At 39.9% G+C, this 1,018,092-nt stretch overlaps 2 protein-coding genes, 2 long non-coding RNA genes and 1 other non-coding gene across 10 annotated transcripts; 3 read left to right on the top strand and 2 right to left on the bottom strand.

Moving 5' to 3' along the window:
• Window positions 1-87,063: 87,063 nt before the first annotated feature.
• On the bottom strand, window positions 87,064-980,623 carry MACROD2 (mono-ADP ribosylhydrolase 2). 5 transcript variants are annotated; one of them, XM_069009015.1, is made up of 18 exons: window positions 980,399-980,623; window positions 976,279-976,395; window positions 957,283-957,390; window positions 790,452-790,481; window positions 713,132-713,248; window positions 471,397-471,518; window positions 391,284-391,314; window positions 364,284-364,357; window positions 189,373-189,454; window positions 174,224-174,265; window positions 165,930-165,998; window positions 141,753-141,818; window positions 130,962-131,039; window positions 130,273-130,347; window positions 129,684-129,776; window positions 97,537-97,620; window positions 92,121-92,189; window positions 87,064-90,278 (listed from the first exon to the last, which is right to left on the bottom strand). In XM_069009015.1, the coding sequence occupies exons 1-17, from the start codon at window positions 980,442-980,444 to the stop codon at window positions 92,128-92,130; spliced, it is 1,296 nt and encodes a 431-aa protein (XP_068865116.1). In that variant the 5' UTR covers window positions 980,445-980,623; the 3' UTR covers window positions 87,064-90,278; window positions 92,121-92,127. The 5 variants fall into 5 exon arrangements, with proteins under 5 accessions (XP_068865116.1, XP_068865117.1, XP_068865119.1 ...); XM_069009016.1 differs by having other exon boundaries at window positions 165,930-165,995; XM_069009018.1 differs by lacking the exon at window positions 97,537-97,620.
• On the top strand, window positions 161,712-167,214 carry LOC138107602 (uncharacterized). Its single transcript, XR_011149633.1, has 4 exons — window positions 161,712-161,796; window positions 161,928-162,347; window positions 165,573-165,664; window positions 166,261-167,214. It is a non-coding gene; the product is annotated as an uncharacterized lncRNA (long non-coding RNA).
• Window positions 585,662-585,852, bottom strand: LOC138108861 (U2 spliceosomal RNA). The gene has a single exon (XR_011150083.1). It is a non-coding gene; the product is annotated as a U2 spliceosomal RNA (small nuclear RNA).
• On the top strand, window positions 863,135-875,829 carry FLRT3 (fibronectin leucine rich transmembrane protein 3). 2 transcript variants are annotated; one of them, XM_069009013.1, is made up of 3 exons: window positions 863,135-863,236; window positions 870,476-871,202; window positions 872,287-875,829. In XM_069009013.1, exon 3 carries the CDS (start codon window positions 872,332-872,334, stop codon window positions 874,279-874,281), a length of 1,950 nt encoding a protein of 649 aa, XP_068865114.1. In that variant the 5' UTR covers window positions 863,135-863,236; window positions 870,476-871,202; window positions 872,287-872,331; the 3' UTR covers window positions 874,282-875,829. The 2 variants fall into 2 exon arrangements, with proteins under 2 accessions (XP_068865114.1, XP_068865115.1); XM_069009014.1 differs by lacking the exon at window positions 863,135-863,236 and having other exon boundaries at window positions 870,451-871,202.
• Window positions 975,435-979,373, top strand: LOC138107603 (uncharacterized). The gene is made up of 2 exons (XR_011149634.1): window positions 975,435-975,840; window positions 977,817-979,373. It is a non-coding gene; the product is annotated as an uncharacterized lncRNA (long non-coding RNA).
• Window positions 980,624-1,018,092: the final 37,469 nt, after the last annotated feature.

Raw genomic sequence — 1,018,092 nt, 5'->3', positions numbered from 1 at the left:
AAAATTGTGTTTAGAAGAATGTAATGCTTCCTCAGAGCATGGGAGTAGCCAAGCCAAGGGCTGAAATACTGAACACCAACCAGGGGAGTGGAGAACAGGCAAACACTTAGAGCCTTTTGGTATTAGAAACATTTTCTTTCTTATTTTGTGTGCATGTAAAGAAGTCAATTACTTAACCAAACTGCTCTGCAATTTGGTACAGTGAGATAATGGCCTTGAAATTCAAAGATGGGGCATGAATTTTTGCTTGCTCTCAGTGTTCACATTCTATTTCTTTGCTGTGTTTTGGTTTCCAAACTAAAAAAAGTAAAGTTTTGTCATGTCCTGTGGCATGGACCAGCCGCAGAAATGCTTGACCTTTGGCCCTTGCCAAGGGCAAAGAAGTCAAAGGCTGTTGTTAACATACAACTTGAACACAAGAAAGTTGCCGAAACAGCAGGCTGGAACGGCAGGCTGGAGCGGCAGGCTGGAGTGGCAGGGACAAGCACAAATCCCGGGTGGCAGACACGATGTATCCAAGCAGGGAACCCCCCGGAGGTCTGGGTAGGCAGGTTGAGCACAGCTACAATGTAGCAAAGGCTCGAAGCAGCGGCAGGGCAGGGTGGCCACAGCCCGGCCTCCAGCAGGGCAGGGAAGGCGGCTTTGGGATCCCGGGGCTTTCCAGCGCAAAGAAAAGCAGCCGAAGCAAGCCTACTCCTCTCTGTCCGAACCCGAGACCCAACTGCCCACACCCTCAGATGAAACAAAAAGAGCAGCCAGGTCCTTTGTCTTTCCTTAAGCACTCAGCAATCAGCTATTTGTTCCCTTAGCAATATGTATGGGGGGGGAAATTCCTTTAACAGAAAAAAAAACAACCTAGGACTAAACTAAAACCCCAACATTATCCACCCTGAATTTTTCCCATAGTAACATGTTACATGACACTTAACCCTTTTAACCACATAAATACATGCATCACCCGAATTATATACATGTATACATGCTGATACTGATACAAGTACAGAGCCATGGGTCGTTCACCCTAAAATAAGGTCCCCTTGAGGTATGCATCGGGTCTCTCCATCCTTTTGCATCACCCACCAGGTGCAACCTGGTCCCTGAGCAAAGACAACCGCACAGATGGGTTTATCTTTGCTCAAGGCAGACTTAACCCAAACAGTTTTCCCAAGCATACCTCTCACGTGCACCACTGGAACCTTATCCCCGTCTGTTGTTTGTAGGGATTCAGATTGGGCAGGGCCTGCTCAGCTGGTGGAACCTCGGGTGTTAACTAACCAGGTGGCTCTTGCTAAATGCACCTCCCAGTTTTTGAAAGTCCCCCCACCCAGTGCCTTCAAGGTGGTTTTAAGCACTCCATTACACCACTCAACCTTCCCAGCTGCTGGTGCATGGTAAGGGATATGGTAAACCCACTCAATGCCATGTTCTCTAGCCCAGGTGTTTATAAGGCTGTTCTTAAAATGAGTCCCATTGTCAGATTCAATTCTCTCAGGGGTACCATGCCTCCAAAGCACTTACTTTTCAAGGCCCAGGATGGTGTTCCGGGCAGTAGCGTGAGGCACAGGGTAGGTCTCCAGCCATCCTGTGGTGGCTTCTACCATCGTGAGCACATAGCACTTGCCTTGGCGGGTTTGAGGCAGTGTGATGTAATCAATCTGCCAGGCCGCCCCATACTTGTATTTGGACCATCGCCGCAGGGGCTTCACCCGCTTGGCCTGCTTGATCACAGCGCATGTCTCACAATCATGGATCACCTGGGAGATACTGTCCATAGTTATATCCACCCCTCGGTCTCGTGCCCACCTATAGGTGGCATCTCTGCCCTGATCGCCTGAGGCATCATGAGCCCATCAAGCTAGGAACAACTCTCCTTTATGTTGCCAATCCAAGTCTATCTGGGACACCTCTATTTTCGCAGCCTGATCTACCTGTTTGTTGTTACGATGTTCTTCGTTAGCCCGGCTCTTGGTGACGTGAGCATCTATGTGACGGACCTTCACGGATAGCTTCTCTACTCGAGTGGCAATGTCTTTCCACTCCTCAGCATCCCAGACTGGTTTTCCTCTGCGCTGCCAGTTTGCCTTCTTCCACCTTTCCAGCCAACCCCACAGAGCATTGGCTACCATCCATGAATCAGTGTAGAGGTAGAGCTTTGGCCACTTCTCTCTTTCAGCAATGTCCAGAGCTAATTGAACAGCTTTGAGTTCAGCAAATTGGCTTGATCCACCTTCTCCTTCAGTAGCCTGTGCAACTTGTCGTGTGGGGCTCCATACAGCGGCTTTCCATTTCTGGCTACTGCCTACAATGCGGCAGGAACCATCAGTGAAGAGGGCATGTTGTCTTTCATTCTCTGGTAGCGTGGAAGGAACCTTTCCTTTGAACTCCACCCCAGCACTGGTAGTGAGGGTGCCAGGAGGAGTTGTGCTTCTGTGCCGATTACTTCTGAGGCAGCTTGGACTCCTTCATAAGCCGCCAAGATTTCTTTCTCTGTGGGAGTGTAGTTGGCTTCAGACCCTCTGTAGCTTCGGCTCCAGAATCCCAGTGGTCGGCCCCAAGTCTCACCAGGCACCTTTTGCCAGAGGCTCCAGGACAGACCGTTGTTCCCAGCTGCAGAGTAGAGCACATTCTTCACCTCTGGTCCTGTCCTGACTGGGCCAAGGGCTACGGTGTGAGCGATTTCCTGCTTAATCTGGGCGAAGGCTCGCTGCTGTTCAGGGCCCCAGTGGAAATCATTCTTCTTGCGGGTAACTAGGTAGAGAGGGCTCTGGCTGTACTTGGGAATGTGCATTCTCCAGAAACCTATGGCACCTAGGAAAGCTTGTGTTTCCTTCTTGTTGGTTGGTGGAGACATTGCTGTGATCTTACTGATGACCTCAGTGGGAATCTGACGTCGTCCATCTTGCCACTTTACTCCTAGGAACTGGATCTGTCGGGCAGGTCCCTTGACTTTGCTCTTCTTGATGGCGAAACCAGCTTCCAGGAGAATTTGGATTATCCTCTCTCCTTTCTCCAACACTTCTGTTGCGGTGTTCCCCCACACAATGATGTCGTCAATGTACTGCAGATGTTCTGGGGCCTCACCCTTTTCCAGTGCAGCCTGGATCAGTCCATGGCAGATGGTGGGACTGTGCTTCCACCCCTGGGGCAGTCGGTTCCAGGTGTACTGCACGCCCCTCCAGGTGAAAGCAAACTGAGGTCTGCACTCTGCTGCCAGAGGAATGGAGAAAAATGCATTAGCAATGTCAATAGTGGTGTACCACTTCGCTGCTTTGGACTCCAGCTTGTACTGGAGCTCCAACATGTCCGGCACTGCAGCGCTCAGTGGTGGAGTCACTTCATTCAAGCCACGATAGTCCACAGTCAATCTCCATTCCCCATCAGACTTGCGCACAGGCCAGATGGGGCTGTTGAAGGGTGAGTGGGTCTTGCTGACCACCCCTTGGCTCTCCAGCTTGCGGATCATCTTGTGGATGGGGATCACAGCATCTCGATTTGTCCGATACTGCCGGCGGTGCACTGTCGAGGTGGCAATTGGCACTCGTTGCTCTTCCACTTTCAGGAGCCCAACTGCAGAAGGATTCTCAGATAGTCCAGGCAGGGTGTTCAATTGCCTAATGCCCTCTGCTTCCACAGCAGCAATCCCAAATGCCCACCTGAGTCCTTTCGGGTGTTTGTAATAGACGTTCCAGGGGAAGTCTATGCCCAGAATACACGGGGCCTCTGGGCCGGTCACAATCGGATGCTTTTGCCACTCCTTCCCGGTCAGGCTCACCTCAGCTTCCAAAAGATTCAACTGCTGTGATCCCCCGGTCACCCCAGCAATGGATACAGATTCTGCCCCCACATGTCCCGATGGTATTAAAGTACACTGTGCCCCAGTATCAACCAATACATCATATTTTTGTGGCTCTGATGTGCCAGGCCATCGAATCCACACCGTCCAGAAAACCCGGTTCTCCCGGGCCTCTTCCTGGCTAGAGGCAGGGCCCCTCTAGCCCTGGTAATCTTTAATTCCCTGGGCGTACATGCTCGAGGTGCCTTCAAGGGGATCTGACATATCATCCTCCCTTCTGTAATACCTGGCAGCTCGGTCATGGGAGGCTGAGGCTACTTTCACCTTAGTGGAACCCCTTCGGTTAGTGCCTCCCTCCTTGAGTTCACGCACCCGCGCTGCCAGGACAGAGGTGGGTTTCCCATCCCACCTTCTCATGTCTTCCCCATGCTCGCACAGAAAAAAATGCAGCTCAGCTTGTGGGGTGTACCCTCTTTGTCTAGCTGGGGGAGAACGGGCTCTGACTTGGGGGCCTGTGACTCGCACTGGTGCCACACTGACCTTCCTCATCTCCTCCCTCATCTCCTCCCTCATCTCCTCCCTCATTTCCTTCCTTGTCTCCTTCGTCTCCTCTTTGAGGTCCTGAACCACAGCAGAGACATGAGCTTTCAGCGGACCATTGACCATACTGTCATAATTCCTGAGCTTGTTGACAAGAGAGCCCACTGTTTCTCGGTTATTGTCAGCATCAATCGTTGCAATGAAGGTGGTGTATTGCGGTGGCCCTAGTTTTGCCAGGTTCCACATCATCTGTCCTGTGCACCTGACCTTATTGGGGTCATTATCATGCTGTCCATCCCTCCCAAAGAGTACCTCTAATACTGCCACCTCTCTTAGCTGTTGGATCCCTTCCTCCAGTGTCTTCCACTGCATTCTATGATGGTACTCCTGCATTCTGTCTTTGTGAACTAACCTTTCTCTCACACTCGTTAAGAGCCGCTCCCAGAGAGAAAGGGGTTCTGGCTCCCTCACAAATATCTGGTCCACACCTGGGTCCTGGGTCAATGATCCCAGATACCTTGCCTCACCACTATCCAGTTGCACACCGGTGCCCATAAGCCCAAACCCAGAGCAGCCAGGTTGTATAAGGCTCACGCCCCCTTTGCACAATGTCTTTTCACATACCACGGAGACTGTCGTACGACAGGGACTCAGTGATGGTTTCTGGCTCTGGCTCTCCTGCTGGTTGTGAGGGCCTTGGTTCCCCATCATCATTAACTGGTCGTACTGATTTGGTCTTATACTTCCTCCTTTGCACAGGGCCGACTGCTGCTGGCTATGATTGTCCTTGTGGTTCAGCTGAAACCTGGATGGTTGTAACATCCATGGGTTCCACTGCTGCACCATCGGACTCACCCTCTTTGGGGAAGGGAGAGGTTTTTTCACTAGCTGAGGAGGTGTGTTCCCTTAGCAATTGGCATATCCCCTGGCGCACCTGGCCCATCTCCTGGCACATCTCCTGCATCCCTTTCACCAGTACCCCCACCCAGTTTGGGTAGTCCATTTCTGAGGTGGGCTGTTGGGTGCTATCAGGCTGTGGGGCAGGGTCTCTAGTGTCTGGGGCTGTGTCAGGTTCTGGGGCAGGATCAGGCTCTGGGGTAGGATCTCTAGTGTCTGGGGCTGGTGTCTGGGTAGTTATCCAAGCCATTCTCAACTTATTTTTGAGTGCTAAACAGAGTAGGCCTACCAGCAGCAGTTAGTACTCAGAGGAAATCTAAACCCTTTGAAAATTGGTGGGGTGGGCCTAAAGAACTGGTTGAGGGGCTAGGAGAAAACTTCCCCTGGTGTCATTTCCTCAAAGAAGGTACCATTTTTAACATAACCCCAAAAACATGCACTTAGTGTGTGATAGCCGTTTATCCAAGTACCCACATTCCAGAGGAAGTTAAAAACCCATGAATTCCTCACCTTCTCGACCCATAGCGCAAGCTGGATAACAGCAATGGTAGCCTTAGTCAGAGGACCCATATTTAGGTAAGGAGCTGCAAAGGGGAAGAATATAGCCACGACCACCTGCCACCCGAACCAGGGTAAAGTAGACCACATAGTGCTGCCTAGCAAGGTTCCTATATCCAGCACACAAAAGTAAGTTATCCAGGAACTGTTATTCCTTTTTCACCTCTCTCTCTGAATGCCCTCACGCCCCGCGGTTGGGCTCCAAGATTTGTCTTGGGTTGAAAGACAAGTGTCTGCTAAGGAAGGCAGAAGCCTCCCTTGGAATGGCAGATACAACCCTCTTCCCTCTGAGATATTATAATTTTGAAATCAAGGGCTTTTTAGGCAAAGATGTGGGAAATAGGAATAACAGTTCTTTACTATTATATATATAACCAGTCAAACAAATAACAATAACTATAACAGTAACAGCAAACAATCACAAACCCAGTCCCCAGCATTCTCAGCTGTCGGGCCCTTTTCCCCTTTGGTGCAGTTCTGCTTGCAGCCAGCAGGGGCGCTGGCGGCTCCTGGTGAGCAGGGCAGGTGCAATGGTTTCCCCACGGCTGCAGGGGGCGCTCCGGAGTGAGCTCGGGGAGCACGCGGCACCGGTGGCCAGGGGTCCTGGGGAAGGATGGAACAAAGGCTTCACAAACCCCTGGGCAGCTGGCCCTAGTGTCCGGCCGGACCCTCAGGAACAGCAGGCTGGAGCGGCAGGCTGGAGTGGCAGGGACGAGCACAAATCCCGGGTGGCAGACATGATGTATCCAAGCAGGGAACCCCCCGGAGGTCTGGGCAGGCAGGTTGAGCACAGCTACAATGTAGCGAAGACTTGAAGCAGCGGCAGGGCAGGGCGGCCACAGCCCGGCCTCCAGCGGGGCAGGGAAGGCAGCTGTGGGATCCCGGGGCTTTCCAGCACAAGGAAAAGCAGCCGAAGCAAGCCTACTCCTCTCTGTCCGAACCTGAGACCCAACTGCCCACACCCTCAGGTGAAACAAAAAGAGCAGCCAGGTCCTTTGTCTTTCCTTAAGCACTCAACGATCAGCGATTTGTTCTCTTAGCAACATATATGGGGGGGGGAAATTCCTTTAACAGAAAAAAAAACAAACCTAGGACTAAACTAAAACCCCAACACCTCCCAAAACTGCTGTGGCATGGGTTACTTTTCCACAGGCTGCAGTCCTCCAAGGACAGGCTGCTCCAGCCTGAAAGCAAGGGCCCTCTCTCTCCACCAGGTCTCTCACTGGATCACAGTCTCCTGCAGGCATCCACCCACTCTGGCATGGGCACCTCCCCCACAGGCTGTGGGTGGATCTCTGTACCTCCTGTGGATCCCCATGGGCTGTGGATGGATCTCTGCCTCCCTCGTGGATCCCCATGGGCTGCAGGGGCACAGCTGCTTCACCATGGTCACCACCACAGCCTGCAGAGGAATCTTGGCTCCAGCGCCTGGAGCACCTCCTCCCTCTCCTTCTCAACGGACCTTGGTGTCTCCATGTTGTTTTCCCTCACATGTTCTCACCTCCTCCTCTTCTCTGGCTAGAAGAAACTGTGTCCCACTTCGGTTTGATTTTCTTCTTAAATACGCTATTGCAGAGGCGTTACCATCACCTCTAATTAGCCCAGGCTTGGCCAGTGACATGTCCATCTTCAGCGACATCAGGGATTGGCTCTGCTGGACATGGTGGAAACTTCTAGCAGCTTCTCACAGAAGCCACCTCTGTGGTCCCCCAGCTACCAAAAACCATGCCATGCAAAACCAACACAAACCTTTGCCTCTTACCTGTTTCATCCCAAAGCGTTGTTAGTAGTCTGGAATTTCTGGACTTACCTTTCTGTACTTAATCATGCAGAACTGTGGAAAACACTTTATATCTTGCTTGCTTTCAACATCAGCAATCTTTTCTCCTTCAGGGCTGCAGCAATGCAGTGTCCCAGGCAGAAACCACGCAAGCACCTTTCCTCTGTCACCAGCCAGTCCTGTCACCTTCCGACCCATGGAGAAGTGCCCGTGCCTCCAGCCCAGCAATGGCACAGAGTGTGCAGTGGCCCCTCTCTTGCAGGAAGATGCTGTGTCAGTCACTGCAATGTGTGGACTGTTCTCCTATCTTTTCCACCCTAGGTTGTTTCTTTATTGTTTGTTGGGCACAGTGAGCTCCTCAGCTTTTTTTGCTGCATGCGGAAGGATATTTATCACTGGGCAGCATATGCTTTTCTTTTGCAGCAAAGGCTTTACATGACCTTCCTGGTTTTCTGATTCTTCAAGCATCTTTCTCAAAATTGTGAAGGGGAGACTGCTTTCCTGACCAATCATGAAACCTTTGTCATGTTACCAAATTTCCTCCACTTCTACAAATGCTTTTTCATTTTGTCTGTTCTTACCCTTGCTCCCTTTTTACCTGAATCTCTTTGGATAATAGCCCTCTTTTTTTTTTTTTTCCCCAAAAACCTTTCTGTTTTGTTTTCTTCATACACTAAGGGTAGCAAGCCTAGTCTCTTCTCAAGTTCATGCACACTAAGCATGTTGGGTTCCTTTTGATTCCAGCTGTAAAAACTCAGCCTTGCCTTTATAGAAAGAGGAAAAACCCGAGCCAATGTGGCAATTAGAGATCAGGAAGCTGATTGATTAACACCTGTCGCAGGTTGGGTTTGTAACCGGGCGGAAACACCAATTTAGTGTAGTGGTTTGGTCCAAAATACTCATTACTGTTTATCTTCTGTGAGATAAGAATTAGGAGAAATGCAAAGCAGGCACCACCTTGAATGAATATAAAGAAGTTTATTAACAGACCTAAAAGAAGAAAAGGAAAAAAAAATTATACCACCTTTAGAACTCTCCTCCTCCCCCCACCTTCCTCCCTTCTCCCACTGACAATGTAAAAAGACAACCCTTAAGATGTTCAGTCTGTTTACCACTTCCATAATAACCTTGTTCAGTCCATTTAGAAAGAGAAGTCTCTTTTTGCTCGTGCTATGAAAACAGTATCACACCGAGACAGCCACCCACTTCCAAATATTGTTCAGTCCATTTAGGAAGAGGTCTCTCTGCTCGCGATGTGAGTCCCTTCCCCCGACTTGCAGCTTTTCCCGCAACTGCTTTCGAGGGTCCACTCTTGAAAGTTTTCTGGGGTACAATTTTAAGGTTGAGCCATTCAGAAACAAAAAAAACAGAGGCCCTTCTCCTTCCCTGGGAGCAAAGGGTCATCTTCATCTTTAAGACTATCTCTGGAAGCATCTCTAGGAATTGAGGTTTTTCTCCTTTCCTCTTTGGAGCAAAAGTCCTCATCTGGTTCATCTGGTTCATCTCTCTCTGTCCAAACTTCTCATGAAATTACAGCTGCGGCAGCATCTGCCTATTGCTTATGACTTGAACACTCCACCCCCCCCATATCTTCATGAAATTACAACAGGATACTCTGATATATCATAGCTTCACAACAGACTTTCAGCTTTAAGCATCTCCTCTCTCTCTTCCCTCAGGTTTTCAGCTCTTCACAGCAATAAAAGGGTTAATCTCACCTCGGCCTTGCAGCTGGAATGTGGCTTATCGCAGTTGGTCACCTGACCTCTGCCGGACAGAGGTGCCGCTTTGCTGAATCTCGGCCGCAGTGGAGGGGGGGTTCCGAGCCGCTCCGGCTGCCCACGGCAAGGCAGTGGGGGGAGGTTCCATGGCTGGAACAGGCCCATGGCTCCAGGCTAGCTGTGGCCCGGCCCGGCCTGGCCCAAGCAGGGCCTGGCCAGGCCTGCTGGCCCCTGCACGGGGCCTGCAGCCACCTGTCCCAGTGCCGGAAACGAGAGAGAGCTTGGGGGGGAGTTTGTCTATTCTTAAGTGTGGATCACAGAGGCGGTCACAACTTTAAGTGGCTTAAAGAATTGTCCATATTCAAACTGGCCAGCTGATAGGTTCTATCAGGTCCCAGAGGAAGCTGTAAGCACCCCTTAGCAAGGATATCCCTTCCGGGACTATGCTTGCTAACCTATGACAACACCCAATACAAGATCTGCACAGAAATGTTTGCATTAAGCACTTACCACTACTTATTTATCCTGGCCAGGCAGACCTTACTTTTGGCTTCACATCCCATGACAGAGGACAAAGTCCCCTGGAAGTGGACAAGTCGGGGAGAGGTGAAAAATGAGGTAGTGCCACATGTTTTACTATACTCTGCTGCTATGGAGGACCTCAAAAAAGTTAATTTACTGGTTTGCTTCTGCACTTGAGGGATTTTTTCAAGGTAAGATTTATTATCTGAGCAAATATTTTGCATCAGCCTCCTCCAAGCAGCAGTAATCACCAGTGGTCTATGCTGGGATGCTGCTTTTCTCCCCTCTGGTTCCTCTAAGGGTACATGTAAATACTGAAACTCACACTGAGGAAAGGCAGCCCTCATATCATTACAGAATGGTTTGGGTTGGAAGGGATCTTAAAGCTCATCTACTTCCAACTTCCCTGCCATGATGTGGCACACATTCCACCAGATCAGGCTGCCCATTTTTGTTGGAGGGGTCAGCAGAAGGAAGCAGGAATGGTGGATGGTGACCTAAATAAAAACAAAATATATTTTATTTTTTCTCTAGTTCTTTAAAACAAATGAAGGAGATAATAATGGTGCCTGCTGTTGGTTTGCCCCTGTGTATTTTGTGTCTTTTCTCCTGTTCACTCTGTTGGTCACTGTCCATGTGACGACCAGAAGTGTTTTAGTGCATAAAAGCCTGCTGCTGACAGCAATATGTCATATATGAGATGTAAAGTCACAGCTTCTCCTGGCCTTCAGGTACTTTCTTATCCAGCTCTGACCTCATGCCAGCTGTGCACATCTGCTCCTAGATCCACAGTTACATGAGACAGGGCTGCACCAGGCTGATGAAAGCTATGGAAGGATGAAGTGTCATCAAGTAGAGTCAACAAACAGAGAGCAAATTTGGGAATGGTGAAGGAGCCCACATCCAACTACCTTCCATGGAGAGCACCTCTCAGCTCTTCGGAAATCTTTATTCTCTGGTACAGATTCCCTCTGTTTGTGCCACAGGCTGGTAGTACCTCACTTTTTTTTAGGTATTACGTTGTTTTAAGCATCTTGTAATATCTTTAACCTTATCTTTTAGTTGGCTCCATCAGAGTTGAAAAAAAGTTTAAAATAATCTAACCCATTTAATGGACGAGATAGAAACTTCATTGACTGATTTACCCAGGACAGATGTGTGAAGCTAACCATACCTAAATTAAACTATAGCTTGACCACATTTCCTTTGAGCACTGTCATTTTCCTACAAGAGGTTGTATAAATTGCTTTTTCATTTTATTTTATGTGGCAAAAAGCCAGGACTAGGATCTATCATGCTCCAAATCCTGAGCAGTGGTGATAGGTCAAAGCAATCTAACATGAAGGTTATTATCACCAAGCATATGGATTAGCATGAGTGAAGAAAAGAAAGTATTTGCCTAAGTGCATTCTCACACAGAAATTCTGTTCTGTTAAGACTTTTTTTTCATACAGGAACTCCCCCTTAACTGATTATTTCAGTCTTTGATTTCCCATGAGTGACACAGAAGGCAAATTAGGTTTATGGCAAAAAATCTAAAGATTGTGTAAATCTTTATAGTAATTCTTTTAATGAAATAGATGGGATAAGCTGAACCAGTATACACTGCTGAAAGTAAGTCAAACCATAAAAGGCAAGGAATGACTTTTGACTCACTTATGAAAACATGAACACTATTATCAGAATTTAGTTTGTTCCCGGCCCACGTATGTGGAAGAAAGATGCTGGTCCATTATTTCCATGGTGACTAAAGCTCTTGCATTGCAGGCATCATGTCAAGTGACTCAGCAGTGCCATGCTCCAGATCTGCCCACTAGCCCTGTGCTCTCCCAGTGCTACAGGTTTGCAGGGCACCTTACTGGAGGCAATGGGTATGGTTATCTTAGTGACCCTTAGTTTTATCTCCCTGAGGGTAGACATCAGACAGGGCACATGGTAAAGATTCCCTTTGCAGAGCCTCTTTGTGCATGGCAACAGCTGCATGCACTGAAGTGACTCAGCAATTATTTGTTGCCCTATCTGTGTTCCCATTGCACCCAAACTCCTCTTCTACATCTTCCTGTCTTGGTTTGAAAGACAGGTGTCTGCTAAGGAAGGCAGGAGCCTCCCTTGGAAAGGAAAATGTAACCCCCTTGCTCCGAATTATTATAATTTTGAAATCAAGGGGCTTTCAGGCAAAGATATGAGAAATAGGAATAACAGTTCTTTACTAGTATGTATAACAAGGTAAACAAACAACAATATGTTGTTTGCAGTAACAACAAACAGAACTAGAAACCCAGCACCAGCCTCTCTTGGCCGCAGGCACTTTCCCCTTTGGTGCAGTTACTGTCACATCTGGCAGGGGCGCTGGTGACTCCCGGTGAGCAGGGCAGGTGCAATGGTTTCCCCGCAGCTGCAGGGGGTGCTCTGGAGTAAGCTTGGGGAGCACGCGGTAATGGTGGCTTGGCTGAGGGACGGAAGAAAGGCTTCACAAACCCACAGGGGCAGCTGATCCCAGTGCCCCAGCAGGACCCTTGGAAGCAGCAAGCTGGAACGGCAGGAATGAGCCATTTTTAATCCTGAGTGGTAGAAGAGATGTATCAAACTCCACAGCTGTAGTGGGAACCATGAGACATCTCGGCAGGCAGGGAGTGAGGAGCTGCAGTGTAGTGAAGACTCAGAGCAGTGGCAAAGGAATGGCGGGGGCGGGGCAGTGGCAGCCTGGCTCCCAGCAGGGCAGAGAAAGGCAGGCTTGGGATCCCAGGGTTTTCCCCTGAGGCACCCCCGCAGATGGTGAGAAGTCCCTCTTTTAATAAGGTAGGGTGTTAACAAGCTCCCAGCGCAATGGCCAGTCCCACGAGCAGAGCTCCACTCATGGTAGAAGAAGGGCAGCAGAAGGCAGAACCCCGCAGTGGTGACAGCAACTGCAGCCTCTCTTCCCTCTGAATGCCAAATGGTGAGAGAACAAAGAGCTGGGGGCTGCACCCAACCCCATTTTCCCAGTCCAAATCTTGCAGCATCTCTGCCTGCCATGAGGGACCCCAGGTAAAGAGAGAGAAGCCAGCTGGGCCCCACCCTGAGCTCTGGCAACTTCTTTTGTCTCTTTTAAGTATCCAGTTGTTATTGTCTCCTAGCAACACGTAGAGAGGGATAATTCTTTTAGAGGGAAAAAAACCCAAAAGGAGAACTCCTAAAACCCCGACACTTCCCAAGCCCACAGAAAGCAGAGCTGAGTGGCTGTGTGGCAGTGCCAATGTTGTGAGAGAAGAAAAAGAGGCAGGATATTATATCATTGCTTATTGTTACTCTTATCTGAATTGCACTGAAACCGGGCCAGGAGAGTCTTCAGAGACAGAGTCAGAGAAGTGGGTATTTGCTTTATTCGGCACGCTGGGTGTGTGGGGATCGCTCCTCCAAACACACACACCGGAGCTCCCTACAACACAGTATTATGGGTTAAATATTCATCACATTCCTTGGGACAGGCGTGGTTATACAAATTATTTCTCGGAAGTCATTAAAATCATTAGCATACGGATCACGCATGTGCTGTGCGTCCTGGTGGTCGTGCTGAGGAAGGCCTCTCCTCTTCCTTGGGGGTCTTTCTGATGAAGACCAGTAGTCTTCCTCACAGTGCACTTTTCACCTTTCTCCCTGGTCATGCGTAGTCCTTTGAGGAATGATTCAGAAGTCTCTGAGATAATCCTTGTCCCCTCTATTTTGACAAGATTAGGGTGAATTCTCTTTCTTAGGTTTTGTAATTAACATCTGCTGTCTGAACTAACATTTGCTGTCTCCCAATAGTTAACTTGTGCTTACATGAGTTAGTTACTGACTGCCCCTTCCTCATATCTGGATGCCTTCCTGCTCCCGGGAAGGACACACCTAAATTTGTGAGCCATGGGTATCCCAGGGAAGGGAACAAGATAAACTCAGGGCTCACTCGATGAATGGGTGATTAGTAATTGCATTTCCCTTAATGCAAGTTGAGAAGAAAATCAAGCCATATATTTTTAATAAAATGGAACCTTGACTAGTTGGTTAGGATTTTAGTTTCTTTTGTTCTTTTATACATACTTATCCATATATATGACTCCCATAGGAATCTGACATACTAAGAAGCTGGGCATACCTTATCTTTTGAGCAGAAAGAGGTGAGTTATACAAAGCAAATTATTTCTGAGAGCTAGCCATTTTTCCTGATACTACTTTGTGGTTAACACAGGACTGACATCTTTTAAAGCACTGAACCTCGTACTAGTCCCCACAACAGCTGTGAAGAGAGTGAGCATTATTGCCCTGTTGTTCTTTAAAATTAACGGATTTCTCTTGGCTTTTTTATAGCTTTCTGTGTGGACAAAAAATGGACAAGCTATGTTATACATATCTGAACAGACCTAAAGGCTGCTAAGAACAGTGAGATGACAACTGACTCCAGAGCCTTGGATCAGACATTAACATTTTCTTGGAAACAATTTGTGTGGCAGTTCAATACCATTTATGTTATCTTGCTTCCTGGTTTGTGGTTCTTTTTCAGTTTGATTCAGTAAAGAAACATGATGAGAGTTGAGCTAAGGCTGCTCATTCCAATCTGAATCCCTGCTCCTGGCCAAGTGTTTGCTTCTTGCAGGACAAAGATTTTGCTGAAGTTGGAAAGCTGCACTGGCTCTGTGAAACTGCTCCCTCATGTTCTTGATCTCAACATAGGTCCCATGTGGCTCTAGCTCTTGGCCCTTCAAAGATGTTGTCTATCCTCTCTCTGCATCACCTTACAGACATCGGCAGTGAATAAATCCATATAAATTGATTACAACATTAACAGCCTGAATGTACAATTCATTTTCACACCTATGCTCGCCACCTGCCGTGGGGTTTTATGGTGTGCATGGAATTGGTGGACAAGCTGTGACTTTTCTGGTCAGTTTTGAAGCACCACTGTGAATTTTGCGACTTCTCTTTCATATTTTCCTGCCCCTCTCCTAGTAAGCTTTTCCACGGCTGGCTGCAGAGTGTAAGTACTGTGGGGAGATGTTCTTCTGGGTTTACCTTAATTTTTAGCTAATCAGTGATATTCCTTTCTGGCCTGGGTTCTTTCTAGCATCAGTGCTGCCATCTCATTAATTGCAGCCAATTAGCATCATGGCCATGCAGCCAAATGTCAGCTGGTGTGTGCTTTTAGTCTCTTTTTTCAGCATAAATAGAGAATATTCACTGACTATCATGTTGCTCATATGCCTTTGTGGTGTTTCCTCTGTTGTCCAGCTGTGTCTTATGGCTCTCTTGCCGAACTTTGGCTTCTGCATGGGGAAATGTCTCGGTTTGAGACAAATTAGGAGGAAACATCTTGAGATGAATGTATCCTCTAATGGAAGAAGGTTTCGGCAGCGCCTTCCCCACAGGTTCAAAAGGAATTTCTTGGAGGAAAGTGAAAAAAAATATTTATTTAACAAGCAGGGTGCACACAGGCACAAAGGAAAAAAATGAAGCATGTTAGATAATAAACCATCCTGTTGTGGAGAAAGATGGTGGATTTTTTAGAGTCCTGCTTGGCTTCTCCCAGGGTCCTCTGGAGCCCGGATGTGGCGCCCCAGGACCTCCCCTCCAGGCTGCGGCGTGGGGCTCCTGGCAACGTTCTGGTGTTTCAGACTGGAGCAAAGCTGAACAGTTCCAGAAGAAGAAGAAGAAGCCACAGTCCTGGGAAAAATTTCTTGCCTCAGCTAACAGGCTAGCTAAAAGTAGGAAGCTGCTCCCTCAGCTATGCAGTGGTGAGAACGCAGGGGAGTGTGTGTGCAGTGTCCTTGAACACAAACTGTGATGAAGAATTCGCCTGGCTTCTCTCTCCCCTCGCCTGGACCCAGCTTGAAGCTATGGGAGCCATTTCTGGGCAATAAGCAGATGATAGGGTGTAGCGGGTCCAGTTTGTAACCGGGCAGAAACACCAATTTAGTGTAGTGGTTTGGTCCAAAATACTCATTACTGTTTATCTTCTGTGAGATAAGAATTAGGAGAAATGCAAAGCAGGCACCAACTTGAATGAATATAAAGTTTATTAACAGACCTAAAAGAGGGGAAAAAAAAAAAAATTATACCATACCTTCAGAACTCTCCTCCTCCCCCCACCTTCCTCCCTTCTCCCACTGACAATGTAAAAAGATAACCTTAAGATCAGTCTGTTTACCACTTCCATAATAACCTTGTTCAGTCCATTTAGAAAGAGAAGTCTCTTCTTGCTCATGCTATGAAAACATTATCACGACGAGACAGCCGCCCACTTCCAAATATTGTTCAGTCCATTTAGGAAGAGGTCTTTCTGCTTGCATGTGAGTCCCTTCCCCCGACTTGCAACTTTTACCACAACTGCTTTCGAGGGTCCACTCTTGAAGTTTTTGGGGTACAATTTTAAGGTTGAGCCGTTCAGAAAGCAAAAGTTCTCTTCAGCCATCTCTGGGAGCATCTTCATCTCTAAGAACAGGGGCCCTTCTCCTTCCCTGGGAGCAAAGGGTCTTCCTCATCTTCATCTTTAGGACTATCTCTGGGAGCATCTCTAGGAACTGAGGTTTCTCCTTTCCCATTTGGAGCAAAAGTCCTCATCGCTTCCATCTCTCCCTGTTCAAACTTCTCATGAAATTACAGCTGCTTCAGCATCTGCCTATCTCAGCACAGGTGCTTTTGCTCACAAGTATGAGTTTAACACTCCACCCCCCACATCTTCATGAAATTACAACGGGTACTCTGATATATCATAGCTTCACAACAGAATTTCAGCTTTAAGCATCTCCTCTTTCTCTTCCCTCAGGTTTTCAGCTCTTCACAGCAATAAAAGGGTTAATCTCACCTCAGCCTTGCAGCTGGAATGTGGCTTATCACTGTTGGTCACCTGACCTCTGCCGGTTTTGCTGAAATCTTGGCCGCAGTGGAGGGAGGGGGGGGAACTGAGCCGCTCTGGCTGCCTACAGCCCTGCTGGGGAGGGGTCATCCTGGAGCCATGGCCTGGCCCGAGCAGGGCCTGGGCTGGGCCCACTGGCCCCTGCTCGGGCCCCGCAGCCACTTGTCCCAGCACCGGAAACGAGAGAGAGCTTGGGGAGGGAGTTTGTCTATTCTTAAGTGTGTATCACAGCGGCGGTCACAATTTTAAGTGGCTTAAAGAATTGTCCATATTCAAACTGATAGGTTTGATAGGTTGATAGGTTCTATCAGGTCATGGAGGAAACTGTAAGAAGAACATCACTTCCGAGACTCAGCTTGCTAAACTGTGACATAGGGGAATACATTATTATCATAAAATCACCCCAAGACCGGAAAAGCAGCTGGGAGCAGAGTTTGTTTTTGGTCTTGAAATGTAAAAAGGAAGGATTGCATATATGAGATTGTTGCTGGAGAAGATTTGCAGGCAGGTGACTGGTGTCCAGGAAATGCACATCACCCAGTTTCATGATCAGAGCAAACACATTGTCCTGATGCAGTGAGTGGGGCTGGGGCATTTGGGTGTTGCTGCCTAGCCAAAGGGGCTGCCCTCCATCACCCCCGGGACTTGCTGGGGCAGGTCCAGACCTGCCCCTGCCATTTGCTCTGAGACCTCCTTTGTTCTAAGTGCGGGTAAAACTGAAAGTAACTCAGACTCCACTGAAACAGAGTCCAATTGGCTGGTTACCCGGGGTCCACTCCTTGGTCCCCCCTTTCCCTTCCCCCAAATAAAAGATGAGCCGAGCGGGCTCTGCCCCCTCTTGCTCTGGCTACCCTCCTGCAAACAGCTGCTCCCGTCTCTGTCCCAGGACGGGAGAAAAAAACCAAGAGGGTTGAAGCAAGGCTGGAGCTGTATTTCTACCTCTCTGCTTCTGCTCTTGATATTAGCTTTGCAGCTATCACTTGCTGCTTTTTGGAGCTACTGAAGTGCTAGATCGCCCAGTGCTGGATCTAGGCAGCTCGGGGCTTTCTAAAGCACTGAACTATGAGCCTAGCCGGCTAAGTGTGCTCTGAGTATATCTACATTTGGGTATATTATTAGTGCCCAGGGTGGGTTTCTCTGGCCACTGTGAGGGATGTTAGGGACCAGCTGAGTGTTGGGAGGTGTAGAAAGAGCCTCCATGGGGCTGAGAAATTGCATCACAGGAGAAACCCAAATCCTAGTTGTGACTCAGCAGTGTCTTCTCTTTTTGCCTTTTTTGAGAAATGACCTGGGAATGGCCAGCCAGGAGGGATTGGCCAGGAGCCTTTGCACTGAAGTATCATGTGTTGGAGAATGGATTTATTGGGATCAATAAAGGAGCTGTGCAAGCTATTGAGCTGGAGGGTTTTTGGGCCTGTGTGTATGAGACACTTTCCGTGGGAAAGTCTCTGTGAAAAGCAAAACAGTTCCAGCCTGAGAAATTTCAGGGAGTAACGTACTTGCAGGTGTGATATCTAGGAGTATAAGGGAGGCAAGGGCAAGATTCCTTTGAACATAACAAGATTGTGGAAGACTGCCAATGTAGTCTGATTGTGTAGAAATAGAAATATGTCCTGATAAGTAAGCCACTTAGGAGCTAACAAGCTGGTATACTATATAAGTGCCTTTAGACTGCTAATAAATCGGAGTGTAGTTTTCAACCATATTGGCTGGTGTCTGTTCTTCTCCCCCCGCCGGGGATCCGAGCTCCCCGTCCCACCGCGGCTTCCGACCTCTGGCTTCTTACAATCATGATCCTAGAGATAGTGAATAATTTTCATGATTTTTCCAAAGTCTCAAAGGCAAATGACTTATTTCTCATTGCATGAAATGTCTGATTCGAATTATTTATGCAGCAAAATTAAACAAAAGAGAGGTTTCTTAGGCAGCCTGTGGCTTGCCAAAATGCTGATACCTTAAGCACAGATTCAGTCCCATTGCCTCTCGTAATCTGCTACATACGGCAAGAGCAACCTCTACCTGCTATAAACCAAAAGTGAGACAAAGGAAAATGCAAACCACTGAAGCTCTTCCCTCTTCCAGCACCAAATCATCAAGCTCATGCGTTGCCCACATCCACCTGCCCTGCCAGGCATCTGCTTGCCACTGCAAACTCTACTTTTAATAAGCACTCCTATATTTTCCCTCTGTTTTTCCCTTAATTTGGAAGTGAAGTCTCATGCAGGGTGTGACAGTTCACTTCCACTATGTACTTCCCTCTATTCTCTCTGTGATCAAAGGTAGCAGATGGAAAACTTTACAAAGAGAACAGACATCTCTCGTCCCAGGCTGCAAGGCAGGAGAGGCCTCATATGTTATCCCTCATATTCTTACTGCAATTAACTGAATTTGTCCAGGGGATATTGGAAGAAAAGCTGCCATTGTCAAGCATCTGCATATGGGGAATTTGTCTTGATATGTTTTCACTGTTACTGATGAGAGGGGGAGAAAATGCTTAATTAGGGATGTACTAGTTTGAAAGCAAACCAGGGAGCAACTTGAAATCAGAACTACAATTTAATAGGAAAATTTAAAAAATAAATGCAGTAGTACAGAAACACTGGCAGAGTCAGAATACAACCTGACACCCTGTCGGTCAGGGTGATGGTAGCAGTCCAATTAGATGGTGGCTGCAGTCGTCCTGAAGCGACAGGTGTGGTTCTGTTGAAACTGTGATCCTGTAAAGGGTTTGGTCTTCCTCTCAAGGTCCAGCAGTGGTTATGTAGCTCTTGTCCTCTGGGAATCCAGTAGGTAAGGGCTGACTGTGGTATTCCAAACCTCAGATTATATCCAGGATGGAATGCTTGGTTCCTCCCCCTGGGCAGAGCATCTCACAATGGGATGATGTAATTTTATGAGTCATGCAGTGAGGCTGGATGGCCCAGTAACAGAAAAATATCTCCCCAGTGGGAGTTATCAGGGATGTGTCATGGAAGAGACAAAGAACACTGCCCCACCTGGTTTTAACAGATGGTGATAGAACACATGCTTTTGGTTACATCTTACATTGTAACATAAAACAAGGGAATTAACTGTCTTTTAAAGGATTAAGTTTCCTGTAAACACATTTATCAAAAAGAGAAAAAAAGTGTGGCAAAGTCTGACAAAAATTTCTTTTCTCAGTGTGAATGAAAAGATGAACAATTAGACTAAAAGATGAGCATAACTGCTTGATAGACCTAGGACTAGTTTTGCTCTAGGGAAATACTGCTTTCCCTCACTATGCCAGTCTCCTCTGCTGATCCTGTTTTCTTCTCAGGCAGCTTGGGAAAGGGAGGCCTGTGCTGTAATTCTGATTTTGCCCAGTAAGATCACGCAGTGTTTGGCTTTGCTCCAAAAGCCTTTCTCTCTTACCCAGTACCTGTTCACTGGAGTGATGCAGATTATAAAGATGGGAAATCCATGTACTTTGGGGCGAAAATGGGAGCTTGAGCATATGCAGCTACAAGATATGTTGCACGTATCTCAGGGTGACATGGAAACCATTTGTCTGATCCAGTGTAATGAAAAGTTAATTCATAATGCTGGTATTAAAGATGATGAATCCAGTTTGGTATGTGAGAAAGGAATGACCATTTTTGCTGAGATGAGCACCAGGATCTGATACTCCTCTATGCATTCCTGTGCTTGAGCTTTAGTTTTGAAGGTTAGAAATGTTTACCTTTTATGATTGGAAAATAGCACTGTATGAAGTGTGGCAATTTTTTTCCCCTTTATGAGCTAAATTGCTAAATTCCTGCCGAGCACTTTGTGGAGAGTCTCTAATTCAAATTGACAGGTGCTTGTACAGCAGGCTGCAATGCCAAGTAATAAGGTACATTGTACATATTTATGCATGTTTGCATGGAACAGGAATTATTTCAGGTTAATTGAGAGAATGGCAGGGAGTTAGACATTGTGGACTAGTATTTTTTTTGTTTCTGATATGCTTCATCTACCCTTCCTGAACCTCAAAGATGCACAGATATTAGTGGTTTCCATTTGCAGCGAAGCGACAACTCTGATGTGTCTCTAATATCTGCCAGAATTTGGCTGGAAAGAGGGAATGATTTTTGCCTCTGAAATGCTGCACTCAAACTCTGCTCCAGGCCTTGCTTCAAGGTTACATGTGAGAGAGTAATGGCATACAGCTGCCTGCCTGCAGAGGCTCACTGGCTCTGGGGTGATCCCACAGGCTCATCTCCTGTGTGTCTCAAGCAATGATTTCATTTTGCTCTTGGCAGTGAAGACTCTTGTTGTTCTCCTGCAGGAACAGCAGCTTCTGCAAACCCATCCCACGAGGGTGCTCTCCCTGTGTTCACATGCAGGTTGGTTGAGGTGGCTTGTGGCCAGCTCAGCATGACATGGGGCCACTCTGAGGTTGTGCATCTTTTGGGTGCACAGGCAGGACAGGAAAAACCCTGGGCATCGGGCTTCCAAAGCAATTGTGTTTGGAAGGGTGAGAGTACTAGCAGATGCTCATCAGAAAAGGAGTAATCTCACCATCGGGATTTCCTTTGCGAAAGCCCCATTCAAGCCTCCTAATCCAAGGACTCTGTATGCCCCCATTATGGAACATCCAGGTGGAGTCCAGCAAAGATTTGCAAGCACTTCTGTGCTTGAGATAATTTTTCTTGTGTAAGCTTTTTTTCAGGCAAAACGCCATTCCTTGCACCAGAATGACAACCAGGAGGTATTTGCAGGACATAACCCAAATATCTGCAAGTGTGTCGGCAGATGTCTTTGGAGCCTTTGCCAATTGTCTGCTGAGAAAAAAAACCCCAAACCAAACCAACAAAGATGCTATTTTTGTCTGAAAATTTGCAGCAATCACTGGCACCTCCTTCGCTGTATAAAGATACAAGAACAGCTTTTTAACCTGATTCAGTGCTCAGTAACAGCTTTTAAAATTATGGTTATGGCCAAGAATTTACTTATATGTGGCACTGCATCTACTTCTTAAGCTAACAGATCATCTTCTGTAATCTTTGGTGTTACTAAGGGGGTTGAAAGCAGGATTGTCCCCCAAAATGGGGTGGTACTCATTTCCATTATCTGGGCCTCATCTCTCAGACAGCATTCCTGAAGGCCATACACTTTGTGGGACATGATTGTTTAGTGCTGACTTTCGGCGGGGGAAGACATGCAGACAATCAATGTGGTTGATAATGCAAGCTTCGTTTATTAGCAATACAGAGGCACTTGTATAGTATCACTATATATGCTTGTCAGTTCTTGATTGGTTTAAGCTTACAAAAGCGCATTCTTACTTCTACATAATTGGGTTAGGTAAAAGACTACATTTGGCAAGCTTCTATTATTTATGTTTTGTCTTGAGGGATCAAAGATCTTCCTCCCTTCTCATGGTCAGCACATCTTTATCAGAACAGCACTGTACCTCCTAAAAACTCCCTTTTGGTTCTCAGGCCTGTTTCTCACGCAGGCATTTTCGCATGGAGGCTTTTTCTCATGCAGACCTTTGCTTGCAGGCTTTTGCTTGTACAGTTCTGTTATTAATTTGTACCCTTTATCAATAATCTATGTCCCTGATCCTCTAACCATTCTCCAACAGTTTAGGATTGTTGCAGTCATACGTGTTCTTTCCCATGAATAAATCAGACCATTTTCAATCTGTATCCATCACCATGGGAACACTGAAGGGAGCCACAGCTGGGATTTCTCTTTAGTGAAAGCTGTTAACAAGGTGTACCTGTTGAATGAAGGCTGCTTTGTTACTGGAAATCGCTCACTTCAGAGGGAATTACACCTTTATCTTTCCTTCCCCTCAAAGTTACAGCCACAAATCTGTTTCCCGTGCAATAGTAGTGTGAAATCACTTAAATGAGCCATGGAAGAGCTGAGTGGGAGATGCAATAAGCAGGCTATTGTGTTGACAGTGTTGCTGTACTATAGAAAACGGCTGGTTCTGCTAGTAAAGTGGAGCTAAGGCAAGTCAGACCATCTGTCCCGACACATAGACCAGAGTAGGCTGAAACTAAAGGTGTTTGAGTGATAGCTCATCTGTCCCTTTGAGTGAGCCCTCCACACCGGCTGCAAGCTCATTCTCACTCTAGCCCCTGCAGAAGGCTAATCCAATTTTTTTTGCCCATAAAGGAAAACAAAAATGAACGAGACAGATTTATCAGACAGCTAATCTGCAGTGGTGATCGCTTCTCCAAGACTTGTGTTCTCTCTGGACAATACAATAATGAGTAATTAAACACCTGAACCTTTCATTTAAAGTTTCCAAAGTGCTTGCTAAGCATGAATTACAGTAAGGCTATGAGAGACAGACAGCAAACTATGTGCCTCAATTTGCAGGCAAGAAAGACCCAGTTTGTCAAAGAAGTTTGGTTTAAAAAACAGAGTGAAAATCATCATCCCCTGCAAATTAATATTCAACACACTGTAAGTTCAGCAGGACCAAGTTTGCACTTCAGGGATCTCCTGTGCCCTGTAACCATCACAAACAAGAATCTAGCCCCAAATGTGAAGTAGAAGAAAATTTATTACTTGCTTAAACATTTTGAATAATTTTCCAATAAATCTTGATGAGGCACTGTAATTACTGTGTGAGTTTAATTTAGAGTAGGTATTTACCAATCAAATTATATCTGACAGAGGTCTTGAAGGGATGGAAGTTATCTTAAAAAAGAATTCAGTATGTGCATCAGTAATATTCCAAAAATCAATGTTGCCATCAAGCCATATTGACCTTCTTAGAAGCTGTGATTTTAATTACATCTCTGAAATAAGATTAAAACTTATAATTATGCCTGTAGAGTTTCCTTAAAATAAATAAAAAGCACCAAAGCATTTCTTATTGATCTATAAGTATCTTGAGTCTCATAATAACAGTCTTTAAATCTGAACAAATCCAAATGAAAAAATCCAAACCTGACAATCCCAACAATCCTCCTCCATTATCTTGCCCATCAGGGAAAGTTAAAATTTAATACATCTTTTGTAAATGTTTAATTAATGGTGGGATATTTCTTGTTTCTCCTTTTGGTGTGCCAGCCTTAAAATCTACCTTTGAGCTCTTGAGGCCTCAGCAGAGATGGTTAATAAATGCTACTTTGGCACCTGATACAGCAAGTAATGCTGCTCTATTAGCACAGTCCCAGACACGTCTTCCTCATGAATCATTGTTCTTCATTAGCGTGCATAGCTGAGGATTTGTTTAAATAAAAGAAAAAATATATTGGCAGTGGGAGAAAGGGATATAGAAGGAAGGTTTCAGATCTACAAGGAAGAAGGGGCATCCATGTGCTGAACTCAGCCCCGAGCTCTTACAGAAGTCTACCCTTACATAATGCCCAAGGCATTTATGACAGTGTTCTGAGAAAGCAGGAAAAGAGAAAATAAATGATCCAAGAAAATTTACCTGCTTTGCAGGTTTTCTTTGAGGATCTTAGCTACTCTGGACAAATCTGGCTGTTAAGGTTTGTCTGTACACAGCTGAGATGTCTCCAGGTTGCCCAGGGGCAGACCACAGGTGTAATGTTCTCCTTTGTGCTGTGCACTGTAGTTGGTAAAGCTATAAACATAAAAGATGTGGTGTTAAAATAAATTATACAAAACAGATATATTTGTCTGTTTTTTCTCTCCAGGGTGATATATTCAGGAACACTGAAAATGTTCACTTCCAGTAGGCAATAGACAGATGGGGAAGAAGAAAAGTTTAATTTTTTCCTTAAAACATTTTGCTTTTCTTCAAAATAGCTTTTTTCCCTGCTTAAATATTAACTCTAAAGCTGTTCACTGATACTAACTTTAAAAGACTGTAAACAGGTCAAAAAAAGGAAAAAACATGGGGAAAATATTCTGGAGGTAATTAAAAATGTGTATGTGTGGCAGCTGGGGGAAAGGCCTAGTGTGGACTTGGCAGGGCTGGGATAATGGTTGTATTTTATGATCTTAAAGGTCTTTCCATCCCAAATGATTCTATGATTCTAAAAGCAAAACAGGAAAAAAACAAGAGCATGTGAGAGATGATGCTGTCATTCAGGGTAGCAGATTAATCGGAGAACCAGGAGGCATCATCAGGTGGGCTTCAAAAACATGTAGGTTTTGATGTTTCTCGTTTTTGCTTGCAGCGCCAAATGCTCCTCAGTTCTGCTGCGTCCTGGCTGAGAATTCCTTTGCCCAGTGCATGTGGCAAGGCATGGCCTTGTCACAAAAGCACCCCAGTGGTCTTCCTAACAAGCCAAGGAAAGATACATACCTCTGGAAAACAATTCTCAGCTATCAGGTAAGTTTTCTTTAAATTCCTCTGTGCTTGGAGGACTTCATATCCAGACATATCCCTTGGTGGCTCCAGTGCATCCTCAAATGTGCAATCACCACTGTGGGACCAGTGCAGAGTGAACTACTTCTTGTTCAACAGACCGTTGCCATCCTGGGCTTCATTTGGATTTTTTGCTTTTCCTCAATACAACTGAACGAACAAGATGGAGCACAGACACTGCTCATGGTGTATCAGCCTTAGGGACAAAGGATGATATGCTCAGGGCCACAGCAGGAGGAGAAATTTTATGATAGTCACAGACTTGCAGAACTGATGTGGTTGGAAGCGTCTTGTGTTGTATTTTGAATTAGGTTTTCACATATTGCTATATGAATACTTTATAGTGAAACCAGCCTGTTTTAGACCCAGGTGTTTGGATATTGTTTTGTATCTGTGACTGCTCTCCACTCCTTCAGCCTGTCCAACCTTAGCTCAGTGTCATCTCAGGTGAGTCAGAAGTGCTCCAGCTTTTCTCAGATCTCTCTCCATCATCCCTGTCCTTTTGTTTGACAAGGTGTCACCAAAAAAGAGTGTGCATGCTGGTATATTGTCTGCTGCTGGTGTCACAGGTGGTGAAGACACCCTGCTCATCCAACTTGGCAGCATGGATGCTCATACTTCCATTTAGATGAAATCTTGTCCTCTGGGGGAACCACATGAGGGAAGGAGGAAGAGTTTTTCTCCCTACCACACACAAAAGCAAGATTAGATTAAAAAGCTGAAGAGCGACTTTAAGGATTCTTTTTTGTTGCTTCATAGCCGTTTTCAAGAGCAAGGACAGTTAATTTCATCACCTTCTGAGCTTTGCCTACATTTTCTGCATCTCATTATAGTGGAAAACATCTTTAAAATGCTTTTTCACATGTATTTGTGTGCATGGTTTTGCGATAAATGGTTGTTCTGGGTTTGTTTTTTCACTGAATTTTCTCTCACCTGCTTTCTAGAAGGACAATGTGTTGCCTGAGAGACAAATGGGGGCAATCAGAAAACAAAATATGTAGTTGGGTGTCACAACATTCCACTGAAATAGCCCTGGCTGGGGGTGGGTTGCGGGTGATATGGAGAGAAAAAGGTGAGGGGGCTACCCTGCAGGTTTAGCTGTGTTTTTGGGCAGTCCGGTTTCCAGGTTTGGGGGAGGAAGGATCTGTTTTCCATTTTCCCTACTGCCTGACCACTTGGAGCTCAGCTTGTGTGGGTGCCGGAACATGGGGACTGGCTCCCGCCAGATCCTCTGCCCTCAGCGTGTTGCTGCAGGCACTCCTTTGTGTTGGACTCGGAGATCCCGGTCAGCTGGTATTCCTGCACTGCAAATCTACTTAATTCTTTTTGTTTGTTTGTTTCTCAGCTGGTTGGGGGCAGTCCAGAGCCAACATGTGAGGTGTCCGGGCCACCTCTGTGTGGTAGCCCAGCGTTTGCCATCACCTGCCGCCTGTGACTTCCCGTCTTGGCCAAGCTGCCATTAGCGTGTACTCCCTGAGCTTGCACCACAGCACCCCCTGCAGCCGCGAGGGGATCATTGCACCCACCCTGCCTGGCTGGGAGCCACCAGCGCCCCTGCTGGCTGTGAGCGGAACTGCACTGAGGGGGAAATGGCGTAAAGAGCGGCAAGAGACTGTTTATTGGGTTTTCTGTTCTTGTTTGTTGTTGCTGCCATTGTTGTCGTTTGTTTGCCTTGTTATACATACTAGTAAAGAACTGTTATCCCTTTTCCCATATCTTTGCCTGAAAGCCCCTTAATTTCAAAGTTATTATAATTCGGAGGGAAGGGGGTCATATTCTCCATACCAAGGGAAGTTCCCTCCTTCCTTGGCAGATACCTGTCTTTCAAACCAAGACAGATTCTAGCAGTCAGGTGGCAGGGAAAATGGCAAACAGCTCCTTCCTCCCCTGAACCCGGAAACCAGACTGCCAAAAAAGATAGCAAAATCTCTGGGGTAGCCCCCTCACCTCTTTTCTCAAGGTGTAATATAACCTGCAACCCACCCCCAGCCAGGGCTATTTCAGTGGAATGTTGTGACACCCAACTACATATTTTGTTTTCTGATTGCCCCTGTTTGTCTCTTAGGCAACATATTGTCCTTCTTCCAGAAAGCAGGTGAGAGAATATTCACTGAAAAACCAAACCCAGAACAATGGTGCAGCTGTAAAAATGAACTTGAAGTCTTGAACCAGGATTATTTTCACAATCACTGTTGGCACCAATGTCACTGTGCTGGGACAGGTCTTAGCCAGGGTGGCATAAGAGTAACACCAAGATTTTGTGGTGGCAACTGGGAAGCACGAGGAGTGAAAATGAAAACCTCCAGTTAAAAAAAATGCGTATCTGATAGAGAAGGATGCTTTGAGACCTCTCACCAGAAAGCTGTGTAGAAATTGCTGCTTGTATTGTATACTTACTTACCTGGATCATCAGGGCCACATTGATGCCTGTAGAAGAAAGGAGATAGTATGATGTTTTATTCTTTGTACTATTCACCATGGCACATCAGCCAGAGAGACCCCTGCCACTGCTGCACAGAGCTTTCCCTCTGGATCTCCTGCAGTATGCTGAGCTTAGTAGTCTCTTTACATTCCTGTTGGGCATTTGCTGATCAAAGCATTGTTTTGTACTTCAGAAAAAGCACACTTGATAGCAAAACTCATCCTTGCTCCAAGGTGTTGAAGCATTTGGGTGGCGTTTCATCCCACAGACTGTAAACTCCTTGCAGCTGGGATAATATTATAAGGATTAGGATACTATCAGTAGGAGAGTGTCACGTAGCAAAATCCCGCTTCTCGGGGCTTAAAAATACCGAAACAACAAAAATACAATTAATAAGGAATAACTAGTGAGCCCTGTGAGAAAAACCACTTGCACTTTATGGTCTCATCTTCAGGAAATGAGATGTGAAATGAATTATAGAAAGTATGGAGTGTGTAGTCTCTGCCCAGCAGCCTTGACCCACTCCATGGCCCCATCACATCTGGCATTGCATTTGCAACACTGACACTCATCTCCAACCACAGAATTTCCTGGTGTGGGTCTCAGATCTTTTGCACCTGGCTTTTACTTGTGCTTTCTAGGGTGCTGCAGCAGCCCCATCACATAGCTCTTGACTGGTTTGCTCCCTCACCTTGGCAGTACAGCCAATACCAGGTAGCTTTCCGGCAAGCAGCAGCGGGTAAAGTCAGGCAACTTTGTTTCCCCTCCTCAGAAAAACACACACACTGTGTTTAAGCACTCTGCAGTGAACCCAATGTGACATTCATATCCTAGTTGGTGTATGCACGAGGATAAGCAGACACTGTCTTCGTAAGGAGGGTTGTCAGAGGTGTTGGGGACACTGCAAGGCCGAGCAGAGTGGCTGAGAGGTACAGATTCAATGGCCAACACTGCAGGGACAAAACCCATCTGCAGAGAAGTCAACACTGACTTCTCTGGGCTCATCCTTCTCAAAATCACAGAGGCACATATGCACAGAAAGGACACAAATCTGCTGAAAATGAATCCCAAGGTGAACAGGCAAGTGCCAAATGTTCCTGACAAATGTTGTTGATGTCATGACATTATGTAAGCTAGCAACTGATTCTTATCCCACGATTTTGTTTTGCCAATATTCAAATTTGTATAGCAGCTTTTAATCACATAGACAATTTAATAATTTTAGCTTTGCAGGCAGATTGTAAAGTTTATCAGGAGGCACTTTAACCCCTTCTCTCTACAAAGGCTGCCTTTCTCCTTAGACATTCCAGCAGTGGTCCCAGTAGTCATCCCTATGTTTTTATTCTTGCAAATACATATCCCCTCATAATTTCTCTCCTTTGCCCAATTAGTCACAAATACCTCTGTCCTCAGACCTGTACATCCATCCTGTTTCTCTGCAGCTGCTTTAGCAGTTTGTTTTCTTCCTCCTTTTGGTCATATGAATGTAATTCCACGAATTGCTGGAGGACATCATTAGTGTCTTCTGCTTTACAGCAGCATAAAATTAGACAAGAACTTGAAACGTAGTGAACACAGCTTAAAAGCCTATACACTGTCTGTGTTCTTTTCTTACCTCTGCCCCTCATGTCTACTTTGGTGTTTGATGTTTTCAAATGGGCCAGATTTGCACCAGAAAAATTTTTGTGTTCCTGGAGAAGGCAAATGGTTCAGGAAAGTCAACATTTTTCTGAGAAAACATTCTGCATCTTAAAGATATTATATAATCAATGGAGACATAAAAAAGCATGCAAAATTTGCAAAGAGCTATAGCAATTTTAAGGACATCAAAATATGTTGGTTTTGATTCACAAGAGGAGCCCTTATTTGTGTGAAAGAGGATCCTGTAATTTGATTATCTCCTAGTAATTTTCCTGTCTTCCATTTCATACCATTGAAAAGGTAGAAGGATATGAACAAATTTGCACATTTGCAGTTATGTTTTGTTTTAGTAGTTTAAGTGGCACCGAAACAACAATTGAAATTTGTGTGAAAATGCTGTAGCATGGTAGAGAGAGTTTTGAAGAGGGAAAAGTCCTTTCCATGTTGCTAACTTTACGAGGGAATTTCCCCTTTTGTTCTGAGATAATCTTCTTTACATTATGACTCCATTGTTAAATGTTTAAGGACCCAGGTTGCAAAGAATTGATTAAAAAATTTGGCAATTTATGTATGCCATTAAACTTCATTTTTTGCTGTAACATAGTTTGCTAATTTGTTATGATGTCTTTGATTTAGTAGCCATTGCCAGAATCATTAGAGGAAAAGATAAACTTTAAGCTTGTTTATTGTTTATTAAGTTGATTTATTCCTTCTTTTGACAAGTTTCCACCAATAATTAAAGCAAGAGCTATAACTGCTACTCAGTCAACACTTCAGTTTCCCTTGCAGTAGGAAATACTTTAGGTGAGGCATTTTTGTGACCAAAGCTTTCTGAACAAATGCTGCAGCACTATAACAATTCCTTCATTTTTTTTTTTATAATTAATTCAGTACTTGTGAGCTACTTTACAGAAACAATCCCACACATTAGATCCATATTAATAATTTATTCTTCTTATTAGACACAAGCAGAGCCTTAGAGAGAATTGTAGATATGAGGGTTTAAAATCTACCATTCCCTCAGAGAGACCATGGGGCAGGCACACTTACTGTGAACAAGGCTTGGGGGAAAAGGACCTATTTTTATAGACATATAGTTAGGTATATACAGCTGGAAATTGCCTCTCTGCCTAAAGTCAAAATAGATTTTTTTCCAGTTTTTTGGAGTTCACATATGTAAGAGCAATTGAGTCTGGAAAAGAAAATTTCAAAACTCAGTATCTATGAATTTTAATTCTGCATCTAGAAGTGCTCCTAATAGCCATGGTGGGTTTTTTCTCCAGCAAAAATTGTTACAAATTACTGGATGTTTGCTTTTATAAATATTTTACAGAAAGCTAATTGTTCCTAAGGTTTTTTTTATGCCACAGTTGCTACAAGCAACCTAGCCAAATGAAAAGCCAATGTGGGGCAAAAAAACCCAAACGCCTCTGGATTTAAGGACAGGTCACTGATGACTGTGGATTCACTGTATCTTGCAGATCTGCAAAGGAAAAACAGCATCATTTTGGTTTTTGCCCAGGATGTTAGTGCCTATATAAGACTGTAGTTCTTTAATATAATACCTGTTTTTTGTGGTTTTTATATGTATGTTTAACCTATCATATATCTATTTGTTTCATTATTTAGTAGTAATAACTGCATGAGCAATAGAAAAGTGGAAATTGATAAATGTGCTGGAGTTGGTGAGAGGGGAAAACTGTGAACTGGATTTAATGCAGGCATCCAACTTGCAATTTGAAGTGCCTGTGAGAAAGACACTTAGATGTTTCCACACAGAAAGATATGCAAGTCATTCTGGCTTGCTGATCTGGGTCTGTAAAAGCTGGACCCTCTTGCAGCAACTTTGGAGACCTCACTTAGGAGTGGACACACTGCTAGGACCTCCCAGTTCCTGGGAAAATTCTCCAAATCATTGCTGCAACAGGGGCTCCCCAGCAACTGTGGATCTGGATGATGGTGACATAGTTGAGCAATTGGGGATGTATCTTTCTCAATCACTATTCTCTTTCTCATATAGTAATGATTTGGTATCTTCCTTATTTTGTTTGTTGCTAAAATCCTAGTATTTTGAAGGTGTGAAAAGCCTAATTTAAGCATTTAACCTGCAAATGACAGGCTGGCTCTTTGATGTCCACACTTAACTCTGTGGTGTAGCTAAGGCCCTAGCTCTCTATGTCAAAGGAGATTTTTCTCCCCTGACCTGACATGGTATTTCTCATCACTGGCCCTTTCACTTGTTGCTATAGTTGCATGGGAGGTATATAATCCATTTCAAAAAATGAAGAAACCAGACTCTACTACAAATCTGCTTTAGCCACTTGCTCTAGGGGTGTCCCAGTCCTGATTGAGGGCAGATGGTCCCAAAGAGGCCAGGGTATATCATATCCCTCTGCAAGAAGCCCTTTTAATTATAGAAGATTCATTAAGATAATTTTCTTTAAGAAAAGTTTTGGGCAAATGATTACAGAGTCAGAATACCTGTACTGAAGAAAATCAGAAAAATAACCCAAGCTTGTACAGATATTTGAAATTTCCCCCGTGGCCCGCAGGTCCTGAAACACCAATTTCACTTCATGCCCCCAAGAGTGCTGGAGAGAGTAACCCTCTCTGTGGGCTCCTCACTTCCATTTATACTCTGGAATTCCATTGATTTTCAGAGCTGCCATGTTTCAAATGCACCTGATTCAGATGTTCTTGTCCTGGTGAACATTTTCTTTTCCCTGTGTCAGCCTCCAGAAGATGTTGAAGATATTTCTGGCTGTATGTGAGTACTCCTTTCATTATTGATTGGGGATCCCAAGGACCACAGGGCCAGAGGCATAAACTGGAGAGTTTTAGACTGGATATTAGGGAACTGAGAAATAAGAAACATTGGAAAAGGCTTCCTAGAGAGGTGATCTATGCCTCAAGCCTGTCATACTAGGAAGCATTTTAAGAATGCGATAACATGCTTGAACTTGTAATCAGACCTGAAGTGGTCAGCTGGACTAGATCATTGTAGGTCACTTCCAACTGAAAACACTCTGTTCCATTCCATTCCATTCCATTCCATTCCATTCCATTCCATTCCATTCCATTCCATTCCATTCCATTCCATTCCATGCATGGCCTGCCGTGGACAATGTTAGGAAAAGCATTATTTGCACCTTTTCTGTCTCTCACTTCTGAAGTAGCATTTCCAAAGAGCAGGCATATTATATTCCTATCAATAACTGACCAGTGCCTCAGGTTTCCCATTGGTAGGATTTAGGGTATTCTGCCAACAACCCATTGAAAAGCTCTTGGATGCAGAGTCCTTTCCAGAGCCATTCTCTCAGGCTTTCAGAGAGAATTACAAAATTATTATTGCATTGATGACTCCTTGGCCATGTTTTCAAGTATTTTTTTGTTTAACTCAGTAAAGACTGAAAAACCATTGCCGTTAACACTTTGTTGAGTCTCCCTGACATTTTCTTTAGTGCATCTTTGTTCTTACAGATGCAAATATTTGTCTGATATTCATCTTTTCTCATTCATACACCTTGATGTTCTGCTCACCATCACTGTTGTCTGGTGATGACTGGGTACCTTTTGCTGGCTCTAAGAGCTTGATGCATTCAGTGGTGAACAGAAGGTAAAGCCTGAAGGCATTTCAGACACACCTTAAAAGCTAAACGCAGTCCTCTATTTCTAACCTCAGGAGGGAGGCAGGGGAGTCTTTAAATCCTTGTGAATAAGATGGAAACAAGCAATTAACAAAACCACAGAGTGTGAGATTGTGGTGCTGAGCAGGCTGTGCTAGTGGCAAGGAAGGCTCTGGAGGAATCACTCTGCTCCCTCAGGAGTGCAGGCTCCTGCCAGCAGCCTTAGCTAGAGCTAAATTTGAGAGAAATCAGTCAGAGCAGTCATCATGAAAGAGTGGAAGGACTTGATGTTGCTGTCCTCACTAATGTGAAAAAGCAGCCTGGAAAACAACCCAGATTTTTGACTTCTTCTAACAGAGGAGAGAGAGGAGTAAGGGTGGCTGAGAAATATCTTAAAACCTCTAGAAAGCAATGGCTAGGTCACCCCTCTGAAGCCTATCATTATCTTCCAGATGCCAAAAAATAAGTGTCCCCCTCTCCTGCTCCTTCCAGGTTTATACCCTTCATGTTTACAGAGAAAGACTGGGAAAAATACTAAAATAAATCCTAAAAATTAGAAACTATATGGCAAATATAATCACTATTGTATTTTTTATTTATTTTAACCTTTTTAGACAGTCTTTTGGTGGTTTGGATATCTAGCTCATGGGTATTTATGTGTGCTTGGAATTAGCAATATGCCATTAGACACAGTGTAAAAGCAACCCATAGAGAACTACTCAGAGTTTTCTTAAGCACAAAGTATTTGTGAGAAACACACAGTAGAAATACAATTTGTTTTCAAAAAGAATTTTTAGTGGAGAATGCTGATTTTTTAATCCAAAGTCAAGGTACAGTTTTCCCTCACAAAGTTTTTTTGTAAGTTGAAAACATCCTTCATAAAACTAGATAAACCCATATTGTGTTCTAGTATATTTGTATTTAAAAGAAAAAACCCAGGTCCTCTCATGCTGACCTTGGGACATATGTCAAGTTCTCTAGGGAATCTGGAAACTTTCATTCCAATTAGTTTTTTAAATGGGGTTTTGAAGTGCTAGGGTCTGGACAACAAGTCCGAGCCAGAGTTGACTTACAGATGAATCTTGCACATTATTGTCTCGGTTTGAAAGACAGGTGTCTGCTAAGGAAGGCAGAAGCCCCCCTTGAAGTGGCAGATATAACCCCTTTCCCCCTGAGTTATTATGATTTTGAAATCAAGGGTCTTTAGGCAAAGATGTGGGAAATAGGAATAACAGTTCTTTACGATAGATAGATAGATAGATAGATAGATAGATAGATAGATAACCAGTCGAACAAAACAACAACAACTATGACAATAACAGCAAACACAAACCCAGTCCCAGCCTTCTCGGCTGTCAGGCTACTCCCCCTCAGGTGCAGTTCCGCTCGCAGCCGGCAGGGATCGCTGGCGGCTCCCGGTGAGCAGGGCAGGTGCGATGGTTCCCCCGCGGCTGCAGGGGGCGCTCCGGAGCGAGCTCGGGGAACACGCGGCACTGGCAGCCTGGGATCCCGGGGAAGGGTGGAACAAAGGCTTCACAAACCCTGGGTAGCCGGTCCTGGACTCCCGGAACAGCAGGCTGGAAATGGCAAGGCCAGAGCGGCAGGCACAAACACAAATCCTGGGTGGCAGATGATATGTATCCAAAAGGGGAACCCCCCGGGGCTCCAGGCAGGCAGGGTGAGCACGGCTACAGCGTAGCGAAGGCTCGAAACAGCAGCGGTGCAGGGCGGCCACAGCCCCAGCCTCCAGCAGGGCAGGGAAAACAGCCTTGGGATCCCGGTGTTGTTTCCAGCAGAAAGGAAAGACGCCGAAAACGGGAACCAGCAGCTCTTCTCTCCGCGGCTTCTCTCTCCAGACGCTGAGAGCGAACTCCCAACACGCCCAGGTGAAACAAAGAGTAGCCAGGCCCACCCCACCCCCCAAAACGGGCTGCTTTGTCTTTCTTAAGTATAGTCATTTGTCCCCTAGCAACATGCATATGGGAGAAAATTCCTCTAACAGAAAAAAACTAGGACAAAACTAAAACCCCAACAATTATGTAACTAATACCACCTATGCTAGTTATCTAAAAAGAGGTGAACCTTGTTTACAGACTCACCAAGCCTCTTATGCTAGCTGTTCCAATGCCAAACCGGACGCTTTAGAGGTCTTTGCATGATCTTGTGTAATTGTCTGCAAGATATGTTAAGAAATCCTCCCAGCCGGTATCACCAAATGTTAGTCTGCAAGATATTTTAAGAAACCCTCCCAACCATGGCCTGGACTCTGGCCAAGCCCTGGTCTGGGTGGTTCAGGAAGTATACCACCAGATGTTTCTGCACAAAAAGATTTGCAAGTCATTCTGACTTGCTGATTTGGGTCTGTAAAATCTGGACCCTCTTGCAGCAACTTAGGAGTGGACACACTGCTAGGACCTCCCAGTTCCTGGGAAAATTCTCCAAATCGTCACTGCAACAGGGGCTCCCCAGCAACTGTGGATCTGGATGATGGTAACATATTTGAGCAATTGGGGATGTATCTTTCTCAATCACTATTCTCTTTCTCATATAGTAATGATTTGGTATCTTCCTTATTTTGTTTGTTACTGAAACTGAGTGCATAGTAAGCTTATTGTTTTATTAAATGTATCATTTTATTTCTGTGTTGCCTTGATATTAATAGTAAAAAAAGAGCATTCTTTCCATTGGTGTCTGTGTCCTTTCTGTTGCCCCCGTCAATTGGCAAAACAAGTATGTGTTATGGAAGGTTTTTGCTTAAATTCACTGTCCTATTCACCTTTTTTTGGCAGACTAGTGCTAAAAAAGCTTTGAGGGACATATAATAGGATACAGGGAGAGTGATAGATCTCTCTAAGGAGATCAAGGTAAGAAAACCTGGGAGGACAAGAGGCAGCATCCACTGCCCCAAACACTGCTGTAAAATCTTACTGACACCTTTTGTTGTGGGCTGTTTGTGTTCATGGCCTGGCTGGATCATCACTCCAGTCCTACCAACCTACTACACTGCTGCAGCCCCCTCTGCACAGCTAGGACTGTATTTCAATTCTAGTTTACTCAATGAGCTTCCACTGTTGCTGTGACAATTATTCTGTAGCTTATTATAAAGGGAAGAGTCACAGTTAATTAAAGGAAAATGAAAATATGAAATATTTACATCTGACTTTTGTTATTGCTAATTTTCTTTTTTTTGCTTTTCCTTTATGAGCAGCAAAAAGAATGCTCTGTTTGTGAAAGGACAGATTGGATTTCTGTGTCAGGGCTGCTTTATGTAATTAATTAATAGTCATAGAGAAAAAAAAAATTATAAATCCAACCTCCACAAAAGAACACCACAGAGGATCAGCTGAAGCCAAACATATTTGGGATTTTGCATTATGTAATCATAAAATGCTCCTACTGAAATTTTTTATTGATCGCTCAATAATGAAGGAACAGGTTAAGCTTCCAAAAACGCAGCACCAAATCTATATGGACTGATATATAATAATTGATTCCTTTTGTTGTGGAGTGTTAACATAGAAAAGGATTAGGTTATCTGAGAGGAGCAGTCTGAATGTTTAGATTGGTATTCAATAAAGGCTTTGTATGGTACCAGCACTTCAAGGTGGCTGTTTTATATTTTTAGTCTTATCTGTCAACAGCTCTGCATAATCCTCAAAGGGTGAATCAATAAGAGCCAAAGGTATTGTGTTACAGTGTGATAATTCCCCAGAAAAGGGAGTATATGTTTAGGCTCCTTTGATAGCATTGATGTCAGTGGGCAAACTAAGAGCTAGTAATTATCCTTCCCTCAAACTATGATTATTCAAAAGTTCTCATGGATTGGCAATATGCAAATGTAGCGGGTTCAGCTTGAAACCGGGCAGAAACACCAATTAGAGTGTAGTGGTTTGGTCCAAAATACTCACCACTCACCCATTTACCCTCTGTGAGAAAGCAAAGCAGGCCCAAAACTTAAAAGAATATAAAGAAGTTTATTAACAGACCTAAAAGATAGAAAAAAATCAGACCACACCTTCAGAACACTTCTCCTCCCCCCACCTTTCTCCCTTCTCCCACTGACAATGTAGAAGGACAATCCTTGAGATTTTCAGTCTGTTTAACACTTCCATAATAACCTTTTTCAGTTCACTTAGGGAGAGGAATCTCCCCTGCTCATGCTATGGAGACATCGCCACAAGAAATTCGCTCATGGCTTCAGTATCACAATGAGACAGCCATCTATGTTGGTTCTCTGCTCACATGTGAGAGTCCCTTCCCCCGACTTACAGCTGTTCCCACAACTGCTTTCGAGGGTCCAATCTTGAGCTACTGGGGTACCATTTTAAGGCTGAGCTGTTCAAAAACAAAGGTTCTCTTCACCCATCTCTGGGAGCATCTTCATCTCTAGGAATAGAGGCCCTCTCCCTTCCCTGGGAGCAAAAAGGGTCCTCATCATCTTCATCTCTAGGACTATCTCTGGGAGCATCTCTAGGAACAGAGGTCTTTCTCTTTCCAATTTGGATCAAGAATCCTCATCACTTCCATCTCTCCCTGTTCAAACTTCTCATCAAATTACAGCTGCTTCAGCATTTGCTTATTTCAGCACAGGTGCTTTTGCTCACAAGTACGGTTTGAACGCTCCACCCCCCATGCTTTCATGAAATTACAACAGGTACTTTGATATATCACAGTCCATCACCACCATAGCTTTATAACAGAGTTTCAGCTTCTAAGCATCTCCTCTTTCTCCTCCCTCAGGATTTTTTTCAGCTCTTCTTTCTTTACTTAATGTCTGCAGGCTTCATCTGGTCTGGAGGAAACTTGCAGCACTAAAAGGGTTAATCTCACCTGGGCCCTTCAGCTGGAGTTTGCTTATTGCTGTTGGTCACATGATCTTTGCTGGACAGAGAGCAGCTTCAGCTGAATCTTCAGCTGCACTGGAGGGGGCTTGTGGATCCGGGCTGCGCCGTCTGCATGTAACAGGGGTGTGGAGGGGCCGTGGATGGAACCGGGCTTCACGGCTCCATGATGGCTGTGTCCCAGCCTGGCCCCGGGCTGAGCAGGGCCCGGCCCGGGCCCACTGGGCTGCATACAGGGGCCCAGCCCAGTTACCTGTCCCAGGGCCGGAAGTGAGAGAGAGCTTTCCTGGGGTTTGTCCATTCTTAAATGTGGACCACAGAGGCAGTCAAAAATTTTTAAGTGGCTTAAAAAATTGTCAATATTCAAACTAGCCAGTTGATAGGTTCTGTTAGGTCATAGAGGAAGCTGTAAGCACCTCTTTGCAAGAAAATCACTTCTGGATCTATGCTTGCTAACCCATGACAGCGAAGTACAGACCCCTTGCGAAGGTGAGTGGCTGAGGAGCAGGTCCTCTTGGCTCCAACATGCCCCATCATGGCCAGAGTGACTTCTGGTGTGCATTGTCACAATTCCATGTGGTGGGGGAAGAAACCTCACTCCCCACTGACTTTTGATGTGCATCACATCACAGGTTCATGTGCTGCTTCAAGGACCGTCACCAAGCACGTTGCAATGCTCAGCACCAAGGGTTGTGATCTGCATCTTCTGGGCTCTTGGTCTTCAGAGCTGGCATGGCAGTACATAATAGAGGAAGTGAGTTCATGCTTGGCCTCCTTTACATGAGTGTTTTTGTGGGCCAGGAAACACTGCTGCCAGTGATTCATCATCTGCCTATTGTTTTCCAAACCCAGAAAGGGTGCCTCTGAACCAACTGTGACTGAACTCACCCCCCCATAACCATGCAGATCAGCAAAACAACCCTGAAATTAATTTTGAACCTTTTCCTCTAAAAATCCTTATTCCATATACTTCTGTCAGTATCCTAGATAACCCTCCCCAGCAGTCAGGCACTGTGAGCTGGGGCGGATGATGCTTTGTGCCCTGAGGTAAAATATCACTTGCATTTATCCACCCATTGATTTTTTTCAGCTTGTCTCAAATATTCATGTGACAAACCCCTCTCATGAGGAATCATGAAATCCTCAGGTTCACTTAGGAGCTGCAGTGCACTGTAGTGTAAATCATAGAGTTTGCTGCTGAATTAAAGATACTGTGAAATAAAGAGGACTCACATTTGAATGTGTCGACTTATTTTATGATATGAGGCTTTATTTTTAAGAATTTTGAAGTTCCCCCACTCTCATTAAAGCAAAGGAGTCAGCTTTCCAGATAAAAATATCTTTATTCCGTGCTGACCATAAAAAATAATGAATTTAACAGCAAGGCCAGTGCCTCAACTTTTCAGATTGGGGTTGCAAACAAGAGCAGAGCAAAAGGGTCCAACTTCAGATAGTCAGCATGGAAAGCTCAGCAAAATCCTGATGCCAAGCAAAATATCACAACACTGTCCAGACAACCCTGGAGAAAAATGACACAATCTGGAGAGAGTTGAGCAGCACTGTCTGAAAGGAGACAGTTTAAAGAAAAACACATTTCTGTACTCTCCAAAGTACAAGACAGAGTGATTCTGACACCTTGCTCCCAGCCAAGGGGATGCAGCACTGGAAGACCTGGCCATCAGCCAGTGCTGGTGCAATGAGAGGGAAGCTGTCTTCCTAGACGTATAATTTCTCCCTCTTCCAAAAAGAGCATGAATCCCTTCTGGCATGCTGCTTCCCCATCCTTCAGGGTGAGATCTTTACAGCCTAAATCAGCTGACAGGGAGGATGAGGAGCTGGGCTTTCTGCAACAGCAGGGAAGGACTTCAGCCCTGGTGGGATTTCAGGTGAGCGTTTATATTAATAACTCATTGGCACTGCACGTTTTTTATCCATTTTTTGCTACCCTTTTTTGCAAGCTGCTTAGTTTAATTAAAGCTCCCCAGCATGGATTTCTCTCTGCAAGTATTCAGTGATGCCTTGAGGTCTCTTGGTGAGCTAAGTATTAATTTCTCTAAATTAATCTGTGTGCCTGCTTGCTCTTTTGCTTCAGGGAATAGGGGGTTTCTGCACTCCCCCTGTGCCATCATTCACTCCTTATCCCTCTGTGGACAGACATGGCAACATAGAACCTTCGTCTGTTCCTTGGTGCCCAAGGCTACACCCAGAGGTGCCAAGGGAGAAGCTACAAGTTTTCCAGCAGAGAGAAGACATTTTAATATGCAAATGTCTTCCTAAGAAGCTGTGATGTGGCCAAACACCCAAAGGATAATCTGGATTTTCTACCCATTTTTTTTAGAAAGCAAACACACAAAGGAAAAGCCTTGCCCTGGATATATACATCTATTTACAGATTTAATACCACCAAAGCTAATGTGCAAGCGAGCACCCATCCCAAGGTCAGAGCCAGCCTGTTTACGTCTCCCTGCCTCTTGTTTCTGAAGTTTTCCTTATTTCCATATTTATAAGTTCCACTGAAGAAGAACAGAGCTGTCTCCTTCTGTGATCGAAATGCCAGAAAAAGCCTTTGGTTCCTAAAAATCTAATAACCAATATGCTGGTATTGATTCCCTCCCTATCCTTCCTTGACAGTACATTAAAGAGAGGTCACAGCACACCAGCAGGATACACAAAGATACGGGGTGACTATTTGGAGTTTAGCAAAACCAAGGGCGAAGGAAAAAGAAATGAGTGGAGGAGCTAGTCAAGATCGGATACCAGGATCTGTTGGGGACACCTGCCCTCTCAACAGCAAAATGAACCAAAGCCTCAGAGATACTTGAGTTAAGGGTCTTGAAATCAATCTTTGATGGAGGCTGGACCTGGAATGCCAGAGGAATCTACCCTCTCTAGACCCAAATCACAGATGGCAGGGTGTCTTGGTTTAAAAGACAAATGTCTCCAGAGGAAGGCGGGAACCTTCCTGGAATAGGAAGAAGACCCCTTCCTCCAAACTGTTATAACTTTGAAAATTATGGGGATTCCAAGCAAAAATGTAGGAAAAGGCATAACAGTTCTTTAATATATATATAGAACAGAGCAGAACAGAACAAAAAACAACATAACAGAAGCTTCCCAAATGCTAAATACTATGTTTCTCCTTTGGTATAGCTATGACCACAACAGGCAGGGAGCACTGGCAGCTCCAGTGAGGTGAGGGGTCCAGCAGGGGACAGGGCGGGCTCAGGCTTGGGCGTGGGTGTGGGCATGGCAGAGAGACCACAGTGGCTCACTCACGGCCAGCAGGGGGAGATCCAATGTGAGTCCTCATGAGGAACATTGGACGAACTCCAGGGGATAATTGCCCTGAAACTCATGCAGGCAGCAGGTGTCTCTCAGCCCTGCCTGTGGCTGAAGCCTCAGTCAACGGGGGCTGGTTGGGACCCTCTCTCTCTCGTAAGCAGCAGTCACAGGCAAGAAAGTCCAGGAAAAAAACTGCAAGACGACTGTTTTCGCTCCCAGCATGGACAGACTGCACACACCCTGCTAAAACCTGCCGAACCTCCACTTGCTTCCTTTCCCCTCCCCAAAACCATTCTGGTGGTATGCCAGAGTGATCAGCTACACTTTTGTTAACTCATTTACCTTGTCATACATCCCTGGGGCATCATCTCCTCCTCCCAGTGTCTTTTCAGGTGACAAATGGGAAAACATTCACTGAGAAACCTAACACACAACAGGGGGACCAGCTGTAGAACTGCAGAAAAGAAACTTTGAGAGCAGAGTTGTTGGAAACAACTTCTGGGAAATAGTCTGTAGGCATCATCTTCAAAACTCGACACAGACCTCCTCTCCTCCTGCCCCAAGGATTTAAAAGCAACAGGTCTAAAAAAAGGAGATGATTATGATATGCGGAAAAGACTCCACTACTGGAATAAGTAGTAAAGTAGGTATGCTTATTCCAGTGCTGTGACGCATGGGGGATAGTTCCTCCAAAGTCATGCATGCCCACAGCTGCATTCAGCTTGGTACATACCGGGTTACAAGTTCCATATTCATTAAGTTTCCCAATATTCGTTACCTAGCCCCGCCTAGCCTCGCCTCATATTACAATGAGCCCAAAAGTCATTTACATCTGCGTTGCGCTTGCGCAGTGCCGTCTGGTGGTTGTGGGCAGGGGTCGCTGGGATGATGTAAGGGTCTTTCTCAGATGAAGTAAAGGGTCTTCCTCATTCTGAACTTTTCACCTTGCTTCCCTGCACATGCTCTTTATGTCTCTGGCTCAAGTCCAAACTTCAAGTTTAAGTTAGTTTTAGGTTCGAAAAAATGATCTTTGGTCAAGATTCCTTTCTTTTATCAATAGTCTTATATCTTCTCATCCTGCTTTGGTAGGCACAATAAGTGTTGAGCAAGCTGTATGCATTGCTTTTAACAAACAGCTTCTTAGCAAATCATTTAAACTCTGCTTTCCCCCCCTTCCCTGATTCAGTCCCCCCTTTTCTATAGAGTTAGTAAATTCTTTTACTAATATGTAAATTCTTTTTCTAATAATCTTTTATGATAAGCATCCCTTAATGCTTTCCCATGTGCATTTGACAAAGCAGTTAAAACTGATAACTTCTTTAGCACTCTATAGATCTAAACAAGCAACATAATAGACAACACAAGGCAAGCACTCACCAAAATTAATAAAACAATTATGGGGTGACATAACGTATTTAGAATGCCAGTTGTGGTAGGTGACCATCCGAAAATTGCATCCCACCAGTTATGACTTGCATCTTGTTTTACTCTTTGCAAGATTCTGCTGATTTCTTGTGTGTCATGATGGATGGTGACTAAGGTTTTTTTCTCGTTCTTTTGGATTTCTTCTAAAATCTCAATTAGGTCCTGATGTTTCACTAATTGCTTTACTAATGTGAGGTCCATCCCAATAGGTGTGGGTACCAATTTATGGTATATGGTGTAGTTAGACTTTATCACCTGATGAGACACAACTGGTACTAAATACAAAAAGTCGCACCCAACAATCTTGGTAAAATTACAAATACAAAAATTAGAGTGATTCCTGGCAGCTACATTTATACTACTGTCATCTATCTTCATAGAAGTGCAGATAGTTCTTAAGCACACACAGCCTTGGCCAATATATACAAGTACAGTTTTCGGTGTAGTGTCTGGGTGGACCTCGAAATGACAAATGCCTTGTTCTATGTCAAGACATATGTTTTTGGCATCAAGTGTATTACTTTCACAGATAAACCCTTGTTTTTCCCGTGTGATGCAAGATTCTAAATTTACTGTTTGCCATTTTTCTTCTACTATCTGAGCCCATACTCTGTGTTCAGAGGGGTAAAAGACTGTTCCTTTATAGTTTAGTCCCAATGCAACAATTGGATGAATTACATAAACTGTAGCATTACGCGTAGTAAGCACAAAGGCAGTAGCTATGTTAGTCATTGGGTCATAAGAGAAATTTACCAAGGTCCACCAGGATGGGAGCTTTCTTTCTTACTTAGAAGCATTATTCCAAACAGCTTCTTGGATTTCGATAGGGAAAACACCTTCATTTCCTTCTCTTATAATTAAGGAAGCTGTTGACTGCATCCATAATTGGGCTTGTGTGCAGCAAAGGGCTAATGATACATTGTCTTGAGCTACACCAAGTGTGTTTAATATCAGTTTGTGGTCCAGGTCGCTGGTCTTTGTGAAGTCTGGGAGTATTTTTGAGACTTGCCACTGACTGTTTCCTAATGCTAACAGGGAGAATTGTAGGGGCTGTTTTAATTTGGTCAGGTCACTGGTTGCCACGGCCAATTTATTCATTGGTATCTCTGAATCAATTCCATTTATGACTCCCAGTCCTGTTCCCAGCATGCCAGTCAGGTCTCTCCGCATTTTGCCTTTGAAGGGGGTTTGCTTCTGCAGCCAGGCTGTCCACCTTTCCAAGGACGTTTGTTATAAAGGGGAGCAGGCTGGTTGGATCTCAGAAATACCAGAAATATTAATTTGCATTAGTAGTTCTACACGCTTAAGAGACCACTCTGGATTAAACAGCAATAATTGCTGCTCTGTGTTCCTCACTACATAGAGGCCAATCTCATAAATCTTTGGTTCAGGCTTAAGTGGCGTGACCTGGGTTTGAATTCGATTGCTGGCGTAGGTCGTAGTAGGCCGAGCCACGGTCTTTATCTGGAATTTGAATGAGAGCCCATTACTGTCCTGGGCCCAAAGACAAACTACTTCAGTGGTCTGCACTAATGTAAAATTATACCAACAATCTACTTCACTTGAATGACTACAGATTTCATTATGTTTGTTTGTAGGAGTAGTTGAAACGCTAATTTGGGTTGCTTTTTTATGAGTAGTTCTGTTAATCATTTGGCATCCTATTTTGATTTCTTCTCCTACAGTTCCCTGAAGTAGCTTTTTGTTTTTTCCATTCTTGCTTTGTATACACTTGGTTTCTGTGCATGACTACAGTCAGTGGGTTTAAATCTTTTAAATCAGAATATTTCCAGTCCAGTAAACCGCAAAAAAGCTGGGGACCATATGTCTTTTCTCTCATGAATAACTTCCCAACTTAAGGCTACAATTATGACTGTGAAAAAAACAATTTTCTGGGTTATACTTGTGTGCCACTGTAACATTTTCATTTTGTTCAGGTAAACTTCAATTTCAGTTCATCATCACCAGGGGTCACTTTCCAAGGGGCTTCTGGAGCCTTCTTTACTTGAGTATGGTGAATCCAGGCACTCTGTTCTCTGATCTTAATCGCGCTGTAAGTGGTGAGAAGTACCTGGAATGCTCCTTCCCACTGTGGTTCCAGAATTTTTTCTGTATGAGACTTAACATATACATAATCTCCAGGCTGAATGTCATGTACAGGACCGTCCAAGCCTCGACTCCGGGTTCCAGCCACGTTTTTCAATTTCTCTAAGCTGTTTACCTAAAGCAATCATATAGGTGGTTAACGTCTCCTCTCTAATTTGGGTACATATTCTTTTCTGTATCCCATATGGTCTCTCATAAAGTATTTCGAAGGGACTTAGCTTTTCTTTAATTCTGGGCTTGGTCCAAATTCATAACAATGCAAGTGGAAGAGATTGGGGCCAGGGTAAGTTAGCTTCTTGCCCTAATCTCACAATTTGCTGTTTAATCAAATGATTCATTTTCTCTACTTGACCACTCAACTGGGGGTGGTATGGAGTGTGGAGTTCCCAATCTATGCCTAAATGACGGCTAGTTTGTTGTACCACCCTTGAAATAAAATGTGGTCCTCTGTCTGAAGATACTGTGGCTGGAACTCCAAAGCACGGTATTATTTCTTGTAGTAATGCTTTCGTTACTTCTCAAGCCTTAGAGGTTCATGTAGGAGAATCTTCTGGCCATCCTGAAAAAGTATCTGTCAGCAGTAGTAAATATTGATACCCCCCTTTTCTTGGAAGTTCCATAAAATCAATCTGCCACTGCTGTCCAGGCCCATGGCGCCTTCTAATTTGACCCATTTTTGGTTTGGGGATCTTTTTGGGATTAGTCTGGAGGCAAAGGTTGCGCTGTCGAGTTACCTGCACAACGGTTTCATATAAATTTCTAGTGATAATTTTCCCAATTAAGTAGTTATACAGGGCATTTGTTCCCCAATGTGTTTTCTGGTGCTCCTCTCTTACTAGTGACCATAGCAAATGGGAGGGAATAACCAATTTTCCTTCTGTGGTGATAGCCCATCTCTCTTGGTTAAATGTTCCCTCTTCACCTTTAATCAATTTCTTGTCCTTTTTATTATATGTTGGCTTACCCTCTAGGGAAAGTTGTCCATCTGGGATCAAGGCTCCAGTTGTCGTTACCTCAATTTTTGCTGCTTCTTTTGCCTCTGTGTCCACGATGTCATTTCTTTCTTCCAATTCTGAGCTCACCTTTTGATGTGCCTTAATGTGCATGATTGCTACCTTCTCAGGTAGCTGGACTGCTTCCAACAGCCGCATTATTTCCTGTGCATGTTTGATGCCCTTTCCCTGCGAATTTAACAGTCCTCTTTCTTTCCAGATGGCCCCGTGTGCGTGTACAACTCCAAAGGCATACTTTGAGTCTGTATAGATGTTTATTTTCTTTCCTTTTGTTATCTCTAAGGCACGGGTTAGAGGGATTATTTCAGCTTTTTGTGCAGAGGTGTTTGTTGGCAGGGGTCCGGATTCTACAACCTCCCGGCAGGTGGTAACTGCATACCCAGCATGCTGCTTTCCACTGATGACATAGCTGCTCCCATCAGTGAACCAGGTCTCTGCATCATCTAAAGGGGTATCCTTCAGGTTCGGGCAGCTGGAGTAGGTGGCTTCAATAGTCTCCAGGCATACTCGTTCCTTTTGATTTCCACTGAGAAAGGAAGCTGGGTTGACAATGTTAGTTACCACTATTTCTGCATCATCTTGTTCCACCATGATGGCTTGATATTTCAGGAACCTTTGTGGGGAGAGCCAGTGCCCGCCTTTCACTTCCAGCACCGCGGACACCGTGTGGGATACCAGCACAGTCATTTTCTGACCCAAGGTGAATTTGCGTGCTTCTTGGATGTTTAGCACAACTGCTGCAACGGCTCTGAGGCACCCAGGCCATCCTTTGGCTGCTGCATCTAGCTGCTTAGAGAAATAGGCAACTGCCCGTTGGTATGGGCCCAAGTCCTGTGCTAGTATTCCCAAGGCAATCCCTTGTTTCTCATGGGAAAATAGAAAGAATGGCTTACTCACATCTGGAAGTCCTAGAGCTGGAGCTGACATGAGGGCATTCTTAGCTGGCTGAAGGCCCGCGTGGCCTCCTTTGTCCACTGGAGATCTCTGCTTTTTTTTGTAATGAGCTCATATAGTGGTTTCATGAGCAGTCCGTAATTGTAAATCCATAATCTGCACTACCCTGTCATCCCCAGAAAAGTCTGTAACTCTTTCACTGTCTGGGGTTTCAGGGTTTGGCGTATCACTTCTTTGTGATCTTCCCCCAAAGTTTGTTGTCCGGCGCTAACTTCATAGCCCAGATAGATCACTTCTGTTTCACCACCTGAGCCTTTTTCTTAGATACCCTGTACTCTTGGAGTCCCAGAAAGTTTAAGAGGCTTACCGTCCAAGCTACGCAAGCTTCTTCTCTTTGGGTAGCTATTAAAAGGTCATCTACATACTGCAATAGCTTCCCTTCTCTTGGTGGGGCTTCTCAGGACTCTAGATCTTTTGCAAGTTGTTCTCCAAACAGAGTGATACTGTTCTTAAATCCTTGAGGCAACACTGTCCATGTGAGCTGAGTTTTGAACCCACTCTTAGGGCTTTCCCATTCGAATGCAAAAGTTTTCTGGCTGACTTCATGGAGAGGGAGGCAAAAGAAAGCATCCTTTAAATCTAAAATAGTAAACCAAGTTAGCTCTGGTGTTAAGCATGTTAACAGAGTGTAAGGATTTGCTAGCACAGGATAGAGATCTTCAGTTATCTTGTTAACAGCCCTTAAATCCTGTACCACCTGGTACGACCCATCAGGTTTACGGACAGGCACGATAGGAGTGTTGAAATCAGACTGGCACTCTTTTAACAGTCCCAACTGTAAGAATTTTTCAATTATTGGGCTAATTCCTTCTCTGTCTTCCTTTTTGAGGGGGTATTGTTTAATTCTAACTGGTTGTTTTCCCTCTTTGAGTTTGATCTGTATTGGGGTTGTATTTTTGGCTCTCCCAGGTACATCTGTAGCCCAGACTCCTGGGAACACTTGACTCGCTATCTCTTCTCTAATTTCCTCTGCAGAGCCTTTAGTTGTTAATATTAAGCTCAGTATTTCCACGTACTGTTGGTCATCTACCTCCAGAATAATTTCCCCATTCTTAAATGCAATGGTTGCTTGTAATTGTTCTAGTAGATCTCTTTGGAATTTCAACATCTCATACTAATGTGATCACTTGATCTGTTATTTTATGTTGGGGTGGCTCAGCCTGCTCTCAGGCTGAAACCATCAAATGTCAGTCAAACCAGGGCCATCCACTGGGTGGGTTTCCCCACCCAGGACAGTGGATCGGAAGGTGGACCAGAAGAGATCTAGGTTACCTCCCCGTGGGTGGCTCCCAATCCTAAAGTACCTCCCCCTGTTCCAGAAAGTTCTCCCTTTTTTAGTTATTAATTGGTTCCCTGTTATGACTCCTGCCTCCCTGTTTTCCCCATTTGTTCTGAAAAATTGTATCCTCCCCTCTGCTTGTACCCCATTGGTTGTTTTCTCTTTCCCCGCCTTGCTCCACCCCCCCATAAAGGGGTGAGCCCGCTTTTCCTTGACGCTTTTCTCTGGTTCCTGGACCCTCCTGCAAATAAACCTGTTGGAACCCACACCAGAAGCCCCTCCCACCTTCTTTGCCTCCGGGCTAACGCAAGCCTAATCCATCAGCCACCTGATGTGCTTCCTCTGAGGAGGAGCCAGTGCACGCACCCATCCCACGCCGATTCCACTGAGCCGTCCAGCGAGGACGTTGTGGAGGCTAACGCTGCGTCCCCTCTGCCCAAGGGCATGCCGAGGCTTGTGGTTACAAGCCCCCGGTTGCGTTAGGTTGGTGCCCCGAACAGGGACAACAGACATGTGCGTTCCTGCATCGTCCTTGCTGCCAGGGGGCTGCGAGTGTTAGCAATTCAGAGCCACCGCCGCGCCGCCTCTGGCGGCAGCGCGCTCTGTTTTAAAAGTTGTGCTCTGAGAGGAGGTTGCCAACTCCTGCCAGGAGAGCAGCCTGATCCGGAGGACCCCACCGTGCCTTTTTGTTTCCAGGACCGGACGCCTGTGTCTTCTTCTCGTGTGTGTGAGTATTCTTGTGATTCCCGGCCCCTGGGAAATTACGTTTAATTTCTCCTTTTTGCTGGTGGTGGGTGAAGTTGAGGCTGAGGTTTAAGATGGGAGCTACGCTTTCCCAGCCTCAGCGGGAGGTTTATCTCCAAGTTGGGGAGTCCCTGAAGAATTGTGGGTTAAAGTTATCAAAGGGGTTTTTGAAAAGGTTTGTTAAGTGGCTCTTCTTTTATTTTTCCCAGATGTCCCCTGTTAATTTGAAGTCGGCCACGTTTTGGCAATTTGTGGGGGACAAAATATTAGAATTAAACCAAAGGGGAGATCCGTCCGGAGTGAGGTTTCTCTACATGGTCTGGGCTTTGAGAGATATACACAAAGCTAATCGGAAAATAAAAGAAAAGCCCTGAGTTCTCCCCAGTTCTTCCCAAGTCCCTCCTTCCCCCCCTCATGTTCCTCATCCCCACTACCCCTTCGCTGAGAAGACTGGAAGTTGTAAAATGCCCAGAGGCACAGGGCTGCCACCATCTCCCTGACCCTCCTCGATCCTCTCAGCCACCCCGCCGAAGTAGCCCTGGCCAGGCTGTTTCATCTTCTACCCAAACCTGCTCTCCTATGCTGTCTTCCCCGGTTGTTTGCCCAAAAAGCGGTTCCCAGTTTTATTGCCCTGAAAATGACGGTGAAGGCTTTTCTTCTTCCACTGTTTTGTCCCCTTTCCCTGCTGTTCCTGCACTCCCCCAAAATGGAGGAGACTGCATGGCACAGCCCGCCTTTTTTCCTTCTTCTTCCCAAAATCCTCTTCTCCCCCCTCCCCACCCTTTCCTGGCCCCGCCCCCTCCTAACATGACATCTGTGAGCTCCTCCTTCGCATCGGGTCCCGCCTCCTGCGTCGGGAGTCCCTGCCCTTCCTGTGGTCACTCCTCTTTGTCCTCAGGCCCTGCCTACTGGGAGGAGCCTTCTGGTTCCCACGCCTCATCTTCCGGTTCCTACGCTGTGGAAACTGGAACTGATGCCATCTTGAACCCAGAAACGGGAGCCTCCTCCGGTCCCTTCGCCGCTCCGGTTACTTATAACCGAGCTGGCGACAACCCCACCCGGAAACCCTTTGACCCTGCTGGGCTCAAAGAACTTTGTAAAGCCCAGAAGGAGTTTGGGAGGGAGAGTCCGTATTTCCGCAATCTCCTGCAGGCCACCCTCACTAATACAGTGTTGGTCCCGACAGACCTCCCAAGCATTTTTTCTTGCTTTCTTTCTCCAGCCAAATTCGAGCTGTGGGATGATGGGTGGAGAAAGCAACTAAGAGAGGTCCTCCCAATCCTATTGCAAGACCCTAATAACGCAGGGGTTTCCATGGACCACCTTACTGGTGAGGGGTTGCTTGCCAAGCCACAAGACCAGGCCGGAAACACCCCAGAGCTTAAATGCTGTAAAGCATGCGTCGGAGCAAGCATTTTTAATGATGCCCCCTAAATCGGTGCCCCTACTAAATTTTACTGAAATTTGGCAACTTCCAAATGAGCCATTTATTGACTTTATTGACAAATTAAAATTAGTGGTGGAGAAGCAAGTGGAAGATACAAGAATTAGAGAAAGCATAATCACTCAAATAGCAAAAGCTAATGCAAATGAACCTTGTAAGAGAGTGATTATGACCCTTCCACTTGATCCTCCACCAATGTTAAAGCAAATTATTCGACACTGCACAACCTTAGTTCCAATTGGCCAACCAAATTTAAAAACGAGGGGGAATGTGGTAGAAGCTGCGGGTGCTGCTGAGGCAACAGCACCTCAGGACAAGAGGATGACAAACAGAACCTGGACTTGTCATAGATGTGCCAAGCCAGGACATGTGGCCCAAAACTGCAGAGCTCCAGCCCCGATTAATCAAAGTTCCTGAGCTGTTTCCCCAGGGGAAGTAGCATCGCCCACTCCCGTGGAGGTACAGCCGGGAAACTGAGGACCCAGCGTGGATCTGCGGCCCTGTGTGATGACATAAATAAAGAAGCCTCAACCAGAAAAACTGTGACTACCACTACTGCAACCACGATGGACTCCATCACACCTTGACGGGTCCTCGTGAGCTACGAAGGACTGAAAGACAGCTGCTTGTTTATTCTAGGAGACACCAGGCGTACACCACCAGAGATCTCAATAACACCAGAGATCGTCCAAGTAGGGTCACAAGGACTCTTTACAATTAACATCCAATGTATTCATCCACCTTTCTTTCTTGCAGCTGGCCAGGTTCTCGCCCAGGCCATCATCATGCCCAGAAGTTCACCAGAAAACTACAACTCATCTGTCTTCTGGGGTGAAGTGGTAGGGGAAGATAAGCCAATGCTAAGCTGTAAGATTTCATGCCAGGGCTCGGACATCAGCCTAGCAGGGATGATGGACACAGGGGCAGACGTGACAGTCATCGCCTCCAGCAACTGGCTGTCACATTGGGGGTTGCAGCTGGTGGAAGGTATTGTTATGGGTGTGGGAGGATCTGTGGCTGCCCAGAGAAGCAGGACGGATGTCCAGATTGAGGGTCCAGAGGGGCGGATTGCAACAATCCGTCCATTTGTTATTGACTCTGGGTTTACATTGCGGGGCAGGGATCTCATGTCCCAGTGGGGAGCCCGGGTTGAGATCCCATCTCAACCCCGGGATTTTTAGTAGGGGCCACTGTGGAGCGCCCCACCCAGAAATTGAATTGGCTCACCGATGAAAAGGTCTGGGTGGATCAGTGGCCTTTAAAAACACACCAATTGAGAGCGCTCACTGCACTCGTGGAGGAGCAGCTGGGGAAGGGGAACATTGAGCCTTCCAAGAGTGCTTGGAACTCCCCGGTCTTTGTGATCTGGAAGCTGGGGACAGACAAGTGGACACTCCTTCACGACCTGCGGTCATTGAGGACATGGGACCCCTGCAGCCCGGAATGCCATCACCCTCTATGCTCCCTAGGCAGTGGAAGCTAGCAGTCATAGACATCAAAGACTGCTTCTTCCATATCCCCCTGCATCTGGATGATGCACCCCAGTCTGCCTTCTCGGTGCCTTCCCTCAACCAAGAGGCTCCCATGCAGCGCTACCACTGGCGAGTTCTGCTGCAAGGCATGAAAAACTCGCCCACCATCTGCCAGTGGTATGTCGCTCGCATTCTGTCCCCTGTCCGGAAAAAGGCAGTTAGAGCTGTGATCCTACACTACATGGACTATGTTTTGGTGTGTGCACCCACGCAGCAGTACCTGGACTGGACTCTGGGGGAGGTAATCAGGGCTTTAGAGGCTGATGGATTCGAAATCCATCCCGAGAAGGTCCAGAAGACCTCACCCTTTAAATATCTAGGACTAAAAATAGAGGAGCAGATGGTGGTGCCCCAACCATTGAAAATCAACGATAACCCCAAGACTCTGCAGGAACTCCATCAACTCTGCGAGTCCATCAACTGGGTGAGGCATCTCCTGGGACTGACGACTGAGGACCTTGCCCCTCTGTTCAACCTGCTTTGTGGGAACGAGGATCTCAAATCCCCGAGGCAGTTGACAGAAGAGGCAAGAAACTCCCTCATCATGGTCCAAGAGGCGCTGTCATCTCGCCAAGCCCATTGTTATGCCCCAGGTTGCAGAGCTTGCTGCAGTGGTCAGAGCATTTGAGTGGTTCAATGAACCTTTTAATTTGGTAACAGATCCCACATATGTAGCAGGAGTGGTGTCCAGAGCAGAAAGAACATTGCTCAGAGAGGTGGCGAATCCAAAAATCTATAACTTGCTTTCGAAGCTAATCCAAATTGTCTCCCACCGAAAGCAACCCTTTTACATAATGCATGTGACGTCACACACTGACCTGCCAGGATTTATTGCCGAAGGGAACAGGAGAGCAGATGCCCTAGCTATGCCCATCGAGTTAGCGAATCTGCCTAACCGATTCCAGCAAGCCCAGCTGAGCCATGCAATGTTCCATCAAAATGCTCCAGCTCTCATCCGAATTTTCCACCTCACTAGAGACCAGGCGAAAGCCATTGTGGCAACATGCCCCAACTGCCAGAAACATCAGCTTCCCACCTGCTGCTGCTGCTCCTCCTGTGCCACCACCAACGAGGCGAGGCATGGATCATACTGCAGCCACAAAACAACGTGTGGGTATCGCTGGCCCAAGCCCTCAACCAGACAGAGATATGCTTGGACACGGGCAAGGTGAAGGACCCAATGTCTTCCTGCCTTGTTGGTATTCCCTTGCATGCTGAGGAGCTTGTTGCCTACACCCACAACACCCACATCCTCCCTCCGCTGGGACCGGTGGATGTGGGAACTTCCAGTAGCCATACAGGAGCCCCGAGAATTGTATCTTAAGGGGTCTGCTGGGGCAGCCTTTTGTTTTAACTCACACTATAGCAAGCCAGAACACCAATTCCCAATCTATAAAACCCAGAATTGGTGTCACAATATGGCTCTGTCAGTTTCCAACTCCATCAGTCACAGCAAAGTGCTGCCAGAGGGTTTATTCTTAATCTGTGGGGACCAGGCGTGGAACGGAATCCCACCATTTCTCACAGGTGGCCCCTGCACTCTGGGGTATTTGACCACTCTCACCCCAGATAGGGCTCAACTTCTCAAGTGGCAAAATTTGGCTAACCAGGCTGGGTCAATTTACAAAATCCCTGATGATTGTGAGAATTCGGTCACTAATTGGCCTCATTCTAAAAGAGTTATCCTGTCAATTTTCCTGCTGTGGGTGGCGGCAGCTAAGGCCCTTGGAGAACTTGAGCAGATTTCTTGTTGGCTAGGAAAAAACGCCCAAGCCACGTCCACTGCCCTCAGCCAGCTTTTAGCTGAGGTAGAAAAAACAAAACAGGCGACATTAAAAAATTGAGCTGCCACTGATTTCCTTCTCCACGCCCACGGCTGCAATGAGTTTGAAGGACTCTGCTGTATAGACTTTTTGTCAAAGAGCAAGTCCATCCATGCCGAAATTAAGGAAATTCGTGCCCAAGTTGACAACCTGCATGCAGAGGGCAGCGACTGGTTTAAAAACATCGTTTCTGGCTCCGGTCTCTCTTCATCCACCGGGAGCTTCAGCAGCCAGATTCCATCCATTATCAAGGACATTGTCTGGGTTTTGTTTATAGTGTTGTTAATTTTATTAGCCTTTCCCATTTTTAAGTGTTTGGTTTTGAAATCCCTTAAGCCTTTCCCCTCATTTCAATGTAATAAAGAAGGGGGAGATGTTGGGGTGGCTCAGCCTGCTCTCAGGCTGAAACCATCAAATGTCAGTCAAACCAGGGCCATCCACTGGGTGGATTTCCCCACCCAGGACAGTGGATCAGAAGGCGGACCAGAAGAGATCTAGGTTACCTCCCCGTGGGTGGCTCCCAATCCTAAAGTACCTCCCCCTGTTCCAGAAGGTTCTCCCTATTTTAGTTATTAATTGGTTCCCTGTTATGACTCCTGCCTCCCTGTTTTCCCCATTTGTTCTGAAAAATTGTATCCTCCCCTCTGCTTGTACCCCATTGGTTGTTTTCTCTTTCCCCGCCTTGCTCCACCCCCCCATAAAGGGGTGAGCCCGCTTTTCCTTGACGCTTTTTTCTGGTTCCTGGACCCTCCTGCAAATAAACCTGTTGGAACCCACACCAGAAGCCCCTCCCACCTTCTTTGCCTCCGGGCTAACGCAAGCCTAATCCATCGGCCACCTGACGTGCTTCCTCTGAGGAGGAGCCAGCGCACGCACCCATCCCACGCTGATTCCACTGAGCCGTCCAGCGAGGACGTTGTGGAGGCCAACGCTGCATCCCCTCTGCCCAAGGTGGTTACAAGCCCCCGGTTGCGTTAATTTCACTGTCTATGGGTATTTCTCTTCTTTTAGTCTTGTTTGTCTGTTTTAAGTAGTAAATTGCCTTCATCACATTCTGCACCTACAACTGAGATTGCAGAATGTGCTATAAATAGGAGGCATGAGGCAAAGTTAAAATACTCTTTAAGACATATGGCATGAGATTCAAGAGCACATAAGTTTGAGAGTTGGTAGAAGCCTTTTCTGTATTTTATTCACATCTTATCTGCAGTCCATGGCTGCATTTCTTGGTTTAGGAAGGGGGATTCAATCATTTTTCATGTAGCATTTGCTTGTGTTTTGTCAAGATTCTTTCATTCACTAATTAGAAAATCTAAAAAATTTAGCCATATTGTAATAATTTTGAAGCCTTCTGAGGCAGAACTGGGAAGGTTAGTACATATTTGTAGGGTTTCAAATATGTATAAATTCTTATACCAACTTTCAGGATACTACTGGTTGAAACAAATTATAGATCTGTAAGACCTTAGCTACAACATTTTTCAGAAAAAGACAAAAGAAGTTAGACAAAAATTAAACTCAATAATATGTAGAATGCTTTAACTTCTATTTGATCTCTCACCAAGTCACTTGCAATGAAAACACAAACAAATTACAAACATTAACTAACTGACAATGCAAGCAATTATGGTGACTTGAAATTTCATTGGTTTTTATGCAGCTCCATCTCATGTGTTGGTAGGTTCCTATAAAAGAAAAGTGAAAATTTGGCCCACTAGACTGATGATTAAAAAAAGAAGTCAAATTTTTTGGGACTAACACAAACTGACAGTGAAGCAATGGTTGTCACATTTAGGTGTGATTTTGCTGCTTGCAGTTTCCTTGCTCTCAAACTGCTTTATCTTTGATGCTGGAATGTTTGACATTCTTAGAAAAGAGAAAAGAAACAAACTTCCTAGAAAAAATATGAAAAATATGCCTGAGTGAAACTAGTTGTTAATTGCATTAACTTATTCAAGTGGAGTTTTAGTTTTTATTCTATGAAGTGCTTGTTGCACCACTTTTGTTGTTTCCCACAGGTTTTCAGGGGGGCTTCCTCCAGTTGATTCTCCAGTGGAGGGAGTGAGCCTGCTTTTAAAAGTTTTGCAAGAGTTGCCGTCTGTGAATCAAGCATTTGAACGGCTTTTTATTTTTCTTTCTTATTTTATTTTATTTTATTTTATTTTATTTTATTTTATTTTATTTTATTTTATTTTATTTTATTTTATTTTATTTTATTTTATTTTATTTTATTTTATTTTATTTTATTTTATTTTATTTTTTTATTTTCTTCACTGGCCACTCAGGACAGGCATTTTCTCTTAAAGGTTTCCTATAGCCCCCACAGATGAGGCTGCATGATAAATACCTAAGCCTGCATAGGGACAACACCATCTCCACAAGGCAGCAGCTGCAGAATTGGCTTCAGGATTAGAATTTGCCAATTCTAGTTCTCTACAATAAACTACAGACTGGTGGGGGGTTCCCCACAAGATAGGAGCTCCGGATTGGCCTCAGGACTGAAACCTGCCAATTTTGGCTTTTCACAACAAAACACAAAAGGCACAGGGGCATGGGTCCCCTCCAAACAGGAGCCTTTCAATGCCTCACAAGCACCACATAACAGGAGCCGTACAGCTCTACACGAAACACTAAGCAGAAAAGGGAACCAAACACCCAAATCTATTAACCACAATGCCCACAATTCTTACAACTTCTGCCATCACCTTTGCCTTTGCTTTTGCCTTTTCTTCATCCCTTCTTACATACACTTGCCATACTTTTCTAACTAGTTCTTCTCAAATTTCTCACTATTCTCTTCCACTCTCCCCTCACTCTAACATTATCTACACCTTCATTTTCTGCCAAGTTCTTTATTCCTGCTCTTTCTACTCTGATTCTAAGCTCTCTCCTCTGGCAGCTTGGATGCTACCCACTCTTTCTAGTAGAAGTACAATACCACTTTCTCTCACAATTAATACATGCACACAAATACAAGCTTCACAACTGTTTTCACATACTAAACATGGGATTTCAAAAGGGAAATCAGATGGAGCTGTATTAGAAAGGCGTTGGGGGTCCCAAGAATTAAGACCAAACCACTGAGGGGGAGGGATTCTTCTAACCTCTCACCTAGCCACAATTCTAATTCTATTAGCACAAAAATCAATAATCTAGCACCGCTCCAAACAAATGCTTCAATACAACATACTCAAACAACACACGACAACATACACATCTCCAATCTACAAACAAATGGGCGAGCTAATCCACAGCTACATACACATAAAAGTCTAACAACCAATATCCACACAGACATATAAGCAACCCAACAACACTCAAAACAGCTACTAGTAGCCAAAATATTCATAACACTCACTTTTAACAACTTCAGGGTCCCACTTATTTATTTTCTCCAATACAATCATCAACAAGTTCTGGCGGAAATCCCCCCAGAATCACCCAATCCACTCTCAGGATCGCTAGCAGCCGCTCTATTGGTCAGCAATTCCCCCTTCCCAGCTTCTGTAGCCAGCTGCTTGCAAGCTCCAACTTTACTCACACAGGGACTACACTGTGTGTGAGACATCTCAGCGCAGCTTACCAGCAGCCCTGGCCATGCGTATGACTTACAGGCACCCTAAATCCAGAACATACCATTTATCCGCAGTCCCAGCAGGCTTCTGTCTGCCCCTGCAGTGAGTGAGCTGAGAGGCAAAGTTCCTCCAGGAAAACCCTGGGGTGCACCTAGGATGTCCGCTCTTCAGCCGATCCTGCAGCTGATCTTGCAGAGTTCCTTCTGCCTGGCTCGCCAAAATGATATGCAGAAAAGACTCCACTACTGGAATAAGTAGTAAAGTAGGTATGTTTATTCCAGTGCTGGGACGCATGGGGGATAGTTCCTCCAAAGTCATGCATGCTGACAGCTGCTTTCAGCTTGGTATGTATCGGGTTACAAACTCTATATTCATTAAGTTTCCCAATACGCTTATACATGTTCATTACCTAGCCCCACCTAGCCTTGCCTCGTATTACAATGAGCCCAAAAGTCATTTATATTTGCATTGCACTTGTGCAGTGTCGTCTGGTGGTCATGGGCAGGGGTCTCCGGGATGAAGTAAGGGTCTTCCTCATTCTGAACTTTTCACCTTGCTTCCCTGCACATGCTCTTTATGTCTCTGGCCCAAGTCCAAACTTCAAGGCTGGTTTAAGTTAGTCTTAGGTTTGAAAACATGATCTTTGGTCAAGATTCCTTTCCTTTGTCAATAGTCTTATATCTTCTCATCCTGCTTTGGTAGGCACAATAAGTGTTGAGCAAGCTGTATGCATTGCTTTTAACAAACAGCTTCTTAGCAAATAATTTAACCTCTGCTTCCTGCCCCTCCCCCTGATTCAATTAAGGAATGAATGAATGAATGAATGAATGAATGAATGAATGACTGTATAATCAGGTTGCACCCTTGGCTAGAAGGTACATAGAGGTGTTGATTAACTGTTGATTAGAAATGCTCTGATTGTGATCTAATTGAGAGTTGGGAGGAAGACGTATTTTTGGCCACAAGAAGAAGGATTTTCTTAAATGGCAGTCATTCTGCCTGTGTCCATGAAAGGATATGGATTTGCTATAATGGAACTATAATATAGAAGGTCTGATCTACTCTACATGTGCATTTAGGACTTAGGATTTCTGAGACCTCTCTTCATGAACTCTAGCTCATCTCCAGAAAGCCAGAGATGGGAGCAGCTGCATCACAAACTAATAGTGATGATTGTCCTAATGAGATATTTGGTCAAAATCTTCTGAGATGCTTCAGTTGACCAGGCCATTGCACTGTCCCAGGGGCAAAAATAATTTACTGCTGGGGTTGCATATGTGGCAAGGGAAGGCTGTTCTGGGAGTGGTGAACTCCTGGTGCCTCACTTGACTGCTTGGACTCCTGTGTTTAAGGACCTTCGCATCCACATAGGGTTACACGGAAAGGTTCCACTGTGAAAGCAAGGGTTTGCTGGAAACTGTCTCTACCTTCAGCTATAGCATTTTACTCTTCTGTCCACATAGTGCAAGTTCATTAACTGTCCCATATATGCCTTTTCCTGAAGCTGTGACATCATGTTGACAGGCCATTAGCATTTTGTAGGATTTTGTTGGGGTACTGGCATTCAAAGTAAGGCTTATAGTTATGCCTATGAAACTCAAGGGTGTTTTGCCCAGCACACAGGCACCTGCTGGCTGGTGCAATCTGTGTACAAGCTTTACTCACTCTTAAATTTCTTTTTTGGCTTAATTTAGACTGATGGTTCAAGTAATGGCCTTTTTCAGGAAGCCTTGAAAAACTCCGTGAGCAATGTCAGCACAAGGGAGAGAGAGCCCAAAAGAAAGGTACATAGTACAGAAAACCTCAGAGCAAAAAGTGACACAGCTCTACCTTTTTATAATGAAGAAAAGGTTAATTAAAATCCTTGTAAGCCTAGAAAGAGCAGTTTCATAATTAATGACCTATTTTGCCATAAAATGAGGAACATGAAGCAATATTTTGGAAAGGCCGAAGAGCTGTGTAGGCATCTGCTTAGTGGGTATGTGGCAATCTTTTTTGAAAATAGAAAAATTTCTATGTGAAAGAAATTTTCTTTCTTATGTGAGAGAGCTTTCTGCCTGTTTTTAATTGCTGCTGCTGTTGAGCTGCCATTATTTTAAGGTGTCCTGAGGTGCAGGAGAAAAAAGGCTCAGATTTGTCAAGGTGGCAATGGCAAAGCCTAATGTGGCCATGCTGGAGCCTATTTGTGTTCCTTAATGCTTCGGAGGCTTCCACATGAAGTGAAACATGCCAGAATAATAATACTGCATCTTGCAATTCATTCTCATCAGTTTTAATGAAGTTAAAGGGGCTCACTTTTTGAATCTATTTGTGCTTAACAAATTAAACATGCTGCTGAACGGTACATGTGTACAGAATATTTGTCCATATAATGTTCATTTAAATTTTGAAGTTAACTAACCTTATTCCATATATTTTTATTTTATTCTTTCTTCCTTAAGAAGGCCTCACAGCTACACGGTTGGTTCTTATCTTGTTCCCTGTTTATTTAAAGTTATTGTTAATCATATTAATCCTATTCTTGATGTTGCAGCATCACTTTGCTTTGAGAAAGTATTTTTGGAGTCCAGCAGCCAGGGGAAATGAGCGAGAGGGAGCAGAGGATAGGGGAAAGCCTCATAGGAAAATCTCCCTTATTTGCTGCAGCAGCAAAATCCACCACCAATCAACAGGTCCCATCTACAGGCAGTTCTCCATCTCCTTCACAAAGCTTCATTTCATGGCTCTGTATCTACTGATTGCTACCAGAGTGCCGCAGCCACTTGGGAGAGTGTAAACTTCCCACCATGCTGGGGAAGTTGGCAGGTTGCTCAGGTTTGTTATGAGGAGATGCTATGGAGAAACTTAGGGATGACACCAACTTTGCCTCAAGAAATACAAAGAAAAGCAAGCAGTATCTGTTACATTAAACATCTTCATTTTGCAAACCACTGAAAAGAATAAATTAATAAATACAAGAAAGGAAGTCAATTAACACCCTGACAAGATTTGTTTTGATCAACAAACAGTCTCCAGCAAATAGCCAGGGAAGGGTTCCAAATACTCGGTTGTCTGGACCTGTGACTTTGGATAAAATATAAAGCAGAAGTGGAGAAACCAATGGCCAACAACTTTGAGTTGTGCTGAGAAGTTGTATTTATTACTGTGATCGGGGCACCAAGGCAGGCTGTGTACAGGCAGTACCAAGAGAACCATCAGGATGTGTCCCCACAGAAGCTGTGTATTAGAACATGTACAGTTGCCATGGTGGCATTTCCCACTTGCTTTTTTCTGCTGCAGTGACTAAATGGCTATATGAAGTGCAGGGTGATAACTTGGTTTTGGCACTAAGCAATGCTACATAACTCAACATGGATCTCTCCATGATAACTTTTGACTCATAGACACTCGATGGCGTCAAAAATGCTATTTTTTTTTTCTTTAAAGAAAAGGAGAAGCCCCTGACTGAGCTATCTGTTGACTTGAAGGGTGACCCAAATACCTCCTGGAAGACAGGAGAGAAAGATAGAATCATAGAATATCCTGGGTTGGAAGGGGTCCACAAGGGTGATCAAGACCAGCTCCTGACTCTGTGCAAGGAACAAGCCCAAAACCCCACCATGGGCCTGAGAGTATTGTCCAAAACTTCTGGAAATCTGTCAGACTTGGTGCTGTGAACGGTTCCCTGGGGAGCCTCTTCCGGTGCTCAAACACCCTCTGAGTGAAACCTTTTCCTGATTTTTAAGCCAAACATCCCCTGACTCATCTTCAGGCCATTCCCTTGAGTCTTTTCACTGGTCCCCAGAAAGAAGAGTTCAGTGCCCCTCCTCTTCCCCTTGTGAGAAAGCTGTAGACTGCAATGACGTCTCCTGTCAGTCTCCTCCAGGCTGAAGAAGCTAAGTGACCTCAGCTGCTTCTCATACAGCTTCTCCTCCAGACCTTTCATCATCCTCATGCACCTCCTTTGGATGCTGAAAAGACCTGAATAGCTCAACTTTCAGTTTCTTCTGTTACGAAGGGCATATCCTATATTCTTGAGGACAAAACAGTACATGCACATGTCAAAAAGAAGAGATTAGAACACTGACTCCAGAAAGTACAGTTTTTCCCTCTGCTTCTGTCTTTGTCTTGTAGCTTTGTTGCTGAAGAAAGGTAAGCACAGTACATGGCAGTAACAGTCACTCAAAACCTTGGACCAGGTGTATCATCATTTGTTCAAAATATTTCAAGGTTTGTTTTGGCCATGGACTCACAGTAGCTGATAAAAAAAAAAGCCCTGATTGGGCTGGCAGAGATAGGCTGCTACTGACAAGAGACAGAAAAGGAGCAATAAGAGGAGAAGGGACAGGTAAGTGAGCAACAGGACCACAAGTGTCCCACAAATTGACTTCAAATATTGAAACGTATTCAAGAGCGCTGACTTACAGCAATTTACACTTATTCATAGGGGATACCTTGAAACACCGTCAATTAGCAGCACAGGCAGCATCTGCAGTTAGGATACAGATGTGGGTGCTCTGGCACCACAGGGTGAATTCCAAAAATAAAATCAACACCCTATTGAGCAAGGAGAGATTTGTGTTGCCACAAGGAACCTTTAGCCTACTCTTTTTTTTTTTTCCCTAATTACTCCACAAAAATAGTGAACATCTTATTTCATTCACAGATGTATCTTTGTATTCCCACTGTGATCCTTTCCAACACATTCGATATGTCTACAGCGCAACATTTCAGGATGCAGATACCACTTCTAAGACATCCTTCCTTTCCTCTATTCTTTCTTTTACCAATCAGATTGTCTCAATGAGATATCTGCCTCTCTTTTCTCTCCCATATATATTAAGCTCTAGATCATAAGGATTTTTTGCTCATTCCATCTGTTATTATTGATTGTGGCATAAACAACTTGGTAAATCTCACAGGAAGTATTTGGGAGAGTTGGACCTCAGTTGAATTGATTGTGGAGAGCTCCATGAGCAAACAAGATAATCCATAAAATGGGAAATCTGGCCCAAATACTGTCCCTTACTCATACTGTCCTTGCCCATTGACACAAACCCAATTCTCACAGATATACTTCTATGTGAGAGGCCAACTTGTCAGTAAAATAAAGAAGCACATTTTAACTGTGTTGAAACCTCAAATCAGGTTTTAGTGGGTTTTTTTACAACTTTCCCATGTTCTTTCGTCTGGCTAATTTATTCTGAAGCACTAGAGCAACGCTTGGTGGTATGTGAGAGCAGCTGCCTGCAGAAGGCAATTTGTGCACAACATCCACCAGCGTGATAGTTTTCCAAAGCAGAGATATTACTGAAGATATTTTACTAAAATGCAGTTGTTTTCAATGGGTTTATAAAAATAACTACTTTTTTCGAAAACACAGGACTTTCCAGGAAATAAGACAGGTGACTGTCTTGGAAATTGCTTACTCACATTTAGCATGAAAAAATTGCACAGGAGTCTCTTCAGTAGCACATAAGACAGTGCTTCTGGCAGGCAGCATTGGGAAATCAGAAAAACTGAAAGAGAACGCTCTCAGGGACTGCAATAAGCCTGTTTTCCTGCAGATACAGTTAACAAAAATGACATAAAAGGTAAACCTCCCAGTGTTATCAATTGTTGTGATTACTGCAGATTGGGACAAAAGGACAACCACCAGAGGGAAACTTCCAAAGGTAGAAATTAGGCAAATAAAGTTGCTTCACATTCTTGACAGATATCTCAAGTCTTGGAGGTGTAGGAATGTGTTTTTCTTCACTTTTCTTCATTTAAACATTCGTATCATCTTTATGAAGTCAATTTTAACAGTGTCACATTTAGTCAGGCATGCCAACCCAAGTCTGAAAGAAAACAGAAATGCCCACGGAATGTACGGATGCCCAAAAAAATGCGACCACAGTTCAATACTGGAAAAGATGGTTATTAAATTAAATGATTTCCATGAGATTAATTTGAAAGTTTGCAATATCTGCAGAAATTTTAAGGTCTGTTTAATTATGGGGGAAGATATTACCCTTTCAGAAAAATTCCTCTAATGGAAGGACTGTGGTCAGAAAAAAAACCTGTGAGTGCCTGTGACATAAAGCCGGATTTTCAATTAAAGAGCTTTTTAAATGCATTTGAATCCTCAATTTCAGTTAAATTGCAACATGTAAAACTCTAATGTACCAATATCCTGGTTCTACAAGGAACCATATGAACAGGGCAAATCTGGAGTGTATGTGATAGGAAATGGATCTTTGTGAAAAGAGTCAAGAGATTTTTTTTTTCTATGTAAGCAAGAAGTTTTTAGCTAAAATGGAGGGGAGGGCCCAGATTCATGAATCCCAGCAGCCTTTTTTGTCGTTGTGCAGCTTTGTGTTGTCATTACAATACCACTGCCGATTTACTCTTTTAAATCCCAAAGCTATATGCTTTGGAAAAAACTGTCATAATTTTGTCTGGGAGGAGGCACAAGTCAGAGTCATCTAAGAAAAGTTTGTTAATCCCTTCTTTCTCCAGAGATAAAATCCACAGCAATTGAACTGCATTGCCACCTGCACATCTCCCTCTGTTTTGATGCAGAGTTTACAGAAATACTGTCAACAATTGCACAATTAGAACAGTCATTTGCTGCCAGATCCTCAGCTCTCCTGACAATTTGCCAGTGTGGGCACCGAAGGGCATCTGTAGAATCAGCTTTAACACATTCATTGTGGCATATCCTGGAAGCTCTGGGACAGCTCAGGACAACTTTTCTAGGATGTTCTATAGACACTTCCAACTCAATAGAGATGTCTCCATGAAGAGGAGCCACAGAAGAGTATTTGATAAGAATTTTGGAGTAAAAATACTCTCCCACATTTTCACTTTAAAAGAAAATCTTAAAACAGTATAAAATGTAGTTGTTGTAAATGTTAGAGACGGAAGTTAGGAAAGAGAGAGCAAAGACATCTACTACAGGTAACAAAACAGTGCACTGCCTGTATCTTGTGAAGAAGAAGAGAGTTTAAAAAAACCCCATTTCTGTATTTTGTCTAATACAGAGCAGGTGTTTGCACTGCATTTGGGCTAAAGAAAAAAGGGGAAATTTACATAAATTTGCCGATGGGAACAGCAGACATTTTTGGGGGCAAGGGTTGCTATTCAAAGGCAGTGATAAATAACTCCTGTCTGGAAGATAACAGAGAACATGCAGGACTGGAGATAAAATTCAATTTTGGACAGAAGGTGGCCCATCAAAACCATATGGGTATTACAAAATGATGGTAAGAACAAGGACTATGTTTGTCCATCATCCCTGGGGAGAAAAAGATAGGAGAAAAAAATATCAGAGCCGAGATGTCTCTTTGTACTGGAAGAGCCCCCATTTTAGATCCTCTGCCATTCAGAGGATATTCTTCGTTTTGGCAGAAGAGGACCAGGACTCACCATGGAAAAAATGTTTCTGTTTGATTAAACTGTCCAGGGAGTCAGTTGTTCACCTACTGAATATATGAGAGCCTGAAGGGGCAGGAAGGTCTTCACGATGAGAGGAAGATTTATCACTTAAAGGTGAGCATTGCCCTGAAGATGGTGTAAGGACATGAGACATTACTACAAGAAAAGAAAAGGAGAAAGTTGAAATATATGTGAAAACAAAGGTTTTAGAAGGATTGGGAAGAAAAGAAGACAAAGTGAAAAATGCAGTTGTGGAGGAGATGATGAAGCATAAATGGCTGTCAGAGAATAGGAAGTTCCAGTGGGTGGATCAGACACTCATGACAGAAAAGAAAAAACAGCCAAAACAAGTGATGAAGGGGCAGCTTAGATCTTCAAAGAACACCAGGTTATTCACTGGAGGATTGAGATGCTTTGAACAAAGGATACAGTCAGAAAGGCATTGAAAAGGGCCAGAAAGGAGGTAGAGATGAAGTCAAAGGCTGAAGAAAAATGACACACAGTACGGTGCTGGTGGAGACCAAAGGGAGATGTGTTTCATGTGGAGGGAATTGCCACCAAAGCAAAGGAGTGGCAAATTTAAATGTACCAATGTACATCTTGAATGGGGGAAAGGGCAACACCACAAGTCTTGGATTTACTCTCTTCTGGTCCCGTTTTCCCAAGTGGCCATGACAGGTTATCTAGGAGGCTTGACATCACTGCACTCTATGGCCATTGCAATGAAAAACTGCTGGAGTTTTCAGGAAGCTGTCCTGCCATCATCCTGCAATGAGACATCTTTAACAGTGTTGATTTTCTGTCTGCTAGTTTTATCCAGGCTTAATTAAAAGCAACCAGAGAGAGCACGACACTCAGAGAGAAGATGAGAGGGAGGAAAAAGTTAAATTATTTGGCTTTACATTCCAGGGACCCAAGCACAATTTGGCAACTGAGGCTCATGAGAGTTTTTAAATATTTTTCTTTCTAAATGATATGTACTGAGTTTATAGAGATCCAGCTCCTCGGCATTGTCATTTCCAGCAAGTCTCATTGCATATCTTGCAGTAAGTAGATGGCTGTTAATACTAATTCCATAATGACAGTGGAGCAGTGAAGTCAAATTTAATAGTTCCTTAGTTAGTCATTAAAATTAGCCTATCTCTGTGGATACTGCATCTTCTAATATTTCTGTGCAATGCCACTTTGGGAAATAAATGAGATGGCAAAAGGGGCTTTTTAATGTGTTATCACCCCATGGAACTACGTTGGTCCTGGCTGAGAAATGTTGGAGGGGGCTGTGCAAGCCAATTCCTTTTGTGATAGTTTGCTGGGCAAAATGTTTTCTGACATAACCACAAGATATTGAAAGGTCAAATACGGTGATGCAAATACAAAATAGCCAGAACATATGGCATGCTAATAACCATGCAATAGGGAGAAGGAAAAGAAAGGCGTCACAATGGTCAGATTGAGCTGCACTGTGGTGAACTCCACCAGGCACAGATTCTTGCAAATTCTTTCTGACTTCAGTCATTTTTTTTTTTTTTTAGTATTATTATTCAATATTTTTTATTTTCTTATTCCTAAATTTGATGGTTTTACCTACAAGATTAAATGCTTTAGCATGACCTAGAGATTGAAGCCACCTCAGAACCTGGGGAGGGACTTCTGGAATGGTTTAGTAAAGTGAAACTGTCTTATCAGCTTAATGAAGGAATTCTTGCTCATGAAGGCTTTTACCAGAAGAAAGCTGAAAAGAAGTATTTTATCACTGGAGAAACTGGATGGGCAACAATAAAAATGAAAATGTTGCTCTTCTTTACGTGTAGATGACTGGAAAAAGATTACAGATTTTTAAAAATAATCACCATCATCTCTTCTCAAATGTTGACTCTTAAAAGCTGCAGACAGGTTTTCTTAAATAATGGGCTCAAAATCTTTGCTGCTTTCTAGAAGAAAACCACTGAGCTAAATTACTGCTGAGTTAATAAGTACTCTGCCTTTTAGTTTGGTTGCTCCTTTATGAGCTCCTGACTTTAATACCATTGCCTTGATAAGGAATGCTGAAGGACAGAGAAAAGACAGAGGGATCTTAAAGCACACAATAAACAGGAACCCAGGCACTGTGTCACCAGGACTGCTGTACAGCCAAGCAGAGGAAGGCAGTGTCGAGAAACAACCAGGCAAACTGGCAGCTTTCAAATATGAGAGGGTCCTGGAAATGAAGAATAGAGTGGTTGTATATCCCATGACTCCAAAAATACAGGGATCTCCTACAGGATATCTACCCCCAGATGTCTAATATCAAGGTTGCGCTGCCTTCAGTGTCAACAGCGCCAAGATTTCTCCTCTGGACTTTGGGTGCCTGAAGCAGATAATCTCCTGACTAAATTGCATATCCTCAGAGACCTTGACTCCATAACAAAATTGGGAGGAAAACATCTGTCATTTTTCTGTGTATATTGGATTGTACACTTGCTGTCTCTGAAGGATCCGTATCAATTCAGGCCATCTAGATGGTCTGTGTTGTTGATGTCCTTTGCACAGAAGATAGCAGTAGAGATAAGATTCAATTAATATAATTGATCCAAACTTGAACTCCAAATAATTTTTAATCCTTTGACAGAACTTTCTGTAGGACCAGATTAGCTCGTTTCTAGTCTGAGCATGAATATCTTTGTAATGAGATATGTAGTGATGACCTTGGGGTTGAGAGAAAACCCCCCTATATAGGAGAAAGTTTCATGAAGGATGTCTGGACTTCAGGCAGCTCTCTTGAAAGCTGTTTCTTGCATAGGCGAAGTTACAGCATTTCAGGGAGTGGGTATCCAGAGCCAGCACTACAACTGCCAGCTCCAGCTGTAGGCATACCTGAAGCCACTTTCTGTTCAAGTTACATAGCATTATATACTTTTCTTTGCAGAGTATCTTAACACATAACAACCAATAAGCACCATAAACAATACCTTTACATTTGCCTATAGCCTATCATAACTACTACCATCACCATATTATAGTCATTATTATCCAATCACAAGAGTAAGTAAGTTACAATTTAAGCTTACAATGGAAAATTCTCAGACCTTTCTTCTTCCTCCTACATCAACATTTCTTGTTTGCCTGTGATATCTCTCTTTTTGGTAGATGTATTTTCTATTTACTCATGCTCTTCTTGAGACTAATTTACTTGGTGAAAAACATGTCTTTGTTTGTAGTCACATACCTTTGTCCTCATCATAAAAATCTCCTTCCAACTCATCTCCAATCTTTGCCTTCTCAGTTACTCATTGATCAGTGTTTCAGCAAAATATCTTCTACTCTATATCAAAACTTGCTTTCATTTCTATCTCATCCCCAGTTTCTACATTCAGAGATCTTTCTGCCAAGCCTACATACCTGTGAAACTTTCTTACCAAACTTTCATCCTCCCCAACACCCTTACTCAAAGCTCCCATTGGGTAAGGCTGCACAAGACTTTGACCTCAAACAGCAATTAAAGGTGCTTTCTTTTCTGTCAAGCTATTATATCTTGTCCAAAATCAGGCTGTTAAGGGAGGGAATAGAAATGACGTGTGAATCTCTTTTGTAAATACTACAAAATACAGACAATACTTTAAATATGAACTTTTCTTTTTGCTCATTCATATTTTTATTTGAAGATTTACTTTTTCAACATTCAATCATTCTTTAAATCATTTCAGGGTGTCTTGTTTCAGCACACCAATAGCTATTCATTTTCTTAAATGAAAATCTAGAAGAGCTTTTTAGGAACTTAAAAGTTTTCTGGAACTTGACGTTTTCAAGATGTTTTCTCAGGAACTTTATCCAGAAGAGGTGAAGTCCAGATAAGTCTGTCAGTTGCTTTAAGATGCTCTGAATTAGTTCTGTCTTGCAGAAGCACGACAGCTTCCAGCACATCTCAAGCTTGGTGATAATTTCTGGTGTGTGTAGTCAATGCATCCAAAAGCTTTCTTCCAAAATAAACAAATGTATCCAATTTTTTTCCCCCTGTAGGTTTCTTGAATGCATGTTGCTTGGATCTTGCTCTTTGTTAGCATCAAAGGCCTATGGAGCCTTCAGTCCACACTCCTCCAGCCCACTGCCCCCTGCTATAGAGAAGAGCCTCTTTGGGGAGTGCCATTTCATCATTTGGCCTCCTCCCTTCCTAGTTCTGCTACAGGCTCACACACCAAGTTTGAGGACAAGCTTTGCCTGAAAACAAAGCTGAAAATTTAAGGGAAGCTGAGAAAGCATCCAATTCACACCAGAGGGAAACTGCGCAATTAGTTTTGTTGGAAGAGGCATCCAATCAGCTGTACATATATGGCATAAGTGTTCGGGAAGCTGGTAGCCTGACAAGCAGAACAACTCTGCTCTCGTCCAAGCTAGTGGGAAAGAGAATGGCTCATCTGTGAACAAATGCCATGGTCTGGGGGCTGTTCTCTTCCTGTCTCTTTTCTTTGGCTGGTTTTTTTCTTTCTGTCTTTCATTGTCATTTTTTAAAATTACCAACAGCCTTTCTGTAATAGAGTGCAGAAAGCATGACTGGATTTAAAGCATTTCCACTATCTGCTTCTGATTGATTCTTTTTATATTTCATAACTGACTGGAAACATGACTCTTAACAAAAAAACCCAGTCCACTCTTCAGTTCCCAGCTTTTAATGAATGGGAGATTGTTGTAGTGGGGATTCCTACAACACGTATATACAGTGAGGCCCGTGGAAAAGAAATATAAGGACTGATTCTTGGTAGATGTTTTCAGAGATGTTTATTTTCCAGCCGCATGGCTGGCGACTTGCCAAAGAACTGTTGCAATCACGGGACCAGAGGGTCCTTGCCGGGCAGGGGAACACAAAACAACCAATGGGGAACGAGGTTGACCAGGGAGTAGGGAAACCCCATGCCTCCCCACCAGGGCCCCTCTCCCAGGACCCCATGCCAGGGGGGAGGAACCCCAACAGGAGACAACATGCCATGCTCATTTCAAGCAAAATATTTACTTCTTCTCCCTATGGTTAATTACAGTTTTTCTCTTTATTGTCCAGGGCTCCTAAACAACTGCTGCAAGCTTCTCACCAAAGCCTGCAACTGCGAAAATAATTTTCATGTTTACTAAGTTAAATCATAACATGCTGCTCATCTTTCTAGACTTCAGGTCTTATGTAATGTTGGTGCATTATAACATGCACTTGTGATTTATAAGACTGAGGAGCCTTGGGAAATTAGCTAAAGAAGTTGTGGATGCTACATTTCTGGAAATGTTGACTGGAGAGAGCTTTGAGCATGTTGACTGAAGGAGCTTCCACCTCTAGGGGAAGGTGTGGCAGGGGCCTTGGAAATGGATGATCTTTAAGATCCCTTCCAACCCAAACCATTCTATGACTCTCTGAAAAATGTTCCAAATGGTAAATTATTTCTTCCCAGAAATGTCAGAAAGTGACAGGGCACTTTTTTGCTATTACCACTCCCACATTTTCAGAACAAGAAGTTAATACCCTTCCCCACCAAATTAGGGCAACTGGCCTAAAATTGTAAACACAGAAAGTGTTTCACTTTTTATTGTCTTTCCTGTCTGATGAGTGCTGTGCTGAGACAGCTTGAAAGGAAGCACTTTTTCTCCAACAGCATGGGTACCTGTTGGGGTTTTAGTTTAGTCCTAGTTTTTTTTTCCTGTTAAAGGAATTTTTTCCCATATGCATGTTGCTAGGGAACAAATGGCTGTACTTAGGTAAGACAAAAGAGCTGCCCATTGGGGGTGGGGTGGGTGTGGCTACTCCTTTCTTTCACTGGGTGTGGGGTCAGTTCACTCTCGTCGTTCTCGGAGGGAGAAGCTGCTGGTTCTTTTTGGCCGTTTTTCTTTCTGCAGAGAAAGATCCCAGGACCCCCGGCCCACCTTCCCTGCCCTGCTGGAGGCTGGGCTGTGGCCGCCCTGCCCCGCCGCTGATTCAAGCCTTCACTAGTTGTGGCTGTGCTCCCCCTGCCTGCCTAGACCTCCGGGGGGTTCCCTGCTTGGATACATCGTGTCTGCCACCCGGGATTTGTGCTCATCCCTGCCACTCCAGCCTGCTGTTCCAGCCTGCTGTTCCTGAAGCTCCAGACGGACACCGGGGCCAGCCGTCTGGGGTTTGTGAAGCCTTTGTTCCATCCTTCCCTGGGGTCCCGGGCCACCGGTGCCGCGTGCTCCCCGAGCTCGCTCCGGAGCGCCCCCTACAGCCACGGGGAAACCATCGCATCTGCCCTGCTCACCAGGAGCTGCCAGCGCCCCTGCTGGCCGTGAGCAGAACTGCACCCGAGGAGAAAGGGCCTGACAGACAAGAAGGCTGGGACTGGGTTTGTGATTGTTTGCTGTTACTGCCATAGTTATTGTTGTTTTGTTTGACTGGTTTTTTATATATATATATATATAAAATAGTAAAGAACTGTTATTCCTAATTCCCACATCTTTGCCTAAAGGCCCTTGATTTCAAAATTATAATAACTTGGAAGGAAAGGGGTTACATCTGCCACTTCAAGGGAGGCTTCTGCCTTCCTTAGCAGACACCTGTCTTTCAAAACCAAGACAGTACCAAATGACTCCTCAGAGGTGATAGCTGCTGCTTCTGTCTTTCAGACCACAGACTCAGATGATACAAGGATTGTGACCATGCATTGGTTCTTTGGCCACCATGCAAGGTAAAAGGGACTTTCTCATCACATGCAGTATGACCTCCCCTAGTCTATGCCCAAGGCATGCTGCGACCTACCTTCCCATTTAAACTTGAGCTAGAAGAGAAAGGGTGTATGTGTGCCAGTTCTTAATGCCCAGTAGATATTTTTAAAATAATGGATATTTGGAGAGGAAGGGGGAAATCTATTAGATGGGAAACCCTGGGCTTATGACCCTGTTTTTTCCCCACTCCAGGGCAGACATATGTGTGTCTGGAGAAATATTATGAGTGTGTATTTTAAGCTCTCCACGAAATAGGGCCCAATGGATTGAAATAGAAATCCACTTGATTAAGGGCTGATTTAAAAATTTTGTAAATAGCAGATTAAAAATGAAATAAATCCCTTTTTGGGAGCTGATCCGCTGCTTACAGATTCCCTTCCAATATTTAAAAATGCATTTAAGTGCCATTCAAGCATCCACAGAGACCAGCAGTCATACTTTGATTTTGTCACCACATTTCTGGCTGATATGGCAGAGTGCATTGCAGATTCCCCCAAATAAGAGTACACTGCACATCCCCCAAAATAAGGTGAGTGAGGAGGATGGGAAGAGAGATGTGGTGTTAAAAGACTAGAATGATGGGATTGAAACCTTTTTGGTCTCTGGGTGTTTGAACAGGGTGTGAAATTATTGACAACAATCAGGAAGTGTTGGCTATATTTGATGCTTCACTTACGGCTCAATACCTAAAATGGAGAGACTGGTTTCAGAGCATGTTGTAATCAATACGGCATATTTGATGAATATTGCAGCCTTAATTAGCCGTGACTTGGTTGTTTAGTGTTTACAATGAGGAAAATGATCATGTCAACGCTCTAATTCCTAAGAAGAGAATTATTGCCTTGTTTTGTTTTGTTGGTTTTTTTTTTTGTTTATGCATATGCATCTTTATTTCTGTTTGTGTATGCTCTTTGCTTTAGTGAATATGTGCTTTTGTAAGCTAAGCTTGAGAAGGATTTGTCTTTCAACTGAGATTGACAGAAAAAGCTTAATCTGCAGCAAAAACTCTTACATGTGTTTTTTTCCTTGCAAGGTTGTAAAAGGAGAACAGAATACTCGCACAGAGCATGGTCATCATACTCCAGTGGCAGGAAATAGTGCTGTTAGCTTGCTTTCAGCACTGTCTTTGCAAGAGTCTGTGCAGCCTCCAGCACCCACACCATCTGTGCCATCCACAGCTGTACACAGACAATGTCTCAAAGCCCAAACTAACCATTACTTAGGACTTTGTATGTGTTACAGTATTTTAATGCCACTATAAAATGCCACTATAAAGTGCCCTACAGCAACGTGACTGATGAGCACATGCCTCATGCGCTGAGCGTTCCTGTCACTCCTGAGGCTGTTAGATGAGCAGGGGGTGTCTTGTGGCCTCTCTAATTAGCTCACCCTCCAGCACACACAAAGGGTGCCCCAAGGAGATCTGTGCCCAGTAAAGATGTCCCTGCAGGGAGGTATGATAATGAAATAGCATGCCGGACTGAAGTACACCTTATCATCATGGGTGCTATCAGGGTTAGGGGCAGAGTTAGATGCCCCAAATCGGAACTTCCACAGATTTCAACTGCTAAACCCCAAATAATCCTGATCAGGACAATGTGATCCAGAATCAGAAGAACACAGTATCTCCGACCCTCCCAATTGGTCACCAACAATGCTGGTCCTTCTTAAGTATCATCCACTTTTAGAGATGCCTCTGTCAGGGAAAGTGGTAGACCTGCCTCTCTGTTTTAGAGTTCACAGAGAGGAGAGTGAGTTCCAGTTCAGAGGATTAACCAAGGCAGTGTGCCATATCACCTAATCAGGTTATCATCTATGGTGTGGGAGTATGATGCCTGTCTTGCAGAGCTGAAACTGGAGAGGGTGTAGATATCTGAGGGGAGCATTGCTGCCACTGTGAGATGAAGGTGCTTCAGGACTCATCCTGGATGCACTCACATATCTATGTGGATGACCCTCTGGGTCCTACTCCACCGCAGTTACTGGGATCCAGAGGGTCCTGGAGTGGCCAATGGATCACCTCACCCAGGTTCAAAGATGGATATGGCTTTGCCTTGCATGAATGCCAGTAGCATTTGTAGGGACACTGTAAGAGAGCAACTGAAGAATGGACCCAGGGAGATGTACAAAGATAAATGAGCTCCTTAATCATTGGCCTTGTCCATTCTTCTGGTCTTTGTGGACTATACCAGCACAGGAGGTTAATCTGTCTCAAACACCTCCAGCAGCAACCTGACCATGCTGAGATGCCCTGTCTTGTAGCATACCTTGTCCCAGTGTTTTTTTCTGTCACAAAGTTATATATGTTTGGTGCCTGACAACTAGTTGCCAATCAGTTAAAATATATAAAAACCTTACCCCCTCCCTGCAGCTGTGTTTGTCTAGCTGTCCCCTGCAATGAGTGCTGGCAGGGCCTCCCCTAATGTTCCCAAACCCTCAGAAAGGCATATTTCTCCCAAAGAGAATAAAAAAATGGCAATAATCCCTGGATAACATGTAACATGAGCCTGCCTGGGGTCACTCAGCAGCAGCCAGCATAAAATGCCTAAAACAAGCATCCTGAGCTTCCTGCTGGTGTCTTCTTGTCTTTGTTTTCACAGCTGAAGCTGCTAGTCCTCCACAAATTGTACCCTGCAAGAAGACCCAGAAAAGGCAAATGTAAAGTAGGAAAGAAAATGACAAAAAATGCGCTGTGGTACTGAGAACAGCAAGAAGACGACAGGAGTCCAAGTCCAGGAATAAAATGGCACAATTTAATTAATTATAAATCCATTTATATAACTTGGTTCACAAGAGTGGCATGATACTGTTGGTCCCTTGATCAAACACCTCTTAGAGTGATTGGTGAAATATTCAAAATATTTTCTTCAATGTACCATAATAATACTTGGAAAATAAGTTTGCAGCTGTGAGATGAAGTCTTGGTTTACAAAAACCTCAAATTGTTTCTCTGCTAGCTGCATGAGAAAGGAAAACTTCACAGGATGCTGCAGCAGCTGGAAAATTCCTCTGCTCCTAGCTTTTTAGTATCCACAAAAAAGGTTTCTAGTAATTTAAATGTCAAAATTTGGGATATTCCAATTATTTCTCAGCAGAACATCAGAGCTTTTGAGTGGATCCTGTTGTTATTCAAATGCCCATCAGGCTAGTGGGGGATCTAATTAGGGGCTTTCTAATTGTGATAATGTTGCCCTGAGAAGCAGTGGTCTCTCAGAGACCACAACAATCTCTGAGGTATGTGAAGAGAGGAACTTGACCAAAGAAAGGGGTTGTCATTCCTCCCTGAGAAACAGATGAAATTAGACTTTCCTTCCTTTCAAAATGTGATTCCTTCACCCACTGGTTACCAGGATGGAGCTTGAAAGTGGTGAACAGTGGAGATGGGCCATGATGAAATGATGGCCACTTCCAAATATTGCTTTCATTGTAATGGCTTGAAAATCCTGTGAAGTTGTGGAAGCGCTTTTTTCCCCCTCTGACAGATTCAGACTTCAAACCAGACTTTTCAAAGAGTATTTTTTAATAAAATTGGCCATTTTCTCTTGCCTTGCCTTCCCTTCCCTTCCCATCTCCCCTCCCCAAGTTCCAACCCATTTTCCATGGGCAGGTACACCTTCCACCAGTGTAGGTTGTTCAAAAACCCATCCAAACTTTCTTCTTGAGATCTTTCTGATTTCTGCAGTTTGATAAGAATTAAACCATCTAAATTGCCTAGTAGTTTTCTTTGCATGTATCGATTCCTGGAGAGGCAGGAAGTTTATATTTGAATGATGGATTGGCACACCATTAGCTCTGGTTGATATAGCATCTTTAAATGAATACTGTCATCTTGCACTTAATTAGAGATGACTTAGTTATTTTGCTGAGCATTTCAAATCAGCATGTGTCCCTGATGAGCTATTGAGCTTCTTGCAAGGAAGAACATGGAGAAGGTGGTTGTGTTTTGTCTGTAGATATATAAAAACAACAGAAATTTGGAAGGGAGGATGCTACTGAGGCAAAAGAGCAGAGAAGGATTGAGAAGGGTATGAGACCACAGCCTCCATAGTACTGTTGGTTAGCAGGGTAACCACAAAACAGACCTCTGTCTGATTTGTCAGGGCACACAGCTCTAAAAGAAGAAGGGGTGTTTTTTCAAGGAAACAAAAATCTATTTGACTCACTTTCTTAAGTGGGAAAAAAAATAAAATAAAGGTAAGATGCCCATATGGTTAATAATTTCCTCTTCATCTATTTGATAGCATTTGTGAATGTTCTGTTTCCTCATCCTTGTGATTTGAGGGTTATTTATTTTGGGGGAATAAGTCTATGAGTCTAGGAGCTGCATCCCAACATAGAGCTGGGCACCAGGATAGATACTCCCAGTGCTCTTAAGCACTGTGGTCCCTGGGCTAGAGGACCAGGGGACCTTGGGCCTACCATTCACTCTGCAAGCAAGAGACTGAGTTCCCCATACACCCCCAGCCCAGCACAGGCACCAGTTGGCTCCCACCTACAGTGACCTTCCCAGGCACTGGAATTCCCTATTTTGAAAGTTTGCCCAATGTGACAAGAGGAAAGGCTGGGTCTGAGCCCAGTGCCCAGGTTCAAGCCCAGGCCACGTCCAAGGTGGCACTCAGTCCTGCTGGGGTCAATTTAATTCCTGTACCACTTAACAGTGCGTGTTTAGTCACAGATCCCCCAGTTGTGCAAAGACAAAGCACAGCTGAGCACTAATGAAGCATCATTTAAAAAATTTTATTGTGTAAATTAATTTCACACATAAACACTGGCACAGTACACTGGAGTGCAGCCCTTGTAAGCTCAGTAAATGCCGGCAAATTCTCTGGCTTTCTTCAGTTTGAAAATGTTTCCTTTCTCTTCCAGAAACACCAAAGCACACAAATGTGTTTTTTGCCTGAGGCAAAGAGATAAATCATCCAACACAGAAAAAGCGCATTCAGCATAAGGATGCAGCATGGAGTCTGTGGAGCACACAGCTCCTGGGTGCAGTGGTGAGAAGTGCTATTACACCATAGCATTGCTAGCGTACTTTCTGAGGCATATTTCCCGTTTTCATTGCAGATAGCTAAAGGTCTCCCTAGATACCCATTCATTATATCCAAATGAATGTTCTCTGCAGCATGGCCATATTTATTGTTAAAATTTGTTTGTGCCATTAGTCTTCACTTATTGTCTTCCTCATGGTGATCGGGAGATGTTTCTCTGCTGGGGTTGTGTAGGCAGTTTTTCTCCTTCCTGGACCACATGTCACAGGGAAAGATTCAATCTTGATATATATTGGACTAAAAACTTCTCAGAAATTAGCTCCAGAACACATTTTTTTCTTCTGCAGATCTAATGTCATGCCAGGGGGAAAAACACACTTCAAATGCACCATGGTTTCTCCTGTATAGTGTCAGTTTGACATTTGACTCCCTGGGGGCTGTTTCCTGAATGCAGGGACATGTGATGATACAGACCCTCCAGTGGAGTTACTCTGACCCCTCTACATCCTTCTCGTGCTCTGTGTCAAAAATAATATTGTGGTAGGAGGGTTCCTCATTACTTCATGGAGCTAGAGGATTGGCTAAGGTAATTTATGTAAGTAAAAGAAAATAAAATGGAGTAAAATAAAATGGAGTAAAATAAAATGGAGCAAAACAAAATGGAGTAAAACAAAATAAAATAAAATAAAATAAAATAAAATAAAATAAAATAAAATAAAATAAAATAAAATAAATTGTGGATGCAGAGGGTGGGCCTGGGTAAGGGGATGAGCGTTGAACTGAAGACATGCAGGTTCACAGGTCAGGCATTAGCCCCTGTGCAGCCATCACTGCAAAGAGAGGTAGGAAATGAGGGACCAATGCATGTTGAGGAACAAGTTGTTTGATAAATTACTAGGTGAATTAAAACAATTATTCTACCCTTCCTATCACCTGCTTTTCAATAATGAAGTTTGATGCTAATGAAATCAGCCATCCAGATTTTCCCCAACCCATCCTGGAGGAGAAGATGTGGCAAGGCAGAACGAGGGCATCAGGGTAAAAACTAACTCCATGCATGGCTTCATCTCGTGATGCCAAATTCTCCTCTTCAGGGTTGGAGTGGGATTTTTTAACTTCTTTTTCAGAGACATGTTTTTCACAGTGCCACCCATCTCACCCTTGTGCAACACAGACCCAAGAAGAAAAGGAGCTCTCTGTATGTTCGTAATTTTGGATAAATAAATTTAGGCTTTGGGAAAACTGGGATAAATGTAGTCATGTGTCCAGTGTTAAGAGGTTGGGGGATGCCTTGCAAAGCCATATAGTTCTTGCTGGTGATTTTGTGGTGCCGTAGAGGTTTGCAGGTAGTGAACTGGCCCAAGACATATTTGCTATGTGACATATCCCTTCTTAATCCTGTCCAGGTCCCTCTGCATTCATGGAAAAAATGAAAAGCTTAACTGAAAAGAATGAGATTAAATAAATAAATAAAAAGCATGTAAAAAGCAAAGCAATAAATAAACCACCAACTCTTGCCTTTCTCCCAAGTGTTACCAATGTGCATGCAGGGACATGAAACTTGCCTTGCACCACTTCTTGCACACCCTCACCCTTCAAGGTCAAGTATTCTCTCTTGAATATATGAAATATTCAGACATACACACAAACCAGAAGTATACAGAGGCTGTCAGTTTTCCTAAGTGATACAAACTTTGCCCTAATAGCAGCAGTAAGAGGGACTCCATTATTTTGATTCTCAAGATTAAGAGTTTCTCGTTGATCCGGGCCAGTAATTTCAGGTTCACTTCCTAAAGAACCCAAGTTTCCTGAGTTGAAGTCCTCCCCCCTTGGCAGCAAAACCTGATTCAAAGGACGATTTTCATGCATGCTTGTCTTCTCTGATGTACTTGGCTGCTGCAGCTCATGTCCTGGAGGGAAAGCTGCGGATATTTAGCTGCAGGTGGAAGCTGGTGTTAATCAAGGGGATGCTTCTGGGCTGGAGGCAATGTGTTTATTGTGAGACTAGGAAATCATGAAGGAGAAGGAGGCAGAAGCAGGAGACACAGTCAGGAATGCTGTGGGAATGTGATGTCTATCCTTGGAAAGAAAATGCCTTCCTGTCACCCTGCCAGCCATTGCTCCCCTGCCCATTACAGGGTGGGTTAAGTAAGCAGCAGAAGGGCTCTGACAGAGATCAGAATACAGAGAGGTTTTTTCATTATGTCTTTCGTTAAAAAATCTCCCTTTATGCTCGGTCACTCAAAGAAAGCCAAAATTGTTTTAATATCTCTTTCCCCTTTCCTACTGTGGAAATGCACTTGGCTTTACAAGTCTCAGGAGTTGAGAGGAGACAGAGATGGGAGAGCTGACCACACAGACCCAAGGGATATTCTGGAGCATATGCTCAGCATATAAAATGGGTTGAAAAAGGGGACAGTTTGGAGTTATGGTATTGACCTTCTTAAGTATTTTTACATGTAATGGACCCCTTCTTTCCTGTGGATTGCTGACCACCTGCCTGCCCATGGAAAGTGGTGAATGAATTCCTTATTTTTCTTTGCCTGTGTGCATAGTTTTTGCTTCCCTTATTAAAATGTTCTTATCTCAATCCACAAGTTTTCTGACTTTCACCCTTACAATTTTCTCCCCTATCCTGCTGGTGGGGGAGTGAGTGATTGACTGCAGGTTGCCGGGTTACTAGCATTAATACCTTGTAAAAGTGCCTGCCCACCACCTAGTGGAGTTTACCCAAGAGAACTGCATGGTGTGACCTTCACCAGTAGGGAATATATTAAAGCCAGGACATGAGTGTTTCCACCTAATTTATGCTCTGCTGCTTGTCTAGATGAGGGGCAGCAGCAGTGACCAGAGGAGAATACATGGCACCCTAGGAGAAAAGGAGACTGACTACCAATTTCACTTTTCTTGTTAACTATTTATATATTTTTTTTCATTTATTCCTGCCTGTCCCGTTCCACTACAAAAGGGGGAGCCAGGAAGGATTCTTTTGATATATTTTTCTGACGAAAAATCAAGCGCAAACATGGCAATATTATATCTGAAAACGGTTTATTGAAATAAAATTTAAAAAAAACCCAACTAAGTGTTCTTATTAAAAAAAAAGGCCGGGGGTGGGGGAGTGGAACAGGGGAAAGGCGCAGAGAGAGAGAAAAGAGAGAAAGAGGGAACGAACTAGAAGACAGGGGGCAGCGTTACCACAGAACCCCAGCTATTTGACAGCAGTGGTTTGGCAGACGGAGGCGCGTTTGCGAAGCTTCCGTGGCAGGCTGGGCGCGATTTTTAAAGAGCATCAGGCTGCGTGTCCCTTCCGTCGGCAGGGAACAGGCTATTGAGGGGGCTCCTGGAGCAGCTGCGGTCTTTCAGCGTCGGGGCACGGTGGCTGCGGGCGGCAGTGGCTCCAGGTTGGGTGCTGCAGGGTTGTGCTTCGGGGAACACGGCGGCGGCGACGGTCACGGCTGACTGGAGCTGGTGCTATAGCAAGTTGGTGCGGCGGGCAGCACAGAAAACACAGCGGCGGCAGCGATCACGGCGGGCGAAAAACAAAACGGCGACGGCAGTCGCAGTGAAATGCCGAACGCCGGCGGCGGCGACCGCGGAGCACGAGATCCTCACGGCAACAAGCCAGTTCCCGGAAGTGGCACCGCAGGCCGAAGCAGGCACGGGCAGGGAAACAGGACCACAGGGAAGAGAGCGCGAAGGCGGGAGCAGAAGGGGCCAAGCTGACCCTCCAAGCGACCCAAAGAACAGAAGAAAAAGACCTCGTGGTGTTGCGGCTATCTGCTTTTTAAATGCCCCCAAACTCCTCCCCCAACTCGGCTTCGCGGGGATCTGGGTACTTGCCTTCCAGAGCAAGCGTGTGTGTGTGTGTGTGTGTGTGTTTGTGTGGGTGTGGGGGGGGGTGGGGAGCTGCTCGCAGTCTAATCATGGAAGTTTTCTCTGCCCTGACTGGCTGCTGGGTGAAGCCTCTCTAGGCACAGGGCAACAGTTTGGGGTTTTTTTTTAATAAGAATTTTCTTCACCTCATTTGTGACGTATGTTGAGGCATATATATTGATCCCTCTCACTGCTATTTATTTATTTATTTATTTATTTATTTGTCAAGGACATTTGGTAGATCTTCTTGACAGACAACAGCTCTATTTTGTACCCAGCATAACCTGTGCTGATTTAAAAGGTTGACTGTAATTTCCAGCCACTCTCTTTGTTTCTATGATCTGTATTTGTTTGCCCTTCTCTTCTCATGCTTGCAGACTGTAAGATGCCTTACCCCAAAGGAGCAACAAGAAATTTTTAAGTCATGCTCCCTTACCAACAATGATGAATATGGCCCAAGGTGCAGATGCCCAACAAGTGGGAAGGTGCTAAATGCAACAACAAGGAAAAATGCATCCTCTTGACAGGCAACTGAGCCTGTGGCACTGACTGCTCTGCAGAAGCAGTGAGGAAAACAATTTAACAGGATTTAGCATAAAGGCCTTCAAATTTTGGTTATTTATGTGGAGATAAGGCGTATAAAGGGATACAGTCATATACTACATGCTTATTTGGCCTTTTCTGTGTAAGAAGTGTGGGAGAGAAGAAACATCTTCTGACTTTCTGAGATCCTGCCCTTGTCTCTCTTGGGTTCTTCCATCCTATCACTGCCTCTGCTGGATGCAGGCATCTCAGTCTTCTCCCTTACCAGGCCCAGAGTTGAGGTGTGCAATGATGTAATTTTATCCAGGTTTTGGGACTGTTCTTTCTCCTGCTCCTCTCTTAGCTCTGCTGTGTTGAGGCTCATGTGAGGGAGTGATGCTGGCCTGAGTCACTAGAACTGGTGCTCACTGATGTCCTGTGTTGTGTGTGTTGCTTTCCCTACTCTGTCCCCCTTTGTTTATATTAGGGCTGCAGATCCCTGCATCTCTTTGCTTTCTATAGTTTTGTATGAAGATGTACCTTTCCACAGCTGCCAAGGACACATCCTGCTTCTGCTTGGCCTGTTCATAGCAAGGGTGTCTTTGGGTGGTTTGTTTGATGATTGACAGTACTTCAGCCATCTTTGTTTATGGTTTACCAGAACCAAGGGTTGCTCCTGACCCCTCTTAAGTTTCCTGGATTTTTCATGCTCTACATTACAGACAGGTTGTAAAAGCAGAACAAGGTAAATCAAATAATACAGTTGGGTCTTTTTTTGGTATGAGGTGCTGTCAGAGACTGAAAATAGTTCATGCCTCAAGCATTGATATAAAGTTTTACTCATTATAAAAAAGCTACAACCAAAGAAGCCTCCCTGAAGAGTGGGACTTGGAACTGAAAGTCAAATTGTTGGTTAGATAAAGGGAAACACGTTGTTTAATCATTTCAGGCTGAGGGAAAGGTGTGCATCCACAAAAGGCCAAAGCCACCAGCTGCAACTGTCCTCGGCTGAGTTTGGGGTGGGGGAAGAGCACAGCTCACATAAGCCAGGTTTACACAGAATCCCCCCAAACGAGGGGGGAGGAGGAGGTTTTGGGTGCATGGTGCAACCTCTGGTGAGAGGCAGTGAGCACACATCCTCCGTTACACAAACCGGCCCAGCTGTGGAACCCCCAACCCCACAGGCCACATCCACGGGACTTCCACATGAGAGGCTTGGCCCCACAGGACTGCACGTGATGCAACAGACCCAGAGTCTGCTGGGAGAGACTCCCCCCACCCCAGGGGGACATGGCCGGACATGCCTACCTAGTCTGAGCATATACACCCATTGGACTCTGTGCCTTTTGGGGGGACCTTCACCACCAAGAGACCAGCTGGAGAGCGAACATCGTTGGGATCCATGGAGTGGTGATATTTTCCTTATTCTGTCCCTGTCACTCTTTCTGTCCCCCCACCTATTTTCTACTCCTTCCTTCCTTCCTTCCTTCCTTCCTTCCTTCCTTCCTTCCTTCCTTCCTTCCTTCCTTCCTTCCTTCCTTCCTTCCTTCCTTCCTTCCTTCCTTCCTTCCTTCCTTCCTTCCTTCCTTCCTTCCTTCCTTCCTTCCTTCCTTCCTTCCTTCCTTCCTTCCTTCCTTCCTTCCTTCCTTCCTGCCTTCCTTCCTGCCTTCCTTCCTTCCTTCCTGCCTTCCTTCCTGCCTTCCTTCCTGCCTTCCTGCCTGCCTTCCTGCCTGCCTGCCTGCCTTCCTGCCTGCCTGCCTGCCTGCCTGCCTGCCTTCCTGCCTTCCTTCCTTCCTTCCTTCCTTCCTTCCTTCCTTCCTTCCTTCCTTCCTTCCTTCCTTCCTTCCTCTTTCTCTCTCTCTTTCTTTCTTTCTCTCTTTCTCTCTCTCTCTCTCTTTCTCTCTCTCTTTCTCTCTTTCTCTCTTTCTCTCTCTCTCTCTTTCTCTCTCTCTTTCTCTCTCTCTCTCTCTCTCTTTCTCTCTCTCTTTCTCTCTTTCTCTCTCTCTCTCTCTCTCATATTTACCATCAAATAAAACCCTTACTATTGTCACTGGCATATGGTCTCGTTTGCACCTTAATTTGGGCAGAGGCATTTCTAAGAACCTTAAAACTGGATCATAACAGGTGCTGCACCTTAACTGAAACAAGTGGTTTGTTTAAGGTTGGTTTTAGTTTAAGCTGACTGTAGACAGTGAGTATTGGGTTGTGTTGACTGAGTGTCTGTGAGATAGGCTTTTCTTTTCATATTGGCTTGAATAAGGTGCCAGCTACCAGAAGCTCAGGCTCACGATGAGGACCAGAGGATCGTGGCAGCCCAGCATCACAGAGGCAGCCCAGGATTTGCAGATGTCTTTGGGACATCATCTCTTCTGAGTAGGTCCCTAGGGATAGGGGGCTTAAGAGGGGTGTGCTCTGTAGCAGTGGTAGACCAAAACAGGCATTTGCTGCCTACAACCCCTTCCGAACTCCCCATGGGAGCTTCTGCTTTCCTATGGCACTATTATTCTTTTAGGCATTTTTGGGAAGGCACCAACCCCAAAAGCATAACCCATCTTTAAGTCTTTTCCTCGAGGTTCAGCAATGCAAGTCAGAGTTTTAGCAGAAGTAGTTTCCATTGCTTGACATACAAGGCCAGTCATTGCAGGGAAGGTCTAGCAGGTTGTCTCTGTCAGTAGAAAAAAAAAAGGCTCATGAATTGGGTAATTCTGCTGAAGCAAAGGCGGCAATGCTTTATCTCAGTCCTATTCTCTCCATCCACAGCAAGGCTAAAACAGCAGGAGGCATTTTCATTGCTCACAGCTCCATATCTCTTTTTGGCTAAATAAAAGTAGTTTTGTGTTGTGGTTTTGGTTGGGTTTTTTTTTTTAAATGTTTGGGTTTTGTTTATTTGTTTTTGTTTATTTTTGGTTTTGTTTGTTTGGGTTTTAAAATTGTGTTTTCTCTTTGGGGTCACACTGCTGGGGCTGCCACGTGCTCTCCACAGCTGGATCAAAGTCTCTGTCTGCCACTGTCTATCATTGCCTCCTCTTCCCAAGCACACAGCTATATCCCCATCTTCCTCCCCCTCCAATTCTCCAGCATCCTGATGAAAAGTTGGCCTGAACTTTGGACAATGGCTGTTCTTTCAGAGCCTTTGGCTCTGACATAGGATTAGTGGGTGGCTAGCTCAAGCTCCAGAGCTGCTTCAGTGCTCACTGGGCTAAAAAACGTTAGTTTTCCCCACATCCAATTGTGTATTAATATAGTCAAGTGGAAAAAACGAACCAAAACATCATCCAGGGCCCCCTTTGCATCAGGAAAAGAAACAAGTTTGTAGGTCTGTCAGAATGTTTTATCTTTATCACAAGTTTTGTCAGCCTTCCACTGTATGGCAGGGTAAAAGCAGAGGGGACTGCAGCCTTTATTATTTTTTCTGAAATTAAACTCTACTTTTTCTATTTTACAGTTTTTACTAGGCTTGTCTAGAAACAGCAACTAAACAGCACTCAGAAGTGCTTCTTGTTATCATGGTTTTTAAAAATTCAGTTTCTGTTTTTAGCTCATGATAGAAATCAACTTCACCACAGAGTCCTGTTCTCTGACTCCTGCCCCCACATCATAATATTGTTCTGATATAAAGTTCCTCAATAACATCCAGTGTACATTATTACGTATTCTATGTTATACATGTGGATTGCATATATAGCTATTCTTGGAGTTGTCTTTGGGACATGATAGATCCTACATAATAGGAGCAAAAATGAATTTTGTTCAATTTCACTAAATGGATTTACTGCCAAAAAACCACTACAATGACATAATGTCCAATAGATATATACAAGATATAAAATACAGTCTATACTAAAACTTAATTACTGTATAATGCATCATGTAATATAAACATGTGTTGTGTTTACAGTAAGTACCATGTGTAGTGTAAGATTTATTATATTATGTTTCATTGTGTAATGTATTGTATCTTGCTAGTGACATTTACTAGACAAACTGTAGTATGACATAATTTCTATATGGTATGACACAAATACAATATATGATATAAAGGAGTAGTATACAATGGAATATTATAGCATAGGGATTATATACTACATAATATAGAGTGTTCAGTTGTGTGCAGCTATATCCCAAGTTACATTTATCCTATATAAAGTACCACTATTGTGTTAGTGTATATGTAGCTACATTTACATTGAATATTAAATATTATATAGTTTATATGTTATCTATAATATGTGGTCTAAACCACAGTATTTGTAGTAGACTGCTGGTATGTATTATCTCCATGTTAGATGATATCTAGATGGTTTAGTTTATGTAATACAAAATACTTTGTATGCATATATTGACTTTGTTACAGCTTTTACATGTGTTTAGGGATTATATAAACCCAAGTTTGATCTAATGCATTTTCTAAAGAGCACACATTTTATCTAATTAAATTAGGTATAGTACACATACAGTATATAATAATATACACTATATGGTCTGAAACACATTAACTACCCATCATCTGCTATATATAGTTTCTAGTAAATACAGAATATATACTGCATAAAAATTGTTTTGGCTGAGGGAAAGAGGTAAGCAGTGTCTCCTCAGCACCTGGACGCTCATTTTCCTTTTCTGTGGAAAAAAAATAAACACACCCTGCTCTGGTGTGGAGGTGCTCTGAGTCACTGCACAGAGAAGGGATTTTTAATTTCATGGTGCCCATTTGTGTGCTTCTGGATTTGTGGGTCTCTGCTGCTTGTTTCAACTGTCTTGTGATTTGATCTTTCCTTCTCTGTTTCTGCTTTTATTTCAAAACTAATTTCCTGACTTGCTGTTGGGATATAGTTTAAAAATATATTAAAATCTTATAATTTAGGCTTACATTTCCCATCCAGAAGGACACTTCTACCAAGCAGGTGCTTGGAAACTGCTGTGAAATAAGTAGGACTGGGAAGTACAGAGCACAGACCAAAGAGGCTCCCTGGCATCTGCAACAGCCAGTGGCAGCACTGTTACAGACTTGCACTGGAAATTGTTTATAAAAGCTTGTTCCATTTCTTCCTGGGGAAAACCAGGAAGATCTTGGTGACTATTTTTAATAGGTGAAGTGTGTCTAGTGCCAAATGCCAACCATGTTTTCCAACATCAACCAAGCGCATGGACTTACGTACTTCTACCAAGGAGCGGATGATGCTCAACAAGGTTCAACTGGAGGAAAATGTCACCTGTGTAATGCAAATAGAGGTACACTCCCAAACCACGAGCCCTGAGCTGCCACCAGATGGAGCAGCCTCCCCGAGTACCTCCTCCACCATCTGTGGTGTCATCAGTAATCTTTTTGGTTTTCTTTTTTTTTTTTTTTTTTTCTGAAAGAATTCATTATGATAAATATTTTATCAGTGAATTTTGAAACAATTAATAGTGATTTGACATTTACTTTAAGGAGCTGCTGATAATTCTAGTGGAATGAGAAATTAGGGTATTTAAATGTCTCTGGACATTTTACTTCAGTAAAAAAAGAGAAAAAAAGCCCAACCCCAGGACTAATTAAAATCCCAAAGCAGAGTTTTTACCTTACAAATAGACCAAGGTCATAATGACCCCTTCAGAAGCTGCTGTGTGAGAGGGCTAGGAAGAGGAATTAAAGCCAATTTAAAGCATACATGTAACCCTCTGAGGAGATTCACATGGAAATCCTGAAAGGTAACCCAATTTCTCTTGGAGACTGAGAAACGGATTAGGGAAATTGGTAATTGGGCCTCTGTTTCTGTAGATGTAGATTGACATCTAATGTAATCATCTCCACAAAACACTTTCCCAGGCACAAATCCACCACTTTAACACCTTCCCTTTCAGTGCTTGTTTAGAAATCTGTCAAGATGACTCTCCTAATCCACATCATTTGGAAAAATATCCATCTCTATGAGGATCTGTGCCACTTCAAACACATGCTCTTCTTCATACTCCAAAGGCATGGAGGACTGGAAGTTGTGCCAGTCAAGAAGAGTGGGATGGACAGTACTTTCTCCTAGCTAAGAAGGCAATTTGTTCTCCCTTTAAACACACACACTGTTGCAGCAGAAAAAGGCTACAGCGTGGGTAAAGTAGGTACCTCCACTGCTGTACAGTTCTGGAAATAAAGTGAAAACAGCTGAAGCCAGTGAGAATCACAGCTATTGCTGGTATTTATCTCTCTTAGGTTAGCTCAGACCATATATACATTTGGGGCCTGCATCCAGCAAAAAGGCAGACATTCCCTACTGCCATGCATCTCCTATACCTTGTCCTCTTCCACTTGGCAGTCCAAGGGTTGCATGCAAGGAAAGGTGAAATTTCAGAGAAGGAAGCCATTTCTTGCAGAGTGTTGAACCCACACAGCCAACTCCCTCACTTAAAGCCTTGGTTGAGAAGAGTAAGGCTGGGTCAGTACACACAGTTCAGCTATGTTGGTCCCATGGGAAGAAAAAAAGCCACTTTTGCGATTTTTGAAGTATTCTCTACCTATCCATTTTTTAAATAAGTGATGGTAGAAAGGACTGATAACATCTAGCATACATAATTCTCTATTATACCTGTGGAGTATTATACTCCATATATATGGAATATTCTTTGACAGATAACAGATGCTGGGATTTAGTGCAACAGGACACTTTTTGTAACATCTCTTGTGCAGCAATGGGACCAGCCAAGACACTTTTTCCCCTTTGAGCTTCAAAATCTTCTAAAAATCCCCCTGCCAGGAGGCATCTGGTTCTTACAAGAATCCGCCAAATTACAAATTTTAGTGAGGATCTAGCTGCAGGTGTTGCGGATGGCACATCCAAACTTAAATGTCCTTCATGGACAACCAAAATGACCTCTGCACCATTGGCATGGTGAGGAGGTAATAAACACGGGAGTGGCATTGCCTTGTCTTCAGGACAAGCTTTATTAACACTTTGCTTTAACAAGGTAGTATGAAGGCATCGGTTCTTTAAGTTACAAGGAAAGTAATGAGACTCGGGTTCATCATGTAAATGACAAAGTAACAAAAAAGGCCTATGTTAACCCATAGAACTGCTAGACCATCTATTAGAAGACATTTTGCAAGCAACATTCTACATTTCTTTGCATTTAAGTAAAAACATATTTTTTGGTCAAGAAAATTACCTTTTTAGATTTTTACACTTTTTTAAAACTTATATCACAAATGTCTGGGTAAGGCAAATCCTGGATGAATAAAATGATAAAAATCCCTATTCCCCGAGAAAATAGATCCACATACTCTGTTAAATTTTGTAATTTTAAAAGCAAAGCCAGCATGCACTGCATATAGAGAAAACTCTTATTTTTTTTTAAATACAATTTCATTCAAGTCCTAAAGCAGAACAGTGTTAATTCAGAGAGGCTTTCTCAGTGCTTTATAGAAAGAGTGACAAGTAGCTGCTGTGACCCATTATTACAGACTACGTCTAAGTATTACCTTTGGATGTCATCATGGGAGCAGTCACCAGCCTGAGGAATATCATGCCTAATGGTAGGGGTGAGCACTTTCAGACACAGGAGAAACAACAATCAAGCAGAGCCTCTTACGTTGAATGCAAACATCAGCACCCAAAGGCTGCTACTTCCTTTATGCCACCTACTGTGAATACATTTTGAGTTTAAACCAAAATCCTTGACATAAATACCAGTGATTCTCCATCTAACGCTTGCTCTTCTACAAAACCAGCTTGTTACTTTTCTGCATCTCCGGAAGAACATCAGAGACTGACTGCATGGACTATTATTAACACAGCTGAGAACTCATGCTGCCAAAGTATACTCACTTTATGAGTAGTGAAAAATGCCAACAACTCAAACCAAAACCAAGCCAAAGGAAGACAGATATAAACAAGGCTGCAAATAGTACAGTAAGGACTTAATCTAGTCATAGGTTTCCTTGCTTTACACTTTCTGGAATTCATGCCTTGCTGACACATCATTGGGCAAATGGTTGTTTCGAGGACTCACTATTGTCTACCAAGGTTAAATAAAAAGCAAAATGAAATTACTGTCAGGGGCTAGAGGGTGCCTAATATGATGCATCTTTGCAGCTAATTTTTTTCTTTAACTGCTAGTCAGTCTTCACAAGACATTTAAGGAATCTTTATCTCCTTCTGAATGATCACACTTCAGCATCCAGCCTCCATCCATCCTCTCCAAAGTGGGGCTGTCCCTTTGGCTCCCTTGCTAAAACCAAAGTTGCTGAAAAAAGAGGGACATCTGATTCATGGCTAATGTTAATGTTGCCCATGGGGAAGCACGATCAAAACAGGTACAGCAGTACATTCAGGGGACTGGATAGTCTGTTGAAGTTATCACAGTTATACCATCCTCCTGATGTATTTATCTACTCCTGACCTACCTATTATGACAGCCTGTTTCAATCATAATAACCCAGTATGGAAAATACACAGAAACACAAGGGACCATGCAGAAAAGTCCACATCCCAAAAGACATGTTCTGTCAAGCATGACCCCATGGATGGGAAAGGAAAGCATCAGAGGCACCTCAAAGGGAACAAGGAGTCCTTTCAAGGGTATTTGGAGAGAAAAAGAGCCAGAGGAACTGTAGTTATCAACTATAGGTAATGTTAGCAAAATTCTCAAACTAATTCATAGGCTTACATTAACTCATTTACTCCTACAATCAATCCAATTTGGAGTTGTGCATCCACTCCAGGTGATGAAGAAGCTCCTTAAGAGCCTCTCTGGCACTAGTCACACCTGGGTGAATATACCACTGGAGGCAGCACACAGAAATACGTTTCTGATCCCACCTCAAGCAAACATGCTGGAATCCCACAGAGAAGGGGAGGTGTGTGTGGGGGGGCTGCCTTTCTAGGGGCTGTACTCTATGTGTGTAATCTGATGCTTTTCCTGTTTTCCTTTCTAATCATTGTTTCTCCTTGACACCCTTTCGAATTAACAAGCACTGACTGTTGTAGCCCATGTAAGGTACGCTTGGGTCCCCCTTGACTTCCTTTTACTCCAGCACAGGATTTATCATCGAAACTACTCTAGCTGGGATGAACCCAGATTACAGAAGGATAGAGATATGTCTACCTTTTTTTAAACTTTCTTTTTCTGGCCAAATATTAAATATCTATTCTATGATTCAGGAGTATTTGGGGAGAAAGAAAAAACCATAATCAATTATTTTTCCTAAAATGATCAAATTAGAATCAATTACTTTGCTTAAAACAATCAAATTATTCTTAGCAGCTCTTTAGAATACAATTTGTAGCACATCCCACTATGGACACAGGTTGTGTGCTCTTCCATCCAGTGTATTTTCTGTCTGTTTTGGTTACAGCACCTTTGGGAAATGTACATGGAAACCTTTTGCTCCTTTTCTACAAATTTCAGTGCAGCATTTGCTGGCAGAACAAGTGACATATGGAGAGACATTCAAATAACTGTTAATAGCTTTTTTAAAAAAAATTAAAATTCATGCATATGCAGTGGAAAATGTAATGAGGGTTCACAAAAGCTGCTGTGTGAAGCTATTAAAGCCAGGAGCTGTATTTAAAGATGCCTCGAATGCACAGTCTTTCCAGCATAGAGGAAATGTCTGTTGCCTACCTGTACCCAAAGGTCGTACTTACAGCACTGGTTTTGAGATGTGCAGAACTAACTGGAAAAAGGAGGTTGGATTTGGGGTGCTGGCTGTTTGAGGCCACATGTGTTATTCACATGTGAGGACATGGCACAGCATAGGCTGATCACGGGAAAGAAGATGAAGATGCTAGAAAAGGGGTGGGCCCAGAAAGAGGCTACTGATGGTATGATGCAGGAGGAAAAGAGACCCTGTATAAGCGAAGGACTCACATTTCAGAAGAAACTGTTGTAAATGTTAATTGCAAAACATCATTAGACCTGGGAAGTTATGATTCTTTCCAACAGGCTTACAGAATGAAATGGAACGAAGAACAAAGAGAAATTAAAGCAAAGACTCATTCCCTCAAAAGCTGCCCCGCCCCCCCCAACCCACTGATCTTCTCTGTGTGCTCTTTTCGGCCAAGAATGATGCTGTAGGATGTCAGTGCCTTCCCGCAGGGTTTCCTTGGGTCTCTCCTCTCCTGCATCCTTCCTTCACTACAGCAGTGGAGAGAAAAGTGGAAAAAAACAGTAAAATTTTCAAATGTCTGAACAGAACCCAGGTCTCATGTTTCCAGCAACAGATGCCTACAGTTTCTTTTTTTTTGTCCAATGTGTGTGTGTGACACAGCTTATATATAACAGCTAATATTGGGTGAGCAAATTATCTATGCTTATCAGGGTGTCTTGGTTTTCCAGAGCACCATCAAGCACCAGCTTGATACCAGAGACCCCCAGCTCTGGCAGGTACTTTGGTGACACAAACAACACATTAAAGTACAAAAAATAGCAAGTGCATGGACCTCCTTGACTCCAAAAAGACCCATGTGAGATTCTCTGAAGCTTAACAGGCTGATCAATCCACCCTGGGGATTGCTCTTAGTAATTAAAACAGTAGCAATGGAGTTAGGATGACTTTGACAGAGAGTTGCAATGAATTTGATGACTGCTTCTAATCCTGTGCATGCCATTGAACTGCTGAGCAAGACATGGTGTGCCCAGGATCTGCCCCCTTTGCATCAGAAAGGTGCCTGCAAAGCCACATATTGCAGTGGAACTGAAGAGATTTATTAATTGATTGCTAATTCTTGAGCAAAAATTACTCCAGCCGTAAACATTCACAGATAATAATTTCTATGGGAAAATGAAGCATGAGACACAGACTTCTTAAGGGCTACATGAAAAGTGTAGTATTCAAATAAATTTCTTTAAACAGAGGAAGGATATTAACATATTGATGTATTTTTAACTTAAGGATTTCATTATTTCCTCTTTTTCTGATTGAACAAGAAGCTATGGGAGGGGGAGGAAGAGTTATGGACACTGTACTTTAATTAGTATTTTGAGGGTGCATCCTATTTTTACTTCAGTACTTTTTAAACGGGACACCATCAGGGCTACTTCTCACTCCAGCAGTATAGTAGCACATCACCTGTATGCTGATAAGGACCAAGAGTCACTAATTCAGTAATAAGACCTTGTGTTTTAAACCCCTGTGTTACAGCTGCCTCCACTGTATAGCTTGCTCTTGTGGTACATAAAACCCCATTACAAGGATAAATACAGCATGTTGCTGTTGATGATACTGGTATTTCTCAAAAACCCTACACCAAAGGAAGCAGTGTGCACTGAAAACTACTTCTGAGGGAGAAATGGCTACTGCTTCTTTTTGTTACTGAAGAGCCTTGGACTTCTGTCTTCCCACTACATTATTCATTTTAGTCTAGAGGAAATGCTGTTTGTGCTTATGAAAAACACTGCCTCGACAACTACCACTGCTCCAGCCACAGCACTATCATGTAGTGTGTAAAGCAAAAAAAAACCTCCAAAAGGCAGCAGAGCTCCAGAAGGTAGCTCTCTGACTTTGGCTTGTTTTTCAGTGGTATTGCTGAAGAGACTTTAGGTACTGGAGAGCCAAGGGCAACAAACCCCTTATGATGTGACCCTTTTGTTCCCAGAACACAGCTCATACAGAATTGAGCTTGGTTCCAACCAATATAAATTGCTTGTCATTTTCCAAAGCAATGCCAAAAATTGTTTGGTCAGTTATTCTTCTGTTCCTTATCTCAGTGCTGTTTTGCCCTCTGATGATCTAAGACCATGCACTACCTAAACCCATTACAGCTGCAGATTGCAGCTATAATATTTGCTTGACAAATCAAGTCTTTCTTTTTATGATGAAATATGGGCCATATTAGACATCCTTTGTATTCTGACTTCCTATTTTTTATTTTTTAAGTTTAGTAAATTTTAACTTTAATTCAGGTGCTTTTAAAGCAAGTTTTCATACAGAAATTGTATGGAAAAATAGGGGAGAAAAAATAGTTGTAAAGATCTTACCTGTTACTTAAGCTTTCCACTCTGTTTCCATTTGATCGTTTATGCTTTCAACTTGACTATTCACTTCAGCTGAAAAAGAAATGAGATGATCATTAGACTCTATTAATGATACTCGTTAAGTTTATCATGTGGAGTAATAACTGCCTCTAAACCAAAAGGGACATTGCATTAAGAAATCTCTTAAGTCATTGAGTAGGTCTCTTAGGGGACCCATCCTAACCTGGAGTTCCCTGGACAACATGACAAACAGTCCTGCAAGGATGCAGGCTTTAGCATCACTAGAAATGCAAGCCTCTGACTCTAGATTTTCTCTTTGGTCCACATCCATCCAGTCTGACTTTGGCACCCAACCAAGGAGTCCAGCTCAAGGTCATAATGACCTTCATCTCTCTCTGTAGGCCACAGGCAGAGATATGGGTATTGCCAAAGAGTGATACAGAATTTTGCTGGACTAAGTGGTCTTGATCCTCAGACTCAAATCTCAGGGTTGAGCCATAGGATGAACACAGATCCACTTCCATAGAAAAATAGAATAATTTAGGTTGGAAAAAGACCCTTAAGATCTCTGAGTCCAGCCAAAAACCTAACACTACCAAGTGCCACTAAAACCATGTCCCTAAATTGCAGGAGTCAAGCTGTGACACTTTTGATGCTGTCTCAGTTACAGAGATGCTGCTTCCTGAAGTTCTTGAACTGCAAATTGCTGGAACCTAGGGGAGGATTTAGAGGCAATGTTGCTATACTCCTACAATAATGGTTTGTTAGTGTAGGATCCATTTACAAAGCCAACCTTATTTTCACTTAAAATTACAAAAAAAAAAAACCAAAAAAAAACCAAACCAAAAAAACAAACCAAAAAAACAAAAAAAAACCCCGAAAAAAATTAAATAGAAGGCTTAAACTCACTTCACCATGACATTTGTCAAAACTATCATCTAAACTATGGCAGGTATGATTGGTTGCGAGGCTAAACATAAATACCTGCAGTTTTAAGACTATTACCTAGTATTCTGCACTGAATTTGAACGAAGCCATTTTTATTAAAACCATTTTTTTCTTTCTTTAGCCTTGCTTTGTGTTGTGGTATCACCTGCAGATTACAAGTCATTTGACTTGGGTGACAGGAAAAAACCTCAAACATGAGTAGAAGATTTGGAAATTAAGGTAAGATGGGAGAGAGGAAGGAAAAAAAACCCAAATCAATAACGATGCTACTTCCAGTCAGGCAGTATGATCTCTTTTCTGAATCAATATCATGTCAATGTACCTGTTAGGGTTTTGATGAATTATTTGTAAATTATTCATATAAATCATCCATATGCAGAGCAAATACTGTAATGGCTTCCAGGATGTATGTGATGAATAATAAGAAAAGTATCTTCTCCTGATTACAGAGCTCTGATGTGTATCACATTTAGCAAGCATGTGTTCTTTACCATATTTGCATAGCAAAGACAGGATGCTTAATAAAAAAATCACTGAAGGAAGGCTGCTGCATACTGACAACAGCATCCTCTCCCAGCCTCATTATGCTGGACAGCTTCACTGGCAGTTATTTGTTGAAAATACTGTCCGCCTTCACTCATGTTCTACAGAAGCCTCCTGCAAAATAAATCTGGACTTGGAACCTGTGATTAGGCTCTGTCAGCATCCCAGCTGAACTTCTTCCTGTGTGTGACTGAACTTGGCTCTTTGCATGAGCTCTAGTAGGGACAGGAAGGTCTGACTGAAGGATAGGCTTCTGCAGACCACTGAGTGAACCCCACCATTTGCCACTATGGGGCCACCCACAAAATTCTCTCTGTTTAGCCAGAAAACAACACAGCAGTGAAGCACATAGCACAAGAACACATGGAAGAACTGCCACCAGGTATGGTGGGGATGTGACGCACAGTCCTTGGTGCCTCTCAGCATGAGATGGTGTCAGAATGGCATCATTAGCCCTGGGTGTTCTACATCTACAATCGCCTCACAAGCCGAAATGGGACTTCTCCCCAGTAAACAAGGTTTTTAGAGGTATTAAACTGCTAATTCACTTTAGCAGTCTTGTGGCACCTCCCCATCATATGCTACATCATCCAACAACTCAGAGAAGCACCTGGAGTGCAAAGAGGTGCATGTCTCCTAAATTCAGTTTTACCTGCACCTCCTTCTGCACCTTCATGGATGGCTTTTTACGCCAGAAATAGACATCTCTGTGTGATGGATGTGGACATTCTCTGTCTGGTATTTCTTAAATTTTGAGCTGTTGGGGGCCAAAACTATCAGCTCTCAAATGATGACCAGGCAGGGATTTCTCCCCCAAAAGCAAGAAAGTTCCTTCCAAGAGGAGAAGAAATAACCCAGCAAATAATTCCCATCCCTCACAGCACTGCCGTTGCTGCTGACCTGGGGGATGTGCTTTGGCAGTGCAGCATTATTCCTCATCCCTGCAAGACAGCTATGTGCTGAAAGGTCAGCTAGCCAGGAGTGACAGCACAGCATCTATGTGGAGAAGATAGTCAAATGGGAGACTTGGAGAGCCAAGTAACAGTCTTCTGTAAGAGAGTGAGTGCATTTCTTTAGCCCAGGATATTATGCCATAGGCCTGGACAGCAGATGACACCAAAATACTAGTGTGTTGATTTAAATCAGGATGCAGCTTTCCACGGGCTTGAAATAAAAAAGGTGATTCACCCCATTGTGAAACGTTTGATCTGACTAATACCAGCTGGAAACTAAAAACTGCCTTAGTAGTCTCTACAGCTTTGGTGGTATAAAGAAAAAAAAGAAAAAAAGAAAGAAAGAAAAAGAAAGGGACAAAGAAAAAATAATGAAAAAAAAAAAAGAAAGAAAAAGAAGGCTGCTGTCAGGGAAATGCCATCTAAGAACCCAATCACCAAAGGTGGGGTTTGCCATCATTAAAAAAAAAAAAAGAATCAGCAAATCTCTCCTGGGTACAAGAAATTTAATATCCAGGGGTCTTTGCTCTGGGGGCTGATGGAAACAGGCAGGACTATGTGTCTGTGCACACGGCCCTGTCCAGGCTACAGATGCACCTTCTGACAGTTTTCCTGATGGAGAATCAAGCTCAGGTTTCAAATAATAGTAATTTCTCAAATATTTATCACTTTCATTGACCTGCCCACTGCATGAACCAATATCGAAATCCACCTAAGCTGTCTAAACTCTGCATCTCTAATGCACTTTTCACTGTGCCATTGTACATGAAATTAAACCACAAGAGCTAGGCTGCCAAGGGGGATGCAGTGATATATGCTTGTGCTTTCAGCTGTGAAGCAATAAGATCTTCTGGGGTGGAAAGAAGACCAGAGAAAGAAATAGGCAATTTACATAAAAATTACTGTCAAAAGGAATGAGTTTGATCCTTCCTCTCTCTTTTTTTTTTTTTTTTAAACATGCAGTATATGTCCACAAGGAAAAACATCCTGTAATATAATCCTAATAGCAACTCAAGCTGTCTAGAAACAAAGATTTGCCTGACAAGCGAAGCACTTTTTGGCAGCCTAAGCAAACACCCTTTTCCTGTCCTTTCATATACCTTAGAAAGTTCAAAGAAAAGGAAGGTACAAAATGAGTCATATGCAGAAGACCCTACAAGACAAGCAAGATTTGAAACAGAGAAACCTATCAAGATCCTCATTTCGGAAACCACTAGCTGATCCTGCTGTCCTGTCCTGTGGCACATGTTAAAACAGCTATGCAATTGCTTTCCTTTCCAGCCCAGAAATCCCTTAAGATATTCCTTTAGTAAATTTGGATTTGTTTTCACTAAGCAGCCCAAACTATCCCATGGATTCACAATTCAAATGTTTTAATGCGCTATGACTTTTGGGTTTGTTTGTTCAAAGGATGAGTCAAGAAGGCTGCTTTGGCTTTATTCTGCACTTCTACTAGTAATAGCATAATCTCTAGTATTTTTTTAAAAAAGAAAATTCATTATGCACACTTTCTTTTCCTGTGCTTGGAAACTTTGTTACAGGCCAGGATATAATCAGTCACTAATTCAAATGCTGCAGCACAATCTGACATCAGAGAAAGGAAATCAACACCAGATTCTTCATGTAATAGCAAAAAGAATATAATTGGTTTGTCTTTGAGATGTTAAAAAGTGTGCCTTCAATTTATATTATGGCAATGTTGAGGAGGTTAAAGAAAGAGTTAAAAAATAGCCTTCACTACAGAGAGGAGTCTATGGGTTTAAAATGAGGATTGGACCCCCAGTCCCAAACCCACTGCTGTTTGGGGCACTAAAAAAGCCCCTTTGCGTAAAACCCAAAAAAACCCTGTATGTAGCTCTGTTACGCTCCAAGAACTGACCAAGACAAGTGATAAAGGGTCTGCCTTGCCAAAACCTAAGCACCAGTATGCTGATTCCTGCCACTATTTCTTTACACACAGGATAAATCAAGAAGGTCAATTATTTTTTTGTTTACAAGGATGTTACACACTGAAGATTTTGAGTAGCTTCCTAGTTCTCAGCCCTTGCCGGAATTTGCCACAGAGATAGGTCATCAGCTCACTGAGGTCAATGTTGGAGGAATGTAATTTCCAAGTCAGGAATTTTGGGTTGATTATGTCCACAAACCTGACTGGAACTGCTGTTGGGTCAATAAAATTGTGGCTGTTTTATTAACAGTAAAAGTCCTAGTGAGAGAACGGTTACCAGACTGACCTATACATGGACACTGAAGGAGGAGGAAAGGAAATCAGAGCTGACCTAGAATGAGACTAACTATCAAGTTCAGAGTGGTTATACTGCCAAACACTTCCCCCTTGATGAACCTGGACCCTAGCACAGAAATTTTCAGAAATATCTTCTGACTGCAGTATTAAACCCCCAACCTCTTGGCCAATTCGATATCAAGACCAAAACTACACTGGGTCTAAAATATTACTTAGTTAAAAGGCAGGCAGTGTGGAACATACCAACTGAACACATTAACCCAATTAACTGAAAAAGCAGGGCTACAGCGCTGAAATTTACTTCCGCCAGACTCACAAGACAGTAGAAACTCTCAAAATTACTCAGTTGAAGAGATTATAAATATAACTCAATTTTTTTAGGAGGAAACATATAAACAAACTCCAGAAAGGCAATGCTAGGTATCAACTTCAGGACAATACACAGAATCATAGAATGGTTCTGCTTGGAAAGGACTTTAAAGACCATCTAGTTACACTCCCCTCCCATGGGCAAGGAGACTTCCACCAGAGCAAGTTGTTCCAAGCCCTCGCAAGCCTGGCCTTGAACACTTCCAGGAATGGGGCATCCACAGCTCTCTGGGCAACCTGTTCTACTGCCTTGCTATCCTCACAGTGAACAATTCCTTACTAATATCGAATCTAAACATGCCCTTTCTCAGTTTAAAGCCATTACCCTAAAAAATTAATTAAAAACAATAGAACAACATACCATCCTTATTTGAAACGTCTGCTGCTTGACTTGCAAGGTCAATTTTCATAGGCTCCACAGAAGTTTCCTCTTGCTCTTGTATCCCTATAATATAAGCCAAAGAAGGAGAAAAATCAATACTCACAGTACCTGATTAATGTCTAATTCTCAGACTCCTCATGCCTGGTTTTTTGTTATCCTTCTGGCATGCTCTTACCTTTGTAGACTTCACTGCTGTATAGTGGCACCCACTAGAGAAGAGGACAGAGGATATAGGGGGAGGAACATGGTTTGAAAATAATTGCCTGAATATTTTTAGCAATTCATGCTCTTTTTAACTGGGATTGTTAAAACTGCATCGTGGTGTGTGCTTCTGCCTCCCCACCATTCTTTTCTCATCACTTTTAGAGAATTCCTTCTGCTCATAAAATGAAATATATGATGGGGACTTACTCACTGTTATAAAGTTTCTCTAGCTAGCAGAAAGAAAATAAATACAGTGAAGAATTCAAATATACTAGGTACTCAGAGAAAAACTAGAATATGAATGTAGGAAAATGCATTTTATCACTATAACTCAACATTTTTTATCTCTTCTGCCTCAGGTTTGTCTGGAAGCTTGCATTCAAACTCTAACAATATTTGAAAATGAAAAAAAAATGGATTTGCTGTTTTAGACAGAGTTCTACTATTCTGCCATTGGCTAAGAAGCCAATTTTTATTTACATTCCATCATGCTACTTCTCTACTTTTGTGGCTGCTGTAAAGCCTTTGCACCCATCCTGTGACTGAACTACAGGATAGCAGGTGACTGGTCACTAAGTGATCCGGGCATTTGGGTGGTTATAATGAGACAGCAGAGTGTAGTAAGGACTCAGATATTTCAAAAACATTTTATTCTTAAACTGAAATAATGTACCCCTTCAGCAACACAGATTAAACCTTCACCACCTCTCAAAAACCTCCTTCTTTTTCCTGTGGAATTCTAAAGTGGGTTTTTTAAGTCCACTGGAGTGTACTACATTTATTTTGTCCATAAAAATGTATCTACCACTGAAAATTTCAGCCACTTTTCCTTCTAATTTTATCTGCAAACCCATGGTGTCATGGGGAATTTAGTTTCCTCTCTTCTTGCTCTGAAGGCAATGCTATTTTCATTGGCAACTTCTGGCACACTACCTATAGAGACACAGAATCATGGAATTGTTAAGGTAGGAAAAGACCCCTATGATCAAGTCCAACTGTTAACCCCACACTGCTACATACACCACAAAACCATGTCCTCAAGTGCCACATCCACTCATCTTCTGAACACTTTCAGGGTTGGGGATTCCACCACTTCCCTGGGCACCCTATTCCAATGCCTGACCTATGGTTCTACCAAGCTTGGGGGATGGATGACTTTACAGTGATGGAAATGTTACTCATAATTTTAGCAGACCTTACTTCTCATGCAGAAACTTTTCCATGGATCATTGTATCACAAGCTTCACCTCTTCCTCACTGGTTTAAAATCATCTCAACACAGACACAAACAAAATGCCTGTAAACATCTGTGACTGAGAATGCTGCATATCTGCGAGTGCCTTAAATGGCCCCTTTGTGGGTGCCTCAAACCCCAGATCCTTCTCCAGGGAATTCATGAGAGTGAGTGTGGTTATCTCCTGAAGTTTTTTATGCACCAACATCCCCAAGATTTCCCAGTGCTCTCCCACCTGTCTTTTTGGCTCATGCAAAGGATAAACCCAGGTGACCCCACACAAATCATGTATATGGCAGGAATTTGTCAAGTACAAGACTGAGCAGGTGTTTCAAAATCCCTGCCTGACTTCTCCTGGCAAAATCAATATGAAATTTGAGGGACCATGAAAACACTGATTAATCAAGGAAGATACACAGACATTCAGATTGTGATACATTTTGATTATCTGAGGGAAGCAGCTCTATGAAAAATAAAATTTTGAAAAATCACTGAATAATTGTGTGGGCTGGGAGGAAGCTTAAAAACCATTTAGTTCCAATCCCCCTGCCATGGGCAGAGACACCTTCCACTAGACCAGGCTGTTCCAAGCCTCATCCAGCCTGGCCTTGAAACACCTTGAGGGATGGGGCAATGACAGCTTCACAAGACAGTATGTGCCAGGGCCTCACCACCCTCTGAGTAAAGAACTTCCTCCTAATATCCAGTCTTAAACCTACTCTTTCAGGTTAAAACCATTCCCTCTTGTCCTATTGACTGTCTCTACGTGAGTACAGCCTGCAGCCCTTCTCACCAAGACACCCTGATGTCTGATTTAGTATTTGGGATGTCTGCTAAACACCAATGTGCTCTGACTGGCAGCTGCTGCCTGTGACTCTGACTTTGACTCCTCTAAACCACCATCTGTTAACAAAATAAAGGAGATATGATATGACAGGTTATGTCTTGCCTCCCAGTTTCTCCTGTTGTCACTGCCTGAAGATGACCTGAAGTTCCCAGCCCTTACTGCAAGATCGTTAACAGCTTGCATGCCTGGCTTCACCAAATTGCTGAAAGGTTTCCCGCTTTCCATTTCAGAAATCTCTTATGCAGCTGACAGGTGCAAAGGTTTATTGGCATAGCAGGAAGTGATGATGATGGAGGCTAATGAAAGGGAAGGCATTCTGTGGACACATGTTCCTGTGTAAATTTCTGCATGTGTGTTTTGTCCCAATCCTCTCCCATTTGCAGGTATAAAATCAGGCATGGGATGGGGGATGGCAAGTCTAGAAAGGGGCTAGGAGGAGTAACAACAATATCAACAGATCTGCAAAATTACTTTTTTCAGAGGTTTAGGATCATAAATACTGTCAGAAGAGTTGCTTTTGTTCTGCTTTTTCACCTTCTTTCCATGTTTGAAATGCTGATTCCCCATCCTTTCTAGAAGGGGATTGCTGCAGTATCAGTGTTTTTTTACACTGGGGGTTTACTGTTGGATATTGTCAGCAAGAAAATGATAGTGGGAAACAATGTTCAGGGTCAAACTAGGCAGAAGATATTTTAAACTTTTACAAAGCTGAGCACCACTGCAAATCTTGGGAAGAGGCTTGCACAGTACACTGTCCCCTTTTTGTGAAGATTTACAGATTCAGTTAATATAAATTTAATTTCTTCCTTCATTATTACTGTGGGATGGGCACAGGAACATTCACTATACTGCCATGCATGTGGAAAGGGTACTATCCAAAATAGCTCCTCTGCTGTGCAGTCAATTCAAGTGCCACTCTGAGATCAGCTCAATTCACATAAACAGCAGAATTTGATCAATACCAGAAACTGCCTTGACAACGAATTTATTCATGAGGCCTCTCCCTTGATTTGATTGCTTCAGGTTAAAGCACAAACAAGCAAAGGATTTCAGGTCTCTACGCAGGAGCTGAGGGTTCCTGAAGGGGAGGGAGCCCGGGAGATACTGCTTTCAATATCAATTCCCATTTCCAATTGCGCTCCTGCCAGAGCTCATTACCTGAGCCCTTTGCTGACTAGTTACACAACTAGCTCAGCACTAAGAAACAATGGGCTCCTGGCATGGGCAAGCAAGGCTCCCAGCCTTTTCCAATGAATAAGACAAGTATATACCAGGAAGATAGAAATCTCTGTACTCTTATTTCATCTCTTCTTTTTCCCCTTAATAGTCACAATGTTACATGTTCCATGTGCTTACAGTTAATACATAATTCTCTCTAGAGAAATATGACTTTTTTCCCCCTCTAGATTCATGTACTGTTTACAAGACTCACATGAAGTTGTCGTAGCTCTTCATACCTTAGCATCAATTTAAAAATTGCCCAAGCATAGAGGTTAGACATCTGTTTTCCAAACTCCCAATAAATTCTAACAAGTAAAAAGTGTAACTCTTGTCCTCCTCATCACCCTCCTTCTCCCTTTGGACAAGGTTTACATTTATTTCAAGCAATAAAAGCAGGCAACAGTGTAGGCTTAGAAGCTGTAACAACCCAAGAACTGAGTTTCTGCTCTGAGCTGCCTACCTTAAGGATGTTTATTCCTCTTTGATGAGTCTCAAGGGGGGTTCTCTTGGCAGAGCCCAGCCTTCAAGACCAGCCTTGGCATTGGGTGTGGGTAAAGGATGTCAAGTGGGCTCTGAAACAGGAACCTGGGTTCCTGCTCTTAGTTCCTAGCTGGTTAATAATGTCAGGGACTCCCTTTAAGACAAACAGAAGAACAAGTTTCATGTGTAAATTAGTTCTGTCACTGTAATCACATACTCCATGATAACTTAAATCTTAAAAAATTCCCCAATTTTAGAAGTCTTGTAATAAGTGGGAAATCCTGGCCCTAAGATCATTCTGAATATTTGAGGGACAAAAGAGTTATCAATATTACTACAGTCCAGAAAACTACGATTTTTACAGGCAAAATGGCAATGCCATTATTCCCACAGCTGGTCTGCTCAGCAATTTTGGGTGTTGCCACAGGGATTCAAATTAAATACTATCCTGCTCCTGGACAATTTGCAACCTGAAGAAATTAATTAGCTTTAAATTATTTGTAGAGCAGTTGCTTCTACTTGTGTTACGTACTTTGAAAAAATTACCTCTGTCATTATGCAATATGAAAACTATGTTACAGCTATTCTGAACAACCCAAATTTTCCCAATTCATACCCACTGAATAAAATTTATTGTTTTGAGTTTAGCTGTAAACATGTTTCCCCTAATCATGAGACTCTGAGAGTCAGGTGTGTTAAAAAAAAAAAAAAAAAAAAAAAAAATCCAAATTTCTCTGTTTAAAATTGGAAGGCGCCATTTTTCATATGCAGTAACAACAAAAAAGAGAGACAAAACGTTTCTGACCAACAGCTGTATTGTCTTATCTGTCAAAACCAGTTCCCATTTTCTTGCTCTGCAAATAGCCAGTTGTTTTTTTCCTTCTTTCCAGTAATTTCATTGTAGCGCTTTGCTAATGTGACTATCAAGCCTTCATGCACTTTGTTTATGGCTGTATTTTAGTACCATTATAAATGCTGCCTCATTTAGAAACTGAAGCTGTCTGTGATACAAGGATTCTCTTTGACTCCTGTTCAATATCTATCTGGGATGACTGACTCTTTTAATCAGACTGGATTCTACCACATCAAATATTTATGCTGTCTCCTTGTATGGCTCTACAGGTATAACCACCCAACCTGCTGCTCTCAGGGCTCTTAAGAAAAAAACCAGCAATCATTTTCCATCTGTACTTCATTATGTTCAAGCTGGAGGGCAGTTTTCTCCCTTGCTGTCCTTCTGAAATGCACAGGTCAAGCTCAACAGCTCCGAATCTGCAGGAATGGCACTGCCACCACCATGCCTCTCGCTATTCAGCGTGGCTCAGTAAATAACAAACAACTCCATCTGTTATATCATGGAATGTTACACCTTGATCAACTACCATCCCATCCCCAGCAATTATTCACCACAGATGAAAGAAAACTCAAGGATGCAGATTTCAGAGGAGGGTGTGCTGGCTACTGTACCAGCTTTGCTGGGCTTTTCAGGGCACTGAGCGACCATCATTCCGGATTCTTTCTGCAGCCCCTTCATTGTTAAAGGAGTGTTTACCCTCTTTTTTGGCATTTTGGCTTTGTTTTCCAAAGTAACAAAGAGCAATGAATCTCCCTGTCCCTCCAGTGCAATATGTGTCAGTTCAGCTCTCTGGGTTTGTGCACATGACTGTACCTAAAGGCATTGTGCTCCCAGCCACTGTTATTTCCAGCTCAAGCTGAATGGCAATTTTTCAAAAATGCATTTTAAAAGTGTCTAAAATTTGCTTATCCCTATCCCCTTCCAGCCTTTTATTAAACATACTGTTAGTAAATCTTATTGTGCCTACCGTTCTCCAAAGGTGGGAATGGGAGGCTAGTGAGGATTGTTGCTCAGCAATATGGTCCATAAGAGCCATACAAATTTGGCATATCTAAAATAATAATAAGGTACATTGGTATATATACATAAGGTATATAATAATATAAGGTACATTGTTTTAAGAAAAGCCTTTTTGATTTTTTGTTTTATTCTGGAAAAGGCCTAGCTATGTAAAAGGCTGAGTCATTGTTTTCCAGGTGCTCTTTTTCTGAAACATTTCATCAGAGAAGAAGCCTGGAGCATAGAATGTCTGAAATGGAGCACACAGAAAATTTCATCTGATCCCTCAACTGCTGGCTGTTAACACAACTAAAATGTTGCCTGGTTGTGATCAAACTAGTAGATCACCTGTCCTGAATGGCTTCTAAAGCACTTGTGTTCCATCCCTGCCTACAAATAAGGCAGATAGCATGCTCAGTAACATTATGACAAGGGAAGGGAACAGAAATGGTATGATTATTTACCTCTCTTTCCCATTCAGTCATATTTTCCTGCCATTTATGAAACTCACTAATGATTTGGTTCAGTTCCTCATCACTACCTGCCTCATCCTAAAAAAAACTGTGTAGGTGTGAGGAATGAGAGCACTATGGGACCCTTTTGTGTAAGCCTCAGGACATCTCCATATTTCCTAAGGCATGCCTTTCACCAAAAGGAATGATGCTGGGCATTCAGAAATATCTTCTGGATTCTGTGGCCACGTGAGTCAGCCACCTGCTGAATGATACTTGCACCTCTACTCCCATCACAACATCAGTGTTCAACACACACTCACCATGCTCATCACCACATACTTGGTAGCACAACAGTTCTCTCCAGCAGCTTTAATTCCTCTTTGCACCATTAATCTTTGGTGCAGACTCCTGGCCTTAATTTTGATGAACCAATGAGGGAGCCCAAAGGCTTTAATAGGCCCTTCTTTCCCTTCAGTCCACCCACTAAAAACCAGAACAACTTAATAGCCTGTGCTGTCATCAGCAGCACATACTCTGCCCCTACTCCTTTCCAATCTTGCAATTCACTGTATTTTCTGAGCACTTCAAATGATCTTGAGGAAACTGCAGAAAAGCAGACTGTGATAGCAAAGAGATCCTGGATCTCCTAAGCAGGATGGATTGGTCAGAATGTGATAATTTATTTCAAAAAAAGGGAAAGAAACTTTCCATTTTTCTCCAAAGGAATCACTCCAAACATAAAGGAGACTCAGACAGTTCTCAGATTTGAGCAGCAGGGCAAGAACCAGATGGGTACCTGTAGTGAACAGAAACAATATTTATAATTGAAAGTATAAGGAAAAGATGAGGAAGAAGAGGGGAAGAACCTCAGAGAACCTCAAACTGCTGAAGATCTGGAAGTTAGAAGAGTTCCTCTCAGGCATGCACCCTCACCTTTCATGGAGTCCCCACTTCATCCACACAGGGCAAAAGGAGGCTTTGCCCAAGCTTATAAAAATGTACAGAGGAGGCTTCTCATCCTTCTGGCTTGCAACCACTTATTTCTGAGGCCACTGCTTCTGAAAGAGGTTACTGCTAAGCGAAAAAGGAGCTTTAGAAAATACTCTGTTCAATTCCTTTTCAAGGAGACTATTACCGAAATTATGACGAATGAGCTTCAAAGTGGACAACAGCTGAGAGTGTATGGACTTAAATGAAATGCAGTAAAAATATATAATGTGGAAGAAAGATTCTTCCCTGATATTTATCCAGAGACCCCAACCTAAATTTTGCAGCTTAAAATAAAACAGAATATTTATATCAAGGAGAGGCACATGAAGTTGAACAAAGTTTTGCTAATAGATGGAACAGGTAGGAATAGGTACGCTGTAATTCTCAAACCTTTTGTGATATAAGTATACCACAGCCAGCATGCAAAATAAAAAATATTTTTAAAACCCCAAAACAAATAAAACCCACCACAAACCTCAAAATTTGGATAACCAGAGATAGAGCATTCTTGACTGAAATGTCTTGCTATTTGGAAAGAGCACTTGCCTTTCTGAAGGTTCATCAGCTCCTGCCCAAGTACTCTGTTTTAATTTTAGAAAACTGTTAGCTTCCTAAAACCAAGGTGATCATCATATCATAGAATCACAGAATCACAAAGTTGGAAGAGACCTTCAAGATCATGTAGTCCAACCCTCAACCCAGCACCACGAAATCAGGCCTAAACTGTATCCCTAAGTGCCACATCCAGATGGCTCTTGAGCACTTTTAGAGATAGTGACTCCACCAGATCCCTGGGCAACTTATTTCAATACCAAAGCACTCTTTCAGTGATTTTGTTTTTCCTGATATCTAATCTGACCCTCCTCTGGCACAGCTTAGGCCATTTCCTCTCATCCTTTCACTTGAGACATGGCAGAAGAGACCAACACCCACCTCACTACAGCCTCCTTTCAGGGAGTTGTAAAGAGCAGTGAGGTCCCTCCCTGAGCCTCCTTTTCTCCAGCCTAAATATCCCCAGTTTCCTTGGCTGCTCCTTTTAGGACTTGTGCTCCAGACCCTTCACCAAGCTCTGTTGCCATTCTCTGGATTCGCTCCAGCACCTTTCTTTTAAAAGTAAAACACATTTGCTCGTAAAGAAGCAGTAATTAGCAGGACTCAATAACAAAGACCTTACAGATGATCCTTATCACATCTTTTTCTCCTGCCAAGACACAATAATTGTGTCAATAATTAAATAATTATAATTTTTCAAAAAGCAATTAAATCAAAGTGTCTTGGGATGTTTTTTTATCCCATTCAATTTTTGATTTTTTGTTTTGTGTCGGGGTGGTCACTGGCCCTCGCCCCCCCCCCCCCGCAATGGCTCTGGGAGTATCTCGATGGGTGAGAGCCAGTCTGGGGGTTCCTGCAAAAGTTGGTGGCGGAGGGTGCGCAAGGGGCAGCTCTTTCCCTCTGGGAGGGTGAATCAGCTGGCAATGCAGCATGGTGTCTCTGACCAGGGATACTGTTGCTTTGTGGTTTTTGCCTGTTTCTTTTTCATTTCTTTCCCTTTGGCACTGTGACTGGGCTTGCTGGCTTGCTTCTTTGCTTCTCTGCTGTTGGAGAGCCCAGAGCCAGTGCGCGCCGCTCTGGGACCCAGCAGCACTCTGTTCCTCTCCAGGGGCCGCCCCCTCTGCACAGCCTGCACCCAGGGACCAGCCATCACAGGTGAGCTACCCACGGGAGCAATTCCCCACTTGTCCCTGCTGTTCCACCTTGCTGCTTCCGAGGTTCCTGCTACAGCTCATTTCGCTATCCAGAGGGGCACCGGGATCAGCTGTCCCTGGGGGTTTGCAAAGGAAACCCTTTTTCCATCCCTTCCATCGTCTCACCCGCCATTACCCCGTGAGGGAGATGCGGCCGAGCTCGCGCCACAGCGCCCCCTGCAGGCGCGGGGAACCATCGCAGCCGCCCTGCCCGGCCGGGAGCCCCCGGCGCCCCTGCCAGCTGTGAGCGGAACTGCACCCGAGGGGAAACCGCCTGCGGCCCAGAGAGGCTGGGGCTGGGCTTCTGCTCTGTTTGCTGCTGCTGCCGGTGTTGTTGTTTGTTTGCCTTGTTATCCATATATATGCTAGTAAAGAACTGTTATTCTCTTTCCCAGATCTTTGCCTGAAAGCTCCTTAATTTCAAATTTATTATAATTCAGAGGGAATGAGGTCATATTCTCCATTCCAAGGGAGGATCCCACCTTCCTTGGCAGACACTTGTCTTTCAAACTGAGACAGAAAGGTACTATTCTTTCTTTTTCTTAGTAGAACCCTGTTCCAATTTCTTCAAAGCCAAAATTTTACAGTCAGCTTTAACTATATGGTGACAAATACAAATCTGCTCTAAAGGACTCATTTTGTTACTGAGCTCCTCACCTATTCAAGTTTTCAGGACTGTTTTTTTCAGATCTTGATGGTGACTCATCAAAACAGAACAGGTGTTTAAATAAAACACGCACACAGGGACACATTTGTGTATATCTGTGTTCAAGGGCAGTAAACAATTCTTCATAAATAAATTGCTGGGAGTTGTTTTCTCTCTGTAAAGAAGGGAATATGCAGAGAGATGGATATGTTACCCAAGGTGATACTTCCCACCCTGCTCTGAAAGCGCCTGTGGAGAGAAGCCAAGGCTATAATCTGGCTTTTGGAGATCCATGTAGCTGTTGCTGTCAGAGGATGTCATTAATGCTGATGGCTGCCCCGCTTTCTCCTCTGAAAGCCTGGCATCCTTTTTCACAGCAGTGAGCCAGCCTCAAAGGAATGGGAGGAAAAGCAAACATACTGAAAATGTGTATTACCTCCTAAGCATGGATGCCATTTTTAATTTCTGCTGATAACTGGATGAATATAAGAGCAAAAAATTTTATAGCAGTGACATGGAGTAAGATGTTTCCCCAGCAAATAACAGGACTAAATCAGAGGAAGGGTTGCTCTAACCTTCAGCTGTTCTATGCCAGCAGGGAACGACCACATCCTCTTCTGAACAGAGACTGTATATAACTAAGGCATGTGAGGACCTAAATCATGAGTGGTGATTTGAACCCTAAATCAAGTGTGGTGAGGCACTGGCACAGGTTGCTCAGAGAAGCTGTGGAAGACTCACCCATGGAAGTATTCAAGATCAGGTTGTATGGGGCTCTTAGCAACCTGGTCTGCTGGAAGGTGTCCTTGCCAATGGCAGGAGGATAGGAACTAAAGAGTTTTTAAGGTCCCTTCCAATCCAAAACACTGTATGATAACAGCAGTGCCAGACGTAATCACATGCAACATATTGCCAAACTGAGACAAGACTAAAAGAACAACCTCCATACTACAGCAAGCAATTCAGCTGCATGGTGGCAATCATGCTCTTCTACCAATTTCAGTGGCAGCTCTTAAGAATCAGATTTCTTGGGGACAAAGGAAAGTGCACAGCCAGACACTGAGACACTGACAGCATAGTTGGTATTTAACACTTGAAACACCCACCTGTCCTCCTGACACTCATCTCCTAGCATGAAGCCAAGAGTATTTCCAGAACACTGAAAAGCACGGTGGAGAAGATCACTCCTGTAGGTTGCTTTAGAATAAAGTAATCCACCAGCCTGGGTGCTAACATCTGCACCACAGGAGAGTATTTCCACATGATGATAGACTTGGCCAATATTTCCTGGCAAGACTAAAGACTGGAATTAGATTGTCAAATTACTGAGTTTTATTTGCTCTGTTTCTTGAAGAAAACTTTAGGACCGAATTCGAAATTACCAGTGTGAAACAGAAAAATTTTGCCCACAACAGAGCTTCCAGAACAGCAATTTGGCAGACAAGGAAAAACCAAGTGTCAGTGCTGGCAGTTGCACACTTGCTTCTTTTCCTTGCAGAGAGCCATCATGCAGTGTTTTCTAAAATTGTAAATGCTCTTTCTGGCTCTATGGGAAACAACACTGATAGGCATCACAGGATGTGAGATAAAACATGCAGTGACACTGCTGCCTTTGATTTTTCTTCTATTTATATCAGCTTAAATTACACAAAGACAGCTGCAGATTTTTTCCTCTAAACTTTTTCACATTTCATTCTTTGTTTGGTTTATAAATTCTAGGGTCTAGCTAGGACCTTATATCAGAGACAGGAATTTACATTTAGATAACACAATGCAAAGAATACTAACAACCATCATCCTCCCTCCCTATAAACAGCTCCAGAGCACTTCCCAACTGACCTCAGATTTGTAAAACAGGGATCTGATTTGTTTGCTTGAAACTGAACAGCTCTTTCTCTTTCTCCAGTTAGGAGAAATATAACATAGTTAGGGGGTTTTTTTGTGAGTATTTGTTTGTGTCCTGTCCCTTCCTGCTTTTTCTTGGTTTTAGAGGGTCTCACTCCCAGTGCTTGTGCTGAATTAGTCTCTAGCCATGGAGGTGGCTTCAGTTTGTTGTTTGGGAAAAAGCCTGGGAAAAGAACCTCAGCACTGTAGTAACTGCAAGAGAAAGGCCACTGTGTTTTTCAGTCACCTAAAAAAGTAGTTCGCAGACACCACCAAGAACAGCCTTCTGATTTCAGGACACTTAAGAGAGGCAGCTTTTCTTCTTCTCAACCCCTATGCAAGGACTCAGTAGTAGTAGGCAGGCAAAGAGCTAGCAACATGCATCAGAACTACAATAAATTGCTATGGAGAAGTCCTCAGTCAGGTTCATCATCTCTGCCATCTATCAGCACTAACACCCAGGTCCTGTGATTTATGAGATTTTCTCCTCAGTTTAGGTGGAGGGGGCATGTGCTGTGGGCTTTTTCATCTCCCAAACCACTTTATTCCAAACAACACTTCCCCGTACACAACCTCATTCCCACTGTTTGAAGAAGTCACCCTGCTGTTAGCAGTCACTCTGGCAACTTTACAAGCAGGAGAACAAGGGGTCAGAAATTTACACAGGGTTTCACATACATCACACACTTATTTGTACCAAAAGATAGCAAATTTAAACAGCAAGTTAGACCAAGACTGGCTTATGGCTAGATTGTTACTGCGACATTGGGTAAAAACTGGAGCAACTTTTTTGGAAAGCTGAGGCATGTTTTTCCTCAACCATCCTGCCTTCACTCCCTATTATTGAAAATTTCTCAAAGTTCTGTTGTACCTCCCGGAACCAAATAGAAACTGGAGGACTGAACAAAAATCTTTAAGAAAAAAAAGAGGGGGAAAAAAAGGGGGATGAAACTGTCTCAGTATGTTTCTTATCAGAGAACACACATTCAAAAAAATGAAGGATTTTTCTCTTTAGCACTGGAGATCATATCCCTTCTTTCCAGCAGTCTTTTACCACAGAGGTTGTTCCAGATGCCAGCGCACATAGGTCAGCATTTTCAGCAATAGGTGACTAACATTAGGAGAACTTTAAAAGGGAGTTTAGATCCATTTTTTTCAAAAGCTCCAAGCTCCCAGCAGCTCCAGCTGGCTTCAAAGGGGGCTCTCTTCACAAAGTGTTCTGGATGTGCTCAGCATTTTTGAAATTCAGGGCACCTATTTTGAATCCTGAACATGGACTTAAAAAATCCATGCCAATTTTCACTGCACTAAGTGACACCACCTCTTTAATCTGTGCTTAAAAAGCTCAGTGACATTATAACCAACAATCTGGCTTTTCCCTTCTTTTTGCTTCAAGAGAATTTGCAGAACTCCTAATAAAACTGGTGTCTATCATGAAAACTGGCAGACTTGAGTCTAACACGGTAACTATAATTTTCCTTGAAACTAGTCAGGAACACCTCCTTAAATCGTCTTAGTATGGATAACATGGGTTCCTTACAAAACGTTGTCCTGAATGTCAGCCAGAATAGCAGCCAGGGCTGTGGGATATTCAGAAATACCACAGGCCATAGAAAAGTACTGAATCCCAGGCTGGCATGCTGGAGTACTTAGCCCTTCCCGTAATGCCAGCTCCCTGCTACAGGGTGCCAGACAAAATAAGGGCTTATATTTGCAATCTTAGCACCAAAGTCAAGACCTCTACCAATTAAGCCAGAAGAGAATAACTTCTGTCCTGCTAAAGCAGGATGACATGCACACATTAAAAATACTTCCTCAAGCTAAACTTCTTCAGACTGCTTGATCTGGACCATACTTTTCAATTTATTCATATTAAGACCTTCTTAGCTTAGGAACTTGAAGATGCCTAGAGCCTTTCCATTATCTTTCAAGTATTTTGAGCTTAGGAAAAAAAAAAAACCTGACATAGTGGTTCCAGCCTTGGGTCAACAAGCAGCAACATCTCTCTTCTTCTTCTTCCCTTGAATACCCACAGCTGGAAGGTAATAGAGAGCTTTTGCCAGCACACAGCACAAGGGTAAGAATTAGAGGCTACAGGCGTGCTCTCTACAGATGTGCACATGGCCCAGGTCTGCAAGGACTGGTACACTGGTGTAAGGATTTTCACTGCCCACAGTCTCCAAATACCTTGGCATCTCTTACTTTCACTTTTCTCTTACTTCATACTGAAGCTTTCAAAAGAATGCAGAAGTGCTAATCCCCTGACTTCAGCCCTGACAGACATTTCCTCAGAGTCACAGATAAAACTGAAGGACTAAGCCATAAAGTATTAGGAGATGTGTCACCTAGAATTAAGTCACTGGCCTTGAGTCATGGTTTTGTTGGGCACCGAAAATAGCAAATTTCACCATCTTAAAAACAAGTTTATTATGTTTCTTTAAGTATATATAAATGTATTTTAGATATATATTTTGATTTCCTGAGTAGGCTTAAAAGTCTAGATGACTCACATGGTATAGTTTCCATTTTTTACTACACTTCAGTGCACTAAAACCCATCAGTCTGACTATCCGAACAAATTCCTTTCACAACGGTGCACTGGATGTTTATATATCTAAGAAAATACAGGAAATAAAATAAACACCTTCATGGCTCTCTTCATGTAGAACCTATTTTAAATGATACAGACCCTAAAAGGGGAGAGGCTGTTAGACAGAAAATTGGTCTTTGCCTAGAAAATGTATAGCTCACGGCAAATCCAAATCTTCCCTACTTAGCTGTCTGGTTACTTTGATGTAAGCACCAAAAAGAAGTATGTATGTGAGACATGCTTTAAGGCCAAAGTCTATGGCATTTCAGTTAGCAGGTGTAGAGATTATTTGGGGTGGTAGGGCCTTAAAGGGCTGTTCCAATTCACCCTGGATATCTGTGACAATGTTGAAAATAGATTGAAAATCTTATGAGGGACCCAAACACTGATCCTCAGCCTGATAAAACCTGCCATAATTTGGAAATGTTGTGCCAGGCTGGAGACTGGCAGAAGCCCTGACACTGCGACAAAGCCATTGCAGCTACTGCCTCCTTCAGGCAGGGTGTGGTCCTGCTGTACAGGGAACCCACTGCAACAGCACATGTGGAGTCCATAAAAATATTTCTAAGAAAACCTTCTGTCTTGGGGTGACTTTATGATGTGTATCCCCTATCGCTGCTCTATGCCCAGACATGATTCCTGTGCTTTTCTGTGTCTTTTAAAACTGGGTGCAAGAGAAAGAAAAAAAGCCAGACAAACTTTTCAAAGCAGTTTGGGCTCCAAGGACACAGAGGTAGCTGCTGCTGCTGCTGCAGAGCAGTGGCAAGCACCTTCCTGCTTTTCCTGGCTCTTGGCTCCTTTTCTCAGAAGAAAGAGATGGAGAGTTAAACTCCTTTTTTTCCTGGGACTTTGCTTTCTTCTTCTTCTCTTCTGGATTGTTCAACAATACCAGAACACACTGGGAGACCTTACACCTGAGCCTGGAGGGGCCCAAGCTGATCCAGGTCTGAAGAGGAGAAAGCCACACCCACAGAAAGGACTCTGAAATTTACCAGGTTCTCTCCACCGCGAGAGGTTTTATTATTTAGCATTATTCTTTTCCCATTGTGCATTGTTTCTGTCAAATAAATAGGTGTTTTTCTTTCACTTTCCTCCGAGGAATTTTTCCCACACCTGGTGGGGAAGGGGTGGATGAAACCTGCCTTCTATCAGAGGATGTTCATTTTGGATGTTCCTCCGAATTTGTCTCAAACCAGGACACCTTCTCCTGAATCAAATTATGTTTTGCTTTTCCTGGTTTAAAAGAACAGATAGTTTAATGGGAAGTGTCATGTTTTCAGGGAGTCATACAAGTGTATCCTCTGAAGCTCAAGATTTCCAGAGAAATGTTGCTGGCTCTTGCCAAAACTATAAACTGAAGGTACCAGATTGCTGTTAAAAAAATTAAAAGAAAAGTGAACCTCCCCCCCAATTTAAAAGGACATGAGATTTTTCAATTTCGTCAGACATTTTCATGGAGGGAGGAACAAGAAGGAACTGCTTCTGATTAGCCAGCAGGAAGCATTTAAGAATGTGTTTATTGGTCATTCATGACACGAGTACTTCTGGTAGAGGCAAGCAAGCTATTTTTTAAGCAGCAGGAGCTGGAGGAAGCCTGTTGGTCACAAAGGATCCATGTATAAGACAGTGGTGCCACTGTGTTGGCAGCCCATGAAAGGGATGCTCCAGCTAGGCTGATGAGCATGCAAAGTCTTGGAATTTAGGCTGTGCACTCCTTGGGTAAAGAAAACTGTGAAGGGCACTTTCAGTTTAAGTTTAGAGACTGAACTGTATAGCAGTAATCATTAATGACGATAGTAAAAATACTAATAGGTAAAAAGATCCTGCTTATCCTTCTGTATGTTTCCTATCAGCAAAATTCTTTACTTAAGTTTCATTTCCTTAACAGAGAGCAATTAATACCCTAAGCGACAACTTAATAGTGTATCCATTAACATACAATAGAAAGTATAATGAAAATAGACCCAAATTAAAGTTCTTGAAATTCAGTTAACCTACTCTTCATCTCATGGTGTATTTACTATAGCAAGCTTAAAAGTTTAGACCCATTTTATTTCTGCCTGTCCTCTGATTTACAAACCCTGAATTAATGCAGCTCTTTCCACAGCCCAAACATGAAAGAACTGTACAAATAGCTGAAGGAAATGATAAGAACTCTAGATGCTATAGATCACATTCTGTGCACAGAATGACTTCCCCAGAGTAAGCCTATGTAGCAGTGCTTTTTCGCATTCATCATTACAGTCCAATCCTTGGATCACTGCCGTCATGGCCATATGCAGCTAAGTTTCCACTGATGGAGCAATGCTTATAACAAAAGGCCATCCCTCCCAAGGGGAGCACAGCAATGATTTGAATATCAGGCCTCAAAAAGATGGCTTTATTTCAAAAATTTTAGCAAGGGCTGCTAGTGGGCCAATCAGTCTAAGTAGGCGATGGTTTATAGCAACAAAACTGTGAAGTCTCTCCAGAAACTAGAAACCTGTGAAATGTGGGGAAAAAGAGCTGCCTTCTTGCCAAAACAAAATTCCTGGTTATATTCAGTATTGGATCAAAGACAAAGTATTTTGCAGAAACACAGTACTTGCACAAACCTCATCATGAAGGCTTTAGGGATGCTGGGTGACAGCCCCCCTAGTATCCTCAGCCACACTGGCTGAGCATAGCCAAGGCTGAACCATCCCCTTGCCCTTCCTCCAGCTTCCCTCTGGACATACCCTCCAAATTCTGATTTATTCCATGGTATCAGCAGTAGGGGTGCTCCGTGAGCAACTGGGGAGCCCCTGCAGCTCTGGGCAATGCCTCCTCAGAAACTCCCAGCAGCAGGGCAGAAGAAAATCGAGGTGTCAATTCCTAAGTGTGCCCAGAAATTGTAGCTGCTCTCAAAGCTTTAGAGCTCACCTCTTCTTTCCCAAAGCCTGCAGCAGACCTAACTACTTGAAGCTCTTGGATACAGCACAGGGATACAAAAAGCACGGAGCAGCTTCAAGCTTTCTGCATACGTGTCCTTTGGGTCCTGGGGTCACAGAATCATAGGATGGTTTGGGAAGGGATCTCAAAGATCATCTAGTTCCAACACCCCTGCCATAAGTCTTTGCCCAAAGATTTTTGTACCTCCCAGTCAATTAAGAGAAGGTGCAAAATACCAGAGAAATGACATTTCCTAGTGATTCTGACAAACAGAGTATATAACCAGGTACTTCAAAAGCAAGCTTTGAAATGCCACTGGCTTGCTTTGTTCTGAGCACAGTCCCAGGGAGATTGTCAGGTTGCATAACTCATTTGTTATCCTTACACAGAGGAGCTCTGCTAAGCGCCAGCCATCATAAAAATACTAACATTCCTTTCAGTAAAAAAAAAGAAATAGAAAAGAAAAATAAACAACTCTTCTATAAGAAAGCCAATTAGCACTTCAAATATTGCCACATGGTCTATAAACAGGGATGTTAATACACCAGGGAGCTGTGCTCCTCTTCAGCCACAGCCTGAGTTATGCAAATGGAGAGAGCACCATTACAGAGATAACACTCCCCCATGACACAAACCTACACTGTACATTCATTTAGACACATTCTTTGCATTTTATTTCCCTCAGTGGCTTAAAAAAATGCCAAGAATCAGATTAGTATATGCAGAGCATTTTAACCTAACCTTAGATAAGGCACTGTCCTCCTCTGGGCAGCGAGCACCCAGAAGCAACATGAACAACATGAAGGAAAGAGTCAGGGAGAAAACTGCAGTAATTGAGGTCACATCCTCTGTAATTGCAAGGAAACCCCCTCACACATTTTCCCCCATCATCCATGGACATTTCCATGTATATACAGCTAGCCCTTTTAATGATATCGAAATATTTATCTCCCAAGCAGCTAAATTAGTAAGCATTTAATTCTAGTGATGCAAACACCTGATGGCTGGATGCTCTCATTTACCTGTAAATGCAAAACACCAGCCACTGAATTCAATTATGTGGCGAATGTCCACAGTTATCTCTGGGGTATTTGGAATCCCACACAAAATCTGTGCTTCACATGGTTAAGCAGCTACCTCTCATATTTTATTCAGAGAGGGAAGAAGGGAAAAAGTTGTGCTTTGTGGTTTTTTTAAAATCGCATTTGCAGCTGTACAGTTAAAGCTTACAGATAAATAATAAAAGAGTGTATGTGTCAATGCAGAAACAAATGATGTTCAATGTCAAACACAAAGCAAGATGCAAATATATTTTTCTGTTAATTAACCTTTCATTTCAACTCCTCTGATCTTGTAAATAAAGCTTACAAGCTAGTTTCAAACAAGTGTGGGAATTAAGCAAACAAAAAAAGGATCCCAAACCCTAAACCAAAACACCTTAACTCAATGGTCTCCTAGTACTGGTTAGCTAATTATATTTGCCATTTTTTATTCAGGGGATCTAAACAGATTAAAACAGGTTAAAAACAACAGTACTCAGGAACTGGCCCAAGGGTAAGAGCTCTCTGAATAGTACCAGACATCAGTTGCTGTCAACCACTGCCAAAAAACAAGGGGCATTCCTCAATGTTCCAAGAGACAAGAAGAGGTTGGGCAGAAGGATGGATGAATGAGAGGACAGACAGACGGAAAAGAGAGAAGAAAGAACAAACAACTAAATAACACTAAATAACATTCTCCTGCACTTACACGTGCTTCTAAGGATTTGCTTTCCAAGCACTTTATTGAAAATGTTCAAGTCCTTAACTGATCTTCTGGAGGGCAGATAAAGGGGCCTGAAATGCATTAAGCTAATTAAGCAGGCCTGAGACATGCTTGATGAGATGGGAAAATACAAAGCTTTTGAAAGGGTGAAAAATCTCCAACCATCTGGTAGTGGTATTGAGAAGAAGGGGGAAGGACAAAGAGGCAGTGTGCAGCAGGGAAGTACAGAACTCCTTAATTACTGGATTACCAAGACCATTACTGCCCCAAATGCCTGTGAAAGCTCACAAAATTAGCTATGAAAGCTCAGCAAAAACAACATCTCTTAGTAAGAATAGCATCTTCAGGAAAGCAAATGGGAGTAGCTTTCCCCAAGATACATCTGCTAATTAGAAACGATGGGTAATAGATGTGGATGGTGAGGCTCCCAGATGAGAACAAGACTATTCCTGGTGACCTCTCTACCTGTCTCTTCTGACTGCTGCTTTCCAAGGCCCCACAGATGGTGTTCTCCTTAAATTAATACCACCCTGCCAGACAGAAGGAAGCTTCTGTTGTACTTGGCAATACAGGTGAACAGCCTCCATTTAGATTTCAAAGCAAATGCCCCAGGTGTTCCAGCAATATGGCAAGCAGCTGATGTGCTCCAGCCTCTTCAGGCCTGGATAAGACTCAGCTGTGTTTTCTTATCTCTAAGACTAGCTAGAGAAAAATCACAACATTCAAAGGGCAAACTTTACACACTGGAGCAAAATCTGAACTATCTTTACTTTAAATGGCCTTGTCAGCTCTGAGCTGTGAAAGTGCCAGTGCCATCCTGCCTTCTCCTCTTGGAGGAGATGGATATGTATCCAGCTGATTACAGGTGCAGGTTAGGAAGGAGAAAGCTGGCTTCAGCGCCCAAAGCTGTGACCAAACCTTTGCCAAAAAGCATTGCTGTGCTCATTCTCACTTTCGGGATGTGAATATATGAGACTGATTTCCTTCCCTCCTACGTGCAGATCCTTCTCCAATTTTTTCAGCTGTGTGCTGTTATCCAGTCAGATTTACAAGATGGGCAAGAGAAAGCTATATCCATCCTTGAATGGCAGTCATTACAAGAAGGAAATGGTTCTGGCAATCTAATACATTGAATGGCACTGCTTCTTCCAGGATCAGATATAACCCTCAGGTCATGGCTACCTCTGGTGGTTAAATATCCCATAGCAGTTGTGATAAGAACAAATGGTATTAACCATATTTTACAGCCAACTCTTGACATCAATATCTCTCCTCCAGGCTCCCCTTGAAAGTTCTTTTCCCTTTGGAAAGATTTCCTGTGTCTTAAACATCATTCCTTTAACTTAGTACCATTAAACACTGGCTGAGTGGAACAGTTTCATGAGCAGATTCTGTGATCTCTGTATGCATCAATTTCTAAGATAACTTGGGTTACTTTAGATAGGTACAAGATATATGTGTATTTCTTATCATCTGCTTTTCATGCTCACACACTTCAAGAGCCAGCTGGAACTGCAAGTGGAACTGCATCCAGGAAATTTATTCCCCTTTGTAATGCAGGAAGCAGGCAATATTAGAAATACTGTTTAAAGACTTTTTCCTTTAACTTTCTTTTCTTTTAAAGCAAAATTGCCCATATTGCAGTGCTAGAAGATTCAAAACCAAGCTACAAAAGCTTGGTTGGACATTTACCTGAAAACCAGCTGTGTTCCAGCTGCAGGAGCCTGCAGTACCACTGTGTGGTTACTGAGACAGGTCAGTAACCTCCCAGTTAACCTCAGTCATCTGCAATTCAAGACTCAGGTTTCTATGTGCAAGCAGATTTATGATGATACAGGTACTAAAACCATTGAAAACAGTTTAAAAAGACCACAATAGCTGTACCTACCACACACTGGACAGTTACTGCTTTGGAAGACAGAGAGATAAACCAAAATCACAGAGGATGCCAGTTTTACCAGACCAAGATGAGTGTGGAAGCTGTTAGCTACACTCATGTGAGGGTAATTGTAAAATATCTGCTGTCCCAAGGAGGAAGTCACAAAAAATGAGAGCACAGCTCTTGTCTCTTTTGGTGACCCAGCTTTGTAGATCAATGTGACCATCAGACAGGAGCTCCTGATATCTAAAGGAAGGACTGGGTGTACTGGTAAGGGTCACAGCAAAATGCCATGAATCTGTGAGGTGAGATGACAAGAAGTGCCAAGGGCTTAAATGAGATGTGATGGTGGCAGCCACACAAAATGTGAAGCAATAAGCATCTGAACCCAAGTGAGGGAGAGGGACCATGCCAGTGCTTACAAGTGGCCTCATACCCTGTTCATCAGAGCATGCTGGAAATAAATCTGAATTAATGCTGGAAGCATTCCACCCATGATCCTTGTGTCTTTGAGATTCCTGCAAAACAGCAGGAAGCCCCTTTCATTGCTGGAACAGCACTAATGAGAATGTGTCACCTGCAAAGACCTTTCAGTGCTCAGAAAGGAGCAAAACAAAAAGCAATGAAGCAGCTGAAGACTCATAACAGCAAGTCCTACTCAGTTTTCTGACCTCTCAAGACCAGCTGGGTTGATGCAGGCACCAAGCTAAGGTACTAGCACCCCAGAGAGGGGGTGATGCTCAGACCCAGCTGTGCTGACTACCTTCCTGCTCAGTCTGTGAGCTTCCTGCTAATCTTCCTTCTAGCTGGAATAGCAGGAAGAATCAGGCAAAGTAATTTCCTTGACTTAAGTAGCTGGAGTTAGGCACTGATTTTTCAGCACATTGACATCTTATTTTGAAGCACCTGAGGTATCTCCATTTGTTCTCATTTGACACCTTTGTGCTACATTTCAGGCTGACAGACCATAAAAACACATCCAGCAGATGTACTTTAACTGATGAAACACCTTGTAACTGTGATAGCATTTGGCCACAAATTGGGAATCTCAATGTTTTCTAGGCCCTGATAGAGTGAATTTGCCATCTTGACCCCCTGACTATACACCATTGTTAGCTGTAACCAGGGGGCGATGGAGAGGAGACTATTGACTTTTTCTGCTCAAAATCCAGAACAGAGTTTAACCAATTTTTCTGTCCAGGTAAGAATGGTATAGCCTGTAAGTGACTGCTTATTTCCTCCACAGAGAAAATGCTGAATGTGTAGACATGCCGTTTTTCAAGGGCTGTCAATTAATGAAAATATTGAGAGATTTTAGGATGATGTAAATGGAATAAAGGTGGGTTTGGCCTCTGTGGTAGCTATCATTACTTGCACAGTGACTGCAGAACAAACAAACAAACAATAAAGGCACATCCACATCCACAAAGCAGAATAATGAGTCAAAGGGCTTATATACCCCAAAATTTCAGTGTAAAGACCCTGCAACAGAGAAACAGTAATGAAGGTCATCTTTTGGTTTAAATTTGCTGGTAGAAAGCAATGGATTTTAGAACTCAGGATAGAAGTCACAAGTCTGAACCTGGGAGGAAAATCATTAGCACCTGTTTCAGCAAAGTACAGTGTTAATCAAGTAAGTATGTTATAAGCATTGAAGCATGTGTACAGGTAAGTAAAAAACCCCCACCATTTCATACTCATGTTTCTCTTGGATCTCTCAAACAAAACCAAGTGTTTTTGCAGTTGCCCATAGACTGTCTGCAGCTGCAACTCACAGTTCATCATTCAAAGCACTGGTTTAATTGCAGCTATGAGCATGTGCACAGCACACAGGAGTACTCCGGGAAAGGCCCCTCAGAGAGCATGCAAGACCCCAAAAAGGAGATGCTGAATTATTTGTGAAATAACAGAAAGTCCCAAAGAGATGCATTTCTGCACCAATATGTTGAGATGACTCTACTGCCTGATTCAGATGCAGTCCCAGAGGTGTAGGAGGGAAGAGTTTTCTCCCTGGTAGATCATTCTGAGGGGCTAGAGACAGGGTCAGTTTGGGCTGTTGGGTTGATACTATGGGCAGGTATGCTGGTGATGACCTTGCATGCTGATCTGGAGGCAAAATGTGATAAAAGCCAACCAAGCAGAGAAAAAGTGTTCTAGATGGCAAGATCTCCTCAAAAGAACACTCACCTGTCAACCACATTAGGAAAAGGTGAGGGGACAGAAAATCTGCTGCCAAAAAGTTATGAGTAAAGTGCAGAAAAAAAGAAGAGAAAATCCAGAGGAAAGAATTATGCTTCAAAGATCTGAGTGAGATTGGGTGGGATTTTTCCTTCTTTGGAGCAGTGAGAAAGGTTTAATCTCATTGGGGAAGGTTTAATCTCAGTTGGGGTGTGCAGCAGTGGGAAAGGTTTAATCTCAGTTGGGGTCATGCCCTAGCAAAGCAAGCTCTACTTTACAAGGCAGTACATACATTTCCCCTCACTGTGTAGCAGTCCCTTCTTGTACAGCTCTGGCCTCCCTCTCCAAGCACAAGGAGCAAGGACACCTATGAAGCCATGGTATACCTTGTTACAGTGGGGATACTGTAACACGATGTATCTAACAATGAGGCCTGTGGAAAAGAAATATATGGACTGATTCTTGATAGATGTTTCAGAGATGTTTATTTCTCCAGCCTCATGGCCAGGGTTCTGCCGAGGAACTGTTACAGTCATGGGACCAGAGGGTCCTTCCCGCACAGGGGAACACAAAACAACCAATGGGGAATGAGGCTGACCAGGGGCTAGGGAAACCCCATGCCTCCCCACCAGGGCCCCTCTCCCAGGGCTACATGGCAGGGGGGAGGGACCCCGACAATACCTCACTAGTAGAGCCAGAAATGGGAATGCACAGAAGAGAAAATAGAACAGAGCTGAATCAAAAAGCGTGTATCTTGATCTGTGTGACAGTATACAGAGTGAGTAAATGCCACCCCTCTCATATGAGAACAAGATTTACTCCTCACCGTAGCACTAGGCAAAACTAGAGAAATAAACAGTGAAGTTGTCTTGGTATGATTTTATGGTAATACTGTATTCCCCTATAGTCTGCTTCATGCCTAGAAATGGGTCTGAGGAAAGGAGGGGGGAAGTCAGGTGAATTCCTCAGCAAGGTTTGTGTTCAAGGACACTGCACAGACACTCCCCCGCGTTCTCACCACTGCAGAGCTGAGGCAGCAGCTTCCTGCTTTTAGCTAGCCTGTTAGCTGAGGCAAGAAATTTTCCTATACCAGGACACTGAAATCCTCCAGTAATTTCTTTGTCTTCTTCTGGAACTGTTCAGCCTAGCTGTGATCTGAGAACCAGATCATTGGACCCCATGGACTGGCAGGCAGGCTGCAGGTCTATCGTATCCTGGCCTCAGACCTCGGAAGGGGCAGAGCCAGCTACAGAGGGAAGTCTAAATCCACCAGCTTTCTACGCATTGAGAAAGTTTAATATTTTAATAGTTATTAATTTTTTCTCCCTGTGCCATGTGGGCACTTTGTCTGTTAAATAAATAGTTTTTTTCACTTTCATCCAAGAAATTCCTTTTGTGTCAGTGGGAGAGGGGTGCTGAAACCTGTCTTCGGGGGAGGAGACGTTCCTTCCAGAGCATTTCCCCCTAAACTTGTCTCAAACTGAGACAGAAGTGAACATGTTCTTGCACTCCCCAAAGAACAAGCCAGATTATCTTTCAATCCTAGGACATACCATGTTTTCTTTTAATTCCTTCCTGTTCTATACTTGAAAAAAAGAGACAGCTCTCCAAATCATCCCTTCTCCACTCCCAATGGCTGTGGTTTCCACACAGTTATGACTGGATTCCACTCTATTTTATGAAAATCCTTGGTGAAATGCAGTTTGTCTCCCTACCGCCCTAAGTGTGTGGCCATTTGAGTTTTTGAAATAGCTATAATATAGTGCCATAACCCTGGCAATGCAGTACATCCATCCAAAACCTAAGCAAGTGGGAGCACAGAATTTCCAGTTCCAGAGCCAGCTCAGTCGGATCTGTGTGTATTCCATCATAAACAAAGTTTATTAAAAGAGGTAAGAATCTAAAATTTATCAGCGCTTAACAAATTGAAATTCCTTTTGTAGAAGATGGCACAAAAATGTAACAAATGTAAATTTGTCTGTGAGGGCTCAAATTGTTTCCTGGTGAAACTGCCTGCACTCCTCTGGTCTTTTGGACCTATTCTAATTTAAGACTGAATTTCTTACTGTGGCACACAGGAACTAAGCTGACTGTTCAAACAGATGCCTCTGTAGATGTACAGTATATGTTAAAGTGGTGCCATATCTCTGGAGGTGCTAAAGCTTATTTCCAGAAATACTGTTGGCTATGATGCCATCTGTAACAGAGTGGTCCTTGGCCAGGGAGCCCTACTTTTTCAATATGTTACAGGAAAATGTTTCTAAGATGTCAGACTCTCTCCCATATTCCTTTCCCTCATTTCTTGGGTGCTATCTGAGATACTTTAAAAGAGATACATGTTTTGTTTGCTTAAGTCACTGCTGTCTCTCTGGAGAGGTGAGCTAAAACCAAAGTCTGGTAGACTTGGACCCCACCATTTGGAATATGGATTCTATTATCTCCACAATTTTCATATGTGAAAAGGACATCATCAGTATCTTAAAGCTCTTTGAGAGTTGTAGCTTACAAGTAAAAAACATGTAGCATCATGTATATATAAACATGTGAGGACTCAGAATGACATCATAGCATCTGCTTTTCACTGGGATTTCATGATTTTATATTTTTTGGCATTCCCACCTGTCTTGGTTTGAAAGACAGGTGTCTGCCTAAGGAAGGCAGTAGCCTCCCTTGGAATGGAAGATGCAACCCCCCTTCCCTCCAAATGATTATAATTTTGAAATCAAGGGGCTTTCAGGCAAAGATATGGGAAATAGGAATAACAGTTCTTTACTAAGAATATATATATAAGTTTTATATATATATATATATATACATATATATATATATATATATATATATAAATCAAGGCAGGGAAAAAAAAACTGATTTAAATTGGCAGAGTCAGATACGACCTGACCCTGTACCCTGTAGCAGTCCGATAAGGTGGTGGCTGCAGTCCTCCTGAAGTGAATGGATGTGGTTCTGTTGAAGCGGTGATCCTGTGTAGAAAAATCTGGTCTTCCTCAGAAGGTCCAGTGGTAGGTATGTAGCTCTTGTCCTCTGGAAATCCAGTGGGAAAGGCTGCCTGTGGTCTTCAAAAATCACAGTTTATATCCAGGATGGGATGCTTGGTTTCTCCCTCTGGGTGGAGCATCTCACAGTGGAATGATGAGTCATAAGGCACTGATGGGCCATTAACAGGACATTGTCTTGAGTGAGGAGGCACAGGGAGCACTGCGCCACCTGGTTTTAACAGCTCACAAAGATGGTGATAGAATACATGCTTGTGGGCACATCTTACATTGCAACCTAGGACACCACCATGGAAAATTAAAGTGAAAATCGCACTTCAATATATTCCGTTAAAAATTTCCAGTTTCTCCTCCAGCTCCTCAGACAATTTAATTTCTTCTCTTTCTTTTAATTTTCTGTGTATGGTAAAGCATTCTAAAGCTTCTTTTACTTGATTTAATGCTGCATATGATTCAATTCAGTGTTGTAACATGAGTTAATTAAAATAAACAAAGGCAGCATTGTCAACACTTTCAGCAGGAACAAAGATGATATTTTAAAATGCAATAAAAATTGCCAATTTATAATACTATTTCTATTCTGCTTACTGTAAATGAAATGAAGAAAGCAATCAAATAGAGATAATAAACCTTAAAGGCTATCATTCTTACAGTATTCCCTATTGTTGTTTTCCTGTTTTCTTTCCTTTTGGCTTTTTGTGTTTTACCCTTATCATCACGTCTGATAACACAAAGTAACTGTGACAGCAAGCAAAGCATTTAAGCTGAAAAATTCCTTACATTTTCTACTTTTTTATTAGAAAAGCACACAGAAAAAAATCTATTTTTTTTCTTGCAAGGGATGAAAAATAATTATAACTTCAAATTAATCTTGCACCACCTATTCTTTATGTACATTCAGGCTAGAACCTGATGTATGGAGAATAATGAAAAGAAACAGATTCCTTCTGTGGCAGGAAAAAAAATATGACTTTTTTCCCCTCAAGAGACTGAAATCAATATCTAGAGCAGACTTTTGACAGTGTAATAACGACCCTGACTGCCAATGCACAGTGCTGCACAGTATCCTCAGGGAAGAACCCTCAGGAAAGCCCTGCAGGAGGTCTGCATCCCATTTGCTGCCCCATCCTGCACCATCAGTAAAGCCTCTTTGCTTATGTAAGAGCCTGGATACCTCCCACTTCACAACTGCCAAAGCCCCCGCACCACAAACATAAACCCACAGACAATGGAGCCAAACCCCCACTCCTCTTCTGCAGTCTGCAATGTTTAAGTGGAGCAGAGAAGATGCAGGCGAGCCTCACCTGGCTACTTCCATGAGGCATAGAAATTGGATATCCTCCTCTGCCACAGCTATAATGCCTTCAGGAGGGCAGAGTGCTTGATATAGACCAAACAGCCCTTGGACCACAACAAACACAGCAGAGCAGGCTGGTGAACATAATCTGGTCACAAAATCTCCTCAACTGGCTGATACTTCAGCTGAAAAGTTCACTGGAGTTTCGCAAGGTTCTCAAGAAAATAAAGGCATGCAAAGTGAGGCTTCACAGGCGAGGCACCTTTTAGGATTTCCACTTGTAATTTCTCAGCGCACCTCCCACAAGTCCCATCTACTGCTTCCCAACAATCCATATCTCTGCATAGCTTAGAGCTTTAAATACCCATTTGCAACCTTCTGGTTCCACAGCCTTTCCGGCATTTCTGAAAAGGTCCAATGGTGAACTTTTTTTCTTTGCTAAACATCAGTATCTGTCAGAACAAGATTTTAAAGATATATTACATATTTAGTGTCTGAATATGCTGTAACAGCCCAAAAAATGGCATCTGATCTATTCAGGATGGGCTCTTATCAAACACCAAACACACTATATCTGGTTCAGGATATTTATTCCTCTCCTCTTTGAGCAACTGAATAAAAGAAGTTTATACTAGAGCTTCAGAAGTCACTTTCCAAAAAAAGTGAAATTACCTATTTAAAGATTCTAGGGAAGACTTTTATCCCACTTCCCCCCCCCCCCCCCCCCCCAATGTCTCATCTCTCTCCACTTGAAGAATTAAAGGAGTTTGGTTAAGCAATAAAATTGCCATGAATCAATATTAAAAATGTCAGATTTTTCCAAAATGATCTTTCTCAAGACATTTTTTGTTTCTCTACAGCCAAAATGTCATTTTGACATTTTTGACTTTGATAACAGAGCTATTATTTTGACATTATTTATGACTCTACCAATGCATATAAAATCCCATAAATGCCTGAGACTGAAGGTATAAAACATGAGAGCTTTTCCCCAGGTTTTAAAATATTTAGTTCTCTCCAAGATTATGCCATAAAATTATCTACTCCTGCTAAAGTAAAATGAATAAATGAAGAATGGACAAAATGTTGCCTACAGAGTTACAGGTTACAGCTATTCACGTTACAAAGACTGTTGAGCAAAGCACTGGTCTTCGCTAGAAGAGAACTTGGCAGACTTCAAATTTGAAATTAGGCAGACTTCAAATTTAGAGTAAACAAGCACTGACCAGAAGATTGACAAATGTACTGCAAATGATGGAAACCTCCCCCAGCCTGCCCCCAAGCCAGCCCTAACCTCACGGTTAAGGTGAGGATGCTACCCAACCACTCTAATGTTTTTCATGTGGAGAAACATCGCAGGTCAAGATCAAACTATGTTCCAAATGGCACAAGATGACAAAATATTTCAGCCCAAATAGAGAAGAGAGAAAACAGAGAAATAACAGCAATAACTGTTCACTTTCTAGTGCTCTGACAGAAATCCTACCCCTTCAAAGTGTTAAACAACTTCTAAGGGTGATTAGTGAGTGAAATCATCATACTGAATGTCTTGCTGAAGGGAGATAGAAAGAGATGGGAAATAAGATGACAGAGGTGAAAGTGGGCTCAGAGGAGAAATTGGCTGCATATTCATGCAAATAAATATGGGATTTACTTCCACGTGCTCCAAATTGTGTTGTGGAATAAATGTGCTGATTAAACCTACAAATAAGTGCTGAGTGCATGGTCATAACAACACAACAGGAGTATTTCCAAGTGTACATATATAAAGGGACTGCCAAAAGGTCTGTTAAAACTGTGTACACTTATCTAGTCAGCAAATAGGTCAGTGATCACCACTTACTCTGGTTTTTAATAAAGGGATTTGAGAATATTCCCTAATCTTATAAGAAACATAGATTTTCATTTCTCTTTTGTGAACCAGAATGAGTGCATTATAGTAGCCGGAAAAAAATTAAAAAGCATCTTAGTTTGCCTTTTCTCTTCAGCTGCTCCCTCATAGTATATAACTTCAAGTTACAGTAGGAAAAAAGGGAATAAATTGGCACACGTGATATTTTATTACTGATTTATGAAAAAGCAACAGCAGGTTTTTATGAAACACACAATGCCTCACATTGTTATATTTTTCAGAGTAATATGGCTTGGTTCTTACTATTGGCAACGCAGTATAGTAGTGCGACTGCCAAGTTTTTGATTCTTCATTCCTGCAGGCTCCCAGTGTCCCAGAGCCTTGAAAGCACCAGGATCTGGGACTCCGTGGGAATACGCACTATGGTGTGACTCTGGAGCTGTGAAGTGAAATGAGCTATACAGAAAGGACCCTGCAAGCTCTAAAAACCCACAAAAGACAGAGGTGAGCTGGCAGTAAAATTTGTGCAATTAAACCAGAAGATAACCTATGGTTTGTCAGAAGTTCATGTACACTGAGACACATCTCTAAAACAGCAAGAAAGAGACATTTTTTCCACGGAAAACCACATCATTGAAAAAATTCCTAGCACGTGTCAAAGCCGCAATCAGTAACTGAGCAGAAATCCAGCTTTAGGTTGGAAAAGGGATTTTGTTTTTTGTTGGTCCTTTAGTGGCTTACACAGCTCCAGTGCTGAGGACTGAAGGGATTGCAGATGACTCCCAAGAATCTAATGGTCCCAGTGAGACAGAGAGAAGAGAGAGGCAGGTATGTGCTACCCATTGCTCTGGGATGCGTTTGAAAACACACACAAAAAATATCACATAGAACAGAAAGACCAGGTAGTTTGCATTTTAGTAGTTGATACATTTGGCTATGCACATAGATCTAGAATGGGTCAAACTAACTTAAGATCCATGAATTTCTGTTTAACAGGACTATCAGTCCCACGTTAGCTTTTTTCCCACAATCTTAGACAAAAATACAGTATTTCATTCTATGTCAAACGTACTGTGTGTGCTGCTGGAAAACTGTTCAGGTGAATTACTTCAGGAGGTAGCACTTGGGTTACATAAAATAATGTCACACATTAAATCTCTTTTTTATGCCAGGTAATCTCTTTCCATTAAGAGAAGCCTCTCATTGGGAAATATATCTTATCAGTTTTAATTTCAGCTGATCTTTTTTACCTCTTTTTGTTGAGACCCACTTCACTTTATGGTAAACCTTCAAAACCCATGTGGCAGAATTTGTGCCCACCAGAACAAGAAGCGTCTAGCAAGATGAGCTACGAGGGTGGTTATACCCACAAGAGTGAAACAATGTAAGGGAAAGTCTTTGTGTCCCTCTCTGCTCCTGCTCTGCAAGAGCACCCATTTATTTTCCCTGTGCCGAAGACAGTATATTTGCAAGAAGCTGAACAGAATATTTATGCTGTTATCCTGCACACAGACTCAACACATTTCCTCTTATCATGGAACTTACCAAAAGATCACTTAAACTGATGGCACTCCTTCTATGGACTTCAACAAGCTTTGGATCAGATGAATCCTGCACAGTATCAACACCTGAGATCTCAGGTAGGAACAAGTTCCAAAATACTTAGCAAGAACTCTTTACTTAGTATTTGAAACTTTTAAATCAAGGTCTGGAAAAGGAAAGGTGCCAAGAATAACCCTTTTCTGACATTACCTGCTCTTCCTTAATGTTGCATATTTTAATAGTAAGTAGAACAGATGTGGAAATATAATTTCTCTGCTGGCAACTAAATGACAGTCCTGTAGGGGACTTTACAGTAGTAAAGAGGAGAAAATGTGCAAATAATGAAGGTAAATTTTGTCCAATTTACTTGTGATGATGCGTAAAATAAAATGTAAATAATTTCTATTTGGAGGAGATTAACATAACAACATCGGTATTTGCAATCAGAGCGAGCCTGTATTGTATGACCTGGGTTTGCAACTGAGGTAGTGTGGTACCATTTACCTGAATTTGAACATAAGAATTATATCAATTCTACCTTCATCATCATTAACACCGCACAAAACCAATACTATTAGCACAAATGATAACAAGGAGATGTGATTAGTCTCAACTCAGATAGGCAATTGAAATAAAAAAAAAAAGGGAAGGAAATATTGTTTAGCTGTATATGAACAAAGAGGTTCTATTAACCTGGCTTTGCAGTGAAGTAAACTGTCAATATTGCTAATGCAGGTTTGCAATTAAGTTGGTGTCAATGTTGCTGAGAAAAGGACTTCATAATTAGGACAACACGGTTAGTATTGACCAGAATTTTCAATAAAAATCATGTTGGCATTTTAATTTGGAACTGTAAAACTCAACCTTGGGCTCTACAAATGACCATATAATTAACTTGTAGTTACTTTAAAATTAGATAATTATTTGCATAATACATTATTTTTATATAACCGTGTGCCTTTACAAATGGTGAGATGACTGCAGGGTTCTCAGAAGCATCCAACACTTAAAACTTCTACATTTCCTTGCAAAAGCATTCCCAAGGTCTTCAATACTTTACTCCCAGAAAAAAATTACTGCTTCAGAAGACTCTGCATTTTCGCTCCAAATACTGGTTTCTTCATGAGAACTACTAGTTTTAGTTAATCTTTAGTTAAATCTCTACTAATGACCTCACAAATAACTATCAAACCTATTTATTTTAAATACTCCGTATGCTTTTAGCAAACATGATCAAAAGGATACTTACATGGACATAAATTGGTTGTTTAATCAGTATTATGTGCTTAAATGCAAAAGCTGAAAACGAGAAGTGTATTTAAACATCACTTTTGAACTTGAGTGTGCACTTTTTTGCACTTAGCTTCCTATTCAAGTCCAATATATCAAAATAATACTCAAAAATAAGACAAAAAAAGGATTTTTCTTAGGGGGGAAAAAAAAGCTTTAATGTGCTCTTTCCATGTTTCCTCATAATAGAAAAGGATAACATGAGTCCTGCAGCATTCTCTGTCTCCATCTGTTTTACAATAGGCTCACCTCCTTCTTCTTTTCCTTCTTCTTCCTTTTCCTCTGCACCAAGAATCAAAGGTATCTCAGCTTCTGTTTTGTCTTCTTGGTTCAACAGTGGATCTGAATAAATTTGATAAAAAATGAAGAATAAGGCTTTTCAAAACGGACATAAAAGGATTAACGCCCACTAGAGATCTTGCCACTAAAAACACTGACAGGGGAAAAGGATACTTTCCTCCAGGAGTAAAAATGAAAAAGCTGTCCAAGGAAATTCAAGGGGCTCTAGTTCAGAGCAAAGTCTTGAAGATACTGAACTTTCTGGGATTTAGCACAAAATCCCATGTGCCTACTCCAAGCATGGGTCTTCACCGGGACTCATTGCAATCCCAGAGACACACATACTCCATGCCCCATTCCTTGAAGTGTTGAAGGCCAGGTTGGATGGGGCTTTGAGCAACCTGGTCTAGTGGAAGGTGTACCTTCCCATGGCAGGGGGGTTGGAACTAGATGATCTTTAAGGTCCCTTCAATCCCAGACATTCTATGATTCCATGATTCTATGTAAGTGTTTTTGCTTGTTAATCTTGCTTTTTGATTTCAAGACACATATAGAGTACCTTCTATTTCCATGCAGGAGCCTTGGGAATCTTCCCCGGTTTTTATGTCCTCATTTGCAGAAACATCCTGTTGTCCTGTTAATACAACAAACAGAAAATGGTATCGGGATGATGTTGCATGCAGGCAATGCTGAATTCATCAAAACAGAACATGAATCTCACACACAGCATGGTATTTCTCAGCCAAGCACTGTTTTTCTTCTATTAAGTGAACAATGTCAGACACATTTTATGTATGAAAATGTCACTAAACAATACAAAACATTAAGTTTGTCAAATAGCTGGTCAAAACTGACCCTGCAGCACTTACAGGTTTTTCTTCTTTTTCAGCTCAGCCTTGACACTGTTTCTCATAGGAGCTGTTGTAAAGCACTTGCACTTGACAGTCAGGAGAAGGAACAGAAACACTCCACAGGCTTTCAGAACCACAGTGACAACATAGGAGGACAATGATAATGCTATGCACCCAGGATCAGTATGGCTAAACCTATTTAGAGACATGGCTTTCCCAGTAGCACCAGGGATTACTGCCCCATGACTGGCTGACACACAATCTCTACTAGCCAACAGTGTTTCCTTAAGGTGGCAGAGGTCAGGCTGAAACCCACTGGATGCTGACACTGGAAGAACTAAAGTTTCACACTGGTTCATTATATCTGTCTTAAAAAACTTTGATACAAAACTTTTACCTTTGGCTTGATCTTGTTCACACACCACAGGATGCACTGAATCACCCCCCTGCGTGCCTTTGGAGTCTTTCAGAGGATCTGAGGAAAACGCAAACAAACAAATAAATCCTTATGGGGGGAAATATTGAGGAAGATTGTGGGAAAGGGAATATTGTGGAAGATTGGCTACGTGCGAAAGGGCACATAAAACCCCTGCGGTTTGATCGCACACATCTTGTGTAACAAATGAAGTTGCAAAAAGCTACGGTTGTCCTGCTTAACAACTGGGCTTCCATTGAGTTCTTATTGCTAAGCTAAGTGTTTTATTGCAGAGTTAGCAAGGTTAGTCTTTGGCAGTAAAACAATAAAATACTGTTGGTTAGAAAAGACAAAGAAGAAAGAGAATTGCTGACCGCAGAAGAGGAGCTAGGAGGGGTTAAGAAGTCAGCTAAGACTACGTGAACCACTTAGAATGCGCCTTTACGAATATTCATAAGCCTATTATCGATAGTATATAAGAAACTTTAGTATGATTAATAAATGGAATCCTGCTGATCCCTCATATTGAGTGTCCGGGTTTTCCCTCCGTCGTGACAAATCCTGAAGCAGTTTTCATGCTGGAAAAGTAACTTAAGTTAGAGGTAGCCCACAGGTGCCAGCTTCATATTTGGCATTTTGATACACCGACTGATTTTCTATCTGTTTAACTACAGTCTTATAAACTACAGAAGTATACTAGTGGGTTTCAATTATTCAAACTGATTTTGGAATCCCTACCCTTACTGAACAGTTTTTTGCCTGCAGTACAAACCTTAAACCAGGAGCTGACAAGGAAGGATGCATAAGAATAATCAGCAGCGCTACCAAGAATTTTATTCCTAATGAGTGGAGCGGCACAAATCTATGAGAAATAGTATGAACCACCTACTTGATAAATAAAGTGATTTATTGTTTATTTAGAATAACAGTTTTTCACGGTTGGATTTCTAAAAACTTTAAATCTTTCCAGAAACATTAGATCCCATAAATCCCTGTGCAAATCCTAGCCTCATGTCACTTGATGACAGAACTCCCAAGGTCATTATTGTGGCCAAGAGTGCTTTCCTTTTTTGGGGCAGACTATCAAAACAAACTGCCCGAAGCGATACTTGGAACCAGTGGCACAGTGAGACTTAAATTACATGTCAGAAAGTCCAATTGCTGTGCTATCTAGGGTCTTCATAAACACAGGGAATTATTTTTTTGTGTCAAACAGCATTTTCTGACAACAGTCAGTTTTTCCATGGGGATCAAGAAATGCATAATGCATAATTCCACTGCATTCAGGTAATACAGCAACACAGACACTTGATTTAGTTTTGCTCATCCTCATCACACACAGATTTCACTGGACAAAGAGCTCTCTTTGAGCCTAGTTAAAAACCAGTGCTGATCTAACCAGACATTGTGCAGACGACAGGTGTAAGTCCACTCCAGGTCGTAACAACAGCAACAGATAATTAGTATTTGAGTTCCCGTGTGAGATGCTTTTTAGAATCCTGCTTGATGGAAAAAGAAAATGACGGTGCTAAAAGATCTACAGCATGTGATAATAAATTACGTTATGACAGTGTTTCTATGGCTTAAATTCTGGAAGGTCCCTCTCTACAATATAGCTGAGCAAATCTTACAATATACCCAAGAATGTCCCTGTAAAACTCAGTTCCTGAAAGTGTCCAAAAATAATCTCTGATGGATAAGTGAGAAAGCTGGGTTGTTAAAATCTGATCCAAATGTAATAATCTGTAGGAAAGGTATGTGCTGAAAGTGTGTGGCTTTAATTAACTGCAAATAATCCCCCAAGGCAAATATTTAATTACCTGCACAGTTTCTTACTTCTTTTCTGGCATGAGAGTAAGTTTAAAAAACCCAAGTTTGAAAGTAGAATAACTCACTGATGTACAATTTGCTAAACTTTATACTTGCTGCACTTTTATTTACCCTACCATGAACTTAAATGTCTACCCACTCTTATGGGTAGACCAGTGCACCAGTCTTTCATACCATACATACTGTACAATGAGGTTCAAAGGATTACCCTTATCAGCCTAAACTGGAGCAAAACTAAATTAGGATTTTATCAAATTCCAAATTTAATCAAAAATCCAGTTGATGGACCTTTTGGTATAAATGGGAATAGCACAAAAATTCTACAGGGAATTTTTCAAGCAGACTTTAAACACATTTAAAGGGAAATTCTGGGTTTGCTGAAGTTTTTGGCAAAGCTTTCAGGATTTCAGACAAGACAAGATTTGTACTACCTGTAACTACATACCCTAAATTGATATAATATATTTTTCTGTATGATACAGTTGCATGCTAGTAAAAGGAACTGTACTGGCAAAGCTGGAATAAGAAGCTCTGCCTTGAGTGCCATGATGCCAGGGCCCAAACACAGCCCTTCAAGCAGTCAAAAGTGATGATAAGTATGATATCAAAGTCTTTGAGAGGGGGACATGCAAGCAGCTCTGCCCCATCACTCCCTTAGAGCTCTCTTATCCCACACCTATTGCACAATACTTCATACTTCCAGACTGGTGCCCTTAATCCCAATTCACAGGTGCCACCTTTTTTCCCAGAATGAGGAATGACTCCAATTCAATGCAAAAATCAATCCACAGCATCAGAGGCACAATTACGTGCTGTGGTCAATGATAACAAATGGATTTTAAGAAGCCTAGAGCTTGGCTGACATATGTGCCCTATCATGCTGCCCTTTGTTGTGGAGCATCAGAGGGAGGGGTGTCTTCGCTATTCCCACCTATTGGCACAGCTGGCAGTCTGTCCCCTGGGCATTATTCTTAAGGAATTATAGTTTTGTGTTAAACTTTCATTTTTGTCATAAACAGTTGTCCTATTGCCCCAGTATTTGAGAAAGCAATTTAACTGCACTGAATTCCAAATTATAGCAGGCAATATACACTGACAGTTTTTCACAAGTTGTTTTTTGCAAAGCATGTCTCTGAAAGTAACAGACAATGGACAGAAGTTACTGCCTAGTTGTAACATCTTGATTGATGTTATCAAGCAGATTCTGAGTTCCAATATCCTTAAGGTCAAGACCATATCAAAGGTTCCTTCTTTTCAAATGCAAATATTGCACTAAATATTCAAGCCAAAAGGTTCAAAGACAGATTTGCTTTCAGGATTAACAAGAATAAAATAAAGCAAAGGAATAAACCCAGATTTATGAAGCAAATCTGTGCCAAGAAAAAGTGGAAGTGTAAAACCAAAGGCAGTGATAAATAAAAATGCTGATGTTACACTACTTTCTGTGTGCAAGTTTTCAGTAGGGCAGTTGCTATTCCTCAGACTCAGCTGATCCTCTGTGCTCACTTAACCCTTTGGAGCCTTGTGCAACTGTGCATAAGCCCAGTATTATAGTCCTACATGATTCCAGGGTCTACATGGCCTCTGGCCATCCCTAAGGCCTTTGTTCACCTCTCATGCACCTGATTTTTTAAAATGGCATAAAGCAATGTTAGTCTTCTCCTAACACAGTTAATTATCTGTTAAGTCATACCAGAGAATCCAAGCCAGGATATTCTTTCACAGCACAGTATTGCTTAGCTTTTTGATAACATACATACCGATCACTACTTACTTTGGGTAAGTACAAATTGGGACTGTAAAGGTTAACACTGCTCCAGTCAGGACTGAAAAAAAAAAAATCTGTGTTTCTGATACCACACTGGAGCACAGTTCCTAACATCACACATAAATGAACCAAACAGGACATTCAATTGCATAAATAAGCCAAAGATAGGCCACATTTATCTACTGCACATCAGGAGCTTAAGTACTCATTGAAGTCTGAGCATCGCTTAGTTCCCTCGAAACTCCTCCTTGCTGGCTGGAGTGGCAGTGTCCATGTGTCTCGGTTTTGAAAGACAGATGTCTGCTAAGGAAGGCAGAAGCCTCCCTTGAAGTGGCAGATATATCCCCTTTCCCTCTGAGTTATTATAATCTTTGAAATCAAGGGTCTTTAGGCAAAGATGTGGGAAATAGGAATAACAGTTCTTTACTATATATATATATAGATATATAACCAGTCAAACAAAACAGCAACAACTATGGCAGTAACAGCAAACACAAACCCAGTCCCAGCCTTCTCGGCTGTCAGGCTATTTCCCCTCGGGTGCAGTTCCGCACGCAGCCGGCAGGGATCGCTGGCAGCTCCCGGTGAGCAGGGCAGGTGCGATGGTTCCCCACAGCTGCAGGGGGCGCTCCGGAGCAAGCTCGGGGAGCACGCGGCACTGGTGCCCTGGGATCCCAGGAAGGATGCAACAAAGGCTTCACAAACCCCTGGGCAGCCGATCCCGGACTCTCGGAAACAGCAGGCTGGAACGGCAGGCTGGAGCGGCAGGCACAAGCACAAATCCTGAGCGGCAGACGAGATGTATCCAAAAGGGGAACCCCCCAGAGGTCCAGGCAGGCAGGGCAAGCACGGCTACAACGCAGCGAAGGCTCGAAGCAGCAGCGGGGCAGGGTGGCCACAGCCCAGCCTCCAGCAGGGCAGGGAAAGCAGCTTTGGGATCCCGGCGTTGTTTCCAGCAGAAAGAAAGACGCCGAAAACGGGAACCAGCAGCCTTCTCTGCAGCTTCTCTCTCCAGATGCTGAGAGCGAACTGCCTCCACACCCAGGTGAAAACAAAGGAGTAGCCAGGCCCACCCCACCTCCAATGGGCAGCTGTTTTTGTCTTTCTTAAGTATGGCCATTTGTCCCCTAGCAACATGCATATGGGAAAAAATTCCTTTAACAGGAAAAAAACTAGGACTAAACTAAAACCCCAACACCATGTCGGGAGTGCTTGCCTCAGCACCCCTCCATTTTATTGGAACAAATGTCTTGTGGGACTGCATGCTTGAATCCACCAGGAAATTAGCCCCAGTCTTTAACAACCTGTGAACAAAACATTTAGGCTTTAAATATACTGATCAGAATACTTCCCAAGTATATTCACTGCTTCTATCAACCGTATGTTGAATTCATATCCAAGAAAAGCAGGTAGCTTGCAGTAAACTATCAATCCTATCCTTCCTACCAATAATCATGCACTATTTGTCTAAATCCTGCATAAATCCCCATGCTTTTCCATACCATTTATTTTTTCTTTTGGCTGTACAAGGCAACATTGCTCTAACACAATTTTGCAAAAGCTAAGGAAGAAGGGAGATGGTAAGAACTGGATGTTAAGTGGTTTTAATGATCTTTTAAAATTCACATTCCCCAGCTACTCTCTGTATGGCTTATTTACTGAGTAGTTTCTAGTGTGCAAAACACCTGGGTCCTGTACACAGCATAGATAAATCCCCATGTTTTATGGAGCTGTAAGAAGATTAAAGAGGGAAAAAGCTGGTCATTAGGAAAGAAACAGGTTCAGTGCATTTTATTTTTTTAAGCATGATACTGTGATAAATGAGTGGAATATTTCGAGAGAAAGAAATCAAGCAGACATCTAAAATTACAGGTAATGGTGTGCATGGAGGCTGCCACATGATTAGGGTATTCACCTCGTAAAACAAGGAAAATATGTTAAAATGAAGTACTATAAAATGGTGATTTATGAGAAGTTAGGAGGAGATTCTTGAGCTTTGACTTTAAAATGTAACTTTTATATCCACCAAGATTTCATTTTAATCTGTCTTTATAACAAATTAGATTTATTGGAGCCCAAGTTTAAATGGCTTGGTAAACCAGATCTTTTTAGGTGCAACACCTCGTAGAGATATTTTAGCAAGTTTTCAGGTAATAGACCAAGCAGCTCATCTCTGCAGGCGGTATCCACTGAATACTTCTCCCACCCATTTGTGCTTCAAGCTGACAGAAGGGCATCTCACCTTCTGTCCACCCAAGAAATTCCAGGTGCAGCAGGTATAAAAACTATGGGCACCCTTCTCCTGCCATAAGGGGCAGGACCTGCTGTACAGGGCTCTGGGAAAGGAAAAAGCTGAGAAAAACCTGACTGTCTTGGTTAGAGCCTGTCCAGGAGAAAGGATTGGAGGGATGACACGAAAGAGCAGGATCTCACACTGAACTGATGGGAGCGCAGCTGGATGGCTCCAGGTCAGCTAATATTAAAAAATAAGGAGGCTTTAAATAAACCAGCTAAGTAGATTAGTGTTCCCTGTTGCAGATGCCAGTACTGGTGAAGGGTAGAGCAGAAATACCTCTTGAGTGGTTCAGGGGCTGGACCCCATCTGGATGCACAACTCAGGTCAGATTAAATGTGAAGAAGTGAAAAACCCACGTTACAAACAGCTCAAAGTGAACCTTGTGGAAGTTGTTAAGTGGCTGGTTGGATCATGGTGCTGATGTCCCTGGTTAAAAAACCCCAAAGCCCACAAATTAGCTTGTGTTAGCCGCTTCGCTTTCCCAGAAATCCTTCTAACTAAGGGACAGAAGAATGTTTTCACTGCAGTAGGCATGTAAAGCCACAGCTATGGCTGAGGATGTTGAAATTCTTTCATTAAAAAAGTTTATTTTTCAGTTACCTAAAATTGAAATTTTTCAGGTTGAAATTTAGGTCTAATCATAGCCCAAGGGTGAAGTAAAAACATTTCATTGGCAGCTGCTGAGTGCTCAGCACTTCTGAAAATCAGGTCAGTCATTTAGATGTCTTAATATATACCTAGGAGCTGACTTTAAACACCTCTTTCTGCACATATTGGCCTTTCAGTCAATCTTTTTCATGCACTTACCAATGACTAATTTATGTCGATTTGCACAGCTGCCCTGCATTTAAAATGCTCTATCTTTCAGTTTATCCCTTCTCAATCATTTATGTCTTTAGGACATCAATGTTTTTCCATACAGAGAGCTACAGCTGGCGAAAGAGGAATTTATACCCATTACATTTTACAAGCAGGATACTAACTGGCTTCTGGGCTGCCCAAAGAGAATTTTTAGGGGTAACCTCTAGCCAAGTCATATACCTAATTCTGTTTCTGAAAACACAAGCCCTCCAGCCAACTGAACCTGACTCCATTTCAGAGAATGCAGAAAAACAGTGACTTGCTTTCAGTGGCACTCCCACAGAAGCCCAGACTTTGGTGAACACCTGGAAATAATTAATCACTACTTTATTTTTAAAATTAATTAGTATGTGATTTAATTTAGTTGACCTTCAAATGAAAATTCAGTTCTTATTAAGTGCTAATGAATTATAATCAAGGTGTTGTGCACAGAAACTTTGCATAGTAGGGAGTTATGCTTCACCTGTACTAAATCCAGCTCCTTTTTACATTTTCCTGCCAGAAAGTCTAATCATTAAATTGGGTTAAATAGTAATTGGTAGACTGAGATGAAGATGCAGAACACTCTCCGTCACACACACACACACACACACACACACACGTGCATGCACACATACTCTCTTTAACAAAAGATAACCACAGGTTCAATCCAATCTACATACTACATGGTCAATTTAAAATGAGTTTGTAGCGCCAGCACAATCTTGTACAGACAGACATACCAGACTGAGTGCAGCCTGCCTGATACGTCCTTTATCTGCTGCATAAACATTAATGACTTTAATCACTTTGTTCTGCCCTTACATTTCATAGAAAGAAGCATCGCTCATGTGAAATATGCTGTGTAAAAAGGATCTACTTCCATATATGCAGTAATGGAGCACTTGCGAAGGTGTTGCCTGGAGATGTCAGCTCTCCCCCCAAAAGATCCTAGCCAAGCATGTAAGTTTTTAAGGGTAAAATTGCAACAGTTCTTAGCAGACAGTGGAAAGAGAAACTTGACACAGACTGGAATAAGAGGATACCTCTACAGTGTTGCATGAAAAATCCTTGAAATATGACTGTTCTACCCCCTGCCCCCTCCCCCCCCCCCCTTTTTTTTTTCTGTAGACAGATGAAGACTCAAAAAATTCCATTTGCTCAAAGGCCATGTGCAAACTGGGTTTGTGTGGACTTTCTTCCTGGACACTATATCCTCTATAGTAACAGAAGACATACACTTTTACATGAATTGAGATTTGCAGTCTCACAGGAGGTTTTCATTTTAATCGAAGCCCCTCAAAATGTAATTCCTGCACTGTCCCCGACTCTTATAATGAAAATCCCTTTCATGTTCCCATCCTCCCCCTTTTCCTTTAAAAAAATGATAGAGGACTCACAACAAAAATATTAGATCTTCACAGTAGCAGAGATGGATGTACTCTGTTTTGAATATCATCACATTTTAGATCAATAAATAGCTATTCAATGTGTTTGCTATATTCTAATCCCAGAAATATTATGGGGGAAAAAAAAAGCAGAAAAACTGCTAGTCAATTCTAATGGGACTCAAAATACTTGTTTTGATACACTCACAAGTGAGCTGACATTTGAAAGACATACTTTTATAGCAGGAAACTTCCCATTCTGAGTTTGGCAATATGCAGCTGGACTTATTTGCCATAAATCTTTCACAGAAATTAGGTGGAAGGACTGGAAAAACATAATTTCTCTAAATGCTTTATGCCCTGTTCATTTAGTTGAAGATAAACTAGAGAAATGAGTATGTTCCAGAACCTGGAGATTTTAGCCATGTTAACTCAGTGGGCAAATAATTTGAAACCTGGAATTTATTTTGGGAGCATCACGTGTTTTCACAAATGCCAGGATTTTGTAAAAGTGCCATTTCCCAAGAAGTAGCACTTTTTTGGTAACACTGGTATTCATTAAAAAACCCTCAAAATCTAAAATTATAGAATCATTGAAGAATCACAGAGTTGTTTGGGTTGGAAGGGATCTTGAAGATCATTTCATTCCAATCCCCCAGCAGTGACACCTTCCACTAGACCAGGTTGCTCAAAGCCCTGTCCAATCTGGCCTTAAACACTTCCAGGGATGGGGCATTCACAGCTTCTCTGGGCAACCTCTGCCAATGCTTCAGCACCTTCACAGTAAAAATCTGCAAAGCTGAAAATCTACCAATGGAAATAAGGATTAAAACCATGGCCTGGTCCATGGTGGCCTTGCTGTTCAAAATTCTGGTGTCCATTAAAGAAACTAGCAATCAAATCCAAAAACATGGTCTTCTCTTCTCTCTCTTTTTTTTTTTTTTAACTTGTACAGTTTTACAAACAAAATCTATGTCTTGTTCCTTTTTCCCTACCAGACGCTTTCCATCTTACTTATGAGGAGAGGTAGGACATCAAAGAGATAATGCACTTTGGATCTCTCAGGGCACTGTCTCTTCCATCAGCCTCTCAAAAGAAGGGAAAACACTCTATATACTCTTAGTATATTATATGAAAAGTGAGACTTTAACACACAAAGATGATTTCTTTCCTGAGAAGAGGAATACAATTCTAATACAATGGTGTAAAACCCCAGAGGGGTTACACACTGAGAAGCATATCAGAAGACAGTCATCTTAGTTAGGAACAAGCACTCAAAACAATAGCAATTTGTTGGGATCTTCCATTGACTGCAGACAGAAAAAAAAATCCAAACCCAAAGCCTCACTGTGACCCTCACATTGTGAAACACACAAAAATATCTAATGGGGAGTCTTCAAGATACAGAATACATAAACAGGCTGAATACCATCAAAACAAGAAAAGTTAATGACAGGCAATCACCAACCATGCTGGGACTGAATCCATCACTATTTCTGCTCCACTACCCTTACCACGATTTCAATTTGTGGCGTATCAAAAGCAAACGCCAGTGCTCCAGCAAAGGTTTGTGGTTCTTTTTTTTCTTTGCAGGATCAATCAATCAGTTAAAAGAGCACTTAAATCAACCTGCACAAGGCTTTGAACTCATAATCAGGTAAGTATGTGGGCTGTCCAGCACGTGGCTTTGGAACAAAAGGGCAGGATCTCATACCCTGTCACACTTATCTAGAAAAATGAATTAAACATTAAATCTTTAAAAATAAATAAGTTAATGGATGTTAGTAATTATGTTATCTCAGTAAAATGCATGAAAATTTTCTATTAGTCTTGAAGGCTGTACTGATGGATTGTATTTGTTATAGATAGCATAACTCCTGTTTGGGATTATCGGTAGCAAACACTTTGTATATCACCCAGACTTTTTCCTGACGTACCCCCACAAAAATGCTAAAAAATGTAGACCAGCACAAGCAATTAACAGCATGATTATCACAGGAATATCAAAAACAATACAGCTGTCCACTGGTTCCTATCTGTTGGTAAACGAACAGCTCCCCAGGAAAAATCTCAGCTTGAAACTTTTAAATTAGATCATCTCTCTTGTTTCCTAAACTCCCTGTCATTTGGCCCTGTGACACTTTTAAATATTTATCACAAACTAAATGATCTGAGTGCCCAGCACAGTCTCCACAAGATAAACATACTTTCTGCCTCTCTATTATGACTTCATCTCCTCCTGTCTCCTCCTGATGCGTTTATAGCTATTGTGTTTTTCTTTTCCTGCATCAGGAGAGCACTGAACAGGGAGATGATACTGCTGAGATAGATATGCATGCTTACCTATATGCCTGTGAGTCACCCCAGGGAGCCCAAGCTTTGGGCTTATTTCAGATACGTCATATATGATATTTTAGTATTAACTCCGTAACAAGGGGACTTAGGAATTTGTGGCATTTCTCCTACCAGCACAACAGCTGGTGCCAAGTGCTTCATTACAAAGACTTTTGTAAATGAAAATCCAGGTGTTTACCTATTTCTGTATTGTTTAACTGAGACTTTGGCAATTTCCAGACAAAGGAAGGAAAAAACAGTTTCATGAAATGTCCTCTTGGGATGGGATATTTCAAAACACAATTTCCAATCTGTACCTTTATTCTCACTCAGCTCAGTGTCTTCTGATGACAGGCTGGCTACAGCTGAAGGTTTTGTTTCATCTATAAGAAGAAAGGTAATGGAAGAGAAGTTATTCATTAAACAGAAAACTGATGAACCACTTCACTGAAAAAAGAAGTGTTATGCCTTATTGAGACAAGGTATTAGACCTGAATTTCATTTACTGGGCTTCCATCCATTTACTGGCTATTACTGGTCTGATTGTCTTCCCTAAGAAAGATGTAAACTAACATTCCAATACAGCCAGATCAAATCTGTATTTCAATATCTCATCATACAGAGAGAGGAACAGCTATTGGTTTCATGTGTAGACTGGTGGCCTATTTGCTCTGAGATTTCTTTCTTTCATTTAATCCATATATTTTGAGAAAAAACAAGTAAGTCATTCTTAACTTGAATCATGTCCATGAATCCCACTGGAACACAAATTACTAGATGCAAATGCTTTCCTGAAAATAGAAGCTTTCATGAATCAGGCCTGAAATTAGAAAGTTCTTAGAAATCTGCAGCTTGGAGTTTTTTAATGGTAGAGCACATAGGTAAACCTATTGTGGTTAATAGATACAACTGGTACATGAACTTAATAAAATGTTTTCACTTTCACTGTTGCTATTTCTTGCTGATTTTTATTAATTGTAAAATTTTTATAAGCTTTTGTTTTCATTTATAGACTTTCTTTCAAAAGACTTGTTGTTGATGATTCTGACAAAATTTTTTCCTTACATAGACAACTAGTACTTTTAGCTAGATTGAAACAAAAGCTCAGAACCATCTGCCATGTTGTTTTTCCATGTGTTAACTGTGAAGCACATTGACGACAGACTGTAGGCCAGACTTTAAAAAAACCCCCACACAGTTGAAAACTTCAGTCTTTTCAGACTACTGGTGCTTTTACCACTACTATAGTTTTCTTTATAATATATACTTTTCTCTATGATATCATGATATTTTTCACTATAACGAGAGTATGTAAATCTTAATATAACGGATCGAGTAAGAATAAAGCATGAATTTTTTGTCCTATATTTTCTTTCACAATGTCGAAGTATATGATTTGTCACACTCAGAGGAAGTTTATTCCTTTTGGTTTAGATAATACAAATAAGAACTTTAACATTTGACGGGATTGTTCCTAACAGTGGTCACTTGTAGTGTTTAGCAATCTTCTAGGCATACAACTGTGTACCTTGGAAAATCAGGTAATTTTCTACTGCTATGAAAGGAAGAAAAAGCAGCAATCTCAAAGTTTCTGGTGATGCTCTGTCTCTTCAATGCATAGAGCGGAAAGCAGCAGAGACTCACTAGGTAGATGTAACTAACTGGAGGTAATTGTGGCCCTCTCTGTTCCTGTCACTATGTAAACTAGGAGGGAAAATTGCTAAGCCAGATCATTTTCTCCCGTAACACCATCTGCCTGTGGCCAAGGAGGTGACTAATGAGTGGCACGACATTATATTTAGGCATGTACCTAAACCGTGTTCCTAAAGTATGACATTTTCTGGATCTGGGATCTCAGATGTCTGGATCTTTTCTTTGACACTCTTCATGAGAAAAATGAAACATGAGTACCAATTCAAGATAGCAAAAGAATGTACATCACGGCTCTGATGAACCAGCTCTGACAGCTCGTATTGCAACAAGTCATAACAAGCAGTTTTGGGAAAAGCACAGTGCATGTCAAACACATACAGTAGCAAAGTGGTAGTTTCAAGAGGTAAACATTCCTTAATTCTCTTGGGAAAAAGGGAATTTTATTCAATCAAACTGAAATACTTACCCCATCAGAGTGACTTTCAGTGACAAGCACAGCAGGCTGTATTGGGCATCTCCAGATGCAGGTTTAACAGGAACCTCTACAACTGGAGCCAGGAGCTCCAGGCAGTATTAGCTCTTAAGTGAGCTAGCAGTCAAGCAGTACTCAGTATAGTTAAAAGCTGAAAACTGCTTGGAAAAAGATATGCCCCAGTCTAGTCAGAGATTCAAAACAGAATCTCAATTCACATGGAATAACTCATTCTTCTCCCTGGTCCCCTTTGTCTGTTTGAAACACAACTAGCATGAAAGTGAAAAACCCAGGGAAGGACATGTGGTTGCCCTCCAGCATTTACAAAACACCACCATGCACTTATCTTGGGGAGGATAAAGTTTGCTGAAGTCCATGGGAATCTATTTTATTCTGTAATACTGTGTGCCTCTGGCTTTGTCTCCCACTGCCTGCCCTGCATGAGGACATACAGAAGAGGTGATAAAAAGAACATGAAACACAGAAGGACTTCAAGCTCGGACAGACAGCATCAGATGTTAACACTCAGTTGCAGAAGAGTGACCTGTGGAGGGCAGGGAGAAAAGCTGCCCTTCCACCTACACAGTGGCCAATGCACAGGACAAAAAGAAGACACTCATCCAATGGATTTCTCATTACCACAATGCAGGAAGCAAATCAAGTAAGTCAGGAATCCAGGCCTTCTAAATTTAGCTACTGTGTTTGCTGACTGGCCATCTTCAGCTCAAGAAATTCCAAAGAAAACCCTTTCATTCTCTCTGGTTTAAATATGCTTAGGGAACATTCTGCACTACAATGGGAAAAAAATCCTGATGGAATGAGAAAAGCGAAGTGCTACATGCAATACTACACTAAAAGAAATACTTAAGAAATAAGGAGATAGATAGACATTTTGATTGCCACTTCAGGTCTTTTGGTAGCTAATTCATTCTAGCTGTCTCTTGCAAGGAACAGAGTTGTGTAGCATGAAAAATTAAACAGAAAAAAAATCACTTGTGAGCACAGAGTGACACTGTATTCCAACATACTGAACTCACTATAATTTATAAGCATGTCACCTGCAAAACCCACTGCTTGTGAACTCTGACATTCACTCACAGCATATGCAATATTTTTCTCTACGGATTTAAATCTTCATAACCACTGTGATTTATGTAGACAATTTTTTAAAATTTGAAAATACCCTTAAAAATCATCAGGAGATATGTTTTCATCAGAAGGAGCCTGCTGCTTGTTTCCCCCTTCCCCACATTTCTTTTACCTCATTTCTATTCTATGCAGAGGAGAAAAAATTATTTATTCCTTGTGAGAGGATTAGCTAGATTAGGCACCTTAAAGGGAGAATGTAGAGCTGATAAGCTGGAGAGGGGTCTGCATTCCTGCACTGCAACACATTCATTCACAATGAATGAAGATTTGGTCTCTAATGGGAGAATTGCTCAAGACCTGAGCTAATCTGGTGGAAATGTACGAACATTCCTTTTCAAAAGCACTGACTAAGGTTATTGTTCACCAACGTGGATAAAACCTAAGACAGGCCTTTAAGGAGTTTGGCACAAACCTGCTTCTTGGCTCTGGGTCTTACTTTCATTGGTGTTTTTCTTATCCACTGTGCCATTACCACCTTGTGGGAGACAGAGGAGTAGAGACTCCTGCAATTGAAGGAGGCTTTGATTTACAACCTTGGAAGAGACTAGGTCTGGCTTAATTGACAAAGATTTGTGGACTTTAAGCAAAAGGATTACAAACTTGTGTTCCTATCATTATAAGTAAAATTGTACACTGGGTGTTTTGGTGAAGGGTTTTAAAATATAATAGTGTGATTTTATATAGTTTAAGTTAAGAATTTAGATGGTATAAGAGAGACATCTGTGTGTACGTGACATGAGAAGTTATTGGTCAAAACATAAGCTGCATTGCAGTGAGAAGTGCCACAGGTGATAGGTCATTAATCTAAAACAAAGTGTCGTTTTAAGTATCTATTGGATTAGGAAGTTATAAATTACGATGTAACCCTAAATCTTGTGACTAGTCGCCATTACTCGGAGGTGTTGTAAAAGCTCACGCCTCGACTGATGCGTTTGTTATTTTAAACAATAAATTCGTGTAGTTGCACAGTCCCATCCCTGAAAAGTTATTTTCCTCCGACACGTGAAGCGCGAGAAACGGACGGGGGGTGACCCGGCAAGGGCCCCGACAAGTGGTGCCCGGTGTGTGGCGGATTTACGGCGCAGAGGTCGGAGTAGGATGAAGAGGATTCCCTCGGTCAACGTGAGTTATCCGTACCCTGAAAGGAAGGGTGATCCGGCGAGAGCTTAAGCTGAAAGGAAGCTTGACGGAGAGTCGCAGGTCGATTTCTCCCCAGCACGCTGGTAGGAAATCTGTCTTCAACGATTGAGTGAAGGCAGGGGCCGTGTAGGTAGAGAGATGGGTGAAAATATTTCAAAAGAACAGAGGGATGTTTATAATAAGTTAGATGCCTTGCTGAAGTTGCATTCTGAGCCTCTTCCCAGCAAAGAAGTGAAAGATTTATTGCTTTGGGTTTTCCGTAATTGCCCTGATGTTGACTTTGAACTTCTTCTTACTAAATCGGTTTGGGATGATATTGCGACTAGACTTTACGATCTCGCTTCAAAACGCGATAAGACGGCAGCTATGTTAATCCCTGCTTGCTGAGTGGTGATAGAATTGTTGAACAGCTCAGTGATTAATGGCGGCTCCGGAATTTTAACTGCGCCACGGGCTCCCTCGCAGTCGCCCCCTCCGGCCGCTTCTAAAATTGCACCCGAAGGGGGGGGTGGTGGAGAGAAGAGGGGGGAGCCCTCGGAAGTGATGTATGGTGCCGGAGGGCGGGAGGCCCCGGAAATTACATCTCCGGAAATGACATCTTCGGAAGTGATGAAAGCAAAGATGGATGCCCCCATGACAGCTCGGAGGGTTGCCGGTAGCACAGCAGATGTGCAAACTCAGGATGAGTGTTTACCATCGGTGAATGAATCTAATTTAAGCCTTCAAGATATGAATAGGCTCTCCTCTGCCGATAAGCAGAGAGAAATAAATCTAAGGGAAAAGCCTGTTTTAACAAATTGGGATGTTATACATCGGGAGGTATCTAAAGAGGATGATCTTGTCCCAGCTCGTAAATCACTGTTAGCATTGCCGGTGAGGTATGGGAGAGGAGGAGCAAACCCGAGATGGGAAGCCCTGGCACATGACGACATTAAGGATTTAAGGAGAGCTATAAAGGAGAGTGGTTTGGGATCTCCCTACTTTAAGCAGCTATTAAAAGCAACTTTAGATCATGTGGACTTAACACCTTTTGACTGTAAGAACATTGCCTCCATGCTTTTGACTGACTCGCAGTATTTGTTGTGGGATTTAAAGTGGCGTAGACTTCTTGGAAAACTGATAGAGAATTATGCAGGAGGTCCTAATGCAGCTTTGACACTTGCACAACTGGCAGGAGATCCACCTCATGACAGGCCAGAAGATCAAGCAGATCTGGCAAGGGCAGTCCTTGCTGACCTCAAAGAAACAGCTAAAAGGGCACTTTTGCAAATCGAGCCTGTGGGTTCTCCACAAGGTGCCTATACACAAATTAAGCAGGGTCCGACCGAGACCTTTTCTTCCTTCATTGATCGGCTGACCCAGGCTTTGGAGAGACAGTGTGAGGATGATGTTGCTCGTCCGATTTTATTACGAAATCTTGCTTATGTTAATGCTAATGAAGAGTGTCAGCGAACTATTAGAGCTTTACCAGGGGTACAACCAAGTATTTCAGATATGCTTGAAGCATGTAGTAAAGTTGGTAATGCACAGCATACGGCTGTTATTCAAACTGATTCATTAGGAGAAAAACTGGAAAGAGCTATTACCAGTCAAGCTGAGATGATGGATAAGAGGCTTTCTGCTCAAGCTGAGATGTTGGATAAAAGACTTGTAACAGCGCTTAATGCTCTTGCTGTAAGCAATTCTCGAGCAATGCCACGAGCTAATATAGATGAAAGAGTGTGCTTTCGATGTGGTGAGCCTGGACATTTAATGAAAAATTGTCCAGGGCTTGGAGAGATTTCAACAAAACCATTACGTTGTCCGAGATGTAGAAAGGGAAGACATTATGCTAACAGATGTCACTCTAGATATGATGTAGATGGGAATCTCTTGCCGGGAAACGAATTTTTGAGCGCGATGCCTCGCCGCGTGACGAAACAAATAGCAGCAGTTCATTACCCAGAGCTTCAATCCTATGGAAACCAAAGTCGCACACAGTTAGCAGAATGGTCAAACATCTCCCAAGCGACTCAAACCTCTTGCCCCCTGGAGCATTCTGTACCTTGGCAGCCTCCAAATTGATATGTTTTATGAATAGTTCCCACTACCTGATACCCACAGGAGTTACTGGGACATCTGAAGAAAAGCAGGACTTTTTAATTATGGGAAAAGATGCGTGTCGTATTATAGGTCTCGTGGTTTATCCAACAATTGTTTCAGCAAACTATCATGAAGAGCTTACAATTTTGGCTCAAGCATTACAACCTCCTTTAGTTGTTCCTGCGGGAACGCAATTAGCCACTGCTGTTGCAGTGCCTACTACAGCTGTACGCAGAGCGATAGAGATGGAAGGGCGGCCACCTATAACAGAAAATTCAAACTTAGGACCAGAGATTTTCTGGACAAAGCATATTGGACGTGACAGGCCTTTACTGACTTGCAGTTTAATGCATAACAATAAAACAATCATGGTTCAAGGCCTACTAGATACAGGAACAGATGTTACTATTATTTCTTACTTGTTTTGGCCAAAAGACTGGAAGTTGGTAACTCCCCTGGATACCCTCACAGGAATAGGGGGTGCCACTTTATGCTTACAAAGTGAATCTGCGATTACAGTCAGAGGACCTGAAGGAAAAACAGCAATTGTTCGTCCTTTTATTGTGAAAAAGCCTATTACAGTCTGGGGAAGAGATTTGTTATCTCAGTGGGGAGTCAAGTTGGAAGTGGATTTTTAGTAGGGGCCATGCAGGCACTCATCACCCCTAAGCTTTCATGGAAAACCGATGAAGCCATCTGGGTTAATCAATGGCCCCTAGAAGAGAAAAGATTGAGTGCCCTTAAGAAATTAGTGCAGGAACAATTGCAAGAAGGACATATCATAGAAACAACTAGTCCTTGGAATTCACCAGTGTTTGTTATACACAAGAAGACCTCTAATACCTGGAGACTGCTTCAAGACCTTAGAAGGATCAACGAAGTAATAGAAGATATGGGACCCCTCCAACCTGGACTTCCTTCGCTCTCTATGATTCCCCGAGACTGGCCTTTAGTTATCATTGATTTAAAGGACTGTTTTTTCAATATTCCACTTCATCCAGAAGATGCCCCGCGTTTCGCATTCTCCGTTCCAAGTGTTAATCGACAAGAACCATTGATGAGGTACCACTGGGTTGTGCTTCCCCAAGGGATGAAAAATTCACCTACTATATGTCAATGGTTTGTGGCAAAAGCCTTGTCTCCAGCTAGGCGAAAACACCCTAAAGCAAAGATTCTACATTACATGGATGATCTGTTAATTTCAGCACCCACTCAGAAGGAGATGGAGGAAGCTCGTGACAGCGTTGTAACAGAGATTAAAAGGGCTGGACTTGAGATTTCTACGTCAAAAATACAAGAAACTCCACCATGGCAATATTTGGGATGGAAAATGACAGAACAGTCAATAAGGCCACAGAAAATACAGCTTCGAATTAAAGTTCATACTTTACAAGATTTGCAGCAGCTTTTGGGAGAGATAAATTGGATTAGAGTTACTTTAGGGATTACTAATGACGAACTTGCTCCAGTTTTTGATTTGTTAAAGGGAGATTGTGACATTACTTCCCCAAGAATCCTCACACCTGAAGCTCTAAAGGCACTTGACAGAGTAACAGAGGCTTTACAGAAAAGACAAGCACATCGTTGTGTAGATTCACAACCATTTTTCCTTGCAGTACTGGGGGAAAAAATGCAATTGTATGGTCTTATATTTCAATGGGATGCTTCTGCCAAAAATCCCTTATTGATAATAGAATGGGTTTTTTTGCCTTATAGATCTCCAAAAACAATCTTCACAACGATGGAAATGTTAGCTGAGATTGTAATCAGAGGCAGGTCAAGGTTGTTAACTATGGCAGGCAAGGAGTTTGCGATAATTTACTTGCCTCTGAAGAAACGATATTTTGATTGGGCATTACTAAACTCAGAAGAACTTCAGATTGCGTTATTGAATTATCCAGGTACTTGTTCTATTCATTTCCCTAGTCATAAACTATTTCAGGCAAAATTAAGCTTTAGAGAAAGACCACTGTTAAGTGAAGTGCCTTTGGATGCTGTGACAATTTTTAGTGATGGGTCAGGGAAGACCCATCGCTCGGTCGTTACGTGGCAAGACTCAGAAACTAAAACATGGAAACAGAATATTCAAATAGTAGAAGGTTCAACCCAGGTAGTAGAACTTGCCGCAGTAGTTAGGGCATTTCAGCTTTTCCCAGAGCCTTTTAATTTGATTACAGATTCTGCTTATGTTGCTAATATAGTTAAGAGAATAGAAGGATCAGTTCTGAAGGATGTTAGCAATGATGCTCTGTATCGTCATCTTAAATGTCTTTATACCCTTGTGCAAAATAGAACTAATCAATATTTTGTCTCCCATATTAGAGCTCATTCTTCACTCCCAGGATTCCTGGCGGAGGGCAACTCCAGGGCTGATAAGTTAACCGTTGCTATAGTGAACACCTTGCCAAATACTTTTGAACAAGCAAAGTTGAGTCATGCCTTTTTTCATCAGAATGCACAAGCTCTTATGAGAATGTTTCATCTTTCCAGAGACCAGGCTAGAGCAATTGTAAATACCTGCCCAGATTGCCAACTGGTGCAGCCTCCTGTCTCCATGGGAGCAGTAAATCCTCGAGGGCTACAGAGTTTGCAATTGTGGCAAACGGATATCACTAAATATCTGTCCTTTGGAAAATATAAAAATATCCATCTATCAGTGGATACATTTTCCAATGCAGTTTTTGCTTCTGTACACACAGGAGAGACAGCAAATCATGTGTGTCAGCATTTTTTGCAAGCTTTCGCTTCCTTGGGGGTGCCTCAAGAAATAAAAACAGATAATGGTCCTGCTTATACAGCTCAGAAAGTAGCCACATTTTTGATGAATTGGGGTGTTCGCCATACTTTCGGCATTCCTTATTCGCCCACGAGTCAGGCAATTGTAGAAAGGACACATCATTCCTTGAAACGTATTTTAGATCAGCAAAAGGGAGATCTAGCACAAGCAACACCACAGATGCGATTAAGTAAAGCTTTGTATGTTTACAACTTTTTGAATAGTTCTTCTACAGAGCCTGATCCTCCAATATTTAGGCATTTCTCTAATAGCACACATGCAAAGTTAAGAGAAAATCCTTTGGTTCTGATTAGAAATCCAGAAACAGGACAAATAGAAGGTCCGTTCCCATTAATAACCTGGGGCAAAGGGTTTGCTTGTGTTTCTACAGGTACGGGACCTAGGTGGCTTCCTGCGAAGAATGTGAAACCATATCACACGCAGAAAGAAGCTGACAACTCTACGAGTACAGAAGAGAGTACGCAGACGTGAACTTCGCAGAGACTACAGCCCATACCTGCAATCTTTTGTTTTATTGTTAAAGCTGTAAATTTTAGGTTTTAGATTGATGTAAGCGTGTATAAGCAAATGTGTTGTAAAGATCTTTTGGCAAATAATCCTCATCATTAAATGAAGTGAAATTAAATTGGGAAATACAAAAATATTCTTACAAATTAGTTTAGAGATTGAGATTTGAGAAGGAGTCTTTTGCCAAGAGAACTTTCAAGAAACATGAAATCTAATCAAATGTTAAGTTTGTTTTTTGCTTTGTTTGTCTTGTTTACTTTCGGTGGGGTAGCTTTGCCGGTCAATCAACCTAAGACCAATGTTTGGGTGACTTTAGCTAATGCTTCAGGATTGGATACTCTATGTCTGTCTACCACAACTCCAGAAAATCCATTTTCAACTTGTCTAGTCAATGTTCCAATAGAGAATTGGCCAATCCCAGAGAAAATTGACAGGGCCTTACGAGGTACCTTTGCAGGATCAGAAGTTTGGGAACACTATACTCCAGTAAATACATGGGAATGGTGGACTCCCTATCTTCCTAAAATCTCTGATGAACCTGAAGAATTGGAAATCCTTGGTTCTGTAAAAGTGAAATTCTGTGTTGAGTTCTATTCTACAAACATGAATCAATCACTGATGAGAGATGTTTCTCCATATCACCCTGTGTATAAGAACCACTCCTTTTGGTGTAATAATACTTTTGTAGTTTCATCTGCACCTAGCTCTATTCCTCTGCAATTACCAAGAGGAATGTTTTTTGTATGTGGAGACAGAGCATGGCCAGCTATCCCTTCAAACATTAAGGGTGGTCCGTGTACTTTGGGAGAGCTTACGTTATTTACTCCTAATATGAAGACAATTGCCAATGTGTGACACAGACAAAAAAGATCCGCTCGGCATCAATATGGACCAGAGTGCAAAGATGATTTTACCCCATGGGGCTATGGAAAAAGGGCTTGTAACATCTCTTCTTATGCCACCAGTTGCCTCAGTAGTTGCGTTAAAGCGGTTGGATCGGTTGGGATGTTGGCTGAGCAAACAATCTAACGCTACATCCCTTGCATTAAGTGGCCTTTTAGCAGATGTCAAAAATGTGAGGCATGCCACTTTGCAAAATAGAGCAGACATTGATTTTCTTTTACTAGCCCATGGACATGGATGCAAAGACTTTGAGGGGATGTGCTGTATGAATCTGTCTGACCACTCAGAGTCTGTTTACAAGAGCATACGACAACTTAAAGAGGGTGTGTCGAAAATAAGAATCGATGATGGAACGTGGCTGGATAATTTGTTTAGTGGATGGGGTTTAGCGTCATGGGTAAAAAAGTGTCTTACAACAGGCCTATATATTTTGGCAGTCATAGTTACAGTTCTCATAATGGTGCCGTGTCTGTTTCAATGTGTACAGCGAATGATTGATAAATCCATCAAAGGAATTTTTTTGGTGCAGAAAGGAGGGGGAGATGTGGGAGACAGAGGAGTAGAGACTCCTGCAATTGAAGGAGGCTTTGATTTACAACCTTGGAAGAGACTAGGTCTGGCTTAATTGACAAAGATTTGTGGACTTTAAGCAAAAGGATTACAAACTTGTGTTCCTATCATTATAAGTAAAATTGTACACTGGGTGTTTTGGTGAAGGGTTTTAAAATATAATAGTGTGATTTTATATAGTTTAAGTTAAGAATTTAGATGGTATAAGAGAGACATCTGTGTGTACGTGACATGAGAAGTTATTGGTCAAAACATAAGCTGCATTGCAGTGAGAAGTGCCACAGGTGATAGGTCATTAATCTAAAACAAAGTGTCGTTTTAAGTATCTATTGGATTAGGAAGTTATAAATTACGATGTAACCCTAAATCTTGTGACTAGTCGCCATTACTCGGAGGTGTTGTAAAAGCTCACGCCTCGACTGATGCGTTTGTTATTTTAAACAATAAATTCGTGTAGTTGCACAGTCCCATCCCTGAAAAGTTATTTTCCTCCGACACGTGAAGCGCGAGAAACGGACGGGGGGTGACCCGGCAAGGGCCCCGACACCACCTATTGAGAAAAACACATAAAAATTATTTATGATACATCTTTTTATTGGTAACTGGAGCAGTGCAATATTAATTTAAACCAATTTAGCACAAACTGCTAATTTACAGCAAAGTGCTGTGATAAAAAAGGAGAGGTGTAAAGGTAAGCTGAAAAAAACTGTCAACAGGACCAGTTCCATTTAAACCAGTCATATTTTTATATCTCAAGATGAGGATTATAGATTTTATCTCAATAGGCTCACTGGAAATAACAATACCAAATAAAGTGATGTTTCCCTAAACACAGTCTGCAAGACATGAAATTGCACTTGAACTTTATAAAGTTGCTTGAACCTCTACGTATTCTATAAAGAGTTTTTTTCCCAAGATTATTTTCCTCCTGTAACATTTCAACAGGATCCTTGAAGTGGCTGTGTTTCTGACCTGCAGAACATACTTCAATGCCTATGGAAAGTAAGAATCAGCTGAATTGAATTTTATAGCAGAAACCACAATGCCACTTAATGTAAAGTATAAAAACGCATCACAAATAGTTATAATGAAGAGAGCACATTAAACCAAAGTAAGATTGTTTGGACTGAATGAAGTTTTCCCCTTTCTACATTCACAGTCATTCCCAATTTTCTCCACTACTTCACATTCATTATCCATTTTCTACCCTCCATCTCTCTTTTGGAAGGCAAGTACCAAACAGCAAATAACCACTGAGAACGGGTAATACCCTAAAAAATATCTATGGGTCTCTTAAACTTTGCTTGCCCTCATTAGAAATGTATCAGGAATTCTCTATTTTCAGGGATGGAAAAGGCTCTTTTAGCTTCATAATAACATGAGAGGCTGCAGTGCTGCATGCAGGATCAGATGCCATGGCCATGCTCCCTTCTTTGCAGCACCACAAGCTGAGTACCAGCCTTAATGAGGTATTTGAAAATCTGACTGCTGAGCATACACATTGCGAGAAAAGAAATTCATTCCCAGGCCTGAAAATGTCTTGATGATGATACACATTTTTTTGCTGTGATCTTTGCTGGCTGCTGGGTTTTCTGATTACAGCTTCTCTAAAGCAACACAGCTAAAGTTCCTTGCGTCGGCCACCTTGCTTTGACTTAACACATGGAACCTGGTGAAGGGAATAGCAGTGGTCCAAATGTGATTAGGTGGATGGAAGGAAAACAGACAGAGCAGATGTTTTCCACAGACAGATGTACATCTGGTGGCACACTGCACCCAGCTGATATTTAAAGGCTGAGGTATGATGCTGTCCCTCTTTCCAGCAGGCAGTTCTTCCTGGCATCCAGCAGATGGGACTAGTGGAGAATTATTTCCAAGGCTGGCCCTGCACAGAGCTGCTCTCAGGAGGAGAGGAGATGGAGCAGGAACTTGATACCCCTCACCTGAGAGAAGAGATGTAGGCAGGTTGCAGCTGATGGCCATCAGTGGGAACTTGGGCTTCCTGCCCTCCTGGTAACTCTTTGTACGAATTCTAACCTTAATGGATGACTTGTGAATTAGCACATTTTTGAGCTCTAACCTGTAAAAAATTGCATTATGTGGATGACCAAAATGGCGTGACAAAACCTGTGGAGTTTTTCTTTCCCTGACTTGAAATCAAAAGGTACTGTTTTCAAAGTCACCATTCTGCCTGTCAACACACAATAGGAGGACCACGTGCACAATAGAAAGTTAGCTATACTAGAGGATAAACTTTTCTCTCCCCTATCCCTTTTCTCTTAAAACACAGGCTTGGTGTCATCAAGCTATGCAGCAAGCAATTAATAAATAAAGACAATCCTGTAACACCACAGTGCGGCGGCAGTGGAAAAATCTTTACTGATAGGTCAGACCCAAAGAGATTATTGCATCATTGTGAAATGAGCAGTGCCAAAGCTTCAAGGATTTAATTATGGTCAAGTGTAACATGTTTCACTCTGTGCAGAAAGACTACAACCAGAAAAAGCCCGTTAGGCATAAATGGTAACTACTGATATATCAATGAAATTAATTTCAGCCATTATCTTACCGCATTCACAATTAAAACTCTATTTCCAGATGATACTTTTTTCTACATCCATTATTATGACTATAGCCACAACTTACTTGACTAAAACCAGGTATTTCAAGGGTTCATTCATATTTATTGCAAAGAAACTATATCTCTTGCTTAAGTCACTCAGAGAAAACTTAAACTATGAGAGAAAGTTTAAATGATCATCTGGTTCGGCAGATTATCAGATAAACCACATTTTCTCAATCCTAAATGTATTATTTCACTGGACATTCACTGTTTAGAACTGGTCTGATAGAACATAAATTACAGGATTCTCAACATCTTTTCACTTCATTTTGTTCCTTTAGAAAGAAAAATGTGAAAGACTTTAAACAGAAACTTCACCTCTTGTACTCTGACCCAGCCCAATTGACTGACTGGATCATGACATGAAAAGTCATCTTGATCAGTGTACAGTAAGTAAGCATTGTGCCTGGCAAGAGACTTTTAAAGAAATAGAGAAAAGGAAATGCTAAAAATTAGGACTGGACAAGTGATGCTCCAGTAAATGACTTGCAGAAGGAACAGTTAAACTCTGCTTAGCCTAGAATATCTATTTATCTCGTTAGAAAGGGAGGAAGCAGAGCATGAATACACTGATAAGAAAGCAAACTATAGAGTGGAGAAGTGACTAATCCCAAAGTCTTTGACAAACAGGTTATTCCACTTTAAAAAACCCCTTCTAATGAGTCTCTCACTGAGTGTGTTTGACTGAAGAGTCTTTCTGCAGTTATTGCTCTTCACTGGAACTGGGTGCAGAGCAAATGGAAAGGCTTTAAGGAGTATGTCCTCAAGGCAGAGAGCTGGAAGTATATTTTACGAGAGAAGTGAGACGTTTTTCCACCATATTTTTATTCACCCCTGGATCTCCTTTTCTCCAGGCAGAAAAGCCAGAGCCAGTGCATTTTCCTTGAGTCTTCCCCATGACATTATTTATAATAAAAATGTATTTTCCACTGGATGGCTTCTACAGTATCAACCATCCTTCTCTTCCCACTACTGCAGCAATCAGTGATTGCATTTCTTTAGGTGAAAGCTGTCCTCACAATATTTACTTTTCTATTACACTGGTAATTGAACAACAATTTGTCACTCACTCCAAAGGAGATAAAAAAAAGTAGCAAATGAAGTGTCATGTCATTTTAGGCCAGAAAATGTAAATTATTTTGAGCCACATCACAAAACAAATTGGAACATCTGTTTCTTTCCCCCTGGCATAACAGCTGAAAAAACCAGAAGTTTGAGGATCACAGTAGCACCGTACAAAAAAAAAATAAGCACATCAGATGCCAGAAGACCTACTTCTGTCCATATATTCTGCTTTCTCTTGCCAAGCTGACTACTGCCTGATAGGTTCTTGCTGTCTCCCCTTAGCATTTTCTTTGAGGTAATAAAAAAACCCCATGCCCCTTCCCCACATGATATATTTGGTAGAAAAGAGGCTAAACAAGGATCAATCAGCATGCTCAGCAAGCTGGTAGAGCAAGTGGAACTTCTAACTCCACCAGCAAAGAGGATTCTCCAGGAGTGCCTGCCCACTTTCTCTTACAGAGAGGCATTTAGCATGCACAGTGAGGTGCCAGCTGCAGTGGCAGCCCCCAAATGAAGCAGATAATATGATAAATAATAAGCCAGCCATCAGACGGGAGAAGGCTGGGACAAGATCATGGTGAAAGATCAGGGGACAAACCCTTGCAGTTTTAGTATTCTTCACATTTTCTCTGCAAGATCCTGGAAGGATGTGGCTTCTTACATCTTCCACTGTTCTTGTGACAAACATGGCAAGTCAAAAATATTAATAGCCTGCTGGCCTCTTGGCTCTTCCCATTTCAGAGCTGAGGAAGAGCTGAAGTCTGCTCACACACCTACTCCTCTTCAGCAGCATCTTTCTTCACAAGCAGCTGGCGACATACTTAGAGATGAGGCTAAAGTCAGTGCCCCAAAAAGTGGTACAAAAAGACATTTTTCAGAAGAAAACAGAATTGCAGATACTGTATTCTTCTATTTAAAGGAAGAAATTCTGTGGAAGAAACAGTCCATTTTTACCCCTCCAACACAGAACCACAGAATACTCTGATCTGGAAAGGATCCAAAAGGATTATCAAGTCCAACTCATGAACACATAAGCTATTAATAATAAAATTGTTTTTGCTACTGAGAAAGCTGTATTTATATCATCCGTAGGGTGTCAACACCCAGAATAAGGTTTCCTCAAACCTCCTCCTCCTTCCTGGGGTAGAAGTAAAAGTGACAAAGGGCCAACAACTGAGGCTTTCATCTTAATTTGTGCAGGTACCACATCCTGGAACAGCAGGTGTGATCCTGCTGCATCTCTGCATGGCTCTGCCATGCAAATCCAGGAGCATCATTTGCTTCTCTGCATGGCCAGTGACTGTGGCATCTCTCCATTGGTCTGACCTGTGCTTCTTTCTAGTATAACAAATGCAAGTGCAATCAAGATCTGGCAGACAAGGGACACCAGTTTTCAACTATCTTTTTTACAGCACAAAAATACTGCCATGGTAATCATGGCACTAATGATGTGAAGGTCCTTATAGTATAGCAGAGAAACTAATTAATGAGAAAATTTAAAATATAGGCCTCGATCTGCACTCTGCACACAAGTAGATACGCTGGCATCAGTGAAACCCCTAAAATGTGAGAAGAAAGCACATATACATCCATATAGACACTTGAGATCATACAGCCTGCAACTATTTTCAAACTATTCCAGTGGCAAAATAATATTAGACATAAACCAAGAAGCACATACACACAAAGGCCATTATTGCAGAAATACAAACACATTAAAGTGAATCATTAGGGTGGTGGCCTGAGGTTGCTGAACATTTTCAGTTTGCACTTTATTTTAATTAAATTATGATTTAGGTCACTTTTAATCACTACTTGTATTTAACCCCTTTGGGGTAAATTTTAAAAAGGGTTAGTTATGAGTTATCTGCAGTAATTGTTTAATAGAGTTATGAGACATCTTCCCTCTGTGCTGCTTCAACAAACTACTGCGCTGCAGGTGCAGCCCTGAACATGCTACTGCGAATGCACCCAGCCCAGTGAAGCTTGTCAGCCCAATAAATAACAGGGTTTCATTTCCACGCAGCATTTTGTCCAGGATTGTGGGAGAAAAATGAGAAACCTGTAGCTTGAGTGGCTTATCTCAGAGGTTAAAAATAAAATGATTGTATTGCACCTATTTAACATCCTGAGAAATACAAGAGTCTCAGCTAAAGCCTGCTGAAGTCACCATGCATGTTCCCCTCGCTTCACTCTTCTGTGGGTCATAACACAACTAACTCAGCTTCATCATACCTCTCCTGACTAGGGAAGAACCAGGGAACAACAGCTACAGCATCAAATTAAGTCCTGGGAAGACAGGAGCATGCCTGTTTGTCTCAACTCACTGCTGGGAACATTGTGTTCACCTGGCTTTTCACTGGATATAACTCCATTGACTCAGATTGTGCAATACAGGTGCTGGGCAAGGGGTGTGGAACATTTCATTGCCAATGATGCTGAGCATCACTATTCCTGTGACGGTTCAAAACAAATGAAGGGAGACATCTCCTGGAAGCTTGAGCTGACCAATACAACCAGAATATGGATGGATATCACACCCTAGATGTCACAGGCAGTCTGTGCAGAGGACAAAGACAGAATTGGCATTTTGATGCAAAAAAATACACACACTGTGGTGCACAGTATTACTACTGTTCTCGTAGTGTATAAAAGTGGACAGAAATTGCTCCTGTGAGTTGATGCAGAGTTCACAGCAGTATAGAGAAGGCCTAACTCCTGGCCCTACAATTAGCCCTATCCAAGAGACAGAGAAACAAAACGACCCCATGAGGGCAAGTGCAAAATAAACTCACAAATTTTATCGTTACTATATAAATTTACTTTGTTCATACTTTTACAGTTTGCCTAAGGTCTGAGTAACTATGTACCATGACAGACAGCCACATGGCTTCTTTTCCAAGCCATAGTCAAAATAAAACTTGAGACCTATTTTGATTTTTCACAAATTGAAGAAACAGACAGAGAAGCCACAGAGAAGACTACACAAGACTACACTACACAAGAACCCACACAAAAAGCAAACAAAACCATGGACTATTTGGCATCAGTATTTCGGAATGAAGGGACCAGCCCCATCTTCTGCACTGGACCCAAACAATTGTGATGGTTTACTGTTATTCACATCATGCCTAGAAATAAGCAATGAATTCCTTGACAGATGAGTCCCCTGCAGGTGCCTCAGGGTGTGTAACTGTGTAGAATTCTCCTCTGACAACACTGCATTAGTCACCCCAGTAACTTAGTCTTTTGCACCCTTGCTCATCTCAGAAGGAAGACAATCTACTCTGAAGCACTCAGGGCGAAAACAGGAATTGCAAGTGTCTTCCTGGTTCTGTTACACAGATGTACATTCAGTTGCTAAAAGAAACCCAAATGGGTAAATGGCCAACACAATAGGACTGCACATCACCTGTGGAGGCCAAAATGAGCTGCGTTTTCCAAGCTCTGCACAGCCACTGCAAGGCAATTCAATGAAACAGCAGAAGCCACTTCACTGATGAAAAGAATCTTCTAAGAAATGTTTGCTCAGAGAGAAAATACAACTGGAAATACAGATAACAACCTATTTTACTCCTGGCTAAGTGCAAGGTGATCACCTAATATTCTGAAAGCTGCAATCAGTCAAGACAGATGGTGGACTTCAAAACAGAAGCAAAAAGAGAAGCTATCAACCACAGTGGATGGAGGTTAATTGCCACTTTTTAAATATAACCCATCTACATTAAGGTGAAATGTGGCAGTGCAGGTGGCTCCAGCCACTCTGTCTCCTGAGGAGAATGCAGACAATCAGCTGTGGTGGTCAGCAGTCCAAGCTTAGTATATCGCTTTGCAGTTACAGTGAGAATCCATGATTCCTTTATTCTGATATTTGCATGTTTTCCCCTCCCAGTTTTATGTATGGAGTTATGTATATTCATTTCCCTTGATTAATATGCATATGTTCTAGAAAGTTCTTTGTTCCTCGAGGCCCCATTGGATCCTTCACTAAGTCCCTCCTATGTGTTGTTCCCATTGGTTCCTTTACTGTCAACCCCGCCTACTTGTCCCTATTCCATTGGATGTAATCCCTTTCCCTGCCTGTCTTGTACCGAGTATAAAATCCCTGGATCCTCCTATCAATTTGGCTCTTCGTCCCTGTCAGTTCACCTGAATAAATGTCTGTGTGGAACACATACGAAGAGTCCCCTCTCTTTTACTTCTTCACCTCTGCTACTGCGTGTGCTCACAACAGTCCAAGGGTGAGGAGCATACCCTGTCTGCCTGCATATATTTGTGAGTGTGTGCCTGCCGTAGTGTGGACGGGTCCGTGGCTAGACCTCTGGGCTCTCTTTTGGACTAGCACACAGCACACCGTTAGTGGAACATTTCACAGACATGTTTGATACACATCTTTCCCAGGGAATTTCTTCTGTAGTACTTTTATCTTCATTTAACATTTTACTAAAGGATTAGGTTTGGTGGCAAAAAGAAGACACTCAGTTCTAAGCTATCGTAATAAAAAGCAGCACTCTTAAGGCTGAATAAGTGACTGTGTGTTTTTTGAAGTATAATTATGTGTCTCAATGTTCATTTTTAGTACATTATGATTGGAGCAGAAATTTACTGAAGAATATGACTGCCCCATGGGATGCAAAATAGGAATGTAGCTACAATTTATCAAGGGATAAAAGAATTGCTTGCTATAAACTGCAGAACATATTAAAACTAATCATAAGTCAAATCTAGATAATATTAATTCATACGTTAAAGAGAGAGACAATCAGGCCTGCACAGTTAGAAGAGCCTTAGAAGAGATGCTTAGAACATCTGTGTAATGGCAAGAAAGAGCAGCTACTCTGTGCATCCCACCAGCTCCAGAGACGATTGAGCCCACCTTGGAGGGATGTAGCACAAGCCAAGTACCATGGACTATGGTGGGTGCATACACTAGATCCCTCTCCATGAAGCTAGGGAGTGAGCAGCACAGCTGCAAAATTCATGGCACATAAAGGAGAAGCAGGAACAGGAAGCCTTATGTTAATCTCACAGTTAGAGGATTAAGCCATAAACAGAGGTTTATTTTCTAGTCCCAAGACTATGTGCTTTTTACCATTTCACAAAAACTTTTTGTATGTCTCCCTCTTGATGGAAATCCTACTAAATGGCCATGACCTGCTGGACCAATGAGTTGTCAAAATAAGATATAGTTTTATTTTTGCCTTATTTCTGCTATGTATTTCAATCACCAGACTGACATCTCTCATGGACAGAGCATCCACCAAGTCAGGCAGGTGCCAGCTGGTGAGCCTCTATTTCTGACACAACATTCAGACATGTGATGTTAGCTTAGAAAGCCAAGAGGCCAGATTGTGATGACCCCATCAGGCAAAGGAACCAACACCATCAACTCTGTTAAAGGTGATTTGTGTTCATTTTGACCTTTGTGGTTTGGCTTATTCATCAACCTGTTCTCCTTCCCACCAAGTGAATGGGAAGCAGACAGAGTTCATCCTGGACAAATAACTCCAACAGACCTGCTCCTTGCACAGGTGATCCTGGGAGACCGACAGCCTATCCAGTCTATCAGGATGAATCAGATCACCTGGGGAGCAGCTTTTGAGAGAAGCTGGAGTAAAACAACTTCCAGAGCTCCAGTTCTGTCTCCGCATCCCTTGAAGGAGGGCAAGGAAATGGCTTTTGCAGCACGGATTGATTATTTTTCTGCTGGAGGAAGAGAAAAAGCAGGCACTTGTGCTGCTGTTACTGGATGTGTTACTCATCTTTGATACAATATTGATCTCACACAGACCATGAAGGGAATGGATGGGGGAGCTCTTGGGCAGGCTCTGCTTTATATCTGAGAAATCCCATAAAGAAGGAAAGGGCAAACAGTTTTGCTTCTCCCACTATCGGAAAAATTTATTGCACACACCATGCTGTTCACTAGATATGGGAGGACATGTGGGGAGGTAGGTAAGAGAAACAAGGAACATTTAAAATTTTTGGTTTTTTAGGCTTTTGTATAAATGATTTGCCTTAGCTTGGTGACAATAAGTAGGATGAGAACAGGTGACTGTGGCATTTGTGCCAACTCATGGCTGCTATGCTGTGACAAGTACTGCCATTTTATTTATGTAACCACTTTAAGATTGCATTATGAAGCTACTGAAGTAAGACGTGTGTATGTTTTGTTTAGTGCCAAATATATTTTGTTCACCTGACACTTTACAATCAGTCAATCAATGAATGTACCTGACTGAGGGAAAGACAAAATTATCCCTGCCTGCTTTTACTCTCCCAGGATGTGGGAAAGTGGTGGGAGAAAAAAAAAAAGAACAAAAAAGCAGAAAATTATATGGCAAGTTTGCACATGTCAAACCTGAAATACTGCAGGGAACCTGTGAGTAAAAGATGTTTCCCAGTCTATCCATTTTCACAGACAATACCTCTGCAGTGAAAATCTATGGAATACAGCCACTGACATAAGAATCTGCTGTGCAGCTCACACTTTTCTCTACCAACAGTCTGGAGTTGGAGAATAATATATCTAATAGCATAATAACAGACACCATTAATACTTTAGTGGTTCGATGTAAGATTGCTTTCATTAGCATGTCAAATGTTTATTTTAGCTTACTGCAAAACAAGCTCTTTACTCGCCTTTCCGTGATTGCAAAGAGGGTAATAATAAAGGAACTTACTGTACCCAATCTTCTGTGGAGGTTTTTACATGCACTGAAAAGATATTGCTCCATTGCCTCTAGCCAATGAACCAGCCTGGTGAGCTGGAGAAAAATATTTCAGCAGAAATATTGCTGAACTCAGTGGAATAGGTTTCAGAGACTGTCACGAGGGCAGACATGAGGCTGATATCATTGAAAGTTGTACTCCCATCTTCAATCTAAAATGACACTCACAACCAAGCAGAGTAAAATACGTTGAGTTCTTCCCATGTCTCAGTGTACATTCGTTAAATATTTTATAGCTGGTCATGTTACCGAGGGGAAAATAATATCCTATGTTAAATTTGGACTTGCTTTTATTGTTAAAAGGTAGGAGTTGGGCTTTTGGGGGTTTTTGTTTGTGTTGGGTTTTTTTTTAATATTTGTTTACTTTTTTGTGTGTGTGATTTTGGGTGGTTTTTTCTTGCTTTTTAAAAAAAAAAAAAAAAAAAACAACAAAAAAAACCTAACAAAACAACCTGGGATACCTAAAGTGAACTATCCCAAATTTTAAACACACCACAAAGCACTTCAGTTTTACCCTAAGGGAAATTCAACCAAGTTGACCTCAGGCAGAGTTTGGCTTTGTAGTGTTTTATTCAAGACTGTTTATATGCATAAGCTACTCAGTTTTTCCATTAAAAAGAAAAAAAGGTAGCTTTTTGGAAGTGAAGAGAGACCCCTGCCTAAATAAAATTACTCAGACATGTAGTTGTGGTTCATGTCACATATTCAGAACTTTCATAATCTTCAAGGTGCTCCATCAAAAGTTCTTTTTATTAGTCAAAACCAACAGCTAATAATTGGACCAAGAGAAACTAAATCCTCTTCTCAGACAAATACGTGCAAATCCCATTTACTTCAATGGAAATGGCTCACAGGTACAATACATTAGACTCCAGCCGCCTGGCAACTTGACAGGAATTCAGGGTCTGGAGCCCAACTTCTCTTCTCTTCCAGAGGCACAGGTAATGCCAAAGAAACCCAATCCAGGTTTCTCCACAGGCCCCTCAGCAAACACTTTAATCACCTATTCTTTCCTCCATCACAACAACTCTCAAGGCCAAATTTAGACTTACAATCCTAAACATTACAGGTTTGGTTCCTGCCTAGGAGATGGGGGAACTGCCATAGGCTATATTAAATCTTGCAGCAGTGATTACGTTTTACAGACTTCAATTCTGCACCAGCAAAATCTTCTGTATGGCATCAAATTCAAGGAGTTCAGGCATTTTACAGCTCAGGAGTAATGCAATAATTCTATTGCCATACTGTTTACTTTGCCCTTCCAACACATTTATTTGTGCTTCACAAAGTGAACTGTAGGTCACCAGGAAACATGGATAGGCACAGAGAAATAGGAAACAGTATCCAGGGAGCCACAGAAAGAATGAAACAACATAATCAGTTAATTTTTGAATGGAAGGAAATGCTTACACTTTGACAACACTTTTTCTCTTCCTTTTGTTTTGCTTTGTTTTTTTTCAAGACACAGATACAAGGAAAACTCTTAGCCACACTCCATGTAAGAATATATTGTAAAACAGCTATTGCTCTGCCTGTTTAGGAACACTGGAAGTGTCACCACAATCCCACCTGTGGGTTAGCCCCCATACAAATGGACATGTGGTTTGTCATCGCCAAATTCTCTAATCCAAACATAAAATTGGTATTTTAATTTAATTTGGGTTCAGTGCAGCATGACAGGAAAGACACACAGGAGTGATGAAATTTCTTGGGTCCCTCCACACCTTCCAGGTGATGACAGCTATTGCTTTAACTACTTGCCATTAACAACCAGCCACAACATTAGTGACAGGATGTTACTAGCAGTTACTTAAAATGATAGATGTTAACCCTTTTCTGCTCTTTGTGACTCACACTATACCCTAGTCAGAATATTTTAGGAGCTGAATGCACAGTGCTATATCAAAATGCTGAAGATTGTAGAGCCACTGGTTGAGGCGCAAAATGAGGTGTGTCATTTGAGGAATATTAGGTCAAAAAGAATCCATGATAAGGAACTGTCATGGATTAAAGATTAAGATTCCTCCTTTTAACTATTTCACAGAAGGGGAATTTCTTCAGCATTGGGGTGTTTTGCTCTTCCACATCTCTGAAAGCAGTGTGAAACTGTGCACTCTGAAAATAAGCCTTTGATGTTAACATCTTTAATCAACTCTCCCAAAGAGATAGAGATTAGGAAAATACACTTTGATACAGTTTGACAACAGCATAGACCACATTTATGTCCATACACATGGACAAGCTTCCCTGAGAAGACTCAAGCAGAGGAAAGTATCCTTAGAGGAGCAACACTATAGGCATAATGTTAATCACCTGTGACTTCTAACTAGGGATAGATGCACTACACTGTGTAAGGTCTAGAAACATAAACACTGTAAAAAGGAAAACAGCAAAAGTTTCTTGTAGAAAAGGAAAGTGATGATTATATTGCTCCATGTTTATCAGCAGGTACCTAGCCAACTTAACCAATCAGACTATGACCCAAGCCCTGTACAACGTGGATTGCACTTCGGCGTTTAATTACATCGTCAGAACAGGTTAGAGATAAAACAGCAGCAATTTATTAAGATGTATCAGCAATAATCAGTAGACCATCATACAAAAATAGGATTTGTAATTGTGAATCTACCTTAGGATGAAATATACTACATAAGACTTATCCAGGCCAAAAAGAACTTCCCAAGTGTGTGCAAATGGCATTCTTAACTGAAAGCTTTCCAGTTCTTTCCCAAGAATTCAAAATAAACTTTTCCTCCAAATGTGAATTGATTAATAGCCCTGAGAAGCTGTTAGACCACGTACCTTCAGCATCATCCTGCAGGTCCTCAGGCTGCTCTTCTTTGCTCTTTGTGGGAGATGGAGGCTGGCCTTCTTTAAACATAAAAAATTATAAATTACATATGTTATTTGGAAATGGTTTCATTTTATCAGATATTACCATGTGTGATAACACAACTCTATGTTTTATGTCAGCACTCCATTCAGTACTCAATGCCTATCTTTCTGTTATTAAAGTTAATTATTGCATCATCTCTTATGAAATTTATAACGTATATGTCTTTAATCTTTCTGTTATTAAAGTTAATTATTGCATCATCTCTTATGAAATTTATAACATGTATGTGTCTTTCAGTTTGGACTGCACTTTCTCTGACTTTCACGGAACAGAAGTGAAGAAAGCTCTTACTGAAATAACATACTGCTTCACAAGCTCTTTATCTCTACAGAAAAAATAATTAAAAACCCAAAGCAAATAATGTTTTAATTTGTACTTCTAAACATAATATTTATTATACTGCATTATGAAACTGTGGAGAAATAATCTGAACGAAATGATTTTTTTCTCTCAGCTCAATTCTCCAGTCACTGTTTTAACATAACAAATGAATATAGACTGAAATGAATAATCAAATGAAAGGTAAAGAAATAAATTTGATAGTGAAGTTAAGGAAATGAAAGCTTTACAAGATAGAAATGTTAGGGTTGAAAAAAATCCATTCCAGCCTTTCAGACAGTAGGCAATATCAAGCTGGAGGAATGGGAGTAAAAAAGTAATTGAGGTTCATTAAATGTGAAATCTCCCTTACTTATAGGGACTGAAGTACACAGTGTTTAATCTCAGTTGGTCAAACTTTAAAAATTATGATTTTTTTCTACATATTTTCAAAATATCCTGTCATCATAACATAAATTATGACATTACTGTTTGTTTGCTATGACACACCTCAAGGTACAAACTGGTAGCAGAGAATGCCTATTAGTAAAAAGGGAGGCCAAGCTAGAAATTAAGCATAAAAGGTATTCATAAATTAAGACATTTCATGCAAGCGGGTTCTCTAATTAAAACATTCTTTGAACATCATTGCTTAACCATGAAAGCAGCGACTGGTAGACAATTAAAATTCAATTCATTGCACCTACTGAATGTATTCAGCTGTGATGGGAAAACTACTTTCTGTCATTTGACTTTCTGTCAAACCTCCTCATTCCTTGTGGCTAACTGAGGGCTTGGGTGCAGGAGAAGCCTAAAGAAAGCATATTTTTGTGTGTGCTGGAAATAAACTTTGACCACTTGTAACTAGGAAACTCGATTTGCCCTTATTGCTGTTGCCATTAGAAAATAGGAATCATGGTATTACTTCAAACTGATTAGCTAATTAACAACTGGGAAAGAACTATCTACACATGTTTTATAAATTGCTTAAGTGTTTCAAAAATTCCCACGGTCTCTTCTGCTGTCACATATATGCCACACAATCATCTACTCTTTATGTTGCTGGAGTTTTAAATGGCTCTTGACAATTAAATTCCCAGCTCTCATAAAGGACTTGGCTCTGTTAAGAACCGTAGATCCTCCCCTTTTATGTCTAGCCTTCCACAATGACATATATTTAGAAGCAAAATGCTGAAAATTTCAAAACAGGAGGTATGAAAGTAGTTAGGATGTGAAAAGGGAACTTGCAGATTCAAGGACTGTTGGACTAGTTGGACTCAATGATCCTTGTGGGTCCCTTCAATTCAGGATATTCTATAACTCTAAGAATATTGTGTTCATTCAAAAGATAAAAAGGGAGTGAATGATTGGCTTTGCATGGAGCCCAGGGAACACAGAAACATCCTCTGCCCCTCCTCTTGGAAAACTGGTTATTCTACCCTACTTATGCCCAAAAAACCCAGAAGAGCCATGGATTGGGAAGATGCAAGAGAGCTCAAAATATCAACAAAAATTCCAAAATGGAGATCTGTATGTGAGTAATTAAATTCTATCTCACTTTCTTAATTTTAATGAAAGACCACTATGGAAAAAAAAAGGCTGAACTGATCATTGCTCTTATTTATTTCTACTAGAAGGCAATTTCCATTTCTTTCTAGAACTACATACAGCTCAGAGCATGAAGGGTCCTTAGCAATCAGTAAGTAAAGCCAGTTACTGCAAAGCAGAACAAGCCTTTAGGTTTGACTTCATACCATGTGGTAGACTTCCTGAGTGCACTTAATACAGGACATGTCATGTGTCATCATGTTTGCTCATCTGAATTAGAAATTCAGACACTGTATTTTTAGGAAAACCGGAGTTTTCAAGTGCTAAGATGAATTCTTTTCTGGAGTGAAGAAGGCAGGAGTAACCACAAGAAAATCTGTAGGGAAAAATAAAGGCAAAACCTGCCAAATAAAGACATGCTTTGTCAACCCTTTAAAGGGCTCAGGAGCAATGCTGATAGACTTCAACAAGAACTTTGATACAAAAGAGAAATCCTGAAAATAACCAGACTTGTGATGACTTATTCATGCCAATGCTTTCAATTTCTTTTAAAAAATAACTTGAATATTTATGGTGGACCGTATCAATGGCTTCTTTGGTTCAAATGCCACTCTGAACTACCTACTATGTTCTCTTTTTTGGCTGAGAAGAAGTCACATTAGGGGACTGAATCGATAGGAATGCTTCAATCAACACTTGTCTCTCTACTGATGAATGGTATCATCTAACCAATCTGTGAAGTTTCCTCCAGTCCCACACGTCTAATGTCAATCAAGTTAAAGTGCAAATGTCCAGCCAGGTCTTTCAGGACTATTAGAATACATTAGATAATACAACCAACATCTTAATTGACAGGCCAAAGACTGAGAGGGAGGAGGTGAACATTCAGAGAAGTCAGAACTGTTACTATCTTAGTAGATAAAAGAAGAAACGGTCTTTTTGCACTCTATAAAGAGCTTTCAAAATGCTCACAAAAGGATGTAAAGGCAGTGTCCCAGGAGAACAAGAGTTCAATCGCAATTTCACTATTTTTTAGCAGACAACCCTTATTCCAGAGACAGAAAAGGATCTATGTTTACCATGATCAAAATACAACTCTTAACCCTTTCTGCTCTCCAGCAGTGTGTATGTCCTTCCAAACAGTTAGCTAAATATTGCAGAAATTTTGTCTGCAAATTTCTTTTTAAAAAGAGCACACCTGGACAGGTGTCTGAACTGATAATATTAAAAGCTTTTCCAGTTGTGATCATTTGTGCAAAAAGGTTTCTGGGCTCTACTACTGGGAGAAATATTTCTTCTTTATAGGCTAATTCAGGGGGTCAACAAGTCATTTAAATCTCAGTGTCTGTCTCCAAGTAACCTATTTCCAAAATCCTTCACAACTTCCAAATTTGCCTTGCTGCAAGGGATTGCTACTTTCCTCTCAGGAAAAAAGATACTCCCTCCAAAAAACAATCTCCAAGTGTAAGGGTGTGCATACAGTGGGACATGCAAAAAAATTCTGTATTTATGTATCTTGATTGTAATAGGGTGTTATTAGGTATTAGGCCTTGTTAATGTGAATGAGATCCTTCATCTTTCCCTGTGGCTTCTAAGTAATGAATAGGTAATTAATTAGAATGCTCAGAATAGAAACAGGATAACCAGCAGGGCTTTTATTAGGAACAACTACTTGATGGGAAATGACAGTAGTGTGGCAACAGACTAAGAGATGAGGTCAAAAGGCTTTGGTACCTGGCAGAGACTGAAGGTGAACAAGGTTGAGGGAGAATACAGATTCAGAATTGAAAGTTTTTCCTGAGTGTTTTTTTCTTTTTTTTAAATGGTAATTGTAAGAGAATTGACTTGTGTCAGCACATAATAACATTAATATGTGGTGACATAAGTCAATTCTCCTACCATTAGAAAAAAAAAGGAAAAAGAAAAAAGGAAATTAGAACACCCAGGAAACACTGACTGTTGGGTCATCCGATCCTTGTCTTATGTAAGAAATCATTCACAAAGCAAAGCTGAGATGTAGACCTGCACAGGCCCGGACCTGCTATTACTGTATCTGCCCTTTTGACTCAAACCCTTCTAACACCTACTGCACAACGAATGACAGCCTCAAAGCACTTCAAATTAAATGGTGCCATTAAGCCAGCAACTGTTACAAGACTCAGCATTCAGAATAACAGACTGATGGGTTAAAATCCTGTTAGTCAAATGACATTACAATAGTGGATTTGAGTGTGGATATTTAGTAAGAGTGGATTATTTTTATTTTTAAATGTCTTTCTTATTCTAGTATGTCCAGTATATGCAGTGATGTTATGTGATAAACTTGCCAAAATGGTCATTCCTGCTGGGTGATTTTACAGTATCAATTGATGGATATTATCTGGCAGACTGGCTTGGGGATGGTTTTTTATCCCATACTAATTTTTATTTCTTTTTCTGTTTTGTGTCCGGGGTGGTCGCTGCTCCCCCCCCATCCCCCCTAGCTCCAGGAGTATTGCAGTGGGTGAGAACTAACCTGTGGGAGTTGGGGAGAAGCATGGTTGCTTCCTTCTGGTGGGGCAATTTTGTCTCCACGGCCAAGCAGCGCGATCCCTCTGAAGAGAGATTCTTGTTGCCGTGTATTTTTGCCTGTTTTTTTTCTTTTCCTTTGGCACTGTGACTGGAGCTTACTGGTTTGCTTCTCTGCTTTTCTGCTGCTTGGGAGCCCAGAGCCAGTGCGCGTATCGCTGGCACCCGGGAGCACCTGTCCCCTGCTGGAGCCGCCCCCTCTGTGCAGCCTGACCCCGGGACCAGCCATCACAGGTGAGCTGCCCAGGGGAGCGATTCTTCACCCAGACCAGCTGTTCTCTGTCACTGCTTCAGGGCTGCTTGCTACACTGTAACCTGACACCCAAACACCCTGGGGCTTCTGGCAGGGCCCGGGAATTCCTGCTACATTTTGTTTGCCATCCCTGGGTGTGCCTGCCTCTGCTGTTCCAGCTTGCTCTTTCTGAGGTTTCCTGCTGCAGTCCATTCAGTTTCCCAAGTGGCACTGAGACTGGCTGCTTCCCGTCAGTTTGCAAAGGAAAGCCCGTTCTCTCTCTCTTCTGCTGGCACACCCGCCATTACCCCGTGAGGGAGATGCGGCCGAGCTCACCCCACAGCGCCCCCTGCAGGCGCGGGGGAATCATCGCACCCGCCCTGCCCGGTCGGGAGCCACCAGCGCCCCTGCCGGCTGTGAGCGGAACTGCACCGGAGGGGAAAGGGCCTGTGGCTGAGAGAGGCTGGGGCTGGGTTTCTGTTCTGTTTGTTGTTGCTGCCGGTGTTGTTGTTTGTTTGCTGTGTTATACATATATGTACCAATAAAGAACTGTTATTCCTTTTCCCATATCTTTGCCTGAAAGCCCCTTAATTTCAAAATTATAATCATTTGGAGGGGAGGGGGGTCGTATTTTCCATTCCAAGGGTGGTTCCTGCCTTCCTTGGCAGACACCTATCCTTTAAACCAGGACACAGATGTAATTAGGATATTCTCTTATTTATTTTGAAGATTAATCAAATAAAAAAGGCCTTTCTGCATGTAATGAGGTATTTGCACTTCAGGGTGGTAGAAACACAAGATAGATTACTTTTGTAATGTATCCATCACTCAGTAATACACTCATTTGGTAATCTCTTATTTCTTACTCCCAGTTAATTTTCTATCTATTCCTAAAGCCTAATCTGGTGTGCACTGAAGCCAATGGACATATTCCCACTGCCTTCAGCAGACACCAAACCAGGATCAGGGTTTTTTTTCCCTTTAATTTTTGCCACCAGATTTAAACTAGGACTGAATCTGTAACCTCCATCTTATCATCCAACCACGTTCTTCAAAACTTGATTGGTACAGACACAATGAGCCTACAGCTCATTTGTGTCCTTGCATTTACTCTGTATTTTCTCTTGGTCTGATATTGGCCCTCTGAAACACCCAGCCAACAGGAAGCTGAGGCACAGGAATTTAGGTAAAATTCAGATTTCAATCTCCGCCAAAGGTCCTATACATGTCAGTAGTCTGCAACATGTGCTCTCTAGGAATCCAACATTTCTTTTTCACTTTAGGCAAAAGAATTGGAGGAAACACCCCAAAGCAGGTTGGATATGGACAGCTCAAGGACAAAGAGTTATCAATACTGGTGCCAACTGTTGACTCCATCTGCTGCAGTCATGACCCATGAAGTCAAATGTAATGAGGAATGATTATTCAATTAGTATGTTGAAGTGGTGACTAGAAGTTACTTCTCTATTTTCCCCTTTGAAGAGTAAAAAGCAGATATCCTCCAAACTGATAAAAATCTGAGTATAAAAATGAAAACTCCCCTCAAGGCAAAAATTGTGTTTGTATTTATAATTCCAGTAAACGCATCTTACAATCATTAAAAACTCCATACAGAAATAGGTCAAAAAGGAATAACTTTTGTATATGTGTTACACTACTGGGGTGGATATACAAAAGATATTTATTTTTAGCCCTGTAGGTATTGATTGCTGACAGCCAATGCACTGATTCCCAAAATGTCTCCAACTGATAAAGAAATAACCAAGGATGTGCTGTTGAAGCTCATAGCATCCAAGACCTGTGAGGGCAGCTCTGATGTGATCTATCTCATATGCACAAAAGAAAGAGACAGGTAAGGAAATATTTTCCTCAGATTAATTCAGTGATAATTTCCCAGAGTAACTATGTAGTTTTACCTAAAGTAATGAAGCTGTGAGGGATACAAGACAAAAAATAAGAGATTGACTATTAAGTAGAATTGTACTTCTTTTAAATTCTAATTTAAAATGCTTTTTAAAAATCCCACACCAATTTAATTTGCATAATCTCCATAAAAACAGCAAGAAAAAAAATGCAAAATAATTTGACTTACAAAAATACACGTCATGATAAATATAAAAAAATAAAATTGGAAATGTTAGATGAATACTGCAAATTTAACTGTAGGATTATCTTTGGCAAATGTTTGTTACAGAATGATGGGCTCTTTTTTTCTACTTTTATGTATGTTCATACAACTATATCAATCACACTAACTGTATTAAAATTACTGAAAGTTCCTATCCAGTAATCTTGACACCAAAATGTAATTACAATTATATGTAATAAAATCAACAGGCCAGAACAGCCATAAAATAATGTACTGATCTATAACACCTATCTATCTGTGTATATCCGTGTTTTCACACCTATGCATATGCACCATTCTTCAAGTATTTCTAATTTCTAAGGTAATTAGGTGGTTGCATAAATGATCATAATCCATTTGTCTTTAGGACAATCTTGCCAATTTAAGTAGCCAACATACTGCTTCAAAAGCTTTTACCTCTATTTTCTGGCTAGTATATCCCTGCCTTTCTCCACATGGCTCTTTCTGATCCTGTATGTTTTCATAAAGAGAGCTGGATGTTCCAGTCACTGGACCATGATGTGATCAGGGTCACAGAGACCTAGGGGTATTAGCTGTTTTGGAAGGAGAGGCAGAAGAGTATATACACATAAAAGGAGGTCCGTCACTGCACAGAGATCCATATGGAACAGGAGATGTTCACTGAGGGCCTCCAGGTGAAGTCAGCAGGGAAAGTATCAGAAGGTCCTGTGGTGGAAGCCTGTTACAAAAAACCTGGTCAAGATTAAGTGGATGAAGCTTTCTAGAAAAAACTAGTGGAAGTCTCCTGAATGGAAGCTTTTGTCCTTATGGGAGTTATCTGATCCTCTGTCCTCTCCTTTTCTTGTTCCTCTGGCCTTTCTTCCCCTTGTACCTATCCATCATTTCCATTTCATGTCATCCACAAACCCTAAACAGTGACACTTGTTTTAAACAGCAAATTATGAGGACCAGGAAAAAATCATCTGAACCATTGTCTGATCAAGCTCAGTGTATTTAAGAGTTTGTGGAAGAGTTTTGCTACTGTTTTCATTGAGAACAAATCACTACCACAATTCAGAATGGCAAATGACTCAAGAACTGGTCTATTCACACTTTTTTACAGACGAAGACACTGAAGAATTGTTATTATTTCCCCTCCATGTTAAAACTAGCTGTTGATAAAAAGCAATGAAGTATCACCCAAAAGCTCATAACAGATGATGACGTTAAAAAAGTAGTCTCAGCCAGTCTTACCCTGCACTATTTATTATCAGGGATGGTTCACCCTAATTTTGTGTTAAAAACCAGAGATGACTGTTATAACATTGGCAATAATGATTAGCACTGCTTATCTTGACTAAGGCAATTAATTTCTAGAATTTTTTCAGTTTGGTTTATGCTTCAGAAAAGTGATATATTTTAGCATAAAAATATTCTTTACTCACCTCTCTCTTCACTCAGCTGAGCCCCTTCTTCATTAGCATCATCTGTCAAAAAAAAATTAGAGGAAAAAGGTTAATAGCAATACCAGCAAACATCTAAAATGAAATATTCCATGTTTCAAATTGCCCATAACTTATCTTCTGTTTGACATTTTGCAGTGAAATCTGGAGCTGGATGGGGAAAGGAGGTTTTGATACTGGTTACTACCAGATACAGGAAATGTAGGGAATAAGGATAGGGAATAAAATTCTGCATCATTTACACAATTCTACAAATTAAGACAGCTATAATACAAAATTCCATTCTCTTTCCTGCAGAGCTTTTGGTTTACTTGACACGTTTCAGTTTGCTTTGTTTCCTTGGAACAGCTGGCTATGCTAAGAAGAGAACTAGCTACCCTACTAGAAAACCACACAAGGATGTTACTAAATATTTGCCAGCCAGACAAATTGATTTAAGAACAAAATGATTCTGTGAAGACTGAACTTGGGCTAGCTAGGAACAAAACATTTTTAAGCTTAAGATTAGAGACAAGGAAAGCAGATTCCTTTTGCAAAACGTTCCATTTTGGTAACAAAGGAATTTCTTACAAGTTGTTTTGCTGAGTTAAAAAAGGAGAAATTATTAGCCTTAGTTAACATCTTGGTAATTAATGTTCCAGAGCCTTAATTATCTAATGGAGAGCTCACGGATCACAGAAGTTTATGTCAATTATATTCCTGATTCATACAAACTCTGTTTATATCCTTTTAAATGGAGTTGCTGAGGGACTTTTTACCAGAGCCTGTAGTGAGAGGACAAGAGGGAATGGCTTTAAACTAAAAAAAGGCTGGTTTAATTGAGATATTGGGAAGAAATTCTTCATTCTGAGTGTGTTGAGGCAGTAGAACAAATTGACAGAGAAGCTGTGGATGCCCCATCCCTGGAAGTGCTCAAGGCCAGTCTGGACAGGGATTGGAGAACCTGGTCTAGTGCAAGGTGTCCCAGCCCATGGCAGGGTGGGTTGGAATCAGATGATCTTTAAGGTTCCTTCCAACCAATCATTCTATGATTCTATGATATGGGCATGTGCAAATTCTGTAGCAAGCCCACAACTTCTGTCTGAGGCTTAGTATCTTTCAAACAGGAACATATGCATATTATGACGGCCAAAGGAGCTTTGCAATATAATAGCAGTGCCAATGGAAACTAACAGCAGTATTTAGGTCCAAATTTACAGGGTTAGAATGTTACACCAGCAACTCTGCTGAGATCCAAATGATGTGACTGGCTATGAGGATTAGGCACTGCTCTCATCAAGATTTGGAGCCTGAAACTTTATTCCAAGTATCATGAGAGCAGAAAAATTGGTTAATAATACAGACCTCCACTGGGAATTATAATTCATTATAAGCATTAAAGTCAGGAGTGTGAGAATTTTCTGAATCTTCAGTACATGGATCTGCATCCACCCTTCTCCCCTTTCCCTCTCATTCAGACATGATCTGGAGGGCAGAACTTTCAGAAGGCACTAAACAGCAGCACATTACATTTCTCTTGAGTACATTTTAGTACTGGCCCAAAGGACTGAAAAAAGTCACTGTACATTTTACTTCCTTTTTCCTTATTCTTCAAACAATTGCTTTGGAGGTGAAAAAGGCATATAAGCGTATACTGTTCAAATGTAAATTTGTATACTGTCTCAATTTGAAAGACAGGTGTCTGCCAAGGAAGGCAGGAACCTCCCTTAGAGTGGACAATATGACCACCTTCCCTCTGAATTATAATAAATTTGAAATTAAGGGGCTTTCAGGCAAAGATATGGGAAAAGGAATAACAGTTCTTTACTAGCATGTGTATGTATAATAAGGCAAACAAACAACAACACCGGCAGCAGCAGCAAACAGAGCAGAACCCCAGCCCCAGCCTCTCTGGGCCGCAGGCGGTTTCCCCTCCGGTGCAGTTCCGCTCACAGCCGGCAGAGGCGCCGGGGGCTCCCGGCCGGGCAGGGCGGCTGCGATGGTTCCCCGCGCCTGCAGGGGGCGCTGTGGCGCGAGCTCGGCCGCATCTCCCTCACGGGGTAATGGTGGGTGAGACGGTGGAAGGGATGGAAAAAGGGTTTCCTTTGCAAACCCCCAGGGACAGCTGATCCCGGTGCCCCTCTGGATAGCGAAATGAGCTGTAGCAGGAACCTTGGAAGCAGCAAGGTGGAACAGCAGGGACGAGCAGATCCCAGAGTAGCAAACAAAATGTATCAGAAACTCTGGAGCTGTAGCAGGAGCCATGGGGTGTCTGGGCAGGCACTGGGTGTTGGGTTACAGTGTAGCAAAAACCCCAGGGCAGTGGCAGCGGGGCTGGGCAGTGGCATCCCTGTCTCCCGAACAGGGCTGGGAGAGGCTCCCTCAGAGGGGCTCATGGCTCGGAGTGCCAGGGTTTCCTCTGAGGCACCCGAGCAGATGGTGAAGGGTCCTTTGGTGAGGTCAGGTGTTAATAAGGTCCCAGTGCAATCAATGGCCACTCTTACGAGCAGAGCTTCACTCATGGTAGGAGAAGCCGGCAGGAGATGAAACCCCTCAGTGGTGGTGAAGTCCCTCCACAATGACTACAGCCTGTGTCCCCTCCAATGTCGAGAGTGAGAGCGAGCTAGAGGCTGTGCCCAGCCCCTTCCCCCAGCCCAAATTCCCGCTTTAACTCTGCCCTTCCCAAGAGAAAATCCCTCAGGTAAGATAGTAGCAACCAGCTGCACTCATGCCCATCCTCCGTGGCTACATTCTTTGTCTCCCTTAAGTACTGGTCGTTATGTTTTCTCAGCAACAAATGGGAGAGAATTCCCTAAGAGAAAGAAAACAAAAGGAAAAATCCTAACCCCCAACATACATATAACCTTAAGGGGCTTTGACAAGTAATTTTTAAGATAAGAAAATGAAAAATATTGTTAAAGCCCATGTGGAATTCTGTAGTTGGCTTCAACAGAGCCAGGATTTTCAACTGGAGCTCTGCGATTCTTCAACAAACTGCTCAGAAAACATTTGGTAACACAGAGATTATTAATTATTCAGTTTCCAATAACATGTTCTTTCCATGGAAGCATTTGTAATGAAACCAGCATGATAAAGTTTCAAATTAATCTAAGATATGACACTAAATCAGCAGAATATAACATCTTAACATACATGTATCACCTGCTCTTCTGTGGAAGTTCTTAATTATAGTTCTGTAAGTGACTTGGATAATAAAATTCCCAAAGCAACAGAATAGTTTCTAAGCTGGTGATAATGGACACAGACAAGAAATCTGGTGTTATTAAAAAGTAGGGAAGTCATTATGCAATATAATTATGAAGAGGCAAAGACTGCTTTTGTGAACTAATTGTGAATTAAAGGCTGTTTTTTTTTTCTGGGAAGAGCTACCTAAGGCTTGCTGAAAGGCAGCGAAGTCTCCACATCATTTCTGAAAATGGAAGTTTGGCTCCAAATAACTTGGTGACATGATCTCTGAGTCATTGTGGTGCTTTTGAAAAATTTACCCCAATCTAGATACGAATCTGAGTTTCACTTTGGCACACAGCAATCCCCAGCCACTTCGTATGTCTGTAATTATTACTCTCACACTATTAATCCATCTGGTGGAAGCATTTCCCTGTTAAATATAAAACATTGTCTTTCACTGACCTTGGGGTGGCTGGCTGAAGTGATAAACACCATGTTTAGCTGACAGAGCTCTATGCCAAAACCAATTATTTGACATAAAAATCAGTGGTGTAGAAGTCTATGTCCAAAATGCATTCACTTACCCCCTGAAAAAAATGATATTAAGGGCAGTTTCTTGGCAACTGGTTCTGAAGAAGTAAAAATATTTTTTACTGAAGCTCTACATGCCTAATATAAAGCAAAATCAGTGCCAAGATTACCATAAGATTTGTTATACCTAGTTTTGTTTGATGGGTTTTTGGTTTTGTTTCTGTTTTTTAAATTTTTTTAAATTTTCCTTATACATTTTCTTACCCCATCTAGAGGAAGCCTTTGAAAAGTTTCTTTTTGTTTGAAATACGCACCACAGACATTCAATCCCAAAGCAAAACTGGACAAAATGACAGAAGAACCTAAGAGTGAATCTTTGTCAGCTGGAAACATTTCCTTAAATACATATTGTCAATATTTCTTGTCCAAACTCCCCCACTGGAAAGACCAGAGGTGAGATCCTCTGTACCTCTCACCCTCACTTTAGAGCTGTTGAAAGATAATTGACTAGCAAAACATGCTCTAGTGTGTGCGCACATCTACCCACACTTGGTTATTCCTCTGGCTGGAGAAGTAGAACAATGACCTTTCACATCGCTTCCCCATTAAAGCCCTGGATTTTGGGAAGTTCTACCAAGATGACCTTGCTAGAAAAGGAATGACTGATCTTGCAGTCTGGGTGAGAGGAAAACTGACACTGACTACCAGAAAGGGTCAGCCCATCCCCAGGAGAAGTCACACCAGTATTTAGAAGGCTTAGGAGACAAGAAAACCTTCTAAACCAAAATGTGTCATATGGTTTCAGAGTGCAAAATTTTCCAGTGTATAAGCTGAGGTATACTACATAGAATTAAGGTATTAGATCAGTGATGTGTGGGAGAACAGTTTCCACTCAAGTACAAAATAATTTACAGTTGAAAGTCAACCTACGATTGAAAGTCTCCCTCTAACTCCCAGGCCACCTGGGGTAACTAGATCTCTAAAAGATCAGAGAGCTTTACATTTGGGAGCAAGTTGCTCAGAGCATAAGCTTTTGTGCAAGCCACAGGTTCCCTGGTGGGGTCATGTGCTAAGTGATGCCTGTGGCTCTTTCACTGCCCTCTCCCTTGTTATCTGCCGAGCTTTGGGAAATGGAATAATTACACCATATCTGCTCTTATCGACACTGGAGAAGAGGATGCCTTCTTCTGTCAGTTCATTTTGTTTTGCCTTTGCCTTGCTGGTCAGGTTGTTTCCCTGTCTCCCTAGTCGTGGCATACAAGCAGACACAAGCCAGATGGCTACAACCATCAATCTGAGTTAAGATTTATGTTAGGAACAGAGAGGTGAAAAGCTCTAAATACTGCTGCTAATCCCCAAAGCCATTAAACCACCTCCTCCTTGTTGCTCATGCTTTCATTTGCATTCTCCTTCATGTTAGCATGTGGAGAGCCAGCACTGTACAAACACTTTTAATTTTTAACTGTGTGTGCATTGAGAAGCCCTTACATGAGAGCCAGCTCCATGCTGCAGGCAGCTGCTGCTTCATCTGCATTCAGGTCCTGCATCCCGGGCTGCTGGCACTCCCCAACAGCACTGCATGCTGCTGGCTCCTCCCTGCCTCCCTCTAACCTTTCCTCAGCTGCCTAATTGCATCTTTCAGGATTTTTTCCTTTTCCCAGCATTTTCTGTAGTTTCCTGATTTCCAGATGTTTCCCTATTGTCACTCAACCTACATGTTTCAGTCTGCTCCTCCTTGCAAGCGTGGCTCCATGTACTGACCAAAACCAGGGGAGAACAGGGAGGGTACTGTGGGAATGGACCAAAAATCCCCTCTGCAGCTTGTATGACCATGCTCTGGCAAAGAGAGAAATAAGATGGGCAGAGCTGTACAGGAGGCTGAAATGACAAGTTGGTGATCATACTGTTGATGTCTTAAAATAAAAACTCAAACCAAAAGAAACCCCTGAAAATTTCAGCACTGAGATCTGCAGCCATCCTCTTGAGCTTATTTGCAGTGCAAAAATATGGGTCTGGCTTGAAAAGTTCCTACTGCCAAGAATTTCCCTAGCATGTATTCCATGATCTGCCTGTACCGTTTCCACTGGGATAACAGAGGAGGAGCAGTGCAGCAGTGGAAAATGGATCCCATTTTACCTTTGAGGAAAACTGATCCCATTTTGGGTCAGTCTTGAACAACTTTTTGTGTCCAGTCTTGGAGCAGCCAGCAGTGTGGGCGAGGGTACCCACTTGAGGCAAACCATCTAAACCATGATAATATCATGTTTCCAGCAGCTGAAAAGACCAAGCAGGCTCTCACTCTCCATATTTCTCTCTCCCACACCTGTCTTTCCAAAATTTTATCCCAAAGCATCAACCACCTGACTGCATGATCACCTTCACAGCCTTAGGGAGATTTATAATCGTATCTCATATCTTATTACAATCCCTAGTAAATGAAAAATCACTTCTTTTGGTGGCTTATTACCACTGTTGATACCCAAAAAGAGCTTCACGACAGTGTACAGGCTTTATGTCCACCTCAGCATGAGAGTCAATGTTGCTGTAGCACAGTGAGCCACACAGGAAGGTTTCTCGAAGCCCAAACGTACATATGAGGCTTGTAATAACCCAGGATCTCCCCAGCTCTTTTGGTTGTTTTGATTCCTCCAACTTAGTTCTCCACTAAGGAAATGTCACAGAAAATAGCACAAAAAAGGGCAATATTTTCTTTGAGGAGAAGCAGGTTTGGAAATCTCTGGCAGATGAGATCAACTAAAACAGTCCTGATTCTTTTCTTCTCTCCTAGTAAAAAGTTGTATTTTCTATAAAACTTTCCCTCATCCTCAGTGCTCCTAAGATGAAGGAAAAAAACCAAGAAAAAGGCAAAACAAAAAGATCCTTAACAAAAAAAGTGCATTCTTCTGCTTTGGAAGTAAAAATAGGACTCCTTTTTGTTCTGAACATTTCTATCCTTTAAACATGCAATCCTGCATACAGAGCAGCAGGCACTATATAAACCTCCACCTGATACTAAGCAAGTTTCACTGAATTTTTTTGTCTGATTATAAAGAAACTTTCACTGATACACTCTGTACATCCTGGCCATACTGCAGCAGTAGCACCAGTTTCCTTCCTGTGTTGTTTAGTTAAACCAGTCCCACAACACTGGAGCCTCACAGAAGGTAGAATGTGTTTGTAGTTTCTGAAGCCACATCACATGGAAATCCTTAGTACCAATCTCTTAAGAAGTTAGGCACCGGGGCTTTTTTGTCATCACATCGATGACCTCTTTTATGAACTATATCACTTGATCTGCTGTAAAATACATACCATACAAACCATATGAACCTTAGCTGCATACAAAGACTATGCAGTAACTGCTGTTCTCACAGTGAGGGAACTGGACAACCTTATTCCAGTGAAGGAAATGGTACTCACATCAGGATCACATTTGGATTTCTGTTTTCCAGACGCTTCTACCTTATGTAAAAGGACCAAGGCACTCCTTGGGGAAACAGGTTTCAGGTTTTAAAAAATAACCTATTCCTTATTTCCTCTCTGCCCTAAAATACTGAAAATAACAAAGTTTTGTTCACACAAGTGCTAAATTGGATGTTAATCTAGTAGACACACACAAAATGGCATGTTTTGCATATGGTCATACATTTGCAAATACAAGCTTCTAACAATATCTCATCAGTAACCTATGGCAGAGGCAATCAAATGAGACAAACCCGAATTTAACTGCATCCTTGGAAATAAGAAGCAGTGGAGCACATGAAGTCATTTGGAGACTGTGGCAAGAAAGGACAGGATATTTGGAATGCTTTAATGAGATGCCACAATACCCAACAGAGTAGGAAGAAAAGATCCCTGATCAAAGATGTATTCACATAACATATTAAACAGAAAAAGCTGCTTGTTCATTTTCTGGTGCCAGGGATCCATGTGTGAAGGGCTGAGTACAGAAGAGAACAGCAACACACTTCCCTATGCCAGTCACTCCCTGAGCCTAAGGTTACACGTAGGCCATGAAGATGAATAGCTGTCATTGCACCAGTCCTCTGTTGGTTGAGCTAATCCTTTTTTAAACTGTATTTAAAACCTACAGGCTTTGCAGCACCTCATACCAAGTACTCTTAGATCCTAGCTCTGTGCTGGGTGAAAAACTACTTCCTTTTGCTTGTTTTCATCCTGATTCATCATTTTCTGGGACACCTTGCACTCCTTGTGTTACAAGAGATGGTAAATATCTGCTCTGTATTCACCTAATTACCAAGCTCATCATCTTCCTGTGCTCCCCCATGCTGTTATCATGCATAGCAACCTGATCCTTGCATCTAAATGACCCCTGTGCCTTCAACGGCATCCTCATCCACCTGCCACTTTGCTGTTTCAATGCAGTTCCTATACAGGTGTCTCCCAGGAACTGGAAAGCTCAGGGATTTGGAGTGAGTGGACAAATACATAGAAATAGCCATTTCCCCCGACTTCTGGATTGATTGCAGGCTCTGTTGTCAGTTTCACAAAAGGAGACATGAAAAATCTCTACAAGATGCCAAGAAGCAAAGAAGATGAGGCTCCATTTAGCAAAGCAAAAGCAAAAACTCCTGACAACAGCACTTTTATAGGTTATGGTCCCATTGCTGATCCATGCCCTGCTCCAAGCTGTGACACTGCTGCCATCAGGATTGAGGAAGCAAACGGTTTTCCAGACCATAGTGCAGACAGTATCACAAGCCTCTATCAAACCATGTTTTTGGGTGACCAATAATTGCAACACACAAAGTCTGGAGCAATTCAGCAGTTGGCCATAAAATAATTTCAGGAAGTTTTACTATGATTCAAAAGGAAGGGGGAAGCTACCCATTACCTTTTTTTTAGGTACTGGAAACCTACTGCCATGTTAGAAGGTGCTGGGAACCCTTTCTTGATCTGTTTATCTTCTAAGATGCTGAAAACAGTATCTGAACCATCAGCTATATGTTCTGTCCCCCAAGCACCACTCCAGAGCTGCTGCTTGATCACCCTCCTGCACTACACTGAGTCATTGGCAAAATGGGCAAAACAGACAACCCCAATGAGTGGTAGGACTGGCACAATCTTTACCGTGGCAAATAAAGACAGAAAGTCATAGAAGAATTTTGGTTTACAGTTTTATGAACACATTTAGCTTTAAGTGACCTTGCGATTTTCCGAGGTAAGTTGTTTTCAGACATGTTTCAAAATGGACAGGTATTTTAAACATTTAAACTTTTGGATTGAGAACAATTTCTACAGCAACCTATTTACACTGGAGGGTACTTTATCAGGATCCGTAGGTGCTGTGGGAGAGAACTGGAGCAAAGCCAACATCCTATTTTAGTGCATAGGCTCCTCCAGCTCCCCCAGATGGGCAGTGCTTCCTTGGAAGCCTCCACTGCTGAGGACCGAAGAACCATCAGGGGAAACACTGGGGCTGTGCTTCTCTCCAGCTGTTTTGAATAAATTCTTCAACAAGGGGCCTTGCAGGAGCCATCTGAGTATGATGTCTTCCAATATACAGTTCAAAGGGATGCAGAGAGCATTTTGTACCCTCATAAAAACATCAGTGTGCCACAACTTCTCCAAACCCACTGCTGCCTTCCACCTTCCACCCACCAAAAATTCCTCACTCATCCCTGCCTCAACACAAGACTCACACAAGACTGGAAATCTGAGGGAAATGTTCAATGCTGGCATGGAATCCAGAGCATGCTGGATGGTTATGACAGCATAAATACTGAGGGGTACCCTGGTATGCTCTCAGTGGCTTCATACACAGCACTAGAAAGGAAAGGTATGCATGGTCATGGCACAGTCACCATCTGAAAAGCCAAGCAGGATCTCCAAGGGACAAGACAAAAGTTTCAAGAGGCAGAGAAACCAGAGTCCCCTAAGCAACCCAATACAACAGTTCTATTGGAACTATGGGGTTGAGGAAGCAAGACAGCAAACAGTACCTTGCAAGCTTTGTGAGGGAAAGCAGTGAAGAGAGTAATACAATGGTCTGACTGCTTCCAGTTTCACCCTGTGAGATCACAGGCATTCATCAGCTGTGAAGACAGCAACTTGCATAGTCTGCATGGAGGCAGGAAAAGCAGCTGCAACCAAAACCTTCAGGATGGCCCTTATTCATCAGGAGAAGAAAGCTAAAGATATATCAAACTGCCCCAAATCTTACTCCCTAAGGGACATTTCTGCAGGACCCCAAGCCCCGGTGGCCTTTATACTCCAGCCGTAACCACTCAGAAAAACAGAGCCTTGTGACTTATAAGGCAAATCACTGCCCAGGTGAAACCTCCCATAAAGGATATTGGGCACTTCCAGTAAACTGCTTGGCACCTTTCCACAGAGTAAAATAAAGTCCATGAAAAATACTTTGCGGAATACATTCAGGTGATGAATTACAGAAACAAATTGGCTCATGAACACTGCAAATGCAAATAGAGAGGCTAAATTTATCAGATGAATTACCCATTTGATACTGGATTACTTGCTAAGGGCTAACTTATGACTCCTTTGCTCATGCAGAGGACTGTTCCAGCCCCAGTGCAGTCTGCCATAGTAAGCAGAGAGAGCGATGCCTCTCAATACCAGTACAGAAATTACAGTCCCTGCTTAGGAGTTCGCTCACGTATTAGCACAGGGATTGGCCTTTTTAATACAAAGCCCTTCATTCAGCCATGTAGACAGTTTCCAATTTGATTCCAAGCTTGGGAGATCTCTTAACAATGAATTTCCTCTGCAATTTTAATATATTCACACATTTTATGCACAAGCAGGATGCTGTGCATCCTCCTGAAGTAATAGGAGAATTATTGTAAGGCAGTAGCTCTTATCCATATGGTTTGAAATAGTGTTTTCATCAACCAGGATGAAAGCAGAAAACGCATTAAATATCATAACCTGTAATAACCTGTAATAGAGGGAAGGGAAAGTTTTCTCAAGATGAAGCAATATTGCTCTCTTTTTACTAACACAACTGATCATGACTAAAAAAAAAAAAAAAATCTCTTAGGCTCAGCATCCTTTCATTAGCTCTAAAAGGACACAAGTCTAAAAGCATGCACCTTCCATCTGTCAGCTGGCCTAATGAAAGTGCAAATGTCCTTTCCCCAAAAATTTTTGCAATGTATTAGTGAAGTAATTTTGTTACTCTGTTTAAAGTAGCAAGAAGTAATATAACCTTGGATGGTGCAGCTTCAGAGGACATCCCTTTTATAGCATTATTTTTGTCTAAAAACCATTTTCAGAAAAAAAAGTTTCTTCTCTCCAATCCACTGATAACAGGTGGTAGATTTAGTAATACTTTAAGCATTACAATTGAAGATAAACCGTTTATAATATATGACAGCCACCATGAAAAATAAGCATTTGCCAAAGGTCCTTACAAGATTATCTGTCTGACGTATTAAGTAGCTTTGTGTACACAGAATATAGGCGGAAAAGAAAAAAGGTATCATTGCCTCCAGCTGGCAACTATTTACAAATACTCCTAATTTTCCTCCTATGTATAGAATCCTAGAAGTATGCATTACTTCAAAGTAAATGTTGGCAAATCTAGATTTTCAAGGGGGATTCCATTTTCTGGTAAGTCTTATAAATATGTATACTTAGCAATAAAAGTAATGCCTAATGTCTGGACTCCATATAGAGTTCTATTAGAAGAAGCAATGCATTCCAAAAGAAAAAATGGTCTAAGTAGCAGTTCCTTTCCCAGAGAAAACTCACTCATACTACTAACAGCAATGAATCCAGCAATGTAAGAACTACACATATGAGCCAGAACTGCAGGCAAAGACATTTTATTTGCTTGAAAGACATTCTCTCAGTTTACGTAGGAAAAATGTTACAACACAGGTCAAGAGAGAACAGCTGGGCTATTTCATTGCACAAGGAGATAGGACTCAATTCATATAAAGAAAAAAACCATCACTGTGGCACTGTTTGATATATTAAAACAGTGATCCATCTTAAGCCAACAAAGTTGTTCTTTTTACTGCTCTTTTCCTACTAGAACATACAAAATCTTCTCAGCAAAACCCCAGAGGATCAACAGAAAAGTCTGCCTGGACTAGGACCTTTTACTTAAACAAACCAGGACTTTTCTGGTCAACACTGGCATGAGAACCTATGTCTGAGTTAAAGATAAGTGGTGCTCTGCTCCCCCTTGGAGCATGCTGGCTCTGGCTTGGTTTTTGTAAAGTGTTATTACTGAGATTGAATCAGAAATGCTGAGACAGTTACAACTGCTCTGTTACTGCACAACTTCGCTACACTGCTAAGACATGACATTACTTTGAAGTCTGTCTCTTTCCCCTATATATTTAAAGTTTGAAAATGACAAGGCTCTTGGCAGTTGTCTTAATATCAATATTATTATTTGACTAATTTCTTTGGCATTCCACTAGCAAAATAGGCTTAATGATATGTTCAACTAATGGAACAATTTCCCTGTATCTATATTCCACTTACTCTAATGCACTGAGGTGTAATTCTAGCTTCATTTCATTATCACTTGACTAGCTCAAGCATTTGCATGTCTTTTTGGATTTATTAATGCAGTGGGTTTAAAGTAATAACTATTTATATATATAACTCCATGAATATATTCTTCTTTCTAAGCAGTTTTGTCCACATCTATTAAAGTAGATATATTTCACAATGCTTCTGAATGCAAGGTGCACTTTTAAAATGCCTTGATGTTTTTTCTCTAAGCTTAAAGTAATACCTCAGTGTTATTCTCTCCTGTGTTTAGATAGTGTCCTATCAATTTAAATTTAGGGCAAGTCTATCCTTAAAGACTTTAATTTCACTAAATTAATAGATTTCCTTTAAACCAAAACAAAACCACCAGTTTCATTAATTTCTTCCACAGTAGAAATATCAGGAATTTACTGCCAAAGGCAGTTGCTAACTCCTTGACACAGAATCATGTTAGCTAAGTCTTCTGTGCAGGAAAACAGTCCTGCAGAGAGACGGGATATCTCTACAGTAGGAGAGTCTGCTGATAACTTGTCCAAGTCTGCTATGTTAAATATAGATGGCAATTCATGACACACCTGATAAAAGGAACAAACAGCAGACATGATGGTCATCTGGTGATCTCCATCCAGACCTTTAGCTGATGTTCTCACCAGGAGGCAGTTTAGCATGGGGCTAATTTCAGCTGACATCTGTTGAAGTGTTGGTACTTTGTGGAAAAGTGTCAATTCAAGTTGACAAAGAAAGCCTGAGACTGTACATTAATGGTTAGGGCTCTCCAGAAGAGAGACCCAGATACTGACCATTTCTCCAGTAACACCACAGGAGAGTCATTTGGGAAGCATGTATTTGTCCTGCCTCTCCCTGTCTCCTCACAAGTTGAAGATCTAAAGACACTAAAAAAACCCCACTAAAATAAAAACCTCCTGAATCCCTGGCTACTGGATCCACCCACAGGAAATCCTTCACTGAGTCAGAAAAAAAACTTTAGATGCTAAACTGGTTCCTTTTATGGCTCTGGCTCACCAGACAGTAAATGCCTTGTAACATTAAGGCATATCAAAATCCAAATCATTAGTTATGAGAAAATTGCAATGAGGAATCTATGATGATGGATCCTAAGGTATTTTAATAATCTATACCTAGTACCATAATAATCTACCTAAATTATGGATACTGAGAAATAAACTTTCTCTGGACAGTTGTGAACTTTGGATGAACCTTTTGTATAGCCACATATGCAAAACACTGGATTTAGAGGGTTCCTACCATGACTACCTCTCTATGGTGACATATCAGAACCCAAATTTTAGTTTGAGCAAAAAAAATCATAAAACTGTTACATACATGAGAATAAATATACTTTTAAAACTACGGTATGGCAGATCATCTACATAATGTGGTGTAAGGCAATTATATGTTTTTCTGTAACATGAGACCCAGCCACACAGGTTCTTTGTAGACAGGAGTTCAACAATGTCAGGTTTTGAAAAACAAACAAGCAAAATAAATCTTCCTCTTTGCTCTCTTTCTGCTTTTGGGCTTGTCATGATACAGCTCTGAAGCATCTTCTTGTCTCTCAGACTTTCAAACACAAGTGGGGATTACATTTATAGAAACAATACCAGGCTTTACACCACAATTTCAAAGCCATGGCGATGAAAGTGAGCATTAATACCCTTGATTTGTTGACAAATTGATGCTATGTTCTTCTCTCACTTAAACCTAAGGGCAGAAACAGAGCCAGCAACAGTAGGCAGGGTACTGCCACTTTATCCTTTGGGTTGGGTACGCTGACAAAAAAATAAAACCATACAATGAATGGATTAGACATGAATGCCGCTTTTTGAAATGCATGTTCTGTGTGCTCCAGACAAAAATATTATGAAGCGGTTAGACATCATTCGATGCTACCTGAATAATTCAATAGGTCTTTAAGTTTCAGCTGCCAATCACTCCAAACTGGTGATTACAAAGTCATCTACAAAAAAGCTTTGTTCTAGTGAGATGAGACAAAAATATCACAATTTCCATGCTACCAGGCAAAGCAAAAGGAAAAAACCACTGTAGCTACAGTGAAAACACAGTCCTGTGAAATTAATGGGACTCTGAACACACCAAAGCTCTGCTTCCTATTACTCCAGGGCTGTTTCCACTAGACAGACAGGATGGGGGATATTGGGAGATAAAACAAAATACTAAAATATGGATCTTTTCACATGTAGTCAGACTGATGTCAGCACAAAGCAAAATAAAATAGGAGGCATTTTAGGGTTGATAAAATTATGGAGAGCAGATTTCTATTGATGTATGATCAAAATAAATCACAGGCTTATAGGAGGAGGGGGATTAGCAAATTTACTATCCACCAGGTTTCCTTAAATCTAGAAAGCAACCTCCTGTGTGAAATCCAAGATGAATGGCTAACATTTCCCAAGTGCTCCAGTGAGAGCCATCTTTCTCCCATTCATTCTTGCACAGGGACAGCTCAAGTTTAAAGTCCTCATTCAGACACAGTTGGGTTCTCATCCCAGTATCTTTTCAGACCCAGAGAAACCCTACCAGCATTGTTAATGAAAAACCAAAGTGTGTACAAAGTGTGTGGAAAACGAATATACACTAGGAGCTACATTAGTGCAAATCGTTTCCTTCTCAAGAGTCAAGAGAGCCACTGCCATACACCAAGTTTTGGAAAAGATACAGATACAGCAAGGAATAAAGGGATTAGCCGTACTGAGCATACAAAAGCAGTATTACAAGTAGTTTAATGGTTCACACATTTTAGATGTCTGCATTTGTCCAGGATCAGAGCCTCTATGTGCAGCTGATCTTTAAAGAAAGTTCACATTTCAATATTTGGCTTTGGAAAGAAGAAAAGATGCCATCTGCTGCATTTTTGCTGCATCCTTTTTTAAAGTCAAATGGTACTTGATTACTATACCTACCTAGAGGGAAAAACTCGCCCATTTTCTTCTTGAAAATTTTGTAGTCAACCTCCAAAAAGACGCAGAAGATGATACGATCCACCTGTAAGAAAAAATGATTCACAGTGAAAGCATCAAAATCATCCTTATTGGCAACAATAGTCAATAAAGGCAAAGAAACTTTTAAGCTAACACGCTTTTATGCTCCAGGCAAACAAGAAAACAGGGCTACATTTCTTGACTTTATTGTACATCTGTGTTGTAATTTATAAAATAACCTTTGAAATTGCAGCTCACAACTGTATTCTTTGTTAATTACCTCCTGTTTATGCAAACTGCTCTTGAGCACAGTATAAATGACTTCAGCATTCCAGATGAGAACTGGGATGCAAAGTTTGATGAAAAAGTCACATAGGGACTTCTAATAAGCATATAGAAGAGTAAATGGGTAAGCAAAGAGCTCTTTTTCCAACCCTTGTCTGACAAACCTATTTGCAAACCCATTTAGTATTTTAAAATGGCTTTAAAAGGTTTCATGTGGTTTTAATTTACATGAAACCATTTATTCTCGCTATAATACAAACAGAATGCAGCAGAACACAAAAGCTGATTAGATGACAGGTAGCACACAGGGTAAATAAAACATTTAATATGTCATCTACTTAGCGAGGCTGAGCATATCAGTGAAACCACAGCCCATAATGTATGCACCACCCACCAATGAGTTCAAATAAATTCTTTGGGAGATCACTGTATGTGAACAACTTTTCTGAAACAGACCAAAAATAAAAAAAAGCAAAACAAAGCAAAGCCCAGAAATCAAAAGCCTTTAAGGCTGAAAAACACCCACACTGGACTTCAGCCTTGTGATTCCTTTATGTTATTTGTTTACACTGCCCAGCACAAAATGCCTCTAACCAAAACCCAGCTTGGAGGGGTCTGTGGAAAGCAAAAAGACCCTCTCACTGCTGAGCTGAGGGACCTGCAACCCAGTTATCATCTTCTTCTCTGAAGTGCATAAGAACTTAACCACATAGGGATGAAGCACAAGCAATAGGAAATTTGGCATCTTATGCTGTCCTGGTGTTTCCATGGGCAATAAGACAATCTGTCATAGCAGAACTCCTCAAGAGTGCCTTTGCATGTGCTAGAAAAATCATAAGCCTCCCTCTGCAGGGAAACGGTGAGAGGAAAGCTCTCAAGACGTGAATTCTTTCCCTTATCTTCAGTAGAAAATGCTGTCTTTTTGCTGCAGCTGGTCTCAGAAGTGAAGTCCAGGTCTTGGCTTCAAAGACACTGTTATGCTGAACAGCTCAGGACATAATTTTTGAGCAGCCCAGTAGAATAAAGAAGGGGATTAAAGCCGGCAAGCACTGGTTATGCTGGAAAATACCAGCATCTTCTAACAAGGACATCTCGGAACCAAAGGTGATGACAAAACCTCAATGATCAGCCTAGGTAGGTAATATCACAACTAGCAATAGTACAAGGGGTAATGGCCTCAAGTTGCACCAGGGGAGGTTCATGCTTGATATCTGGAAAAATTTCTTCATTGAAAGAGTGGTTAAGCACTAGAACATGTTCCCCAGGGATGTGATAGAGTTCCCATCCCTGGAAATGATCAAAAAATGAGTAGATGTGGCACTTTGCAATATGGTTTAGAGGGAGAGTTGGAATTCACTCAAAGGTTGAACTTGAAGACCTTGGAGATCTCCAATGTTACTGATTCTATGACACTCTATGAGACTGAAGGTGCAAGCTACATCGGTGTTAAGGAAGAAGGAGGCTTGTGAGCAGGACAGAAGGCAGCACAGCAGAGCAGGGAAGCCTATTGGCAGATTTGTCAGCAAGAAAACTGCCTGCTGCTTTCTGCTCATATGATGCTTACAGAGCCAAGTTGTTCTGTGCATCCCTCATAAACAAACCAGGCTGGACCTTAAAAATATGCTGGACCATGGCATCAGCTGCTCTTCAAAAGGGCTATAATAAAAAACTCAAATACTAGTTATGGGCTCAAGCCAAAAAGCCATACTCATCTCCATACTCACAAATTAATAATGTAAGACCTCATTGCCAAGAAGTGTTACATTTTACCTAACACGATTGTTAAGGTCCCTACCTGTTGGAAAATAGAATTATTGGGATCAATAAAAGAACTATGCAGGCAATAGGCCTGGAAGCTAAAGGCTCGTGTGTGAGAAAACTTTCCATGGGAAAGTCCCTGTGTGAAGAATAACAAGCAGGGCTGAGAACAAAGAGGGAGTTTTGAAACAGTGCAGCTGTACTATCCGGGAGTGAATGAGGGAGATGGACACCGAATTCTTTTAATCATAACAAGACTATGGAAGCTTGCCAATGTAAGTCCAATTATGTAGAAATAGAAATGTGTTTTGATAAGCTTTAAGCCACTTAGGAGTTAACAAGCTGGTATACTATATAAGTGCCTTTGGGCTGCTAATAAACGGAGTTTGCTCTTATCAACCATAATGGTTGGACTGCTTCTCTCTCCCCCTGCCAGGGGCCCGGGCTTCTCGTCTTGTTAAGCTTCTAACACCTACCAATCCAAACCATTCTACGATTCTATGATTCTGCCTAAGTTGGGTGTTTTCAGGAGGGAAGCTTTAATCAGCCACTGCTTAAATTACATTTCTTGTGAAAATTGGATTAAGATATTGCTGGGGTGTTGCTAGATTGTCATCGTCCATCTCTGTCTTGCAGACTTTCAAGCATTAAAAGTGATAAGCCCAATGAACCAGAACAGACAAAGAGCAGGGACGGAAATGTATAAAGCAGAGGAGGAAGAATATTCCCACACAGAGAAGTTTCTGAGTCTCTACATAGATTCATATTCTCTGCTGAAAATCCTATAGACATTTGGCTCATTCTGTATAGTCCAACTTCTCAAGGTGTTCCCTTCACTTTTATTTATTCAGTGCAGCTGAAAATGATAAAACTTCTCCATGAGAATTTCTACTACTTCTAATATAATTCCCTAATTTAAAAATAGGGAATCTCTCTAGAAATGGTAGACTATTTCAAAATGTATAGCTTCCTGACTGTACACATCTTATATATAAACCTGTTCCCTTTCTTCTTGGTGTGAGAAAACCTGCTCTAAGTATGCATAAGATATTGTGATGACAGCTGAAATCCTGTGTTTATCTGATTGAATGGCATGTACTGGCAGATAGTAAATCTGAAATTAAACCCTATTCTATCATTCTTCCAGTCACTGACTATTTTATCTAACATCCCCAGCTAAAATAACTTGAGATTAGGTAGGGAAAGTAACCTTTGTCCTCACTATGACCATTTCAGCTACAATAAGGAAAGGTTTAAACCACGTAACTATCAACCTACTTTGCCTGCTGGCCCACAAAAGCTCAGCAGGATTTTTGGGATGTGCAGTTAGGAAAGCTGCTCCTTATTCAACAAGGAAATATCTCCTCTCATGTGGTGTGAAAATGCCAGCTTCATTAGAGTGCCATACCACCCCTTTAGAGAGGGTGAGGAATAGCCCCCATGGACTCCCCCGATAGTGCCCAGATAACCCCCAGTGCCTTCTGCAGATGCCCAGCTCCTCCACTGCTGAACAAGCACCACTCAACTGCAGCAGAAGTGTAAAGGAGCTCCATGTTGAAGGTATTAAAGCTCGCCCCTGACTGACAGCTCTTTTTTGAAGGCTGGTATTAAAATCAACCATGCCCTGTCAGAGCCTGATTAAATTCTGCTCACTTCGCAACTATGAATAGGTGGATCAAAGAACTCCAAAATCAAGAGCACTGCAGCACAGGAAGACGGGAGTTAAAATGCATGAGCTGTTCACTTAGTAGGCACCTTCACAGCCCACGGCTGTGAGTACATTTGATTGTTTTTTTTACCTTGGGCCCTGCTCTCCTTGCCAGGCTTTATTTAGTTTTGATGGGGATAGCTTCCAGGTGGTTTTGTTAGCAGCACTTGATAAGAATTAGTAAACTTCTGCAAAGCTTACAGGACTCAGGCTATTTTTTAAGAATCACAGAATGGCTGGGGTTGGAAGGGCCCTTAAAGATTATGCGGTTCCAATCCCCCCATCATGGACAAGAACACATGCCACTAGATCTGATTCAGACTGGTCTTGAACACACTTTTTGCAGTAGAATGGACCCTAACACCAGAATTTTAGAAGGGTACAGCCATATTTCATGAACTGAAAACCCCTCCTTTGGGTATAAAAGCATAGTTGGTCTAATAGCAGCAGCACTGACCTTAGTGCAAAGAAAGTGGCAAAAATATTTCCTCCTGGTTTTTGATCTTTGGGGTTTTGTTAGTTGGTGACTTTGAGAGCACTTTACATGCTATGAGTTTTCAATTTACTGGTGTGTTGCTGCACCTTGGGTGAGTTCACTCACAGACCACTGATGGTCTATGAGAGCTCCATGGAAGGCTGGGTGGGTGGGTGCTCAGTGACACACACTGAAATGATGGAAAGCTTGCTGAGGGTCGCCTGAAGTCCTACTAAAGGACCCTGCCCTCTACTGCAGTGTGTGGGAGGACACTGCATGTTTAAATGTACATCTCTGCATGCAGCTGCTGCTATAGTAGGAATTTGTAATCTATACAAATATATAGCTGTATCTATACAAAAAAGACAGAGTGACTTCTTACATGGGCTTATAGAGATAGGGCAAGGGGGAATGGTTTTAAACTGAAAGAGAAGAGATTAAGATTAGATGTTAGGAAGAAATTCCTTACTGTAGAATATGGAAGGTGGTGAGGCTTTGGCACAGGTTGCCCAGAAAGCTGGGGATGTCCCATCCATGGAAGTGTTTAAGGCCAGGTTGGATGGGGCTCTGAGCAACTTGGTCTAGTGGAAGGTGTCCATTGCCATGGCAGGGTGGTTGGAATGAGATGAATTTTAATGTCCTTTCCAACCCAAGCCTGTCTGTGATTCTCTATATATTTTAGCATCAAAAATATCTATGTTTTTATCTCAGCTCTTTTGCTGTGGCCTCGGGCAGGTTGTGTGATTCCCCTGGCTTCATTTCCCTGTCTGTCTAGGGGACAGGAATACCTAGCTGTGCACTTATGCATTGCTTCAAAGAGTTATTGCCAAGCACAATCCACACGACATGTCAAATGCTGTCATAGGTATAGCTGTACGTATACCCAAGTGCCAAGCTGGATATATCAAACACAGATCTGAAGTAGAACACTGATCAAAAGGCATTCTAGACTATTTCATATAGGGAGTGTTTCCATGTCTGTGTCCTAATGAAATAACAGCTTGCAATGAAAACAAACCCAACTGTGTTTCAGCACTCCCAAGTATTTAATGTATGTCTCCAGTACCAGGACATTTATGTAGCAGGAAGTGACTGCTTTTTATATGTGACAAAAAGTTTCATCATCACTTAAATCTTACCAGAAAATACACAATAGAAAAACAATGTGAACTTGCAAAATTTTTTTTCCCAATCCCAAATCAAATGAATGATAATAAACAACAAAGAGAAGGGAGCAGCTTTTTGCTCTTTGTAGGCGTAGCAAATCCCTTTCATGAAACACTCCTGCCTGATCACATCAGGATCTACTGTCATAAAACAACAGTGAACACCAGAAGCTTGCTGAAACATTTTTAGTTTATCAAAATTCCATGGATTTAATTCAAAACTCAGTGAAGCAAACCAGAGATTTTTTTATTGACTTCAGCATGCTTGGATCGGCACCTATACTCTGTAGCATGAGACAGAGCATTTACCTCCTCAAGAATTCAAGTTCTTCGGATAGAGACATTTCATTACCCTGAATGTTACATACTTTCTCAAAGATGTCCTTAACAGTTACAGTTCAGAGCTGCCAGAACCCATCAATATGTCTCAACTACATTGCCTGTAAGAAAGGAGCCCTGAACCTTCAAAGTTGTATGGGGCTTTGAGCAACCTGGTCAAGATGTCCTTGCCCATGGCAGGGGGTTTGGAACGAGATGGTCTGTAAGGCCCCTCCCAGCCCAAACCTTTCTATAATTCATCAATGCTGAACATTTTCCTTTGTTTGGACCATGACTGCATGGGCAGCCCAGTTAGCTTTCACTGCCTGGCAAAACTTACCTTGTAGAGACCAGTGAGAACAAAGCAACCTAAATCAGGTTTCCATGGCATGCTCTCACAGAATCAAAATCTCAGCTGTGAGAAGCACAGAATAAGGAGCAAGAGATTTTTAATGCACTCTAGGACCAGAGTAGGAGTGTTCTAGCTGGTCCCTGCATATGATGTAAAATCTCTTCTATTTCTGTGACAAGGGCTCAGTTTTCTGTTCTGAAGTCTGTATCTCTCTCTTGTTTATCTCCAGAGACTGTATTTTCCATCTCTTCTGTTTTTCTGACAGAGCTCCTCTCTACCTGTAACTGAGCTGATGCACTGAACTGACTACATACAGAAGTACAGAGACCAACATCTCTTTCTGCCCCGCTAAAGAACTGATAGATGATGCTCTCTCTTGATGCTGACAGTCTCCCCTTCAGCCTACCCTCTGCCTGATCTGATCCTCTGGTAATCCTATTGCAACCAACAGATGGAAATACCAACAGATGGAAATATTGTAGAATAACACAGGCATCTGCCATATACCACCCAGCAGCTGTGATCCACTTTGCCAGAGATGCTACCTTTCCTGAGCACCATGAACATCTGGCTGGCTGTCCAGACAGCAGCCTGTCTAACCAAACAGAGCAAAGAGGACTGCATCTCCCCTTGGAAACCAGGGGGGTTGAGGTCAGAAGTTTTCACACACTTTCTGAAGTTGAATGCTTCAGGCCCTATAAAAACTATTCATTTCATAGCACTGTAAATTAAAATTCAGCCTCCTGGTATTATTACTGATTTCACAGAAACCATTAGAGCATAAAGCCTAGCTGACTGTTGGCTCCTTTTGTCATGACATCATGATCTATGATTGCAGAATTACTCTCAAAAAGAACTTCAGTCACGTATTTATGGCAACTAGAAAGCTTTGGTGCTGCCTCCATCCTCAGAACAAGATTTAAGCAGGGCAGAGGTGTCAGACTGGTGATACGGTGAATTTGACAATCAACGAACTGTGTGATGATGTTCACAAAGCTATTCACCTAGCCTTAAGAGCTTTTCTCTTGGCACAGCTTCAAATCCACTTAAGACCTGAGCCAAAACACTCTGTGTTTATTTGACCTTACAATCATCCAAATGAGCCCAGCTTCAGGCAAATAGGACATCTCTGGATTACCCTTCCATCCAGGGAGAAATGTACTCTCTCAGGACACTGCTCTCTGGTTTTCATGGATTTGAATTTTGAGATTCTTTGGAATCCAAAGCAAAAGCCTACATAAAAATCCACATTCCTGCAAACCTCCTACAAGTAAGGGTATTAACGGAGCGTTATGGTGTCACATCAAGAGCAAATACTTGTGAAGGACTAGCTGTGAAGAAGCAACTCTTATTTAAACCATCCCATTACTTAATTAGCCATGGAAGAAAAGAATAATACAAACCATATAAATTATAAGATTATTTATGCTCATCACAGAGCGGAGTGGTTACTATGGTGGTCCTACTGTAGTTAAAAAACAGAAACGGAAAGTTATTATTAGTACTTTAATATCCTACTTCATGATGGAACACATACTTAGCTTGGAGTGAAAGATAATTAAAAGTCCAATGGCAATTTAACAATCCCACGAAACAAAACAAAAACAAACGCCCCCCTAGATATTTATTACCAGTTTAAAATATTAATACAAACAACATCCTAGTACATAAGGCTTTGCAGCAATCTCTGCCTCTAAACCAAAATGAAGTAGCAACATACTTAACAGTGAAACTCAATAAAAATTCAAAATATGGCCAGAATGTCTCTCCCTGTCCTTTCTGCCTGTTCCTACAGGTCTGCTCATCTTCAACAGCTGAGGGCTGTTGATACTCCCAGTATCACACAGGTACCAGACACATCAGTGCAGTTAGCACTATGGCCCAAGCCTTTCTCCACATAACTGAATCATATTAAAACCTGTAAACTTCCCAGTGGAGAAGTTTTACCCACAGTCAAGCACAGGTCAGCATTCCATTTTTGTTATATTTCTGATAGATTCCTGCCACCAAGTAAAGATTTGATGCGCCCAAGGTCACAGGGAAACAAAAACAGCAGAAGTAGACTAGGACCCTGGGTTTTTTTTCTCCTGTTCTCTTTTGACCAAAGATGCTACAGATTTAAAAAAAAAAAAAAAAAAATCCCATCAATGGTCACATGCAAAGTTCACAAGCTTCACTGCATATCACTGCTTTTCCTCTGGTGGAAATATCTTTTCAATGCATCCATATATTGTGTGAATCAATACTGATAACTCTTTTTCCCTTATACATTGATTGTTTTTTAAAAGTTACTTATTCTTTGTGAGAGAATTCACTCTGTGAATACCTTCAATACTTTGTAAATTCAGTGTATTATTCAAGGGCAGGTAGAGCTTTCCATTTTGGCCTTCTTTGTGCTGAGCTGTTACTTTTTTTTGCGTGAACAAAGCATCTCCCTGACAAGCAGAATAGTTATCCTAAGGAATGAACCTGGATCTCAAACAGAAAAATATAACAGCATTTTCAGAGGAATTAAAATTTTTTTTGTTGGCCATTTGTGTATGTTCCAGTTACTTATATACTACACGATGATATGACAAATAAGATGTGACAGTCCTGTTGTGCTAATATAAACACAGACAGACTATAAAATAACCACTCCTTAATAGTCCACATGTGGTTTTGTTCTCAACTACAAGAAGTTTTTAGTTTTCCTAAAGGTGAAAAAACCTGTAAAACCAGCCTAGGATTTAAGGGAACGTCTCAGTATATTTCTTTTGATGGTCACTAAAACTTGTCAGGCTAGGGCCAGGAGAGTAGTTTAAGAATGCATTTGTTTTTACCAAGACACACATCAATCTTCACAATTCACTTTTATGCCACACAAACATGATGACATAAAGCCCATTAATCTTTTCCAACTTAATACCTACTGTCCTTTGAAGATACATGTTTGGAATATCTGAAGGCGACCTCCATTTTTCACAGTTCCCAGTCATAGGGCAGCTGACACAGCCAAGATAATCCTGTATTCAGCGAAACTGGGGGAATGAATGGATTCTGATGAATGTAATTTGCTATCTCAGTGACAAATGGCAAATGGGAAGAGAGGGTGTGCATGCAAATATAACTGTGTTAAATAAGGGCTTGTGAAGGGTAGTACTCTGAAAATATCTGATAGTCAGTTTTACAACAACCATGCTTTTTGGAGGAGATAAATCATGAGCTTACTTAGAGTTATCATTATATCCTCATTGTGGAGCTCCGCTGAATAAGATGGAATTGTGGCATACAATCAAGCAGGGTGTTGTGATCCCATAAGCCAAGTTTTTGCATCACATTTTACCTTACAACATCAGTTTTCACTATCTTTTTAGTACAACTTGGACTTAAAGACCCCAAAGTTCCCTATGATTATGAGCATCCTAAACCTGTCTGTGCATTGAACCTGTGGTAGAATAATTCCCAAGAGTATCGTGCTCCAGTTCTTTGCTGGATTAAGGCGTCACTTTGGAAAATTCTCATGTTTTTGATGTTTTTTACCAGTTCTGTTGTAGTACCTCATAATATCTACTGATAAAAGTCCCACTCCTTCCCAGGGCCAGCAGAAGAATCAGCACTACTTGCTCAGACTCCACCACTCAAAAACCAAACTATGCTTGAACACAGAAATGTGATCACCTCCTTGCCATTATCCTAGTGGCTGCTGGAAGATTCTGAATACAAAACAGCCCCAGGACTTAAAACCACACAGAGAGATCAAGTAATGGTACCTCCTACCCTTCAGACAGGTATGAGGATCAAAAAATCATGGGTTTGGGTCAGAAGGGACCTTAAAGATCATCTAGTTCAAATCCCCCTGCCATGGACAGGGATGTCTACCACTAGATCAGGTTGTTGAGGGCCCCATCCAGCCTTTCCTGGAATGCTTCCAGGAATGGGACATTCACAGTTTCTCTGGGCAAACTGTTCCAGCACCTAAATTATGAATAATTTAAATTTGGATGCTAGAGGCAGTGCCAGGAGGAGGCAGAACCGCATGACGCTGGGAACCAGCAGGAAGAGCAATGGGGATCCATTGTCCTGGAAAGCAAACTGCCTACTGCTGTTGCTGAGGCTCCTGAAGTGTGCACGATAGTTGAACTGCACAGAAAGGGCAGGAGAAACAATTCCTGGAAGATGATGATGGCTTAAACAACTTTTTAAGTGCACTGTTACAGGCAGGGTAAAATGGCAGTCATGCTAAACTCAGCAGCAATTTTCTCACTGAGGTTGAGCAAAGGTTTCCCCTCACCTTGAGGGCTGGGATACTTCCCAGCTGTTTTCATGTTATTTTCTCAATTATTGACAAAGAAAAAAAGTCTGGCTGGATCTTACAAAGTTGTCTTAAAATTCAACTTTTTAAAGTATTTTCATCAACAGAGGACAGATGACTCCCACATACAAAATTATATAAGCATCTAAAACCCAGAAAGTTTTACCTCAGAAAGCTTTTCAAAATACATGACTTGGTGAAGTCCCTCAAACCTAATGTAAATGAGGGCAGTCCAGAACAAAACTCCCACTGAGTATTTCCCTTGTTTGCTATCACTTCTTTTATCTTTCTTGCCTTCATCCTCCGTTAATGTTCACATTTGTCATTCTTTATCCAAAGGCTGATGATTTCACAGGGGTTTAGGATCAGTGCAAGCAAATGTTTCCCACCCTGCTGGGAAGATGACAGCAGCACTTGGACACCAATTTTGTCTGACTACATCTAGGCTTCCAAAAATTCAACAGATGTCATAAAAGCTGCACTTTTAAGGGATGAAAAGTGCTCACCTAACCTGTATTAGCGGCAATGTACTGCAAATTCTCCTCCCAGCATCTCAATATAGCCTCTGTTTGAGGAAGAGCATGGGTAGAGATAACACTAGTATAGAAAGTTATTAATTCTTACGCAATGAGGTGATTAAAACTCCTGTCGTGGAAGCAAAGTGAAGGGGTAACAGACCTGCTTTCCCAAGAATAAAGGCCACATGGCGTAACTTGAAACAGCTCTGAAACCATTGCTCTTACTAAAACCTTTACTGAATCTCATTATGTAAACATTACCTTATCTCTCTCCTTGAAGAAAATGTTTTATGATTAAATTGTCATTTAGAGATCAAATTAAACTAATTAATGCAAGCTATTAAAGACCATTTTCCAAGGACAAAGGCTGGTTTTCTTAAATACTGTATGTGTCTCATTCTAATGCTGGAGATAATCTTTTTGCCACCAGAAAACGACAGAACCAGACAAAATTTACAGTACTGCTAGAAAAAACACTTCCATTCCCAGGATGCTCACTCCAGTGTCTCTTCCTAAAATGAGATCAACTCAGGATCATTTGCTTACTGCATGTCTGGAGGTACACCCTATGTGGGTACACCCATCAACAAAATAATGGCGTTTTTGTTAAATAGTGACTGTAGAATGATGAGCTATTCTCATAAGATTTTGCAATGCTTGATTCCTAGCATCCTGAAAGAATCCATGCCAGGAGTCGGCATGACCTAAATGCAACCTCTGCATGTTTCTTGCTGATCAGAAGGGAGTTCAGGAGGAACAATGAGCAGAAAGTCAGGCAAATTGGATGTAAAATACTTATTCCCAAAAACTTTAGAACTTGGGCTAGTGACTGGGTCAACTTGTGGAATGGCTGCACTTCAGAGCCTGCTTTTGGGATGTTTGTAGCTGTGAGAGGCTAGGACCAATAAGGAAGATCTGTGCTTGAGAGCAGATATGATTATAGATTTGGCATTGTGAGCTGGGATAGCAATGCAGCCAAAATGTCCTCATGTAAAAGGTCATTAAGCCAGCCTGATATGATTGACAGATGCCTTCCACGGAGGATACTGCAAGTCTAATATAGGTTGTTTAGGAAAAAAAAAACAACCAATAGGATATAAATGTCAACACTGCCAACACTTTTCATAAGGATTGGAAAGTGAAAAACAAGATTCATCTTTATGGGATCACTTTAAAATTAATTTTAATAGGTGGTAATAGGCTGACAGTCCTCTGAAAATAGCCAGCAGATGTTCCAGCACTTTACCAAGTCCCTATGCCTAACATTGGGTATACCAATTCCACAAAATCTGTCTTCTGGATGGAGTTCTGTTTCTGCAGCTAGAATACTAATGATGGCTCTTAGTGGGTTTTGACTTCCACCAGTGCGTTTAGTTCTGCCGTGGATTGCAGAGCACGAGCAAGTGAGCAGATTTATGATTTATTAGAAAGGACAAGAAGTTGCCTTATTTATGGAACACTGCTATCTAAAGATAACCTTTGCTCTACCTATCTGCTCATCATAAGGTAAAATGCATCTAAATTACTAAGATGCTGCTCAAATACAATTGAGAACATCAGCACAATTTATACAAGCTGCACTGATGCATATAAAGTCTCCAAAACCATTTATTGTCAAAATGTCAACACTAAATGCACAAAAATGTAACTTATTTTATTCCAGTAATTAACTAATGTGTGCACAGGACTTTTAAAATGTAAAAGCACTTTGAGCTCTGAGAGCTAAGCAGTATTATTTTCACTTGTGGACGCACTGTATGAATCATACCTAATAATCACTTCTTGTGGAATGTATTTTTGGTCTACTGCCAAAACCTAACCTAGAGATTTGGCACTTCTGTTTCAGTAAAACATCTTTAAATGGTCCTGTTTGGAATTCAGCTGGAAACCCATTCATTACCGAGTCCTTCACAATATATACCAGGTATACAGTGCCTTCAAAACTCTGTAATTAACACTGTATAGAGAGATTGCAAACACTTTATTGCATTCTCCTCATTTGTACAAAATATTTTTGAAGAGTGGCTCACTAGTGTTAGCTATGATTTAACTCCTTCTCTTTAACCTGTACAAGATGCAACAGGTACAATGGATATAACACAGGACTGGGATTCCCATTCATCTTTGTAAGAGCTGTGGATCTCAGATTATTTTCTGATCTCCTGGTGAAAAGCATTATGTAAGAACTTGATGGTATCATCATTATCTATCCCTATTATCACTGTGATTTGCTTCCCTCTAATCCCCCTCTGACTGGGCTTGTTTTCCCACCCTCTATCCTTTGTGACCTAGGAGATGCTATGACCATGAGTTGTCCTTCCCAAATGAGAGCTCAGGGAGCTTTCACAAGGGTCATGTTTTGTCTCTACAAGCACATCTGTTGCATCTGTCTTGAAAAAAATAAGCCTGGCTATCCCTGCCTTGCACAAAATTGCTTCTCCATGATCACATTCACAGGGGAACGTCTAAAATAACCAGAAACCAATAAAACTACATCATTCTCCTGATTAGTCAACAGGAACAGTGATGACTTACAGCTGGCCTGAGTACCACCTGTGAACAGATAAGCCCCATGTTTCCAGCTGACGTGGTGGTAATACCCTCCATCCTTGTTATAGCTCTCAAATCAGGAGATATTTTATGCATGCCTTGTATTTGTTTAAACGCATGCCTATCCATAAAATAAATTAGGTTGTGGGATTAACCAAGCCAAGATATTTCTCTGGTAAAAGTCTTTCTGGATGTTCAAATTTAAAGAGTTTTAAAGAACCTTGTCTGTAACATACTGCACCCATCTCTATTAACAACTCCCCTACTATACCTTTGATAACTGATAGGTATATTTATTCAGCATCATTTTTTATTCTCCAATTAATGAAGAAAGGAAAACAAGAGTGGGGACTATCTGATGTGGTCAACATTGCTCTATAAAGTTTGGACTGATTTGCTCCATTTGAAACAGAGAAATGAATTCAGAGATTTTTAAAAAGAAAGAAAAGAAAGGAAGGATATTTGAACTGACTGGCTTTGAACAGACGAAACCTTTTACAGGGTTTACAGTGTCAGCTTACAAACCTTTCTGGGGGCAGCTACACTGCATATCTTATCCATAAGGTAAACACAGTGAGATCCCACACTAGCTCTCAGCATCATGTGGCTGCGCAAGACCTCCACGGCCAAGCTGAGCTTTGGGGGCCCCATGGTCAAAGTGAAGGGTGCCCAAAGCCTGTCAAAACATTTCTCAGCTCCTGCTCTAACTCTGCCTGGCTCCGTGGTGAGCTCTCAGTCTTTCCCACTCACATAGCAACATCTTTATCTCATTTTATCTAGACAGAAATAGGGAAAGAGCAGGGAAGGCAAAAGAGAGTCAGCTGCTGCGACAGAGTAGGCTGGGCACGTCAGTGTGGCTCCTGGAGGGCTACAGCAATTTCCAGCAGCAAAGCCTCTCGCCTGACACCTTGCTTTCATGCAGTTGCTCCAAAGGTTCAGTAATACTTGTGTAAATCTGCTGCAGATGGAGGGGGAACAAAAGAAAGAATAAAAACATATCTCATGCAAATGCGGTAGATAAACCATTTCAATTCCAACAACCAACTCCCAGAACAGATGTGAGTCTACCTGGCACCTCTTTACAATAATTCCAGCCTATTCCCAGTTCTCTGCAACCTCGAGTGCTGAGAGGACAGGGAGTTCTTGATCTCACAGAAAGGGTAATTTGTGGCCCTTTTCCACATCACCCAGTGAGGACATGACTGTAACACCTATGCAGTCAAGCAGCTCCTTCCAGATTTGTTACTTCTGATTTCACCTGCAAGTATGCATGGAGCATTCACAAAGCTGATCTTGGAGACAACTCCAACTGATTTAGCTTTTGACTCCAATGTTCAGTAGTCCCATGTTAAAACCCACAGAGCATGTCCCTGCATTTACATTATTCATCATTATCAAAATCAAATGTGGATCATGCTGTGGATCATGTTACACCCACCCAAAGCTCCACATTCTTGTGTCTGGTAGCTCACTCAAATTTCACTTCTGTACGTCTAATGTGCTGAGAGATAACTTGAACATGTCTAAATCTCTGAAAAGTCAAATCAATTTTCTCAAATATCTTCTCTTATAAAGACATCTGCTCCAGGGCTGTGATTTTTATGCCAAGTTCAAAGCACAGTGACTGTATATGGTTAAATTACAACTCTCTAAAATGTGGATTTATAATACATATAATGGAAGTCCTATAACTGTAACATTTCAAATGTGGCATCTCTAAAAATGCCAGTTTTCAAAGGATGTCATCTGATGGTTTGAACTGCCTCTTGATCAATGGCAAGATGATGCTATCCTGGGGGAGGAAGACTTTCATTATTTTTCAATTACTGTGCAGGATGAAGATGACATCTTCCTCCTTAGTAGGCAACTCTACCTACTAAGAAATTCTGTTGGAGTAATTGAACTTCTGTGGGACTAACACAGCATTCTGTTCATACTGCCTCATGCTGTCTGCAGAACTAAAAACATACTGTGGCTGTAAACACCATATTTACAGCCTAAATGATGACAGCTTAAAAAATCACAGCATTTCACAAACTAATAAATGTGGGCATCTCTTCTGCCTTGTCATTTCTGAGCTTTTAGGAACTCAGGTCAGCTTTCACCTGTGTTTTCCAACTATAAAAGACTTGAACATATTAAAAGCACACATAAAATAGCTTAAAAAAAAAAATCTTTGTCTTGTAAGCCTTCAAACCTCAAGCTTTCAGAGAAACATCAACTATCACAAGAGCTGGCAACAGTAAGACTGCACTGTCCCTTCTTCAGAAGTTGAGGAACACCAGAAAAACACCAAACCAGAGGCAGGCAACCTGGTTGAAACTCCCCGATATGATTTGCAAGGTTTCTCTGGTTCTGACCTGTTCACACTGAACTCAGTCGGGTTTCTTTAATTGTGAGAGGACTTGGGCCAGGCTCACCTGTGATGACTATTGCACACTTCTGCCTCCATGGAAGAGGGGTCACATCTCTCCTGCCATTAGCTGTATATAAATGTCTCTGGATGGATATTTTGTCTTTACTGTGCTGAAAAGGGAGGCGGCATCTTTTTTTGTAGAATGGGTCATTTTCTCCTGGAACATCAAAGAAGCGGCTCTGATGATTTGAAGGAGCAGCAGAAGGAACAGCTCTGGAAACAAGCTTTTTTCTGCTGCACTTTTCTTGCCATGTGCCGCAGGATGTACTGTCACTTGGATCTGTGTTTCTAGGCTTCATTTCCCTGCAAGAGCTCTTTCATAGGAGCCTGGAATGCTGCACTGGGGAATAATCCCAGTGAAATGAAGGATCTGCTGCTGCAATGCTGCCAGGCATGGAGCAAGCCAAGGAGCTGCAGTTGGCTGGAGCTCCCAGTCACAAAGCTATCACTATCCTAACCTTTCCTTCACTAAGAAAAAAGGCTCCAGAAAACTCAAAAATAATCTTGAGAGGATCTTGCCTGTAGCCTTGGAAACCTTTGTGGGGCTTTCTATATATAAGGTTTCAACGTGACCTGTTATCCGCGTTTATCTGGAAAGTTAATTACTTAAATCCTATTGCCTGTTGCCAACTCCTGTGAGTGTGAGTTGGTTGATCTGAGGGTCCACAATGCGAGCTAGTGAGTCGGGAGGTGTTGCAGACAGGATTCCTTCAGTGAACATCAGTACAACTTGAAAAGGTGGTTTTCAATAAAAAGTACAGCCACAGACAGGTTTTGAAGCCTGAAAGCTGCAGAAAGTAGCCATTGAAAATGTTTTCAATCAGAAGAACCAAAACATGATCTCTGTTGAAATAAGACAAATACACAAATGACAATTTTTAGGAGTTTTTATGGTTTTTTTACCCCATCATAACTTTCAGAACCATCTACTTCCTTCATGTTCTCACTGTGTTTATTTAAAAGGTTCAATCTCCCTTAATTCAGAGCTATTTTGATTGAACTTTTAAAATCCTTCTGCTTCTCCTTCTCCTTCTCCTTCTCCTTCTCCTTCTCCTTCTCCTTCTCCTTCTCCTTCCCCTCCTCTCCCCCCCTCTCCCCTCCTCTCCCCTCCCCTCCTCTCCCCCCCTCTCCTCTCCCCTCCCCTCCTCTCCCCTCCCCTCCTCTCCCCCCCTCTCCTCTCCCCTCCCCTCCTCTCCCCCCCTCTCCTCTCCCCCCCTCCTCTCTCCCCCCCTCCTCTCCCCCCCCCCTCTCCCCCCCCTCCTCTCCCCTCCTCTCCCCTCCTCTCCCCTCCCCTCCTCTCCCCCCCTCTCCCCTCCCCTCCCCTCCTCTCCTCTCCTCTCCTCTCCTCTCCTCTCCTCTCCTCTCCTCCTCTCCTCTCCTCTCCTCTCCTCCTCTCCTCTCCTCTCCTCTCCTCTCCTCTCCTCTCCTCTCCTCTCCTCTCCTCTCCTCTCCTCTCCTCTCCTCTCCTCTCCTCTCCTCTCCTCTCCTCTCCTCTCCTCTCCTCTCCTCTCCTCTCCTCTCCTCTCCTCTCCTCTCCTCTCCTCTCCTCTCCTCTCCTCTCCTCTCCTCTCCTCTCCTCTCCTCTCCTCTCCTCTCCTCTCCTCTCCTCTCCTCTCCTCTCCTCTCCTCTCCTCTCCTCTCCTCTCCTCTCCTCTCCTCTCCTCTCCTCTCCTCTCCTCTCCTCTCCTCTCCTCTCCTCTCCTCTCCTCTCCTCTCCTCTCCTCTCTCCTCTCTCCCCTTTCCCCTTTCCCCTTTCCCCTTTCCCCTTTCCCCTTTCCCCTTTCCCCTTTCCCCTTTCTTCTTCCCTTTCTCCTTCCTTTTCCCCTTTCCCTTTTCCCCTTTCCCCTTTCCCCTCTCCCCTCTCCCCTCTTCCCTCTCCCCTTCCCTTTCCCCTTCCCTTTCTTCTCCTTTCCTTTCTCCTTTCCTTTCTCCTTTCCTTTCCCCTTTCCTTTCTCCTTTCCTTTCCCCTTTCCTTTCCTTTCCTTTCCTTTCCTTTCCTTGCCTTGCCTTGCCTTGCCTTGCCTTGCCTTGCCTTGCCTTTATCCTTGCCTTGCCTTTATCCTTGCCTTGCCTTGCCTTGCCTTGCCTTGCCTTTCCTTGCCTTTATCCTTGCCTTGCCTTGCCTTGCCTTGCCTTGCCTTTGCCCTTGCCTTGCCTTTGCCTTTGCCTTTGCCTTGCCTTGCCTTTTTCTTTTTTCTCTCCTGTGAAGCCAGGATACAGCAGCTCATCAAAAGGAAGCAAGGTGGCCTGAATTTTCTCTTAGTTGTTACGGTGATGTATCTACAGTGGGCAATCTGATCTCATCATGAAACAATTGCAGTAAAGATATCTAAATGGATGTCACAGCTCTGCTGAAATATTATAAAGTGAAATGAACCAAAAAAAAAAAAAATCTTTCCAATACAAATCACAGAGTTAACTTATAGTGATTTGCAAACAGAATATGAGTACTGGAGGAAGGAGATAAACCCAGAAATGCCTAACACTTTTATATTATTTTTAATGCACTTGGGGAGTGCATAATTAAGGGATTTACAGCATTAAAACCCGGAGCTGTTGTGCAGCGCTGCACTAAATGAGATGATCAGTAACAAGGGAAACGGTGAATTACAGCACTTTCCACTGCGGTTTGAACTACCGTCTTGTAAGATAAACACTATTGATTGCTTTTAAGCCTCCTCTCTTAGAAGAAAGAAACTTCCAATTTTGGGAAATCAATAATAAAAGGTAGCAGAACACACACCCCACACTCCCCCTCCTCCCCAATGATGTCATGAAGATTTTTTGCCTTTTCTTTTATACCCCTGTTATACCTTTTTACAACTTCTGTATTCTTAGTGCTTTTTCTCTACATTCTTGGACTTGTTTGTTCAGCTAGAAGACTAAACATTTTGGAAGCTTCGTAGGTAGAGGACGGTGTGCCCCAGACCCCAAGGTCCTCTCCAGAACACATTCTGTAAACTAAGATAGAACCATCCAGGGGAAGGTTCCTTAGGGAGGGGGGCTCATTCAAGCCTACATAGTAAGACTTATAATGTTATACCAGATCTTTTGGGGGTGTGCATTGTGGAGTGCATTTTGGTGCATTCGACTTGGATGTAGTGCACCTAAGGATCCTTGAAATAAATACCAAGGTAAAATCCCTTTTTCCCCTTCTAATAGTGTTTGACTCTTAATTTTAAGACGAGGAAAAGGCATCACCACCCCCCCAGCCCCCGGCCCGATTCTCTTCACATAAGCCTGGAAACAAGAAAGGGCAGAACCACACATTAAATTGGAAGATCATCCCTGATGTGCAGGGTGAAGGATTTGCCCTTGGGCCACATTCTTCTTCAGCACTGAATCTGGATCAGAATCAGCATCTACAAACTACTCTTTTAATTTCCTGACAGAAAAAAAATGTCTTGCCATGCTTGTTTTAACTTTTTTTTTCCCCCATTTTTTTGTATCTCAACTGCCTTCAGTGTCTGAAAATTAACTCCTTAAGTAGTTTAACAAATATATTTTTTTTTCAAAGCAAAGGCTTTTGTTAGAGGCCAAAATAGCTTCAGAATTTAAACTGTGGGGTCCTTGCTACTTCTTTTGTCTGGCTCATGATTTTATGGGCCAAAAGGTATCAATTTAACAGCAAAGAAATGGGTGGTGGTTTTGAATTACCAAAGCTGGTGTGTTGGGAGGCTGTTTGGGTCTCTGCTTTCTGGTGGTTTTTTTTGGAAGAGGGCTGTTTTTCAAGGCCTATACTATAAGAGCCCAACAGACAATGCCAAATCTCTAAGAACAGATATACACAAAACACTTCTTAAAGCATATTTAGGCAGGCATTGTGCATTATATACCATATAAGATGCCCAGCAAGCTGTCCAAGAAAAACAGCAACACCGACGGAACCCAGGCCAAGGATTTTCTTATTAGCACGAGCAGAGGTTAGGCAGGCATACAGCATTTTCCCCATCTGTTTCCATTTACAGAGGTGACCACTCCTAGGAATATTATACCTAATACACAGCTGGATGTTCTACAAAGAAATAGTTGTGATTTTTTCCTATCTTCTGCTGCTAAACTCCCATCTGCTTGGTATTTACATGATTTCCCCTGAAAGTGGTGAGGTTTACCCTAATATGACACTGCTTTTTGTACAGTCTGACAGGGAATGGTCATCCCAGTCTGGTAATAAAACAGCAGTTTCTCTCGTGAGTCTCTTGTTAAAGCAATTATCTGTGGCCATTATCTGAATGCATCACTTAAGTCTTTGATGGCAAAATATTTAAATAAATAAGAAGGAACAAAAATAGCTAGCAAATATAAAGAGATGATTATGTGGTTAAACCTATAAATGACAATGCTATGGGAACAGCCAGAAGTAATTTTAATAAGTAATCACAAACAGATTAATAACTTGGAAAGCAACAGGGGATTTTTCTCTTCCAAAGCAATGAGATTTTCAGCAGACTCTAACCAGTCCTCATCTAAGTAGGAATGTGCTTACCTATATCCATCTCCCCTGATCGCCTCACTTCTCAACATAAAGGGAAATCAGTAAGAGGACTTGTTATTGAGAGGAGTCTCAAGAATCAGGCACTGTGATCACACCTCTAATCCTGCAGGAATATATTTCCAACAACTACATAATCTCCAATGCAACTGGCACATCGTTTAGAGCTGCTCTGCAAAGCCTATGATATAGGGAAGGAAATAAAACCAGATATGGGTTATACAGGCTGACCTCCTGCTGCTGTATCTGACTCAGCACCAAAGGTTATTGCACTAAAATAATGCTTTTGATTGCTCACATTTTGCATTGGAGACATCTGTTATTAGAGAAAACTCTCTGATTCTCTGCACAGTGCCTATGGATGAATTTCTGTCACGCTCATTTCAATGACCACTTAAGTAAACAAGGGCAGTGGAAGGGTTAAGCATCGATTTCTGGGTTCCTCTGGCATGCCAGGGATCTGCTGTTAATAACACTGGTGGCAGTTTCCTGAGCTGTAACTCCCAGTGTGATAACTTCTGATCTGATGCAAATTCCTCCCTTGCTGCAGCAAAACACCCCATCGTTTAAAAGTTTTGAATGTGCTAACAGCTAATTTATTAAAGGAACTCCTGCTGAGTCCATGTTTACAGGGCTCAGGCTGCATACAAAAGAAAAGACTATTCCAGGCGCATAAGGGGAGCAGAAGAGAGCTGTATTTTTGGAAAGGCAGCACAATGTGCCAGAAGAAGGGCTGGACTGATGAAAAGAACAGCTATGATGTTGTGCTGAGACTTCTTTCAGCCCTGACTAAAACAAGCACAATTACAGATTGGAAAAGATGAGAATTATATTAAATGAGAATATGATGTATTGTAAAAATGGTGAAATAAAGTGAAACAAGTTCAGGCTACAAGTCCTGAAAAACATGAAAGTTTCCAAGATGCTTACATATGGTAGCAAAGGCAAATGTACATTGTGGGCAGACAGACATTTAACCAGTGTCTTCTTGTAAGGTGTTGTCTCTTTTTAGAAAGGTTCATACTACAAAACACTGTAAATCTCAAGCTAAAATTTCTCTGCTCAAAAACTAGTCTCTGCCCCCAAACCAGGGGCATAAAAAGACTTCATCTTTTATGGAGGCTGCATCTTCCAAAGAATTCTGCTTTTAACTAAGAAAATAAGATACCTTCCACAATTTTGAACAGATCCCCCATCTTCTGCACAAAAAGTGCTGTAACAGACATTTTCAGCCATCTCCAATAACAATCACATTCCAGATGTCTCTCTCTGACAAGCTGTTAGATTGCCAAAGCCTGAAAATGGAAGAAGTCCAAGAAAGAAGTAGGTGTCCTCCACATCTAACAAGATTACCTCATTATCTGCAGGAAAATACTAGGCACAACCTGAGTTTAGAAAATAAGGTTAAGTGCAAGGAGCCCCTGGTTAACAAACTAATAGACTAAATAATTCTGTACAGTTTCCAGACACTAACACTTATGTGTTAAGATTTCCACCTCCTAGCTGTGTTCTCCTTTCACTGAGAAGTATTCATAAAATAATCTTAACAACTTTGCAGTATTCATTTAATGTAAAGATATACTTTAGCTTCCATTGCTGTAAGCCAACCACTTGATATGTCGTCAAGTGATACTCTAATGAGGACAATTTCTAGTGGGCTATAAGTAGCTGAGGGTAAAGAAGTAAAAGCATGGATCAAACACCATGCCGAAGGTATGTTTATCCTTTTAAGGTACTGCCTTCTCCCTGGGCCTCTGATGTATGCTTTATGAAAATACATGTTTCTATAACAAGCCCGCATAAATATGATGACATTACCTCTTCCTTACTTCATTCTGCCTATATTTGAAGTATCAACTTAAAATATATTCACAACATTTTTGGTTCTGTGAATAAATTTACATGTTAAGTAGCATTAATTATAAGTAGCAATGTTCTGCTCCTTGCTATGCACAGGCGATATCATCCACATATGTCTAGATTAACAACTCCTTGCCTTGCTGCGAGCCCAAAACAAATGGCATGTGGTCCTTCCAGCACAGCACAGTAATGTGTGTGAGGGGGCTACCCTGTGCACAAGGTCTTCCTCATTCAACTTTACCTTTTACCTATCCCTTACTCTTTGTAGCCCCCCAAATCTCCTTGGAAGAAGAAATACTGTTCCTAAATCCTTGACTGTGTACAATGATTAATCCTTTCTCTCTTCCAAGGAAGCTGCTCACAGCACTACTCCATCCCTTCAAGTCTGGTTCCATCCCCATTTGTCCAAGCTGTAATCCTGCCACTGCCTTGTGACTCCCCTGACTTTTGAAGCAGTTAGACCTCAGTGTGTTGGCTACTTTCATCATCTGAAGTACTCTTAATATATCAATTCACCTCAAAATGCTTAACGGTCATCTTCCATCTGTAACTTTCCTCCAAACTTGCCTTATAAACAAGGTTTATATGCAACTTCTCCACCAAGGACTCATCTCCTGAAGTTGGTTCTCTGTCTTTCTAGTGCTTTAGCTCCCTGCACCCAGAGAGATGCCTAAACAACATTTTCCACCACCATTCTTCTCAAGGAGGCACAATAGTAGAGTTTTAAGATTAGCTTAATGCCCCACTTTGGATGTTCTGCTTGCTAAGCTTCGTTAGTGCCTGGTATGATCGACCACAAGCAGATGTGGCTCCATATCACTACCAGGAAAGCCAAGTGGTGGTGTTCACGGTGGGGACATTGGAAAAAAAAAAAAAAAATCAAGCACAAGATAAGGGAACAAGAAAAAAATTTTCTGGAGGAACACACAGAAGAGGATTAAACCTTGGAGTTTAATCAGTAGGACACCGGTACACTCCTTACAGCAGTGCCAGGGCTGTGAAGTCACTTGAGGGGTTATTTTGATGCTCAGCCTATGGATCAGTTGTGCTTTTGCAGCTTTGTATGTATGTATCTCTCTCATCTTGTCTGCAGCTCATTCACTTATTGGCTGGTAGCACTACTGGGCTCATCATCTCTTTAGTCACCACATTATTGTCTCTGTTAAAAAGTATCCTACATCTCTCTTCTGAGGTTTCTCAGATTGCTCTATTTCACTTACAAAAAAGTCTGTGAATAAGGTACAGAAAATACATCAAAAATAACCTGACATATTTTTTGTGTCTGTAGTCTTGCAATGCTGGTAACATGGATGCAGTAGGCTGAGAGGCCAAAATATTTTAATATCCATTTGCAAGGGGCCAGAAAACATACCTCCCGAAGGCTTGGTATTATATTAAATGAAGACCGATTCCTTATTTATGGATCATACTCTGGTAGAAGTCACCACAAGGTCAAAGAAAGAGGGAACAAATTTTTATACATCACCCTTCTAGAGCATAACAAGGGAAAAAGTCACGATGTGTTGTGAAAAAAAGTAATTCTGCTGTCTCCTCTTTCTGCAGCACTTCTGAGGACTATGATGATTTCACCTGATATTCAAAAGAGTCTGAATTATTTTGAAGCACCTTTCTGATGTGCTTTCAGAAATTCTACCACTAACAAGCTGCTTCCTTTGGTGCTTTTGATTAGTTTTCCTAAGCTGCTGGAGGTTTGGATGGCAGTCATGAACCAGTTTCCACAACCAATTTCAATCCATAAAAGCAAATTAGGCAGAGAAGAATTCTCACCATTTCTTGGTACTGCATTTCCCTGTTTGTCCAACATATTCCAGGAAATTCTGGTCATCATATGGATCATAAAGGCTAAGCTTGTCACTATGTGAGGATGTAGAAATCTGCCTTCAGTGTTGATAAGAAGCCATAATACCTTAAAGAATGTCGGTTTGTGTTTGTGGTTGGTTTTTGGATTTTGGTAACCAAAAAATAAAAAAGAGGAAAGCTCCAGTACTGATCAGTTATCTCCAAAAGTATATTGAGTCAAAGCACCAACTTTTGACAGTCTCAAAAAATGTTACTGAAACAGAAATGGCAGAAGCAATATCCAGGGCAGCGTCACTGAAGAGACATGTCAGATTTGTTCACTGGCTAAGTCCAACAAATTCTGACATCATTTGATACCACAGAAGTGTCTATCTGCCTTTTCCCAACAGCTAAAGAACATTTTAAGATGCATTTCTTATGCTCTCTCTAATTGCCTGCTCTGGGCCTGTGGCTGGGGACTAATTACAGTAACTGCTAAAACCCCAAAACATACATTATGCTGTGTATTTTACTGAAAATATACTATAATGAATTTCAATTGGTGAAGAAAAATTTGGTACTTAAATCTCCTATCAAAAATGTGGATTTATGAAAATAAGCCCCTAGGATGAGAAGAAAGTATTGGTACCTATATGCTAACAAGATTTCTGACATGTATACCTCTCTGGGTCAAATAACTGACCCCAAACTCCTCAGTCTTGGGACCGAACTTGCACTTTAGCATTCAACGAATTGTAGACTAGTTCCAACCTGACAAGTGGTGTTCAAGGCCAGGCTCGATGGTGCTCTGAGCAATCTGATCTAGTGGGAAATGTCCCTGCCCAGGGCAGGATGGCTGGAACTAGATGAGCTTTAAGGTCCCTTCCAACCCAAACCATTCTCTGATTTTTACAAGTAGAAGCTGGATGGAACAATTATTCTCAGAGAACAAATAGTAATTATGAAGTTTCACACTGCTTTGAAGGAACCTTGTGAGCACGGACAGGCTTTTAAAATGTTTTCCTTAATTCTTTTCCATTCAATTTTTCCCCTTAAACAAAAGCAGGATGCATTCCTCCAGTTCCCCTAGTTTTAGCTAACTATAGTGTTCTCTTGGATGTGACGGAAAGAAGAGAACTTGTAATTCGTAACATATTGATGTCAAAATCTTCATGTCATACCTGGCAGATGGCTTGATAAACAAACTAAGAACATCAATAAACATAGAAAAGAGCTGTTCTTTAAAGAGGGAAGTATGGTCCCATTCTTTGCTAGTGTATAGAGTGCAGATCTGGCATATGCTGAGGACAACTGTGAAATGTTCTTGCTCTCTCCAGTGAGGAGCTTGGCTTGCTCATGGCTTCCTTCCCTTAGATCAGCTAAGCTGTTACCTGTGTAGGCAAGAAGAAAACTATCATGAGACTGGGAGTCCTGGGGCACTTTCAACCCCTCTCTTTCCCCACAGGGATGTGTTCATGAAGGACTGGGTTGCATGTGGTTCCTGAAAGAGCTGGCAGCCAGGGACTCACTGATGTGACTTGCACTGTCCTTATTTCCCTTTTTCATAGGGCAGCTTCTTTGCATAACAATAGTTTCTGTGCTTCTCTTTGAGCACCAAAATGGCCCCAGCTTGTAAGGAACTTTTACCGTGTACAGTGGGGAAAACCTCTTCCTCAGCCTCTATGCCAAGCTGCACAGAAAGGAAGGAAAATCTGCACCAGCGTTAGCCAGATGCAAAAGCAAAAAGACCAGGCAACTCTGAATTGTGGATTTACAATGAGAAAATTCCCTCCTTTTACCTCACACATTTGAGAAAAAAAAAAAAATCTGGGAATAAAGAAGGAATCATTTTGGCTTTCCTGGATGGAAGGGCAAAAAGCAGCTTCAGCTACCAACATTGTTATTTTTGCATCCTTCCAAATTACGGCTCAAACAAACTGTTCTCAGTTCTAACATTTGTTTCTGGTTTCAGACTAGTAGAAATCTAATTTCCTTCTCCCCAAGAGCAAATGTCAGCACAAGTGGGATCTGAAATTTGTTGCTTGACACCTGCAGCAAAGAGCTAAATTGAGAGTAATATTTCAAAGAGGTACTTGGGAGGTACGCAGTTAAATTTGCTTAAAAGGCAAGCAGTCTTGCATATGGTCCTCCTGCACACTGCCTTTAAAACATATGCCCTGCCCCCTTGGTCTGATCCAAGGCAAAGGAAAGGGAACTGCTAGAACCACTTTGATTGGAACCATGTGGGTGAAATGTGGTGTTTTAGGAAACTTTGTAAGTCTGGCTTAGAAATAAGTATTATGATTTTACACTTCTAAACACATAGGCCAAAAGAGCCTGCCTAGCTTTTACACAGAATCAAATGGTTTGGGCTGGAAGGGATGTTAAAGAACATCTCGTTCCAACTCCCCTGCCTCAGGCAGGGACACCTTCGACTAGGCCAGGTTGATCAGAGCCCCATCCAACAGAAAAAACAGTTGACAATTAAAATGAATTTCTGATATTTTGATTCAGAATCCTTCCAAAATAAATTCCTGATAATGACACACAAACAGCACCCTCAATCTTCCTAGCCTTGCTTTGGTGTCCAGATTCCAATGCCACTGCAGGCAATCTGCCTCTGAGTTTTCCAAGAAGAAATCAGCATCCAGGCTGTGAGCTACTAAACACAACCCAGGGATTTCTGGAAATTTTATGACATTCAGCATCCTGTAAATTAGCATTCAGAAATTCAGTATTTAAATGTGGGAAAACAGAACATTTCTGTAATGATATTTATTGATACTTACTCTAGCTCATCTGTATAATGCACTATTTTAACCCAACAGTTGGGCAGTGGAACATGTGAGCTACCTGCAGTTTGGTATTTCCAGGCTGAGAAATCAGGCTAAATCCTAGCCAGTTCTGACTCCATGTAACAAAGTGCACAAATTAAGTCTATTTTATCACTTAACTGATATGGCTTGTATAATCCTTGTGGTACAACTGCTTGGCACAATTCCAAAATTTGCAGTGCAGTTTTCTCATTTTGAGAACAGGTCCCTGAACTTTCAACCACACTGGAAACTTCTGTTTGAAGATGTCAAAGTGCATTTTCAATTGACACATCAACCTAAATAGACACGTATCTTATTAATATATAAACAAACACACAGTGAGGACAACTGAGTTACAGAAATGTAAGCAGAGAACCACATATGATTAAAAGTCAAATAAAAATGAGATTGCCTTCCTTTTTGTCTCCTGCTACAAACTCAGAGGTATAAGAATGTATACGGCATTTCAACTTACTAGAGCGGAAAATATGCAAATTATCATTGCTTCCACAATGCAAAAGGACAAAGCAAAACTAAAAGGATGTGACAGATTTTAAATGGATCTAAATTGGCATAGTTCCATTAAAGTCATAGGGATGAAGGCTGGAATCCATTCATCTTCCACACAAAACCAGCAACATTTGGATAGGCTAACAGCTATTAGAAATTCCACTGGCATGGAGTTATTTAATCTTCAAGCCATGTCTCAGAGGTGCTAACTGGAAGATTGCCATTACTTTCAGCACCCTCTTCTAAAGCCACTACAGAACCAATAATGAATGCAAAGGGCAGATTATGCACATGCAGTAGTACGAACATATTAAAAGTTCTGAGTTCAGTAAGAAAAAAAAGATCGCCTGTAGCCTGCCACCCACAGAGGCCATTCTACTATTTTAAACTCAATTAATTTAACTTCTCTCAAAAGTCATCCCTCTCTATCCTCGTTAGTGGTGACGAATAGTTTACTGCACTTATTCTTTTAATAGCTCATTAGAACTGGAATTCATCAGTGCCAAAAAATCTAAAGGTCATTTATCATCAATTTATTGAAATACAAAACAGAAGACAAAAGCCATCTAAAATAGCCAGAAGGATTGCAATTACTGTAAATAGGATATCTTAGAAAACTGAAACAGAAGCCCAGCAGCATCTGTATTTGTGGAACATTATTCGAGAAAAAGTGGGAATCACTGTTTCCTAGCTCCTACAGGAGAAAACACAAATTATATTTCCTTAACTTTTAAAAGTGGAAACACATTCAAAATCCATTAGGATGATTCTCAGACACTGTATTGATGAAGAGCACTGATGTGCCAAGAGCAGGAAGCATCTGACCCACATATACTATGTGATGCAGTATCCTCTTACAAAAGCAGCATTTAGAAAGTGCCATATTCATTATTAAATGTGGTTGTTTTCCAGGCAATGACTGCACAGATATAGTAAATATACAGGGAAACCATATATTTCATTATTACTCACTTGTATTGGTCTTTTCCAGAAATGTTGGATTATGATAAAAATTATCAAATGCATTTTAGGAAAAAAAGTTAAGCATTCTGCATGAAAAATTAATAATTATGTATAATTACAACATAGGAATTACTGGATAAATAATCTCATCAATTCCTATAAGGAAGATGCCTCTAGATGCCTTTAGCTGAAACTAATTGAGTTGAATAGGAAAATAGTCTGAAAAGATGAATAATTTATCAGAGAATGACAAGCTTTTTATACAGTTTTGAACCATCTTATAATTTCTATGTCATGGACATAACACTTTTTCCTTCATTTTTTAAAAATACCTCTGCAGAAGTATTACCATTACTTCTCTCAAACTAGGACATTTATATTTTACAGTGAGTTTTCATGAGGGAAATAGTTTCACATTTGGGGATATATAGAGTACATAAAAAATACTTAAATGCATATGCATTAGTCTGAGAAAAAGAAATGAAATGGGTATTTTAAAAACACAAGAATCAAAACAAATGGAAGTTCTTAAAGACAACAAAATTCCTAACCAAAATGGATCAAGGAACATTGTCTATAGCCCACACTTGAGAGGCTATTAAAAATACAGCTTATAAAGACTGGATAAAGACCCTTTTTAGACATATATGCAGACTAGCTCTAGCCTGCTTTTTGCATCATGGATCCTGCCAAGGTCAGAAGGGAGAGCTAAGGGAGGAATCCCAAATGCCAGCCCTAAGAACATGGAGTGCTCTCTCCCCTCAGTTAGCAGAGCAGTGATAGCTCAAGGTTCACAGCCACCATGTGAAAAGCTGGCAGAGGGCTGAAGTGAAGCAGAAAGGTGTCCTCTGAGAATCTGGAGACCTTGGAGAGCATCACCATGTCCTGCTGAAGGCATCCTCTGCAGGTGAGAGGTGATTTACTACTGAGTTCATTCCTTTCAGTCATAAAACACGATGCTTTTTGCTGAGTCTGTGAATTTACATTTTAAAATTGAGGTTAGAAGCAAAGAAAGGTGATCAAGTTAATGCAAGTTAACAACTTCCAGCTCCTTACCTGAGCACAGTAATTCATCCCTCCCAGCATCAGACATTTGTAAGTGAAACAGTAACTGGCAGCACAAGAACCCCATAACTTTTATTCAGGCCCACTTATTACACAGCATCACAAGCTATTTAAAATGGAGCATTACAGAAACACCTGCATTTTTTTCTATGTGGACAGGTCCGAACCAGTGACAGGAGCTTTTAATCCCAGCTGAACCTAGGCAGGTCAAAAAGTTTTATAAAAGCATTAATGCTTTAATGCTCAGAATTAGTGTGGAGAAGCTGCAATTAGTCAACTTCTTTCCTTGGGGAAATCTCTCCTCTCTATGTTTATTTTAATTAAGTACCAAACAATGTCACTAAAACACATCCCTGACACTGTGCGGGAAGCAAGGTAGTTAAAACAATTTTTTTTCTCTTTGAGGATATAAAAACAAATGCACAGAGAAGGAGATAGCTGCTTTTAAAATGCAGCACTGATATTCCCTACCTAACATAATAAATTGAAAAACACAAACACGTGTAATACATATTTATGAAAGGCAGCACTTAACTGCTCTGTAATATTGTGAATAAAACACCATGGAAGGTCTGTGCAGCTTATTCTGGTGGTGATTCTGCATGTACAGAAGTGCAAAGGTGCAGACAGGTTTAGTCAGGTGTTGGGCGCAAACTAACAAACCTCGTTGCTTGTTATGGAGTAATGATGAAAGATGGCAAAGGTCCCTGAGTGGCCACCTGCCCCTGCACCCACGTGCACCCAGCTCTCCATGCTCAGCACCACACACAGATGAGACCATAGGTTTATACACCAACAGGTACCTTATATTTTACTGTCCTTTAGTATTCCCTTTAACTTCATAAAAAAAGGAGCTTTTTGTTCTCAAAAACGGTTTGAAAAATCCAATTTTCAAGATAAGTAGCCTGAGACACTTCACAGGGCCCAAGTGTTCAGCATTATTAATGTTCTATAAGCTTTTTCATCATGTTATTACTAAATAAAACATCAGCTGAACCCATCTAAAGCTCTGCAGATATACGAGGCAGTTGTTAACTATATTTATATAGGACATTTCTGCCTTGCTGCTATACACTATTCTGACTGTAGTAGATTCTGATTCAGCACTTTCAGGTGTAAAACTCATGCAAAAAGGAGAAAATATTTTGTTAACTTCCTGTGGAAACAGTAAGGAAAGTCATCCTTAATTAATTTGGGTGCAAACACATTAATCTGATAAGAGCACACAGCCATACCTGAGAAATAGCTGTGCAGTGATACCAGCCAGTGTAATGGAAAAAGAGTTAAACCCCTCTTTCCATAAAGAGTATAATTAGTAATAGGGGTCCCCGTGGTTAAACCAAAATTACGGCAAGAGTTGCAAAGACAGCTACTATTCCCTATATATAAATATATATATTTATAGGTTTAAGTTTGTTTTAAATATAAAATATTATGTATCTACATTTAATATCTTATATAATATTTTGTATTTGATATTATTTATATTTTATATAAGAGTATTTATATTTATTATATATATAAAATTTCTCTCTCTCTTCTTCTCTCTCCCTAACTGCAAATGCTCCAGGCAATGAAGATTATGGTTCTGTGCTGAATAATCTCCAGTGGAGCTTTGGCTGGATGAGAAAGACATACACAGACTTAATGCACAGAGCTGGTGGCTGGGATGGGGTGCAGTTCCAGTCTGGCCTGTGCCTTCTGTGCATGGGCATCTGGGAAGGATTTCCTTCCCTTCTGCTTCTCTTCTCTAGGCTTTGAGCAATCTGGTCTAGGGGAAGGTGTCCCTGTCCATGGCAGCAGGGGTTGAAACAAGGTGATATTTAAGGTCCCCTCCAACCCAAAACATCCTGTGATTCTAAGAAATCCCAAACTCTGAATTATTTTCCCTGAGTTTAGTTCAAACCAGTTTTTGAACTAAGGCAGCTTTGCATTAAGCAGCAATCTTGCTAATAGATGGCCACTGACTGTGGGCTCACATCCAAAGTATGTGAATTTCAGCTCAGAAACACAGGAACTGGTACATCAAAACAGACTGAAGGGTCCAGCATCCTTGTCAGTGCCAGATGCTTCAAAACAAGTTAGATTCAATTTTGCTGCTAGCAAGATTAATTCACCTACTAATCAACTCAGCTGAAACCATGACAATGGTGAGCCCCAGACCAGATTTTGACCCTTACTGTACAATTTTCAGCATGAGAAATAAGAAAGATTTCTTCTGACCACAACAGATGATGCCCCAGAGCAAAAGTGACTTGAGACAAGATTGGTATGCAGTGGTAATTTCATTTAAGCTGGTGTAACCAATTTGGGGTTTTGATCTTTAAGAATAACATTACAGGATAACACTTTCAGAAGAGCCCAAGCAACCTTTGCCCTTCGGCTCTGCTGGCTTTCAGCAGGTTAATACACTGAATCACCCAGGGATGTTTGAAAACTTTGCCAATACACTTGAAGCTTTAGATGTAAACCAAGAGAGGCTGCCTGGCTTTGCACTGTGAACTCCATGGGACTTGTTTTGAAGGAGCAGAAGCAACTTTTTGTTCCACCTGTGTCCCGTAGCAATTTTTCACAGCCAGCAGAGTAGAAGTTGCCACACCTCCATAGCTTCACCCCACTGCATCAGGAAAAACATCAGAAACAGGAGTCTGCTGGAGGAAGAATGGACAAGTCCCCAGTTTGAGATTATCTGGCCAGCTGAAGCAAAGACATTCCCCCTTCCCAAACGTTAATGAGAACTTTCCCTGGGGCAGTCTGGTTTTTGCTTTCCCAGCTCCTCTCCTCGCACAAAGAGCTTTCACCAGGCACATTGGAGAGGCAGAGTATATCTTGCTTACTGTGAGGGTAAGAAATGCATCAGAAATGCAAGGTGACTCATTTTGAACACTGTTTTTAATTAATGATACCTCATTATTTATTTTTCACCCTGAACAGCTTATTATCAGGATGATCAATTCCTTGAACCATTAATTAAATTCTGTTGGTGTAATGTAATATTTCAGACTTCTCTTTCTGCTCATTGTGTAGCCTCATCTCTTTGAATCTTCATTTCCTTGGAATTATAGGCCATTTTCTTTAATTCTCCCAGATTCCGTTCTCTGAGTTTTCTTTTTACACTGAATGTTGAAATGACATACCCAGAACAACACCATCTATCACTCCTAGTTTGGAAACTGTATTCCAAGGTTTGATGGATGGGATAAAGCTCTCTTTCAGGTGGGAATGTACAGCTAAGTCTATGCAGATGGACTATTTTTCCTGTGGTAAAGCAATATGAATATGGATATCCAGCTGTAGTGCTTAGGTGTAATCAGGGAGGGAGATGCAAAAACACAGTGACAAGAAGGTCAATATGTTTGGCTTAATAACAAATTCTACTGTTGGTGCAGCTGAAGGGAAAGGCAAGCATTGAGAGAAATATATTTCAATAATTACTTCATTTTGAAAAATGTGATAATTGCATATGTACAGAGTAGCCACTGGAGACCAACAGCAGAAGATATGTCGGTTGGAAATGCATTAAAAAACCAGACAAATACACAGCAAATAGTGAAAAGATGTATTAAATGATGCAACAATTAAAGGAAATATTTAATTTATGTGCATCTAAGTATTCCTAAAATCGGGAAAAGCCTGGCATGTTCACACCCCTGGTTGCAAGTATACTCATAGCCAGCCTGTGTATGCTGACATGTTAAATATTAAATCAGACTCTAAAGCAAGCTCAGCACAGGAAGACTCAGCTGTAAACGGCCAAGTCTTGGGATTGTGTAGCGAATGCCATGGTGTACCCATTGCTGTGACTGCCAGTGCTCCTGGAATCAGCCCCATATTCCCTCTGGTACCTCTGAGGTGCTGCCAGACAACTCTATGGCCTGTGGTGGACACTGGGAGCTCAGTCCTACATCCTTCTCGCTGGAGCATCATATCCAGCTCTGCAGGTTTCTACACAACAGAACTGGGTGGATGGGGCAGGAATTCCAATCCTGAATGCCCATCACACACAGCGGTATAGGGAGCCTGTGCCACTGCCTTTGCATCAGGGCTGAACAGCACAGTGGCCACAGGGGAAGAAGGGGAGGCTTAAAAGCAAGGAAATACCTTATTTGCCTTTGCCCATGGCTATTGCAACAACAACAGTAAAAACTGAGGCATTCCGAAGTACAGAAGAGCCACATAAAGTCTCTTCTCCAAGCCTGCAGAGCCAATGAGAATGATACCACAGGAGCAAGCATAAGACACCACATTCCACATGTTACCAATTTCTATGGTGTATCTGAAACCTGACAGCCAAAAAGTATGAAAAGATACCATCAAAAGCTCAATCTCTTCTAAAACACTGAAAGAATTAGCACCATGACTGGCCTGTGTAAATCTCCATGCCCATTCATGCCCCACTACACACAAAGCCTGCCTGCTAAGTGCAGCAAAAGGTAAAATTTGTGACAGTGGTTTACAATAAATGAATTGATCTTTCCACTGTTTAACCAACATATATCTCCACACAACTTCAATTAGCCCCATGAACAAAGTGACACCTGGCAAACAGAATGATAAATGACCCTTTGATGTTATCACATCCTAAGTCAAAGAACACAGGAGGTGTTTATTTTACTAGCAGGTCCACATTCCTGGGTGTACTTTACAAGGAAAAAAGGCACTATTAACACCTTTGTCTAAGGGCTAATCCTATAGCTGTTAGAAAGTCCCTAGTCCTTTCTTCCATAGAAAGAGAGAGAGCCATAAGGAGGTGTCACCTGAAAAGCCTGCCACTGGAAGAGGTCTGGCAAATATTCTAACATCATAAAATAACAGAAAATAAGACAATGCTGAGATGTTTTAGTCAGCAAATACATAATGGAATGCAAAATTAAAATGTCCAAAACAGACAAACAAACAAAACCACAACAACCCCCCCCAAACAACAACAACAACAAAAAACAATTGCTGAATGAGGAGCATTTGAATTTATGAAAGGCAATGAAGCATGATAGCCAGAAGAGTCCTGGATTCTGCCACTAAATTCTTGGGGAAAACAGTACTTAAGTGTCCATCTCTTTTTTCTGCAAACTCTCATAATAGTAATTTGATTGAGTTTGAAGTAAATCACTTAATATTCAAGAGATATAAAGTTCCCTAATAGTGTGAAGTAATCCTACAAAATATCACAGTTGCACAAACCAATCAATCACTTGAGTAAGGCAGAACAGCCAAGGACTGAATTGAGGAGATGAGAGATGGCAGTCCAACACAATGAAATAAAATGCTCTATTGCTGTTTCGGAAGTTCTTATGCTCTGATAAACTGGCCCAGAAGGTCTAAAAGTGGGGAGTTGACTTTTGAGGCTTTCACACTGAATGGTAATTAGGCAAGCAAAGTGATAAAGCCATGACTCAGCTTTTACAGTGTTTTATCTACGTTGAGCATTCTCAAACAAAATTCCTAAATCATCCATGGGATTGCTCCCTAGCCAACATTTCATAACATAAAGTCATTTGCAGCAATGTTTAAAAAAAGCATTTAACTGTTAGAAATTCCTGACCTACATCCAGTCTTTTGTCCTCTTTCTGCTTTGCTTGGTCAAGTTCACTCCCAAGGAGCCTGAGACATCAGGGATCCCCATCAGAATCTGAGATGTCCTTGGCTAGGTTTTGAGGTTTTTCCCTCTCGATCAAAACATACTCTGGCATAGTTTAGCATTAGGTTAAGTGTATCTTGCAAGATAAACATAAAGCACTCAATAATTGATAGTGTGTTATGCTAAATTTGTTAAAAGAAAAACAAGCAACTAAGGCATTAAACCCCACAATATCCATTGAAGATGAATAAACAGAGAGAATAATTAACATCATACTCTGCTAGATATAGTCCAAGTTTAATCAACCCAGGGGACAAAGTAACAGACACAGTATTTCACCCACACTTCAGAACTATAATTTCTCCTCCAGTGCAGCATATTCTGCAAAACTCAGCACCAGTGAAAAGTATAACCTTTCTGGCTTAAAAGACTTGAGCTTGTTTTTTGAAAGCCAAACTCTCTTTTAGCTTCCAGCTGAAACGGGGCAGACCAGTCTCTCAGCTGCAGTTAATCAGTGTGGCTCCATCAAAATCAACAAATCTGTGCTATTTAACACTAGTCTAGGAACTGACCCTATGTTATTTCTCAGCATACTGTCCTCGGTTGGGACTGCAGATATAATTATTTTGGTTCTGGCATCTGAAATATTTCATAAACAGTGAGTTAATTATGTTACCGCCAGTAGAGTGTTGTACACTCCCATCATTTTTGATGTTTGCTAAAACAATACATATTCTGCAGCAGAGTAAATATTTCTTTGGGGAACATAATGTAGGAATTGGTTCTCACTCCAGACGTAGATTGCATTTATATAAATTTGCACTGTGGCTTTGATTTGAATTCTCTCATCCTCTGGTCTGTGACAACTGAACACCTGTAGACTCACAGCTGTATCAGTAGTGATATTCCAAACTTCTACAGTGCTTTTCTCTATTTAGTTCTTTACTCCCATTAATGAACTAAGCCACAAGGATCCCCCTGGGGTAAGAATTATTCTATTCATTTTACATGTAGGAAATTTATTATGAGAAAGCTAAAGCCACTTGCCAAGGTTGTGTGAGAAACCTGGAGTAAAGCTAGAGAGAAATGCAATCAATATATAGGAAAAGTTCCAGTCTTATTGAACAGGAATAAATGTTTGCAGAATTCAAGCCACATTTTTAAAATACTGTTAGGTAGATAAGTATCATCCAGTTAAATAGAAAAAAAAGAAAAAAATAGGATGTAATTTTACTGAATGTTAACTAAATGCTGTGCATATTTATTTGAGAAGTTTTGGAGGTTTTTTTCCAGGAAATCATTTTCCTAAAACTTTTCAACTTATATATATTGGGATTTCCTTTGTGGGGGAAAAGGTATTCCTTACTGCATTCAGCAATAAAATAGCACAAGAAATAATGATTCTGGGTGGAACTTGGTGACATTCATTAACAGTATTGGCTCAGTTGTGTGACATTTCTGGAAGTGCTGCAAAAAAAAAGCGCGTTTCAATCCTGACTCCCCTGACAGCAAAGGGAGACAAGTTCTGAACTATTCTTATAATTCTGTTATCTGTTTTGACATGTTGAGGAACAACAAAAACCAATTGCCCCATAAGAAATCATATTTTGATGCTCAGATTGCATTTTCAAGTTAAATAATGCAAAAGAATTGTATACAGATCTTTAAGAGAATACCACAGGTCATACAGCTCAAGTCAGACAATGTTTTCAAATAACAATAGTTAAGTTGACAGTGAGACAAATAACTGCCCATGGCACTAATGGCTGCAGCAGCAGAATGAAATGCTGGGGGACCAAACAACCCTTGTTTCTAGCATGGCCCTGACTTCAAAGATGAGTATTAGAGTGTTTGAAAATTGCTTCAGAAAGGACTACCCTATCACTAGCCACACAGGTTTAGGCTCAGTCATTATAAGGATGGCAATGAAGATGACAATCAGGAAAATTTCCTCCTTCAGGAGAGGGAAAAAAACCAAGTCCAACCTGTTTAAATCAGTGGACTGCATCTTGTACCTTTAAGGAGCTTTTGGTGGGAATGCAGTAGGTGCCTATGTCCATGTTCTAACAATACAGAAGAAAATGACAACATCGTTTATTCAAGGAGCAATGAGATAAAGCAAAACAGGCTTTCTAACAACTATCTTGCTCTACTATACATAAAAAACCCCCTCTCTGTAGATCAGGTTGAAATAAAAAATCATGTAACATTTTAATTACTAGATAATATTCTCTCTTTAGTATGGAACTGTCTCTTTACCTAGGTAATGTTCTCTATTTCCAATGGAAATATGAAAATTTATTGAAAATTATATTCTGGTCTTGTACACTTTCATTTTTCAGAGGTCAATTGGCATACTAACCATGCTCCTCTTCTCTTCCATATTCCACAATAGGAACAAGTTCATTCACAAAATGTGGTACAAATTGACAGGGCATAACAGTTTCTATTGAAAATACAAATACATGAGCACTGTCAAGTTACAGCTTAAAGCAGATCTTTCTTTCTGGCAATGTCAATTTGCAAATATGGTAATCACAGGACTTCTGGAATTCACAGAGCAGATAGGATCCAGAAGAGGAAAAATCTGTAAAGTGGAGAAATAAAGATGCTAGATAACACTAGAAAACAGGGAATGGCACAGTGAAAAAAAAGATGGCGAGAAACCAGAAGTGGAAGGATGCATGTTCTATGGAGAGATGAAATGAAAGGGAATGGGATCAGAAACAAGGCTGATGCTAAGCACAGAAGAAAGTATCTCAGAAATAAAAGCTATTTTTTGGCTGCTAAATTTTACTGTTAGGCAGAACCAAATAATTCGCTAATACTGTCTGCTCCATAAATAACTACTTGCAAATGTGTCCTTTCCTTTTATGTATTTACTTTTACTAGCTCTTCCACTGGTGACAAACACTGGATAATCACTGACTTTTCTAATGCTCTTTTCTGACACAAAAAAAAAACCCAACAAATTTTTTTCCTTACTCATTCTTCAGGGAGGAACAAAAAGACTAACTGCTCATAAAACACTAAAAAGAAAGCATTGCAGGAGAATTCCTACATGGCTGGAAATAAAACCTAAAATCACATCAGAAGTGTTGGCCCAAAGTCATTTTCAGTGAACCACAACTGTTATTTCTCATGCCAGCTGGGAACATAAAGAGACTTTATTAATGCATGATTTCTGCATTTACCTCATATTTCTAACTTGGAATAAATTAGAAACAGACTTAAAGGCCCCATTGCACAGGATGAAGTAAACAAATGTGTTTTACCATTTATGTTTTTCAGAATGAATTAAATTCATGCAGCATTTGTTCAACTTGCTCCCAGCAGACAGCTTTCATTCTGTACAACAGGCTGTAAGAAGAACAGATAATACAGGGAAGGCTGCACTTAGCCTTCAAACAACAGCAGTCCCATCCACTTCTGCCTACTCCCCACCACTGCTGTGTCACCACACTGAACAGCAAAGGACCTAAGTAGATTTTTAAACAGTAAATACATGTGTCTGTGATTGCAACCTGAAAATATAACTTCTATTCAGCATTGTGTTGCCAGGCAACAACACTGATATCCCCAAATTTAATGATAATTTGATGCAGGAAGAAAGATGGGAACTTATTCTCATCCCTACCAAAAGTGATGCTGTAAACAGAAGAAGCCTGAGATCTGGGATGCAGTGACTCTGGAAAGCTTCTAGTTCCATCTCATCCTTAAATTTCCTCTCACGGCTTGCTCTCAGAAGGGCCAACCCAGGGATCAATAGACCATGTATGATGTATTAACATCACCTAACCAGAAGAGCTTCCACTTCCACTTGACTTTTTTTTTTTTTTTTGGTGTTTTTTAAGAAAAAGACTTAAAAAGAACACTGCTGTTCCCAAACCCAAACATGTCAGATTATTTTTTAATAAGGGGACACAAGGGAACACCAAATTCTGCTCCAAATTCAACCCCATGGTTCTGAGGTTAAACAGACAGGAAGGAAAGTTTGGTCAAGATCAGGCTGAAGCTTCAGCCTTTGCTTTGTAGAGAACCCAAAGAAGCCCTGCATGTGCTCCTCAAGCCACTTTTAGCAGCCTCTAGATCCAATATGAGACAAATGCTGCATGAAAGCATAGCTCAGAAAGGCAACAACTACTTTATAATAACATCTGAATTGCTTCTGTGAATGAAAGCAGCAGGTTATGCTACATCAACTACACTTTTCCCAACTCAGACTTTCAAAACATATTTCCATCAGAGACTAAATGATGATGCCAACCTCTCACTGCAATCAAAAGCAACCACTGCAATTCATATGCACAGAATATCTAGCTATCAATCAGGTAAATAATGTGAAAAAAAATTCACCATCAGAATGAATCACAAGTTTGGATGAAACCTTTAGAAGTGAACTAGCAAATCATTACTATACACACCATTTTGGTATTTTTGCTGAGCAGAACTTCACTATTCCAAAAGACCCCAAAAAGTCAATAAAGTTGAACTAAACAATTTAAAAAAATAAACTCATAACCTTACAGCTGGGCCAGCACCACTAAGGCTAAGTAATGTCTCAGGAACATTGTTTACTTGAAAAGAGAGGCTAAAAGCACCATCGATGCTCAATTCTTTTCCTATTTGGTGTGGTGGATAACTAAAATGTCTTGGTCTCTATCAACCATAAATAAGAGTACTGTATAAGAATTAGTTTAAACTCATAATTTCCCCACTAATTTATAGTTTACCACGGGACCTTAAGAATACATGTGATGCCATGAAGATTTTTGCCTTGTCTTTTATACCCCTGTTGTACCTTTTTACAACTTCTGTATTCTTAGTGCTTTTTCCCGACATTCTTGGACTTGTTTGTCAAGCTAAGAGACTAAACATTTTAGAAGCTTCGTAGCTAGGGATCAGTGTGCCCCAGACCCGAAGGTCCTCTCCAGAACATATTCTGTAAACCAAGATAGAACCATCCAGGGGAAGGTTCCTTGGGGAGGGGGGGCTCACTTGAGCCTCTCATTGGGGAATCTTTGATAGATATGCTAATTAGTAAAACCTATAATGTTATACCCAATGTTGGGGAGGGGGAACAGAGACAAAGAGAGACATAGACAGATGCGGCGGGGTGCATCTTGATGCATATGACCTGGATGTGTACACCTAAGGATCCTTAAAATAAATACCAAGGTAAAATCCCTTTTCCCCTTCTAACCGTGTGTGACTCTTGATTTTAAGACCAGGAAAAGGCATCACATGCAATGAACAATATGTTGGTTATGTGGAGTTACCATTAAGGAAAAAATGTATAGAAGAATGAATAATTCTGAGAAACAGCAGTGTTTGAAGTTAAATGTATAAGCAGTCCTTACAAAATATATTTTCCAAGCTATTTTTATGACAATTTTTACAGTCATATGAGTGTTTTAGTGGCACAAACACAGATTTCCATAAAGAAATTTTTTATCAGATTTACTATGTCTTCATTTCTGTTTCATATCAGCTTAATATCAATGAAATTAATCTCGCTGTACTGGTGAAAGACTGCGTTCATAATCTGGGGTGTCTCAATGAGAGTTTTTAATTTATTGACAATAATTTATGTTCCAAAGGAGACACACAACATATAATAAACATAATGAAATAAAATAAGACAAAACATTAAATCTTGGGTTAGTTCCTCTGTGATAAATATATTCAGACATTCTGAATGATTAATGAATTGGATCATCCATATAAATCTCTCATTTCTTAAGTGGAGTGTCTGTTTAGGTCCCATGTATGCTGCATTTATCAATAAGGGAAAGGGCTGTACATCTTGTCCCTCCACACTGTGTCCGACCTGGTGTTTTCATTGACAGGGTTTCTAGCCATAATAAGAAACATCCCAAACACGAAAGCAAACACAGAATAAAACTCCATCTATAAGCACAAATTGGAAGGAACAATAATCACCTATTTAGTAGGTACATCTTAAGGTCACTGAATTCATGTGGTAAGCAAATATTTTGAACAACCTTTCATTGTCCGGCTGCACGTATCCTTCCTAGTCATCACTGGCACTGGCAGCCTCCTAAGAGGGTTTAACTCATCTGCCCATCACCATTCAAAGTATTGTGAAAGTCTAATGCTGCTCATTCTACAATTCATTCCAATCAATACCAGTTCCTTTACATTTTGCAGGCAGCACTATTAGTCACGGAGGAAAGGAGATGGCATCCTGCAGGTGTACATAACCTTTTGACAGCTATGTACATTAAAACAACCTGCTCAGCAATGCAATTATATTAGTGAAGTGCTGTCAATCAGAGAACATTTCTATATATGACCTGGGGGCATGAGGAACAAGGGGTTTTGGGTACAAATTTTGGCTCCTGTTCAGGACAGCACTTTAGCAAACCCCTGAGCTAAGCACTGAGGGTCTTTAAAGCCAGTGGACCATAAGCAAATGCTTAATTACAGAATTAACTATGTTTGGAATTAAGTCCAAACAGCTTAATCTTGCAGTAGATAAACACCATCAGCTGCCATTATATTGAGAGTTGCTAATGCTCGGTGCTGAGGTGATTGAAAAGTTTGGGTGTGCACACAACAGCTAGAATCCATGTCTCCAGCAATAAGGAAGAGAGGCAGACCTGTGCTAAGGCTGAAGATCAGTTGTTCTTCCTCCTTTAAAACAAATTCAACACTTTGGAATACAGCACATCCCCATTTTTATCCCATGAAGAAAGAAAAATGAATAACCTTGAGGTTATATTTATTTAATACATATATAGTATATAACTTAAACCTACGGAAGGATGAAAAACTCAGACAGAAATCCAAAAAAAGAGGAAAAAAATGTTTAGTATGGCAAAGTACATTTGAAAACATTATTCTTTATGGCCAGGGTATTTTGTCTAGGGTGACTTCTGCAAGCAAAGTGGATTTTAAGTGTTTTAAGTGAATTGTAATGAAAGACTCCTTTTCAGCCCTACTTTGCTTTTAGCAGCAATATTTCTTCCTTATTAGCATTCAAGTTTATTAATTACTCATTGCATACCTAGAAGTATTTTTGGGAAGTGATAATAGCAGCACATTCTGTGATGGAGGGAAGACTTTGTTGGCACTTAGGCACTTGAAATGTGTGGTTTGAGGCTGAAGGAACTTGAGCCTGGGTGAAAGTGTAAGTAGATTTCAGAATATCTGACAAGTGGGATTTAGAGCCACAAGTGCAACAAGTGTACGCTAATGCAGCTGAATGTCAAAACAAAAGGAAGATTTGTCACTCTCAAAATGGCTTTTTTTTTTTTACTGCTTGATCCTTTAAGAATGCACATTTGATTGCTCATTAAAGCAATTATCATAGTTTCTTAAGCACATTTCACTACATCTTTATGAGATTTTCTACCCAAACCATTCAGCATTCTTTGTTTTCTGTTGAAAAATAACATTTAAATTATTTAATACACAACTGGAGCAGTCTGGTGACCAAAAGTTAAAAAAACCAAGCAGAAATTCTAATGAATAAATTGTGAAAGCAATTTGAAAATTACAGGGCTTAAAGAACATCACAAGTCTCATCTGAGGAGAAAACATCTCCTCAAAGAATACTGTTTATCATTTTGAACACATTTCCTTGCCTGTTGTGGAAGGCAGGCAGGCAGGCAGGCAGGAAGGCAGGCAGGAAGGCAGGCAGGAAGGAAGGAAAGGGACTCTGATTATCTGTAAGACTGAGCAAGTGGATGAGATTCTGTTATAAGAATAGACTGCACAATTGCAGAAGCCCCAGCCTCAACCTTCAAAGCTCAAATGTTTCTTGTTGGCAATTTTTGTACATTAGAGAGGCCAAAAAATTAGTGCACAAGAAATAGGCCCAGAAATTCACTTTTTTTATCAGTATGTAAATGTCTTTCCCTCCTTCTTCTGCTTATGCCATAAATGCATTAACCTGTAAGAAGATGCACTCTCTACCCTAGTTTTAAAAAATAATCAAGAATTTTGCCTATAAAAATAATGACACTAATGAATTACATACCCAGTTCTTCATGCCTGACACATAGACAAGTCAAAGAAAAGGTAAGGAACAACTGAAAGCTATCTGAGGATATTAATTTACAGAAGACAGTTTATATCTATTTTCTCTCATGGATTTCTTGTTAATAATTTACAGAAGCTACAGGTGAAGTTCAGTGTGCAGTATATTACAAGCAGGTCCACAGCATTAAAAAATCTGCTTTATTATATGAAATACCAATGAGGCCAGCAAGGGTCCCTCATTTTACATCCAAAAATTAGCTCTCAAATTACTGAAAAGTTTCAAAATAGAAGAAACTTCTGCAATATGTTTACATTTTCCTCCCCAAAATGCAGAATTACTTTTCCACAGATTTACACTATCTTGAGTACTCCTCTGAAATTCAGTCATGGTGTTGAAATAGCTTTCCTAGTCAATGAAAGGTTACAATTTCTCAGAAAACAGCATTCACACAGATGGCAAGAAATAAGACATTTGCTTTTAGACTCCTAGATTTTCAGCAATCTTAAGTACTGCAAACTTGGGTTCACAAAGAATAAGATACTCAGCTTTTACTAATATTTCCCAAGGATATATAAAACAGGCAGTAGTATTGTTATTCTACTTGTCAAGTCCTTTGAAGTGAAAAGGTTTAGTGTTTCCTCTGTTGTACAAACTAAGATTAAAACAAAAATGTTTGTTCACATTTATCTTCTTCATGAATATGCTTTTTTTTATTTTTTGTGATTTTACAGATTTTTTAAGTTGCACAGAAATTAGAGGAAATTTAATTTTACCTCCAGTCCTGTAAGCTGACATACAGCCACATGCTGAGCATGAATCCAGTGGTCTGTAATACCTTCCTTAGCCCTTATTTTAAACAGGCCTGTATGGATACAGCTGTAGGCAGATTTGTAGCAGCTATGGATTTCTTGCTCACAAATTAATATTTACATTGTTTCTTCAGTTTTTACTACATTATGACTTTTACATTGGAAAACAAATTACCATCCAATTAAGTTTAGAGACTGTAGTCACCCATTCTAGCACTGTCACTACTACACCCAGAATGACATCATCACATTATTAGTAAAAGTATTATGTGAAATCTTCAGTGTAATTGTTTGAAACTATTCACGTGAATAAGGCTTTTCTATGTGCATGTGGTATCCAGGTCTGTTCATCCCTTTGCTGTTGACAAGCTGAGACATGGACATGACAGGCCCCCAGTTTGCACCATAATGGCACTGAGTCCTTGTCCTCCTTGTTTCTGTGTTTCTGCTTTGATGCCTGTGAAACAGCCATGCCATGAGCATCAGCCTTTCGTGAGTCTCCCAACTATTCGATTTTGTGTCTACCAGGAGTTGTTTATTATTGCTGATCTATTCATTGTTGGTAGCAGTGTTCCCTCAAGTCTCCCCATCTGCGTCCCAGACCTGCCCCACACCACTCTCCACAGCCAGCCCAGACACTGAGCACGCAAACGGCAGCGAGGAACTGATCCATCATGAGGCAGACATGGCAAAAAAACTGTGCTTTCTCAGCTGTCGGGCATGCAAAGAATCTGTCACAAGAGGCTGTGCTGGCCAAACGGGTTTTCCCTTTGGTTGTAAAGGTGAGCTTTCCATCAAAAGCACAGACCTTCTGTGAGGTATTCCCTGCAGAGCACTGGCTCCAACCCCAGCTGCAAACAGCACAGCTATGCTCAGCTGGCTCTCTCACTTGGTAATATGTGCAATCTGGGCAGCTGGCTTCGAAGGGATAAAGACAACTTGCCTAGCTGCAATCTGGCCTTTTCTTTCTTTATGTCATGCACTGTACAACAATAGCAGTTTTCACTATCAGCTGCCCTCAGTCAGGGCTTAAACCTTTGCAGATATCAGCAAATCTTCCATTTCACTTCCACGGGAACTGCAGCAGCCAGCAAAGCTACTGAAGCTTTTTATACTTTTCCTGACATTAACTTATGAACAACACCAGACACTGCATGTGTGTATTTGAAAGGATGCTGCATCCCACTGCCCACTCTCCATCCCATTGCCCACAGCATGGCCAGTTCCCACAGGGAGCTCCCATACTGACCCCACACAGTGTGAGACCAATTTGTTGTCTCCTTTGCCTCTGTGCACTCATTTTCTTTCCAAAGCTCTTAAATTCAAGCAAGGAATTGAAATTTCAGGTGACTCTGTCAAAAAAAAACATTTAAAGACTTGTTACTGTATGGCAGTATATTGATTCAGTAATGCTCCTCCAGCTCCTGCTTTGGGTAAATGAGACAGACTACCCACAGCTTCCCAACACAAAACCCAAACTCTTTCAAAGCCTAGTCTTGCAATGACTATAAAACACACTACATGTAAGTGCTGTTCGTCCATGGGAAAGCCCTATAACCCCTCTTGCTTGGAGGAACTTGTATTTTAGAACCAGGAAATATTCAAAAGTGGTGCCTTGTTATCACCCTTTGCTTTTTTTTTTTTTTTGCTAGTACCTGGGTTTGCCTTTTATATGATAGTATCAGCTGTAGAGAAAGTTCACAGCACTTACAGGCATATTTACTCTCCCTGGACATGAATACACACTAATAGCTTAAAACCTCTCAGATCCTAGATAAACCTGTGCCCTTGGAACATCCTTCTCTGCTTTTATCTATGGTCTATAATGTGGCTAAAATCAGGTACAACACTTCTCCCTAACAACACATTCATGCTGCTTTTAGAAGTGTACTATGTGAATTTGTGAACAGGCTGATGATGATGGGATGGTGGGCATAGCAGCTAGCTCCTTCCCAGGGACGAGAGCTGTCCCAGGCTGTGCTTCTAGGGAAGGTAGCTGTCCTATAACTGCACATCAAGAAATGGAAAGTAACAAAAGCATATTAAAAAAATGAGGAAAAGGTGGCATCTGCACCAATTCAAGTTCTCCATAACGATGGCCTCAGTTAGCAGTCCCAGGATGGTCACATACAGAGATACAGGACTTGTCACCCCACAAAGCAGGTTTAAAATGGCTGGGGATGCCCAAAATCAGACATTTGAACCCCAGCAGGTCTGCCTCCTGCCTTCAGCTCTCTTCAGCAAATTACAGAGGGTGTGCTTTAGGGCATGGGGTGTCATCTGATTCCTTTGGCCCTGCACACTACAACTAGGAGCAATGCTGATTTCTTTTCTCCTGGGTAATTCAAATGAAGATGGAGAAATTGTTAAAAGATGAGAAGGATGGGGGAATACATACATGTAATTACCAAACTCTATTTAGCTGTAAAGAAAAGAGATGAGTAAATCTGAAGGTTTTACGCATCTTTGAAGCCAACCTTGGTGTCCTCCATAAGCCAACAGTGGTCTTTTAAACAGTTATAATATACCTATACATCACCTGTTTGTTGCTTCATCTGAATCGTTATGTCACAATGAAGAAAACAGTCTTACTTTCTAGGTAATTACTGTATATCTATTAAAATGAATTATGTCTCTATTGAAAAGGCTTGTTTGTTCTATATCCATCCTGCTAATGTGTATCTTTTCCTTCATTATATCTGGTAAGTTGTCAAGCTCGCTATGTTGGGGAAATCAATAATTAAAGAGCTTTACAGTAATTACTCCAATAACACACATTCTTGCCACTTAAAATACAAATTAAATTCACTAAATTAAAATTTACACTGTCAACAGACAAATATAGGTCTGTCAAGCACTAGCCATCAATGAGTATCGACACTGCTCAGAAAGTCATTATGCTGAGCAACAAGTATCCTGCAGAATATTTTACAGAGTATTTTATTTGCTCATTGGTGTTTCTTGTCAGTGTGTTTCAAGATATGAGATGTGAGTCAATAACAGAACCACAGCAAGCAAGGAAAAGACTGTGCTTTTCTCATACTGCACAAACAAATTAGTGTCATTTGCAAACAAATTCAGTACAACTGACCTCCCTGCATCTGATCCAGTATTTACAGCAAATGCCTACATGGACACATATACAATATGAATACAATTTAAAATATATACATACAAATAAATATTTTCATGTATTTATTTATAAGTATATATTCACTAATTTGATAACATGCATGTTCAGATGCATAAGATACCAGGCATTTTTCTTATTTCAGGAGGGTTCTTTTAAAATGAACGGAATACAGGTCATTTCATTATTTTATAATCTGAAAATTAGTATTTTGGCATATTCTAATAAAAAACCCCCAGCATGTACAAACAAGTGTAGATGGGGACATGTAGGCATGTTCACCTCAAATTACACTAAATGCTTAATTGCAATAGCTAACTTCACGTTATTAATCCCCTAATTATAGGGGAGACTGATGACAAATTTTTAGTAACATGGGTTCATGGATATTAGAGTTGCACAGCTAAAATAAGAGAGCCTGTCCTCTCACACCCACCCCAACTGCTTCCCTACTCCTCAGCCACTTTCACCCTGACACAACCTCATGGTAAAACTGATTTGGGGTGAGAAGGTCTAATTTTCCTCTTCATCATTGTCATTCACCATTTCCCCAGGTAAGGATGGAATCACCATCCCTGGAAGTGATCAAAAGGCATGTGGATGTGGAATTTGGGGATATGGTTTAATGGTGAGCACTATGGTGCTGGGTTAATGACTGCACCCAATGATCTTAGAGGACTTTTCTAACCTTAAGGATTCTATGAAGGTGGGGCAGGAGCCAGGAATAAGTGTCAAACTGCTGCTTTGCTGGTGGCAGAGAAAGAAATCATGACCTGGAAATCATAAAACAGGTATCTGGAAGTCTTGCTGAAGGACCAGATCCAGCATTGTGTTTTTGTTTAGGCCAAATTCTCTATTGAGGCAGTAATTTTAATGGTTTAGGCATATCTGTTGAGATATGAACATTTTTTATTTTAGGTTCTTATTTTAGAACAACAAATAATTTCATCTTACCTACCTCAGGCAAAACAGGCTGGTTTTTTTCTAGAAGGGGAATAAAAAGAAGCAATTCTAAACCCCATCTGAAGTCATGACATAGGCAAAAATCCTGAAATTACTTAGAAAAAGAAATAATCTGACATGAATATGCTATATTAAAACCTAGTCTCATTTAAAGTATCACTCTTTCATAGTTTGTAATAGGCGTCTGTGCCCCACATGTGGAATTAACCAGCAAATCCCAATTTCCCAATTGCCTTGCAGTATATATCAACATGATCTTGTTTTCCTATTATCATATATATAGAGCAATTTTCTTTATTGGGCATCACTAGAAGGCTTGAAGGATGTAGCAGTGACTTCAAGGTCCCTGTTTGAAGCCATGTTCCTCTCTGGGAAGCTTTGTGATGTGCTTATACAATGAACTGGAGATCAGGGCCCACAGAATTATTTAGGCTTTTCTCTCATTTATGGAAAAGATGAGATTCTCTCTTATTTTTTTGTTCAGGTAAGCCACTGATATTCAATTTTTGCTGAGATAATCACTTGACATTTCACAAAATATCACAATATTCTTCCTTACAAAATAAGCCTTCCTCATGCCTTAAAGGAAATGAATGTACTAGACCAGCAACACTGAAAGACTAAAACCTTCGGCCCATGCACCTTTTTGGGAGGCAACCACAACTCCTTCTAGTCTTATTGAAATGACTCCTGATCTTATTGGCTGAACTTTCACCACCGATGACTGAGTTAATTTCAAGGCCACTGGTTACACAGGCACATATAGGATTATTTTAGATGTTGACATGAAAAAGCTTTAGGTGAGATTGGGTGGGACACAGAGGGAGCAGGCAGAGCTGCTGTCTTATCGAAGAACCGTAAAACAGTTTGGGTTGAAAAGGATCTTCAAGACCATCTCACTCCAATCCCCCTCCATGGGCAAGGACACCAGACCAGGTTGCTCAGAGCTCCATCCAGCTTGGCCTCAAACACTTCCAGGGATGGGGGAACCCATGACTTCTCTGTGCCAGTGCCTCACCACCCTCCCAATAAGGAATTTCTTTCTAATACCCAAACCAAAACTACTCCCTTTCAGTTTGAAGCCATCTTGTCTCTACCCCTACCTTGGCTATCCTTTGTATTTCTGTTTTCACTCTGTGTTGGGCTGCTGCTCATACTTAAAAAGTGTGTTTTGACAGCGGGGAAGTGATTTGATGGCAGAGCCTGAGCATGATCTCTGCTGTCATTGAACCTAGAAGGCAGTGCTCTGCATTAGAGTGAGTGAACTTGAGATGGGGGCATTCCACAAGCTCAATGTCGTTTCAGTATCACACAGGTCAGGAAAGGCTAAGAGGTGTGGAAGAGACCAGGGAGGGAGTAAAGTGTAATCACAGGGAGAAAGGGGAGAAAAAGATGTCAGCAAAAAGATCAGCTGTGAAAAAAGCTGCATCCACTGATGCTTAACACTGCTATCACACAGAGCACTGCTTCTCTATTTTTTATAATACATATATTTTTTTGCTTCATATGCTCCTATTTGTATTTAACAAGGCCTTTTATTCACCCTTTCTGCACCCAAATAATAAAAATAAAACATCAGAAAGCAAGCCCCACTGGGACTCTAAGCTAACAGCTTCATCATGGTCTCTTGACCTATGTGGGAAGCACGGCTATTGCGCTGAGGCAGCATAGAAAAAGAGATAAAATGCTTTCCCTTGAACCACCTATGAAGTGATCCAGACTCTGCTGTGTGCTAAGTGTATGGCTACTGCTGCTGTGGCAAACTCTGGAGTGCTTTTTCCCCACGCCTTGCTTCAGGAAATAAAAACTAAAAAAATCCAAGAAAACACTTGAAATAGAGCTGAAGTTGATTTTTTTCTGCCTTTTCAGTTTTGATGCTAGATAGGTGTTTGACATCTTGACTACATCTGTGTTACTCTAATTCATTATTCTCACCCTGATTTTTAACTGGGTGAATATTATTAATTAAGAGGATATGGCAGCAGCTTCTGAACTGATGCCCTGCTTGTATTATATCTGGGAAATGGGATTGTATCAGCCTTCAAAAACTATAAATAGTGTGTGAGATTTGTAAGTTATGAATTATCCATGGCTACTAAATTAACAACAGATAAATGAAGTGTGTACCCATTTCATCATATTCATCCAAAACTCTAAAAAAAAAAAAAAAAAAAGACTGCCAAGCTGCCATTAGTGGCACAATTTTCAAAAGAAAGCCGTACTTTCTGGATGTCTGATATTTCTGCCACATCATGCTATTTGTAAGCTATCTGTCATTTTGGGTCATGCTCTCCCCAGATTGGAATCTCCTCTGCCCTCTGCTTATTCTCTACAGAAGGGTCATTACTTTAGGAGGGTGAGATATCCGTTTTAATAATTTTAAGTTAATATTTCTAGCAGAATGGGTAAAGAAAACAATTGTATCTCATTAGCTCATTAGCTAATTATTTCAGAGCTGAGAATAAACATATGGTTGTCAGCCCATTTTCCTGCTTTGTACTGAAACCTCAACCACTATCATTGCGTGCTAGAAACTACAGTGCACCTCCTCTTTTTGGCTAAAAAGAACTTTTTCTAGCATTTTCTAAAAATACAATGAAAGCTGTACCACAAATGAATATGCCTTGAAATATCCAGCATAGTAGTTAATGTGAAACTTCTTATAAAAATATGTATCTCCAGATTTTCTGTGAACTTATTTAGGGTATGGTTTTTCCAGGTGCCAAATCAAACACTAAATACAAATCTTTATTAAACATTGTGATGATCCTGAAAGACATAACAAATACAAATACCTGACATGACATGCTCCTAGTTTTTATACTGGTAAAGAAAACACTCATTTTTTAATTATACAATGTTGCTTATTTCAGTTGCAAAAAAAAGTAAAGAATAGTGAGTGCTCACAGAGGCACACCAAATTTATACATTTTCAGATCCTGAGCTGCTGGTTATGGCAGGTTCCCAATAAAGAGGATTTGTGGGGTGATAGCCTCCCCAGCCACAACGTACATCTTATAAAGACCAATGAAAGAAATTCTTTGTTCAAGCCAGTTTTTAAAAGTAATGATTATAAAAAGTGCAACCTTGCTTTTTTACATTATTAAGCGGTCCCTTCAAGCAGTGAGATGCAGTCGTAATTTTTACTAAATAAGATATCATTATTACCATGTACATACTGCTCAAAGGAGCTTGAGAATGTTAAAGTCTCTGAAGAGAATCCCTTACTCTTTCTGCCTACTGACTTTTTATATCTGCCTACATACCTTTTATATCACTAGTAAACACCCAGGATTCGTTCAGTCCTAGTGAACAGCAGGCTTATACTGACTGTCCAATTTTGTCCAATGATGACATGCAATCATTTTCAGTGTCTGATAGCTTAATAGTAAGGACCCATTTTAATGCTATGCCAACTCCATAATCCCACAAAATCGAATACATTGAAATGCATACCTCCTCTATTATATTTAGTTAGTAACTTGCTAATATTATTCATCTGTTCCAGTATTTTCCTAAAATCCTCCGCTTGGAATAGGACATTATTTTATGATTGAAAAATCAGCAAAAATAAAATGAGCAGCTGTTAACCTTAGCAATCACAGACCACATGCATAAATGCATAAAGCACTCATTTTTCAAAACCTTTTTTTTTCTCTCTCTCCATTTGTTGAAATCCAAGTTTGGATACACCAAGATGTTGCCAATTAATCTAACACACACAGCAGAATGATCGCTTAGCTCTATGCAAACTGTTCATATTGCACATTACAGCCCTGTTCATATTTACTTTACAGCTTACATTTGGACATAGCCAATAAACTTGGTAGCGTTAACTGCTCCGATATTTATAAATCCAGATCAAGCAGGATGGACTGCGGTGAGAGCCCATGGAACCATTGAAACACCACCAGGCTTCACACTTCTACTATCAAATCTCTGACAAGAATGTTACTTCCAAATGTTGATTATTGAAGGATTATCCAGTGTCAGAGTCACTGCCATAGAAGTCATTCTAAAATAACTACTTGTCTCTAATTTTCAAGAGTGATAAAAAAAAAAATTGCTGATGAGAAACTAAAATAGAATGTAAAAAATGGGTCCATAAAAGACGAGTGGGGTAGCAGATCTGTCAGGATAGCAGCTGTGAGATGGGGACTGGCCTTGCTCTGCATAAAAGGGTAAGCCCTCCACGAGTAAATGTAAACTAGGAGAGGAGAAAACCGGGTTAGACAGACTGGTATCATTAAAACTGGATGAAAAACATGAGGCTGGAGAACAAGACTAGGATTCTGTCTGGATACAAAGACCATGAAGAGATTTGGGAGCCTCACTAGGAAAGACTTGGCTTCATTAGGCATCAGGAAAAACAATGGGACAGGAATAATTAGGGGACACCACAAATGACCAGGTTAGGGAACTGGGCAGTTTCTCCTACAGGGTGCCTGGACGAGGAGTCATTGTGGCATCTTGCCATGCTGTCTTCCAGCAAACATTCCCGAGAGGCTCTGTGGTGCCTCTCAGGGACAGCAACTTCTGCCACCAGCTCATCTCTCAGCCAAGGACAGAGGGCCCTGATGAGTAACAAAAGACATCAAGTGGATGCCTCATTACAATTTCTTCCTTTAAAATCATAGGCAGCTGCAATTCAAGACCTACACAAAAGAACATCAGGAAGGCTGTCATCACTAAGAAATTAAGAAATGCATGAAATGAATGGCTCATAAAACCTCCCTCCTCCATACACAGATGTTGAGGCAACCCAGAACACAAGCCACACAAGGCAGCAGGACTCATATGGAAAAACACTTTCAAAATTACCATTTCTTAACTTTCGACTGTTTTGCAACCAGAAAAAAATTGCTTCTTTAAACACTTGATGCCATTTTTATGTTCTTTACTAGGGGACTTCTGAATGCCATAATTACAGTGGGGCACATGCAACATCACATTCTTTGTACCTGCTCTCAGAGGCTCAGTATTGAAATTGAATCTCCTTAAGATTATCAACCTTTTTGTTCAATGTGAGTAATCTTTTCTAATATGAACATATATGTAGGTTTTGGAGCATAAAATTCCTTCAGGCACACACTAATGCTTTTTCCTCCAGGACTAAACAGTTGGAATGAGCTGCTTTGAAAGCTGTCATCATGACATAAAACACTATCTGCCTCTTCCTTCACTGCCAGTGGACCATATTTCATAAACAATCTAGTTCTGGGCTGATGTTGCCCACAGTTAAAAAAAAAATGCCACAAAGCCAGAAGGTAATCTTTTCAAACTTACATCTTAAGCATCCCATAAGGTCTAACCATATGTACAGTGTCACATAAAAATAAATGGGAATATTTCCACACTACAAATTAAGTTGCTTGTGGAAGCAGAGGAGAAACAGTGGCAGAACAGTTGTGGTATCTTGCTAGAGATGCAGAGGGTTTTTCCAGACTTTTCGCAAAAATTCCCCCTACTGACACAGCTGTAATGGGCACACATGTCCATGGCCTCACAGAAATTGTAGCTTAACCCTGTCAGATGATCTAATGGCACCTCAGAGACTTTGACTTTGATCATCAATGCATTCAGGGACCATTTATATTTCAGGTGGCACTCATCCTCAAATAAGAAAAATAGTTTTATGCCAATTCAATGCTTCTCCAAAGGTAACCGCTTTGTATATTTGCTCCACTTTTTTGTGACAAACATTCTCCTGAGAGCAGAGTCAACCCAAACCAGCCATGGAGCACCGACCACCCCAGCACCTTAGGGGAGGAACTGCGCATCATCTCTCGATCTCATTCTTTGTTCTCTGGACTCCCAAACCAGAATAGAGCACCCCTGACACTTCAGGGTATTCCCTTTTTTTCCCAGCACACTATTAAAATTATGAGGACATGGCATACAGAGGCATCTGAAGGAAAGTTATGAAAAGCATTAGTGAATTTTCAAACACAAAGCCTTTTTCCCCAAAGGTGCTGCCTTTTTCCCCAGAGAAAAGGAACAAAGGAAGAACATAAACACAACCAAATAATATATATTACCATTCATTTTTCCAACCTTAATGACTCTATGACTCTGTACTTTCTCAGTAACTTCTACAGATGGATCTTTAACCAGAGCATCTGAAATGGCAAATCACAACTGAACTTCGAGAGTACTCTTCCTTTATGATATCTATCTTTGACCTCTTTCTTATCAATGTAATATCTGCCTGCCTGCAACTGCATAGAAACAACTTAAAAAGCCTTTACTCAAATGACTGCAGCAACTGAAAGTTAGAAGTAGATGAAAACCTATTTTCACTAATGCAATAACAATAATTCCATAAACATATTAACAATTTCCTGCCTCACTCCTAATTTTATTTTCTCTCCATTATATTCATTTAGAAAGATAACGATACCATTTGTTATTCTGTCTAATCTTTGTTAAGCATCCAGGCTAGGAGCAAGACAAATGAGATTGTTGGCATTTAGACAAAAAGGCAGATACCATGGGATATAATTTGGGTATAACAAATTACTGGGCAGGTATGTACCTGTAATTGGTACTTAGTTCTGCAGGTTTATTACAAATATGGTACATTTTTAATAGGTCCACAATGTGCTTCCAGCTATTACTTGAGAGAGTAAATATTACTCAGGCAAGTTCAACAGGATTCAGGGCAAATCCTCAATGATGAAAGCTTGCAGAAACCAGTGCTGCATGAGTTGGGATTGATCAATATGTTCAGTGCAATTTATGGCATTTTTTTGTTTGTTTGTTCTATTTTTGATTGGTGTTTGTTTTGTTGGGTTTTGTTTGTTTGTTTGTTTTAACGTTACTACTTCAAATTAAATTTATCTCTAATTTAATCTGTAGAAAGTGGAGACAAACCATTAAACCAGCATGCTTTCAAATAAATCCTAATTATGTACAAATGCAAATGCATCAACAGGGCTTGGACATGCAATTAGATAGCTAATTATTATTAAAAAAGAGACTATTCCAGATTGTAATACACACTGTCAGGTCCTACATTCACAAAATACAGTACCATCTTAAGTGGCAAGAGGAGGAGCTTCTGCTATTTTTCTTGGGAGAAAAGTGATGGATGGAGTCACCAGGTGGATTGATAAGAGCCTGCCACAGTAGGAGGTGTTGATGTGTCATCTCCTGCTTTCCTGGCAGGAGCTTACAAGAGAAATGGCAGGACTGTGAGGTTGGTTAGAAACATTCCTAAATTGTGGCTTTCTCCTGGGTGCTGACAGGTACACCTGGGCTCCCATGGGAGCAACAGAGAGATCATAAGAACTGGGCAAGAAGCGTATTTACCTATTCCACCATTTCAGTATTCTCTTACCTGAGGGATTTTGAACGAGGATTTCCACTAAAATGAATGTATTTTTACAGTTCTGCTTGTCTGCAAAGAAACTTCTTCTTGAAATCTTGCCTGTATAAGTTTTATTCAGGTCTGTCCATAATCCTTTGAAAACCTGGTGTCTCTTACAAACACATAGTCTGACGCAGAGGCATCACTCCAACAACCACCCACCAGGAGCAAAGCTGGGAGAAAGGGAATCCAAAGTGCTCCAGAAAAAATTTCCATCCCTAGGCTGCTAAAGGAGTCTAGAACTCACACAAAGAAAATAAAGAAGAAACCTCCTCTGCACAAGCCACCAATCAGTAGAATATAATCAGACCAAGATCATGATAAAAACAGATTTGCCCAAGAAAAGATCTGGAAGAAGCAGCAACTTGCTAATGATACACCTCATGAGCTTCTCCCTTGCTGATGTGAAGGAGATCTTAATCCTCCTAGAAAAAATCACCAGAGTTTAATAAAAAGCCGTGTTTATATATTTTTAAAGCATTTTCCTGTTGATAATGTCTCCACATTTCCAGATGTTTTGGAGACTTTATATATCATGGCTCTGGTAGCAATTAAGAGAATGCAACATGAATCCACCTGACATAAGTAATCTTTTTGTACCATGATTTTGCCATGTAATATTTCCAACTGCATTCTTTCTGAAATGCTATTACTGCTTACAGAAATGCAAAACAATTCTGTCATTTACCTTTTTTCCCACTGTACCAAACACACAAAAAGAATAAAATGACTGAAAGTATTTTACAGCATTCCTAATTCCCTTTGCCTACAAGGAGCAAAAACAGTTTTCCAGAACAGCCCATGAATCAAGCATCATATGAAATGCAGATGGCAGCACCGCTCAGCATGCATTCATCTACACCAGCCAACTTCCCCACTGGACCACTCCATTCAATGGTGTGAGATTGATTCAACTGAAGAATTCAGCTCATTCCTAGAGTTACACATTACAAATGGCAATAACAGCAAAAAGCATGAGCAGAGATGGGGGTAGGAGAAGACAGGAGCCAGATGAGCCTTGGTTTAAGAGTAAATTTAGCCTAGTAATCTTGGGCAGCTGTGGCACAATAGGATTTGTCATAAGTACTTTTAGATCCCATATGACCAGTGTGAGTGCACTCGGGAGAGAATGGCTAACACTGTCACATGCCCTAGGTGGCACTCCATGTACCTAACTCTGCTTCTGCCCTTTGGGATTTTTTTAAAAAGCACTCTCTAGAATTTCTCTGCATATATAAACCCCTCACAACTCACTTGCCATTTTAAAGGCTGTGCTTTGAAGCAGCTACTCAAAATAAATAATATCCTACTATGTGAGGAGCCCTATTGTAAGCAGGGACACAACACCTAAGGTGAAATTGACCACAGGGATTAAAGGACTGCAGCACTTTCTTTTTAATCCAGGTATACAGTACCACAGTTACTCTAACTACAGTCTGAGATAATTTTCCTCTCAAAAGCTCCTTCTGTTTCCCCTTTTTTCTCACTCAAATACTTCCACATTATTTCTGTTTTCACAAAGCTTACTCAGCTATAAAACTAACCTCTGTTCTTATTCCAATATTCTGGGGACTCGTATGATTTTTTGTTTTTCAACAAAGGAACAAAGTCAAGCCATACCAATTGCAGACACCAGAAACATAGAGTAGGAAAATGCTTATAGTCAGGAGCCACAAGGAAAAAAGCCCTCAAGTTGCTTAAGCACTATACAGACTGGATATATACATTGTATATCTACTGTTCTATTCCTGCTGATATCTTTGATTGTTTAGGCAACAGTCTATGTCAAAATCTATTTCAATAATACTCTAACTGGCACAGCAGCCTTTTCTCATTTATTAGATTCAATCACTATTTGCTGATGGAAGGCAGAAATCACAGCTAAAAGATGCCATTTACAATACATTTCTCCCCTGACTCTAATGTTTTTATCGCTTACAATCTTTTGGACAGGATTCCATATCTTGCTCAATGTATCATGAAAAGGGAAAACAAACGTGAGGCAGCAGCAACAGCTTTGTCACATCTTTACTGAACTCATCAATCAATATTTGTACTGTTAGTGAACCAAAAAGTAGGCTGCACAGCAAAACCCCCAGAACAGTGCCTGCAGCCTTGGGCCTTTTCTCCCTCCAACACAAATAATTTCCCTGTATTTCGTATTGCTAGAAGTCACATCCATTATTCAATTATTCAAAATACTTTGACATAATTCATATTTTATGAGCCCAGAGTAAACCCAGGTTAATTGGTTTGTGTCAGATTATAAATCTAATCTGGGTACTCAAAGTACTCAGGTCAGATTAGCAGTATTTCATTCTTTTCTCATAAAAATTCATTACATTGAAAAGTTCTCATCATGTACAGTTGAAAAGTATGGGAAAACTGTCATTAAATGAATTGTGTTGGTTTTTGGTAGCGGGGGGCCACAGAGGTGGCGTCTGTGAGAAGCTGCTGGAAGCTTCCCACTGTGTCCAGCAGAGCCAATCCCTGATGTCTCTGAAGATGGACATGCTGCTGGCCAAGGCTGGGCCAATGGGAGAGGTTGGTAACACCTCTGTGCTAGCATATTTAAGAAGAAAATCAAAACAAAGGGCACACGGTTTTTTTCTATTCAGAGAAGAGGAGGAGGTGAGAACATGTGAGGAAAACAACATGGAGACACCAAGGTCAGTGGAGAAGGAGGGGCAGGAGGTGCTCCAGGCACTGGAGCTGAGATTCCTCTGCAGGCCATGGTGGTGACCATGGTGAAGCAGCTGTGCCCCTGCAGCCCATGGGGATCCATGGGGGATGCAGAGATCCACCCGCAGCTGGTGGGGATCCAGGGGGGATGCAGAGATCCATCCACAGCCTGTGGGGATCCACGGGGGATGCAGAGATCCACCTGCAGCCCGTGGGGATCCACGGAGGATGCAGAGATCCACCTGCAGCCCGTGGGGTTCCACGGAGGATGAAGAGATCCCCCTGCAGCCCGTGGGGGAGGTGTTCACACTGGAGTGGATGGATGCCTGGAGGAGGCTGTGTTCCAGTGGAAGACCTGATGGAGAAAGAGGGCCCTTGCTCCCAGGCTGGAGCAGCCTGTCCTCGGAGGACTGCACCCTGTGGAAGAGTGACCCATGGCACAGCAGTTTTGGGAGGGCTGTGTGCCCGTGGGAGGGACTCACGTTGCAGCAGGTGCGGTGTGACTGCTGCTCGTGAGAGTGGGCCCACGCCGGGGAAGTTCACAGAGAACTGTCTCCTGTGGGAGGGACCCCAGGTCTCAGAGGGGAAGGACTCCTCTCCCTGACCAGCAGAAGAAAACCTCAGGTGATGAACTGACCAAACCCCCACGTGCTGTCTCCCTGCGCTGTTGGTGGGAAGGAGGGAAGGGCTGGAGGGAAAAAGGTGTTTTTAAGGGCTTATTTTACTTCTCATTATTCTTCTCTGTCTCTGTTAGTAATAAATTCACTTCACAACTTAAGTTGAGCCTGTTTTGCCCTTGAAGTGTTTCTCTCCCAGTCCTTATCTCAACTCATGAACCCCTTGTTAATTTTTTTTTCTCTCCTCTGCCCAGCTGTGGTGGGGGGAGGGTGAGCGAGTGACTCTCCTGGGTGCCTGGCGTTGGGCCAGTGTCAAACCCTGACATGAATGAAAACACTTTCAAATAATAAGACCCATCCAATCTTTGTTGCATAAGGAAAGAAATGTATATAATCAAAAGTAATGGGTTTCACGTATCTCTTTTCCTACAAAACAAAAAAAAAACAATCTAAAAATATCTGGGAAACACTCATTTCTAACAGAAAACATTAATTTTCAGAGTTCTTTGGGGTTATATATATTTCTGGCTGGGTAAGTAGATTATCTGAACTAATTTTCTTTCCCTGCACATTTAGTACACTGAATTGAGGAGGAAGGAGATGTGGTAGGTTTTTGCAGTAAGAAACATTCGCTTGAGGAATTCCCTCTGATGTGTTTATCTGATGTGTTATTGACAACATTAACTAATGAGTGTTCATTATATCAAGTGAACATCTTTACAGCTTGCTCCCCGGTCTGCCAAAAAGAGCAGCAACAAAGCCACTAGGAAGCATCTGAAAATCCTGCAAGGATACCTTTTCTGGGAAGCCCCAAATAATCTTGTCTTCCCGGATGGTCTCCTCATTTCACATGGGGAAAGGCCCTGATTCTAAGAGGTGTTGAACATTATATCAGTCAATAAAATTTCATCTGTAGGCTCAAAACTGAGAACTCGTTTTGCAAAACTATTAAAACTCTGTAATATTCAGTCTGCAAAGATTGCTTTTCTTGTTACCATGTTATATCTTCAATTTCCATGACAAAAATGCAAACAGTACATAAAGGGTGCAATGGATTTAGGTAATATCTTCCAAGGATGCTACCTGGCAGTAAAATGCAGAGCTGGATACTGCCTATTTGTTGAGTGTGCACAGTGGCTGTGGTTTGTTTCCTTCAACCTCCCCTTTCCAACTTCATCTCAGCTCTGCTTTGCCCTTTTTGCAGCTGATTTCTTGCTTACCTATTACATTGCCTGTGCCCTCTGCACTAAGGTTGTAGAAGCCAGAAAAGAGATGTTTTAAAAAAATTGTCTTCAACTTTTTCTTGCAAGGATGAGAACTCCCTATTCACTCTACATAAAGACTGTGAGTGCTTAGCCTGTCTTTGAGGAACTAGAAAGACTTCGAAATTTCACAAGAAAATATCAGATGCTCATTACTGCTGTGAACTTTATTCAAGCTCACATTTAGATAAGCAATTAAACTAGAAATAACAATTATTGTCATCAACTTTTCTACTCACTGAAGGCAAAACTCATTGAATCACTGATGATCCTCAGTATCCTCATCTCTTAACCTGACTTTCAATGACTAAACTTATTTGTTCATATTATCAGAAGTCTCAGGGAACATTATTTATTACTGTTTCATCAACTGTACCTGACTTTCTATCATCTTAATAGACAGGTAAACCAAATAATAAGTTCGCCTCAAAGGCTGATGGTCATGAAGGAACAAACATTCCAAACAGAATCTTCCATCATCACTTATGTTTTTAATTGGCATAAATGAAAACAAGACCAAATGCTTGAGATAGAGCCACTCTTTCAGAAAGGAAACAGAAGAAGGATCTTGTCATCCTTACATTTTGGTGATGCCAGATGAAGGTGGATAAGCACCCAGTAATAGCCAACTACACACCCTGTGCTTGCTATAAGTAAATAATTGGCCTGCAGACATGACATGCCAAAATCAGTAGGTGCACCTGTAGGGATTCTCTAATTTACCCTGCTGCAAGCCTGAGAGTACAGGGCAACTGGTTATCCACAAAGGGTATGATTACTCAATATGGAAAGGAATTTAACGCCCTTGCAATGCCCCCTCTTTGATAACCACTTGCTGTGTGTGATCAACAGTATGAGGCTGCCTACCACACTGTGGAGTTAATAAACAGTTTCTCTAGGAAATCTGTTCCAAAATACCAAGTGACTACACACTTCTACGCATACAGATGACCTCTACCTAACAGTAAATTCTCAGGTGGTATCTGAAAATGACAGACCTATCTGTAAAATCATTCTTTCATCAATTTAAATGTATGACAGCGTCCAGCAGACTTAACTTTTAAGTAGAGATTTAGTAACTTTCCTTATTTTCAGCAGTCTGAAATTTGAAGGTGAACACAGATTAATTATCTCTTTTCTTAAGCCATTGCCATTTTTAAGATAGAGCTTGAGCTATCTAATAGAGAATATGCTATAAAGTAAGGATTAAACAAACTCAGAATTGAGTAGATGCTTTATTTGAGATCAAAAGATAGGCAGGTGTCAAAATTCATCTTTGATAACACACCATCCACCAGCTTTGATTCTCCTCCTAAAGTTTACATTTTTCTTTCCAGTGCTACAGGGATGACATTTCACACAACACATCATGCTACACTTTATATTCTCCTATAAAGGTGATTTTCGTTCTTGTTTCTAAGCTTGTATCCAAGCTTAACAAGATTCGCATTTTTGATAAAGTAAATAATATAAAAATATATCTAGCAAAAATGCATTATTTCCTATTTTAGACTCCCCAGTGATTGCTAGCAAAACTCTCTGTCTACCCCATTAAGAAGCACTATCCTTCTGTATACAAACTTTCCTCCTAATGGCTTGTTCTTTCTTTACCTCATTAGCATGGTGGAATGAGTTTGGGTAAATGAATGGTACCTATATTGTCAGTAAAGCTGAAATGCTGTTACATACATACTTCTCTAGGGAGATTCAAGTCATTTAAATCAATTCACCGCACATTTTTTATTATATAGGAAGGGGAAGAAAACTGGTACATCTGGTGTGAGCTGACCTTCCGTCGGGACACAAAACTATTGATCCCATTTTGTCCAGCATCTGCTAGATGTCATGGTTAATGCAATTAAATATGTGGTATGCTGTAATTCTCATTTGTCATGCTTTCCTGCAGGTAGAAAGAACCTTTCCAAATTTTAATATTTTATCCTTATAATATGTGAGCCCACTGTCAAGTAACAACAGCTGGACCTTACTAATCATGAGGAAAGTTCACATTACATTCCCTTCTGAACTCAGACCTGTGATGTTTCTCTAATGAACAGGTTACAAATTCCTCTCTTCTTCATCATCTGATTTCTTTATTGTGTATAGGGTACCACCTACTACATATATAACATCACAACAGAGCAATTTAAATAAACAAAGCACTTTAACACAGAGAAATGGATGTTATTAGTATGTTGGAAGAATACCTGCATTCACTAATATTTCATATGATGCCTTTCTGGATTTAAAATAGACTTGGTATCACAGATCCAAATGATTTTAAATGCAAACTTTGCTTCACTAACCAATTCTATGATGTGTGCATTATACAGATAACAGCTGGTCTTTTATCTGTGTTCCAAACAGAGATCATGCACCAGATAACTTCTTCATTCTTAGCCAACAATATCACACAGAGCTTTCTGTCTTTTTTACACAGATGAAAGATTGAGACCCGTGCTATATATCCATGGCATTCAGAGACTCCATTCATTCATGTATCTCACTCACTTCTTAATATTTGGCAGCCATACAGTCCTGAATGGACCGAAAATCAACCTATACCCTTCCTGTACCAGTCACTTCATCACAAATTAATAAGATTTTTTTTTTTTTTTTGGGGGGGTGCAATTTTGAAGTAATTCACATAACAGTAGAAGATCAAGTCAGTAGGAGCAAGCTTTAGGAGAATCAGAGTCTGGTCAGTGTTTGAAAGAGTTGTTAGTCATTGTTAAGAACTAGAGCTCAAAAAAAAGTTTCAAATAAAAAAAAATAAGGTTTTTTTACTGTGTAACACACGTATCACTTGCATGAGGGTTTTAACAATATCTTCATTGAATTCTGACTGCAGCAATTACAAAGTAGTTACTTTTACAGGTGACTTGCTTAAGATTTTGACTAAAAACATGCCATACAACTCCTCCTGCAAGTCCTCAGCCTCAGAAACTTCTTTACAGAAAGTCTATTCTTTGGTACCACCATGCACCACAGTGTTACAACCCAAAAACCAAACTCCACACCACTAAACCAAAGCAACCCCCCTCTGAAATTTCATCAGTAGCCTCAATCTGCATTTCTATGAGCACTGGAATAAAGGTGGAAAAGCCTGGCCATATAGACGGCATAAGAAATCTTCAGAAACACACTGACTTGCTCTAGGGAAACACCATAAGTCTTTTGAAGCAGGAGCTGTTCTTCACAACAGCTTTGCTCAACTTCAGGATGAACTTTCAGAGAGATTTACCTATGGAGAAAAATTTATAGATTTACCCATAGAGAAAAAAGCCAGACTTCAACGTAAAAATTGCAATTCCCAGACATGCTGGATTTTAAGATGCACCTTTCCTTCATATTTTAATGGCACCTCAGACAGATTTAATAAATCTCAGACAGACTGCTGAATGACTGCACGTGAAGTACAGCACGACACAGTAGGAATAAAGCTCTGACACTGAGCGATCTGTAATGGAAAATTTCTCAGACTTTGCAGGTTTTTACTAAATCTTCAGCCTAAATTCCTTTGTTCATTAGAGCTACAGGGAAATTAATATGGCCTTACAGCCCTGGAGCCAACTGAATTGGGTACTACAATCTGTGCTGGCTAGTTGAATGGTTTTCGGTAGATCGCTTTTTTTCCCATCCCTTGCAGATCCTCAGACCACTATGGGAACCTGAGCAGGAAGACTACTTCTGCCAATTCGAACTGCATAAAGCCATTGCATTTCTTTTGGTGGACATGCAAATCAGAATTCATCATAATTAGGAAGAAATTCTTCAGTATGAGGGTGGTGAGACACTGGCACTGGTTGCCCAGAGAAGCTATGGATGCCTCATCCCTGGAAGTTTTCAAGGCCAGGTTGGATGGGGCACCTGGTCTAGTGGAAGGTGTCCTACATATGGCAGAGGGATTGGAACCAACTGAGCTTTAAGGTGCCTTCCAACCCAAACCATTCTATGATTCTATTTGAGAAAATTTCTCCATCAACGGAATTAAGACTTATCCCATTTTCCATTATTTTTAGGACAAAGACAAAAAAGAAGTTGGGTGAAATTACTCCTTTTGGAGAAGGGTTGAAAATAAATACTTCTGGTGCAGGGGCAGCTGATTTTATCCATCCAGTCAGACCAATGCAATGACCATATGTGCTAGAATTAATTTTCTCATATGAAGTGCCATCCTTCCATCCTCTCTCCTTTTGCAGCAAAAATGTTTGAGAATTTGGCACACTTGGAGCACACATTGGAGCAACTTCTTGCTAGTCACACAGGTTCTGAAATGCAAATTGAACATGATGAAGGAGTAGCCCCTAATCCAAGAAAGCCCTTAAATGTGTGCTTTACTCCACAGTAGCAATCTGAGTAGTTCAGTTTCAGTGAGCTAACACTTCACTATTAAACCACATCTATTTCAGAGTATGCAAAAATACTGAAAGTGCCTTCGTGAATCTGTATTTCGCTTTGCAAGGGGTTGGGGAATTTTTTCCTTTGCTGATTTCACAGCTCAGAAGAAGAAGGAAAACCTCTTGACTGAAGATGATGGCCGGCAACTTTGCATGTAAAAAAACACAACATGCTCTTTGCTGCTCAAAATGAGTTTTCAAAAAAAGTAAAAAGACTGGAAAAACATGCTTTGGTATGAAACATTAAGGTTTTATTCTCAATGACCAAGTTGAGTTTTTGACAGGAGAGGGAAAGGGTAGATTTTTGAAAAACAAGTAAAAACTCCTCAGGACAGCTGACGTTCTGTTTAAGTAGAAAAACAGGCTTGACTGTAATCTCTGGGGATCTCGATCAAAGCAGGTCACCTGCCTTTGCCAAACAGACCATCTGATCTCCATTTTATATCAACAACAGATGAACTGGTGAACTAGCCACAAGTCTGACATAAAAAAGGCACAAAGCTGTCAGCCTACAAGAAACTTACCTTGAGGCTACAAGAATATAATCTTTGAATGTTTTCTGGCATTACTTGATCTGTCTCACCCAATTAATACTAATACACTACCCAGCTAATACAAGGACTTCAAGGATTTGTTGCCCGTCATCATGATGGTGATGAAGCATTCAGCACAAGATAAGAGTTGTAAGGTGGTTTTGTTCTGGTTTTAAAAATATATTCAGTGAAGTGAAATTCCAGTATTATGTTGCAATACACTTTTAGTAGGTGGAGGTTTATTAATTCTTCTCCAGCATCCTGTGGCTCAAAGCTTCTTAAAATCTTAAAAACTCACCTGCCATTCAACATCTTTTTTAGGAAACTCAGTTTCAGATACACACACAGATATACACACACACATATAAACAAAAGAATATACCTATAATTATGTATTCAGTATGTATTCAAATGGTTTGTAATTGCCAATATTTCTATGAGCACTAATGCAAGCAAGACATTCTAAACAGATTCTTTCTAGAAAGAAAGATATTTTTTTCTTCTGTGTGACATAATGTGAGATTTTCAAACTTCTTCAGAAATGTGCATGCTACATTGGCATAAAGGCTCATTTACATTGATGAAAACCAGGATAGGGAAATTTAAGCAGAGCCTTCATACACTTCTAGAGCTAAATAGCTCCTCTAAAGCTTTTATCTAGACTGAACTCCAACTGGGAGTGTCAACATACCTTGATCTCTTTGTACTTTGATACCTTGTACTCTATTCCCCCTCTATAAAATGACTATTAGTCTATGCCAAAAATGAGCTCTGCAATATATTAGTGTCATGTTCTTCAATCACATGAACCACAAATTCCTAAGTACTACTGCAAATAAGCTCACTTGAGTCCAATGTAAAAAAGGTTTGAGCTTTAATTCAGTATTGTATTTAAACATCTCTCTTTAAAACACAAAATCTATTTCCTTTGCAGAATCTGAACAAAAATAATCTCCTGAACTAGCTGCAATCTCAGCATAGTAATTACTGTATCTTTTAATATGCTGATTTTAAAAAGCACACTTACTGAGAAAGGAAATATGTCATTCCCTGCATTTGGCAGAACCATGAACTAAAAAATAGTGATAAGAAGTCTACAAATGCATTTTAGGGCTGGAAAGCAACATATTCCAGAGAAGTTTATCTGTCATAAATGCTCTCAGCTGCCAGTTAACCTTTGATTTTAACAGGCAGCCAATGCCTGACATTTAATTAGTAACCCAATTAAATATTTTGCTGTTCTCAGCTTATTTTATCATTTAGAAGCAACAAAACCAAATCAAGACAGACTTCCATGAGGAAAAATTTACAAGTGTCTTTATTAGCTGTTAGAACAATCATTCTGGCAGTGTAATGAGATAAAGAACTTGGACCATTTCCTTAATATTGAGATGTTTGCCTTAGATCCTTAAAACTATTCCCAGGGATTTTTTCAGTAGTTTTATGGGAATTACACAATTGTGAAAAAGAGAAGTATCAACGTTTTATGTACTGGGTGTAATACTACTACAATATTAACACATGGTTCTCCTGCCAAAGTACAATAGAAAGATGTACATGGGGACAATGGGCTGTAGTGAATGGATAGTGAGAACCTAAGCAATGATCTGTAGAATTTTGTGTCCTCTCTGCAGTTAAATTTTACCCACCCTACAATGATTTCACCATTAGCTACTTCTATGTTATGAAGTTGTTAAGGCACCTGCTCAGGGTGGTTTCATTATGTTTATTTTACAGTTAACCAGTGATCCTGCATATCTGAAAAATTATTAAGCTATTTTCCCTCTTCCCAGACCAGAAGAGGATGGTTTTTTTGTCCAGCTGTTTTTTTTTTTAGATAACTTTTCCACGGTGCTTTGTTTCTGGAAAGATGGTCCCACAGAAAAAAAGGTTTCTGGAAGTTAGAACTTTTATGGAGAAGTCATTAAGAAGGTGCCGATGCAATCCCTAGCTCTCTGCCTGCCACCTGCTGGCCGACTGCTCTTCGGACAGTCTTGAGAATCACCCCATGCAAATGAGCAAAATGAAGCCTAATTCCATTAAATCTCTCCAGTTGTTACTGTTTTTACTATGCTTGTATGTCATCCTTTATATGGATCTCATCACGGTTGCCCAAAAATTTAGCGAACATCAGAGACCTCCAGGAATTGCAACCCTTCTGCATTTTGAGGCTAAAGGGGGCAAACTTAAGTTCCCCAAGTCAAAATTCAGCAGACCACATCACCCAGTTTTACTCTTAGTGTGCATCAAGTACGTTCATATGACAGTTAAAGCAGAGTAGGTAATGTCCTGTGATAAATCCCACCTTGAGTTACTGCACACAACCATCCTGTGCTGACCAGCCTGATTACGGGCAACTAAAATCAATAATCCTGCCTTGCTAGCACAGATCTGGAATCTCAGACTGATGTGTATCTTAAGCAGGAAGGAAATCCAGGCAGGAAAACTTTGTACCCAACATTACTAGATTCAGGTTTTATTTATGCCATATTTAGAAATGAAAAAGAATTTTCGATTTTTTTAAATAGCTGATTATGGAATTGTTGAGGCAACAGTCAGAAATATCATCAGTAAAAGTCTCTGCTAAGGATGTCTTATTAGAAGATCTGTTTATAGAGTTTTGAAAATTATTTATTGTTCTTTAAATTAATTTGAAAGTGACTAGCACCACATAATTTTCTATTTGTGCTAATTACAACTAAAGAGCAATATTAGAATGAGGGGGTTATAAATAAAGCTTGTTGAGCAGTATATTGACATTATTTTATCAAGCTTAAGTTGTGCCAAGTTAATAATGGAACTTGGAGTATATGTATAAAGAAATAGGTTTGGTTAACCTTTGTTATGCTAATAGCTGAAGACCATTTCATTAAAAAGTACTGTGCTACATCAGTATTTATATCATTCTTTTGCTGGTGGTCAAGGAGTTAACAAACATCTGGAATGTGCCTTTTAAAGGATCATGAACACATTCAAACTACTTTTATCTTGGAAGTGATTTGATGTATCTGATCTACTGTGGTATAAAACTGGAGGGGTTGTCACATACAGTAACCAAGCAGTTTGAAGGGAAAAACATTTCCAGCTGTACCATACAAGTTTCCAAATAACTCAGAATACATTTAGTAAATGATCTTTTCACAAAAAAGGGGCTAAGCTGTATCACAGAATTGAAGGAGAGCCAATGAATATACACTCAAACTAGGATTTAAAATTTATTATTGAGTATTTGACAACTGGATTTTCTGAATTACGAGCTCTGTCCTCCAATTACTGAACTAACTCCTTTTCCTTTTTGTATCTCGAGCAGTAATAAAGTTTTGAGTTTGAGTGGAAGAGTTTTGTTTGATTCGTTTTTCTGTTGCCAACATCAACTACACTTACTATGCTTTGGGCAGATTCCAACAGGCAACTGGCTAGATGATGGTGAATTCACCTACACAAGGTAACAAAATCTGAGAAAAGCACAAGGGGTCCAGCACTGAAATGAGTTGAATGGTGCAGAAATACATCAGTAGATTCACAGCACTGCAGCACTTCAATCATAGTCCAGTGAAGTTCTGGCTATGAGATTTGTGGGTTAAACACTGCAGTCTTTGACAAAATGTCAGTGAATTTTGACTTCATATTGCTGGTCCATGCACACGCCCCCTTTGCCTACCAGGCATATTTACAATCTACAATTGAGTTGCAAAACAGTAAATGACTTTCTTCTCATCATTTAGTTTCTCACATTTGCACGGTGACACACATCTGCTTGTCCCAGTCCTGCCCCTTGCTCCAGTGCTGTTGTCCAAACTTTCCTCCCTTTCTCAGATACTTCCTGCAGACCAACAGAGCTCAATTATAACTCCTACTCTCAGAAGAAAAATATCTTCAATTCAAAACTAAAATATCTATTACATGAGTTAAATAAATCCTCCTTAGCTATCATTACCTATTAAGCCTTGAGTTACATTATTCCAAACTTCTATTTCCAGAAACTGGAAAATATACCCACTGATTTTGTAGAAGTTTACTCCATCTTCCTCCTGCTTACTTAGGACTTCATCTTACCCTTTCTTTTTCCTTTAAGGAGGGAGTGAAAGAGGGGAGGCAATCTGTCAGCCCCTCCATGCTGGGAAATCATCTGCCACATGTGTTTTTGTTTTCTGAAGCTTTGCTCTGTTAACCAGGCACTGAGTGAACTATGAAACCCCAGGGTAGCAGCTGCCATATCTAGAGAACATCCTTCTCTGGCAGACAGTACAACAAGCATCCAAGTCCACTGGAGTAATGAAAAAACTCTTGAGCAGGTTTTGGCCCATGTCGTCTAATAATTAAAGTCACAGTACACTTTACCATTTGCCCTCTGTGATTATTAAGAAAGAAGCAGTACATGCACTGGTTCACAAGGTGAAAAGATGCACAGGGAGGAAATACTAACTCCATCTTATCTGCTGTAAAACCAGCATTTTTTACCCTTAATTCCTCACTAAAGGTGAGGAATATTCTTTTAAACAGAAGCTCACTGTACTCTGTACACACAGAATTGACATGTGTTTCCAACACAATCAAGGCTGGCAGAGCAAAGAGGTCTCTGTCCTCACCAGTCTGCCAACATCAAAAAGAACCTTCCATGTTTTAATTTTAAATGAAAACTTTGAACAGTCCACAAGCTTATTCCAAAACTCTTCTAAAGAACAACAAAATTTATCTTTCAAAGTTTATTTGTTTTCAAAACACTCCATAATAACAAAAATTAACTTAAATCTATGCATGAAATTAAATTTCCCTGACAAAGGAAATAAAAATAAATAGTTAATTTTTCAAAGGGCTCCAATTTCTAGCTGGCCTGATTCCTAACTGGTGCTTGTACCACAGATGCATTTTGCTATCTAAATTTGGGCACAAAAAGATCTCCGATTCGTCCCAGGAACCAGCTGACTCATGGGGCCCCTGGTGCTCCATTGTTTGACTTTGTTTTACAGCCTTGAGAAACATTTCTCAGTGGTCAGATTTCTCCCTTTTCTTCTTAATTATCACAGAGATACCAAAGCTAAGTCAAGGTCCTTAGTGTTAAGGATACTTGAAGTTATAATGTTCCACGATAACAAAATATTTTTTGAGAAATTAGCAATGCTGTCACAAACAGACATCTTTAACTACATTTGGAACATCTTAGAGGTACTGAGGAAATTAAAATTAAATTGAGGCAGTATAAAATAAGGATAAAAAGAAAGTAAATTATTATCCAACAGTAAATGCAATGGACAAGAGATTTACCCAGTATATGCTTACACTGCAGTTCTTTAGGTCAATTTTCCACCTATATATTATTGACACCATTAACTTTAGGAACATGCAAGATAAAAATGAGGAAATTCAATACATATTTTAAAAACAACCCAAAAAACAAAAATGAAGGACTTGGATTAATTAAGCATTTTCTAAGCACCTGCTTTTAAGGGATTGACCAAAAATCATTTTAAGGCAGACAGTGCCAAGAAATACTAGTCTCTTTTGGGATATACTTGATAAAAAACTTGTCAGATGTCACAATAAATAAGATACCTTATAAAAATATGTTACACACTAGTGTTTACAAATGTAATCTTTTATTGCCTCTTTGGAAAGAGACTTGACAGAGGTACCATTACACCATAATGCAGAAACCAGAATAAACTCGGTCTTCAGATCCAGCTGAAACAAAAACACTGGCAAAAATATCCTTAAAAACAAAAAGCAATGTGCAAGTCCACCCACAAGAAAAAATACTCAAATGTCTTATTGTCATTGAGAGGAACAGCAAGTCTGCCTACATAAAGTTAATGAAAGGATTGCTCAATTTATCCAAGCAGAAGTGCTTTTAAAACCTTGATAGAACGTGCAGATACTCATTAAACACTGCGAGCTGCTCACAGGCAAATGGGCATAACTTTCTCCCATGGGAACGTGCAGTAGATGATCAAAGACAAGCAATGAAGAATAAAACTGGCTAATATGACAGTCAAGGCTGGAAGGATTTGCTGAGATAAGAAATGGTTCTCAGTGTTCTGGCAAGGATATTGTTGTCAGACGTTCCGCAATTTCCATTTACAGAGAGTTTCATTGCTCTTTTTTATTTGCTCTTTTTTATTTCCAGAATTAGCATATCAGAAGATGAAGCCTGGAGCTTTATGGGTTTTTTTGCTTATTAACTACTCAAAAGCATGTGTTTCTATACCTTTTGATTAGAGTACAAAGGAAAAATGAAGAATAGAATTCTATCCATCTTTCAAATTTCTTGATTCCCTGAAAAATACTTACAGGCTATCTTAGCTGATGAAATGACATAAACCCTGCTCAGATCATCAGAGATGATCCAATGGTGAGCACCAAGTAAGTTTAATTTCACAACTAATATTACACAGTGGATTTCTGATAATTTTTTCAATGCAGCCATAAATTGTAGGAACAATTTCCTCAGAATTTCAAAACTTTGAAAAATTCCAAAAGCCTATACAAAGATAAATTCAGCATTAGATATGAACAGGATAAATAAAAACAGATTGATCACATTTAAAAACCTTGAGTGCCTTCATGGAAATGACACAGACATGGTTATTTTCATTGTACAAAGAAAATAATCTGTAACAGTCTGAGGCTTCTTAAGAAAAGCAATTTCATCAAAATCAAAAATGTTTATGTACCAAGAAACAAAGAATAAGAAGACTGAATAAGAACTATGTCAGATAATTAAAAACTGTTTAAATACAGAACCAACTGCCTCATAACTATCAATCAAGAAAGATGGCTGTCTATATACAGGAAAAAAATTGGCACAAGAAAGAGGGAAAACAGCTTTCCATGAATAGACAGGCACATATACACAGTGAATGACTTCAACAGTGAAAAAAGAGATGTCCATTAAAAACATGAAGGAAAAATAAAGATTCGGTCTATGGATATGCATCACCTTGTGATGTAAATGTGTGAAGATCAGCATAGAAATACATTCCTTTTGCTACATACTGTATCAGTAAGGCACTTAACAGAGGTGGTCCTACTGCAAGTAGGAATAAAAGGGAAGAGGAGAAAGAAGAAATTGGCAATCATTGGAGACATGAGTAATAAAAAGGTGTTTTTTTAAAACTGTGTTAGGAACAAAACAAGTCACAGCAATTCCTCTTGTTGATTAGCAAACAAAAATGATTAGTTGTTAATAATGCTGTAAAAGGTAGAAGCAGTCAATAAATCTCTCTTCTGTGTCTGGAAAATAAGGCAGTAGATATAGTCATACCACTTAATGATGATAACATTTATCTTTCATTCAAAAAGTAACCAAAGCTCATGTTTAAATGAAGCTTCTGAAGTCAGACCTTTTTAAAGCAGCCGGCCTGCATAAGCTTCAGGGCAACACCTTCAAAGAGTAGTTTTCAAGGAGCAATTTTTACCTTCAACATCAATTTTGAATAACTCCTTGAACAGAAAAAAAATTCAAGAGGTTTGGAAAAAAGCAAATATGCTAATATAGCAAAAAGTAAGTAGGTAGAGACCTGTCACCTGAAATCAGTCCTGGGCAAAATTATGAAACACAACTGTTTTTTAAGCAATTACAGAAGGACTATATAAATCAAAAGTATTTATGGTCTTGTCAATCTAACTCAAGATCTGTGGCAATGACATTACACACTATAAGGTTAATAAAGTTAAAGGTGCTGAGATGATAAATTTCCCCGAGGTATGCAATTCAGTGCCATACAGTATTTTGTTTAAGAAATAGGGAAACTACAAATTTAATGCAATACATTAAATATATCAAAGATCAGCTAACTGACAGGTTTTAAAATTGAATTGGATGTTTTCCAAGCAGAGGCCAGAAAGGACCAAACATCTACCCAACTGTTACTGAACATAAATCCAGAAACAAAGAAAAAAGACCATATTTAAGGAGTGAGGACTTTATCCTAGAAAGCAGCAAGTGAAAAGGACACGCTGCTCACGATGACTAAGGGTGTTGGGTAGCCACTTGATGCTACTGCATCTTCAAAAACTTCTGACAACTGTCCCCTTGTACAAGACTGGAGAAGAGAAGGTTGCAAGAAACAACAGGCCAGTCAACCTCACCTCATTTCCTAGGGAAATTATGGAGCAAATTCTCCCAAAGCCATCTCCATGCACATAAAGGACAAGAAGGGGACAGGAAAAAACATCCAGGAAGCACCAAGGTCAAATCCTGCCTGACAAACCTGGTTGTCTTCCACAATTTGGAGGATAAAGGAGGACTAGAAAGAGGACTGGGGACCTCCACTCTGGTAAAGCTATACTCACTATAGTACCCTGTATAATTGGATAAATGATTTATAATGTGGGATCTTGAACCTTGGAGAGATTCAAAACCCAGCTGGACACAGCCCATAGAAGAGCTTTGAGCATGGAAATTGGAGAACACATCTCCAGAGCTTCTTGCCAATCTGAATTACTCTGATTCAGCTCTACAATCAACCAAGCATGAGCTCCTAATACATTATAGAGTCTTTAACCTTGCAGATTAAAGAAAATGGGTAAAAAAAAAAAAAGAGAAGTTCACTAAATTCAGGCTAGAAATAAGGGGCAAAAGTTAACAGCAATGTAACTAGAACTTTAGTGACCTTACGAGTGATGGATTTTCTAAGATGCATTCAAAAATTAAGACATTTAAGTCAGAGTACTTCCACATCTTGCATGTTCCAGAAAGCCTGTGAGTTCATCACCATCCTCTTCTCCAGCCTTATAATCTGTGCATCTCTAACAGGAAAGTGATGTGGTTTTTTTCCCCATTCTAATTCTTAGGAGAGCAATACTGTATTATCCCATAGATGGAAGGAAGAAATAATAAGGGAAGGTGAAACAACGGCAGCGCAACTAAACCAAGAGTAATGTTCCAGCATTCAAGAATTCACACACTGAAATTAGTCCCGGCAGAACATTAAATCACTGCTCCAGGATGCCATCAGAAGTATAAAGCCGGGTAAACTATTAGGAACTCTACAATTACAAGTATCACTTGGGGAGAAATTGTGACAAAAAGAAGTGATAGACACATCATGTTGTGAATATAGAGCATTACTTCTTAAATGTTTATATGCCCATAGTGTTTAGAAAACAAATGCTTTGTGCATAAAGCTACATAATAAAAATTCTTACTACTTCACGAGACCTCATTTTTAGTAAAAATATTTTTCCCTATAAATGCTTGATGTACACATCTGCTAGAGTTAAAAAAGTTAGAGACTTAAAAAAAAATATAGTCACTAGTAGAAAAACCTGCAAAACACACAGAATGTAGTCAGAGCGTAAAACTTTGCCCGTAATGTTTATATGGACCCAAAATGACAAGATTTACAAGAGTCCTTTTGCAACCTTCTCCACTTAAAACAGTATTTTGAAAATTTTACTTTTGATTACTATGTTATTCAATGCACTGAATTGCATGGATGCAATTTCAAAATAAAATTAATTATGATTGGTCATAGCATCACAGGCAATTTGAAGAAGTTAATTACACATTCAAAGTGCTTCTGTCTTCAAATTAAAAACAGAACTGAAACTAGCATTGCTTAACATAATTACATCCTTTTAATAATGAATTTTGACCAGTGTGTAAGTTAGTTCCTGCCATCACGATAGTTCCATTGTAAGATTCTATTGTTTTTTTTCCCCAAATAACAAATGCTAAGCTAAATGAATTTGAGGTATAAAAATCCAAGATATTTCCAGATTTTGAGAAAAGAGTGCCACGAAAACTGATGCAGCTTCAGCAGTTCATCCCTATTTGGATCTGCCCTCTCCTACACTTGACACTTCGGGACACACATTTTCCACTTTAAGTATAGGTAAAGACTCAAGTGCCACTTACACTTATCCTCTCTCTGCTATCAGCTCCTGCTTTCATCTCTGACCACCCACACAGCCTCATGGTTTGAATTTCAGTGGAACAGACATTCTGTGATGCCCACAATATATACAGTTCTTGCCATATGCACTTCTGTTACCACTTTCTCAGGACTTCTCTAACACCACTTCATGACAATAGGGCCAAATGTTTCCCCATCCACTGAGAAAAACAAAGAGGAGATGGGAGGAAAAAAAGAGGAAAAATCCCTGTCCTTTATAAAATAGAAATGATTTCCCTGTAGCAAGTTGTGAACTGGCAAACACAAGAGGTGATAAAGCCAAAGCAAAGGTGGAAAGCATGGGCTAGAGCTGTAAACATCTGGAATGCCAAAGAAAAAAACACACTTGCCATTATGCTCTAGGTCCTCATGGGAGGATGTGTGAGTACTGCTGATGACCACCCACAAAACAAGCCAAGTCTTCCACAGAGTAACACACTGAGTAAGGCTGCCAAATTCCAACTTTAGAAATATATTTCCAAGACCCTTTTTCTGGTTAGCTGCTTGGGGGTTTTTTTGTTTGTTTAGGTTTGTTTGTTTGCTTGTTGTTTGGTTGGTTTTTTGGGTGGGGGTTTTTTGGTGTTTTGGGTTTTTTCTTGTTTTATTTTTGAGGGTTTTGTTTTGTTTTCAGTTTTTTATTTTCCTAGTTTTTGTCTTCTGCCCCACTTGTAGAAAAAATGCTAAGCCAACAAATAGTGAGCATCTTCTACATAACTACTATTGGATTTTCCTAACTACCATGCAGAATGAACAACAGTTACTATGTGGTTAAAATTCCTGAGCTAATCGGTTATGAGCCTGACAGTGATCCTACATTCTGGTGTGAGGATATAAAATGCTGTAAAGAAATATGAAGTAAAAAAGGAGCTTGTAAATATAGAAGGGAAGGGAAGGGAAGGGAAGGGAAGGGAAGGGAAGGGAAGGGAAGGGAAGGGAAGGGAAGGGAAGGGAAGGGAAGGGAAGGGAAGGGAAGGGAAGGGAAGGGAAGGGAAGGGAAGGGAAGGGAAGGGAAGGGAAGGGAAGGGAAGGGAAGGGAAGGGAAGGGAAGGGAAGGGAAGGGAAGGGAAGGGAAGGGAAGGGAAGGGAAGGGAAGATCCTTTACTTATAAATGGTAAATGGAGAAATGGAGACAACTGGTGCATTCAATGCCTTTTTGCTTCACTCTTCACAAAAATGTTCCATTGTGAGCAAACCCTTAAGCATAATCAATTTCAACAAAGAAAAGGGATGAACAAAACTGAGAAAGAGTGCATTTGGACATATGTAGGTAAAAAATTCACACTGAAGCCTGTTGAAATCACTCCAGAGACTCCAGGGGAATTTGACCATTCTCCTGAAAAATTCATGGTTGATGGGAGAAATCCCAAAGGACAGGTAGGAAATAAGTAGGGGAAAACTCAAGAGAATGACAATTCAGGAAATTACAGTGCAATACATTACACTAGAAAGGCTCTAGTCTAGAAAATACATTTAACCATCCCCAAGTAAACATCTAGAATGCTTGAGTATGCCAGCACAGAGCTGCTAAAGACAAATGCTGTCAAACCAATCTAATTTCCTCAAGTGGACTAGAGTGAAAGCATTGAATGGGATCTATCTTGGCTTCACTCCTATTCCTGACATGCTCTGAAGCAAACCACATATTCCACATGACACGCTCCAAAAAAATGTAGGTTAACATGAAACCACAACAGAACAGATACAGGTCCATCTGAAAACATGCTCCCAGGGACAATTACCAGTGATTTCCTGGCAAAACTAGACAATGTATCAAAACAGGCATCAATGGCTCTGTTCTGGGCTCCAATGCTTGACTATTGAAACCATTAATGATGGAATGAATACACATACAAGACTTGCCAGTGAAAAAACAGACTAGAAGAGCCATTTATTTTGAGTAGGACATTAAAAATCAAGTCTTGCTGAAATGGAGAAGCAGTCTGAGATCAAAGATAAGAAGCCCTTCTCCTACAACACATAAGTCACAAATAAAAATGGTTAGTGCCAGACTATGAAAACAGGATTTGAGGAATTTGACATGCACCACAGGATAAGTGACTAAACACTGTGATGCAAAATTTGCCACAAAGGATTAAAAACATTATTCTAGGAATGCACTAAAAAGAGTGTCATTTGTAATGGGCAGAGCAACTGGTCCATTGCTATCACTGGTTCAAAAACAATGAGGTCTCATGTAGAGTATGAAAAAGGTAAACTGGTAAAAGTCCAGAGAAAACCACAAAGGAAATGTTTAGAAAAGTGCTTTAAGAAAGGCTTGGAGAAATACTTATGTGTGTTCAGACGATAAAAGATGACTGAAGAACACACTGTGACATGGCTGAGTGGACAGGGACCATCAAATGCATCTGGCTGGGGAAACAAGAGCTCACGCCCTGAACTTGGAGCAATATAAATTTAAGGTACTAGAGCAAATTACCTCACTGTACATGCAGTTAAGCACTGGAACAGAGCAACCTAAAGAGACAGCAGAATCCACGTAAGTGGGGGGCTGTTTCAAGATACGGTTAGATCTCAGTCTCAGGCTTAAGCGCCATTTTTCAAGACAAGCTAGGACTCAGTATTTACTAATATGGTGCTTTCTGCTTAAACTGACACAGATAGAGTGGCTGGGATGTTCCAGCTTAGTCCCTGCTTCAATGGGGCAAACACATCAATCACAACACACACCTGGCAAGAGCTCAACATCAACAAGGCTGATCAAAAGAAAAAACTCTGTGAGAAAGATGCAGGGCTGTCAATGTGAATATGTGTCAGTAACTACTAGATGTTTGATCACAAATTGATCCAGCAAAATCAGTGTACAGATAGCCTGTCTCCTAAGGGTGAGAGCTTGTAAACTCTGCCTGCTTGGACTAAAGGCAACAATACAGAGTAATGTTTTTTCTGCTCAAAACTTTCTAGGGCTTCTCATTTTTCAGCTTTTTTTTTTTTAAGATTCCAGAACTGCAAAGCTAAAATGAGCATGTGCCTTAAGCAAATACAGAAATAGGATCTTTCAACTAGTAATTTATATTATACCAATCCTCTGCAAGGGATGTAAACAAAATATAAAGTGCTATTTTAGCATAGATGCAGCCTCTAGGGTTTGTTTGTAAAATGTTCTGGACCAGATTTTCAGTATCAGATGCATAATTTATGCCAGGAGAAAAACCCTGAATGCAAAGCAGACTTCATTGCATGTAGCTGTCCCTTCCACTGCGGATCCTGACACATGCAGTGACCTGTCTTCAGCATGTCATTCTCTGTTTCTTACAATTAGCAGGGCATAAGGCCAGAAAACCAGAAAAATGTGAGCTTCATCCCACTGCCTTTGTATTTTCATGTATTGGGCTGGTGAATTTGAAAATCTTCATGCTTAATTCTAAGTACATGCTGCCATAGATAAATTGGCCAAAGAATAAAATGCAAAGTGAAACCCTCCTTGAATCCCAGAATGACAGAGAAGGTACACACTAACTTTAGGTTTCAAAAAGAAGAGCAGTTCTAATTAATTTCCCTTCCTCCATGAAAAATTATGTTTGAACAGATCCTAAACACCAAACACCTGATCTTCACAATCATTTGTGATACAGGCAAATATCCCATTTCTTTTTATGGAAGCAAGTGGAGACTGATCAAGGTCCAGGTTGGAAGCATTTCAGCCCCCTAAAATCATTGCATTGTTTCAGTACTAATTCTGTGAAATAACTGCTCTGATATGGAAGGAAAGGTAAGTGGGGTTTAAATGAATTCTCTTAAGTTCACAGTACAAATCATTATCAGAAATTCAGTTTTATTACAGGTGTTTTATATGCTCAAACCATTACAGTAAGCTACTGTGAAGAATAATGATAAGGTAATAAAGGGGCACCTGAAAAACTTATTTAATGTGCTTTTTACGTTAAAGATACCCACGGAGATGACCTGAGTTTTTCAAAATCATGACATTCTACAGATTGCTTTACACAGACAAAGTCACAAATCCACTTCAGCCCTTTAGCTTTGTATCTATAAACAATCTGAAGTGAAAGGTTTCATTCTGGTATTATGGTCATCAGGGACAGGGCTATACAAAAGGACTATCAGGCCTGCAGAAAGCAAACAATAAAGGAAATGCCACATGTGAGGGGCAAAAGCTGAAAATATACAGGGAAAGGGCTGGCTCATAGAGACCACATTATGCGCATACCCCATATGGGGTCCATTTGGAAAATAGAGCAGGCTAGAATAAGGCCAAATTGCAGCAGATGGGGAAAGAGACACAGGAAGACTCATGTCTCAAAGAAAATTTAGACATAATTCTTGTGCTAGCATTTAGATGAGATGTAATGGTTCCTCCTGAGCCAGAAAACCCTGAAGAAGTGCAAAGTAGAAAGATCTGTTATATATACAAACAATTGTTCCATATTTTCATAGCCGTCAGAGCACATACCTAACAACATCCCCAGCCTTCAGTGCTTGTACTGGGGAGGGCAACTTTTGGCCTCATTTTTAATACCATCCTCATAGTAATTTCAGCTTATTACACCCTGGCATGTGTTCAAAACCAAGAGCATCGGTAACCAGCCAAGGTAATAGTTCCTGAGAGCCACTCGAGTAGCCAGGTGTGTATATATGTATCTTTTTCTGCTAGGAAACCTGCTATTTCTTTGGATGTAGCTCTTGACAACATTACTGCACCTGAGAAAGGGGTTTTTATCAGGCTGTGTGACACTAACCAAATGGAAAAAGTTGCCAACAATTTACCCAGTTTTTCTCAAAATAATTAGCTACAAAGTTATTAAATAATTATCACTACAACTCATGTAGAAAATGGACAGTAGTTTAGAAATTTTAGAAATAGAAAATGTGCTATTTCATGCCCTCTCAGGGTAGCTGTTTTCTATCTGTGTCACAGGTGTAGGTTAATGTGTTTGAGAAGCATTAGAAGTACCTGAATTTACACATGCAGTAGGATTTCAGGAGCTGAGTATCCGTAGTAGCAGATTTAGTCTTTTTCAGCAGCTAGGATATTCTCTCACAGAGAAGAAATCTGCAGAAGTGCTCAGAGCAGGTCCTTGCTCTGAACCACCATTAAAACCTCGCTACCTTCTAAAAAAAAGTGCCTGGGCAAGCAGGTCCATGCCACAGGGCAGTAGAGAGCTGTTAAGAATCTATATGTTCACATTTCCAGTCCGATCCTCTTTACACCCTTAAGCAGAAAAGTCTATTAGAACAATAAAGCTTTTAGGAAAATAAAAGTCCCTCACAGAGGGAGGATTTGTAGAAAGAATTTTTTTCCTGTGGCCCGATGTTCTTACTTATGTCATGCTGTCTTGTCTGTGCTGCATATACCTCTCTAAAGGCACCCACAATATGTAAGTCTTGTAAAAAAGCTGTGAAACAGGGATTCCAGATGTTATTATTTCTTAAATCCTCGGCAGCACAACCCCCCCAGCCTTTTGAACATTTAATTCCCAAGTTATGTATGCACTAAAACAACTTCTTAAATCTGTAGCCAACCATTACAATACAAAATTACTCTCAGAGAAGCTCTGCACTTTATGATAAATGCTGAGAGGAGATTAAGTGCTGCTGCAGCATCACTCCTGCCTGAAAAATCATGGAGAAAGCCATTAATTTATTCTTGTCATTCTAACTAATGCTTATCCATGGTGTTCAATAAATTCAATGCTAGTTTTCAAGGCAAGCAAAGCCAGTGACTTCTAAATATTATACAAGCTATCAATTAAAATACTGTGGATAATCTGTTCATTAATTGTGAGTTTTATTATTACTCTTCAAAATCAACTTTTGTCAACACTGGTCACTTTTAGAAGGAAAGATACAATAGGTAAGCAATAGGGCATCAAGATACATAAATCAGAAAGCACTGATTTATGGGGTTTAAATAAGAGGAATAATGTGGATTAGCACCAGGACTTAAAACAGTTGGCAATGACAGAGCATGCAAAATTTAATACCTTTCAATTTAGATGTGCTTATTACAAAATAATGATCTCTTCTGATAATGTCACTAGATATGAGGGCCAACACACCCTCTGCTACACAAACTCCACTGACACAACCAGGGAAGGCTACAGAAGAAAGATTCCTGACAGTAAAATATGACAAGCAAATTTTTCAGCTTATCGTTTACAGTAGCTCAAAACTATCATGGACACTGAAGTCCCAGACAGAATTAATGAGACATTAGTCCTTGGACTACAGATAGTAAATGTCAGATAGGCACTTGCAGTTTCTTACAAATATGTTGCAGGTGAAGCAGACATCTTACAGAGTTTAGACAAGTCCTTTTGCTGTGTTGCTACTGGCAACACTGGACCTGTATCTATATGTTCTTGAATTTCATCCCATATGAATACGAAAGATTTAGTCAATACAATTTTATGAATCTGGAAGTGTTATGCTAGACGTTATGCCACTGAATTTTATTGCTTCCTAAACCAGACTATGAGATACTGTTTTAAGTTTTGGGAATGCCAAGATGAAAAAGTAACATACTTTCTGTTGTTAAAATGTCAAAACCCCAAAGCAGACAACATTTCCCTCTGTCATTTATATAACTGGTCTGCACAAATCACACAGAATGAGATTTTACTAGTTTTCCGTACTTCTTTTCCTCCCCCCAATAAAACTAGTGCATTTACATGCCTATAAAAAATTAATAGTTTGCATCAATTCCAGATAATTTTCTGACTATTTTGTACTTTTCTGTATTTACCCATCTTTATTTAAAACAAAGTAAAGATATAATTTCCAGTCATTATATTCTGGAAACCTCCGGGTGTGAGATATTGGTTGGAAACATTATTTTTGTGATACAAATCATTGCTGCAAACTATTGTCAGTTATTTTCCCTCTCCTCTCTTTCTTTAAACTTCAGTTAATCCTCCAAATCATTTCCTACATCCATCCATTCCCTCTTCCTGCCCTGGGGATACTCCTTCTAATCATTCATCATTAAACTCCTTCACTTGGTTATTTTGTACCAAACCATCCCCTACACAAAATGATTTTATCCAATTTTTCACTCTTACTCAAGACTTCATAGACATTGACTGTTATTTCTCTATCTATATTTTACAGGCTCAAGTAAAGTGATGAAGAGTGAAAAATTAAATTCTGTTTTGTCCTATCAATTTACTACCCAAAATGGGACCAGAATTTTGAAGTAAGCAAATTTGATGGGTTGGGGTTTTTCTCCCCCCTCCATCTCTAACACCTCTGTCAGTTTCAGAAATGGTGGCAGACACCCATGTATGTGGAAAATCAGGGAAAAATACAAGCAGTGCAGGTTTAGAAAGAATGATAAGCGATGGAGAGATGAGATGTAAAGGGCTTGCACTAAGATCTGAAAATTATACTGAGGTCCCACTGACCTTTCATGCTCTGACGTTAACAGCAGATTACTGGGTGTAAGGGATGAAATCTGAGCCCATTTCAGTGGTGCCTCCTGTCAGGTGCATGGCAGTGGTGGCAAAGCTGCGCCGCTTCTCTCAATCTGCCACATCTATCAACCAGTACTTTAGCAAATTCAACTCATTACCTTTTATTTTCTCTCTTTCAGATACTCAAAAATTATGAAGCAACTGTAGACAGAAGAGTGTTTTCCATATAAACCATGTCCATGACCACTTCATGGAATTAATACTGATTTACCAAAATATGAATATCGACCTAATATCGATATCCAACTGAGACTGACAAAATCTCTCTAAGAGTTTCGAGTTAGAAAATTAATGTTTTATTTGGCGCCAAGCACTGTGGGATGGTTCCCTAAGATGCAGGGCCCCGATCCAAGCACATACGACACTTTTTATTTCCACATATTATGAATATCCAAAATACAAATGCATATTCATAACATTAACACCTCCCATTCTCCGCTTCATATGGAAATGAGCTTAAATGTCATTAAGCATGCATAGTGTGTGTCCTGAATGGAGTCGGTGGTCTTGAACTGGGTCAGTGGTCCCAAGAAAGATGAAGTAACTCATCTTCCTCATTTTGACCTTTTTGCCTTTTTGAACTTTAACAATCCTAATTACTTTAGTGACCTCTAAGTTTCCTCTTGCGTGACTTTTGAACAGGTTCCTAGCAAGGGACGAAATTGGTAATTGTCCTTGTTCCCTACATCAACTTATCAAAGTTTCTATTCCTCGTTCTAAGCACAGCTAAGCAAACATGCAAATGACAGATCATCAGTTATTTGGTAATCAGTTACTAATATCTTAAAACCCATTTTAGGTCCAGCTCTCTCAACTATTTTAATTAACTCTAGCTGGGCCCGAATTCCTTCTTACTCTAACTTATTTCAATACAGCTAGCCTCTAGCTAAAATTTTTATGTTTCTTCTAAATCTATGTTTCAATACAAACCAATGACCAAATCCCAGCCATACACAAATTGCAGAGAACAATACAGAGACACATGGCCGTATCATGCCACTGATTTTTAAAATAAACTCCCAACTGGAGTCAGTAATGAAATATGCTTAAAAATCAATGACATGCCCACTACGTGGTGATTAAATCTGTAAAATGATGAAAATCCATTAAAACTTTGATATTTAAACACTCCCAAGTCACTCACATCTCTGTTTCTGAAATTTGATTGCATGCCAAGACAATATATTTGCAATATATACTCAAATGCAGCAGTAAGAATTCATATTACAGCTCTCAAAAATCCCCCAAAGCAATTTTTACCAAAATTTGCAACAGAGAAAGCCAGTGTATAAATGGCCTCAAAGTGCCTCATGGCTACCATTCATACTTCAAAAGAAAATTCTTGTTGTGATGTTAAAATGCAAGGGCAGATGATGTCTGTGATGATTTCTCAGGCTGAAACTGTTGACTGATTAATATTAGTTGCATCTCTCTGTCTAATTATCCATTTTTGATTTCATCATAACAAAAATTCACAGCAACCTTCAGCCTTCCCCCAGGAGGCTGTTAGTACAAATTGTTGAGGTTAGACTGAAACAGCACACAAAAACCTTGTCACTGAGAAAAAAACCCAGGTCCTGGCTACACCACCTGCAGGAGGGCAGCACTGAGAAATGCTGGATATTAGCCAAGGTTAGGCATGAAGTGATTAGTTTATGCTGATGTCCTAATGCTTAAAAAGAGAAACAATCCTTAGTTTCAGGTTCTGCAAGCAGTCAGGGATGAAAGTGAGATAAGATGGACTATTGGTTTGGTCCAGATGGCAATCTCTGTTCCTGTGGTCTTCAGAACATCACTGAAAATGATACTGCATTGTTCTCAGTAAAAATGCAGGTAAAAAGCACAGAACAACAGTGATGTACTGTACACAAGTGTACAGTAACCCTCAAATTACCGTTATCACTGGTTCTTCCAAGTGCAGTCAGTAGCAAAAAGAACCATTTTCAATTATCCAGGGATTCCTCTTTAAAAGTTAAATACCACCACCCAGGTCCCCACCCAGGAATGTGAGAAATCTTGGTAACTTCCCTTGAGCAAACTCTGTAGGAAACAGTTTTTTCCTGAGTTGTATGGTTGCTTTATTGAATTGCAGGGTTTAAAACACTGAGAATTCTGCTGGTAAGTGGGAAAGGAAGAAACATGAGGAAAAAAGAAGAAAATTAGTAAGCAGTAAATCAGTGTAAGTCTTTCAAGTGAGATTCCAATCCCCAAGGGCATCTGGCAATTGCCTTTAGCTTCAGCTCTCCTCCCATGACTTTGGGTGATTGATTATGCAAAACTTACCAATATTAGCCACTTGCCACCACTTTTTACATGCCCAGGTGCACACACAGGTTGGAAGAAGCTGAGACTGTTAGAGAAGCCCAGAATTTCAGCAGATAACTCTGGCCCTAAGGGATGTGCAGCTTGGGCAGCTCCTTTACCACCTCACCTAGGGAGTCAACTACAGGACTGAACATCCCATGTCAGAACAGCTCAGATATACCTCTGTTTGTAGATCTGACCTTATACTTCAGAGAATACTTGAGTATTTTACGAGACTTTACCCTGAACGCCAAGCTACCTCAACACTTTGCCCTCTCCTGCCAGGACTGAAAACATAGCAGTTTCTGGGAAAAAAAGGCCGCAGCTGAAAAGCACTCACAGTGGGAGCCTTTGCCACAAACATGCACGCTTTTAGTCAGTTGTTTTCTTGCCATCTTCTTGACTTACAGTGGTTACAGTCATGGGCATCTAGCCTTGGATCTTCACCTACCAATGCTGCATACTCTCTACTTTGATACTTCCCTTTGATCTTGAATCTGCTCCATCAACACCAGAAACTGATTCTGCACTTACAAAGCCAACAGACACATTGAATCCTTTCCAGGTCATACACAGTTGAAGATAGACAGAAAATTAAGCCCTGGGTTAAGTTTCATTCAAACACAGCAGATTTGTGTATTGTTGTAAGCATCACATTCTTAACCAACAGACATCAGACACCAAAATATTGCCATCATAGAGCACAATTTGACTTGGCTATAATGGTTTCTGTGTATGTTGCTTGAAAAGATATCCTGTATTCTACAGTACTAGCGTACTTCTATGTCTTCACAGTGACTGGCTGATTGGGGATTGGAACTAGATGATCTTAAAGATCCCTTCCAACCCAAACTATTCTATGTTTTTATCATCTTTTTTTCAACAACTTTTATGTAGTAGAATGGGATTAGAATTCCTCAAGTTTGCCACAATGCAACGCATCAGGAAAGGGATGTTTACCTCTTTAACTCATTTTATCCCCACGCTTACCTGCTTGCATCATAACCATCTAAAAGCATGCATAGAAACTGCAGTAACTGAGATGTTGTTTCAAGAAAAACAGAAAATCTGCTTAAATCCAAGCTGTGACTAATGGCATGCATAAAGCTGAGTAGTGTTGAAGTGTTTGTGTAAAAGTGCCATGTACAGGTACAAGCAGTAGATTCACATCCTCCTCTTCCAGTCATCCTACTTACCACTGGCCCTGAAAAGAAAGAGGCCTTTGTAAAGTGCCCCCAAGGTCAGTGTATAGATAACTGAATTATAATGGCATGCTCTACAATGAGCTGTTAAAGCACCTCCTCACCATTTACTCTCCTGACTTAGTTTAAGTGACTTATGAGGTCTCTAGTGTTAAAACATATATAGATGTTAAAGCATTCAAAACTCAGTTAGCATCAAACTTTGGGGTTGGCAGTGATACTGTGTTTTCACCTGGACCACTTTAAAAGTATGGCACAAATTAATAATTCAATTATGCAAATACTGCATAGAGGTATTTTTATATTTATATATTTTAAATTTAAGGTACTTTACCCCTCCTCTTTGTAAGACAGACATATATTTGTGATTCATCAGCTGACTAGGAAAACATCCAAAATTAGGCAGTTTTGTTGGCATTAACCAGAAATATTGGATAAATTATGGAACCAATAAAACTTCCAAGATTTGTACTTTTCTCAACTAGTTGCTGCATTCCCAATTTATTAGTGAGAATTTCAAAGGTTTGTCATAAAAATAAATAAAAGTACATGGACAGGAGCATAATACACAGACTTGACAGCTCTAAAATACACTGTTTACAGTGAACTGGGAGAGAGCAACATTTCAGGTCATACTTTATATCTAGCAGAGCAAAACATCAGAACTGATATGACTGATAACCACTGTAAAGAGTGCAAACCCATGTTCCTAAAGATGGAAAACCTTTAGATACAGCTGACCAGTGTCCAGCTTTAAAAAACTAATGTTCCCTGTGATTCCAGACCTTTCTCAACAAAAATCAACAGCCCTTTGGGAAGGGGAAGAAAGCAAGATCTCTCTCTTGCAATATGACAAACAGAATGTAAAAATGTAAAAAGTAGGAGAGTAAACTGATTAGGAAGGTTTGTGCATCATTAAAATAATGCCCCTGGGCCATCACCTCAATAAATCCAGGACAACAAAGATGATGATACTTTATCCTTCAAAACTGTCTGTGACTCATAAGCTGCAATAGATAGTACTTAGAGCTGTGAGAGCATGGAACAGACACGCAACAAGAGAAGCAGTTCAGCCAATTTTACTCCATGAAGAGCAGAATGAGCACAGACAATAGCTTACAAATGACATTCTGGCAGCCTGGTAAGGTCAGTGCCAACTCTGCTATTCAATTTGCTGTGGTCAGTCTTTCGCCATGTCCCATCACATAATTTCTTGGCCATACATGCCAAGTACTTTTTCACTTTGAGGACTGAGCTGTCATTTTTCACTTTGTTACCCTGTTCTTTAACTGCCACTAAAGTGACACTGATGTATATCCCAGAAAAAGGAAGGACAATTCTTTAAATTATCTCATGCCAGGAACTCGTTCCCTTTAAAATATTACAGTTGCTGAGTTGCTATTGCCCTATTAAGGCTAACACTGACAGTGTTGGTGGCTACACACTGCACTCATTAACTGGTTTTGCAGTTAGAGCATCTAAAGTTAGTATCTAATTGCCTGGGAACACTGTTTTAAATTCAAGTTCTTCTCTCTTCATTCTACACATACTTAAAGTGCGTTCAGTACCTATAAGCCGTTTCACAAGCATGAGGGTTTTTTTTGGTTTTGTTTTTTTTAATCACTATAAGCAATTAACTGGGGATATATAAATGAATACTGAATTTTAAAATTAATGAATGAAAGTGAAATTTCCCCAAACTTAAAACAACCCCAAAACCACATCTTTGATGTAACAGAAAAATTATCGTTAAGTACAGTGAAGCCTTGGCATGCCAGAGTTGATTTCTGCATAGAAATAATGAACAATACTCCTGAAATAATAAAAATCATTGGCAGAAAAACATATATTAATTAATTTAGTGTAGGTTTACTCTTCAAGGGATCAGATTCCAAGCAGGGATAGCCTTGTCTTGGAAGCAGAGAGTAGCAGAAGGCTCTTGCAGTCAGCTGGGATGGGTGGGGATGGTGAGGACAGCAGATGGTGGTGACTGCAGGTAGCACCTGCACAGAGCTTTCCATTTGCATCCACACAACTCTTTAAGATCACATTCTCCAACTCTTTAAGATCAATTTCCAGTTAGCCATCCCCTGCCAGGTGTGTAACACTGTTAACGATGATGTTAATAAGGCAGGAAAGGTCATATCCCAGAATTCATGCTCCAGGGGATCCAACCTCTAAGCTCCTCGGCACCACACTAAGTATTTTCTTGGACAACAGTGCTCCCTACCTGTTTTTAGGCATCAGTAAAGCCTCCTATACCTTTCACAGAAGGATGAACATCTGCCAACAACTTGGCGGTATTTCTAAAAACATTTTCATTCTCTTTAAAGTCTTTCTGTGCCCCTGGTTTCCAAATTGCTACTTGTCCTTAATCTTATTACAGGATTCTTCAGGATGAGAGGAAAGGGCCTTGAGTTGAAACAGGGGATGTTTAGATTGGATATTAGGAAAAATTTCCTCACTGAAAGGGTGGTCAGGCATTGAAACAGGCTGCACAGGAAAGTGGTGGAATCACCATCCCTAGAAGTGTTCAAAAGGTGTGTATATGTGGCACTTTGGGACATGGTTTGGTGGTGGACTTGGCAGGGCTGGGTTAACAGGTGGATCTGATGATCTTAGAGGTCTTTTCCAGCCTTAACAATTCTATGAGTCCATGACATAATCTCAATGAAGGAAGAATTTTCACACCTGTTATTGCTGTACATTGGTAAAAAATCTGGTACAGTGAGTTCTCCCAGTGGTGGTCAGAGAGCTCCTGCGGCATGGACATGGCCCATGTGGCACAGCACAGGGAAAAACAGGTTCCAACCGTGATCCTGGGAGGGCTTCCTTCAGCTCCTCCAAACAGAGCTACATAATTAGGAAGTGCCCACAGGAGTTAAGAACATTCCTGGGGAAATTCAGTCCCTCCCCATACTGCAGGCACCAAGGACTCACTGTAGAGTGATGCTCCCTCCTTAAATTTCCCCTTATATCAAGTGCATTTTGGGCTCTAGAAAGGAAAACCAACTTCCTGGCTCCAACCTGTGTTCTAACAGTTCATTTCAACATCAATTTTGACAATTCACAAGGACATTTGGAATTCACTTCTGCACACTTCCTATATTCTCCATATTTTAGTTTAATGGGGAATTAAAATTATTAAAAAAAAACAACAACAACAACAAAAAAACCCCAAAAAACCAAAAAAAACCCCAAAAACCAAAAAAACCACCAAACCCCGAAAACCTTTCAGCGGATCTTTTATTTGAATAACAATGGAAATGGCATGTTATCATTCTGGGTAATATTTGGAATGAATAATGTGCATTTACTTGGCCAGAACCTCACCATAACTGGAAGATCTGATGTTTTCAAACTTCAGAGTCCATAAATACGTGCAGGTGTTCTCAAAGGCTGCTAGAATAGCCACGCTGAGCCCATGGTGCAAACAAAAGCCAAAGCTCAAAAAGTTTTATGTAACTGCTCAGATACTAAAAACTGTATAAACTCCCACAAACTTCTTTTAGAACAATCCCTCGATTTGAAAGGTTTTCCCCATGACAAATTCAGTGAAAACTAAAAAAAATCTCTTCTAGCTCTTAGTCTTGCTTTTATCGCCCGGCTTTTCCTACATTTAAAATGTCCCTGCTCAGAAAAGCCAAGTTAATGGTCCCAGATCCTGAAATCTGCCCAAACCTTCTAGAAAGGCCACCACCTTTCAGACCGAAGAGAGCTATCATATTTTCTGCCCATTTCACCCCTGACCTCTGTCAAATCCATGCATTAGGGAAACAGAAAAGCAGGAAAAAAGTGTGCTCACTCCCCAACAGACTGTTCACTTCATAAAATTGGCCATCCAACAACATAACAATTTTCTCTAATTTCCTGCCCACACTCAAGTTCAAGTGGTTGAGCCTAAAATCTCTAAACTTCTAGTATTTCCCCTGCATGTCTAAGACTAAACATACCATATAAAACAAACTTTTAGAATTCAAAGATAATCTTTGGCTGTGATTGATAAAACAAAACAAGTATTTTCTGAGCAACCTTATAGAGTTACAGTCCCAAGTGAGTGAAGCTTTATTTAAAAATGCTGAAGTATCTCTTTGCAATTTTCTTCATAGAGGAGTAAATACTCAATGACTGGTTCTTTACTACAATAAAATTAACAGCAAGTTTTCTTCTAAGCAGTCTGAGGTGTTCCGTAACACAGAACAATGTGTTGCTCCAACCTGAATGTTCTACTGAGAACCACAGGTATTTTAGAAAAAGAAAAGGAACTGAATTAAACAAAAGGACAGTACTTAAACAAAGTAGGCAGTGAGGAAATCCATTGCTGGGAAATCAGCAATACCAAATTATTGGATACACAATACCGAAACTGTAGTCACATCTAAACTTCTAATAGAATTCTAATGCTTTATTTCTTGATATGTATTACAATATACTGTAGCTTATTCCACTCAGAAAAGCCAGAAACAGAAGAAACAGAAGAAACAAACCCTTGAAAATTGCATAGAAGCCCTATATAATTTTCTCCTGTAGCTTTGTCCTCAGGTAATGAAGTGGGATGACACCATGATGGTTTCCTGCCTGTCAGTATTGCTGAGCAATGCGTTGTTCTTCTAATGGCTAATGTGCCTGTGTCCCTAAAGAAAGTGAATACACTGACACTCATTGCAGAAATGTATATTTTCTTGAAATTGAGCCAGTTTGCTGTCTCTCAATCTTACAAGCTATATCATTAGTTATTTTCAAAGACACAGGATGAAAAGATTTAGGTAACGTGGAGAAACTTGAACTAGAAATGATGCATTTCAGGGAATTGCCTGCTGTGCTCTTCTCCTCTTGGTAAGCAATACTCATAAAAGTTCCATTCCATGACATGTCAAGGACATTCCCTCTAGTAAAGTTGGAGGATTGACATCTACCTAAATATCCAATTCTCAGCCAAAAAATTCTGCCCCAAAGTTAAACATAGTGAAAATATGATATGAATATGTTGCAAAAATTTATGAACATATCATCAGCTACAGATGCCAAAAGCACTTTTGGTCAGCAGACTTTGGAATCCACTGAACCCAAAGATTTACTTGTTGCCTCCTCCCACAGCAATTCTACTGCAGTCTGTTAGGATGCCACACAATCAAGTTGCCTATGCAAATTAGCACATCCTAATTGGCAGCAGTTGAGCTTAACTTCTAATGAGCCCTTCCAATTGTATAAGTAATTGTCTGCTGGGATTGAACATTGGAACTAATAGCATTTGAAGTTTGGGTGGCCTGTTTGCCTTTCCCTGCCCAGAGAGATTTAACATAGCCTCGAAGTAAGCAACATCAGCTCAATTTGGCTACAAGCTGTTTCAACATTAACCTTGTATTAGAAATATGTTATTTGTACAGTTCTGCATTCTGATTTACGTATGTATCAAAGAGAACGACCATTTAGGAGCACTTTATAATTATATTTGTAAAATTTACTAATGCCAATCTCAAGAATCATTCATTCTTACAACCAAATTGACTATCCGCCCTTGTTCACAATCCATCTCATTTTTTATGGAAAAGGTTAAAAAAGGATCAGAATTTCTGTACTCTTATGTAATAGCCCACAAGCTAGCCCGGCCTAGAGACGTGGCTTCTGTACCCGATGGCACTGCTGTGAATGAAGTGATTACTATCCTTTGTGTCAACTTCTGCCTCTTAACCTGTATTGACCAGGCAGTTATTAATATCTAGCTCAGAGTGGAAACAGTCTTCAGCATGAAGTGAGAACGGCTTTTTCAAAATGTCCTAAAATCCTTCCCACTTGTAGGGAAGCACATGGGAACAGGTTCATTTTTGGTTCAGGACAGGCAGTAAAAAAAAACAATAAAAAAAAGTTTTAATATGTGTATTTATATTTGTACTTAGGATGTTTTTACACATATAAAATTAAGTCTAGTAGATAAAATGCAGAATTTTGAACTTTGATTTTACCCATTTTGGCATAACCCTGCACCGAAGCTTTTGCAAATAAACCCATAACTCCAACATAACAGCAATTACACTGGACCAAGACACAAGTCTACCAGGGGCCAAATCAATTGCCTGATGAGGGGATGAACTGGGCATGCACATAATGATACTTCCCCTGAACACCATTTCATTAGTAGGAAGGAAGCGTTTCTAAAGGCCAAGGACTTTCAGGTGATGTGGCAGCAGCTGCAGCTGAATTTCCTGATGGTCAAAGTGGGGATGACTCACCCATGGAAGTGATCATCTGTAGCCACATCTTGAGGCCACCAAACCCTTACTTCTTCTTTCTAGAGTACACTGCAAGCTGCACACAAATCTTTCCACTAAACAGTGATTTTACTGCCTCTCCAGGACCTCTCAAAAATGAACCTGTTCCCATGTGCTTCCCCACAAGTGGGAAGGATTTTGCAATCTGCTGGGTGGCATTAAATCAATCCAAATAATGTGCCTAGACAGCACTTATAAGCTGAACAGTGAAATGAGTCATTCATTCTTTCAGGAAGGAATTTCACAGTCTCTAAGTCAAAAGCTCTGTTTGTTATGAACATTTGCTTTCTGATGCTAAGACTTTAGAATCATAGAAAATTCAGATTGACTGGCCTCTGGAGGAGAAAAATGTCTAATGCAGCACCGGTAAATGGACTGGGGTATGGGTAGAAACATCTGTTACTTGAGCAACTTGGGCTTTATTTTTCTTTCAACACGGTAACATGAAGCACCAAAGAGAAACGACACCTTGCACAGAACTTCATTGTCAGCAAGACCTTTTGTGCCTTGCAAATGCACTTAAAAACTGGGAATGCAGAAAACAAAACTAACATATTTTCCAGAGTGAAAGCACTGAGTGGAAAACAGATCAAGATATAGATACTATTATTTTATTTTCCTCTTTTTCCCCTTTAAAAAGAAAAATGTCTTTCTCCTTTCATACTCCAAATGCAAACTTAAAAGTATTCTGAAAATAAAACAAAGCTGATGAATTTTTTTTTGGATGTGGAGTAGACAAACATCAAGTGACAGCTGGCACCTGAAATTTTGTAGAAAATACCAATACTATCAGTCTCTTGTATTGTTACTGACCAGATGGTTATTTATGGACCTTTTGACCTCAATTTCTTTTAAACTGGGATAGTAGAGTTGAACAGAATAGAAGATTAGGGTAATTATTTTTAAAGAACTGCAATGCAAAACTAGTGCATTATTTTCTTCCAGACTGACATCAACTTCAATACAAACAAAAAGCAAATGGTCTGGCAAGAAATAGGACCATTTTAGCTGCTGATTCCAACTTGTACTTCACACTTTTTATTTCCCTAGGTAGAATATATCAACTATATAAATCATCACTAGAATCTTCTAGAAATTACCCCAGAGAGTATCCAGTCTGTATAGAGAAGTAAAAGATTCATCTTGATATTATTTTGAAACCACCTGTAAATGTATCATTAAAATGCAACTTCTGCCGAAGTTGTGTTTCAAATCACCTCCATGCAATAGACATTCTAATAACAGAATGAGAGTATTTTCTTATTTAACAAAAGCAGAGTGGAGGTTACAATCTTTCTAAAACTACCTTTTTGGAGACACTACAAGCCTGGTGCTTCTAAAAAGGAGAAAAAATAGCTCAAACCAGATTGAAATTAAGCTAGATAGTAAAGTCTGCCTGGATATCTTATCTTTTTTAAGGAAGAAAGGAAAAAATTGGTCCTGAACACATACTGCCACTACAATTGCAAATATGAAAACCTACACAGCTACAGATAAGACCATGTGTATTGTTACTAGAAGTTGATCTTACGATATTTCATAATTTCTTTTGAAGAATTCCAGACTTCACTGTATCCTGTACAGCCTTATCCTAGTCTTTTCAGTTCTGTCTGCAGTAGTATTTTGCTATTTGTTCTGTAAATCTAGCACAGAAAACCTGTCAGGTTCCAGCTCCCTGAAGATGTTACTCTGCATGATCATATTCCTAAAGAAAGTGATGTTCTGATCACGCTCATTCCAAAGGAGTCCAAAACTGTCATTTCTGTTTGATTCTGAAAAAGGAGTGGCTGAAGCTATTTTAATGGTTTCTTATATCATAGCATGGTTTGGGTTAGAAAGGACCTTAAAACTCATGTAGGTCCAAGACCCCTGTCATGGGCAGGGACACCTTCCACTAGATCAAGTTGCTCAGAGCCCCATGTAACCTGGCCTTGAACACTTCCAGGGATGGGGCATCCACAGCTTCTCTGGGCAACCAGAGAACAAAGCTGTTCTAGTGCCTCACCACCCTCACAGTAAAGAATTTCTTCCTGACACCTAAGCTAAACCTTCCCTTGTTCAGCCATTCCCTCTCGCCCTATCACTGCATGCTCCTGTAAAAAGTCCCTCTCAAGACTTTTTGTTTAGTTAAAAGAATGTAAAGATGTATAGAAATGAAAACTTGATAGATGAAGGTATCAGTTCTGTGCTACCTGGGCTCTGCAGAAGTCAGGGATGCAGCATATGCTCTGATGTATTTTTATATGTCACACACATCCATGTTTTCTGTTTGAAAGTGTCAGTGTACAACACTATCCAAAGACCATGAATAATTGGTATGGCACTCCTCTCCTACAACCTGCTGGATGAGCAGGAAGAGACAGATGTGGGAAAATTTACCTTTCTACTGAAGTAGCAAGTGAAAGAGCTAAGGAAAGGGTAACACACAGTGCCCATGTCCATGGAACAGTTTGTTGCAGGAATGGGTGCACTGTAGCTGGAATGGCAATTACAGCAAACACACATCCACTGAAACAATCTGAGACTGCTATTCTGCTTTTGGTGGCTCCATTCCCTATGTTGTTAATGAGGAAAGGAGCACTCCATCTGACATACCATAAAAAAGAGGACGCAATATGAGCAAATAATAATGCCCTATGTGGCTTATAATTAGGTGCCCCTCAAAATGTTGTCAGTATTGCAAAAAACCTATTGAAAGAAAACATATAATTAGTGGAGGACATGAAATCACACAGAGGTATGGATGAAACATGGGAAACTTGTATAACAATTAATGAAACCAGCCTCCAAAGATAGAAAGGATAGTTGTGAAAGAAACACAGCAAAGAAGAAAAAAAACACAATGTAAGACCACAAATTCTTGCTCCCCTATAAAACTGCTGTAGCTAACTTTATCATATTTACATGGGATGTTGGCTTGAGTTTAAAGGAAACATTCACTATACTATATTTAGTTGGCAAGAAAAAAGGTTCTCACCAAAGCTTCTGGGAGCATACGTTCTATGAATACATGGAATAAAAGTAGTTATTTGTACCATTAGAATATATATTCTTCTAAAATGTGTCTGCATGGCTCAATCAGATTTCTTCATTTAAAAATATAATGCAATGTAATTTTATTCAACTTTTTGAAGTGAAATACAACCCATGAATAACCTCTTTCAAATCTCTGCCACGAGAGCAAATTCTCTAAATGTTATTCTGAAGCACTAGATAATGACTCCCAGCATCTAAACCCCAAACCACTTGTGAAAATTCAGCTTTTCAAAGTGCTCTAACTCTATTGCTTCCAGCTGCTTACATCTGCCTAAATGTACTGAATCTTACACACAAAGTCCGTAAATCAAAGAAGGAAAGTGGTGGAAAGTGAGAGTAACAGAACTCTAAAAAACACAAACTGAAAAATAATTTGCTGCTATTAGGATCTACTGAATTTGACATATTTTCAAGAACACCACCAGCACTCAAGTTCCTAAACAGCTCTTTCCACAAAAGGAGCCATTTCAATCTTAGATACCTGATACTTGAAAGTAATTTTTCCTCTAAAACCTGTCTAATTCCACAGTCAAGAATGATTCTCAGAGAAATCTCATAGTAAACATATATCCTTGTGTGCGATGTTTAAAATATCTTTATATACAGAGCAAGTAGCATGACATCTGAAACTATCATTCTTTTACTGTACAAAGACCATACTTCTTACAAACGAATTTAAAATACTTATATAGCCAGTTCCAGTAACCTGCACACTCCCCATGAGATGTAAAGGGCTCAGAAAAAATTAATGTCAGTTTTTGGTAACTTTGAATAAAAATAGCTTAACAATGGGTAAAAGTTCTGATACTTCATGATTTTAAGTATCACAAAACAGACTGGCAAAAGCTCATGAATCTGGTAAAACATTTAACAAAGGTTTTAAAAAATGTTACAGCACTCTTGATTTTTTTTCTTTAAAGCACTTTTCTAGCCTTCCAGCTTATTAGGAATGCTACAAATGGTGATGGCAGTATTTCTGTTTGAAGAAATACGTAACTGAGACAAAGCTCATATGCAAATGCAATCACTAATGTAGTCACCAGAACTGGACTCTTTATCTTTTATCTCCAAAACATTTGTCTGTTCATCAACAGAGCTAAAGGACATTTGCTCCATGTGGTGATAATAGCAGTACCCCATCCTTGGCCACTGAAGAACAACACATTCACACATACATTAGAGTTCAACATGCCTCTTCCTACCACAAAACTGTACAGTCCTTTTTGTACCCCTTTTCAGTTTTTCAATGGAACTTCATCTTGGACTTCAGTTGAAGGAAAACCTCAATTATAGCAAAATGCAACACTGGAAACAGCTTTTTAAGATAAGCATCATCATAGGTCTAATTTAAAAAATCTTAAATTCGTAATTTTAAATGTATTACTGTATTCAGGTGGGAAGCGTGTATGTCCGTCATCTAGATAAATCATATACATGGCCTAGTTTTTACTTTATGTTTAATTTTCCTATATTTTGCCAAATTTGGCACCATGCTTTAAAGTACAGCTAAACACAGGAAATAAAACCAGTTTCACTGAAACTAGCAGATTTGCTATGAAATTCAATAGGAATAAGATTTCAGTTTAAGGGCAGGCCTTGAACTGAGAGCAAATTAAAACCACAGAAAGATTTAAGACTAAACCAAGCTGAGAACAAAACGGAATATGCTTAAAATGACCAACTTCCTTTGAAAATACAGCACCAGACTTTGCCAGACTTCACTGCTAGCTCCTGTGTCTCTATCTACATTGTGTACACATGAGCACAGTGTCCCTTTCAGATGCTTATCCCAGTTAGAAGTTAGATCATTTCATGCACAAAAGGTGATTGGTGAGGTGAGGAGCTTTTATGGTGGGATTTGTAATAAAGGATGAAGTGTCTTGCCTAGTCTTACACCACAGTCACTCAAACCTAGACCTAAACCACGGTTCTTTTGCTCTGGGTAGGCACAAAGGAGAAAATTCCAACTAAATATTCTCAAGAGGTGAAAATACACAAAAGGCAAACTACAAACTTAAGGAACATTGGAAAAAGAGTAAATACTGCATAACATCACTTACCACAGCACAGACTTAGCCCATTGAACATAGAAAATCTTTTAACCCATTTGATGTTATGTTCCATGAGAAGAGAGAAGAAGAAGAAGGGGAGAAAAACAGAAAGACAGGAAAGATACAGAAAGACTGACATATAGCTCCTGGTTTCCAGTGATGTAAGGCTCCAAGATGAAAGTAGGGTTAAAGAACAATGTACTTGCCTCATGGCCAGGCTTCTTAAAGGCTTGGCCCATGCTGGGCCTTCTTCTCGGGTGGGACTTCTGGTCTCTCAGCCACTCAGGGGTGGCTTAGGTGACACTGGGGGGCTGCCTCCAGTGAGCCATGATTGACAGACACTATACAGCTGGGGGGTGTCAGGGGCAGGGCACCACCTCACCAGAGCAAGGTCTGACACACCCTCTACCACACATTCTAAGCTCCCCAGATGTCTTGAAACAGACCACCTTTTCCAGTCTGACACCTAGGTAAACTAGACAGTAAAGCCTAAGTAAACTAGACTAAGAGGTGCAAAGAAAGTTCCAAAGACACAGAAAAATGGTATAGCCAATATGATAGAAGAAGGCTTTCACTGGAAATTCTGAGAGTAATGCTGGTGCAAAAATTGACTTTCAGAGTTATTCCATTGAAATGGATGCTGTCCGTGACACCGTGCTAATAGATGGAAGGATAAATATTTTCAGGGATCACTGACTGACAGAAAATGGATAAATTGTTTTTAATGCTGGTAGAAGTATTGAGAAAGGAAGTATCTGGAAAGGTGAAATGGATGAGGGATGCAGTGTGCGCTAAAATTGTTGGAAAAGAGAGACCTTCTCCAGGACTTGGCTGAGAAAGCATGTGTTAGGATGAGAGTTCCTGGGAGTATGCCAACAAAGAAATGGTTTCCTCAAAGATATAATAGTTTAAACTACTGTTCGAGTGTTCAAGACCAGGTTGGATGGGGCTTGATGAGCAACCTGGTTGATGAGCAACCTGCTTGGATGAGCAACCTGGTCTCATGGAAGGTGTCCCTAAGCATGGCAGAGGAGTTGGAATGAGATGACCTTTAAGGTCCTTCCAATCCAAACCATCCTGTGATTCCGTGATTAAACATTTTACCTAATACTGAACTTGAAGCATTAGTACTGTGTGCAACAAACACTGACTTAAATAACTAAATCAGCACTCAGTTGGTTTTGAAAAAAGTTGACATACTTGAGCTTAAATATTTTTTCCTCTTCCCATGCTCTCTGACCCTCATATTACTCACAGTGTTGTTACTTAGTAGATAGGGCATCCTTTTCTTCTCTCTCTCTGTTATTTTTTAAATGCCAAGTGAGATACATAAAAGGTGCACTTCATCGAGTCAGGTTGTGTCTTACCCTTGGCTAACATTCAAAAAATAGAGAACTTCTGTCTAAAATAAAAAAGACAAATGGCATCAAGAGAAGCCTAAAATGTCATCGTGAAGCATTGAATCAACTCCTTTTTAACACACCTTTAACCATATCAATATCTGCAAAACTTGCTATTTCAAATGAAAAAGTGAGGTATTAGAGCCACATGGTAGCCAACTAAATACTTCACTTGCAATCTGCTTCTCTGCTTGGGATCTCAGGCTTCAAGTGTCTGTGTGGGCAACATAAACAAGTTCCTACAGAGCAGGAAAAGCCCACATTGCACTGCAGAGCGTGCTAAGAACCTGTTCTTTATTTTGCTTCAAATGTAAGGCAGGTAAATATTTACAAGATTAACTTGGCACAGTTAGCACAGGACTTGTGGAAATTTTTTAAATTTAAAGGTGCAGTTGTTACTTTGGACAAAGAATTCCTGAAGTGCAAGTGTGTTGCTATGACCCAGCTCTCTGCGGGGCTGGGGTAGCGAGATGCCAATCAATCCCAAGCTGCCTCCCTGTGTTCGGGAAATTTCTCAGTTACTCGGTTGTTCATGGGCTCTTTGTTGTAACTCCCGCCTCTTGGTTTCCCCCACTGGTTCTTGTTGAATTGTATCCTCCCCCTGCCTTGTAACTCACTGGTTGTTTTCCCCTTTCCCTGCGGTTTTCAAACCCCCTATAAAACTGAGGGAAAAGCCTCTCAGGGGATCCCAGATTAAGATCATTGCCATGTTCTGGTTGCGAAACTTCTGACAATAAACCTGTTGGAAGCCAGACCAGAACCACTTCTCTCTTCCTTTATCTCTGAACTAACGTGAGCCAATATCATCAGCTCCTGCCATGTCTCCTCTGCAAAGAAGCCAGCAAACTCACCCAGCCAGCAGCACCATTCCTGATGCCGAAGTCGCTTCTGTGACGCAGAGAAGTAACGCAGCTGGACTCTCTCTGATTGAGGGCACGCCAGAGCTCGTGCCACAAGCACAGAACTGTGTTACAAGTGAATTAAGAGAGTCTTCTCATTCTCTATTAGCAGATTGCATGGTGTGCTCATGGCATACTTGCTCTAAGTTTCAGATTCACTCTGAGTTAAACTAGTGCTTTATTCAGACAATTCAGTCTCTAAAATCCTTTTCAACCATATACATATCTAGCCAAACATCTAATTATATTTTGCCATACAAAGATGTATGAAATAAACATTTGCATTAAATGTCGTTATCTTAATTATGGTAATGGCTTCAAGAGAAACCCATGGAATTATGGCTGATGATATTAGTCTTCTCAGCCTTAGAAAATAATACACACCCAACAGCTACATAAATCTGATAATGACGAGAAACAGAAGAGCAAAAAGGTATTGCTGATACCATGCTAACAGTGTATGCTGCTAAAATCAGTGGAAAAAGATGGATAAAGATGTCTTGTTTTCAAAGGAATCAGAGTCCAGCCTAGCTTTTCAAATTTAGCCAAGAGAAGAATTCTCCCTTTTATCCTGATAATACAGGTATTGGTTTCCCAGCTAGTAACACACCCTCTACTTGAGTGGATGGCTCTTTATGGAATGAGGCAGATTCCCAGAGACTAGAAATTCAGAAATACTTCCCAAGAGCTCTTCAGCCTGTATGCAATGGGCTGCCACCATGAAAGATGATGGAAGATGAAACAACAGGAGAAGGAGAAGACGGAAAAATTTGGCACAGTGATACACATAAAGGATCTATTACTAGAGAAAAGTGAGGGAAAAAGATAATTAGCAATGCCTTTACTCTGTGTCAATGCTGTTGCTTTGCCCCTAACTGGCCATTGTGTTGTGCCTGTGGGAAATGTCACCTTGAGATAACAAAGCATGAACACCATAAATGATGCAACCACACCTCATTTATTTTATGAGTCCAAGACTTGATTTTTTTTTCTTGTGAGAACTATGCCAGAATAAGCTTCAGAAATAGGTCTTAACGAATTAGTTTCAGTTCACTTAAAATTCATAATGATTTCTTTGCAGCAGTGCTACAGGAACCACTGTCTGCATACTGTGCACCACTGAGGGACATGATCTGGACACCAGGGCACGTCCATCCTAGTTGTCCCACACCTACTGAGTAAATCTGATTTCCTCAGGATGCCTCAGAGAAGTGTACTGTTCATGCAGAATTCCCTTGAACATGTGCTGTTATAAGGGAACTAATGAAAAGATGCAGACATAGCTCTTGCTAGTAAAAGGCCCTTGATCACACTGTACAAATGGATGGCACTGTTGTCACATTTTAGAGAAAGATGTCAGCAGTTCTTGTGCCATACGGTTTTCTGAATCTGAGAGGATCACCACCGCTCTGTAAGCACCTTGATTTCAGCGTCACCTGCAACTGCTAAATGCCTGCTTAGCATTAAAAGGGCACAATTGCTGCTAAATGTAGGTAAATTTTTTTTTGTTTGTTTACACAATGATGAATCTCCACCAAATCCACTCTACTTCCTTCTCTTCCTTCTGAGGACTTACACTTAAATGCAGAAAGCAGACAAGACTGTGCCTCATACAGTTAATGATGAGATTCGATACTTCCAGCAGCAGAACCTGTTCTCAGAATGAAGAACAGCTGGTTATCTACGAGGTGTGTTTTCTGGATTGCCAGGGCTGTTACGTATAGTACACTTCAGCAAAGCATAAGGAAATACACTCTTCTCACCATCTGGGAACATCCCCCTGATGTCACTTAAAAATAGGTTACACAAAGGGGATGCTAAGGGCAAAGACTGTGATATTAATGCACAGGGAGAAACCCCTTCAGTTACCCACAGCCTGTCTGGCCCTGACAACAGTTACTGCTGCAGTTCGTCAGAGGTCACTGGAACGGCAAGGCTCACTTAAGAAATACTGTGTGAACAAGAGAAAAATAGCCCTGAATTTTACTGCCTCATTATAAGAGACAACAGATGGATGCAGAGAGATGTCAACTACTTTGCGATTATTATGCCAAAGGATATTTTAAGGAAGGACTTCAAGGATTTAGCAAATTTTAACAAATGTTTTCAGGGAGAACAAGGGGAATAATTTGCAGGGTGTACAAAAGGTCTTATCTCAGAATATAACTGAGAAGCTGGCCTAGCTGAAGAGGTGACTTCACAGTGTGGAATCAAAAGGAAAAAAAGTCACAGAAGAGAACACATCCATCTGTTGTGCTAGAAAAAGGCACTGAAAAAACAAAAATTAAAAAAAAAGGAGTAAAATGGCCAAGGCAAGAGAGAAGGATATGGCCCTTACAGCAACATCCCAAACAGGTAAGAAGAGGCCACAATTGAAGTCGGGAAATCAAAAGAAAAAAATAGATCACTGGAACCAAAAAGTGAGATGATGTTTGGACCAGAGTTTCAGTTCTGTGGTTAGCTAATTAAAAAAACCAAAATATTTATTTAAAAAATCTTCCAGCCTCAGACACGTGAATGTGAGGCCCTAGTGAAGGTCTAGTGAAGCAGCAGCAGCTACTCATTACAGGCTAAGGGGTAGCAATTTAGGTTGCAGTGACAAGTGAAGGAGACAGAGGGAATTTTGGGAAATGTGACTGCTTAAGAGTTGAGACAAGGATTGAAAACCCTCATGCTTGGGTAAGAGAGTTCACCCTCACTTCTGTACGTGCTTTAAACAGGTTTCTGAATAACAGACAAAAACCCCACAACAGTAGAAAACCACTTCTCCCTCTCTCTCCCAGACTGCCCTAAAGAACTTATTGGGCTGACAGCACTGGTGTAGCTTCCCAAATATCCAGAACTGTAATACTTTATATATTGTTAGGAGAAACGGCTTTCTGAAAGAAACTCCCTTAATGCATTAAGCCTTATGTGTTTCAGTCATAAAGACAAACAAAGACCGTGAGGGGAGAGCAATGTATTTCAGGCAATTGGACATGAGATGACATAGCTGTCATTGCTCACTGACTGCCTTTGACAGTATCTACTGCAAATGGCACAGATCCCTATGGAAGTCTTTCAAAAGCTCACAGTATTTAATTTGCACGCATTTAAATTTGAAATAAAAGTGATATTTTCTTCAAACAGAATGAGAACAGGGTGAACAACAATGATCCAGACAATCTTAAAGCACTCCAGGGTAAGCCTGTCAACAGGTGATACACCTTGTGCATGCCCACAAGCCGTGTACCTAGCTTGCTTTTAAGAAGACTGAGTGGCAAATTCACAAATATGTTTTTAATGGCACGAGAAGAAGGTGTTGTTTGATTCATTCGCCAAAGAATCTGAATATCTTGTTTAGTTCGGGAACGGGGGGGGGGGGGGGAGGGGGGAGAATATAATATAAAAAAACCCCAAACCAACAAAAACCCTTTTGCAGGATGTGTTTAGAACAAAAAAAAATCCCGTCTGACATATGTTATAGTGGAACAGAAACACGCTGTGCCTACATGTGGTACAGAGATGACCCCTCCACTCATTTTGAGTAGTTTTGCCATCCTGTGGAAGAGCTCTGAGAAATCAGCTTTAAGCAAACAGCTAACAGGAGGGGAGGGTAGAACCAACTGAGAAAGCTCTACTCTACAGCACTTGATACTCAGTAAGTAGATTCTCTAGGCTGAGGATAAAACAAGCCCTCATCTTCCTCCCACACCAGTAGCCACAGTCCAGCACTGTGCTGCTTACAACACCAAGCACTGCATTGGGTGTTCAGCCATAGTCCCACTTCCTGCTCAGTCAGCCTCATGCCTGCAGAAATCACCTGCCACTATTTTAAAAAGGGATGTACTAATGGCGATGTACTGTGTTCCACTTCCATGTTGATCCAGGTTCCACTTCATCCAGGCTACCCCATCCTGCTACCCTCTGAGAGCACAGTGTTGATTGCCTCAGGTAGATTCTCCCCACAACTCACAGCTTCACCAGCAAAGAGGACACGGCTCTGCCATAGTGAGACATTACTCCTTCATCATTAGTTGCCATTTGCCCCCCTTTTTGTAACAAATTCCAGATGAATTCCAAATTGCATATAAAGCAAAGACACAATTTATGCAAATCACTATTTTTATTCCAGCTGTGTCTCCTCTAGGAAAGGAAATTCCTCACTTCTGAACAAGGGATCAAGTGAATCCTGACAGTATTAGTGTTATGAAAGTAAACATGCATAAACATACATGAAAACATGTATTGTAGTATTGTAAGGAAGGTATTGTAGTATTGACTGGCATCAAATTTTCATCTGTAATCAGCTATGCACTGCAAGATGAACCAAGGGAACCATGTAGTTTTCATAAATAGGGGAATTTTTTGTGGTAGACTAGAAGTTAAATTGAAGGATTAAATTACAGGACCAGGTTGCTCCTGTAACAGACCAGGAGTGAAATTTTTGCAGACTCCACTTCCAGCCCAGCCGAATAGTCATTTCAAACAGAAAAACACTGCAGAAAGGGATGCAGGCTGAACAGCAGAATTGCAGGCACAGCAGAACTCTTTGGGATTGTTTTTTGTCTTAAGTAAAGGTTCTGCTTTTTCAACAATTTTCAGTTCACCACTCAATGCTGTGTTTCTCAGCAGCACAAGCCTCAAGTTTTTTCCTCTGGAGAAATCTTGCACAGATTGCTCGTACCAGTCCAGCCACAGGCTGAGCAATCTGTTCTGGGGTTTTGTTTTGTTTTTTTTTCTTTCTTGGCTTTACCACAATGAGCTCTTTAAAGGTACCACAAGCTGTTCCTTTTTCTACCAGAAAACAGAAAATTATCTTGAATTTTAATGTTTTCTACCAAAAAGTACATGCTCTAAGTGGATGACTAGCTGAGCAGAAATTCAGTAGCAAACATAAATTGCTACCAGCATTTTGACCATTTATCATTTTTGACACAAGACCTTGTACAGGAGTATAATTTTGATAATAAATTGCAAAGGGAATTTCTGTAAACATCTTTTCCTCTGTTATAGACCCCAGACATTTTAGCCGTTTTAGGCACTTGTACCAGGTATCTTCATGCAGCCCAATGACAAGTATGCTTAGGTCATGTATTTTCTTAGGTTTACCAACCAACACAATTCTTGGTACTTTAAAGAGATCAACAGAGAGGTTTGCCCTCCTGTAGCACTCAAAACCACCAAACCATTGTATTACATGGGATGCAGAGAACTTTCCATTCACTTGCATAAGAGAGACATAAAAGACAAAAACTGCCTCAGAGGCTTCTAGAAAAGAAGACTTGAAAGTCAATGCATCCCAACTTGCTAATGGATGTGTGACTCAATACTGTCGAAAGAGAAGAGAATTTTGACTGCCTTTGGTTTGACCAAGTCCAAACGATTTCCCCATTTTAAAGGCAAGAATGATTACCTCATTTAGAAACCCCAAGAAATTTGAGAGTCAGAAAGGATCTGAACCTGCTGGTGTCACTGCCTCTCATATTGATCAGAAGCCTTTTCTTGTCATCATCTGCTGCCTCTCAGAACTGAGCTCCTAACACATGGTCACGGAATCTTGTTTCATGCCACTAAAAAGTATATTGTTGTTTTCAGGGGCTAACACTCTTAAAAAATTTAAGGATGAAAAATTAGGCAGCAAGAGATCAAACAACATTTCTAAGTATAGATGGCTTGTTCCTAATCCCAAGTAGAACAATCTATTGTTTATCTGTGCCAAAAGTAGGGAGGGAGCTGCTCCAATTTTGCTGATAATTAGCATAAGTTCATTTTCTAGAAAATCATAGAATGGTTTGGGTTTGAAGTGACTTTAGAGATGATCTTGTTCCAGCCCCCCTGCCAAGGGCAGGGACACCTTCCAACAGACCTGGTTGCTTCCAACAGACTCGTATCCCTGGCCTGCAGTTCTAAATGTAGAATCACAGAGAAAAAAGAATTGTCTTGACTAAATGACATTAACTTCAGAAAACAACGTGCTCATCAGGCAATTACCAAAGCCACAAGTAACAGTCTTTTAAAATTATTCATATATTTATTGATATGTCTCTGAGCATGCGCTTTCCATGCTGTATGTTGGAAATGGGACATTACTTCATAAGACAAAATTTATTTCTTTCCCTCCTGTAAGAGGGAACGGCCAGTGACTGACCATCCCTCCAGAACAGAAGGATAAATTAGAAAGCTTACTTGTACAAAAGGGTTTTCTTGGTGGGGTTTTTTTTGTGGCTTATTTTTTTTAGTGGTTTTTTTTTGGTTGTGGGGTTTTCGGGGTTTGAGATTTTTTTTTGTGTGTGCTTTTTGCTTGTTTGTTTTTGTTTGGTTGGTTGATTGGTTTGGGCTTTTTTCGTATGTGTGTGTTGATTTTTTCTTTGTTTGTTTTCTTGTTGAGGCAGAAAAAGGATATGCTCTTAATGGAAATGAAATGAAAGTGAACATGGATTTTAATAATGAGAAAGAGCAGAGGGAGAAACTCACATAATTCAAAACTCATTTTGTGATATCCAAAATGTTTGGAAAATGTTTTATCTACTTTACAGAACTTCAAGTTGTACTAAGTTCCCCTATCCCTAACTTCAATTGTTAGCTCACTAAATATTTTCCCTGAAGGAATATGAATTAAACATTATAGGAAAAATTCCACTAAATACAGCCTAGAGAAAGCAGGTGCAGCTCTTAGAGAAGTGCCTGGCTCCAGTTCAACTCAATGGTGTAAATTACATCTCCAACATCCATATTGTTAGCATTAGAGTAAATTACGAGTGGATTCTACGAAATCCAAAATGTTATGCTGATGTAAAAATATGATAAGAGAAGGGAGAGCTGGGAGTGGAGAAAGAATGATGAGAAAAACTGAGTAAGCGTGGCAGAGTAATGTGATGCATATGAACAAACAACACCCATATGAGTTATAGGCTCCATTAATTCTTTTCCTCCTTGTATTTACTTTTTTTGCCTAGAGGGAATGTAACATTAAGGAGAATTCCTTGTTTCAGATTATGCTTCTAAGATAAAAAAAAAATTCCAGAACCAACATGAGTGTGAAGACTTCAGTAATTGGACCCATACATCACAACAGGTTGTCAAAACAAACTTTTATTCTGCTTTGCAGAGGCGGTTGTTTCAGAAATAAAGACTTAGGAAGACACTGATGCTAAACAGTGCTGAATGCCCCCTGCAAGGTGCTAAGTGCCTCGAATGTCCATTTAATAAGTGTGAATTGAGGGCATCCAGCAATTCCCAAGAGATGCTAAAATGCTCTGCAACACAGAGCTACAGATACGTCAGATCCTTTTTTTATGGTGGCTTTTTTTTTTGTCCTTTTTAACAAGGTCTGCGTGATGCCACTTTCATCCATGTTCTTTAGAGGTGAAGACAGCACTGGAAATGTGCTTGTATGCAGCACTTTCCCATCTTGCAATCTCTCATGGTTTTGTTTTAACTGGCACATAGTGGTGTGCAGGAGCAGGGCTCCCATCTTCACCACCGATTCACTCCATAGGAAGCCATTGAGCTGCAATGGCAGCAAGAGCAGGGTTGGGAACCCTCCACACTGCAAATGGCACCTGTGACACACACTCCCCTTCTCCCTGCACAAGCAGCGAGTGGTGATGACCTGCTGCATCCATCCATCAGGCTGAGAGGCACTTCAGTTGAACACATCTGGGACATATCCATCCTGTTTACATCATGGCAAATAGCATGGGAAGGATAATCTGCATTAAAACTCAGATATTCAGGCACATCATACGTGTGAGCAAGTTCTTGTTGTGACATAGGACAACTTAAATTGCTGGGTGGTGGTTCCTTACCAGTCCAAACATACAAATCAGCAAACAAATAAATTTACTGTCATCTGACGGAAATGCCTGGCTCTGATGGAGTGGGGGATTTTTCCAAGGAAATGCAGAAACAGGCATTGGTTGTGGTAGATGGCATAACATAAGTAACTTCCATCTTGTATTATCACATCTTGTCAACATTAACAGAAGTACTTATTTCAATTTCCACGGTTTGGAGCAGCCAAAGCAGAACTTGCAGCTGATCTAAAACCATGAAGCAGTCTGAGTAGCTTTAGAGCAGGCACAGTAGTTTCACAAAGCAAGTACAAGTGCTTTCTGTGAATAGAAAAAATACTGTTGAGACATGACTGACCAGATGTTTAATTGCTCTGTTCAGTACAAGAGTATTTTTCTGACATAGCAAACATCAGGCATAAAGCAAAGAGGAGATCCTGTGAAACAAGAGATAGACACAAAAACTACTTCAACATGAATAAATGGACTTTGAACAATTTCTTGCCCACTGCTATTACAACAATCAATTAGACATTTCCTGTAGCATGCTGCAGTACACAAAACAAACACAGAAGCAGTCAGGTTCACTAAAAGAAACAGACCTTGAAAAAAGAGAAGTGACACAATCTGTTCCCTGAAAACCCAGGAGGAGGAGGGAGAAGGAACAGAAAGGAAAGAGGGAGAAGGAATAGAAAGGAAAGGGGGAGAAGCGAATGATCTCCCTTTAATTTGACAATATTTTATTTACATAAAGTTAGATCTAAGGGAAATGTAGGATGGTATGACTTCAGCCTGTGATTCCAAATCATGCCTGATGTAAAGCGATGGGGCATTGAAAACATCCCTTTCTAAAGCATTGATTCTAATTAATTTAGTTCTTGCTGATACAAAGCTTTGTTAAATCTCTTCCCCCTTCAAACATCTGTCAAGGAACAAAAATCTGCTCTTACACTTTTGTTTCTCCAGAAACATCTGACTTAGAGTAGAAAATGGGAACTAGTGAGACAAGTGCAAAAATAATTGGGACCTGTGTGATCTCTGTTGGCATGAACAGTCCAGACCACAACCCAACCATTAATAACGTAAACTTCAAGGCTTTGGGAGGCCAAGAGCACCTCCTAGGAAATGCCTGGGTGTGCAGTCATGGCCATTTTGGTGACAAGTACCATCGGGAATGTCTGCATTTAGGAGGGGTACAAGCACCAAGGCTGCCTGAGTCTGCTTGAGTTTGCAAGTGACATTAGGCAAGTGCAAACTTGCAAAGAGGAAAGATGGTGCAGTGAGAAGTTGAACATGATCTGATGGGAATAGGTTTATAATGCTTGACTGTCATATTAAAACAACATGCCAGGAAAAGGATTTGCTAAAACAAAAACTATGAACATTCATTGGGGAACTGGAACTAGATGATCTTCTATTGCAGAATTAGATTCTGTGATAACCAGATTTTAAGTAGCCAGAATGCAATTGCCTACAACGCATCAACCCAAACAGTTTACCTACCATAATAATGATAAAATTAGAAGTCCTAAGGTGCTTTTAAAAATTTTTACCTACTAAAATCTGATTCTCTTTAAGTCAGAATTTTGTACCTGACATCACACCTGTAAAGGTGATTACACCTGTAACAAATACACCTTGGATTTTGGAAAGGGTCCCTGAACCCTTGGAAAGGCACGTGCAGCTCTGCAGCACCAGACCATGACTTGGCTGTGTTCCTCCTTTCTCCCCCACAGCTAAGAGAGGAGAGGCACAGGTCTCCAAACCTACATTATCAAAATACATTAAAGCTCTAGAGCCAGATTCAACAGCCAGATTCTGGCCAAACAGCTGGAGACAGACAGACAATGGAAAAATAAGGCTCCGAGCTTACTGCCTGATTTTCTCCACTAACCCAAAGTAGTATGGGGAGAGTTCTGATAAATAAAAAAAAAGAAGGAGAGAGAAACAATCTAGCTGCATGGGCTTAAAAATTGTTACACTGGCCTTGAACACTGGGAGCTGAAGAAAGAGGAAGGATTTTTAGGAGTAAACACAGTGCAGTGCTGTGGAAGATAAGGAGGTGTTCTGCAAACCTGATGGCATTACCTACGGTTTTGAGGATAATTATTAAACAGCTACCTGAACAGTGGTATCCCATCTCAATCACAATGCAGCACAAGAAAGAAAATCTCTCTCAGGCTCCAGAGATGAACTAATAAAAAAGAAAGCAAAAATCCCATTTTTTTCCTCTGTGATTTATTTTTAATTACCATGAAGGCAGGCAATCTCCAGATGTGTGAAAATAAAATCCAGGTATAAGATACACTGAATGCAGGATGAATGTCAGGAACCCTTCACATGCTACGTCTGTTTATGATATGCAGCATAAGAAAAAAGCATTTCAAGCAATTTCTGCCATACCCAAGTCAATCAGAGACTGCATTTACTATTACGGGGTAGGTGTCCTCATATCAGTGTGGCAGACATGACTATACATGTACACCAGAAGCATAGAAAATTCTACATATTGGTATAGTGTTATTGACATCACACTGTTAATCAGTGATTCAAGAGCACAGCAAAGGTTAGGAAGTAAATCCTGACCTACGGAAGCTACTGACAACACTCCCATTGGAGTTAAAAGAGCTGGAGTTGGCCTACAATCCCTGCTGCAAAGAGCTTTTGAATTTAAATTCTAGCAAAAGCTGAGATAGAGCAGCATACCAATAGTTGGACAGTCAGGTAAGTTGAATGCAACTGCATAAACCATGGGAATTTGAAGAGACTGAAGCAGCAATTTTCAGAGTACTAATATTCTATAAATCTTCCAGGTGAGTCAAGCTCAATGGGTATTTTACCTCCTAAGCGAGGAAAGATAAGTAAAGTCTTACGATGATATTAGAGATTTTCAATTCACTTAAGTTTGATGTGTGATAAGGTTAAAGAAAGAGTTCAATTATGGTGCGACATTCAAGTTAACATGGAGATAACAATGGGCGGGTACTTGTTACCTGATTAGCTGAACAAAAGAAAAATGAATATTTTCAAGGCAAAAATAAAAAGATTTAGTAAAAAATAATTAATCTAGAATACCTATGCAAGTGTAGGTGACATTTGATAAGCTCAGTCATTAGAATTGCAGAAGCGTTCTTCTTAAATGAATTTACTTCTCTGGGATTTCTAGACTAACACATTCCTTATTCTCCCTTTCCCTTAAAGGAATGTGAGGTTTTTCACAAATTTCAATCTCCTCAGTAATGAGAATTTAATGATTTAATTTTATTAGTTGTTTGAAACCGCTCTAATAAAACAAAGGATAGCAGCAAATCTAATGTAGAAAATAACACGATAAATTCCTTTGCATTGTTACCTGTCAGTCTTTTCACTCTGATTGGTAGGAAGTAAGAAACTGTAACTAATTCTCACAATATACAGATAAATATGCATATAGTATACATATAAATGACATATTTATTGATGGTGTTCATATTGCTCTGATAATGCAAAAGGCAAATGTCTCTTTTCAGAATAGCCGTACAGCAGTGAAACCGTAGTCATTATTGTTTAGCCCAGAAAATAGAAAAACTTCTTACATTGAATTACATTGTTCCCAACGAATAGTAGTTTCACTCCTCGAATAAGTGTAGGAGTGTGTCACATTCTTCTGGGTATTTAAAGAAATGTATGTCATGTGCAAACAAACCCACTGTTGATAAATATGGTTCTACAGGAAAGGGTGCTTCTAGGAAAATATTTTACTCAAACTACTGTCTGTGCCACTGTAAACCTGAATGAGGGAGATAATACTGATCACTCAGTACAATCTAAGCTTTTTAGCAGAGGGGAATGCTACAAAACCAGCATAATAATCTACAATCTCCCAATAAAGCTCTATCACTTGGGTTCTTGCAAATTTCAATGTATTTCCACAGTTGCAAAGAGCTGGATTTAAAATTGGATGCTCTTGTCAGGTGACTTAAAGCTCAATCAGGTGGAGCTGGAGAACAGGAAACCATGCCAAGTATTGGGTCATTATCAGAGAGAAAACCTTGTGTGTCCTGTTTACAGTGACTAATATTCATAACTACCTGCACAGACTTTTGTTACAAATTTCCAGCATTCACTTACAACAGTCTTACTCCTCTTCTTAAAAAGCAGACAATAAAATTCTAGTGTCAGAGTCATCACCCAACACATTTGTTAAAATGGCAATTTCAGGAGCTGCTGTCCAAATCCAATTCCTGAAATATGTCAGGATTTTCTATACTCTATACTTTGGGTGTCGGAGTACTGCCTTGCAAAAAAACCAGTGTCCCAAGAGTCTCTGGCCACTTACCAACCATTAAAACCTCCACTTCTCTGTGCTTCACCTCTATTTGCTCAATTTTGGAGTAGAGCAGTAAGAATAGAATATCAAGCACATTTAGCATTGCTTCCCTTCATCAACAATGGAAAACAAGGTAATAAAAGAAGGTGACTGGACTTGGAAAGATTTCCTCACGGGCAGTGGCCCGATACTGATGTAAAATATCTTCGATACTAAAGATCACTCCTGAATAAATACCTGGAAAACTATTCCAGCTCAGGTGATATCATATTCAGCTGAAATTTATTTGATATTAGCTTCTCAGTTCTTGGTGCTGCTGAGCGTGCCCATGACAGGAGCTGCTGAGCTAACCCTGCACACAAAGTTAACTGATAATTCCAAACATGAGTAGGATAGAGACCTAATTGGAAAGTCCCCTAGGATTAAATAATTCCCATCTGTCTTCAAGAACACAGTATCAATCATAGCGACTGCAGCACTGGCCTTACTTTTCTGGCATTCTCTGAAGAGGAAATAGGAAAGGTACAGAAAGTATAAATCATTTTGATATAAAAAGAAAGTACTTAGGCAGCCATGTAATGAATCCCCAGCACTGTCATCTATGTTAAAGGCCATGAAAAGTTTTGTAAGGTCCTGAGTATGAACAGCATAGAATAATGGAAAAGTGGTTTACAGCTTCAGAGAGCAGTATGAAACTCTATCTTAAACAAGCACACAAGCTAAAATCTAAATGAACCCTTAAACTAGCTGCCAAAGCAAGGTAGGGACTAAGCTGTGTGTCTTATTCTGAAACTTTGGGTCTTACATTTTAGCAGCAAATATTGGATTACCACTTAGATTAGCCATTTGCGATTATTTCCATATTTTGAAAAATGCCTGGGTTATATTCAAACAATGCTTCTTGCTTCCCCAGTTATTAGAAAGCAGAAACTCAAGCATTCAATGGGACTCAGAATCTGAAGGTGATGCTATCTCACACAGTACAGGATTGCTGGTTAGCATTAATCATGGAAACCATACAGAACAATTATCAGATAAAGAACAAAATGGCTTGTGCCTGGTTCAGAACAGAAGCATGCTCTCCAATGCCAATGAAATGAAGTAAAAGAAAATAAAAACAAGGTACAGCTGGTTTTAAAAATGAATGGGTTTTCTCAACATATGCCATCCTGGACAACTTCTGTGTCATGCCAGCAAATGTTTGCTGTGGACTCTGCAATGCACAGTCTGTGTCTGCCATTGCATCCTGAATATTTGTGTGTTTGTGGTTTCTATACTTATGCTTCAATAGAACCAGCACCTCTTAATGTGAACTTAGAGATGACAGATACATTAAAATACACATGCCCTTGAAGAAAAAAAAATTAGGTTTTGTTTGAGGCTTTTTTTTAAGAACTGATGTCAAATGAGATTCTGAAGAGATGTGCAAACTTGGGGTGGGTCCCATCCCTCCATCTGCAGCTCACGTGCTATGCCTGTCCCCAGGAATTGAAGGAATGGGCATCTTCAAACTGCCCAGACTGGTGGTTTACTCCTGTATGCATCAAGATGGGTGTATGGAGGCAGGGTGGAACTAGATGATCTCTAAAGTCCCTTCCAACCAAAACCATTCTATGATAATGACATATATTAATGTATTGGCAACTATGATGTCCTCAGTATATTTGTTCTCAGTTTGGTATTTACCAATAAAATTAAAATACAAGTTTGCATATTAGTAATAAAGTAATGTAAAATAATGTTTGGATGCTGGCTTGTAGAACCCTTGGAAAACTCCTTGGCCAAAATATGATGCAGAACAATAAACAATTTCAATAAGCATGAGCATATGAAGAAGAACATTTTAAAAGATGATATCATTTGACTTTACATAAAATTATCATGATACTAAGCACTGATTAGTTTTTTTCATTTAATATAACAATCCTGATTTCTAATATACTTTCCATCAACCTGATAAATATTTATGTTACTTTAGTGCTGCCACACAGAGATGAGAAAACAAGACATACAGCTCACCAAGATGCAAAGTCTAAGCATTAAATGTATGCATTAGAGAAAGGGCATTCAACTATGACTGTATAACTCTGAGCTTTGTTTAGTGTGGTTTAAGAAGAGATAGGCAAAGTGCCAAGGATACTTAATAATGGCATTAACAAGGGCAACAAATTTTATTTCTGTTTTCTGCAACTTAGCAGCCAATTCTGTATTTTAAAGTATCAAAGGGTCCTCTGTTTAAGATGTGGACATCAGTGAAGTGCTTACAAACATGCAGATTATTCACATTAGCTTGTAAAACTTACATTTTCATCCGTCCTTCTGAAATTATAGATATTTTTAGCTACCTACTATTCCCTCCTGATTCCTCTGTGTAGGATTTTCAGTGACTGACTTTAGCATATTCATGTATACTTTCATAGTGTACTAAGTGGATTTCCCTAGATTTTCAGGGACTGCTTTTCTCCTTTGTCAGACAAATGAAGACAAATTTAAAGCATTTCTGCTACTGACCCAATGTTGGCATTCTAGTGAGACAATCTGATTCAGTTGACACAAATAATACCAGTAATGAGGGATTAAAAATTAAACTTTGACTACTAGAATATCCTGAGTTGGAAAGGATTTATAAGGATCACCACATCCAACTCTTAGCCCTGCATGGGACCATCCCAAAATCACACCATGCCTGAGAGTGCCTGAGAGTGCTGTCCAAATGCTTCTTGAACTCTGTCAGGCTTGGTTCTGTGACCACTTTCCTGGGGAACCTGTTCCAGTGCTCAACCACCTTCTCAGTGAAGAACCTTTTTCAAATATCCAACATAAACCTCCCATGACACAACTTCATGCTGTTCCCTGGGGCCTTGTCACTAGTGACTAGAAGAAAGAGATAGGTGCTGGCCCTTCCTCTTCCCCTTTTGTGGAAGCTGTAGACCAAGACAGGCAACCCTGTAACAGGGCCCACATGGCAGTAAGTTTGGGTAGACAGATCCCTAAGATCTGTGGGATAAATGACACAGGAAGTCCCGCTTTTGAATACCCAGCATTAAGTTATGAAAGTCTCCAACTCCATGATGCAAAGATTGACTGAAATAAATTTAATCTACAGAATCACACTAGTCAAAAATTGTTTTGGTGGATTAACAGTGCCACAGAGGGATTAAGCCATATATTAGGAATTGTCTGTGTCTTTTCACCTTCATTCCTAATAACTGAAGCTATCATAAGCTCCATATCACATGCTTCAGGTAATTCGATCATACATCTACACCAGATGAGATAAAATCTGTACTTCCATTTGATATGGTAATGCACAGATCTAATATTTACAAGCAGAAATTTGTGGTCTATACTGAGTTGCAATTGCTATTTACCGCTTAAGTCTAGTTACAATTGTTATTTACCCAGGCAGTAATTTCTCTTGCTCTTCCCTATTTCTTTAAAACCTCATTGATAATTCCTATCCACATGACCAGTAACGATCCTGAGCTCCATCAAATGCTCATGTAATGTGGGGTGTGCATGGTCAGTCTCAGGAAGGCTCAGGTAGTCCTTCAATATGAGCCACCAAGATGCTCAGAGGGCTGGAGCACCTCTGTGAAGACAGGCTGAGAAAGCTGGGGTTGTTCAGCATGGAAAAGAGAAAGCTCCAGGGAGATCTTATTAACAGCCTTCCAGTACTAAAGGAGCTTATAAAAAGGAGGGAGAGTGACTTTTTACAGGAGCAGATACCAATAGGACAAGGGGGAACAGTTTTAACCTAAAAGATGAGAGATTTTGATTAGATGTTAGCAAGAAATACTTACTGTGAGAGTGATGAGGCACTGGAACAGTTGCCCAGAGAAGCTGTGGATGCCCCATCTCTGGAAGTGTTCAAGGCCAGGTTGGATGGCCAGCACCCTTGTCTAATGGAAGGTGTCCCTGCCCATGTCAGTGGGTTAAGGTTCCTTCCAATCCAAACCGTTCTATGATCCTATGATTCTGCGACTATGGAGAGACAGGTCTGAATAGAATTCCTGTTCTAAACTCTCAAGCTGAGGGTGACTGAACTAAATTCATGTAAGTACAAAGGGGAAATAGGCATTTATGACAATTTTTAGTCAGTTGACACACAGCATGTCTTTCAAAGGCATAGAACAAAAATATCGTATCTCACTTGAGGGAGACTTCCTTAAGAATTAGGAAGAGCTTTCATTATTAAATAAAACTCTAGTCTATATAGCTTTTGTTATACCTTTCAAGTGTAAATTTTCCGTGAGTGCACTGCATCAGTAGTTACTCATTGTTGTGGTTCCTTTTATTTAGTTGAAAATGGCACTGGCCTCCTTTGCCATAATTAAAGGCAGCACAGTAATTCCTGTAGTTATCTAAGATAAACATAAGAATTGTCCTCAATTTTCATTGCCTCTTACTCAGATTCACTTTTACATTTGGCTTTTGATCACAACATTGCTAACTACCCTTTCCAGTACTGCTGGAATCCTTTACTATGGTTTTTTTTTATTTTCATTCTAATTTCCCCTATGAAATTTAAAATTTGAGACTTATGAGTCTTAAAAAGAAGCAGGCCCAATCCTGGAATTGCCAGATAGAGATGAACAGAAGTGTTAATACACTTGTAGACACATTTCAGTGTGTACATGGCTATGGGCTGTGATGATTTCACTAACTGGGGCATGTGACTGGTCAGGAAAGAAATACAGACTTTGAACTGTCACAAGGCAAGTTGTTTATTCTTCCTCTGATACTCAGGATCCCAGAAAGGAGACCAGGTGAAAGGAGACAAGCTGAGAAATCATCAGTCTTTTCCTGCTCTTGACAAGGCTGAGGGAAAATTGGAGATTGGAACCAGCTGGCTGTAGCTGTAGGGCCCATGAACATACCTGTCTTGGCCTGAAGCAAGGAAGGTATCTCACGTTCTTCTTATGACAAAGACAATAAATACCAATCAGGGGAAGCAAGCTTCATGTGCACTCATATCTCAGGGGGAAAGGGGAAGAGGGCTTAAGGCAGCCAGAAGTCAAATGTCAGAGGTGAAACAGGGCAGTAGTAACTGTCTAGATCTTTCCTCAAGAAAAGTACCAGAGAACTCTATTTTTTTTTTTTTCTGGAGGACATAGTAAGCCCTTCCCAGCCCTGCAGTACAGAAAGCTTGTGCCAAGTTATGGACGTGTAATGTACAAGGTAGCTTGACATTTAATCCCATATGAGAGACTTATATAAGCCTTCACCTGAGCACCTGAACCAATGGTCTCCTAACAGCTGGCTGCAGTCTGGCTTACATTATCACAATCCACAGAAACAAGAGCAAAGCTCATTTCATTTGTATATTGGGGTTACTGGCATCTGGCAGATGTTAGACTAAGCATTATTGATCAAACACAAGGAAAGTGGCAGAACACAAGGATGATGAAACATTTTTTGGCAATTGGACAAATGCACTGCTTCTTTGAGTTGGGTTGTTTATCCATACATGACATCTACACGCACCAATACCTGAAGGCAGGATGGCAATGTATGGAATAACACCAAAATTTTTGCCTGATCTTTTCTTCTTCAAAAACCATATCAAACATACAAGACAGCCTGACTGCATTAGAAGTCTACAAATTTCTACTATATAGATAGAGCCTTTTGCATCATTTGTCATTGTTTATCCATTACTTTAACTCATTCAAAACCCATGTTTAAAATACTCTGAAAGAGACAATCAGCACTCTGCATTTCAGTTGTACAACTGGATGTGCTGTTACTTGAAGAATGTTCACCTACTTACATTGTTCATATTTATACCAGTTGTGAGAAACAACCAGCATTGACAGTTTATTTTAAGATTTAAATGTCTGGTGTTAAATGATGCTGGGTTTAGAAAGCAGGAAAGTTATGGAAGAAGTTTAGAAAATATGTGTTAGCAATTATTATTATTATTAGGCAAACAATTTCTGTTTACTGTAGTACCTCTGATAATAATCAGGAATAGGGAAAAACCCCCTGAAACCATGAAAAGTCATGAAATTGTCGTTGTGCCATAAATCTCTATTCTTAAGTTTTTCAATTGCCAGCTTTGCTAAGTGGAAGATATATTATTTTTTTCCCACAGCAGGACTAGAGAGCAATATGAAAACAATTATTATCTGTGGGTTTCTTATCCCTATTCTTTTACTGTACCTTAAAACATCAGCTTATACCAAGTGGTTGTTGCTTAAAACTAAATTACTGTGTGTCACAACAATTTCAGGTTTCTTGTTGCAGGCTGGAAAGTCAGACCCTGCTTCTGTAAACATACAAATGTACTGAAAACATTTAGATAAATCAGAATCATTAAAAATAAAGTTTGAAAAAATAAGGGGCATTCACCATTTCATGAATATTCATTGGTTTGGGATCTACAAGGGAAGAATGACCTAAGATTGCATGTATAATGCTTTAATGACCATGGGGTTTACACAAGTCTGAGAACTTTATATACTTCAAGGCACTGCTCAATGCTTATGTAGTCATGGAATCTGAACTATCTTACATTTGCACTAATGGGCAGAGAGATTTTTAAATCTTGTCATACAAAGCTTCATACAAGCTTTTATTGCAAAGAACACGATTACAGGGATATTTTTAACTCAAAATTTCACTACCATGCCAAAAGTTTTCACAGCACTACATTAGCTCTGTGATCCTCAGGAGATGCACAAATTTCTATACTACTGTTGCCCAGGTCTAGCTTTAAGTCACTTTATCTCCCAGAGAGTTACAGTCATGCAGGTGACTTCGTGAAGCCTTGGTAGGTACAGCAAGGCTTCAGCACTTGAGGGCAGCCTGCCCCTCTGTTCCCCTTGCCACTCAGATATTTTGGCCAGAAATGAAATCCTCTGGCCTTCAGTGAGGTCTGAGCATGATCCCTGCACTGCCCTCCCAGGCTGGGAGCAGTAGACAGTGCTCCTGAGCCATAGTCCTTAATAGCAAAGAGATAATGATGCTGCCACCAGCAGCAATGCAGTATCACAGAATCCCAGAACCATTAACGTTGGAAAAGATGTCTAAAATCCCTGGGTCTAAACATCAACAAACAGCTGAAGAGCCACAACTATTTCTGTAAACCTGACTGGAGAAGAGTGGGAAGGTTTCCTTCTCTACTTCATTGAGAGCAAGTTGCACTTTTGTTCCTCCACTTGACTGTTGACATGACAGAGAAAGTGTTATGAGAGGAACAGCACATGCAAAGCACTTTCTATCAATAAAGGAGAAGCAGCAGACAGTTTCTGAAGAAAAATGCTTTTCTTCTCAATAATGAAGATGATGACAGAACTAGCGCAGCTTAGCTCGGTGGCTTATCTAGAGTAGCTTCAGGAGTCCTGCTGCCACAGAAATCTTGTGAATGACAGGACAAAAGTCCTATCAGGACATGTTTTTAGGAGCAGCTGTAAATATTAGATATGTTCTTTCTAACACAGTGAAGATTAAAACAAGCCTATGTTATCAATCTGCCTGAAGAGGCCCAATATGAGAGAACTGGGTGGTATTGTCTCACTGCATGAGATGATCATAATGTGCAAAGTCAGCCTGGACAGCAGTATTTTAAAATAAAAGGCCAATTTCTTCCCCTTATTAAATAGATAGGGAGATGAGGAACACCGGGCTAATCCCACAGGGAACTCAAGCTCCTCTGTGCTGCCCTTGTACCTTTTCCTACAGGAGAAACTGGTGGAACCACATGCCCTGGCACTGGGACACAGGACGTTCCACTGCAGCTCCCATATCCCCTCCTTGAGCTTATTGAAGCTCCAAACTGTCACAGATGCAGCAGGACAAAAAGAACAAGTTGTGCCCTTTCCTCACCCTATTTTTAAACTTTCTTAGGAATAGAAACTTCCAGGACAGAGTTTATGCTATCAAGGGTGTCTATGCAGCAGCCAATGCTTTTGGTACTACTGTAAACTAAATAATTAGAAACTCCATATATGTGCCCTCCAAATCCTATAGCCTGGCTTGCTGATTTGGCCCTGAAGATCCAAATCCATTGTAAAACTTCCTCTTCTTTTACCTTCCAATAACGCATTTAATATTAGTTACAATCTATCTTTTACTGTAAAGAAAACCAGAAAAATGTGCCATGGATTCAACTGAAACCCACATTTTAATATGAATCATAAATTTTCCAAACCTCCTTCCCTTCCCCCCATTAAATTATTCTCTGGATAATGAATCAGATATTCTTTTATTAGAATATTTCAGTTCCAAGCCTTTCAATACATAGAAATAATATTTTCTAGCAAAGACAGCTCTTAGACAATGAAAAGACATTAAATTGTAGATTTAAAAATTCCCTTTCTACTGAAAGTCCATATTGAGAGGCTAACAGAACAATTGTGCTGCCTCAAGATTCATTAACTGCTGATCTCATGCACAGACAGGCAAAAGACAAAACAACGAAGGGAATCTTTTGAATATTTCATTAACTCTGATATTCAATTATTATAACAATGCCACTCAGGAGGGCTTGCACTGAATTTTGTTAGAGATGAGGATTTTAAGAAAATGATAACTGACCAATTTGAAGACTCACAAAATTGTTTTTTGGTTTCAACAATAACATGTATTACTCATTGTCCCTTCAGAAACAGGAAAAAACTGTTTATATTGCATTAAAATTCTTACAACTTGAAGCAAGATCACTTAAAAACAAAAACTGAAACTTCCCCTATTTTTACATGAATAATGACAAATATATATATATAATTTCTGTATTTTTCCATAATGGAACATATACCCAAAAGGACTAATTTATTTTTCTTTATTTAACCTTACCAGAGCCTACTTAGAGTAGCTTTGTTCAAATAGTGCATATTTTTCACATTATTATATTTCTTCTCAAAAATTTTGAAATTTGCAACTATTATCCTGTAGATTTTGGTAGCTTGCAGCAAGACTCTTCCTTTTAATTATTAATAGGCTCATTTTTATTTTTCATTAACTAGATGTCTACAATACAAACAGGTCATATGCCATGTCATTTAAAGCCCTTGGCAGAAGTCATCTTTAAATGGCTCTTGCATAAAGTGATGTTTCCTGCACTTTACTTCCCACCCTCTTAAGCTATCTAGAACTTTAAAGGAAGAAATGGTAAGGCTTAATGCCTTACCATTAAGCTAATTAGAAGAAGAACTGCTAATGAGCATGAATTAGTAATAACAGCTACAACATACACCAAAGGAACGAAACTGTGTATCTCAGCTGATGGAAAACCACTTATCAGTCAGAGGCACGGCAACTGTTGGAAAAAATTTACACTTTTATTTTCACAAGTATGTAACAACATCAATAAGGGGTTTCCAAAGCACATACATAGCTAGTATTCAGTGGAATCCACAACTGTTTGACACAGGACTTCGAGCAACCTGGTCTAGTAGAAGGCGTCCCTGACCATGTCAGGGGTGTTGGAATGAGATGATCTTTAAGGCTCCTCTCAACCCAAAGCATTCTGTAATGCTCTATAGCTTGTTACATTTACATTTCCACAATCATGCTCAGAGTTCAGTACACATGTGAGAAAAGACAGGAGGTTGCTGTTGTCCACACCAATCTTTACTTTTCAAACACTAATTATTTAGCAGTCTCATCTTTGATAAAAAGATCAGATGTCTCAGTCACAAGTGCTGGTTATCCAATTACACACAAAGCACAACTGTATTTTGAAAATCACAGTTAAGGCACACACTTCACTTGCTGAAAGCAAATTTCCCTCAATTTCACTGACTTCAGAAATAGTGGGTGAGCAAAACTGTCCCTAAACCACAAGCAGAGCAAAACCAGCCCAACACAATCCTTTTATCTGCCGCTAACAATTATGCCCCATTAATGTCCTCTGAAAAAAAATTCACCCAAATCTCATACTGAAGCTCAGGTACGACAAAATTATGTTCAGCAGAAGTGAGTCCACATATGAAAAATGTGTTTCTCCTGCACTTAGCCCTAACTTCAGCCCAAGCTTATGCAGTGTGGTCACACATAGCCACTTGTGAAATTCCTGCTAATGTTTAAAGGGTCTTACAACAAACTTTATTCCAAGATTCAGGAATTCTGATAATACTTTTGAAATCTGTCCAAAAAACCCCATCCTGAACAAAAAAACCAACCCAAGTGCACCTGATGATCAGAAAGCTTTAACCGAAGTCTTAGTCTCTCCATTTGTAAAACTAAGATGAAAATGCCCATGTTACCTACCAGGGCTGTCAGAAATTCCTTGGCTAACTTTTGTGTAGAGCCAAGTGCCAAAGTTGCCCTTTGATGATGATTTTGTCAAAATTCTTACTATCCAACGTCACAGTCCAATAAGGCTTGAAAATAAATTGCCCGCTACCAAATAGGACACAACATGATAGACTGAACCTGACAAATAGCTTTGAAGAAACATTTGTGTTTGCAGGTAACAGGACCTCTCGATATAAAATGATTGTGTCTATTCCTGTCAAATATAATAGACACAATAGAATTAAATGAATAGATATAATTTCATCTGATTTTTCCACAAAAAAGGACTTTGTTCACATAACATTGAGAAAGACTCTTTTATTATTCCTGTTTTTGTCAACATGGTTATTGGAAAAGATATTTAGTGGAAAAACTAGGTATGCATTCAATTTTTTTCTCTTAATAGAAAAAACTGATACAAACCTAAAAATTCCCTTTATTTTCAATATAACCATTTCACTTCAGCTAAAAGCATGTTTATTAAGGGTTCAGTGATTGAAGATAAACCAATTGTTAACTACTATGGACAAATGATTACTAGGGGACTCCTGCTCATCTAATAAAGCGAATCTGCTCTCCTCACATTTCTCCTTGCTATCACACCATAAACTACTTTTATAGCATTTTCTATGCAATGCATCACCAGGCACTTTACAGTATAAAACTAATCAGCAGATAAAACACCACTGGATCTTATAACCCTGACATAAAATTCAACATCAAGTAAAGCCTAAATCAAAAAGGTAAGTATTCTGCATCAATTTGCAGACTAAGAGAAACATGCACTGCTTATACTTGAGGATGGAAGAGAAGTCCAGTGATATGGAGCAGGGCAATTCAAAGGTTAGATTTGATACAGCCTGCACACAAGCCTTAGAAGTTACTTTGAGAGATTTCAAAGAGCCCAGCTCACACAGAATGAAAATGTCAGATGCCAAGCCCATGTAATGTACATGCAGTTTTCTAAGAACACAGGTTTTAAATGTGCACTAGTGCCTTGGCCAAAAGTAATTACAATTCTTTCAAAACTGATGATTGCTTGCATTATCTCTGTTTTGGACAGTAATAAGCAGCTGTTTCTCTCACTACAGAAGTGGTAAAATTGTTTTACTGAACCACCGAGAAGGCAGAGAGGTAAAAAATGGTTTGGAAGGTAAATTTAACTCAGCTAAAACCTGATGAGAAAGAAAATTACCCTACATTTCAGATATCTTGAAAATAATAATCTAATCCAATGGTTTATTTCAGAAATTTTTATCAGGTACTCCCACCAACAGTACTCCCACCCTCATTTATCAGGATTTGCTTATAATTACACAAAGTCAAACCAATCAAAGATATCAGAGAAAAAAATTACCTGTATACACTTACAGTTGAAAGAGATTGCAATACTTAGTGTTAATAAAAATCCTCATCTATAGGAACAGCACTTGTGCAGTAGTGATTATAAACCATGTTTTATGTGCAGAATTCAAAATTCATATAAATCAGCCTCCAGTGTTATTTCAGGGAAGAAGGACCTTTAAAAGCTCATCAACAATGAAATAAAAGTCAGAACTTGTTGAAGTCCAAGATGTAAACAACACTATTCCATAGTTGGAGAAAAGATGGGACTTTTAGCTAAAATATCTTTAAAATATTTCAAAATACACCCTACAAAAGACACACTTCATGTTGAAAAACAACAGTGCAGCAAGTTCTCCAATGTGGAATGAGGATACAGCACAGGCATCATGACAGGACTTTATATAGTGCAAACACCACTAGGTGGGCTGTATGTGTTTATAAAACCAGCCTGGAGAGTTTCCATACAAAGTGTCACATGGAAATATTTTTAACTTGCAAAATTGAATTAAAAGACTTCCATTAGAGGAACAAGTAATAAAGGATCAGAGAGGGAAAAGGGGTTTGAGACAGCATCACCAAAGGATGGCCACGTCTATTAGAAATGATAGAGCCTTTAATAATGAAACAAGAACTTCTGAGGTCTACATTCAAGACTAATTTATTGAACCACTGAGAAGGCAGAGAGGTAAAAATAGTTTTGAAAGTAAATTGACTCAGCCAAAATCTGATGAGAAACATAATTATTCAATAAATATTTTTTTTTTATAATAAATATTGAATTTTTCAATAACCCAGTATTTATTACTAAATAAAGTTATTTTATTATTAAAGTATTATAACTGAATTTACAACTCAACAGTCAACATCTATTCAGTCAAACACTGCAAAATTATAATTTTATACTGTACAATTAATTCTTTATAATTTTGTAATTATAATATAATTTTATTCTTCTAAATCCAACTAACAATTTAGGAGGTATCAAATAGTCCCAGTGCAATAAGGGTTAATATTGCTGCAGACATTGTAGTTCTTGGCTTTTAACAAAAGTCCAGGTTATACATCCTCCTACTTGTGAAACAAACCTGAAATGCATTAGCCCATCTAATGTATATCACTTGGACTTAAAAAGCAGAAATTTTTGCACTCAGAAAAAGAAGATACACATTAGGGCTCCTAAGCCCTAATCCCATCTGGAGAACTTGTGTCCTGGCAGAGGCAGAGTTAACACTCTTCCACCTGGGATAACAGGACATTGCTGCACTGGTGGGTGCAGCAACACGAGGTATTGTACCTCTGCATCAACACAACCAGGCATAGACAACAGTCTGCCTTGACTGTGCTTCCCATTCCTCTGGTGGAAAGAGACAATACAGGGACAAACAGGATTCTGCAAAGAGCAAGGGAGGATGACAATCAAGATTAATGTTTGAGCATTTGATTGGAAGAAGGAGACTCTGACCCTGTTCTTGGCAGCTGCTCCATACGTACACTTTGAAATGAGAAACAAGACAGTACTAAAAAGCCCCCAAGTTATACCTTGATATGTGATTGATTTTAAATCACATACTTGCAAAATAATCGCCAATTCTGTTATATTTCCTAGATCTACTCCATACCAATTGTGAAGACAACAACATCACGGGAATAACGTTGATGTGGCCAAATGGTCTTACAAGGTACAGCAATGATATTCCCATTGTTGCTTATGGCCTTGAAAGGTTGAAAATAAATGAAGCAAAAAAATGCTTCAGGGTGCTTGTATGGCTCTGCACCGATCTTAAACCATGGAGACAGAAGACACAGCAACTGCAGCATCATCTGCAACAGATGCGGTGTACCAGATGCTGGGACAAGTTTCCTCATAAAGAGTCAAAATAGGGCTGTGAATAATTATAGGGGAAGAGTCACTAATAAGAGGGAGTACGGCCTGGAAGTTGAACACCATCAACAAAGAGCTAGATTGCGAAGCTTTGTGCTGAAGAGTGACTGAAAACCCCTGCTTGCTCAGTGGAACATGGTTTGAAAAGCTCTGCCTGAATTGGCCAGAAATTTGCATGATGATCAAAGGCAAAATAACTTGAGTGGAAGAATAGCAGAAACCTGCTTCCATTTTTTTAGGCAGGATGGAAAATGGAGATACACCACAGGAAAAATGATGGAAAGCAGCCTGGTTGTTGCAAATCAAGTTTAAGACTTTTGTCATTAGATCAAAACTCATCTGCCCTTAAGTTTTTTACTGATATGCAGCTTTTTGGTCACTGTCATGTGAAGGCTTAGGATGTCATTATGCACCCACAATGTCTGACAGGACAGGACTGTCAGGATCATGATCCTTGTTTACAGAGGACACAGGGTGGAGAGACAGTAGAAGCAATGAACTGGAGACCCTGCTTACAGAAGTGGAGGACAAAGGGTCCTGAAGGTACTTCTGCTTCATAACTTTCTGTATTATTGGCACAAAAATCAACTTAATTGATGCCTAAACAGCACAAATACAGATAGCTGTACATGCATATACACGAGACTGTGAAGTGTCTAAAACAGCTGCTCAAACATCAGCCACTCCTGCCTGTTGGGGCCCTCCCCCTGCCATGTGGTCCTGGGAGAGGGGCCCTGGGAGGGAGACACGGGGTTTCCCTAGTCCCTGGCCAGTCTCGTTCCCCATTGCTTGTTTTGTGTTCCCCTGCATGGGCAGACCCTCAGGTCCTGTGATTGCCACAGCTCCTCAGCAGAGCCCCGGCCATGCGGCTGGAGAAATAAACATCTCTGAAACATCTATCAAGAATCAGTCCATATATATTTCTTTTCCACGGGCCTCGTTGTCTGATACGCGTGTTGCAGTTTTCCCACTGTAACAAATGGTGGGGGAATGCGAGCAGAACGATCCCCAATCCCTAAGGACAGCGACTGATTTGTGAGTAAACTCTGGATTTCTCTTCTTGTTTTTGTTTTGCTGTTCCATCTCTAAACCATGGAGGAACCATGGAAAGACTCTTGGCCCTCAGAGACGCATATGGACATTTATCTTAAACTTGAAAAGATTCTTGAATGATTTGTAAATTTTAGCTTAATTCAAGCTCAAAAGGAACTGAGACACTTCCTGGCATGGTTGTTTAAAAACTTTTTCTACATTTCTTGGGACTTGATTCTTACCAAAGACTTTTGGAAGACTGTTTAGACACAGTTAATTTCTGAGTCAAAATATATGCCGATGGAAGAATATTTTCGTGAATATTATTTAATTACTGAGACTGTTGAGCAATGTCAGCTGTGTGTTGGCGAAGGGAAGCGTGCCTCAGAGTCCGTGCGATCCAGACCACTCGGACCAAGTGCTCTCCGAGCAGCACCGAGGCAGTTCCCACATGCGGGCAGAGCGGCGTGAGCTGCAGTGTTGGCAGCAGAGCGAGGCGCAGTGGGAACCCCCTCAGCCCCGCGCAGCGCGTGGTGGAGCGAGCCCCATGAACGCCCAGCCGAGAGCGGTGGCATGCGAGCAGCGGCTGGCGGCGGTGGCTGTGGTGCGGAGCCGTGCCTAGCCAAGACGCGTGCTGGAGGAGGGCACGGGGGGTCGTCGCTCAGAGGCCCAGCCGACACATGGGCGTGGCCCCAGGCAGTGGCAGCAGAGCTGAGAGCAAAGGCGGCAGTGCGCAGGGAGCTGAGCGGCGCAGCCCAGCCCGTGCGGCCCCGAATGTGACCCTGGGAAGAGCGCGCAGGCACGAGCAGCCCTGACAGCCCTGGCAGCACTAGCAGCCCTGGCAATTCCAACACGGGAGTGAGCAAAAGCGAAAGCAAAAATGCAGCGAGACAGAAAACAGCAGCCACTCGGAAAAAGGAAAAAATCATTGTAGCCAAGGTTTTAGGAATAGTAAAATGTTATAATGTTAAACAAAATTATGGTTTTATAACAAGATGTGACAACCAGCAAGACATATTCGTTCATAGAACTGCTATTAAAAAGAATAACCCTGAAAAAATGCATCCCAAGAGATAGAGAGGTGGTGGAGTTCAAAATTGTGCAAGGTAGAAAAGGGTTACAAGTAGCAGAGGTCACTGGACCTGATGGTGTTTCCGTAAAAGGCAGTATATATGCTAAAAATTGTAGTCATGTTAGACAATATCCCCATTATAAGCCCCCCCTACAGTCTCAATTTCCTAATCCTACCTTTCCCTTTTACCCAATATCCTATTACCACCAGTGTATTCCCAATCCGTTTTACACCCCATGGTTTCCCTCATAAAACCATGCCTTTTCCAATTGTTTCCCCAAAAATCCCTTTCCAATGCTGAGTGAGGGATGAAGAGGGGGAGGGAAGAAATTAACTACTGTTTAAAGTTCCAACAGGTACAAATGGAAGAAACCCTCTCTGCCTCAGTTTCCCCACAAAGCATGCCCGGAGAGTCCTGTCTCCCTTCTGTCAGCCTTAAGATGTTCCAGAGAATCTGTTCGGACATTTAAAGACTCACGAGGGTGGCTTGTTTTGTTTTGAAACTGTTCTTGTTATGTTTATCCAGTTGTTTTCAATGTTAAGTTTTAAATCTCTTTTGTTAAAAATAAATGGGTGAAATGTCACGTTCCCTTCCCCCCTGCCATGTGGTCCTGGGAGAGGGGCCCTGGGAGGGAGACACGGGGTTTCCCTAGCTCCTGGCCAGCCTCGTTCCCCATTGCTTGTTTTGTGTTCCCCTGAGCGGGCAAGGACCCTCGGGTCCCATGACTGCCTCAGTTCCTCGGCAAACCTCCAGCCATGAGGCTGGAGAAATAAACATCTCTGAAACACCTATCAAGAATCAGTCCATATATATATATTTCTTTTCCACGGGCCTCATTGTCTGATACGCATGTTGCAGTTTCCCCACTGTAACACCTGCCCCATTCCACTCACCTTGCTGTGTCAGTAGGACATTTCTATTAATAGGCAGAGACAACACATTCAAGAATCCACTGTGCCTTTCGTCAAAAAAATAGACAGGAATTTTAATACCTCAGAGACACCTTCAAACTTTAAGTACCTCTTTGGTAACAACAAATGAATATAAGAATCTATTGCTGCCATAGACCTGGTTGTCTTTTACATATTCCAGATCCTTTATTCACTAATTAACTAAACACTGAACTTTCTTTAAAGCTGGTGTTCAATTGTGCTAGCTTAACTAGAAATAGGTGGTCACCTAGTCAGCCCTGCTCCATAAACTGAGTATCAACAGAATGAAGGACAGATATATGCAACCACGGTAAGAATAAACTGGAAGGCATACGTGATACTACGAGAGGCATGGAGGATGCCAAGAGATTAACAGGTTGTCCTAAACTTGGTGTCCTTAAAGAGCTTTCCATTAGAAGACCTTAAAATAGTTTACGAGTGCAAATAGTAAATCATTACATATCTAAACAGCGTAAGTGACAAACATACTTGCTTCCTGGCTTAATTACGATCTAGTGAGAGAAGTACATTTTTGTGTATCAAAAAAGTCTATAATCAGGAGAATCATTATCTGGAAGTACATTGGGAAATGGAAGGTGGCAGCCAATAGCTACATGCATAATTCAAATTGCGACTCGGGATTACTCACTGGTTCACATCCTCCTGGGACCAAAACATTAGCTCCAACAGTTATCAAAACGGCAATGCAACAATACAAGTTGATGAACTCACAAAGGAAAATCATCTCACAACTGTGAATAGCCATTTACTAATAATAAAACATAAAGAAATGTAAACTCAGGACAGTATTAACTCTAAAATTTCTAGGGAACATAGATGTGGGAGACAAAGCATCTCCAACAATTGTATTTCTCACAGAAGAAAAGTTTTCTGACAAAGGTTGTTTCTAATTTCAGTTGCTACCTTGTTCCAGTATTTGGCACACTTTGAGCAGACGATGAGGAGCAGACACTCAGCCCTAGGTCAGTACTGAAGAATTCAAGTTATAAAAGACCAACATTATCTTCACAACAGTTATTCCTGCCTGCAAACCTGCAATATTTTTGACTGAGAAAATGAAAAATGTCTTTCTAATGTGGATGGATGAGCTCTGACCTATGACTATCAAACATAACACTACTCTGACAGACAGCAGAGAGGAAAAAAGTGAAATTAGATTCTGATTTCAGTCACAGAAATAAAACCAGAACAAATCCACTAAGGTACACTCCTTACAGACAGTGTTTGGTCCTTTGAGTTCAGAGATAAAACCTGACAACAGAGTAGTATCTTTCTGAAAATCTCAGTCTTAATCTTTTAAAATGAGCCAATGCTGACTGAAGCCAAAGAGGGCCACGACTGGTTTGGCAGGGGTTACATCAGCTTTTCTGATGGAATCTGATGGAAATGTTAAGCACCTAATCGAAAGTCCTTTACTCATGTGCAACACACCATCTCTCTCTGTTAATGTTTCTGTTACTGTTCTTTATCAGATAATGGCTTTAAATTGAAAGAGAGTAGGTTTAGATCAGGTATTACGAAAAAATACTTAGAGAATGGTGAGGAACTGGAACAAGTTGCTCAGAGAGCTGAGGATGCCCTATCCTGAGAAGTATTCAAAGCCAAGCTGGATAGGGCTCTGAGCAACCTGGTCCGGTGGGAGGTTCTTCCAACTGAAGCAATTCTATGATTCTTTGCTTAGGGAGGCCCTTGGGTTCTCAAAATTACTCAGGAAAATGAGGAAGAATGCTAGAAAGCTGTAAAAAACCAAGTGTACTCCTATTGAAGGAACGGAAGTAATTTTAAAGCAATTGACAGTGACCAGTTAGAAGAAACAAGTGCCGGAGAGAAATACAAACTAAAGCCTTCATTGCAACATGAGCTGCCTTTCATCTGGACTGGCAGACTATATACAGGAGAGGCATCAAATTCCAAATTGCAATGCAAATATTTCACCAGGTTCTTTCTCTCAGATAAGGTAATTATCCTCTTGCAAATACTGAAGGAACATACATAAAAAAAGATTGATAGTGGTGTTTCAAGAGACATTTCATAGTCTGGAAAATCAGGCAAGGTCTCCTTCATCTGAGATCAGAAAAATGTTCACAGGCAAGGAAATTAGGGTGGAAAAAAAAAAAAGGCATCTCATTATCATATTATCACAACCCTAATTCAACTAATATTTCATTTTATGAGCATGGCTGAAAAAAGTTTAAAGTAAGTTACTATATGAACTTAATGAAGAAAACAATCCTGGTCCAGTCATGAGCTGGAAATCTGGAAGATTAGCTAACTGTTGCATCATGAACAACTACATTCTTCCACTTCCTTTAGCTCCCTTTGCCAGCGATAAAAATAATCTTGTTCCAGATTTTAAACATAACATACTGGAGACTTTGATCTGTCCCTCACAAGATGTTAGATTCTACTAACTGCATCATGTATGCAAAATTAGGCAAAACACAGAAGGAAAAAAGTGTAGACTTAGGGTAGCTCAGAACTCCTTTAGTTTCAGATGCTTCCAAGCAGAAATGATGCAAATAATTAAAAAAAAAAAAAAAAGTCTCCTGTTGATTTAGAGGATCATGTTTTTAAAGTCATACCTTTCACTCCTTCCATGAGGCATATGTTGACATGTTCCTGTAAAATCCACTTAAAAATACATGCTCTGTACCCAAAACCTGCTAGAGGTTAGAGAAAGTATTCTTCAGAAAATGGGTAATAATTTAAAAAATAGGCTTCATCTGTAGAACTCTTTATAAATGAAAACAGATTGAAAAATGAATTTCTGAGATCTCCTTTAAAAAGTAGTAAAATTATGGTCTTTCATTACTTCAGGCTTTGCTACTTCACAGACTTTCCACACTGTTAGTCTTTGCTGCCTCGGGGAACGGTAACTATGATTATACAGTGCAAAATAAGTAGCATTAGCCCTAAGGCTGGATGGAACACCTAAAAATTTCTGACTCCTTTCAGGATTATGAAAATGTACACTGACACTCCCAATCCACCCTTAATAAAATGAGCAAGTTGTGCTTGAGGCCAGTCAAGTGCCAAAGAGCTTAACTACAGAGCCTCAGTGCGAGTGTGATTATCCATTGGCTTCTCCTGGATGACCACTTTGAGCTTCTCGGTACATATCGAATATGCCCTAAAAATGTACATGTATTGTTTTTTCTTTCAATAAACCTGCCTTTAAGGTAACACTGCAACAGTTCAGGTACTAGTTTGTCAGCCCATATCATATTCTTCAGAAAAAAAATGACCTTTTGTATTTTCCCAAATTTCTCCAATATGAAAAAAAAAAAAGAGAGAAACAAAAACCACCCCCCCCACCAAATAACAAAAACAACAACAAAAACCAGTACAACCCCTCTAAATGAATAAACACCCCCCTCTCTACCCCCAACCAATCCCCACCATCTTTCCTTCCCCAACTAGCTGTCTAGATCAATGGAGTAATGAATGTTGACTACCATTTTTGAAAATGAAATATGGAAAAGCAAAAGCCTCAATTAAATGTTTGCACAGGTTGGCAAAAGATAAATATTAGAAAGAAACAATACTATTAATTTGGTCTAAATGCTTAAGATTTATAACTGTGTGTGTATTGATCTATAGAAGTGGTTTTGGCAAGCACTCATACTGCTTTAACAAAAAAAAAATAGTGTTACTGTCTCTTCCCACAACTTAATATCACACTGCAAGGAGCATTTCTATGGTGGAAGCCCACATCCCAATCTGTTTTACTGCCAGAAAAGACAGTTTTAGCTGAAGAGTTGTTGAGGATGTTATCTTGTCCACCCCTATTCTAAGCCTAGGGATGCACACTGCAACAAGGAAAACAGGTATTTGCAAGTCCCATCATAGATTTGTCATATGCAAGGCTACGTAATACTATTGCTCAGCTTCTTTGGATATTGTACATAATCATCCAAAATAAATACATGAAGACAGTCCACAGCATTCACTCAACACCAAAAATAATGCACAAATCATTTTACAGATCCGCTACTTCTGCTTTAAATTAAGCATCAGTTTCAATGATACTTCTCTCTCCCCTAGGGAGGAAACTTGCAGCATTTTAGGAGGTTTTCAGAATAAGTAAAAATTAAATATTTGACAGACAATTAGTACAAACACCTTTTCCAATAAAACTAAAAATGCCTTTTAAGTAAAGAAGAAAACATACTTCATTATGTTAATTCTTACAGCTTCACAAGATAATGATCAAATCAATGCAGCAAGAGTGTAAATTTTGGCTAATACTGATAAAGCAAGGAAGGGACAGCTGGTTTCGGCAAACCTGAGAAAGCTAGCGAGGCTTGCAGATCCTAAAAACTTTGAACAGAATCCATCAGACATGCACAAAGTGAGGTTTGATGAGGCAACACTGGGAAACAATCAGCAGCTTGTGGCAGCCTTTCTAGGCTGGATGAATTCAAACAGAAAACAGCACATAAGATTCTATCTAGGTACGTATTGTTCACTTCAAGGTCCTACCAAACCCTCTCTAACAAACTGTGAATTGTAAGTTATGGCTCTCTCTGTGGAACAAGGCTCCTAGGTAAAAGCCAAGCTTGCCTTTTACTAAATTCAAAGTTCTGTAATGAAAAGCTCAATCCACTTAATCACCTTTAAGTCACACTTGCTGGAACCAAATCCAGATAAATCACAGAATATCTCCAGCTCAATGGTTTGGCCACACCGTGCTCCTAAAATACAAGAAAAAGATGAGTAACATAACATTTAGACTAGCAGCCATGTGCAGCATTGCTCCCTTGAAGGTTTTGGATTTGTGCAGACACCCAAAACACGTGCCAGGCTCATCCCTTGAAACTCCTTCCTCTCCTGACCCCTGTGGTGCAAAGCTTTCCCACCTGGCTCATGTAGTTAAAATGGTGCTACAGTTTGAGGACAATTTAATATAAACTAATATAAAAGAATTTTATTTAGACTATCCAAAATAAGCAACACAGTTACACAACTTTATAAAAGACATAGGTGAAGAAATGAAAGGAAAGCAATATTCTAATAATACTTTTTCCTTTATCCATCTCTTTGCTCATTGCACAGTTCCACTCTCTGTGCAGAGTTTATGCCTGAGGGTGTATCTGCTAGACAGTGCCTCCAGCTGAGTTTTATCAGAAAATTTCCCTGTAAGGGAGAGGTTCCCCATGGACAGCTTCCAATAAAAGGAAACCCTCAGAAATACCTATCAGAGCTCACCCTCAGTGTCTCCATCCTCCCTTCAAACTTTTATAGCAAATCTCTCATTTGAAGTTTCCCAGGTGTCCAGACAGACATTATCTTTCATTCCAAAATGCACTCTAATTGCATCTTAACCAGAGGGTGGTCTTACTATTTTTTCTAATAAAATAATCACTGCTTTCCTCCCTTAGAGATGCAAATGTATCTATTATACACAGTGCCAGCACGGAGCAGTTACTGAGCAGCTCTGTCTCCTTTGATAAAGAAAGGAAACCTCCCCCTGCTTTCCTGACTTACTGCAGTGCTCCTGTATTGACCACTACAACTACATCAGATATCAACACCTAACAGGTACATAAGCACATGAACTTCTGGTTTGACTCTGGACAAACATGATTGTTGTGGTGACCCAGCCCACTGCGGGGCTGGGGCACTGTTAGGCCAATCAATCCCAGCCTGGAGAGAGTTTCCCAAAGAGGCAGATGCAGAGAGTGGGTCGAGGGGCGGCTCAGAAGCCTAAGCCGCACCCCCTGGGCGGTGCCCGGGTACAAGCCGCCTCTCCCAGTTCCGGAAAATTCTCGGTTACTCGGTTGTTCACTGGTTCTCTGTTATAACTCCCGCCTCTCGGTTTCCCCCCCAGTGGCTCTTGTTAAATTGTATCCTCCCCCGGCTTGTAACTCATTGGTCGTTTTCCCCTTTCACCGCGGTTTTCAAATTGCCTATAAAACTGAGGATGAGCCTCAGGGAGGCATCCCATCGCATTCTATCCCTTCCGAGCCCATTCTGGTTGCAAAACTTCTAACAATAAACCTGTTAGAAGCCTGACCAGAACAGCCTCTCTCTTCCTTTGTCTCCGAGCTAATGTGAGCCGATATCATCGGCTCCTGCTGTGTTCCCTCTGCAAAGAAGCCAGCCAGCTAGCTAGCTCAGCCAGCACCTCTTTTCCTGATGCCGAAGTCACTTCAGCAACACACAGAAGTAACGCAGCTGGACTCTCTCTGACCTGGGGCATGCCAGAGCTCATGCCTTGAGCCCAAGAACTGCGTTGCACAATGTTAATACATTTTTCTTGGGAGTTAGGTTTTCTTTCATTCTACAGTATATCTTTGTTCTCATATTTAGATTCATGCTGGTGTAATGCCCACATGGTCAGAAATATGTCCTCCCACATCCTATCTTGCATCCCCCATCACCTTTCTCAGATTTTGGGAACAGTAGTTAAAATATATCCCACCTCTCTCAGGAGTCATCCACTTGATCCTTCTGAATAAAACACACTTCTGAAATAAACACTCGGTCAATTCATCACATCTTCAGACACTTCTCCAAGTGTTTCCAAGGACTGAAAGAAGTTTCAGCACAGATACCTGGTGGGTGCAGATGTTTAACTATCTGTATGGACAATGATCTGATGGGCAGTAAGGTGCATAAAAGATGATACTTGCTCTGTTCTACTTCCTTTCGATCAGATCAGTCTGTTCTCTGTAGCTTGGAAAATAGGACTTAATGCTCATTCAGTATCCAGGAAAAAATTTCTGTAGTTGAATGGTAATGGAGCCATTCCAAACTCCGATCAGGAAAAGTGACAAGAGGTACTAAATGCACAAATCCCTTTCTATTGTCCTCGTGTGTAATCACAAACTTTGCCGTGCTGTTAACGAACTCCGCCATGTCATATGCACTCTCCCCAAGGTAAATGAGTGAATGACTCATTCTTGCAGCAAATCAATTCCATAGCCTGGAAGTTTTAATGCAATCACACTGTTCTTGTGTGTGTCCTGTCCTTTGGTAAGATGATCTGCCCCTTATCTGCAAGAATGCACCTATACAAACTTTTGTTAAGTTGTGTTTGACATTGCCCTCCCTATGCTATGAAAAGTCTCCCATTTGCTCTGTTTACTGCCTTAAACACACACAAAGCCTCCTGAAGTAAGATGGAAAGAGATAAGTTGAATTATGTAAGTATATGATCGTATAGTATATTTCTGCACATTCTTTATCCTTCAACTAGTACTCACAATACTAATGTTCACAAAACAAGCATGGGTTTAATATTCTGTACCTCTGAACAAAGTGAAGAGCTAAAGAGGTAAAGTACACTTTCTTCTCATCCCCATCTTGTTATACCCACATGCTATTGAAAGCATTCTTAAAAAATGCTAGCTTTTCCCTAGGATCCAAGTACAGCGTGTCTCCAAATTTTAGAGACATTCGTGTATTTATGTTAGCAGGGCGAACAAGCACTACTGCAATACAACATACAGGCAGAGAAGTGGGGACAGCAAGAAGCATGAGCTAAAGAAATGTCCCCTATTTTTAAGCATCCTAATTGAGGAACCTACATTCTCACTAGTGCTGACTCTAGTCATTTAGCCATCAAAAGCCAGACCTTAATACTTCTTCTTAGACACGTCAAGAAGTTCTATTAAAGTCATGCAGGATGATTCATTCACATGCCCAGACGGGCACTAGTTCTCAAGGCAGCTTTCTTGGCCACCATATGATCCTTTCTCTCCTTTACAAGCATCCATAATTTTTTTCCATCTTCTTGATTCTGCCACATATGCTGTGACACAACATCCTTATGAAGCTCCTTGAAACAACAGCATCTTTTTCTTAGCTGTGATTTGTCCAAAGCACATACCATCTGTGCATCCTGGAAAGAAAAAACCCTGCAGCTAGTGAATGCATGGCACACTCTTAAGCAATGGAAAGCAGGTCATAAAATGGGACATAATGGGCTACAGATCTTGAAATCAGCCCTCCCTAAATTATCCATCTAGGGCATTATATGTTGTTGCATATTGATACAACACACAAATCTAAACCACAGATTTACATGACAAGCCACGACCATCACTACTGGGTTTTGCTCTGTTGGGGATTTGGGGAGACATAAAAATAAAGTCCAATGCATTTCACAACACTCAAAACAATCACCACAGATCTAGAAGATCTGTCCCTTCTTCCTCAATGGGTACAGAGGGACTTCCATGTAAAAGCTTAAGTAATTCCACTCCCTGAGATTAGAGAAGGGGGAAAAAAAGAATCCCCCAGCACCAAAAGTTAGAGACAGCACTTCAGGATGCAAATGTACCCCAGTTAACATTAATGCTTCCTCAAGGTTTTTATTTTCTTTGCCTTTTAAAAAATTAAAATAGCTAAAAATAAATGGCAAAAGCCTGGTAAAGAAATACAATTCATTGACTTTTATGACACAGAGCTTAATGCTCTGCCAAGATGCCTCTCCACAGAGACCTCAAAGGGTGACCACTACCCCCCCTTGACCATTCAATCCTTCACATCCCCTGCGAGGCTGCCGACACACAGGCTAATTGCTGCCAACGACGATAATGCTTTCTGTGTTGTGAAATGGATACCTGGCACGGGATTATTCAGCTCATTTCACAGAGGCCAGCCGTTGTCAAATGATCATGATTTCTGGCCACTACGGAAAAAGCCTCTACGGAAAACTCTGGGGGGGTGGGGGAAAGTATATGACAGCGAAACAGAGGGAAAGTGAATAAAAGAAGTGGCATCTTCTTGTCACAATGTTCTGCCTCTTTTCTCCTTTCCTATTAAATATGTAGCATCACCAAAAACCCAGTCATTCTAACCATTTTACTCTGCTGCTGCCTGGGGCTCAAAAGCACATTTCTGGTTGTGCTGCTACCTTTCAGCAGAGGTCTTGGAAGGACCAGCCTTGGGATCCTCCCAGTCTCTACTTGTTTTCCTCATGCTAGATCTGAAAGGGAAACTGGAAGGGATGGGAGAACATAGAAAATGATCTATAAGACTTGTGAGGATTTTAGAAACAGCTGTGGTTCACTCTGTGGGGTTTTTTTTCTTGATTATATGGAAGCATTTGATTTAGGATGGGTTGGTAAGAACCAAGGAACAGAATGAAGCATATGTCTTTAAGGTGAAGAGTGCTGTATTTTTACCACCAGACTGCAGAAATTCGGTCCTTTTCCAACTTTCCTCATTTTAAGTGGAAATGGTTTAAATACAATGACTTTTCAAATTTTTACTTTATCAAAAACCCTGCATATGAGCAAAGTTCACCCTCATTAATGCTGCTTAAGTGTACATATGTCTTTGACATTTTGCCATGTCAGTGGAATAACATTTATTTTTTATTAAAGTCTCGATGCCATTTTTCAAATACTTGAGCCAGTTCTGTTCAGATTCACAGAAAAATCCTTTTCAGCATTATCATGCAAGATGATTCATTTACAACACTGTCTTCTGTCAAAATTATTCAATTCTTCCCAAACAAAACAGGCAAATAAAATCCCCCTAGAACACCACCCAAGCTATTAGCTGCCATAATAGAAATTTTTTAATGAGGACATATCCATTTTTCTTCTGAAATAGTTGATTATAGAATCCCTCATACAGTTACTAGAGCATTTAGCAGATTTAAAAGTTGACCTTGGAAGCATCTTTTATCATTGTTTCAGTTTTCACCTACAGGCAATCTCCCTTAAGAATTCTGAAAGGAAATTTGCATCTGTTAAGCCTTCTGCTCAGAACCCTTTATTGAGGATAAAGATAACCTGTATTGAGGTTACAGGTTAACTGACAGGCTAAGTGGAGCTGCTCACAAATGGAAAACATTGAATCATTTATAAAAAGAACCATAAAAATACAATGTGTATATAAAAGTTTTATTACAGTAGACCACAGAGTGATCTACTCTGTGTTCCTGTGATCTGTAGCTTTGCTAACCAAGGATTATGGTACCATCCACCAGCCTTTTACCAGCTATATCAACATCCTCCACAGCACTTGGAGTGCAACATCCTCCACAGCACCTGGAGTGGTTTAGAGCTGTTTTCTGTGAGGTACTACAGTGTGATGTGTGCAGGCAGCTGCTGCAGGAGTAGAAGGATGTCTAAAATAAAATTACCGTTTGATATGTGCTTGGAGAAATGGTACGGGGGAAAAGAAAGCAGGTTCATTCATATCAGCTCTTCTGGGATAAGATACATCTTTTTCACATTTTCTAATTGTTTTACATATTCTACAGCCTGTAAGAAAAGATGACCTACAGGCACTTTCTTTCAATGCCTGTCACACTTTGGTTGTGTGTAACAACCTAGAAGGAGAGCAACTCAAATGTGCTAACACTTCTTCATGCGTTATTTCAAACTGTTACTGCTTTGGGGCTGTATTGTAATATACTTACTGAATATCTTAATTTCTATGATTTAAAGTGATGGCAAAGGACAGAGCAACTGGCTTCACAAGTACTCTTTCAGTATCACTGGCTGAGCTAGGAGAATCTGGAATAAATGTATGTACAAAGAAGTTTGGGGGATCTATTTAAAGCACAAGTTTTGGCTGATTTAAACAAACTTATTCAAATCTCTTTAATATCAAGAAACAATGTAGAAACAAAAAGGAAGAGAAAAAAATGCTGTCCCTTTTTTCAACACTGATCAAACCAGATTAGTGGAAGACTGCGTAAACTTCTCTTGCCACATTCAGCCCAGGATATACAGCACACCATTTTCCTTTTCCTTTTCCTACCTAACTAACCCTTTAAATAGTTGATTGACATTCTGCTCCAGTCCAGTCCAGTGCTCATTTTTAAACTCTGGAGAATGATAAAGTAATATTATCTTATCTGCACAATCACTTCTTATTTCTTCTGCTCAGTGAAGAAAAATTCTATGTTGCTGGGTTTGGGTTTTATGTGGGGGGAGAGGTGCATGCTGACTTTTTTATGGAAAAGGGTGGGGGAGTGATGAAAAATACTTTGATTTATCATTTGGATATTATTTTAATGTCAGAAGCATTAATATTGCTAAGATTTGACAGTTGCGTTTTGTAATATTTCTAAACCATGTAAGCCTCACCCATTACATGCATTACAAAAAAAAAAAAAGTTGTAATATGACCATTCATAAATGCCAGTGTCTAACTGCCAACTGTCCCTCTAAAAATTACAACCCTGTCCCAATACCCTTTTTAGACAGAAATAACATAGGGAAGCTGTCATATCCATTTTAGTAACTGTACAGATCCTAATAATGTACATACTAACTGTACACATTAATGATGCACTTATTTATAAATATTAACTAAAGAAAACTAGATAGAATGTTTTTATTTCTAGTAAAAAAATGAGGTCAGATTCTGAAACCCCACATTTGGCTCCTCTGGAATTATGATGTTTAACTATTTTGCTGCAGCAGTAGCTCTTCTTGGTGTTAACCCCCTCTATGTGTTTATATACCAAAGTAACTGTGAAAAATTGAGTTCTATACATATCTCTCTAAACCCAAGTAGTACTTCCTAGGGAAACCAAAACCTAAAAACTCTATACTGTTTTAGTTTGTCTGCTTAAATATAGAATTAACAGTGCAACATTAGGTGGTCCTCTTTGAAAACTTGGACTCTCTCACTCCTCCTCTCTTGAGTTCTGACTCCTTTGGTCACTGATAACCAAGTCATGAACTCCCTCCCATAAAGGGATTAAGCTCTGTCTTACAACTAGTTAAGCTGTTTTGTTTGCTGCTGGACAGGCTGCTCACAATTTCCCACTTGGATAGTTGAGCACTTTCTCAGCAGCTTAAGATCATTTGTGGCCAGTTTATCTCCATCTGCTCCTGTGCCAGGGCTACCCTCCTGCTTCAGCAGCTGCTCTGCCGTTGCCTGCCAGATGTATCTATAGACAGCAACGATATCCCCTCTCTCAGCTAACTTTTCCTGGGTTTAACAAGCCAAACTTTATATCCCCCTCTCAATAAATAAGTTCTTGCCATTGTTTTCCAGATCCCGTCTGTGTTTCTTCAAATCTGGTTGCCCAGAGAAGTGATGGACACCCCATTCCTGGAACTGTTTAAGGACAGGCTGGATAGGGCTTGGAGCAACCTGGTGTAGGGGAAGGTGAACTGCTCACGTTGGAGGGTTGAAATGAGATGAACTTTAGGGTACCTTCCAACCAAAAATTTTATGATTCTTAAACACAAGTGATCACAATGGTACGATGATTTCAGACTAGGTTCCTCAAGTGTTTTTCAGATCATGAATATGTGCCTATTTTCACTGAAATATTTCATACCATCCCTCCCCAGACTGCATTTGCCTTGGCCATGGCTTCATCACATTACTCATTCCAGCCATTATGTGATTTAATAATTCTGAGTCCTTTTCCTCTGTCATTTCCAATTGATGAATTTACTTAATATAGCAGAAAATTTTATTAACCCCAACGTCTATTACCTTACAACTCCCCTGCAAATTCAATCATGTTTTTGTTACTCAGTCCTCAACATTATCTATTATTGTTATGGACAGAAAAAGCCCCACAACTTTCATCCCGAAATTCCACTGGTTTCATCTACCTCTTACAGAGAAGCCACTGCTAGAAATAACACAGAAAATCAAAACCATGGCCACAGTTCAAGAACCGTGGCCTTTCCCTAGCTCACAACTGCACCTCATCACCTCTTCATCTCCAGCTGGTCATTGTACAATTTTCTACAGATCTTCACTTTCTTTAGCTCAGGAAAATTTCTTATTGAATATTGCAACTTGTGCTTTATCAAAATGCAGGTAAGATCTAATGTTTTGCCTTCAAATAGAAAGTCAAGCGCCTTATCAAAGAAAGGTGTTCAGTAATATCGGAAACAATGTCTTTGCATTTTATCTGAGTTCCCCATTAACCTTTGTGACTTTAACTACTCTTCATTTTCTTTTTTGTATTCAAAAGACCTGCATATTGCTCAGAATAGACTAACTGTTTTGTAGTAGGCCAGATCACTTTATCGTACTCGGTTGATTTGGCATCCCTGATTTGAAAGATTTATTACCAATCCTTGCTCTTAGAGAAGCCATTTCATATTATCATGTCTTTCTGAATCCTGGAAAGGAGATTATGTTGATTCCTATGACTGCAGGGCATTTATGTAAGGCCTTTAGAGCCTGGCTTCCACCTTTATTATTATAATGTTAATTTCCATATACGAATTCCTTTGAGGCACCCTACCTCTGCCCTACCTTTTAAGTGAATGTCTTTATTCGAACTGTATCTGTGCAAGCTTTAATTTTGCAGACAAGTGTATTTCTATGATGTAGTCAATATTAATGAATGCACGTGCATGCTGAGGAAGGTGAATTCCTAAGTTATGGGGACATTGGTGGGGTTTCTCACAGAAGAGAAATTATTTGGTGTGAGCAGAGATGGCATAAGGCTTTTAAGATTTACTCTGAGAAACAGACCAACTGAAACACATCTGTAGGATTAACCTGGAAGGAAAAAAAAGATCAGTCTCTGTGAGAAAAAAAAAAAAAAAAGCAGAAATGTAACTGCCTCCACACTTCTGAGACAAGCATGAGAAGAAATGGAGATCCTTTGGCCAGTTTCTTTGAAGGAAGAAGAGACACTTTTCTAAATGAAAGCCTGCATCTCTCAGAGATAGGAAGTAGCACAGGGCAATCGTCAGATCGTATCATGTAAGGAAGAAAAGCAGCACCTGCAGTGCCTTCCCTTGGTCACCCATTTTTATACCAGGAGAGAGAAGAGAGATTGACAGCAACTGGGGACAGGCAGCGTCTTGCTGGGTCACAAATATGAAACTAATCTATACTTTAGCTGAGAACGTGAAACTAATCTATATGAGGAGGAGAGGTGTCAGCTTGGGCAGCTAAAATTGACAGTTTAAGAGAGCTTTTGAATGTGTGAACTAAGAGGGATGAGCAGCACTTCTATAGCAAAAGGCGTGATCAGGCATTGCTGGGAAAGGAAGGCTAGAATAAGGAGCAGGAAATGCCAAGCCTTTATGGCAAGCAAAAGTTGTTTAAGATGTAGGAGGGCTCAGAGCTTCTGCTATCCAAGGAATGCAAAGTGTGATGGTGGCAGCAAGGGTACAGAGTGAAAAGAAAGAGTGAAGAAACAAAGGCAGAAAGTCAGGTAGCTGCTCCTTCTAAATAGGGCAATGTAGCCACAGTGGTTGGAGATGGAGTCTTTCTGAAGCAGAGCAGAGCGTGTTAAATAGAACAAATTCTCAAAGTGGTTTTATTATCCTGGCCTTTGTCATGAAGTAGCCCTTCCCAGGGACAATCATGTCCATACCATAGGAAATCCAAGGTATTTTTCCCAATTTCCTGTCACAGTTTCATAAGTAAGAAACACACACAAAAAAAGGACAATTGCATCTGTATTCCTACCTACGATCTCAGCACACAACAGAGTAATGCCATTGTCCAGCACAGATCTCTTTAGGCCGGCTTAGAGTGGATATTACAAAAAATTTCTTCACTGAAATGGTGGCCAGACATTGGAATAGGCTGCTCAGGGAAGCGTAAGTGTTCAGAAAACGTGTATATGTGGTGCTTAGGGACATGGTTCAGTAGTGGGTTGGCCGTGCTGAGCTTATGGTTGGATTCAATGATCTAAGAGGTCTTTTCAACCTTTGAGATTCTATGATTCCTTCCAAAGCATGACTGGCCACAGGACAAAATTGCCTCGACTCTGAACTAAGCTGCACTATCTCTCTCCCACTACAAATCCACCCTCTACTTTGAAGCCAGAAAAAACCACCCCCAAACGAACCCAGCTAACCAATTATAGTTAAGTAGTACTGGGGATAGCTGATTAAAAAAATATGCTTTTTGAAAACAATCATGCTACAAATAGCCAGTGTAAGAGTCCTATTTTAGCTCATACTACTTGCTGTTTTCCCTTTTCATTTGTCACATTTGTACTTCAAATTAGGTTGTTACTTCTTTAGAATAAGGCTTATAGCTGTATGGCACAATGATCTAAATGGTGAACATTCTAAAATAATACCTAATAGTATGTACTCAGGGCACTAAACAGGTACTTGTTCAACATAAAGATGTCAGGAAAAGATTCTGCAATATCTCTTACTACATCATGTCTTGATCTACATCATTTCTTTTAATCCCCTCAGCATCACCCTGGGTTTATATTGTTACAAAGCAAAAAGCACCTCAAAGCCCCTGTATGTGCCAGTTTAATGATAACTGTTGCTAAATAATTTACTGCAAAACAACAAAGGCTAAAGAGTTATCTGAAGATGCCACAGGAGCATTCTGTGCACCTTCACCATCTCAATTTCAGTGCCAAAAGATCTTGTCTGATTTTTATCCAAAAGCCAAAGGCAAAACCCTGTCACTGACAAGTGCAAAAAAAATGCTGATTTCAGAAAACAAAGCCATTGGAATGATGACAGCATTTAGCTTTGGTCTACTGGTGGCAGACATGTCACTTTTATACAACTTCTTATGGAATACACTAATAAAACATGATAAAAGTCTGCTCTAGTTATGCTGGCACGCAGCTGATGATAACCTGTAGCGGAAAGTTTATTTTTAAAAGTCAGCACTTTTATTTTCTTAGGAATTTTAAATCTCCATTTTAAGTACATCTTCATAAAAATATGTTTGATTAGTAATACTATGTGTTCGATGATGTCATTAGGGTTGAGGTTCTAAAATATATTGTTATTTCCAGTCAAATTAAAACTTCCTGAACATTATCAAATATATTATAGTCTATTTTTAGAAGCAGTAGCTTGTGAAAAATCAGTTTACACTGAAATAACACTATTAAGGGGAAAGTTTGTGTTTGAATACAGTTTAGTGTGCCCTGCTTGACACAGTATATGAGCACCAATACAATCCAAACTTCTTCGAAGAAAAAAACCAGAAGTTGTAACTTACACCATTTTCTGCAGGGAATGGAACAGGGCTGACAGTCTGACAAGAAAAGCTCTTCCTACGGAGTTTGGAGCTCTAGCTAAATCCCAAAAATAAAGATATTCAAGACATGTAGGATAATGGCATACTTTGATAGTGAGACTGACTGCATGCATTTCTGTTCCCCTGATGTTCCTTTTTATTTCAGAGATTACATTTAAAGGCTATTCTTATTCCATGTGAATTACACCTCTCACATTTGCCTATCCACAGGAGGGGGATAAAAAAAAGGTAGTAAGATCTAGTAGTTTGGGGACCACTAACTGGCAGATTTCTCTAGCTAGCAGAATACTGGCAACCAAAAGTAGATCAAGCACACTACATCTTACGTAAAAGAGCCCACATGCCTCCTCACGCTAAAATAACAGCTCTGCTATACCAAGAATAGTGTTCATCATTGTCTTTTCAGCAAAGCCATGACTGCATAAGCAAGCTGAGCATGGGGTGCTCAAATTGATTTATAGGGACTAAACTTTATTTTTGGTCTTGGTCACAGCAATAGAGAAAACTTTCTTCTAGTGCATCTAGGCAATGCTTTAAACAAATAAATAGCTCACCAAAGCCTTTAGATCACCTCAAATACCAACTCTGTCCTGACAACAGTAATGGAACAAGCTGCTGATTTCTCAAAGGCAAGCAGGTATTTCTGATCTTTATAAATACAGCACTTAATATTCTTCATTCACTTGTGTGTTGTTGGTTCTTTTCCCAGATCTTATCCAATTTCCCAGAAAAGTTGTGCTTTTTCTGTCCCATTCACATCCACACTCCAGCATTCAGAAGGCAGGAAGATACACAGCATATGCTGATACTTGCAAATACCAGCACTGAAAGCAGTGTACAGCAGTGCATATCTCTGAAAAGAGGCTGCAATGAATCACTCCAGCATGCTGATTAGCATTTTTACTACTTTAAAATTTCAACTTTTCATTTTTTTACTGCATCTTAATGCACTGCTCTTTCCCTTTTTGGCTGACTGCAACTCACTGTAAGTAAAGAATTCTTCTTCTGCCTTATCTCTCTCGGACTGTAAAGTAGCTTACAATGTTCTGCATGGTGAGCAGCATATATAAAAATAAATGGTATGCTAAATATGTTTAGAAGGTAATGTGATAGCAAATCAAGAAACAGGAAGATTTAAACCTCCCTTGCAGCTCAAAAGACAAACAGCTTAGCAGAGATGAGGGATATCAGCTTTGCTTCAATATTCTACTTCTCCTGTAGAATAAATATTTATATTACATGTACAGATATTATGTATTATAACAATAAATAGTGTTTCATGCCACTCCAAAATACCAAAAAAGATAAAAGGCTGGACAGGCAGCTGAATCTGGATCTTCCATACAAAGCTACTTCATTTGATTTCAGCTCTTACTGCCATCAAACATCTAAAGGAACAATGCAAGTCTGAAATTACATTGAGCAATGTGCTCTATCACATGTTCAAAAGGGTTAGCAAGGGATTCAAGCACATCCTAGAAATTTTTCACATGCTTTAGTACTTTGCTGGGTGGAGGACATACCTGTGGAGCAATGCCACTGAAAACACTGACTTTCCAATAGTTATTCCCAGAGCCTGAGGAGTGTTCACTGGAGCGAAGTGCTCTCCCCACACTGCTCCATTCTTTCCCAAAGTCAAACAATGAAGGAAAAACTCTCCATCTCTCAGAAGAAAACCTTCTAGAGTTCATAATATATATTGCATAAGGCTAGAAAGTGTTTGTGTATCTGTACACAAACTATTTAGTATACTAATTAAAGTAAGGAAAAAGAGCATTAACTTTAAACCAGGTCTTCTAAAGTTAAAAATAGTTATTGCACTGTGCTACACAGTTCACTACTCAAGATCACTGAGGAGGAAGCATATAACTGTAAATAACATCCTGTGTTTAATAGGGAAACTGTAAGACAGCAGTATATCAAAACCCTGCTATTTACTTGACACAACTCACACAGTAAGCTCATTTTTGTTGCAAGTAAATCACCTCAATATAAACAAGGACTTCAGAAAAACAAGCAAGAATTCGTAGTCTAACTCAGGAGAATCATAAATCTAAATGTTTCCATATGAAAAAAATGACACCAATCCACTGCTTGCATCCAATTTTCAGCATCCCAGGAATTCACCTTGTTCACATGCATCATGTCATTACAGCACTATTCCGGGAGATGCCAGAACTGAAGACTCCCCAAATGGTCCAAACTGGACAGATGGGTAAAGCTCCTATCAGGTTCCCAGAATGGCTGTTCTCATGACAAGCTTGAAAGAAAACAAAGCTTTATATGAACCTTTTTCATTTTCCTCCTCTGAGTTTATATGCTTGGCTGAATGAGACAGAGTTCAGCAGCAGGTCTCAGAGAGTGGTGAAAGTGAGCACTCTGTTTGTGACTCCTGGGAAAGAAGGATCAGGGCACTGGATCCCGGGTAAAGAACCTTCACTCGGGCACTTGTTCTCCATTTGAACATCCCGCAGAGCTGGAAATATCACCAAACTAATTTGCAAAATTGCTGTGGGTGAAGAATACGAGATAAGCATAGGCCATAAACCTGAAATGTCATCAGTTCTCAATAGCATCTCACTGGACCTTGCAATGCTCACAGTAAATTATTTTTAGCTAACTAAGAGAAAATCCTCCTGGTTATGATACCATCTTCATGACACCATCCAGTAGGCTACTTTACTGCAATGGCTTTTAGATTAAATTGTATTGATAGGACATGGAATTGTTAACAGAATCACAAAATGAATTTATATTCTGAATAGCTGAAACTACAGAAGCAGAAAACTCGAAGTCTACATTATATAGTTTTACTTATCTTTCTACAGTTGGAAATGTTATTCACAGCAACCCAACCAACATTCTTACAGAGTAGGAAATCAGTAATGATGGAAAACATACTCTGCAAATACTCATTTCACAATGCATTTCTGAATATCTATTTTGTGCTCATTACCCACAAAAATCCAAAGCACATGGATTTACTTACTGTGCTGCTCATCAACAGCACATTTTGATGGTAGTTAAAGAAACATTCAGAAGAATATTATCTACAGTATGTTCACGTGCTGACTTTCTGATTCATGCTGAGATGGCTGTTCATTCAACCCTGTCTAATTAGCACTCCACAAATTATGAATGGCAAATATTTCCAGTGAACCATTTCATGTACTCTGAAGACTGAGAAATAAACACAGAAGAAGTCTTTTATGACTTTTCATGTTTAAGAAATTCATCACTTTATTATCAGGAAAAAAATGATTCTCTGCTATTTATCAGCTGAGCAATAAGTTCTGGCTATGTTAACAAGTACAGAAATAAAGAATAAGCAACAAGAGGAAGAGAATTCTATTTATCTGTCTAGGTTTGTGACTATACCTCACTTTGCCTTACCATCAGTTGTTGGGCACCAAAGGAAAGCACAAAGTAAGACTTAGAGCTGAAGGTTTTGCATTGTCTAAGGAATTAGCAAACTACAGAAGAGCATCTACTTCCCATGCAGAACAACTCCATACATAACCACTGCTCCCCAGACTAGCTGGCTGATAGGATTAGCATTTGTTTTCTCCTTAAATTGTATCAGCACTTGCTGTCTCCTCTTGCCATCAGTGCTCCTTAAGCAGAATTTTAAAGATAGAAACTTGAAGATTAGGAAACTTGTGCGAGGACTGTTCTTTCAATACTGAGTTAACTGATACGTAACTAAATGTCCAATTCAGGACTGAAGCATGAGCAGCTTCAGGGAGGCATTTGATCATTTAGTAAACAAACAAACCCCAACATATTGACTAAACCAGAATAAAATTCCATTTACTTATGTAAGTGCACATATCTCCTATGCAGTTCCTGTTGAGATTGGAGGACCTATTACTGTGAAGGGCTGCTTGTGAGAATAAACAAACATTCATAGCCAGATGCTCTTGCCACTACTTGGTATTCCCTGAGTAAAATCCCCTACAAACTAAGTAAGATATAGCAGAAGACCCTCAGTCACACTACATGTGAAGTGTGTATTTCCTGATGCTTCCATAAACTCACATCTAGCTTCTCTATACCAAAACTCCATGATTGCTCTGGCACATACACAAGTAAATACTTAATATTCAGTTTACATCAAAGAAGCTTCATTAGTGGCACCAATCAGCAACAAATAAATTTCATGCTGCCAACACAATACAAATATATATCAATCTCTTGAGTTTTGGAGGCAGGATTGGGCCACGACAAAAGAATCAAGGACAATCTTAAATCTAGTACAGCACATCTAGTACTTTCATGAAAGTTAATTGTCTTATTATATCAGTCCAACAAAAACAAATCAGAGAAATTACCAAAAGAAATGACTAGTAGACTGGCAGAAAAGAACAGGGAGGTGGGGGAGGACACTTTGCATTTACCCTATTATTTCCTCTTCTGTCTTTTTTTCCTTTTTTATTTTCTCCTTGTCTAAGCGCCTAGCATTGGTCACTCAGAGAAACAGAATGGGGCCAGCCTGACATTTCTACATGGTTAGATCACGTTTTTACAAGAATGGTGTTCCTGTTCTCTGCTTCTGGGTTCCTTTTACACTGAGTCTTCAGTTTCCTTTAGAACCACCAGAAGAGGAAAAAACTCTTTCCTTTTCAACATAAGCTACAAGATTCCTATGTGATTCTTACAGCATACCAAGATCTGAAGCTTTAAGGCGAGCAAACAATGCAAAATTAAAAATAAAATCACGTCAGCAAAACCCCAAAATTATCAGAAGAAATAATTGTAGTATTTTTCATGAGAAATCAAAGTAATTTGACACATATCTGCTCTGTGTGCATACTGGGTAACACTCATTCCTGTCAAGAGGGACAGCATAAAACCTGTGAACTACTTCCATCTCATTTAAGACTTTAAATTAGGACATAATGCATGTGATGCATATGCCTTCAACTGGCCACTAGCACGGAGCTGAATTTTATCCACAATGGGTATCGATCTCATCACAACTGGTGCTGCTCTTACATTAGGTGTAAATTCATGCATAGTTCATTTTAGATAAACAAAAGTGATTCTACAGCTACCAGGCATTAACAAGACAAAGGAAAATTCCATAAAAATATGAAGTCAATTTTTCAAACTCTTTTGCATATAGTGAAAACAAATTACTCTGAACTACATTAGCTTAATCATATGATTCTTTAAAAATACTTGTCTATTAGCACATGCCAAGGCAATAAATCCAGAATTACACATTTCCCATTGACAAGCCTACAAAAACTAAGCAAGTATTTCATAACAGAAAGCCTTTGTTGCCACAACTAACATTGATGAGTGATAGTGGTTTCAAACAGAATAGCTTGAGAGCCTTTGCACATATTAGAGATCTGTTCTGGGTTTTTGGTGGAAAAAAAGGTTTGGTTTTTATCAGGAATTAATACCATGTGAAAGCAATGCAGGCATTCTGATGGTGTTCCCGTGGTCTTGAATAGATCTTTGAATCTACTTTGCACAAGAATGTGTGACCTGAACTCCTGCACTGTGCAACGTGACAGATGAAGAGAGGATCTTCCTTTGAAGCTGGACTTTCAAAAACTCACGGGGACAACAATTTACTCAAAATTTAAAGGTTGCCTTTGGAAACTGCCAACCAAGTGCACAGCAGTCGGGAAGGCTAATGGAAGACAGTGACATGTTAACAGTGTGATAGATACAGAGGCAAGTTCAAAGCTGCAAATATAGTACCAGAGAAGAGCGCCGAAGAGCCAGATGCAGCTTCTGGCAGAATGTCTTGGAATCATTGCACCAACATCCATCAGAAGAGGACATCATGTCAGGAGACAGGGATGCGAGCTGCACTTCCTCACATCAAACACCTGAAGCTGATTCTGCTTTCAGAAAGATTAATTAAGGAAAGGCCAAGATTTGGACAAAGAAAAAGATAGGCAGAGAAAATAGTGATATCAAATTCAACAGAAAGACATTGTAAACAATGCTGCAGGGACTGCTCATGTCAATGAATACCAGGTTGGATGGGGCTTGGATGGGCCCCATCCAACACTGGACAGGCTTGGACATGGCCCTGAGCAACCTGGTCTCATGGAAGGTGTTCCTGCCCATGGCAGAGGGGTTGGAACAAGATGATGTTTAACCTCCCTTCCAACCCAAACCATTCAACAATTCTAGGATGCTCTCACCAGTACACCTTGTGGTAGCCAACCCCACCTGAGCATGAAGACTGGCTTCATAAAACCAGGTAACCAGAGATCCTGAAGCAACTCAGTTGTTTGCCACTGAATTTGGATTCAGCAAAGGAACAGCCATGAGGGGCATGGAGGAGACTCACATGTTATGGTGACACAGAGAGAAGTGTCCTTCTATTACTCAGAAACATTTCTGTAAATAGATACACCCTAATAAGGCTCCTGATTAGAAACAGCTGATAATTTTCTTTGTGGGGCCAGGGTGATGTTTCCATTGACACTTCCATTTTCTTCTTTGTGATGGGTAAGAGGGGGGCCAAATTCCCTTCAGTAACAGTGGGTGGGCAGGAAAAGGTATTGTGGTGCTATTGCTTTCTGGTGCAGCTCTGCCTGTTGACTCTGCAGGGGACTGAGGATGGCAAGGTGTTGAAATATAATCTGCAATTATTCTGGAAAGAATGGGGCATTTTAGAAGGGGTTTTTTTCTGGATAAAGCTAAGAATTTCTGGGGTTTTCCATGCAAGAATCTGACTAATTTTGCAGTCTGGGGAAAGGCACAAGTAGGAACATTCGTAGCTCCTCTTTCTCTGTGACACAAGTTGTAGTTGACTCTTCTTAGTGGCAAGAAACATTTGGCTGGAAGTCTACCTGGGAGGAAAGAAGTGAACATTATCAGTCAGAGCTTTCTGTACCATCCCTTAAAAACAACATTTTGGTAGAAGAAGAAGAAGAAAAAACCCAAACCAAACCACCACATCCAGGGTGTGTTTCAAGCCTCTAGCATCCAATTTAGTGGTGTGCATTTTTTCGTAATGCTATACCTTAAATTCTGTTCAAGATCTGTAATGGCTTAGAGGTAGAAAAGGAAAAGGAACTTGATAGCAAAGTAAAAGATCTTCTCTGAAAATGTCCAGATAAAAGCAAAACAGAGTGAAACAACCTTTGATGAAGGCAGGAATGCAGCTATCCTAACACAAAGCAAATTCAGTATCAAAATAAACATCTACTGAAGAGGATAGAATAGGGTAGGATACCTTCAAAAAACAATTCCCAGATGTGGAAGGGAGAAGAAAACTAGAAAACAAAGCCTAATATGAAAATCTATCGTCTCATGGGTATTCAGGTCCACAATAACATAGAGCTTTGCTATAAAACCTCAGGGAAAAAAGGGAACACTTTCTGACAGATTTTTTACAGCAAAACACTGTCACTGGTGTCACACTTTGACACAGGAACTCTTAGTGCAGCTATTAAACTTAGAGAGTGCTAAGACGAGCTATAGGTTATATAGCTCCCAAGGTAGATTCCATAATTTCACTTCTACTGGTACTGTTTAAGACTGTGAACATTTATTTAACAAAGCATTCATTAAAAAAGGGATAACTTTGTATTCTATTTTGTATGTTTACATTTTTGAGCTGTGTTAAATCCTAGAGAATCAATTGCTCTGTGCAAATCTTTATGACAGTGACATCACAAATCAATCAAATCCTTCCTTCTATGCCAAACTCATAGAAACTACCAGTTTCGAAGCACTGATAGTATACAAAGGCATAATCCAAATATTTGACAAACACACGTCTCAAAGTTAGGAGCACATTTACAAAGATTTGCAAAGCATTTTTTTTACTTTAGTGCAGCCAGTGGGGCACAGATAGCTCAATCATTAATTTCCATCATTCCCTCTGACAGTAACTCCTAAAAGAGAGTCAATCCACATCTAATTTAAAATATTATGAAAACTGTAGAAACTTTATAAAATGTTTATCCATCTATGCACACACTTTTCTCTCCCATTCAGCAGATGGCTTCCTCTAAGCTTTAAGAAGCAATGAAGAATGATGGATTTCAGTACAAAATTAGAGAAGAAAGAGTTAAACAGATGTAAAAGGCTGTCTGCTTTTTCCTGCCTAAAGGGCTTGATCCTGCTGAGAAAAAAAGGCAAGTGCTCCATGGATTCATAAAGGCAAGAGATTTATTCTCCCAAGCTGCTGTGCATGTGCCTGGCAGTCCTCAGGGGTCAATTCTCTGAGCAACAAAACTTAGGAAAAATACCTTTTTCTTTTCTTTCTTCTTAAAGCTCAGGAAGAAGAGGAGCTTGGATGACAGTCTAGGAGCTTACAACAGAGAACTAAACAGTTTATCAGGACTGCCTTAGATGATCAACAGGAGTCTCATGCAGCTAATTTGCAGCTTAATATTTACCTTGTACTACTGATTTACAGGCACATAGATATTAAGTGGACTGTGAGCATCCCATGAAATTCTTTCAACTTTCAATGTGCTTCTGGTACACTTGCCAAAAGTTATCATTTTCCAGCATCCTGGACAGCTGCAGCACCAAATGATAAATGCTTTCTCATTGAAGAGAACATAATTTGATTGGATTTCTCCTTAAGCTCAAGCCTCCCTAATAATAAATTCATTGATTAAAATTCCTGCATTGGAAACAAAGGACAAATTAAATAAGTACTTCACTGTGAGAATGTATGTATGTGGGAATCTCCGCTTCTATACACAGCTCAAGTGGATTTGGTGAGACTTGGTTACAAAAATGGACCACATCCATAGATTAATGCCTTGCAATTCAGGAAACCATAAATCAAGAAACATGGAAGAGACAGAGCATGATGGCAGTACACTGTAGTTGGTTAAAAGGCATATCAGCTGTCAAATATTTAGCATGTATTCTGCTGAAGAGACACTGTGTAAAATAAGAAGGTTTTTAGATACAGCTCAGTGAGCTGTTCTGCTCTGTAAGTCACATAATTTGTTTTGTTTGCATCAAATCTCCAGTTGCATTTCGCTGTTATGCACAAGAAGATATGATATGCTGCTTCAGAGGGTCTTTAGTCTTAAAACAGAACGTATTTGAATGTGTTGCTTCCTATAAACAATCTTGATTGTTCCAGTAGTGGAAATGGGCTGTAGGTAATCTCACACAAAGCTGACATAACAGATCTACATCAAGATTCCTCTGAGACCATCCATGATCCAGTCACATCCATTAGTCCAGACCTATCTGCTAGTGGAAGCAGGTAAAAACAGGGCAATAATACCAGCTCTGTGCTGCCCCACAGCAGCACTCAACCATCAGCTATGGACAAAAACCACGACAACCAAATAGCCCCAACTGGGCAATGTGTACCGGGCAGCACAAATCCTGCTCTGTAAGATAAAACCATTTTAGAAAAACACTTATTGACATCAGTTCAAAGATTTGGAGAAATATACCTTTAGAGTGCCACGAAATAACAGCTTCCAACTTGTCCTTAATAGAAGGCCTGAACTTCTGACTGATGGCTTTCTAATATCAGGTCTTAAATGTCACTGATCCCACAGCAAAGCACTGATGTGCTTTGGCATCAGTTCAGATCTGTATGGCTATGTACCAGGCCTCACACTGGTTTAGTTTTCATTACCTGAAATGTCATTTTGAAGGGTTCCCCAATTAATATATAAATGCCAGGTGCCAAAGAGATGATCAGTGACCTTCTAAAATCATAGTGCTATCATTTTGCTTGAGGGCACGTTGATTTTTCTCCTGGGCATGGTGCCCACAAACCAGCCAACAACATCATAGCACCATCATAGGATGATATTGGTGGAAGCAACCTTAGAGTGAAAGTGACAGAGGCCATACGGCAAGAGTTACTCTGAGGCACAGTCTTGTCAGCTCAGGAGTGTTTGTGTTTCCATGAGGGGGTATCCGAGTCCAACTGAAGTAAAAAAACTGTCAGAAGTACTTCACTGTCTAGGAGCTTCAGTTACCTTTCCAGAGATTACTTAGTCAGCCAGAACACCAGCTCTCATGGAAAGCTTTTGAGATTTCTCACTGAAAGTTAATGATACTTTGGCTCCTAGGTGTGTGAGTTATGCTTGGCATAAGATTTAAAAATCTGAGTAACATTAGCATATGTAAAATACTTACCTGTATGCCCCACATACATTCTGAACTTAGAGACTTAATTGCAAAGTTTCAAAACATCTGGTAATAAATCCAAATTTTAGCCAGTTTTATTGGGCCTCTGAATCACTCTATTTTTATAGATGTTACTCCTTGCATCCTGGAAGATGATGACAGTATTATAAAAGCATCTGAAACTGATAAAAGAATGAACATAGAGTAAAATCAATATAAGCATACTCAGAGCAGTGTTGATGCTGGATACTATCTGAACCTCTACCTAAGAGACTTCTCTCTAACTGAAATTCTTCTAGAGTTCATGTTTGTCTCATCATGGGAATGATAAAAGTCTGAAAAAAACCTGGCAAGGGATGGAATCACTATTTTAAAGTAAATAATCCCATGATGAGACAACCTAACACACTGCTTCTAAACAAATGAAAGAAGGTACTGTGGGAACGCTTTTATTTCATTATCCTCCAGCTGCTTGCACACCCAACCTATATAGCTCAATTCAGGAAAAAATTCTACAGTGGCCACAGTCTTCAGGAAAAAGGGAATTTTTCCTGCACAAGACCGTACAATCCTTCACAGCAAGAGGGAATGCTCTGAGACATAGAGCATACCCTTTTCCATTCTACCCGTGCAAAAAGTGTCTTTAGTTGTAGGAAAAGGGAGATGTAAATCTGGCCAATTGTAATAAAAAGGCCACCTAATCAGTGTTTTGGGGAAGAACTAGTGTGAAGAAAACAGCACTGAAACAGCTACTTATTTCAACTAAACTATGTCTAGCAAAACCACCCTCCATTTTTGCAGCATCATGCCTATACACACATGTTCTACGAAGAATAGACAACTTCCAGTGTTATCAAAACATGTATGATGCACTCGGATCCACGGAGACTTTAAGCACAGAAAAATAAACTGTTTTTAAACAAATAACTGAAACTACAACATCTTCCATCCTATACAATCCAGTTGCAAGTTTCATCTTTGTTTTTTCAGATAAAGTTACAAGCTGTATCTGCCTAAAATGATGCAGAAAAAAAGGATAGAGAACTATCCCAAAACTTCAGCAGTTTCCTCTAGGTCTCAAGGGATGTTTTAATAATCCTTCGGGAAATTATAAAAATAGTGTGGCATACTTGTAGTTAAAAGAGAATAATTCACTCATGACTCCACTCTATTGTTCATTTATGACCTTTTGCTACACTGATGGGATGCAAGTACCAAGAGGAAGAAAATACTTGTAAACAACATCTTCCCCAGCATTAGCGTAACAGTGAAAAAGATCATGCATGCCTTGTCTGGAAGCATGGAGAAATTCCTACAACAGAGCAGAAATAGCTACAGTATAAGTTGGCAGATTTGTCAGTGTTGTATCCAGATTTGAATGGCTCTTGCTCAAAACCGTGCTCTCAATGTTCACCACCATCACCAAAAGCAGAGAAAACGTGCTAAGCTCTATAAATTCACATTTTAAAATTTACTCAGTTGTTCATTAGCTTAAAGTAGGACCTATGTTGCTTTTGAACTCTGATTCTGCTTTTGATTAGGAAAACTCATTAAGGAAGATAATCAGATGAAATTCGTAAACCCTATTCAAGAATAGCCCTGAACACCTAAATATGTCCCTTGTAAGAATTAAAAGGAAAAATCTTACAAGATTACAAAAAGAAAAAGTGATTGGATTCTTCATTCAAATTGTACCATCTGAGAGATGAAATGCTAAATTAGCTGCCCTGAGTAGGGCCAGGTCTTCATGTGTGATAAAGCTTCCAAACTTCACTGACAGGAGTTGGGAAGCAGCACTGATACTGGAATCATGTTTCAGTGGTGAGAAACTATCTTAATTTTTGTTTTGTCTCCATATATTTTTCAAAACTATTTTTTAATATATTTTATCGACCATATATTCATACACTTTTATTCTATTTCTTTCATCATTTTTATTCCACAGTTCAAGTCAATTTCTTCCACTATTTGGTAAACCTACTTTTCTATTACAAGAAGTAGATTGGGTACATTTAAATTTAAATAGCCTCCCTGTCATTATCTCTCAGAGATCTCTGATGATCCTCAAAAACACATATCCAATATAATGTTTTTTTCATGGTAAGGCTTGGTTTCAAAGTATGATTTTAAACTGGCATCTCCTGGAAATATTTTCTGTGTCACTTCTAAAAGAATCAGTATGTGAATTAAATGATGAATTTTCCTGGACAAATAATTATCCTTTTGTTGCAGCATCCTTCCATAATAATGACAGTACAGGAGGACTTAATTTAGGATTTCATCAAAAGGGAGATTTCATTTAGGTTATTTACTACCAAGATATTTGTTAAAACTTTTATAATGCACATGTTACTGCTGAGAAATGTTGAAGGTATCATTTCCTACAGCAAAAAATAATTAGAATTATACAGAATCAATACACTAATTCATAATTTTGCACTAAACAATTCAGTTTGTTCCCCAGAATTAACTTTAATTCAAGAAAGATTTTGCATTGCTTAGACCAGAAGACAAAGTTTTGAGATAAACAAGTAGCTAATACACACTCCCCAGATATGTTTACCCATAAGTAATTAAGGAGCGCTTTATGAAATAAAATTTCGATTCCAAAATCAAGAGAACACTCTTGATGGACTCACTTCCCCTCACTTGCTGACCCTGTACTCCTACTTAATTATATTAATAATGTACCACTTTCAAAAAGCCTAAATTGTTAATACATTTCTCATAATATCCTAGTCCTGGAAGCCAGAGATAGTATAATTAATGTCCATGATAAATGTCAGAAAGCTGCTGCTTTGTTTCTTTACTTCTGTGAAGGGAAATGAGAGGAGAGGAAGGTATAGAAAAACACAGAAGAAAAGCCATTGAGCCCTTTAATATGTACTTGTTTTCTTCCTTTTTAAATGTTTGTACAGAAGACCAGCCTCTGAAGCACTGGAAATAATTGGATCTCTTCACTGTTTCACAAAACAAGAAATGAGCGCCCAGTCTTGCAGTGCTGTCGCCATATGGCAAAGACAACCCTTGTGGAAGAGATAGAGAGCCTAAAACTCCCAGTTAACCTCCGTGTTGATGAGGAAGAACAGAACCAGAGGGTGATGCATCTTTATCAACAGATGCCACATGCAAATGCATCAGCGTTCATTTGTTGAATTTGTTCCACAATGCAAAATGCTTCTGCATTCTGCAACTGCTGGCCACTACAAGGAGCTGTTGCGTGGAACACGTTGGCAGAGCTGCCTTAAACTGGCTGCCTATTGTCATTTCTATTGTGCTTATAATTGCAATTATAAACAATACCTTGTGTTCTTCCATTCCCATTCTAAAGATACAAATTGCTATTAACATTCTGAATTCCAGACAATTGCTTTTGATCTAATTTTCTAGTGCTGCCTTCTCTTAAACATTATGTTTTTGCCATATGGTGCACATAGTGAATTGCAATTTTTTATTTTTTCTCTCTAAGCTGCAAAATTTGTAGGTGTTTTGGCAAAAATCAGACCTAAAAATCTCAAAAACATCATCTAGAGGCTTAGCACAACAAAAAACACGTGTATCTGTGTGTTCATCCAAATTCATCAAAATTGTAGGCTTCTGACCCCCCTCCCCAAAAGTCTTTATCCAATGTGAATATCAGTGTTCCTTTGTGAACAAGCCTATGACCTCTCTATTGACATATTCTCACTGAAAGTACAGCTGAAATTCAGCTAATCTATATCTGCTGTATTCTAGCTGGGTATCACAGATCTCAGAAAACACAAATGAAGTCGTTCACAGGGTAAAAAAAGCAATAGAAATAACGATATTTTAGTATTACTTATAGGATTTTGTTTGCCACTGTCATTTCTCTAGTAATTCAAACATACATGTAGAATTGGTAGTTGCAGACTAATCAGCTAGCAAAAATATTAGCAGAGTCATAAGACATAAACAAAAGACTTGGGTCAAGAATAAATTTCCACTTGGACCTTGAACTGCATTTTATATGTATGTTCAGCCACCTTCTGAACTTAAGGAGGTGGAACAAAATGTCCTATTTTAAGCCTGACTTGAATTCAAGCAAAATGAGAAGAAATAGAACCAGCCAAAGCACAGAGCTAAACACCCATCTTTTTATGTCACTTTCTGCATTGCTTTTGTTTTTAGCTGCGTGACTTGCCAGTAAATGAACAGCCAAGCATTTATTGTCACCAGATCTCTGAAGTGACAAGTCTTTAATAAGGTTGCCTTCTGCAATAAACCATTTTTGCAAGAAGAGATGAAAACTGTACCTCAAAACATATTCACTAGATTAGATTGATGTATATAACAGCACAATAAAATGGTGAGTCACAAAGGATCAAATAATTATCTTAATAATGTCCACTGCAATGATGAACTGAAACAGTTTGTACATTAGTATGTACCCTGTGATTGCATTAAGTTTCGCTGCCTAGAGGCACCTCAGGAGTGCACCAACAGCTCTGTAATCCACATCACTTTGTGGTTTGCAACCAAGAGTGCAGCAACTAGTATTTCACTTTCTTCCCAATTTTTAATACAAACGTAATTTTTTTGTTTTAGTAATTACCAGTGAAAGTATGACAGAAGGAAGCACGTAATCTATACCTTTTCTTGTGTAATATTTTTATAATCATTACAAAATAATTTTTGCTGTTTTGTTTCCCAGCCTTTCCCAAATGGGAACCTAGACAACTACATCACATCTTTTTTTCTGTTGTCAGAAAAAAAAAAAATATTCAAAAGTAATTCCTGGCAAATACAGACTACATCTGGACTCAGCATTACTGAAACATGGAAATGCCATGTTGACCACTTTCTAAACTGCTGCTGACATCCAATCGAAGCCAAGTGTTGGGGTGGCCAAGAATCTGAAATAAGGAGAATACTGTGAAAATCCCACAGCAAAGGGCATTTCCCAGTTGAATGATTCTTCTAGCTCTGATAACAGCTGAATACAGGCAGCACAAAGATGATTGGAGCTTCCCATCCAAAATCACCCTTTAGCAAGTACAATAATATCAGAAAGTATTGTTTCCTCTCTTGGGTATCTGTAGCACTAGAAGTGCATTAGAGCACCTCTCTTACAAGGAAAGGCTGAGAGAATTGGGATTGCTCAGCCTGGAAAAGAAAAGGATTTGGGGTGACCTAACTGTGGCCTTCCAGTACCTGAAGGGAGCCTATAAGAAAGATGGAGAGGTATTATTTACAAGGCCTGGGGTGACAGGACAAGGGGGGATGGCTTCAAACTGAAAGAGAGTAGGTTTAGATTAGATATTAGGAAGAAATTCTTCCCTGTGAGGATGGTGAGACACTGGAAAGGTTGCCTGGAGAAGCTGTGAATGCTCCATCTCTGGACGTGTTCGAGGGCAGGTTGGATGGAGCTCTGAGCAACCTGGCCTAGTGGAAGGTGTGGCAGGGAAGCTGGAACAAGATGAGCTTTAACCTAAACCATTCCATGATTAACAGAGATATACACTGAGGTCCCCAGGACGAGGAATGAGGAAAGATATGCAAGAGGAACTGTTGGATTCACAGAGGCTCTTGGTGGGGTTTTCTGTTTGGCTGTTTTTTCGGGGTTGATGTTTCGTGAGTTTCTGTGCTGTGGCGTTCTTTTAGTCTTTGTTGTTACTGGGTTTTTTTTAAGGAAGAAAAGCACTGCCGTCCAAAACTGTAAACTGGAAACAGTCCTTCATACAGGTGCAGATGATAGTTATGGAGCACTCTGAAGAAATGGAGCTATCATAAATGTATAAAGGTTACACTGAAACCATTGACTATACTCTTCAGTGGTCATTCAAGAGTGCCTGGTACAATTTTAGGTTTCCCAGTGTATCTCACTCTCCATCCAAAATGAACTGCTTTTTTTTACAGTCCTCAAATCAACCTCAATGTGTGAAAGACTCTGGTATCCACCAAGTCATTTAAGGTAGATTTAGCAATATTTTTATATATTTATCATGGCATCTTGTATTCCATTGACACTGCAGAAAAATGAATTGGTGTTTTGTTTAAAATAGACATATTTTCTTTGTCATGGTTTTATGAAAATTTCCATCTTTGTTTTCATTTAAATGCTATTAAATGTGTTTGGTTTTGAACAGCCTTTGAGAAATGATTAGTGATAAAAACATTTGGATAATGGTTCATCTATTTCTGTTTGCATTGACATAGCAGATATGCCATTCTAGGATGGATTCTGAAAGGACAAGAGTCAGTGTTACACAATATCCATGACCCTCTAGTTTTTTTGTTAATCATCCCTAATCAGCTGTTGCTTTACAAATCAAATTTCTTAGTCCTTTCAGGCATGCAGGGTGATGCTAATGTGTGGCAACAAAATGTTGATTATAGACCACTGAGTAGCACTAGCTGCCCCATTAGTGGCACCCAGCTGTCCAGATTCATGCATGAGCAAGAAGGATTTAATAAGTTAAGATGAAGAACAGCAAAATGCCTGTGATGTGAAATGCCTGTGATGCAAATAAGGACGATACAGAAATAATTAGTGTGAGGCAAAGCATTTTTTCAAAGCAGCAGTTGAGGTAAATGACTGTAACTTTATTAATCACTAGATTAGACATTGGCATTTTCTACAGTATTTTTAATGCATCTGTTAAGCCTGTTTCTGGCAATTATGAACATAAAAGCAGAGTGCAAGAAACTGGGCATTCTAAGGCCCACAGAGCTAAAAATATCCATGAACAGCTTGAGCACAATTTGAAAGATTAACTGTATTAAAATAATTTAATTGATACACAGAGTGCTACTCTTGGGATTCCTGTGTTTTCAGCTGTAGGAAGCATCAGGGTAACACTGGCCTTACACTTAAAAAGCGGTTAGCAGGGCAAAGTTGGTATTTTTAGCGTCACCTTTTAAAACAGAATCTGGACGCTTGAATACGGAGAGTTTCTATATTTTTCAGTTGTAGAACTTTTCCATACCTGCACAGATTAAAGACCAAAATCCCCCACCACAAGTTTTCCTCTGAATTTCAAGTCCATCCACAAAACACCGTGGCAATTTTTTACTTCTGTATCCAATTGCTGTAAGTTCTAAAAAGTGCCAGATAAGAGTGCTGAAGATTGAGATTAGCCCATCATTACTTAAAAGTGAACACAGTACCATTTTTCTGACTTTATACATCTTGGCCTAAATTTTCTTAGGGTACAGAACTTGGCTGTGTGTTACTCTGGTATAATAATCAGTCAATGGTTCCATAAATACCGGGGTCCAGCTTCTGAGCTGATGCAAACTGACTTAAATAGAGCTAAGCAGCCTGACACCAGCTGAGGAAACAGCTCTGTAGATCTAATTATACCCACAGCAAAAAAGCCAGTAAGAACTCTATCTCAGTTCAGCCTATTTGACGTAATTAACTGTACAATAAAATGTTCTGTGATCAAATAGCTCAGTTCTTTTGAAGTACTCACTTTCCATTTCCTGCAATATGCGCACCTCAGAAGAAATTCCTGCTTACATCCCTGAACATTTGCAATTATCCACACCAAAGGCTGCTGTTTTGTGCTTAATCCCAGCTACTCTGGAGAGAAAAGCAAAATCTCCAACTGGGTGCTGTGACTGCAGATTAAGACTCTTTCAATGCATAATCTCCATCAGTACAACTAGAGTCTTGTCATTCATGATCAGGACCAAAGCCATGTTCTCCATTTCATTCTACAGGGGCCAGACTAGTACAAAGGCTGGGAACCTCTCAAACGTGGGAAAAATAGTCTGGATTGGAATTGGTGACCTGAAGGTGAAGGACTTGCTAAATCGTCTCCAGGGCTTTATTCTGCCTCTCTTCTCTAGTTCTCACTCTGAAAACAAAGATGCATTTATTTGAAGCTCTGTTAATTCTGGGAGGGGGGAAGGCAGTAATTAGTATGCCTCAGTTACATAAAGGGTTCATTCCTTAAACTCCTTGTCAATTGATTACTCCAATTTTTGACAAAGATGCCTGGATTAAATCCATAAATAAATGGATTTATGTCGTTCAGTCACTCAGATTTTAAAACTCTTCGGAGCCTCACTGCATTACCCTACAAGAGCTGATGTGCTATTCCCACAGACAACATTTATTAAATTCATTATATCATTATTGTCTAAATCAAAATTCTCTACATATTTGCCTCCTTGAATCACGGTACACAGAGCCTGAGAACTATTAAGTTAAACAACTTCTTCGTGGTTATCTTAGTTTTATTTCTCCCTAGAAGCCTTTAAGCCATTCACAGCAGTCCCTGACAGAATGTGCTGGAATACAATAATGTATCAATTAACTACAGTCAACCAGCTGCTAATACTATTTCTCCAAAATGTCTTCATTATTAATGGAAAGCATTGTGGTGTGGCAACATGCTCAAAAACTAACTGAAAAAGAAATTATGACCCAGTTATGTGAATAATTATATTGCGTTTCCTAACATGTTAATTAGTACAGTTATGGTTTTAAGTTCACAGAACCAATCTGACCTCTTTTAGCAAAAGCCTGCAGAGGCTACCCAGTCAGCAAAACCTTATACTTGTCATATATTTTTGTTTGACAAAGCTTTATAGAATATATACCATCTATGGCTTCACATGCATAGATACTTCTTTTAACTACTGAATATTTCTTCCAAACCACTTTCTAGAACATTAAGAATAAAATAATCTGGAAGAAAATTAACAGCTCAAAATGACTGCGTATGGAATTACTCACATGGGTGCTAATTAATCTAGCTGAAAACTGGGACATGACAGCTCTGGAGACAATTATAAAATATAGAGCCTTTATTGCTTGTACATCACAAGGTCAAACACAGCGCAGGTGACACGTGTCTGAGGGGGTAGAGCAGCTGAACTGGGGTTGCTTTGTGGCCCTGAATGTCTCAATCAGGTCCAAAGTGACAATGTGTCACCATCACAAAAAGCGCTCCAGGCAGTGGCACAAATTGACGCCCGTGCTGGAGCCTCAGCGGTGCTGCCACAGGCCAAAGGGAGGTTGTGACTGCTCTGTTCTTTTGCTCCCAGACGTTGTCATTTCAGATTGTGCTGACATCTCAACCTATGCACAGCCCAACACCCTTCAACCTCTTCCTCCTTTCATCCTGCTGGGCAATGTCACTACCCTGGGCAGCAAGGAAATTAACAAAATACCTTAGACATAGATTGTTTCCAGATACACACTCCATTTACCTTCAAATCTCATTATTTTTCTAAACTGATTTAAGTTTGAACACCAATGCAGTGCATAATAAAAAACAATACATCATTAAAACACAGAACTGCTGCATTATAGTTCAGAGACAGTAAACGGTTTGATAGCATTTCATGTTCAATTTTGTTTTAAATAACAGCTGTCTGTGCTTCTTGCTGTCCCTGCAGGAAGAAAAATCAAAGCTAATGCAGGAAAAAATACTAGTCCCATCCTCCTTTCCAAAAGCAATTCTTTAACTATTCAGTCAATTCAAATCTAAAAATAGCTGGGAAAAAAAAAAAAAAAAACCTTGGAAAGAAAAAAGAATGCCTTCTTAATTGCGTATTAATTGCTATATAAAATTGTAACTTTCTTTTTTCACTAGCAAGTATCATAATTTGTGCCATTATAAGGCTCTGGAGAATTGTGCCAACAGAGAATGTGCATGCCAAATAATTGATTCAACCTGCCACTCCCCCACAGGGTCAATAAGGAGCAGCTGGACTTGAAATCCCTACCTAAAAACAACAGCTGCAGCACACAAGATAGACCCAGAGTCGAGGTACAGCCTTTGTTTTCCACCTCCTGGTCCAAAGCACTCAGCTTAATGCCCAGGCAATAGAGCAGAATATAAATAGACAAGTTCACCACTCACACAGGGGGCAGAAAAGGGATGGTTGAAAGGAAGAAACTGCAAAGGGAAAGAAAGTACAAAGGAGGGGAGAGCAAAGCATACTGGAAACTGCCAGATACCCTGTTAACAGTACTCCATTTTTACTCCATGGGACTGCTTTGGATATGTTGGACATCCAAGATCAACTTTTTCCACCTCCATGCTTCAGAAGACCCACTAGCTAAAAGTAGACTTATAAAATCTATTGCAAGATATCTGGGAACTAAAAATCTGGATCAAACAGCTTCTCAGCACATCATTTCTAAAGTTCAGGTAATACTCTGTGTAAGAGACAATGTCAGCCTTCCTTGCCCCTGCTTAATCCCAGTCCAGGCCAGAGGGAAAAACCATACAGGGTCTCCATGGCTATCCACAGGTAGATATCTGCCCCAGATCTTAGCTCATTTGACAGCAGCAGGATCCCTTTTTCCGACATACACAACATAGAAGGTGACCATAAATCACCAATAAAGACAAGCCACTCATCATTTAGGTGGAAATCCCAGTTCACTGGGCAATCTCATATTGAAGTAGTATTTATACGTGGTATTATATACCTACAAAGAATTCTTTATTCTCTTAATATCTCAGAAAAAATGTACACTTGCTTATTTCCCTCTCAGCTTCTGCTATTTGGAGGAATCATACAAGCTAGATTTCTTTTTGTAGTACTAAGGTATAAATTGCATGTCATGGGATTGTCCCTCAAAGGCGTCTCTGTCTCAAAGAGAGTATTGCAGAAACTGAAGCACTACTCCCACACTACCACAAGTGCTAATAAATAAACCACTGTATTTTCTCCAAATGCTTGTGCTTTCAACATGGGAGCTATTTCAGGCTTTTCCTCTATCTCCTGTAACAAACACTAACACTGCCACCCTAGTTGGACTTGACAATTCCTGTGGGTCCCTTCCAGCTCAGAGCATTCTGTGATTCCATGATTAGGGATCCTTATGCCCACCCTTCCTCAATAGCAACTGTGATGCAAAAATTCCTTCACTGCAAAAATTCCATCTCTGGTAAAATTTAGGAAGGCTTTGAGGACTAGTGTTAGTCTATAGAAGCTTACCGTTTGGATTTACACTAAGAGCATTGAATTACAAGTATCTTTGATAACTTGCAGTACAGCAATTTCTTATATACACAACTCCACCTTGCTAATAAGCGATTCAGTACTAACAGCATGGCAGGCATTTCCCAAACTCCCATGAAGACTCACACCCCATCTGATGAGCATACACACATAAGTAACCTGTAGTTATAATGAGATTTTATTCTCAAATGATATACCCCATAAAAATCACACTAGATAAAAACCGTCTAGGATATTCTACAAATCTAAGTATGCATATTAATGAGATATTGCAGTTACGCTATGTAACACTGTATCAAAGTTCATAGAATACAACAAAAATCAAGGGCAGTGGCACCTCAACTGTCTGAAGGGAAACATGTTTGCTTTGTAAATATTAATGAACTTTATATGAGGTCTGTGGGGAGAGATTTTAGCAGGGAACACAGTCAGCAGGACTTAAGCACTTCATTTCTATTGTCCCTTCTGAAACACTCCCCATCAGGAGGTTATCATCATACAGAGCGTATATTATTATATGCCACCCCAAAGGGAAATGTTTGTTTAAATGTCCACAGGGACGAGGTTTTCATCCAACAGGCATCAGGATTGAATTCAGGGGAGTCAAAGGGCTGTGCGATAAGTTTGTTTCGTATTAGGTTTGAGCACTCACTCCAGAACAATAAGCAACAGTGCAAGTTCAAAGACTTGTTTCCATACATGGAGAAGACATGTGACGTGCACTTTTTAAAAAATGTGAAAGCAAAACGAATAAATGAAATTAATCATATAAACTGCATTTTGTCTATAAAACAGGCCATCACTCTCAACTAAAGGATAAGACTATTGATATGCAAACAGAAGACTAAGGTTTTCTAACCTTTTGGATCACAAAGGCCAAAGGGGCTTTAAATGAAAGGTGAAATTTCCAGCAGAAGAGGCTGAAAATCACATATAAAACCCTTTCCCCAACCTGAAATTATGTAGCTGGATTGAGGTTTAAATACACAGTGCCTTTTAAGTGTGTGGAAAAGCTGTATAGAAGAAACCAGAAAAGAATGCAGAACCTGAAAAATCCCTTCCTCACACATCATCAAATCTAGGAAATTTAGAGATCGGTTCCTGAAAGACCTTAGGTTTTGCAAGGGGGAGAAATCAGAAAGACACCTATTCCCCTGGATTTATTGTGCATTGATCATGCGGACGAAGATATAGCAGCTGGTTCTTAGTATTTCTTTTCAGCCTGAAGTACTAAAGAGCAGGGAAGCATCCTACCAAGGGGTATCTTAGGTCTAATAGCAAAGATGAGACAGCTATACTAGCTCAGAGAAGTTCAATACTCCTGGTTCAGAAAAGCATCCCAAGTTCACTTCTGGTAAATGCAAGTTTACTCCTGAATGAAAATGTGCTCCTGAATCAGGATGAAGACAGAAAATAAGAGAGACATGGCAATGCCACCTTGTTATTTACAAGGCATAACCGCAAGTCAGAGCTGTGCTCTGTGCTACGGAAACTTCCATCTCAACTGTAAAATTATATTGCTTTTAAAGCTACTTAATTCTGCTTTCACCCTCACCTGTATTTATCATCTAACCACTGGTTGTTTTCCACATATTTTACTAGTCCCAAAGTATATTTATCCTTTTTTTATTTTTAGGTAAAAAGAAAATAAGGCTTCAAGAAATTAATTCTATTTAGATTTAGTAGCTGTAAACAGTCTGTGGTGGTAGAAGTTAATCTTCATTTTTTTATCTCACGAGAGATCAGGTTAGAAGTAAGGAGAAACCCTGAGTAAGTCTCTGTGTGGTGTTTGTTCAAAACCTCTTCCCACAAAGCATTGTTTACAATTCCTATGGAAGTGAAGAATTTCCTAGTTCACCTAATTTATTTTCCATTTTTTCATTAATCCCAGATAAATGAAAGAATCCCATAATCTGTCCTGAAGTCTAAGTCGGAAGGTGATATGCACCCTTAAACTGTGCTCACATTTGAATTCAAGCAATTTTTTCTGTATTAATTTTCAGATATTTTATCTTGGAAGGCTGCCATCATTCTCATGTTTCCACTGGTCCTCATTGTCAATGCTCTCCACATCCACAGTGCTCTTCTCATCTGCTCTGTCATTTCATATTTAATAGACAGACCTCTTTTTCACCTTCCCAGGAATACAGCAGGATATAGAACCCGTGAAGTATGTGGCCAATATCATCTAACCTATTAAATGTCAGAATCATGTATCTCAAGCTATATGTCAAGATGCTGAAGTCTAGCAGCAATAAACTCATTCTTTTCCTCACAGGGAATGCACTCTGACTATAAGGATCCATGTGGGTTTCCTTCTGTATACATTTGATTGTGACCTACTGGTGATGGCTAATGTGGTCGGAAATGATGGTAGGAGTTGGCCAGATCTTAGATGGGAAAATGGAATAAAACCTAACAAAATATTCTGGTTTTTTACAGTTATCTCTTTCATACCAGTTTGGTTCTTCATGGGGTGATCCAATGTTTGCTTCAGTATGAGACTCACCTAATGTATTTCTTTGTATTTTAGTAAGATTTCACCCTCACATTCCACACTGGACATTCTGTTTTGGGAAAAACTGTAGGCAAGAGAACTGAATTTAAATCAAACCAAAGTGGCAGCTTTCCAGAAGCAAAACAGCCATGTGAGTTTATTGGAAACCGAACACCCAAAGAAGCCATCAAACACTCAGCAGGATGCCAGGGAAGTGCCAACAAAACCAAGCACATGCTCTTGGCTTGTGCGGAAGGGCTGCTGCCTGTGCCAGCAGAGTGCCATCTCTCTCCCTGGGGACCGTGGCTGGGCAGGCAGCCTGGCCAGCAGCTGGTACCCACCCATCCCACCTGGTTTATATCTGCTGGTGACTGCCAGCCAAACCCATCCCTGGCAGGCAGCTTCTCCTATGAGTCTCCCAAAGCACTGTCTCCACAATAGTAGCCTCCTTGCAAACCTCCACAGAGCAGACAGAAAACCTTCTCCATCGTCTCCTTCCTCTTACCCCATCTCAGTGCAGCTCCTGCTAAGACCCAGCTGTAATCCACTGATTCAGTTCAGTCAGACACCAAAGTAGAGCAAAACATAAATCACAACAGATTTACTAATGTGAAGAGCTCAGAAGCAAAACAAAGATTGTAACGGCAATTTCTCCATTACTCATGAAGTATTTTATCCATGAATCTCACTTGAGCTACATGGATCGTTATTCCTCAGTTATTTATTCCTACATACACACAGGGTGAGGAACATGAACCAATTTAAAGTCTCCAGAAGGGCAACAACAATAGCTGAATCTTTCCAAAATGAAGGCTGGACCTCTTTTGCACTGTGTTGATTTGAGGAGCCAGTTGAAATTGTCAGATTTCTGGCTGATCTCATCCTGATCTTTTTTGCCATGCAAGAAGTTACAAGAAAAAAAGTAAAGCCACTGTTTCTACTTACTTTTAAGTATTTTTTCACACAGATCACTACAGTTGTAAGGCCCCTCCAAACATCCAGAAATCACAAGGAAAAATATAAATCAAAGAAACAAGACAAAATCTCAGCCCTGAAGTAGAGACAATTTTGTTAATTTAGCTACACACCTGTAGAATTTTCAAGCTACCCAGGCTCCTGCTATCGTAACTGCTATTAAACTGTAAGGATAAAAAGAATAAATTCTTTGACAAATTTCAATTATTAGATAGTTAACTGCTGTAAACAGAAAAGTACCCATGCAGAGCTCTGTCTTGTATTAGTGACACGAATTAGCTGTAGCAGAGTTACTGAAGGTGTTTTTGATGCAGTACATGAAGGTTAGATAAACCTTTACAAAGAGGTATTCAGCAAAAACATCTACACTATGCATGGATTTCCTTGCTCCTCCACAAATTTTAGAGGGAACGGCTGACAGAAAGCCACGTCCCCAACTCTTTTCTCCCCATTTAATTTTGGTCACAAACAAGTATCTTAGAAACCATCCCACAGGACATCGGCCTGGGACATTCCCAGCCATCCTGAGCTCTAAGAGTTCTTTCCAGGAGGGATCCTTCCTGCCTGTTTCTCAGTAGCTGTAGCAAAAGTCCTAAAACTTTTTCAAGTTAATAAATAAAGCATTATGTGTAACAAAGACAGGCTTTGTCCACTTGGCTTTATCAGCCCTCTAACTAAACAGCAGCCTGAAGAACATATAAGAAAAGCATTGCTGCCTTGGCAGCTGCCTTATCATTTCAGAAAATGACTTGTCTGTTGGGATGATAGTTAGATTTGGGCTTTGGGGACAGCACTGAATCTCTCTGAGCCTGGTGAGAGAGCAGCTACACAGAGCAAGTAAATCATTTTAATTTTGTACCAGTTGAAAAGCATTTTTTTCCTCGACTGCAGCGAGACGACAGTGGCATGATGGCTGATTTTCATTTCAATCAGAGCAGCATATGATTACCACCTAATTAGAATGTAGAAATAGAAAGGAGATCATTTTTTAACCTACCCAAGAGAACAGTTCTGGGGGAGGGGAGGAGATGATGTTAATCAAGTGATACTGGCATATCAGAGCGACCAAAATAGCCAGATGAATTTTTATCGGCATGCTTACTGTCCTTGAGGATCTGTCAGTGGCTTCAATAGAAACCTGTATTTTTCAGAGCTTTATTTCTGAGTAATAAACATTCTTTAAAATAAATACATGTTACCGCAGGCCCAAACTTGCTGTAAAAGATACCACCTTAGGCATAAATACATATATATTTGCCAAAATTTCACATGGTTTTGTTGACAACTGTAAAACTATAAACATGGAACCTAACAAATCAAAACTAAAAGTCATGCTGTCTTAAGGGGAGTTGTTTGCATTAATACACGTTTGGGGTTTTTTTAAACTTGCTTTCATTAATTAAATATTGTCAGCTAGCTAGCTACTCTCCTCCTTTCTGGAATACATTTTGCAAGTTAGTTGCTCTGCCTTAGAGAAATTTAACTGAGGTTACGTTAAATGGAACTGCATCAGGAAACATCTTCTGAGACATGCTGTCTCCATCTGCGTCCTTCTGCAGAGATAAAGAGTAGACCTCATCTCAAGATGCCACTTTGTTTGTCTCTGAAGAACGAAGAGCCAGAATTAGATTGCTGAGACCACCAAAAGGAGGGGGTTAAAGAAATTAAAAACAAAATAAAATTAATAGTGAAATGATCCTTCAGGCAAGCCCGCCTTGTGCAATAGAGAGCGGTGGCAGCACTCCCTTTGCTCTGCCCTTCCAGGCAGTAGCTGGTCATCACAACATCTCTCTCCAAACTGGTCACCACTACCCAGCACCATTTTAGGTGTGTGAGATATCCTGCCTTTAGCTACCTCAGTAGTGGAAAATACCCCCATACATCATATTTGGATGGAGCACAGTACAAAAAGAAGCACAGGCACAGGGCACCCATGTTGGAGTGTGCCTAAGTAGACAAACTGGGGTTTCCTCACAAACATTTTTGTCAGGAGGAGTATAGCAAGTGTGATCCTGACCACCTCCCCACCCCCATTAAAACAGAGTTTCACTAATTTCAGCTGGACTGGGATTTGGCCCACCCTGCTTTGCTGGAAATGCTCACAGGTTTTTTTTGGCTATGGGATGATACATTACTACCTGCTAAAACAGTAGGACCTCATGTATTTCAGGCAAAATAAGAAAAAAGTCTCTCTTCAGCAATGAGTCTAATGAAAAGGAATCAAGAACGTGTTGATTTATTTCCCATTTATGTGCTTTTAATTTGTATCAGTTATTTCAACAGCACATACATTGCCATCACAATTTCCTAGTTGTTGTTCTACCAGGGTGTATAATAAATGTTGTGAGATACTGTGCAAGAGAAAGAACAATACTTTGAACTAAATGTGCTGTTAAATTAAAGTATTTTCTTGAGCAGTGAAAAAGTCCTGAGGCTTTTCATGTCAGTGTATTGTATGGTGAGGCATACACTGAGACCTTTTTAGTTTTCAACCGTTTGAGAAACATAGCAAAGCAAAAGTAGATAGTTTCTATTATTGCACACATTCCTAGGTACCTGCCACAAAAACCCAAAGATAAGCCTCTCCCCATCACCCCCAATAATGTAGGGGAGGCAGTATTTAAAGTTGTCACAATGTTTTTGGGATACCATTATGGGAAATCAGGTGGCAGCACTTCAGACCTTGCCAAATTATCCCAGAAGGAAATATTCTGACCTGTTCAAAGAACTTAATATGCATTTTAAAATGAATCCCAGGGTATAATTTCCCAAAGAGTGGACTCAAATTCTATTTTGTGCTCTGAAGAATTCTATTAAACCACTAGAGCACTTTGTGAAATGTGAAAACACAGTTTGCTACAGAGATAGCCTAGGTGGTCTGCAGTAAATTTACCACTACTGCTGACTGAGGCCATACCAGGAAGCTTGCTCCAAGGGATTTCTACACTTACAGCATAACACCATTTACCAGCTTCTAAACTAGATTTGCCCTCTGGCTGCAAGTCAGCAGACCTTGGTGTAAAGCATGGCCAGAGATTAGTTTGACTAAGGGCTTCATTTCAAGAGCGGAACGGTGCTGCCGCTACACACAACTTAGTTCAAACCACTACTTACAGTAGGGTTGTTTTCCCCAGCCAAGTCTATGTAGTTGAGTTTTAGGCTGCTGGACTATGGTGGCTGTATGTTGAGTAAATTACAATAGAAATATATCTCTGTTGCTTTGGAACAATTAACCTCAGAAAGGCGCTAACTCCATTTGCATGGTAATGAGACATTCATCTGAGTGACATCAGAGTTAAGCATGCTAATAAGTTTTTATACAAACACCTGAGGGGTCAAGCACAACCATGGGCTTGGATAAGAAAACCTTTTATTAAATGCAAATCACTTGTCTTTTAAATACTATGACAGAGAAATTTGCAGGACTCCAACACAACTTGCAGGAGTAATTCAAGTTACATTTTCAGGCCCCTGGGCTGACTAAGAAATATAGCAACTGATTTATTTATATTTGGAATTAGTATCAATATGTAAAAAATCTTCATTATAGCATCAAAGGAAAGAAGTACTACAGGAAGGTAGAGAGGTGGAAACAAGAATATTGCCTTATCTTTCCCAAATTTGTCACAGATTCCTGGGTTGCTGGAAGGAAGAGGAGACTTGGCTGCTGTAGAGCACAACAAAAGACTTGGAATATTTTCAGCTTTCCGTCTTATACACCTGGTTTTGCCAGGTGTCTTTCTATGGAGGCAGATTCCCTAGTGAGCATGCTATCTATCTTGCACTAAAACTACTTGAATTCACTCAGTCAATTCACATTCTACAACCAAAGAGTTTGAGACCTTAGTGAGTGGTTAGGTCCAAGGGCATAACTGGCTGCCAGACACCTTTGGGACTAAAGGAGCAGAACCTTCTCGAACAGGTAAGGCTGATTGCAGAACAAAGGTTGAGGGATAGTAGTTGACTTTGATTAATTTAACTCTGGCACAGCCAAGTGCAGGAGGCCTCTCGTGTTCAGGAGAGGCTGTTAGCAGGACACACCAACCCATCCTGACAGTGCAGGCAGTACCAGGGGAGCAGGTTTGGTCAGTGATAACAGGAACAAGATGTGGACAGCACTCTGAAAAGCTGCCCTCGTGCCAGATTGTTAGAGGTTTTGCTCCCAGACTAGAAAATGTGAACTTAAATATCCAGTGGGTGTAGTGGGAATTGCTCTGTCTTTAAGAAAGAACTTTGTAGAAAGGACTATATCATATGGCTGTGTGCAATAAGAGGAGACTCTATTAAAGAACAGAAAGTCCTCTTCAGTCCATCGCTGTATGATGAGCTACTTCAGGGAAAAGCTTGGGTAATGTATAATATTACTACCCAAAGCACAAAATCTAATCCAAGGGAGTAAGTGTACACATCCCTGGAAGTGTTCAAGGCCAGGATGGATGGGGCCCTTGAGCAGACTGGTCTAGTGGGTAGCATCCCTGCCTAGAGCAGGGGCTGGAACTAGATGTACTTAAAGGTCCCTTGCAATGCAAACCATTCTGTGATACCATAACAATATAAAATTGGTCAGATTGACACCTGGCACAGAGATACATCAATTCCTTCAAACCAGATAACTATGCTCACCTTGCTATACCCATTAAATAACAGCAGCCCAGTAATGGTACGCTTCCCAAAGATCCCTTTTACTGCATAAGTTACTGCTGTCTTCAATAAAATTAAGTATCTTTATTTTGCTGCTGTCCTATTCATGATATGTAAAACATGCTAGTGTGCCATAGTCTAAAACTCAAGCCAGTGGATTGTGGAAAAACCTTAGGAAGAAGGTAAGCTTTATGTGAGAAAGTACAAAGCTGTGGACAACCACACCCTCAAAATGTATCTTGACGGAGACCTAATACTCCACTTCCTTCGAAAATCAACAAAAACTCTGGGGGACCAGCTCTGAATCACCATAATCAATATGGCAATATGATTTCCACTAATTGCACCCCCCATATGTCTTCAAGTGCATCAAACAGCGTGAGACCACAGCTTGGTGAGGCTAGGATTCAGGATGTCGGGAAGACAACATTTAAGACAACTATGAGCTGTAATCGTCCAAATTGAAAAAAACAGCTGTGGTGTGAGATCAGTGGGATAACTTTAAGCAATTGCTTTAGGACAGCCTGGGCTACTTTCACCGTCCAACATTATAAACTACAGCTACTTAAAAGTAATTCTGGTTAAACTGGAGTTTGTGAGGACCAAGGCAGGAGGTGTCTATCCAATACAGACTCAGCTTTTGAGGAAGAAAAGCTTATTTCTGGAGGAGAAACCAAAACCAAACCTTTTAGCCCATCTTTTAAATTATGTGATAAAAATGAAGCTAGGAGAAATTATAAGACGGTAAGCAGCACATATTGGTTTTAGCCTTACACACCAAGGTTAAAATTAGAAACAGACAAGATCCCAAAAATAAAAGTTTAGGGCTAAGCTCATGAGATTTCGGCACTAACAGTGTTAATGAAGCCTGTCCATCCAAAACTCCTGCTTCACTGCTCAGATTTCTAGCTGTGGGAAGCAACTCTGACAGCAGTGAAAGCCAAAGCAACCAGTGCTACAAAAAATCAGTGTCCAAACAGGTATGCACTCCTTAGTGCACTTCCAGGTTTGAAAACCTCAATGTATCACTCAAATCTCAACATATTACTTCCTTTCAATTCAAATTTGGCAAAAACCCCAAACCAAACCACATAAACCCACTAAATTCATACCCTGATCAGATATCAGATTCTTGGGAAAAAATAGGCTCCCTGAATATACTGCTAGAGGAAAAATACTACTAATTATGTCCCTGTATGCAGTGCTTCTCCACTGGATGCTTTGTTCAATGTTTTCAGGCAAAATGCTAAACAACTTTAACTGTCTGAAATCTGCTGGCTGTCGTCATAAGGAAACAGGCAGACTGTTAGTTTAAGACATGATTATTTTATTTGATTTGCCACTTCTTTACTGCACTTCTCCAATCCAACACTAGGAACACAGAAAGACAAAAACTAGAAAGGAGAGAGATGCAGATCATTCTGTTAAAAGCACTTTTTGTCGTGTACAAATAACCACTGCTGCCACTGGAAGATGACCAGTACTACTGAAAATTCACATATTTAGTGTTTCTGGCAAAATGAACACTTAACATTAAGCAAACAAAAAAAATAATAAAAATAGAAAATAGAATCCTACAGCTCTTTACTGAAAAGTGACCTCTGGAACACCACTGACCTTTGTGGCCATTTCCACTGACAACTGGTATACATATTTCCTTTCCAGGAATCTCTTCATTATTATCCAAAAACTCTGACACTCAGAAACAGCTTAGGAAAAGAATAGTCTTCTGCTTTGCCAGGAAAGATTACAATGCACAGGAAATGCACAGTATGGTTTCAAACAAAGGTATTTCTTTTGAACTCTAGTATAGCTTTTAGACATAAAAATCTTCCCTTGGCTATATTGTCCTGACCTGACTTCACTGGTCTTAAGAATAAATAATAAAAGACTTCAAGGCTCAAGCCTATATTTACTCTTTTCATGGTTTTGGAGTCAAAGACCATAACCTTAAACAGAAATTTGAAAAAAAAATTATTTTATTCCATACCTCATTGTGATTCTTGCTTAACCATTCCTTAATAGTGTTAAGGGCAATGATGGCAGCAGGCTCATTTGGAAAACCTAAAAAGAGAAGAAATGAGAGATAAATAAAAGGCATATATTTCTTTTATACTTAAGAAGACAAAAATCTGGGCTTTTTTTCTCCCTATTCTTTAAAATATTTTGGAACTGCATTTGGTCAACTCCCTTCTTCACAGATTTGTATACAGATTTTAGGTAACATCAGTTACATTTTTCCCCAGCTAAATAAATTGAAAATAGGCCTAACAATGCTTTATTGGATTTTTTTTTTTACTTGACTCTAGTTAAGAAAGGTCCACTGCTCAAGAAAAGAAGAAACAATAGAGAGCTATACATGTGTCATTCTAGGCAGGCAACTATTCAATACATGTATCACAGTAACAAATACTAGGCTTACATTTCATGGCAGCAAGAAAAATTCAGACATTTCCTAAGGCATAAGGGCTTTCTTAAGGCTTTCTTTCTTTAATCCATCTGTCAGCAAAACTATACCACACTATGACCCCAGTGCCATAGGCCCTATAAAGAGAGAAATATTTGAGTTGGAAATCTCTCAATTTATGACCTAAATCATAACAAACAACTTTGGAAATTAAAGACTTCATGAAGCATAAGCATATGAACTTAAGGCCTTATGTTGCATGATATATTAGCAATAGTAACTCCCCCCAGCAGTAAACAATATCAAAAATCTTTCCACAGATACAGACTTTTTGCTTTGATGGTTTCTACCTATTAAATCCAAGGATGCTTTCATTACTTAGGCACCTTAATTTAATTTTCCTTTAAATTCCTAACTTCGGGGCAGCAAATCATTTCTGTGAGGATTTAAAAATAAAACCTCATAAGCTGTATGAATTGCTCTCAGTAGGTTAGATTAATAAAACAGGCTTTGAAAAGGTGGAGCTGCAGGCACAGTGGACAAGCAAGCAAGAGGGTTAGAAAGAGTCATGAAATTTGGCATACAGCTGTGTAGATACAGCCTTTCTTACATCATACATCACCCTTGCACCATAAACTGAAACACAGATACTGCAAAAAATTACAAATTTTTAGCTTTTTAACTTATATCTTCTTTAACCCTTTTTCAGAACTTGTGCAATGCAAGATTACAAAAAAAATCCCAAACCAAACCAAAATACCTCCACTGAATTACATTCCCAAAACATCCCTCCCTGTAAATTGACTCTGCAAAGATTTTCTCCAGCAGCATGTATACTGTTTTGAAATGACAGATGACAACCATTCATCAAGAAAAGCAAGTTAAATAGTCAATTTTGGATAATACCAACATTTAGCATGTGCTTCCTTTGAATACATTTCTCAATAAAGCATATTTTAACATTTTTAAAAACATACTTACCAAGTCCAAGATAAAAATTAGGTTAGACCCTACAAATGTTACTGTGGATACTTCTATTGCTGCTCGGAAAATATATTCTTATAACATTTAATAATGCTGCTGATATCATCAAGGCATATGTCTCATGACACCAACTAATGACCACTACCAAAACCCAAAGCGAGGACTTCCAATAGCCTCATTTTCATAATATAAAATAACAGAGCTCTAAGCAGACCATCTGCTCAAATTAGTAATATTCTAGCTAACAAACTGGGACTTTTTCACATAGAAATTCCATACCCTGAGTATGGTAGCTCTGCCTGGACATAAAATGAACACCATGCAGGAAGACAAATGCGTATTTCAGACAACTGATAGACTATTGTTTATGCACTGAATGGTTTATTTTCAGAACAATTCTCCCTCCAGCAAGATTAACTTTTCAGGCTTGTTTTTCACTTCCTTGCAGCAGAGTAGCTGGCCAAAACAGTGATAAAGCACTGGGGATTGTATAGAATCTCTCCATAAATTGTACACTACTTAGAAACTGCTGCCATACTAACCAGTCTTAAATAGAACTTGATCTAGAAAACTGGTGTTCGATTACTCCTCAGTCACCACAATGTAAAGGAAACAGTTCAGCAACCTAAATAAACAGCCTTGAATTCCGTGTATGATTTCAGAAAATCTGTTGAAATCCATCAGAGACTTTTATGATTACCTATCCCCCAAACAGAATCATCTAATTAGCATTTTACACACATTTCTGGTAATTTTAAGGAAAGGATTATCTTACTGACTTTATGCAGAAGCAGGATGGAATTAGCCTCCTGTTGCAAACTCTACACCAGCACAAAAGCCCCTGTGTCTCTGATTCTCAAACAGAAAAATAGTTTTGTTTATAGGACTGGGTTAAAGGAAGATAAAGCGAGATGGGATCTTTCAAAACATGTTTTTGCATTGTTTTTATCTCTAACCTACATTTGCCTGCCATAACAGTTCTGGTCTGCTCCCATCTGCACCCCCATCCCCCCTTTCCCACTTTCAGCGAGAAAGCAATCTCAGGAAGCACGTGGGAATCAAATTACTTGAGAGAAATGAGCTCGAGAAGCCTCACAGTTAAATGACTGCTGGAGCAGCAGCTCAGGCAATTCTGGCTAAAGGCTCAATTTCACAAAAGATAAAACAGGTAAAGTAATGAGTGACACTGGGCCATGTTACTGCAGTGAGTGCTCCTCCAGCATACTGAAAAGAACAAGGGCACATAAAAGCACACATTGGCCATGACGTACAGCACTTCACTGGGTTTATCTGCCTGGAGAAAAAGGGAGGGTTGGCAGGTGGTATGTCATGGACAGGTGCGTGGTGAAGTGTACCTACCCACACACAGGTATCTAACTTGGACTGAGCTTTCTACATCCTCCACTGCCACAGTGAACACCTTGGCAACATACCCAGCTGTATCACAAAAACAGCGCAGGCTGTGTCTGGTTCCTGAAGAGCTGCTTCAGCAAATGAGAATTTTACTGCCACCATCTGCATTTTGCAGTGCCAGGTGATCACATCTCACCATCCATTACCAGGATCCCAACTTCTCAAGTACAGCAAAATACTGGATGCGAGCAGCCACTCCTCTGGTGCCCCTCTGAGTTCAGGAGCTGTCCTTTACAGCACAGCTTTCATTATTACAGCTGATGGCACAGAGGGTGCAAGCCTGCTAAGTCAGTAGGAACAAGGGTGTGCATGCTGCTGCCATCACATAAAGTACACCTCATCTGAACTCTACTGCTTTTGTTATGTCTTTGCACAGACACTACCCACAGTGACAGCCTAGGGAAGCTTTGAGAGGTCTTCAAACTTACGAGCTTCTGCAACTCTTTCTAGGGCTTTACCAACTTATTCCTGGAAATTGTAACCCTGACCTGCGAAATGGCTGGCAAAGTAAGCTCTAGGCTGAGTCCTTGCAGTCATCACGGCAATAATTTTCCTGCAAAGGCATGATAAGATATGGCAGAATTATTCTGAAGTATCTGATATGAAATAAATGTGCTGTTTTAGGGAGAAGAGTGTGGAGGAGAACTAAGATAGTAACTAGAGATACACACTGACATTCCCATTACATTTTGTATTTATTCCCTGGAACATAACTGGTAAGAACATAAGTCCCCCTGTTTCATCAATGTAGAGAAAATGTGCAATGAATTCCCTATTGTTAGACACCCTTTTGTAAATGCTCAGGATTTTGTGCTTGGAGGATTCAGCGGAGAAACATTTACTCAGTTGTGAATGTCTGTTACTCTTTGCCTAATTTATCTGTGCGGTATCAGAAAAACGTACACCAGTAGTTTATAGAAACATAGACTATTCTGAGTTGAAACATACCCACAAGGATCATAAGAGTCCAGCTCCTGGCCCTGCACAATGTTCTTCAAAGCATAACAGTGCAACAAGGATTTTGTGACACAAAACTAACAGAAATCTATTTCAGGGACTCCCAAACTATGAGGAGATTCTGGTAGGTTTATCTGCCTCTTTTACTGTGCTTGATCCAATCTCACTAAAAATGTCTAACTTACAATCAGGTAATGCCACCTCTCCATGAAAAGCCCATTAACAAAACACAGGTATTAAGTAATCAAACTTTAATATGATCTATCTAAGGATTAAGATAACATTATAATGGGAGGGCAATAATATTAACAAGCAAATGTCAATCCAGAAAATCACTTCAGTAGCTATAGGGATAAGTGTTAAAATTTGTCAGTTTAACTGAGATGCCTAATGTTTTCTGTAAATCAACTCATCCTGATAAAAAAAAGGTCTGTATCTTTTTTTTTTGTTAGCACAGCCTAAGTGCTAGGCAGGTTTTTATTCATTTTAAACATGTTCCCTTCTCTATGGATTCTAAAAGGCTTGCCACAGGCTTAATATTCTTATTTGCCAGTTTTAATGGTTTCATTTTGAAGCAAATCATGAAAGGAACCAAATGCACATAAACACAAATAATCATTATGTGTTTTCATATTTTCTCAGAAAAATATCTACACTGGCATATTTGTGCATATATCAAGATGTAACAGTTTGCAGACTGTTCCTGTGTGCTAAAATCAACCCTGAGTCCCACGGCTTGATCAACAAGACTGTTAAAATGAAAAAACTTCCATGTTTTAAGTTTATAAATTTATCAACATGTTTATAAATATATAAATGATGCTCTTCAAATAGTAGCTTGTCACATTTTTAAACTGTGGGACTGTATTGAAGGCCGTCTCTGCAGCCAGTATGACAGGGTGTCTCCACCATGCATCAAGTACTTGCTGTGTGGGAATCATCAGCACCAGATGGCATGGAATATAAAGATGTTTTAAAGGAAAGAAGAATGGGAAAGAAGAGGGGGGGAAAGAAGAGAAAAAAGGTTCCAAGCATTTATTCCATACATGTTCTGAAATCCAGTATTGGTACTATAAATACCTTCTGAATCACAACAGACACATAAATAACTGCGCTTCATTAGGGCCATGTGGGCTAACGCCAGCTATTGACAACACAGGTGATAGTGCTTATGACAGTAAAAGAGAACAAATGAGATGCACAGCCCAGCATGCCTGAGGTAGGGTTAACTCAATACATCCACTTGTCCTTCAGCTGTGAAATAAGCAGCATAATCTTGCAACTGATCCCATATAATCATCTTGTCAAAGATGTATTTTAGTAGTCAAAATGAATTCACTCATGCTAGGTTGATTCCCATTACTATGGTAAATCCGTTCTGTTTGGATGCAGAGATGATAGTATTCTACCAAAAAGCTTATTGTGTCACTATTCTTGAACTTTTTTCTTTTTTCTCTCACTCTTCTTTTTTTTTTTTTTTTTTTTTTTTTTAATAACCATTGTCACATAGTGATTGGACAAACAAGCTAAGTTCCTACCTTGATCATTTTTGTGGACACTGATAACCTGGAAAGAAAATACCCTCATTTGGATCAGCTATGTTGAAGACTAAACAGATGAGCCATGAATCTTCTGCTAAATAACCTACCTTGCCTTATTGAGCTCATTCAGCCAGAGAAAACCTTATTTGCTGTCCACTCAAAAAGTAACTCTAAGAAAGACAGTGAAATTAAGTACTGTGAAAAGCCAGTAACCTTTCTGTTACCCCGAGAAACAAAGTTGCTCCAATTCACTCTATTCTTTGTGGACTGTGCTACAGTAATTAATTATCATTCATGTAAAAAAAAAAGGGGAAATAAGAAATTTTAAAAATGCATAAACAAAACATTATTCTGAAGAAATTGTTATATGCTACTCGATTCCTCCCAAGAAAGGTACAGACCTTTACATTTTCCTTGAGTGAAAAAATTCAGCAGCAACAGAAAACAATGTGCAGCTCCTGAAGAATGATTTCCACTTGCATTCAACTGACATGGCAGATGCAGCTGGTAGAAGGTGGTTAATAAAGAATCTCGAAAGAACTTCTCTCCTCTGATACAGTGACACAGAGCTGTTAGAGAACTGAAAAAAGGGAGAGCCTTTCTTCAGCCATCAAAGTGCATTGGGTAGCACAGGGATCCTTGGTTAAGTCAGGGTCAATGTTGGCACCAGGGAACATGATGAAATTCAAGCAAGCCAGTGAAGTCAAGACAAGTTGCAGGTTAAGATACATGGACTCTCTGGTAACAGGGCTCGCTCAGCCTTGTCTTGTCAGAAAAGGTGCCCAGTGTGTGCTGTCTGACAGGGGCCTCTTGTCTGATCAGCACAACTCACCTGCACCATCTACAACTCAGGTGCTTTTCTATTGTATGCCTGGGCTCAGCCTGGGGCTGTGGCTGAAAGAAGTCAGTTGCCAAAAGGTGGCTAAGATGCAAGACAAACAAGGTCACAGCTGTTTTCTCTGAAACACACAGTATCACACCATGCTTCACTTCACACTCTGCCATGTTGATATCATTGGAAAAATACCTGCCATATAATTGTGTTAAAAGTGTCAGCTGAACAGAGACATACACTGTAATTATGTAGGTCATGGGAGCATAGGCTTGCACCAATAAGCCTAAAGACTCCACTGAAGAAAAACTAGATTTCAAGTTTACTGAGTTGATATTTATTAGCATTGGAGGGGGGAAGAAGTTTTAGTGAAAATGCATTTACACTTGGACTACTGAGGAGGAACAGAGCTCGCCTATGAGGACCTTGCTGCAGGAAGTATCATAATGCCGTTCTGAAGGAGAGCTGCATGAGTGTAAGAATTTCACTTTTCTGCAGTAATCAGTATACTTTTTTTATTAGAAGTCAAGGTTTTGGCTTCATTTTTCCAGCATTTGTAAAGGACTATGCTTGCAGGGGGATCACATCATGGAGAAATGGATTCTCTAGAAGTCTTGTAAAAAAACCATAGAAAGCAATACTTGGAGACTCTGGGAAGCAAAACTGCTTTGTAGCTGTGCTGTTTACTGTGCTGTGTGATGGAGCTTTTCTGTCTGTCAGGGAATTCCTAATGCCCAAGCAGAACATTAAGGCTTCAAGCTGAGCATAGTAGGGAAAAGATCAGAAAGACACCAGCGCAACACTGAAAGAAAAAAGATCTCACTGCTCTGGCCATTAGCATACTCCTATGGCAAGAGAAAGCACACACAATGCAAATGCAAGTGGAAGATATACTCAAGCAGGCAGTTTTGCAATTATAAAATCTACCTATGAGAGTGTATATGCAATGTCTGTGTAAATTACAGAGCTGTTTAAACACATGTATGCAGCTGTTCCTGAGCTCAAGCACATCATTCTCCTTTAAACACACTTTACACCATATCCAGAATTGCTATTCCAGAAACAAGCATTGTACAAAGAAATGTTAATTGAAAGAGATTTCAAAGTGTACATGAGCTTCCTAATACAGAGTATTTAATCTTCTATTTAGCCATATATAGCAAGCAAGTTGAGTTTGAGGGTGGCAACATAATACAGCCAAAGTAATTTGAAACAAAGTGTAAAGCACTAGTCAGCTGTGAAATCTCCCATCATACACTGAATTGCACAGCAATGGGATATTGGCTTCAGTGTAGCTACAATTCCAACAAGGTTAAATATTTATTCTACCCACTGATTTAAATAAAAATGCCTTGTTGTTCTCAAGTGAAGCGAAGTGTAAGGAATCAATCCTACCTTCCTAAACTGTCTTGCTAATGCCACAGGAGATAAAACCCAACCCAACCAACCCCCACGCACCTACACACTCTGAATTCCACTTGAAACTGTTACTTTCTCTTGAAAAGTGTGGTCCGGGGCAGTGATAACCTCAACCTCCACTGACACTATCCCAGGCCCTCCTTGACACACACTCTCTCTAAGCACCAAAGGATGATCTGTTTTGCAGTGGGAATAAAGTAATGATTCTGTACCTTGCCAAGCCCTGTTCCTCATGGCATTTTGCTATTGATTGCAGGCTCTAATTGAAGGCTCATCTGAAGTAGAGATATTCTTGATGTGCCACTCCTTACTGAGTCTCTGATGTCTACTGATACATCTGCCACTACAGGCTGGGCAGCGGGAGAAGGGGTAGGAATTGCTATGAGAGGCTCACTCTTCTTGCTGACAGGATCTTTGTGCCCACAGTGGGAACCAGGAGAATGCACAGAAGAGCAGCAGATTGAGGTGGAAGAAGAGGATGAGAGGGAGGGAGCATGCAGCCTTTCACTACAAGACAGGGAGTAGGATTTTGGGGGGAAGGGCTGAATGTGAGAGACAATATCAGGGCTGCTGGCTTTGCTGGAGTTCTCAGTACTTTGACTCAAATAGGCAGCACACTTTGATAGGAGTTACAAGAACTTGGGGAAACACATGTATGAAATGGACATGAGCCACCACTGCAAAATGAAGGGAGATGGCAGCATAGAAAGTCTGAAAAACTTCAGAGGAATCAAACATACATAAGCAATAGTGAAAAAAATACAAAGTCGCATAAAGAACACAGACAGTGTTGCCAGCCCAGCTCTAGCCTGTAAATCACTTCCACCATGTTCAATTGGTCTAACAGATGCAACCCAAAGACCTACCTCGGTTATCTAAAACCAAGAGTATTTGCGGAAGGCCATCCATGCACAGGAACAAACAAAGAACAAACAAAACTATCTGACATTATTTCTACTGAAGTACTGTTCGTATCTCCTGTCCAAGTGAAATCAAAGATTTCCTAAGAGCACATAATCAGCTGAAACAATATATACTTACTCCTTGTGAAAGGAAAAAAAAATAGGAAATAAAGATGTTCTATTATCTTTTTTCCCAAAAGATATATCGGAAGAAAGTTATAGGGCAGGTTGGGTGAAAAAGCAAGATACCGTGTCTGGAACATTTAATCTACTTAGTTTAGTCTTTTTAACAAATACACTATTGATTCTTGGTTTGTCTTTATTATTCACATTGTGGATTTTTTTCCATTCTTGCCTCAGGCAGCAATAAACCATACTAAAGGGTCACACCAGCAGCTATTGTATTCAGGAAATCTACAACAGCTCAAAACTAAAATATTTCCATCCAATCTGGACTTCAAAAAAGCCAGTACACTTGGGAGGAACAGAGAGGGTGTGGACTCTAAATTTGATACTTAATGTCTTGTTCTTCACTGTACAGAAAGGGACTTCATGCTACCTGAACACACACTACATGTACGCTGCTTAAACAAGTGCTTGTGCAGGTTGTTGGACTTGAAGCATCATTGCACTACCTCAACAATTTTCTGAATTAATTTTTCAGGAGGAAGCATTTTTTCCCCTTGCCCAGATGCTGCTTAATTTCTTTAGTAATTTGCCTGGCAAGAGGTCAGCACCATATATCCTTCTCTTTGTCCTGCAAGGGTCACAATGTGCCTTATTTGATTTTATGCTCCTGTATGTATCAGCAACCAGCCAATCTACTCTATTTATCATCATTTCAGGAGGTATTGCAACAACAACTTTGTCAAGAAAAACTACATGGAAGCCACCAGCACCTCTTCAACCTTCCTCCCAATGCTGCACCAAAAAACCTTTTTGCATGTTCTGAGATTACAGCAGTATACACAACAGATGAAATGTTATTAGAAAGATTTTTAAGGATTGGAAAAAAGGGAAAAACTGGACTAAAGCAAAAGTAAGGAAAAATTGAAATTTAAAACTCTGATTTCAGCAAACCTGCCTTAGGTTACAAAACTGGTTACAAGAGTGCATTACACACTTCTGCTGCTCTTTGCAAAACCTCAAATGCTAAAGGGTATAAAAAAAAACATTAATGGGTAAAATATAAAAATTTCCTTATCTCTTGGAACACCCTCACCACCGCACTTTTGACTAACAATCTCCCCAAGGAGCAGTTGCTTTTTAAGCCCACTACCAGTAGTTGATCAACAAAATAACCCAGATCTCATCAGATTCTTCAGTGTTTCAAAAGATCACAGCATAGTCAAACAAGTATTTGTTAAAAAAACCAATTTCTCCAATCTCTAATTTGCATTTCACTCAAAATCATGCATTTATTGAGCCTTGCATTCTTCAATCAAAAAGAAAATTAAATAGCCACTTAATGGCACTTCCAATTCCAGAAATGCAAATCCAATTTAGTCTTGATATGAACTTTAGGTCTTATTGACACTTGTTTTAAATAGCATATTCAACATGCATTCTGGTAAGCTGTCAGTGTATTGTTTGGGTTTTTAAAATTTATTTTTAAATCATTATATGAGCAATCATGTTCTCCTTTAGTAAGGAATGGGATTTCCTAGAGTTCAGAAAGGTTTAACAAACGTCAACATTTCTGGTTAGACCAACAGTAGTAAATCCAGCCTTAAAGTAAAATGATTTAATTTTGTAAGATGCCACTCTTCAGAGGGAAACCAAAAGCCCAAACACACATGTTTTTCAAATAATTTTGAACAATATTCAAACTGAAACAGGGGAAAAAGCAATGACAGAACAAATGACAATTACTGTAGTTCGAAGAAATGTCCAGATTTGAAACGAAGGAACTGATGCTATGATTGGTCAGATCAAGCAACAAAATATTTGAAAGACTAAGAAATCTCTTTTGTCCAACAATGCAGTACAAATAAGAAGTTGATCTGGACAATTTAAATGTAAATTTCTTACCACCTGTCAGACAACTGAGATTTAAAGACCTTCACTTTAAAACCCAGGCACCTCCAAACCTAGTCTTAAAGTGAAAATTGACCTCCCACCTCAATTTCCTTGTAAATGGGGCCATGTGGCAGTAAAGAGGTTGTTTGTTCCAGTGTTTTATTAAATTTAGATTATGTGTATGGCTGGCATGAGATGACCCACACTGCGCCTGGGGAAAACCACCCTTTCAAGGCAGGTCCATGCCACAGTTAAACACAACTAATCCTCTCGGAAACATGACATCCCAGGAAGATTAGCAGATGGGATATGGAAAAGCATTAAATGCATTGCATAGAGAAACCTCATTGATTGTTAAGCAATGAGGCAAAGGAGGGAAAATAGAAGATTTTTAATTGGGGGATACATAAAAAGAAATTGTGTTAATTCAATAGAGTTTGTTACATAATCAAAAATAATGTAAGCCTTAGAATCAAGCTTAGGGAACAGCTTTAGCCAAAGTGATTTCGATTAAATTTATCAGAACACCCTTGCTATATGGACAATTACACTCAATATAGTTCACTTTATCATGACAGCTGCACATCTCCAGATTGTGAAAAATACCACTGCAATATTGAGTTGGGTTGGGATTATTTCAGTGAATTATTGATACGCAGACACCAGCCTCCACAGCTCAGTCTTCCTCACATCTCTGGGAACAGAAATCAGTAAAAAAACTCCCAAAACTGCACAAAGGAGGGAAAGTTGTATGTATTTATCAACGTATGGGTCAAAATCAAGAAAGGGCAAAACAGTACCTGGGAGTGAGGGGAAAAAAAAAGTGAGAAACAGCTCTGCAAGCTCCCCTTGCAGGAGGTGGGAGAAGATCTGGGAGTGAGGGGGTGATGTTGAGCGTGGGAAAGATGGGGTTCAGGGGAGACCTTTGCCTCTCACTAGGTAAATCTATTTTAAGTGACAACACATTAAATTAATTTTCCCCAAGTCAGGAACGTTTTGCCCATTATGGTACTTGGCAAGTCACCTCCCTGTCTTCATCTTGGTGCACAAATTTTTTCATCTTGTTTTTGCCCTTGTCCTGCGGAGGAGGAGTAAAAGTAAGCAAGTGGCCAGGTGGGGCATCTGGCAGCCAACATCAAGCCACCATACAGATTCCAACCACAGATTCCTTTTCCATAAAATATTCTACCTATTCTACTTTTTTTTTCACCAAAACACACAACTTGAAAGCCTGCAAAAAAAAAGTCGCAATCACATGCAGAAAAACCATAAGAAAGGAAGGGAATGGAAAATTAAGGCATGATAGTACTTGTGCTGGTGAGATCAACATAAGGTACTTGGGGATGCACACACCAATTCTAGTTAGACATTTCCAGTTAGATTTACAAAACTAAGAGATTATCATTCTACAAAAAAAACATGGTTGTGTTTTATAGATTAATTGCTAAAGAAAGGACCCCCACAGCAAAGCAGGAAAACTCACAGTTCTGATGAGTCAAACCCAATGAGATCAATACCTATGTTTATGTGAATTATACATATTTATATATGAACTTTGCAAAATAATCTCATGCAGGTTGGTGCTGATACAAATAAAACCTGCTGAACTTACAGTAACTACCAGGAGACAGAAAAATAATAGCATACTCAAAGTTTGTAGTGTTATGCCACTGAAAGTCTGAAGATTATTATTTTAAAATATTACAGAAAGGAAAGGTGCACTTGCTATAAAACCATTTAAGAATAAGTAAAAATAAATTATACTATCACTGTAATAGATACTAATCAATCTATGTTGAAACCACCATATAACCAGCACCCAGTATTTAACTTAAAAGTATTCTAGGAACACAGGAATAAAGTGGTGGGCATCCAAATGAAAGAAGGACCTCTAAAATTCAGAAAGGTTAAAGAAGAAGGATTTGTATTCCTTTGAAAATAGGAGATTACAATTAAACCTCTATGAAACAAATTAATTTGAAGAAACCAGAAGACTAATTGCTGCAGGTTATCTGAGTTCATGCAAACACCAATAGAAGGGAAATGAAGTCAAATTAAGACATCCCCTCTCCAGCAGGAATTTGGAAAAAAATCCTCTAAACAGCTTGAAAGAGCAGGAAGGAGGAAAAAAATGTTAGCAGTCAGACAAACTTTTGCAAACAGTTTAAAAACTGCTTAGAACACATTTGAAAGAGCTAGTGTGCAATAACAGAGCCAAGGGAGAAAACAATGAATGTGTGAGCTTCTGGGACATTCCTTGTGCTAAAATTTTAACATCAATCTTGTTTCTTATGACTTCCCATCAGATTCTACATCTTTCTCATGTGCTGCATGGGATAATACCACCAGAAACACACCAAAAAGAATTGATGCTTCTAAAGGATTGAAGTACTTTTGAAAATCCAGTAAACAAATAAAAAAGCCCACAAATCAGTCTGAACAAAGCAAGTTCAGAGCATGGAGAAACATTACCTTCTAAACCCAGTTTTAACAAATGAAGGTGCTACTGCCATATCCTTGTCCCCCAGGAGTTACTCCATGCTCAGACCTGCTAGATGCAACATTTGTGTGGACATCCTTTGCTTTGGGCCAAATCAGTGGGTTGGATTCAACATCTTCAGTCTAGGTGGTTTTTCACCAAGCAATGCTTTTTGGAATTGAAATGGTTTGGCTAGGAGGTGGACTGAGAGACCTGAGGAGACCATGAGTCTTGGGGCAGCTGTGGGCTGAGCATCCTCAAAGCAGGTGGTACTGGAGTAGTCAAAGAGTGCTTAGATAGGGTTGTCTGGGAGTTTGATGGTGGTGGTTTTGGCAGTTTTTGATAAAACAAAGTGTCTTTTAAATAACTCCATCTAACGTGTGCTAATGTGATGACACTGTCTTAAGTGTTGAACATTATAGACAGATAATTCAGGATTGGATTGAAGCCCACAATTATCTTCTAGTGTTTACTCTGTGGATATTTAGATTTGTTGTGAAGGAAGAGAAAGAGAGTTTCATCAGTCCTGACATTTTTGAGGAAGAGAGGAGCCTTACAATTTAGAGATCCACAGACATTAATGTATTTAGTAGGCAGTGACAAAAACAAGCAATAAATATAGAGTAACCTAAATAGCATGGATCATACATTAAAAGTTACAAAATTAAGGCTACACATGAAATTCAGGCAGAACCATTTTGTTTAGTAAGTAGAAAATCAATGAAATATGTTGACAGTAAGTCATAAAAACAAATAATAAAAATAAGTAGATTAAAAAAAACTGTGGAGGTAAGGGAAAATTTAAGGCATCAAGAATGATAAAACATGGAGCCAAGGCTGAAATGCATTCAGTACAAATATCAAGGTGACCTCTTCCTAGCTTTGATACCATGGAACTTCAATAGTTTGTGAAATTTGGTCTTGGTTAGCAAACGCAATTTGTTATCAAATGCAATTTTTTAAAAGCAGATAATTTCTTGAAATCATATGTAATTTAAACTTAATATATGTTTATGAACTTCAAACCTATGTTTTATTGGCATTAGTGCTGATGGAGAAATGTTTCTATTTATTCCTTTTCAGAAAATGCTCAGCTTAGTTAAGGTCAGCATAAATGCCATGTAATCAACATGGGAAACACAGAAGAAGGTCAACGACTAGGAAAGAGAATCTTGAAAACATGAAACAAGTTAAGAAAGTATTTGGAAGCTAATTCTTTACTATCAAATGCCTCAAATTCGACAGCCAGAACATCACTGACTGCCCTTAGTAAGACAATTTTGAACATGCTGGCATTATAAAAGAAATACAAGGGCAGAGTAGTTACACATTCCCATATCATTTGTGCACACTCTTGGCCACCCAAGAGGGTACCCAGTGAGGGTAACTACAGTCACTGCTTCTGATTACCTATAGCCAATAAAATGGTGTCAACGACACCAAGCTACACAATTGAGAGATGGGTATAAGGTTCCATAACATGAAATCCTCATTATAAATAACACAGAAGCATTGCCAATATGCATTCTCATTACCTGAATCATGGCTAGCAGCTTTGATTAGAAGGGAGCTTTGAATCTTACATCTTTTTTTGGGAAGGGCCTACTATATATCAGTAGTTCATTACTTTACTGAAAACTAGTAAATTGTAACTCATAATGTTGGTAGCAAAATACAACAGAAGATTTCTAGAGCACTGACTGGCATGGCCAGCATGTAAATAACATCACTTGTTTCTTCTATATTGTTTTTAGTACTGTGAAAAATGTATCAGCTTTTCCTTCCTTTCTCACTTTGTAAACTAGGCCAAAAGGGAAAGAACCATCATCTCTTAATTAAGCAGTGCCAGCTTAGCAACAGAATTGTTCTCTACTCTTATTCCTAAAGACAGGAAAAAAGCCACCCTGAAAACCAAACCAAACCCAGAAGGCTACAACCAACAAGCAAATACAGCTCAAAATGTCATTGGACATGTTCCTAATGGCACTAGGCTAAAAAATATGTTCTGGCCTCCTAACAGTCAGCTATAGCATGTTTACTGCTACAACAAAAATAATGGTTAAAAACCTATCAGTGGCAGAATGTTTAGCACCTATTACAGACACGAGTGTAACTACCTAATGGTAATTAAGGGCATAAGAGAATGATTAATGTTCTGAATCCATAAAACTGCATCGATGTGGAAGCTATTATGATTGCACTGTCTGCAGCTCACAGCCTACACTGGGCAATTTACGGTGAAAAGCATTCTGCATAAAACTGATACTCCATTTTTCCAACACTGGATAATGAGCTGGCACATAAAGCTGAAACTATGCACCTCACACTGGTCACTGCTTGAACAGTCGATTTACTCTCATCCTGAGGATGCACTTGTTTTTCTTAATTGTAAGTTCTATATATTCCTATTCTGTATTTTTCTCATCAAAACGCCAAACACTTCACGTGGCATCTTTTGTAATTTAGAAATATGTTTTTCTTCATCAAAACTAAGAAGCAAGAAAATGGATACAGAAAATACAGTACTGGCTGGTAGCTAGAACAATGTGCTGACATTTATATTGGCTCTTATTTAGCTCAGGGGTTTTTGAACCAGGTCTTCCCCATGCAGAAGGGGCACAATTATTCACATTGAATAGCACCTTCCTCAGTGAGTGACCTGGAAGTGCTACTAAATTGGACTAAGCAACCCAAAATTTGGTTTGTAACAGAAACAAGTCACAATGTGTGATGAATGATTATATTTTCTATATGGGATACTCCCTGAAAATGAAGGTTTAGTGTTTGTATTCCAGAGAGAAATGAAACAGAAGGGGGCAAAAAGTCTTCCACTGCTACAGCATCACACACAATAAATTATTACCCTTTAAATAATACTACACAGTATTTCTGTAAAAGGGTTCTTTCAAACATCACAGAGAGAAGGGAAAAAAAATGATATGCTGCATTGTCCAAAACTAAATTGGAAAAGAATACATACAGATTATATCATCTCATAATATATAGGAAAGCAAGTACTTTCATTCTCTTACATATAAGTAATATACTGAAAGGAATAAAAGAGATACACAAATCATTTACAAATCAGACTTTAAAGTAATGTCCTTTTCAAGGGGCTAGATACTCTTTCAAGAAAAAGTAAGATAAAGTCTTCCCTGCCCAAATCAAATATTTTAAAAAAGGTACCATACTTTGGACAAGATTTCTCCTCTGCTGAGCTCAATGCAGTTATTCAAAGTGAATAGGGTCAATTAAAAAAAAACACATTTATGTCTCTCAGTGCAATGTAATATTTCACAGCTCGCGCAAATCACCGTAGCTTCTCTGAAACCAATATGCTCTAGCATGAACTCAGCTGCTTCCATTTCAGTTACCAGATGAAAACCTAAAACCATAGCCATAGATAGAATAAAGAACATTATTACATAAAGAACATTACTATGAGTAGGCCAGTTAAAAGAGTCCCATATTCCTAATATAACCCTAGAAGCCACACAGCTGCCGTGCAATTCCAAAAACTAGATAAGAAGAAAGAAGAAAATAAGCAAACATCTACCGAAAGTTCCCAAGTTCTCTACATAACTGTCAGAGTAAATAATTTTCTTTAGGCTGCCATTGCTTTCCTTTCCACCTGGAACCAGCTTACTTCCTGTCCCCTGGAACAAAATCAGAGTCTATGTGAAGCTACAGCTGCTCAGACTTGCCAGCAATAACAACAGAATCATAGAATGGCTTGTGTTAGAAGGCACCCTAATATAATCTAAACTTCAACCCCAAATTTTTGCTGGTTTTTTCAGTAGCCATAATACATCCAGCCAAACCAAGGAGTCATTTTGCTTCCCATGGGATCAGACACAAAATCACTCCACAAACACAATTTAGGCTGTTCTCTCTTTAAGGCAGGATCTTGTAAGCCACTGTGACTTTTCCTCCTCAGAATTAAACCAGGAGCTCCCTGTCCCACATCAGTGATGGATGAGGTGTTGGGATGCTCTCGGTAACCTCTATCACACCCACCAAACCCTCTGACTGAGAGCGAACAGTTTGTTTATGGGCAGTGCTGGTGACAAGCACACCAACAAGTCCCCTCATTCAGTCAAATGGGAGAATTGAAGGATTAGTCTGTCATGCCAGTACAGGGCCTCATTTTTCTTCTGTGCTACGTGGGTCACCCCCTTCCCGCAGCCTGTATTTGATTGTGATTAATTCATCAAGGCTGGCTATAGCATGGAAATGAAGAAATGGATTGCTAATTACAGTTATCTTCTCACAGAACACCCCTTGAACTGGTCCTTTTCTGCAGTAGTGACAGCTCAGAAATAAACCAAATGCAGCTCTATTGAGCAGAAGCCTGACTCAAAGTGTATTTTAAAGCAGAAGGTGACTTCCCCCTGCCCAAACCAGCTCATCAGTGTAAATGACTGACTTCTATCCTGTCTGCCTGGCAGGTACACAAAGAGCCCATCCACATTTGTTTTCATAGTTACTTTGTTAATATGCACCAAATTTCTGACTTAACACTCTTCAACAAGAAGGTGCACATTTGTTTCTGCATGCCTCACCCTGAATAAACCTGAAGGGGAATTTAATATGTATACAATTACTGCCAAGTAAACAAACCTAGCAATGATTCTGCTCTGCACAGAAGCACTGGAAAGGATTCGAACTTCTTCCCCAACAGTACTCACAGAAAGGTAAATTCTGACTCTTGCTGCATTTCCTCTGCAATAAGCCTCATGTGTTCTTACAGGCTGTGTAATATTTCATTGATATAGGCAACTAGCTTAAATTGAATAATCAGATTCTGATAGATTAGTCAAACAGGAAACAATTCCATAACAACCTGATATTTTATTATCAATTATAAATATGGAATTTGAGAAATAACACTTCATTGCATGCATGCAATTTGTTTTATTCACTGATACAACCACCAGCAAGTTACTTGAGTTGCATAAATTCAAAGTATGTGTACAAATCTAACTTTTTATTACGTCAGAAATTACCAGTTAAAAAAAAAGAAATCCTTTTTTCTGAAAAAAAGAAAAAAAAAATCAGACCATTGTAATAGATGCTTCCTTCCATTGCTGTATTTCACGGTATTTTATACTATTTTCTGGTGCATCACACCTTGAGACAAAAGACAGGTTAACATTTTCCCAACATGTGCGGCACACAACAGCTCTAAATGCATTCCCAAGACAAAAAGGCATAACTAAGCCTCTTCCAGGCCCAAGGTGGCCTTCCATTAACCCAGCTGCCAACACAATCTGTGATGTGCAGAGCTGCAGAATACATCTTATAAACAGGATTTTGGCTTAGAAACAGGATTAGTCATTCACTACACAGAATCATCCAGCTCTGCTATTCTGCCTCAGTGGCAGTTGCCCTTTCCAGTGATATATGGCAGCATTCCTATTTAACAAAGACGCAGGACAAAGGACAATACAGTGAACGACCCTCAGAGCCAGAGACACCTTCAGCTTGACTTTCAGGTACTTTGATGACAGCAAGTCTATTCTGTCGATCTTTTCTTTCATTTCAGGAGAAACATATTTGCCCTAACAGCAACACATTTTTACCTTTCACAAGCCACCTAAAAGCCTCCATATTCTCACCCACATTTCTTCCGAACTTCTTGAAGTGACCAAAGTTAAGAATGAGAGATGACCTTGGTAATGTAAATTTATGTATATGGCGTCTTTCAGTGTTTGTACTGGAGTAGTATTAAGGGTCTCCAACACTGACTAGGACCATTACAATAGATATTGCATAAATAAACAATAAGACACAAAGTCTGCTATGGAGAATAAAAAGTAGGACAAATAAGGCCCAGCGCCACAATATTTTGTGGCCAGACCAAGACAGAACTATCCCTCCACACTAAAAAATAAGGTAATAATGAGAAAGAGAAGCTGTTTCCTGAGGCATTTACTATCTAATGCAGTTGCAGAAGTTCAAAAAGATACCAAAGGTCGACACCGTTTTGGTAAAACTATTTGATGTACATGACGCCACAAATACTATTCCTACTCAACTTTAGTGTGTCAGGGCTTTTAAAAGCTCTGCAAGGACACATAGATAAAGGCTTGTACTACTATTCTGTTCTCACAGAATGAGTTTTAAGCTCTGAGTGGGACTCAACTGAATACACAAAGAGTCACAGGATACCTCAGGCTGAAAGGGAACCATGAGGATTATTGAGTCAGACTCTCCGCTCCTTGCAGGACTACCTAAAATTAAATCATGGGACTAAGTGCATCATGTTCATCAGGCTTCATGGCAGCTTCCTTCGGTTTACTTTTGTAAACTCCAGATAAAACAATTGCATGGTATTAAAATGATTGTGGGTTATCATCTAGGAATAGAAATCTTGCCCTTGGCAAGCTTTCCTAGCTACTAAAGTATACAGGACGTGTGTGGTATAACTAGGATTACATATAAGACTAGTTATGGCACAGTGCACAGGTAAATGAAATCTGCTAAGATGTGGGAAGGCATGAAAAAGATATTCTTATAATGACTATGTTTTCACACTACATCTAATCATGAATATGGTTAAAAGACAGCCACGACAACACGGTAGAATTCACTAATGGATTGGGCTCCAAGTTAAGTTTTAGACACATGCTCTCTCCTGGGGCAAGGGGCAAGATTACATCAAAGAAAAAATTAGGCTAGCAATAACTGGGCCTTTTACCAAGAAATATTTTATACTTCATGTATCATCTTAATGTAATGTCTCTAGGATGAGGTCCTTATAGCTTTATTTTCTTACTTCAATTCATTTCTTAATAAATTAGCTTCAAAGAGTTTTAGCTTTTCTGGAGTGCAAAAGCCACAGAACAAACACATCAGATTATCTTGTTGACATCAGCCAGGAAAATTTAGAAAAGAGAATTAAGTGATTCTGTTGGTATACAACAAAACAGAGTTTTAACTTTCATCATGGTAATTGAGACATTCCTAATTCTTTGAATAGAAAACCATAAATATGAAAGCAAATAATATATCTGACCAGCTGAAGCCCTGTTTATGATTTCTGCAATATGCTTTCTGAATACCAGAGAACTTTTCCAACTTATTTATGCTTTAAAGGATAGTTACCCAATAAAAAAATTAATACAAAAAGTGAAAGGAAAAAGGGGAAAAGTGCCCAAAGCTCAACATGTCTTTGATGCCTTTGGAGATGTTCCTGGCTTTTCCTCAGCAGTCTGGAGATACCTATAGAGCTCATTGCAAAAGGAACTCCATGCTAGGAGCTTCAAGATGGAAAACACTATGAAATAAGAGCAAGAGAGTGCACAATTGTTTCTTGCGGAGTAGAACCCAGACAGTGAGGTTAAAGAGGGTGGGCAGCTGCAAGATCAAAGGGAGCAATTAATATAATAATACATATCTAATATAAATATGGATGAAATATAAATATATATAAATATAATTTTAAAACAAAAAAGTAACTACACAGACTTTTATTTCTTCCTAAAGAGAACATAGAAAAGACTAAAAGAGAGGCCATGAGGCAACTGATTATTAAGTGATCAACAGTCTAAGTTTTTAAAGGGAAATTTTTAAGGACAGTCAGTAAATGCCATTTGAATGCAGGACAGGATTTGTCCTCTAGTGTTCAGGGGAAATGCTGCAAACTGGACCAGTCAGCAAGACCTTCAGAACAGATAAAATTCTAGATAGTCAAACTACATTATCCATAAAAAGCCAATTTCCACTGAAAAAGAGAGATTATTAAGTCTCTCGTCTGGAGTCAAGTTACAGTTTCTTCTTGCTAAATACATCATATGAATGTTAATTTTAGACTGCTGAGAGCTCATTGATTTACACTTCCCTGTAATAATTTTTTTAGTATTTAAATTATGGGAAGACACCAATTAGTATCATGGACACCTCACTGTCTGAAATAAGAACATTGTTAAATAATGCATGTAACAAATTTTTATACAAGTAGTAATTAGATTTCTAGGATTACGTGAATATTATAATAGCAATTTCATAGCTGTTACCATTATTAATTTTAATAATAATCTATTTAACCAGTGATCAGTCCCAAAAGAAGCATCAAAGAATGAATTCTCATATATCTTCATTTTCTCTAACATATTACATTATGCCAATTATGGAGCAAATAACAAAATGCAATTAACTCCCAATGAGTTACAAAAAAGGTCTTTTAAAACCACACAGTGTCAAAAAAGTTGATGTGGTCTGCGTTGAGGAATGAGGAGTTACTGATCAAGTTAAAAAATTAGCTTAGTTATGAAAATCTTATTAATAGGAACTTTCCTTATGTGACCTACTGGATTGGGAATTTTTATCACAAAGAATTTATATGATAATATTCATTTTCCGGGATAGCCTCAACTGACATCACAATATCCAAATCCTGATGATCACATAAGCATCAGGCCTTTTTAATGGTGACAGGAACTCAAAGCACCAGACTGGAGATAAATACAAAACTACTTCATAGTTACTTATTACACATTTGTGTATAGTGGCTCTGAAAAATTTACAGCTAACTCCTTCCTTGGAAAGATGACAGTGCAACCCTTATTAGAATTGCTCATTAAAGGAACATCTATCCCAGAAATGAAATGCCAACAGGAAAATGAGAAAAAACAGATGAGAAAGATAGAAATAGACAGCCTCAACCTTTAACCCTGTGTCAGGAATTTATTCTGCCTTTGAAAATGTTTGGTTTAGTCTTCTGACTCAGATTTTCAGAGGGCTTTTATAATCCTTTAGTAGAACACCTGCCAGTTAATCCCTTGTTATAGTCTACCTTGGATCACCTCATAGAGAAGAGCTGATGGATATGCTCCCAGCCCTCTGTGGCAGGATCAATCACCCTGAGCAGGATACACTGGGGGCCAGGACAGCGGTGACACCAGCTGGCACAAGACCAAAGGACCTCTTCCCCCAAATCTAAAGCAGACCAGAGGATCTGTGCTCCCTCCCTGCATCCACCCTTGAGAACGGATTATATGCTTCTATTTCCTATACAGCCTAGTTTACTCTGTTTATTTTTTCTTTCCAGACTCCCCTTTCACAACATGCAACAAATAAAACCGTGCAATGTTCTGCTCATGACCAGGCCAGAAGCTACAAGTAAGCCACGGTGGCCTGATTCTACAAGCAGCAAGACTTCAATGTAAGAATGATGTTTAAAATGTGGTGAAACTTCATTTCCACCACCTAAATCACCACAGACATTCTGCACTTCCATGGCATTTGGTCTTTTTCTCTCTGTGTTTTTAAAAGAAATGCAAGTACAAATTCATAACAAAACTAAGAGCTGCCACTATCTTTCTTCTCAGAAAGGGTAGAGAACATAATTTTCATGAAATCAAGCTAAGGTACAACATACAGCTATATTGATGTAGAGATAGAAATACACACCAGTTAGAGAATTCAGTTTCATCTTTCTTCCCCCACTTTCTTTCTTCTTTTTTCCCCCTATCTTAAGTTTAAAATAACATTTAAATACTAGTTTCTGTTTCCAGAGAGCAGTTTATTTTGCCAACATAAGTATCTCGGAATGAAGCCAAACCCTATATTACTGTAAAGTAACAGTAAGGAGGGAACACATAGGTGTGCATAGACCATAACATCTTCAATATCTTCCATATGCAGCCTATCCTACAATTACCTCTCAACATATTTGTGACAAACAGGAAAATTCCTGTCTCCTTACATCCATCTGTAGAGCCCTGTTTTAATTTTGCGGCTCGGAAGCTTTGTAGCACCATATCCAACATCCTTGTTCACTTTGCAGGTGGCAAATGCCCCAATTTGTGGAGAGGTTCTTAAAGACACAGTAACTCTTTCAGAAAATCTACTAAATAAAGTGGCATTTCCGTCCAAATCCCCCCTTCTGAAGGTACCTCAGACATAATAAGACAGTAATTATGGGGAAACTGGACATGTAAATGGTGATCCACTGCTATAACATTGTCTTGGGGTGACTTTATGATGTGTATCTCATATCGCTGCTCTATGCCAGAAATTAATTTTGTGCCTTTCTGTGCCTTTAAACTGAGCCTTAGAGGGGGGAGAAAAAAAAAAACTGAGCAGAACTTTCAAAGCAGTGTTTCAAGGACACACAGAGATAGAGACGGCTCTGCGTTCTGCTGCAGCGAGAGAGAGGAGCAGAAGGAAGCACCCTGCTTGCTTTCCAGCCAGCTTTCAGGTTTTTTTTCTCCGGAGGGAGAGGGAGAGTTGAACTTCTGTTTTCCTGGGACTTCATTTTTTTCCCTTCTTCTTTTTTGGACTGTTTCAACATCAGAACACACTGGGACTTTTTCCACCAAGGTGGAGGCCCTGGAGGAGGGCCCACTCCATCCCAGCTCTGAGGAGGAGGAGAGAGGCTACCTACGGAAGGACTCTGAAATCTTCCCAGGTTTCTCTCCACAGCGAGAGGTTTTATTATTTAGCATTATTATCCTCTTCCCATGTGTTTGTTAAATAAATAGTTTTTATCTCTTTCACTTTCCTTCGAAGAAAATTTATTTTTTCCCCGAACCTGGTGGGGGAGGGTGGTTGTAACCTGCCTTCTATCAGGGGATATTTCCAAACTTGCCCAAAACAGCACAAACATGAAAATCTGACACACTACAGCCTAAAATAGCACTTTCTACCCTCTGAACTATAGATTTGTCTACAGATTTTTTTCCAAACAGATAGTAAAATTGCTTTAAAAAGGAAAAAGAGACAAAATGTAAGGAAATTCCTAAAAATCTAACTGGTCTGGCTTAAAAAAAAAAAAAAGAAAAAATAAGAAGACAATGTTAAGATTGCACTTAGGCTTATGTTTGTGTGTTACTTAACAGCTGCTGAGGATGTGTAGCTTGATACTCCAATACCCCCTAATGCCGCGGGAGTGATGTAAATCCCTCAGACCTTCTCGCAAAACAGCTTTATTTAGGAAACTTCATGCTCTTGGTATAAACGAAAGCATTTATTGCAACCGAAGAGAGTAACCCAGGCATCCATGGGGATATAAACCTTCACAGCCTCTGCTTTCTTAGACTGATTAGCAGCTCATAAGCTTATTAAAGGTGATGGGGATCTCTTAGTAAAATATATTAGCGATTGAGGATCTCTTAGGGAATTTTTTTTTCCCAGAGTGCCTGTGGGCAGACTCTCCCATGTTGTGTAGTCCTTACAAACATTTAGCACTGGTTGCTTTCTATGTCATTTTTCAAAGATGAAATCCTTCATTTGAATCTATCAAACTTCTCAATCAAAGATCCTTTGTGAGGGTATTTGTTGCCAGCACTCTTTAAACTGGAGTATATGAAAATTCAAGTTTTAACTGCTGGCACAGTGCAGCAGTCAAATGGCCTTCCCAAGGCTGTAACTTGTTCAAGCTGAAGCATCCACAGCGTGATGGGTGGAGATGGAGGATCAGGAAAGTGTGGAAGAAAGGTAGACTTTTCCTCTATCCAACACCCCGCCCATGGAAAGGAATCTGCCCTTTGCCAAGACCTCAGAAAGAGCCTTGATTGCTTGTTTCTTCCCAGCTTCCTTTTTATGGGAGTAAAGGCGTGCTCTGCAATGATGAAAACAAGAATGGACTGCTCCCCAGAGAAGTGTGAACACTGTCCTAATGACAAGAGTGAAGGTGAGCAATCTGTACATCTACATGAGTCTGGAGAAGAACTCAATCCAGATTCTGAAACTTGATATACTCAGTTGATCTCTTGCAAATTTCTCTGCTTCAATTTGTAGGAGAAATTGAGTCCTCAGCCAGGGATTTCTGAAGGGAAAGCATTTGCTTATATGGATCCAAGATGAGGAAACAAGAAGTGTGTTCGTTCTATAACACTCTACTGGGACAATCCAGTGTTATGTGCACAGCACAAGGATATCCTAATCAGCTTGGCCACCAGGAATGAGGCTGATCCACTTTTTCATCTACACACTGCCTTTATCTAAAGGAATATGCATAGATAAAGGGAAAACCCCAACAAAACCAAAAAGATGAAAGCATAGTTTTGTGGGGTTTGTGTGTATTTTACATTGCAAACATGTCACCACCCACAGTATAATTTTAGCAATGCAACAGCTATCAAATATTCTTGAAAATACTGACACCTGAAGCCAGATGCAGGGCTGCCTGTTTAATTATTACTCTCAGGCAGTACATCTGAAAGTCTGTAAAGAAGGAAAATATTTTTTTAAGTGAGGAATAGAAAGTATTTATTAAAATGCAAACAGTACCATCGATTAGAGGTTGTATTCCCCCCCAAAAAAAGCCACAAAAGCAGCCTAAGAAAAACAGAGCATTTTAGCACAAATACATTTTATTTCCAACAGTGAAAACAGCAAACAATTACAGAAAAAGCATCTGTCACAGTGTAAAATGTTTCAGTAATGCCACAGCTACCTTCAAGAAAAGCATCATAAACCTCACATAAACTCAAGATTCCTGTCAGAAATCCTTTCCAACTTTCTCTGCTGGCTTTGGGGAACCATATTTCTCACCTGCTGAGACTTTTCTATTAACTAGGCCAATTCTAAAAAAAAGTGAACTATTATTATTTGTACATCCCACTTACTAGTAATTTCCATATATTTATAGCACGACTTGCTTTGATTTTGTAAAATAGTAACAAAAATGTATCTATGTAAAAGATCAAGATTTAAGCCAATAAGTCAAGGCCTAAAATGCAAACCTTGCCTCCAAGTTCAAAAGGAGGATCAAAACTGAGAACTGAGGCAGAGCTTTATCTGAAACCAGATTTATATTCAGCCAATTCTAGCGCTCTGCATCACATTCTGCAACAATGCAAATGCAGTTCAAGTAAAAGGGAATACAGCACCCACATTGAATTAGATTTTACCTTCTAAAGCCTATTTCATATTTACAATCATAAATAAAATTAAATGAGGTCCTTGCAAAAGAAGGAACAAGCCTAATATTCCTGCCTTCCTTTCTCCCCTCTTGAATCTGAATTACCTAATTAATCAAAGCTCAAATTATCTTATCTAACAATTACTGTATGTTATGACTTATGTCATACTACATTGTTACATGATGATTTTTTTTTTTTTTAATTTATTGCTGTTTAGCATAAAATCATTGAATAGTTTGGGTTGGAAGGGACTTTAAAGATCATCTGTTTCCAACCCTGCTTTGGACACCTTCCACTAGACCAAGCTGCTCAGACTCCCATCCAACCTGACCTTCAACAGTTACAGGGATGGAGCAACCACGTGTTTCTCTAAAACATCCTTAATTAAAAAACTTGAAATTGTGTAAGTAATCAAATGTACAATCATTTCTATGCATTTATTGAACCTAAGTGGAAGAAAACTCAACGTAGGTTATTGTTTAATGAAAAAAAATTCCCTTTGTAAATTGCATGTTTTCTCAAATTTCTCAGTTTTTTGCTAAATATTGAACTGTTTATTTTCTTCTGCCTTCAAATATCATGCTCACTTCTTTTGGCCAACTAAAAGCAAGTTGACTATTAGTGATGGATTACCTTATGATTACAACAAAGCAAGAGACTTACAATAACCCTTTCCTTCCAGTTCCTTCAGGCCATGTTAATTTGCATATAAATTAATAAACTAAAATTGTGGAAGCAAAACTCAAGGGAACTAAGATAATTTCCTGTTACTCGAGCATGTTGGCTTAGCTATTTTTTTTTTCCTGCCAGTCTTGAACATTGTGACATCTTTCTTGCTTTCCTTCTGGGTGGAAAGCTTTGCCAGACCCCTATTTTTTCCTGTTGAAGCCACAGCAGCATGTTTAAGAGTTACTGCAGAAGTGTAATCAGAGTTTCAAGTCTTCACTCACAAGCTCTAAGGGTTATGCTAAGGGTATATCCCACTTACCAGCACACCAGCATCCAGTCACAGCTGAAGGCTTTGGGCCTCTGTTTTTTAACACAGTATAAATATATTGGCGAGACAAAATGACTGATGAGACATCTGATACAAAATATCACTGTTTGAAATACCAATAATAGGGAAAAATGAGTAAGAATAAGTGACATTGAAGGTCTGTCTTACCATAAATTCCGGTTGAAATACAGGGAAAGGCCTGTAAAACAAATGAAACAAAAAAAAATCAGCAGGATTTCTGTTTACCATACTTTTTATCAAAACCAAGAGTGTTTTTAAATGCCTGTTTCTCAACACCCAGAGATTATATGTTGTAGCATTCACTGTTACAGCAGTCAAATCACAGGCATACTCATGTATGTGAATGTATGTCTGAAATATTCCATATGTGTTCTTTGCTGCCACATTAATAAAGCTGCATTCTTTTTCTCATCTTGAGTTCCAAGCAACATTTGAACACAGAATTATTCTTAAAACTGTCTTTTTGAGCTAAAATTTAATGCTATGAGCTAAAAATTAATGCCATAAGCTACTACAGTAGAAAAAAAAAAAAGTCATATCATGTGGGTAGAGTTAGATAATGTTTCTTCATCAGTAAAACAAGCTTGGCCAGCTTAGACCTTGTTATGCCTCTTTGCCATGCCCTCATTCACTATAATCTCCTTTTTTGATTCAGTTCTTAACCTCAGTTCTTTCAGACGTGGTTCATGGTGTGACCCAACAGAGCTGTACTGTTACAAGCCAAAGGTTTGCAAACTGGTGCAGGGGTAGGAACTGGAAGACGCTGATGAAAAGAAAGAGTACAGCTTTGGGGCAGCTTGGACACCAAAGAATATACAACATGCAACAAGAAATATTACAGACACTGTGCCAGCAAGAACAATAATTTACATTTCGGCTAGCTGTATGTGTTGTCTCGAGATTTGCATTTCTGTGAGCCAGAGTCAGTTTTCCACCAGGAAAAAACAAAGCTGTCATTTCACAAGAGAGGCAATTTTCTTCATGTTCAACTGATATGTGATATCACCTTTGCCTCCCACCTCTGGACTGACAGCAGACACAGCTCAAAGGTATGAGAGCACCTGGGACCAAAATCTCAAATATCCACCCTGAGGCTCCCTCCAGATCCCCCAGCAATGAGTCATCATACAAAAGAAGGAAATTCTCCTTTACTTAATCACACAGGAAAACATTATTCAAAGCTAATGCTTGCTTTATATTTAACCAGGGAATTAATTAGGGAATGGTGATTAAGAAAGGAGAGGTCTAATGGAAAGAATACATCCTCCCCTTCCCTCTGAAAATGCTTAACTAAAATAAAATGGAGGAGAATTATAGTCTCATTCCTTCTCATAGCCACTACAACTTACATCCTGAAAAGTACTTAGCTTTGTAGTTTGTACCCAATAAATCACAAGAATCAGCTCTTTAAAGAAATAAAGAATAGAGTAGAAAAAAGAAAAATCAACCACCACATGGTTACAGAGCTCAGGCTGAGGTGGCAACAGATATTTCAGCAATCAGAGAGAAGCATAGAGGAAGATTTTGTCCATTTTAGAAAAAGATCTTAAAATTCACCACCATTGCAGTTTCCACATGTTAAGAGACCTTTGCTCCAAACAAGTGTTTTGTTTTCTATTCTTTGCAAAATTTGAATAACAGCACAGGACTTGGATACTCATTTGCCTCAGGAAGTGAGTAACTGGGTATTCATGGTTTTCTCTTACTGGCCTGCAACAACTGTGGATGAGGGGAAACAGTGCTGCAGCACCTCCAAAAGTCCACCTGTCCCATAGCTCCTTGGGTAACACCCCACATGGTGCCTAGGGGACACAGCTCCACTACTAACTTCAGATCCCCACATGTGTGACAAAGCCAGCCAACTGGTGGGCCTTGGGCTGGAGTGGCTCTGCAGCCCTCCAGCAGCAAAGAGCACCAGCTCCCCCCAGGTCACTGCAGATTCATGACTGCTACAAAGCAAAGGGCATCAGACTGACACAGCGTCTAAGCTGTGTCACAGCTTAGATCCTTAAGGTTGTAAAAGATCTCTAAGACCACCGAGTCCAGTCATTAAATGAACCTACTTAAAGCCATGACAGGGACCTTGAAGGGATTTACAAGGCTGGCTGATGCACTATGGGACAGGCTCAGCACACACTGCCAGCATCTGGCACCACAGCTGTGTATTGGGGTGCTGGATCCAAGCACCTGCGGGCTCCAGGGGAACAAGCTTCCTTCTCATCACTGCTCAGAGAGAGAAGATGAGAACTGCATTTTCAGCACTGCATGGCAGCCACTTGTCAAACTTGTTCATCTCCATTCACAGAATAACATGCTCTTAGGCCACTCAGCAAGCTCTAGCTGGCAATTTGTGTGTTGTGCATGTTTCCTAGCACTTTAAAAATTATTGTGCAGGCACAATCATTACCTTGCTTTCAGTTTCTGTCATGTAGCTGAAACATATCTGGAATGCAGCTACAAGACTGCATAAAATCCCATCAAGTTCCTCTGGAATATAGGTCTGAGCTGTAACTCAGATGAGCTCTGCCCTCTCCCTCATTCAGAGATGATCACAGCACATAACCAGCAGATGTAATTTCGTAAAATGTGACAGTGCTTTTATTCATTCAAGAAAGACCCATGCCTGAGATCACATATCAACTGTGTTTCTTCTTGGCTCCTAGGGAGACAATTTAGTCTAGATGCCAGGTTGAAATTACTGGCAGAGCAGTAATGGGGAATTCACAGCATGGATATCAGCATACTATAATATTTGGCTTATGGACAAAAGATGTTAAGGCTTCTAACCTTTTCTGTGCATAATAATAACTTAATTATATATCTGATTTCAATTTAAAAAATCTGTTTCACAATAGGTAACATTCATTCCTATGTCCACAATAAAAATGTTTCTCATCTTAATTTGTTGCTGTAACTGCTATTTATTGATGAACCTTTAATTTCTTTGGTACCAAAATAGCATGTTTGCTTTATTTGGGGATTAATAAGAAATGCTACCCTGATAGCACTCAAAACAGACACAACTCTGGAGTTAAACATAATTAATAAAGGCAGGAGCTTCCTACTACTACTGTGCTTTTGCAATTGTCTAGAGAAAGACGCCAAATTAAATCAGGTCTGTGAATACTATAAGACTGAAATTTACTTAATTCCTGTAGGACAGGATGTGGGCACTCAGCCTCTGGTTCTTTTTAATCCAATGTGTCTTTACTAAGGCTACAGCAGCAGTGCTAATTAGGATGAAATGTAATGCAGCTTTATGAGGAACATTTACAATAGTCACCATGTGGAGGCCAAGCTGGACTCTACAACATTTCAGTAAGAAGGACCTGGGTATTTAAATACTTAAGGGCTTATCTACATCAAGGGGTTCTAGTTCACACTGAGCTGCAATGTATTAACTGTTATATATTAGATGAATACAATTGCTAAGTCTACATGACCAGATGCCTCCTACTGCAGCCACAGCTCCTAATTGCTTCCACAGAGCAAGGACTTTCTTCAAATTAAGTGCTCAGCATTCCGAACTGGTCTCCCAGCGTCATTTCTGCCACAACCAAGCCGTATGCAAGGTAAGCACTTTTCTTCCAGCACATGACACAGCAGACAAAAATAATATCAAACACAAATCCTTCTCTGATTTCACTGCACCATCTTATGAAGAGGACTAACTCTCCCGTTTAAAAGCCATTCCTTCCTGCCCCTTGCATAATTGATATTCCTGTTCATCAGCCAAAGCTCCTAAAATGCTTGCGCACCTGAGATGCTTTCCAAAATAACATGCTCTACAAAAATGCTTAATTTCAAAAAGCACAATAAAACAATAAACTTCAGGGACTATTCTATGTCTTTTGCTGCATGAACTATTCACAAGGTACCTATACACATATTTAAGATCAGTAACATCAAACACTCAGAGTCAAGCTTTGCTGCTTTGACTAGATCAAACTTATAAAGCAAATTATTTTATAAACCAGTAACTATAATAAAGGCTCTTTTGCCTTTTAAAAATCCTCATACTACTATCTGGAAAAAAAAAAATTAAAATCTTATGCTATTTTCTAGCCTCTCTCCTGAAATTAATTCTCTTTTTGTCATCATTCTGAACCATAATTTAGCAAACAACAGATTTTGGAAGTAACTATCATTCAAAGAAAACATATGTGAATTGAAAATTCCAACATAATTCCCCATCCTGAAAGTGAAGAAAAAAAAAAGGAACAATTGAATATGACAATGTTTAAGCTCAGTTTTCACTACAGACAATACTAGTATGTTTGTTATGTCTTTAAAGAATAAAAAAAAACCAATTATCACCTCAAAAATAATCAGTGTCTTGAACACAGCATGTCACACACAAGCCTTTAGGCATTTGTTCAAGCTCCCTCATCCACACACTGGAAGGTTCTCTTCACCAGAGTCAAACATTGGGCATGCAAGTGCCGAAAGAGTTGGAGGGAATTCCTTGGTAGAAACATAAACATTCAGCTACTTCACAAGCCTAAAAGTTTACATACCGGCTGTGGGGAGGTTCTCAAAGGATGCTGACAGCTAACAAAGTGCTGCTCAAGCAGCTACAGCTGAAGCTCGGATTCAGACCCAATGTGAAACATCCTTTCTGTATTGTGGCTTAAGACTCTTCTAAAGGACAAAAGGTTTAGAAAATTGTATGCAGCAATAATCAAATTGCAAATAAAAATCCAACAGCTGTGTGGCAAAACAGTGTGTGGCGAACCTGTCAGAAAGCCACTGACAACTGATTGAAGGACTACTATTTAGTTAAAACAACTTGCAACAAGTGCATAGAGAAATTCAACACAACTCAGAAAATAAAAGGTCTGTCAAGTTTCCACAGGACCTCCACAAGTTTCCCCTCCATGCTGGTCCCACTACTTCAGGTAAGTATTTATCACAGAGGTTGAGGTTTTCTTTAAGTCTGTTTATTTACACAAGAGAGCACTTACTGAGAGAGGACACCTAAGAGGTTAAGATGGCAAAAAGAGTATCTTTAAAATTTCCTGTTAACCAAACTAAACAGATCAGTTGGCTGCAGGGGAGGATCTTCCTTTGATGATCTGTTTGCTGCGTGGCAATATTCTCATTGTTCAATTATGTGTCTCAGTTTACACAGCGAATGAAAACTATTTTTTTTATTGAAGTAATCAAAAACTTCAACCAAATGACATTCGTTCAAGAATGAGTGTGGCAAAAAAATATCAAGGAATGACTGCTAAGAATTACAAATTCTTTCTAGCATCTTTGTGTTCTAACTTTACATGAATTTAAGATAGACTTTTGAAGACACAGAAACCAGATGCTACAATGACCTTCACAAGATAATAGCTATATGGAATATGGAATACTGTAATATGGAATTAACTTAAGATGGTTCAATACTTGAGGAATCACAGCAAATTTTTATTTTAAATTTTTCAAATTTAGAATCTTTCAGTAATAGCTCAATTAACTGCCTGGATAAAGGTTTGGACTTTAACTGGATCAAATAATTTGATTTCTCCACACACAAACTTGGTTTTGGGGTGGGGGTTGCCTGTTTTTTTCCCTAAATTATTTGAATATTTGTAGTTAGAGTGAAAAACTTACGGGGGAGCTACAAACTAACAGTTTGGCACATATTTTAAAAATCATCATCCATTTATATTTAGAAATACTGAGATATGAAACTCAACTGCTCAAAGCAGGGCCACCTAAAGCCGGTCACCCAGGACCATGGCCAGGAAAGGTTGGAATATCTCCAAAGATGGAGACCCCACAATGTTTGTGGGCGACCTCCTCTGCAGTTTGACCAACCAGAGAATAAATAAGTCATTTCTTGTGTTTAAATACTGGCCCTCCCAGCTCTCTGCTGTCTGAAGACTCCCCAGAGTGAGTCACTAAAGAAGATCTTTAATAGCACTGGCCCCACAGTCAGCCCCTAGGGTACATGACGAGTGACTAGCTTCCAGCTGGACCTTGTGCCACTGACCATCACCTCGTAAATCCCAGCAGCTGAGCCAGTTTTTAGTCCACCTCTTGCACAGTAAAAAAAATAGACAGAAATACAATAATTGGGCTTATAACACAGCATCTGCCTAGGATGTTTAGAAGCCATTGCAGTTGAAATACCAATTAAAGCAGCAAAAACGCAGATGATAAGGAAAGAATAAAATATCAAAGGCAAATTTAGAACAGATTTATTTATTTTTCCTTTCTATACCATCCTGTGCCAAAGCAGGCTTGAAATGAATGACAAATTGATTTTGAACCACATCTGTGATGTGCTTTTAGCCCCAGTAGAGAACAGTTATGAGTTTCCTTCATGCTGAAGAACAAGAAATTAAAAATCCCCTTTCCTTTTTCAAGAAAAGAAAGGAACATTCACCTACGTGCCCCATATTGCATCAGCCTCATGGTGCTACAGAGCACAGAGCAGTTTCTAGGTTTGCCTCTAGAGTCCTTGAGCTCTCAGTGGCTAATTACTTTGAGAGGAAAAGTTTGAAGATGCAAATTCTTTTACAAGAACAATGCAGATACAGTCCTTATTACTTTTTTTTTTTTAAATGAAGGTTACAGACTATTTTCAGAAGACTAATAATACTATTTAATCATCTTAACTTAAAAATCCCTAATGTATTAAGGAATTCCATTCTTTGAGCCTGACAGGCCATCTGCACAGCAGGCTCTGGGCACTTCTTCCCCACTGCTATATTTCTACTCACAAGATCCTGTGATATCCACCGATCACAGACCTCATCTGATGTGTGCACTGCTAAGAGGAAATCTGGGATCCAGTTTCATCTCTGCTTGCCCATTTCCAGGCTGGAGTTCTGGCCTGAGGTTCTCTCTACAGTTAATGAAGAGGGTAATTAATCTGTTTCAGGTCAAATGAATGGCTCTTGTGGGAAACTGTTGACCACAGAGCAAAGCTCTGTGGTAAATTTCACCTAAATTTACCCAAGCTAAATTTAGGTGAAACAAATCTTTCCCTCAGAACAGGAAATCATATGTACTTGCCAGAAAGATTCAGGAACTCTCTCTATTTTCTAAGTCCTCACCACAGGAATATTATTCCACTGATTCAATATAAAATTACTTTTAATGAAAAATGTTGACCCAGACTTCTCCAGCTTCATGAGATGAGCAGGGACTTCCAAGGCCAGAAAAATCCACTCTGTTTCTCCAAAGAGTCAATTAAGAACTACACAGAACCCTCAGTTTTGTGCATTGGTTTCATGTCCAGGAGCACAGCTGTGAGAATCAGATCTGCTATACTCAGTGCAGGCTGCTGGTAGCCCAGGGAGATTTCCACCCCAGAAAATGCCAATGCTGAGCCACACATGGTACCCAGAAGACACAGGCATTGCAAGCCTGGCCCAAGTCCACATGGGCTGGTAGGAGAGGACACACCTAATGCAGGATCAACATTTCCAACATCCAGGTCATTACTTACTAGCAACTTCTTAATGAGCTCGTGTCTAGGTCCCTCATTCAAATCAATATTGTGCCACATCTATTACATTTATAATATTTTCAAATGAAAAGAAAAAGGAATAAGAACCCACAAGACTATATATTGATATAAAAACTTTAGAAAGGAGATATTTAGCAACAGAGGTGTTTACTGACCACAGTGACAATTACTTCATCCTTAACACTAGGTTAGCCTGTTCTTACTGCTTCATCTAAACCAACATACCCAAGGAAATACCACTGCACCTTTACTGTGGTTTGATTCAGCTCTAAGCCAACCTTGCAAGAAAGTTATTAAGTGACATTAACATAGTAGTGAGATCACACTCTGACAAACAAGAATGAGGTAAGTTAAGGGCAGATGGATATTGAGGCTTTCCTCTAAATGTCCTTAATTTGGAAGGTTTTAGACATACTGTCTCCTGAACCTCAGTGCAATTTTAGTTTTTTACAATTTGTGATATTTATAGCTCCCATTTCTATAAGTAAGATGTAATTTTAATGCAGGTCTAATAGTTCCAACTGCCATTGACACAGATTGTAAAATGAAAAAGGGAGAATACCTTGTTGAGTGAGATACTATTTTATATCGCTCCTGCCACCCTAACCACTGCAATACAGTGGGTTAATGTCTTATTTGGATTCCAACCTTGTCAACACATCAAAGACCCTCCCAGGTGAAGAGGAGCAGGGCTATGCAATTGATCTCCCATAACCTGTAACGTCTCTGTCACTCTGGTCCTGGGTGAGCGACTGCAATGCATGTTTCTTTCTGAGAGAGGTAAGAGAGATGCCTTGAAGAAGTACACAATGATGAAAGGTATGAGACAGGCACAGACCTTGGGAAATGTCAAGGGAGATCACAGTCAAAATTGCCTTCTTTATCCAAAATAAGTAACAGCAGTTGTGGATTATGCGACTATAATTCTGTGGAGGAGGTCTGGTAACATAAATTACAGTAAGGACAACTTGAGACTCTTTTTAAAGACCAAGCAGGTTATTCGTAATTTTAGCTTATATTCTACTGTTCCCAGGCACAGTTCCTACAGATATTTCTGTGGCTATCATGAGTCCCCTCAGTGCAGTGCTTTTCCCCTCCCTATTTATTATCGGCTGTCACCCCACTCTATCATTTTTTCCTTTCCATCCTTCTGCACACTCCTCCCCGATCACAGATTGCTGCCATATGCCCTGTTCCAAATTCACTGCTTCCATTATCACTTCCCTTACAGCTGGGGCACATCTGCTCTCAGATCCACTTTACAATTTTTCCTAAGGCCCTGCCTTGCTTTCAGCATTGCTGGAATGCCTGTGCAAGGAAGGCAACAGCTACAGGAAACTAGCCACCATCTGTGGCTTGATTCAGAACCATTGCAGGCAGCAAGAAACCCTCAGCTTCAACTACAATCCAAACACTATTTCCACTGGTTTTTCTCTTTCAAACTGCTATTGAATGACACAAATAAACAAGGTAAACTGCCCCAATATTACCAAAACCAGGTCAGCAACTCTGGATACCTCATTTATGGCACACTGGGTTTGGTTCAGAAAACACAAAACAACAGACTTGCTGCCTGAAAGAAGGTTCTGGAAAAATCAGTGGCAATGTGCTCAACAGGGGCCTCAGAAAATGAGGAGTCCTAAAGAGAGGCCAATCCAGGTTTGCAGGTTCTGACACATTTCCTCATTCTGAGTAACCCTGACACTGTTTCTACCAAGTTGAATGAATCTGCATAACGCTTTCCTTGGCATCAGTAAATGTGTCAGGATTTGTCTCAATAAAACTTCAATGTCAATGCAAGAAAGGCTCTCATACATATGGGAAAAGTAGAAAGAAAAAAAACCCCAAAATCTGAAAAAATACATCTATTTTCTCTAAGTTCCTTCAGCTTTCATTCTCTTATAGACATTTATTCCTCGTCTCAGGAGGTGTTGCTGCAAAAATACAAGGTTAACAATTTTAAATAGAATTGTGACTTTAATTTTCCATGTCCTCCTATTTAATGTAATGATCCAGACAGGTTTTTTTATTGAATTCAAGTAACATAATGACTTGTCAAATTCTTCCTACTTTCAAATGTTCTGTATGGAAATAACTGGTATGTATATTTTTAAAATGGCAAAAACAGCTGAAGCGAATAAAAGGCATAAAGATTTCTCTCTCTTTTTAAATACATTTTTCCCAAATGAAGAAAACTGCACAGAGCAGTCAAAATGAAACACAAAAATATAACTGTAACTTTGATTTCCCTGTCTTTTCTGGTTGAGTTATCCCCAGACGCCTTTTACATTAAAAAAAAAAAAAAAAAAAAAAAAAAAAAAGGCATATTGAAATCTCTGTGCTGTTGCTTTCCTTTTTTTTAAGGAAAGACAGACATGAAAAGATCTGAACCAAAGACACATAATTATTCAAGAAACATTATAAGAAATAACCACTTGCATTACTAATACTTTATCATTCATGCAAACTATTTAGCATGAGAGACAAAAGCAGCTTAAATATATACATACAGCTATGTGTATGTCAAAGAGATACCATCTCTGGAGAACAAACACAGAGAAGGGGAAAAACCAACAAAAACCCAGCCAATACCAAAAAATCCCAAAGGAGGGACGAAAATGAATGAAATTAAGAACTTGTACCTGAGGATGCTAAAGGTTTGGCATAGTTAAATGGTTTTACAGTTTCTTGTTTTCAAATACCTTGATGAGAATTAAGAGTTAACTGCAAGGTTCCGTACCATGTGCTGTGGTAATGACTGTATAAAGCAAAGGGGGAAATACTGATATAGTATTAGAGCCCCAGTTCTTTTTTGTGTCTTTTCTCCAAGCACCCATTGATTTCAGCAAGTGTTCTTCACATGTAGTGACTCCACAATGGGGCTCTAATTGCTTCTTTTCAGACTGATGTGAAGGCATAAACACGCATAAATTTCCATTTGTGCTCATAGGATTTATATGGCAAACACTACTTGTTTTTCTTCCTGAGTCTGTTCCCCTGGCTCTTGTACTTTTAAGGTCTACTCCAACAGAATGCTTCTGTCTTGCATTAAAATACAGTTATGAAATTCATAACTAAACAGTACTTTAAACCATATTGTTTAATCTATGACTTTTCCTCTGACAAGTGTGAAAACGTGTGCAGTATGACAGAAGGTTTGCTATAGTAATTGCATGTTGTGATTGAATGAGAGAGTAACAACGACGGAAATAACTGTCTTGCTGAAATTGCTGCAGAAGGTAAGTTGCTCCTGTATAGTTTTAACTCATGCACCATCTGTTTCCACAGTCCTTTAAATGTTTCTTCAACTAGTTAAGGGATTTTATTGTTGTTCCTATAGGCATTGCCACATTTTTTCTGACCTTTTGCACATTGTACTTTGGAAAGTGTGTCTCTCCATCCCTTTCAGTCCTTCCTCCCCTCAAACCCTACTCATTGGGACTCATTCATCCACTGCCCACATCTGACAAACCTCCCACTCATGTTTTCTAAATTCTTGCCACATTAGCTAGCAAAAAGGAGATTATATATGGGCAAAATGTGTAGGTCCCTTTGTGTATTTTTCCAGTAGATGGAGACACAGTGTTTATTTCCCTAAAGTTGACATTATTAAACATCAGTTCAAGAATCAAGTAATATTCAAAAATTATTACAGTCAAGACTTACCTAGCTGTGAAAAAAGAAATATATCTGAATAATAACCACACTGCAGAGTTGAATTACAATGCTAAATCCTTTCCAATACAGCACTAAGTAACGCTGCATTAAACTTAATAGATTATCAAGACTAACTCTTAATTTAAAAAACCCAAACAGCTCAAGTTAAAGTGAAAATGAACAACAAACAAAATCTCTTCATCTAAAGCATTGTCCCCTTTACACATCAGCAAAGCTCTACAACGAAATTACCAGCACAACAAAACTGTTATTATAACATGGCACACAGTGCCATTACGTTACCACAGTAAGGTTGTAGTTACAACAACCTTGTAGTTACAACAACTAAGGTCCCTTCAATTCAAACCTCCAGGTGAACAAAAAAAAATAGGGGCTATCAGGTGAAACCAACGTGTTGCAAGTTAAAAATGAACAAAAGGAGATTCTTTTTCACATTAAACAGTGGATGCCACAGAAATGAGAAAAGCTTATGGGAGCTGAAAATCAATAATATGAATTCACCTAAGAAAAAAGCCAAAGAGCTATTTAAAGCATGAAGATAAAACCTGTGGATCAGAAAGTGCCTAAGTGATGAAAAGCCAGGGCTAGGAAAGTGTTCTGACAACTGCCATTCAATGCTTACCCCATCCTTACACTCCCCACTCAGCATCACCTTTCAGCCAAAGCAAAGGCAGGGCACTGACTAAGACACACATTTGGTCTGACCCAGCATGGCCCTTCATACACTCCTCAGCAAACTTTCTGCATAACTATTGAGAAAATTATGAACAAACTGGCAAGAGGTGAAGGTTTTGGGGGTTTTTGTAAGCTAAAATCTGTGAAAACAACGAATTGCATCAGAGTAGCAATTGCCAAAATGGCAAATGACCACAAGCCTCCTCTGCCCTGACCAAGACAGGCTTTTAGAGAGCAAGTCTTCCATCCCATTTGCTTCTGCGGATGTCCTTTTGAGAAATCCTTCCCTGTAAAGATAATCAGGACCATCAGGCAGGGGAGTTTATTGCATGCCATGCTCTTGCTTCTCCGTGGCATGAACAAGGAACATGTAACACACATGCCAGTGCTAATCATAAAAGGGACTACAGACCCTCCTTATCCTTAATGGATTTGCTCCAGCCACCAGGCAGCGTTCTCACTTCCCTTGTGAAGCCTCTCTCCCTCTGGCCTCCTTTGTTTGTTCCCAATGTGCTGCTGTAGGACGCTTTAGGAAAGACTTTATCACTGCACAATGAACACCTCTGAATCCAAAACATAAAATACTACATCGCCTTATCTTTATGACAAAAGAAGACATGTTTTATGCTCACCTTTCATAAACATACTGAATACACTGATGTTCATAATATTTTAAATATTTGACAAATCTCTACTTCTGCTATATCTTTTTTTTTTGGTAACTCACTGTTCCATCTGAGAGCAGCATTCTCATTATAAAGCCCCCTAAGAAACATACCATCCCCAGCAACATCTTAAGAGTTGAGCATGTGATTTACCTTTCCAGACAGAACTGTTTTCAAGAAGTCATCCAAAATCACTTTCAGAAAATTTCTCCCCAAGGAGTGACAACTAATTAAGAATCCATTCATGGGTTAGTAATTTACATGATTCCATTGTGGATTCTGCAATTTTTATCTAAAGTCTTTGAAGTTTATATATAATGTCAGTCATTCTGAGTCATCAGTAAATTACAACCCTCTTTACTGCGCTGCTGGAAATGCCGTTAAATATATGGAGCAAATCTGGTCCTGACACCACTCCCCCTAATACTGCTGTTAACCTCTTTCATTGAGAGAACAGCTTGTTTATTCTTTGTATTAATTTCTCATTTGCTAATTGATTTTTAATCCATAACTTTTGAAGGCTATTGATTTCTCCATCCTATGAATCTTTTTCGGTCTATTGTTTGGTCAATAAACAATGCTGCTTATTTTCTCAAAAATACCCAGCAAGGAGGGAGGCTGCCGCTGCAGCACAAGCTTTTGTGGTTTAGTTGGTGACAGAAATAAAGTAGGAGACTCTCTCTAGAGTGTCCAGACTAGACAGTTAAGACTTTCATCCTTAGTTCAGTTAAGGGGGCACACACTGCCCAGGACAGATGGGTAGAGCTGGGCAAAAACAGCAATTCTAAGTGAAAGTAGAAGCAAACAGAAAACAGGGAGACCAATACATGTGACTCTCCAGACAAGTTTTGAGCTGTTCTAATAATAAACCAGAGAAATAGATTAAACATTACATATTACTGAGCAGTGGACCCTGACCTTTCTCAGTCCATACACCGAAAGCAACGTCAGCCCTTGTCTTCCCTGGCACATGGAGCACTGTGACAGCAACCCTGGCTTCAGCTCGCTCAAGCGAGCTGTAGCCACAGGACAAAGAGCACTGCTAAAGGTTTTGGTTTTTCTTCTTCTGAAGAAATTATTTTATTTTACAGATGTTATGACAGTAAGCACTCCTCATAAAAATAGTGGCACAATGACTAATGATACATCAAAATTCTGTGGTTTGAGCTGTATATGGAATATATTTGGGATGATCTGGCTGATTACCAACATAGTATTACAAGTGTAACACAAAGCTGTCTCATTTCTCTCTTTCAAAATATTCCTTCAAACCCAGTGTCTAAAAAAATTGACAAATTGTAAGCTGGTGTGTCACTTTGTCAAATCCTAACAGCTAACACTACCTCTTCAGTGGGCTCCTGGTCCTTAAACAGCCATCTTTAATATACCAGCAATAAAGAAGCATAAGCTAAGACTGATTTTCTCTCTTCAGCTGCTGGGATCAGTCCAGACAACCCATAAATTCTTTATGAACTAAAAAGCAGAAACTTAAAATACACAGATTAAGCTAAACCACTTTAATACACTTCAGGATTTTGGCTACCACTTCACCTGTAATTAACATCAACACTAGTCTGTTTTACCATATTAGAACCAGTATGGCCGTAAGTCTAGCATTATGGTAGGAATATAAAGTGGCCAATCCCATAATGTGACTTGTGGAAAATCCATATGTGATGTGGCAAAAATTGTAGTCCTTTCTCCTCAAGCCCTGAGAGTTTCCAGGACATGGTTATGCCATCATTCAGGATAGTGAAGGACACCTGTAATGGATTTCCATCTACAGAAAAGCCTCGTCTGAGAACTGAAAGGAAAATTGTGTGATGATGTAGGATAGAAGGGGAAAGAGGATGAGGATACGAGTTTTGCTCTAAGAGCACCTGTAAGATCAAAGAGTTTCAGAGAGCATTTGGCTGTAACTGCAGACACTGTAAATCACAAATTTATCAGTATTAGAATTTTAATGCAGAAACTCCAAGGACAAACAAGTAGCAAACCTACTTCATAAAATACTAAACGCTTCCTTCTCACAAAACACTTTCCTCACTAGAATCACACAATCACAGAAGCAGAATCACAGAATGAACTAGGTTGGAAAAGACCTTTGAGATCATCAAGTCCAACCTATGACCTAACCTAACACCTCCTCATCAACTAAACCACGGTACTGAGTGCCACATCCAGTCTTTTTTTTAAACACATTCAGGGACAGTGACTCCACCACCTCCCTGGGCAGACGATACCATTGCCCAATCACTCTTTCAGTGAAGAATTTTTTCTGACATCTAACCTAAACTTCCCCTGCCACAGCTTAAGACTGTGTCCTCTCGTTTTGTCAGTGGTTGCCTGGGAGAAGAGACTGACCCCCACCTGGCTACATCCTCCTTTCAGCCAGTTGTAGTGAGTGATAAGGTCTCCCCTGAGCCTCCTTTTCTTCTGGCTAAACAACCCCAGCTCCCTCAGCCGTTCCTCATAGGGCTTGTGTTCCAAGCCCTTCACCAGCCTTGTTGCCCTCCTTTGGAGGTGTTCAAGCTTCCTCAATGTCCTTCCTGAACTGAGGAGCCCAGAACTCGACACAGTACTCAAGGTGTGGCCTCACCAGTGCTGAGTACAGGGGAAGAATGACTTCCCTAGTCCTGCTGGCCACTATTCCTGATACAGGCCTGGTGCCACCGGCCTTCTTGGCCACCTGGGCACACTACTGGCTCATGTTCAGTCGGCTGTCGACCAGCACCCCCAGGTTCCTTTCTGCCTGGCCACTGTCTAGCCACTCTGTCTCTGACCTGTAGTGCTGCAGAGGTTTGTTGTGGCCAAAGTGCAGGACCCAGCACTTGGACTTTTTAAACTTCATGTTGTTGGACTTGGCCCATCTATCCAACCTGTCCAGGTCCATTTGCAGAGCCCTCCTACCCTCCAACAGGTAGGACACATACTCCCAGCTAAGTGTCATCTGCAAATTTACTGATGGTGGACTCAACCCCCTCATCCAGATCATCAGTGAAGATATGAAACAGGACTGGCCCCAGCACTGATCCCTGGGGGACACCACTAGTGACTGGCCACCAACTGGATGCAGCACCATTCACCACCACTCTCTGGGCCTGGCCATCCAGCCAGTTCTTAAACCAAGAGTTTGCACCTGTCCAAGCTGTGGGCTGCCACCTTTTCCAGGAGTGTGCCATGGGAGATGGTGTCAAAGGCTTTGCTGAAATCCAGGTAGACAACATCCACAGCATTGCCCTCATCCACCAGGAGGGTCAACTGATCATAAAAGGAGATCAGGCTGGTCAGGCAGGACCTGCCCCTCCTAAATCCATGCTGTCTGGGTCTGATACCCTGGCCATCCTCTAGCTGCCGTGTGATGGCACTCAAGATGATCTGTTCCATAACCTTGCTGGGCACTGAGGTCAGGCTGACTGGTGTGCGGTTTCCCGGATCCTCCTTCTGGCCCTTCTTGTGGATGGGCATCACACTGGCCAGCTGCCAGTCATCCAGGACCTCCCCAGTGAGCCAGGACTGATGGTAAATGATGGAGAGTAGCTTCACAAGCTCATTTGCCAGCTCCCTCATCACCCTAGGATGGATCCCCTCTGGTCCCATACACTTGTGAGCATCTAAGTGGCTCAGCAGGCCTCTGACTACTTCCTCCTGGATAACAGGGGGCTATTCTGCTCCCTGTCCCCATCTACCAGCTCAGGAGGACAGCTGTCCTGTGGATGAGCTGTCTTATTGCTGAAAACTGAGGCAAAGAAGGTGTTAAGTACCTCTGCCTTTTCCTCATCTTCAGTTACAAAATTCCCTCCTGCATCTAATAGAGAATGGAGGGTGTCCTTCTCCTTCCTTTTGCCATTAATGTATTTATAAAAATATTTTTATTGTCCTTCACAGAAGTTGACAGATTGAGTTCTACCTGGGCTTTTGCCTCTGTAATTTTTTTCCTACATGACCTAGCAACTCTCTTAAGCATTTCCTGAGATACCTGACCCTCCTTTCAAAGGTGATACAACCTCTTTTTTTTCCTTAGTTCTTTCAAAAGCTCCTTGCCTATCCAGGCTGGTCATTTTCCTCGTCAACTCATCTTTTGGCACATAGGGACAGTCTGTTCCTGTGCCTTCAAGACTTCTGTTTTGAAGCATGCCCATCCTTCCTGGACTCCTTTGTTTTTAAGGGCTGCTTCCCAAGGAACTCTCTGAATAAGTCTTTTGAATAGGCTGAGGACTGCCCTCCAGAAGTCCAGTGTGGAAGTTTTGTTGATGCCCCTCCTTGTTTCACAGAACATTAAGAACTGTTATGTCATGGTCACTGTTCCCCAGACAGACTCAGAGCACCACATCTCCCACCAGCCCTTCTCTGTCTGTAAACAGCAGGTCTAGCAGAGCCCCACCCCTGGCAGGCTAACTCACCAGCCGTGACAAGAAGCTCTTCTCCATTCACTCTAAGAACCTCCTAGATTTCCTCTTCTCTGCTGGTTGAGTTCCCAGCAGATATCTGGCACGTTAAAGTCTCCTACAAGAACAAGTGCTGGCAATCTTGAAATATGATCCAGCTGCTTATAGAATAATTCATCCACCTCTTCGTCCTGGTTGGGTGGTCCGTAACAGACTCCCACCAGGATATTGGCCTTGTTGGCCTTCCCTGTGATTTTTATCTATGGGCACTCGACTTCATTGTCATTAGTCTCAATTTCCATGGTGTTGAGAGCCTCCCTTATATACAGAGCCACCCCTCCACCTCTTCTCCCTCACCTGTCTCTTCTGAAGAGCTTGTAGCCATCCATTGCAGCACTCCAGTTATGTGAGTCATCCCACCACCTTTCTGTGATGGTGACTATGCCATACCTTTCCTGCTGTACCATGGCTTCCAGCTCCTCTTGTTTGTTACCCATGCTGTGTGCATTAGTGTACATGCACTTCAGGAGGGCTGCAGATTTCACCCAAATCTGGCTTAGCACCCTTAGGGTCCTCTCTGGAGAGCCTGGTTTCATCCCCCTCCCCCTTCAAACCTGGTTTAAAGCCCTCTCAATGAGTCCCGCCAACTCATAGGCTGGAATCCTTTTGCCCTTAACAGATAGATGGAGCTCATCTGGCTCCAGCAGGCCACATGCCATGAAAGTTGCCCTGTGATCAAAGAACCCAAAATTCTGCCGATGGCACCAGCCCTTCAGCCATTCATTGATAAAGTGGGTTCTCCTGTTACTTTTACCATTTGTCCCTGCCACTGAAGGGACTGAGCAGAATCCCTGCCTGTGCTCCTGCCCTGTCAACCACTCAACCCAGAGCCCTGAAGTCCCTTTTAATTGTTCTGGTGCTCTTCTTTTCCATCTCATCACTGCCAGCCTGGAGTATGAGCAGTGGGTAATAATCACAGGGCTGAATCAGCCCAGGGAGTCCCCTGGTGCTATCCTGTACCCAGGCCCCAGTAAGGCAGCAGACCTCCCTGTGGGATGTGTCCAGCCGACATACAGGGCCCTCTGCTCCCCTCAGAAGGGAGTCACCTACTATGACTACCCTTCTTTTCTTTTTAATGCTAGAGGTAGTGATCTGTCTGACAGGGGAAGTGTAACTGGGAGGCTCTATGGGCAGATTATTTTCTTCCGTGTCATCTGGCTAACCCTCTGGATCCAGGGCCTCACACCTATTCTGAAGTGGCACCTGGGTAGGTGATGGGGGTTGGGAGGAATTTTTATTACCTCCCCAAGTTGGGACCCATTTCCACTCCCCTTCATCTACTGGGTCTCCTCCTTCTGCCTGATGGTAGGAGGCATGGAAGTCCTCTGACTCCTGTGGGCTTCTCTCAGGGATGGAAGGGTGAAACTCCACCAGTCTATCTCCCTTTCACTTTCCCTAATACTCCTTAGTTTTTCTACTTCCTCCTTAAGCTCAGCCATCACAGAGGAGATCATTCACCTGTTTGTACTGCAGGCAGGCGTCTTTCGCATTGTCCCTTGGTACTACTGACAGGCTCAGACACTCTGTACAGCAGGGGGTCTAGATAGATGCGTCCCTCTTGAGGGGTTCTGTTTGGATTGGTACACTTCTACAAGCTATAGCTTTTGACTGTTTGGAGACCATTGCTGAAAAAAAGCCCAAAACCAAGCAAAATAAAATAAAAACCCCACTAGCAGGAGGATGACTTCAACCTTGCCTGCTTGCCCTGCCTGCGCGAACTGCCGTGCCACACCCTCAGAGATGACGCCCCTGTTTGTCCACTCCCGTTTGCTGCGCTCCGGGTTGCCGCGCTCCCTAAAGCCTTCTTTTAGTCACACCTCCGATGGCCGGAGGAAGCCACTCCCTGTGCCTGAATAGCTAGCAAGAGGAGCTACATGTAGCTGTGTGGATACATAAGAGCAGGAGGGAGAAAAGTGTCCATCCCCAACTTAAATGTGAGAGTGGTGAAGCCCTGGCAAAGGTTTCCCAGAGAAGCTGTAGATGCCCCATCCCTTGAAGTGTTCAAGGCCAGGTTGGATGGGGTTTGGAGCAACCTGGTCTAGTGTAAGGTGTCCTTGCCCACAGCAGAGGTCTTGGAACAAGATGATCTTTGAGGTCCCTTCCGACCCAAATCATTCTGTAATTCTATTATTTTCCTTATTGTTTTACTTTTATTCTGAAGAAGTGAATTAAATACAAGTAGCAATGGCCCAAACCAATAGTTTCACTATGTTTCCTTACTATCATGAATTGAATACCCCCAAAAGAGATAGATGATGTAGAGAGTTAGTAGATGGCTGTATACAAATGTGAATTTAATTTTTTTTCTCTGTATTATCTCTAATTTCCAAATGCACTTCAACAATGGAATAATTCAAGTTATAGTGCAGTATCAATGTTTTTCTGTTGCATAATTCACTTCATGAAGGGCAGGAAGGTTCATATTTTTGTATTTCATGCAAAAAAAATTACATTTAGCTATGCTGTTCTTAATTATTAGATACAAAAGGAAACTAGCAAATAAATAAACTTTACTCCACAAGAAAAAAGCTGTTAGGCAGTACTCTTCACCGCAACCCAGATCCTGTGTTTCACAATGAAATTCACACTGTCTTAATCCTGAGTCTAGGCTATTAATTATTATGAGAAACAGCATAAATTGATCAAGCTTTGTCATCATAAATTAGAATAAGGCAACTCTTTCCCTTAAAAAAAAATGAAAACAACAAAAACAATCTCTCATTTCACTAGTCAGAGAAGGAAAGTATCCATATGTGATAGAGACTGGAAGTACATTTTACACAGTCTGTGCTCGGAGTCTAGCGCTGAAAGGCAATACAGCACTCAGAGGGGGACCCCACATCCTTGCTAAAATGGAATAGGCTGTAGGATCAGCAACAAAATGCCTGAGGATGCAGTAGGATGCCACTCCCAATATCTGCCTCTGCTGACATTGAGTTTGCTCTGTTGAAGCCTTAATTGTTCAAGTTTTGCAATATTGGCTTTTGGGTAGTGGAAAGAGAGATCTCCTCAAATAAAAATAACAGGACCGCACATTGTTCTCTGTAATTGACCCTGTTGTGGGGGTGAAGCCAATCCTGTCACATGATGGACTGTCAATGGCTGCATCTAATATGGTCTACTCACTTTCTGATACCACTGAAACCTTTTACTGGAGCTGCCTTTTTGTCAATACCTTTCTTTCACATAAATTGAACACAGAGGTAGTTTAGCCACAGAAAATATGATATCTCACCAATATGTTCAGGTCTCTCCCAAGAGAGAAAAATTGAGAAGGAAACAAAGTTAAAGGTGGATTATACATGTAAGCTTTGTTCTATATTCAATCAAATTTTAAGGACAAACGGCTAATATTAAACATCACAATAAAAAGGCCAAACTGGTAAATTGGAAACCCTACAGAAAGAGCGCATAGAAGCCATCACCTGAAATGCTTCCAGCAGAAGTGTCTCAGACATCACGTATCCTGTTTCAACTCAGGTACATAAAAATCTGAATCTGACCCACGGTGTAGTCTTTGGATAGGTCATTATCTCTCTCATATCAAGAAAACCGTATTCCTGATGTTACCAGAACTGCAGCAATAGGCTTAGTTGAGCATACCCAAATCAAGGAGCCATTTTTCTGGTGAGCTACTTATCCATGTTGAAAGAGTAGGGGGAAACGCCAACATTTCTCTGCTGGTTTGCCTGGGATAGAGTTAATTTTCTTCTCAGTAGCTGTGGGACTGTGCTTTGGATTTGTGCTGGAAACTGTGTTGATGACACAGGGATGTTTTAATTATTGCTGGGCACTGCTGACACAGAGCCAAGGCCTTTTGTACTCCTCACCCCACCACACCCACGAGAAGGCTGGGGGGTGCACAAGGAGTTGGGAGGGGACACAACCAGGACAGCTGAACCCAAATGGCCAAAGGGATATTTCAGACCGCACGGCATCATGCTTGGTCTATAAAGCTGTGGGAAGAAGGAGGATGGAAGGAACATCGTGAGTGAAGACGTTTAGCTTTCCAAGTGACCATTATGTGTGATGGGGCCTTGCTTTCCTGGGGATGGCTGAACACCCGCCTGCCCATGGGAAGCTGTGAATGAATTACTTGTTTTCCTTTCCTTGTGTGAACAGCTTTTGATTTCCCTATTAAACTGTGCTTATCTGAACCCACGAATTTTCTCACTGTACTCTTCTGATTCTTTCCCCCAGACCACTGGTGAGGGAGCAAGCGAGTGGCTCTGCGGGTCTTAGTTGCTGGGTGACAATGTTTAAGGACTGAAATATTACAAACATGCCACTCAAATGAACCTATCTGCAGAACACCATGATAAGAGATTTTATTGCCCCTGTAAAACCTGTGAGACCTAGGAAGGCTGCTGCATATTGACTAAGCCAATTTCTCCACCAAGGAATTATCTACATATAAACAGGTTTTGCTATAAGAGCATGCCATGACATTGAAGATGAGGGGCTAGTGGGAGAAACAAGTGTTGTCAAGACCACTTCCAAACAAAAGTGTTTTTGAACCTCACGAGGTATTTCTTTTGGCAAACAAAACAATTTTTATTCAGCCATCTCTATCTCCTGTACATTTCTAGAAAGATATGCTCCCTGAGCTACCTATTACATAATTTAGTTCCTGGAATCTACTGTAATAATAATACTCTGTATATAAAAATAGGTCTAAAAGGGTTTTTTAGGGATGCCAATGCATTCAAAAGTCACAAAACTCTAGAATTGAGATTGTTCCACAGTTCTTCACGTATTTACACTGCCTTGAATATATTTTTTACATCTCCATGCATTTCTTTCTGCTGAGCCCGAACTTGTTCCATTTATAAAAGCACAACTCATGTTATTAGCATGAGCTGGGTAATTTTAAGCATCTTCTGAAGGGAGGGCCTCATGCTTCCTGGGTATTTCCAACTCTCCAAAGCATTCCTACAGCCATACAACACACTCCAGAAAAGGATTTGTGAATATCTGGATACATCAGCAGCATAAAACATACTGTGATTCTGATGGGTTTATGACTGTGTTTCTGCTGAAGCAAACAGAACCCCATACACAAAGTTACTGTTGGCTTTTAGTTGGCTGTACTATAACAGACAAATTTTAATCCAGCAAAAAATTAGTGAGGTGCAGATATGTAACACCTAATATGACAAGGTTTTAGAAATTGAACCAGTGTAATGATTTTATGCCATACCAGTATTGCTCAGCACATGGCCATGGCAGCCTTTCTGCAGCATTGAGAGCCCCAGAACAGATTTACTGTATCATCAAACCACAGCTGAAAATGAAACAACTTCATTTCTTAGTGTATTCACAAAAAAAAGTGAAATGAAAAATAATGCGAAATGAAAACAAGTCAGTATCAGAGTTCAAAATGTAGCTGCCTGATGCATCTTCCTTGTGGTTTTTCTGTTTGTTTTGGGTTTTTTTACTAGAAATTTGCAGCTGGGGTGCAAATCTGGGCATTTCTTTTGATTGCTGATGAACTCTCCTTAACTTTTTTGAGTTAGATCAGCAGAAGAAATTCTGGAAACACACCCATCCCTGAGTTTGTCTGATCTAGAACGCAAGCCTGCAGCACATCATGCAACTGCACTGCTCCATCCCCAGTCCATCCAAGTCCTCTACTCCCAGCAGTGATTAAATGGAATCTGAGCTTGTGCATCATCAGCAGCAATGCAGAGGAAACATACTTCTTGCCAAACCCCAGGTTTTATTTTCAGACTCACAGTGAGAGCACTGACCCAGTACTATGCGGGGTTATGAAAGCTGGCTGTATCCCACAGTCCAAGGTGCTCAGGCAGCCTTCAAACCACAGAAACACCACTCCCAGCCCTGCTCAGCATCCCTCATACAGCTGCCTCCCAACAGCAGTTTTCCCATTTTCAACTACTGAAATAAATTATTTCTTTACAATTTCAAAACATTGACTTCAAAACTGTAGTCAAAAGAACCTAATGTTCAGAGCAAACATGAATTCATGAGGCGCAAGGAGTTGAGAAACAAAAACTGTCGCAGACTGCGCAGCTTGTCAGCGCCGGAGCAGGAGGTGCCGCGACCTTCCTAAAAGCGTCTCCTTAGCAAAGCCACTCAGCAGGACCACCACACACTCACACATGCATACACGCACACATGCATGGATAGCTCCAGTAAACGGATTGATGACAAAGAGCCGGGAAGGATCCTCGTATGGGGTTCCATGGGAGGAGGTTTATTTCAGCCACACTGTGAAGGGTTCCAGGGACAAAGAACAATGGAGGGTCCAGATTTAAGTACGGGAGCAGATCGAGCATCAGGGACCACTGATCTGAGGGCACAGGGGCAGTACACAGGTGGGACTAGGATAAGGGAACCAACAGGGAAACTCTGGGGGAGTGGCGATGGGGCAAGGGCCAATGAGGGGAACCTGGAGTGCAGAATCTTCTAAGGCAGGAACATATAAGGTAACAAGGGGCAGGGAGGCCAACGGGCCAACCAGGCAAGCAGAACTGGGGTATGTTAACATAGCAGAGCAAAGCAGCCTGGGGGAAGCTTCTTCTGTTCACCGTAACCTGGGGAGGATCTTTCGTTACTAGGGACTGTCTCACCAGGGGACTCTCTTTGTCCTTTTCACCACCGGCTCACCAGCCACCACAAAAAAGCACAGGAAACAAGCCACTCCTGGACTTCTGCTAAAAGCAGTAGTTTTTCTCTGACAATTGAACAAGAATTTCATCTCAGTACACATATTTGCTTCAATCACATTACCACCTCAAGGATTTGCTTCTCCAGAGGCATGAAGTCCCACTTTGAGATGTCCTGCTGCATCTTAAGCATCAGCTTGCACAGCATGGGCTGGACTTCTGCTATTTCTGGTGACTTCAAACATCAGTAAACTAGTTGATCAGACACATCTTCCACAGTGTCTGCAAGGCTCTATAATTTTCCTGGGTTTTTTTAGTAGTAAAATGATGTCCATCAGCTGCTCATTAATAAACACTGGCCACATTATCTGCCTTCCTATATTAACAGTGTAATTCAAGCAACTCTCACAGTGAGAAGACCTTTTGGACTGATAATGTCTGGTTACAGAGCATCAAAGAAAACATTCAGCCACTTAAAAAACCAAACCAACTGAACATACTTAAACAATCAAAAGGCAAAAATCTTTTCACCTTAGCAGAATACAGAGGTGAGAAACTTTAGAATTAATTTTCATTTTGGTACACTCCTAAATTAAAAATTAAATTGCTTTTGTTTTTGTTACCCTGATCTTTATTTAATATTCCATTTTCCTTCTCGAAGTGATGACATCTTACTGTAAATCAACCTTCGGTTGGAGACAAATAAAACCAGAATTCGTCCTGCTGGGATCTAATTACCACAGCTGGATTATATTTTATCAAACAGATGCTTGCAGATTTTCTCCTTTGCTGTTTCTTTCTGGAAAAGACCTCGAATATCTTTTTGGAAGTTTCCCACGCTAGCTGCACTTTGCTAATCAAACTTCATGCAGAAATAGCCTTGTGTACGCTACCTGTAAGAATTTTCTGAATTTATATATTTTGAAAATATATAAAAGCTCTCTGAGCAGCTTTTCCAGTCAGTGTTTGCTCTCCACAGTCTGCCCTCATAGCACAGCCCAAGGCTGGGGCTTCATAGAGTCATTTTCGTAATGTAATAAATTACCAACATGAATCAGGTACATCATTAAATAATCATGTTAGCTTACAAAAAACCCCACACATTAAAAACTTGTTTCCCTAACAAAGCAGAAACACAGAGCTTCAGGCAGCTCCTCAGCTCAGCAACCCTTTGCCTGTGGAGTCATCCAAGGCTGGAAGCTTGAGCTGATAACTACTTCTTACCCCAGAGCTCCTGCTCCAGGGAAATAGCCAGAGTCACAGGCCAAGGACTAAAAGGTGACATGGCAATGGAGCACGATGACTTCTACTGGAGAGATGACTACTAGAAGTTCTAATAGTCAACCCCAATGCCCCTCTGAGAAACCCTATGGCCAAAACGTCCCACCTGCTCATTTCTGGTTTTGGTCACATCCACAAGTTACTTTTCTTCCTGTTCTCCTCACTAAGTACATCCAACTTAGCACCAGTACATCACCTCTTGCCTTTGCCAATGTCATTTTGTTCTTTCTAACAACACGGAGTAAATACCAGGTTTCAGGAAAATGTCTCTGCAGGTTGAAGCTCACCTGCAAAATCTCTTTTGCCTCTCTGGTTCTGAAGCCTCAAGCTGTAAAGCTTTCCCTCTCTACCCTGGGAGGCATTAAGCAATTCTCCCAGGCTTTTCTGGATCCTGAACTACAACACTGAATATCATCAGTGCTACAGAGACACAAAACTCCAGTTATTCCTTCTCCTCCTCCTTACAGAGGTTGTGGCCAGGTAGAAGACCAATAAGAGAGCTTTCTTCCAATAGCTGTGTTCTTCAGTTTGAGATGTGGGATCAATATATAGTCACATCATGGCCAGCGTTCCCCTTGCAAGGTAGGTACACCACAGCTAGCCGATACACCAAAGCTGAAGCTGATGTGCTCCTGACTGGTCCACAGCAAAAAACAAAAGATCCCAGTAAAAACGAGCTGAGAAAAAGTCAGAAAAATGATTATTTATCTTACACTATTCTCTTGTCTTTGAGTTCGGCCAGGTTGGGCTGCCTAAGGTTTGACAGTACTGCATTTTCCTCATCTGATCTATTATTCATGAGTTCAACCATAAAGACAGGCATAAAGATCACTAATCTTATATCAGCAGCTGAAGTTTACAGCTTCCATATACATCAACACCCTTCAGCTTCAACCATTAAAACAAAATACTTCAGAAAAACGAAAAATGAACAGGGTAAAGTGGGAATAGCTCCAAAATGTTGACATACCTCCCAAAATATTTTCCCACTGTCTTGAGCTACAGACACAGTAGGTTTCACCAGACCCATCTTTATAATCTGACCATTGTGTGGCAAAACTTCATATAATATATCCATTCTAAAATTACGATAGTAATCAGAAAACCCTGCAGTTTCAATTGTGCAATGTACTACTATTATCACTAACTATATAGAGTTACCATCCCAAAAGGGATGTGCTTTGTGCTGCGGAGTGGAAGGTGACGGGAATTGACGTCAGCGGCCCTACAACTCTCTGCACTCCTGAATTATCATTTTTAACCTTGGGGAAAAATTGAATTCCGCTACTGAATAAATTTAGCACAGAGTCAACTTAATGATCACATTAGTCCCTGTCTGTTCTCCCAATGCCCATTCACTATTTAATTAACCTATTTTTGTAGGTTACTTCTTGGAGCTATTTTTAGGTAGGTTAATCTAAGTTGTCCCTTCTCTGAAGATGGTTACATGAGTTACCTTTCTTCTACCAACTGTGTCAGTGCCATTTGGGTGTTAGCAGGAACATGGTTATGGCCAAAGCTTGCTCTGACTTAATCTGTCAGTATATCACTGCCCAAAATCAATGATATTTTTTTTTCTGGTTAATTCCTGGGACAACAGAAATCATTCCTGCTACTTTAGCAACTTGCTAGAAGATGGATTTTCTTCAGTCAGACCAATAATTCAATCATCATCGCGGGCTGATTTAATTACAGGGGGTGGAAAAAGACCCTATACATCATTTTCCTGGAAGCAAGACCCACACACCAGAGATCTTATGACAAAGCCTTTGCGTGCCAGCCCACACAGACTGCAGCTGTGGCAGTCAGAGGGGCGTCTGGTAGTGAATGCGCTGACAGAAAAACCTCATTATCCAAACTGGGGAAGTGACGTGTATACTTCTTTTGTCTGCAAAGGGTGCAGGATGGACATGACTAACAACCAGAGAGTTGTTATTGTGGTTTGTTTGCCTCAGTGCACAGTTAACTGCAAAGCTAAAAAACAGGCAGCTAAAAAATGTACCAAAATAACTACTAGGGTAGGAGCCCAGCCAAAGCTTAAAAATTTATAGAATTGCCATTTGGAGACTGGGATTTGCCTAAACTGTTTGGAAAGGGAACCTGAAAAAAGAGATTCTACTTCCCCAGCTGATCCATAGAGAGACTGGGCATCTTTTGGAAGGAATTTATAACTACCAGGGTAACATTTTGAGCAATTGTGATACTGGCTGTCAAGATCTCACATGTCTTTAGCTGTAGCAGATTGCTGTAGACTAGTCTTTCCCTTTGCTGAACATATGTCTGAGATTTTATCTGGTAGAAAAACCCCTGGTTTGTTCTCTATGCTTATTGCAGTTTTGAGCAATCTGCTGGCAAATCAGCCTTTCCAGCCTCATTCTCTGCCTATTGAAAACACATCAAACAATTCCTTATACCTCTAATGGGTAAGAGATGATGGCTAAGGCTTTCAAGTTCCTTTTGCAAAATATTCCATCTATGTTTTAATGAAAAAGCAAGCTCTTGGGACTTGGAGGAACGGGGAGGGGCTGGCAGGAGATCTTAGCTGTCTCTATTATTTTAATAAAATCAGCTGAAGTCTTTTAGAAGTTAAGAGGGAAATACAATGTACTCTGTAGTGGTGAATCCAACAATATAACCTCTGTGCTCTTCCAGCACGTAGTTTGAAGTAAGCAGAAAATAAAGAATTGTCTTTAAAGAGTTAAGAGGATTAAAAAAGTTTACAGGTAAGAGTCAGAAGCATGACTGACAAATGTGAAAAAAATAGCAGAGAAGGACAACAATAATAAAAAGACTAAGTAATGGAAGAGATTATTAATGATCACAAAGCCTGACCTGTAACTAGATACCTTCAAATTAACTCAGCACACACATCAAACATTGCCTTTCCTAGCCTTCATCTTGTGAAAACATAGTTCTAGTCTTCTCTTCTGAAATGTTCCTATATCATATATGATTGTTAATAGAATAACTGGGTTTTTCATATTATGTGTTGATTATATATCATTAATAATAATATAATATCTAATTTTTCTTTCGCATAAATATTACATATCATGTAAGCAAAAATCCAGGTTCAGTAAACTTTGCTGTGACTAAATTTATCACTATACCACTGCCAATTACTAAGGAAATATTAAAAATTGCTAAAATGACAATTATTTATTATATTAAAATAATAGATAATAGGCATTTTCTAATATAGTGTCTATAAAACTGTGCTTCTAATATAGCACTATTTTCACCTTATGTGTATTTTCAACAACACTGGAGATCTGTAAGATACAGAATTTCACAACAAACATCAAGTAAGGATATCAGCTTTAGGTTTTCTTTAAATATGTGCCATGTTTTGGTCAATAATAATACAAAAATTAAACATGAGATAAATGTAGTATAAATAATTAAAATGTTCAGCTTACTCAGGCTGGGCTGTTTAGAGGAGAAAAACAAGAGTGTGCATACCATAAGCAACCTTTTTTTTTTTTACCAATTTTAACTTCCAGTATCCTGCCAGGACCTTTTTAGATGCCACTCTAATTCATCTTAGGAGACAACATATTAATTAATATCTACAATGGATAAAGGATTTGTTATGCTATTAATATACTTAGCAACTGCAGAAAGCAAGAAATGGTGCACTATCTGGAGAGCTTTTGCTGGATAACTACTTTTTTTCAAGTGTGTAGTGGAATGTGGCTGGCTGTGACTTTTCGGGTGTCTGACTGCACCAGGAATGCTCTGCAGCAGAAAATGCCCTTATTAATGCAAGATCTGCTAAAAGATATGATCCCAGTTGCTTTATTGCTGCATCTAGGAATAAAATTAGGTGTTCAAAAGGATGCCTGTAAGTCGGAAGGAAAGTGGATGCAAAGCAAAAGCCAAAACCAATACTGAAAAATGAAAGGAAAATCTGAACTTTGAGGTCTTAAATTTGATGTTACCTTACCAAGAGTACTGTCTCTAAGTATTACCACCTCCCCTCTCCAAAAAATTTCATACCAAATTAGATAAAGACAATATTCTGGTTTCTCTTCAGATCATACAAATCTGTGAGACTAGTTACAGAAAATTACATAGCACCTAGTTTAGGAGCACAGTTGTTTTTTACTTTTTCCAATTTTTGTTCTGAATACCTTTCTCTCTTAAACATATATTTCTTCCTGATAACAGCCTTAAAATACTGTAAATATCTTGTAAAATCCCTGTTGAGCTGTAAGATTACCTTTCAGCTCTGCTGCAAGTTGATATGCTAACAACCAGCAAGCAGTAAGCTTTCTTGACCTTGAAGGGACAAGCTGCAGCAATGAAGTGAATGACCATATTGCACTGGAACTGCAAAAACAACTCCAAATCTTAATTTTTCCTGTTCTCAGCCCAGATCTGAGGTGTTGTCTCAATGAAATTTGGAAATTACATGTCAAAAGAACTTTGCTAAGTCCAACATAAAGAAAATGTCTCTTTTGGAGGAGCTGACAGAGAAAAGATACAGTGTCTGCAGTGTCCACATAGGTACTGCATTCAGCATCCCAAAAATTAGTTCACAACTACTTGCTGCTCATATGTTCTAATCTCTTCCAGAGGGACTTCTTGGAAGCAGATCTTCAGAAAGGGGGAGGGGGAATCCTGAAAACCAGTGCTTGGAGGTCCAGCTGAGAACTGCAGCAAACAAAGAAATCTGTCATTGCATATTAATGCTGATCAAAATCCTTTAAATTCAGGGTCAGACTAATGACTGTGACTACTTGTCATCCAGCCATCAATCCAGCCTGTGTAGGTAAATGAGATTAGTGGTAAATTTGTCATGCCAAAGTCTACTCCTGGAGGTATTGGGAGCGCTGTGGCCTTGGTAGGTGCTAGCTATTAGGGGCTAGGAGGCAGTTTAGGGGGATTACTGGGACTATTGCTGGTTGATTGAAAATATTGATTTTTGTCTATGGGGCACAAGTTGTCAGACGTATCACCATCTGGTCCTTACTCAAAATGTAGTAAGTTCTTACTGTATTCCTACTGCTGCCATCTCCTTTTTTGTTCAGACTATGGAGAAAGGGTACAACGAGAAGGGCAAGCCTGCACATCCTCACCTGACACCATGTGACTCTCTGCCATGCACATCTCTGCAATGCTGGATTTCCTTCCTCTTGGCAACATCCTGGGGTCTGTTTTATTTTGTTTATTGCTCACTGCAAAATGGCTGCATGTACCTGACCTGATTATTATTCTTTGTTAAAGATAAAAACATTAAAGATAAAAACATGCTACCATGTTGAACAGCTGGATTAGTATCATGATTCTGCACACTACCCTGACAAAACAGGACCAGGCTACCCTACAATCCCTGAGGCTCCTCCTTGCAGAGCTCCACAGAGCTGCTCCATCACACCACAGTTCAGCATGCACATGGAATGACAAAATACTTAGATACTTTGGGCACTGATCCACATAGCATCCACATAAACTGTGAAGTTTTATGGAGAAACCCATAGCTGCTGAAGTAACCACACATTTGAATTTCTTCCTTTTTCCATGCCCTCAAGGCAAATTACATTTATAATGTTTACTGCTTTCCAAACCCAAAAATAACCACTGTAATAATGTATTCTGACCATACTGCAACACATCCATAGTCTTTTGCTGAGGAATATTTATTACGTAGTATATAACTGAAGTTTACCAGAAGATATTTATGGAAAGATATTGCATTTTACTTTAAAAACTTCACTGGACAGAGCTTAGAGAAACCAAAAACTTAATTTCAAAACAAAACCCATCTTTGGCAGGAAATCATCCAAGTTTTCATTTTATACTGCTTCTCCCTCTGCTTCCCTACCTCCATGACCCAGACTTCTCTCCCTACCCACCAGCCTGTAGCTTCCAGTTATTTTAACTATTAAAGTGGCAGAGGTCTGGCATAAAAGCCCACAACTGGACAGTTGAACAGTCATCAATTTTGTTTCACAGGTTTTCTTGGTTTCAGGTTTGTTTTTAAAGAAGAGTTGAGGACAACATCCAGTTTTTTCCACCCTGCTGCCTCCAGTGATTCAGCCTCTTGTGATGAACGCAGGCTTAGTCTACAAAATTTATCAAAACAATTTTCAATCTCTATGTTAACCAATTTTCCCTATAATCTAAAAGAATCAGCACAGACTAAAAGGATACTGCACTTTTACAACAAGAGTTTTGCTGCTAACTTTAAGATAGACAGATTGTACCTCTTGTTCTCATTTTTCCCCAGCTGCCCCAGGGGAAAACTCAAAGCCATGTAAAATTTCAGACAACTGGCTTATGTAGACAGCTAAAAGAGAGACAGAGGGAACACAGATGTTATACAGAAAACCAAATTCAGCCTTAGCAATGCAGAAGCAAACATAGCCCTTAAATTTAAAAACAGGTGGGTGAAATGTAAGGATTTTCAGAACTCTCTGTTGAGCTGAACATTTTGAAAACTTTAAAAACTACTCTAGTTACGTAAAAATCATGAAAAACAAAGTCTGTCCACAGAATTCAAGCATGACCCATGCACTGAATCATAAGCATCATTCATTACAGGACAAAACAAAATTACGGTGCCTTTTATTCTGTTTGAGTAAGACTTTACTCCAGTAGTCCTTCCAATGTCCAAAAGAGGAAGAGTGATGAAATCAGCACCCCAAATGGCATGTAAAGCATTGAATTTCCAGCCTGAATGGCTCACTACATACATTGTCTATTCTTTAGGATAATTGCCACAGGATTTCTCTGTATGATCACTGCAAGAAGCCTTTAGAAAGCTTACCAACTCTGACCAATACATTAGCTACAGTTTCAATTACCCTGTTAATGTGAAACGTTTTTCAGCATGCAGCTTCACAGAAACCAGTTAGCAATACTATTACCTTCACACTTAGTGGGTGAGGAATTGACAAAGATTAACGTTCAAGCAAAGAAGTGCTTAGCTGACTTATGCAGGTAATAATCATGAGGACATAATTATGCCAAATGGAAAAGAAAGGGAAAAACACACTCACAAAAGTAATGAAAAAGCTGAATCTTAAAAACAATCCTATAATGACTAGTAAGGCACAAGATATACTATTTGTAAGCAATGCTGGCGTGCAAATGAAACACACAGAAAGAAAACTACCCATTAGAGAGTGCAACTGGGAATGTTGGTAAAGTGCACTCCATAAATTCATGCAAACAAAAGAAATCATTAAACACAACTTTGTTTGCCAAAATCAACATACAACAATACATCTTTGTTTAGACGAATTCTCCTTTGCTATAACAAATAGCTGTGTTAGCCAACAATGCAGTGAGGAAAAGAATATGGTAATCACTGCAACCCAAGTCCCTCTGTTCTCCCAAAAGTGAATGTTCCTTTAGAATATATCTAATTTGCTCTCCACATTTGAAATGTAAATGCTTTTTATCAACTACAGTAGTCTCGTAATAAGTCTTTTGAAATGGCTATATTTACTGTAGCAACTGAATAACTGTGAATTAACAGAAGTTCCTGTTGCTATTTTTCTTCCTTTGTTGAGAAACAACATGAGCTCTGATTGTGAAAATGACTTAAACTCCTGTACTATGGCCCACCCCTGAACAAAACATTAAGGTTCTTACCTGTTTTGCTACACTGTAATGAAGTTAAGCACATATTTGAATACTTTGCAGAGTCTGAATACAGCATTTTGCTAAGCCAAACTGCACAAGATTGTATGTGCTGCCAAGCTTGTACAAGCTGGCCTATAAAACTTTGTTCACATGCCAGAAGGTTTGCCACAGCGTGAGCCTTAGACATTTATTTAGAAAACTTCATGTACCAAAGACTAGGTCTTGCTGGCTGCAGAAGGCCTTTGCTCTGTCCAAAGTAAACAAGAAAAGAAGTTTGAAAAGTAGCCTGCAGCTCGCTCATACTGAATCACACCGGCACAAGACCCTCTTCAACAGAGATGTTACACCAGAAACCCAGAGCACCATGCAGTTCAGGAGACCTTGATTCCATTCACCATTCTGCATGGACACATCACCTGTCTTGGCTGCCATCATTCAGTCTCTAGGTAGGACATGTCCCTTGAGCTACTGTTTTAATGTAAAGGGATGAACAACCAAATATAAGACATCACTAGGGTTTCTTACTGCAAAGAATCAACTGCTAAAATCTGCTACAAAACACCTCCTTCTCTAAAGAATGTTTTAGACTCATGACACTACCAGAAGAAAACATCTGACATTTAAAGATGATAGAATAGCATTATGACAGATAAGGGAGGACCGAACTTCCTTCACCACTAAAGAAAAAGCATTCCAGTCTTTGGCCTTCTGGGATGTCTCAGTTTCCAGAGTGACCCACCTTCTACAGAACACGCTGTCTGGATGATGCCACGTATCTGCCATCTCCCGTTGTTACTCATCTCTACATCCATATCCTTTTTATGCCAGTTTCTTAGCTCGTCTGTCTGGCAAAAATGAACAGTTCACCTAGAATTCAATCTGCTCTCTTGTTAATTAATACAACTCTTGAGCTGCACCATTTCAGTAAACCCAAGCTTCGCATGCTGTGGAAACCCACTGACCAGTCAGCTGGGGGACAGAAAAACTTCACAGGAAAGAGGGCCACCTGCCGAACCATCCAACCCACTCTTCATGTGCCTTCAAGTGCACAGATTTTTTTTCTTGGAGAGCTTCCATCAGGGTCTCCACAGCTCAGATCTCTTAAATCACTGCTTTGCACCCCACTGCAGGCCATACACTTTGTAGGGAAGTAGTGTTCATTCCAGGAGGCAGAAATCAAGCATAATTGTATTCCTTTGCAAAAAAAAAAGGGTCTTTTCCTGTCAGGGAAACAGTTTCAAAATGTCTTCAATGCTCTTCTTCTCCTGTCTGCAGCTCTTTTTTTTAAATTGGACTTTCCAGATAATATGGATGCCAGCACAAATTATTTGGCAAAGGCTGGACTGCTGGCAGGTGGGCTGCTACTCTGGCAATTTCGAGTTGGACAAAAAAAAAATTAAATCAATCTACAAAACACAAAACGGCCAAACAGATTACTCATTGGCTGGTAAGCCATATCCCCTTGAGGCTGTTGATCAGGCTCTATCCCTGGCTGTCAGCCTGCTGGAGTACAGATGGAAGAACTGGCTGCTGAAACACTTCTCTCGCCCACAGCTCAGCAGGAGAAGGGATCCCAAGCGCTGTTGGAGAATATTTCCTTGGTAACTTATCTTCTACTTATCAGAGCCTTTCCACTGCAGAAGCAGTATTTCTTTTCCTTAAGCAAGATCTAAAGGAAATTATTAGTGATTTTCAGTATTTCTTTCAAATCAGTTATTCCTTGCAGAACACTGAGCAAAGTTAATGGAAAACTGTTTTCTTGCTCAAAGATTTCATTTTCACTGCAACACAACTGGAGACATTAAAGATAAAATCTCTGCAGTTATTGTCTTGTGGGCTCAACTTCTTCATTTCCAAACATCATGTAATTCTCTTTAGGTAGTTTTGACAAGGTTCTACCTGTGTTTACACTGAATTTGCGGTGTTTATATCTTACCCACTACCTGTATATTTCTGCAATAAACAATATACATTAAATCAGGTATATATTACATCATAATGAATCAATGGATTCAAATGTAACTTTATTCCTTAATTCCATGGGTGTGTTTATAATATGAGGTAGGGTTGTTTCCATCACAAAGCTTTGTATACAAAAGTATTGGCATTGTATCATGTACACCCTGCAGATGCCTGGGAATGGAGCAAATCCAGTCCCTTGCTATGATACGCCCCTGATGTTATGACTTGCATATGACTATGATGTGTCAACACAGAGATTAATTAGTATTTTTCCAATTTTAAGAAAGCCTGAAAATTTAAGCAATAAATGAAAAAGAAAGTTTGGAGTGGTCACAATTAACGCAAATAAAACAACATTCAAATGAAATACATGGTGATACATGAATACCCCAAGCACTAGAAGCAAAATCTCTCAGATTTCAAGAATTACATGTGCTGATGTTTTTCCCTTAATTTGTACTCACAGAATTACAAAATGGTTTGGGTTGGAAGGGACCTCAAAGATTATGTTGTTTCAAGACCCCTGCTGTGGGCAAGGACACCTTAAACTAGACCAGGGTGCTCCAAGCCCCATCCAGCCTGGCCTTGAACACTTCAAGTGATGGGGCATCCCACAGCTTCTCTGGGAAACCTGTTCCAGGGCCTCACCGCCCTCACAGTAAAGAATTTCTTCCTAATATCTCATCTAACTGTGTCCTCTGTCAGTTTAAAACCATTTCCTCTTGTTCTTCACTACATGCTCTTGTCAAAAGTCCTCCAGCTCTCTTTGAGCCCCTTTAGGTACTGGAAGGTGCTAACATTTCCCTGTAGCCTTCTCTTCTCCAGGTTGAACAAGGTTGTATTGTTCCATTCCTTTCTTAGCACATAGTACACAAAGAAGCATTTGTTTTTAATTTTCCAGTTTAGTGAGTTCTCCTAACAACCTCCTGCTCTCTTTCACATCCACCAGCTTGTCTCTCATCTGCTCTCTGACAGTGTCCCATGGATCGAGCGATCAGCACAGAGGGAGTGTTATGCAGGTCAAAATCCCTTCTCCCAGCCCCTTTTGTTCCAGCTAACTGTCATGGCCTAATCTCTGTGCAGAGCCAAGGGTGCTATATTAATCAGCTGTCGGTGTATCTCTTGCTTCTTAAATTCTACTCTGCTTTACCCGGACTTGCTCTGAGCTGGCAGTTTGATTACATGGCAGCTGGAGGTCCCTCACAAGCAATGAGACTCCACAAGCAGCTCACCTTGTGGTCTGACAGTGGGACATGGCAGGATACAGCCAGCAAAGCAGCAGGACACACTCCAGACCCTGGGAGGGAATTGCCAGTTATTGGGCTGGCAGCAACACAAGGGTAAGGTTGCCTTGCAACTTTATTTCCAATCTCCTACCAGCTATTTAACTCTTACTGTAATCAAATCCACACATTTGGTTTTCATTCACAAATCCTGGGTGGCAGAGATGTCTAGGAGAGGGGACAGGTGGGGAGACCTTGGATCCCTCAGGAGCTGTCACAACTCTTCTTACTAATAGACAAAGGGGCAGAACCCATGGTGCCGCCACTCCACACATGTTGTGTGACTCTCCAGAGCCCCAGGCACAGCCTTCCTGGGAGCTGCCAGGTTCAGACTGGGGACTGATGGGACCAAAGGCCAAGTGAGTGAAGAGCAGTATCCCTATGCAGATATCAGGCTGGTCTCCTCTGGCAAACAGCCCAGGAAAGGATGTTTGGAGGTCTAGAAATAGTCACATTTGGAAGGAGTTTGTCCCTCCCAAAAGTTAGAAAGTAGAAGGACAGCCACTAGCAAAAGGGAAAGCACTTTGATTTCTTGGTTAGCATTAGAATGGCAGAAGAAAGAAAGCAAACCTACCAGAAATTGCTGGTATTGATATTGGCACATATAACAGTCCATATTTTCAAAGGGCAAGTAGAAGGGGGAGGAAACAGGGGACTGTCATAACCACAAAGGTGAGGGAGAACATAAAACTCCCAAGAAAGCTGTTTCTGTCCTACAGCCAAAACTAAACCCAGGCTGTAAAAAAACTTTGGGGAAGGTGCCCAGAAAAAAAAAAAAAATTAAAAGCACTGTTTCAATCATTTTCATTAGGAAAGGCAACATCAGGACTGGATATGGGTATTTCTAATATTATTTTTAGCCAAACAGAATCAATTGTAAGTTGTAGGGAGAAGGCAATATAAGAAGGGAAAAAATAAAATTCCTTAAAAATGTTAAGGACGTGACAACAAGAGACCAAATGATCAGCATGAGAAGATTTGGAGTTCATGCTGAAGCAGAAGGTCAGTAGACAAAACCATGAATCCCCTGTTTGATATTTTTAAAGGCTCAAACCCACCATAGAGGGTCCATGAATATAATTTGATGCCTTTTTAAGTGGCAGCTTCACACTGAACTCCCAAACTGGTTTCCTTACTCCTTGCTATTTTCCTCCAGCACTCACATTTGACACAAGTCATTACAGCAAATACATGGCAAGATGTGGAAAGTATTTTTGGCACATAATGCAAGTCGTAGGTACTTGGCAGGCACAGCAGACAGTTGCACTGATTGCCTCAGTGTTGCCTCTGTCACTTAGTAAAGTCAGTGATAGATTTGGCCGAGCTGCTACACCCTCCCAGTGCCGCATTCGGATTGCACACCATCCATTCATTCTTAAAAACAGCAAATTCAAAACCAATGTGTGAGACAAAATACATCACCTTTGATCTACACATAATGTACTTTCTCTACTGAGCATGAACATATTCCACCATAAACCAGCAGTGAATGGCAATTCTCGGGTGTGCCACGCAATTGAAATGCTGGGGCTGAAAATAAAGTGGTGGAGGAAAAGCAGTTAGAGAAAAGACAGGAATGAAATGGGATTGTTATTATGAAGCTCTTTTAAAATAACTTGTATACCATAAATAATAAAGAACCAAGCTGGTCTAGCAGCAGCATGCTGTTACTGCTGATTAGGAAGCTGGAAATCTGTCTGTTAAGTCTGCTCTTTTCTGCTCCAGATGCCAAAAATTTTTCCTCTCCAACTATTTTTAAAGCTTTCAAGTTTTCCAGGTTACCCTTCACCTTTACTGCAACACTGCTCAAATGCAGCATAGGCAGGACAAATAGCTGTAAAAAAATGAACCCCAAACTGATGTCTTGAGGTGGCCGCCTAAAAACAGAAACTAGACAATGAGAGAATAACAGTAGGTATTTATTTGAAGTGCCTTCAAAAGTACACCCTGGGCAGTCAAAAGGCTACACCCAAGGTGGACCCTGGGTCACAGGTTCCTGACACTTTTATGAGTTTGGTCCATTTGGATATCAGGGTTAATTCTCCAGTTATAACCTCAGTTAATGATGTAATTACCCCAATTTTGCTCCTCCCCCAGGCTTTAGTTTACACATTTTGGAGCCTGGTGTCCTTGAAGAGAAAACCTGGAGAGGCTTGTTATGTCTAACCAGCATGAGAGAACAGTAGTTAACACGCCACACGAAACTTCAGAGCTACACACTAGGCCGTACAGGATTTGAAAAACTACAAAATTTAAAACCTAAGGCATCAAAATCTCACCAAACTGTTCCATATATTGTCATTTCCTCTCCATTTTTATAGGGAGAAAAAGGCCCAGAGAAGCATTATGCAGTCAAGTGCTGAGATGCACCCAGGGCAGGGGAGCTCAAGAATAGGGTCTTTCATCATTTTAACCCCTATAAAGAGAACAAAACACAGCTGGCCACCATGGGCTTGACTCTTGGAAAATACATGCCAAGAATATTGTAGAATTTAATAGTGGCAAGTTGGGGTAAGCAAAAATGTTGAATTCAAAAAGAAAATAAAAGATTTATGCTCATACTAATGCATAGCAGCATTCCAAGAGGGCTCAATATGTACCATAAATCAAACTGAGCTATAAGAAAATCACAGTGAAGCTAGACAGGATAGGTGCTTTATAGTATAAAGTAATTATAGCAAGTGACCAACTGTACGTCTGTAACAGTAACAGAAATTCTGTACACTCTTCAACCTTCTTTTATTTTCTCTTGCCAATAGTAATAATTTTGTAATACACTGTTCACAAGGAAGATACCACTTAAAAGAAAAATCTACATATCAGGCCCACCATCTGTTCTACAATCTATTCTACAACTAGAAAATACATGTGATATTGTTCAATGTCAGACCATGAGAAGTGGTACTCTGTAGGAAGAGGTTGTATGTTTTGCACCTCAAAAGCAGCAAACAAAACGCAATGCAGGGAACAGGCAGAATGGTCTGTTTTAATTGAACTGAATAGAGAACAAGCATTCTCTTGCCTTAGAGATCTGCCTGCAAGTGACTCCTGCTGTTGTTTTTGACTCGCATGCATGACGCAAGCTGCATGCCAGACCAGGAATGGCTTTCCCTGCTCCAACCTGGCATGACCCCTCTCTGATCGCTATCCTGCTGGACAGCACAGGAGGCACCGAGAAAGAGGAAGGCACGCAAACCACAAGATGATGCAAGAATAAATCACACAAGAAATATGTACTACGAATTTCTAGTCCCTCTCAGAGATCAAAGTGGCAGAGAATGAAATAGAAAAATAGTTGAAAATGCAGAAGCATTTTCGATTTGGTGCTTGTTTGTTTGGTTTCTACACAGCAAATAAATGGTATATGAAAATATTAACTAATAAATTTGAATACATTCTAAGCATTCCGGAAGAAATGCAATGTCTTCTTGCATGACAGCTGAAGCTAGACCCTGCTAAAAAGGGATTAACAGCAGCTCAGGGGCAGGATATCCCTTAACTCTGTGCCACAGGCTTCTTAACTTGCTCTTCTGAAGCAGCTGTTGGACAGCAAACCTGGAATTGGATGGACTCTACCTCTGATCTGTGAGGGCAATTCCTACCCAGCCCCAGGCAGAGTGCCAGCAGCTATGAGCAACCTCTTTGCAGAGCCTTGCTTGCTTCATCTTAAGTACACCCATTATTTCAGTTCTAAATTGCTCTGAAATCAGGCAAGCAAAAGTGTCAAACTAGGTGGTGATTCTGCAACATTGACAAATGCAGCTTAAGGCTGACATTGCCAAATTAATCTTCTCTTTTGATCTAAAGATTTACCTTCTTGTTGTGAAAGACTAACTAACCTAAAGTTTCTGGAAAACCTGGCAGCAGTATGTATCATTTGGCAGCTTGATCCCCTCTCTCCCCCCTGAGGATTGGAATTAGGCTAAATTGCTAATGGGAGTAAACTAACAAAATCATTACATGCAACAATTTTAAACGTAAAGCAGAAACCTGAACTAGGTTATTTCTGTGTATTGCACAAGTCTCACTGCGATTCTACAAAAATATATAACACAAACCTATCAATACATAAAAATCCATACATATATGTGGATTTATAGCTCTACAGTAATTGGAAAGCCTTGGATTGATGCAAAAGAGGAATGCAGGAGTTATTTTAATTATGTGCACTTCTCTGTCTGGTTTCAAGAGATTAAGCCTTATAAAAAAAAAAAAAAGAAATTCTTTAACCAGCACATTAAAAAAAAGTCTCTTTTGCCTACAAAAAAAAAGCCATTAAAACTCTTCTTCTAATTCAATCAAAAATTTCAGCTCTGACAATGCTAAGAACAGCACACTTTAGATCTTTTCCAATTTCCTAAGCTATCACAATCAATTTTTTAAAGACCTGAAACTTATCCTAATTAAGATCTTTGCTTTGATATCCTGAGAATGACCTCAAGGATTCATTCTAATAAACAGAAATGATTCCTGGTAGTCTTCAGTTCTCATAAGCTTTGCAGCAAAAATCAGTTAACTCATTCCATGACAAAATAACTTGTCGTTGATCATTCCATCCAAAACAGTATCTGTAACACACTGACACAGACTTGAAAAGGAAGATGTGGGTTGCTCAAATGAAATGGAAGCTTCTCAGGGAGAATTCATTTGATGTTTTCTTCTTTCAATGTAACTTTGACAAATAAAATGAATCTGCCTCCTCAGTTGAGAGGAAAAAACCCACATTTGAAATTAAATGACACCTTGCTGAAGTAGGTGTCCTGATTCATGTCCTCAAAACACTACAGTGACACAGTTATCTTCACAAGCTCAAGTCTTCTCATCTTACCCGAGCGCCCACCAAAACTGACAGTGGGATTTTTACTGATTTCAGCTGGAGGTACCTTTGAGTAAATTACTACAGTGGAGATGTTACTCAGCTCTCAAGAGTTATTTATAAACTCCTTTCTTTTTGTTTAATAAATCTGCGTCATCTGTTAAATTAACATTTCCCAAAAATGTAAACTTTGCATAAAAAATTCTCTGGTTACCTGCTATAACAACACTTACTGAGAGGCTGGTCAAACACCAAACAATTTGGCCAGCAAAGTCATGGGGTTCCCATTTTTCAAGATATTCATACCCCAAAGGAACATTGTGCTGAGCAACCTGCTCCCGGTGGCTATGCTTTGAGTAGAGAAAGTAGAAAAAATCTCCAGATCTCCAGAGGCCCTGTTCAATCTTCTGTGATTATGTGAAAAATATTCATGAATTACAGAGAACGCTGCACTGCAGTCTACAAAAGATCACATTAATTTTAGTCTGCATGTGGTTCATTAATAACTAATTATAATTCAAAATACAGGAAGATTCCATAGAGAAAAAATCCGTGGTCACAGAAACATCTTCACGCTCCCCACCAAACAATTCTTTATATCAAGAAGTTACGCCATGCATTTAAAACTCCAGTTTGCTTTTTATGCATGCAGGAAAAAAGTCAACACTGAGCAAGGGTTTGTCAAATATCTTTTATATGCCACTGGAAAGGATAAGGACATATTATTAAATAATAAATCTTATCTGCTTTTACAGATCCCCATATATTACTGAGAACTGATATGAAAATGGGAGTGCTTTGAGCCTCTGTTAATGAACCACGCTGCTGTGCTGGATCAGCACCACTCTCTGCTTTAGTGAGGTGATTTTTCCCCCTTCACTTTAAAAAATAAAACTCAGCCTTATTTTAGAAAAGAAAGACAGTACAGCACTAAGGAAATCAGGTTTTTATGTAATCCCCAACTCCCAGATTACCACCAGAGAGCACACAATGTGCTAATGTGAAAAATCACCTCCATTTTCTGCTGCCCCATAGAGAAAAGCGATTTTATTCTGAATACTAACTCAACTTTTGGACATGTTCAGGTGTACAAAGGGACAGTAGTATATTCATCGATTGAGCAGAAGTGCCAGAACTGCTTCTAGATGATACCATGAATCTTACAGTTATAATATATTGGGGAACGAGGGGAATCCAAGGCTTTTACTCGCTATTGCTTATTTCTTATGTCTATCTCAACAACAAACATAGTCCTTTCTCCAGCTTTGTGTTCAGTCACTGAATTCGCTTTTATAATCATCCAATTTCATTAGTGACAGTTACATAAATATTTTAAAAGTAACTAACTTAATTGTCCCTTAGAGAAATAGATCTTTCAAATAACCCTGCAGATACTTTTTCAAACATTCAAGCCATTGACCTCAATAATAATCTGTAGAAAATTTGTTATAAAGTAGAAAAATAATTCCATTTTTGTAATGGCTCATAGCATAAGCCTCTAGTGAACACAGAAACCCACCAATTCTATGCAAATGTTTGAGGCAGTTTATCCACTGGTCAGAGTTGGGATCTTCAAGCTCATTTAGCATGGCAGTATACAATAAGACACAAACCACAAATTTATCATTGAGATATAGTGCTACACCAGCCCATTCATATCTGTGTCTCTCTCCACGGCAGTTCAGTTACTACAGGTTTACCATGTTCATGTAGGTGAGCCTGACAACAGGAATGGAAGAAACCAGCACCCACTTAGATAATAAAAAGCTCAAACCACCAACCAAGTCTAAAATGAAGTATAGATTTCCTTCCCACACTCCAGCAGATTAAAACTCAGATTGGTTGAAGTCCATTTTGAGATTTCAGCAAATCCATTTATCTCTGTTATGCACCCTGCTGTCTTCCCATCATGATTCCTTTATGGCGTAAAGTTAGGGTGAGGAAAGGGAAGACTTCTTTAGATCTCCATGGAGCACACAAGAGAGCATATAGAGCCCTACAAGAAACACTGCAGAACTGGGTGTCCAGCTGCAGCATGGAAGGGGGCATTACTTCAGCCACATGGAAATTTCTGAAAAACACCACATTCCCCATTGACCATAAAAACATTAAAAGAAGGCTGTTTCAGTAACTTCTGAGCACCACTCAATCCATTTTTTATGAAGTCAGGGTAGAATTGCTCTTGACTTTAGTGAATCTAATATACTTGGAAACCTTCAACCAGATCCTTGACTAAAATTATTCCTGATATAAATTAATACTGATCTAAGGTAAATTAACTTCCACTAACAGCAGATATTCATGCATGTGCATACAATAATGTTCATGTATGTTTTTCCCCCATTCCAGTTATATTATTTTGTGGTTTTAAGCTGTTTTCTCTGTATCTGTAGTGTCTACAACAGTTTGACTAAAACAATTATACAAAAGTTAACTAATTGTGCTTACATCAAGCATAGTTAAAGTATTCGGGGATGGATACATGCTGAGCACAAAGTATAAATGCAATTTATTCTCACTATTATAGCCACAGCTAAACCTAATGGAAAACAAGGACATGGTGCTATGACATCTCTAAGGTGAAACTTCCCCAGCACCTTTTATTCTCCTATTTCCATAAACACTTCTCTCACACACAGATGTACATATACCTACTAATCTCATTTCAAAGGAAAGGGCACTGTTCATAAAAATATCTGTATCTTTACTTTCACCACCACCACAACCACAGTCAAACAAACAGTCCTGGACTAAATACAGTACAGCACATGCAACTCTTCAAGGTAAGTGCTTCATGTCTGTAAGACATTGCTTAGATATTAATGGGAGTTTGACATTTCTAAAACTCTGGAAGAAAGTCTTTACTGAGAAAGCTACTGCCAAAATTAGAGAGGAAGTGTGCTGGCTGTGGCTGGAACTGCCACAACTGCGCAGAAATTATGTGTGTGTATCCACACCAGCCACTCCAAAAGAAGTTTTGTAACACAAATGGACTGGTATTTCTCTACCCCTAGAAGCATTCAAAGCCAGCTTGCTTTGAGCAACCTGATCTACTGGCAGGTGTCCCTGCCCACAGCAGGGGGGTTGGAACTAGATGATCTTTAAGGTCCCTCCCCACCCAAACCATTCTGTGATTCTTTTTCTGACCCAGTTCATCCTATCATAACATAGTGATGAGATAGCTTAAAATCCTTATCTTATGTAGCATTGTGTTAAAGGATATTCTTTTTTAAGTAATAGTATTTTAATACTTCAGCAGTTACCTTTCATTTTTCAGAATGGCACATTAGTAAAACACTGTTTTAAAAAAAAACCAATCCGTCAGGCACAATCTCTTTCATGTTATATATAACATTCATATTCATATATCACACATAATGTTGGAGGGATACATAGACATCCTGAAAAGGCTAAAGGAAGAGAGAAAATGCAGCCTTTGTTAATTCTGGGATAACACTAAGCTTCATAAGAGAAAAGGAACAGAAGAAAAGTTACAGCACCCTTTGGCAGAGAATTTCTCAAAATGGATAAGGAAGATCTGCAACCAGTTTTACCTCTGCAATGTTCTGTTTTAAATAGCGTCCACCCACAGTATTAACACAGCTGAATTTATGGGTACTCCTTAGGCAAATTTTAGCTCGCCTCTTTTTCAGGTTATTTGGTCAAGATTTGTCTTATAAGAAAATGGCTAATCATAAAAGGCCTTGTCATGGCAAAAAAAAAAAAAGTGCCCAGCCTTTGTAGCTAACAGAGATTGGTGACTTAAGTAATGAGATACAATTATGCATCTGATTCATGGTGTTAAGTTCAGAACCAAGATACAGAGTAAGTAAAGACAAAGAAAATGATGCTTGGCCTTATAAATGTGTGCAGGAGCATCAGCAAAGTTGTTTCTGTACATGGAATCACATGAAATGAAACAGCCAGCCCAAGACCAACTATGTGAGAGGGAAAAGTAAAATTACATATCGTTTGTGAAAGGCTAACTGCAATGGTTAGCCTTTCACAAAGGCGTGCAATGGTTAAACAGTTCTCAGCTATTATAAGCATCATTTCTTAGGGCATCAAATAAGAGAGAACTAAAAATACGTAAAATTACGAATTCCATCTCCCAGATATAATAAGTAATTTCACAAATGAAGTGGATCAAAGAAACCCAGTGAAACTGAGGCTATGAGGTGACAAACGCACTGGCAGAGAGCAGCAGGTGAATGCACACTACATCAGCTACATCTTCATTTTTAAAGGACACCACGTAAGAACTCTCTCCAACCCCAGAGCTCCCCATGTGCTGTGGCAGTCCTGGCTGAACCACCAAATCAGTTTAACTGATGACATGGCCATGTCTCAGCTCTAAAACATTCCACTATGAAGAATGATGATGTTCTGCCCCAAATGCTGAGACCCTGAAAGTGGTCATTTCCTCCAAAAGGTTTGTGAATTGCCATCTTGGGTGTCATTACATGAGTTACATCAAAAGGAAAGGGTATTCATGTACTTGCTTTAGCTTATTCTCAACTTCAGCATGATCATCATTCTAAATCTGAACTATAACACTTCAGCCTAACAAAATCTTGGTTCCAAAACAAAGGTTTAATGCCTCAAATGAAGGTCATAACTATTTGCCTGACTCTAACCTAGATTCAATATTTTCTCCATGTGATTTGAAAGGATCAGAACAAAGGTTCTAGGGTATATCATAAAAAAAGCATCAGATATCTCTAAGACATCTGCCCTTTACCCAAGCTTATCTAATCTTCACTGTGTACAATAATAATTTAGGGAATTAATATTCTGTGAAAACCAAAACAGAATCCTACCTTAATTTTTTGACAATAATCTGAAAATATTTGCCCGGAACTAAAAGCAAATGAAAGAATAAACCAAAATTGGATTCACTCTTTCCCTGAAGAAAAGGGTTTTTTAAATGTCATCAAAACTGCTTACTGCAGTCAAGATAAAACACCAGCTCCTCCCAAATTATTAAAACAATTAAGCATCACATAATTTTTAGTAATTAGACTCATTAACCTTCCTTAGAGACTGATTTGATTCATTTTCTGGAACACACTCTTTCTTCTTACAAACCTTCCTTTTTCAGCCCAAAGGAAAACTCTAAATAAGTACCAGCGATAGTGAATACTGCTTTCTAGCATCTTGAATCTAACTTCCAGTGAGAGAGCAAAACAGTTCCATTAATATGCAATAGTCTTCAATTAAACCCAGATTAAGGAGCGACTCAATATCTAACAAAAAAACCTTACACATACTTGATTGACACTGTATTGCACTCAGCAGACAAAAGAAAGAGAAGCTGTTGTGGAGCAGGCAATCATATTATATCAACTTTTGCTAAAGAAATAGACTTTTTTCCAGCCACCGGCTGGAAAGGACTGCTCTGCTTTAAGGGCAGAACACAGCAGATCAATAAGGTCATTTACTGAAACAGACCGATTTCAGAGGTGACCTATTTGACATCTCTTTCCAACTCATACGTGTTTCTTCCTCTTCTGTCAAGCAGAAAAGAAAGCTTTCTGCTGTGACTGACTAGAAGCTTCAGATACACAAATCAAATAACACAAGAGAAGGGTTCTCTAAAACCCGATGAGAACCCACAGCTATTTCTCACACAGTCCCTTAGTAAATGTTCCCTCAGTATGAAAGAAGAGCACATATGGTATAAGGTGATGAAAACAGGTAAACTCCTTTTTCCTCATATATCAAGAGCACTTCCCTCCCTAACAGACTGAGGAGTTGGTGTCTCTCACGCAGTCTGTCCTGTTGAAGCTGCTCCAGTTTATACACTCAACTCGGAGACAACTGGACAGATTGTTACAGGGAACCTGGGTCTCCAAAATGCTGAAAAAAAATCATCAGTCTCTTCACATCAAGTATTCAGCCAAAAGAATATTTAATTATCTGAAAGAAGTAAAACAGGGACATCAGGAGAAGCTGACAAAAGGAGGGAGAGGCTGACAAAACCACCTGAGGTTTAGAGGAAACCTGTGTCACCAGGGAAGCATCCATTTCCTACAGCTCAGGAGATGACCCTGTCTTATGAGGCTCCTGCTGGCCTAAAGCAGGTTACTACATCTTGCTTTGTTTGGGGAAAAACATTTCTTTGGTCACAAAAAGACTTTTGTTCAACTCCAGACCTAAAAATTATTTGCAAAACTGGTCCCCCAAGCAGTTCAATTATTACCATTTCATTACTGGAGCGTTTTAATTAATCAACCTTCAGAATTAGAGGAAAAAGAAGTAATATCCCAAACTTAGAGATAGAAATTGTTGCCAGTGAGGTTTGGCAAACTGTTAGTAGATTGCTTAGGAATTTGTCAGAGATCAGCTGCTCAGTTGTCCATACACTGCCCCATCTCCTTTATTTAAGAAAAAAAAAGTAAGGAAGCATAAGTATTTTCAACATGATCTCCCAAATCACTAGGAATGGCTTTTGCCTGTTTTTCATAGCTCAGTACTAGAACTGCCTCTCTGAAGCAGCCAGACACACCACTGCTAGGGCTGAGGATGGAATGACATCAAGTCTGATGCAGTTAAGCAAGTCTTATCTCAGGACTGAATCTAGAGCAAGGGACAACAGCAGAGATGTGACTGCCTGGTTGTACTTAAGTAATAAAAATTGTATTTAATATCTTTCAGGCATTAAGAGGTTGAAGGTTGTTGAAAAGAGAAATAAGATTAGGAAGAAGCTGAAGTATGACGGAGGAGATGCTGAACAGTAGAGGCTGGAAGACTGCCTGAAATACCAACCCCAAGACATCTGCAAGTTACACTGAGATAGATTTAGTGAAGTATCAGCAAGGTAAGGCTGCTCTGAAGAGCTGCAATGCATTTTCGTTACTGCCAGACCATAATATTCGTATTTTCTGTTGAGACTCTGGAAAGGTGCTCTTGTGAAGACAAACCTACAAATACAAACAACAGGCAGGTTGACTAAATGAGCTCTCATTCATTTCAAATGGATGTTACAGTAATATCTGTACTGAGGTGCTGATTCAGTACTGAAACCACATTTCATAAATGCACTGATAGCATAATCCATCAGGTAACAGAGCTAGAGTCTGCAGTTCTCATCCTTGGAAGCATCTGCCTACACCAGAACATAACCCTCCCTTTTATTCCTAAAGAAACACTTCTTGCTGTTCTGCAGAGAAATGGTCCGACTGAGAGTGAGCAAGAAATGACCTGCCTGTGCTTGCAGACTTCTCCTAAAGAGGATCTCTAAAGGTTGGGATAAGTGTTGTAGGTTCCTGGTCCTAAACATAAACACCCTAGAGTGGAAACCTCTCCTGCACATTGGAGGAAACCAACCAAAAAAAAAGCAAACCCCAAACCAAAAAACCCCAACAACAGCAGCAACAACCAAACATACAAAACCAAAGCCAACCAAACAAAAAGGAGTCTTTTGTTTCTCTAGTGATTAAAGAGATGTACAGTGTAAAATCTACCTGCAACAATGGAATTCCAACTTTAGAGATGAAGGATCCCTTAATACTGCCAAAGTCACTACAGGATAGATACATATGGCACATTAGTGACAGAAAAATTCCCATAGCTACAAAAATGGGTGTAACATTCAGAAAATTTGAACAAGTAGAATCTGTATGACCCACAGAACCACTGTGCCAAAAAGATACTGGCAGTTCCATACCAGGCTGCAACTGGCAGAATGGGGAAAGGGAAAAAAAACATTAAAATTGTGAGTTTAAAGGTTTACCCTGTATCACCTACTTCCCTTGTTCATTTTTAACCGTTTAAGTTAAAAGAGTTCATTTTATTTCATGTTTGAGTCCCTGATTCACCAAGTTACTCAGGTCAATACAATGTCTTCACCAACCTATGCTCTTGCTAAATTGAACTTTATGAATTAATATTACACAAATTCTCTCAGATTTTTATTGTGGATGGAGCATGCATTTCCATCTCAGGCTACGTCCTAAGCTGAATTTTTTTTGGTACTTGGAAGAAATTGATTTAGCCACCTTTGCATGAACAGTCAAAACACACTTTTCCTAAAAAAATAAAATAAAAAAAATCTTTGTGTTCAACTTCTTCAGTACTGAAACAGCTGGGAGTTAAAAAATGACATTTTTCTGCAAAGTATCCTTCAGTGATAAGTAATTAAGTTTTCCACTGAACAGTATTTTGATTCAGTAAGCTTTTTGAAACTATTCACGGAAGATGTACAAAACTCTTAAGAACAAAAGTGACAAATTAAATCAAGTGATTTTTCTCAGGGGAACAATGGCATACTGCACAGGCAGGTATGATGTGATAACCAAAGTTAGCTCATGCTACCTTGTACCTTCAAGCCTCATTTTCTTATTCCTTATATGCAGGGAAGAAGTCACTGACTGAAAATCATGCACTGCCTGACTTAAGACAGGAAAAACCAGGAACATGGGGGGGGGGGGGAAATGAAAATATGCATTTTGCCTTGATCCCACACGTGTTTTGGTAGTTTCACATTCAATTCAGAAATGTGGTTGTGAGGTAGATTTTTTGGTTGTTTCTCTGTTTGTTTGGAGTTCCTTCTGGAAGGATTTTTATTATTTTTAACCCTTAGAGAGAAGGAACTTCCACAGTGCAGACATTCATGTTTTCTAGATTGGTAGTGAGTAATATTTTATTTTATGCCTCTAATCGCCTAATTTTGCTTACTATGTTTGTATTTATATGCATCAGATAGGAAGATGCTTCCTCTTTTCCTTCCCTCCATCCAAAAGACAAAGGAGAAAAGAACATATCTGCCCACTAAGAATTTATCCATAGCATGTCCAGATGCATTGAATGTGCTGGAAAGCAGACACACAACCATGACATGGCTTGGTTCATGTCCAAACATGTCCCCGTGGAACAGTTACCAGTTAAACCTACAGCAAACCACTATGAGTCTAAGCTGTTATTTATGAATTAACAGATATAAAATGTTAGAGGGAGCTTCCCCAACAGTCTAAGTCATTCCTCACTTCCCAAAAGTACTGCAAACTTTTAGGCACTTAATTTGGTTCAAGCAAGACTTTAAGCAAAGGTTTGGGGCACAAGAGACATACAAGTACCTCACCCTCAGGGGTTCCTGATATTCTTGCCCCATTTATTTCTGACACCAGAGCAGAAGACATGACCTAGATCATGCAGTATCTATAAAGAAGGTTTTTCTCAGGTCCCATTGCTTTTCTCCTGCAGATTACCTAGGTCATTTGCCACCATGAAAATCTGAAATAGAACTGGGAGATAACAAAGGCTTTCTCCTGGCTTACAGCCCTTCAGAATCAATAACCTCCACAGTAAACTTAACAGGAATCAGCTGTTCAGAGGTGAAGCAGCAAGGAAAGGGTACAGTAGAGGAGAGAAATTGAAGCAGGCTTAAAAAATGGCTGGAGAAAGAAAGGAGAAAAGATGTAACACATATGGAAACTTTGGTGGTTTGGCCCACTCCCAGGAAGCCTCTCCTCTGCAATTCCTCTAAATTGCCTCGGCTTCTTCAGAAGTCCTCCTGTGTCACAGCAACCAGTCATTCTGTCCTACTCTGTCATTTCAGCTGTGTGGTGCTGGTGTAACTAATGGAGCAAATGACCTATCCCTTCTAATGTGCATCATCAATAACATCATGCCAATGCAACTCTGTTGTTTATCATATTGTTAAGTGGCCACAAATCATCATTAGAAGGGTAATTCTTCCAAACTATCTCTTCATACTGAACGCTTCATAACTTCAAAGAAACAATGCTTCAAACCCATGTATTGACATCTTACACTGTTCGTTTGCATTTTTAATAGCAATGAATAGGAAAATCCATAAAATATGTTTGTTCATGGAATATGCCTTGCAGCATTTAAAATAACCTTATTTGCCTCACTTACAAAGTATTTAGAATACTGAAACAACTCTGACACAAATATTCTCTGTGTTGCCATAAAAAAGGCTGTCTGATAGTTTAACTGTAGTATCACAACTCTAAAACAACATGGTATTTTCTGAGTAACAGTCAACATATTGTAATACCTACATGCAAAAGATGTAAATATGTGAAACATCTACTTGGTTACTCGTGCTGTATCTTTTCCTGAGTCAAAAACATGACCATTACATTTTAAGTACATTTAAATATAGAACTAAAGAGAAAGTTAATGTGTGCTACGATTTTTAAAGGACAAGGGAGCTCAACAACATATGCAACCACTATAAAAACCAAGTGGGATGGTATTTTTGAACAGTTTTGCTCTGGCAGTTCTGTGTTCACTTAAATCATGGTTTCACCTCTTCCTCATTGGGAAGCTTCCATTCTAGAAATACAGCAAACTGTGACAAAGGCTTCCTCTGTACTTCAGATTTCTCTAATCATATAAAAAAAATCTAGTTTGAAAAAAGATCTTTCCTTTGTTTCCAGTCCTCCCTTTCAGATTTTCATGTGAGTGCATACTGACCTCCCAACATAGGAGAGTATTAGCTTTTTCAAACAACTTTTTGTACACGGCAGAATAGGAAAGCAAGAACATTTAGCCTTAAGGAAGGGGGAGAAAGTACAGGAACAAACCATCTAAGAATGTTAGACCACATAAAGCATTCCCTTAAATTTTATGGACTGACATTAATAAAATCAAGTTACCCCGAGTTAAAGATAACAAATATTTCATAACAGTTTCTATGTATTTTGGTATTGCAAAACTGTTAAGTGGAATTGCTGCCATCAGAAAGCCCTGGAAACAGTGGGGCATGCAGTAGACAGGTGTCAGCATGGATAATTTGAGAGGTTATGAGCACACCAAGTACCACCAAAAGTATTTTGTAGAATTAGAGAGGGTTCAAAGACTCCTGAACTGCCCAGAAAACCCCTCATGAAAAGGGAGTGAAAACACTGGGATCATTTACTTTAGGCTGCATCTACATCACACACGGTTACGTGCAATGAGGCAGAGCAAATCCAGCTGTGCCAATGCCTTTACGGTACTGCTGCTCTGCTTTTGGTGTCCCAGCTGGCTCATTTTACACTGATTTAAACCATTGGTGCATTCATTTGTTGGAAAGGAAGATGCATAACAAGGAAGAAGATTGAACTACAGAACAGATGATTAATATAGAGAAAAACAAATTATCACTTATTTTCCCTTTTTTCATTTTGCCACCGACACTCTTACCAATAACATAAGATTGAACTGTGGAACTCCCTGTCACAGGACAGCTCAAAAATAAATTTACATGACTTAGCCTTCTTGCCAGAGGTTTCAGTAAAGCTTGAATTTTCTTAATATTGAATAAGAGATAATATTTACATCAATTCAAAGTTTAGATTGGAGTTCTGAGAATGAATCAGGGGTAGGGTGGGGGGTCTCCTGTGGAGGCTAAGGAATTGAAAATTTTTGATGATGTAATTGCAGTGTTTGCCTGAATACAGCAAGGTATAATAAGCCTGATTACACTTCTGAAGAGGAATGGGACAGAGTGCTGACTATTTCTCTTGAACATTTGAACAAGACAAGCACATCCATATGGGCTTTCTCATTATTACTAAAGATTATTTTTTCTCTGATATTTATTCATGAAATTGCACCCTATAGCATTTTCCCTACGTCTTTCTTACTCTGCTTGACAATCACTTTCATTCTCTATATTTTTTCACTAAGACATCTCAATGGGCTTGCGTGACATTTTCAGTCATCATTTTTTTTCCTTCCAAAACTGCATTAGAACTCAAATTTGTTGATTTAAAAAAATAATGAGGCTCGCATAAACCTACTCCCTCCAAAATCTTTCAAAACAGAATTCTAAATCTATCCATTACTGGAATCACCATGCAGTTAAAACTACCAAAGCTTTCAGCTGGATCAAAATATTAACTGTTAACACCCAATTCCAGTGAAATGGGAACCTGTAATGCTGAAACAGCAAGACACTTCTGGCTACCCTACTTCCAGTGGGTAAAGCACTGTGATTAATAAGGCAGTTAAACTGCTGCATCTTCCTGTGGTCCTTCAGTTAATCATTCAGAAATAAAGAAAATCACTCTTCCCTGCCTGTGAGATCAGACTTTGAGATTTTAATGAATCTTCAAAAATCCCATATTCTTGCCAACTGCTTTGTCACAACCTGTTTCTACTTCAAAACCTTCTGTTTATCACTTCCCGACAGTAAGCATGGATTTATATGCATTTTAGAAAGCTGCCCAAACACTGGTTTTGCAAGATTTCTAACATTCAGATTTAGAACAGTGTGTCCTCAACTATGAGCATTACACCAACCTCCCAATTGTCTTGCATCATTCGGAGACAAATTAAAAGTGGTAAGATTATGAAACTTGCATTTAATTATCAAGAAATGGAACTGCTACTGATTTAAAAAATCTTTATTAAAAGTTCCCAGTAACATGAATAAAGCCAGTGAAATTATTAAAACTATTATTTAAAAGCCGACATTTTAATTGTGTTCTGTGGCAAAAGATGAATCATCAAAAAATATTAAGTGTAATAATTATTAAGAAAATAAGCTGTCCCATGGTAGTCTCTTAAATGACTAAAGCATTCATTAAGTTTTTTTTCTTTCAAATAAATCCCCTGTTAAACTTTTCTTTGTATTTCTTTATCAACTTATGAACATATAAAATCTCACCCAACACCTTGACAGCGTTCTAAAGCAACACTTAGCCAGGGAATAATGAGGACAGGACTTTGGTTTTTTATTTAAAATAGTTGCTTAAGAGCAAGATATCATCAGTCAGACACAGTCCCATGACTCAGTCACATCCTTTCTTACTGGTTTGTGTTTTATATCCTGTCACTATTAATGAGCTTTTCTAACTCCCCCTGTACAATACTCCTTTAGGAGAAAGTTTATTTGGAAGGCACATAATAAAATAATTAAAAACAGAAACAGTCCTCACAGTCCTCATCACACTAACAGAATTTTCTCTAAGGAGGTAGGAAAGTGCTGCTTCTTCCCAGGCACACATTGATCAAAAAAAGAGACATATCTGGGCAGAAGATTTACACATCTACACCATCTAATGCGACATATTTAAAATTAATAAAAAAACAAACCCAACAAAACAAAAAACCACAATAATAAGCAGCGAAAACCAACTCTTCCCCCACAAAATGCACCCAATCCAAATTAATGATGCTGCGTAAGATGGGTAGTTCCATTTTCTTTCCCCAAGAATACACCACCACAAATGTATGGCATTTCTGCTGAGGAGACAAATAATCTTTTGACAGTAACATTCTTAAGACACAAAAAAGACAAAGAAGTAAATGTTAAGCAAAACTCCCTTATTGTTTCACACCAGCACTCATTTGTTGACTTGCACTCCCCACTGGGAGCCAAGCATCCCAATGTCTCTCATCAATATCTATCTAAAAAAGCTGGCAGCAGTTTAGTTCAGTTTCCTACTATCAAAATTCACAGCCTGGTTGCTATAAGCAGCTCACCAAAGATGCCTTAGCCAGTGCCATGGAAAAAGGATGTGCTGAGGAACTTCTTTGGAAGTCCAGTGAGAAAGGATCAATTCTGAAAAAAGCACGGACAACAATAACAGCACAAGCAATGATATGAGCAGAAAAGGCTGTCTGGTCATTCAGAGCCAGCAGCAGTATGACTGGGGGCATAATATCCAGAAGAAGTGGTAAATTGTAAATTATAAAATCTGTCAGATTTGGACTATCACCTAGCAAAAGGGGTATCTTGTGTAAGAAGCCTTATCTGTACCAAAGCACCCCCACCATCTTGCAGGTGTATTTTTTCTGATTGTAAACATGTTTCCTATAGAAGTGAAATGAGACTAAGTGAGGTGCCATTTCAGATGGGCATGTCAAATGACAAAGACTTTGAAGAGCCAGTGAGCCATCTCTAACGCCGTAAGAAAGCTCCAGTGATCTACTTCAAAAACTTAAGCCAAGAAATTAAGGCAAGGAAAGGAAGCTCGACGAAAGCTGAAAACCATTTCTAACACTGACACATGCAGCTAAGCCCCCACAGAAACATTCTGAAGAGCCACAAGCCTTAAAATTAATGTCTTGGGACAGTCACACCACGGTCACCTCACCCCTAAGGCCCCACAGAGACTGCCATGGAGAGAGCATCTATACACCCACCACCAACCCTGCCCTGTGGTGGGGACTTGTGCCTGGGCAAAGCTATTTGAGACAGTTCACAAATAAATCCTACTGCAAACAGCTGTGAAAGGATGCCACAATAATTGACCGCTTAGGTGATGAAATGGCACATGAAATGCTATGTTGACAAATGCGAATTAACATGCATTGAAAAAACATTCCTGACTTTACTTACACAATTATAAGCTGTAATTTAGCCATTAGAATTCAGAAACAAGAGCTTGGAGTTATGTGTAATTGTGAAAAAAAAACATAAGCTTAGTTCTTAGTGGAGATTAAGAAAAGCAAATGGAGAAAAACGAAAAATACTGCTGCATGCTTCTCCTTTGCTCATTCTTTTCCCCAAGTATTTGTTCTTTGCCGCTCCTCGAGAGCAGACACAGGAGTTAGTGAGATCCTGTCAAACCGTGACAGATCTGTGGTCTGACTCAGTGAAACCTTTCTAGTTCTCCTGCGACAAGAACAGCACCATTTGATAAAGGGACTGGAATTAAAACATTATTAAGTTTACAAGAATTTCAAATTAATAGTAACAGCACTAGATAATCTAGAAATGCTTTCCTGATTGTTATATATTTTATTTACAGGATGAGCCAGATGGCTCAACAAAAACAGATACAAATTTGGAAAGGTTTATTATTGTATATTGCCAGTGCAGGCCTAAAGGAAACAAATTAGGTTTCAAGGTGCCTCAACACCATCTATAACACTATGCTTATTAATGTTGACCAAAATAAGGAATATATAATGAGGTCAGTTATAGAGCTCTTCAGAAGAACTTTTAGCTCAATATGGACTGAAATCAAATCCCACTGAGATCAATAGGGTGTGGGAACTCTTTTACCTGTATAAAAAAAACCTCAAAGCATCCAAAATTGTTATAGAGGACAAGCAATTAAAACTGCAGTAATATTGTAGTAAATGATGCAGCAGTTGGGGACAAGGCTGAACAGTGGACTTGGCAGTGCTGGGTTAATGGTTGGACTCAATAATCTTAAAGGGCTTTTCTAATCTAAATGATTCTATGATTCTAAAATAACTCACTCCTCAGTGTGCAAGTGACAATGATGTGTCACCACCAGCTTAATGGCTTCAATCCTGACGAGCTATTCAAGACAACTGCAACAAGAATATGCATGCTTCCTTATAAATGCTCCTGCTACCAACTCTCAATAGAAGACAGTTATATAAAATATACAGTAAAACTAATTTTTTTCCTACTGAAGCCACTCTACTGTAAAACCTTTGAGTCACGTCTGTGAATTCTAGACCTCAGATACATTGTGTTGCCTTTCTCTGGTCTTGAAATTAAGAGCCAAACACGGTTTAAGGGAAAAGGGGTTTTTACCTTGGTATTTATTTAAGGATCCTTAAGGTACACCCCTTTGTCTCGGTGGAATGTGTGGAAATGCACACACACACAATAGATTGCATATACAATTTATAGACCTTGCAAATTAGCATATCTATCAAAGATTCCCCAGTGACAGGCTTGAATGAATAGCATGATATCCCCCCATCCTGAGGAATTCCCCCCTGGATGGGCCTATCTTAGTTTACAGGATATGTTCTAGAAAGGACCTTGATTTCTCAGGATAGTGTAGGGCTTTCTGGCCTCCAACTGCAAGGCCTCCAAGATGTTTGGTCTCCCGGAATATTAGGACTATTCTAAATTATCGGGCTTAAGGAGTTACACGTATCCATGCTAAAATCACTGAGAATACGTAAAAGCTATGTAAAAGGGTATATAAAAGAAAAGGCAAAAAATCATCATGGCATCAACTGTGGGGCCAAAAGAGAAATAAAGTAAAATTATTAGAATATATATGGGACATTAAATAAAATTAAAAGATATCCAAGAAAAGTACATATAAACAATTGAGAACTCCATTTAAATTCCTTAGTGTTCAAGAAAAGAGCAAGAAGTCCAAGTCCTCTGAAAATGTTTTTGATTGTCACCTTTTACTAGAAATAATGATGCAAGGGAATTCTAGAAAGGACCACTATCTTCACAAGAAAATTTGATCAAAGCTTTCTTTTCAGAAAACATCTGCTCAGAATATGTAATATTATTTTGACTTTGAAAAAAAAAAAGAACAATTCTTTAATTTAATTGTATTATTAAATGAATTTTACTTACATTTACCAGTCCCCCAAATATTTTCCATCAGGTTATACAAGAAAATGCACACAAATCAAAGAAGTCCTCTTAGAAACCTTCCCAAATGATCTGATAAAAATAATCTCTTAGGAGCAGAGGTTTTGATGGATCTCTAAAAAAATCAGCATTTTAAAGATAACATGGGAAACAGACTGAAGTCATGTTGCTACAGGTGCTACATTACTTGCTTGCTCAAGAAATTATTTTCTGACTTCCAATTTTATGGCACACAAATTTCAAATTACAAATCTGATATTCAACTTTCTAATGTAACATGAGCAAAGACTCTGCAGCTTCACCATGAGTGTTTTGACTGTCTGTAATTATTTTCCTTCACCGCCTCAAAACTATTGAAGAGAATGATAACTAAAGCATATTAGGAGCTACAACTGTCAAGACTGAACGAAGTAATGAAAGACAAGTTTAGTCCTGCGATATTGTCCAGGGGAAAAACAAGTGAAAAAAAAATCAAGGAAATCATTCTTCCAACAGCAGAGTTGTTCTGAAAAGCTATTAGTTTAGATAATCTTCCATGAAACCATAAAACTGCAATTTTTGTAGCATATGTAAAATCAAGCAACTTGCTAGGCAGAAGTTAGTCATTGAGAGAGTGTGACTAAGCTTGATTAGCTTTTTGCTGAAGTCATTTCAAAATGTACACAATTTTTTTGGTGAGCAGTGCTGCCAATGGATTACTAAAACTGATCGCTAGCTTTGTTGCTATTTATAAGCTTAGGAATGCTAACGTTACAGCCTCCGCTAAACATGGAGCTGGTCTAAACACTAAAGTTAATGTAAAATAAAATTATACAAATCTATGGGTTCAAACAATTTTTAAAACTTAAAACTTTTAAAACTTTTTAACTTAAAAAAAATCCAAATTCTTGCTTAAAAAAAAAAAAAAATTACATACCAGTTGCCCAGTGACAGGTAGATTTAGATATTTTGATGTTGAGGCAGTCACAGTCACTTGGAGTGTCTTTATTCAAATTTCATACACCACAAAACAGGAAGGAGCCCAGAAGGTTCCCTAGTAAGTCTCACAAAGACAAAACGCGAATTTGTAGATACAGCACTTGGTGGCGCGGCGGTTTTAGGTTAATGGTTGAACTCAATAATCTTAGAGGTCTTTTCCATTCGAAATCATTCTATGATTCTGTGATGCCAGAATTTCCTTTCATGGGCGCTGATGCTCTAATATCCATCTGGGGTGGTCCATTTTGTATTGGAAAGGCCTCTCTTTGCAGCCCTCCTCAGTTTCATTGCCTTGCCCAGAGACATCTGCAAAGCTAATTGCCCTTCCATGATTCAGAACTAAGTCAGCCAGCCAGCCGAGGCTGCAGTCATCAAAAACGGTTTTCTAGCAGGGTTTTCAGATTTGCTCTAGACAAAAGAATCAGAGATGGGGTAACATAATATGCTGGCAGCCTGAACAGACACCCCGTCTCCCAGATTCAGATTTACAAGTAGACTTGACTGGAACCATCCCTTGCTGAGTGCAGAAAACAGAGTTCCTGAAATAGCTGATCTGGCAAGCACTTCTCATTCAGGCTCATCTGGCAGAAACAGCATCTGCAAAATCACTGGGAGTTAATAACGCATTCATCGACACTGAAAATGACTGAAAATTCCCTTTTCACTTATTATCCTACCTCTGTAACACGTTATAAAAGGAACTGTAATTACCATTGTGCACTGTTGTTAGGAAAGAGAAGATCAAAGCTGCTCTAAAGCAGCCACAATGTCCCATCCCTCTTTGGCTCTTTGCTAAACAACAAACGTGTGCCTTGAAGTGATTGCTCCACATCGAGAAGCAACTCCCGGGAATGAATTGCAATGACCTTGTGATGTTTACTGGGGAACTTACCAGAGCTATCACTTAGGAGAGTGCAAGAGAGATTTGATGTAAGCAAACTCAGAGAGTTATATCTAGAACAAATAACACTGTACCTTCTAAAATGCCTATGGCAGCCTAGCAAATGCAATCCCTACTTCCAAATTTTATCATGTTCAGAGTGATGCTTTTCTGTTAGGGTTCACCTCCGATCAGAGAACAGGCAAAATCTTTCCCAAGAGAAATGTTAATGTTAAGCCTACTTCAAATTTTCAAATAAAATAAAATAAATGTAATAAAAATACCCAAATCATCCCCCTCCAGGTTTTTGCCACCAAGACTTCAAATAAACTTTAAATAAAGTGGGTAAAACATGAAAATGAAAACACACCAACAAAAGGTTCTGCCACTGGAAGGGTTTAAGAAACACTGAGTGTATCACCTATTTGCAAAAAATTTAACAAAGCTGTTGTGGGTAAATGGCTATAAATATAAAAAAGTAATGGGACATGAAGAGCTCTAAACAAAACCAGAAACATTGCCTTACTGGATTAGTAACTACAGATAAATGTGGTTTTGATTCACTGGTAATTTATGGGTCTTTTATCTTTATGAATATAATAACTAAAAGGAGCCCCAAAAAAAGGATGACAAATGCTAAATATATACTATTATATAATGATGGTAAATTTTCAGTATGGCAAAAATACTTAAAAAGTCTTGGAGCATTTAGGAACAACACCACCACCAATTTTGCCTTTTCTTGAAACCATATTTAACCTTCAGAGTGAATTAGGATAAGACTAAATCACAGTTTCCTTTCTGAGACAATATAAGAAAAACAAACTTCTAATTGATTAATGCTTGATGTAATTTAGGTATTAAAAATTGAATATGGTATTATTATAAAGTCAATAGCAGGGAAAGTATCAATAAGGAAATTATATATGTAGCAATTTTTTAATTACCTCTCATGTCAGAGGGTAAAGGGGCAAAATGAATCCCATTTCAACTACTTAATAATAAACTAGCAAAGCACAGATCAAACAAGCTTCACTAAGGTGAGTAACTTATGCGCTGGTTTTTATCCTTTAGTAGTCTGTTTGGTGTCTTGCTTAATCAATTACCTGACATGTGAAATATAGTCTGTTATACATATACACTGTTATATATGATTATACCAAAGTTGGCCCCACTATGGACAATAAGAGCAGTAACTCACAGGCCAGAAGTGAAAGGACAGTGATTTGGGAGTTAGTTAGTAATTAATAGCTTTTAATCAGCCAGCTGGATCACTTATTTGATGATCTCTAACTAGCCTTTTCCCAAAGACGAAATGGCTAAGAAAATTACTACATACTACATTTCCTATACAACACATCTGTGTAACAACCCAATCGATTGCCTATGAGATAGAGTATTAGTCCCTTAACCTCAATTCTGTTCACCTAGGAAACATTCAGAAGTGTGGTTTCACCAAAAAGCACACGGCTTAGAAGCTGTGTTTTCCTGGAGGAATAAATTGGTACTAGCATCTCCACATGTGATTCATAATTCTCCTCCATCTAGCTCTGGCTGGCTTACTGAGAATTACAAACAAATGATACTCAGCGTATCATTTGTATTCAGCTGTCAAAGATACGGATCTAGAACATGCATAGTTATTTAACCTTTTAAAACTTTCTACAGTTGTCCTTCCCCCTGAAAACAAGGTTTTCTTTTTCAATATGAGCCTTCCAACACTAAGCATGTAACCAGGCTTTGTATTTTGAGTGGCAGCTGCTCTGGAGTGGCATGGGGACAGGAGGCAATCTGAACCCCCAGCAGAAGGAAAAATCCACCCTGCAGCGAGGGCAGCAACCACCATCCACACAAGAACCCAAATGTTCAGGCTGATGCTTCTCACATGCCATAAGCCATTTCCACAGCTTGCCCCACTTTGTACCTTCAAACTTGGGGTCATTCAATAGCACCTCATAAAATAATGTTCTGTAAATGCTTCTGTCAGCCATCCCTGTTGAAAACACAACCTCCAGTATTTAAAGACAGATGGACTAAAACCACATTTCATACCCAAATGGTCAGCAGTTAGACAGCTTTGCATCATCATTCAATACAGTAAAGCTTTTTGCATCCTAAGAAACCTGAGAAATGCTAAACAAACCCATGGGTGGGTTCATTTCAGCCCCACCTGTGAGAGCGTAAGAAAGTTCACAATTAGGTTTTGTTCTCTACGAAATGACAATAAAAAAAATATGAAGACTTTATTACATTTCTATCTATCTATCTATCTATCTATCTATCTATCTATCTATCTATCTATCTATCTATCTATCTACATCTCCCCTATATAAAGTACCTATTCTAATTGCTTAAAGGCTTGTGGAAGAGAGAAGACAAAGAATTAATCCAAAAATAGAAAACTTTCAACAGTATATTCAAAAGCACTAACAACAAGTGGCATTTTCTAAATTTCCTCCCCTGCTATATAGATCTTCTGTGGAAACTTTTAAATTCTTTTACACAAAAACTGCTTTTACAAAACAAAAAAAACATTAAAGAGCAGCAACAGAAAGCCCTAATGGTTAGTGCTTGCATTGAGAGAGAAATTAAAACCATTTCAGAGGCTAGGAATTACAAGCTTTTTCTCTTTCCCTTATATCGCTTTTGTTATCTTCTACTAAAATCAGAATGTGAAAGGAAATATCCAACACCATCATATATGAGGAGACATCAGCTAATTTTGTGAGGAAACTCATCAGTCAATTGTCATTGTAAGCTCTAATATTCAGATGTCAAGCAACTAAATTCTGTATTGCAACCATGCAACTGCTCTTAGAACAACTCAGTTTTTTAAAAAAATATTGGCAATATAAGCCTTAAAGGAAATTGTCTCATATATTCTCACACCATCCTGCAGAAAATAGCAGCTACACAAATTTGTAAGGATTTCAGTCTTTGCAGTGACTGGAACCAATGAAATGGATGGCATACAAAATGAAATGGTTTTGCTTGACGAAGGCTGCACATTCTTTGAATAGTGAACCAACTGGGATTAAATATTTTAATTCTCAATCATATAAAACACTGTGATGGACAGCTTTGTCAAGCTCATTAGTACTAAAGCAACTGCTGATAATTGCTCCAGGTTTCAACCTCTAATTAAAGCTAAGTGGCTCAATTTGCATATAGTAAACAATAGAAGTTTCTTGCAATCGCACTCCCAGAGGCCTTATCAGCTTCACAAATACAGTATCATTAAAACTTGAATGCTAATTACAGTTAATTTCTCAATGCAAATAGGAGTCATTCAGCAGATATTTAGGTCTTTCTTGCTTAGACTCAGCACTGTAGTTTATCTAAATGCACCCCAGACACTTACCAAAAATAACACACCAGGAAGAACAAAACATTCCACAACTCTCCCTTCTCCATCATGTTTAATAAAATGATGTCAAATGTTATCAAAAGCATTACCATAAATTGAGCAAGGTAAATCAATTAGCCTTTCTCTGTTCCATTTGTCTGGGTAACAATGTAGAAAAAACAAAGCACTGCTAATTAAAAATAGTTCAGGCTAAGCTATGGTGCTCACGTTACAAACTCTGGCAGTATTATAAAAAGACTTTCCAAAACAATCCTTATTTTAAACACCGTCTATGTAATGAAAAAATAACAACAATGTAGAAATCTGCATCTGTTGGGAAAACATGTAAGATGCAGTAGAGTGTCTAACAGTAACATACTTCTAATGTATTTGTAATCTCTCCTTCAGGCTCTTGTGTCAACTAAAAGTAAAGAGGGAGCATGGGAATTAGAAGCAGAAACTATTTTCCCCACATGAAACAGCAGCTAGCACTCTAACAGCCTCAAGCCCAGGCTAAGGAAGGAGATTGGTGTGCCAGGCTGCACATCCCTGTGTCTGCAGCAGATGGGGATGCACACACAGCACCATAAGCAGCACCAAGAGCTGAGGTGAATCACTCTGATTACTCAAAGATCCAGCCCCTCTGCTCAGCAGCACACGTAGAAGTTGGTGTTTCGGATGTGCGAGCCCTGTACCTCAGGGCTTTTCTTATTAATCTGCTTCAGAAAAGTCTTGGATCCTCTCCCATCTGCTGTGTTTCAAAATTCCAAGTGGACTGGAGCCCAAGTTTCTACAATGGAATGACAAATCACCGAAGAACAGCTCATCCATTGGTACTATAAAAATACTAGTGCAATGCTGACAATGTCACTGGCTAATTACTGACTCCATATGTACCAGGGAAAAGTTACAGTCTTCATCCCACTGCTATGAAGGCTGCATTAATGAGTCAGGTTATGATTTCTATTGACAGTCCCTAGTATTTTTACACACTTCCACACTCCTTCAGTTAAGTAACAGGTGGAAAGTGAGTCATTAGGATTCAGAAATACCTGTTTCGCAACAGCTGCACCATGCAGAGAGAAGTAAACTTCCCTTGCTGTGTAAATATTTACGTATGAATAGGGCCTCCATGCGGTGGCCAAGGCAATACTCCATTGCTTTGAATGGAACCATCTTCTGCTCCAGCCTGCCCCTGTCCATACCTGCCTATATGCTTTTCCAAGGAAAAAAAACAGACTTCCAAACTGTACCATGAAAATATTTACCTGGTAAATGCCTTATTGTCTTTTCTTCCTTCCCTTTCAGAGACCCTCCATTTTAATTCTTTCTTCACTAGCCTCTCATCCTGCCCTTTTTCATAGAGGATGCAACCTTCAAGTCACCTCCGAAAACATCCAAGATTTTGTTGTACCTTGACCCAGAATTAATTAAAAAACCAAAAATAATAAAAATCCAACACTTGCTATGTATTCTGCCTCCTTCCAGTTCCAAGGTACTGGACCTCAAACTATGTGCTGCACCAGATAATTTTTAAAATTGTATTATTCTTCACTCTTTCTGTCAGTGATTCTATAATCAGTCCCCCTCTAGATTTAATTTCCTAATGACTTAAGCATGTCTTTTTCCATGCTGGACATTACTACAGGAATGCCTCCAAGATCAGAGTGTGCCAAGGTTTTTAACCCCGTCTCAGTCAATCCAAACAGAACACAATCCTTCCCCCATGCAGCTCTCACACTCAAGCCTGTCACCCAAACACAAGCTTTCACCTTACCTCGCTAGGAAAAAACGTTAAAACACAGAAAACAAATCAAACACTAAGACCAGCCTTGGTTCTCCATGCACAGTTTGTATTCACGAACTGGCTACAGTTTATGAATCCAAAGTCTACCCATATGAATCATCTCCCTGCAGCCAGGGCATGTCCTCGGAGGCAGTCTTACTCCTGCACTTAGCTCCCAGTGGATGTCCAGCTATTTGCAACTACTCCACAGCTGGGGCTTTGTCCATCACTACTCCTTATGGATGTCACCTCTTAGCTTTCAAGGTATACCAGCATTTTGGTCCTTTAAATTATGACTTTCCATAAGCCTTTAATAACTTTTGTTCAATTTAAGTGATTAGAAATCAGGTACCATAATCTGTGATAAGCACACTTAAATGGCTTGCAGCAAAAGCTGAGGCACATCTGAAGTGAAACCCCAAGTATATGATGATTAAGGTCATAATAAAAATGAAAATTTATAGGAAATTGTGTGAGCCTTTTTGCAAAAATTTTAATTTTTTGACACTGTTCTGCTCTAGAATATTACCCCACTTTGATAATTTTCACTGGTGCTGTTTTCTGACATCAACATGGTAATCCAGTCTGAGATTTGATTATTACTTCTTGTTGGCAGTTATGCCAGCTGAAGCTATTTTAAGTGCTGAGAATTCATGAGATTTGCTTCAGATACACAACACGGGAGTTTGACACCAGTAGCTTCAGCTGAGTCCAAACTTTTCATCCTCAGTGGCTGGGAGAAAGCACTTACTATCATTCAATTTAAAGTCAAAGGTTTTCATTTCTTTTGGGGGTGGGGAGGGGGTGTGTGTTTGGTGTCGGTGGGTTGGTTGGGTTTTTTCCTAAAACCAAGCATTTCCCAATGTGTGCATGCAACTAATACCATTGTGTTCAAGAGCCCTTGAAAGGTTTAATGTCTCCTGATAGTAACTCAGATGAGGACAGTGGTGTAGCTGCAAGCTTATTCTTCACCATTAAGAGACCCTACTGCATTAAAGGTTTCGATTTATTTATTCTTCAGTCTAAGACATCACAATGTATTCTGAAGGAGCTTAATAAATATACTAAAAAAACCTTGGGCAAAGTAGGAAAGTGAACCACTGTACACATAGCCTTTATTTACAGATTTCATGCCTCCCAAAATTTTACATAATTACATTTTTATTCTAAGTGAGCTATCATTTGACATAAACTTAGCTCATTGACTCTAAGTCTTTCGGGATGGTGCCTCCCCTGATGTCCACAGAACCCACAGGATTAAAAAAAAAAAAAGGATCTCCTGAGCCATATTCAAAGAAAGAAAAAGAAAAAAAACTCCCAACTTATACTCTAAGTGCACAGAGGTTTCCTGAGACTTTTATAAGGCAAAAGTGTCCACATGCATTCGTAAGTTTTTTATTAATATGAACCAGTTCTTCCTATTGAATGAGAAATCTTTGGACTATTACCAGTGCCACTGCTGCTTACTAATTTTTAGAGGAGCACTTAACTTTGATTAGCAGCCATTTCATTAAAAATCCAAGCTCTTTTGCATACCAGAAGATACACAGATGAAACATACAAATATCTCAGTAAAAACTTTCCTGCAGATGCTGGTGCTGTCACACTCTCAGCACACACCAAGGTGAAAAATGGATGCACAACCAGGAAGCACCAAGTCTCTCTCTCTAGGAATAATTTAATTAAACAACATCACTTGTACGTTTGTAACTTCACAAGAACTGGAAAGGTTATATGTCTGTTATATATATATATACACACACATATATATATAAACACACACACACACACACACACACACACACACACACACACACACACACACACACACACACACACACATATATATATATGTGCTTTTAGGAAGACTTTGACTTCAAACTCCTGACCTTCCCAACACCTGCCCCCAGTCCTGCTGGAACTCCAAAGGACTAAGCATCTGCTTCTCATTAGCCTCTCCACACGTGTTCATCCAATTTGCAAGTTTGCCTTGTGTAGGATTTTTCAAGCACTCCTGACCCATACTTACACTGCATTCATGCCTGAGTATTCCTGCCTATTTGCTCTTCTCCCATTTAAATTTAACTGCTGAAATTCTGCTCAGAAGCCAGAATTACAAGGGAATTGTTTTCTTTAACTAACAAAACCTTTCACAGTTCAGTCCAAACTACATAACATTTTATTTGGCTGAAAATGCTTCTATTAAGTCCAGACTATAATTTAGGTACTAGTGAGAATTTAACTTCGCATTTTCTACTCCAAGGCATTTTCTGGAGCCTGTCATTTAACCAGAATCTCCCTGGCTCTTTTGTTGCACTCCATTTTTTTTCCCCAAACTACCTCATAAAGACTTGCAAGGTGCATACATTTGTTTTATAAACCATCTCAGCTCTCCCTTCTCTGCTGGGACTAAGTACAAAAGGATTCAGGAGAAAGTCATCTTGTGAAATGATACCTTGCATATTTATTCAGAGAAGCCCTTCACTTGGGGAGAACGCAAGGGCTGGTTTTCTTAACAAGAAGATAATAAAGAAAAATTATTTCATTTATTCAAAGTACATCTGCACTGCAAAAGAAAGGTATGATGATAAATTGTACTAACACGTCCAAGCCACCCAGTTCAGAGACTACGGATGGTGTGACTATGATGAAACTCTTTATGGTCAAGATTAGTGAGTATTTAGTCAGAATAGGGTAAGTTATTTCAATCATCTCTGGTTCCTGCAGAAACCCTTCAGACAATGTTGGTAACACTGGATTAGGCCTTCCAAAAAATAAACTCAACTAAGGTCAAATACATGACAACAGCAAAATATCTCCCTCCCCAACTATAAATGAGGGAAACAGATGTACCACTGAAATGATGCACAATAAATGGTGATTAACAACATCAGCAGCTCCTGCTTTTAAAAACATCGATCATGAGCAATTTTAATTAAAGTGAACTGTGAAGTAGGTGATTTGGCTCAGCATCCATGAATTTATCAAGTGGGATGTTTCTAACACCTGATTACAAGCTGTAGTCACCACTACCATCAGGCCTAAGCAGAATTAGCTGTCATTAATGTCATTAGCTTCTGGGGGTGAAGTATGATGAATATACATCAGCTCGGATGGCAGCTTACTCAACTGAACCAGTGTCCAGCAGCATTGCCACCTCACAGTTTTCTAGCAATGTGGTTCTTGGAGCACCAAATGGTTGGTGGTCTAATGAGACTGTAGTTTTCTTTTAAGAATACCAACTATTTTAGCAGAGTTTCTCTATTTTATTTTTAATATACCTGGATATGGTGCAGTGGGCTTGCTTGCTTTCCTGAGAAAACAGAGAACTGAACTGGTGAATTTTGAGCATTCAGATATTAATACTGCAGCAAAAATTTAGCTTGTATGTAATATTCCTCATCTCTCTGCCAGGGCAATGGAGAAGAGATGTGTTAGGGAGAGATAACCAAATGACAGTCTTTACGTATCTGCTGTTTTAGCTGGGCCTGGATACAACTTTGCTTCTACTTAATGCAACTCAGCAGCTTTGATAGTCACAGACCCTTAAAAATTCAACGTATTATTCAAAAGGGGTGAAATAATGAAGACACATGAGAACAAAGAACAAAAGGGTGATGAGGAAAGATTAGAAAAATGGATAAATAAATGTCCTTTGGAATTCAAACATTATGAAGCACACTTTGAGGGATCAAAGAAGGAACGTATATAAACACTTAAAAAAAACAAAGCTACAGACAACAACATAACAATTCAAGATTGCAGTAAGTAATAATATCATGTTTGGAACAATGTGTTTCTCTGTTAAAGAAAGAAAATATGGCACCATGGTACATAAACAGGGAAATTAGAATTCAAGGGAGACATGAATTCAGCAGAAAAAAAGAAAATGTGACAGTTTAATGACCTACATTTGTCTTGAGCTCATCCTCGTCACCAAACTTACTCTTGGTGTATTTGAAAATGGAAGAATACATAAAGAATGGTCAAACAGGAATGCTAGCATGTCACAGAATTGTGAGAAATGCTTTGTATCATTATGTTTTTTGCTTTAAAACCAAAATTCTAATCTGCAATGATCCAGCTGGAAAAACGCTCACACAAGGACTTGAGACATAAATGAGAACTGAGTAGGAGATGGAGATTTAAGACCAGTATTAGACACATTTTAGTGATCCAGAATCATTAATGGCAGCACTTCCTCCTTCTGCAGGAGTGTAAGAGACTGTCTGAAGATCCCTCATCTGCCTCACGATCATCGCCGAGGACAGAGACTGAACACAGGACTCCTGGCCTAGCTGAGGTGGGATGTCTGCCAAGTGTTGCCTACGGGTGTGCCCGCTGGGAACTGGTACGCATTCCTGAGGAAAATTAGTGCAGGTAACAATGGACTGCGCCGTTCTTGCTGCCCAGGCGGGAAGGACTGCGCTGAAGCGGAAAGGAATGACCTGTCCTGTACACCTGTCCTGCACACCGGTCTTGTGCGTCTGTCCTGTACCTGTTTCCCAAAGCAAAGGACCCCATAACAATGGCTGTAGATTTCCCAACCTCTTGGCCAGTTGCCCCTCGCTTCTGAAAAGGACTATAAAGGGACTTTCTGAAATAACCAAGTCTGAGATCTCCCCACGGAAGGAAGACGAATCTATTGGCGGAAGACCACGAGGACTTCGTCTCATCTGTTGGTAGCTATGGCCCCCCCCTCTTTTTCTTCCTCTCTACTTTGTGTTTCTTTCTCTCTCTCTCTCTTTCCCTCTTCTATTGCATTACTGTGTTGTGTGCACTTAATAAAGGTGCACTGTTTTGATTAAAACTGAAATCTCTTGTGTCCTTTTGCACTCTGAGATCGATAAACGAACCATCACGACCCCCGCTTGCATTAGCGGATCGTGACAAGGAGGCAGCCAGGTACAAAGTTTTTTGTACTGCACAAATGCTCAGATGCTCAGATGTTGAGCTTCAGGGACGTGACAATGGTGGCGGGGGGAGGGGCACGCTGCCGTTCCAGCATGCCAAAACACAAAGAAGCACATTCACAAAGGCAGGCACAGACAAATCCAGGGCATGCCAAAGTAATGAACACAGAGAAGTCGCACTGAAACAACATCATCTGCTTACAAACTAGGGGGATCAATCCCGTCACTACCATGCCAGAAGAATCCCTGCCACAAAGCCTGACTCTCTCTGCTTGACTAAGGGAGGGATGCATTCCACAATGAGGAATACCAAAAGGTAATGAATATAAAAATTTGGTGGGCATATTCTCTCTAACCTTTCTTGTGGGTTCTGACATGCTTTCAGTCTTGCTCTTTCACACAAGCAGGGGAAAAACTGCCCTCTGGTTACGGAAGCGTGGACTCAGCTGTTCAAAGAGGACATGTCAGTGGATAATTCTGCCCAAACACTAAGCCTGGCTTCTGTCCAAACTACATCAAGTATTATGAACAAAAATCACTGTCTCATGTGAGTTCAACCTCTCCAGAAGTGCATGGTTCTGAGGCTAAGATTTAATTCATAAAGGTTTAATACAGCCAGTATATGTCAAAGAAAGTTCAGAAAGGTATGGCAACTCATAAAACCCAGCAATACACTGATTTTTCTATTTAGAAAAAGATTTATAATGTGATATTTCAATGAGAATAGAATAAATAATAATTTTTAGTAAGACCACTAGTAAACTAAATGTGCTAAAGCTAATTACAGTCTGCAGAAATGTGTGTCCTTGGCTTTACAGCTTTTACTCATGCAGTCATCTTTTAGGAAAGGCTTAACAAGAGCAAATGAAAAATTTATTTACGTATAATTGCCCCAATTTAAAATTATTATTTCCCCTAGCACTGATGCCCTTCCATGACAAGCCACAGGAAGTCATACTACAAAAACGCTACAATAACATCTTTTATATCATATTTTCTGTTACCAAAGCAACTGACTCTATTTGTTATATTTGTTATCATCTCTGCTATGAACAAAACTCTAAATCCTAACTGACAGGCATCACTAGGAGTTGATATGGGAGCCAGCTTTGAAAAATCAGGCTGCTAAACTGTTTATTTGAATATGGACTGCATGTAGTTTTATACTTGGTGAGAACAGTTTTTCAGATGAAAGAAATTAATATTTCATCAGGATAAATACCAGTCATATTACTTAAATTATATTACTCCAATTACAGTGGTTTAATGCTTTAGAGACCTTAAAAGATAACTTGACATCATCCCACAGTAATAATATTAAAAAACCTCTCAGGTAAGGGTATAAATTCTGTAGCTGACTACTGAACATGGCTGTTTCTTTATATGTAACCATGATTCAATATATAATTTCTGCATAATGTAAATTGCTCCAAGCAATTACTAGCAATTCGGGAAAATAATATTTAATGAGTTGTCAAATAAGGTGACAAAAGCATGCCCCTTCTGATCATTCTACAGAATTACTTTCCAATATATCTACTCTGATCCTAAATAGATATTATGCTGTCATGATTTTTTTTTAACCTAGCTAAGTATTATGATGACCATCTAATACACAGAATAATTTATTCTTTTAATTGCTCATTTCTTTGCTTCATATTAGCTACGTACATATGAAAACAATGTTCAAAATGCTTTTTTAATTTGCTATTTGAAAAATTGACTGATTGCAAGTAAAAAAACATAAAAAATTCATGCTATTGTTTGTTCTTTGCAAAGATAAGTTAATGTTTAAAAAATGCAAATGGGATGTACAGAAGTGTTTCAAAATTAACAGATGAAAAAACACCAAGTGACAGGGACCTTGGGAGAACCAGGCAGTGCTAAAATGCAGTATCACACGTTCTCTTCCTCAACATCAAATTTCAAGGGAAAAAAAAAATCTGGTACTGATAAGTCACTATCTGCCAGAAAGCCCTTCATTCATTTTTATGCATCACAGAAGGTACCTCCAAGAGAAAAACCCGTGAATAAGCAATTTCTAATTTCAGCAGAATTTGACTCCACTTCTGGTGATGGCACTGCAGTCAGTGCCAAAAACGCCCCCCAAAAAAACAACCCTGTTGCAACTTTTATTTTGCATTACTGCTGTTGCTGAGAATCCCATGAGTCTTAACAGGGATTGCACTGATTGACCTTACAGAGCAAATACAAGCCCTCCTGAAGAGCCTACAAATTGCCAACAAGGTGACAGGGAATAGGTCAATGAAAGGAAGCAAGATACAAGGACAACAATGACTGGCACAGAGCCTGATGGCCACAGCTCACCAGTTCTCTGGGATTTGATAGGAATTTGTATATGCCATCAACTTTTACTATTAATTTCCATTACAAGAATGTGCTATTCAAATATGACAAGCTTCTTAAATGCTTGACTCTGCACAGCTGAGATGTGCATGCAAATAAGAATACCTCTAGTCTACTTTTATTATTTTTTTAAATTCTTTTTTAATCCAAATGAAACATGATATCCTCTTCACAGAAACATCAAAAATTCTCTTCCTTCACATTTTATGATGTAGACTTTCCAGCAATCCCTGGCTTTTATGAGCTGTCTCATATAACCAACATTGTGGTCCACTGTCTGACAGATCTGTACTTTATCGTTTCCTAATGAGACCATTGCCCAATTATTGAGCCAACAGGCAGTGTTTCTAGAAAGTTTCACCCTTTTAAGCACAGAATTCCCGCAGGGTGATTGGGAAATTATCACACATTAAACCCATCACATATACAAACTTGCAGAATTTATTCCCAAACAAGTAATTTTGGTTTTTTTCCCCACCAGTTCAGGGTGGTTTTTTTCCAAAGTGTTTAGTCAGTGTTTCATTAAACCTTCCCCAAAAATAACTCACCTTTCTCCCTCTTCTCATCACAAAGATCACCATGTTACAGAACAGCTACAACAGTAACATCACAGAACAACAAAACTGAGAACTGAGACTGCCTAGTAATGCAGCTTATTAAAGCACCACAGTTATTTCTTTATACCATCTAGACAGTTCGTGGTCCAAGATGAACGAGGTGTGTGAAAGGGCTGTATTAGCTTTTGTCCTCTGTTAATGCCCCTTGGCGCAGTATCTGAGCCCCAGCATGCTGAGATCCATCTGCTGGCAGAGTTTCAAGCACTTGCTTAGTTTTGGGCTGTTCCTGTCCCTGTCTGTACTCAAAACACTTCTGAGCACCTAAGCTAAGCTGTTCATCACTAAGGGGAGGGGTGGATATTCCTATTCAGGAGGCATCACATACATACTCCACTACATACTTTAGAAAAAGGGAGAATCACATCAGGTCACACCATCATCACTGTTACAACAAGTAATTTCTGTGTGGTGCCTTGCTGTAAAACATATTCACAATGGATCATTGTATCCCTCTGAGCTGCTTCTGCCACTCTTAGCCATAGTAAGCAAACACTGTAATACATTTCAAGCATCAAATCAAACAAATCCACTTCCTCCTAGGAAATATATACTGCATATATAACCACACAGCAGCAGAATCAAAATTTAAATGCTAGTGATGGCCCACCTACACATACTGGTGAAGCCACAACTTTCCTAAGCAATTTTCCTAATGTTTTACCAACCTTCCAGTTAGGAAATTACTCATAATCTCTAACCTAAATGTCCAGTCCTATAACTTCAGTCTGTTTCTTCTTGTCCTGTCTCCAGCCCAGACAAAAATTTACTTTTACTCCTCAGTAGTTTTTTATGTATTAGGGTTTTTTTATCTTCCTCTCCTCATCTTTAGTCTTCTTTACTCTGGGCTTAAAATCCTTTCACTGTCACTCTACTTCTAGCATATTTCTACCTCCATTTCTGGCTAAGACACTGTCTTGCCCACAACAGGTATCTTCACAATTTTTCCTGTTTAGTTGTCATAACTGCTCCTTTCTTGGTTTTCCCATACCAGTGTGAGGTTCTCACCCCACCTCCAGTGCATGATCCACTGCAAACTTCAGCTTATTCTCTGAGGAATCTCTGACCAGTGCTTCAATCATTCCTCAGCCTTTCTCAATTGAATGAGCATCTCTATTTAGGTGAAGCAATTTACACTTGATCTCACTGAATACATCTCATTTAATGATACCCTTACTGAAGAAACAGGATTGCAAGTCAATCTACCAGGATCATTTTGGAAGAAATGGTTGGAAGCACATCCAAAACAAAGCAGCAGGTTCACCTTTGATTAAGAAAAGTATGGCAAACTATAATAATTTCTGGAACCACAGGGAAAGATCACAAACCCCTCATTTGATGCCAACGTGATGATTAAGCAAACTGAAAAACTTAAAAGTAGTAAGTAGATTAATTTTTAAGGATCTTATCTGGAAAATATCTAAGAAAAGAAAGCTAAAAAGGGGGAAAAAAAGAAGAAGGCTAAGCTGGAGAGAAAACTGAGTGTAAAAACATAACATCAGTTGTATCATAGCTTAGAAGTTAAACAAGTGTTTCGAAGAAACAAATTAAGTGGATTTATGATACTGTGAAAATTTCCCTCCAAAGCAACTCTTCTGATTGATGGATATGAATCTATATCAGAAAACAAGATGATAAAGTCAACCTGTAGGAATTTCAGACTTAGAACTCATTGCTATGGCAACATTCTCAGCAAGAAATAAGTTTCCTTGGAAATAATAAAAAAATCACTTTACTTTTCCCTAAAACATAACTCTACAGCATAAGAGAACAAGACAGGTAAAGGCAAGGGTGCAAACCAAATTGTTAGACCAATACACAATAGTGCACCTTTTTAAGCATTTTCCTACAATTCAGACAAAATTCCTCTTTCATGAATTTTATAATTTACAACAGGAGGAGCTGAGAACACACTGGGTTTGAAATAGATATTGAAAACTTCAGTCTATGAGTTATAATTGAAGATTCAGGCATCACAGAGGCTGAACGTGTCTCCACTCAAATGAAGCTCAATGAAACTGGGCATCCTAGCAGAAGTACAGCTTCCTCTTGAAAGTGGATACAAATACCAAGAATATTGGTGCATAGCTATTTTTAAAATCCCTAATTACAGGTGGAGACAAATATTTTAGACAATGAAAAAATTTGTTTGTTTCTTAAGTGCTAGAAACAGGTAAGTGGCAGGTACCTTTCCTGATGTATTTTCATATGCTGCTCTGAATAATTGTGTTTCTGTACAAATTATTAAGTTGTGTTTCTGTACAAGTTATACTAGTATTTGTATTTGCTAATCAGACAAAATATAATTAAATGACTCTTGTTTACGAAAAACACCTACAAAAAGGATACATGTTGAAATTCCCTGTAGATTAACTTAATTATAAATGAAAGAAGTATTTATCTAACAAAGCCTAAAATAATACTCTAATTGTAAAGCCCCTGCAAATGCACAGCTAGTATCATGCATTGTACACAGTGACGGAAGACCCCAGAAATGGAGGCAAAACATGGATTTCAAAAAGCACGTCCTGATCCTATTCAACATGCTTTTGTAAAAAAGCTCCCAAAAATGCAGTATAAGCTGTGTGCACAGGAGGGACACACTTTATTCAGAGCCCAATGAGACAACCTACTCTCCCAGAAATATCCCATCATTACAGGTCACTGGCCATCCCACCACCAAGCAATGGCTTTTCCACTCGACCTGATGATGAGCAAGTCAGCCCTTGAATAGGCCCTCACTGCTGAGATATTTTGAGATGGCCTTTTGCCTTTTCATGTACTTCAGACAGGAGGAGCAGTCTGGTTGTTCTGAGAAGTCCAGCTAACAGGTTTTCCCTGGAGCAGGACAACTTTCTGCATTCACAGCACAAACACCCAGGCAGAAAGAGACTGATCTTTTTGGTGTGGTGTTTTTTTAATGCCACAGCAAAGCTAATCTACTAAGACTCTAGAACTGCATGAGCTCTTCCCTACCTAACTTTGGGGACCAATAGGAAAAAATCTGTGTTTTGTATATAATGTTGTTAATACATTTGTTGGTGATAAGCAGAGCTCCTTCTGGAACTCAAAAAGCCACATTCTTAGAGGATTTCCTCCTGCCCCTTTTGGTCCCCCATAATTCTCCCTTGAAGTGGAGGTCAGAGGTTGTGGGCTAAAGAAATGCTTCTTGTTAAAGCTTTACAATTCACCCCCTGCCAACATGAAGTGTTCCTGAAGACTGCAATTCCGAACACAGTCCTGAACAACAGCAGAGTTGTAGTCCCAAACAGAACTCCTCCATTTCCTTAACCATTGTGGAGGAAGCCTGCCCTGCCTTCTGAGTGAGGGACCAGCACCAGCTTTTCTTCTCTGCAAACACACTGCAGCTCTTTTGGCTTGGATCCCACCCACAGCAACACACACCATCTTTACATATTTTCTGTGCAGTTCATAAAGTCCCTGTCTAACTGCAATCCTGGCTCTGACTGACAGCAATTGATTGAAATTTTTTTAACCACAAGCTAAGTCTGAATGAAATAGGTGGCAGGGAAGTGTTTAATGTTCAGAAAGCTTCCAGGGTATCAGATGGCTTCAAAGCAGTGCATGCAAAGAAAAGCAGGATGAGAGGTCCCATGAAATCTTAGGAGCATACAGAGTAAATAATTTCAAAGACTGTGTAAAGAGGGGACCAATTTAAAATCTGAAAACAGTGATTACAACTCCCCGAGTCTGCCTGATAACCCAACAATTAATTGGCCTGTAAAGCTCTTACTTAGAAAACCAGTACAGAAAAACAGGGGGAAAAAGCATCTATTAGACTATTTTTTACTATATCTTCTTTCAGTAAAGATTTGGTACCTGTAATGTATTTCCAGTGTTTCAGGCAGCAGAGATTTAGTTGATGCATGATAGCAATCCCTAGTACTGTGCAAAAGAGACCAACATCAAAATAGAAAGTTTTTATTATTAAGAGATAACTCCCAACATTTAAGAAAATTAATTTGCTCAAATGCTAACTTTACTCTCTTTGAATTGCCCTAAGTATTTTTTCTCTCATTCAGCTTAAGTGGAGATAAACAGAAACCCGTCTCAAGTATCCTCTTTCACCAGACAGAGGATTGTATAAATAAGACTTATCCAATACAAAAGGTTCACCCTGCCTGACCACACAAATAGTCAGACAGCAGCTCAAGTGTCCTAGAGGGAGCACAGCTACATGGACAAGTGAGGAAAAAGCAACGCGTGGATTTGGGAATGCAAGATAACAAGGACAAACACTAACACAAACTTCAGCAACCTAGAAGGCAGATGGAGCAGATGACCTGAGAGAGACTAACTCTGTACAAAATAGCTGATACAGCATTTGAAACCTCATATTGAATATAAAACGTTTGAGAAAACAGGCTCAGGAGACAAATGTCAGGGGCTGTGTGATTTCTCTGAGCAATCATGTGGATGATCAAATTTGTTCCTGAGGCTTTTCTTCCTGCCTTAATGGCTATGCAGATCCTCACCCACAGCTGGGCTTGCTGGTGGATTATGAGCCTTAGCAATCACTCTGACTGGCATTTCATTACATTCCCTCATCTCATTTTCAGTTGTACCCACCTTTTTTTTTTTTTGATACCAAGATGATAACATGATCAGATGAGATATCATGCTCCCTCAGGAGTTAGCCAGAGTTGCTCTCATCCACACCTGGACACCTTGGATGTGAACGCAACCTAAATTACTATCAGCTGCACCACACAATTGCCCTGTTGTCATACACACAATGATATTGTTCTCTTCTCCCTCCATAATGCTGCACCTCAGAATTCACACAGTATTTCAAGGCTATTGTTTCCCTTCCTCAGTGTGTAAAACTACTACATACACATACGTGTAAGAGAGTTTAGGTCTATTTTGAATCCTATTCCTGTCCTCCCCAGTCCACTTTGAACTGAAATACAATCTCTATGGCATCCATCATTTCTCATCATAGGCAGATCAACAATATGTAATAGTGAAACAAGTAACTGCTTTAAGTACATCCAATTTGAGACTGATTATTCAAGACCATTTCCTCATTGTGCAGGTTTTTTGACACACTTTGACTATTTGTGAACTGGGTTATTTTTCCCTACCAGATGCTACTCCATCTATTTCTGTGCTGAGTTCCTCTGTAGCTGTCAGCTCCATTTCTGACCTCTCTTCCATTGCAACAAAGGCAGAAACTCCCTTCTGGTACTGGAGTGGATGATGATGAGGTTATATTCACAGACTCCAATCAATTGTTATCATATATCTCTGTCCTTTTCTAGTGTTTGCAACACTGCCTATTGTAGTATCATTTGTAAATGTAATTAATGAGCTGTTCATGTACTCTTCAAAAATCATTAAGATGTTAAATTAAACTGCATTTAGTGGTGCACCCAGAGTCACCCTGCATGCTTTGGTCCAGCTCAATATATTGCCATTCATCATCACTCTCTATTCATAATGCCTCCAGCAATTCTAACTCCTTTGACACAATTCACGTTCAAAATAATTTCAGTTGTGGTCGGGCGTTTTCCTGTTTTTACATGAATTTCTAGACTTACTGTCCTTTGTTTTGAAGGTAACACATCTGTGCAGTTACAATCCTTTAATGTCTTCCTGCTTCCTTCTCAGTTATTACAATTGCTAGTGCACCAATGCTCTCTGGTTTAGTTAATTCCTTTAGCATACTGCAACTTGCTATCACCAATACCTATTTATTTATGAGTCATAAATATAGGGCTTTTCCTGCTTTAACTCATTATCTATTTTTAAATTCCTTGTTTTTCTCTTTCACACACTTATTTAAACTTCTTGTTAAAGAGGAAGCCAAAATAGGCCATCCAGCAGCACAGCTGATTTTCTCTGCTCATTTTACATGGGTAACCTTTCCCCCCCCTCAATTTCTGTCTGTCTTCTTTGTACTGCAAATACTTCTGTTGCCATAATCCAGTCTACACTCAAATGTTGTCTGTTTGAGTCAATTTGAATCCTTTGCTCCCTCTATCGGGTCTCTGCAAGCCTCAGAAATCTACAGATATTTTTATTCACTTTCTTTCCTTTCCCTCTATGCCTACTATACTGGATCTTGTGAAACCCACTTACACTTTGCATTCTGTGCCTTCAGACTCACAGAAATCTACTGCTCCCTAATTGAATGAATTATACATTTTACTTTTCTCCAGGCTTGATTTGTTCATTAGGACAGACACTCAAGTAGCCTTCACTTCCCAAGGCATCATTGAATTCACTGGACTTAGGGCTTTTCAGAACAGTCTATGATCTGTCATGTGGACTTTAAAATCCATATTGCTTGCGAAGCTACTAAATGCTATGGTATGAATGAATGGCTCTTGGCTCCTGTTCAGCTTGTGCAGCTGTGTTCTGCAAGTCTGGGTGCTGAGTATTTTTTATCTCAAACAGGTGCACAGTCAACAACTCTTAACCAGCAAGGAAATAACCTGTGGATGATTTCTCCTGTGGTTATCTTTTCTTATTAAAATATCAGGCTAGTTTCCATGAGTACAATTCCTTTTAATTATTCCATGTTAAACACCATGCTACCACCTAGAATGTCCTAAAAATTACAGACTCCTTACAGATACAAGCATTACCTGCATTGACCAATGCCTACTAAAGTTTTTCCTTTGTTATTTCAATATTCTTTTTTACACCATTTCATAATTATTATTCTATTTTCTTGTTCCCACATCATATTAGGAACTTTATTCACACTAACCTGAGTGTCCCAAAAGCCTGTATTTGTGCAGGCAGAAACAAGGATGGATGTAGGAGCAACTGCACAAAGCTGTTACAGGCTCCAATGAGAATCACAGCAGGACATGAACATCCTTGGGTGTTTAAATGGCAACAGAAAAGGGTTCAAAACATGCCCACCAACCTAAGGTTGTTTTCAGTTCTTATTTTTATGCCTAGAATTAAAAAAAACCCCAAACCCACCAAAGAAACAAACCCCACAATGGTTTGTATAATGGCAAAAAGAGGGATTGCTGGACATCATTTTGAGAAGCAGAGAGTGGATGTCATGAGCACAAAAAGTGTTGAAGAGCACAGCTCTCACCAAAAAGAAAGAAATAAGTGATATTCATCAGGTTTGGCTCTGAAGGGTATATCTAACTTGGATTCAAAGCCCTACAAACTGTCCTTCCCCTCTCCTCAAAAAGCTTTATTTTCCATCTGTGATATTTCAGTGTTAATAGCTTTCCCTTACTATATATTACACCCTCCTATAACACCATTGGTGCAGTTTATGTTTTTTTAAGATTGTATGTTTTCATTCATGTTGCCAAACATATGTGCTATCATATAACGAGCCAAAGTGACCCCAAAAGTGTGAAGTCAGGCTCAGAATGCTACAAGGAACTAACCTATGCATATCTGAAGACTTAAGCTGCAGTGGTGTGAGCTACAGAATTAAATCTCTGGAGCGGGAAAGGGAAAAGCTCCTTTTCTCTGTGGCCTTTGAAAATTTGGCACTTTGAGGTACAAAACCATACCATGGATTTCAAGTTCAAGAATTATATAGTTGTCCTGGGGTGATGTTATGAGGCCACTTTATTCCTTAACCGTCCGCTCAATGTCCAAAGACGCTGAGCCTTTACGATGGCCCTGGGGGCCGGGGCCACAGGACCGAGTGTGGGTCGGTTCAAAGGGCTGGGCCCAACGGCTCGGGGGCTCTGTGGGGCTCGGCAGGGCTCGGGAGGGATGTGCCAGGAGCACTGTGCTGCTCTTTGGGTTTCTTTTGTGTTCTGGCTAGCGGGAAAAACGTTCTGTTGGTTTTTCTTGTTCTTTTTGCCCTTCCCTTCCCCTTGCCTCACTGCCTCCCTTCCCTCCTCGCTGGTCTGGGGACCCTGCTGGTCCAAGCCCGTGTGTCTGTTCCCTCTCTGGGAATTTGTTGTATTTTGAGTTTTTTTTTCCCCCTGTTATACCTGGTTTTGTTTGTGTGTTAATAAACAGTTTGCTTTTTTTCCACTTTTACTTGCTGTGACCCACTTGTCTTGTTGGTGGAGGAAAAGGGGAGGCCTGTTTCCCTTCGGAGGAGACACTCACTCCAGAGCATTTCCTCCTGAAGTTTTGCTGCCAAAACCAAGAAAATAGTTCAATGAAATATCATAGAATAGGCTATTTTATGATCGATTTTTGTGAGAGGGTGCTAGAACCAGCGGCAATTGACCAATACCCTTATTTTTAGGAAGAAATATTAATGGGTAGAATAAGCAACAAATTAGTCACTTCTGAGCTATTTAGGTGGGTATACTGCATGCAGTTATCCTCCTGACTAGTGGCTTCTTAGGGTTTTCAATACAGTATAAGAATAAGCTATGGGACCAGCTTCCTTCCTTCTTTAATGAGACAGCTGTTTGTACTCCTACTACCAGGCACACTTTTCCTGACTCCTAAAATAAGCTTAGCCATAGCAATTGTTTTGGCCAAATAATGTTTAAATTTTTTGGTTTTCGCATCATAAAGAACAAGAAATATACCTGGAAGCTTACAATCATAATTATTCCACATCAAGGAAACTAAGATCCAAATTAGAAAAAACAGTGTGTTCTCTCACGATACTTACGATTGATCTGATGTTATTTTCTTTTGCCAGTTTCAGAGAGGATTTATAGCAACTTGCTAAGTTTTCTTTATGAGTGTCGGTGAGATGGCCTCTTGCAATCGGCCCAACAGTATGGATCACATCTGCAGTGAATAAAAAAAGAAGATAAACATTAAAGATGCTACTGTATCACACATCAATTCAATCTGGTATGGTAGCTATACACAATGGTATGAATAACAATGCAAGCAAATGTATTTAACTGGAAAACACATCATAATCCCCATGTGCGATAATTAAACATACATCAGTAAAGGTTAAACTTTGAAGAGTTTGGACTAAAGGAGAAAATGAGAAAAATACAATGAATGCTTGTTACATGTCTACTGCAATGCACATGCAGGAGAGATGAAAGGTTTGAAGAAATCCTCTAAATCTTCAGCCTCTACAACTGTAAATACTGTAGAACTTTGAAACACTTGTTCTCACTCGAAGTCCACTCACTGGGAAAGTTCACTACACAGACCCTCAGCACATCGTTGGCGATACACAGGTCATCTTTATTTTTCCTCAGCAAACATGTGAAAAGAAGAAAAGCTGTGACTTAGGAATGTGTTGGTTATTCAAAAAATGTGCTTTCCTCTCACATCAGGCCAGATGGAGATGCCATTCAACAAAACAAAGTAGTCTGTTTGAAGAAATTTATAACAAGCAAATAGACTAAGCACAGTCATCTTAGGTATATGCCTTTGGAGTAATCAAAATCAGATGCTGCAGTCAATCAAAGTCTCTAAAATGCTATAAGAAAAATGAATTTAAGAGCCTGGAGTAAAAAAATCTTGAAAAGAAATCTACAAATTTAAAGGTACTATGATTGTTTTTTATCTCCCCCCTTCCTATCCCCCCATTATTATGAAGCACAATTACTTTTTAAACATCATTCTTCTATAGTACATACATGTACATACATGTGAACATAATAAAATGAGTTATGGTGGCAGACTTTTTTTTTTTTAATTTCATTTTAATTTCCTATAATATATAGCAGAAATAAACAGTGGCACTATTTATTTATTTCTTTTCAATGTTGCACAAACAGGGACTAGGCCAACACTTTCGACTGCAGTACTGCTTGTCCCCTTTTAAGTTGTGTTTCTGTCTCATCTGGGTCAGGTTTCCAAGCAACATCTGCTATTGCTACACTCCAGAATATTTTAATTTACTCACAAATCCTTCAGAATTAACACCGTTATTCTTTGCCCAAGCTGGTTTTGATGATTTCCATCCAACATATGCCAAAACATAAGGGAAAATGGACAAACTAACATTAAAATGTACATTGTCTTTTTTTCTAACTCAGACATCATCTGTCAAGTCCTGCTCTCTGCTACATTAAAGGTGGTTTTAATGCTGAGCCGTAATGTTCTGAAAAATGCAAAAATTTTTCTATACATTAGCCACTGAGTATTGATATATCAGGAAATAAAAAAAACTGATTTCCAGTGCCCAGAAATGCTGAGGAATTCACTGTGATGGAAACTGAAACCTCTAAGAGCTTGTCTTGGGGTGACTTCCTGATGTTATATCCCCTATCACCACTCTATGCCCAGAAATGAATCTTGCACCTTTCTGTGCCTTTAAACTGAGCCCAAGAGGAGGGAGAGAGAAAAAAAATGAGCGGACTTTTCAAAGCAGGTGTTCAAGGACACACATACACACTCCTCTGCTTCTGCAGCAGCAAGAGCAGAGGAAGCAGCCTTCTCTTTTTTTCAGCCAGCTTTCAGCTCCTTTTCTCCGGAGGGAGACAGAGAGTTGAATTTCATTTTCCTGGGACTTCAGTTTTTCCCTTCTTCTCTTCTGGACTGGTTCAACATCAGAACACATCGGAAGAATTTTCCACTGAGGCCCCAGAAGTGGGCCCACGACCCAGCTCCGAGGAGGAGGAGAGAGACCACATCTACAGAAGGACTCTGAAATCTTCCCAGGTTTCTCTCCACAGCGAGAGGTTTTATTATTTAACATTATTATTCTGTTCCCATGTGTTTGTTAAATAAATAGGGGTTTTTCCTTCACTTTCCTCCAAAGAAATTTTTTTCCCCCAAACCTGCTGGGGGAGGGGTGGCTCTAACCTGCCTTCTATCAGAGGATATTTTCCTCCAAATTTGTCTCAAACCAGCATACAGCTGAACTTCCCAACTGCTACAGAAAACCTGCCTCCTGGGAAGTAAATAAAAGGTTGGGTACTCTTCTTTCCATTTTGATCACAGTAATTTTCTCCAGTTGCAGGAACAAGATGGACAGATTGGATAATTTCTGTTGAATGTCACAGCTGCCAGAGAGCGACTCCAGAGAACCCTCCCTACAACTGAACCATCAAGTAGGTGTTGAGCCTTTATCCACTGATGAGCAAGATGACAGCAGGACACTAAAACAACCTCTGAGTTCAGAAAAGAGTTATACTCTTAGATGTGTTTTAAGTACTATCATAAACTGAGAACTATTAAGAAAGGACTTGAAAAAAGGAAAGAGCTAGTTTAAAATTTGCTTCTGTGTGCAGAGATAAGGTTGTGTGAGTACTTTCATTAGCAAAGACTGTAATTTCTGTTCATGACTATAGCAGTTTCCTGGAGGTTAAAACATTCCAAGGAGCATTTCTATTTGGAAGTGCTGGCAACTTCAGAGAAAGGAAAAAAAAGCCCCTTTTCTTGACTTTTTTTCTCTTGTTTTTTTTTTATTTTACGACAGGTGAACTTTAATTACTGAGCCAGAGACATGATTCAACATTAGACTTGGCAGTCTGGGTTACAGGATGGACTTAATGACCTTAGAGGTCTTTTCCAGCCTAAAGGAATGTACTCCTGAGTCTCATCTCAGTCAAGTTCACTCTACATTTACAGACACCAAGATCAGAGCTATCATGATGAATTTCAAATTCACAATGCCCAGCAGCCAACAAGCAAATAAAGGAACAACTATAAAACTAACTTGAAAAGAATGTGTAAAGGATGAATAACAAAAGAAAAGAATCATAAACATTTCATTCTTTTGGCTAAGGCTGAGTTTCTTGCACTTCAAGGTGCAGCTCCTTGAAAGCGGAAGTATAATGGCTTAAATTATTCACTGATTACTTAAAGGCAAGAAGGAATTTTGGGGAACAGATCAAGTACCAAATTCTTGCTGGGGTCTTTCTATATAAAACTCCCACAGTATAATTTCTAGATGCATTTCACTCACTAAATCTTTAACTACATTCATTTAGTCTTTCATAATTAAACACTAGTTTTAAGCCGCAGCTCAATAAATTCAGAATGTTTTTGTCATCTTTATTTCAGAATTTCCCAATTTAGCATTTTCATAGCACCTTGTCAGCCATCCTATATTACTGCACCAGACCCTTCATGTAAATAGGCAACCTTTCATGCAGTTATTAGCTTTTATGTTTTAATTTTTCCATCATAGGTGGCTCTTTAGACAGGACACAGAAGACGGTTATGAACTGAATAGGCCCTGACCAACCCAATCTAGTGGGAAGCATCCTATGGCAGGGGCTTTGGAACTAGATAATCTTTAAGGCTGCTTCCAATCCAAAGCATTCTATGATTCTATGAACTGTTTTATAAAATATCACAAATATTGTAATTGTTTGCAGCATATTATTGGCAAAGAAATGCTTTTCTTAGGCACATTATTTTTCTGAAACACGTGATAAAGATTTTATTAGCAGAGTACCATTACTAATATGCCAGTGCTTTATGGTTGGCAGACAAACAGGGAAGTAATAATTTTATTGTTGTACATTGTCAATAAAATCAGTAAAACATATATTTCCTAAACTACATATTATTCTGCTCAAGCTATTCCAAAATACCTTAAGGTTTGCAGGCGGGAAAAACCCTTTGAGATTACACAGGCATAAAGGAAACAAACCAGAAACAAACCAGATCTTCCCTCTCCTTCAGCCCATGCAGTTACTACCTGAGAATCAGACTTCACAGGCTGAAGCAGCACCATTTATTTTTAATATATCAACAAAGACTGTCAAACCTCAAGCTTGGCTGTAACAATAAAGTTCCTTTCCACTCACACATTATCCCCCACAGAGAGCTGGAGGATGGAGGAGCATGTGCCATAGGGGAGATCTAAGACAGTTGTCCACAAGAAAATTCAGGGCAGAACTGCTGCCCTGCTCTTCTGCCTACCCGTTACAGCAGCCAGCCTCAAATGTAAACTTCCAGCACTGCTGGCAAGGACAACCATGGATGTGCAAGCCCTAGGTGGCACCTTCCACACCTGGCCAGAACAAGGATCCACCCTGGGGAAGAGCACGGCCTTTCTGAAGGAAAACAGAACAGTAAAGGATTGTCACAGGACACATACACAGGACTGAGTTTCACCAGAGAAGGCAAACTGACTGCAGCAGCAAGTCAGGTGGGAGCACCAGCCGTGGGGATGAGCATGACCATGGTCTGAAGGTACACTGTGGCCACAATGGCATGAAACCAAAGTGGACTCATCACCTAAAGGCTTTTAAATTGAGGGAAATGTAGAGAAACTCCAAAAAGATTTAGTTTGGCTGGAAAAGCTGGCTCCTGTTTGTTCTTGTGGCGTCTGCACCCTTTCAGGTCCAACAACTTCTCAGTGAGGTCAAACAGGCATAAGGGATGCAAACATTTCCCAAAAACCAAAACATGTTTTTTTGATCTTCAAAACCAAGTAAACAGATCAAAACAGGAAACAGTCATCACTCAGAGAATGCCATACTAACCACACACACACCACACATTTGTAGTATTTTAACTTTTATGTCAACTGAAGCTGCCAGCACTGCTGTGAAGCTGCTGATTTACTGTGGTCAGTCTTCCAGCCAAGCTCACTGATAGGAAACTTCATTAAAAAGAAAGCTGCAGTCCATGGGTTCATAAATCACTTTGTGTACACAGAGCTGAGATTTTTGCTTACATTTTTAACAGTACACTGAGGTGGAGAGCCCACAAGAAAGGTATATCCTCATCTGGGATTCAGGCCACAGCAGTGGATCATACTGCTTCTAATGCTAATGAAGCTGTTGGTTTAAAACAGTGTTTATAAGGAAAGGAGAAATGAAACTACAACTACAACTGCTGTAAAGTACAAATTTTATATATAAAAGGCCAATGAGGCTTGTTTTCTCAGGTCTTTTTTTTTAAAAAGTCAATCCATACACCTTAACTTGCTGTTTCTCACATGAGTTTTTAACTGCACTGCTATGGAGAAATGGCAGAGCAGCATGGCGTCAAGGATGAAACACAACTACTGCCAGTTGAAAAAGGTGGAGAGAAGTGACTGTGCTTCAAAAACCAACCTGGAGGACTGACGTAAATTACTTTCAATGTAATTTACTCTTGCCTTGTTCTTTGAAAATGTGACACTAGATGGCGAAAATATTATCACAGTGAGCTTTTCCAAACAACTGAAAAAGTACAAATAAGTTTCTCTGATTCTTTCCCTTACAGATGTGAGTGTGGTGCATTCACACTATTAATGAACCACAGCCAGAATCAATTACACATTTCTCTCATTCACCCCTTTTACACATTCATAGCTGTAATCGGCCCATCCAGCCAACTGCATAATGAAGCTGTACCCTGTCAGTCACAGCGGGAACCATATGAATTTCAAGAAGGAAGGTACCGCACTGTGTGCTCCACTGAATTTTAAAAAAAATCTGATAAAAAGTCAGAGTGTTAAGGGCTCCATTTGTAAATATTATCGGTTGATTTACACAATAGGCACCCACCATATTGGTGCTGAAAAGGAATAGCTGAGGTTCAGTTGGTGGCAAATGGAATTACCTCCAGATATTCATACCTACGGGCTATCCCTATTCTTCGGGAATGTGCACAGCCTATTGCTTTGGTATACAAATTGCTCAGCTTGTTCATTTTCTATTTCTAGCTACATGCACTTGCACATAAAAAGTGCATTTTCAGTGTGCAAGAAACAACTGTTAATTTTAAATTCAGCTGAAATGAATCCCACAGGACCACAGTCTAATTTTGTGTCTCTAAAAGTAGATTAGCAGAGCTGAATATTATAAATGTAAGACATCTTTTATAAATCATGGAATGCTGTGTGTGACTACATACAATACAAACCCTAAGTTCAAAAGCATTTCTCTGCTTCATATAGGTATATATTGTGTTTATGAGCAGTTTAAGAGCCAGTCTCAGGTTTTTAGGCTTGAGGCAATAAGCACTGCTCAATCTGAACTTTGTACCTTTTATAGCTGCCTTCAGTAATTAATTAGCTGGTTTGGGTGAACACAAAAAAAATTTTCATTAGCTGCAAAAGCTACAATATCTAGAAGTCATTTGTGTAAAATATTTAACCCGTTTTTCATGTAAATGGCATTGTCTGCCAAGGAAAGGTAAAGAATATATTTATCGTAAATTATTAACCAGCATCCCCCATCGTGGGTTAGACGTATATCCTGACTACAAGACAGCACAGAGAGTCAGAAAACAATATTCCCAAAGGGAGAGGCGAAGGATTTGCCGAGCCTGAGAGATCCTTTGGGGAGCCACAGAAGTTTACACTCAATAGCCTGCATTTAGCAGAGAGCGACCGCTCAGCATCCGTAGGAAGCTGAAAAACACAGAGAGCTTGTTTGCAATGGTTACACCACTGCCTCAACAGCCGGCCAGAGAATTAAGTCACACAAGTCAAAGCCCAGGCCTTTTTGGCACTCATGCTTGTCATAAAATACAAGGCCCAAGTATGTCTGTGTAATCCCAGAGCAGTTCCCCTCCAATCAATGAACTTACAGCATCGCTCTGCCATCAGGGCCTCACCATTAACGACGGAAACAAAAGTAGGCTCTGTTCAGACAGGAGAAGCAAGTGGTGCAATTAAGAGACACTATACTATATCCCAAAGTAATAGGTTTTACAAAGCAATTTAGTGCCACGATGACAGATGTCAAAGCAGCGGCTAGACAGACGGCCCCACAACTTCCATGGAAATAATTACCTACATGTAGAGCTAAGAGGCAATGGCTCCACTTGGGATATCCATTGTGTGATATGAATGAACATGAAATGAACATGACAAGACTGAACATGAAATTATGACATTCACAACTTGTTATTTCTGGTTTCTTTTTTAATCTCTACTGGAAGAATTTGCAGCAGAAATGCTCAAATGTTATCCTTGTTCCCTCCTTCCCACCCAAATAAAGACCTTAATATACCAGAAGAGATGAAATTATGCTGCCCCAAGCAGATTTTGTCCTCCACACACTAGAGCAAACCTCATTTTCTGTAGCAGCAAAATAGCTCAGCCAAGCACCCTCCTCATTGAGTGGCTCATGAAACACATACCAAGCGACCCCCTTGACCCAAGTGATGCTCTCCACCTTTCACTGACTATTATTCTTTGCAAGTGGACAAGGCTATGGACAAAAATGTCCTAATCTGTCTTTTGGTTTATGTTTGCTTCACATAGGAAAGAATGAGCCACAACGATTCTCTATTTTCACTATATTGAATAGCAAAAGATGTTCGTGAGCAAGTCTGGGTTTAATTCATTTGATAAGGCTGTTCAACACTCAAAAATAAACTTGATTGCCCTAAATAGAGTATTTATTCTTCAGACACTAAGACAGAGTTTTAGTCTACCGTTCCACAAAAACTTTACACCAAAATCCACAGCCTGGTAAAGGATGTAACACCAGCCATGTAAATTCAAGGGATATTTAATCCCACTTGATTCTTGATTCAGTAGAGACTCTTGCAAATATTACCCCGAAAAATGTGCAACATAAATCAAGTAATAAAAATTAAGCTAACTTCAGTTCTAGTTTTAGAATTGGATTCATTACAGAGGCACAAAAATCAGAAATGAGCTAATGTATGGTCTCAGCTTCTCAAAGCATAGACCCCTTGTCACACTTCATCTGTTCTCAGTGACCAACCCAGTTCTGTTGAAGTGAATTTAGATACCTCTGCTGGTGTATTGCACAGTTAAAGCATAAATACCCTTTAGGATAGGAGGAAAATAAAAAACAATGAAACAAAATAAAACAAAAATCCCAACCAAACCAAACCAAAAACAAACAAAAAACCCAACCATTCACAAAAAATCAACAAAAACCTCACTCAGCCTCACTACAAAACATAGTACCAGACTACTTTTCTCCAGAAAAGATTAATACTCAGAACTAAATTTCTTACACTTTCCTCTGAGTGCTGAACAGTGCTAGAGAGTGCTCTGATAATTTACCAACAAGCCATAGCAAAAGCTCTTTATTTCCTATTGTAAGGATTTTTCCTGTGCAAATTCTGTTTTGATAACTTCCAGCATTTCTTATTAAAATGTTCTTTATTATTCGGTCAAGTTCATTGTAGGGATGTTGAAACAAAGGAAGACATCCCAAGAAACAAAGAAAACAATCCAACATGTTATGTTTACCATGGCCATGGGACATCTTAAATACAAACAGATCCCCAGATACCATGCCAATACTTCAAGGCTTTCTTTCCCTCATGAAAATATTGAATCACTCAAATTATATGTCCTTCATGTAAGATTTAAGAATATTAGCATAAAAGCTTACAAAACACTGATCTTCACTTGAAAGGACTGGTGATTATAGCAGAAAGTTTTCAGAAGACCAAACTAAACAACCCTTAATCACACATTAGCAGCAGAATAACCTCAGGTGAAACGAGGGGAAACTGCCAGCACTGGTTTTATCTGCCCATTGAAGTGATACAAATTTTTTAATCAGATCACTTCAGGTAAAAGGGTTTTTAAAAACACTGGAAAAATTGTTTCCTTAATAGCAAGTTTTATAGGCTTCTTCAAGAGGCAAAGTATGACTTAGAGTTTCAAAAACAAATTTATTATATTCATAGCTTCACTGGTGCATCTGTTCCTTAAGGGCAGCACATTACAAAAAGTTACCCACATTTGTTTGTTTCATTTACTATTTCTATAAGTGTTCTTGGGGATAAACAAACTTCTTTCACTTCAGAAATTGGAGCACATCTTTTTTGTTTGACACTTCTCTAACCTACATATCCCTCACAGCAGAAATTAGATGCTTTGCTAAGGATTTTGCATGTCTTCTCTAAGAACAGAAAAAGGTGATAAAATTACAGGTTCTCCGTGTATCTTTGAAAGAAACCAGTGGCAGCTAAATCAGCCTAATTAACTTGCAAGTTTGAACACCGGAAACCATGCAAGGAAAGTTCAGTACTTCCCTTGCCACAAACAATAAAATACAGCTCTTGCAATACAGATAGGAGAGCCTTGTGCAGCCTCTCAGATCCAAGTGGATGCAAACAGGGGAGAAGGTTAGAAATTAAAAGACTGAAACCATTAAATATTTTTAAAAATACAATAAATCCCAGTTTAAAAGACAGAGCTGAAGATTCATTTGAACTGTGCTACAGGACTCCATTCTATATAGAGAATACTGTATTTTCCTCATAGCAATAAACACAGTGATTATAGCTTCACACTGGCAATCTGCTTCCAAGCTTGGGAGCAATCGCGCAGAAATCGGTGAGACTACTGCTTAAAGGTAACAAGGATCCAAACAACAGCAAAGGAAATGAGAGCATACCTCCAGGATGAAGGAATGCACATTTATAATTTCACCTTTTAAAGGGCATCACTGGAAAATCTCACTCTTACTACCTTTTTACTTTCACAAGAAAAAGTCTTTAATTTACTTGACCTTAAGTATTTCTCTTCTGTACTTTTAGCAACCTGAATTTAACAGATCTTTGTCTACAGTCAGTTCCTTTTGAGATGATTTTCCTTGCTACACCTATGAGTCCATCACAAAACAACAAAAAGAGGAAAAAATTAAATTTACTATTGCCACCTCTATCCCCAACTCAGTCAAACACAGTCAATGGAAACAGGGACATATGATGCAGCACCTGAAAGTAAGCTCAACTCATTTTTAAAAGCTGGCTAAATTTCCACTTGCCAGTGCCACTTTAATTGCCTTACATAGGTGTTACAAGTGAAGTAACGGGACAGCTCTTTGAACCATTGGATAAGACTTCTTGCCTAGGACAGGAATCTTACTTTCTATCATCACCTGTATTTTCATTTTAGGTGGCTGAAACCACAGTAAAGCACCCTCCTGATATCAGCATATTCCAGACACCAAGTTGTGAGAATGCTGTACATGCCAAGATAAATTCCTTTGACCGTTCTCCCCCTGCCTCTTCCCCAGACGTGCTCTCTAGTTTGAAAGATAGTTTAGTTTCATCAGCTGGCAATGAGACAAGTATTAGCACTTGGAATCTAGTGCTCTGCAATCCATCCTAAAAGCAAACCCAGCAGATGATGGAGGCAGAGCACACGCAAGCCTGATCCTAGAGGGAGGAGGGGAATAGAAAGACATGTGTTTGCACAGACTATAGACAGACTATCTATGCTATAGATACGGAACAGAGAAAAAAAATAACAGATTTAGAGAAGAACTTCAGTGCTTCAACCCTGCTACCTGCATGCTTTGTAATAAACAGCTACCGCTTCTCTGAATACTTCCAACGGAAAGAGAAAAGAGGCTAATTTATATTGTTAATAAATCCAACTACTGTTTTAGCAGAACTAAGTAAATATAAGTGTTGAATCAAGACTGAGAGCAGCCATTTTGCTTGAGAGAGCAGGGGTACAATGGAGGTAGAACTGCGGTAACACCACTTCATTCCACACACACGCAGCTGACCAGAGCCTTTGCCCAGTGCCAACAGGGCACAGCCCACGACTTGTTACATCTTGTTTGTTCCCAGGACTCCTTAAATATGGGCTCAAGTTTACAATTTTCCCTTCAGTTCATACCTCCGCTGACAGGGCAGCAGGATGTGACTCACGGCAGGCGAGGGGACAAAGAAACCAATATGGCTGCGCCTGGCCATGGTGCTCTACCCTTAGTACTTTTACCAGTTTTCTTTCAGAACTGAGCTTTCACAGATACCACAAGCATCACACTGAAATCATCTAATCTCTTCAGCCTTCCAGCTCAGAAAGACACCAAAAGGAGAGAATAGAAAATGACAAGAAAATGCCACTCCATCTTTACTCCATTTACTCTCTGGATTGTGTTCATATCACAACATCTAACTGAGCAATACTGGTTATTAAGGCATATACACCCTCCCATGGATTGTGACCAGCTCAGCCAGGCTACTCGCTGGCTGGGTTACAGAAGCTGCCTGCTTACAACACAGATCAGCTCACCAACAACACTGGTAAGCACCACCGAGGTGGAAAGGAGCTAAAAGTCTCCAACAAATGTTCAGAATCACTGGCAGACAAAAAAGTTAAGTAGAAACATGAAATGCATCCAACAAGGGTATTTAGCAAAAATTGTGGTATGATATTTCACACAATATGTAATGCTCCTGTGGTTCCAAGTGAAAAACAAGCTTTGACAAACATCTTGAGAGTGTTTTGCATCAGTGTAAGATGTAAACAGCTGAATTTCCAGCGTGAACAAACATACCAAAATAAGAAACAGGGAAACTATTTTCTTTTCAAGATAAAAATGTATTGCAAAGTGAACTGTTAGCAACTTGCTGAGGCTTATTGCACTGCTAATGTTCTCCATGTCAATGTCACTAGGAAGAGCCCTTGGAGAAAAACTGGTGTCACCTCTTGTTCAGCTCAATTGAGAAAAATGTACTTAAACAACTTTCTGGAAAGTCATGTAATGAGCTAAAAGAGCTGCTGAAGGACATTCTTGATCTTCAACTTTCTGTAAAGGAAACACAGATGTAAATAAAGTCTACTTATGCTCTCAGTAATACTGTAGCATGCCACTAGCCTGCCACAAGCATTTCACAATAATCACCAGTGGAGAATTTCTAACTCAAGTTGCTCAGAAAGGATATTGGGTTTTAAGAACTGGGAACCAGAAAGAGTAGGGCTAGAAATGGCAGCAATACCTTTAAAAAAAAACCTAACAGGAGATGGCAAAACTTGCGAGGGTAACCAGTGTCAGAACCACGCCATTTCCAATGTCCTTTGCTGAAGGGAACTGCTTCATTTCTGGGAAACCATATTGACAAAAATATTTGTCAATTTTATTGGACTTGCTATTGAGGTCAAATGGTTATTTTGCCACCTGCAGTGCCCACAAGTTCAATGCATTGTTTCTCCAGGAAAAGAAATGTCTGCAAAATCACATTATTCACTTGAACACCAGCCTGAGGATTAGAGGGACTTTTTAGAAGTCCGTGTGCAAAGTTGTACTTCACAGTGCCATTTTCCCCTTGCATGAGTTGTTGGAAAGACAAACTGGTATTTTCACAGTGAAAGTGATTGCTTCAAGAATAATGTCAGCTCTTATTGTTCACAAAGTGCTAGAAATCGGAGCACGTGAAGCAGCAAACCATTTGGCTGACCTTGCCAGCTGAGCAACATACAGTCAAGCAAGCAAAAACATGTTGGGCAAGACAGCAGAAAAGAAAATCAAACACAACACATGTACTTTCATGTGTTCCTGTCATACCACTGCACTTTTTTTTCCAAAGCAAGCCAAATGCTTGATACTAATTGTGCAAACCACCCAACCTTACATACGGGAGTATTTTCAACGTGGATCCTGGGCCACACAGTGTGTAGAAAGCAACACACTGAAAAAGGTAAATCCAGTTGCTTCATCAGTCAAGTGCTAAAACCCACCTGGGCTGCTGTATGGCTTGGAAAATCACTTTGCAGCACTGGCTGTTGGTGGCTGTTGTTTGAGAAGTCTGTAAATAGTACCAGATGGAAGAGGCCAAGTATGAGGAATCTTGGATGATGATTTCACTATACTTTAAAGCTTTAGAAAAAGGCAAAGCTTTAGCATAAGCAAAAAGGTATCTTTTCATTCTCAAAAAAACTCAAAAGGAAGCTTTTACCCCATGTTAGTACTGATAGTGTTCATGGTTTATAATTTAAATATTTGGCTTGGTAGAAACTTCATCTTTCACAGAAGCTAGGATTTTTCTGCATATTTGCGGTAAATCCTATTAAAAATTACTGATCCAGAAAGTCATAACCTTTAGCTAAAATATTGTGCGTTCCTCTCTAGGTATGTTCAGCCATCTTCAAGATTTTCTAAACTGATACCCTTGGGCTTTAGGGACAAAAAAAAGAAAAAAAAAAGGACACCCCGCAAAACCAATCCTCCTTCCCAGACTCCCACAGAATGAAATTCTAATACAACCAAGTGCTCCTTTTCCCTGCTTCTCAGCCAATAGAAGCTTTGTTAGGAACTTCACCTCATTAGAGTCCTCATCATTTAAACAATGTTCAGCAATAACAAAGAACCCTGTCATAAAGCTTTTGATAGATGTTTCGTAGCCAACACATTATGGTCAGGATTTATGGGAACGATTTAGAGAAGTAAAAAATAGGACTGACTATCATTTAGCAGAGAAATTATAAATGCAAATTCAGAGGAAGACAGTATCCTTTTCTTCATGGAGACAAATTTTGAAGTAGTTTCTGCAAAGGGGGACCATATAATAAACATCTAATTTCAATAGTAACATTAGGAAAGGAAGGAAAATTACAATAGGCCAGGTACCATGTCATCCTTGATACACTACTACACTTCTTTATGAGCACAGTACAATTCAGAGAGCTAATAATAAAAAGTGATGCTGAGATGATGAATTGATGCTATGCAATTAGACCTATTAGAATTCACAAGAGTCGACAGGCAATAATCAAACCACTTTCATGCTGCCCATTGCAATTATCTTTGCACTTAAGAATCAACAAAGCACATAATGACTTGCTCTCAATTAAGGAATTCATGAGAAATGGAATTTTAATTAGTGTGTAGAAAATTTGGGCCATTTATTACTTTACAGGACAACAGATTGTAAAAACTAGTTGAGTACTTCTTAGTGTTCAGCAAGGGTTCAGGTCCAAGAACAACACACTGATGCTTCCGAAAAAGAGTTCCTAATAACATCCCCTGAAATGGGATTTCCAGAGTAAATGCACATTCACTTCCGCTAAATTCTGGAGAAAAAAAAAAACACAACAAAAAACCCAATCCACAAACAAAACTGTTGGAGCTTGCAACTAAAATGGAAACCATTGCTGATGTTCTCAATTACCAGCTGATGAACAAGTCAGGTAGAGTTACATTTATTTGTGGTACAAACCACAGATACCAGAAGGTCTAATTCTACATTCCCATCACGAGTAGGACAAGACAACGAAAATGCACCATCACTTAAAAAAAGGAGTCTGAATAGTAATTTGAATGCTGATTTAAGTTTTCTTTCAACAGTCGTTGAATAGGAAGACTACTTAGATTCAAATAAAATTGTTCTCACTGTTTTCTGATCTTAGTACAAAACAAGTTACCAGTAATTTGAACAAAAGCATCAGTTAAATTTTGGAAGTAGAGATCCTTGATAATATGAAATAGAATTTGATGGTGAAGTCGAAAGATTATGCTGAACTCCAATGTTATGAAATGCACATTTTTTAAAAATGCAAACAGAAGACCACACTTCAAGTGTGAATGCTGGCAGTATAGAGATGGGTATAGTGTTATGTGCTCACATAGCATTAGTAAATCAGTAAGATATTAAGTAACATATCCATTTGCTAAAAATATATTTCCAGCACACGGGTCAGCATAATCCCAAGCACAAGTATAGGCTGGGTGGAGAATGGAATGAGAACCCTGAAGAGAAGGAACTGGGGGTATTGGTGGGGCAGAAACTTAATATGACCCAGCAATGTGCATTGGCAGACCAGAAACCACCTGTGTAGCATCCAAAGCACCAATGGGCAGCAGGTGAGGGAGGGCATTCTGCCCCTCTCCTCTGCTCTGGTGAGACCCCACCTGCAGTGCTATGTTCAGAACTGGAGTCCCAACATAAGAATGTGGACAAGGTGAGTGCAGAGGAGAACCATGAAGATGCTCAGAGGGCTGGAGCGCCTCTTCTTTGAAGACAGGCTGAGAGGGGCTCTTCAGCCTGGGGAGAAGAAGGCTCCAGGGAGACCTTAGAGCCTCTTCCAGTGCCTAAAGGGTGCTACAAGAAGGCACAGACTGATAGGAGAGGGGGAATGGCTACAAACTGAAGGGATAGGTTTAGATTAGAAATCAGGAAGAAATTCTTCACTAAGAGGGTGGTGAGGCACTGGCACAGGTTGCCCAGAAAAGATGTGGATGCCTCATCCCTGGAAGTGTTCAAAGCCAGGCTGGATGGGGCTTTGAGCGACCTGGTTTAAGGGAAGGTGTCCCTGACCATGCAAAGGGGGTTGGAACTAGATGGTCTTAAAGGTCTTTTCCAACCCAAAACTTTTTTGATTCTACTCAGTCTTTTTAAAAAATACCACTAAAGGTCCAAAAGAGTATAAAAACTCCAGTTAAATACTGGGCCATTTGGATTATGAAATAAAAAAAATTTAGTTTAATGCATGATTATTACCTGTAAAAGTGTATCCCATGCTTTGAGGTTTTTTGCTATGGATAAACAGCCGTATATCTGTCATATGCTTAAAATCTGTCAGAACGGTGCTCTATTTCCATTGTCAGGGAACTACTTCAACATTTCTGATTCTTGGTTCCATGGGGGAGCCCTGTCTTTGCAATGTCTCCATTAAAAAAACATTCACAACAACCTGAATGGCTTCTTGTAAGTGATCATACTTCAAAAGAGGGGGAAAAAAACCCTTTCAGACAGGGATTCATTCTTAAATTCCCCTACGTGCCCTGCTTAGCGAGGGCTCTGGGAAACAGCAGGGAAAGCAGCAGGCACTGCTGCCCCAGGGCCATCCCTCCCACAAAGGGAACATTTTCACACTGCTGCAGAGCCACCATCTTCGCCCCACGTAGCATTTACAGAGAAAGAGATCTTGTAGATACGTCTTTCTGTCTTCAGCATGCTGGAATTACCCCTCGGGAGCGGGGAGAGCTTGTTACAGGTTAAAGCAGCTCAGCGTGCTGCTGTCACTTTGGATCAGTCGTGGACCGGCGATGGGCCAGCTCAGATGTGAGGATACAGAAATGCGAGGATGCCTCACTTCCCACCTTCTGGTTTTGTGTCAAGTGCAGCACATTTAAATTAGCGCATCTCAGCCGGGGCATCAACCATGCCACTGAAACTGCCCTTTCCTCCTGCACAACACATTCCTGAAGTCACAGGAGGAGAAGATAAGGGAAATGGCATAATGTGTTTACTTTGCTGCAGTTGTTAATGTGAGTGGTTTATGCAAAAATAATACCTACCCTGGCCTAGGTACTGCAGCAAAGATGCTTTTGGAAAGGATTTGAGAGCAGTGAATCCCCTTGAAGACCCAGGGTGAATAGTTCAGGCATACCAGACATTTTGATTAGAAGGCAAGTAACAGTTATGCTTTAAAAACTTGACACAATTAATTCAAAATATGCTTACAAGGTAAAGAACACGGTTGCTCCAGAAAGGGTTCCTAGATTAAAATCAAAATCTGTTAAAGAGTCATAAAACACACCGTGATGCTAAGGATTGTTATGAGTGAACCTGAACTAAGCAATTCTCTGTGCTGCAGAATTTACAAGATCATGCCTCAGTACCTCATTAAAATTAGGGTTCTGTTAATTAAAGCCTTCTTTCAAGTGATAGATGGCTACTGTGAATGTAAGCTGCACATACTGTTGAAACTTCTTATTAAGAATAGATAGCACACATAAAACATACAGCCCTGAGTAGAAACAAAGTTGCTTCCTATGGAAGCAAATATTTCTTACAATGCAATTCAGACACAGAGAGACAGGTAAAAGGTTCTTTAAAATTCATGAAAGTCTTGTTGGCACCCACCTTTATTTCAAAGTCTCTGAACAGCATCCTTTCTACTAGTTTTCCAGTCTTGCTAAAGGCCACAGAAAGCTTTTTCAAAAAGATTCAATAGCCTTCGGAGTGAACTTGCTTGCACCCCCGCCCAAATCCTTTCATCAGAGATTTTAAACCCCACATATTTCACTAAAAGACACAATGATAAAGAAAAACAATGCATAGAAGTGTGCTCAATGTAGTTAGCAAGACAGAACACAATGTATTTAATCCTGAAAACTTCTTACCCCAAAACTCCTTGACTTCTAGGAAAACCTAACACTATGTTTTAGTGCTGAAAAGGACTTCTGAGAGAGGAGGAATATCTACATCAGAGAATGAACCTAAAAACCCTTAAAAAGAGAAAGTCTTAGGATTTTTGAAGGTCATCTGGGATGACATGGAAAGTCCACTGACTGCAAGAAAGTCAATGAGGCATCTCTAAGGTCATGTAAAGGGGATGTTTATGATAAGAAAACAGGCACCACACTTGAAAAATGTATATTTTAACCAGTAAGTTATAAAATTGCCAAATATATCTTCTCATAAAAAGAGGCACTTTTTTCCAATTCGATAACTTCTTAAAAAGAGAGCATTTAAGAAGAGCATTCTCTGCTATTTGGATATTCAAGTCTAGTTTTTATCCAGCTGATCCTTCCAAACGCTGTATTTGATTCTTTAATGGTTTCATGGTTCAGTGAATTCAAATTCTTTCCTTATTTCCATGACTAAAAGGAAAATTCAAAACCAGAAGATTTGGACTACTTAGAAATTAAGCGTGTGTAGAGTTTAGGGTGTGCTGCAACAAAAGAGAGAAATTACAGAGGTCAGAACGCACGTTTTTTCCTCTCCCATATCAGAAAGAGAAAAGAATGAGCTATTAACCATACTGATAGTCATTAATAGCTCTGAATCAAGATAAACCTGTGCGCCTTCCACAAATGCTGTAAGCTGAATAGAGTTTCTAGAATTACCTACAACTGATGAGACAAAATCATGGGTCTTACTCCAAGTTTTGACCCAGTAAATGCAAAAGGAGGAAAATGCTGCAGACCTATACCCAGCGTGGGCTAAAGTTTAAGCATAAGCATTCCTTTATTTTCTGAACTGAAACTTATCTTTAGAATTTACTTGCTTTTCACCCCTAAAAGTGTCAGGACTGGCCTGTGGAGACACTAACACAGCCATCAAAATAATTAGCACAGCAAAAGTACAGCAAACAGGCAGATGAATTGGTATTATATGAATCTCTGCCGGTACAGAGAGAGCTGGACTTCCCAGATGGGACTTAGAAGTTTCTGTACCTTCACCTGGTATCATCTTGATGAGAAGCGGTTCCTCCCCTGCTTTCCCTCAAAGGAAAGCATCCTGGCTCTGGGGAGCTAATTGCCTTCCATAGCCCAGGGCTGTGCAGAGTCTCAGCGATTATGCACAGCTGTATGAGCCTTTTCAAAGGGCTGATGCTTTCAAGAAAGTAAAGAGGCAATTGGGCCATGTTGACCAGAATCCAGGACAGTAAAACCCTGGAGAGTTTGTACTGATTGGCTTTTTATTTTTGTGTTTTATTGCAAGGAAACAAAATGAATGAAATGCAGCCAAACATGTTCTGATCACAAAATAAATTAATTTAATAATGAAATTTCTACCTTGTATTTATCTCTCTTCTCCCTTTTTTACTCTTCCCCTACCCTTCTTCACTAAAATATTTATGTATGATAATGATTTCCTGAAATACAGAATGGAATCAAACCATATTGTAATAAAACTAAATGGAGCAGAAGATAAATAAATCAATATCAAGAAGCATTTTTTACAGCTTTCCCAGAAATAAAACAATTAGCACATTAGCAGTGAATGCAATAATAAAATTAGCCAATTAGGATATTTAAGTGATTACCACATTGAATTGAAAGAGTAACTGCCATACATATGGATAAGTTCTGTTGAGATAGAGAAGACTCTGCACTGTCCTCTTCTATGGCAAATGGAGTGCTTATGCAACACAGTGGATTTATTGCCATACACAAAACCTGATCTGATGTTACCCTTGCTGCTCTAGTGTCTGAAGAAGACACCTTAAAAACAAATGAGAAGATAGTTGTGCTCATGTTAATTGTTGCTATAATACTATTCGCAGCATCCTTTGGCACCAGAATTGACTACAGAATTCTAATCAGTTCTTTAGGAATGTTACCAATTCTAAAAACAACAACAAAAAAATCTAAAAGGTTTACATATTAATAGCACTTCAGTGTTTCTCTCCCAGATGGTAACACAGCTGACTGCCGTCTCCTCTTATAACACAGAACTGTTTATCCTCTGAATGTCCCCAATATAAAACTGTTTTAATCCTTTGTTGCCGTTGTAAAACTTGATCTACTGTTGGACAACATAATTAAGTGCCAACTTTTGGATATATGGTACAAAGAGTAGATAGGAAATCCAGCCTGTACATCACCAACAATGCAGTTCATGGCTCAGAGATAATGGGATTGCAGATTATTAGCTGAAAGGTGCAGTATTTTACCCCTCACAGCTCTGGACTAAAGTGCAGTTCTGCTGCACATGGTGCATTTTCGGCACGTTTTCTTGCTGCTCCCTTTTCCATGAGCCAGTTCAAAGCTTTTTGATACTCAGGCTGTATGACTGTGCTGTGTAGTCAACTGGAATGAAACAGCACTTTTATTGCAAGTGTCTGACGATCTGTTAGTTCTTGTAGAAATTATGGACCAGTTATGGAATCTAATATATGATGTGGAGAGAGATTAGCAGAGGAATGGGATTTTGATTCAGCATCTTAAGGAAGATGAATGAAGGAGAGTGAGCAATTAAAGCAGCTGATCTTGTGCAGAGTAAGAACACCCACACAAATCTGCACATCCACCTATTCCTCCCTGCAAACATGCACATAGTATGCCTAAGGAGTGCCATCAACAAGGCTTTATTTGCTCTCTATTTGCTATCCCTACAACGAAGAGTGGGAAATAATCATGTACTGTCTTAGGAAATAGTCAAGAGTATCTACTGCATGTCTATTACTAGATTATTATAGTTGCATACTTTTATAACTAAGCTACATTGAAGTGAGAGAATAAGGGGTGTGGAAGATTTAGGAGAAGTAAAAAAATTGAAAACAAACATCAGTAGAGAATAACGCATTTGTTGAAGCAAGCTATTACATACTTAAGGCAAATAATTCAGAAACGAGGCAGCATGCTGTAAAGGTAATTGCCATCAGAATAGACGTCACCTATCATCATAGAATGGTTTAGATTGGAAGGCACCTGAAAGATCATCCAGTTCCAGCTCCCCTACCATGGGCAGGGACTCCTTCCATTAGACCAGCTTGTTCCAAGCCCCATCCAACATGGCCTTGAACACTTCCAGGGATGGGGCACCCACAGCTTCTCTAGGAAACCTGTGCTAGTGCCTCATCACCCTCACAGTGAAGCAATTTTTCTTATTATCTAATTTAAACCTGCGCTCTGTGACTTGGAAGACATTCTCCCTTGTTCTATCACATCATGCCCTTGTAAAAAGATCTCTTGCAGCCCCTTTAGGTACTGAAGGCTGCTATAAAGGTCTCCCTGGAAACCTCTCCAGCCCCAACTCTCCCAGCCTGTGTCCATAGCAGAGGAAGGCTTCCACCACTACAGCTCTGCTGCAATCACCGTGTGCCCTGCAAGAGGGATGATGCATGTGCAGAGGCATTTTCTTCCCTTTAAACCGCACAGATGAACCTCTGCTCCCAAGGGCACAATAGTGTCGTGTGAAGTGATGCAGCAGGATTGCATCCGTCAGGCTCTGCCATGTAAATAAGTTACAGGAAGGACAGAAGGGTTTGCTTCATTGGCATATAACCTCCACCTACAGCAGTTAACCTAGAATGTTTACTTTATTACACACAATATGCACCCACCGAAAGATGCTGCACTGTGTTATTTAAACTCAGACATTATGAATATTTTTATAGCGCTGCTATTCCCTCTTAGTGTATATTTATTTCCATTTTAGCTTGGCAGTTTTCTCAGCCAAGTCTCCTGGATGTAGGTCCACATGAGAACACCAAATGAAAAGACTTTAAATCAACCTCCTTGTTAGTGGAAGCATACAACACTATTAACCAGTGACTTGATATTCCTTCTAAAGAGCAGGAGGTCAATTCTCTGGGCTCAATTAATACCTCCACAGGATAATTTCCTGGCTGGTAAGGCAAGAGAAAAATCACTTCACTTTGTGTCTCAGACAGGGCCACTAGGACCCAGAGTGACCCTGGACATGACCAACTTTGGCAGCCACCAACATATTCAGATCTGGGTCCGATGTCCCATCACATTTCACATGCTCTTTACCCACCTTAGCCCAAAAATCTGTTGCAGAGAAAACAGAGCTATGCTAGGCTAAAAGCAGGGCAGTGTACTAAGTAACCAGGCAGGATACTGTTTTCTTTAATGCTTTGAAGTCAGCATGGTTATGCATCTTAAAGCATTGTTTCTTCACACAGATGTGATATTCAAACATAAAGCCAATTACTTTAAACAGTATCTGTATACCAGACCAACCAAAGGGAAAAGTATTTTACTTTTTTCTTTTGTTTATGTGGAAGAAAAAAAAATCAGACACAGAATAAGATGGAAACCAGTCAGTTCCATAGATTTCATCCCCATCCTGAAATGGACGCTCAACTGTAAATACTCCGTATATCCAGCAGAGCACATAACCATGTCTTTATATTTCAATTCTATCAGAATCAAACAGATGCAAGTACAAGAATTTGAAAGTGACATTGTTCAGTATTGAGCTGAATTTTAAACTTAATACTGAATTTAATTTTACCATCGCTTTCACACTATTTTAAAATAAAACAAACTGTACCACACACCCTTCTGAAGAAGCATTGTACCAAATTTTGAGTAGCACAACAGCAGCAAAATAAGAGTGAGTCATTCAAACCCATCTAGTAATTTTATACCCATCCTTGGACCACTGTATTTTGAAACAGATCATCAGCCTTACATCAAAAAAGTGTTACACTACACATAAATCAGAGAAGCTTGACATGATTAACAACACTGGGCCAGTCCCCCTGATAGAATGTAAACTGCCATTAATTAACTCCGTGATGAAGGATAGTATTCCTCTTCTTGGGCACTAGCTAGCATAAGAGCATTCCCATCGCTTACAAAGAATCAAATTTTCAACTGAATAAACCAAAATCAATGCATTGTCCACCATCTGATTTATTAGACTAGATAAACTGATTTATAAAAAACTCTTTAGCAACTTCAAAACAATATTGTATTGCTATGCATAATTACATTGCAAATCATCGAGAAACAACACTATACAGCTAGAAGAATGAGATTTAAAGCTAAAAAATTTGGAGCACATGAAAAAGAATGCCAGCCTAGACATGATGACATGTCATGGTTACAGTGTTGACAGATGCTTAATTATAGGGTTCAGACACCAGGGACTGACCATGTAACACACATGAAAGGTTGCCAGTATGGTAAACACATTAAAAAATGTGTTTGCAAAAAGAGACTGTTGACCTTCAGTAGAAACAAGTATTTGTGCTATCATGTCTCTGAAGATGTAATTTTTTCCCCATCATTTGACCATCCCTTTGAAAAAACCTGATTAGTATTTTGGGAAAAGAAATCATAATTCCTACTACAAAAATAATCCAAAACAGATAGTCCTTCAGTTCAAGACAAGTAGTTATTGACTGGGATTATATAATTTTTATTATCTGCACTAGAAGCACCAATTTTAGCAGAATCATTTAGAACCATCCACATGCCCCATTCAGTTACATCTATAGAGTCCAGGACTTTCCAAGCCATCACAAAGAATACCCTCACCAGCTGTCAGGGAGCAGACTTTGTATTTTCATTTCAAAACTCAAAGCACTGAATGAAAGGCAAATTTTGAGGACCAGCTGCCTTGATGCAAATGCAAAGCTTGTTGTTCTGTCCATGTTGGAGGAAGTTTTGTGGACATTTCCAACACAGATGGATTGAAACTAAGATAATTTATTTTGTGAATAATGGGAACAAAAAGCAAGTATAGCAAGTCTGTGACAGCACTGCCATGAGTCAGATGCAAGGGTCTATGGATGGCTCACAAATACAGATTATTTGTGTCTTGCACTATGCTTCTTCTCACCACAGAGCCCTGCTCAGTGCCAAAATTACTGGGAAGAGTTAGACAACAGATGTTAAGATCCCCAAAACCCTGTCAGTGGAGTTAGAGGGATGATTGTGATCTTTGACTATAACGCTGCTTTACTCTGAAAGATCTCAACACAAAGAGGGTTATCCCATACTTCAAAATGGCAAAAGCCTTTTGAGAAAGCTGGCCAGTTACTCTCTGTCCTGAAGCACTGAATCAACTGAAACCCCAAGAAGAGTTTGTATACCAGTGTCCTGGGGTGACCAAATTGTTGCCTTCACACAGAAAAAAATGCTAGATCACTAAAGTCTGAGAGATCCATTGCAGTCCAGACATCATGTAAAAGCCTTTGTAAGTTCACTGCCTGATGGCATTCTGGCAGCAGTATAAATTTAGTGAAAATTCCATAAGTTCCAATGCAATTAAAAACCAAATCATGTTGCTGTATTTATGAGCTCTGCACTAGTCCCAACCCCATCCCTAGGCTTCTCCTACAAACTCCTGGCCACATGACAGCAGGCGGGAAAACATTGTGTTATGAACAATCTAGATCCAAAATCAGTATTTAACAGTCAAAGTGCATGTAACCAAATTTACGCCCAATGTAAATTGCTGTGCTATCATAATCTGCAATTATTTGACTTCTAGTTTTTATTTTTAAATTGAATACTAAAGTGTTGCATGGGACTGTTGCCTGCAAATATGTCTCTTACTGGCAGATTTCATGAATTTCATCTTTATTATCAGCAAAAAGCATAATTTGCAGGCATAAAGTCAATACATTAGACAAATAAAATCTTTTCAACAGAAAAGAATGTGAATGACAATTACAGTGTTAAGGGCAAACTATGGTTAACATTTTTGAAAACCTAATGACATGTTTATTCTCTTTCTCAGCAGCTAGTATTTTCGTAACAAGTTGTTTTAACCTTTTTTTTGAGAGTCAATCTTCTGAATGTTGAATAAAAGATTTTATTTTTATTTCAAGCATAAGGAGCCATGTGCTCAAGACCTTTTCTGTTACATTACCAAATGCAAGGCAGAGAATTGAAATACTAAGTTCACTTGCTACATCTTGCAACAGACACTTTATTAGCACTTACAGTATATTAGGATGTGCTAATTTGATAACACAGAGACAAAAAAGTTAATCATCACACAAATTTCAAATTTTGCATACAATAACTGCTTTTTAATGAAAGAAAACAACCCTGAAGTATTTTGCATGTCCTAGTACAATAAGGCACAAAATGTTTTGCAAGTGTGTCTTGCACGGAATGGCAGCCCTTCTTCCTCCACACAAATTGCATTCAGAGTTAAAATAGGGATGCAAAAAAGAAAAAATCATTAGGGATCACTGCAGAACACGATCCACATCAAACTTATTAACATGCAATTTTCACTCTGGCAGACCCTAGAGTAATTCCTCACAATGAAGAATTTGCTATTTCTGTAATGATGAAGGATTTTAGTCTTAGTGCAGAATCAGAGACTGAGCTGCAGGGCAAGGGGAAGCCACATGCAAGAGAAAAGTCTATAATTAAAAAAAAAAAAAATCACCAAGGAAATAAACTGGTCATTCCTGTCTCCCTACAGATTAGGCTTTGAGGAGTCCCAACAAGTCTTTGCCAAGTGAAACCTGATGAAAGTAGGAGTAGTGCAAAGCAAAATATGAGGCTCAAAATGTCTAGAACAATTCAGACAGGCGCTCACACAGTTGGAGGGGGAATGAGGGAGCAGAAGCTACGCTCCACCAACCTACCCCATGCCACCATGTTATTTCTTTAATTCGTTCTACCTGTCTGCTCAGATTACCTAATATGAATCTCAAACTGTACTTACACTGCTGGCCAAGCCATTGGATAAATTACTTTTGACGGAATTAGGAAAATTGTCCTGTAATTGGATGTTCCTCAGTGATCAACATGAGACTTTGCCTGATCACCATGAGACTTTGCCTGATCACCATGCTGAGCTGGAAAGGAGATTTCAGGCCTACTGGGTTTTCTGTGCTGTGGCATTCTGGCAGCTCCTGGGAGCTAGAAGCAAAATTCCTTCCTCACACCATTAACTAAGGTACTTAAAACACTTCCTAGAAAATAGACCTAGCACTGCCTACAGATGTTAGGGATCTTTGCCAAAGGCTTCAGTGGGGAAAAAGAGTGAAGAGTAAAGCTTGTTCCAACTTAAAACTACGTACCCATAGAGACCACAGAAGGCAAATACATTTCCCAGCCCACGGGTACCCAGGAGACAAAAGGAGAAAGGGTTGCAAGGCCCCAGGCATTGTAAGTTATTCGTATCCCGACACTGCTTTTCCTACTAAGAATCACAGAATATGCTGAGATAGAAGGAACGCACAAGGACCATCAAGTCCAACTCCTGGTCCTGAACAGGACAACCCCAAGAATCACACCACGTGCCTGAGGGTGTTGTCCAAATGCTTCTGGCAATCCAGCAGGCTCGGTGCAGTGACCACTCTCCTGGGGAGCCTGTTCAGTGCCCAAGCACCCTCTGCAGGAAGAACCTCTTCCTAACATCCCGCCCACTCTCCTTCGACTTGACACAAATTCAGGCCATTCACCCCAGGTCCTATCACTGGTTCCCCCCAGGGAGATCAGTGCCTGCTCCTCTGCTGCCCCTCATGAGAGGAAGCTGGAGACTGCTGTGATGTCTCCCCTCAGTCTCCTCTTCGCCAGGCTGCTGAACAGACCAAGTGACCTCAGCCACTCTTCATATGGCTTCCCCCAAGGCCCTTCACCATATCTTTGTAGCCTTCCTTTGGATGCTAACAGCTTTATGTCCTTCTTATCTTGTGCTGCCTAAAACAGCCCATGGAAGCTGAGTCCACCCATGAAATTGCCATCAGTGAGTATTTTCCTAGGTATCTACTACTCAAATTTCAGAGCAACATACTGCCCCAGATAGTCTACCCAGAGCCCTGGCCCTAGTGAGCCAGGGCAGAGTTTGGGCCATGTTTTCCTTACAAAACAATACTGGAAGACAGCTAAAAAGGTAGATCTGCACACTTTTTGTAGCACTCTATATGACCCATCAGCATGCATGAAGCAGTCATACTTTTTCTATCCAATTAATTTAGTTTTCGAGGGAGAAGTGAGGGCAAAACTCAACACAGTTTCAAGTGCACAGAGCCTGCAAGTGGACTCTTGAGCTTTTCAGGTGATTTGTAGCTGATCTCCTGAAGGAACAGAAACTAATGAGTAAAACAAAGTCCCTTTAATCTGCCTTTGCTTGCAAATTCTTTCCTATAATCCCCATCTTTGTTGCCTTCTGGTACACTGTTCACCAAATTTACATTTCAGAGTCTTCCCAAATATTCCTTTCAGGCTGCTAGTGACACAACATATAATCACCCTACCTGAGCCTACTACTAATAAACAAACAAGAGGATTGCCAGCTTTTTTGTGTGCCTTTGAAAATGCTAATTGATTAAATATTGAGAACATTCAAATATTTAACTACTCAGTCAGCACACAGAAAACCTAGAAATTTACTTTTCCAACAGGGAATGTCACCCATTTAAAGTGACTAGGATGGCAAAGTGCTACAGGTGGATTTTCATAGCTTAAATACATTTACAGAGTAAAGAGCAAGAAGTAGGAAGTGACAAAAACACATTAACTACCATATAAGCATTAAAAAGTAGAGGGAATAACCAGATCTGCCCTGAGCAGACACAGTAAGATTGGTTTAAAAAGAAAGGTGAACCAAAGGTGAACATAAAACTCAACTACTTATAACCTTGCATCAGTTCTAAAATTCCACGTTTGTTACATGGCAAAATCAAATAAGACAATACAACAACCATGTGGTAGGCACTGAGGACCAAAGGAAGTGAGATGTTTTGATATTAAAGCATTGTAGCTGTCATCACTTGTGCTAAATATTGCTACTAATTTCTATCACCTTACCTCATAAAGAGCTGAGAGATTACAACAGTACAGAGAAGAGCTATGAATCACTTAAGGACCAGATTTACTTTCATGACCATAGATACATGAAGAAAAATTAACCCATTTAGTCCAATCCCTTTAAAAAAGGGGCAAAGCGTTCAGTGTGCTGGGCTCCTCACTGGGACAGGTCATGGAACACATCTATCCCCCAAGCCCCTCAGGGGCTGTCTGAAAATACACAGACCAGAAAAAATTTCCTCAAAATAGCGACACTCAGCAAACAGCTTACATCCTTTTGTCTTGCCTTTGCTTCAGCATCAACCTTTAAAAACCTTTTAAAAAAAGTCATATTTCCCTGAATAGCAATGGTATTGCAGAACTGTATTTGAAATTCTTCCCGAGATATCTGTAAGACTGAAGAGGCTGGAAGAGGTCACCAAGATAAACCTCAGATAACCATTTCAAATGCAAGGCCAAGCAAAAGCTGTAGATGGATTTCAAAATCTGACCCTTGGTGGAAAAGGAAACTTTCCTCTCTCTATGAATGCATTAATTTTCTAAATTCACTGTTTAGGACTTTCACCCTCCTCCTGGGAGTCAGGTACCATTTAGGGTCAGAAGGATGAATTTTCCAAACACAAACTTTATAGACACAGTATGAGTTATTTCACTTTTTGTGACTTATAATTCAACTACGCTGACACCTTTTTTCAGCATCTAACTCTCTGTACAAGAGCCACTGACAGAAAGAACTACTGATTAAAAGAATCTCTTTATAAAAGAGATGCCTTATTAATGGGAACTGTTAATTTTAAGGAGGAAGAAAACCAGACTTTCAAGGAATACTTGCTATTTTAAAAATGTTGTTTTGAAGGGTGTGTTTAACATACACTAGAGGCTCACTTCTTTTTGTTGGGCAGCAGAGGAAATCATCACTATGGAATAAACATCAGGCGTATTTGCCAAGATGAATATTTAGATTCAGTAAGAGCACTGAAGGCTGCTGGGGTTGTGCCATAGCCCCATGTTAAACCTATAAAATCTTTATAACAATTGGCATTAGCAGAAGCATTTCATTAACAGGCTAATGAATACACGGTTACTCTCTGGTACTCTGGTTTTAATCATGGGAAGGTAGTTCTTATCCCAATTCCCAAACTTGGAGGATATGTCTATGTTTGAATATAAGTGCTGGTGACCACAGCAATATCAAAGTCAGACAGCACCATAACCTTACAGGGGAAAGCCAGAATAATAATGAGGATTTACATCAGTATTTCTCACAACAGTTTCAATTAAAAATATGCAACAGTGATACCATCAAACTAGAAATTGGTTCTGCATGACTGAAACAAAGGCCTACTGCACTGACTGTATTTACACTCAGTTATTGAGCAGAGGCCCTTGATTTTCTAAGGAGGCAGGCAGCCAAAAAGTTGCATTAAAACATTGCTTGAAATCCAGCCAGTTTCTAAAATTCTCCTGAAAGAGAATGAACTCTGTGTTGTGCAGAATTAGATTAATTTAACAATGGTCTTTTCACCCATACTCAGTAAATGTAGCCCTTTTTCTACTGGAAAATAATTTTCTGAGTTGCCAGGTCTAACAAGGTACTGCCTTTCACGTAATAAATAGAGAAAATATGAAAAAAATTAATCAGAAATCACCCCATCCCACATCTTGACAACATTTTGCCTCCTTCTCCCTCCTCAGACTTGTGGGATTTTTCCATCTGACTCTCAGTGTACTTTCCATTGTGCAGGTTACTCATGGGTTTAAAGACGCCACATGTACAGAATCAATTTTTATCACTACACAGGTGTAATTCAGGAATTAATATCCAGGTTCCCAGAACAGCCAGAGTCCAAAAAAAATTTAACACAAAAACCATAAGCTCTACTTGTGATTGTCATCCTGGTAATTCCTACCAAAACTGGGGCTTGATCTGAGACATAATTAATGTGAATTGTGTCCTAGGTTTATAATTTAGCTGTTACAATATAAATGAAATTAGTACTGACCACTAAAAATGTCTTTGACTAAGGAAATGCACACAAGTTGCATATCCTATCAAAGCAGAATAATAGCATTTATTCTTATTCTTATTTTTATTCGCATTTTACACCATCAAGTTTGCAAAGACTAACAAGAAATTTGGTTGCTTTTTCCAAAGCTTCCCATAGTTTTGAAATGTTTCATCTTGAAACATTTCAGTTTGTGTAACTGCCAGAAAAAAAACCAGTATTTCCATAGTAGCAAACACATCTGCTAATATTTTAACATAAAAACCACCAAAAATCTATGCTTGCACAAAAAAAAGTTACAAAGCACTGGACACCAGTGGAAATGTTCTATTTCTATTGGTATTAGAGAAAAGATGAGCTTAAACAATACCAGAATTAAACACTTTTGTGTCATATTTATATTTAATTCTCACAATGAACATGGAGACTGAACGTTTGCATTTCATTAGAAATTGTCGACTGAAGTCTGTGGGAGTACTGGAGAAAAATCAATACATTTCTAACACCAGAAGATTCTTAAATTTATTTTTTAACTCCTTAATTTTCTTAAATTAAGAAGTTAAATAGTGAATAGTGAAGAAATAGCTATGCACATGTATTTGGAAAACTGTCATTAAAATAGTCTAAGCACATAAAATGTTAGCGGACACACAAATAACTACTTAGATGTCATCTGAAAACATACTTCAGTGGCTACATTTATAAATATTATTAGAACATTAGCAAAAAGACAGTATTTAGTCCAGAACTATGCAAGTATCTCTACAAAATATATCATGATGATACCAGAACATAAAAAAAGTATATGTGTGCATATATACACGTGCAGGGCGCGCATGTACGCGTGTGTGCCTGATTGCTTGCCTCAACATGTGCTTCCATTCTTCATCACACACACAGATATGCAGTTATTATGAAGATACAAAAAAAATTTCTTACCCAAAGCCTTGTTGCATATGACTGAGCAAACATAATGCAAGAAGTTGACACTAAATGTTTCCCATTATAGTTCTGTAGAAACACTAATGCCAAAATGTCTGAGTGACTTGAGCAGCGCAGGGTGCTGGAAGGGTTTAACCACTGCAGGTAAAACCTGTACTGGGCTTGGCAGAGAGATGACAGTGTTGCATGGGGCTGGAGGTGGCTAAGTCTCACCTGAGCCCCCCCCTCTGATGCAAGCCTGTGTTTGAGGCCATAAACTTGTGGTTTTTATGGGATAAATAGCCCAGAAAGTTTGTGATGAAGGGTACAAGCATCTCATGATGGAGAGCGAGACCAGGTTGCTCAAAGTCCCATCCCGCCTGACCTTGGCCACTTCCAAGAATGGCAACATTATATATCACCTACCCAGAAAAAAACCCCAGTATTTATTTACAGAAACTACCTGACATTGGTTATTTCACTGTTTGTGAAACCCTAATGTTCTGAGCTCCTTTCCTTCAAATTGTATTTAAAGCTGCAAGAACACCCAGGGCTTTACAGCTGAGATCCAAAGGATCCTTCTCAAATGAACGTGCAAATTATTCAAACCTGAATTATGAGCAGACTGGCAATTTATTGCTTTGAGTCACTCCAATGCTGTACTTAGCCTGGCATCAGATGAGAGCATGACTGTAGCTGCTTTCTTCTCAATTAACTCGTGTAGTTAAAGATGCAGCTAAACAGCAACCTGGTCTTGTGATACAGAAAGGGTTAGAAATACTTTTCTCTCTCTCTTTCCCAAATCAGAGGACATTCTTGCTGAAATAAGGTCAGCAAAGCTTTCACCAGCAGCCCCTATAGTTCACCCAGACGGTTCACTTCACCGTTTTGATGCGGCTGGCACGGGGCACTCAGGCAAAGCAATTCCAGTTACAAGTCTCGCAGGGGATGGGTTAAGTCTACTCAAGCTTCTGTTGGCAGAAGCAACTCTCCCCCAGTCAGCTTTAAAATGGAAACACCCACTTAAATGATGCTACTGGCAGTGTTATAATATTTTTCGTGTATTTCAAAACAGATCCGTTTATCCTATTACTGCTGATCCAGCTTTTTTTTTTTTTCAGTGTACGTCAGCAAACATAAATCTTTTTCTGCTAATGTGGTACGAAGGCAATGATAGAACAATTAGAACTGCTAATGAATACACATCTTGTTACACCTCTTTTTTTGATCATTTATTATGTTATTCAAAGAAATATGCAGGTATCCCAACAGCAGACACAGCTATTCCTGTTAACCTTGCACCTTAACTGTTCTCTGGTTTATATCCTCTTCCCCATCTGCTTTTTGTTTCTGTGAAATAAAGCAGATGACTTCCACAAAGTTTAAATTGTCTTAGCCAAAACACAGAAACCAATCAAGTCTAGTCCTTTCTCCCTCCTTCCCTCTCCACCCCAATCCCCTGATGGTAATAGCTGCAGATGAAGCCCACACATATAAAACACCAGATGCTAGTCCAAATTACTTGTGATTACCCGACTGCAACTGAGTGCATATTCTTCTTCTTCAACGTGAAGAACATGCCCCCTTCCCCTTGGCACACTTTACTTGGACAATTTATTCTAATATTTGTTTGTGAAAGGGGGATGGAAAAACTGCAGACCTCTTTGGGGACTTCCAGTCCAAGCTTTGAAGGCACTTGTTTTGATCTTCTGTTATTGCTATACCTTGTTACACTTGTCACATCTTATTCAAAAAGGTCAGACTGCATTCAACAAGGAGCCAAAGCAGTGTGCTGCTAAGCAATATGGCTGTTCTCAAAACAAAACAAAAAAGCCAGATTTGGCAAAATTTAGTTCAAACTGGACATAGAGACCACAATAGAGTTTTCCTGTGATGCATGGACATCTGTCACTCCTCTCTGAATATCACAGGACAAATCTTGCATCAAAAGTTATTGTCCAAAATCATCCAGCTATCGAGGGCTATACTTTCCTTCCACATCAAGTTTCTAAATTGTTTTGTAAAGTTTACAAATTATTTCAGACATGCTTAAAATATGCAGGAAAAAAGATCGCATACCAAACAATTCAAAAGACTAAATCCAAACATTTCACTTCTAAACTGCCTGTGCAAAATCAAAACCCATGTAATACCTCAGAGACAAATTAAGGAACCAAAAATATTGTAACCACTGCACATTTTACCAGGCGTGTCAGCTAAAACTGCTCTCCGATTTGCCCTGTCATGTAAATTACCATGTAACATCCTTTTGACCACTGATATACTGTAATTTCATCAAGCAAGCATACAAATCGAATAGCCTCCAGACCTTCTCAGTATTAATGAAAAAGCGTTTGTTTCCAGGCATATAAAGTATTAACTTATTAGTATTAACAGTGAAACATACAAGTGACAGTAGATTCAAGAGAAAGCTTACATCTCTAAAACCTCTTGATTTTCTTTAGAAGCAAACCCCTGTGCTCTGTGGCAACATTGATAAAGAAAAGCTTTTCCTGTGGAGCTAAGCCCTCCATGGGCAGCAAACAGCAGAGACTGACAAAAACGAAATGCTGAGGAGCCCAGACTACGCTTTTTCCCTTCAGCCTGTCTTGGAATTGAGTTTTAACTTCTCTCCCCATCCTTGTATCACTTTTTGGGGATGTGGGAGTGTCTTATGTGTCTGATGTATTACTAAAGCCTGGGCAATGCTGACCCACCAAGTGTATTTGATTGAAGTGCCAGTCATGTGAACCAAGATTTCAGATACAGGGACAAACACAGTGGTTCACCAACAGAAAAAGAGTGTATCTGTAGGGTGACTACTGTCATCACAGGAGAGCTAACAAATATCATGCTGCAAGCAGAAACCATCCTTCCTGCTATGGGTTCAGAGTTCAGACTTCGGATGTTTTGTCAGCATCAGGAAAGCAACCCAAAACCCATCAAATAAACCAAAACCAACATCTAGGCAACCACCTTGTAAAAACACCCCACAGAACAACACACACAAGCACTTACATGGAGTCCAACAATCACATATCATCAGTAATTTAGTGTAGAGCTGCCCATAAACTAGGGAGCAAGAAGGTACGATCTCGGCCTTTCTTTCTGTTCTCAACTTCTGGCTCTGTTTTCTGGATGGACAAGAGTGCTGCACATACAGATCTGATCCCATCTGTGGCACAGCCTGATAAGCCATGTCCAGTGATCCCAGCTGGGGAGCTTGCCCAGGCAGCAAGCATAACACTTGCCCTTCCTCCTCAACTGCCTCTCTCCCATGATTTCAGCATCTTAATTCACAGTGCACTCTGCAACTGAAAGACCTTTCACTACCTGCCCCAGCTGGCCTCTCTCTTTTGAAACCACAAGAAAATGTCTCCTCCTGCCCCTCAAGTAGATTGTCATGGTTAATTCTTCACTTGCAGGGTGGCATTATATCTTCAATGCAACAGCGAAATTTCTTCCAGCCCAAACCATGATGGAATTGTTTCATTTCCTGTTTGCTCAAAGCTGATTTTCACAGGTCCTGAGCACACGATCTAACAGAAAATTTTAATAAAAATATCACATTTAATTGGAGCTGAATAATTTCATAGAAACACACTTTTTCAAACTAGCTTTCAGGGATATAGATCTAAAGTGTTTGAGTCAACAGGTGAGCTGCTAAGAAGATGGGGTGGACTGGACTCAATCCTATACATTGTCTAATTCTGCAGCTTTCGATAAAAAAGCTTGTCCTGCTTGACTCAGATCAGGGACTTAAATTTTTACCCCCAGCTCGGTAATGTAACTGTCAGTCCATAGGGCTTACACATCTTCTGCACACATAGAGGCTTTTGTGGCTCACCAGGGAATGAAAACCAATTGTGAAAGTTGGAGAGGTGCTGTAAGGAATCCTCCTCTCATGCTGGGTTCTGTGAAGCATCCTGGACTCCAGGTGGATTGCTTTACAGACAGAAGGGTTACATTACCATCTCGGATGACCTCCTGCATGACACAGGTCACAGTGTTCCTCCCCGCCAAGCCATTCTGTCTAGCCCAACTACTTGTGATGACAATAGAGCACAAGATGCAATTTAAATGCTTACAGTGATAGACAGCTTCACCACATCCACCAGCAAGTTGTTCCAAGGACTAATTACCCTCTCTTAAAAATACGCCTTGCATTTCCCATTTGATCTTTGCTGACTTCAACTCTCAGCCACTGGATCCTCTGGCTTTGCCTGCTAGCTAAAGAGTCCTTTGCTCCAGACATCTTATCCCTCAGTGGGTACTTACAGACCATGATTAAATAGCCACTTAACCTTCTCTTCAATAAGGTGAGTCCTATGAGAGCAAATGGTGCTGAGCACCTCTAAAAATTAGCACTGCAGCTATTTCTGTTGGTAAATTGCCAGCTGATTGTTTTGCTAAGGACAGTTATGGAGAGTTGCAGGCACCACTGACAGATATAGCAGGTGCTCAGCATGGTCCAGCATTTGTTTTTCAAACCCCAGTTCCTAAGGCCAAGGACATTGTCTCCTATGTCCACCAGCCCTAATGCAGCAAGAGCCAACCTCTGCCACAGGAGATGCACATTGAAGAGGACTCAAATCCTCAGGACTGAGACAGCTTTACCTCAATGGTCTCTGCAGCGCTGGTACCAAATAAATACCAAACTCAACCACATTGCTCATTTTTGGCACTCCGAGGAAAAAGGTAAGATCTCATATCGCTAAAGCAGGGAACTGAAGCTGCTCTGCATTGAGAGAAAAAACAGATCCTGCCACAGCACAGGCAGGAGCCCTTTAGCGACTGGCTGGATGAGAGCACAGCAACAGCACCAGCTCTTCCCTCTCCTCACCAGTAACATCCCCAGGAGCAGCGGCCTGGGAAGGTGTCACTGTCAGGAATTGCTCTACAGCTTTCAAACATTTTGCGCCTTTTGGGTCTCTCCTGCTCAAGCAGCTGTCCTTTGGAGAGCAACCTAGAGAAGCTCCCTCCCCTGAAGAGGCCATTTGTCACAGGGGCATTCCCATTGCCATTTAGATTCCCAGAAAGGACCGTTGTACCACAGCAAGTACATAATTTGCTCGGTACACTAAACAGTGAGACAATTACCTGCATCTTCTACTCAGGCACTTTAGAAGCAAGATTCAACTGTTGTAATTCCTCCATAAATAGGCTGGCAGTATTGGTGTTAAATATATAAAATTATCTCCAATTCTTTTGCTGTTGGTACTGGCCCAAACACATCTTGCAGCTGCAAGACCTCAAAACCTCCAATAGAGGAATATATAGATGGCTCTGGAAAAAAAACCCTTTTCATTCACACAATGCTACAAAAATGTCCTTCGTACAAGGTAATGGCATGAATTCCCAGGCACATGGGGATAGGACATGGGAAGGTTCTTGAGGTATCAGAGCCTCTAGCTTTGGACCAGATGGAACATGCAACTTCCCAGTCATGGCAAACTTCAGCCTTAAAATACTTTAATCAATAAATAAACCCAAACCCATCACACCGAGCCCCCAGTCATTCCTTCCTCTGCTGTTTTTAGCTCCTTGTGGGAAATAAGCCCAGTGCTTGCAGTTTTCTGAGAAGTACCTTAAAAACACTCAGGCATTTGAGAGGAGAGGACCCCAACATTTCATAATTTAAACAGAGAACTGTCCCCCTGACCCTGACACAGGAAACCAAAGGCACAGAAAGTACATGAAATGTAAGAATAGGGCCCATATTGTTTTTATAATTAATAATGAATTCCAGTGAACTGAATTCAGTTGTAATTGGAATGAAAAAATCTTTTACATCCAGTGAAAGGAGAAAGAGGGTCGCATCTTTTTAAACCCACCCCTCCCAAATGAATACCCCTCACAAGTGTGCATAGATGAAAGGGACAAATAGGACCAGAGGGCAGAGAAGAGACAGAAAATGTAAATAAGGAGGAGGCAGGCCACAGGCCTCTGAAATACTTTCCAGATTTCCTGCCAGTAAACATCAATTGAATACAAAGCTACTGAAGTATAATTACCTCCTTGTCAATCCTAACATTAACATTTTCCTAACTCTTCAATGACAATCACTTCTTTCAACACTCCTTAATGACAATTCATTTAGTTATCCTTTCACAGATGTGTAGGACTGTCAATAACTTCACAGCCTTAAAGCAAAACTGGAAAGCTGTGGATCAGAGACGGCTACTGAAATTGAACTGGATTTCTGAACAGCCAGAATTTTTCAGAGTGGACTTTCCACTTCTTTCAAAACCTGGAAAATTATTTTTACAAGGTTACTTTATTCATTATTTTCTCTTTCATTTATGAAAACTTGAAAAATTAGTATTCAAAAGGCAAATATTATTATGGATAAACAAGCCTGGAAGACCCATCCTCCGTGCATTTCCTTTCAAGCAGCTTAGGAAGTACTTCTCACAAATACATGCAATAAAGAACACAAGACAATCCAGTTATTGTTCAAGCCTGTAGCACAGACAGGTTGCATGTCTTGGGCAAGTCACTTAGCATACACCTGCTGACTTTCTCCAATAAATGAAAAACTAGAATGGTATTTACCTTCTTCAAAAAACCAGGAAGAGTAAGGAAAGGAAAAATAGAGCATCAACTCCTACTGACGAGGAGCAGCATTAGGATATAATACTTGTTCATGTTTTACTCAGTCCTTCTGATAACTGCAAATGTGATTAAAGCAAACTATTTTGAATATGAAATATTAGCATTGCATTATTTGGCACAGCACAGTCCTGGGACCTGCCTTCCCCCCTTCCATTTATTCTTTGTAAAAATCAAGTTCTAATCCTTCTGACAAGCTATTTTCAAAGTACAAACCAAACTAATAGACTGCGTGGGGCAAGGCAGCTGGCTTTTATCTAGTTTTTCTCCAGAGTTATCCTTAAAAACTGCAGAAGCGCCTGAATCCAAGCTCCACAAAAGGATATTTAATCACAAAAGATGGTTGCTCATTGAGAAGCTGCCCCAACTGGATGTGAAGGCAATAGATGGAATGAACTAAGTAACCAAATGATACAAAAGTGAAGCAAGATACAGAGGAGACTGTGTATTCAACCTTTTGTTGTGATCACCATAAAATCAGAAAGGAAGTCTGTATGCAGCCAAATAAAGACAGACTATGAAAGTATGAATTCCATCTAAAAACACCCATATAGTGTGATATGAACAATATTTGCAACTGTGGACCATATTCAATGAAGTAGTCATACATGGCCCCAGACTCTTACCAACAGGGTAAGGACCTCAGTTTCATTTTGATCTCATTGTAACCATCCTGCTCTCAATTCTATCAGTTCTCAGGTGGCATATTTAGACCCTTCATGTATAAGTGCCAGTATAGCTAGAGAAATATTAAAACACCTAATCAGCTCTCAGCTCCTCCCTCAATAGATCATATCTCTGCCAGGGGTTTATTTTTGGTTCTTGCAGATAAACAGGTGTCCGTGTGGTCATATGGGAGAATTCCTGTGTTAACTGGCAAAGAAGTTTCCCCAGGATTATAGGGACAAATCTCTGGGAGTCAGCCTGTCTTCATAAAGCAAAAAAAAATCATTAAAACCCTCTTCAGAAAACGATTTCTGGTCTTGATGCACTTCTCCAGCGTCTTACCTCTGATTCATCGGGATGCTTAACTTGTTTGCCAGAGCAATGGGCCCGATTATCAGGAACACAACCATCAGTGTTCATCATCTTTAAAAGCATAACTAATACTATGCTGTTGGGACAAAAGTTTTCACTAAATCTCACAATTTCTCTTCATCCTTCATTCATTACACCTAAAATAATACTGCCAATTAATAAAATCCTTACAAGAGAACCTGAGTAACGTTGTGCAGCAGTATAAAACTTCAACACTAAGTCCTGCAATGAACTCCTCCAGGGAAGAACGTTCTTTTCTGTGTAGATGTCAGAGAGAGAAACCTACATAGTTAAATATTATCCCAAAGAAATAAAACTTGTTAGGCATTTTCTATTAAAGATCTACAGCAGGCTCTCACCTCAGACTTGTGCTCTTGTTGAAGTCAACAGCAAAACCCCCATTGACTTCAGCAAGAACAAGGTCATGGTCCTTCTGTACTGCTGACTGTGTGATGGCATGGTCATAGGTCCTGAATTTAAAGAAGAGAGAAATCAATACACAGCCTACAGCCGTCTGGTTACATCTCCCCAGCTGCCTATAGAATCACACTGGGGACTTCAATTACTTTTTACTTTCTGAGCTTTCTTGACAAAAGGTTCATATTACAGTGTATGACACATTAGGCTTTATCTGGACTCTCAGAGGAGTTGTAGTCAAAAGACCACTGAGATAAACACGATTACCAGCGTCTGGGTGTCCTGCTGAGGAGGCTGTTCCTTGTATATTATATGCTACCCGCTGGGAACACACCGACAAATATAAAGCTCTGTTTTAGGGAGCAGCTAATGTCAACAGAGATGCCTGCACCACATGACTTGATACATCAGGGGAATCCAGCCAAAACACTTCCTATGTTGCACAGAAGAGGCGTAAAAAGTCAGATGACTGCAATGATTTTGGTATCTGCTTCCATTCATGCAAAACTAAGCACAAAGCTTGCCCTCTATAAATAAAGAAAACTACCTTGTGTTTAAAATAAAAAAAAAAAGACAGTAAGAAGGAAAGAAATGCTCATCTGTATGAGCATTCGTAGAAAAAATGCAGGTCCTCTACTGATAAATATACATTCACACATATACAGACATGCATATATATAAGGGGATCTTCATCTTTTGCTTTACAGAAAACTGATTTTAATTTACACGAATTTCTGTTGCTTTTAAACACTTTTAAAAATGCCTCATTAAATTTAGTGTTTCCTTTGCTTGGCATCAGAATATTATAAAACCAATAAAACCAACAGCATAAGAATGGTGCTAACTGCAATCCAGAGATACAGCTGAATCTTCTATATTGCCAGCATCAACTATTCTTTGCCTAAAAAAACCCAACTGCTTAACAAATGAGCACTTAAAAATGCTTTTACTAAAATTTAGCATAAACTGTTAAGCATGCATTTGGTAAACTTTGCACTGGAATTTTAATTAAAGCCACCAGCTGTATAAACTGCATTGTTTCTGCTTCTTTTTTCCCCTCTATATATTAGCTTTCTCTCTCCCCAGCTTTAAGTGAAGAGGCAGATTTGTCTGAAGCTCTGGCCAAAGCCAAAAATCAAAGCCAGTTCCATTTCCTGGGATGGCTGTGAACACAGTTTACAGCAAGGAAATACACCCACGCACATTAAGGATGACCTTGGGAGCATCAGTTCATTGGCTACACTTCTGGCAGCTGAGAGCTGGATCATCAAAAATCCTCCTGAACATGGAAACACATGCAGTGTTGGCAGAGAGACAGTGATCCAATACACTCAGCAAAGGCAGGTTCAGGGAAGGAATAAATAGAAAAGCTCATGCTTACAGTCAAAAGCAGCCAATTCTCTCTCATTCAGCCTTGGAAATTGGCAAAAACAATACAGTATTTCCCTGCTTCATTTTTCCTTTCTGATGAAACTTTCCCCATCAATCCTGCAGGTATAAATACAGCTACATAATCCATGACAGCTGGTGGAGGGCAGTTTCACTGAAACATACTGGCTTATCTGGAGGACTTTTGCCAAAAAATGTGTCTTTTTTTATCTAACCATAACAATGACATTCTTATAGTGTTCAAATATGACAATACTACATCAATGCTTACAAAACATTATTCACCAGATAATTCATGGCAGAATAACAGAGAAGAAAAACTTAAGTGAACTTGGAATATACTGACTGCAAAAGCTATCCACATTAAGGCAACATCCAGAATTTTAAGTAAGCAGCTACAGAGGTGACTTGGGAAAAATCTATCATGTTGGGATGCACCAAGTATACAATCCTTTAACTAATTAAAACCAAGACATTTGATTCTTTGCAAATGTTAATCATCTCTTTTTGAAATGTTAATCATCCAAGTAGCAAACTGTTTGCATTTTCGTCAAAAATTGAAATATATTGCCCCAAACTTTAAAAATTCTGTATTAGCTATACCCATCAAAAGACTTGAACTTTCAAACACTGTATACAGAGGAGCAATGAGGTAAATTACACAACAGTAGTATAATGATCAATCCTTGTCATTTCAGAATGACAGCACTATTTAGAAAAAAGTGAAAGGAAAATAGATTAAAGTGCTAAAATAAAGACACTTTGTTCCTCTGAATAAAACATTTGTAACTCTGGTCTGAGAGGTTATCTTCATTTGCAGCCAGTTTGATTTGCCACTCATCTTCCTTTGGGAATCATTCTGTTTTAAGTGCAGTAAGAGATGATTTATTTGCAAAAGCCAACAGAGGGTTATTCTTTCCTCAAAAAACAGAGAATGACATTACTGTACAAATGAAAGAAAATGTTAACAATTCCTGAAAATTCTCATAGGTGATTAAAGGCATCATGCCACATAGCACAAAGTGATTAGCACTGATGTGGCATATATTACATTTTAGGCATAGTTGAGCTTTTGCACTGTTTCTCCAGCTACTAATAAACTTCTTTTTCAAGATATTTTTCAAATATTAGAAATAACTGATCTTCAGAAGAATGTTTTAGGCTAAGAGAAGAAATTACTATCCTTCATTGAAATAACTTTTATAAATGATCAGGAAATAAGTAGGATCCCTACACATTTATTTTGAAATTAGTCTTGAAGGACAAGAAAGTGAAATTGAAGCTAGTCTTTGGTATTATCATGTTGTTCCCTATTTCTGGGGCAGAGCTGAATACCAGCACTGAGGTAGCTGTCACCCATCTACTGTTGTCAGGCCTCCTGTCTGTGGCTGTCCTACTGCACTTTGTAATTACAAGTATTAAGGGTTTCTCCTTCAGAGGAGGTTACTCTCACAGAGTGTCTCTGAAGTCTCCAGAGAAATCTAGCTTACTGGAGCAGACCAGGACACTCATAACCAACCCCTGCTGCAGCAGCAGTGCGAGCCCATAAGAGAAACATTGGGTACTCACTACACTCCAAACAGGCTTTAAAAGCCAATCTAACAAAAAATGTCAACCCAAAGCCTTCTACTCCTCTTCTTCTGACCTCCCTGTAACATTGCTTCTTAGAAACCTTTTCATGAGCTTCAGTTAAAGGTATTTTATACTTTCAGTTTACAATCACACTGGTAACTGCACAGCTGGAGCCAAATTTGACCATTAGCTTTACCACTATGACATCCATGCCCTTACTCCTATCCCATACACCTCAAAAAACCTCACCTTACCAAACAAACCCTCCCCAGCCTCAGAGGAAGGCAGCTTTTCAAGCACATCCAGAAGGACCACACAGGGAATTAGCTTCAAAGCCAAAAGTCTTGGCAGAACCCTGCATTACAGAACCCTCATGCTCAGAACAAAACCCAGAAAAAAAATCCAAACCTCTTCCAGCTGACAGGCTTCTGCTAAATAACAAATTATAAAGGTAATAATTTTCTGATGGATTACAAAAAAGTTGCAGCAGTACTTATTTGTTTGAAGCTGAGACCAACTCCTTGACTTCCACTGGGAAGTTTGTGCATGGCAGAACACAACATTGCAGGACAGTACTACTGAGGGTAATATTCCAGGGACAACTAAACATCTTTAATTTCTAAAGGTGCTGGCAAGTCTTTCTCATTTTTTCCATATCATGTGGACTATTGTTCCTCTCCTGGTAAGTCCTAGGAACTGAGCTCCTCCTATCAAGTAAGGATTTTTTCATACAGTAAACCTCTGAGTAATACTTCTCTACTTTTAGATCCCTGGCTGAAGATGCAACTATGCTGTTCTTTGGGCTTCAGAATAAAAGACTATGTCTGTCACTCACTAATTTCTCTAGGGATGTTTTCCCTACCAGAGAAAATAAAACTTAGATTTTATATTGTTTCCTCTCTCTCACCAGGTCACATTACAATCAAAAAAAAATGGAAGACAGTAGGGTACAAGTATGAGCCTACCTTAAAAATTTTTAAAAGCTCAATTTCTTTGAAACTAATAAGAAGAAAGAATAAGGAAAGAAAAAGAGGCAGGGGGGTGAGAACACTAAAAGTCACGGTTGCCACCTCCTAACTCACCCAGGGCATAAGCCAAAACAATGATGGAGAGACATATGTCGATGGCAATAAAACAATTACTTGCATTCTGTGCCTATTTTAAATATTAAGTGTTAGCAGCATGTTGCTTAGAAAATTAAAAGCCTCCAAATTTTAGTTTCAGAATGTATGAATAAAGCACTGCATATGGAGGAAAGTCAAGCCCAAACATTTCTTTGTTTGTATATTGAATACCTATAGTATCATGTAATAAAAAACTTACAGTTTAGAATGAGTCTAATACTGTAATCGATGAGTAAAATTTGGCGTTGAGGATGCCCATTTACTTGCTAAGTCTGATTGTACACTAAAATATGCAGATGCATAACAGCTTATCTTTTAAATATCATATACTACACACATAAATGCAAGTGCTGGATCTAATTTAACAAGATTTGTGGTTAGGAACACATGGACACCAAAAATCCAGCATGAATGATAAGTTACAGTCCAATGCAGTTCCAGCTGGCTAAAATATAAACACTTCTTTCCCAAACTGCAGTTGTTAGTAAAATCAGTACAGAAAATTTCATTTTACCTACAGCAAATGCACATTTGACATTTTACTCCTTCCTAAAGCAATGCAGCTCTCCCCCAGAAACAGGGAAGAAGATAATAATACTCAGGACCAGCTTCAGCTTCACTTCCTCCTCTTTCAGGATGGATGAAAAATATGTGCTACTTATTTCCTAATCTTACATAAAAGAAGATTTAAATGAGGGATAGGATTTTCTGGTTTTAGTCTGGAATGTGCTTCTGAAGCTCAAATATTTCTATTGTGTCTTCAAAAAAAAACCACTGGGCTGACCTAGAAGATGGTGCGTCTGGAGACCAGGCCTGTGACTGAATATGATCTCACTTTTATTCTTTAGCACAGCAAATATGCATGCAAAACACAGAGATGGAAAAGTGGTAACTCAGGTAAGAGAAAGATGTGTTATTGCAGTGGTCAAAGTGCATTCAGGCAGTAACAAAAGCAGCACCAATTACTCCTGTTTGTAACAGGCATAACATTGTCTCAACCGTCTTAATGTAATGAATAATAATCAATTTTCACATTGGGATCCATGTTGAAGCTAAATTCAAAGCATTACAAAAGACATGTTGCCCAGCTAAACTGATGCCATGTTAATTTTCTGTTGAGCATCTTTTTAGGAAAAGCAATAACTTTCCAGTTTACAGTGAATGTTTCTTACTTTGTTGATATCACTATACCTATAAACTGCAGCACACTGAACATTAATCACATCAGCACAGACCAAGCGACAATGACTGATCTTTGGTATTAACTTCTGGCTGTTTCAATATGTATTCAAAAAAACGCCAACATCTTATTTTAGAAGGATTATGGTACTACTGCAAGCCACCCATATTGGCAAAACCACCAATAACTCAAGGATTTGGTACATATAAAACAAATTAATTTGTGTTTCATACTTCCAAAAGAGACCCTTGTGAAATATTGCCTAACCCAAATTCAAGAAACAAAAGATAAATATTTATAAACAAGATACATTGGAAGGACAGGAAATCCTTATGGAAGACATACTCCAATGTGATTGACTGTTCATATACAGAGTATGACATACGACAGAAACGAATAAAAAATAAACAACATACTCCGTTACTCCCAACATCTGCAAAGCCTATATTAAACTTCCTAAATTATACAGATGTAACAGCATGGAGCTCTTAAGCCTCGAGTGCATAGTGATGAGATCATGTTTGTGTTTCTGTGATCCTGAAGTGAACAGTTAAAGAACATACATTTCTGTACTGCAACTGAACAAATCCAGAAGGTTTGTGTTTCTATTTGTGAGGACGTCTGACGTGTATATCTGCAAGACAAATTAGCCACTTGCCAGCAGTTTACCAGGATGTCTTTAATATCTCTATTAAAAAAAAAATTAATTATTTTTAAACAAAATGAAGCAGATTGTGGATGAGATGTTACAAAAAATGCTGAAATTCTTAAAATACACATGAACATGGGGGTAAGAGAAATTCAGATAAACAACAAGGAATAGCAAAATCAAAACAAATTGTGCTAACTTCAGAGATGACTTATTTCTGGAAAAAAATACCAGGTTTTACCACCTCATTTTAATCCCCAGGTTTCTCCCCCACCAGAGCATGTTCTGTACCACCCTGTCCACACTCCTCACCAAATGTGACATTCCTGCCCAAACACTGCAGCATGAAAGAAGAAGAGGAATGGATGAGCTATGTAAACTCTTAAAGTATCATTCTTGCACACATAAAAAAGTGAACCCAGAGGCTAAAACCAAAGCAGACCTTAATCAAAAGTCATCAATCAAGCAAGAGCACACAAACATACTGACCCCTATATCCATCTCCCAACTGAGGTTATTAAAATCCCAGGACTCCAGAAAAACATTGTTATTACAAAGACACTACTGCAGAGAAGTAATGATTTTATTACTATTTTAAAAAAGCTTTTGGCCCTCACAATGTACAAATAAGAGGTTTTCTTCATTCCCTCCTCCTCTTTTGCAAGTCCCCTGATGTGAAGTCCAAAAACCAAAAAAGTACTGAGATGATGAAATGAATGCGTATCAATAAGAAAAGAAAGAAACACTGCCAACTTAAGTGTTCCTTCATAACAGAGTCCAGGGTCAAGCACTGCACATGCTATCTTGCTAGGAATAGAGTTGATGGAAAGCACTATTTCGAAGGAGGAGAGAAAATTCTCTGTGGAAACAAGTTTTTTGAAACCCCAGGGTTCAAGACCATGCAGTTCAAGACCATCACTGAAGTCAGATCTTCCTGGAGGTCTTAATGAAACAAAGTCCTACAGAACAGGCAAAAATTCCCCATCTGTCCAATTCCACCAACTCAAGCGGCTACATGAATGTTATCACAATATGCATTACAGAAAAAGCAGTACAACAGTTTTGTAATAGTTTTAGAACTAAGCTCCAATGACGCCTTTGCTTGGCAACACAACGGAATCTTCATTTTTTTAATCTAAATAATCCCTTTACCATTACAGTCATTGATCCAGCTCAATGTAGCTCCAAAAACAGATCATAACAAAAAGATGGCACTTTCACTTATTAAATACTTACATCCTTAAGTCTTTCCACTTACAAGGAAACAACTCCCCCCCAGGATAATCCTCTTTTTCTGTAAACATCCATCTAAAACTGTCTACATTCTGTAAGAAAATTCAGTATTTTCATCATCTTAAAGAAGAAAGACTGGAAATTAAAGTTATTTATCAAAAATCACTAAAATTCTTTATTGCAAAGTACATTGGGGAATTGAAACCAGATGACCCTTAAAGTCCCTTCCAACCCAACCCATTCTATGATTCTAAGATATTTTAGCATCACAGAGGATTCAGTGCCCACAGAACACTACAGGACTCTGCAATCAAAGTCCAGGTCAGTAAAAACATCAAACATCCTTTTAAACCAAAGAAAATCGAAAACCCTTTCAGTGCAGCATTTTTGTTCTGTGTGCCATTTCTCTCCAAAATGTAATGCTACTATGATGTCATTGTAAGCATGAGAGCTGTAAAAGCATGATAGAAATACTGGTTTCAATTTCATTCTGCATTATTATTTGGAAAATATTTAGGAAAATATAATGAGCCCAACAGGAGGCTCAAAATCTAAGAGATCCTGTTGTCTGCCTTTGTGAGAAACCACAAAATCTTTAGCTCAAAGCTACTTGGGTTAGACTTTCTACTCTTTTTTTGGAATGGTTTCTCATTTTCCATACCCCATTTCTATTGGTAGACTTTTCCATTCAGTAAAAAAGGAAGCTGCTGCTTATTTAGAAAGTAACCTTCAAGGCTAACAAGAAAATCTACAGCTAATAGACACAAAAAACCAACAATCCAAGAACAAGAGTACGCACAAGAATTTTTTTTCCAAAGAGACATCTCAATACTGTAAATACCAGCCACAGTTGTGACAAGGCTTAAAAGAAGCCAATGCGTGGGTTGCCAAACCATTCAAGAAAATCCAGTACTGTATTATTCCTGCTCTAGAAATCTCATGTCCATTAGGAAGGACTACAGAAGAGACAGCCCTCTGGGAAGAGGCACACCTCAATCATCATCAGGTTCATATTTTACCCTTAAAGCAGTTTTGAAGTGTTCAGGGCCAGGTTGGATGGAATTTGGAGCAGCCTGCTCTACTGGAGGGCATTTCTGTCTAAGAGTAGGGGGTTAAACAAGAAGATCTTTAGGGTTCTTTCTAAACCCAACCATTCTATGATTCCATGAATTAGAGGGAAAGCGACTGTGTTGCAAGCAGGTGAAGGTCAGAAACCAAGGACAACGTGAAAAGAAGGCATCTCCAAAGTGAAAAACATGATCAGGGAATGCAACAGCTCTTTAGTGTTTTGTTCTCACAACTATTTCATGCAAATTTATCTAAGCGTTTTCTGGGTGACTTGATAGCAAGTTCATTGTTTTAATGCACACGTGAAGGCAGCATGACCTTTCTGCTTCTGTGTTCCTGAAAAGCAATGTGCTCTGACATACATGAGAACAGGTCTGGTCATATTTCCATGGTCTGTCCTAAGCTGATGAACAGCAAGTCCACTTGTAAGAACAGGGAAATGAAAATGCAAGAGGAATGATTCAACACACAGAACTCATAGTGCTCAGAAAGCGTTGTTAGTCCCATAACATTACTGTAATAGGAAATGACAAAATCAAAACATACAAGTGGACTTGCTAATTTAAAAGAAATCAAAATTCCTGGCCGGAGTGCAGGGAGAGGTGACATTTTACTTGTTTTCTTTCTATTTATTTTACAAATTTGATTACAAGAGTGGAAGCCTATAATTGAAATAGTTTCTGTGAGCAAATTAAACAGTAAAATTCTGTTCTATAAATCAAGCATCACACATTAATGTGGAAATTACTTTTATATTTTAAAACAATCTGTACTACAAAACAAATATCACCTTGCAAGAAATTCCAGGGCCACACAGCCAGTGCTGCTGACATAGTAAGGTCTGTTAGTCTTCAGCAATTAATTACATCTGTATATATTGCTTTGAAAATCCCAAACCTGTAACTTTTAACAGAAAATGTCCACTGGAAATATCTGCCAGGAACAGCAAAAAAAATTAGTTTAAAAGGCATAGCTGAGGCTGGGAGTTAGAATACCTTAAAATACAAATGAGGATGATAATGTCCTGCAATGTGATGACATGAGGTGCCAGAGACTTTTCTTTTTTTTTTTTTTTTTAATGGAAGGGAATATATTAGTATGGATTCTCAGAGGGACACACGTAAGACCAGACATCTAAGTACACTTTCAGAGATGTAATCACAGGATTTTCCCACATAACAAGACAAGCAGTATCCCTTCCAAAAATCAGCTTTGACACACCGTAGCCAACTTTTTAAAAAAGCAAAACCCCCACAGCAGTTCCATGCTTTGTTACAGACTGATTTCTACTCCCTTGTAAACATCAAGCTACTGGAACTAAAACCAAATGAAGACACCTCCAAAACGTCAGTCTTGAAGTGCCACCAACGTGTTGGTTTTTGGGGAGCTCCAGGGGCTTGCTAGGCTGGTGAGAAACTCATCCCAGGGTTGATCCACCCTGGGGAGGCAGGGACTACCCACATCCATCACCATGGATGCTCTCACCTCAGATCTTTCCCCTTCCTGCTGCGCTGTGGCACAAGTACAACACCACTCGTTCATTTACAGTGCGTCTGTCATGAAACCAAACCCAAAATGCAAGCAACAGCAACTTTATTAGCACTTACTGATCCCAGGGGTGATAAATATGTTTGTTTACTTCTGCATGAGCAGGGCTGGTGGTAAAAGGGAAACTGATCAGACTCTTAAGTGGCTGAAATTCACATTAAAAATCAAATGATAACATAATCCCAGGAAGTTGCCAGGATATAGAGACTGAAAGTGCTACAGTACCCAGGGCCATGCTGGCATCTTGCCAACAGCCTGAGGGTCAAAGCTATTATTCTGCATGTATATCTACATAAATTTACATCTATTTTGCATAACAAGCATAGCATTAAATACACTTTAGTGAGGGACTGTCCTGGACTAGTTTATCCACTCTTGCAAGAGCACACTGCTATTATTCCTATGTAATAACTAATTAGGTTTTACAATGCAATCTTCTGGGAAGACTCAGGATCACACCACAGGAAAGTTACTCCTCAGCTTACAAAGATGTGTGCAAGAGGATCAATGCAACCAGCTGGGATAGACTACTTATTTATTTTACCTAGAGTGCAGATCCCTTTTTCCTATGTGTGGCATTATGGAAAGTCTTAACTGTTTTTCTGCTTTATTCCTATGGCTCGTCCCAAATTCAAGTTTGGATTTGGATTTTAAGTCTTTTTGTACAGATAATCTTCCTATCAATATTCAGAAAAAAATTAAGCAAAACTTTTTATCTATCCCCCTATGGACAGAAACATAATCATAACTATGGTATATATGGTTATATACAATCATACCATCACATATAGATGTGCTGGAGAGCCAGAAAGCATTCCCACAGTAAGAGGTGAAAAAAGTAATCACATAGTTTCCTGGAATAAATATATGGATGTACCCTCACATTATGACACATTAGCACAATCAGTTCCTCTGCAGCTACAATCTGAGTAATTGCTTTTAACTGGTTTTGTGGGATGTTTTACTTTTTGAAACTATCAGAGTCCAGATATGTCAAACTGTAAACTATGAAAAAATGTGAGTTCTATCGTGTTTGCAGAATGTTGTACAAATTCAGAAAGATACTAAACCTGAGCTATGCATAATATTTTCTTTTAAAAAATATTACCTTGTGCCAAATTTCTCAACTTCCCTCTCAATTATTCTCTTATACTCTTCAGTCAGAGATTCAGGATTGGATGTTTTGTAAAGCTGTCCAACTCACTCAGAAATTTCCAATAGACAAAAATAATCCAATGGTTTCTGATATTATTGCAAAATAGGAACTAATTATCTGGAATGAAAGAGCAAAGACTTGCACAAACAGCAGAAAACAGCAAGGGAGCTACAGTCAATGTGCTTCAGACTATACATATGAAAAATCTGAATTTAAACTATTATCCCTTCCTAGTTTACATGTTTGAGGAACATCTCCAAATTCTAGGATATCAAACTTCTAATTAGGATTAAAAAATGCAATCCTGAAGAAAGATTAGATTGTCTTTACAGTCCACATCTACCTGCCCCAGGTCTGTCCTCTCTGAACCCATCCTGCCTTCTATCCTGCAAAAACACACCAAATGCCAAACATACATTATGCCCCTCAGGGCATTAAGGCCAGGCTATCATTTTCTCCTGGTTTTTTATGCTATCTGATTTTATTTAGAGATTCTTTTGAAAAGCTCGTGTTTTCACACTGCCTTTTGCTTTGCAAAACAGCCAACTGACAAAGTCAAATCTCTTCAGAAATCCTACAATAATAAACTATGGATACAGAAAAGAGGTCGGGAAACTTTATAGAGTAACAGATGTCACATTTAAGCTTCCAGGTAATTAGACAAAGGCAATCAGAATTTTTTTTCTTAATTTTTAAAGACAGTTTCAGACACTATCTGTAATAAGGTAATTGAAACACTTCTCTAAACAGATTGCTGCTGGGAAATGAAACCGATACATCTTTGTACAAAACCACACACTTTGCCACACTGCCATACATTCCCTTCATCCCTCCAGTCATTTTCTTCTCATCTGTCCAGCTATATGTCTCATAAGCATCCACTACCAATGTGTACTATCACAAACTCAAGCTCTGTTACCTCAGCAAAGTTTATAAATTCCTTATGCTTCCTTATGCTCTCTGCAAAGAATTAAAATGACATTTGTTTGGACAACCATCACATTTACCATGTTAGCACAGTTCTGCTCAAGCAGACAGTTCCATCTTTTCACTTCCAGTCCTGTATTTTAAACCAGAGGAGATGTCTTAATGTGCTGCAGTCTCACAAATGCAGCAGCAGCAACAGCAAAGGTTTTATTTTTCTTTATGTCAACCTATGTAAATAATATATAATCTGGGTACTTAGTTTTCTCCTGATTGCCGCCACTGAATGCAAAGCAAGGAAGGGAAAAGTGGGGTGGGGGGAGATAAACCCTTGAAGGCTGATGGTTTGTAATTTCTTCTGCTACTTGTACATACATGGCAAGAGACACAAAATGCAAGCTCACTGGAATTTAATCTTATTATGATCCATTTCCACCCAAACTTCATAAGCCTGGATGCAAAACCGACACTTATCCGAGCCGTGTCAGCCCCCTGCAGCCCATCTGCACTTACAGAAGCTGCAAATTCGGCAGCAGGCATCGACAGCGGAGGCAACGCTGCCTGAACTCCACCGACACAACGGGGACTCTTTATCCTTCCCTAACCCAGGCTGAGAAGCACTCGAAATCTTCCTGAAGTACTTCTATCACTATCTGGGGGAATTATCAGAGAATTAGAGACAATATTCGAGAATGGAACACGGTGCAGTCTGATTGGCATAAAAGCCCAAGAGACTGTTTGAGGAATAGTTTGTTCTTCTAATGTTGACACTGTATCATTTGATTTTGGAAACTCAACACCACCACCAAGTAGCATCTTCTTCAAATTGTCTTGAAAGGTCTAATAACTCTCTTTATTTGGAATACCTTTTAGAAGGAGAAGAAAATAGATACATTATTTGTAAAGCAGTATATATCTGATGACTTTGATCTGTGCTGATGCAATACCCTTCATGGATAAAAGCAGAGCTGTTAAAGAGGAGGAGTCATCAGATGCTTATACACTATATAGCAGCTTTTTGAAAACACATTTCTACTCAATTACACTTACAGTGATAGCTAATTTTAGATATTAAAGCACTGAACTTTCTGTTGTCATGCTTTCATGCTATGAAATCCTCTCCAATTAAAGCAGAATCTATCCAAAATGTTTCCCTAACACATTTTATATATTTTTCTCTGCTTAAAGCTGTCAGCTTGCTTGCATTAATACACAAGGCAGAGGCTGAAACACAGATTAATTATTCTATTAATTATAGATACCTGTTAAATTCCTACAGAAAAATGAAATTACAGAATGGCAGGGGTCAATGTATACTGTAGAGCTATAACACAATAGGGGACACATTATTGCTCTTGATTTGGTTGCCCTGATCCAGGAACTAGCTGTGTGATTCAGTCTTAGGCATTAGGATACCTCTTTCAGGATTTCTGACAGTATTTTATTTGATGTCAACTTTGAATTGTTCATTATGCACACATATCTATACTTTTTAAAAAGGAGATGTACAGGGTTCATTTTGGAGGGGGCTGGTTTTGGGGGGTTTTTAAGTGCTGTAAAACCACATGATAAATAACACATACTCCTGCACAGGATACAACCCAGCCACACATGTGCTTAGCATACAAGTTTGCACAGATGCTGACCCTTCATCTGGGTTATGCTTTGTCTTTCATTTTGATCATCACAGACTGTTTATATGAAAACTGAAAAGTATTTTTAAAAATAAATCCTGACACATTTCTCCACTATTTGTGGCTGTGCAGTTTATGTGCAGTACAGACAGAACTCATTATGAATACATACAAGATCAAGAAGTGCTTATGAAAAACATAAGCAGATCAGCCCTTAAAAAGAAACAGCCTGGGGTATCGGGGGCTTTTATGATGGTCAGAAGACTGGAAAACTGAAACCCTTCAGAACAATTATTTCTGTCCCAACTGCAATGAAGGTTGCCCCTCAAAATTAGAACTTCAGTCATAAACCAACTTAAAACCTGTGTAACAGTCTAAATCCAAATCCCAAATACCACAGGCTTTCCTGACAATACTGGCTGGATGTGACCTGAAAACAAGATCCAGACTCTAAACAATTCACAAAAGAATTGATTTATATCACATCCTTTTTCCATGCAGTGTGAATTTATGCAATTTTATGAATCTGTATAACATTGGCCTTTTGGCAACTGCATACAGATACATCAGAGTATTTATTTGGGTTAGGTGTTTTTTTGTTGTTGATAACTCTGGGCATCATCTTCCCTATCTCTTTTTATCTCCCTATTTGTTACCTGTAATATTGAAGTCAGAAAATTCATTAGTCTTATGGGATACCAGCTATGTTGAATGATTGATTTAAGAGAAAATGAATACATCACTTTTTGAATTTTTATATTGACAATAATATGGTCGAAAATAAAACTGCTCCTCCGACTCTTCCTTGTACCTGGCCACATTCTTCTAAAAAGCTCTCTTATTGTGTCCTGCATAGCACCTCTTACAGGATGGACATCTTCCCTGATCAACTTCAATCTATGTTCCTAGAGTCATCCTCTGATTGTTCCTGATTGTTCAGTTAAGCTTGTAGGGAAACGACCCCATCCTTTTGCATATATGGTGAGACTCTAAACTCAGAAGTACATCTCTGAGAAAGAATGTGATTCACTCACCAGTAGGCTTGCCTGAAACTGTGAGATGCCATGTCAGATTTTCCTACATCTCATTCCAGGAAAGTCAATTATATTTTTGAAGGGCATCCTTCCCATAGTTGAATTCTTTACATCATGTAAGCCACATGTTCATGGGTGCATAACAAGGAACAGAAATTTGCATCCTTTCTACAGCTGCCTGTTAGCTATTTTCAAAATGTCTTTGGAGTTGACATTGTTTTACTGTACCCAGTGATAAACTATAATGGACTTTGATTGCATTTCCCTTTCAATACACACTATGTTCAAATAGCATGTTCACAATATTTTCTTAAAAATGCTGTGGAAGTTTTAGAGTTCCAGTCATTAATTACTCAAGAGTGGGGTTTGCAGAGAAACCTTAGGTATTCCACTCCTGCCTCCACAGACATCACAGAACATTTCAGTTTATTTGACTAACCACTAACACTTCTTCTTTCATATGAAACCATGTCTTATGTATGCTCGAGAAGTGACAATACTGGCAGTATTTTTTTTTATCATTTTGGGTTTCTTCTGCACTGTTTGCATTAGCATTTCTTTCACACGAATGTTCACAGCCAGCCAGTTCATTTGAATTAGTTGTGCAGCTTGTCTTTTTGTGCTCTGCTACTTTTTCCATCAGCTTTTCCACTGAACTTTCATTTCAAGATCAATAGACTTAGCTTACTGCAATGCAAGATTTTCCTGCTACTGCCACTGTCATTTTAGTCATCTTTAGTTGCTTACAAATTCAGTCTCATTTGGTGAAACTCAAATGGCTTAACAGGTGAGATATGAATGCAAAGTGTTATTTTCTTTTTAATAATATATTATGAATGCAAGCCTCAAAAGGGGCAAAGTAGCTCTAGTAGCTGTGCCCTACAGTAGAAAAATGGATTTATCTGATACATTCCATTATGCTTCACAGCCCCAACACAGTAGCCTTGAGTTTATTTGACTAAATCTAATCAGGACTGATGCTACTACCAAAAAAGCAGTAAAATTCAAATATAAAATTTGAAACCATTCTTCCTCTTTTTTGCTTTATATGGGTGCTCTCTGCATCACTGTAATGATGCAGCAGAATTTTCCATGAAGCCAACCTGATAATAGCATAAACTTCCCCAGAAACCCAAACCTAATAATGAAAAGCAATGGCACTGGGAAAAATCAAGGTGTTAGAAAAGTTGTCTGTAACAAAGACATAACAGGAAAATGTTGTCTTCATTTGGACCAGAAAAAGATTTTTTGCCTTTCTCTACCCCCATCCCTTGTGTAGAACACAGTCAATACTAAAACATGCCTGGTAAATAACTGACAGTTAAAAGTCTAACACCACCTCCCTCCCAGCAGTAGAGCAGCCAACATACTCAAATACTCGCTAAAAATGAATTGTCTGAAAACTAATAGGGATCCATTTAGTTACTGAAATGGTTTTGCATTGATTTCTTCCATTATCATCTTTTGTATGTTAGCATGTGAGCAAAACTGAAGACAGCACTGCAATTCCAAAAATTGGTATTTCTTCAGTTATCTAGCAAACCTGCTGAGGTTTTTTTGTTTTGTTTTGTTTTTTTGGTTTTATTTGTTTGTTTTTGTTTGGTTTTTTTTTTTTTTTTTTTTTTTTTTGGTAAAGCCACACCAGACTGAATTACAGCCTCTGCAATGGATAAGTTTCGAGGGTTTGGTTTTTTAAGACTGTATTAATGTGAAAAAGCACTCCACACATCAAAGGCAACCCTGCCTTCTCTCACATGAGTTTCCATTAAAGCTGATGTTCGCTGGCCAAAAATCCAAAGCCCTTGTCACTCCTAGGCAGCGTGATTTAATTTGCTGGCTGTAGCACTACAGGTGGACTGGCACACATGATCAGCTGCCACCAGCCCACGTCTGAGTCAGCATAGGGGGGTTCACCTTGCACTTGCAAGGTCAGTGGCCAACAACCCCCTCTCCCTCCTTGCCGCAGCAGCAGTAATTGCACAGGTATGTTGAGCAATTTAACTCACTAGAATGTCAGAACTTCAACCTTTTTTGACATACACCAGATTTGGTCTACATTGCACAAACATGACATTTCTGTGCTTCCCCCAGCAACTCTCTTTCAATAATGATCAAGAAATAGAACAGAGCAAGGAACTAGGGAAAAAAAGACAACCACAAAACAATTTGGTGCTAAGGCTCCCCTTTAACTCATGAGCATAGGACAAGGTGATGTATTTAACTAAAAGGGAAAAAAAAGTTTTCTAAACCATGAAATAATAAATTGTTCAATGAATCACATTTTTTACGAAGACTTTCCTATTTAAAAAAAAATGCAGGGAAAAGCTGGCTCAGCAGAGGTGGCCTAGCCATCTTAAAATCCAAAAGAAAATAGAAACATGAAACAGGAAGAAAGAAGGAGAAGCTATCAGCTTCAAACTATTGTAATCTTAGGATGCAAAATTACTTTATTCCTGTCACCTTAAAAGGGACTCTTGGCTGAAAAACATGATAGGAACCATGACTGAACAAGACATGTTGCGCAGTTAAGCAAGCACAAATCACACTGAATTTTGATTTTAGTGGGATGCCATGAAAATAGAAATTAAACATCTACAGCTCCGGAGAGCTTACAGCCAGATTTCATATCAAATAATGTCTGCATCTAAAGAAAACAATAATGACAAACATCATTTCACAGAAAAATGTATCTCAAAGTTTATAAGTTTTAAGTAACTTCATTTCTCTCAGCATATTTTATAAATCTTCTATGCTTGTTACAAATTTAAAAAAAAAAACACCAAAACCCCTTACACCAAATGAGACAGTGGATTTTCTGTCCACATAGTATTTGAGTTAGAAAGAAACTACATGTCATGTTCCTGATAGTAGGTAATTGTGAAATTAATTGTGTATCTTAATTTGGAATTAAAATAGGAGAACTATTTGTAGTAGGGCTAGGCAGAATAAGGGTAAAGGGAAGCTGAACCTGAAACCCTCCCTGCTAAGCTCCCTTCTGGGGAAGCTGTGTATGGATACTGTGACCCTGAGTGCCCTCTGGCAGCCAGGTGTGACCAGCTGCTATTCCCTTTTTAGGCATCACCCAGGCCTGGCTCTACGTCCAGAGACTGGCATCCACGGATGGCCAGAAACCACCCAGAGCTTCTTCCCAAGCAGCAATCTAAGTTTCCTACCAAGCCCCTGCAAAATAAGGACTGTTCATCTGAAGAACAGACTAGTACAAAAACCCATCCAACTTAAGAGCAATCCAAGCCACTACATTTGAGGATTTACAATTGTTTGAATTTAATGCAAGCTCACAGGTGTAATGGAAAGTCATTTAGCATCTGTTGGCTTCAACCTCCAAACCATTCCATGATTTTCAATTCCCACCGCCCCACCCAACGTACCCAATCATGCTGCATGGCCTCCCTTAGTATTAGACGTTCTCAGAAATCAGTCAACAACACACAATACTTCCCTAAGCTTAGACATGCCAGAGCAGTGAACCATATGAAAAACACAAACAAGTAAAATCTCAGCTCACCCTTAATCCACCACCCACAAAATCCCAGCACCCAGCCTCACTCCCTGCCCCGCCTCAGCCCATATAACCATCTTTCCCTGGCGCCTGTTACAGCTGCAGGCATGGTCTGTTCTTCTGACCACCTCCCACTCTGTGACCTTTGAAGCTCTTTGCATACTTTCTACAGAACTTGGCTTAATCTAGCCAATAATTGATTTAAACTTCAGTACAAAAGTGTGTTCACTGCTTGAAATCCTATTGGAATTTGCACTGCTAGATACAGGGGAGATAAAAGTTGTAGAGCTGCAAAGTTGTATATCTAACCCACCCACTGTGGGCATAATCCCTAAACTGTGGATAAAGAGGCGGCACCTTCAAAATCCCTTTCCCATTCTCCCTTAGTTCTCAGAGCAGATCTATTGCTCAAGGTCATAACTCATGCATACAGAGTAACAAGCAAACGGCAGCTTCTATATCCAGAATGTCCCTTCTGGACTCACAGAGCAGCTGCAAAAACACATGTTGGCCAACCCCACTGGATGTCTTGCACTTGGCAAACAATCACAAAGGGATGAGGGGGAGTAGGGAATAGCCAAGGGAGATGAAACAAAATGGGGGAAAAAATCCCCAGAAGAGAAGGGAACAATGGAGAAGAGCAACAGGGGGAAGATGAGAAGGTCACTGTAAGGCAAAGAAAGGAAACGACAAGAGAGTCTGGGAAAGTGGTGAGGTAAGTGAAGCATATGAGCAAACAGGCTGTGAGGAAGGTGTCCCACCATAAGCACATAATGCAAGGCTCCTGCTGGAAGATAGTTGGGAACAAATGACCAGCGGAAACAAAAAACAAAACCAGTTCTGCAAGATACAAAGAGAGCTCACATCACACATTAGTAACCAGAAAGGCTTTCCAGCCCACAGATACTTCTGTGATCATAACTGAGAAAGCAACACACAGAAAGGTTTGAACATTGTCACTGGCTGAGTAAGTAGGTTAGGCTCGAGAGGAGATTATGCACATCGAATGCGAAATGGATAACATTAAACATTTATTGACAACAGAAACAAAGTTAGGCTAAGCTTCCAAAAATTCTGAGCACTACCAAGTACAGGTCAAGTCCTGAGATGGAGAGAGCACCAATTGAGCCTCCTACAGCTTTTAGCTTCAATGGCTCACAAGCTATTCCTTTGGGTCTTTCTTTGAGCAAAATTAGTGGTTCAGTTCCTGCTGACTGCTTGAACTACTGCAGTGGTGACTCTTTAAATCTGCCACAGCTGGGCTGCCAGCTGCACAATGGATGTCTGCCTCGGGAAGGGCCGCAGAACAGAATGAGCCACATCTCAGGGCTGGGGAGGAGGGAAATACATTGTTTCCCAGTCAGGTAGGACAGCATTTACATCCACATGCTCCTGGTTCAGAAGAGGCAAATAAATGAAAGCTTTGCTCTCTTTCACTAAGAGACACCCATTTGTCTTCTTCAACCCAGCAAGCTTCAAGCTAAACAAGGCAAATAAAGAAATGAGGAGAAGGCAGAGGAGCGAGGCACTGCTTTTCCCTGTTGGAGAGGGAAATGCAGTGGTTTATATAGTGAGGTAAAAAAAAGGTAAGAAAAGACTCTTTTGTAAGTTGTATTCACTCACTGTTCATACTACATTCCCTTCCACATTTACACCAACTTGGAGTCTCAAAGTGTAATCTCAACTGAACATTTCCTAGGCCCTAGAAAACAGAGATCAGCTGTTGCTCAGCCTCCACAGTGCAGCACTAAAGCTGCTCCCAAGATACATAGCACTTACAGGCACACAAATCCCATTCTGGATAGGCGGTAGAACTGCATTTTTAATTGCTGATGATTGTTCGGTTTGGTCTGGAAGATACCTTGTTGCTGGATTTTTTTTTTTTAAGTTTTCCACCCCCAGAAATGGGTTTGTCTTTGTCCCCAGGATAAAAGATATGGTTGCATTACACTAGCACAGCATACACCCTCTCCTGACAGCACTTACCCTCCCAGCACAGGAAAATCCATACTGCACAAGTCTGGAACAGTGACATGGTTATCACTACACTTACTTAGCTAAAATATACACCTTTTTTCTTTTTTCTTTTCTTTTTCTTTTTTTTTCTTTTTTTTTTTTTTGTAACATAGACAAGGCTTCATCTTTAAAGGAAAAGCAACATGCTTGCAACCTCAAATTTATTATTATTTTAATTTGTGAGAAAGGATTTTCTTCTAGGCAATTTTTTAAACTGTGTGATTTAAGCTCACTTACAGTTAATCCATTTTTGTAATTACATTGTTTCTCTCACTATAGATCAACAGTTGATTAATCAGACTCTTCAGCAAAGCAGTGAGGTGTCTGACCTTCTTACTTGCTGTATTTGTAATGAACTTCATCTCATATTCTTCATTGAAATAAAAAAACCCCTACAATCTATTTCAAGCTATTTCGAGCTATCTGACTGACCACAGGGAGCCCATCAGGACCTCACCTATGGGCAAAGCTATCAACTTTATTCTCTGTCAGCTTCCTGACAAGTCTTGCATCATACTACACACTCTTGGTGTTAACGAAGAAATATTTCAAAAGCCAGTTTTTCATAACTCAGTCTGCATTTTCATGTGACAATTTTGTAGCTCCCCTGCTACAAAATTCCTGAAGCACAAGGGCTTCCTACGAAGCTGCAAAAGACCTCTTTTAGTTATGGAAAAAGCTGTCAACACTTACAAGATATGTAAGCATTTGCATTTCTTCTGTGTTAAGTGGTTGGAATCAATGATCTTAGAAGAATTTTTCAACCTGAATGATTCTATGATTCTAACCTGCAAAGCGACTAAATACATAAAACCCCACTAAGTCTAAACCCAGTCATTCTCTTCCACTCAAGCATCTGCTAGTGCAGCAACCCCTTTCATACAAAATAGGGACGTAGTTCCCCATCAGAGAGCAGGGCTGTCAGGCATTTTAGAAGTTATTTCCCAGCTTTAAAATAAATCAACTAAATAAGGTGCTTTTTCTAACTGTCCTAAAAGATTTGCAAAGATGAGTCCTCCATCACCTCCCCATGTTGTTTTATTCCATTGCTATTTTAATAAACACACAGATTTTCCTAGGCTTTAACTTTCTTTTATCCTGTTGCACTCCTCTTATAATTCACAAAGGCAAATCACATTTTTCCATTTTTTAAACTATAAAACTACAAATTAAAAAAACCCTTACATCTCCTTCATTCTTTTCCTCAAGCTAAATCTCTCCTCCCCCTGTTCATACCTCATGGAGTCACATTTTCTATATCTCCAGTCATTCTCCATTGGATTTTTTTATTTTTTTTTTTAATTGTTGTTCTCTTTCCAAGTGGGCACTTGGAAAGAGTGCAATGGGCACACTCCATTGCATCACCCAGGACATTAAGGAAAATACTGATCAGGTTTATGCCTGCTGATACACATTTCTTACAAGGAAATAAAGGATCAGGGGGACAAGCCATGCCCTGACACTTGCCAGCTCATTAAATGCAACCATATTACAGATTTCAACACCTCCGTAGGAAACAGAAATTGGGGTGTCATAAACAACATCTTTTCATGTTTACACTAGCCCCATAAAACAATAAGGAAATAAGATATAGGTTCAATATCGACCCAAAAGATGTACATGGACACATGCGTAATTCAAACCCCTTTTCCCCAATCTTAAAAACATTTCAGAACTGGTAAATATCAACCCTCACAGGGACAAGTTCTTGTAAACTTCCCTAGTTTGAGCTGATAGCTGAGGCTATGAGTAAGTCAAAAATACTGCAGTTGGAGAGAAATCTCTTAATTCTCCTTTTAGAAAAAGCTATATTAAAATAGCTCTTTGGTTTGGCAGACTTATTTCCAAACATACTAAAGGAGTTCTAACTGCATACATTTAACACAGAAGAATTGAGGGGAGGGAAAGGGGGAGTTCTCCCCCAAAGAAGATAATGTATATGTAAGGTACAAGCACACTGAAAAAGAAATAGACTGGGTTAGCCCTAAACTGCAGCTTCGTTTGTAAAAGCTGCTCTGTTTCAAAGCTCTGCTCTTCCCAGGGCTCTGCACTGACACTTGGCTAACTGACTCACTGAATGTTCCCTTTAAACTTACATGGTGTCAATTAATAGATTATAGAAGCCATTGACTTACCTTTAAATTACTTTATGATCTCTGGTCCTCTGAGAAGTGAGTGGGAACCTATGAAGTGACAAGCTCACATCTTTATCATCCTACAGCAAAGGCTTCCTTTGCAGTCACTGAACTGAGACTAAGTAGAGCATGGAAAATGTAACATGAGCCTCAAATATACCTAGGTTTCCAGCAAGGAGTTTGGCTCACCTAGAAAACACCTGTCCACAACCTATTTGTTCAGAAAGGCCACAGACAGTACTGCTGAGGCCTATGTTGAATAAAAAGGAATCTTTATTTCTTTTGACTCAATATTTCAAATTCAAAAGCATGAAAGTTTAAGAATGTACCATGTTCTGCAAATAAACTAAAACACCAGTAAATGGAACAATTAGGGGGCTATTTCTAAATTGGGCTCAAGTTCAAACCAAAGGCTCCCTCAGACATCCAGTCTAATGAATATACTCCAGTATGATCACACTGCTTCCCAGTCACTGTTTGACTGTGGAATGACAACATGTCCTTGGTCTGGACCTTCACAATCCCACAGACACCCATGTTACCTCCAATACTAATAGCAGATACTCTACTACTATACAAAGAACAAAATCTTGGTGCCCTTTGCCAGACTAGTTACCAGGAAAAAGTAATGGCTGAAAATTAGGAATGGCCATTTGGACGTGGGAGCAATTGGAATGCTAAAATGTAAAATAATTAAGTGGGTATTCCAAAGGATGTTCTTTATTGCTCTTCTTCACTTACTAAGCACCTGTGCAATCTGCATATGGGCCTTCATCCAGCCTTACAATTTCAGCTTCTTGAGCCAGGCTTGGCAATGGCAAACTGAAAGCACAAGTTTGCACCAACTCCAACCAAGGCACAAAGCAATGCATCTTAATATTTAGTCACTAATTATACTGCTTAAATCATTGTTCCAGTCCACATGCCACAGTTTCTTCCATAACGGTGAGCATTCCCTAATTGGAGACTCCTGATAAACTTAAAAAATACCATGTGTATTAATAGGAAGATTAATATTTTCAAAAGCTTTCTTCTTTAACAAACTGTGAGTTAGAAAACTCAGTGAAGCACCTAAAGGGATGCTATATAGAAGGGAAAGGCACCACTACACCATTAGCACACCAGCTGAAGGAACCTACTGGCCTGAGTGTCATTAAAATCACTAAATTATTTTTAAAACTCTTGAAAGATACAGAAGGGGTGATTATCCTTTCCTTCAAAATCCCATCTGCTTTGAATTCTTACAGCTTCAAAATAAGCTCACAGTTCTAATTAATTTTAATGATCCATGGTGAATTACTTAGCATCTAAACAAAACTATTCAATTTCTTAGTGGGTTTGAATGTTCTTGTTTCATCTTTACTAATTTCTAAATGCTTTTCATAAAGAGAAGCTACAGTTCACGTTGGAGGAGGTACCTTCAAGTGTGATGTATGGCTGCATAGACCTGCTGTGTTTAGGTCTCCTGGCAGGGATATACTGAATCCAAATTAATACATAGAACTTAACCACAGATCACTTGGTGTTCCCTTTTGGGGGATGTTCCCAAATGAATGCAGATCTCCAAGTCAGAGCAGGGATAGCATGGTAAAAAGAACCAACCCACATTCAAGTGAACTGAGGGCAAGGAAGGAGAATATCACCATTTAGCAAACTTGTATCTATGTCTCAGTAAATTTAATTATACATAACTAAGGAAAGCTTGCAAGTAACATGTTACATAAGGGTTTTGTTTTAAGATACACTGTATTCAACAGACCAGTTTTCTATGTCTGTAGAGAGATACAAGCAAAAAAAAATTCTGACTTCAGACTCCATATTAATTTTGCCATTTAACTCAATGGGACCAAGGGTTACTCCCTGGAATATGCCTGAGAAAAGAAGGAAGTAGCAGTTCCAGTTATATTTCCAAACTTAAATAATATATATACTGCTAAACTCAATTGTTTCTCCCTGCTTAAGCAAATATTCTGAATATTATAAGCAGAATATTGGCAGCATTATCATTAACAAACCACCATCTAATCAGCCTGGGCAAACTTTTAATTTTTACCTAAACTTCCCCCCACCATGAACAGTTCTTTAGAGACCTGTCAAACCTGTGTTGAGAAAAGGTATATAAGGAGCTCACAAATCAACATTTTATTTTCCCCTACCTTGTATTACTCCTTTGCTTCTTCTCAATACCCTCTTTTGCATTTGCACTAAAAATTCATCACAGTGCATAACGCAATTCCATGAGTTGAAATCTATGTCAAAATACTATCAAATGATGCCTTTATTCCCCCCTACTCCCTTTCAACTCCTTTTTAACTCTGAAACATCTGTCATATTCTGCTTTGTGTTTTATATTAAAATCTTGTTTCTCTTACAGTCTTACAAGTTTGCAGCAATGACAACTGGCATTTAATAATTAGGTTCCCAATTTCCACAAAAGCACTCTGATTTCAGAGAATATGACCTGTGGGTAGTTTGCACACAGACACTTTGCCCTCACTGATGTTTTCTGGAAAAGAAAAGGCTCACTACAATACAAATTACAATGCAAATTAAGCTAACCCATGTCATGGACTAGTATAAATTATTTAAAAAAAAATCCCAAACAAACCTCAAAATATTCTTCTCATGAGTCCCTATGTTTTACTGCAATGGATATATTACAATGAAGCCTTATGGATTACAAACCCATCATGATTTTTCTTGCTCTGAAATCTAAATGACTGCAAGCATTACTGGAAGATAATCACCTCCCCTCTTCCCCCAAGTGAAACCATTTAGCTCTCACAAATATTTCTTCTCCCAAAATCACCTTCAGTGTTCGGTCCATCCATACAAGAAAATGGAGACATGCCTTCACTGAAAACCACAGTTACATAACATACTTCTCATTCCACCATATTTAATTGTATGCTGCAAAGGGAGACGCAAAAATCATCTACATACTAAATTAAGAACATCAGGATACTGAGGGATTCCTATGCTTTCAAAATATTCTATATTAATAATACATTATTATCTTAATAATATATTAATGACCCTCCTCGTCCCTCTCATGGAAGCTTCAGTCACTGAAGAAAACAGTAGGAATGTGGCAGGAGTCAGCAATGTGTTTTCCATAATTTCAGTTGACTATGCTGAGAACAGTGTAAATGTGGGTGATCTTTTATTCATAAGAGTTATTCTTCACACATTACAGGGGAAAAGAGATTTGTTACAATTTGTTTGTTTTCTGGACAACATCCTCTCAGCTATGGGATTTATCCTACCTCAAATCAGCTAAAACACTCAACATTCGTAGGCAGCTGATTTAAGCTGTTAGTAGAAGAAAAATAGATTATTTCTCTGCAACCCCTTTGATAAGACCATCATTATTCATCTTCTCCTTTGCAGGTGCAAAGCTACATGGACTTGATGAGAAAGACTTTGGACTTGACACTCCAGCATTAGAGATTACAGAGTAAGTCCATGAAGGGCCTCCATTTTCTATTTTCCAGACAACTATGAAGTAGCTCTGAAAACAGATTCAAATAAAAAAACAAAAATCTGTAAAGAACTTCATGCTGTATTCAATGAACCTAAATCACAAAGTGTGTGCCCATTCCAGCATTGAATGTATTGTATATCACTGTCCCAGTTCCTTCCTTATGTTGCTTTTTTTTGGTAGAGGGTTTTATGTTATTTTTTAGGTGGCTTTTTTTTCCTGTTTTATTTTTTAAAAGGCTTCCCAGACTGGAACCTTGATCAATTGACTATTATTACTCTGGTGACTTGTGCTGCTCAATTATGACATTTCATTTCAACCTTCCTCTCCCAACACCTTGCATTAATCCACCCAAATAACTACTGGCAACGTTTTTGAGATGATTGATTTTTCACATCTGAAAGACATTTGTTCTGGTATGCTAACAGTAATAAATGAGAGAGGGGCCTTCAAGAGTACAGAATGAAACTGAATGCCAAGATAAATGGTACATTTCAAAGTATAATGACTGAAAAAATTTCAGATAAACATCCTGCTTTTTTGGAAAAGACTTCTTATTTTCTTCCACAATGTATGCATCTGTTTGTTTATCATCAAGGATTTGAATACGACATTATCAGCATGATTAGAAACAGAAATTGATCTATTTGTCGTATCAACAGAAGCTCTAGCTGGAGGATCAAATATCCAAATTTGCCCCTGCTCATCAGAGAAACCTCAAAAAAGCAAACTAATATTTCAAGGACTTCACGGGGAATACATGACAAATTAAGTCTCCAAAATAATTACAACATCCCCAAGGGAAAAAGTGCTTCTCTTGCAAATTACTCCTACACGTTTACATATCTTTTAAAACACATTTTAAAAGAGTGATACTATCATAATTTATAAGATATCATGTTTCCAGGATCTAAGGGTTCATGTTTTGAAGACCTGAAATAAATCCCCAGCCCAGGACATACCTGAAAGTAAGATCAGGACTTTTTACCCTGAAAGGTCATTTACCTTCCCAAAAAGGACATGCATAATGGGTTCTTCTATAGGTTTTATTTTAAAACTCATAGTTTTGATATTTATAGTTCTTTATACTTGTGTTTATACTGATAATTAATAATTCTGAGAACATAAAGTATAGGGTTCAGAAACACACATATCTGTGGGGACCTGAAATACGGGGTCCAGGAACAATTCCCACAACTGGGTACAGAGCTGCATGAGCAGTTCCCACAGATTAATTGTGCAGAGTGGGAAAACAGTTGGTGGTCAGGAAGATAAAGGTATAGAAAATACTGAAAGAATGGGTGCAATTCCTAGAAACTACTCTTACTTCAGAGGGTGGCAGAGTCACACAGAATGATGATAAGCTCTATCTCTTCCCAGCCCTCCAGTGAACTGTGGCATATATCTGATGCTTAGTATATACCTGTGGGAATTGTATACGTTTTTCAAAAGAGAACTATTAATTTCTCTGCAAGACAAGGCAAGCACCATTCTCACTTCTTTAAAATAAATCCAGAATAAAGAATAGAAGAATTCAAAATAAAACATTTTGTTTTGTTTTTATAACAATCCAATAGGTTTAATATCTCTACATATACATGGAACTACAAACTGTTTTCTCTTATTCAAGATAGAAAACCTGTTGTCTGAACTCAAATAGGAAATACAAAACATGAACAAATTTTCAGTCAATCACTTCCCTAGCTTTATACTACTTTTTACTTCAATATAGAAAATTAAAAAAAAAATCTTTTGGCAATGCCAGAGGCATCTTTGAATCCCAAAATAGTTAGATTTGAAAACATATTTTTCTGCAAATCAAGGAAGAAAACCTAAAGAAAATCCTCTGTAAATCCCACTGGCAAAATTCTAAAAGCAAGGAGTAGGCACAAGTCCATTAGGTAGTAGAAATGCGCCAGAAGACAAAAGGTTGCGGTAGCTCTTGTATGTTCTTCTCTTAAGAGACTTTAAACATGTGTTGTGGTGCCAGCTTATGAAGTGCAGTGAAACTGAATTTTTGGAAGCCATAAAAACAAAGTAGGTAAAGCAAGGAAAACATCATCACATCTGTCAAGCTTTTTAATACAAAGGGATCCAATGACTGCCAGGGGAAAAAAAAGGAATATAAGTAACTAAAAAAGCTGTACCACTTTTTCCATATACTCTATGGCTGTTATGTTCACCTCTCTCCCCATTCCCTTTAATGACTTAGTGTTTTCAAAGAAAACACTTTTCACAGAAGGATCAAGTATTAACACAATACTCACCCAAAATAGCAGTTTTATGAATGCATTGTTTAGGTATCATGACTATATATATATGTTTTATGAAGGCCTGAGAAGCTTCTGCACTGCTTGAGTACAATAACAAAATCTTTAAGGAAATTAGAATTGATATCAACATATCCCAGGATGCAAACTCAGCATCACAGTATTCAATTAAGATTTCGTCTTGTTTTCAGAAAGGACGACTCTTGGAATGTCCACACAACTCAGACCACAGCACTGCCAGCAAAGCAAAAAAAAACCCTACTAAGCCCAAGCAGCTTAAGTAGGAATTTAGGAAAGCCTCCTATTGAACCATGGGTCATTTTCCCAAAGGAGAAGATGTAGGCATTACAATGTGAATGAGAATAAATTTCAGAATGCATTTTAGTATTTTTAAATTAAAGAAAAAACAAACAAAAAACCAAACACAAACACAAAAAAACAAACCACTATGATGAAATTCATAGTAAATATTCACATTTTCTGACATCTACTTCCATTCTACCCCTTAAAATTCTGAAACTAAACTTCAGCAGACTTCCCATGCTCTCAGCACAGAAGTATTTCCTAACCGCTCTTGAGCTATAGATATCCATTCTTCAGTTTATATTGTCTTAAAAACCCTACAGACCTATTTAATTTACATTATAAAGTCATCCAAGTGAAGTTTGTGTGTAAGGCTGAAAAAGTCAAGTATGTCAACTCCAGCACTGTTCCATCTGCTATTCACAGCTCAAAGCAAGGTTCTTGTATTTCTTTTATATAGGCCTAATTTCATTCACTCAAGCACATTTGGAAAAACAGTATCCGATATCATTCATGCAAGAAAAGGCTGGTCACATATTTAAATTGCCTTTTTTTACAAGTTCAAGGCAGCTTCTACACACAGCCATCACTTCATTTAAGCAGATTTAAGTATTTGAGAATGGCAGGACTGAATTGGATTGGCACAGCAGTACTTTCATATCAGCTTTTTATTTTTTTGGTCATTAAATACACAGACCATCAGCAGCAAAGCACTGCCTGATGGAGACACCAGAGAAGCACTGAGAGTCGTGACTGTATTTCACAGTTCTCACCATAACTGCATCAGGCCCTTGGCAGGTCAGTTATCCTCTACCTTAACTTTGGCTGTATTAACAAGTGATGTAAGAAATTAAACTTCGACATTTCCCAGCCCTTCTTCAAGACTGGATTTCATAACTTTTTCTGGATGCCACATGTTCAGGGTCATAAAATTGAGACAAAAGAGCCAGAACTTGTAACAGTGCAAACTGCTGTGCTACTTCTGAGCTTATAAACTTCCTAATGCTACTATAAATACTGCTTTGTTTGTCATGATGTGTATTGCTACCACACAGCTCAGTCAGCCTGGAGGGGAAAAAAAAGTATCAGCAGTGAACATCATCTATTCTGTTTGTGAAAGAGTCTGTTCCTGCCTCCGAGGCCATACACGTGGCTTAATTCCCATCAGCATTAGTGTAGCTTAATGCAGAATTTATAGAGAAAAATGAAGGTTTTGTATTAGCCCGAGTAAATGGGTTGCTCTGTCTTTTGGTGCCTCTTAATGAAAAATAGCAGTTCCTTCTAAGCATGCTTTGTAGTTAGACAAGTCTTTGTTGCTGCAGAGAAATGTAAATTTATGGGAATAACAAAACAAATTGATTAGTGACACAGAAACCACTTAATTCTTGCTTCCCAGATGGGAGACTGTTAAGCAACCATTTAACCTATTTGTATTTTGTAAAGAAAATGCAAGTCTTCTGCTGAGATGCTGAAAATTCAGAATTATCATCTTTAACCTGCCTGCAGAATTCCAACCTTCTTACAGCCCTATGTGGGGTAGGCCGTTCTTAGAGCACAGCTCTGTTCTTAGAGCACAACTGGGCTGTGCTACTAAGCAGGAAAGAGGACCAACATTCTAATTTAAAACAGCTACTAATTGGTATTTTACATTATCCAGCCAACTCAAGGCAGAAAAAAATGATTTTTTTTGAGTATAGCCTATGCAAATCCAAATACCTAAGAGTCCAAAAAGCAGACTGTATGAATGTATGAAACCATGTTACCCTTACCTATGCAATTACACAACTGGCTACAGCAACATACACAATTACCTGGTCTGTATTTTTACATACAAAATCACATACTGGACACACACCCTAAATGCCACATACACATAACTCCAAGTAGTTCCAGGACAAACAATCTGCACTGATCAGAAAGGCTTAATTCACATTCACATCTAAACACTTTTTCCAACACATCCAAATGTGATAAACATGCATCAGCCACTTTGCTTCCTCAATTTTTCAATTTCATATAAGCAAATAGAGCAGACTGAATCCACAGGCATTTTAGAGCAGAATGTAGAATTGCAATTTATAGGTAATTTTATAAAATGCCAATATAAAACTGTCCCTTTCTGACCAAACTGCCATACATTTATCATTCCCCTACAAAAAGCTCAGTATTTCAAAACAGAAATACAATAGCAAAATATTGAATTGACACTTAAGATAAAACGCATTTGATTAAGACTTAATAGTGTAGTCTGTATAATATCAGTGAATAATGCATCATAAGATAAAGGTAGACATAAAGCAAATAACAATGTCAAATCTAATTCTAATGTGCATTTTTCAGCCATATTACTTATTTTATTTCTGGATTTTTAAATGCACACTGATATTCAATAAGGTTTTTTTTTCTTTTCTCACCAAATAACAATAAATTCCTTGAAGAAATTTACCTGATTTAGTCATGTTGCTAAGTTAAAATCAATGTAAAAATTTCCAGAATACTATGTCTGTTCCTTGTCTGAATTCATACTCTGAATAGCATGGCTTAGAAACAGAACATTTCAAGAAAACTTTCAAAAATGAAGGTAGAGTGTTTTCAAGGTTTTTTCTGTCCTGTGCATTGGGAAAACCTGAACTACAAGCATAAGCATCAAAACATGCAACTGATTAAATTTTTTAGCTAGAATAAGTTTTCCAAAATTCTTTCCTTAATATTCAACATGAGCTTTCCCAAAACAACAAGCCATAAGCTAATGATATTGCACACACTGAAAGTCAAAGCTCACATGCAAACACGCAATACATAAATGTATCTTTTTCCATGTTGGTAGCAGTTGCCCTGAACTGAACCACAGCAGCAAAGCCAAAAAATCCCTTCCAGTTAATTAAAGTTTAAAGATATTTGCAAAGGCAAATATTTGCATGCAAAGTCAATTGCATTTTGCTTGGAAAATATATTTTATATTCAAGGTGGAAGTTTCAGAAGTGAGGTGCCCAGAGCATCTCAAATTTCACCAAGTCTCCTATACAATTCCCAACTAAAATTTTCACTAGAACTTTAACATAAAGTTTACAATAGCCTGTAGAAAAAACAATTATTACATTAGAAGATTACTGATACTGCAGATTTCTCCTACAAGCCAAGTATGCTCAGAAACCCCCGCCAGGGCAGCAAAGAAGCTCTGCAGCGCACAAGAGCTGAAAATGGACCTGGTGGGCCCAAACACTGCCCTGCTGCTTTCATGGGTTTCCAAACTCTGCAGGAATAAATCCCACACAAGGAAGGATCTCCACGGCATGTATCAGTCACATTTCACCTTTAGGGCCTCAGGGTCTGGGGATGGGGGCAACATAAACATGCCAAAGAGGGAACTTGCCCTTGGATCAAGTATCAGAGAAAATCAAGACAAAGCACTGACACTCTCAAGCATTAACACTGGTAACAAGGCTTCAATTGCTTCCCAGTATTTTCACTCTGGAGAGGTTTCCCTTGGTTTTCCAGCACAGCAGGCTCCCTCCCTCTTGTTTTCAATCAGTGAAACTCTATCCCTGCCTTTCATCTTCCTTTTCATTTGGAAAGTTAAATTTTTACTCTCCTTCTCCCACACACACAGAAAAATACAGCCAGTAACCGTAAATGACCACTCTGGTGGCATATTAAAGTTCCTTCTTTCACCCTGTGTTTATCTTCCTTACTATGGAGATACTGGCACCACACATACTGTTACCCTTCTGAAGCGACATACAACAAACAGAAGACACGAACAGCAGTTTACATTTCAAAGATGTCACAAAGTTCCAGGATAAGCCACAAGGCCTATCTATACTGCTGCTGAACTCAATTACACTTTTCACTTATTCTAAAACTTTAATGATTGCATTTGATGTCATGTTAGAAGAGGTTCTGACACACAGCAGCATGTCATTTCTAGAAACCTTACTCATAATAACTCAAAGAGCTTTAGAAGTGCAACATTTTAAATGTTGAAGTTTTGTTCAATAGGTTATGTTGCCTCACAAAATATTAACTTCCTTTTTCACTGAATAAATCCTAGAGTATCAAAGGCAGATTATTGGAAAAAAATTAACCGTGTCTCTACTGCCTGCTTGCTTGTTACTTTAAGCATTTTCTAATACAATGTGTTTCTAGTCATTCTTGGTAAAAGGAAACCCTGTCCTGTACCTAGAATAGTACTAAAGAAGAGAACGCTGGAAAATATTTTTGCTGGGAACCTCAGGCTCCGAGAGAACAGGCCTCTTGACCTAAATGAGCACAGGCCACTTCTTATCCCTGAGCCCTCTGCATGCCACATATATCCAGCTTCCATCTGATTTCCATGTACAACTGCAGAGAATCCCCCAGTACAACACTTTCCCCACACTGTGTTGAAATGGAGGCTTTTAGTGATGAGCAAAGATCATTGTATTAATAAAAAAAATTACTATTGCTTCTTTCTAATCTACATAATGGAGGTGTAAGAACAGCCCAAAAGCATTATTTATAACTGTTAGTCCTGTAAAACTCCAAAGGAGCAAAAAAAGCTCCTTTGTTTGGAATTATTAGCCCTGAAACAAGTATAGGGAAGATTTGCTTGTGACTGTTTGCAAGGAGTGGAGCACTACACACAACTCCAGCCATGAGTCATTGAACCACATCCTGAGAAGTCCTGCTGAAGTGAATATTGCCTGATTTTAATGCAAATTTAAATTTATTGGCTGAAAACCAGATCAACCCCCTCCCCCCAGCTGTTTTTCAGCAAGCTCCTATAAAAGTGAGACTTACTTGGAAGAAAGAATAGGGTATCAAAGAACTGCATGAGAACCTGCTTATGTAAACTAAGCTTAATTAATCACAGAATGGTTTGGGTTGGAAAGGACCTTAAAGACCATTTAGTTCCAACTGCTCTGTCATGGGCAGGGACACCTCCTACTAGATCAGGAATCCTCCTTCCACTTTTTTCCCCAAGCACATGAACATGTTTTAAAACACGGTCAGGTCATGTGTTACATTTTGATCACGAAGCCCAGCCTTTAAACCCGTAAACACAGTTTACATAAGCAGCTTTCTTCCCATCACATCAAGAGAGCAGTACCAGTCCAGGAGAGCAGTAGGGTGGAGCCTGAGGCTTCTCTTCCATTTCCATGCACAGCCCTGTGTACTACTTCAATCTCCAAGGCAAAAAAAATTACAACAGACTTACAGATTGTAGTGCCTGCAGCTTAAAATGAATTTCAGTGCATTTTCTCAAGGACCCATCACAAGAAGTAACTACTAATGCACATTTCAAATAACTCTCTTGGCAAAAGCAAGAAAAGAAATCACCAGAAGGTCACAGAAATTTGGAGCTGGAAGACATTATGTAGTCTCAAGCTTTCTATGCAATTACATTTCCATATATCTTCTACAAAAATAGATTTGCATATCTACAAGGCTGCTTTAGATCAACAGATAAGTATATATGAATTTTCTTCTATAAAGGAAATTCCATTAAAATTATTTTCAGTCTATGACTTAAAAAAAGGATATTGGACATCCATGGAAAACCATCTTTGCTTCAAATAGAACCAATCGCTTCTTGAGCTCTCCCCAAAAGACACAGAAAATTAATGACTACTATCTTTTTAAACAGAAACCTTATAATATGAAAGACCTATACTCTGTACTTATCTTTTTTTTTTTTTTTTTTTTTTTTTTTTTTTTTTTTTTGTAAATTGAAATGATTCCTACCCTTTTTCCTCTTAATTCATCATTTCTAGATCTCCACAAAGTCTCTTTTCTTCTTTGGAATAGGCAGTTTAGCTGTGAGTGAGTAGCCTCAGCACTGATACAAAACTGTTGCTCCACACCCCAAACTCAGGCATGCAATTCCTAGCTCCATGCTCACTTGGGCACTTTTTCCATCTTTATCATACTGAGGACACTGTGGTCAGCAAAACATAACTTCAAAAATATTAATTTTAGAAGCCTTTACACACTCTCTCCCTGATGATGAGCAGGCCGTGATAGCCTTCATGCCACAGTAACCAGCTGAGAGTTCACTGGACATTTCTACGCTTTGTATCCCTGTTGCTTTTGGCCTCACAGCAGCTGCTATGCAGTTCTACAGCTCAGTCAAAATTGCTTCTTAATAAATTTTACTTTATATTTACAACAAATTCATAAGGAGATCACAGTTTTTTTTTCCAAGCCTGTCTTCAGACACATTATTTGGAATCTCAAAGGCTGCACTTTTTTATGTCCTCTGAGTTTTAAGTTATTTATGTGTAGCTCTTTATCTTAAATGGTCCAAACATAGCATATTACTTGCTGGACAAGACATATGCTAACCCATTGGTAATTCCTTCAACTGAGGAATTTTATTCCCAAAAGCAAACTTCCCTTTACCATTCAAGATGACAAATACCCATCGGTACTTATCTGGCTCACTCACTTTGGAAAGCCAATGAAGAAAGTTATCCTAGTAAAAATATATATGCATTTTAACTCTAGAAAAAAGAGACAGTACTAGTTGGTTCACTTACAACTAAAGTACTTTCCAATAGGCCAATTAATTTGCTTAGCAGAAACCTAACGGAAAATTATATAGCATTTTTCCTCCAATCTGACACATAAATATGAAAAAAATAATCCTGGCACTTCTAGCCTAACCCACTTTCATTAAAAAAAAGAGTAATTTTTTAGATAAAGGTCATTAACCCCTTTAAGCAAAAAAAACCAGTACTATTCCAGGAGCTTGTGCTGAGAGCTGCTTCAACTCCCAGTAGTTAAAATGGAGCTGGACCTGGCAGGGTGTGTGGAGACCCCCAGGTTCTTACTCTTCTTGAAGGGCAGTAAAGCTGGCCATTGATTTAAAACCTTGTAGTACAACTTACAGTCAATATTTCAAACATTCACTAACAAGATCAGATAAACAGAATATTTAATTAATCCCGTTCCTAACATAATTTCTTCTGAATTTTCAGCAACAACAGCAAATGACAAGTTCTACATCATTAGTCTTTCTTGTGATTATTTTCAAAACAACTAAATTGTGATCACCAGAGGTCTAAAATACTGCTAGTCTTATTGATTATTGCTGTGCAAAGACATTTTTCTTTCCTGTGTTCTCTTTCCAGCTTTGCAGACAAAGATAACTAACCAGCAAGACAGAGTAGTGCTGATGATACACATCCCCAGTGGGCAGCAAGGTGCCTGGGTGAAGAAGCTGAGCACCTTTGGTACCTACAAGTGTGAACTCTCCAAATGCAACACCTCATTCTGAATCAAAACGACACAAATCCAAAAAAACCCAAACAGATTAAATGACTTCTACTGGAAACAGCACTCTGTACCTCCAAAGTGTTTTATGAGCATCAATCTGTCAGCTTCTCAGTAAGATTTTTTAAATTTAATTTTTTTTTCCAAACAAACCTTGTTTAAATTGGTAATTAATGAATTGAGCCTGAATATTCTGTGAACTTGCAGTTTTGCTTCATGAAATGCAACTTCTGGCTAGGCACAGCCATGTTCTTACTCCTTTGACTGGTAGTTAAAAAAAAATGTTGATTAACTACACAGAAACATCATTGAGATGTTCCTTATGCATAACAAATAAAAGAATTACAGTGCAATAAACCAAGCAACAAAACAAGAGGTCCCAAGATAAAAGAATGGCTTTTTGTACAAAACATTCTGGTGGTTTGTTTGGTTTTTTTCTAATGAGCTGGGGCTACATTCATCCAACTTATCTTCTGTTTCCCATTGCAAATTCATGTGGGAAGTGCTTAATGCTGCTCCAGCCCACAGAGCGGAAATGGAGATTCCACCTCAGCAATATTCCCACATGTAGGAGTGGCACCAGGCTCACCCACAGCATTCCTTCTGAAAGTCCAACAGCTGCTTTTCTCCATAATCAGAAAGATAATTAGAAGGAACCCCAGCAAGATGACCAAGAAGTGTTCTGGTTTCAAACATGGCATTATAGAAAACACTAATACGTTTTGTGCACTGTGTGAACTGCACAAAAATAAAAAGCTTTAAACAATTCCCCCCATCTTTGCATCTTTGCAAACACAGACCCAAAACAGATGAGAAATCTCCCCTCCAATTCAACTCACCCTGGATCAGGAAATCTTAACAGTTCACAGATCTGCTATGGGGGACGTATCTATAGTACACATACAAAATCTGCCTGACCTCTGCATCTAGACATTTTAACTAGCAGGTAATCTAAAATGTATTTCTGTTGGCAGAACTAATTCTCCTTGGAATCTGTGTGCATAAGCTATTAAAAGTTTAGATAATTTACAAAAAATATTCTCCTGTGCATTTAACAAGCAAATAATGTGGCTGAACAGGGAATAAATCTGATTAAATGTAAAACTGGAAAAAACCCCTATCTACTTAGCAGACGTGATTTGTAATTTTCTAACCTCCACAACTAAACAAATTTCAGTACAATTTCAACTCCGTTTTATTTAAATTTCACACTAGCTTTAATAAGTTATGAGCATAATTTTATGCACAAATGTTCTTCAGTATGGCACCACCAGAAAAAATTCTGCATCTTTCAGATTGCTGTAAACATCATTAAATTGCAGCTTCCTATAATGTTTTATAAAGTAATATGCAAATTTCATTCATGGTACTCAAAGTTTCATGTGATATACAAAACAGTAAAAGGATTTGTCTTTACCTGTAAAGGATAGCAACTTGTTAGTATGTCATGATACAGCATTAAAAATGAAACAAATGTACGTTTTGAAAGACCTGCTCATCTATAAAATAAATTCATATACTAAAAATATATGGAAAATCTGGGTATTTCATAACAAATCCTTCAACAGAAATATTACTTGCAATATTTCAACTCATGAAAAAGACATGACACTTCCCACCTAATGCTTTTCTTCAAACATGATCAGCAGTTTCAGAGAACATACCTGAAAACTGACAAATCCAAGAGAAACCCAGAACAAAGCATTATGCAACCACTGAAAAGCAAATGTGTACTAGATCTCTTACATACTTCCACATGCTTTTGTCACTGAACACCAAACCCAAACCAGAACAAAGTATATCCTGTATTACATGGTAACATGCAGTGCAATATAATCGTTCCTGTTGTGCAAAGGACAACCAGGATAAGTCCCATTTTTGCATGCATATTCTGCAACAGGACACATGCAGGAGCCTCCTCCATTTAAATCAGAGGCAACAGTGAAAAATCCCAGCTCGGTGATAGATGCAAAGGGAATACATGCAAGACATAAAATACTTATTAGATAAATCTCTGCTCAAATGGCCAGGAATGTCTGCAACCGGATAATACCCTGTTTAGCAGATGATACAAAGGATTGGGCACATTCTCTGCCTCCTTTTCAGCTATCTATTTTCTTCCTTGGCTCAATACTATCTCCGTATGAAAGGGCTGGAAAATACACAACCAAGACAATAAACATACACATGTTGAGGGAAACTGTGTTTAGTAACGTGCTCCATAGCACACCTCTCCTTGCAGCACAGACCCAGACAATCTTGGTGTTGTTTTTACTGTGTAGAAAAACGTACATGGACACAGCTCATCTTTTCTAAACATGTACCAACATATATGCTTGAAGGTCTTGCAACACTGCTCTTAAAAAAACCCCAACATCAGCAAAGTAAAAGGGTGAAGAAATGTGAAACAATGCCTTGATGTAAAAGAGAAAACAAGATCATCCATTAAAAGGCAGATCTACATATGAAGGCACAAAAAAATGAATGCTGAGAAGGAAAAGTGGAAAACAAGTCAGTGAAGAAAGAAACAGAATTATCTTGGGTAACAACATCCATGGCACCAGCTAAAGGACTACTTTGTAGAACATTGGTGTTACCTTCCACAGGGACTAGTTAACAAAAACCAAAAAACCCAACAAACTTACAGCAAAGCCAAGAAAAACCCTCAGAAGAGAATTCCACCTTGAGTTATGTCTCTGAGTGAGAAACAACTCACAAAGTTGGTTAACATTAGTGACAAAAAGTTACACAGCAATTCTTGTACTATTCTATTTAAAATATTGACAGTATTTTTCAGAGCCTTAAATTAAGTTTGAGTATTTTACTCCTGGAACAGGGTCTTGTAAGGCACCAAAATGTAATCTACCTTTTCTCAGTTATTTTTAAATCTTTCCTGAAGGAAGCTGTGAAACAACTGAGTCCAACTCACATGCAGCGAAGTCAAGAGCCATGTGCAGACTGGATCACATTGCCATGCTGTCAGTCAGTAACAATCATGTGTTGTACACTTCAATTATTATGCCTGCCCAGAAAAGCGCAACTAAGAGGAAAAGGAAGGAAGAAGCAGTGAAGAGAAGAAAAAAGATGAAATTCATTTGTTTTCCGTCAATAAGCCTATAAACCCAGCAGCCTTGTTAGCGTCTCTTTAAAAGTGCAACAGAGCTGATACCACTTGTTTTTAATTTTCATTCCTTATGCAAACAACTGAAATAAGTTTTTTAAACAAAGAATATAAAAGACATTGATACAACTAAAAGTTATTAACTCCATTTCATTTTCCTTTGATAAAAAGCACAAAGAAATGAGAATCAAAACACTTGAGACATGAAAAAACAACCAACAACTTGAAGCTCCTTACTTGAAGGTTAATGTGAATGAAATTTACTCAAGTTGAACATCACACCAATCACAAAAGCAAAAAAAAACCCCACTAAACTCTGATTTCTAACAATAGAGGATAGACACACTGTTTCCAGAATGCTCATTATATACAGATTTAGGTTGCTCCAGGGACTGATTAAGACTAGAGATATTCTATCAATACCATTAAGCCCACTAGGACGCAGTTATCCCCTCAATGCATTTATACCGTCATAAATGAGGACACAACTACAAATGTTGCAAAGTATCACATAATGTCATGATTGCTCTCTGGTCTTAAAACTGTAAGGTAAACCGTTTTAAGCATCAACTACAACAGACACAAAATGATCTCACGTAGAGAACACAGAAGGAAGTCCTTTGCAAGTCCCCAATGAACTGGTCCATTATTTTAAGGGTTTGGACAGAAACCAAGAAAAATGTATAAAATTGTACAGCATCTAAAAATGGCATCTTCAACAAGGCTGTGCTCTTTGAGAATGTTACTCAGCCAAAGCTCTTTTTTTAAGTGTTATTTCCTTCTACACTGATAAGGTGACTTTTATACCAAGATTGACTATTACAAGATTAGCCTATGAAGGGGCACTTCAGATTAAAAAGAAAACTTGTACAAGTATGACCTTATGCAACCTAAGATTAGTTCATCTTCATATGCAATGTTTTCATCACTCCTTTTCTTTCCAAGGGATAACCATAATCCATTTGAAGGCCATGATAATTTTGTTGGTGACAAAAAGTATTTGCCTTTAGAAATACAAATCCGTAACACACAACTTTGACTCCACAGTCACATTTACAAGTCAAGGTATCATCCCTACAACCCTCCCAGACAGATGTATTGAAAAACTGGGTTAAACCTATTTGCCAGAAACTACTGTATTCATTCAAAAGTATGTGCTGTTTTTTAAAAAGATAGAGAAAGTAACTTACATACCTGTGAATAAAGCTTTCTTGATAAAAAAAAACCTAGTCTTTTCTGATTGATAACTCTTCAAAAGAACCTACAGACCTATAGATGAAAGATTCAAATGTCACGAGTTAAAGTTCCTTTCTGTATTTAACAGATCATATTATTAGAATTGCCAAATTTGGACCTACTTCTTTGCATTTCAGAGAAATGATGAGGCTACCAATTTAGGAGTATTTGCATTCATCACCTTTGCGAGATGAGCTCTCTGGAGCATTTGCCTCATTCATCTCCAGATGCCAGCACAGGCAACAGCATAAAATTACATGTTTATTTGCTAATCAACCACAAACTATTATCCACTAACATGAACTAGGTGGATAATAGGCTACTTCACCTACATGAAGTAGCCATCCTAAATTGATACAGCAAGCACTAGGTAAGGATTTTTAATTTGCACAGCTGGAAACATCTGTAGCTCTGAGCTGATGTATGCACTGCCAAAAGCCAACAGCTTCCAATGATGAGTCAACCAACTAGAAACACCCAAAGGAAACCAGACCACAGTGGGAAATTTTTGTCATTTCTAGTCAGACAACACACCACCCCTTTAAGCTGGTCTGTTTAAGCAGTGGTGAGGAGCCACATGTACCTGCTGCCCTGCACGGAGAGGGAAGAGATGAGCTCTTTAATGCGACACAAAAGGAAGGAGATCCTATCTGTTTGCAGGATGCTGCTGGAAAATGCACTACCATCAGTCTTGTAGATCAAGATCATCCCAGCACCAGATGATCTGAGAGCCATGACCCTGCAAGTTACCTCCTACTCAAGAAATACATCTATTTTTCTGCTCATAGCTTTGTCATAAGCAGAAATCAAGCCAAAGCAAACTTCACTCCCCCCAAAACTTGAAGCTCTCTGAACACCAAAACCATGACCCATCCACAATCTGGAAACACACAGTAAGAGTCCAATTGTCCCACTGCATAATAATGACATAACAATTCCACAGAATTATTTTCCACAGATCTGAAAAATACATTCAATGTTCATGCTCATTCTGACCCAAGAAAGTACTGCTGGTAGTTTTAGTAGGGATATTTACCCTTCCTGGGTACAGACAATTGGTTGTTTTTATTTTGAGTGTATATTATTTATTTAGAGTATCATTTCCCTGGTATTCTTCCAAACAACGATGCCATTTTAATCTTTATCAAGCATGTGACAAAAGTAAATAGATACTATAAGGCTAACTGTACCAAAGCAATGCTGCCAAGGGATCCATTCCAAGCCAAAACTTTTGAGTGCACAGGGGAGAAGCAGAAAGAAAATCTCATTAAAGAAAATTAAAATATTTTAGGCCTGGAGAATGGTGCCGTTAAGTCTTCCAGTTTAAGCAAATTGTGCCTCTTCTTAGAGAAAATGGGAGCTATCTCTGATGAGCTGTTTCCCATTATCCTTCAGAAAAATAAAATAGGATCACTCCTGCTATTACTGCTGTCTTCTTGGGAATGTTTAGCTTCTTTAGTGAAATCAGATGTCTTCTTAGATCCCAAATCACTTTAAAGACATACAGATGGTCTAAATACTTGCTTTTCTTTTCATCTTTCTGTCAACTAAGAAATGTCAGCCATGTGATGGCCATACCATTATCAATAGTATCAAGCACTTAATTCCCCTGCATTTAGAGGATCTTTCCTGGCTACCAGTTTTTCTATCCTTTTTTAGAGCCATAGGGTTTAGATGATCATTTGTTAAATTATCTGTTCACAAATCATGGACGGGTGGGCAGTGGGGAGAAAGAGCAGTATTGAAACATCAAATAGGTTTGGACAGCATTGTTACAACCTCTAGGAAAAAAGGTAATTAAAAATCTTCTGCCACCAGTACCTACCTTCCTTCAGACCGTCAGGTTTCCATTACGTAAGGTGGGGTAGTTAGCAAGCAGCAGATGCTAATATATTTAAATAAAAATTATATTAATTTTAATGTGGATACAGTAAATGAACTCATTTTTCTTGAGTTACGCACTTTACAAATTAGCAGATGACCTTCTAGCACATCAGGAGGGGCCATTCCCATTAAGAATAAAAAAATCTAGTCCTTTAACTACTCATGTAAACAACCAACACAGAATTCCTAAAAAGCGTGGAAAATAAACATAAAGGAATATGCGTATTCTGAGCAGTACTCAGTGCTACAGACATTACAAACATATGGGCCAGTAGGATTTCCACTCCCGCACAGAATTTTACCCACCAAAAGAGGAAAGATTATTCTTCTGCAAAGAGATTCTCATTAACTCATATGAAAACTACTGCAAAATGCTGATGCAGTCAAAGAAAATTATACAATAATTATTTTCTTATTAAGAAACAAATACATTCCTTTTGGCCTCTTACCAAAACCACTAATTAATGTAGATGCTACATTACATTATGAAAACTGGAGAGGCAGCTCAGACTTGCAGGAGTTTTAAGAGCTGCTCAGGTGGGATGAACAGATGAATTAACTGTTTCTGGGTGTTTTCTGTTCTTCACCTCTGCATCTGCTGACTAATATGAAGAAATCCATTAGTCATCCACCTGCCAGTCCACACAACATGCTAAATGAATACACACCAGGCATTTACATGAAGATTTAACAAATCAGTGAATATACTCCTGCATTCTTAAACAGTGGAAACATCTCTTTTACATTCTCAATTTGCCAGAATCACTCATCTCTCATGACTTAAATACGATCAAGGCAACCATTCTTTCAGAGCACTAAAAGTGCAAAAGAGCAGCCAATGATGCATACCTAAAAATGCACAACCTACAGTTTCATCCTGCATTTGTTTAAAATCCAAGTCTAAAAACTAGGCACACACATGCACCCTCTGAAATTCTTCTCAATTTCCATGGCCTTGAGGGAAGGGGCAAGGAAAAATATTCTTACAATTTCATCACCAAAAGGCATCCCATTTACCATATGATAATTGCAGTCTTATTCAACAGTCAGATGCAACTGACAAAGATTGTCGCAAAATCAAAAAGCATATTAAGTCCAGTACATTTTATGTAGAATTCAGCATTTTATTACCATATAAAAGTGAAACATCTATTTAAAAAAAAAAAAAAAGTTTTCACATTCTAATACCAATGTATTCCATTAGTCACACACAGATTTTGTTTGAAACTGATAGAGAGTAAGCTTAGATTAGATGTTAGGAAGTTCTTTACTGTGAGGGTGCTGAATGAGTGGAAAAGGTTGCCCAGAGAGGTTGTCAGCACCCCATCCCCGGAAGTGTTCAAGGCCAGACTGGATGGGGCCCTGAACCTTGTGTAGTAAGTGGCATCCCTGCCCATGGCATGGGGATTGGAACTAAATAATCTTTAAGGTCCATTCCAGCCCAAACCATTCTATGATTCCACATTTTGCCAATTTGGGGAGCTTCAACAAAGGTATCCTGAAAATAATCTCTTGCTTGCTAAATATTTCCATATTTCAAAATATTGAGAAGAAGAATGTAGAATGTAATTTGTCTGATAGCTTATGAGATTTGTTACTGTGTATGAACTATAGGTATCACAAACTGAATAAAAAAGTATGGAGGGAAATCAGAAGAAAAAAAGGTAGTCAAAAGCCCCTAATTACAAATACATTCAGATTCAGCTATTTGTCTTAAGCAACTGTGAGTAGACTGGAACCACAGGGCTTGTTTCCATTAGCTTAGAATAGGAAAAAAAGTCTAAGCCTTAAAGAGTTTTTAGTTCTCCTTTCTATCTTGCTATTTTTATTAAGGCAAACACACTACCGCAGAATAAGCACATACATTCTAAGGTTATTCACAAACATAACTGTTTCATCTTCTACTAACTTGGAAATAGAATTTCAAGCTCAAAAAAAGAGTGGGAATACTCTGACTCAAGTACTTAATCCTACCTTCTGGCACATATTCACAAGAAGAGAACCAGGTACCACAGTACCAAGTCTCTACCATTACTGTCATCACAAATATCTAGAAGATTTAATATATTACAGGGCATGGAAAATTAAGTAATTCAAACATGTCCTCATCTTAACTGGGGAACAATTGTGACTGTGGAAATGTTCCAAAGCCCTATAAACTCAATGCAATGAAGAAGAAAAAAGCTGGAAATTATCAGCAGCTTCCAATGGACTTCCTATTACACCATTACTAGAATCATTAGTACAGGATATTATCAAGTCAGATCTTGTTTATAGATTAAATGCTACTTAGTTTTCCATGAACTTCAGAATATTTAAAAAAGAAACACTGGCTAAAAATACAGCCAAAGACAGAGATTCCCTTTTAAACTGAACTGACAATGCAAAAAACTGAGTTGTCAAATGATGCAAAATGCTTTGTCCCAATAATTTTTTAAGCCACGTGGCTTCTTAAAACAGAAAACCAGCTTATATTCAGCTTCAGGAGAACATTTTTTCCATAGATCTTCCTGAGAATTCCCATTCCACTTTTAATTTAACTTATTGTAAAGAGCAGAATGTCAAACAGCAGCAGCATCCTATGGACAATACCCCTGGTGTTCTGAAAACACACTCTTTAAAATCAGGAATTGGGAAATTTAGATTTATACAGAAATTTTCCCAAGAACAGCATAGGAAAGTAGTACTAGGGTACAGTTTGTTCACAAATAACACTCACTGATAACATGAGACACAAAGTTTCCAGAGAGAAATGAGGAGTGTAATGGAGAAGGGTTTTCTTGATCCTATACACTTGAAAGCCACTACAGTTACGTGAAATAATTAAAGATATAATAACCTCTGGCAGCTGTGCTGCTGTGTAGAAGAAAAGAGACAGAACAATACCTGGATTTTGTCCCTGCTTTCCCCCCATCCCCCCTCACTTGATATATAAGCTCACAGAATCACTTAATGGTTTGGGTTGAAAAAGACCATGAAGATCATCCAGTTCCAACCCCTCTGCCATGGGCAGGGACACCTTCCACTAGACCAGGTTGCTCAGAGCTCCATCTTACCGGGCCTTGGTCACTTCTGGGGATGGGGCATCCCACAGCTTCTCTGGGCAGCCTGTGCCAGGACCTCATCACCCTCACAGGGAAGAACTTCCTCCCGATATCTAATCAAAACCTACTCTTTGTCAATTTGGATCCATTCTCCCTTGTTTTGTCACTACCTGCTCATGTAAGAAGTCCCTCTTCAACTTTCTTTTAGGCTCCTGTTAAGGAAATTTCCCATTCTGACCATCCACAAGACTCTCTGGCAGTCACACTCCCAATGCCAGAGGCTGTCACAGCTGGCACCAAAGTCCCTTCATGGTGGCTCCAGTGACCCGATGGGTCCCCACTTGACTCCCTGCACAGCCCACACTCACACAGTCAGACGAGGTTTCCTCACCGGTTCGATCCCGGGTTTCCCATGGCAGTCTCATATGTCTCATTCCATAAAGCAATTTATTTACAGCACAGCAACAGAGCAACAACTCGAGATGGTGCCTCTGAGGATAGACCCCAACAAAGGAACCCCTTTTACAGTCTACCCCCACTCAAGTCGCACTCTTCCTCCTGAGTCCTCGGTTCCTGCTGTGTCTCTCCATGTTCATTCACCTGGCTGGCACTACCCATCTTCCTGTCCTTCATTATCCAATGTGTTCAAAATTCATGGCCTCTTGTGTCAGGCTCCCACCCAGAACTCAACCTGCATGCCCAGCTACCTGCACCAGATGTATTCCTCAACACTCCCTTCAGATACTGGAAGGCTGCACTAAGGTCACCCCAAAGCCATCTCTTTTCCAGGCTGAACAAACCCAATTCTCTCAGCCTCTCAAACCCATTTCTCTCAGGACTTAGAGAAGAAATAGGTTTGTAATGTCTTCTGGCATTGTTTCACTGTAGAGAAGCACCTTACAGAGCAGCAGACTCACGGTACCCTTTGGGTGGATGACACGGGCCAGCCCAGGCTCGGAGCAGTGCCAGGGATGCACACTTGTGCTGAAGAGCTGCTGCACACAAGTGTCACCAGGCACAGCCAACACTTACCTTGTGCTGACCCACCTGTAATAAGTATTCACTTAAAAATCATCACTCAAGTAGAATTTCAAACAGTTCCTCTTCCCTTTCCCCATGGGAAGTTCAGAAAACCAAGTCTGGCAAAAACCTCACAGCAGGGCAGAGATGTCGTTCAGCCACTGTGCTGCAATCAACAGAGCAGGGGTGGCACTGGCACAGCTCTGTCTGCCAAGCAACAGCCAAAGGAACCGATCTGACATTTTTGTTAGCACGAACTTTTCAAAACAGAAGCTAAATACTATATTTTCCTTTTTCTTTAACAAATGTGAGTTAGCCTGATTATTCCCAGCTGTTATCACAAGAAAAAGGCTACTTTTTCATGGGAGCCCCCCTCTCCATTGCAGGAACAAAGCTGAAGTATTTTGGTTTAGATCCTAACAGATCACGAGAGCTGTATGTCCTTATCTCTCTCTCATCTCTTTACCCTTCATCTCTTCCCATATACCGAAGAAGACCCTTGTTAGCCTAACTAACTGAATCACTTACACTGACACTCCCCTTATCCTTGCTACACATATCAAATGAAGATGGTGAAAATTAAGAGGCAAAAATAAAAAGATCTGGAAAAAGAAAGACCCAAGTCAATATTATGGTATCCCGCAGTGGTAGGGAGGAGAGGAGAGATCCAACAGGCAGGAATTGTGCAGCAAGATTGATTTATTTAATTATATTACAAACTCTTTTAAATAGACTTTTTTCTTCATAGTCTAATTGGTCAAAGGATCAGCCACCCCTTGGGGTGATTGGCTAAAATCCTAAAACATCCATTGTCAGAATATTTTTCTACTGTACCATAAACAAAGCTCTGCAAGGTCGCAGGTGTTCATAGTTTATAGCACTCTGCTAACATCTTCCGTGAGAGAGAAAAGTATCTCACAGCACTGGAAAGAAGCAAGAAAAATTCTTGCTAGCAGCAATATTGCATCCACAAGTCAACATGCCACCTTTCCTCCACCTTCTCAGGCAAGCCAAGTCATTCAGACTGCAGAGAGCCTCCCTGTCAGTACTAAGGTGTGATGGACTTGCCCTAAAGTGGCCAAAAAAGTAACAACATTGGAAATAAGCTTAAAATCTTTAAACTTTAAAAATAAAATAATTATGTTTTGATTTTCAAATACCAGTATAGCTCAGGTATTACTCTGAATTCACTCTACTGGTATGAGGACAGCCATAATTAGTGAGCAATCATTTACTGTCAGGAACTAATATCTCCAACAAAGTATACTAAATTTAATATATTTTCATTAGTTATAATAAACAGAGATTTGGTTTCTAAGTGACATTTCTTATTTATTTTATATTATTGTTATTACCATCACTGTACAAGGTAATACAAAAGTGGGTGGGGAGAAATGGAAGATTTAAAAAACACTGTGAAAGGTAGATCTCAGTTTTTCTATGTAGAAATTGGCCCAAAAGCTCTGTAAAGCTCCTCTCACAGTCTGACAAGCCCTTTGCATTTTTAATCAGCCTCCTATTAGCCATTAGAAGGCATATAAGGAACTTGAATATACTGTAAGCCAGAAGACTTGTGTTTTAATGAAAAAATGTGATATTCAGAAGCTTACATACATAAATTTACTTCAAAGAATTCTCATGTACTGTGATTTCAAAAGTGAGGTAAAAATAATAAAAAGCCAAATTCATTTGTGACTTGAACCCAGTAAGCTCCAAAACCATAAATAAAAAAGTATACCCTGACCCAAAGCATGAGTTCTTTGGCACTCCTAATACAGACCTGGAAAAAGCCTGATGCTGCTTCCTCACAGAGGAAGCAACACTTCATCTGCCTTATCCTCCTTGCAAAAAGTCGTTTCTGTATGGATCTATTCTCTTTAAAGAACTAAAGAATTAGCCATTTATAGTTGCCAGCTACCATACAGAGTATCCATCTTCTCATATGATATGATATTACATAGTAATGTAATTACTGGAAATTAATTATATTAAATGGCTTCCATAAGAATGACTCCACACATAACACAATTATGAGTATTTTTGTATTGCCACTAAATATGGAAGACACTCTGTGTATGCTGATGTATTTTATATAATAATCCCTTGCCACAACCCATTTCTTTCTAAAAATCTCTTTATAAAAGACAGCTCTGCACTTAGAGTGTTTCAGCTCACTTCTATTGCACCACATAATGATTGCCAAATAATACAAATGATTGCGTGCAGAAAGAAAAATACAGAATTAAGGGCATAACAAAACACTTAACTCTGCTGGAGTGGTGGTTGGGTTTTGGGTTTTCTTTTTTAAACCAAGACTTGTTATATTTAATGTTTTGATGAGAACTTTAGGTACAATATGAAAAAGCAAATGAATCTGAATAACTGCATGAACTAGATTATATATAATTTACTTCCTCCACTATATCAGAAAACAATAATCAGTACCTAACAAAATAAACAAATGACCATTTTTTATTTTTAGTACATATTCATCACCTTATCTTTTGCTCTCTAAACTCAACCCATCCCATCCCACTCCAGCATGCAAAGCAACTCAAGCTCAAGTTTCCGCAGCAAAAGTAACGGCAGAAAAAACACACCTGAAGAACACATCAATGAAATAATTTGCAGTATATAAAAGGCTTCTTACTTCAATTCGTAGAAAACCACTTTTCCCTTAACAGGGTAACTGGTAGTAGTAAGTCCTAATATCCAGTTAGTACATGGGAACATAAAGAGTAGCCACTAAAAACATGCCAGTTCAAGGACAACATGTCATAAATCCTTTCATAACCATTCTAAGTTCCATCTTCACTCTCTCCCCATCACCCCAAGCCAGCACCAGAACCTACATTTTGGTGGCCCCAAACAGGGCCAGCTCGTGCTACCACTAATTAGTATTTCCCTCCCAGCTCCCTACCTGACATCCACCAATCCTGTTCTGAGGTATAACTCTGTCTACTCCAACAATCCAAGAACTCATCAGCTATTCCAGAGAGATCTCTCTTGAGGATCAGAATCATACAGGATTTCAGGAGTTCATCCTCCCTTGCACTCTGCTGGGGCTCTTGGGTGCACTGCATCCCAGGAAACCCACCTTATCAATGAATGGCTAAAGGGCTGGTGCCATCAGTGGAATTTTGGATTTCTTGATCATGGGGCAACTTCTAAGGCATCAGGCCTGCTTGAGTCAGATGGGCTCCGTTTTTCTAACAAGGGCAAAAGGATTCCAGCCCATGAGTTGGCGGGACCCTAAGGGTGCTAAGCCAGATTTGGGTGAAATCTGCAGCCCTCCTGAAGTGCATGTACACTAATGCACACAGCATGGGTAACAAACAAGAGGAGCTGGAAGCCATGGTACAGCAGGAAAGGTATGGCGTAGTCACCATCACGGAAAGGTGGTGGGATGACTCACATAACTGGAGTGCTGCAATGGATGGCTACAAGCTCTTCAGAAGAGACAGGTGAGGGAGAAGAGGTAGAGGGGTGGCTCTGTATATAAGGGAGGCTCTCAACACCATGGAAATTGAGACTAATGACAATGAAGTCGAGTGCCCATAGATAAAAATCACAGGGAAGGCCAACAAGGCCAATATCCTGGTGGGAGTCTGTTACGGACCACCCAACCAGGACGAAGAGGTGGATGAATTATTCTATAAGCAGCTGGATCATATTTCAAGATTGCCAGCACTTGTTCTTGTAGGAGACTTTAACGTGCCAGATATCTGCTGGGAACTCAACCAGCAGAGAAGAGGAAATCTAGGAGGTTCTTAGAGTGAATGGAGAAGAGCTTCTTGTCACGGCTGGTGAGTTAGCCTGCCAGGGGTGGGGCTCTGCTAGACCTGCTGTTTACAGACAGAGAAGGGCTGGTGGGAGATGTGGTGCTCTGAGTCTGTCTGGGGAACAGTGACCATGACATAACAGTTCTTAATGTTCTGTGAAACAAGGAGGGGCATCAACAAAACTTCCACACTGGACTTCTGGAGGGCAGGCTTCAGCCTATTCAACAGACTAATTTGGAGAGTTCCTTGGGAAGCAGCCCTTAAAAACAAAGGGGTCCAGGAAGGATAGACATACTTCAAGAAAGAAATCTTGAAGGCACGGGAGCAGCCTGTCCCTATGTGCCAAAAATGAGCTGAAAGGGAAGATGACTGGCCCAGGAAATGTTTAAGGATGTCACTAGGTCATGTAGGAAGAAAATCAGAGAGGCAAAAGCCCAATTAGAACTTAATCTGGTGACTCCTGTGAAGGATAATAAAAAGTGGTTTTATAAATACATTTATGGCAAAAGGAAGAGCAAGGAAAATCTCCATTCTTTATTGGATGTTGGGGGAAAATATAGTTACCAAAGATGAGGAAACGGCCTCAGTTTTCAACAGTAAGACAGCTCATCCACAGGACAGCTGTCCTCCTGAGCTGGTAGATGGGGACAGGGAGCAGAAAAGCCCCCTGTTATCCAGAAGGAAGCAGTCAGAGGCCTGCTGAGCCACTTAGATGCTCACAAGTGTATGGGACCAGAGGGGATCCATCCTAGGGTGATGAGGGAGCTGGCAAATGAGCTTGCGAAGCTACTCTCCATCATTTACCATCAGTCCTGGCTCACTGGGGAGGTCCTGGATGACTGGCAGCTGGCCAGTGTGATGCCCATCCACAAGAAGGGCCAGAAGGAGGATCCGGGAAACCGCACACCAGTCAGCCTGACCTCAGTGCCCAGCAAGGTTATGGAACAGATCATCTTGAGTGCCATCACATGGCAGCTAGAGGATGGCCAGGGTATCAGACCCAGCCAGCATGGATTTAGGAGGGGCAGGTCCTGCCTGACCAGCCTGATCTCCTTTTATGATCAGTTGACCCTCCTGGTGGATGAGGGCAATGCTGTGGATGTTGTCTACCTGGATTTCAGCAAAGCCTTTGACACCATCTCCCATGGCACACTCCTGGAAAAGGTGGCAGCCCACGGCTTGGACAGGTGCAAACTCTTGGTTTAAGAACTGGCTGGATGGCCAGGCCCAGAGAGTGATGGTGAACAGTGCTGCATCCAGTTGGTGGCCAGTCACTAGTGGTGTCCCCCAGGGATCAGTGCTGGGGCCAGTCCTGTTTCATATCTTCACTGATGATCTGGATGAGGGGATTGAGTCCACCATCAGCAAATTTGAAGACAACACCAAGTTGGGTGCCAGTGTTGGTCTGCTGGAGGGCAGGAAGGTTCTGCAAATGGACCTGGACAGGCTGGATGGATGGGCCAAGTCCAATGATATGAGGTTTAACAAGACCAGGTGCTGGGTCCAACACTTTGGCCACAACAACCCCCTGCAGCACTACAGGTCAGAGACAGAATGGCTGGACAGCGGCCAGGCAGAAAGGAACCTGGGAATGCTGACTGAACATGAGCCAGCAGTGTGCCCAGGTGGCCAAGAAGGCCGGTGGCACCAGGCCTGTGTCAGGAATAGTGGCCAGCAGGACTAGGGAAGTCATTCTTCCCCTGTACTCAGCACTGGTGGGGCCACACCTAGAGTACTGTATCCAGTTCTGGGTGCCCCAATTTGGGAAGGATGTTGAGGTGCTCAAACATGTCCAGAGGAGGGCAACAAGGCCAATGAAGGGTCTGGAACAAATGTCCTACTGAGAAGTGACTGACGGAGCTGGAGGGGCTCACCCTGGAGAAAAGGAGACTCAGGGGAGACCTTATCACTCACTACAACTGGCTGAAAGGAGGATGTAGCCAGGTGGGGGTCGGTCTCTTTTCCCAGGCAACCAGCGACAGGACAAGAGGGCATCATCTCAAACTGAACAAGGGGAAGTTTAGGCTGGATATTAGGAAGAAGTTCTTCACGGAAGGAGTGATTGGTCACTGGAATGGGCTGCCCAGGGAGGTGGTGGCATCACCATCCCTGGAGGTGTTTAAGAAAAGACTGGATGTGGCACTCAGTGCCATGGTCTGGTTGACATGGTGGTGTCAGGCCATAGGTTGGACTCAAAGGTCTTTTCCAACCTAGCTGATTCTGTGACTCTGTGATTCTCTTACCATGCTTCCACAGCTGCTGATTCCCACCTTCTCCTACATGAACCACCTGGGAATCCAGCAGACCTGGGGCCTTTCTCACCATCATCCATTCCAGCAGTCTTGCCCCCACAAAATGAGAGCTGCTTTTATAAAAGCCCCATTTTCCCCCTTACCTCTTCTTACTGGTGCAGCTACAGAACTCTTTAACAGACTTTGCCAAGTCACCCCTGTATTTCATTTGTTGTGCATAACTCATAACATTCCCAGGCTCCTGCACATGCCTTCAGAAATATCTAGGGAGCTGGAAAGGGGTTATAAGAAGTAACGGAACAAAAACATCTTATCCCTGATTTTTTTATATTAATGAAAAAAACTATGATAAATACAAAAAGTCCTCAGTATTCTCTGATTTCACAAGATCCTCTACACCACATTTTAAATCACTGCACATAAGGGGAAAAACTTACTGCTATTTTTTAAGGTCTATTTCTAAGGAAACACTGAAAATGAGCCCATTCAATGACCTTCACTATCAAAGACTTAAAATTCTTCACAGCTGTTCTTCCCTTGTAAGAATGGCAGAGACTGCACTAACTAAACACTCAAGCAATGAAGAAACCAAACTTCTTTACATGCTAGTAGCTAAAGCATTTTCCCTTAATTAGTCAAAGTGAAAAATGCACAAGCTCAAAAAGGAAGGATTTTTATAATCAAAAATGTAATGCGATAAACTACGGTGTATTTCTAGTTTCAGAACAATGCCCCAGTTGGATGCACTCCTGGGACAAACCAAAAGCAGCCACCAAAATAACAAAGCCAGGGCTATAAACGAAACAAAATGAGACCTGGGCCACTACTCAGAAGGGTGCTGATTTGGAAATGGACCAGCCTGTACCTGTGAAGCTCAGAAAAAAGGAAATTCTGCAACAGTAATTCCAAAAAACAGTCCAGCGTTCTGTTCTGAAAAGCAATTCTTCATATTACCTCCTTCTTCTGGATCAGTCAGCTCCTAGATGCATGGGAGGCCCACAGTCAAAATACCCCTACTCAAAAAAACATCTGAGCATGAAGTTAAGCAGAGACATGCTTACATGCTATTGCTGACTGGAAGCCATTGCTCAATTTAGCAAAGCAATTAAGGACATGATTATTCAGATGTTAACTTCTATCCGAACCATCTGAACCTGCCTTATGCTTACCGTTAAGTAGATCCTAAAGAAGTTATGTGAAAGAAGTCATATAGGTTTTCTTTAAATTATTTAAAAGCAAGTGTGTAGGGCTAGCTGTCAAAACAAAGGAAACAAACACGTCTCATGTAAATAAATCTAAAGAGTGACAGTCTTTGCATTTGGAACATAACAAAGTTCAAATCATGAGCCAGGATGATGAAGTTTCACATGAATACTGAGGTCATCTTTTGACAAAATTGTCATCCACATAAGATTTTATTTTCAAGCTACTAAGGATTTTGCTATAGCCTGAGTAGTTTGTGCAATATGCAATACCACCAGGTGTGTGACAATCTGAAGCGCTATTGCTTGAATTGACAGGTGCACATTATCATTGCCCAAACAGATCACACTGAAAATTCCTTGCACCAGGAACAAATCAGCTGCTTACTGCTAGCAGCAGTAACTAATAAAAATCTGTGTTTCTATTTTAGATAACATTTTCCATACAAGAGCTTCTATTGCTGTTGGTAACCTTTTGTAACAGTTTCTCATTAATATAGCGAAATGAGTGCAAAAGATGTTCAGAATCTTCTACATATGGACAGTTTGATAGATGAGGAACCCACTTTGAATCTAACAGAAAAGGGTTTTTGACACTAAAACATCATTCAAGTTGGAAGCCTCTTTTTTGAAGACGGAAGGAGGCAGGACATGGAAACCACAGTGGAAAATCTGTTTACAGCTCTACCCCCAGGTGTCTCCTTCTACTAAAAAGAAATTATAAGAACTGCAAAGTAGTTGTGGAGGATAAAGTGGTGCTGCTCGAGTGAAGTTTAAAAGCAGCATTGGCGGGGGGAATATGGACACAGGAAAAATTTGAAGAAGTCACTATGCAGCCTAAGGAAGTTAAGCTGGGTGTGGGCATGAAGACCTACCATAAAGGGAAGGTGCAGCGTAATTCTCCAGATTCTGTAGGCTGTAGAGTGAATCAGTTAGATAGAAAAGCTGGAGAGTTTAAAGAGTCTTTTGCATTTATTATTTCCTTTATATTTATTTGTAGAAAACATTCTGTCATTTTCTTATCACAGACTTAAAGCCTCTGTTGTTGGTTACCAGGTAATTCTACAGTTTTAATAGCTTGAGTCAGCTGGAGTCTTTAGTAACACAAAATGAAAATATAGCAACAACAGGCTCCTTGTTTTACTGTAACACTTCATCTCATAGGCACAGAAAGCCTGTTCACTACATCAAGCAATAGAACACACAGGATATATGCTGCATGTCTCCTGAAATTAAAGGCATCTCTACAGAGGTCAGTTTTAAAAAGACTGAAAAAGAGAAGTTAAATCCCTTTCTTTGCTCCCCTCCAAAAGCCTCTGTGGAAATTTGGTCAGGAGAGTTACACAGAGGACCATCAACTGGGATAAGCTGGCTTCAGTTCAAGACCTGGTCATATTAATTGGGAGAAAGCATTTAAAGTTAAAAAGCCGAAGTCACTTAAATTTTAAAAGTGCCAATAACTGTTAGGTGTCAAATAGGGTAAAACACAATAGAGAGGACTCAACCATCACTATGTAATGGAGGCCTCTTCAAAAGCTTCTTTTAAATTCATTTTCATTCAGCATTTTGTACTGATAGAACAGGCTAGAACCAGGGACTGCACCAGAAAAAAGGCCACTTTACAACCCCCTTGCTCCCTGTGAAGGAACACCCTGAAATACTCCAAGCATTTGCACATGAGCAAGGCACTGTGGGTCTTGGAACCGAAAATAAGCACACAGTCAAACTTCCAGGCATTCCTAATGAGCAGGGAGGGGCAGGGGAGTCCCACAGCCCACTGTGGTTTTGGGATGTTGCAGATCACCCTATCTCTCACTGAAGTCCTAAAAGCACCTTTCATAATGTGTGAAAACCTTTGTTATGCCGTGTAAGCCCCTGCCAGGCTCTTGAAAAACACCTGTTCTCACTTTTATTTTACAAAGGGCTTTCCTACTCCAGCAAGGGAAGGCCAGCTCTGTGGCTGTCAGTACCCTGCCTGATGTCAGGGAAATTCCTGCATCTTCTTAACTCTCTCAACACCCCACCAGCAATGCTGTTCATCTGGGATCAGGCAACTCAGAACAATTTATGGAGCAACTGCAGGTATTTTCACTCCATTATTTACACTCTGCTCCAGGCAAATCATGGCAATAAAGCAAAATTTTCAAAGGCACCACGTTTGCAGGAAACTTAGAGGGGGAAATCACAGGAAATTATCACTTAAAAATCCTGTGCCATGAGCAGTCTCTCCCTTTATCTGTGCTTCTCCGTCCAGAATACAAGAATGTTGCTAGTTGTTTAGTTATTTTTAATGACACTTTAAGAATTAATGCATTATAGTGTTAAAAGTGTTACTAGAGGTAAGAACAGGCCATGAGAGACAAAAGAATACAGCTGAATATGTGGAGACCAGACTGACAAATTCATTTGAAAAAGAATCATTTAGACCACATAGTTTAAAGCTGGCAGAGCAGAATCACCAGAGAAGGCTGAGCAAATAAACAACAAAAATATCTGGACAAGAAGCAAAAGACAACAGACAAATGAATAGCACCAAGACAGAAGCACTTACTTTTCAAAGCAGTGAAAATATGGAGAATAGGAAAGACAGGGGAAAAATTAAAAAGTAAAATAGGCAAGAAAAAACAAACATAAAGTAATGGATAAACTGTATTAGAGAATGGGAGAAGACATAAATGAGAGAAAAATAAAACTAAGCAACATGCTGCAAACAGAATTCAGTATAAATGTGCTTCCATTTGCTGAACTTCCTAGGAATTGAAACCCAGGAATCTGTCTTTGGGTAATACAGGAGGCAGTGAAATTCTCCAGCCTGAATGATGCTGTCTGTGTATATGAGGATAGAAGCTTTTGCTGCATCTGACTGAGATTAGGAATTGGCTTTACATCCAACCTGAAGTTAAAAGCAGGAAAAGAAAATCAGATCTTAAAATTTTGACTTTTTCTAACTCACACCTCTTTCCGAGGCTGAAACCCAAATCCATTAACAGGCTGTTAACGTCTCAGTAGAATCTCTTTCATTAAAATCTGGAGCAAAATGTGAAGTAATCAAAAGATGAGAACTTGGTACTGGGACAGGAAACGGACAGGACAACCTGTCTTCCTGCATCCTTCTCTTACAAGGAAATCTTACCACAGATTTTTGCTGCAGATTCTTTAACAACTGTGATCTATTCCAAAATTATCTTCAAATAGCTATATATGCAAGGAAAAAATCTGTACTGGCTTCTGAGGTCCTTGAACTTCAGATTCTTTCATTTTATTCACTTTTATTAGACAGAAATTTTAAAGGAGCTTGACAGAAATTCAGACTTGCAGAGCACAATCTGTGTTACATGAGTCAGGAAGCCATGCGGGGAATTTTTTATAGAAGCAGTGTAGACCTGAATTTTGGCACCTTTGGGTTGGCTGGCAGGCTTTAAGGGAACAATGGCACACTTTAACCCTTGGATTCTGGCTCTCATTGGATGCTTACAGCTCACCTGTGTAGCCAACATTTAATTTTGCATATTTCAGCTGATAACACACTTCGGTACATAAAGATGCCAACTGCACTAGGATTTCCAGCTATCTGCCACAAGACATGTAGGTCACAGAAACTCAGTGTCAGATAAAAAAAGCTAAACCTAATCCCTCTTTTGTCTCACAGATTACAAGCTATTCCAGAGTGTAAACGAAGATGTGTAAATCCTGATTATTCAGGACTGCCAGGAGTATTGGTTTCTTGCACAAAGAAACACCTGGCACAAAATAAACCTGAATAAGTCTGATGTGAATATTTTTTAGAGGACTTCCTGAGGAATGTCTTCCCCATCTGTTCTTGTAGAGTGATGGGAAGCTTTGAATCATACATAAATTATTTAATTAAGATGATAGACTAAAATAATTGCCTGCAGAATGCTTCTCTCCAGATTGCACATGGCTTAAAACCTGATCCCTTTACTAGCAGACAAGGTCCCCTCGATGGTGATTCAGACATGCACCATATGGATTCTCCTGCCATATAGAGGCACACTTAGAACTAATACAAAGGTTCAAGCTTGTGCAAAATGTGTCTGCTCAGAAACACTCAGTAGCCTTTCTGCAACTAAAAGGGAATAGTTTCACATTCCCTTATGGATATGATCTTATTCTCCTGGTAGATTCCAGCCCACATTTATTCAAGCTGAAAATCTCAATCCTGATCTCCAGGGCCATCCAACTAAACAAGTCCTGTCTTTACCAACCAAGGGCTGCAGTCGCTGGGGACTCAGCAGTCCGGAAAGCCCTTGGGTGGCTGCCCACACCACTCTTGTTTGGGAGGATTTGCCAAAGGTATTTTTTGAGTCTGAACTCCTTTGCAGCTTCCCCAGCCAAAGGTACACTTTCTCAATATGTGGCATATACAAAATTATTATTCTCCAAGCTTGGATTTCCTTACCTAGGGAACAGATGAGACTCAAATGCTAATAGCAACTGAGAGAATGTAATTTCCTTAAGTACTACTTTAAATAGAGTTTTGCATGAATAAAATAAAATTGCAGTATTTTAAGTTAGATGAAAATAATCAACCTATTTACACATTTAGTTTACAGGGAAAGTTTTCAACTTCTGTTGGTCTATTATTTGTCTGGACACAGAAACCTAAATGACCTTTACCTAAAGAGAGAATTTTCAACAAAACATAATTTACCAAACAATAAAAGCTGCTAAATTCAAAGGGAACATTAGCCACACAATTGGCTTAAATACACTATGCAATTTCCCTTCCTAAATTTTGGCTTGAATACCATTTGACATATTTCCAGCAAAAGGCAACAAAATTAATTCTCTACTTGTGCCCTGCACACACTATCTGATTTACTCAGAGGAAATAAAAGTTTTCTCAAAGTGTTTGATAATGGACCCCCTCTATCAATCACCATGGCATTCTCCTCCTGTGACTTCCTGTGAAGTCTCTGAATGATCCTACTTCCTCTCCATCCAAAAGGCAAAATGAGTTTTGTTTAACCTCCATAACCATAAAACAGAGCTCTTCTGTTAATCTGTCATCTACCAATCAAGACTTCATCCGGAAGCACCCTGCATATCCATTAGCAGCTGGAATACTGCATTGAAATCCTGGTTCCTAGCAGCAAAATAACAGGTTTTGGAACTATTACTGGTCTAGGATAATTCTTCTTCTGCACATGCAGGTGGCTTGTGTGAGTAATTTTTAACAGTTGTAGTGTAAAATACAGCATAAATCCCAGAAGTGCTAATGTAGAACCATCCTATCCAGTGCTCCAATAGGAAAACATTCTAAAACATGATCTCTATTAAAGCCAAAACTTTTCAAGGAGTATAAAGGGTATTTATAACAATGTCTCTGACATACCAATTGAAAATATGGTACATTCTGGTTATGGACACAATGAAAATACTGCTTTGAAAATGAAAACCAGCTTGTTTTGTGATGGCTACAGATAAAATATTGGAGGAAGCATGCTGCTGTGCCTACAGAAAATGACAGATAAACCTTAAGATGACAAATTACAGTTCTGCAGGTAAACAAGATTTATCCATATTTTTTAGATGAAAGTGGTGCTTCTTAGGGTGGCTCAGCAGCTACTATTATTTTTCACAATCTCCGTGTATTTCAGAAGTTTCTGAAAGATGGCACAAACTTATATATCTTATATAACCTTTATTATCAGCATCTTATTTGTAAGGTACTAATTTGCCTCTATCCTGACATACAACATGCAAATCAGGGACAATTTTGGTCAGTTCATACTTTCCTAATTTCTTCTTTTGTCAAGTGAATTCAGAACTTCTCTGCTCTCAGTTTTTTAAAGAGAGAAAATTAAATTTTGCATAGACCTTAATCTCAAATATGCTGTGCTTTCTATGCATTTTAAACCCAGTTTTTGACAGCATTCTTTTTCAAACCTGTTTCACAGAGTTATCGCAACAGTTCATGCTACTTCACAATGGAGAAGCAGTTGGGAATAGTTCTTTTTCTCCCTTACATAAATGACCATGAAATGATATCATATACTATAATGACATGAATATATTAAATGTTCTTTCACTTCCAAACATAAAAAATCCACCCAACTCTTTCTCTCCCCTCCTTCTCCCGAACGCTTTCAATTTCATTAGCAGGCAGCAGGCTAAAGTACAGAATATACAATAAAGTGCATGTAGTGACTACATTACAGGAATTTTACCAATATGAACATTTATGGCTGTCACTTTACCCTGAAATTCTCCCACATCAAAGAGTGTTGTTAAAGCATGAGTGACAGCCAAGGCAGTAGCTGTATGGATAAAATATGGTTGTTTGAACACCTTCCTTCTTGATGTAAAGAAGGTCAAGGGATGTTGCTTTATGCTGTGATGTTCTGGGTAAGTTCATCAGCAAAGCCCACCTTCAGGAAGGGAGTTTCTGAATAGTCACTGTCAACTGTGCAGAAAGGGGTGATGATGGGAAAAAATAAAACCTGAGCTTCCCTTCATTGACACTGTGAAGATTAAATATTGGAAAAAGCTGCTGTCAGAGGTTCTTGCTCATTGGGATTCCACACATCAAAACCAAGAGCTTTCTGGAACTCTGGAAACTTACTCCCAAATTCACAGACAAGCACACAGTATCACAGATGAAAGACTGCTGACTGCTGTGCAGTTAAACCCTCTAATTTACTTAGCATATTCTCTTTCTGAGATCTCCTTGCAGCTGTTCATTGCAAATGATCCAAGGCAACATTCCCGTGGTTGAGACAAGCATAGCAAATTTGAACTAAGGAAACACTTTTAGGAATAGGTGAAAAGCATCTGAACTCAAGAGAAAAAAATGAACACCTCCTAGTTCTAAAGCATTCAAAATGTATGCACCGATTTTGCAGTTTCTACAAAAGATAAAAGCTTTTGCATGAGACTTGAAATTAGTAAGATTAAAGAGTAAAGAATTTATGCCTTTCTTTTAGAAACAAGGGCAAATGTCAGCCAGTGAATTTATACATGTTATTTTGTCCTTGTTGCATTGGCATGATACTGTTCCACTGAGTTCAAATTTACTTTGGGAAACAATACTAAATATAGGTGAGTGCCATTATGAAGTGGGTGAACAATTACTGAATCTAGTCTAGAGAGTGGATTAACAGCATTTTTATAAAAAGGCCAAATTAAAAGAATATGAGAGTGGAGGGAATGGGGATACTAGGAAGTCATCTGTGAGCATATTCCTTTTTTTTCAGTTTCTAGTCAAAGGCTTGGAGATATCCCAATCTCCAAGATCAGTGAAGATGCAGATAGCTCAGAACACTGCTCCAAAGTCCACCTGGGACTGGGAACCCACTTGTGAAATGGGACTGAGAGGGTGTCAAGTCACCAGGGCAGGACTTGGTGAACTACAGTTGGTATCTGCAGACTTCATTGACCTGCAGTGGGTTGAAGGAAACAGTTTTCTGGCACTTCCCGACCTCTGCACATTCTGTTTGGATTGATAAAGTTTTGGTAACAGTTTTGTTTCATTTCGTTTTTGTGAGCTAGAATTCAGAGACTCAAGAACCAAAGTAATTAATAACTAAGAATTTAAAGCTGGAATTATCTTTGAGTTTTGCTCATTTCATACTGTAAAATTTACCTTTCCTAAAAACCAGTTTGTGCCTTCTTGCTTTAAACTAATCTTGTTTGTCTGGACAGGAATATTAACAGGAACACAACATGAAATGAAATATGGTGTTGAATATTAGAATATGGTTGAATATTAGTCTGAAAATCTGCTTCACGTAGCAATTGATACTGATCATTTTATTTAAATATAATTCCTAGAAATCTTAAGAAGAAAGAGCTGTTATTGTTAACGGCACTCACAAGACGTGTGTGCCACCTATGTGTATACAAGCTCCAGAGCCTTTGTGCATGTCTCATGGGGAAGATTCACTGACATAAAGGCACCAATGCAACCAGCCATGCAGTTCTTTGTACAATATTTCTTTCCACTCTTTTCCAGTCTCCCACTGTTATTTCAACCTGCCAAGCTGTCAGGGAAATAGTGTCAGTTGCAGTTCTTATGTTGTAACTAAACATGGTACGTATCCAGGTGCTCTCAAGTTTCCTTTGGTGTAAGCTGGTTACCAGCTCAGCCTTCTGGCAAGTGTTACTGGGATAATCCCCAGCTTCCCTTCACAACATCTCATACAAAAAATCAATGACCTGATTGCTTAAATCTACTCGTTTCTCACAGCTCCTTTCTTCTGAGGACCCCGGATTATGGTGCCTCACTGTTCCAGCGACCAGGGCTGGATGATAACATGTGCCATACAGCTTTGTAAAGGGGTCCTATGAACCTCTACTTTGGATGTAACAAGAGATGGAAGGGTCTATAAAAAAATTTAACAAACACCCCTCCATCCCAAAGCCTCACTTTCTTCTCTCCTGAATGGCTTTGGAATTTAACAGAACCTTCTAGTGATGTCCATTGGCACACTGTTTTCTTTCTAGGCAACGGTGTCCCTCTCTCCTCCAGCCACGTTGCTCCATCTCCCCAAATATTTCAGAACTATTTTGATTCTACCATTAATCCTGGTTTCTTTGCTTTGCTCCAGTTTTTATCAAACTCCTTTTCTTTTCAAGACTCCCACCTCTGCAGGGGAAGAGGACACAGGAATCTCGGCCCACAGGTTATTTTGTTCTAAGTGAATTATTACCATCAATTGAGAAGACACCTGTGAGCAGTAAACAGCTCAGAGGCTGACAGCTCAGACCTGCTCTCTGAACCAGCAGCTACCACAAAACTCAATTTAAAAGCAGTCACTCAGCCCAAATTAATTATATACAAGGCAAGGAGCAAAGAGCAGAATGATCTACTGGGATCTCCTGAAGGCAACCTGGCTGAACTGAAAAGCAACACTGGTAAATTTTCCCCTGCCCTTGCCCTTTCCTTCTGACCACGCCGTAACTGGCAAAGATGCAGTGCAATTAAACACCAAGCACCCAATCAGTGCCATTGCAAAGGACTAAGGGAGAGGGAAGAAACAGGTTTGTAACACTTGCCCACAAGCCTTACTTTCTCTGTGTAAAGTAATGCTATAAAAACAAAATTCCAACTTTTTCAACACCATTTTCAAAAAAAATCTATGGAGAGCAAACATGTCCTCAGAGATGCCAATGGAAAAAACAGGATAATTGATTCCCTCATAGTTTTTATGATACTCTGCCATTGGTCCTAATTGAGAGATTGTTCAAATGTGCACAAAGCTAACATTGTAGGGCAGCTCCCCACTCAGCAGATGTCCTAAGATACATGACACTTACTTTCATGTTGTTTTTCAGACCCAACATTTAAAAATAATTTTCTCAAATCTCATAGAGATATCAGGCCCTTATACAGTGAGTCAGCTGCCTATTGCAAACATGACTCACTCACAATGTGGAGTAAACCCCTGCTCTCTTATAAAATTCACAAGAAGGAAGAAAAGGATGCACAACCTGTTTGCTCTGTGCCCGTCAGGTAGGCTGGTAAAGTAACTGGAAAAAGTTCTGTGTTCACCTCTTGCACAGCCCTGTGCAAATTGTAGGCACACATCTAAAACCATCTCATTATTGGCACTAATTTATTGACAGCAGATAGTTCACTGCAGATGTCAAATCTCAGTCCACCACTTGTCCTGGGGGAAGATACTCAGAAAGAGACCTATCACTCTCCAACCTGTAAAAGCAACAGCTGCCAAAGAGAGGTACTTCTTGTGATCCATAAGTGTCTGGTTTTGTTATGTTTTCCTGAGCTAACTGCTCTGCTGCTTGGCAGATCATCTTTGCTCTCCCCTCATTCAATTCAGTTTCACTGCTTATTCATGTCTCCCTTTTCAGTATCACGTTTCCTTCCAACTATCTTGCATCTTCATAACCAATTTTTCTTCTCCCTTTCCTCTTCTCTCTCCTGTATTCTAACTGATACTTAGATATCAGCAAGTCTGATACTTGCTGACATCAACGCTGTGGATTTTAACTTAAACTTCTACCAGTATCACTCACCCCTGGCTGCTACAAGAGAACATAAACCTGTCTCCATATGTTTCTGCATTGCTAATAGTAGCTGTTTTCTAGGCATTACCAAAATAAACATTATTAGCAGCAATTAGATCTGCTTGATTCAAATCCCCCAACGCATGGTTACACCATAGAGTTGCTTAAATGATATGCAAAAGAGAACAAAAACTTTCATTACTTTTGCTGATTTAAAACCTCACACTTTTAAAATGCCATTGAGGGAAAATGCCATTGAGGAAAAATCCCACAAACACATTCTGAGGCTAAATATTGCAGTTAAAAGTAAACCAGGCTTAAAATAAAAAGTTGGCATTTTAAAGGCCTGCAAATAGGATTAGATCTACCGAGACTATATAAACATTAATAAGTGAAGCTCCATTCAGAGCTAATGTATCAGTGAGTCACGTGAAGACCAGCATGAACTCTTTTTAATTTGCAGCCAGAAGGTTGAAAGAGGTAAAACAACTCCGCAGAAAGGTTCACTAGGACATAGATTAGGATCTTACACTTTCAAACGTCTGTTTCTGTTGGCTGCAGCTCTGTCTGATCACTGCTGAGAGCTTGAGCACTCTCCCACTTTACATCTTTAGCACTCTACAGATATAAAAAACGGAATTCTTTATTCAAGCTGGTTCTCAACCTGGCACATCCTAAGCAGCAGGTTTCTGGGCTTGGGTATTTCTCCCTCCCAACCCACTCTCAACCCCCCCCAGTGCTGAAAAATGACATGACAGTAGTGAACTAAATGATAGTCTTGTCCAACTGTTGCTGTGTTTCAGAACCAGAGACTGTTTCTTTCTACTGAGTAGTCCTGGCGAATGTTTTCTACAATTCCCCACTGATGCTCTCTGGAATGTTATCCTCCTGTAACCTACTTTTTTGAGGAGCCCTTGCTCCTCTGTGTGAGCCACTGGCACCATAGGTCACTGGGTGCTGGGAAGAAAGCCATTCCTGGTGGAGAGCTTTGTCTTTCCTGTCTTGCTGAAGGACATTGCAGAGTGGATGCATTTGAGATACATCTCTTGCCCCTCAGCACAACAAAGCAGAGATAAAAATCAAGAACAAAAGAGTTTCTCTTGTATCTTGGGCTTGTTTGTCTGGGACTTTGGCTTTAGTCATGACACCCAATGAGAAAACCTGCAGTTAAGATCAAAATCCTATTAGTGGTTTCAGTAAGGATTCATCCTTAGAAAAAAAGAGCAAAAGTTTAGGAGTTAAAAATTTAGTGGAAGTTTAGAAAAGGAAATGCTAAGTGTAGCCTGAAATGTGATGTGAAAAATGTGAAAAATGACAAAGGGATGGTAGCAATACACCAACAAATCTGTTGCCAAAGTAAATGAAAAAGTCACCCAGGCAGATAACATCTGGATATGTGCAACCTCAATTTAGTCAAAATCCTAATGTAAACAAGTCCACTGATAGCAGAAGGGTAGTTAAACATTCCACTGCCTTTGGATAATCGAAACCATCTTCCCTTCCTAAAAAAATAACAAACCTTTCAATTATCAAACTCTAAGGAAGGAACTGACAGCTATTTGAAGGATTCTATTAAAATTTCTTTTTTTTTGCTTTGCAAACATGTCTGCAAACAATTTTTTGTTTGTACAGAAACTACAGGAGCTCTCAAATTACTTAATACTTGTAAATACTGGTAATATATGGTACACTGATTATATATAATATAAACACTGTGTTTTGATCTGGTTTATTAGACTAAGGCAAGGGTACACATTCTGCTAACTTTATAACGATATTATTAGTTTCAATGATACTACTATTGAAATAAAAATTGAAAGAAAATGTATTTGCAACTCTGTAACATGGAGTTTCTTTAACATATGCATACTCTCTTCAAGAGTCCTAGGAAAAAATGGTAGGAGTCACTCTGGGAATGGTAACAGTGCAGCAAGGGAATTCAGTGTCTAACAGATTTCACATAAAGGCTGTGGAGGATCAGTGGATACATATCGTATTACACCAACCTAATTATATATTGCAATAGTCATTCAGTCAACTTCTCTGTCAACTTACTGCATTAATATATTATCACTGATAATGAAATTTTGACAGTAATCTGAAACATCTGCAAAAAGTACCATCAAAGCTATTGAATACAGAATAGCATTAAAAAAATACTTCTCTTTTTCCATGGCTAACAATTTAATATAGTTCTAGGGTAAATGTCACATTAGAAATAATTGTAATCATATATGAATCACTTTTCATGCATTTTGCTGGAATGGATATGAAATGGAATAATCTATATATTTCAGCAGAATCCAAGCAATTTTTATGCAGCAAAACTGAAGCCAATACAGCAGGTCAAAATCAAAAGCTGAAGAACACTAACAAGGTTAGGAAGCACCAAGGAGGTACAAAAAGAAAAAAATTCCACTAAGTTCCACTGCAAATGATAACAATTAAAAGGAAAATATCATCCATGTGTGCACCAGAAAATCCTATTGGTAACTAATTAAATAATAAATTCTAAAAATTTGTAATTCCGTTCTCCTGTAGCTAACAAAGCTAAAAAGCTCATTTTTAAAAATAGGTCAAGTCTCTCATCTCCATGCAACAGTGACAGAAGTATTAAACTGGTTGATTTAAAAAGAAAGGGATCATCAGAACCCTTATTCACACATAGTTATGCAGAAAAAATCACCTCAAATGAAATTCAACAGAACCATATTTTATGCTGAAAACACAAGTAAACCTCATAAACAACACAGACAATGTGAAAATAGGCTATGAAGTTTCTAAAAAAAAAAAAAATAAATCAAAGGGGAAACTGGATATTTAAAAAGTTAAAACATGCAAAAGTGAAAAGCTTGTTCACCAACAATTGTCTAGTTTATATGAAAATAAAAATGCTATATGGTGCATGTGATGTTGATTGATAACTTAATTTTAAGATGTACCTCATCCTGACTGAGAGATCAGCTGGCTTACTCAGCTCTCATGTACTGCGGAAGGTAAAACAAGTATGAACTAGCTTTCGGATTAGGGCTGGAGATGGAATTTCAAAATATGGAACCCCTGGATCAATTTGCACAGTAAAAATCACATTCCAGTGCTATTTAATAATGAAGGAATCTGGAAGAGATTATGTGACTTTTCTTGAACACACCATGCCCAAATATATGAACAACATTTTCATAAGTGCAAAGATAGAGGGATTTAACTTTCAAGATCGTCACCAAGACAGCCACAAAATTAATCATTTTGAAGGTGTTATTCTATAGCTTTGCAGTTAGTTTACACCCAGCCAGGACATTCTGTGTAACTGCATCACTTACACATGAGGATGTTAACAGTGCTGCATTACACATGAATGACAGCATTCTATCAATCTAAGTCTTTGTGCTTAGATCCTATTTTATTCTCTTACTCTCTAATGTTGGGATGTTTAAATATTTTCATCCTAACAAACAGCTACCCAGAAAAAGATCTCAAAATGTATTCTTGAATCCTTCATACTCCTGCTACATTTTGGCAAGGAATGACTCATCACCTGACATATATTGTGGCTGTACTGTGATTTTCCTTCTATTGAAGAAAATAAAATTCATTCTGAAGTTATCTGATTGTTCACAATGATACTGACCATTAAAAAAGGAACTACTTATTTCTGCTAGAATGTAAGTTTCTGAGTAGAAAACCTGAAACAGAAAACAGCAGCTCAAAAGTAGCTCATTAGCAGACCTATTGATCTCCTTGAGCCAAGTTTTGAGAAAGAGAACATGTGCAGAATCCATACTTTTTCAAATATTACAATTAAGATCTTTAAATTACACTGATGTGGGTATTCATCCTTAGTTTCATGTTAATCCAAAGCCATGCTGAGGCTGTTAAGCTGTGCATCCTGCCCTAATTCAGCCAGCAAACAAGGACTTTCATTCAAGTAGCACTCACAAAATAACATTGCAGTGTGCCCCTCCAGGGGCTCCAATTTTTGAGAATGCTTAGTGTCCTCTTTTGAATGTACATTGTGAAAAAAGTACTTTGTAACTTCACCCAAACTAAATGCTTCCAGCTTAGAGATTGAACACCCCAGAAGTGGGACTTCAGATATCACCACCAGACACTCCTCCCCTCCCTCCCTGAAAGTTTTCAGGAAAAAAACCCCAACAAAAAATGTACCAGAGAGCTCATTAACATCTTTATTATAGTATCCACAGTTGCAGTGCTCCATTTCAGAAATAATATTTCTGCAAAGTATTTATACTGTGTTAAACCCCCTGAGCCATGCTGAAGGTAATCACAGGTACATCTGTTTCTGTCATTTTTAAATTCATAGCCCAATTCAGTTGCAAATAATTAGCTATTTATCACCATGAAGTTCACATTACAAAATCAGAAAGGGTCAATATGATTCTAACCATTTAACAAAAGACAAAGACCTTAAAAGGAGGAAAGGGGAGAAAAACAAAATAAACTGTAGTAATGAATCCCACAGTAAATCAAATACAATCAGTTCTGCTTGCCCATCATACCCCTGGACAACCCAATTCCTTTGTTTTTCTTCACAGACTTACAGAATATATTGCCATACATATCATTTAAGTCCATCCTTCACTTTTATAGCCTGAAGACGAGAATTATTTAGTCAAAATAACATGAGTACACAGCTCTTGTAATACTGTTGTGACCTCGGTTTCTAACACCTGCAATGTAGCATTACGATAAGTCACAAAGTTTTTTCACTTGCAAGGACATCTTAATTATCCCACCCATGACATGAATGTTTTTGGAAGATAAAGTCTGTAATTAACTTGTTGCCAAACAATATGTTTACTGTCCCTGAAGGTCAGTTCTAGTATAAAGACATAAGGACACTTAACATTGGGAGAGGTGGATTGTAACTGCCATCAAACATTAACCAAGTGGTCATCCATTATCTCTAGTAGCAGCAATACAGAGTAGGAAAATATTCCAAGCACCATAAAATAACTGTGCTAAAATAAACCTCTAGTGCAACACACAAGGCTTGCAGTACGTAAGTACAACTAGAGATGTGCTTGAGCCATTGTAACCAGACTTGTTAGAAATTCCACTTATTCTCAGTAGTTGGACGGTAGTGGGAGAATTTGCTCAAGACTGTCAAACAAGATTGCTTCTGTACTATGGAAATCTGTCTTTGCTGATTGTCCTTGTTGGGAGAATTTAGGTTCTGAAACTGTTTTTAAAGATTATACCAAAACACTTGCAAGAGCTCCTCGCCTTGTTTAGTTCTGAATTTAAACTACAGATTTGTATATCCCAGTCTGAGTAAGAAATCCGTGATCTGCAAAGGGCAGGGTGAGGATGTATGAGTATAGGTGTAATAAGGGGTTTCATTAGCCCTGCACAAAGCCATGAAGGGCAGCTTGGCACTCCTGGCACAATTCCTATACCAAAGTAGACCCCGGTTCCAGGCAAATGAGAAAGTAACCGTGTTTGATTAAAGATCTCCTATAATACATCAACTAGTCATGTGCATGAGCTACGAGAGGTACAAACAGGAAGAAAAAAAGGCAAATGATGGGATAAAATGAAAACCATAATGAAGAAATATACATAAAGCACTACTATGCTGTTGTGCTCAGCCTCTGACTCACATCCTCATCATTATTCTGTATTGATGTCTGAAGAGGCCACCTAAAAACAGAGACTAGACAAGAATAAGAGAATAAAGATAGGTATTTATTTGAAGGGCCTTCAAAGGTACACCCTGGGGAGCCAGAGGCTACTGCCTAGATGGACCCCAAGATGGACAACAGGTCACGAGTTCTTCACACTTTTATAGGTTTGGTTCATTTGCATATCAGGGTTAATTCTCCAATTAAAGCTTCACTTAATGATGTCGTTTCCCCAAGCTCACCCCCCTCTTAAGATATTGGTTTACACATTTTGGGCCTAGGACGGTCTGGGTGTCCTTGAAGAGCAGGCCTGGAGAGGCTTTGTTATGTCTGCCTAGCAGGAGAGAGCAGAAATTAACGGGCTACAAGAAACGTCAGAGTTACACACTAGGCAGTACAGGATGTGAAAAATAGGGAAGTTAAAACCTAAGGCGTCAGTATTTTAACAGGAAACCTAAAAGACACTTGGCCCTTCCTTTGCTTTACGCTCTGCTTACAGTCAGAGACAGATGGAAGGAATGGAAGGCAAAGAAAAGCAGCTAAGAAAATCACAGAGGAATAAAATAAACTTTGCCCGACAAGACCCACTCTGTCGTCCCACGCTTACAGCATGCACTCCTTCATGCAGAGAAATAGGTAACAACTGAGAACTTGTGTTTTCCTCAAAGTATTGGACAATATGGGAACAACTTGTGAAGAAATGGCATATGGAAGAACCTAAACATGGCAAACAGGCATGAGTGAAAAAAGTAAACAGGAAAAAAGAATTTGGATGAGAAAATAGGAAAGATGAAAATGTTGACTATTCAGACAAAGGAAGGAAAGATTCAGCTACAGAAGGGAAAATATTATGAGTTTAGATAGGGAAAGAAATGAGAAATCTGGAATGCCAGAATCAATGAATGTAAGACCTGGAGGAGGAAGGGGAGTCTGGAGACATACACATCCAGGTGTGACCGTTAACACTGCACTGAGCTAGTAAAGTTCTTTTGGCATATCCCAGACCATTAAAGAAGATACTCTGAATTTGTACTTTGAAGCAAAAGTAGTTGATTCAAGTCTGTGTTGTTTGAAAAACTCCTGTATGCCAGCACTTAGATACTGGAATAGCTCGTCTGTGTTGAAACATGGACTATTTGCTGGTTTTCCATTGAGAATAGATTGGATTTCAAATTCCCCCACTTAGTTACCAGCAGCCTTTCCATCAGCTGGAAACACTTTTCAATCCATCTTGCCAACTTTTGACCTATGCTAGTTACTTTTGGAAGGTGAAACCCATCAGGATCAGGCATGGATAAGCAATTCTCCACTGAGAGCATGTCAAATAGACATGCAGCCTCCCCAGAGCCAGAATGCAGCAAATGTGCATTTCTTTAGAAGGGACACTTAGAGCTGTTCATATGGAAGCAAATAACAAGAACTTATGTCAGTCTGCATTTCTCTTGTAACTGATGGCAGGCATCACACATGCTATTCATTTTCTGAAACAATATTGGAGAGTGCTGTTTATGTGCTGCCTATAGACCATCTAATTAAAGAGCATAGCATATTAAAGCAATTGAAATAAAGTAATTTGTTTCTGTAGCACAAAATAAGGCGTCTGATAGGCAAAATAACTGATGTACTGTACATCACTGTACGTTACTGACACTGTACATATTTGCCTGAATAGGATGTATAACAAGCTATTGTATGGTAAGAGAAGGCTTCAGCTAATCTCGGCCCAGGAACTTTCCATGTTCTTCCTTCACTACTGCCAGTGGTCCCCTTGAAGTGTCAGGGAGCTGCAAGTTGAGCTTGGACTGAGCTCTCACCTTTGTATGTGAAATGGAAGACAAAGGTCTGTCACTATGGATGGCTGGAAGCTCATGGCACCTGATGCCATAGCAGTATTATCCTACAATACTGCAGATGGAAGTATACCCAAGTCCTTCCTCATGTTCTCCCCATCATTACCCTTCACCATCCATACACATTTTTTTTTTTAAAAAACAAGTAACCACAAGTCCAGCTCTGATGTCTCTTTGATTTCCCAGATGATTTCCTGACTTACTTCTTGCTTGCTGGAAGGAACGCTTCCTGCAGGCTGGTTACACCCAGCAGAGAATACAGATGCCTTGTTGCAGCAGGAGGAAGAAAATCAGAGCCAAAGTCATTATACCCTTAACTACCACCACTCTCCATCCTCTGTGTAAACTCTCTGACAGCATTCCCTTCTTATCTTCTTCAACAGTGTCAAGCAAAATGAAAAGGTTAGATTTGAAGGCTTGTATGTGGCCTTTAGATTAGACATCCCACTTAAAAAAAAAGAAACAAAAACACATCAAAATATTTTTAAAATCACAGAAACACAAAGGTTCAAGGACTAAATTTGCTACCTTAGCTGAATTACATATGCTTTAATACTCCTCCACAAAGAAATACTTAACATCATGCTTCCCAAACTGACTAGGGAAGCCAACCACAGGACCAAAATCTTGCTCCAGTATCCAACAACGTATCGCAGATGCAAATCTCCACACTTTGGAACTCCATGCTCCTTTACGTTGCTCTTCATGCAAAAAAGGATGCTAAAAATGGAAGAGGTAAGTATTCTCAGCTTCAATCTGATCAGGGTTTCCCCTCATATTTCCTGTATTTAGCATCCCTCTGTTCAATTGTCTTTCCCTCTTTCACATATCCACAGTTCCTTTTCTTGTTCTGGTGGAGGCTCTTTGGACAATTACACAGTAGGACATGCAGACAGTGCTGTGAAACCCTCTAAAAAAGTTAGTGTGAATCAGACTCACGGGGATCACAGGTTACCACTCAACTTCACTCACAGCAAGAGCTATGTGTAAAGTTTCACATGAAAAAAAAAGGAATGTTACTAAATACTCAGCCTCCACTGCTATGTCCCAGGACATGTCCACTAGATGATGGATGGCCCTACACATGGATCAGCAGTGGTTTGTTACCCCAGGCCAGCTGAATGGAGTAACTTTTAGAGTAGTTTATAAGTCTTCACACAATACCAGCTTTTAAAGACAATTCAGAATATATGGGCCTTAGTTTTGCATCAACACCATACATGATGTAAACAAATCGTTATCTAAGATTCATCTGTTTGTCTAGAAAATAAATGTCAGTACTGTCAGGAAAGGGAAAAGTTTATGATTAGACTCCAGCTGTATCATCCCTCATAATATTCGCTTGAAGATAGCAAAGATTCAGCACTTGATTTTTCATCCACCTCATTGAAATGGTATTGCAGAGAAGCCCTACAAAAGAACACTTATGTAGAAGCACATACCTTTACAGTCAATGTTGTTATGTAAAAACCATTTTGCAATTAGTTTAATTTTAGGATAGAAAAGCAGTTCAACAGAGTATGACACAGGATGACTGGACTAAGCACAGAAAGCAATTTTGTTTAAACACATGTAGACATCAAGCCAATGATCTGCAACTGCTCAATGGGAAGCCAATGTGCACTTCTCTGTTTTCCTAATGGACTGCTTCAAACATGACAGAAATTCATGCATTTCTGCTGCATGAAATCTCTCCTCGAAGAGGAACAAGGAAACCACCCAGTTTTCCAGCATGTACAGAGGAATTAAGCAACTCAAATCATAACCCCTGCACAAAACCTGCCCATCAATCCTACCCATCAATAAAGAACACTGAGGGAGCCGAGAGTCATTTTGGGATGCCTGGTCTACACTATGTTCATCTTCAATTGTTCAAGCCATAGCACAACAATAAACCTGACAGGGCATAGTGCAGAGACCACATTCCTGTCCCATGAGTGAAGCTCTCAAATGAGGAAAGAGCTGTAACACTACTGCAATCTAAGTTAAGAATACCAATAATAAAATACTATATCTCTGAGTATTTTAAACATGGAATTAAGTTATTTATTCAAAGTATCATGTAACAGCATTAAAAGCAACAGGCACAGGCACTTCACTTTTTTCATGTACGAATGAATTTTGCATGTAGATAGTTAGAGTCTTGCCATGTCATGACTGCAGAACGACAGCGGATACTTATCCACTCAGCCTTAATTAATTTACTCTCAAATGGATACCGCATTTAGAAAGAAATAAATTGTAATTTTATCCTGGAAAACCACTTCACACAAATGGGACAAACTATTACCTCATCTGATTTGTATCTATTTTCTAATCACACAGAGACTTACTATAAAAGAATACAAAAGTATTCTAAAAATATGCAGCTGCTATTGCACATAAATATTCCATCTTCCTCTCTGGATAAAATCCTTCTGAGGGAAATATCAGACTTGCTTAAGGCTTGTTTTTCTTACATCTCACACTGACATGCCTAAAACACTCATATCACTTTTCCATCAAACTTTACATCACCTATGAGGAAATACCTACAAGTTCAACAATGTTCTGCTGCTTGTGTTCTGCTATTTTGGTGTTTTAATTATGTTACTTCACATGGCAGAATGAAGTTTGACATTAGTATTGAATCTCATAAATCATCACTTTAAGAAAATGCATTCCCTTGAGGAGAGGTAATACAGGTCATATGGAAGTCTCTGTTTTAGCTTCAAACCTTGTTAAACAATCTTAACTGTTTTCAGAAAGTCAGTAGTAGGATTGCGCCTTCTGAGGCACATAAGAAGCAAGTTATATGTTAGCCCTTTTTCTAATTTTTTTTCTACTTGCAGTGGAAGTTTTTAAAAAAAAATTAAGACGTCAAAAATGAAAAATGAAACTAAATGTGAATTCAACATTAATTCAAGAGTGCTGGCTCTGGAAGAAAGGCATGATAACACAGTGTCTCAGATGCTAATATAGTGCTAGAGATGCATAGTTAAAATTATAGATGTATAGTTAAATTTTCCTTCTCTTTTTTCATTTTTCTTCATTCTTTCAAAATATTTTACTAAGGAAATGGCTGATGATATAATGCAAAACCCAGTGTACAGCACATAAACATGAAAAAAACAGTTTCACAATGATATTCAGTAATTCAAGATGTCAGAAGCTTACACAGACTTTACAAATAACAAAGCTAATCATGTTGCAATAAATTCCACTAGAACTAATTTCTTAGCATGCTAGTTGTTGCTTTTGTAATGGTGAAATCATGATCCCATAGTATCACTCTGTAAAGGGAACCAATCAATCTGGTTTAACTGTTAATTTACTAATGAAAGTTAAGTTTGAAGTTGGGGCAGCAGAAATTTTGCACTTGCATGACACAGTTTCACAATAACTTGAGCTTATGCTTTAAATCCGATAGGGATGCACACAGACAGGGATTGACACCAAACACTGTGATAGCAGCAGACATACTGTGGTCATTTGCAAAGACTCAGATATTTCTCAGTTTCTTCTTAAAGAGAGCTGCAAAAACGAGGAGGTGGAAGTGTGCAATTCTTTAAAAGGAGGAGGTGGCAGTGCACAATTCTTTAAGGAAATCTGTCCAACTCTTTCTGTTGCTCTTGCCAATTCTTTCAGTTTGTGCATTAAGGATGTGCCAATGAGCCCCTCTCCCAGAATGCCCCCAGTCAGCTGAGGAGTGGCAACAGCAGTGGATGCTCAGTTTCATAAATAAATTATCTCAACACTCTGCACTCCCTTTTCCATGTTTTCAGTCTATTTATAAAGGGAAGACTTGGCTATTGCCAACCACTCTACTTTTGCCCCAATGCACTGTGAAAAGGATTTCTGCATGCCAGAAGTCTGCACAGCAAAAATGCAGATCTATGTGTTTCTCCAAAGGCTGTGTCTGGAAGGCACAGTGCATTAGTACCCGTGGCCTCACTTGGACCACTGGGGTTTAAGGCACAGAACCACTCAGAAGGGGGTGGGGAAAAAGGCAAATTGATGCCACTACTTTTTGGCTGAAAATGAGAAATCTGGGGTCCTATTGCTATAGGCAAGTGGCACACGAATCCTTCGCTGCTCTGCTGCAGGAGACACTCTCCAAAAGAACCAGCATGTATGTGCTGACCTAGGGGTAATGAAGCCACTTCTTGAATGCCACAGACCACTGTGCCACAGGTTTAAATAGCCTGTGGGGTCCTGAGCTGGTCTTACCTCACCTGGGTTCACATAACACAAACTAAATTAATTTTCTCAGAGAGAGAAAAGAGAGAATCAATATTTACTCCAGGATCAAAATGCTTTCCATTTAAAGAACTCAGCAGTCTAGAAAAACGAGGAGCAACCATTTTGTTCCCATGACAAACAAAAGCTTCCTCGCCAGTAGACACTGTATATTGACAATAACCTGTGAGCATCATAGCATGCATAGTAATAAGATGGCATTTTGCTGCAGTGGATTTCTATCTTGTAGATTTCAGGGTGTGGATCTAAGCAGAAATATTAAAGAACCAAAATGCAGTATCTTCCATTAAATAGTAACATTAAAATAATTACAATCAACAAACATTTCCACATCTCCCACATAAGCTTTATTTAATGTGTCCCAATTGAAATGCTGAGGCTATAAATAGTGACTGGTAAATCACCCAGTGATTCAAAATGCAAGGAACATGAAGTTTAGGGTTTATTTGGAAACTGTTATTTTATTGTACTGCAATTAAGTTGGTAGTGCACCAAGCTACCACCAAAAATGTCACACCAAATTAACTTCCTTTTTATTAACCATGGCAGGTCATATAACTAAAAAAGTGATGGTGTCTTGGCGATGAGACTTAATTCAAGGACACTAATTTACAATGACATGGGTTCCTCCATTCTGTATTACCTCATGTACTTAACAAAACACCCTTGAAGGGTCAAATTCTTATGTCATCTAAAAATTATTTTGATCACTCTCTATCTGAACTGTATTAATTTTGCTTCTAATAGAACACCCAGTTTTTACCCTGTCATATCAACGTGGCCTTTAGTGGCCTGGTTCTGTTTCAAACAGAAACATGCTTGTCATCACCTGCTGCATTACATGGACCTCAGTGGTGACTCTGTCACAGGCCAAATAAAACCAGCTCCTGTTAGCCACCCACTGACTGCAGCATGTATGAACAGTCCAGTTTAAAAAATGGACTGAGTTGGTATTTAATCAGTCAAAAACATTCAAGTGAACACCAGCTCTCCATAGTTTTTGGCCTGTTTATATATTTTAAACACTTGTGTTTAAAAAATAGTGTTTCCTCAATGACACTGATCACATGTATTTCTTTCCAGTGGTCTTTAACCAAACCAAATCAAATCCTGAATGTAGCATTTCACCGTCATGCAGAGTGTTTCCTATCTGTTGGACCCTGCAGTTATTTCTGATGGCTATTAATCTCATTTTTCAGAAAAACACCACTTGTAAGAGTGGTCAGTGAAAATAAATAGCACCAGTGATGCAAGAACTGCCTCTTCGGCCAGGACGAGACCAAGCGTAGGCTCACTGTACCCCGTAGGTACAAGGTAATGCCCAGTCCTAAGCATGATAATCTGATCACATAATACTGGACATTACAAAATAGATATTAATACAGATTGAGAAGGTAGTGAAAAAAAGATTAAAATGAAATCAGAAGTGCTATTTTATTTTATTTTTACAAGGGTTTTATGGAGGCTCAGGAACTCCCTGAGCTGAAAATTGGTGGGAATTAAGAGAACACTGTGGAGAGGCATAATCTATGTTTGCTCTGTTCCTGCTCTTCCCTTTGCACTCTTTTATGGTCATTCAGGGACTTGTTGCCTTTTTTTCCTTTTTTCTTTTCACACCATTCTAGAAACACAGCAATAGCAGGCTTCACACATGGAGAGGATGGCGTAAGCTCCTAGTACATTTCCCAGTCCCCAAACTCATTTAATATAAAATCCTCCAGTTGAGGACATAACAGATATTAAACTGATAAAAACATATGCTGCACTTGGTCTTTGCCAAAAGGTCAAGAGGCAAACACGAATCAGCAGACTCGACGGTTTCTTGGTCTGACTCAGTGCGCACGCTGAGACTGAATCATCCCAAGATTTTAACACCACGGTAACAACAATTATGCAGCTTTATCACTCAGATTTATTTCAAAAAGCTGCAGACAGACTACAGAGCCCAAATAACTCACTCCAGGATCTCAATGAGCTCATGACTTCGCACACACAGCAACTGTTTCAGGACAGGAACTTGGGAAAGTTAACAATGCCATGTCCAGTCTCCCAAAATATTTCAGTCTTGATCTGATTATTTCTTCTATGCTAACCTAAATAAAAAGCACCTAGCTCTTCCCTCTGACCTCCAAGCTCCTGCTGCTCAAATACCCCTAGCCCCAAACATTAAGGAATCTTCTGCTTTCTGAATTATAAAGGGGTTATTTTAGGAACACATCTCCCCTTACAGAAACTATTTCACAAAATTCTAAAAAGGTGAGGGAATTTTAAATAAATAACGTATTAAAAACAGAATTACTGCAGTGCATTTTCTTAATCCTTGCTGGACTCATCAGAGCATCTTGCACACTAATTCAAAGACTGTATCTCAGTCTTGCTAAAGCACAATCACTCTGTATCAAACTCCACCATAATTAACAGAGAAATTGTCCACACATAAAGAGCACTAAGTCAATACTGCTAAAGCTTCAAAAATCCTCCCTGTGCACGGAAACAAAAAACGTCTTTTGAAGTTAATGAGTAATAACAAAAGATATTTTAGTAACCTGGAAAAAAACAACAAATTCTTTAAAATTATTTTCATTTTCAAGAACACTTTGTAAACAAACTTGGAAACCTTTTTATCACCAATAATATTTTCAATCACCCATTATAATCACTAATTATTTGTATGAATACAACAGCAGGTCACAAGTAAAAGGAAAGGTATTGTCACAGCAATACCCATCTAATATCCTGATGTTGGTGCTCTGAGCTGCACAAGACAGCCAGCCAGTTGCTTAACTTCCAATACAGAGTTTTCACTGAATCAGTATCAGCAAATCCACTGGATTTTAATGAGTTAAAATATTTTAATAGCATAGCTTTGTTATGTAGTTTAATCATCTTTCCCTAAGGCTCTGAAAAACATTTAAGCATGTGCTTAATTTGCTATTGAAGTCAACAGAACAAACAGGGAATACTTAAGCATGTGCTTAATGAGATTTACTGAGTCAGAATGCGTAAAACCCAGTGTGAGCAGAATCAAAGCCCTGAGGTATTAGCCAAGTCCACCCTGAGTTTCCCTAAAGATACAGGGCCTCCAAAATGTGAATGAAAATTTTGTATTATTATGACATGTCTACTGCACACCCGTATGTCTGAAATATTTATGTAGCAAAACACATGCCAGGCTTTGTAGGTCTTTAAAGTAAGAAATGAAAAAACTTTGGATTTACCCTAAAATACTAGCTGGAAGATTTTGTGGAATTTTGTTTGGTGTAAGTAGTTAAGAAATACCCTTTGACATGAAACAATTGCTGATTCCTCTCATGTTTCCTCCAGAAAGAAAATGTAGTATAATTTAAGTGTTTTGATTTGGGACAAGAGGGAATGGAGGAATGGAGCTAACATACTTTAGTTATCTGCTCCTCTATGAAAAAGAAGGAACTTAATCCAATGTTACTAACTCACTTCCTCAGTCACTCAGGCAAACTGTGTAATCCTCTCACACCTGCATACGAACATCTGCATTGTACCAGTTGATACTTTTTCTCAGCCTGAATTAAATTAAATCACCTGCATGCCTTTAAGCCCCCTTCTTTACTACCAAAGACTACCACTTCTTCCTAGTGCAGGGGAGTTCAGTTTAACAAACAGCAACTCAATGAGCTTTGAATGCAGCATATAAAACTCTACTTTTACTGTCTTCTGTGACATTTAAATGGCCTAAGTGAACATTTAATTTAATTGCAACTAATAAATATTTTCTTGAGAGTAAATGTTAAAAAAAGGGATTTGTTTCCAGGAAAAAAATTCTTCAGATTCCATACTCACTCTAAATGTTCAAATCTGAATTAGCAATATTTTAATTATTTCTCTTTTAGCTTACATGGAAGATCTGGTTTTGGCATTAAATGCCACTGAGACTGTTTGGGGTTTTTGTCCTGCTCAGAAAAAATAACAGTGATTTAGATAAATATTTAGTAATTTCTCTTAATAACATACAGTCACCAATCCTTTCTCTAATATGCTGTCAAAACCAGCAAATCTGATAAAGAAATAACATTTAAATGTTGGCCATAATTGTTACTTCAATATGGCAGTCATTAGCATGGAAGGAGTTAATGTTCCCCACTCTTTTTCTGAGAGTAAAAAAGGCAAGGAACAGCTGTCACTCAGGTGATGAATACAAGCTGCCAGCCTTTTAAACAGCAGGTACAGCATTTGAGCTCTGAATTAATTAGCATTCAGAAAGCCTAAACACGGCTTGATAACTCTGCAAGATGATTTTTGTCCCTTCCTGCAAATTAATACTGCTATTAAGATGAGCAAGGGCACAATGCAGATCGTAATTGTACCCATTAAACAAAGTTTCACAAGAAATTACTTGGAGGCTCTTGCCAAGAATGCATCAAGTCAAATAAAGCCTTGCTGCAAATAACAGACGTACAGGAATCCATCTTCACTTTTTCATGGCATTCACAAAACCACATACAATATGGATTCCTGTGTAAATGCATGAAATGTTTTCTGCACATAAACACAGGCTTCTCAAAAGTTCATGTTTTTTAAAGTTCAAATAGTGGCTTTGTCTCAAAAGCATTCGGGCTACTTCCATACAAGAGCTGCTTCTAACATACATATATACACTGAAAGGGAGTTAACAAGGCCTCAGAGATTATAATAATGTCTTAAAAAACAAGGCCTCCCTCCATCAATGGCTGCTGCAGCACTGCATCAAAGTCTACATAATCCATGTGGAAAATCTTCCTCCTATATTTATCATTTCCTTTAAACAATGAGCATATTTTATAAAGCACAAAAATGATTGATATCAGAATTTAATGATGTTTAATAAGTGGCCATCTGTCAACAGTCAAGAAGTAGAAAAGAAGCACATTATTATTTCCCAAAAGACTAGAAATATTGATGCTAATTAAAAGGCACATTATCATTATCTCAAAGCAATGTCTAAACACTAATCAGACTTCACGTCCAGGGCAGGAGAATGAGGGAGAACTACGGGTAGGAGTGCTCCCCAAATGTGTCTCGGGCGTTGAGGGTCTCCAAACTGGTGTCATGATAGCATACTGATTGGAAGTTGGCAAGCAGCTGGTATCTCCTGACTGGGTCGGCAAGCAATCAAATCCCGATCTGACGTAGGAAAGATTATTCACTTTAAACTCAACTCTTCAGAAGAAACCTTTGGTACATTTTTACAAAGAATTGTAGAAGAAAAGAACTGTGCTAAACATGGCACTTCACTGTTTCTTAATTCCAATTTTCCATCCCCCTTATTTCACAACAAAGTAAAACTTGTGGTGCCCAAATACACGATTAATTGCACCATACTAAACTGTAATGTACTCGGTACTTTTAGCTGAGAAATGGATCAATGTCACATGTACATAAGGGACTCACGTGGTCAGATAGATGGAAACCCACACACAAAGGAACAAAACCCAATTAACATAGTGTCTGAAGCACTTATGACTCTTTGGGCCTCTAGGAAGACCCTCTAGGGTTCAGTATCCTTCAACTTCTTATGCTGAGTGCTGTGGAGGAGGAAGGTACATAAAGGTAGGTGGTTCGGTCTGCTGCTCATGTTTGCCTGGAGCTCTGCCTTAAACATTGTCAGTTTATTACCTTTTAAAATGTAGGATTTATTGCTGTTTTCATAATTCATCTTGATCAGAACCACTTTTAAGCAAGCAAACCTCTACTAACCTCAAAATCCATGCTTCATGTTCTAACTGAGGCCACCAGCAGCCTGTAACATTTTTGCCTCAGTATGTAAAAAGCTGACAAGACTCTTGGCATTTATTGCTTGCAGAAGGGCACAGTTATAGGCCACTGGCAAATGTTTTCCTGCCCTTGAGATATGAGAGATTTGTGAGCAAGATATGACTGATCCCGCCTCCCACATTGTGGAAACTATATGTACAGTCCCAGGTTTAGCAATATTGACTCTGAGCCAGGCCCAGCAGTTCACCAACTTTATGAGGTTTTGTGTTGTTAGAAGAGGAATACAGGCGAGTGATGCAGAATATTCCTGCGTTGAAGGTGAGCAAAGCATAGACAAATACGAAGTAAAAGCTATACTGGGAACAGGTGGAATGAAAATAGGGATGGGAGAACCACACTGAAAGCATGAAAAATGACAAACTGAAAGTATCCCAGGCTGTAGAAAAGCACAGCTACCCTGGCAGTCGAGGCCCAGGGGCATGAGTACCATACCTAATTAAGACCAGGCATTTTTCCCACCGTATGTTTACTGGCTAACTTTTTCACCTATAATTGCCACTATCAAATTACCATCTCCACAGCGCAAAGCCACCTCTAGTCTTCCTCCTCAGGTCAAAGAACCCATTCATCACTGTCAAGTGAAGCATATTTCTACTTTTACTTGTCATTTTCAAACCATCACTTCACACAGGTGTGACCTCTGATCCTGACTGTCCTTCCAACACTCCCCTTCTATACTCTGAGAGTCCTGCATTATCTCCTCCCTGAGAAATATTAAAAAATTTAAAGGAGATGTCCCTGGTTTTGATTACCCTATTCCAATATAACTCCTTGATCTTCAGCACAAACACTTCAATCATTCTGGCATTTTCATTGACTCAAATTAAATGCAGAGCCAGTAATTATTTCACAATCCCCTTGCCCTTTCATACACAAGTCTTCTGCCTTATACAATGACAAAGTATTGCCTCCCAGACTCCTAAATGGTTCAGATACTTCAGATACATTTTGGATATGAATCTGGCATGAGGGGACTCTTAAGTAAACCTTGTGAGGCTTACCCAGTACTAATTATTTGCAATTACAGTGCTTTTCTCATGTTGAGCTCCAATGCTCAAACATGATGTGAGCCATATAACCATACAATAGTTCCACTGATTAACAGGTTCCTTGGGGGGATCAGGAGCACAGGGGTCAAGATCCCCTGCATTTTGCAGCCTCTACATGTAAATTCAGCAAAGCTGATGCAAAAAGGGAAATTCACAGTACTCTTTACATAAATGGGAGATAGGACGTTTAGACAGACACACAGAAATGAAAAAACACCATCAGTATCCAGTTTTACTTGTGTTATTTACTTCCATATTCACTATGGTTGTTTCAAACTGGCACCAAATTCTTTTTTCTCGGTGCCTCCCAGATTTGCCTTCTGACTCTGTGGAACTGTTGTACATTGTATAGCTGTCAGAGCAGAAGCAGAATGTACGAAAAGCTGGATAATTGTATGTTGGGGCATATGGTACTACAGAGAATGTAGGGGTTAGTAGGAAGAAGGGGGTTTTGTTTTGATTTTTTTCAAGAGTCCGGATATGACTAAAGCTTTTTCTGGTGGGCAAAGAAAATAACCCTTGTTTATCCATTTCTCCACAATTTGAAAAGTTGCTTGCGCCTTTTTTTCCCCCTTTTTTGGGGGGTGTGGGGTGGGGAGAGAAGAAGAGCAGAAGTTACCCTTAACATTAATTCTTATTTACGTGACAAATAATAGACCTTCCTTCTAGTTCTCTTCTTGTGTCCTAAGAAATTACGTTCTCAAACAGCATGCATGACACTGAGATTTTCACAAAAAGAGCACTGAAATGAGCTAGCTGCTGTGTAAACATGTCAGGCTTCATACCTCACATGCATTGAAATGACCAGCACAATTCGCTCTTCTCAAAGGTATTGCTTCAAGCTGATTGCTGACTCAAGACAAGAACACAACCCTGGTCACAGTGAGTTTCTGAGTATTTTCTCTGCAGCTGCAGGGTATAGAGGGTTTTCTGTTTGTTTTGCTTTTTCCCCCCTCTTTCATATGAAACCTCAGATTCTGGAGTACAGTTTGGCAGCACCAGGCTGAAATCGCTGCCAGTTTCCTAGGGTACAGAATTTCTAATAACACAAAGCCCTGACTATCTTCTTGCCCTATAAATAATCAAAATTTTGTACCACGGTCGTCCTTAAAAAATATGACTTCTTGTTTTTCTCTCTCGGTTGCAGCTAATCCTTTCTGTCAACACGGTTTCATCTGTAACAAGCCTGCCTGTGACATATTAGGTCCCAATACATCTCTCAACAAATCTCCTGTGCATGGCGTGGTTCATAAAGCACACAGGTTGCAAAAAGGACCACAGAGACAGAGCCTCTCTCCTCTAATGGGATCAGAAAGGCTGCGCTTTCCGATGGAAGACGCTCATCAAAGGCGAGGCCAGGAGAGACAGCACACTGTCAGGGAAGTCCCAGCTCACATATCCTGTTTCTGGTGCATAAACAGAACAGAGCATTCATGATATTTGTGCTCCTGAATGGCTCCTCTGTCGGGTTGAATTATTGGTCACATGTTTATCACTGCCATGCTGGAAAGCTGATCCAGATGATGCTTGCTTCATACTCAGCGATTTTGAACAGCGTTTATCTAGCTTTAAGGGCTGGCATTGTATGGCATTGTATGACTCGCTCTTTAGGACTTGTTCTTCCTTTTTTCCTCCCCTCTTCTGTCCCTACTTCAATTTTACGCTTCTTCACTTGGACCAACATACCAAAAGAAAATGCACGAGGTAGTAAAAACTGGATGTATCATTTTTACCAGCAGTAAATTATCAGAGGCTTCCACTGGTTTTGCAGAAGGCATAATGGGAATAAACTCCGTAAGAGCTATTTGTTCTCCCCACTTACCCAATGCCTGGCCCTCTACCCACAACAGCCTAAGCTTAATGTGCAGCTGTGGAGGGGAGGAAGGTGACAGACACCAGCTTGCCCTCCTGCTTCCTGTGGGAGAAGACGTTACCCCTCCTGCAAAATGCTATTACATGGTGTGGCTGCTTTCTCACACTTTCTCAGGGAAACAGCCCCATTTTCATTTCATTGACAAGGACATGAAAAGTGCCCTCAAATTCACTGTAGAGACACTTGACACCTTGGGGTTGTTTCTTTATCTTCTCTGGGATTTTAAACCAGTTCCCAGAGTTCTCTGGACTTCTCTGAAATCTGTTGTCAAGCCAAGAGTTTCAGTTGACTCAATGGCCTAAAGTACTGTAAAAGCTGATCTTGATGAGTGTCAAACTGCTAATAACGGACAGAGCCCACAATGGCCATGAAATCAAAAATTACAGAGACTCTAGTTTTGTCTTCTGAGATGTCCGAGAAACAGTGTGCCTCTGTGTGCATATACACATTCTCAAGTAGAAAGGCAGAAAACACTTAACTGAGGGTACTTTGAAAAGGATTTAGTCTGCTATTCAAAATTTATTCTGTTCTTTGAGTGATTAGATGGGGCAGCAGAATGACACAGCTCACCCAGTGACATATTAGCTGACACACTACACAATTCTATACTCTTTCAGATTTAGCATCTCACATCACTTCAACAAATACTAATTATAATAACTACTTACCCTTAGTAACTTCTCAAACAATTCTATTACTTACTTTTTACAAGTCTATTTATTTTTATTACGTCTGATGTAGTTAGTTAATGTTACAACCAGTTGAAACATCCAACATATAGTTTATAAAATTTCACCTTGGGCACTCTGCTGAAGTGCTGGCATTGCCAAATCTCCACGGGACATCTGCACTTAAGTAAATACTGTTGCAGGCACTTCAGACAAATTTTCAGACACCAGTCTATTAAAGTTGTTTCCTACATACGAAACTCCCAAATGAACCAGAGACATTCATTAATAATGTGCATTCATGGGCAGAAATTTCTTCACATGGACTCTATAAATCTTCAAATACTTGCAAGATAAATAGTTTGCTTTTGCACAATAAGAAAAGACAAAATTTTGTGTTTGATGAAACACGTGGACCTAGTTTTCTTTAGGAGTAAATAAGCACTTGTACCAAGAACAGATGGGAATAAGTATGTATTTATTTTATGCTCCCTTTGCTATGTTCATAGCAATATAAATTTGCATTTATTGTATTATTGTAACTAAATTTGAGAACCATTCATCTGAGGAAAAAATGCAAGGAAGACTCACATTTCTGAATGGATGTTAATTATCTGGGTAAAAACAATTAGGCCACTGCCACCCTACCTATCTTGTAATTAGGTGAGATCCTAAGAAGAAAAAGGAAAAAACAATGGAAAAAAAAAAAAAAAGAGAAAGAAAGAAAAAAACAGTAAAGAGGAAAAAAAGTAGGAAAAGAAAAAATAGTGCCATCTGAGCAGATTTTCAGCATGGCTGGTCAACCAGCAGTCAGCTAAATAACTCAAAAAGTAAACAGGAAAAAGTTATCTCAGATCATTTACTAACTGTTCAAAAAGAGCGTAACTGTAGTGAAACCACACAACTCTTCCTATCATCCAAACAGAGAAGCCAGCACATGCTATTATTTCATGGGTATACTTTTCTCCTTGAAAAATAACCCTGCCTCATCTAATAACTGGGTATATGTGTTTATAGACAGTAACTGCAGCTGAATACAGGCACAAGTTTAACTTTTTTAGCTGAATTTGAAAGTAAAAAGTTCTACTTAAAGCCACCTTATAAGTGAATCAGATCTGCTGGAAGAAAACAATAGTACAAAGAACAAACAGAAAAATTGCAAAAATTCCTTGTAACAGTCCAAAACTTTGACTTTTCAAGGCATCTGGTCATCTAAGCAAGTCCACTGGGACCACATGGCACGTAAACAAATTAACATTTTGTTTAAACGTCAATCAAGATCCTTCCATTCAAACCCAGATCAGCTGCACTGGTAGCTGTTGAAGTGGTGACACTCCTGGCTTACACAGATGCCCGGGAGTTGGTGGAAAAACCATTCTACTTTTAGAATATCCTCCTAGAAGCTTACAGTTTAAGCTTTTCTAAATCTATACCAAAAAATATTCAAGTAACATTTCTGGGGACAACCCCACTTGCTTCCTCCATCCTCATCTCATTCAGAATGTTGGAGGTTAAAACCCAAAACTTTTCACTCCAAACAGCAACCAGTGCAATTTTTATACATCACTCTGTACTAGTCATCATCATTCCTGTAAAGTACTTTAGACACAGTTTTACAGGGCAGTGACATCATGGAAACTCTCCAAGAAAAAAGGGAAAACACTGGCATAAAATGCTGATCACCAGATCAGAGGAAGCTTGCAAAGAATTCTGTTGGATTACTCTCTGAAGTTGTTGAAATTTTCAGAAAGGTAATGCCTCATCACTGGGGCAGTGCAGAGTGATCCCAGGATGCCAGGCAGGTAACACCATATGATTGCAACAGAACAGCAAGGGCCATCGAAATGAATCACCAAAATCCTTTGTTGAAGGTGGCACATGCTAATACAGGCTGAAACAAGCTTTGAGGGCATACTTGGGAGGAATATGGGGAAAGGCGGTGGGGTGAAATGAAGAAGAAAATAAAACCACAAAGACAGGTAAATACTTTTCTTGGTCTTATCTTTAAATATTTGTCAAATTTTACGGTAGTTTCAGTTTCTTTCAGTATGAACAAACAACACTGAACTGTTCCAAAAACAGTCTCCATTTGTTATGAACTGCAAAGAGCTCACACACAAAGACACTCCTATTCTTCCTCTTTGCCATGTAAATATACATGATCAAGTTGTAGGTGATAAGCAGTAAAGAATAACAAAATCTGGTCTACTTCACTGTGAGTGAACAAGTTATGCACATAATCCTCTTCCTAGATATTCTTCAGCACAATGTACAAGAATGTAAAAATGTGTTACCCATGACGGTTCTCCTAATACCTTTAATTAAAACACTACCAGAAGTTATAATGAAAAAGGATTACTTCTTTTTTAATACACTAAAACCTCAAGCTCCTTTTATTTTACATCCTGGTAAAAAGGAAATGAATAATGAAGCCACATTTTGGGATTTAGCATAATCGTAAGATTCTCAGTTAAAGGGCAGGAAAGACGTTTCATTTTAAAATTTCCTTTTAACAGATACAAGCTTTATGTTCCTTTATTATTACAAATACACTAATTTAAAATGTCACCCTTTAAAGCTCCCAACATTTGTTAACAAGCTGCATCTTTCTTCTGCCCCACTACACATGATGAACACAGGGTCTCACTGAATGAAAAGAAACTAGTTAATAATTTGCCTTATTGTGATTTCTGGCTGCCTTGTAACACCCTTCCGGATTTCGCTCTGAATGCAAAATGCTTAATATCATCAAGTTTTCCTGGTGATCAGCAGGCTAACATGTGACTACTTACAACAAAGCTATTTACTGTTTGCAAACTCTCCCACTCCCTTCTGACAAAAGCATTTTATCATTTCCTGGATAAAAGCTGGGATATGGGGGCATAGCAAGATGAAGGTCAATTGACTCCAGGATTGCTGCATGCCCGTGTGAAATGCCGGCAGGTCCACCCACTATGGGTATTCAGCACTTGTTAGCATTTTACTGGGTTCAGAGCATCTCCCCGCTGATTTCAGTGGCAGCTGTAGGAACCCTGCTTGCCCCAGCCTACGGCTCTTTGCTCTGGGAATGGGGATATCAGCTGGTGCTATCTGCCCGAGGTGATGATGCCAGGTCCTCCACCAAGGCGAGGACAGTGGCCATGCAATGGAACGATAACGGGTTTGTTTCTTCTCTTTCACACAACTCCCACCTCATGATTTCCGCAAATGAACCAGACACTGAGCTCCTTCACCACAAAGACCTGATTCCTGGAGCCACAAGCCTGATTCCTAGAGCCATATCCTCTTCTGCAATCAGAAAATCTTTTGAGCTCCCTGATCACATTATCAAAAACGAAATGGTGACAATCATATACAAAGGCGAAGACTTAAGCAAAACTCTGCAAGTATTTGTAACTCTCTGAGCTTCTTTTAATGAGTAGCTTCTGTATGTAATTTCTGGGATTTGGAAACTGCAAAAACTTGGAATTGGTTTGTTTGGATTATTATGTTTTGATGGGAACTGGTTGTTTGGATTCTTGCTTTGTTTCTGCTAACTAAAAAGCCAAACTGATATCCCACTATGAAGCAGCACATTGATGCTGACATCCATATCATCCATTACAAGATCCACTTATCAAAAATCTGGTACCTAAACAATTGAAGTAAAAGATAGAGGTAGCAGATTATCTTCTGTGATAACAGGGCAATAGCATACATATCTGCTACTTGTTTTATAAAGTATTTGCTAACAGCAGAGAAAAATCCTGAGTTCAGTTCCAGATTCTTGATAAAGGTGCACTTATTACATATCTATCCCATCCAGTTCCATTCTTCCTGCAGAGCACAGCTCACCTCTGCTGAGCATGAAAAAACAAGAGTTTCCAGATCCTCACTGTAACTTTGAACTTAGGCAGATGTTTTACAAGAAAAAACCAAAACCATAGCCCCTTAACAATTTTTAGACCCTTGCTCAAAGCATGAGCTCTGCTTCCTAATTAAAACAGCAACAACAGCATCAACAACAACAACAAGCCACCAGGAACTGTGGGATAACACAGTCACTGTTCTAAAAGGATGTAATGTATGTAGGCTTTAAAAATCATACCTTGATAATACTGCAATGCAACTCCAAAGAGATCTTGAGTACAACTGTGCCACATGAAGACCCAGGTGATACTTGGAGAAACAAAACCTGATTTAAGATTTAGCAGAGCAAAATAAATTTGGGATCTAACTGCAGTTATGATGTAAGACAGAATATAAATTCATTAGCACTGCCAATATATTTTGCCCAATCGCTCTGCCAGGTCGTATCGACCTGGAAAAAGGAGTCTGCATATGTGTGCATATCTGAGTGCATTACACATGCACCTCTCAGAGAAAGAACAGCTATGCAGGATTGATGGCTACGGACAGTATTTCTAATGGCCTTTTTAATTGGCACTATGATGATTAATTGAGGCCTTCACAGAACTCCAGGAGTGCTCATTACCACACAGCATGGTGTCCCAGCACACTGTGTGGGTGACCGTTATTACTAAATAGTCATCAAAACATGAGACACTGATAAGATAAATTTTACACATATCTACAAACGCCAGAAATTTAAGCCTACTACTGAGGCAGCTGGAAAATTCTTCTTCCTCCTTAATATATTATTTTAGCAGTGCCCATATGCTCCCAGAGAGCAGAAAAGGACTTGAGAAAGTTATTGAAAAAAGGCTACGTGTGTAATAAGGATTAAATACCTCATGCAGTATTTCTTGCCTTTGCAAAAGTTTATATTCACTCATGGCTACACACAGGATATTGCAATTACCCCCCCAGACAAGAGCCAACCACATGGTTACTGCACACCTGCATTGCTGGGAGAGAAGCAGGTGTGCTCAGGAATGGCCATCAAAAATCTCAGCTACACTGGACCTGCATGACACCGTTCTGCTGCTGCCACCACCACTACTACCACCACCACCTTTCCCCCGGGGAAATGATGGGCTGCTCAGTGTCCAGCACCCAAGGCAGGGGTTGGCTGAGGTGCTGACCCACTGCTGGCTTCCTCACAGCCATGAAACCACTGCAGCAGGTATGTGGGGCCAGGTGAGAGGCAGCAACTTTGAGAGGACCTTGAGGGTTTCTGCTTTCTCCCTTTGGGTTTATACAGCTCTCACCTGGCCATGGAAAGGGACCTGGGAGTCCTGGTTGACAGCAAGTTGAATATCAATCAACAGTGTGCCCTGTGCCAACCATGTTCCAGGCACAGCATCACCAACTGGTAAAGCGAGGTGATTGTCCCACTCTGTTCTGCACTGGAGCAGCCTCACCTTGAGTGCTATGTGTGTGCAGTTTTAAGCATCACAATATAAAAAAGACATTAAGCTATTAGAAAGCATCCAAAGGAGGGCCACAAGGATGGTGGAAAGCCTTGAAGGGAAGTTGTATGGAGGAGTGGTTGAGGGCACTTTGTATGTACAGCTGGAGGAGATTGAGGGGAGACTTAATCGCAGCCTACAACTTCCTCTCATGAGGGGAAGAGGAGGGTCACACACTGATCTCTTCTCTGTGCTGACCAGTGACAGATTCTTGGGGCTGTCCTGTGCAGGGCTGAGAGCTGGACTCAGTGATCCTTGTGGGTCCCTTCCAACTCAAAATATTCTGGAATTCTATGATTTCTTTACCTGTGCCCTTCCCAGCACAGTGTGCAGCCTCCATGCCCATACAGCCCTCCCTGGCTCCTGATGGATTACTAACACTTGCTACACTCCCTTTGCAGTTAGAGGGGTGTTTGCTGCCTCAGGGCTTCCAGAGCCCACGAATATCTCCAATACACAACAGAGAACCATTTAGCCATTTATAAATATTCTGTAAATAATCTTGGATAACACTAACACCATCTTTCATTCTGTGAATGATTCAGGATTTTGTCGCATGCTGACAAAGAACTCATTCTCATTAGAATTCTGCAAAATCTTCTTACACAAATCTCCTGTCAGCTTCAATCCATTAAAAATAATAAAGGTATGCTCAAAAGTGGGAACCAAAGCAAATTTTGTTTAGACTTAACAGATTCAATTTACTGTGCTGTTAATCAGACAACAGCAACTCATGTCTTCCTTTGCCTTGACGATGGGATCTAATAGGACATTTGGCCGCATTTCCATCACACCAAGGATCTGTGAAACACTGGTCACAACACAGCGCAGATTCAGCCCTGCCTGCAGGTCACAAGGAAGGAACTGTGGAGTTCCCAGGAAAGAGGTACTTCCAAAGTGTTATCCACTGTGCTGAGCATCCCACCTGTGCTCAAACCTTTGCAATACCCTCTCCAAATCTGGAACCTGAAATAGTGATTGCCCACCAGACAGAGCAGGAGAAAAGTTTAGATCATGTTTTGCCTGATTAACTGGCTTTTCATTGCCTTCCTTTCTCATTCCCACTTCAAAAGCAATAGAGGCTTCACTGCAGCTGAAACAGCTCCCTTCCTAACTGGAGGAAACCAGGGAACAGATATGATGTCCAGCCAAATATAAGCCCCATCATGAGATGGGAGTAGCTGCCAAGGGTACATTATTTTTTAAAAAATAAAAATAAGTAAAAATTTACTCTCATGATGAGTTCAAGACACTTTCCTCAGCTGGGCCCATACAGGTAAAGCCAGCCAGAGAACAGTTTGGGACCAGGCACTATTACACACCCCAAATAGGTGTGTGGAACACAGGTGCATATAGGCAAGTTTGGACGTTTGCTCTTAGTTGCAAGCTTTCTGTTAAAAACCCACCTATTCTCTGAGGAATCTACCTTCCCAATTTTATCTCCAGATGATTTGCACCAAAGGATATATTGCAGGAATTTATTTTTACATCACATTTTGTGAGCTAAGAACAGGCAGTATCAAGGGAAAAAACCAAGCCAACCAAACAGTTGCCAGAAGGCTGGGCTTTTTCAGCCATGACAGTAACACTGGAGTAAACTGGCTTTGAAAGATTTCCATGTTTTGTGGTTTTGAGTGAGGATTTTATGAACCAGTTTTAAATGTGTTTGGATCATGAAGAATTAGTTTAAGTTGTAGTTCCCTGGAAAAGAAACGAGTGTAAATCAATCTTGTTTTAAATACACATGAACAGCTTAAAATTGCATTGTATGCCATTGTTAACATGCAGTAGCTTCCAACTCCAAAGTAGATTTAAGTGTTGCTACAGAGCTGAAGATATCATTTGGAAAGAGATGTTAAAGTTTCATGAAAAGCAACTATCTTACTGAATAAATGAACTTCTTTATAGCACTTTAAAAAAATTAGACAGGTTAAATAATAGATGACCTATTCAACATTTTTAGATGGTGTAAATAGCCACCTTTATGAATCTCAAATCATAACAAATTGCCATGTTTCTGGAAATGGATATTGATCTCCTTGAAACCTTGTGCTCATGACGCACAGCAAGTTTGCCCAGTAAAAGCTCATGGAAACAAAAGAAAAAGAAAAGTACCAGAAAAACTGACACACATGACACGTTTGTAAGAACAATTGAACTGGTGAATCATAAATCCCAGCCCTTCTCCCAAGAACACTGCTTCTACAGAAAAAAAAAAAACCAAACAAACCCAACAAAATATATCTCTGTTTTGAAGTGCTTTAGATTTTTTCTTTTTAAACTTGAAAATTAATCTATTTTGCTACTCTAAAGAAATAAGGGTAATAGCACTCTAACTGTGGTTAAAGCAATCTTTAATTCAAGTTTGATTTAATGAGGAGTTTGTAAAAATACTGTGACACAAATGAACTCTGTATGTTCTCTTCCTTGTCCTCTAGTAGAGAGAAAATGGTATTTTCAAAATCCATTGACATGACTCAAATTGTTTTGCCTCTAGAATTTTTATGGTTTCAGACATATCTGACACATCATTTTTGCTACCCTCTTGTTAACTCTCTCCAATCATTAGCAGCATTTCAGTGTACAGGAGGAGAACGCTAAATTAAAGAGTCTATTTCAGTTTTTAAGCCCCAGGGAAGAAAAGGTTGAGCACATCACAGAGAAAATGTATTTTACTTCCAACTTGGATTGCCTGTACTCTCATTACACTACCTCAGCACCCCTTCAGCTGCTGTGTGAAGCAGAGGTCTATTAAGCTCTGAAGGGAGCTCATTCTTCTGTCCTATAAGCTAAAGAAAGACATTTCTGGAGTGATGAGAACTGCTTGAGCTGGATGGAGAAGATACTTGAAAATGCCTCGTGGGGTTCCAGCCATACAAGCCAAAGTATAATAGCATTGAACTGGAGGTGTGGCACAGCAGATATTTATAACTGCTGGTGGACAAAGCTTTTACTGCCTTTAGAAACACTGAGATGAAAGGGGAAAACAACTCTACATTGAGGGGGAAGGGTGAATGCACACAATGGGTTTTTTATATATTACCCAGACTAGCGTCTGTTGCTGTGGGACTTTTCTCATTCACTGAGCTAAGAGGATAATTTTGCTGTGTGTCAGCAGATCAAGTGAAGGACGTAACTGCAGTGAGCAGGCCCGTTGGTTCATGCACACCTTGACAAATGGCTAATTGCAGCTGTGGGCTGTTTTGAAATTCTGAGCATTCATGTGTCAGCTACAGAAATCACGAGTGAAAACTGGTAGAATAGGAGAAAGGAAAAGCATGGCACGGCAACAGCGGGAGAGGGTTCATTACACACAGTGTAATAACAAGAAGATGTGCAAGAAGAGCACCAATGTGCAACTGGTGCCAGTCACAAGAGGTGTTGAGGGGCATTTAGCATAGAAAGCAAAAATCAACAGGAAAATTAAAGTGAACATGCATCTTTTCTTTTTCCATTGTTCCTAAAGCTACAGATTTTGTTCCAAGAAAACAAAACAAAATGAAAATAAACCCAACTAGAACAAACCCTATGTACCAAACCAACCAACTTCCTTCCCACTCCCATTTCTCTGTCACTTTTCCAAAACCGGCCACTCTAGAATGAATATAAAAAACCCATCAGTTCAGTTACATGAAGGCAGGGACAGAGGAAGAAGCTTTGGATGTGATATAATAATAATAATAATAATAATAATAATAATAATAATAATAATAACCATCATCATCTCATTCTTTAATGGCTGAAGATGCACTGCATAATTTCTTTGGGGACTGATACATTACAAGAGGGGCAGTGAAAGAAAGCCGCCCAAAATATTTCAAATTCGTTTCAAAAGATCCACTCAATACACCCTGCTTTTCAAAATCCTAGCTTTTCATGCAGTATTTTCCAGTCTAACTCCTCTGAAGAAATAAATTTAATTTAAGAGGGAAGAAAGGTACAATTTTCTGTAACTGGAAAAGGCAAATCAATACTTCATAAGTATGGTATGCATTAAGATAATTAATTTTCCACAATATGCTCAAATCTCAGCAGTGAAAACAGTATAAAACCAAATTAATGACTAAATATTCTACATACTAAGAGCACGAAAACACTCTTACATTCTTGTTAAATAGATTAAATGGGAAACGATTTCTATGGCTGTCAAACTGCAGCCAGTCTGAACACCTTGAATTCTGAACCCTATGGATAGTACCATAATTGTCTTTTCTTAATGGTTTGTTAGAAGCTTCGTATTGTATCAAAAACCTTTTTTGAAGGGAAAGGCAACCTTTAAATGTCTCATTCATTTGGGCTGTGCCTCATTTCCATTATTCCCAAAGCTCATGCAGATTTTATTCCTCTCATTCTTTGCAAGGTCATATTTTTCTCTGTCATTTTACTTGTTATATCCCAAGCTTCAAGATCAGCAAACACAGCCTTAAATGCACTTCACCCTCACTCTAAAAAAAAAAAAAAGAATCCTTTAGAAAAGGCGATTTTGACATTGGCTGCCTGCAGTTTGACTCCCTACCGATTCACAGTCAGATCAAGAATAATACTTCACTTTATAATGCTCACCTCAAGATTGCGTCAGTAATGAAACACTCCAAGCAGGGATCAGTTAGAACAGCAAATGGCTTTAACATTTCCAGGGAGCAAAGGAATTGAAACATACCACACTTCACATTTGCAAAACAAAGAGAGGGCTAAAAGACACTGAAGTAAAAACAACAACAACAACAACAAAGTCCTTCATGGTGTAATGTCTCGAAAGAGTGAATGTGTATGGCTGGAGGAGCTGCTGTGCTGCATAAGGCACTAAGGTTTTGTTAACCACAGCTTAAAATCTACACTAAGTGCAAGATAAATTCTCTCATATTTTCTCTTAAGTATTTTAGCCTATTTCCACATTTTCATAAAAAGCAGAGAGGACCAAAAAGCCTTCCTGAAGGAAATCATTGCTCTGCAATGATTTCTTGAAGATTAGTTGTAAATTGATTCCCAAATTTCTAACACTGTATACAGACATACACACGGAGTTCAAAAATACATGGAGTAAATGCACAAGCAGAAGCAATAAAATACAATCCAGTCATAAAATCTGCCCCCCTCTGAGTGGGATTTCACAGGATCTCAACTGGAGGAAAGAAGGCAATAAAAGCGGATCCGTGGGTGTTCACACTGTACACAAGAATCTATGCAGGCATATCTCACTGTTTGATATACAAGTTATTTCACTGGGAATTTAACATCTTCTGACATGTCACCCTCACAGACAAAGAATCTGATCTAATTCTGACCACTTCTGATAAAGTATTTTTATATAGGGATGCAGGGACAGAATCCAATACCAGCCTTGCACCATTGCAGACCAGGGAGAAACTGTTACGTGCACCTCTTCTGAGGCCGGGTTCTCCCTAAGGGACACAGGATTTCTACCCTACAAATCAAAGAAGAAACACCAATTTGATTTTCAGTTTTCAGAATTTTCTAAGTGCAATTTTATCCTGAAGGCTGACAAGCTGAAGATAGTGCCTCCTATCTTGAGATCTCCTGCACATGCCTCCAGAATTTAGTCTTAGGCCAGAGAGGGAGATGATATTTACCTGGTTAGAAAGGACAAACCCTGACTCTGTCACTCTTGGAAGAATAGCCAGCTACAGACAAATATTTTTATTTGTGCACATGACATTTAATCTGCGTCACTGAGACAAATGAAATGCAAAAGCTTCACATCCATGATTACATCCCCTACATTCACTTTTCAGAGCATGAGTATGTCTCTGAAAGAAAAAGGCTTAGGACTGTGCTTTCCCATGCAGGGAATTGTTACTAAGCTAAAAGGGGCTGCAGGGATGAGTCTGGGTGTATGGAATTAGCCCTCACCGGGATGAGGCCTAAGATCATAAAAGGCTGCTGGTGACGCCAGCTAATGAAGTCACTCCTCCAGCTCAGAGGCTTTGGCACTGTCAGTCTTACACTCAGTCCTTGCTGAATATGTATTGCTTTAGATGTTAAAGCTTCCATGTGTGCTTTAAGCCTACTTAAGGAGAAAACTATAGTACTAAGGGGTTGGGGGGGGGGGGGGTGCGGTTTATGTAACAGTAGCCCTGAGAAATAAAACCAACAACCCATTTTCAGAGAAATCATGAGTTTGAAGTAATTCAAAGAAATCACTGGACCCCAAAAACACCGCACTCCTTGTTTCTTGATTTTGGTATTTGCAAACTTAAGCTAATGCAAGTACCACTATGCACTGTCAGACACTGATTTGTCAGTATTCTTAAAAGGCATGTAAATACTTTAGAGTAAAGCATAATGATTTAATACAGATAAACTTTCTGTCTTTTGAGTATCTCTGTTTTGTAGTTACAGCAGATATTTTGCCATATGCTAATTTTCAGACACTACTGAATGTACACTAGCAGGAGGGAAAGTTTTCCATTAAAGAACATAACTGCAAAATCTAGTAAAAACACTTTTAGAAAATCCACAGGGACTTTAGTTCAAGGTTTTCTTATTATACTAATAAATGATTTCATGTCCACTCTGTGTATGAAGCAACATTATTTATTGCATACCTTCTTCCAGAGGAGCACTTGAATATTTGCGGAGAAGTACAAATACATCATAAATTTTCCAGTAAATAACATTAAAAATAAAAACAACTGCTATGTATTAAAGAATTACCCACTCCCAACCAATGAATCTGAAAGAAAAACATCAAAATCACTTAAACTATATCTTGACTGGTACACTTCAGTTGAATTTTGACCCAGGGTTAATGTCCATACTCTCTAGATTATTTAGAAGTGATGAAAAGCTACATTATTTTCCCCTGATTCTGTGCTTCCATCCCATCATTGTACACAACTACCAAAAATTTCTCAGCATATTGAATACAGTATGCCAGACTCCTATCTCACTGGTTTAGGGAACATGAAAACAAAATTCTGTTCAAGGAATTTAAATTTCTCCACTGGCATCTTGGGAGTTTGGTTTCCAGACCAAAAGTGAACTTTAGCATAACAAAATCTATCAGTTCATATGGAACACGGCTGAATCACACCAGCATCATTTCAGAGCTAAAACTCAGCTTCCTACAACTCAGACATGGTATAATTTCAGAAGAAGGAATAAGTAGAGAAAGCCCAGAATTGTATAAAAGAATGATTACAACTAACGAAAGTAACAGGAATGTCTTAAAATTACAGAAGTGTATTACAGTCTCAAAATCTAAAGAATTGTGTCACCTTGCAAGGGTGATGAGCACCTTCACACAGAGCCCCCAGCTCATGAAATGATTTGTACTGTTGTGCAACACCAGAAAACAGAGCGGGATAAACAGCAGCCCCAGAGAGCAGCGTTGGGATGTCAGCTACCAGGGACTTCAGAGGAAGGCATCAGTCTTTCCAAACTTCTGGGTATTAGTGGAGTATTCCCATCACACCAGAAAGTCTTCTGAGGAGGTTTGCAAGGGACAAACCTGCTGTGAGAGGAGATGGATTTTGGGGCTGAGCAGGAGACCAGCCTGATGAGCAGAGAAGCAGTTTGACTTGACTGACTCAGCTTGGAAGTATAAAGGGGCTGGAAAGAGGGACAACTCAAGCAACAGGAGCCTGAACTGAGACTTTCCAGTGTACAAATGAAAATCAGGAACTGCAGCAAGCGGTTCCCAAGAAAGTAGATTAGGAAAAGCCACAGCCCTCACCCAGACTCTGTGGGCAGAGCCCAATAAATTGTGTCATGATCCATGGGAAGTTGGGAAAGTTGTGCAATTATTAGGAAAAGTGTTACTGTAATTTCCTAAAACGGCTCTGTCTGGTCTCTGGGCTTATCCTGCTCAGCCAAAGGGATTATTTCACCACTCAAAATAGTCCTCATTCATAGAATTAATTCCCGATTTTTAAGAGGGTCAGGTACTTGAGTAGCGAAGGTTATCTCTGGGGTGGAAAGTAACAAGCCAGGATCACTTAACCAGGCTGCAGAGACTCCTACCCAGCAGAGACATCAGCACACAAAACCACTGCGAAATGCATGCTGAAGGATAATACTCACTTATAGATGGAAATATTTACTGACAAGGACTAGGGATCCTTGATTATTCAGATTCTAAAATGAAGATTTTTGGACAGTTGGAAGTTTTTTTCCCAATATACCACTTTTTACTCTGATTTTCAGAAATTCGAATTATAAACAAAGTTTCTGAAGAACTCCCAGAATACACAGAGTCAGTGGAAGAAGTCTTTTTAAGAATAATTAAAAAAAAAAAAAAAAAAGCCATGAAACTTGAACTGAGAATTTGGGCTGCAATTATCCTCTTGAAACTCAATTCCACTGGCATGCCACCTCAAAGATGAGCAAATCACAACATGATTCTGTGATTGAAACCTGTCTGCCGTCAATCCACATAACTGCCTTATACTTCATGTGGACCTGCTCATCTTGTCAAGCAAAGAAAAATCTCATAATCAGTTTTAGCACCCCAGAGTCCTTCAAGTTCTCAAAGTGATATTCCAAACAGCTCAAGTAGAGCACAGTAACACAGAACTCGGCAGTCAACCCATTGTAATGCTATGAAAGAGCAGAACTTTGGATGATAGAGGTCATAAATTTATAAAATCCTTTTAAGGCCATCCATACCACAGTACGAAACTCGAATGACTACTTCTCCCACCTGTTTCTTACAGGTTTGTTTTTTTCCAGGAAGAGCTGGGAAGAAACGAAAGGACAGGCAGTTACCTCACAGTTTAAAACTGTATGTTAAAAAAATGTATCATGTACTCCCTTAGTCTACACAACATCCTACAAGACGGGCTGGAAACAAATACAAACAGCTCTCAAATCCTGCTTTACCTGTGTGCATACTTGTATAGAAGCACAAAGGTGTCCTTGGAGTGGAGATACACCTGATCTCCTACTAACCAATTCCAAGAACAGCATCAGAAGAAGGACACCATAGCCTATAATTATGCTATGCAAGCCATATATTTCCATTGTTCATGGGAAAATCTTCTAGGTAATAAATGCTAATAGACTGGAATCTGATAAAGTTATTATTAAAGATATGTATTTCTGATACCTCATAGTAATTATTAATTACTCATATAATTTTAATACAGTCTGTAAATTAAATTGCTATCAAATACATGCAAAGAAAAACTTGTCCACAGGTTTGGGAGAACCTGCACCTGGGAAAACTGCAAAATACCTGCTTTAGATGCTTCTGATACTTATTAAATCAGCCTATACCAATTTTTTTAAATTGATGTTCAAAAGCATTACTATGGCAAAAGTCCTAAAGGCACCTGTTAGTTGAAGTGTAGGGGCACAGCAAAAGGTTGAGTTCAAATTGCAAAAGAACTGGTAATCTTGAGCATAAATACAATCATATTAAAATTAGGGTGCTGGGAAGGGCATTAACTTGCTTCTGATGATGTTAAAGAATCCATAAATCATATCTTAGAGGAGGAGATGGAGTACAAAAGAGAAAGAACTGAAACTGCAGGATGGAAAAGAAGCAGCACTGTTTTAACACATTATCTTCCACATCTGAAATCCAGCAATGGCAGCCTCAGGAACAGATTAGAAATTCATGTTTCTAGATCAATATGTCAGCGTAACAACAAGCTACATCATCTGGCTAAAGAATGCTTCATTTAGGAAAAGCTTAAACATCTGTTGCTAACAATAATTTCTGCACATATCTTGTAAAGGCCCTTCAAAGTTTCATCTAAAAGGAAGTTTAGCACCAAAGACTTCATATATTCTAGAAAATAAGCTAGCACCTCTCAGGCAGAGGGAGGTAAAGGGTTGGGAGTTGGGGTTTTGTGAAGGGTTTTTTTGTTTCCTTTCCTTTTTCTATTAAAAATAAGGGCACAAAGCAGTGCTAAAATGTGTCCTAAATGATGAAAGGCAACTCGCTGAAGTGGTAGTCCATGTCCTTCCCAAGGCCTTTGTCATGTGCGAAGCCAAGTCTGCTGCACATTGGAGTCTGGTAACACAGGGTTGCACACCAAGGTGTAAATCAAGTGCAGAATGGGGTGAAAATAATGCAAAAGGAGATTCACTGCTCAACATGTTACAGTTACAAAATGCGTGCAATCAAGGAAGCAAATTCAAAGACAGCAGAAAAGGTGAAAAAGAGCAAAATAGAGACCAAAAATCCCGAGAAGTGAGAGAAAGGAGAAAAAAAATAGCAAAATTCTGTTTCTTGACAACATACAATTAATAAGATGTAAAAACATTTCCAAATATTAAGTTGCCCATTTGCAAGTATCCTAGCCTCCTAGAAATTTGCATTCCATTCTTATTAAGATACAGTAAATCTGGCTCAGAGATTTACACGAAGTCTGGAAAAGAGGTGAAGGAAATGAAGTGGGGAAATGAAGCTGAACATTCCTATGGTCCCCTATAGGAAGTCACAGCCTTTTCCCATCGAGTAACACTGAAAGCACAGGTTATCTTTATCCAAATAATTCAGCATGCGCTTAGTCTTTAACATAGGTGCCATTTCAATGCCATCTGGTAAATAATTACACTTCACCTTTGTAAGCAGTGCCAAACTCTACATTACACCCTGAACTGAGGCTCTTGCCAGCGAATGAATTTGAATCACATCCTTGAAACCAACTTCCACCACTAACTTTTCTCTTAGCAAAATCAAAGATGAGGACTCAGTTCAAATACCTAGAAGGCAATGTTTCAACTTACTTTTATAGTTGAAATTAAAAGCATGCATCATGTCTTTATGACACGATGCTAAATTTAAGTTTGTCACAATAAAACAAGAATAACACTAATATTACACAGCCGTGGTATCTCTCCAAAGAATTACTGTTTACATATTAAATTAATTGTCTGAACTTTTTAAAGGAAAAGCATTTTGCGTATTTCACAGCTGAGCTATGAAATGAACTGCACCAAGCCTTGCAGGTACTCATTTAGCAATAACATAATTCTGTTTTTAAATGTGTGTGCAAAAGACTCCCTAGTCCAGTTTATACTGAAGCTTTACCTACATAATCACATCAACCAGTAATCCAAACGTGTCCTGACTAGAGACAAGCCCTCATTAGATTATGTTGCATTACAGCACATTCCTAACAGTTCCTAATGAAACACTTGCCATCTAGCAAAGTAAGGCGATTAAGTAAACAGTGCTGTAGCATGACACCGTGTGGTAAAATGCCATGGGGAAGGGCTTAATTGCAGGAGCTTGCACTAAATGCCGAGCTCCAAGCAAGTTGATTGGAATCCAAAGTGATAGGAGAAGAAATGGAGCACTCTTAAGTATTTCTGGACTGTACATCTAATTACTTGTGGATGGAAGCTAATGAAGTCCAAAATACACACAGCAAAGCAGGAAACTTGATGGTGTGCCTACGTACATGTGCTTGTAATTTTTTTAACCCATATAAAATTCACATCTCAAGGTTGCCTATAGTGTGCATAAGGTAGGTCATAAGCATGTATTTTCACAGCTGTTACCCTTCAGATCTCCTGCTTGCATATGCAAATATTGAAAGGCTGATGTGATGAAAATCTGCACCCAAATAAATAAACACTGGGTGAGCCCCGCTCGTCAGGCACCGTGTTTGTATGCAGAAGTTCTCATCACCATCAGGTGCGCACTGCACTGGCTCATGGCAGGGGATGCTCTGTTTCCTGGCGGAAAACAGACAAGTGTATGCCTTCCCATCCTGGTCTTCAGGCACCAGAGGTCTGTATAGGCACACTGAAGCTTTGATGTGGAATTTTCCTAACAGCCTAGATAACTTGGTCCCACCTCCCAAAGTGATACCGATGCCAAGAGGACTTCCAATTCTATGAGCTCAGATCACTTCATACTTTGATATATTTGAACATTTTTTTTGTCAGAAAAGAACTACCTTCTCATTTTCAAGTCATTTGATGACTTGAGAACTTGAGAGTTCATTGATCTCACCAACAAACTTCCTCCAAGCTCAGCAAAACATCAGAGTGTCTGCAATTTTATGAAACTTTACAGAACATGTTTCCCAAATGATGGCTCAGCTACTGTAGGTGCTGTATACCAGCAGCCAGGCTCTGAGTTTGTTTTCCCTAAAATGTAGAGCCAGACTTCCAGACAGACTTGGCCCTTGATACGTGCAAACACTTGACAGCAGTAAAGGAAACTGCTCTTTGTGAAATGAAATAACACAGCTTGAGAGGGATGTTTTGAAAATAAATAAAAGACTGAAGGCCTGAAGAGGCACTGTGGTTTTGGAGGCTGTTATCGTTGTAACTTTGGAGTTAAGACAAGTTGGAAATAATGACAAGTTGGAAAACCTGCTTCACCTGCCTGTCCTGCCGACAGCATCTCCAGCTGGGGTGAACCAAAGGCTTTTCAAGCACCGGCTGTAGTAAACATGTGAACAGGATCTGTGGAAGTGTCCCCACAAGATGTGTGGACAGACCACCCAGGCACAGCCCAGTGAGATAAATTTGCAATGCCTGGGCTCCTCCAATTGCTCTTCAATGGCCACAGACATGGGCGAGTTACCGCGGGGGAGGAAGGTTTAGGTTGCCTGAGCTCTGTTTATTTCTAAGCATACCCTGAGAAAATAAAACATGACATAAGTGAAACAATTAGCCTTCCAAGAAAAATGGTAGAGGCCAAACAGATATTACAGTGTAGCTTCTGATCTGCCAATGAAGTGGGCTGCAGCTGCAAGTCACTCCACTGAAGTGAAAATAGATTAACTGCATACATAAACTGCCTGATCCTTCTGTAAAACTGAGCAGGGGATTTGTGGGATCTGTAATCCTGGTATTCAGGTCTTCCCTTGTGCTCGGCAGAGATGTCTGAATCTGTTTCAGGCATGTCACACAGCTATTTTCAGCTGACTCTTCCATTACTGGAGATTTTAAAAAATGTCTTTACAACAATATTCAGTGACTCTAGACATTAACAATTAACAAAAGTTTTAGGCACATGCCTACAGACATCCCATTCCCCTTGGAGGGGAATATTTACAATGCAGTATATACAGTATTACATCCTATGTGGAGATTGTACTACTGTGACATTACTATTTTCTGAAAGTATCCCTTTTTCCTTTCCATCTGCAAGTGTCTGTCCATAAATTAAAACTGTCAATATTATGGAAAAAATACATATTTTAGGGACATCACTGTTTTGATGTTAAAAATATAGATAACTCTATATGGAGTGCAATGTGAATAATCTACATGGTGTTTGTGAGTGTAGACAGGTAAACCCAAATACGGAGGCATGTGCTTAAAAAAGTCACTAAAATAATGCTCTTGTCCTAGAAACTAGAATGGAATTTTGCAAATATTTCACTAATACTAACCAACCAGGCTTCACATACATATAAAAGAATAAAAAGCCAACATCACAAAACTTCACATGGTAAAGGTGCCTCAGGAACCCATGGCTGGCAGCTCAAGCTCTGGAATCCAAAGAGGATCTCCAGTTCACCCTGACAGGAAGGTAGCAAACACTGAAAGAGGCTCCACATAACATCATGTCCTTCAAGCTGGATGAAGTTCTAGAATACACATTCTTATAGCTGTAGATATTGTCACTGAAGCAAAGAATAGCATTAAAATAAATAGTATTCTTGAAGAGAACTACCTCATCAGATTGGTTACCTATCTAAGTCTTGCCACTATCAAGTTCTGTTACACATAATCAACCTGAAATCATAAAAAAAATCCAATTAAACCCACAACATTTAAGTCATGTTAAACATATCTGTACTTTTTAATTGAAACTCTACTTTAATAGTCTAAAATTCTCTCCTGGGCCTTCCAGAGAAAGTGAAACTGTCCACAAAAAAAAAAAACAAAAAAAAACAAAAAACCAAAACAAAAAAAAAAAAAAAAAAAACCAAAAAAAAACCTATTTTCTTGAAGCACAATTTATGAAGTATAGTATTAAGTCTTGGGAAATTATAATCTAGCCTGTTGCTATTCGTATTAATTAATATGAAATTCATTAACATGTAGGAAATTAAGTTTATATTGGTAAGTGAATATTTGACACTTTAAATGCAAAATCAGCACTTGGGTCAGATTTTAATACTGCTTTTCAATTTCAAAAACTGTGTATTTGTAAGAACAAAAACTGCATTTGTAATCAACAATCACTAGATTTTTCTTACACTGTTACCTTTCAGTAATATTACGCTTCCAAAAGCAATAGATAAAAATGTTCATAAGAAGCTGAAAGTCTGAAGAAATAAGGAATAATTACATTATCATAAGGAAGTGACAGTTTTGAAAGCATCTTTGTCAAGTTATTTTGAGAAGTGTTACTTCCAGCTCACCATCAAGAGAGGGAGCATATACTTATGTGCCAACGAGGGAGAACAAGGCAATGCAAAATATTAAAATATTTCATCCTTGGACCTCCTGCCTATTTGCTAAAAATCTGTACATCAGAGAACCTAGAATTAGTCCATAATCTAACATCAATATTGTTTTGGCAAGTAATTAAGAATCCATTCAGGAAACTAAATGGAATTGAGTTAAAATTTAGCTGTCACTTTGCATGTTGAAGCACAAGCCTGACACTTCCAGAAGACAGAGATACCTAAATTATCAGCAAGTGATTTGAGTGAGGTATAAATCAGCCATTCTCTTGGGTTTTCCATAAGTATATAAAGAACTTCTTTAAGCCAATTGCCTTTACTTCACCATCAAACTGTCAGCTTTAGTCATTTTGTTACACAGAAAAACAATTTTCTGATTTAAAAAAGAATGGAAGATAAGCATGTTTTAGGAATTCAGAATATTGTCATGCCACAGTCCCTTGTTTAAAGGAATATCAAATAAACCAACTAACTAATAAAAAACCATAATAATCACAGTACATATTTTATGTCCTCAAGCAGCCAGGTCATGGAAAGATCAAAACAAAATTGTATTTTCTCTCTGTTCTCACTTAATGTTGACAGGGTTAGGTAAATTATTGGTACTGAAACTTGCAGTAAATTATTCTGTGTGTACTTTGAATGCAGCAGCAGGAAAGAAAGATACACAGCAACCAAGCAGATCTGCCAGCATCTTCCTGGGTCAGTTTTCATCATGGAGGAAAAGCAAATCATTTTTTGACCTAATCAATCTATTTGCTATTTATTGTAACTCATGGAATATCTATTTCACCCCCTCCTCCATGATGTTGCTGGTACACTCAAACGGGACACTTCATTATCAAAAAGGACTCATTTGCTTTCTTCCACCTCAGCCTACCTCTCCCAACCCCTTCTGTATGCTTTTGTCAATGAAGCCTTTCCCCTCTCTGAATTCCTCCCCTTCTGACAGGGCTGCAGTGCATAGCTGCAGGAGTTATTTGATCAGTCACAGTCATGAGAGTTATTTGATCGGCCATGGATGTCGAAGTAAATATAGCCCTTTTGCTTTGTTCTAGAAAATGAATGTCAGAAACAACAGCAAGATGGGGAATTACACATATCCTGTAGCCTCGTGTAGGACTGTCCTGGGTTGAGGGGTATTCTATTACCATCCTCATGAGCTGTTGAAATCAGGTGGGGCAGTGTTTCCTTGCCTCCTCCCCCCAGACTATCTTGCTGTTAATGGCCCATCATTGTCCTGCTGCATGACTCAGAGATAACTCCCTCCAGACTATCTTCTGTTAACGAGCCTAATCAACACTTGGCCTCATGACTCATTACCCCATTGTGAGATGCTCCACCCAGAGGGAGGAACCAAGCATCCCATCGTGGATATAACTGGGACTCTGAGCACCAAAGGGGGGACTCCACTGGATTTCCAGAGGACAGGAGCTACACAGCCGCCGCTGGATTTTCTGAGGAAGAGCAGACCCCTTCTACTACAGGATCACCACTTCAGAGGATTGCAGCCACCATTCCACCAGACTGCTACGACTACCCTGCCTAATAGGGACTCAGGTTGTATCTTGACTCTGTCAGTATTTTCTTTTACTTTCTTTTCCTTTTCTTTAATTTCCATTAAATTGTTATTCTGACTTGGTGCCTCTCACTGGTTTGTTTTCAAACTAGCACAAGGACATAGCCAAAATCCCTACTCCACAGTTTGATGTGCAGGTCCCCAGCTAAAGCACCCCAGTAAGAAAAGTAATTCCTTGTAATTGCCTGTGAAATTTCAGATGATTGAAAAAAACCAAAACTGAAGTATCTTCATTGCAAACTACTTTATTACTTAATTGGATACACTTCCTCATTCTCTGTACTGTTTCAGAAAACAAAAGAAAAAACGATGAAAACCAAATTAAAAAAAACAGCAGCTTCCCATCTGGAAGCCCAACCCAGCCTCTCTCAGATCTGTAACTTGGGCAAAATGACACAGTCCAAAGTAAAAAAGAGAAGTCAGTACAACTCCAGAGACAATCAAATCCTTGCAAAATACTAATGAGCTTTTCAAAATCTTTTGGGGCCTACCTAAACCAGAAATCATTTCAGATTATGAATAATATGTGGGGGCTTTTTCTGCTTACTGGGAAGATTCAGAAAGTCAAACATAGGAAAATTATAAATAAAACTCCATGTGAAAGCACTGCTACTATATAGTACAGCAAAACAACAGGCAGAAATCACAGGCATAGACATGAAAATATACACAGCAGAAGAAAAATACATTGAACCGCTCTTTGGCTAAAATGAAACCTGTTTTTTTCTAAGGGTGATACTGATACCACAAGTCCATCTGCTTCCTGAAGGACTTGCATGTCAAACCAAAATTTAAAAAAAACCCCAACTCTGTGAAACTGGTACATGCTTTGGCTTGAAAATTCCTGGGCTAAACCAAAAACAGCACTATGCATTCAGATGTTTCTCAGCCCAGTTTCATATTTTTTAAACTATTTTTTAGTTGTTCATTTAAACAATGTACAGGAATGGTGTATGTATCTACATTTATGTATCAGAAATGGCAAAGTATTAAAAAAATATTTTCCCAGTTTTAGTAAGCCTGCAGTAACTACAGTAAATAAAATCTTATTACTTGTGAAATATAAGGTCAACGGCTCTGGTCTTCAACAGTTGCTCTCCATTTTCAGGAAAGTTTAATGAAAGTGAACATGTCAGTTCCTAAAATATAAATTGCCACTAAGAGACTGCATCCACAGAAAATATGTGGAGTTTCACACAGGGCAGATTTTGCTTTTAAACAGAGCTCTGCTGAGTTGGCTTCTACCATACACAACTTGTTGGATATGTTTTAAACCAAACCAGCTGGCTCCATCTTGATTAATTATCATCTATACTACAGAAACACTTAGAGATGCAACTTTCTCCTAGATTGGCATCTTGACAGTTTTATGCACACACACCTTTTATGTTCAGACAGTCGAGTTGCTGAAACACCCTCCATCACTGCTGGTAGCAGTTATTGTAATAGTTTTCTTTGCTTCTTCATCCAGCCTAACCCCTGAGGCCTACTACTTCATTCTTTTTGCATATAATGTTTGCTAAATTGTTTTGCAAAATCTCCTGATACTACAGGTTTTTTTAAAATTAATGCTAATTTATACAATTACTACTACTCAGCAGTCAATTTCTCAATAGCAAGGTGCTTCCTTGTAACCAGAGCAGTTTATTCACCTGACCCAAAGATCACTGAAGGTCCAGTTTTCAATAAGCGACCCTCAGTAGCAAAACCATTCAGAATGAATTTCCTACACACACGGGACCTGATAATACTCTGCCAAGGCCTGAGCTGCAGCAGTCCCACTCAAAATGCAGAGTTGTGAGGCAAAGGTCTCAACTCACAGTGTTGGAAAGGGAGGTGTTTGCAATGGATCCCTCCCCAGGTGAGAGCCCAATCCTACATTAATTCATACAATGCACATGCGGGCTCTGCTTTGATCCTGGCTCCCAAGAATAAACAAGGCCCAGGCAATTTCCTCCCATCTACCTGCCTCTCCTTCCTTCTCTATTTTGTTTGAAATTGTCTTCAAACCCATTTGGAAACCATTAGTCAGCCTCAAATAGACCTGGAAGAGCAGTGGAAAATGGTAGGCAATTAATTTCCCTTCAGTTTGGGAAATCAACAGGTGGGCAGAGGGGAGGCCCCTCTGTTCACACCCAGACAAGAGTGAGATGATCCTGCAGTGCTGGCCCTGCTGGGCAGATCCCACAGATGCCAGACAGCTGTTCCTACTGCTCCCAGCTTTGAAGTAGCTGCAGAATGCTGAAGGGGTTCAGGAATCAACAACAGAAATTTTGAGAAAACACAGGGATTTTTTTTTTTTCCCCTGCCATCCACAGGACTCTCTTTCCCAACAGCTGTCATGATTAAGGATGCTTTCTGAAGCTGGAGGTTATGGATCATACTGAGCACAAGCAACCACTTCATCTACCAATGCCCACCATTCATCACAGTCATTCCAACGGGGGCTGTGTGCCCTCCTGTATGTGACATGCCAATCCATAAGTTATTTCATTAGCTTACCTTATATCTTCCCCTATAAATTATAAAAAGAACAAAGCAGGTTGTTAGAAGAAAAAACACCTTATTTCCCACAACACATCATACCTGCAATACCTGGACAAGGGATGTTTTTGCCAACTAGTTTAACAACATGAGAAAAGGTGAATAATTAAAACTGCAAAAACATTTTAAATAAAAATTCTTCTAAAGACAGCATGTTAGTGGTTTGTTGCCTTTATATAAATTGAAAAAAAAATCAATTTTCATTTGGCAGCTACTGCTTGGGGTTGGGTTCCAAGTTTTATAGTTAAGTAACTCTCTGTTCCATTGCACATGTGTGCATCTATGAAAGAGGACATTTGTATATCTGAAGAGATAATAATAGCAGATAAGAGATTCACTTTCATACTAAAAGGCAAAAGACAAACTAAATATTAGAAAACATGTTGAGTAATTATTAAAAGTGCCTTTTGACAGTATTCTAATACATTCTTTACAACATTAAAGCATTTTGGCTGTCAAAAATACAAAATCGAAGTCTTTACATATTGTACACATTTGTCAATGGAAACTTCAGCCTTTGCCAGCAGGCACAGAATCAGTTTAGTTTTGCAGTTGAGAACACAAAAGTTCTTTAATAGGCTTCTAGCTGTATTTGAGTGATATGGATGCAGCCCTTATAATAAGCAGAAAATCTCTGTAATGTCATAATCAAATGTATTGCAATATACTGTTAGCTATTGCCTACAGATAGAAGAAGCTGAAGAATGATTTTTATTTTTCCCTTTTGATTAGATTATGTTGTGGTATGAGCTCATTCTAAATAAATAAATAAACAATCCTTTAAAATTTTGTAGTATTTTGTAAAAAAACCAAACCAAACTAAACCAAAACACAACAACTTACCCACAGCATTCATGCTGCAGCAAACAAACATATCACGTTCATCAGGCTTCTCAACAACTTCGCTGCCATTAGCTTGGTTTGAATAATTACTGTTATTTTAGTAAACACTTCACACTCCAACTACTTAATACACTATTCACTGCAAATGGTCCCTTTCTGCTCTTGTCAAGTCAATATCAATACTCAGCAACTATTTGGAATTCAGTTTTACTTGAAGAATATTTTTCTATTATTTTCTATATATTAATTTCTCTATCTGTCCTTTTCTCTACAATATTTTTGTATGAAAAAGAGTATGTGCTGATTTGGGGGCTTCTCATTAATTCATTTGCACAATTCTTAGAATTTAGATGACCACAGAAAGAGAGATTTGTAGTCCCAGATCCTAGTGATTCCCAAATTAGGATTGCATTTCAAGTGTGGTAAAATGCATAATAACTTGGCTTTAGAAAATGACAGAAGGTTCATCTTTCTACTAGACTTGAGATATATCTTTTTCTCCCCTTCATCTGAATTGTTTCAAAATTATCGTACTTGTATCCTCCAGGGAAAGCAAAGCATCACATCATTCTCTGCAAAGCTCATAGGGCATTTGGATCAATATCTCAGTGCATTAGACTGCTCTCCAGTGCCGGCTTTTATCCTTCAACATGTTTCCTTTCAAGATTCTTCTTTTATTTTTCCCTTCACCCTGTTTTATTTTCTCCAAACTGACATTCTTGGTCAGTGCTTGCCTCCACTCTGCCATACCTTCAACCTTTATAATATATTTTATGCTCTGGTTGCACACATCTCAGGATTGCACAGTTTTGAAGAGAAATTCTCTTGCCGTGGATTTGTGAATGCAAATCTAGGATTATCTTAATTCTTCCATTTTCTGTTTGCCAGCTCCAGCTATTCACACTGAATTGCAGTAGCGAGTGCTATTTGATCTTTGCTTTTTTTATTTTTTCCTTCTTGACTTAAAAATGCAGTTTCCATTTGTCTGGCATATCTGTAGTGTTCCCAGCTTTGTGGAATTGAAAGCACGGGATGAAGAGAGGGGGAGGGTTTGAGCACTCCCAAATGTCTAACTAGCACCAACTGAGAGAAAATATGAACTCCCTGCCTCCGCAGCCATAAATCTGTGTCTCGGAGAAAAGACTGAACCTTGGTTCAAAAAGGCTAATTTTCAATAGGACGGGACATTTTGGAAATTTTGCACATGTTAGCAAATACTTCAAGAGCCCTATGTAAACCCATGGGATGGGAATATTTTGGGGGAAGTGTGGAATGATCCTAAGTGGAAAACTTCACACCTTTCCCAAGCTCAGCTGGAGACTTCCAGCTCAACTTGGGACCAAGTAATTTCCTCCAACTCAGACCACAACACTTTTGCACACATTCAAAAAACAGTTACTGACCTTTTTGACTAGAGCTTTCAGAGTATTAACTTTTTAAAATATCAAATACCAAACACTGAGACATACCTACCTATTTCAATATTCTCTTCTTGCATGCCAGTGGAGATTAAATCAAGTCAAGTATCCTAGACTGGCAATACAGTTTCAGGGAACGGTCTTGATGTTCCAGACATTGACAGTTTTTTGGTGGGTATTTATTTTTGGTGGGGCTTTTTTCTCTGCTTGGGTAGGCTATAAGTAAAGAAACATGGGAGCCATCTGTTTGTGGATGTTTGAATAATGTCCCAAATGTAAGCCTCTACAGGCCTATCCCTAGGAAGATAAATTCATTTTATTTTAATTGAAAACTTAATTTCCTAAGAAATTGATGAAATGGATCCCACTTCCTACCATGCCCTTCCAGATATAATTTCATACTCTTCAGTAGCAAACTGATCTTCCAGTGCTGACATTAGTCCAGATGCAAGTCCAACTGAAAATTAAATCTAAGTGAATCACAGTGGAAACTAATTGGGGGAGTTTATTTTGCTTACCAAAATATTTTCTTAGCAGGAATATGCTATCCATCATTAGCCTGGTATAAATATTCCAGTATTCCTGTAACTTCAAGATCAAACTTGGGGTCATACTCTCATGTTTTCTTTCCCCTTTGGTCTAGCTACTACTTTTATTTAGTAGGTTCCTGTCCAGCCCTGCCAAGGACACTGTCAAGGTAAATAAGGCATTTCAGACCCTTTTTGGTGTTATGATCAGAATATGACATCTGTCTTCTCCTTCCCACCAGTCAGTCACAGGCCTGCAAAAGTCACAGTCCCTTAGGTCTTGGGCCAAACTCTTTTGCAGTATCAGATACAGGGGGTTTAAAAGTGGGAATATATGCAAACTGTTTGACTTTCCTTAGTCTTTATACCTGGAAGCCAAGCAATGCTCCCAGGAGGACAGCTAACATAAATCAAATTAGTCCTGTTTCTGAACATTTAACTTTCTGAAATTTCACCTTCATCAAACAACGAGAGCACCATTTTGAATATGTTTTAAGTTAAGAATGAAGGAATAAGAGAGGGAAAAGTAATTGGAAACTTAAAGTGATGGGGAAAAAGGACTGATTCTGCTCCATTACTGAAAAGGGCATTGTGCTTTACTTATTACCAGAGAAACAGTCTCTATTCTTCTTTATTCACTGAAGATTTATATAAAATAAGCCACACAACAAAACCATTTCTGAAGGTGGATGCTAATAAACTGGCAAAGCTATTGTCCTCTCAAGCCTAAATTAAAACTTGCCACATTTACATGTTTTCCTTTTTTGTTTCCCCTCTATACATACAAAAAATCATTCAGAGTCAAGTTCTGATCACCCAACAAGAATGCAGACTTTGAATATATTGAGTGCCTCTCAATGTGTCAGACTCCATGCTGATCATCTCTTGGTTCACAATTGACTCTAAGGGCAGCCAGGAAAACTTCCTAGCTCTGGCTCTCAGCAATACTATCATGTCTTTATAGCACATTCCTGACTGAATTAATTTTTAATTGCTAAAATAGATTACTGCAACAACCTAAGAAAAAGTGAAGTTGATTTTTCACTTTATTACAATAAGCCTTGCTAGCATTCTTGCGGCTCTTCTCTGATTACATTGTATTGAGTCTGCCTTGTGGTAGGGAAAAAGATCCAATTAGGAACTGACCTAATCCAATCATACAAAGAGCCCACAGGCTTTACTAAGAGGTTGGCCCCATATCATCCATCTATCAAGAGTCCTGTGTAACTACTTCAAGTGATACAAGGCATCGAAAGAGCCACAGAGTCTCAAAATAGTTCAGGTATGAAGTTCTCCACAATCAGTAATAACTTTTTGGTTTCTTAGCCCCTTCTGAAAAGCTGGCCGGACACCTGACAACACATCAAGCCATTCGGTTTTGGGTAAAGGGAGAGGAGGGAGCAGAAGCTCCATGACTGCTCCTTCCTGGTCAGCCAGCAGTGTGTTTTGTGGCTGGGCAGCCCTCCCATCCCAGCCTCATGCTCTGAGCCATCTTATCCTCCCACAGCTCTTCCAGCTGTTTCACCTTAATGTGGCAGGCAGCACAGCCCCATTTTCCACAGAACAAATGAATTCAATTGTCAGCTCTGTAAATGATCAGAATTTTGGCAGTAAATCTGTAACATAATGGCTGACAGAGCTGCATGAAGACTAAGTTTGCTGCCTATCATCCAAGAAAACTTTCATAAGGAGCAGTAGCAGAGGACAAACAAGCCACACTGGGTGGTTGTGGAGGCTGTGCAGTGCATCCTCTTGCCTCCTCCCCTCTTTGTGCCTTGCTAGGTAAGGCACTGTGAGAAATATGACAGGTCTTTCACAACAGACTGGAGATTACTTGGTGCTCCAGTCCAGGTGGCCTGGAAACCACTTCACTGAGCCCCTGGGCCCTGATGAGAAAGGTCATGCTCACACAGCCTCTGTCTCTGGATTTGGAGCTGGGATCTCGATGCCTGGCTTGGAGGACAGGCAAAGTGAGCAGGTCATCTTGCAAAAGGGAGAGAAAAAAGCCACACAGCCTGGCAAGTTCCTACAGCACTTCCAGGAGTGTCTGACGCCAGGCAGGCATTTTTAAGCAACACAGAATCAGTTAATACTCTTACAATTTCTTTATGATCAAAAACCAGATTGCTGCTGTAGGCATCAAGAAATTAAACCACCAGTTCCCTTCATTAGTATCACAGCACTGCAGAGAAGGGGCTGTGTGGGTGTACACATCCTGTCCTTCCTCCAGAACACTCACAGTTTAAGTCATTCCCTCCCAGCATCTCCTGTTTCAAGAGTCATGACCCAACACCACTCCAACCAGACAGGCTGGAGATGCCTGGAGTTGTAGAGCGGAGCAGAGTTAGGGACCAGCTGTACAACATGGACATACCAGTCCATGAAACAGCTCTGCTGTAAAACATGTAGGGGTCCTGGCAGGAGGCAAGATGGATGTTAGTCAGCAGGGTGCCTTTGAGGCAATTAAGACAAACCAGTCCTAGACCCCAGCAGGCCAAGGGATGTTATTTCTCTACTCTATTCAGCATGTTATATCATTCCTGGAAAGATGTGTCCAGTTTTGATTCCCTCAACATTTCGAGAGAGACACTGAAAAATTGGATCGGGTCCAGGGAAGGGCAACCAGGATGATTAGAAATTGGAGAACTTCTCATACGAAGAGAAGTTTTAGGAACTGGGCTGGAAAAGAAAAGGCTCAGAAGATTTAGTTGTAACTTCCACTACCTAAAAAAAATGTACACAGGGAGAAAGCAGAGGTACTCTTCCCATTAGGATGTATTTTTACACAACATAGGTAATGGGCACATGTTGCTGCAGGGGAAAGTACAGATGAATATAGGGGAAAAAATATTCAGTAAGAACATCTGAACTTTGGAAAAGATCACTCAAAGAAGTGATGGAATCTTCCTGCTGGAAAAAAATCAAGGCTCAGCTTGGTAATGTTCTGAATAATCAAATCTAAGTCCTGCAACAGAAAGAGACACCAAATGATCTCCGGAAGCCTCTTCCACACCATGCTTTGATGTGGTTCCTAAAGCAAACGGGAAAAACTAAAGCAACATTTTTCTTGAAATGAAGGTAATTCCACAAATAAATTCCCTTCACTCAATTAGTCTAGTAACAGTATTTTTTTAAATAATACATCTCCCTCTCTTCTCAAATCCAATAAGAAAGGACAGGACAGCTGTAGCGGGTTGGGTTTGTAACCGGGCAGAAACACCAATTTAGTGTAGTGGTTTGGTCCAAAATACTCATTACTGTTTATCTTCTGTGAGATAAGAATTAGGAGAAATGCAAAGCAGGCACCAAACTTGAAAGAATATAAAGAAGTTTATTAACAGACCTAAAAGAAGAAAAAAAAATCATACCACACCTTCAGAACTCTCCTCCTCCCTTCTCCCACTGACAATGTAAAAAGACAACCCTTAAGATGTTCAGTCTGTTTACCACTTCCATAATAACCTTGTTCAGTCCATTTAGAAAGAGAAGTCTCTTCTTGCTGGTGCTATGAAAACAGTATCACAACGAGACAGCCGCCCACTTCCAAATATTGTTCAGTCCATTTAGGAAGAGGAGTCTCTCTGCTCACATGAGAGTCCCTTCCCCCGACTTGCAGCTTTTCCTGCAACTGCTTTCGAGGGTCCACTCTTGAAGTTTTTTGGGGTACAGTTTTAAGGTTGAGCCGGTCAGAAACAAAAACAAAGGCCCTTCTCCTTCCCTGAGAGCAAAGGGTCTTCCTCATCTTCACTTTTAGGACTATCTCTGGGAGTATCTCTAGGAACTGAGGTTTTCTCCTTTCCCATTTGGAGCAAGAGTCCTCATCACTTCCATCTCTCCCTGTTCAAACTTCTCATGAAATTACAGCGGTGTCAGCATCTGCCTGTCTCAGCACAGATGCTGAGATCACAAGTATGAGTTGAACACTCCACCCCCCATATTTTCATGAAATTACAACGGGTACTCTGATACATCATAGCTTTACAACAGAATTTCAGCTTTAAGCATCTCCTCTTTCTCTTCCCTCAGGTTTTCAGCTCTTCACAGCAATAAAAGGGTTAATCTCACCTAGGCCTTGCAGCTGGAATGAAGCTTATTGCTGTTGGTCATCTGACCACTGCCAGACAGCGGTGCCACTTTTGCTGAAATCTTGGCCACAGTGGGTTCCGAGCCACTCTGGCTGCCTACAGCCCTGCTGGGAGGGGTGTGGGGGGGGGAGTCATCCTGGAGCTGTGGCCCGGCCTGGCCTGGCCCAAGCAGGGCCTGGTCAGGCCCACTGACCCCCACTCGGGCCCCGCAGCCACCTGTCCCAGTGCCGGAAATGAGAGAGAGCTTGGGGGGGAGTTTGTCTATTCTTAAGTGTGTATCACAGCGGCAGTCACAATTTTAACTGGCTTAAAGAATTGTCCATATTCAAACTGGCCAGCTAAGAGGTTCTATCAGGTCCCAGAGGAAGCTGTAAGCACCCCTTAGCAAGGACATCCCTTCCGGGACTATGCTTGCTAACCTATGACAACAGCAAAAGTCATCAGTGTAACTTGCCACGCACTGTTGTGTTGTAAAGCTACACAGCTTCTTGGAGCCACATTTCTTTTTTAAACCATTAAGATCCCATACAAAATCAGAAGCAAAGAACTTAAGTAATTATCAATAGCACAAATCATTGATTTATCCTAAATGTTAAACTGAAGTGACTCTGTTACTGAGAAAGGAAAGTAACACATGACCTTCCTACAGTATTGGAAGGGAAATAAGAGAACAGAGCTTCCAGCCTTGGCTTGACTGCTGAGCAGTAATCTACAACCAGTTAAAATGACAGAAGGCCCACGAAATGGCTTACAACAGACTTTTGATGAATTACCTCATCAAAATCAACACACACAAAAGGAAGAAGATTGTCAAGACGATTTACTAACAAAGACGAGACTCCAGAACCATCTTAATGAGAGGAAGTATTATACATTATTTCTACATTCATATTTGGAGGAAAAAGCCCTGTGTAGAATCTTAGAAGCAGCAATGTTGAGTTATGTTACACAGTTACAGAGTGTGATCACAGCCGTCCAGCCCCATGCTGGAAACCACTAGCAAGAAAGCATTAAGACCCAAAAATTAGAGCAGATGAAAGTAACCCTAACTCAGAGCTTCTCCAGGGACATTCTGGAGTTTCAGTTTGCCCTCTGGGCAACCTGATCTAGTGGAAGATGTCCCCTGCAGGGGCTGAGCTACATGACCTTTAAAGGTCCCTTCCACCCAAACTGTTCTATGAATCTATGATTCTATTCCACGGCTTTTCAATCTCCAACTTCAGCTGTGCAATCTGAATGCTTATAACAAGTTGTACATATCATTTAAATGCAGTCCCTGAAAATTCAGTTTGTTGTTGTCTTGAATAGTCAGGAAAAGTAATTTGACCAGCAGAGTGATGCTCAACTGAAATCAAAACTGGACAGGGACTTACGCTCACCAACTGATGCTCATACAATGTCACTCTTGTTTCTCCTCTAAAATCAAAACAGCACAATGAGCATTTCATCCTCTGAAGTCTCTCTAATGAGGACAAAAAAGGACAGCAGATAGCTCCTCCCAGGTGTCTAGCAGGGGAGATCACTTGTTGGGTCTCGCAACAGAGGAAAACAACAGAGGAAAAGGAGACTAAAAAACACACACTGAGCAAAAGCAAGATTTGGGAGATAAGGAAGAGAATAAATTATTTAAAAAATGAAAGAAAGAATAAGAGGGAACAAGAGGAGTCTTTGGCAATTAAAAAAACAACAAAAATAATTAGGAAGAAATCTGAATGCCACATAGGAAGGAGAAGCCACTTGTTTGCTCAAGGGGCTGTGTTGCTAATACCTCCCTTGCAGGAGCTAGGGAAGGAAGGGAGAGGAGAGCACAGCACATCACACGATGCGGAATAGTCTGTCTGGCTGATGTGCTCAGTGGGAGGAACTGCACAGCAGCTCTGCATTTCCCCAGGTTTGATCTCTGAAAAACAGCACTAAAGTAAATATATGCTCCTATGGAAGTTCAGCAATGTCCCTGGAGCTCATTCATTTTCTAACCTTTTCCCAGCTGCTGGCCTGCAATGGTATCAGTTCACTTGAAGCCAGACTGGATTTCAAAGGAAAGGTCCCAGAGGTGACAGGCAGCTCATTAATTCACTGTAGTGCTTTAGTGCTGGAGGAAGTGCTGCAAACGCACAATCTGAAACTATTTAGAGCCACCAAATAATTATATCACAAGAAGCCACTGCACACTTCACATTCACTAATGCTAAAATCTAGCTATGTAATCTGCTGAGAGAATTAATGAAGAAAAAAGGAGGAGACTGGCAATTTATTAAGAAATGCTAATCAACCTGTTTTTGAAGTGTCCCTCATTTGCATTACAAACATTATTATGAAAATTCAGCATTATGCCTCTCTGTGCTGCATTGTACTGCTCTACTGAACATCAAAAATATTCACTTCCTTAGAGCAGGGAAAAAAAAGGGAATGAAAAATCATGATCAAAGATAACTTCAATTACTTGTTAATTTCACCTTAATTCCACTCCTGGGATAATAAGCCTTCCTCATAAGTTCCCTTCCCTGTAACAAATTCTGATATATGCTTATAGGCCCCTAAATATATTCCCACAAGAAGTACATGGATAAATATGCATCGGTGTAATTTACATAGCCTTCACCACAAGCATGGTAGGCCTGTTTGTAAAAAACCCACTACAGTTCACTATGTGAAAAACTCATTGAACTCCCGTTGAATACCGGAATGAAACTTATTTTTAAATTTATTTGACATACTTTCATTGGTCTTCTATCCAAAAATATTATGAGGGATGTTCAGAGACACTTTTATTCTCTAGTAAAAATAAAATCATAGCACAGAAAAATCAGAAGTATATAATTTTGATCATGTATCAAAACTTCACACTCTCATTCCTGAATAAACTATTTCTTTTCCTGTTGCGTAGATAAGGTGATATGAAGAAAAGCAAAATAATTTCAAAGTTGGTTTATCTATCAAGATTTTTTCCACAATTTATCACTGAATATACTTTCTTCCCTTCATCATGGACCACTGAAATTTTAACTGCAAAGACTCACGGAAACACACCTGACTCACCAATCAATACTATGAACAAGTAAAAAATGAAGAAATTATTAAACTTTGAAAAGCAGGCAACAGAATGATACATCTCAATTACTTATGCCAGTCCATCAGCTGCATATGAAATACATTTCTTGAAAATGTTTCTCTTTTGAAGAACTGGTGAGCTCTGAAGAGAAAAAATTGATACTGGAAAATTCTTGACTAGCTCTGCCTAAAATCGCAGACTTATGTAATAGGATTTCCAGAATTTTCAATGAGGCAAACTCAGACTGTAAGAAATGTTTTTAAAGATACTTAGCTAATAATACAATATATCTTTTCTGGCTATGACTCTGAAATGTAATTGATCAGATGGAATGACAAAACATCTAAAACCCAGCAAACATACACAACTGCTTTTAAAAACACCAATCTTTTGAAAGGAAAAGTGATCTTACCTCAACTTCTGAATAGAAAAAAGCCATTTTTTGTGTATTTGTGCTTGTTTAGAAAGCAGAACCTGAGGACCAAAGGTTGCAACATACTATTCATAAATGAAAGCCACCATATGTTGGGTATCAAAACAGGAACAAAAACCCCCTTTTACAGACACATTAGATAATGAGAACAAGCTCTCTCCGGAAAAAGACTAATTCTGCTTTTCCTTCTATGTGTCTACTGTTAGTCACATGTTTTCCTTCTTTCTTTGGAAATAAGGTTAAATTCAGGGATAGGAAAATAAACCTGTACGAGATTCCATTTTATCTGTTTGGGAGAATATGATTGTGTCTTCATTAAGACAAAATGTGGGCGTTTCTGTAGGACACTAGGACCCACATTTCAGTGATGGTTGTCATAATTTGCAAAGCATATACTTATAGTGAAATAGCATCTCACATTGGCCCTTCCCATGAGCAGGACTGAACTTTATAAACTGCATTTTGAAGATATGGATGGTGATTTGTGCATGACTAAACCATTGGGTATGTAAGGGTGCAGAACTCCTCCCTCTCCTCCTCTCTTTGTCCCCAAACTCTACTTCCCCACCATGTTAATTTCACCAGTGGAACAGCTGGCCTGATGAAAAGACAAAATAGATGGTCTTCTGCTGTTACAGATGCTGTCTCTGCACACTAAGAGTCTTTGAAGTTTTCTCCCTACATGAAGACCACGCCAGGAATTGTTTAGCCTTAGTGTGTTAGGAAGGGGTCTCATCTGCAGCCTAATAAAGTGATCGATTCAGCAGCACTCTGCTTTCCTGTCAAAAGGGTTATAGATTTTCCTGACATGGTAGATCTGCCAAAGGAAAAAGGTACACAGGGAAAAGGCTGTGTTGTGTAAGAGAGGGAGGGCTAACCATCATCAAAAGTACATCCCTAAAGTGCATCCTTCTCTTCTGTATTTCTGTCTGTAGATCAAAACCTGACCATATCCCCAGAGGGCAGGGCTGCAACAAATGATACACACATTACTCTTCCTTCTACCTGGACTGCAGTTTTAGATGTCCTTCGAATTCCCTTTTATTTTACTAATCTGGATGGTTGAAATGCCACCCACCTTAAGGGATATATATAACATCACTCACTCGGTTGAAATTTAGTTTCTAAACTACAAGTATTGGTCTGTCCAGTCAATGTGGCTTGAAACTTAGCAGGCTTGCACAACAAAGTTCTGTCATGTTTTCTGGATTTACATTACTTTTTTCAGTTGTTTGCTGCATAATCCTCCCAAGGCTATAAAAACCCAGGTATTATAAGCATATGATTTGTTGAATAGATTGCATGAATTTCATTCAGCAGCTTTCATTCACAGTATTTAGATGTGGCAGACCTCAGGGAGCTGTTTGGGAAGCTACTTTGTTCTGCTTTCCCCTTTCCTTTTAAACATGCATTTGTATTGTTGAAGACCGTCATTTAGGAAAGACAGGAATATAGCAGACCCTTTGAACCATTCTGATTTTCCCTCCTAGGCAACCAGATTTTAAGTGACAATATTGGTTCTCCCAGTGGGCCCTTCCTCTTTTATTGGGGTGCTTGACAATCTTCACTGCTACAGTGTGTTGTCTTCTAAGGTTCAGCAGCTGCAGCAGCCCTTAATTAGGTCTTTTCTGAACATATTTTTATTGCATAGCAATCTAATAAATACTAGGAAAACCAAATCTATTAAATGGAAGAGTTATTAGAAAAAGAATAAAGAGGAGAAAAGCAAGCATGGGTAGGTACAGACAAAGTCACTGCTTAGATGCCTTTTGAATAAGCACCTGGAACCAGGTTCGTCAAATCAAAGGAACAAATTACATTTGTGGATGCAGTCTTCTGGGAGCTACTTTTTTGTGTTTGTTTTTCTCTTTTTGCTAATTCACCACATTTGCTGTATCAATTATCTTGGCTTTCCATTCAGATTGAGTTTCTCTTTTAATCAATACTTTAAACCAAGAGCTTGATTCAAAGCCAACAGGGACCAGTGAAAAGTTTCTTTGACTTCAGTAGAGTGCAAGCACCAAAATTACATTAAGTAACTAATCTTCACTGTAGATGCACTATATGTGAAACAAAGCATAAAATATTTGAAATTACAGCTTTTTAATAATGCTTCAATGCCACTTTAATCACATAGACATTTGCTCTGGGACTCTGGCTTCATATACCAAAATTCAGACAGAAGCTCTCATTTTTGTCTCATTTACCCAACAATGTAAACAGAAGAACATACATTACAGCAACTATATTAAAACTATTCCACAGCACTTCGAAAGACAAGTCTCAATTTAAACCTCCATTTCCTACAGTCTGGATTTCAGTCAGGATACCTGGAGCTAGTAATTAAACTCCATAGAAATTACAGAAAGGCAGCACTGGAAAAAAAATCAATAAAGAAACCTTTTAGAGGAACATACCTCTGGAACAAATGGTTGCAGTATTCATTCTATTAAACGGTACCTGAAGGAGGGAAGACCTTAAGGCAGTCCTTACTACAATGCTGCAGATGCTACAGAACAGCTCCCTAACACTTGGCAGATGCAATTTCATTGTGGGGGACTTTGCTGCCTTTTAAATGACCAAACAAATATAGAGACAAAGCTCAAGTTTACTGAAAACTGTGGCATTAACACTCATTCACAACACTGCACTGCAGTAACCACCAGTGATGGATGCTGAAGTTGAAACAAGATGACTTTCCTGCCCTGTGTGCCCAGGAAAGTCCCATTACATTGTCATTCAGGGATCTAACACATGGCAAGTGCTGCCTCATTTCATTCTTTTTTCATTCTAAAAATAACTCTTCAAATGATAATTTCAGGGTGGTACCTCAAAGTTGCATGAAGCTGCATGGAGCTAGGATAACTATTCACCCCATTTATCATCCCTTTGTTTCTTGCTTGACAGGGATGATAGCCTCATTTTTCCTCTGCATTAATAGAACATTCACGTCACATCAAATTCTGAAGTCATTAGTTAGTATATTCACCAAATCTACATTAATAAAGCAATAACTTGATCACTGGCTTTTGAAGTGCCAATTCAAAATAGGAAAAAAAGAAAAAAACAGGTGCTGTTTAAACAGCATAATCATTATTCTAATTGATACCTTAGAGTTAACACTACAGAAGGGGGACTAATGACGAGTACTGAACTCCCACTCACACTTCAGTTCAAGCAAGTATCTCTCACTCAGTATTTAAGGCACAAGAGTTACTGGCATGGGAGCAAGAACTGCTCCCACTAATGCTTGCAGATCTCTATCCTCCTGAATGTATGCTACTGATTTAGCTTCCAAATGTGAAACTATCAGACTTCCTCACTGTGGGAGAGTTACAGAGGAACAGGAACTCCAGCCAGAGACAGGATCATTAAATGAACCACCTCTGAACAGACTTGTTGCTAAAAATAAAAGCACCTACCATGATTCTGTGCTCTGTAGGTCTGATTCTGCTTTGTGAGATTCCAAACCCTTTGAGACTGTAAGGCATGTCAAGCTAAATCCCAAAGCTTCTGAGGCAGTGAGATGGAGAGAACTGGGGTTAAGAGGCTCCACCACATGCCCTGGAAGTCAAAGGATTGCAGAAAATGTCTAAATCTGGAGAGCTTAAATCACTTTCCTAGTAATCTCTCATGGGGGTCTGTTGATTAAGCCTGCAACTCCTGACAGGCTCTGGATTTGAAGTAAACATTTCTCCAAGTTCTATCAGGGAAAGTATGGAGCACAGGCCAAAAAAATTGAAGTCTGAAGTTTTCCAGCAGTGGGGAGAGATGAAAAAAACCTAAAAGCCAGACAGCCTATTTCACAGTAACAGCGTGGCTGTACATACTGTTTGCTGAGTGACCAGGGACAAGACTGTTTTCACCTGCAATCCTGACAGGTATCATTAGTGCATTTTATATAGGCATAACCTCATTAAAAGGCAGTGTAGATTAATCTCACTAAAACTTACAAATATTTGGAATATTTTATCATTACAAAAATAAATACAGAGAAGACACCCAGACTTAAAAACATCTTTGAAAGATGGTAGTTCATGTCCCAAGGAAATTGAGCAAAAGAAGCCCAAATTCTATGGATTTGTTGTTTTAAAAATCTATTATGCAAAATAAATGTGCAAACAAAAAGAACATTAGTACTCAACTTTCAAGCATATTCCTCTTCACACAATTGTTTTTCCATCTGTCTTTTACATAATCCCTGTGACAGGCGCTCATGGTGGAACATAAAATATGTTTTCACTGATGATACAACTGCACGAACAGTTGTATTGAAGTAGCTCAGGTGCTCAGGCACTTCTATTCTAACTCAAAACTTTAAAAGGTTTCACTTTGTTTAAAAATACAGGTGTATTTGCAAGGAGGTAATTACTACTGAAACACTCACTGTTCCCTAACAGAGAATATAGTGCAATTTCCTAGAGATGCTTCTTAAACCAATATAAAAAGGTTAAGTGAAAGAAAAAAGCACAAGTAGAATATATGAAAGGGCACTGTGGCTTTGAACCTTTATATGAGAACTTAACTGAAAACTAACAAAGCAGAAACACATTACAAAGCCACAATTTTGCAAAGTTTGGACATAAAAAAGCACTGAAGAATTACAGCATAATAAAAGATTTAACAAGACTTTCCAAGATAAGGGTTTCAGGATGACCCACACAGTGACAGATCACAAGCCAGAGACTGTAACCCTCCACTATGGAGAAAATAACTGTGGTACAAAATGGGTAGTGGCCACTGAGGGAGAAAAGTGGGAGGAAAAAGACCCCAAAGACAATGTTCAGTATGGAAGCAAAAACACCACAAAGACAAAAGATACATAACTAGTCAGAGAAACAGGTGAAAGAGCTTTCAAGCATTTTAATTTTACAGTGCCTCTGAGGTAAGTAAATATTACGTCTTTTTGCTTCATAATTGAGGCAATAAGGGTAAATGATTTATCAAGATCACATGGGAAGTCTGAGCCAGAGCCAGGAACCCAGATTTATTACCTAACCTCTACACCATGCTGACTCCCACAAATGATGAAGACAAACTGCAGGGATTCAAAAAGAAAAAAACCAAAGATTGTGGGCTGGCAAGACTAAGCTACAAAATGAGACTTAAAAAAAAAAAAAACAGTGGAGTTGGCACAGGTTTGCCATGACAAAATGAACAAACTCGTAACTGCACCCCAAACCTAGCATGTAATTAGAGATGGAGTGACTCATGCACACTAAGGAAAAGCAGCACAAGACCCCGCAGAAACAGAATTCTGGTCCTTGCACCTTTCTCCCAGTGGTGGTGGAGGTAGGGAACAAACAAGAGTGTCAGCAATTAGTCCCATTGCTCAGTTCCATGCTTGTTGAAATGCTGGACATTTCTGACATACTTCGGTGTGGCATAAGACCCATACAGAACAGTGCATCTTGAATAAATTCCATCTATTCCTTGGCTAAGGAATGATGAAGCATTGCTGGGGCTTAACCATTTCCATACTGTAAAGGCTATCAGTGGAAAGGACAAGATAATGTATTCAGGTTTATCTGAGGGTATATACTATTTGGTAAAATGGGTTCAACAAAGAACTGTAAAATTCAGGCCTAGTAAGACGTAACAAATCACCTATATATAGAAGGACTACTCACATATCTACTGAGGGAAAACTTAACACATACTGGACAACAAACTTGTCCTGGTAATAGTATAACCATCTATTCCAGCTTTAAAGATGTGTATTTGTTGGGAATGGATCAATGGACTACTACGGGGGAGCCAGTTTGACTTATCCAGAAACTAAAAGTCAACAGCCCCATAAATTCCACTCTGAATGTGAGATTTTTAGAGGCAGCTGAGCATTACAGAGAAGTGGAAAACTCCTGCTGAAGCAGCGACCTTCACTCAAGCAGGCCTGTCAACACATGAAAGATTTGAACATCAAATGGCTTTAAGGTCAATTTTGGCTGTAACCTTTTAACTATTCCTTTTGCTTTAACATACATAACTGAGATCACAGAATTGACACCTATCCTCCAGGTCTGCCAGCAAAATTGATGAAAATAGGCGTAAGTTTAGCAAAATACCCTGAAGAATTCTGTTCCTGAGATACCACTTCTAAGGAGTCATTTTGCCTATTTATTTTTAATTAAAACAACACTTAACACAATGCATAGCTGAAATGGGAAAGTATGATTGGCACAGCCTCAGAGACAGGGCAGTGCTTGCTGGTCAAGCAGGATGAAAGAGGTCATGGACCTTTTCTGGTTTATGGTTCATATCCTCAGGTCCTGTTTAAGTTAGGTGGTTTTGAAAGAGTTCTAAGTAAGACAGGACATTTTCTGTCCTAGCTGACAAAGTATATGGTACAGCTACATATTTTTTCAAGTGTGACCCACTTTTGTAGCCACAGGCGCTCAGCAAGATAAAATTTCATTGCCTTTGATGGCCTTCTCAGGACAAGGAATCCTTGTCAGAATTCTCTCTTGCATATTCAAACTCCTTTCACCCCTGTCACCACCAGCAGCAGCCCCACAGACGCTTTCAGTATCAACCCAGGCAGATCAGGATGTTGCTGCTTAAACTAAATCAATTAGCAAGTGGCAGATGTCCAGGGAAAGTGGCTTTTCCATGGAAATCTGGTTCCTTGAAATCAGTTGAAAGGTGAAGACAACAAAAGTTAAGGACTCTGGCTGAGCTCTAATGCCTGCCACAGGGATGAGATGGACCACAGACAGAAATCATATCAGGAAGGGAGAGCAGATGAAGGCAGCCCTATGTAAATTGTCAGATACAAACAGGAACCTGCAGTGCACTGTCCAACTTTTTGCCAGATACGTCTCTAAACAAATTAGTCTATCAAAGCTGACATCTAATTAAATCTCGTCTTTAGTGTCTGTCATTCTTCTTGCAAGTCCATGCAAAAAGGGTTATAGGAAAGCTTTTGATGACATTAAACATTAATTGTCAACTGTATTCTTATATACTCATTCCACTTTACTAGTTCCTAAATCAAAATTCAGGCCATGCACAGGAAAATCCTGTGATCACATCAGGATCTTTTGTTGTAAGCAAATCTGTAATAAAATCTATAAAGATCTAGCATGCATTGGGAAAAGCATTTAAAATTAAGGGGGGAAGGATCAAGACCTATTCTCCTGTTGAGTAATGTATGGGGACTGACGGAATTTGAAACCATTCTGTGTTATGCGCCATACATGCTGCTGACAGCCAAAACTCATAAGGAAACCTATCCTAGTGCTATTTGATGACTGACAATGTCCATGTGGCAGTATTTTCATTGGCAGAAAAGGAACATAAAAAGGAAAGACAGGACAACTTTAAATTTCCATTGATCTGCCAGACTAAGTTAGAATCCTCATATTATGAAGTAGATTTTTTTAAAAAGCTGAACATGGAGCAAAAAGGAGACTTCAAACTTCACAGGACCTAAATCCATTCACAGTAAGAAAATTTTAACAAATTATTCTTGACATCACACAACGAAGTCATGGTATAGTGGGAAGTTGTCACCTTAAACTGTCATCATACACATCTCTGTATATTTATCTTTTAATCTGTAAGCTTTGTTAAATTTTTTTAAAATATATTTTAAAAGTAACTGGAAATACAAGGCTGTGAAGATGAGTACTCAGCTAGAATTTCTTCTAATCAGCAAAGGATAGAGGACTCATTTTTCCAGTGGTTTATTTTTACAGTGCAAGACTACTCTTCCATGGAAATCATGTCCATACAAAGATAACAAATATATATATATACATCTGAGCAAATGAGACCTCTGCAGTGTTTGTAATTGCAAAAGTGACTGCCTGGCATACACACCTTAGGGCAGCTGGAGACCTGGGTATTTGATGTGTCTCTACTGCTGCTGCATCTTCAATTTACAATCACTTACTGGTCCAAATCCACTACGAACAACCTTAATTGCATGAAAAGTATCTTCTCAGTAGGCTGACACTATCTTGTTCTGTGACAGCTTTATGTTTTGTTATATTTATGGTTTCCAAACATCACTGCAAAGAAGATAATGCAATTTCTCATCATTACAAAGCCAAGCACACAGCCTGCCATGTTTGCGCTGTTTGTGGTGTTGGCTTCAGATGTTGTGCATGTTTATGCAACCATGGGAATATGGCACCTAACTAAGCTTTTTCCAGACTTGGGAATATTAAAGTACTGGGCAATAGAAAGTTACATATTTAAAAAAGATTTATAGAAACCTTCAAACCTCAACAGGATCACATATGCAAAATTTAGGGTCAGTGACTTCACTGATGTTTGATAAGTCATTGCAGATCTACTCTATGTCAATGTGGCACAATTTGAACTTCATCTGTTTTCCAAAATACCACTTAAAGACAAACCAAAAAATCAGAATTTCCACTAGTATTAAATACCTTGTCGAATATACCCCCAAAAGACATCTTTCCAAAGTACACGACAGAGAATGGCTGTCCTGAAAACACCATCTCGGGACGTGGGCAGCTCTGTGAGCAGTGGCTGAGGAGCCTGTTGGTAGCAATGTCTGATCTGCTTCCCCTGTTAAACTAACTGAGAATCTCTTTCCCTGCCTTGCTGTTTTCATATGATACCAAGAAAAAACAATTCTCTATTTCTTTGTGTTGTTTTCATAAAACTAAAAAGGTTGTTGGTCCCTTTTGTACTCTAGAGGGTGTCAGAAGCCACCTTGCCCAACCACCTCATTCAGGTCGGATCAACACGGAGTGTTTAATAAGATGTGGCAGCAGACAGTCCATCTTTATTGCTGTTTTCTAAGCTATTAGCACTAGGGAAATCAAAACAAAGCCAGCAAGACCAGGTTCACAGCACTGCAAACACTTTCTGCTATTTCTTCTCTCCACAGACTAACACAGGAGGTTCTCATTCCTTCAGCAAGTTCGTTTCCACATTAATGAAAGTAGACCAGAAAAAACATCAGTAAGTCCTAGCTGGATTTTCCTTCTTTTGTTTAAATCACTTTTCCTATTTTGCTGTTTCACTTTCCTGACAATTATCTTCTCTCTTTTATTACTTCATTTATTTTCTTCCCCTTACAAATGTCCCCAGTTGAAATGTGAAATCCTAGTGCGGCTTGTAAAAAATTGGTTTGGCTGAGATAAAGAGAAGGATTCTTCTGACTCATGAATTTAGCCAGAAGTAACTGAGTCCTGGGTGAATGTCATAAGACATGAAGCTAGAGTATCTCAAATTAAGCAAATTCAGATGAAGACTCTAAGTCAGCATGTCAAAAGTTCACTCTGCACTCTGCAAAAAGCAAGAAGCGTAAGTTTTCCTGACTGCTTCCTGCTTGTTACATAACCTCCAATTTAAAATGCTATAGTCTTTGGGGAATTTTTTTTTTATATTTCCTACTTCTACCTTAGTTACACAAGTCACATTTTAAACTGCTGTCATTGATAGAAATAATCACAGCTCTAGATGATACTCTTTTTATTTTTGCTGCTCTGATTGTAAAATTGATTAATGAGCCCTGAATTTAGAAGCTTCTATACTAACAATCTTGGGTTTTAAACAGTCTCACCTTCCTCAGCTAAAACAGAATACGCTGTTACTTCCTGACAGTGAAATATTCATATGTTCAGGTGTACATATAAAATATGTTTTAGTAGATAGAGATTTTAGGTCTATAAGCACATCTTGTTTAAAAAGACCAATGTAACCTCCTGTCACACAGTTAGGGCAAAGATGTTGGTCAACAGGCACACTGACGGTTTAATACACACACCGTCCAGAAAAAAACCTTACAGTGGTTAAGTCCAAGGTCAACAGTAAGTGTTGGATACTCAAAATTTGAAAAGTACAACTAAGTTTAAGTTCTTGCTCAGGGAGATGCCAATCTTACTCGTGTAAGAACACTTATGCTGGCTCCAGCAGCTAACGCGATGGATGGTTTACCAGCAAACACATGTACCTTTTTCTATACCACCAAAAAAGCCAACAGGTATCAAAAAATATGACAAATCTTTAAAGAAATAAAGGTGGCAGAGCTCAAATATATTCATCAACATATTTCATGTTTCTTCTTTACAGCTGAAGATCAAATAATCACTGTATTTACATACAGATGTAATGGTCCACACATGCAAAGTAAACGTATTAGTGTTCAAACCATTCCTACCAGCACTCAACCAGCATCTCTTTAGGCAGAATTCTGACACTAGGGAACAGAACTGTAGGAAGCTGTGAACTTTCAGTTACTTGACTGCTCAGCCATGAGCTCTGGCATCTCTCAGCCTTAACAAGGAAAGAAAAAGTCCATCATGGGGAGATGGGGTGCTCGCTACAAAACTGACAAAAGAAAATGAAAAACCTTGATGGGTATTAACCGTAACTAATATAATTAATAATTCAAAACCAACATGAGGCAAGACATACTTCTCCCAGAGCAGCAAGACTCAAGAAATCATGGCGAAAAAAGAAAGTGTTTCTGACTGCACAAATGTATTGACACCTCAAGACCAAGATATACTGCAGTGCAGTCTTCGCAGAAAAAAACAGGAGTCACTCCGGCAGCCTTGGAAGTCACTTGTGAGGCAGCACAGCTGCAACTAGAAATTCAGTGTCTTGTTTTGCCCCTAACTGAGGGCTGAGCAAAGAAGGAATTCTTCCTTTTTCAAGAGGCAAGCAGTTACAAGGAGAGCTGAACCTTCACCCCTACACAAGTCTGTGGGAATGGAAATCTTTAAGCCTAGACATGATTTATTAAAAGGGCAGATCAATTGAAAACTCATATTTCTAGCTGAAAATTTTATTACCAATAAGTCTTAGGATATTATCATTACCAAGGGGTAATAAAAACTTTACCTGCTGTGTTTTTTTTCTCCAGTTCTATGACTATGTGCACATGCAAGTCCAGACAGGTAGTTCCAAATAGTTCATATGAGTATTTCATATTTCAGAATTTTAAAAACAAGCCACAACCATGTGGTTTTAAGGCTAGAAGTTTTCAAGATGATATCAGCAGTGAAAAGAAGAAACTACTCAATCTCCCTTCTCTAGTAAATTTGAAATATATGGCCTATCTTTAAAGAGAGTAAATATACAGGCAATATAAATGCTACCTAATAACAGAGATTATCTACAGTATAATAGACTGCACGAACATACAGAATTACTTATCAAAGTTTTAAGAATAACAGGTTTCTTTTCAAATATTGACATCTATTAAGTCTCTTTCAGGTTGTGAGTTTTCCACATCTCTCCCATCTACTGCACTACTTCCAACACAGCAAACCCGTGCAGTGAGGAGGTTCTTTAACAAATAAGTGAAAATTTCGCTGCCACTCTTGACAGCTCAGAAGATGATGCAGGTGACATTTCAGAGGCAGTTCTCAGAAGTTAACGAGACATTTTTCGTGCACACACTTGTAAGTGGTGTGACGAAAAGTGAAAATTCCCTCAATAACTTGTACACAAACCAAGTCGAGTCTTACCTAAAGTGCTGTCACAGAACAGGTGTCAGCACCAGAATGGCGAATCCTGAATTTCAATCTCAGGATTGTGACCTCTGTATTTACATAACCTGGTCCAGGCTGTGACCAGCAGAGAAGCCACAGATGTATCACCATCTTTTGTCTAGCCTACACCTCTCAGGAGGTGAACAAGAGCAAGAACAAGAACAGGAGGAGAATGGGAAAAACAGTATTTTCTCATTAACATTTTCACTCAATACAAGCTAACACGAGAAACAGGCTTCAGCTCCTGACCACACAGTGCAGGACAAGCACCACGTGCTGTGGAGTGGAACACAGAGCCGAGATACACAGAGCTGGAGATATCCAGCTACAGGCTATCAGCATCCCACCCATCAGCACCAAGTGGGCAGAAAGAAAAATATGCTTCCCATCAAACCTGAATCCTTGAGACGCTTTGGTGTAGCTCCAAAGTTGGAACATCACTTCGTGCACCACCAGTGCACAAAGAAAATGTTATTACTCTCTCAAGTGCATACTGGGCTGAACCTCAGACCTATGAACAGCATAAATTTTTCAAGTGTCTCACGCACATGCTGAGATGTGTGTGTGCTCCGAGAAAACACAGAGCTTGAACATGTGGATTGGCACTTTTCTGTGGTATTTTCTTACTCAAATTCCTTGAATTTGTGAAGTATTCTGTGGATACAATATTGCTGCTAACAAGAATTTTTCTTGCTTCTTTCCAGTCCTGTGAGATACTTTTCTCTCTCTCATAGTTCTGTAAACTATGAACACCTGTGACCTTGCAGAGCTTTGTTTATGGTACAGTAGAAAAATATTTTGACAATGGATGTTTTAGGATTTTAGCCAATCACCCCAAGGGGTGGCTGATCCTTTGACCAATTAGACTATGAAGAAAAAAGTCTATAAAAGAGTTTGTGAAATAATTAAATAAATCAATCTTGCTGCACAATTCCTGCCTGTTGGATCTCTCCTCTCCTCCCTATGGCTGCAGGATACCGTTAATAGTATTCCCCTTCAGAAAACCCTACAGTGGCTATAGTTGGAGGCCAAACATTATTTAACACTACACAAAGCACAGAACAGCTTGATGAAGACCAAATATGTGAAAACAGGTGGGAATAAAGCAGAACACGAGACTAGTTTTAGCATTTTCCTGATTTATAGTAATTTAACCTTTTTCTTTTTTGTGCCTTATTCTCAGTCCTAAAAACAAAACAAAAATCCACTTGAGTCAGGACAGAGGTCAGCAATCACCATTTCAACTTAAAATATCTCCATTTAAATGCAAATACTAGCCTTTGTTCCTGACCTTTAAATGTTCATTTCATAGAAATGGAATAGAAAGTGTAAATTTTGTGTCTTGGTATCTCTAAGCAGCTCCTGTGTCATTTAGTCACAGTTTTTGACACATAACTCCTTCTTATTAAGTATATTCCTTCTGATTAAATATGTCATTGTATCAGCATGCTCTAGCTCCTCAGAGACAAAACCAGTAATTTTGCATGATGTTTCATTTCACAGAGTACACAGATTAAAATGGAGATTAGCATTGCTTCTTGCTCTCTATTATTTGAGATAAACCCGAATTTATGTGATACCAACAAAAATGCTACAATATTCTTTTTGGAGCTTGCTTGCAACAAATTTAAACAATACGGATACCCACAGCAGAGGCTTGCAAGCTCTCCTCAGACACATTCACTTAACTCAAAACCTCCCTTGTGTACCTACACCCATGTATTACCCTTACATTTCTTGGCAATTAGCACATGATTTATGCATGAAAACAACAAAATAAATGAACTAATATTTCTTTTAACACAAGAAGACCAAAGAGATTCCTCCCTGCTCCCAGGAAGACCCATCCCGTGTTTGTCCTCCTCCAGGTACTCTGCACCTCCCTAGCAAGGCATGGAAGGCCTAGTTCTTGGAAAGAATGATTTTCTGCCTGTTTAAAAAGCTTGACACTGCCGTTTAAAAGAGCAATAATTTGTAAAATGTCAGATTTTCAGCTGGAGGACAAAAAGGTACCAGTTCCTGGTAAATATAGTCACATCACCATCACTCCAGAGCACGTGTCCACTATAACTGTACCATCATTTCCCATGTCATGGGCTCCCCTCCCTGTTTCACTGAAAAACCACGTTAATAGGTATAGTTGTCCTCACAAGGAGGCAAGTAGGATTCTCTGCCCCTTTTGCATTTTTGAAATGCAAAAACGTTTCTGTTGTTGCTGTTTTCACCAGTTCAGTCATTAGTTTCTTAAATTACAGCCCATCCCCTTCCATATATTTTATTTCACGATTCAAATCAGGACAGACTCAGTTTTAGTGCCAATGAATTACATATGCAAATGACATTCATGTTCTGGCAAACATGACTCTAACTTTGATTAAAAAAACATAATTATGCTTTGTTATTCCATTTATTGGGGGATGGGGAGAAAAGTTTTAAAGACTGATTTTTCATTATGGCATTAGTTTCTCTGACTATCAATCTGGCTAATGGCAGTAGCAAGCCCAAGGAATTGTCAGAGTCTCATCTCTCAAATCACAAGATAATGAAGAAAACCCAAGTGTGAAAATTGGTGTTTTGTACAGATTATCAGAGCCATTTCTTGAAAACATTTTGGAATGAAATGCATTCTCTGTTTATATTCTTTTACACTGTACAAAAAGTTTCTCTACTGATTCTGCATTTCAGAGTTTAATTCTTAAACAAATTAACTCCGTAACACATACTATGGAGTTGAGAAAGATTTATGCATGCAAAGGACACAGCATCATATTAGACGATTACTAACCACAGCAGCTAGAGAATCACAGCACACTCAATTCAATTTTCAGTGATGCCTCTTTAAGCTCTAACGAACCATGGGGCCCTAATGAGAGGTTTCACTGAATCCTGGCAGATCAAGCAGAAACTTTATGGAGAAAAGGTAAAAGCTAAGAAGCAAAACCACTCAATAAATATATTTTACAGCAATGTATTCAACCATGGCTTAATGGTTATTCTTTAAATCTGTAAAAACCAATCATGATAGAATTTTAACTTTGCAGTGCAGGCTTGGCTTCCTTCTTCCCCCTCTTTGCCTCTTTGCCTCCCCCCCAAAAGTGTGAGACAATGAGCTGCAAGGGGAGAAGAAATAAATGTTGAAAAACAGTGAAAGGAATCATGATACCCTGGTTTGCACCCTGGCAGTATCATAGGCTGCCCTCAATAGCTTGACCCACTTTGATTTATTGGGCCATTAAAGTTCTAGCAATAATTCCATTGCACTTGCACAACTGATGGTTACCAACAGGAAGGGTTTCTGTCTTTCCACTTAACAGTGCTATAAGATGCAATCCTGACCTCGCTAAAATCAATAGCAAAACTTCCACTCAGTTCTGACTGGTGGAGTCTTATACAGACATCCAACCTGTAAAATGTTTTCTAAAAGAGTAATTAAAGTATGGCAAGTGAGTGTTGTCTGCTGGCAAATTTTGTGCCAAAATGATAACTTTAATCGGAGGGATGGATAGTCTTTTATAATGCAAAGGACAAAAATGGGTTACCTGCTAAGTTTTGTCTTTCAAAACACTCTTGGGCTCAAGCAGGCTGCATGATAAGACACATTTCCACAGTAAGCAGCAGAATCTGCTGAGGAAACATGAGCCTTAGCAACAGATTTAACTTTTCTTACTAGAGCATATCAGAGGAAAAAGAAAGGAAGAAAAATAATCAATACCTCTGAATGCTTTCTTGTTGAAAGGTAAGAATTTGGATGCTGATGACTTAGCCAAGGTTGATCTCCTTAGAAGAGTTCAAGTTGGGAGGGAGGAATAGTTCTTCATGAATTTCAAAACCATAGAAGCTTTCTCTTCAGAAGATGATGATAAGCAACACTAATGAAAAAAAGATCTTTCCTTCCTGGTTTTAAGAATTACAGTAAAGATTATTATGTCACAGATCTCTCTGCCCCTTGCTCCTGAAGGAGCAGAAGTGGGACATGTCATACATATTCACGTTTAAGAGCAAATTAATGGATTTTGGGCCTTATTCTTTAAAGACTCCTAGAAAAACCCTGTGTTACAGGGGGAAATACCTTCTTCTACAAAGCACTTAACTGAGGTTTCATGGCCACACTGGCACAGGAGATTTTCTGGGGAGATGATAAAAGAAACTAATCTAGTTTGCTTGGCACTGGAATAAATGAAGTCATATAGTGGTCACCAATATGCTGCATTTCACCTCTATGATAGGTCCAGGAGGATGAACCTGATTCTTCATCTGTAAAATGGAAATGATACCAACAAGAGTAATATCATGGAATAATATCAGTGAATCAAAATATAATACTATCAAGGAACTTCTGATCCTCTTGGTTCAACCTCTCACACAAGGATGGTAGATCCTTTCTGGATATAAGTATATCCCTTCAGTCTTAAAGCAGGTTTCACTCTGAAGCTACAATATCTCTGTTTATAAGCAGAGATTGCCATATGGCTGTGATGCTTCTAAACCACATAAACTCATAGATTAGACTATGCATAAAAAGATTCTAGTGCTTCAAATTCTAGGCCAACTAGGGACAAATGTGTGAACCAGAGGAGAAAAACTCTGCTCTGTTTCTGCTGCTTTTAAATGAGGAGTAATGAAAATTTAACCAAAAAAATGTTGTTCCATAAAGATCCTGAAAATTAGTTGTAGCAATGAATTTTAACAGGCAAATGTAATTATACAATCTATAGGCTTGGAACCATTAAAATTAAGTCCCAAATCAAGAGCTGCTTGTGGTTTTTGTGTCAGAAAGACATCTACCAGATCCTTCAATCCTTCCCTTTCCAATATCACGTTTAGAGTTTCCCAGTTTTTTATTTTAATTTCTAGGAGTTTTGCTAAAAAAACCCCATATTATATGGATATTTCTAATAAGTCAATGATTTTCTCTCAAAAGTTTGGTGATTGGTGGATACCAAAGTCCATATACCCTGAAGAAAAGACAGAATTTAACAACACTTCAGTTTAGTACAGTCTAGACACTCTAAAGGATTGACATCAAAAGACAGAATTTTTCACTGTTATACCTTCATCCTGACTCCGACCCGAGCTCATAATTACCTTCATGTCAGTGAATCAATTCAGCTCTGCTGCTAGAATGCATAAGTACTGACCTTTGATAAATGTGAAACCAGATGGCTTTGTTGGATCAGTGGAAATTTGGCACATATCATACACCACAAGAACTATGCTGGTCTGTCAGCATCTCTTTTAGCTCTCCCATTTTTGTATAAGAGTAGAGAGCTGGATCAACACGCTACGCTCAAAAGTCAGGGATGGCTGTTCCCATTTGCTCTTCAGGCACGTTTAAGAAGGAAGGTAGCAAGGTAGCACTTTCTTATCCCTTCACAAGCCACTTCAGCTCTCAAATGCCAGAGAAGTTGGGTTTAAAATTCTGGACGGAATAAAAATGTCTTAAAATATTAGCACATACAATCAAATTACTTAGTAAAAGAAGAATAATTGAAAGCTGTATTAATCAGGGTAATGAGGACAGCGTGGTAGACTTAGCAGTCTAGGAATTGCCAGACAAGATCATGATTCAACTTCTTCAGTATAATTTCACCAACTGTGGCCAATACCAAATGCTTCCAAGGAAGATATAAGAAATCCAGATGGACACAGTTAAAGGAGAAAATTTTGCTTAAAGATAAACGTCTTCTCCACTTTGTAAACGTAATCCAACTTCGTCTTTTGCCCTGAAGCAGGGTTATTTAAATTACTTCCAAAACCCAGTTTTTCTCATTTAGATCTAGTTTCACATAGCAGAAAGGCTTATGTGACTGCTCTGGCCATGACAGTTTCCCTTCTTCCATCACCAGAACGTGACTTTTGAACCTTTTGGCCAACTTAATCAAAACTAAAATGAAAGGGCATGAAAGTCTTTGAGACAATTAAATTCCCGGAGTATCATGAACACCAGCTGACAGACCTAAAGAAACACCTACATTCCTGCATCTGCTGAGGGAGAGACAGGCCATTGCCTGCAGCTATACATCCCATTTGGCAGCACCCGGACAATCCATCACATCACACTTACAGGCCGATCAGCAAAATCACGCCTCACCCAAGCCAAAGCCTTTTGACCCAGCAGAGGTAAGGGTCTCCTGTGCAGTCCAGGGCAGGAGAAAGAAAAGGAGCTGCTGTTAATTCACTGGGGATATTCAGGTGACAAAGGACACATCCCCAGAGGAAACACGGTTTCATTCATTTGACTGAACACCAAGTAACTTGAGAGGCTTTTCCCTTCACTTGTAAGTATTGGACCTACAAAGGTCTAATCCCAGCACGTCACCTTCCACCTTTTGCTTTTACTTCTTTTAAAGACTTGAGTTAATATTTTAGAGCTGCAAGTAATCAAACATTACACATTTTTTATGTCAGCTGTTGATTTCCATGACTTGTTAAGTTTCATTAAACTTCTCCCATTTTCTTCATGCACCACAAACAAACCAAGTTCTCCCCTCTGTGTTCTTGTAAATAACAACTATTCAATGCTTTCCATGCCTTCCTCTACAGGGAAAATAATCTTTTGAGTCTTTCTGTAAAAAAAGACCAATTCTTTCTGTGCCCCTAAATTATTTTCACCCTTTAAATATGGATTATTTTATGTTCTGTGACAGGTTTTCTCAGAGAAAACAAGTCTAGAAGCATCTGAAGTGCAAACACTCAACTAATACAGTCCTACATTCTCTTCTGCACACTCACAGTCCATGCCTTAGACAAGGTAACATTTGGTTCAGTTTTTTAGCCGCAACCATACATTGGTCAAGAGCCCCTGATAACAATCATGTCTTAAAAGGAGGGCATCTGAGATTCAATGCATTTACATAGAAAGACACTATACTAGGAATACAAACCTGTACAGGAAAAGGAATTTTAGACAGGTCATGAAGAAGATGTCTGAAATTCTGAGATTAATTTCATCTGCATTCCCTTGTAGGTGTTGCAATGGCAGACATAATACTATAATATAATACCAAGAATATATACTATCTGTTAACAAGCACAATAAAAATATTTACTACAAATTGGACTGAACTTTTAAGGATGCCATAATCAATGCAACCCTGTTTTATCATAGGAGATATACACACATGAAGTTTGCACAGAAACAGGAAGCAAGAAAAAGCAATTTAAAAAGTATAACCAGAAGTGAACACTACCACAGTATTTTACTGTTCCAGATTCTACTGAATGAAATTGCTAATAACATGTCCACAGGCAGATAAACATCTGGAACAGAAGGAAACCATTCACCCATAGTAGAACATAAGCTGAACTTTTCATATAACATTCATTGTGTGCATGTCAAGGCATGGGGATCAACTTCACACAGCACCTGGATGATACACACCACTGTGACACATCCAAGCACCCACCACTGAAAATATAATCCATCACCCAGAGGAAGGGCTACTGCATCTCCTGACAATAAAACAAAGGACTGATGAACATGTCCTAGAAAAAAGTAACTTTTGCCAGCCTTCCTTCAGCTTTGCCATTAGTTCATCCTTAAAAGGCTAAATAATGAGCATTGATGCCTTAATGTTCATTCGAATATTAGAGACTTCCAGATCTATTAATTTGATGCTCTATTTAAATAGTGTACTCAATCGCTAAACTTGACTACACTAAATCTGAATTTTAAGTGATTAATTTAAAACAACTTTTCTCCTGGAACAGCAATTGGTATTTAAGCTTTTCATCTGCTGTCAACATTTAAATTAGTTGTATATAAGTGTTCCAACCTGAAAGGGTAATAAATCAATTAAAATCCATTTACTATGCCATATCATGAGCACACATCACAGATATAACCTGGTGGTCCCAGGGCAGTATTTTACTATTTTAAGAGGGAAAAGGAGTGGCTACAAAGCAGAATGGGGTGGAGGCACATCAACACAACTAGTAATATGCAGGTTAGCGATGGTTAGTGATATAAAACACTTAGTGACCATTGCCTATGAGTCGGTGCAAAAGACTCAACAAGCTGTGCTTTATTATCACATTTAATATTTTCTGTCAATGCACGTATTTATTTGAAGCAGAGAGTGATCTTACTGCAGCTTCTAGAAAGCAGAAGTAGTAAACAGAAAGCAGTGCTAGTAATTGTAGTGTGTCCAGGAGTAGGTTCTGACCGTTTTTATTCTGTTCCTGAAATTCTGGTGATGAAAGTTGCTCAGTGACTGAGCATGTGTCTGCAACCAATGCCACTGTGGGGTTTTTTGCAATGGAAAACTGACTTTAAACACATTTAAAAAAACCCAAAAAACCAAAAATAACCAAACCCACAAAAGAAACCCAAACAAAAAAACCCCAACCAATCAAACAAAAAAAAAAAACCCACAAAAAACCCCAAACAAACAAAAAAACAAAATGCACCAAAAAAAAAAAAAAAGAGCGAACCAAAGACTGATAAGCAAAGTAAGTTCACACAGCAAATTCTAGGAAGCCAAACTCACCACTGCTAGTATCTCCAAAATTCATCTCAGCCAATATGATTTGTTTCTGCCAGGAAATAATTTTGAGAGCCATCTGCCAAAGAAGTACTAAAGCCCTCTTCTTGTTACTGACATTTCTACAGGAAGTTTATTTAGCAATATGAAAGGAAAACAAATGTTGTCCTGTAGTAAGAAAACAATACAGACAAAAAGCAATTGGGGTTGGAATGAATGACACCATTAGATTTGGAGTGGCTGGTCTGAACTGGCACCTTCAAGGCAATGATATGGAATAACCAAAGGTCACCAAAGCAGCAAGTGGAATGGAAAATCTGATTTTCTCTAATCAAATTTTGTGTATACAGGTATGTGTAATCTAATTCCAGGCTGCCAGATTAAGTTATTAACCCAATTATGTTCATTTTATCACCTTGTAAATATGAGCCATCACTTTACTTAAATTTGTTCAACTGTTAAAGGCTAAGAGAGTAATATATTCCAATGTCAATACAGTGCCAAAATGCATTTCATATAGAAAGCATCTATTTATATGAATCTTAATCAGTGTAGACATGTGCAGAAGCATTTCTTAGAGCAGACCCAGAGGCACAGCAGACAGTAAATTGAGTGGGCATAGAGAAGACTTACATTAGTGAAACTGAAAACTCATTTCTTAGGCCCATTCATAATGGGGAAATTATTGTCCCATTCCCTACAGATTTTCCATTATCCCATTACAGGGAAGCCAGAACTTCTATCTGTGCTTCCACGCCCATGCACATATTGCATCAGGAGAACTTAATTTGGCCGAGGGCCATAAATTCACTGTGAAAGGCAAATGAAGTTCCTCTCAATCTGGTCACCAAGGCGTGACATCCAAAAAACCCAAGAAGGATAGAGCTCAGCAGCCTTGTTGAATGCAGTGTATTCCACCTGGGTGGTAAAGACCAACTGTATTCTAACAACGTGGCTGTCCCAAAATTAGCGGAGTCAATATATACATGTATCCTCAGGGCCAATGACCAATTTTCAAACTGTTAAACACAAGCAAATTGAGAAGGAAAGTGCATGGTTCTGCAGCTCAGTGGCACTAATTTCTTCCCAACTGCATCCTGTAAAACCAGCCCAAACAGCTATTTTTCTAATCCTACCATGTTATATTGAACTTTAGTGCGAAAACCATGGCAATTGGCAGGAAGACGAGATACCAGAAAAAGGAAAAATGGATTTTTTAATCAGACAGCTAAAGAACTTCCCTTATCAGCCATTTGTTCACCAGGGCTCTTCAGCCCATGCTTAAGTGCTTTGGTGAACCGTGGCCATGCCACCTTATCCAACATGACCACATTAAAAAAAAAAAACAAAAACAAAAAACAAAACAAAAACAAAAACCCAAACAAACCCAAAAAATCCTTAAAGATACATACTTTAAATTTTGAAAAAAGAGTCTATCTATGAAACAACACACCATCTCCTTGTCAGAGGCAATCTGTTATGAACAGAGAAGTATCACAGGATGAAGAAGACCACTATGAGAACTGCTGAGGTCTGTTTTAATTAATTGTAGACCAGCATTCCCTTTTTTTTACCCTTTCCCATTTTGCCTGCTATTCTTCTCAAATAAACCACCATCATCTGTTACAAGATTTCATGAAACCCACTCTTTTTTTTACAGCTAGTTGCCTGTTACCTATCCTTACAAACCCAGCCAGACTGAGTCACCAATAGGTGACTGAAGTTCATGCTTCAGAGAGGAATTCTGAGCAGATTGTGAAGTTTGTACCAACACTGTCCAAACACACCAGGCAGGAGAGGGAAGCAGGGTATTGGTCAGGAGGAGGTCCACACGTGGCACTGACCTCTCCACTATCACTGCTGGCTAACGTGCAGTTTATTAAGGTAGGTTCTTGTGTGAGCTATTCAATGTCAGCTAGGAAGGACAGCTTATCCTGTAAGGGAGGTTTCAGAGCATCTCTACCAGTCCTCATAACTACCCTGTGCCACAGCAGGTTTACTATCCCAAAAGATAAGCCATAATTGCATTAAGAGGGACGCCTGCCTCTCTTAAAACCAACACATTAAGGCAAACGTAAAGCAAATTTATACATTAAGGCAGATGCAAAGCAAAACATGCACAATGCAAAATAGATGGAAATGAACCACAGTGTGTTGCCCTTTGAAACATGAGTTATCTGACCATATAAGCAGCAGCACTGCATTAAGAAAAAAGGGGTGCTTGCTATGTAAATGACGTACCTCTCTCCTAGGGGAAGCACAGGTAAAGCTCACCCTGGAGAACAGAGTGCTGGCTGCTTCCTGCGTGCAACACAAACCACAAGAACAAATCAAACGTATTACCTTGGAGTGGTAAAAATAGACAAATCAAAACAAAGAAAACGCATCTCTACACACCCCTGCAGCAATCATGTAATTACCTGTGTTTATATGAACGCACGGACACCACCCTCTTCTCATAACAGAGAACTACTTTCCTTCAAACCCCACAGACGGCTCCAAGAACTCAGCACGTAGCCCTAACCAACACATAGAAGCCATTAAGCATTTAAAAAAGCCCCACACTCTTTCATTAACTAACATAAAATACTTTAAAATGTCAACTCTGACAATTATTACTTTAAAAAGTTGTGAAGAAGGATCATAGTAACTTGAGTGGCCTGGAGAAGGTGATGAAGTAGCAGTTGTTCACCACCTCTTCATGTGCAAGAACTAGTGTCACATACAACAGGCTGCAAGGAGGCTAAAGAAAACCCCAAATAGAAAAAGATTCTTTAATAAATATGCAATAAAAGAATGAAAAAAGTGACATAACACTCAAATGGGAAGCATTATGAGAGTTCAAAAGCAACAATAAACATTCAGGAAACTAAAATCTAGAACGTTTATTTTAAGGAAAGTAACAGTACTGTTGGCAGAGGACGTCTCTGTTAAAAATATCTGGAAAATGGGCTAATAACCTGAGATTTGGGAATATTCTCATTGGCGCCTGACATGACACTGGGCTAAACACACCTTCAGTCTGATCCACTACAGCCAGCATAATTTCTTTACTCAAAACTGTTACAATTTTTTGATGGCTGTGGGGGATTCCAACCTTTAAACTCCACTTCCAAACCCATGACATTGGTACTCTGACACAAAGGGCTACAGACTTCTGGAAAGCCGCTCACTTGTATCTGTCAGCTTTTCAGGCTCCTCCAAATTTAAAAGTTGGAGTTTTTAAGTAGCCTTCCAACAGATGTCCTCTATCAAACAGCTTAACATAAAAACCAACTCAATTTTGTGGATTTTCAGTTTCATTCATTTAAGTAGTCAAAACACTTACTTTTTTTTTTCCTTGTATACACTCTGCAATTACTCATTTGAATGCACTTCTGTTTTATCAGAAGGCATAATATAAAGATCTCTTCAAGGCCAGCACCCCACATAATGTAATTCCCCTCCATTACCCAGTTTGCCTGGGAACAGTCAGTAATAAAAAGCACTTCAATCGATCTCATCCTAGAGCTGTGCCATAATTTTCAATTCAGGGTGTCAGCACCATGCACAGAAAGGCAAGCTGGAGTCTGTTATAAAAATATCAAGCATATTAAAAAAAAATTGGTAAAAAACTTGAGAGATTACTGTTCCCTTCTTCAATCAGTCTGAATTTCAATCTGAACCCAACTTGAACAGATTAATACATGAATTTATAACATCTCCACATTAAACCATCTCAAAAATTGTTAAAGTCCAAATGCACAAGCCCAACTGACTTTCAACAAAATTCTTACTCTGACCTCAAAGAGAAGTTGGGATGGGTGGGAATTTAACATTCACCTTTTAACTTCAGGATAAGAGTCTTTAAAAGCTTTCCTCTCCTTTTAGCTGCTCCAGCGTGGATCTGAACTATTTTACTAACCTTAGATTTCATACCGCCACAGTTTTATCTTGCAGAACCTTTGATAAGTCAAATAACATTTACCTTTTACTGTTTTCTGACAAACTTAGATTTTCTCACAGGGTGAAAACTATAGCTGTATATAGATGAGAGTTGGAGAGATGCATCCTTCTCTTATTTAAAAATTGCTTTAATAAGTACAACAAGGAGATAAGGGTACTCCTGCAAACTCTCAAAAACACCATGCAAACCTGTGACCTAACTGTATGTTTATAAATCTTTCTCACATTACAAAGCACTAAGCACAGAGGCAGTGGGCTCATCTATGAGCAACAGTTCCTGTGGACTGCTGCAGAATAACATTGTACAGTAGTGGATTTACCCGTGTTTATCAGAGGAAAGAGACTGAACTGATCAGATCCACCTGTGGTACTCCCAGAGCATTCCCACACTACCCAACAGGAACATTTTAAAAACACGAGATGGATTAAATGTGTGAGGAAACTCGAAGAAGATTTAAAAATCCCTTTTTGTCAGTGCAGGGAGACTCACAGCATTCCTTGACCCTCAGAAAGTAAAACACAATGGCTTCACTGATGTCTGTTCAAAATAATGGAGCTCAAGGAGAAATTCCAAAAATAAAAGTGTAGAAATAAAGAAAATGTAAACAACAAAGTAATGAAGTACAAGACAGGCAAAAATGAAGGAAGGGCAAGTTTGCTATGTATCATGCATGTCAAATAGTCCCTTCTCCTTGCCATCTCTCTTGTAGGGTATAAAGTTACATCAGCAAATGCACGAAAATCCAAGCACAGGTTGGTTATTTTGTTATATAGACCTAAATTCACCCAGAGACCATCCAATATTGTAAACATTCTTTCAAAGCAGATAATAAGAAAAAAACTCAAAATTGAAGTACTGTGGACCTCTGTAGAAGAAAGGCTTGATTCAGCAACTGATGAAGAGGCACACCTGTGAAGATTTACTTCAATATCCATGTTCTTTAAATAATAAACCTGAAAACGTTTTTTAATCAGGCCAGTATTTTACTCAAATTTATCAAAACCCACATTTTGTTTCTTTCCTTCCCACCTGTTTTCTTTTCCTGAGGTGAGCTCTTGCAATTAATTTAAGAATATATTTAAAATCAACTTGCAGGCCGTAATATTCGTGACTTGATACCTGCCAAGACCCTTAACAGAGTAACACAGCTAAAGCCATGGAAAGAGTTAGGTAACAAAAACAAATTTTCTAAGAAACATTTGATAGCCTGTGGAGAGCCAACCCAACCAGCAGAAAAACTCTTCTAGATCTGCTAAGGAGTCATTAGCTACATGAAAGTGGATTATTCATTACTAAGTTTTTTGCTCTCCTCCTCTCTTTTTCCCAAAGTCAATACATCGTATTTCACTCCAGAAGCCATTTTCTTTTCCTCTAATTCTTCCTATGTTTCTAATAATTAATTCATTTTGCTTATACTGCAGCAGTCTCAAAACCATGGTTTGAGTTTCTCAGCAACAGAACTCTGCCAAAGGCAATGTGCCATGCCATAACCTCAATTACAACTTACATGGGAGAAGGCTCCACTTATTTGCTGCGGCAGTCACTCTTTTGTCTTAAACAAAATTCTCTATGGGTTATTGGGTCCCAAAGATGTACAGCAAAAAAACCACAGCAGATAATATGAAAAAAATCAATTTCAGAGACAAGATGAAAAATCCATGTCAGAAAACACAGATTAGAGAAGTACATCACTATTAGTAGTTATCCTGTCACGTGCTTTCACAACTACAAAATATTTGTGATGGGGTTATGAAAGCACAATGCTCTGATCTACCTCACTGACTGAAATTCCCACCAGCTGCCTCAGCCCTGGCTTTTATACTTCCCACTTCTCCCTCTTATTTGCCCAAGAAAGGATCTTCTTGGTGGCCAGACACAAATACTTTTGACAGACTTCATGCATGTTGTTCCTTCATTTACGCATCAGCCAAAAAGGTCACCCCCTTTCTATGGAAGGGAAGGCAAGTTAGTGGAGACTTGTGGCCACTGCAATTGAAGTAGCTGGAATTAGCTGTGCAGCCTTCAGAGAAAGGCCTGAAAATCATTTATTGTCCCTACCCCTGAAGCAGGGCAAAAAGATTTGGGTTCCCTGAAGTCTTTTTAGAGACTGAAATTCCAAGAGAAGTTCAAAGTCTTTCCACAATGTGAAAAATCAGATAGAAGACTTTGAAATGTGAATGAAGAAATGCTTTGTCCAATTAATCACCAACCCTAAAAGAAGGCAAAGTCTGCTGGGTTAGGATCACAGAAGCCAAAAGAAGTGAGAAAGGATCTTTTACACGGGAATGGAGAAAATGTTTAAAATCTTGTAAAGAGTCAAGAACAAATTTGCATGAATATTATTTATGAAATCACCAAGGTAAAATATTAAATTAATTCCCTTGCAATGAATAACAGCAAGTTAATAGTTTATCTTAATGAACAGTATGTATTCACCTGAAAAGACAGAAAACTATTTTGTTAGTTAAATCTATGTAACTTCTATTGGACATGCATAGCAAGAGATAACTCATTCATGTGAATATGGCACAAATACCTCAAGTCTGTTTTCCCATCTACAATTCAAGTTGGTAGAAGCTACATGATTTTATTCACAAGCTGTATGCAGTTTTCTGTCAAAAGAAGCATTGTGAATCAAAATACTGAAAGAAAAGGACTAACATTGTTATAAATAAGACAACAAAACAAAAACAGCAGCGAAGAAAATAAGAAAGCTGTTGTAAGAATTTGCAGGGACTTTTAAATATGCAAAATTGTTTAACTGGACTCATGACAAATTTTGGTTTAGTGCAATGAAATAAGAAACCATATGATGAAGGTCAAACTGAAGGCAAGGTTTTCAACAATGGTTTGAGTTTTGCAATTTTTGTCTTCCCTCCTAATTGTAATTGGGAACGGTCTAATGCTTTTCCCCAAAGTGTATTCTATTCTTAGTGTAAGTTTAACATGTGTGGCATGTCCCTTGAGCAGCATACTCCCAGTACAGGAATAAAATGGTCAAGACACTTGTAATTTAAGAACTGGAGTGTTTAATATGTGGAAAGTAAAAAGAAATAGTGTAATTTGGAAAGAAACTGAAAGAAAAACTGACAGCTGACAAAGACAATAGCAGAATTTAGCCAGATGTTTTCCACAGCAAGGTGGCTCTGATCACTAATGCATCTTACTGGAATGAAGAAAAAAATAAATGGAAAAGTGAATTGCTGTATGACCCAAAATAACTGAAGCCAAAGGTGAAATGGATAGAGCCATCTCAGATAACATTAAATATGAGAGCTGTTCTTCTTCCTTTTGTTTGATCAAAACCCGGTTCTCCTGCAAATCAGTGCAATCAAGCAACAGCAATAACTGGTGCTGTCAATAACCTAAACCTAACTTCAGGATCACATCATCCTGGGATTGCCGACACATCTGCACAGCTGGCCAGAACATACAATGCCTTAGGTATAATCTGGTATTGGGTTTGTTACCTCTCCATCAGTCTCCTCATGCCCTAAGGACCCTTACAGGCATGCACAGAAAGTATTTTTAACCAGGATTATCAAAAGAATACTTGTCCCTCATTCAACTCAGAATACAGGTTTAGGAACAACGTCATCAGTAATGACTCTGACCCAGTTTAGGCTCAAAAAACCAAAGGACACGCTCCTCTTTTAGACTCCTCTTGAAAATATGCTTTAGATAAACTCTCTACATATACATATGTGTAAGTTTAATTAATGCTTTATCATCTGCTTTTGCATATGCATTCTTATCTGAAGTTACCATCAGTTAACTTACTCCAATTCTAAGCCAGTTTTAAAATAATATGGAGACAAATGAAGGAAACATAGTCTGGAAGCTGAACTGAGACTATCAAGACTCTCTTGATTTTTACCACAGTATTAAACAAATGCATTAAGAAGTGCTACTTTGGACCAAGAAACTTAAACTTCATGCATCAATTAAACTTTTCACATCCACACTGAATCTGTCTCATGTGACTAATAATTCAGTTCACACTGACTGTCCCAAACACAATCTGATTTACATGCCTAAAACACAAGAAGGGATTAAAAAAAAACCACCAAAAAATCAGTATATAATGTCTTTAAATTTTCAGTCTGGACTCTCCCCTTATTCTTTTTGGCTTTTGGAACCTCTGTTACCCTCCCTGATAAGTTTTACATGAATAGTGGATAGCCTGACAGATACCAAATGCAAGCTGGATGTCAAAAAGCAAACCTAATCTTTGTTGCACAGAATCCTCTCCAATTTTCTGATACAATGTCACCTTATGTCTCTGTCAGGGAATGACTTTTTATATGCATCGTGGACTACCTTTATGTTTTATATTTGTTTCTACATTTCCAGAAGACTATCCAAGCATCAAAACTGAGGTTATAAGAAGCATTAATAATCAATAAAAGAATTTATGACACATAAAGCAGCTTTACAACAATCCTGAACAGAAATCCTCCAAAGAACATAGTCATTTTCTGTTTAAGGAACCACGTGTGTGTCTTGAAGAAAGCTACACATTTTGTTTTTAATGCTTTCAATTATTTTTTGGGCATTTTTAAACACTCTGGAAAACTCTTTAGGTGGTCAGTATATCAGTTACATGACCCTAACCTGAAATTTTCCTTTTATCTTTTCTCTGTGTCGTACCTTCCATACAGCCAAGTCCCAGAGAGAGTGAGTGCTCTTCTCCTGGAGTACATGAAAGGATAAGAACAGAGAGTACAAAGAGAAAGTTAGGCAATTAGGCAATACAATCTCTGTGACCTTTACCCATCTAAGAGGAATTTGACCTGATGCTACCAAAGTGGCCATATAATGGAGCGTGGCTCTCCACTAGCAGTTTGAGGAAGTTCATTTCTGTTGGCCTCTGTATTTGCATCTAATCTCTTTATTTAGTCACACAACACTGAGGTCACCTTTTTAGAAACCACCTAGAGAAAAAAGGGAGCAAGTGTTACGTTTCCCTGGTTCCCGCAGAACGTTTGCAAGATAATAGCAAGCGGAGACTATTCCTTCCATTAACACTTTGACCCTTCCAGTTAATGGCCTTTTGGTTCACAGAGATACAGCAAACAGAGCTCTCTCTGAGATCCTAAGCTATAGGTAACCTAAGGAAGTATGGGCTCTGCAGGTCCTTGGAAAATGTCCAGGGTCTGTATGGACACACTTAACTGCCAAGACAGAGGTTCACAAGCTGGCCCACTGGTTTCACTATCTCATGGACCAAACGATTTCAGAAGAACGGCACATGCTGAAACATTTTAGTTCTGCACGTTATAAAGCACAAATAGTCAGATAGACAAAGCTTTCGAGGAAAACAGCCTCCTTCAAAGCAGTGGTTCAAAAATGGAGATAGTTCCTTTTCACCCAAAATGAACATACAGTTTAATATCTGCAGCATATGTTTCAAAATGAAAAGCAACATCTGGGTGATAAACAAGTATTTACATCTATTATTACAAAATCTTATGAGGTGATAGAAACAATTCTTTTCACTTGATTTCAAGCATTCTTATTCCTGCTTTGAATGGGAAACCTTTCTCTGAACAGCACCACTGGAAGAGGAAGGTTCCCCAAGGCCAGTAATTTTTTTCATCCTTTGGTGCTTAATACTGACTTAAGGTATGCCAACATTTCTGCTACTGCCTTCCCTAAAATCTAACTCATGACATTAAGACTGTGCCTAAGTAGAAGAATTTGGCTTCCAGTGTATTATTTTTGCCTATTTTGCACAGGAATTAAAAAGCACTGGTTTTTGTAACCCCAGAAGCTGACATTCCGGTGATTTGGAATTAAAAATAACATTTTTAAAATATATCTGTTCCCAATTTTAAAGAAATCTCTGGAGGTCTGTAATATTTTGGCTTCTATATTGATTATACAAATAATCAGACCCTATTTTAAACAAAGCTACATATACCCATTAGACAAACACATAAGCAAAGACCACCTGAGAAAGGAAAGAGACTTTTCAAGTGACAGATTTAAGGACTACAGAAGAACAGGGAAGAAAAAGTACTGATTCTCCTGTTTTGATTCCCATTTTTCCCTTACACATCTCCATCTTCCTACACTTTTCCAGCTCTTATCACATCATCACCAAACAATTTTACTTTTTCCAGAGACAAGTGTAGAACTTGTGATCATGGTTATGCCCATCTTTGCTGACCTGCATCATCCATTTATTCCACTTATTTAACCTTTGGAGGCATCAGGATGTGTCACAGAGACCTATTCCCACACTCTTACAACCTTAGGCTCACCTAATGGAAATGGAAAGTCGCCATGGAAGACAAAGTTGAGAAAAAAAAAACAACACAGGATACCTAGTTAAGATGTTTTTCTGAGGCATAATAAGAAATTAATTTTACTCCCAATCACTGACGATAAAAATCAGCAAAATAAGATGGATGTCAGATATCCTAAGACTTTTAGGAGCTTAGGATCAGTTTCTACATGAGGACTTTTAAAACAGATGTTGAGGCCCAGTATTACGCCTGAGAATGAATCAGGGCAGAATTCCTGCATAAGTGGACAGAAAAACACATTAAAGCTCAGTAGCATTTTGAACATTAAAGCTGATGACAGCATTTATGTACGAGTTCATTTATATTTTAATTTACGCAGAAATGGCTATTATTTGTAGACATTCCCATGGTGATTTTCAAAGTAGCGTCAGGGTTCTGATTAGCGGGCACGCTCTGAAATCCAGGTCCTTTTAAACAGAGGCAGACTGCTCATGAAGTCACACTGCACTTGAAACTTCTCACTTTTTCAGTGGAAAACTTCTTTGCTAATAGATTGGGATTTTTTGCCATTCACTGTTCTCAACGTTTACAAAGCAGATGGTATTTCATCGTCCATAAATACACTTGTAAAGCTGAGACCTGTGGTATAAGGAGCTGGGAGCAGCTCTGTTTGGGGCACACAGCTGTGGAATTCTTTCTGTTGGACACATGACAGCTTAACCTCTACAGTGCTACTGAAACGGCATTCAATTATCATTTTCCCAGTGAAAAGCACTTGTGAGACACATCACCTCCCATGTTTTAAAACTGGATCAATCTGCTCTTACGGATTGCAGTTGTTTCAGGATCAGAATGCTCCCCAGAGCCAGGCGGATCAAACACTGCACTTAAACTGGAGATGAGGCAGGCTAACAGATGATTCACCTTATCCAGGAATATGGGTTATTTTTATTCTTTTTTTGTTTCATTTTGGCAACTGGCACACATAAAACATCTGAGAAGACCACAGCTACATATTTTTTAAAGATAAAGGAAGAAAGAAAACAAAACACTTACAAAGAATCAGACCTTTAGGAGACAGGGAATTCCTCCTGGAGCCAGGAGAAAAGCAGACTGCCTCAGGCAAGATGTCATCTTCTTAGTTAACACACAGTTCTTTTTCCCCATCCTTTCATGTGAACTGCTGGAAACGTTTTAGATCTTGTCTAGAGATAAAAGTTAATTTTACATGGTGCTTCAGAGACGCAGTATAAATTCATAAATGAAATAATATTTTTCCAGTAAGGCTCTGCTGGCAGCGTAAGAGTCTGACTTCTCACTGTTGCAGAACCTTCCTATAAGTAAAGTTTCTACATATAAAGATTTAAGTTACTTGTCTGTCAGCAGGATTCAATAAAAAAAGTTCACATTTATTAAGTTTATAACTGTTTAATACCGAATGCTGTTTTCCTCCATTAAAAAGGCATTTAAAATTTTAAAACTATTGAAATCACCTCCCATTGCACAACTAGAGAACATATTTCCTCTCTTGCACTTTGTACAAATCAAACACAAAACCAGAATGAACTATTAAATAATAGCCAATGTCTTAATTATTAGTTTATTTTTAATTATACACATTGATTTGTCATTATATTTAATTTTTCCTTTGCTTCAATAGATTGTTTTTAATTTTTTGCCTTCCCTTGAGCACACAAACACGCACACAAAAAAAAAAAGAATGCATTTTTTGTGGTTTTTTCTGAATGCATTATCAGTTTGTCTTAATTGAAGTTATACTTTTGGGTAACTCACCAAGTTCCAGAAGATGATGGATATGGCATCATCTACACATGTGGCTCCTGTTTTACCAGTAAGAGTTACCAGTTACTGTGCACGGAATGACAGATGCTCTTAGCTGAAGAGGAAAACCATGAAAAGAAAGTCCAAAACCAGCTCTGGTGATGTATTTGTAATATGGTAAGAAAGAATGTTAACATGGCCCCAGGGATTGAAATACAGATGTTGAATACGTAAGCACAAGAGTCTGGTGCAGACCAGGCAAGCCAAGGGTTTAGAGATGGAGGTGTCCTAAGCTAATGCCTTCATGCCAAGGTACCTGCACAGAAAGCCTGTTTATCTGAGTGGTTCTTCAGCATGATTGCAAAACCTCCCCTCACAACAAGAGTGCTCTGGCAGATCACCAAATGATTCTTTCATACTCAGATAAACAGTTTTAATCTTCAGAGGCCATCCTAGCCAATCCCCTGCCACATATGATGAATGCAATTAAAGTCTTACCTTACAGTACTCAAGTGATAACCTCTCATTGCATGAAAAAAGCCAGCTGAACACATGTAATAAATGTCTTCATCTGCCCTTATGGAAAACTGAGGCAAACAACCTTCCCAAACAATAGTCAGCATTTCTGCTCTCTGTATTTTCTTTTTTAGAATACACTGCAAATATGAAATCATTTCAAAGAAAAGTACACAAATTAAATTATACTGATCATTATAAACACAGAGCAATGTGAGAGGGTGATGAACTCACCAGTATGACCTAATAATGCCAGCAAATTAAGCATAGAAAACATCATGACGGTAGTACTTCAGTATTTCCCCTGTGCCTGAGCAATTTGTGCATTAGCAGCCTATTGCCTCATCACTTACCACAAAACAATCTGAACTGGTAACTCTTTCTGACAATCACTGCCATTTATTATCCATTCCTACAGCGCCCAGCACAGTGGTGTTCAATTTATATCAGTAATAACCAAAGCAAAATCATCTAGTTTGTAACACAGAGCTGGTGTCCAGGAGATCGCAGTTTGCAGCCCATCTACCACCACAGATGTACAAAAGAAACTAAAACAGCAACTGCAGCGTCACACGGGCACAGCAAAGGGCACGAAGAGAAGCAGCCCGATACAATGGGGCCATGAAGATGATGGGCTTTCCTTTCTTGGTGGAGAGTCTCTGTGATTTAACCTCTTGACCCAAGGCTGGTAAGAAGCCAGGGAAGGTCACGGCAGTGGGGCAGAGCAGGCAGGAGAGATTCACTGGCACTTACACTGAACTCAGGACAGAGCAGGGAAACCAACTGTGCAAGGCTTTGGTTGTGCTCCAACTCAGCTCTTCTTGCCCTGAGCTCCATCCAAGACAAAAGCGAAGGAAGAGGACAGCACAGCCTGATCCATGTGGCCAAGACATGAACATATATGGAGGCTTGAGAACATCAGCATGTACAGTTTTTACTCATCTCTCTCTTTTCTTCGCCCCTCTTATGCTCATCTTTCATTACAAAACAGCAGCAACAAAGACCTTCTTCCAAAAAGGATTTTAGACAGGGTATTTTCCCAAATATATATTTTCTTTTTTAGATCAGATACCAGTTGATAACCAAGACAGATATAATAACTTAGTTATAAGTACAGTGATGCAACCAAAGGATGGCAAGCTGACAAGAAGACTGAATCAGGCTGCTAGGAGAACAAATACCTTGTAAAAATACAAGAATACGCCATTACTAACAAAGTCTGAAGAACCATTTACACAAAACACAACTGAGTCAATTAAGTGACAATAACTGGTTCTGCTTTGAAGCATCTCAAATTCACATTTAATTATGCTTAATGCATCATTTTATTCTCCTAACATAACGGGTTAGCATAAGCACACCAAGTGCTGACAGTGACCTTTCTGTCTCAAATATGCTATTCACAGCTATTTAATTAATCCCTTACGTGTAGCTGGACATACAGCCTAATGTCCTACAGAAGGGCACTGAATTGGCCTTATTGTCGCCATATGAGATGGCATTCATCTCCAAATGCCAAAGCGGGCATAAGGAATGAGGCACAAGAATAGGAAGCATTGAAAAGAACAAGAGGAGAAGAAACTCTTGAATAGCCTGCTCTTTGACTATCATTTACAGATCCACTTTTGCAATGAAAAATATCCAAGAGATTGTTTTCCCACTTGTGCAGTGCCAGTCTTTTGCACTTCAAAGGGGTTTTTTCTTCACTAGCCAGCAATAAGGAGCTCAAGGTCACTCAAGGCAAAATTCATCTTCTCCAGTTTTGTAATTTTCCCTCTTATCAAAATGTGTGTGTGCACAAAGCACAAGCTGTGATGGCTGTCAGAAAACAGCCTGGAAGCTTCAGAAGCAAAGAGAAAGTGAACTATGGCTACTATGGCTCAAGCATTCCTGGAAATTTTACGAGAATATATTTCTCTCTTTTCTGATCTATAAGTGTCAGTAAATAAGAGATTGTCATAACAGAGATTATTTTAATTTTTTTGTTTGTTTTGGTCTGAATAAGGGTACATAAAAAATGTATTTTAAATACTTCCAAGTAAAAAAATGAAGAAAATAAGTATAAAACCCTCCACAGCTGTAAGTTACAAAAAATAAAGAATGTGTTTAGGGTTAATATTATATTTAAGACAAAATTGTGATTACCAATGTGTTTAGCTGTCCAGCTAAAGTGCTAGTGCTTCTTCACCCACTAAACCTGCTGCAGACTGTCCTCCTAGTGCACTCTATTTAAAATTCACACCACATCTACCATCTGAACTGTCAACTTCTAACTTTATCAAGAAAAACAACTTAGGAGTTACATATTTCCTAATAATGACAGTCATTTACTGCTGCAAATCTCTAAAGACAAATCTGCAGTTATTCAAATTCTTATTGAAGAGAGGAACTGTTCCTGGATCTTGTTTTGCTCTGAGAAGTCTTAAACAAACTTGTTTCCATAGGCCTCTAGGTAAACACAATTAAAACCAAATAATTTAAATGTCTCTTTTACACTTAAATATTAAAGCACCTCAGAAAACACCAAGAGAGTTACACAAATGTAATTGTATAATCTTTAAACACTTCTACTGAAGAACTTTTACCAAATAAAGCTCCACAAATCTCTTTCTACTTCAGTTACTACCAATAGCATGTGCTTTTTATAAACACAAACTAAAGCATAAAACAAATGCGTGCTGTCTGAAAAATAAATTCTTATTCTTTTTGAAAAGCAAAAATACCCCAATATTCACATTACTTTCTTCTTTGTATAAGAGAAATAAACCCATCATTTTTCAGGGCAAGAATCAGTACTACATTTTTAAGTGAAGTTCTCTTTCCTGAATACATTTGTCAGCCCTGTCCGTACAGAAAGCTGACAATGGGAACAGTGAGGGGGTTTTCTAGTTTTGGGTTTATTTTTTATTTTATTAAGAGTTACAGACATTTAGGTTAGTCCCAAAGTCAAACACACCTACACTCCTGTTTCAGCCCATCAAGGAAAGGGATGTATATTTAGTCTGGAGTCTTTCAAGGCCCCAGTGTCTCTCTTTCAGTTTAAGAGGACTTATTACACCTCTGAAGTTTGGACTGAATGTCACAAGTATGACATTGCACCATCAGACTGCCAGCAAAGAAATCAATAGGCAAAAACTCTGTGTTTTCATTGTCCACTGAAAAAAAATATGGGATAAATAATTAAGGCCAGCTCAGCAGAACTTATCCTTTTGCACATGCACAGTACAATTTACACAACTAGCACCAGCTTACATAAATCTGAAGAGCACAGACAGAAATATTTCTTGGCATTCTTATCCCTGTGCACTTGCCTGGCATGGACCCTACTTAGTCTTTTACTGCTCTTCTGCAAAACACTTGCTGATGTTTCCAACCCCTTTCACTGAGGCACAATTCAAATTCAGAGGTGTCTATGCTGTTCGTAAAATGAAGGGAAATGAAAATCCGAACAGTTCTTTCAAAAAGCTGTGTGAAAAGTGGTGGAGCAACAAAAAAGATGTTCGGAGCAGGCCTTTGCTTCGATGGCAGAAGAAGTGGCAGGTAGCAGGTTTGCTCAGATGGCTGACATGCCTTGAAATGTATTCGCTCGGTGCTGTGGGGATGCACGATCAGACACTTTGTCAAGAACAACCTGAAAACTGCTGTCACATTAAAGCACAGGAGTGCAGTGCACACCTCACATGACTATTAATACTATAATAAACATTTCAAGCAGCTCATATGCACTCATACTGTGTGTCAGAGGGATGTTCCTGGCATTTCAGGATAGCTGCCTTTCAGATTTGACAGTTCATACTCTATTAATCAACACTGTAAATCCCAACAGCCCCTCATCACCCCCTGAGGGCCTAAAAAGTAATTTTTTACTATTTTGTCAGATTGACTGGAGAAACTCAAGTCAGAAGAGAAGCAGAGGTCTGTCACTGAGAATTGCAATCTACTCTGTGTAATAAAATTGAGATTCTGTTTCAGAGCAGCTAAGCTTCTGCAAGTCCCTCTTCTCTTCTGAATCAATTATCTTTTACTATTTTCTTCTTCCAGCTCCACACTGAATGCTATTCTTCTGTTTCAGCCATTTTTACCTTTAAAGGGTGTTGATGCCTGGCTGGGAAAAGCATGCACAGGGACAGTGTGAAAGCCCTCAGGATGGCTTGGGAGAAGAGTATGTAAAAAGATCCTTGGCAAACTGAATAGCTTTACCTTCTTTGAAGCCAGCCATTCCCTGCTTACACTTCCTTTTAGTACTAGTCTTTCTGCTCCATCCTGGATTTTGACAGGAATTAAAGCCCTTTCTCAAAGGCTTTGGATATTGATTCTAGATCAGTCTTCTATTCCCAAATAGCCCCATAATCTCTGTTTATTTTCCTAAATTAAAACCAGCATGCTTTTCTCCGAGTTAATAAGTTTTCATTGTTTCCAGTGGAAATTGGAAGTGTCCAGCTTCTCCAAACTTGGGCTTTACAGCACAAAAAGCCTGGCTTGTGCAACTCTGAGAATGCCACAAGAAGAAGCCCATGACAGAGACAAAAGCAGCCCTTTGTTCTGTCCACCAGATCACACAGCTTCCTGTCACCGAGTGTCTTCTCCCTGTGAGAGAAGTTACACTGGTGTTTTCCAGGGAAGATTGCTCAGTTCCAGCCTGAGCTGTAAGGAACTTGGAGCAGCTCTTGGAACACGAGCAGTCAATGATGGTCCACTCACCTCCATCAGGGAAAAGCAGAGCAGGTATCCTGCATCGCTGCGAGGTGGCTATTGACAACTCGTCCCTTTTAGAAAAGGTACTCTGAACCCCAACTAACATCCCATATTTACTCCTTACACCAAAGGCTACCAATGTAATGAAAGGATGAAACTTCCCTTGCTTTTCTTATTTTAGAATACATGAGTGTAGGGAACAGATGCTCCTTGATATTTCCCATGTTGTCTCAATTAGGGGCCCACAAATCCTGGGGTTTAGATTCCCACTGAATTCCCCCTCTACTAGACTTGCAATCTGGCACTCAGCAGGCACCAAAGAAAATGACTAGTGTGGATAGGTATGCAACAGAGATCAGAAGTGCGGATACAGTCTACCTGTCCATTCAGGCACTGTGTGTTTTCAATACCCAGGCATTCAAGTCTCACATTCATCACGTTCAGTGCAAGACAGAATACTTGCTTTTATGTGCACCCCATTCAGTGTACAGGGAATCTATACCCACATCCATCACATTCAGTGAAATAGAGCCTATTTGCAAATGTTGAGCTTCCATTTCCGTGCAGTGACCTGAATTACAATATGCTGCAGGTGAACGTGTTAAATTTCCGAATTGGTAGACGTGAAAAAATTCTGCTGGAGTCATTAATAAATGTGGCTAATGTGGAGAAAGACTCATTTCAGAATGTAGCTGTGCACCATAAAGGGTGCTGGAAAATGTATTTTTCGGCAAGCAAATATAATGCTTATGGCAGATGTCAGTGTGTGTAATAGAGATAAAGATGGAGCATCTGCATTTATTACTATACCACGTAAAATGCTGGCATCCATAGTGTATCTACCCAGGCAATGCTGCTTCTAAACCCTCGAAGGCAACATCATGCATTTTCAAATTCATTCATCATGACCATGTTGAACTCTTTCTTTTCCCACTGACAACCTATCAGTGAGGCCAAGTACCAATGATGAAAACCTGTTTTTGAAGGAAAAGCCTATATCATGTATAAACCAGTGAATGCCTGTCAGGCATTTGAAATACTGTTATTGTTCTCAGGCACTGCTGGCCACTGCAATGCCACAGGAAAAAGGAGGGCTTTAAGTGAAGCTTGTTCTTAGTGCACCCTTGCCATAAGTTATGCAAATACGAGTCAGGATAGAAGAAAAATGGAACTCCATATAAAGACTAATTCAATTCACAAGTCATGATAATGCCCATAAGCCATCTGGGCATGTGAATAGTTCGTAACTGCAACCTTGAAGGGAGAGATTTCGCTTTCTGGGAAAGAACAGGATTAATGGTTGAATACTGATTAGTTAGGTAAGAGCATGTTGGTCCCTCAGCAACATACTGGTTTGTTTTCTTTTTAATCTCTCCTGCTACACCATTGGGAAATAGGGCATCTACTGGTTTCAATGTCTGAAATTAGTTTCTAGAGGCAAGTAAAAACTCTTAATGTATAGAGAATTAGAAACAAATGAATCTAAAAATGAGAATTTTATAATCTCTGGAAAATGGGTAGAGGGCTAACAGAGACCCTGTTGAAAAAAAGGTCCCATTTTTGCTGCCATAAGCACAATACCTGTGCTATTCCTGAACAAAGGTCAGAGAAAGGGTAATAGGAATTGACTAAGAAATTGGAAAAATCACTATGATAGCCACCCAAAAAAAAAAAAAAAACAAACCAACACTCCTCCCCCCAAAAATCCCAAACAAAATAAAACCCAACAAAACAAAGCCCAAACTCAAAACTGAGTACCAAAAGAAAGAAAGAGAGGATGACTTCAGTTTCAATTTGCTTATCCCTGTATCCTTCTCAGCCAGGGCCCCCACAAAGCTGTATCATCTTTCCCTAAACCTGCGATTTCTGCTGGAGCCATCCTGCTCCACACCCTTGACTCCTGAAAAAACGTCAGTGGCCTCATGTGGGGAAGCACAATGGGGCTTTCTGCTGATTATTCCCTGCTGAGAAGCTGTGCATCAGTCAGAGATGGGAACTGGCCCTGTCCCTGACAGGCTCTATCAACTCTCAGTGCACACAGTTACAACCTTTTTAAAAAATCACCTTTATTCTGGCCTTGCTCCAGGCCAGAAACTAGTTGGTTAAATAAAACATACAATCTATTACAGTAAAACTGTCTGATGCAAGACATAACATGCTTCTCTGACTGCTAGGGACAGAAAAAATAAAAAAATTTTAAAAAAAGGATAACTGTCCCTTTCCAGGATGGCCTGGGAATTTGATAAATTCAAATCTACTGGTCCTACAGACGAGCATAGATGCACCCATCCTTTACTGGGCTTAGCCTGAGAGCCCTCTTAACCGTGAAATAATGAAGCTGAGATAGCACAGTGCTGAAACGGTATCAAATGGAGTGTGGAATGAGCATTATATAAGAATGATTTCCTTATAATAGCAAATCTTACTTATTTTTATGGGACTCTAAATAATTTCTTTCTAGACTTTCTGTGCGGCTTCTCAGCACTGCATAAATGAATCTCAAACAGCTATTTAAGGTCTTTCCTATTTCTTTTTTACTTGCCTTTTGGCAATTAGACTTCTTTAATAGGAAAATATTTGATACTTATATCTGATGCAGCATTTTGGTGATGTGAAAATTACTGAAATCCATGTGTCTAACAAGAAAACGGAGTGTGAAAACACACACATTCCTAAAAAAAACTCTTTTATATGTACAAGCTTTTCTCATTAAGTTTTTGTGTTTAAAAGAGGCATTATTAAGTATTGTGTTTTAGTCCACAAGCTACGAAATAAGAACATCCTTTTTATATTCTCTGAACTCCCAGTGGTGCCACTTAAATTAGTGCTCCTGTTAACCAGGATGTTTTTTATACTTGTGTGGTCTAAATAAGTCACTTCCATATTTTTTCATACACTATCAGGACTACTTTTATTATTATTTTTTAAAGTATGCATCTGTCATAGGCTAGCATTAAAATGTCACCTGGAAAACAGCAGGATAAATGGATCGCTTAATATCTGCTTCAGCAAATAACTATGCAGACAATATTTCTTGTGGTGCCCTGAAATCCATGGCAAGTACCATTTGTTTGTCAGTGGTTTATTATTACAATGCTGACATTTCTGTCGTAAGGACCAAAAGATTTCTCTCCTTCAAAGAAAAAAAGAAGGGAACATCCTTTCTGCTTTAGGTCTTCAAAATGAAGATGGAGTATTTTGAGCTTTTCTCCAATTCATAACTGTGCAATTTTTAACTTGTATTTCTGAGATTGCATGTTTTGTCATGCAAGTTATGCCACTCATCTACAGGTCACAGGTCCTGTCTTTTTCAGTGGTGCTCTAATTTTTACTGTGTCTCTTCAGTCTCTGTGGAACTCAGTATTTATTTTAGTGTATCAGATACCACAGTTTGACAGATTTGTGCTCCTATGTTTTTATTCTTCAAAAACAGTTAAGGTTTCCATCTAGTGTTTGTTGAAGACACTTGGTGTCATGACTGACAAACCAAAGACTGCAGGTAGCCCTAAGAAATTTGGGCATTTTCCATCAAAACCATTCTGTATCTCTTCCTTTCTGCCTTCCCCTCCTCCTGCAGACCTGAACTGATTCCTCTCAGCCGCTGCCATACCACTACATACCCAAACTGATGGTGTTTTTTGGATCCACTCCAAAATGAGTAGCTTTCTACTACTTTCGGAATGTGCTGTAACCTTTTAACCTTTCATCATTTTTGAAGAAAAGGCTTACAAGGAGAATTGCTGTGCTCCTCTAAAGCACAAGAAGTAGCTTTTCTGTTCACTAGCAGAACTCTATATTCGTCCACAGGCTCCACTACCTAACCTGCCATTTTCATCAATACTAGAACTACAGCGATGCCTTTCCTTTTGGTATTTCTGCATTCATTGCTCCATCCTCTCTCTTGCATGACTTCCTCTTCCTGTTTTCCACTAAAAATGTGACAATTTCTAACTAGCTTCTTTCCCTGCCTTTTGATCAATGCCGCCTCACTTCTCTAGGTTTCCATCTCAACCCTGCCACTGAAGGTGAATTTTTAACTGAATACATCATATGAATACTTCTTCATTCCTGCATTTAGTTCTCTGTCTGCTTGCCTATTTTATTCAGACTTTTTCCTAATACATACAAACCAAGAACTTCATATAGGCTTCTCTACATACCCAACACACATTTTCTAGATTTTTGGTTCTCACTCCCTGGCAGTTTGACTTTTCCCACCCATGGCACAGGACAGCTCTGCCCCTCATTCACACTGCAGTGCAGTCAAAGTCGGGAGGTGTTCTTTAAGCCCTCAAGTGAAGGGCTTTTCTTCCACTGCTGGCAGACAGCCATCTGTTTCCTAAAAATCCCTCCCCCCTGCAACTATAGCCACCAGCAGTGTCCAGTCAGTTCTGCTTCCTTAATTCCATTTCACCTGCCCACTCAAAAGAGAAAGCAACTGGTGAAGAGCACAACTGAGAAAACATCATTCAGAAAATCATTATTCCTGAAGGACCTGTGGAGTTTGTTATGCCAAAATGTGAGAGTGAATGAGTATTTCTTGGAAGTTACTAGTTGTGACTGAGAATTAAAATATTTATTTGAGGGACTAAGAAAAGCAAACCTCAGAGGCTCAATACCCAGATTCAACAACTTAGGACTCCTAGATTTCCCTAAAAAATTTTGTATTATCCCTTTGTTGTTTTGAGGTTTTTTTAACTGACATTCTTTCTTCCTTTCCTAAAGTATTCATAGCATATGTAAAACATATTACAATCATATCCTTATTCTTTATTCTATTCAGAAGAGATACAAATCTAAACAGAAATGTTATTATGTAGATATTAAAATACAAATTCTTGGATCAGATACGAAAATCTCAGGAAGGAAGATCCTACTTGCATTCAGAAGCAAATAAATGCTGATTCCTTGTAACATAAAAGGAAATTCCAAACTTTTCTGCAATAAAACCCAACACTAAATGATGCAATGCATAACTGTAATTTGTACAATAAATACTAAGTTAACCTCAATGGGATACATGCTTTGAAATTTGAAATTTTTCTTCTCCAAATATTATTCTGTATAGATGTGAATCTAATTTGAATTTTGGTTCAAGGAGTATGTAGGGCACATTAATTCCAAAACCATCTTTACCTGAATTAACATATAGCAAAAAAGTACAAATGCAGTAAAATCCAATTCTTTACAAATCTTTAAGCAGAGTATCTACTTAATATCTAGGATATAAATTAATAAAAAGGAGAAGCTTGAAAACTAAAGAGAAGGTCACATCATAGGATACAGCAGTGTAATTGGTGTGAGGACAGTGTGCTGTGTTTGAAAGCTGGAAGTGTGAAAACATTTATCTCTCCTTAGATGTCAAACAGCTTTTAAAATTACGCACAATTAGAGCTAATAACATCACACTTCTTTTTCAAGCTGCTGCACTTTGACTGTAGAATACACATACTCCAATGCCAGAAGTGTTGGAGAGACACTTTATAATGCCATTGCATAGAGAGACAAAATCATTATGAACTAACATCTCTGAACGTTACAGATGGTTGGAAGATACTCTTAACTGTAAATGTCATATTAATAAATTGCATTAATCTGAAATATAGAAACACTGTCATCCCTGAAAAGAATTCTACTTTCATTTAGATATTGCTGGTGCACTTTGCCCTGCCATGGATCCAAAGTTTACATTGGACCTCTGATAGCTATTCACACTCTTAACGGAAACACATGGTACGTTCATGTCGGGTTAGAGCAGTGTTTTCACTAGACACTCACTCTGTTTTATTCACAAGATACTAATGCATCTAATTTACACTACAGAAAGCACTCAGCTCCTGCAAAGACACTTCTCTTTCTCTCTCTTCACTTCTGAAGAACATTGGGAGAGGTAAAATTAGATCCTCCCAAAAAAATCATTCCTATTCACTTAAAATTTTTAACAAAACAAAGAATGTATTTTGTGTCGATGCTTAAAATCAATTCATTTTCCTTTGTTCTTTTAGGTACTTTTAGAGATCAATAATTAATGATATCCCAAGGACTCAAGGAAATCAAACAAAAATCCCTAATGAATGCATTTAGCAGAAGTGTTCCTCCACGGACAACAAATGAAAAACAGGTGAACGGGTAAGTCCAGCTCTAATTCATTTCAAGGAGCAGGAGAGATTCACAGGAGGTTGTGCTCTGACCCCTGTCGTTGCTAACTCAGTTCAAAAAATTCTGTAAAGAACAGCCAAGGTGTGGGAGTTATGAGGAAAAGAGACACCACAGAATGGAGAGATTGAGATACAACTCCTCATAGTAAAATCTGAAGTTGACATCTCCTGAGTTTTGTCCAAGTGAGCAATTGCCTCCTGCCAGTGCATATGGGATGCTCCAGTGAACTGGATTCACATGGACAGACTGTCTGGGGACAAGCACAACCACCACGCACTCGCTGCTTCCTGTCTGATTAAGGAGAGGGTTGTGTAAACAACATTTATAAATGACACTTAACACAACATTACAAGTCAGCAAAGAGTTACTAAAATGTGGGTAAACTCATCTTGATCAGTGAAACAAATAATGTACCTTGCTTTTAAAAGACCACAGTGTAGCAGCACGTGGTACTGATTTGCTTAATACCACCTACTCATAATATTCATAGGTGACGTTTAATGCTTCTTCATAAGAAATATTTAAGCATTACTTTTTCTGCCAAAAATGGTTTCACACTTCCAAATAGGTGACAAAATAAGAAGCACGTTGCCAATTTAATGAAGCTGTGATTTTTTCCTTTTCCTACCAAAGCTGAGAAAGGGCCCTAAATGACAGGTACAATGCAAAAATAAACCACCGAGAGCTACAAAAACAACTAAAAGTGACGTCATCAACGTTTTCTGTGAAATTATGGAGGGACACCCACTGGGTCTTCAACTTTATTGAACATTTTGAACTGAGCTGGGATAAATGTTTCTGGAACAAACTGTAATCAAAAATTCAAGTATTTTCCACTGAAATTTTTCTTTTAAATAATAGAGTAAAATGCTAAAGAATGAAGCTCAGTTGACATGGTTTATTGACATTAAAATCACCTAGCTATTTTCCATTTAGGAATCTGGCGAAGTGTTTCAAAGACAAAGTTCTCAGCTTTACAAAGCCAAGTATTTAAGTGCTTGTGTACTGCCAAGACTGTACTAGTGGAAGCATGTACGTTAATTACTTTGTGATTAAGTTAAGATTATAGACATAGGAAAAAAAGTCACCGCCTACCTTTGAAAACTTAATTTGAATACTCATACTGCCCAGCAGGGGCCTGAGAGGACTGAAGGCACTGTGATGGGAGTAGTCACACCTTCTCCCCTCCCCGTTCCCCCAGGTATCGGAGACCCAGAAAAGGCAGGAGGCTGGGACACCAATGCCAGCTGACATGCAATCAAACAAGTCACATATGTTAGTGAGGCATAAAGTTAAGAACCGCTTAAGGCTGCTCATATGATAAGGATAACATACCATTTGGCAGGTATCCATTTGTGCCAGAGACAATGTCTGCGGCATGGGAAAAAAGAGTTCTGTCTGAGGAACACGTCTACTTTCCTGAAACAAAAATTGCAGAGGATGCCTGTGAGGCTCCAAGAATCACTTTCTCAGAGAACTCACTCAGTGTGAGGAAGGTGGTACATGGCAAAATGGAATGAATGTACATACAGCTTACGGGTCTTGACTGAAGCTGCTATGGCATTGACTAACTTTGTAAAGTAACGCTACTTTAGTCTGAAAATAAGATTATTACTGAGCAACATGCTATATATATACATTTGCTTTCTAATTTGCTTTGGAAGAAGCTGTCAACATTGGTTTAGTGTGGAAAGAAAATGACTGTGCATCAAAAAAGTACCTCAGGCCAAATATTTTAATGCCCAGGTCTCAGCCAACACCAGTGTTACAACAGCAAACTAGATGTGCATTCTGGGTGTGGGCAGGCAAACTGCATCGCAAATGATCTCAGATGGCATCGGCGTGTTGTACCTGGGTCTGCCACGACAAGTAGCTTTTGAACTAGAAAATGTGCAACCATGGGAGCCCTTAGTTTATATTCTTTGGAGGCTCATTAGCACATTTCAACAATCAGCCTGGGAAAATAAGACTTACTACTGAGAATAACGCTCAAGCTGAGAATGGAGATACTTCCACAATTCTGGCTTGCAAAACAGACAGGAACAAACCATGTCATTCACATGCATGCCCAAACCTGTTTGTTCCCAGAGCTGAGACAGCAGCACTGCTCATAAACAGCTGTGAGCGAGTAATGACATGCAAACGCTGAGCACAGGAGATTTCTTTACAGAGCAATGGAAGTATTTATGGTATAATGCACACTGTCTTCAAGTCGCAGGGGTATCACAGCCTCTGAGATGCTGTGAACCTGTGAAAAACCATTACAGAAGGTAAGTTTTATGGAAATTATGTTCATACTCAGAGCTGATTACTGAGCAACCAAATTTATAGCAGAGCATCCAATTCATGGAAGATAAACTCTCTTTTAGAAAAATCTCAATTCTCAGAAATTCTTTCTCTGCTGGGAAAATGGCAGTTTCTGACTCACACAATCATTTCACTTTGAAACATTTAATAATAACCAAGACGTTTTATGTTTTAGTAGACAGCGTTCTCTAAATAGAGGATGACAGGAGGTCTTTTTCTAAAGCCCTGCAACATTTCCTAAGACTTGGTGCCTAACAAGCCAGGATAGCATAATTGTGTACACTCCTTCACTACTCAAAAAATATTCTTATCCTAAAACAGAGAAATGAAGAAAATAAAAAATGTCTGTGTTTTACAGTAAGATTGCAATAATGTGTTCTGAATCCTGATACTCCTGCTCTTCTTGTGCCAGAGCCACAGAGAGGGGAGAAGTCCACACGTGGGAAGATCTTCTTCACTGTAATAGATGCAAGCCATATGTTGACACATACATAATACCTACCTCTTTTAACAAGGAGTTGCACCATGTGATTGAATAAACTACATCTGGGAAATTTGGTGGCAGAACTTGGCCATATCTGCCAAATAAGATAAAAGATTGCTTTTCAAAAGCTTTTTTTTCCATTTCGTTGAAGCAATAAAGCAGAAATTACAGGATTTCCCCACAGCTTTGATGAAACTTGAGCTGCACTTTGTGGAGTCGAAGACAGGTGGTGCAGGTTTTCCCTTCCTTTCAGAGACTTGGACAGGACTCTATCGAGCTCCATTCCTTGCACACAAGCCATGCTCAGCGATAAATACTTTGGAGGAGGGTCTCTTCAACCAAGTCAAGTGAAGGTGTCACCCATCAGAGAGCCTTCCTAAAATTTTTTTTCTGCAAAATTCTTTTGCATAAGCAGGTATGTACACTTGGCAAAGAAAAAAATATCCCACATCATGCTTTTTATTGAACATGCTTGGTAGTCTGAGTAAGTCAAGGTTGGCAGGGATTTATTGTCTTGACCATACAGAAAATTGTCATGTTTTAATCTAGGAAGGCATGTAATGCAAAATTAACACAGGCAAATTGTTGTAGGTTTGGGGCCTTTTTATATAGAAGTCTGCACCTTTGATGACTTTAGACAGACAAATAGATTACAAAGGCATCTGCTCAGCAACTCGATGGGTGTCTCCTCACCAAAGGATCTCATGATTGGATCTCAAAGAAAATGTGTGGGTAGTCTTCAAGGAAAAGAGTCCCAAGTGATATCCCTTCAATTAGTAAGGATCTGATGCTGCAGCTAAATTCCTCTGTAATGCTATCTGATGTAGGTGATGTGAGGTGCATGTAATTTCAGGGCCATGCCCATTCCACTGCAGCATAAGGACTATTTGTGGAACACATCTCATTTGCCCTCTACCCCAAAAATACCTCAAGAGGGTATGTCATAGGGTAGGAACTGAAATACTTGGTAGTGTCTGTGCTTGGAAGAGTTGGAAAAAAAAATAAATAAGGCAAAGATAATCATACCCAGTCATAAGTCATACAAAGACTGCAACACCCTGAAGAAACATGACAACTTATGACCCAGTCTGAAAATAGGTAACACCTGAAGAAGTCAGAATGGATGAGCAGTCTCTGGCAACAGCCCTCTGGACACACTGGAACAGACTAGTTCTGACCTATGAAAAGAGGGGGTACTCCTTTGCACAAGACTAGTGTAAAATGTGTGGAATAAGTGTGTATAAATGCAAGTGGAAGTTGGGGGTGAAAGGTGTCACCCACTGGCTTTCCTCGTGCTGAGCCAGCTTGACCTCAGGGATGAGGGGCCATCACAGTTTGCAGCCAGCAGAGCCCAGAATACAGCATCAGGTGTATGGTACTGTGCAGCTAAGGCTTGACTAATCTGTTGGATTAATGTTCGATTCTAGTTGTTGAAGTAATAAATAACATAGTAGTTTAGCATAAATAATGCTTCTTTGTGTTTGTGGAAATTTGCCAAAATATTCCCATCACAGTGGTCCCCAATTTCGTAATCAAAATAGCTGCTACACTTCCTAAATCACCCAAATCTGAGCCACCCATGTGCATGCCAGCTCTAACAAATTACAAAACTTGAACTGGATTACTTCCAAAGTTGAGCCCAATGTACCATTTCAGAAACCCCAAATTCCTTGCTGCTGAAAATAAATGAAAAGCAATTCATTTACTTTGGAGACAGGCAGGATCAGCCAGCTACCTCTGGCAAACATGCTTGAATGTTGGATACAGACTCTATCTCCAAACCTACTATCTCACCCAGGTAATCAGACAAACACGTACACCAAGAAGACAAACATACCTGCTAGTCTGGATTGTACCAAAGGACAAGCTTTCCAAAGCTTGTATTCTCTCAGAGCAACTATGCGCACAGATAAAGACTATGGATCAATGCCCACGGGACCTCAGGAGTGTAAAGAATCCCTTTCATGTGGTAAGTTCACAAAACTGAAGCAAGCACAGGAAAGCTTTCTATTTAATGCATGAATTAAACACCCAAGACACAGAGGTCGTTACTGCTGAGGGCTGTGATTTCCAACTGCACAACACCCAAGCAGTAACATCAGCCTGGCTGCCTAATCAAGAGTTCACTGCTATCTGCGACAAGGAGTGTAAACACTGCTCATCTCAAGAGGCTGGAAGCAGCCCAAGGGACAGCAAGGCAAAGAAAGCTGTGTCACAAAGACATAGGTTAAGTGTACAGAATGCTTGGCTGTGCAGAAGCATATAGGAAAAAAGCCTATGGAGAGAACTGAGCTGTAAACACAAGGCTATGCAAAAGGCAGCTAAAGCCTAGATCCTGGTGTGCTGCACAGACATGACTGTACCACGCAGATAGCGTTGCATTTCTCTTTGTATTGGAATGACATTCCCAGAGGCAGTGCCGCAAGTGTGCAGAGGCTCCTCTTCTTCTATTAATACAACACAGTAAAGGTGTAAAAAACAAACAGGAGAAACTGAGACAAACTATACAGGCTCGTGTCGCATCCTTCCAAGTAAAGACTAAGTGATGCAGTTGGTTGACTACAGGGAACCAAGATGTTATGCAGCACATGTTCTTTGATAATGCCCTACTTTAGAACCAAAGAGCAGTTTGATTATGTTTTGAAAGCTACATGATCAAAGGAATTCAGAAAAAGCCTTTTGAATCATTTTCCTAGATGCTTCTATCAAACTGTATTAGGCCAAATCCACCCTTTCAGTTTGAACAGTTTGAGCCACAGCATTTGTCTTCTGCTCCTTAAATCTATTCATAAACAAAAAATAAAATCCTTCCCCAAAGAAATGACCACACTAACCCATTATCTTGTGTAACCAAGTGCAATCAAAGACCTTCATTTACTTTATGTAAATGTCCTCTCCCTTTCCCAAGCCTAAGGTTTTCTTATTCTCTGTAGTGTCACCTCATATGTAAGCTAGATACTGAGATCATCTGGGTGGAGACTCTGGGTAAAAAAGTCAGTAGTGACTAAAAAAATATAGCACCATGGTAACTCAAGATATTTTTGCAGGAAATACACTGGTTTCGTCTCTGTTTACAATATGTTTTTAAAAAGCATATTACTTCCATATTAATTGCATTCTATTTCTGACAACAAAAAGGTTACAATTCTTTATGATCTAAAATCAAGATAATTTTCATACTGAAAATCAATCTGATTTTCAGTAGCCTAGGATGTTTAAAGCAGACAGGCCTACAGGGTGATATCATTAAATATGGAATTCCTTGATGCTTAAAGCATTTCCTCTGTTACTGTTATTAATCCAGGCACAGAAGTCAGAACTGTCTCCTCCAAAGAGCATCACTCACTCTGCCATTGTTACCAACGACGTGTCTGATTCAAAGGCTGGTAGCAGAGAGCCAGCAAATGGCAGCTGCTCCATTGTCCACAAGTCCTATGGCACAAAACCACGAGCCATGGCATAAAGGGGTTAAATGTGTGATGGCAGTGACAGGATTTTGGGGGGATATTAAAGCTCTCTGAAGCCTTGGCAGTTTATTGCTGAAGTGTAACAGTCCCATGTTTCATCCTGTGGCTGCTTACAACACTGTGAGGTATTTGCTTGTATGGAGTTCTTACTTCCACTCCACTTCCCTCCTTAAAACTACAGTGCAGTGTTGGCAAAAACAAAGGGCAATGACATTTTGTGGACCAAAGTCTCCTCAAAGATTCAGACACTAACATTCACTAAACAAATGTGAAAGGAAGATTTGCCTTATATGCTTTGATGCAGTAGAGTTTGATGGAAGAGATTTTATCTCCTTTTTCCTTTGTTCTGTTTTCACTTAACAGGAAATCTTTATGCATTGGCAGCCAGATTTCACAGCTAAAAAAAATAATACCTGCCTTGAAAATTTGAGTCTTTCATCTATTTTCTTTTAGTGCATATCAGTAAGCGTTTCATCTGAGACACATCAGGATATACACTAAGCTCTTTAACACATTAAACCAATTGGATCAAGTCCTTTAAACGTGTTAACTTATGTCTGCCTTGCTCTTTCATTTTACATCATGATTTCCTCTTCGTTTATTATTGCCCTACAGCAGAATAAACTGCAACTAATTTTTTCTCTGGTCATTTTATATCCCCTTTTCCTTCATTCCCTTGCCACGTTACGTATTTCCAGGAATCATACCCTGGATAGGCAAGCAGTATCTTAAAAACACAAAGAGGAAAAAACCAACTATCAGTGACATTGCCACTGCTCCACTATCAAATGAAATTCATACCTCTTGGTTTGCACTCCTTTTTTCCTTCCCAACAGCCACTTCTATAGTTTTTTATTTATTTACCTGTTAAAGAATTTTTAGTAGCTATCTCTTCAACTCCTCAAAGTTTCCCATTCAGGTCCTAAATATTTTTAATTAAGATTAAAGGATCCTCCTATCCTTGCACTTCCATGTATCCACATTATTTTCCACAATTCCTTTTATATACATCCAGAATACCATTAGTAAAGGCATTTCACCTCTCCTATCACTTTGGTTGTGTCTAGCTTACGCTTATTCATATTTAGCTATTAACCTTTATTTAAACAAAGTGCAACTAATCATTTTACTCATCCATGTAATATTATATTAACCCATATTACCATTACAGGTGAAAGACATTAATTGTGTCATCAACTTTAGCATCAGTGTAGCATGCAAGACTTGAACTGGAAGCTGATATTTTTATTGTTGTTGTTGTTGTTATTATTATTATTATTCCACATTAGAAGAGGTCATAGAGCTGGCCTTCACAGTGAGCTAGGTCACACAATCTGTGTTATCTTTACTTCAGAGATGCATATTAAACATAGCCAAAATAACAAGGAAGAGAAGTCTCCAATCTGCCATGGCACAGACAAGCATTTCAGCAAATCAGAATCTACGGTTTCAACAGCCCTGAGATCCATCTGCAGGATTTCTGAAGTTATTTCAACAACTCTCTTTGGTAGCACCACAGCAATTTTATTTAAGTGTTTTACATGAATCTTGGTGGACCTTTTCCACTCAAAAGCACTTGAAATAAGTAGAAGGAGGCAATTTCTTTACATACATTGGTTATAATTTGGTCTATTTGTTGAAAGAGGGGAGTTGATGACAGGGCCATCATTGCTGTGACGTTTTACATATGTAACTCATCCCAGAAGCTCTTCATCTCTTAGACTCCCTGCTAGCTTCAAACATGCTAGCTAAAGAAATTGGAATGGGCAGAGATCTCAAACCCCTAGAAACCAAAAAGGAATCCTAATGAAGAGAAACAGTGAGAAAATACACACATGTATGGCCAACTTCAGACTTGACCACAACAACCCTGTGCTCCAGTGTGGCTCATCTGTAGCAGAGGAATAAATCTGAATCTCAGCTTCATTCCTGATTGAATCATTAAATTCTATGCCACTGGGATACAGGCTGCACGAGGCCAGATGACATAAAGCCTATGCTTGATACTTTTAAAATATTATTTGCTTCTAGGAATGACTTGCATCAATTTTTATTTCAGACCAGCATATATGACATAGAAATAAACTGGGGGGTTTTTTAACCACACACACACTTTATTTACCTATGCTCAGTTCCTCTCCTTTCTATTGGAGTCCTAGATGTGACCAGGGACAAATCACTGGATTTTCTCTTCCCATGGCCATACACAAAATAAAGAACTGAAAGGACAAGAAATTATCTGAGTTTGTAACCTCTGTTTCTGTTTATTTAGCTTTTCTAGAAGTAGTAATAGAAACTTTAAGTTCAGCAAAAACACTAAAACACTGCTTCCTCCACAATACTTTTCCAATCCAGTGCAATCCATGGTAAGCAGTAACAAGCGAATTTGGGATTCTAATAGCCATTCCTGCTCTGCCCCTAAGAAAGCCATGGACAGGTGTGGGTTGTATAAATGACACTATGTGTCTGTGTTACTCAAACAGGAACATGTTACATGAATGTAAACTGAACATGGTGAAAAACAGGCAAAAATGACAGGGAAAGAAGAGTAAATCTCTGAAAGAGAAATACATTATTAAAGGATATCTTTGCAATATATGCAAAGCTGTCTTTTTGACTAAGTTATTGACCAGGGAAAAAGGACTACAGGCCTCTGCTATTATAGTGTACTGCCAGCTTTCAGCTTTATATACTCACTTCTCCAGAGAGATTTGAATATCCTCATCCTTTGCCATGTTTACCCTTTCTCCACAGCATTTGACTGAATTTTAAATGTCTAATACATTGAAATTCAGTGAATGAGATGGAATAAAAGTGTGCAGTGAATAATCAGCCGTGAATAACATCCAGAAAGCACTTGTGTATTTCTTTCCTACCGAGAAAAACGTCCTAAACAACATTTGATTTATCTTCCCCAAAGTTCTCCTTACAGGGACTGACACTGCTGTTGACTGGGCATTTATTTATGATCAGTTGATACCAGGCTCTGTGGGTTTCATAGCAGGAAAAGTGAAATTCATTACTCTTGCCATGCTACACCATCTATCTTTTATGTATTATATAGTGCACCGATTTACAGCAGGTGTAGACTTGAAAACCTAAAAAATGAATATTTAATGATTATAATATTATATATGCCCATATTTTGTTGTAAGGAAACTGTACGCATGTATTTTGCTGCACACGTTTTTCTAACAGGTCAGTATTTGCAGTGGTACCGCCCGCCCTACTGCTGGTAGCAGACATTTATTTCTGCTTTACCTGGCATGGCTTCTGCCAATTCTTTCAAGTAAAAGAGGTTCCACTAAAAACAGGAAGACCAAGATGACATCTCATCAATGAGAAAAAAAATTGAATCTGATTAAAAAAGCGCCAGTTCCCTTGAATCAGAATTAGTCCATTCTCATACCTGTGCCTGGGAACCAAGCTGTAGTCTTACTTAAATTAGACCATTAGATTCAGAATATGAATTTAACAAGTGAGTTTGGACAGAAATCTTTTTCAATAAGGAGCACTCAAAAAGAAGTACTTCCAAAGTAAGTTTCTTACTAAGTTTTCCTTCATAATTAACCTATAATGCAATATTGTGGTTGCTGACCTCAAAGGAAATGCGCATATATTTCTATTTATAAGCTAAATAACTATGACACACAAATAAATGCTTCATCTTACACTCTAAACTTTGAAAGTACATAGTTCATCATATTAACTCTGCTTAATTCACTTGTGTGTTATCACACATCATTAAGATACATAAAACGTATGTAACAAAAGTGAGCAGACTAACACTTCACATACCAGATTTGATGTCAAGCATATAATGGCACAGCCAACCTAGCATTCTTTAGCATTGCTAATCTATAGCAATGAAATGAAGCATAAAGGAAGGGGGAAAAGGGTGGAAAGGGGAAGAACACACAAAACCTCAAAAGAAAATAGCAATTCAGTTATAAGATTTTCTATGAAACCATGAATATTTATAAAAAGGCAAGGAAGGGTTTTTTTTCACTTAGCTTCCAGTATCTCCTTTAAAAACTCTTCTGAAATATTAGACGTATTTAAAAAATAAACTGTGCATATAAAAGAATGAAAGACATGCAGCTTTTAAGATAAGCACGCTTTCAGTGCAAGCATCTGCACTCAGAAGAGCATTTACACAAATTAACATATTTTATCCACTGTAAGGACCATAAAGCATTTCCAATTCAGCATATCATTTTTATTTGAATTGGCATGACAAAATCTTTAAGTGAAGCACTAGTAGAAGATATAAGAAGCTGCAATGACCAAAGGCAACGGTGGATTTCCCTGCATAAAGAAATTAATAACTATCAAAAAAAGGTTTGGGTATTTGGAGCAAAGAGAAGATGTTATTCTCAAATTCACAGAATCAGTTTCTTGTTACTACGATGTTTTGAAGCAAATATAATCTCTTTCTGAGTGAAGACGGAGAAAAAGATTACATGATACAGTACAATCCCTTGTCTAGAAACATGGCAATTTTGTCATCAACACAAAGATGAGAGATGTCATTACTCTTGGAAAAGAATTAGAAAGCTACTATACAGCTCTCAGGCACGGCGCCTCGCCTGGCAAACAAGGTGACTCCGCATTCAAAGCTCTATACCATTTGCAGATTAAGGTTTCTAACACTAGAGCTAGTTCCTTCATCTCCCAAAATTCAAATTGCAGTGCTTTGGTACATGCCACAGATAGAGTTGCTAGGGTACAGCACTCATAAAAGCAATAACTGCTTCCAGCACTTTGCTTCATGGCTGCAAGGACTTGTCTGCCCTGCTTAATTTTAAGTTAGTGATGGAAATACTAATAAGACTGAAACAGGAAAAGCAAATTTAGGGAGCTACATTGGCTCTTGGACTGCACTGTGATCTACTTCTCTGCAGTAAAGCTTTCAAAAGAGACTGTTACTTCTCAGGTACATGTAGGAAAAACCCTAAACTGCCTCCTAAAGATACAGGACATTTAATTGTATGTATAAAGCACCAATATAGTGGATAAGAAGTTACTTGTAAAGTTGTTTTTTGCACTTTACTAGCTCTTTGATGCTTGTAAGACGTCTTTCCAAGGTGGGTTCCTGTTACAGTGGGGATACCTCGCCAGGTTCCATATCAGAAAAAGATATTTTATTCCAAATTAATGATTAAAGAAAACAGGCTTGGTTGAATACATAATGTCCGACATGTACTGCCATCCTCTAAAAGCACTTTTCCAATAACAAACTGTCTTTCACCCATGCTTAAGGGTGGCGTTTATCCATCAGACGCTTCACAAATATGCCTAAATTATCAACTTAGCTGTCCTTCCTCAGGAGAGAGGAGGGAGAGGTCGGTGTCCCTCCTTCATTCACATCTGCAGATTCCTAAACTGAGATCCCTCAGCTAAGCACCCAGAGACAGACAGCATGAATCTGGTCCTTAGCAGGACACAGCCTCCCCAGCAGACTCCACATCCTCACCTGAATACTCTTGTGGAATCAAGATTTTGTTTGCCCAAGGCAGACTATGGCAGAGCTCTCTTTCACAGCCCTGTTTCTCACAGGGTTCTTAGTCACTCCAGACTTTTTTTAATAACACAGGTGCGTGTAATACAGCATATGCACAATAATCTGTCTGAAATCTGTAGCAAATTATTCTAATGTATATTACTTTCAGTGTATTTCATTGCTTCATGAGCACTACCATTTTACAGATTTAGAAATTATTTTAATTTACAAGCTGAGAGTCAAGATCCAAGTAAATGTAAAATCTGACCCAAAATAGGTGAAAATACTGAGAAGAAACTGCCATTACTAACACATTTGAATCCTCAAAACTAGAACCTCCACCTTGAACCTGAAGTCAGAAATGTGCAGCCTGAACTAATGCATGAAATCATGGCAGCTGCACTGTCAAATAAAAATCTCACTGAAATATGTCTGAAACGATACCAGTAATTTGTTACCCTTGCTCAAACAATGTGTAGGAGAGAGAAGGCTCCCGGTGACTCAACATGCCGGCGGACTGGCACTGTATTTACCTGTTGTCACTATATGGAACTCCAGAATAATAAATGGATGAAATGCAGCTCATAAAAATATTCATATGATGAAATTTATGGCTTACATTAAAGCATGTTTAACTTGAAAAATGACTGTGTAAAGCTCAACTGATCTGTTCCCTGTGTATATTCACAGTCATATCTGTTTACTTTGGGGCTGCATGTTTAAATTTATTTCCACTTGTGCATATCCAAACTGTGTGCATGTCCCAAACAGCTGAAACTTTTTCTCTCCTTTGGTTGTCTTTGGGTTTTTTTTCCAATTTAAAAACTACAGGCAGGTACTACATTTAAAACAGAACCTGATACAATTCAATCTTCTGGACCACAGACATCGTGAAACCCTGAAATGGGAAGTGCAGAATTCCTGTCCCCTCCCCTCTGCAAAGCCAAGGCAGGAAGGATGGGTGAGCATCACAGCGGATGGTGGAAGTAACCAGCCCTGCAAAGCCCATCTTGCCATGGATTGCACCCAAGCACAGGTTCCCATATTTTTTTAACACTCCGTTCACATGGGAAGAGGAGACACAATTACCCACTGTCCACAACACAGCTGTCTGGGACCATGGAGGAGAACATGTCTAACATCCAGCCCTCCTTGCCCACCTCAAAGGCTGCTGGGGGGAGGAGGCAGCCAGAGGAGGTTTGGCCACATGAATCGACCTGTGCGGGCAGAGCCAGCAGCTCCTGCTTGGGCAGCCCAGCCTCAAGCTCCGACCAGGCTGCTCCACAGATGCCAGTGTAGATTACATAGGTCTTCTTATTTACACCTCTATTAGCATAACTAACAAGGAGTAAGCAGGATTGTCTTCCAGGAGTAAGCAGGATTCTCTTCCAGTCCATATGTAAAACAAGTATTTCCTTTAAGTCTTTTATACTGTAGATAAAGAGTGAAAAATCTTTCACAAGCTTCTCCATTTTCCAGCAGCAACAACACTTTCTTCTTTGGGGACAGCACAAATATAATATTTCTCAATACTTCGCAATGTAACATCCCCACATTCCTATTGTGTGATCTTTTCTGTAGTATCTAAATTTGTAGTATACTGAGGTAAAATAAATACGAAACTTCCTCATGCAATCTTCCTGGTCTTCAAACAACACGCCACAATCACAACATGACAGAGTACATCCCAAATTCCTTGCCAACAGACTTTTTGAAGCAACTAGAAGTGAAACACCTATGGACAGTGTTACTCTTTGGATATATTCCAATGTATATGGGAAAATGAAAAATGATAATTTTAAAAATGCTGATGGGGTAGTAACAGAACAAGATGGTTTGCAAACTGGACTTCTACTTCAAAGGACAGAACTGAACCACAAGGTCTTCAGAATTCTTTTCCCTTTGTTTCACTCACAAATACAGGTCACTCTTATGGAAGTAATCCTTCAAAGACAGAAGTACAATTTCCAATACGTCCACATCAATTCATGCCACGGTGCAATTTGTGTTACTCAGGTAACAGTTGATATTTTTATATATAGATATATATCTCTAAACTTGAGTACATTTTCTTTTCACTTTGTTTTGAGACAAAGCCCACCAACAACCTGAAAACCAAACCAGCATGTGCAGAGGAGGACAAGCATTCAGGGAGACTTGGAAGCAACCAGATGACTTCTCAAAACTGTTGTGTGTGTAGATGCGACTTTTTGCAATTTAATTGCTATTGCTATGTGTTACGCGAATAGCACGTACAACCATTTCAAAATCAGCATCTATTCCTAATTCCACGACATCCAGCTAGCTAAAGAGCAGTCCCAGTGACCTGCCATTTACAGAATGAGCATTCCTCAGAGACAGACGCATTTAATAGGGGGTGGTGAAAGACATAATTCAGATGAGACATGGGGACTGAGAACCAACCTCTTCTTAAATCTTTTCTGAACCATCTTTTATTGCTCAGTTGAAAGGAATTTGCAGTGCAAAACGATAAGAAATACAAACCACCTTCTTAATCCATATGCCAAAACATTTACTTTTTAATGCCACTTTAATTCCTGGTAAAATTCCAAACCAAGGGTTTATATTTCATGATATTGTCAACTTTGCATAAAACTACTGGTACTACTCATGACTTACACAGCCTCAGGGAGACTATTGATTTTTTCCCCTTCATAAATCTGAAAATGCTCAGTCTCTTCCCCGTGGACCCATTATATTTATTGGTATCTATCCCAAAACAACTGCTCAAGGTTATAGCTATAAGAAAGTACTTGGGGTTCTAATTCACTATACAGAGGCTAGAGAAGTCCATAGATTTGGGCTCAGAACCCAAATTTTGCCCTGACTACAAAGGATAGTTGGGTTTATTTATTGGGCGTCATGACCACAAGATAAACCTTTTTTCTTTGGACAGAGCTTATACTCTCATTGATGGACTACTAAGCAAATATTAAAGGAATTTTAAAAGTGACACATGACCTTCTTTATGCAGCAAAGATCAGACAATAACAGTTAACAATAAATATCGGTGTAAATATTTATTGCATAAACATTTCCCTAAAACCTAAACTTCCTTATGGACTAGCTAAAATAAAGACATCCTGGCCCCCAAGAGTAGATGACCAACTTCTGAAAACGATTTGAATGTCTGACATCTCAGATGGAAATAAATACATGGAGACGTGGTCAAGATGAAAAAGAAGATTTAGCTCTTCGGGTCTTTAAAATACAGTATGCTGTAATGACTGATTATGTTCTATTGCTTTAATTGGTGTTTGAATCTTCAAAGACAACTTTGCATCAACTTTTAAACTACTTTAGGAAGGAAGAAGGCATCATGCAATAATTTTCTACTCACTATACCTGTACTGAGTCCAAATGAAGATTTGCATGTGAATTTTTTTAAACTATACTAAGCCACATATCCTATGCTGTAACGATCTTCCAAGAGAGTCTGTGCCTGTGGGATGTTCTCTCAACACAAGAAAACTGCTGCCAATGTAGATGAAGGCATTTTAAAGTGAGCCATGGGACTACTTAAGAACTTATCCGTGGCCACCCATGGAGCAGGTGTTAGAAATATGTGGAAGAGCATCAGCGTAATGATTTCGATTTATTTCCCTGTTATTAATATGGACCTGAAAAGTGGGAGTACCACCAACCTTACCACATTCCCTGTTCCACAAAGCAGCTGTGCACCATGCTGCAAGGAAAAGAACATCGCTTCCAAAATCAGCAGTAACAGCAAAGCCGTTTAGTTTAAAGACACGTAAAAATATAGTCATCACAATAAAAACTGTAGCCTTTGCCAATGGATTTCACTAAGTGGTATCTGAGATACCACAATTTTGATTACATTTAGAACAAAAGCATATGCCTAGTGTGCAGTTAAAGGACACAAATGCTGACTATATATTGCTTTTCACTGTACTTTAATAAATTAAACACAGAAATTGCAGTATGTTATCCATATTCTACATGAAAATACCTACAGCATAATTTATACCTGGCAGCTGACCAGCTGGCAAGGCAGGCCTAGGCTTTGCATATCACATGAATACATAGTCTTTCATTTGTAATCTAGCTTTCATAAAATGAGCAGTAGCAAATTTTCAAGTCTTTAAATTCTATGCTGAACCAACCCACGCCACTATAAAATCTTGTGTCCCAAGAGTATCACCTGCTCCAGAAAAAAAGGGGTTTACTCTAGATCATTTTACAGTATCGGCTTTTATAAACATATTTAGTAAATATATATCAATGCACACACTTCTGGTTTTGATATAAATCTTTGATAGAAGAAAACTTCCAACAACAACCCAAAAATGAGGGATATTTCCAACAACTGAGAGTGCCAGACATAAATACTGTGGATTTACATGTTTTCATGATGAGCTGGTAATTTCTGTCATAGTGGTATTTCATAGCATTGCTCTTTTCCTTTACTCTTCCCAATATTAAAGTTATTATCACCCAATTATTGTAGCATGAAAATTGTAAAAAATCTTTCCTGCGTTCCTCAAGTAATATTTAACAAATTCAAAACGGGAAAAAATGTTCCGTATGTATGTTGCAATAATGGTACGTGGAATTCGTCATAGACACACAGTAATGACAGAAACTGTAGCTTTCAGAAATTAACTGCTAATGCATTATCATTAAAATAGGTTGCATTTGCAACTTGAAAACTCATTGTTATGGTAGGAAAAATTCTTAGCCTAAAATCATAGAACAACTGAACTTCCTAAAATTTATACACTGTATTTTGATCTAAAATATATTTTGAGAATTGGTTTTTCTGTGACAATCTATGATGGGAAAATGTGGAATGTAAATTTACAGATAATTAAAGTATCTTGATATTTAACATTAAACTGTCTACATAAATTACTGAGGCTGAGGATAGGAGGAAACACAGGGAGAAACCAGGCTTGTTTCAGGATTCAACTGACTTCAAAGTAAATAAAAACATCCCTGACAAGCACAAAACATAATAAAATGCACCTTTCTTCTTTTCTAACAGAATTCATTATTAAATAAAACCTCTGTCTGCAGGGGAAAGTGACAACGGTGCCTATTAAAGAAAGCACCACATGTGGGCTGAGAGCCACATGCTCTGTGCTGCAGCTTTTTCTTTGGCTATTAGAGGCAATGACACAGTTACTCAAACACTGAGCTGATGGGATGTCCCAGGCAGTGCCAGCCCTTCACGTCACCTTCAGGGTGTGATTTGGAACCTGCCTTTGGCTGTCCAAGAAATAACCACACAAACAGAAAAAGTGCCAAGGTAAAAATGATGACATATTTGGTGTTATCTCGGTATCAACATGCCAGTGAATGTGGCATGACTCACTTGGTCCTTACAACCTGGTTTATCCCAGTACAACTCCCTTGCTGCTTCCCCTTATTTCTTCTGAGCACAAAGAAAAAAATGATGTCTATAACTTTCCATGATTTACCATGTTTCCTATGAGCCTATCCTCCACTGACCCTAAAAGAAAAAGCAAATTATACAGAACTCCACATTAAAATTTTTAAATATATCTGTACAGTAAAATGAACATGTGATTAAGTATTTTCTGGACTTATTTTAAGTGTTAGATAAGTTGTAGTACTCTTTCTATTCGTCTGCTAAGCAATAAAACAGAAATGAGCAGTGGGGCTAACCATGAATCCCTCTTTTGAAATCACACTCACCGAAAGAAATATGACATTCCCAATTAGAAATACCTAAAATTTCAAACAGAATCATCTACAGAAGTTGTATTTGCTTGATATTTACTAACTTTTCTTTTCAACTTCAGAGACAGAGACTCTCTCCCCACTCTCTAAGGATAGTTACGGCTCTGAGCAACAAACACCACTATACTCTACCCTTTTTCCAGGGAACACGAGCCTGTGTAACACTGCTGGGAAAAGATTCTGCTACATCATGTTTAGATCACTAAGAAATTGTCACTGTTGTAAGGAACTGCCCCAAGAGGCCAAGAAGTGAGTCATGACACTGTGATTTTGCATTGATTTTATAGAATGTCTGAACACTGCAACACAGAGTGGTGTGTTCATTTCCTCAAGCCAAGACAAAAAGAAATGGGTTAGTTGAAAGCAATTAACTGTAAAAGATAACTTGAAAATGGGATTTTAAAACAAGATGTGTGAAGAGAAACAGGTGATTTTTAGCAAAGACAGCAATTATTATGAAGTGCCTTGAACGGCACATATAAAGTTATCTCACTTTCACCTACACAGAGGTTGCCTTTCCAGAGGTATTTCACCAAATTACATTTCCTACTCTCCTGCCTCTGTTTACTGCATTTTCAAAAGAATGCATGTGAGTACCATACGAACAGCAGCAGGAAATAAAATCTGGTTTTAATGGGAACTACTTAAATAAAGTTTAAAAATAAAGTACTTATTTTCAAAACTAGATTGCTTAATTTTTTAAGGGCTTTGGCTCTGCAATGTACAAGGGTACTCTAAGATGCAGATACCCAAACCCCTGATTCACTTTAAAAATTAGTGCTCTCTTAGAAGTATGAATTGCTCCATCTGGAAGTGATTAGGGTTCCAAGGATGTGCAGCATTAAGTAATTTAACTTGCTGAAGTGCTTCTTTTTTAATAAGCTCTTCAATTTAAAAATAAGAATAGTTTAAAAAGCCCCCACCTTCTTCCTAGTACAGCTGTTTGAATCACATGAACCACTTTATCCATTTAATATCCTGAAAAAGGTGGGGAAGGCATTACTTGGGGCCAACAGTAACAACTGTACTAGCAACAAACTGGAGGTACAACTGCAGAGAAAAAAAAAAGTCAAATACTTGACCTCAAATGTTTGCCTGCGATAGCCACCAGGCTATCCCTTAGACACTACCATCGTTTATCTCCTGCTAGGAGCTCCTTCCATATCTGTCTTTGAAATTTTTTCATGAAAATTTCTTAAGATGTTTTCATGGCATTTAACAGAAGGGAAGTTAAAAGTTGGCATTTGACAATGGTAATTTCAGCATTTTTCAGGTTAAAATCCCTATGTAATTTTGAAGGGTTGAAAAGTTAAAGTGGGAAATGCTAATTGCTCTGGGGAACATGAAAATTAAAATATATTTCTAACTTGAATGAACTGACATGCATCATCAGTTGTATTTTCAATTAAGGTTCTGCAATGTTGATTAATTCACTCATTTGAAAACAATTTACATACAAGATGGTCAGGGAAGTGGAATGTTGCCCTGGGGGAACTCAAGAGAAGAGTCAGGGATCAAAGTCTGAAAGCAAATTGACGTATTTGGGGAGCTTTCAATAGCATGATAGTAGTGGTTGAAGATCAGAGCAGGGAGATGAATGCTTTTTGCTTAGATGATGATTACTGCCATCACTGAAAATTTAAGGCTTCAGATTTTTCATAAAGACACAGACGTGTACTTCATATTATTAAGAAAATTCCAGCCGTCAGTTTAAGGAAATATCTGAATACTGACACTGAAATCAGCTTTAAAATTTGCATTTAGAAATGTGTAGGCATGTGGACAGGCTTTTATGTCATGAACTAGTTCCTTGTTACAACCTTTGCCAGCAGACTCCAGAAAAGCCCTGACTTTCCCTCTATACCTGGCTGGTTAGATTAACCAGGAAAATTAATGAGAAATTAACCTATTTGTAAAGTAATTTAGAGAGAAGTATTACCAATAGTTGGTAATTTCAATGGGATGCCCCAAGTTAGATTTCAATTTGCTATGTTTAAATTGCAAAAACAATTCAAATTGCAATCAACTGTGTGGTCTCTTTGAACTGTATAGAAAAATTGGAGATGCAGCATCTGAGGAAATTATTGTAGGTAACATTTTAAAAGCAATTCAACCACTTATAAAATTTACTCACAATGCTGACACACCATGCCAACACACCATGCCAAGACTGTTGGTTTCACACTTCCCACGTAAGGAAATGTTTAGTAAAGTAAAAAGCACATATCACATATAAGCTAAATCTATGTCAACCAGAAACAAAAAATTCAGTAAAAATCAGTTTGAACTTGGAAACAAAGTAGGAAATATGAAACTACGTGCTTTCTTTTAATCCATTTCATAATGAACAGTTAGAAGTGCCTTTCACCAGCTGTTGCTGGAAAGCTGTCAGTTCATTTTTAAATAGAGATGTCAAAGGTCTGCAAACCTGTTATTGAACAAGACTGAAAAGCATACGACTGTGAACAATTGAAAATGACTGGGGTGATGAGGTTAGGTGCAGGGACACATGATTTTAGTCAACCTTTTGGCTTGCCATGTTCTTTGAAACTCAGTTCTCTGGAGCTTTCAAGGCTCTGCTGTTACCCAAGAGATATATAAATTCAGAACCACAAAGCATACTTCAGCCTCACTGCTCTAGAGGCTCCTAATGAGTTGAAAATGAGAATGTCAACACAGATGAACTTTCAGAAGTGAAAACTTATGCTACATATCTCTGGAGGTGAGAAGCAGATCTAAGTCTAAGCTCAAAAGCAACACACTTCTGACCTAATAATACATGCTGCAAACAGAAAGCATCCCTGTAAAATACCATCCATTTTGGTGCTGGATACATAAAAACATGTTTAAAACTCTTAGCCTTTATGGTGAAAAATACAATCCTTTATTGCTTAAGTAATTTTTCCTATGATGGTATAAAGATACATGCTTTTATTAATGTAATTGTGTAACCAACTCTGATGTGGACATTCTAAGCAGGAAGATGCAGTCATGTAAAAGTTCCACCTGTACAAATGTACGACACGGGAACAAAAACTTCTCTATTTTGGTCAGACTTCTAATGCCACAAAAAAGACTGTCCTTGTGCAAAACTGAGCATCCAGCCTGGATAATATATTAAAGTATATCAACAGGTCCTCTCTACTTGAGAAATCAATAATGCTGTGTGCAATCACTAACTGAAACCAAGGGTAAGTTGCCCCCACCTGCCACATTTAGCAATGGCATCAAAGGCTCAGTAATGCAAAAAGTGTGGAGCACATGTTCCCTTTTGCAGTGGGGAAAAAAAAGAGGATGAAAAAGACAAATGTAAATAAAAAGGGCAAAAAAAGTAACTGCATACCTGGGTATAAACCCTAGCTAAGGCAATGAAACATGGCTACATTATCCATTTTGATAATCCTATTGTCAGGTTATTTATTCTCGGGGAGAAAGTTAAAGCCTATTTAACTAACTCTAATAAAGAGTTAAAGCCTATTTAGCAAAAAGCCTGTGTAACTGGATGACTATAAGGATCCTTCTGTTAAAATACCAGAAACATCCAACTACTTGAAGAGCATACATACGACACAAGTCTTATTAGGCAATGAAAAGAATATGTCCTTTTCCCTTCAGCAGGCCTATTTATATGCCTAAAATTAAACACATGCCTAATAATTAAGCATGATTAGGTTCCAATTACTTCGTTTTTGCTTCTTTAGTGCTTTTTTCATTTCATTCTAGCTGCATCAAAATGTGAAAACCAGAGATGTGAATGGCTGAGATTGACTGCCATCCATTTCAGACACATTTCAGCCCACCCTGAAAAATGTAAGCTTTCTGTCATAAGCTGTCAGTAAAACTCATGTCTTCCAAACAAAGGTTCTGAGAACAGAGCTTACATGGCACCTTTGGATTTTACATTTTGTTTGACATCTACCATTTGCGAGAAATGGCATTTTATAATCCCTTTCCATCCTGCCTGTCCCCATCACCACCACCCCCACCAAACATAATTGCTTTTACTATAAATATCTGACAGTGCTACTGAAAGTAATAGAGTGAGATTTAGAAAACTCTTGTTGACTGCCTGATAGATTTCTCAGAATCACAGAATGGTTTAGGATGGAAGGGACCTTACAAATCATCTTGTTCAAACCCCCTGCCATGGGCAGGGACATCTTTCACTACACCAGGTTGCTCAGAGCTCCATCCAACCTGGCCTTGAACACTCCCAGGGATGGGGAGACCACAACTGGTCTGGGCAATCATCTGAATCACCCTCAAAAAGAAGAATTTCTTCTGATACCCAATCTAACCCTACCCTGTGTCAGTGTAAAGCCATTCCCCTCTTGTCATATAAGTGCAAATCTTCTAGTGTTAGCGTTGTTTCTTTTCTACCAAATCAAAAAATGAAAAAAAAAGGAAGGAATAAATAATTTTTTTGCTAGTGGAGAGCACAGTCTGGCCAGGAAAAAAAAAACACTTCTTGTGCTTACAGCACATATGAAAATTTAGCTTATTCCATCAGGCAGCACACTACATACCTACAAGTTTCATCTCAGAAATTCAATATTAATGTCCTTTTTTATTCATTCCTTACTTGAACATATCCTAAATTTTGTAGGTGCAATACATTTACTAAGCAAAGGAGAAAGAATCAGGTTTGCCCAGGTAAATCCCATTATTTTCTAACTCAAATACACACTGAAGTAGGAAATAACTGAGATGACGCACTGTATTAGCTGCTGTGGAAAACAACCGTCGATGAATGCTCAATTTACTGAGTGGACATTAAAAGTGTTCCAGAACTGCCAATAATAACAACAGAGTGGCAAGCCATGACAGCAGACAAGCAAACCAATCGATCTAAAATGGCAGACACAGAAAGCAATCTAGTATTAAAAAGGAACTTGAGTAAATCAAATAGATTTTATTAAAAGATAAAGGTGATTCCAACACAGTTATCATTTACAGGTATAATTCAGATTAGATGTGTTATTCAAGGCACCAAAGACCTTCCAAATTAAAATTGCAGGTCTGTCTCACTATAGAAATAGTTCTGGTCAAATTAAAAAAGATAAGGATTTAAGTAATTTTTTGTGCTACTCTTACCACTCAAGTAGATCTATAAACTGAGAGCAAATCTAGGGAAGAGCTATTATGAAGACACAACCTTAGAGAGCAAACCAAAAGGCTTTTCCAAAAGTGTTTTTTATATATTTCTGCATGGAGCAAAAGGCCTGGGTTTCAGGGTAGCTGTTCACAAACAGCCAAAACCTGTCCCTTCGGCCTTTTGCAAAATTTCACCTATGTAAAACTTATTTTGCTAAATTCAGTGAAGAATGGATCCCAGGCAGAAGGTCCCACCTAATCCCCAGGATCCTGGGAAATCATGAAGTCCTGAAGCAGCACTAGGACTGATGCATATCTAGCGATTTCTCACAGGATTACACAAAGAGCGTAAAGAGAAGGAAACACAATTTCACAATCAGTGTCAAAGTTCAGGAATAGATCATAGCAACCACAGCCTGAGGAAACACCACCCTTCCAGCAGTACCCCTAAGTGGAAGTGACCCCCTTCCCCCAGGCTACCCCTTCACAGCCCAGACCTTGTTCCCTGCCTGGTATCCACACCCTGCCCCAGCAGCATCCTCCAATAGACTCATGTGCTCCCAGATCATCCAACGCAGTGGCTTACAGGAGGAACTAGCCCAGACGTGACAGTAACTTGCCTCTGAAGCACAAAGGACAGCTTGTACCTCTCAGAGCTGCCATTTCCTAACATCAAGAAGTGATTAATCTAAACTGACTTCCATCATGCAGTGAACAGTTTGCCAACAGTTACCACATAATATTATGTTAGAAATTATACATGTTCACTACACTGGAGATGTGCCTAAGGCATTAACTGTAAATGGTATTTTTCAGCAGGAATGTGTATGTGGGCATGCACAGTGGAGCAAGAAAAGCCCTGACAGTCATGGATTGCACAACGGTTTCCATAAACAGAATTTTCTGTTGAGAGCTTTTCCCCCTGCTGTACTAAAGTTTTCCATGTTTGGCCTTGGAAAAAAAGCAGAATTGCTCTAAATACTTCAGGACGGAAAGAACTGCGCCCATCTCAAATCCATCACCAGGGAGAGAAACAGGAGCCTGATTTCACTGCGTTTGTTCTCATCCCAGATTTACTTCAACACATGGTAATTTCCCCATTTTCATTTTTAATTTTTGATTCTTCCATTCTGAAAATATTAATTGAAGTAAGGTTTATGCAGACGGATAAACATATCTGAACAGCAGGAAGCCCTGTCAATGCTTGGAATCAGCTGGCACATCTGGGGATGGAGGGCTCATCAACTGAACCTCACAAAGTGTGGGCATGTAGGAAAAGGCTGGGCATCAGCTTATGCCCTGCCTTTTGTATTTTGGAGCCTAGAAAAGCACAGAAAATCTGTAGTAGGCATTAAACTTCACGTTACACAGATGTGCTAGGGAGAATAGAAGAGCAGCAGCGGCAAAATAAGTATGTAAAGATCATGGTAATCAGTCTAAAGCATTATTAGCTAAATTTAGTGTGCTGGATGAAATTCATTCATGGAACCAATTCCTGCCCTACCTATTGCCTAAGCTGTTATTTCCTCAGGTAGTGCATAAACCCTATGATGGCATTTTAAGCAGTGTGATTTCACACTGAAGCATTTCCAGAAGTCCTGTGAAGTATGAAGATCTATTGGGCTGTTTCAATTTGTTATGTTCAGGAGGCTTTCTCCAGAAAAGGCTCATGACATAAGGGAGATAAGCCCCAAGCAAGGGAAAGTATCAGTCGCATGCACAGAATAAAGTTTTCCCTTTACAATCTGACATTATCTGCTTAGGATGAAATACAATCTATGCTATAATCTCTTTTAAGCATTAGGAAAACAAAAGCCCAAGCACACACATTAAATTGCTATCAAGAGGAAAATCCATATTATACAGGTGACAGGTTTTTCTAACAAAGCATTTAAAAGAGAAAAATAAGGGAAGTACCACTGCCTGCCTCCAAATACTTGCAAAAAAGGTTAAGAAATATAATAGGCAAAAGAGGAGGAAATATTAGCACAAAACAGCATAAACTAAGGTGCAAAGAGTGTTAATTAGTGCATTATAATGACTTCTGACAGTTTCACATAATGCCTTTTCATCAGCATACTGTTTCAGATACGCATTCTCCACTTCCCACATTAAAACCAGCTTCACCTACAGATTTTTCACCTATTGCTTCAGTATTTGGTTTAAGACCTATGTCTTCCAAGGAAATAATTTTATTTTCCTGAAGTTACTTACTGATTCCTTCAAGAAACATAAGGGAAAACATTCCTCTGCTTTGTGAAAGCATAAAAGGAAAAGGGAGGGAAATACTGTAATGTAGTCTCCCTTGTTATCTCTGATACCACGATCCTCCATGCTACACAACATGCTTGGTTAGAAGCAAATCATGCAGCTCAGAGGTGAAGCACACTGGAACAGACACCTTAAATCTGGACTAACTTTCCCCAAATACTGAAAAAGTGATCACAGAATGACAGAAACGCGGAACTGAAAGAAGGCACCCAGAAGGATCCCAGAGTCCAACTCCTGGCCCTACAAAGCACCATGAAACAGACCTTTTTTTTTTTTTTTCTCCAACCATCTACTAAACATGGAACCAAGCATTAAGACAAATGTCTGGAAGTCTGATCTAGTAACAACTAAAAGATTAAGTTTGATATTTTATTACTAGCAACCAGATAGGGAAATATGTACCTCCTGATTTATTGCGTTAAATTTGCACCTTGAGGAATCACAATTAAGAAAATCCAAAATGAATGCACAGCTAGGTCTAAATCCTTTCCAAACTTTAAAATGCTGGATTCATTCATTATTGCCATGGAAATGAGGCACAAGGAAGACGGAAGACTGCCTTGCTCCTCTGCTTGCAAGACCAAGCAAGGCACCATGACGTCAAGCACAAAGGCTGCATTCTGCAGGCAGAGCATGAACGGATTAAAGGAGCACAACTCCACGGCAGACCCTTACAGCTACACACAGGAGCAGGCTCTGACAGCAGACCTGGGCCATGATGAATGGGTCTCCGCCTACACACACCTCTGAGCTCACTCTGGGGAGAGGCAGCCGCGGGAGGACGATGATTGCCTCCAGGAAACAATCCTTCCCTTCCCAAGCTGCACGGGACACACCCTATCTCCAGTCATGGTATGGCCGGAAGAATTTTTTCCACGCACTCATAGACCAGTCTGTTCCAACAAGTCTGGTACATTCTTCCTCCATCTACTGCAGAAAGGTGCCAGGAAACCTGTAAAGCAAGTTGGGAATTTTAGCAGTGGCTTTGCTACTCCACTAGTAGCTCCAGAGGTGCCCAGAGCCTGACAGGATTTGGTGTTCAGGGCACAGGGAGAGCAGTCACACAGGGTAAACGATCTTGGTCATTTAATGACAGTTTACTGTAGTCACCTTCAATATACCCACACTGTCAACCACTTCTCCACTCATTTTATGAAACAGTCACATAGTAAGGAAACTCTTGACACAGAGCCACAAAATAGAAACTCCTCCTTGGAATTTTCATGCAGCAACTCATCACCCAATTATTCCTCTTCCTTTCTCATCACACTGAATTTTAATAAGGAAAATGGCAGGGAGCTAAGAGGCAACTTTTTGGCCTAAATCCTGTATTTGGTCAAAGTTCTAATTCCTCTTCTCCTTAAAGTTCTAAATTCCTCTTCTCCTCTGTTCCCTCCCCTCCATAACATAATACTTTAAGACTTTAATTTAAGTTTGTACAGCCAGGGTGACACTTCCAGGCAATGCAAATGCATACTTGGAGATTTGACAGCAGCATCTTCCATCAAGCCACGCACCCCATAAAGTAGCTGCAACCTCTTCTTAAGGCATTTGGTTGCTTGCAGTAATCATAGACTGCTGGAATGAATTTTCAACCCCAAGCACATTTTAAGCAAAAGTCTTCAGGCTACCCAGTGCCTTTTTGATTTTTTTTTTTAATCTGAAGAATTATTTAATGGCCAGACTTCCCATGTGCCTAGTACCCATGCACTCATTCTGCAATCTCTATGAAAAGGCTCCTAGTAAGATCTTAAACCAGCACAGGAGTGGTTAGAATTAGTACGTATTAACAGACTTAGCAATGAAATTTTAAGCTCCTGAAGCTTATTATTTTCATCCCCAAAATCTATTCATGTAAGTGCAGTCACCTTTTAATTCAGAGCAGAAGATTTGAGATTTAAATGTAGGTTCACTTGAAGTGAGTTTAGCACACAAAAAGTGACAGGAGTTGGAATACAGCTCTTTTGTGAACTGAAGAAAAAGAAATGAAAGAATAGAAGCAGCAAACAAATTACAAGACCTGTCAACCTTGTTAAATATTATGTTGAGAGCAGTAGGAATGAATGGAGACTCCCCACTTCTATGCCTATCACAAACAAATGAAAATATATGCATGGTTTTGAATAAGGTATTTAGGAAGTGACAGATAAGTCTTAGGAAGGCACATTTGCTTTCCCTGCTGAGAAAATAACATATCTCAATAACACCACTTCCTTTCAAATTCCTCGGGACAACAAATCACAGAGGGCAATTTTAATTTATTTTGACTGTTTACTCTGTGTTGACAATCTGAATTGGTAACTTCTGATATTCTGCTGCAGGAAGCAGTCTGAAACATGACAGCGCAGGCTGAAAAGAATTAATACCTTCAAAATTATACATCTCTTAACAAACTTTCTTCCCAGCTGTTCTAGCCTTAATTTCAGCATTCCAGCTTTGCATTTCTTTTGTTCAGAAGGACATCCCAGAATGTTATTCTTTCCATTGTTTTGGAATTACATACATGCATTAACCATGCCTGGGAAAGCCCAGAAAAAATGAGAAGAAAAAGAATTGTAAAATTATTTTACTGTCAAGAAACTGCTGTCCTCCAGAAAGATCTGTGCTCATTTATGTATTCGAGAAATTCCTTCTTTTTAGATTTCCCTTGTTTGAAGAACACGACCATATGCTACATGAATATACACACTCAGTGCTACCCACAATATGGAAACAGATTTACACAGCCAGCACATTTAACTCTACAGCAACCATTTTAGCAGAAAGGGCACAAGCCAAGGTAAGAAAACCAATCTCTGATGCATAAATATGGATTGTGACACTGCCACAACCTAACCAATTGTTGTTAAATGTCACAGGAAAACTTGCAAACTACATTAAGCTCCCCAAAAGGCTTTACAAGCAAAAATTCTCTGCCACCACTTTGTTCAGGTTGCTGAAATGACAACTTCAACAGAGGGCAAACTGAACTTTTTCTCATAGAAATTCTCTAACAGCAAGCACCATTCCTCCTCTCAAGCAAGAAACTACTTTTTTTTTTTTTTTTAAATTGTTCCATTCCCTTCTCTAAGTAGAAAAAGTACACCCTATTATTAGCTTGCTATTGTCAAGTAATCTGAAACATATAGGGATGTAAAATTAAAGCTCTCACAAAACTGACAGAAGCTTCAAAAATCATTCCACATCACTTGATGATTCCTGCTTCACTAAGTTTTATTGTTCTCCGGTCTAGTTAATCTTCTGATATGTAATGGTTATTGTTCCAAGTATTTTGAAGGCTTATACTTAAGCAGGAATATGGGAATGGTTATGTAGGTAACTCCAAAATCAATCCCATTAGGGTAGAAAAAAGATTGATGCCAAAACTCCTCTCTTACAAAGATAAAATGCAAATGTTCTACAGAAAGTGAAAAGAGCTCCTCAGGGAATTGTTAGGAACTGGGCAAAAGAGCAATGCAAACGTTTCGTTAGTCAAGTAGAAACTTGAAGGAAGAGAACCAGGAGTGCTTGTGAGAACAGCACAGCTCTGCCAGCACAGGCAGCACCAGAGACATCACTGACCTTGCATGCGCATGGAACGTCAATAAAGTAAAAAGAAATAGATAAAGATCTGTGCGTATAAAGTATATGCCATTTTTATTCCTTAAAGGATTTAATAAATTCCACAAGTCCCCAGGAACATAAAGATAAGCTACCTGCTTATGAAGGGCAAAGCGCTATCAGTTTTCAAACCAACTCCACTGAGTTAAGGAAGGACTTCAGAGAGAAATGGCATTTAATAACATCTCTCGCTGCTCCTAAAACACAGAGCTGCTACCTAAATGGGAGCCATAATTTAACCTTCTTTGCTGAACATTGTTCTCAAGAAAACATTTCAAAATGAAGAAGGAAAACCAATTTACTTGTCTCCTTCTCAGCCTGTTTTTTAGGACTGAATTCTCCATACAGTACAATTACGTTCTGAATGCATTAAGTATAACAAATACTCAGGAAAAAACCAGCAGTTTATATTAATGATACACCTAAATTTCTTTGATTTTCAAATATTTTAATAAAAGAAAATATGAGAATGTTAAGGGTGTTCAGCTGGAAGAGGAAATTAGAAAGATAAATATAACACAGCCTCTTTAATCCAAACATTTTCTTTAAAATAAATTCCACTTTCAAGCTTCATTTACAATCTCATTTGCACAGAGTTGCCAATCCTGATTAGCCCAAATGAACTCCCTAAACATGAAGGTGAAATCTCCCAGACAGTGATATAGCAGGAGATTAGAACACCTGCAGACATACAGTGTGGAACAAGAGACTTTCTTTTTACTTGGAATTACCCTCAAATGAATACCTTCAAACATAAATGTACAAAAGAAGGGATCTCACAATCCGTGGTTAAACAGAAACCTTGCATTTTAAAGCTAAAGAAATGCATTCTGTTTGAGGCCAAAAGCTAAGAAACAAAGAAGTCTCTCTAGCTTTACAAAACAATGATCCTTTAAAAAGGGAGAAAAGCATGATTTTTACCAAAGTCTGAAGATACTTTTAATAGGAACTAGCCATGAGTGATGTCACAGTAGGCAAGATAAAAAAATATTCGCCCAACTCACCAATGGAACACGTAATTCCCCATGAAAACCTAAAGCACAACCGTCTAGAAAGCCACAATTTCTTCAAAAAAACCCAAACAACTGATAGTTTAAAAGATTCTATGTATATTGCGAGACTGATTGCAAATGAAAACCCGGGTCATGAAAGTAAGAAATAAGGTAAGAAAGAAAGTAATAAAGAATGATTTTCACACCCAGCAAATCATCACATGCCATCTCTTCCAGTTGATTATGGCATTTATTTGGTCAAGTATTCACAAGTTAAAACTCCATGTGTTTAATCATAGTCTGGCCTGCTATAAAGCATTATGTCTTAAGTCTTTATTCGATCAGAAGGCAAGCTTAGACTAGTTCTCGCAACTTTGAGAAATTGCAGTCAACCATTTCTCAATATCTGATAGGAAAGAAGAAGAAGAAATGCATTTTAAAATGGGTATGGTTTGATCATTGATACACAAGCCATGTTTCAAGAGCTGTGATTGGTAAAAATTAAGGAGGATTCCCTGAACGTATGGAAGAGTATGGCACATAGCACACCTCGTGTAAGAAAAAAAGAAATGATCTTTTTAATGCATATATTAAAACAAGGTGCATAACAGATGAAAAATACATATCCATGAAAATACACAATAACAAGACTGAGAGATCACCAGTTGAAGTGACTGCACAAGGAAGTGCTGGAAAGAAGAAGGAAAGCTTGAAGAAGCAGAAAAATGCAGAGGTAGGAGAAGGACGATATACTTGCCAGGAGCAGCATTTAAAGAGAAACTGTAGTTAATTGTACACTGTTACTTGTATGCCTGCCATTTTACCAATTTTGAGGCTAAAGGTGCAGCATATAATGGATGCTGGGCTGGGAGCCAAATCACAGCTCCTGATGTTGAACATCTACATACTGTAAGCCAATAGAAGTGCTTTTATGATTTAAAACACTGGGAGGTAAATACATTGTATTTACATTGATCCAAACATCAACAGCACATCCCCGTTACAGTTTCTCCAACAAAAGACACAATAATTCAAATGAGCATTATCACTGGTTTGTATTAAGGAGGGCCTGAAGGAATAGTTAAATGGAAAGCCCTCTTTTAAAGAAACACATTGAATTCCTCTGCCATAGGCTGGGACATATGTTTGACTGGTTAGGTAATATGGGAAAGTGAGCAAAGTGTGGGAGGGGAACAAACGTGTTTTACACATGAGGCTCAAAGGGGCACTATCACCTTGGAAGCATTTATTTCAGAGCAGGGCTCAGTAAAACTAGCCCTGCCTAAAGCTTTCCCAGGTTTAAAAACACTGAATTCACCCCCTAAAAAACTAGGCAGACAAGGAAACCGTTCATTCACCCTACAGGGGTACATCAAAATCTCAGACTGATGAAAAATCACAAGACAGGGACTTACCACGCCTGCATCTAATATGAATCACCATTTATTTAATAAAAGAGGATTCTTACAAGGTAGCAGATTAGATAATGGGTTACAGAGCAATTGCTTATACACATCTGATTCAAATCCAACACTGAACAGGAGTGACAGAAAATTATTACCAAATTATGCCGGCTCAGTGGATTACTCAAACTGCTCTAACACCCTCAGTTTGTCCTCACTGGGTATCACTTCGATACAAAAGTCACTTCCATAGTTGGAATTAATTCAAAGAATACTTCAAAGAACAGAATATTCCAAAAACCGAAAAAATTATGTTCCTTTCCTACTAAAGACAGTCAGCCTAAGTCAGATTTGGAAACTTTCTCCTTCCTATTGTTGTCATGCCAGTCCACATGTCTAATGTGGGTTACACACACAGACAGGTATTTTTTATTTCTAAACAAGCAGTTAAATTCTGCATCCCTGCAGGCATGAGGGTGGCTCTGAGCTGTTTGGGAGGAGCAGTGGAACGAGCTCTGAAGCTACAATTTCTTCATATGCTACAGCCAAACACAACACACCAAGCCGCATCACAGCATGTGAAAAAGGCCAGAGCCCCCCAGCTCTTTCGTCTACAAGGTGAGGGTTTGTTCCACCTTAGAGGATTTCCTTTCAGAAATGTTGTGTCTGCTGTACAGGGGATTTACTCATTCGTGCTGCCCTGATTTTCTGATTCATGGTCATTGGGCCTCTAAAATATTGTTACTAAAAAAAAGACCGAATAAGTCCTCTCTCATTTTCAGCCTCACCCTCTGTGTATGATCACAAGGGATTCTCTGACCCATGAACTAACTGCTCTTTTTGACACAACTGGCTGGTAGGAAAGCTAAATAAAGCATTGTCTAAAATCAACAACAAAAAGACCGGGGGGGGAGGGAGAAAGAAAGGAAATCTTACTGTGGTTTTAGAAATCTTAAGTGTTACAAGTTATATTAACTGGACAAAAAGTATCTGGGGAATGTAGAGAGAACCCCAGATGCTCCAGCTGAAAAATTAAAGTTCCATACAGAAAGAGGACTCTTGGACGTGTAGGCGCAAAAGGACATCCATGTATCTGAAAGACTCAGAGACCTCCATTGTGGATCTTCTGCCTCTTCTCTGATGCCTTTGAACTCCCCATGTGGGAAACATGTATAATACAATTTTTCTTTACTTCTACACTAATTATTCCCAAGCTAACACAGTGGTAGTCCCTAAGCAAGACAGGTAATAAATATTCTTTAGCAATAAATCACAACAAGAGGAGAGTTTTTATGTCCTGTGAAAAACAAGCACAAAGCAGGGATCTGGCAGTTCTGGAGGCAGTTTTATCCTTCCTTTGGCTGGGGCCAAACATTCAAAGGCAAAACTCACTTTCAGAAATTGTTTTTCTTTGGCAAGTGTAAGATTGTGATTTACAGTGACTTGTTTTCCATATTTGTTTTGTTCAACTCTCTGAAGCGAAAGAAATCCACCAATATCCATGGCTTCGCAGTCAATTTTGCATTAACTTCAGTTTCAGCTTCTCATGAATAGAGCTGTATTGCAACGAATTAATTTTAAATGAACAGTCTTCCCTGGGACCATTTCTGCTTCATTTTGGGGGGGGGGGGGGGGAAGTTGTTTCAAACAAGATTATACCTCTGACAGGATTACACCCAACATAAATGCAATCTTTTACTTGAGTGAATTGTGGTTTTCAAAACTGCGAGCTATCAGAGTGTATTATATGACATTATTTTGCACCCATGACACCTCTCAAAGTATCAAGGGGTTTTTTCCTCCTCTCTGTGTCACATATAAACACGTGTGGAGATTCCCCAGTTCTGTTGGAGGATTAAAATTGAATAACGCAGCTGTTACAACAAAAACGCTTCAACAGAAATTGTTGTGTTTATAGGTACTTCAAACAATTTACAGTCTTGCCTTGATGATCTGCTGTTTACAGCCCATAAAGACTATGAGATATTTAAACAATATTCTTATTGTATTCTTACTTTCTCAAAATCATCCCACGTTTTAATTCTAATGAAAACATTGTATGAAATTATACTGGAAGTGTAGTGAAAAAGTTGAAAAAAGAAAAAAAGTGATCCAGACAGACATAGATATAATCAGATATCAAAGGGGTTATTTTTAGTGTTGCAAAGCATTTCACATTTATGTATTTATGTGCTTATTTATTTATAAGCCTTGAAAAGCTACCAGCTACTTTTACTGAAAAACTAAATAGGAAGCATACTTAGAAGAGTGCAGTGATGCTCAAACACATTGTCATGTTGAAACATAAAGGTGGTCAGACATTTCTCTGTCCATTTCTCTGACATATCACTAGGAAATACAAGAATTCAGACCACTGTGTTAAAGGGAATTCAGTAAAACCCACTTTCCCAAGGAGCCAGAAGAGAGATTCGTATCATGACAAAAAGCTGAGCAAGAGTATGTAAGAAGACGTAATTCAAAGTTCATCACAGTTGTTTAATTAATAATTTCTTCTACCTTCTTACTGCATAAATTATAGAAATTATACTCACCTACAAACCAACACAGGGGCAGAAACAGCCATAAAAACTTTATGCTGAGTGTTTCACATCTCTCATGAATACAGTTTCCTCCTAAACCTGGTCCTAGAACTATTATCAGTCTCTTGGAGTACTGCTGAGTCTTTTAAGTCACAGTTTGGGTTTTCTGTTAACATTTAAAGACATCCAGAAAGGTCTAAAGCCCAGATCAGAGTGACTGCTGTGCCCTGCAGATGATGGATTTCAAAGCTCCTCTGTATTCCCAGCAGTGAAAGTTCAGTCCAAGTTCAGAAAGCTGAGAACCCTGTGCTGCAACCATTAAAAACTTCTCCAAGTATTCTGTAAATAGCCAAAAATGAACCACATCCAGAAAATACTTTTTCTTATCAGCTAATTAATCTAAAAGATATTGCCATCTATTCAGAAAAGAATAAATGGTACAACACTTGCCAAGCCATGCAATGGTGTAAATAATCTGCAACCCTGACTAGCTTGCACAGAGCTACAGATATACAGCAATGTAAATGTGTCCCCTCCATCGCCTGCTTTGCCTTTTTTTATGTTTGAAAAAGGTACAAAATCACTGACAGCAGCTCAAGAATCTTCATAAACATCATCGAAAACTCACAAACACCAAAAAAAGAAGAAATTAATCTGAGAATTATAAGAAATGAAAAAAAACCCCAAGCCCAGTGTATGTTCTTCAACTTGCATGACAAGTCAAATGAAACTTAAAAGAAAAAAAAATCTGTGTGAAGGCAGAATTAAGAAAAGGGGGATGCTATCAGAAATCTCAAATAAAGGGGGAACTAATTTCTAGTGCTGAACAGCAACAACAACAAAAATCCACGTGAATTTCATCCCCATACTTGAGTGTAAAACATCCTGGATTGTGTTCTCTTTTCACCAGCGGTGAAACAGCATCTTCAACATGCAAAATAATACCAACTTCACTTCTTTTTACTATCTGATTAATCAGTATTTAGATTCCTTCCTACAGCAATTAAAACATTATTTACACCCCATAGTCTCTGCTGTTTTCTTCCTGAAGAGAAATGTTTCAAATGTTTGACCTTAGTTTTCACCAAGAAAACCCCTAAGTACATAGATCAAAACATTGTTACGTGGAACAGCCTCCAAATTCCTCTGCTGGGTGAAACAAAGATCTTTTAAAAACCATTTTACGTAACCTTCTCATCCTTTCCACTTAAGCCTGGTCTAAAGCAATCACATTACAGGTAAAGAAGTTCTCACAAAACAGTCCTGCTTTTTCATCTGTATTATTCCTTCAAAATATAATCAGAAAAAAGACCCCAAAACCAAATTAGCAACTTTAAACCTCAATGGTGAGGTTTGTGGGTGAGTGAAGAACTCCAAAAAAATCAGAGTACCTTTCAGGTTCATATTTTTCCTTCTGCTTTATTTCAGAATAGTAGAAAGAAAATCCTTATTTATTACTTATGATCTGATTACTTCCATTTGCAAATAATTCCTCATATTTTTGGCTGTGTAATGTGCAGATTCAGCACAAAAAGGACTCCTATTCTTTGCTTTCAAGACAGAAAATTAGGCTGTACTGTTTTTAAAACATTCGAGCTACAATCATATAATTATTATTAATCTGAAGAACTGATATGAAGGTAATGACCTCTGAGAGGCTCCAATTTTAAACCTTTTTGCTACCCTAGGGAGATGGAGGATCAGCAGTTAGTGTTCTAATTCAAGCCCCAAGCCTGTGCCAACACACTTTATAAACTAAATCCAGGTTTGGGAGACAGGCCGCACATTTTTCAGAGACTTATCCAGCATAAATCACAAAGTGCCAACACACTATGAGGTTAATGTTGTGTTTTACTACAGTAAGCAATTTCTATCACCATTTAAAATGAGACAAGCAAAATTCAGGCAGACAAAATCTCATGCATCAAAGATTAATTTTCAAGTACTGAGCATTGGCTTTGGCTACTGAGGGAACACATTAGAGTTCCATTGCACTTAAAGGAGTATAAGTATCTCCATCCTAACCCATTCTAACCCCTTCTCCTTATCAGCTGATGGCAGTGATGAGAATTTTGTTTATTTTTCTGCTATGCATTAGACTGTTTCTTCTTTTTATTATTATTTGAATAAAAAGGACCAACTATATGCAAGTATAGGGGAAATTAAATATCTTAGCCTTAAGGGGCACAATGCCCTGCTCAAGAGCCAACATACCTGAGGAATGACTCTATGCCACCAGTGTGGAAAGGCATATTCCAGCACAAATTATTTTGCACCTAATTAGGAGACATTTTAAATACCTTACACATGAATTAAGCATTAGGAAAGTGTTTACACCTTGTAACTCACTCTCTGTTCCATCAAGGGGGTTTCCAGACGATGCTAGATGCTGATGCCAAGTAACTGTGATAAACAGTGCGGGCTGCTGTCCCCAACACACCACCTTGCAAACACAGTTCTGTGACTGCTTTCAGCAACACTGAGAATTAGACCTTTGCAGAAAATGCAGCTGTCCAGAATTACAGAAATAAGGCCAGGGAGGAAAATTCATGGCATCGGGTTTCTACCGCCTGCTATTACAGCGTATTAACACACACGTTATATGCCAATGGTAGATGCAATTACTGAGCAAATGGCTCGGGGCTCCTCTAAAATTTCTCAGTGCCCACTTCTGTCCTGGAGTTCAGTATTCAGTGACCAGATTGTAACAAGGGATGCCCAGAAGAGAAGGATTTAGATTTAGCAGTTAGGATCGATAGTAAAACATTTCCTTTAGCCACAACACATACATTTGTAACCAAACAATGAGATGTGAAACGACAGCTTCCAGCAGAGCATGCCATGAGTTAACCACAGCACGACACTGCAGAGAACACTGACAAACACACGCTTGGGTCCATACACAAATTAAATTTTAAAGAATCTATCCATTAAAAAAATGTCTATGAGCTAGGCTCAAATCCAAGGACAAAGACCATATATTCTTGTGATGGACGATTCTTGCTGATTCATAACCTCTGGTAGCTACACCACTGGTCCTGCAGTGACCAGTGACCTCTGCAGCTACACCACAGACCCTGCACAGACTTGGAAGAGAAGATGTTTGAACTTTTTTAGCTGAAGTTGATCAATGCATTCCCCATCACCCCCAGAAGTCCTAACTTCTCCCTTTTCTTATGTGTGTGGGGTGTGGGGATGTAGGTAAGGGAGAGACAAATCATAAAGCTTTACAATAAAACCCTCTCTAAAATCTAAGGAGGTTTTAGGACCAAAGAAGTAATCATTAATATTTCCCTTCCAACACATTAACAGCATAGGCAATGCATGTGAGTGTTCATGGTGAATACAGCACGTCATGAAGATGACTGGAGCCAATTAGATCAAATTAAAACACAATAAAGACATGACTGCACTTATTTTCAAAATGGTCATAAAATACATAATAGGATCTTATAAAAAAATACCTTTGAAACCCAGAAACCACTCAGAAGAAAAACACATAAATATGTGGTAAGTGGTTTTGCTAACTATAAAGAAAGCCTTTCCCAAAAGAATCTGAAAAAGAAACATACCTCTCAAGAAAAAGGGGTCTTGAACGTTGATTAGTATTAACTTGCTTTGCTTAATTTTCAAATTGGTTTTAAATGTATAAGCAATGATAAAGATTTAAAGGGATGGCAAAGAGCTGCTGCAGCTCAGCGCTGCTTCAGGAAATCCTTGTGTTTTTCCAGCTACACATTTTTTTTTCCCAGGAGATGTCATGCAGTTTGGGCACAAGGCTGACAATAACGTGAAGCTACTCAACTAAGATAAAGACTAGAAATACATCCCTCCTGGAAAACTATCCTAACATTTATGAGTTTATATTCTATTAATGATTGTGTCACCTTAGGCTGTACCTTTTTAACTGAAATTTCATCAGACTTCAGCCAATTATACATCAATTGTGGGAGAAAATCAAGGATCTTGACCAACTGAGTTAGTAGCCAAGTCAGTCTTCTCTAAGCAATCCTGTCTTGTCCACATATTGTTTGCTTTTATACCTCCCTTTCAGTTCCCAGACATATTTTCAACTCCCAGACTTACCTCTTGCCAGAATAAACAGGGAGGTAGCAAACTGAACAACCATCAGAACCATGCAGAGGAAAGCAACTCTTCAACCCTCACATATCAGAAATTTAGGATCATTTGAAGCAAAATTTATGCATTATTTTATAAACAAGGTAATAAAAATAAGTAAACAAATTTCTTTCTGGAATCCTGGAAATCTGAAAAATATCCTTAAACATTATACCCGTTTTTCCAACTGGTCAGTTTTGTAGCGCAGTAGAGTTTTGCAGTCCCATTTCTGCATATATCAACCTTTTAATTACAGCTCTGCAACTGATCTCCAAGAAAATGAGGAGAGATTTAAAAATCAGTACCCTTGCAGCCTTACTTTAAAATAATACCCTGCAAATATTCATCTTTTAAAGACTGGAAATTATGTCTACATAGCAGAAGCACACTTCTTAATCTCTGCTTTTTAATCTCCACTTTTTAATCTGATTAAACAAATTTAAAAGCTGATTCCTCCTACTGCGTTTAATACTAGCACTTCTCCTAACTGCTTATTTCACAGCAGGAACTGTCTCTGAGAGCACATTCACATTATTACTCTAGGCTGATCTTGGACCAGAAGACTTGCTATATATGCTATATATGCTATTTACTCAGGCACAGTGCTTAAAGTACTAAAAATGTCAAGCAAACAGAAAAATTTATTCTAAATATTTTAGATTTATTATGAACATAAACCATTGTATTAGAAACTGCCTAGCAAGGTGTCTCCACCAAAAGTCCACCTTTCAGATTTACTGATAGCTGGTTCTATCCCATATTAGAGGCTGTAAGATTTTATTTTCCTTGGTTTAGGGGTTTTATTATCCGACATTTTTCAGAAAAAGAAAGAAATTGTTACTAGACTTGGTAACAATAGAAAAAAAGTTCATTTGGGGGTCCTTTCCTGCATAGGTCAGGGTACCACATACCTGTGCTGGTTTTCAATTGTTTTTAGGCCTGTTAAACACCAGGCAGAATGGGACTCTGCTTTCTAATGTGTCCTGACAGGGTCTTTTTTCATAGTGAACCACTGCAAGCAGATAACAATCCACAAAGCTGTTATGGACACCTCGTTCCAGCCATAAACACAATTTACATCCAGACCATTTTCTGCCAGTAGAGCCAACTGAGACTATTAATCAAATGAGAAAGAAAACAAGCATTTGTAGAGCTTTAAACAGATACCGTTCATCTGTTATTTAAAACATGTCAGTATCAGAGTACTGCTCAATGTTTAAAGATCAGTTGTACAATATTTAGAATGAACTGTTCTTTAAAAGGAACAACAATATGAAGTACAGAAGTTAAATAATTGATGATTGGTCTGGGACAGCATTAAAGGGAGCTATCTCAGAGCAAAAGGCACGGCCTTTTTCAGCCCTCCAGAGCATGATGGAAACTTGGGCATCTGCATAGGTGTTTGCTGAAAAACAACAATAGATGACATCAACCAAATTATGTATTCAGCAAATAAGTTGGTTGGCATTTGGGGGTGCTTTGTGTAGGCTTTTGCAGCACAGGAGGCAGATGGTGATTACACTGATTTCTGTAAAACTGTACTGAATGTTACATTAAGTGGTAATTAGAAAACTCAATTTGACTTTTTCAAACAGAATACTTTTTGGTATAAAAAAGTGTGTATCTTGAGAAGTTCATAAAGAAGCATCTCCAGGCCACAGACATGTTAATCTTGGTGTGTTCACATTATTACAATAAAGAGCTGAGGAAAATGATGAACTATTTTATGTATTCTCTCCCTGAGCATTTGCTGTTACTTGTGTATTTCACAAACTGATTTCTGACTCAGATGCTCCAAGAACAAATGACAGAAAGCCAGCCTATACCCTAAATCTTTGCATTTTTCAGTCAGATATTATTTTTCAATTTTTCCTCTATGATGAAGTTATTTGTCAGACCTGTTCTTACTTAACCTAAGTAAATATAACAAAGTACTCAATAAAAATACAATAGATGGAAAAGGAGATGGCCAGAGTGGTTTTTATTTACCAACTACTAGCCTCCTAACAAAGCATAACCTTCCCTTTAGTGCCAAACTTAATCCCAGCTTCCTCCAAGTCATTTATGAAACAAAGCAAAAAATTAAACAAATGATCTTTGAATACTAAACCTTTTTTAATATGGAGTCCTTGCTGAAGCCCAAGTCCTGCATCATACAGCACACACAGGCTGCTGCGTCCTAGAGCAGCTTTGCTGAATTCAGCAAATTGTTTCCAAGAAAAGCATTTCAGGATCAAGAACCTGAGATGGGAAAATCCCAGGGGTATGAAATACAATTGTAACATGTTATAATTCTGCTAAAAAACAAAAAAACCCCACCCAAACACAACAATTCATCATGTTAAGAAATGCATTTTACATTAACTTTGTTTGTCCAACTACAGTCACAAGAAGAACAGAGACAACAGAATAAACACTTCACTTCTCAAAAAAACTGTTAATTGATTATTGTAGTTGGTCTCCTACACACAAACAGATCAATGAAAAGCAAACTCCTTGTGAAAGTTGGAAGTTAGCAGTCAACCATAACCTTCAGCAAATTGCTGGCACACAGCCTTGCCTCACAGCAGATCTGGATGGGAGAGTCTGGACCTCCTGTCACAGTGCTGCTTTCCTCACAGAAGTCAAATGCAAAATAGTTCCCACAGTTAAACTCTCATACTGTTAAGACAAAGGGACAGAGAACAACAAAAGATATCCAGTAGCTCTACAGCTCTCTAAAATATGCAACCAGTCTCGATTGCTTGATCACTTTCAGATGAATGGTTTAATAATTTAATGACCCTATAACCTAAAGCTTGTAAAGGCAAAAGTAAAAGAAAACAACAGTTGGTGAGAACACAAATACATTTTAAGGAAAAAAGCTAAGAAATCAAGAGTTTTTAATTCTCAGCCTCTGCATGTAAATTGTATGTTTCTCTCCCCATGCCTGTTGCTGCAAATGGCATCCTTCCCCTTCTCATGTTGATGCACGATCAAATACAAATAGACATGGCTTTGATGCAATTTCAATTTCTAAGAATACTGATTACGAAGAATATTGACTTTTCCCCATGCCTGGTTACAGGTTTTATTTCCAACTTCAAGTGATAATGGGTTTTCTCATTGTTTTGTTTATAATTCCTACATGAAGAACAAAGACTTTACTACAGCCTTCAAACAGGATCCCATTTTTCAAACCTAATTTAAGCAACCCCTTGAACTGCTGCAAGATTTAAAGGGAAGTCACACCTAAGGCATGACCCTTCCTCTTTCTAATCACACATCAGTTGCTTTGATACCTTGTATTTAATTTCTCCCTCTAAAGTACATGTGAGGAATTATGCATCCACTGATGAGCAGCTTTTCTGTCCCTCCAGAGATATTTTTTGGTTAAAGGGGAAGAATTAAACATCAAACATCCCCAGCAGAATAAATTACAATGTGTTATCCAACAATCCTATCCCTTTTATGGGAATCCGGTCAAGATTCGGACCATGTACAAACCCATCCTAACTAACCACGTTGAATCTTCTTCAACAATTTCCCTGACCCCTAGTCAAATTAGCCTTTCACAAATGACCATTACCATGTGGTAAAACTGTGTATAAAATATAGCAAAGTTTTTCCACACATAGAAATTACCACTGTCAAGGAAATAATTGGAAGCTCTCATCAACATCATCATCACAGAAAGCGCAAAAAATGACTGGGAAAACAGTTTTCTTAAAACAGTTTTCTTGTCTACCTAAGACACTAAGGTCTACAGGAGCCTAGAGAGATACCTGCTACTGCAGCCAGCATTTGATTTTACATGACAGTTAAAAGAGATTTAAATATTTTTGAATGAGCCATGTTCCTGCTGCAGCCTGCACATCCAAAAAAAAAGAAAAAAAAGCGAGCTTGAATTCTAGTTATATGGAGTCTGCAATGCTTTCTTGCTATTTGTATTTTCATGTCTTAATATACTAGTCTGTAAGATCCTAATTTGCAAAGATTTCCTACTTTATATTCTCACATAATAGGCTGGCCAACCAATGTGCTGTCAACATGTTAGTGTTTTCCAAGACAAACTCAACATCTACACAACACAGTCAAATAACCATCTTCCTATTTGAAATAGGAGGAAAACTTTTGACAATTCCACTTTCAAAGTGCAAAAACATTCCAGCACTGAGCTGCACTCTGTCAAAAGCTAAAGTGTGACAGATGCCTTCGCAGTAATTGCCGATCAGACACTACGTAGCAGCTGAAAACACAATAATACATCACTTTGATCTCCTGGGCCCTCAAAGTATTCACAATCAAGGAATCTGCATGAAGAACATCAAATATACAACATTTCCAAAAACTGTCTCCGCAGAACTTAAATATGATAATGTATATTTTGTTCATATTTCATAAAGCATTTCCAATCCTTTATTATGCATATGAAAGGACAGGTTTTAGCTTGCAAAAAATGAACATGAAAGATGCTTTATATTTTAGAGACATGCAAGTTTTCATCGGATAACATAGGTGAAATAATCGTTTAGAAAAGCCTGAATTGCTTTGAGGGGAAGACATTATTGCAGAACATGCTTAATTAAGTCCCACGGCTAATTTTGTAAAATGAATACCCTATTGAATTAGACTACAGGGAAATGAACCATGCACACCAGCAACACATGCTGGAAACAAAAACGCTGAGAAAGGCTTGACTTACATTTTGCAGGTAGGTCGTATCCACAGGTAATTTTGGCCTGTCCAGTCTCACAGCCACTCAGGTTGCGACACTCAGCAACTAAGCAGGGCCCGGCAGCTCGGTGAATGCAGCCATCCACTACAAAACAAACCCAGAACCTGGGATTTATTAAAAGCCACTTTTTATGTTGCCTTCACTCATGGTCATAAACATTTACTGCCTATTTTTACACCCACAGCCCAGACCAACTGATCTGCAAGTTGATATCTAAATATACACAGTTCTTTCTTCTGACAGAATTCCTGTGTTTTGCAAAAACAAGTGTTTAGTCAACTTCTGCTAATTGAAAAGCAAACGTCTAGGAAAGGTAAAGTAGAATAAAAATTTCAGTATTAGGAAAGGATCTTATTGAAGGCTCTAAGAAATTCTCAATACACATTATGAAAACAAATTTGATCCCCCTCTAAATGCCAAACTCTCTTTTACAACGTACCTCTGATACTTCCACAATTGTGCATGTCATTTAATGTCACCATGCCACTAATGCCTTATATAAAAATTCCAAGAAATAATACTTATTGATTTGAAATATTAAAAATACCTACTTTTGACCTTTTTTAATTTTTCCATTTTTTAAAATTTTGCATTATTCATGCAATATTTTGGAGTTAATTAAAAAATAATTACTAAAGGTTGCAATTGCAACTAAGTGTGCAAGAAAATAAGTAGAGTGCATAGATCTTATTACCCTCAGGAGCCAGCAAAAGAATAAAACAAGGCTGCTGGCACAGCAATTCTGCCCTCTCAACATGCAATCCAAGAAATCATCTACTGTAATTATAGCAAAAAGTTTGAGAAAAAGGATAGAAAATAATAAAGGAAGTAGTGGATGCATGAACATACTAACTACAGTAAAGCCCTAATCCAGCAGCAGCTATGGAGTTCAACTAGAAAAAACAATTTTCACATAAACTACAATATCAACTCAAAAGGCAAAATAAGCTCCAGAATAAAGGCTAAACAAATACTTATGGAGATAAGAAAGGAAGAGTCTGTATGAACATCGTTTAAGATTTATTTCAGATTTTATTTCAGATTTAACTAGTTCAAAGTTAGAGCTGTGCCCTGCAGCACGTTTGAAGCAATTAAACCACAGCAGGTTTGGAAAGCTGGGGGGGATGCGTTTTCAAGAGATTCACATCCCCTGGTCACAGCAGGAGCTGCGTCGCTTTCTACAGGCTCACATTTGGGCAACCCATGGCACTCAGTGTTCCCACCGACCACGCAGTGCCCACTGCCATGCAGGGAGACTGGGAAACTCCCTCACCCCGAGATGGTCCTTGAAGCAGCAGCGGAAACAGGGACAGGCCTTTCTGTATTAAGGCCATAATTGGTTTCATGAGGTGTTAAGTATTTCCTGAAGTCATACATCCCCAAGTGGGGAGGCAGATAACATCTTCAAACGGATGAAACCGTCTTCTGCTAAGTGCTAAAAACCTGATTGTCCTTTCTGAGGAGTTCTATATCAGAGTTCATATTCAGGTGACACAGTAGAATTGGATAAGCAGTTCCTTGCAATACTCCATACCCATCCTGGACACATTTTCACTGATTTTCAAAATGGTTTTTTGTAGTACTTTATATTAGAAAAAGATAACTACAGAATCATGTGATACTGCACTTTCAATGAAGTTTTCTAAACTTGTTTATTGAAAAGACCATGGATGGCAAGCCACCAGCTGTAAGCACATTGCACATTCTCTGTCCCAAGACAGAAAGGCTTCGTATTCTACCCCAGCTAACTTTTGTTTTTAACTTACCCAAAATCTCTGCTCAACAGAGTCCAAGATGCTAATGCAAGAATAATATTTTTTAACCTTCAGGGGAAGAAAGATTGTTTGAAATCTATCCTGTGCTCATAATATCCAATTTAATTGTTTTAAGCTAATTACTGAATGCTTTTCCAAACCAAGCAGGATAAGTAAACCAGTATGCGTTGAAACTTCAAGTGTATTGTTACAAGCAGCACCACCACAATCTTTACCAACCTTAGTACTTCCTGAGACACCAACATAAAAACAGCTCAGATGCTTAGGACTAGCACTTTCTTCATGATTCTTTACAGAGGAAGAAGTCCTCAGGAATACTGGACAAAGACTCAAGTCCATGCAAGGATTCGCTTGGTGGCTGACTAAACATTTCCACCCCTGAGATCCTTCCTGTCCCCACCAGCTTGGCATTCTCCTTTGAGCAGTGTATGTGCAATGCTCAGCTACTCTCTCAGCCAACTCAACTGCATAAACCGACCTCTTCTTCCTCAAACTCCATTCACTTTAGCACAAGTCCAGCTCAGAGCACAGCCAAACAACAGGACCTGCAGAAGGAAACCATCGCTGCTGCCAGGGAAGTGGAAGCACAGGTTTGCCACTTCGAAACCTGTGATGTATTAAAATACCCAATATTAGCACATCATGTGTCAGAGCAGCTGTTATCACATACGAGGTCCCAGCTCCCCATCTATAACCCCCCTCATGTTGGAAGGGTGCTCTTAATGCAAATACAGATATGACAAAGATGGTCTATCAGTAGTTTCCTGGAGCTGATTCCACACATGTCTGTGTCCAGCCTTTTTAAGCAAAGAAGCTCCAGAAAGATGAAAGAATAATTGAAAAAAATTGAATTCTTAACAGAGGAAAATCAATTCTATCACAACCAATCCTGACATATGACAAGGAAAATGGAAGACATCTGCCAAAAATGAACAAGTAGATGTGCATACTTCCCTTAAAAAGGTGGGACAAGAGAAAATGATTGAATACTCCAGACTGGCTTAGATGGAAGAGTAGAAATTAGCATTTGATATATTTCAGTGACTGATGACATGGAAGAATGAAAGGAGGGGGGCAGAGTTGGAGAACACCACCAACAAAATCAAAACCCAAAACCCAAACACCAAACCACTCACAACTTTCATAATAACCTTTTCTTCCTACCATACTTTATTAAATACATGAACAGAGCTGACCTCTGGTCTATGTATGCATTTTTTATTTCATAACTCGATAACTCATGCTAGAAATATTCTATGTTTCCAATAATACATACACTTCAGAACATAAGTTTGATAATTCTTAAAGCAAACCCCAAGCACTGGAATACATTGCCAAATATGAGCACTCTGTGTAACACAAAGTAAAATAATTGCAAAGGTAGAGCAGATTAAAAAATCTGATTTTTAGTCTCTGCTAAAACATGTATTAGCCACATTAATTAAGAAAGAAAAGAAGCATGGAACAGGCATGTACAAAGTATTTACATGAGATACTCTGTTTTCTGGAAGTGTGCACTAACTAGTAATGTCAGTGTACAGAGAGGCCAGCACTATTAACAAGGAAACTTAGTGGAAATTACAGATAATGACAACAACCTCAGGAGGGAAAAATGATGGTCAAAGACATTTTGTTATTCTGTAGTAATGAGGAAGAAATTTACATGATAATAATGGCATGCTGCCAAATTAATAGGAAAGTGAAGAACCCTTGATGTATTGGTTTCAGATATTTCATCTGTATTTTCAGTTTTCAGTTTGCTATATACATGCACAGCTGCATTATTCTAAACAGATCTGGAGCACATTAAACCATGTCCCACTCTTCATTGTGGAACTGGCTGAAAAACCCAGTCAAATCTGATTTGGCGGCACATGACAGTGATAAGGAATTGTGGTTTCTACAACCAGTAAAAAATGTGATATCCCTTTGAAGCCCTCACTCTGCCTCACAGTGCATGTTTTTTCTACAGGCTGCCTTCCTGTCCAGGTTTATGGAAATCTTTGGGTCATTTTCATACACAAGTGACCTGCCATTTAAGAGCTATGGGAAAGATGTGGGAAAATCCCACAGACAAAACTGTCAATCATAGCTGAAAGAAATCCCATCTCTGGTCTGCATGCTGACCGACTGGCAGCACCTGAGGGTACTGAAGAGAGGGCTTCTAACTATCTTATTAATACTGTGCTTTTTGAAATGAGTTTCAGGCTTATAAACCAAGCGATTTTGAAGAATTTTTGATAGCATTGAGTCCTGCCTGGGGCCACCAGTGAGGCAGAAAACACCCACAGGATGGTGGAAGAACACCCTCTTCTCTTCTGCCCACATCCCAAAAAACTGGCCATCCCACAATCTACCTAAGGTCCCATAAATGCTCTGAAGTAGCACGCAACACTTTGGCTTTTGAATGACTGCAAAGACTTAATGCAGGTCGACCTGTCTTTTGAAAAGGGATCCTGTTACCCAGTGCCATCATGTGTGGACAGCCCAGAAAAATTGGGTTTCTGTACTTATTGTTTCACTGTGCTTGGGTGGACAAGCAGATGGAAGGAGCTTCTCAATTCTGAAGACCTAAAAACATGAACTATATTTTGAGGGCTGAAAAAAGGCTCAAGAAACTTCAGATTCAATTCATTTCTATAGTTCAAGTTGCTCATGCTTGTGTAAAGCTATTAAAAGTAGTAGTCTGATTTTTTTTTTCATGAAAAATAGTATTAGCAATTTCATTGCATGCTTCCATAAGTTTCAGGAGCCACTAGGGACAGCACTTTGTCCTCCCAACAATTCAGCAGCAGCCATTAATGAGGAAAAACTATTTTCAAAACTACTGCAGTCAGTGACATTGGTTGCACAAAGAAGTCACCTGAAAATAATTGCTTAAAACACAGGAACAAAAGCAGGTATCAAAATAAAAATCCTACGCAAAAGGACAGCATATTAATAACAATGTGTTAAACAAAAATATGTAATCTTTGACACCATCTTTCTCCCTGTATACTGAAGGATGCTAACAGGTGAAATCCCTTCTTAATTAACTTATTGTAAAACAATTGCATTTGTTCTCCAGAACTAAAGGGTTAAAGTTATAGAGTAAAAAAAACAGCTAATTATTTACTGGCGTACAATATAGAACAAACCTATTTCTTAGAGAAAATCTCTTAAAATTGCAAATGAAGCAAAAGTACAGGAAACACAGAATTAAGGGTATCATGGGATGCTGCTTAAAAAAAAAAAAAAAAAAACCTCAGCAAAACTACCCTTGCAGTGCAGATGGTAATAAAAAAGGGTAAGGTAATCAAACACCACAGCAAAAAAATACAAACTCCTCCAGGAATAATAAGGCCCAAATTTCTTCTGTGACCTTGTGTGCAAGTCTCAACAAAGTGAAGCTATGATGTAAACAACATATGCAGATTTACTGTGTTACATTTCAAGAATCTATATAGTCTTTTTTCCTAGTTCTCTGGTGCTTTTCCAGATTTTCATTTCTCGTTTTCAGTAGGAAATTCATGAGGTTTGCTTTTTTAAGAAAGTCACCTGTGCTTGATATATCTCTGAAGTGGTACTGCTTTTCCATATGGCAAATGCCACAAGTGCATAAAACCAGGATAACGTCATTGCATCAGAGGCACTGCTGGGGACAGAAGAGGAAACTGCTTTGTGCACTGTAGCACATCTCTGCTACGCACGTCCTCCATCCTTGTGGGCCTTCCAAAAACACCCATTGCAAAGATGTATGTGGCAACCAGAAGGAAAAGAAACAAAAAAATAAACAAAAACCCCAAACAAAAGACAAAAACCACCACTCCCAAAAAAACACCACTGAACCCCCAAAAGACAACCAAGAACCAACTCACAGCGAAACCCGGCGTCATTCTGCTAAACTGGTCAAGTACCTCTGAAAGGTTCATTGCAATCAATTGCTGCCAAAGTTGCAACTGCACCTCTGAGACCGAAGACAAGGGGAAATAAATCCTGCCCATCAAGAGACAACAGGTGCTGGTCTAATGAACAAAGGTGGGGATCTTAAAAAGATTACAACACAGATGTCAGTCCACTGCTAGGAACAGCAGTTTTTATTACTGAGATGGCCTCTGCCATTGGGAAGTTTAATGAACTGAAGATTTTTAATCAATGCACTGGTTTATAGGCCTCCAACACAATTAATTTTAAAAACTTAGCAATTATGCAGTATTTCCTGGACAAAATCTCAGCGTTTAAAAGCATGGTCTTAAGCTTTATCCTTAAAAGTCTCCATTTTAAACACAAAAAGCACAGATGAATCATCTATTTTGAGACATCTAGTTCCCTTAATTAGGTTTGCAATTCATCACAGACAATCTATATTTACAGTTCCTTAAATATTCTTACTTTCAGAAACTCTTAGCACCTACACCTGACTTAAGACCAAAATGAGACCTGCAAGTCTTGATGCTTAAGCTACTGATTACCTAACTTGTCAATCCACATTCTCTGTACAGTGCCTTCCTTTCTTAAGGATCAACATTCTGAGGCTGCACAAGGGGCCTTCCAGCAGCTAGAATTAAAATCAGGAATCCTCCCAGCTCCAACCAGCCATGCTGCAGAGTGAGTTTAATGAAAAATAATAGTAAAACATAATAATCCCTTCATTCCAGTATATACTGCAAGGAACAAAACTACTCATAACAATGGCAGGTGTAAACCTTATTATAAAGTCAGACATGGGAAACTTGTATTTTAGAGTACTGTTTAGCTGAAATCCTATAAATTTAGCATTACAAACCACCAGTAATTGCCTGCCACAGCAAAAAGTGTTGGGAATTAAATTTTAAAACCTACTGGTTGTTATAAGAGAAGGTTGTCCGTATCTAGATGCAGTTCACAGTCAAGCATAACAAAAGGAGCTGAAACATCCAACATAATCAATGTCCTTGCCATAAACTGGCAAAAAACCCATATGGATAAAGAAATCAACAATTCAAAATAAAGCTCATTTACCCACGGATCTGTTAAATTTTAAGTGTGCTATATTTATTGCACACAGCCAATTATTCTTACTTTGACAAAACACAAACCAACAGGAAACTCACAAATTCTGCCAGATTTATTTTAGTTAAATATCTCGGGATACCAGAAATTCATATTAAAAATAAACAAAAAGCCAAGTAAAAGTTGTTCTGTCATGCTAGCAATGATGATTGGCAAATTCCTTCCATAAACAACTAAACAATAAAGGAAGTGTTCATTTTATCTCACACTTATGATGTCATCTTTCTTAGCCTTCGAGCTCTCTGCTCCAATTTTGTAGACAGAGCTATAATGTCAATAGGATTCACACTTTTGTCAGCCCACTCAAGCAGCATAAGGGCTCAGAGAAACACGGGGCTGATAAACCTGTCTGAATGTCACACTTTTGGCAGGAAAAAACAGTAGCAAAGGCTCCAATAATGCTTTTCCAGTTTTTCCCAGTCCAAACTGCTGACATTAAGGCATGTGTGAAGGAGCCATTCACTTCCTTTTAATTGTGTTAGTGTTAAGACACCTGACATGCCACACTCTTTTCCAGATGGAAAGGAGACAGCTAAGCCCTAAATACCTCCCGGCAGTGAGTGCAAAAACTGCTTGTTGTTGTTTACCGAGGAGGGAAGTGATAAGTCTGGAGGAATTCAGGCTACTCTGTGCTATTAAACCAAGCTCGGCTCATGCTCCTCCCAACTTGCTCCCCCAGCTTCCCAAAACAATTAAGAAGGTGCAACTTGTTTCAGGTGGTATCACCCTGAAGAAATGGGTCTGGCAACTCCAAAATCCTTTCCTCAGCCTCCTGGGCAGCTACAGTACTTTGTTTCCAGCTGGGTACTGCACAGATTGGAAGGACAAAAAGGTTTATCTACATTTCATTGCTAAGACACCTGCTTTGTCCTGGATTTTCATTCATGTTACTGTGCTATTATTACATGACTGTCATTCTTTAGTAAATATCCACATTATTGCCTTCACAATCTCCCCGAAACCCTCTTTGCCACGATGGCTATTAAGCTATTGAAGACATGGGGATACTAATGTCATACCAAGCACTGTCTGGTTCATTGAACTATGGCATCTCTTTTTCCTCCTGCGCTGTTCAGACATATTAAGTTAAATTCTGAGAAAGACTAAAGGAACAAGTATCTAATAGTAAGATAAAAAGCATGTCTTACAGTGCAATGAAAATCACATTATATTTTTAAAAAGCTATTTACTGATGTTCTGATGTTGCAATAACAAACACAGAAATGGACGAACTGGTATGATTTGCTGTCCACCTGTCTCAGCAACCTATGTCACCTGATGGCCCAAGAAAATGCTTAAAAGAACAGGGCAAGATGAGAGAAAGAAATGACCATGGCTTCCACAGAATATTCTTTCACCCTTCAGCACTGGAAAATCACAAATGTGAAAAAGACGTCTCTTCTGTATGATTATGGCCTCGCTTTTTATCTTGTGCTTTTGGCATTTTTTGTTTTGGTTTGGGTTTTTTTTTTTTTTTGTTTTGGGTGTGGGGGGTTTTTTTGTGAGCATTTTGTAAGTGTCTCAGACTCAAGCTTTTGAATTTGTATCTTCCAATTTTATGTAGTCTTCTGTATAATGCAGACAAGGAAATTAATACCACAGGTTATTCGGAGTAAAGGCATACAGCTAACTTTAAAAAGAGAATGAAAATAGAAAAACTTCCTACAATCCTTAAGGAAGTTTTTTGTTTGGGGGCTTTTTTCCCCTCATTCACAACACGCACAGACTAGTGCTTCCTCTCTGTTGTTTGATGTCTATTTTTCTTTGGATTTTTTGTAATACGCCTTTTTCTTCTCTGTAGGTTTCAGCATTTTAGAGCTCGGCACAAAAGGACAGGAGACTGCAATGGTGTGCTGCATTACTTACAAATGTTTCGAGAATACTAAATGCATAGGCCGGTCAAAGCAGATGAATTGTATTAAGCCAGAAAAGGTATTTGCATATTTGGAGTACAGTTATTAAGCAGTCATCATGCAGTGATTATACAAATTTATTCACTACGATCAGCCAGCAGTTGACAGGCACAGGTCAAGGATTTAGACGGCACAGGCTATCAAGTAATAATTGTAAAATGACTGTGTAAAAGGGAGCCTTGTAACAGTCATGCATCCTCACAGCCTAAAAGGCTGTTGCCATGTCATTCCAGAGAATTTTAAAGGTATAGTGAAAATTTAAAAAAAAAAAAGTATAATGTTAACCACTCTTTCCCCACAAAAATGCAAGGGGAGGTGATACAAGCCCTTCTTGACAGAGAACATGGAAGGAAGACATTCTCGCATTGTGGATTTGAAGCCTAAGGGCTTCCATAAGGAAATATGACTTCTAATTAAATATAACTATTCCAGAAATGGGAGCAGGTGATTTTTCTTTTTAGCCATAGGGCTCACCAAGCACCAGAACATTATACATCACTACTGGAATGAAAGAATACATTAAAGCTTCTGAGAAAGCCTGGGAGAAGACACTGAGCCAGGGCCAGACAAAGGAGGTATCTGGTGCAAGGTGCATAGCTCTACTTCCCTGAAAAATCTTTCGAAAGAAAAGTGGGCAGATCTGCCAAGAAAAAGCTTTTATGACTTACAACTTCAAATATTACATTCTAGATGATTTTTGTCAATCAATTTGATTGTTTAAGAGCCATCTCCTCCCTTCCCCTCTAACAGGTTTAGTTTGACTGCAGCAGCACCGAATCTTCATGGAGGTTTCCATGATGCACCATCTGCGAGAGAGAGAGAGGGTGGAGAAAGGACCAAAGGAAAGGTCAGTTACAGAAGCAAAGTACATTAAGTGCTGGGCATACTTCAAAGGGGACTTAAAAAAATCCACGGGGATCGTAGGAGCTCTGAATTAGGGCAGCAGCTGGAATGTACAAAGGAGTAAGACTGAGCATCAACAAAGGAGACACTCTCTGGCTTGCAGCAAGGCTTAACAGGCTATTGGAAAACTCCAAGTTATTTACTGAGGAGCAGCTGGTTTTCTTATTTCCTGGATCATTTTCACTTGTGCTAATTTACTTTTATCATGAACCACTGAAGGGAGAAAACTTGGTTGAGATATTCCTCAGTCTGCAATCACAGAAACAGCCTCTCAATTTCAAGTGCTGTTTCAAACCAGATTAATTAACAGTATTAATTATAATACAAAAATTGCCTCATGATAGGTAAATCCAATTGAATACATTACAATGTATTCTAATGGAATAAATACAAGGGAAGAAAAAGGTAAACACTAGATTAACCAGAAAATGATGTACGAACAAGGTTCTTTCAGACAGCACTTTAACACAAGCCTGAGAAGTAATTACCCATAAAAACAAATATTCTCAAATATTCTTTCCTTTTGTTGAGAGGCTGTGACAAATCATATGTGCAACACAACCAAGAGAAAGATAACTAAAAAGATCTTGCCAAAAGATAACTTACAAGATCTAGGACACAATCAACATTCAGCAATGCTGAAATATCAGCTGTTTTTCAGCCACATGCAAAAATACCACATACACGAAGTACAACTTCCCCTATAAAACCAGTATCTTATCCTGATACAGACTCACACTGTAAATCAAATGCAGAAGAGAAACTATTTACCCTCACTAATATGTCAGATTGCATTGCAGAAACTGACATATCTATAGAAAATATTAGAGCTATATCTCAATCTATAAAAAAACACAGCCTTCACACATAATTAACTGTATCTGCAGTAGAGGGGGCAAGCTGCCACCATCAGACCATGCCTTCCTTTTCCACTCCTGGACAGATTGTGTCTGACAGCAGAGTTCTGTTTCCAAGGTAAACAGAAAAGCTTTATACTAACTTTAGATTGTCAGATATATTCAAAATTATCTAGTGGAAATTAAGTGACAGAATAACCATGAATAAAAAGAAAAGGAATAAAACCCCTTGAGTGTTTGTTTATTTATTTATTTAATGTCAGAAATAAAACCAATGTAATGGTAAAGCTTGAGATAACATGCCTTCCACATTGCCCACTGTACATGGGGGTTATTTGCAGTGAAATCACTTTGGACAGAAATAACATAAAAAAACCTGAGAAGGGCACAAAAAACAGCAAGCAACCTTTAGAGTTAATGGAAGACTGATTCCAAAAGTTGCATGGGGAGCTTCTCTGAGCTGTTCCCTGCCAAGCCCTCCACAGGGCCACACCACAACAGCTTGTTTAGTCAAGTCCCACACAAGCTTTTTTAACCTACAAAAAAGGTAAACCTGTAATTAATGAACTTATTACTTATCTGAGCTGGCTGCAACCCTCCTTATGCTCCAGGAGTTGTGGGAAGGGAAATTAAAGTACTAAGCACAGCTTAAATTTACAATCTAATAGTTTTCAAGTTAAAAACAAGACATCCCACACAGATGGCTATATTTACCAGTTCTGTAATTCTGGTAATTCCCTCCCAAATAACTTTATGTTTGTCCTAAAACACCATTAAAGCATAGATAAGGAACAGAAGAACTAAAGAGCTGGTTAATCTGTGTAGCATCATTATGTATTATTTAGTTTAATATCTTCTTGTAGTAAATACAAAATCATTATGTGCCATTTTCTTCAAGAGAACATTGTAGTAAATTTGGTGTTGCAACAGAACCATTAAAGTATAATAGTGTACACAGAAAAATTCTACTGATTAGCAAACAAAAATATGTAATTATAGCCACAGTGTGGGACTCAGTTGGCTCAGTTTTATTGCATACTGTTCTGTAAGACTACTTTGCTGCCAAAAATAATGAGGAAAATACTGAGTTTCTAGTTCCAGTTGTACTAGAGGTTTTTGTCTTGATTTTATTGACATTTATAAAGCAATCGTCACATGTAACAAACAAGTCACATTGCCAACACTGTGAGCTGCAGTCTGCAGTGATTAACGAGTAAACAGCATCAATTCCACAGCAACATTCCATGGATATGGATCAATATTAACTGATTTTTTAAAGAGGTAATTCTGAACAACACTTTGGCCAAAGCATCTCAAGAGCTCTGTAGTTTGAGCAATATTAACAAAATAATACAAGAGCACTGAGACATGGCTTTAAAATGAAAAAGCAGCTCAGCATTAGCCCATAAAAGCTGTAGTAAACACGTTCAAGTGTGCATATTTCCAACATATAAAAATACAATTTTAAAAGAAAATAATATAATCACGAGTGGAAAGACTGAACAATATATCCTGTGATATTTGGTATTATAGTTAAGCCTCCAGATTTTATTTTCTCGCTTTCATTAAAGGGAGGAGATGGAATGAGATATATTTGTAGCTTTGTACAAAGAAAGATGGTAAGTGCCAGTTTAAAAAGCTTGCGGAGAAATTAAAATCACAAAGAGTTAATCTGTTTCTTAAAACACTGGAATGTTACATCAGAGGCACTAAATTTACCGGGTTTTTAACCACAGGTAGTTCGTCTCTAAACTGCAGCCTGATACCACTGGAAAGGAGCAAGCACTCCGATACGACAAAGGGAGAGGACAGGTAACACTGGCTGAAGATACCCAAGCTCCAAAGGCTGTATCGGTGATGAACCCTGAGAATAAATTCCTCTTCAAGTTGGGCCTCCATTCTGGAAATATTAATAGCACAAAATCTTGACCCATTTTTAGAAAAAGAAAAAGAAATCATTTATGTTGGTGGTGTCAAATGCCGCATAAAGTTCAACGTAATTCTTAATATTACCCCACCCACTCTCAGAAAATATACTTTTAAAAATAGCTTCACCTACTTACTTTCACAGTAGTCAAAGGCTTGCAAAAAGCAAGTCATACACCAGATTATGAGAAGAGACTATGGTGAATAGGGCAAGGCACTGTGAACAGCCATTTATACAAAGGGAATATTAAGACTCGTCTGCATTTTTCTATAATTTACCACTTTGGGTACATCTTCATTAGCAAATACAGAGGACCAATAAGAGCACACCTGTGGAGTAAAACAGCTGGTGATGAGAACCTGTTGTACAAATAATATACAGTTCAGGTGCTTTTTGATGGTGGAGACGGTTTTTGTTTCTTTGGGGTTTTTATTTATTTTTACTTTGAGCTAAGGCTTGTCTGGTCCTAGGGCTGAATGCTGGTTTTCCAGTGGAATGCATTAGGGACACATTTTCCAGTCTACTTTGACCAAAAAGAAATCTAGTTCATGTGCTCCAAGGTACATGATAATGCTAAATACCAAAGTATTTAGCCATGGGACATGGGCATTTCCTTCAAAAGCACATGCTAGGCCCTAACTATAGAAAGCAAGGTGAATGCACCTTGTAATGGTTTGAGTTGAAATTTATTTGAATTTTTCAGGATTTTTAGCCATGCCTGAGTTAGTGTACCTGTAAATAAAGGGGAAAAGCCCCATTCTCACTCAAATAAAACAAATCTCTACATTTTCAAAGCAGCAGTTTGGTACTGACCCCCACAACCTGTATGAATCGAAGTTCAAAAGATCAAAGTAACAACTCACTCCAAACTCAAGCTCTGTATCAGCCACACACAGAAGTCAGCAGGATAGGATGTTCATCCCTTTTTAGCTGTAAACAGGCACTAATAAACAACTGAGCAATGGCAGAACAAAAACATTCAGCAGCCACCCCAGGGTACAGGCATAAACAAGCCCTGTCTTACAATGACTAATATGTTCTGCTGGCAGTGGTGATGTTAAGGATGAAGCGTCGGGAACCAACAAGACTGAGGGCAGGATAGACAAACTCAGAGCATCAAGAAGACTTACACAAATAACCTAATTCCATAGTTCTAGTTGCTTCTGATGGGATGATGGAGAAAATGAATCCTTCCCCACCTTCACAATATTATACATAACATTTTACACAGCAAAGTCCTTGTGAAATACACATCTCAGGTCCAACTAAAAGCAACGTGTGTGAATATGCTGACGAAACATTTTACAAGACAGTCTCCCAAAGACCAATGGTTAACTTACAGTCCCACACCATAAATATTTCCTGTATTCTAGTATTATCAGCATCACACTGTAAAGGTAAGCTGGTCATGGTCCTGTGGAAAGATAGTGTCTTTCACTCTGATAAATGGGTATCTTAGATTTACAAGCTTTAATATTATTAATGCCTTTAATATTCAGCATATACGCTTTCATAGAGTCAGAGCATAAATTAGACTGGATTGGACCCTTGAGGGAATGCAGTCCCACCCCCTGCTCAGGTTCCCTTTACAAAACAAATGCATAGTTGAACTAGATCTGCCTTCCATTCTTCTGAAGTGATGAAAATCTACAGAAATAGTTGAAGAGCCATTCCACCATCTAAAATCTGTTTATTGTTATTATTTTTACTAATTATGTTTATGCTCCAGGGGAAAACAACACCCAACACCTACATGTTATTGAAAATAAATGCTTTTCAATTATTAAGATGGAAGAATGAAAGCTAAACAATAACTGGCACAAAAGGCTCCCGCGAAAACAGTCCCAAGGCGACACCTATCCAGTCTGGCAATGTGCCCATTTGTGGTGATAGCAAGAACCACAAAAAAATAGGTGTAGCTAAACTATTAAGGAGGATGAAAGGCCTAAGCTGACAGCAAATACAAACCAGATCTGAATTCTCCCGTCAGACTCTGTTTGGGGAAGCCAGGCTATTATTTGTTATCTGAGGACTGAGGCATGCACAACAGGGGCAGGTGCTGCCGGCACAGGGGTGAGCCCAAAGATCCTTAATGAGGGACAGTCTGAAGCCTCAAGTCTCTCTATGTAACACAGTGAGACTCAAAAGAGAAAGGGGTGACTTCAGCAGAGACCCAGGGTTCTGATTCATTTTTCTCACATCTAGATCTTCTTCTTAATTTTGCTCTTCCTTTTTAACAACAAGATTTTTATTTATAACTATCTCTTCTAATTAGAAGGCCAACTTCCTAATCTCTTGACCTATTGCACAATATGATTTTAATTAGTTCACACTGACATGCAAGGCCTGGAGTTTAAGTATTGCTTTGCCTGAACAAACCTATTTGCCCATTGAAATCCTTTACATAAACATCCCAAAAAAAGATTTTTTAAAACAAAGTTCAAAAAATTATTACATAAAATTCAGTGGGATAGAGTAATGTTGTAAAGAGTGATGTTCATGATCTTCTGAAAGACAGCTTTCTCTGTTGAACTACACTTCTTTCATGATTTTTTAAAAATAAACAGGATTTTTTTTGAGTACCAATATATCATTCCTTCTCCATTAATGCTTTATGTGCATGCCAGCACATATATAGCTATTGCAAGAATATTTGTTTTGAACAGCTTTTTTACCAGAGAATTTTATGCACTTTGTAAAGGAGATGGACAACAAACAGGAAAGCACAGCGAGGGAAACTGGGGGTAAAATGATTGGTAGTATTTCCAGTATTGCTCAGACCCTCCCTGTAGCTCCAGAAAGCCCCAGATCTCCTGTCCCCCCTTCACTCACTTCACACTCAGTTCTTCCACACCTTCAACCTGGACTTTTGTGAGTTTCTGGCCAGGTAAAAGTCACATGTGCTGTAGTGAATCTGAAATATAGCCAGCCCCATGATTCCAACAAACTGTATAATGGTAGAGTCTCCCTGGATTTCCCCAGCTTAAGAGAGGTTTTAGCTCCTCTCTGGAAGTCAGTTTTTAGAAATTTTTTAGAAATCTACTTGTTTTGAAACTTGCAACTCTTTATCAAACACATCTGCAAATAACCCTTGGATTAAATAATGTCTTGGGAATTAATAGTAGGTAACAGACAGCACAAAGGAAACCAGAGTAAGAGTGTTTCAAAATCTGCAGACTGCTTATATAGGATGGGGCATAACCAAAGCACAAATTGATACTATCACGTTATTTCCTTTCCAGTTGGACAAGAAATCCCTGACAAAACTGTCTCAGGCTTCAAGGAGTCCCAGGTCGCATTACAGCAATCTGCCCATCTGTGAATGAGTAAGAGAAGTGTGTGCACCTGTGGTCAGGACATTTATGAAATACAGGAAAGATCATGGACGTGACTGACAGGATGACTCAGTGAACATCAGGGCTTGAACTTCCACCTCTAGCATTTATTGGTGGAATATCGACCATCATTCCATCTGAATGTTTTCCCATGTTCAGCAGATTCCCTGTCAAATATGAGATGAGTTAGTGTTGCAAGTGTACCTACTTGAAAGCAACAAAATAGCTCCATGAGACAGCACTGCACTTTTTTTAGTGGCAGAGTTAAGCATTGTGAAACTACTGAGATGTTCCCTTGATAATTTAAATAGATACCCCAGAAAAGTACAGAATAAAAAGTGACAAGAAAAAAGTTTAGATAGCCATGCTCAATCTTTCTCTTCTGTTATTCATTAACCTGCAGGTTTTAAGGGAGAACGCAGTTGTTAGGGCTTCTCAGAGAAACCTGGCCTAATTAAGTTTTAATTCCAGCAAATCAGGAGGTATACTTTGTCCCTGTCAAACACAGAGACACATTTAAGCAGCATTTCCCAAAAAGACAACGTCCTTTGGTAATTCCACAATGGATTTAGTCCAAAATTTGGCACCATCTGTATATCATAAAAGGTCTTTGTGATTCAGAATCCAACCAGCCCCTTTGTATATAAGACGTTGGCCACATCTGCCTCCAGAATTCCGTGAACAATCAAAAGTCATTGCAGAACAGCTCCGAAAGAGCCCCTCCCCTCCTCTTAAACCTCTTTCTACTTACTGGCTTCAGGCTATGCTTAAACTTAAAATGATGCAGAAGTGCTTTAATAGTAACATTATATCTCTACATAACCCAAGGTTTGATGTCTTCCAACATCAAAAATCAGAGAGGCTGCAGCAGAGGGAAGGGAGAAGTGCAGAGATTCGTATGTAAAGCTTTTTGTAGAGTATCAATGCTAGAATGGGCCAGAAGAACCAGTATCCAGTGTCACTATTCTCATTTCCATGGATGTATTCCTACATTAATCTCAAGGACAAAATAAACCGTTCCCACGATGCAGCAGACAGTAAGGAGAGCGATTTCTTGCAATACACAAGATTCCTGAACTGAGATGAAAGCTTCCCCCTTCTTGCCATTGGTCTCTTTAATGGTTCTTGAGCTTTCTATCCTGGTCTTGAGCTTTAACTTGAAAGAGTTAAAACACAAGCCTTGCTAAAACACACTCAAAAATAACATGAGCATGGGCACAGCCATCACTACAGTCAATTAGGTATTCATGGCTCTGCTCCCATTCCTGCTGCTGTAGGTGTGATTGTTGTACTTTTTCCCCAATTCTCGCACTCCATTTACTTACACTAGGCCAGATACCGCTCCACTACACATCGAAACAAAACCTGCTACAAAGAAAAGCAGAAATGGATTTACACTGTACAAAACAAGGCACAATTTAAAAAAGAAAAACAAAACAAAATTGGATATAATACACATGAGGCACCGCAGAAGGTAAATGTGGATCTCTGAAAGGTCTCTTCATAAATGAGGATTCTGGGAGCATTCTCTAATGGATACAGAGACACTTGGGCGAGTGCACAAAGCACCACATGAACTGCACTGCTCCTCTTCCTTGGCACAGGTATGGGAAAATAACAATTAAGCTTTTGTCAAACATACCCTTTTTTCAACAAGCAAACAAATTCTTTCTAAATACCTGTGCTGCCGATGTCTCTCTCACATGTACTATTATATAGTCTTTCTTAAAAGACTACAAACAGTCAAATGGCATTGTTAAATAACCAAATGTGTTTTCTCTATCTTACTTTTTGATTATTCAACATTAGCACATAAATTGACAGTTATTAAGCAAATGATAAATGTTACCTATTCATGCAAAAAGTACTTTACTGAATCAAAACCATTAACAGCTCCCAAGAGCATAAATGTAATTCTTTTATACTACTGAAAAGGAAAGCTACCAAAAAAAAAAAAAAGAAAAAGAAAAGAAAAAGAAGAGATGTTATTACACTCAGGAACATATGCAGACATTCCCCAGAAGAGGCAAGTAACAGACCTGACCTAACACAGTACAGCTTAAAAATCATTGTAAAAGGAATTTAATGTGTGTTAGATTAGAAAACATGAAATCTGATTTCTTTTCCTTATGCTTCAGACCTTCTGTTATGCTTCTAGTCAATTTTACCAAGCTGAAGAAATACTACAAAATTTAAGCATAAATCTACACTTGTACATTTTTTTTTGCTACATAATATGTATCCTTTGTCAAGCACAATGATCGCATTAAAGAATGGGAACATAACATAAAGTTATTTGTGTTCAAATACTTTTCATCTAGCTCAAAAGATTCAGAAACACAGCAGAGACTGGAAGGACAGATTTTGGAAATTCTTCCAGGACAGGTATTGGTCACTTAAAGTTATAATCTAGAAGATATCCCATGATCTCCTGCCTTTTCAAATGGTGTTACTCTGACATCTGCCAGAGAAAGGAATTGAAAATATGCTGTGAAAGGACCGGCACTCTTTTTCTGCTTGGAGAAAAGCGCATCTCCTTGTAGCTGTAAGATATCCCTGGCCCTTCAGATGACTTCTTGACTTAGCAACACCAGAGTTTACACAATGCCCATCAGGAACAACCAGCAAAGCCACACAAAAAACCTCTTCTATTGGTTTTCCTCCGTCACACTTTTCAAGCAAGTGAGTGACATGAGGTCTCAAATTGTAAAGTGAATATCCTACAAGTATATGGTTTTCCCTAAGAAAGGGAACAGAGGTACTTCTGGCTAGTGAGACCGGAAATGTGTAAATCCCATCCCACTTTCTCATTTAGGGAGTTTAATAAAGCAGCCCTGTATTGTGGCACACCAATATATTTTGGCAGCATTCAGAAAGATAGCACCTCCTGAGCTGTGAGTACCACATTTTACTGCACCCTGTCAGGTTAGATAAAAGCTGTCTGCAACTTTTATATTTTTCCTAGACAGAAGAGTTATACAATACTGCCAGGAAGCTTTAGAACTATAGAGGGTAGCTCATCACTACTGCCAAACAATTTTTTAAGATTCTATTTCTCCCTCTGTCTAAAAGGTGTTCTGGCAACTCTACAAACATTCGAGAAAGCAGCATGTTCTCTGCAACACACATTGAGACAGGGCCTTAGAGAGCCTGACTTTGGAGACTGACCTCTTAAAATTTCTTAAACAATTTATAAAACAGCCTTCCTATGAAATTATTTTTTTCCAGTTTCACAGCTAGAGAACAAACATTCTTTAAAAATCAAGTTTCCCTCCCCCAAAACTAGTCCTAAAGGAGTAAGGTACAAAGTAAAAGGAACAGGGGAAATAAGAAAATAAGAGCATACAGTAAATATGTCAATTATTTCACCATGTTAAATATGACTGGAGAAGAGAGAAACTTCAGTTAACAGCAGGCTGATTATTCCAGTAGGGCCACTTAGTAGTAGTGATGGCAAGATAACACTTTTTAAGTATAGTGTTTGTAAAGTACTTTACATTCCTCAGATAGAAGAACTAAGATACACCAAACACCATCATCATTACACTGGCTGCTGTTCTGACTTCAGTAAATAATTAAAGGCTGTGACATTATTCTGGGTAAGCATATCGTAATGTAACATCTGGGGATGGGAGGAGCACTCATGACCAATTCCTCCATCCTATATTTTATGCATGAGGAGTAATAATTTATCATGTGGTCAGAGCACGGTTGCCAAGAAGAACAGCTTGGAGCTGATAATGCTTCCTGGAAAGACCATGGAGTTCCTCTTGGGAAGACAAGAAGTGATCAATAAGCATGAGAGGCAAGCTGCAATGATATGGGTTGACTCTCAAAGCAGTCTTGCTTTCAAAGAAATTTGTTCTGTTTACTTTGTTGGAAACTCTTAAAAACATCTTCCAGTCCAGTGCTCAATACCTCTAGGACACAATTACACCTTTTCCAGAAGCACTAATTAATTTTAATTACTCCTTCTGACAAATACTTTGTACAGAGTGTAATACAGGTATGCTTTATTGATCCAGGAATTTAACATTTTATATTAGAAAAAACCCCACCTGTTCTATTATAACAATAATAAAAAGTAGGAAAGATACAAAACATGCAACATGAAATGTACAAAACTCTGAATTTCAAAGTAGGGAGGCAACTTCGTGCAACTCTTTTTTCAGATCATTTACAGTAAATACAATTTGAATGGATTTGTTTTTGCCCAAATGATTTTTGCTACTCATCTATCAGATAAGAGGCAACAGTAGCATACAGTGGCAAGAATAATGGTGCAGTGAAAATGGAACGGCACGAAGAATAAGCCTGTTCCAGTACAGAGAAGACAGACAGAGAAGTTTGGTGATGCTTTAGTTTATGGGACATGGCCATTATTTTCAATGGTGGGGTGATTCATTAAATGGTCTTGGGCAGACAAGTCTGTCAATACTGGAACAGAGCTATGTACAAACCCAACATTTTAATTAAGGACTTAGAGGATGGCCAGTGAGTTAATTGCTATTAAATCACATACGAAGAATGTTCTTATTTCATGTGACATATCTTTTCTTACAGACTCTCACAGGAGGAATGCTAAATGTAATGATAAAATGTTTTCTGTCTTTCTGTGTAGGAAGAGATTACCAGCAAGCTAGGAATTAAATTCCACTGGATAATCACTGCACAGTAGCTAATTTTATAAGGTACACACAAGGCTGTATTTCACTTAAATATATATTTAATTCACCTAGAAATTCTAATTTCAAGATGCTACTTTAAAATATCTAAAACCAAGCATGCTATGAAAGCAGTAAAACACCTTCAAAAAACCTCGTTAACTGTATAAAAACCTGAAGTTAATGAAGCTGGTGATGCTCAGTGTGTCAAAAAGCACCTCTTTATGCCTAAGGTGACCTTAAGCCATGGCTGGAGATTGAAGAACTACTAAGACAAACAGAAGAAGAGAATGATCTACACTGCATGAAACAACACCACAGAGAACCAGTTATATTTTGCAACCCAAGTGCAAGAAGGAAAGCAAACTGAAATATGGTGCACAGCAATCAGAAATACTGGTGAGAAGAAACGTGCAGTCCAGCCCCTCACTCAGGGCATGACACACCCCAGACACCAGAGCAGGTCAGTCTCTGCACATGTCATTTGAAGTGTTTGGAGGGGACTGGGTAGGAACCCACTCTTCAGAGGAATGCAGTTCCTGTCCTCTTGCTGCTGTTTCATGTCATGTTCTGACCATGAGCTCTTGCAGTCACCTGGGAGAGCAGGAAGGTGCCAGGAAGAGGTAAGTCAGCTCCCTGAAGCCAAGGGAGGGAAAATCTTCCCCAGTGCTTCCAGCAGATGACCTCCACCGTGTTCCCCCCTCATTAAGCACTGTGCTTCCTACTTTCCACTTAGGTAATGAGGAACATTCATCAAAACTATTGTCTTCACTTTTTTCAGTACACTACAGACTCTGCACAACGAATGCTCTTTCTGCAAATACAATTTCTTCACCTTACCATAGCATTTGTGCATTATTTATTAACATGGTTTTTGCAGATAACTTTCCTTTTGAATGAGTAAGATCTGACTACTAGCATTGTGTTAAATATAATGAGAGGAGTTTTCCACGCATTTGGGTTAGTTTCTAAAGCCTGTTTCAGTGCTTTTCTGATTCAAAGCCAAACTCTTGTACACACATCTTTCAGTATTACTCATGAGCTAATTTAAACACGGGTATCACCTAGTCTCGGTGAAAAGACTAAAATGAAGACCAAGATAAAAACTTAACACAAGCTGCTATAATATGATGAATAGGATATTTTAGAAGAGCTTGCTAGGAAAATAATTCATATTGTATACTAAATAAAAAGGATCATACTCTCAAGAGCTTTTGAAATGTTCCTTTCCCCTTGATGAATTACAATGCAATTTTCTAGCCAACTAATTTCACTGAAGAAGATAATGACTTGAGCAAAGGCTAATCAACTGCCAATCAGGATTCCTTGAAGCACAGAATGTCAAACACCCAAGCAAGTTTTTTACAAGTCATAAAAGCACTTAAGTTCCATGATATGTCATAAAACCTGTGATAAAACTCTGAAGTTGATGAAGCGTTCTTATTTCTCCAGTGATATTCTTAAACAAACAAATTTCAGCTTTAACCAAATCTTCTATTAATATTCAGACCTATTAAAGAAGCATCATCACTACACAATTAGCTGTGTAAATGTCAGTCAGAGAACTAAACAGATTAATCACCCAGGTTGCTTTCTCTACCAAGTGTCTGAATTGTCAGTGTTATTTAATTTCTTCAGGAGCGGAGGGTGAGAAGGGAAATATGTTTTTTCAAATCTTCCCTTATTAGATTTTTATCATGATAGTGAGTGGTAATTTATCATGACTATTTATCATTAATTTAAATCCACTTTGGTTTTTTGTTCTGTAATATTCCACTTACACCTTTTTCTGTAATTCAGCAGAAAACATTTCAGAAGGGAAGCTTTGTAGAAAAACATGAATTGCCATCATCTTTTCTTCACAGGAAACATAGGTCACTACTTTTTTATGTGTGACTAAATAGTAGTCTCTGAAGGCAGGACTTAATTGTTTTTATGTAGCTTGTCTCTTCCTTTCTCTTTTTAAAGTCAATAATTAATTATTTGTCTGGGCTTCTATTTCACCATCTTGTGAATTTTTCTGGGAAGAAAACAAGGCATCTTGAACCTCTATTACCCACTTGATCTTGTAATGATGTTTTGAGCTGTGCACGTATTACATAAGCAGAATATTGTTGCTGATAAATACAGGAGACTGGAAGAGAACATCTTTAACCAATCTAAGTCAACCTAAGTGTTTTCAAACTCCAAAAGTTTTGGACAACAAGAAGGAGAAAAGCAGGCAGTCCAGTCTCATGTTTTCACAGCTTAAACATCTATTTCTGAAAATTTAGTACACTGGATTGTCTCAGACAACACTAGGAAAAAAAGGGTTATATGTTATAGATTAACTCAAACATTTTAATCAGGACATGGCATGCCAGCTAAAAGTATTCAGTTCATTTTTAGTCCTTACACAATTAAAGACTGTATCTAAATATGAGAAATTAAAGTCATCAAATGTTTTATTAGAACACCATTATTCCACCCTGCTTCAAAAATCTGTGTACAGTAAATGCCTGTAGTGACTTAGGCTAACAGAATTGGTGCACTTCCTGGGAAGAGCTTAAATCCCAGGATGGACATGATGTACAACATGTACTGAAGCCCATGGTAAGCACAGATCCCTCCCCTAACCACAGAATGAGTTATTCCTGCCATTTCCCACCCTCATGTGGCACATTTCTCCTCACACTAGTCCACTCTCCTCTGCTGGACTTGGTAGACCTGGAAAAAACATTTTACCTCTTTTCTCACACTAGTAACTGTTACTGATGAAATTCAGGTGGTCTCACTACCTGGTACTGGGTGTTTGATTTCCTGGGTATGGACTGCATATAAATATAGACCTAGAGTGGCCTGCTCCACCTAGCCAGCCACTTCCAGCTGCTGGCAGAAGGAATTCCTTGACAGTAGCTGCCACTGACTAACCCAAAATTCATGATCACCACTCCATTGTACTGGGCTTTCCAGGCCTGCTTTCTACATCTGCTTGCTGTCTCTTGGGCTTTCCTTAGTCCATGAGCTGTTTTGGGCTGGGATGGTCTTCCATCATTCCGTGTTGGCACCAAGGGAGAACAGCAGTGCCATCACTAATCAGAGCCACCTGGACCTACAGCAATTTTTAAAAGAGTTTTAAAACCTTTTCAGACACATTGGAGGCAGCAAAACTACAGGATTCAAGCTCTTCCCAGCAAAGCAAGGACCCTTGACAGAACAAAGCAGTCTTGTGAGAGAAACAGCCTCAGGCCTTGCTCATCTAGCTTACCATTGCTGACCTCGCTTTTCTACAACTGAGGAAAGTGTTAGGAAGTACAAAACTCTTTTCAAAGGGAAAAAAAAGGGAGATCTGGGCAGAGACAGGAAAATTTAGGGCTTTCCAAGCCAGTGGGCCAACTCCTCAGTCAATACTGCAGATACAGGAAACTTCATTCCTTTTTTTTAATAGATTTTTTTCATATATGTATGTGTGTGTGTGTTTGTATATATATATATATATAATGTGGATGTTAACACATACAAAATCCAGGAAGAAAAAGGAATGAAGTTTCCTGTAGGCTGAAGTTTCTAGGCTGTTCCTAGAAAAATTATCTCTTAACAAAACCACTTAATGTCTCGATAAGATTTTTAGCTCCTTTCTATCAATTACTTTGGAAACAGTCCTTCCATTTCAGGGAGGGAGGAGGAACAACTAAGCTTACGTTTGCTGAACAGTGGTTCCACCTTCCCACTGGCCTCCCCAAATCCCCCAGGTCTGAAGAAATGCAGCAGGTGATGACAGAGTCAATCAGCTCGGCATCCAGTTAAAGGAAATGTATTAGTACAAATTCTCACCAGGCAAACAAGCACGGAGAGCATGCAGCTGGAGAAAGCCACTTCTGAACGCTGACCTGCCCAATGTACATGCTCAGACCTCAGGAATTAAGATCGCAGAACAGGGAAAAAACGAAGACTGGGGGAAAAAAACCCCAAACAACTCTACAGGCACCAAACTATAAAATCAGTTACAGCATTGCAAGTACAATAAGACACTACGTGTTCTATAGTCCTTGGATATTGGCTCCAAGAACATCCTTCGTCTCGCCAAACACTTGTTGAATACTGAAGTATTTTAACATATCAGGTTTATTAGATCACTGTATGGAAGCCTTTCCAAAAATACTGCTCTGGCAAAGCAATTACTATTCCAGGGAGTACAGCTGAGCTGTAGAAAGCCACATGTGCTAGAAGAGCTTGACTTCTTTTAAAGCAGTCAGTGGAAGGGCAGGGGGAAGAATAGGATAGAAATAACTTGCATAAAAATCCAGATTTAAGGAAATCAGGAGATAAAAGGTTCACAAAGGCCCATCGGAATGAAGGCCTATCAGACCTAATAAAATTACACTTCCCAAGAATGGAATAATTTTCTGATCATGTATGTGGAGTGGACACTGTAGACAAACCACAGCCCGTGATTTTCCAGTGCAGAGAACTGTTTCCAGATGCTGGCACACTTTTTCAGTATTTTGCTTTTCTGAGTCAAGTGAGACAGGCTTCCTCTTTGATGGGAACATTTGAAAAAAATATTTTAACCAAATAGCTAATCTCTGTCATAGAATCACAGAATCAATGAGGCTGGAGAAGACCTCTGAGATCATAGAGTCCAACCTTTGACCAAACACCACCTTGTCAACTAAACCATGGCACTGAGAGCCACATCCAGTCTTTCCTTAAACACATCCAGGGATGGTGACTCCACCACCTCCCTGGGCAGCCCATTGCAATGTCTAATCACCCTTTCTGTGAGGAAAATCCTCCTAATGTCCAACCTGAACGTCCCCTCCATACAGAAGTAAAAAAATGTGTAAAGTTTACACTGTAAATTGCTGCCTCCTTCCTTAACACCTTCTCTATCACTTCTGTAGGATTAGCTCTGCCTGGTGTGTCCCTGGGTGGCGTGGAAGGACTTGGAGTGAAACAGAAATGCAAAATCATTCCTGAGAGACAAAAGTATGTCAAGAAAGAGACAATGCAAAACAATTTTGCAGTCGACTATCAGAACATACTGAAACCCAGCTCAGACTTTCCAATATCCCTGCTGAAAATTACTTGCACACAAACAAATTAAAAAGAATGTGATGAGACTGCTTATGGAGATATTAGAGAATCACTGAGGATTTTTTCCTTATATTTATGTATATATATAACCATCCTGTTCCTGGATTTTTTTATGAAACAGCAAGTCTCAAGCGAAATCACACCAGGGACTGATGGAGTGGAAAGCAGTAGTGAGGGCTGTGACAGGAAGGATGAGGCAGCAGGCTGAGGTGGGAATAGCAAGGCATGTACTGGGACCTGTACTGGCTGTGGGTTCTTCGCACCCATGGCACGTTGCAGGGCAATGCAGCACCATCTGTCTGAGGGGTTTGCAGCCTGACGGTAGGGAAGCAACAAAGGTACTTGCCAACCTGATGACCTGTGACTTAGTTTTCCATGATGATAAAAAAGTAGTATGAGTTTAATTTTCCTGAGTTTATATAGCCATGTATTCTCTGTCTCATTTAATAACACAGTTTCTGACTGCTTTTCCCATTTCTGAGGAGAATGCTCCAGACTCCCAAAACTAAAGGCTGATGCTGGAGCAAGCTTTACCCACCAGAAGACAGTATCTTTATGTACAGGAAATTTTAACTTTGAAGGCTAGACAGAAACAGAGATGGTGAGAATATTACCACTGGATCACCTGCCTTCGGAAAAACAAGCAAAAAAAGAAAATTTGCAGTAGAGATCTTCTGAAAACAATGGGGTGCATTAAACAAGAAATAGGACACTGATTTTCCTGCTTTTTAACCCTTGTAAGCCATTGTTTACTGTCCTTCCTGGTCTGCCTCATTGTACACATTTATACAGATACCTTCTCCTTCCATTTTCCGGTCTCCACCTCAGCTTTTCCAACAAAAGAACAGCTTTTGCCATCTGCCTCGCTCTGCTTCTGCCACTAGGGAACAATGTCACAGACTGAGCCTCATATAAAAGGCCATGAAGATCTAGTGAGCCATGGGACCCTGATGATTCAGAGATGCTGAAGCACCATGCACCATGTTAGCATGATAGTGCTGCCTGGCCTTGAAATAAAAACATGGAAGGGTACATATGCCCCAGACACAATGTTTTACATCCCATTTTCCTGTTTTCCTGCTGAAAGCAACAAGCTTCCCCCATAGCATGGAGTGAGGGGCTGTCATTAAAAAATGGCATTCAGGTGAGCTGGTTGGATTTCAGTCCTAACTTCATTTGGTTCTTGATTTGCAAGGCTCTTCTCTCTTGAATGGTGCACAGAGGTAGTGACTGTGATACAAGTACAGTCCCTGTTCTGAAACAGGCTAAGATGTCTGTCTGAGCTGACCCTGTCAGTGCCCCAGGGCTTACAGAGCCAAGGCTGCAGGCTTCACCTTTGCTATGAGGAGAAGTGGATGCAGGCACATTTTGTAAACAAACTGGAGACAGATCTAATAATGCCTTCTCCAGCAAAGACAGAAGAGCCATATTCAACATCAGGCAATAAATACTCATACAATTTCTATTTATTACTTGAAGTAATTTTTTCCCTACTGTTTTTCCATGCTATGACTTACCAACTTCTCCTATTTCAATGTGTAAGTTAACCCTCTCTTTAATCAACACCTAACTATACTGTACAGAGACACAAAACTAGTTCTAATCAGTCACTGCTGAGAATTAAATACTTAATAACTGATCACTGCATTAATTTGTGCTTAAACTGGCTTCCTCTTGATGATCAAACATCTGGGTAGATAATTTTAACTAAAAAGCTCTATAAAGAAGGTGTACATTGAACAAACCAAATATGTTTTGAAATTTAGATTCATAGGAATAAAAGCAAGAGATCCACATGTTGCTGCCAAGAGCCCATGAGTGCAATTCTTTCCTTAGATAACATTCTCTTTTCTGCTTTCTAAAAAAACATTTATCTAGTTTATGATTCAAAGTCTAGGTAAGTGCCTGAATATTCTGTCTCACAACTCCACACCTCGTTTTAAAATGTAGGCAATTAAGGAATAATGAAAATTCGTTAAGTAGTCGGAACATACAGCATGTAACAAATGATAACACTTGGGATCACTGATGGATATTCTATGAGAAGTTCCATAGTACTGTCTTACAACAGAATAGGATAGAAATGCTCTGTGAGGCCAAGCAGAGGCCAGTGAATGCCAATAGCTAAATTTTGAATTTACAGCAAGTAGAAATGTCCTAACTCCACTCTCTCCCTTTTACAGTCCATCCACCTTCAGTTCCCTTGCAGAAATCCTTCAGTCACATGAACAGCATTTTGGGGGAGCTGCACCTATGGGATCTATCAGCACAGTGATGCTTTCTAACAGTCCTCAGCAAGGTACAGCGCTGGAAGTTTAACCTGGAGTCATTTGTAAGGGGTAGCAGAAGAGATAATTTCCATTATATGCTTTGGAGCAAAATTCCTACTGAGCAAAGATGTAACAAAGCAGCCAGACACAGAAATTAACAGTGAAGTAATGAATTTCCATCTCTCCAGTAAAAACCTGTTCCAGTAAATATCTGTTTTTCTAAGGATTACTCTTGTACAGAATGTAACAAAACAAATATAAGAAAACAATAAACTAACTAAAGGGAACAAATTATTTAAGAAACCTTAGGAAGAACATCTGCCTCCCCAAACACACATTCAATTGGTGTGTGAAGAACAGACACTTGACATGAAAATTAGAATTCACAGCATTGAATTCACTCAAAATCATGTAAGGTGGCACCACAGAAATTGGGGCAGGCGGGAGTGAGGTAGCACTGGGTCTGCAGAAGGCTGTTGGAGGAGATGTCTGTGATAAAAGGGAGCTGCAAACAGGTATGTGGGACACTCAAAGCTGCTTACTGGCTGAAACAACCAGGTATCACAGAGATTGGGACTCAATTTAGTAGCCAGCTTGTACTGCTGTGCCTCTGCTGCAGTGTAGGGCAGAGATACGGACACGGGTCTTAAAATCCCTGCGGCAGCACAGAGCTGGGTACGAGTTACCAGCATGGGTGTTTGTCCTGCAGTGCAGGCCCGGCTCCAGCGGCTCTCAGTTACTGCTACTGCCCAGACAAGATCTGCAGGGACCACAGCCCACGGGGATCCGAAGAAGAAGTCAAGAACAGTGGATTTAGTACAGAAAAAGAGAAACCACAACCCTCTTATGAGAAGAAGCTGATTTTGACACACATCTGAGTATCTAATCCAAACCTGAAGAGTAATCCTACTGCAGAACAATTCAGACTGTTGCAGTCTGAAAGCTGCTTTTTACCAGAAACTGACATTTTACTGATCTTTCACTGTATCTGAAAGGAAACTACTTCGAGAGGCAGTATTCTGTTTAGCTTCTTGATACCAAGTGTTGTGCCCACAAAGGGGCCTGGGGAGCACAACAGCCTGGCTCTCTGCTGGAGGGAGCTGGCCCTTCCCCACAGCAGAGAAGGTTTCCCTGGCTGGTTGTGGCAGACAGGAAAGGGGGAACCCCCAGCAAGACATGGGGAACCGCTGCTCTGACAGAGCCTCCCACAGGAGGCACGGGGTCGGCAGTCAGCTCTCTGAAACCTTCTTCCCATCACCCTGCTGTTATCCAAGGGCACTGAGTTGACTGAAACAAAGCTTCAAAGCAGGAAGCTGCCAGCCAGGACAAAAGGGGAAATTGTCTGCAAAACCTTTTCATTTTGGTTCTGTCCTGCCTAATCACGTCAAGTTTTCTCTGTGTAAGATGTGAGATATTGTAGTTCACATCCAAATACAATGTGGCTTTCGGAATCTAATGGCTCTGCCACTGGGCAGATCCCTTTCCCAGCTCCAGCCAGCTCAAGGTCTGACAACAACTTTCCCTCTCCCTTCCTCACAGAGTTAATGCAACTTAAATGACCACATTATTTAGGGTATTTTACCACCCTTAAACGTACTGTCCTTCCTGTAATGTTTTCTTCTATCCCAGACAATACTTATTTTATGCAAGTCAGTGAGTTTCTAGTGCAAAATACGAGACCCAGCATGCACCATTCACCATGGGTCTGGAAATCCATAGTGGGTACAGGAGGTGGGATGTGCTTGTGATAAGAGCAACTTTATACTAAATGCTGGCCAGCAGGCTAACAGCAAAACAGGGAGGTGCAAAGTGTCTTTCCAGCCCATGAAAATGTGCTTTGCGCCTATACTTTTCTTGTGCAAGGAATTGTTGTGCCTCAGAAACTGAAAAAGAAAACGTGCCTCACTCTATGAGGGGAAGCAGAAGGATCACAACACCAGATGTTACAAGACCCCTTGACACCCTGCCCTTGAAAAAAAAAGTCCAGCTGACACCCAGAACAGACTGTCAGTGGAAGATACTAGTTTTCAAAAGGAGATTCATTTTGTGTCTCTCAGAGTGAAGACATGACTAACAAATTACATTTTTCAGGCTAAAGAAAGACATTACTCTCCACAAAAAATTATGTAACCCCCTCTTCAAAATATATAGCAGTAACCAACCACTTTGATTTTACTGTTAAGAGCAACAATGTCAGCAGCAATACAGCACAACAGTATTTGAATGCCACAACATACCAGAAGAATTCTGCAAATATTATATTATTAAGTTGGAGCTAACCTCATTAACTGCCTGCAGCATTGCTTCAGTTCATTACGTGACACAAACAGAACAAATTTATATAACTGTATCTAAAATTACAAACAGGTAGTTCTATACTTCCAGGATTACCTCTTAGCAGTGGTATTTATGCAGCCATGAATAAAGTCCTGCCAGCATTTTGATTATAAAACTGTATTTGTAGGATTTATTTTTTAAGTTGGTTGGAAAAATGTGATTTAACTTCAAAGTTACTACTAAGATTTTGTCTTTGCTGATTTTGTACAACTAATCAGCCCTTATTACCTAGAACAATTTTACACAGACTCAAATTAAAGGAAGTCATTAATATGGGAATGAGATTATTTCTCAGAGAGATATTGACAAGTTCACTAGGACAGAAACTAATTCGAACTAATCACAGATTTTCCAAATCTAGGTCTGTGGTGGAGCTGAGCATCGTTTCTGGAAATGGCAATGGATGTCTGTAAGGTACAGAAACATGGTAACATTATAAATAAATGCTATTAAAATGCCAAGAGATTAAAGGCTGATATAAAATAAACATACCAAAAATATTTATCTCTGCAGATGTTTACATCGGATCAGTTCACAGCTGTACTCCTTTGTTGTCTTAAAAGAAAAGGATAGTGAAAAGAATCAGACCCTACAACTACTTTTTCCCAACAACAATATCTTTTGTCTTGGACACAGAAGCAGCAGTGGGGGGTATGGTTTAGTGAGGTTATAATTCATCTCCACTAAGAGTTTTCTGACAAAAACAGCATGAAGTGTCATTCTTCCCTTTCTCTGGGAGTTGGTGAAAGTGTTTTTGTCTTGCTTTTTTCTGTCCCTTACAATGTAAGGTGTCAGAAGCTTCCAGTCTATTCCTCAGGTTTTTCTGGTGTCTTTTGTCCATTTTTATCACTTGGCATTGTGCCCTTCTCCAAGTTTATAAATCTTTGATGAGATCATATGCTGCTGCTCGCTGGAGGTCTGCATCTGGGAGGTGCCAAGGGTGCAGCACCGTGTGACACTCGTGTGCCAAGAGCTCCCCAAACACAACTTAACTCTTAGGCCACTGCCACTTACTAACTCCTGCGGGGCCAGATCACAACATGGTGACAAAGGGATCAAATTAACTGCCATGAATACCTACCTAGAGACCTTACTGCCCCTTCCCTTTACCCCTAAGGGAAACAAGAAATTTTAAATAATTTAAATATTTTAGGTAAATATTAAAATAAATACTAGGTAGTTTTCAAGTATCTTTTAAAAGCAAGGAAAAAAATGAAAAAATGAAATAGGAATATATGCCTGATTAAAAACAAACCTGGAGCTAGCAGCTGATGGCTATGACTCTAGGGTAGGCTCAGATGGGTGTTACTATTGTTACTGCTTGGGATGTAACAAACCACGACCTTGGATCACGGCTTCCCAGAGCCACAAGGGGCAGGATCCATCACATTAAGCAAGAGTCCACCATGAACTGGCTGTTCTGAACCCACCACATCTGGAGCTAAGAGGAGGGATGGGTAACAACCTGGTAAACCTTCTACCCCAATGGGCACAAAAATTATAGGGAGACAGAGAGCAGGCTGTCTTCCCACCAGCAGCAGACATCAGCAGAGATATCTGACATTAAAAACACTCTTGGATATCCCCAGTACAGGAGGAACATGGAGCTGTTGGAGCAAGTCAAGATGATCAGAGGGATGGAGCAGCTCTGCTATGAGAAACAGCTGAGAGAACTGGGATTGTTCAGCCTCGAGAAGAGGAGGCTCAGGGGTGACCTAACTGTGGCCTCCGAGTACCTGAAGGGAGCCTACAAGAAAGAGGCAGAGGGATTATTCACTAGAGCATGGAGTGGCAGGACAGGGAGGAATGGATCCAAACTGACAGAGGGTAGGTTTAGATCAGATGTTAGAAAGAAATTCCTTACTGTGAGGTGCTGAGGCCCTGGCACAGGCTGCCCAGAGAAGCTGTGGCTGCCCCTGGATCCCAGGAAGTGTCCAAGGCCAGGCTGGATGGAGCTCTGAGCAACTTGGTCTGGTGGGAAGTGTCCCTCCCCGGAGCAGAGGGGTTGGAACTGGATCATCTTTAAGGTCCCTTCCAACCAAAATCATTCTATGATTCTATGGTGTATTACTTAATCTTTAGACTGGCTTTTTTTCAAACTTTTGGTGTTTAAATGTCTTCATATTTGTGCTTCTTGCTTACCCATTCATGACTGCTGCGGATGGTATTTTACCATGCCACTCTATGTTTCTTTGGAGGTGTTCTCTCCCTTAGTGCTGGATGTTCACTTATATCATGATGTCATTAAAAACAAGCTTTAAAATAATTTTCAGATAGGGCTTCCTTCAGTGGAAATTTGGAAAAGACAAGGCTTCCCGAAGGTGTGAATGGAAACCTCCATTAGGGTACTTTTGTTTTTGTCTGGGTGACCTCCACCGTGGACTGAAGCATGGAACTGCACATTTTGCTTCTCACCTGGGTGCCTCTCTGGGAGGAAGCGTGATTCCTCGTGCCCCAGGCGGTGTCTGGCAGCTGTGCTCTCTCCCTGTGTGATGAGGACAGCTAACAGGAAGAAACCATAATTTCCTGATGAATTGGTTCATCACCTTTCTTGGAAGCAGCTACTACCGTGTTTCTCCCACTAGCCTTTTCCTTCCATCAACAAATATTTTTTTACAATTTTTTTTTTCTCTTTATTTTTTTCCTTCTTTTTTTAAAATCCCTTGAGGTTCTCACTTTGAAGACAAATCTTGTTAGGTCATCTCTTCCATCTCCTGACATATTCGGGGCTGTCCCACAAAAGCAATGATAGCTTTTTGTCCAGTTTAGTGCTTCACTTTCCCCTGAAGAGGAGACTTCAGATGATGGTCTAATGCATCTCAGTGGTAACTACTTTCTGAGAAGTGACATAGAGATTCCTGGATTTTTTAATGCAATGTGTCAGCTTATGATTCATATTTAAAATACTTCACCTGCATGAGTAATAACAATTTTAAAAGTTCCCTCCTTAATAATCTATTGTGTGTCTTGTAAGAACAATTTTCAGGGCAGGAACAGATTAATGGAGTCAGGACTGATTTAGCATAATTCCCCTTTGAGATTCTGCAACACATGAACTACAAGATTTGTTTGTTTGCAAAGGTTTTGAGGTTTGTGTGTTTTTATTTCAAATTAGAAAAAAAGCCATCTCGCAGTTACACATTTATAAAAATTCCCCTCTAATCTTTACTGCCTGTTTTGATTGGTATCTTCCCACACCCCCCCCCCCCCCCCCCCCGCCTCTTTTTTGGGGTCAAAACAGCTTTAAATAAAAGTTTTAAATTAAAATTTTCCGGAAAAAATCTACTTATATGCTCCTAAGTAATTTACAGCATTCTGTGTCAGAAGCTGCTCCAGATGGTTAATTTTATATATATATATGTTAATTATGAACCTTATTTCTGCCTGAGCTTTGCTGGACTCAGACCTTTGCTTAGTTTATGATATCATAGAATCTAGAAAGGTTTGGGTTGAAAAGGACCTTAAAGATCATTCCGTTCCAACCCCTCTGCTCCGGGGAGGGACACTTCCCACTAGACCAAGTTGCTCAGAGCTCCATCCAGCCTGGCCTTGGACACTTCCTGGGATCCAGGGGCAGCCACAGCTTCTCTGGGCAGCCTGTGCCAGGGCCTCAGCACCTCACAGTAAGGAATTTCTTTCTAACATCTGATCTAAACCTACCCTCTGTCAGTTTGGATCCATTCCTCCCTGTCCTGCCACTCCATGCTCTAGTGAATAATCCCTCTGCCTCTTTCTTGTAGGCTCCCTTCAGGTACTCGGAGGCCACAGTTAGGTCACCCCTGAGCCTCCTCTTCTCGAGGCTGAACAATCCCAGTTCTCTCAGCTGTTTCTCATAGCAGAGCTGCTCCATCCCTCTGATCATCTTGGTGGCTTCCTCTGGACTCACTCTAACAGCTCCAGGCCCTTCCTGTGCTGCAGACCCCAGACCTGGACACAGCACTGCAGGTGGGGTCACATTTGAGTGGGGCAGAGGGGCAGAATCCCCTCTCTCACCTGCTGCCCACAGGGCTTTGGATGCAGCCCAGGGCACTGATTTAGGATTAGTTTGTGTGCAAGAGGTTTTGGAACTGAGCTCACTAAGCAAGTGCCACGGAAAAATCTGACCATATTTCTCGCCCTATTCAAGCATTTTCAAAACATAATTGTCATTTCTGCCTGGAGGAAAATTGTTTTTCTCATCCCAGCCTGCTATCTATACCCCAAAGCTCTAACAAGGGCCTGTGAACAGAGCTTTCTGGTTACAGTTTCTCTTCTAAAAGCAAAGGACATTTTCATGCTGCTGTGGGTTCTGTTACCAGAACTTCTGGCTTACCCAATACAAAGGCAACAATATTTTTTCTAGGCTTACACGAGGCAGAATTCAGCTTGATTTAACAAAGCTTTTTCAACAGTGAGGCAACATTTGGCTTCGAGTCTGCCATTCAAACAGCAGCTTACCTTTGGGAATGAGGAGTACATTTCTTTCCCAGAGCCAGATTTTCGTGATGATGATAAAGTTCCTGTTAAGCATTGATGCATATAACTAATTTGGACAAGTTTGGAAACGCACTCTTTGCTCATTACCTGGAATTTACAGTATCTGTGGGAAAAATATCAGTTATGGCACAGATTCTCATAATGTCATCTGTGCTTCACCAGTGCTGAGCTAAGAAGTTTCCAGATAAGCTTGCTATTATCTGATAGCCATGGGTCCTCTGCAACTGCTGAAATGCATTAGGAGGAACAAAATACTCCTGAAATATTTATTTTTCTTCTGAGCAATAGCTGAAGTATTGATAAAGCAGAAAGCCAGGATAAAAAGTCAGAACTGGAAGGCACAGACTCTGCAACCTAAAGTACAGCAAAAATGTGGGCCACGCTCTGAAAACATTTGCAAACACTTGACTTGAAGCACTCAGAGAGCAATGGGATGTTCACAGACGTGTTTTATAAGGGCAAACACCTACATATACAGTAGTTTGGGGGGGAAAATGAACTGAGGTTACAAATGGGAAAAGCAGCTAAAGATGTGTAATAACTGCAAATTATTCTGTATTATTTCAGATACGGCTCTCCTCAGCACACAGGTTGATAGCAATAGCACTAGCTACATTGAAAATGTTTCTTTTACAGCAAAACTATGCTTTAAGATAATTATTGTATGGAGAACCACTTGAGAGTTAGGAAATGTTAGTCTGAACTTTATGTGTATAGCCTTGAGTTGGTCCACTGTATTGTACTACATGGGTGGCTGTTTTTCTCCAAACAACATCTGCCTGAATCAGGAGGAACGAATCTTCTAACTACTAAAAAATTTCATTTTTGCTGTTGAGCATGAGGCCACTTTTTGTTTACTTTTTGCTCAGGTGCTGCTCAAAATCAGCCGTGAAAACCAATTTATAAAAATATCCTGGCAGGAGTCATGACATTTGACATGGAATTATCTGTGTGCTTAATAATGTTCCTCAGTTTATTTTCATACTAATGAAATAGCACTATTATTTGCATTTGAGAACTGCATGGAAACATATTTGCCTAGAAAGTCTCTTTCATTGCTGAAGCAGACCATGTTCCACATGGATGCACTCTTTACTGAATGTGTTTGTTAAAATATTAAGAAGTCTGAAAATTCAACTATTGGTTAAAACTTGTCTAAGCAATAAAATACTACCAGACAGGGGCAAATGCTTGTCCTGTAGCCAAATATTAAATCTGAACTCCAAAACTCAGAAGTGTTACAGCTATTTCAGGAAAGGAACAATACCAGTCTTATTCTTGGGAAGTGGAGAGCCATTTTACCTGAAGAATATGAAAAATGAATAAACTTGGCAAACATTCAGGGATTAATCTTTCATTTTGCACAAGGGGGCAAATTTACAAGCTATAAGAAGATGGTTTTATGCAAAGGATCAATCCACCTCTGAAGTATCCAGCTGTGGTGGGTTGACCCTGGCTGGATGCCAGGTGCCTACCAAAGCTGTGCTACCACTCCCTCCTCAGCTGGACTGGGGAGAGAAAATATAATGAAAGGCTCATGGGTTGAGCTAAGGGGCAGGGAGAGATCACTCACCAATTATCATATTGGGCAAAACAAACTCAGCTTAGGAAAATTTGGTTTCTTACCAATCAAATCAGAGAACAGTAATGAGAGAAGATAATCTTAAACCTTTAAACACCTTTCCTTCTACCCTTTGCTTCTTCCTGGGATCAACTGATTTTCTCTGTCTCCTCTTGAAGAGAACAGGGGGACAGGGGTAGAGGGGTGGCCTATGGTCAGTTCAACTGGCACACATTGGTTTTGCTGCTCCTTCCTCTCCAGGGAGAGATTCTTCACACTCTTTTCCTGCTCCAGTGTGGGATCCCTGCCATGGGACACAGTCCTTCACTAAATTTTCCAATGTGGATCCATTCCATGGGGTGCAGTCCTTCAGGAACAGGCTGCTCTAGCATGAGTCCCCTGTTCTATTGAAGTCCTGCCAGCAAACCTGCTCCAGCGTGGGATCCTCCCTCTGTGCGTCCAGAGGTCCTGTTAGGAGCCTGCTCCAGTGCAGGCTTCCTATGGGGTCCCAGCCTCCTTTGAGCATCTTCCTGCTGCAGTGCAGGTCTCCTCCAGAGGCTGCAGGGCCACAGCTGCCCCACCATCGGCTGTGCCACAGGCTGCAGGGGAATCAGTTCTGGTGCCTGGAGCACATCCTCACCCTCCTGCACTGACCTTGGTGTCTGCAGGGCTGTTGCTCTCATGTATTTTCACTCCTCTCTCCAGGTGCAATTGCTCTTGCACAGTAACCCTTCTTGTTATTAAATATGTTTTCCCAGAGACTCTACCACCATTCCTGCTGAGCTCAGCCTTGGCCAGCAACGGGTGCATCTTGGAGCTGGCTGGCACTGGCTCTACTGGACATGGGAGAAGTTTCTGGAAGCTTCACAGAGACCACCCTCGTAGCACCAACCCCCCCCACTCCCCCCACCCCCCAAACCTTCCCATGCAAACCCTACACACCAGAGCTTTACTTGTAAACACTGCCACAAAGATTTTAACCAGTTTCCCTTCGGCATCACATTAAGGTAGGTACACGTGTAGTTTAGTAATGAGAGAAGCAAGTTTATGTCCCCTCAGTTTAGACCATCACTGGCCTCGTCCTTCAGCTCCCAGCACAAAAGAGAGGAATACATCCAAGGCACTGATGTGTTTCCACCTGACCTGGCTGGCAGTCACAGGGCTAACTTACAACAGTTAGAGCTGCCCTGTGCTAACAGCAGATTTTAGCAAATGTATTTTTAAAATAATTCATACTACAGCAAGAAGAACTTTTTCCTTTAAAGAGAATATGAATCATTTAATGCCCCCTGAAATCCATTACTTTCATGCACTGTAGCAAAATAAATATTTTACAAACAATGAACTCCCATCTCTCTGCCTCTGAATTCTTATTCATCTCCAGTTACAAACCGTTTAAGCCTGGTTTCCCATCTTACAGAGCTAGAAAAGCCAGAAAGTTTCTGCCCAAATGATATTTTCACAGTGTGCTTGCTATTTAAACTCACTTAGTTAAATATGTAAATCTAATTATTTGTCTCAAAAGTTTCTGCATATGCATTTTAAGAATGCAATATACAGAAGTCTATTTGTAATGCTGAGGCCAAACGCTACAGTCTCAAAGAAGACCCCACAACCAAATAAACTGACATGTGGAACAACTAATTCAGAGAACAAGATCTGTTTAATTAGTCCATTAAAACAACGTATACAGTTGTGAAATCTGTGTTATTAGAAGCCTTTTTCTCTAATCTATGCTGAATCAGTTTTCAAATCTTCTCCATGAAGTATCAGCAGGTCTTTAAGATCAAGTATTGTTAGCAAATGTTCTCCTGATACAACCCATCTGTTAGGTGTTAGTGTTGATCTTTTCTCAACATTCATGAAACACTCTTTTCTCTATTGTAGATTATAAATATCAGCAACCGTGTAGGAACAGCTTTGTTTAGATCTGCCAAGACCCTCTGTCCTGCAAAATGTTGAGTATTAATTTCCCGTAAAAACAAATTCCAAAGGATTTTTAATATTTTTAATTAGTGCATGCTTTTTAATCTCATTAAAAGTATAATCAGTAGATCATTTGTTATGTAAACATTACAATTTCTGTACATTGAGAACAAACACAAAAATTTTTATTTTAGAATATTAATTAATTTTGATGTTAAACTTATCAGAAAAGCTGCCAATTTGCATGCTAGTCACTTACAGTCTTTAAACCTTACAGAGAATCTACTTAGGCATAAACAGTTAAAACACTGAAAGATGAAGCTAAAATAGCCATAAAAAGGACAAAAGAGGAGGAAGCACATTTTCTACATCTGAGGCAAAGCAAACAATTGCAGTAGTAATTATAGCCCTTTTCTTTAAAGAGAGACTTTAACCAATTGTCCTGAGGCCACTGAAGGAAGAACAAGATTTAGTTACAGTGGCCATTTGATACTGAAATTTATTGCTTGCAGTATTTTCCCTGAAACAAGATATTTAAGAGAGCCAGTTGCTTGGTGTTAAAAGCTTAATTTTCAAAGCAAATTTGAAGAATGATTCCAGATTTTGACATGGCCAGTCTTCTTATTACTGCTCACATATTTTCCTTGGGCTATGAAAACAATTCCAGATTCTTTTTTTCATTTTGACCATAGCAAATGAGTAATGTGGCCAAGCAAGTGATACAGTCAGAAAATCAAGGTCAGGCAATTCTGCTCTTAGGTTCTTTACTGATACCCAGTATTAATAATGTTTTATTATTAAATTACATGCTTAAATATGCCTATTTAAAAATGTTTTGATATGCTTTGTAAAATATTATAATCAGAAGATAGTTCTGTTATTAATTCTTCGTATAATAACTTAGAATGACCCAGAAGTAATTTTAAGAAAAAAAAAATCTGTTTATGTAATGAATGGACAAAAGAAGCCCAAGTCAGGGCTGTCTGTAGGTATATGCACAAACTCACACACATTTTTTAACTTGGTATGTAGACATGAGACCAAGATTGTCACTGGCAACCTGAGCTGCTAAAACTATATATTTAAAACTTTATGGCGGAGAGTTTTCAAACACCCTGTACAGATTTGACTTTAAGCATATGGAAATAAATGGCCACAGTGAAGTGATCTGATGCAGGCAAGTCTAACCTGCTGACTGCCCTCCAGTTAGGGAGAGCTGACAGAGCTTTGAGCCTCTGGAGGAACAGCTTGGCACTGCACAGGATGGAATTTTTCAAGTGCTTGTGCGACAGAAGATTATGAATAGGCAAATACAGACTCGCAGATAAAGCATTTTCAAAATGATAGCTCCCTTCTCTAAATGTCCAATATATAGAAGTCAGTCAGCTCACAGGAGCTGACAAAACACACAAGGATTTGCTAATACAACTTGGAAGCAGAGGGAATATGATGGTCAGTAAATATTGAATGAGCTAGGTATGTTCCTTCCCTACAGCTGGAAGGGGCTTTGCCAGGAAATGATTAGGAAAGTAAAACAGCAAAGATGACGTAAGAAAGGGCATAATCAGAAGATCAAACTAAATGAAAGGAAAATAAGGAAACAGAGAGAAAAAGAGTAAAGGAAAATAGCAATAAAGTTCATATTAGACTAAAAAGGAGCGCTTGAGAGAGGACAGATGAACACACAGCTGCAGATCAGATAGGCTGGAATAGAAAATACTGGGAATGGGGAGACCAGGAACATCTCCAGTGTCTGAGAGCTTCACAGGCAACTGGTTTGACAGGCTCCTGCCAAGTCGGTCTCTATTCTGAGCCTGTTTCATCTCAGTGACACTCTTCTTTGGTAAACCCACATCACACAGGGCCAAGCAGCATGCAAAGCATCCTGCTCCCTCCTCTCCTGTGTTATCTCTGCTCCAACAGGTCCCATGCTGCTTCCTGCCAGCTACCATCCACACCCAATAACCAGACCTGGCATCAGGGAATTCATGTGCTCAAGTGCTGTGTTTTCTTGTTCCATTCATCCATCTCTGTTCTCCACCCACAACTGGGGGAAAGAGAAAAATCCATGTACATGCAGCTGCTCAAGGAACAGATGGGAAATAAGAGAACTGATGAACGTAATGCCAGCTCCTCAAACATCTCACCATTAAGATATACAAAATTATTTTCCTTAGTTTTTCTTATCACTACACTGGGATTAACATTTCCAATCTGTTTGTGCACAGTCTTTTAAAACATGATGATGAAAATTCCTTTAGCAACACTAAATATTAGTACAATTAATATCATGGCATGTTTGAGAATAAAGGTGTTACTCAAGTGGTTTTGAGCATTTGTCAGGTTCTTGTCTGACTCCAACTTCTCAAATACTAGAATGAAAAAAGCCCTAAAAATAGAGAGAAATGCTGATGCTGTCCATTTGAATAATATGAAAAGCTAGATATTAGTAATCTCAGCTCAGTTTCTGACAGATAGTTCCTCAGAATATACAGCTGCTCTTGATTTTCCTTGTTCATTACTAACAGCAAATGTCTTGAATGTATCAGATGAAGACATTAAATAAATTAAAATCTCATTTTCCCATCAAAAGTAATTAGCACATTTTTTTACATCCTAGCCAGGTACTTCTCTTATTACTAGTTGTTCTCTTTTGCAGGCACACTGGCTGGGGAGAAGTTTATATTTTCCACTGTCTGACAAGACAAATTTATTCCACAAGGTCTACAAGCTAAACCATTTCCCATATTTGTTCCAAAAAAATCAGCAGAAATCAATATGCAAAATCATCATGTAGCTGGCCACAAGAAATTCCAGTGTAACTATTTTTGGCAGAATCACTGCTATCTGAATTGAGGAAATTAGAATACACTGCTGACATTAACACTACCAAAAAAAAAAAAAAGGAAGAGTAAATTTGCAAAGTGATGCTGTAATTAACATGGCCCTTGGGGTCTTGAGCTGATGTTCTGCCCAGCTGCAGAGAAGAGTGGAGAAACTTAAAAGGCAACCAAATGCAATTTCAGCCTGACACAGCACTATCTACCACAGCAATAATAGCAATAATTTGTGTCAATGGCTTCAGAATTACTGTTGCTGAGATGTACTTTATTATGTTTCACCCGTCCTTCAGCAGACTTTCAGTGCTATCAGAGAAGAAGAGGAGCTGGGTCAGAAGCAATAACTCACTACACAAAGTCTTCATCTTGATAATGCAAAAAAAAAGCAGTCACCATTTCTGACTTTGAAAAATTCAAGGAATGTTTTAATATCTAGATTCACTCATGCTGATATCATTAAGACAGAAAAGCAAGAAATACATCACTAATGATCCAGTTTGTATTTCCAGTTCCTGAATCATACAGGGCTTTTTGTTTCAGGTAGTAATCCAGCTTTCTCTAAATTTTTTGTCTCAGCATCTACAGCTTGGATGTTTTTTAAGCTTTATCCAACCATCCATGCAAAGCAGCTACGCCCCAGACTCATAGCAAGCTAGTTATAAACATTTATTTATTCTTGCCTCCTTCCTCTGTATTTAATTTATGTTACATTTTAGAAGCTTTTAATTAGGGAGCATCTACTGATAACAGGAAGGATATGGTTTAAAAGTACAAGAACAAACTGGGATAGGAATTAAGTTAAAATAAAAAAAAAAAAACATGAGAATGTTGCTCATTCTAACTCACAGCTGTGACTTCCTTGCACCTTTTATCACTGACTACAACTTCTGCCTCAGAGAAGTGTGGACTTTAAGAAGATAAAATCTTGTTTCATATATGAGAAAATAGCAAGATTGTGAATTAATTTGTGTACTAAAAGGTGTTGCCAAACTGCTTCAGTATTGTTCAAAATATTCGCTGAAAATGACAGTCACAAGGTTTTGCCACACGAGTGTTTCAACCATCATTCCAGTATGGAGTATTTCACAAAGGATAATGAGAGAAATAAAAAAATTAAAAAGCACCATTTTTGCACAGATCCAGGAAAGGAGAGCAAATCTCCCAGGATAGGGCAAGAGCTGTGAGACCCACAGCTCACCCATAGCAGGCTGGGGAAGATCCTCTCTGCAGCTCTGGATCAAGTGGTCGCTGTACTGTGAATGGATCCCAGAAAATCATTTCTTACTATTGCACATAGAACTGGTACACAGCCCAGAACAACCACCCAGAAAAGATCCAAAGCTCTTGGCTCTCACATCTGCTTTCTAGATAGCAGTCTTGCCCTCGTTCAAATAGATTTATGATCTTTGTAAACTAAAGATAAGGTTAAGAATATACCACCCTTAATAACTGGCTTTAATAATTACCTTTAGAATACATTATTTTAATTTTGGTACTATTTCTACAACACAATAAAACAAGCACTCTTAAAACAGAAAATATACAAATCAGTAGAAAACTGACCACCAGTACTTGCTAGAATATCTTTGACCTTTCCAAATGTACTTTCCTGTCCTTCTCCTCTCTTCTCCCTGCATTATTTTCTGTTTTATAACACGGCAGTTATTTGTCTGAGCCTGATATGCTCCTGGGACTCAGTTTGACCTCTCAAACGCGATTCCAAGAACGTAGCCATCACAAGAAATCAAAATAGTGCATCCACAACAAACTAGTTTAGAAGCTGTGCTTATCACAAGCCTTTTTAATTATCTTACATAGCTTTGATTCCTTTCCTTAGGGTACTAATTACATGAGTGTGTTTTGTTTCTTTTAATGTTATGAAATAACATCCACTTTTTCCACATTTTCCAGCACACTACTTTTAAATGCACAACATTCAATTCAAGCCTTAGCAGTGGATTGGCTTTAATCATCTGAAACATGCTATGCCATCTCTCTAGTGTCAGAGAGAAGCCTGACTTACTGGATAACCTAAATCACACTACAGCAGGTTTGGTACCTCAATTACCACTTACTTTTCAAGTTCAATTACTGCTGTAGAAATATAAAATGTTGGAAAGTGGGTTGAAAGATGCAAAGTAAATGCTAGGGGTAAAAAATTCGAGTTTTTAGACCAGTTTACATAATTTGTTGTTATTTTTTTGTCTGCAAATCAATGAGTAACTAAACCAAATCAGCCACCAGTGTTTCACTGGAGACAGATATCCTTCACTTTCAGAAGTTAAGTTGTCATAAATGGTTTTTGGTACATAGATTTTTATTTTCTTTAGGAGCTCTCAGATTTATTTACACAAGAATAGGGAGGCTTCTGTTCAGCTCATAACCATAAAATAAGCCAATACCAGACTGTCAAAACCCACAGTTGCAGACAAAATGATACAACCAAAGAGTGTAAGGTACTGTGTGTTAGTCTTAATAACTTCTTCAGCTTCCCTATCCATCTGTCTTCTTACTCTGTCCACAAAACAAAAACGTTCAACACTAACACCTGCCCAAACCAAGTCTAGTTATTTTTTTCACCTTCAGCTGAAAAAAACTCCAATGCTGATTAGAAAACAGATGCACTATTAGCAGCCACATAAACCAGAATGTATATTTAAACAAGGCAAAGGGTTTCTTATGTCAGCTAACTAACTGTATGCTTGATTTGGATACTTTGAGATGCCAGGTTTTACTCCTCTGGAAATGCTTACAGACTTGGCTGGGTAACTGCATGCCAATGCTGCTAGATATGCAAGCCTGCAGAAATCATCCTGAGCATTCAATGATTTCATCTAGGTAGTTTACACATCATTTATGCAGGCTATGGATATGAAGGACTTGCTTTTATCAAAATGACTATTTTCACTTAGAAAATGCAAACCCAGCTTTACTCTTCTTCTCAAACTCTTCTTCAAATGACAGGCATCAAGAACATGAAAACCCTTTAGTTCATAGGGGATGAACAGTGTGATCCTGACAAATACATACTCTCCAGCTGCCTGTGATGTGATATTCTCCAGTCAATGAAACAGGTTGTGCAGGAACAAATGTTTTCCTGAAGCATATCTCACAAAACCAATGAAGGAAAACTATTATCTTGGATTAAGAGTTTTCCTTTGTTCTTTAATCACAACAGTAAAAGGGGATGCCCTACCCTGTTTATATTTCAGTCAAAAGCAACAAAAATAGGATTTAAATTAAGGAAAAAGTAGGAACTAAGAAAAGCTGGGTTGTATCTACATTTCACTGAAAACGTTTAAAGGCAAGTCTCATGTAAGTTTTGCAGGTAGAAATCCTCCAACACGCAGACACAAATAAGGGAAAGACAGAAAGACTTAAAATCAGTAACAGCGCAGTTCAGGAAGAGGTTCAAATGTGATACTCCCAGAATCAGACCTACAGGGTGTTGAGTGCCCTCACCTCACACCACATCAGTAACAGTCAAAGGAATCCAGTAATTTACCAAACTGGGCCCAGAAAGAATGAAACAGGACACTTCAGTGCCACTTTTTTTTCATTTAAAAACACAAACAAACAAACAAGCAAACAAAAACTACCACCACCCTGAATCCATTCACCTCCCATCATTGGATACATACAAGCAGGAGAACAATCTTCCCAGCCCTTGCACAATGTCAGAAGCATGAACACTTCAAAGCTTTATACTCCTCAGTATAGCAAAAACGCTACCTGAAAAGGGAATTTTTCATTGAGCCACTGAACCTACGAACACAGATTTCTCACAGACAGTGCATGGCTCATTTTCCTTGGAAAAGAAATCTATTGTTACAGACACTAAATATAAACTACCTAAATGCATTGCATAGCTAAATACAATTACTCTTCCTACGCTTTCACAAGCAATGACATCTAAAAGGATAAAGCCAGGGTTAAAACCTTCATTTAAACTAATCAGAATAAATGTCAACATAAGCATCAGCAGAAGAAGTCATGCCAAAAATAATAGAAGAATAGCAAAGACACAACAAACAATAAAGCGACTTAAAATCTTGGATACTGATTTATCCTATGATGCAGTAAAAAATACTTAAAGGCAAAACAAAAATTCCACTTAATTTTCATTTGTTTAAATTGTATCTAAATGTAAACACTGGTTATCATTGCTCCTGTGACTTCTGCAAACAAATGATTTGAAGTAAGTTCTCTGCTTTTCTTTTAAGGAGGTATCTGTGCTAAGCTGAAACATTCCTGAAAACAGAAATTTGTTCACTCAGGGTAAAAATAGAGAAATTATACAACAGGAAAGGTTCTTCATGCCCAGCTCCTCCTAGGCACTGAGGCAGGGTGTCTCTATGGACACAGATGCTGCTGGGACAGGCGTGTGCATTAGCAGGGTGCATTTAGATGACACACTCACAAAAATTATGGCTAGTTACTATTACTTCCAAAACCAGCAGGTTAGCATTCTCTAACAATTGTTATTTGTCTTAAATTTCCAAGGCTATGAAACGCCATCATGTCTGGCAAAACAGTAGAATTATACCTTTGAAAAATACAAGCCAAAATTAGGCAACTGATAAGGGAAGCATTGCTCAGCTCAGATTGTTCCAAACTCTGGCTGGCACTTTGAAAACATTCACGTTAGGATTCTTCGATAAGCCTCAGCGTTGGGTCCACTCACTGACTATGGAGCTTGCATGGCTGAGGTGCTGACCTTTGCTCAAGTTTTCTCTATGTCTGGACATTGCCTGACTCAGGCCAGCAGTCCAAAGCATTATGGGCTGCCTAATGTAGTTCTGCTCTTCAAATAAAGCAACTGAAACACTCAAAGGCAGTTATTAAAAAACAGGAAAAAGAGCAAAGAGGATGACTCTAAGATGATTACTAAGTCTGACCAATAAGTGGTGTTTTCCCAAAGTCTGAAGTATTGACAAACTGATGTCCTGTATATGTCCTGTATGCCATGGGTACATTGGCTGTTGGGAATCACTGCTCAGATCCAGAACGTTCTGATGCATTGAATAATTTCCTTTAAATTCCTACCACTCATTGCTTAATACAGTGCCACAAACTTGGACTGTAAAATGACCTCTAGAGGCTCATTAGTCACGTTCCTCTTTTGCTCAAAGATGCAGTGGGAATGACTCTGCACACTGATTGAAGAAGACTGCTTTTAAGAACTGTCCAAATATATTGTAAAGTCTTACCTTCTCTGGTTTTATGTCTACCAGTGGTCTTGCCATTCCTTACCAAAATTAACCTTGATCTAAGTCATTTGTTGCTACTATCAGTGTTTTACTGAACATTACTATAACATGCAAGATGTATAAAAGACATTGCATTTGTCCAGCTAATGGCAAACTTAGGTTTGAAAGACATTTTCTCTCTTTCAGTATCAGCAGAGTAAAGCTGAATTAAATGAAGCAAGAGACATGAAGCCTCTAACCTATTTCTGTAAATTGTACCAAGCCATTCAGCTCTTTAAACCAAGACAATATTTTGTGTGGACTTCAGTTCCAGACCTCTGACAAACTGCTGAAACAGGCCATTGCATTTGGTTGGAACATCCTTCTATTTGGGAATAATCAGTTACAGGATCAATACCTCAATTTACAAGCCTGAAAAGTCAGGACTGTTCCATTTTCCTTAGGAGTTATGCATATTAGTGGTAATGCACAGAATGGTAGAAGACTTTTGGAATTCTTTCCTGATGTAGAAATAACTGTGTTCTGGCCAAATGAGAACATTTTTAGGCACGCATCTGTGCTCACACATTTCCCTCTATTTGCTACCAAAAACTGATTGACTTGGAGAGAGACATGAACTGGTTGGTAACTTGATGGCCAATCTGAGTACCCAGGATTTCAACAGCACAACAAAGGGTTAACACATATGCTGTCACCAAAGGAAATCAAGAAATACAATCTCAAATGACAAAACATTGTTCCAAAGAGAAAAAGGACTGAATAAAACTTCTGCAAAGTGGTACAAATTATAAAATAATCTTCTAGCGTTTTTGAAAGTACAAGAAGTGAGAACAAAGGGGTTTAGGTGGTCTAGTGCTGCTCAGCCATCAACACCTCGAAGGGCTTTTGGCAATTACAGAGATTTCAAATACGAACAAACACCTTTTTTTCTAAACTGCTGAGCACATACAAATGGGAATTAACCATTTACTGAGACAAGCAATTAAGACAAATTAGAAAACAGTTTCATGTGCTTTCTGCACCACAAATACCTTATAAATGCCTTTCAGTGACCCAAAAAGTGAACAATAAGCCTATGTTAAAGGCTACTGTCAGAAAGACAAAGAGCAAAGATATGCAAGCTTTGTCTACACTCATCTAGAGAAACTCAGCAAATTGCTCTGTCATGCATCTTGTACCCTCCCCAGCAATCATGTGAACCTTTGCCCTTTTGCCCTGACAGATTAAATCGAAGCATGAAGAAGTAGGATCTTAGCCAAAGAATATTACATTTTAAAAGCTGACCTAAGCTCTTTTTATTTGCCCTTTCATTCTGATCTCATGATGATGTTTCAGTACTTTCTTCAGATATTGAGTTCATCAATCTCTAACCCCCTCCTGATGTATTTTAGGTTTCTGCAATTCTTCCATTTTGGGGAAGAGCAAGGTGTTTTGCCCTTTACAGACCAACTGTAATAAAAGGGCCTATATGATTCAGGAGATTGAGAATACTTAGTCATAAAGAAAACTTGTCATCTGGATTTCTCTCACCTCTCAAATTATGAATATTTTTATGCACTAAGAGTCAGAATAGTAAAAAAAAAATATTATTTGCTTAAATACTAATTTTGAACTTGCATAAAATTTATCCCAAGGGAAAGGATCTGGGAAGGACCTCTTTCACCCAGGTACCCACCCCACCCACCATCACCCTTCCTTAAACAGCTGCATTTAGCACCCTGGAAGTGCTTTGTAATCAGGTGTTTGGCTTTTCCTAAACCTCTAAAACTGACACAAAGATTAATGACATTTGACACTGTGAGTCAATAACAACATAAACTATATTATACTATTTTATCTGAAATTAAAATTCTCTAGTCTGCTACAGCTACCTTTTAAATGGGCCTCAGCTTTCAGAATGGAAAACTGAGGGTGCAATCTGCACAGCTCAGGACTAAGTAATGAAACACTAAATCTTCTAGATCATCATTCCCAAGTTTTTGAAAGGCCTAATAACCTGCAGAGGTTAAAAAAACCTGGTTGCCTCAATCTAGCTTTAAATAGATGTACCACTGTTACCAATAGGAACAAAAGCTGGCAGACATTTGAACTACTCTCATACCTTTCCAAAGGACTGAAGTTTGTAACACCATAGCATGAGCTATCAAAATACTTGCTTGGGCGATTTGACTTCTGGAAACATTCAATTCATATAAAGCAAATTAAACACTTTTACAGAGAATAACATTGTAACAATAAAAAAAAAAAATCAATTTATTAAGCAACACAGTAGAGCCAGAGTATATCAACTCTGAGTTTTTATGTGGGGCACACTCCACACTAAGCACAGAGACCGAATTTATGTAATTCCCAATGACTAAGAAGTTAATATCCCTTCTACACAATGATCTAATATTGCACACCATCATCCAAGTCTTCCTGACAAAGTAGGAGAAAAAGCACATACATTTGTACACAAAGGATCAATATTTAGAGACTGCATAATCTTTTTTCTCTTTAAATGGGTCTTCCTAGAAATTAGTCATCTTTTAAATTGATACTCCTGCAGAAAAAGGATTTTTTTTTTTTTTTGCAGATGGATACAGAACATGTAACACCTCTAGATACACTGCTTTTTAATTCTTACTTAGAAGACTCAATTTTTTTTCTATACCATTTTTCACAGGTAACAGTATAGAAACGTGGTAAAGTAATATTCCAGATAAGAGAGAAATTAAATTTGATTCTGAGAAAAACAACATACATACATACATACAGATTGTTTAAACCACTTCTTAGTAGTATTTTATGACCAAATCTCTCAACTGAAATATTCACTGACTATGAGCTCAGGAATGCAGACATTGCTCAGCTGTTAATAAATCCTTACTCTTAGGTTTAAAGACTGAGAAAGTTCCCAGCAGATACCTAGAGAAGACAATGCCAACACTTACTGAAATTTAAGCTAACAATCACAAAGAACGCACAAAAATGAAAGATAAAATGAGAAGAGGGAAGGATAAGTATTATGAAGGATATTAAACACAGATGTTTTCAAGCCTTTGGCTTGAGGACATAAGTGCATCTTTGCAATATCAATATTCACACATAGGAACAATATTTCTCCAGCACCTAAGTCTGCTACTGGCCAATCAGCTCTGGAACACATCAGCCTGTTGTTGACACAGCCCAAGAAAAGGGTATTTCAGAGCAGTGTGTAAATGGACTCGATTTCACTGCTCTGGCCATAACAAAAACCTGTGTTTCCCACTGCAAATTCAGAAGTACTACAATGTAACACAACCAGCACATTATGGCTCTCAATAGCAATTTCTCTCTTACTTAAAGGCAATTGTTTATATCAAAGAACCTCCCAGAAGGGTTTTGCATACAAGTGATCATCTGTTACCTGAACTAACATTATTAGCAAAGTTACAGTCTGTTATCAGAATATCTTTTATTATAATGCATGGGTTAGCACTTCATACTTACCGGAGGACTGTGCAAAATGTTTCTATGCTCATTGAAATAAAACCATTTCAATTCCACAGAGAATGTCTATATACTTAGAAGCTAAGAATGTTACTTACAGTGATGACTGAGACATCAGCTACTCCTATTCTATGCACTGGGAAGCTGAAGAAGAGTCCCAAAATACTTCTCTGGTCCTTTATTCTGCTGAGAACAATAAGGTGTTCATGGCCTCATATGCCTACGTTGTTTATCAACATACTTTTCACCGTGACTTGATACATTTTATACAGAAAAACTAGCTTGTTAATATCCTACGAAAATAGATTTGGTGGGCCTGTAGGTATTGGATTTGATTTCATGGCAAAAATATGTTGAAGATGTGGATGGCTCTAAGGATGATCCAGACAAAGCATTTCAAGAAGGCTACACTTCAGATGGCTAATGCAATTCTGGCAATCTCTTCATTCCCCTCCTTATCCAGCAGCAATAAAGCTCAATTCTGTAATCTGACACCTCCTTTGCTTGGATGTCCAATTAAATAAATCGAAATAAGTGAAGGACTCCTCAGAGACTGTGGGTTTTCCACCCAAAAAAAACCCCCAAAGTCTCTCTTCATATGCTGATGTAGATAAGGAGATACTGCTGCAGACAGAATGCACAGAAATCAAGAGCAGACCTCAAGAAGTCACCCAGTTCATCATCTCATGTTCTCTGATGCTACTTAATATTTATGTTATCCCTGCCAAACACTTGGTCAATATTTAAAAATCCTTCCTGCCTATTTACTACTAGATGGTTATGTCGCTGAGATTTCCTCCTAGTTTTAGGAGGAAATCTCTCCCCTTACTACAACTTCAGGCTGTTATTTCTGCTAATGTAGCCACCAGGCACAGAAAACAATTGATCACTATTCTCTTTTATACAGAACAAATCCAAGTCTGTCAACCTTTTCTCAAAGATCAGATTTTAAATATACTTGAGTTTGACACATTTCTCTGGATTTTGCTCTCTAAAACTGCCTGCACAAGAAGCAAACTGAGAAATATGGGATGCTGAAAGTTATTTAGAATCCTTTTCCGGCATGAGAAAGGTATTTCACTTTAATCATTTAGACTCCTGTATCTTTAAAAACCCAAGGCCAACCTTCAGCAATTCCTTTGTAGCTGCTGGATGTGTGGAGGTTCTCAGATATTTCAGACTATAGGAAAACCTTTAACAGCCAATTAAGCTCCATATCACTCTTGTACTGGGGAGCCCAGAACTGGACACAGAATTTCTGATGTTTATATACTATTTATCGTTCCTAAGCAAAGACACGAACTGGACAGCAGAGCACTAATTCTGTATTTTAAAGGAAAGTCTATGTGAAACTTTGACAATTTAGCTGAAATTTCTAAAATGACAAGTATTTCAGTTACTATGCCCTTGCTCATATATTTGAGGGCAGAGATAGCTTTTTAATTGTCATTAAAAGACCAAAGGTAATTCCTGCAAAGTAGTCTCTGTCATCTAAACATGACACACACAAATCACCTAACAAATACTTCCTTCTTTTAGGATTATGAAGCTAATCTAAATATGCTACTCACAGATTAGGTCTAGGCCACTTTATTAGATTTGAAACCAAAGAGAGGGTTTTTTTCTATTTTTCAAAATGCAGGAACTAAAAATAAAAGTGAGGCTGACAGGCATTTGGGTGAGTGAACAGGCTCTCTACTTATCAACCCCCAGCCCACAGAACTGCCCAAAGGAAGAGGGATAAAAACATGAAAAAATTATCATTCTGGAATCCCAGTATTGTACAATATAGAGATATAGTGGTCAAAACTGATAGGAATTAAGTATTCAAAGGCAAAATATACGCAGCAGAGATATAAATCTTTTTTCCTTTCTAGAACTTGTAATGCAAAGAGGGATGAAATGCATCAGTAAAAAGAAAAAAATATTTAAATCTGTTAGAAGGAACAGAGTTTTGTCTTCACCAGATTTTACATTTTACACTTTAGAATAAACAAAACAAAACAAAAAAAAACCCAAACAAACAAACAAAAAAACCAAACAAAAAGCCAACCAACCAACCAACCAAAAAAGTTTCAGAAAAAAAATTCAATACTTTTATGGACATGTCTGGACTACTTAATCTAAGGACTGAATCACAAAACCACAACAGCTTGGGGGCAGGGGAAGGAAAGTAGACAGAAACCTGGACTTGTAGTTGAAATGGTGGGAAAATAATCCAGGACAATACCATTAAGAATTAGAGAAGAGGTTACAAGTGGGGAAGCCTGAGCACTCATTTAAATATTTTTGTGTTATGTTTAAGTTACTTTATTCTCAGTTTATTCTACCTACGTGCAGCACATATAAGAACACACCCTCACAGTGAAATCTGATGCACCAAAAATTAAATTGTCCCTATCTCTAAGTTAACAAACATCAAGAGACTGATGAGAGGAAACTGACGAGACTCAAGACAGGAGAAAACCGGTTTTTGTTTTCCTTTTGCTTTACATGCAGAAGTCAGCAGAGAATAAAGCACCTTTATATTTACAGTATGAAATACTGTATTTCATAAAACCTGATGCCTGAAACAATGGAGGCACTACAGACTTGGCCAGGTCCAAGTTAGATTCTGAACGCAATAATTAGCTTTTTACAAAAGGCATTCATTTAATTTCAGCGAAACCACAGAAATATTGTGTGTTTACATTATCTCCTCCGAAGTCTCATTTCCTTTTCATTTATTACATACATGAGACAGGAAGTTCAAATAACAAAGCTGAGGTGCATTAATGAAATGGAGAATTACTTACTCCTGTTATTTGCAGCACTTATGGAAGAGATACATGTGTATGCCAAAGAAACTTGGGTGAGCATCAGCACTCTCTTTACCTTTTAGGATTGAAAATAAATTACTCCAACACAGATGATCATATGTTTCATGAAGTGCTAAACACTAAAGTAAGGAAATAGATGCATACCTCAAAGGAAAACCATAACACACAGGAATTCTGTATCTGCTTTGGTCATCAAAATATCTCTATGGAGTAAAAGAACAAGTTATATTCCCTGCCTGTGTTTCAAGGGTATCTTTATTTTTGCAAGAGAGATTTCTCTCCATTTTACTAATGGCACATTCCAGACCGGCAATGAAGGTATGACTGACATCTTCTTAATACACCATATTTATTTTAAAAGATGTACTATCCTATCCAAAGGAAGTTCAGAACTTGGCACACAGCCAACATAGAAATTCTCACACATACAAACTGTCAAGCAGAGCCTGGGTTTGGTTTGCCTGTTCACGTTTGTGAACGTCAGTAGAGAGCCATAGATTTCTTAAAACGTGCCACCAAAATGTGTCAACAAAACAAAATGAAAACACCGATCACTTCAATGTCAGTGATGTTTAAAGGAAGTTTAAAAATTATTCCCTAAACCAGATTTCCAGAGATCAGTCCAGACAGGAGACAACGATCTTGTGCCCAGAAAGGCCGTATTGTCTTGCGGCTTCCTCCCAAAAGGCCTCCCTTTCATGCCGTGATCCAGCAGCAACCCAGATAACATTTAAGTACTAGACACAGTCCCTTTCATCTTATTCATGCCTTCCTTCTAATGAGAACCCGATTTCCTCTCAGACCATACAAATATCTCCACTTTTCCTCGCTCTATCCATGAAGCAGTGAAAGGGAAGGCGCACAATCCTCCCTTGCTCCTTCTTGAGGAAATCAGAACAACAGTATATCCTTTAGTATTTTCTGGTATTCGTTCATGAATTATCCTCGCTTCCTAAATAATGGATGTTGATATATGGACACCACCAGCTCCATCTGGAAGGAATGTCAGAGTTTTGGATTACCACTGGTAATTCAAGAAGTATTGGGAGAGGTTGTTACAAAACTCAAGCAAACAGAGCAGAATTCTGCTTGGGTTCCATGCCAGAACTAAGACAAACCACCGAGGAGCAGCATTATTTTGCTCTAAGACGAGTTGAAAGTGATTTTCTGACCTCTCAGAGAAACTCAGAAACTTGGCTTCTAGAGAAGGAATAAACAAACAAAAAGTGTCCACCCCAAAAGATATATTGTTCTGAGACTTCAAAAGATCAGGCCCATGCTGAGTGGCTTGTCAATCACTTTTGTGTCCATACATCACTTCAAAACACAACTCAAGTGTTTTGGTTTTTTAAATTGTATTTTGAGTTCTTCCAAGTCCCAGAAGTTTAGATAATTTTACCCAGCCGGTCTCAATTTTTTTTTAATGATGTGTAATTTGTGGTAACTGATCTTTCGTGCAGGACTGCAAACACAGCAACAACCCTTTGCAACTGTAACAGCTGTCAAAAAAGTGAGAGCATGAAAATTGAAATGAAATTTTCTAATTTCATATATTTGGGTATATAAACATATTTAGGTGGATAGACAGATACCCACACTTGTCCCTAAGGCACAGAAAGCCAGTGCCAAGGGAGTCCCTAAGCCTCTGGCCACCACAACCAAGTGACCTGCAGACAACTGAGGGATTCCAATTTACTCCAGTTCAGCAGCTGTGTTTTTAATTCTCCCCAGTTCAGCACCCTCTTCATTGGTGTTTCTACCAATATAGGGAAAAAACTCAATTTCTTATTTAATATTTAGGCTGCCTTTGGTTTATCAACTTGCATCTTCGGCAGCTTAAGACCATTCATTCTTTGCTCCATTTTCAGACCCAGAAGTTTCAATCTGGTAACATCCAACCAGGTCTTGGTCAAACAAGTTAACAATTAGTTTCTACTTCTCAGGTTTCAGATGCCCAAACTGCAGGGGAAAGAGATATGGTTGAGCTCACAATCAACTCAAATCCACATTTTCAAAGGAACTCAAGATTCTAGCATATATAAAATAATTTATTTTTAGTAGTGGCTTGATGGCAGTAAAACTTAAAAAGCTATTATTTTTCTTCTGCTTACAGCAATGTCCTTAACCAGAGAGTCACTTCTTCTGAACATGTGTGATTAATGTGCAACAGAAGAAAAAGACCCCCCTGCTTCCACCAAAGCAGAGCTGCTGCTTAGAAATGCAACTACTATGCCAAGAATTGTTTTAAATAGTCTCAAATTTCTAAAATAGACTCCAAGATTAGCTCAGATATCACACAACGTTCATGCCACATCATAAAAACTGATTTTTAAGATTGTCTTAGACAAAAATCCTCTCCTGAATTAAAAGAAAAAAAAATTACTCATAGTACGTTATGCCTCAGATATTGACAACTTTCTTTAAAGAAACACACGCATATTAGGAAATCATAACTGTAGTAAACAGCACCCACATATTGCCTAAAAACTGTGCAACATGCCATCTTTTTTTAGGTTGCAAAGTTTAAAATTGTAGAAAACAGCTTTGTCTTACAGGACATTGCAGATTCCCTAACCCTGTACATTTGACTCTGTAAATAATACATTGCAATGATGTCAGACAGGGGACAGCAGCACAAAATGGTCAGCCAAGAACAAGCTGTGGGTAGTTGGGTCTTGGGGGGATTTATTTTGAGAGAGAAAGAGGGCATTTCTGCCAAAAGGAGACCTGCTAGGATTTGTATTCACAGGAGCAACATCTTTCAGAGTATAAACATGCCAAGCAACCAGAACCTCTGTTGAAAGCTCTTTTTGATAAGTTGAAACCTCCTCATGGCCTAGGTACATGTTACGGCCCCTGAGGTTGAAAAAGGTGGACATACCCAAAAAGGCAATTAACTCCAGCACACATTGGGATTGTTTATCTGGAAACAGGTCCTTCTGGCCAACAGTTAAACAGCAGCATTCTGCTTTTTGCAAGGGCAAGGTCAGAAAACTCTGCCAAAGGAAAACAAACTAAGCGAGGCAATGGTGAATAAGGTTCAAAAAAGCCATTCAGAAAGGTGATTTCTGTGTACACATTCTCCTACAATGACTACAATCTTCTTTGTACTATATGAAGCTTCGCCTGGGCATTGCTGAGGTGCTGAATAGGAATCAAACTGTACATCCCAGTATCTCATCTGAGCGTGTAATCACTTGACAAATCAATCAGCACTCACTTCACTCAGAAATACAAAGGGACAGATTCACCTCCTAGTTCCAGAGGGATCTGCAATCAGGGATTGTGATGAAAAGATCCCAGGACTTTGTCTGCTCCTCTGATCTGCCTGTTCCGCCTCAGGCAGTTCCAGCAAGATTCCAGCCCTATCAATGCTGATGACTAAGAGGAGGCACACCTTTCCCTCATCTGGCTTTTGAAAAATTCTGAAAACCAGCAGAGGAATGGCAGGTGAGCAGGAGTCAAACCTGGGGCCCAAGTTCTGGTCAGGTACTTTTTATCTCTGCCCTCCAGCTGGAGCTGAGGTACATACCCCACCAGCCAATCCGGGAGGCACCGTATTCCTGCCCTGACAGTGGGCTGCAGTTACACAGGAGGAGAGAAGTAGTCTACCGAAGAGAAAAACACTTTTTCCAGAGGCTTTCCACTTTTTCTTCCTGAGGGAAGAATCTGCCTTGTGGATGAACCTGACACAAAGCAAAACTTACAAAACATGAAATAGTGCTTGAGAAGAAAGAGAAGTAAAAAATCCTGTATAATGGAGATAAAGCTTTCTACCTGTGCTACTGGAAACTAAGGGGCTTCAACCAGAGAGCAGTTCAACTCTGCTGCAAAGTTCATTGCAGCAGGTTGTACCTCTAAATCCTGCCAAACACAAGAACTTAAGGAATTCACTGAAAATTCACTTTTACGTGGCAATGGGAGAAATAGCATTTATCCTTAATAACACATTTTTGCAGTGGAAAGACTGGCTTATACCAAACCCAAAGTAGTCATTAGAGTGTCTGCAGAGATTGTGCCACTTTCCTGAATGTTTCAAAGCCAGCGTTTGAATCCAAAGCACTCCAGTCCTTCCCAAAGGAATTTTGTAGCAGGTGGTGTTAATAATCCCCGAAACAGGATTCTCTTTGCTGCACCAGCTAAAAGTTCAGGGAAAAGGGATTATGACAAAGACTTCACCTGACCCAGTAATGCCTCTGTCATTTGTCACCTCTCATGTCAGTTTTAGAATAAGCAGGTATAACGTTTCAATCATAATACTGCAGATGTACTTCTAAACTTGCCAAGGTTGAAGGCTAACGTGCTCTTAGAGAGCCATTCTCCTGCAGGAAAATATATGGAAATTACCAAGACCTACAATTCTACAAGGAACTGCCAGTTTTCTGGAGGGCTTTTACAAACCCCTTCTCCTCTGTTTAATCATAAAAGGAAAAAAAAAAAAAAAAAAAAAAAGGCATGGTGTGGCGAGGTAGAGGTCAAACCAGAATGTCTCCAGTGAAATATCTGTGTGACAGTTTTCTGAAGCCACCTTATTGAAAGTAACATTGCCTCTTGTCTTAACATGAATGCTTTCTAGTTTTCATTTATGTTGATTGCTCATGCATTAAAAAATGTCTGGGGCAGCAATGTAACATCACATAAGGAAGAGTTGAAAGCTATGAAACCTTTCTAATATCTAAACCCAACAGTACAGACACATCAGAGCCATTATTTTGTCATTAAAGACCTATCTTTATAATAAATTAAAGACCTTTGGACCCATATTATACACTGGAGTTATGTAAGTACATAAGCAAAGCATTTCCCTATTAAATATGTACTTTTCTAAACTGCAATAAAAATAATTTATTTCACGAGGGACATTTACCAGACACATTTTAAATATACCATACAAATTCTGTGATGTTTTTCCATAAATATTTCAGGTGTAGATGGAAAATATATCAGATATTAAATAACATTAACTGGTATTTTAAATTAATTCTAAACTATTCAATAAATTTTTAGACTTCTTTCATCCTTTAAATGGCATTTTAGCACTTTAAAATCCTAGAAGATAGGTATATCCACATATTTGAAAACAACTCCAAAAGGCAAAGTCACTGTAATAACAGCAAATTTAGAAAATCAGTGCCTAGAGATCCAATTTACTCGTGTTTTTTAAAGGAAAACCGAAGTTTTCAGAGTCATATCAGAGATTTCATCTTCAAGTGCTACTGGCCATAACTAGAAATATTAAACCATAATAACCTTACTCAGATTTGTCTACAATAACCTGTGAGAAGACCAGAGCACCACCCTTACATGTGTCAAAAACCCAAATAAGCATATATTCCGTTTAGATAATAGTAAAATGACTACAAAGAAGAACTACACAAATTATATACAATTGTATAAGATTTTAAAACCCTTAATCCTTTGGCACTTGAGAAAGATGTTTATTTAAAATACTAAGCTATTGAGAAGGTACCTTTTTGTGCTTTAGCTCTTCATAAAAAATCCACTAGGTATTTTACTACTTTTTTTAGCAGATACAGCATGTCAAGACCTGGTCCTCAGTGAGTAAAGCAGAAGCTATTTTACTATATTCAGACTGGTGTCTTTAAAGAAAACAAGACATTTCAGGAATTTTCTTTCCCAGTCCAATTTACTCCTGCCCACACTTCCCAGTGCTTCCAATCCCACACTCCGATTTCCTGTTCCTCCCACTCCCTTTCACACACTCAGAACTATTCTTTTCCCCTTCCTTTGCAGTCCATCTCCCTTTGTCCTTCTAGCTCCATTGCTCCTATGAATCCACCTCTCCTCCCACTTCTGCTATTTCCATATTTCTTTAAAAGAAAACAAAACAAAAAGAAATTCACAAAGAAATTCCCTCTTAAAAAAGGTAAATAATCCTGTAAATCAAACCTCAGTAAAGCCGATGAACAACCCTGCAACTGCACCAAGCTGCACTGATTTGTATGCAACATTAGACTCTGTTATCTCCTGCCTTTTCATTTATTTAGCCTATAAAACAAACAAGTTAAGATCAGAGATTTAATTCAGTAGGTCACTTATTTGATTTCAGGATGCAAAGATGGATGGCTGGAGGAGTTTAGGTGGCTTAAGCAACGACTGAAAAAAAAACCCAGACAAAATTAAGCTTCCATCAAGGAGATGTAAGATCCTTCCTGAACTCATTGTTTTAACTGCATCCTGGCTGCATCAACCGGATTACTTACATCTTGCACTAAAACCAGCAGCAACCTGGAGGGCCCTGCAGTGCCTGGTTGCCATGTAACTATCATCCACCATCCAAAGATACATTTATGTCTGGAATAAGAACTAAGCTTTTCCCATGTTATTGGTTTAACTGGAGTGTGGTTTCCCCTTTATACTCCCCTCTCTGGCTTGCCTCCTTCTCTTCTCCAGGCACTGAGATTAAGTGCCTATATATCAAAGGACGATTGCCAAGGAAAGCAAAAGTTAGATTATAATCAACACAGAGCTGGAGCCTCAGTGCTTACACTCCTCTTCTGGCTGCTATCAAAACAGTAAGTGCTCCATAGCCCTGTAAGACACATTCAGCTGCACGTACTCTTGTCCCTTCATGGGGCAAGTGTCACCAGCCTGCAATGAATAGTGCAAACGCACCTGCACGGATCTAAAAATTGAACCTGAAGTTCACATTAATAATGGAGCACTCCAGGTGGTCTGCAAGCTGGGGCCATAATGAGGAACTTTCAGTGACACATTAGTTATCAAATGCTGAGCCAGGTCACTACACATGAATAAAGTGATCTCTCCAGAAAGATGAAAGGGGAATTATTTTTTTCTTTTTAAGAGAGATTATACCAGCCTTCTGTAAAAGGTCTGAAGAAAGACAATGTGCTAAAACAGTTAACTTGATTAGACTGGAAGTGAATAAAACACATCAAGAGCTATCAAAGGAGCAGAAAATTATTCTTAACTGTATATGCAACAGTGGCTAAATCCCAGCCCTCTGAACCCCTGCTGACAGCAAACCTCTGAACTGGGATTGCACTGCCTGCAAAACCAGTGGAGGAAATGATGCTGGTCTCAAGTGTGGCTGCTGGGGGCACAGGGAATGTCAGACGTGACAGCACTAACCCTGGGAATCGGGAGCACCTTTCCCACAGCCTGCCTCTGCTGACCACTTACCCACTCCAGGGAGCAGGCTGCCCCCAAGCTCTGTAGGGACAACCTTCAGGCAGGGGCATGACAAACACAGGAAGGAAAATTAGGGTCTCCTTCAGACTGTAAAGAGATGGAGCCCCTGTTTGCCCTGCTTTACGCCTGCTCTGTCCACTGGCAATTAGGAGGGACAGGAAAACACTCTGGGACTTTTCACAGGGAACTTCCTCAGGTCAGAGGATGACAGAGGGTCTGTAGGGGATCATTCCTACTTCGAAGAGGCTGGGAAGTGCGTGCTTAGGGAATAACAAGAATAGGATACAAAACTGGTGTCCCATGCTGCTCGTGCACCAGAAGGTCCTGCTGGGAGGCCACTCCAGCAGCCACACAACAGTTCTGACCTCTTCAGAACGGCTCATCCAGTACATCCATTGGGTGTTCTCAGCCAAAACAGGGCTTTGCCCCTGCTAAGGAACAGCTGGAGGAAGCCCCTGCATACAGAAGGCAGGTCACTCAAACCTCAGGCATCCGCTTTCATCCCACAAGGAGCAAACAGAATCAGGATCCAGAAATAAGGTGGCTCAGGTCTTAAGCTTTACAGACTTTTCTCAATCTTCACCCCAGTGCCTCGCCCTGGGGCAAAATTACTTTTAAAGCTTTGTCTTCTGAGAAAGAAACACCGGTTATTGTAAGAGGGAGCAAAGAAGTACTGGATTGCCCACTCATCAACATGTATAGCGACTGTAGGAGTAGGTTGATGAAATCTGGAGATGGGGAAGGGATGAAAGAAGAGAGCAGGATGGTGCCCTAAAACTTGGCAACACTGGGTCTGTTCGAAGTTCTCTATGTGTTGCAGTATTGCTGTGAAGCACTGGAACAATACAATTATGCTATAAATCAAGTTCAGTTCAGACTAGAAAAGCTCTTCATCTATTTCACAGATGTATATAGTACAAGGACATGGAAAAATAAAAGGAGTAAAGTCTCTGCATTTTGTTAGTACCTAGTCCTGTAATCAAAGACAGGAAAGCTTTTACTGCTTACTACTCTGCTTTTTCATGAAAAAGGTATTCCAGTGAGATACCCAAAGATATAACAAGAAATATCACGAAATACAGAATAAATCAGTTGTCCTTCTCATAATTAAAGCACTATAAAGAAAATACATCTAAGTGTTCCTATCAATATGCACTATTCAAAATCAACAGCATTCAAACATCTTCAGGAAGATGAACATACATGAAATCACACCAGCTTGGGAAAAAAAAAACCAAACACAAAAATAAGTCTATCTTCTGCATGACTCTGGAAACTAAATGTAAAGCTTTCCTTGAGAGAAAGCCAGCTCCCAATCTTATGAAGCCGTTTTAGCTTAATTGTTTTGAGATGTAAATGTAAACAGTGCAGAGTGACATGCTTCACTTGGGAGAAAAAACAAAACCAAATAATAAACACAGTTGCTGGATCTGAAGCAAGCTGTTCACTGTCCTGAAATAATATAACTTACTTAGACATGTTTTCATGCTGAGAAGCTGGAGAAGCCAAAGTGCTGCTTAAGGGCCATTTGAGACACTTTTACACCTAATGAGGCCAGCATATTTTTTGCAAGATAGTGTTATTTTCTTTTTTCCAAGCATCCCTACATGGAAACTGATAACAACTTCTGAAATACCACAGCCTGTGTGTTATCACCCGAATAAATCATTGTATTTCTGGGGGAAAAAACAGATCCTGGAATGGGAATAATGGAAAAACTAATCCAAAAGCCAAAAGCATATAGGAACTCAATGAAAAGTTTTTCTTCCCATCAGTGTGAAGGCCTTGATGCCAGAAAGCATTAATCCTGATACTAATTTGAAGACTTCTATGAACTAATACTAAACATACATATTCTAATATTTTTTAAGTTCATTTTTAATGAAACCTGACCACTAACTCTAGCAAGCTTCTCTCAGAAGTCAAGCTTACTATTTTTCACATCACCTGAAACATGGTCTTCTGTCCCTAACTGGTCCTTTCTGAAGAAACAGTATGTTAGCATTCATTACTGTAACCCATTGATGTATATTTTATTTGTGGTTTTAAAGTTTTCAACCACTTTTCTTTGATGCAATGCATACCCAGTAGTAATTAAAAGACTACCTTAAAAAATGGAAGCCTCTGAACAAATTTTGTGATAAACCATCAAAGGAGTGGAATTTGAAGTAAAGGCCTGAAGGGTAAGAAACAAACTAAACTTGAAATAACTTAGGTCTCTAAGAAACATGGAAGGAGTGGGGGAAATCTCTACCATTAACAGCACTGGAAAGCTTAATTTAAAAAAAATATCAGACACAGCTTGTTTACCTGGATGTAGAATTAAGCCAATGGGTACTGTCATTCTTGCACCAGAATAAATTGGAACTTTTATGTTTCTATACTGAAAACGGTTCAACTGTAAAATCACACCTCACAGCTCAAGGCAAAATGATCCCACAGGATCCTTAAAGGAAAAGCAGTGTATTTTGGTTCACTACCACTGACTTGTGGTCCATGGTGGGCTTAAAATCCTTCTCTGAATGAATCCTTGGAAGGTAACTAAGAGAAGAAGACATGCTGGCAGCAGACTAGAACTCATGGTACACACAGGCCATACTTCTACTAGGAAATGCATAGTTGTTCACAAAGGCCAGTAGGCTGCAAAATGCTTTTGCAGACCATTTTCTATCCTCAGTAATGGGAATGTTGCATGGATACCTTACGCTTTAGAATAAACATGCATCAATCATTTATCTAATTTTTCTATTACACTTAATGCCAAATTTATGTAAATATAGATTACTAATGAATGACTAGAAGCTAGAAAAGACAAGCTTTACTTATTTTTACTTAGGAGATTAAAACAATTGCCAATCTGCCGGTGGAAACATTTACAGCAATTTCTGTTCACTTTATTTAAAAATTAACGTTATAATTTCAAAACCTTTTGAGAGTCAATTGCCTCCAAGCACACTCTTACATCATTTTAAGGCTCAGATCCTTGAGCTTTAAAAACAATACTTGAGTTTATTCTTGCAGACAAAGAATTCTGCAGAAAGCTCTTTCAAAAACGTTTGAACAAGCATTGATGAAATGGTAGCAAAAAGTTCACAGAGCCAGGCTGGCAGTCACAGAAGCGGTTTTACCAGTGCTCCATGAAATTCAGCTTCAGACAACAGACCCCTGCATAGTTCAGACTTTTTCAAACAGACAGGAGCAGATCTGTCAGAGAGTGTGGGAAGCCTGCCAACCCTCAAAATCAACAGTATGGCCGGGAAAGGGAGTCTGAACTACTGCAACACCTGAAACCAAAAATGTAGAGCTTATAAATGGTTCTGAACACATCTAAATTAAGAGTAATATAGGTGTTCAGTCCTCATTCGTGTTTCCTGTGTGAATCAGTCAGAAATGCTACTACAACTCCTTGGAGCAATCAAATACAGTAAGCACTTTTTTCACTGGAAAACAAAAGATACAGAAAAAAATTCTTGCATAGTACAAAGATAAAAGGCTGCCTTCTGAATTCAGCTACTATTAACACTTGCACCTGGTGGTTACATAATTAAATACAGAAAACAACAATTGTACCCTAAGAGAAACTTAATTAGATTAGGCATGTAGTAACAAATGCAAAATTACCATCATTAGTATGTCAGTGTACTACAAATGGAAATGCTTAAATGCCAAGCCCACAGCTCCCATGTCTGATTTATTCCCACAGATAAGGAGGAGACAGTGATTTGCTCCCTTTTGTAATTTCAGGACAACTGCATCCAGGTGAGATGTACCCACAAAGGAGCAGGCCAAAGTACTGCTGGCATCTCTTTTACCAGAAATTCAGGTGCACTGCTGTTGACAGATGTTTTATGCTGGACAGTGTGAAACAAACTAATGAGTCTACAAAGCTCCTGTGTGCCCTGATCCTTTCACAGGCATCTGCTTTGCTCACAGATGAGGCACTGAATGAAAGGACAGCTTCTCGCCCAGCTGAAAGCAACAGGAATCCTTTAATTTCAGGCTTAAAGCTGTAACAACAACCAAAAAATATAAATTAAGATTTCAGGGTAAATGTTTCAATGGCATGATGGTATAGACAGTGATGCACTTGAAAAGATTGCCTATGGAAGCAGCAAAGTAGAAATCAAGAAGACAAGGAAGAGTTTGAGAATGATCTACCAAGAGTGACCTAAGCAAAAGTGATACTGTCTAAATTAGTCTTGCTTTCCCCGATCATACATAGAACCTTTTAAAATAGCTGAAATACCCTTTCCCAGACGTGCTAAAGATCAGCAGCTGCGACACCTGTGTGCAGAGTCACATGAGGGAAGGGAATGATCTCCACAGTTACAATCAAACAAGTACTTGTCCAATTGTCTTCTACCACCTTAGGGGGAACTGTACTCACAAATCTTCAGATCCTACCACCATCAGAGATCAGTCTCACTATGACCAAAGACAACCATGAATGTCACAGACTTGTGATCCCAAAGGTTCTATTTCATGTCAAATGGACACACCACTGCAAGTTTGTAGTTCTCTAAATGCCAAGACACTCCAATTTGGGAGGAATTACTGTGAGCTTAAAATGGGTATTTAAATGCTTCATATATTTAATGAACTTTCCTCAATTGTTAAACTACAAACACTCCCCGAGTTTTAGGGCATTAATTTGCCCTAAAAATCTCTTAGAGACCACAGCAGCCTTCCTGGATAGTTCATGCCTGTGAAATAATTTAAACATTACCACTGGAATTGTAAAGCCAAACAAATCTTGCTCGCAGTGTCTCCCCTGGCAGGACAGATACTTAACTAAATCTAGCACCTAAAGCTACATATTATTTAAACAGCTTTTTGGTAAGAGTTCCAGAGGAGACCTGATCCAACTTGTTCAATAAGAACTATTAGGATTTAAATAACATAAATGAGAAAAACACCTGACTAAGAATTCAGGTTGTTTTTAGAAAAGTACCGCCATATCCTTATCCTTGATGGCAAACCTGTCATCAGGTGAGTGTGAACTCTGCCAGACTTGTGCTGCAATATTAAAATTTGCAATTTCTCCTCCCAAAAGGTAAAAAGCCTTCCCTTTATTAAGAAACCCAGAGAAGCACTAGGCAAAGTTGTGGTCTGACACTAAACTTTACCATGTAGTCAAGAAATAAACATTCAAAAACTTAAAAAGAAAGGAAGCCTGGTTTATGACCTTTTTAAGGAAAACCAAGTTATTATGGGGTATAGATAAGATTGTTTCTGGAGAAAACTACAGATACATAGTGCTACCCAGCTGTGCAGCCACGAAACACATTTTTCCTGATTAAATAAGGAACTATAGCAACCAAGGGTACCATGGCCTTATATATGCTAAGATAATGAGACATAATGAAGGGTCTTCTGGGAGCTCTCCCACTACTGCAAAAATTTTATAGCATCAAATTTGGGAACTAATTTTGAAAAAGAGAGAATCCTATTTAATATTTGATGTGCATTGGTACTTCTTACCTTTATAATGAAACAATTTCCTCTAAACATCTACATTCCTTATGTTGAAAAAAAAATCAACTACTCCTGCTGAATCAAGCCTCAAAGGGAAAGATAATAATATCTCATATGAACCTTAGAGTATTTGCTTAGTATATCTTATCTGCTGATATCATCTTATTTGAATAATCATATGTTTGCAGTTTTCCAGCTCCTGATGAAAAACTGACCTGTCATCTGAGCAAATTTCCTTCAAAACTCACACAACTGTTATCTGTACCTGGTGTTATTAAGAATATCCCTTTCTTGAGACTCGTTCCACCAGTTATCTATGCAAAAACTTACACATGTAAGAGCTCTCACCTTATTTCATGGTGAGGACATGTGACTTTTCCTTGCTGTAAAAAGTGACTTGAAATAATTGTCTGATTAATCTTCCAATTCGTTGTCCAGCTGCCATTTCAAGGGAAAAGTTTTCTGCTGCATCTTTTGTTCCCTGCGAGGGCAGTCCTGCCTGCAGCACTAATTGCTTGTAAGCCCAGAGCAGGGGCGAAATTCCACCGCAGCTGGGTTATATCTGCATTGAACAGAGGCCCCGTCCTCGGACAAATAATCCCCATGGAGAAATTACTGCCCAATCATCAAGGGTGAAGAAATACAAAGAAGGTAGTAGCACCAGGGGTTTTATCCTTTTACAGCAACAATACCACCTTCATTCCTAAAGCCATGGAACAGCAGACAGGGTGACCACTGTGGTACAGCTGGACAGGATTAAACATTTTAAATCAAAATTGTGATGGAAAGATAAACAAAGATGACAAACACAACTGTAGGCTTTCGTAAACTTTTCCTTCACTTGCAGCAGCTCTGAAATTGGCAGTTCTCTTTCATTTGCCTGAGCAATGAATTCATTTGGCCTGACAAATTACTGCCTGCTCAGAACACTTTTCCCTTCATCCCAGCACAAACTGGAGAAAGGAAGGAGAAGTGGCACTACCTGCATTTAGAGGCTGATGATATGATTAAAGATGAGAGGGACTGGTGAATAAAGTTGTGATTAGGATATGGCACAAGAATAAAGCTGGCAATGAAAGGACACAGTCACACAAATTCAGAGAGAGAATCTGGGAAATTGGCCTAGGACTAAAACTAAACCATTTTCCAGTAAAGAAATTGGATGGTGACCCAGGAGCAGAGAGGAACTGTGACCGGCTGGACATGGAGACTTGTTTTTAGAAGTGAACATTAAGGTAAAAAGTTACAAAGGGGACACTCACTTCCTGCACCCCAAATGTTTGAGAACACAGTCTCACATTACCATCTGCCCTGCAGTAGAGGGGAAGTTATCACTCATCTCTTCCCCTCCACACTTGTTTCCACACCCATCACTCCTCTCTCAATCAGCTCGATGCTCCTTAATCACATCAAAGCACCTTTTCAAGACCACAGTTTGAAATTGTCTAAAATGCTCCCTAAACCCAACTCCTCTTTCATATGTAAATTTAGGCCTACAGTCTTTGGAATGGATGGGAATAAGGGAGTGGTAAACTGGAAAATGCAGGTAGTGGCACTGGGAGCAAGAAGTAAAGAAGAAGGTGGGAATCTCAAGGTGCATTTCAACCTGATAATTTATAATTTGGTGTTACATCCGAAACTGATATACAAGTTCCAGTCTGAAGAATTGCTTGGAATTTATCTGATCTACTTTTTGAAACAAAAGGACTTCCATTTCTTTAAATAAATCCACCCTCTGCTGTACAGCCTGAGCCTTAAAATCAGAATTCGGTCATTAATATCTGGCTTTGGTTTTTTTCTTCTTCTTTTGGTGAAGGTAACACCATTGTTTTGGGGAAGACAAATAAACTACCTATGAAATCTTTAATTTACTTATGAAATCATACACCAAACCAGTAAGTACCATAACAAATACTGGTTTGCAGACCAGACTTGAAGTACTCAACAAGTAAACCCTGGGTTTGCTTTGAGTGAGGAGGGTGACTGAGATGATGTTCCAGCTGGAAGAACAGTGAAGTTGTACAGTTAGAGGCAATATCATATACATAGATACATGCATAGAGACTGTGAGCCTCCAGGCAACTTGAATTTTGGCACTTCCTAACTTTAAGTACTTGGATTTGCACCTTAATAACATTCTTTTAACATTGTGTGTGTATAATGCGCTCATAGATCACTCAGCCAAGACATAATTGATTTAATCAACCACATTTGTGAATTATTTGTGATGCTTACCCAAGTTTGCTAAGTTGCAGCCCTGCCCAATAAAAATTAAAGCAGATGCCTCTGTGAAGCCCAGAGAAACAAGCTGATAATGTAAAAGGAACAGACTGAACTGTAACAGAAGTGTGACAAAAAATATTTTGTTCTTTGCTACTGTATATGTAGCCAAAACTACAACACTACAGATCTGCCAGTCCAAATGGCAAAACCATCATTTTGAATTTTAAAAAGAAAATTAGCTTTAAAAGAAACTTGAATTATAAACCCCACGTATTATGAGACATTTACATAAGAACAAGGAAAAATATGTAGATTAGGTGACTTTGTAAAGAAAAAACCCCAACTATTCTACTCATAATCATAAGGCAGCATTTTTGTAGGAGAATCATTGAAATTCTTCAGCTGTTGAAAGAGGCTAGATTTGATTGCTAAAAAAATTAGGTATTTTCTTAATCCAAAAGACTTCTTTTTATCACCAAATATTTTAAAACACTTTGTTATTAATACTATAAAAATTAAAATTAGAAATAAACAGTGTTTCTCTAACTTAATGAAGAAAAGGCCTAAGTAAGAGCAGCGAATTCTGTGTATTTAGAATTATTAACAGTGGTAGCCTCAAATGCATCACATTTGTTCTATATACAGATTTCATCCCCTTAGTGAAGAACTGTTTATCTAGTAGTACTTATTTCCACTTGGTAGACCGGAAATTCCCTTAGAGAATTTGCTGTATCACCAATTAAGGTCTAATTGTCAGAAAGTTGCTCTCAGTAGAGTATGTTTTGCCTTTCTCCAAACATCATCCTGTTTCTACCAATGACACTCACACAAAAATTAAAATTCCTCTTCCTTCCAAATAGGAATCAAAATTCCTATCTGCAAAACTGATCTAGGTTTTTGCAGTTTTGCTTTGCCTTCAGAGAGCTGATTTCTGCTCTTTTCTACATGGACCTTTTGCAAAACATACGGTTTCCTAGTCTCGTTTTCCAACTGGAAATTGAAGAAAACATCTCTGTTCACAAAGTAATTAGGTCTGTGGAGTATTTAGACTCTGTGTTAATAATGCTCATAGAAATGAGGTTTACCATGTGTTTTCTTCAATATCAATGCCATCTTCAGCAGTTACTGGCCCTGATCACTTCACATCTCAGGTTACTGTTTCCCCACTACATTTGGTTTTAAAAATTAAGTCTAAATTGTAGGTACAAAGTCATTCAGGTGAAATTTGAAGCCCTAGAAAGAGAAAGGAGGTTTTTATTTGTTTCTTAAATCACAGGAGCTGTCTACTTTGTAGTCTTCCATATGTCATTAGAATGAAAATTAGTAACTCAAAGGTGCATTGCCATCCAATATTATCAATTCAAAAAGATGAGCAACTGCACAGACAGACTTGTACATGCAGATCTTCCACTGATGTTTCTTAAAAAATAGTTCCACGGATGTAAGAGTTTTAATCCTTCATTAGCAATCATGACATTTCATTTTCTGTATTATGCCACAAGTTCATTCCACTTCACACTGTCTGATGCAGCGTTCCTAAAGCTGGAAGGAAAAAGCACACTGAAAACAAAGGAGGACAAATCTTTCTGAGACTCGACTATCTTGCCATCTACTCTGCTGGAGATTTTCTTGGCTTTTGAAAAGCTGCATGTTATAATCTGTAAGCGCTTTGCTTAGAAGAAAGAACTTTGGAAAAATGTGATCAGGAAAGAGTGATTTCATAAATGAGTACTGAAGCTCTGTGGAAAGAGCAGAAAATTTGAAATAGAAGGTGAGAGGTGAATGCAGACCTGATTTCATATTCCTTCATTCTATGCAGCAAGAGGAGAGTTGTGAACTCTTTCTGTAATATCTGTAATTTCGATACTTGGGTTTTCCTTGGCTCTGGAGTTTAATCCTGGGTTTTATTCAAAATTGTCTTTGGAAAGATAGTGACTAAGAAGTAATTGCTTTCATTAGAAACAGAAAGAAGAAACTATAGTAAATTCTTTTCATAACAGGAGGTGGGGAATTAAGGACGATGACAATCTCCAATCTCTGACCTTTGGGGTCAGTACATCAGCAGACAGCGGTACAGTGATCTTCTCCCTCCTTCTGGGAGGTGTGAGTGGTATGTAATGTCCATATTCTCATTTTATTGGATATGGACACGTTTTAAAAAATTAACAACAAGACTCAGCAAACAGCTGGTGCCATTTTTCTACGCCTTCATGTTCGCACCTGTATACACATTTGATGTAGAAATTAATGAGCTTGGGGCTTAGAGATACTTTTAAGGAACATTCTACTGATTAAGGACTTTGTTTTGTATTTAGGCATACCAGCATGAAAGCTTCAGTAAACAGGTTGATATTCAAAAGTGCCTCTATGTCTACAAGTCAAGTACCTCCACCACTCCTTTATTTCACTTCTATTTCTTTTAATAGCCCCTGTAAAAACAGTTAAAACAATTTTAAATGTTTTAAATTGCATTTCACATTTTCCTCCTATTGTAGCCTAGTCCTTCTACAGGACCTCCTTTCCTGGTTCTCCTCAGGACCAGGAAAATGGCTGTAGATCTTACCTCTGAATAACAGATTTTAAAACATTACCACCCCCTGTTTGAGCCTAACAAAACATGTCTTTCCTGCCGTGTTCGCTTCATTCTTACCTCAGCAATAGGGACACGGTAGAGATTGTTCGGCATGAAACTGAACAGCTTTGACAGATGTCCCAATTTACAGATTTTTCTTTAAGGAAACCAACCAAATGCTTAATTTTAAAAACCATCTTCTGTAGACTGGCACATATATACACTCAAATGCTCAACTCTATTCTCACTGCAATGTGCAGCAATGTGCGTCACTTCCTGCACTCCCAGCCCGTTTTCCCTTGGCAACTGTGCCCCTCATCTTCAACTACGGGAGGAGAGCCTCAACAGAGGGTTCCTAAGATGACTGAGCAGCACCTTGTTAAATGAAAAAATTGTGTTTTCTGCATACAAGACACATGTGAGACATACATGTATTTGTCTGTACTGGGGGAAAGTGTTTAACATGTTTAGAGCACGTTGCATTGACATAAAAAACAGACTGAATTCCCTCATACATCATGTGATATCTGTCATTTAGGGAAGGTTTGTGATCTCTCTCCCAGATTTGCAGCTCTGTCCCACAACATGAAACAAAAAGGAAAAAGGAAAAAAATCCATTCCTTACATAACCACCTGCCTTTTCACCTTGGATTTTTATCAAGAGTGCCTCAAATTTTCAATTACCATGAACTAAAGGTCCCAGTCTAAAAAAAGTAATGCCCTATTTTTATGCACTTATTTATGGACGCACATTCTAAATCTGAATTTCTGAAGAGACTGCAGGATCAAGTCAAAAACATATATAGTGACATGCATATATATATATGAAAGTCATATATAGATAGAGAGCAGAGTGTGTATGTTCATGCTTTACTTGTGAGTACATAACACTGTAATTACCCCATAATGAAATGAAACAAAATTAGGAGAGTCATGTGCAATGGTCGACCTGAGACAGAAAGAGACCTCGCAATTAAGTGGGAGTTCAGAGTGTTGTAGACTCAGCACTCAGGAACTGATGAGTGAAAAATAAAACATCACTTCCTAATGCCCAATTAAGGCAACGCAGCAGCAACATTAAAAGGTTGAGGACAGCAGTGAGTATGACTGGATGGACTAAATCTTAGACTGTTTTCATGAACGAAACAGACAGTCATTTCTGTACCACCAGTGGGAACAGGAGCACCCTTTTAAAGAATCACAGGCTGAACAGATAATTAAAAAATAAAAATCAGAAAAACCCAAACTGATCCCATAGCTGTATCAGTTCCTGTAAATAGCAAAACATAATTTATTTATTTTTAACTAACTGCTCGGAAAGAGTAATTAGCAGGATACAATTAGGCAACAACTGAGAAATACTTAAAATCAATCCAGAGACTTCCTGTTTATGATTATTACCCGTAAGACTGTATAAAAAAGACTGGAGAAAGGAAGCTGGCACCCTATTTAGCCAAAGAGCAAAATATATATCATATTTTAACAAAAACAAAAAAGAAACTGAGTAGAGCACACATTTTAAATACAGCCACAGCAGTTTATGTTAAGGGTCCTTTGAAATACACTGTGCTTATTTATTTACAGAGCTTTCATCGTTATCTCTCTAGATGCACTACGAAATGAGAAAACCCACTAATTTTTGTTTAAAGCTGAACTAAAACTCCACTGCAATAACAGAAGGCAAAACCAAACACATATACACAGATGAAAGAAAGAAAGAAAGACTGATTTCAAGAATAACTGACCTGTAAAGAAAGACTTTGCTTGCGTAGGACGTTTGAATAAGTTCTACAAAAGATGTTGAATTGCTAAAAAATCTATTTGCTTTGATCTGAGACAACAAAAAGCTCATGAAAAACAAGATTTTGGGCTGGATCAAACACCTTGAAAGGGTTACAGTCTATCCTGAGCTAGTGGCCTACCAATGGAACTATTACAGCTGTGCAGAAAAAAATACATAAATATTAACATTTTAATTGGCTGATGCACTGTCACGGTGGGGGAACTTGTGGATACAGCCCTCTCAATCCCACTCTATTTACAGAGATGAAAAAGAACAGTATGCAAATAGTAAAAGGAGATAAACCACTTTAACAACCCTACAGAATGGCAGCAGCAATCTTCTAGCAAAAAGGGATTAATTAGCAACAAAGGGAAATGGCCATTCACCTTAAATTATCAGTTCTTCCCATGGCCATTATTCACTAGGAAAATCTTTGTACCTTCATAGCCATTATCTAAATACCTAGGCTATGACTATGCAGTGTACAAAGCAACTGAAAGCTTTTGAAGATAGCTGAAATCCCAGATGAAGCACATTTGTTCCATGGAGCCATTTGTTGTGAGCACACCCCAATCTGACAAATGCATTTGACATGATAGAAGAACATGCCAACAGACTGACATAAAAAAATACAAAATAATAACGCTTATTTTCTTGATGAAAGAATCCTGTCAGTGCTCCTTTCCCAAACTCTTTCTTCTCCCTCTCACGGGATGCATTTAATGTTATGTGCACGTCATGCACAAATTTGAACTTTGGATTTAAACCCCTGCTTTACTTGCATTTGAATTACGTAAATATCAAACCCAAGCCCTGTGAAATCCAAAACAGAGAGCATCTAGTCCTGGTTTAGGATAAAACAGGCTTGTCTTCTTCCTGTTACACATTTTGAATGGGCGAGTGCAGGGCAAGTCTGGTATTTAAAGTCTGCTGCTGTTATATTGCTACAGGGTGCTCTGCAGCTTGTCTCATTCCTGCCTCCAATTTTCTCTTGTACAACTTTCACTTCTCAGCATCATTAATATTCATTCGGTAAATTGATGTCAAGTTGCTATTACGACAGTGCAAAACCTCTTTTTTTTTTTTTTTTTTGCTAGAGATTTAACTATCAGAAGATGGCTGGACATGGCAAGAAATATACCTAAGACATAGCTGTGAGAATAAAAATTTATAAATAAGAATAAAAACCTGGCTAAAGGGAGGGATGTCAAGATATTTGTGTCAGCTGCTCCTTCCTGACACTACTGACTGGATAATCACTGGATTTTTTAGCTCATTAGCTCACAATTAATTGACAAATAGACAGGGTGGCTTGCAAACAGCAGTTGAGACATTTGAAGCGACACAACTCCAGGATAAAAGTCAGTCTGGGGTAATTTCTTTTGGGAGACAACACTTTTTTTTGTCACTATTATAACGTAACATAGACCTAAAAGCAGAAAATCCCACATTCAAAATGGAGTCTCTGCAATGAAGTCCAGAGAAACCCAGCTCCCTGCTGTGACCATGAACACAAGTTCCCCATGCCATAAGAATTACTTAAAACTGTGCCTACAAACCGTATCTTGGCAGGATGGACAGGTAGGTCTGGTCTACATTTAAGATATGCTAAAATATTTATAGCTATATGGGAATTAATTTTTTTCCATGCTTGCAAAAGCCCTAGAAAAAAAATAGTCACACGGGCCAAAAAAAGAGAGAGATGGAGAGAAACAGAAAAGCAGACAGATCTTCTGGGTCAACCAACTTAAACCAGGTCCAAACAATGCTTCCAAGAGTAACTTGCCCTCTCTCTGAGTTTGTAAAGACAAAATTACCAGTTTTACGTACAGAGCTGAAAGAAACTATGCTTGTAATAGGACACACTAAAAGGTGATGTCTCCTTCCCAAATTCTAGCATAGGCAACAAAATCTTACGGGGGAAAAAAATCCAAAATTAAAAATACTATCAATTTAAGGTCAAAGAAATCAAGCCAGTGCAGAAATCAGCATGCAACAAGAACGTGATTACAGTCAGCAAATCAAGTACAGCAAAAATGAACCATGAGGAAAACAACTGAATAATAGGCGGGAACAGCGGGGCGCAATATCCAAAAAAACCCCTCACACTACCCAAAGCCATAAGGGAAGACAAACCTCAGCTCTTGCTCACTTTGACTGAACATAGTACATAAAATCATGTGCTTTCACTCCTTGACATAAATGTAAAAGAGTGTAAAGAAAAAAGATTGCCATGCGAAATAGGGCACTTCGATTTCTCAAGTCAAAATTTCATGACATATTTTAAAAGAGCTTACTTTTTCTTAAAACACCAAGTGTTTTTCTTCACTCCCTCCAAATGCAGGTAATTTTCTTAAAACTTTTCACCTTTGCACTGTTGAACATAATGGGACGAATAATAGATAATGCACAAATAAGTCATAATGCTCCATGCAAGTTATTAGCAGTCAGATGCTGAATGTGTGATAAATCTAGACCTGAAAGTGAAATATGCCTCCTAATTAAAAATCAATTATTAAAAACAGTAAAGAATGAAAAAGAAAAAAGGCTCACTCACCAAACTCATAATGAAATCCTGGAAACTTCAGAGTTATTTGAAAAGCAGAAAGAAACCTTCAACATCTATATTTAACTAAAGTATGCATTGTGGGTTTCTTGATTTTATGATTAAACAGTTCTGTGAAAAATTGTTTCTGGTATCTTTTGTGCTTTAATCTCTTCATTCCAAATAGTCATGAAAATGAACAGATGGCATTTAAATGGGGAATGCAAGAACAAACCATTACTCTGGCTCTGGGAAAACGAAGTACAGGGATGCCCTGATGTGGCTCTGAGGTGACGCAGAGATGATAAGCAGCCACCCAAAACCACCAGCCCCTGAAATTGCAAGCAAATGCACGATGTTCACCCACAATGTTGTCCATTGGGTTTCTTAGCAGGTCTCTTCCAGAAAATGGTTTGAACACCCAGAGAAAGTAATTTGCAAACATTAGATCAGGATGTGCAAATAACTATTTCCAATTAATTTGTTTTTTGTTCTGGAAAGATTTCAAACACAGAACAGCTCAAAAGAAGCTCAAAATCACAACACCTGTTGCATGAGCTTGGACAAGCAGAAATTTCCAGTTTTCATTTTCTGTAAAAATAAGACATGTATTCATACCTGCAGCAGTGACACAAGAGATTAAATTAACGAGCCCTACCAAGGAGATCTGAATCCCATTATTGGACAACTACACTGGTATTATGCATTATCATAAATATTCAGCATTTGCAATCAAAAGAAGGCTTTGGTGTTTACGTATATAATAAAGTTTTAATAATTCACTATCAATATTTCACACAGAATGCTACTGTCACTTCCTTCTGGATAAAATGAAAAATACACCCAGAATTTAAAATCCACAACCATTCCACTGGGAAGGAAAAAATTCCTTCTACAGAGAATATTGCATGTGGAGAGTAGCAAGTTACTTTTCCAAAAGCCAGGGGCCCCAGGCTCCATCTGCCTGTGGCAGGTGGGTGGCTGGCCAGGGCTGCCTCCATCTTGTGTACCCCTGAGCAAGTATACAGACCCCACACACCTTCCCCTTCTCCAAAACATGCACCCCATGGTACCTGCCCAAAATGTAGAGCGTTTCATTGGCAATGAAATTCTCAGGATTTTTCTTCAGAAAACTTGGAACCCCCGGGCGAATGTGCTCTGAAGACAACAGCTGCCCTACCCATGGGCAGCTGATGGCACTTCCACAAGTGCAGCCCCTCAGCCATGAGCAGTCACCCTCTAAAGCCATAAAACTGTCAGATTTGGTATTTTACATGTACCACAAGCAAGAGGGTACATTGCTATTCTTCCACCAGAGATTAAAGGATGTGGGATTGGAGTTCTGGCCATGGAGGCTGCAGCAGCCCTTGCCTAAAGGAACCCACTGCATGCCCAAACTCAACCTGACACAGCAGCTTCCCCACAGCCCTGAAGACACTGATTTTTAAAATTGCAGTAAAAGGCCCAAAGGATGTCAGGGCAGGAGGAGGGAGGGAGGGAGGGAGGGAGGGAAGAGAGGAAAGGAGGGAGGAGAAGAAGAAGAGAAGGGGCAGCAGCACCAGCCCCTGGGGCTGCCATCACCTCAGCCTGCCATGAGGGGAGAGAACATATTTTGAATTGCCAATTTTAACACATAAAATACAGGCAAAATCCCAACTTGACCCACAGCATGGGCTCATCCCATCTGCTGCAGAGGGAGAGCCACGTTATCAAGGGCCACACTGAACAGACATCAACTTCTGAAGTACAGTCCAGCTGAATAAATAACACGGAAAGTTAATAGCCAAATCCTTTCAGCAGCAGCAGTGCTCTGGGAACCTGATTGGAATTTGAACATTGGCATTGATTTATATTTTTTTTTTCGATGTTACCAGCTGGGAGCAAGTGCTGGAGAGGAGGTACAGGAACAGCTCTGCAGGAACAGGAACAGCTAGTGAAGGATTACCTCCTACAGGATTATCTTTTAAACAAAGAAAAATTTGGTATACTGCAAACAACTAACTCAAATCAAAAGAAACAGATTAATCCAACAGGATTAACAGGTAAGGCTGCCCTGTACTTTAATGTCCAGACACACAGCTGAGGAACATGAATGGTTTTATTTAGATGATTTTATTTAGTTGTCAAGCACCTTTTCATAGTCCAAAATAAGAGCTGCCTGTTCAGTTAAAACAAAAGCTTTGTCAACTTATCCTGCAGCCTCACGAGCAACAGAGATCTCCTGTCTTTTCACAGAGCCCTTTCCTTTACACTTACATATGTAAGCTCTGATCATCGAGTTCTTTTAACTCCCGCCAGGAAGGAAGATTAGTCGCTGCCTGTACTGCTCCTGCACTGTGAAATTTCCAGAACTGAGCTCTTTTACTTCCCTCTGGGTGGCAGGGGAAGTCACTGCAAACTGAGATCAAGCTCTTTATGGGTTCGTCTTTCCTGAATTGTTACCACGCATGTAGATTTTATGGCCACGGTACTACAGTAATACCAAAAGTAAAATAGCATCACTACATACTAAAATAAAACAGCATCCATGTACTTGGAAGCAATACAAGGATACATACTTGAGCATCCCTGCCTTACCAGCAGACATGTTATTAGCGTCTCTGACCTAAGACTTGTATGGAAATCTACTTGACTATTGTGGCAAACAGAATAAAGTAAGCAATCAAGTTTAAAACTTAAAAATATTTTTTAAAAAAAGTACAAAGATAAAGCCCCACTCATTTACTAAAATTACTTTTTACTGTATTTTAATATTTCAACATTTCTTTTAAGATTGTTTATTAATTATACATTTGAGATTCCCCTGGGATAAATTAAAAAGCCTAAATACTTAAAAACACAACACAGCCTAAGGCAGTTCAGTTCCTTTATATTTTAGTCAGGTCATTTACATGTCAGCCCCTACTTTGACCCAGAGCTGAAACTGAATTCAGCAGCAGTTGCAAACCTTTCCTCTTGATGATACGAAAGATTATCGACTTTGGTGAACTGTCCCATCTAATAAATTTATATTTCCAGCTTTTGAACTTACCACATATTCTTTTATAACCAACTAACCTCTGCATTGGTCCAGCACATACTTCATGTTTATTTAAAAAAGAATTAAGCATTAAGCAAAGACTCACCTCCTCCACCTCCAAGAAGGCTGGAATTAGCTGCAAGAAAAACAAAAAGGGAATTGTGAGCATTGAGCTTCCTAAACATACATGGAACCAAAACAGAATATGTTTCACAAGAGATTTTCTATTGTTTCAGTAACTTTGCTACTCTTCCCTTACCCAAAAACATTAAAGCCAAAAACAATCACTTATTGTAAATTGCAATCACAATCTTTACCTTTGCAATATCTTTGAAAATGCAAGTTAATAAATAAAACAATAATACAATTACTAAAGCTAATGCATTGAATAGGTCATGAAATTACAGTCTTGCATTTATAATTATATAAACCCTATACCTTTGTGCTTACCAAATTAATTTAAAATTTTCATAGCAGAGAAACTTGAATAGACTTTGATGCAACTTCTGATTATCTCTCCTTGTTTTCTATGCCATGGGACCTTTGGGGATGATGATGAGAATTCCTGGCCCCATTGATGTAAAAGGGTTTGTGCAATTGAGCTGGGATTTCCCTCAGCAGGCTTAATTGACTCAGCACTGTAACCATCCAGCTACCCAGGCCAGAACGTGATAAATCACTTATGGAAAGCAATTTTCAGAGCACAGTGATACAAGATGGTCCTTCAAATTAAGCTGGCACAATTGGAACCATGCCAAATATTCTCCTTTCACTGCCTAGGCAGAAACAGAAGGAGTGCCTAAGCTTCTAAACCTCTCCTTTAGATGTGCGGGAAACAAATCCTTGTTGTGTCAGAATATAGATAAAACAAAGAGCATAAAGGAGAGCCATGGGTATTTCTGTTTCCTGACGAGTGAAGAACAGATACCTCAAACCATGCCCTGCTCCAGGACAAGGGTATATAGCAAGATACACAGAATGAATTTGGTATTTTCTCTATGTTATTGTTTACATGATTTTTCCTCTGCTTCCTCAACAGAAGTCTGTAAACAGCAAATTCCCTAATGTTGGGTTTTTTTCTTCGCTTTCCTCAGACTTTCAGATAAAATTGACTATCTCTGTTTTCTTCTTCATCAGATATTCTACAAACACCTTTGACTTAATATCCATTTTCAGCTCAAACATTTGCAGCCAGCTTTCCCTGACACTGCAGTAAAACTGCCTTCATCAGAAAGCCAGATTTTCCATCAAAGTACCACTGGCAAGATCCGTACTTTTAAAAGTACCTCTACATTACTCAAGAAGTACCTCTACATTACTAAAAATGCAATGTTCTTTAAGGAAAAAAAATGCAGCTTTATATCCAGCATAGCTAACCATATCAAATCAAATCAAACAAATTAACTAAGTCAGTTACTCATCCTAGAATGAGTTGTCCTACAGTCACTGAGGAATCATCAAAACCAAGACCTAGAGAGATGTTCTCATGCATTTTTCTCATCCAAGTCTGGCTGTAGTACCCTGGAACATTAGATGAAGGAAAATGGGGCAAAAAATCCTTTTTTCTGAAACAAAGTAATTTGGAGCCATTTTCAAAGAAGTGCTTGTTTGGAGACACAGAAAGGTTGGAGCAACAGGCACAAAATGGAAAACTTTAAAAAACAACAACACAATTATCTATATGTGATGAACATCTCTTGGCTATCATCTCTAAAGTGCCAGCAGGGAACAAATACTGCCATGCATATATTGCCTTTGACAAAGATATAATGATTTTAACAATAAATGTGCAGACATGTTGCAAAGAACGTCAGTCTTGTTATATTTACCTATTCTTGCCCTGACTGAAATTCACTATTAAACAAAGAAACAAATCAGGACCAGCCTCACGTATTCTTACAGCTGCTTCCGAAGACCTCCTGTAACAGGTAACATCACTTTCCCTGCAGTAAAAAGTACTTATGTGCTATAGAAATCAGCAGAGTTCTTATCAGAAGGAACTAAAAGGAACAAAGTGTCATCTACTACCATGAGCCTGCTATTCCAGCTTATTTTTTTGGCACCGAAGAATACACCTACAATTAAACTATTCTAATCCTTACATGAGCCACATTCTAGGATGTCAGTTACTATGTTTGAGAGACTTGAGACACACAGCTAAAACCCGTTACCAAAGTTTCCACTGCTAAAAAAGTTTCTTCGGACACCCAGCCAACATCCCCATTGCAAACTTTCATTCAATGGCTTTTCAGAGAATTATGTTTCTCTCATTAAGTTTTCCTGACAATGTTCATCTTTCCAATACTTTCCAAAAACTTCTTAATAACATATAAGTCAGCACCACACACTTCTCTATAGAAACAGTAAAAACAGTTCAAATGGATTTTTGGCTGCAACGCATCTATTACAGCTATTGAAAATGCAGTAATAATTCACAGGCACTCTTTTTAAAAAAATTTTGCTTGCATAATAGAAGGAAAATCAAACCATTTTCCTGTGATTCCAGGAAAGAACAAGACTGATTTATATTTAGTTTCTTTTCTAGAAAGACAATGTGTCAAAAAGCAAGAACTTTTATTTTCAGATTTTTCAGACTCCCCTGAAAGGTTCAATAAAACACACGTCTCTTTCCATATTTGGGAAAGTCTTACCACTACAGAAGTAACTTGTCACTTAGCACCTAATGAATAGTCTCCCACCCAGAGGTCAGCACAGCCCCATGGCTGCAACCACATCATATTGTGTTGGAGCAAGCACGGCCTCTCTTCTCAGTCCCTCTGTGTTTATCTGCAGCTGCTGTCCATCAGTGCTCCCAAACCGACAAGTCTTGGAAAACACTTTGGAAGCCACTCCTGCTGTAGAGGTTCAACTATGGGTAGCTATATGAGCAACCAGCAGAAGATCCCAGGAAGTTCTGAACCACCAGACTTGACACAGTCCGAATTGCCCCACAGGTTACAGCACTGCAACTCCTCTCATGCAGGGCATGCCCAGCCTTAGGTAGAACACCTTACACCATGTGCCCGGAGAAGCTGTGGATGTCCCATCCCTGGCAGTGTTCCAGGCTGGGCTGGATGGGGCTCTGAGCAACCTGATCTAGTGGAAGGTGTCCCTCTGCATGGCAGGACAGCTGGAATGGGATGATCTTTAAGGTCCCTTCCAAGCCAGACCACTCTATAATTCTATGATTTTATGACTGCAGATTGTAAATCCATCTTGACTAACCCCGTGTCCTTATTTCTCGTCTCCAGAGGTGCACAAGATTCTCAAGTCATAGGAAACCTGGGGTGGGAGGAAACAGGAAGACTCAATTGCTGCCAAATTACCAAGGCAAAGAACAATTAAAGAAAGCAAAGAAGAGTAACAGGTGCTCCAAAGAAACTTGAGGTAAAGGCTTCTTGCACCTCATTTCATTCCCCATATCACCCTTTCAAACTGACCTGCCCAACCTCTCTGAAATTGCCTCCTTAAAAACTACAGTCCACAATAGATTCCTGGGCATTAACTCTGAAAATCTACTCACAATACAAACTTGAAATATTATTTTAATATATACACAGAGTGGTCAGGCAGCCAGCAGACTATGGACTGCCGTGCCAGACCGAAATACAACACACATTGATAGAGCCCCATCCAAAACATCATTGGTGACGACCCTCAAGAGGCAGCAGAGGTGAGAGTTCATATAAATTTAAATATTTTTGCCTACACCAGAACAACAACAACAACAACAGCACTGTATCTGGGGACCAGTTCCAGTTCCTGTGATGTCCTTTAAGTAGTGGCTTCACGGTGACACAAAGCACAGCACTAGAGATGCTGTGCATCACCACTATTTTAAAAGGAGACTTGAATGCTGCATTTTGAGAGACAGATCTCATCTTCACGGTCTGTCGCAGTACAGTGAACAGAAATACATCTAGAAGTGATAAGATGGCTTTCAGCCCTTTAGCTCTGGGTTTCTTTTTAATAGGGACATTAGAACCATTACCAGAAAAAGTGTTTCTACAACATTCAGGCTCATCTCTAAGAAAAAATCCACTCTAAAAATATCACTTCAATGAAAGAATAGTATCTAATCACTGAGGATAATGATTTAGCCCTTAATGAGATGTTTATGGCCCCAGATTCAACCAGAAAATTCAGTATTTCAAATTACTTAAAACCTCAATGGACTAGATACATATGCTTTTTAACAGCACCAGGATAGCCCTACTAAAGAAACCCAGTGAACACTGGTCTGCTGTACCCCAAGAATTCAACTCTTAAGAAACAAAATTCTTTTCAAAAAACTAGTGTGGGGAGAGAAGGGAAAAGGGAAAAGGGAAAAGGGAAAAGGGAAAAGGGAAAAGGGAAAGGGAAGGGGAAGGGGAAGGGGAAGGGGAAGGGGAAGGGGAAGGGGAAGGGGAAGGGGAAGGGGAAGGGGAAGGGGAAGGGGAAGGGGAAGGGGAAGGGGAAGGGGAAGGGGAAGGGGAAGGGGAGAGGAGGGGAAGGGGAAGGGGAAGGGGAAGGGGAAGGGGAAGGGGAAGGGGAAGGGGAAGGGGAAGGGGAAGGGGAAGGGGAAGGGGAAGGGGAAGGGGAAGGGGAGAGGAGGGGAAGGGGGAGGGGGAGGGGGAGGGGGAGGGGGAGGGGGAGGGGGAGGGAAGGGAAGGGAAGGGAAGGGAAGGGAAGGGAAGGGAAGGGAAGGGAAGGGAAGGGAAGGGAAGGGAAGGGAAGGGAAGGGAAGGGAAGGGAAGGGAAGGGAAGGGAAGGGAAGGGAAGGGAAGGGAAGGGAAGGGAAGGGAAGGGAAGGGAAGGGAAGGGAAGGGAAGGGAAGGGAAGGGAAGGGAAGGGAAGGGAAGGGAAGGGAAGGGAAGGGAAGGGAAGGGAAGGGAAGGGAAGGGAAGGGAAGGGAAGGGAAGGGAAGGGAAGGGAAGGGAAGGGAAGGGAAGGGAAGGGAAGGGAAGGGTTTAAAGTAAGCTTAGTTGCTCATTATGGAATACCCACAATGAAAGCTCAGGTTACTAAAATGTAACATGTACATGTCACATGTAAAATGTACGAATTTTAATAATGAAGGTACCAGCACATTTGACAAGAACTGGACATGAATGTTTTAAATCTCAGCCTCCTTACTGAGTTATGTTGTATTGCTTTCCAACACTTTTTTGACTGAATAAGCAGACCAGAAACTCTGGTGTGGTATTAGTATTTTCCTCACTGATCTCTTTACATCAACATTCTTGCCAAACAGTAAGGTTATTTGAAATTTTGAGGAAAGCAACTGAATGCTGAAGAAGTTCACCTCAAATGAAACTGAAAATCTTCCTGCGCTGCTAGCCAGAACATACAAAAAGGGAAGAAGGATGTATGTATAGGTTGGTTAAACAGGCATTTGCAGGCACAGAATTGTTTTTTCTGCTGTCAATTCTGAGGAATTTAGAGAACAGGAAAGATGTGAATAGCAATTTTTGCAATGTCTCTGGAGATAACACACTTTTAGCTTTGTTAACAACATAGCTGAATAACTCTGGTTACTTTTTGTTGGCATATACTCATCTGACAACAATTTAAGAACATAAATTCTTCTGGGAGCATGTCTTTGTCAAGTATTAATGGCACTAGTAACTTAAATTGACATCTATGTCATGCAGCCATGCATCTGTCAGTATAATAAAAATATACTTTTAAAAGATTAGTTGATATTGTCTGACTTTGGCAGCAGATGTTTGAGATTATTTTGATGTAAAAAAGATTGAATATTTTTGTCAATACTTTCTAATTGTGAAATTTATTCAAGGAGACATCTTTATAACTGGCAGTATTGTAAGATGCAAGACATTCTATTGCCTCAGACACCATTTTTATTCATCAATAAAACATCATAAGAGGCAGCTGGTGAGCAGAGTAACAGTAATTTATGGAATGGGAAGCAACATTTCTTCTACGTCTTTTGTGAGACAGCCTTACCTGTCACTGCATTTTGTTTCATCTTCTCTCAAGAAACCAGAGAGAACAAAGAGGAGTGAGATAACAACAGTACCTTGTACATCCAAAAATTTTATCGTGAGATGTGTTTGGGTGCCTTAAAGTAAAAAGCTTTAGGCTTAAAGATCACGAAGTCATTTTGCAGCAGGTATAGTAAATAAAACACAGTCACCACTCTATTTAAAATGCTTCCCTGCATACAAAGCCACAGCAATCAGGAGAGGTAAAATAACATTATAACAGACTGGGCCAGATTGGCAAAGTTATGTCAGTGACTAATGATGCAAAGCTAAGTCTACTGGAAATTAGAAAACCACCAGGCCTACAAAATAAGATTGACTTAAACCACTTATGTAACCATACCCCAGAAACAGCTCCAGAATATGGATGGAACAACTGACAGAGGATTTCTACAAACAACTTGCTCCTCTCCAGGTTTGCTTACTTTTAACGTGTGATCAAAAGCACATCATGCTCTCAATACAGACTCAAAAGACTTCAGCTTCGTGTACCAAAAAATCTCTTCTGCCCATAAAACCCTTCTGTAAAAAGAAGCAAACATCTACCCAGTCTCATTTTATTCTTAATAGAGAGTACCAACTTCAAGCACTCTTTCTAAAAAGCCAGGATCTCTAGAAGCACGACCGAACAATTCAGCTCATGAATTTTCCATCACCTTTGTTTTAGCAAAATAGATGATGTGGGATGCTACAGAAGGGATTGAGTTTTCCATGTCTTACCTGTTTTTCAGATACTGAAACTGCATAGTACAAGTTTGTCCCATTTTAAAGATTAAAAAAACTAATGGAAGGCTTTGTGGATTAGAAGGACAGGCTCTGTATTTGGAACCAATAAAATGGCTTTGTGGCTCACTTGTTACAACCTGTGACATTCTCTTCCCCACTCACAAATTCTGTACAGAGAACAGATTTTTTAAACTAAGTTTTGCTATCTTTGGAAATAAAGTAGTCATTGTCTCTAATTTCAAGCTTGTAAAGGGTATGTCAGAGGTAGATTAAGGGGGAAAAAAATAATCAGCATTCTAGTAAGTACTCTTGAGTTGATCCTGTCAAGGAAATTGCCTTCACAACATTTTGAATTCAATAAGGAAACAGTAACTGCCATAAGGTCTCAGTTATTTTTCTTCTTCTAATACATTACCAACTCAATGCATGGTGTGCATTTATGCAAGAAGGTTATTTTTTAAAGTTATATATTACATCCATTAAGCTTAATCAGTCATATGCAAAGCATCTCTGAAATCTGATACGAAGAGTAAAAGAAAACCCACCAAATGCACCAAACCCAACATAGGCCAGGCAGCAGTCAGCAGCATGGGACAGAAATGAGCACACAGCTATCAGGATGACATTTTCAACTTGGCCTAATCAGAGGTGTAACTTCAAAGCAGAGGCAGCAAAATGACAGGTTTTTGGACAGGTTTTTTTACCATAGAGTGAAATACAGTAATTGCTTTAATGCACGGTGAAAGAAAATTAACAGAAATTGAAGTTGACTAACACATCCTAAGAAAAATCCATGAGAAAAGGTGTTTGGCTCAGAGTACTTCCTAAATGCTGCTGTATAAACTTCCATATGGACTCAAGTTTAGGCTCCAGCTTTAAAAGAAGCCTAAACCTTGCAGCAGCCTGAAGACTCCACCGAAATTGCTTCTTGGTGGGCAAGTCAGACAACCACAACAAAAAGTGTAACTTAAAAGAATATCCCAAAACCCAAATGAACTTGTTTTTAAGAATGGTCCCAAACGGAATTCCACAAAACACTCCCAGGTGAAATTTTTGCAAAAACAGCAGCTCACACTTTCCCAGCAATGAAATTCATACTCTTCATACCCACCCAGTGATAGTAATTTCAGCTAGACAGGACCATCTATTCCAAATCAAAAGCAAGAAAGTGATGCAAAAGGAGAAGGGTTCCTGCCAGCGCCTCAAGAAGGACAGTGGGAAGAGCCTGTTTGATGAGGCTGATGTCATCCTTGGGAGGGAGGAGATGACAGACTTGTTGAATCAGAACCTGCAGTTTGAAGGGAAGGAGTCAAAAAAGGCTGAAAGTGGCTGGTCAGCACAGAAGGACCCATGGCCATGTTTTGTGTGAGGCCCTTTGCAGAATCCATGCTCATTTTCCACCTTCCTCTCATTTCAGCAAACATCAGAAAAGTGTGAACCAGGAATAATTTCATTCTAAAACACAGGGTGATAAAATGTCCCACACACTACCAGATAAAGGGAAAGAGATGAATTAAGATTTCATCCATTTTGTGCATCAATTTGTGGTTTGCTCAGCCACTTAAAAGTTGCCTTCTAGACCATGAAGGTATTTAACAATCTAGCTGAGCTGAAATGTAAAGCAACAGGAACTTCTTTCAGCACAGAATAATGAGGACAAAAATATTCAGGTCTACTAGAGCCCATTCTTCATCACACAGTTTAGGCCATTTGTGTGGTTTGTAAATGCAACATTAAAGGGAATCAGAGTGCTGCACTATATAATTAATCCATTTAAGTAGAATCATCATCAATATTTAAAAGCCTATGCAAAATAAAGTAAGACGTGGTCCAAGGTTCTACCAGCACAATTAGAAAAACAATTTTGGTAGTAATTATTCCAAAATAATTACTGAAATTCATATAACTCATGCATCTTTCCAGTATCCCAAAGGAACTAGAATATGTTATCTGGAAAACAGGAAAAAAAAAAAATCAGAGTGAAGTTCTTCAAGCTTTCTTTGCTTTTGTCTTTTCAAAATTACAGCCAGCTCTGAACCTCCCAAAGTCTACCTCTATCTTATGAGCTTTTTCTTCTACTTTTAATTTTTAAATTTTGGCATGGCACTCGTGGTGTAGCTAATCACTAGGTTTCATTTCAATATTTTGCTACAAAATAACTTCCTAATATTTGACTTCTGTAAGGAAAACGTCAGATTGCAAAAAGCTCTAATAAAGCAAGTTTCCTTCTGAAAATGAAAACAAAGTTAAAAGGCAAGAAAAACTAAAGTATTCCAGTTCTGAAACATTAATATTCAACATTCAGGCTTCAAAACAATAAAAAACCCACTAATTTATTATGAAATCAAAGATCACTGATGAAAAGAAGCTACCTGGGGCCTGTCCTGCCATTTTTCCATGGGGTAACCAGCAGGAAGAGTTTCCCTGTGGTGCAGGCACATCCCACACTGCTCCTGCATTACTCACAGGCAAACCAAGCAAGGGCAGTCATGGCTCCAGCTGCAGGGCGACCTCAGCGCGTGATTTTCAAGTCAAAGTAGCACATGTCCACACCACTTATTTCTTAGGCTATTGACACTCATGAACAATTCCGTTTAAAGACAACAAGAAGAAAAAAGGCACACCTGATGTCCTACAAAACAAAAATGGCCCTGGTGTTTTGGTTTGTTTTTTTCCAGCTACACAGACAAGACTTCACTTGCAACTTTTGCCTCCAAGTTAGAAGAAGACAAGGTGTTATTGCACTGTTTTTGCAAGAGCAGCCTGCAAGGAAGATTTTGACAATGAATTACAAGCTCCTGCAAGCAACTAGCGCAGACTTGTAGGAGCTGAAGAGCCTGCAAAGCACTGAAGTCGACTTTAAAATGTGTCCAACTGGGTGAGTGTAACATACTCTGTATATGATCATGTTGCATCACCTCTCTAATGATCCTTTCTTTATATAGCGTGAAATTAGAAGCAGCTCCCACTGTGGTCAGTGGGAGCCACATTACAGAAGAAACAGAGAATCTGGTTATGTATTTTAAAGTCAGGGGGGTGTTTTCAAACATAGGCCCAAAGTGTTCCTATAGGGCTAAATATTTGTATAACAACAGTCATGTATTCCTTTGTAAGGGAAAGTGGAACTTAATAACCTCAGTATTTCAGTCTAACCAGGAATAATGCATTATGGTAGAATATGGACTGGACATCATACACTGCCCCTAAGAATATTGTCCCAAATACTTCTGTATCCTGCTGTCAAGTACACTATCTATACTTTATCTTAACTGTCTGTTTCAAAAAGTTATAGCCTAAAAAAATCTGGAGAAGACCACAAAAGACAGTAAGAATAAAGTGTAGCCATCAACTTACTGTATCAGAGACATCAGAAATTGCCCCTTTTATGATAAAAGTAAGTCAGCTTAGTCAGATCAATCATCCTCTCCATTTTACTGCTCCTGGAACGTACAGTCCATGACACATCTTAAAATGGAGAAACATAAACTAAATTTGAAAAAAATACAGTAAAAAAGTACTGTTAGCTTACCATTTTCACATTCCCCAAAAACTTTAAAAACTCTATTCAGGAACTTTAAAGAAAAGGAAGATCACAAATAATCAAAATGATGGGAAAGCCTGTAGATATCTTCAAAGGCATGACAGAGACAAGAGCCCAGATGAAATCCCCGGCAATGACAGATTTTAGATTGTGTGGGACAATTCTTTGTTCCTGTCATCTTGTGGAGAGTTTCTAATCTTTCCTAGCTGCAGATGCTCACGGTTCGTGATTTAGTTCAACAACCATCAGATTGAGCTGTGCTGTGTGGCTACTTCCCCACCAAACAGTGCCCTGCACCCCACTTCCCTGGCCACCACCTGTGTACCTGCTCCTTGGGCTCCCCATGGCTGTCTGAGAAATAAAGCAAGGAGTCAATCTGTTACAGTCTTAAGATTCCTCTTTAACACTAAGATTACAGGCACTTCTTAATGATAAAGGAGATCAAAGCTATTATCCAAAATTTTGCAGTAAACAGGCAATGCTGTTAAAAGGTTGTGCATTTGAGCAGGTAATATCTGGCAGAAGCAGCATTAAGGCTTTGATGAAAAATTTACTGAGGTTATGCTGGACAAGGAGCTTTCATTTTCTGTGAAGCACAACAGGAGGGCAGGATGTTGCACTGTCAACGCTGATAATGCCGTACAGAAAGAAAAATAATCATCAAGTTGCAACACCTAATCAGTAACATCATCATATAGGCACCTTGGGTCATCCTTAGAATTTCATGTCCTTGCTTCCTGCTAATTCCACTGATCAATTTAGATATGGAAATGTTGCCTGTATCAAGCAGGACTCATGCTACCTTGTCATGTAGGGCTATTCCCAGTTAGGCAACATATTTCCCCAGTCTAGAGGAGACAAGATTTTTGGATGGAGAACACGTGTGGAAAACTGATTTCCCTACACAGCCAGTGATGACAGGCAGGCACTGTCCAGTGGCAATGTGGGACATCTGTGTTCTGTGAACCCAAGACAGATTATGAGAATTCACCCTCCAGTGGGAAAGATGCTTGTGGTTAATTTACCACCATCACCACAAGCACTTCCACCACAAATCCTTTCAGCCATAACTGCTACCCAAAACCACAAGAACTGCTCATACTTGCTATTTCTGCTAATATTTTTTTCATTGCTTCTAGTCACAGTTTGCCCAATGATTCAAGAGTAATATCAGCACGTAAAACAAATAAGTGAACACGTTTGCCCCTTTGCCTGGGCCACAACTCAATCACAAGCTATTTTGTATAGTCTAGGAAATATTCTCACTGAGAATTTCAGTAAAAAGGACTGTGGCTCCTGAATCAGAGCTTAGGACTGAGAAGAAGAAAGAAAAATCCTACAATTTCTACAGATAAATAAACCAAAGATAAACTGGGGAAAGCTGATTAATCACTTCAAAGTATGCTGCTCCTTTTTTGTGCTCTTACTGAGCATTTTTAAAGTATTGCTTAAATAAGGACTTCTATGCTTTTGATTTACCAATCTTTCTGTAAGGCAAAAAGGGAGACAAACACATGTAGTTCAAATACCCTGCTGGGATGAATGTTGGTTCAAAAACCATGCTGGTCCAAGTTGAATCATTTTTCTCCAAAATGCTGCAAGATATGCAGTCCATCTAGAGCAACTTTCTAATGCCTTGCTGTCAATGAGATGATATTTTAATGAGTTGTTTTTCCTTCTATACTTTACCTTGAGGAAAAATAAAGATCATAAGAAGCTCCAAGCTTTCACATAGACCTTTTGAATCCAGGATTAGTATGTAACTCCCAGTGGTCTATTTCACATCTAGGAAATACAAACAAGGATGCTATAATCTAATCTGTGCAGAGCAAACACTTCATTTCACTATTCTAATACTGCTAGAGTGATTTATGAGGCAGCTGAGTAATTCTGAAAAATGTACTAAGAAAACAAAGACAAAATTAGGCAAAGTACAAATGTTGTTTATACGAACACAGAGACCAGTAATGTCAAAGGATATTACAGGCATCCTATGCCATACACAAGCACATCTGTGAGGCAGGTAAAGTATGTTTTTATAGCTGTTCAGAAAAGAAAAAGATTAATCATCTTTTAAAGCTCTATATAAAATTACTTTTCTAGTGGCAATTAATAGAGAGAGGCCCCAGAACACCAGTCACATGCTCTAATCATCAGGGGGAACTAAATTATATGACAATAACCCCCCCCCAAACTTTAGTGAATATGGAAAATTCTGTTTTCTCTTGAAGAGCAGCCACATCAATGACACATTCTATACACACATTAGCAAAGAGATGGCTCGGTGGAGCTAGAGAAAATCTGCTGTCCCTGAAGCATCAGGTAGGGAGATTGCAGTCCAAATCCCACATGACTAAATACCCTGCATAAGTTTATGGTCATTACTTGAAGGAAAAGATGTCCTGTTAATTTATCTCACATAATGCTGATATCATGCCTACCAATATCTATAAAACCCACCAATGGTCCCAAAATGTTACCAGAACATGTTAGAGGCAGCAAAACCCACAGTGATCTGGCTGGAATAAGGGACTGCACTGAAGCACAGCTCTTTTCTTCCCCCAAAGTCTCAGACAGTCTTTTCTTTATACTTCAAACAAATTAAATCTACTGCAATTAATGATTATAGTTTTTCGTTCAATCAGGCCATACTCCTCTAGGAAATTAACTTAGCTATTAAAAGCCTAAAGGCTGGAAAGGAACCTAGTTAGATGAGTTTTACCTCCTCTGTATTGCCTGTGTAATCAAATGCAGTTTCCCCACCAGTTTAATTCTAATCAGTTTAATTACTGAAAATTACAATTAAAAAAAAACAACAAACCCTTACTTCTTACACCAGAACAAAGAAGAAAAGCTACACGTGGTAGCAGAAGAGAACTGGGTGACAACACTTTGATACTGCGCGAGGGAGAGGAAATGACCAAAAATAAAGACAAATTCCAATATTCCTTAGACAACGGCTATCAGACTGGGGAGGTGGAAATAGCAAGCTACAAGCCAAGAATAAAACTCAGCACAGACTACTTCCAAGGTGTGAAGTTGGGGGGACAGTTTATTTCTTCAATATTTCAACACCTTGATTACACAGGACTTGTGTAGATCCACTGAGTCTTAATCTGTGTTTCCTACTCAGTCTTTTGGCCCAATATAAAAGTCTTTTGGCTGTAATATAAAAATAGTGAGATGAAAGGTGTTTTAAGCAAGTCTTTTAGACACACATGGCACTATACAGATATATTTAGAGAGAAAGTACATTTCCTTCACTTGATTTCCACAGCAAAAATATTTCTTACTGTTATGAAACTCCCTGTTTTAAAAGAAATTATTTCATGGTATGTTTCTCTTACCTCTTGCCACAAGTAAACCTCCATGCCGATCAGAGCAATGAAAGGCAATATAATGCCTTTATTTCTTTTAAAATACCCAAAACATAAAACAAATCCGTTCTTACATTGTATCTATTTTCCATTTCTCATTTCTCCTCTTTGTCCATAATGGCTTTGCTGTCTACTTCACAATTCTAAGGACCTCAATCAAGGCCATTTTAAATCTTCTCCATCCAGATGGCTAATCCCAGTAATCTCATTTAAACTGCTAGTTTACATTCTACTAATACTGCACAGCCATCTGATCTGTGCAAGGAAGGGGTAGGAGCAGGCTGGTGACTCTTACTAGAAGACATTGCAATCCCTGCACAAGCAGAACTGTCATAAATCAAGGATAGGTAGGAGGAGAGATAGCAGCATTTAAAAGTCTAAAAAGATTGGAACAAGTTCTTTTATCTTTGCTGAATTCACAAGTCAGCCAGCCCTGCATTTTGTAACGTGTAGTGCAGAAAAGAGAAATTTTGTCTCAACACAAAAACTGTAGTCCTCCAGAAAGGAAACTTGTTAAATCCAAGACAAGTTTTTAACTAATTGTGTGCACGATCTTTTAATTATGGAGACTGGGAGGAGCCAGAGGGTAGAGAGAATACCACAGAAGTATTCATAAGCATCCTGGAATATGCACAGAAACACAGAAAGGGGAACTATACAGACCTTACTAACAGGCAAACCATGCATGTTATTAAGAGAAGTATGTCGTGTTTCTTACAGAAAGGCCACTTTGCTGCAAGACAACACACGTGCTTTTCACTAAGTCCCCTTCTGTGCCAAGATGTCTGTAGCCATGAAGTCTTTAGAAAGTCCCTTAGCTTGTAAAGAGCTGCAGAAGGCAGCAGTATCTCTCTGCACAAACACACACCAAGCCTTTGTCTGAGTCTACAGGGCTCTCCTGGAGGGACTATTTAATCAAGGCCGAGATAGGAACTCCTAGGGTGGAGAAGCCTCATACTTATGTTAAATTCAAGTCACTCATTCACAGCTTTTGTTCAAAAATGCCTGGCCTTGAGCATTTTAAAGGCTGTAATGGGATCAAGCATATCTAAAAGAACAATAAATCTTAAAGTTCAAAACAAGTTCTAGACTTAGGTAAGATGTCTGCATATATCCTGACACAATCGCAATTGTTTTATCCCAATCAATTAAGAGGGTATTTTATAAAACCCTTTCCCAAGTTTTTCCTAGACTTTCTTCTCTTAGAAGATAGGGAAAGCTGCAGAGAAGTACTTTGAAATTCCTGAAGGTTCTGACTTTTGAAGCACTAAGTAAACCTGCAGTGACTAAAATGGGGAAAGAACTTCAATATTCCAGAAGCATGGATCTATTAGCAGTAACTCCTTACCAGTTGATGGCTTTCTTTTCTGCTCCATTCACAATAAAATTTCGTTTTCCTCTGCAAGATCAGCAGTTAGAAAACAGAGGAAGAAGAGAGGAACAGAGGAGGAATAAAAAGCAAACAAAAACACACATGAAAAAAAAACAAAATTAAAAAAAAAAACCAAAGAAACAAACAAAAAACCAACCTGAAACCACACAAAAAACCCAGCCAAGAAACAACCACAAGAAAGCGCATAAAGGCAAGAACATAACATAAGATTTGCAAAAACTCTGTCTCTTTTTTACCCCCAGAAGATACACCAATGTAGCTATACTTTAAATTCACATTATGCATTTTAAGTACACCTTTATGAGGCTTTTTAAAATAACTATGTTTTTAAAAGCTGCAAGAGGTCCTACAAGAAACAGCACAAAAATCAGTTGTATGTGTTAGTGGGGGATACCCCCACCTTCAGCATGGGTCCCTTTACTGTAACAAACTAAAGAAGACTCCAGACAAACTGCATCTCACATGGCAGCATCAGACAACTGCTAAAAAGGAACCATTACTAGTTAAAACTTAATCTTTAAAAGAATAAAATTGTATTTGCTTAAGGCATCTAAGATAGTACTTTAAAATGAAGAAAAAGAAGCTGAACTGGAATTGAAACAGTCCACGTTCGTTTACAGGATATTAACATCTACTCTATCACTGCCATTTCATTGAAGCTGAGGTGTGAAGTGTATGTGCACAAAACAGCCCTTCATAAAGACAAATTCACCTACTGGTGGGCCCAAAGGATCCTTGAGAAGAATGAATGCACTTAACCTGCATTTCCTGTTCTTCGAAATCAATAATTCTAGAGGATGTCCTTTTGGAGGATTGAGTCCCTTTCATGTAACCTACAAAGCTCCCGTGGGATCCAGCCAAAGCTCAGAGCTGCAAAGAAAGCTCTCATGCCACAACTGCCATGAGGGTCACTACTGACTAAACAGCCAGGCTTAAAAAGATTAAATTCCCTAATCTGAGAAATACTGTTGAAGCAGAAGACCGGATAAGTCCTAAGAATAGTTTCAGAAAACAAATCTTGCAGCTCAGCAATTCCACTTTTTACGGTAAGGGATGTTATGACAGCTCCACAGTGGATTCATATTTAAATAGAACTTAGTCCCCTTTTGCATCCTCCAAAACATCCATCACTGTAACTTCAGCCTTTTCATAATTTAAATGAATAATCTTCAGCTCCTAAGTACGTCTTTAGTCTGTTTTGACAGACAAAATTAATACCTCTTGCAGTTACTGCTGGAAAGTACTAGAAGCCCCAGTTATCAGATGCTTTGACCTTCCCCCTCCAGCCAGTTATTCATGCTGTCAGCCAACTTCCACGGGTCTCTGTCCTCGGCACCCCCGCCGGGAGCAGCCCAGCCCAGCCCAGCCCAGCAGCCCCGCGGAAGCCAGGCCAGGCCAAGGGTGGTGGCACAGATCTGCCCCCGACAGCACTTTGGGAACCCAGGCTTCCAGCTACGCCTTTGGCTCCACAGCGCAGTTGCTTTCATGCTTTTACAAACAGCGTCTATCGCTAGAGCAAAGGAAGTGTTTGGAAACCTTTCTACAGACTAATGTCCCAATGCCAGCACCGGGCTCCATTTAACCCGCTACAAGAGAGAGCTGTAGAGCTATTACTGAGGAGAAAAAAGTTCTATGTATCTTCATGTCAAAGACAGGCTATTTGGGGGTTTTGCTTATTTATTTAGGGGGAGTTTGTGTGATTCTTGGGGCTGTCCTGTGCAAGGGCAGCAGCTGGACTTTGATGATCCTTGTGGGTCCCTTCCAACTCAGAACATTCTGATTCTACGCATTCTAGTTGTACTAGTTAATTTTAATCTATGCATAATTTCTGTCTTGGAACTTTTGACCTACACTGAGCCCAGAGATCTAGTGAAGGGGGGAAAAAATTAAAAGACAGCCCCAACAAGGCTCAATTCTTCGCTTTCCCAAGTCTCCCCAAGTCCCCAGTCACAAACCACTTTTCCAGCCAGTAAAAGAAAACGAGTTCAGGAAGAGCAGTAATGTTTTCATACTGTTGCCATGGTGTAAAAGTATTATTCCATACAGGAACTTTCACTTCATTTGTCATCAAAATCATATTCAACAGGTAAAGGCGAAGTACAGGCATGGGAGGCATCAGACCCTGACAGCTGGCAGCCTTGAGCAGGGTTGATAAAGAGCCAGCAAACTGGAACTGAATCATGCATTACTTCCCAAGGTAATTGATAAAATGATAAAATTGGTAATATTGGTAACTGGAAATATTGATAAAAAAAGGTTTTACCAATATTAATTAAGATGCTTGGTAAATGCATTAAGAATCCTTTATTAACATCATCTATTTCATAATGGACTACAAGCATTTATGAATGGTACTGAATTCACATGTGAAAGAATTTTGTTTAAAAAATACAGTGAAAAAGGATGACATGTTCCACTTTAATACACTGTTTAAAAAACTCACCAGAAGGAACAAAATCCATGAGAAAAGATGCATGACATTGTTTATTCATGGAATATCTTAAAGTCTGAAAACTATAAGAAAACCTGCTGCATCCCAAAGAAATCTTTTTATGAAACTACAATCTTTCATTTTGTTAAACAAGAAATACTTTGAGAATTTACTCAGCTGCAGTTAAAAAAGGTGTACCTATAAATTCTGCATAGTGTCATCTACTTATTAAATTCATCAAATTGAAAAAAATATTAATTTCTTTTGGTGAAAAAGAAAACTATTAAAACGTACAGCAGCTTTAAAAACTTGCAAGAACACGTATTTTTTCCTCTGATATTCCTTCCTTATTTCCTTCATTTTATTCTAGTTATAAATGGCTGTATAGATATCTCTAGAACATCGGGTTGAGATATTTTTATTACTATTCAACCACCTAATGATTTTACTTTCCATGATTTACACTTGGAAGAATGTAATAGCAAATACACATAATGACAAAAAATGTTTGCTAAACCGGCCAACTGCAACTAATGTTGCTGAAACCACATGGGCAGAAAGCAAATTGGGAATTGGTAAATGACAGTGTTTGGAAGATTAGATTTCACAGGGTGTTCACAAATAATAATTTACCATAATGTGCTGCTCTCCTTGGTTCCCCAGGTAGCCATCAGTCTTTCTAGAAAGCAAGTTGGATGTAGCCATGGAACTTCCCATCCTGTGGAGCAAACTCCCTCTTTCCACTGATCATATGAGGGATCCAGTTAGCTTTAGACCTACAGGCTTTACAGCACTCACACCATGTATATTCAGGGCTGGAAATCCGCACTCTGAAGAAGATTAAGCGACAGCTGGGAGCAATTTTCAAAACCTTGAAGCATGAGAGGCCCCAGTGGTTTGGGAGCAGATCAACACGTTCACTTTGGTACGATACAGTCAACACGGTAGGGAAGTCCAGGCTTTCACCCACAGTAACATACACACACAAATCCAGTGTTAGAAATGCAGTGAGTCCTGTGCAGAAATGCACAGCAGGTACAGTGGGAGGGTTCAAGCACTCAGCAGATACTGTCACAAGTGGAAATGCACCAGAGGCTGACTCCGACCAGGTTTGTACCCACGAACACAAGTTAAAGTCAGCTTGTGTGAACATAAAGCTAGCAGCTGTACTTTCACATTGCTCATGACATCTTTCTGTCCTGAGAGTCCTGCGAGGGATTGTCTTCTACAACCATTTCATCCTTCCATGACTGCAGTTATGTTTAAATAAAGACAGTTGCCAAAATATCCACAACCTGTGGTATTTAACTGAAAGCAACCCTTTGGGCACTGCTACTTCTGAGCAAAGAGATAATCTTGAGCCCAAATGAGGTATTGTTATCAGGGCCAATAAGCACAATTTGTCCAAGATTTTCTACCGGAGACAAAGATGTTGTCTCCACAATTTTCTTTCATCTTGTCTCAGCTCTCATGTCTCTGATACCCCACTCATGGTTTGCCTCCCCCTTGATCAAACCCCTACATTTGTCCCCTTTCCAAGGCTGTACACATGACATTTTCTCACAACCACATCATCTAGAGGTACTTCTCCTTTCTTTGGTTCCTCTCTCAGCTGCTTTCTACCTCCCCAGGTTTATGTTGTCCAACCAGTTTATTTTACTACACCCCTCTGCCCTGCCTGCTGCTCTCCGGAGCTGCCCTGTGCCCATTTGCTATCCAGCTTTCCACTGCGAGATGACATTTTGCCTTTCCGTTTCAGCACATGCAGTTTCCAGTAACCGGATTAAAGGGACTTAAATTAGAAAGAAAATAAATATATAAACAAGCAGGTATAAGTGCCTAAAGCAGGTTTCATTCAAGCAACATGCATGTTTGAGAAAAAAAACCCTTTTTTTTATTGCCCCAATAAATAGTGCCTGAAACTTCCCTTATTTTATGTCTTTCAGGGTCATCCTTCAATAAAGACACCTCAACAGACTCCTGGGTAAGTGAAGAAAAAATTCAGATTCAAATTAATTTATGAGGGCTTTCTCTTGAGAGGGAATGCAGCTGCTAACTGGAAAACCTTATCTGATAGCCTGGGAGTTAAAAGGTCACAGAAGACTAGGAAGCAGCTGATTGAAGAATAGCCATTATCTTTTCCTATGCATTATGGTAATTTTTTTCTATCAAAATCAAAGCTCTTAAAAATATTTTACTGGACACCATATTGATCATTTAAAATTTGTCCTGTGGTGTCTTATAAACGTTGGCAATATAATTATGAAACTGCAAACAGCGATGTGTTATGGAATCACAGTATTTATTGAAAAACAAGTATGTAAGACATAAATGTATATATACACTCTTAAGATCAGATATTAAGGCATTTTTCAACAACAACTCAGATGTATAAGCAAAAATTTCACTTACCAAGATTCATCACAAATATTGAATTATTAAACAAACAATCTAAATTGGATATTGAATACCAAGCATTACCACAGTGTGGAAAAAAACCTTGCTTCCCTTGAGACTAGAAAATTTAATCAGCCTACAAGAAAGAAATACTGGGAAAGTTAAATTTAGTGCTCAGTGAGTAGTATTTTAACCTCCCTGTTTCAGCAAGATTTAAGATTTGTCTCAGAAGAGTTATCTCTTCTCAAATTAACTTTACTCTCCCCATCCTTTCTTCAAGTTGTTTATGCAATTAACAACAAATAAAGCCAAAAAATCCCATATCGAAATTACATTTCCACTGTAGTAGGTCAAACAACAACCCTCCTCCTTCCATTAACTGAAAACTAACTTTTAGATTAAAGCCCCAAGTTTTTTTACTTATGACTGTTTGTCTTGATTTTTATCCCATATTTTCATGAGGAAATGCTGATGGCAACGTCTAGGTTCTAGCCACAGAAGCAGACAGTGGAAACCAGAATTAACGACAGAATTGGAGGCTTTACTACATAAATTAACCTGCCAGTGTCCTGCCACCTGCTCTACAGGAACTCCTCAGGGGTGAAGTTGGGCTCTGTAACTGTGTGAGGTTAAGACTATAAGCAATGTTTAAACCAGAAGTTTAACACTGTAATACATCATCTGGAAAGCAGAGACTGAGCAGTTATATTTGAAAATAATTCCATCTAACAGTCCTTAAATAGGAAGGTAAAGAAAATACAGAGCACTTAATAGTGCAGATCAAACCCTGCAGAAAATGGTGTGCACAGTTTTAGCTCCAGGAAGGACTACTGTCTCTTCAGCCACTCTAAACTACCTCCAAATCCCACAGCAGATCTGGTGTGTGGATGTCAGTAGAGCTTGGATACTAAAGGGCCCAGAAGCTCTTCTGAAGTAAAACTTGAGCAGGTCTTACTAAGAGGAGCTTACAAAGTGTGATTATGGGAGAAGCAGAATGTCTTCAAAGGGAAGTCCTCAGGAGGCTCAGTTCAAATCCACCGAAGTAGTTTTACTTTGTGTGCATCGACATAAAATGGCTGTTTTCTCCACAATGGGAAGAATAAAGATATTTCCCCCTCATATGTTCAGAAATAAAATTGTTGGGATACTCTCCACAAAATGCCACTTGTGAGAAAAATGAGACAGATTGGGAACAGCTTACACAAAGAGTGGAAAACTCGGCATTTCGACATGTGGCAGAACACTCGGCACGGCTTTCCAGCCGCTGACAGGCAAGGCACGGAACAGCATGTGCTAAATCCTGCTTTCCACGGCAGTGTCAGCCCTCACCGAGTAACCACAGCACGATGGACAATCCAGAAATCATGTTTACACAGCGTTTGGCTTGTTTTCTCCGTGCAGCATTTCCCAGGCCTGAGTCATTCCTTTATAAGGTTTAGTCCTTCCTCATCACTACTCTCTAATGGTAATTGTTCCCTTGATACGGTTTGCGTGCCGCCCATCAGGATGTGGAAAAGGTGATCAGAGCATCTCAAAACTAAAAAGACAAAATATTGGCAAACTCACTTACTCATCCTGTTTTCTCCTTCTTAATTTCATTAATTTTACATAGCAAAACATGGCAATCCCAAGTATGAACTGGGATCTGAAATACCAACAATGCTCAGAGCCACAAAGAGCCATAATGAGGAATAAGCCATGCATAAAAATGTTATCAGTAAATGGTTCACCCAGCCTTCAGTTCCACCTGCATCAAAATGCACCAGGTTTAGTCAAATCTACAGAACAAAGAACAAGCATCAATTATTTTCACCTGGGTGCCAGGACCGCTTGGAAAAAAAAAGTAAAAAGCTTTAAAAGTTCAACTGTAGTTATTTTTGGTTTTGTTGTTCCTGTTTTACAGCATTAAAAGGGGAAACCTTTGGAGTACTTGAAACACATCATCATTGCCTGTTTAACAAACACAAAAAGATGCCTCTTGCATCTGGCAATAGCAATGGAACAACCTCAGTGTTTTAAACAAAGGTTAAATAACTGGGAAGAAATAGCAAAGCATTAACTAAACACAGTGCTTTACACATAAAACCACAGACAATAGAAAGCATTAGCTGGGTGAATTCATGGCTGATATACTGACTCTCAAAAAGCATGACTTTAAAGGCTATGAATTTCTAAAGACTACCTCTGAGAGGCTTAGAAGGTCAAGGACCATTTCTCTTAATACTATCACAACAGCCTCATCCTTGTAGATGGAAAACCTGCTGGTTGACTAGTGAGCCTAAGGAAGAGATGCTCAGGTGCAGAGCAGGCTAGGCCCGGTTTTCCAGAAAGAAAAAATATTGTGGGCCAAAAAAAGGAGGGGTTAAGTGCTTTTGTTGGTTTTTTATTTAGATGGAGATACAGTGAAGGCACATTTCTTTGGGTTGCTTAACCAAAAAACAATCCTATGCTAATATCCTCCCAGGCAATTCCAAAAGGAATATAATTTCTAAGAATTTGCAAGCCATCTTTATCTTAGCAGCCATGTCGACCTTCCTATGAAATGCCACTGCATATGTTGGTTGGTTTGTTTTGTTCTTTTTCATTTGTATCTTTCCTTTCTCCTTTGACAAGGAGAGAGAAAACTTCTTGCTCCAAGGCAGGTACTCCTCCATTCTTCTACACCTGGGGTACTGGATTGCACTGAAGGATATATTTCAGAAGCTATGCCCTTAACAGGGGTCAAAAGCCTGCTATTTAGAAGTATTTACAATATTATTTAAGAAAGATCCTCTTGTTATAATGTACATACATAAAATAAGACAGTGGAATCCAACTTGGGTACTTAAAGAATCAATTAACTTCAGTGACTCATTATTTAAGAGTAGCTATATGAGTTATCAACTAAGTCCCATCACAGTCAATGGAACTTTATAGAGGATACCTCAGGATTATCCAAAGTGAAGCTCAGAAATCTGACAGAAATTAAAAAGTGCAACTTACACATATATATAGCTAAGAGTTTTCTACACTCCAACATACGATATGGAAAATATGCCAGTCAATCTTAATTAAATTCTCTCTAAAAGGAGTAAACGCTGATTGCCAGAGAATGAGCAACTTTTATAAACAGATATTCCCCCACACTTTCACAGCCACTGAGGATGATTATTCACACAGACAATTCTAGGAAATCTATTTCAGCATCTTTTACTATGGACTAAACCTGAATCTGTGCTCTGCAACAACGGAAAAATTGTTAACAACATTGCCTCTAGAGAGGGCTGGGTTTGGGTTTAAGACCCTAATTTTCTGGGTTTCCATCACACTGTTTTTTGCTGTTGGCTTCAGTGCTATCAGTTGTAATTAAAAACATAAAGTATTACAACCCGCCTCTACAAATAAATTCCTGAATCATTGCAATGCACGTCATTTTCCAAGTATATATATCTTAAATATTACAAGTGTTATCTGGGCTTCATGGGCAATCATAATTCTCCTCTGATTTTTCTTTCTAAAGCAGCCTTGCCTTTCCAATCCTGAAAATATAATACTTAATTGCCTGTGTCAGACTGAGTGTCACTGCTGCTTCTGCCACTAACTAGAGGTCTAAATATCTCCATGGTCCTAACACACTGCCAAAAACTGATGTGGAAAAAACCCACTCAAAAAGTATCGCTTACAATTAGAAGAATCACAGCCTTCTAAGGGCAACCATATTGCCTGCTCCTCCACCAGGAAGAGAGACCCCTGGGACAGTATCTAGGGACAAAGCAGATGACATTTTCATCCTTGCCAAGTGCTGCTGGACCACTGTCTGCTGCCTCCAGGTTGCCGTGACCCAGAACAGAGGGTAATTCAACATGGTGGGGACCCAGATAAACTCTGCAGCCTCCTCCCTGCCCTCTCCCCATGCTCCTTGTTCAGACACATGTCTCTGAAATGCAAGGGCCAGGTCACGCTGCACTGTGCCTGTAACAAGCAAGCATGGATTCTATGCAGCTTCTTTAAAAGTTCTAACTTACTATGACCCAATAAATCTGCAAAACATTGCAAATTTTGAAGGGGTTTGATAGCATTTTTTCCTAATCATACTGTTTCAATACTCCAATGGCTGGATAAATAGAAGTTAAAGACCTCCACGATTCCAGTTCTATACAACACTTCTCTGATTTACAGCCTCAGAAACTGAAAAATAAAAAGATTCAAAAGCCTATTCTTTCAAGAAGAGGGGAAAGGACATTGATACCTTTTCTGCCTCTACAAATTCAGGTCCTCCAAAGACAGAGGGCCAGTATAATGAAGCAACTGACTGAAGTAAAAATGAGGCTCCATGCGCCATTTATTCCCAAAGGATGATCCACTATGCATACTTTGTACTTTTGAGCAAGGCTTATTTGGCAGTAATACGGAGGCTCATGGAGAGTTTAAAGTCCACATTGCTTTTTACATACAACTTCTTACTGGATTGTGTTTTAACCTGCCCCCTGCAACTGCCTTTTCCACATCCTGCTTCCAGGAAATGACTGCTGCTGCTGACAAGCTCGTGCCCACTAATCTCAGCTAAAAAAGACAGGCTGCCACTTCGTACAGAAGCAGCAAAACAAGATCTGAAAGGTCTGCCCTCAGGAGAAGCACTTGTTCCTCCCCTTTCCATATACCAGCCTGGGAATGGAGCGGAGTAGCCCCAGCCCCACAGAAAGCGCTGATGCTGGCACAGGGCACGGAGAGCAGCGATGCAGGAACTCAGGGACACGTAACCGGGAGCAGGGAATGCAAGTCACTAAGTAAAACCAAACACTATTCTGAGGTCTCCCACTCCTCTCCAGATGTTCCCACCTGTGCCTTTTGTACCAGCCAGAGCACGGGATAAGAAACAGACTCTGTAATTCCTTTCAACCCCCGTAAGAGCACAAACTCAAGAGGCCCTGCCCTAATCTTCCTTCCAGCATTTCTTTGTCTTGTTGAAACTCAGCCTTGTTCTGCAGAGGAGACAACAGCCAGACATGATGGATATGTGACTGGTCTACTGACTTCTTCCCACATACCACCACGGGATTTTTCTAATAGACTGTACTTTCTGCTGTTAGCTGGTTTATTTTTGTAACTGACCTTTCATATATGGCAGATGGTGTTCTGGAAGATCCTTTTCTGGAAGGAAAGACCATGAGAACTGCAGTACTCTTTCAAAGCAAAGACCCACCTGGCCTGAGATTCTACTCCTAACAGAGGCGTGAAAAGATGACCAAGAACAGGATAATCAAGCACAATATCCCCAAATACAGTTACTCTTGTTGATACTCCATATGCTTTCAAGCTGACGGAATTCCTCAGTTGCCTTTCGTTTCTAAATAATCCCCAATGACCTTCTCATCCATGAACTCATTCAGCCTCTCTTTCAACCATAAGCAACTTCAGTACCTTTTGGCAACAAGTTTCACATGCCTTGTACTCACTGCACAGCAAGTCTGGCTCCTGCACACTCCAAACCTGGCACTGGCTCTATTTATGCAGGTGTTAGAAGTTTTATTTTTTTATTACACTTCTTAATAACTTATTCAGAACATAAAATGCTTACAGTCTTCAGCTTTCCCAAGCTGTGTTCAACATAATGACATTACATCTGCCACTTTGCACACCAAAACCCTTTCAGCCAACCATTTACACAATTAGTAATTCACCTTTTTCATTCTTCATGAAGTTTGGGAAACATTTATTTCTTTAAGTCTCCAACAAGAAGGTTTGCTGTAGCATCGATCTCTCTGGTTGACAGGGGTGAGGAGCATTCACAGCACTTCGTATATCCCTACCCAAAATTCCACAAAAGTTAGCTCATCACTCACCTTCCCTCAGTAGACTTTTTTGCTATGTGCCTTACTTACAGAAATTACGTTAAAGATATTTTCACATCTTTTCCATCTTCAGTTTTGACATAAGAGTTTGCTTTTTCTTTTCTAATTTGCAGACCGTCAATGGCACAGGCCTTATCCTGGAAGGCATCACATGCAAAGGTTGCAAATCCTCCAGAAATGTTCCACTTAAAGAAAGACAAGTGAGCCTGAGACACCTTCAGAAGAAAAAAGGCACTAAATGTAATCAGCTTAAATTCTTTCAGTACTTTTAAATTCATTAGTATTTCCAGGTAGTGCTACAAGTAATGCTGAAGGGCTCTTGGGGAACAGAGGATCTTGGGTAAAGCAAGTATTTGCTGTAATTTGATTCTGATGAGAACAAAATAGATGGAATTGTCTGGAATATATTTGTAACAGAAAGACTTTATTAATAACAGCTTTTTGATCTGATCTTCCTGGCATGCAGGTATGCAACTTGTCTACACAACCTCTTCTTTAACTGATGACTAAATGAGAACAAATTAAATTGAATAAGAAAATGCTACTTAATTAAGAAAACTCCTGTTATTTTCCTATTGCAGGAAACAAATTTCATCTGACAAGTATGAGGTGAGACTTTCATATACGTAGAGTTTTACCGTAATATTTATACTCAATTTTAGACGTGAAACTTGAATAATAGCATACAACTATATTTCAATTAAAAAATATTAATTTATATAAATATATTTTAATCTGTGCAACTCTTCTTCATGAACACCTGATGCCATCAATATGCAATTTATCATGAGTATATTAAATATTCTCTATATTCATCTATACAAAGCCAAATTCTTCATTTAATCTTTTGAAAAAAGACTATTATGATTTGTCTTTCCCCAAACTTTCAGACCTATCAACCTCTCTGGCAAAGTCAATGTGATGAACACAGTTAAAAAATCAATTTCTATTGATGGCATCTACACCTTTTTTCAAAGCAAAAATATTCCAATCACCAAATGAACTAATAGGAAACAGAAAGAAACATGTTAATAATTAAAACTGATCTTGTGAGTCAAACCAAGACAAACAGTCTAAGCAACTAGCAGTAAGTAAATATGTTTAAGTTATGATTTTGGACTTTCATGTTAATGTTCTGTTAAGGAAAATGAAAAACTCAACCCAGTCCTCAGAGCCCCATCCTCCAGTCTTTTGCACAATACTGAAACTCGGACAAGCCCAAGATTCAGATTGCAGAGAGGCAGATTTCTTCTCTGCTGTCAACACTTCTGTATTTGTGTTGGTTGGCTTGACTTCTTGATCTCTAAGGAATTGTCCTGAAGACTACAGGCAGATACAGAACTGGAAGAGCAAAGAATATTTAAGCAGCAGAATTGCTCAGTGGGAATATGTAGGTGTTTGTCTGCAACATTAAGATTCTGACGTCGTTTTATTTTCAAGCTCCTTTCTACCCTGAACAGGTTAGATTTAAAAACAGGCCTTAAAGAAGCATGCTGTTTCAACTGAACTGATGATTCCATTCATTGAATGATTAACCAAAGCTCTTGAAGTTTTACTTTTGGCATTCACCTGAAAGTAAGCAAAGCAAACCAGATAGTATTAAACTGCACTTTTTTTCTTTTCTTTTTCAATATATGTTTCTCGAAAACAAGAGAGGTGTTGATTTGATCCCAAAGCAATATTCAGCCTCTACTGTGTCAAGCAGGCACTTCTCCCCTGATGGATGGTCTAATCCATGCTACAACATCTCTGACACTGGAAATTAGGAAAGGAAAATTCATTACTCTTCATGTTTACCAGCATTTCAGGGCAAATCCCTTCTGGTATGTGTATTATACCACAGCAACATCATTCCATACATTCTACCAAAAGTCTTCATGATACACTCCCAGATTTAAGAGGAGACAAGCTTTTGTACCAGAATATTCACCTGAAAACTGGTTTCTGACATCCAGTGCAATTTATATAACATATACTTTCACTGCAATGTTTGGGACTTAAAAATCAAAGAAGGAAAAATATTGTAACACTTTGGAAATCACCCTAATTTGGTGCAAGGGCCTCTTACTGCAGACTAAATACTGGTTTTTTCAACATATCTGTTCTGACCCCACTGCATGTCTTTTCCTGTTGGCATACAGGGTTGCTGTGTCACACCATACATTTCAGCCCGTTTTCACCACCACAGAGTTTGCAGATGACTCTCAGATGCAAATGACTATGCCAACAAGGTGAAAGAGAGTTCTAAGTGTTTACTCATTGTAGACTTAGTGTCCAGTTAAGTGAAGGGACATCTTCCAGCTGAAGTGGAAACCCTAGCAAGACCTGTATCAGCCTAATGGAATGGCATTACACACTTACAACATTTGGGACAGATGTGATCAGCAATATTTTTCTTTCTCCTTGAGTAATTTCCATCATTAAAAATAACTCTGAAAGACTGTTTCCTAAACCAATTCTTCAATAGATTCATCACAACAGATGGTTTGTTCACTCCCAAACACCAGCTTCAAGCAAGGGAAAGACAAACAGCAACAGTGCAGTAACCACAGATATAATGTCTTGGAGTAACTCCTAAATTGGAAACTCAGGACAGAAAGAAGTACCACAAATATTAACAGTGCCGAACTAATGTCAGCAGAATCCAGTAAGCCTGTCACATCACCTTGGAAATAAATTATTTTGCTTAGAATCCAAAACTTCTTTACGTAACACAATTTATTGCCTCAAATCTTATTGCAACACCTAACCACCAAATGCTTCTGTGATGCTTTGTAAAATGCACCTTACAAGGTCTGAACTTTAAAAACTTAAAATCAAGATTACAATCTTTCATCTGGCTGCTTTGCAGAGACTAGAATTCAGCTAGAATTATATTTTCTGTCATGCCAAATATCCCACATCTAAATCCCTTCATGTTCTGAGGTGGAAAAAAGCCAAAAGACAGTCACAAGCTTCTGCTCATTTCTGGAAAAAGAAAGTCTTACTTTTTAGTTTCAGTATAACATTTTGTTCTAGATATACATATATATTTTTTTAATACAAGCTTATGCTAGCAAAAATCAGAACTAGGAAGCTGTTTTAGATCAAAACATGTCATGCTAAGAGAGTTTTGGGTTTTGTCCCCTAGGAGCAAAAATTCCCCATCAGCTACAACTTTTTTTCCATCAGAACTTAGCATTTGATTGCACAACATTCTCCTAAAGGAAAAGCAGTCCTCCAGTCATTTAAAGCGCAAACAATCTTCCAGGCCACTGGAAAACCTGTTGACACTACTGTTAAAGAAAAGAAATAAACACCTTTCCTGTCTAACATAACCTAATCTGTTGAATTTCTGTGCAAGGCATTCTGGAGTTCAGTAAGATAGTTTCCAATCAAAGGCCAACATTGGAATGAGTATTTGTGCCTCAAAATTACACCTTCTATTATACTTAGGATACACACATTTGAAAGATCCTGCAGCCTGGTCCCAATAGGATCAGCCATTATACTTGTATAATTTCTTTCCATCTGTAATTCAGTGCATTAGGTAATGAGCTCTGGAAATTTGCAAAATGTTTTTTTAAAACTGCTTTAAATCACATTAGAGACAACAGACAAAACTAAATAACCTGCTTACTACTTTACAAAGTATTTTCATCAAATTATGAGCCCAAAAACCATTTCAAAGCTTTGGTAAAAATAAAAAATGATGCAGCCACAGAATAAAACCGAAGACTATAAAACTCTACTGCATTTTATTTGGCTTATTTTTTTCAGAGAGATTAACAACAGCTACACAATTTACAGCTACTTAAATATAGCTATCACTGCATAAATAGCCAATATCACAGTTTCACACCATTGACAATAATTTCTATCACAAAAGAGATATGATCTGATCTGCCATTGGATCGTATCTCTTTCATTTGAGATATTTGAGTATTTGGTATTCAAAGGATCTGGCATACCAGTATGTCTAAAATGATCCTGAAAATGAAAAAAAAAACCAAACCTAAACCTGTTTTGTTTTGTTTTGCTACACAGCAGGGAAGACTTCTGCGTTTACACAGCATTTTCAAAGGAAGCCATCAAACAGTACTTCTTTCCACAAGGCCATCTGGAAAAATCCCTGCCCCACAGAAGAGACCTCTCTTCTGCCCATGTCAATTGTCAGAGCACATGAACTCTCCGCCGCTGGATTTCCAAGCAGACACTTGTTTTGATGCTGAGAAGGCACCAGCAGTGAACAGCTGGAGACTCCTGAGGATTTGCTCGCTCCAAGTGCAGTCCCCGGGGATCCCAGCAGGTGCCAAGCAGCAGCAGAGCCATGGCAGCGAGCAGCTCAGGGAAGGCTTTTCTGCAACACCTCTGCCTGTGAAAGGGCCACGCACCCCATGTTCTACAGCCCTTCACTTGCCATGGCTGCAGCTCTCAGAAAGACTCCTTGAAACCAAGCCCCCCACCTTGCATGCAGCTGCATCCAAGTACAGTGAGTGCTGGTGAGGCATTTTAGAGTTGAAATCTGGAAAAACCTAGAGGTGGATGTAGCCCGAGCCCAGTCCCTGAGCTCTGATCCTCAGCAGTGGTAACTCCAAGCAACTCAAAGCCTTGCTGTTTCCTGAATTCTCCTTTTCTCCATGACTCCACCTTGGTTTGCTTTATAATACACAACCCAGCAGCCTTCTAGGCAACAGCACCTCAGCCACAGACACGCTACCTGCAGGAATGAGATCCACAACCTAAGCAGGGATTATACAGAATTTCTGTCCACAGTTATTTTTCTCTCACAGCACTCAGGATTTTTGGAATCACTGAAGTTGCTCTCCGTAGCCTAGTTTATTTCTGATCCACCTTTATCCTGTGTTGCAGGGAATTTGTCCAACAGTGTTGTCACAGGATCACCACAGGGTAAAGATGAGCTGTCACTCTTACTCCTAGTTTTAGATCTTGGTGAGATGCAACCAATAGGACACTCACTCACAGCACACACCAGAAATTTTACATTAATTTATGCTGGGGAACCACTTTTTAACAACCTTATAATATTTTGAAAACTCCCTTTGTGCCAAGATTGTTCACACAGAATGAGAGCTTTTTTCTGTATATGCAAGAGCCTTGGTTTGTGTTAGTGCAGTAGCTGTGCCTGAATTTTAATGCTTTACAAGCCTTGTTATGAAATGTCTGTTCATTTGCACTGCATGTACCTTTTCTTCCCCTTCCTGGAAACCACATTCCAGCTCATCTGCAGGAATGAAGACACCCACCTCAACTCCTCCCCCCCAACCTCCTCAGTACAGCTTTATAAGTTCCCACCTCGCAGTTCCTCAATTCTGTGAGAAGGTGACAGTCTCTGCAAATAACAATGTGCAAGCTAAAACTCTGGATTTTGTGTAACCTTCAGGAAGTTCCTAAAAGCCGTAACTGACACATATTTCTCTGTAAAGTAAGTGCCAGTAGAAAACTAACTTTCAATTAAAATACTCATTTTCACAAGGGATTATGTTTTTTTGCAACTTATCCTAAAGCCCTGACCATTATTTCTCACATCATGATTACGGAGTGTGAAAGGCTTGAGGTGCCTCACATTTTTCAGTGGTACTCACCACTCCTTCAGACAGGCAGACCTTTGTAAAAAACAAGGAAAATGGGGAAAAAAGAACCCTAGTCTAGAGTTAACCTTCTTGCAACCAATCATTTTACCTCAACTCACTCTCGTACATAATGCTTGGGGTAACAGTACAAGGTGCACTGTCTGCAGGCCAGCACTGGCCCTGCCAGACCAGAGCACGAAGATCCGTTTCATTACAAGATCCACAAAAAATGTGAACCTTCGACAGCTCCTCCCTTCTCTCCTCTCCATTCCTACCCAGGCCATACCCACCCTTGCTTTACAAAGGGGATGATTACTCATCCCTCATCTTTTCCACTACAACTTTCCACTACCATGCAAAGTTAATCCAATTCTGAAGGAGGTCCCTCTTCTCATCCAAGGAAAGGGAAAAAATCCTTGATAGCTGGTACATTCTGCATCCCTTTGAAGCATCTTATTTTACAGAAATATGTTATTTCCAACCAACCCATTCTTATTGTTCATTTAGAACACAACCAGCTTTTTTATTGCAAAATAACACTTAGTGAGAAATAGTCCTTTCGCAGATTTCATTCTTTCGCTATTTTTTGCCCAGCTCGAATGCATACACACAATAAATAAGCTATAATTTTGGTTCTAAAACAGCTGTCATCTCATAAAAACTTGCTGCTCACAAGCAATGTTTGTTGCACATTCAATCCTATGAGGATATAATACACATAATTATGCTATTGTTATTAAGGCAATCATAACAGATACCATATGGACTTCAAAGTGGCTTTGAGAACCATTTTTTAATAAACGCAACATCACTGACACATTTTGGAATAAAAATCCATTCCCTAAACTGCACGCTATTGGTAACATATATAGGTTACTCTTTTTGGGGTGTTTTTACGCTGTATGTACTGAGAGTTAACAATACAACTCATAGCTTCTATTGAGATCTCACTTTCAAAGGCTCTCCAGACTCACTGCACATCATGTTTTTAATACAACAGTGACTGCATGCCAGAATTCAATGCTCCTGCAAATATGCCAACTTGTAGCTACTTTCAAAATGAGCTACTCACTAGGAATTAGTGCCAGGGTAAATCAATGGCACATTCAGCTAGATGTCCCAGCTCTACGAAATGAATTATACGCTATATACAGTCCTTTTGTACATGTCTGTCTTTTTTGCATCTTTATCAACGAAAGCTGAAAAGACTAGAAATGAAGTTCCAGAAGGCTGTAAATTATCCAGCAAAGGATTAGCAGAACAGGAAGCAATTTTGTCTACCTGCACATTTAAATACTGGATTCATGTATTAGAATAAATTCTACACTGTCTAAACCATTTCACCCCTTCTCAAAAAACGCCGCTTTCTTTGGATTGTTCCCGCTGTGACACACACAGCGCAGCGGGATGCTGGGAGCTGCACCAGCAGCCTACTAATAGCTGAGTGCTGGGGTGTTGTTGGCAAAAAAAAAAGTCACTTAAGTTTTAACAGCTAATGGGTGGCAGATAATTGGGGGCAGCAAAACTGAACTTTTGAATGCTCAAACAAAAACCTGCTACTGGCTAGCTGCAGCTGGTATGGACACGAGACAGAACCGAAAACAAGGAGGCAGATCACACGTGCTTCTGCAAATGGGACGGTTAGACTGGGAAAATGGGAGGCCTGGGAAGTGGGAAAAAGGAAGGGAAGATGCTGGTTAGATCCTGGAGCTCAGGCTCATGCATGGGGGCAGATATCAGGAGCTTGCTGTGAACCTGACTTTCAGTCCCACCTCCTCTGGCCAAAATCAACCTTGCAGGGAAGGGTGCAGATCAAACAGGGTGAAGCCTCTCATCTCGTTGGTTCTTAAATAAACTGCAGTACCCAGACATACCATGTAGGATCTTTGCCCCCATGTTTTTAAAAATAAGTTTCTCACTCATGACACGGAGTTCATCTCCTTTTCCTTAAAAAAACCAATGCTGCCAAGCGCGCACTTGACCAATCTGCAATGCTCTTATTGCAAAATCCAATAAGCCTCAGGGCTGTCTACTCTTATGACCAGCCGGTAAATTTTATAAGCAATTGAAGCTCTTGGGGTTGTGTTTGTGAGGGAGGAGCCTTCTCCACAAGGCTAAACAGCAATATGCAGAAGAAATCTCAGCAGCCTGACTGTGTTCCATTTATAAAACCTTCTTATTCAGTACCCTTTCATTCCCTTCAGACATTCAATAATTTTCCATCCACATCTCAAAAGTGCGACTGGCCTTACAAGTTGTGTGCACTTGTACCATGTGTTCATCATCTCCTCCTACAGAACCAGCTTCCTTTATCTACTACAACCTCAGAGGAACATGTCTAATTCCACCTGACTTCACCATTCAGAGATAGTATATCGTATTTATTTTCATATGGATTATGCACAGTGCCTTAGGTGCTTATACTATGGGCATTTTTTAAGTGTAAACTTGATTGATTGGTCACAAGACTGTTTTGGATAGCTGTAAAATGGATTTGGCCCCCAGCCACAGTTTGCTCAGCACAGACATACTGTAGGACTGAGATAGCTTCAAGAATTCATAACACATATGCTAAGAAATATTACAAACCCGTATTTGTACGGTTGGCATTATATATGCATCGCTAAACATTTCTCAATAGCAATGCATACTACAACATATAAGAGAACTCTGGCTGGATATTTATCAGAAAAGAAGACTTATGAAAATGTGTTTTCAATAACTGGTGTGAAGTCAGCCCACTCTGTGCTGATTAGATGCACTCGCAGTTCAGAAACAGCCTTATTCAGCATAGTACGAAGCAATCACCCACTGTATGCAGGCTTGAATTGGGAGCTTCATGCTTTTTGCTGAGTGACTAAATGCAAAAAAATCAAGATGACTGCATTAATTGCCATCTTCAGCTTGAATGGAAAAAAAGAAATCCAAAATCTAACGCCACATCTCCACCTGGATTCTTTTTCCACGGTTTTTGCAAGTGCTGTTTCAAAAAATTCCCTTTGTAAGATTAACTCACTATAGTAATGCTATTTTATCAAAGTACAAAGGTACCACCGTTCTAGGAAGCCATTGTTTTTATATAAACTATACAAGCTTGATATTGAGATTGTTTTTATATGCAGAATAGTATCTTCATACCATTTTATGCTTCTCTTTCTTGTAAGTTGCAAAGGAGCCCTCATGTAAGCTGGTATTTCTATTATTGAAATCTGGTCTGTAAGAGTCTCAATCTTGAAAGAAGAACGGAAGTATTTTCAAAGCAGTTAAGTCATCAGCATAAGTATTTCACATAAAAGATAAAAGTAAGGTTTTCCTAATAAGCCATAACTTTCTAGGGTTCTAGAGCTTCCCAATACTGAACTGATAATGACATGGACTGTAGCCATTACAGCCAACCTTGCAATGGATCATCCACTATTCTATTTCTGCACTACCTTCAAATAATAGTCAAACCAATACATTTCACTTTAAACATGCAATTCTCTTGTTTTGGTGTACTTGCAAACTACCACCTGTAACAATGTGGCAACATTACAGCCACTTTAATATGTATGGTCCGGGTTCTTACAAACATTTGAGAAGGAATTTATTTTTAATCTTTATGCTTTGAATAATCCTTTCTATATCAACTCACACATACAACTTTATTGCTAGCATAAAGCAAAATATTTAGTTCAGATGAGGACTAGGTAAGTATTTTAGACAGTCTTACTTCTCTTTGCAGAAGAGCATGGCTCTAACCACAAACAGCAGGAAACTCTCTCATTAGCCTCTAAACTTTGGACCTAGTAATTTGACAAACCTCAGCCAAGGAGAAAGCAGCATTTTTCCATGCCAGATACAAGCATCTCTTCCTAAATTTCATGCCAAGTCTGATTTTCTTATCTACAACAAAATAGGTCAGATTTTTTTCTCCTGCAATAAAACCTAAAATAGTTTTCAGGTGGTGTCTCCAAAAAGCTCTGCTGGACACCACTGAATCAGCACTGCTAAGGAAAAAACCACCTTTTTCCTCTTTGAGACAGCCCTGATGTTAGCTTAGGAATGTTCTTGCAGACTGATTCACTACAGCACCAAAGCATATGTTCACCTTCAGGAGCACACAAGTGACGTAAATGAAACAAGGCCCATGTTAATGGTTTGCTGGATCCGGTCCTAGTCCACAGTTGGTTACTCACTTAATCTGTTGCTGATCCTCTCTGTGCTCACAGGGCCTTAGAAGATGGCATGGGAAAATAGGAATAAAAAGATACAGAGACAAGATGGACCATTATGACAGTTCACTGAATCATTGAGAGCATGGCTTACCAACCACAGACAACAGGTAAATCAAATCAAAATAGAGTTTGGGTATCAATAAAACCATATTGTTGGAATCATGCTGTTAACTGGCACCTGAACATTAACACAGTCCAGCTAGCACAGTTCAGGCTACCATTAATGTTAAATTTCACTCCTTGGACTGCAAAGCTTTTCTGACTGTCTTCTTTTTAACTTCCTTAAGTTGATTTTAAAGGCAGTCCATTAAAGTCAGAAAGCATATTTTTCTCCTCTCAACAAAGAACATCCTTTAGTGACATGGCAATGTCACTCTGCCAACAATTAAAAAGGCATCATTTATACAGTCTTTAGTATCAGTGCATGGGACAGCGAAATGCTTTCAGAAAATCGAAGGATTTTGTATTTTCTGTCTCCAGGGAAAGCCATAGAGATATGGGCCAAAACAGTTATATGTCACTTAAAAAATGAAACATGGCACTTGATAAAGAAAGAATATCTTCTAGGTAGGACGCTTGCTAAGTAGGTTCCAGCTGTCAAAGCATCGAAGACATCACCTTTTCCTCCTGTTGCTCAGAGTACTGGCAAGCCATGCACATTACCATGATAAGAGAGATACTACTGAAGGTAGAAACAAAAACAACACTGGAACCTTTTGGCTTTTGCACTACAAGAGAGTCTCCGCCAAGGGGAGCATGCCAAGATTAACTTTTTTTACTTGTGAAAGTAACAATAAGAAAACATTTTTTAAGAATTCAAATCATATATACACAACCATAGAATTGTTTTAAGTTGGAAAATACCTGCAGATCTTTCCACTGAATTCCCCAATTAATTAATCTTCAATACCTTGGCAACTACCACATTTGACAGGATCACGGAATGTTTTGCGCTGGAAGGTACCCTAAAGAACACCTTGTTCCAACCCCCTGGCATGGGCAGGGACACCTTCCACTTGGCCAGGTTACTCAGGGCCCTGTTCAGCCTGGCCTTGAACATTTCCAGGGATGGGGAAGATTTCATAGAATTTTTAATGAGAGCAAGTTTTTCACCTCACATTGTAGACCTGGAGAGGGAAAACAAAGACATAAATGATGGGACAGAAAAAGGCAGGGGAAAGAGAAGGGAGTATATTGAGGTCCTGCACTCAGCACATGCTGGTGATACCTTTAAACTGGTAGTGATTTAAACGAGGTAGAGATTTAAAAATAAACTTTGGAAGCAGTAACAAGATGCTCAAGCCCTTCAACCACCCAGCCAGCTGCTGACTTCCCTGATGGGACAGCACTGTATCCTGTGCAGGGTGGCCTGCACCAGGCTGCACCCGAGGACCACCACTGTGCTCCCAGGCCTGGGAGCTGTGGTTTCAAATAGCTACATGATGCCTTCGTAAAATGTGTATGCATATTAATGAAATGCTTTAATTCTGATATACATTTTAAAAACTGCATAAAAGTTAATTAAACTAGAATTAGGGTGCATTTTTTTCCTCTCCAATTATTTTCACTTTGGCTTCCTCAGGTGATCCTAAAACCAGTGGAATGTTTTTATGGGCGCTCACGGAGGCCTGACATTAGACAACTAATGGATGAATGCCGACAAAGTGTCCTCCCCTAAAATATCACCTGATGATGTTTCTGGTTCTTTGCTGGAGACAAGTGGAGGCAAGCTCTTTGAAGAGAAACAACATGGCTTGGGCAGACCAGCAGTGTAGCAGCAGGTGGGTCACTCTCATCAGACACTTTGAAGAGCTGATGAAAGCTGCAGCATCCAGGGGAGTTCTGAACATAAGCTTTTCAATACTTGTTCACTCAGGACACACACCAATAGCCTAAATATTCCCACTTCCACACATGGCTGCCAACAAAGATGGACCCTGAAGGGGATGTAACTCCACATACTTCTCATCACAAGTTAACCACCTAGCAAAATCGAGTGCTGGGGGAAAACAACAGGGTTTGAGAGTAAAGACCCACCTGTCTGAAAGGTTTTAGAGGCAAAAAGGGAAAATACCCTCTTAAACCTGCCAACTCTTCTTCTCAAGACAAGCTACTCTCTTGCTCCTGCTAGACACCTCTTCTCTATGCTCACAGCACATATCTTACAGGTCCCAGAATGCTCTTCCTCCTTTTGAGAATAAATCTTCTGTAGGTCTTAAAACATACTCTGATAGACCTAGTGTGGTTAATGAAGTTAAATCCCATAGCCTAGAAAGAAGCAACTGCCATGGAGCAGAGGAACAGCCCTGAGGCCTCTCTTCATTTAACTCCCAAAAGCTCCTACGTTTGTTTTGGCCCAATACCATCACATTTGGTACAAGTACAAAGACCCTGTATCTCCAGGAGGCTGCTCTGGCTTGGGCTGCAGCTACAATTCACATTTCTTTTTTAAACTTGGGCTAAAACCTGTCATCTTTTCAGGGAGCACAGCGGCAAATACATCAAAGTGTTCATGGTCTTCCGTTAACTTTCCTGCTATTTGCCCTAAAGGACATGCCTGCTCCAAAACTGTCACAATTAACTTGGACAAGGGGGAGAGTTGAAGGCTACAGAAGCATCTTAAGAGAAAGAAACCCATGATATGTCCCAAGACACTCTCATGGGAGCACAGAAATAAGCGCCAACAGTAACAGGGGTGTGTATCTCTGCTCCCAACACTGGCACACGGATTCCCAGCCCCGGGTTCTTCCACTCGTGGCCTCAGCTCCTCCAGGGAAATACACACACTTGGCACTTCAGGCAACCCCTGCAAGGCAAATCCCTGGTTGCTTCGGCTGGAATACAGCCGTGCTGCTCAACTTGGAGCTTAATTTAGGAACCAGTTCAGGATTTCAGTTTGGCTTTATTAGTGAAGTTGATGGACTGAGAAGAACTCGCACAAAGCTGTGGTCTCCAAGCCACGGCTCTTGTAGCATGGAGGTAATTTTATTGACAAAATTGCTCCACGAGTCCAGTAAACTGTGGTTTAGGTGAGCATTGCTTACTGCTGCTGTCTTCTCCTCCAGGGGTATTAGAAAGCAAGTCATTCACCCCTGTGATAAGCATTTTAATGACAGCATCCTAATACTGCAGCCACTACACGGAGGAAGCCTATTCCCAAAAAGCCATCACCTAAGACAAGGAAGATATTTATATGAAAGCTTGCTAGCTTATAAGAAAACACAAATACACTGACAAAAGTGTTTTTCAAATCAAGTTAATACCAAAAATGCAAGCAAAATAGATGACCTGGGGAAGAAAATTTAAAAGGAGGGTGGGAGCAGAAGGCATCAGGCACTGAGTTGCAGGGATAGCATACAGGGATGTTTCTGCAGTTAAAGATTTTAAAAACAACTGGTGGGACAAACAGTAACCCAGCTAATCCTTGGTACTGGCACACTGCCTATTTTGAGAGAGCAGCAGCTGGTGAATCTGACGTAAGTCTCTGCATCCAAAGCAGGAACTTACTGTAATGAAACCACAGCCCACATTGGAAAAAAAGACTGTAAACTCAACAAAAACAAAAAATTAAAAAACAAAAAAATTTCAGGATCTCAATACACTATGTGCTACATTTCCATCCAAGTAAAATTAATCACAGAATGTCACAATTAGGCCAATTCAAAAAAAAACCCAAATAACCAAAAAACATTCCCCAAAATCAAAACCATCAGTTGGACTGAACCTAGTATTAAAAAAAAAGAAAACAAAACAGGGTGAAGCTGAAGAAATTACAAGCCTTGCATCTTCTTTGGTTTGAAAAGTACAAATCTGAGACCTTAAGTAGCATAAAAACACCATTCCAGAAGCCCGAGGCGCTAGGCAGAACTACGTGGACTGGAAAAAATAGGCACATTAGTGAACCACCTAATTCAGGATCCAGTTACTCTTCCACCCCCATTAGAGCACTGCAAGAATGTCAGTCCCTTTATCTTGGACACCGTGAGAAAAGCACCTTCTGATAAAAACATCCACACCTCTCTCTCCCCCTCATTTCCTCCCTCTCCCTGTCCTCAGAGGAGGGCCAGGTTCACGTGAGGCTCTGAGCAGATACTAACTCCCTGCATTTCCCTGACTAACTGGTTTCCAGAATTATTTTTTCTTTTCTTTCAGAGAATATAATGGGGGGCAAAAAAAAAGGCTTTGAGGAACACAGTACTTTTTAATCTTTCTCTTAGCTGTTTGATAATAATTAGCATGGGAAGAAATTACTGTCTGCATAATGGCAGGAGCAGTCACACGATGCCCCTGAATCTCATTTCAGGAATTCCAGTTGCCGCACCTGGTAAGGGTAATGGAAGGTGCGGATTTCATGGACAAAAAACCCTTAAAATATCTTTAAATGGGCTGAGAGGCACACGAAGGGGTGAAGAGGGTTATATTTCATTTAGGGATGATAGAAGAGGAAGTCACCAGGTCATTAAATCGTTTAATTTGCTCTTTAAGCAAATGAGTGCACAAACACCAGAGTTCTGCTTGTATTATCTCTCACTGACCTTCAGTGTCAAATATGCTCAGTTTAGAAAGAAAATGTTTTCTTTTGTCTTTAAGAGCCAGCCTCATAAAAATAGCTCTGGAGCTGAAAGTCAAACTGTGTTCTTTTTTTCTTCATGCATCACCATAGAAATTGGTGATGGAAAACTTACTAGAAATTGTCACTGGAGTCAGCAGATACCGGCTTTCAATAATCTTTGGCAGCACCGTCGAGTAAGAAAGGGGATGTTTCCCAGATCAGAACTCCTCTTGAAACAACCAGATTGTGCCTCCAGGGCTGTGTGTGAAGCAAGGGCACGGAGGGGAGCTGTGCAAGATAAGGGGGGGGGGGGGGGGGGGATGGGACTGAAATGACTCGATTTTTTTTTTCCCCTGACTAGCAGATCTTTAATGCACCACATGCCCTCGCCCCAGCCGCCGGCAGAATTCGGTCACGTTGTGAAGCTGGGATGAGCTGTCTGCTTGCCAGGAGCTCTCTGCCTTCTCCTGCGCCAGCCTCAGAGCTGCAAATGTGGCTCTGAAAACACAAGAAGCGCTATGAAAATTTTAGCTGTTCTCATCAACCACTCGTGCTTCTTAACCCTTTGCTAAATCCCTCCCGCACCACAGCCTGTGCTGCACATTTCAGGGAGATGAACCTCAATTTGCGGCAGGGAACTGCTGAAACCAGATCAGCCTCACTTGATTCAACCTCCAGACTGTCTTGATGCCAAGCCCTATTCTGCTCAACGTTCAAAATCTTCACAGATTTCTCTGTGCAGCCAGAAGAACCAAGTTCAACACAGAAACAAAATCTGTTCTACTTTCTTAAGATTAACATCTCTCATTTCCAGCATTTAATTCCTAGCTTTTAATGCATGAGAACCAGCACTTCTCTGCATAAGTTTCTTCACTGCTTTTACAGACTGTATCACGTTGATCCAGGCTTTCCCAGCGCCATTTGCTTTGGGATCACCATCATCCAAAGAGAAAGTTTGCTGCAGAATGGCAGTGGCAGAAGCAGCTCCAAAAGGGGGTTTCGGGAAGCATTACAGATCCAGCCCTGACCCTTCTCTTTTCCTCCCATGTGACACAATAACTTGCTCAGGTCTAAGGAAAATTCATGCAGCTCCCAAAGGAGACACACTTCCTTCCCTGGAGAAAAGGCAGCTGGAAGTCTCCATTTAATTTCTGAAGTGCTTTACATACCACAAGTGTTATGCATCTCACATTTTGACTTCAGTAAGTTATTATATCATCATGGAAAAACATTATAAATATTACATTGAAAACAAACTTAGACGTATAATTTATAACCACTGACTCAAAACTAGCTGCCTCCGAACTCCCAGGCCATGGGGCCACCACTTGCCTCTGCTCATCATCCTGTTAACTTTGTCTCCCACAAGTGTCATCACAAGGAAAATGGTGGGATACTTGATATCTCACCAGGTTTAAAGTTAATAAAGTTGTTTAGCATGGATGAAATTATTTCATATTATATTCATTACAGAAATCTTGCATGAAATAATTTCGTGCCTTAATATTCACAGAATTTCAGCATCCTTCACACAGGCTTTGCTTTAATTATCTATAATGATCAACTCTACCATTTAAATGGTAAATTGAATCATTCCTGGGACTGTGAGAGGGGAGGAAGCTTTACACTGATGTGATGCAAATAGGTCAATGAAACATAATAAATGTAACATATTGGGCTAAAAATTGTCATTTTACTATTCAAATATTGAAGTCTTCTTTATTGATTGATACGAAGATGCATTGAAATAACATTCTGTGTTGTCCCTCACACAAGGATTAGAAACAGAGTTATCTGCCTGGTCTGTAACAAGAGCTGGAAGATGCTCTGGAAGCTAGGCACACCAGGAACCTTAAAAGTATTCTATATTTTGTACTTCTATCCTCAAAAGGGAGGAGCAGATTGCTAAATATTACTCTTGGTAATGGATGACCTTCTGTTGCTCTTTTTCAATCAAATTATTTTTCTTCCAAGATGTCTGCTGGGAAGGTTTCCTGGAAAGTAGCAGAAGTGGTTTGGGATGTGATTCCTGCAGTGGTCTTTGAAGTCATTTATTTCTGAAATAGAAACCTGGAGACAAAACTTCCTTCATAATGAAAAATTTAGAGTGGGGGAGGGGGGAGTAGGGTGGGGATTTTTTGAAGGTGTTTAAGTGATCCTACTACTTTTGAAGATGTTTTACCTCATTGAAAAAAAAACAAGAGTGTCTCTCAGAGAACCCTTAGAATCAGAGTTGTTTAACATGAAAAATAAAGTGTAGATGTACAAAATCACAGTGAGGTGGATTTTTGGCAGATGCACCCTGCTCCTTGTCCTTCGCAGGCAGGCCTTTCACACAGCCACACGCTTGTGTGCAGGCTTCCCGTGGCAGTGGGAATTCACCAGGACATCATCTCAGCTGCATTTCAGGAGCAGAAGAGCAGAGGCTCCACACAGCTCCTTCAGATTCATCCTGCCTCTGAGACGTGGCCCCCATCACTGCTGAGCCAGCCAGAGCCAAGCTGGGCGTCCAGCAGCACAGACTGTCTGTGCTACACCAGCTTTGACAGCTCATGCCAGCTGATGAGGGAGGGACTGGCCTGAGCACTAGCAGATAATCTGCCAAGGTGTTTTGCTGCTCCTGAAGCCAATCTGTAATTTTACAGCATTTTGATTTTTATAGGAAGGCCCCTATTAAAACAGAGAAATCTAAACTCCAGCCTGGGAGAAGCTCAGCTGCACGTTCAGAAAAGGAATATCTCAGACACATGAATGCCAGGCTAACATTTCTTAAGCAGTTTATGAAATAAACCCTAAAATGTATACAGAAAGAAGTTTATAGCATTTCAAACCGTATTGTATTTCACCCCAATTTCACAGTTGTCCTCTTCCCACACTGTAATGGCCTAAGTTTCCAATCCTGCCGAAGGGTTTTGTTTTGTTTCATAAAGTAAAACCATGGATTTCTTCATAATAGGCCACTTAGGATCTGTATAGTGAGAGTATTTCCAAAAGATCTGACATCCCTTCATTAAAATAGGTTATGTCCCTGGTAGACTAAACGTTAACTTGAGAAGTCTAAACAGATGCTGTACAAGAAATAAATTTTTCGAGGCACATGGTGAAATAGCAGCACTGCTGAAACCAATTGATCCGGTGACATTACAGCGAGAAGATGCTGTAGCTAAGAAAAACGTCAACTTCATTTCAGCCCCAAACAAGTTATAACAGCAGCAATGTTGGCTCAGGGCATTTTAAGGAATTAATAACCAGCCAGGGTTAGTAGCCTGAGGCAAAGTCAAGGATTAAGCACTATGAGGATAAACACATACAGCAGCTTCAAATAATATAGTTGACTTCAGTTTAATCATTTTGTTTCGCTTTCAAAAAAACTTATGATCTCCAGACAGAAAATATAATTCATATCAGCAAAAGAATATACACATACACACACCCCCAGGCAAGAGCTGAAGAGATAAATGGAAACACTGTAAAAAGTAAACATTTTTTTCTTAGCAACAGAAGGAGAAAGCTTCCATTGGTTACAATTAAAACAAACAACCAAGAACTCCAGAAAATAAGTAAATATTCCCAAAGGAGGATACTAGAGAGCTGGAGAGGGACTTTTGCAAGGGCATAGACCGATAGCACAAGGGGAAATAGCTTCAATGTGACAGGGGGAAGGGTCAGATTGGCTATTAAGAAGAAATTCCCTGTGGGAGTGGCGAGACCCTGGAACAGGTGGCCCAGAGAATTTACGGATACCACATCTCTAGAAATGTTCAAGGCCAGGTTGTATGGGGCTCTCAGCAACCTGGTCTAGTGAAAGGTGTCCCTGCCCATGGCAGAGGCTTAGAACTGGATGATCTTTAAAGGCCCCTTCCAACCCAAACCAATCCATGACTGTATGAAAAAATAACCAAATTATGTTAACGACCATATGGAAGAGGAAAGGTAATTTAGGTGATCCCAAAGTTCAACATTTCCCCCCAAGCATAGTGGACCAACCTTCTACCATAACCTTCACGACCCAGAACTGCTCACAAAACTGAGCAAATATACCAATGCGTTTATGCTTTCTTTTTCTGCACGGCTAGCAAATTAAAAATCATCTTTGCTACTTCTTTTGTTTGAAAGGACTACATACTTCTTTTCACTAAAGTAAATAAACCCAATAAACTTCAGACTAATCTGGAAAACATGGTAGTCAGAACAGGATTCAGATTTCACTAATAGGTAAATCAAAAGCATCTCGAAGGCACTGCCATGAGCCTTAAGCTTACAATACAAGTTCCAATAAAGAAGCTAAACAACAAAACTGACGGTTGAATTTTTAACAGAAGTATTTCCTTGAATTACTCAAAGACAGCATGGAATAATCATAAGACAATGTGCTTCAGCACCTTTTTATTTGAGAAGGTCTAACCAGTTGCTACCCTAACTCAGAGAGCCTGCAGCTGGGAAGGTTTACATTATCTTTGCAGATCAAGAGGAAAAAGAAGCCTCTTCTACCTGGGTGACTTTTTAACACTTACATCTAAACACAGCACGTGGCATTTGCTCTCTTGTAGGAGGTAATTTTTATTTTCCTTTTTTTTTTTTTTAAGCAGGGAAAGGTCACTCTCTTACATCACTGAAGATGTTTAAAGGACATTGCAAAATTCTGATGCTACTTAAAATTACTTAAGTATTCTTCTTTCAGTATTAAATACAGTACAGAAAATTTACAGTTGGTAACTACGAAGATCCCAAGTTGAATCTTTCAGGCAACACTTTTCATTTATTACATAGACAAAAATCTCTGGAGTCAGTTAAATATTAACATACAATGGAAAAGTTACTCATCTTTTTAATCTCTAATTTATATTGATATGCTGATAGAAATAAATTTATTATTACATTTTACTTTTAAAAATGTATTAAAAGGTAGGGATTTTTAGACAGGTTTTCAGCACTCAAAATGTAATCTGACCTCAGTGAAGTCAGAGGATGCTTTGTCATGGACTGAATTAAGACCTCACTGTAAGCTTTTGTTTGATCATTCTTTGTTCAGAAACACGACAGTTATATCCCTAGAGATTTGTTTGGTTGGAGCTGTTACTAATCAAAACATTTCTCATGCGACCAGCACTTCCTGACTCACCCCAAAAAGCCTGTCACTGCCTAGAACAGCATCATCCACCTCCCTGAGCATGAGCTTTACAACAAGGGACTCCAGAGCTTTAGTCCAAGTTCTTACAATATCCTCCTGTAGCTGCAGGGGAATAACATCCCTGAAGACTGAGACAGTATTCACACATGAATATCTCACAGGGATGTTGGAAAGGTTAACATTTTGAGAGCACAACACTTCCATCCTGGCGAAAGAAAACATGCACGAGGGAAAGAAAGACAAAACTTCTTGTAAGTTATTGAAAACAGAATGGGAAACTCAAAAAAAAAAATTACATAAAACTTTCAGGGGCGTTACAGTCTAATATGGGAAAAAATCAAATGCTGGAGTATTTTACTAGAAGTTCCTTTCACAATAGCTGGTGATGAAGTATGAATGAATGCCATTCTGAGTGCTGAGACATGTTTTCATTGCCTCTTATAGACAGTATATTTCTGAATATTGAGCTATATTCTTCCAATGCTTTTCTATCTATAAATTCTACACTTAGCACAGGGTTACCCATTTGGTGAATTGCAAAAGCACATAATAAAATGCATTTTATCATGTATATGTGACAGCCTCACTTGCTGTTAAAGTACCTTCCAAATACTATCATGCTCTTGAAGAGCTCTAAAATAAACATCAAATCCCAACCACAAGTAAGAAGCTCTTTCCTCCTGAACAATTGAGTGCTGCCACAACTTTACCCCAATCTCAAAGTACAAGTATTTAGTTCAAGTCCAGCATTTGCAGAGAATTATCTCATAAATTCTAAGTGTCAGGTGCATCTTCTTTTTACCTCTGAGGAACAAGTGGTCATGTAATTTTTCACTTCTTAGACAAAACAGTTTCCATGCCCTCAACACACAAAGTTGATAGTACTATGAAAAAACCCATGCCAACGAACTTGTAATAGATTCAGGCTTCTACATTAAGTTTTATTTCTGCCTTTACCCCTAACTCGAAAATACTAGTCAGCCTCCATGTTTCAAAGAAGGAGTTTTCTGACAGCATATGCCAACACTTCAGATGGTTTAGCTGCCAAAAAACAAAACAAAACAAAACAAAACAAAAAAAACCCCAAAAACCTGACAAAGCATCAAGCAAACAAAAAGCCCCACGTCTTCTCTTTGGAGGTCATCTGGTGTCTTCCCAGACACTTGAGTGCTGGCCTCCCGGGGAAACAGCTTGGCTAAAACCAGTCTTATTACTATCCAGACCAAGTACAGTACTCCACAAGTACTTATTTTTATATCTTGTCAACATTTGCATAGTCTTTGTGTCTGGAAATTCCAGAGCACCATGCACAAGCTGTCAGCTACCTTTATGCAATGCTGCATCCTTCTCAGAACTCATAAAATACTAATTTCTAGTTAGACAACATAGCTGTCACATCAGAATACATTCAATCATTTAAATTGTAACACATCGCTCACCCCAAAATCTCTTTCCAAAGCATATCGGGCACTGAATTTGTGACATTAAACAGACAGAACGGCTGTCTGCTAAAAGCAGAATCCATAATTAAGCAAGCAGAACATATGAAGTGTGGTACAATAACAGGAAGGTGGGATTTCAGTCACCTCAGGCAAGGTTTCCACGGGTTAACGCAACCAGCTCACATTTAACTGTCAGAGTTTCCTATAGACAATGGAAAGGAATAAACGGCTTAAGACAGCAATTACTCTAATTTATCTTCAATTCTTAATTTAATCAAGCTGAATGTCTTTCTGTGATTTATTTCTCTCCATTGATTCTAACCTGAGAGAGATGTAGCTCACATTCAGGTGTTTAAAGGTTAGACATATAAGAGGAATTAAGATGGATCTTACCTGACTAACATATTTCATCCTAAAGCATGAGATTGAGAATAGAGGTTTCCTCCACAGCAAGCTCAAGGGATTTAAGAACTGTGGAAACACAGTTTCATGAAAACACACAGTGCATATTGCTAGCAAACACCAAAGTCTTGCTACAAACACATGCACAGAGACAGTCTGGGCTTAAAAAATGAGAGTGTAGAGAAGCAGCATCTACAGCAGGAACACAATCTGATCTGACAATTGATGGCTGTCACAGATAGTGCAGGCAGCAAAATTCCTTGGACTGATGATCAGTGGATCCTATCACTCAAACACCCAGATTTTTGCAGGCATGTGTTAAGGACAAGATGCAGGATTCCAGAGCCCCGACGTTCATGCCTTCAGTAATAAACAGGACACGTTGCTTCCGGTCAGCGTAGCTGGAGTCCAACCAATCTTTCTCCCCGCAATAAAGAAGCCAAAAGAACAGATGCAGAACACGGAATGTCAAAGCATTTACCTCATTGCTCTGACAAGAAATGTCACACACCACACAGAATACAACTGGACTCCTAAGAAACACCCCAGTGCAAGTTTATCTATCCTCAACACAATATCCTGGCACCTGCCATCTTAGATTTCCATTAACTGGAAATTCCAATGAGACGTAAGGCAAAACTTAGCATCATTTGGGCAGTTAAGTACTAGAAGGTGGCCCAGAGAGGTTGTAGAATCTCCATCCTGGGAGCCATTGGAAGCTGGGCTAGGCTCTACCCTGAGCAAACTGATCTAGCTGAAAACAGGGTTGGACAGGAAGTTATACTCTGTGCCTGTCCTTTCAGCAAACAGCATCGTGTATTGCAAAACCATCATCTATAGCCACGTACAGGAATGCAGTCCCAGTAGTACATCACCCTGGTTTTGACAATTTTCACTCAGAGAGGGAAAAGCTCCCTTTACTCTCAAATAAACATGTTAAAAAAACTTGCAAAACTACCACACTTTTGGCCAAACTACCATTTTGATTACATTTTGAAGGTGTGAACATCTTTTATTATTCAGTTTATAAACCTGAATTTAGCACCTTTCCTCCTCCCCACCATCACACCACCCCCAGAAAAAAGAGTCATCACTACACATGGATCAACCACAAACAAAATCATTTAGTGGAACAGTGAAAATTCATCTTTTATCATCTGTGCCACCTAGCAACACACAGTACTGGATCCAAAACATTTGCAGATCTGACACAGAGGAGCACATGAGCATCAGAATAGGAGAAGAGATAAAATCTCCTTTCCCATTGCAAAGCTTCCACAGGCACAAGAGCTTTCCACTAATTTTGAAATACTGTCACACTTACAACAGAACTCAAAACATTTTTTTTTAATTGCATACTTGAGTTTTGAGCAAATACAGCATTTGGAGGGATTTTTGTGTGTGTGTGACTGATAATTTCATCTTCTATAAATCAGAACCAGGCCAGGTATTTCTGAGATAAGAAAAACTCTGCTGAACTTCACAACTAAATACAGGGCAACTACACTTTGCCTGATCTGCTATGTGCAGCAACAGAAAGGACAGTCTTTTCTCTTTTAATTATTGTAATGGGCAGACTTTAAATGGACAGACTTTAAGGTTTTAAGACCAGATCCCTTCAATAACATGAGAATTTCATCTGGAATAGTTACATCACTAAAAAAAGTAACGTAAACATAGGCACACATAATTACTTGCATGCTGTTCATTTATTAAAATTTGTCAGTTAGCTACTTCAATTCCTACACTACTCACATGTTCCCAAGCCAGGGACTCAAACACTAACAGACTGCATGCAATAGGTCACACAATTGAAGCACATCTGAGGACAGGCTCAAGGCCTCCTGGCTTCAGTGTTCTAGCACTGGAGTAACCTTACTTCAGTTTTAAAATGTATTTAATATTTAAGTAGTGTTATCCATACAAACAATGCGTTTGACTTTTAGTTCAATAAACAGCATGATGTATGTAATTTTAGTTCCTTTTAAAAATTGCAGGGTTAGTCAACGACACTACTTGGGGAGTCAGTCTAGAAGAAATGAAGTATTAAACATCTCTAATTTCAGTCAATAGTCTGGAAACTACCGTAGCTTTCCACTTTTTAGGCATTCCTATTCATAATTCACCACTGGATACAACAAAAACAATACTTTATTTATAAGGTTCTGTGATTTGTGTGTACCAAAAAAAATTCAATTTAGGATAAATTCTGGGAAACTTTCAAAGACATCCCTCTCCTGTTGGGTTTTTCTTTTCCCCTAGAAAAAAATTCAGTGGAACTCAATTTAGGAGATGGTCAAAGCACATTTAAAAATTGGTCTGGACAGATACATACATATTCATTCTGACATTTTCATCTTAATTTTTGACCAGCCATTTCCCAAGTGAGGTATCTTTTATATATCTCTCTCACTATCTTATCTTAGCCATTCTGGACAAAGGGAAGTTCATTATTCATCTTTAGATTGCTTTTTAAGATTTTAAAAATATAACATCTTTCCTGCAGATTCTGTTTTGTTGTGGTTTTTTTTGTTTTTAATTAGAATTTAAAACCAGCAGCCAGCTTTAATCTTTGCACATGGAGGGGACTCCAGGAAAGCGATGAAAGGTTTGCCACACAAAAGGAAGAGGCAACACAGAGACCAGAACGGAAATGAGCACAAGAGACAAAGCCAAAAAAAAACTGAAAAGAAAATCAGAGATTAAGATGAATGAGGCAAAACAGAAGTTCAGAAGCAAACATCAAGACTGACAGCTGTCAGGAACTGAGTCACCTATTCAATCAACTAAGCAGCTCATCATGGGCAGAAATAAGCTCCTCCACAACACTTCATCAGCCTCCCCTGAACCCGACCGAATACAGCTCAGGGCTCACTCTTACAGGAAACATCATCTTCGCATTGTTTCTTAAAATTCTGCGCTGCAAAGCAATAATCAGCAGTGACCGGCGATCCACTATAATTCAAAGATCCATGAAAACCTGACAAATCGTGGCATCAATTCACAAAACGTCACACGGTAGCAATTACTGTCCTGCACTAGTACTCAAATTACATACACAGCACCTTGTCACCAAAATCCGAAGGAATATTTGTTTCTGCTTAAACAGGGGAAGAAAGTCAGCCAGACGTCTGTATAAAATTGCACTCTGCTACAAGTTCCTGGTACAGTTTTAAAGCTGAAAATGGGTGCAGGACATGCACTTCGCACTGGGTAGAAAGACGGGGGGGTCAACCACGACCAGTGGGGCTTTAAGAACGACACAGAAAGTGCCTGCAAACTCAGCTCTAGAAGAAAGGGGGGAATATTATTCTGTTTTTAAAAGCTTCTTAAAAGCAGAACTGAATTTGTTAAGACTGTAATAGGAGATGTGCATAATTTAGTCAAAAAAATCAGTTCACTTCTATTAAAACCAAGGAAACTTGGCCTATTAATTTTTGGTACTTTGGGATTTGCAAATAATTTCACTTCAAGTCAGAAAGGTTTGTGGACCAAGTAACTCCTGTTCAGGTTTTGCTTCCACATATCCACATTTGCTTCCACATTTGCCTCACGATCTCTACTCCTGCACACTGCTAAATGTCCTTACTCACCAGAAAAAGGGAACCTAAGAACCAGAAACACTCTTTAACTTAAACTTTTCTATTGCCTTATAATCTATTTAATCAATATTTATTTTAGTGTAGGAGAAAAAAAAATCTGACCTTTGTTTAGAGAGCTGATTCTTAGATTTCAATTATCAACAGATCTGTGCTGGTTAAAGAACTTTTGAGAGAATTTTAATACAGTGAAGCAATAACGCAAGTCATAAACCAGAAAACCCAGCAATCTGCATTAGTTCATTTCAAAGTAAACATAGAAATTAAATGATTTCTCTATAATGTCTCAGAGACTGCAAAAACAACGATAAAAGGGTAACTACCATACTGATGTAAATGTTTTTATAGGATCCAATTAAGACACTGCAGTGTTGTTTTGCCTTTTAAGTTCTGTTCAATAGTTTATCCATGTCTCATATCCTTCATCCTTCTCACTTCTAAGAAGAAATTCATATTAGCTCGCTTTTAGTTCTTGACACAAGAACCATTTTCAGCTTGATGCAAAAAGTGAAGAGCTGAAACTTTTTATGGGAGGGCTCAGTTAGCAATTTTCTATTCACATCCAACCTTCAGACTGTCTTCCTCTGTGGAGAGACAGCAGAAGAGACAACATGGTGCAAGCGGGTCTCGGGGCTGTGGGTGACTTTCCTGGGATTTTGAGTATGAGAGATGGGATGCTGCAGAGGTTTTGGCGGGTTAGGCAATGGCCAGTGACTGCTGCTTTGTACAATGAGTATCTGACTTTTATTTGCAATTAGGGGACAACCCCAACCTTCAATTCTTCATAGAACAACCAAGTTATGGCATTATTCCCATAACTTTTATTATTCACTAAGTCCCTTCTCACCATAACCACTTATTACCCTGTTTTTTTATTTACAAGGCGCCTTTTTTTCCCCTGGATACACAGAACACTTTCCACAAAAGAAAATAATTTCCTTTCCCTTCCCTTAACTTCCTTTTTATACACTGGCTTTTCTGAACTCTTCAAAATAAGTATTATCTTCAAAGTACACAAGTTTACTTATCCATCATTTCAGCCTGATGCCTTAAAACAACATATATACTGATAAATCTTCATAAAATGCAAATGGCCAACCGATTCATCAACTGACTGCATCGCTTTGTTCATGATTCTTTAACCAGTTTTCAATACATTGCAGTGTCAAACAGTACTTAATGGTAATTTATTTTTCAGGATGCTTACTTCATGTGATGCATACAAAAGGCTGGGATTCACTTAGACTACCCTAAGTTCTTTGTCCAAAACTTTTAATAATCTCAGAAAGGTTTTTTTTCCAGCAATGCCTAATTATTTCAAGCTCATCACACTTACTGCTCACAGCTCCATTATCCTCTGGCTTCTTTGTTTTCCCTTCCCAAAAGCTGTTACATTTAGTTGGATACTAAAGACAGTTTTTACTCAATAAAAAAATTAAGGCTATTTTCTTCACTGTTCACCAGACTTGAAATATGAATCCCCATTGTTCCCTTTGCTTTCCTCCAGGATCAGCCTAGGATGTAATTCTGAAGGTAACTGCAGTAATTGCATGAAATGAACTAATTTCTTACCAAGTTGATGATATTTTGTCACCCAAACATGTCACTACACCGAATAATTTTTCCATGCAGCAAAGCCTTCTATAGGTGTATTGACAGGCTCGTCACCACTTTCTAATTGCCCTTGCTTCCTTCTCACTGAAGGCTGATCAAATCCAATTCCAATCTCGGCTCCATACCAAGTCTTTCCCTAGCACTGGCTAAAGTATCTTTACTTCTTCAGCTGGGGAATGAGGATAAAACACTCCATGTTCACACACTCCATGTCTGTGTGTGCATTACCAAACAATTAGTGCCTGCATCCTTGCCTGTGCCAGCCTCCCGCTCCATTCCTGGCACTACTTGTTTATTTGTGTTCTGCTTCAAAAATCCTTTTCTTTTCTCCTTGGGTTTTTTTTCCCCCCTCCTTTGCATTAATTTGTTTTGCTTCTAAAATGGAATGTAACAGCTGGTTAGTAGTTCATAGCTCATTTATAGTTTATTCACCTTTTGTTGCTCTACATTTTAGTTCTCCTTATTTAAATGAGCATTATGTGCTGGGATTTTTGCATTAAATAAATGCTTTTCTGCCCAGTTTCACCTCTTACGAGCTCCAAACCCATGAAATACATTATAAACAAAGACCTACAATAGAACATATAAAGGAGCACTTAGAAATCCAGTTTGCCAGTGATGGATTAGGGATTTACATTCCCAAACAGCCAAATACAGTGGTCTCCTTGACCACCCAGCTACAGTGATTTATATGCAGTGACAGATTAAGCAGTCTTCCTGGTTACATATCATTAGTGGAAATCAAAGTCATGTCAGATATTGATGGTAATACCTTTCAAAGGTGCATTACTGGCCAAGCTTTATGAGCAGCTTTCACATTAATTATTCAGTGAACAACAATGCTTAAAATACATGCATATATATACTCTTGGATCCTTGGACTATATTCATCACTGATAATTTTGAAGGAATGGAAAATGTACTCAAACTTGAAGCTAACCCGTACATGGAGGCAGGAAGTTCAGGCTTCTCAATTTATAGATTTACTATTGTAAGAGCATTGCATTAAAGTGCAATGAGACATCTCAACTGCAAAAGCAAAAATTCCCTAAATATCTAAATTCTAGCATTAAATAAGCACGATTCTTTTTCTCTGTGTGTTGCAAAGCTATTCAAATCACTAACCAAAAAAAAAAAAATTAAACATTTAAACTTCCATTTAAAGGCATGCAGTCATTCTGGGATATGTTATTGTACGTCATCAATATGCTATTGATTAAAACTAATCTATTATAGGCATAGAACAATCCAGTGTTGATGCTTATTTTAAAATTGAGAAGTGATGAAAGCAATTTTCATAGCCCATTTTAAACTTTCACTCAAAACATGTAGGTTAATGGAAGTTAATATAAACAGCATGGAACAGAAGGGCTAAAATCTGATGAGAAACAATCAGAATAATTTGGTCTGCCAGCTGAAAGGATACACATGTACAACTAAATTGAACTTTGTTTATGCCTTTTGATTTTCAAGCCTTCTCTAAGATGATTAGCCTATCTCCAGTTCTATCAAGAGAAAAACGCCTCCCTCTTTCTGAATCTGCTTCTAAATCAACTCTTTAAATATTGTTTTTACAATATTAGGTATGTCACACTATTTAGTTTCTGCTCTAAACATCTGCAAAGAAAATGTACCTCCCACAACTCCTTGCCTGCTCCTGACTTTCTCTACATCTGCTACTATTATTTTTATAGTCTCTGATTTGTTCCTGCCATTTTTTGATGTAAACAAGATTAGGGGAAGCCCCTTTTTGTTTCTCCTCTCGTATACCTTTCAGAAATGGGATCATAATTACAGTGCCAAACCATTTATGCAGCTGCAAGTAGTACTCCCAGGCACTTCAAAAGAGCTCTTGACCAAAAAGAAATCTCAGATGCTTTATAAAAATAAGAATGTTCACTATGAATGGAATTAAAATGAAACATTACCTAAGTAGGGGTGCACAGTAAATGATGAGATTTTATACAGGAAATTAGCAAGGCCTCCATAAGCAGCCTGCATTATGCTTGTGTTTATATTTTAAAAGCTGCGGTACTTTTTACCCTTAAGCGCTTGTTTCATTTTTGTACACAAGTTACATCCACTCTGCCAGACACCATTTATAATGGCAGACAATCAGATCAGACACGACACTCAAGGGTTTTTATAAACTTCACATTAAAAAAGCAGCATGTCAGTAAATTTGGCTACTACAGGTTTCCCCCACCATTTAATTCCCATTTGTCTTAAATTGATAAATGGCTTAAAAGTCACTGTACACAGTCGCTCACGTAACCACACCACTCATGCAATGATCCAAGCCTCTGGTTTTAAGAAATCACCTCAAAAAATCTGCTTTTGTGCCACTTACGAAGTCCAGGGAATGTACTTCACATTGGAAAGTTTTCATTACAAGCTTCCCAAATAAATTTTTTGAGACACCAAAATGGCGAAAACTTTAGTTCCACAGGTTTATTTTGATGCAGTGGTTTGTTATACATGGTGTTGAAAAAGAAATAAACATAGTACTTGATAGCACAGAGATATCAGAAGTTACTTAATTATCATACATGAAAATTGTTCTTTGGAAGTAGACTGCAATTCACTGCAAGTTGTGCTTAGGCACATTCTGCACAGTAAGATTAGTATAAAATAAATTATCCTGAAAAATAATTATATTATTCAGTAATTTTTTTACAGTTTCCTTTCTGAATCTTCATGTTGAGCCTCCACTTATCCACGTTTTTTATTAAGAAAATGGATACCTAATCTAATAATACCCCAGACACGAGTGGCTTCATGAATTGTAAAAGTTAAAACTGGAAGAATTATATCTCTCATAAATCAGAGCTCCTCTATTAACATCAGGAAAGGATTGTGGAAATTTCCATCCCTATCAAGTACTGCCCTGAAAGAAACCAGACCTTTGACGTGACTAGCACAGGCTGCCCTCAAGACCATCAGGAAGAAGAATTAGTTTCAGATAGGGAAAGACATGGGCCAGTAGCAGAGCCTTGAGTTTCACCAGGAATGAAAGCTCAGACTCAGGGACTAGTGGAGGGGCAACGCTAGGGAGCACAAAGAAAACTCATGGAGCTATCCTAAAAGTGGCTGCAAATGAAAGGACTCTGACTGTTCAAGGCAGGGAAAGCAAGCTCTGCTGTCAGTCATTCCAAGGGATCTCTGGAGCTGGACAAAGGGAGTCCCTTCCCATGGAGGTTTTGCCCTCACCGCCATCTCTCATGCCATGGCTGAAAGCCAGTGAAGGATATCGGTGTTTAATGGACACAAAAAATCTATCAGAACATGTGGCTACAAAATCTCTCAAAACATACAAATTAAAACCTAGCAAAACTCATTATTAAATTGGCAAATTTCCTTGATTTTAGTGGTTTTTTCTGAAGGATATGTGTAAATTTGTAGCCAGAGATTCTAACAGATTTTTGACTCTTCTAGCATTTGTTTTATCAAGTTTACAATCAATTTATTATATCCCAATGGTCTGCATCCAGTAGAGAATCACTGTCCATCAGTTAAGGAGATGCAAGCTCCTTTAATACATTTCATGACAAGGACATGGAAACTAAGGTTAACCTTTGTCTGCTGCAGTGTTACAGAATAATAATTCAATTTGAGATGCAGTTCCTAGCAAATTGAACAGGCCAGTAAAGCACACACTGATAAGGCTCTAGAAACCAAGGGATCTTAGGTTACGTTGTCAATGTCTAAATCAACACATCTACAGAATGACATAACACTTACATTTTCCCACATCACAGAGCACATTTTGAGAGCTGGCTGGCTCACAGTTTGGGGTGGGGGTTTTTTTCCATCTTTCTTAATTATGCGGTTCTGTCAATCACATAAAATTCCCTCAAAATAATGACCATAAATAAATAGTGTCATTACTAATCATTGAATGATCACAGGCAAATCGAACCCCAGCAACAGTATCTGACAGCTCCCAGGGGATACAAGTGCCGTCAGTCCAGAACCTGCCACATTAAGAAGTCCCTTAGCTGAGCTGTTCTACCGATAAAGAATTGAAGGGTGCACAGAGCTGTAAGGAAACAAATGGAATCGTTTTCTGCAGAAAGTTTGCAGCAGCTGCTTTTTCACCATGCTCAAGAGTATCTTGCCTGAAAACAGCTCTCCGTGTCCTGGTATGGCACCTGTACCAAGGACCAGCAGCGCCTTGCTCATTTAGTACCCAGTGCTCTATCTATGATTTACTATCGATGTGAATTGTTGGAGCTCTGCCCCTGTTCTTGTGCAGTCAGACCCCCTCTCCCACTTTGGTTGTATGCCATGGGCCCAGCTGCAGTATTTGGTACATCCAGGTATGCCACATACATGGAACTCCTCAGTTTTCCCAAGGCCAAGACAAACTCAGCTACTCTTTAAAAGAAATAGTCTTCAAAAATATCAGTTAGCTTCTTAAACTCAGCTGACATATGAAAGTCTTCAAAACACGAATAAGCTTGAAAGAATTTATACAACAGAAGGCTTAGGAGTGATATTCCCAGTAACTGAAGGGAGTCTGCAAGAAAGATGGAGAGAGATTATTTACAAGAGCATGGAGTGACAGGACGAGGGGGAATGGATCCAAACTGACAGAGAGTAGGTTTAGATCAGACATTAGGAAAAAATTCTTTACTGTGAGGGTGGCACTGAAACAGGCTGTCCAGAGACGCTGTGGATGACCCATCCCTGGAACTGTTCAAGGTCAGACTGGATAGGGCTTTGAGCAACCCGATCTAGTGAAAAGTGTCCCTGTCCATGGCAGGAGGATGGAACTGGACGATTGTTAAGGTCCCTTCCAACCCAAAGCTTTCCATAATTCTACAAATTGAAGGAATCAAAACTTACTTCATGTGAAAAAGTAGGTGCTAAAGCAGCAACTTCTCACAGGGGAGGATGTGAAAGTATCAGTGAAACAATTTGGACTGGTGGAGAAGGGCACCTGTGAACACAAGCAATGGGAGGCAGCACTTAACTCTCAAGTACTTCATTAGTGCTCTGAGGAAGAAAAGGAAACTTTGCACTTGGCCAACAAGGGAACAAGAGAGCTATAGAGAAAGAGGCTGTAATACATCCTACACGGCTGGAAAAGTAATACTGGAAAATATGGAGCTTTTTCTTTCACCACACAGCAACAAAGAAAAAAGTATTTAAACCTGATTAGAGTGGTCTAGTCTTCATTAGTATTAGAATAAAGACAAGACTGCACTCCCTGAACTTCAGATTGAAGGGAAAACAATCTGTTAAGTATCAAACATAAAGATAAAAAAGATTTAGGAAAACAATCCAAAAAGCTAACAGTGCACCTTTCAGAGGCATAAGCAATATATTAAAGACTCTGAAAGAACATAAATATTTGTTTGTTATGCCCCTGTTATGCCCCCTCTGTTGATACAGCTCAACAGAGTAAGCCCTGACAGAACAGCATTTATTTCACTGACCATCAGGTGCCCAAAGTCTTCTGCTGCAATTCATTCCAGTGGATTGAAGAGGAACTACTACACAGTTCTGCCAGTTGCAAGCAAAGGCTGTAATGCAGCTCCGGGTAACCCAAGTCCTTCCCAGGACTGACAATATTCTTCCATCAAGCAGTATCAGGACGCTCCACTGCGGAGAGGCTCCAAGTCCACTCTTCATCTAAATTAGTTTTACATCAACGGTTCCTACCTTCCTGCTGTCAACTACCCAGTGATAAACTGATAATGCATTTTAATGAAGGACAGTGTACACATGCAATAAAAAATAATGATGTTGCTTATATACTTAATGATAAAGTTTTTATTCTTTTTATTCAGTTTGGAGACTTACACAAGCCATTAGCTGGACTTCCATTTCAAGAATAAATTCATGGTTCGCACAGATGTTATTTCAAAATCAGCTTGCTGAAAATACTGGGATATAGTGCATGTGAAAGTGCTTTGCTTGGGTTTGGGGGGTTTTTGGTTTGTTTGTTTTTTTTTTAACTAACATAGCAATGATGTCAAGTCACCCACAGCTTCTCATTTTTGTGCAACATGCTTCATTCTCTGAAAAAAATGCAATAGTGCAGGTGTGCAAGTAATAAGATCTTATAAAGGAAAAATACTCCTGCTCGTAAATTAAAATGATCAAACAGCTACTTAGTCTAGTTGAATTCTGATACAAACGGGCTATGTGAGACCAAACCACCAAGGCCTATTCCACAAGGAACCCATGTAAGTCATCAAGCAAGCCATACTTCCTTTTTTAATTTAAAAAGTTTCATTATCTAGACGAAGAATGTAGATATGTTTTTAATATCTGTTTGACTATTACATGTATGAAGAAGGGCTTTTATTAATAACTACCAGGAAACAGGCACGCCAACCACAGATCTCTTGACTTCACCTCACCAATGCGAAGGAAAGAGCACGTCTTTCATCAAGAATGGCAATACATTCTTCCAGCTTACTATTTTACATCCTCTCTGAGGCTTTTAACCACTAGACTGAATCCTGGACAAAGGAATCGGATGCCCAGAACGAAAGGCGCAGGGGAGCAGCAGCTATTTATCCACTCTTTGCAATATTCTTCTGACAGTGTGCAGCGAAGCAGCCGCCGCCGGTGCCCACCGCCGCTCAATATTGAACGCCGGCGCACAGCGGAAAGGACCTTTCCATCAGACGTCTCCAAAGATCCTCTATTAGCAAGACTTAAGAAGGCCTTTGTCATCTCAAATATGCTCAGCTGCTCACCGCATGGCGAAGCGGTGTAAGAACCATTTAAAGATGTGTCTGACATCATTAATCTTTTTGCCCTCTGACCCGCGGAGCTGAACTGTAACTATGGCGACTAAAGCTTGACCGTACTACGCTGAGAAACTTTAAAGCTCAGTAGTATTTTGGGTCACATTGTTAAGATGAACAAAGGAATAAAGAAGAAATGTGACAGTTTCCTGGGAATTAAGGTCAGCAGGTCAATTGCCCTAAAGCTTTATTGTTATATGATAAGCAAGACTAGCTGAAATAATTTTTCAGCAATTAGAATTTAAAAAAAAACCCAACAAAATCTAGTTTGTTGTCTGAAGCAGAAAATTGGTCTCTGTAAAAGCACTATGTAGCCCATCATTGAGCAAGATTACTCAACAGCCTTTCCTGTACCATTTACAGCACAAACACTGGAAAAAATGGGCAGTAGGTATCAATTTCACATTCTCATATCAGGTTTATTGTTAATTCAAGGTTTGGGGGCGTGTGAAACGTATTTATTAATGAGTTTGGAATTGAATCTGCTAAGATTGTCAGTGTTTTCCATCCTCCCTTTTCAAATGATTCATGAAAGTAGGTGGGAATAAGCAGCCTGAATACACTGATTTGGAACATCTGTGTAAAAGCAGCATGTCTTAAGCTGGGAATAAATACAGTATAGGGGCTTGTCCTAACTAAATGCTATGACAAATACCAATCCAAATATTTACAGTTGATAAAACTAGACTTACTAATACTGTTTATACAATTAGGTGGTGTGAAGCAGTGTTCATTTTAATCATGCATCAGCAAAATTCGTGTCTCCTCCATTTTATTATAGTTTCTAATTTATTCAATAAAATTAATTCTACATCAGAATTAACTAATTACGAACATATTTTTTTAGGCCCAAAAGCTTTTCAAATTTTAGTTATTAAAGCCCATACCATGTAGGACCACAAATGTACCCTGTAACAGCAGCTAAAAAGCAGATAGATACAAAAGATCTAAGATACGTATTGATTTATGTTGGGTTTTTTGAATTTCTCACATCATTACTGAAGAAAAACTATTGTAATGCAAAAGTGCAGCACAGACTGTGCATAACATGCCAGTTTAGCTGAGCATATCACCCACAGAAGTATAAAGTGTGTGAAGGAAAAAGCCTGTACAGGAAAGCTTTTCACAGCGGGAAAATTAAACATAGCTCAACATAGTGTGTTGGGGTTCTCACAGTTAATATATTTTACTTAATTATCTAATAATTATGTAAGTGTATGCTAAAACAGTGGCACTTGTTCATTAATAAACCTTAACGTAGTACAGAAGTACTGCAGGGCAGAAGTACCAGCTCAAGCTTCTTGTGACTATTAAAGAACAGAAAAGCAAAATTCCAGGCACCCTGCAAGATAGTCCTTTCTGCTTTTCTTTTTTTTTTTTGATACTCTAGATGTGCCTGAGAAATAGAATTCTACAAAACTAGTTTTAAAAAGTCTGTAGACTGCCAGTCTGACAAAAAAGCATGGCAAAAAAGGATGCCAAAGTGGGAATGCTATCAATAAAGAATTCAAATTTTGTTTAATTCTTTTTGATTCTGAATTTGCGCTGTTGGTTGAGCACAATCTGAAGCAATCCCTGCTGCAGCTGTATCCATCCTGGGGAGAAAAATGCTAATGGCTCTAGAAAACCACTAGAAAAGCTCTAAAGAAGGAATTCAAAACCTAGAAAATTTTTTTCAGTGTGGGCAAATGGAAGAATGTAATTAATGTATGCATCCAGCAGCAAGGCAGGAATGATTTACCTGCAGCAATCAAACCCCAGAATAATTCTTATCACGTAGATTACTCGTCTTGCTGAGAATGTCCAATGCCACTGACACCAGGCAGATCACAAACTGGAACGGGTTTCAACAGCAAGGGCAGTTTGGAGGACAAGCGTGCAACAGTTCATATTTAAGATACACAGCAGACTCTTCACCTTGGAAGACAGGATGCCTTTTGAAGCTGTGCCTGTGACAGCTGTGATACCAAAAAATAGTGTCAAGAGGTTATTTGGGCCCCATTATACAGAAGGTCACTCTAAATGCTATAATGGCACACTAGGGTATTTTCATCTCTCAACTTGATACAAAACATTTAAGAGTCAAAAAGCATTTACTCTTAATAAACTATCCTTTAGAAACCACTAAATTTTAGCATTGTTTCAAAAACAGTTACAAACTAACAAACATGCCAACTTAACTGAGTAAACCCACAGTGCTAAAACTTGGCACAGAAGGGGGGCATTCTCAGGTGCCGCACTCCCATTACCCACTCATGAACGAATAATTACTCTGGAAGTCAAGAGACCCTGGAAAACCTCTAAAACCTCAACAGTTATTACTTTCTATACAAGAGAATCCCATCTGAAGTCATACACTGAAGTACTACTGAGTTGGCACAGAAATGGATTAAAGCCAGGAAATTCTACGTTTAAGCTGACTCGCCATCCTTAGCACACTCTATTGTCCTTTATCCCTAAAATTTAATTAAACCTCAGTCCTGACCAGTTGTAATAAGTAGTACAGAAAACTGATTATCGGAATTGCTTTCCTCTGACGGTCTATTGTGCTACACTTCCTCTCTGCAAAATACAAAAGACCCTATGTACATTTTTCTTTCTCTGTGAAAAGAGGGCTGGGGAAAAAAAAAAATCCAGTCTGAACTTTTATTTAGTTGCCAATTGTGCTGTGGAATGAAACTAAGCATTTTCCTTTAAAAGCAGATTCAAATTCAGTACTTAATCATGCCATAGCAGAGCAAGAGCAGCAACAAATTATGTTACAATTACATTAGAAATTCTTCTACAAGATTTTGTTTTCAGTCACTTCTAATCTTTCAATAGCTGCTGTTTCTAGGACTGATATTTTCCTAACAGCATTTGTGCCTGCAACTAGCTGCTCTGATCAGAAATGTTTGGAATGCAAAGAAAATATGTATGTGCATGTGTGTGCAGAGCACAGACAGGGAGAAAAGCAGTCACGTTTGATTATAAAAAAAGTTCTAGAAGCCATAAAATATTTCCTTTATTCTTCTATGTGTTTTTTTTCCTTATTCTAGGAGATTATTTACTCCTGTACTAACCAATTTGTTTTCTCTGCTGCAGATCACTGAAATATACTATTACAAAGTAATGGTTTTAAAATTTTAAAATGCTATGAACTCCACTTCAAATAACAGACTCAAAACACAGGCCTCAAGTGCCTACATTAAAGCAGACTCACCACTAACTAGATGGATGACTAAGCCAGGCAGAAAGAGGTAAAAGAGCTGGCAAGCCACAGGACACACGAGAGCACAGGTTTTAAAATTCCTCTTTGTCTGCAGTGCTCTCCCTCTTACCCAGAAAAAGTCAGATGACTTGAAGATATCAAATAACATCTGTTTTCTAAACAACACACTAATGCCTGCAAAATTTATAACACCCACTTTTGAAACAATACAGAAGACAGCTCAGTCCGCAAATCCAAAAACTTTAAAGGAACCTTAATTAGCAATTTCAAAAAGATGCCTATAATCCAGGCATGAGATGAAATAAAAAATACGTATACAAAGGTATCTATGGTATTATAAGGATATCCAACAGAATTCAAAAGTCTCTGGGTTAAAACTATTAAACTTGTAGAGCTTCAAAGTGGAAAGGTACAACCCTTCACAGGCCAGCAACAGGTCAGTGCCTGTCAGTGATGCCTCATCGTTCCTCTGGTAAATGACTCCTGGTTTGGCTGCCATGGCTGCCTTCATTCCCATCTACCTCTGCTTTTTGCCACAAAAACAACACAGCAACATGTTTGCTCTACAAAATGAAAATGCAAACCCATACCATGTCCTCCTGGCTCTCTGGCCCAGCTTATATGAATATGTTTTCCTAGTACACAGTATTCTACAGATTGGGGTACCATAGCAAAGGACAAACTGCCCATTCCCTGCGTTTCTACATAGCATTCCTGGGTTTACAGAGTTACAGTGGTGTTTTCCCAGCAGTCACTCCAAAAGCAGCTAATGGTCAATGTTAGTAACTTCTCTTCATCTCTAAGAAGGGAACTAACCCAAACTACCCTAGGATGAGAAGGCAGGTGGATTTCAGAGCTGGCTACATAGGATAAATAATCATAGAATCACAGAATATGCTGAGTTGGAAGGGACCCATCAGGATCATTGAGTCCAACTCCTGGCCCTGCGCAGGACATTCCAAGAATCTCACCATGTGCCTGAGAGCATTGTACAAATGCTTCTGGAGCTCTGTCAGGCTTGGTGCTGTGACCGGTTCCCTGGGGAGCCTGTTCAGTGCCCAACCACCCTCTGGGTAAAAAAACTCTTCCTGATATTCAACCTAAACCTCCCCTAACTCAGCTTCATTCCATTTCCTCGAGTCACTGGTCACAAGAGTGAAAAGATCGTGCCCTGTCTTTGGCATCACCCACTGCTCAGGGACTCCCAGAATAAGTGCTGCACATTTCAGCAATAGACATGAGACTGTTTCTACTTGAAACCTTAAGTAACGCAAGCACCACATTGCGAGAGCAAAGGGTTGCTACAGTCACGACAAAATGAACAGCTGCCACACAATTTGATGAAAGTGCCAGTTTCCATGCCAATACCACAATCCTTTCAATGAGGCATTTGGCCAACATATTAAAATCCTTAGACCATCAGGAAAACAACAAAGTAATTCCACAGTAACAGCTCCAGCATGTTATGGCATCTATTGTTATTAAAAATACAGTAGATGTAGAATTACAGGTTACAGAAAGAGATGAGTATTTTTTTTTAGTTTCAGAAATTAAAAAGCAAAGAAGAAAAATGTTTTTGTAGTAATATGACAGGCGACATAAACCGTAAGAAATTTGACAGCTGCATATGCCAAACTCGTACATTTACTAAGAACAAGTCTGTACGAGACCTCTAAGGCAGAAGTTCACAGATGCAGCATTGAAGTCAGTTTTGAACGGCGATGGTGGGTGAAAAACCGTAACTAGCAGGCAGCACGGCTTTGCAGTTGTTTTGCAGGCAGCTCAGGATGGTGAAGTAAATAAACAAATAAGTGAAACTGAGCCAGCAGCAATTTGTGACGTGCAATGTGACTGGCTGTCATTCAGAGCTGGCTCATCTGCTCTTTGAGCAGATGAATTTGACTTGAAACTGTTCCATGCACACATGCACAGAAAGTTTCCCCTAAATCCATGGAGACTAAATAGAGCACCTAATGAGGCTTAAAACTTGACTTTTCACCTCTCTGAAAAGCATACCTGCAGTACTGTTAAAGCTGACCACAAAAGCCAACTTTAGCCACACAGTGCAGCACACCGGACCCAACAACCAAAGTACACTGGAACAGGATGGTCCCACAGGCACCAGCACTTGTCTAGCTCCATCATGAGCTGCCTAGAAAAGCAGCACCAGCAAAATGTATTCCATTCTAGGAGGAAGTCTGCAGTTGGCAGCTGAGCTGACTAAAGACCTGGCCAAACACAAGCTGATGCAGAAGTGGAGATGGGGCTGCCCTCTGCGGCAGGAGCCAGGCAGATGTATTGCGCAAATCCATTTTTAGATGCTCTTGCCTGGAGTATTGAGGACCTGAACTCAATAACCTGAATCCCTTCTGTTATGTGCTTCTACACTCCACTGTGTGCACAGAACACAGAGAGCACAGAGCTGACCTGGCACAGGCTCTAAATGATTATGGTTGAACAATCCATAGCAATCATGACTTGTTCGCTAAAGAATTTTCAATTGCAATCAGAACCTCTCTACACCCCCTGGGAAAAATGATCAAGAAGAAATGAAATAGGCTTTGTTATATCCACGAACAATAACGTAAAATAACATCAACTAGAAATAAAGACAAATACTAGGCAGGCTAACAACAAATGGAGTTTTCATTTCTCACTGGGGCTATTTTTAGATGCATTCATATTTAAATATGAAGGTAATTTCCCAGTGCAGCTGTTAACAGCTCTTCCTGAGCTTCTCTTGGAGTTTGGGTGTTGCATCTGCTGGTATTTGCAAGGCAAACTTCTGGTTTCAGTGCATTAAAACTACAGAAGCAGATGTTTCAAGCATCACCTTCAAAAATCATACTTTGCATCTCAGGGGGTACTACGGTCAATTTATTTGCAAAAGGTTTGAGGTTTTATGTACAAAACTATGTTGCTATTGTAACAAGCATCTTGCATGGTTTTTAATCTACCTAATATGCTGAGGTACATATCAGGTGAACAAAACCTATAAATGATGTGCTAGTTTAGGCTGCTGGTGGTTTGAGAAATGCATGATTTTAAAGAATCATTGCTAAGGTCAAGAACTACTCCAGTTTTAATGAGGGACTATCTGCTGTTCTCATTCAAATGAAGATTTTATTTTTTTTTTTGTCAATAAGTGGTAATTAAATAGTTCTCATGCATGCTACTGTATCTGAAAGCCTGCTTATGTGGAGAGAGATACAGTAATGCTTTAATTAGGACTACAGACATACCATATTTGATTCAGATCATAGGTCCAGCTAGCCCTGTCAATACCACCACCACGTAGTTTTTGCTTTCACAGCAATGTGCAAAACTGAGTTTTGCACCTCTGAGTTTTGTCAAAATACCTGAAGTTTAGAAATGGCTTTATATTCTGGTTTTAAAACTCAGCTAGAGTACCAAGCAAAGAAATGAAAAGCCAAACCACTCAAGAGTGTATATCACTGATCTCTCTATCCCATGGCATCACTTAAACTGTAATGACTGCTACAGGCCTTGCACTTAACCTGTTGTCCTGGCAGAGCTAGGCCTGCCTTTGACCCTTTTTACAACTCCTCTCCAAAGGGAATGGAGACAAAGCCTCTGGCATCAATGCCACAAACCTTCAGCAAAAAGCAGTGGGCTTTAGGGTGGAGAAGCAGGTGGAAGAGTGACAGTGAAGCAGCTTTGAAAATCTTTTTCCCCACCAAAATTGGATACAAAGCTATTACAGTGTAGACCACTCTTGGGGAGACTAAAACATGCTCAGCTGTGTATGTGAAAGGCAGGAGTTTGGTTTTCTTACTTTTAAGGTGAGGAGAAACAAGGAACTCAAAGAAAGAGTCAGACTCTCTTCTTCACTAACAAAGCTGCTGTTGTCACCTTCTCAGGCAAGTCAACTCTGTTACGTGCTGCACATCACGCACAGCTACATCCATCCCAAGGTCAGCCAAAATGCCAATGTTTTCCTGAGTCACAGAGCTGAAGGTCTCTTATGGGTTCCTACAAGTTACTTCTCTTTAGGACTCCCAACACTTCCCCAAGGCCTTGGGATTGGCAGCAGCAATTAGTGTGTCTTCACCAAAGGCCAAAGAACAAAACCTTTGAGGAAGGAGATTAAAGATGGATTAAGGAAGGGAAAAAAAAAAAGAAAAAAAGAAAATATACAACACTGCTCCAGATACAAAGCTTAAAATGAATTTCAGATTCTGATTCCCATGAAAATTCAGCCTCTTAGCACTTCAAGGAACTTCATCTTCAGTAGCAGCAAGTCCTATCCACTAAATAATGCACATCCATCACCTGCTCACAGTAATTCCCGGTTCTCAGACCTTCTCCTCACTTCTCTGCTTACCAGCAAGCTCTGGGCAGAGACCTGGTGGCGAAAAGCTTCCCTCACTCCTCAGCGTCCCTAGTCATTCCAGGTGTTGGAACTGGGTGAAAACTGAAGAGAGATTGCTCTAGGAATACCTGGGAAACCCTCCAACTTGAATGTGCTTCTGAGACTCAAAGGAAATAGGATGCCTCTGCTGAGCATGCCAGTGCTTTAGGAACAAGATCTCCTTTGCATTTGAGGTAAATTCTAAACAAAATTTCACAGGTAACAAGTAAAATCACTATTAATAATGTACTACAAGGAAAGGAAATGTGAAAGAACACACACATATGCCTTACAACTATATTTTTTTCTGTTAGCTTCAAGGATCTTTCCATAGCACATTCAGCCAGCAGATGCTGAAAAAACGCCAGCGCCCGCACCAATTCATGCAGATGGTGCTGGTGGGGTTGACTCCTGTACAAAAATTACTTGTTTTCTCAACTAAGATAAAGTTTCTGCATGTGTGTCCTTTTCCTGAGTCAGAATTTCATCAAATGTAACTACATTTCTCACGGTCAGGGAAATTTCAAAATTCCTGTTAATTCGCTTTTAATGACCATATCAACCCATGACTTTCTGCCAACTCCGTTAACTGCCATTGTGCAAAGCCATTCCTGAAACACTCTTTCCTGCTGAACAGACGAAGACAGAATAATAACCCCTGCTCACGACTAAATAAATCTGTTCAGACAACGTAAACTTAGTCCTTCCTGAGAATAAACACTTCTGAGTTATTCATATATTCAACACTGGCACAGTCTTTCATAATTTCAAACCCAGGTATTACACAAGCAAATCAGCAAATGCAGAGACTCCGGCTCATTGCTAGATGTTAACACAGACTAGACACAAACAACTAGGGTGGTGCATTTGGCCAAAACTGTGTGCTAATGCTTTGATTTGCCTGCAAAGCAGGGGGTGTACATTTTTGTAGAGCTTACAGATCACCACCTAATGCCTGCAGCAGCACTGTATCCCCATGCACTTGCTTTGAGTTTACAAAGAATGCTAAATATTCAAATTGGGGAACTCATACATTATACAGCTGCAGAAAACTTGGCCACTGTAATTTTACCAGATTAGACCTAAGTGAAACTGCTCAACTAATAGGAGGAGGAAAGAAAATAGGAAACTATCTAAAACATAAAATGGGCGAAAGAAGGACAATGAGGGAGAGAAAAGAGTTCAGCAGAAGCAGCTTCTCCCGGCATAAGATCAATGCACAAAAAGCTGGAATGTGAGTGTTCCCATGTGGGTTGATGTGTGGAGAAACAGCTATTGGGCACTGCAGGAAGAGGAGAGGAGGTGGGTAAGAGGCAGGGCGTATGCAGAAAGCCTGGCAGAGGGGAGGCTGAGTACAGTGAAAGGAAAGACAAAGGTGGAAAATCCTCTGGTGCTATCAGGAAGTAAAAACAAAGAGAGAGGATCAGAAGAACCATTTTCGTGGCCTGAAAATAGACTTGAGAGAAAGCATGTGACTTTCAAGCTTTCAGAACAAACCTATGAAGAACTGAGATTTATGAAAACTGCATAGGAAAATATAGCAAGAAACATGAATTTTGCCCAACTGATTGTCTGATCAGTATCTAAACAGGCAACAGCAGGAGCAGCAACGAGTTCCAACATTAACAGGAAAAACAGGAACATGGACAGAAAGGAGTCATCCATCCCAAGCCCCTTCTTAGCAAGCCCCAAATCACCCATGCCACGCATATCTATCCTCAAAGGCTGGCTCTGGGCAACTGTTACATAAGCAGCAAATAAAGCTCCGAGAAAGAGCCCAAGACCAAAATTGCACCAGACTTTTTTCTGCCATTTCAGAAGGTTTTGGGTTGCTGTTTTTTGGTTTTTTTACGTATTTCTGTACAATTGGAACCCTTTTTATAGAGGCAGGTGTAAAAATGCATTTACCACTTAGTTCAGCTCAGTATAGGCCACATCCATAAAAACGTGAATTTGCAAATGCAGAACTACCCTGAGGGCAGAACAGCAGGTTTTTTTCCTTCACAGGATTCTTCCTCACACACACTAGACATTACTAACAATCTCAGTTAAGGTTTTCAAGGTTGTTTTGGAGGAACACTATTTTTCCTCTCTTTAACACACTTTCAAAACCACATCAAGCGAAAGCAAAGTCTATTCTGTTCTGACAGCATCACTTACTTTGTCAAGCCAGGAAAAACGCCATGTTCTTCATAGCTGCGAAGGAGTTAGCACTATTTCTCCTAAAAATGTTGTCATGGTGGCTTCATGGTTTGACATCTAACAAATAGAGGCAATTGTCTTTTAAATACAAACATCAACTTTAAGCATTAGGAGCAAACTTTCCTGGAATGGACTTTACATACTTGGCTTTCTTTATCTATTGCAGTATGTCCTGCAAATAATATTAAATAAATACCTTACTCAAAGGCTTTGCAATTTCAAGTACCCTATTAAGCTACTTAATTTTGCTATCCATAGCACATGATCTCACAAGCAAAGCTGTTTATTTGCCTTAGGGAAAATACAGATGTGATTGCATCATGGGCGTTTCTCAGTTGACAGGGGTTTTCCCTGGGGCTGTTTAGGAGAGCTGGAAAGAAGAGCAGGGAGAAAGCATGGAGAGAAGAGGGAGGAATGGCAGAAAATACAGGTGCAGTGATCTAACCTCCTGGCCTTTACAGAGAGACAAAATAACTACAGTTACAACTATTATTGCTAACATTCCTCTGACAGGGGAAAAGAAAGAAGCACACTTGAGCCCACCTAATTTTAAATGAGTATTTAGTTTTAGACTCTTCGCACCTTTTTAGCTCTGCTGTGGACTGTCTTGCATGATTACACTCCCTTTTTTGTTGCATTGGATACAGAGCTGCTGCACCAACTTTGACAAGGTACTATATGTACATACACAATGCTGAAAGCTGAATTTGACAGACATTTATATTTGGAAGGAATATATCCAAAACTGGAAGGAATATATCCAATTCTAATTCTGAAATAGTTCAGATCATTTAAAGACTAAAGTCTAATATGAAATGCAGTATGTATTTGCAGAGAAACTCTACTTAGTGAGTAGCACGAAACCCTACAGAACATGTGTCATACCGAAGTTCATATATCACAGTGTCCTCTTTCCTTACATGTCTCTACAAATCAGCCTATGCCTAACTTGGATTTGGGACAGCTTGCTTTGGAAAATCAATATAACCTCATAAAAGCCTAAAGCAAAAACCCACTAACATTCATTTCAGCTTATTCCATTGAATATCAAACTATTACTCTCAGCTTTATCTGACAGAAATCTGTCCTTGAGACGCTCAACAAAGCAAGGGTTCAGTTTTGATTCTTGGAGACAGCCAGCCCTCTCCTTCTTCACCGAGGATGAGTGATCTCAGATTCAATTTCACTTCCCAGTCAAGGTGTTTGGCTTCTCAACATTTCATAAATGTCTTACCCAGAAATGTATATGACTGGAACCTGATCCACAGCAGGACAAAGTATATCCAAAAAGCCTGCCAAGTCACAGGGAGAGTCATTCAGGTCAACCCTTGGCTGAGGGAATTCCCAGAACTTCAACTCTTATCACACCATCAGGATGCTCAGGGGAAAAAAAACCAAGCATCATCATTAGCATGTTGACCTAATAGCACCTTACAGGAGTCTGTTATAAACTTGCAGTAAAATTCTGCGAAAAGCATTATGTAGTGTGAGTACTCTGCATTTCCCACCCGACACCTTTTAAACCCTCTCAGCCCATGAAGCGTTAACAAGATTACCGTGTCTTCTGAAAGGTAATTTCCCTGTAGATCTGACAAGAACTTTAATCTCAGTGTCATGAGCATTAATTAATTCTATAAACAAAATACAGGTAAAACACTATTTTAACTTAGAAATTCAATTAAAATAGCTCATTATATTCCTAGGCTTTGTCACGTCTGTGTTAAATATTCATATTTTTATTCCCAACATGTGAGTAACTCCATCCTTATTAACAGAACTTCTCCATTCTCTTGGAATTGAAGACACCTTGAATTTCTAAATTTTAAGAAAAAGATAGAGAACATGGTCAAAATCTCCACGTACAACAGGTTTTTTTGTGCAGAGTATTTTAAAGGCTACCCACGTCCTTAAGAAGTATATTTATGGAGTTTACATAAAAGAATACAGTCAAAAATCTGCTTGCAACAGCACATTAAAGACCTTTCAATGCTCCAGAGCAGCTGTGACCTGGTAAAATCTAATTATTTTTCACATGCCCTTTGGAATTCTCTAGGAATATGTACTGTAATTTCTAACCAGTGCCATAAGCACTGGGACAGCCTTGGAATTAAGCTGAGAGATAGCTGGATGAGTACCATATACATCTTTTATGAGCATCCCACAGATCTGTGTTAAGGCTTAGCAACATGGCACAGCAACATAACCCTGGAATCTGTTAACTAATACAGCTAAGTCAGGCATGAGAAATACCAAATACACAACATTTTTGAAAAATACTATCGTAAAAGAATCTCAAAAAAAAAAAAAAAATCAACAGAATAGCTGCAGCATTTCCAAACTCTTGGCATTTCCACAGCCCACTATTCTGTCCCACATGGTGAGACACGGGCATGCTGTAGCACCAGATGTATCACTGTTCCTATAATACATGTACATATGTATCCATATGCCTATAACATGCTAGATGTGCATTAAGATGTATATGCAATACAGTTGATTATTCTGAGCTGGTTAAGGCACAGCTCACTGCCAGGACTATCAATACAGACAATTGCACCTTAACCTGAAGTCAATTTATTATTAGTTTTTACTCTCTTCAGGGAAAGATTAGAATTGAAGTGACAGAGAAAAAATCCTTTTCCCTGCTTATCAAGGAAAATCAACCCAGAATTTTTTTTCTAATTCGTAAAATAAATACAGTATGTATATAACATTTCATATATCTAAGTATCAAATACAACAAGCAGCATTCAAAAATTTATTAAAATTCCTCTTGAGAAAAGGATGAGGTTTGATGCTTTTTAGTTTGTCTGCTTTTGTTTTTGACAAAAGATAAACACCAGTGATTGAAGTATTTAAACTTTACACTGAAGGTGCACCTATGTAGCAGTTTCCATAGAATTTTACAGTAGTCAAGCCTTCTTTGAAATTCATGGAGCTTGGTCTTGTAGTCTTTTGATTCCAGCAAAAAGTACAAGTGGAAGATAACTAGGATCAGCGGAGAGACTTTCTGGGAGCTAGCCTTCCCCCAGACATTGGCTCTGTGCTGGAGAACAAGCTGGTCAAAACCCTGCATGAGGTGGCCAGGATCACTTGTGCACGGCTAATGAAGAGAATAGGATGCTCAGCTGTCTGCTGGCAAAATAAAACCCATTTGATGGAAAATTTTAAAAAAAACAAAACAATGGAAGCATCAACCACATCTACCAAAAACAATGCTACGTGTGTGCTTGCAAGCTATAGTTAAAGGAAACTGGGTTTTATGAAAAAACACCCGGGGAAGATGTTTTCTAATCTGCCTTTTAACTGCTATAAATTTTTGGTTGTGTTTGAAGTGCAGAAACTTTAGGAAAAATCTCTAAGGACTGCAGCCTGGCCAGGACACAATCTCCTCAATCTCAGTCCTGCTGGGCATGATAAGGTACCTCCCGGTGAGCGCCGTCCCGGGTGGAACAGTATCCACTGATGATTCTAAAAGGAATCACCCCGGGAAAACCTCAAATCTTCCAAAGCTGCCGTAGCCTACACTGCCTTACACGAAGTGCCAAAGCCAGAGAGATGCCAAGGGAGTGACGGCGCTCACAGCCATGTGGCGACAGAGACTGAGGAAATTTATTAATTTTTTTGTGTTTTAAATAGTTTTTTTTTTAAGCGCCTTCGTGAAACTCGCGGCCTGCCCTGGTCCTTGGACCCAAAACCGGGGAGCCGGGATCACCTGCCCAGCCCAAAACCGGGCACTAGGGGAAGAACTGGGGGATGAACGGGAGCCACCCCGCTACCGGAATGGCCACCAGCGGCACCACCGCTTCTCTGCCACAGAAAAAAAAGGGTAAAGAAACAATTTAAAAGCCCCCCGTGCGGGGCGCAGGCCCCACGTTCGCCCACCGCCCCCCGCGTGACGGGGCCGTGGCGGCGCCTGCTGCGCCCCCTAGCGGCGGCCCCGCGCCCCGCCCCGGCCCCGCCCCCCGTGACGTCCGGCCCCGCCCCCGCGGCTCCGCCGCTGCCGCCGCGACTTGAGGGGCGCGCGCCGAGCTCCGTCCGCGGCCGCCCCGCGACAGCGCAGCGCCCGCTCCGTACCGCGCTCCGCTCCCGGCCCCGCCGACGCCGCCGGGACCGCCCCTTCCCGCAGGTAAGCGCGGGATAAGCGCCTTTGTCCTCCGCGGGACTTGCGCGGGTCGGGGGGTGCAGGGGAGGAGGAGGATGTGGAGGGAAGTTTGGGTGCGCTCCCACACCACCACCCGCTTCCCAGCGCCGGGGTGCGGGCACGGCGCTGCGGCGGGGAGAGCCCGCCCGCCCTCCCGGCGGGGCGCGCAGGAGCGCAGAGGGCTTAGCCCGCACATTTGAAGCGCACCCGGGGGCTCCCCGAGCTAGGCGTGCGGTGCCTGCGCTGCCCCGGCCCCAGGAGAAGAAGCCAGCGCAAACCCGCCATGCGCGGGGGCGGAGAGCAGCGCGGGGGGACCCGCAGAGCAGCGCCCGCGCCCCGCGGCGCTGGGACCCCGGCCGCGCGTTTTAACGCGGATGGTGGGGGGTGCTCCTGCCCGTACCCCGCATCGCTCCCACGGTTGGGAAACTTCCCCCTCCCTCCATCCCTTCTTGCGGCATCTATTAAAAAAAAAAAAAAAGCCGAGGCGATGCGTTCGCGCCCCTGCGCAGCGCTGCCCCCCGCACCACAAAGTCTGCGGGCGAGAAGATGGGCAACAAAATGGTTGCACGGAAAGAATGCAACAGGCCCAAATTCCCGCCCCGACGCCCCACTTTCTTTGGGAGGAAGAGCTGGCTCATAATCCTCCTGCCATTTCATAGGTCCTCGCCTAGTTCTAATCAACTTTTTAGCTGTTTTCGGTGTATTAAGTGATTGTCTGCCCTCATACAGGCGCAGCTTATTCATTTATAGATGGCTTGCAAATAAATAGTGCACCATGTACTTCGTTGTACACCTTATCTCTACGTGATCCTGCCCCCAAAATCGTTTCACGACTGCTGGATGTGCCAGAATCTTTTGTTTTAACCCTTTTCCTCATACGCAGTTAGGAGCTGCAACTTAGTTGATCAGGCAAAACCCGAGTATTCTAGCATTTCCCAACGCAGCGGTCCTGCTTCCCAGCATCTGCCATAGCTCACAGCACCAGGCACAGCTTTCTGATTTTGGAGTTGGTTGGTTGGTTTGGTTTTTTCTTTTTTTATTCCTGCTTAGTTTCCAAGCTCATCCCCTTGGTGAATAAAAGCTCAGCTCTTGCACAGACAGCTGCCTTTCTGGCTCAGTCTTGCTCTTTGAGGTCGCCTCAATTTTAATCTCTCTGACCGCAAAAGGGTTTGAGCTCAACCCTGGCACATCAAGGCAAAGTTGGGAGGAGTGTTGCAAACGCGAGGACGAGTGTAGGTAATTAACTAATACATGGAATGCTGTTACCGATGGGTCATTAATTTGGGCTGAAGGCAAGTCGCTTCCCTTCTGCAAGGGATCAATTCTTCTCAGTTAACAAGAGTACAGTGGAGTATCTTCTACAGCAGATTCACACCAAAATGCAGAATTTATTTTACAATTAAATCTTACTCCTGCATGTCAGCTGAATGTATTTTCTCTTTGCCTCTTTGAAACAAGAAGATTGCCATTTTGCATTTCCATGTAAATCATTCATACAAGCAGGCTGAAAATGTTCGGACTTTTAAAAAGCAGTTCCTTATCCTGACCCCAATTTCCTTGTCTAAAATTTACTGTCCAAAAAGATGGAAACATCAGTTATGCTCATCATCTATTGCCTGGGGATATGGCGTCTTAATGAAGATTTCTTTGAATTAGACTGAAAAATGCATTAGTCAATTCAAGTGTATAAAGAAAGAATTATTTGCTTTAAAACAGAAAGATCAGTCTGTGTTTTCCTTGTCAATATATGCCACGCATTAGGTCATACTTAAAGAGGTTTCAGTGCCCTTCCCTCCCTCAAAAGAAAACCCACCTTCAAGTTTCCTTTAATTTATTCCAAAACCATACAATACTGCCCTGTTTAAGATAGGGTTTCATATATTTCATAAACAAAATGTATACCTGGGTTTACAGAAAGCCAATTATCTTAAAATATACTGAGGTTATTCTAATCCTTCTACTTCATGCTGCTATCAAGCTTTTTTATTTTTCCATCCACTTTAATCACTTTTAAAAGCTGTATTTTTTCCTGTCTTCTGTGCTCCTGTATACCAGAAACAGTGACAGTCCTTGGCATATATTTAAAATGCTAATTCTCTTTCCTCTTTTTTTTTTTTTTTTGGTACACTTACACCATTTTAACTGGAGAACAACCAGATAAACACTGAAAGTAATCAGCATGGGAAATTCTGTAAGCTCTCTGAAAGAGTGATTTATTTCATTTTTTTTAACTCTCTCCTTTGCAGGCTGTCTCTGTTTTTCTCAACAGGAGACTTTGTTGTAATTAAAGCAGAGAAAACTGGACAGCAGCAAAAAACATCTGACTTGTGGCTCTTAAAAGCACAGGTTTTGTAGCATGTACCACCCCCCAGTGGGCAAAAAACTCTGTAGTAACTCACATCGAGCTTTGATCTCCAGAAATAAAGTGGATACATTTTCTAGCAAGAACAAAATAAAGATGAGTTTCTGGGTTGGGGTTTTTGGTGTTTGTTTTGGTTTGGTTTTTTTTCCTCTGTCACTAGTAGCTAAAAGTTGTCAGATACTGTGTAAGGCAATGGTGACTAATCAAAGCAATTGCTGGAGTTTGCAAACTTTGCAGTTGCAGTTATTTGAAGTGGCTTCAGTTGGGAGATGGCCATCTTTGTCTCCTTGTAGCAGGAAGCATGGATGCTAATGGCTAGTTAGCTCTTAAGTTTTTTCCTTAATCACTTCAAAGCATAGGAATGCACAGAAGAATTAATACGTGATTGCTTACATTTATTTTTAATAAGCAGCCAAATACCACTCAGGGCAGGAATCTTGAAAAGTGTTCAGTACACATCTTACGGCATCACTAACTCTCCTTTGCCTTTCATGAGCTGTAAGAATCCAAACATTCTTACAGCTTCACATTCTTTATAATTTTTTGAGGAGCAAATTTAGTAATCAGGAGATGAGCAAACAACTGCTTTAAAAAAGAAAGAAACAAAACTACTGAAACTTGATCTAGTGTTTAAGTAATGTTTTTACATGTCTGGAGTTTTGTGTCAGAAACTCCCTATCAGGTATAATTCTACTTAAACATGTCAAGAGGGGAAAAATAGATTTTTTTTTTCCCCTTGAAACAATGGCAGCATTTGTTCTCTATTCTTTTATTTAATGCCCAGACAAATTACCTCAACAGCAGCTCTCAAAAGAAAACCTAGAAGCCATAATTGGCTAAACTCAAAGAGCACTACAAAACAAAACAAAAATCCATTGCAAAAGACTCTCCCTCAAAGTGTTTTCTTAACGTGCAACCTTTCCTGCAGCAGAGTAGTCAAAACAAGAGAGGGAGAAGGAATAGAGTAATAGTCTGTGTCTTTTCAACCCAGCATCTTCAAAACTAGGAAAGATTTTAGAAGTAAACTTCAGAAGAGAACCACTCATAGTTCATTTCCATCCTCTACAGCAAATACTGGTTTGGCTGATCTTAGGTGTGGAGTCAAACTTTTACTCTGAATTCATTTTTAAGTCAGATTTATGTGCATTTGAGGGCAGATCACATAAAAATTTCCATTTTTTAAGACACTTGAGTTAGACTTAATAAGACACAAAGCAGTATTATTCCTACTGCACAAGAAGTGGGAGCGAGTTTTCTGCAAGTAAATGAAACCTCCAACAAAAAACCAAGAAACAACAAAAAAAATTTCACCAGCACGCAGTGATGCAGGCTGACTGAAGGGCTCACTCTCACTTTAACAAATTCCTTTGCATTTTTTTACCCCTTGGAGAAAGACAGCTAGAGAACCTTCTGCTTGCCTAGCGCCAAACAAAAGACTGGGGCACCTTCCTGAAATATGATGATCGTGGAAATTGCAGCTCCTAGACAGGGTGCTTAGAAAGCATTTTGCTGTCACTATCAACTAACTCTGAGTAATACACTTAAAGAAAATAAAGTGTGGACATTGTTTTAAGTCTAGATTAGCACTGTGGAACTTCTTAAAAAAAAAAAACAAACCAAAAAAACAAGTTGGCGAAGCTATTTAAGCTGCAGCATGACCTTTGGAAGCACAGCTGACATTATAAGCAGTAGATGGACTTCACAAGTATTTTAAAAAATAAGCACATTTTGTGTTTCTGGTATGTTTCAGATTCTAAACAAATACAGAGCTAATTCTGTAATAGAAGTACACTGGTTAAGCAAATTGGCTTATCAAGTATGTATATTCTAGTGGTGGCTTTGAATGATAGTTTTGTCATTTATAACCTAAAAATACTTAGTAGTTTCCCTTTCCTCTGTTACTTTGATGGTAAGAAAGAAGCCACTGAACTACCAGAGTTCCTGCTGGAGAACACAGAGGTAGATTAGAAATTCAAATAAGCATTGTGTGACCTCAAGTGAGGCAGGTCTTGATTTTGTTCACATTTTATCACAGCTTGGAAAGAACTCTTTCACGCTGTTTTTAGAAAAAATCCCAACTTTTCAAATATACCAAAACTATTTATTTTGTTAAGCCATTGCCCGCCTGCAGTACAGCGAGTGCAGCTGGACTCCATACTTTAGAGTAAATACAATGTTCTTCTTAGGTACTTTCTTTTTCCTATAGCACAGCTTACGTTGAGCATTTTAAAATGAGATGTCCCCTTAGCTGTACCACAGCAGTAAGTCCACATGCGAGGCCCACACGTTCTTGCTGTCTCTAGTAATTCACTTGCTTACACAGTCCTAGGAAAACTAATTTAACCACGTGGTTCAGCAAAGTTCAGGAAAACATCAACTCAGAATAAAGAGCAAAAAGGCTGCTGTTCAGTATTTTCAATGTTACTTTTGTTACCAAAAAACAAAGAGTGATTTTTGCATTTAAAAATTAATTTTAGCACAGACTTTATAAAATCTTTGGTCTGTTCAAAAATAATGGCTTCTTTCAAAACCATGTGTCCATGAAGCCTCCCAATCTGATGTTGCAGAAACCTGGACACAGTGTCTGTACCAGTGGGGGTCACTTTTCTTTTCATCCTGCCGGATCAGCTATAATGACTTGGTGTCAGGGAATATTTAGAGACAGCTCAAGAAGAGGAAAGTTGGAGCATGGCAGCAGGATTCCCTTCTTCTCTGTAGACAGATCACTGGAGCCTTTGATATGCAAAAACATTGTTTTCAGCTATGGCTTGAGATATAAAAGGGAAGTGCGAGATATCAAACAATCAAGACCTGAAGAAAACTATTCTAAGTTTAGAAAAGGGAGTGGGGGGTATAGTCTTAATCCACATTTTTGAAACAGTGTCGTCTTCTCCAAAGAGACCTTTTCTTTTTCTTGCTCTTGTTTTCATGTAATTTTGAGAGAAGGGATAAAAAAATTCCAGGAACTTAATGAGCTTTAGTGCTTTCATTTTAATCCTACACATTGCTGCTATTATAATAGTGGCAATAAATGAAGAGATGACTATCAAATGAAGCACAGAGGAAACAGTTTATGTGCTAGAAAGGTAAAACAAATGAACTTACTTTCTGTGTGTGCATGGATCTATGTAATGTATGCATACTAGAGCCAACGTTTTGCTTAATACTAACAAGTTTTTTACAGCTCAGAGTTCTAAAGAAAATTTATGATTTTAAGTACTTAAAAGTTATTGTAGCCTTCAAAGGCCTATTAAAGGAATTTATATTCCTATTTTACCATACCCTTCCAGAAAATACCCTCTATCACAACTTCACATTAGTTCCTAAGAGATACCACTTTTTTTCTACAGCTATTAAGCTGTTGTTTATTTCGAAGTTTTAGGAATAGGGCCTAGGCTTCTTTCCTCAAACACTTGAGTAATACAGAGCAAGAAAGCTAGATACTGGAAGAATACAGAGCTTTTTTGTTCTATTTCATAATGATTACATAATTTACCCAAATTACATAAGTTACCAATAAACATGCATTCCCTTCTATTCTAAATGTGGCCACATAGATTGAGTTTTTGCCTTAAATAAAGCATACATAAAAATACTTACTTAAGCCACAGTGGGGGTCTCTCATTTTGAGTTCTTATTTTCATTGGACAACTGCTGAGAACAAGGTGCTGAAAACAAAGCTCAGAGGAGCACAAAAGCAGCAGCAGGAGAGAAAAGATTTTCACTCCCTCACTGGACAGTCACATCATCTCTCAAGTGCAGGGGGGAGGCTTTGGGGTTTTTTTTTAATGGTTAACATTTTTCTATGAAAAGGTGCAGCAGAATTTGTATCTATTTAAATAACTTGGTATCACTGCATATTCTGTGTTGCTGTAAGGAGTATGACTGGTCTGTTTCATAACAGACCTGCTACAAATTGCAAAAGATGGTTTTAAACCAGAGAGCATTTGTGTTTAGGTCGAGTATTTTATGGAGGACCAGAAGCTGTTCTAGTTTTGCTCCCAGGAAGGCAGCTAAGCAGGCATTACTCAGCACACTGTTCCTGCCAAGCATTTTGGTTCCAAGGATTGTGCTTCGTCCCTTGGACAAATGTGAAGTCACAAAAGGGAAAAGCAAGTAAACGTTAAGGATTTGTTTAATTTCAGATTTAACCACTTCCATTTCAGACATGCTACCTAAAAGCTCACAGGGAGCATGGACTCGGTATCTCACTGGATACTTTATGTAGTGATATGAAGTAGCCCAAGTTAAGAATGATGTTTAAAAAATAATTAGAGTTCTGTAAGAAATACAAATGAAAGAAAGAATATTCTTATTTTTTGAAATTTTACACACTAAACCCACCTATGTATTGCTAAAGAGCTGACAGAGATGCCTGGCTAGTCCCTAACTCAGAATCAGCATGCTGCAAATGGGAAATATTCATACAGTATTTTGGCAAAAATGCTTCCCTTTTCACCCAGTAACTAGTGAACAGTAATTAGCTCCCCTTACTTAAAACCAAGGAGAGGATCATCATCTATCTCTGTTTACCAGGAACACAAGGCAAGCAACCATTTTGGCCCTTTCCAAGGAGGTAACACTGGCATTTGACGTCAGGTGAAAAACGTAATTTACAAATGTTTTGTTACTCTCTGCTTTTATTTTTCTACTGAAATGAGGGAAAATACAGTTCCAGCAAACCTGCAGTAACATGAAACTACACAGCAAAACATTTTCTGAAAGAGCTCTGTGTGTTTTGCTGAAATACCAATGCTTTGGGGAAACAAGGTGTGCTACTGATGTGTACAGGGGATGCAACTCTTAAAACTAGTGTGCACCAGTTGTTATTAATTCAGATTTTTTTGTTTTTACTTTTGCAGGACATTAAGAATTCGAGGAAAGCTTTCAAAGGGGAGTTTTCTGGGAAGGAAATATTTTTTTTGTGGGGGTTTTTTATAATGAAGAAAACCATCTGAATTGCCTGATGTTTCTATGGTAGAGTAACTTGAATTCTTGCAGCAAAGGAGGAATTCTTTCCTGCATTACAAATCTGGAAGAAGTGTTAAAAAGTGAGAGTCGGAAAATGGTTCTCTCAAAGAGGTGTGGATGTATCAGGATGTAGCTACTGTACAAAGGTCATACTTGGATAATTCTGGATAGGAAAAAGCATCCTTTTCCTGACCTCCTGAAGAGGCTGCAATCCTTCGAGCCTCAGCATAATGAATGGTTTCTATCACGCGGTGCTGAAGTTCCCTCCTCCGACTACTACGCTGCACAGAAGAGTTTGCAAGAGTTACAAAGAAAATAATTCCTGCTAAAGGCATTAAACCAAACAAAAGAGGCTCTTCATTCACAGACTTTACATGAGGACAAAAATAGAGGGAAGCTAAAGCTTTTCTACACCGGGGCCTGGTGTGCTTATGTACCATGATAAATCTTGGTTGGAATGCTCATTGAGTGTTGTGCCAGGAGTCAGGAAACACACACCATCACCAAGGACCATCTGAGTAAATGCCATCGAGAAAAAACTACTTCATGGAGTAAACCGTAAAAGTGACTGGTACTGGATATCCTCAAGCACAGAATTTACTCATACCTTTAAATACGGTAGGATCAATAATTAGTTTATTTTTCTTTTCATGCCTCTGAGAATAAAGTTCAATTAATATATGAACCCATAAGAGAAAAGGTCATGACACCGCTTAATGCATAGGTCATCTTGCAGGAGTTCTCACAACCCTAATTACAATGGTAATTGAATTATGTTGTCTTAAAAGCTATAAAAATGCTAATTACCTGAGCTCAGTGTACAAACACCCTACCAATGCAAAGTACAATCTCAGTCTCAAGAGTTAATTTATACTATGCTACTAATAAGATGGGAAAATGTGGTTAAAGCTGCCAAATAGACTCTTATGGGTGTGCTACTTAGTAAGATGACTTTTGAGAATGACAAATATTTAAACATGAAATTAAGGATGTAATGAAATGTTTCATCCAGTGAACTAGACAGCAATAGCTCTACCAGTTACCTGCCAGTTGTAACATTCACCTTTCTGAACACTCACTTAAGCTTGAAAACCAAGCAAAGTAGTCCACAGTGTTTGTAAGTTACACACTGTGAAACTGAGCACTTGGAAAGACTTGGGAAAAAGTCTTCACTGTTCCTCACTCTTTTGTCTGCGTTTTATGCTTTGCCTTCAGGGCTTTCTTTGAACTTCTGAAATAGCTACCACTAGACTTGTGGGTTTGGTTAGGGTTTTATAGTTCACTTAAGGGCTCCTGGGGAAGTTAGCTGGCTTAGGAATTACTTCTTATCTTTCAGATATAGAATGATTTACTTGAACTCTGGTGTGACTTCATTTCTGTACTTATCTGGTATCTGTGAACAAAGATTATCAGTACACGTGAAATGTGAAGGAATCCTTAGAGTCTTGTTGCTTAAGCAAAACAATTCACAGATCAGACATACTTGATTATTTTCAATCACTATGCAGAATAACCTATTAGTTAATTGAATTAGTAAAAGCAGTAGAAATACAGTTTAAGGAAAAGAAAGTAAAATGCATCTATGCCCTTGAATTTTGGTTTAATGTGTATTTCAGATGTCTTCTGTAATGTTGACGTTGATTTTTTTATTGCGGTTTCTTCACTGATGATCTGGATAATTTTGTTTGTTTGGTTTTTTTAGATTGTTGAAGATCAGAACTGTATACAAATCTCATCATTCCTGACCATGATTAGTGTTACCTGGAGCATCTTCCTAGTTTGGACTAAAATAGGGCTGTTACTTGACATGGCACCTTGTTCTGTTAGTGCCAAGCCATGCCCTTCAGTTTGTCGCTGTGATGTGGGTTTCATATATTGTAATGATCGCGATTTGACGTCTATTCCTACAGGAATCCCAGAGGATGCAACTACCCTCTTCCTTCAGAACAATCAAATAAATAATGCTGGGATTCCTTCAGAACTGAAGAACTTGCTTAGGGTTGAAAGAATATATTTATACCGCAACAGCCTAGATGAATTCCCCACTAACCTCCCTAAGTACATTAAGGAACTGCATTTGCAGGAGAATAATATAAGGACCATTACTTATGATTCACTTTCAAAAATTCCTTATCTGGAAGAACTGCATTTGGATGATAATTCTGTTTCTGCCGTTAGCATAGAGGATGGAGCTTTCCGGGACAACATCTATCTCAGACTTCTTTTTCTCTCTCGAAATCACCTTAGCACCATTCCCTGGGGTTTGCCTAAAACCATAGAAGAGCTACGCCTGGATGATAATCGTATTTCCACGATTTCTGAGCTGTCCCTTCAAGACCTTACAAATCTAAAACGCCTTGTTTTAGATGGAAATCTTCTAAATAATCATGGATTAGGGGACAAAGTCTTCATGAATCTAGTCAATCTTACAGAATTGTCATTGGTCCGCAATTCGCTCACAGCTGCACCAGTGAATTTGCCAGGAACAAACCTAAGAAAGCTTTATCTCCAAGAAAACCACATCAACCGTGTGCCACCCAATGCTTTCTCGTACTTACGGCAGTTGTATCGACTAGATATGTCCAATAACAATCTTAGCAATTTACCTCAGGGTGTCTTTGATGATCTGGACAACATCACTCAACTTTTTCTTCGCAACAATCCTTGGCACTGCGGGTGCAAAATGAAATGGGTACGCGACTGGTTACAGTCATTGCCTTTAAAAGTGAATGTACGTGGACTGATGTGTCAGGCACCAGAAAAAGTACGTGGGATGGCTATCAAAGACCTCAGCGCAGAATTGTTTGACTGTAAGGATGATGGCGTGATAAGCACCATCCAAATCACTACTGCAGTACCAAACACATTATACCCAGCCCAGGGACACTGGCCCATTTCTGTGACCAAACAACCAGACATCAAGACTCCCAACCTAAATAAAAACTACAGAACCACAGCAAGCCCAGTACGCAAAATCATTACAATATTTGTGAAATCCGTAAGCACGGAAACTATTCACATCTCCTGGAAAGTTGCACTACCAATGACTGCTTTGAGACTGAGCTGGCTCAAGATGGGTCACAGCCCCGCCTTTGGATCTATAACTGAAACAATAGTTACAGGCGACAGAAACGACTATTTGCTCACGGCTCTCGAACCAGAGTCACCATACCGTGTGTGCATGGTTCCCATGGAAACCAGCAACATCTATCTCTCCGATGAAACACCCGAATGCATCGAGACTGAGACGGCGCCTCTTAAGATGTACAACCCTACCACCACCCTCAATCGGGAGCAGGAGAAAGAACCTTACAAAAACTCCAGCTTGCCCTTGGCTGCCATCATTGGCGGCGCTGTGGCATTGGTGGCCATAGGGCTGCTGGCCCTGGTCTGCTGGTACGTCCATAGAAACGGGTCCCTGTTCTCCCGGAACTGCACCTACAGCAAGGGACGCCGGAGAAAAGACGACTATGCTGAAGCAGGAACTAAGAAGGATAACTCCATCCTGGAAATCAGGGAGACTTCTTTCCAGATGATACCAATAACCAGTGACCAAGTGTCCAAGGAGGAATTTGTAATACACACCATTTTCCCACCTAACGGCATGAATCTGTACAAGAACAGCCACAGTGAAAGCAGTAGTAACAGGAGCTATAGAGACAGTGGTATTCCAGATTCAGATCATTCACACTCATGATACTGAGGGACATGAAAGACTGGTTTGGGTTTTGTTGGTTTTTTTGGGTTTGCTTTGTTTTTTAAAGAAAACAAGAAAAGACTGACTTAACAGTTGCTGTTCTACTGCAAAACACTGGATTAAAAGACTGACAAAGCAATGTACTGTACATTTGCCATATAATTTATATTTAAGAACTTTTTATTAAAAGTTTCAAATTTCAGGCTACTGCTGCGATTAATGTAGTGGGAATACCTGACCACAATTCTATATTTTAGTATTTTTTAGTAATTTGTACTGTATTTTCCTTGCTAATATTGAAGTTACAGACCATTTAACTTTTGTGTTCTACTGAGTAAGATGACTTGTTGACTGTGAAAGTGAATTTTCTTGCCGTGTTGAGCAGTCAGAACATTCATCTGAGATCCTTGTAAGTGTAAGCACAGGCCATTTTTCACTTTGGTATCAATAAAACAATGTTAAACATGGCAAATCAGGAAGATCAAAAAAAGTGGTTGCAAAAACTCACAGAACTTTCAGTGTTGGGTCTATTAAATCTGTAAACCACAACTATATTCAATAAACAAAAATGTGTGTAGTAATGGGCAATATCAGCTGTCTGGATATATCAATTCAATAGTGGTGAAATCCAATTTAAAAGAGAATAATCAAATTGATGACATGCATGAGACGGAAGCTTTTGACAAGTGTTTAACAAGGAATTTAAAAAAAAAAAAAAGTGGTAGACTCTACAAACCAAGGGGGTAGATACAGTTTAGGAATAGATTTTTGGTTATCAGAACCAGTGGTCTGTATATTACAAAGAAAATACTGATGGATGCTCACAGGCATTTGGGAGACAAGGGCAGGAAGACAGAGACAACACTTTGAAACTGCTTTGAAAAGAAAAAGGGCTGAAAGTTTCACAAGAAGAGAGTGCAGGACAAAACCCAAGGCAATAAAAGCAAGGTCTCAAAAACTGTAGTCCCAAAGATGAGCAGACAAATGGGGAATGCAGCTATTCCAAAGCATATACAAGTCTGTGTTCAGAATACTGCTGTTACAGTCAGGAATACTGCCCATTACTGTCACAGTTATCCAGAAATTCCTTGGTAAATCTGTAAGGTAACATGTTTCTTTCTGCCTTCCTGCTGAACTATGAGCTATTTCATGTTTAAACCCCAAGCCACTCTTTGTTGCAATAATCATTCTGTTTCTTCAACTAAAAACCAAAGTGCTTTGTACGCCCTTTGGCCAGTTTTGTGTGTGCCTTGATCCAACGCTACATGTATCAAGCTTTTAAAAACTAAGAAAAAAGGAAATAATAAAATACCCACTTTTTCATACATAACTTAACTATGAAAAATACTGGTCTTATTCATTAAAGAAGTTGAAAAACTATTTCAAAATTATGCTGCATCTCTGCAGTGCACCGATAAGAAACCCACTCAGAAGCTACTACTTTTCAGGTCATGAGCTTCACCTCTCTGTGTTCAGGTTGACCGTATTACACTTGCAGGTTTTCTTCATTATTAACTACTTGGGAAAAAAGTTTTCACAACAGTGAACAGTGTAAACAATGAAAGGGAGGGAAAGCATGGAGTTACAACCCTATAAAATACAGGTTTTTTTAAAAGAAACAGCAAATGAAAAATATTTAGTATTTCAGACAGTATCCCAGACAAGAAGGGATGTATAACAAATGCAGTTCAATTCTATGAGAATGTTAGTGGTACTTGGCCTGTTTCCCTAAGAGTAGTAAAGAATGGGAGATGAAAAGAAGAAAGAGTGACAAACAGTGACTGATGGTTTCAGCAGTCCACCTACAAATTAATCTCCTACCAGGGATCCATCTAACTGTGCAGACCCAAAATTTCCAGTAACACACATTTTTTTCATCCTCATTTTCCAGATGTGCCCAGGGAAGTTCCTCTCCAAACTCCCTGTACCATGGAGTTGTTGACACCTCTCTTTCAGAAATGTCTCCTGCAGTTTCCTGAGCAGTGGAGGAGCAGCACTGTGCTGCTTCCTTACCTGACACAAACCATGTCTTCTTTGCATGGAGCATTGATTGTGCCCATGGAAAGGGGAGTGTAACGCTGAACAACAGTGTGCTCAGCTCAGTGTAATGCACCAGACAAGACTCTTTTGCTCTGTTGTCCCATCAGGTGCCAGTCTAGGGAAGGGCAAGAAAGCCAAGACTGAGCATGTGGAGCCCCATTACGTTGATGTGCAAAAAGCTTCCCAAGCAGTGAGCAGGAAAGGAAAACGCCACAGAGGGACTGACGGACCTGTTCTTTGTCTACCCTCGCACAGGGGGATCCCTGATACCTGAGCCCATTTAATGGCTGGGTCACTGGCAAGAGAGCCTAGTCCTTAGCCAGCAGTTCTCCAGTAACAAAATTAAATAGGTTTTGTTGGCTTTTCAAGCTATGTATGTAAAAACCTCTCTCCCAGTTGTCTCCAAATTTATGTTGTGAAAAAGGTAAAACAACACTCAGTGAGTACTTTGCCAATCTGAGACAACCAGAGCCAGAAGTACCTGGTAATGGTATGTACCATCTCCAGGGATGCCATGCAAGGTCGTAAGGATATAGAAAAGTTGGCATTTGAAGATACAGTTGTATGACAGTCTTAAGTAAAATGACTTTTCATGTGACATTCTTGTCTGTGAGGCAGTAGGGTGCAAATCCAAAGCAACTTCAGTAAATCAGCCAGTTGTTCCTACTTCACCTTCCACCAGCAGGAATGAAAAGGCTCTGTCCTCCATAGGGAACCAGGTCAGGCTTGCAAGAGAGCTGGTGTCCTCTTACCACACGTGATGTCAATGCAAAAAATAGTACACTGGAGTGTACAAGACCTTCCTCGGGTTCTACAACTTTTACTCCACACACATAATGTTAAAATTATTATGGCGAGTGAAAGATTGCTTTCAAACTAAACTGGGTGGTTTTTTCCTTTGGCTGTTTATACACATTGCTGTTCCTCTCCATGTCAGGCCCGTCTCTTCAAGACTCTGCTACTTATCATCCTGCTGCAGTTGCTGCATGCAGTGCTCCCCAGCACCATCATAAATCCCTTCTGTTAGACAGGTATATATGCAGGCAAAGAGGATTACTACAGTAGGCAGTTTACTCAACACATTTATCAAAATAACATTAACCCACATTAAATTTATCTCAGTTTTTGAATTCCATGTTATTTCTGTGTACTGTTCAATATTTAATTGTGGAGCAAGGGGTGGGATTATTTCAGTGTTGCCTAAACCTATGTGCAGAGTTCACTTGATCAGTACCCTCCGTATTCTAATACTAGGCTAAGTATCTTTTACATTCTTTATCACTGTCCCTTTTTTAATTTATATTGCTATCTTGAATTGCTCACAGTTCTGTTTTAACCTGAAAGCTGTGTCCAAGAACAGCCTGGTACTTTTGGAAACCATATTAATTTTGTCTCACCTTGGCACCTTCCAGCACTAGGGCCAGGAGCTGGACTCAATGATCCTGATGGGTCCTTTGAACTCAGCGTGTTCTATGATTCTGTGAGAAACTTGCTTCATTTATAAGCTGTTATTTCCTAGCCTTATACCAGAGCCTGATGTGCAACAACTGTTGGGGTTTTTTGTCTTGTTTTTTTCTTCTGGCTTTAACAGTACCAAATTCAAAGTATTATCGTCTTGGAACACAGTTTCCATCTCTCCTGCTAATGCACTAGTGAGCATGCAAGCTATCTTGTGCCAATGCTGTACATATTGAATGTAGAGCAGCAAATGCAATAAAGCAAGAGCAAAAGTAATAAAGGCTTATTTGCTATTAAAATAATTTACTGATGACCTAATGCACTAAAACACATATATAGACTTCCCTACTAAGAGGATGAAATTTTGCACATTCACCTGCAGCTGAAGTGGGATAAGATCTTCAGAAGTGAGCTGGCATATGCTATCTGCCTGGATTTATCCAAATCACATTTGTTTGAGATAGTTTCAGGCAGAACCATAATTCACATGGGTACCCTCCACTTTGAAAACACCTTAACCTTACTTCCAAATCCATATATTGTTTCAGCATCACCTTGGGATTGATCTTTGTTTAATTGTTTCTTTACTGATACCAGAACAGCCAGAGCTTCAAGCCACAAGCCAGCCCTTAACCATCAGTGATTTCTTTTTTTTCCAAAGCATAAAGTTACTCCATACCTTAGGAGTTTCATCTTCCAAACCAGCCCAAAGTAGTTCCATCAGAAAGAAAAGGCTCATTGACTGAATTCAGACATCAGAATTTTTTTTTTTTCTTCTTTGCAAATGAATTCAACTTTGGGGTGGTGGACAAGAGTCCCACCCTTGTCATGAAATTAGAGCCCTTTCAAAGACTCTGAAAGTAAAACCATGACAAGGTATTAAATTCTGGACAGAATTGCTTTAAAAGGTTTTGTTTTTTGGAAACATGAAGCTTGATTTAATAGTTATTTCATCAGATAATTTCCTGCTCCTCTCAAAAAACATAGATAAAAGTAGAACATGGATCTCAGTAAAACAGTGGCAAAGCAGATGCTCAAAACAAGCATCACCTTGTTTTCTCAGCACTGGACATCAAGTAAAATACTCACAGCATGGTAATCTTTAAACAATGGCTGAGGAGCATTTCTCCCCTGGGGAGAAACCAAGACACTTCGAAATGGCTGTTAAAAGAAATAAATATTCTCTGGATTTTTGATGGTCTAAGGCAAAGGCATACAATACACATTTTGACAACCAAGCAAGTGTCCATCATGCATGGACATCATAAATGCCCTATGCCTGAAACCTGCAGGTTGGGACTGCAGACGTGAATTCCCCAACTTCTTTTCAGAGCCCTTTTTTGTTTGCTTGGGATGAAAATGTAATGGAGTCACAGTATAGAACCCCTCAAGATTAACAACATGAGTTGAAAGCATCTTTTTGATACCTGAAGCTGGACCTTCTAAGCTTAGCAAGAACACTCATAAATAAGTTATAAAAATAGAAGGGTCTTAATAGGGCTAATTAAATAATCTGACTTGTTCAAGCTGGTTGATAGTGTTCATACAGGCTGATGCTCTGTCCTGAACAGCCCTCTTAAGTCATCAAAAAGAGGGAGCAGATCATAGCCAAGTGCTAGTGCACACTCCCGTCCCCTTGCTGAGCTTAAGGAATATCTATCTATAGACAGAGATGTGGAAGGTCTAATTGTTCGAACTTGAGGGGCTGCACCATGTTCTTTAATCACTAACTGTGGGAACATCATTTACAAAAGGATGAAATTATGCACATTATGCATAATTTAATTTCCCTAATTTATGCAAAATATTTAAAAATTTATTTAGCTCAGAACTGCACATCCGATTTATGTAATACCACTTTCCTCCAGTGGCCTTAGTCCCTGATAAATGCCAACTTAGGAAACTGGCTTTCCACATTAAAACAGATGGTTTTTGTGGATGTGGGGAGGATTGGTTTTGTTTAATTTTTTTTTCTTGTGCTTTTTTTTTTGTAATTAAGAACAATAAATAATTTTACTGCAGATCTTTCCATTTTTTCATGGGATACAAAAGTCAACTGGTTGATAATTTTAAGTTAATGCCCTCAAACACGGCAGGTGCTGGTGGGATAAAAGATCTCCCCACAATCTCTGCTTTCCCCTCTCACTTCACAATAATGCTTTCCAGGGTTTTAACTTGAAGCCTTGCTTTTATTGCAAGGATTGCAAAAGGGTAATGAAATCGTTTTTCACTACTGTTAGATCGAAACTGGGGACTTTTTGAGATGCACATGAGGAGCTGTATTTACATATGCAGGCATGGCTTAGAAACAGAGTCTTTCAGGCCAGGTTACACACAGGAGGCCACAGCAAATCAAAGCCTTTGTTCACCTCTGAGCCTGCTGTATTAACAGAATTTCCTAAATGACTAGACCAAGCATCAGCAGCTTGAACAGGCGTAAGAGAAAGCCTCCTTACCTTACACATCATCTTCAGCTACTGGTTTGTGTGTGTAAAGTGGAGTTAATTTGGCTTCCTTAAGCATTGTTTTTCCATGGATTCAACAAGGAAGTACAGAAGTAACAGTTTTAGAAAGGTAAAGTCTTCTACCAAGGAATGCTGCTGACAAAGCAGAGGATTTAAGAAATGATGTTTTAACCCTTATTCCAGAATTACATCCCAAACAAGCCTGCATAAACCTTACACACTTCCTCATTGTGTGTATAATATGCTCACCCCGTTAAAGCTACATTTAATGGAAGCAAGTTATTTGCATTGCACTCCTCTAATAGAAAATAATTTAGAAACTCAAACTATTTTCATTTTCTACACAGTTTGAGCAACAATGTAAAAGTGTGGATAGGTACAGAATCTGTGGTATTTTGTTTGTTTACCTGGTCTCAATAATCTCCTCAAGAAACACTAAGACACTTATTTCCAAAGCCTGATGGAATAAATTACTGCCCATGAGGAACATGAGCTCATTAACAGAAGGAAAGCCATATACAGGGAAGTGCTAACCCAGTGAGTAAATACAATTTTAGAGCATTAGCTGATAAGACAGAACCTCTGCCTAATGTCTTTAAAGCAATTATTTTACCTTAAGAACTCCTTAATGGCATGTAACCTACTTCATCCACTAAAAACCATTTCATTTCTCCCTGATACAGAAATGACATACAGCATACTAAAATAAAAATTAAGAAAAAACACCACAGTACTTCCAGGTCTTGGGAGTTTTTCTGGTTGCTGAAATTCAGCACTTTGCAGCCAAATGAAGTAAGCAGTCAGGAGAATATCACTGGGGGAACTAAACTGCTGACCTAGTGCAATTTCCTTGGATAAGGGAAGAAAGGCAGGGATGGAACTGCACGTAGGGCCTCACCAGCTCAACCATGGCTGTCTCAGACAGACCCTCACATCTCCCAGTTATGCACCTTGGTGTTTTGGACTACAGGAAAATTTGTAAGTACCTTGAAGGGTCAAAAAGGTTGAGCACCAGCAGGACAACCACCATCTCTAAGCTCTTCTTTCTATTCTTCTTTTTTCTTTTTTTCTGTTTTCCTTTGTTAATTAAATAAAGCTCATTGAGAGAGTTTGTTTGGTGAACAGGACTGCTATGCATGTAAAAACCTCCTCATTGCTAATGGCACTTGTTGATACATAGTGGATTTGTGCTGAACCCTCTTTACAGAGTTTGCACTTCTATCCAGCGTAGGCACATCACAAAATATTTTCCCTGGAAATCTCCACTATTCCCTGAACTTACAAATACATTATGATAAGGGTGGGGGGAACAAGATAATAATATATTCCTAAGAAGTTCCTCTTGCTACTGTTGCTTTCCCCTGTTCCATATACGAATTTAAGAAGTCCAAATAAACAAGATCAGTTAAAGAGAATTGTGGAGGAGAAGTGCAACACCACAAAATCACATTTCTACTACTGAGAATTGAATTATGCTGAAAAAAAGAATAACTGCTTGGTTTGTCATAACTTATCTGTCTCAGGAAATGCTCAGGTCTTTCATGATCTGCTGCCCTAGGGACAGAGCTGCACTGATCACAGCGTTCCCTGGGTACAGACAGAGGCATTAAAAAGAGCAAAATACCCCTGAACAAAACTAATAGGGACTGGTTTTGTCCAAAAAAAAAATAATTGTCCTAAATTTCTGTGTTTTGCCCAAAACATTTTGACCCAAACTCTGAAATCTATTACTATCCTACACTATTCTTTAAAAAAAAAAAAAACAAAAAACAACAACAACAACAACAACAACAACAAAACCACGAAAACAAATAGCATATCTTTCAAGCATGGAAGATTTGATGTAATGCCCAGCTTTACCTGTAATATTTTAAAGGTTTTGTTTATATGAACTCATACCCAATGCTATGATGAGCACATGTTTATTAAGGCCCTCCCCAGTGTTTCTCAATACATGTTCTGCACAGAAGTAAATGGCAGCTGGTGCAGTACAGTTCATCAACACCTTCCCATTTTCCCTGTGTTATCAACTGATTTATTTAACACTTACATCATTTTAGTCATTACACGTTACAGTGGGGATACTGCAACACGCGTATCAGACAATGAGGCCCGTGGAAAGGAAATATATATGGACAGATTCTTGGTAGATGTTTCAGAGATGTTTATTTCTCCAGCTTCATGGCCAGGGTTCTGCTGAGGAACTGTTACAGTCATGGGACCAGAGGGTCCTTTGCCCGCGCAGGGGAACACAAAACAACCACTGGGGAATGAGGCTGACCAGGGGCAGGGAAACCCCGTGTCTCCCCTCAGGGCCCCTCTCCCAGGGCCACATGGCGGGGGGAGGGACCCCAACAATTACATACTAACAGTGCAAAAAGTGGTCTGTCAAAATTATTTTAGGGTCTTAGGGATGGGAGAGGGAAAGGACAGAGACATTAGACTAAGATGCTAATTAGGGGGAAAAGGGTGCTATTGTACGCTGCAGGGAGATTTTCTTTGTTTTACCGAAAGGAAAAAAATAAAAAACCAAACTTTCACAAACTCAGTTGTTTTGACAAAAGGCCTATGGAGCTGCTCATGCAAGAAACACATCTTGTTCCCAAAGCAACCACACCACTTTGGGAAGGGAGGGGGAGAGAATGTCTGTCTTTGATATGGATTTGAAGGTGATATCCTATGTCCCATGAAGAAGCACCCTGCTGGTACAGTCAGTATAAGCTGGATTGTCTTAATATCCATTTTAAACTCAATGCTGGTGTTGCTGCAAAACTAGAGAGCAAAGCAACCCAGTCTCAGGAACTTCAAATAAACCCCCAAACAAATCAAAAAACAACCAACCCTGCAAAATCCTCAAAAAGCACCTATCGAAGTGATTTCAATCCAGTGATCCGGCACACAGTCAAAGGATGTAAGCTCCTCTAATCCCACTCTTTGAGGTCCTCCAGGCTCCTGCCCCTGTTGCCATGGCCCGACTGACACCTCCTGCAAAGGACAGGAGCCCCGCAGCCCAGCGGTGCCTCCTGCCCGGCCTGACAGCTGCTGGCTGTGGGTTTACACACTGCAAAAACAGCTCAGGAGGCAAGGAGCATGAACAGCACCGATTCCAGTCCGGGAGGTTTTATTACAATGCATTCAGCTCCAGGCAGGCTGCCATCATCAGCATATTTCTGACAGGTATTTTAGTTTTCCTCCACAGAATACCTAACACTACTGAAAGCACTCACTGCTACATTATATACTGCTGGTTTATTTAAATAAAATTTTTAAAAAATTTAAAATTACCTACTGTTCTCCTTTGTGCTAATAAAGACTAACTTTATCCTTCAGTATAATCCCGCCAAATCAATTAAAACGCATTCAGCGGGTTGAAAGGACACTGGTGAAGTATTAACAAAAGCCTGGTTTGGATTATGCAAAATTTTTGCAGCAATTGACTGATGCGAAGATTTCTGTGGCAATACTTCAGGAAAAGAAAATAAATCTAGCTCTTCAAAAAGTTTCTTAATCTGTTTTGCTCAGTAGCTCTAGGAAGTTATTAGGTCAAATCTCCACACCACTGACCTTCTTCTAAGGTTTTCAAGTCAATCTGTGAGTGACGAATGAAGTCTCCCACAGTCATTCATGGAAATCTCTACAGTGCTGCCACAAACTGGTGCTTAAGAATATTAAATAGGAAAATGTCTTAAATCAGAAGCAGCTCATGTGTGGGTATGCTTGGGTGCACCACCATCAGCTGATGAATCCATCTAGAACATACTTGAGCCTTCCTGGGAATGAAGCAGAATTCCTGAGGATAGGGAAATAAACCATGCTAGGTGTCAATGGGTGTTGGAGACCTGCCAAGGCATCTGTTCACATCTCACAACCAGCTAAAATGCTGCTGTGGAGGGGGAAAAATTTTTTTCCCTGCTGAGAAGGAGCTCCAGCAGGTGCTGTTACCTGTGCTAGGTCTCATCAACAGTCAATGCTGCTTCCTTTGCAAAAAACAAACATTGGGATAAACTTTCATCTGTCAAACAAGCTAGGGATCATGTTTTCTAGTGCTTTCACATTTGTAGGAAGCTGCCTCTGACATCTCCCCCCAGGGCTTGATCATGCAACGAAGGAAAAGTAGCGAATTTTAAAGACACTGGCAGGGGTTTGGTCTTTCAAAATGTCATTGCTAATCTCCACATCATCCAGCCTGCTCAGTAATCAAGATAGAGGAACTGTACAAGTGCAAATGAGTGTCACTTATGTCCTGAAAACAAGTAAGTAAGAGGATATGGAATAAGTATGCCCAAAAGCAACAACAAATTTATTCTCCATGATCAGATGAGGGATTTACTGACGTTTACTTCACCTCACACAGAAAAAAAAACCCAAACAAACATGAAGCTATCTCTATGACATTTACCACTTGGCTGAGCAGGTTAGCGCTTTATTAAAAGAATGCTGTACAGGCTCAATGGCAACAAGACCAGGGAGGCAAGGAGTGGTCCTGAGCTCCCACAGCCATTTTCAAACACTTCCAAGATAGAAAACCTGCCTTCTGCAAGACCTGATTTATTTTTTTCTTTTGGGTCCATTAACAGAAAAATTAACAGGAGCACCAGGGTTACTTTAGGGCATTATGCATCCCAGTGACCTGATATGAGTAAACAGAAGAAATTTATGGGGGGGGGGGCGGGGGGGGGGGTCACCTGTTCAGGTGCAGGACAGACATCTAAAAGCAGCCCTGTCATCAATCGCAAGATACCACATGCCAGCCTGAAGCATCTCTCTCTTTCAAAGGAGGACAGCAGCACTGTGAGCCCACAGATGAGCAACCTCAGCACAGGACTCAGAGAGCCCATGAAAAACTGCCAGTGTTTCCCTGAACCACTAAAGCACAACAGGGAAGCGGCCAATTCATATGTGGGCAACTAGGAAGTTGTGCAAGACCTTTACACTCTTATTCTTCTGGGAGCTGACCCAGATCTGACTATTTCTCTAATGGTAAAAAAACCACTCATTACTTAATACTTGTGGAATATGATTAAATGCTGATGATGCAGGTTCCTTGAACACTGCAAAGTGCTGGGGGTATTTGTTGTTACATCAACAATTTTGCAGGAGTAATCATTGTACCTGCCTAGAAAAAAAACCAGTACTTCCTATATAGGAAGAGGCAACAGTGATAACTGCAGCTATTTCATATTAGAAGAAAACTAGCAGGAAAAGGAAAACAAACACCACTTTGGCCCACTCCTCCAACCATAGTGATCAACTTCCATGTTCCAACTTTATTTTAAAAAATTGAACATATTCTGTGTCCAGAACAGTCTTTTTAAGAAATGTGCTTTATAAGGCCTTTTTTGTAATATTCTTCCTTTACTAATGATTTTTAAATGTTCTTCTAATCAGCTTTTTGGCTCAGCTGTAGCAGCAATGGAAGAATTCAGCACAATATGCCAGAGGAATGTAAAATATACTAACCAGATATGAAGTCAGCTATACAATACTGAAATCCATGCAAGTCCACATCAGATTGTCTGTTTAATACAGAATTTGTGATATTTACTCTGCCATTCAAGAATACTCTTTACATGACACTTACCCTGATCTATCAAAAGCATGTATTATATACACAGCCATAGTGCAAATGGGAACATTAGTGCTTTAAATCCATCTACTCTCCATTTTCTTTGAAAGCATAATGTATAATAATAAATTATTTTCCCTGGAAATTACATTTCATTAATCTTTGTCCTTTAAAATAAAGATATAAGCATATGGCCAGATATTTTTCTGTATACAGCATCATCATTCTTATGATAAAATTAATAGGTCTTCCAAGTAATTTTTGCTAAGCAGCCAAAAGTAAAGAGTGAGCAAATTACAATACTAATACTAATTTATTAAGCTACTTTCAAACGCCCTCAGCTTCCCTTTTCTTTGTCTGCAGCATTATAGGACCATTTGATAAAGCAAAACTGCAGATGTTCAGCCCTTTGTTTACAAAGGTAACTGTGGCCGAAAACAAAATGGAAGTGACAGCACCAGGGCTACCTCGCCTTGCCAGCAGCAACGCTGTGCTGGAATGGTTGCTGCTGGAGGAAATTAAACAGTAGAAACTCTGAAGGATGACATTACAGGGGAGCTCTGCAATTCAGACTGGCAAGGAGGCAAGAGTGGGAGCCTTGGAGAGCTGCCACCCACTCCCTTCTATGAACCATGGCGTCCCTTTCCCACTATGCTGTTTTCTGGGCTGTGCAATATGTTTTCTTAGACCTGCCACCCATATGGAGACTTGGACACATTACACCAAGTCAATCATACCGGCCACTCCTGGTATAAGCCAAGCCTGCCACACTTAAACCTCTGTCAGCACTAATTCTGCTGCCTTTTGAGGAGGGGACAAAACTGCTGTGCTGCAAGCAGAGGTTCATCACAGCCAAGCGATCATACTGTGGGTTCACAAGACAAATAAAAACTCCTAACTTTTACTTGCAGGTTTGTCCTGCAAAATTCTCTCCTTACAGATACACCTATTTCACAGCAAATTCATATTTTTTTACCTTTCCTAAAGCAGGTGCTTATGAAGGCAAGCACCACAATGCTTGGTCCTTGGGATTGCATTTTAAATAGCAAAAGCTAAAAGTCTCTGATTAAAAGCCCTTTTTTTTAATCAGAAGATCAACTGTTTCACACTGTTGAAAATAAGAGAACAAATCCAGGCAATATTTTCTATTGCCCACTCCTACTCTTAGAAACATGTGTGACATTTATAACCACAGTGTAAAAGCTCATTAATACTCTACACTGACCTATTAAAAAGGGTTATTGGCTTAACACAATAGGAGACATTCTCCTGGAAAACAGGCAAGAAAAGGAGAGAACAGCTCAAGATAAGCCATCTCCCCACAAACAGGCTCAAAGGATGAGATCATTAAATGACAGTGTTAAAAGTGTCCAACATTTTTCACCTCCTCTCTGCTAATTTCAAAACTAGCTTAAAACCACAGAATAAAAGCCCAGTGAACACCCCAGTACATTTTAAAAGGCAATTCTCTCTCAAAGGGCTGATAGCAGGCAGGGAGTGGGAGAAAGGTTTATTTTAGATGAGCTAATCTGACAGACTGGCACCTACTCAGAGGTGTTGGAAGACGTCTGGCGCATCCACACACCCACCAAGAGCAGCAGTAAATCCTTAAAGAAGACAGGGCTGCCTATGCATTAAGTTCCCTTTTTAAGTACTTCTCCCTAGAAGCTTTGTTCTCTCTTTTCAAAGAAATAATTTAAAGCAAGCTCCCCATAAATGTGTTCTGGGGGGAGACACTTCCAACACTTGACCCTGGGGTTGCCAAAACTAGCAAACGCTCAAGGCACCATGCCCATGGAAGCACCAAATACGGTGAGAAATCACCTGCCTGCCAGATGAAGTGGAGTCCATATTCCTGCCCCATGCCACCTTCTAAAACCATCCTTTAGCTTAAATAACTGTGGTTTGCCTGGGGTTTTTTTCTGCCATATACTTCCGGCAAACAATCCTAGTTCCTCTCAGCGTATGTTTTTCTAGGCTGAAGCCAAGCTCTTCCAGGCTACTGGTAAAATGCTGGCTGATCCTTCCACCATTATCCTAATTACCCTTCCTTGACCTGTGGCTGTCTAAACTCATCTTCCTAAGTACAGATAGGACACCTTCATTCTTTGCTGCTCCCAAATGGTGATGTAGAGCTTATAGAAGAAATTAATATCATCCATCCTTAAGCACATGACATTCTCCTGAAACCAATTAAAGGAAGAGGAAAGCAGTTCTCACATAATAATCCAGTCCTCCCTCGCCTTGCTGATGTCTCTCATCTTTGGAGTTGGCAAATTTATTTAGCACGCTTTTAATTCTCCTGTAAAGCTGCTAATGAAAATATTAAATAAAGCACGATTTGATCTTTGAGGAACTCCAGCAGTACCTTCGCACAAACTTGCAGCGATAAAAAGGTTATCAAGAATGACAGCATTGAAAGACTCCAGTCTTTAAAGGTATCTTAACCACCTCAAAAGCCCTTCTTGCAGGAGACAGGATTATCATGATGCAATCAAATTATGTCCAATTATCTCAAGTATTTTGAGCATTTGTGCCAGCCACCCACCCCAAAGAAAAACAAAAATCGAAATAACACTCTTTGACATGCATAGATGCAGAAAGCCCAGAGACCACTTTTATTCAAACTAACTCAGAAAGGTCATTGTCATCATCTCCTGGTTCCCCCAACATGTCCCTCTCATCTTCATGAAGATGCTTTCTTAGCATCACAAAATAGCTTGCAAAGCACAGATCCTCTATGATACTGCTATTAGCTAATTTCCTATACTAGTATCTCTTATATAGTGAAACAGCATTTTAATTAATTCTTTAAATATATATTCCCCTAATAGGTTGAATCTTAATTAAAATTAGAAGTGCCTGATAGCATCTTCTTATCTGGTTACAGACACATTTTTTTTAAATTTGTGGTGATGATATACCAACCACATTAAAAGGAATACATATCGAATTTTATGTTTTTCAGTTCAGCGTAACACTAAGAAAATTAATTCAATCTGCATTTACACTCACAAAATCTGTCTCCTGTTTCAGTAATAAATATTTTTGCTTTGTTTCAAAAAGTTTTACAAAACTGTTCTGAACTTTGCCCTGGGCACGTCTCTGACCACCAGAAATCTGCTGATGCTTCATCTCATATTTCATTAGTTATTGCTTAATTAGAACCCCATTCGAAAGAAGTTGAATAAAAATGGACCGTTTAATTATCATGGGACATGAAAGAGGCAGAAAGTTCTTTGTAATCCAAGCTGCTCCTCAGCAAGTTTTTATCGTGTTTATCACAGACATCATACGTGACTCTACCGTCTATCTCTCTTTCAGCTCTGCATCTCCTGATGCAGCTCTTCAGTCAGCACATCTGCCACTACTCCTACATTCATCTTCACACAGCTTCCCTGGCATCAGGGAACACCACAATCCCGTGGCTGGGAGACACGTTCTCGCAGCCCAGGAGCACCACCACCAACCACTGCCCAGGCCCCACCCTGTGCTTTATCACACCTTAAACCAAAAGACCAGCACAGCAAACAGGGGAAAAACTCCAGCAACATCTTTCAGCTGCAGTATGTGCACAACTAAACAGGAGGCTTTTTCAAACCGACCACAGTTTATTACAGCTCTAAAGCAAGCAGGCCTTCTTCGGTACTAGCACTATCCTTAAATATTGATTAAAAAACTAAAAAAGTTGATCTTGAGTCCCTCTGAACTGCAGCCTTTTCTCTTTATAGCCAACCAATTAACAAAACCAGCAAGTTTACAACTGTCAGGAAAATCCACAAAAGCCAGAGGTTTATGTCCAAAAAGGAGACAGAGGAGTCCTTCAACTTTATTCGAATAAAGGCAGAGTCCACTGGACACACGGCTGCGGGCTTTTCTCTCTCGGTTTTGGAGGGCACAGCCTCCCGTTTATCCTAAACTCCTGGCTGCATGTTGCCCTCTTCCTTTCTCCACTGGCTGAGGCTCTAGGAAGGTACAGCCTTCCCGAACCACCTACCCCATATCCATCCTTGAACCTACTGTTTTACCCCAAAGTTCAGAAGTTGAGGCTTGTGCAAACGGTGTCTATTTCAGGAGACAAAACTGTCTGGGCCCAGTAAGGAACCTGCTGCCCAAAGGCAGTAGAGGCACTAAGACCTCTTTCAAAGACATTAACACCCATCAAATTGTTTGTTAAGCCATTAGCACACATCTTTCCTCTCAATCCCTCCTCTCCTTATCTCAATTTGTCTTTATAAATCCTAGTTATTACTAACTTGACCCTTTCTTTTTTAACAACCTAGAATATCTGAAACATCCCCTCCTGACTTTTCCACGTCTGATCCCTGCACCAGGTGTGGCAAGTAAATACAGAGAGGCAGAGAATAAATACAGAGAATAAAGTAGACAATGATAGTTTATATTAGCCCATTAATCCTTGTAGATGATCCGTGGCTACTGCTAGCCAAGGTCTCCCATCCTTTTCTTCCAGCTAAGAAATCCAAATCTCCAGGGCTTTAGAGGCCTTGAGCCAAGTGTGATGGGTCCACCTGTGTTCAGCTGTCCTGGCTGCTGTCTCTGCAGTCCTGGTTGCATGTGATGAACAGCAAAGTCCAAAGGCAGCATCTGTGCTAACTGGGCTTCTTGTCAAAAAGATTACACAATACACAGTATCCTGGCCACAGACTGGTTTAAATATACATCTTCACCTCCCCACCACATTGAAAATTATCAGTGTAAGAATCCCAAATAATTTAAAGGGGAATAATTGAATATTCCCTCGGGTTTGGCTCTTATTCTCGCCAAAGCTAATGGCAAAGCCGTACCCATGGCATAGTTTCTGTCAAAAGGTGTTTCTTTGTTCCATTTTACTTGACTGAATTCTCAGGGTGGCAAGAGGTATGGAGGTCCCACTGAATCCTTGAAGGATCCCCCTGTAAAATGAGTTACCCCATCCAAGTCCACTGCCTTCACAATCCTTTATTCAGAAATTATTTGTTAACTGATCAAATAGTTGCTAAAGCGATTAGAAACTCCGCTGGCCACCCTGCCAGCCGGCATACCACTACCAGAGGATATCTAAGCCTTCTTGCCCAGGGCATCTCAGCAAAATACACTTTATAGCCCGAGGCCACTTCCCCGACTTGAAATCTCTTTTGTAGTCTGACTATTAACTTTAGCCAGGCACCTCTTAATAGCTTGTTTTTCTAAACAAAAAGACCCAAGGCAGTACATCTGAAGGTTTTTGCCAACCTTCGAGAGGCACAATAACTCTTCCCCCCCCACCCCCCCCCACCCCCCCGGAGTTGTTTTAACGTTTGCAGGCTCAAAGCTCCTGGCATCCACTGTTTATTGTCCTTTGTAACTCAATTCTCCCCTCCTTCTTCGGCCCTACCACCTTTAATTATATCCCAGTCCTCTGGTGGAAAAGACAGCACCATCACCACTTCCCCCCTCCACCTGGCAGCAGCTGAGCCACAGGGAGCAAAAGGAGGATCTCAGAGACCTCTGGCAGAAGTGCTGCTTTCTGAACCACTCCATTGGCCAGTTGACCACCTATTGTCTCTTCTGAGTACCCTGCCTGATGTCCCTTAACAGGTCTTATTTCTACCTGTTTTGGTAAATTTACCACCTTTAACAAGCACGCTCTCATGAGCGAACGTTTTTCCCTGCAAGTTAACAAACCTCTCTCCCATTTTCCAAACGCATGTACCATTCCACATGCATACTCTGAATCTGTAAATATTCACTACCTTTCCTTGACACACTTTGCAGGCCTTTATTAAGGCATACAATTCTGTGCTTTGTGCTGACCATGTAGTCCCCCCTTCTTGCAATTCCCTTCCCTTTACTGTAGCATATCCAATAACTCCTACTATCCTTGAAGATCCATTAATAAACACCTTTTCCCCATTTGACAAAGGGATCCTGTAAATCTTTCCTAGTTCGAGTCTGGAGATCTGTTACCTGGATACAGTCACGAGCCTCCTTTAAGACTCCTTCTTCAGGGCCAGTTAAACAGGAGGCTGAGTTCTCGATTCTAAATCCTCCTGTTCCATTTCACACCTTAACAGCCCAGTGCTGGTCATCCAGCTAGAACTTGGTGCTGGACTTTAACAATCCTGCCATCAGTTATCATCAAAGCCGTGGCTGCACAACTGTGCAAACAACAGAGCCTCAGTTATCATTAGAGCAAAAAATGGGGCCATCCCCTCGCTTTGCGAACATTTTAGCACCAGAATTCCTTTGGCACAGCCCTATACCAGAGGACCACACTGTGCATTACAATTCTAGGTACCTTCAGTATAACCTACAGTTAGTATAAATAGCCTATGCATTTTCTCTGCTCAGCAAATTCCTTCACCATTCCTGAGTTTGGGCATGGGATCACCAGAAAAGCAGTATTTTCAAAGAGTATTTCCACATTAATGAATGATTCACACAGGAGAAATCAGTCTTTGGAACCAGTCCACATACAATTCCAATTCTTTTTCCGGGCCGGGAGAGCTAAAGCTGGGGCATTAATAAACCTTTCTTTTAATTTCTTAAGTTCTGCTTTCCTTCTGGTGTCTATGTAACAACATTGGGACTATCCTGGGTTAAAAAGCCATACAATGGTCTGGCCAGAACAGAAAAGTCTTCAATCCAGGTCCTGCAATACCCCATTAATCCAAAAAAATGCCTTTTTAGTTCTAGCTAACAGTTCATCTAAAATTCCCTGCACCCTCTCTGAGTCAATACACCCCAACCTTTCAGTTAAAATATGTCCCAAATATTTAATCTTTTTCTCCACCATTTGTGCTTTCTTTTCAGATACTCTAAGCCTCTTTTAGCTAGAAAATTAAGCAATTTCACAGTGGCATCTTTTACCACTTCCTCTTTTTCTCCTGATAGGAGCAAGTCATCCACATACTACAATAACCTAATTCCTGGGGGTGGAATAAACTCCTTTAGTATTTTTTGTAGGGCTTGCCTGAATAGGACTGGTGCTTCTGTATACCCCTGCACAAGGACTGTCCATGTCAATTGTTGCTTTATCATTTTCCCTTTTTCCTCTTGTTCCCACTCAAAGGCAAAATACTGTTTACTATTCTCTGTGTTAGGGCATCCCCAGAAAGCATCCTTTAAATCAAGTACTGAATAGTAGCAATGTGAGGAGGGAATCTGGTTCAAGATGGTCTAATGGTCCAGTAGCGTGCAGTGCCTGGATTTAATAGCTTCACCTACTATTCTCAGGTCCTGCACCATAACTGGCAGGATAAGAGTGTTATAGGGGGACATACATGGTTTTAAAAGACCCACCTTTAGCTCAACAACAGGCTTGCAACCCCTTCCTTCCTTCCCTTGAAGGAGGGTATTGCTTTTTAGACACCAGTTGTCCAAGTCGCCTCAGAGTAATGTGGAGAGGCTCCATATCCAGTTTTCCATATTCCTCTGGGACTGCCCACACCTCTGGGGTTCACTCCAGCATTTGCAACAGTGCTAGCATCCCCATTACTCCCCACACCACCAACTCACATTCCCAACTCCAGCTATCAAATCCCCTCCCAGCAAACCACAGTCACAACTAGGAGTAATCAGAAACTCGTGCTTTTCAAACTTATCTCACACATTCAACAAACTCTCACAGGCGTCCCCATATACACACACATTCACCAATCATCTTTCCCACTTATGAAAAGAACACTTGAACAATTCTTCCCTCTTTGGCATAGATAGAGAAGTTCCCGTGTCTACTACGAAACACTCTCTCAGCTGTGCCGTCGGTACGACAGCAAATTCCTTCCCAACCGCGGTTTGGGCCGGCTCTCCCCTGCCGAGGAGGGACTGCCTCTGCCACGTCCTTGTGGCCACAATCCCGTCCCTTCTATCCCGGGGTTTATCCCTCTGGCGCTGTAAAAACTCTGCCATCACCCTTACCTTTGCCTTCGCCTTTTCCTCACCCCTTCCTACATACACTTTCTAACCAGTTCATCCAGGGACTTCTTTTGCCCTTCCTCTAGCCCCGCTGTGAGTGCTCATTCTCCCACAGCTCAAAACCACTCGTTTCTCCAGTGACCCAAACAAAATCCCCTTCGTATATCAGGCCAGGCCTTGGTGACACGTAGTCTCTCATAGCGTATACCAAAGCCGGCCGCTGTACCTCACACTGCACACCAAAGCCACTCCCCGTCCTGCCGCAGTGTCCAGACACCCCCGCAGCACGCCCGTCTGGGCCGCCGGGCCGCTCTCCCAGCACCACAAGCCCCGTAAAGCACCAGGTGCCGGCGCAGCTCGGCGGGCGGGCACAGCCGACGGTGCTGAAGGGACAGGCAAGCGGCCGGGGCGGCCGGCAGCCTCATGGAGCCGGGCAGCCACTGCAGCCCCCGCCCGCGGGGGTGCCGGCGTCGGGCACCGCCCGGCGCTGAGCCCCGGCCGCCCCACAGCCTCGGCTCGGTCCCACACCTCCCCACAGATCCCCTGCCCGTGCTGCCGATCCCGCACTCTCGCACCCAGCCTCGGCATTCCTCGCTATAGAGGAGCCCTATATCCTCCACCATGGCTCCATAATGACCCGGGGAGGGGTGTAGCTCTCTGTTTTCCCTATCCTGGAAGCCGGGAATACTAAAGACTTGCAGCTGGCCCTGTATTAGGCTGCAGATTTTGAAGATAAGGCAGAGAACTTTCCAGTCTTTCCTTATCACATAGCTACCCGCTGCCTTAACCATGTTTCTCCACACTCCCCTTCGACCAATCATTTCCCAAACCAGTACCATATTGCCCTCTCTGCACATGGGTTGCCAAAACCCTTTCTCGGCACCTCTTATTGCCCCCTCTGGGCGTCCACGTTCCCCATACTGGCCCCTCTGGGCATACACCATAATGCCCACTCTGGGAATCCATGTCCTTAACTACTTCTGGGAGAATGTGCAAACCATCTTAACGTTCTCCTAAAGGACCCTCCGGAGGTATTCTGGGATCGTCATCTCTATAGTCGAGACCCTTTTTTGATTTTCCTTTGCTGCCCACCCTGGGCGTCCTGTCATGTTTTACTCCCCGAAATTGTACTCACCGGTGAGATTTGCCGAGACCCTTGTCGACTTTCCCTTACTGCTCCCTCTGGGCATCCATGTCCAGTGGTCCTTTCCTATGGACTCTTCACAGACCCCCCCTGCTTTGCCTCTCCCTGCAGACCTCTTCACGGACCCCCCTGGTCCGCCTCTCGTCTCTCTCCTGGACAGTCTCGGGTACCCAATCAATCGCCCAATGCTGGCCAGCGCTGAAGGGAGCTCCTCACCGAAACTGGGTTAGGCGCACCTTCGGCTCCTCTTGCCGCACGGCGGACCCAAAACGGTGGAAGGATCCTGGACCGAGCCCCCAGTTGTCAGGAAAATCCACAAAAGCCAGAGGTTTATGTCCAAAAAGGAGACAGAGGAGTCCTTCAACTTTATTCGAATAAAGGCAGAGTCCACTGGACACACGGCCGCGGGCTTTTCTCTCCCTCGGTTTCGGAGGGCACAGCCTCCCGTTTATCCTAAACTCCTGGCTGCATGTTGCCCTCTTCCTTTCTCCATTGGCTGAGGCTCTAGGAAGGTACAGCCTTCCCGAACCACCTACTCCATATCCCCACTTGAACCTACTGTTTTACCCCAAAGTTCAGAAGTTCAGGCTTGTGCAAACGGTGTCTATTTCAGGAGACAAAACTGTCTGGGCCCGGTAAGGAACCTGCTGCCCAAAGGCAGTAGAGGCATTAAGACCTTTTTCAGACGTTAACACCCATCAAATTGTTTGTGAAGACATTGGCACACATCTTTCCTCTCACAATGCAAGCACAGAATGACCAAGTTAGTATCTATTACATGCACAACTAAACACCAAATTGTATCAGTATTCCCCCACTGCCCTTGCTCAGGAACCATTTACACACGAATGCCAAATTACATTCTGTTTTCAGGCTTGGGCATCCGAATAAAATTTCTGCTTCCCAATATAAACAAAATGTGCTCAAAACCTTCAATTTATTTGAGAAGAATCCACAAACTTCAGTGGTGTCTGAAATACCTATCTGAAAGGCTTATTCGTCAATTGTAAATTAGTGTTATTGCTCTATATTATGCAAATAGCCAAATTCTAGCATTGTAACAGAAGCAATGAGCTTGTTATCCTGTCAGTCCTGCAAGCAGACACCTTCTTAGCACATCATTTCCAAAACTGCTCGTGTGCTCCCTTTACTCTACTAGTTCTGATACTAATGAAGGATTTACCACCAACTTAAATGAGATGAGAGTCACCCAACAATGAGCACTTCTGAAAAGCCGACCATTTATCTGTAACGTGGAATGCAAACAATATCATCATACCTATTAAAAATTCCCATGAGAGCATTTTTGTTAACAAACACAAGATATCCAGTAGAACTGAGAAACAGAAAAGTAAGATAGCAAATATCAGGACCCGTGTTAAATAAGCATCACACAATGTGTTCCGTCAATGCAACAATTAGCTTTGCTTGGCTGATCAACACTGGTTTTAGTTAGATAAATTATATAGCTAAACAGCTGTATGTGAAGAGTAAGAGTACGTGCAACTATCTTAAATTGAGATAATGTATACCCCAACAGTCATCCTTTATGGAAAAATTATGCATATGGTGTGTGTGGGTGGACTGAAACCACAACAGGATGAGCGTTACCTCGTTGCATCTCCGTAACGCAGGCCAGGGTGGAGGGCTCAAAGGAGACTGGGCGCTTGTCAGATCCATCAGCACATAAATCAGTGTATTGGTATCAGCAACCTGAGTCACACGGATCCCATTAAATCCTGCAATGTTACCTCATCCCTGCAGAACTCAAGAAAGCCTTGGCAGACAGACGCTGCCTCCCACCTGCTCCCACTCAGGTAACACCTTGTGCAGGTGGCAGGTGACACGAGGACAGGCTGTGCCAAGGCACACTGACCAGCACGCCACACCAACTGGCACACCAGCCATGCTGACCGGCTCACTCCGCTACGCCACACCGACTGGCACACCAGCCACGCCAACTGGCACATCACACCATGCTGACCGGCATGCTGGGACACAGGATCCCCACCTCCTGCAGGCCTGAGGCACCCGACAGTGAGTCAGGGGTTTGCTCCACAGAAGATGCAGCCCCAGGGACAGGACAGATGTGCTTTCCACAACAGACAATGTGATGACAGACATCTCACACCACCAGGGAAAAGGGCTCAGTCCTAATCACTCTGCTACTACAGCATGGAGCCTCCTGGCCTGGCTGGAGTGCAAGGCAGGAATCAATCCAGGAGTAGTGCTGGAAGCAAACAGGATTCTGAAAGCAGAAACACATCTGAGCCCCCAGTCCATGCTATTTCATTCCAGAGCAGTTAGCATCATGTTTGCTTATATTCAATCCTTTTCTTTGCCTCATTTAAATTGACTTAATTTTTACAAAGAAAAGCTCTATTTTAATGTATTTCTTTAATATTTCCCAAAGTATAATGCTACTTTCTTTCCAACTTGTGTTAGAGAGCAGCTTCCCATATTTGTGCATTTTTTTGTTCAGGAAAGAGGTTTCAAACACATCTGTCAAGCTGAACGGAAATAGGGAAGAGCTAAGCTCCAGTGTCTTGGGACAGTAAAACACTGACAGTGTTTGCATGCTGCAGCTGAAAACAATATACTGATGAAGCATCAAGGGGTGTTTCTATCAGCAGACGGGAGCAGGGAGCAGAAATAAGGCTCAGACACAAGGAAAGGAATTGATTTGGAACTTGATAAGCCACCTCTGTTTCCTCTCATTTTTCACAGCTATAAATTAGATATTCATCTCTATAACTGATTCGGGGGGCTGTTTTAAAAGCTGCTAACAGGGTCTGCACAGCTTGCAGGCTTATGCATGTTATGTATGAACAAAGAGTCGCTACCGTCATTAAACCCACAGCATTTTCAGAGGTACCATCAGAAATCTTGTTGGAAAAAACAGGTATTTGAATATATTTTGTTTTCTGAACTATCAACACATGCAGAGCTGGCCTGCAATCTAAATGAAACCAGGGGAATGCTTCCTCTTAAAATGCATTGATACTGTTTGAGTGAAAAGTTTGCTGCTGAGGGGTTTTATGTGCATCTAAGCTGAGCCGAGTGAGCTCAAGACAATCTAGCAATTCTACCATTTACCATGCTGCAGTAAAATAGGGCTTTTTGCTTCTTCCTAATTATATTCTCAGACTATGCAACAGACTTATCTATTCCCACTACCCTGTAATTGACAGTGCTGTTGTAATATTTAGCAATGTACTTCTAAATGTTAAGAAAAACCAAACCAAAACAATGAAAAGGAACAGCAAACACAGAAAAAGAGGTTACTGTCCGTGCTTCCACAAACACTTGAGCCAAGTGTACTTACACACCAGCATAAATCAAACAGGCACAATCCAATTTAAATACAAGTCCTGCAAGGCTTTTTCATTAATGCATGGTTTATGCTTTTGTCATCTTTTGACTAATTTTATTACATAACACTGAGAGATTTACTATATTACATTACAGCTCGGCTAGTCATAACAGAATTGAAAAACTTAATTTTATTTCTCTGTTTCAGAAGCTAGAGAGTATATTATGTCTTGCTGGTTTTCAATCAGTACATTTTTCTGAAATCCTTCTTTTGTTCCCTCTTCCCATTTCACATTAAGAAATACATGTCCTATGTACTATTGCTGCTTTAAAAAACATACCAAATAATGCTTCCATCCTTGTACATGCTGCCTCTCAAAAAAATCAGATCTTTAAATGTTTTAGTTTCTTCTCTATTTTGCCCCATCCTATTTTTTCAGGGTCTCCAGTCAAGCAGTAATAGCTCAGCAATTCAGCACTGACCTCACAGAAGAAAAGATATAGGGCCACAATGCCTTCATTTTTCCCTTACTTGAAACAGCACAAGTAATTCCCCTTAAATTGGGGAGATACTTTTACAGCCCATATTTAAGATGGGAACATAATTTTGGTGAGCTCTTACTAGCTTTTTGTCTTTTTTTATTGTCTTCCTTTAAACAGCTGCTACTGAACACCATCAGAGGCAGGATGATGCTCTGCGCTGAGATGGCTGCGCTTGGGAATGAGTCACTATGGAGCAGCACCACAAGGAATAAACCCACTGTTGAACATTATGTGTGCACTTGCCTCCATCTCCCTGTTTAACTGTGTTTCTTCTTGGTTTTATTCTTAAACCAGCCAGAGTACAGAAAATTGTCCACAGCAAAGGCTCCTGTGCCTACATCACCAAACTAGTATTGCTTAGAAATTCCAATGTAGTGTCCCAGATGTTAATGAAAAAAGACGTTTTGGCCCAGAAGACTGTGTAATGTACAAAAGAACAGAAAAAAATCCAACTATAGGAAGACAATCATTTTTACAGTGTGCTGCACATACAGTGTGATGCAGGTCAAAAACACATCAAAAAAACTGGAAGTCATGTTACTGATAAAAACACCTTCCACAACACACAGGATAATATACCTATTATTAGCAATTTTCTAGCCTTTTTATTTGCAACTCATTTTAAAAGGACTGCTCAGGGAGTGCCGCTGGTTCCAGACTAATTACTTCCAGATTGTGTCAGATTTTCCCACACACAGAAACAAGTGGCATGCTGAATTTGGTCATGTCAAGGCGTTTCCACCAGCTGCTTCATAACCACTTCAGGGAAACTCATCTGGATGCAATTATGACTCTACTGCAAAGTTTTTGTTGTGTTTTTTTTTTTTAAACAGCACACCACAAAAATCATGTTCCTCATTCAATTCCCATTGAAGTAAATAGGATGGTTTCCATAGACTTTGATGACTTCTGGATAAGGTCCCATAAAAAAATGAAAAATAAGAACTCTTTGTCTATGAGGGAGAGAGGTTAATCTCTTTTTCCTAAGGCTTGCACATCAAAGAACTCCAGGATTGCACAGGATTGCTGCACACTAAGTCCAATATATGGCTATATTATAGTCATAGTTTGAAATGAAGAATACATAAAACTCACCTCCAAAATGAAAGACTTGGATTAAAAAAGACTAAGATCTTCTCTGTGAAGCAGCACATTATCAATTCAAAGAGATTAATCTTTAAGTTAGAAAAAAATACAAAACCACAGATTTCATTCACAGATTTTCTTTTCATTTCCCTACAACTAACATATAGCAAACCTCACCTGAGTAGGGCGTACTTTTACACCTTCAATTTCTCACAGAGCATAGTAAGACATACTTATACATATTTTCTCTCCAGATGACATAGGTGAAGGCAAAAATAATTTAAACACCACTAGGAATGGAGGAATACTTTAAACCCTTTCCCAAGATGAGAGTTGCAGTGACCACACAGAAGGTTTTCAGCACAGTCCTCCTCAGGAGATACTAATCCCAAGAAGCACTTGAAGGAACATACTTGTTTGCCTGAAAGCCCTTCACAGAAATCTCAGTTCCAAACTCAGACTCAGGTTGTGCCACATGTGGTAGAGGTGCCTTTGCAGCAGCCAACCCCAGTAAGCTCATGACCAGAGGTGCATATTAAATAGTAATTTCTTCTTTACTCAAGCATCTACAACCAACAAAGTGAGAAAGTGGTGGGTGGCTAACTAAGGGTCTCAATAGTCTACAGAATTCACAGCTTTGCTTTTGCCCTGAAACATTTGAAGCTGCTTCTGTTTTTCTGTATAGTCATGATTATAGGAAAACAGCTGCCTTAATGAACCATAGAAAGTGTGCTGGAAAAAAGAGGCTGGGGATGAGATCTTGTTCTGCCTTCTAAGAAGTTTCTTGGCCACTATTTTTCCTCCTTGTCACATATTCAGTCTCTGAAGTAAACACACATTTCACCTATAATACAGTGAATCACTTCTAATGAAGTATATAATGACACTGCATTCTACCTTTTGTTAGAACTGTGTTGGCAGTGTTGATTTTAACTTTATGTTAAAAATAAAGACTAAGTTCAAACAAATATTCTTAGCAAACAAGTTTTTCTTTGAAGTTAAAAAAGAACAACAAGTGAGAGAAGGTCCTTAGGAGCCTTTTATTAAAACTAGAATTCTACACACTTCTTTCATTAGCAATGGACAATTCCCAGCATATTCTCATGCTGAAATACAAACTGCTGGCATTCTTCTCTGGCATGCGAGCAATGATCCAGTTGTTTCATTCCAAACATGACAATTAATGTTTAGCATATACTGAATAATCCTATACATAATTGCTCACTATTATGTGGCTTGTTCAAATCAGGCCATACTTAGCAGTGACTGAAAGTTATCAGATTATGGAAAATTAGATGGTGGTTTCATTTCTCGGTAATAATTATCTTTCTTTTCACTCTAAAAACTTGGAGACTGGTATCTGAGACTTCTCCTCTCTACCTGTTCTTCCAGCTCTGTGAAAAATAAAAACCACTTTTGCATACTGTAAACTCCAGCTAGAGCCTAAAACCAGACATGTAACAGCAGAAGAAGGACCAGTTGGACTTGCACAGACTGCACTGCAGGCTTGGGAGGAGAGCAGGGAAGGAAGAGTTTTATTTATAAATTCATATAAGCTGCTTTAAGATTAACCTAGAGGAAAAGTCCACCCTTCACCACCAGCAATTATTCAACCATCTCCAATAGCCATTTATTGGGTATGCTTTAATTTGTGGAACCCTACACAATTGTTTAGCATGTCATAATCTGGAAATAATTGTACAGATTACAATGTATTGAAATGCATGTTTTTCTGATCGTTGGCAAGATTAATTATGTATTTACAGCATTAAGTAATTTTCTACCTGCATTTCCTAAAACTGTTTCAGTTGTTGGGTGGGTTTTTTTTTCATTGGATGAAAGAGTCACACAAGTACAATAATATTGGATGTGCAAACACCACAGGCAAATTTGGCAGAAACCATATGTTTTAAAATGCATCAAGTCAATAAAATGTCATTAAAACAACAGATTTTAAGACATGGAAATGAGAAAATGCAAAATTGTTCAATAACTAAGGAAAGCATCGGTGGAAGGAAAACCTTAATACATGCAGCCACAATAGGCTTTATTTGCTTGCTTCTCTGCTGGCAGCACTGTAATAACATTGATGATGTTCAATATTATATCATTTTTTTCCCACCTGTGTATTATATCTGAAAGAAAACACAAGAAACTGCAGAGGAGGAAAACACATTCCACCGAAACCAAGAGAAGTTTATGTCTGAATTAATGAAAACAGTATTTCACTCCAAGTTGAAGTGATTTGCCCCAAGTGGCACAAGTTAGAAGCAGAGCTGCTGGTTGTAATCCACTCCCTCGACTCCTCTTCCCCTAAGTCACTCCACCAGATCGCTTACCTGCCTGTCACTGTACAGAACAAGACACATGTTACAGTACAGACCAGCTCTGCTCCACTGTCAGTCATCTGTCCCCCTCTGGATTTAGTCCAATACTCCATGTAACTAGGGAATTACCTCACATTTCATATTTCACGTGCAGAGCAGGAAATCAATACACACTGCACAACATGCAGAAAATCCTTCAACCTACGTTTCTCAAACTGAGAATCCTTTCACAGATTTCTGAAGAATTCAAGTCTCCAGTTTGCTCCCAAGCAGTGCCATAACCAACCAGGGCATCCCTACAGCTTCAGTAGAGTAAGAATCAACTCCCCTCCAAACACCACGTAGGAAATGTGTTGACAACACCATGCAAATACTGTCTCTTTCCCACTCAAATGGGCCCCCCCCAGTTTTCACTGCATTTGTCCACAGAGCACACATGTTGCTATGACTCAGTTATTTTACTTTTTAGTGCTTTTCCATAACAGACCAAATTCTGTTAGTGTTTCTCTCCAGATAAGCAGCTCCACTAACCACAAGGAATTACTGATGGCAGAAAGCAAGCAGAACTTGTCCCAGTTTCCTTAACTGGCTAGATTGAAAATCTGTCCAATTAATCCTCTTTAAACGAACAAAAAAAGCCTACTCATGCACAGAAAGTTACAGCTCCAGCTCTTGGCTTTGGCCAAGCCTCTTGGCCAAATTCTGCCAAAGATCCCTTAAGGAATAGTACTGGAGGGCTGGGTTTTACCACCTACTTTTGGTCACTGTGGGAAGGCCATTTACTTATAGCTGGGGGGGCAGGGGGGTGGTGTTTCTTTTTTTAAGAACAGTTGTGAATATTAATAGCTATGTACCTTCAAGATAAATAAAAACCTGTTGGGAAAACTCACACCAAAGGATTAAACTTACTGTTAAAGAATGCAACTTACTGCTAAGCATCAATTTATCTTCTAAGTTAACTGAACGCCAGACAGAAATTGTGCAAAACCACAGTAACCATTGTCTCAAACAATTCACTCCCTGCATGGGGTGGGGCTGGGTGTCCAAACATCCTCACTGACTTGTCTTACATAGAGATTTTGTTTTCTGTCAGCAAGCAGAAGCTCCATAACAATTCTCCTCTGTTCCCTATAGCATCTGTTATCCAAATTCTCTGATGTCAGGGGCTGCTTTACACTTGATTCCAAAAGTGTTTAGTCTTGGCCTTTTAAAAAGACAAAACTGGTAAATTAATAGGAAAATCTTAAATAGAGAATGGCAGAAGTCCTGCACATTCACGTAGAACATCAGCTGAGCTGAGAAAAACCAACTAGAAGAGACAGTCGAGGAAATAATAAAAGCTGGCAAGCTGCTCCTCGACTTCCACTGCCCCTTGGTGACTTGAGAGTGTTTTCATCTTTTCTCAAGACAGCACCAGTTACACATGAATGCTTTTGAGTGCCAGCCTCATTAAAGTCTACATTGGTACCAGCTCCTATAGCCAATGCAAAATTAATATTCAAACTTCAACTGAGAAGACTGTCACAGTTGCTCCACCAGAGTTTGCATACAAGGAAAACAAGTGTTACAGAACAGGAAGATCACATTAACTGTGTTCTCAAATTGCCGCTCTGAGCATTGCATACTAATGTATTAATATTTGTTTTTAAAATAAGCATCTGCTACTGGAAGACTGGAAGAGAACATAAAAGCAGATGTTACCCAAAGCACCACAACAGTTTAGGAAAAGGAAGGCTGCAGGTCACTGGCATCTGCCTGTCCACTGTCAGGGAACAGGGACATTAATGCTGAACCTAGTTTGGGCAAGACCAAAGGAGGGACTGGACAGAAAGACAGCTTGGAAACTGTTTCAGAGCCAAACTTTTGTGCAAGTATTTAAAAGACAGATTAAAGACAACTCTAGATTTCATAGAGCCAAATGATTCTGAGTGTACAGAGAAAAAAGAGATTTTCTTTCTTATCACCAAAAAAAAGATACTTGGCTACCTGAAGTCAGGAAGCACCTGATACTGGATCTGAGACAATGGGGAGTTAATTGATATTTTAGGGGCCTCCCATTCTCTCTCCTCCCTTGCCTCCTTGGCCTTACTTTTCCTCTAGCCCAGCAGGGAAAGCAGCAAACGTGCACAGATGCTACACGATTCTAAACTGGCAAAAAGCTGCTAATCTAACTGATGGCAAATCTGACCTTCCTAAAACACTTGACAAGAATTTAAGAAGATACATAGTATTATTTCAAGGAGCAGGATTCTCATGGATATCCCATTAAACTTCAGGAATCGCAAACCACAACAGGGTGCAGCCTGCACATGGACAGCATATGGAGAGGGATGTGCATCTGTAACATCAATGACAGAGTTTTTCAGAGGGAATAGATACATACAAAATATAAACCAACTTCTTTTATTTTAATAACATGCTGAATGTTCTCAACTTCTCCAAGTAAAAAGCACTTGAAGATCACTGTAATTCATTCCTCCTAATGTTTCCTTTAACTGCATTATGACTTTTTGTGCCAAGACACATCTCAGTACCGCTTCCATACCTGACACCACCTCCATCATGAAACAAAGTTCAGAGCCAATATAAGGAGATAAAAGCAATCTTATTTCCACTCGAGATGATTCTGTTCCACATTGTGTTTATTTTAGAAACTTCATTTTTTAAATATGTGAAATTACATAAGCACTACAATAGCTTGCACAGAGCAGTGCTAAATTCTTCAACACCACCTGCTGTAACTTCAGGACAGGACTATAAGTCAGCTGTGGTCCAAGTAAAAATTACCTGATTCAGTTCTAGTACAACACAAAGTCTTAAAACTTTTCTTATTTAGTAAGTCATTTATTACTAATGGAACAAGAGATGGCTAATTTGAATGATTCACATATACTAGTGTGCATTATTGAAAACAATATTTTATCTAAAAAATAGATTAAAAATTACATTCCAGAATTCTAAGCTAAATACTAAAATTTGCTCGATTTCCCCCTTATAAGAAATACAGTTCAGTTGCTGTTTCGATTTTATTTAAAAGATATAATTAATCTTTAGCAAGCTCAAAAGCAATTTATCACTTAAAGCAGCAGGACTGAGAATTTACCTGTCAGCCCTAAAAAAAATTGTTCCAACATAATAAATTCCACTATTGATAAAGCTTTTTTTTAATGACAAGCCACGAGGTCAGCAACCCACTACCACAGATTCCACTATTCTCCCTGAATGCCACTGCAGAGATGGAGAACAGCAATGGAAATTGTAACTCTGTGGCCACAGTCCAAGGAATATATAGTAGCACAAGCAAGTTTCACCTTATTCTGGACAAATTCTGTTTTTCTTAGGGACAATTTTGTATAAAAATCCAGCAACAGAAAAGCCAGACCCATAATTATGCTCTCCAAGGGAAGGAATGCTCTGTAACAGAGACAGATGGCTTCGGCTCATATGCTGCACTCCCCCTTTTTCAAAAGTTCTGTTGCAATCTTATTGTAATGGCTTTGTAACTTGCTTGTTTGCATCTGTCGTCATATTTCGTGAGCTGTGTGCCTTCTGAAAAGAAAAAAAAATGTTTTGTTTTTGAGATGGGAGCAGATTTTGACCATTTATCATAATAATTCCCTCAACTGGGATACAGTTATTTTCTCACTTAGAAAAATTCAAAGTGTAACATTTTTCTATTCCTCTGCTGTCAACAAAAGCAAAATGGAGCATTTTTAAAAAGTGGAATAATGCTTTGGGATCAATAAAGACCACAGCCACACAGGTTAACTACTTGCAAAATGTGGTAGGTGGCCTTTTGTCTCTGAATACGCTTGTCTATGTCCACAGCTAATTGGAATAACTTGGTCTTATCCAAATAGAACAACCTTTTACCACTGTGTAAGAGCTGCAAGACCCAAGGTGAACATCAGATTAGTATTTCTGTAATGGTCCTGTCATGTACCTCACCTTTATTTGCTTTAAAACAATCACAGTTTATTTTGCACACGCGCTCCATTTACGCCATTTGCCTCCCCGTGCCCATAAGCCAGCTTTAATCTGTATTAATAACTGAAGGACTGTCTTCTCCTTTTACCCAAATTTATGTGCTACTTTTTATGATGCTAAAACACTGAGTATTCTGAAATATGAAATATTCTGTTGGAGCAAGTCCAGAGGAGGTCACAAATATGATCAGAGGGCTGGAGCACCTGTCCTGAGGACAGGCTGAGACAGTTGGGGTTGTTCAGTCTGGAGAAGAGGAGATACCAGGGAGACTTCAGAGCCCCTTCCACTGTCTTAAAGGATCTACAAGAGAGCTGGAGAGGGATGTCTGACAAGGGCATGGAGTGCGATAGGACAAGAAGAAATGGCCTGAACTGCCACAGGGAAGGGTTAGATTAGACATAGGGAAGAAATTTTTCCCTGTGAGGGTGGTGAGGCACTGGCACAGGCTGCCCAGAGAAGCTGTGGATGTTCCATCCCTGCAAATGTTCAAGGTCAGGCTGATGGGGCTCTGAGCAACCTGCTCTAGTGGGAGGTGTCCCTGCTCATGGCAGATGACCTTTAAGGTCCCTTCCAACCCAAACCATTCTATGGTTCTGTGACTCTAATCACTATCACATCTCAGAGTGTCCACCTCCCATCGTGTCTCAAAGTAAGCCCCTTTAATAGTTCCAGCTTTGACATAAAGGCAGACATTTTGTGGCCAGGAGAGGTGTAGAAAACCCACTGGGTGTAACACCAGGCAAGAGCTGGCGTGGTGCAACACGAGTGACTCTCCCAAGTTGCAGCAGGACCTCACCTCTCCAACAAAGTAGAGCAAACAGGAGAGTGACAACGGTACAGTTTGTAAATGGAAATGTTACTCATATACATTAAAAATGTAAAAGACAGGATGATATGCAATGGAAATATAACCTTAAGAACTGTTAAAATAAAAATTTAATTTATTGCTAAGAAAGAAGAAAATTTTGATTTAATGGAAAATCCCACAACAACTGGGTATTAAGGTTGCTCAAAGTACACAGCAATAGTCATGTTTTATGGTCAGTATTTCAGCAAGCAGGACAAAAATCAGCTGAAGGTTGCTAAATCACACGTGTCTTTCTCCCTCTACATATCTATCCATCTATATCAAAAATTTGGTGCATCATATGAAGTTGCCAGTAATGCTGTAGTCCCACTTTGATAATTTTATTTTTAATCTCTTTCCACCTTACTCTCTCAAATTGAATAGAGGACATGTCAACTACCAAGCTTAATTTCTGTTCTCATTAGCTTCTACATTATGCAGATGTCAGGTCAGGAAGAACTGTATCAGATAACCAAAAATTAGTAATAATTAACCAATAGCAGTGCAGTTTGCCTGAAGAGACCTATTCTTTCCAAGTGGTAAATTATTTTTTAATTATCCCACTGAGATGGAGACTTCTAATTGCAAATACTCTAAGCAAGGAAAAAATATACACTGGGGAAATCCCAGATTATTAGCAACTGTGCAACTTTCTACATAGGTTTTGCAAGTAATAACAGACTTTTTCCAGTTAAAAAAAAATTGTTCCTAGAAGACTTCTTCATCGATGCAGATAAACCTGAAATTGAAGTAGATGAGGATAATGGAATTGTTAATTCAATTTTTGACATCCAAACACTATTTTTTTTAAATCAAGAAAATAGATTGAAGCCAGACCTATTTTGAATGTGCAGGTATAAGAAAATGAAACGGGTTTTGAGCAGCAAACGCATTCTATTAGCTTAAAATTAGATGACGTCAATATATACCTATTTATTTGGCACTTGAGAGGCACTTCATTTGATCCAATACAATTTTACAGATCCAGAATTACTCCTGAGCCCTCTACTCCATCTTTCCATTACAGGGAGAAAAGAAGAGATGTTGTTTAATACCTGGGAACTTTGAAATTTTTCCACTATCCATAACCACCAGCTTGAACAGCTTCTCACACAACAAAAGAAAAGAAGTAAAGAAGTCCTAAAATTACCACCAGATCTCTGCCAGGACCAGAGTAACCAGGATTTTAGAAACCACACGTTTGTGGCTGCTGTTGAGCATGGCAGCTTTCAAAATCCACATTGTTCTGCCTTCAGTGGTCAGCAGAGCACAGTTCGGCTGCCGACTGCCGTCCCTGGCCCTGCCCAGCCCAAAGGGACAACACTGAGGGGAAGAAGAGCTCTGACTCCTGTTTTTTCTGGTTCAACCACAGAACTGGTGCTCAGCATCCTCCTCCATGTCCTAACAGTCCTTCATCTTCACCTTGACCTTCCCCACTTTTGTCTCCTAAATAAACCCAGCTGCTTTCTCAGGGATCAGGCCATAACTGCCCCTCAAACTGAGCGAAGTTAGAAGTATGTATTAATGTTTTGAGCATCCTTTTAAGATGCTGCATGTAATTAGATGATCCTTAATATTTTTCTTGCTCCCCCTGGGAATAACATTCTTGGGTGGCCCAAGGCAGCAGTAACATTACACCCCTAGCACATTGATTTCTGAGGCCCAAACAGCCTGCAACAAGCATTTAATAAAAACGTTGGCTATAAAATCCTAATGGCTAATTTGTCACTTCCAGATTTCATAACAAGCATTATCATCCTCTCTCAGGATCGCAACAAGCAAGGTTAGTACTGATGTGGTTCAGCCACAAACATTTCTATTAATATGGCTCAGGCACACATTTTCTACCTAATCAGCCATCTGTCACTCACTGGAGACTTCCTTCGAAGTTTGAAGGGTAGAGGAGAATATTGTGCGCTAAAGGTAGAGAAACACAAAATCCTCTTTCACGGCTGCATTTTGGTTTTTTTAAACCAATGTCTTTGCTGCTGAAAGCTGGCAGCAGTACCTAGGTGCAGAAGGTGCACAGATTTCTGCTCTGTGGGTGCAAAATATAGTTTATAGGCCAAGTGAAATCCATAGTCAGCATCCAGTGAACTGCTGGCCTTGCAAACAGCCGTACTGCAGTAAGGAAAAGTGTGTCTCCTGAGAGAGAGCCTTTGGGTGAGGCAGGTTGTACAATAAATGTGTACAGATTAACAGCCTTAATTTTGGTTTCCAGAGAGTTTGGGAGGACAAGAGTTTGTGAAAGAGTGCCAGTGAGATGTAGAAAGCTTTTGAGCCTACGTTCTTACCACCCTCATTCATGTTATTTTAAATTTTCCACACAAACCCAGGCTGAAATAGCTGTCAGTAAATCCCGTGTCTCAAAGAATTTGGGTTCATATCTAAATCTGCAGACAACAGTATCAAAGCTCAGCTACTTTTAAGGTTGCAAATAAACAGGGCAGTACAACTGCTACACCCATTTGGCAACTCTTCCACCCAACGCTATTGTAACAAAAACAACGCAGAAAAGACAAAGTGAAGGGAAATTATCAGCAATTACCCTTTGCAAGCTTTCTTAAAAACCACTGGAATATGCAAATTTGTACTTATCCTAAGTTGTTCAGTGCTACCTTACCCTTGCTTTTCAAACCTTTGTGCAGAAGAGAAGCAAGGCCACTGCAAAGAAGCCACCACAGAGCAGAACACCTCCCACACCAACAGTCCTGTTTTGGTCCAACACTGTGAATGTAACATTTAGATCCCGGTCACCTCACCAACTTACCCCTCCATCCCTGGACTGCTTATTCTCCTCATTAGGTTACTAGAGAAGGGGGAAAAAAAATATCTATCAAGAGGCATGAGCCACATCTCTGATCTGACCTAAAACCGCACAGGCTGAAACATCTGTAATTAATTGGCTATTCAGTGTATTCAGTGTATTGTCCAACACAGGAGCAGAAGATGACATCTTAATTGCCAAGGTCCTTTCAACTCCAATTTGTCCAGTTCCTGTGGTTTGAAAAGATCCCTGAAGTCAGAGACTTTTTCTTTTAATTGTCATTACAGTTATTTCAGTTCAAATGTTGCCCCCAGAAAGCTTATAAATTAACAGAAAATTTGATTTTATCTGCATTGGATTTTTTCTCTTTTATATAAGCTTTAATGCAGCTCATAATTAGGCACTGCTACCTAAGGGAAAATTAATGAAACAAGAACAGGCCTCCAGATGAAGATTTTAAAGCGTGTGTCAGTGACACAAAGCTTTTTTGCCATGTTAGCATATTTAATTGAGAGAAGAGTGGCAGAAACTGGCTAGAAACGCACATGACCTCTTGTTCTGTGTCAATGCACCTCTATCTTGTAATCAGACATTGATATACTGAATATGTCACTGTACTTTTTTCTCCCCTTTCCCAAATACAAATCAGAGAGGAAAAATTGCCTACAGACTGGGGGTTTGTTGCTGTTGTTTCTTTTAAAGGAAAATGAAGATGCTATCTGTTGTCCTTTCAAAATGTATAATTTTACTTGAAAACATGAACTCATCTGTCCAGGTACATAGAAGCTTAAAACATGCAGTTAAAGTGCCAAAGTCAATGAGGCCATTTCAGAATAGCTGTATTTGTATTTAGAAAGAATATGATGTATTTGCCATATAAAAACCAGAGTTATTCCCTCCAAATTTTCAAAAAATAAATAGAAATTTAATCAGAAAAAGACATTTCTTTTCCCTAGCATTTTAAGATTCAAAATACCCTAAAACCCTTTTGATAGAGTTTAAAATTATGTTAATTTAAGGAACTCTTAAGTCAGCACTACAGTTATCCTTTGAATTCACCAATTCTATGATGAAGCACTTCTCAGATTGCTTTGGACAAAAAGACACATTACAGTATTGTTGCTCCAGTAAATGCAACAAAATAGATTATTTTTTCTGAACACAGTCACTACTGATCTGTAATTGCAAAGCTGCCTTTAAGGCTGCCACTTCACCAAAAAGAAAATGGCTAAACACACAATTATTTTAATAAGAATAAAATACTCCTATGCAAATACATGCAGCAGCCTGAATGTGACAGAGAAGTGATCAAGTCTCAGACAAGTTTTGTAATTTCCTATTAGGTTTATGTCACTTTTATTGCTGCTGTGACACCAGATGCCTTTCCAATTTGGAACTGTAATTTGAAAGAGTTATTTAAAAAAATAATTACAATTTCATCAATTAGTTTTTATATTTTCTAGCGCTGTCACCCTACTTTGTTTTCTCAGTTTACTACTGAAATAGAAAGCTGAGTCAAGGAAGACAAGAAACAGTTTCCATTCTCATTTCTTCCTGTCGCAACATATTAGGTTTTCTCAATGTTCAGTCCTTTAACATGGCTGTTTCCCAATCAAGTCATGTTAACTGCACACCGAAAGCAAAACCAACTTTCAAAAGCTTATGAGCTGAGCAAAGAAAGATTTCTCAGAAGAAAATAAACCAGCCCTCAAAGGAATACAGTTAGATACGTCTACTAACATTTGCTCTTTTATCAGAATATCAAAGTGGCTAAAAGGATGGGCTGGAGACTGAAATACAGAGCATGTGGCCAGTTTCAAGGCCAAAGAAGTACCATTGGTGAAATCCCCAAGGTATAAGACCATGATGTTCATCACCATGACCTGGGGAGGAGATAAAACAGGGATGTGCTGAAGTTCTCTGTTTACAGCACACAGCACTAGTGACCTTCCTACTGCAAAGGTCAAGGATGTACAGCTCAGACCCTATAGGTTAAGCCCCTGTATTCAAGCAGTCTCTGAGCTACCCATCAGAGGAGGCTGAAAGCACTCCAGGAAAATTTATTACTGCATGTTCACTGCTCAGTTCCCACTGCAGCCAATCCTAGACAGGCCCGGAAAAACCTTCTCCCATCCTCACTGAAAACTAGAACACTAAGCAAGGGAAACACCATATCTCAAGGTAAGGACTTGCCATCAGGGTCAGTGGACAATTGAAATCAAGGCTGGGAGAATGAAGCCACTTGCCAGGACACAATGATCAAGGAACGACTTCTGTGTGAACCTCTTAATTTCTTTTACAACTTCCCATATCATTTGACTTCTGCCTAAAGAGTCAATTATTCTAGTTTATAGTATAATAAAACCTGCCCTTTTTTTCCCCCGTTTCAAAGCATTCTAACATTCACTGGAGTTGTTGCAGACCCACCTTTAAGTTCTGCCTGGTAGAGGACCCTAAAACCTACTTCTAAAAACCACCACACCCACAGCTTGTTTAAAAATCAAAACAAGAAGCAAACAAAAAAATACACAAACAACAAAAATTGGACATTAATGGTAAGTTCTAGATGTATCTCAACTTCCCTTAAATAGGTTTTTCAGAAAAATAATGTTAATACAGTTTCTGCCTCATGCAACCTTGCCTGTCCCTCATGTCGCTGTCTCCAGAAATGAGTGGCTTATTTTCATGAATGACAATTTATGATGGAACACCAAAAGGAAAGTAAGAAAGTGAGAAAAACAACTTTAAAACCTGATTACTCAGTGGTGAATACACAAAATTTATCTGTGTCTAATTTCTATCCTATCTTAGAAGAAGGGATTAAAAAAATGTAGTTGGTTTCTTCTCCTCAAGTTTTTGTTATACTTTTATTTAAATCATCTAGGCTCCATCGTCATATCCCATTATGTAAAATAAGCCTTTGTGGAAAAGTGTATCACATTTTCCTATGGAAAGCGTGTTTGGAAACAGCTTCACCTGAAGAATAAGTGAGGTACAGGGCAAGGTTCTCTATTTGGGGCGTAAGTGACACCTTCTTAAAAAGCCCACAGTTGCAGAGGCTGGATTCAGTTTCTGCTCTTCCCCACTTTTCTTGGGAAGAAATTGGAGAAAGATTGGCTTTCTATGTGAGCGCCTAACTTAGCTCCTGAGTAAGACTGGAGGGAAGTGGAGTGGAGCAGCAGGGAACCAGAGCAAAACAAGAGTATTTGGAACTAGAAAATCGAAAGCACTATCAATATACATGAGAGGATGTCAGTGCATCCAAGACTGGTGAACAGTGAAAGGAGCACAAGCCATGGAAAGAAGTTTAGCAAACACATAGTCTGGGAAAGTGGCAGAATGTGAAATATAAATTGCCAGATTATAAGGAAACAGAGATGAAAGTTTGATTACAGCAACTTGGAAGGCAGGAAAATTGAAGAAGTCACTGACTGAGAAAAAGACCGTGAAGGGGAAATAAGCACACAGCAAGACGAGAGTGGAAGTAGAGACAAATAGAAGATGGTTTAAGATAGAAAAAGAGCACAAAAGCAAGGGTTGGATACAAAATTTAGAAGTATGCTTGTTAATCTGCTTATATAAAACATTACTGTAAAAACTACTGTGCTACAATGGTAACTCCTAAGGCCAGAGTCATGGCTCCAAAACACTGCTAGAAGGTGAGAAGATGTGACTTGGGTGGCACACCAGCCTCGCTCAGAACAGCTGAAACCCCAGTCCCAGTGACTTGCCACCAGACTTGGCAAGAGTTGCAGCCTACCCAGACACAGCCACCAGTCATCTGGATATTGGGATACAATGGACATAAAATTAACACCAAAAAAAAAAAAAATGGAGCCATCTTACAAGACAAGGACAAAACCATGCAATTCCTAAAAAAACCTAGTTGTGAGATGGATGTAAACTTGTCCAAAAGGCAGGAATGCTTCACACTGAAATAGAACTAATCACTTCAGCCCCAGCTGGGCAACTGGTTTGAATCAGAGACACACTCACACAGGTTGTCTGCCTTCAGCAGATGGTAGGAAAATGTGCATAGAAGCTTCCTAGCTTTTCCTGTGCACATAGTAACCCAATGTCCGATATCTGAGGAATGCAATGCTTGTGTGGCAAAGTTGGGCTGGGGAAAAAAAGAGAGACGCCGGATGGTTTAATGTCAAACCCAACCATTTCCCTTAATTTTAGGGTTTGGTTTCTTCTTTTTCAAGAACTCTAGTGCCACAGAAGAATTTTTTGAGAATAACTCAAGAAACACAAACACACAGTGGCTCAGCCTCACAGTGTGTTTTCATCATATGAAATGTCTTGAGAACTTTCATTAAAAGCATTTTTTAATTCTTTACAAATCCCTGAAGTACAGCTCTAGAAGGACATTTATTTTCTTAGGTGAAAAGGTTTGGTCTCACTCCTGCTTATCTCCCAGCAAACCCTCACTGTAAATGCTCCTCAAGTACTCTACCTTACACAGCAAACTACAATTTAAAAACTCTACAGCTGAAAACATGGATTCATGCATTCACATTAGCAGGAGACTGGGAAGGCTGGGACTCCCCAGACCAGGAAGAGAAAGGTAAAGGTGAGCTGAAATCCAGGTTTACAAAGCAGCACCCTCTGTGGAGAGGCTGAAACAAACATGTGACAGTGAAAGGTATTTAAAACTAGGACAAAGTCCATTTAAAACACTAAAAATAATTTTTCACCCAGTGGGCAGAGGACCCTGCGAGCTTCCTGGCAGCAGAGGCGGCCTACGGCATCAGGTCAGAGATGGTCTCAGCCACCTTTGTGCAATCATCTCTTTTCACTTGCCAAAAAAAAGAGCAACTGATGAATTCAAGCTAAGAAGCTATCCCTATGATGGTGTAGGGAAAGACAAAGCCACCAGAGGTGCAGTTTGCATCCCACCTTGCACATCCAGAGCTCGTCACCTATCCCCAGCCCAGGCACGCAGTCCTGCCAGAGCCATATGTCCCACCATATGTCCAGAGAAGTGCTGGCTTGAGGGACAAACAGACTTGCCTTCCTGCTGCTGCACTCGAGGCTTCTGGATCAATGCTCTTGCACTGATCAATCAGGAATACCAGGATTTAAGCTTGAATTCCCTGAGCAGCGATAGAATTAGATTACTTTGATTCGATGAAGACTTAGATCCCTACCAGCTTTCTGGCTTCTTGCATTTGTATTTCCTAGATGAAGCCTGGTGAACAAAGAAGCCAGGTTAACAGATGGGAAGGAATAAAATTGAAGATCTTGGATCCATTTTTGCTAAATTGACAAGCCCATTTCTATAAACTAGGTATTATATGCATCACACACAGCCAACAAATGAAGTGGTTGGCTCCCTGAGATACCTAACAAAGCTACCCAGAGAAATTAGACATGTCATCTTTGAATGCCCCAGAAGGGGAAATAAAGAGAGGTAAATTCATAAGCTTATTCATAACCACCAATCTTATTCATAACCACCTATTTCACAGCACTACAGACACAAAACCTTAGATTTTTACAGTCTTAGTCAGTACTTCTCATAGGTAATAAGTCAGCTTCAGCAGTTAGGTAAAGCAGTTAATTCAAAATGCCACAAGTTCCCCTAACACATGAACACATTGCAGCTGTTTTATATTCAGGGGTTTGTGTAATGCTATCAATTCTCCTCCACTTTGTTTCTTCTCCTTGCTCCCTCAGAAGAATAAAAGTAACTCTGAAGTAAAAAAGAAAGAAATCATTCCTTAACTACCTTGAGAAATATGTTAGCATGACTGCAAAAGCCAAGCAAGACTGAGTGATACAGGGTCTATAAAAATTGCCACAGTTATTGAAAAAACCTAGAGATTTTCCTCAGAAGCATCTGAGAAGATTCCCTGAAATTTCATGGTATCAGAGAAAACAATCTGCTATAGTAAGTATCAGAAATTTTCCTAAATGAAAACAGAAAACATCTGATAAACAAATGATGAACATTTGCAGGGAAATGAAAATTCTTATGCATGAACAGGAATGTGATCCAGGGCAGTACCCCCTTTTCCCTTAAGAATTACAGAACATTTGAGGGAAATGAGAAATTCTGATGAATGCCTAAATGTATGAATGAAAGAGCCTGGAAAACAAGAGGACAGATCATGAACTTCACAATATTAGGATTTTTTAAAATCTCATCTTCCTGCAAAACACACATACACAATAAAATATTCAGCAGATTTTTAGTAATATTCATTTTGTTACACATTTGCACCCATGCTGATTTTTCTTCCCGAAATCACTTGCACAAGCAGCAACTATGTTCTCAAATGCAGAATTAACAACTGTTAGCAGTAACATTATTTTGTTTTTAAGAAGTACAGTATGAGATCCATATTATTTTTGCATTTTCTAGAACTCAAACTACTGGCAGTCTTTGAGCCTCATCCTCCAAAGTGACTCCAAGGTAAGAAAGGAAAGATATTGGCCAAGGCAGCTCAAGAGCCAAAAACAGCTGGTTTTCATAATGGTCTTGAGAACTGTTGTATTAAGAGATTAGTCAGGCCTAAGAAACAACCTTCTTTATTTTACTCAGTTTGGAAGCAGATACACCTCACAAGAGCAGCAGAAATCAATATCAGTCCGAACTGCAGTGAGCCTTCGCATTCAGAAGTTCAGCTGCAACTGGGGTCAAAAAGAGCAGAAAAGGAGTATTTGAATAGTACAGTGATCCATGAACTCAATTCAAGGCAGTAAATAACATCTGTGCCTGAGTGAGCTATAATAATTTATAAAACAATAACGAATGACTACACTTCTGATTGATAGAAAAGTATTATATCACACCACAGGCAAAACTGTTGCCAATGTAATCTTCTTTCCTAGGGAAAGGGACTTCTGTGATCATTCCTTCCTGCATTAACTTTCAGCTTGCAAACTTCAGAGGCAGAGATTAGAGGTATTGTATGTTTGTATTGTAAATTGTATGTTTGGCAATAAATCATTGAGTTGGTGTGGATTACAGAGACCTGGTTAACACTTTGCCAGTCTTACAAAGCAGGAATCTGCCAGGGCACAGAGACCTCTGTCCCAGCCAGCACTCGTGTGGGAAAATAAAAAAATTAAAAATTTAAAAAAACCAGACAAACAAAAAGAAGGAAACATGTAAAGATGGCATTTGAAGACACAGAGGGAAAGATGCACTCTGACATCTGGGTACAAGAACATATTTACATCAATGCACATCTGCATGGACACTGCAGAGAAAAATTCATGGGCCTTTTAGACCACGAAAAACAAGAGAATTGTTTTCACTCTTGCAGCAGTGCATGGACACGGTACTGAGCTTATACTGAAGATAAATGTTCGGTTTATTACTCTTGGTCAGTGCCCATTGAAGGGGATGAAAAGCAGTCAGTAAAGAAAAAAGGGATCTGGTGACCCTCTTGTGCTATATAAAGCACAAAATACCCTCTTGTTTCCTCGTTTTGTGACACAATGAAACTGGAAAATATACTATTTTTCATGCTTGAGGGATCTTTCCTTCAAGTGAATAGCAGAACAGGTTCAAGCAATTTAGCCAAGATCATTACTAAAAGTTTTGTCATCTAATCGAGATCCAGATTTTACAAAATTTTTACTAAGTTTTCATATAGAGTATCGTGAGAATGAATCCATTTCAAATCTGGATGTCTAAAGCTCAATCCAAGCTTACTGACTATAGAAGCAAAAGGAAAAACACCAACTAATCTCTACAATTTCTTCTCCTCCCTTTCTCTCAGAAAAGAAGCACTTTATATTACCCATTACACCTTGATTTTACCACTCTCTTGCGTACCACAAACTGTTGACTGGCCAGCTTTAAATGTTTATAGAACAAACTGACTGTATATATACAAGCCCTGAAACATTTGAAAACTAAAAGCATACACAAAAACAACATCCCTGTCATGTTTAAGAGTCCAGAATACATCAAATGAGAATAAACTTCGGGTGCTACTATGCAGGAAGGTGTAAGAGATGAAACAGTAATTCAGATAAAATTGCTGAGAAAGTTAAAATATCACAGGTTTCTAGGGCAGTCTTTATAAAAATAATGTTTTAGCTCACAAGATAACTGATTTTTCTTCAACTTCTGGTAGTACTAGGGGTGGTATGTCCCGTGTAAAGATGCAAAAGCAGTGCTGCAGGAGCAGCATCACATGTGACTACTGTGCACCACTTGAAGATAAGAAACATACTTCAGAAAATGTATTAATTTAGAGTAGTAACAGACACCACAGTACAAATCAGCTACTGCATTTGACAGCACTATATAAGTGTTATCAAAATGCCTCATTTGAGATTGTCAGTGCACGCTCTCACAGGGGCAATGAGCTGCTGGTGATCCTGGTACCCTACAGAGAGCACAAGCAACGGGTCTGACTGAGCACTGTTTACCCAATTAATAAACTCTAAAACAAACTTCCACCACCTCTCATTATGAAGTCTAAGAAATACTTCACATTTCTATCAGAGGAAATTATTCTCATTTATTCTAAAAGATATTGTCACTTTTGTAAAAAATGCCAATACATAACTACTGTTGTTGATAATTAGACATGCAAGTCAAGCTACATGTGGTAGAAACGGCTATTCCTCTTCAAACGATCCCAACCCTTGTAGTAATAATAATTAACAAGAAAATAGCAATTACAGATTTATGTGCTACCTTAAACATGAATTCTGACATCATATAAACAATTCTCTGCAAGTTGCTGTTTTAATTAGTCCTTGTGCGCTTTGTGTGAAAATGCACATTCCAGTGACTTACTGTTTAAACATTAAATTTAGAAATTTATATTGCAGAAGCGATAAAAATCAAACAATTAACTGAGACTCATACTCAGCCTGTAATTTCTGGCTATTATCACTACTGGGGTACATATTTTTTTATATACACATGCATATATATATGAATAATTAATTCTGAGATAAACATTCCATAAGCTGTCATTTGTGTCTTGCAGATTTACTTTTCCTCTAAGAGTTTGATTTTACTCTACTCATCTGTTTTATATAACTATTTCATGCTAAACTTTTAAACTATTTAAGCATTTGTACTGCAAGTGTAACATCACCTATAGCACAATGCATTCAAAATTTTTTTTCTGAATCCATTTCTTTCAGAAACCAACTTTCCCTCATGTATTTTTCAATTCTAGAAAAGTAATAATTCCATTATTTTCAAAGCACTCATTATCAACTGATGCTTTATGTTAGGCTGCACTTGAGCAGCTGCATCATGGCTGGTTTCGTAAGGCAGAAGAGTTACCACCTGATACCGCATGTCCTGGCTTGTTTGCTCCAGCCTTGTAATTTCTCTTCTTGTTTTGAAATCGAGTATCCGAAATTTCAAGATACTTTTGAAGCAGCTTGTTGCTTTTAATGATCACAGCCATTTTGAAGCTAAGCTGAATGGTGCCTTCAGGGCATCATTATTAAGGGAGAAGAAATTCAGTGATGCAGACACCAGCACATGCTGCCTCTCAGGCTGTGTTTTTATAGACCATTAGAAATCTGCCATGTTTTGTCACATTCCCGCGATGTGGCACTTCAGGGCTTTGCCAGCGCCTACCCTATGTGGGATTATTCTGTCAAATCTTGTGAATATCTTGCTGAGTCTTCAGGGGTTTTGACAAAATTCAATTCCAACTGCAGTACCTTCCCCACCCACTCCCAGAAAAACACCCACTACCTTCAACCTTCTTTGTACCTGTCTGTAAAAACTCCTAAGAAACTTTGAGTCAAAGCAACATGTTTGTTCACAGAGAACAGCAAGTCACAGGTACCTGCAATAAGTGTTTGGCATTGTGTCCATAAAGCTCAAGCAGTTTGGGCAAGGAATTTTTACTACTACGCAGTCTTATCCTCTTCAGAGACCAATACTGTGCTGACCTGTGCATGGGCATCGAATGGATTCCCTTGGAGTTCCCAGTAGAAGCTGAACACCATTAAGGTATATCACTGCATCCCATGGAACATCGCTGCCTCAACCAGTTTTGGGGGAGTTGCCTTTCCTTTTTCTTGGTATTGTAACTTCTTCACTGCTATGAATCACTCTTTCTCTCTCCCACTGTTTTTGTTCCATAGGATTTGCTGGAACTTCTCTTTGGCACCAAGCAGTACCAGCTGCTTTTATGCACAAACAATGACTACTTTTCTATTTCTATTAATATACAAAGCAAACATTTTCATAACAAATATGATCCAGTCACCAATACTTTTTCTTCACTCCCCTTTTTTTTTCTTTAAAGAAATAAAAACACTCACTAGTATTTTTTACACAAAGTTTAAACATCAGATATCTGGGATGTTGTTCCTCCTCCCTCATGTGAATTCTATCTGAAAAAAGCTCAGCAAAGGGAACTATTACCATGATTCCCTGGTTGGTAGCAGCACCACTGAGGGCATAAGAATGCACAAAAAAGGGGGTTTTGCCAAAAAATACACCATTTGTGGACATTTTGTAAGTGCCACAATCACCACTGACAGACCCCAGCAGCTCCTGATATCAGCTTCTGCCTGTGCCCACCCAGGGAAATCCTTTACTAACTTTTACAGCATACCAAGACACATAAGAAGAGAACTTGGTTTCATTACATCTAAGAAACAAAATACACTAACAAACTGGAGTTCAACCTGTGAAAATTACCACTACTAAGTAAAACGTCATTTAAAGCACCAAAATGCAAACTAAGAGGTTAACAAATTCCTCTTTCACATCCAATACCAAATCCCATGTAAATTGGTGATGGGCACACACATGTAGCAAAGTGCTTCCAACAATAACGCTCAAGATCTGACTTCTTACGCCCAAGTTTTGTCTTTTGCTTTGTTACGCTGTGTTTGGCAGCTGTTGCAAACAAGCAAAAGTAGGTTAGGGAGAAGGAGCAGGGAAAAAACTTATTGAAATCTACTTTGAATAGTTAGAACAAATGCCTAATTGAGGATTAATTATTTAAAGACTACAAAAGCTTTCATCAGATTTTATTACAAGACCAAAAACTGGGCCATGACCAGGTATGGAAAGAGTTATAATGTCAGACCTGTCGATGCACACACACTACTGGCAGAAAAAATTCAGTAACTGAAGCAAGGGGAAGCAGAGACAAGGACACCTGTCCACCTTCTCCATCATCCTGAATTTCTCACCACCACCATCTCCACTCCAAACCCCTGAACAAGCGAAAAAGTGCAGCCATCCAGCACTGAAGAGCCATGTTCAGAAAAAAGGAGAAAAGCACTCCCTGAAGCTTCTCATTCCTTTGGATAATCTTTTCCAGTTCCAGGATTTGGAGGTTTTCAGTTCTTTAAGCAAGTGTTGCTTACACTTAATGCAATATACAGTGAGCACGTGGTAGGACAGAAAAATAAAAACCACACCAAAAAACTCAGTTCTCTTGCAATATTGCAGGAAAATTTAAGTTACAAGGAGAATTTATTCATCTTATTTGAGTTTGCAAGCCCACACATTTGTTTAACATAGGTAACTGAAAACTCAGAGACTATTTTTTTTCCTGCCTTATAACCGGCAGCTGCAATTTAATCCTAACCATTGTAGTTGAGATTTACAGGTGGATTTTAGCTCTTAATAAACTGGAAATAGCAATTAAGTCAGGGCTGTCAATTACCATCATATATACATCTGGGTAAACCACTACATGCAAAGCAAGCAAGCTCAATTGCTGCCAGCTGAAGGATGGAAGTAAATCTGTAGAAGAAACACAAGGTCCTATTTTCTCTGTGTTGTAACCTTTCCAGAAAAAATATTTCCATTTTAACTGCATCAAGAAGTGTTTTAGTTTCTTATATATATATAAAAAAGATAAACATTAATTAAACTGCTGTAAGTGCTTCCCTGCTCTGAACATTTACTCACTCAAATTTTGGGTTATAAAAGCAAAGATACAAGTTTTTTGTTGCCTTTCAAGAAGTCATTGCAACCCGATCTTTCATTCTCTAAACACATTAGAGACTCGCGTTACTGCTCTACTGCTTTTATCCCTTTTAAAAATTTACATGCAAAAAACTGTCTTGAATTATTTCATTTGCATGGTAGCACTAAGCATGAAGCATTTTAATGGAAAGAATTTTTACACAGCCATTCACAGCACCAATATACATGAACTAAGTTAAGTCAATTGCAAAAAGATGTGTTAAAAGCACCCACCAGACATGATTACTACAGAGGATTTCTGAGTGAAACCACCATCCATTGCAAAAGAGTGACTCAATAGCAACTTCCATTTAAGAGGGAAGGTAAGTTAAAATATCAGAACATATTTCTGACCAGGAAAAAAGAAAGGGATATGCCTGATAACAGATGTGTCACAAATTCTAGTTACTGGAACCTAAGTGAAAAAATAAAGTCGTTTTAACTACCTCTATGTGATGCTTATAAGCCAAAACTTTTAAAATTCAATGCATAACATTACATTACAGAAAAAAAATTCACTGAAATGCAAATCTTCCAAATGTGAAGTCAGTTACTTCTTAAAAAGTGTACAGCACAGTTCTCAATACAAGGTAAAAATCCCAGCAGACAGCCCAGGTACTCTCCTGTTAGCACTGAGCATCCTCAGCTGCTGCTTTACAGCTTTAAGGAACTTCAATAACAGGAACTCTTGGAAGGCAAGGATGAAAAATTACAGGGAAGACTTGCCCACAAGCTAAATTAAAGGAGTTTTGACTACTCCCATTACTTGTGCGTATGCACTGCTTTGCTCATGTGTGTCTGCTGAACCTGACCCCAGGCCAGGCTGGATGGGGCTCTCAGCACCTGGTCTAGTGTAGTGGAAGGTGTCCTTCTCCATGGCAGGGGATGGGAATGAGATGGTCTTTGAGGTTCCTCACAACCCAAACCATTCCATAATTCTATGATTTATCACTTTCGAAGCAAAACTAACTCCTACAGTGTCCCCAGGGCAAAAACAGCAGCACAGAAGCATCAATCATCCCCTTTCTTCACTACCTTTTTATCTGATCATGAAAAAAAATAAAATCAAACCAACAAAAAAGACAAATTCTGGTGGAAAAAAAAAACAACTATCAACCTAAGTCTGAACAGAGATTAAGTGTAGTTATCTTTTGAAGTGTTAGATAATGATTGGAACGATAATGAGTTTCCAAGTAAGGCTGCATGTCACAAATTCCACATTAATTCAAACACGGAGTCTTAGAAAAAAAAGAAATCACACTAACTTGTTAGCACACATTGTTCAGCCAAGGTTCAAAGTGAGAGACTGAAATTTAGTTTTTGCTGTCACAGAGGTATAGTTTATAATTCCATAGTTAATAGCTGAAAGTATTTTCACCCAGCAATAAACCCAACATTTACTACAGTCATAAGATTGAGACTACAACATTTACTACCATTATAGAATCAAAATCACAAACAGCTTTTGATCGCTGCAGAAAGGAGGAGTTTCAACACTTGTGCAAGATGAGAAGGTCACCGTCTGCTTCCCGGCATTGCCATACCCGCTCCATGGACTCAGAAAGCAGCAAATGCAGAGTGGCACAGCCTGGCACTTCTGCACACCAGAAACCAAGGAGCACACGAGAAGGACCACATACAATTACAGCAGATCCAAGCTGTGTGTGCATTCCCTCTAGCAAGGTAAGGGAAATACACATTAGGCTGCAATTACAGCCAAGCATTCGGCGTAAGATTTGAGAGCTGCAAATGCTGCCCCCATTCTCCTGACAGCAAACAAGTTGTAATTTTGACCTGCAACTTGACACAGCCACCAAAACCAAGCAGATGGCAGACTGTAAATTAACATCTGGAATGCAGTCCCAGGAAAACAGATACATTGGAGGCATTTTTGTAGCATTATGGCAACAGCAGCATTAGTTCTAATGATGTGAAATACCAGGTACCTATTTGAAGAGTATCTATCATTTAAATTCTGCTGACTCTTCAAGAAAGTAGGGGGGGGGAAAAACCCAAACAAATTATACTGTTGGTAAAAGCAAACCTTCTTCAGCTATTAAAAAGACAAGTATAATGGGCAACTTGCCCCACAGCTTAACAGTTTTACTTAATTCAAGAAATAATACAGCAAGTTGAAAAGCTTACACCTAAAACACTTCACATAAAATATGAAAAAGGAAGGCATTTTTGCTTTGTTTTACAATTCAGACTGGTATTAATTGGTCAACATTTGAAAGGAACCCTCTGCTGGTCAAGTTATGATTCTAAATCCACTAATTTAGTGGCTCTTCCTCCTGCATAACAGATTCTGTGATATTTTAAATAGAATTAGTTGCTCCATGAAGTCTTTTATTTAAAAGGAACTAAAGAAAAGTGTTATTTTACAGCATATTCAGGTTTTTTTACTTCCTGCTTACAGAAAGGTAACAGAAAATACGACAAAATCATTAGGCCTAATCCTAGCTACAAAATTAAAAAGACTTATGTCAGTTTATGTGGCTGAGCCCTACTCTGACCCTTCCATATCCGCTTATGGAAGTCAAGTCTACCTGGCTTACCTGGGAACAGCACCTGGCTACTTGGAGAACATGTTAGGAAGCACCTTGCTAATGCATCTCAGTTCAAAGGCTGCCCATGTTCCTGGACAAGAAGCCACCTAGCTTGACATAAACAGGTAGTAATATCCACTAAAATCCAGTCCAACTAACTGGAAGTAGCAGTCTGAAACCGACAGTTATTGCAAGCAAAGAAGTGAAAAATGCTACCTTTAATGTGCTATGACCAAGACAAAGGTCTAAGTCAGACATTTTTCTTGGGTTAAATACTTCCCATCTCTGTCTATAAGGAATGGAGAGATATCAGTTACTCCAAATGAATCTACTTCAGCTGTGGGGCACCTCTTTAAGGAAAGGCTGGATTGCCTTCAGAGATGTGCTCCTGCTCCACTGCCTATGGAAGAAGCAGAGGGACAAACTGGACAGCGGAAAGGGAGGCAAATTCATCCACAGATGAAAAAAAAAATACAGAAGATATACACTATTACAAAAACATCATGCCTCTGGCTCACTTAAATAAAAGAAAAAATGAAAATGTGAAATTGAGAAAGGTTTCTTTCCCACACACAGACCACTGAAATTCAGCTACTCTGTGTTTAAGATAACAAGGCTTTTCCTCAGAAGTCAGTCAAGCCCTGCCCACAGATGCGGGGTGGAAACTAAATGATCTTTAGGGTCCCTTTTAACCCAAATCATTCTGTGATTCTCAAGGGCAGGCTTGTAAGTGTGGACAAAGTGGACAAGAAGCTACATGCTCTCACGCTGCTACTAACAATCCAAATACTCCCCAATGACTTGCTGAACTGCAACATTATACAATTACATGGGTATATTAAATCTGAGAACTACAAGCCCAGAGCATCTTGTAGAAGAAAAAAATCAATCTGGTTGTTACTTTGTTAGTTATGGCATGGTATAATTAGCCCAGCTCATTAAACCTAAGACAATGAATACAGAGCATCTTGTATAAACTCTATTGACAATACTACATATATAATTTGCATCTTGCTGAAATGAGCAATAACTGCATCAATTTTCTTTTGGAAAGGAGAAGCTTCATATTGCTTAATGCTAAAAGAAATTAAGATTTCCACAGAAATTTAAGCTTCTAGTCATTATTCCCTGAAGCAGAAGTCATACTAAAAATGGGTTTTTACATCTCTGCCTGGAATAAACCTATCCTGAAGAGTCAAGTAAACATCATCAACTTCTTTTCTTCTCAAAACCTCCACACTAACATTCACACTTTATCTGCCCCCCTCAGTTCTTCTAATTTCCCCCTTAGCCACTTCACCTCATCATACACCCACCACCACCCCAGCATTGTCTGTGGAGGCTTTTCCCCTTCATTCACTTATATCTTCTCAAAACCAGCTACTTCTTACAAAGAGAAAAAGTAGTACAAAGTTACTCTCTGCTGTCATCACACTACTCCCCTACTACTATAAACTTTTACTACAGAGGTTCCTCCTCTCTGCTATTTAAAATAAAATTTTGAGAAAGGAGCTGCCTACTACGGCAGCTGCATGAGGAGCAGACTTCCAAGCACCTCCCCCTCATCTACATTTTCCATTTCTAAATATATTCTTCCTCTGACACTGAAGAAAAAAGAGCATTAAAAGAGTGGTAACTAACTGCATTAAGTCCCATGCCCCTTATGTGTAAGAGAGAAAGCCTGGGTTTACAATTACTACCAAGATATTTTGGATGGAAGAAGCCTCCCTTTGATTTACTGAATGATGGCCATGAATGTTTTTTCCCAGAAATTGCAGCAAAAAAGGTCCTGGTTATTGAGGGAGAACATCAGCCCCAGATTTCCAGGGTGGGGAGTTCAATCAGTGATATAAAGTGTCCCCAAAAGAACTGTGAAGTAAGTAGTATGACTTCTGAAAACCAAATAAAACAAGCAGCCTTCAGAAAAGTGGTGAGAGTCGCAAATAAGAATTGTTAGCTTATTACAAATAAATTGCATCTTAGACATTAACAGTTTGTGTGTCCTATCAGGCATAAAATTTCAATCCTGTTTTATTTGTCTCCCAGTTACACAAATTGTTTACAATATTCACAGATTACAGTTATATTAGAAAATAATAAGCAAGGAGTAAGAAAAACAAGTCCATTATTTAAATCTAATGTTTAATTTTGCTTTGCATCGATATTCAGCAATATCAATTGGGTGCAAATAGGTTTTGTGCATGCTATTTAAATAGCAAGAACAAAGAAACTTGATCAACAACAGGAAATGCAAAAAGGAACAGAAGAATGGACTACATTACAAGTCATAAAGCATTTTTAAAAGCTTCATTAGATTTAGAAATGTATCAAAAACCTACATCTTCTGGAAAAATCTTTAAAATTACACAATTGAAATTAGAAAGCATGAGATTTCCTGTAACAGGGGAGAAGAATGGAATCTGAAACTTCCCTTTACAGTTCAAAACCCGGCCCTTATGGAAGCGCACAGCTGCGTCCAAGTGAAAGAGATAGGCAGCTCAACATCTTGTATCAGTAACATATGGCTTAAGGCAGGTACAAAGAGATTTACTTCCCATGTGATCCATTAAAATCTCCAGATACGTTTAAAGCTCACGCTGTGGAATTACAGTAATGGAACTGTCCTGGGACCTCAGAGCTCCGACCACAAGTGTCTTTTGTTAAGAAAGCTGCCAAGGCTTGAATTTCCATTTAATATCAGTTTTCTACAAAAATATAGATAGCTTATCTAAAACATATGGACAAACATGTGTTTTAACATAAAGCTTTTGGGGATTTTTTTTTTTTTATTAACCCTTTAAACATATCTCCAAGTCCAATTGGGACCAGACTTCAGGAAAGCATTTCCTACTACTCTCTGGGTTTGGGGACTACCATTTAGAAGTCCGAATATGTATTCTCCTAGAACATGAAACATTTGGAAATAAAATTATTTTGGCACACAAACTAAAGAAACAGCAACTAGATCATCTAAGACTGATAATACTGCTTTTTGAATAATACCGATTTTTTAAAGTATTTGCATATGGATAGAAAATGCAGATAACTTGCCCTATAATTCCTATAGTGTACTATAAAAGAAGAATCTTGCTAGGATATTGAAAAGCAGTCTTTATCTCAATCTTTCCTCTGAACAGAGTCAACACAAGGATTGAAAAGTGGAACACGGGAGCAAGATTAGCTGTATTTAGGCCAAGCTGACCCAGAGTATGTCTGTGTGTGTATACATATAAATGTGAAAATATGTAAAACCTCTCCAAATCTCAGGATTGTCTTGTGTTGACATGTAAGGTAACATCTAAGGGAATATTGTTTTACTTCCATGCAAGCTTGCCATAAATGCTCTCCCCAGATGTTACCTTCCTCATGAGTCTCTGAAGAGACTTTCATTAAAACTTAACATCTGGAAAAAATTAAATTGGAGACAAGTAGTTAAGATGCTACATTAATTAAACTATCAGTTGATTATAAACCTATCCCATAAATTCCTTCAGCAATGCCCTGTTTCGAGACCCATTTAAGAACCTGGCAACTCCTGAGAAGGCTGGCAAGTTCCCTGAAAAGGGACACTGCTCCTGTTTACAATGCACAAAACTTCTCCTGCTGCTAAGCTTTATGGAGACCTGGCTCGTGAGCATCTCACCTGCTGAACCTAGAGAGAGCTCAATTCTGCAACACATTATTTGATGAATGAATCCAAGTCTTGCACTTGAATTGCCGTCCTTAGCAGCACTTCCTTGCAAATTTCATTCCATGAAGCAGTTTTGACTCCATTACTATTACACACTTAAAAATTATAAATGTGTGTTGAAAAAAGTTGTATTCAAGGCAGAAAATGCAAATGCTCTCAGGCTTCCTGGCTGCTTTAGAGGCACAGGCTGTGCAAAGCCAGGCCATCCCTCATCTTGGAGCTGGTGCAGGCAGCGTGTTGCATTTGCTTTCACATTAGGGAGTTCAGCTGCTGTGACTATTTTCCACAGGAGAAAGCTCCCAAGTCTTCTCTATTATCCAACTGAAATTTTTCAGTTCTCTCAAATTTATTTCAATTTCCAAACCATAATTTCTCCTTGCAGGCACACTCCTCAGAGAGGATGTACACTCTGCCTTTGTTACCCCCACACCTTCATCCTCTTCCTCTCATTCAGGGGACACCTCTCCAGGCTGTCACCCAGACAACTGCATACTTAAGGAATATAAATATCACAGTGATTTCCAAACACTTGGAATTCAAACCCCAGGTATTTCTAAAGAATTTGGTTACTTGTATGAAACAGCTAAGAAACAAAGAGGTAAATAGAACCTGACAGAGGGAAATTTGTCACTGCCAAGGCAATGGGGAACCTCACCCCGAGGCTCACTACTGATGCAGCCCACCAGGTGTGAGTCTCAGCTTCCAGCTTGCTGACACACACCTGAAAGCCACAGTTTTGCTGTTATCAGCTAAGAAACATTAGTTAACAAAAGCTTTCAAGAAGCCCAGTAGGAAATTTCAAGGAGAATAAAGGAGCACCTTTAGCTTCATTTTAATCAAGCTAAAATGTTTAAGTACAAAACGGCTACAAGAAAAATTAATGCCATTAAAAAAGACCAAGCTCTACCTCTACTCCCATCTCTCTTCATTACACTGCAATCTTAAACCTAAATTCTGTCTTAGAGGAATTTTATCCTTTGTATTTAGATTCCAAAACAATGTTGGCTGTTTAAAAACTTGTGCAGCAAGGAGGAGAGACCAAGGAAAAAACTCTAGATACATGAATGAGAAAAAACTTGGTCTGTATACAGCTATCAAACAAGCTCAATAAAATGCCACTATATCCATACATATATATATGTATTTATGTTTGAAATACCAACAGATACTTTTCTTAGTGTGTTAGGATAAAATCATAGAATCATAGAATCATAGAATCATAGAATGACTTGGGTTGGAAGGGATCATTCCAATCCCCTGCAATGGGCAAGGACACCTTCTCCTTGACCAGGTTGCTCCAAGCCCCATCCAGCCTGTTCTTGAACAGTGCCAGAGATGGGGCATCCACAGCCTCTCCGGGCAACCTGTGCCAGTGACTCACCACCCTCACAGGAAAGGACCTTCTCCTAATATGTAATCTAAACTTGCCCGCTGACAGTTTGGATCCATTCCCCTTGTCACGTCATGCCCTCGTAGACAGTCTCCCCCATTATTCTTGTGGGCTCCCTTCAGGTACTGGAAGGCTGCAATTACATCACCTCAAAGCCTTCTCTCTTCCAGGCTGAACAACCCCAATTCTCTCAGCCTTTCCTCAGAGCAGAGGAGCTCCATCTCTAATCAGCTTGGTGGCCCTCCTCTTTGGCTCATGTCCAGCCTCTCCTCCATGAGCATCCCTAAATTCTTCTCAGCAGGGCTGCTCCCAATCTCTTCATCCCCCGTTCTGGATTGATACCGGGAGCTGCCCTGACCCAGGTGCCAGTAACAGCATCCATACTTCACATGAATAACCCCTTCTTTTGCTTCCCCTTCCTGGATTTAAATATCTTTATAGAAGTGGAAAAAATAAAAATGAAGGAAAAAGCAAGTGTTCCTGTTAACTGTAAGCTATAAGGCTTTTAAGGAGGCTCACAAAAGAAAAACAAAGATGTCCATATGGCCACAAGCACAGAGAACACCAGAAGAACAGATTCAGCGTAACTCAAATCCCACATGTCTGGATTCAGATCATGTACAACACTTAAAAAGGCTGGGGATAATAAAAAGTTACAGGGAATTAAAAGCAATTAAGAAGAGTCTGATATAAAGATAAGATTCAAGAAGTAAGTTTTCAATATTCTTCAATTCAATAATGAGTTTAGTGAATAAAAATGCATACCGTTTGTTTTCTTGCCTGTCAACTTCATTAGCAATCCAAAGGAAATTATTTATGAATATTCAAATATCTTATTTGTACTTATGGCATAACCGAATACACGCTTGAATTTGTTGATAATTTTTCCTTCTCAAGGAAAACAGTGTATTCAAAATATCTGGCAATGATATTTCAATGACTAGTTGAGCATTCCTGTTGTGAGTCAAGGAAAAATAATAATTTCCATCAGAAAGAACAGGAAATATTTCTGTAACTTTTAATAGTGCCACAACTAATGCAATACCCAGTGCTACCTTTCTGTTACCATACACTGTAGATGCATCTTGATATCCTACTAAACTCCTGCATTGCAGTTCTAAGAGAATGATCTTGCTTTGCCACAGAAATTTTCAAAAGTAAATTGTCATAACATACTGCTTTAAAGATGGCTTTAAATTATTCAGACATTTCTGTTGTTTTCTTCAAAAGCACCAAGAAGGCTGAGTGTGAAAAAATATGACTAAGAGAAGCCCAAGTACAGATACTCACAAATCTTGTTCTCATTTGGAAATATAAATTTCTAATTAAGTCACATGAAACTTTCAAGAAAACAAAAAGTCTTCAATATTATCATTCCATCAAAATATCTCTGGTTTCATGAAACTGCATTGATCAGACAGAAAACAAATTTTGGGCCGTCCCTCTCCCAAATAAGTAACCAAATCCAGCCCCTGCTTTTCCTAAAAAGAAGCAGAAAGACAAGGGAAGCTGAGATTTAAATTGTATTTTTCCTTTGGTTTAGTGAAGCAGCCTGAAGTGAAAGGGAAGCAGGAAGTTGCCCCAGCACAAGAAAAATTTTGAAGAAATTCAGTACATGCTTCTGCGACTACATTTCTCCTTGTCTGTCTCATTAACTTCTTCCCTACAAAGGATTTCTGCTTCCAAAGCCCTGGCTACCTGTCGTATTTCCAGAGAAATCCCATTAATTATGACATTCAACAACACCAAGGAATCATTCCAAGGAATTCTGCTGAGCTAAAGCTACCACCACCACCAAAAGAAAGGTTATTGGGGACTTTATGAAAACCTGCAGTACTATTTTATCGTTTAATTTTTTTAATGAAGTGATTGAAAGAAAAAAAGAGAAGTGAGAAAGTTAAAGCACAGAAATTAACACCTGGATCAATACAATCTTCTCCTTTACTCTTGCTCTTCTTTCCCCTCATGAAAAAAGCTAGATACATAAAAATGCATGTGACATCTGTCCTGAAGATTGGCACAGGATTGATCAAAACCACAGTGCAGGCTGACATGGATACTCAAAGAAGTCTGAAAGGCTGGAAAGACAGGGGACTTGAGGCAGGGGGTACAATGAACAAACTTGTTTTCCCATGGGGTCAGTTAAGCTGCAGAGATAAGAAAGAAATAATGCTCCATCAAAATATGCTTCTTAAAAATTTAGATTAGGCTTGCATCTTCTCAGGTGTCTTTACTACCATAACTATATATATACAGTTAATGGCTCTAATACCCTTCAAATATTTATTCCACAGTTTAACTGAAGAATTAGCAACAAAGCCCATTTCTCCTACTGCAAGTAGGTACACCCGAGTTCCATGTGCACGTCCATTGCCAGGGAGGCAGGGAGCAGCTGTGATCCCGTACGTGCTGTCACAGCAAGCGATTTGTCCATCAGATACCATCTGACCAATCTTAGCAAAAACAGAAATACAAAGGACATGTTTGAACTGGCAATGCTGCTATGCAAAGCTCAAAATCAAAATAAACCCTAAAATAGCACTTGCTAGCAGCTGAAACTAAATGAATCTCATGGCTTCTCATGGCAAAACCAGAAAACGTTCCATTTACAAACACATCAGAATGCAGGTACTGTAACCAGATGGATATAAAGGCAGAAAAGCCACAGTCTAAACTCTTCTTAGAGCTCGCTCTGCCAATTCTCTGAGTCCAAATTTCACCAGCTAACAGAAAGCAAATGATGGGGATGATGTTAAATCAAAGTCCATCAAAAACATTTTCTCTGCTACACTCACTTCAAAGCTTCCTAAATCACACTTCTTCCCTTTGCAAAGCAACAAACACAATTTGAGCCTTGACCATATTTACTGAAACTCATGTGGCAAACCTACTTTCATTTTAATTTTTTAAATACCAAAAAGCAATAGCTACCAACTCCATCCTTAAGCCCACATTAAGAGTTTGCTAAAAACCAGTCTGAGGAACAAAATCCATGTGAATGGGGGAGGGAGGATGAGATCAAACCTAAAACCCACCAAGCTTTTTATTTGTTTTCTAAATGTAGTCTCTAAAACTGTATTTCAGCTCTTACCATCATTAAAACAATGCTGGTAGGAACTGTAGTACAGCCTTCATGTCAGCACATTAGCTGCTAAGGTTATGTATTTAAAGAGTTATTGGTTTAATTCAACCACTTGTTTGCTATGTGCTTCTTACTGGTGGTTTGCATTTAAATTATTTTAGAGACTTCCAAGATCTGTACTTTTTAATAACATTCTGTCAGATTCTCAGTTATCAAAACACTCAGAAAACAGTTTAGGTTTTGGGCAAATGCAACATAAAAACACAGATAAAGGTAATGCGGGATGTTACTGTTCAGCACAAAGACACTACTGGCAATAGCCAAAATAACATTGTTCAGAAACAATTCCCTGCTTTCTTCCTTCCAACAGTTTTTTCTTTCTTAAATCAGTAATAAAGATACTGCCCTTATGTTCAGTTTTTTCCTGAAGCACCCAAGACTAGTTTCTTCGGACCTGTGCTTTCATAATCTGTTCTTAAAAATGACAAAAGCTTATATAATGAAAAGATTAAAGCAAAAATAAAGTTGCATAACTATAAAGGTACAGACAGAACAGCTGAAGGGTGTAGTATTAATAGCCAAAATCAGAGACCTCAGCTTAGTGTTCCAGTAGTAACTGTCCAGGTTATAAAAATATATTCTAACCTTTAAGAAAAACAAGTACTGATATAGATTACTTCAAAATGTTATTGAAAGTATGTTAGTTCTTGTGATACTGAGTTTTCTGCTATGGAATGGTAAAGTAAAATCCATGTACAACACCTATGGAAGTGAGCCCATGAATTTGCAAGAACAGTGGTTTCCTGCAGACAGCCCATATGGAAGAGCAGCTTTGGCGAGTACCAGGTCAGGCAAGAGGAGGTATTTGTGAAACCCAGCTCAAGACAAACGGTGAGCCTACATTGCTTTCAATACTTCCCAACACTGTATTGGTGAAGTTTTATAAAGCAATCATTCATCATTTCATATATGAATAATAAAGAAGATTATTGAACTGTGGAGGAAAGCCACAAGCAAAAAAGGTGGACACCCGGCTAGTCACTGTAAGAAGTATAGATTGTACATTCATATATAGCGTGACTATGCAAGATAAACTTTTTAAAAAGCACTTTGTCTCCAGCTTCATCCATAATGCATCCAAAGACCTTTTCCAAAAGAAGTGAGGGTTGCATACAGATCCTTCTCAACTCCTAGCATAAGGCAGAAATATAGAGGGACTTGCTGCAGATTCCCCATATTTAAACTAGTTTCATGTTTTAAAACCACATCTTACAGTTACAATAAGCACACAAAATATAAAAATCTTCAAGCATGAAAGAAGGAATCAAGAATTCTCTCAAAAATAACTACAAATCAAGTCCTAAATTCCCAGAGATTAAGGCACACAATATACAGTGCATTCACAGATGCAGAGAGAGGGGAACAAGCTAGCAATTAGGAGAGCACAAACAAGACTTAAACCTAGGTTTAATTCCATGCTGTATTCAGGAATACTTCAAGTCTTAAAGAAATAAGTCTCTGCGTTTCTCATATAATTCCCAAAACAACCCTCCTCCCTCCCCACTCCTTCACTCATGGAGGCTGTGACCCTATTCCATGAGTACCAGAGCCACAGTCGGAAAGCTGCGTGGGCACTTTGCGGAGCATTTCGCAAGTGTGTGTGTGCCAACCAATCCTTATCACGGGAGCAGCTTCTTGTCAGCATGGGAAAAGCATACCTGGAGAGGAAGATCTAAATGTCTTTTAAAAATTTAAAGACCAAAAAAGTATCCTAGCAGTATTTTTCCAAGTAGTGACTGGCACTACTGTACTGTCCTTATTACAGTAGCTTCACATATTATCAAACAAAAATTAGGGAGGTGACTTTCTCAGGCAGTGAAGTATTTTAATCATTAAACTCACTTTCCTGTAAGCACAGCCACATGTAGGTACATGGAAGGTACTTCCAACACTGCCTGATAGAGACCTTTGCAGCATCTTTTGCAGATAAAGTTTCTCTCACACAACAGAACAACTTAACTTTGGGAAAACCTTTATTCTGTTTTCTGAAGATACCCAATGTGGCAGCACAGAGTAACCAAGCAGTAAGTTCTCAGTGCTTTTATCTCTCAAGAGGCTCTGCAGCATATAGAGAAGAAGAGCAGAGGTGGGGGTGTGATTACTGACCGTTCCTCATGGAAGCCAGTAAAGGGGATCTGTGTTTAGCTCGGGCCACACAGCAAACATAACTCGAGGTAACTTTTGTTCCTGTAAGAGTCCAAAAGGTGGCACAGGCAGATCTCATCCACCATCAGCAACTTGGACAATTGAGAAAGAGGAAGTTTCTGAGGCACAACAAAAGCGTCTGCCCCTAACCTTCATTAAAAGTCAATGGGATTTTGGCTCCTGATTCTCATTACTGCTTTTGAAAGTCTCCCCTTTTGTCCTTCCACTGCAGACCACAGATGAAAGCAAAAGCTTTTCTGTTTAAGACAGGCAGCCCCTTCAGTTACGGCTGACCAGGAAAAGCAAGAGTTTCACTCCTGCCTGGACTTGGGGTTTTCTATTTGCGCAGTATTGATCAGGCAATGGGTAATAACCAAATTATAGCAGAGCCAGCAGGTCTGATGTATCTCTTCACAGATATAAACGTGACCTCTCTCACCAGCTGCAACTTGGAAGCTTTGGGGGCCCTTCATGGTAAAGCAGTAGATACTTATTTGTTCAAGCACTGGTATGAAACATGAAGAGCCTATTTACTCTTTACCAGTAGTAAGCAAAAAAAGTCCACTGTATTTCTCCATGAAATACAGAATATCAGAAATACTCAATATTACAGTAAAGTACTCTCTGATAAAATCCACTACAGATGTGTACATAGTATCACTCAAATTATCTTCTGATGTACAAGTACTGAAAGTTCATTAATCTTACTGATTAAACAAGACATGTAACTGAAACACTACAGTTACTGTTCTGGCACTGTTTGAAGACCTGTCTCCTTTATAATCATAGTTTAATCCTAAAATTCAAACAAAAAAATTACAAGACCATGCAGTTTCTGCTTCAAAAGTCCTTTATTTCCTACCTGGCACTGGTAGACCTCAAAATAACTTTAAATAAACCCAAAGCAAACAAGAAAGGTATTACAAGCTTTAGTGCTTTCATAAACAGACAGTCACATTCATTTTAATTGTTCCATGATAAACAATAAAGACCTGTTTCAGAAAAGGAGATTTAGTTGCTTTTTCCACCAAATTTCTGTGTTAAAACAGGATTAAATAACGGGTGGGCAGCAGAAAGCAAACCCCATAAGCATACTGAAAAACAAGTCATCCAGGACAGTGTAACAAGCTAATCCATGACTTCTTTGATTTGTTTGCTTGTTCAGGGGCTTGTGGATTTTAGTGATTAACATAAGGTTTCTAGGTATCATTAGCAACTCGAGCGACAAGTGCAGTTAGCCATGGTGTAGTTTTGAAAGCAAATTCGAAAAAATCTGGTAATCCACTGTGACCTGCACAAGAAAATATTCCAGACTTTTGTGTGCACAAAAACAACAAAATACTTTCCTCTATGTATTCCATACTTGATTCAAATGCTGTGGTAAGAAACACGGGTATATACGGCTGCAAGTCTCCATTTTAGTGGTTATTGTTTATTAATGCACCCAACAGCAAATCCCAACAGGTATCACACTCCAATCATTCAGTTATAGCCACTTGGCTATTCCTATTTTAGGAGTACAGTGCACCACTTCAGATCACTGCCTTGGTCAGCTTTAACTACTAAAGTGCACTTTTATGAATATATGTGCCACTCCACGGCATCCCAAATAGCTTCATGGTGTTGAAATAATTGAACTGTCGCTCATTACAAGGCAAAAGAAAAAGTATTTAGAGAAGGTGGACTTGGCTTACAGCACTTGTTCCTACAGGGAAAAATGTCTCCAGATATCAGTGCTAGTGGAAAAAAATAAATGCAGAAGCATTTCTTCCATATTTTATGAAAATTTAAACTTACTCCTGCTGACAGAGGCAGTTAGTGGAAATGAGCCTGAGAAACCTGAGCAGCTTGGTTTGTAAGACTGAGAAACACCTAGTCCATGATATTGTTAAGAAGAAGAAATGCCTTACCACACAAAACTAATAGTCTGTCTAACCAGGATTTTCTCCCTGATGGGAGCAACAGGGAATGATGTTCAGGGAGAACACATCAGCCTGGGAACTGCACAATCCCTTCCCTTCGCATTCCCCCCTTGGATCCACAACTGCTCCATTAAGGATGTTAGAGCATACATTTATGTCCAGTTCCTTTGCTGTCCATTTATGACCTGTTGACTACGAATCTGCTTAATCACTTCTACCGTAAGAAGATTCAGAGGTTGGGAAGAGAAGTTTAACACTGAAGCTACATGTGTTCTGAAAGGCTACTCCCACAGCGAGTGAAATGGCCAAAACAGAGGAGTTCAGCAAAGAAATTGGTCAAGGAAATTTACAGCAACAGGAGTGAACAACTTAAGATACTTTTTGCATTAAGAAAGTTGGCATTTAGAGGTTGCTGCTCAATGTAGAGCCCAAGTTCTCTGCATCCATGAACACAGAATAGCACATTATGATTCAACAGTGCCTTCCTCATTCAACAGACATGGAGGAACTGCCACGGCCAAGAAGTTCTCAGGCGAGTAATACCTAAAGACAGCATCCAGTCTAACATGCTTATTATGTACCTTTTTTGTTGTTGTTAATAAATAGTTTTGAGATTCTTTCACCCAAAAATGAAGCCCAGAAATTGCACTTCTTCGATCTTCTAAAAGCACTCAGCATAAGTCTATTTTTCCCTTTTTAATAGAAGGGGTTCATTAAGTTTTTAACATTACATGTTGATCATTCGAGTCATCTCCATGAAGTTTCATAAACTGACATGCTGGTCAGACAGGTTGCCTTCCTCATAGTTTGAAGCAACAAATTGCTAAACCCCAGCTTAGAGAGCACCTGCTCTAAGTACAAGTTATCCCAATCCCACGGGGTTCATTAGTGTCGCTTTAGATTGTCACTCCGGTCGGGTTAAATAAGCCTTCTCTGTGCATTTGCTTTTGAGAGCTTGTTGTGGACAGCTACAGACACAAGAATTTGCTGTAAGGGTGAAGTCTACAACACCAAAACTTCACAGGAAAGGAAACAGTATTATTTCATAACTGCAGTTAAACATGACTGCTTACATTACACACAGACGCTACGGACGTAAAGACTCAAAGCAAGTCTTACACAACCAGTTTGATCTCATATGTTTACAATTTTCATATATGAAAAATATCTTGGCAACATAGTTGCTATAAAAGTGCCTCTCCACTAAGCTTTTTTCTTCCTAAGACTAATATTCTAGGTCAATTTAACTCAATACCTTCAACGAAATATCAGGATTGAGACACCCAAAACCATGGAAAGTCAACAGACATCCAATCCCAACTCATACTTTGAAGCTCACCTCCTCAATTCTCCTAATTATATTCACACACAAAGGATATCAGTAGTAAAATACATATATACACCCATGGTAGTATACCTAGAAGTACCACTTCAAAGCTGTTCTGGTAAAATAAAACAAGAGGAATTAAAAAAAAAAAAAACCTAAAAAAAAAAAAATTTTGCAAGGCCAAATTATTCATTATCCCAGTTGGAATTTAGCCAGTCAAGTCTGACATAAATTTCATGGCAAATCTACAGTAGAGCTTGGTGAAATTTTAGATAAAAGTTTATTTATTAGTAGTAGTACATAAAACTGGCATCAGCCATTGTACTACACATCTTCTCAGACCTTTTTTTCTCCCAACGTACAAACAGACCTAACTAAATTAAATAATAAAACTTAAAATGGGTTTTGAAAGTTATCAACGTTTTGTTGTTGCTGGTTTTGGAGGGGAAACAGTTGGACTAATGAGCAATGCAAAGAAATTCATTTCTAGATGGGCAAAACTACCACTTCCACCCAGCAATCTGGCCCAGCACCACTCCTGAGCCCTACTCTGATTAAAAAAAAAGGCAAACAGTGCCTAAGTTTTACAACTCATCTGTAAGAGAAGCATGAAGGAACGGCCTGCTTGGCTATGTTTTTTAACACATGTGTGCTTGCACATATGCACAGGTGCGTAAGTGAAGCAGTTTCCAAATTTGCGTCAGGCAGCCAGAAGTGAGTATGTAAAATATCAAAACACATTTGCAAACTTTCCACCTACAAACTGCAAAATGCAAGATTGCAGAAATTCAGTTTTAACATGCCAAGATCAAAACTTGAGTAATACACCTAAGACCACATCACAAAAACAGAAGAACAACCATCTCCAACTCCATTCTTTTAAATAATTTCTAATTTTTAGTAACATATGGATAACATATCCTTGTTATATATAGTGTTATTCCCTATACAGATTCTCACAAAAGCCTACTGCTGACCGGAAGCATAAACTGTCCTTTCTTCAAAATACCATGAGAATATTTTGATTTGATTTGAATATTTTGATGTCGGTGTTTATTTGAAACATGCCTATCTTCATGATCAACAACTCCTCATTCAACAGAATTCGAGATCAATTGTATCTGGCACAAGACATTTGAAAAATTTAGTTACAGAATCACAGAATGGTTTGCATTTGAAAGGACCTTAATGATCATTTATTTCCAACCCCTTGCTGTGGGCAGCGACACCTTCCACTAGACCATGTTGCTCAGAGCCCCATCCAGTCTGGCCTTGAACACTTCCAGGGATGGGGCATCCACTACTTCTCTGGGCACCCTCACAGCAAAGAACTTTCTCCTAATATCTAATCTGAACCTACTCACTTCCAGTTTGAATCCATTCCAACTTGTCCTGTCACTACACACTCTTGAAAAAGTAGGCTCCCTGTAGGTACTAGAATATTTTAGGAAATCTAATATTCTATCAGACTTTACATTCTGAAGAACCCATATTTGTTCTCATGAGTCTTGTACAGCTATTTTAAATATACAGAATATACAGACACAAAGCAGCTTTTCTGAATCGGAAAGAGTTAAATCAGCTTCCTGAGGAAGTTTCTTCCATAAGAATTCCTCCTCACAAGTGAAATTAAATCACAAAGGAGAAGGCAGACAGACAAAAAGACTCAAAACTCCATATTGTGGCCAGGATATACTATTTGACATGCTAAAATAGACAGGAACAAAGGGAAACAAGAACTAGAAGGTTCTTGGAGCTTTTTTTGTTGTAAGACAGCTGCAAACACGTAGCTGTTAGTGTTACTGACTGAGGAAAAGATTCATTTATTTCAAGTAGCAGCTAAGCAACCTTTGACCACTGTAAGACCTGACAACTTTAATTAGTTTTAGCTTAAAACGGAACCAAGCTTGGCTTTGGCGTCTCTCCAAATAATTTTATCCCAGACTGCTCTCTGTTCCTAGTGGAGCATTGCAGTATAATTACTTTAATCTCTTCATAGGCATGTTCCATTTGCTAGCTTTCCAAGGAAATTTACAGCCTTAACATATAGCTCAAAAATAATAAAAAAAATATTTCTCCTATTAGTGAAACAAAAATTAACAAGAAGCCTCCATGTCTCACTGGCCTATAAAGAGAATTTTTATTTTTCAGAAGTTGCTATCCCAAATCTATATTCACCACATTCAATTAAAGACACTGGACACAACAGCTCTGGGCAGTGTATGCACAGCAAAGCTGCTAGACCTGTTTGTATGGTTGGGGTTTGGTTTTTTCAGGTTTAGCTTGTATCATTCTAGACAAGAAAATGACCATCTGGCACAAATTCCAGACATATTAGCAGCCATTAACTATTTCCAGATTAAATAATGTTATCACGTTGCTATAAAACACTAACAGCACTTAAAGATTCAGCTGCTCTGATCTGGCCACCTCACCCACATGCTCAACAGCGAAAATAGCTGGATAACCTATTTTTGCATAAAGTCAAAGTTATCAGAGAGAATAGGAAAGGGGCAGAGTATTTTTCCCTAACGATCCTAATCCACACTCGTATTGCCTAGAGTTCTCTGTTGAACTGCACAAGATGGTCTGTCTGCTTCACAGAACGAGTCACAAGATGAATCCTGGAGCATGCAACAGCACACGGAGCTATAAGGGAAATGAAAGAGGGGGCTTTGAGAGGAGCCTGATGCTCATAACTGTGAGTAATCCTGCTGTGTATCAGGGGTGCTCAGGTGGGCTCTGCCCTTGCATTCGTTTGCCTTCCAGAAGAGTTTTAAGTAACAAGTTCACCATTTGTTTGACTCCTTGCAGAATGCAGAGATGTAGAAATGTACACATAATGGGGCTTTTTTCTTAACAGGCTTTGGTTTTGGAAAATCACAACTTGCAAATACATATTTACATGGAACACCAGTAAATCTCATACTTCAGATGGAAGGCAACTGTCCCTTGCTTCTGTATGAAGCCTCACAACTTCAGCTCTGTCCCTATGAAAACTGCTCCCTGCACGACTGAGCTTCTCTTCTCACGGCAGAAACTCACAGTGTGCCCGCAGTGGAGAATTGTCAACCGTGATCTTCATCCAAGAAGAAGAGATGACATTATGGATTTCCCACTATAATTCAGAGCGCAATTTTCATCAGAGGATGAACTTAATTAAAATAAGTCAGGACATCAGAAGTAATAAAAAACCTTTTAATTACACTTCTACAGTTTTGGATTTGTCCTCAAGCTAGACATCCAGACTGCCTCAGCCTTCACCAAAAGTATGAAAGGAATTCAACTGTACAAATTTCTCCTGAGCAAGCAAAAAAGCACTGAATGTCAAAAAAAATTGCTACTTTCAATTTGTGCCTCTCTATCAGAGAATAACTTGCAGGAACATAGAAAACAGACCACATTTATTCTAAAAAGGCTGAACTAATACTTTTTGGTAAAGAAAACTAATACATTTCCAAACTCGGTATACACCATGTGCTTTCTTCCATACACAGCCCTGTGCAGGAGGTCTGCATTTTCTTCCCCACATTCACCACTACAAAGCTCCAAAGCTGAACTCCATAAACATTACTACCCAGCACCTATAAATGGTTTAATTAAATGCTGTTGATACTACTCTTTATAAGCCATCAGTGTGGCAACCTCTCATGGGCTCCTCAGTCAGCAAAATAAAGGAGGCCATAGGGACAATACAATGCTTAACAACAAGATGCTCTCCCGGGGCACACAGGTACCAAGCTAACGAGCCACCAGGTCATTCACTGCCAGGGAAGCAGGGTGCAATACAAAGAAAATAGCAGGGAAATTCACTTAAGTTGCCCAGGCGACAGCAAAGCAACGTGATGAAAAATTCCCAGTCGCCCAGTGGCAGGGAAAGCACTGGGGCGAGCTCACACCAGCCCAGGGCTGGGACTGCAGCACACTCTAGTGACCCGAAGTCTCCACAGTAAAAACTAAATTAATTCAATGCTGAGCTCCCCCAAAAAAGCTTAAGAGCAGTGATTTGAACTCTGCCTCCATTTCTAAAACATTTGATGCTTGTTAGGAGGCAAAGGACAGACCAGTGTTGGTCTGGGACCACCAACCTTTTTCCCCTCTTGCCCTGTGAAGGCAACTGTGGTTATTACGCAGTTTGCTATTTCTTTGAGGCAGATGTAAACATTGATAATTAATCATTAATGAGCTATGGCTTTGCACTTTGTCTTACTGGCTGAGAACCAACGTGCAGCAAACGACAGTGTAGGACCTGTGTGCAGATGCCACAGCAGCACCCCAGTTCCAGCAGGACTACACTAGGACACTCCTCCCCACAAACCACCACATTCCAGGGATCTTTGCACACCATAGCTTATTCTTGCAGTTTCTAGGCTACACAGAGAGTCTGCACTGTAAAATGTAACTGAAAATCAGCAGCTTTTCAACAGGTGGTTCAGCTACTGCAACAAACAGTTCATTTGCAATACCAAAAATAACTAAAAACATGGACTTCTCTCCCTCCCCACTCCCTGTAAGCATTTTCAGTTACCTTGCACAACACTATCAAGAAAACATATTTATATACAGTCCCAAAGCAAATTTCTTCACCAAGGTTGGAAAAGTGAAAGAAATCCAGAAAGAAATTATAAAAGAAATTCAGCACGGCTGACTTCCACATTTTCATGCACTTGCCCAGGACAGCCCTGGCTTGGCAGGTCCTAGAGGAAGTGTTCAAGCAGAGACAGACTCCTCTCATTCCAGGTAAAGTATTACTCATTTCAATTGCTGAGAAGCTTCCAAATTACCATATAACTACAGCCTCAACTCACAACACCTTGGTCAAGTGGTCCTTTCCCACTCACACCTTTAGTGCATCATTCCTTCATCTTCTCAAATTAAAAACTTTTTTTTTTTTTTTTTCCACATCTTATGGTTTTATTGACCAATCTTCACAATCTGGAAGTGTTGTCTTAGTGACTCCATGGACTCAGTGACAAAATAAGCCTCAATAATTCAAACCCATCAAACCACTACATTTTTTCCCCATGTGCCCTCCCTGCATTTCAGTGCCAACTTCCTTCTCCCACTCATTTGCAGCACTTCAGTTTTAATTCTTCCCTTTCTCTGTTTTTCCCAGTGTTTCTCTGTGTTTCCCAGTGTGCCTTTGTTTCCCCTTCTCTTGCTTCAATTTGTCCAAAAGTGCTTAAATTAAAGAAGCTTTTCCAATCATTCTGCCATGTCTACAGCTGTTGTTCTTGTTCTTAGTGAATGGGTTAATGCAAAGCCACGTACATATGCACACACACACTGCACCAACACACAATGTCTGACATTCTTCTCATAATGACTTTGCAGAACAATTACCATTACACAAGACACATTTGGCACCCATGGTAGCACCACTTCAGTCAAGAATATATATTCCAAAAAATCATTCTGGAGAGTTTAAGTTTCAGACTGTTAAGAACATCATGACTACGGCAAGTACTTACAATGGATCATTGTACCTACTAATGAACAAAGCCTGTTGAAACACTAAACTACATGATTATTGCTTAATTTCTAGATGTGGATACACCTCATTGCCTCTCTGTACAGACTACACTTTGAAGCTGAAATAATGAACTACATGATTAGAGAGCAGCTTTTAAAGAGAACAAAACTTAGTGCCTTTTTATTAAATACTGGGGGGGGGGACTTCAATAAGAAATAGTCTCTTAACACACCATTTTTCAAGACTTTTATATGTCCTTAAATTATGTATGAACAATCCTTCCCAAGTGAACGTGACTACGCCTGCACTAAATTTAAGAACTTGTGCAGCTTTTTCTAGGTTCAACGCTTAAACTCAAATCTTTTGAGTGACACAAGTGCCTTATTTAAAATCAGCATTTTCATTAAACTTGCAAGCTATTATATGTGATGTAGGTATTAAGCTTCAGAAGCATAATGTGTTGCTACCAAAAAGAGTCATCTGTGCACTCTGAAAAGGAAATATTTTGGACAAAGGAGAAAGAAAGATGCTTTGGAAGTACCAGATGTGGCTTTCCCATCCTTAAGATGAAATAGCTGATATAAGTTGAGAATAGAAATCCTACATCCATTAACAAATAGCTCTTAACACCTTCTCTCAGCAAGGTGTTAAAAAGAAAAAAGTGAGCCACCAGTTGCACTGGTGTAAAAGAACAGTAATAACAATCCATAAACAATCTCTTCAAACAGCTTTCTTGCCATTCCCTTCTCCCATCAACTGTCTTCACACAAGCATGCACATTGCATGGCAGGCAATTCAATTATGACACTCTACAGAAAAAGAAAAAAGCATTTAAAAGAAGACATAATTGAAAGAACCTTCTGGAATATAAAACAGTCCTTTCACCTATGCACCACTGAAGTTGTATTAATACATTTACCTCAGTATTGCTAAGAACCAGCCCTCTGGGTTACCTGGACCAGTTTGTACCAAAGTTGAATTAAAAGCCTAGGGCTGTTCAGCAACTGATTTTATTTCCAGTTCATATGCCCATTTTCTTTCTCACCTAATTCATAGATTCATTATATGCACTGACAAGGGATCAAAATTCAGGGTCGTAATTTAAAACTCTTCAGTCTCACTAATTATATAGGATTTATCTTCTGCAGCATATAATATGTGTGTGTATCTGCACTCTTTGTATTTTGCTTAAAAAAAATTAGCTGCAGTTTTAAGTGTTTCTTCCAGATCAGCTAAGGAAATAGGCTGAACCATCAGCAGTCTGCATGGCATTGTGTAAATACACACACATATTATATGCTGCAGTACAGATAATGAAAATTAAATACTATGCTTGAAGTGTATACACATCATCTAGACAGAGCCCGTGTCTAAACAGCATAACAACTCCAAGAAAAAAGTTAAGCCAATCCATTAACTGATTTCACCACAACCAGAAAGCACCCAAAATTCCACTTCTGACATTAAATCATTCTCTGTCTCACCAGACTAAGTCCACATTTGCAGCACTGTGTTCATGCCAGGACTGGAGAAAAATTAGACCCAAGGTAGAACAACTATAATTGCTAAATTATATATTTAGCAAGACTATGTAAGATAATGTTGTTTAACAGAGGTTAAAGAAAAAAAAAATTTAAAAATCAAAGCATTATTTCTAGCAGGAGGAATGTTGCATTTGGCCAAGGAATTTAAAGAAAAATCCCTTGATTCAGGAGACCACACTGGGGAAGAGAGAGACTACTCAGTTTGCACAGATCCAAAGTGCCTATGCCCTTTTCCTAAAGCCCTGGACCATGAAACTATGCTCTTCCCTCACTGCCACAAACAAGCCCAAGCCCACTTGAGTTCCAGGGACCCCAGCTCACAGCTGCATCTTTTCTTACTGAGGAGTGATGCTTTACCACCTTCAGCACCAAATATCAAGGCATGCCTGCCTTGAGTCTTCCTCTCATTAAACAAAACAAACAAAAAAAAAGAAAATAAATTCATGAGCAAGAAGTTCAGAGGGGATGACAATGCCACTGATAAATCAGATTCATGTTCCAAGCCAGGGAGAGGTAACGATATACTTCAGTTTTCAATTTAATCAAAGCAAAAGAGTGAGCTTTTCACTCAGTATCTTGGCTAAAAAAGAAACGTGTCCTAGCTTAGCTCCATCATGCCTGCACCAGCAAATTGACTTAATTGTCAGCAAGGAATTATGAAATATGAAGTGACTCCAGCAGCGCTCCAGGGAGACTCCTGAGGCACGGTGTCTATAGCAAAGACACCAAAGTGCCATCCATCTCACTCTCACCCTCAGGCAAAGCAGAACAGCCTTGGCTCTCTAAAAGAGGCCGCCAAGAAGAACAAAACCTGGCTTTCCTGAATGATTAGCAGTGGCCCAAATAAGAAATTTTAAATACATGAGCACAGCTTCTCTGGCTGCTGAAAGCACAGGCAGGAGGTCATGATTTGAGTCACTGATTTGTATTAACAAGGCTACATCCAGTTACAGCTCACAGGGGCCTTTCTAAGGAGAGAGGCAACACCATGCATGCCTCCCCTCACATCCTTCTCCCCAAGGATAAGGGTAGAAAGGGCAGAAAGGGAGGCTGCAGTCAACACAAGCTGCTCTGCTGGGTGCTAGCACTAGAGGACGGGACAGGAGAGGAAGGAAGCAGAGATACTGCTAGGCTGTACTTTCTGACTCAAATCCTGGTTTCAGTGTGACAGTGCCAGCATGACAGAAGAGGAGAAGCCACATGTAACTCAGCCCCTGGGACATGGGCACTAAGAAAGAAGTAGGGAGCCCAAGACCTTTTGCTGGGTCTTTGATAAGAGCTATAGAGATAAGTACTCTCACCTGAAAACACCCTTTTGGCCTGTCTGTCACAGGATTCACTTCAAATTTAAGAAACAGCTTCTGTTTTAATCTCATCTATCACTGGTGGTGGGGACTAGTCTGAACTAGAGTTGCAGCCTCTGAAGCTGTAAACTCCTGACCTAAAGAGCCTTTGGGCTGTAAGCCCTGCCAAATCTCCATGTCTGGGCCTCCTAAGCAGGTTCTTTTATATCAGAAGGGAGGGGGAAGATAGAGAAATCACTCTTGCGGTGAAACAGCCCTAATACTGATCACTCAGCTCCCTGAAATGCTGTGTTTGTTATCTAGTGGGGGGAGGGGGAGCTATAATTAGTTGAGCCATGGCCAAGGCTAGAACTGCTGGTTGGCAAAACTCCGCTGGGACATCGCAAAAATCGTCTGGCCTCCTGCACTCAGAGATGCCTTCATCCAAGGAAACAAAGAAAACCAAGAAGTAAGTACTTGCCCTGGTCTACCCTTCCCCCAAAGTTGATTTAGTTGTTTTATTTTTTAAGGTAATGGACAACCTAAAATGAAAATTGTTTCTAAACCTTAGGAATAAGTTGTCATTAATAAATTCTCTCAGCTTTTTCTTTCTCTCAGCTTCCCCAGTTCGGTGAACTCTGCAGGTAAATGCACCATTCTTCACTGACTGACTATTCTGGAAATCATTCTAAAATTTGGTATTAATTTCAGAAAGAGTAATATAATGACTCAGATTTGCAGAAATTCAGAACTAGTCAAGTGACCTGGACCACACTGCTCTACATAATCCCTTCAAAGTGGACTGAAACTGGCAGAATGAGAAAAGAAAGTTCCTCTGAAAGCCTGTACACCACAAATTCTTAGAAATGTAATGGGGATGGGTTGCCAGTTACTATTATCTGGCATATCAAGTCACAGGGAAGACCGACATTCCTCTATAACCTGGGATGATAGAGTTGAAAGCCATACCACCTCTTTCTTACATAAAAAGTTATTTCACATGACACAAGAGTACAGTTTCCTTGAAAAAGCAATATGGTTCACACTTTAAATTTAAAAAGCATTTCTAACATGGATTTGCAATGCAAAACATTCTAAATACAAATCAAATATAGCTGACAGAACTATCTTTTTGAGGCAGCCCACAACTAGGCATGCCAGATATTAACTATTTCTATTTATTACTCGACATAAACCAGCTTTCAAGCATAAAATGAAGGTGCTACAGAGACATATTTAAAGTGATTCATGTTGCACACCAGATTAAAGTTACAGTGGCACAGACATGCAAGTGACCAAAGAGAGAAGGAGCAATAATCCTAAAAAGTTCTCCGAATCAGTGTTTTTCCCACAAGTCTGAACTACTCAGACACAATACACAATGAAAGCCCCAGGCTTCAAGGCCTCACGAGTGAAACCCTCTGAGAACAAGGACCATTACAACATTGCTCCTACAAGAGCCAAGTCATCCTTTCTTCATGAGACTGCCAGCCCTCGGGCGCAGCTCAGGCAAGAAGCTGCAGAGCTCCAAAGAGCTCCTCTGCAGCCAGGAGGAATGTGTTAGGGACAGGGTACCCCAAGAGCAGAAGACACAGGACCACCCACGTCCCCTCTTGGCCATTCAAACACATTGTGCAAGTGACAATCCAGGCAGGAGATACTAAAACGAACCTTGAATGTTCCTGTCACCTCAGAGTAAAGGGAAGAAGCCTGGGAGCAGCAGTAGCTCATCACCCCACTGCTGTGAGGAAAGCACAGGGCCTTGCAGCACCTTCAATACTGTAATTAAAACAATTCCCAAACACATCCAAACAACTCTGAACAACGGCATATTAACATGCAAGTGACTACTCCTTGCACACGATACAAACACACTTGCCCTCGTGCTTGGATTAACAAGCAAATACAGCTTTCACAAGCTTCCACTGACCTTTGATGTATATTTAGCTGCCATTTTTATGCTTGTGACAGCAGGTCACACGAAGGAGTTTGGAGCCCAGATTTTGAAAGCCAAGCTGTACCCTTAATACTAATTTCTAAGTGAGAGGCATTCTGAATTCCTAAAGAAAGCAACTTGTGGTTTTGCAAACAGAAATATTTTTCTTTTCTCAGAAAAGTCAGTTGCTAACATCCATAGGTCAAAACAAAACCTAAACTGCATTTCACAGTCCATAATTATTTATTTAACAAGTAATGGAAACTGTATTTCAAGGGACTAAAATTTCCAAGACCTGCAGCAAATGGCAAACCACTAGACAAACCCAAAATCCTAGCAAGGGCTGGAACGCTCTGCATTGGTCTTTTACTCAGCAGCCAACAGAATTAAGCAAAAGCAATTCCCCCTGCCTGAGGAGAAGGCAGGGAAGACAGACAGGGTCAGCCAGCTGCACAACAGCAGGTCTGGACATCAACTCTGACTACTGCTTTTTTACCCCATTTTCTGCATCTAGGAAAGTAGATAAGATAAACCTAAAGCTTACTTGTTCCAATCAAAGTAGACCTTCCCCTATTCAATATTTAACTGCATATATTTAACGAGATTACGTTACATATAGAAATGCTAATTTCCATGCTGACCTCACTGTACTACTTACAGTGACTGAGATAATGTCGAGACAATATCTGTGCAAACCCAGAACAACCCAATGTGCTCATGGTTAGAAACAGAAAGTGAGGAAAGAGCAAACATACATCTGGACAGAGGAGTGTGGGGGGCAATATTAACACCACAGGGATAATCCCAGCCTGACCTCTTGCTGCTAATATTTTGTAAGTAGAGAGAGGAGGCCTCAAAGAAGTCATCTCTTTTGTGTCCCAACATTTGGAAATTACTTGACTAGTTTGGGTTTTCTAAAATGCAAAAGCTTGAAAAAAAAAACAACACTGCATGGCTATCTTGACTGAGAACACACTGTTGCAACTATCAGCTTAAAAAACCCACAATCCTTTAGATAATCCCCCACAAGTCCTGATTAAAAGTGGATTTAATATTATGAAACGAAGCATAATTGTTCAAGACGACCTTGAGTAGTTTCTTACACCACTCTGCTCCATCAGCGCACTCAAGATGACAGCTGCACTGTCAAATGTATGATAAGACAGGCTGATAGCAAGGTCCCTCCAAAATATTTTCCTCTATGAAGTAAAACAGATGCTTACAGTTCTTCCAAACCACGCCTGTCTCCTGTTCTATTTCAAACACACACTGAACACACGTAATGAAATGGAGTCGGCATTTAATAAGCACGAGCTGTATCGATGGCCTATCCAACAAACATGCCTCGAATGCATTCATTTTGTTTCCTCTGCTTAAGCCATTACCGATTTTACGTCCAGGAAAATTAAGGTACGCAAGCCAAAAAGCGGTTTCACGATAACAGCGGTACTATTGCCACCTGCTGTCAGAAAGGATTCACGGCATCCCACACCATCTCACGCTTCCCAACTGAGGGAAATCAAAGACTTTTGAAGAAATCCAACTTTGCAGGTGTTTTGCTTGTATACTGCTAGTTTTCTCTAGAGAGGGCACACACAAAAAAGGTCCAGGGTAACCATGGCATGAAGGATCAATAATCACATTGGGCTCAGAGATAATAAATGGGTTCAAAAACTGATGCACAAAGAAATAAGGAGAATACTGGTCTAGGTAAAACAGATACTGTCCTGAAAGCATCAACACTGAAAACAGAGTTGCAAATAAATACAGCTATCATAGACCATCAGGTTAGATTAGGCTACTAAAACATCTACCTTGCCCATTTTATATTAGATTTTCAGAAGACAAACAAAGTATGCTGCATCCTGTCAGAGAGAGTTGGCCATTACCTTTGTGTCAGGGTATTTCCTTAGAATCACAGAATTTCCTGTTTTGGAAGGAACCATTAAAGATCATCTAGTTCAACCCCTCCTCACCATGGGCAGGGACATCTTTCACTAATCCAGGTTGCTCAACTTCCCTCCAACCTGACCTTGAACATTTCCAGGGATGGGGCATCCACAACTTGTCTGGACAAACCGTTTTAGATACTTAAGTATCAGATACTTAAGGATCAGGCACGCTCATCTCATTCCTCTCAGACTTCTATGGGAGCACAGAAGAACATGGAAAGTCCAAAAGCATAGCTCTGAACCTCGACATCTGTGTCTGGTGCTTCAGCCCACAATCTGTTAGTTTAAGGAGACTTTTGAGTGTACTGTTCCAGTGGAAAGTACATTTTCTTCTCTGCTGTTTTTTTTTATGTCTTCTCAGTAAGTCACTGAACACTCACATCCCACTGTTTGAAATCATCACTTGATTATCATTAACATGAAGTGCCTATCTGTTTGCAGTGCCTGGCCATATGGCAAGTTGAGTGGCAAAGCTCTCCTTGACGCATGCAAGGTTTAGGCCTCCGTTTCACCACCCAGGACTCTCAGCTCGCTGGCACCACACACAGGGTGGCAGGATAACGTCCAGGTGTCTGAGGCACATCTCCCCCCAGAAGCCATCTCCATTAGCTACACAAGATGGCTGTGAGCACACTGGTGGAATACTGGACATTTCACCACAATTCATTTCCCCTTCCCAAAGCACCCCAGAACAAGAAACAAAGTTAACCCTGACATGCATCTGCAGCACTGCCAAACCTTTCTTTTTTTAATGCTGAAGTTTTGAGTTACACTAGTTACACCTGAGATATTTTCAAAGTGCATTGCAGCCACCCTTTCTGCAGTGCAATTCTGAGTGAGCCTCCTCAGTCATAAGTCTTGGCCACACAATTACAGCAAATTGTGTTTGACTGAGGCAGCAGCTACAGTTCTCCACCTAAATTAAACCACACCTCCAGCAGTACTCACCTTCCATTTCATTCTCTTGATCACTGTCACTATACACAGACTTTTCATCCAAATGAGTATTACACTACAGGGAAGAACAGCATTGAAATGAAATTAGACCAAAAGCAGAGGGCAGGTTTAACCACATCTACTGCTCACCAGCCAGGCTTCAAGCATTTTCCACAGAAAGCAGTAATAAACTCACTCACAGATGTCACAACTGAGAATGACCAATTCCCCCAACTATTAACATTGACTTTCCTGGTGAATAAGTGAGGAGCATACATAAATTAGTCTGGGGTTTTACACACAAGTGTAATTGTACCAACTGTAAATTAACTTGACAAACCTTTGATTAACACCACAGTCTGCTCACAGTAAAGATGAAAACCAAATTAACAACAATTTGTTAGCAATATTGGTTCTATTCCTAGAGGAAATTACAACAGTCTAAGTTACATAGGCAGATGCCAGATGATTCCATACAAGAGATTTCAATACAAGTTTTCCATTTCCCTATCTGTACTGGAGATAAAACATGTAAAGTATATTTACAAAACATTCTAATGGACAGCAAACTCACTAAGAAGCTCCCAGTATAATCAATCATTTATGTTTAGCTCAACTGAAAAACAAAAAACATAACAAAAACCCCACAAAAATCAATACTAATAAATGCAAAAATCCCATGTCAAAGTGCTATAAGCAAATTAAGGACAGATTTTACATTTTGTTGCTTCCATATTCAATAGCAGGAACATTTGACTTAAGGGACTTATTTTCATAGCAAATTATTGAAGAATAATTTCAAATGAGCTCCAGAGTAAGAATTACTGGTCACTGCAAAATAAAAAAGGGGAGAATAAGTATTTGCACAATACCAGATCAGGCTCAGTGACTGACTCAAATACCTTCATAATATTCAGACAGGCCACTTCTGAAGTAATTTCTACTTCAGAAGTTACAAGATGAAAACTCTGTGCCATAAATTAAGTAGTTGCCAAATGAAATGGATTAGCAATCAGTGAAATTGCCTGATGTCAGATCTGTTCCAGATTAGAATCCATCCTTTTTCCCCACCTGTTCATTAAGCACCAAGTTCAAGGCAACTGCAGTGACTGATTGCGCATTAAGGAGCTGTTTGTGTGGGAAGGCAGAGCTCAGCCCCTATCTATACTTACACACTTGTATAAGCATAATTCACTGATAATATATTCAGTTCCCAGTATCAATACAGAGCTCTTCTACCTTGATGTGTAATTCTGAACTTAAGAAAAAAAGGAACCTCATTAAGTTAAACAATCATATTCAAGGTCAAGGCCAGGAAGTTATGAATCTGGAAGAAAATATGTTGCTATCACCAGATAAAAAAGCTGGATAAAGAGATTGCTGTGACACAAAAATACTGAAACATGGTTGTGAAGTCAGAAGCCTGAGGGAAGAAAGGCTTATTTCACTAGGAAAGGTGAGATTCAATATGAAAATGTCTATTTCATTCTATAAATCGAGTCATGCAGAGGCTCCAGTGAAAACCAGTCCTGCAACAAGCAAAGCAAACACAGAGTATTTAAAACTCAATATTTTTCAGTTCCATGCACAATCGGTACTGGGATAGGGAGGTAGAGCAGGACAAGGATTCCAAACTCTTACAAATCTGTTGAAAAACTCAGCTGTAAGTTACTCCCTGAAAACACCTCTGCCTCTTAAAGCAACCAGGAGACCGTCACCTCCTCCATGCACCTTCCCTCAGCTGGCCCTGCACACTGTGCCAAGCAAGCTGAGGAACCTGTGCCTGCCAAACCAGCATTCCCAGCTGAGGCAACTCACTGCACACAGGTAGATGGTTTCCTGTAGAGGAAATCTCTTCTTGAGCAATATGAGGCTCAGTAAATAAATTCCAGCATCAGGGGTTAGTAGAAAAGGGACATAAAGAGTTGTTTACTTGTGTTAGTCACCAACTCTTTTCTCTACCAGAGGAAGACTTTAATTCACATTTGTTTTCTCATATGGAAAAGATATTCCCTTTAAAAATTGAGAGTTTCTTCCCCAAATTTGTGAGTATTAGAAATGATTAAATGATTCCAGCACTCTAATACAGTTTAAAGGGAGACATCTAGTTGCTATAACCGTAGCAACTCTCTAATTGCAAACTTAGACACAATAGTACAGACCTATTACCAGAAATATCTAATTCAATAGAACTGAACATCTTCCTTTTTCCTGAAGATTAAAGGTTTCTGTTCTCAGTACCATACTTTTGTACTGATACCAAGAATATTTTTCAAAGATAAAAAGAAATATCATCCCTTCTAGTGTTCTGCAAGTCATCATCCTCCTCCTCCCTATCAGATAAAAATAAGGAGAATCCTTTTTTCCCGACATAATTGTTTCCCCTTGATCTTCCTCCTAGTAAAAACTCCCTCACAAGCATATTAGTACATGCCTCCTTATCTTATAAATGGACAGTAAGATTTATTAACAGGTAGGAAGTGAATGAATACCTGAGGTCAGTAGTGATGAACTGCTACATAAGGTATACGAGGTACACAGACATCCCCAGCACACCCACTCCCAAAATACTACTTCAGACAGTTACTGCATATGACATAAACAGCGACACAGTTTTCCTTATTAAAAATGCAGAGGAAATGTAGTTCTTTACTGCTTAGTTGATACTATAAATATTGAAGAAATTATTTTTCAAACCTTATTCAGGCTTTTACTGCTTATTTCTGTATTTGGGGTTGCCGGAGCAACTAAACAACCCCTCTCTCCCCTCCCCTAGACACAGACACACCACACCCCCTCCAAGCTCCATTCTGATGACTTATTCAGATGTCGGCTAATTGTGGTTATCTGGCTTCCAAGTGCTTGAAGCACTTTTGGCATCAGGATGAAGTGACATCCAGGAACATTTAATCTGCTAAAAAGGCCAGTCAGCACAGATTAATGCAGTAAGTACATGCCTCAAGGAGAGCCTGTTTACATTCTTAGAGGGTAATAACAAAGAGCAGAGGAGTATATAGGAGTAAAAATAAGATTTTCATACAAGTCTTACCTGAATCCTTAACAAAAATGTGTGAAGGAAATGGTATAACAGGACACCTTAAGCAAAACATCAAGTTAAACTAATACCTGTCTGCAACGCAATCAGTAGTAAGGAAGTTTTAGGAATCCATTCTGGAAGGAAAAGACATTTACGGGGGAGATAATTGACATGTATTTTAGCAAAATTGCACATCAGCTCTGTTTTTCAGCTCCTTTCTCTCTCACAATGCATCTCAGATCCGCACTCTAGTGTTGAATGGTTTCAAAGAGGCTGTTTTGATGTGGTGCTTTTGACAATGAGCAACGACACAAACTATATGTAAAATATTTTTGGAAAGTAAGCAACACTCAGTTTGTCTGCTAAAAGTCTAGCAGAAAAAGGGATCCTTTTCCAGCAGTGTTCCTCAATGATATCCTGATATTTATCTACATAAGGTCACCACTTATATCATTTTGTCTCACTTCCTCCTTATATATTCAAGAACACTTTTTTTTTTTGGCCAATATGTTTGCATCCAAATCTGGAGACAATTTGAATCACCTGGAAACCTTCCACACCCCCAGAATTTGCCAGACCATTCCCTTTACTTCAAGAATGTTTAGTTCTTTGCATAAGTCAATGTAAACATTCAACCTGTATCTTCCTGTGGCTTTAATTTGGACATGACTTGCTGTATTTTAAACTATTTATTACAGGAGAGAGTTAATGGAATTTCTAAATTCAGAGAGAAAGCCTCCGGAGGGTCTCTTCCTTCCTTCCTAACTCAGGGCTTGCAACAGATAGGAGGGAGTCAATCATTAACATTTGGGGCAGTCAAAAGGCATTAAGTATAAAAAGAACTTGCACAGATTTACCTCCAAAAAACCTATCTCCTATTCCATATTCAACAGGCTGCATTTTATTCAACTTACACACAGAAACTGGTACTGTGGCTACTTACTGCTTTATGTCTTTGAGGCTTGGATAACTTCAGTTGCAGAAGGAAAAACAATGGAGTTCTTTGCAAAAGCATCATATGGTGCAGCAACATGGGTTTAGATACCATCTAAGAGACACTGCAATTTCACTGGAACTGTTTGATTTAAAAAGAATCTCAGCACAGCAGATGTTTCGCATAAATAATATGGATCTTGAACTAAAACACCTTCCTCATGTAGCTGTCTAGCTATCCTCCACAGTTTGAAAGGTTAACAGAAGAAAAGAAACACTGAAACCATGAGCAAATCAAAGGCTTAGACTTAATTATTACACTGACACATAGAGAGCATATAGCTTTTCCAAAGTAACTGTAGGTTAGTATTTTAAGCTAGAATTATTAATATCTCATAATAGTTAATAGATTATGCCCTTTAGGAAGGATAGAAGGTTACAAAAGATTTACAAGAATCTTAAAAATCGACCTGTAACAATGCCCTGGCCCTAAGGCTGCTATTTTGTGTCAGTCTGATACACCAAAGTATCACAGTATAAACCTGCTCCTTTCAATAAGTAGCTTTGCCAACATCTAATCTGAATCTCCCATTAAACCCAAATTCAATTTACAGAAGACAACAGTAGAAACAACTTTTTTTGCCAAAAGCTTTCTAGATACTTTCAGAGTGTTACGTCCCTCTTTAGGTCTTTCAAACCTCAGTTTGTTTTGAGTGCTCTTTAAACCTTTTCTCAAAATTGCATGTTAATATGCATTGATTTGATTATTTTTTTATTTCTCCTCAGAGAGATGCATTTCTCACCACGATGGCAGGCATATAATAGGTTTATAGGCAGATAATATCATTTGCTGTCTGGGATATTGGTTTTTTGGACCTTTCAGGAGAATTAAAAGGGGATTTAAATCAAGAAACGCTAAGTATTCCTGTTCTAAAGCTAATCCTTAACTAGCTCCAGCCTGTAATTCAAGGGAGGCCTATGAACAAGGAGAAGCTAAATATAAATTGAGAGAAGTATGCTAATATTGACTTACTGGAAAGCAATAAAGTAAGGAAGTCAGCAAAAGCACTACTGGAAAAATCATCTTAAAAGAATGAGGAAAAAAAAATATTAAAGCTTCAGAGGCCTTGTCAACACAGTGAGGAGAGGATCATGTTACATGGATGCCACTGTATCGTTATTTAGGAAGGCTTTTGTGCATCAGTAAACTAGAAGATTAATTAAAATTTTTTGCATGGGAATACCAGCCTCGGTACTTGGAATGCAAAAATGTATTTCAAAATGGCTAAGGATTCCGCCTGTACTTCACAAAACCCATTAGCAGATGTCCACAGTTAAAGTTAATGCCATACAATTCAACAGTCCAAGAGTCTGTTCACTGCCCTCTACACTGTGTGAGCAAACACTCCTGTGCTCTTTACAGACATGAATCAGTAGCTCCACACAGCATTTTCCTCTGATAAGCAAACACATCCATTTTGGCCATCACAACCCTGGGAACCCCTGAACTTTATTCCACCACAGAGAAGATACTGCAGTATGTTTCCTTCCAAGAAATTAATACCAGCAAAATTAGTCCTTGAAAATTAATCAGTGCCACTCAGATACTAGGGGGAAAAAATTTCCAGCCTCAGGACACACAAACCACACACTCTTTTTGGAGTAGAGAGTGCAGGCAAGATTTGGCTGGGGGCACATGTGAAGGGGTAAACCTTCCCATCATTTTTTGCTAAAAAACTGAACTAGCTTACTATAACCTAATACAAAAATGAATTGATTTCACAGGCATTTCCCTCTTTTTGTCACAAGATGCTACACACAGTTCTTCACCTCAGCTGCACACATGGAGACAGTCACTGAACAAGAAGAGGTACTAAAACACAACTCTGTAGATCATGGCCAAATATTTAAAAAAACACAATCTCCCAACAAGAAAGCAAATATGAAAACCACATAAAACAAATTCTGTTTTCCTATCACCTTGTTGTTAAGGTTATCACATTAACTAGCCCACAAGTGGCTTGATTTGTAAAGGCAGACTGGAATGTACTGCATTAGCTTAGTATCAAAATGGGGCTTTCTACAGCACAAAGTGTGAAGTCTCAGCTAACCAAATTAAGCCAAAAGACGGACACGAGATCATTAATTTTTTCATGGCAACCATGTTATAAAAGTTTCACAATAATCCCTGCCACAGTAAACGCACACAGGATGACCAGATGCAATATGAAGGAACCAGGGAAAAGATGTATTTTCCAACAGATTTCCACAGGACACACCAGTTTTAGGCAACTTTTCAGAGTTCACACCTGTACTGTGGAGCTATAAAGGATTTTCAAGACATAGCTGAATATAATATTTAACAACCTACCAGCATTAACGATGGCATCAACCTCAAGCAGTGTAATGTCGCCTCTATAGAGAGAAACTTTCTCACTCAGACTTTTCTTCCCTTGCAGATCTTCTTTAGCGTTTTCACCTACAAACCAAGAAAGCAGAAAAATCAGGTTATAAGCGTGGGCCCAAGGTCGTTATTTACAAGCCCTGAACAGGCAGCAATCTAGTGACACTACTGCTGTCAGACTGCAGCATCTTTCGGTTTCACCTCGAGAGGGCACCGGCAACCCACAAGACACCAGCACTGCCCTAACATCACACTGCTTGCTTGCTACTTGTTTCCAAATTCAAGCAAGTAGGAAGCACTGAATCCTAATCTATATACCATTTGATTACAAAACTGTAAAACATACATATTTTCTGAAGTGAGATCCATCAAGTAATTTTATTTGGTAATCACAAGGGTGCAAATTGCAAAAACAAATTGAGGACTTAATTAAGATTACCCTCCTAACTAGAGTAATTTCTCCAATCCAGAATAATACCAAATGAGTACAAAAATACACAATCACACCATTTGCCAACAGCCCCAAAATTCAGAATTACTTCTGAAGACATGTAGCCAGACAACAAGCCTGAAAAAAAATCCATGCAAATTTTAAACTTGGAGCTTTGTCACCTTAAATTGCTCAACTAGAAGGAGGCAGGTGGTGAAGACAACATACACTAGCTGGCAACAGATTTGTTACTAAATAATGTTACCATAGTTCCCTTATTCCTGTAAACTCCTGAGATTTTGCATCACCAAATTGTGGCGGTGCAAGTGGCTGCAGCCTCTGAAGACAAAACAGACACCAAGCTGTGATGGTCAGGCCCCGAGGTTTAATGCCTCACTCTTAATTAGGGTGACAGCCCATAATCCCCCAGTTCAGTTATCTACATACTTTTGTATGGTTGGTTAATATTTTCCCCTCCCTATTTTATGCATGAGTCTATGTATATTTATTTGCCTTGATTTCAAATGTCTAAGTTCGAGAAAGTTCTGTTGTACTGGACACCCCACTGGTTCCTTACCTAAGTCCCTCCTTTGTGTTATTTCCATTGGTTCCCTTACCCGCTACCCTACCTCCTGTCAAGTATTCCATTGGCTGTATCCCTTATCCCCGACTTTCCTTTCCCCACTATAAAATCCCTGGACCCTGTCAAAAATTTGGTCTTCGTCTTCTCCCCCCCTCCAGTCGTTTCACCTGAATAAACCTTCTGCGTGGAACTTATACGGAGAGTCCCCTCTCTCTGCTTCTCCGCCTCTGCCTGCGAGCTCTCACGCTCCACTCAAGGGACGGCTCCCTTGGGTGAGGAACGCCTCCCCTCTGATCCTTTTGTGTGTGCCGCCATAAATCAGAGGCTGCGCAGCCAGACCTGCGGGCTTCTCTTCGAGCCAGCACGCGTGGATTTTATTATTATACCAAATCAGTTCATTTACATCCGATTCAGTCTATAGAAGAGTTCAGTTACCTCAAACCCTTGCACAAACATACTGCCCAAAGCTTCACCAAGTTAGACACGCACATCACAGCAATGAACTGAGGAGGGAAGATTATTAAATTCACTTTTACTATTACTTTTTAAACATTCTTTCCAACACAAGTCTCAAGAAGCTTGAGTTCATCTATTGGTCAGAAATAGAACTCATTTCCTGAGGTAACAAAAGGGTGAATCAATTCCAAATCTTCAGAACAAGTGAAGTTTGATGATAGGCAAAAAGAGTCCTCAATATTTAGTGAGAAGATAGAAACAGCCCAAACAAATTTGTTCCTCTAGTCTTACCCTCCATTTTCATCAACTCAAGAATACCAACTCAAACGTGTCAGCAGTTCCTTGCTGAGCACTGGAGAGCACATCCCCAAGCTCCTGAGGCCCAGTCCCACAATGGCAAGATAGAGCAGCAGGCTGAGACAACCACACAGTCACACCCTCTAGCCTGGCCTTGCCTTGACATTCCCAGCCTCTGGCTGCCAGGCAACAGCCTTGTGACATCACAGCTGATGCCACCACCTTGCACAGACCCCGTGGGCACTGCCCGGCTCAGCTCAGGGTGAGGGCGAGAGATCGCAGCTCCTCAGGCAGCTCCGTCATGCTCCGCCCGGGGCTCTCCCTGCTCCTGGGGCTCTGCGTGGCCTCGCTGCTCCCCAGCACCCTCAGAGCTCACAGCTGTCCCACCAGGAACACAGCCCGGCTGCACGTGCCAGCCCAGGACGTGCAGCAGCCGGACACTGGCACAGGCAGTGCCAGCCTGTGGTTGGTGCAGGTGCACTGCTGCACCTTCTTAGCCCTGTCCCTGCTGCTCGCCGTGCTTTGCCTTGGATGCAGCCTCCGGAGAAAAGCCGAGAGGCAGCGCAGAGAGGTGAGGGATGGGGACCAGGCAGCTGGGATGGTGCCAGGGGGCCGGGAGCTACAATGTGTAGGGTGAGGACTGCCAGCCCCTGTGGAAAGGAAAGCCTGGGCAGGCACCAAGGGTCCTCTGCCTCTTCCCCAGCCCTGTGCCCGAGCCCAGAGGCAGAGGTGGGGCTCAGCCCCCTTCCTCCCAGGAGGAAACAAGGACAGGCTGAGCCACAAGAACAAGACAGATCCCGCCCGAGGTCTTCTCCACACAAGCTGTGGCCTGGGGCAGCCCAGCCAGGCCCCAGCTTCCCCAGGAGAGCCCAAGGGGCTCAGCCCCCCGAGTCCCCTCTGCCCCTTTCACCGTGCTCCCTGCCCCGTGTCTCCCAGGAGAAGGCCTGGACACGCTCAGCTGGGCCACGGACCTGCTGCCTGGCTGACTGCCCCCCCCTCCATGACGAGGTGATCGGCCGGCAGGAGGAGAACTCTGCCTCCATCAAGAGCTACCTGAGGCACCTGCGCCAGCGCTGCCTGCGGGGGGACGTGCTCCAGAGAGGAAGGAACAAGAAAGCGTGGAAGGACTTAGACGAGGAGGCAGCGCTTTTCTCTGATAGAGAAAACAACACCTGCTAGGCAAATGGAGCAGTATACTGCAAGATTTCCAATCCAGCTTTTTTATTATTATTAAAATTATTTATTAAATAAGACAGCTTTTATTTGTTTTAACTTTAGTCTTGCAAACAAGTTGACTTCAATTCTTATGAGGAAGTGAATTCAATGGCCACTAATTCATCTCTGCATACACACTCACGAATGATGGAGTTGATCCTGGTACATCCTTTCCAAAATTTGAGGGTTTAGGCTATTATTGATACACACAGGAGTGGAAACACTGCTGTAAGTCCTCCTCTTGTCTCCTCTGCCCCGACCTCAACAACACAATACAGCTGAAAATCACCAGAAACAGTTGAACATTCATGTCCCACCCCCACTTTTTCCCCTCTAGACTCAGCCATCATCCTCTAACTCTCTGCCTATACAACCCAATTTCATTTAGCTCTTCCTCCTACATCATCCTTTGATCCTTCAGTCATATTCAAAACATCTCAAGAGTCCACAGAGCCACAGCTTGAAGTAGGATGAGGCTGATTAGCTGAGCTCTTCACACCAAATACAGGAAATAGGCAGTCCTAGCCCCCAGCTTTGTTTACAACTCCTTCCAGCTCACCCCAAAGGAAAAGGGCTTTTACAGCTTACACAAGGGTAGAAAAACGCATTCGATTGAGTCAGCAGCAACGGCGCTTGAAAAGAAAACGGGTGAAGTTCATCTGAACCAAGTCGATGAGGGACTGTCAGAATATCTCACTAGGGGGAGCCCCCACCCAGGACATAAATGTATTCAGCTGGTGCAAGGGACAAGGATGGCACAAACCTACAGCATTGGAAAATCAGCCCTGAAACTCAATCAGTGCTCAAATAGCCAGGGTTTTAAAATCTAGTATATTTTAAAGTATATTAATTTTTTAAACAGGTCTCAAGCTTCCAATTACAGAAATCCCCACAGCAATACCAAAGAGCTTACCACTAGAGTGAGGAGAAAAACCTACAGCTGGAAGAGCTTATTATAAAAAAACCATTACATTTGCATTTTGAAACGCCTGTTAATGAAAGAGTAGAGCACACACAAAGTAGTAAAAATAGGTACAAAAGCCCCATAGTATAAAGCAATACCTATGGCAAAGTAAAAGTCTCTTGGCACTCTACGAGCAAAAGCTGGTAAGAGAAGAAATCAAAGACAGAACAAGTGAGAGCGACTGATGGCAGTGAGGCTCACAGGCTCACACTGTTATAAGGGAAGTTTGTTAAACAAGTCACATGACACATTTCTCCTCAAGTGCATAAAAGCAAGTAGCAGACTGGATTGCAAGAAATAAAAGCTGAAAATGGGAGTTTCCTCATTTCTAGTCAGCTTTAGAAGTCACAGCTGAAGGAAGTAAATTAATTCCAAGTTCAACAGAAATAAGTCTGCCCACTACCTCATCCCTGCTACAATGGCTACTAGCAGAGACATGTATCCCCACAAAGGCTTCTCTAAGAGGACCTGGAAAAAGAACCTGAGCAAGGGACAAGAATCACACTATCCCCAGACAAGAGGCAGCCCTTCCACTCCTGAAAGAATCGTCAGCAAATACTTGACTAGGAAACTAAACCATTTTTCTTGGGTTGCTGAAAAACACAAAGGAGATGAGCGAGCATTTGGAGTGCATCTGACCCTGGGGGAATGTGCACCAACAATTCTGCTACATGCTCTGTGCTTTTTCCCTTAGGTGCCTATTTTTTTTAACTTAAAGCTTTGTTTTCGCAAGTTTCCTGTACAGACTAAAAATAATGAACTACTAGCAATTAATAACCTCACATCTAACACAACTTTCCATTCCATTTGTTCCTGCATAGGCTTATGGAGCGTTAGAAAAGACAGATTGTAAGACCTGTACTATTATGTGTCTGCTTCTACTCCTACTAGGCGTGGATGATTGTACAGGAAAGGCAATTGCTTATCTAAATCAAGATAAGCATTATTTCCATATGTTCCATCACCAGGGGAAAAGCATTCACAGATGCACTGTAGTACTTGAGATTTGTAGTACAGATTTGCTCTATCACTTCTTGGACTTAAACGAGATCAGAACCTGAGCACAAGGAAGAAACATCTGTTGCAGACAAATCACTTTCTACCCAGCCAAAAACACAGCACAGCATGCAAGTCAAAAGCACTTGATGATGAACACAACACCTTCTCCCTGGCTGCACGCTCTGCCAATATGGTCTGTTTCAGCTAATTACCAGGAGGCATAATTGCATTAGCCGATGACTACAGCTAAGTACCAAACTCCAGAGGCAAACAGACACCATGAATTACAGAATGGATGTGGTTGGGTGGCACCTCTAGTGACCATCAAGTCACCCAGAGCAAGTCGTCCAGGACCCTGTCCCAGCTGAATTTAAAGTATCTCCAAAGACACAGATTCCACAACCTCTCCAAGCAACCTGTTCCAGTGTTCAGCCAGGCTCACAGTATGTGTGTGGTTTTGTTTTTTAATGCTCAGAAAGAATTTCCTCTTTCTACTTGTGCCTACTACCTCTTGTCCTGTCACCATGTACCACAGAGATGAGTCTGGAGAGATAGATCTCTTTTACACCCTCCACTCTGTGTTTATAAACACTGAGCAGATCTCATCTGGGGTATCTCTTCTTCAGGCTAAACTTCAGCTCTCTAAGTCTCTCCAGGCACAAAGGGTGCTCCAGTTCCCTAATCATGTTTTAATGATCTTTGTGGCTCATCTGGTGCATTAACTACGCTTATCAGTTCTACACCACTGACCAACCTGCTGAGGTCACACTTTGCCCCATCTTCCAGGTCAGAAGGTCATGGTATTGCCTATTCAAGGTTCTACAGGAGGCATGAAATATCCCCCCTCTGAGGGGCTATAACTCACCCCTGCATGACTACTGCAAAAAGCCCTGAGCTCGCTCACTCAGACCAAGTTTAACATAGTGATATATGGCTACCAGCAGCCCTCAAACAAGGTTGGAAGTATGAGCCTTGACATTTTAGCCACATGTTTAAATGGGAGCCATTGAAGATATTTACACATTACAGAGATAAAGAGTGGTGTACCATGAGAATTGATCAAACAGCTAGTCAGTCTGAACAACCCACACAACGCTCATGCAAAATGCAATTTTCTTGTGTTACAAGGTCTTGCATAGTCCTTAAACAACCTTTTTCTCAGTCTATCCCACACAGCTCTCTGTATCCCCAAAATAACAAAGCTGAGAGGCAAAAAAACCCTTTAAGTCTGGGAGAGAAAGAAGTAGAAGGAAAAGAGAAGCCTGCTTTTTTTTATGAAGTTTTTGTAAACCAAGAGAAGACTTGGTATGGAATGCAAAAGTACCAAAGAACAAAGTTTGAGAAAGGAGTAACAACAAACAAGGAGAACAAGAACAGGAATACATTCCCAGTTCTAATTTGTGATGCACCCTTATCTGCAGGGACATGCAACTGTCAATTCATAAATCAAAGTCTTCTCACTTCAGCAGCATGCACATTGACAGCAAAGACACGACATAAGTAGGCTGAAGCCCTTGGGTATTTGTGCGTTTACTTGGAGAGTCAGCATCCAGCTGCTGTGGTTGCTATGCTTGCTGGAGATTTCATGATTTAGGGTCCATAGAAAAGGCTGCTGGTTCAGCTGTGACTCAGAAGGAGCTGTGCTTTGTCTGTTTGAAGAAACCCATTCAATCACCGTCTTGTTTGGTTGGTTTTATAATGTGGACTTCAGAGGGATTCCAGACTTTGTAATGATATAGTGGAATAAAAATGCTGTTGGATATGGTATTTTGCTAAGTTCTTGTGGGGTATGCCCAGCCCCTGCCCTGGAGGGATCTCTGCTGAGATAAGAGATTTTTAAATCGCCCAGCAGGACTCCCTGGAAAAGGCAAACACTTCTTTGGTCACGGTGAGGAAAGGCAGACCCACAATCCTTTAGGAGAAGCTATGCAGATCCTTCGTAACCCATTGGCCTGTACCCATCCCAGATCCTCTGTAACCCATTGGTCCTTTACCGATCCCCTGTATCCCTATAAAAGCAAGCCCTCTGGCCCCTGTGGCTCTCAGAGAGGGTTCTCATCCCTGGCTTTCCCCTTCGCCGGAGGGGACCAACAATAAAGCTACCTTCCTGTGGAACCAGCCACACGAACCTCTCGTCTCTCTCTCTGGTCTGGCTTGGCCTGGGGGCTGCCCTGCAGAGCTGAGCTGGAATCACGAGCTGATAATCACTAAAGAGCTGACAGCCTCTGCAAGGGCCCCTCTGCCAGCAGCTGAGGGAAGACACTGGGCCTCGGGAAGGCGATTCCTTTTGGGACCATCTCCCCGGACCGGTCACCTCTTCCTGGGTCAGAGCCGCTGACCCCATCACCAGCTGTAATAAGTTCTTGCCCAAGCCCGATTATCAGTACCTCACTCTAGGTGATACCAAGAATTTCAATATAGATTCTTCTCAGTGAATGACAGCCTGAGTTGTACTGACGTACATTAAATTGTCAGCCAAGCTCACATGGAGGAAAGAACTACACAGCATTGCCTCAAACTCAATTCCTATTTTTTAATCTCCCTCTACTACAGAGAGTCCATAATTATCAGTGGAAGTTCAAAAATGGAGACAAACATATGACACTCCTTTAGATCACTGTTCATTGCCCCATGACTATGTTGATACTTGTCTACAAAGCTAAAGGACTACAGGTGATTCCACTTCACTGGATTCCTTCCAAGACAAAGCAGATCCCTTCACTGCAAGAGCTGTATCTTGGCAATATCACAGCATTCATACAACCATTCCTGGTGTGTTCAAATTGATCCAGTACCACTTGGGGTAACTATGAGCCTTCATCCAAAACATACCACTAGCAGTGCAGCATTCCTCCACTCACCTTTATAAACTAGCTGGAAAAAAAATTACTTTTCATGACCAACCAGGTATTTAGTCTTCAGCAGCACCTGTTTTACTTACCAAAATGTGAGAACACATTTTAAATGGGTGAGCACATACAGCATCAAGGATTAAAATAAGTTTATAATGGGGAACCACCAAAACACTACTTTCATTCATTAGCTTATTAAGCAGTCAGACAATTTTTATACTATGTTTTCTGCTTTTTTAATTCCCTACACCATTGCTGAGCAATGACTTCTCTAGTTGAGTATTATAGGCTTTTGTAGTACTTGAAGTACAGCTTGGAAATAAAAGGTTACTAACCAGAGAACTCCAAAACTTGTGCAAAATATCATCAGCCAATATTTCATGGCATTGTCATTCAAAAACCTCTTTGCATGACATACAGTGACAACAGCTTAGTGGGTGGGAGAAGGAACTTTAGTTTTCTAGTATCAGGGGACAGGTAAGTAAGTTGGGGTTTAGGATTTTTTCCTTCTGTTTCTTTTACTCAGGGAATTTTCCCCCATATGCTGCTAGGAGACAATAACGATTGGGTACTTTAGAGAGACAAAAGAAGTTGCCACAGCTCAGGGGAGGGGTGCAGCTGGCTACTCTCTCTCTTTATCTGGGGGTTTCTCTGGGAAGGGCAGAGATATCAAGAGAATTGGGCTGGCGGAAGGGGTTGGGTGTAGCTCCTAGCTTTCTCTTGCTCTCAGCATTCTGAGGGCCAACAGGCTGTGGTTGTTCTGGAAAGAATTCACCACCACTGAGGGGTTCCATCTCCTGCCGGCTTCTCCTACCATGAGTGAAGCTCTGCTCGTAAGAGTGGCCATTGATTGCACTGGGACCTTATTAACACCTGACCTCACCAAAGGACCCTTCACCATCTGCTCGGGTGCCTCAGAGGAAACCCTGGCACTCCGAGCCATGAGCCCCTCTGAGGGAGCCTCTCCCAGCCCTGTTCGGGAGACAGGGATGCCACTGCCCAGCCCCGCTGCCACTGCCCTGGGGTTTTTGCTACACTGTAACCCAACACCCAGTGCCTGCCCAGACACCCCATGGCTCCTGCTACAGCTCCAGAGTTTCTGATACATTTTGTTTGCTACTCTGGGATCTGCTCGTCCCTGCTGTTCCAGCTTGCTGCTTCCAAGGTTCCTGCTACAGCTCATTTCGCTATCCAGAGGGGCACCGGGATCAGCTGTCCCTGGGGGTTTGCAAAGGAAACCCTTTTTCCATCCCTTCCACCGTCTCACCCACCATTACCCCGTGAGGGAGATGCGGCCGAGCTCGCGCCACAACGCCCCCTACAGGCGCGGGGAACCATCGCAGCCGCCCTGCCCGGCCGGGAGCCCCCAGCGCCCCTGCCAGCTGTGAGCGGAACTGCACCGGAGGGGAAACCGCCTGCGGCCCAGAGAGGCTGGGGCTGGGCTTCTGCTCTGTTTGCTGCTGCTGCCGGTGTTGTTGCTTGTTTGCCTTATTATACATACACATGCTAGTAAAGAACTGTTATTCCTTTTCCCATATCTTTGCCTGAAAGCCCCTTAATTTCAAAGTTATAATAATTCAGAGGGAAGGAGGTCACATTGTCCATTCCAAGGGAGGTTCCCACCTCCCTTGGCAGACACCTGTCTTGCAAACCAAGAGGGTAAGTTCTTATGCAGGTAAAAAAGATGATATTTTCTACATGAAGACATTAGGCTTGGGATAGCTCTTAACTTGCAGCATTTCCCTTCCCCTACTCCCCAAGATACCACATTTAATTTGCTACCCTAAAGAATACTGGAGCTTTAACCCGAACAGCAAGGGACAGAGGAAACGTTGACTATTTGAAGACAATTCTACCACTACTCATTAGTGTTGCAAGTCATGCTTGCTTCATTCAAGGACTTAAAAACTGGAAATTAATATGAACTCTCAAGCAGTTACAAATTCACTAGCTATCTTCTTTTATGTATCTACCTAGAAATAAAAGACACACCAAATCTCAAAGCCTTTAAGTCAATATAAGAATGTCTGTGTACATCACTTATTCTCCTGGATTTAGTTATTTGCAGTACACTTACAATCCTTCCCCTATAAGAACATTGGTGGGAATGCAGAAAGAGGGGAAAAAACAGAATGGAATTCTATTTTTTCTTTAAATATGGCTGACCCATACTCTCAGTTCAGTGGATGTAGACTCATTAGGAAATCCCACCAAAGGACAGCACTGCAACACACAATACATCAGTAGGCAAGCAGTAGAGTACCTTAAGAACACAGAAAAGGTTACATTGAGCACATGGGAATAAATCCAGTGCAGGCTGAACTTCAATACAAGTCACACCTGTGTAGCAAATGGAAAACACAGAACTTGGAACACCTTTACAGTCTAACCAGCCATACCAAGGAGAGCATCACAAAAGCCCATCATTGCATAAACAAGCCTTTGTGGGAAAGCAAAGGGCAGGATAAGGCAGGGAAATGTTTTAAAGAAAGACAAAGGTGCAACCAGTTTCTTTATATCTACACTTTCTTCACACCTGCTCTGCATTAGAGATGGACTGAGTCTTTTGGACAGGAGCCTTCAGGTAAACTCTAGAGCAGTCTTTTCCAACACAGCATTTAACCACCAACTCCCAGGGATACTGTTAGTGCAAAGATGCTTGGAGAGAACTACTTCCACTCTCAGAAATAAATATCTTGGCTACATCAGCTCAAGGCTGAGAGGTTTCATTTTCCAACATGTGCATTCTATAGCATCCCATCCCCAAAAAAAAATCATCTGGAAACTTTGGTGAAGGCCCTTGTGACACACTTCTACAAACATGCCAAGTCAACATGCAATAGCCTGCAAGTCTCAGGACAATCTCTGTGCACAAACATTATGCTTCTCACTCACACTGCACATTGAAATAGAAAATATTTCTCAGCATCATTTCAATGGTTTTCAAATCTGTGCAAAATTCAAATTTATCATCTTTCAACTGGATTGTTAAGCCTTCTCTCCAGCACAGAAGAGCTTTTTCTGGGTATCATAAAAAATAAGCAGCACTTCCTACAGGACTGAGAAATTTTCTCTTAACTGCATTTTCCAAATACACATCAGCTAGATGCCCTCACATGGAGAAAGCCATGTATCACTTCACAGAGTAACTACTACCATTTAACGGTTGGACTCAATGAACTTAGAGGTCTTTTGCAACCTTAACAATCCTATGATTCTACACTACAACTTATTCAGGCTCTCGCTGGCTTGTTAAGCGGTATTTCTACATGCTGAGGAGTTTAGGTCTACTGAATCAAAAAAGAGAAGCCAGGCTTATGTTGTTGCCAGTGACTGGGTTTCTAACACCTGTGTAATCAAGAGTTTAACTGTGCATGAAGCAAATACAGCAACACATGAAAGTTAGTTAACATGATCCAAACAGAGAGCTTGGTGAGCTTAAACTCCATCAGTGATCCCCCAACACCATCAAGGGAGTTAAGGCAGTATCACTACTTTGAGTGTGAGGTTAGTTTTCAAACGTGTTGCAAGCATCCCACGCCCAGACAGAGGCACAGTTGGGTGGCTTACCCTGTGTCATCACTAATTATAAAGAGTCCCAGGCAGCAAATCCTAGTTTAGGCAATAGTTCAGCACCTTCATAAATACTTGTCATATCTAAGCTACATGAAATTAAACCAAGCCATATCAGTTTCTACCTGTCTAATCAAAAGAGGGTTCCACCTTCTGCAGAAGGACATCAGCTTTTTCCACCTGCATTTGAAAATATCTAAAAGTCACGCAGCCAGGCAACAAATCTACATTAGTGAGCCACGACAAGGGTACAACTTAACAGCTCAGTTTGGCTTCAGCCTAATCATAAGCACATGGCTTCTAATCAGGCTGGCACATTGGCTCACATCTGTCTGCAAAAGACTGTGAGGACATATGCCACAATCCATCATAAATTATAGATTAGGGCGTTAGCCAAGCTACCATACTGAGCAAAGCTAGATGACTTACTGAAACTGTCTTTGCAGAGCAATACATTAATTTGGGGGTTTGATCTTGCAATTCCCCATGCTCAAAAGAAGCTCACCCTTTATATATAAAAAGGAGAATGAAAAAAAAAAAATAACCAAAGAGAAGACAGAAGCCAAAATATATAACCTGTTACTTTTCCCCTGCATATATTAAACTATCTCACTCAAGTCAGCCACCAAAATATTCCAAGCTGGAACCTACAATTTTTCTCAGCAGTTTCTGAGGAACAGCACATCCCAACTTAAAGCCTCACTGCTGCTAAAGTCATCCTCCCTCACACCCTGAACAAGCCAGCTGACAGCACACTGCATCATCTTGACTTCCTAACTCTACTTAGTACTTCCTTAGGGACAGTGCAGTGACATTCAGCAGCAGCTACAAAAAAAACCAATTGTTTCTCATATTGCACAGGAGAGAAGCTTGGAAGTTATTCATCTGGTCAAGATTCATGTCACCAGTAATTAAACATTAGAACTCTTCTTTCTGGCAAAGATGTACCTAACTTCCCTTTGCATCTCCACCTACTAGCCCTCTCGAAAAACCATCAAGAGCTTGCAGAGCCTCAATAAGGACGCCAATTTATCAATTTGTTGTTGAGAGCAGCATCCTTTCCTGTGGTTAACTCTTCCCCCTCAAGGAGCTGTCTGCCAGTGTAGATAAGAGAGCTTTCTCAGCTGCATGCAGAAGAGCCACAAAATAATAACTCTATCCAGGACCTGTATAAGCTTAATGCTGTGTGGAAGTTACCTTGTTAGAAAAGTCACAGAGCAGCAGCTTAAAGAGAAGTCATCATCTTAATTACATCAAAGACAAATGATTTACTTTCTTAGAGAAAGGATTAGCTACACTGGATTTTGTGTTCTTAATCTATGTAAACAGATCTGAACTTTTTAATAATCATCATCTCACACTTGCTGAAAGCAAGAAACTTTTTTGTTTTTCCCAAAAAACACTTTAATGCAAACTGTAACACAAGTGTCATCTCTTTGGCAGCTAATCCATCCTATAAAAGTTATTCGCATGCAGCTCACCAGGGAATTACAAGGTCAACTGAATACATCTTCAGTCTTTTTGTTTACTGTAGTTTCCCTCCACCCCTTACACTAAACACACTAATTTATCTACTTATATCAGGGATATCACTAACTGGAGATTATTCACCTCCAGAAACAAACCAACTCACACACAGAGATTATTTCTCAGTTTATGCTCAAGTAAACTTGCACCTGAAGAGTTATTCCCATGTCTGTGCAAGTCTATCTTTGGAAATCAATAGCCAAGGTGTGTATTGGGAAAGCCAGAAAGGTGTCTGGGGTCACCAAATCACAGTCAGATTTGCACAACTCTGCAGCTCTGCATCTGTTCAGGACACATCCTAAAAGGGCAGCCAAGAGCCTGAGCAAAGTAGAGCACACAGGGCTCTGGTTACACCCTCCTGCCCTGGCAGCCTTGGATATCTGTTGCAGCCAAACAAATACCAACTCAGCCTTAAAGTCACCCCACATTATGCCGTGGGCACACAGACTCCTGGACCCCTTCAGCACAGACTAAGAAGCTGCAAACATGGTTTGCTCTTCTTACCCCTCTAATTCCTTTGCTGCTTCCTTAATATGTATATAACATAGAGAGCAGAAATGAGCAAACAGATATTCAGCCACTTCCACAAAAAGCATGTCATTTCACAAGTATTCAAAATACTTAATTACCATAATCCTCACACAATTCACAGAAACCACAGTTGTTAGTTCTTTCACAGTAATTATACACAGCAATTGATAAGCTGTGCCCTCCATGTGCATCTAAGAGACACAGTTTTCTAACCTTAAACACACCAGTCTTGAAGAGACCTTGTGATAAGATGTTTAGCATGAGTAACAGTGGTATGCCAATACATGGAAAGTAAGGACAAAACCAAATACAGCACGAGTTTAAGTGAAGCTGTAATTCACATTCAGGGCCACAGGTAACAGAGGAGACCCTGAATGGTGGCACACAAGTTACTGTTGTTTTCTGCGTGTACTTAGCAGAAAAACTGCTGCACTCTGAACTCATCAAACAAAGAGTTTCAGTAGCAAAAGCACTTTTTGTTTTTGAGAGATAGCAAAAATTACACTAAGCTGTCTCAATTTACTTTCATCCTTGTCACTCAGCTAAAGATCTGTTATAAAGACAGTAGTTACAGTCATTGTAAGAAAAACAAGTCACAATGAAAGCTGATGGACTTGGATTTTTGGTGGGGGGATGGTCTTGAACCACACAGGTTTCACACAGCTGTTACAAACAGAACTTGTGATTGTCAAACTTGTCTAACAATCTCAATGTTCTAGTTGAACATAATTTCCTGTATAAATCACTGATAATATTGAGTGGTTTAGAGAGATGCCATTTCTTACTTGTAGACACCTGGCTGAATTTCACTGCAGCTTAGTAGTGGCATCACTTTCCAAAATCTAGCACTCATTACCTTGGTTCCTAGTTCCTGCAGCACAGATATTCATATCAAGCAGGGCTGCACGGAGACTCTGAGTTCTTTGGAGACTTACTTGTGTTAGTTATCCATCCCAAGAAATGCTGGTCAGAGCTCAGCATTACCACACATTTTCTCTCCACCATGAAGCATTTGGAGCAGCTCATCTACATGTTTTGTCTCCGTAATCTTGTGTCAACCCACCAGGAATATTTAGAAAGCTACACATTCTTAGTACAACGATGCTTTTATTAAATCCAAACCTTATTATCATTCATAAAACCCTCAGATTAAAACAGATTAATTTGAATAGTTTGAACCATATCATTTTCTTTAAAAATAGCATATTAAAAAGATTCAGAGACTGCCAAAACATCTAAACATATTTCAAGACTTGTTTAAAATGACTGCAGACCTTTCGTGTCATTTAACCTCAGACAAAAATGAACTCAGTTACTGTGTCATTCCATTTTAACTTCATCCTATCAAAAGTAGTTCTTACCACTAGCAAAGATCTTTGAACCACCACCCAAATTTGCTGTTTTCTTGGCATCACTGTCACGCCAATGTATTCCAGAGGCTGTGAGAGTCAGCAGGACTATCAGCTGCCTGAAGTTAAACAATATCACTTAGTACATTTTCTGAATTACCCAATAATTACAACAAAATGTTTTTCGACCAGTGACACACAAAACTCAGTGACAACAAAATTCCCAAGACTCTAATTTTTAAAAAAGCTTTCCAGAACAAGTTTTCTGAAGTCATCTCTCAGGTTCACCACTGCAAAGTAAAGACATCTTTGGCAATTAGTGTGCACCCAACAAAAAGCTAATATATGTATTTAACTTCAAAATACACTCTAGTTGTTAGTCTACATGGTGGCATTTTATTCACTGAGCAACATTAGCTCCTGTTGCTGTACAAGATGAGTACCTAACAAAGTGGTATGTAATATATAGCATTGAAACAAAGGGATATAAATTCCAGAGCTTCATAAAACAAGTCCATTATTCACATGTCGTCAGGAAGACACCCTACTTCAAAGTACGTGAGAAAACGGATGAGACGTGTGTGCTTTCGGAGTATCTGATGGATAACAAGTGGGGAGAACGATAGTTACAGTATATTCACACTATCCAGCCCTCTAAGACAAGCTCATTCTTTGTTTCCAAAGTGGGCAACTCACTTCCTTAATAAATACAGTTAAACCAAAGAAAGCTTATATTTACAGGACTACTTCAAGAACAAGTTTTCCGTTTCTACCATACACTCTTGACATGAAAGAGGGCCTCTTGTCACTAACTGCCCCTTTTCCTTCCACTGCTGCAACACTTGATCTCTGAGATCCACTTGTGCAGCCTGGCAAGCGGCACACCAAAAATCAGGGGTGTTGACAGCATAGTCCTTCTGGAAATGCACAAACCTACATTAGATTGCTTCCCTTAGCCCAGAAAAGTGGGCACTAGGCTTAGTCTTTGCATTCCACATTGTGCCACTCTCCTCCCAAAATCAAGACTTAACACAAACATTGACCAAATTCCATGCCAAAACACACACCAACCTAAATTTCTTATGGCTAGTTGTGTCCATATGAAGAGACCCGCAAAAAAAAGTAGGTTTTTTTTTCAGTCACAGCAGAGCATTTTAACAAAGACACTGCCTCTTTGAACTTCCAAATGCTTTTTAATAGCTTCGCTGCTACAAAGAGACAAAGCCCTTGTCAGCTGCCATTCAGAATTCGGTAACTTTACTCCTCAGGAGCCTTTACATAGATGCACATCCCTCTGTTATGTTTCTCTGTTACAAAGACTTCCATCCTCACCAAAACACCAACCTGACTCCAAGCTTTACTGGTTTTCTTCAGAATTTAGTTCTCAACACAACTTCCTCTCAAAGGAGGAGGGGTAGGGAAAAACCTTCTTCCACAACTTAAGGTATGTTCTTCCAATTTGCTAATAAAGACCACCCATGAAGCACCCTGGCAGTGAGATTGGTTCCTTCCCAATATGAACCTCTTAGATTATTTCAGTTTGAATAATTCTGCATACAGACTTTTCAATAATCTTCCATTAAACTTCCACATAACAAAAATGTATGCCAAACTGGAACCTCCCAACACCCTCCACTGAGCCACTCACATTCAAAAATGGGCACCGTAAAGATTTGACATTGTACATGCAGTTTTTCCTAATAGCCAGTACTAAAATTTGTGCAGTACTGAACACCCTTAAACTGAGTATTGAGTACCTATGGGGCTGGCTGCCAGCTCAGATGCTCTGCCCTTCTCCTACAGCTTCTTACTCCAGCAGCTGATTGATTGTGCCTGCTTCCTTTGATTTGTTCTTGGTTGCTTTCTTGATTTCTCCTCATCACTCTTCCTGAACAGCCACTCTATGCTTCACTAATCAATCTGTCATTTTTCTACTGTATATGGTATTGGGAGTAAATGGTAAAGAATTTTTTCCAAATTCCCCATCAGTTGTTGTTTTGGCTTGACAGGTACACAGAAGATTTTATTTTCACCACCACCACCCTTCAGACCTCTTCCGTTTGTCAGTGCAAGCAGCCACCTTTTACTTGAAGAAAATATCACAACTTGGGCATGGCATTGTTGGATCATCACCGATTCCATCACACCTGGAGCTTCACTTGTTCCCTCCAGAATCTCATTCAGGGTGTACATGTTGCACTCCGTATGTCCCATCAAACGGAGCAAAAGTTTTCATCAGTATATTTAAATTTCATCAGAATATTTAAATTCTAGTTCTTCTGTATTTCAGCTCAAAAAGACAGCTTTTAGACACATACCTTCAAAATGGGGTCAACATTTAAGAGAAATAAAGTTTGAAGCAGATGCAGTAACAGTCACATTAATACACGTATTTCTTTTAATTGTACTAATTAGTGGGAACATGGAAGCATTTCAGCAGTCCAACCTTCCAGAAGTTCACTATTACACATGGCTTACTTACAACAAATACATCAAAGAGTGACTACAGATATTTTCTCCTGAATGTACAGTATAACAAAACCAAGTAGCAGAGCAGGGTTTCAGCACAATTTTTGCCTTCCAGCATTTTTTTGCAGTGTACTGGGTACTAACAGAAAGAATGTAAGAGCAGCTACAAGGAAATAAATTCACCACTGCCATGATTCAATACCCACATATTAGACACCGACATTTTGCTTCTGTGAAGTGTAACAGCAATCACAACGTAAATCCACACCTTGTCATTTTCAGCAGCCCAAGTAATACAACATCTGTGAATTTCAGTGCTTTACAGAGAATCTGAGAGTAGCTGGAATAAAAATTCTAGTTTGGGCTGGAAGGGATAGTCTCCCAGTTAAACCACATGACATACTATATATTTCCACATACCACAGGCCTCCAAAATCAACTTGCGAGAAGTCAGGTAATCTTTTTTATTTTTATGCAGCCTTTGTTTTCTAGATGGACAGGCTTTCCAATGTTGCAAGATATAAATGACCTACCCAAATGGTAGAAGGAGGTTGATGGGTACTGATGTAATACAGCTACTCAGCAGGGCTGAAGAGCTCAGCAAACTCTTGACATATTTTCACTTCGAAAGTTATTCCAGATGCTTTTAGGAGTAGACAGTAGCAATAGCTGCTTTTGACAAGGACATCTGAAAATCTGTGAGCTCCTCTAGATTGTGCTAAAATAAGTGTTACAGCCTTCCCATTTTATTAAAAACAGCTGATTAGCTCCAGGCCTCATTTCACCTGGATTATCACCATAAAGACCATGTTCACCTGCAGCCACAAGATTACTCTACACACCTCTTCACCCAGGCCAGTAGTCACCTTTAATGATAACAAAAGGGTCAGAAAATTAGTCCTATATCTGCAGAGGCAGGAAGCACTTTAGGTCTCATAGTTAGATAGTCCTTAAAAAAAACACAGGCTTCAGCCAAGTAGGATAGCAAGACAGGAAAAGAAAGAGGAGGAGGAAACCAGCTCAGAAGTCATCCCTATTCCTCCACAACCTTGTGTGCATGAAAGGGAACTAGACAAAGAACAAGGCACAGTTACAGAATTACTTGCAGAGTAGAGAAGTCTGTAAGCAAATAGGATTCACATTTTTGGTCAGTTCTCACTGCAAGTATTTAGACAACTCTGCTGGTGATCACAACCATGTAAGGCCGCATACGCTAAGGAAATGGGAGTTAATCCAAGTCAGACTGATGTTCCTGCCCAAGAAAGCAGGCAGGACCAAAGGTAAGGAGGCTTCAAACCCCACCTTCTCCAGTTTCTGGATTTTTTTAGAAAACAACACAGCTCGCACACTTCCCCTCTGCTTTTGGGTCACCTGCAACACTGTTTTGCCCAGATTTCCCATATCATTATGCTCAGTAAGTTTCAAAGACAAAGTTCTTTAGGCATGGCTGACTGCTGGAGTATCTGGAAAGTAAGACTCATGCAGAGAAGAGCAATTTTACACACTTAAGGGTTATTGACTCCATCTGGGAATACTGGCAGAGTGCTGGGACACCAATGAGGCTTTAAGAAATTTTGCTAGGGTTTTTTCCCCCCGTCCCAATTTTAGGCTATCACTGTTCATAACAACATGGGCTCTAAGTCTTGGCCTTCCTAAAAGTAACTTCAGAGTGAGAAAACAGAGTGGTCTATATCTTAAGACTCCCCCACTTTACTTACCATCACTTTCGCTCTTGCTTTTTAAGTCTTCCATCCATGTCGGAATAGTTTTCAATGCAACATAATCCCCCAAGTACTCTTTGCGTCTTTCTTCCAAGGTCATCTTCAGCAAACGCTCTGTTTAGGGGAAAGAGAAATAAGAGAAGTTTTGCAAGCTCTCACACGTTGTTGCACATGAGCCATGTAGTGACCAGTGCAGTGCCCTTGACGAATGAAATGCCACCTGAGAAGACCAAGCATGAGTGATCCAGTGAGTTTCAACAGGAGCTAAACAAGGTGCATCTGTACAGCTGCATGCACCTATTTCTGGATATCCCAGTTCTGCAAAGTTAACACCTCTTCCCCACACTCTGGGCCGTCCAGGCTTCTTCCCCACATCACTACTGTGCTGCTTCTTCCCGCCACTTTAATTCCTGCATCAGAGAACAGCAACTTTAGTAGGGAATTGTTGTTTTATAGGGAGTTTTCAGGTATGAAAGTCTGTTCTGTAGGTTCTGCATTTGTAAACCAGAATCAAAAAACCAGAAGTTCAAGTAAAGGCAGGGAGCATGGTGGGAGATTAATAAAATGCTACTACATAACAAAAGAGATCAGAACTAAAGCAAACGTTCTGTCAGTTGCTAGGTGTCTGGGGCGGTAAGAAAGGCAAGTTTAGCTTTAGAGATTTTCATTTGAACGTTAATAGGACATACCTGATTACCACACTAAAATACATACAGATGGTTGGTTTTGTTTTCTCCTGAGAATGTCACCACCTCTTTTTTCAGACGTTTAGTGAAAAGGAAAGGCTCAAACATCGCACAAGTATGACAGCTACTGCCAACTTCACTCTCCTTCAGACCCTGCTATAAATGGACTTTTACAGTAAAAAAAAAAGCCATCCCAATGACCCAAAACAGCAAGCAACCCCAGCACTTCAGCTCATTTTTGCCATCACATCCTCTTCTCCCTCCATACCTCATCAATGCTTAGTATTAGCTCAGCACAAGATGAAGAGCTTTTTCCGTCCCAAAAGAAGAGGGGAAAAGAAAAAGAACAGTAGAGAACATTACAACACCCATACTCTACTCAAATTTCTGGGTCTGTTTTTACCAGTAGCACTGGGCTACTTTAACCACACCAACAGTTTTTCTTCACATGTTAATCAGTAATAAATGCTCTTCCATGACTGAAGAATTTTTAGGGGTGTAGAGGAAGGCTAGACCCATGTTATTTGCATTTTACATAAAGGACTAGGCAGACATGAGAAGAACATTTTCATCTCAAGATGAAGCAGCAGAAGAGTTGAACATGGAAACTGCTTGTCAGATCGAACCTTAAAAAAAACAAGAAAGAAAATCACTGGGGTCTGGTTTGGGATTCTTTTGTTTGTGTTTTTTTCAAAATAAATTTCCTAGTTATGTAGGCTGCAGTCAGCACAGTCTAATAAGGCAAGTTTTGAGCACAGCTTCCCTTAACAAAATAAGTTTATTTTTGTATTTTTTGACAGTATTACCAATTTCTTCAGTTGACAAAAACGCTTCTCTCTCCTTATTCAGGCTTGGTATCTCACTGGGATATTTACAGCTGCCAAAGTGGAACTGACGTAACGAGGGTCACCATTATGCACAACAGAAACGCACCCAGCTCCATTACCTGAGCTCCAGGCATACAAAACTCCAAGTATCTGACGTGCACACTGGAAGTCCCATGGGTAGGCAGACCTGAGAGAGCTTGTCAGTTTGGAGGGACTGACAAACAGAGCAAGTCTAGGTGCCTTTTGCTGAGGAGGAAACAGAGCCAGTCCTGTGCCTTCAAAACACAAGTTCTTCTCTACAGGAAGGTTTTACAAAAGTTTGCTCTTGTGAGTCAGCAGCAAGAACTTAAACTGAGTCTTAATTATACCCAAACCTCCCAGAGGATGCTCCCAACAGCCTTCACCGCAAGTACCATTTTCTGCCTGTAGCAGAAACTTGGGCAGTTTGCAGGTGGCCCAGTCCTGTGTCTAAGGCTCTGAAATCACCTCCACTCGTGCTCCTGCTCTGTTTCAGCTGTCCTCAAGGAAGATCTCCCCAGGGAGGACATGGACCAACCCTTAATTACCAAGAAAGTAATTAAGAAAAGCAGGAGTATTATCAGTGGGTTTGAACTCAATATCTAGCAATCAGTGCTTTTTTCAAGAAGTGTTTCAGAATATTAAAGGCTGAGAGCAACTGCACTCAGAGCTTCATGGAAAGAACAGAGCCAGTGAGCACAGCCAGCTTTGCAGGGGTTATGGGGTACTTGTGAAAGGTGAAGGCAGGCTTGACAAAAGATTTGATTTCCAAAGTACTAACTAGGTAAGAAGGAAAGAAGTTTGGCTTCTGTAGTTTTCCTCTCTAGCAAAGAAGGTACTTGATAAGAACAGTGTCACAGGGCTGAAAACTGAAGGGCAATGCCAGCAATGAAGAGAGAAGCTTTTTCTGCTCTCCTCACTCAAAGTACTTGGGGCCAACACCATCAGCATGGTGCTGGAACAGTTACTGGAGCAGAAGACTGGCAAATGCTCTTCGTTCTCACTGGGCAAAAAGACAGGGAGTTGTGGCCAGCCAGCACTCAGAAATGCTTCCTGGATGAAAAAACCAGCAGCAGTGAGCAGCACTGGTTTGCATTCAGTAACATCACCGTGCTCAATAGAGACCACCATCCTCACAGCTGATGGAGACACCAAAAGTGTGTCAGCAGCTCCAGTTTCCCCTCCAGACTCTCCACTCTGCCATCCTTACTAAGGCTTTGAGTTCACCTGCCAGGCTATGAATTCACACAGACAGCAACAGAGCTGAAAGAGACAAGTGGGAGTAATAAGAACATCCACTAGAGCCTACCAGAAACTTTTCCCCATCTGCCCCTTGCATTTTTTGAAGGTAACAACAAACAGCATTAAGGGAAAAGTCAGTTATAATTGATCACACATAAACAATGCTTGAGACAATTTAACTGTACCTTCTTCGTTGAAAACAGAAACTCTTGTCATGTAGAAATTTGTTGCCTCACCTTTACTAGAAAAACATGGATTGTAAGACAGTTTGAAAGATAAAGACTCACTTCATTTGGAGGAGTGTGACAGGAGCAACTAACCTACAGAAAAATAAGTTCATTTGTGTTTTAACATTTTTTCCTTAGAAAGGTGCACTTGAATCCTATTCATTGAACTAGTCTTCTGCCTTCTTAGCTTGAAACATACTTAGAATCACAAGGGGGATGGAAGAAAAGAAAGAGAACTTAAAATATGACCCTCTGATCTGTTTTTCTTCCTCTCTTCATCTATTACTACATTATTTGGAACACACCGGGCAAGAAGCTTTACTCCTCACAGATATAAATGTTGCACTTCCACTCCGTGAATTTTTTTTCTTAATTTTTACATTGCTCTCCACAGGATCGATATAAAGTACCAAAACAGCAAGGTCTGCATCAAATGCCTGGCCCACAGTTTTCATGCTCTAGAATTTGGCTTTGGGATTTTATAAACTGAGAATACACAGGTGGGGGTCCTTAAAATAGATATAAAAATAAATAAATAGTTCAGAAGATGGGAAGCAGGGGGTGCTCTGAGAGTCCCATACCCCAAACATTTCACCCCGTCTGGCCGACACTAGGATCTAAGCTGATTACACTAATGATCCCAATAAACCACGTTTCCCCTCAGAAAACAAACGCATTGAAAGGAGAAAAAGCACGTTTTGAGGGCACGTGCCCAACTTTTCGGCCTGAAACACTCCCACAAGGTGACTTGGGGGCGGGAAGCCCTCAGGAGGGGGTTGTTTACCGCCCTCCCTCGCTTACTTCCCTCCGCCCCGGGGCTCCACTCCTTACGAATACGCCGAGGTGTGGGGGAAACAGCCCCAATTGCCACACGCCTGGGCTGCCAAGAAGGCTGTGTCAGCCAGGAGACCCCAGGACAAGGGCAGAGAGCACGGAGTTCCCCCTTCCCCACCCCGTCCCTTCAGCCGCGGCCGGCGGGAAGCGCTGCCGGACACCCCGCGGTGAGGCGGCGGCTCTGAGGGCACCGGGACCACCTCCCCTTCCCTCGCTCCCTCCCAGCTCAACGTGGGGTTCAAGGCGGGAGAAGCGGGCCCGGCACCGGGAAGGGCGATAATACCTTTCTCCTCCCGCCACAGCTTTTTCCGTTTGTTGCCGGGGTACATGGTGGTGTGGCTGGCGGCGGCTTTGAGCTGCAGGTTCCCCAGGCTCACGAGGGGGTGGAGGAGACGCCGCGCCAGAGCCAGAGCCAGAGCCGAGCGATACCGACGCCCCGCGCCGCCGCTGGTACCGCCGCTCCCGCCGAGTCCGGCTCCGCGCCCGCCGCACGGTGCCCGTCAGCCGGGTCACGCCTCGCTCTACCCCGACACCCCCGCAGCGCCCGCCCCGCTCCCCGCCGCCCGTTGGCTCCGGCAGCCGCCGCTCAGCAGCCGCCTCCTCCTCCTCCCGCACCGGCCAGGAGGAGCCTGAGCGCGGTGGCGCCGGGTCGGCAGGATTTGGGGAGTGTGTTGTGCGGGGACACGGCTTGGCGGGTGCTTGGGTGCGACACTGCGCGCTCTGCGCGGGGCTGGCGCTCGGAGCCCCCGCGGGCGGGGGGGGGGAGCGGGCGGGCACCCCTGTCCCGTCCCGCCCCGCCACCGCCCCTCGCCCGCCTCCTCCGCCCCTCTGCTTCCGGGTTGCGGCGGCACCGGGCTGTGCCCGGGACGGCGGGGCTGTTGCCGAGCGACGGCGGCGGGACCCGGGGAGCGGCGGGACCCGCCACGCCTGGCCGGGGCCCGCCCGCCCGCCAGCGCCTCCCGTGGGGCCACGGCACCCATGCGGCCCTGGAGCGTCCGGGACGCAGGAAACTGCCCCGGCCGGTTTAAAAACAGGTGCTGGAGCTGCAGATGCCGGGCTGAGGTTTCCGGGAGCGGGGTTCCGCTGGTGTGTCCAAAGAAGGGCAAGAGAGCTGGTGTAGGGTCTGGAGCACAAGTCCTGTGAGGAGCGGCTGAGGGAGCTGGGGTGTTCAGCCTGGAGAAAAGGAAGCTCAGAGTTGGCCTTATCACTCTCTACAACTCCCTGAAAGGAGACTGTAGCCGGGTGGGGGTCAGTCTCTTGTCCCAGGCAACCAGCATCAGGACAAGAGGACATCATCTTAAGCTAGGCCAGGAAGGTTCAGGTTGGACATCAGGAGGAATTTCTTTGCAGAACGGGTGATCAGACATTGGAATGGGCTTCCCAGAGAGGTGGTGGAGTTACCACCCCTGGAGGTGTTTAAGAAAAGTATGGACATGTCATTCAGTGCCATGTTGTAGTTTACACGGTGGTGTTCAGTTAAAGGTTGAACTCGATGATCTCAAAGGTCGTTTCCAACCTAATTGACTCTGAGATTCTGTGACTCTCTGGGATCCCTACATCATGCCCCCACCCCGTCCTCCCACCTATTGTGAAAATCACTGCTGGCTGCAGCAGAGGCCAAGGTTCACCTGGGTCCAAAGGTCAGGGAAGGCACCTTGGCCCGTGTCACTCACCCTTCTCTGTACCAAGAGTAATTTTCTCCTTCACACCAGCTTCCATGGACTAGATAAATAAATAGAAAAGCTTCCCTGCAGCTGTACAGATGCTCTTAGCTTCATTTGTACCCCTGTGGAGGGAAAGGCCCTTCCCCATGCAGGTGAATGGATTTAGCCCTGGAGCACAGCAGGTGCTTGACTTGGAGCAGGAGTGATGAGGGGCTGGTGTGACAAAGGACATGTCACAGCCTTCAGTGCCTCACTGTGCTTATGATCTGACACAGCTTCACCAAGACAGAACAGTTCACAAGGATACAGCCATGTCTGATTGAAGTCAAACACAGGGTCCACATCCGTCCATATGGAAAACGGAATCCCAGCTAAATCATACAGAGAATGTCTTGTGTGCAGCCCCTGGTCAAGGACTGGCTTTTCTCTGGTGACACACTCTGGTGCTTCACCATCAAAGAAAGGTGAGGCACAACTTAACAACATTTCATTTCTTTTCTTATAGTTTCTGCTAAATACAAACATTAGCATCTCTACTGTAACCATTAATCTTGGTACAGTTCCTTTGAGTAAAATGGTTAATCTTATCCAACTCAGTGATGCAGGGAAGAACCCAGTTTACATTTAAATAAATCAGACTGAGTCTTCTTTACAAAGCATATTTGAACATGTATATTAGACCACCTCCTGAAGGGATGTTGTTATCTTTACCTGATTTCTTCACTTTGCTCAGGTGATGTGCCTTGGTAGCCCAAGCACAATTTTCTTATCTTGATAATAAAAATGAGAGACAGGTAATTTTTTTTTTCTTCTTTTTACATCCATGATGTGGAGAAAATATTTGAATGCATATCCTAGATCATTGCATATTTACCAAGCTACTGAATATTCTAGTGTCCTGTGGGATCTGTTCCACATTTTATAAATCAATGTTTATTGGACCAGAAGGGGAGAAAGAGCAAACTTAGCTCTCTTCCTGTAGAGGCCATCTGCATTCTGCAGTTTCATTCACAAAAGGAGCTACAATAGCCACAATTTTGGAAAATATCTAAAGCAAGTATGTACATATACAAAAGGGGAAAAAAAAGAAGCCTGATGTTTACACCAGCACCAAAGTGAAAGACAAGATAAAAGACAGGAATAAAACTGATCTTTAACTTAAAAATAGAAGTGTCCAAATGTTACAATTCCAGTAAGAAAATTCTTACTGCATTTTATATTTTTTTCTTCGGGTGCTGGTGATACAATTGATCCCACTGAAGAAGTAAGAAATCATGCCACTGACTGATACGAGCATGACCTGTCTTCTTACACTTGTTGATTCTGGAGGCCTGAAGGCAGAGGAACAATCAGCATTATCATACATGGTGGGAAAATTTACCTGAAAAGTAGCATTTCAGTATTTGGATGAAACCCAATCGTGCCACAAACTGGGAGGTTATGTTCTGAGAACACTGTAGCAAGCTGTATACATTGAGGGCTAAAGCAATGCTCAGAAGGGCTGAAAAATGTTCTGTTGAAAAAATGAGCATAAAAATGGCACCAACAGGAAATTGGTGTTGGTCTAATGAGCTGTGTGTATTTAGTCCATCCAAGGCCCACTGAACCTCGTTCAGAATGGCGACATTCTGCAGAGGAAGACAGGAAAACTGGGCAATGTCCAAAATTAGTATTTAAGAGATATATAGCCTAGGCAGAATACTAATAGCTGCAAAATGAACATTTAACATATGGATAACGTAATGACTGGTTAGAGAGTTCCCATTAGAGATATAATAGGAAATGTAAATTAATATGAGAATGAATACTACGCTATAGAAGGGAATAAATGTACCAAAGGAGAGCTAGAGCCTCAATCCAAAGTGCTGGATCATCCAACCGAACCAGCATTAAGGCCCCTACATGCAGCATTTCCACTGCCATCAACCATCCTGACCAAAATAAAGGCAGTGGCACAGCAGATCCTGTGCTGAGCCCACTGTGGAGCAAAGCTGAGCAGATCCGGGGCCCTGCAGGAGGCAGTTTGGGGCCACTGGGTGAGCACTGGCTCCCTGGGGGCCAGCTGTGGTGTGGGAGCTGTGGCACACCAGGAGAGAGCTGGTTTGAGACACAGATTTTAAAGAAAGGATCAAAATATCAGTAGCTGGAGAAATAGAGAGGATGGGAATGGAAGCTGGCCCTTCCAACTCTTGACAGTCTTAAAAACATTTGAAAAATTCTGTTTCAAAGAGGGAAGGGCAAACTGGTGCCACCTTCACGACCACATGGTGCACAGTCAGGGCCTGTGTTTGTGGACATTGAACCATGCACAGCAAAACTGGGCAGTTTTGTGAGAAAAGGTGCAAAGTTTAACAAGAAGAAAATTTGTATGAAAATGGCAATAAGCAGCTCTTCTCATCATTTACAATGGAAACCAGTTCTTTATTTGTCTTTTACACTGTTTATTCAATTTTTCCTTGAATACAGTGAAAATGGTAAATATGAAATTCAGATATCTTAAAAATTCTTAAATAATTTGAATTTTCATAATTTAAATATCACTTTTATTGATAAAAATTTTAAATGCAGTTCTATATTTAGATTATTACCTCAATTTCTACCTCATTAAAAAAGCAACAGAACATTATGGACAGTTTCCTATGTTAAGAAAAAATTCCTTCATCATGTATGTGAAAGTACCTTTTTAAATGTATAATAACTGTAGCTATTAAACAAAATTGATTTATTACACCAATAACACAGCAATATAATAATCTAAAATGTGTTTATAAATTATTTATATTAAATAAAAATGTATTTTAACCATCATTATTCTTCTCAACCCTTGCTTGTGTAGCAAACTGTGCACTATACACGGTCCTGCTGGTTTTGATAAACCCTGTGTCATGCATGTTTCCACTTCTGGAAATCCAAATGCAAACTTACAGCCCCTGTACATTAACCATGAAGTCTCTCCTCCTGTCCATTCCTATCACATGCTGGAACTGTTCTGAGTCCTTTTCCCAAGGCTCCCACAATATCACTGCTAAGATGTCACCTTTTATTAGCACGTCCACTCTGAGATACTCTAACATGCACTGAAAACATAAATGCACATCATCCATCTTTCATGTGACAGCTGCATCCCCCCTACTGAACTTTCAAGCTCATGGCACACCTGGGTCAAGGTTCCATTAATAAAATGATACTGAGTGGCAGAAGACAGGGAATTAACTGCCTGCAAGCATTTGATAAACTGTTACCTGTAATTTCTTTGGTTTGTTGCCTTGGGCAAACGTGCTAAAGAGGAAACAAGTAACTACAAGCCCCATTTGTCCAAGTGGGTGAGTGGAGATGAAGATGAAAGGCAATATACTCGTGTTACTCACAGCTTTATGATTTTAATCTACTTTGTCAGGGAACTATCTTTTGGTCCATCACATAATGTGATAGCTAAGCTATTCAAAGAAAGAGAAAATTAATAATATTGTACTTTTGATATTTCTGTTGATATGATTGTATGATTCTACTGTTTTATAAGTAATCAAATGCACAGTGTTTCAACTATATCACTAAGGTTATAGTTGTATCTAGATATCATAATTTTTGATAGTAAATAAATACTAAATACATAATTTAATTATTCAAGTAATATAATATATACACATTATTAAGTGACACGACAAGACTAATTTTTTAATATTTTGATATACACTTGTCTCATTTTTGATTTGTTGCAGTATTACAAACTTTTAGAAGAGAATTTTGTAGATCCCTTGAAGACCTATTTTAAGTCAACTGTTTTGGTAAACATTGTTCCAATATAGTAGTATTTTAACACAATTCAGTCTGGTGATGTAAATGAGTGAAGCATTCTCCCAAGACTTAATTACAGTTCCGAAATACTGGGTGTGATTATGTACACCATGTGGGACTGATGCATGTTACAATCACTGCATGTTGGTACTATGTTGTACCTGAGTTCTGCAGTGAGTGCTGCTGTTCACTACAGCCATAGGCAAAGGAGGCAGGGGAGAAAGGCAAAGGAGAAAGAGCTTTTCAGAGTTTCCACAATAACTCCACAGACCTGATTTTTTATGTGCAGCAGAAGATCCAGGAAAAAAAGGCAGGAATGTTCAACTTAGGCTCTTCTCCAAGATCAGCATCATATGGAAGAGATAAAAATACAAGCTAAAAAGTCAGCAGTTGATCCAGACTGAAACTGTCTTCTGCTCCTGGAACTATTCCTGTCTCAGAGAGGAAAAGAGGAAGAAAAGAGAAGTGTCCCACCTCGGAGATGATTCAATGCAGCGTGGAGTGGAATGCCGCACTGGTTCCCCGGCAGTTTGCCCCAGTTCAGGTGTCTGTAGGTGTGACGGTGGTGCTTGACAAAAGCTTTTCAGGCCTCTGCCAGGGGCTGCTGGAAACAGAAGTGTCTTTTAATCTAAGTCATTCTGTATCCAAATGAACTAAGATGTATTCCACAAAGTACTTGATAGAGAAGAAAACTTTAAGTAGGAAATTACTCTTCTGTATGCCACTTGAAAAAGCGGATTTCCTGTTCAACCTACAATGTCCTCAGTAAAAAACAGAGATTGAAAGCACAAACAGAATGAAACAGTCAGTGTGACCTCAGTACAGAAGAACAGGGTTAAAAAAAAAAAAGAAAAAAGCAGTGTTCAACCATGTGCTCAAACCTGAAGTACATAAAAGCAGTTCCATTGACTTCACTGGCACCACTGACGTACTCTGTGACTGCTGGGAACTTGACCTCAGCAGGCTGTGTACAACCTTCTTATCATCAAGAGAATCACATCATCAAGTGTCTCTGCAACAGAGACAGAACATAATTAAATGGGATCACATCTAGCAGAGGAAAGCATAATGTTAATCTACAGTAGTAGTAAAATTATTCCCTGGTTATAAAATTCCTTAAATGATAGCTTCTTTTCTTTCCAGAAAAACAACATCCTGGCATTAGAAACTTTCAAGGCAGGTGACCATAAGAAGATGCAAACGTGCATTTTCTTGTTTTGGTTCATCCCTCATCACTGCACACATCTACATCTGTGCTTGGATTTTTATTTTATGACTGCAAAGGGCAGAAAGCAAGTGATTTATTCCAACATGCTGTGCCACTATAGAGCTGAACTGGGGCTAGTTGGGCTGGGAAGCAGTTGGTTGCTAAAACCAATAGAAGATGGGAGTACCTTTAAAAGACATCTAACATGCTGATTGTTAAATTAGGCTGAAAATACATTATTGAAGAAAGGTTTCAAGTGTCAGAAATTAAAGAATGTCATACATTCTCCACTGAGGAAATCTAGATCTCACCAGAGGGGACATCCGCTGTCATTATTCTGCTATTTTATCTGTTTTGTCTTTTATAACAACTTTGTCACCAGACAGAAAAAAAAAAAAAGCTAAGAGATGGTTGAGAATTGAAAGAATGAGCAGAGAGAACAGATAAATGGTGTAAGAATTGGAAAAATTACTCAAAATTTTAAAATTACATACCGTGTAAAGCTGGTACAAAACAGTTGATAAAAAGTGAGGCTATTTTGGATGTAGATGTTATACATCTTACAATTTTTATTTCAACAGATAACATGCATCATCAAAATCAGTGGAATTATACCCCTACAAATATATGTTTATTTCATATATAACAAGAAATAACTGAATTAATTTTTCAAATCTGCTTTTCCATCTCTCTCCTTTGCTTGGTTAATTTGTTTGGTTTAGCTTTTTTCCCTCCAAATGATGCCATCTATTCATGGCTTGCTGTTCTCACCATTTCTATTGATTTTGTTGTTAAATCCATCCATTCATACACATCTTTTGGTGCCCAGACTGGAAGCAAATATCAAGGCACATTTTGATTATGGAAGTACAGGTGCTAGAGAACATTAGTGAGAATCTGTGTGTGATACAAACAGAATTCCAGCATGTTCAAAATGAAGGAATCACAGACGCACTGTGGCTGGAAGGCCAACAGAAGATCTTCGTCCAAAGCAAGGTTGCACCGAATTCACAGCAGGGTGCTCAGGGATTTGACAGGTTAGGTGCTGAACACCTCCTGGGGTAGTGGATTCACAGCCTCTCCAGGCAACCTGTCCCAGCCTTGGCTGGATTTGCTGAAGTTTACCACCATCCTTTTTACATTTTCATCTAGAATCCAGCTTTAAAGGAATAGTCCAAGGAATTTCAATTCAACTGACTGATGTACCACAATACATAGGGCTGAGCGAGCATATCCCCACACTCTGTACCTTTCTTGCACTGCATTGGTCCTGCTGCTGCCTCAGACCTCTGCTGGATAGTGTGGCTTTTAGGCAAAGAACTGTATCTTTATAGTGTATGGAGTCCAATATGAAAAAAAGGGCTGGGGTGGAGGGTGTCTGCTGAAGCAATGGCATGGTTACTTTTCAGGTAATTTTTCTTTGTAATTTGATTTTACTCTTTTGTCTTCTCTTGCATTTTGTTTGCTTCGTCTAACATTTTGTGTTGTTTATTGCTCATCTTTCCATTAGTAGCACACTGTATTTTTATCCCCTGTAAATGCAACACATGCTCCTGCTCCTTTTCTTGTAATGCTTCCAGCACCACACAAGCATATCTACATTTTCCTTTTCTTTTTCTTTCATCTTAATGCAATGTACACCATATCCACTTCACTACTTTCCCCTCAATTAAATTGTTCTAAATTATTTGTTTGGTGTGAAAAGACAACAGAAATGTCATAAAAATAACTAGTTTACCTTTAATCACCTGGGTATCATAACAATTTGTGTGTATTGTATTCAGTGTAATTATGTTATATCACTTGGCAAAAATTAATTCAAAATTTGGGAGTTGAGGTTTTAGAGGAGATAAAATTAAAAATAATTTTATATTACATATAATAATACTGAGCCTGAATGGTGTTAATTAAAATGTCCTCCCCATCAACTGGAATTTATTGCTTTGTAAATAGTGGTTACTGTATCAGTGACATACTGTATGGTATACAAGGAAAGTAGGAGATTTACGTCACAATTCTTGCAAGATGTTTTAATTCTGACTTTCATTTTTTTTATAGTCCTCATCACCATTATCTATTTTTTGCCATGTTACAGTGGTTGTTGTTGCTAGTATGTTAATAGCTTTTCCTAATGTGCCCAAATCAGTGCAAATCTTTTTACTAGTAATCCATAATCCACAAGTATTTCTTGACCTGTAGGAAGCAGGTTTGCTTTTATTCCCCTCTCAAGTCAGTCACAATTGTATTATGAGTTCTATTCTGCTCATATTTAACTCCCCATGAAACTCTCTTTTATTTTGACCCTGAGTGAATTATTTACTGTGGATACAGAATGTCCTTTGCAACATTGAATCCAAATCCAGGTGCTAACAGGGTCAGTGAGAGCAGGGAGTATAAAACACTTTGCTCCCTCCTGCTGGGAGCTGGGCAGGACTCCAGCTCTGGTCACTGCCCACTCTCCTCGGAGGATCTCCGTGATCCAGCAGCCTTATCCCCGTAGCTCTACAATGCTGTCTTGCTTCCAGGCCATTTCCTGACTGCACAGTAACACAGAGGAGTTTGCATTGTGTATCCTCTTCCGTGGGTTATCTACAAGCTTGACAAAGGTCCTGATATCCTTTGTTGTTAATTCATCTGTACTTACGTACAAGATGTAGTACAGTTAAGGTAGTTATATAGCAAATTCTCCAAATAATCCATGCCAGGGAAAATGAAGACTTTCTGCCTGCTCATGCGTAGCAGTCTAATACTAGCTGGCTAAAACACCACTTAATTTATGGTTATTCGTGTAGGTGGCTACAGCTCAGTACTACTATACTGCCGTTTGTTATAAGTTGGAAAATTAATTTACTCTTTCTTTATTTCTTTTAGCAATCCCTTCCTGAAAGACCTTTCAAGAAGTGGACTGTAGTGTTCTCATTAGAATTTAATCTCTTATGTTTTAATAACTATCCTATGAGGTTATTAAGGTGCTAGAATTATCTAAAAAAAAAAAAAAAAAAAAAAAAAAAAAAGGAAAAAAATAAGAAAAAAGAACTATACAAATAGTTAGCAAATTAAGACTATTTGTCTCTCAAATACATTTTGTTTGAATAGAAACAAAACAATTTTATAACAAAATGAACCCTCTTATCACTATCTTGCTTATTTTCAGAAGCAAAAACCATCATTTTCAGAGAAATAATGTTTCAAAACAAGTAAATGCATTTCAAAGCATAACTGTACAATTTATCAGGAAGAAGGTTTAGTCCCTCCAACACAGCCACAAACTGTATTGCACATTACTTGTCTTAATGAATTCAAAAACTTGTCTGAAGTACCAGTATTTTTTACTAGCACCCAAACTGCATCCACACAGTTCTTTAAAGGTAGCATGGGTAGGCAGCAGTCCCACACATTCACTGCTACTGGAACCTTGGAACTGGAGCACTTAGTGCCCACCTGGGAAGCAGCTTTCAGGAGGGTCAAGGCAGGCTGTGGTGGTATCTGGAGTGACCCAAAGCAGTGCTGTGGAGGCCAGCAGGAGCTGAGAAGCTGCTGGGTACTATGGTAATGAGGCTGGCCAAGTTTTGGCAAAAATCAGCATGAACCAGTCACATCGTTGAGGAATAACAGGAAGGGAGCACCAGTTGGTGTGTGTACCCTGAAGTTTCCAGGAGGTGAGACAACAGCACCACTGATATTTGTGTGAATGACTTGCAGAGCCTGGCAGGACTGGAAGATCACAAAGCAATGACAACAATTCCAGTTACTCCCAGGGACACACTGCAGGGACTTGTGCTTCCTTGTCGAGCCCTCCCTCAGAGGGTTACTGTTCTGTCTGGACACTGAGATGACACTTGAGGACACAGCAGGCAGGAACAAGAGAGATCAGATGATGTCTCAGAGACACTCACAGCTCTTATGAATGGCTATACTGGGATACAATCTAGACAAGTCTCTGGAGGGCAGCTTCTACAGAGAAGAAGGTGCTGAAGAAATAAGTCTGTGCACTTCAGAGTGCAACTGCCCACCTTCACAAGTTGGCTGCCCAACCCTGGCCACCACAGATGTCGAGACCATATGTTCCCAAATGACTTGTCACCAGAAGTTGCTGGAGATCTCAGGTCTGTGCTTCACACAGCAGTAAAGTCCAGCAGCTGTGTCCAGTGCTCAGGGGGAGCAGGACCATCAGTGGGATACATTGCCTGGCATTTGTCCCCAGGACCGAGAAATTATTTTGGTAAACAGCTGCCACCTCAGAGAAATTGTTCTCCCTCCCCCAGCCACACATCTCACTACAGATGGACTTACTAGTAATTAGCTGAGCCACAAGAACCTCTCATCATCTGTCCCTCTCTCTGGTAGCTGGTCACCACTACAGAACTGGGCAGTGAATTACATTTGACCACAGAAATGGGTAGAGCTAATGAGAGCTAATTTTTAAGTCCTGAGTCTTAAAGACTATTTCTTACAGTAAGTGTTCTCTCAAGTGATAGCTAAAAATTGCAATTTTCAATGAAGTCTTACAATATGCTATCATTACTGTGGTGAGATATATTGTTATTATTGGAAAAATGAAATAGCATTAAGCTGCTGTTATATATAACAGCATATACTATCAATGCCTTGTTTTGCTGCTCATAAAGCAGGAACCTGAAAAATCCTTTCAAGACCGATGAATCAGTCCAGGTTCATAAACTAGGAATCAGTTGGAAATGGAAATCCACCATATACAGCTAGAGTTGCCCCACAATATTTGATTACAATCACATATTGCAAAATGGTCATTAATTTTGGTTCTGCTCATTTTTAGTATCCAAATCAATACCTAGTAGATGTGATTTGTGAAGAGGGCACTTATTAAATGAGTTCAATTTCAAGTGTTAAGCTATAGATGAGATGTATGTAAGGAATGCTTATCAAATATTTGCTTCCAGATGCAATTATTTTAGTAGTAAATTTTTGAAATAAAATCTTATTTCATGCCTAAATCCAGCTGCATTTGAATGTTTTTATTGGAAATAAGCTATACCAGAGACAGTCTTGTCTGCAAACAAGAGAATCATAGGCTGCTCTCCATAAGCTTTTTATTGTTAATTTTTTTCTGCTGGAGACTTGTACATATTTTAGACTGAACTTATTCATGCTGATGCTTTGCATGTAGGATAATAAGAAGGCTTATCAATATACAATACCAAAACCAGTGTATTTATTCAATAATTGAGTTAGTTCTTTGGGCCTTGCTTCAGTTGGCCCAAAGTTCAACTTTTCTGGATTGGTAAATAGCACTGTAAACCATAAGAAAAATGCTATGTTCATCATGAAGGACTTCTGTGGTTCATGAAATATTAACAGCTTTCTGTGGACAGAATATATATTCCAGTTTTAAAAAATGTTATTATAGACTGCCTCTGTAAGGCAGCAAAACAGTTTTCATGGTAATTTCTGGTTTTGACACTCCTCTTACTTGCTAGTAATTTCCCCTATTTAACATCAGCCTAAAAATAAAGTAATATGAAATGTTACCAAAAAATATTATTTAATCATAAGAGATGTAAACCCACAAAAAACCCACCTAGAATATGACTTCTCAGACCTTAATAATAAATTGCCCCTTCTGGCAATCCAATTGGACAATTTAACAAGTTTCCTATGCAAGAAAAATCAACTACACCTTAAAAAAAAAAAAAAAAGAAGAGGTGAATTAGTAGTTCATGTCATAGACTTGAGTCTGCAAAACTTCAGTCTCATCTTGTTGCTCTAGTTGTACAAAATGGGGTAGAAATAGCCTCAGGGAAGAATCCAAAAGTAATGAGGTTAGTTCAAGTGGAGCTGACAGAACAACTCTCTATCAGTCCCCCAACGCTAAGCCATATATCCAGATGCAGCAGGTAATACTCACCTTAAACTATCAAAAGATCAGCTACAATTTTTCTGTGGTTTCTACTTCTGTTTTTCTGGTTAAACACACAACTTAAGACAGTGTTCGAAGGTACAGAGCACAACCTTTATGAGAAGTTAAAATGCCAGATTAACAGTGTTAATCTGGCATTTTAAATCACACCTGCCTTAGCAGAGCTCTGCAGTAAGTTTGCACAATTTTCCCCTTTCTATAATAACAGTATCTGCTTAGATTTAAAATAGTTTGTATATTAAAGATGGAATAACAGAACGTATTTTAGTTCACCCTGGCCATTTGATGGTAATATAGCTGCCAGACCTACAGTGGCACAAGGGTAATTAATTGAGACATTGCGAAAGGGACATAACACTTTTACTTAATATTCTTTCAATTTTTCCAAAGGGTCACAGTCAGTATTTCAGCTTTAGTCTGCTTTATTGCCTAGAGAAAATTTGATTTTGATAGACTTCCACAAGCTATAGAAAAGGTGATCTAGAATGGTTACATGTTTCAAACGTGAAAAATATTCCAGGGAAAATAGAAAAGCTGCTGTACTTGGAACTTCTTCATGCAAATAAAGACTTAACTGAATATAAATGATGTGCATTTTTGAACAAGGCTGCCAAGCTGAAAGAAAACAAAGCATATTAGTATTATAATACCAAAATGAGATCATTTGAGCTTAGTTTGATAGAAATGATTTAAAACCTAGATTAAGGAGGTCATCACCGTGCAAATCATGGATAGGGGGAAATGAAAAAACAGAAACTAGAAATCCTAGCAGTAGTTATTTAACAAAAAATCAATTTAAACCCACTCTAAAAAAAGTTCTAAAGTAGAAACATCAGCAAATTTTATTTTTATTAATTCTCCACTGTCCTTCCAGCATAGACACAACAAGGGTGATATTTAAGTGCTTTTGTTAGCACAGCTGACTTTGCTTGATGAACCAATCCTTGCCAAAATACTCATTTACTGACAGAACTCTGCCAGCAGACTTTTTCATGTGTATTATCCACCCTCATACAAGGTCTGCCTCTGCCTTTCTTTCGATTCCTAATTGGCCATCACCCTCTTTAGGCAGTTTCACATCATGCTATCCAAATGAAATACTGCAGTGATTCAGCAGTGACAGCTACAAGTTTAAAATGTTTGCATTTGACCTTTTTTTTATGCTAGTTTAATATAAGTAAACTGCATAAAACTATCATAACTGGTCTGATGTCAGAGTCTTGTTGGATTCTCCTGGTATATTCCTGCATCTGAGCAGGATTAGAGAGAAGCCTGAAAAGGTTTTTAGTCCCAAAGGGCAGATGGTACAGGCAAAAGTGCCCATTGCCTTCAATGATGGTTGAATACCATCTGTGGTCACAAATGCCATTTCAGAACTGATGTCAGGTTCTAGTTGAAAAAGTAGCACCCTGAAAGAGAAAACTAAAATGGGAACTACCTGAACACCAAGCACTTTGCTCCAGATTCTGAAGAAATATTAATGGGAATGCTGAAATTTTATTTCTTCAAAGATTTACCAGATACTCCCTTCATAGAAAAGTTGATTACAAGAGTTTTCTTCAGGAAGAAAAAATAGATCAAGGATAGCTCCAAACAGGAAGTAACAGTGAGGGGCATTAACTGCGGGGTATTAACAAGATTTATATCAGTAGCCATGGACAGTATTTTGGTGGGCAGAGAAGGGTGGGAAATTGTGTATGTGTTTTGTTGGAGTTTGTTTGTTTTCTTAGGGAAAATCAGAATTTGGGTTCCTTGGCTTAAGAAACAGCTTTGGCAGGATAAAAATGGAAGCAAGGTTTCTTCTTATAGGTCAAATTCCAGCAATAATAAGACAAGGCTATAGCTGCATTCACTGGATCTGTATATATCCCCAGGCTGTCTGTGGAGGCTATGCTGACTTACAGGGAATGAAACCTGGCATGGCCTTTCAGATATGGGTAAATTAGGTCAGGCTAATGTGAAACACAATCAGGCAAACACTCAGAAAAAAAATGTTCAAGTGATTGTGATGCCCACGGCACACTAAATGAAACAAAAGGTTTTTGAGAATTGCGGTGAACTTTTATGTGCCTTAAGCAGGAAGACTCCTCAAAGTATACAATGAATGATGTCACCAAAATGTGAGCAACACTAGCATTAGGCAGAACAATTGTCCCTAAGAAAAACAGCTTTCACTCTATGCCTGTCACACTTGTAAGGCTGGTAGAAGTCAATGACAATAGACTAGATCTCAGTTATTCTGTCAGATACTATACTTGGAAAGAGTCTATCAGATTCACTTACTTATTGAGACAAGTGTTTTGGTTCCAGGTTTGTAAGTTCTAGAAACATGTCGACTTGGGTGAAATCTCTGTGGTGCACATGTAAGCAAATGCATCATGTCTGGGAAAAGAGCAGCCTCCTTGAATGAGAACAATTTAAGAAAAAAATAAAATAAAATAGAGAAGCACAGGTGCAAAATTATTAATAGTAACAAATAGAAGATGTTTACTACACAACCATATCATCTTTTACTTTTTGTTTCCTGCAAAATATGATAAATATTAAATATCATTAAATATGAGATTTCATTGATAACACTAGAGTTCTGATATCTGTTATCAATTCCTAGTGCTAGTAAGGCAGAATATTTAAATACATACTGAAGTGTCTTCTAAACAGTGAATGGACCATTAATCCTGCTTATTAGAAGTCAATACATACAGAGTATATTTTCTCAATGATCACGCTGTTTGCAGCTACCAATTATAACCTGCTTTTCTTCAATCTAAGGAGCCCAGATTCCTTCAGCTCATACAATATGTGAACATATTTGTGCCATCTCAAAAGCAGATAAGCTGAATTTTTAGATGTTTTATGTATGGGATGTCATTCTTAACAAATGTTGCAAATACAGCTCAGCAGCATAACAAGACTGTTTAAACCCTATAGAATAAAAGTAGAGAACTGAGTGACATTTTATGTCAGTTATTGCTAATATGAATGATGAATGATATCTAGAAATACACATAAATGTGTGTGTATGCTTCAGAAATAACAATGGCTTTGAAAGAAATGGTGCATCATTTCTTTTCTTCTCATATCCAGGACACACTGAAAGAATTTCAAAGATTGAGAATGGAAGACATTACCTCACTGCAAGTTAAGAGCCATGACTTTAAGTACCTGCTTTCCCCATGTGCTGCTTGCCCTGTGTAAAGTATGCTGGCAGTGTGAGACAATGGAATTACAAAGCTTTTCTAAAGCAGATGTGTCTCAAAAATTTAAAGCACCATCTTTAACAAAAAATTTCCCTTTCTTCTACTTTTACATGTTACATCATGTCCATTCCAGATGTTACCCTGCTGCACTGGGTGGTCCCTCCCACAGGAGACAGTTCTCTGTTAACTTCTCCAATGTGAGTCCATCTCACGAGCAGCAGCTCCCTGCAAACTGCTGCAATGTGAGTCCCTCCTGCGGGCAACAGTCCCCTCCAAACCGCTGCAGCGTGGGTCACTCTTGCACGGGGTGCAGTCCTTCAAGGACAGGCTGCTCCAGCCTGGGCTCCACCCTCCATGGGCCTCCCATGGGGTCACAGCCACCTCTCAGGCATCCACAGTTCCTCCATGGGTTGCAGGTGGATCCCCATGGGCTGCAGGGCACAGCTGCCTCACCATGGTTTTCACCACGGACCGCAGGGAATCCCAGCTCTGGTGCGTGGAGCACCTCCTACCCTGCCTTGCCTTCCCCACTGACCTTGGTGTCTGCAGAGTTGTTCCTCCCACATATTCTCATTCCTCCCTTCTCTGGCCACAATTATAGCTGCGCAATAACTTCTTCTTTCTTCTTAAATGTGTTATCAAAGAGGCATTACCACCATTTCTAGTTGGCCCAGCCCTAATCTGTGGCATGCCCATCTTTGGAGCCACCAGGGACTGGCTCTGCCAGACATGGTAGAAGCTTCTGGCAGCTCCTCACAGAAGCCACCCCTGTAGGCCCCGCTACCAAAACCAGGTCATGCAAACTCAATACATCCCCAATCTAATCTTAATATTGCCATAAAAGGGGACAAAGAACGAGTCAGTTAATACAGGTGTTATATTTGATTTCCAGGTGCTCACATGACCTGCCTTCCCGGTTCAGCTTCTTAATCCCATACAGAGTTAATTTTCAATTCACATTCAGAAATGCTTGATGTGGTAAAATGTTTGAGCATTTGCCTAAACTTTTCATTGAATGTGGACCCAATTCATCATTATTCACTTGATTTGCATTTGGGAGTGGATTATTATTTTTTGAAAACTGTTCTGTAAAATGCAGATTATAGATTGTTTGATGATCCAAGAAAGTGACTCAGTGGGGAAATGTGCAGTGAGTACATCAAAATGAAGAAATAGTCACAGAGGAAAATCATGAACATTTCTTAAGTGTTTGGTGTATTTTAACTGTGAAATACACAGTCTTTAGATCTATATAATGGTCAATAGTGATTTTCAGTGCTGTAGTAGATGTCTGAGGGATTTGTGAGGCAAAGAAATTTTCTAACCTGGAGCTTTTAGAATACTAAACCATCTAGACCAAATTTTTATCATTACTCAGAAATCAATTAAATATAATTAGCAAAGTATATATTATATACAAGCTAATTCTAGTAAGCTACCAGTTTTACATAAACTCCAGCTAAGCTGAGCAACAAAGACATTTTGTTTCCTCAGAAAAACAAGTAACAAGTAGCATCTGTAAAACTCAACCAGACTAATTTGCAAGAAGTTTTGGAATTAGCTAAATCTATCTAAACGCATCTGTTGCATTGAAACTGAAACCCATCTGCAGATGAATTACTGAAAAATGTGAGGAGCAAAAAGATGGGTTTCTACAAGTAGATCAGCAGCAAGAGGAAGTCTAGGGAAATTGTGGGACTGCTCCTTAGTGGGACAGGGAACTGATGACAGAGGACACAGAAAAGAGCTAAGTACTCGATGCCTTCTTCAGTTCTGGCTGACCTTCAGTAAAGAAAACTGCCACTCTCTTCTCAGTGGTATCTAGACAAGACAAGAAGCATCTAAAAATACAGGAAGCTCCAGCTAAATATAAGAAAATGCTTATTTATGTGAAGGTGATCACTACAACAGTTTGCCCAGGACCCCATCCCATCAGGTTTTGAATATGTCCAAGGATGAAGCCTTCACAACCTCTCTGGAGACCATGCCTGATGAGGGGCACTGGACCAGGTTATCTCTAGAGATCCCACCCAACTTCATCCACTCTGTAATTCTGTGATAAAATTAAGAAAAGAAAACAAGTTGTCTTTACTACAAAAGACAAAAACTGGAGTCATGGTATTTTTCCCTTAATGTAATCTAATCTATACTCAAGTACTCAAAAATAGTAATTTCTTATTTAATTTGACTGCTGGATTTTTCCAAGTAGTGCATTGACAGTAGAACTCTTTTGATCATTGATGTTGTCTGATTGGAGATAGGATTACCTTACTTTCATTGTGATTGACAGTCCTTTTTAAAAAGACATTGAGAAGTGTTTCTGTTAACTATTTACTACTAAAGCTGTCTCAGTAAGATAATAGATAGGGAAAAAGAAAACATCTCTTAGCTGTGATTGGTGCTGTAATTTATTTGGGTGGTTCTTTTTGCCTGCAAAACAACCTGGCAGACCACAATAAACTCCATCATGGTAAGGATTGTTGCCTTGCAAGTAAATCCCTTGCTAGTGATGATAAAGGCATAACAAATGTGAAATTAGACAGCTCCACCATGTATTAATCATGGAGCAAAGCAGAATGCTGCCCACTGTTCTACACAATAGATGGTGTAGTACATAAGCAGCAGTGTTTTCTGAAAGCCTTAAAAATGGAGGTTTTTTTGCTTTTTCTTAAACTTGTCCAAGATATTTTTCTCTAATCTGAAAAAGGGATGACTAAAAAGGGGTATGACAAAGATCTACAAAATCATGAGTTGCATGGAGAAGTTGGATAGGGACCAAGTATTCATTGCTTCTTCCAAAACAAAACCTGTGGGGGATCAAATTAAGCTATTGGGAGCTACACTGGAAAAATGAAAGTTTTCTTCATGTAGCAGAGAGGACATCTAAGGAACTACATGCCAAAAGCTGTGGTGAGTGCCAAAAACTTGCAGGAGCACTAGGGGACAGTGAACAACTTCACAGAAGATAAAACCACTGAGGATTATTAAATACTCAAACACTGTATCTAGATCAAGAAGTCTCTGAGCTACTCAGCAGATGGAGGCTAGAAGGTATCCTGTGTACTCATCCCCTTTGTAGTCTTTCAAGAACATTCCCATTTGGTCACTCTTCCTTTGAGTCTCCACTTCGGGACAGGCTGAAGTGTTTTCCCTAAGCAATGCAGGAAGAAACAAATAATTACAGAAGACAGAAAACAGAAAAGGTGGAAGGGAAGATCAAAATGAAGAAGAAAAGAAAAGAAAAAAAGGAGGAGATCCAGACAGCACTTGACTGCTATCTTCAAATACACATGACCTGGTGAACACTGGTCAGTGCCTGGGGCCACACAATCTGTGGTCTGAGCTGTGTGACCACCAGCAAATGTCAAACACAGTATAAACTCCACAGTAAGTGTGATAATAACATGTATCATTTTACAATATTGTTGCAGGAAGATTATGTTACTTTATGCAGTTATATTAATGTGATTACCCAAATGATAAATGCTTTGATTAATTTGTCTCATATCAATGTGTGACTATTACAAGTTAAATAACTCTATAAAAATAAGACACTATATATGTAAAAAAAAGTTATGCATTGAAATAAAGCTTTTGAAAACCAGTGACATTCATTCAGCTTAGGTAAAACCTAGCACAGCCATACCTGAATAAGACACATTAAGACTTAACAGATTTTATAGGTCCCAATCTTTTACATAACCTTCTCCTTCAAGCAGTTGTAGGTTTTAACATAATTAAATCAAAGGAAGAAATATGCAAGATAATGTTAACTTGTAATCCTTAAAAACATGCACAAAAATAGGTGAAATCCTCATTTAGAGCTTGAGGATGTGGGAAGATATATTGAGAAGGAAGTGTGTTCTTTGCGAGGGAGCAGCAATTTGTACTTTTCTAGCAGCCATTCACAGCACAAAAGTCTACTAAAAAATTAAAGAAACAACTTTTGATGGCATTCCCTCACTCATCTTTATTACAGAAAAATAAGCATCCAGCATGCTCACTAAGAGTATAAGACAGGTGCATTGAAAGATTTTAGCACCTAAGGCACCTTCCTATAAAGAACTGTGGCCTGAAGCACAGGACTGCCACAGAGAGAGCACTTGAGGCTGCAGCACTCTACTTATCAAATAGTAGCAGCAGTGAGCTATTTTTAGCCAGTGATAAACATTTGGAACCACCAATTTCAGGGTAGGTATTTTTCCTTTTGATGGAAGTACTTCCCCATCTATTCCCCAGAACAACTAACTGCCAAGGTGCAGAGCAGTTGTGTAGCACACACGGATGCACACACACATATGTTACATGCTCTGTCCCTCTTTTACTCAGAGGAAAACTCTATGGGTCTGGTAGAAACAAGGTTTCCAAAAGCACATACTTTGTACCCAGAAATCAGGCTTCAGAATAATACATAAACCAATGGAATTACTGGTACTTTAGGTAGAATGGAGGAAAACTTCTTGCACTTAATCTTCAAGCAGAATTTCCTTTACACCTGTTGGGGTTTTAGTTTTGTCCTAGTTTTTTTCTGTTAGAGGAATTTTCTCCCATATGCATGTTGCTAGGGGACAAATGACTATACTTAAGAAAGACAAAAGCACCCCGTTTTTGGGGGTGGGGTGGGCCTGGCTACTCTTTGTTTCACCTGGGCGTGTTGGGAGTTCGCTCTCAGCGTCTGGAGAGAGAAGCCGCGGAGAGAAGAGCTGCTGGTTCCCGTTTTTTTTTCGGCGTCTTTCCTCTTTGCTGGAAACAACACCGGGATCCCAAGGCTGCTTTCCCTGCCCTGCTGGAGGCTGGGGCTGGGGCCGCCCTGCACCGCTGCTGTTTCGAGCCTTCGCTGCGTTGTAGCCGTGCTCACCCTGCCTGCCTGGAGCCCCGGGGGGTTCCCCTTTTGGATACATCTTGTCTGCCACCCCGGATTTGTGTTTGTGCCTGCCGCTCCGGCCTTGCCATTTCCAGCCTGCTGTTCCGGGAGTCCAGGACCGGCTGACCAGGGTTTGTGAAGCTCCTTTGTTCCACCCTCCCCCGGGATCCCAGGGCACCAGTGCCACGTGCTCCCCGAGCTCGCTCCGGAGCGCCCCCTGCAGCCACGGGGGAACCATCGCACCTGCCCTGCTCACTGGGAGCCGCCAGCGATCCCTGCCGGCTGCGAGCGGAACTGCACCTGAGGGGGAGTAGCCTGACAGCCGAGAAGGCTGGGACTGGGTTTGTGTTTGCTGTTATTGTCATAGTTGTTGTTGTTTTGTTCGACTGGTTATATATCTATCTATCTATCTATAAATATATATATAGTAAAGAACTGTTATTCCTATTTCCCACATCTTTGCCTAAAGACCCTTGATTTCAAAATCATAATAACTCAGGGGGAAAGGGGTTATATTTGCCACTTCAAGGGGGGCTTCTGCCTTCCTTAGCAGACACCTGTCTTTCAAACCTAGACAACACCAAAACCAACAACTTATCTTTTCACACAAAGTTTAAGTTGGAAATGCATTGGTGCCAAAAGAAATATTCATCTGTTCCTTATTCTTACCTCGTGCCATCCTCCCCTTGCACTAGCACAAGTGAAGAAACTGATCTGGGCTGTCAGTGACCCAATGCTGCTGCACATGTGGCTGTAGCCACAACCACCACCAATATACAGCATCATGAGCCGCGGTGGCAAGGCACTGATGTGTAGCATCTCCGTGGTTGTGGCAAGTGCCCACAAGCCTTTGCACTCCTAATTTGATTACTTGATGTTGGTTGGTTCATATTTTCCCTCCCCGTTTTATGTATTAGATCCTGAGTATGTAAATCCCCTGTTTACTTATGTATGAGTTCTAGAAAGTTCTCCCTTACTCGACACCCCATTGGCTCCCTGCTGTGGACCCCTTGTCATACATGAAATCCCTATTTGTGCTTGGTCTTTGCATATTAAGTGCTCTAATTAATTAATTTTGAGTTAAATATTTTTGAAATTGAATGTTAAAATTAAGCCATCAGCCCAGGTACCAAAAATTAAGTTCCATTAATCACTTGTACACCATAAGAGTTATCTTTCCTGTGTTTACTGTATACTTTTACAAGTGTTTTAAGATGTGTTGGATGTATTTTTTTTATGTTTTTACTTGTACTTTGGTTCCAAGGCAGATTTCAAAACCCCAGTTCCAACAAACATCCCAGCCCCCATAGCCATTACCCTGTAGGCAAGTACCATAGCAACCTGAATTTTAACGACCCTTATCTCAACTAATACCACCCCTCTGACAAGGATGAGTCATTGGTGGACAGAGATAATCTGTCAAAGGGAAAACACCAATCACCTTAAACCGAAGGGGCGGGCTGTGGGCGGGCTGTGGGCAGGCTGTGGGCGGAGCAAAGACACTATAAAAAAGGGGTCAGCGAAAGACACGCCCCTTCTCTCCAGCCTTGAGGTGGCGTTCAGTGGTGGGAAGGCGTACTCCTATCAAGGAACTTTTAGTAATTTTTTTTGGCTTTTGGACCAGCCAAAAGCCAGCCTAGCACTGCAAGCCCTTTTTCTCTACCTGAGGTCCAGTGCTGTTTCAGCCAGAAGATCTAAAATCCCTGCACTCCTGGGGCATACCATCTACCGAGCCATAGGATCCCAAATCTTTATATTTTGCTAATTTTTGCAATTTTTCAATTTTTCCGTTTTTAATAAATTATCTTAATTTTGAACTAAGAGTTGTCTCATTTCTCACACCCCTCCTACATGTTACTTCTATTGGTTGCTCTGGTGTCGTTGCCACCCCCTCCGCTTTTCCTCATTGGCTGTTCGCCTCAACTGCACCCTATTATTTTTTCTCCAACTATAAAACCCTTGGACCCTCTCGATATCCTTGTTCTTCGTCCCTGAACCCTTCACCTGCTCCCTGAATAAACCAAGCTTGTGGAATCTATACGAAGGACCCCCTCCTGCTCCTTTACCTTCGCCAACACACTTTTTACCATAGCTTGGGGCTAACTCCTTAGGGAGAGGAGCTCGTCCTCTAAAGCTGTTGGGCACCAAATTGTCTCTCAGCGAGACGCAGCCGGACCTCTGGGCTGACTCCTGGCTCGGAGTCTCAAGCTGACAGTATTTTACTGGCCCTCTGGTAGCTTCCTTTAGGTTTCTCCAGCTTTGGGTGTAAATCCAGCCCTGCCTTTAATAAATGCAAAGGGCTTTAGAAGTCCTCTCTCACTTACCAGAAACTTTATGTAAGCCTGAACAAGACTGTTTTTCTGCAAGTTAACTTCCAGATAATCTTTTTTATTCCTTTGATGTTATTAACCCTAACCTCATGTTAATATTATGTTACCAAGTAGTAGTCACGTTAAGTTGAAACTACAACTCTGGGTGTGTGGGAGGAGAAACAGAACTTGAAAGATCTTTGTTGCCAAAAAAAATGTGTTGTAGTTAGCTGGCAGACAGTGGAATAGTAGCTATTGGTGTTCAGGCCACTGCTGTATACTGTCTGTAACTACTCTTAAAGGCCTTAGGAAACATTCAAATTCTATATGAACCCCTCAGTTCTGAATTAGAGTCTATCAATGCCAGCAAAACAACAGCCATAGGAAATCTGAATGCAATGGAAAGAGTAGGTCCTGGTTTACTCTTCAGACCTCATGGGCTTCTGCACACAATGCCACTGCAGCTGTGTTGCTGCATGACATCTTTGGGAAAAGAAATAAAAAGATTCTATAAAAGCCAAGCTAAAAGCACTATTTTAAATTTTCTTTGTAAGCGTATAAAGCTTTAATTAGCACTACTCTGCTGGAAAGCTTATAAATATTTGAAAAGCAGTAAGAAGTAGTTTACTTTTACATATATCTTGGCATAAATTAGGGTCACGTGTAATTATCCAAATGACAGCATCCTTTTGAAATAGTTTTAAGAGGATCACATTTCCTGACCAATGTTGGAAATAGCTAATATTAATGAGTGCCACTGAACCTTTAATGTACTTCATTTTTATTCTTTAAAAGAATTACTTCTTCAGAGCTTCATTCATATTGGAATAAGCTGTTCCATGTCACTTTTTGTGACAATTACTAAAGTTCTGTTTTATTCTGTGGCTCCAAAGATAATTGGCAATGTTTAACTAAATATTAAATATGAATCCTCAAGAAGGTTTTAAACCTGAATTTTGACTGAATGCATAATGGGAGAGATGTTTTGACTATTTTAATTCAGATGTTCTTACTCTACCACCAAAGACTATATTTAGCTGTCAAAGTTATAGGTTCATCTTTAAATGCTAACAAGGTCAAAATATTTTCCTGTGAGAAAACATTAGCTAGAATTCAAAAATAGAAAATACTTTAACTTCTGACAGTGAAGACTTTCTGATTTGCCTAAGTCTCTTGAATACCAGATATAATTTTGAAGAATTTTAGTTTGAGCAAAACTCCTTTGTGACTACATATGCACCAAGTACATGGGTTAAAGGTCTTCCCTTAAAAATACTGGTTTTCCCAGTTGCTCTTTTCTGATGACTCATACCAGAATCACGTCCCATTACAACTCACTGTCATTAAATGCACCTTCATTTCCAAAGCCAGCCAGCATTACCACTGTGAGCTCCCCACTGGGGATCTCACTACAAAATCAGGTACTCCAGATTCTATTAATTTCATTCATAATTATCAGTGGATGAGATCCTCAACCATGTATATCCATTAAGATGTTTCTCACTGTATTGTTTAGTACAGACTAATATTTAGTTCAGCATAAGCTGAAGTGCTTTAATTGATGCCCAATTTCAAGTCAAGGGGGATCTCCAGATGCCAAATATTTACTTGCATAAACATGTTTGTTTGGTGAAGTAAAGTAAATGTGACCTAAACCTGTCACTCAAGAGGGTATTTTAATTGATGTTACTGTATTCCTGTTATGCCTTTGTATTGCTCTTGCCAAGGTTTTGCATTCTGGTTGCATGAGTTTCCCTGGAAAGAGTAGTTTTCTCATCTGTTTCAGATCCCACGGCACCTATGGCAACAATAGGATGAACAGACAGAGTTTCCACTTTAAACTAAGCACCAAACACAATCTCAGATTTGATATCCACCTGGCAGGTAGACATTTGAAACAAATGCTTCATGTAGGGGAACTATATCCTGCATGGGACAACTTCTATTGAGGCAACGCTTCTGTTCTTTAAAGTATTCTTTACAAAAATATTCAAGAAACACCAGGCTGATCCAGCAGAAATTCACTTCAAAAACGCTCAGATTTTTCAATCATTGGTCTAAAGAATGTTCACTACAGACATTAAGACCATTGTGTACCACAGATACCTTCCCTTCCTGCATCTGTAACAGCCTCACACACCCAACACTGCAGTGGAAGCCAGTGCAGGTCAGTCACTAAAAACTCACTCCAAATACTCAGAGCAGAATTGTTGTACTTTTAAGTAACAATAGTTGTTCAAATAAACAGCTAGAAACTGCAAACAATTTGATATGTTAGAAACTCTTTAAAGCAGCAGGTAAATCCATACTACAGGACTTATTCATATCTCTTAGATGAAGAGAGTTGAATGTAGAATTAAGTTAATACTTCAGCACAAAGACAACACATTTACCAATTTTGACAGCTAGTACTTTGCTTTTGGTTCCAGTAGAGCCATAAGCTTTTGGTAAGCTCATTATGCATTGTCTATTTTTCCTTTTTTTTTTTTTTCTTTTGTTTGATTGAAATGTATGTTTTCCTGTTGGGGAAAAAGGAAAGGATTGGCACACATGATGTGCTGCAACTTGTTGCATTCTTAATTTAAGATGGAGGGTCTTGCCTTGAGGAAGCATCTGTGCTGTGGTCCTTTCTCATTTGGATTTAAAGAGCATTTTCCTCAATGTTACCACTGGGTACCATGTCCTGGGAGTTCAAGACAGATCCCAGCCTCATAATACTTTCTGTGACTTCTGGTGCTGTCACATACAGATATTCCCATTACGTCCATACCAATATCAGTACTTCAGTTACAAACCTCTACACCATGAAGAGTTACCAATTTAACACCAGTCTCTTGGAAGCAGACAGTTTACATCAGTAGCTCCTATCTAGGCCTCCACTGCAAACCCACCACTTCCTACAATATAGAAAGCAATTTATGATAGACACCCCAAATCCCAGGACAGAACTCCTCCTCTTCCAGCAGGCATGGGTTGTATTATTAGCTAAAGAGCTGTCACTATTGTGGGTCCCAATGCGTAAATAAGAATCTAGATTCTATCGGCATCTTATTCAGGATGGATTAATTTAAATTTTTTCCTGTTTGTTTAATTTCCTGTCACAGTAACCATGGTGATAAGCTGTTCAGGAATTAACAGAATATTTTGAAATATATTAATGTCATCCCATATCCATTTTAATGTGTGCCACCCTTCAGACACTAGCTCAGAATACTGTTAGTGTTGAGGTCCAGTGGACTTCTGTAATACTATTAAAGTAATTGATCCAGTTCCCAGCTTTAGCAAGAGGCATTTGCTACCATTTAAAGTACAGTATTTCACTTTTCTGGACCATTTCCAAAGCACAGCATCACGTATGGGCAAGTCCCAGAGCTTTCTATTTATTTATTTAAGAGGAGAATTAAACCACAGAACTAGAGCATTATCCATGGTTATTAGCAATGCACTTGTGCTGAAAAGGTTTTAAGCAGCAGTATCAGGAGCAGCTCTATGGGCTGCTTCTCCATTTTATGTTCTTTGCATTACAGTATAGTGTGGGTTTTCTCATAATACTATTGTGCTACTTGCATTCACTCAAGTAGGTGACTGTGGTGAACTTTAAAGATAAAATGCTTCAGGGAACATATCTATACCTTGCTATATTTGGAATGAAAATTGAGGAAAAGACTTCGCAAACAACAAAATATGTAAGTTAGATAGATCATAAACAGAATACAGGAAAAATCATTCCTTAATCACAGGCAGCAAGACATCGTTATCTTGGAGTTAAGGTTGCTAAGCAACTTAGCTGGTACAAAATCTACAGAGCAGAAATCCTACTGTTAATAAACTAGAAGTGTGGAAATGTCCAAAATAACATGGATTAAACTGATAACATTATATTTCATATACCCCTTATCTGTACAAGCCAGGCAAGTCATAGTCTTATTCCCATTTTTCATTCTAATAATATTTCATTTCATTGAACTCTTTATCACTGCATAACAATACAGTATAGAAAGCATAGGCTAAAAGATAGTGCACAATGGACAGTAGAATAAATGATGTGATGGCAGAATTTTCAAGACATTTTCACTTACTACTGAGACTGTAGAAAGTGTCTTACCTGAAGACCTCTTGTGTCTGCTCCTTACTTCATTCATAAAAATCCCATAGCTGTAGAACTTGAAGACCTTTTAGGAATTTTGGTCTTTAGATCTAAATGCTACTTGTCAGGCCAGGTTCATCGCTTAATTTGTCTTAAAGACATAAAAATCACTCTGGAAACTATGAACAGAAGGATAAAGTAGATAATAGTAAATCCCCTTTTAAACACTCTATGGACATACTGAATGTGTCATAGTAATTACAAATAGTCCTCCAGGTATTTCCTAAATAAGCATTTGACGTGAAAAGAGGCCAAAACATGCCAAATTTATGACTAGAGTTCATCACGTAGCTCTTACACATGAGAAAATAACTCAGGATTTGTGAATCTGACTAAAATTTGTGAAAATTTTATTTTTCCTAAGAGAAGTAAAAACTGAAATCCTCCTCATTCCTGTCCAAACAAAATCCTGCAATTTCAGGAACTACCTCCCTGGCTTCTTTCAGCACACTGCCCACATCCTTGTGCACTGAGTTTGTCTGGAGCTGACACTGGTGTCCCCAGAGCTTGAATGTGACCCCTCCATCACCGAGCTCCTCCCTGTGACCAGGACCACTTGTCCTGGAGCAGAGCTGGGTGGGCTGTGGCTGGACACAGCCTTTCCTTGTACAACATGCTCCTCCTGCTTCTGTTCCTTGCCTGTATTCCAGGTTATTATTGTTAAGTCTTTGTGAGAAAAGAAGGCAGATTCAAGACAGTGGTATCTAATGAAGGTTATGTCTCAAGCAAAGAGTTCTGAAAGTTGAAACAATGGCATTTTCAACTTCAAAATTCAATTGCTTTACCTGATGAAATACAAAGATTTATTGGGTCAGTGTTCAGTTTATTGGGCACTCTATTCTGCAGTTCAGACTATGAGGATAAGTGTAATGAAAGTTAGAATAAATGCATTTAAATCAGATTTAGACTTTGAGTTAAACAACCTTATTTCCCATATACCTTTGACCAGTCAAGGCTGCAACAGTCCTTATACTAACACTGTCTCTGTAGGGCTACAATTACTTTTAAAATATGAACTATGTGACCCTTCAGCTTATTTTTGCTGGATCCCTGTTGCCTCAGTACTCATCCTAAGAGCTTTTAATCGCAAGCGTTTTTCCTCAGCTGCTCCACTGACCATAAAGCATCACAGTAAGACAGGGAGGGGAAGACATTAAACACCCAGTGAAAGATTTCTTGTGACTTCAGTAAACATTAGATCAACCAAATAACCGTGCATCAAATTCTACTTCGATTAATGGGTTTCAGTGAGAACATATTTCATAAGCAAAGCCCACAGAAAAAACACATTCATCCTTGTTTCTCTGAACTTTTAGTGGTGGGAGCATGGAGTTAAAGCACCATGGAAGTCATCTTTTCTGTGGTTACCAGCACATGACCATGAGCAAGAGAATAATTACACCAATTTCTCACAGAGGAACCACAGAAGAAGTTGGATGACTAACTGTCCAGGGAGCATGGGCTGTCTTTATAAATCCTGAAATAGAAAAAAGTCTTCTGCATCTCAGCTAAATGTCTAAGCCAACAGATCAGTTTTATCAACACCAGAACAGTTCTCCCTTTAATGGGTATCAGCAGTATGGCCTCTATAACCTATGCTCTTTAACCATGCAGCTTTGAATAACATGTTTAGACTCTTTCGACAAGTAGTGCCCCAGGCAGTTTGAACAAAGATTTCTTTGGCATGAGTCTACTTTTCTTCGAATGACACCAATTTGAATGCCCATTTTTCTTCTTTTACTCCCGACAGGGAAGACTGTCAATCTCTTGTGACATTACTCTCTCCAAAGTAAGAAGTTCAGTTCATTTGGACTAAGAACTTCACAAACCTACGAGTGGAAGTAATTTGTGTTAATAGCAGTAGACTGTCCTCTCTGGATTTTATTCTTCTTCAGTACCATTTATAAATATTATTTATAATGAAGCTCATTGTTACATCTTATTTAAGAGCTGTCTAATATAATGACTTTCCTGTTTTGCTCTCTATATGCTCAGGGAAGAGAAGTCCAAGAAAATAAGGAAAAAAAGAGAGCCATCATTTTGATAGCTCTGCAGTAATGAATAGTTATTGCTATCTCCAGCCTCCTTAGGTAAATGACCCATCTAGTGATTACCACTTTGCTGGAGCGATTGAACCTGCAGTCCCTATGTGGTCTCCCCTCAAGGGCAGCCGTTTAACTTCCAGGCAGAAGCAGTTATCTTTGTCTGATCAGCCCCTGCTCCTTCACTTCCTCAGCAGGGTATTGACCTGAAGCCTCCTTGTAAATCATGGTGATCATTCTCTACTGTTCTGAGCGCAATTGAGCAGCTGCAGAATGCTCCCCCTCAGAGGATAACAGAAAAGCAGCCGATAACTGCCTTATTTTGAAGTGCAAAATAAGAAGTTTAGGACAAAAGCACTAGGGAAAAAGCAGATAAATGACTGTAAATTACTCCTATACATGCTAATCAAACCAAGATTTGCATCAACTTTACCCAGTCCTGGACTGAGCAAGAATTTCTTTTCCCTCTCCACTTACTTTGCCTTTTTTTCTTCCTTCTTAAGATACAAAGAAGGCTGAACTGAATCCACTCGAATACTCTGGCAGGATCTTTCTTTGCTCTTCCTCTTGAAGTATGAACTTCAAAGGAGCAAGATACCACACATGGCACAGTTTAGTGACTGCATTTCACTGCAAAAGAGTTGATAAAAACTGCCATGGAAGGCACCAGCTGGAGAGAAGGAACATGTTGGCCCAGCACCATTTACCCCTTCCCTTGTCCCTACAAACCAGATCTGCCCATTCTGCTTCCTGTGTGAAAGTTTTTTATCAGTAAAACAATTTCACTCACCTACATTTCATGTGATGCACCCCAGAGACAGATGCCTGGGACAGCTCTGGGGTGCATCCTGCAGAGCTCTGACACCTGGATGCCTTTTCCCACTTCCCTGCTATGCTTTGTCACACATATTAGGGATTCATGTTAGTTCGTGGCTTCAGTTTCTACAAGAGACCTGTCTTGTTCAGCCAGGAAATAGAAGGCTTATATAACAGTAATTCTCTGTTGCTCAGCTGCTCCATGCTCCCATGGCATCTCAGACAGCAAGTCTGCTTTTGAAATTTCTGCCTGGCAGCATGCTCCAGTCTCCTGCAGAGAACCTGAAAAATAACATTTATTTTTCCTATAATGTTCCTTTGCAGTATTTCCTGTAGTTTTACAGTAGACAAGATTTAAAAATACACGACCAACAAGGTGTTCTGTAGTGCAATTGTACAATAAGAGATTGTTAGGATGGCAGTTTGTTACAGCTTTGCAAGAAACAGGGTGCAACAATGCAGTTAAATTTAGAAATTGACACTCTCAACTGTGAAACCTCCACCGCCTTGGTCAAAAGTCTCTCCAGTGCTTTAGCATGGTTTTCCTTTAGAGTTAACTGACATTTCAGAGGAAATTGTGGAAGAGAAGTTCTATTTCTTCCTTATTTAACATCACAGCAACTTCTTTTAAATTGTACAGGTGATTGCTTTTTTTTTTTCTCTGAACTTTTCCTCTTGTGTGGAATGGTGGGCTGTAAATTGTCAATGAACTATGCACTTACACTTCCCCTTCGTTCATTTTAAAGGCTCTGAAGAATTGTATATTCCTTACCAAAAAATACATTAATACATAAAATGGACATTAATTCAGTCAAAATAATAAAAATAATGTCTGATGTAATAATAATCTCTCTCTAAGAATTATCTCTATTTTGAATATGGTACAGTACTATTTCCTTGGGTACACGGAAGGAACTTCACTAGAATATCTGCAGGATCTGCTGTAGATTTCTATCTCTCTAATCTCAATTATCATTAATACTTTTTATTCCAGATTGTACCTACCAAAAATCTTGGAACACACAGCAAAAATAGCATACCCCAGACTCTACATCAGTTTCCACTGGCTTGATTTGTGGGCTCCCAGCCCTTATGATTTTGTGATTATCTGCATTTCTGAGCCATTGAGTGCACTGGACTGTGTCCAGTTCTCAGTACCCTACACTGGAAATATCAAAGATATTGTGATCAAGACCATTTTTATTCTAAATTCCATACAAAACTTAAGGTTTTGAGGTGGGTGGTTTTATATTATTTTTGTTGATTTTTTTTAAATGAAAGCAACAAGCCAATCCAATCTCTTCCAATTCTTCATCAGAATTTCCAAAGTGTGCCTTTGAAATCCTTACGAAATCAAATATCCCTATTCCTGAAAAACATTTCTAGTTTCAGTAGTTGACATATTCCATAAAAAAAACCCAAACCCAAACCAAACCAAACAAACCAACCCAAAAAAAACCAACCAAAAAAACCCCCAGACCAAACCAAACAACCCACCATGCAGAGGTTCCATCAGACATAACTTGCTGCATTTTGTGCCACTGTAGCCTTGCATCTCAAATTTCAACTGTGCACTAGTGCTTTAAGCCAAGAAACAAACCTGACTGCACAGCTTTGCAGCTTTAATGGCTTCATATTTGATTATATTTATACCCTATTTAGTCTTGCAGAGCATGAGAGAACTACTTTTAAGCCTTCTTAGAAACCAAGCTGAGCCAGCAGAGCCATAGCTCATGAGACCTCTGCTGCTTCTCTGATGTTACAAGCAAAACCAGCTCAGCCCTTTGAGTTACGGGTTCCCCAAATACTTTATTCTTTCAAAATGACTGTACCCTACATTAACTGCAAGAGTAGGTGTTAAGTTTTGTCATACAACTTAAAACCATACTATTGCAATTTATTTAACAGAGCTGACTAAGCTTCCTGCGGGAAATGGTGCCAAGCTCTGTTCTGCAGGTGGGTAGGGGTAAGAGCATTGCTAGCTGTGATACTGAAGCACCAACTCGAAGTTTCCCTAATTCCCAAGATTATGCTGTAGTTCAAGAAAAAAAAAAAAAATAGCCATGTTGTACTTTAAGTCATAAATTTTTACTTTTAACTCTGTTTCTGAAGCATAGTGAGCTTCATAAGAAATTCTGTTTGTAATGGCCGAAACCATATTTCACCATTTGAAGTTAATATAATCAATCTGAGTTTTCTTATATTATTCTGTTTTTTCCAGAGATAATTTTATCCTTAAAGCATCATCAGTAGAACATCCAGTTTACATGAGTGATGGTAAAATTAAAGTATCTTATTTTGCAAACCAACAGTCTTGAAATAGTGTCCTTAGTGCAGCAATAGCAAATACAGAGCTAACACAAACATACAGAGCTAACAGAAACCCTAAGTTTTGGTAAATAAGACCATTATTTCTTATTTATTGTTGGCCTTATATCTGCAACCACATGAAGGGTGAATTGTTGATAATTTCCAGTGTAAGCCCTGGCAATTAATTTTTCCAGCTACTGTTCTTTTTTTACTGAACCATCCAATAATTACCAAGAAGAGAAAAGAATATTGGAAATATTTCCTTGTGCATGTTTATTCTAGTTACCCAACATGTTTATGCAGTTTCATTATGTTTAGCATAAGCTGGCTGGTTTGTTATCTCTGGGTCACTAGATACTGCTCTTTTTTCATCTCAGTTTTAGGCCTTACAGTTTTTTAACAATTGCTGTTGGATTAAAAAGATTGAAGATGGACAAAAGTTGAGCATTAAAGCACTAACCTATGTGTTGGGTAACAGAAGGTTTGGGGGAAACTCAGATTTTTTTTTTTGTTAAAATTATCTGGGGGTCTGGGGCAAAACGGGAGCAACACAAAAGGCAACAGTGGTTTGGGTGTTTATGGGGATATGTTTCAGCCCTCTGCTCTAACGGGGTTTCTTGAGTTGTGCTCAAGTCAGGCACTGTCACACAAAAAACTTGTGAGTGTTGTGTGTGTAAGTCATTAAGGCTTGTGTTTTGGGCACAGGAAATCACAGAAACCAGGCATTACCAGAAGATATTAAACCACTGGTTTTAACTGGATCCTTTTAGATACATGGATTCCCTAGGCAGTCAGCATGTGTATGTCTTGGACACCAATCATGTTTGCGCTACTACAACAGCAAGTTTTACACAAAAAGTCCTGGGTTTGCTCCTTGTGCTCAAGAAGGTACTTTCCAAAGCAAATTTTACTGTCCCCATTTACGTGATTTGGTTCACACTATGGACCTGTTTTGATGTGCACTAACTCGATTAGCTTAAGGTGAAACTAAATTGGTAGTGCACCATTAATGGGCATTTAGCTCACAGAATGAGACCTTAACTAGTCTGATGTAAAGCCAGCCCTCACCCCTTCAAAACCCACACAGTGAGTACCTGCACGTCCACATCCACTGCTCCACACCGGTTGCTAACACAGACACAGCCTACAGAATTTAAAGCTTGCGGAAGAGCAGATTATATTTTAAGACTTCTCAGGGTGGAAGCCGGTTCTTGTACTTGTTTTCACTGTGCCCAGAATAATAACATTTTAATCTAGATCCTAAGATCCAATATTGCAATAGTTATAAAACCCAGAAATATGAAAGAAAGATAATAGGCTGCAAATATGGAATCAAAGTAGGTTCTAGGTCTCCAGCAAAAGGGGAACTGAGGCTGCCAGACAGCATCAAACTAGGAGAAAATTCCTTCCTACTTCAGTGCTGTAGGAAAAGCAATTGAACCAGAAGGTGAGTCTCTTTTCTTTGTATCCCCACTGTCAGAAAAGAAGGAACAATTCTGACTTATTAGGTCGGCATAGTCTGCAAGGCTGTACAAAATAACAAAGATGTAAGTAATTTCTTGTGCCTAAGGCTTGCCCTCTCAAAAGATTTATATATAAATCATACACACATAAATATATATATATATATATTCATTAATTTTCTACTTGGTGAGCACTTTCAGAGATACTAGCATCAGCTGGGAAGAGCAGGGAATGTGTTTTCAGTGATAATACTTTGGAACACCATTTCACGTTTAAATAAAAAGTAACATCTTCCATATATAGCAATGCACTGCAACAAACATTCCAGATTGCTGGTTTGGCTGGTTCTAGCAGAGGTAACCTGACCTTATTCTTTAGACAGAATTCTTTCCTGCTGAAATATCTAACTCTTCACGTATGACCTCAAATTCAGCCACTTTCCACCTCCCATGCTAAACTGTGGCTATTTTGTCATGACAAATCTGAGCGGGACTGCGTGTGCAATAATCACTTTAAGCAAGAAATCAGATTAAAGCTAATCAGGGAAACATATTGTTGTGCATTTTAATATTTTTCAATTCATATGAAACAAAATGAAAATGTAGAATATATCAAACTCATTTCACCTTTTGGAGGTGAGTGGAGTTTTTTATTTTAAAGAAAGCTTTTTACTATTTGATAAAGACAGTCAAAATAGGGCATGCTGATGATACAGCATTTGGAAAAAGGTATGTATTCTTCTAAGGCTAATTTGATAAATTGCCATCATTAAGGACTTGATAATGGCTAAGTCTAATGCAGCTGTTCAGCTGCATAAGGGTAGTATGATGGCTGATTTTTGTTCTTTTCCAGAAAATGCTGTAGCTTCACTTGAGTACTTGTGACAGAATGGGCTGATTGTCACTACATCCCAACTTGGAGAGCAGAATTTAGCTCTTAGAAATTATGTATTGGTGACTTAGTTTGAAATCAGATAAATTAGAATTAGCAACAGTATTACCCAAAGAAATCTGTCTAGGATCCAGATTGAGATAATTAAGAACATACACTTACTTTTTACTTAAGCCATACCTGAACCAAACTTGAAGAAAAGCAGGAGGCGAACACAGAGCTTAACTCCAAAGACACAGGACCAAGTTACACTGAGCAGTTTGGCTACACTGAGCTCAGTGGGGACCACAGAGTTTATATTCCCCCAACTTTAGGCATTAATACGCCACTTGGAGCTGGAGAGTGGCTGCCTTGCACTGCCTTGTGGGCAGTAAAAGCAGAGAGGTGCTTTCAAGGCTGATGCCAAGTCTTAGGTGGGAATCAAATCCCTGGATGAACTAATCCCTCTCTTATTTCTATAGAGATGCTTAACTGATTGATGTTAAACAGGTTGAATTTAGATTTGGGACTCTGTAAGTACACATGAAGAAAGGTTTGGGTCCATAATGCTTGTCTTGATCAAATTTTAAAACATGCAGGAGAATTTTTACAAGTAATTTTCATGGATGGATTTGACTCTATGTAGCTGGTGGAAAGAGAAAGGCTATTTTATGATCAAATAAAGTCAACACTAACCAAATTAATATGCAAGCCCCTACTAGATTTACATTTTTTCTCTGTTCCCTGACTCTACTAATATTTAGGTTTCCTGGTGTCCAGATAGCCCATATCCAACAAAAATCTTGGAAGGAAGTCATTATTACCCAAAGAATGAAAGGATAAAATAGGCAAAAAATGAATTATCTTTGAATGGAATTTAAGTGGGAAAGAACAGAGCACATTTCATCTTGACATTTTTGACTCTACAATCACATCAGCAAGGACAAGATATATTTATTTTATTGACCAACATTTCTGGAAAAAAACACCAGAGTAGCTCTTTTGCCTTTAAAAATTTCATAATGGCAGTTGAAAAAGTGTCATTTCTTATGTTTTTAATATAATATTTAATCTGCACTTAATTACTAAAGGAAACCATGTAATCCACTTAATGAGATGGAGTTAAAAATAGCAAAAGGGGGTACTATAATATATAATGAATTTTGACAGCTGCTTATATTTAGGGAAATAATAAATTCTATCCAAGAAGTTGAAGAATTGAAAGAGGAAGCAAATTCTCCTTGTATGCCTGAAGTCTGAAGGGCTATTCACCAGGGCACTCCCAATCTTCAGAGCCAAAGCTCAAGATCTCATTACACCATAGAATACTTTATGCATGTTAAAACACTAAGGTCTGGCTCATTGCTTAGCTGTGCTGCAGAAGTGTAAAATATCACTTAGTTCTACTGCTACTTTTCTGTCCACCATTACCAAAGGGCTTTTGAACTGGAAAGCTGCTCTAAGAACTTCTGTACTGTATATTTTCTTTCTCACACTGGTGAAATCAATCCACATTTGGTCCTGAGAATGCAGTTATTCTGTCATCAAAGGATTTATTCTGTGATCAGTTCACAAAATAGCATGCTATGAAGCTTTATGCAAATTAAAAATGATGGACAGCAGGTTTTCACATCCTCAGGTTGTGAAACCATACCTCTCACTTACATAATCATCATACATAAATATTCTTTGCATCAAAAGTTATCTACTCTGTACCATATCTACAGTTAGTAAAAGAAAAAAAAAATGTCTTTAGCTAAATGAAGCTCTTCTAGAAAAAAGTCATCAAGTTCCCTCAAAAAACTGAAAGAAATTAAGCATAAAAATTGAGGGGCAATGGGTAAAAATATCTTCCCTCTTAAATATACAGTCCTTAGTTCAATTAAATGCTATTTAAAGAATAAGCAGTTCTAAAGCCATTTACTTTATTTTCATCCAAGTGTGTTAAAACATAATTTGATCACCATCCACTCTTGGGTATGTTTTTACTCTGAAGGGCTACAGTCTTATTATAGCAATCCATAATCAATGCAACAGCTGCAAACTCCAGATTTAAGGCTGAAAGTAAGGTTCACATTTTTAAAATACTGAATAATTAACCATTGCAAATAAGGCCTGTGACAGCTTCTCTGGCATTTGAGCTCCCAAATCAAGATTAAATGTCTTCACTGAAATCACCAAGGCTTCTTCAGTATTCTGAAGGATGTCCCTAAGAGGTGATGCCCCAAAGACAGATATCGAGCTCCTGAAGACCCCAGGCACAAAAAGTTTTACACAATCAGCATGAAAACTCTGAGAAACTTTTAAGCCAGCACAACTCCATCGGAGCCTTCAAAAACTAACAGACTGTATTGTATGAAGCTACCAACATAAAATAGATATCCTGAAGCACTTCCTCATCTGTATCCTTAAATCAATCCTACTGACAGACTTTATTTTGCTATTGTGCTGAGGAAAATGTTTTATTCAGAAAAGAGAAACATACCTTCTCATCTGTCCATTAAAAACAATCAGTATTGTTGATGCCTTCTCAAGTGATTTAATCCTTGTGTTCTTATCTTTCCTTAACAATTTGGATGACATCTTTCCTCATTTTTATGCACTATTGTCAAAGCAAGCAATTATGGGGGGGAGGGAGAGAGAAGATAAATAACCTTTCAGACCAATGGGATGGAAAAAGTATGACATGAGAAAGCAAGAAGAGGCAGACTTGCTTGGTCTCAGAGCAGTTGCCATGGCACTGCATCTGACTTCTCGTCTACAACGGCTGCAGATTTACTCACTCTCTGGCAGGTAGCAGCAGCCACAGGAGTCAGCTTTCATCCTCTCTGGGAGAGGAAATTTATTTTCCTCTCACCTCCTAGGCATTAAAACTCAACCTTGTTCACAGTGTCGAGAAATACTGAGCTGACCGTAAATTTCCCATGGAGTCAGCCTATACCACTCCCCACACTGACTCGTCTCATTTTCAGCCCCTCACCTTCATCACTGAACCTGTTCCAGTCAACCTCTCCAAAACTTTTTCAGTGTTTTGTATAGCAAAGTAATTCCTGTTGCTCTACTACTTCTGATCCTTTTCAATCTACAATGTACTTTGTCCTTTCCTTCACTGAAATTTGACATATCTGAGTGACCAGGATGACAAAAGCCGAATCTTATCTTAATAATAACTTATAAAATATTTTCAATGACTGCATGTATCAATCCACATAACATCAAAGAAGAAAGGAGAAGCAATAACTACTTCTCCTCCTAAAACTTAATCTGATTGAATAAGCTGATAAAAAGACAGATTTCCTTTTCCTGCAGCCTCTTTTGGTGCACTTTGTCTCTTTCACCTAAATGACATCACCTATTCTCAGTTATTTCCAGAAGTCATTTCTGCCTTTGAGT

This window comes from Aphelocoma coerulescens, chromosome 3 (assembly GCF_041296385.1).
Source record: "Aphelocoma coerulescens isolate FSJ_1873_10779 chromosome 3, UR_Acoe_1.0, whole genome shotgun sequence".
In the NCBI taxonomy this organism is placed as follows: Eukaryota; Metazoa; Chordata; class Aves; order Passeriformes; family Corvidae; genus Aphelocoma; species Aphelocoma coerulescens.
Note: the sequence above shows the minus strand (reverse complement) of the source record. Positions and strands in the feature narration are given on the sequence as shown.

Bases quoted from the DNA above. Each gene is read 5' to 3' on its own strand.
- FLRT3 (XM_069009013.1), top strand. From the start codon at position 872,332: ATGATTAGTGTTACCTGGAGCATCTTCCTAGTTTGGACTAAAATAGGG.
- MACROD2 (XM_069009015.1), bottom strand. From the start codon at position 980,444: ATGTACCCCGGCAACAAACGGAAAAAGCTGTGGCGGGAGGAGAAAG. The intron at 174,266-189,372 runs GTAGGTATAGTA...TTTTTTTGACAG, and splicing joins GGGCGAGTTTTTCCCTCTAG to ATGATGCTAATGAAGAAGGG. The intron at 141,819-165,929 runs GTACGTGGTCTA...TTCTTCTTATAG, and splicing joins CCTGCAGGATGATGCTGAAG to ATGAAACAAAACCTTCAGCT.